The sequence below is a fragment of the Myiozetetes cayanensis genome, unplaced genomic scaffold (assembly GCF_022539395.1).
Source record: "Myiozetetes cayanensis isolate MyiCay16 unplaced genomic scaffold, myiCay2020 scf5-8, whole genome shotgun sequence".
Taxonomy (NCBI): Eukaryota; Metazoa; Chordata; class Aves; order Passeriformes; family Tyrannidae; genus Myiozetetes; species Myiozetetes cayanensis.
In genome coordinates this window covers 74,434,349-75,510,500 of record NW_026087742.1, presented here as the reverse complement: position 1 = coordinate 75,510,500, position 1,076,152 = coordinate 74,434,349, and the positions used below count along the sequence as shown (strand labels likewise).

At 37.2% G+C, this 1,076,152-nt stretch overlaps 5 protein-coding genes and 1 non-coding gene across 10 annotated transcripts in view; 3 read left to right on the top strand and 3 right to left on the bottom strand.

The window, feature by feature from the left end:
• Positions 1–18,827: 18,827 nt before the first annotated feature.
• Positions 18,828–41,679, bottom strand: GPR180 (G protein-coupled receptor 180). Its single transcript, XM_050332999.1, has 9 exons — positions 41,492–41,679; positions 38,816–38,974; positions 35,239–35,433; positions 31,607–31,787; positions 31,352–31,401; positions 27,642–27,799; positions 21,138–21,329; positions 20,713–20,790; positions 18,828–19,044 (listed from the first exon to the last, which is right to left on the bottom strand). The coding sequence occupies exons 1-9, from the start codon at positions 41,640–41,642 to the stop codon at positions 18,886–18,888; spliced, it is 1,323 nt and encodes a 440-aa protein (XP_050188956.1). The 5' UTR covers positions 41,643–41,679; the 3' UTR covers positions 18,828–18,885.
• A 455-nt stretch (positions 41,680–42,134) lies between these two features.
• TGDS (TDP-glucose 4,6-dehydratase) lies at positions 42,135–56,616 on the top strand. 3 transcript variants are annotated; one of them, XR_007631001.1, is made up of 13 exons: positions 42,152–42,250; positions 43,545–43,611; positions 44,040–44,108; positions 46,759–46,849; positions 47,854–47,996; positions 49,466–49,564; positions 50,428–50,487; positions 52,063–52,106; positions 52,379–52,544; positions 53,111–53,169; positions 53,910–53,982; positions 55,055–55,152; positions 55,528–55,542. XR_007631001.1 is itself a non-coding variant. In XM_050333283.1 (12 exons), exons 1-12 carry the CDS (start codon positions 42,174–42,176, stop codon positions 55,626–55,628), a joined length of 1,074 nt encoding a protein of 357 aa, XP_050189240.1. In that variant the 5' UTR covers positions 42,135–42,173; the 3' UTR covers positions 55,629–56,616. The 3 variants fall into 3 exon arrangements, 2 of the variants coding, with proteins under 2 accessions (XP_050189240.1, XP_050189239.1); XM_050333283.1 differs by lacking the exon at positions 53,910–53,982 and having other exon boundaries at positions 42,135–42,250; positions 55,528–56,616; XM_050333282.1 differs by lacking the exon at positions 55,528–55,542 and having other exon boundaries at positions 53,910–53,981.
• Positions 56,617–60,909: 4,293 nt separating this feature from the next.
• On the top strand, positions 60,910–60,982 carry TRNAF-GAA (transfer RNA phenylalanine (anticodon GAA)). The gene has a single exon. It is a non-coding gene; the product is annotated as a tRNA-Phe (tRNA).
• Positions 60,983–71,592: 10,610 nt separating this feature from the next.
• DCT (dopachrome tautomerase) lies at positions 71,593–90,273 on the top strand. The gene is made up of 8 exons (XM_050333728.1): positions 71,593–72,342; positions 79,974–80,273; positions 81,760–81,860; positions 82,931–83,097; positions 84,760–84,939; positions 85,045–85,180; positions 86,628–86,829; positions 89,027–90,273. The coding sequence occupies exons 1-8, from the start codon at positions 72,048–72,050 to the stop codon at positions 89,206–89,208; spliced, it is 1,563 nt and encodes a 520-aa protein (XP_050189685.1). The 5' UTR covers positions 71,593–72,047; the 3' UTR covers positions 89,209–90,273.
• Positions 90,274–112,085: 21,812 nt separating this feature from the next.
• On the bottom strand, positions 112,086–868,753 carry GPC6 (glypican 6). 2 transcript variants are annotated; one of them, XM_050334037.1, is made up of 11 exons: positions 868,375–868,466; positions 642,613–642,771; positions 457,120–457,511; positions 319,043–319,208; positions 183,424–183,554; positions 174,515–174,658; positions 170,590–170,703; positions 169,958–169,987; positions 125,660–125,796; positions 116,512–116,687; positions 112,086–116,067 (listed from the first exon to the last, which is right to left on the bottom strand). In XM_050334037.1, the coding sequence occupies exons 2-11, from the start codon at positions 642,719–642,721 to the stop codon at positions 115,865–115,867; spliced, it is 1,602 nt and encodes a 533-aa protein (XP_050189994.1). In that variant the 5' UTR covers positions 642,722–642,771; positions 868,375–868,466; the 3' UTR covers positions 112,086–115,864. The 2 variants fall into 2 exon arrangements, with proteins under 2 accessions (XP_050189994.1, XP_050189993.1); XM_050334036.1 differs by lacking the exons at positions 169,958–169,987; positions 170,590–170,703 and having other exon boundaries at positions 868,375–868,753.
• A 113,780-nt stretch (positions 868,754–982,533) lies between these two features.
• The window catches only part of GPC5 (glypican 5), a 629,773-nt gene continuing 536,154 nt past the window's right edge, over positions 982,534–1,076,152 (bottom strand). Inside the window, exon 8 of one of the 2 annotated variants that reach the window (XM_050334039.1) lies at positions 982,534–988,036. In XM_050334039.1, coding sequence (XP_050189996.1) covers positions 987,867–988,036 — 170 coding nt within the window. In that variant the 3' untranslated portion in view covers positions 982,534–987,866. Of the gene's footprint in view, positions 988,040–1,076,152 lie in introns of both variants that reach the window. The other variant, XM_050334038.1, reaches the window with a different exon arrangement.

Genomic DNA, 1,076,152 nt, shown 5'->3' with positions numbered 1-1,076,152 from the left:
TATTAATGCATCTTAATAACCGAAATTATCTCAATAGCATAGAGCTCGGGAGTAAGAACCATTAAATCTGTTCATGTTTTAAGAGGGATCAGCCTGAACAGAAATCAATTAGCACCGCAGACAAAACCAAGCCCTTCTTAAGACAAGTGACACTGCATTTTCAACATACTTCGGGAGTTAATCGTTAGCGCCGACCGTTTCTTCCTACATTCAAACATTTCATCACGAAGAGGCGCTGACAACTCTCAGAGGGATAACCTTGGGAAAAGCCCCCATCACTAGGAGGGAGTTATCCCTCCTTGGCCGTCCGTTTCATACCTGCTGAGGAAATCCCACACAATCCCACGACACAGCATGGGACGAGCAGTGGAGTTGGGCTGGTATAGAAACATACCCCTCCGCCTCCTCCCCGTGCCCCGCGTGGGTGTCCCGGGGAGAGACGGGCCCACTCGCGGCTGTCCGCCCCGCCGGGGCTGAGCACTGGCTGGGGACCGGACAGCTGCCCCGCTCCGCAGTTCGCAGCATCGTTTGCTCCGGGACAGGTGAAATAGCCCCGCGGCAGAGTAAGGCAGGTCTGGGCGCGTCCCCCTCGGGCAGCCCGGCGGTGAGGCTGTGGGCCGGACTCCCGCAGAGGGTGGGTTTGCAGCCGGACCCCCCTGCCCCAAGCTTTCAGCCTCCCGCGGCTCTGGCAGAGCAGCTGCCGGCGCTGCAGCAGCCTGAATGCCTGTGTGTCGTCCATGTCGCCCCCCGCGCTGCTGCTCGCCCTCACACGACCCCCCCACACACATCTCGGCCTCCCGCAGCGGCCGAGCATCCTCCGGGAGACGTCCCGATGTTGTGCCAGCGCCCCGGCGAGCCCCCCTGGCTCCCTCCGTGTCTCCCCGCTGCCTCCGTGCCAGTCCCGGCCCCGCGAAGACCACACCGGGGACAGACCGTGCGGATCCAGGAATTTCGGGGTGCGTCGGGGGAAGCCGAGGACAGAGATCTGTGGGTCTTTGCTGACCACCGTGAGGTCAGCTAAGGGTCTCCGAGGTGCGTTCAGGGTCACGGAGTCTCATCTTCCCTGCGCCGTGCCCCGATGCTGATCCCCCCACGCCTCGAGGGTGCTGCACTCCCCCCGAGTACAACCGAGGAACCCCCACTCCTTCGGGGGCTGCAACCCAAGTGGGAATGATTTATTATTCTCACAAACAAACAAACAAACAAAACCAAACCAAACCCCAGACTTGTAAGGGAGAACACACACACCTATGGGCATTCCCCCTCGGAACCTGTTGAAGAGTTTTAATAACTAAAATCTGGCAGCCTAAAACCGTGAGAGCGGTTCAGGAAAACCCCGCTGCGGTACACTGGCCGCGGCTTCTCGGACCTGTTGGAGCTTCTCGCAGACCTGATCTCCGCAGCGTCAACCTTTCGCCTGCCTACAAGCACCCGGGAACCCAAATCAGGCAAACCCCAGGTTTATTCCATACCCCGTATGCTCCTTGCCGTTGCTCCTGCTTGGCAGAGTAGCTTTCACTCAAGAGATGGGTCTCTAGCTTCTGGCCATGCCTGCCTCGGGAATATTTCCAGCTCCTGCTCCCGGTCCACCCTACCTGGCCATAGGGCAGTGGAGGTGAAGGCTTTCCTCTCGCTGGGACACTTGGTGGGCTGGAAGGTGAGACCTAGCGACAGAAGATGGAAAAGCTTAAAGATGAAGAAAAGTAAATTTAAAGCATTCCTGCTACAGGGGTTCCGTGGTTCTGCTCTGTGGCTGCTTTACTTCTGTATCTCTTATTTCCTAGTTATGGGTTAAAATACAGATGTGCAGAACGCCAGTGGAAATCTCAGATCTGGGTCAAACAGGTGGTTTCAGGCTCTGATACTCAGCTTCAAAGATCCCTGGCTACAACCTAGGGATGGCTAAAGGAGATGGACTTTAGAGGTATGTTTTTCTTGGGAGCCTCCTATGCAAATCCCAGTGTGGTCATCCAGAGTGACTTATGCAACTGCATGGTCAGCTCCATGGGACTCCATCTACAGCTTTGGACACTGCCTTTCGTGTACTGCTGAGCCACTTTCTTGAACCCGTGTTCTCGGGTATCACCGGGCAATGAGGTTTCATTAAAACCTGCTGTTAATTGCCCAAGTCCAGCTGGTGGTTGGGCTATGGCAATTTCTTGACCAGCCTTTTTTGACCTTGTTACTGTAATTAGTGAAGAATAAAGGTATGTTTGAAATTTGGTTTTATGGCCTGAATATTCTGCATGCATGATAAATAATACTTGCTCCTACATCTCATCATCAGCATAATTTAACAATTAGTAAGCCAGTATTGCTGGCCAACACTGACCAAAATATTTTGTATAAACAATGTTCATTCATACCTATATGCATAAATCAAAATAGACTGTCACATACAGAATATTTTATTAAAAATGTACAATGCTAATGTTGATATTTTACTGTATTTTGAACATAAGCTCAGCAATTTAAATAGAAAAAAACTCTCATATGTAAAAGTAACCAGAAAGCAACTGTGTCAGTTTTATATTGGGCAGAGATAAAAGATACTGGGTAAGATCCAGACTACACTAAGGAAAGTGACATCTCTACCACAGATTTCACTAGGACCAGGCTTCTACCTTTCTTTTTTTTTTTTTTTTTTTAATGCTTTGCAATAAATTAATTAGTTTCTGGGCTCCAAACTCTTCAGAGGGTCATAAATCCTGATGAAAACATGATTGTTCTTGAAGCTGCACCTGGATCACTTTTAGGAACTTTTTTTTTTTAATTGATGTAAAAGTTCCTCACTGCCTAATAAAGTAATGTTGAAGAGGGTACTGGATTAAATGAAAATTTAGTCTTTCATTTACATCTTATAAGTATTCTTGAGAATGGTCTTTTCCTGACATGAGTTAATAACAAACTTGGCTCCTGTCCTAACTAGGACAGGTTATTAAAAGATTACTAATCAAAAGAGTTGCTAAAGACATAATAACTTCCCCCCCCCATTTATTTGCTCTAAAATCCTCCATAACAATTTCTATTACATCAAGTAAGATGTACTGAAGGCAAGTTACCTCTAAATGAGCAGAATATTTCACCTCTAGCTTGTAAGGAAGAAAAAGGTCTCTCACTTTTGAGGGAATCAGGTATAAGTTTGTGAGGTTTTAAGGAAAGGATACCCTGTTTTTGTAGGTATTACATCCATGACTGATGAAATTTTTGTCAGTCTCCAGACTCAAAAGAAAGCACTAATACTCTCTTGTGCTACCTTTCCAGAAGGGAGTTAAGTCACCTACTAAAATATTTATTTATGATCAGCCATGGAGAAGTAATGATAACTTCAGAGCAAGTCTGCCTTACTCAGGTATTATTATACTTTTGACAAACATGCCTGTCATCTTGGGGTGCACCACAAAGCTCTGATAGAGCTGAACATCTAGTAGCAAACTAATACTAGTTACAGCTGCCAGATGAGCCAATATTCCACCTTGCTAAATACCTCCTGTTGACTGCAAAGATAATCCAACCAACCTCCTCCCTAGGACATGCCACCTGTGCTTGTTCTCTGAATGTTTTCCATCCAGCTCTTTCAAGTTCTGTCCCATGGTTTGTTCTCACCCTCTTCAGACTCTCAGCTGCATCTGATTCCTGCTGCTACAGTCTTCAGCCTTTATTTCTTTCTGGATTGTTGTTTTTTTTTCCTGAGGCCATCTTTTCCAGGTCTGTTTCTTCTAGCTCAGTAGTGCAACATCTCCCTCATGCTACTCACACTGTCTTTTAGCTAGGTCCCAGGGACTTGCATCTTTCACCCTCTGTCCCTTACTTATCCTTCCCGTGGTGACTCTAGAAAGGAAGATGGTTTCATCTATTATCTTCACTGTGACAGAAGAGAATATAACTTCACTGAGATTTTCTCTCTGCAGTTGTTTTCAAAATACATTATCTTTATGGGTTTTAACATACCAGCATTAATACAGCATGGCTGAGAGTGAGCTCCTGGTTTCTCAGCCTTTGAGTATTTTCTTCCACTCTCATCCCTTGATTAATATTCCTATCAACATCTCTGATCCTTGACTTTCCCTTACCATCCTTCAAAGCAAACTCCGGTGAAGTCTTACATAATTTGGATTAATATGAATTCCTCTGGCAAATATCGTTTGTCCATCTTCCTTCTACCCTTGTATAACAGTGCCTGGGTCTTCTTGACCCACCTACTCCTGTGCTTTTCTTCTCTGCACCCCTTTTCTCCACACAGCTGTCAACTGTTTCAACACAATTGTTGTGCTAGCATTTGACAACTGTTTGTCTTACCCAATCTTATTCCTTAACTACAGTGTTGCTTTAAATGCTTCTGCATTTCTGGTAAGAAGCATCCTATGATGTTAGCTGTACTCTTCCTAACGTCTCCTTAAAGTTGACTTCTCCAATTGCACCAGCAAAACACTTAACAAAATCAAGGCAGCTGATGGGCTGTACGGCTGTTTATTCTGATATGAGTGATTATTTCCTCATCCTGTTTGGATGTGGTCTTGTGTCACACACCAGGTTTGTTCACTCTCCAGTGCCAGGAATGTATCTCAGATTGCATGCACAGCAGAGCCAGCTGAAGAGCACAGTTTTCATTGTCAAGACTTAAAAACAGACTCAAGCAAGAACACAGGTTTTTGTTTTGTTTTGGGGGGGGTGTGTGTTTGTTTTTTTGTTTGTTTTGTTTTCTAACATACCTTTCATTTCAATAAAAAAAAATGTTTTTCCACAGCCTGGGCATTTTCAGAGAAATAAATTTCTTTTAGAACACCAAAATATAATGTTTCTGAATAAAATACATACCTTGCATCTTGCAGTTGATGAGGTAACTGCTGTTCTTTCATGGATCTTCTTCAAGGCACTGTCACCAGGCATCTGTGAAAGTTCCCGGAACATGTGACTGTAAGACATTTCTGGCACCCAAATGGACGCAAGACATGACCCTAGAGGTTGGGCTCTGAATCTTGGGCCCTGCAGCAGGCAGTGGGAGTGATCATGAAGATCATTTGTAGGGAGCCTGGGTTCAGGTCAATATTTTCAGGGCTGAATTCCAGGGAAGGTCCACCAGAGATACCTTCCAGGATTTCACACTGGGGAAAAGCCTTCTCCGGGACAGCACAGAAGTTCTGTGGGGCATTCATCTTCTGTATTAAGATACACTATGAAACATGCCTGTAGCATGTTTGTTTAAATGGACCACAAATATGGTTCTGAGATGCAATGTTGGCCACAGACCATGAAAGGTTGATTCCCATTTCCAAGGGTAACAGCTCCTTCTCAACTTAAATCAAGATTTATTTCGAGTGGTTTCACAGAATTCTGACAATGGAAGTAAGTGAGAGCTCAAGTCCAAAGTTATTTTGTATCCAGCTGGGATCAAACAGGGCTTTAAGCAAACTCAAGAAAGCAGTGAGACAGAAAGCTGAGGATGCATGAGATTCTTCTGATGGACCAATAAACAAGAGAAATTAATCCTTCTGTGATCTGAATAGGAGGCCATGTAGTCACACAGCTGTGACCCTATGACATAGTTTGGATGTATAGCATACAGCACCAATGGATGCAGGAGGGAAGGGGAGATAAAGCTCCCTTTAGCCCTTTAAGGAATCCATATTCACATAAGCAAATATTCCATCAGTTTGGCATTGTCACTTTACCTGCTCTCCCTGGTTTATCTGCAGGATACATCCATTTTCGACCTGCAGCTTTTTTACAAACCCAAATGAAGACTTTCTCATCATCATGCTGTCATTCAAAGAAGTAACATTCCCATGGAAGGCAAAGACCTATGAGGAATCACACTCACCATACATGAAAGTTGGACATATTACATCATTACATATGTAAATGATTTTCATTTATATATTGGTGTAAATAGCAATATCCAACCCAGATATTAATCTTGTGTGTTTCTAGGGTATGTTTGAATATAACAGCAATATAAAAAAAAAACAAAATTGTTGACATTACCAAAATCTCATATCTGAAGGTTGAGCAAATTGTGTTATTTTTAGTTTGTATTCTTTACTCCTACCCATTTATTTGTCATTACCTCTATTCCATCTTATTTTTAATTATTACACTCATCATTGATATCAACAGGAAAGGGAAAGGCATAAGCAGCTGTAATTCACAGCTCTCCTCTCAGAACCACATATAGGTGACAATGTCCATGTCACTCCCCAGGCAGTTCCAGGCTGGGCAAGCCTACATTTGCATGGAGTTGAGGACTGTGGCTGGAAATAGGCCTAATTTTTGGAATTATGTTCAAGATTGGTTTGAAAATTTTCCTTGGGTTGGAAGGCTCATCTCTATGTCTGATTTGCAGGATTTCTGGAATCACCAGACTGGGTTTTCCTCTGATACCCAACTGTGCATTTCCATAATAAAAGGCTTCCCTCAGCCAGACTTTCCTGAATTTAGCCAAAGAGATAAGCCATTTTCAGGAGGGGACCGCTAGAGAGCCCTACCAAAGCACTGCCTGCTTCTACAACCTTCTCTCCATTATGAAACTAGCCTGAAAATCACAGTGTGTGTTCATGAGATGAAAAATCTGCCAGGGATGGAAAAAGAAACACTTTATCAGCAGTGATCTGTTTGAATGTAATTTTTTAACTGATTGTTTTAAAGCTGGACCATTTTAGCAGAACTAGGCTGGGAATGAGATTTTCACCAAAAATAGGCTGGGAATGAGGTTTTCCCGAGTTACGTGAAGAAATGTGTGGGGCTGTTGCCCCCGTGGGATGATGGGCAGCAACTGGGCAGCACAAGGGCCAGGCCTCACAGCCCACACTATCAGAGTGTGTCTGGTCACACCTCAACCCAAAGTGCCCATATGGTCTCACGTTGACTCCCTGGGAAGCTGGCTGTGCAGGGCAGAGACAGCTGCTGGGTCGAGGACCCAGCCCCACGGGTAGAGTACTCAGTCCCACTGTTCAGAGCTCAGTCCCACGGCTCAGGGATTCAGCCTTCCTCGGCAGAAGTGGGGAAATGCCGGGGGTGTGGGATGGAGGTTTTGGGCACTAGCTGCTCCCAGGCCCGGCCAATGACTGCTGTCCGTGTGCTGTGTGTCTGAGGCAGACAGGGAGAGGACGGCAGGGGCTCTCGGACGCCGGGTAAGGGTCAGCCTGGGTCTGGGCTTCTGCTTAAATGTCACGCCGGTTTGGCAGCCGAAATATGCGTTTCAGTGCAGCGGGGGACATGGTTTGAAAAGGTGACCGGCTTATGCGGACACGAGTGTCTGGGACGAGATTGTTGTGGTGTTCCCCTTCCGCCCCCTCCCCCCACCCCGGTTCCCCGAAAAACCGGGGCAGATCGGCCAAAGGGCTCGCTGGTACAGCCCCCTCACCCCCCGCCTCCGCAGGTGATGGGCTGATAAGGCCGCGCACGCTGCGCGCCCCAGCGCCTTCCTGCGCGGCTGCTGAGCCGGGCCGGGGCTGCTGCACCAACCCTGCCAGGGAGGGCTTCCATGAGCAGAGAGGTTCGCAGCCTAATGAACAGCCTTATCGTCGCTGGTATCTTTACAACTGCTTAGATGACTTTTTAATTGTGGCTTAATGCATTTAATTATGACGACTCTTCCCCATTTTCAAGTATGATGTATTAATATTACAGATCATTAACATTGCTAAATTACTGTAATGACACAGAGTCCTTAGTGTCCCAGTTAGACGGAAAAAAGACCCGCTCTTCTCATTTGGCTCTTTTGTTATTTGCCTTATAGGAAATTCATGCACGATTCTTGAGTCTTTAAAGCATGTAGGAGAGGCTGCTGCTGCTGCACCCTCCTTATTAAATTGTTGATAGAGAAAATCCCCCATGTAAAACTTCCCGAGCCCGAGACGGTACAGGAGCTAATATTGTCTTTCTAATATCCACTTCATCAATGTAAAAGTTAGAAAGCCTCGGCTCTTGAGCGGGTCCCCCCTCCCCTCCTTCATAATTAGAGCAGACCGTATTTAACATCTGCAAAATAGTCATGCTTATAAGGAATGAGAAATGCGAGATGTTCCATTCTGTTTGCAATGGTTAGACCGTTTTAATCTCTTAACTTCAATATATGTCCTCTAGCAGGCTATACTTCTTGGATTTCATTTTTAGATCCTTAAGGCTGCATATATCTGTCAAACAGACATAATGAATTTAAAGTGCTAATGCCTAGAAGACCAGAGAAAACATTGAAATATATCCTCGGTTGATTAAATTACCACCTCTAGCTACTTTACCTCCTTATGTCCAAACAGATTTCCCTTTTTACTTACCAAGTACCGGATCTGGGAGATGTGAAAGATGTAATTTCATGGTAAAAAAAAAAAAAAAAAAAAAGGAAAGAGAAAAAAACCCCAACCCAAACCCAAATCAACCCATGCACGGATCTCTAGACAATGACTTTTTTTTTTTTTTCTTTAAACATCGTTTCAGATATGTGCCTGTAAGATAGGACTTGCCACTGACTGGAGGTATTTTTCAATTACACCCGAGCTCCAGGGAAAGCCTGGGGTGGGAGCTCGTGACTTTGCAGCGCTCACCTAATGACTGGGGAAAGCAGGGGGGACGAGAGGCAGGCGCGTCCGACGGCGGCTGCGGCGGGAGCAGAGGGTCTCCCTGCCCTGCCCGGCAGCCCCTGCCCCCTCCCCGGGGGCTCCGCCTGCTCCCCCCGCTGCCGAGCGGGACGACCCCGACGGGGTGGCCCGGAGAGGGTTTGGAGGGGGCGATGTGGGGGCGATCCCGGCCCCGAGGGTCCTGCGCATCTGCGAGGGACCGGCGAGCCTGGGGAGAGCGGGGACGGAGGGAAGGCGAGCAGATTTGTCGCGCTTTGAAATGAAACGTTATAATCCCTCCAACAATCCTGTTGACTGTGAGCTGTAGCGCCGGGAGTACAACACGGCGGAAAAAAAAAAAAAAAAAAAAAAAAGATACATTGTTGGATAAACAGCTCCTTATAGGTAAAAACTGAATGGGCCAAATAGATGAATAAGGCGACACAATGGAAGGGGGTGGTGGTGAAAGGAAACGAGTCGGTGGCAGTGGAAGAAAAAGGTAAAAGTGAACAGAGGAGACAAAAGGAGAGAAAAGAAAAAAATGTAGATGAGTGAGACAAAAAAGCAAAGAGAAAAAGAAAAGAGAACAAGAGGGGGAAAGAAGTAATATTTTCCTTGATAAAAATGCACAAAAGGGAAGATGAACTTTGTTCTTTTTCTCTTTCTACTCTCCTCTCTCTTTCTGCTTTTCGCCTCGCAGCACGCCAGCCTAAGCTGAGAGCTGTAATGTCATTAAATTGCAAATGCTTTTTCATTTCCGACACACACTGTTTACTTATCTGGCAAAAACATATGTTGGAAGGAATCCGTTAAATTCTGCCCATTGCCTTGGGTAAAAGTGCAATGGAAACGGACCCACTGAGCTTCTTCTTTCTTCTTCTTTTAGCACTTCCCTTATCTACAAGACTGCTTCGCAGAAAACTGGCTAGTTCAATGAAAAATGAAGATACAGCAGGAGATTAGAGAAGAACACTGAGCAAAAAATTCCTGGAGAGAGGGTCACTCCATTGCAAATGATTTCACTCCTCTAGATCTGCATAAATTACTATTTTTAAGGCATCTCCAAAGTCTGTATATTTTTCTCACTCTGTCAAACATTTAATTTCACGCCCCGTGTTCTGAATATGCTAAAATGCATATCTCTGATGCACCTTTAAGCCAGAAAAACGAATGCAAAATTGAAGATAAAATGATGTGATTTGCACTACAAGCCTATTACTTGAGGTATTTACATATAGTTTACCTCTGCAGTTCTGAGAATGATTTATTAAAAAAAAAAAAAAAATCTGGATTAAGCTCGTATAAATATGTATAAATCTTTGTTTAGAAAATAGATTTTGCAGCTGTTGTGTCAAAAGTTCTTTAAGATTCTGTGAAGAATTTTCCTTTCAGCCTGCTTTAAAAAAGAGGGGAAGAGGACAGTATTTGACATCCTGCTTTGGCAGGAAGGAAACACACACCCACACCCACGTTCAGACGTTCAGGATTTTTCTAAAGGGTTCTGTTTGTTTGTTTGTTTATTGTTTGTTTTGTTTCCCCCCCTCCCCCCCATTTTACACTTTTCTTCCTAAACTTCTTCGCTCCCTTGCTTTCCCTGTCACTCTCTGGGACTCGGTGTCAGCCACACTCTGGGTTTTCCCAAGCGTGTGAAATAGCGGGTCAGGTGTATTAAAACAGTCGTAGGCTGGGGAAAAAAAAAAAAAAAACAACAACAAACAAAAACACACACACAAAAAAACAAAATAAAAAAAAAAAGAGAGAGAAACCATCCCCAAACGCCGAAGCGAAAGAGCAGGACCCCGAGGGAGCAGCTCGCCCGGCCCGGCCGTGCCCGTGTCCCGCCGGGGCCGGGGCCGCTCGCAGCCGCTCGCCCGGGGCTGGCGGAGCCGAGCGGAGCGGCCCAAGGGCCCCCCCTGGCGGCGCCGGCCCGGCCCGGCCCGGCCCGGCGCGGTTCGGCTCGGCCGCCCCTCAGCGCCCGAGGAGGAACCGCCGAGCCCCGGGGGAGTCTCAGGGACCGCGCCCTGACCCGCCTGCCCCACCGGAGAGACTTCCACCCGCGGGGACTTCCTCCTTTCTCACGGAGAAACCTGCAGCCACCGACCCGAGCGCTGAGGAGAGGTGTGGATCCTCCACGGGCCCTGCGTGGCCACGGTCGTGCTGCTCGTGGAATCAGCCTGGATAAACTTCTAAGCCAGCTTTTCAGCCACGGCGCTGCTTGCACTTCCTTCCCCCTGGCACACCAACAGCCGTAACTGGGGGTGAGGTGTGTGAGGAGCGAGGGCGCTTGCTTGGGAAGGCTGCATACTCGTCAGGGAAGAAGAGACTTTTCAGATAACTTCAAGGTTAATTCAAGCCTTGGCCATGAAATCTAGACTTTGAATAATACATGAACTGCAGCGATTCCACCAGGATATGGTGACCAGGAAATGATTTCTCACTGCCCCGGTTTTATCGTCCCATTTTCATCTCCAGAACAGAAGCCCTGGCTTTGCTGATTCCCCCAACACAAGAACACAGCGTAACAAAGTCAGGTACAACAGTGACACCTGCGCGCACACGCACACCCCACCGCACATTTTGATCTCCAGTAACAGACCTCAGAGATAAGAAGTTGAAACTCACTGTCTACATATTTCAAACTCATTGGTAAAAACCTGATTTTTTTTTTTTTTTTTTTTTTTTTTTTTTTTTTTGAAAGTGGTCAGCTCTTCTGAGACATGCTTCGTCATTCTCCCCTTGCAGAAATGCTTTGGGCTGATGGCTTCTTTGGGCAGATGGCAGCTGTCAGCTCCTCTCCTGTCCATCGTTAGTCCTGGGATGACCTGTGCCAGTACAGGTTGCTGCCTTGGACAGATGGAGACCAGGGTCTGAGCTCATCCTTTGTCCCCACAAAGGTAGGAAGGAGGGAAAAATCAAACACACTCAATTATTCTTGAGGAGAAGCAGCAATGATCCTCACGCACTGATGCCATCACTGACAATGGCATGGCAATGGAGGTTCCTGAAGGCCATTGCTTCACATTTAAACAGGAGAAAAGTGAAGACATGAAGGAAATTCAGAGTCTTGAGAAGCACTTTATTTTGAACAGCAAAGATCTGTCTCTGACTTCTCAGAAACAGATCTTTCCAATATCAGGTATTTTGTAGCCAAACCCAGTTACTTGTAAGAGGCAGCAGGATGAAACAAAGATGTAGAGAGGACAACCAAGTAGAAACAAAGAGGTAGAGAGGACAACCAAATAGAAACAAAGAGGTAGAGAGGACAACCAAGTCTCGTGTGCCATACAAGTCTTAAAATGCTTTGAAGCAGATAGAAGCAGGGTGTCCCTGCTGCAACAGCAGGACATTCATCTCTCCATAACAGATGTTTGTGTGAGGGACACCTAGGCAGTGACCCCTCTTCAGACAGGGCTGGTTTGCTGAAGATTCACAGGCTCAATAGTCAAGTGAAATCCTGTAGCCCATCACCTCCATTCCACATCACTCTTCCAAAAGGAATTTATTATTTTCTAGAAACTGCCCACCATATTCTGCTCTTCACGTGTCAGGACTTTAGGTCTGCATGGCATTACTACACCAAGATCAGCGTTCTGAAGGTCTTAATCCCCACTAAAGCCAACTGGAAGAGCTACACTTTGCCAGGGCAGAGATGGCACTAAGTAAGGTGTCTGTAATTTGAACTTGCTGTTATTTTGGTCAAATCCCTCCCCATGCAAACCAGCTCTGTGCTGGAGGAACAGACACAAATTGTGATACCTTGCACTGAAGGGACAGATGCACACATGCATATGGAGGAGCTTTCAAGAAACAAACTGAGCCTATAGAGCAGGACAGGCAAGTGACCAGATCATGGTACAAAACATGTGTATGCAAAATTGTTGTATTTATTAGAGACCCAAAAGTCACAAATAGTCTAAGGGGCCCCAAGGGGCCACATCAGTGATGGAGGGACAGATGATCCATCTCCTCCTATCACTTTGCTAATGAACACAGGGTGATGGGAATAACAAATAACCCTGACAACACCCAGCTTAAGGCTACCACCCCATCCCGCACCATGTGGAGGATCAATGCTTTGTTACTTTAGGGAGTTTGTCACCACCTGCTTGGTCTTCCAGGAGTCAGCAGAGGCTTCCTGCCCTCGGTATGAAGGCTAGGGATGAGCAGATATCAGAGAAGTGCTGGAGACATGACCACATGGGAATCAAGGGTAACTAGGAAGGCACAGAGAAGTTCAAATATCTGTAGCTCTAGATGATGAAATGTTTTAAAAGTATATGTTGATGCTGCTCATGCTTTTTATCTTGCAAAATACAGATCCAATATAAATTGTACACTTTCCCCAAATTCTACCTAACTTTCTGGCCTGGCGCTAGCTCCAAGAAATTTTAGTTCCTTCCTATGAAAAGGAGCAATGCAGCCCTGTCACTGTGAACTTCCTGTGTTTTACACACCAAACTCATTACCCTGCCTTGCTTTGATACAGTACTATCTAAATGGAGACAATAATATCCCTGATCCAACTGGATCCTGTGTAGTCTATCGCAGGAATACATATCTGAGCCCTGGGTAGCACTGCCATATGCAGAGTAGGGAACCTTCCATATGGTTTCTGAAAAGTGGTTACAGCACACGTGCGCCAGGCTCTTTTCAAAGTAAAACAGATCTGTTCATTTTTATTTTCAAAATACCAAAGCAGTAAAATCATGTAATTGAGTAATCACTTGCCAAATTTCCTTTTTTAATCTAATCTATTTTGAGTTACATCAGAGCCAAAATGCAAATTAAACTGGTAAGGTTCCAAGGTGGTTTTTTTTTTCCCTTTTAGAAAACACAATTTAAGGTACTCATAAGTAAAGAAATTTTAAAAAACCGTTTGTTTTGTATGCTGTAAACTTTCGAAAACATGTTTCAGCCTGAAGTAGATTTTCATAGGTAATAGGTTAAATAGAAGTCTCATGTAAATTTTGATCTCTTCTTAACAACTCCAGTGTTCATTTTATAAAATTTGATTTGAAAATAATGCCATTGTTTTAGAAGAGGCTGGAAGGGTGAGAAACTAAGTAAAAAAAAGTATCCACTCTAATAAGGTGCACATAAAGTTTTTAAGCTGTAACTACTGTATTAAAGGAGAGATTCCTGAGATTGCTCGTTTTTGGTTTCCAATTTTTCAATTTTTTTGGGGGGGTTGTTGAAGCAGCAGCAAAAGCCAAACTCACCAGCCTGGGCAAACTCCCCAGCCCTTGACCACAAGGCGAGACAGATCCTTGCCATCCTACCACAGCCTCCCAAAGTCATAGATCTCAGCAGATTAACAAGCCGATAGATAAAAGCAGCCTTCCAGAGTACCCGCTGCTGGAAACCTTTGCTCTTTGGGTTGCAGGTGTTTGGATTAAGTCTCTCCCTACCCACAGGCAGACCTTGTGAAAAGCTGTGTGACCTCCTTGGTTGCCTTCTCCCACAGTGTTCTCAATCTGTTGAAAAAACTGACACCCACTCAAGTCGTGGCTGTTTTCATGGTTTTTCTCCCCTCAAAAATACTTCCTCAAACTGGAGGCTGCTTGTGATACCCCCTGGCTCCTTTTTAAGGTTGCAAAGGCATAAATGACCATGCTCAATTTAGAATACTTTAAATCAGCCAATTTTCCTTTTGCTGGAACTCCCCTGCCCCTAATGACACACTCCTGTTGTTAAGACAGCTGTTGAGGGCAGTCCAATCCTTAGCATGGAAAATGCAGCAGAAAACATACGGAATAGAGAGACAGAGGAATTACAAGGCCTTCAGTGTGCCTTTTCTACCCCATCCGCAGCAATGTCAGCATTCACCAAAGCCCAATGGCCTGGTTTGGTGAGCTAAAACCACTGAGAACTAAATTGTTTTTTCTTTGACTGCTGCTAAAGGTTGAATTTTGTACCAGTTTAACTCCTCAACTCCTCACTCAAACTGCTGGGTGACAGCCAGTGCCAGTTCCAGGGAAGTGAGAGCAATGTGCAGCCAGGGGAACAGGGACACTGTTCTTTTTGACAGCTAACAGTTAGCCCAAATTAGCTGCAATGTCAAACCACACCCTCAGGTCTCTGATGGCTAGGGAGACTAAAGAGATGGTAGAGAAGGCAAAGGAGAGACAGGAAAAGCGCGAAATCAAAACAGGCCAAGGATAAAGAGAATACACATACTAGATGCAAAGTAGGGGCTGGACTGTGAGTGTTGATCGTGGGAACAGATGGAGAGATAGAGAGAGAAATGACACCCATTACACTCAAAATCATATGTATGAGAGAGGGGGAGAGGGGAGGGCAGAGGCAGAGTGCAGTGGGAGAGATAGAATTTGCAAGGCAGGAAATAGATTTGCAGAAAATAATGGTTTAAGAAAAACTGGAATCGGATTCACTGAAAAATCACAGCCTAGTTGGATCTAACTGCAGTTAGAAAAGAAGGACCCTTTGAAGAACAGTTTAATACTTTCTCTTCTAATGCTGACATTCACAAGGATCACCTGCTCTTTCCACATTGCATAGTCACACAAAAAGTTAAAAGGTACAGCGTAACATCCGTCTTGGCCAGTCCAATAAACATTTATTCTATCAATTAGAGGCAAACACTGCACAGAATAAACTAGAGCCAAAGGAAGTAAAATATTCTTCCAGTTCTATAGAGGATCGAGATGCAAACAAAAAGATTTTGATACTTCCATGGCTTTCCATTGACATAGAAACCAGAGAGAAACATTCATTACAAGAAATATTCTGGCTATAAATGTTTGTCGTGTGTGGGAGGTCTTAGTATTGTAATATGTATTAGAAACTTGATATTTTTCCAATCAAGCCTTTCCACTTCCATTTACATATATTTAATTGTAAATATTCATTTTCCTACCTGAAGCACTTTAAATAAATATACAATAAACACTGTCTATGCAGAACAGGAGCAAATAGCTTAGGTGACTTGCGATGAGCCCCAGAACTGCTCCAGCCTCCACATCACTGGGACGGGAGCAATGCAGGATGATCTCTCCCTTCAGCTTGTGGGGGGTCTTGTAGACCAAGTTGGTGATCTCATCCTCATGTCTCCTGAACTGTGATCCTCCCTCCCAACCAATAAATCATAACTGACACAAACTGGCATCTGTGCCAGCAGAAAAATTGATGGATGGCCAGGAGGTGCCCTCTCGCACATAGAAGTGGATTTCTTCAGAGCACAACCAACTTCAGTTTGCAGTCGTGTCAATCCACATTCATCTCTTCTGAGCACCAAAATGTGTGGGCAATAGAATCAGAAGGCACTGTAACCATAACTGTATTTAAAACAGAACAGCACAATGCATAGAAACTCTCAAGATGTCGTCCTTCGACCTCAACTCGACAGCGCTGCTTGCCATGGCCAGCAACGAAGTGTTGCCTTCAGAGGGACCCTGCTCCAGCCTCTTGAAGTGGTGAGGCGGCAGGGAGCCTGGAGCTATTGAAGCTCTCCCTGAGAATTCCCCAGGTGTGCAGCAGCTTTCAGTGGGCCCAAACCTGCACCACGTACACAGTGGGGCTACAGATGTACTGGAGGAGTGCTTCTGTCCACTGCTGTCACCTAACATAGAGCTGACGCAGGTGTATCAAAAAGCCCCAGTTTGTGACAGAAAATTAATTTTTTTGTGACAGACAGCACATTTTAGAAGAAAAGCTTTCAAGTCAGGATGCAGAGACTGAAGACAACTGAAAGATGGCTGGAAGCTATTTTTTCAAGGTGAGGTTATGAAACCAAATTGATAGGATGGGTAACAGCGTGGATAAGCATGAAAAAAACATGGTCTTATCAGCTGGTCTCACAGGAGATGCAAGTTAGAAAGAAGAGAGAGGCTTTCACATACTTGAACCACTCTTCTGGGATGATCCAGAGGCAGTAAGCTACCACCTACAGTAGTTGGTAAGTAGCTTTAAAATCATACTTGAAGACTCCCCCCACTGAATTAACTGATGACTCGGATATCACTGCAGTCATGATGATGCACTGCTACAGTACTCAATAGTTATTTAACAACAAAAGGTTGGTGAGTGTTGGTTTTTAAAGATTGCTAATAGACCTGGGCAGAAATACATGTCCTTTGTACCACTTACCTGAGAAAGTGATCCTTAATTGCTAGTTACATTAATAGGAAAATTAAAATTTATTTTCAAATAACTGGATTCAATGCCAAACAAAGAAACCAAGGTTACCTGTTGACTTATGGGGCAATCTGAGCAAGATTTAAGAGACAACACCTTATGTTTCTTACTTACACTAATTAATTATGAATTGTTGTAGGGTATATTTATAAGGAGAAATTAAGGTAAATGGTTTCGTAATACTGACTAACTGAAGTCAGAAGAACTACAGGAAGTAAGACAGTACTTCTGGAGAATAAAACAAATGGAGTGCCTGTTCTGAAAGTCACATAGAGGTATTTCTGCATAGATTAAAACTTTTATCATGATGGATCATAAACTGTAAAGTAGTACTGGTGTCTATCAGAAAATTCTATTTTATGTGTGAATTTCAAGTCTTATACATGAAGACAGATAGAACCCTTCTACTTGCATTACTGGAGACTTATCAAAAACAGGATGCTTTTTTCTTGAGAAGATGAAAAGTACAGAGATAAGCAGGGAAATAAAGAATGAAGTTTTAACCAATAATATTTTTGTGTGGTTATCAGAGGAATGTAATAATTAATCTTTTAATCATTCTGAAGATTGTGTGAAATCATAATATCTCATCTTTTCCAGCCTCAACCTGCCATTCTTGATCTGAATTACAAACAATAAGAAAGGAGATGATTTAATGAGCAACTTTGTCATGTTGCCATTTTGCCTTAGTCAAAGGCAAATGTCTAGTTTTGCCTCTAAACTAAAATGCAACAGACTTATGTTTCAACTGTGCTCACAACTAAGGCAAATGAATGGAAAAGTTAGGGCTGTTTTAAAGCTAAAACCTGTGTCTTCACATTTTCACAGAGACATAATTAAATACACACCGTTAAGAAGAAGCAAATACTCATTTACTAGAAAATAAAATCCATTTTGTGAAGAAACACACGGATATGGAGTCTAAAATTTGACAAATATTAACTAAATAAAAAAAGTCACTCACAATGGCAATAGGTATGTTCTTATTATGAAGGAAAAAATGTCAGCATGATTTAATCATACTCAATAAATAGGCACTTCAATAAAGTATATATTTACACTGGCTTTCTGAATGCTAGGGCATCACAAAGTAGTATGGCTTTATTACAGTGGATGGAAGATGGCAACTACTTAGAACCCAGTGCCAACATGGATTATAACAAATCCAGTGAGTATTTTGTTTTTCAATTATTCATAGAAAATTTAATCCTGATTAAGTATCCTTGGGCAGGAATTCATGGGTAGTTGATGACTGAAACCAACATTTATTTGAAATGCTTCTGTTAATTTAATCTGTGTATATGGCTTAATTATGATTGAATCCTCAATGTAACAGAAATGAATTATATCAGGATTAAAATTCTAGTACCACATCACCCATTCCATTTTCTTTGCCTTTTTTTTTCTTTAAAAGATCCAAGCCTGCTGTTTTAATTACCTTTATGTTGCTATGTCTTCTAAGCCTCAAAAACTGTTTAAACCTTCATTACTGGATGAAATTTTTAGTTACATTTAAAAAAAAAAAGAGGCAGATATAAACCCTGTTTATATTCCCATTAGAATTTTAACCAGTATGAACATTAGTTGCAAAAAAAGGCTTTTCTTTTACACCAATAATAAAGGAAAGTTTCTTGGAGTCAGTTGTGAACATTTTACATGTGTTTTCTAGAGGATTCTCCCTCTTTTGTTTCCCCATCTTTTATACTGATACGTAAAATCCATTATCTCTAAAGCATGAAAATAAAAAAACCCTTGTACTCATCGTTATGCATCACACCAATTTCACAACTGGCCTATTTCAAACTTGTTTGAGCATGTAGGTGTTTTAAGAACTGCATTTTGTAAGACCTTCAAACCTACTATTGATACAAAGTAAGGGCATTCTTGGTGTCTGTGAATGGAAAAGATTCATTGTACTCTTCTGTGATACAGCTCAGCACCAGATGTTACACCTAAACAATATTTATAAAACTATTAAAATCACAGATTTTGATACTCCCCAACACTTTTAATAGATTAATCTAGGAACCTTGTCAGACCAAAGGTTTGTGAAGTGCTCTGATATTATCACTCAGTTTTCCAGTGAAACCAATGCATCACACACACGTGACAAAAATACCTGTATATTTAAGTCATTATTGCACATTTATTACATAATGTATTCTTCCTAAACATCTCAGAAGTGATGTCGATTTTTATGTCCGGAGGATACTGTTAGTGGCAATGTCACTGATGACAGTGAAGATACCTCCCAGTATAGACTATGAGATAGAAAAAGTCTGTAGAGGATAACCATGGAGATGCACTGACTGAGGATAACACCTATGGTAATAATCTGAAGACAAAAAAAGAGAGAAAAAGAAAAGGTGAAAAAAACCCTCTCACTAAACAACGCACAATAAATTTCTATCAGCATACTGTGTGAGTGTTTAACTTTAAACCTTTTAATACTGTTGCAGTTACAAAAGATTTGAACATGCACCTCAAGTCCAGGATTCAGACTCTCACACCTGGGTGTTTTTAAATCAGCAGATAGCCCTGGGCAAGTCACATAACCCTTCTGGCAGTCTCCGTTCTGGGGAATTTCAGACTTGCAATTCACCACCCATGCAGTTTCACAAGCAGAGGTGATGTTTAGATATTCTATTCTTACAACAAACACAGTGGGAAAGAAAAAAAAAACACAAGAAAGCCTGAAACCACTTTGTACTAGTACAATCATGGAGCTGTGAGGATAGTGATTTATCAGTCTCACTAAGCCAGACCTCTATTCAGTTCAAGTCTCTTCATCAGTAAAAGCAGTGCACAGCAGTATTTATTAAATGCATTAACGTTTCTGAGGGGAAAAAAAAAGTCTTCAGTTTATGTACAGAGAGTCTTTTAAAATACATGTTTTTATTAAGTAATTAGGGTATTTATTGATTGTGCATTTCTTTATTGTATTGAAGTGCATTTAAAGAAGGAAACACAGCTAAATTATCACAGTGTATGAACTGCAGCTGCACACAATTGTTAAACTTGCTCAAATGCAAGAGCAGAGCAATTGTACTCTCCCTTCAGTAAGCTAAAAATACTGCAAAAACATTCCTTTACTGATCATTCCTCTAGAGATTGTCCTCCTGCCCTCAGGACGTTTTCATCAAGCAACAACAAAAAGTCTCTTCATTAGTAACTCTGGAGGAGTAATTTTTTTCTGCAGGGTTTTTTTTTTTTTTTTTTTGTAAATCAAACGTAGTATTTAATTTACTATATATTTTTAGTGGAACCTTTTTCTTTCCCTTACATATCCCCTACACAAATAAAAGCTCAATTTCTGAATGTATTTGCATACAAACGCACAGATGGTTATAAGCATAAAGAAAAGAAGCAAACTCTACCCTGGAATGAGGTAGTCAATCACCTGAGAATAGTAGTGCACTTCAACTGAACATGGCAAACTCCACACATGTAGTTCTCTAGTTCCCAATATGTTTAAGCAACCAAGAAACCCAGTGAGTCTACCTTTGTTTTAGAGCTTATAAATCAAACAACACATTTGGACAGACTTCTTCATCTAAAGAATGCAGTTCAGCTACAGGTTCTCTGACCTATTTAGCCACATAAAGCTTTTACAGGAGGAAGACTAAAAAGCAAAAACAACAAAAAAAAAATCTGATTTATCTTTCTACTACCTTTGTAAAAAGAATCCTCAAGGTGTTTTTAATTAAAAGCAAACAAGCAAACAATAAAACAAAACAGCCCCTCCACATTTTCCTTTGACTTAACAATCTCCCCCTCTCCCTCCCTTCACCTAGAAATGATTACCCTTAGATGATTCGAACCCTGTATGCCTTTGTAAAATATGACTCATATTAGCATCAATGAGAGCTGTGTGACTAAGACTTTTCAAGTTGCTTTGGGGTCATAAGATTAACAGCCTAAGAGCATGAGTTTGCTAACAAACACTAAACATGAAGAACAACTAGTATTTAAATTCCATCTCTTTTATCTTGCCTGTACATACCTTTTCTCTTTGATATTCTCTGAATATTACAGCAATGGTTGCAAGACATGGGTGGCACAAAAACCAGAGAATGCAGGCCTGAAAAAGAAGATGAGTATAAGTTGTAAAATGACTACATGCCAGTTAAGAAGAAAGAGATGACAGTTACAGGAACTACATTTACATTTCTATTTTATGAACCCATTGTTTAATTTTCAATCAACAGAATGAAAACCACACAATGAAAGGTGGGATTTCTGTTTCAAAAAGCTCTATACTCCTTGTCAAGTTAAAATGACTACTCAGAGTATGATGACAAGGTGCAATGTAATCAAATCAGACACTTTAACTGTCTTATGGAGGAAAAGAGCTTAGTGCTTCAATCAACTGCATGCCACAATTATATTTACAGAAGAAGGGATCGGTTTCCCTGACGTAACCCGTACTTTGGCAAAAGTGATGTAGAACTCCCTTTTCAGCGTGCTTCTCTCCACTGTGATAATCTGGTAAAGACCAGCAGCCAGTGACAAAGCCAGACAAACTCTGAGGCCAATAAGCAGTCCACTTGCTAAACCATGGTGCGAGTGGTAGCTGTGGTGATTTGTATCTTCAAACTGCTCCCAAATTAACAAAAAGCTCTGGAAAAGAATGACAGCAAAGCACACTTAGAGTAAACAAGGTTACACTAAATTTTAAATAACCTTCCCATCACAGATTGAGTTATCTGGTCATGCTCCTCTCTGCTTGTTAGAGACTGCCATGCTATACACCAAAAAACTCCCCAGTCTGAGCTGGTTTTTGGCATAACCTATTACTCCAACTGTAACTGGCAGGAACAGAGCCTCACTTCTTGAATTCCGTAACTTTTAGAAAGTTTGACAAGTTAAAGTTTCCTGTAATTTGGATAGAAGCAATGTGGCACCTTGGAAGAAGAAGATCTGGAATAATCACCTCGTTAAACACTCGGCCTACTCTGCAGGAAGACCACTGAAATGATTTCACAGAGCTACAGGGAGGTGTCTCCTTCCACTTGTGATCCACAACCTGTAAAGCTTGTTTCAAAGGCAGGCGACTACGCCTTTTCTTTCAAAATCCTAACAGGATTCACTTTTCTTTTTAAAGATGGGGAAGTAAGAGGGTGGTGCTGCTGCCCCTTTTATACAATAGCCTAAAGGCTCATGCATTCACCCAGGTTGAACTTGGATCTCCCACAATTCCCTTCTTTGCCTAAAGGATATCCAATTCACATCTCCCACCTCCTTGGAGAGTGCCGCAACTGCCAGCTATAGGCTGTTCTTGGGTGGGCCACTCTCCACCCCTTCTATTGAAGCTGTGCCATTGTGGAGAAAAGAATTCGACATCAGCTAGGTCAGAAACTGTGAGCGAGCCTGGCTCTGCAAGCAACTGGCTCAGAAACCTGCTAGGGTCTAGGAAAGGGAGTGTCACAGGTTTCAAACGCTGTTCCACCATCTGGACAACACTCTAGCCAAGAGATAACTACACAAAACATAGTAATCCTCCTTAACCCCTAGTGTTGTATCCATTTACTGCAGAATCCAATTTTGCAGGAGCACTCTGAGAAAGAATATTGATATTCTCCAAGGAAAAACAGACTAATAAGTGACTAGTTTCTGAATCTTAGTTGGGAAGAAGGCAGGCGCCTACTTGCATAAAAGAAAGTGTCTTGCTGAAGAACACCTTTTAAGACTTTAGGAATGCTAACATTATAAATTAGAATACACATGAAGTTTAGACTCTCACAGCATCATGTAGCAGCTTATGGCATTTTAAAACTCGAATATACACTGGAATCCAGTCCACCTACTGCATGCATCTAACTTGCACTGAGGCTTCAGGTGCCTAATAAAGCAGGCTTTCTGAAGAAAGGTAGGCAAATTTGATTTTTGAGTGAAGTAGCTCTCAAGGCCTTTAGAAGCAGACATTGTATAGTTCAATTTAGAAATATAAATTAGTCAGATTCCTTTCTCAACACATTCAAAGGCTTTCTCACTACATTAACTACATAAAGACAAAAAGGTTACTGATATTACATTTTTAAAAAGCGTGTAATCCACCTGTGCCTTTCAAAAGTGGATGTCCTTGAGCCTCATCAGTCAAGTATTAGAATAATTATCGCTTAGAATATCCTCAGAGGTACTCTCATGCTTCCCCCCTCCCTTACCTAGGCCATGACACAGCAAGCACAGCTGCTGTTGTTTCAGTCACTCCTCAACTACCTGGATGGAAAATGGCAGGATGGAAGAGGGACAGATGTAAAGTGTGCACATCTTCAACACAGCTGATTACTAGTAAACAATCTGACCAACAGGCTTCAAATCTTCCCACCGTAACACTTGAAATAGAGTAGCTTCAAGCAAACATTGTCAAGTGATCAAGTTACTGGACCGAGAAATTCTGTCACGGACTAAGACTGAAGTAAGACTACACTGCTCCCCAGTCCCTGAGATACAGCACAGTGTTTGGTAACATTGTGTCTATAGCACTAGTTTTGGCATGAAATTGATGAATTCCTATCACAGAAGTTATTTCAGTCTGGTTAGGACATGCTCAGACAACAAACAAGGGTTCTACCAGTTACAGAATCACTGCAGTCTTGTAAGCATTTTCCCTTTTGATATTTACACTTGAGAACTGCCAAGTATTTAATTTCCCTGGACTGTACATATTCTGCTTAAGAAAATAAAAAAACCCTCAACCTATGTATAGAATCTTCCTGACTCAAGCAAGCATCTGGGGGGAAACCACACAGGCTGATGGAGAAGGAACTGTGATACTGCTCTAAGAAGAAACTTTAAGCTATCCCTGGCATCTACCTAACCTTAAAAACCAGAGCTCACAAAGGTCTAAATTTTTCTTAATCTACACCAATAGTAACAGCAATGAAGGAAGCCACTTTCATGAGAAGATGACAAAGAGCTGGAGTAAAGGAATTATGAGAACAAAGCTCAAATCCTCATATGAAAATAGTGTCTGACAGCAGGGTATGCTCCGGACTAGTCCTTTAAAGAGTGTAAACAACACAACATCAGTTGATCAAAGGCGGTGTATGGTGACAGCAATGTAAGATCACAGAAGTCCAGCTTCCTTAGATTATTCCAAAATAGGCAGAAGGCAGAGGCATTAGAGGCAGAGATGGAACTGTCAGTGCAACACAGTGTAAACTTGGACAAAGTGAATCTGTCATTGCTATTACTGTGAGCCAGGGCTATTCTCACTTGCCAGGATCCTATAAAAGAGAAATCTGTCCTATGGAGTGCTTCTAGGTAAAAATGGTAGGCAGTCTGTTCTCAACAAAGGAAGGGCTTTCATACGCTAGCGTGATCCTGAAGTAAAAATCTCTTTAGTTGGGGAAATTAAAAAAAAAAAAAAAAGAAATTTAGTTGAGAAATTAAGGTCAATAAGCTCTGAAGTCCCTTACCTTGACCACAGCAAGGCAAGCATCAACTCACTTAGCTGCAATATCAGGAACAAGCCGAAAAACACCCAGACACCAACCTGCTGAAGTAGATATCAGAGACATATTTTTTGTTGGCAGTGAGCAGAACTATGTTTGAGCTCTGAGAAGAAATCAGGGGGAACAATTCTAATTGTTATCCAGAAGAACAACTGTGCTTAGGCTGTAGACAAAAGAACTGGATGAGACAGGTAGCTAAAGAGCTGACTCACACCAGCTACGTCCGACATTAAAGTCACAACTTCTTCTTCATAAGGTAAAAGAGAACGGCCATCTCCTTTTTTATATAATACACTATTCAAAATGCCTGACTTCAACCTGCACATACTCCTGACCTATCTTGGTTCACAGTGGACACCAACCACTGTCTAGTACTGACCTTCCTCTTCAAATACTAGAAGAATGATGGCCACGGACATCATCCTGATTTTCCAGATATACAAGCTGAACCTCCACATCCATATGATGAAGAACCAGATACTCTTCCTTTTTGTCATGAGGAAACAATTCTGGTAGAACACCTCCTTCCTTTCGCTACGCCAACACTGACTTTATGACAAGCCAAGATAACATATCAATCTCCAGCAAAGGCAGGTTCTCATGGGACAGATCATCTCTCAGAGGTAAGGGGGCAGCAAAAGAGAGATTAAAAGTAGCAGCACAGCAAAGTGGATTAACTAGCTGTTTCTAACCATACCTAGTACTCAGCTATCTGATGACAGGCAATGCCAGTACAATAAAAAATAGTTTATAGAGCTAAGGTCAGAGGTAGAGCTCATTCTGAGCACACCTTTAGGGTGTACCTAAGAACCCCTGTGAAGTGTGATGTCTAATGCAGTAAGGTTCTATGTCATTCTGGTCAGGTTCAGAGCAGTCAGCTATCTTTCTAGAATCATTGCCTTCTCACTGATCAGCCCTCAATGCTGAAACTACTCAGGTCTATGTGACAGGAAGGGCCTGCCACCAGTGAAGCTCTGAACAAGGTTTGTGCCCCAGCAGCAGAGAGTGAAATCTTTAATGAATGCACAGTAGCCTGGGAATATTTTGTTCTGTGGCTGAAATAAAGAACAAGTTAAGGCAAAAGAAGATGCTGAACGGCAGACTTGTCCCTCCTTCCAGATGCTACTTCCTTGCAGCCGCAAAGACCACAACAGATTCGCTGACTAGGAGGCTGTGTCCACCCTACACTGATGGTAGCCTGTAAACACAGCCTGGGAAATTACTAGTGTTTCTGAAAGAACAAAACAAACACAAAAAACCCATAGCATCAGTACAAAGAGGAGAAAAAAATCCTGAGAATTTGCTGAGTAATTTGAACTAGCAGCAGGCAAATGGGATCAGAGAGTTTGCCAGTCAAAACTGAAGTTAAATTGAAGAGTAACATATTTTCCCAGGCTGTCCACTTGCTTGACTTCCCTGAAGATGAGATGAGGACAGGTACAGTAGAACATCAATAAAGCTAACACGATGCAATCTCTATCTGCTGCATTAAGGTAATGCACATGGTTTCCAGCAGCCTTCACAAGTCCTCAGAACATCTCCGATTATCCACATAAGCCTCTCCAACCTCTGGCATAGGAGGAAGCTGGCTCTCCCATAAGAATTTCTGGGAAAGATCAGAACAGGAAAGAGGTTATTCTAGGTTTTTAGTCACTAAAAGTGCCCACTGATTGATTACAGCAGGCCAAACTCCCATGTCAGTCTAGCCAAACCAGTGAACAACTGACTAATCCAGAGACTGAAGTCTTAAGATCATCACCTTTGATAGAGATGATAGTCTAAATGCTGCTCCCCTGAGCTCAACTACTGCACTTTGTATTAAGGAGACCGAATCTGGGAGAAGGTGTATTTTGTCTGTACTGAACCATGAGATGGAAAATATCCTATCCAGAAGGGACGGGGATACTCTTGGTGTCAGGGAACTTTTGCTGGAGAGAGTGGACACTGAGATGGGGGTGCAAAACCACCCATGCAGTGACATATTCTGATATCCATACTCTGTTCCTACAGAACTCCTGCCAAACCTGACATTCCCAATGTTACCAGGAGGAGATGCGGTAGAGCTATGCCTTATGGTGAAAAGTAAGATAGCCAACTTGGTGCCAATGCTCCAGTGCTGCTCCAAGAGCCAACACAAACGTGTAATGGGGCAGTCTTGGGGGAAACAGCACATATATATGATACCTGCCCCAACTTTCACCATAAGTAACAAACAAAAAAAGATTAAGCTGATTATACTAAATGTCCTTTCTATGTATAGTAAAAGGAAGCAACAACAAAAAACTTTCCAGTCTCAAGTGGTAGAGTACTAACACACCCATATGCAAGCACAAGTGCAGAGGCATTAATAAAATTAAATACTTTAGAAGTCTCCTTTACTACCAGTATGTAAAATTTCTGGCGCTAGATGGGTGTCAAAGTAAGGTGGAATGAACTTATCTTTAAATTTCAACAGTCCCATTGACCTTAATAGCCTTTGGTTTATATTCTTAATTAGCAAGAAATGTCAGCTCCCAGCTACTCTTAATGTTTTAGCAGTCCACTGATTTAGTTTGGAAGCCACACTAATTACAGATACTACCCAAATGGCACAAAATCTTCAGTATAATCTCTTCCTCATTACTGTCTCCAGTTTCTCCCTGCTCTTCTCTTTCTCAATGGCTTTCAAATTCTCTTGTCTTTATGATGTGATTTAAAAAAATTTGTTTACAAAAGGCACCACCAGGGTTGAATGATCTCCATTATAATTTACTTTTAAGTTACTGGTTTACTTGACTTTCTAATTTATACTAATGGAAAATATTTGAATGAAATTATGTGTCAGACCATTTGTATATTTGCAAGACCTATCCTGCACATGAACCTTTCAAGATTTCCCTTATATTGATTGAAAGGACCATTAGACATTCAATTTGAGGGATTCCAAAGGAGGGCACTGAGGATTTCTATTTTTTGGTAACAGAAAGGCTTTCTCACATCAGCTTTCCTTGTCCATCTGCTCATGCTGCTGGTTGTCACCCCCCATAATACAGTTTACAACACTTCACAGTTCACACATCAGTTGTACTGATTATAACTATTTATAGGACTACATTACACATCATATCAGTAAAGTGATTGTGCTGAAATATCTTTTTTCTTTTTCCCTAGTCTAGATCATTCCACTGATCTGGTTCACAGTATAATGCTACAAACAATTGGCACAAACAGCAGTTTGGAAACCTGTGGGAACTTCTTAAGTGGTTTTACTGTTGAACAAAAACATACTGTAGAGCTACACCTTAAATTGTTAAAGTAAAGAGAAGGTGGTGTTACCTATTAGACATACTGGGTGCACATTATGCTGTGGGTTTTTTTCCAGTTTTGATATTCCCTCCCTCATAAAATTAAAATATTGAAATTATTTGGTTCACAGTTCTGTCATACATAATAGCAGCTGTATATTTCAGTATAAGAATGAATACAAAATACAAACCTGTGTAACAACAACTACTACAGCAATGCCAGTAGATGTTGGACTGGAATCCCACTGAAGAGGTCTGCCATGAGATTTCTTCATTCTGCCTATTGTCCAACCCATACATAGACTCAATAACAAATACAGCATTTGTATCTGCGAGACTATGTCACACACTATTGAAAACAAAAGAAAAATGAATAGAGTCACAATAAAAATAAAGTTCTTTTCCTAAAGCAAAGAGAAACTTTCTGCATATCCACAAACGAAGGATGGATGCTTACGCCTCTGTATCACCTTGTCATAACTTTGATGATAGTTTGACTAACTGAGGCTGCTTTGCCACAAAATGTGGATTTTTGTGGAGTTTCCAGTGACCAAACGGATCACTATCAGCTTTCCTCCAGTTATGCCTCAGTTCTGCAAGAACATGGGCACAGTACCACAACCTTCCAAATCCCACTCTTGTGTCAAAGTAGTCTGGGCTCAGGAGTCCACCTACATAGACAAACTTATAAATGCTAAAGAACTAAAATCATATGTATGTTAATCATGCTGCAAATATGAAACATGATGAAATGAACTCCTTTCGTCGCTCTGAAGAACTTCTGTTAAAATATCAGATAGTTGCATTGTACTTTAATTCCACTTTGTCTTAAGGATGTAGTAGCTTGCAAAAGAAAGCACAAATATTTAGGACAAATTCCACTCTGAAATACTTAAAAGGGAAAATATAATGAACAACCCTAAAACAAACTTCATTTAGAGCAACAACTTGTCTGTATTTAATTTTATGAAATGCAAAGCACCTTTGCTTCATTTTGCTATGTCCGTTTTTACGTCTGTTTGGGAACAATTAACACATACTCCATAAAGTTACAGTCTTAATCAGCGTCTCAAACCTGTGTTTGAAGCTGTATGAAATTGTATCTGAATAAAGAAAACTTCAAGCTAGCATATATTAAAGTCTTCAGTTGTTAGCCTCACTGTAGTACTACTGACAGTAGAAAACCCTGAAGATTTCTTTCTGGGTGATTGTTAGCTTTAGTTTTTTGACTGAAACTTACCAAACCATTTAAAAGCTGGTGTTGGGATCTGACCCATTTTACTGGCACAGAACAGACATACAAAAAATATTGATTCTTACACTACGTAAATCGTAAATTCGGTTCAGAAACTAGAGATTGGGCTCTACACACAGTGATGCTTTCTTTTTTTGCTTAATTAATATTTCAGTTCAACTAAATTTGTTCCATATTTGTAATTTTCACTTAGACTTGCAGGTACAAGAGTAGTATTTCTGCCACAAAAAAGCATAGTTCTATTTTTATACAAGTGGACTGTATTAAAAAAGATAAATGTACTTCCACATTTAATAATAATACTGGCACAGAAAATACTGCCACTGTACAGAGATTAATATGGATACAAGGGAAGTGTGTCAAATGAAGATCAGTTGCAATATTTCCCTGACATTCAGCAATACTAGCAAGATACGGATATAAAACAGGCTTCAACATGTAATTCCTGGATATGTTTGGTATTCTCACAGTTTATATGCTTAAATGCTTCTTAATGTATTCTGACACCTTTGTTGTTTAAGATATATCAAGAGCTTTTAGTAAATACAAACTTGATAATTCTTTAATAAAATGAACCAGCAATGATTTGGGCAAAATCATCATGGAATTATTTTCCGATGCTACCTGTGGGGACACAATACTCACTAGAAAAAGAATTGTTACATGAACCCAAGGTATGCCAAACCAGCGTCACAAATCCAAACTCGAGAAATGACAGAACAAATCTGGATGTTCTAGGAAGCATTTTATTTTCTGTCACTCCTTAAGACAACCTGCCCTTTAAGTAATAGCCAGACGTCATCTTTCAATCACATCTTGGAGATAGATTTTGCTCTGCTTCAGTGTGGCAACAATTCAAGTGGATTCACAGACAAAATTGTGTAAGACAAAAATTCAGTATTAATCTTGGACATCTAATACACCTTGCTAGAAAGTAACACGGATGAGAAAAATTTTAAAAATTACAATAATCCCATGATATCCACTGTCAGTGTAAAGTCACATTTTACTAAGCTGATTCCATAACTGTCTGATTTTATCACAATTAATCTTTTTTGGCTATTCAACAGGCATAATAATAGTCTTTGACTTTTCACATTTCATTCTTACCAAATGTTAAAAGACCACTATTTGCAATGCTTCTGAATGCCAGCATTACTTGTGTCATTTATGTGATTTGCTTAGGCGATAAATTAGACTGAGGATCATACACGGTAAAGACTAAATCATATTAGGAACAGAATAGCGTTTGAACAGGCTTTGGAAAAGCCATTCTGGCTCCACTGCAGTTAACAGAAATTTTAACATTTATTTCTAACTCTGATTTCTGTTGTGATACAGGAAACATGGTAGCACCCTCAAACTATACTACTTGCCATCAGCTACTCTTCTGAATTGTTACGGCCACTGAAGCTTTCCCCCTTTCTATTACTTCTGCTCTTTTACTGTTTTGGAAAGCACAAACCTCAAAGAGAGAAGGAAAGGAAAACTTTCTTAACCGAATTTTAGAAATTCAGTTATTGATTCTGAATATTCATATTGAATATTCAAATATTGTTTTGTTCATTATAATGTTTGCTTTATCCAAATAAAGGTGGGCTCTTGACTACAACATATACACAGAAAATCTAACATGCAGCTATTCTCTCTGAAGTTCTGGCTGGATAGTTAACACTGGGGAGGAATTATCCCTACTTCTATATTCTCCATTTTAATTTCATTTCATGAGAGGCAAAGTTTATTAATACAGTTGCTGGAGAGGCTGCAAGGAGCTGCTAACTCAAATGGTTAAAACAAGAAAGAGGCAATTACTGTGGTACCAAGTGCCATCAAGAGGCTGCTAATTCCAACTGCAGGCTTCTAAATGAACTCTACAAAGGGAAATATTTTTCTGGTTGTTACTTGCCAACACTATCTCACAAACAAAGTAATACTTTCTTTGGGTTCTTCAAGTCAATCAAAAGCCAATGTATTTGTTTAGAAAGAACCTCCAATGATTCAAGTGTGAGCTACAGGAAAAAAAGCCAAATTACCCAAGAACAATGTTTAATACTGAAGAATCCAACAGGAATAAGTTTGTGCATTTTGGAAAGGGATATTATAGGAATTTAGTTCCGGTGAGAACTCAGACTATCTATACAGTAAAGAAAAATGCTTTTTTAGCACCAAAACACAAGTGTTTTTTGCATCATGCTAATCATATAATTCATGCTGTAAAACACTTTTTCATTACAATAATTGTTAATTTGTTAGTGAAATGACACACTTGATAAAATTTTACTAAGTTTCCTAAACAGTTTGCCTCTCTAAATCATGCAAACACATAAAACCCTTCCATGTACTGAAACATTTTACTCATATGATAGGTATGTGTTTCAGTGTTTGTATGAAGGAATCTTGAGATAAGAAGATCCTTTGAAAAATCCTAAACAATATCCCAATTGTACAATTTCAAATACAGTTATTGTAAACACCTGAAAACCATGTTTTTTTCTTTTGGAACAGCAAACCAATTTTTAGTATTTTGTATTAAAAATCCAGTGATATGGTCCAAGATCATAATACAGTCCAATAACAGCATTTGCTAATGTATTATACAGATTCACGTGTAGGAATACGTAAGAAACAGAAGACAAGCATACTCACATTCTGCCAGACTTCCCATAAAAGGAGCTCCTATCCCATCTTTAGAATAACTGATAAAAGAATAAAAAGGTTGTATTTTTAAGTGGATGTGTCTTAAATGCATGTTCTCTCATTAAAAGTACATTTAGGCAATGATGCAGTTCAAAGGTCAGTCCTGTGTTTTGTCACAGTCATTACAGGCAAGACCATGTACTGATCTTTACAACGCACTGTTCTTCAAGTCTAAAGACTGAAAGAAAAAATGGCCAAAGATACCTTGAAAAATGCAGGTAGTTGGCAAAAGCAGAACCAGCCTGCAACAGTAATGCAATTGTCAACACCTTTAACACAGCATGCATAGGTCCACGCTTCTTAATTGTCTGCCATAGGGATTGTGCATATATGCAAGCAGTTACGAAGTATGCTAGGACAAGCAGGAAAAAGAATTCATGTAATCCTGTGAAAAAGAAGAAATACAGCTTAGTTTTTCTAAAGAAACATTTATACTAGCAGAAAACTACTAAATCAAAATAGATTTTTTTTTTAATATATAAACATTGGAAAATACTTAGCAACTATCATCCAAAAGCAGCTGTACAGACAAAATGTCTAAATCCTAGTCAATTTTATCCCAGAAAGTCAGTGTCTTTTTTTCAGAGAGCTGATTATTGTTTGATCTGACAAAGTATTTTTTATTCGACAATACCTTTTCTGAGCATAGGAAATGTTTCCAGCAATTACGGAAATAGGATAAAGTGGAATACACTTTCTTGATACACAGAAGATAATTGTAGCCCATTTGATCAGTCAGAAGCACACTTCAACTAAAGGACTCAATTTTAGCTCTTTTGTTTGTTTCAGTTTGTAGAGGCACAATCTGAGATGAAGGAAACCCAGAACAGACTTCTATTTAATCTTTTTAACCACTGGGTGTCACTCTTTCTCTGCATAAAGTGGTTCAAAAAGTACGGCTGACCAAGCCCCAAAAGTTTTAGATAAAGAAAAAAACCAGCACAAATAATAGAAAACAATAATTAGTCCTTAGTGTGAATTCTTTTGCAGTAGTCTAAAAAAAATTTCCAAAGTTTTTTAGATTATTTACAAAATCGAAGTCCTCTAATTTTCAGTCTAGCAGTAGTCTGGTAAAATGCTTCCCTTAAGACCTGGAAATCATTTTTATTGTCCATAAGCTTTGCAACCCATCATGAGCTCCCAAAGGATCAAAGCCAGTGAGCTACAGGCAAAAACAGGTAAATAAATATTCCTCACAGAAAACTTATGTTTTCCTTCTCCAACCTTCCTTGAAAACTAGTGGTGTCCACAGATTCCAAAAAATGTTTTTCCTCCAGCAGCAAAATAACTCTGCTAAAAGCTTCCAACCAGTTTCACCCTGAGACTGTGAAGAGCAAGTATACATGTTTCAGTATCTAAGCTGAAAAACATTAGAACTGGATGAGTTCTAAATAGTTGCTTGCATTATAATTTCTACAGCTAAAATTAAAGACTTTGGATATACATACAGTGAAATGGGAAAAAAGAGCCTAACTTCATATAGATTCTTAAAAAATTCAGGGCCACCCTTTTTCTTTTACACCAATACAAAAGCATGATTTATGAAGGACAAAAATATGTGGTTTAGATAAAATCACTTTTTCTTTCTGTCACTATCTCTCTGCTTCAGAAGACACCCACTGAAGTTGGCAGGGATTCAGAAAGAAAAGTTGTTTCTTACCGTGATGAGTGAGTACACATGGAAAACTCTTTAGGAAAATCAACTAGCTTTTAATAAACACTAAACATTTATGATAGAAAGCTCCTTCCAACCATAAACAGAGTGTGAACTATTGGCTTGAGACCAGAAGGAGTTAGGAGAAAACTGCACTGAAAACCAACTATAAAAAATACAGAAACGTAATTTTCAATCTGTCTTCTCTAAGTTTCCTGACTTTCAATGAACATAGAATTGACAGAGAAAATAAAACATATATACCTTAATTTAAAATTCCCTAACTTCAAAGGTCTTCAAAATGCTGTCTACCTGTTCAGCTGCCTTTAGAAACCCTAGATTGCACCAATACCATATCTTAGGTAACAAAACCCCTACCGTATAAAATGATAAAAGATTACTTGCCAGGGATCAGAAGTCAGGCCTCTTCATCTCTCAAGGCAAACATCTTAACCACAAGGTGACAGTCTCAAGTTCTTTCCTATGCTTTCCTTACAGTCTATTTAATTTTTAGATCTCCTTTGCCAGGCCACAGATTAAAGTAACTAAAGTGAAGGATGACCTAACTAAAACTGTATGTAACTATGTAGTTTTCAGTTGCTTGCATGAAAGAAGCAAGAAATGAAGCTGGATCTTCCCTCTGATACCCTCATGTTTTAAGTTTCTATGGAAAAATGACAAAGATTATTTTCCAAAGATGCATAAAAAAACTAAATTAAAAATGAGAGAGATATTAAATTCTCCTCAGTTCTTTGAAAGCAGATGTGCATGTGACTTCAGGATTCATGGCAATGATGCAGGTTTTAATTCTGAATAAACAGAGGTGTCCTTTTGCAAATGTGGAAGACGTGGCATATACAGCTCACCTTGCTTCCTACTTGTTAGATCTAAACACATGCATCCAGCACATTTACACACCTCAGAGTGTAAGCTGTTCAGAGAGTTCTACTTCCAAGTGCTCAGTCTTCCTACAAAATTAGTACAGAGCTCAGATGCCTCTCTAGAAGGTCTGTACACCACTTTAAAGTTAAAGGGCCATATGATGTCTTGTAGCTGCTTTGCCCCTTGATTTAGCAAAAGAATGCTATTACTCAAAAAGAATGCTACTACTATTAAATTACTATCTTATTATCAAAAGAATGCTATTACTCAAAAAGCTTATGCTTTTTGAGAATAAGTAAATTAACTTAGAATTCACTTCTGAATACCAAATTCATCAAATAAAAACTACCAGCTAAGTTTATAGAATAAGAAGTTAAAGAGAGAGGTTAAATCCAGTTATAAGCCTTGAAAAACACATGATTAATGTGCTACTTTCTTACAGATTCTGCTAAATGTTCCAGCGAATATTTTCTTCCTTTCAAAAATGGAGCTGCCTTTGTTCCCTCTATATCCTCTTGGGACCACGAATGACAGCAGGGCATTTGATTCTGAACACAGCAATTAGGCTCATTCTGGGTATGTAGGTTCTACCTGTATAAGAAGGCACACTAAGCCTATAGGGCCCTTCTCTCACAACAAACCCAGGTCAGTGAGACATTGATGAGGCCTCCCAGAGCAGTGATGCTACACACTGCAACAAAGCATCAGGCTGGATTGTCCAAAGCACACAATTTTGTGAAAGCATTTCTTTATCTGCTGTCTCAAGTCACTTCAAGTAATTTTTCCTTGGACATGTGAAGATATAAAATTGCATTTCTTAAATGAAAGAAAATCAGGACTGGCAAATCTGATCTACAGCCTGTGACTAAGACAGGAAAATCTAAACATTGAACTGGAATTGTACTAGCAAAATGTTTTATCGTGCATGTACTCGTGTTGCACAGAATCAAGTTTCACACAGCTATTACACTAATTCATTAAAATCAGGGATTAAATTCACATTGAAGTGGGATATTAGAATTTCAAGATGGTAAAAATACCGATCAGCAAAGATGTTAACACTAACTTTCCTTGTGTATACATACTTCCATTTAGGCGAGTTTTGGAAAGTCAGTCTAAAGAAAGGAAAGGATTTTTCTGTACTGACAGTAAATGTAGTTTACTCTCCATGAGAATCCAGAATATGGAATATAAAAAGACTCAGCTATCCATTCCCCATACTCTTCCAAGCATAATAAGTACTGATTTGAGTGATCAGATCCTTAACTTACAAATCTAATTTTAAGAAAAAAAATCTTACCCGATTCCCCTGCGCTAAAGTGATCTAATGGATTCCCTTCTGCATCTGGGTTTAGTAAGACCATTTCAAACTGAATATCCTCGGATTCAGAATAATTCTCCTCGCAGGTAAACTTGTCTACATAAAACACATACCATGTTTCCGGATAAGGAATCTGGGACACTGTCAGATTTTGCTCTGTGTGGTTCACAGTCACTTTGGAAGAAAACAAAGAAACAAAAGTACATATTTGATTAGTTTGATTTTATAAAACTCATCTTTGAATGAAGATAAAACTTAAATCCACAACATAATGTACAAGTTATAAACTACACACAATAGAAAACAGTTTTGAAAGCTAGCCATAACACCAGAGGCCAGATCTCCAGCTTCCGCTTTTGTTTCAAACAGGCGCAGGCAAGGGTTGGTGAGGGTACACACCGCATTCCACCTCTAAGCTTTTAGCTTTGCTGGGAGGGCTCCCTTCTGCCAGAAGTCAGTAACTGCAAACTATGTCTCCTATGCTTAGCACACTTCCATCCTCCAGAGGAGTATTGACAGGATTAGCTATTCTGTACTGCCCAGTAGGTACTTCTGTAGCATGAAACACACCTTTGTGAAATTTACTCTACTCTGTTTTCAAAGGGATTTAGAGCACCAGACAGGAACAGCTGCATGTGAGCTCTGTAAACAACAGCATGCATGTTTCAAAGGTGCAAGGTAGCATATTTCACAGCACCTTCCCCAAACTGCAATACAGTAAATTTCAATTGACAGTTAAGGACTGAAACCATTGCTAAATAAAACTGTGGATTTCAATCAGATTACACTTAAAAACAACTATGTAAGAGACTGATATTTCATCTGTTCACTGGTCTTGCCTTTTTTTCCTAAAAGCAACAGTTAAGGAAGTACAATCTCTCCAAAACAGACTCTTGAGGCAGATGAAACCTGTGGCTCTTTATGTTTGGGTGAAACTGCAAGAACTGTAAGTATTGTTACATTACACTGATTACTGAACTGCAGTGGTAATCAGCTCAACCATAAATGAAAGCCACCTCTGTAGGAGAAATAACAATATCATGGCTGGACTGTAGATTAATTCACCTTAATAGTTCAAGACAACAATGGCTAGGAATGAAGAGAAAATTTTCACCAAAATCCCTACAAAACAAAAAGTTTTTTTATGAAAAGCTTTTCTAAATGAAAAAGCTGCAAACATACATACGAAACAACCCTCTAACAAACTCATTTCCCCTAAATATTTTGTAGACAGAATTTAGAACTAATTTCTAAATGAAAGCCTACCTGTGAAAAACATTTATGTAATTCAAATAAACTTGTTTCAACTACAAGAAGTTATTTTCTGTTCTCTGAAGGTATGAACTGATCAACATTAGAATCCAGGAAGAATCATTCTATAGGTTTCTTTGCAGCAATTATCATGAAGTACAAGTCTGGACAACACACAAACCAGGATTTCATATGGTGCTTAATCCAAATGAAAGGCAAACAGCGGCTGACAGGAGTGGCTTTACTTTCCATTTCAACTCTCAGCTGAGTTCTGATACCGTGTTACTTGTGTCGAGACTAAGGATCACACAGAGCGTGTTTAATCAGTTTTCCATCAAATCTGCAAGCTAACTCAGAGGAACTGAAGTAAGATAAAACAAATAAGTAATCAATTTTGCCCAGTTTCAGCAAACAGATCCAACTCACCCTGTGGTCATACAACTGCTAAATACAGCAGAAAACAGCAAGTACACTGCTGGGACAGTCAGGAATGATGGACCAACTGCTAGTTATTTTAGCAACATTTCTGTGCAGCTCTTGTCAAGTGTAAGGAAACTATACCCTTAGAAGTGACATCTGTATAAGATGTCATTATGACCATGTTACAGGAGATCAATCTGTTACTCAAGGGATTCCGGCTGCACAGAGGAAACGTATTTAAAAGAGAAGCTGTAGTCACTTAAGATATATTTGAATGAAGCTTCTAATATTAATTTCTTAGAGGAAAAATTATGCTTTAATTAAGTTTGGTACTATTACAATTAACAAATAATACAAAAATTATTATTTCATGCTGTTTGTCTTCTAGTAACATAATTCAATGCTTCACTGTTATACCATTCTTTCACATTTAGGTGGATACTCGTTAAGCTTTATCTTGATTAGCTCATCTTTGATACTGCATTAAAAATTTTCTAACATGTTTCGTAAATCAAAGCGTGATGGGTTTGTGCTATCATAGAAACATAATTTTTTTTTTTGTTTTCTCAGCTTTGAAAATGATGTTTCCATGGAACTGGAGAACAGAAGCCTCCTGACAAATGAGAAATGTTCCTTTGTAAACAAGAGACAAAAAGACAACCTATATACTGTATACTGGTATAAGTCTCAGATGAAATATTAAAAATATTTGAATGTGAGATTTAGTGATGAATATTAAATTACAAAATTAAGGGGTGAAAGAACATTGAGTTATAATAGAGATAAGTTATAAAGGAAGGCAACACAATGCAGATTTTTTTTTTCAGAAAAGAAAAACTTATTATGAGGTAGTTTAAGAGAAAGTTTGCAGGTACAAAATTACCCTTTTACTTGGTACCTGGGATACATACTCCCACCTTACAAGCATTCACTTCAGAAGTTTAGAGGTAACTGTAACAGATTCTAGCAGTTTGTCTCTACTACTACTACTATTTTTTTTCAGCCCACTGCAATAAAAGTTACAACTCAAACTGTATATTTGACTGTCCCAAACATTTAGATTCTCAAGTTCTTCAGTTTCATTGGAAAATGGTTTTCTCTGTAAATTCTTTCATATACTCACGACAACCCTTTTTCAGAGAAAATTAGAGATTAAAAAACCAAAAGGACAGACTTTTACTCCAAGCATAGTTTAAGAAAAATCTCTCTACTGAATGACTAAATGAAAACTTCAGCCAAATGTGTACCCTTTCTGAGTTGTGAACAAGTGAGAGCATGAGGCTAGAACTAGTCATAAAGTTTGGTTGTTCACATTACATTCATTATTTGTCAAGGATTTAACTTTCGAGGAGTATATACTAGGAGCCCCTGGTGGTCTAGTGGTAAAGGCGCCGCGCTATCACCGCCGAGACCCGGGTTCGATTCCCGGTCAGGGCCACTCCCGGGCAGGTGGGGCTCGTTAGCCCTTAAAGGCAACCCACCTACGTCCTGAGGACCTCGCTGCCACCGTCCAAGCTCGCTTGGCCCCGGCAGATGAACCTTAGGATTAAAGGGTGGGCTCAGTTCCGCGCACACTGTGTCTCACCTAAAAAAAAAAATCCAATGCGCAGGCTGGAAGGTGTAAAGACCTTCCCCAGATCTTCGCTCGCGAAGACTGGCCATTTATTATTAGTATATACTAAATCATAGCTTGAAAACAAAGTCTTCTGAAGTGATGCAAACAAAGCAACTTTATTTCCTTGTAGTATTTTCTAATTGCAGAAGGCCAAAGTCCTGGTTGATGCAAAAATTTACTGAAATAGATATTCTAAACACATAGACAACTTAGCAGGGTTCTAAATACACCAGTAACTTAATTTATAGGGGGAACAAAGTGGCAACTCACTTGTCAGCTGAGCTTTAGAGAACGTCCCTGTACAGCTGTGATCTTGGATATTGTTCTGCAGCTTCTGCCATTCCTGTGCTTGAAAGAGGTGGAGCCTGGCTGCTTTTGTCACAGCTACTGCCACATTCTTGATTCTCACACACAGAACAGCATGGTCACCTTGATATTGAAAAAATAAAATCAATTACTCTACCTGGATGTCAGTTACAAGCAATCTGTGTGGCACAGATTTTTTATAAGTAGCCACACTACAGCTTCACATCATTTCTTAAATTTTTACCACTATTTCCTAACAAAAGTATTTATGGACTTTCAGGAACAATTTCTATACATCTCATTAAATGAACACCGCATGCACGATTCCCTATGATGGCACTTAAATAAACCTTCAACTAACTGAAATGTCATTAGCCTTCTCTACTACAAAAGCCTTCCTTTGCCTCCCCTTCCCCCTCTTTTTTTTAAACAGACTTCCAGATACCTTTTTTCTTCTTTCCTTCCTCGCACCCCAAATTTTATTTTCTCAAGTTAAAGACAGTGCCTCAATAGTCTCAAACACTGGTTCAAAGTCTAGTATTTTATGACCTTAGTGGTATGATTACGATCATCGTGGGTAGCTCTTAAGAGAGCTTAAGAGAAATACCAGAAGACCTTATGTAAATGGACTTACAGGTTATGGATGGATTAGAGCTAAATACGTAATTGCAGAGATGATAGATGTCAAATTGATACAAAGAAAATCAAACTCCGAAAGTGTTCTCTAATGTGTCAATCTATGTACAGAATCACAGAATGGCAGAATGGCCTGGGTTGGAAGGGACTTCAAAGAAGATTTAGTTTCCATTTTCCCTGCCATGGAAAGGGATACTTTCCACTAGACCACATTGCTCAAAGCCTCATCCAGCCTGGTCTTAAAACACTTCCAGAGATGGGGCATCCACAATTTCTCTGGACAACCCGTTCCAGTGCCTCACCACCCTCACAGTAAAGATTTTTTTCCCTAATATCTAATATAAACCTACTCTCTTTCAGTTTGAAACCACTACCCCTTGTCCTGTCACTACAGGCTGTGCCCTGACACACAGAAATATTTCAGTCATTTTAGAACGAGCTAATTTGACACAATTTATCTTGTCTGAGTAATTCTACAATCCTCAAACTTATTTTGATAAATTCTTTCATATAATGCCATAGACTTCTTTAACATAAGAGTATCCTAAATTAAAAGGTAGAATTCAATGTAGAAGAAAAATCAGTTGGTACTGCAAGAGCACAAACTCCATTCAAGTTTATGCAAGCTTTGAATGTTTATCTGTCAGAGTAACCTTCTTTTCCCCTAACCTTGGCATTAGCTAAATGTGAGTCAACAGACTAGTACTAATTTCAAATAAGGACAGTTTGCCTGTTCACAGCCAGCTGCAAGACACTGATCCTGCAAGAAAACCTCATATAAGGTGATCTCCTGATATCTGTAAAACATTGTATGAACTCCAGTTTGCCTAAGATTTTGAACTATTTAAAAAAAGTTTCATTAAGACCCAAGGTAGTTGTTGGTATTCATGAAAAAGAGAGTATTTCTAAGTAAATACGCAACATCGATGTACAGAATTATACCTGAACACTAACACAACTCATCTTTAATCTTAACAGTCTTTCCTCAGATTTAAGCAGTGCACTTTTTTTTCCCTTTAGATCTATTTAGAGCACTTCTACAATTACCTTCTAGGACAGTGATAATTAACTGCTTTCAAGTCACTCCACAAGCTATCTCCACCCCATCTATCATCTCTCATTCAGTGCTGGGAGGTCACACTCCAACTCCGTTTGGTTTACGTCACGTTTTCCTTCATCCCATTTGATTTTCAAGCTTTCCGCAAAACTCTTTCTGCCATGAGGCTCAATGGGCAAGAAAACAGCCTAAGCTACTGAAATGCCGGGCATCCAGGAAAAGTCTGCTGACCATACATGGCACTCGTCATGCCTTTTTGTACACATCCTTCTGCAGAGTAAAACTTCTGCAGCAAGACAAGTGGTTTCCAACCTTCTGGAGTGGCCTTTCCAACAGGATCCCAGCTCGCTGCTAGGCCTCTTAGCCAGCAGTCAGGAATTATTACTAAGAAGGGGTCAGTAACACAGGAAAGAAAAGGCATTGGGAATAACCAGGTGGGACTTCACATCCTGACGCGTGGTGACACCAGGAGCACCCGGCGATGGGGCACAGCCACCTGCAGCGCTGGCATCGCTGCCTCTTGGCGGGGGCCCGGGAGGAAAGGAGGGATGCGTGTCACAGCTGAAACGCCTGTGCTCTCCCGGACACTGGGACGGGAGTGCCCACCCCAGGCTGCGGGACACGAGGGGACGCCCGACGCTCCTCCATCCCTCACGAACAGCGCGGGGCTGCTCCCAACTCTTGCTTCCAAGACAAGCCCCGTCACGCTCCGGACGGGTCCCACTGCTGGCCGAGCTGCCCGAAACAGCGGATAGGACCTGCTGAGCGTCCCGGCGGAGGGAGTGTGGGAAGGAGAGAGGGAAGGATGGGGAGCTGCGGGGCTGACCCGTTCCCCGCCCCGCGGCTCCTCCCGGGATGCCGCCGCTCCCCCCGCTCCTCACACCCCCCGCAGCCGCGTTCCCGGACGGCGCAGCCGCTCTCCCGCTCCCCGCCCTCGGGGCACCCACCGTGGAACTGGAAGCGCGCCACGGGCCGCCACGGCTCCAGGCGGGCGGCGGCGCTGCCGAAGCCGCCCCGGAGCGTCTTGCCCGCGGCGGGAACCCAGCAGCAGCAGCCGGCGGCGGCGGCGCAGAGCAGCCACAGCAGCCGTCGCCGCATCCCCGGGATCGGGACGGGGATGGGATGGGGATGGGGATAGGGACCCGCCGAACCCCGCGATCCTCCCGTCCCTCCTCCCGTCCCTCCTCCCCGCGGTGCCCCGCCGGGTCACGTGACACCCCCGGGCCGGCGCCAGTGGGAGGGCGCGAGCGCAGCGAAAACCAATGAGGGGGCGTGCCCGCCCCGGGGGGCGTGGCCGAGGGCTAGGCCCCGCCCCTGCCGCAACGTGTCCCGTTGCCCGGCCCGGACGTAAGTGGAGAGACTCGGTGTCGTAAAGGAGGTGACGTCCGTCGGTTCGCTGGAGGCGAAGTTTTGGCGTCCTGCACAGGCCGTGCCCGCGCCGCTGCCCTCGGGGGCGGCGGGAGCTCTGCTCTCTGGGCCGCGGAGGGAACGAGGAGGGCGATTTTTCAACGAGCCTCTCGCGGGTCTCGCTGCCACCCTGTCCCGTGAAGCCCCCGGGCCGGTGCCGCGCACGCGCGGCCGTGTGGGGGGAGAGGGGCGGGGAGGGAGTGGTGCCGTAAAGCGCGGGCGATGTCGGGGCTGGCGGGCTTGGCGGCGCCGGTGGCCTTCGAGAAGCGGCTCCTGGTGACGGGCGGCGCCGGCTTCATGTGAGGGAGGGAGTGGGAGTGGGAGTGGGAGTGCTGCTCCGCCCCGGCTCCTGCCGGCGGGCACCGCGGAGACGCGACGGGCCCGAGTCCCGCCGTGCCCGCTCCCTTGTGCTCGGCCTCCGCCGGGATTGTGGCTGTACAGGGAAGGGCAGCGGAGCTGGCGAAGGGTCTGGAGCGCAAGTCCTCTGAGAAACAGCGGAGGGAGCTGGGGGTGTCTAGTCTGGAGAAGAGGAGGCTCAGGGGAGACCTTATCGCTCTCTACAACTGCCTGAAAGGAGGTTGTAGCCGGGAGGGGATCGGCCTCTTCTCCCAGGCAGCTAGCGACAGGATGAGAGGGCTTCGCCTCAAGCTGCGCCGGGGAGGTTCAGGTTGGACATCAGCAGGAACTTCTTCACAGAAAAAGTCATTGGGTATTGGAATGGGCTGCTCAGGGAGGTGGTGGAGCCACTGTCCTTGGAGGTGTCCAAGAAATGAGTGGATGTGGCACTCAGTGCCACAGTGCAGTTGACAAGGTGGTGATTGGTCATAGGTTGGACTTGATGATCTCAGAGGTCTTTTCCAACCTGAAGGATTGCGTGTGATTCTGTGGGTTGGAGGTCACAGTGCTTTGAGGCAGCTGCGATTTCCCGTGTCAGCCCCACAGTGGTGTTGGCTCTGCTGGAGTCAGAAAGACGTCTCGTCTCTCTTAAGCTTGAGCCTGTCAGTGAGCTTGGAGTCAGAAGCTGTGAGAGGATTAGATTTCTGTGTGTGAGTAACCCCCGCTAAACCTGAGCCCTTGGGCTGAGCTTCTTGTACACAAGAGACTGTGCCGAGGAGGAAATGCCACCTGGTTGTCTGGCTTGTCACTTCTGGTTGAGCTGAGTGATGGGAGTCAGTATGATGGGTTAGGAGAGCTGACTTTGGTTCTCCCTGATGCCTAATGTACAAACTAGAGAGTGTAAAAGTATTTTAGAATGGCAGTTGAAGCATAGCATTTAACAGTTTGTGAGGTTTTTTTAATGTGGTGGTGAGGAATGCTGATTTCTTTCATTATAGCATGAATTTTATTCTGATTTTTAGTTTCTTAACAGTATGCAGTTATGTATACAATATAGTAGAATAATATACAGAGTATATGTTAGAGTAATGTTGATGTATCTTATATATTTGAATTCCTTCTTCACCTCTCTTGAGTATAGCCCCTTCTTCCCTTAAGGACTTTTGATATCGCTGAACTTATTTGTAATTTGTCATCTCTTTGTTACCTTAAAGCTGAGTGTATAATTGTAAAATATGTTTTTCTTCTATCCTGCAGTGCTTCACATGTAGTGGTCTCTCTCGTGAAAAACTATCCAAACTATCTGATTATAAATTTAGATAAGGTAATAACTTGTTTTCTTTCTTGATATGGAAAACTGTCTTAAATGATTTTTGATGCAGACTGTAACATGTTGAAATTTATATGGTCTATTGTTAGTTACTATTTTTTGTTTGATATTCCATTTGTTCCTGTGCAAACAAAAAAAATCAACTGCTCTTCCTGTTCCCACGACAAATAATTATTTGATTAAAAAAAAAGAAAGAGGGAAGCTTTTCAAGCTCTAAACTTACCCTAAGTGCAAAAATTCTTAAATGTATCTTTTGAAGTTGTGTTTTTAAAGCTTAATCACATCTGCTTGTGAAATAGGTTTTCTTTTGAAATAAGTTTTTACTTTGTTCTTATACTTTCTACTGATTAGGTTGGGTTTGAGTTAGCTTATTTGCTTGCATGAAGCCCACTTACTGATGTTGTGTGGTTATTTCTCTTTAGCTCGACTACTGTGCAAGCTTGAAGAATCTTGAAACTGTCTCTGGGAAGGAAAACTACAAGTTTATCCAGGTGATAAAGCCTTCTCATCTAGCAACTTGACTTTTTACTGACTTTTATCCCTTTGTGTCCCAGTTAATGTGGTCTGCAGAGGTCCCCAAAGTGGAAACCACTGCTTTCATTTATGATGAAGTTGAAATTACTTCAGCTCCTTCATTGTCAGAAATGAGTCAGTGTATGTAATATGCCAATATACGTGACAGTCAGACAGACATAAGAGCATTTACTTCATCTGTTGTCATGTTAATAGCCTTTGTATTTCATCCACAGAAGTCTCTGACCATATACAGTATATTCTGTCTTTTACATGAGATAGTCTTTGAAAAGTTGGTATATTTGATTGTATCATAAAGGTATAGAATTGATAAAAGTGCATTTTTGAGATGAGTGGTTTTAGGGATGGTTGTTTCACTTTTAATATGTGCTGTGGTCAAGACAGACTTAGATGCAGCTCTTCTGTGCTTCTCTGATGCTGTCATAGACTTTGAACCTTTAAAATCTGCTGCTTGTCGTATTCCATGGTGTGCAACACACTGTTGTTATGTTTGTACTGGACATCAGGCTACGTGCTTGCTCGTGCTGCTGTTGATGCTCATAGAGTTCACAGTCATTTTGGAATGGGGTTTCATGCTAAAATTCAAGGTATACTTTTTCTTTTTAAAATGTTGGCACATTAAGTTTGTTTTCAAATAGGAGATTGATTCTGGTTTATTGCTCAGATGAGCATTCTGACTGTTGGGCTTGTATGCTGAGGTTCTTCCTCTCTACCATAAAGTCAGTGCTGATGCTGGTCTCTCTGTCTTGAGGACTGTCCAAGGCTGCAGAACATCTGAGAAGTGCATGTAGTTTAGTTTTCTGAAATAGCAACGTTGTCAGAGGTAGTATATGTACCTTATCTTTTTTCTTAGATTCAGGTGAAGTTGGGAGTTGAATTTGCCCTCACCTGTTTGGTGACCCCCAAGGGTGTTTATGTTTCTGTGACCCTACCCCTTTGTTTCAGATAAGGAATTATCTCTGAGCTATTGGGATAAAAATTGTGTGAGGGGAAAGGGACTGTCTGTATGCAGATGTGCACATATATGCAGTTTCAGCCAGACTGGCTTTTTGATTATTTTTCCTAAGGTCTTTGGCTGTTCCCACTACTATATGATATGAAATGTATGAGTGCTGTATAAAAGCCTTGTTAGCTGGATAGATATTAGCATTTAAATGCTGAGGAGAGCATGGAATTCTAGAAGACAGCCACTAAACAGTCAGATCCCTGTGTGAAGCAGGGGAACAGTAACAAGGAATGATGTGGTTATACTGCTTTTGAACTAGGGTAGGAATGCCGTGTCACAAAACTTACACGAGTATAAATAATTTCAACCTTTCAGTGTGTTTAGCTTTTTTTTTTTTGTTTTGTGTTTTGGTGCATGTATGTTTTTGTTTTGTGGTTTTTTTGAGTGTGGGTTTTTGTTTGTTTGTTTTTAGGGACAGTTGGTCACAGCTTAACATACAATTGATATGCAACCAAGCCGTTTGCACAGACAGGAAAAAGTACCCTTAAAAAAATAATCTCAGATGTGCAACTCCTTTGATTAGAAATATAACACTGTTACTGACCTTAGGAGACAGCAAGAAGGATATACGCTCCAGTGGTATTTTAAAAGGAAGCCTGTTTTGGAAAGTAGAGAAGTAAAAGTTCAGTAAATTTGCATCAGGGGCTGTGTAAAAGATAAATTTTTATCACAATTTTTGTTGTTGCTCATCACAGATGTAGTAAGCTTTAATTTCAGTTTAAAAAAAAAATCAGTAATTGTAGCCATTTAGTTCAGAATAATGTATGAGCCTGAAGTGTATTTACTGGAGTGTATCACTTTTATTCAGGGATAAGAAGTAGGGAAATCAGTTCACCTTCCTCCCATTTTTGACATAGAATACTTCTTTGAGGCTGTTGTTCAGAACTGTTACTTGAGAACTTCTTGAAACATAGATACATTTGAACTATTTTTAGTTACTTGCCTTGTTTTTGAAAATACAAAAGTCTTCTTCCACGAGACACCTGTTCTCATGTACTGTCTTGTTTAAGTTGAGCCAACAGGTAAATATCAAAAGGTTTTCCTCAGCTTGCATTTACCTTTAACAGGTGCTGGTTCTGGTGTCAAATTAAAGAATAGTTTTTGTGTCGATGCCTGTCTCTTTTTTGGTAAATATATCAATTAAAAAATAAATTACTGTAACAGCCAACAAAAAGCAGAATCCTCGCAAGACATCCAGCCATCTCTTTTGACAGAAGCAGAAATCAGCTTCACCACTAGATGTCCCTGTCTGCTTGGCCAGACTCCAGTAACTCTTACTTGATCTGAGAACTTGGCATTTCAGCCTCAGTGTTGAAGTTCCTCAGTATATTGCTGTTTGTGTGTGTTTTGGGGAACGTTGCTGTTTCTCATGTTAATAGTAATAAGTTTCCTGAAATAAGTTTTGTTGAAGATGTTTCTCAAAATGGGTAAAATTTTATATCTGGTCTTATTTTAGACATGGAATTGATAAATTGCCCAAAACTCAGTTGGTTGTTGGTGTTTATATCCTGTACTCGCTTTGTAATGATTTCTTATATGACACCTGATATAAATGAGACTGTTTTCTGTCAAAAATGATTTTCTGATTTTTTTTTTTTTAGGGAGATATTTGTGATCCTGATTTTATAAAACAGCTCTTTGAAACTGAGAAAATAGATATAGTCCTTCATTTTGCAGCCCAAACACATGTAGGTGAGCATTGCTACATGTTTTCGTATTATTTTCCATGGCTATATCTGCTTGAAATATATACTGATATTTTTTGTCTTTTCACTTCATGTAAACTAATGATCCAGTTTGTATCTGCAAACTACATGGTTCACTGTCTGGTGGCTTTTTTAACTTAAAGGCGTTCATGGCCTTGAGTTCAAAAGTGCTTCATCTGACTGTTGTCTGTTTTCATTGCACATAAATAGTAATGCCCCCCTCCCCCCTTTTTACTTGCATTACATTTTTAAATTCCATTTAGACTCACATGTAACTGACAGTGTACTGATGGAGCCATAAAGGCAATGAAGAGAGAGTTTGTACATGGTCTTAAGTTTTTACTTGATTGGCTCCAACCTCACGTGAAAAAACACAGTGTGGAAGCTGAAGGATTAGGCTTAAGTCCCGTCGCAGTCCTACCTCAGTTCTAGAGAGAATGAATTATACTCAAAAGTGCCTGTTTCAGATTGCTGCTTTTCGGTATCACTGTTATGAAGAACAATCCCTGCTATACTCCTTTTCATCATGAGAAGAAATCTTCAAAGAATTCCCCAGGAAAGTGCTTCTTGAAATTGTCAGATTTGATATGCACAAAGTCATTAGGTCAGTGGGACAATTAGAATTAGAGCAGGTGCTGGTTAATTACAGTACTAGGTATGTATTACTCCATCTTACAACTGTCTTTGAATGACACTTTTCTTACTGAGTTTAACCTTTCCTGGTGAAAAAGGAAGTAGTTATGTTTAAATAAAGTTAGATAATGCTATTTTAGGTTAAAAAGTCCACAACCAACAAGCTTTTGCTCCTGCCTCCAACCTTTTGTTGAAAGCAAGGATTTTTGTCTTCAAGTAAGTGTAGAAAGTCCCTGTATTTAATAATGGCCTTGCTATCTGACAAGTCTATATTTCAGCCTCTAATATTATTCAGTAGGCACCAATAGCCCTGTGTTGCCAAAATTTAATCAGAATTGTTTGAATTTTTTTATGTAGATCTTTCATTTTGGCATGCCCTGGAGTTCACCTATGTGAACGTTTATGGCACTAATGTGCTGGTTGCTGCTGCACATGAAGCCAATGTAGAGAAGTTTGTCTATGTTAGTACAGATGAAGTATATGGAGGTAGCACTGATGAGGTAAGTTTGAAAGTGCATGAGGGTTTTCCTAGCTTTACTTGCTTTTAATAGTGAAAACAAACTGAGTCTAACTTTCCTTGGCCTCTGTAAATGTGCGACTTTCAAGCTGTTTCTGACAGTACTGGGACATGTAAATAAACATGGGTTACTTCTAGAAAGCTGAGTATCAAAATTGTCCTGATTTTTTTTTTTGTACTGTGTTTTATATTGAATGTGTATTACCTAAAGCAGTGAGGTTGGGGTCATTAATGACCTGAATACTCCTCAGAAATAGTATCAAAGAGTCTATTATACATTGGACTATTCATGAGACTTCAGTAATGTGCACAGTTTGACAGCTGGGGAACAGCTTTTATACTCTAGCTAAAATGCTAACAGAACTGTAGGTAGTGACAATTCAGACAGGAAAAAAATTCCTGTATTCCTATAATAAATATTCAGATGCTTATTGTTGTTCTATGAAAATCTTTGATTTCTGACAATTTATGCCTGACCTTAATTCAGGAAATATAATTTAGCTCAGTAAAAAGGCAAAATATGCGTGTTCGTATTTTTAAAGGCATAAATAACAGTCAAGGAGCCTTGTGCCATAGTCCATGAAAATATTAATGTAGTTGAAAAAATCCTATGCACTTTCTTATTGTCACAATGTCTTTTTCAGTTCCTTCAACACAACTTCCATCAGTAGACTTTAATGATACCCAAGGACAATGTTTTCTTGCAAGTAGACCAGTAGTTTGGCTGATACCTTCAAGTGAACTTTTTCTGCCTCTGGGCATTTGAAAAGAGCACTTTAATCTTTGTGAATCACACTAGAAATTGTTGTAGAGTTTTTTTTGAAGGGAGGAAGTCCAGTTAATTTCAGAGGCAAAAGGCAGACAAGAACAGTAAGTCTTTTAATCATGTTAAGGTGATTGTTACAAGTCACACTTCATGTAATATCCCTCCTTCTTTTGTTTTGGGTTGGTTTGCTTTTTTTCCTTCCAGGTAAGAAGTAGACTGAAGTGGCAAGATAACCTGGAAGCTACCTGTTTTGCAAGTGGTTGGAATTGTTGAAGCTTTGCTTTGGAGGCTTTTGGGTTGCAATTCTACATTTCTCACAGAAATAAAATTTATAGAGAAGTTTAAGAAAAGACTCTTTAATTTAGGTCAATTTGCTAGTGGTGGTGCAATGGCACTCTGAGGCAATATGAACGTGAAAAGGATTGAGCCTCCCTGTAGCAAGGAATTTATTGTTTAACAAGATAAAAATCTAAGGACCTGCTACTTTGAGGTACTCTGCTAGAAGTACAAAAATATTACTGCTGGTGATCTGGCTGCCTCCCATGTTTGATAAATAGACTGTCTTTAGCTGTGGACTTTGTCAGACTGATGTACTTGGATATTTAGGGATTTTTCTTTTGTAACTTTAAAGTTTATCTGGGCAAAAGAAACAGAGTAATGCAATTTTTTTTTTTTTTTCATTTTAGGAATTTGATGAATCTTCACCAAAACGTCCAACAAATCCCTATGCCTCCTCTAAAGCAGCTGCAGAGTGTTTTGTTCAGTCTTACTGGGAAAGGTACCAAGTAAGTTGATGGAAGCTTTAAAAATTCTGAAGCCTATAGTTAAGTGTCTGTATTAAGTGTAAAAGGGTATAAAAAACCCCCAGTGCTAGTCCTCACAGTGCCTTCTCTTTCCTTACTGTTAGTCCTCTAGTTTGGATGCATTGGAGAATGTCCACCAATAAATAAGTGGTAGAGATACACTGCTGTACAGAGGGGAAAGGTCAGATGTGTTTAACTTTTGTTTTTTAAAATCTGAACTGTATTATCTAAAAATATGCTTTGATAAAATGGTCAAAGAGAACATTAGGAATTTAAAAACCACCGCTAAGCTTGAAGAAAATAAGAAAGTATTATATAGAAGTAGAACATGCAAAATTCAAATTGTATTAAGACCAAGGTCATAGTCATAGCAAAAACAGAAAGGAGAAAAAGCCCTATTAGTCAGATTTGCTTAAGCAAAAATATTTAAAATTGTCAGTGCTTTAGGCTTTTGTTCTTAATATTTCATGATGGTTTTGATATAAAGTGGACATGAATAGGATGTTAATGACTGGGAAACATCATCTTGGAATAGGTAGGAGTAAGCCAGTCTTCAGTCAAGCAGGTACACCTATGTAATGTCCTCTGGTGGTTCCAGAGCAAGACAGAGACTTCAAACATTTGTCGCCTGTGGTGCTTCTAACTGGCTGAGAAGGCCTGGAGGCCCTTGCTTGTTTGGGGGAAATACAGGTAGTTTAATTCAATTATGTTTGTAAAGGCTTACAGATTTTTGAATAAGCACTGTGCTTGTGTCAGTTTATGGTTTATCGAATAGCAAGCAGCTTACAGATTTTTACTGGTATATATTTTCTTGTGTAATCACATGTGTGTTTAATGCTCTCAAGTTTCCAGCTGTTATCACACGGAGCAGTAATGTTTATGGACCACATCAGTATCCAGAAAAAGTAAGTTAAACTGTGCTTTACTCTGAGCTTCAGATTTACTGTACAGTAACTCAGGGTTGCAGTGATGTTACTTTTTTCTCATATGAATGGGGTCACTTTTGAAAAAAGCACTCTTGCAACTAACATGTGATTATATATTTTGAACTCACACTAACATTTCTTACCATGAACACATCTTTTTTGGTTATCAATAAAACTTCAGTTAGGGAATTGTAGTTATTTATGTGAATTTTATGACAGTGAGTTTGTTTTGTAATTTTTCTGTTTTTCAAAGGATATCTTGGCAGGGTTCCCCTACAAATTATATTAACTCATATGTCATGTTCTGTAAATAGGAGTGTTTAATAACTAAGGTAAACATTTCAAAAGGTAAACTGTGAGTTTATATACCAGTATGTCTGGTATAGAAAGTGATGTTCTAACCTGTACAGAAAATAGGTAAGATGAGGCTTATAGCATTCAGATATGAGGGGAGAAGTAGCGCAAAGTGACTTTTCTTCGCATGTGTTTATACAGACCTTGCAGGGTAAGTATTTGAAATGGTTATTTGTGAGAGGGAGCTGCCTTTTTAAGTCTATACCAAAATCTGCTATGCTAGTTCATGGAAATATACTGATGGAATGAAAGTGATACTCACATGTAGTGTGAAATGTAACTATATTTTGCAGTTCTACTGAGATACTTTTTAAAATTTGAATGGTTCTTTACGTTTTGTAGTGGTGGTTTCCCCCCTCCCCCCTAACTAAATTTATTTTCCCCTACCTAATTGTAGCTGGATAAGCAATGGTTTTTAAAATAAATTTTTCACTGATCTGTGACTTGGGAAATGCCTGGCAATGGGTTGCATGATTGATGGGAGTATAATCAGGGGATGTATCACTATTTGCTTGGTTTTGACTTCTATATATTCTTCCTCACATACCCCATTTCAGTTACTGCTAAGAAGACAGCACTAGGCTAGATGAATTTTTAGTTCTACCTAGTATGTCTGTTCCTATGTTTAAAGTAGTAAGTTAACAAAATTAAAATAATTTGAGTAGTTTGCTTATGGCTTTTGGGACATTATGAATGGATCTGAACTTGTAACTGAGCATAATGCTATAAATCTTTGTGCAGCAAGCTCGTGGCTGTCACTTGATCTATGTTTAGTTTCCTTGAAATTCTCTATTGGTTCCCTTCCAGTTTTAACTATTACAACAACTCTTACTTTTTGATTATAGATTTACTATAATTTGCTGGATATTTAAACCTTGTTCTGAACTGCTGGCAGTAATTATTTCTAGTTATTGCTGTGTGCAAAAAGTAAGGGAAACTTTTTTATTTTTGTAAAAATGTTACATTTTGTAACTGCCAGGAAGATGAGATTTACACTAAAATAGAGGCATCTACTCTTAAGGACCAAAAGCTTTGCAGTTTTTAAGCTTGATACATTCTTTCATTAGAGTTAATAAAACTTAAATATTTAAAGGATTTTATTAAAATAACTAATGATACTTGACTGGTGAACTCCCTTATTCTTTGCAGATTAACAACTTCTGAAATAGAAGAGTAATTTTTTTTTGTTTGATTCCTTAGGTTATTCCAAAGTTTATATCTTTGTTGCAACAGAACAGAAAATGGTAGGTAACTGGCATTTTTTGTTTGTGGTATTCGTGCTGTAACTGTGATTATAAATATGTGCTACATTTTGTAAAATGATAATTTCATAATTAAGTTATGAATTACTTATTTTAATAATAGGATTTCCTTAAAGTAAAGTATTGTCTACATATCAGCTACTGAAAGTACCTTAGGTAACATCTAACAGTAAAGCTGCTTGAAACACAGTCCAATAAATTGAACCTGTCTATTCAAGGTTTAACAAAAATTTTCTGTCTCTTCCATGTTTTAGCTGTATTCATGGTTCTGGACTTCAGAGAAGGAATTTCCTTTATGCAACTGATGTGGTAGAAGCATTCCTTACTGTCCTGAAGGAGGGGAAGCCAGGGGAAATTTATAACATTGGAACTAACTTTGAGATGTCCATTGCCCAGCTTGCTAAGGAGCTAATCCATTTAGTGAGTAAACAGTTCTGATGCTTTTCTTTACCATTTTTCTTTTCACATATTTACAATTCTTCTACAAACCTCTTGTAGCTCTGAAATAGCTCAGATTTGCAGAGTGTCTTGGAAGGTAATTGTAGCAGAATGATGTTCTACCCTTTCTGTAGTAGCTGTACTGTGTAAGTTTGCAGTACAGGCTATCCTGTGCTGGACTGCTGCATCAGTTTTCCTGACTGGGACATAGCTGGCATAATGATTAAATACCATTTAGTAGGGGTTTTTTTCATGCTGGCTGCTTTAGTTTTGATCTGAAAATGTAGCACTATTAAAGTCTAACTATTTGATTATGGATGTTTTGGCAGTGCTCAGATGAAGGAAAAGTATTGAAATTTGTTCTAGATAATTTTGGTAATTTTTGCCCAGAACAAACCCATAACAACAAAAGACCATTTCTGTTTGCAGTTTGGGTTTTCTTTTTTTTTTTCTTAACAAACCTATATCTTGTTAAGTGTATTTTTTTTAAGTGTATGTTTAGACAGTGCAAGATGTATGGGGTTGATAACTTTTTCTCTTCTTGACAGATAAAGAAGACCAGTTCAGAATCTGAAATGGAGCACTGGGTGGATTATGTCAAAGACAGGTAAGGAATATGAAGCATTTGCAGGATATCCTGGACATGCAAGATAACTTTTCCTGAAGGCTTCTGATACTCTTGCCAAATAGTTTTTTGTGGAAGTGCTTCTGCTCTGAAGGAGGGAATACTTCTGAGTGACTAAGAGCTGTTTTGCTTTCTTAATTTTCTTTTTTTTTTCTTACTAGTGGATTTGACATCTATGATCTGTACAGATCACTGTATAGAAAAACTGAATTTCTGTTTATTATTTGGATCTTTAGATCAGAGTGTATTTCTTGAAGGGGAATGTGTAATGCTAGTCTCTGTCTTCAAACTTTCTTCATACTTCTCACTACTGAAGCCTGCTCTGGGAAGAGGACAGGTTTTGCACAGCAGCTAAATCTTTTCATCGTGATAGTTTATATAGTTTATTCAGTACTTTGTATTCAACATCATTGAGTGAGATGAATTGTCTCTCGCTTAGCTTTGGTATTTTGACGTTAATGTGACTAATTCAGACTTAGAGGTACTTTATAGTAAGACCCACTCTCTACAGGTAGAAATATGTGCCTGTGGAGTGTAGTTACTTTTAGATTTCTGTCTTAAGCTGAAGCTGCTATCTCAAAAGTAGATGTAAATCTCAGAAGTGCCAAAGTTAGGGCAGTGGTAAAAATGGATAACTTTTATAGATGTGCTTTTGCTGTGTGTTTCTGTCCTTAATTTCAGGCTTGGTTTCGCTCTGTTCTTTTATCTCCATTTCTTTTCAGCAACAATGAGTCTGCTTACTTTAGATATCACTCTCTCCAGAGTGATTAGAAATGACGTGTCTGCTGATAGCAGTTAAGTATTATGGCCTTTAGAATTCTCACTTTCTGTTCACATGTGGATTGTTATCATGGCAACTGAAGTGTCTTTAATTGTACTAACTTTTTTGTTTTGAAAAGAAAGTTTTCTTCAGAATCCTGTCTGAGTATCACAGGCCTTTGAACAAATTGCCTTTGGCTCACATGATGTGACTGTTCAGTGGGTCTCAGTGTAATTCAGCCTGGCATGTTTCTTCATGTGTATTGAGCCCTGTCTACTAATGTTTAAACATAGATGGGCTTGGGAAAACTAACCACATAGGAATATATGCTTCAAAGAAGGTTGAGGTCTTATAAAAGATTCTTCAGTTAGCTAACTAATGATTATTTAATTCTGTAATGAGCGACTTGAAGGTCATAGAGGTTACTTGCTATGGAAAAATTAGTTCTGCTTCTGCTTGAGATTAGCGTATTATAGTAACAGTGAGAAGTACTTGGTTTGTGTTTGCACATGTACCTTGACTATTCAGTATGCCAGTGCCAATAATGCAGGAATGCTAGACTAGGCTACCCATCTGCCAGACTGTGGAAGTGGAAATTTGAGTAAGATACCTCTTTCTGTGTTGAATCTTGCAGCTTAGCATTCTACATATTCAGTATTACCAAGTTTGTGTAGCTACTGAGGCACTGTAATGACAACGCTTTGGAAGCCTGTGTATTTTAAATCTGAAGTATGTGTGAATTTGTGGGTTTTCAGGATGAAAAATGTAAATGCTAGTATTAGAAAACACTGGCTTTGCGTTGCAAATGCACTGACTTGCACAATTGCGTTGGCAGTGATTTGAGTTTTGCATTCATTTCTGTGCCAATAAAATATTAATTCATATTTATTCTAGTCAATTCCAAGTAGCTGACTGTACAAACTGAATTGTATTGTAGCTTCACTCAGCTGCCATGTATTTTTTGAAGGCAATGCAATCTGTTCATGTTGATGGGAATTTTTGAAATTGAAGCATACCTAATATTCCTTTGAAGACTGTGAAGTACTGCATCTCTAATTAATGAAGTCTAATCAAATTGTTTTCTGTATGCATTTTGTACTTCATCAGGCCTACAAATGACCTGAGATATCCAATGAATTCAGAAAAGATGCACAACTTAGGATGGAGACCTAAAGTGCCTTGGAAAGAAGGAATAAAGAAAACAAGTAGGACTGACGGCTTTTACACTGATATAGAAGTGATAGGAGGAGGGAGGGCGGAAGGGAGGGCGAAATGGGTATATAGGTTAGTTAATGAGAAGCTAAAGATACAGAATTTAACACTTAAATTTTACATAGACTTGTCTGCTTTTTATTTAAAATTTACATGATTTAAAAATAAAAGTTTAATCCCTTTTTAGTGCTAGAATAAGTCTTGCATGAAGAACTTATAAAATTTAAACTAGATTTTTATAGTATTATAGGTTAAAGTTTTGCATAATGAACTGTTAGCATGTTGTTAGTCTTATGATGTCTGTGGAATATTTGAACTTCCCTGTTATCTCTGGTCAGCTTGACTCATCAATGTTCTCTCCATACTAGTTGAATGGTACAAAGAAAACTTTCACAACTGGAAAAACTCGGAGAAAGCTTTGGAGCCTTTTCCTGTGACAGAGCCATTTGCACAGCTCAGTGGTCCATAGGGTGGTGCAGAATCTGAAGGAGTTTTTTCTACCTCATACGGTCTTTTCTTCAAAACCTGCAATCAAGTGGCTGCACTGGAGTCTGAATGTTTTCAAGATACATGGCATGAGTACAGAGCTACGGTGTGGCACAACTTTGGAATGGTTTTAGCTTTTGGTGCAATACTCTATTCTCACTAGGTATCGATTTTAAAGACCTGCACGGAGTGAAGCATATTTATAATGCTATAAAGTAGTGTAACTGAAGTAAAATCTGCCTTATTAACTAAAATAATTAATTGAAACTATAGCTTTGGGACTTTCTGTTAGATTCGTTTTAGTTGTGGAATCATTCATCTGTATTAGTTTGTTTTTATGGTGTAATATTTTTGTCACTTCAAAGAGGTTTTATTTTTAATCGAGGGGAGAAATGTTATATTTTTTTTTTTGCGAATTGAAATGAGTTGATAAAATCTAGACATGGCACCTGTATTTTTCCATCCATTTCTCTTTGGTGCAGTATTAACTTCTGTAGGTGGCTGATTAAACTGTTACCTACTGTATAACTTTAAATGCCCCTTTTTAAGGAGAGCAAAGGGGAAAGGTGTCAAAAAGTAGTAGGTGTTCTTGCTGAGATTTCCAGAAGCATTTTCTTAAATTTTGTCCTTTTTTTAGTCTCTTACTGTCTTTTACATGTTAATTTCCTTTTTGTAAATGTAATTGTAACAAACTTGAAATACTGGAACACAGTTAACATTCCAGTGATATTATGTCCTGTGATATGAAGGTTATTTATGGAGAAAATGTTTTTAAATATTTCTTTTTCTGTGAATTGTGGGTTGGCAGACTTTATTCAATGCAGTGTTTTCACAATTTTTTTTTCCTGTAACATTTTAAAGATAAAACAATATTTGAATTTTAATGTAAAATTTGGAAAAAAACATCAATTCTAGAAATATGTCAGTGAATCTTTTTCTAAGTTGATTTAGTAATAAAAGTCATGGCGTAACCGGTTTCTTTTAATTAAGAAAAACATGCTGTAAATATGGATGGTGGGTTTTTTAAAAGAATATTTCTTAGCTCTTCTTTTATCCTGAAAAAATTCTGTTTTGATATTAAAAAAATTACTTTTTTTTCTTTGAGGTGGTGTGGCAGATAACAAAAGAGACCACTCTTCTTGGTTTTATCACTTGAACTTCTGTACTTGGCACAGTCCCAGATCCTTCTGTGGCCCCTGGGTAGAGCTTCAAGAAGCGTAGGACTGGGGTGCTGTGGTGTTCTCAGAAGTTGCAGTGACTTGAAAATTGTCTCAGAAACTGGGAGTTAACTCTTAAAACACAAGTGCTTCCAACATCCTCACCCCTCTTGTGTGGTGCATGGTGCTATTGATAAAATGCCACTTCTACCTAAAAAAAGGCTGTTTCTGGGTTTACCATAGTGCCAAGTGTGTGTTCTAAAGTCTAGGAGTGTGGTTTTGAAGGTGAGTTTTCCATGATGAACTGGGATAATATTATGCTACACTTGAATTGCGTGGCAATTGTATTTTTTGGGTTTCTGATACTTGGGTTTGGAAGTCAAAGCCTCCATTTGGGAAGGACAGAAGTTACAGGAGTGTGTATTGCTCTGTTAGCATACTTGGCTTACCAGATACACTTCTATGGATGAATCACTTAAATTTCATTGTCAAATACACATTGCTGGTGACATTCAAATATTTTCCTAATTTTTATATTTTTCTTGAGGTACAGCTTCCATGCAATATGCATCCTTCCTTACAATATCCATGTTCATGTTACGTGTTCTACAAAAGCCAGCACCAGAAATAGCTGAAGTGCTGCAAGGATCTGTTTTAGCTGTATTTGTGGTTACCCTGGCAGCTGCTTTGGGTTAGATGCACACAAGTCTGTATATTTCACATCTGCTTGTACTGGAATACTGGTTGTGATGTGTTTTTAGGAGGAGAGATTACAGATTACTAAAATCTTACTATTTTAAACCTACATAAACCTTAATTTAAAATTATTTTAACCATTCAAAATTGGTTGGAACACTACAGATCAATTAACTTATAACGGTGTTACCAGAAATACACAAAAGAAAGCAGTAGGGTATGATTGGTTTATTGAATAGATCTGTTGAAAATTGTTTTGAAAATTTAGATGCTGAAGATGCAAGCTTTCATATTTATGTCACTATCCAAACAAGTGATACTACTGGGAGTGGATTTTTCAAAAGGATCAATTATTTTTAAGTGGAAGGTGTTCTGGTTTATTTAGGTTTTGAAGATTTAATCCTTCCAACTGATTGAGATTTTTGGCTCCGTATTTCTACTTTTATTTATATGTATATTAGTGTATGCATGCATATTTGAAATATGTATTTTTTTAAAACCTAGGAGGCTTTTTCTTTGAGCTACTTTCCTGTAGATCAGGTTTTCTTAGCGGGTGAGTGCTCTGGTAGGACCATTTCTTTCACAGGGAAAAGTCTTTTTCCTGTCAAAGAAAACAGCTTATTTTACCATTAACCTTCTGGCTTCTGTAGGAAGGAAGGAACAAAGGATCAACTCGTGAACCGTCACTGTGGAGAAGTGTAATGCTTTTAGGTTTTATTTTTCACTGTTTTTACTGGGAAGCATTTCTGCAGATGGCAAAGGGGGAGTGATGTGAAATACTGTGAACACTGTAGTCTTTCATTCCATTCTCTCAAGGTTTGTGTCACAGAACAAAGGCTACACCAATTAAGAAAATAAATGGAGTAAGCGTGTATGTCACTTAAATCACTAAAACTTTCTAATAGAGAAGACTGGCCTTTGGCAAGGGTTTTCTATCCAGATTCCGTCACGGTCTTGGGAAGTATTTGGGTGCAGGTGTGGATTTGCATCTCTTTTTGGGGTTACTGTTGTGAGCTGGATCAGATATTTGGGAAGCAGCTCCTGAAATCCCTTGTGCATTGGAAAAACCAACATTGCTACCCCATTATTTTGGTGTAGCACCCCGCTATTCAGTACTTCCTTGCCAGCAGCAAGTGAACAGATTTGGAAGACAGTGCAGTGGGCAGCTGAGGCAGGGCCATCTGCAGTCACAGAATCATAGGGTGGTTTGGGTTGGAAGGGACCTCAAAGACCATCTAGTTCCAGCCCCCTTACCACAGGCAGGGACACTTTCCACTGGATAAGTTTGCTCAAAGCCCCATCCAACCTGGCCTTGAACACTTCCAGGGATGTGGCATCCAGAGCTTATTCTGCAAATTGTGGCCTGTGGGGCCCTTGTTGTGTGTATTGGCTCCAGTCTGTGCAATGGAGACAACTCTTACTTTCTCCAAGGCTTTCTCTGGTCTGACCTTGGCACTTGCTTACATTTGTATGCTGATTGGCATTAAGGGTGTCACTGTGTTTGAGGCTGATCATCACTGTCATCATATGATGGACTGGAAAAAATCTTTAGTTTGTCCACCCTGTACTTTATTTGATGTTGGAGAAAGGTTGTGGGTGAAAAAAAATGTGGGCTTTTTTTTGGTGGTTTTTTTTTTTTTTTTTTGATTGAGAATGCTTCATTTTGCTAAAACTGTGTTCTTATGCTCTTTAAATAGCCATGAAATGCAAAGATCTTTCTACTTTTCAATAGGTGGAACTTTTAATACAAAACCCCTCCCATAATTCTTTCTGGGGACAAGATGACTCTTAAATATACTATATCTGGGACTGAATTGTCCTACTCTTTTGTTTCATTTTGTTTTGCATTACCTGTAGTTTTTATTTCCATTTCCATTTCACCTGGCAAAACAAAGGTTTCTAAAAATAATAAAAATCATAATAACCCATTGGTCCATAGTACCTCTGTTGTGGTAATGTATGAAAACTCTTAAATCAATAGTGTTTTGACTTCTAAGCATGCTGTGACACATTTGGAGCTTATCTGCAGCAAAGATCACAAGATTGTGTTAACTGCATCAGTGGGAGACACACTTGTTAAGGGATTACATTCATAATTTCTCAGCAAAACAATCATTGCCAGTGGCAATGGAAAATCATGAGAAGACGAGATTTTGTATCAGTATGTTGTTTGCACACCTCTTTAGTACAATGGTGTGGGTGGTATTTTTAACCTCTCCCTAACTGAAATTTTTTTCTTGACTGAGAGTTTTTGTTCTCAGTCATGAAACTGCTGGCCTAGTCCTCAGCCTTTTTACTTCCGTAAATAGGTCTTTGACTTTTGAAAATATATCAGCTCCTGAAGAACAGTATTTGCTCACAAAAGACTTCCCAACAGTGGAACAACTTGAGGAAAAATACACTCTGAAAATAAAAGGAAATAGAGGGGTCTATGTCAATGAATATTCGTATGGCTGGCTTGGGAAGAGGCTGGTTTTTCCCCACCTGAAAAAGGAGGAATTTGTTAAACTCCTTTATTATTGTGGAAGAGAGAGAGGTAAAGAAAAAGTTTTAGTGTTTTTGTTTTGTTGGGTTTTTTTGTGTGTTTTGTTTTGTTTTTAACCAACACGAGGGAGCAGCAGTGAACAGTCTTGCAAAGCAGCCTCTCCCTACACAGCGTGCAGGGAGCATGAATAGAGGATGCTGTCACGGGTAGCTCTTTCCGGAGCCACGGGATGTGCAAATAAACACAAACTTGGGAGGTGAGCATCCAGTACCAGGGCGGGCTGCACCGTTGAGGGCACTTGGGTATATCCCTTGCCTTTAGCTTGTAGCAAAAGGAGTGTTACAGCAGTTGCTTGTTGAAATAAATGCTTAATCAACGATGTGAGGATAAACTATTTTTTCTTATAACTGCGCTTAGGATTTGTGATTTATGCAGACACATGGAGTTTCTCCTGTGGAACATGCAGCTCCCAGCAAGACCATGGAAAAATGGGGGTGCAGGTACCCCTTGTATTCCCATATATTTGTGATACGTCATCTCTGCAAAGAATTTGTCAGGCTTCAAAATAAAGTCCCTGAAAACTGAAGCTAAAATAATGCTAATTTAACGCTCCTAAATCCACCAGAATGTTGTCGTTTCTTTTACCCTCCCAAATAACCCAGGGAGCCAAAGCCAAAATACCATTATCCTGATAGCAAACACGTGTAGGTTATGTGTGGTGCTTAGATGCATACAGGTACTTTTGTGTTAGTGCTGCATTTTAATTTGGCTTACGGCATAATTTTGTTTGCAAAGGCTCTTCATCCATTCGTTCGTGCCATCCAGCACCTCTCTGTTTTATTTAAACCACCAAGTACGGAGCTAAGCCGGGTGACGGGTGGGAAAGAACAAATTAGTGCTATCACGCGAGAAGCGGCAGCACGGCAGCCGAAATAGCTCAGTTGGGAGAGCGTTAGACTGAAGATCTAAAGGTCCCTGGTTCGATCCCGGGTTTCGGCAAAAGCGCCTCCCTTTTTCTTCCTTCTCCCCCCGATCGGGAGGTGGCGAGCGGGTGCTGCTGCTGTGGCCGCCCCGCCGGCTCTGCTCCCGGGGCCCCTGGAGAGCCTGGGAATCAACCCTTTGCTGAGCCGATACCGAGCGTGTTGCTCATGACGAACCGTTCCCTGCCTTCTAGTTTCCTGTTTTAGCTCTTTTAAGTTTATCTTTTTTATTAGGGATGGAAAAACAAAGCAGCAAGCTTCATTCACGGTCCCTCCTCTGCCCCTCGCCATCTCCCACTGTCGATGGATGACGGGAGGGAAGAGAGAAGAGAAAGTGAAACCTTGATGAGGAGCGGGATGACTGGGAGGGTAGAGACAGGGAGCGAGGGAGTCTCTCCAGAGTACTGGGAAAGTGACAAGAGGCAGAAGGATTAGAGATTGCTTTTTGCCAAAATCTGGAGCGCAGGTCAACACTCCCCGGACGTCGCTACTATGCTGTCAACAGATGACTGAAACTATTTTACTTCACATAAAGGGAAAGGAATACTTTCGAATCCAGGACCTGTGGTAATTAATGTCATATTAGTCATAGTCTTTACCGTTCATGTATTCCCTACTGAGACTCTATTTACTTTTAAGTTGAGAAAAATCACTTGGATTTTTCTGAAGTATATTTTTAAGGAGGGCACCCGGTTTTGATTTGAATCCATGAAGAGGCTGGAAGTTTATTAGTTGTCCTTGGTAATTTGTTGCAATTCTGCAATTCCTTTAATTTGGACCTCCCCTTTGTTAAACCTTTTCTGTCTTAGAACAGGTATCTTCATGCTATGTGGCATTTGGTCATCATGAAACTGTCAAGTCAGCACCCAGCTTTGTTTTGATAAGCTGAAGAAGTCAAACTCTTTAAGACTTTAAATTTAAGACATTTTCTCCTGCTTTCAGATAAGTTTCTTTCAGTCTTTTTAATATACTGATGCTAGAACAATATACAGAAAAAGGACTTTCAATATTCATGTCATCAGTGCAAAACACAGCAGTAAAGCAGCTCCTTACTTCTCTGTTCAGCGTTTTTCATCTATTCACAAAAAGGTGTCACTGGTCATTTTCTAATCACAGCCTCACATCAAGCATTGATGTTGAATTTCTTGTCTGATACAAGGAGCACTCACTACAGATGAATATCCTATTCATACAAACGGGTAGTGGTAGTGTTACTTAGATCCCTACTAATAAGACAGATAAGGGATAGTATAACTGCTTATATTACTGCTTTTCCTAAAGATTTTTTAAGCTTTCGAACGAACATCAAGACTGCATGCTTGAGTACTCAGGGATAGAAGGAAAAGTTAAAATGATTGCTTTTGAATTCTCATATGTACTTTTGCATGTTTGATATAAAAAATTTTCTTTTTGCGAAAAGCTTTTAATTATTCATAAAAGACATTAATGGTTCTCTGGGAATGAGTAAGGGAGGTATTAATTTTCTGCAGATGTGTTAACAGAGAGGAAAAAGAAAGAATGACTGTTTACTTTCTGACCTTTTTCATACTACTGAAAAAAAAAAGTTGTGGAGCAGACTTGAACATCAGACCTCTCTGACTCTCTGCTTGGCTTGTGCACCAGCACCCTGAGAGACAAGGTACATTTGCTACGGAGGGAGCAGCCCCACACAGTGCAGACACCATCCAGCTGGTGCTGCTCAGCCAGGGGGCCAGGCTGTGGCCCTGAGACTGCTTTTATGCAGTGGTCTGGCCTTACCCGCTCAGTGCTGTTCTGGAGGTTTGATGCCCTCTGCCACTGGATTTTTTGAGGGCCAGGAAAGTTGTGGTTCACTCTCAAACTGTCTCAGTTTTAGTAGGAGTACCCAGGCACATGGATGTATGACAAGTACGTGCTGTGGTAGTGTCTGAAATTTCTATTTTTAAGCTAAGGATAATATTACCTATGACAACAATTGCCTTCTCAGTGGTTTTGTGATGTTAAACAGAAATTTTGTGGAACACTGAAATACTAAGTGATAGCATCGATATTGAGAAGAAAATCTCAATTTTGTCTGCAACGGGATTTGGATTGGTGGTTGGCTCCCCAAGGAAGTGGTCACAGCACCAAGCCTGACAGAGTTCAAGAAATGTTTGGATGATACTCTGAGGCACATGGTGTGACTCTTGGGGATGGTCCTGTGCAAGGCTAAGGGTTGGACTTGATGATCCTTGTGGGTCCCTTCCAGCTCAGCATTTTCTGTGATTTTGTGTCCCAGCACTGCAGCTCACAAAGGCTTGGATGCTGCTTCAACACTGAGTAAGGTCTAGGGTCTTCTGTGGAAGAAGAGGATAAAACTAAGAGATAAACTTAATTCTGGTATTTTTTGACTTCTCTCTGTTTGATTTTGCAGGATTGATGCAGATTTCTAATGTGATTTGTAAGGTTCTGTGAAAATAACTGCAAGTGTTGCTGCTTTATGGCTTGATCAATATTCAGGCATTTTTCATTCAGGTGTATCTTGTTTACATAATCTTTTTTTTTTGCTGCTTTCTAGATTTATTCTTGCCAGCAAACATTTCCATGTATTCTTCTATCAGCTTCTTCCCTCAAGATGAAGCCCTTGCTAGGGCACAAATCCAGGCTACTTTCATGTCTTTCTAAGACTTTATGTTTTAGTCACAAAGTTCTTCCTCTGCGATTGGGAAACTTCTCTGCCCCTGCAGATATGGTTACATATACTTTTTAAAATGTCTATCAAATACTGAAGTTGATACCTCACAGGGATTCAGAGGAAAAATTACATTTTACAATGTTGCTTCAGCTTTATGAAAATATTTGAAATCTGGTGAATTTGGTTCATGTGCTTTTTCCATGACCATCTGGCTTCTGTTTTAAGTGAATGAAAACTGTGGCAGAAGGAGCAGCTCAGAGAGAGGTGTACCCGACATCCTAGCTCTGCTTCAGGCTGCAACAACTTGCAGTCACAGGATATGACAATTAATAAAGAAGTTTAGAGCTTTACTTTGAAACACCTACATTTGGTATTTCTGACAGTAGTGGGAGGAAGTTGCTGTGCTTGTTGGTTTTTCATAGGCTTCTGGAGGGTTTTAGCAACTTCAGGTGATCCTCATGTGATGTGATTGTCCTCTTACTCCATGTCCCTAAAAAGTTCCCTCCTTGTCCCTGAGTGCAATTTCTACACTTGATATTTGTTACTGTCTTGCCTGCCTCTCAGCAGTGAAAAAACAGTACTTACATGTAGTAAAATTTCCTACTCTTTGGGTTGAAAATTGGGTTTGTTTGATAGAAGATGTTTGTTTCTGTGTTGACTAAAAGATTTCTGACTTTGTCTCCCTCACTGTTTACAGCCATCTGGCAAATCTCATTTAGTTATGCAGTATGATAGATGCAAGGAGTTTAGTGGGTTTTATTTTTGTATATTTTTAATAACAAATCTTAGTTATTGTCTATCTGGTTTCTGGTCCTGTAAAAGAACTAGAATTGTGGGTTTCAACTTTCTGGAAATTAAATGCAGCTAAAAAGAAAAGAGAAATTTTCCGCTGATAAAACTTCATGTAATGAGGCTCTTTGTGATCCAGTTCCTTGTGAGTTTATTTTTTTTCCTTTTTCTTTTTCTTTCCCAGCAATATATTCCAGACTTCCTACTTTGTGCTTTTGTAGGAATATAGAACTCATATTTCATAGTAATGTGGATCTATAGAATATATGGTACAGTTAACAAGGCAAATCTGGGGCAGTTAAGCGAAACCTTAACCTCCAGTCCTGCTATGGTTATCAATGCTCTCTTTATTCCTCAGTGAACCTCAGAGGAAACATTATACTTTTTCTTTGAATGTACATACATCGTCTTGCTTTAAGCATGGGAGCATTCATTACTTTGCCCAACAATGTTCTTGGGATTTAGCCCACATGACATGAGGGATGAGTATCTTTTGTTCCATTTTATTAATTCTATTGGGATAAGTAATAGCATTAGGATTTTGAATAAAAATTGTGAGAGAAGAGTGTCTTCTGGAACAGGCTCTGTAAAGATTAATGTAAGATTCCCACCCAAACTATACTATGATTCTATAATTTCTGACATGATTTCAAATACTGTGTTTTTCTATCTTTCAGATTTTTTCTTTTAATGTGGTGCAGAACCAGATCTGGATTTCCTTCTTCATATTTTCTCCCCTGTGAATAGGACAACTTGTTGCATAGGTGAATTGTTGAGATGAGAGCCTCTGTCCTACCCTTCCACACTGCAGACAAAGTCTTGGGCTCACACCTAAGACTGATCATGTCCCAAGTCATGGGCCACAAAGACAGTCTGCAAGTTCACTGGGCTTCAGGTTCCTAACAGGTTTTGCACAACATCTGTAAAGCTCCACGTGCCAAAACCAGGGTATTAAATCAGCTTGTATTACATTTCACATTATGTAAACCAGCATAAATCTCTACGGAGGTCCTTCCTTACCACAGCCATTTAGTTACATTCATCTCACTTCACTTTAGGTATTTAGAAGAACAGTGTCTGTCTGATTTGAACCAGTCACCCTCACCTCCTTTTAAGTTCAGGACGGAGAAATTAGGATAGAGAAGTCATCTGAACTTGCCAAGTCTGAAGGGGGTGTATTGTTCCCTGGAGGTGAATATACGCTATGACTGCCTTTATAGTTAGCCCAGACTAGGAGCTGATGAAATAATTCTGAAGAAAAAACGTAGCTGATCACTGAAGCAATGGTTTAATCTGTCAGTCAGTATTGTATTTATCTAAACTATAAATAGGTTGAGCTTTTATCTATGTTCCTACACGATATGGACACTGGAAAATGTATGCTTGTTAAGTTAGAAAGTCTGAGTCTCGCTAACCAAATGATGATACTCCTTCATGATCACCAAAGAAGTTTCTTAGATGTGTTAAATGAGGGAGCAGGAAGGAAGAACGATCTTACAAAGGAAATGGAAGTGCTCGTTCATTACCTGTGACAGAAATGAATAAAACTACTGTAAGGCAACACCTGACTTAAAGGATAAAAATGTGTCCGCAAATAATGTCTATTTAAGGCTGTGGAAAGATCTACCTGAGTTGACACAGGCATCTGCCATACTAAAGCAGTGTATGATTTTAGGACCTTTCTATGCAAGTTGTGTATAGTACATACTTCAGTTAACGTGTGTTCTGGGAGAAGTGAGAAGCAAAGTGCCATCAGATTTGGAGCTTTTCAAGTGAATGTCTTTAATGAAGAATTCCCATTGCAGTCAGCTCCAGACGTGTGGGAGGCAAGTTCAGCCAGACTGCAAGGCCCAGTGAAGAATCAGTGAGGAATCCAGGTGGGATTCATCTATCTAAATTAAGTACATACCACTAAAAGTGGTAGGTGCTCAACTGTCCCCTTACAAGAAATAAATAAATTGAGGTTAAGTCTTGTGTGATGCAGTTCATCCCTTCCTAATGTAAGTACAGAAAACAGGCCAAGTGAATTGCACCCTAAACCCATCTATTTCTCTCCATTAAGAGAGTATCTTACAAAGGAAACCCTGAGTGATCTGATATGTAGATATCAATAATCAATAGATATCTAACATTAAGTGAGATAAATTTCATCCTCTGTCACAAGGAAGCCTACAGGTAAATCCACAAAAAGATGATGTGAAATTGGTGACACAGGGAAAGCTTGAGTTATCCAGCATCCAGATTGATAGGGTATAAGTACAGCAGCCTTATGGTTGTTGAGGAAAGAAAACTCACATATGACTGTGAAACTCTCTTTAACTCATGTTGAATTCCTGGCTGCACTCATCTTGTGTATTTTCCATGAGACCTGAGCAGACTGTTCTTCTCTGAGGTCCTCTTCTGTTCTAACAAAATATGTGAACGTATTGTAGCATAAAAATTGGTTTTTAGGAAAAGAATTCCACAAATCAGAAAGGGACTGGATAAAAAATATGAGAAGCCAGGAGATGAAGACCCTGTTTATATGAAGAAGGATTTTGTGCAAGGGCAGGATCATGAGATCTTCAGAGCTGCTCTGGCATGCCTAGACTTTGGCCTCATTCTCCCACATACAGAACAGTGAGACAAAGAGTAAGGTGGTGAAAGGGCGGTAGTTTGTGCTGAGAGTTCCCAAAGATTTAAATTTGCTAGGAGATTCAGGAAACCTAGAGCATGCACATGTGTCTGGAAGCTGCAGGTTTCCTTATAGAATTATCTTTCTTCTTGTTTTTTCTAGAGTTATCACCTGTCTTTATGAAATAACATGTAATTTATTTATTCTTTCTATTGATATATTGGTTTCCACACAAGTTTATATGTAGAATGTCTTATTTTGACCAAAATTCCTTCCAAAATGCCAAAGGCTAAATACTTTTCTGGCTTGATGTTAATCTGTGCTTGAGTACAGCAGAAGGAGCCTGAGAAACAATAGTGTCATTGAGAAAAAAAATGTGAACCCACTGCCTACTTACTACTCAGGAATTCTGTATTACTTGTGTGAATTGTGTTTAGTGATTTCTCTGCCTGTACCTTGAAGTACTCTTTTTCTTTATTTCCTCTTTTGCCACATCCTGTCTTTGATGACAGGATGAGAAGTCTGCTATTGAGGGTGACCCTGGTCATGAATCCAGACTACAAAGTAGCTGAAATCCTGTTTTCCTGTACTTTCAGTGTAAAGCCTAAATATTTGAACTAGTATATTTAACACAGTTTCAGATGTGGTAGCCTGACGTAGTAGCTCAGACATGTGGTGTGCTGGGTTCTCCTTGGCTGGATGCCAGTTGCCCACCAAAGCCCTTTTGTCATTCCCCGCCTCAGCTGGACAGGGGAGAAAAAATACAGCAAAAGGCTTGTGGGCTGAGATAAGGGCAGGGAGAGGTCATTCATTAGTTACTGTCATGGGCAAAGCGGACTCAAATGGGGAAATTAATTTATTACCAGGCAAATCAGAGTGGGGTAATGAGAAATAAAATCAAATCTTAAAAACACCTTTCCCTCATCACACCCTCCACCCTGGGCTTAATTTCACTCCCAAATTCTCTACCTTCTCCCCACCAGCAGTACAGGGAGACAGGGAATGGGGACTGTGGTCAGTTAATCACATGTTGTCTCTGCCACTCTTTCCTCCTCACACTCTACTCCTACTCCAACCTGGAGTTCTTCCCACAGGAGACAGTCCTCCATGAATTTCTCCAATGTGAATCCTTCCCACAGGTGCAGTCCTTCAGGAACAGACTGCTCCAGTGTGGGTCCTGGCAGGGACACAAATCCTGCTAGCAAATCTGCTACAGTGCAGGCTCCTGTCTCCACAGGTCCACAGGTCCTGCCAGGAGCCTGCTTCCCACAGGATCACAGCCTCTGTCGGGCATCCACCTCTGGTGTGGAGTTCTCCACAGACTGCAAGTGGAGAACTTGGACCCCTGTGGACCTTCATGGGCTGCAGGGGACAGTCTGCCTCACCATGGTCTTCTCTACAGACTGCAGGGGAATCTCTGCCCTAGTGCCTGAAGCACCTCTTCTTCCTCCTTCCCCTTCTTCACCAGCCTTGGTGTCTGTAGAGCTCTTTCTCTCACTTATTCTCCCTCTTCTCTCTGCAGTTGCCATTATGCAGTAACTTCTTTCCCCTTTTTAAATCTGTTATCCCAGATACATCACTGCCGATGTATCATTGCTGATGGGCTTGGTCTTGGCCAGCGGCCGGTCCATGTCACAACCAGGTGGAATTGTCTCTGTTGGACATGGGGAGAGTTTCCAGAAGCTTCTCACAGAAGCCACCTCTGTAGCTTCCCAGCTATGAAACCCTGGCAGGCAAGCCCAGTATGTGTGGACAAGGTGGTAAAGTCACAGTTTTGATCATTGGCTGTGGCTCACATGCTCAGATTTGCTACCTTAAAAGTCCTTAGGCAGTTCAGGCAGTAGTACCAGCACACAGCACTACTCATTTTTCAAGACAGAGTAAAACTCCATAGTAAATAAAAAGTCATTCAAGATGCTATTATGTAAACTGGTATGGTGCTGATGCTGTGCAGCCCCAACAACAGCTCCTTTATTTAAGTGTGTAATTGCTGAAGGAAAAAATGTGGGACCTAGTCAACAGCAACGCACCAAGGAATGGATAGTGCCTGCTGTTTTCCCAATGACTGATTGAAAGACAACTGTCTTTTTGTAATTTTGCTCAGTGTCTTCCTCACAGTGTATCATGCAACAGCAGGCAACCACCAATGCCAGCGACACAGTGGCGTCAGGATGTAGGATCTCTCTGTCCTTTTTCTGTCAGTCCTGATTCTCCCTGCCTGGCCAGGAAAGGCACTCCCAAAATGCTGATGCATTACAGAGCAGCAGAGGCTGGTGTTACATCTCTACTAGGACTACATGCTGTTGCATGCTCCCAGTTATGTAGTTGAGATGGAGTAAAGCTCTCGTAATAAAAACTACATGTGTGCTGCTCTTCTACTCACAGTTTTCCTTCATCTTCCTTCATCAATCAAGTAATTTCCATGTTGTCTTCTGCCTGCTATTCCTTTTCTCCACACTCTTTCTCCTTCCTCATGTACTATATTGAAAGCACATTTTCTTGCCTTTCCTTGACTTACGTGCCTCAAAACCTTGCCTTGCTCTGAGCTTACTCTTTCTGTCTCCTATAGGGTCACAAATGCCAGTCACCCTTCTTATGGGTGTCTGAACTGAGTCACTTTTGATTGTAATGGCTGCTTGGACACATTTTATGTATAGACACATCAGGGATATGATAGGTTAGCTGAATCCAATACATATGTTTTGATTTTATTTTGGTGATGCTGATGTGTTCACTGTAATTTCTTTCAGAGAGTATGTTGGTAACTTTGAATCTAGGTTAGTCAAAGACTGATCACACTAGAGAGGTGTATTCAAGTGCTGAGTAATATGGGAAAGAGTGTTGTGCAGAGTTTTTTTGAGTCAGTGCTTCCATTTATAACTCCTGAGTTTCTTCTACATATTTTTTTCAGCAGCTATTCACACTTTCTGTGTTTTTCATGTGTTGTGTCAAGAGCAGCAGGCAAAAGTCAGTTCCAGGTAAACTGAATCCAAAGTGAGATGTGTTGAAACCCATTTCAAACTACGTGGTATGGCTAATTTGTGCCTCCATAAATGAGGTAGAATCATATTTCAATTTGTCTGGCAAACAATAAGTTTTTGACATAAAGATGCGAGAACCTGAAAGTGCTGATGACAGTGTCTGCAGCGTGGATGAACTCTTTAGCTGCATGGTGACAATAACTGGCTGCATAGGTCATGGACTTCTTGTGCCAGAATGGTGTGGGTGAACATCTATTGAAATATTGAATAGCACAGACATAGCCATGGCAGATTTTATTATACATGCTTACAAAAATGGCTAAACAACAGAGTTGGAAGGTAGTGAAACCTTACAGAGAAGCAGGGCGAGTTGCCAGGTTTTATTTAGTATGATGAACCTGAATTGGTAGCTATTCATGGCTAGGCTTCGCAAACGAGGATTTGAGAAGGGCTTCTACCCACGCTTGCTACAAGCACGCTGATGGCTAAAAAGGCCAATGCGAGATAGACAAGTCCGGTTGCAGAAGGCACAGCAGAAAGACTCCCCAGGTGATATTGACGAGACGCGATTCTTTCTGCGTTGTCTTTTCTCCTCGAGAGTGATCCTGCGTGTGTTCTCAAAAGCAGCAGCAGCGTTATAGATGGTGTGTCTCCAGGCCTCCCGGTTGGAGGCCAGGGTAGACCAATGGTGATGATCAATATGGCCAAGGCTGAGGGATTGTTTCAGGCAGTCCTTGTATCTCCTCTTCGGGGCTCCTCTCTTGCGGCAGCCAGTGGCAAGTTCCCCATAGAGCACGATCTTAGGGAGGCGGTAGTCCTGCATCCTGGAGACGTGCCCTGCCCAGCGCAGCTGTGTTCTCAGCAGCATGGCCTCAATGCTCGTGACTGCTGCCTGTTCAAGGACAGATGTGTTGGTCACATAGTCAGTCAGTGATAGCTATTACTTCAGACTCAAGGAACCACGTATAACTACTTTATTTTGATTTATTAATTTTATTTCTTTATCACACAAGGGTTGCATGTGGGCAAGAATTGCTGCATACTAGGAGCTTTTAAAAGTGATTTTTGTCAATGTTCTGAACAGAACCACTTGCATGCATGTCTGCTGTGTGTATTGATCTCATAGACTGTCTCCTGCTAGGTGGGTAATAAATGCTCAGCTGTGACATTTTTGAAAGTCCAATAGCCAGACCAGCTCCAAAACAACCTCTGGTGTAATGATGGGGAAAGGATTAGAGAGCAAACAATGACCACTCACCCTTTAAAAACAATTAAATAATTTATTTTGCATGCGAAATAGTTATTAGGAAGGGAGTCCTTCTCCACTTGCCACTCAGATGTTTTCAGTAAAAGCACTGGAGTTCTGCAGCTGGCAGGTGGGGTCTCCATCTTATACTTATACTACCATGTTTATTAATTTTTGTTAATGATGCACCTATATCCTCTGCACTTCCAGTTAGTTTTCTACTGCTGCTGCTATAGTGGAAAGTATTATCCTGCAGTGAACAAACTAAAAGAAAAGACTTTTCCTCTTCTATTTATTTCTGTTTACAGGGTTTTGATTAAAAGAATAAACATGTTTATCCAGCCATCCCAACTAAAACAAGACTGTCAATTTCTCAAAGCTCGTAAAAGACTTGGCAAAATAAATCTGAGGCATTCATTCTCCTGACAAGCTGCCAGAGTCTGCAGAACTTACTTTCACACTGGCATCTTTTCTGCCCTTGATGTCATGTGCAAAACACGAGGATTTATGCTGTGCTAATCCCTCTAATGAGGGCTTCTCACAGCTTCTATATAAACCCTGCTCAAAGCTGTGGCTGCTCGGCAGGCACCACAGAGTCAAAGCACCTTTTGAACTGCATTCAAGGCAATTAAGAGACTGGGATTAAGCAAACACCCAACACCAGCATCCTCAGGAGTGAGAGGGATTACCCTGGTTGGCCAGGGCACGTTGCTGTAGCAAGGCCAGGTTGTCCCACGGCAGAGATATCCCTGCTCCGCTCACTCAGGTCCAGTGGAAAGGCAGAACCTGCATCCAGCTGTAATGGGCATCCTGAGGTGGCTGTTCTGGGCTGGGCTGGGCTACTTGAGCTGCTGCTGTCCCGCACAGGCACAGTTTCCTCGTGTCTGCATGACGGTGGAAGCCCTTCGCTTGAAGCGCTGCTGCCCAGCCTTGGGGACGGAGCCAAGAAACATCTGCGGGTCCCTGCAGGGCAGGGGACGGTGTGAAGGGGTGCAGGCAGACACTCAGCCCTGGAGTGGCCCCTACACCCTTCAAAATGTGGATGACCGGGAACGGTGGCCCCTGAAGTTCTTCAATCATAGCTGTCGGTGCACAGGTGAGATGGGTGCTGGAGGGAGGGCATGGGGATGGATACGTCTCCTAACCTTGCTCCAAAGGCAAGAAACATCTCTGATGGCATAAGGCACCAAGAAGACTTCAAATATTATTAATTTCCTAAAACATCTGCCATGTTTATAATACTATCAGCACTTTTTCAGAGGAACAGGGTCAAAGAAGTGTTTCCTCTTATGCAAACTATTGTGTTTTCCTCTTTGGCCCCGGAGGTGTCCCTGTAGCCACCCATTACCTTTCTCCACAGGATTTTGGACCTTCCAGTGCTGTATTCAAACCTCTGTCACTGCTAATCATGCAGTGAACCTGGATCAGTGTGCACTGATCAGAGATTTATTCCTTTCGGAGTAGTACTTTGCAGCACAATATAGCCCTGGGCAGTGAAAATGTCCGGATGTCTGGCCAAGATGTTTCCCAGGGTTGTTAACTAAGTCTACAACTTACACTGATCCAAAATGTGTCTATACAACCACCAAAGAGCCCATCCCATCCTTTTTCTCCCCATCTCCAGCTGCTCCTTCTCACTAGTGACTTCACATGGGCTCCTGTGTTTGCATGCTGGAGGTGAAACGGATTTGGGATAAGGTTTTAAGAAGACCACTTCACTAGCGCTGGCAGGAGGGAGGGGGTAAGAAGGTGAGGTCAGGGCAGATAAGGTGATAGGACTTTTCTCAGCAACAGACCTGGTTGAAGGAGAATTAAAATGAGAGGAACTGCAGACTGAGCGAGGAGATGACACTAGGAGGTGGGCAAAAGGCACATCCCAGGCATTGAAGTCACTTACTAAGCAGCTTTCAAATGAAGCCTGGGATTTCTTGTTGAAAACAAGTTTGTTTGAATTTTCTAACCTGGGAAGAATAGACTACTTTCCTTCAGCCTGATTCTTAGAAATAGCTGAACTGTTTAGTCTAAAATAGATCTTGTCTCTCACTATCAAAAAAGCCCAGATCAATCTGAGAAGGCAGCACTGCAGAAAATTTCAGCCCAAAAGGTTAAGTTTTCCAATGCTGTTATCAATTGGAAACAGAGAGGTAGCAGCAGATGACTTAAACAAATACATGGCATTACTGAAACTCCTAAAAATAATAACAAGAGACTTTAGAATATAAATCAGCTTTTATCTCTTCCTTTGACTGGATTTCAAATACTTGAAATAGAAGTGTGGAAGAACTTTTCCAGACACTTTAAAAAAAAAAAAAAATTGGATGGAGGTTTTTTCATTTTAAAGGTTCTTATATACCTCCAAAACTTAAGTCAGGTATCACATACAGGCACAAACCCTGAGTCAGAAGAATGCTAAAGCACATGGGCATACACCCATATTTACCTAGTTAAAGTAATTAGGACATGAAAACCTGGAAGTGAAGAGCAATGGAGACAGACATGGTCTGCATAGGCAGACATTAATTTTCTTATCCAAGCAGAGATCAAGATGGTATTTGATATTTGCAGGACTGAATCCCAAGTTACGTGAGCAGAATGTAGTGTTCTTTCATTCAGCCTTACTACTGCGGAACTGTCTGCTCTCCTTGTCTCTTTCAATTTGTGTTCTCCTGCTGTATTTTTATTTCACTTGGATTCCTCTTTCTCCTTTCAGTTTTTAAATCTAAATATACTAGTGATAAAACATTAAGGTGGAAGAAGTTTTCCTGGGCTGTACTCTGCTTGATACTGTATGCAAAGACATTTCTAAGAAGTCTGGAGCTGTGAGGGATTTGAATTAGATCTGATGCTTTTACAATGCTGGTAATTGTGGCTCTATGTCTATTCGGAGTTTTTTGTATTTTTTTCCCCACTTGGTTTTATACACTGGTTGGCTGTCTGCACACCAGAGTTTTAAGTGACATGACATGGGGTATTTATTAGGCTTCAGTGCCATGGTGCCTGTGTAACATAATGGTACCTATGTAAGATAAATTAAATATGTTCATTCAAAGGGACATGGAACAGTGCACTATTAAGGTATCTTATTTTCCAAATGAATATTATTTGCAAACTGCCTATTTGAAATGGTTCCTAGACTATGCAAACTCCAGCCTCTCCAAGGTCTCTTTCTAGCACTTTAACAGTATAAATGGTAGTGTTCCAGTGCCGTCTTGGCACTGTTTAATTTAGAGTTTAGACATGGTGTAAATTATAACCTCATGGGAACTCCAGCTACCATGTAGCTGATTATTTGGTTAGACAGTACCATTTAAACATGTCATATAACTGGTGCCTGTATGGCTAGAAACCTGAAGGAGCTACAAGGAACAGGGCCAGGAATTTCCAAAAGGGGGTTTCTGAAGTTTTCACAATAAATTCATCCATTTGAGCTTTCTGCTAAAAACTTCTCTAAGGAGAAAGGAACAATGAAAAATTGTCCATTTGTTGAAGCTGTTCACTGAGGTAAAAAGTCTTAAAATCATATCCATCCAGTTCTGAACGCTAAATATTTATTAAAAAAAAAAAAAAAAAAGGAAGGAATGGGAAGGCAAAGGAAGGAAAAGGGAAAAGATCCCAAATGCAAGTATTGATGAATGGTTATGGGATCATATTAATTTGTTTTCCATTTCTAGGCTTCAGCAGATAATATGCATTAGTCTTTCTTTAACTGGGGAAAAATGGAATAAGATTAGTACAACAGAAAGATCCAGCTTTGCTTCCCATTTTTTGTACCAAGGGGCGTGGTCAAAGAGACAACTGGAAATCTGTTGTCAGGATGCTGCTTGCTGCATGTTTCACGCAGTGTGCTGATTGCAGCAGAAATATAATCTCTATAAAAAATATGGGGTTGTGGCATGAATGTAGTTGGAAGGTAGCAAAGAGTTGTTAGTTCCTGTCTATTTTCAGTTTTGAATTAATTGAATATCTTCTTCAATTGGTTTGGGTGCACCTAATATTAATTCAATTTATATGAATTCTTAAACTGAAATGACCTGATGTCAGATCCTGACAGTGTGCAGTACTGTGTGAAAGGGAATCTGGTAATTTGTTTTTCAATAAGGTGTCTATGTTGAATTAGACAAAGTGTTGGATACACTAATCTAACCTTGAATATTGAGACTTGTAGCTAGCTAGACAACAAAGCAGTATTTCAGTGAGATAAATCTAATTTAGAAGAAAATTATTTTAGAGGACTTATGAACTAAATGCTATTTGAGTTCTGAATGATAACATTTTACAGATACATATCTGGTATAACACTTTAAAAACTCAATACACAAGACTATTGTGAAAAACCACTGCAGTCAGTCATGTGGTTGCTAGTACAGATTGTGCCAGTGATTAAACAATGACGTAGTTTGAGTTCACTGAGAAGTTAAACATAATTATAATTCTTTTTTTTTTCCTGCTGCCACTTTCTAAGGTTTATATGTGGGCATCTGCTGAATATTCTCAGTTAAGCCGTGTAACTCATCTGATGAGCATCCCCTGAGATAAAATTGAGCTTCTGAAGTAGTTATAAAATACACTTAAATTACTTATTGTAGGAGAATGTGCCTGTGGGATAATACTAAATAATAGCCGTACCTTGATGATCCCATTAAATCCTGGAGCAGGTACAGATCTTCCACATCCTACAGACTACCAGGATGTCTAAATGAAGAGTTAGAAGAGAGAGGAGAGTTAGCCGTTTGTCTCACATGGTAGGAATCCTGATCCTAACCTTTGGGATACTGCAATATGCTGGTGTTTCAAATCTAATGTAACTCCTGATTTAATGCAATGGCTAAAGAAGCATGAAAAGGAGTCCTTTCTCCTCATCCAATAAATGATGTGTATTAAGCTGGTCTCTGTGGAAGGAAGAGGTGTGGCAGCTGCTCGGGTTTCATCTTGGTACAATAAAACAAGGCAGAAGATGGGGAGTGTTGAGTAGGTTCATTTTTACTGAATAAAAGACACTGAGTTGATGGAGTAATTAATTTGTGTTATGTTTGGTGTCTGAAGGACAACCACATGTTACGACCTCTGAGAGGCAGAAAAATCCATGAGCTCAGGCAGTCTCTGGGCTTGAGAAGCAGCTACAGTGGTATGTGATGACAGGTGTTAGTATACACCAATGATGTGTATAAACACATATGAAGTGTCATGTCATAAGAAGTGTATTTGTCTCAGTGCCGTGTCCATGGACTGACCCAATGGGAGGAGTAGCATGGCCACAGTGTCTACAGAAACGGTGAGATTCACCCAACTTCACTGAGAGAGAGCACTATAAATGCTGGTGAGATTAGTCACAGAAGAAGACAGGCCCCAAGGCATGTTATCCCATATCCAGACAAGAAGGCTAGTGGAGAAGACATCCCAGATGACTTTTTTTTTGACCAGCAGCAGTACAGTGGTCATTCCTGGAAATAGGGCAACAAACCAGGAGCATCCAACAGTGACATTGTCTGCTGCCTGGGCACTGGAATGACCTCCAGCACTATATTCTCTGGGAACCACAAGAGATGATAATAATCTCTGTTGTCCCTGGCATAGCCTCGGGGAGGTAGTACACTGAGTTGCTGGGCGTTAGTCAGTGAAGATGAAAAAATGCTAAGGCCTAAATCCTTGCATGTTCCTGCGGTTTCTGTGTGCAAAATGATCTTGAATGGGTTTAGCTGCCTTACTGAAGATATCTACTGTGTGCTATGCCCTGCTCTCCTAGAGCTGTACACCATTACCAGCATTGCAGACACAGAAGTTAAGTTGTAAGAGGACATACATTTCACAGTATTGTCATGTGGGAAGTCCACAAGGCGGTAAATGAATTTTCTGAAAACAGCAATGCATCATTTCCAGACCAGTGGCCTGGTAGAGTGCTTTAGAAACAAATGCTGCAAAAGCAGTTTTGGTGGGACATAAAAAACCGTAGGTCTGATTACTGCAGTCATTCCTGTTTGCAGTATAGGAAATCTCACAGACCTCCATCAACTTCTTGCTGATTTCAGCTGCTGCAGCTGCAGACCTGTGATGTGAGGAGTCTGTTGAAAGAGAATGACAAAAAGCAACTTTTGATATCATGAAGTGTTGCTATTATGTGTGTTTCTGACAATAGAACATTGTAAAATAGACCCAAGGATGGCACAAACACGTTCAACACAATCAACAGAAATATTGCAGTGTGAAATACCACTTTCCCTGGAAATCGTCTCTTCCTGTTTGCCAGTCTCCACTGCAGTCCTCCTACTTACTCAGTAAAAGTTCAGGTCACATTGAAAAGTGTCTGGGGAAGTGATGGAAAGAATAGACTCCTTGGATTCCTTCATAGATCTGGTGGTTAAGGGAGAAAATCCTGCAGAGCATCGACTGGAAATAATTATCACCTGCCCAAGGAAAACAGGTAAGAAGTCATTGGTCCACCTGGCTCCAAATGCCACACAGAAAGAGGAAAGCTTTTTTTCCCATGTGGATTCTTCAGTGTTTCACGCTTTTGCAATTTTTTTTTCAGAGGCTGAGGAGGCACATAGAGTATACCTAAAATAGAGATATTGCCTGATAAAATGATTTCAGGCATCAAGACCAGCATGGATTCAAAGGGCCCTAACTGAAAGAGGAATAGACACCATCAGAGCCTCGACAAGTGACTGGGAAATGCCTGATTCTGGTACTAAGACCAGACAGGACAAACCTGGTCCTGCACTGACCTTGGTTCTGATAGTGCTATGTGATGCTTATCAAGCACTGTGAGTAGAGGGGTCCATTAAATGACTGGAAGTGTTACCACCAGTCTCAGAGGAGGTTGTTGACAGATCTTTTTATGGTTATTTCCTACTTTTTTGTCCTTCTCTCAAAAAGGATTGAAGTGTTCCTTCAATGTACTCATGATGCCTCGATGAGTATGAGGCATCAACAGATGCTTTCCAGAGGTTCATGGTCCATGACTGAAACTTGAGCAATATATGTGGCCTAATTAGGCAATGTTAGAAGATATTCCTGGTATTTGTCATCTGGTCACTTCAGTATGTGTAGTTATGGGATAGGCCCTAAAAGCTAGGCTGAGCTGTGAAGAATGAGCAAGTACACAGACAGTGGAGCACACCAAATAGATAACAGTAATAATGCTGTTCTGATGGGATCCTCAGCATACTGGGATCAAATCAACCTTCTGTGTTGTTTCCTCTGCCATGTCTACCATCATCATAATAACATATCCATACAATCTTCTTTCTTTCATAAAACTCTAACCTTCTTGCTTTTACTGGTGTATGTATTCATCCCTCTAAACCCATGCAGACCTGTGGCTTCACGTGCCTTCTACCCTAGCTGGAACATGGCAGGTGAACCCAGCTGCTCCTACTTGCATTGGAACAAAGTCAGCCCTTCCCCTAAGAGACAGCCATAAGCTACTGAGCCTTCTTGGTCACATCCCTTGTAACCTCGTGGGTCTTTGAATTTGGTAATAGGTTCTGTAGCCCCTGGCAATCTGAAATCTTACTTTGGTGTTACCTGTTCTTGTGCTCATAGACTCAAGCCTACAGCCTAGGGACATTTGCCTATCCCAGAACATTTCATAAGACACTTCCCTATCCCCGTGTTAGCCTGAACACTGTCCTAGATCCAGCAGCACTGATATGTGTGGTAAGCAGTGAGATTTTCTGGCATTTTGAAAATGATTGGCATCATTGTTGTGGAGTGAGTGTTTACAGGGAGCTTGAGGGAGAGATTGGGTTAAGGAGTCTCAGCATAGATTTTTGAGAATGGAATGGAGATCCCAGAGAACCCGTGGTTGCCACTCTGCTCCCCTATTCCCCTGGCAGCAATGCCCACTGTCCTACAGCACTGCTATGCCAGCAGCCTGCTGGCAGTGCAGGCAGGAGACAGGTGTCCACTGCAGGAATGTAGGTTGTTCCCTGTGTCCCCCACCAATGGGGGATTAAGCTGCAGCACGGCCTTTCTACTGCTGCCAGCTGCCTGCCACAGTGTGCAAGAGGCCACACTTAAAGCAAGCTCTGCTTTCCTGGACTCTTCCATCACATCGGAGAGTCTGACCTAATAGCCTAGAGCAGATCTAATTACTTGCCTTAGGAATAATGCCAGCAGGAAACCACAGTTCTGCAGTTTTGCTCAGGCTGTTATTGCAGCACCATTTAATAATGCTTAAAGCTGACCAGCAGCACCCCTGGTGCTTGTACTGGTTTGTGACACACTGTTAAGAGGTGCTAATTTCTCCTAAGTTTTGTCCTCAAGAGAACTGTTTTGCTTGGGGATTTTATTCTCTGCTTAATGATCCACGTGAACTGACCCTGTTTTGGGTTTGATCCTTGAAGAACAGGAGTACTTGAGAACCAATCCAGCAAAGCACTTCATCACGGTCTTAACCTCAATTGCTCAGCTCTCTATTCAGTGAGACTCCTCACGTGCCTGAAGGCTTTGGAGAGCTCTGAGCACCTCAGGGCGTCAAGCCCATTACACAGCGCTTCACATCCCATCTGGCTGAGTGTGATACTTGGCCCTACCGTGGCTCTGGGAATCGAGCCAGCCATCCTTCTGGTTAGGCAACTGGCAAAGCTGCCAATCTGCTCAGCTGCTGTCCCTTCCAGGAACTGGCATCTCTGGGGGAAAAGAGTGCTAAATCTTAATTCTTCTGCATTTCACTGTTAGTTTTCCCTGATTCCTAATGTCATGACTGCTTGTACCCTCTTGATCCAGGAAACTTTGCTGGCTACAACTGTGGTGACTGCAAGTTTGGCTGGACTGGCCCTGAATGCAACACGAGGAAGCCAGCAGTTGTCAGGAAGGATGTCCACTCCCTGACAGCAGAGGAGAGAGAGCAGTTCTTCGATGCTCTAGACCGTGCAAAGACAACCATTCACCCGGACTACGTCATTGCAACTCAGCACTGGAGAAGTCTGCTTGGTCCAACCGGAGAGGAACCGCAAATTGCCAACTGTAGTATTTATAACTACTTTGTTTGGCTTCATTACTACTCAGTCAGAGACACGCTAATGGGTTAGTGCTTTTCTTATAAAACCGTCTCTGAAGGTAAAGGAAAGGCTGATGAGTATCACTGATGAACAAAGGTAGATGCTTAACATAGCTGTGCTACCTCATTGAGCAGTGAGTCCCAGGGACAGAGCTGTGGAGGAAAACAGTTAGTGGTGAGAAGCTGGTGGTCATGAATAGTCAAGGAAGGTGTCCTTTGGACCTGCTGTGGTCTGGTCCCTTACCTCGTGGCAGCTGGAGCACAGCAGTGCATCTTCCATCTGGCAGGAGGGCAGTGCACAGTCTTCACCCTCGAATGAACTGAAGTGTGACCAGGCAGTGACTGACTTCAAAAAGATGTTCCTAGTTCACAGGACAAGGTAGTGTCTGCAGTGGCAGTGGTAAAGGGGCTCTGCAGTGATGAAGGCACAGACCATGCACAGATACTTGAGACCAGAGTGCTACTGCTTTCTGTAGTCTTCAGCAAGTCACTAAGGATGGGATTTGCCTGACTAACCACAGTCGGCTTTTAAACCCAACTAAGGTTAGAGGTTTGGGTATATAATCCCATGCTTTCTCCTAAGTCCAGATTCCTAGTCCTGATTGCTTTTCTAGACAGAAGTACTTATACCAACCCCATTTCACTGAGCCTACTTCTTGCAGGAGGAGGCACCAACCAGTATGGCTTTTCTACTTGGCAGTCCTCTGTGCAAGCTGAACAACCCGTATCTGTCTCCTTGCTGGAGGATGTCTGCTACTCTGCAGTGGGTTTCATTCAGTTTGCCCTTCTCACATGGTTCCATTTTGCAGGGCTGAAGGAAGCAGTCTCTGGCCTAGTGAGAGCAAAGGTCCTTCAGGGAACAGGACAGTCATACGGAAAGGGAAAGAGGCAATTTCTAGTGCTGCTGCAATGGTAAATAAGCACATATGTGGGTTGAAACTTGCTGCAGTGATAAAAAATCCATATGTTGTTTGAAGCCTCTCACCTTTGAGTATCTTAGTTCTTGCACAACAGCAAAATACAATACAAAAAATAACAAACATAATTAAAAGCACATAATAACAAGCACATAATTAAGAGAAAATTGGCAAAGAACGTTGAGTTACTGTTGGCATATTATGGAAAATGCTGAGGTTCTCTTGATAGATACATGGTGTAAGTCCTGCAGCTGAGCAAGAGAATGAGATAATGTGGTACATATTAGCAAGGATATAGGGTTTTAGAAAGTAAAACTGCTTTTTAAAATCAAAATCCACTAAAGTGAGAAGAAATCTTCACAATACCCAACCTTGTAGAGAATGTGAAATTTTGAGAAGCACTGAAGAAATATCACCAGAGGAGTTTGTTTTGCTTGTCCCAAGTAAGTGATGTAGGTTCTAGTGTGTGCATTCTTTCCAAATATATTGAGCTGAAAGTCCTTGTTTAACTCCACTCTAGGCAATAAAAGAAGGTGCTGTCTTTCTCTCAAGCCTCATTTGGCGCCTAAATGACTATTTGATCTCTCCTTTGTAGGTCCTGGCCGCCCCTTCAAAGGTATTGATTTCTCCCATCAAGGACCTGCCTTTGTCACCTGGCATAGGTACCATTTGCTGTTGCTGGAGAGAGACCTGCAGGTTAGCTGAACAGCTTTTCCCTTTCCTCTAGCAGCTTCTCCCTATGTGACTTTGTTGAGCCAGCCAAGGGTAAGCTATTTCCTAGGATAGTTTCCTACTCAAACTCCCATTTTCTCACTGATCCTTTTTTCTGTTTTGGGTGAAATTATGGCTTCCAGGATACAGAGGACTGAACAGTTTCTCACTGTGAACAATGACGTCAAGGTTATCATGGAGATTTTTTCCCTTCATCTCCACAACAGAGGACAGAAGATGTAAAATAACAGCATATATTATCAAAATCAAAGCAACACCTTAATGTAAAACTTGGTAACAGATATTGTCTGCTGATTTTGAAGATGCCATCCCAATGCAACTAGCTCTAAATAGTACTCCCTATAAATGTGCCATATTATACAATTAATACATATGTATATTTAGCAATACATCTTTTAAAGATATACATATTAACATGCCTGATGGTCAATTACAGAAGCATTAACTCATTTCCATTTGCATGACATCTGCATTGGCAATGTTACTGTATTTCAGCCTTGCAGATCTTCATAATGAAAAAGGTTGCTATTAAAGTAGCTGCAGGATGTTGTTTGTGTGAAATCATATCTAACAAGCAAGCACAAGCAAATACACTGTACTCCCCTATTAATACCAGTTCAGATTCCTCCCCAGGGTTAGCCTTTCTGGAATGAAAGCCAACCACATGCACAATTTTACCCATTACCCACTTACATCACTCAGAAAGCCTCTTAGTTGCTTAAGGCTCAATTCATCTCTGCTTCTGCTCTCCTGCTTGATCTCTGAGTGGGCAGAAAGCCTAACATGGCCAAAAGAAGTGCATTCCCACAGTAGGGAAACTAGTGACAGTGACTTTGCTTAGACTGACTTAACGCCCCAATCTTTTGAAAGGAGTTGAAGTAGCACTGTAAAATGTGTGTAGTTGAAAAGCAGAATGAAAAGCAGAATATCCAGTGAAGTATCCAGTGAATACCAAGTGAACAGCTTGAAGGAATCCCTTTCTTTCTCTTTCCTTGGAAGGTGACTCCCTGCTAATGCGTTTCTGTCCATTGCAGCGACTGACGGGCAACGACTCCTTTGCGCTGCCCTACTGGAACTTCGCCACGGGTAGAAATGAGTGTGACATCTGCACGGACCAGCTCTTTGGAGCATCGCGGCCTGATGACCCAGGGCTGATCAACCAGAGCTCCAGGTTCTCCCGCTGGCAAGTGATTTGTAACAGGTATGAAAATATTTAGGGCAAGCTTGCACGCTGACCAGTCCTTGCTTTCATTCAGCATTCACAGTGCGGGCTGCTCTCTCAGTGTGAGTGAGTAGCAGGAGAAGAGCCAAGATGTCTTATTTAAAACTGGAAATCCCTGTCAGTTTGTGCGTAGATCTGCTGTATAAACTTTCTCACCTGGTATTATAGAAATCTATTTTTAAAAGATGATACTTCTGGTAAAGAATTTTAGTCGATTCAGCCAATTTATGGCTACCAAAAGTCTGAGGAGTTTACACTTTTGCAAGTATCTTTCTAAAAAAGAAATGCCTGTGTGTTGTTTCTCTGTAACATACACTCAACCAATCTCAGCAGAAGAAACAGAAAACTGTTTTGGCATATACAAAACTGGAGATAGGCTAAAAAGTCTGTTCCCTTTTCTTGGGGGAGACCTTAACCCTGATATATTTAGTGCAGTTTGGGGATTGAGTCTGAAGTGTCTGAGATTTCACATGAAAACACAGAGCCAGCCAGGAGCTTGCTACCAGCTCTCTATAGGCATACACTAATTCGTGTGAGAGCAGGGTTTTGATGTTGAATTCAGATGCAGGATTGGGCTGCTATGACATAAGATGCTGTTGGTTACAATACCCATTTATCATTCTTCTCTCAGCTCAGGGGGAGCATGCAGTCAGTCAGACAGAAAAGTACCAAAAGCTCAGGCCTTTCAAAAGAGCATCTTTCTCTGGATGCCTAAAGAGCTACTTGAAATTCCAGCTTTAGGCACCACTTGGCTTTAAATCTTGCCTCTACTTTTCCTCTAAGATAAATAGGGCTTTGTTTTTTTCTTGAAAACTGAAGTGACTAAACTTTGGCCTTGGCAAGGTTAAAGAGAGAAGAACTTTTGTTTACTTCATGAGTTTCTGGAAATGCTGTTTCATTTCATATTGAATAAGACAGATTTTTTTTTTCCCCAGAAGTGTTACACTGTTTTTCTCCTCCTCTGTCCCTCTTTCTCTCCCTCATAATGAAGGACGTGATCTGCATTAGGTACTGGGCAACCCCTGTATCAGCAAGATGTTTTCCAGGCCTTGAAAACAGAGGATGTAATGAGTTGTAGTTGCTTTTCTTCTAAAGGGGATGAGGGATGGAAAGTGAAATCCTGTTTTCTGTCATTTCTTTCATTTTCTTAGCTCAGACCACAGTGGGACTTTCCTGTTTTCTTTGTTTGGTTGGTTGTTTTTTTTCCCTTTTTGTTAAGAGTTAAAAAAATAGTCCTTACTCAGGAGTGAAAGTTTGTCAGTTCAAAACTGAAAAGACTGTTTTAGATTGCCTGACGAAAACTGTTCTTCTAAAACCCTTGAGAGGATAGAAGGCATGATGGCAGTTTGTGCTTCCCTTTTTTAAATCATCATTTCTCTGTGGACAATGAACCTGGTAGTTCTTGGTCCAAATGACTGATGGTTCACAGACAATGCAGAACCTCGGAAAGCCATATCACGGTGACAGTCCTTCAATAAATTCATGTCCTGTGGGAGGTGAACTGACATGCCCCAGGAAGTGTCTGTCCCAAACCTCTGCTCTCTCACATGAGAGCTGAGGCCTCTCATGCAGCAGGAGGAAAAGCCAACAAACAAGTCATCACCTTCTTCTAACTTGTGCCTCTTTCTGTTACTTGCTCAGCTTGGACGACTACAACCGCCTGGTCACGCTGTGCAATGGGACTGATGAAGGGCCACTGCGGCGGAGGCTGCCCAGGGGCTCCAGTGAGCAGCTGCCCACCGCGGAGGATGTCAGGAAGTGCCTCTCCCTGCAGGAGTTCGACAGGCCCCCCTTCTTCCGCAATTCCAGTTTCAGCTTCAGGTTTGTCCTTCAGCTCCTCTAGAGCTGTATAGGTCACTGGTTTTCTGTATAAGCACATTTGTCAGCAAAATATGGTTCCTTGATGGTGCTTTTACCCATCCGCAGGAATGCGCTGGAGGGCTTCGATAAACCAGATGGAGCCCTGAACTCGTCAATGCTGAGCCTTCATAACTTGGCTCACTCCTTCCTGAATGGGACCAGTGCTCTTCCTCATGCAGCTGCCAATGATCCCATCTTTGTGGTATGTCTTTTACCCCCCAGACTGATAGGCAATGGCTGTGGCTTAAAGGCACTTTTCTCACCAAAGGTTTGCAGAACAAGTAAAGTGAATTCCCTAAAAATTCATCTTTTCATAGAAAAGGAGAAATCTTTTATCTTTTCTTGAATACTTCCACACCTGCATAATGATCAAATAAAAAAGGAAAGAAATCTCAGGGTGATTTGTAAAATATAAAATAAGATTCTAGCGAGAAGAGCTGCTATTCCTAGTCATGTTCCTCTGAATCCTTTCATTATGTGGTATCTAAATTTAATGGTTTATGCCAGATAATTTTACAGCGGCTAGATAAGCTGAAAGTGGGACTAATTATTTTAAAGCAGTAGATTGAGTAGTTTGTTTCTTTGTTTCAAAATTTACAGGCTAAAAGGAAGCACATCTAATGTGAGGGTCTCTTGGGAAATAGAAATAATGTGGTTTCACTGGTCCATTGGTATAGTGCTGCACTGCAATGAGCAGCACAAACAGCAATGTGCAAATAAAAAGCCAGCTGTTGACTCTGCTTATACATCTTTCTCTCCTAATAAATTCATGCCGATTTATTTTCCTTTTTGTTAGATTAAACCCCAGTCATTATATATAAGTTCTTTATATATTACATCTATATATTAGACATATATGTTTCTTTCTTACCTGTATTTTAAGTTCACGATCTTTTATTGGAGAAATTAGTCCAAATACTCGTGTAGTGGTTCTCTAGATTATTTCCTTAATAATTCTTAAATTCCTACATTAGTGTTTTTCACAGTGAAATTTATTTGACTATGCTGTAATTTTATACACGAGATTATTTTCTATATGATATTTTCTAAGTTTTTTCCAGGGTTGTAATTAAAAAAACATGAGTGCATGTTTTACATGAGGAAATCAGTTTGAATTGTTCCAGACATTTGTATTAGTTGTCTGAAGCAACTTTGCTGTATTAGTTAACTATAGACCTATAAACACACTGGGCAACACCTGATCAAATTCATGGGCACCTGGAGCTGTGGAGCCAGTGGCACACTCTAAAATGAGCACGATGGAATCAAATTTCCTGCAACTTCCCATACTTGTTCAGAGATGAGAATTATTAAAATAATGTTGAAAGGTACATTCATCTGACTGAGCTCAGTGGTCCCTCACCCGGGAAGGTGAACCTGTCCATTTGATACCAGCTGATATTATTATGAACAAGCTTATTATGAACAAGCAGCAACTAGGATGTATACAGCAGAATGTCCCAGGAATGAGATCAGTTTAGTCTTCTTCTGAGCTTTCCTGGTTTCCCTTTCTGTAAATCCCATCTAAATTAAATGATCCTCTTTTCTCTCTTTCAAGAGCTCCAGCCACCTTAGGTGAGAGCTTTTTAAAGGTTGTTGAGTTCTAAAAGAGCTTAATAAATGTGTTGTGCCCATGCCTGGATTTGCAGGTTCTTCACTCTTTTACTGATGCCATCTTTGATGAGTGGATGAAGCGTTTTAAGCCCCATGAAAATGCCTGGCCTGACGAGCTGGCCCCGATCGGTCACAACCGACTGTACAACATGGTCCCATTTTTCCCTCCTGTGACCAACGATGAGCTCTTCCAGACTGCGGAGCAGCTTGGCTACACCTATGCCATTGACCTGCCAGGTATGCCTCAGAGGTGTGGACGCTGTTCTAGGCCAAGCCATGAGACAGCTCACATTTTCAACGACACAACCGTATATAAGACAAGGAACCTTTCACAAAACACACGGGTCTATTCACCTGCTCACTTGCAAACACTGATGGTAGCAAAGACAGGTAGCCACAACTCACCGTGTAAGCCATAGTAACTATGAGTCTGCACAAACTTTGTTTCCTTTGCTGCAAAACACATCAGCTGGAACTGTTCCAGGGCTGTGAATGGTGCTCCTTTGGGACTCAGTAGTCTTTGATTTTGACTCCTGCTCCCAATGTTGTTTATGCTTTTTAGAAGATCCTTTAACCCATTCAAGGGCAGACACTCTTGCAGAGAGCTCCTCAGGCTAACGCCGGTCACTAACAAATACTTTTTCAGCCCAGGAGTCTGAATAACATTGCACCATGATTCTCATTAGAGATGGACTCTGTTAATATTTGGATACCCTGGAGAGATGAAACTGGATGTTTTGTGTTGTAAACCCCCAGTTTTACAGATATTCCCTGTCCACAGGTGGGATGTACCTTAGGATTTGTCTATTCATTTAAAATTGCCTTTGTCTCAGATAGAGACAAAATAACAAGAAAGCGAAGTATTAATGCACAAAATCCAAATTTTTCAATATGAGTTACAAATATTTGTAAAAGTCAGAAGTGTAAGAAATGAATGAAAATCATGCTTCAGCTGCTTTATCAGAGATTGAATCTGAGCAGTTTCTTTCTCCAGCTCAGTATTTCTTTGAGAGGCAGTAGGTGCTTATCTAACCTATGTGTGCAGGAATTTCTTCTAAATGTTTACCATATATCTGCAGTTTTAATCTGTGGAGACTGTTTAGAGGTCTATAGATTACAAAAGATTGAAGCCTTTGTCCTTGGGCTGCATTCATGGAGGAGACCCCTGATTTGTAAAGGCACGGGAGCTGCTTTTGCAGTGCTTTTCTCAGGGTCATCCCTAGAATTTTTCCTGAAAATTTAAACTTCCCCTCTTATGGATTTTAAGTTTTCTTCCCTTTGGACTACTGCACCCTTCTGCTTTGAAAATTCAGCTGCCCCTTGGGCATGAGGCACCCAGAGAGGAAAAAAGGCAGCTTGTGATTCTGCTGCTTCTGAACTTCCACCTACATAAATTGTTAGCTCTCTGTGAAGGGGTGTATGCATGGCCTCTGTTTAGACAATAAAGCTTTTGCATTCAAAACCTTCTCTTTTATCTAAGTATATAACTTCCTAATTGTACTTTTTGTAATCACATTAAAAATCAACATATGTGGGTAGATCTTGAAAGATGGTAAAGTGATAGACAATTCATTTTGGGACCTTGCTGAATTTCAGAATGATTGCCCTCAACTATTTTGTTGACAGAGATTGCAGACTGGGGCACAAGATTTTCAGCTGCTTTTATTGTCAGTGTGATGTCTCCCTGAGTCATCTGTCTCCTTAAGCCCATTTGTCAAGCTAAATTCTAAATACCTGAAGTCATCTTCAGAGTTTTTTGTGAATGTTTAGTCAAACATAATTATTACATCTCAGTATATGTAGCATTTTTTAGAACAGGAGAGCAGGCAATTTTACTTCTGAAATCATAAATAAAAACACAAAAATTCAGCCAAGTAGAGCAGTGTTATTATTGGAATGGGCAATATTATCTTAGAAGACAGTGGTTCCTCAGAAGTGGTTCAAAATCAGCAGATATGATCTGGAGCTGGTCAGCAGCTAATTAGTGTTTTCAGTTAAAAGTTTGACAACAAGCTGCTTTGTGGTCTACAGGAAAATTTGAGGGTTCTCTGTTGACCAAAATAGCTTGGAAGCAGCTTTCTTGGAAAGTTATTATAGAATAGATTGCTTAAATAATTCATAATTTTGGCCAAATTAGATGAAGGATTTTTTTTTTTTTTAATCTTGTCATTGTCAATCTTTCCCATTCCCAGCACTTTGATTTGTATAAAATGTTGAACTTTAAATTCAGCTCTAAACTCCTCCGGCAGGAAATGTCTCCAGCTCTAGTATGTATCTCGGTTACATGGTGCATTACCAGCATCCTCTGTGGCCTCTGGGTCACTAAGCACCACAAGGAATCATAGTTATCAGGTTGTGGAAAATAATATTTCTTCCATGTAATTTGGAAAATAATTAATGGGCTGTTCTCACTTCAGTCATTTCATATTTCCAGGTTCCCTTGAAGAAACCCAAGCCTGGGCTATCATGGTTGGATCTACAATTGGAGGAGCACTTCTAGCTCTGATGGTGCTTGTACTGCTGCTTGTGCTTTTCCAGCACCGAAGGCAGAGAAGAGGTTTTGAACCACTGATGAATGTGAGCTTCAGCCCCAAAAAGTACATGGGAGAGGCCTAGTACCCTCGCTCTGTGTCTTTGCTCTTTCTTTTAGCAAGTGACCTTGATTGACTTACTGAGATCTTAGCTGAGACTTTATCACACACCTCTTTGGCAGCTGACTAAATTGTTCTCATTCAGGTTATTCTCTTTATCTTGTGAATTGTAATGTGTGAAGTCTCTGGGTACATAAGAGCAAGGCCCAAGACAAGCTAGATTTTTCTCACTACTAAATGTTATTTGGAGTGTGTGACAATTGTAAGTCCTCCTCTATAGATTTAGATCAAGACAGCTAAGAATCGAAATAGCAGAAACCAACTTGAATAACCAAGATAATTTTTCACCTCAATGTGTTCTTGATTTCATTTAGGAGCATTAAGATGTGCTGAAAGTTATTAACTCTACATATATATTTGAATAACATTATTTTACAGTTATCAATAAATATCCTGAATAACATAGTCTTTTTTTAAGGTTTAAAATGTTTCATTATTTCATGCTGTTTGACAAAATAATATAGGAACCCCCTGATTACAGTTTATTTCAGAAACATGATCAATTCTATATGTTATTTCCAATCAAGCTGATGTTAACCATAGGTAAAGTCTGAAACTCAAACTCTCCTAAAATTTAAGAGCAGGAGTTCCCTGACACCTGGGAATGCACTTGTGTTTTATCTCTGTGAGGGACCTGGGACACAAGTTGAAAGTGCTCATCTTTCTTGTCTCTGATGCAGTGTTTCATGAATCTAGACTTAAATTTCCAAAGTCTGGGACCCAGGACTCAAGGTAATAAAACTAAGATAGCTTGAGTTACCCAGCTCTGCAGGTGAGGAATCAGGTTTGGATGTGGCACTCACTTAGACCCCATCTTAAACGTTCCATTATACATTCCCTATATTCCTTCATTTAGACACAGATTTGAAACACATTTGGGTGGTTTTCTTATGTTATCTTGAGACAGGTTTTTTTGTACAACAAACAAAGTCCTGGACAGACTGTGTCAGCTTTGGTGCTTCATATATTACGTTAATGGAGTGCTCAGACTTTTTGTATTGTGGAGTTCTGAGTCTTACAAAATGCTTTGCTTTTGTAGCCTTGAATAAAAAAAATTTGGTTAGTAACGGTTTCTAGTATTTCTTCTAGACCTGCTTGATACTGCCTATGTGAACTAGAAAGATGTCAGTAGGTTTTGAATATGTGAAATTCACAAAACTTATCTCTGAAATGCGGACTTTTTGGGTAAAAAAATTATTATTTACCCACCACACACTCAGACAGTCCTTACTGTGTCAGGTGGACAATGATGTGATGCCACTTCTGCTGTTTTGGGGGATTCCAGTGCACTTGTTTCTGGCTTATGTGCAAGATGTCAAAGGTTGAAGCACTTTTTTGTACAGTAGCTCAGCCCAGTACCCTAGGTATCAACCCAGGCTGCCTTTTGGGGGTTTTTACTGTTTAGGGACCAGTGTTATGTGGTGCTGAGGACATCAGATGAGGTCTCCAGAGACCTGGTGACATTGTGTCGCATCAGTTGGACCCTGAACAGTGTCAGATTGTAGCTGACAGGGTCTGACACCTCCATGTGCCTTTCTCAAGGAGATGTCAGCTGTTTTCCAGCACTACAAGACTATGGGTCTTCACATAGAATCACAAAAGAATTTGGGTTCAGGTCATCTAGTCCAACTCCACTGAAATCAACAGGGACATCTTCAACTATGACAGGTTGCTCAGAGCCACATTCAACCTGACCTTGAATGTTTGCAGAGGTAGGGCATCCACCACCTTGCAACCTGTTCCAGTGTTTCACCATCCTCACTGTAACAAGTTTATTCCTTATGTCTAGTCTAAATCTGCCTTCTTTTAGTTTGAAATCATTACCCCTTGCCCTGTTAAAAATGCTGTCCCCATCTTTCTTGTAAGCCCCCTTTAAGTATTGAAAGACTGCAATAAGATCTCCCTGGATCCTTCCCTTCTCCAGGGTGAACAGCCTGTTCACTAATTTAGAGAGATGCTGTTGGGTGGACATTTTTGTCCTTTGTGGGATGTGAATGCCAAAGTTTAGGAGGCACTCTAGGCTGCTATTTCCAAGGGTGAATGAGGCTTTTCCTTGGTGTCACAGGGTGATGGACTGGCTTCATCACCTTGCAGGTTTGCATAGTGCTGTCCCAAAGGTGTGCCTGGCAAACTGCCCCACAGTGGCAGTGGGGTAGAGGAAGGAAAGAAAGAGTGGAGAAATATAAAATGTAGCACAGTAGCTAACTTATTGTAACAGATTTTGCCTAAGAGCTGGTGGGTAAAGCAAAAGAGAGTTGTTCTGGTCTCTCTTGTAAATTGAGTGGAAAGGTATTTTCCTTTCCAGAAGAAAAGCAATGAGGGCATTAGACTGATACTATGCACTTAAAAAATACTAGAGTCAGAGACCCGTGAATTCCTTTTTCCACTGGCTGGCCTTTAGTTTGGTAATTCGGGCTTTAAAACTGTGACTGGTTTTAACAGCTGCTCATAAAGATCTGCAGCTGTATTGAGAGCTCAACCTGCCCTCTCGTGGCTTACTGGAAAATTACATGGTGACACCGGAAAGCTTTTTCTCCCTTTTAAAAAAGAACAGTATTGGTATGGCAACCAAGGAAAGTTGTTTCCTTGGTGAATAGGAGAAGCACAGGTAAACTTTATATGAAATGCTTAAAAAAAAAGGAAGTTGAGCAAAGACACTTTAAAGAGCAGATGGAGGAAATCCTGCAGCAGGTTTGATTGCAAAGATTGATTTTACGTGTTTTAATGTTCCATTGATCCCAAGCTACAGAAGAGGCACTGTTTGTTGCTGGTTTATGCAGGTATTAGTAAATACCTGCCATGTCTTGTTGCATGAATTGTCCTGAGGCTATTACTGCTGGGGTGGGATGAAGAGGGATGCTTAGAGGCTCCCACAGACTCCTAAACTGAGGGAAAGAATGCTGAAAACACATAATCCCCAATCTCCACAGAAACCAGTACACACTGGGATTTTTATCCTACAAATCAGTGCAAAGCATAACCTCATCTGGTGCCCACGGACCACCTCGGCTCTTCACTTTTTGCTGTCACATTCATAACTAAACAGTCACACAGCCCAGGGAGAAGGATGAGGGATCAGCACATTCATCTTTGTGGTTGTGTTTTATGCAAGACACTTTGCTGACAGACGGGAGGTGCACTGCTGAATGACTTCAAGGTGAGATGGGTGTAACCATCACCATCCCTGCTCCCCTTTAAAATAATTCCTACTGAATTTCTGCTTTCTTCTGAGAAAAGGCTCTGAATCACATAGGAGCATGTAACAACTGTGAATGAGATGTTTGAACTCTGGAACAGAAGTGCTCAAACACACCCCTTTCTCTTGCTTCTTGTTAGCTAGACCCATGCAACTTTCAGGTTTTCATGTGGGGCTTTTGTGTAAATTATCTTTCTGAGTAGTTTAATGCTCTCTAGTCACTAGCTGATTGCTTTCTCAATTGGCTGTATTGGATCCATGGGCAGCTAACCCTTTCTGAGTCAACCGGTAGGTTAGGTGTCTAATTTTTTGACAGTGTAGTGTTATAAATTACCAATAAAAACCGGGCTGCAGAGCTGCAATAATGAAATAGTTTATTATAAAAGCATTAAAACAAGCAGAAAAAAAAAAAAAGAACGACGGCTGCTTTTGCATCATGGCAAAAGTCAGCAACTACTGAACGTTTCTTCTCCCTTTTTGTACCATTCCTGGCTCCGTATTTCGCAATTCGAAGTCCGGAGTATGCATGTGCAAGTCCCAGGGGCTGTAGTCGAGCGCGCCGTAGTCAGACATGAGATGTTTACTGGAGTTTGAATTTTTACAAGGAACGTGTATTGTGTTATCTTTCTTTTCCTGGAAGAGGGATTTTTTTGTCTAGGATCCTTTTCTTGAGTTCCTGGAAGGGGTGATTACTCATTTACCTTAAGAAAAGGTTTGTGTATCTCTTTGTCTGTTCTTGGATAGGAATTTCCTGGCAAACAGTGTCTTATGTTTTACTGGAAAAGGGGTTTTGTTACAATACACAGAATTTTACCATTAATTTTTACTGCAGAGTAAAAAAAAATACAGAAGGTTATGATTACAGAGAAATTACAAGTTTTCCATTACTTTTATTACACTCTTACATTCTTAATTTATTACATGTAGTAAGCTGGTGGCAGCCACATCATCTCTGTCACTCATGGCCTGTGCCTATGTGAAAATGATTATCATGAAAATACTCTAAAGGAATTAGTGAGAAGCAGTTTTCTGAATTAAATTAAATCTCATTGCTGGCTGTTCAGCTAAATGCTTGAAATGGAATCTGTTCCAATTCTGCCTCTGTTTTAGGAAAGAGGTGGTGTAAAGCAACCACATCTCACGGCTACTACAGTAAAATTGGAAGTTGCAATACCATTACTGACTTTCTTTTGGGACAGACACCTGTGTGTGTGATGGGAGAAAAGAGAAAGAAGAGAAGAGCTTAATTTAGTAGTGAAGGTTGTCATAGTTCCGATTTTAGCAAGGAATTTTTCTTTCCCTTCCCCCTGCCGTGTGTGCCCTGTGTGTAGGCCATCAGGCAGCTATCAGGTGAACAAAAGAATAGGCAGGTCCACTAATGGCCGAGAGACCAGTCTCCTAGGAAACAGGCAAATGAAGGATCTAAAGTACACTTTTTTCTCTCCTCTCCAGGAAAACCGGGGAGGAGGAATTTTGGTGGGCTGGGGGTGTGGCTGGGATGCAGTTTGGGAGGAGAGGCTGGTGTACTGGTGGGCTCGGGACCTGCTGCGAGCTGCAGACATGGCCTGTTTTTTTTTTTTTTCCTGTCGGAGGGGAATTTGCTGCTGCTCTCTGCTCAGCTGTTGCTGGCTGCAGGCCCTGCTTAAAGCGAAGCTCTAACCAGCTGAAGATTGTGAGTTTTCTTCCATTGGGAGAACTTTCTGTTTGATTGTTGTTTTTTTTCCCTTCCTTTCCCTCCCACCCCCCACCTCCTGTCCCAGTGGGGAGGTGTGGGAAGGGAAGGGGAACTGAGGGGTGTTTTTGTCGTTGTTTTGTTGTTGATTTTTACTGGACACTACAAGTTCTACATCTCCAGTGATCCAACAGCGCCACCTGGTGAATGGTACAGGACATTACAAGTTTTGCATCTCTAGTGACCCAACAGCGCCTCCTATTGATTGTGGTTGGAATTGCACCAAGGGGCACGAAAATGGAACTGTTTACTCTTCCTTTTGCTGGTTTATCAGTTTGTTCTTGAAGGGTATTATTGATGGGCATAGGAGTATTGCTTGGTTGTTTTACTTGTTGCTTTTTTTCCCCTATGTTTCTGTTAATACACACATACCTTTTAATAAAGGGCTGTTATTTTCCCTTTTCCATAATTTGTTTTCCTTCAATCAGAGCCTCTTAATTTTGGATTTATAATTGCTTAGAAAGAGAAGTTTGGGTCTTTTCTCCTAACTCACCCTCAGCAAAAGACCCTTGCCTCATTTAAACTGGGACAAGGTATACACTTACAGAACCAGGCATATAGGCTGATGGCTTTGGGGAAGGCAGCTTGGTTTCCTGAAGTACTGGCTATGCAGCCAGTGAAGTGCCCTGCACACAGATGCCTGCACAAAGTCAGGTTATGAACAAAGCTGCATCTATGATCCTGCTCTGCTTCACTGAGACACAGCAGATATTCATTATCCAGAGCTTTTTGCTGAAACTGGGCTTTCCAAGAACTGGGTGGCCAGAAGAAATGGTACCAGTGCTGACCATCTTTTTATACACCAGCTTCTTCCTCTGCTAAAGGCTGAAAGACCTTGGCCATCAAAAGTTACCTCTATATTGGGCTTCAAATTAAGGCAAGGTATAAGCTATTGCACTATACGGATCCAAAACCATGCTCCAATACCAGCAGGGCACACCCAAAGATGAAAGCTCCAGCAGTTTCTTCTGGAAGAAGAAAGCTCCAGGTATTCACCTAACTGCAAGGATCTGTAGGCTTGGTTCATTGTGCCTCTCCTGATCTTCACGAATCTGTCTGCACTCGTGATGATGTCACCATCACCAGGTGTTTCCACTTCAAAGGTCTCATTTGTCTTTGTGCTAGCACATATGGGATTTACAGGGTAGCAACTAAGCTGGTAAATCTGACTATGAGAGTGAGAAACTTCAACACACCAAACTATTCAGTAGAGAGCAAATAAGCAGTCAGATCTCTTCCTCGTCATACGATCCATCCCTGTTTGTCTCTCCTCCTTTCACCACCTTGCTGTCTCTGGCCTGTTTACAAACCCATGAACCCTGGAGCAACTTCAACAGGCAGAAATGGAAAAAAAGTGTGGGTGGACTCCAATCTTTGCCCTTGGCATCATTTCCAAGTGCCTGAATACAGGAGGCAGTCACTAGGTCTCCAGCTTAAACGGAATGTCTTCAGCCCTTATCTCTGTCCTCAGGCTTTCTCACAAGCTAGATTAAAAAGCTCTTTTTCCAGCACTGTGATTCTGTCTCCTTCTTTGGTTCCTGGTTTTCTATGGTTGTGTAGCAGAGAGCTTAGCTGTCTGGTCTGGTTATAGTGAACTGTGTTATGTGGATTGATGACCGGGAGACAAGTGCTTAAATGTTCAGTGGTGAGGTCACAAAGTTCCCCCCTTACAGCTTCCTTCACTGAATGATTTCCTTACTATGTCCCAGACTGCTTCCAAGCCTATTTCCCTCCCATCCATCTCTAAGGATTTAGTCCATCCTATCTTTTATCAGATTTTTTTCACTTCTGACTTAGAAGAAGGTCTCCTGAGGTTTCATTGGCTTTTTTTTCCCCCCATGCCTTTTACTGGAAAACATTGTTCAGCAGCTTCATGTTTATGTGGAGAGATTATTGTTCAAATATCTGTAACAATTTCACAGTTGCCTCCCCTGCTCGAGATAACTGAAAAGCTGCTAAGCACGTTAAATGGTCAGAAGCTGTTCTTGCCAGCAATAAGGCTGGTGACTGGCTTTGTTTGGGCTGGTTGCCAACAATTTCACATAGAGCCTGAAGTGCTTATTAAACCTTCTTCATTGGGTTTTTCTTTCAGTTTTACCGGAGACTTCCAAACTCCAGACTGTCTTTTATCAGCAAATTCTTCTACTTTCTTTTGTGCTGCTGTGTCCTGCCATCCCATGGTCAGTGGCTGCTCAGGGTGGGGAGACCTTACCAAAGAGCTGATTCTTCCTGTGTTGCTCCAGTTGGCTGTGCCTGGTGAGAGCATCGTGAGGAGAATTGGAGTGCTCAGCCCTCGCAGATGCACATCATATTTACTTACAGTCCTTAGGACCTACATCAACAACTGTCTTCATGATTAGCAGGTGCACTCTTGCTTGGCATGCTGTGCTCTTGCTGGTCCCCTTGGCATGGCTGTCTGGCAGAGATGTGAACAAACAGCTTCATTTAGAGTAGCTCTAAGGCTGTTCAGATGCGTGTCACATCCCAAGGCAGCTGTAACTCCTTCCCAGGCCTGGAGACAGGAGCTTCGATGAGATGTAGAAAGCCTGTTTCTTCTGCAGATGTGTACACCCGCTCCGTGTGCCAAACCCTATGGAATTACAATTCAGCTCAGAGCTTCGAAAGATACCACTTGTGAAGGCAAAGCACAATCCTTCCCGAGGAAATAAAAAGCTGGATTTTTAACAGAAGGAAAAGCCATCCTTTCACTCAGGCCGCATATATATACTCTTTCCAACCTCCTTTTCTTTTTCCTCCCATACTTTCCTTATGTAATCTTAGGATAAGGTGATTTTGCAAAAAAACAATTAAAACATTTGTTTTTAATATAGATTTTTTTTTAAATGGAACCTCCCAACTAAAAATATTTGATCAGGGACATAACATATGGAGAGAGAGATGACAGACCTCAGTGTTCATTTATACTGTATCTATCTGCTGGTAAGAAAGAAGTATACCCTGGTGGCTGTGCTAGGACAGAAACATAAAGATAAAAGATATATTTCTACTTAAAGTTGAAAAAGGAGGAAAAAAAGTGGTACTTTTCATTTCAGTCTTGCCTGTATCTAAATTTTTTAGCTTGGTCTGGGGATTTCTACTTGTGTTTTTCTGATGTATTCTTAATTGTGTTATTCAGACAGATGAATTTGTGTCAGCTTATCCAACAGCCTGTCTCATGCTCAGTTTTGCTTCAGTCGCTGTCAGTCATTCAATATTGGTATGGTTTTTATCTGGAAAACACCTCTTTAGTAGTACTTCACAAAATTACTCCCTCTACTTTTCTCTAATATTCTGATTTATTTCATTTGGAAGCAAGGTAGGGATAGGTTTTACATAGCAAAGAGAATGTGAATGGGAATATATTGAGCAACAAAATGACTTCTTGGAATATTGCCTTTGCCTGGCAAATGTCAGTAAATTCAATTTACAACCAGGGAATGTCAGACTTTTTTTCTTCCACACTTCATGGAATGTGGACTGGTGTGGCTTTCTCTAGAATAGAAATCCCCTAGTTTTCAGTTGTGCCTGTGGCATGGTTAAGCATCTTTGAAAAGGTTTTAGGGATGAGTCCCTCAAATATTTCAGCATACAGTGAGAATTACTGAATTGGTGTAAGACCCCGGCCACGGAGCCACAATCACAACTGGAGTATTACTTTTAAAAAATATACAAGACTCCAAAAGTTCACCCATCAAACTTTTGCAGACCTTTTGGTTCTTTAATACTTTGAGATAGCCTAAATTAAAAACGCTGCACACGTTTTCTTAGGAGATACTTTTACTGATCATCTTAGGGAGAAAATAAGGATCTTGTCAAAAGTTTAAAAGGGGTAACATATAACCAAGACAAAACATTTCATAAAGCACCAACTTAGCACATTCCAACTCACACAACTAAACAAAATCCAACTCAACAGTTTTAAGTTACTCAGAATATTAAGTAAGAAAAGAGGTTAAAAGAGTAAAGAAATAAAAAAAAATTAAGAAAAAGGAGTAAAGGTAGAGAAGAAGAGTGAGTAAGAAGAGAGAAGAATAAGACAAAAACAGATTATTAAATAAGCTACTACCAAGGAGTCCTATGGAAGTCCAGCTTCAGATGGTAGGTGGAAGGTCCCTGGAGAGAGAGAACAACAGAGAGGTGTGGTAATGGATTTGCCAAACGTAGGATGGAAAAAGTCCTTTCAAAGATGGACTGGTGAAGGAAAAGAAGAAAACAGCCCAAATGTTATAGAAACAGAATTTTTAATGTTGTTTAAACATATCTTAAAATGGCTTTTCTGTATTTCTGCAAAGTCACTGCTTCTCCTTCCCGACACTCCCTACAAAGAACTCTTATCTCCAATGCAGGAATGTCCTGGGAAGATATCCTGAGGTCTTCCCATTGGGCTTTGTTAACCCCTTCCTATTGGCTATTAACTCTTTACCTGATTGTTTTTTTCTGTAAGACCCTGACCCTGTAATTGGTTCTTTTTTAATCCCCCTAAAAGCCTTTTAAACCCCCATCTCCACAATAAACTCCTCTTTCGTCTGTCCCTCTGCGTGGTCTGTGTGAGCTTCTTATGGGTTCACAGGCCCACGTGCTTGGGGGGCAGGGTGGGAGAGCATAAACCTTCAGAGAATGGCCTACCACCCAGGACCTGAAGGTCCCCTCTCCAACTCATCCGTCGTAGAGAGGGGCATGTGTTGTTGTTTTTATGTGTCCTGGCACCCTGTGGCAACTCGTCCCAGGTGGGACTCTGGCTCAGTGACCACACCAGGCCAGAGCGAGAGGTGGTGGAGCCAAACAGAGGTTGGACTGGGGGTTCCAGGGGCCATGGCATGGATGTGCTCCCAGGCTGCCCTTTTGATTGACAGCAGTCCCGTGAGGCTGCCCTATGGGCTCTGTGGTCACCCAGCAGGGCTGCCGTGTGGGCTCCGTGAGTGCTACCCCCACACAAGTACTTGAGTTGGTTCCAACCCAATAATAAAATAATCCAGTAGTGCCTCACAATTGGGAAACAGAATTTTCCAAGCTTCACAACAGTTGGGGAGAGAAAAAAAAAAAAAGAAATCCAGTCTGAATTTCTAGTGTGTTTGCATTTCAGTGCAGGATTGTCCCAGTTCTGTTTTCTGCTGGGAGGTGCCCAGAGATTTAATTTCTGTTGGTTCCTCTAGAGACTCCTCCTGTCTCCCTCCTCTCTTCTACAGTGTTTGCCTTGTTCTTTTGGCTCTTTCTGCTTTGCTTGACAAATATGTCTGTTTCACCTTCCTCTAATTTATTAATATCCATACTAGTGGGAGAAGGTAGAATGATGTTTAAACCTAGCTGTATTTTAAAAAAGCATCATAAATTGAGTAGCACAAATAGTTGTCCCATGTATTAACCTTTGTATTGTATGCAGTCTGCTGTTTTAAGTGAAGTCAGGGTTACAGTAAATATGGAAGTTTTTAATATCTAATTAAGAGTGTGAGAACATTTTCTGTATTTATAATTTTATTGATTGTTTTGAATTAATTAATATCTTTACAGAACTGAATAAAAACATAATTGAAGAAAATCATTAACAGGGAAAAAAAAAAAAAGCCAAGGAAGAGAAACTTTATCACAAAAATTAAAATCAAGAGCCAGACTTGGTATCTTTACCAATTTCACTTCAATGATATTTTTACTGACACTCAACTCAATTTTTTCCTCTTAATTTTATTATTCTGTAGCTCCTGGACTTCTTTCATTTTAGTCTACTGTCTCTCCCATACCCACTACCTCATAACAATTTACTTGAAACAATTGTAAGTATTAAAGCTGTCTTTGGATAGGAGGTTGGTCTCTTTTCCAAGCCTCTCATATCCTTCATGCTCTCTCAGTGCCCTGTCCCCAGAGCTCCCGGCTGCATGGGCTGCCCAGCCCTGCACTTCCTCCCTTGGGTCGGGCTTGGTCAGGTGAGCCTGATGGCAGAAATGAGCATCATCCATCACATGGAGCTGCACAAAAATGAGCTACTGTCCCTCTGTTTATAAGACAATACCATTTCTCATGCAGATCCAAATTCCAGGGGAAGTGTTTTTTTTTTTTTTTTTTTTTTTTTTTTGCATTTACATCATATTGCAAATACTTCACACCTGCGTATTCTTTATATTAACTCAGAATATTTTTTGAGAATGTATTTGATTGCTTTCTGGTATGTCTGAGATTAGCAATGCATCAGAAAACATTTTCTTAGCTCACAGTTTTTCCTGGATTATGTCAACAGTCGACTGGATTTATTAATGTTTGCCATCTATACTACCCAAACATTCAAGTGAATGGACATGCATTTCACAGATGCAAATGTGATATTAGGTTTTGTATTAAACCAAGAGTGTGCTAATAAATTCAGCAAAGACTCAGAATTTAGCGTATCAGTGTCATTTCAGTGCTAAGGCTGGTGTTCAAATATCATCTCTAAATTGTGAAAGAATTGACCAGAACCTTTACTTGCCATTCAAATAAAAGTGTCTGTTGTTTTCAAACAGTTAGGTACTTATATTTTCATTTTTTTCTTTTTAATACTTTCTCACATTTTATTCTTCTTGAATTGTATTTGCATTCTGATGAGACAAAGGATCATAATAGACTTGCAATGCTTCATACAGTCATGAAACAAATATCAGAAATCTGGCAGAGAAAATGGTCATCATAGTAGTTCTAGACTAAAGAATTCAGTGGTGGTTGAATAGGCAGGTAGATTTTGAAGACTTAAGGGAGTCAAATCTCTAGCAATTCACATTTTCATTCTGTTCCAGCAGGATTTAAAGCAAGGCACTATTAATTAACAGAAGCTTCTGGTAGGTGCCCAAGAAGAGAATAATAATTAAAAGAAGTTATTAATTGTCATATTTTCCATGATTCACAGAAGACTCTATGCACTGTTTCAGGTAATGTCTCTTTAGGCAAGTAGCAGAACTTTAAACTGATGCTTTCACTAAACTCTTCTATGAAAAATGATTGGTTTTACCTCCATGCACAGCAAAGTTTCCCTTCTGTTAATAAGATAAAGAACATTACAAAATTATTAGAAGCTGAAAATCATTCTTCAGAGGCTGAAAGCTGCAAAGTATTATATTTTTTTGTTTGAAAACTCAGTCTTTTGGTCTAGAATGAGGAACACAGCAGTCTGCTCTAAAGAAGGGGGTGCATTTCCCAACTCTGCTCAAACAATTAGCTCACAAAAACTGTTTTAAAATGAGCTGGTTTCTCTCAGTTCAGTGACAGACACGCCCAGAAAGTATTAGGCTTCATTTGTCTTAGACACCTACTGTGGATACCCAGAGTTAGGTAATGTAGTGCCACTGGAGATGCTCATTGGTGCCATGGATTTGCTCCAGCCTGTACCCTAGGAAGACATGGATTTCTTGCTGCTCTGCGTGTTTGCCAGCTACACACAGGTATCTTGAATGCAATACAAGCCGTGACTCAAAACTGTCCAGTGCCATTTGAGATATCCTAGAAAATCCAAGGCGTAATCAGTGGGCTGGAAGATGTAGACACAAGATATAAAACTGATCCAGAGTGGGCAGCTGAACCAAACCAAGCCATATTCAGAGTGGCAACAGCGCCTCTATTTAGACAACAAAACCCCTTCTCAGGGTGAGATGCAGTTTGCCCCAAATCTGGGCTTGTATTGGTTTAGAGTGGGATTCAGCTCACCTGAATTTAGGAAACTGATTCTCTTGACTAAACATAGGCACTTTAGTTTAAGGTTCCTGAGACCACCCACCCTGGACAACCAGTTGACAGTCTGGAAAGATGCAGGGCTTCTGCAGGTTCTGTGTCATGTCTGCTGGCTCTGGGCAGATGCCTTGGCTAGCTTAAGCTGTTTCAAGTGATGCCAGAAGCAATATGTAGGCAGCTGAACAAAACCCTTAAACTTGAAACCCAATCAACAGAAAAATTTTAAAGAGGCTCTATTGACTAGTCAAAAACCCTAGTATGAAATCTTGGACTCAACTGAAATAATTAGAATAAATCAAATTAAAAAGGAGAAACCAAACCCTCTCATTTGCCAGATCCCATATTTCTTAAAGAACAAGATTGATTTATAAGACTTCTGTATCATGAGCAGTCTTTTGTTAAAAAAAAAAAAAAAGTTCAACGATTGCAATAAAATGCTACCATTAAATTAACTCCCAATATGACTGGGATAACCACAGAAGGATCTCACTTTTTGCAAGAGAATAAATAAATGGCTTCTGCCTGAAATTCATTCTTAGATGTCATGATGTTGGACATTTTCACAATGTTCTTCACTTCTCTGACGGATTTTAGGGGAGTATGCCTGGCACAAAAATACTGCTGCAAAAAGAATGCTGTAGAATGAACTTCTCATAAGTTATTTTAAAGATTCATTTTACCTCATGATTCTCCTGTAGCTGCCAGTCATAGGATTAACATTACCGGTCTGCAGAGAGCACTTTTCTTTTTGCAGGCAAGAAACCACAAGACACAAGGCAGGTTCTTACTTCAGATATTTATCGTAGTCCATCAGAGAATATCAAATCCCTGTTTTCAAACCACCAATATACATTGCCTTCATGGTGTGAGTGAAGGGTGATGAGAATGGGAAGAACCGATGAACATGATTTAGATTTAACAAATCTTGGATAAAAATGAATTGGACAATTTTGATTCAGAGCAGTTATAGTTTTATTCTTTATCAGGTAAAGCAATCTAACAAAAACAATACCATAAAAATAACTAGAATGAATAAGGCATGTCAAAGTCTTCACTGAGGTGTCAAGTTGATATATACATACAGTACTGAATATTAAGCAACAGTGTAAAAGGTAGTCTCACACTTTATTTCTATTGTAATTATGAACTACTAAGTGTCACCAGTGTTGTTAAACACAGATTTAAATGGTTAGTATCAAACTTTTTAGATATTCTTCTCCTGGTACTAGAGCTGATGGCAAACTCTCACTAGCTTCATTGGGAGGAGGACCAGAGAGGCTGGGGAAGGTGTCTCTGATCCTCCATTGCATAGTCCTCACACAACATAAATTGTCCAGGTTCTGTAATACTTTTAAACTTTGAATTGAAAGGAGTTACACTGGGGAGTCCTAATCCATACACCTTGAACCTAGCTACCTCACCAAAAATGACTTCTTCTGATCACCTATCTTTAATACTTGCATTAATGGTCTGTGTGCAAACCACCTACTATGGCACTGTACATATCTATAAAGGTTTCTAAGCTGAGGGTGGTAATGAATCATTCACACAGCTTGTTATACCCTGATGCCACACCACGAATCCTCTGTGGTGGAAAGAATGTGTTTCCCTATTTCTGTCTGTTGCATAGACAGTCGAGATCTCATGGCACTGGGAGACAGATAGTTTGACTCCCTTATTTCTTTCTTGATGTTGAATTCCACAGTAGTTGCTGCAACTAGATATGTAGTAGATGGTCTGCAAATGAATGTGTGTGTTGCATCAGTAAGACTTTCCTGACAAGCAATCTGACATTTTTTTAGCTGAGCTATTGCTCTCTCTGCAGAGCAAGTTAGTTAATTGTGGATTCTATATTCTAAAGCTCTGCCAGTCCAATTATGGCAAAATTAAGATAAAGGTCAATATATCTTCTTGTTTAACTGAGAAAAGCCTATTTATTTCTTATTATGAAGACAATTGGAAAAACTGTGTTTCCTGAGATTTTAACACAGTGTTTTTGTGAATATTCACTGATTAAAAGTGTGCTGTTCTTTTGAAAAGAGTACCATTAAGGCCTAATAATCAGAATTAAACTTTCATGTAATGATCAGAATTTTATGTAAAGGTGCCTTAACAAAAGAAAATTCTGGCTAGTAATCAGTGACAATCAATTAGGCCTTCCAACAAGCCATTGCAAATTTAAAATATGCACATGAATAAACAGTAGAATAACACTATGAGAGAAATAACTTGCCTTACACTGTTGTCAATGGAAATACATATTCATTAATATATGTATACTATGAAGCAGGGAAACTAACAAGGTACAATCTGTCTGAAAAGCATTATGTGGATAATGTTTGCAGGCAAAAGGCAGGGCAAATAAAATTAATCTTCAAGAATGCTAGTTATTGTCTCGGTCTGTTACTGAATATTACAATACTATCCTAACTCTCAAATGTGTTGTAAGCACTAAAAAAGGATTTTTCAGTAGGCAGCAAAAGAAAGTATTGATTCAGAAAATAAAACACATGGTCTTTTTCAAATGCCTTTGTCTAGCAACATAATATTGCACCAGGCAAACTTGCATTGCTGAGCAGCAAGGTCTTCTAATGTCTATATTTCAGGAAGGTGCAATACAAAAAATGAGTTTCATAGGAGGACATTCATTATCTGGTATTAATTTTAAGGTATATGAAAGAAGCAGGTGCAGCTCTACGAATATATATGTATATATATATATGTAAATGTCTGTTAATACAACCCTTCCAAGAAAGTATACCTGCAGTCAAACTTTTCTTTCTAATGGACAGAAACACAATGGTTTATCATTTAATTGTTCTGTGATTTCCAAATATCATCTTTAACATCCTTGACATGACGAACACTGAAAGAAACAAGCTTAAGAAACACAGAATTCATTATAAGTCTTGAAGGAAGAAATGGTATTTACATTACTGATCACTGCTTTGTGAAAACCACATTAACTGTTGTGCACTGGACTTAGTAAAGACTCTGGGGGAAATGGAAAAGCAATGGGTCGAGCACTACTAAGATTGTCTTGAAAATGTCAAACACTTCCTTCTTTTTATCCACAGGGAAATCTGAATGCATTTCTACTAATCAAAAGTTTCTGGAGGAAAGTGTGTGGAGAAGAAAGAAATGAAAAAGACCCAGTGGCTGTGGGGGTAATCCATCGGGTGTTGTTGTGTCATGTCATTCTTAAGTGATGGACAGTAGCAGTATGATTATAAATCTGTAATTCATTTAAGAGGGGTTAGATGATACCATTAGAAATAAGAGCCACTTTCCATGCGTTTAAAAATTTCCATTTAAAAAACCCAAAACCACCAACTAGGATCATGGTTTTGACCATCAGTATTTTACTCAATTAATTTTTAAAGAACATACTTTCATAAACATAGAAAAGTCATAATTTAGCAATATTTATAGTCTGAAAGGAAGGAGGTAGGTGTTCTGAAAAATTGATGAGTTTCTACAGGTTTTTTACAGTTCAAATAAAAACCAAAAAATAATGAAATTCATATCAGTAAAGCCACAAAAAAATGTGAATGAGATACCATCTATGTTGCTGTTTTTATCTAGGTAGTTGTCTTTTTTTAATGTTTTCCTTACCAGTGCCAATAGATGTTGCCAAATTAAGTGCTGCAGATTCACTCTTTTCCCATTATTTCAAAAAATTTCAATAACATTTGTAAACACACAAGGTATAATCATCTCCAAAGCACAAGTCCCTACCTGGGACTCTTCTCATTACTTCTGTGTCAAATATTGTGGCAAATGGAGCCTTTCCAATACTTTTTTATAGCATATGCACTTGAAATTTACTGGTTTGTGACTGTATTTATAGAGATACACATATATGTGTAAATGTGTAAATAAATGTGCATATAGGGAGAGAGATGCACCCTGACATATACTATGTGCATGTGCCATTCTCGGAAAAGCAAAAAGGAAAACAAAGTGGAAGAGCAGGAGACCCAGAAAACTGGACACTGAATGGGTACTTTACAGCTAGGGCTTTTGGTTTCTGCCACATTTCAAGTACCAACCTCCCAAAAAGCATGTTGGGGAATGAAAAAGGATTTCCTCCTTATGGAGACCCAAGAGATGGAGTGGGATACAGAAGAAGCTGCACTTAATAATTTTTCAGCTTTTAACAAGTTATTTCTGTCATAACAATCAGCTGTTTTTCAAGAGGTTTGTTAGCAGTTTGTCAGCATTAACCTGTGTATATTAACCTTGCTCTCTCTACTGACCTCTTAGATGTGTATTTTCCTTTCATTGATGCAGTAAGGGCTGAGACTGACAGATGACTAAGTGCATTAATGATTAAGCCCAAAGGGTATCTTTATCGCAGTTCCTCACTCTTGAGGAGGAACTTGTATTAATTTGCTTTCTGTCCTTTGGCCACGTGCATCATAATCCTTGCTAACTCCCTGAGCTGGCTTCAGCCTTGTGCACTGCTTTCACCAGCCTTGGAGAGACATCTGGGATTTCAGAAAAGACTTGTCTCGGAGACAAGCTCCATCCCTTGTGCATATGCACATTGAAGGAATTCGCCTTCTTTGTTCAAAACTAGGGTATTTGACTGGTTCAAATGACTTATACACAAGAATGCAAAGATAACAACATTGGGCAGCATTCAGAACAATGAATGTGCATTGGTTCTATGCCTAGCTACATCAGGGTCAGTTTGCACAGAAACAAAGTCATTGTACTGTGACTTCGCCAGATGGGACCCTTCTCCGGGCTCCTCACTCCAGCCCTGGCATGAAGAGGCATCATTGGACCAACAAAGAGAAGGACAGGAGAGTGGCATCTACCTCCAGGCACTTAAGTGAGATTTTTACATGACAAACCTTGTCATCCCAGGCTGCCTGTGACAGGAAGAGAGTGCCCATATCTTGTGACTAACTGTAGAGATCTAGAAAGATGAGGTGCTCCCTGAAGTGCCTAGTGCTTGGTGGGATGACCGAGGCCCTAAGTCACAGTCTTTTCATAAAGACAGATGGCGTGAGAGGAAAATGAATTGTTGGGAAAGGATTTCAAGCCTGAGAGAATGCAGGTATTGCCCATCAGGAAGGTCTTGGTGCTCTTGGCACTGTCACTACTTCTTGCTTCCAGGCTCTCAGTCTACAAGTGGACCAAAAGTGCATTCACAGCTAATAAAGCAGAGCTTTCATAGTCTGTCTGTTGTTGCTAGTAGTTGTAAGGCTGTATATGATTGCAGTGGAAAGAAAAGTCTAGTGTTGCATCCGAAGTAATTACTATAAAAGGCTATATACAGAAATAAATTCAATTGCATTAGCCCTACAGAAAGTAATTTAAGGCATTTTGCACAAAAAATATCAGGTTCTTTGAAACCTATTTCACAAATGTATCAAAATGATTGTATATATTTTTCTATTTCTGTCCATGGTATATAACTTCTCTGAAGTTACAAAGTCATAAAGACTCTTTTCTGTAAAAGTTCAAACTCTGCCTTGCTACACTGCTATATATATATATATATATATACACACACTGACATATGTTGTTAAATACTGTATCATTGTAGGTAGTACTTAGAGATGGGATAACTTTGGATTTTTCACTAACTTTCATTTTGATTGGAATGCTTCCAAGATTGAAACTACCCTTTAGATCCAGGTATGATCTGTAAACAGGACCTGCAGGTTTCAGTTCTTTTTCATATCAGATTAGGCTGAAATATTAGAACTGGATCAGTAGAAAAGCAGGTTTAATGTTTAATGAAATTTTTTCAACCCAAACCTATTTCTGTCAAAAACTAATTATTCTAAACTTAACTTGCATTCAAATATCATCCCTATAAATTCACATTTCACTATGATAAATATTAATCTAGAAATATAGTATAAAAACTGGAGCTAATAATTTGCATGCTTTCAAGCAATGTTCCTATGTCTGGAGCCATAAAAGTTTTACAAGTAAGTATAAATGTCAATTGCTACCCAAATTAAGACATCTGACCTACTTAAGCAACACCCTTTCTTTGAATTTGATAAATATAACAAAATTGCTAGAGGACATTAAATTATATTGTTCCTCAGCAAAACAAAGTAAGCTGGGAGGAGCTGGTATATAAATGTCCATCAATTGATATAGTTTGACACCCCTGCACATCTGAATGCAAGTTGCTCATTTGTAATTTTGTATTCAGATTAGGTAGAAGTTGAAAAGAAGTTTCAGAAGATTTCTGAGATGCAAATGCTTCTTTCTCCCCCCTCAAGTATACGCACATATTCACAAATTATTTACAAAATATTCTTGGAGCCTCAAACTCAACTAATAGCACAAAACTGAAATCTGAAGTCCTCAGACTTCCATTTGGGCAGATTTTTAAGACTGATCATCACTCTGTAGCTCTTAAAAACAACCTAAGATTGACCAACTACTTAAAATTCTTCTGTGTTATCTAAAGACTGAAATTGTTAATCTGTAGTTATATTACATGTCTACAACATAATACACACATAGCCAATGTGTAAAGTAAATCAAATGAAGCCCAGAATGTTAAAATAAAATTAAAGGAAATAAAAAACACCCAACACCAGTCCTCAAAATAATCAATTACAGAAGTGATATGGATTGTTTCCTGAAGTTGTTGCCCATTAAGTTAATCTTGTTATAGAAAATCCACAAGTTCTTTGCTATTGGCCTTGCTGGCTTATCAGCATGGCAGACAACAAAATGGAAACTGTCTGCTACAGTTATGAGGAAGAAACAGTATTTTGCCACAACAGAATGACTACCCCAACACCTAGTCCATAAGTTCTAACTATACACTAGATTGAAAAAGGAGTCATTAGGATTTAAGTCAGATAATCAAGAACGTACACCCAGCAGAGCATGTTTAGAGTAGAGAATAAAAGCTAAAGGTGCGATCTGATAAAGCCTGAAAAAATCCCCTAAAGTAAGTGAACCAAACCTCTTTTTTGCTACATCTTCTGTCTGAAAATAGAAAGCTTTAAGTGCTAGCAAAGGCACAGAGATCTAGTGAAGGGAGACAGAAAATCCAGTGAGCTAAAAATGATTGAAAAGACAGTTCAGCCTGGAGTAGAAAATTGTCATAGCGACACTGGCGACTCAAAGACAGATAGGATGTGTGGCACACAGGAAGCTTTAGTTAGAAATATTTAACATCAGGAAACACAGATATGACAAAAAGGATTTCTTTATTTTTTAAGATAATAGCTTGGATGAAACATTCATTTAGAAAGATTTTGCAAGCCCAGGATGATACTTTGAGGTGAGGATTGAGGGGAGAAGGGAGGAGAAGGAGCACAGTCCACCTGTAACCTGGTGTTTGGGGTATTTAGCGGAACATGGAGACCTCTGAGAAACTTAGAGGACTAATGGAGTTTGGGCTTTCTCCAAAGCCTCTGAGAGTGTCATCTTCAGGGTTGAGAAGAAAACTCACTAGATGCATAGTTAAATTGAGAAATTTTTATGACAGATGTGAACAATTTTTGTGCTTAAATAACACTTTTTTAAAAGGAAAAAAGTACTATTGTCACACAAAAATATGTCTTAGGTAGTAAGCTCTTCCTCACACTCTAAAAGATAGAGAATGAGACATCTACCAGGAAACTGAGAAGAGAGAAACTTTGCAGCAGACTACCAGAACACCACTGACTTGTGAAGCAATATTTGTACCTTTGCTATGTACATCAGGAGAAGGTTATAATTAGATTACACTGAAAATTCATAGGTAGTAGGTTGAAAGGAAGAGCAGGACACATGTGAGGAGTACCAGCTGTTCCTCACTTGCTTTTACTGTTTATTCCCCACAGTCATATATATCTACTGGGCCTCACTGTGAAATCATTTTTCCCCTGACTCGCTCCTAAGTTGCCTTTCTAACCCTCTTGGAAAAACAAACTCCATCGTCCACAGGGACAACTTGCACACCCAACTTGCTCCTTTCTTCAGGTGATCTGCATGGAGAATGCAAATTTCTTTCCAACTTCCCTTATGCTTGGAACTGTAAGTCATATAATCAGTATTTTTCAGGGAAGAAAATCATATTGATTTATATTGTAGTGGGAGTCGGTTTGTCTTCCATGGAAATTTGGCTTTAAAATGTCTTCAGAAATACTGACGGATGGACCCTTACTATATCTGAAATAAATATTTGCCATTCTGTACCTCTTTTTTGCTAATGACAAATGGACACTCCCATTCCCTATTCCCCCTCAAGAAAAAGACAACTCCTCTTAGTAATGCAGCTGTTCTGAATTTAATAAACAAACTACACACCAGATGCTGCCTACTGCTATAAGTATGAAGCCTCATAGATTTGCTGGTGCCAGCATAAAGGAGGAAAAGGAAGAAGTTTTTTTTTAGCACAGCATGTTACAAAAGCCTTTCATGTCTGTTACACTGTGAAATATCAAAGCTGCATAATTAGAAATAAAGGTGAAATGGGAGATGATTGAAATACTGACCCATTTTCTTTAAATGGTTTGATTTATCTGTGTAGACTTTAAGCTACAGACAAACATACATGACTTTCTTCAACTTCTGGACAGTCCAAAGGCCTTGGCTGTGGGGAAGCCAGACAGAAAGATCGAGACTGTTTTGGAGTAAAGTTTGGAAACTTACAGGTGGTGATGCTAATGTCACTTTTTTTATGGAAAATGTTGGTTTTTTATTGAGAGTCAGAAAGAAACCAAATACAAACAGCTTCCAGAAAAAAAGAGACATTCTTTTTTCTCCCTGATTATAGTAAAAATCTTTGTTAATGACAAAGCTCTCATTTGTGTTGTGATGGTGACAGGATTTCACACACGTAAAATGCACTCTTTTGTTATATGATCACATATGATGCACAATCAGTTTAGTAGAAAACATAAGTAAGTATTGTAAGCAAACATTTCCTATTATATTGACAAATTACCTCAAGTGATTGATTGCTTATATTGTTCAGCAGATTTGAACACGACAGACTGTTGGAAAATGTTCTGACTAAACTAATCTGAGACCATACACTCCTGTCAGATGCTACAATTTTATTTTAAAAATCAGTTTCAAAGTTCTTTATTCTCCATTACATCTCCTATACTGTTTAACAGATGAGATAATGGTTACTATCATAACATTTATCTTTCATGTACCCTGTTACCAAGGTACTCTGGTCTTTACCATTATTTCATCAAAAAAATGATCATAATTACACATGTCAATATGATCCTCTCAGTCCGAGTAGCTGTAATGAAAACATTGCCATATTCAGTACATCATCTGTTCTAACTTTCTTGAAAGTAGGCATTGCTGAGTCTATTGTGTTCTGACAACATAATCTTAGTTCTGATGCTAAAATTTAGCCTTTGACTGCTGAATTTCCCATTAAAATTATGGCTTTTACAATTTTATGTAATATTCCACTGTTGTTAACTCTATTCATTCTCCTTTAGTAGGTTTGAGCATTTGTGGGTTAATACAGTAAATATCGTTTTGTGGTCTTTGAAATGAGGATTTCTTCTTAACATCCATAAAGAAATCTGTTGAAACATGCATAATCCTTCTAAAATTTTCTGTATTCAGCTTTAATGGGTTATTTTTGAAAGCAAATTAAAAACAAAAAACACAACTTGCAACAGTGCTGTAATTTATTTTTCACATTGAAGTAATAAAAGTCTCAGTGAATAAGTATAGTTACATTTGATAATGATTCAGAGTAAATAAATTGAAGGCAACTGCTGCCTACTGAGACACTGCACGTGCAGTCCAGCTCCCAAGAACAGCTCCAGCTCACAGAATCACAGAATCACATAATCACAGAATGGGTGAGGTTGGAAGTGACCACAGTGGATCACCCCGTCCAACCTCCCTCCTCAAGCAAGGTCATCCCAGAGCACATTGCACAGGATTGCGTCCAGATGGTTCTTGAATATTTCCAGTGAGGGGGACTCCACAACCTCTCTGGGCAATCTGTTCCAGTGTGCTGCTACTTGCACAGTAAAGACATTTTGCATGGAAGCAGCTCAAACTGGTTCACACATCTGTGGGAATCATCCTTCATAAAAATCCCACAGAACTGGGATGATTTTTGTGTCTGAGAGATTTTGGGACCTTTCCATGGACAGAGTTCTGTGATGCCTCTTAGAGTATTGGGATAGATCAACCAATACTACAACACCGAGGCACAGGTTCCTCCCCTTTTGCTCTTTTGCAGGAAATCTTTTCAATTTTTTCAAAAAATTTTTTTTTTTTCTGATTGTCTATTTTGGAATGCCTAAGTTTGGCCAGAGTTCAGGAAGTCTGCATTGCAGTTATAATACTATGTACTGAGTCATCAGTAGAAAAATCTGCAATACAATAAACATCAAAAATCTGGGGATTGTGCAAAAGCAATTCAGTTAATACTGAAAAGAAAAACCTCACAGGGCTCTGCAGCACTGGTTGTGTAATTAATTGCATCTAATTTTGTATTAGTTTCCACTTTAAAAGAACATGAAATGTCAAGAACTTCTGGATTGTGCAGCATAGAGGGTTTACACAATCAAAGGACTTTTCCTTAGGACTTAGCTCCTCTTTCTTGAACAGGTAATTGTCTTCTTTATAATTTCTTACTTTATCTGCTGCTAGCAGAAGAGAAATTTAAATTGTGGCACACTAAAAAATTACCTTAGAAAAGGAGTTATTGGATGCAAAGGATGTGCAAACAGAAACATTGGAAATTATGCAGAGTTTCATATTTATGACCAGGAATGCTCTTTCTTTTCTTTCTTTCATTCCCAAATTAATTTCCTCTGTAGATGTAATAGCTCTCTTAATCTCAGAAAAATGCAATGTATGAAGAGAATATTCAACCTTTAGGGACTATTAAAGAAATGTATGCACAATACCTCAGGAAAAGGCATCTCCATCTTCTGACAAGGTATCACCATGCATAGTAGGAAAATAAGAGGAGAAATAATAATATGGAAGACATAAATTTCTGGCAGAACTCCCTCAATACAATCACATTTTGAAAAAGATTAGGCTGGTTTGTTTTTTGAGCAGCAGTTTGTAAGATCCTGTCCAAGAAGAGGAGGGTCCCTCCTGTAAGCTCCCCAAGTGAGAACAGCCTTCAGCACACACCCTAGTTCTTAGGGATCCCTCTTACTCCTTGTCCAAAAGTCCATGGAGGTCTACCAACAGCTGAGAGCACCCTGGACACACATCTTGGTTGCACCAGCTGAAAATAGTCAGCAGATCACCTACATGTGGGCTGAGGCTAACACAAAGACGTGATGAGTCCATCAGCTCCTTCACCAGCAGCGTGGAGCAGGTACAACAGAAGACTTGCCTTAGAGGGCTTGGACTTTGTTGCCTGTTGATAAGCTTCCAGACCCAGAATAATAGTATCAGTTACCACTGAATAAACACACGAGTGGGAGAAATCAAAATCGCACTCAACTTCTCCTGAAACAAAGTTGCTGAAGACAAGAAGAGTAGAAAAGATGCGGAGATGGGTAAAAAGAGATGTATCAGGGGAGATTTTTAAAGAGTTCTCTCTGTAGAATGATGCACGTGCAAGCTCAGGAAAAAAATTAAAAACAAAGACCCTGTGCTTGGTTACCTGCTCTACCAGGGCAAAAGGAAAAGCCGGTAACAATTGGCTTAAACTTCCTGGAGACAGTAAATGCTGAAACACAATACCCGCTCCAGGGGGAACCCTTGGAGAAGTGGGATGCATTGCTATGGTTGGTGTAAGACTCGTGTGATCTGAGCACTTAGGCAGTGACTCATGCATACCAGTCTGGGCCCAGAGGAACAGACCAGTAGTCAGGGCCAGGTTGGATGGGACCCTAAACAACCTTATCTAGTGAATGGCTCCCATGGCAGGGGGATTGGAACTAGATGATCTTTAAAGTCCCTTCCAACCCAAATGATTTGATGGTTCTATGATTCTATGATGCTATCAATTATACTCTGAAGCAAAAAACAAGTGGAGAAAAGAAAAATCATGGAATACAAGTGGCTCAAAACCTACGCTTTTTGTTATTAGACATACTATATAAATAGTTTGTAAATAATTTCTGGTAAAAGTGCTTAAGTATACCTTTATCCTAACGTGCTGTGTGTTTTCTATTTTAATTTCATGCCTAAATCGATAGCTAATTATAATTTGACAAGAAAAAGTGATTGCAATGGATACGATCTACCTGCTCGGCTGTTAAATTGTAGTGTGGTTGGCTGGATTTACAGTGTTACCACAATTTGTCTATACCATTTCCAGAGCCAATGTAAGAATCAGGAAATAAATTTCTGTCAAATCATTTCAACACCACACAGAATTGCCACAGAAGTCCTTCGTCTGTGGTTGATAGAAGAAGGAAGATTTTGATGTCTAATTGTTGACACTCATTTGTCCAGGATTGAAACAGTTTCCATCTTGGGTCTTATGAACAGATGCAAAAAACTCTATCCAGGACCATGGTCATTTAGGCAATGATTATTAAAGCAATGTATCCTTGAAGAATCTGATAGTACAACTGTCATCACAATTAACATCCAAGTCCTTCTCTAGGCCTATCATACAAACGCACATGCCCCCCACATATACATACATATGAGAGAGGTTTTCTCCCTCATCCTGCAAACTTGTTAAGAAATGGACAACTGGATATGTAAAAAATTGTCTTCTTTGATTTTCATGCTTACCATTCATTAAAGGGTTACTTTCCAAAACAGCACAAAAAAAAGAAGAGCTGGTTGACCAAAAGTTTTTTTTCCTTACAAAGAAGTGTCAACCCTGAGCTTGTAATTAAGAAGTTAAAATCTGTGATTTATATATATTTATATATATAAAAATAGATGATCGTACTAAGACTAAAAAAGTGAAAGAAATCTCCATGTCAGTACTATATATTTGTTTGTTCTGAGATTTTGTAGATGAAATCCTTGTGACACTGAAATTAACTGATATGAAAGATGTAGTTAGGTGCGAAACACGCTATTGATCCAGTTGCTGTTAGTCCATTAGAGAATTGCCATCTTGGTAGGATAATGAACATAGTAGCAAAAAGTCCTAATCGATGTCAGAACAGTAACAAAAGGAAAAATATTCTATCACAAGAGATTATTTTCTGTCTGAACCCTTTAGGGGTCAGTAGTGTTGTTTAACATTACCATCATGGCTGATGAGCTCACAGTGGTGAGCTAAGTGGAAAACTGTGCCAATTGCATAACATGGATAAATCCCAAAAGAAACTGTGCTACTACTCCTATTTTTACTGGGCATTAAGATTTAAATCCTAAACAACTATAACATGATATTCTGAAGCTAGTGGAGCTACTATCATACTAAAAGGTAAACTTATTTTTCAGCTTCTCTACCTTCATACCAATCTGATGTGGTTGGTAGATGGAGTGCAAGACATTCACTGTTGAGACATATTTTTGTGTTGGAAAAAAAAAAATCCAGCCTTCCTCCCTATAACAATGATCATTATGATGACCTGAATCATCCTACAGAAGTTCCTAAGGAAACCTGGCTGTCAGTGAAGAACGGTTGCATTTTTGACTTTCTTATGTTTTTGTGGGTTTTTTGTTTGTTTGTTTGATTGATAGATTGATATTCTGTTGAAATGCAGCAGCCTTGAATCAGGCCTGATTCAGAAAGAAAATTGTTTTCTTGGTTTCTTCCCCCTTCTTTTCTCTCTGATTGGGGAAAAAACACTGTAAGATCCTTTTTCCCTTTTGCAGCATAAAAGGAAATGAAGCTCAGAAAGTCTCCTGTAATAAAGGTTTGAGAAAGAATTCTCTCAAGAGTTGATATCATCTTCAGAGTTATCTGAAAAAAGCAGGAAGCAGTTCAGTCTGGCACCTGGTACTCTTTGGGAAAACTAAAATGGGAAGCAGGTCGCAGTACTGCTCTCTTGTAGAAAACTGCAAGTGTTTGTGGCATGGTCCATTGTCCTAGAGTATAAGAAAAGAAGAAAGTTGGCTGTTTCTGTAGCTAAAACACAGTTTCTCCCACAAGATCCAGGATTATCTCCACTGTCTCTGCAGTACCAGGCTGATGAAGATGACAAGCAACGTCTGCAGTGACCAGCCAGGCTGTATGGCTGAAGCCTCCACCTCTCTCCTGTCTGAGTCGACAGGTGGTGCTTCAGTGGTGATGAAATCAAACTCGGTGGGGCAGATGTCATCTGTACAGCCGCTTCCACTGCCTGAGCCGCTGGTTTCATCACCTGGCACAAAGGAGTGAGGGAAACAGCATGAGTGTGGTTGGTTATAGCTTTCATCCCTTTTCTCCATTCCCCTTCCACCTGGCACCCCAGTGGAATGAACACATCGGGAATGGGAAAGTGGTGGTGATGCTAGATTTCACTCAGCAAAGCATCCAAATGAAAGCCACTGTTACTTAATTAGATAATTAAGTGCTCTTCTGAAAAAGAACTGGACTGTTGGCATTATGGAAAACTCTCAGTGTCTTGATACGCTAGACATGAAGATTAATAAAAGAAGCAAAAGAAAGAACTATATAACTGGAGTTTCATGTGGCAGAAAAAGAATTCTTATGTTGTCAGCAGCGCAGAGCACAAAGACTAAAGAAAGTCATTGCAACGAGACCAGTTTTTTAATAAATGTGTTCCAAAAGGACATTTATGTAATGACAGTTAATGGTTTCTTACTTGTATCCTGGAAGTTGACATCATTCCCATTATACGCATTCTTCAGTTTGTTAGTCATGACACGTAAGGCCATGATTTGTTGTCGAATGAAGGTGTCTGGCCTTGTGATGTCCACATCTACTTCTGGATTGTTGATTTGGTTGGTCAAGCCATCGTTCATAATCTCAGGCAAGTATCTACATAGCAGGATGAATCATTAGTTTGAGAGGCAGTAATTTCAGAAATAAAACACTGTACAGTAAACGATGTGCTAAGCAATTCAATATGCAATTCTTGAACAGATCCAGTAGAACTATTTTAAAAATATAGTTTTTAATTTTAGTGACTTTGAAGGGTCTTTTTAGTAGCTCGGCTGCACAGGGAGCAGAATAGATTTAGGTTTTTCAACCCTTAACTTTACATATACTCTCCAGCAAGTGCACTGACTGTGTGAGCTATGGAAAAGGTTCAGAAGCCAGCAGTAAGTCACTGCATGTTCATATCCTCTACCGACGTGAGTGGTTATACACTAAATTAAACATCTAACAGCGCATTCTTCTGTTTTTACTTCTTTCTGCTTAAAAAATATGAAGTCCTTTGCTTTATAGAGTGTATTTGTTGCTCTGAGGCAGTTTAGAAGCCTATCTTGAGGCATTATGGCTTTGTTTAAAAAAACACTTAATAAATTTCCTTCTTCAATTCTTTCTTGCATCCCTTTTTTAGGCCACCCTTAACAGCATCTCCAGCCTATATGACATCCAGGCCCATAAAAGGGGTTTTTATTTTACCAAACTCCAGTGTTTTCTTTGATTTGGTCCTTATTCCTTAAAACCAGGCTACGCTTGGATCTGTCGTGTACTTTGTGCATAATGTTTAAGGTATGGCATTTCCTATCCATCCATCCATCCATCCAACTGAATCTTTTATTCGAGCTCTTATGTTATAATTTCTTGATTACTGCAGTATTCCTTTCTCTGACCTTGACAAAGGCAGTCTTAGGCTGCTCACAGTCAGCAAGTGTGCTTTTGCAGGTAACTCTCCCCTAAAAATAAGCAGTCTCCAATCATCCTAGTGCAAAAATTTCCATCACCCTTTGTTACAAAGACGCACATTTTATTCCCTGCTGCTCTTTGTCCTCAGGAAGCTCTTCTTATAGGCATCAGTAAAGCTACCTTTTTTCTGCTTTGAATCTCTGTTAAAAATTATCTGTGCATTTTACAGTTTGCCAGGCTGATAAAAGGTTGACATTATTTCTCTGTGCTGGTATTGTACCCTGAGAAAACAGTGTACCACTGCTTCTCTGTTCTTTGTTGCCTGTCTTTACCTCCTATCTTAGTCTCATACTTAGACTATGAGGGATCTGGGGCAGTTCAACCTTTTGTATATGTTTTTTATAAGGATATGATCTATTTTGTAATTAGTGTGCATATCAGGCTATGCTGCTGATGTTTGTTGGACTCCTCATGTGGGTATGTGCTCAGACAGTAAATAATGATAGCACAGTCTAGCCTACTAATGACAAACCTTCACCATGCCTGGTACCAAATGTAGTTCAAGAATATTTCAAATTACTCTCACTTGAACACACACAATTCCGTATCACTATTCAAATCTGGCATTGCTGACAGCATTGTTCATGTTGGTCTGTAAAAATAAATATATCTTAAAAATAAATGTGAAAGTAATGGAGAAGAAAGGACTTTCTCTGCTGAAGTCATGGTTAAGGGAAAATAAGTTTTGTGTTGCTTCTGGAGGTTCGCAAAATGGCAGCTGCTTTGCTGCACCAAGGAAGGGTTTAGTCTCATCGTAACAAGTTCTAGCTTTGCAAGAAGAGACTTATTTGTTGCCAGTGGCCTTTGAAAGCTTACATGAGAATAATCCCAGGGGACCGTGAACATATCAGAACAAAACCGGATTGCCAAAAATATCCAGCCTCAAACTGCATGTCCTGTTGTTTCACTAGTACCATGATGTGAAATAATAATGCTGTGGGATCCCATCCAGACTCCTGTGGTAAGGCTTATTACAGTGAGAATACAGAGCCACCACCCCTATCACAGAGGACTGCAGACCACGATGTTATCAATCACTAAAGATAGAATAGGAAATAATTCTTCAGAGATGCCTGGAAGCAGCAGGATGGAGACCTTGGCAGGCAAGGCTGCCCTGGGCTGCAAAGGAACAGATCTCCATCTGTCACATGTCTCTACAGATGAAATGGCTGCTGTAGATAAATTACTCATTCTAGAATTAAATCAGCGATTTCAAGGTGAAAGTTGATTGAAAAAAGTAAGGATGCAAGAATTGACCTTCTGGCTTAGAGAGGATTTCTGTCTTGCCCAGTATCCTGTCCATGAAAACGGCTACAGCTGTTAGCAACTAGAAGTGATCTGACACTGCCGAATATTCATGTGGATTGGTCTCCTTGTTTATGAAAGGTTAGCTGCTCTTTATTGCACTCCATCCATGAGAAGCTGTGGCTAGCTTTCCATGGCAGCTCCCAGGCTTTCTCTGACTGATTTCTGTTTGATTTCAACTTGTCTTATCATCAATAATAGAAGAAGATTCTAATTGCTTCTGAGAGCAATTAGAGAGTGCTCTGATGTGTGCATTTCATTCAGGTTCATATTCTGCACTGTGTCTAGTGTGGATCTGATGTCCTTCTGAAGACCATTTAACTTTAAATGGGCCAGCCTGTTCAGCTGTAGGCAGTGATTTTGTCAAATTGTCACATATCCTGCTATATCTGCCCAGGATGTGGTGATCTCCAAAGCATTGCTGGCATGGAAGGGTTTAACCTCTCAGAAGAACAGTCCAGAGTACTTCACCTAGGCGTGTAAGGGAGTCATACTGGCTGTAGGTCACAAGAAATCCATGTTCTTATGATTGCCTAATGGTTAGGAGGATACCTAAATTCCCTTGGCATTTAGGGCATAGGAGCAAAATAATTAAAGAGGCTTGAAACTTATCTTTAGGTTTACACAGATAATAAAACCTGTATATTCAAATGAACGTGTCTGCATATCAGCAGAGTTTCACTCTTGCCAGATCTAGTCAACACAAGATCTAGTCACAGCTAGTCAGGAGTTTATTCATCAGTGGAGCGGGGACAGCTGTTAGAGTCCCATGTGCCTTTGGCCAAATGACTAGTTCATTATATTTCATCTGCTGGGATTTACTTGAATAAACATAGACATCTGGTGCCATTTGAATACTCTTGGTCATTTTTCCTCTTCTCGTCACTAGCCCTGAAAGATGAGGCTTTCTAGATCATATCTGCAGGCTTGAGGGGGAGGTCTTGGACATTTGGGGCATCTAAAATTATAGTGTGCAACTGGCTTTAGGGCAGCTGCATTGAGTCTTGAATGCCACTTTAGCCACCAGGACTTAGGCTTGGTGTTGTGTTGCCACTCCAGTAGGGTTTGAATATCCCATAGGTCCAGGGTCTAATTTGCCAGTTTCATGCAGGTGTCTTGACTATTTGGACCATCTAACATAGCAGTAGGTAAGTGTGTTCAGGCAGTGGAAAACTGCCTCTTTGAGTACACGGACAGGATATTGGGGCTCTCTTCAGGCACCTTAACATGGGTGGTTTTAAAAATGCTCAAGCAGTTTTAACCTAGCCTGTGGTCCAGATGGGAGGTAGTGTCCTGTATCATACTCATCTCAGATATGCTAGAGAGTCTCCAATGATACCACTATCACGTGGGCAACACACGCCTTATTGTCTCACCTTCATTTAAGAACATGAATTCACATGTCTGAATGTGTAGCTGGACTCTGGCCTCATTACTGAACAAGTCCACCTGCTTCCTCAGGGGTGGAAAAAACAGTCAGAAAAGCCTATACTGAATGTAAATATCTTTGAATTGTTTTCCTTTCTTTAAAGGACAGATGCAGACATGCGAACATGCAGCCCAAGGTGTTTCCTGAGTGACAGCCTCAGAGAGGCAGCCCAGCACATGTTCTGACAAAAGCATTTTGATGTGTGTGGGGTAGGGTTAAGTCACACCGAATAGGAAGCCATGTCTTGGGACCACTTTTTGACAGAAGATTTGTTGCTGGCTGGGCAAAGTTGTTGAACACAGCTGCTTTTGCTGCAGTTCTGTAAGTGGAGACACCCTTGTGAATTTTGAGCTTTACTGCTGCTTCTGCTCTAGTTAATGATCTCTTTGTAGGCTTGGCCATTACAAGAACTGTATGCCCATTATAAATGAAAAGAAGTGCCAACCTGAATCAGTGTCTGTTCTTTGCATCCTCTAAGCAAAAAAAAAAAAATAAAAAATCAAGCTTTCTTAGCCCTGTGAGTATAGAGAAGCTGAACAATACTGTTTGTTTTCTGCTGTTTGCTCCTTCCTCAGCTATGTCAGGATTTTAGTGTAATTTACATTGTTTTCTAAAATATTAATGCTTGCTGTTCCTCTTAACTTTTCCACAGTTCTTGAGTTCTCACTTGTCTCAGCAGAGAGAGTAAAGATGTCTTTTGGCGCATCATAACCAAGAACCACTAAGTCTATTTAAAACCACTTTTTTTTTCCCCCTCTAATAGCCAGTTAATACTTTAGGGTTTCTACTTCCTTTTCAAGTCTAGAAATGACTGATAAATCTTTAGGTTGTTTATAGAAAGGCTGTAGATATGATGACACTAGCCCTTCCCCCTTCACTGTCTTGCTCCTGCAAAAAAAAAAAAAAAAAAAAAAAAAGAGGAATCTTCTTATTTTTAAAACATATATGGCTTAAAGTGCAACATTCTCCATATTTTGCTGCCACAGCAGCTGCTTACAGTACAACTGGAGCATGTCACCTAGGCAGTACTGGAAATTTTCCAGGTACACAGAATTGTAGGCAATAGAGTACAAAATACAGCACAGGCTTACTCAGGCTGGGCTGGGGCTACACACTCACATCTGGTCCAGAAAGATAAGTGTAGTGGAAAATCAGCTTGTTTGGCTAACTAGATCACCTCATCTGATTCTGTTTGCTCAGGAGGTAATCCCCACAAGATATTTTCAGTTTGGGGTTTTTTTTGGTTTTTTTTTTGGTCCATCTTGGAGAAAAGCTTGAGGAGACATAAGGAGAGGGAGAAAATAGCTCATCTGCCAGTTTGCTGAAAGGAAGATACAAAAATAAACTGGAGCCATCAATTAAGAATAGGCAGTTTTCACACTTACTGAGAAGTGGTTTATTCACGCTTTCACTAGTGGTGCTAAACAATTATCTGTGCCTACCTCCAAGTAAAGGACATTCAACTCATTCTCACTGCAAGTCTTGCTGGTAAGCAGTGGGCAACTTTTGGAGGGAAAGCACTGATCTGGAGAGTCTTTCTTCCCACCTGAATTTCACCAGGAATTAAAGGGTCTCTGCCAGGGCAGTAGACATTCTCATATGTGTGGTAGCAGAAGAAGAGAATTTCAGGACAGTTAAGAATCTGTCCTGTGTTCATTTTTGTGACATATCTTGTAGTTTTGAGCTAGATGTTGAAAATTATAATGTTCACTTTTCCTTTTATTCCTTACCATTCTCTATTTTTTTCCTGTTCATTTTTTTTCTCCATATAATTCTATTCTTTATTGTACTTGGAGGAGTGAAAGGTTCCTTGTGGAAAGGAATGCAGGTCTCATCTCTTCCATGGATTACAGCCTCTCAGAGGTAAGACATATTAATTATAGTCCTGATGAGCATGAGCACCAGGATGACAGTGCATGAGCACAATCTCTTGGATGTTTTGGTTGAAACGACCTGGCTGAGTTGGTTGGAGTAATTCAAAGTTCTTCTTCTGAACACCAGAGTGGCTTCAGATTTGATTACTGTTCTGACTTCAGTAAAAGTCACCTGTTCAAGCGCTAATACCTTGGAGTTGGTTTAAGTCTCAAAGCCTGACTTCCTTAACTCTTGGAAAAAATTCCTAATTTCTGGAGAACATTTATTAGTGAAGAGGTTAACAGAGGTTGTTGAGAATTTAATTGTATGTAGGGAGGGAGGTAAATTTTTGAAATTTGATCTTAATGTTGCTTTTTAGATCCTATATAGCTTTCAAAGATCTGTCTCTGTACATCTGGCAGAATACATTAATTCTTCGAACATAAAATTATGTTAGAGTTCTTTTGTGATACCAGTATGATGGAGAAATCCTGCTGGACATCTCTCTAAGCAGCAATTTGTCTGAAGTAGCTATTACTATTTTTAATATGGATTTTTCAAAAAAAGAGATTCATCCATCTAATAAATATTTTCCCATTTCCACAGCACTTCATTTCTACCTGATGTGACCTGATTAAAAATGTTCTTTGTACAGGATCAGCAATGAGTCAAGTGCACCCTTCCAGAACGCCAAATGGATGACTCTGTTACTACATGGTTACTCACAAATTGGCAACCTCAATTTGGCGACCTGGTGTCACTGTAAATTAATCATGGCAGCAAAGTGCTGCCATGGAGTGTAATAACCACAAATGACCTTGGTGTAGTGCCTCTCTCAGGAGAAAGCCAAGCTTTCATTTGTTGTGATCTCAGATTTGTAACTCTTTTCCCCTGTAAAAGCAACATTAAAAAGTGATATGCAAAATGAAACATAAGGCATATTGTCTATCTGGCAATTCAAAGTTTCTAATTCTTTATTCCATAACAGAATCTGATAAAAACCCAGCAATAATTTCCTTAGAAACAGTAGCCAACACCATGTTTTCTACTTACTTACAGTATTAATGCCTAGAAAAACAGGAGGTGGCTAAATTTCCTTTTTTTCTATCATAGGTTGTTGTCATATTCTCAGGAATTCAACATGCAGCTCTTCAGATAGCACAGAGATGCTTATGACAACTGACACAGTGAACAAAGTTATATATATATCTGAATATTGGCCAGATTTTGCCATGCTCTTGTGAAATAATATTTGATATCAGATATCAGTCTGAACAAGAAAACATTTATGTTTTAGGTTTTTTTTAATGCTGCAGTAAATATCCTTGCTAACCACCCAAGATGTGATTTTGCACCTAAAGCTAGTTATTTTCAATACTATTTTCAATATTGCTTTCAATATTATTTCATATACAGGCCATGGCATTCTGTGGCATTTCTCTGATTCATTACTATTGCCTTCACCTGAAGCATTTATTGAATTCTGTTATTAAGCCTGTGACTATACATTCCCTTTGTGAATGGACCTTAAACAGAAACTGGGCAGAGGAGCAGTGGCTAGGCATGCTGAAGTCATATTTTCAAGTGATGTTTTGAAGCTGTGATTCTACATCCAATGAAATATCTGAGTTCAGTTATCAAGGCACATTATTAACAAAGGAGAGCCGTTCTCAATGGCTCCAGAACATTAATCTCAGCAGGAATCATGAAAATAACCAGGCTTCTCATAAGATAAATACTGCAAAAGAAGGGTGAAAACCTGCATGCATAAAATGTACCTCTGTAACTCCCAACAAACGTGGAAGCTGTTCCAGAGACTTCAGTGCAGAAGCAGAAGAGAGCTGAAAAGTATTGGCCAGATGTGGTACAAACACTAGTGCCAGTCATGGAAACCAGGAGGGGTAGAGAGATATTAGCAGGTTTGACTGCTCTTTTGTAGAAAGAGTGGCGTATATCTCTTATTGATAATGCATCCTGATGTGACTCACGGCATCCAGCTGGGATGCCTGGAAACTCTGCTTAGCTACTGCAGTGCACCAGCCTGGGCTCATGTCTTTCAAAGCTCACTAACAAGAAGAGATAACATAAAGAAAGATAAAATCCCCATTTTTATTTCTCTCTTCACACTGTTCCTTTGTGATGAGTCCTGTAATAGCCGCATGCTCCTCCTAGTTGTCTTTCTCCAAATCCCCAGGGGCTTTCCCTAGATCTGGGACTTAGGAACTAAGCAGTGACTCGTGCTTTTGGACAGATTTGTTCACATGCATCCCAAGGTGGATTCAAGGGGCTAGCAGCATCCCAAACATCCCTCTTCTCTTGTCTGTAAAATGAATTTCTTTAAAGGTTATGTAGTAAGACTAGGGAAAAATGGTATGCATTCAATGTGAAACATCCCCCTGTAAACTGTGGACCTTGTCAAAATGATTATATGGTGAGATGATGGGGTGGGTGCAATCAATCAAAGTATCTGTCCATCCACCCAGCCATACATCCATGTAAAATGACACTGAACAGGTTTGTAAGTTTTTTTCCTATGTTGTCTTATTTTCACTGAGTTTTTATATTTTATATGTTTGTCTCATTTTTTCCTGTTTTTTTTTCTTTTTGGTTTGGTTGTTTTTTCTTATTATCTCCTTTTTATACTCTTTCTTCACATGTATTGTCACTAAAAATGAAAATAAGATTCCAGTCCCTGAGTGCCAAAAAGTATCACTGCTCTCCAGATTCAGCTGTCACCAGACATTCAAACCTTTCCACTCCTTGTGTCTACCCAAAAGCACAGGCTACTGCTGCAGACCTGAAAGCAGACTGTCCCCAGGGTGGTCCCTGAGCCAATTCCTCCCTCTCTTATCAGATCTTCTCCCCTATTAGGTGATGAATCCACACTGGGACCTTTGGAGACACCTGCTCATATGCTGGCTCCAGCTCTGCCACGGCCAGGGCCAAGCAAACTTCAAAATTATAACTCACAGAAAACTCATCACAAACAAGGGCAGATGACCATAGTTATCTCTGATGAAGTAACATAAGGTCAAATCTTCAACACAAGATAAGTAGGAATGCTACATTTATTCTCTAGTTATTGTTTTTCAGGCTTTTTTTCCTCCAGTAAGTATCCCTAAGCTTTGCCAGCCAATAGAAAATGGAGTCGAAATTCCAATTTCTGTTTCATCCCAGTATGATATCCCCAGAGTGCAATTGCTTCACAAGCTGTCAGTCCCAACACAGGGATGCTAAATGGACCTAAAGAGCTCTCTGAAATCTCAGTATAAATTATCCTTCTGGAGCTGAACCAATGCACATTTTCTGTGTTCACATGCTGACAAATTGTGCACATTTACCCTGACTCACACTCGGGCTTTAATGTCACTTTGACAATCTTGGCTACAAGCTGTGTGTGGACAATTACTTGTTCTCCCAATTTCTGTTTCACTCTCATAAACAGTTTTCTGAAATACCCCCAGCTTCATGATTGCTTCAGGCCAGGTGGGGATTTGGACCAAGTGTGGTGGAGAGGGGTCCACCTCACCTTGCCTTGGTGTGGCCATTCCAGCAGTCTTCCTCGACTGACGGACCGGCTGTCACTCGCTCATCCTTGCAGATTGTGTAGGGTAACGTTGACCAGAACTTTTTAGAGAGCTTTAGCTTTTCTTTAATATCTGTTACCTGATTAAAAGACAATGAGAGGGAAAACAGATTAAAAACATCAGCCACCTTAACTATAGCGTTAAACAATACATTGTTTAGGTTTGCAATGGTGATGATGGTGAAGGTTAAAAGGGCTAAAGGTGCTAAAACTTCACTGCCTGTATTTAAAAGCAAGACACTCAGCATTTGAGTTCAGAACATACAAACAATCAAAGTCACCTTTTCCCACAGGCAAGACATTAATAAAAGCATGTCGCATCTTGCTCTACCTAGTCTCCATTTGCCTAAGGTTTTCTAAATAAACATCTTTTTAGGAATTCATATGCCTTGCAGTTTGCTGAATGCAAATTCAGTTAAACAGTGTACATCAGATAAAATGTCTTACCCACCAACCTGGTCACATCTTAAAAAAATACTATATGGAGAGCTACATGCATAGGTTCTAAAAAAATGGTGCAGTGCTGATCTGATGTTGAACTGATTTAAGATACGCAGGCTGAATACATTGCAGTACGTTTAGATCTCAGCAACAGTGAGAAGCCTGTGTATATACATTCATGCAGAGAGTATATCCTTCTTTACTGTTAGGTGTAGACAAATATCTGTAGCTGGATACAGAATCCGCATGCAAGGAATGTTAGGACAATATTCAAGCAGTTTCTTTACCTTATAAATTCCTTGAATGATAATTTAATTTGGCATTATTCAGGCAACAAGCAGGAAGAAACTGAATTTCCAGCATCAACTTAAAAAATAAATGCATCAACTTAAAAAATAAATGCTCTGACTGAAATTTTATCAGTTCTTGTTTTGTGTTTGGTACACTAGAGTGGAAAAATCTACAAGAATAGATAGTAAAAACAACAAAGGACAGACTACAAAGGATGAATGCTGCCACTGTTGTTCTTATGGAAACATGCATTTCACATTAAATTGTAATAGGATTTAGGGGAGCTTGTTGAATAGCTTTTAAAGGAAATCGCTAAGCTTTGTTCTTTAAAAAACCAAGAAATAAAAGCTCTCCATTCTTCCATTCAGGGTTGAGATTGTCTTTTAGGTTGTTGAGGTACAATATTGTACTCGGCTATTTATCTCTTTTATCTTTTGTTCTCAGGACATGATAGCTCTCCAAGCAAATGGCCCATGCTGCTTTGCCATGCTTAAACTCTGTGGAATGTCACTTTAGAAGCCAAGAGATAGAAACAGCTGAGGATGTCATTTCAGAAGCACAGTTTGAATTTTCATCTATAAAAAATAAGTAGGACAGTATTTGGCTGTATGGGTTGTTGACGGTGTTCCTTGCCATGACAGACACCTGATAAATCTCCTCCACACCCCTCGCCAAGCTCTAGTTGCTTTGTTTTCATATGAGATACTAGCAGCATTTGCAAGCCTTTGAAGTCTCAGTAGGGGAGCCCTGTCAAGCCAAAAATTAAGTTCCAGTTTACAGGCTGTGAGCAAGCCTTTGGCAGAAAGTGGAGATGGTCTCAGGATGCCTGCCACGTCTGCTGTCTTTGATCCATGGGACCAGGGTTCTTGGGCAGCCCCTCTTCTTCCTCTTCTGCCCATGCTGAGCGTAAAAACCCCCCAGCAGGGACTGGGACAACTAACCAGCACAAGCAACTCAACGAAACTGCCCATTGCTGAGTGTGTAAATTCCTGCTAAGACACAGTGTGGATAAAGAAATCCTATAGAAAACACATGGAGGAGAGTTTATAGGGAGTAGGGTCCATTCATGTAAACTTGGCGAATGTGAGAGTAAAAGGGTAGATTTTCTTTTTCATTGCTTGTGCCTAGATAACTATTTACACAAGAAATCTGATTGATATTGGTGGTGAGTAATTAGCTTTCAGAGCTTTTTGGAAACTACTTTAAGCTATTGAAAACTCAGATGTTTTAGAGTTACATTCAGATTTTGACCATAATAAAATTAAAACTGGTGCTCTAGGACTTGCAAACTTCTGTTTTGAACCACAAGTGCTTCAACACTTATTGAAAAGGGATTTCCACCCTCCCCCCACCCAGCCCTTCTAAAGCTTGTAATTTGGAGTACAAACCTTTGATTTTCCTAGAAGCCAGTAAAATAATGGAGAGAGCTTCTCACAGCTCACACACTGCACATGCTTTCCGTATATTCCCTCAAAATCAAAATGAGGGTCTCCCATTCCCCAGTCACTTTCCAAGATACTAAATGATGTTTGCATACTCTACATTAGATAACAAATAATTAAATTTCCTAACAGTTGGTTTTTTTATTTGTGTTACAGAAGTACACCTGATAAAGTAATATGGTCTTTACTCAGGATTGTTGGTAAATGACAACTAATTAAATCTCAGAGACATCCTCCTGAGGTGTCATTCTCAGTTTAGTGCCTGGGGGAAAAAGACATTTGCATGACTCACAAAAAGCATCAATAGTAAAAATGACTACAGCTTAGGGAAAGGTTCTCATTTGCAGCCTCTCTACATGCCTTCAATTCAGGTGCATTTTAACATTTTTTTATCACCTTCAGATATTTCCCTTCACAGCTATCCTCCACTGTCCACCTTCCCTATTGCATTATTTCACCATGGAGTTTTAAACGACCTATGTGGACTCAGCCTTCAAAGTCTTGCCCTTTCCTGCTATCTGAGAGCTCTGTCAACCCTCAGCTTTTGGCAGTGGACTTTACATATCTACCTAAGTGGTTTCCTGAACCTCATCCTGAAACTTTCTGGAAGTGCAGTGTGGTGACTGATGGCTTTGAAAAAGGAATTCTGAATGCTGATTGATTCATCTCCTCTTTCAGGGAGTAGCCTGATGGCCATGCTGACTTCTGTATGATGAATGTTCAGGCAGGCAATGACTTTGGAGTACTTTTAATTTAACTTTAAACGCAGAATAGAATTAGGTGATGTAATGCCTACCATGACATTTAAAACTTTTGCCTGTGAGTTTCAGTTCTGGGATCTTGTCAACCACGACCACAGAAATTCTCTTATTAGTCCCCATGGTTACGTATGTTCCTCTGTACATTGTTTTGATCACCACCAGCATTTAAAAAAATATGTAACAGATGTAGAGACTCTTGGAAATGAGATAAAAACCACTAAGGATTCCTTTAACATTGCTTGCTTGTGATTTACAAATTCAGACTACTGTATCCCCCTGGTGACCTGTGGCCTTGTAAATGATTCCTTGGTATTTCCTATTCTTTGAATTAAACATTAACTTTCAAGCTTGGTTAGACTTCTGTGGAAACATTAAACATGAGACATATGCAATTTTGATATTTTACATGCTTCCTGTCCACTTTCTCTAGCAGAGATTTATAGGGATTAAGACAGCTGGATCTCTTTGGCTGTAGTTACCCTAACTTCCCCTAGATATCTTTCTGATATAACCCTAATATTATATTGAAATTTTTTTTTTCCAGCTACTTTGAAGGTATGAAACTTGTTTTGGATCAAAATATGTTCTCATAAGAAAAAAGATATAGCAAGAGCCAAGCAAGGGGTTACACCTTTAATTTATTTAGAGATATATAGAAATGGATATTAAAATAGTCTTGCCTTGATCTATAATTGCTAACAGAAATAAGGCATTATGGTGGAAGTGAGAAAAGGTAAATGTTTGCATCATTTGTGAAGAGAAATTCATATCCAGAGTTACAGGAATGGTATAGTTACATGCCCTAAACTGAGAAACACAGTTGATTTCTTATTTCTGCCACTGACTTCTTACGCAACCAAATCTGTTACATAGGTCACGCAATTCCTCAGCAGAACTTGGAAGGGCACCCATGAGCTCAGTTCCTGTCCTACCAGCATGGACTCAGTTATGAGGTAAATAAAGCTGACCAATGTTCCTGTCTTTACTCACCTTGCACTCCAAAGTAATGAAGCAAGCTAAAGCAAGCCTGTCACTTTAGCAGGAATCAGACCTTAACATCGTTTGGTTTATTTCATGATATCTGGATAAACTGAAAGACTGACCAGAAGAATTCAAAAAAGCATTACAAATATCATGCAAAACTAAAAGTGAGATGACTAAATTTTATAAGGCTTGAAAGACACCAGGAAAACACTTGCTTGTGAACTGGGCAGACAATTGCCAATGGAATCACTTTGGCTTAATTTCTGATGGAAAGATGCTTCTTTGGCAGTGTGATAATGTGTGCTCAGAAGCAATGGGGGACAAACCCCAGATTTTAACAGTGGGGGCCCTAAAATAATTTTTAAAAACTAAATTCCTTTTATTCCTCCCTCCTCCTCATCTTCCAAGTCCTCCTCTGGCAAGTCCATGTCTTATTCCATCCAGATTTATCATCCCCACCAACAGAATCCCTACTCTCACAGATAGGGGAATATCACAGGATGCTAAAATAGTGTTCAAAGATGGTGGAATGCATCCAAACCTGACACAGGTTTGATGCCATAAATGAAATGAAACACTATGAAATCTTCTTTTTGTTAAGAAGAAATTGTGCTCATTAACATCCTTTTCTTCTCCTTGGTGCTTTTGCATAGAGTTTTTTTCTTGTTTATTCTGCAATTTGGAAAGATTTCCTTATTGAAATGCAAGCAGAATATTCATCTTGCCTTTCTGTCAATACCTGCTGCCTGTGATGCTCAGAAACAACTTGATTCAAAGCCCCATTAAGAGTTAAGCCTTTATGACCTGGAAAAATGTACAAATGTTTCTGGTTGTTCACTGGATGTTGTTTCTCTGGTGTGCCAGGGTGCCATTCTGGTTGCCTAACCCAGGTTGGTTATCTGGCAGCATAGACACTTGGTAGATGTTTCAAGTGGATGTTTGTGACAAGGTAATTTCAGGGACTTCAGGCTGTGTATGTAAAATGTATCCTACTAGTGTGTCACACTGACAGAACAGCTACGGACAGCGAGTAGAAAGTGGCCTGGCATTTTGTCTTGGAGAACAGACACGAAACCAGCCATCACAAACCATGTTCATGTCTGTGTAGTTTCTTTAGTCACATACTCCTTTGCCCTTTAATTCACAAGCAAAATTTAACTAATGACTCTTCTTTATTCTGCATTATCTCCAAGTGAAAAACTAGACATTTTTCTACTGCCTGCTCCTTGCTTTCCCCTGGAAGTGTCTAAGACACCCAACCATGCACCAAGCACCCTTGCAGTCCTTACTGAAAATGATGTAGCCCTTGGATAATGGTGGGCAGCTGGATAACGGATTTATGGATACGGTGCTTGACCACCTGAGCCACATGTGGGTTTGTAAAGAGCATGCCCTTCATTGTGGACATGGCCAGGTAGGAAGAACAAACAGATCATCACCGTCTGATTTATGTTCTGCCATAGCAGCAAAAAACTGCGCTGGACTTTGGTACATCGATTTATGTCCATTGGAGATTTAATCTGAAAGCATTCTAAGACTAATGGCCAACAATTTGTTTAAAAGGACTAGGTCAGCAAGCACATATATATACTGTTTCTAACCGTTATATTTATGTATTTGCTACACTTGTGCATCACAGTGAGGGCAAGAATCATATGTCAAAAGCAGCTGGGTATTTTAATTGACACACAGTATTACTTGTAAAATGAGCTTAATGCAAAGCAATTAACTTAGACCCTAAGTTTTAGGGGCTGTCCCTTGAAAATATGTGTCTCCTGTATGTCCTTTGTTATATCTGCCATCTTCATGTAGATGTCTCTGAGGTACTAGGCACTTATGCATAAGCAACTGAACTGGGCTTTCTCTATCTCACCCAGGTATTTAGCTGAAGAGGATCTCTCTCTGAGGTTTTTTTAAAGGCACCTTCATTTCTCCACTGATTAGATGTAGGGAGCTTAGGCACATATTTTTTTTAGAACGGCTCATTAGATGCCCAAAATTTCAATGCACATTAGGTACCTTGGAGAGGGTGACCTGCTTCGATTAGAAAACAAGAGAAGCAGAACTTTATTTGCTCTGTGTGGAGATTACTTTTTCATACATTATGCATTTCCATACTTTCTCACAAAATAAATTTAAATGCCAAGCAGTTGCTGAACCACCTCACACTTGATGGTGTATTATTTTCAGCCTTTTGAAAAAGTGAAGCGTGTGTCACATGGATTCAGCAGGATTTGAGCATCACATCACCCCAGCTGCCAGGGAGCACTCTGCATTTTGGGGGGCCCTCGAGATGGCAGTGTTGCTCAGTCTTTTTGCTGCTGCCAGTTCCCCCCCTCCTGCACACCCGCTGTGTTTCCCAGAGAATAAGAACGTAGATTGTTCCGCTGAATATAAAACTGACAACCCTGTTATTTTAAACTCGAAAGTGACAGGCTGTTATTTTAATGAGGTCTGCCAGTGCCAAGGTTAACCAAAGGTTTATTTTCCCTACAAAACATTAAGGCTGCGGTTCTAAAAAGGGGGTTGTGAAATTTTATGGTTATTGATACTTTCTCAGGGCAGAGAAGTTCTGAGAATTTCACTCAGGTCTTTTTGCACAACAAATGTTTTTCGGTTTTCTGCCTCTTTTTTTTTTTTTTTTTTTTTTAATTTGACTTTGTGACTTTAAATGGTCCAGAGCTTTACCAATAACTGCCTGCTCATGATTCATCTTTCTGCACAGAAAAACAGATGACAGCTCTTCTAATCAAGAACTAACTCTGAATCCCAGTTATAAAGAACAAATGGGCGCTTGGGTAATTTGTGAAATAAAACAAATGAGCTAGGCGACTTTCCAAAGCAAGACTTTTCTCACCAGAGTATTTTAAAGTGAAATGAGGGGATTTTTTCCTGTCACTGTCTCTAAGGGCTATCCACATCTTTGACAAGGAAAAAGTTAAGGCCTTTAACAACAGCAAAGAATGACCATCAACCCTACTGAATACTCAGACTAACTGATACCTAACTTCAGAGAGCTTCAGAGAGCTAGAGCTCCCATACTAATAGTCCTACACTTATGTATCTACAGCCACAGCATAGTTCAGAGCAACTTGGCACTTATTCACTTCTAGTGAGTTTCTAGTGCCACTCAAAACGTCTGCAGCAACCTGGGCAAATCTCCTATAGTTTGCGATTTATATGTGACGGCTCAGTGTGCTATCTTGGATAACCTAGCTGAATTTTGTTTCATTCAGCTTTGAGCTGAAACAGGTATTTTAAAACAGTCCAGGTTTCCTATTGGTTGTTTTGTAAGGAAAATAATTTACAGGTCTGCATGAACGCTGACATGTGCTTGTAGAAGTCTTCTTGCCATCTGTGGCCTGAAAATGCTTGTTCCACACCACCCTGGCTCCAGAGGCAGGTGCTCCTGTAAGGGGCTAGAAAGTCACTGTTCAGAGCTGACAGCCTTGGGGGTCAGGAATTATATAAGTAAAGCAAACATATGCCTTTGGCACTGCTGTCTTTCTGTGTCTTAACTCTCACCTGGAGATCCTACCTTCAGCAGCCTCCACAGCTTCGCAGAGAGCACAAAGTTGTCTCACATTATCAAAAGGAGTCTACTTTTTTAATAAAAACACTGACGTTATTGAATACAGGCAGGTAGAGCCTGACACCAAGCCATTCCCACATTCAACATTTATTTTGGCTGGGAAGAGAGGAAGGGCAGGAGCCTGTCAAATGGGAGAGCCACCTACTAGTCTACTCCTTTCCATAAATGTGTCCATTTATCCTTCAGATTTGGATCACCAGTAAATAAAAACATTGCTTTTGGAAAGTAGAAGCTACTGGAAATATCAGTGCCTTGAATTGGAAATCTGTAGGACCTGAAGCAGCTTTCCCCTTCCTTGAAATACCTAGGAGCAGTGCTAAAAAACTGGTCTATAAATCTGAATCAAGTATATCCAAAGCACTCAGAGGAATCAGCTTTTTTATTGCAGACAAGTATAAAAGTAGCAACAGAAATATGCTGGAATCTTAAAGATAAAATGCCAGAGGCTTTTCTGTGGCAAGGCTAAGCTCTTAAGCACTGATTTTTCTGAACAGTCCTTCATCTCTCCAAGCAAAATTGTTAATAGCTAATGTAAACAATTACTGATAGAACATTTCAAGCTTACGCAGACTTTCATTTGTCCTGGAAACGTTCCTCTGGTACTATTAGTGAAGTGGTTGTTTCTTCTCTTAAAACTCAAGGGTTTACAAGGAACTGCATGTGTTCAAGCAGACAAGGAGTTCAAGCCTCCCAGCAGCTGTGAGAGCAGCATGATTTCAAAGGACAGCAAGAGCTGGGATATGTCCTTTCATAAGGAGCAAGGATAATTGTACTTCATACTTCAAGTAGCCTTACATTTAACTTCATTTCTTCTAGTAGTTACTTCTTGACACAGCTCCATTGCCTTCCAAACTGAAGAATCTTTCAGTGGACTCTCAATGCCTCAAAATAACTTAAGATTCAGCAATAAGGTGATGGCTACCCTGGCAGCAATTGCTGGACTTCTGACCTTCCTCTCCCTCAACAATGGGTGGCATATCCAGCTGTTTATCCAGAGCAGACGGAGCCATGGAGAAAAGGCCGTGTTAAGGTGGCCAAAAGTACAGATAGGAAAGAAAAATGTAAAGTCACAGTATGCAAGTGAGAATTTTGATGAAGAATCCAGCTTAAGCTTGTGAAATTATGGTCATAAAATATTTGAGATGTCTTCCACACTGTGAAAAATCATGCCTAGAGTTCAGGAATCTTTTGCATTGGGCATTTTTTCACAGCCAAACAAACCTAATTTTTGAGAAAGTTTAAGTGTAAAAGCACCTGCTCTTCCATTATGGGCTTTCTTATGCTGCAGAGCTATTAATTACTTAGGTAATCACACTACAGCACCTCTCTTGACCCATAGGACATGAGGGAATGGCTTCAAACTGAAAAGTTGTAGGTACAGATCAAATGCTGGGAAGAAACTTTTCACTGTGAGGGCAGTGAGACCCTGGGTCAGGTTGTCTAGAGAAGCTATGGATGCCTCATCCCTGGAATGAGGGATTGGATGGGTCTCTGAGCAGCCTGGTCTAGTGGAAGGTGTCCTTGTCCATAGCAGGGGCTTTAGGAACTAGATGGTTTAAGGTCCCTTTCACCCCAAACCATTTATGAGTGTATGATTCTATGATTAAACACTAATTTTAAGGTCACTGGAAAGTTGCTCCCTCGTTTTCCGTCTGAGCTCCTACGAGAGGAACAAAGACAAACTTCCTTCCCTCCGAGCTCGTGGTTTGCCACCGGGGGTGCCACTCCCGCTCCCCCGCGCCCAGAGGATGTGCGGCTGGGGGACCGTCCTCCTTGGGGACCGCCGGGGGCGGGCAGGGAGCGGACTCCGCTCCACCCTGACCTGGGAAAGGATGCAGGGAGGCGCAGGGCAGCGGGAAGGGCTTCGCAGCGCGGCCCGGCGCTCAGCATCGACCGCCCACCACGGAATCCAGACCCTCTTTATCCCAGGGAGAGTGCCAGGACCCTCAGGCTGAGCCCGAGGCGGAGCGGCTGCGCAAAGTAAGGCATTAGAGCTGGCACAGTGCGCACCTCCACATCATAACCTGGAATAACGTTTTATGGGAACACTCCAAACTTTCAGCCGCACCATGCAAACTCCTGCTTCTTCTAACATCAGGATTTATTACATCCAGAATTAATGCCTGCTAGGTTCCCTCCCCTAGCACCTCTGGTTGCCAGTCGTTCTGCTTAACTGGGACTAGAGCTTGGTTTGAACGGCCTGCCTATTTGCCTTCCGGATTATTTTAACCAAAAATACAAATCTGCATTATTGCATGTGTGAAAGTGGGGAAAGAATTAAGTCAGTGTGGAGGCTTTGTGGCATTGCATGTGCTCATTGCAGTAACATGGAGTTCTGGTTTTGTTTTTTGTTTGTTTGTTTTTTTTTCGGACAGATTTTCTTTCCAGACTGTCCAAGAAGATGCACAATTTAACTTTCAGAGTTGCTTAGAAAATGAGAGACTATTCAATAAATTGCTGTTATATCACATGCAAATATAATTTGTTAAAACATCTAAGTCCAAAATGAAACTCACGAAAGATTTAGAATAAAAATAATAGTGTTTTCAGAGGCAGAAGGGTTTATAAAAAGACATTTCTGGCAAGGTAAATAGGCTCAGCAGAGAAAGTGCTTATCAGGAAAACAATGAGAGTCAGACAGAGCCTTGTATTGTCAATCTGCTATGTCAATATACTAATGTCTTTCATTGTCTTCCTACTGAACAGGGGGAGCTGATGTGAAGCTGCATTCTCTTATCCTTTCTGGACAGAGTTAAGTACCCCAATTACTGGATCCTCACAGAACAACTGCACACAACTTCCTAAAGGCTGCCAGAGACTCAGGCAGATGCAAGCAGGATGCATAGAGGTTGTGTATGGTGCTCAAGGATCACTCTGAGAGAGGGAGGAAATTTAAGTCTGGTTTGAAGTACAGCAAAGTAATGAAGTGTTCTCATAAGATTTTATCCTAAAGCAGTAAAAATCTAATGAGACTAATCAATTTCCTGTTTTCTGCCATGACTGGGTGAGAAGTCATGAATTTAAACATTCTTGAAATGTTTAAATCTAAAAGTGCTCAATCTAATCCTGAATCAGGAAATGGACACCTTCTGGCTTTTGGTTCACTTTGAAGCTAAAAGTGCTAGCAGATATACATATCTGGAATCTTGAGTCTGAGCCTCATGACTCAGTGAGCAGTATGAATTCAAGATGCCCAGCTCACCTCTGCCACAAATTCAATACACTCTGCAAAACCATTTGTGGAATCTAATCTGGACAATTTAAAGAGCAAACACTGATTGATAAGAATGAGCACAGTTGCCAGCACTTAAAGCATACTGTGTGAATCTGAATGAGATGGTGTCTGTCCCAAAGAGTTATTCCAAATAGAAAAAGGGAGAGCAGAAAGGAATACCCCACATAGAGGAATATGTATATACATAACCCAATATGCATGAATATGTAAAGAAAATTACTTGAAATCAGATTGTCACTGGATAAGCAAAGCATTTACCCCTATATCTCTAGCACCTTCTTCACAATGAAAAGCCTATTTTCCCTTCTTGGATACTGCTTTAGGTAATAACCCTTCCCACTTCTCCAGAGACATGTCTACCTAACAGTAGTGACAATGTAGCACAGTTCAAGCTGTATTTAAATCAAGCAGGTAAACACAGCATGCAACTAGACTTGGTGTTACTGCTCAAGTATTTATCATGGCTCTTGGGCAGGTTTTGTAGCTTGCCATCCATCTCCCTGCCACCACAAGCATGCTGCTGGCATCTGGGAACTCTACGTCACCATGCTGCTGAGGGGGACACATCACTTTTGGACGCTGCCAAGAGAAGAGAAGAGACCTAAGTTGAGGCAGCTGTGTACGTAAAGTTGATTTTTTTTTTTCTTTTTCAACAGGTACCAACCATCTTGCTCTCCTTGCCCCTTCCCCTTCCCTTTAGTGCTAATGCAAGAGGCCTCTGCATCACAGAGGCTGCAAAGGGAGCGCAGGCTGTATGGCTCTTCAGGGATGAGGATGCTGTCATGGGGTATTTGAGACCCAAATGGAATGCAGGAAGAAGGTGCTCTGCATCTTCTGCTGCAGATTGCGAGGCCAGGGTGGATGGTGAAAACAAAGCTACAGGACTCAAAGTAATCAATTTGCAATGGATAGCTAGCGAGCCGCTTCACAAAGAACAGTAAAATATTCCTGTCTCATTCTTTCCTCAATGCCCAGGCAGTCCCTGCCTGCTCTTGTCAACTCTCTCTGAGCACTAACAGGTATAACCGAGCATTACTTGCTGCAGAGCTGCCTGTAGCTGGCAGGCAGCATCCTGCCGGTTACCCCTCTTGATGGAAGCCAGTAGCTGGACAGAAGATCGATGCTTGCTCCTTGCACACAGGCAGCTTAAAAACAGCCCAACCCCTTTCCAGCACTCTCCTGACTGAGGCAGCTGTGCACCAGTTATTTATTTGGCTCTTTTTCAAAGTGCCTTCCCCACCTTAGCCTGCTGATTCCTTTCAGCAAAGATTCATCCAAGGCTGCACCAGGCACTTGGTGATCACAAGTTGTGTTTCCATGGTCAGGAGTCTATAATAAAATTAAAGACATTATAACAGTAACACATGCTGCAATTTACTTGCCTCCAAAATCTAGAAACTTTTGAATCATGTTTTGGAGGATTTAGTAGCAGTCACAAAAGCTGGAAAATTGGATTTGTTTTACCATAAGAGTGAAGACCGCAGATTTTAAGAAAAGCAGTTTCCCAGGATACGGAGAGAAAAATCTAGAAAATTTGCAATGTTGTCTATAAAAAGTAAATCCAGACTTCTTTACAATGTGGAAAAAAAAAAAAAAAAAAAGGAAAAAAAAATACAGCCTCACAAAGGGTAGTGTCACAAAGGAGTTACAGATAATAATAGAAACATTCATCTTTTCTGTCGATTTTAGCTATTTTCTAGTCAGGAGCTTTTCAGCAGACAGAGGAGATTACTCTCACTGAGTCAAAGCTACCACTGATACTGAATGCATAAAATATAGGCCACTGCCTGAAGAACAGTTTCAAGAGTATCCCATAAGGAGCCTGAGCTTCATGAACTCTTTCATTTCTTATCCTCTTAATTGGAGTATTTCAAGAATGTAATTTGAAAAGCCTGAGACTTGGTTACATGGAGTAGAAAAGGATCAGGAAGGTAGTGGCACAGGGTGGAAGGGTCCTAGCTGCTCTCTGTAGGAGCTGATACGAGTATGTGAGGAAAGACTAAAACCTGCCATCTGTGAATTACCTATGAGAGTAAAGACACACTGTTGACAGAAAAGAAATATGATTTTTGGCACGGGAGAGAGAAAATGCCCCTTCTAAAATATTTTCCTCTAAAGGGCTCAGAGCAGTTTGAGAAGTTAAACTATAAGGAAAAATTATAAGGACTCACTGAAAGTATAAACTCACTTAATTGCTTTAACCATCAAATTGTTCAGCAGTGGAGATTATGCTATAATTTATAACACATTTTTGAGTCACTACAAATTTACTTCAGTACTTCCCTGAAAATTCCTTGACAGTAATTTATTCAGGCCAAAGTCATATTCTGTCAAACATGTCTCAGGCTATCATACTTCATCTGTCCATCAAAGCCAATAACAGGAGACACATGGAATTAAAAAAGAAAAAAAAAAGTAGGAAAAAATAATAGAGGAACAGAAATATTTTATAATGAATAAGATAACACTGGGGATAAAAAAGAAAAAAACAGATGAGAATGATTTTAAGACAGACTGTTCTGCTGTTATCCACTGTTCTTACATCTCTGCATACAAGAACAGCAGTTCCTAGAGGCGACTGGGTGCTTGTGGAAGAAAGGGAGTAAACGTACAATTGCTCTCAAATGTACAAATGCTCAGAGAGCAGTGGCTTAAAAAAAAATAAAAGCCCTGTGGAAAGAAACAGCCCAGCACCATTTTTTCTTTATTTAATTGTTATGTACGATGGAATAAAGAACATGAAGCAAATAGTTTTCAAAGGGGAAAAAAGAAGGAGAATTATACTTATTAGCATGCCTTTTATTCTGCACTGTTAACATCTTGCTGTTGTGCAGAAAAGATTGCCATAAGGAAGAACAAGAAGCAGGAGAATTACAGAATCCTAATTGACTTTTCCATCCTAAGCAAAACACCGTGATGATTGCTCATTCATTTGGCATTCCTCCTCTCCCTGAGTCAGCACTCTGAATGGCAACATCCTCCTGTGACATTTCTAAGCAGTGGCCTGACCTACTGGTCATTTGCCAGCAGAGCAAACAGTTGTTGACTACCCTGCCCTAAATATCAAGCAAGTAATTACATTCTCTCTAGTTCACAACTTGAGACAGAAGTGGGCACATAGGAAGAGGAACACTCATGCAGCATTGGTCAGATGAATTCAGCAGCTGTGGGAAGTGGTGAGGCGTTTCAAATATTTTTGATCACAGTGGTAATAACTTGCCATGGAATACAATGAAAAATTAATTACTTCTCATTTCACTGGGTTATTTTATTTTGTCTATTTTATCTCTCTTCCCTTTTCTTCCTTTGTGGAGAACAGAATCTCTCTCTTCAGCTGTCTCAGAGTTGGCTCTGTCTGTCCTGCCTTGTTGGGGTATAATGAGTTTGTGGTCCAGCTTGCTAACCATCTCCCAGGGTTATGGTAGCTCCAGCTTCGGTCTGCAAACACTTGAGGGGTAACATGAGTAATCTCATACAGGCACGCAGAGATGGGAGGGGATTTAAGAGACTCTTCCTTGGCACCCCCAAGCTAGAGCCTGCCAGCATGAGGACAGCTATAAGGCAGGAGATATTTTGGGTCAAAGGATGTAGGCCTATGCAAAGTAGACATGGGGTTTTTTGGGCTATTCTTTCAAGCATATCCATCTCTCAGGACTGGCCAGTCATTCTATATGTGTATATAAATATACAATCCTACACTCTGCTGCTGCATGCCATGGTGTGTCCTGCAATCCCCACTCATCTAAATAAGGTACTACTGGAAACCTGTGATTCCTGTTCAGTCTTTACACCCATGTTTCCTTTACCAGAAACTAGGAATTACAAAGGTTTTGGTTGGTGTGTACTTGAGTCTTGACAGTCTGGATCTGGTACTCAAGCCAGAGATGTTACATCAGCCTGAGCATCCAGAGCAGCTGGATGCCACCTAGCCTTTGATGGTGAAGGCTGTGTGAGGCAACTCACTTTTAGATATGTCAACTCAGCATGCAAGAGGTTAAAGCCTATTGAAAAATAGTCTGAAGAAACTTTTCCTAGAAACTAAAATTGCCTGTAGTCATAGAGCAGATGTACTACTTTGGAGCAGATGTAAATCCTTTGAGTACCCTAATAAATACACTGCACATTCATTGGAACAACATGCCCCATGGATTTAAACTGCATCTTATCACTTTTTCCTGAAAATAATTATCACACCTATTAGAAGCTATATTTGGGATTTTTAGCCTTATACATACATCTGCTTTCCTCTCTCCAGACAGATATTCTGCCATGAAGGACATGTACATTGGCAGCCTGATTTTCTCCCCAAAGAACAGAAATAACCCTATGACTATACACTGGGGCACTGGTTACAGCTAAATCAAGGTGCCCTTGAATATGGCTTGAAGATACAGGCACTGAAAATCCTAGTTTTTAAGTTTTCTAGGCGCAACACAAACCATAGTGCACAAAATACATTTCTAAGTGTCTCTTTTCATATCAGTCCATTGGATGATCATGTTGTATTCATGAAAAAGTAGTGGAACAAGAATTTCAGAGCAGTTTAATCTTGGTGATATTTCAGTTAACTGCTTTTCCAAAACACTGTGTTTGTCACAGCTGCTACTTTGGAATAAGTTTCTGAAAAACACCTTCACTGCAAAACAAAGCCAAGTGAAAGGTCTATAGTTTAATATTTTTAAAGACTCAACAAGTTAGATTCAGTGATGCTGCCTAAGCTGGATTTAAATTTCAAGGATAGTTTGTAGATGATTTAATTTTTCCTTCAAAATCAGACAACCTGCAAGTATCAGTGCTAGGATCTTATTTTTCTCTGAAATTTGAAAGGAATTCAGTACGTAGAAAACAGACACAAAAAAATCCCAGTAAAAATAGATTGAAAAATTTCCCATAAGATTATAATAGATTTATGAAAAATCCACTGAGATTTCTTACCACAAAGAGAAACAAGATGTTATAATAATGGGGAGGGGACAAATAATGCACAGGGATAGGTCAAGTGAGACTGATAGGCAAAATGAAAATAAATTCGATTACAGAAACAAAGAATTTAGTCCTATACAATGAATAACAAAAGCATTTTGTGCAGACTAAATTCACGGCAAGCTGAAATGACTTCTCCTCACATTAATTTGACTCCAAATACCACAAGTCTTGCTTGAACACCACAAGAGGTAGCCTGCATTACAGCTCAGACCAACTTTATTTTTATCACAAAAAAAAATTTGCTATTACAATACTGGGAGCCGATAGCTCTGGCTGTCCTTCCTTAGGGACAACAAGCTAAGCTACTTTCTCTCAGCAGATGGATGATTTCTAGGTGTTTATCTCTGCAAAGAAAAAGTACTACCAAAAAAAATACTAGTAATCCATACTTGGGGACTAAAGCATCCAAGAAAATCCAGGAGATATTTCCTCATAATAAGTGCAAAATACTCACAATATATACTGATGTCCTGCAGACATTTGTGGATGAGCTGCTTCACATAAAAAAGTAATGATACTGTGAAAGCCACAAATACTGAGGTTTGCTGACGGAAGCTTGCACTACACTAGTCACAGAATGATCTGTGGACTCACTTGTAAAAAGAAAACTTGTTTATGAAGAGCAAAGCCTTTTGAAAGTATGCCTCCTCTTCCAGGAGCAATATTCATGAAGTACATTTTGAGCTGATTTGGGAATACATCATATATAAATCACCTATGATTTTCAATCTTTAAAATTTTAAACAGGACAGCAAATGTAAGGCATATTTCCCCCTCCTCCTGCCATGAGAAGTCAAAACAAAGGTGCTAATGTTTTTCTAATGAACTATTGTTTTGTTTATCTAGAATCCAAATAACAACCCACACAGGCTGAGAGTCAGCATAACCCACTTTGTTGTAAGAAACTTAAATCAGAACTGATATTAAATCAATATCCTGATGATCTGCTTCCCCAGAGCCCTCTCACTCCCACAACAGGAAGGCCATTGAAACTCAAAGTAGTAGTGCATCGTAGTACTGATTTGGATTAGTTTTACTGTAGCTGGGAACAGATTTTACCCAGTATTAGGTGCTTAATTCTCATTAACTCTTGTTTTTTGGGGGCATGCACATTAAGCACAGACCATCTACTCTCCATGGGATGTAGCTTACATCAATAAATATACTGATCTCACATGTCTTAGAAGGAATGCTATTGAATGTGGTGCTTTGTATGGTGTGAGCACCACATCATGGTGGGAGCTACAGCATGCTACGTTCCAGGGAGACTGAGCAGAATTGCTCATCCAAGTCCATTTATCCAACCTGGACACAGTCCAGCACAAAATAATACCAAATTTTTAAGTACACTCTAATTTATATTTCTTCTGTATTGAAAAGTTATCAATGTAAGTATATTTGTAAAGGCATACATTTCTAACCCTAGCATCAATAGGGTCTACTAACCAGTAGACACTGGAGATAGATCTACATTATTTAATAAAAGTGAGAAAAGGCACAAGCATGAACTTCAAGTGGTTCATGGTGCTGTATTGTTGACTTGTTCCCTGAACTATGTTTGGTCACTCAGACTACTTTCTCCATCACAGCGTCTTGGCACAGTGTGGTGTAGAGTTCATTCCAGAGATGGCCCCCAACAGGCAGTGCAGGCAAGACTGCATATTTGGGATACTCTATGCCCTGTGCAGCTCTCTAGTGCCATCCTGGCAGGCTTTGCCTTCTCCTGCACAACCACATGCCTTTTGTGCCATGTTCAAGGGTGCAATAACATATATACTCAATTCAGTGCTGCCACATGTATGGATTGCAGCACAGCTCTCATGTTCTTTCATTTGAGCTGGAAACACAGGTACACACACACAAACAGTATGTTCTAAAACTACAGCAACCCAGTGTAAGCCCACAGGAGATCCAGGACCAAGAGGTGTGGTCAGTCGAGGCAGGCAGTTTACTTCTGTGGAAGCTAGTCCTCATCAATGTGTACAAGGCACAGTTTACATTGCATAGCCTCAAAATGCCAGGGTCATATCCTAGCCTTTTTCCTACTTAGTGGCGTCAATGTACCCTTATAGGCCAGGCTGATATTTGCAATACAATACAGAAACTCCTTTGCCTAACTTGGTGGATATGGCCTGGTTGCCCAAATGTAGCTTGCCACTGATGCTGGGGATGCCCCATAGAATGCTACGTGGCTCTCAGCTGTTATTTCACAAGGGTGCATGCCTATCATCATGCTGAAGCACTACTGTGACACCTATCTTGTGTCACATGTTATGGCCCCACGCAGAGGTCTCACATACTCTACACAATTTCAAGCAGCAGTGGGTACCGTATCTAAGCAAATGCATTGAGTTCTAACAGCTAAGTTAGGTAAAACATAGCTTCTGTGTTCTAACAAGAATTATACCTCTGTATCTCATGCTTTGACATTGATGATCATCTCTGACATTGATGAACAGCATCTGCGAGGGGTTTCTTTCCCAGTAACTCAGAAGAGATGGTCTGCTGGCTGGGTACAAACTACAGATGGATGTACTTAGGAGGGCTGAATCTATGGAATTCACAGGGAGTTTGGAATTGTAAATGGTACAAAAATCGTGCTTACTTAAGGCAAAATGGGATGAAAATTTGATTACTGGTCAATTTACTAGCCCTAAACTGAAAGGGCTAGTATTAGGAAAAAATGTCTCTGTGAACTGAATGCATTTTCTGGTTTTGTTTGTTCTTTGGGGTGTTCACACTTAGACCAGAGCAAGTTTAAAACTGTAACTTCATGTTCTGAACACCTACTGAGTCTGCCTTATGACTCACCCAAAACCTAACAAAGCGCATGGAAATTTTTATACTGACGTCACTGAACTTAATATTAGGCTCTAGATTTTCTTTTCTCTTTGCAGTTTGATTTGTGAACACTGTGCCCAGGTTTCTTTTAAGAGGGTATCTGAGTTATTGTGCTATGTCCACACTTACACTCTTTGACAGAATGAGCAGAGGCTTCCTGCATAATCACTGCAACAGTCAGGGCTCAGACCTGCTGAAAAACAAGGCCACTTGCTGAAAAAGCTGAGTACGGGCTATAGTAAAGGAATGTGATGTCATTTATGAATATATATTCTGCACCTCCTGTTTATCTGGGACAAGAGTTTGTTAGTTTGTTCACTGTAATTCCAAACTCAGTTAACATCACTCCAGAAAAGACAGTCTAATATAGCTAAAAAGATTTCAAATATATAGAGAAATAAAAAGACACTTGCTATATCTTAACATGGGTGTAGTTTCATTGTCTTTGATGAAACTGCTGTTCCAAGCAACATGAGAACCACAGAAGTTACTGCATCATTAGAGGCAGCCATGAAAGAGACCACACATCTGGTGTCACTGCTATAAAACAGCAGGATGTCCTTATTACAGAACGCCATTTATAGTTCAGAGCTCCTCATGGAGGGTTAAGTGCTTTAAATACTTATGACTGATGCCATAATGGCAGAGTCAATAATATCTAAATGATCTCATCTTAGTGTTCCTCAAAACTGAAGGCATTCCAAAATTACAGGTACCATAAAACTACAATTTGTCAAAAATGGATGATATAATTTTTATGCTACACTTCTGCATCTTTTCTACCTATCATTAGTTCTAATAGAATAGACAACACTGATGATGCGTTCCCAATTTAGCAACATATTTCATCTGCCCTCCAAGCCCAAACAAATAAGAAACTTTATAGGCAAGTTTTAATATCCTTTAATTATGACACTGAAACATTTGGTGTTCCACTGATAAAAAGTAAAAGAAACTTAGTGTTCAGATTTGTCTCTTTTGCTGTACTTATTTGTCCATACTGCATCTAAAAGGGGTGATAGTAAAGTACATGTAATCTGCTCCTAAGGGTTGTCTAAGTGCTCAAGCAGTCAATGTACAGCTGTAAACTGAAATCAGGGGAAGTCATCTCAGAGACATGCTAACTACCTGGGAGTTCAGTGACATTTCTAATCAATGAACTTCACAGTTAGGCCCACTCACACTCCCATAGTTTATCCTAAGACATTTCGATGCATTTCCTGCATGCTACTGTGTTCGTCCAGGAGGATGTTCTTGTGCTAGGATGGTGATGGATAAGGCCCTTTCTATGAAGATGGGAGGTTGCAGTCTCATCAGCCAGGGAAAAGAATTAAACCTAGGCTTTCCATGTGCCTGTGAATGCTGTGATAGTGAACTCTGTCATGCATGATGTCCATTCTGGAAGATGACCTCTGTTCAGTGGTTCAGGGTGATGCTGTGGTGAACGTATACATATACATACATATATATATATATACATGTATATGATCCAGGATATATGTGGAAGTGCTTCCTGCTACTGATGGGCAAAAAAACCAAACAAGTCAAGAAAGCCAAGATCTAAAATGTTAGCCTGCCCAAGCAGTGACTAGCTATCTCTAGACAACCAGATCTTTTCAGCTGACAAATCACTGCTAAATTTTAAACTTTCCCATGGGTAACTTTTCTTTTTTAGAAACATATTACTAAAAACACTCTAAATAGAATTGTTTTATTTGTTTTCAAGACCAAGCCTGCAGACTCCTGGTTTAAGTTCTGGAACATGTGTCACGTCTCACAAAGAGACACAAAACTGTCCCCAGATATGTTAAAAATAGTGCTAATGCCTGACTCAAAGATTTGGATTCTACTCTGGGTGCACTCAGTGAGTCCATTCTTTTTAGGCATTGAGCCCTAAAAGATCTGATTCAAATTCACTGAAAGCAGTGGGAAGATTGCTACTGGCACTGGGCCATGTCCTAATGAAGAGATAGATACACATAGCCCCAAAACTGTCATTCAAGTTTGTATCACTGGTGTTTCCATTGAACAGTACTGATGAGCTAAATTACAAAAAGGATAAACATTTACGTTTTGCAAATGAAGACTTTAATACCTCATTGTTTGAGAAGAATAGAAAGAATATAAATTGAGAGAGAGAGGACATAACCTCAGTAAAAGAGGAGTTTCAGCCAAATAAGGGAAGTGATTTGTTTTTAAAATCTCTAAAAGGCATTGGAGCAAAGCTTAATCCTTGGACACTATGCATATATTAACCTCTATAAAGACTTTGATCAAACCCTTAAATGTCACCAGCTTCCTTTCTGTTTCTCCCAGGCCATATAACATCACACACAACATGAGAATTGACCTTTATTGTCTGCAGGCATGCCTGAGGATATTTACATCATCCACACACAGCCCAGAGATATCAGTCTCTGTCCCTTAAAAGATCAGGGCATGGAAATCGTAGTTGCATACCCATACAACAGTTTAGATTGGAAAGAACTTCTGAAGGTCACCCTGTTCACCCCCCACCTCCCTTTCACATCCTCATTTGGTTCAAAGCAGGAACAACTTAAAAACCAGATCTGTCTTCAGGTTAGACCAGGTTGCTCAGGGCCTTGCCTTCTTCGGGTTTTGATTATCTCCAAAGAGGGAGGTACCACAGCCTCTCACAATAGTCTGTTCTGACATTCAGCCTCCTTCATTATGCAACAAAAGGGTTCCTAAAATCTAATTGGATTTTCCTGTATTACTGTTTTTGTCCACTACCACTCATTCTTTGGCTGTGGAGCCTCAGTCTTCTTAGTAACCTCCCATGAGGTAGTTGAAGTCTTTGCTTTCACCTCTTCTGCTCTCCTCTCCTTTCCTTGCATGCCATGTGCTCCAGCCCCCTGACTGTCTTGCAGTTAGAAGCAAGTTAGAGGTTTGTATGGGAACTCCCCTCTTCTTTCCCATGGCAGTGAAAACAGCAGTCAATGAGTGGACTGCTACTGGGATAGATAACCCATTTGTTTGGACACGTGGGAGACACTCTTTGTATTTGCCTTCTTCTTAGTTATAAGGAAAGGTATTATTGTGAAGACTCTTGTGTGTGTGTGTGTGCATGTGAAGGAAGACTCAGAGAATGAGATACACTGAGGAATGGCTTAATTTCAAACAAAACCAGCCTCAAGTTTAGTTCTTTAACTTTTCATAAAACTAGGCTTCAAACTATATTGATTATCATTGGTTTAAGATACAGTACTTTTTTTTTGGTAACAGCAAAGGAAAAAAACCTATGCTGTTCATAATCTTGCTGACAACTGCATCATGTAATAAAACCCAAACATTGAAAAGATGCCATACACACTTTTAAATGCCTGGGTCTAAGTTTTTTTATTGCATCTGCAAAATCTTTGTGGGGCCCAAACATTAAAAATCAGTGTAATCATCCATACGTAGACACATCTTTTTCATATATAGACTATTCCTTGAAAGCCTCAAAAATAGTATTTTGCTGCTCAGACATGTACCCTTCCCATCTCCAAACACTAGAGACAGGTGAAGATGTGAGGGTAACAAAGATAGCTAACATTTTTTCTGAATATTTTGTATGTGGTTTGTGTCCTTTTGTGAAGAAGCAAGAGACTGAGAAAATAGCCCCTCTGCCACATTTCACGGCAGTATGAAAACTATCACTGAAGTGATAGCTAATGGTCAGAATCCTTTAAATAGGTCTGTCAGGTGTGCTTGAGCTATCTGACTGATTTTTATTTTGGTTTTTAGACTCATTTGTCCATAATGGTTTGCTTTTGCATCCAGGAGGAATGCGATACTCAATTAGGACTCAGTCATGCAGTGCACTAAGAGGAAGATTACTTACCTGTTTGGTAATTGGAGGTCTTTGACATGTGTTACCTCTGTATGCATTTTGCTCTGCAAGGTGGGGGGGATGTGCATGTGCTTGCTCACAGAAGACTATGCCCCAGCAGTGCCTGCTTGGTAGGGGAGAGTGACAGCAGTGTCACATGCAAACAGCAGTGAGTGAAGTGAGTTCCTTGTTCCTTTTTGTTTCAAAGGAAACAATTTGAATGGGAGTTGACTCCCTTGAATTTCCACTTGGAAGCAGAGAAGTTATATTTTGGGACCCCTTGCCGAGGGGTCAGACACTTTGTGGGAAGTATGGTTTTGAGTTACACAATAGAGGAACTAACCATTCTATCCCATTTAGTTTTCCTCAGAGCCCTTGGCAGTGTGGAAAACACTGTGGATGCAGTCATTAATTGACCTGGTTGTTCATGACAAAGGCATTCTGCCTCTGATGTCCCCTGGGCAAAATTTGGCACATCTTGCTTGTGCCATCTACTGAGGGGTTCAATATTAGACACCCCCACTTCTGAAAAAATAAATAGGATAATCAAACTTCAGAGCTCCCATTCATGATCTGTGGAAAAAATGCATGTGGATATTTCCAACTGCTATTCTCTGTGGGCAACATGGGCATCACTGACGGAGTGCTTCTTAGAGTGCATATACTGTTACCAAAGCATTGGCTTTGGTGTGAAATAAAAAGTTTTTTGCTTTTATTTTTGTCAGTGACTATGCTGTTTCCCTGCTTTCCAGTGTTAGTTGATGGACAAGTTGGGAAAGCTGCTTGTGCTAGATACCAAAATGCTGCTGTGTGACAATGACTCCTGGGGAATTCATGCTCTTTTCCATGTTCAACCAAATGGCTTCTCTATCCTGGTAGCAGTAGATTCATTGACCCGATGTAGGCAAGGCCCTGAGTAATCTGATCTAATCTGAAGATAGACCTATCTTTGAAGTTGTCCCTGCTTTGAACCAAATGAGGATGTAAAGGGAAGATGGGGGGGGGGGAACGATGTGACCTTCAGGAGTTCCTAAATTGTTGTATGCAGTTCTGCTTTCCAGGCCTTGTGAGTTATTTAGATCAGAGACTGGTATCTCTGAGCTGTATGTGGATGATGTAAATATCCTCAGGCATGCCTGCAAACAATAAAGGTCAATTTTTTGTGCTGTGTGTGATGTTATATGGCCTGGAAGAAACAGAAAGGAAGTTGGTGACATTTAAGGGTTTGATCAAAGTCTTTATAGAGGTTAATATATGCATAGTGTCCAAGGATTAAGCTTTGCTCCAATGCCTTTTAGAGATTTTACACACTTTTCATTTACCATGAGGGTAGTTTGAAAGAAATTGTTTATTGATTACTGATGGTCCTTACACTGACCCTTTTAAATACTAAACCAATTCCAAGTCTTAGGAATTATAGGTGGGTCACAAACACCAGCTGACACAAATGCAGATGTCTATGCAAATAATACCAAAAGCATTTTTATCTATCTGAAAATGTGTACCTTTGAGGACAAGAGCTCCAAAATAAACTTCCTGACCTAAGAGAAGAATTACTTAGTGACCAATCAGAATCTTAAACAGGGAATCAAAATACTTAGTGTCTGAAACGTAAAATAGCTTCCTCTCTTGTTTCTGTGGAGAAATGGGTAATGGGACCAGATGAGAAGGGTATAGTTCCATTATATTCCTTTAGAGAAAAGACCACACTCTCCACGTGAGAAATCTAAAAAGGACATAGGAAAATTAAAGGAATAGATATTACTTGATATAGTTTGCTAAAATTGGATGCAAGTATACTTACTATGGAGTGAAAATGCAAGAAATGAAAGGTGAATCTCAGAATTTTTTTTGTCAGTTGTTTCTGATCAAATTCTGAAGAGATTCTGAGAAAAAGGAGGTCCAGAACAAGAGCTTGCAGTGTGAAAAATCTTCATAACCATTAAAGACAATCTATTTCTTGTATTTCTTGATGTTTTCATGTTAATGCATGAAATCACATGATCACAGAAATCACATGATTTCTTTCACCAGCATGATCATACATTACCTAACTTAATTTTTCTCATAGACATAGAATCCTCCTAAAAGTGATATGTAGTTTTTAACATGTTGTAAGACCTGTCTGACTTCTTTCTGAAGTTGTCCAGAGTGTCACTTTGTTGTCACCTACACTTCTGATGATGCCTGAATACTGTAGCAAGGAAGATATTGCCACTGTTATGTTGTCTACATATGTGAAAAATTAATGTTGAAGACCTTCAAAGCTGTTTGGCATGAAGACCTCACCTACAATTTTCTATGTAATTGTGATGATTTTGTTCACTGATCTAAGACTCTAACTGAAGTCTGTCAATTTGTCATACTTAACGATTTTACATTTGCCCATAAGCAATGGCTTATTTGTATTGAAATAGGAGCTTGAAAATGCACTAACAAGTTATATTTGTTTCCAAAGCAGTCCAATTACTTGATTTCTTTCAAGAAGATTAACATGTTTGAGTGGTACTTATACTTCCTGTATCTCTACATAGCCACTGTAATGATAAAAGATATGGTACAGAAGGAGTGTGTACGGGCTTTATTTGCACTTGTGGAGTTAAACCATGCTTTAGTCTTCTTTGACACGGGAATAAGAGTACTATAATAACCATCATCTTGTCTTTTGCAATGCTAGAAATTAAATTTGAAAAAAAACCCCAACCAACTAACTATTTTTAGACTAGATCCATGAATGAAACAAATTTCATGTGTGTGGGTAATGCTATCTGGAGACGATGGTACCAGGTACCTACCCGGTACCTACCAACCAGGTGCTTTACAAACATGTAAAGTTGACAATTTTCTATCCTCTGGATAAGCTACTTTTTGGAGGCCTCAGAAAAGTGAAAAGGATGAGTGACAGCATTTCTTGAAGAGATGGGAGAGTTCCCTGAGAAGTGTTAGGGATTCTAACAAAGCAAGACAAGGTGTGTCACTTTCATCACAACGGAAGTATTTAGGGGAGGAAGCAGAGCCGCAGCCCATGTGTTTAGAAACATACTGGCAATCAAACCAAGCCAAATGCACCTTAATATCTGCCATATTCTGCATTAATTTGTAGGATGAGACTGTCATTGTTAGAAGAGTTCAGAGTTTATTGCTATTTTATTTTTGTTAAGAAGGGTAAAGGAAATTCCTCTTTTGTTGCAAGGCTTATAGGAAAATCCTGTTGCAGAATGACTCCATTCTAAGAGAACTGAAGCCCTGTGGGAGAGTTGCTGGACAGAGATAGCTCAGCAGGCGGTGGTTGTGGCCAGCAGATTGTACAGCAAACACAGCTGGTGACTACAGCTATAAAAAAATAAATCCAGCTCAAATCTGCAATATTTATTCTTCTGTGATATATCTGAGATTTTCTATATGTGTAAGAAGAGTGTTGGGACAAGGTAGGGAGTAAAGAACTGAAAAAAATATATCCCTGGTAAGAAAAGCCCATGTGCCCACACAGAAGCCTTTATGCCATGAGTCCTGAGGAGCAGCTTAGGCAGGACCCTCCAGAAACCCTCCACTCTCTGCATGGGGGTGGTTGGACCACAGCTGGATTGGAGTACTCCTGCCTCTCCTGAAATGGGCTGCCAGCTGGCCTGGGAATGAGTAGCTTTGCCCTAGTTACCTCTGCATGTTACAAATGTGATGGATCTTCATATGTTCCTTGGTGTTTTCACAACACAGTCACTAAGCATTGGGCTTGGATCTGAAGATAAATCCTCAAAAAGAAGAGCATAGAGTCTCTCTCAGGTTTACAAAGATAAAGACTTGCAATCCACTTTCTTTCTCTTGAAGCACTAATAGTGCACCTTTTTTTGGCAGATGGTGACAAATTAATTTTTAAAAATTTAAAATTTTAAAATACCTGTCAGCCAAAAGACTTGCTAAGAGCCATCACTGTGCTAAACTGTTCAAACACAGAACTTATTAAATGCTGTCCTACTACTTGCAGAAAAAAATCTTAACTACACTCCTTTAGCCCTCATTTTCTTTTCAGAGGTTAGAGTTATGATGACCTTCTCTTCTTGCAAGGCCACTATATAAACCTCAAGTCTTCATTCATATTTAGCTGAAAGGATTTTCATCTAGTACTGTGCAACAAATCAAAAACTTGCAGCAACCTGCGGATATTTTATAGTCAATCTAGCAAGACTCTGCAGTTTTCATAGTGAGTAGTAATATATGACCTAGACAAGACCCAGACAAGGGCTTGTGAGAAAGACTGTGCAGGTTTAAAATGATTGCTTTGGAGGTAGGAAAGAAATATGGATAATCACTGCCATCCCCTGACCTAGGGTAGTCTTCCGAGAGATAAGTATACAGCCAGAGACAAAAAACATCTGGGAGCTGGCAGGTTTTGCAGCTAGGTCATATCATTTGAAGCTGAGATTTAAGCTGATGTATATATAAATAAAACTTCTGAACATTGCCCTGAGTGGAGATGAGAGGATGACTTGTTCTCTCTCCTGGGACAATGGATTTAAAGCGTTACCAGAAGAAAAGTGTCTGGAGACAGTGTCTACTTTTTAGGCTCCAAATAACTAAAATGGTTTCAAAAGTAAAGCCCTTAAAAATCAGAGGAAGGCTTTGCATGGTTCCAAGCATGCTGTGCCTGTGAGAAATTTACCTCACTTCCTAGAGGTTCTCTGTTCTCTGTTTTAGACCTTACACAGAGGAAAGCTGACTCCATGGGGTATGTGTGACAGGAGCCTACTCATAGCCAAAACAAGCTGTGAAATACAGTACAACAGCCCTGTAGTGCTGTATGTCTTGCATTTAAATCCCTGCTGCTGCTGCTAATGGCTGAATGAAAAGTGGGTCCTGGGCCTAGAGCTGGAATGTGTGAGAGTAAAATTCAGCAAGATACAAATCTCTCTTCTCTTGTTTAGTACCGCTATGGAGAAATCATAGAATCAGAGAATTGCAGAAGGGCTTGGGTTGGAAATAGTCTTAAAGACCATTTAGTTCCAGCCCTGCTACCAAGGCAGGGACACCTTCCACTAGACCAGGTTGCTCAGAGACTCATCCAGCCTGGCCTGGGAACCATGCATGGGGTATCCACAGCTTCTCTGGGCAGCCTGTCCCAGGGTCTCACCACCCTCACAGTAATGAATTTCTTCCTAACAACTAACCTAAATTTCTCCACTTTTAATTTAAAACTGTTCCCTCTTGTCCTATCACAATCTGCTCATGTAAAAAGTTTCTCTCCTCTTTTTTAAAAATTATAAATAATTCAAGACCTGCTTAAAAAGAGTCATAGTCACCCCTGAAGGAGCTTCTACCAGCATCTGGATGAGAACCAGTGTGGTAGTTTCCAGTGTAGCACTACAAGCTGGCCTCAGAAGTTAAGTGAAAGTTGGACTGGTTGCAATACACAGCTCAGCAAAGTCAGGTGTGTCTCAAGGGCTACTCTAAAATCCACGCTGTGGAAGGTGGAGCTCACTAAACCTTACCAACTAGAAATGTGGGCACAGTGGGTGTGTACTGCACTCTGCAAGGCAGTACTTGAACCATTGTTAATATATTTAGTCTATTATAAAAAATTGTTAGAATATTATATACTGAGGTGTGTGGTTGCTATGCCAAGGTGGCACCTTTTTTTTTTGAGCAGAAACAGTGGACTCTAATGTATATTTCTGCCTTTAAAAGGCAATTTGGCTACTGTTGTGGTTTAATCCTAGCTGGCAATAAAGTACCATGCAGATACTCACACACTCTCCCTCTGCCCTCCACACAGTGGGATGGCAGAGAATCACAAATAGGTATAACCCATTGGTTGAGATAAGAACAGTTTAATATGTGAAATATAATAATAATTACAACAACAACAACAACATCAACAACAACATCAGCAACAACAACAATAATAATAATAAATAATAAAACAATGATGATGAGGAAAAGGAAAAGGAAAAAGAGAGTGATAAAACCCAAGCAAAACAAGTGATGCACAGTACAGTTGCCCACTGATCAATGACCAGCTCATCTCTGAGCAGCGATCAGCCCCTCCCAGCCAACTCCCCCCAGTTTATCTACTGAACATGATCTCTCTTACAGAACAAGCCTTTGGCCAGTTTGGGTCAGTTGTCTTGGCTATGGTCTCTCCCAGCTTCTTGTTCATCTCCTCACTGGTAGAATATGGGCCACTGGAAAGTCCTTGATTTAGAGTAAGCACTACTTAGTGTCAACTAAAACATCAGTGTGTTATCAGCATTATGCTCATACTAAATCCAAAAAAAATCACAGTACACCAAGCACAGTAACAGCTACTAAGAAGAAAATTAACTCTATCCCAACTCGAAACTAGGACAGCTATAAAAATAAAGTAGGCTTGGATATACTCCAGTTAAACACTGGACAGATAACATTTTCTGTTATCTGCCAATGTACTTGCACCACCTACCTACTCAGCACACCTATTTTAAATCATACTTCTAAGCTTCTTTGACTTCTTATGCTAATTTAACTCCAGTTTGTCTCTATTTTTTTTGACTCATCACTGCAATTCAGCTTCTTTAAAGTTATGTGTTTCTGTGACAAAGCTTAAAAGTACCTGAATCCTCTACTGGAATCCAGCCTGTGGGGATCACAGAGCAAATGACTTTTTCAAATGGCCTCTGATTTCCCTGCACTTTGTTGGTATTCCTATATGCTGACAACACTGCAGGCGCTTTGTATAAAATTAGGTCATAAATAAAACCTGAAAAACATCTCTTTAACAATGACATCATAAAGTTCTGTGGTTATTGCTTCTCAGTGGTTTCAAAATCAAATTTGCTTTCTTATAAATAAAATGGTGGGAAATTTTTAGCTAATTAGCAGCCTTCCCTTGAAACATGAAAGTCAAGCACTTTATTTCTAACTTGGGGATTATTTCCGGCTCTGAATGAATTGCATTACAGGCAAAGTAAGGAAACAACTGAGCTCCAAATGGAACTGGGGGAATCAGTGCCTGCACACGGTGTGTTGATGAAACTTTTCATATCTGTCCCATTGGTTTCAGCTGGTGCAATGATCTAACTAACTGAGTACCCCCACGAGCAAGATTGCCAGAAAATGTTTCGCTGTCTGCAGATGTGTTACAGATCACCTGAGACAACCTGGGTGAACTGGAAAGTTCAGGTGTGAATGCTATCAAATATTATATCAGCATCAAATCTGAATGAGTGTGTCTGTGCTCTGGGAGCTGGCAGGTGGCCATTTGGGTGTGATATAAGACCTTAAGAACCTCCTGCATGCCTAGCTTGCAATTATAGTCCCAAATAATATATCCATCAATGCCTGTAAAGGCAAACACAACCTCTTCACTCCAATAAAACCTTACCATGTACCTTTGTCAACTCAAGAATGGGTTATTGTAATGCACTCTAGATAGAGTTACTCTTCATGACCGCATGTGTGATGGCTAACCTTTTTGCAGCAGTAGCAGGAAATTTCTATCTCACCTTTTCCTTTTATCTTCTCAGTTTTCTTATGTATTTCTTTTGCAAGATAGTCTCACATTTTTTAGGTCTGGCAGGTAGTCATTGTTCCCAGGTGCATGACCTTGTGTCTGGCTCTATCACAACATGTTTTATCTAAATGGACTAAAATCCTAGCTGACCTAGATCACTCTCTTCGGGCTGTCCAGTTCTATAAAATAATTATTATGTGTCCATACCTGAAAAACTTAAACTAAATTTTACCAATATATAAACACTGAATGCTGCATGACCTATCACTGGTTTTCGTGGAGTCCCACAAGAAGACATGGTTAGATAGAGGGCTACAGTTGCATGGAAACATGGTGATTTTCTCTATTTGCTGAGATCAGTAAGCCAGCTAGCAAGGCCAGATACTTCTTTCTGAAATTAAAGGAAGGGTTTATTTACCTTTAAAAATCTGTCTCCATGCTTATTATTTTTAACATAGGTTTTCTCCATGATTGTAGGGGAAGATTTTAAAGTAGGATGCTGAGTATTGTCACTTTAAATAACAAGGATGTGTTACTAAGATAGATTACAAAATTGATTGATTATCTCTGTGAAAAACGTGAGCAGGCAGAGATGTTCTGAGTTGTTATCTGCAAACTATTGCCTTCACAGCATCATTCTCATTTTTTTCAAAGACCTGTCCAAGATTTTGCATTTTCTCTACAAGTCCTTGAACTCTAAATTCTATATTTGATAAGGATTTTGATAAGGAGAGGAGAAAAGAAAAGAGACATGAAAGAGATGGTAATTTGCCACTAGGTTGCTAATGGGCAGTAATAACAAGTGGACACACAGGGATAAAACAGCAGCCACAGGATGAAGTCTTGTTGTAGAAAGACTCTGCTTTTCCTCAGATGAAAGCCTCAGGGTTCTGCCCCTCTTCTAGGCCTATTTTCATTTCAATAAAGTTTCATGGAAGTGAACTAGAAATCAGCCAGTCTCATTTCTCAGCTCTCCCCATTTTACAGTACAGTGAGCTGTGTGAGCTCCTGAGGCAGACAACCCTTCTGCTTGTTGTGTTTTGTTTCCTGGCAGTTATGAGCCTCTTGATTAGCTGGTGGCCACAGGTGCACTGTGGTACCTGGAGGGCAGCTCCCCCAGCCAACGTTTGGGAACATGCACCCTGAAGGATGATGCCTGCTTGCCTTCAGAAACAAGGGTCATTCTCCTGTGCCAAGGCAAAAGGTCCTGATGCAATTTTTATGAATGACTATGAATTCTGGGACTTGAGCTCAGAACCTGTGAATGTGGGATGTTGTGGCTGAACACTGACAATGAGATGATGCACAGCTTTGGCCTTAAGTGAGATTTATAGCTAGGGCTGTTCATGATGCAAAGAATTTGTCACTATCAAGAGAGAAAACAGGCTCTGTCCATTTTAAACAGAGGTCTAAATTGTAGAGATTGTTTTCAGTTTAACAGCGGTAAAGGCATAGGATGTTAAAAAAATTCTTTCCTAGGTGCTCAAAACTCTTCTGTTTAGACTGTGAAGTTTTCAGTCTGCAAGTCTGAAAATCTCACCTATATGTATATGTGATGTGTTTATATGATACAAAACATATGTATACTTTTATCACATGAAAACATTCAGATAAAGACACCCCAGATACTCCCAGTGCTTTGGATTTAATGCAATATCTTGCTCAAAAATAATGCTCTTGCATAGCTGTGGTGCATTGCCAATGAACAGCTTGTATAAATTCCTCAGCAGTTATTTCAGAAAAGAATATTACTATAGGTAGATATCAACTTAGTTTTATAGGAGGGGATACATTAAACATGTTTTTTCTTTGGAAAAAGAAGTCCAAGGGATAACACACTTCCTGACTTGCAATAAATGCTATTTACTCATACTGCTTCACATTTTGAAAACATTCAAGTGTAATTTCCTGGGCAAGTTCCTCAATATTTGACAACAAGTTTGAACAAAAATGTTTTTGAGCCAGTTTGAATTTAACTATTTTACATGTGATGTATGTGATGTATTTTATATATGATTTAAATGTACATGTATGGTGAAATGAAATACTCACAGCCTTCCTATCTGTGGAGAAACAAGTACAGGTGGATTGAATCTTAGTGTTAGTCCTTTTCACCTCAACACATCACTTATACACATCTGCATAAGAACAACCAGGAAATCTAGATAAAGTTCTACCAACAAGGAAACACTAGCATTGCTTTTCTTACGTTTCATGACAGGTGGCACAGAAAGGAAACGCTTTTGTTTCAAATATGATTTGCACCACTTTCCTTTTCCACAAATCAGCTAAGGTCCATAAGCGGGAAACTACTTGGATTTTATTTTAACCAGATTCATAGTCCATGAAAAAAATTACTGCTGTGTAACAGTGTAAGAAGTCAACCTAATTCTGTGTCAGCCTGCTGCTCATACACAAAGAGAGCTCCCTGTGCAAACATACTCCAGTCAGTGAAGGTTATTCACAGTGTGAAATACAGAAGTGCCATGGGCTGGCAGCTGAGAAGCCTTGTGCTTCAGAAAAACAATAATAAGAAAATGCTGTTGAATTTCTCAAGGTGTGTGGTGCATAACAGCACACAGTGCGTCTTTTCTTGGGGGAATATGACTGGATTCAGAGTTGTCTTGCCCCAGAAGAGAGATAATTGCTATAATTCATTAGAGAGGTTTATTTCCATTTTTCATTACTGGAGCAAAACTTTATAAACTGTGTTGAATGAAATGGGAGCTTTTATTTCCTCAGGCTGCATATGCAATCATTTTAATTCAACCAACTAGCTGAACCAGCCTATACTGGTCATTACATCTCCTGTCTTCTTTCTGTCATTTTGTAGTTTAATTTCTTCATCAACTCATGCCTAGTTTTACATGTTCTTTCAATTTCTCTGTCTTGAGGCATACAGCAAGCAAACTCATTGGTGCTGGTTGGTTTGCATAGTTTCTGGAGTCTTCTTTTCAGAATAGCTTAGCCAACATCTAACATCAATCCTACATTATTTATGTTTCAACTGTGCAAAGAGAATACTTCCACAGTGGGAATGACTTTAAACTATGTCCTATTTTAAGATAAACCTATTTATTTTCCTCATGCCCTTGTCACATTTACTGATCAAAGGCACTTACATCTAAACAAGTTTTGTTTCTTACAGATGCTTTGCCTGTCTTATTTTATTCTACAGTAAAACTCCTTGAATTTATAACTCAGCTGAATTTATAACTCAGCTACTGTATGCATGGCTTCATCCTGTGATGGAAATGGCAAAGGGTCAGAGCTCCACTATAGGTTCCAGAGGAAGGCAAAGCTGTGTCAAAAGAGTTACAAAAAGGAAAAAAAAATGAGGGAGACCACAGATTAAATCATTAAAATCTAGAAGACCTTTACCATTGTCACTGTAACTTCTTTAAGAATTGGCTTACAATATGCAGACAATCTGAAAGCTTTTATTGAAACAGCAGAAATAGAGAAGAACCAGAGAGGCGCAAAGTAACTCAGCAATCAGTGGACTACTCTAAGAGCAACCCTGCAAGTTTGTCTCTAACTGGGAGTGACATTCTCCAGGACTCTTGCCTGGACTTTGCAGATCTACAGATATGTATCAGCTTCTGCGGTGCTATGCATCAAAGCAAGGAGACACACAGCTATGATTTTTAGTTTTTTAAAGCTGCACTTCAGAACCACCCTAAAGCCAGAGCACTTCATGTTTCTGAACCTTTGAAATCTGCAAAATACAGATGCAATTCTACTTCAACCTGAGATAACACACTAGGCCAGAATCTTACTTTACTTCACTTATATGTTTTTTTGTTGCACTTTATATGCTAGTCCTGACCAAAACCAGATAAAGAAGAAAAAGAAAAGAATTGTCTGCCTTATTTGTATCTCCTGTCTGTTTTTCAAAGGAAATATGGTTTGATAGCCGAGGGTTGGGGTAATCGGGATCTAAATTAATTTCCGACTCAAGTTCTTGGTGCAAAAGCTGTATGTTTGTACAGATCTTAGATAATGCTCTTAGATAACCCTTCTTTTCAGGAATTCTAAAAAGAATTGTGTAATAAAAAATAAATAAGAAAAATCTACCATGATATTTTTCAGTGCACAAAATGTTTTAATTTAATCAGGTGTGGGAGAAAAGGTAGAATAATTTATTTTACCCATCCTCCTTTTATGTTGTTATGCTTCCTGGGTTCAATTATTTTCAGAAGATATAACTTGCTTCACATTATCCCACAGATGGCTTCCAGCCCTTTAAGAAATGTACTATGCAAGCCAAATCTCTGTGATGTTTACACTTCCTTTCAAGGTGGTTTTAGCAATTTTATATGATTTTATTTTCCTACTTAGGAAAACCTGGCAAAATATCAAAAGAAAAATGTGCAGATGAGTGCTCTTCATGTAAACTAGATGGATGCTTAGTACCTTCCCAAGCCAGGCTAACCTTGGGGTTTCTGATTAGCTTGTTGAAATTCAGATTCATTTGATGCCTGTGGATCCTTTCAGGATCAGTACCTCTTCTGATGAAGAGTAAAGTTAGCTCAAGCTGTCTTGAATGATGCACCCCAAAGGCTACAACCTGGTGACTGTGTGAGTGAAAATTATCTCTTGGCTTTCCTTCTATCTTGATAAGCCTACCCAAGGCTCATGATTTTGGACTTCCCTCCTCTGAATTCGCAGTACAAGGTAGCAGCTTGTTACTTTGGTGGCAGCCAGCGCAACATGCTCCACGCTTAAAACTGTGGGATATATTTACCAGTGCTATGCAGTGCTGTGGTGCCATCCCTTATCATATTGATCAGTAGATGAGGGGCACTAGGCACCTGCTTGCATTGGCCATACTGTCATGGCCTTTCGCATCTGAAGCCTACAGGCAAATTAAAAACTCTAAATTCGAGGAAAAAGTAAAAACTTTACTGTCTGACCTCTTTGGCTGCTGGGGATAGAAGGAAACAAAACCACACTTTTTGTTCCCAAGCAAAGGCCTCAAGAGCTTTAATGTTCCCTGAATGTGCACCAAAGCCTAGAGCCAATTCCCAGAACTGAAATTCCTAGCCACCTTGAACCTTCCTGCCTGCATATTCATAACATAGGGAAACACGCTTGTCCTTAGTGTTCCCCTTCTCTCTGTGCTCCAGCACACCCATGGTGGAAAATCCAGCACCTTTCTCTGTTGTCATACTCCATGAAACAAGTTTTTGGTCCCCGCATTGGCCCATGAAAATCATATTGCTTTCTTCCTTCACAAATCACCACCTAGCCATAGATGGTTACTGTAAAAGGAAGTAAGTGTAGCTTCCTGGAGACATATGAAAGGCCACTAGGACAACTTGATTTTCTTAGGCTGGGCTGCCCCCTGTAAGACTGAGTAGAGAAGCAAAATTGCTATGACTAAGGAAATATGATACCAGTCATATAAGGAATAGAATGAACCATATGGAATATCAGAATCTTATTTAAACAAACATACTTTCTGAACCAGAAAAAAACATGTAAATATTGGGAATCAAAATTTAAAACACTCCTTGCTCTGACTCATCACCCCATTTTCCTCTGTAATTGCTTTATACCAATATATTATGCCTATGGTTTCTATCTAACAGACCCTCTCCCTATTTATGTCTAGCTGAACATCAATCTGACTTTTAACTGCTGCCTAAAGATCCATAGTTTGGATTCTTTGCTCCATCTGGTTTCTGCTAATAGGCAAAGCTTGATTAACTTACCCTGATAAGTTACTATGGCAACTTCCACCAGTGCTGTGAGAATAAAGCATTCACAGGTATGTTCTTATCAGTGCCCTTTTCCCATCACTATGTAATTTAATCCATTAAAATCAAATGGTGAATTGTGGAAATGAAGGCTGATCCATGGACTCCTTGCTGGAAATTTCTCATTAGCCTGGATTATAGTGTGAGTATTACTTTCTTTGCTAGAAAACACTTCAGCAAGTCAACAGCTAGCAGACTAAGGTCTCAAAACCAGATAATATTGCATTCAGAAACACAATAAATCCTAAAAAACCCCTTATTGTTGTTAGTCCAGCTATTTATCACTACTGATAGTGGAAAAGGACAAAACATTCCTGGCTGGTTTAGAGCATGGCTACCTGAAAAAGTACAAAGCAAACTTGGAAGTGTCTAAGCATTATACACTCCAGTGATTCAGATGGGGAAAAAAATATGTAGGTGTGGGTCTAAACTCAGCTGTGTGGTCAACATGTAACATCTGAGCCCTTCCTGAAAACACAGTTAGTTCACTTGCCTTTGCTGGAGAGCTTCCAGAGTGTTTGTGGCACTTGTGTGGGTGCAAAGTTCAGAAACTTACTTGTGTCCTTAGCATGCATTGAGTCCCTTCAGAGTATGGCTCATCTCCTGTAGTGAGAGAGCGGCCTTGGTTATTTGGTCCGGGAGGCCAGAATTAAATCTTTAGGTGGTTATAAGACATGGAAATACCTTGGTCACATCTTCCTTCTTACAAAGATGCCCTTCTAATTTCTGTTTCCTAAGAAAGTATGGCTAAGAGCAGAGAGAGTGTTATAGCATGGGGATGAATAGCCTTGAAGTGATTATGGTGTCTTGCTGTGGGGACACATTAATAAATAAATGAAATTGAAGAATATGTCCCTATACATCATTAAATAATTTTTACATTTCTGAAAATGTGTTTGCCAGCCGTGTTATTTCACATTTTAGCAGAGAAATAAATCAGCATTACAACCTGTGGGAAATAGGATTTTTTAAAAGTACGTCCACAACTAGCTTGAGAACTCCAGGGCTTTTGTCCCAGAACACTACCAAGTGAATTTGCAGCTGGTCACATTCCCAAGTGAGCTGCTTCACACTTTACAAGCAGTATTTTTTCTCCAATCCATCCATCCATCTCCTATCTGTCTATATCCATCTGATTTCATGATAGAAGAGATTTTTAAGGGACTTGGAATTGCCACACCAATTTTTATCAAGCAAGGTGTGATTTGAAAATTATGATGAATCTGGGCCTCTCTCTGCAGGTAGAAAGGAGCTGAGTTATCCATTTTCCATCCAACAATTGAAGATCTTTACCGAGGTGAACTCTAGCTGGCCTGGGAATAAGAATCTGGATGGGTATCAGAGAGGAGCAGTCCTCTTTCTTTTCCCAACAGTGTTATAATCTGGAAGAAATGTGTTGCAGATAAAAACAGCCATGGTTTTTCAGTCCCATCACTATATGTGAAAATACTTTGTACTTTGTGAAGAGGAGGATATTCCTAGTCTTTGTGAGTCCTGTACCCTGGACAGTATTGCATCTCTACTGCTCTGCACTTGGAAGTGTAATCTGAGCTGAATTGCCTGAGCATAAGTGGCAAGGGGAAGACTATGTCAGCTTTCTCCTCTTTCTCTTGTGAGGCAAAGAGTTTATAAGTCAGACTTTGTTAACTTTGGTATTACAAATATAATGCTTTACAGAAACAGCTGATTATTTTTTCTAGATTATTCCACTCCACAGTGCAAACGAATGGTTAGAAAATCATATAGAGACGTGGAGCAATGACTGGGAGTCCTGCATCTTCTACTATGGAAAAAAGGTCTGAATGAAAGATCTTATTAAAGTGTTTAAGACAGGAACATATTTTTAATGTGTGTTCAATGCCAAGCACAGGATGACCCCTTGTTGCCAAACCAAATGAAATAGAAATACCATCAAGATGTATGATAGTAATTTCACAGTCTATCCAGACCATGAGCTTCATAAAGCCGAATCTGTGACTGAAATTCATCTCACATGATGTCAGCATTCATGTCCAAGCTACAAACTCTTCTTCTGCAGCCAGTGTTGAGAAGCAGGAAATTAAGAGTGCAAGCACTACTTAATCCAACATAGATTTTTGAAGTAGCTCAGATCAACTCTGTCCTGAAAGTGCCTCTTTCCCTCAGGTGACAGCAAAGGAAACATTATATGGCTCTAGGGTTAGACATCTCAGTTTGGTCAACCAGATTTTGTCTGAATGAAAGCACAACAGTTAAAGGATGGTTTATGTACAAATTATTTCTAATATTATAAATATTCCCTCTTTTTTTTTTTTTTTGTGAGATCATGGAAAAGGAAGTTTCTTTCAGGTTCATTTATTATGCAGTGATTTTTTTTCTAAAAATGACTGATGCTTTTTTCAGCAGAAGAAATATGTTACTCAAATTCCTGTTATTTCTCCATATATATCCCACTTTAATACATGAGCACTATAGGCATGTCATATTAAAAAACTCAATGCACTCCAAGCAATTAGCTTTTTACTTCAGTTGTTGTAGCAGTTACTTAGGTAACACAGTTATTATTATTTGCTGGAAATTTTTATGGGCTTGAATGTTTCAGAATAAAAACCCCTTTCATTCCAGTCTGTTTTCATTTGGTTTCCTATATAGTATTTATGCTGTCCAAGTACATAAGAGGAAAGCAAAATTCCCAACACTTTAAAGCAAAAACAATTATCCTAGGGACTGTTAAGAGCTGCTTGTGTATCAGCAGCGTGGTTTGCTCCCATACAAAGGAATAGGAATATCAGGCTCTGGCAGTGCTTTAGTCTTGCCTGAATTTAAAAGCTCTCAGTGTGGGTGCTGACATGTCAGCTGGGTGATAAAAAACCCACCACAGACAGTGGAGACCTGGAGTTGGGTTCAGTTGTCTGCACACAGATATCCGTTGCCTTTGGAGGCTTTCCCTCTCTTCCACATGCCAGTACAGGTGTCCAATAGGTCCTGCCCCAGAGACCTTCATGTGAAGGCCCTAGGTGCTTCTCTCTGGACAGCAGATGACCTTTTAGTCAGTGGAGTCCAGGGAGTTATTCAAGCTGGCAGCTGCCTCATTTTGGTCTAATTTAAGGTCTTATGAGTAGCTCCTAGATCCCTCATTCAATACAGATATAAATTAATCTAATGCCATTTTGGAGTCCTCCAGAGCATCCAGAAGACTGAAGAACTTCTGTAAGGCCCTTATCACATCTGTTAGCTCTTTGCAGATATCTAGGTAGTTTAGGGCATCTCGCTTAGCACGAGCCACTTGTGTTTCAGCAAATGATTTCTACCTATCATTCATCACCTTGACTAGCTCTCCATTGTTACCATGGAAGATTAACAAATACAGCTCCACAGAGCACCTGTATTAGAGACATTGAATAAGACACAGTGAATTCCATTTCTTGTGTACCAGAAATGACATTTACATGACATTCAGTAAGTACAGAAGCAGCAAGACTCAAGAAGACCAACAAAGACATGTAAACGATGATAATTTATGTTTACTGCCACCAGATCACAAAGCCACTGGAACAGGGTGAAATTGTGAGCACCTACTCAGCCCCCAGTGAGTGAATGAGTCCTTTATTCTAATAGTCACATTCACTTTGGTAAGGCTGTTTGTGGAGAAGTCAGGTATTGAATGCTCAACAGGAGTTAATCTAACTCACCTCTAGCCCTCTGTAAGATAAGTCTCTTGTCAATCCTAAAGTTCTTCATAGTTAAATAGAGAAACATTAGCATTTCTAGGAAGCTATTCATGCAATCTCTGGCAGATGTCTACATTAGACTGGGAATTACACTCTGAAAATACCTGTTTTTGTAACCAGCTGTGGAAGGAAGGAGTTCATACTACTAAGTCCATAGTACTAATCCTGTAGGTGAAGTTCTTTATTACTATGTACCTCAGTACTTGCTGGTGTCCAGAATGGGATCTGTTGAAATGTCTTCCAGGTATTCTCCTATTTTCTACAGTGACTCAGCATCTAGAGTGGTAATAGGTGAGCCACACATTTTGCCTTAATGTGGAGCTGCAAGGTTGCTAGATCTCCATGCAGACCTGGGATCCAGAAAGTGCTTCTGGGATTGCTCACAGATGTGCAGTCTTAGGGTTGTCCTCTACTGATGATGGAAAAAATTTGATATGATGAATCCTTGCCTTCTGCCTTCCCCAGTATTATTAATTGTCTTGGATTTCCCATCAATGAGTATCTGTAACCAGCCACTCAAGATCTGCTGTTTAAATTCAGCTCTGCATTACAGAAGCATCCTGTACTGCTATTTCAACATTTGAAAGACTGATACATTGATATGATTGAAGGATGGGAGATAAAAGCAGGAAGAAAATATGGGGAATCTTTCCTAATGCAAAATGTTTGGTTTTGACTAAAGAAGGTTCACAGAAGGGTCACCATTTGTAATGAAGACAAACCTTTTTATTCCTGGTATTTTACCTCCTCTTTAACCACTAGTAATACACATAAAAGTCCATAAAGTGCCAATTTCTGTCTGATACAAGGAAAAATGAATGAGATGTTTGGCTTGGGAAATCAGTTTCAGTCTACTGTAACCTACTATTTGTTCTTAATGGAGGCCGTCACCGCACACTCCTGTTAGGAGTTCACAATATATCTGTGTGCTGCTGTCTAACAGGATAAAAGTGTCTCTAAAGGCTGGAGAAAGCTAATTGCCAGTAAAGCATAAAACTTACTTTTCTTTGGAGAGTGAGAATCACCATTGGCAATTGATTCAGAAATTTCCAAAGTTTTAATTTCTCTGTTGGCATCCACACTTGTGCATAACTAACTTCATTGCTGGAAAGACATGTTATGTTTTGTAATCTCTTGCATGAAAAGGACTCTCTAATTCTCTAGTGCCAAGTGAACTGGTGATATATTACAAATCCATTTTTTTAAGGAAACTTATAGTTTGTTAGTTGTACTCATCTTAACAATGCAAGAATTTATCACAGTGGAACACTTTCCAGGCATGCAGGCAGTCAATGTTGTTACAGTCATATTACTTGGAACCACCTAAATTAGTATGGTTTATGCACTGCACAAGCCCTGCTACAAATTTTTAAACCATTTTTTTCCCCTAATATTATACCAAAACACTAAAGTGCAGAAGATGTTTATAAAGTCACTACCTCTCTTTATCATTGACAAGAGCATTAGGAATTCACTTTTCCTTCTGCACAGATTCATGCAAAGACATGTGAAGTGAAATCTGATCTATCTTTCAGCTGAAGGAACAGTAAGAAGATATTTCCTGCTTAGGTTCATCTTCCAGAGGCTGGTAATATAAACTTTCTGTAAATTAGAAAAAAACCCCTAGTCTTTATTGAGCAGAAGCTAAAACATCAAGTGGAAGGAAGCAGATTTTAATCCAGATTAACAAGGCAGAATTACCATTATATAAAAGTTGTAAAGCCTTCAAATTAGTTATTTTTGTTCAAGCCATCCTTCTAGGTACCAGATGATCTTATGACAGTGAGTGTGATTAGCAGTATTATAGGAACTATCTATCTATATATTTCATAGACCCAAATCTCCTTTATGTACATCTGATTAACTCCAACACCCAGCATTACATTTAGACATCTACGAATTGGATGTCTGAGCTAATCATCCAAATTCTATTCATACTTAGTGGGGAAAAAGGTCTAATTCAGATTCTTGTCTTCTCTAAGTGAGTATCCTAAGAAAGGTCTGGAGTTGCTGATCTCCACTGATTAGTAAAGAAATGAGGCAATAGCTCAGACTTTGATGGCAACACTAGAAACACTAAAAGCTAGGGCAAATAAATGCACTTCATGTTCATCTGGTTTGACAAGGCACAGATGTGCAGATGTTAGCCTAGACATCCTGCTTCTCATTACCCCAGCAGCTAAGCTCAGGCATCACAAAATTACTCAAGGTACAACAACTGAAGCCCCATGACTATGCCATTTCTTCATCTTACTCTTTGCTGACAAATCTAGTAATCAGGAGTGGATTCTGTCTACATGTTTTGTATTCCTCATCTCTCTAACAGGGATACATATACCATGCACACCCATAAGACCTTCCTGGAAATGAGGTGATGACTCTCAGTGGGTCTTCACACCCATTAGGTAAAGGAAGTTCAACTAGTTCTAACAGGCATATTGTAGAAGATGTTCCAGCAGGCACTGTGTTCCTTGAGACAAGGAGCACATCACTCTTCAGGCAAGGCAGAAACTGCATGGCAGTCAAGATAGTGCTTTTTTTTTTTTTTTTTGCAACTAATTGAGGTAGAGGTCTGAAACAACCACTGTAATAAAGCTCTTTCTTACTAACCACCTCACGCACATTAGGAATGCAATGCATCAGATACAGCAGCATGCACAACCATTCAGCTGGGAGATGGAATAATATCACAATTTTTAAAAACAGGACTCTGTCAGGTCTCCCAGGAGGGTTCTGACAGCCACCATCATTCATCCGCCTTTGCCACCTGAAACTGGTATTAACCATGAGGGAAAAAGTGATTGCACAGACTTTAACTTACTCAGATATTGCTGTGACACAGAAACAGAGACTAAACAAAACTTGACACTAAGCAAACACTTATTTTTGGAGAACCAAACAAATCCTAACTCTGACACCAAATGACCACAATGAACGTTGCAAAACATATTTATTCATTGGGAGTATTCCATACAAAGAGCTAATAAGAAACAGGACTCTGGTGAAATATGCAAAACTCAAAGCTGGAGGAGTTGTACATTTTGTTGTACAGAAGTCATCTGCTGATTAATATCACACATTCAAAAGTACAGCATCTAAGGGTTGTGGGGCCATTGCCTGTGGGAAGCCAGTGGGTTCCTAAAACACCTGTGCGAGCCTGTCATCTTCACTCTTAAGAATGTGACCCAAACCTCCTGAGTTATGATGTATTTTAAAGGTTCATTGTTTGTATCTTTCCCTATGGACTCTGGACACAGAAGGTATTTGGAAAATTAATCTCAGGATTTTAAACTGTCCAAGATTTATACTCACTGGATTTTATTCTAGGGTCTCTTGAGAAAAAAAATGTCGAGGATAAGCATCCTATCTCAGGCAAATTGCATTATCACTGCATATATTTAACAGTTCCAGATTCTGGACTAAATGGATTCTAACAACTGAAACCAAAACTCTACTTTCAGGAATGCCCCAGAGGATTCCCTGGGCAATTCAGATCAGCGTCTGCATAATGTCCTGTTACTTTTAGTCTTCTATAACTAAAATGCAAAGCAGATTGTATTTTTTTTTAAATCATATTTTCTATTTCATGTCGTTTTGGAGCACTGGGAAGGAATTGTTCACAACAGATTTGTTAGGTTACTATCACTTTTGTTTTTATTATGACAGAAGTCATTACACAATGGAATAAAAAAAATCAAAAAGATGACTGAATGGACACTTAAAGGACATCTTACTTTATTCCTAGAAAAGGTGGTTCAGGGTATTTTCCTTATGGAAATGTCACTTTATTTACTGTCACTTTAAGGAAAGCAGGAGGGACTCTAAAATAACATTCTCCTACAAAATGTGACACAGTATATTCCCCTCCCCAGGGTAAAGAGCATGAAAAGTGTTCTTTTTCAGACTAGGTGCATGTTATCTATGCAGCCACTATACTGTACTTGAATGTTAATCACTTGCAAAATGCCGCAGCCAATTTCTGAGTCACCTTTCTCCGTAGTATGCACGTACATTATGTATTATATGGTTAATAGTGCAACAGCTCCCTTGTGGAAAATCAAGAAAGCTTCCATGATCTCCTGAAAAAAACCTTGGAATTATTTTATACATGTCCAGATATACTGGGCTGCAGTATGATCTCAGGAGAAATTCCAGCTGAATTAAGACAGCACTGTGCTGTACAGTGGTGCGGTGGATACAGAGGTACTTGAGGCAGTATGGCTGTATCAGCATGGTGCTCTCTGTTGGCTAATTAGCCCTCCTACGAAGCTGGACTATTAAGTCCAAACTAAATGCATATCTGTGTGGTGCTATGTTCCTGCCTTTCCCTTGGGCTGTGCTGAATGAACCCTGCTGAGGAAGGTTTTCTGTCTGAAACCAGGGACCTCTAACAGGCACAAAAACTTATGAAGCTGTAAATCATAAGGGGATTGGACAGCAAGACATGGACGATTCTATGGAGAGAGCCCAGGAAGGCCTGGGAGCTCATTTCCATTGCTCCAGGCACAGGACTCAGAGCTGAATGCCACTGCACAGTGTCTGCTTTGCTCCACATGCATTTGTGGGGTCCGAGACTGTGGAGATGCTTATGTCAGTTTTTAGGTCACTGAGGGAACGCATACACTCCTTTCTGGGGCGGGGCATCATCCTTGAGGTGAGAAAATAATACTGAAAGGCTCCAGAAGCTCTGGGCACTGGGTAGAATAAAATCAGCCAGATTACAAAATTACAGAAAGAACTGCTAGCATTTTAGCTTACAAGACACGCACACACACACACAAGTAAATATGGTGAAGATGAAACTTAAACAAGTGTTTTGTCCAGCATTGTACAAAGACAAATGGGTATGAAGTGAAGAATAAGAATACCAAAGCTTACACCATGTTGCATTGTCCTCCAGATAGTCCTCTGGGAAGCAAGAGGGAAACAGATTCAGGGAACAGAAAAACAAAACAAAACAAAACAAAATAAACCACAGGTTATACCAAACAGGCAACCACAGAGAAGATAATGAATCTTTATAAGCAGTTGATTTTAAATGAGAAACTTTAGATCATGCTCTACAGAAGCAGGTGAGCTCAGTGGTTAAAATTATTTAAATTTTGACAGTTTTTAAATTTACTTATATTCAGGTGTACTTGCTAGATGCCTAAACTAAGGTGGTCAATTTGTAGTAGAGGGATATGAAAAGACTTCTCTAAACTGTTCAAATATATTCTTTAGGATGAGATGAATTGTACTTTAGAAATATTTGATCTCAATTCAGTTGCCTAAACCCATGCTTAGAAAACTGAAAGAAGGCCTTTATTTCCCTGTGTTAACGGTAAAAAATACAACCATCCAGACTCAAATCTGGGCATTTGGTTATAGGTATCTGCACTATGGATCTCTATACTGAATCAGAAAAGTCCTCATTTTTGCTTGTTACAGTAGAGAAATAGGGTGGAATATAGTTATCTAAATATAGACAGAGCAAGTGGATTTAGTAGCTCTAAGATATTCCATCTTACTTCCAGCCAGGTCTCCTGTGACTTCACTTTCACCTTTGGACATCTTAAAGACCATGGTGTCTCAAAGATCATTGGGTGACTATATTCATGTAGCTGAATTTTACCCAGTGGAACCTGCAGAGAAGAGCTGGGCCTCAGTTCTGTTTTCCCACTTGGATGTCACATAGCGGACATCCTCTAGCGTGTTCTATCCAGAATTCAGCTGCCAGTCCAGAAGGGCATAAGCATCCCAAATTACTGTCCTATCTACCAGCTCAATTAGGTGTCTTACAAACTCCAAGGCATCTCAGTCTTGCATATCTACATGTCGGTATAGCAATCAAGCCTTTCTTTACCCAGTCTTTTCCCAGTCTGAGAGAAGTGTCTGTGCCATGTGGTGTGAATCACTCCCCAAAAAAGTATGTCTCTCTGCACTGACCTCAGAGAGAGCCTGACTTTTAGGCCCAGTACTGTGACGATGTGATTGAAATGCCTTAGCATAAGTAACTTGAATTGCTTGAGCTGCTGTAGTGTATTCTAGCCAGCTCCCCACTGCTGCCCCAGAAGTATACTTGTCTCTTCTAGTTCTGTGCCATATCTGCTGGTCCCATATTTCAGATACTCTGAGATGTCTCAGATGATGCTTTACATCCATTAAGTCTTTCAAGCTCTACATAACTTCCTGAATACATCTGATGCTTTTGAAGCCACATATACCATGGCTTTTGGGGTATATTTAATATTTTTGCATATTTCTCTTAATTTATTGTGAGCTACTTCTTATTTGTAAAGCCTTACTTGTTACAATTATGGCAATAACACAGGGAAACTATTTTCTCTCATTTTGGAACAGAAGAGCTGGATTAATCACATAGTTCAGGCAAGGATGAAGGAACACTTTCTCAGATGGGTTCAGTACTGGGCGATTTCAGTGCAGGCTTCTTATAAGGGCTGCTTTGTGCAACATACCTGATAAAATATGATTAACTGAATTGAGCTTAGAAATGGGGCTATGAGTAGGAGAAAAAAAAATTGGTTTAGATGGGCTACATTTTTGTATAAGATTGAAACGCAGAGGAAGTATTTTCTAAAATTGTTTTTTTCTCCCGTCAAAGACAGATAAAAGCAGAATTGTTTGTCACTTCTTTTGAGGTTTATGTAACTGCATGTTTGGACTTTGCAGTGACAGTTTAGATTTAAGTTGTCTGGCAGCATTTTATGAATACAAACTCCAAAACATTAACATAACACTAAACAGTCAGCTGACTTCAAGAAAAGACTTGTTTCTTATATCTATGGTAATCAAAAGGATCTTTAACTGTTTGACACTACCATCAAAATACCAATACTGCAGTACATTTATATTAAGTAAGCAATAGAAAATGACCAGTGTGTAGACAGGAAAACTGCTGTGAGTGGGGTTCTCCTTATGTCCTGTTAGCAATGCAAGGGTTAGGAGGACCTAAATGAAGCTGGTCCTCTGAGCTCTGGCTATAGTTAATGAAGATAGCTATGTCATTCAGGGAATGATTCAGCACATGAAATGCTAAGGTTCTGATGTAGACCAGTTAAATGGTGTTTCTTTGAGGCAGGAGTGTAGCATTTATACGCTTCTGGATAAAATTACCCAAGAAAGTGTGAGATGCAGGCAGTGACCTTTCCCAAGTGCTGCTAAGGGGTTACAGCTCTGAAAAAAGGTCTTCTGCTTTAATCCACACAAAAAACCTTCCCCAGCCCCAGATGAGGTCAGTGGCCATCTCTGAATTGAGGGATTGTTGGTCTCAGCCCAGAAGGAGACAACACATTCATCACTGCCATTTGAAGATGTATTTGATACCAACACTCACCACTAACAGACCATAAATAGTTATTATTTTAAATACTATCAGCGAAAACAGCAAAGAGGAAATTTGTTTGAACATATTAAAAAACAACAGCAGCAACACTAAACTCTTTGGTTTTTTTTCTGAAATAATGCATGAACAAAACAAATTAAATCATATGGAGATAAGCTCCCTTTTCAAAGCCTAGAAATTATCAGGAGTTATAAAGTTTATTTGCATTGACAATTACTTTTCACTGAATTATCTTTCATTAGCTACAGCCTTTAAAGGCTGGCTGCTTTATTCAGAATGCTACTCAGTATTTTGGAAACTTGTAGTTTAAAAAGAATATTAATGTGTTTAGAAGTATTCTTGTGTCATTGTCTAGTGTCGCTTAAGCCTGCCTCTTTCATTGTAAAAATGCTAGAACTGTTCTTACATCATCATTATAATACAAACTGAACTGTGCCGTCAGCCTTCTTTTATATACTCTTTGTCCCATTTCAGCTGTTTGCAACCTCTAGCTTTGACAAAGCATGACTGAAAACCTAAAGGCTTTGGTGACCTTTCACTTCACCTTGGCCAATTCTAGATTAAGACCCAGGATTCTGCTATGAGCAATACAGAAGGACTCTGAGGGTTCTCTGAATATAAAGTGAAAGTATGAAATTGAGAGTCCATCAAATATGTATTGAGAATTGCCAGTCAGATTTTTAGCCCGAGATTTTATACTGGGCTATGAACGTGCTGTGGTAGAAAGATTTAAGTTTGCAATGGAGGTAAGCATCTTTTCTGCTTCACCATTTAGGATAACCTATTCTAGCTTCACAATTTATAACCCAGCTTCACCATTTAGGATATACTCTTTCCAGAAGAGCAGAGAACTAACAAATGCTGCTTTTTGCTGCCTGGTAATCGCATGCCTTGACTAGAAATGCCATGTTACTTTCCTGTTGAATTGCCATAAAGATTGACAGAATAGAGCAGACAGAATACAGCATAGATAGAAGTGGTGGGAAAGACTTGGCACTGTGAAAGACTACTGTGATCATCAAATGAATTTGATGAATGGTGGTGTCCAGAAGATACCCAGATCCTCATCTGAATTAGTATGTTTGGGTTCCTGCTCAATGATTTAGGTTGCATATTGGAGAAACCTTTAGACATTTTAGGCTCACGATCAGACCCACAGGAAGAAATTTTGGTGCCCTAGTGCAGTCAGCAGCTGCCTGGCAGCCACCAGGAGTACAGCTGACCATATACCCATACCTGTTTCCACATGAGTGCTCCTTTCCCCTTATTCTAGCTACAGCCCTGAGTGCTCCTCTCTTCAGCTGAAGGGACCAGTGCTTTGCATGTGTGCAGCATAAGCTGAGGACATGCAGTATAGTGTGTTTTAATTCAGAAGCTTTAAAACTCTTTGATTTTGCTCACTGGTTTCACCTAGAGAAGAGTCCTGTCATGGTATTAACAGTTATAGTAATTAGCCTTCTATCAATCTATAGATGTGTAAATAGCAGGAACATTGAAGTCTTAAATGTGCACCCAATGACTGGTAGTAAAGAAAATAATCTTATATTAAAGTATATTTTTTTCAAAATGATTGAATAAGTAAAGCAAGATCACTGCAGTTTTAGCTGATCAAAGTCAATTTAGTTGAGATGGATGGAAATAAAAGCAGTGTTAATTTTATAATTAAATAAAAAAGTGAAACTAATGTGCCTTTGCAAGTGTATTAGTTCAAGAACAAAGTGATAAAAATGGCCTCATTACATAAGAACTTGTTTTTAATCTAAAATAAAAAATTTAAAATATTGCTGTAGATCATTTTTAAAAGAGAATTTATACTGCAAAGTACCTGCCATGGCTTATCTGTTTTTTGGCCTCCAGAAAAGAGCTTTTCTTCTTCTGACATTTCTAATACATAAAACCAGAGTCATATTATTCTCCTACAATGCAATTCTATACCATTTCCAATGGAGAAAAAAAGATTTACTGAATGCTGGAACAGCTGGTAAAGAAAGAACAGTGATTATGAAATTATTAAACTAGGAGATTGCAACTTTCTAGTATATTATTAAGCCTTTTCTACTAATATGAAAATGGAATATATTTTGTCTTACCAGCCTGTCCAAACTTGTGCCAGCAGCAGTTGTAGGTCTCTCCTCTGGGTTATATGGTCTAAAGCGGGTGTTGAAGTTTTCAGGGACAGAACGGGAAGATCTCAGACCAGGTGCTGGTTTAGGTTGGCCACATCCTTGGAAAATCTGAAGGAGACATTGCTGGTTATATGAAAATTGTAAAAAAAAGAAAGCTGATATTTTGTAGCCTCTTTATTCTTTCTTGTGTATATTTTAAACCAGATTTGATTGACAGTTTTATAATAGTGTGCTTAGCCTGCTTTAAAACTCCGTTTAAATAATTAAGCATTATTAATTACTTGGTGAAGGTATTAAAAACACATAGGGACCTTAAAATCCCCTTAATTTAGGACAATATCTTAATTGCTGTCTTTCCAGGAAAAGAAATGAGCAAAAGGATGTTCTTTGTGGCAGGACTTAGTTGATAACTGTTTTCACTTTTGTTAAAATGTGGTATTTACCCAGAATCAGAGGTCAGTCATAATCCCTATAGCTCTTCCTACCTTGTAATCTTATTTGTAGTCTTAGAGAAAAGGTCAGTGATGGAATAGTCTTAAAACTGGATAGCTCCCTTATTCCCTACCAATCTCTCCCCGGAAGAGGGCTGAGGCGCACTGAGTGGACAATAGTGGTAATTATTTTCTGCTAGTGTGTTTGTTTTCTAGATATGAAGAATAATCAGTTCAGGGTTATGAAATTTTTTATATACTTTCATTTGGAAAAAAGTTTCTGTATTTTGTATCTGATGGGTACTAAAGGATACAGAGGACACTTTTGACTACTGGATATCAAATATATTTCCCAAAGGCATTGGGACTCAAGCTACACATCAGAAAAGAGGTAGAATACCCACAGAGCTAAAATTTTCAAGTGCTCTTAGGAAGTAGAATTCTAGTGTATGCCTTCATACTGACCTTTTCAGTTCTAGAATCATCTTTATTTTTTGTGACCATTGTATTTTGCCTGTTGCAGCATTTTGCCTTCATTCAGAAGAGAAAAAATTAAATGTCAGAATTTCTTGTAAGATATATTTTACAAAACCCTAATGCCAGACACAGACTGTCTGAATGAGCTTTGTGGAGGTGAAAACTATGCAGATGCTGTGTTTTGGTTGTAGGACCAAATGACTCCGTTTTTGTGCAGCTGAGTTCGTTTTGAGTAGCCACGTTCTGGTAGTGGGGGAGGTACGGTGTGTCTTCTCTGAGAAGCTGCCAGAAGCTTCCCCCATATCTGGCAGGGACAATGCCATGCAGCTCCAGGATGAGCCTGCCACTGTCCAAGGCTGAGCCAATCATGAGTGATAGAATCACCTCTGTGATAACATATTTAAGAAGGAAAAAAAAAAGTTATTGGGTGGATGTAATTGCTGCCAGAGAAGAGCGGAGTGAGAATATGTGAGAGTAACAAGTATGCAGACACCTAGGTCAGTGCAGAAGGAGGGGCAGGAGGTGCTCCAGGTACCAGAGCTGAGGCCCTGCAGCCCGTGGTGCAGACCATGGTGAGGCAGCTGTGCCCCTGCAGCCCAGGGAGGAAAATGGGGGTGCAGAGATCCACCTGCAACCCATCGTAGAGTCAGTCCCATGCAGGAGTAGGTGGATGCCCAAGAAAGGGCTGTGACCCAGGAGCAAGCCTGTGCTGGAGCAGGGTCCTGGCAGGGACCTGTGGACCTGTAGAGAGAGGAGCCCTCACTGGAGCAGGTTTCCTTGAAGGCCTTGTGGCACTGTAGGGGACTCACTCTGGAGCAGCCTGTGCCTGAAGGACTGCACCCCATGGAAGAGTGACCCACGCTGGAGCAGTTTGTGGAGAACTGCTGACTGTGGGATGAACTCACACCGGAGAAGTTCAGGGAGGACTGTCTCCCGTAGGAGGGATCCCATGCTAGAGCAGTGGAAGGACTCTTCTCCTGCAGCAGTGGCAGGAACAACGCACGATGAACTGATTGTAATCCCCATTCCCCATTGCCCTGAGCCACTGGGGGTGGAGCAGGTAGAGTTGGGAAGAAGGGAGGAGTGGGGGAAGGTGTTTTTAAGATTTGTTTTACTTCTCATTATCCTGCTCTGATTTTGTTAGTAACAAATTCAATTAATATCCCTAAGCTGAGTCTGTTCTGCCCATGACAGTAATTGGTGAGTGATCTCTCCCTGTCCTTATCTCAACCCATGAACCTTTCGTTATATTTTCTCTCCCCTTTCCAGATGCAGAGGGGAGTAATAGAGAGGCTTTGATGGCTGCCTGGCATCCAGCCATGGTCAACCCTCTTTAGTGGCAAATAAGACAACAAGCTCACAAGTGATGTTGTGAGCATGATTAAAAAGACTCATGTTTCACTTTTCGACTTTTAGGTTTTCTGCCTTGAGTGGTTCTGGCCTGAAGTAGCCATGGATGGTGTGACTTTTGTTTCTTTTGGGAGAAATTACAATTGGCTTTCAGTTAGGTTTCCTGACGTTAATTTAAAGGCCCCAAATGATCCAAAATTTGCTGAAAAAAGCTGATTCATACTAAATATATGCCAAATCATCAGGTCTGCTTTTGCTTGAAGTCCAGCAAGTCAGCTGTTGTGTGGCCATTGGGATTTTTAATTTATGAGTGGAATACTGTTTGGTCTGGTTTGCAAATATCTGTTTTAAAATTTTCTAGCTTCCCTAGTCATGAAGACTATTGGACAATACATTAATTTAATCAACAAAGAAAGGAAAGAACTTTATTTTTCCTCTGTGAAGAAAATTCAATGAAGATTATAGGATTACAGGATTCAGAATTTAGACATGATTGTGTGGGATACTGTACAATTTAAAGGGCTAGAGATAGATGTTGAGGGCATGAATTACACTTACAAAAGTTTACTTACATTTCTTCTGACTCAAGATAAGTGATATGCTGAAAACATAATTGTTTATTTAGATATCTATGAAATCCCATTTATTCAACTAAGCAATTAGGAATTTCCTTACAAAGACAAGGGACTATTATCCAAAACATGCAACTAGATTCTCGGGGGAAAGTGAGGGCACTTCTTAAGTGTCTCAGTGTGTGACTGTTCAGCTACTTGTATGACCATGTGGTGCAACTGTAAGTCTGCATACTTTATATTTCACCTTTCTTATTACATACCGAAAAAATCCCAAAATAGACTTTGTGGCATTTAGCTTCGCACAAATAGTTGTAGCAAGTGGATTCATATGAACAATGTTACATACAGTCAGACAATAACAGCAATGCAAACTAGATAGTAATTTTTACATCACAGAAGAAGAAATAACTTACTTTTTAAATGAACTGGCAGAAATGCAGTAAGAATACAATATTCGGTAACTAAATTTTGAGTGCAAGAGACATTTTTAATTTGCATCCTGGTATTAACTGACAGAACAGAAACTGTAAAGCTGATGATGGACATTAACAAATGTTTCCTAAGAAGAAGCACATGAAACACTTCCTTCACAATGCTATTCAGAGATACTTAGCAATTTCAGGAAAAATATTTATGTGTTTGATTACATATGCTGTGAATTGGTAGCATAATTCCACTCTCTTTAAAAAATTGCGGTTTATATATAATTGGTGAGGTCTATTTCATCTGAGTATAGGGAATGGATTCCATTTGAAATTAAGAACCCTAAATTTATGTGTGGACATATATGTGTTATTAAGTTATACATCTAAGCTTCAATTTTAGACAGTGGAGATCAAAACTTCCTTGAGATTCTTTCTTATTAGCATCTATAGTAGTTTGTCTTAACACAAAACCATTCCCCACTGAACTGCAGTTAAAGCTCAAATGGACCAGATCTCTAGGTCAGGGGTATGAACCAAGCAGTGAGAGCAAGTCAACAGAGTCAGTGAAGAATAACATCTACTGAGCTGACTAAATGGAAGTATCTATTTCAGGACTAGGATGTAGATGCTGTAAAAAAAAAAAAGAGTCCCTTTTCCAGGAGAACTTGAATTTTTTAACTTTTGTGGAGGATATGGTTTGTTCTCTATGAAGCCTTGAGACATACTGTTACTTAGCCATGTGCTAATGTTCAGTGTTTCCAGTATAAGACTCTGCTCTGACTCATCTTCTGATAGAATAGCATTGATTTTTTTACTTGAAATGCCATTATATTTTTCCTACACAGAGCTCTGGAAAGAACACAGATAAATGAAGAGGTTTTCTTAATACGAAACTTGTGGACTATTTTAAGAAGAACCTTGGATGTAGTTCTGTGAAGATTTCCTCCCTATAAATAATGCATAGGTAGTCTGCTATGTCATGGAACTCATTCATCCATTTAGCTGAAGTAATTGCTGAAAAGGAACATATATCTATAGGTTAAAATGGCACATCCATCAGCTCAGATAAAAGCAGATTTAAGACTTACTAAGGGAAACTCAGTTGTGAGATAGACTTTATGAAAGTGGAAAAATATTGTCATGGCAGTGAAATGACTCTTATTGCAGTCAAACATACCTGTATAGAACCAAACTGTTTTAAATGCAGAAAATAGTACAGTATGTTGTGTTTTGAGTAGCCATGAAGACACGATTATGCTGACGCAAAGAGAGCAGGAATTTTCTCCATTTTGAAAGAAAAAAAAAAAGGATGTTATCACATCTTTTCTGCTGTTTTTTGAGTTTTCCTCCACTGCTTGTGAATGACCAATATCTGCAGATGGCAACTAGTAAACATTCATGTTGTTAAAATGGAGCAGTTGTAGCATTTACTTTTTGACTTGAAGCAGGAATGAAAGACAATGATACTGACAGCCTAACAGGAAAAATGTGAAGGTCATCAAAACATACATGTTTTGGCCAAGATTGAAATGAGCATTTATGAGTCTCTGAATACGACTAGCTGAATTTCCTCAGGGAGAATGAGGATAAGAATGTGGTAAATGTGTGCTATGACCAAGTCTTGGATATGAGCTGAGCTGTGGGAAACAATATATAAAATGTAAAAATTTTGCCTGAGAAATAATCATCATGTTGCTAAGTGCTGAGTTTGTTCCTATATTGTTCAAATACCAAAAGGGTGTCACTAGCAAATAACAAAAAGATTTCAATAAAGAAGATAACCTGTCTCAGATATTATAAGAAGATATCCAAGGTAAATCTATTCCACCCTGACTTCTGCCACAGGCAACCTTCAGGGAACACCACTGTAGTCTGGGTAGACCCAGATCACACAGCCTACTAAAATGTACCGATGTCTTGGGAGGCATCTCAGGCAGCCCAGGCTAATTGTTTTGCACTCTGTGTGGTTTGGTTTGCAGAAGGTGCTCTCTAGGAATGGCTGCAGGTGTTAGATGATGAATCTATGGAAACTGCTTTTGATTATCTTCAGTCCTTGTCTTTTTACGGAGAAGGGAAACTTCAGTCTGATTTAGAGCACATAGATTTCTCTTGCAGAAAGGCCATGGGCCTTAAGGTCTGACTTTCTAGACCATTGATCCTTTTTTGACAAGTATCTCCAGTTATCACAGCTGTCAGGAATGGGACTTTCCCTGAGGCAAAATAAGGACCTTGTGTGGTTGTCATTCAGGGACATGACAGATGTGCAAGGTGAGCAGCCATGAAGCTTAGAGACTTGGGGTCAGACTTTCTAGACTGCCAGTGCTGAATATAAACTGCAGACAAATATTAAGAAAACAGAAAGATTGCAGCTTCAGAGTGAATTGGATCTTAACATAATACTAGTACCTGGTTAATGTGAACTGTGCTAGAAGAAGCAACCATGATCATCACAGAAATAAGAAAAGTTAACGGCCTAGGAACAGAGATGCTCCATTTTATGCAGTGACAGATACTGGGATGTGGATAAGTCTGTATGTCCTTGGTTGGTACATGTGGCATCTCTATAATTCTGTCTCTATAATTCTCTTTCTGTGCACCCATCAAGAGTGGAAGACAGAGGGGTTTTGTCTTCTAAGGAAATGAGAGACAAGGAGTGAACTCAAGCCATAAGCCTTGACTGTCTGCACTGATTAATTGTTAACTTGTTGGCTATTTCTTGGACTGCTCCAACTTGCTCTTGGCAGAATGAAACAGTTCCAGAGAAGGTAGCTCTCAGCAGTACATAAATGAATCAGGCTGTGACACTTTGGCCCCAAGATCAAGCATGGTCCTTTTACCCCTTTTATTTATTAATATAACTGTAACCATGAAGACTATTTCTCAGAAAAATAGTGCTGAATAGAAGGTGCATATTTATAAGGAAAAGATACTGGATAAGGCCTTCTGTACTATATCAAGTACAGAAGAATGAAGGGCCAAACCATAAAAATGGAGACTTAGAAAGTTCATGCTGTATTTTTCTGCTGATGTTTAAAATTGAAGACTTCATTCACATGAGAGCATGCATTGTTACTTATTTGTATACACTTATTATGCTAGAAAGTGTACATTGTTGCTCACTTAATTGTGCCTCCATACGGACAGTAATGGACAGTCACTGTATTATATCAAAAATCTATTTTTCTCAAATAAACTTCAGTATATAATTGCAGTTGGTATAATACAAAATATAATTTTGTGATACAAAGAAAAATTGATAGTGCAAGTTAATGTTAATGACTTTTGGAACAGGGTAATTTCATATAAATATTTGAAACAGGAGCATGTGGATTTGATTAAATGAATTCTGGGTCTTTAGCCCACAAAGAGGATGAAATGGTGAGAACTCCTTGAGAAGAAACTTTTTGTTTTCATTTTTTCTACTCTTTTTAAAAGAGAAACAACATTATACAACACGATGTAAAATTATACCGTATACAGCATAGAGCCTTCTCTCAGACATCAACCAGATTTTCAGGCAGAAAAGGCTGCATGTCAGTGGTGAAAAATAATCTATGTGTGTGGGGTGTTGCAGTCATAACATTATTAGTGCATTGCCATTTTCCCACTGCAAAAAGGCACTGACTGACTTGTGGAAAAATAGCTGTGATTCCTAGTCACCACATTTTTCAGTAGGTACACTCAAATACAAGATACAAAATTGTTTGAAGAAAGTGAAAATAACATGATTTCAACACTCTGCCTGAAGCTTTCTGAGCAGCATCTCAGAATAATTGACAAGCATGGCTTTTCTCCCACATTAGGTCTGCAATTGCATTCCATGCACCCCATTACATCTGGCAAGGTATCTGTCATTTTCACTGAAGCTCTAAGTGGTCAGTATGTATAGGGGGAAAAAATTAGACAACAGAGGACTGATTCGAAGTCTGCTCGTTTATCATCTCTACAGATCTGACATGGCAAAGAAGAGCATAGCACTAAGACCAAAGCCTTTGCCTTCTTATACATTTTTTAAAGAAAAAAGCATTTTCATGTGACCTGAATAAAGATTGATATAACCAAGGAGATCAAGGAAATCATATTTCAGGAGAATAATGGTCTACACAGAAATACACAAAGGTCCCTCAAGGGTAGACAGCTCTGTTATCTATGAAAATATAATAAAATAAATTTTACTGATATAATTTCTGTTCTGCAATATTTAAAAAAATATTGGCTAAGGTTTCTCTTAGAGGAAAAGCTTTTGCATTACAAATGGCATTGCAATCAATCTCTACAGCAAATATCTGTGAGGGGCAGGAGAAACAATCTTCTCTGCTATAAATGAGTAGTGAGATGAGCTCATGCCAAAATGTCATTGGACTCTGGCAGGAGATGCAGCTTCCCAACTAATGGAAAAACTGTGAAAACCAAACAGGTTAAAAGGAAAATTATATACACTTGGGCCTTGGGTGAGTTTTCAGTGAAAATATTTTTTTGTTAGGTAAGGGCTGAGTTTGCTGAAGCTAGCCTTTAATTCCCAAAATATTTGGGATCACTTGATCACTGCTGCCAGAACAAAGTCTCATCATGCAGGATGTAGTCTGCTTTTAAAATCCAAGAAACATCATGTAGGTTGAAAGTAAAAAGCATCTTGAAAGAAACCCTTAGAAACCTGTAGCACTGGGGCCATAAAAAGCATGTAATTTGGGTTGGCAGGAAGAATATTAACCTCAGCCTCCTGTCTTTCGTCCCCACATTTTTCCCAGCTACAGCAGCTTCCTTCCATGCAATGGAAATTCACTGACTCAGATGGCAGTCTGGCCAGCACCCAACTGACTACTGGGAGTTAAACGCAAGATAGAAACTCCTAATGCAGAGAACGTGGCAAACTCTTGATTTTAAAATTTCAGCAACAGTGCACTGATGAATATTAAGGAAGAGCCATTAATTTTTGACTATTGGTTCAACAGTACCTGCTACTGAATTGGAAAGATCTTATTAACAGGGGGTTCAGAGTTGGTCGTGATCTGTGTATACACACACACATTAAAAATGGAAGGGAGGAAGCTGGTATCATTAGCTCTGTTTATCTTTGTGTCAGAATCCAGACAAAACTCTATCAAACTGAGATCTGGTAATCAGAGACTGTCCAACGTAATATTTCCCCCGAGTGGCTATTAAAGGAGGTTAAACAGAACATTTTGTGTATTCACCTCAAACATATTGCGCTTCAGTCTGACCTAGATAGATCAAAATGTGTTTGGAAGTTAATATGGAGAATCACAGATGAGACACTAGTGGAAGTTACCAGGTGTACTCTGCAGGCTATTGCTTACAGAATTACTACTTACAGAATTCAGCACTATCTATTTTCCTTAAATCTCTTACAGCTATTAATTTGAAGTTTAATAAATGGTACCTTTCTCCCTTCCACTTCTTTTTGAAAAGTTCGCAGCTTGTTTAACTAGATGAAGAATTCAAAGGCAGTCTGGTAAACTGTTGAACAAGGAAAAACAATTTCTGATGATCTGGACAATCTTTCTTAATAGTCTAGAAGAAAAACTGGTGGAGGTGTTTCCCCCCTCCCCCGTTTGTGGCATTCAACAACAGAGAAGGCACAACTCACACAGTACCTTTGCTGACACCTGCATGCTGTTCTCTTGCATGTTCATGATGGCTTCAGAAATCTTGACATCAATAGGATCCATGACTGATTCAATGTTGAATGGTCCCTCTAATCTCTCCGCTACCAGAAGCATAGCATCTGTTAAAACACAAAGCAGCCATTCCCTTAAAGAAGGGATACCTTTGGGTGCCTCAGGCAGACCAGTGTTGCCAGCTGTAGGTGTGGATACCGAGCACTCCTGAGCAGGAGCCTGTGGGGACATGTGGCAGTAAGACCGTGAAGCCTGCAGGGCAGCTTCCCAGCTGTCAAAAATATCTTCTTCTACTGCTGCCACCACAAAAAGAGGGAATAAAGACTGTAAAAGTTAGATTAATTTTAGCTGCCATAGCATTATCAAGCTTGGGGTAAAATTCTTTTACGCAGCCTCACACAACTTGAAGCAACCAGTGCTCTGGAGAGTGTACTTATGTAATCTCCTTCCCAAGAAAAAACAGGATGATAGAAATGAATCCCTGGAGTATGTTCTTAGAGTTTGTGTGAGATGATGAAAACTTTGATATGATATATCAGGGTGTTATAATTAAAGCAGCTGTTCTTTCTGACCTTAATGATCTCATTTTCTTGCAATATGAACAGTAAATGAATATTGGATTTCTGCCATAGCTTATAGGTATAAACCATGTTTGCCCTGCCACATTTTCAAAACGTGATTGTAAGCTGCATGGAGAAACGTATTCTTTGTATGTTTTGAATTAAGAAAAAAGTTTGTTTAATTTATATTAGAGCCCCTCTCCAAAATAATTTAAAAGTTTTCAGCATCCAATTAGCTTTAAGCAGACGCCACTTGGAACTTTATGATAACAAAAATCTTTCTTTGTGGAGAAAGCATGGAACACCCTGTAGACCCAATAGCAGTGTTTATTAGCTCCACACTTGGCTGAAAGTCACAGAACTTCGTTCCAGCATGCATGGGCATCTTTCCCCTCCCCACAGAAGCACATGTGCATGGAGGTATGGGAAGAGGTGGCTGGTGTCTCAGCCAAGCAGTTGAGACATGCACTCCTGTGCATAGCCTGATCTGAGGGCAACAATATGTTGTTCTGTGCTGTCAGTGCATGCCTAAAAATCCCACTGAAATTTGAGTTCCTTGGCATGTAGTACCTAAGCACTTCTGCAACTTTACATGTAATATTTCACAGTACTTCCAGGCTGAAAAGAGTATAATGCCAGTAATTTGGTGGGGGACATATAGCACTTGTTCCTAACTGTGAGAAGTGGTGAGATGATAGGAAATTGGTTTCAAACAGAGATATTATTTTGCCTGCACACTGTTTTAAAATTTTTCCCAGTGGGAAATGGTGAAAACAGGAACTATCTCTGATAGAGGAAACAGTTTTCATACACACAGAGACACATGCATATATGCATGCACACACATATACTTACAAATTCCTGCAATAAGCCATTTTTCCACATGCAAAGATAATATCTAAGTGTGGACTGCTATAAAGCATTTTCTTCCTCACACACTGAGTGACTTGTATAAAACATTTATGCTTTAGCACTTAGTGAGCAATGTGACCCTAGATGCCACAATCAGTACTAGCCATTGTTAGGGCATGGGTCTTGATGGCTGGATTTTGATCATTAAATTCAGGATTATAGTAAAGATTAGGGTAAATGCATAAAACAGTGAAAAGGTGGGGTTTGGGGCTTTTTCTTTTGGTTTGGTTTGTAGGAGTAATCTACAGCTTAAGGACAGGTGCCTCTTTGTACAAGTCTAGTGTGGGAACTAGTAGGCTGGACAAGTCCAGTGTTAAGCTCTAGTACATGTTTTGGATCAGGGACTGTGTTGAAACAGCGTTCATTAAATAGGTAGTTGGTGGAGACATCTCATGAGAGTGGGTAGTGGCTTGAGTCCACTTGTTGTTTCTTATGATGGCATGGGACACTAGTTCTGAATTAAATCTTGAAGTGCAATCTCAGATATGTGGCATAAAAGTGCATCATCTTTAATTGCACAAGAACCACAGCTTTGATTGTAGGAACAGTCTTTCCTCAAGCAAAGTGCCTTCAGCTTCAAAATTAACAGCTCTAGGAGATGCAAACTAAAAATCTCTTCCTGGCTTAGACAGTTTGTATATTTAGAAAGACATCCTTTAGTTCACCAGCTTGTATTTTCTGAACCTTAAACCTAGTCTTTATATATATATGTGTATATATATGTATATGTCTTTGTACTGGAACTGGGCAGAGGCTGAGGAATGTGGGCAATCCCTGGCTGCTAAAGGTGAGGTTTTTCTTATGTTGGGCTTCTTTCTTTGATATAGTATGGTATAGGTCTGATGGTGAGTTCAAGGACTTGAGTTTGAGTTAAGGTTAGAGTCCAGTATTATATTTTAATCATATGAGCTATAGCTTGATGCTATTGCTGTGTAGAAAGGAAAAGAAAGGAAATGAAGAAAAGAAGAGAAAATGAAGAAAAGAAGAGAAAAGAAGAGAAAAGAAGAGAGCAAGTAAATCCATATTCATTAACTGCTGTCTCCTTCTCTGATTTGGAATGAATCAGAACCACTCCAGGCAACTATTCTCAACCCAAATCTGTGGATAAGCTAGCCTGAAGCAGTGAGGCTGTGAACCAACAGTAGCACTTGCCATTAGAGCCTTGTGATCTTTTACTTAGTTTTATCTATAAGGATATGGCTAAGGGACCACTGGTTAAGGGACTATATCATTTGAAATATTGACAGCTTTACTGATGACAGGTACATCTTTATATCAGCAGTTTGTACTTTTATTTTGGGGTTAGTGGGACAGGACTAATGCTAAACTAGAGGCCTATAGAGGGGCATATGTGAAGAGGAAGAGTGTGAGAAATGGATTAAATGCTATGACGAGAGATGCTTGAAGCGCTGAAGTAAAACTGGTTCTTCCTGAAACATTATTTCTGAGGCTGACACAAGTTGTGCTTCCAGTTAAGGCTCATTTTAGGTATCAGCTCAGACTAGAAGTCTTAGGCAATTGCACAGTTCAGATGAATTCTTACACAAATAGAAAACTAATGTTGTTTGAGGACTCATTTTGTCATCAGTTTCAGCAGCTGTGTGGGGCCATGGCTGATTTAGCTGATTTAGCCCATGACTGGGCTGCTGGGTTACTCCTGTTTCCTTCTGGTAGGAGTACTACAAGCTCAGTTGAGCAAAACAAGATGACTAAGTGGCACTTCTACGAATGCCAAAATGATTTTCTTAGTTTCTGTCTGACTGAGCTCTTCCTTCTATCTTTTCTCTAACTATCACGTTGTTCATAACCTTAAGTCAAACATATCCAGATGATACCTGACAGTCCTAGACCAAGAGAAGTCTGGAAGAACTTAATATAGTCTTATTATTGCAACTGTGCAGGCCACTTGGGAACATAATCGCTACTGTATTTAATTAGCTTCAGTCTACTAATTTTTTGAGTTAGCCCTCAGATTTAAATTAAGACTGAATTTTTCATCCTTAATATTGATTTTTAGAAAGAAACACCCCACAGTGTTTAAGGTGAATTGCTCCCTTGGAAAATATTTCCTCAGTTCATTAGGTTGAATCCTCTTGTTTGCCAAATCTAACCCTCACTTCAGTGCTAAACCTTATTATTCACCTGTACTGTTCTATATGAACACATACAATATATATACACCAGCTTTTCTGTGCAATTGAGTGAAATGGAAGTTGTTAGGCTGAATACAGTGAAAATCATAAGAAATGTAATGATCTCAGTTTATGACAAAACAGTCAAAATGTTGTAATGGTCCTTACCAGAAAGTAGCTCTTCAAATCTATCATCATGTACCAACAAACACAATACTGTTGTCTCAAGTCCTTTTTTTTTTCTCCTTAAAATGTTGTGAATATTATTACATGAGAAGTTGAAAAGATTTCAAATGAAGTTAAGAAAATCTATATGCCTCAGCCTTGAAATCTTAATTTACAAGAACAGACTCTTGAACTGGAAGAAAGCTGAGCTTAGTTCCTTGTGACTCTGTGTGTATTTAAGAATTTCTCAATCAGCTCAAACAGAAGATATTAGGAGCTTAGATACTGTTTGTGACATAAAAATTTGAAAACTGGTTAATTGACTACCTGGCATTTTTTATCTTGTTAATATACTTCGACTGTATTGTTTTATTACACGTTTTTTATTTTACCTCTTTTGAATTTTTTAAAATCTATTTTACCGTGACATCTCTTCCCCCTTCATATATACCATAGCACTTGGCAAAAAGCTGGCATCTAGTTGCCAGCTAGGGTGAGTGGATCAGGAACTCAGTTTAGGTAAGTAATTCTTTCATTTTGGGTTTTTTAGGGACTTGGAAAGAATAAACATGACTAATTGCTCACTTGAGGACACAGACTTCCAAAACAGTCCTGAGAAAGTACAGAGCATAGGGCACACCAGATTCACCGTGAGTGCCACTGCTCTTGACCTCTCCTAGATGCATGTTGCTCAAAACAGGAGAGGGGACCTTCCTGATGCAGTAAAACACCCCTGTCTACTGGAGTCCTAGGTTGTAGTCTCAGAGACCCCAGAATGTCTCTGCTGGCTGAGCACAGCAGCTCTCTTAAACTGTTCTGCATTCCCTTGTCCACATCAAGAAATACCATAGGTATTTGGCTTTTAGAAGGACATTATTTGATTTTAAGCAGTATATAAGAAAGAGGTCCTGCAGAAGGGACACTGGTTTATGAGGAATCTGACAAGTGAAAAAAACCCCAAAACTAGACTTAAATACAAAGTTCTTGTAAGCATAATCATGGCCTCCTCTTTCTTGTTACCTTTCTGTCATCAAGAAAATGCAAGGAGGACCTGATAGAGAAGACTTAGGAGTCTGATAAGGAAAGATATTTTTTGGGTCTCTTTTAGTTTGGATGTGACATCAGGTTTCGCTTTCATGCACACTGTTGCTCTTCTACTTCAAAATTATCAGTGAGGTTCTAGCAGTGGCTTGGCTTTCCTCAGGGATGTCCAGAAAAAGATCTGTGGATGAAGTCTCTACAAATGTTGTTTTGTCAGAGAGACAAGGAATGGTAAAACACTAAATTGCATTTCCTTCACAAAATTTTAAGGTATATTTTGTTTGGGGGAAAAAAAAGGAGGAAGATCTTATCTTACATTTCTGATTAGGAGTTTTCTAATTTTTTTCTAGTCTCTCTATATGTGGTCTTACATTTTCTTAAGAAGAATTGTGAAGCGCTTGTTCACATACTTGCTGGTGAAAGAATGTTAGGATAAATTTTTATTTGGAAAGCTTAGAAGGATTTAATCCATGGATTGCAGATTAATCAGTTGTAAACTGCCTGAACAACTTGTTGCAATTGACTATGACCTTGAGAGTGGCAATGACTGTTTTGGAAAAGGTTATAACTATTGATATGACGGGCTGCAAGGCAAGGATCATTTGGTAGCTTCCCAACCTTCTGACCAAGGGCAAGGGAAGGCACGAGTTTGGATTGTGTTTACTGGGTCACATAGGCAAAACTCAGTTTTCCGTCATGGCACTAAATATAGAATATATAGTGGTCATAAAATCTTTGAAGCATTAGATGGTAAACTAATGAAACAAATTAAAAACTAAAAATTGAAAAGTGAAATATGGGTACATATTGACTTTTTACAAATACAGTAACAGTGGAAATACATCCCTGTAATACTCTGCCAAAACTTTTACTGCTATGTTCTGATTTACTAAGAAAATTCAAGAAGAGGGAAGTAAAACTCTACCTCACATTTAAAGGAAGTGAGAGTAGGGAAATCAGAGTAAGGCACGGCAGTGATGCCAAAATTGCTGTTTTTCTTAGGGTCCATTCTTCCTTTTTCAAATTATTATTCATATGAGAACAGTGTATGGTTCTTTTCTGATGAGGTTAAATTGACAGATTTCCTCAGTCACTATTATTAAACTCTACATATGCTTTGGCATAATAACATAAAATAACATAATTTTCTACATTCTATTTATTTTATTTTATTTTTTTTTTTAATGTGGGAGAAGGTACTTTTCTTAAAACTCATGTTTGCACTTGTGCAAATGAGAACTCAATATTCCTTTTGTGGATATTCAGTTATCAATATCCAGTTAAGCTTCTCCGTGAAGGTATGCAGGGAAATGACTAGTGCTTGCTTGAGAAAAGCACGAGAAACTTCTGTATGTGGGGTGAAACTTTTCTGGTGGTAAAAGGTATCAGCATAGGCAGCTGAACAAAACAGGAAGCAATGGGGAAAAGGTACCTGGGATTGTTTACATGGAAGAAAACAAGGGCAAAGAAAGAGATGGATTCAGGTGAGGTGAGATAAAAACTTGGGAAAACTAGGGGAAGAGAGCATATGTTCTGCTAGCAAACTTAAAGCTGATGGATGATCTGGTAAGTAGGAGACCAGCTGCAGGGAAGACCTGACACTTGGGTTAGGTCGGGGTACAGCGTCTGGATGGTCATGAGGTCCAGGCTATAGTTCAAGGGAGTTGGTTTAAGAGGTGAATGCATAAATAAATGGGTCTGCATGCATTTCCCTAATGAACTGCCACAGCTGCAGTCCGACAGGGATCCAATCACCCTCTCATCCCTTCTGAGCTTACTATTTCTGTAGTTCTTCATGGAGCATGGAGTTCTTCAAAGGAGTAGTGGAGAAGGTTGCACTCCTGAAGGTGCCTTCCTTTACACAATACAACCAAGATTTGGAAGACTCCATTTCAATTTTCTTTTACTTTGATTTCTACTTACCTGTTGGAAAAATGCGCTAACTACCTCTGCTATTCTGAAGTGCCCAATAGTTCTCCTTTCAGAGTTGTTTCTAATGAATATTTAGCCACACATCTGGACAGAAACACTGGTCTCTATCTTAGCATTTAAGACACATAGTTAAGAAGGTGGGAATCCAATTTTCTGGTTTATGTTTGTAGGGCTGATATCTGAAGGATGATGTAATGAGTACATCAAAAGTTCTTTCAGGAGGAACTGGAATCCAGAATTGTCCCTGCCAGGTTAATTACCAACTAATTAAAAAGTCAAACTTTAAAAATGCATGTAGATAATCAGATCTAGTATTTTATTATCTATTTCAGTTTTATGAATTTGCAGATTTAAGAATTAAAATGTAGGGTTTGATATTTCTGATCAGCTATGTAGCCATGTTCCTTCATGACAGTATCAGTTACTCTTCCCTCAAAAAAAAAAAAAGGAAAAAAATAATTGTCAACAGTATTAATAAACTAAAGTTTTCCATAAGCAGTTCTGTAATAATGGAGAATTTTTCATCACTCCTGCTAGGTTTATATCTAACTGTCTCTTATGTAGAGTAACTCAAGAAATTAGTTTAATATCATGTACAGTATATGTATGAAAAAGTTATTGACATACGGTTGTCATCTTTTTGCATCTAATAGAAACAAAATGAATTTTGTTGGGTGAACGGCAATTTTGTTAGAGTTTTTTGAGCATTTCACATGATATAAATTTTTCTTCCATGTATTGAAAAAATCACTATATAAAATTTACTTTTCTTCTTTGTGTTTCTATAACTTTGATCAATTCTACGTAATTTAGTACACTGTTATTAGATTATATCTTAATTTTATTCATGTGCACACACACACACACACACACAAATAGCAAGGACTAGGCACGGTGGTAATCCTTGTCTACTATTCTTATTTTTCCAGTCTCTGATAGTATCTGAATACAAGATGTTCTTCTGAACTGGACTTTTAGCAAATGTTGTAGCTAAATGTTGACGATTCTGTCTGAATGTTTGACCCAGTTTAAATGAGACAAGGGTCTTTTGCTGAGGATGGGTTAGGAGGAAAAGACCCAAACTTCTCTTTCTAAGCAACTATAAATCCAAAATTAAGAGGCTCCAATTGAAGGAAAACAAATTATGGAAAAGGGAAAATAACAGCCCTTTATTAAAAGGTATGTGTGTATTAACAGATACACGGAAAAAACAAGTAAAACAACCAAGCAATACTCCTATACTCACAAATAACCCCTTCAAAAACAAACCGATAAACTGGCAAAAGGAAGAGTAAACAGTTCAGGTTTTTGCACCCTTTGTTGCAATTCCAATCACAGTCAGCAGGGGGCGCCGTCGGATCACTGAAAATGCAAAACTTGTAATGTCCTGTATCAGCCACCGGGTGGCGCTGTTTGATCAACGAAGATGCAGAACTTGTAATGTCTGAAGCCCAGCACGTGGGTACGCTGGAGGAAAAAAAACCCCAGTCTAACTAAAAAGGAACCTTCTTTCCCTCCCCGCACACTGGGAAAGGGGAGAGGGGAAAAGGGACCAGACAATTTCACTTACTCTGGCTGGTCGAGAAAACTGCTTTGCCTAATCCCTTCCCTTTCTCTCTCTTGTAGGGGCTCTGTCCTCCAGGAAAAAACGATGCAAGGGAAAAAGAAACCAAAGGAAAAAAAGAAAGACCTCCAGGGAAGGAAACAAAAAAGTGCAAGTCCTTATCTGCCTTGTCTCCTAGGAGACTAATGTCTGGCCATCAGCCATGGGGCTAGGTCTTTTGTAATCTGAAGTGCTTATCTTGATAGCCGAGGTGGGGGTGGGGGGGAAGGGAGAAAATTCTTCACTTGGCTTATGAGAGCTAGCTAAAACCATGACAATGTTTGACATGCATCCATTAATAAAATGTAATACACTTGTAAAATCTTTGTCTTGTTGCTGTTTCCATATGCCAGGAGATGTCACACAAAATGTTAGTAAATAAAAGAACCCCCATTGATGCATGCCTGTGTGCTACCTGCTATAAATTAAATTTTTATCAACATAGACTAGAGTTCTTTTAAGATAGGTGGAGTTTGGAACACTAAAAAAAGTCTATCTTTCTGACTCTTGCTTGATGAGATAGGGTCAAATGGTTGAAGTCAACAAATCACAGCCTGAAATTTCCTGTTTAACGCGTCCTTTCCTCAGTAAAAATTTCCTGGGTGTAGAGCTTGCATTATCTTGGTATAGTCCAGACCTTAGAACCTTAAAGATATTTTCAGTCATTCTACTGCCCATGAAGAGTTACTACCCATGGTATAAATTCCCTAGAGATCTGTGCAGACAAGTTTTAAAATAGATTTATTACATTCTTCTCATGTTTTTTAAGAAAACTACTTCATTGTCTGCTGTACATCAATATCAGAATATTTGTCCAGTTCCATAGCGTATTTTTCTACTTCTTAATTTGACTCAACTGTCTTTCATAAGCTACTTCATATAATCTTAAACATTTATATTGTTTTCTTGGTTTTTACATCCCTCAGATATATGTAGACATTTATCATGTCTTTTAGTTTGTGTTCAGTCATACTTTCCATGCTATTTTTCTTAGCCTGTGTCTTCCTCAGGTCTTTTCCTGGTTTCTTTATTTCATTTAAAGGAGTTCTCTGGTATTGTGGTGTCTAGAACTAAAAGTTTTAGAGCTGGATCTCATTAGTGTTGTTTTGCAGAGGTACTTTTTGGCCCATATGTCTGACTCAGAAAACTACCTTGATTCCCTTGATGCATCTGATTTCCTTATCCTCTTCATCACAAGTGATTTATAATTCATATTTCCCACGTCAGTCTTGACATATTCTTCAAGTGTCTCCTCATATATAGAATTTACAGTGAATATATTTTCTAAACTGGTTTTTTCCTTCCCTACTTATGTTTTTAAATTTTGTGCAGTAGAACTTTTTCCAACCTTGACAGAATTCATGGTACATTTTTGAAAACATAATTAATGAGCTGTCCATTATGTCTTCTTGAAAAGTGACATGCATTTTACTTTTATAAGAAGTTTGTTACAAAAAACTTTTTGTTATTTCAAGAATAACTTCACCCTTTGGCAGCATCTAATCTATGTATAGCATAGAATCATATAATAGAATCTTATCATAGAATGTCTTGGGTTGGAAGGGACCTTAAAGATAATTTAGATCCAACTCCCCTGCCATGGGCAGTGACATCTTTCACTTGAATGCTCAAGCCCCATCCAATTTGGCCTTGAACCCTTCCAGTGATAGGGCATTCACCACTTCTTTGGGCATCTTGTTCCGGTGCTTCACCATTCTCACACTAAAGAATTTCTTCCTAATGTCTAATCTAAACCTATTCTTTACATTCTGAAGCCATGTCCCCTGGTCATGTCACTACATACCCTTGTAAAAAGTTTCTTTCACAGTCTTTCTATGAGTAAGTGTGGTGGTGTCTATGAATTTAATTTCTTCTGTAAAAACCCAGTTTAAACCCAACAGACTTACATTCTTATTTGCAGTTTACCACCTTACGGAAGGACATTTGTCCTCATTCTATTTTTTCTTTTCATTGAATAATTTTTTCTCTTTCAGTCTCTCTGTACTGACGGATGTAATGCATCTTCAGTGCTGCAATAAGATTATCACTGAATTTTTAACCATTCTTTGGTTTAAAAGGATCCAGTGGGTGCCCATCTAGATGACAATGTTGGAAAACTTGACAAATAAAGGCTGAATGAACTGGGTTTGTCCAGCCTACAACAGTTAGGGGAGATCTCATCAGTCTTCAGTGCCTAAAGGGCACCCTATTATCAAAAATTCAGCTACGTGAACCCATGACAGATACAGAGAAGATGGCTAAACTACCCATGGAGTGGCAGAAGAAGAAGAAGACAAAATGGGAACAGGTTTCTTTTTGTGTATAAGAAAAAAAAAATCACCACTTCAAAATTAAACCCTGGAATAGATCAGGCAAAGATTTGATGGAATCTCTCTTACTGAAAATATTCAGACTTGGCTCCATAGGGTCCTGAAAAACCCAATCTAGGGCTTCAGTTGCAGGAAGGCCTCTGCACGTCCCTTCCTAAGGCAGACTTTTCCTGTGATTCAGTGGTTGGGCTTCTACTAATTTCATCTATCTAAAGTCAAGCTTGCAGTCTGAGTTTGTTGTAGAAAGCTTAGACTGGGATAAGTTTTGTTCTAAAGATATTTTTAACAAACTCCACAGGACCCTCTACCTTAGACCTTACTGTTGCTACCTGTTCATAAACAATGTGGGACTGGGGGTAAAGAGTAACATGAAAAAGCACACTGGTTTTACTGTTGAGGACAGTAAAGATGAAGACTATCCCAGAAAATCTGAGAAGGACTTCATGCTACTCAAAGACTGAGCAATAAAATGGAATCAAGTCATGGGTATAGGAAAAAATAAAATAAGTCCTAACATCCTTTAGGCAATGAAGTGTTCTGAGACGACCATTGTCACTCAAACCAAGCATTTCAGTTCATATTACCACAGTATTGGTTTAATAATCATTAGAAAACCTCACACTGAATGTTTGGAATAACTAGAGAAGGAAAAGATCGCCAAAGAAAATATGTTTATATTAATGAATAAATCTACAGTGAAATAACATCTTGGATACTGCATTGCAGGAGAATTGGTAAATTTAAGCTTTAAAATATGATACAAGTCAAAATTTAACATTCTAAAATCTTGAATTAGAAGCCAAACTGTGGGTAACATGGGGTCATGTTAAGGTTCATTGCTTATTCCACTACAGGAAAGGAGGTGTAGAATATGAAACTAGAGGATCACATTTTATTAATTTGTTAATGTTACAACTAAGATACCTTGCTAATTCCAAGACCATATGGCAAATTTCTTAGTGTTGCCATCTTTTCAGAGAATATCTGGATGATCACCAGTTCCTTTGGTAAACTCAGCCTTTATTTCCTCTGAATCAAAGAAAATCTTTGCCCCTCTTTTATGAGGGAAGCCACAATTGCTATTAAGGTCTGAAATTCCCCTGGTATAAGTGCCAGGTTTTTGAATAGACATCCTATGAGTAACATCTTTCCTGATACTTTGTCAGTAAGATGGCTTTGTGTCTTTCCTTGCCATGAATAAACAATCAACCTATGACTATCTTTGCTGGCATGAATCCATCCCAATGGAACAGCTCTTAAGGAGGTGTCACACACAGTTGCACAGAAAAAATTGATTTTTGCCTTTCATTTTATTGATTAATATAGAAATGTACTGCAGATATCTCATTGCATTTAAAAGCCTGCCACTGTGCAGAGAATTTTGAGATGCCTAACAGCATTTTCTCCCAGTGAATCTCAATACAGGAAATAAAAATGGTGTATTTTTTCCCCCACAGATAAATGTTTGAATCCCAAGTGATTGCATACATCAAGGTTGTCACAAATCAATACAGTTGGTATGACTAATCTATTTATTGTTTTGACATTCCTCTTGAAAGGAAAGAGCAGTTTCTCTATGTTTGCCTAGCTGCACTAACTATATTATGGGGATAAAACAGAACTAATCAATAGGATAGGGCAACATTGTAAAAATCCTACACTTGAGCACCTTAATTCTTCTAAATTATCTGTGTCCTGATCTTTTAAATGATTGGGAGATCAAGAGTAAAAATGTTTGTCCAGTCTAGAGAAGATCAAAGTAGTATAAAAAGTTAACGTTCATCACACAAGGCCACTTGCCTGATATGCTGTAATCATCATAAATAATAATAACACAGAGACACTTTTTTGCAGAAAATTAAAGGTCTGTTCTCACTAAAACTTTCACAGTAGGAAAAATGTCTTTAATTGAGGGTGAAAAATTTAAAAAAATAGAACATTGTCCACAGCAAGATTACTGTCTGGCTGGGCTGCATATTCGTGAAGCTACCAGGCCAGTAGCCAGGGAGCCATTGTATTAATTCTCCCTCAAAATTTTTGATTATCTAAAATGAAAATTTTCCAATTAAAAAAAAAAATCATCTAACAGGTCCAGCTTCATCCAAGGGGGATTTATGAACATGAATTAACTTTATTTCCCCATAAGACTGCTGAATGTCATAAAATCAGCCTGGGAAATCTAGGGAGGCATTGGGATGATCTGGGATCTTAAACTCTGTAACTTTGAGTTTTAATCTGTTCTTAAAATTCTAAGCATTTAGTTGAACAGTCCTCTCTGGTTCCCTGAACATTAAATGTGGAGATGTAGTCAACTCTTGAGACCTCTGGGGGCAGATCCCATCCACCCAGTTTGTCTAGGGGTTAAGTTTGCTGTGAATTTATTCACACTGGATCCCCTCTTTAGCAGCTGCCCTGCTAAAGCAGCAGGTTTGTGCCTCTGCATTCAAGATGCTCCACAGCTCTGTCTCACCCTCCACACCCACCTGAGCTCCTCCTCTGTCACAAACCTGTGTTTGACACCAGTTTTCATGCAATTCCTCATCTTTCTGAACATCCACTTAATCCACGTCCTCTGTTTACTAGAATAACAAATGTTGATGAAATTCTGCTAATTCTGTTGATGTAATTCAGCTCTACCTCTGGCATACTAACACTGATTTCATTGCGTCTCCTTTCACCTAAAGTAGATTGATATCACCTGTATACCCCATCTTCAGGTGGTTTCACTCTTGTGAACCCCAGCCTGGAGTAATGCATCCAGGTCTGGGGCTCCCAACATAAGAGAGACATGGACCTGTTGGAGTGGGTCCAGAGAAGGGTAATGAAGTTGGAGTTGTTCAGCCTGGAGAAGAGAAGGCTCCAGGGAGACCTTAGAGCAGCATTCCGGTAACTAAAGAGGGACTGTAAGAATGCTGGAGAGGAAATTTTCATAAGGGTATGTGATGATAGGACAAACAGTTGTGGCTTTAAACTGAAAGAGGGTAGGTTTAGATTAGATGTTAGGAAGATATTTTTCCTATGAGGAAACACACCCTAATTTCCTATGAGGGTGGTGAGACACTGGAACAGGTTGCCCAGAGAAGCTGGGAATGTCCCAGCCATGGAAGTGTTCAAGGCCAGGTTGGATGGGGTCCTGAGAAACCTGGTTTAGTGAAAGGTGTCTCTGTCCATGGCAGAGACATTGGAACTAGATGATCATTAAGGTTGCTTCCAGTGCAATCCATTGTATGATTCTATGATAGTTTCTTTTAGAGAAGCAAGTTAGACAACCTGCTCTTTCAAAGGTGAGTTGCACAAATGGAACTAGAACAAGTCTGTTCTTTTGGTGATGTTTACTCAAACTATGGTACAGGAATATTTATTTTGATTGTTGCAAACATTTTCTCTCTATGTGGAAATATAACAGCCAATAAATTCAATTTACCTCTTGCACTAACTTCATTGCTTAACTTTTTTATTTGTTTAGTTTCTTCTGCAAATATTGGTGTGTTTGGTGTAAGTTTACATAATATTTGTAGAGGAGTTTCCATGCACAAACAAATTATTGTGTCTGTGTTTCAGATGAATTTGTTTAGCCCAAAATTTCTTGACAGAAATACAACACATAAAAATTTTAATAAAACATCAGTCAGTTAGATGTAAAAAAGGTATGATATGAAAGACATGATATGAAAAGGCAGTTCTTACTTTTCTCTTTTGTTTGATAAGGAGGAATCTCACTGATTTAAAATGAAAGAGAGTCTTGCAAGGAAAGAATATAAAATATTTCCATACCTCTACTATGCCTTTTACTACAAAGCTTTTCCTTCCTTCTTTCCTAAGGAGAGTCTAAAATATCTGATCAAGGACTGAAAATATATTTGCTGTGAACTAAGTGGCCAGTTACCAAAAAAAAAAAAAAAAAAAAAAAGGCATGCCAGATTGTCTATAACTCATACTTGTGATTTCCTTTAGTGTAAATGGTTCAGTAGAACTGAAAATCCACTTCTGCTTATAAAAGCTGTTCTTTGAAATGTAGTGAATAATGATTGCAGTCATGACATGATTGCATGCTTCTGGATGGATGCCTGAAGCAACAGCAAGGGACACAACAGTGTTCATGTGCCTCCTCAGGCACTTTCTCCTGTCCTTCTGCTATCCTGGATGGAATATGCAGTCTGGATATCTACATGGAGTAGTGAAAAAGAGGACTTGGATGTTATGCATGGAGGAGATAACTTCTGAGAAATTCTAAATGAGAAAGCAGTGTCAGAAGACTGGCCAACTGTGCTTGCCCGATCAGGATGCAGTCACAAAACCTGTTAAAGTCAACTGAAAAAGGGACTTATTCTCCCTCATACGACTCAGGACAGAAGTTTGTCCTGCTCCACACCAGCTGGTGCTCAGGGAACATAGAGACAGATGCAGGGAAGGATGGAGGTGGTTGGAAACAGAATTCTGTTTTCAAGCAGATTAATTCTCAGAAGGGTGTAATCTACTGAAGAGCAGACAAAAAGATGTTGGGAATGGGAAGGAGCTTGCCTTACAAAGGCAGTTTATGTTAGTGTTGCTTTTACAGGTGCTCAGACCAGTGTTGCCATCTGCTTCAGGGGTTTGCAGGAAGAGGTGACTGCAGGCCTAGACAATGGAGGATCCCAGAGGCACACTGGGTGGGTTGGAAGGCTCTAACCAGGAAGAATGAGTACCAGACTTCCTCTGTAGCATCAAGAGCATCTCTGGAAAGGGATGTGCATGCTGCATGGAAAAGTATTTCAGAAGGATGTAGTGGGAACAGCATATTGGAGAGAGGCTGCTTTGCTGAGGTTGAAGTAGAGGACTACCATGGTGCTGGAAACTGCAGCCAAAGCAGAGCTATTACAGCACTGGGAGTCAGCAGCAAAAGATGGGCCACATCAAAGGATTCATAGAATGGCACCAGAGCGCTATGACAACAGCTCCAAGAACAAAGTTCTACCCTGTATCTGCTTCTCAATTATGTGCTTCTCAGCTGGGTTCCTTCCGTGCATCTGCTATACTTCTGACCTCTGTTATTCTACAGTAACAAATGAGTGCTTTGAAAGTGCTTAGGAAGTTCAAAATGCCTCCACAAAACAAACTAAAAAGAAAACATCAACATTAGAATGACATCTTGATATGTCAAGGCATGTCATATATGCCTTTCAGTGAATGCTGGATATAAAAATAAATTGTTTCTAGGACAAAAAGGTGCCCATAAATCATTCTTGTTTTAAACAGTAAATGGTTTCTAGTCCTTTTTATTTTGTGGAAAAGTGGGAAAGTATAACAATAAGTGTTGATTGGGAAAAGCATAAAGAGTTATGTACCAGCTTGTGTTCGTTCCAGCTCCCTACCTTTGCATGCTTGAGAAAATGGTGAGCAGGTTGTGATAGCAGCTTGATGTGTTCTTCTGGATGATTAGGAAAGAAAAATCTACAATGCAGGGGAAGAATGGGGCAATCTCAATCCTTTTCACACCAAAGAACAAAACAATTATTCATGGGGACAGAGGCCATTAAAGACATATTTATTCTGAACTTTTTTTTTGGTTCAGTTAAAGGTAGACTTTTATCTTTATTGTCATTTATGATACATCTAAGGGTTTCTGATATGTGATTGCTTTGTAGAGCTTCATGTTGTTTGAAAGAATCTAATTTCTTAGATAAATACTGCCATTATGCAGTTATTTATCCCTTTACCATTAGGGCATACTCTTTGATTAGTAGTGTTACAATTTGGTTGCCATAGAGATTGCACTGTGTTGTGCATATTCTTGACAATCAGACAAAATACCCTTGTTCACATTCAGCTTCATTGTTTCACACTTAGCTAGCCAGTTTATATCAATCACTTGCTCACACTCACCCTGAACTCTTAGATAAGTCATTAATAAAAAAAACCATGGACCTTCAAGTGCTTTGCATTTCTTTCCTTTCTCTTGAAAGTGAACTGTGCTGTACAGGTATCTCCAACTCCATCTTACCCAAGCCACTGCTTGATGGTATGGGAATTGAGCTAGTGGCAGCCCAGACTGAAGTATACATCATCTTATCTGTTCCTACTGGTTTCCTGCAGTAAGCATACTTTAGAGGAAAGAAAAAAAGCCTCTGATGGCAATTGCATTTTTATCTCTTGGGTCACAGATTGAAAAAATTCCCAGATACTGCTGGAAGTTTTACATTGCATTTAATTTTGTTTCATAATTAAGAGTAATTTCCTTCACATCTCATTTTCCCCCAAATATCATGTACAAATTGGATACAGTCACCAGAAAGACATTTTATTTAACAAGAGTTTAATGGAGTTTGAAGCAAGAGAATAAATAGACACTTCTTTTATTCCAGATAGTGAAGTATAAGAGACCACATATCCAAGGCTACTGAGTTACTGGGTAAAAGTATTTGTTTCCATAACAAATTATCAGAAGGCAGGTGTCTTCCATCCCTTAAGCTTTCTATAAAAGCCTTCTCTGCAGTGCACTACAAGGCATGTGGACGGCAAATATTTGTTTATTTCAGTTAAACCAGGAAAAAAGTACCTCTAACAGAGGGAGGGACACTGAAAGTGCCTTACATCAGGTTTGTCTCCCAGAAGAGAGTTGTTAGTAATGTCAACAGATGAGCCAGGGTTCTAGTGGAAAATGCAGCAGACAGCATACATCAGACTAGGAATGAGAACATGGAGTAGGGCTGTGTTATGGGAATAAATGTCTTGCAGCTGTTAAGTAAGGCATTTCTCTACCAAGAGCTGATGAATCCTGCAGCACAGAAACAGAAGAGGGCTTTCCCCAAGTAATGATCCATCTGTCTTCTTGTAACAGTTTTAAAAAACTTAACACCTTTGTTCTTATTTCATGTTTCATGCTGTCCCTAATGCACTATTAAGGGCACGTCATGAGATCGTTCCTTCAGCTGTCATAATTTATTTTAAAGAAAAAGATCAAAGAATTATAATTGCAGAATCTGCTCTGATTCAACTGTTACTTAAAATGCACAGTGAAGGCTGATGAAATAATTCCTTCTTTATAATGACTTTGGTGAGACCAGTTTTCATCATTTTGTAGGGCTGTGATTTATGTGTGCACAACCGTTCACACATGAACACACATGTACATTTGCCATCACGCATACAAATTTCATAATTGAAAGTGCACGTAAATAAACCCTTTAGACACACAGACCTGGCTGCAAACACCACTGTGTGTTTGCTAGTTGCTAGTACCAAGCTATGGCAAATAAAAACTACAGTACATTTACGAATTTTTGCAGAAACTTCCAGCTCTGTAAAAATACAGGCCTAAAAAGCCACTTGGTGTCCTTTTGTTGCTATTCACAGTTTGGCTCAGATCTGTTTAAGGAAGAAAATCAAATGAAATTTATTATTCCAGTCTTTTGCTAAATTTATAATAGATGAAGGACAGGACAAGACAGATTTATACATCTGAAATGTTATTGGCATATTCTGTGCATTTGCAGGACCTGATTATTTATGCTGCTTAAAACTGACCGGCACACGAGTCCATCAAGGAACTGATCAGAGAGCTGGGTTTTCATCCCTGGATAATTCAAGAATTTCGCAAATGCACTTTTGGCTTGTACATTATTATGATTTACAACTACTACACACAGAAAGGGGAAACACTACAGAAAATAACGAGATAAATTATTTATTGTTTTCAGCTTCATAATTTGCAAAATGGAGCAATTATCTGCTCTAGTTCCACACATTACAGGGTGGGGCAGTGGGAAAGCTCTCCAGTCAGGTGGCAGAACATTCCCTGCCTCACAATGGAGTAGCCATAATAGCTTGTCAAACACCTGCTTAGGGCTGGGAGAACATCAGGTATCTGGTCCTGAGTCAGAGTAGGAGTTGCATTACTGTGGGGATCTCCATGTGGGTAGCCTTGCATGCCAGGGCTGAGCCAAATAATCCATGTGACATTTATTTGCACACTGGCAAAGGTGCATGTGTGTATGAACCCAGTCCTGCACCCTTAAAGCAGAGCCCCACAGAATGAAATACATCTACATTCAAACTGGTAAAACGTTAAAATGGAGATGACATCATAGAATCATAGGATACCATGTTGGAAGGTTCCACACAGGTGATCTGGTCTAACCTTTCTCGACATTAGCACAGTCTAGACCAGATGGCTCAGCATCCTGTCCAGGCAAATCTTAAAAGTGTCCAATACTGGGAAATCCACCGCTTCCCTGGGGATTTTATGGCTGATTGTTCTCATTGCAGAAAATTGTCCTCTTGTGTTCAATTAGAATCTCCTCAGGAATAATTGTACTCATTATTCCTTGTCCTTTCCATGCAACTACTTGTAAAAAGGGAGTCCATCTTTGCATCCTCCCTGTAAATACTGGAACATGGTGACAAGGTCTCCCCTAAGCCTTCTTTTCTTGAGGATGAATAAACCCAGTTCTCTCAGCCTTTCCTTATCTGGCAGGCCTCCTATATTTGGAACATCTGGTTAAATTTTTTTTGGGGGGACAAACTAATTTTTGCCATGAAGCTGCTTTTGTCAGCACTTTCGTTACTCAGGCCATCTGGGAGCTGAACAATGATCCAGCTGGGAGCTGAACAATGGTCTGCTGCCCAATGCATAGCTTTCAAAAGACCATGTCCAAATGTGTATAAAAATTAAGCCATTATGTCCTTATGGATGTTAATTAGTAGCCACACTGGTAGGGAAGGGAGAAGAAGTCCTCATCTAACTTCTCCTGCTCACTGAGGTTTACAAAATATAGAGTTCTGCATTTTTTATCCCTTCAGTGGGTTTTCAATGAAAAAAAATACTGTAATGTAAGTAGTGAGTTGAGCAATGAGCTCTGGTGCATATCACTGCATGCAGAACCTTTGCAGACTGGTGTGCATTTGTCTCCAACCAAGACTGCAGAGGGAATGCTGTGGTTGTTCTATGTGATAGCAAAATATCCAAACCCTAATTATATAATACAACCTTGATTCGGAACTAGTTACAGGTCTGGTATATTGGAATAATTCCAGAAATGACTCCATTATTTTTTAGAAAAGTTCCAGACAAAATGTAATGCATCAATTCTGCCTATGATAAGCAATTTAGGGCCGTGAAAAGGTTCAGAGAGAACAGCTTCAAGCACTGATAGATTGCTTGTGTATTATCCCTACTGATTACTGAACACTGCATCTGGATAAGTACTTTCACTTTGAAGATACGAGGTTCAGACTTTGATCAAAATGAATTAAATGCTTACTCTGCAACACTTTTCCAACTGCAGGCGAAGACAATGCAAGCAGGAGCTGTAGCTGTGATCCATGTGCAATGGGAAGGAAGAGTTGAACTTGAGAATCTTAAGGATATTTTCCAACCTAAGCAATTCTATGATTCTATGAAGTCAAAAGGAGAATTGTGTCACCAACACAAATGTCAAACATCAGTTAGATGTGACTTTTTCTATTTGCACTTTAAAGTCACTCGTATTATAAAAATACCAATTTTCTTGCAATGCTATGATAGTGTAGGCACAGAGCAAGTATGTTTCTTTAGTAATGAAATAAGAATTAATATCTTGGGCCAGTACAAGCTGCTGCTGGATGTTTCTCTTTGATGCAACACACTAGGAGCCCAGCTGCAGAGGGGTATCCAAAAGGCAGGAGCCCTGGGCATTAGCTACCTCTGGCTATTGCTGCCCAGTGACCTGAAAAGCAAGTGGCTTCTGGTTGGCAGTGGGAAATGCTGTGCATAACGTTGGCTATTTCTTCATGCCCTCCTCTCCCTCAGTGGCCTTCCCACAAGCATCAGGGCTGTGAGCAGTACCGTGACTCTCCTGAGGGCTATGTGCAGTGAGACCCCAGCTCTTCCTCAGCAGGAATCTGTGAGTGTTCCTCATGCTCTGCTCATGACCAAGCCCCAGCAGCTCAAGCCCACCTTCCCACATCACCAGAGCAACCCTTCCATGTGTGAGGCTGTAACTCAGAGCTCAGCATTGCTACGGCTTTGCAGTGGCCCTGGCGCAATCACCCAACACCCAGCACGGAGAAGTCAGGGGAGCCTCCTCAAGTCACCACTTGAGACTGATAGCTGACACATGGTGCCTCCCTGCACACCCCTGCTGAATCCAAACCTCTTATACCTGTTCCTCCTCCCTGTCTCATCTCCGGTTTTCTGCTCTGGTTTGATTTATTCTGCTTAAACTAAGGCACTGAATTGAAATACCTGAGTTTGAAACTGGACTAAATCAATGTGTGTATTAAAAAATAACTGACCCCAATGAGTGCATGGAGCTATTTTCCTTTTATTTTAGTGGTCATTATTTAGCAGTCATGCTTGACTGTACAAATAAAGCAATGCTATCACTGAGCTAAGTTAGCCAGACAGAAGTGCAGTGGGAGAACTGTGAGAATGGGCTGCTCAGCAAGGCAGTGGCAGGCAGTAAGTCAGCTGCCTTTTTGATTTTTCCTGTTAAATGACATCTTTATTCATAGGCTAATTTGTTATGCAAATTGTTAAGTGAAAACCAAGTTTGAAAATAACATGTGCCCTCCTTCTTTCATCAGGTTAGTTCCCTCTTCAAAAGATGTTTTCCTGTTTTCCTTTTTTTTTTTTTTTTTTTTTTTTTCCCAGAAGAAACAGCTGCTTCTGTGAAAGAGCTGTAGCCTCTGGGTTTCAAATAATGTCAGGTTTAACTCTCTTTCCTTCCTTTTTCTCTTCTTCTATTATCTGTTAGTTAAACATAGGCTAGGTAGAGAATAAAGAAATAAAAAAACATTGCAAACTAATTTGCCATGTACCAACTCATTTTTCTGCTATAGATTCAGCTGCTTCCTGAAATCTTCTGGCTTTTTTTGGTGTTGTCCCCAACAAGAGGACAAACATCACACATGATTACCTTTAAAAGAGTAAAATCGGCCCTTCTCAGAAGTGTTATTAGTATGATTGTTTTCGAAGGAGGATATTAGAAGCAGAGGCTTTGACTAGAAAAATGGAGGGGTTCTAAGGGAATATAGTACAGGGATGTTTCCTTTCAAAATGGGTGTACTGCAAATTGCAGAGATAATTTCTATAAAAAATACATAAAACCACTCAGTAGCCTTTTGAAGACTCTAAAATTTGCTCCACACTGAAATATAGAGGAGAGAGATAGTCAGGGCTGTAAGGGCTTTATCCAAGGCACCCAAGAACAAAGCTCTGGAATGTGCATCTGTACAACAGCAAGATTTTTTAATTTACTTTAGTTGCTGTAAAAGGGCCATGGAAATTGTTCCATTGCTGACTGAAGGTAATTTGCTTGATCATACCTACTACATGCAATTTTGATACTGCTTTCCTTAGACAATGAAATAAAGGTATATAAAAAATATATAAAGGTATATAAAGCTACAGAATGACACAAGATTATATTCTGGGAAAAATTATAAATATAGAGAAACCCAATCTCTTTAGCTCTTTTTAGTATTTGAATATTAAACCTCAACACTTTTAGCTTTGAACACATAAATAAAAAGCCATCCTAAGTTAAGTATCCAGTTTGCACAGAAAGTTTAGCTGTCCAGTGAAAAAGTTTAGCTTCAGTGGGTGCATTTATTCTACCATTTTGGTGCAGATCGAGATTACTCTTCCTAAGCACATTCCTTTCCTGTCCTTACTTAATGTGCTTTGGTTCACTTTGCAGTGTGGACTCAGGACACACAAACTGGATCCTTTTGAATGGAAGCTGCATGGTAAGATGTATGTCAGGATGGCATCCATTATACTGCCAGTGTCACTGGACATTGGTGCCTAGGAAGAGGGTAGAGCCCTAAAATGTGTATGATGCAGATATCAGGTCCTCTGTACCAACCAGTTTGCTTTGCAAATCTCCCTCTATTGGTCTACAATTCTGGCTGGTGCAGAACATATCTTCTGTACACAGAATTTGTTTTTCAGTCAGTGGGGAGACGTGTCAGCAGAGTCCTATGGAAGGACATGCCTGCCTGCAGAGCCCAGACACTATAACCAGTCTGGCAAGATTTCTTCTGAGAGGTTTTTGGAACCACATTCTTCACTGTCCAGATAAGAAATATAATTGTTTATGCCAGGAGCTAAATCAATACTTAAAGTTTGGGTGAAAGTTGTGATGAAATGTAGTTCAGCTTCCTTAGTCAGTAAGTGCTGGCAGCTCTGCTGTTCAACTCTCTTTAACCAACTAATTATTTTGAGCATACATGTAGATTGATATTTTTCAAAAAATAGTAATATGTTGATTTGCCTCCTAACTCTTCTTTTATGTGTACAACAGATCAATATTACTAGGGAGATTCTTCTCCTTTCCAAAGAAAGAAAACTCATGAACTAAAACTTCCTTTAGCACATATTGATGATCAGAAAATAAACCCCTTTTCATAGGGTTTCAGTTATTACTTTTGATTTATACTTATATTTCATCCAAAAAGTTTTACATATGTTGCATTTTTAAAGCTGCCCTCAGATACTCTCCTGTTTCTGTAGTGCCCTACTTCTCTCTCTCTCTCTCTCTCTCAGTCTCTCTCTTTTTATATATACATATAAATATTTTATGGAAAACAGATGGTCTGGTAAAGTTGCTATCCACTAAAAAGGCAGAAGATGAAACAGAATGGATCATATTATTCCCTAACTTATGCTCATAAAATAATTCTATTAACATCAAAGTGGGCACTTAAAGCTGCAGGATTTACCTCCATCTATTGAAGTGAGTTACCTACACACAGCCTAAATCATAATAATTGTTCTAAGATGATAACTGTAGTTAACCAGGGAAACCTTGAAAGAAGAAAACAGTGTGTAGCCAAATGGTGTTTATATATGATTAAAGAGCATAAATATGGGTTGAAAGGGACACTACCTTTCTCTTCCCCAGTCTGTTCATCAAGAGATGGTGACCTTTCATTCTGCGTATTGAAAGGTCTTTCAAGTTGGGGAATCTTAGGAGTGCAGATCTGTGTTGATCCTTCTTGTGTCAGAGAATGATGGAGGCTTGCAAGCCAACTTTTAAGCTCCTGGTATTTCAGTAAAAAGTGCTCTAAGGTAATAAATGATCAAAGACCTGTTTCTTTTCTTTATAAACAGTAAGTGTATCTCTTTGTTGGTTCTAATCTGAGGAGCTACCCTGAGGGTAATGTAGTCTCTCTTTTCTCTGTGCAATGCCAACTGGACGTTCCACTAAAAACCTGGAGAAGTTTGAAAATTTGCTGTGAGACAACGGCCTCTGAAATTAGGACACATAACAAGAAATAATCACTGTAATAAATGAAGTCACTACTTGTTTCATGGTCTACTCAAATGTTACTTAAATTTGAATTTTCTATCAACTGACCCTGCAGAAGTACATCAGCAATATGAGCTGATTCAGGGAAAGAATGTTCTTTTATGGAAATAGCTTCTACCATACCCTTATTTCATCACAGAGACAAATGGAAATAGCCTTTCCAAATGAACTATGTTAAATACAGCATTAAGAGCTGAATAAACTCCCTTTTATCCTTTTAAACTTTTGGGTGAAAAAAGTTTTTTAACTCTTGTGGGCTTTCCATACTTAAGTTGATTTTCTCTTTTTGTGGGGAGAAATGTATGGGGTGCCACTATTGTAACTCTTCTTAAAATGAGGGAACTAATTTTATTTTTTTTTTTTTTTCCTGAGGTATCTGTTGAGCTGGCAAAGCGTTCATTGCCAGTACTCTCTGTTTGTTTGTTCAATACGTATCAACTCAGTTCAGATTTTGAAAATACATATGGTGTCTATTTCATATTTTGATTCAGATGCACCGTTAATTTACAACAGTACTGACTATATACCTATCAAACAGCTGATACCGGACTTTAATTTGTCTGCAAGTTAACTTTTGCAGTCTTAGGTAGCAGCATTTTTTTCTAATTTAAAATTCTAACCTTTAAAATGGGTGGCTATATGTTATTATGTTCACATGTTATTTCATAATTAAAACAAAGCCTTTGTGATGAAAAAGTAACCTGCAAGCACTTTAAATTTGCTTTTTAAGAGAAAAAGTAGTGTTTAGTGTTTTGAATCTGATTCGTTTCATGCTGATTATTTGAATGCATTGCACTAGTGTTCCTCAGACTTTTACAAGCTAGAAGTGTATAAAACTTCTAAAGTTAGTGTAATTTTTCTGCAAAATATGGATTTTTGTGTCATTAAAAAAATGCTTTACAAGCTCTCTTAGGTACCACTGCTGGAAAAAGTCCTGTTGTTAATCTTAGTGCCAATGACAACATATTTAGAGACTCCCAGCATTGACTTCCAGAAGGGAGACTGTAAATGCAGATATATATTGGACGATGTGATGGGAATTGGTAACATGTTTGTGAGCATGTACACCCAGGTTGGAAACTTATTTTATTTTAGTTGGAATGCAAAGAAATAAACAGGGAGAAATTCTGCTGGTTCCTGTTTTAATTTAAATTGAGGTCTAAACTAAACATTGACTTATGAAAGAGGTTTTTGAAGGATGAATGGAGTAGTCAGTTCTCTGTAAAAAAGAGGCTAATTTGAAAAAAAGCTAGTCTATCCAACCAAAGGAATCTGCCTGCTCTAGAGATATTTTTCTGTCTTTAAAATGATGCTGTTTGAAGCTCTTCAGCGCAGACTTATTTGAACTTGGCTCTACTTCCTCTCTGTGTATTCACTCATAAGCAAAAATAGTAATTTTTATGAGCATGCAATCATGTTTTTCTACTGAAATATTTGCATGTGAATGGTTTTGAATCTTTCCCTTTGAAAAACACTTTTAAATGTTCTTTTTAATGAAAAGAAGCTAGCAAGTAATCTTTGTTAGAACCAGCACTTTATGAAAAGGATAGGCCAACTTTACTTGCAAAAGCAATGGTGAATTTACAGTAATAAATCGTATGACTTTTTTTGGCATAAAGGATTTCTTATAAAGTGTCAAAAAGACAAGTAGCATAATAGGAGAACACTGAGAACATAGGAGAAGTGACAAGTTTTGAACTAATGTCAGAAACAGGCAGAAAGGAGGTGAAGCAAAGGGCTGTTCTGAATGGCTGGAGAGGAAAAGGAGAAACAGTCCTGGGCAGACTGTATGAAAAGAGGTTATTAATATTGAGTATGAATCTAGTGAGCAGTTTAGATACCTTGAATAGGATTTGCTAGGGTCTGAAAATAAGGAAAACTATTCTAATAAGAGATTTGGTGGAAGTCACTTCTGACTGTGATGAGTAGTAAAGCAATAAGAGAAAAACAATTTTCAGGGGTGAGCGGTCCAACCTGCATACATTTACCTCACAAACAAAGCATCTGCAACTGCAGATATACTCTCAGAATTAAATCTGTCTCTACTGAAACAAATAGATAAATTCCTGTAGTTTTCAAGAAAGCCAGTTTTTCATTTCTAGATAATATACGTGTGTAATAAAAGCAAAAAGATTGTTATCCATAGATCACAACCACACAGGCCTATTTTTATTTATTTTGTGATCCTGGGTTGTATGCCAGACAGTTTAAGATAACTTGTAAAATATATTGCAAAAAAAAAAAAAAAGTTAACCAGAATGTTCTTTATCCTGTAGCCCCTGCATGTTTTATGACAATAAAAACTACTAGCTAAAATAATGAAATAATATATTTTGTTTATCTTGCACTTTAATTATCACTAGCCACTTAAAAATCCTTTCACTACAAATGTTAAATAACATAACAGTATGCATTTTATAAGAGCAAGATAAGCAAAACCAAAGATAAATGATGCCAATGAGTACAGCTTTTTAATTACTAAATGTCTTTTAAGCTGTCCTTTGTTTCTTTTAATGGAAAGTTTGTAATAAAAACAAATCAAAAAGTAAGATTAAAAAATGCATTGCATCTAATACATATAAAATGTATTGCTGTTATAATTTCCTTCCACAGTATTTTTTTCTATGATTTAAAAAACCCCAGCAAACATTTTAGGTGAAAGGACAAACTCTATAGACTCATATATATTAAAAAAATAATACTTTCATATATTTCTTTCCAGATGTGGGCTTAAAACCATTTTGAAATATTCTTTCTTAATGGCAGAACTGAAGCAGAGAATTTCTATTTTACTACTTTAAAAAATTGTGGGTTTTTTTTGAAAATCTTGTTTCCTTGTCTCTTAAATTGCCAAGTAAAACACACACATTTTGAAAGTCTTAGTCTACCCACTCAGTTCATACTGAAGTTACTTATCTCAGTGATTAACTACATCATATTTGACCAAATATAACTGTTACATTCAGAGGACACTAATGCTAATTATAGAAGAACAAAAAACAACAAGTTTGATTTTAATAGCATCTGGATAATTGAAAGTTAAATGTCCAATAAATGCCATAGACTGGATAAACTAAACCTATATGTAAAGTAAAGGTATTTGCTTTTCTACAGGAACACTTGAGATAACTTGGACCAACAAATTCCTCATCAAGTTTTCCTTTTATGTAATTGCTTTAACTTGTAAAGGTAGTCTTTTTGACCTTCTCAAGGCTTTAAAGATAATACATTGAATTCAGTTGAGGAATGAAAAAAAACCCTAATCTTTCTTGCACTGGCTGTAGAAAACCAAACTCTTTAGATAGAGAATAAAAATTATGAACTAAAATAACAAAGAACAAGATCTACAAAATGAACATATGAATCTCATAATGTGAGATTTATAACCCTTTGTTTAGTGTCTTACTTCTCAGCCTACATCCTGTCTAATGTGTTTCAATTTATACTGACAGTCATGGTGTGGTCTTTACATATGTATAAAGACATTGTCATATAAGCAAAAAAAAAAAGTAAAAAAAATTCCTGTGTAACTTATATAATAGTAGGGAAAAAAAAAAAAAGTCTTTTGTTCCTGGTGTCCATGAAAATGAAGGTCATGTAGTTCTGCTTAGAGGGAGATCTGGACAAAATGAGGACAGGGTATGCCTCATAGTGCCATATTAACACAGGCATGCAGTTCCCAGACTGGCAAGCGCTCCAATTGGCCTTCACCTGTTGGGGTAGGCATGTCTATGGATGGCCTTTTGTTGCATAGGTTCTGCTCAGCCAAAGCATTTCACAGTTTGTTGAGTAGTGCTCCCTCAGTGAGGTGCATACTTGCACTTCCCGACTCCTTTCCAGAGACATACATACCACTTAAAAAACACACAAACCTCTAATTCTGGTGATTGAAATGTAAACGTGGCCTAAGATCAAAATCTTTCTCGGGTTCTGTATCTTGCTTATGTAATTTTGGGATTGCATCCCACGTCTCTACACCAGGATAAACCTCAGAGTTGCATTTGGCCCCTCTCTGGTTTACACGTAAAAGAAATCAAAGGTGTGGTCAAACAAGACTCATGGTGCATTGTCACAGGTCCCCAGTCTGGATGACCAAAGATCTGAGACATCTGTTTGCAGTAGTAGGGTATGGATTTGTTGAAGGGCTGATCCACAGCGTGAAGCTCCTGTGCAGCTGCCAGGTGTGTCTGTATGCCACTGAAACTACTAAGAATGTCCTTAGAGAGAACAAAGGAGAACATCTATTTTGCAAAAGGTATTTCAGCCAAATACTTAGAACATAAAACTTGGGGGTCTAATTTATGGTTGCAAATAAAATTACTACATTGTAATCTTAACATGGCTGTCCATTTCATGGCACAAAGTCCAGAAAGATATAAGAAACAGAAGCACATGAAGCTCTGTATTGCTTACTTGCTTTGGAAATTCTCTGGTGTAACAGCAGGGGATGCTGGCGAAATTGGTTGGCTGTGCTTTGTTTCATTTTTGTCACTTTGAGAAGCTCTCAGTTTTCAGACTCATTTGAGAGCCACTCATAAAACAGATAATTTAAAAGCTCTCCTCAGTGCACTGCACTCTTGACCTGCAGCAGACTTCACTCTTCACTTCTACACTTGTTACATAGTAGTTTATGATCCACACTAACGTTCACAAGAGTACAGGTTGACACTGCTAAGTCATGTCTGCATGGGACAATTGAATTTTGACCCCAGGTTTCTAGAGATGAAGAGTTAAAGCACATTCCTCAGCTCCATTTGTGACTTCCTACCCTCTCCTTCTGACATAATTTTGAAAAACTAGGTAACACTAAGTGAAACCATTAATGCTGAATTCCAGCCAGACTAAATCAATCCGTAATTAATATTTCATAGGTTTACTTCACAAGTTGGTAATGCCATATGGTTCTTCAAAGTAATAGGCTGTAGGGGCTTATTCAGTACCTGAACATAAGGATTTACATTGTTGTTTCCTACTATTATTAATGGAAGAAGTCACATCTACTCAAATAATATTGAAATAGAAAATGAGATGGGATATAATGGAAGAGAGTTACTAAGTTTCATGCAAGTGAAAGCTGATACAAAAACGTTGTTTATCGCTGTATACAACACATACATAATTGCTACACTGATTTATGTTGTATTAAATAAATAAGTAGGTGGTTTAAGTTTTGTGGATGCTTGAGGAGTTTTAGGAGCAGTAAATTGCTGTATCAGGTCAGACAAAGGTTTACATAATTTACTAATCTCTGACAGTGGTTAATAGCAGATGCCTAGAAAGCACGGAAGAGCAGGTCAGGCACATACTGACGTGCCCTTGAAGAGGCATACTGCCAGAGGAGCATCTTTGTATTTGAAAGCCCTTATCTGATTTTACTTTAAGGTGTCTGCCTAATCCCTTCTCTAAATTCATGTAAACTTCTCTGGGAGCTGCACCACCTGGTACTAAGGTCTGAGGCTTAACCATGCCACATGTAGAGGAGCACTTCCTTCTGCTGATTTGCAATCTGGTATCTGTTGATTTAATCAGATATTTCTCACCTCCTGTACTATGAGGGACAGGAAATAAATCCTCTGTGCACATTCCCCTCGCTTCTTGGGGTTTTATAGGTCACTGCAGTATCTCCCTGGAGATGTCTCTATTCCAAGATGAAATGTACCGGTCCACAGAGTAATTTGTAGTGTGGGAGAATTCCTTTTTCTTTGTTCACCCTCTTTGCTCTGTCCTGTATCACTTTAAGTTTTACTCAAGGTTTTTCAAGATGGGAAAGTCAAAGCTTTACAGAGTATTTAACATCAGCTAATATCAGAGTTTAGATACTTTAGAATAGAGTGTGTAGTGACATGGTGTAATTATTTTTTTTTTTGCCTTTTGGTAGCATTATGGACCTTAAGGCCTATTTATGTGAGTAGGTGCAGTTTGCATCTAAAGCTTTTTGCTGCCTGTGTGGTGAATTATATGTTTCATAAAACACATCACACCTTAAGTGTGGTTCCATATTTTATACTATTGATGTTTTATTTAACTACATGTTATCCAAAAGATTTTCTTCTGTGTGGAAGAACACTTAGTTATGACTGTTTATACCCTGAAAAGATGTGTTATCCAGGTTCATAAGATAACAGACTTGTTCAGGAAATGTATGGCTATTACTCAGATATTTGTTTTCAGAAGATCTCTCATGTGACATTGGAAAAAAAAAATCATATTTTTGCGGTCATCCTTTAACATGAAAAGGTGATAAAAACACAACTATATTTGATTCCGTCTGGTGTTTAAATCTAGGAACATTTAGAGCCTGAATGCTCTAAAGGATCCCAGTGATTATACTACTACAGAGACAGCAAGAATACAATCAATTTGTATAAATAGCTTCTTGTGGCATATGACAGTCCTATTTTGTTCAATGGGATGCTGAGAGATTGTTTTCCAAGTGATATAGTACTTTATATTTCACCTTTTTTTTTTTTGTCCGGAGCTTGTCTCACCTGCAACATAAACTTGAGACTGCACTAGAGAAGAGCAAAACACAAAATTATCTGTGTCTAATGAAAACAGAGCATGTAGCTTCACCTCTTCCATGTAAATTTAAGTGATATTCCATTCTATGGGAGCGATATTCACCAGGTGTGAATTATACCACTTTCTCTACAGTTACAGGAGCTTTCTGTTCAGACTGATTTTGATGTATACATATTTCAGTGCCATGTACACTCATCAACACCTTGCTTTCCCTCCATCTCCTTGGGCATATATTACATAGACCATTTAGACCGAAAAACTCTTGATTTAAGCACCAGGGAGTGATATCAGTGCTCAGCACAGATTCTTTCAGCTGATCTGAGAGCATTGGAGATTGCAGAAGTGATAAAAGCACAGAAAATGTTCAGCCTGCTTGCATGGGGAGAAGGAACTGGGGGGATGAATGACACAGCCAAGGTGGCTGATGTCCCAGGCTTTGAACTGACCGATGGAAGAAATAGGTAGCAACTATTTTTATTAACAGTTCTACAGATGATGTTAGATTAACAATAGCAACAATGAACAAGTTTTATACTCATACCTGCTAAAACATTAATAAAAATGTGGAGGTCTGGATTAGAGATTCTACATCAAAATTGTCATTTAATAAAAAAAGTGGTACTGAATTTTCAAAGTAAAATTGTTTCAGTATGCATATGCACCTTACATCCCTATTTATTATTCATATAAAACGAACCTTGAAATGCCATTAAATTATGCTCAGTGGTATCAGACACAATTATGATTAAGTGAGAATGGTTTACTGCCCAAGTTCCTCAGATTCAAATGCTTCACATTGCCATATTTATTTACTTACATTGAGCATTTATCTACTTGTTTTTAACACACAGCTACAGAAAACTCAGAATATAAACTTATGTTTCCTTTGTTTATCTTCTAGTATAATTTAATTCTCTAATATAATTTAATTCTCATAATAGCTGTTTCTTATTCTCATTTTCAGAACTAGTCACTATAGATGACGTTCCACCATCCAAGCAGAGGCCATCATGAAGTGTAATATTCAGATGCTGGTCTCATTTGGACTGTGTTCATGAGTACTTAAATCATAGGGCTTGATTCAAGCTTATCTCCAAATTATCAGGGTGCTCTCCTGAAACTGAGATTCCTACCTCCATGACAAGTTAACTTGTCATTCTGCTGATATTTACTTGGATAATTTTACCAATACATTTCTTTTCATGGATGCCTTATTTTTAAGTAATATCTGAATTTCTCCTGCTTGGTGAGTTATGCTCTTTCTACAAGGACAGGATAATTATGCTTCTACATTTCACCATAGAAAAAATGCTAAGCTTCATTACCAGTCTCCAGTAAGTAAGTGATATTATTTTTGCATAAATTTCTAAGAGGCAGTGAGATGTATCTGTATTAAGAAAAGAGAAAGAACAATAAAACTTTTCAGACTTGGCTCTTTCATGTAATATAGCCCTCTTTTACCATTCCAGTGACGACGCAGCTTGAATGAGTGGCTTTAAACAGCTCTCCTGGAGTACAATAGTAGAAGATAATGTTATTATCCCTGTTCCTCCTAAGACCCTGTATGAAAAGTCCTCCTCAAGTCAGTGAGAGAGTTTTTCTCTGCCCTGTGCCTGAATAAATCACACAGAACTTGTGAGATATTTAGGGGTCTTAAATAGTTCTGAATTGCACTAGGGCTAGAAGTGCAACAGAGAAGGTCCAAGGGTGGTCCAGCTTATGCTCTGGCTCCTTGCAATAGAAGGAATGGTAAATCTAGGTAACTGAATGTTGCATTTTGCAAATTTTCAGGATTTTTCATAGATGAAAGTAATACTTAAGACCAAAATGCTGTCAAAGCTATTTCAACAGACACTACCGGCATGTCTGAAATCTTTCTTCTGAATTCAGCATTCATCATTTCCTCATTATGAACAGACAGTCTACCTAATGAGACTGAAGGATACCTTATAACCTTACTGTCAGTGAAGCTCTGCGAACTGACTTCAGACTGGCACACTCACACCTGGTAATATGCATGGACTCATGCTGGGATGCAATTAGCACATACATGCTCATTTGTTATTGTCTCTTTAATCCCCATTCCTTATTTTTTTTTTTTAAATCAAGTATTAGGAGACTTTCTCAAAGACGAAAATTTTCTCTATGTTTTTTTCCCTACAGACAAAAATAAGAGCTCAACAGTAATCTGTGTTTAAGTTCAGGAGAAATATGGCATTTCTAAAACACAAACAAGCTCTCTGTGGTATTTTGTGTCATGGAAACAGTGACAGTACATAAGCAAAGAAGAGAACACATTCATATTATTCAAGAAACATTTACCTTCTTCTCCAGCTGAGCCTGGACAGATTTGAAGAGACAAAAAAAGCATCTCATGTTCAGCAGTGTTCAGGTATTGTTTGTTTATCCCTATTGCCATTTGAAGAGTTTCCCACGCTCAATATAAAATTTTACTCTAGAGCACCCTAGTAAAACCCTTACTTACTCTGATTTTTCTTGTTATATATGCATACATGTATGTATGTAAAAAAATCCGCAGTTTTTAATATATATATATTTACATATATATATATTTAATATTTTTATATGTTTTGGAATGAGACACAAACACATGCACACAAGGTGGTGGAGATTAAGGTTTTCATGATTCTCACTGAAGCACAATATTTTGGGACTTCATCTCCCTCTGAAAAATCTAACCTAAATGCTTCTACAACAAAAATGATCAACATATCCCAATTCTTATTCTTCCATTCTCTGAAAGAAGACATCTGGGACACTGATGTCACTGCAGAATTCACTGCCTGTGTTGGAACTCTGCTCAAAAATCTCATAATTAATGGGGTTTTTTGATAGTGGGATGATGATGATGATGATGATGATGATGATGATGATGATGATTATTTTATGAGACTTCAGGAGACATTTTCATTTTAAAGACAATATTGAAATATTAATTGAATTAATATTCAGGGTTATAGGTTCATAGCAAACTTTCCTAATTATCTTGCCAGACATTTCTAATATATTTGGGTCATTGCAGAAAAATTCTGAAATATTTCAGAACCTATAAGGTCCATGCAAGCAATTATCCAAAATTCCTCTTTCCTTTCTTTGCCTACAGAGATCCACCTACATATGTATTTTTATCCTGACTTTCTTCTGTGAAAAGCCATTTTCAAACAGTGGGAGTCAGAACTCAGGCTATGGGGATTTAAACTCTCCTGAATTTCTTAGGCATGCAGTCCACAAAGGAAATTTTTACCCACCCAGGCAGCCTTCACTGATTTCACTTGTCATGCTAAGCTCTTAGAATACTGTGAAAACAGGGCTATTAAAGACAACTATGGACAATAATTTATTGCATTGTATAATTTAGCTTAGTATATCAGACTTGAGCAGAATCAGCACAAAGCGAGGTTAGCACAGCCTAGCTTTACCAAAAAGAACCACCAAGAAAAGTATAAAAATAAAACTTCTATGAGAATTCTTGTAGTCATTTCTGCAACCACACACATTTTAACACTAAATGAAAGATGGCCTGGTAGCAGGAAAGAGAATGTCTCTTTAATTGAAGTCTATAGAATAATTTAGGTTGGAAAAGATCTCTAAGTTCATCAAGTCCAACTGTTAGCTCAGCAATACCAAGTCCATCACTAAAACATGTCTCTGAGAGTCCCATCTACATATATTTTAAATACAGGGTTTTCTCCAGGGTTGGTGACTTCACCATTTCCCTGGGCCACTGGTCCAATGCTTGATGACCCTTTCAGTGAAGAAATTTTTCCTAATATCCAATCTAAACCTCCCCTGGTGCAACCTGAGGCCATTCCCTCTCATCCTACTGCCTGTTACCTGCGAGAAGAAACTGACCTCCACCTTGCTACAACCTCCATTCAGGTAGTTGTAGAGAGCTACAAGGTCACCCCTGAGCCTCCTTTTCTCCAGGCTGAACAGACCCAGCTCCCCCAGCTGCTTCTCATAACACTTGTGTTCCAGACCCTTTGCCCTTCTCTGGATATGATCCAGGCACCTCAATGTCCTTGTAGTGAGGGACCTAAAACTGGTAGAGGTTTCAAGGTGTGGCCTCACCAGTGCTGAGTACAGAGAGACAATCACTGCCCTGTCCTCCTGGCCACACTATTATTGATACAGGCCAGGATACCACTGCCCTTCTTGGTCACCTGGGCATACTGCTGGCTCATGTTTAGCTGGCTGTCACTCAACACCTCCCAGGGCCTTTTCTGCTGGGGAGATTTCCAGCCATTCTGCCCCCAATCTGTAGCACTGTGTGGGCTTGTTGTGACCCATGGGCAGGACCTGTCACTTTGCCTTGTTGCACCTCACACAACTGGCTTTGGCCCATTGATCCAGCCTGTCCAAATCCCTCTGCAGAGCCTTCCTGGCCTCAGGCAGCTCAACACTCCCACCCCAACTGGGTGTCATGGGAAAACTGACTGAGGGTGCCCTTGATACCCTCATCCAGATAATCAACGAAGATATTAAACAGAACTAGTCCAAATACTGAACACCCCTGGTGACTGGCAGCCAGCTGGATGTAACTCCATTCGCCATCACTCTCTGGGCCTGGTCATCCAGTCAGTTTTTCACCAGTGAACACCTGTTCAAGCCATGAGCAGCCAGTTTTTCCAGGAGAATGCTCTAGGAAACAGCACGAAAGGCATTACTAAAGTCACACAAATAATCACACACAATCGCACACAGAATCAACCAGGCTGGAAAAGACCGCGGAGATCATTGAGTCCAACCCATGACCCAACACTACTCTGTCAAATAGACCATCCAGACATCCAGGGAAACAACATCCACAGCTTTCCCCTCATCCATTAGGTGGGTCACCTTGCCATAGAAGGAGATCAGGTGGGTCAAACAAAACCTGCCCTTCACAAACCCATGCTGGCTGGGCCTGACCCCTGGTTGTTCTGCATGTGCCATCTGATGGCACTCAAGACGATCTGCTCCATGATTGTCCCTGGCACTGGTAAATTTATGGCTATACCTTGTTACTGTTAACAAGCTAAAGAATAGATGTTAAGCAGGCAGAAAATTTTCTTTCATATTGTAAAGTAATAATCCCAATGCAATACAGAAAGTCACATTTTTTTCCAACACACAGTTTAGCAAATTTCCTTGCTTTGTTCACACACTACATATAGCTAAGTCAAAACTGACACAGAATCAAAACATTTCTGACTTTTGTTTATCATCTTCATAGAACACAAGGAAATCACCTTTTCGGAGCAGCACTTGACACGCAGCCTGAGTGGAACCCACATACCTTTGTTAAATGTAAAGCAGTATAAGAATGAATACAACAATCATACTATTACTCTTTCCATTTTCCAAAAGTGGTGCCTTATTGTATAAATGATATCATTGCCCAAGTGTTTCAAGAAGTTTAATTAAATGTATCACTTCCAATAAATTCCTTGGGCAAAAGGACTACCATAGGGGCACTTAAAGAATGTGAACATTAATTGCATTTGAGATTAGCCTTGTTGAATTGAATTCTTGCACACTGATACCCTTTTTACTTATGCCATAAATATCAGGCATTTATACATCCAGCTATTGGCAGGTTTACTGTAAAGTAATATTCCCACTAGACTGCAAGCCTACACAGGAAAAATTTCCCAGTAACAAAACTACCTGCTTACAAATGACCAGAGAGGCAGACAGAACCTCTCTTTTGATACCCTTTAGAAATTAGGCATTTCTGTTCAATATCATTTCATTAACAACCTCTGCATTAGAGAATTGTAGATGAAAAAAAATCCCTATAGTTATATAAATCATCAAAATTTCTGGGGAAAAAACCCACTACCACCAACAAAAAAACCACAACAAAAAAGAACACCAAAGCAAAGCCATCTAATGAAAAAATCCAATTTGCTGATAAATTAATTAAATTCCCTATTGTACCAACCCTGACTGAACATGCCCCATGTGGGAGAGACTGAAAGGCAAACTTGCTAATTAATGTTAATGCAGAGATTGGAACAATTAGAAAAATAGTAGAACATCTCTTTTGCTTAGTGAGTTGCAAGCATGGTAACTAGATCTTTACATTTGCAAGAGCTATTGTGAATTAATTCCATTACACAAGTAATAATATTGCAGTCCCCTTGTGGAGGGAAATGTAAAACAAGTAAGGAATAGCTGTTCTTTCTGGGTTTATTATGTAATTGTGTCCCAATATCTTGAGTACCATGGGAAAACCTTAAGGATTAGTACTACTGTGGCACTTCAAATAGTCTAAAAGATTATCATGCTTGAGCAACTTTTCTAGGCATATTCTAATAGAGACTTAACTATTTGTAATTCATTAATTATCAGTGTTTTTTTAAGTGACTATAGTTGTAAAATAGAAAATTGGATAAACTCACCTGTATGGCATTACAGACTAATGAGAGATGTGAAGGCTCCAGATGAATCAAATTAAAAGTGGCTGAATTCCCTTTATCAGTGCTTACTTTCACCAGTGCTAATTTTTACAATGAAGACTGCATACATGGTGGTGACTTGCCTGACTCCTTCCTAGTTTTAATAGATCTGTTTTAAAAATTAATTCTGGATGAGGTAAGCTTCTTAGCCTACACAAGGGAATCTCATAATATCAGTTATAATTTTATAGAGTTTATTGGTTTCTACGTGAAAGAAAAAATAGTGCAAAAGATATTTGCCAGTTCCTGATGTTTCTACCATTTTTACAAATAACTTCTTTAAGATTATTTATCATGTATTTTTATTTTGCCACCATGCTATCTCTTAATTACTGATCAATATGACTCTAAATATAAAGCTACTCAAATGGTAGACTATAAGGAGCCATAATGGTCTACTGGATAACTAATGTCTGTTTTAACAAGTCCATAACCATGTATTTGCTATAGGAGATACTTTGCTATGGCTCCAAAGGAGCTATTACAAGCTATTGACTTTGAGCACATTCCTACCCATCCAATTATGTATTAATGTTACTGCTGTTACTGTCACAACAGAGAGAAAATTGAAACGAGACAAAGAGTTAAGAAGCGAAGTAAATGCAAATTTACCTAGCATTGAAAATTCTAAATGAAACGTTTCTCTTCTGTTGTTTACATGTTTCTTGGTAAAAAACATAAAATTAGTGAGCAGCTGAAAGGAAGAGGGATGCCTAGTAGAGCTTTCTAACACTCAGTGGATTCAGTTTCCAGTAAGTTAGACAGTTGTTTTGTTTCGTTCTGCATTTCTGAACAGAGGCATCCCACAAATTTCTCTTTATAATATTGAGCTGAGTGAAAGAAACAAGTTTGGTTTCTTTCTGCATCTGTACTGTTGCACTTCTTTTCAACCTAAATCATTACTGAGAAGGGAGATCCATTCCTTTTTATTTATCTGGGTTTGATTTTCAGTTACAGAAGAAAAATTTCATTTATTCAATTTTACAGTGAAGAATTTGCACAGCTTCAGTCCTGGCATCATATAAAAAGTAAAGAAATAGAAGAAAGAGTAATTAAATCTTCTAAAAGGGAAACAAAGCTAAAATGAAGGAAGCAGATGAACTAAGTACCTTTCCACCTCCCCAAAAGACAGCAAGTCCTTGAGCTACACTCTCAGCTTTTCTGCATTCAGGGGTTTGACTGTATTCACATTTACAGAAATGACAACCACTGTCTAAGGCTGATAGTGGAAAAGACAGTGGATGTATCTGATAGTGTGACCAAAGACAAGCCAGGGACAGTATAATTTTGGAAGACAGCCACTTTCTAAGCCCTTCTCTACCACATTAAGATTCTCACATGGAATCTCATAATATCAGTTATAATTTTATAGAGTTTATTGGTTTCTATTGAAAGAAAAATAGTGCAAAAGATATTTGCCAGTTCCTGATGTTTCTACCATTTTTACAAATAACTTCTTTAAGATTATTTTATCATGTATTTTTATTTTGCCACCATGCTATCTCTTAATTACTGATCAATATGACTCTAAATATAAAGCTACTCAAATGGTAGACTATAAGGAGCCATAATGGTCTACTGGATAACTAATGTCTGTTTTAACAAGTCCATAACCATGTATTTGCTATAGGAGATACTTTGCTATGGCTCCAAAGGAGCTATTACAAGCTATTGACTTTGAGCACATTCCTACCCATCCAATTATGTATTAATGTTACTGCTGTTACTGTCACAACAGAGAGAAAATTGAAACGAGACAAAGAGTTAAGAAGCGAAGTAAATGCAAATTTACCTAGCATTGAAAAAATTCTAAATGAAACGTTTCTCTTCTGTTGTTTACATGTTTCTTGGTAAAAAACATAAAATTAGTGAGCAGCTGAAAGGAACAGGGATGCCTAGTAGAGCTTTCTAACACTCAGTGGATTCAGTTTCCAGTAAGTTAGACAGTTGTTTTGTTTCGTTCTGCATTTCTGAACAGAGGCATCCCACAAATTTCTCTTTATAATATTGAGCTGAGTGAAAGAAACAAGTTTGGTTTCTTTCTGCATCTGTACTGTTGCACTTCTTTTCAACCTAAATCATTACTGAGAAGGGAGATCCATTCCTTTTTATTTATCTGGGTTTGATTTTCAGTTACAGAAGAAAAATTTCATTTATTCAATTTTACAGTGAAGAATTTGCACAGCTTCAGTCCTGGCATCATATAAAAAGTAAAGAAATAGAAGAAGGAGTAATTAAATCTTCTAAAAGGGAAACAAAGCTAAAATGAAGGAAGCAGATGAACTAAGTACCTTTCCACCTCCCCAAAAGACAGCAAGTCCTTGAGCTACACTCTCAGCTTTTCTGCATTCAGGGGTTTGACTGTATTCACATTTACAGAAATGACAACCACTGTCTAAGGCTGATAGTGGAAAAGACAGTGGATGTATCTGATAGTGTGACCAAAGACAAGCCAGGGACAGTATAATTTTGGAAGACAGCCACTTTCTAAGCCCTTCTCTACCACATTAAGATTCTCACATGGAATCTTGTAACTAAGTGTATGACATGAGGCAATCCATACGTGGACATCTTACTTTTCTAACAGATAGCAGATATAACCAATAAAGTGTGTCAAAAGCAGAGTATTTTCTTAAATTCCTGTTGAAAACTTAATAAGAAGCCTGAAACACAAAGTTCAAAATACTTTTTCCTTTAAATAAAATAAACCCCAAATATCTAATTCTTTCTTCAGTAGTATGTGCAGTTTTCAGCATCTCTAAATCAAGAACTTTTCCTAAAACATGCAACAGTCCTCATGCTTCAGGGGAGGGAATGGAAAATAAAATTTTTCAGCAAAATTGCTCCTGGACATGATTTGCTATGGCCTCTGAGCAAAGACTTCCTAAACTGAAATGGATCACCCTGACAGTTACACAAAACTAAGCAATAGGACTTAGAAATGTCCACAGAATACACATTTTCCCAAGCCACAGAACTCTAAACATTAACCAGAAATCCATTTAACCTAACTTCAGGCACCATGTTATGTTTAACAGTAATAATAACAGTAATGTTTAGAGCTGAGCTAAACAATTAATCTAGGCAGTGTCTGCTCTCATTTGACAGAAGCAGAATTTTGAAAACACACTTCATTTGACTTACTTTAGCTATCTTTACCAGAATGATTTACATTATAATATAAATATTAAAAATAAGCATAATGTGCCCAGCTTAGATATGTTGTAATCCACATTTAGTTTGATCAATTCCTCTCCTTAAAACAAAGTTTAAAGAGTACAAAAGACCACAACTTACGTATCTGAAAGAACTACACAAAGGAACATGTAAGATGGAGAGCTTTTCAGGTCTCCTTTAACAGCATCTCACCCTTAATTACACTAAAAGGTGCAGCCCACAGGCCATATTTAAAAAAAAAACAAAACCAAAAAAACAACATAAAACTGAAACATATGCAAGCAAACATCCTGAACAGTCTGATTTTCCCTCAAATTTGAGAGATTTACTGAACCAATGCTCCAGAAGAAATTTCTTACTTCACAAGTTACCAGGACTTGTTAGTCCTAATGATATTTAGATTTGAAGGGATGTCTGGAGGTCATTAGGGCTAACTTTGAGGATAGATTCAATTTCAAAAGTAGCTCAGGTTCTTAAGGGCCAAGTCCAACATAGGGGTTAATATCTCCAAGAATTCACAGCCTCTCTGGGACACCTGTTGAAGTAGAAAGTCCACTGCATCTGCAAATATTACAAAATGTGGTGGAAAAGCAATAAGATTGCTGTTAGCAATAATACTCTGCAGTACTTCATTTAATAGGTAGCATTCTACATGAGAAAGAAGTAGAGGAAGCATGTAACTACCCTACCTAGAGAGAAACCCAACAATCTGTTAATATTTCTTTGGCATAGTTTAGTAAGCTGCTCAGTTTGATTCAATGAGATAATAAAATTAGCTTTTCCAGTTTTACTCTTTAAAGGAAAGAGAGACCGAAAAAAAGAAAAGACTTTTTAAAAGAAACACTAAGGACAAGAGATGCTAGAGTCTTTTTTGGTAACTTTGCTAAAATAACCTACTAAACAATGGGTGTTACGGACGCTCAATTATGCCCAACTGACAACCAGTAGCTAGCAATAGCTAATGCTCAGGTAGATATAAGCTCTGTTCTTGATGTCCTCAGATCAGTTTTAAACCACCCTGACTACTATAGCTATATTTGATCTTTATTTCATAGAAGAAGAATGCATTGCAAATGAAAGAACAGGAATGAATGAGAAATTATGGTATAGCTGCATATCTGGAATAGCCTCAAAGAAATTACAGACATTGCAGGTATAAAATCACTGACTGAATTAATTACCTAGGGAAACGTAATTTGTCAATTCCCTCCTTCTGCATTGTAATACTGCATGCCCTTGAACTGCTGCTACCTGTACTCACTCACAAGTCTTTATTGTTGGAAAAAAAAAGGAATGAGACCCACAAACATGTACTTTCTATTATATATGCTATGGGCATTTCCAGATTATACCAAATAGTCAGAATAGGGTTGCAAAAATGCTGCAAAAGCAACATTGAGATATATATATATAATTCAGGAGCAGGAAATGTTTTTGCAGTATCATCAAAGCTATAGCCAAGTTAGTGGGCTTAGATATAGTCATATCTTTATTCTCTATGGTAGAATGGTTCATTGCTTTTTGCTGTATATTCTGAAGGGGAAATTAGGGCACTTAGGCATGGATGTTCTAGGGTGGATAATATCACTAGCAAACAAATCAAACCAAAAGGATTTGGCCCTCATTAAGACGGATGAACCTTGTAACTGCTCCTTTCAGAAGAGTTAAATAAAGGCACTAAATAGTGGTAGATGCCCATATGCATCATTTCTCCTCTCCTTTCAGCTCATAAGAAGCAGTTTGAACAGTTACAGCTTTATGGTGATTAGATGCTTTAGGCAGAGGCGAACAGTCCTATCTATGCTAAAGCCAGTGACCTCCATTACATAGGAATGTGCGTGCTGTGAATATTGCTAAAGCTGTCCAGGTTACCCAGGACCACCAGCAAATGGATAGTAAATGGCAAAACGAATATCCAGTCAGAACTTCAAACTTTCTGTTTGAAGCAGTAGGAACTCAAAAACCCAAAGGAATTTGGAAAAAAGCAGCAGCAACTGAACTCAATAAGGGTTCAGGAAAACTATTCCAGGAGTAAGTAAAAGTCCTTACAAATCAAATATTAAGACTTCAATGACAGATTTATTTTTCAAATCCTTTCTCTTAATGCAAATCAAAGAATTCTATAAGACACTTGCTTTCATATGCCTCTTTTCAAGCTCTGACATATTTTCTGAGCAAGTAAAACTCCACACTGGCAAGGATGGTGTTATTAGGTGTCATAAGTTAGTAAAGCAATTTATCAGAACTGAATTTATAGTAAATCAGGGTTGCACGCTGTTCTGTTGTTCCAGATCACCAGGATATCAGTAACAGTATTGCCACTGAATGAGAAAGTGCTAAGAGCTATATATAAATGATACATTTCCCAGAGCTCATATGAAAGTCATGACACCTCTGCTAGAGGAACTGCTAGGTTAAAAAATGGTCTGTTCACGGTTGTGGTATTTTTCATGAAAAATAATTGTCTGATGAGTCAAAGTGCCTTTTTCTGATTACCCTTCATCTAATTTTCTATGTTTTCAAAGAAATACTCCCAGTCACTACCAGTATTGTCTAAACACAAAGCTGCATCATGCTGCTGTCTGGTACACAAAATCCAAAGGATTTGCTTTTAGTGTCAGCATGCATGAGGAAGAGGATTTTCATAGTTGCTTTGAGCTGTATTTCTTAAGAGATGTGGCTTTGCTTGTTTATTATTACTTTAAAATAACTACATTTTTTGTACACCAATGTGAATATGGAAGTTTACCTTAGACTAGGGTTTCACTGTATTTTTTCCCTCCTGCACTGGCTTCATTTGCCAAAACCCATATGCTTCTTCCTGTTCCTCTTGTAGCCAAACGTTTGATGGGGATGGGGTTTTGCATCTGTTATACCAGTTATGGGAATTGCAGGAACTCATTAGCACTCAAGCCCTATGTCAGTAGACTTCCTATGGGAAATAGAGGGAAATGAGTGCCCCACAAATAATCCACAGCAGGAGGTTTCATCCCTTCAAAAATATAAAGACAGGTATCTATAGTTCTGTAGCTATTTCTGTAAGCATTTCTGAAATACCTACTTTTTCGCCATAAATATGCTTATATTATCTGCTGCCAGTGAACAAGTCTGATCTTTGACTTCACTGGGAACAGAAATATGAGAATATAAATCAGTAATTTATTATTAGCTGACCTTTTAATGACTGGATTTACTTTGACGTAAGTAATCCATGTACTGCAGACATATAAAAAAATAAACTTTGGAGGCTGCTCTTCAAAGTTACACCATATGTACTGGCAAAGCTCTACTTAGATTTTTTTTTTCATTCTTCACAGGGCAACACCTTGTTGGCATAAGAATACACCCAACTCCACTCCACCTTGATAAGGGTAGCTGGGTTGTTACAACGGATATCGTCCAGGAATTAACTGAAATTGAATGTTTGTTGCAACTTTATCACTTCTTTTCAGGACAGACATTTTTAACTAGCATGTAAAAATGAGAAAAGGAATATATTTGTTTTCTTTAGTTTTCTCCAGAATTTATTTAGGACACAAAGGTGCTGCCATTTGGATGCTTTAAAGTACAAATAACACATTTGATTCCTTTTATACTGAATAAACAGACCAAGCTCCTATGAAATGTCAGATATATTCATAGCAACTGGGATATTTCTCATAAAGGATCATCAAACCTAAGCATTTTTTTCTGATTTATAATTAGCAGCTTTGCCTTTCCAGGCAATCCTATTCTACATGTTAACATCCTAGAAGTTTCCTTCTGTTCCCTTTGAGGTCTGTTGCTTGACATATATGAGATAGGTTTTCTTTTTTTTTCTTCATTTGATTGCCATATCCCCAGGGAAACAGGAATTAGACTGTCATTTATTGAGTGTTTTTGAGAACAGTTGCCCAACCACCACCTCTTAAAAACCAATTGGCCAGTTATGCCACACCAACTAGGGATTGCCAGTGGGTACTATGAAAAGTATGTTCCCCATCCGAAGATGAAAGACATTGCAAAGCACTTAAATACACTGTTGAGAATAAATAGAACCACTGAGGAGCAAATGGTTATTTTCAGATACAAGCAGAAATTGCATAAGTGAGTGATTGCGTAAAGCAGCTCTGTTGAGCAGAGAAGGTCGTTCAATAATAAATTAAAGAATTATTTTCAGAACTTCTGTTGTTAAATGAGTGGCAGCATTTGTCCAGATTGTTTTTGGTTTGACAGTTGTGATAAGGAATCCACTTTGTTCCAGTCCTTGTAGTAAGTTTCGTCACTTATCCCAACCCAAGAAGCCGCATAGAAAATGACCGGATATAATTTATACCACAGCCTATGAGAACAGAGGCTTATTTAATTTCCAAAACCATTCTGCTTCATGTATTATTCCTGCAATTTAATGTAATGACTTTTTTAATGTTTCACTTGGATTCACTTCAGTAAAATGTCCTTTACCCTCCCTCCCTCCAGTTTCCTGCTTAGAAATTGCAGATTAATGAGAATTTACATGGTTGAAATTAATTCTACTCCATCAGCTCTCAACTATTTGTGAGTGGTTTACAAGTTGTGGGTTAGTTGAACTGCAGATGCAGGGACACCAAGCTGGCTCCTTGCAGAGTTGAGCCTGGTCTGGCAAGAATTGTATGTTACTATACAGAGCTGTGGGAAGGTGGCTTTACTGTTTCCAGGGTCAGGTTGGCCCAGAAACAGTTCAGACACCCTGTTGGCTCCACCAGACAGTGTAGTCATCGACTGTCTTTTGTCACACACCTGCTCAATTCTTTTGTATATCTCAGGTATCCTTATCCTCCTTACCAGCTGACACCTGATAATAAATTCCTTTCTGAAACAAGACCAGGTTTTGGGAATGCTTATCAACTAATGTTTGGGGAAGAAATATTTTTTCTGAGTAAAAACCTAATTTCTGGTTAAAACATATCTATTTGCTCAATGGAAGTATTCTTCTGGTATAAGAATAACAAGGGCATTTAGTTATTTTTAAAGCTGCTTTTAATCATGTTACAAATTTCCATCCCATCTGATGTTGAATGGAGTGAAATTGAATGGAATAGAATTAAACAGAATAGAAAAGAATAGAATATTTCAATTGGAAGGCACCTGCCATGAATGTTTAGTCATTCTGGCTGACCAAAAGTTAAATATTAAGGGCACTGTCCAAATGTCTCTCAAACACCAACAAGTATGTTGCAAAGGAATGTTTTAGCTTTCCTTCTGATTTCAAGGCTGTGGAAACTTCCTAATGAAGCAACATTTAGAAAAAGAAATTGTTATGGAGAGAGAGGGCAATTTGATTTTCCTCCTAAAGGTGTTCGAGTGGGTGTTTGCTTACAGGTACTGCTCAGTCATAGGCCTGTCCCTTCGGAGGTGGGAACTGCAGCAGTCATTTTCCCAGGAGATGCTCGCTTCTAGGACTAAGGAGGCTGGTACATCCAGCTAACATTCCTGACTGTGTAGCAGATACCTTCCTAGAAGCACTTAGGGGTCTGATTTTCCTCAAGCTCTTGGACTTCTGACATAATACGTGGGAGACTGGAGGTACTGAGAATGACAGATCCTTGGTAAGGGTCCAGCTAGTTAGGACATTGAAACAACAGTAAGTAGGACCAGCCAGCACAGTAAAGGCTGCATCAAAGCTTTCCTTCTTATTTTCCTGCAAACTGGGAAAAGTTTGTGGAGTCTATGTGCCAAATTGTGCCAGGGAATTTAATGGGATAACGCTTGTTAACACAGATCAAAGGGATCCAGAGTTACAGACAGGGATATTTCTTGCCTGAGAATATTTGCATGGCATATAGGTAACTTGAGGAAGGTTATATAAAATATCTGGCTTCTGGGGGAGCTAGTCATTATTGGTCTGGAGTCTCTACAGAGTGATCCTCCTGATGCCCAGCTCTATAACAGACGGTCTGCATTCCTCCATCCCAAATATGCTCTACAGCAAGGTTGTTCAAGAGCCATCAAAACATCTCTAAATTATACTGTTAGTTATTGACAATGAGTTTAAAATCTTTTTGAAAAGGAGCATATTACAAGAGATCCTTACTTTATAATGTTTCTGGAGATAAAAGGGTTGAGCAAGAGCAGATAAAGGGTTGAGCAAGAACAGATTTAGAGAATGTAGAATATAACCTGCTGCTCACTGACTGCCAGTGAGCATTACTGTCCATTTAGGACCACAGGAAAAAAAGACAAACTAAATTATTAACTGCATGTACTTGAAAAGAATCTTAAAGATTACATCGGATTGCATGAAACCCTTTTATCAAACTCCACATCAACAACAGTGAGTATATTAACTCTGAATTTGATACAGCACTTAATTGGGCCAGGGATCTGGCTTAGCTCCCAATTGAGCCTCTTGAACTTTTGTGCTGACAAACTTCTTCTCATGCCTTGTTTTTCTAAGGTTGTCTGTTTTCTGATAGAGTCTTCTGGGTACTGAAATATTGAGAGTGCATTAAAAAACACCAGTTTATTCAAAACTAGGTTTGTAAAAATTAGTAAATGATGAGTCCTGCATGAGTGTTGAGAAAGCCAAATGACAGAGGTGAAGGGGAAAGTTTACATGAAAAAAAGCCTAACCTGAATTTAATTTTCTTTTACTGTAACAGAAGCTGCATAACCAGGGGAACAAGAAGCTTTAGGAGTCTTATCCTATAATGATGAACTTTAGGTATTTCTGAATACAACATTGATCTCCCTATGTATTTCTTGAGACATGTGAAACCTCAAATGTGCTGCATGACATTATTTCTCTTCATACACCTATATGTGACCTTAGAAAATATCTCTTTAAGATGGAATCTTATCTTCCAATTTTTTTTTTCTTTTGAGAAAAGTTTCTAATGCATTAATTCATGATATGTATAGCAGGCTTCTTCCTTTGTTGTGGGTATATCTTAACTTTTCTTTGAAGTAAAACTTACACTCCTTGAAACTGATGCATGCTAATGCAAAGAAAAGACTTGCAGTAGCATTATCCACTCCTGATGATTTCAGATTTCTGGAATTATCTGTTTTAGAGTAAAGGAGATTCAGGGAAACCCCAAAATTAAGAAATGCCTTTGTGACTGATTTTTCAGCCTTGTTCTTCCAGCTGTCAGCAGACTCTCTAGAAGACCGCCAGGGTGTAAATTCTGGAATCTCTTATTCCTTTCAGCACAGATTTTCTGCAGCTGTGAAGATATGGAACACTTCAGAGCAGTGAAGTATTAATATGGGAAAATCTGCTAGGAGAAACTAATTCAGAGAGAATTTATGGAACTTCATTTTTTTACAAAATATTTTTTGGGAGTGCTTATCAGGTAGAAGAGAATCCCAGGGCAAAGACTGTTGTATTCATTTTCAATCAGAATGACAATCTTATTATTCTGTTCTTCTATATGGTAGGAATATATTTTCTCTTGGTATTGCAATGCCCTTTTCTAAGGAAGCAGCAGTAAACTTTATCTGAGGCATGTTAATGAAGTCTTTCGACAGACGACAGACTTTGTAGGAAATTCCCACCTCACTTTAATTCTGCTCTCAAAAACAAGGGCATGAAGAGCTACACAGCCTTTTTTAACTTTGCAAAATTTTTTTGCTAAATTTTACTTTCTAACAATATAAAGCTACAAAAAATATGGAAAAAAAACCCCTTCCTATTTGTGGAGTTAGTTCAGTTTGGCTGTCAGGTTTCACTCACAACGCAGCACTAATGATTCCTCTTCCTCCAAATGTCCTGTTAAAAACAGTGTGATACCCCATTAGAACAACTTATAAATTATATGCTTCACCACCTTCCTTTGAAAAAATGGGGACAAGTGAGGAGATTGTCAGAGAGTTTAAGCAGCAGTTTAGAAGTGTTCCTCTCTGCAGCGAAGAGTAAGTATTTCCATTTTCCACAGAAGAGCTTTAGCCTATTCCAACTACTGTAAATAGATTGAGTGCACAAAGTGAAGTTGTCTAGAACCACTGGAGACAAATTGCACACTTCAGAAGATAAAAGAATCTAGTTTCCATCCCCACTTTGACCTGAGAATCAATGAAGAGATCTGCTATCTCAAGGAGCATTTTGCTGCATGGTATTTATCCCTCAGCTGCCTGGAAGGGGCTTCAGTCACACACTGGCTGAAAAGGAAGCTCCTTTGCTCCTTTGCCTTTAGGTGTTATCTGACCTAAAGTCATTGTAGATACACCTAAAAATATTTTAATTTTTGGGCAGTTTGCAGCAGCAGGGAGCCCCCAGTTCATGCTAACTGACAGAATATTTTACTTTTCTTGATGGGTGGCTTTTCGCAGGCTATCCTGATCTGTGCTACCTAAGTTAACAGCTACCAGTGTCTCAGATAATAGATACTAAGGAGCTTAGTTAATTCCAAATTACCTGCAGACACTGTGCTTCAGATTTGCTGTATTTCATCATTCTTGAAGAAAAAAGGGAGTAAAAGCAGTTTTTTGATGTTAACATATTTCTTAAAAAACTTCTCCAAATAATAAACAACAAACAACTGGAAGAGATGTGGGTCACTGAGAATTGTTATTTCAAGTCTGTTGCAATATAAAGCTTTTCATAAAATTATGAGGCTTCACTTTAAAGCAATTAATTTTATCCTCCCTGTTGGAGCGAGAGGAATTCCAGAATCTCACTACTCTAATTTTGCAACATCTTTATTTAACTCCCAGAAAAAAAATATTGTGTCATCATCCTCCAACTTCAATTTCTATTTTCTTTCTTTATGCTTGTTTCTCAGATAATGTACTGATTGGGTCTGTCTTAGATGGAGTCAATTTTCTTCAAAGTAGCCCATATGGTGATGTGTTTTGGATTTGAGACTAAAAGAGTGCTGATAACATGCCAGTATTTTGGCTATTGCTCAACAGTGCCTGCATAGCATCTACCTCTCTCTGTTTCTCAAGCTGCCTCCCCAGCAAGGAGGCTGGAGGCAAGCAAGAGGCTGGGAAGGGACACAGCTGGGACATCTGACCCCAACTGGCCAGAGGGACACTCCAGGCTATATAATGTAAGGCTCAGCAATAAAAGCTCAAGGAAATGAGGAGAAAGAGAGTGACCTTCATGACTATGATTTTTGTCTTCACAAGTAAGCATTACCTGTGTTGAGCGTCAGCTTTCCTGGAAATGGCAAATCATTTGCCTTCCGGTCGAAAGTAGTGAGTGAACACCTTATTTTGCACTGCTCTGCATGCAGCTTTGCTTCACCTATCAAAACGTTTTTTATATTCGCCCACAGTTTTTCAGCTTTCCTTCCAATTCTCTGCCCCGCCATGCTGGGAGTGAGTGACTGGGTGGATGCTTAGTTACTGGCCAGGATCAACCCACTACCAAGACAGAGAACAATCACATTTTCTTAGTCTCTTCCAGGCCTTATTTTTCTAGCTCTTCTTAGAGCTGGAACATATTCAGCCATTCCCTGTAAGTTCCGTTTTGAATCCTTTTTCCTAACTACAAACTGTCTTCTATTTATTTATTTATTTAGTTAGTTAGTTAGTTAGTTTTAATTTTTCCTCTAGTGAGAATATTTCTACTGATACACCCCAGGGCGTGGTTTTCTTTTCAATTGCACTATTGTGCATCCCACTTAGGCACACTAAGTTTCTGATTGCTACTTCTTGTAGTGAATAATACTAAGTATTTCTTCTTTGAGGAACACAGCTCAAAAAAATTGGAAAATGTTGATTGTTCACGTCATCAGAGGTGTGTTCACACTCCTAAAAAGTCAAATAATAGTTACTATTATGTATTATACTACTATTATGTATTATGCTAATATACACTGAAGGAAAACATTCGCACTTTCTCACACAGTCTGCAAGACCTGTACAAGGAGGGCAGGCTTCAAATATCTGAAACATCAGTGGTACTTTGGAGAGAGTAAAGTATGAACTCTTAAACTGTGTGCTTCAGATTTTGAACTATGTCAAATTTTGTGAAAAATATTAAGCTTAGAGTGAATTACACAAGTCTTAGAAGGGTAAAGTATCATGTGGCTTTTATGAACCATTATGCGCTACAAGATGAACTAAGACACTGCTAAGGCAGAGTTCATCTCATCTAATGTAAATATATTAAACAGTAAGTTAAACCTATTTTTAAAGCTGCCTTTTTTTTTTTTTTTTTTATAGGGATACAGGGTGTCGTGGTTTTGCCCTGGCTCAATTTACTTTTATACCCCCACATACAATTACTACTAGTTGAGAGAAGGTTTATGCAGACAAAAAGAGACTGAATTAAAAAAAAAGGTATGAGTATTTATTATTAACAAGCTAACACTAAAGAATTATATTTACAACAATTCTACTTAAGTAAAAGGTATTATGTATTTACAGAAGATGTTTCTCCCCCCACCTCCCTTTATATCAGTCCAAGGAGGAGAAGCAGTCCTTTTCCATTCTCGGAATTCCAGCTCTCTCTTTCTCCAGTAACTCTGCAGCACTTTCGTCGCAGTTGGAACTTCTTTATTTCTCTCTCATTCTGTGTTGGCCTCCAGGGCTGGGCCTACCCCCCTCCTGGGCTAAAACCGAAGGCTGAGGGTTACCCAGGTCCTGAAGGGTCTCCTTCCATAGACTTGCAAGGGGACACTTGCTTACTATGGATCTTCTTCCACAGGGTTACAGGGGATAATGGTTTAAGAGTTCACCCCTGTTTCCCTATGGAGGTCCCTCCCCATGGGAGAACAGTCCTTGATTGACTTCTCGGCATGGGTCTAGTCTGGATCCCTTACTCGGATCCCAATATCCCACCTGAGCCATTTTCTGCTCCAGCGTAGGTTCTCTCTAGCACCAGCAGCATGGATCCCACACATGGATCCCAACATCCCTACCTGAACCGTTTTCTGTTCCAGCGTAGGTTCTAATACCCGTCAGGGTCATAAATCTTCAACAGCAGCAGCATGGATCTCTCACTGAGATCCCAAGCTTATCTGAGCCGTCTCGCTCCAGCATAAGCATCGCCCCCTTCGAGAGTCACAAAGTCTTTAACAGGACTCTGCCTCATCTGAGCCGCTTTTACTCCAGCATAAGGCTTTCTCTCTGTTAAAGTCACAAATCTCTGGTGCATCCACAAGCTCCTCTGTGAGCCGCATGGGGGTCTCTTCACCCCAACAAACTTCTACAGGTGGCAGGGTTTTATTTTTCAGTCTTTACCCTGCTGAAGGGAGGGAGAGCGGAAGGGAGAAAAACAGCAGCTCTCCCCCCTTCAAACTTTCTTCTCTCTCCTGCGACTGCAGCTTTGACCTTGAAAATCCTGTTATCTCATGGCTGGAATTCTTCTGCAGCGGTTTCTCATCTAAGCAGTTCATCTTTTAAACCTTTTTTCTTCACTCTCTCACAAGAAAGAAGAGAGGCTTCAGTGCTGCACCTGCCCCCCCCGGCCCAAGCCGGGGAGGAGGGGGCCTTGGCCCTCCTCGGGCCCGCTACCCTTCTACATGGCTGCTGCTCCTAATTTCAACTGCGCAACCAACCTTCTCTTCCGTTTTTCTTAAAGATGTAATTAGCAAAGGCGTCACTGAACTTTTTGATTGGTTTTTTTGTCCGGAAATCACCTGGACAAAACCATCCTCAGCCCCAGGGATGGGCTGGTGGGCAAAACCACGACACAGGGTTACCTTGTTTCCAAGATACAACTGCGATTCAGCTCAAAATTTAGACATGTATGTCTGTAGACATTTACACCACAGTCATTTAAACCAAGTTGGCTGAAACTGAAGTTGAATACTGCTCTTAATGTTGGGTGATATGAATACTTCTTTTGGGTTATTTTGCCATTTGGGAAGGGTTTTCTAAACACCCTCCATTTCCACCTTGGTTTTTTTTTGAGGTTTCATTAGTTAGTTTAATAACCTTAATTCAATTTCTTTTCAGATCTGAATCTGATTTTTTTGACACATTAACATGAAATGGCAAAGAAGGGACTAAGAGAATCAGGTTCAAATGAAAGCATAAACTTCATTCCCTCTCCTTCCTCCAGCTAAGGAGATTTCTGAGTGCTTGCTTCCTGGATCATAAATTTTTCTTGCCCTGTATTTTAGCTTTTTAATTACTTTTTATCAGGAATGAACAGAATTTCTGTCAAGCCAAGATATTTTTTCACTTGGTTTAAAAAAAAAGAAAGAAAGAGGGCTATATACTTGGGAAAATTACAGAAAGACAGTTCATGGGCTGTAGCAAGTGAGAACTACTGGTGTAAAATGATCATCAATTACTCATTTTCGTCCAGCTATCTCACTGGATCCATTCTACCTACTATATTGTAGTGCATTTATCAACTTAATTCAGGCAGTTAGTAATTCGATTTTCTCATTTCATTATTCTGTGTAGAGACCAATTGTTTTTGTAATTATGGTAATAAACTATATTTAGATCTGATTTAACCTCCCACTATTTTAGGCATCTCACTTAAGTGTAAGCTGTGATCCTTTTTTGTCTCACCAGTACAGAATGTTCCCTTTACATTTGAGCAAAGAAGAAATGGGATTATCCAGAAATCTAGACATAAAGAGGCCTCAGTGAAGAAATTTAATCAGGCAGGTTGGGTTTTGTCCATGGGTAGTACCACAGAGAGAGAGATACATAATTCACTGTTTTAAATTCCAGTAAGGTTCTGGCAAATCTGGCATTGTTTTCCTTTAACACTCTTCTTGAAATTTAGCTTAAATTTTCCTAAAGCTTTTGTGCATCTGCTAGCTTGAAACATTGGAAGATTCTGAGCTTTCATAACTTCTCCTGATGTTAGTCAAAGTTACATACAAAGTAGGTATACAGTGTGACTCTGAGGATTTGGGTTATTTCAGTGTAATTTTCTGTTGTTATTTTTCTGAGCAGCAGTTGGGTCCAAACTAGGATAGAAATCAATGATAGCATGAAGTCAATCTCCTAATTATTTACACACTACCTACAAAAGCACCCATAAATTGGCTGTTTAAATGGCTGAATTTACAAGAGACATTTAAAACTGATTTTAAGATTTTCATACAGCCCCTTGCAGTATGCTAATGAAGTATTGTAAAAAGCAAATATCAGAGTTGCAGTCCTCTAGCAGGACAGTTTCTGCTCTGAATCCAAAACAGCTTTGACAGTTTTTGTTCTTTCTTTCATAATCTTACATTTAATATCTCTCTCCCTGTAATTATTTTGGTCTTTGTCTTCTTCTGATTACTTCCAAGAGATATTTTCTTTTCTGCCTTGAGTTATGTATTTTTTTTTAATGAAAAATGTATTCTTAAAATTTGTTAAATATGTTGTGAGCTTCATCCCTGACCTTTTGTTTTCAGCTGTATTCATTTTATACAGTCCCTTAGTAATTGCTATAATGTATATTTTCAGATTTAGGCTTCTTTGTTCATCAACATTAGCCTTTATTTCTGGTATATTTTTAGCTAGATTACATGCATAACCCTTGGGCATACATTAATTTATCTTTGAATGTTTTCCATTTCCCTCTGTGTCCTTTATCTCTATTGATTTATCCTACTTGATTTCATCCTGTGCTTTTACATTCTTCTGAAACTCACTCTTTGAAATTTAACATCCTTTTTTTTTTCCTTTTGTGGTTTTACCTGTGTCCTAATTACTACCCTAATTAGGTTATGAACACAATTGCAAAGAGTCTACTCACTTCTGCAATCCTGTTATATTTACCACACACAGACCAGCCAAAGATTGATTTTTTTTCTCTAAATTATTCCTTTTTCCCTACTGGATATATAGTATAATGCTGTGCTTTAACCACAGAATTAATAAATCTCTTGATTTATTTATCTTATGTAATGAGCGTAAATTTACTAATTCATAACTTTTACAATTTGCTGTAGATAATTTTGTGTTTACAACTCTTATATATAGCTCTATTTTTTTTTTCAAATGAAGACTATAAATTTGTTTTGTTTTGCTCCTTTTTCCTCTAGTCTAATTTCAAAATACAGTAAATAACCTCTACTGTCACATTTTCAAATACAAAGTATGTTTACTCTTTTCTTAAGGAACAGATTACAACCCTGTACATTGTGATGTACAGAGCAAAATTAAAAATGATTGGGAATGTACTAGGATACTGTACAGCTTTAGGGTAATGAATATTCAAGTTGCAGTCACTTTTGCCACCATACCATTAGGTAAATACAAATTCTTGATGCTTCTATGCAGATTTATCATAGAATCATAGAATGGTTTGGGCTGGAAGGAACCTTAAAAATCATCTAGTTAGGCATAGCTAGACCAAAAATATCCGCAGTGATTTGTCTTCATATTTGTTTCTGCCTCCCCATGTAAGCAACTTTCCCTTGCTTACAGTAGATGGTTTCCACAAGCGTAGTCGTCGTCTTCTTGTTCAGCTCCTTCCTACTGTTATTTCTGGCTGATGCATTGAACCTGTTCAGTTTTCAGTTCTTTCACCTATTATATCTTTGAGGACCAGAAAACCTTTAAAGAGACTGAAGGTTTTCTATTTTCACATCTCCATCATAATCATGACAATATGACACCGTACATCCAGAAAATTATCCTGTTTCTTAGAAAATTGTCCTATTGCTTTCTAGCCTTCTAGACTTTCTAGACTGCTTTCTAGACTGCTTTCTAGTTACCAAGACCTATAAATTCTGAGATAAATGGTCATATTGCCTTCCCCTCATGGACACCAGCTTTAACCTTACAGGCAATGACACAGGAACTTCAAAACAGTTCACCAGAAACTTCATTGCCAAATTTACTTCTCAATAACATTGTATTTAAGTTCAGAAAATGCTGAGAATGATCTGAAATTTTGCAGTCTCTTAATTTCAAAACCCAATCCAGCCCTCTAGTATAAAATATTAATATTTGTTTTTTTCAGTGACAACCTTGTTGTCTTTATTTCCCATTAGTAACCATTGCAATTGAACTGGGGCCTGTGTGTGTGTGACTACGACTACTTGTGCCGTGATCTCCTACAGTAAGGTGGGATAACACTGGGAGGTGGACAGGGAAGAAAGCAGTATGATTCATGTGTGACTTCTTCCTTGAAATCCTGCTCACAAAATTTGGATATATCATCCATCCACACAACAGCATGAGGCATCTTCCCTCACTTATGCTTCCAGAGACTCAGTGCAGCTGTTTCTGCATCATCTTCTAAAACATTTAAATCTCTTACGACTGCATGTGAATTAGACTGAAAACCACCCACCCTGCATGCATTTTTTGCATGAGTTTGTGATCCACAGTGTTTTTCTGCTGTACATTTGTGCTTATTTCTAGCAGGTTTTATCTTTACTTCTTCAGGTTTCTCTCCCTGCAGAGCTCCTCTTTCACCATCACGTTGAAAGGTGGTTGAGAGTTTCTGTGTGTGGCTTGGCATCTAAGATCTTCTTTCCTCAGTGTCTTCCCCCTTTTGCTCTTGCTCTGTCCTCTCTCACTAGCTCTAAACCCAGGTATTCTTGATCTTATTCTTACTGTGCTCATCTTTTCCAGATACCCTTGCTATGAAATTCTAGGCACCAGGCAATTTTATAACTCATTTCATAAGACCTAAAAAAGAGATTCAGGTCAGATATTTCAGTTAATGTAGATACCATACGTATCCACATTTCTCTTTAACTGTCTTCCTTTTGAAATTGGCATATCCTGCCCTAGTTGCAAACTTTATGTTTTACTAAGTCTAACGATATACAGTTTGTCACATTTTACAACCCACCAGGTTGAAGTAAAAGAGGATGAACACAACATGAAGCAATCAAGGGCCTGTGAAGAGGGCCCTCGTCACACCCAGTCAGACCCCTGGTGTAATCCAATTAAATTGAACAGTTCGCAGGAAAACCCAGAGGATTAAACACACTTACCCAAGCAAACCCATTTCCTACCACTTGAGGGGTATAGCTCTGAAAACATGCATCTGATTAAGTTCCTAAAATGGCAATTAAGGCTAAAAGGTTAGAGAAAGATAATAAAGCGTTATAGGGATTCGGCAAACTCCCTAGCCCTACACCTCCCTCTTCCCCCCAGCCGGTGCCAGCTGTTTTCTAATTAACCCAATGGTAGCAAGGTGTCCACAAGAGGATATCTGCTGATTAGCCAAAGAACTCCCTCTTGCTCAATGCTATTAGGTCTGTGCCTCTCAACTCCCTGTTTTACAAAAGTCTGAAGCCATCACCAAAGTTATGTCTATGCAATATGCAACTACAGCAGCTGTACAGAAGCAAAGCTGAAAAAATTCCACTGAAGCAATCAGTTCATGCTGAGCACTAATATTTATGCATCTGAGACCAAGGTAATGCAGTGAAATCATCAATATTCTCATTTCCACCTTTTTCTCAGCTTGCATCCTCTCTTCTCATCTTCCACCAGTCTTCCTCCAACACCGGAGTGTCAATCTGACTCTGCCCTTAGGGAACAGTCCCAAGGTGTCTGGGCACAACTAGAAGCAACTCAGCAGTCTGTCGTCACCTACTGCTCATCCTGACCAGAATGAGTTGCCAGGAAATCACTTGTAGATGAAACTTTTGCAGATGCAAGCATTCACCTGCCTTTCCATCAATTTTAGAATAATAAAATCATGGAATAGTTTGGGTTGGAAGGGACCTTACAGATAACGTAGTTCCAACACCCACCACCATGGGCAGTACCTTCCAGTAGACCAGGTTCCTCAAAGCCCCATCCAACCCGACCTTGAACACTTTCAGTGAGGGAGCATTTTTGCAGGCTGGGGTTTAGACCTGGATTCATTTAGGGGAGCAGTCAAAGGAGGGAATATTGCACAGAAACAGGTACTCTGGAAAATCATTTATCAAAGGCAAGGTCTGGATTGCCCACTGGAAGCACATGCAGTATGCCTTGAATCATTAGACTCTTCACTACAGTTAGCAAGGCAACCCAGTTTCAGAATATAGGCATTAAAGCCGGAGTATCAAGGTACCTTTGAAGACTTAGGTAGAGAAAATTGCAATAATCTTTTATGTGAAAGGGAGAGAAATGGATTTGCCTAGCCTTGGTATGGTAAGAGGCATACTGGTAAGTCTAGCAATAAGATTAATTTTGCCTCTCTTAATAATCTTTATTTCTGCATTTCGGCTTAAAAGGTAATTTGCTTATGGTTTAGTAGAAGAGAACACAATCTTCAAAAACTTCTTCTTATTATTAGTAGAATATCTAAGCATACATTAAGACTTCTGTTGAGCTGACATTGACAAATGATCTTTTATCAACACTTTAAATAGTGAATTTGAAAGAGCATTTCTTTACTCTGTTCACCTTCTAAGATACCTTCTGACAACCCACCCCACTTCCACATACCATTCAGCTACAGAATCACAGACAATCATTTCACAAATAATAATAGAGCTACTTTTCTATGTTTATTTGATTTTATTTTGTGCATTTCATAATAACATTCTGTGGAATTTCCTATACCACTTCTCAAATAATATATTTTTCTTCCTCAGAACTGCTATGACAAATCCTGACCCGCTGTTTTTTCAAAACGTGTAATGCCAAAGTTGCTATATGTAAAGTCATCTGGGAATGACAATGATAGAGAATTCATTTTATGAAATGCTAAAAACTTAGTCCCACAATGAAGCTTGCATTCACCTGGCAGTGTTTAGATGGTTGGATAGTAAAGTATCTTGTATTACTTCAGCATAACCACAGACAGCTCTAAAGTTGAAAGGTTTATGTTGCTGTAAACTAGATGTTTTAAGTCTAGATTTTGTAACACTAAAAGTAAGCACCAAAACAGTAGAGCAATCAATATACTGGTTTAAATGAAAAATTAATCAGGATATAAGAAAGTTTTGGGGTTTTTGCCTTCTCAATGATATTCATTATCTACTAATAATTTATCCTTTTCTATTTACATACAGAACTAAACTCACACATTTTCTCCTATTTTCAGTGTGAAAATCAAGCTCCTATTACTGCTAATGATAGATATAAATTAAACACTGATTAAAGTACATATCGTTGATTTTTTAAAAATAATTCTTAGTGCAGTATATTAATCTCCGGACAAAAAGTTCATTTATGATCTCTGTCCAAGAAGGGAAAAAGAACACATCATAGATTACAAAATTGAAGATAATTTATTTGAAGAGTTGTAAAATTCAAAATATAAAGGAATTGATAAACATAGCAAATGAAGTTCATATGTGTCTTTCAAGATTGTGCTTTCTCGGTAATGAATAGATTTTGTTGCACTATTGACAGTTCATATAATTAAACTTACTCCTGTGCAAAAATTTGATCCAGTTCATACATAATTTCATGTCTCTACTATAAAGACTTGTTTTAAGATTTTTCAGAGCAGTTACATCTCTAAAAAGAGTAACTGCTTGTGTACATTTATTTAAATATAACAAATTTGAAAAGTTGTAAAATTTTGGTTTTCCAAATTCTAACTAGAAAATATTTGCAGTTTTCACAATTGCCATTTAATAATCATAATGCTATAATGTTTTGCCTAATTTTATATATACTTAAAATGAAAATTTTATTAAGAAATTAAAAACATTTAAAATAGAAATGTAAAATAAATAAGGCTATAAAGAGAATAATGAAGTGGGAAAGAAGTGGACAAGCAATTCAGCAGTTGACAATTCTATTTAAATTTAAGCAGTTAAGTAAGATGAGACATACAAAGAAAGCTGGTTTGAGAAATACTTTAAGCAAAATAATTGTGTGGGTGTTACAGACCTACTAAGTAAAAAGCTAAAAGATGGAACTATAGATGTTCAGCCAGTGCATTTATGGAGCTCAAATTTAAATATTTCCTTTATGAGTCATATGAGCAAGGAAGATGGTAAACTTGTTGAATTAAACTTACAGAAGCATTTGACTTGATGTTACATGACAGTTTAATTAACAAATTAAAATTATTTCAAAGCTCTGCAAGGGGTATTTTAAAATTATTACAGATTGTAAATGATAGGTCTCAAAATGTGAATGTAAATTGAAATCGTTCTTGTTCATCATCAAATCCTTTCAGTGAACTCACTAAGGGGCTGGTTCTTGGACTCAGATATATCATGTATTTATCCAAGATCTTTAAGAAGCAGTAAAAGTATTACTGGTATTGTGTGAGGAAGAGCCAGGGACAGGGTGAGTGCTAAAATGAGAAGAGGCTAACTTCCAGATGAAGCAAATTGGGACTTGTCACATAAGCAAGTAAGAGTCGCAGGGAGGAGGTGTTGTGGCATAGCCCACAGTCTTGGCCTCCCAAGGCCAAGGCACCTGCTCTGTCACCTGGAGAGCCTTTTTGTTCACTGAAAGCCAAGCAGCAGAAAGGGAAAATGACTTTTTCTCCTTACCTGCACAGTTAGGGTGTAAAGCAGCTAGAAACATGGAAAAGGTCCTAAAAGACATGGTTTAAATTATTTTGTGTTTCCTCCGTATCTCTTTGGAGGCTGGAATACTTTTTTTTCCTTTCACAACTTCTGTCCCCTAAAGAAGAGTAATTAGAATGAAAAGCAGTGCTGGCCTAAAATAGAAGGGAAAGGATGTATAGCTTTTCTCTGTGGGAGCAGCTTAGTTTCAAATGTGTATATTTTCTAAATAGTGAATGGACTCATGTAAGGACTTATGGCAGAACATTACTGCTGTGTTTTTTGATTTTCTGATATTTGCAGTTGTGTGATTAACATAGAAATAAACCATAAGACTATGAGTCTAAATCAGCAAGGCTCAATTTATGTAAATATCAACACTTAAGACTAATGTTCAGCATGTGGTAGTTTTGTTTTCTCAGTGGTATTCAAAACTTCTCAAAAATCCCTACAACATCTTTAATGAGAAAGCATTGTGGGATGCCATTTTTTCCAGATTTTTATATTTGTCAATTTTCCCTTAATCTCAACACAATATATAATGTTCTATATCTCCTAATACTTTTGTTATTATTATTTTAAACTAAGTCCATAAAACAGGAAGTTCAAGAACAAAAGGAAGCCTGATGAAAGTTGCAGTTGGAAGTGTCTTTGAGTGTTCAAAACCAATGAGATATCAATTAATGTGTATGTCATTCTATTATTTCTAAATTGCTCTGTAGTAATTTCCTTTCCTGTGTTTAGGAAGTTTTTAGGGAACATACTCACCAATAAAAGCAATTTGTCAGGAATGCTGTAAGAAAGACGGTTTGGTACTGAAAACACAGCAGACACCACTATTAGAAACACGACTTCTATAGTAAAAACTTTAGTTCAACTTTACCATAGAATGAAAGATGTATTAAACTTTCCTTTATTGTCTATGGGAATAAAGAAAGATTCTGATCTCTGGAAACTCAAACTGCCTAGTCAAGCCATTCTGTCTGCCTCTGGATGCTCTGCAGGGACCAGATGACCAGGAGGCAGCACTGCTCACTCTCACACCTCTGTGAATTTGGACACTGTCACTGCTGCTGGAATACCTCCCCACTCAGAGCCGGGTTTGGGAACACACACTGCCAAATACTATGGGATGTACCTCTGCCTTATGGGAAAGGTGTGCCTTCGGTGTCAGTTGAAACCAGACCAAAAAACCCATGCTAATGGCAAACTGATATAATCTGCACATGTGCCACTTCAGAAGCATGTGTGAAATGAGGAGGCTCAGAGGTGACCTCATCACTTTCCACAACTATGTGAAAGGAGGTTGCAGCCAGGTGGGTGTTGGTCTCTTCTACCAGGCAACCAGTGACAGGACAAGAGGACATAGTCTTAACCTGTGCCAGGGGAGGTTTAAGCTGGACATTAGGATGAAGTTCTTCACAGAACGGGTGATTGGTTATTGGAATGGATTGCCCAGGGAGGTGGTGGAGTCACTGTCCCTGGAGGAGTTTGAATGTGGCACTTAGTGCCATGGTCTACTTGGCCTAGCACTTGGTCATTGGTTGGACTCAATGGTCTTAGAGGTCTTTTCTAACATAATTGATCCTGTGATTCTGTGAAATCAGTGTAATTGAGAGAAAGGTATTAACTAATTAACATATGGGCCACATCCCTTTCTTCTCTTATTACCAGACCCTCAGTAAATACTTCAGGTCAACTATGAAACCAGTTGATTTCCTTTTCTTTTATCACTTAGAGACTGCTCTTTTTCTTTTTCAACAGAAAACAGCTCTCAGGTGATATGTCAAATGTTCTCAGGACTTGCACAGCGCTGCTGCAGAGAAAGCTTTACAATTGCCAACACTGAGAGCATGTTTGGGTTAAAGCTGGATTAGTATAAATGAAAATTATACCTGCAGCAAAGCTGTATTATTTGTGAGAAGTTCATAATTTTATTCTAAGAATTAAAAAGAAAAACAACCCAAACAAAACAAAACCAAAGAAAGAACCAAAAAAAAAAAAACCCTAAACCCAACTAATATTTTTCTCTTAAGGAAAGACATACATATGCTTTGCTAGAGTGACAGATGTAAGTGTGAAATTAATCAAACAAAATTCAGCAGTCACATATATATAAAACATTAGTTCTGGCTTAAGCTCAATATTTACTTAGAAGCCTAGTTAATAGTTTTATCTTTGGTAGTTTACTTTTAATTTAAAACCATGTTTGAGCAGCCTTCCAAACATTACTTACATTATATTGATACATTTGTGTCAGATATAGCTAGATTCTAAAAAGCTTTCAAAAATATTTAAAATCTGCCCTTTGGATGCCAGACCCTATTTGTTCAAGAAATTTAATGTTTCAGATATTTGATGAGCTTAGAATATGTGCTGCATTAACATGAACTTTGACTGAGGTCACCATCTACCTAATTATTCCTTACTATGATCACATAATATATTGCTATAAAGGCTCTGCAAAGCTTAATGGCTCCCTTTAAATTTGTTTTCTTAGATGGAAAATGAGTGTGTAAAAATCTGGCTTAGAAAACAGTATCAGAATTGACTTCTTTCAAAAGACAAAATGAAAACCTATACTGAAGTAAGGTATTTTGCAATTTAGACACTTCGATCTTAAAGTTCTTGCTCAAGTGAAAGTGATTGTTTCTGATGTATATGAGTACAATTGCTGAGTATTTCAGACAGTTTTAAGTTGAATAGAATTACTCATATGTTCAAATATCCTCAAGATTGAGTCCATCTCTTGTGAAATGGAGACCAAGCAGAGATTGCTATATGAAGATATATTTCAGTTACAAATTTAATTTTTTTTTAAATTGCTGGCTTTTTTTATAGAAAGAAGGTCCCAATGCTCTAAGAAATACCATTAAGGATCAGTGTTCTAAAGTCTATTTAGATGGCAAATCAACACTGGTTCTTTTTAGCTCTGACATCAGAGAATATTTGAGAGTTATTACCCAAAGGATTATTTTCTGTCTTTAGCAGTTGGATATATTTTAAAGTTAGATTCATCTATTATGAAGTGTAAATTCACATAGTTCAGAATCAGGATGCAGAAGATGATAACAAAGTGCTGCTTTAAGAGATGATCCATAGGAATCCTAGTATCAACAGGCAGGTGCCACATTTGTATGCATTTCTCATACCCTGCTTGGATCTCAAATGGATAGCTGCCAAGTAGAATAAATTTGCTTTCTTTCTCCTCTAAGACCTTATTCTTGTTGGTAAATAATATATTTTCATCAGGAAAGCATGAATATGTAAAACCCCTGAAAAAGATAAAATATGTATTTATATAATCACTCATAGCCAGGCCATGTTACTGCAATAAATTATACTGTTTGGTGTAATAGTGAGAATAAAATGATGATCATAATGAACAGAGAGGATATCATTATTACTGTTCTCGCTGTTCTGGCACCATGACCATATTATTCTCATTTCAGTCATATTTTTGTCAATGCAGATGTTGTAAAAATCATAAACCTGCTGATGCATCTTGCATTTCAGAATGAACTGCAGACAAAAACAAGACCTGTGCAAGGGGCACTGAAACCAGCAGATGACCACTCTGCTTTCCCCTTTGAATGCTGGGCTGTTGCTAACAACCTGGTTTGCAGGTTCCAACTGCCTTAGTGTTAATGGTGTCATTGTAGTGACTGGAGTGATACCTCCCAATGTCATGGAAGGACCGAGGATACTCTGTATTTTCAGATGTCTGCATCAACAATGAAACCTTACATTCTTCTTTTGGATCTTTGATTAGAGTATTTCAACATTTTTCCAGGATCTGTTAAAGACAACTTTATTTTTACTCTTACTTTTCTTACTTATTTACTCCTCTTACTATTTATAACAAAACCACATTCAACTACTAACCAAAAAGGGAGGTAGCGTGATGGTTAGTAACTAACAGATAAGAGAAGTATAGAAAAGGTTTATCCCACACTGACATCATTCACCTGAAACTGGTCATTGAGTGAAAGACAGAGACTTCCGAGAGCAGAGTCATGACTCCTAGGCTTCCCAAAAGACTCATTCATACAGCTATTCTCACTAGGTTGGCTTTATTGAGAACTAAAGACAATCATAGTCTTGACTCTAGAACCTTGATTTAGGTGAAAGACATCTGCCCTTCAGTGTATTTGTCAAAAATACATGCTGAGTCTCTCACTGAACATCTAATTTGATGAAAATATCTTACAGGATAATTTTAGAGACCGATGAAATCACCATAATTTTAAAGACACTATGTTTATGAAAACTTCGAAATTTTAGTCTTAGTGATTATAATTCAAATGTGGATTAGCATAAATTTAGCAAAAGAGAATCTTATGAGAATGCTTCAGTTTGCAGATTACTCAATTCACTAATCATGGGGAGAGGCAAGTATCTCCAGAGATACCAGTCCAAGGTCTGCTCCAACCAAGCATATGGTGAAGAACAGGAATACAGCCAATTGTGAGACAGAAATGTTAAAGCTAGAAGTGTGGATCAACCTCTGAAAATTTTCAGTGAACAGTAGATATTTGACTATCTGCATAAATTGTTCCTGATATTATAGTTGTATATACTGGTTCAATGCGAGACAAGAATGCCACTTGGCTAAGTGACTTATGAGCACATTGCCATAAAAAGCCTTTGTCATGAGAACCTAAAAATCTACATACAATCTATCTGCAGTGGTTGCAATGCAAGCATCCAAACTTCATATACCAAGAACACCCACACATCTTCCTGAACTACTGTTAGAGGGGAGTAGCTGTGAGTATGTATCTATGAGAAATTACTTCAGAAATTTGTTATGCAGAAAACAGTGTGTCCAAAAAGTAATTTCAAGGTATTTCCCAAGCATGTAAGGCTTCATACCTTTCTGCTTGCTACATGATTGAAATGTAGATCTTATATTTCTTGAGGCAGGGATTGTGTCTTTATCCTCCTGATCTGCATATGAAATTGCATCAGTAGATGTTACAAGGTCTTACTGCGAATATGGTTGCTTTAATACCTCACAAGCAGGAAGAGCAAAAAAAGGGAGAAGATCTAGCAATCACTGAGCATATAACACGTATCCTATCTTATCTTGTGAACTGATAGCATCATGAGACAACTTCTGACTGTTATCCTCAGGCATAATTCCATCACTAATTATTTTTCTTATTATCAATACTTGCAATTAAAGTCTTTGTAATTAGAACACCATGTTTTTATAAAATAATTTGCATTTAATTAATTTCTCATTACTTTATTTATTATCTTTCTTTTCGCTCCCTCCCACAAATCACAGTGAGATGATCTCAGAATGTGTTTTCAGAAAAGTTTAACTGGTACTTCACTTGAAACCAGTTAAGAACCACTGGCTGCAAAATGGTTCCACCATCCAGAACTTCTTGTGCATGTCTCTATGTGAATATAAGATTAGTGGAAACATTCCAAACTCACTCTTCAGCAGTGTGACCCCACCCCATTCCTTTTCTTTTATCAGGATATGAAAAAACGTAGCATTTACAAATGAGAAAGGAACTATTGCAGTAAGAGTGAAGGACAACTGTAGATAAACAGGAACAAATTAAGATCTTGCCAAGAAGTGAATAGGAATTGCATTTAAAAAAACCCACTAAGCTAGGGATACTGACATACCATTTGCAGTCAGCTGCAAAAAGACAAGGGAACAGCTTGTGAGGATCATCTTAAGCTGTAAATTTGTATTTGGATTCAAATGTCTGAAAGAACAGAGATATTTGTCCTTATAGGCTTAGGTTAAATAAAGAGAAAGGTATACAGAACTAATTTCTGAAAGTTATTCAGCTGGTGCTGAATTGCTGACATGTGCTGACTCTTAATATGGTGGCAGGACCTACAGCAGCTATCTTTGGAAACCTTCCTGTTGTGCTCGCGGGTCCACAAGGACATCAGTGATTTTCTTGAATCCTGTTGATGCCATCTGTTGAGTGCAGAGGTCCACTTCATTGTAGCTGCCCATGCCATCTGCTTTGCACTTCTAACCTGCTCCATGTGACATGTTGGGTGGTCAGATAGCAGGCTAGCACTCTGAACTGCACTGTCTGAGTATTTCTTAGCTTCCTTATGCAATATGCTTTCCCATCTCAGTTTTATGAATTGCCTCAGAAGGTTGCACTCAACTGGCGAATCCCAGTAGTGACCACTGAGCAATTTAGAGTAATTGTTTTAGGACAAGTCATCACTCCTGGGATTTACTATGAATTGAATAGGTGTTATTTATTGAGACAGGTTTATTTGAGAGAGGAGGTCAGGTACTGACTTGGGCACTGTGCATTTCATGCAGTGTTAAGCAGTGGCCGTACTTCGGTTTTGATTTGACTTGCAAGATCTTAACAGGAAGTAATTTTTTGCAAAATGACAGCATACATGTAGAGTTTATCTTCTGTGCCTAGCTGGCATCTAAACTCCACTCAGATTTTAATAAAATTTTTTATTCCTCTTGGCTCATGTTGTAAATTTATTTCACTTGGATTCATAAATACCCATCAAGGCTCAGTGTACCTGTTTGTCATGCCACTCTTTGCAGTTCTTCACAGACCATATACACTTTCAGTACACAGCTGAATCTTTTTTTTCTCCCAGTACCCTACTACTGCAAAGTGGTGGCTCTTCACAGGTTTTTTTAACTCTAACAGTCTTCTCATTTGATGATAGAAATTTATCTCCCACATATACTGTCAGTTTTATTACATTTAGCAATAATGTACCATCTGATGAGTTTCAGTAACAAATTACCAGATTTCTGACTGTGCAACGCACTGGGTTTCTGGTCATCCAGACGAATAGTCGCTTCTGCACTCAAAGTATCTCCAGGTTCTGTGTATAGAAAATCAAATACAGCCTGGACACTTTGAATTCAGTGTAGACACATCACACCAACCTACATGAAGACTAGTCTCATTTGGGACTTTCAGGGAAGAGCTGATCTGTGCACATGCAGTATAGACCAGACTGGCAGCACATGCACAGATGGTTTTATGGACACTTTGGATTCCTATCTTTTTCTTCATTACAATATTGGCACGTATAAACTCTTCTTATTATGAGAAAATACAGAATATAGTTGTCACATAAACCTCCCCTGCCTCCAGCTGCAAAGGATATTGAAGAATGCACCCATTCATCTCCATTTACTATGAAGGTATCCCAGGTGATCACCTTAGACTAAACATCCAGGTTTTAGATGACTGACAGTGTTTAAGGAGATGAATCCTTCTCTAGGTGGTGCTAGCCTTTGTTCAGGTCTGAGGACTAGAATGAAGAAACTAGAATCTGCCATTCAAACAGTGGGTTAGATAAAGGCCAGAGCTCCTTCTCTTGGGATATTTATTGTCCCAAGAGCGCCTGGTCTGGAGCAAAAGTCAGACCATTGGATGGCTCTGCAGGTGATGTCAAAAGATGCTACGTACCATCTCAAAGCTCAGGTTTTCTTTCATAAGCACTGTGTAGCTGCAGTGCCTGTGTTCTTTTTCACAAAATTAGTCTGACTCTTCTCTTACAAGGTGTGTGGGAAACATATAATGACTGACCTGTAAAGGTAATCAACTTTGCCAGTGATACCTGAAAACTACCAACTTGTATTAAATTTTTTCTTGAGAGGGAACTACATTAAATATTTTCCTCACTTGTTTCGTTAAAAAAATCCTGCTATGAAGCGTAAACTATTACTTGCTGACCATCATGAAATACCTTTCACTTAATTCTTTACTGTAATAGCAACTATACCTTTTATCAGATGGAAGTTAAGTAGACCATTTTGTGCATTTATTTCTGAAGTGTCTAGCAAAGGCCTATGCCATACTTTCTTGAAGAAAAACCACATGGGAAAGTTTAAACACTTTGTGGAGTAAACAAAGAGAAAGGATATGGGAAAGTTTTATTTTCCTCCCTCTGAGACACTTTAATGATAGTAGAAATACCTTCATTTTGAGCAAGCTTTTACTTGTCAGTCAAGGGCTTTTTGATTGAACAGGTCAAAAACCTGTTGAAAAAAAAATTTAATTTCAGACTTTTTATAGAAACATCCAACTTCAAATGAAAAGGCTTTCCTTAGTACATAAAAAAACGCCAAAACAACCAATCCTCTAAGTTATTGGAAAAAATAAGCAATTTCCACAGCTAAGCCAAGAAGATGGACAGCTTACAATCTTTCAGAGGCCAAATGCCAGATTATAGAAGAGATTTATTAGGTGGAGGCTAAGAGATGCTACTTTTCAGGGGATCCATTCTTTTTGCATTAACTTATTGCTCTGTTTTTGCTGAATTGGGAAATTTGAAGAGATGCACTGCTTTTTTCTCCCAGGTCTTGCTGAGGAGGCTGTAGCTCCACACTTCACCATGCAGAACCTTTCTGTGCCACCTCCTTGGTCTTAGGTATGAATCAGTGATTTCTGCAGTAGGCAACGGCAGTATGAAATGGGAGGAAATTTCAATCTTTCCATTTAGAGTTGCTCTTTTTGAAGCCAATTCACTGGGATGCATTGCTTACTCAGATGTGAAGAATGAGTACATTTAAAGCCAGATGCCAGACACCTGTGCCTGTGCAATCCTCCTGTCTCTGCTGCAGATGCAAAGATAATCGGAAAAACTAGCAAAACCAGGAGCTTTTGCATTGAAAATACAACCCTGATGAAAAGTACTAATTAAGTTGACTTTGGCTCTAGGAGGTCTCCTGGTACACAAAAAATTGCAGATAGTTCAGTCATGAGAAAGTAAATTTGTAAGAGATTTCAAGGAAAAGAAGCACTCACTGTTATCTGTGTCCTTGCAGGAGAGAGTCTGTAAGTTCTGTGGTAGGTGAGGAGGTAAAAGGTATAGAGAGCAAAGATCCAGTTCTGGTCTCGCACTATTATAAGGTGGAAAAGGGCATCACTGTCATATTTGCAAATCTGTTTTGCAAATAATGACTGATAGGGAGGCAACTGAGTGAGTCTGGTATCTTCCGTATCATGCTACATCAGCTTTCAAAGACCTTGTGGTTTCTACACTTCCTCAGGAGGAAGAGAGTTATGCATGGATCAGTGCAGCTGATAAAGCATGAGGGACACAGGTTGAAAAGATGCTAGTTCCTGACAGAAACCAGAGTACCCTTATTTCACATACTCATCTTCACAAAGCTTTTTGTCCTTTTTTTTTTTGTTTGTTTCCCTGGTCAACCAGGGCAACTCAGAAAGGTGGTTTGGACCAAACGAATAATGAGAGCCAGGCAGGGAGAGAAGTGAAGGCAGAAGCACCTTCTGTGGCAATCCCCTCAGGAAAAAAAAACAACACTGAAGGGGTGGTAAACAGCTTATAGTAGTGAAGTTATCCTGTGACAGGATAAAAATTGAATGATTTTTGACAGCAGGGAGCTGGTGAGGCGGGACTTCACTGTGGGGCAAACACCCTGCCATTACCCTGCAGGAACAGCGTAGGGATATGCTGTGCCTCTCCCCTTCAGCTAAACAACATCAGTTATGGTCAGACCTGAGTGAGAAAATGTTCCCATATCAGGAAGCAAGGAGGTGAATGAAGCAAGACATAAGTTAGTTTCCAGGTGCTATTCCTCTCAATAAATAGGGAGGGAGAAGAAGAAAAAGAAATGCTGAGTGGATATCTCCCGAAGGAGATGGCAGCAGCTGTCTCTGTCATCGAGGGACAGGAGTCAGGCAAAGAATAGAAATAGGAAAGCTGGTGCAGGCTGGAAATTTGTACCAATATGTGAGACACAGAGTGAGAGAAAACCAATCAAAATGTTTATGCTGCCAGACCCATGGCTGTTGGGAAAGTGCATCTCTTGGCCACTGCTTGTAATGAAATAGTAAATGAAACCAGCAGTGTCAGTGTCTATGTGCACTACTGTTAGTGGGTGATACTCAAAAACTTAGTCCACTTGCAATTACTACTCCCAGAGTAGTCACTAATCTGTACTATTTTCACTCCACTCAGCCCCAAGACACAGGAACTCATTGGTTTTCTATTTCTCAAGTACCTAAAAAAACACAGGCAAGCCAAAGCAATAATTTGGTTTATTATATAGCAAAGGTACACTAGTCACTTGGGTCCTCTCCAATCACCAGCCTTGGCAGCATTTATCTCATTTTTGAGATATTTTTGAGATATAAAAGATTGGATTCAAGCTAGCAAAAATGTAGCACCATAGATCTTTGGGGAAAACAGATGCAGGAAGCCTTAATTTTCTTAAGTGCCCAGCTAAACGACCTCAGATAACAGAGAAGGTGCGGTGGGTAAACATTTTCCTTGGTCAGGGATGACAGTCTTGTGCTTCACACTGAACTGTTCCTCTCTTTTTGCATCCTGTCATTTGCCACGGTCCATTAAATGTGTACCCACCTGCCCTGCACAGACTCTTTTCCTTCAGGCAGCATTCTCAGCCATACTTCATCCTCAGTGGAGAAACCTGATGTACAAGGCCAGGCTCCAGGATAGGGGCAATAGATTACTAAACAAACTCAAACCCACAAACTGCTGCTGTGTTGGTTTAGCATATATGTATATATCTAATCCATCTGTTACATGTATGCTAATTGCATAATAATGCACACCGACTTATTTTTCTTCATTGAACTATAACATACATATTTCATTTAAAAATGTGAATTCACAGCCCAAGTTTATTTGAGAGACAGAAATATGTTTGATATATTACACACATATGAGAGCCCTATAATGCCCTAATCAATCTCATGTAATCTCACAGCTGGCCATGTCTCAAGCAGAAGTCTGGACTAGACCTCCTGAAGTCCTTCCCAGTCTGGGTGATGCTGTGAAGCCAGACAGAAGACAGTAGCATTCTTAAGTTGTTCTTATCTTTCTATACTTCATTAATTTAGCAAGGATATATTATAATTTCTGCTTTTCAAATTTGTTATGTTTGTCAATGCCTGTCTTTGAATCAATCAAACAGCATCTCAAATGAAAATGAACAAAACCACACTCAGACAATCAAGTGTGTCAGCATTCTCATACCAGAGACATAAAATTAACTTGGGTGAATAGTTTTTTTAAGTAATTTCAGTTTTCACCCAGGTGAGTAATTTCACTTAAGGACCTTTTTGTTGTATTTACAAGTATCTCAGACTGTTCAACTCTCTGGGAACAGAGTTCTCAGGTGGAGGTGTTTGAAGCTTTTAGAGCTTGGGCCTGGATCCACCTCACACAAAGTTAGGTACCTAATTAAGGGCAAAATTGAGTTTGGCTGCCTAGATATCAAAGGAAAGTAGCTCAGCTTGAGGTAGTAATATGGAGATGCTTCTTTCCTGACAGAGAGTGCTGTCAGAATCACCATCATATCTGCTTACCTGGAAGTGGGTATTTTTTAATGTAACACAACTTAAGAGTAAGTAAATTTTCTCCTGAGCCAGTGAAGTAAATTTAGAAAGAAATTGTGAGTACATCACAAAATAACATTGAATTAGTATGTTCATTTCACGGGCAGTTAACTTTTATGTCTCTCTAATAATTGATTGCTTTAATACTTTGTTAATATTATTAGTTTCATTAGTTTATGATCTTTTTTTCTTACCTTTGGTCTTTTATTACATTAGGTCTATAAATTTTCATAGAATTGATTAGTTACAAGAATGAAGTTGTTACACTTTAATACCGTTCTGTCTTTCATGGAAGGAAAAAATTCTAATGTATCTCTCTTCACAAGGATTACTGAAATACAGTGATTAGTAATTAAATTAGTATAGCTATGCTAGCTCTGCCAAAATATCATGACTTATAGTTCTGGTCAAAAACAAGAGTAAAAATAAGCTCTTATAGTTATGTTATTCATTAATAAGGCTGTATTTTCATCTTTCCAGTAATGGGTCATGACCTCAAGTATCTCAAATTATGTTACTTAATCATGTAGGAAGATAGAAGAGTTGATGCTACATAAAATATAGCGTTTTAGGCAAGAAAAGAGCAGGTCAAGCAATTCTTATGATATGGTTGTGTCAGAACTTAAAAGTGAGTGAAACCCTGAAATGTATCTGTAGGAATCATTAGCTAGTTCATTCAGTTTCCTGACTCAAATGGGAATTTATAAGCATTTTGAGATGTGAATGAAGTAAAATTTTCACATAAAAAGAAAGGTACACCGAGATCAGCAACCATATCTATTCAATGCCTTCTTTTCTTGTTTGTTGCTGAATATTTTCCTATCATCCAAGGAGTCTGAGTGGCTTAATTAAATTTTGTTAACTGCCTTGATAATTTAACTTTGCTACTGTTGAACAGTGCTCTCAAAGTGCAAATGGGCTTGATCCAACACCTACTAAATTGAATGGAAATGTTCCCAGTGGCTCTGGCTAACACTGGAGCAATTCCATGGTTTGTATCATTTATTAAGGCATTTTGTTGGTCCTGATTTCAGAATTCCTTTGGTAAGACTCACACCTTTCTATCTGCATTAGGTGTGTATTCCAAAATTCTGTCATTACTATATAGCTCTACTACAAACCTGTAGAAACCTTGAAGACTAATAATACAGGAGTCTTTAAAATATGTTTCTATGGCAGATCTAAATCTAGAAAAATCTGGCAACAATCAAATTTCAGAGCACATTCTTTCTTACTGACCTTTTCAGCTTCAGTGGACAATTTTCTAATCATCTTACGTGAGTAGTCACTCAACTTGCTGCAACACCTGTGTTCAGACTGGAATTGTGACTTGTCTGCACATTACTAGTCTGTTAGAATCATAGAATGTTCTGAGTTAGAAGGGACTCACAAGGATTATTGAAGTCCATCTCATAGTCCTGCACAGGACAGCCCCAAGTCACAACACACCACATACGTAATATTGCTTTATTGATCATCAGAGAACAATCATCACAGTGATATTAACTAGATTTCATTTATTTTTTATATAGTATCATTTTGATGTTGTTTTTTCTATTCCAATAACCCAATAAAAAAGCTGTTTCTTGTAATGGACTTTCCTGGCAAAAAAAATCTATCATGTAAATGCACCCAGTCCAAGGTAATTTGTGCTAATAGCCAGTAAACATATTTGAAATATGACTGGTTGAATTGCCAAAATTAAGCCCATTTCTTCCATATGTCAGTTAAGGTAGCTGTTCCAAGAAAGTCAGAATCTGAATGTAAAACAATTTAGATAAAAGTTAATTTAGAGAAATATCTATACCATTAGAGGGGAAAAAGCCTTAAATGTAAATATTAAGATGTTTGGACAGTGGCCAATATAGTGCACAGTAGCTGCCCATAAATGCTGTGATTAGGGAAGACTCAAATTCATGCTCATAGAACAACATGTTTCAGACAGGGAGCTTAAGCAGCAAGTCAACTCAGATGAGCTAAACTGTTTTATATGAAGCTTTACTTTTTCATTCAGATTAAAGGAGACATTTAAACATTTCCAGACGTTATTCGTGAGAAGCTTCCTGTTCTTAAATTTGAAGTTTATCTCATGGAGATTACTGATGCAATTTGTCATGGACTGATTGTAAAGAGAATGTGGAGTACTGGTGGGCAAAAGTAAATTTATTTCATCTGCACTAGCTTTCCTTTTGTGACACTTCACTGTCTTCAGTACTTCAGCACTTCTTACCCATAAATATGGGATCAAAGTGAGACCCAGAGATACAGTCTGTATTTCATTTGCTAATTTTCAAGAAATAGGCTTACAGATTATTGAACTTATTTACATAGTAGGAAAACTATTAAATATTCAGTCTTAGAGGCATAGACTTGCTTTTTTTCTCATCTCTATACACATATAGAATAGGGTTGTGTTTTTTTAAATAAATGTCATATATGTTTCAGTTTATCCTATACCTTCTAGGATGAACGCCTATACTTAGATCACAGTGTTTTCTGAAGAATAAGTAAGAAAAAAAAAAGGAATTATTTTCTGAAGAAACAGTATAAAGATTTTGCTATTAGTTTAGAAAACTCTGTGTTTATTTTCATCTAGTTCACTCTTAAGAGCAACCAGGGGTTGTTAAACCTAAACAGTGAGTTTGGAACAAGGCAACTGTTGTCATCGGGAGCTGATTGTAAAGGACAGAGAAAATGAGAAGATGCTGGAGGAAGCTGGACTCTTCTGCATTAGAAATATGTCTATTATGGCTGGATGTGGGGAAAGAGTGACTGCTGGGCATATGAAAAATTCCCTTTCAAAATCACATACTGTTTTGTTTGAAGATACAGCTTTCAGGCACTGTTTTAATCAGTCGTTGATCCCTGGGAGAAAGGGCTTATATGTTGAGGAATATGTGTAGTGCAGGTAGCTCGGTTTGCAAGATGCCAGTTGAGATGCAGGTGAGCTCTGGGTGGGAGCTGGAGACAAGAGGCTGTGAATTGCCAACCCTTCAGTTAAGAGAAGGTATGAAGATGGGTGATGCCAGCCTGGTGAATGGACAATGAGACATGCAGCAGGAGCTGAAGATTCGGGAAGATGAGCAAGAGTTTCGTGCACTTGGACTGTGAGGTGATAAAAGCCCACGGCGCCGTTTGTTTGGGGTCCCTCCTTGGAGGCACCAGCTTGGGCTGTTTCTGTGTTACTGCACTGTGAATAAATGGCTTTATGGAACCACAGAATCACAGAATAGGCCAGTTTGGAAAGGACCCACAAGGAATACTGAGTCATCTGCGAGTCTGTTATGGGAAACCTGGTCTGGCTGTGCAAGGGGGTTGTATAGGGAGTCCAGTGGGGCACCTGTGACCCCCCTGGGAAGGGGCTTTGGTCCTAGCAGAGAAATTCTCTGGTCTTGGGAGTGTGACTGCCAGAGAGTCTTGTGAATGGTCAGACTGGGAAGTTCATGTTGTTAGCTTTTTCTTAAAAAACCCATGAAAAATCTCAAACAAAAAACTCCCCTAAAACTGGGAAAAACCCCTTGAGTAAAAAATTGATTAAACTCATGACTATTTCTAAACTTTGGCTATCATTGCTTACAACTTAAATTACCTCAGCATTTTAAATAGTACTGACTACATTCCCTCTCATAAGTATACTTCCATACAGTCTTTAACATCATCCTTAGAATGTGTTCTGTTCCAAGTACAGTAACAACTCATGTTGCTGATTACATTTTCTTGGACAATCATGTATACACATAGAAGATCATAATAAAGTCTCTCAATGAAATGGATGCAGTTCCCATTTTGAGCTGGTGTTTTTAAAAACATTTTCTGTTTCTCATAATGTTACAGATATCTCAGTAAAAGGTCAGTTAGTTTTAGTTGCTAAGGGCAAGTTAGCTCAGCTAAATCTTTCGTACCTTTTACAGACTAAAATGCTGTGTTCTGTGTGCTTGCTGCAGCACCTATTGCTTAATATTGTACAAAACACTGTCAGGCTGACCTTCCATCAGGTTGCAAAGCATTGCTGGAGCCCTAGGTGCTTGTAACTGGAGAAGAACCAAAACAGGGCTAGATTTACTCACCAGTTTGAGGTTCTACTCAATGATACTGCTGCTTTTGGTGTTTTAGATTGTCATGATATGGTGAAAAGTAAATGAAGTCAAGTGGGCCTAAGAAATACAGACAGTTATCCTTTTTGAAATGTGTGTGATGGATTTCCTAGTGCGCCTAAGTGCCATGAGGCTACTGAGTCTTGACATTTATAGTAGCATGTATAAATCTGAGAAAATGGGCTTTTTTGGCAAATACTGAGATACATGCATAAAATCAAAATAAATTATCCAGGTTGGCTTTGTATCAAAAGCCTTCTAAAGAAGACACTTAAAACAATTTAATGATGAAATCAGAAAGGTCAAAGGATATCTTGTAATAATATTTTAAGTCTTCATTGGTAATTTGTGACATATTGTACAAATCTTCTCTGCTGCACTGTGCATATATATACACATATGTTCTATAACATCTGGAATAAACCAGCTTTTGCTAGGAATGTATCAACCAGGGATTTCTGAGATATCATAGTTTTGTATCTGACTAAGTGAATCATTTCTGCTTTCCAAAGGCAAGCATTCACTTTAGTGTTCGCTAGTGTTCACTAATCATTAAGTCTAATGCTCCATTTTTGGAGCATAATTATCAAAGCCAGTAGAAAATAGTCCAGCTATTGGAACTACTATTTGTACCAATTTATGTATGGATTTTTTTTTATGATTCTGTGGTTTTGTGATTCAATCAGTAGAAGATAGGAAGCTCTGAACTGATACAAAGACATTTGGCTAAGTTAAGACATCTTTCTATATTGAGTGATAGGACCTTCCCTATGAAAATCTCTTTGTTTTATAAATTACACTTAAATGAGATTGTTAAAGCAGAAAATAAACCCTAACAATCCTCTCACTATTCTGTATACTGAAGTATTTATTATCCTAAGGGACATCACTGGCCATAGTAATGTTTTATTGGTCACAACAGGTTTTCCTGATAATAAGGAATAGATTTTTCCATTATATCACTCTATAACAAGTACTGAAGAGCAGCTAAACTGTGGTAACTTAAATTGAGATCCCTGTTGTACTGGCTGTGTTATTGCTCATGATAGGCAGTTATCTGATAGAGGTGTGTTCAGCTGGAAAGGCATTTCTCGAGCCACTGAATCCTTTCCTGTCATCCTGTGCCCCCCCAGCCCTGATTAAGATAACACTGTAATATAACATCAACTCCATGTACCTTGCAAACCACAATATCATAATCTTCCAAACACCCTATTATAAATCTATAAATCTATGCAGTAGGAGACAGCAGCAGCCACAAGCTATAATGAGCCATAGGGGAACTCAAGGTCATCACCCACGTCTGAGGGACCTTTAGTATGAGAGACTTTGTTAGCTGACAACAGAGGATTTGGGATAATGCATTCCCTAGAGAAGGTAAGAAAGGAGAGGAGTTCTCATTGTCTGACATAATCTTCTGTCCTCAGTCTGTTAACCTTAAAATTGGAAATAAGGTAAGGTGGCTTCAGAGCAGGATAGCTGATAGCTGTGAAAGGGTACAGGGCAGTGGGCTGTGAGCAGACAGCTGAGCTCCACCAGCTGGAAGCCAGTCAGAAAGGAACTTCACTGGAAAATTTATTGCTTGACAGACTGCAAATTAATTAATGTTGTGATCCAAATAAACCTTGTCCCTTGCATTCTGTCCAGATACCCATGTGCCAGGACAACAAATTTGAGAAAACCAGGAGAGCTGATTGTATAATGAGAAATAATAATAATAATAAAAAGTATAAACAGAAAAGGTGTCAGCACTACATTTCAGCTGAAAAAGGAGTAGAAAAGGAGTATAAAGCAAATCTACATAATGTCTTTTCAAAGGAGAAGTATTACGAATCATAAAAGCAAATTATAAACTCCCAGTTGACCCTGAACTTGTGCAGGATCTTCTGCTACTCCAGCTGGATCCCTACAATATATGAGGTCTGAAGGGATTCATCCAAGAATTTTCAAGGAACTGGCTGATGTTATCACAAAAACTCTCTCGATGAATCGTCTCAAGAATCCAGAGAGGTCCCAGCTGTCTGGAAGGTGGCAAACATTGCCCTAGTTTTCAAGAAGGGCATGAAGGAGGACCCCAGAAACTACAGGTCTGTCAGTCTCACTTCAGTGCCTGGTAAAGTTATGGAGAAGATTATTCTGGGAGGTATTGAAAAACACCTGCAAGACAACACAGTCATTGGTCAGAGCCAGCACAGCTTCATGAGAGGAAAGTCCTACTTATCCAACCTGATTTCCTTTTATGACAAGGTAAACCACCTAGTTGATCAAGGGAAGCCACTTGAGGTAATCTTTTTGGATTTCAGTAAAGCACACAGGATCATTCTAGAAAAAATGTCCAGCACAGAGTTGGATAGAATTTACATCATGTGGTGGTGAGCAATTGGCTCACGGGTTGAGCACAGCGGGTAATAGTGAATGGGCTGACATCAGACTGGCCCCTGTCACCAGTGGGGTTCCACAGGGTTCCATCTTAGACCCTGTGCTCTTCAGCATCTTCATTAATGACCTGACACAGGACTGGAAAGGATGCTAAATGAATTTTCAGATGATACAAGACTGGGAGGGGCTGTCAACTCCCTTGTAGACAGGGAGGCCCTGCAGAGAGACCTCTGCAAATGAGAGGACTGGGCAATCACCAACCATATGAAATTCAACAAGGGGAAGTGCAGGATCCTGCACCTGGGATGGGGCAACCCTGGATGTACGTACAGACTGGGAAATGAGATGCTGGAAAGCAGTGCCACGGAAAGGGACCTGGGGGTCCTGATCAACAGCAAGTTGAATATGAGTCAGCAGTGCCCTGGCGGCCAGCAGGGCCAGCTGTGTCCTGGGGGGCATCAGGCAAAGCATCACCAGCTGGTTGAGGGAGGGGATTGTCCCACTCTGCTCTGCACTGGTGCGGCCTCACCTTGAATATTGTGTGCAGTTTTGGGCACTGCAATATAGGAAAGATATTAAGCTCTTAGAGAGAGTCCAAAAAAGGGCAACGAAGATGGTGAAGGGCCTTGAGGGGAAGCTGTATGAGGAGCAGCTGAGGTCACTTGGTCTGTTCAGAAGAGGAGACTGAGAGGAGACCTCATTGCAGTCTAGAACTTCCTCATACATTTGAATGTATCCACCTACAGTTTGCAGCATTCCTTCTATAGACTTTTATGCTAATGCATTCACATTTTCCTTCAGGTTTTTTTTTTCTTCATTATTAGTGCTAGTGTAAAGTTTTAAGACTTTCTTTTGCTTGAAAAAAAAGATGCTTGTGTGTCATGGTTTAATCCATTGGGCTGCTAAAGACCACATTGGTGTTCACTCACCTCTGCCCCCAGGAAGGAGGGGGAGATAGTTGGGGGGGGGGGGAATTTAAGAAAAAAAAGGGCAAATTTTGTAGATTGAGATAAAGACAATTTAATAGGACAGAAATGGGAGAACACTAATACTAATACTACAAAAGAAGTGAGGTACAATGCAATTGCTCACCAACTGCTGACTGATGCCCAGCCAGTTTCGGAGCAGCTGTCACTGGCCAGCTTTCCCCTAGTTTATGTACTGACCAAGACACCACACGATATGGGATATCCCTGTGGCCAGTTTTGGTCAGCTGTTCTGGCTGTGTCCCCTGCCAGCTTCTTTTGCATGCCCAGGCTGCTCAGTGGTGGGGTGCTGTGTGAAGCTGAGAAGTCCTACACTCTGTGTAAGCACTGCTCAGCAACTAAAACATCCACGTGTTATCAACACTATTCCCATCCTAAATCCAAAACACAGCCCTATACCAGCTTCTAGGAAAAAAATTAACTATGCCTCAGCTGAAACCAAGACACTGTCTCAGCTTGGGCAAGGGTGGATGTGACTTTCAGGAATATCCATATTAAAGTAGCCATCAGTTGCTTTCTACCACGTTAACTTTACACTGTCTGCTCTGGAACAAAAAGATACACACCAAAAAAACCCCTTTTGGAGAACAAGTCCTTCTGACTCTGTAATGAAAAGCCACTAAAACAGCTTGCAATAAGCACTGGGGAAAAAAGGGATCATCAGTGCAGAAAACCAGAATCGTACTTCAATGATTTTCCCAAATATGAGTGCCTCAAAGCAAAGGCCAAGCCCCACTGAGGCTAACAGCACACCTTCTCTTAATTTCAGACAGGGAGGAATGTGAATATATATCTGAGCTTTCATATTCTCTGGGGAAGAAGAGGGCAGGGGAGTACAAAAGGTGACCAACAAATGAAACCTACTTTTTAGATCCTGCAAACAACACCAGCAACTCTACAGAGAGTGTTAAGGTAGGGCTCCTGGGAAATCCTTTCAATTTTAACAGTTATTTTATGAATAAATCACTTGGGACATGATTTTCAGAGTCATATTTAATTAGTCAGCCAGGTGAGGACCCTGGTTCATGGAGTAGTTACACGCACCAATAGAACTATGCAGGTGTGAATATCTGCCTTAACAGAGATCTTAATCCACTAAAGCAGTAGGAGTTTAATGTCACTTAAGATCAAGACCCTGTTTTCACAAAGTCAAACAGTTATATCTACTTTGATTCACAAAGGATTGAGAATGAAGCTTACTTTTTCCCAGCACTCTCTGATTTTGTTTATATTAAAAAGTGTTCATTAGAAAGTTAACATATCTCTCAGTACTTTAGGTTTATTGTAGGGGCTAGAAGGCACTAGCACTCTAATGAAAATCATTCCACTAGGGTCATCCAGACTTTTGGGTACCAGCAGAATGTCTTATGTGTGTGAATCTCTGAAGAATAAAGTAAGGGAGAAAGCAAAAAAAAAAAAAAAATTAGAATCGAAGTACAATTAAAGCATTTTGCAAATTTAGGTTCTGTATATAGCATGATTCCAACAATAATATAAAAAAAACATTGCTCACTGGAAGGAAATAGATAGTCGACGTGACAAAGGGATATATAATAGGTATAGTCAAAAATAGATTGAATGCTTTATCCCAAGGGTATAAGGATTTATAGTCTCCTAAATATCTCACTACACATTCTGATTTTGATGAGGCACTATTAAACACTACAGCAGGTGAAGACTTCTATCAATACATGTGTTAATCTGGCCCTTGATACGTCTGAAGAATTCCTGTGGAGAGAACTACAGAAACACTCACACTCACAGAGAACAATTATGAATGTTTAAACTGGATGTTAAAGATTTCTGAAGTTGTCTGTTGAAACAGAAGTTGAAACAGAGGATTTAAATAACAGTTTGGCAGAATACTGTCTTTCATAATCATGTACTCTGGGGAAAAGTTTCCAGCGGGATGCTGAACTGAATTTCAATGATGGCAAAAAGCACAGAAGACAAACTCTTCCATAGGTGGATGGTGGTGTTTTTTTATCTTATTAATTAGTAATGACAAAATAATTCACCTTTAGTTTATATAGTTATTTAACTTACAGAAGAAAGAACCCCTGACTGTCTTCACAAGAATTAAAGTCTTTTTCTCTGAACATTAAGGTGTGCCCAGAAATCCATATCTAATGTATCTGTGCTCAGTAACCATACTTATATGTAACATAAACATGTAAATAATATTACATGTAAATATGTTTATATTACATTTATATTACTTTTATTGTAACACGTTTATATTACATTATATTATATGTAATATGTATAAACATATTACATATGAACAAATACAACATGTAGTATAAAGATAATCTGTTCAATTATCATGACCCATGGGTACATAGTTCCTTGTGGGAAATTCAGGAACACATTGTAAACTAATCTCAAGCAAGTAAGTATAAGTTTCTTGCCACATCAGCTCATCACATATGGATGGGTACTTTACAGAAAAAACTCTGAGTATTTTAGAGAGACTTCATGTTTTATCAAAAATATCCTTCCTCTCTTTTAAATCAGAAGCTAGAGTGCAATTCTCAGTCTAGTAGCGTATGAATCAACAGTAGAAAAGAATACATTATTTAAAATTCCTGCTCTTATCAATACAAATGAGAGTGGCATTTCTTGTAAGTGAAAATATAGACAATCTAGAATATATTGCATATTCCTATTTTAAAATTATCAGAATCTTTCTTGAATGGTTTCAAAACAAATAGACTTGAAGAAGCAGAATGGAAACCAGGCTGGTAATCACAGTAGATCTCTCAAAATACTAAATTTCACTGAAACAACTCTAGCATTGATAACATATTTCCTTACATTGTTAGTCTGTACCATTGAGGTACACTCTTGGACGTCTTAGGTGGAATTTACTTACAAGTACATTTCCACAACATAGACATGTTAATATCAGTTAGTGACTGTAGCTAAACTCCTGCAGCCTTCAACAGAGATCTCAGGTAGGATTCAGCTCTTTCTTCTAGATCTGTAAGCACTGAGTATCAGGTGTGAGTTACACAGCTCAGATTTCTTTTATCATTGATGACAGAAAGAAAAATGCTTCCTAAAAGGGATTCACCTGACCTATCTCAGACCTTCATCTCAAGAAGAATTCAACAACACTCTGAAGCAACCTGTTTATCTCCACTGATGGGAAAGACAAATGACTACTTTGAACATAATGATCTGCCTTTGAGACGAATAGGTTATAAAGGATGATTCCTCTCTGACATAACAATCTGTAGGTACTAAAGACCTCTAGCAGTGCCTGCAGGGCTTCCTTCCATCCTTTGGGACTGGTTTCCAAAACATCCACAAACATAAACTGCTGTGAAAGAGACAATTAGGAATACAGGCATCTGACAACTTTCAGCGAACTACCTCTCAGTGATCCAATGTTTTGTACTGAATCCCAAGAGAAAGACCACTGCTCTGTCTGATGATTTATATATTTTTAAAATATCTTTAAATAATTTTATGCCTCATTTTGAAAACTAAATGATCTTTGTGCAGAACAGTTCCCTTTTGAGAATCGTGTTCTCGCACCGAGAGGCTGCTCCAGCTTCATGGCTCAGGCAGTGTGCTGCAGTGAACAGCCAGTGAGCGTGGCAAATGCTGATCAACCCTGGTCAAGGAGACCCTTTGGCAAGAAACTGCCTGTTTGCCCAACAGCTTCAAAAGATGGACAGCTTGCAGACTGAGCTGCGGAGCGTTGATGTAAATTGTCCATAGAGCCATAGCCTTGCTAAATCTACATAGATAGATGACTTTTCACTCTGGCAGTAGCTGTCTTTCTGCAATAGGTGTCTTTCTGTGGAGTAGAAGCACTTGCTAGTAATGTTATTCATGTGGACATGTTTCTTGACCTCTTACTTTTGTGCAGTTACCAGAGAAAAGAGAAGGAGAATCATACCAGGCAAAGAAAAGGCCCAAACACACTGTTAGAAACTGCAGATTACCATACCCTTATATTTCTCTGTTGATTTCAGATAAGAAAATAAAGTTCCATACTGTACATGAATAAACATGTTATCATAAATTCCCTTTAAAAAAAAATAGCATCAATGATAATCCTAAAACAGGATTTACTAGTTGGAATTTAGCATTGCATTGAAGCACAAATACAGTTTACTAAACTTGCCAGCAATAGCTATTTTTGGCTTCTCTGTAGCAAAAATTTTAATGTAAAGTAAACTTACTACACACAGCCATAGAAAGAAGCTCTTTATTATTTGAATTTTTAGAGCCTTACTATAAATTGTTAGAGGTGAATTTTACACTAAAACTATAAAAATAAAATGGAAAACCTCTAAAGTGCAACAATCCAGAAAATATATGCACTGTTATCACAGATCTCAAATGCAACTACAGATAATTTTAAACATATGGTAAGCTTCTCTTAAGTATTTATATTTTAGGGAGCTCTAAATCTTATTGTAGCTACAGGGTAATTTTGTTTTGAACACTTGTGTCGGTAAACCCAGTGCTGCTCATTATGATATTTATTGAAGCTGGATTGTTTTACAATTTGTAACTCATTAATTCTGTATATAATTTGAAATAAACAAGGAGTTTCTTGTGTAGCTATTTAACTCAACAGCAATACATATTACTGTAAAATACCAGCTATCAACAGTTGTTTCATGAGTAGCAGAACTAATGAGGTCCAGTGTGCCTATCAGTTACTTTCTTGCATTTCTCTGTATACCAGTGTACTTTGCTGCAGTGTTGCACACCCTCAGTTTCTGTCTCCTTTTCCCACCACTACCTGTCTGCTGAATTTAATTGAAATTGGTCAATGGATCCAGGTACCTCTGAGGACTGACTCTTATCTGATAATATCACAGTAAAGACCCTGAAGGGAATAAGACGTCACTAGAATAAAGCCAGTGTTTGTAGGGTTTATTTTTAAAGTTTTAATTATGTAAGGAAAAAAAACAAAGTAGAAAGTCAGAATCAGATCACAGAATGACAGAAACACAGAACAGCCCTGTCTGAAAGGGTCCTTGAAAGTCCAACCTTTCAGGGGAAAGGGGGCCTAGATGAGATTGTCTAATATCATCTCCAACTATATCATCTCCAAAACCTCTCTAGTGAGCTTGTTCCAGTGATTGATTGTTCTCATCATAAAAAATTTCTTCCTTATATCAAGATAAAACCTCTTTCTCTGCAACTTGTTCCTACTGCTCCTTGTCTTCCTCATGTGGCTACTTATGAAGAGAAAGCATCCATTCTCTTTCAGGTGAAGGTTTTGGTTTAAGGTTATTTTTAAATGTTTGAAGTTATTACTCATTATCATTAATTTATTGCATAGTTTTTAATTTGTTTGCAAGTTGAAGGAAAAACTTCTCTTGGTTTAAATTTCTGACAGACATTTATCCAATTGAGTGAGCAAGTTAGAGATACTATATCCTGATTTTCACTTGATTTTTGAGATCTGAGTAAAATGTGCACTGTCACTGAAATATAAGGGCCCTCTAATTCCTTATATAATAAAAATCTACTTTTTCCATGCCTGTTACATATTCTCTTACATAGAAGTTGATATATTGGCTGACATATTAGTTCCACATATTAACACTTGTTTTATTTTGAAGATTCGATTTTTCTCAGGCCACCTCATTATTTTCAATATCTCACCGAATATTCCTTAATTAATAGTTTTGGTTTTTGTTTTTTAAGTCAACAGGCTTCTTCTATTTGTGTTCAGTGGCTCAGGACTATGAGGCAGTCCTGCCAGCTTTGAACCTGTTTAAGTATTAAGCTTTTGACCATTCAATCTTTACACAAATATAATTTGATTTGCAAACTGCATAAGAGAAGCCAAACCCACAAATGAATGGAAACAGAAGTAAAATTTTGGGGAGTATAAATAACACAAAGGAGCGAAAAATAATTACATTATAAGGATGTAATTAAAATATTTAAAACAGAACATTTTTTATTTTTAATAATAATATTATTTATCCCAGCAGTAATTTGAATGCTGGTGGACATCAACACTACACTGTACAAGACAAAAAAACCAACAAAAAATGGCAATCCAGGCTTCTTGGCTACTATTCTCTACAGAGATTTGATAAAGAAACTGTTCGTGAAGGTAAAAAGGGATAAATCATGCAGTCCAACAAACAAACGCAGTATTTTGAAAGGAATATTGATTTTATTAATTTCTTTAAAAAACATTATGGAGTAAGGAGAGTATATACAAGTAGACTTCAGTCACAGAGAGGGTAAAAAGGGATTAAAAAAAGAAATAAGAGTCCAATAAAAAGAGTCTGAGGGAGAGCTGAAGAGACATTGAGATAAACATATAATGCAGGAGGCTGAGTAAAAAACACTCTCAGCAGAAAACATCCAAGGACACAGTTATATATATGTGCCACTTTTCTATGCCTAGTACATGAAATAGGTACCATTTTTGGTCACTGGTGGTGGGTGCATGACACAGCTCCAAGATCAGGCTTCTCTGGTGTGAATTTGTAATGTAGCCAGGGCAGATGTACAAAATGCAAGCAAGAAAGTATTCCCAGATGCCTTAATATGCTTCCCTGAGTTCAGTGTTCAATCCATTGATTGTCTCATCTTTGCCCCATGAAATCTTCACTGGTGAGGCAACCAGTTGCTTACCAATATGGTTGAGTTAATTAGAGATGTCAAGACAGGCGGCAGCCTGGGTTTGAGGGATCCCAGTCTTGAGGGATATTGGTCTCTACAACTATCTGAAAGGAGGTTGTAGTGAGGTGGGGGCTGGTCTCTTCTACCGCGTCTGCAGTGAGAGGACCAGAGGAAATGGCCTTAAGCTGAGACAGGGGAGATTCAGATTAGATACTTTAAAAAATTTTTCCACTGTTAGGGTGGTCAGGTACTGGAATAGGTTGCCACAGAGGTGTTAGTAACCATCCCTGGAACTGTTTGAGAGGCATGTGAATCTGGTGCTGAGTGATGTGGCTCAGTGTTCTAGGGATTACAGTGGTAGTGCTGGGTTGATTGTTGGACTTCATGATTTTAAAGGTCTCTTCTGACCTTAATGATTTTATCATTCTATGATCCTACGTTTAAGGAATCAGCTGGATGGCCATGATCAAGGAGTTACAGTCAATGGCTCAGTGTCCAAGTGAAAACCAGTAATGAGTAGTATCTCTCAAGGGTCTGTGATGGGATCAACACTGATGGCACAGGCAGTAGGACTGAGTGCACCCTCAGCAAGTTTGCAGACGATACCAAGCTGAGTGGTGCAGCTGATACACTGAAGAGAAGAAACACAATCCAGATGGACCTCGACAGGCTTAAGAGGTTCAACAAGGTGAAATGCAAGATCCTGCACCTGGGCTGAGGCAATTCCAAATATGGATAAAGACTGGAGTATAAATGGATTGAGAGTAGCCTTCAGGAGAAGGACTTGGGAATACCTGGGGATGAAAAATGTAATATGAGCCAGCAATGTGCACATGCAGCCCAGAAAAAACAATCATATGTTTTGGCTGCATAAAAAGTGTAGCTAGCAGGTTAAGGAAGGGTGATTCTCCTCTTCTGCTTTTCTCTTACAAGACCCCCATGTGGAGTACCAAGGGGTTTTTTTCCACAATCAGAAAATGTACTTCCACCAAAAAAAAAATTCCTGAAGAAGAATTAGTTTGAGCGAATTCATGAAAGTGATTTCTTAGATCAAGGGCAACTTTTATTTTTTTGGCTTCTAATCCCAGAGAAAAAGACAGAGGACTGTAATGACCAGGACATTAGCTGACTGTCTCTGGTAGACCTGGGTTAAGCTCCCTCACCTACCTCATTGTTTTGAGTTCTGCTTCTTCGTTCTCCTGTCTCTGTCTCAGCTTCTTATATTCCTTATTACATCATCTGTGATGTACATCATCTGTGATGTACAAAACCCTAAAATTAGAAGCATTTTAGAAAAATTGAAGTATTTTTAGAATACATTAGACAATTTAGTTGCATGGGAGAAATATTGTGCACCTAATTCTAATGCTGAAAATAGATGAATGAATCATAAAGAGTATGAATAATCATGATTTTGTGCATTACCAAATACTAATATCTTTACTGGCACTGACATATCTTTCATTAAACAAAGATATAAATACAGATTCAATGAGTTACCAATCTTGGTTAGACAGGTAACTATGAACTATAATGCCAAACTGCATGCTTAATGAGATGGCATGAAGTAATGAATAGTCAATATAGCTTTTGAATATATTGTTTTCCAAGCAACAAAATAGAAGTGCTGCTGTTTTGTGTCTTTCTTTTATTTCAAATCTCTTTTCATAAACTACATATGATGGATATCAGAGCAAAGGCTAATGGTAGAAACCAAACCAAAATACTTTATGTGAAGAAAGCACAATAGCTCACCAGTCAAGAAAGAAAACTGTAGGGCATGGAACATAAAGCCATTAAATTGCACAATTAATATGAGGAATAAGTTGTAGATCCTCATTAGCAAAGACTTTGGAATGTTCTTGACTGAAGGTCATTATTTACTGTCAAAGATTCAATCCAATTTCAGCAAAATCACACAGAGCTAACAAAACCTGAGGTCACAGCTGCCTGACAAGAGAATCATTATTATCTTGGTACTTTAATTAAAGGAAAGAATGATAAGGTTGCTAAATATTAAGTTAGTAATCTGAATTTTCTTTTGGAATCTGACACAACTGCAAGCATGTAAATCTGGTTTGAAAAAGGGTAATATGCAAATTAGAAAATGTAAAGCATGCATCACATTTGAGTACCTGGGCATATATAAATTAGTTATTTCATAAGCATTTTATATAACAATGCAATTATAGAATCACAGAATTATCAAGGTTGGAAGAGACCTTTAGAATCATCAAGTCCAACTGTCAGCACAGCACTGCCACTACAACACCTAAACCACTAAACCTCATCACCCAGTACCAGATCCAGACACCTCTTAAACAGCTCCAGGGATGGTGATGCTACCACCTCCCTGGGCAACCTATTCCAATAACTGACCACACTAACAGTGGAAAAAATTTTTCAAATATCTAATCTGAATCTCCCCTGTCTCATCTTAAGGCCATTTCCTCACTATAGGCACAGTAGAAGAGACGAGCGCCTGCCTCACTACAACCTCCTTTCAGGTAGTTGTAGAGATCAATGAGATCCCCCCCGAGCCTCCTCTTCTCAAGACTAAACAAACCCAGCTCCCTCAGCTGTTCCTCATGAGACATGATTTCTAGACCTTCCACAAGCCTTGTTGCCCTTTGCTGGGAAGGCTCCAGTGTCGGTATGTCCTTTTTAAAGTGAGGGGCCCAGAGCTGAACACGGTAATTGAGGTGCAGCCTCACCAGTGCTGAGAACAGGGGGATGACCACTTTCCTGGTCCTGCTGGCTACGCTATTCTTGATACATGCCAAGATACCACTGGCTTTCTTGGCCACCTGGGCAGGCTGCTACCTCGGCTGGGATGGGCAGGTATAAACAAGGGTCAGTATAATCTGAATTTAAAAAAATGCAGGATAAAACTTACAGTATATATTGAAGTTTGGAGAAGACAGGTATTAAGTTAAAGAGAAACATCATGTTTTCCTCTTTCATGAATCACTTTTTGAATGAATTTTTACATCACAATGAAGTTTTTTCCCTAAATATGTTGCTTCAGTTTACATAATTTCCAAGTAAAAACTACAATGCAGAACAGAAGTGCCAGCAAAGTGTGGTAAGTTTGGATGCTTGAGTGTCATTTAAGAAAGCTACCTCAAATTACAATAAAGATATCTCTACAGATAGGAGGAGAAGGAATGGAGTATGAATCACAACAGGGGGCAGTCTCCAGGTTTTTTGAATTTTAAAGTGACTTTCTGAAACTCAGAGACTATCTGTGACTAACAAATATAATTCAAGAGGGTCCCAAGTTCATTGTAACTAAATTTATGAGGTGAATTGTAGCCAGTCTGTAGGAACCTACTGAATTTAGGAATATGTGCCTATACGTTTCCTAAAAGCCGGAAACACGTCTCTCTAGGGATGACTCATTTAAAAAAGACTCCTATCTCTCTGTTCAGAAGCCTCAACAGGTGCTGAATTCTGCATAAATGAATTGGCATCTTTGAGATTATGTCCGATGTCTGCTGGATAGCTTTGAAAATACAGATTTGCTAGGTACAACAGGGGTTTGCATTTGTTAATCAAAACTGCAAAAGTGCAAGGCAAGGTAAAATGTTTGAAGATTGATTATCCTCAATTTTTGCTTCCTAAGGAAGTCTCTGATTAATTGCTGTATTTGTTATTTAGCATAACTGGTCCAAATTCAAATGCCAGATCACTGCAATGATCTACTTATGATGAGTAAAAGTGAAACATCATTTCTGTTTAAAGAGATGGTTAAGCTTCTCCAACTGGATACACTAGCTGGAAAAAAAAAGGCTTCAAAACCAAAAGGGAGTTGAGCACAATATACTGGGATCAGGAAAAGCATCACTTTAAAACAAGATTAAGAACAGTGATTAATTTTGCATGTAACTTCACTATTATTTATACTAAAGTTGGTACTATCTTAAAAGTATAGTTCCCCTGCTCCTGGAGAGTACAGGAGATTGTTAAATTTGGGTTATTTCTGAGCAGAACTATTTTGTTTTGAATAGTCAACATTAATCATGAAACCCCAAGATTTCTGTATTCAGTACTGATAGTCAGAATCCACAGATCAAAGTGAAATATGATTAATTATAAGAAACTGAAAATGATTTGACATACTGTACGAAAGAATGTGTCTCATTACTTTCCTTTAGCAAAGATGCATTCTTTTATGCAAAAGCATTCTACGTAAACGGGGTGCTGTTTTTGTTTTATGGCACCTTGAAACTTATTTCCTAATAGCATTATGTATATAGACCTGCATAATCAAATGCATAAAGAAATTACAGCACTGGAAGCTGGGCTATTTTAACACTACCCTTTCCATTCCAAGAAAGTGATCTAAAAACACTGTGGTGAAATTACAAGTCTAATATTCCATCAACATTTTCTATTATGTCACTGCCACCTATTTCTTATTCTTCTTTGGCAAAATAGTCAATCCCTCACTTTTTAATGAATTTAAATATTTGTGGCTCCCTGCAAATAACAAATCTAACCAATGTATATGGGACTAGCTGAGCTACAGTCTTGTCTCTCTAGAAGTCACTGGGAAAAGTTCCTTTGATTTCTTAGTGTCAGGATTTTACTCATGATTTTCTAAGCAAAATGATGTTCCAATTATTTCATGACACTGTCCCGTATCTATTAATGTTGCTCTTAAATGTGCTGTTATATGTGCTTCTGCCCTGGGGTACAAAGAACAGGGGGAAGTGTTTCCTTTGCAGCAAGAAGCAAGGGATAAGTCATGAAGAAAGCAGATGCAGGAGAGGAAAATGAAGAAGACTTATTTTGGTGGAAAATGAATGAGAGGATCCAAGAGCAAAGGTCAAATGTTGGCCTGGAAAGTCAGGATGAGGCTGCAAAGTGCGTGAATTAGATGCCTCTCCTTTCTCAGTTTGCTCATTATATAAACAATTTGACACAATCCACTTATTTTGCAAAGAATAATCAGTTCTAAGAATTAACACTGGATCTTTGATCTTAGTAGAAATGCAAACAGTGGTATGAACTGGAATGGGGGGGTCATAGTCCTACTCTCATACATTCCTGGAACAGCACTGAGCTATCCATTGCTACAGCAATTCTCCTGTGTGTATTGGATTTGAACACCAGGTTTTGATAATGAGGGTCTGCAGGGATGGCTTCTGTGAGAAACTGCCAGAAGCTTTCCCTCTGTCTAACAGTGCCAATGCCAGCCAGTTCCAAGGAAGATCTGTGACCTGCCAAGACTGAGCCCATCACTGATGGTGGTAGTGCCTCTGGGATAACATAGTTAAGAAGTAGAAAAAGTTACTATGCAAGAGTGATGGCAGCCAAAGAGAAGAGTGAGAATATGGTAGAGAAACAGCCCTGTAGGTACCAGGTTCTAGGAAGAAAGGGAGGGAGGAGGTGTTCCAGATGCAGAGATTCCCCATGATCCTATAGTGCAGACTATGATGAGGCAGCTGTTCCTCTGCAGGACCATGGGAGTCCATTGTGGAGCAGAGTCCACCTGCAGCCCATAGAGGACTTTCACACTGGAGCGGGTGGATGCCCAAATGCCTGTGACTGTGTGGGAAGCCCATGCTGGAATGGGCTCCTGGCAGGACCTGTGTCTCCATGGAGAGAGCCCACACTGGAGCAAGTTTGCTGTCAGGACTCATGATCCTGTGGGGGACCCCACAGGAGCAGCCTGTTCCCGAGGAACTGCACCCCATGGAAGGGTCCCACACTAGAGTAGTTGTGAAGAATTGCAGCCCATGGGAAGGACTCATGTTTGAGCAGTTTACAGAGGACTGTCCTCCGTGAGAGGGACCGCAAGCTGAAGCAGAGAAAGAGTATAAGGAGTCCTCCCCCTGAGGAGGAAAGAGCAGCACAGACAACATGTGATGAACTGACTGCATCCCCCATTACCCGTACCCATCAAGAAATTTTCTGTACATCATTTTGAAAGGATCCATTTTCATAGGTCTCAGGAGGCCCTGTTCTGCAAACCCTTACCTCAGCACAATGCCTTTGACACACATAGCTCTGTTGGTAGTGACATGACAGCTTGTTTGAGCAAGGGTTTCTGCATCCCATCACTGAGATTTCTATCAGGGAACAGGTAAATCTATAAGAAATATTTGAAAAATCTCTCAGGAACTTCCAGCACCTATTACTGAGACACAGGAAAGATTTATTTAACACGCTTGAAAATCTGAGAGCTTTTTTTTCTTTCAAAAAAGTTGTGATAGCAATTTTAAAATTAAATAACTCTCATGCCCCAGAATGTTTATTATTGAATTATCCTTTTAGGATTTTGCTGGATCCTGCTGTGCCATTTATCTCTCTAAGAAGCAATTTCTTAAAGATTTCACCATTACCTTCCTGCTGTAACAAAAATGTGTTTACTTTTTACAACTTGAAAAATGTATGTATGTGCAGAACACCTACACATGTAATGTTTTTCTTCTGGGGCAGAGATTTGGAGTAGAGAGGGGGAACTCACTACTTTCTTCCTAGCATGAAATATTTACAGATTGGTTCTGTAAAGAGCAACAACTTTTCTCTAGAAAACAGAAAGTTGCTGCTTTCTCGAACCCTGTCTGCAGGTCTTACTCTTTAGTTCAAACTGTTCCACTTGCAGCACCTGTGATATGTGCTTGTGCACTCACCACCTTTCTTCCCTTGCTGCTACATGCTTATTCTTCCCTCTGGTCGAAGCCTGCCCATAACACCACAGAGGGGGAGGCTGCTCACCCTCCTGCAGAAGACCTGTGTTTGAAATGAAGTGTGGTTCCCAGTGGAGGATTGCTCAGGTAGGCAGGCACCTCTGTAGGTCCCCTTGTCCAAGACCTGGCTCAGAGAAGGGTCAGATGCAGCAGGATGACCAGGACCTTGCCCTGTTGGGTTTTGAATATATCTCCATGGATAGAGACTGCCTCTCTGGACAAACTGTACCAGTGTTTTACCATCCTCACAGTATATTATTTTATTCTTATTCTTAAATGACTATTTGCGCTTGTCCTTATTTCATCTCACTGTCTCACTGGGCACCAGTGCGAAGAGCCTGGCTCTAGTTTCTTTACTCCCTCCCCATTAGGGATTTATATACATTGATGAGTTCTGCCCTGAACTTTCTCTTCTCCAGGCTGAACCGCCCCAGTTTTCTCAGCCTCTCCTCCTATGACATGTCCCAGTCACTTAACCATCTTAGTGTCCCTTTGCTGGGCTTACCTCCAGCATATCCATGTCTCCTGTACTCTGTATTGCAGCCCCAGTATAAGGTAGCACTGAGTGGGGCTGACCCACACACAGAACAGCACAGACCCACCATGAGCTGCCTCACTGACAGCCCACTGGGGAGAGGTGTTAGACCAATCCTTCTTCTGGCTTATTTCCCTGGAGCAGCAGCCAGGGCAAGGATCCCACACACTATGTCTCTGATGAGTGTAAGCAATCAATCTGACTGTCTTGCAGTGCCTGCAGTTTTCTCTGAGATTTTTTTAAAGCACAAATGGCAGCATTTCTGTATTGTTCCAAATAGCAAAGGATCTGAACTTTCAAAACTGCCAATTTCTAAGCAGAATCCAAACTACTTATCTTCAGACACTGCACACTAAATCCTTTTTTTCATTTGTTTGTCTCGGGTCACTGGTACATAATCTTAATTTCAAGTCAAAGGCAGTAAACTTTCACACAGCACACTGAATGCTCACTTTGACCTAAGTAACTCAAATTCCAAAGATTAATGTATTACACAAATGTAGTTTGAGTTTTATTAGGCATTTCTCAACACTATACATCTTCAGTTACTCTGAGATATATTCACCCTCTCTGAAGATATGGTAATTTGCCCTTCTGCACAGGCATCCTTGCTGCAGATGTTGTGAGACTGACAAGTGCTTTTCTGTATATTCCCTCAAGACCCTGTAAGTTTAAACTGAATCTCAAAGATAATGTTCAGTTTTCTATTTCATATATGCTGAGTTCTCTTAACTACACCATTTTATGCTCAGCACCCAAAATACATTTTATGCTATTTTACAGATGCAACATCCAGAAAAGGCACAGGAAATACTGGAAACAGCCAGTGACCCAAAATACCTGCAGAACTGCATCCTTTTATCTTAGATAAGTACTTTCAGATTTCTTTGCTTTGATGATTTGAGAGTCTGCCAATGTGCAAGTTATGAGATCTAGTCAATTGTATAATATTATTGTAAAAAGTCTGTGGTTTTTTTATTTCAATCTATGGATGCGGAATTTTGTCATTTTCTGAAAAGTTCTGTACTACTTAGCAGATTAGGCACAATGATGAGTCATTAACCTTTGTGATCACCCTGTCTACAGAGAAGGCATGTTCAGGAGGCCAGCTGAAGATAGAAAAGCAGTTTTTTACCTCTCCTCTTCTGTAGAAGAGAACAAAAGGTAAAAACCAAACTTTCTTTTCAGGGCAGCAAGATAAAGTAACAAAGCAGGGAACAAAAAATTATTCACAGAAGGGAGAAAAAAAGTGCTATAAGGAGGCTTCTGGCAAAAGTGGAGAATCTGTGGTTCACTGTCTACCAGCCACTGCCATGGAAAGCTTCTGGTCTGGGAGGCTCTGGGAGAGATGCTCTGAAGCAGCACAGGAACCTGAGCCCATCCAGCAATACACAAGCAAGGTTTCTTACTTCATCCAGGCTTTCTTATCACTCATCCTGTCATGCAAAAACCAGGTCTGAATGTCCACTGATCTATGCGTGGACAGCTACATAAAGCAAGCATGAAAGGCATATAAAGTCATGTACATTGGATTTTGACCTGTTTTGCCCATGTGTCAAGAAAGAGGGCAGAAAAATCAGGCTGTACCAGCTCCTAATGTGCAGTCATGAGTGGCTCCCATTCCTTTTCATTTCAGCCTCCGATTCAAATAAGTCACCTCCATCCTTGGGTGAAAAACAGAATATCACACCCAACTAAGTGCTGCCCCAGATAACATGGCCCAGAAGCAAGGCCAGAAACAAAAAGCATCACCAAAAGTGCAAGCACATTTGTACAAGTTCTTAGTGCTGTTCACTGCTTCACACAGTTCCCTGCTGTTTCCATAAAGGTTTTATTAAAATTGACTTAATTCCATATGGTAGGCACAAGAATAATTTCCAATTATTACATTTCATTACTATTTCATCCTTTTTATTTTAAAAAGGCACATTATGCATTTATACATGATACCATTTTAATTAATAATTTTTCTATTCAATCTCCAGCTCTGGTGAAATTATTTATATTAAAACAATTATGAATTAAAAGTATGCGAGAAACCGAATAGAATTTAAAGTTTTACGCTAAACTTGTCTCTTTGAATCCTAGAACTGGTATTTTTTTTGAGAGAAAACATGGACCAGGAAAAGAGAAAAGTAGAATAAGCTAAGAGAGTGTGATTTAATGTTATATGACAGTAAATCAAAACAAAATGCCCTGCCAGAACAAATGGAGGCTTCAAACCCAAATGTTAGTTCCATATTACCATCAAAGGCAAATCACAGAGGCAAATGGTTTTCATACTGCCATCACTTTACATCTAGCAAAACATGTAGTACAAAACAACACTCTTCCACTTAGGCCTAAATCCAAAAATAACACTGAGATGCTCATATTCAATTGAAATTAATGGTCCATACAAATAAAAGGGAGAAGGAATCTCAAACGATGCAATGTTGAAACAGTATCCATAAAGAGAGGACTCTCAAGCAGTTCAGCAATCTAGCACATTGGTTGATGAGGAGTACATTTCCATGTGTCTTTTCCTATATTCTCTGTATAGGTAGTGGCCAGACTCCCAAAAATCAGATATAATGATACTCCCCCTGCATTTAAGTTATTTGTGCATCTTAAATTCTGTATGCTTGAGTGATAAACACTGAGAATCCTACCATGGGTGCTTTGGTGAGACTCACTGTTAGGTTTGCAAAATATGGGGAATATGATCCTTTATTACACTTCTTCCATATATGGGAAGAATTATTATTGAACAATTGAACAACTTTTATGATGAAAATTAATAATAAATTAATTAGAAAGGAAATTATCTCAAATGTGCTACTTTCCTGACTGAACAGCAAGTCTGTATCAATCCTTCTAGGCACAGACATAAGGAGATGCAGAAAAAAAAAATAGATGAAGCATGCAGAGTGTTAAAATTAGAGCACTGCTACCATACCCACAAGATTGTTTTTTCTTTAAAGTATTTCAATTATCCTGACAATAAAAGAAAGAACAACTACATTAAAATCATATTATATTCACAACAGTTATCTTCAGTCACTTCTGATCAGACAAATTTCTACATATATTGCAACTAATAAGCTTGTTCTATTTTTTTTGCAACCCTCTTGATGAAGTGTAAATCACACTACAATTGTTTAACTGGAGGCTTGGTATGCGTATTATCCTGCAGAGCCTGTTGCTAAGACAGAGCGTGTGGTGAGGCTCCACTGTGGCAACAACTACCAGCACGTGATGCATTAAAATCCTCAGCTCCTCAGTGCTAAAGATCACTGTGTCCTAAATAGGAATTCTATAATCTGAATAAACAGAAATCCCTTGCTCTTCCTGGTAGTGGTGCAATATCAGCAATTAGCTGCTGAGTCCCAGACCGTATCCCAGAAGATAAGAAGAACAGCTGCTTTGGCTTATTAATGGCCACTGGCATTATATCATTCTGTTTTAATTTGGGCAGCGCATTGTTCTTAATTCCCCTCCAAGAGACAGAGGAATCTACAAAAATCATCAAGAAAGTTCAGTCACCATCATGAGTGCTCCTGAAGCTTTTAACCTTACCAAACCCTACCAGGTGTTTTCTGCAAGGAGTGTTCCCAAAAATTGCTGGTTATGCTCATAGAAAGCTGGTTTTATTAAGATTTCATCATCAGCATTGTACATGTCACACTGTAAGGAGTCCTATGTATATCTCCCAAAACAGCAGATTCCCAAAAGAATGACAACCAGTGTCTGTATGGAGGCATTGTGTCAAAATTATTAATTTTGAGGTAATAAAATTATTAAAATGAGGTATTAATTTACCTCATTATTAATGAGGTAAAGCTTGATGTTGTGTAAGAAATCAATACACACTGTTAAGGAGATCTATGGGGTCTTACAGTGGTTATAAATTCACTTTTTTCAGCAAATGTAAATACAAGAGATATAAATATGCTAAACAGTTCAAAATTCTTTGATGAAAGCTAAAACTAATTTCCGTGCTATAATATGCACTCTAGTTGAATGCAATCTTATGAACTGAAGCAATCTTGACCGGAGTTTAAAGGTATCCAGTCACTGAAATGTTCATTAAGCATTATCTCAAGAGGCAGTTCTGTTTGCTAGAATGATCTTTTTTAATTAGTGAATTAAGAACCACATAAAAACCTTCAGCTGTCGTTGCCTTCTGCTTACACAACATCTTTCTGCTGCCTAAGAACAAAATTGCTCTGTAATTGTATCCTCCACTGCAAATAAGCAAATATATACTCCAGGAAAGCCCTAGTGCTTCCTAATAGGGTCAAAACAAAGACGAAGAGGCAAACACCTTGCAGATTAGTATAACCAAGTTTCCTTTTCAGTCTTTCAGAATCTCTTAATGGTACTTATTTGTTAAGAAAAGTGACAATTGTTGATATCATATGAGTCATGTGAAATCGAAGTGGCCTTCTCCATATAAAATATCCCATCCTCCTAGGTAAGGTTAAAAATAATGAAAAAAACCCCAATCCATGGAAGATGGAGAAATAGTTATTCTGGTCAGGAACTGGGCAATTCTGCCTGATCAAGGACTGAACATAGACCTGTCCTAATACTCTCAGAACAAGAGTAATAGATTCCAGCTAGATTTTTTGTGATGTCTTGTTCTTTTGACTTGATTAATCATTGCTCAGTGTCAGAATGACTGACTCTTGTCATTTCCCTCATCTTGTCAGATGAGGAAGACAAGCTAGGGATATTACTGATAATTATTAATTCATCCAACTACTTCTGCCCATTCAATAAATGGTTCAAAACTGACAAAAACAGTTGCTTCCAGAATATTATTTTCATCTGTTGATGTTGATCTAAACTGTGCATAATTTGTGTATAACCTGTGTAAATCCTGCAAATCCTGGCTGTAGCAAGAGATTGTAAATAGGCATGATATATAACAATTGTGAAAGGGTGCATGAGGTTTATAGGATGAGGTTAGCAGTACCGGATAAGTAGGTATAAATAGTCATTCTGTCAGTCAGTGAGTGTGCAGTAAAAAGGAGAGCACAAAACTTCCACTACAGGTTTGTATAGTTAGCCTGCAGATAAGTAATAGGTACTTAGCTTGATAGGTTACCTGAATGCAAGAACCCAGCCTGTAATTTTGCCTGCACTAACGATTGCACAAGGTTTGAACAGAGCTGTAAAAACATCAATACACAGGTGCCTGTTGCATTAGAAAAACAAATACATGAACAAACAAACCAACCTACACTGCAACTCAGACAACAGCCATTTTTTCCATCATTATCAATATACACATGTCTTAGCTGAGAAGAGAGTGAAGGAAAATTTTTCACACCAATTTTCTGCATTACTTCAGGATAAATGCACAGTGACTTAATGAAGACAAAAAGCATCACACCACACTAAAAACCAGCAAAGTTGGTGAAATCAAATGAGAAGCTGATAGAAAAGTACATGATCCATAAAACATTCTGAGCAAAATGAGAGAAGAGGGAAACAGAGCTCTAGCAGTATAAAGGAGGAAGCTGAAGAAGCTGGGGACCACACACAGCTTTATCATCTCAGTTTTAACTTCCCAGGACTAAGTGACAAATTACAGTGAGAAGTAAGCCCAAGTGCGCCCCATAAGCACAGCAGTGCAGAGGAAATATCACCTGGGGCAAATGGCACTTTTCTTTGCAACTTTGAACATTCCTCTGCCAAAGACATTTTTAAAAGGAATTATATTGTTTTTCATGCCCTTAGAAATTCAGTGACTCCTAGCAGAACTGTATGCACTGGGATTAGGAGGAAAGGGTCTCAGTTCACCTCATCTGGTCAATATCTATATCAGAAACATGCACACAGGCAGCTCTTTCTTCTTCTGATCATGATCTTGGCTTTCATATTTTAATGAGTAATGACTACATGAAATTGTGAGGATGAAATATAAACGATATTCTAATAAAAACCATGTCACAGGTCAATAGCTTCATGGACATGGGAAAAAAAAATCATGAATTGCTTGACTACTAATATTTAGTTTAAACTAAATGAGGGCATTTTTAAGGTCAGCTAAAATGCTGCTGCATCATCACCTCACGTATTTTTGAATTAGTAGCTACATAGCCTTAGCACAAGCTTTTTTTTTTTTTTTTTTTTTTTTTTGGCAATCTCAGATACTATACTGTTATGCAGGGTTATGTAAAGAAAATGTTTTCTGGTCTTCTCATCTATCACCAGCTGCTGAAAATCATTTAGAGCAAAACACATTGCAAGATCTCATCTACTAATGCCCTTTCCCCTCATTTTCAGGCCTTTGAAAATAATAAAGAGGAGTAACGGGAAAAGTAGTATTTTTTCTGAATTAAAGGTTAGATGCAAAGATATTTTGGATAAATGCAGCCTTAACAAAGTTTACTGTGTGTTTACTGTTACAACAGAATTTGTAATATTTTCCTCATTTGCCCCAGGTACATCCAAGGTATTGCAAAGGATTTCTTCTAAAGCTCATTGAATGCTGGGAAAACCATAATAACTTTAATGAATGATAAATCAGAGGAAAGGATCACACTAATAAACTGGATTTCAAAAAACATTATCTTCCTCTTCTTTGCAGATACTTTTCTACAGATACATATAGTATCTTTTTAGCACAGATTTAGTTGCCCTTTCCTCAAATAACCTAAATTGCACTAGATACATTATAAGTGATTTGAAAAAAAATATACTCCTGGGATAAAACCAGAATTTTCTTGAGTGCAACAGACAGTCCTTCTAATAGAATCAGAAAGTTTTAAACAGCATGCACAAAAGATAGCCTTGTTCCCTATCAATTTAGAAGAATATCCTATCCAATAAATTCTATTTAAACTCAACTCAGAATTAATAAAAAAGCTAAAGAGTAGATTAGGTCAAATATTTTAATGGAGCACTATAATGATTAAACTTTAAAGCATTGATTATTTTTGTTTTTGTAGTAACAGGAATTGTTTTTCTTATTTTTTTACAGAAAGTCAAAAAATTAGCAAAGACAGTGCTTCCAACAGCTAATGCCCTATGTCTGGCAAGAATCAGTATCCCATTAAGGCAATTACCATTCTCATTTGGGATTCTGATAAGCTCTTAAATAGTCTGTCATTAAGATATATACAGCACATCTGTTAAATAAGACCTCTTGATTTGATGAAACCCTTATTAATATCATTGAAGGTCCCAGAAGAAGACCTACATTTTTTGTGAGTGTTCTGTTCAACATTACTTTGGTGTCATTGAACATTGCTCTTTAACTTACTCTCTAAAATCAGGCTTGCATGCAGCTGTTTTCAGTTTTCAAGACAGTTTAGCAATGATGGTACAGCTCCAGTGATGCAGCTCCCTTTACAGAAGCAGCTTCTAACATGAAAGGAATTTTTTTTTTTTACTTTATTTTTCTAGAACAAATTAATACAGATTCTGATTCATCTATGATTATCTAATGAGAACAAATTTTATACAGTGTTTTAATAGTAAAAGCATGCCACACTTAAAAATGTCTATTCTGAAATAACTTATTTTCAACAGGCATATTCTTTTGTTCCTCCTGTTCTTCTGCTACATGATGATCACACTGCACTGATACTTTGTAATGAGAAGAATAAAATACATTAATACTCGTTCATCAGGCTGCAGTTTGGGTTAGGAACAGGTGGATACCTCCTTTGCTGCCTGGTGTGAGAAAAAGAATCCATAAATTGATTAAGCATTATACCCCAGATCAATCCTATAAGCCCAAGTTAAAAATTAGAGGGAAGGAAAAAGGAAAAGCTTGAATGGATAAACATATGCCACTTACAGATGCAAAACAGAGAATGGCCCCTCTGACCACAGACATTCAGAAGAGAAGGACCTCTCTGACCCACGGCCACAGCTGTGATGAACAGAAGTGGCAAGCTGTCTGAAAGCTGCCAGATGAACGTGACAGAGGACATGAATGTTGTTTTTTCCTGAAAATCAGGCTGTTGATGCAAGTACTGAATGCACACCTTGGTAGCCAAGCAAGCACCAAAATTTGCCCAGCCCTTCCATCCACTTGAACTCATCACTTTTAGAATGCTATCATTTCAATTCAGATGTCCAGTACTCAGTAAATCATGAAAGAACATTAAAAATTGCATGCAAAATATTGTTGAAAACCTGGCCACTTGTTTACATACTTTAACAAAGCCAGAATTGTTCTAAATACCTCTTTACCTATTTATATTCACCTTGTGATTCAAAGGGTCATGTTATATAAAGCTTAAAATGCCATTGAAAACAGGGAGTACATATGAGAATACCTCCATGCTGCTTGGTGAAGAAATCTCTCTCAGAAAATAGTAGAGAAAAAGTGTTCATTTTAGAATAATTGCCATGGTTCAAGAAGTTTTTATAGTAACAGTGATTTAAAAATGAATTAAAAGTTACAATCTATTCAATGCAATTTTAGACACCATTAGTCCAGACAATATTTGTGGAGTTCTGCATGATAAGGGGTTATTTTCTTTTTGCCTATCATTCAGAGGTACTTTTGCACGCACTGAAACTTTTCCATATCCTTTCTTTCTATTTTTTTTCAGTTACAAAAAAGTGTTTTACAAGAAAAATGTAGACATATGTCCAATATTTTATCAAACTCCTTCAGATGAGACACTTTTCAGGGTATTTGCTCTGTTCATTCTGCATAATGTCCAAAATGTTAAAACTCATGCAAAAATGAGTAGATAATTCAGAACGCAGAGAGAAAAGACAACCTCACCTCTGTAAAACCTGAGAGCCAAGCAAACCTACTTTTTGGACTGACTGGCAATATCTCCATTCCTATAGAGAGATCTTCTAAGAGCCTGAGGGGAGACCTTACAGCTATCTACAACTTCCTCATGAGGAGAACTGGAAGGGCAGGCACTGATCTGCTCTGGTAATGAGTGACAAGACCTGAGGGAATGGCCTGAATTTGTGTCATTGGGAGGTTTAGGTTAGATATTAGGGAAAGATTTTTCACCCAGAGGGTGTTTGGGCACCGGAGAAGGCTCCCCAGGGAAGTGGTCACAGCACAAAGCCTGTTCAAAAAGCATGTGAATGATGCTTTCAGGCATGATATGTAGTTCCTGGTGTGATTCATTGGCCTGTCCTGTGCAGAGTCAGGAGCTGGACTTTGATGATCCTAGCGGGTCTCTTCAAACTCAGCACATTCTATAAGTCTACGACTCTATGATTCCATGATTCACTGCAAATGGATGTGATGGAGGTTTGCTTTAATTGCAAAACAGGACAAGTGGCAATTGCCACAGCACTGTTGAAACCATTATGAAGGATGGATTTAGATGAGTTTGTTAACCCTGAAGCAAGCAAATTATGCTAGATATACTGATTTCTAAAAGAGTTCTCAGAGAATGAGTGCCTTAACTTGTTTTCTCAATTCCCTATGGTCCTCTCAAATGAAGGAAAATAGGTTCAAATGCTTCATCTGGCAAATGATTTAGGTAGCTTACTGTATATGAACTGGTTCCACTTTTCTACAATTCAGTGCTACTTGTGCTCTTGAATTCTTTACTGTTGCTAAGAATATTGCTGTAATTTAGAAGGAAAAATGAAAAAGAGGCAAATGATCACAACTAGTAACAGAAACAATCTTTGTGATGGAACTTTGTCTTCCGTAATTCATCCACAAAATCTTGTGCTAAATCAGGATGGGATTACTCAGTTACTTAAAAAAAAACCCCTCAAGTGCTTTCATGTTGCTGGACTTTGAGCATTTGCTCTTTTGCTATTGTGCTTCTGAGTTCTCCTTTTACTTCTATCAGTCATACCAGAATGACATCAAAGATGAAAAATTTGCATTTTTACATGAGAGCTCCAGTATACCTTTTTTTCCTTAATTAATGTATCCCATTTGAAAGACTAAAGAGTGCACATGCTAGGAAAAAAAGTCACCTCCAAATGTTTTGCTGTCTTATTTCTTTAAAATACTGTATGATTTTCCAAATTTACTAAATAGATGTGTTTTAAATCTGTGATACTTGCACGGAAATGAAATTATATACAATTAATGCATCTATCTATCTATCTATCTATCCATTTATCTCTCTATATGGTTTATATTGCTGTGTACAGATTTCCTCTCCATTGCTGAGACTGTTGATCGGACTGCAGGTACACTTGATTGCTTAAGCAAATTAGTAAAATAGTCTGGTACCAATTAGTCTTAGAACCAGAGAGCTTTTAAAACCAAAAAAAAAAAAAGAAAAGCAATGCAGGAATGAAAGTGCCCAAGTACCATCAGGAAACAGTAATAAATATATTTACTTATTATTTATTTAAATATCTAAGTGTACTGGGTCTGGCTGGGATGGAGCTACCTTTCTTGGTAGCAGCCTGTATGATGCTGCATTTCAGATTTGGGACTAAAATAGCGCTGGTAACACACCACTGTTTTTGCTGTTGCTGAACAGTTCCTGCACAGTGAGAGGCTTTCTCCACTGCTCAGTCTGCCCCTTAGTGAGGACACTGGAGATGGATAAGAAGTCAGGAGGCAACACAGCCAGGGCAGCTGATCTGAACTGACCAACGTGATATTCCATTCCATATGACACTGTGCTCAGCAATAAAACTGAGTGTATGTTTGTCTTCCGTGGTGGCCATTACTTGGACACGGGCTGGCATCAGTCTGCTGGTGGGAGGTGGTGACTGATTGCCAAAGCAACAACTGTGGATTGCCTCCCTCTTTACCTCACCATCTTTAACTTGACACCAAAATTTTCTCCATTTTGCTCCTCTGATTCTCTCTCCCATCCTGCTGTGAATGAGCTGCTATGTGGGTGCTTAGCTGCTGGCTGGGGTCAAATCACAACATGCATTAATATTAAACTAGGGCTTCAATAAATGAAAATCACATTTTTAAATGGAGTCGCAAAATTTCTTAAATAATAGCTCTTTTTTCAAACACATTTGATCCATAAATTTTAGGACCCTAAAAGTAAAATAAATACAGTTGAAACTCCTTCATCTTGAGAACAGTAAATGAAATTAAAAGTTCATGTTCAGTTTGACAATCCATTTACAACTTTCAATACTGGATCTGTGAACCCACTTTTTAAAAATTAAAATGAGCATTTCAACATTAAATAAAAGCTCTACTGGGAAGAATTCACTGAGTGGTGGCAGTATAACTTTGAAAAGGATTAATTTACAAGCAAAAACGATAAATATGTATTAGAACTAAGGAAAGGGAATGAGGGATGGAAAGAGAAGTGTTGCCAAAGCTACACTGTGTTGCATTTATAGTAACCTAACAGCTCTGTTCCCTTTAGTCCAACCCTAGGTGCTAGAGTCAGTTTAGTCCTACTGGAAAAATCAGTATTACAGTTATGAGGTGGTATTGTGTTACTAAGAACTCTATAAACATTACAGCACATTTTTAACTTTGGCCTGTATTTTAAACAAGGTTCTCCATGTTGGTGGGAGGCCCTGAGCAAGTACTAGTTGACAGTCATGAAGCACCAGATGTTACCAGAGCTTTGATTTTAATTTCAACAGTTTGTCAATATGCAGTTTCACTGTTGCCAGTACTCCTGCTTTTTCCAGCAATACAAAAACATTTATGACTACTGGCACTTCAAAATTTGCATGGTCACAGCTACAGTTTAGTTTGAGGAAAGTACTGCTTGGCATACTATCCCGTTTTCTATGTTAAGAAACATGGTTTGCTTTTAGAAAACCTTGAAGCATTGGGGCTCCCTCCCGTAAGAGTAAAACTATGTTTCCAGTTTGAAGTGGATTAATGGATGTTAACAAACACACATTTTAATCTGCAATGTCCTTATACTGGTGTTTGCAGCTGAAGAAGGTATTCTTTGGACCCACCCTGATTAAGATGCAGAGTCAATCCCAACGGTTGCCTCGGAGCAACTAAGTATTAGAAACCTGTTCCAAGTGGGTCACTTGGAAACCCATTAGTGTTTCACAGATAGAGGAAAGATAGGAGGTGTTTTACACCAAAAGCCTTTTCTTTCTTTGGTTTTTCCACACTGAGGCAGTCCAAGAACTTAGCTTGGACAATGCTCTTAATTTCTGTGACTGTGACAAGAAATGTTTGCCAGAGATTGTAGGAGAGTGGTTCCGTAACTCAGTGGTCCCTTCCAGAAATGCATTCAAAATTATTTTTACATGTTTTACAGATATGAAAGGGGCAAATGGAGACTGTTGTAGAACCTCTGCAAGTAAAGTGAAGAGAGAAAAAAGAAAAAAGAATACAAAGCAACTATCTGGAAAAGATAGCAAATAGAGCACTAGTAGTGATACAAAGGAGGTATAAGAAACAGGGGCAGTACTGGAAAGCAAGAGTTTACTGCTTTCCAAAGGAATGAAGATAAATGAGTTGGAGAGGCTCTGTTTAAAAAAAAGAGCAGGCTGATGTGAAAAATCATTTGCTTAGTTTTAAACATAAAGGCCAGCTTTGTGACCTCACTAGAAGCATAGTTATGTTTATTGCTCAGGTCTATACTGCCAGAGAAAAGAGCCTTGTGTGAGTTTTGCTTATACCATCATTTAATTTTACATTTCCTTCCTTATTCAAAAGGCAGTATCAAGCATCTGCAGGATATAAGATACATTCATAGCTTTCAGACAAAAGGCTGAAAAGGATAAATGAAAGTATACCATTGACCCAAGCGTGATGTACTGACCTACACTACCATGCGTGAAAAAAGTGGTTCTCCTCCCTGCTTTAGTGTGTGCTGATTCTAAAATTTCTCTGAAGGTCCCCAAAGGCATGGTTCTATGTGTTCATTTTCTGCTTTTGTAGGACTATGTTATAAAGTATTAAAGCTGCAAAGGCAAAAACTTGAAAATCAGGAAATTTCATAGTTAAAGTTACACATAAACTTTGAATCTACTGCTGTCCCTGTGCACATGTGGTATGACCACTTTTCACGTCATAACCACACATAATTTTTCCCAAAGTAGGTCTGTTTCTTCTAAGGTACACAATGGATAATGCTCAAAATACTCCTGCAGAAAGTGGTTTACTATTTTTGTGAAATTATAATTCAGTCTTTACAAGCTTTTCAGCCCATCAATCAGGAACCTGGAAGTCTGTGGCCAATCATTTCATCTCCAATATGACACTACGTATTTCACAGCTGGAGAAACAGAGGCAAAGCCTTTTGAGGGTAACATATGGGCTCAGCAGTAAATGAAGGGTTCTAATTGAGAACCACCTGACTACCAGGCATGTGTTCTGACATGATCCATTTCTTTCAAATGTGATGAACATAAGAATGTTCAAACCAGGTCAGACTGTAATCTGGCATCCTTTCTCTGACCTTGGGGAGCCAACAGGAAAGTCTGTGAGAACAGAAAAAACCTGTAGTGATATAAATCAATTGTATTTGTAAATATTGTAATATTTTCTGGAGAATATTTCACTCCCAAGCAATGTCTGACTCTTCCTGATACAAAAGTGGTGGGGTTTTTTACTTAATAGATATCAGTTTTCTTCTGTGAACTGATATTCATGCTTTTTGATAACATTTGATATCTTAAGTTCTAGTAAAGTGATCTGAATTTGTGTATAATCTGTATTTCTGTTGTAAAACCTGAAGGTATCAAAATAAGTACCTGGGATCTGAGGTCACAATGTGGAAATCTGTAAAAAATGCTTGTTAACATAATTTCTGAGCAGGATGATGGGGAAATTGTTGCCTGCAGATAAATAAAAATTTTCAGTGAGTTTCAAGGTCTGAATGGAAAGAAAGACCTATGTGAAAGTGAGATCCAAATGTGTATTAATAAAAAAATCATGGGTGCTGAATCTCTTTTAAATTATAAACTTGATTCATTGTTTTGGCACCTTACATAGGGAACAGCCAGATAAAATTACCGGGATAGAAACAAACACCTAAAAGGATGCCAACCCAGAACCTACCCTTAATTTTTTATTTGCTGTTACTGCTTTCTGCCATTTGTTGCCTCTTTATCTGGGACCTTGAGGTCAGTTTGGGTATGTATGTTAGACATTAATATTCATTCAGCATCAAGTTATGCTTTTTTGTTGGGGATTATTAGGTTGCACACAACTGTACTGAATGCAAATTACTGCTATTACATAAATACATAGTTATTGTGTTTGAACTTGGCTGGTTAAATCTATCAGAACAGCTCTGATGCATCAAAATCTGTGTAAAAGTGCAGTTACTGCAACACTAACACATTTAGCAATCCTACTCAAAACCTTTCTTTTAAATTACTTACTAAGCTTTGTATTGAATGAAGTAGGGCTGCTACAGGCTGTCACTGGTCATATTGGCTCCCACATTCTGAACAGCACGAGACTCTCCTTTCAAAAAATTTGTGATGAAAAAAGGTGGTAGGAATAGCTTACATTCTGACAACTAGCTTGATACTTCTTTGCAAGTTGTAAAATGTCTTTTATGTTTTTTTTTTTTATATTTAGTAGCTTCTTTTACAAACAAGAAGAACAAAGGTGAATACATATTCTGCCATGTTCAACCACAAAAGCTTTCCTTAGTGTACTTGTTAAAAAGTGCTTGGACAGTAAACCATGGACCTGTCACTATTATATTTTCAGTATTGCAACAACGACCTTCTCATCTTGATAAATGGTTTCCTTTTGTGGGAAACTGAAACGTGCAACAAAGTGCTTTTATTTTTGTGCAACACTTACTTTGTCCCACTGAAAAAAAGCAATGGAATAAGGGATGATGTATCAAGCACTTATAATGCTTTCTGCCGTGGGTTTTCAAACAAATGTGTTAATCCATGCTAATCTGATTCAGTGCTTTGAAAACTATAATATGTTTTTTACAGCCCACTTGCCATACCTGCTAGTATTACAAATGCCCTCCATTGCATACATGCTTTTATTTTACTGCACCTTTAGGCAAATTTAAAGCAAATAAAAATATGTAATTTTGTTTGATTAAGGTAGCTTGGTGGTATATTTGTGTAAATTAGTTCAGTGTCTATAATTATTTTTTCCCCAGTTTCATTGAATATGTACAAGGGATAAATAGATCTCAAAAGGGGCTGTGTGCTCTACTCTGGAGATGTACTTTGTTCAATTTAAAATAAATGATTGCAGTATTATAGGAAAACAGGAGAGACATGCACACCTCTGGTTGGTGATTCCCCAAGACTTGAATTACCCCTCAGAGATGCCCATCTGTCGCCATTGATTATACAGAACATTTAGGAGAGAGAAAGAGTCTGAATGGGTGTCTGGCTGCTGGCCAAGGTTAACCCACCACAGTACCTAAGCTGAAAAGGAATGATACCAAGTTGTAAATGGGAAAGAGAAGGCATGCCAGCATCCAGTTTATGAAAAGTATTTGTATTATTTTTCTGAAAAGAAAAAATGTGTGCCTTAGATTAAGGCACGTACTGCATCACTTTTACAATTATTTCTGATTCATCTACATTAGGAAACACAGCGATTCTTCACTTCTGATAAGACATTATTTTCCATTAAACCCCTTTATGTGATATCCCACTGAACGCAAGACATGACACAGACCAAATGCAGTACAGGCTTGCACAAAATTATAAAGCTAGAAGACTGACTTTGTCCGTTCCTTGGTGTTTTAATTTTCTTGGAAAAACATGATTCTGACTACTAGTACATAAGCGTATTAGCAGGAGAAGCAAAAAATGAGTTTGCAGCATGGTTGGGCAAATTCTACTTAGCATACATGCTGGCCTTGAAATTTTGCAGTCTAAATAACTAAGACTGAGCCAGTAGGACAGAAAATATCCGTAATGCAACCACATCCTTAAATCAAAAGGCTGGAAACCCAAAACAAGACCCTAGCTGTATTCTAGATGACTATTGCTCCTCAGGTTTCCAAATCAGCTGTCTCAGTCTTCCCTTTACTAATGATATATGCTCTTCTACCAATATTTGCACAAGATAAAAGGCAAAGTGTCTTTGAAACTGCAGTGTGTTAAGAGATGCACAATTAAGCTAGTCAGGTTTCCTTTCCTTAAGGTTTTTTGATAATCTTGACGGAACATACTGCTGCTGCTACATTCCTCTCCCGGTGTGTCTCATTAAGTATTACTGAGTAACAAGTGACAGCACTACCCAAGATACCTTTTATGGTATTAAACAAATATCGAAACAAGTTATTTTAAGTGCTCCAGCAACAGTTATTTTCTTCAAAGGATATTTATCATCACAATCATCATGCTATGTGCAAGGAGATCCCTCTTTTTGAGAACTCTACCCTTGCAAATCGGTTTCTCTTGGGAAAATTTGAGGAGAGATTACTAGAAATACATAGAAAATTAATTCCTCATCATGCATAAATTTTAAGATTTTTTAAAACTTCATCACTCCATATTAGGTTTGTCCTGAAACTTCATGTCACTTTTCACCAAGAAAGAAAAGAACAAAACTACCATATTTTGTACCATAATACAAGAAAATACCAAAACCTATTATATTTGTTCTCTATAAATGATGGACTTCAGTTCAGTCCCTTTTATCTGATGTAAGTGCCCCTAACAAAACACATATTGGTACAATTTAAATGAAGCTTGCATCTTCCCAGAAAATATTTCAGTTGTAATGAACTAATATACCTTGATTATATACATGTAAAAAAAAATTTCCATCCAATTCTCAAAAGTGTCTGGTGGTAGATGAAGTTGCAGAGTGCTATGATGGACAAGACAGGGCTGTATGTGTTTTGCCTCACCATGGATTCACTTTCTAGGGAAGGTGAGTTTTCTTCCTGCAGTCCTTTTTGTTGCAAGGATGGAGAATCAAAGATCCTCGCTCCTCAGTAGTTCCACAAGCTACGCTTTAGGTCTACACTTCTAATGCCTCATCTTCCTGGGATCAGTTTTGCTGTGAGAAGGGGAACAGAACTGCTAACACATGAAATATTTTATTCTCTCTGCAATGGCACAAAACACTGTAAGAGAAGCAAGTGCTTCTTAAATGTTTCTTAAGGTAGTCTACCTAAACCTTCCACTCCGTGCAAGAGCCAGAATGATAGAATGTATTTGTACTCAGCTATTCTTCCCGCTGACTTCATGCTGTTAAACTAAAGTTTATAGATCTTATGTTGGTAAATTTTGTCACTATTGTTAAGTTACATCGACATTTGTCTTATTAAGTGCTATGTAAGGCCTGTGCTTAACAGTGTACATGTATCATGTCGTATATGTGTCATGTGGTTGATACATATCAACATATGGTTGCAATCAGTAATCATGCAATCAGTAATCATGTTATAAATGACCTTTATAACATCATAGTGTTATAAAGGTTTCATTGCCAGTACGCCACTTGTGAGTTATGTAAGTCACCCCAAACAAGTGGCAAAACAATGTTTACAGCAACATGTGCTCTTATATTTCAGTCATGCCACAGAGGGTATAGCACAGCAACATTAAAGAAAAAAAATTAGCAAGCTTTTAAAATAAAATGTTGCTTTGAAACTGCTTTTATGGGACCCTCCATGTGCAAAGTGAGTTGACTTGCTTGCCCATAAATCACAAAGATTTAGGGAACTCTTTGCCTTGGTTACACTATGCACATATTTAGTAAACCTATAATGCTGTCTACTTCTTTTTATGTTCACTACCTTATTTTTGTTGCACAGTTTAGATTTTAAGATGTGTAATCATTTATCCATGTTCTTAATGAGATAAAATCCTACTTTAATTCCTCACAAATCAAAATTATTTTTTCTGCCACACTCTTGTTTGTAGTTAGGCTTTAAATTTCACTTGCTTCCTTGAGCTAAAATATATGTGAAAGGAGGTGCAAGGTCATCTACACAGGAAATTAACATTTTAACAGGAACAAATTCTCCCCATATCACACTATGCTTCCAGTCCTATGGTATTAATAAACCCTGCTTACACAGTGTAGTTATATCAAAACCTATTAAAATGCCAGGGATCACTTATTCAAACAGGGTTTTTATGGTTAATCAGGAAATTCAGCATTGATTATACTGCATCTGCTTTTAAATAAAGTAAATGAAATTTGCCTGCTTAAGAGTCATGAACAATCCATTTGGGGCACTGAGGGGAATTAGCATATTTAATTACCCTGAAATGGATTCTTTTTCCACTCAATATTTAAGACATATTGTATTACTGCAAAAGGTGACTAACTACTTTATGAACTGCACAAGAGACCTGGCATTGCTGTGAGGAAGGGGACTGCTTTTATTTTGCACTGCTACAGGATGATGAATATTTTCTTCTACCTATTCAAAACTATTTGATACCTAGATTATGATCTTGGAGTGGGAACATGCCTGAAAAGACATTGTTGCCAGTAGTCAGTGAGGTGCAGGGTTGATTAAGGAATGGGCAAACTCTTAAGAACCCAGTCCAGGCTTCCAATTTTATCCCCCTTTTCCAAATCCCACCTCCATTTATATTTTTGATAAAGCTGGAACTGTTGCAGTAATGCCTCTCTGTGTGCACCAATGGAAGCATACAGAAGCAAAGCCAAGACCAGGACCAAGGCCAAATTCATCTTTCTACATTATGTGCTCTGAGAGTGTCTTCAGGGCTGTCTTAGAGATAACTGGGATAGTTGTGAAAGAGTTCTCATATCCCCTAAAACTCACACTCAGTAGGTATGTGGGTGATCCCAGAGCACTGAGCAACATTCCTCTATTTGCTTTTGCAGTGATCTGGGTCTCTCTGAACACCCTGCTCCTCCAGAGAGCTTTCTATGTTGAGTTCTTGGTCACAGCTTCTGGTCTTATTGCTAATTTTTTCTCCCCCAGGCTGATAAAAAATGAGGGAAACTGTCTTTTCTCTTTTATGAACTTTTCTGTTATGTGCATGCTTCATCTATCCTCTGTAAAGAATTTCTTAAAAAAGGAAAAGAAATTGGAGGTTTTGTTGGTGATTATTTCTGGATTATTAATTACCTTTAATGACCATGTAATACCAAGATTAAAATGCATTCTAAAACTTGACACTTCAACCTTATTAGCTTACAACAAGAGTACGGTAGTTTCCAACAATTCTATTTATCAAAGGTAAACTGCTTATTAAGACCTTCTAATTATTAAGGTAGTGTAATCAATCTTCAGTAAAATTCCATTAGAGAGAATAAGCCCTTGAGAAAACTGCTTGTGACTCTCATGAACTTGACCAATTCTGAAATATATAAGAAATATCTTTTCTCACATCATGAGATATCTATATTCAAATTTTCTACTTTGACTTTGTAGAAAGAAAGGCTTTTAGTTGATTGTTGATATGCCCCCGGAGCATTTTAATCATCTTGTAAATGCTGATGCTCCTATTATCATTTTTTTGGTAAAAATTTTATTCCACAAGCAGATAATTTGATGACAGAGAAGATAATTCATAAATCCATTAGAAAGCATAATCTTTTCCCCAATGTGTTTACTGTCTAAATAGTTTAGAAATACTATTCTCCCTCTAATTTGCCTCTTTACTGCATCACCTGGATATCATACCCCTCATGTTGTTTATTCTGCTCATGTTTTCAGCATGCATATGGACTTTGTGTTCCTTAAGTCATCCACACATTTTGTGAAAACCTTAATCACGTGCACATTTTGAATTTTTCACGTCTTACCCTGTACGTTCATTTTGGCTATGTCTGTATTGCCGGACTGGAAATCCTTCCTTTCCATCAGCAGGTGTGTGACTTAGTTGCTAATACTGGGATGGGAGGCAACCTGGGCTTACAGCATTGTCCTTCCTCACCTTCAGAGCCATGTGCTCTGACCTGCCTCCCAGGCTGTTGGGAGGGGGTCATTTGGTAGTGTTTCCTTACCCCTGCCTGATACATTCACCACAGCATTCTGCATTCCTTTATCTTATCAACTTCATACCTTTCTAAACCTCATCAGATTTTTTTCGCTGTCATATAAGCCTCCTAACAACCCAACTCTATTTATTCCTTATAATTTATCTCACAAATTAATGTCTCTTTACTCACCCCCAAAACTAACCCTGCAACAGCTTCCTGCAATTTTTGATACATACTTTTCAGCATTGTTAAGAAAATAAATGTTTTGGAAAGAGCTGAATATAAAATGATACAAAGGTATATTACCCTTTACAGTTTTTACAACAAATTAAACATGAAAATTATCTTTATTTTAATGATTCTTTTAATAAGATTTTACAGAATGAATTTCCTGCTTAGGGAAGAAACAGAAATTTGAAATATTTTCTAATCCTCGACTGCCAAGAACTTTTGTCTTATTTTTCAGCTGACTTTAAATACATCTGGATTTCATGCAAGGACATTATTTACCAAAGCAACACAGAGCAATCCTTTTCATTTGCTTCCGTCACAGTAGTCTCTCAAAAAGCTTGTTCAACAAGAGGCTACCACTAATTAAATTGTTTTTCAGGTTCTTCAAATGAAATTCAAGCTCTATTTTACTATGGATACATTTGGCCTGTTGAACCCCAGACAGCTGGAAAAAGTTCAGTGTTTTTCATAGTTCTTGGGGAGGGTATTCTGAAAAGAATCATAAAATTTTGGGATACTAAGGGAGATTTGTTTACACTTATGTGCTTTTCTGAAAGCATGAGATTATTAATTTTATAGAGTTGGGCTTATCTTTCTAGTGTATATATTTATTTGAGTTACATTTTCTTTAATTTGAAGACTATTTTTGTAGTAGTTTTTTATTTGAATTAAGTTACTTCAAAATAAATACTTTAAATAAGACAAATATACATTAAAGACAATACAAGAATTTCTATTTTGGAATAATCATAAATACTTTCAGTCATCCTATACATTTTAAAGCCTCACTTTTACCTTCTATGGTATAGAATTTAATTCCAGTTAAATCTAGATACTTAGATCCAGAAACACTATATTGCAGATTTCCCAAAGTAGGATCTTACAGTATTGTATACAAGTATCTGCTAGATTCCTGCAGAGCCTTGCCTGGTACTCCCACACTTACTGCTACAGAAAGAAGCAATTAAGGAATCAGATCACGGAATCACAGGTTATGCTGAGTTGGAAGGGACCCACAAGGATCATCAAGTCTGACTCTTAGTCCTGCACAGGAACATCCTCAGGAGTCACACCATGTGCCTGAGAGTATTGTCCAAATGCTTCTTGAACTCTGTCAGGCTTGGTGCTGCGCATTTAATGAGAATTCTTCGTAAGGTATAAATAGGTATCTCTTTTACCTTTTTTCCTTTTTGCACAGCTTCATTGAGAGTGAAAAAACGTGCTATAAGCAGGAGTGAAAAATTCTGGATGTGTTACAAAATAAAAGACCAAGGGTTATGGTGTTTTATCCCTTTGCATCCTCTTTCTTCATTTTATGAGCCCCCACTGGTACCTGCACTCTTTCCCACTGACAAAGTGATATATTCTTTCCCTAGCATACAGACCTCTTCAGCTTTGTCATTCATATAAGTAAGGTTTTCTTATAAGCCATTTTCTGCCAAGTTAATACACTAATGCTTTAAAGGTGGAATACAAGAGGTTTTTAAAATGTTTTAGGGTACCTCCTTTCATACTGTCAAGAGTAACTGCAATCCATTTAAGTCAAATGCTTCAAATAAAAGAAACATTTACAGCAGCAGGGTTGTTATAGAAGCAGTTTATTTTCTACAATGGTTTTGGCCCAGCCCTTTAGTTTTCAAGTATTTAACTCATAGACAGAAATCTTAACTTTCTCCCTGCAAAGCATAAGTGACAGGTTTTTTTATGTAACAGTCCTCAAAGCTTGAATGGAAATAAATGCTTATTCAATCCTTGCTATTTGTTTCTGACTTGCTTGCAATGACTTAGTATTGTGATAATGCAATTAAATGCTGTGACTTCCTACAAAGTAATGGAATACACAATTCCCATGTGGTTTAGTTTGACTGTGGAATATGGCAAATGCACGTAATGGATGCTATTCACTGAGAGAAATGTCAATGTAACATTGCAAAGTGCAGGTAATCTGGTCTGATAGTGATGGTCTAATAATCAAACCATCCATTCTCAGGAATCAGATCAAAGAAACATTATTATCATTATCCAGTCAATTACATTAGGGTTTGAGTTGCTTTGGCTTCGCTGCTAAGCGAGATCTAAATACTGCCATTCTGATCATAAGTATATTGTTTGAAAACGAGATACTGGACAGTCCCTCAGGCACTGGGGGCGCATCCAGTCTATGTACCATCTCCATCTGGGATGGAGTTGAGGTATAAAGCCCTTCTCCCTATTTTCTGACTTTCATAGGAGGGATGCAGGCACTCTGGTAGGAGGGTAGGGTGCTGAGATCTGCTGCAGAGCACAGCTACCCACAGCATGGCTCTAGCTTTTGATACTCTAAAAATGGGCCTGGTTCAATAAAAATCTCAACTAGAATATTGTTTCATCCTTCCATTTATATGCTCTTTAAAATTTGTGTATTCCTTGTGGTCTTTACCGCTAGACCACCAGGGGCTCCAGGGCCGCGCTATCACCGCGGAGACCCGGGTTCGATTCCCGGTCAGGGCCACTCCCGGGCAGGTGGGGCTCGTTAGCCCTTAAAGGCAACCCATCTATGTCCTGAGGACCTCGCTGCCACCGTCCAAGCTCGCTTGGCCCCGGCAGATGAACCTTAGGATTAAAGGGTGGGCTCAGTTCCGCGCACACTGTGTCTCACCTAAAAAATCCAATGCGCAGGCTGGAAGGTGTAAAGACCTTCCCCGGATCTTTGCTCGCGAAGACTGGCCATTATTATTATTATCATTATTCCTTGTGGTGAAGGTGCAAACATCTTTAGAAATTTCATATGGAATACATGGTCTTGCTTTCCTCAATCCCATTTTGTGGAGTCTTCAGAAAGAGCTGACAAAGTCCTGTTGTTCTCTTGACCAAACATTCATAAATTAAGGTTGAATATTCTTAGGCTAGAACATAGATGTTCCATGATGATTTGTCTTCTGAGACATCTACATGTAATGTAAGGCTGCATCTACATTTTGGAAGACATGTTTGGATCAAATTTCTCTCTAGATAACCCCATGCTTTATTGCATCCTTTGGCATTAACCTATCAATTTCCTTTAACAAAAAGGATCATTTTACCTGTTTCAAAATGTAAAGCTCAGGTTTTGGTTTTTTTTCTCCCCAAATGCATGTAAATTCAGTTGTGTTTATCTGTTTCTTCAGTAAGCTCTAGGTATATACCAGATGGGAAATGACAGATCTGCATCTCTATGTATAATTCTGACATTTTAAAGTCTTTTTTTAAAAAAACCACAAAGTTATATTTATAAGGACTTTCAAAATGAAAATATATCACTTTAGGAAAAATGTTTACAGTTTGCTTATCCATATAACAACCATTTCAGAGATCCCAAAATATTTATTTTCAATATCGAACTTCTTTTTATGGTTGATCCACTCTCTTTCAAAGCTGTTCAGTTTACACAACTAGTAAATTACTTTTCCATAATTGCTGTAATTACAGTCCTCCTCATGTGCTTACTCTTATCTCAGAAGTGTGCTACTGCTGAACATTCTGGTAACAGAAAACCTCATGTTTATTTAGGAGGTAACATAGAACACTCTGTAAACTAAAATATCTACTTGGGAAGCTCTCTGTAGTTAATGTAATGTGATATTACTGAGATTTAAAAGGCTGTAGCAACATACCAGCCTTACAAAAAGCTTTTAAAGACAACTACAGCTTAATGAGACCTTGAAATGTTAAAGATTTTCCTATTAAAAAGCAGTCTGGAATCATGGCTTTACTATATAATGGGAAAATATGCTAATAGTAAGATAAAAAAAAAAAAACAAACTACTATAGTCTAGGTCATTCTTACAGAACATGGGAAATCTCCATTTCCGCTTAACTGTCTCTGAGGAGAGACTGCTGATGTAACAACTCAGGAGTGCACATTGTTGCTTCAGCAAGAAATTGTGCTTTACCCTTCTTGGGTAAGTTTCATCAAAAGTGGTACTTGCTCATGTGCATAAACTCTTGTCGCCGTGCTCTAGTTCTCACTAATACCTACACAAGGAGTAATCCATTTATTTAAAGCATAGGTATGAGGAAATAACATTTCATTACCTGAAATAGTAATAATATGGAAGATGGAGAGGACTTCTTCTTTCTAAATTCTAACCCTTTTTTTTTGTGTGTGAATTTAATTACAGTTTTCATCTTCAGCTCCTTTAGCAATGCCTTCCCTCAGTTTTGCTGTCAGTGCTGATTATCCAAAGCTACTATTAGCGTTCTGAATTCCTTACCAAAACACTTCAAAAACACAAGGAAAGAAGAATGTAAACAGAGTTCTGAGATGGGCTGAAGTTGTATTTCTCAGAGATTTCTGCACTGTTGGCTGTAATCACAAGTGTGTAATAATCTGACACATTTACTGCAAGGAACCACCCAGACTTTCTTTGTGCTTCATATTTCATCATTCCTTCTGTCTAATACTATCTTATTTTCTATTTTTTTTTTTTTATTTAGTTGCTGTTATTCATGCAGGAACCTTCTTATAGAATCTTTGCAATGACTGCCAAATTTCTCACATATCCCTGCTTAGCAGCCCAGTGTTCTAAATCCCATAAGAAAACTCTTTTTTAATCCTTTTCCTTTATTTTAATTGCTCTTTTTCTCACCTATCTCTTAATTATTTCCAGTTCACAAACCAAGTTAAGCCTCTAAAACATTTTAAGTCCTTAAAATATTTTGTTCCACAGCATATAGGAGAATGCAGTACAGATCACATTTGCATCCTTCGGTATGATGTCTGAGGTGTCTATTGTAAGATCACTGGAAAATTAAAATAAAGCAAAATCAAAATTTCTTCATACTAGACTATAAAACAATATGAATAGCAGAAACACAAGAATAGAAATTTATACATAACTAATTTTCTCCTTTTTCAAAGAGAACTTATGAACCAGTTATCTAACAATTATTAAAACTAGAATAATGAAGTGACATATATAGCAGGCATTTAAAGTATTTGATGGTTTATTTTGTATAAAAAGATACCTGTTTTTTCACCATTGTGCTGCACATAACTCTAATGAAGGACCAAAAGCTGACCCTTAAGATGGAGCACTAGGTAAAAGCTTTTACTACCTGGTATCATTAAAAGGATAGAGTTTATTTTGCAATGGCTCTAGCATGCATTGGATGGTGATCCAATGGGGCAATAAGCCAAGAAAACTCAATAATCACACATAAAACTAAACTGGTTTAAAAAAAAATAAACTGAGCGGTATGATTATTTCATGCTTGGGTAATGGTCCTGTTCAGAAAAACATGCCATCAGCATCAAAGTGAGTGCAAAGGAATCAGTGCAAATAGAAACCATATGGGGTCAAAGAGATGGAGAAGAAATAAGTGTCAAGACACCTTTTCAGTAATGGTGACCTCAGCCGTCTCATGGAAAGTCAGCATTTCTACTTGAGATATCCATTCTTTGAGTTGATGCTGCTCACTAATCTGGCTGAGAATTTCAAGCAATTTTTCCTCTCATTGTTCATTTTTGACCAGATTAGTAGTCTGAAGAAAGCCAGGAAGCAGGTTAGGAGAAGGGAAGCAGAGGGAGCACATGACTGGGAAAGAGATCTCTGCTTTCAGTAGCTTCCAGCTCTTAGACTGGCTCAGCCTTCTTGGAACACTTCACCTTAGGAACATTCCTTCTAAATGCACCTAAAAATCTACTGATGAAGATGAAATTAGCATTCCACTTCTTGTCCTGTATTATTTATTTCTGCCATAAGTTGATATGAGTTAGTTAGGCATATGAGTCAGTACAGATAGCTGAGGTCTATCCCACTTCTGCTGGAAAAGGCACAGCAGAAACACATGACAAGGACAGAAATGTGACTGACCTGTTCATGGCAGCTGCCCATAGTTTCATCTCTCTGTAGCATCAAACTAATCTCTTAAATCACAGCCTGGCTGATATCACTGGCCCAGGGAGCTCTTTTTCTCTCTCTGACACCCTCTCTTCCTACTGGCACATTTTCACCACGCTGCCTGTCCCTGCTCTGTGTTGGCAGTGCAGTTAGTCTGTGTGGAGGATCTCAAGATCAGGGCACTGCTGATGGTACAGTGGTACTGCCACACAGCTGGCTGCCCTGTTGGGACTGCCTTAACTGGCTTAAGAAGGATGGGTGTTAAATGTGAAAGCATGACCAGACAGCAATTCCCAAATGTAGCTTGCTCAAATGCTGCCTTCACAGGACTAGAACTGTTTTCTGTCACAGCTTCCCACTCCATATGCTTAGGACAAAACGTGGCTCCAGCCTCGATTGCCCCACCCATATGAGACTGCAGTAACAGCAGTGGCAGAGCCTTGTTTCTTCACACAGCAGGACCCACAGGAGGAGGTTTTCAGGCTCTCCTTGTCTCCTCTGAGTGAGATCACTTGTTAGTTTCTAGATATTGTGTTGACTCCTGAATGCCAAAAGGTGACTGGGCTATGACTACACCTCACTTCAGTGAAATCCTTTAGAAGGGTCTTGATAGACCTACTGCTCATTGTGAGTAAAAAGGATTAAAAAGTTTTAAATAAAAATCTAGGGGAGTTTTGGTTATAAATGAGGATAACTAACAAAGAGAATTCAGAGCACAGAGCATCTTAGGATGTTCTTCCATTTTTTATTGAGATGTCTCCCAGCTCACCACACATCCCCTCCTTTGCCATGGTGCCAGAACTCACTGGGTGACAGAGTGAGACAAATCAGAGAACAAACTCAGCTAAGCACACTCATTGAAAAAAAAGAAAGAAGTGGTTTTCAAGAAGATCAGCTCTCTGGCCCCCCATGCTGGGACTGAAACACAGGAAAGATCAAGGAAGTGTGTCTGGCATCACTCTTTTCTGAAGCAGCATTAGCTCAGATGAACTTAGGTGATTTAATAATGAATCCACATCTTCAGGCAGTGTTCAGAATTCTGCATAAAAAGCATGTAAAAATGCACATCTACTCCAGCATGCCTGGGTGCCACTTCATTGGTCAGCAGCTGCTCAGAGCCCGTGAGATCTGTATTATTTGCTTCCTGTGCTCTTTTGGATCACTGCTACAGATATCACATACACAGTGAGTTTCTACAGAGAAACAAATAATTTGAGCTGTCTTAGGTAAGAACTTCCTAGAGGCAAAATTATCCATATTTATGTGAAATTTCAGATAGTCATGATAACTTCTCCAAGTGTACATTAAAATCTAAAAATTATGGCCTTAAAAACAGGGAATTGAATTAGCCTTTTCAGATGGGAAGTCAGTGATGTAGACACAGAGTCTGAATCACTCCGGGGTTTTTGAGGTGTCTTAGTAGCAGTTTATTAGTACATAAGCCCTAAACTGTGATAATTAATCTCTTTTCAGGTTTATACCTGCAGGAATTGTACATATGGGAAATCAAACAGATTAAGACTCTTATTCAACATCTCTTCTTCCCTCTACATTTCTTTCCTTAAAAAAAGGCAATTAACCCATTCCTTCAGTCTCTGTAGGAAGAGAGAAGATGATATTCTACTTGGAAATATCCACTCTAGCTTCACAAGTAATAGATGTGACAGGGCCATCAGTGAGGTCAGTACAGGTTACAAGACTCACTTGGGAGCTCAGGGAAAACAGACAGCAAATCTAGACTCAACTCTGTGCCATTATATACTGCAATTAGTATGTAAACCAGATTTTAGTACCTAAACTAAATAAAGCTTCAGTTGAACCTTAACTGCAGTAAAAACATTTGGCAAATCATCTTATTGATAACTGTGTTTACTGCTCATTTAGTAATAAAGTGGTTTTGATGTGACCTGAATTTTCAATCCCTTACTCCAGCAAACTGTTGTGGGAATTGACGTGTTGATAAAAAAAGATGTCACTCTCACTAGGCAAAGAATCTTCCATTTAATGTTCAAATAGTGGGAAGAAATGTGTAGGTCATTACAGCGCTCCCAAATGTCAGCAATTCACCCCATAAGTTGCTCCAATAATTAGAAAATACTTTGTGTTAATCCAGGTGCTCCATCTGATCATCCACATGACTCCATGAGCACTGCGAAAATTTCTGAGTTTACATATTAGGAAACCAGGATGAAACCTGTTGTTCTGCTGGCCAATGGTAAAGAAAAAACTGTTTTCCAAAGGCCTATTTTTTTAATCTCTCTGTGTTTCTTTGACTCACTAAAAGGTGAGACATACTACTTGCAGTGTTGAATCATTATTCCTTTCAGATAGTAGTATTGTAAAAAGATATTTTGGCTGGGATGCTGCCCATTCATATTCCTGACCCTTCTCTAAAATCTATGAAGGCATTTCTGCCATTTCCCCCAAATAAACACATACAGCTTCTATTCTTCAAGCACCAGCTTGCTGCCCCTGCTTAAATACAGCTTTTTAATGTAAGAACATTTTTACATTCTTAAATTCTGTTAATTAAAATGTTTCATAACACACTCCTGGGAACTCACTCAGCTCCCATACCCTTTCATTCACTAAATAAGAAATATAAATAAAATACATCCATGTATATATGGTGGAATAGCAAACTCTACACCTTTTCTCTTACCTTTCACATACCTTACCTAAATTCTCCTACTTTTTCTTGAATGAGGTCCCATTCAATTGTTTGAATATGGTGAGCTTGTTTTATATGCTTCAGAGAAATACTTAGTCATCCAATAGAAATCAAACAAAAGGAATTTTCAATATTATCTGTGTCTGTATAAATTAAAGGAATCTGACAGATAACCAAAGCTTTGAATAGCTATGGAATTCAGACTCAAATGAAGGAAATTGAATAGCTGCTCACTTTCCATTGAAAATAAGGTATTTCATACCTAACCCATTTGCCCTGAATTCTAACTCTTCTGCAAGGAGTTCTATGGCAATATAGCAGATATTTATTCTATTAATTTCAATAGAATTTCAGTATAAAATAATGAAAAGCAGAGACTGCACATCCAGTAACTACTAATTCAGTACCATTTTTACTTTTTATTTTAAAGAGTGTATTTTTACAAGGATTGAAAAGCAATTTGGTCTACAGGAAAAACTAATTAGTTTTTTCATGTTCGCATTAGGGATCTTCAATAGTTGGAATAATACATTTATGCCTGAAGATCTTTCAGTTTACCCTGAGCTGGAGGGAAAATTCTCAGAAAATCTACCCTCCTTCCCTCAAAAAATCCTCTCCTGAAACACAGTAAGTCAGAGATCTGAGTGTTTCTCATCTCTTGTATAACAGATATGTGTAGGATATATTGAGAGTCAGTTTCCAAGAAAAAGATGTTAAATAAAAAGTCTGCAAATAAACTGAGATGGAATACTCAAACAACACAAGAGATAAATGAAGACTGATTTTAGGCAGAACTATTTACTTTGTATGGTATTCCCAGGTCTCTCAAACTTGGTGTAGATTTATGGAGAAACGCTTAAATATTTGAACAAAAAGACTTCTGATAACACAGAGATTTTGTGACCAACCTAAAAATTGTAAGATGTATTATCCTTCCTCATAAATGTTGATTATTTTCAGCTGTAGCAAATGCAGTGCTTTGCAGTTTAAACATTTGTTTCAGAAGTCCACAGAGGTGAAAGTGACAACAAAAGAGAATGTTTTTGGAACAATAAGTGATGAATTGTGGCAAGTAGGAACACATTTCCTACAAAGCTGATTAAGCTATAATACAAGACTCCGGTGTGCAACATGCTTTGCATACTAAAAAACTAAGAGGTGAGCACAACTGGGAAAAAACCTCAAACACCACCAGCGAAACGGCATATAGTGGAATCAGCTGGAAAGGACTGAGTTCTTGTCACTTACAGAATACTATAAAGTCACAAGACTTTACACAAGTTGGACCTATAACACTATTTGGGCCAAATGAAATAAGTGCGAAATGAAGAGAAAATGAAAATTAGAATTCAGAGTCATGTGCTTTGGAAAAAGCTATTTGTAACCTTTTGTTTCCCTCTGAGACCACTTACTGTCCAAAGAGTGCAATTTATGTTGATTTGATGGTTTCTTTCCCTGTAAAGAATAGCCATCTAGAGGTTGTGCCTTGTAGCCTGTTCTGCTGGGACAACAGCAACAGGGAAGATTGGAAGAGAAGTATTTTTATGTCAGCTCTGTCTGGCTTACGCTTGGGTTAAATATTGCCAGATTTCAAAAAAATGTGAATCCAACTTGAAACATTATGCAAGACTACCCTTGACCCATGTATTGGACTTTCTGCTTTAGACTTCATGGCCTATATACCAAGATATTCTAATTATCAATTTTTTTTCTTTTTTTTTGGAAAGGGAAGACAAATCTTCCCATATGTTAGAATTGATAGACTTTCATTTTTCTGAACTGAATGGGGATTGGGGAGCTTGGAAGTGCTTCTACACAAAGAAAAATAAATACTTCCTTTCCTCATCTTTCAGCAACAAATGGCTTGACAGAGTGAAATAATTTAAAAATTACTTTTTTAGAGATATATTCAATAACAGTGGAATTAGATCATCATGTATTGCTCACTTCCATATTTCCATTAGTAAACTATTTGCATCAGGTAAAGTTCTGCCACACAGTTCTTCCTGTTTCAACCTGAATAATTTATTATACTTGTATTAAGATTTTATGGAAAAGTTTGATCACATTTTGAAATTTCAGAGGCTTCTTAAAAAAGCACTAACATATTACCATAATTTTTATTATTTTTAATTTTTAAAATATTAATTTGTATATGCACTCTTCAAAACACACATCAGTCAGATCATTAGATTCTATAGGTATTTTTCTAGCAGTTGCACTTAAAAACTCCAAATAAAATATGCATTTATATCAATAAAAGATTTAAAGATACTGTAAGAATATAATAATTTATATGGGCAAGAACATCAAACTAAATATTATGAGAAGACTCAAAGCTGTCTAATAATTTAGAAGTAATTTATCTGAGTGCATTTAACATGCTAAAATGAGAATGTCAGTCATTAATATCTGGAATAAAAGATTTACATATTACCAAAATATGGTTCTAGCCATCAGCATAACTTGGAGCAGCCATTTTTCATGACTTTCATAGAAGGGTTTTCCTGACAGAAAATCTCACAGAATAAAGTAGGAAGGAAACACAATAATTTCATTTTTGAATTGTTATGAAAAGCTACCAAATAGTAAATGCAGTACAAAGAGGAGAACCTGATTTAAAGTATGTCTTCAGCACTGCAAATATCCACAAAATTTCAACTGAAAAAATATTAATGGATTAATTTTTAGTTTCTCATAACAAATACAGAAGTGCCTTCTTTTGAGGGTCCAAATAAAACACAAATCACAAATTGTAGCTGTGTGGGGCCAGAACTGTCTCTCACGTTCCTATATCTATACAGTAGTTCCAGCCTATCGCCTGTTATCAGCTTCCTTTTACTCATGCATTAAAATACGGATGCTGAAGCATAACTAAAGTCCAGTGGATATGATCCTACAGGTTTTAGTAGAACGGTTAAATCTACTGGAAGACCCTCTGTACCATTTCAACTATGAAATTCCAAGTTAGAAGCTTGTGAGCCCTCTAAGTTTTATTGTCCCATGCTCAGGGTAACTTCTTGCCTTTTTGGCACTGTCAATTCTCCACAGTGAATTGTTTGTTCTAGTGATGATTTTCATCTCATTCTACAGTTGAACTAAGTGCAAGACGCTGTTGTAGCCTGCACACTGAAATTGAAGACTGACCTTCATCTCATTTCACATCACAGTGAGATGCAGTGCTTAGCTGAAAAATTGGACTCTCTTTTGAGGTCAGCAACAAATATCCAGTGGAAGTAAAAATGCATTCTTTATTTTTCAAGCTGCTATTTCTCCTACATAGTTATCTGTACTTTAAGAGTTAACAAGAAAAGACAGATAAAAAGACTCTTAACTGCTGTGAATTGAAGTGTGATATCATGAAGGTGAGCTCCTACTGACATGGAAAGTTCTGGTGACTAAATGAAAAATACATGTCATGGGAGTTTAAACTCCCATAGGTGAACTTGCAATATAAATGGCATTTAGGGATGTTGAATGTTATATTACGGGACAGGTGACACTGAATAACACAGAGAAACCAGAAATATAAGAGCTCAGTTTTTCATATTACCTTCTAAACACATTGGAATTTCCCCAGTGCATCAGAACACTTCTAGATTTCACTCTTGCAAAAATGCTCAATGAATTTTGACCATACCAGCTTTGTCATAGCATTCTGCACCAAACTAGTTCTCTTGACTACAGAAATAGTAAGATTTTTTGTTAGTAAGGCAGAAAGAATAGAGGAAAAAAAATAAAATCTATGCTTTTTTCTAATAATTCCTTTGTCTGAAAAAAATGTCTTTACAAGAAGAGATGGAGGGTTGACATATTTCAAGAAGGAAGTCCGTAGGACCCTTATCAGAAAGAAATAATTATTTCCTGAATCTTCTGTTTTACTAAAATTCTAATCTCTCTAGCGGTTTTAAATCTTTGCTCTACTAAATCTGGCACTAATATGGGGTTCTGAGTAGGGATCTTTATCACAGTCTCTTTGCCAAGTCATAAGAAATTTATAGCCCAGCTGACCACTATTTACTCTTTTCTATCAGCTTATTTTTAAAAAGTCTTTTAGAAAAAAAAAATGTTGACAGAGTGTATTCTATGTCCTTGTATATATATGTGGCTTCATTAGAAAAAAAAGAGCATTTTGTTTACATTAAGGAACATATGTAATATATATATGATATATATATAAATTATAATATATAATATCCATACAAAGTTATACATTTCAGTAGGTTTTTCTATACTGCTAAAAATGTTTGGAGCTTTTGGCAATAAAGGATAATATATGTACGGCTCAAAAAAGAATCTGCAAAAGCAGTCGAAAAGTAAAGAAAACTTAGTGATTTAAGTTGAGATTGTCTACACATCTGAATTCTCTTAATGAATCTTGGTTTGAGTTTTTAGTCTTCAGGAAATGTAAAATTGAAACTTTCTCTGAAATCCAAGGACTAAAAAGGAATAAGGAAATGATACTAAGAAACCCCCAAGTTTCTCATTAATTGAATTTGGCAGATTATTTACAATCCAAAATCGCTGTGTGTGTGTGTGTGTGTGTGTGTGTGTGTGTGTGTATGTGTGTATTGTTCATGTGCAGCACTAGGATTTACTTGTAAGGAGAAATTAAGGTGGGTTTCCAATACTACTTTGTTTCTGTATTTCACAAAGAACTATGTGACTCTAAATAGATAATATACTACTCAAGATATTCTCATAAACAGATTAGCCTTCATCAAGCAGTGGCTCAAAATTATAATACAAAGCAAATCAGTGTCAATTTTACTTTGTCATCACTGTGGTAAGGGATCATTTTTTATTGATATTGTATAATAAACACAGCAAAGTATCTTCAGATGTAACCAAGTGTTTGACAGTAGTAAGATAAGGAGGTTACTTGTTGTGGAACAAATTTGCTCTGAGTTACATGCATCTCTCCATTAAATTTATCTGAATAATGGAGAACGTAATTTGGCATTTGTTTGTACTGTGAAGTGTAGAGACTCTGAAATAGTTGGTAAATCATTCTACCAGATCATTCAATATATGATATAGTGTATATTATATATAGTTTCAAGTTTATTTTTTATGTATGAAAACTGTTTCCTATTTATGCAGTTTTGTAAAATAGATGCAGATTCCAAGACAAATATTTTAAAAGTACAGAAGTGTGTCATGGTGCAAAAAAATACTTTCCTCAGATATATAGTCTTAAATACAGCTGAATACAAGCAGAAATAAAATGCAGAAAAATGGACAGAGAGAAAAAGAAGTTGAAATAAAACTGTCAGTACTCATCTGGGCAACATTCTAATTACTGGATAATTATTTTTTCCCTTAAAAATAGAAGTATTTGTAAAACATAGAATTCAGATTATGTCAAGCTTATCAGTATTGACCAGGTCAAATGATGACGTAACTGAAGATATGTTTTTAGAAATAACATCATTTTCTCCCTTCCTAGTGTAATGCAGCATTGCCTTAATTAAGCAAAACCAAAGTAGAAAGTTCAAACCAATTAAAATTATATTTAAACCCTTCTGCTTGGGTAAAATTAAAGAAGTCACATGTTCTTCATTTGGATTTGTACTCCTTAAAAACCCCCACAACTGCATCAAAGTAGGTCTTTGAGGTAACTGAACTGTAAGAGCATGGCCAAGTTCTTCAGTCTCCGTGTGGGCTCCACTCATAGCCATATGCCAGAGAGATTTGCTGTCTCAAATGCCCCAAATCAGGAGGGAAAACAGATCAGGTGAGAGGCACAGTATTTTCCATCTGGTCCCTGGCTTGTGAAACAGGGAGATCAGCATAGTGAAGTTCCTGAGGGATATCACTACAGGTAAACAGGGATTCAGCTCTACATAAATGCAATTAATTGAGAGATCAAATCCTCCACTGAAGAGAAAACTCTTTTCAGGTGCTAATATACATGGTAACCTAGGACAGAAAGAGCAGCACTGTTTTATGTCCTCCTAGAAGCAAGAAGTTCCTTGAGAGGGCATAGCTATGGACTTGGAAAAGTTCAAAATAATAATAATAATAATAACAACAGAACCACACAGTACTGGAGAAATAAACAATTAACATATTTTCCTGTTTCTAGAGGTATCCTATGTGAGCTCCTTGTGTTAATTTATAGCATTTTAAGAGCAGTGGCAAAACGGCTTCCACAGCACTTCCCCTGAATGTGCAGAAAAATATGCTATTTTATGCAACTTCCAAACTGTGCTCATGTGTACTAGACAGACATTTCCCTTTGATGTAAAATGATGTGAGGAGTAGGAGATAAGGAATGAAAATGGAACTAAAAACTCATCATTTGGGTCCAATGGTTTCATTATAAAGTCTTTTAAACTTTTTTGACAATGCTGATCTACCTTATTTTCAAAAGAAGCTGGAGCATCTAAGTGCTGCAGTCAACACAGGGCTCTGTTGTGCCCAATGAAAGTGCTGAGTGAGTGGCTCTCATACCACTTTAAATTTTGAGAAGCTTTTTCCTACCAGTGGAGAAATCATTCAGTTCAAGACAGTTGTGTAAGGATGCCAAAGGCAGAATTCTAGAATGGCTGAATGTGATCCTGTATTTGTAACTGTCACATGAAACGATGATGGGCAATGCATTACACATATACTATTATCTTTCTAGCCTTAAAGAAAATGGCATAGTTAATCACCATACTTCACTGCCATAAGTCACATCAAAGTTCAGGGGCTCAAGAAGTCTGCTACTATCATTCCACTAAATATCTGCATATTCAGATATCCACAGCCCTTCTCCAGGAGCTGCAGTTTTCAAGAGTCACTCTGAGTGAAGCCATTAGCATCCTTCCAGGATGAATCCCCCTAGTAACAAGCTGTCAATGGTGTCACTGTCAAGATCAAGCCAGATGAGTCTCAGCCCTCTTGAGCCACTAACTGGAGCACAATATACCCATAGTCCTTCCAACAGAAGGGAATCTCCTTCTTCATTGACACATCCTGAAGCAAATATATAGGGTAATGGATGCTGCGAGCTGCTTATAAGAATCTGTATTGCCCCAAGGGAAGGCACAGAGATTTAAGCAGTAGGCAAGTACTGGTGCTATTTGCATCCTGCTGGCAGTGCCACAACTTCAGAGAGATTCTCTCAGACTGAATACATTACCATCTGAGGAATTACATGCCCAGGTTGCATATCCTTTATACTTCTGAGGTAAGAGAAACAGTAGGGAAATAACACAGTTCCCCTCTTCATCAAATTGTTTACCTCATTGAATGGTGATTGTGGGAACAAGTTAAACCAGCAGCATCTGCATTCATTTAATTAGGATCAAAAAGGATTGTTTTGGCCTTGACCATGTTTTGATAGAGTGCTGTGTTCTCAAAGAGGAAAAACCACTTAATGGTCTGCATGATAGTGTATATGGCTTATACCATGATTGAAAACAATCACTGAATGATAGTGTGTGAATGTGTGAAATCAAAACATCAGGTCACCAAAGTCTTGGGAATTCTAGTTAACTGAATGGCAGCACCAGGTGCTGTTTACCCAAAGGGGTTGATAAAAGAGGAATGCAGAGAGAGACCTGTGGATAATCCTGAAAATTGAAGAATGTGTGTGCAGTCCCATTCCTTCATTGTTGATAGGTGATGTTGCATTTTTTTTTCAGGCCTGCTCCTAAATACTATGAGCCATTAGATCTTGGTATTGTATTTAAATTGTAGGTGGTGATTCTACTATTTCTGGAAAACATGGGGAAAAAATGGGATCATGAAGGCTACTGCATATTAGAGAATTCCAAAAGTATAGTACTGTAATCTTTTAATTAGGCATTGTCAAGTTAACTTTTCACTTGTAAAATTACATATTTTTAACCTGAACTGACATAATTGTTTTATGAGGTTAAGTCTGTGTTTTTAATAGCACTTCAAATTCCTTCATGTAGGCTACCTATGCATTGTGGAGACTGATGGGCCTGAAGCATGCTAAAGGGTTTTTTTCATAAACAACATTAGATTTACATCTGCAAACCTGTTTGTTCTCAACTTCTGAGCAACTAAATTTGCAGTTCAATCACACAACAGAGTGCTCTACTTATTTTCCCTTGCTTTTGCAAAACATAAGCTAAAGTGGGGAAAAATAATTCTAAACTAGGGATTCCATTTATTTGTGTATAATCACAATGGGGACCAAAACCCTTAGAACCATTCACCAAACCCTGAAATTTCAACTAAGGGAACAGACATTGGTATATAATACTACTACATTGGTATACTACAGTCTGTACAGACAAGAGACTTAAAGATAATCTTACTTCTGCAGCTCTGGAGGCAAAAATGTTTCCCTAAGAAATGGCTAGACAAGATGAAAAGCATTAGGTTAAGATAATTTTTCCTATTTTCATTCCAACGTTTGGCAAAGATAGTTTCACTGGAGGTGTCATGATAACTTTCATTCAGGTAGAATGCAAGAAAGACTGCCTTTAGCCTATGAAATTGTATTGAGATGAGATGGTGTTCATTTATCCATGGTAGCCCTCACAGTGCTGTGCTTTGCATTGGCAGCTAGAAGGGTGTTGATAACACCAAGTGTTTTGGCTACTGCTGAGCATCAGCACTGTAACATTCCTTCCTCAACTGAGGGCAAGATCCTTGGAGGGGACACAACTAGGCCAGCTGACCCAAACTGACCAAAGGGATATTCCAGACCTCTGCTGAGATATAAAAGCTAAGGTAAGGAGCAGGAAGGGGGGCATTCATTGTCTCCAGTGGCTGCCTGCTGGGGAACCAGTACATGTGCTGCAGCCCTGCTTCTCGGAAGTGCCTGATCATCACTGCTCGTGGGAAGTAGAGAATAAACTGTGCTATCTTTCACTTTGCTTTTGTATGTGCAAGCTTTCACTTTGGTTTTGCTTTAAATAAATTGCCTTATCCCAACCCATGGGTTGTTTCCATCTTACTCTCTCCTTTGTCTAGCTGGGGAGGGGAGTGATAGAGAGGCTGGTTGGGCACCTGGCATCCAGCCAAGATCACAAAAATTGAATGCTTTCTAAGCTGACACTAACTTAAAATAAGGCTTTATATGCAGGGTTTGAATTTTAGGCTGCCTTGACTATGAATGCTATCTCTTTTCATATCAGCACAAAATGCACATTATGAACTTATAGTGTTTGCATTCAAGTGCCCATTCTATGCTCATCAAACCAAAATTGATGAATTTCTACTAGAAACTGATTTTGGACTAATGTTACCCCAGGACTGCAGGAACTTTCTGCAGTGCCTCTCCGTGAAGGAAATAATATCACTTATTTTTTCTCCCAAGGACTTTATGAGAGGCTAACATATAAAAAATAATCACAGCTTAGTTTCATGTAATGATTAAGCAGGTGGGTAGTAGAGAGAAGATATTCAAGTCCCAGGTAACTAAGGTTGCTATAATCCCAAATTTTACCTCTTACTTACCATAATTAAGCAGGATCAAGACTTTTGCCTACTGAGAGTTACAACAGGTTGCCAGACTTTGGCCTGTAGGATAAATACAAAGGACAGATGGAGCAGATTGTCCTGGAAACTAAGCTAAGGCACATGGAAAACAAAGAGGTGATTGGTAACAGCCATCATTGCTTTACAAAGTGGAAATCATGCCTGACAAATGTGGTGACCTTCTATGATGGGGCTACAGCACTAGTGGAGAGGGACAGAGCAACAGAGAAGGTTGTGTGGAGACCTCATTGCAACCTTTCAGTTTCTGAAGGGGCCCACAGGAAAGCCAGAGAGGGACTCTTTGTCAGAAACTGTAGCAATAGGACAGGGAGTAATGGGTACAAATTGAAAGAGGGGAAATTTAGGTTAGATATTAGGGATACTTTACTGTGAGTGTGGTGAGACACTGGAACAGGGTGCCAAGGGAGGCTGTGGATGCCCCAATCCTGGTAGTGTTCAAAGTCAGGTTGGATAAGCCTATGAACAACCTAGTCTAGTGTGAGGTATTCCTGTCCATGGTAGACAGGGTTGGGACCAGAAGATCTTTAAAGTCCTTTCAAACCCTTAACATTCTATGATTCTACAATTCTCTGCTGTACACTTTAGAGAAAGAATCTGTTTTGAATATATCTCAATACATATCAGATGTTCCCTATTTTCATGAACCTAAAATGTAGTTGCCTGCACATATATGGCTGTATTTATTAACAGTAGCTGTGTACACAAGCACATGAATATAGTACAAGATTGCTATTACAATTGTAGACTGATTTTCCTATGAACCAAAGTGAGTCTTGAAGACCACAGTTATTCCTGTCATAAACCATTATAAAAAGTCAAATCTAAGGGGTCTCATGAAGGAAATGTTTATCCTTGTGCTTGCGCACAAAAGAGAGAAAACACAGAAACCTGAGGACTTTTGTAAGCAGTAAACAAAACTGATTGCATATTTTCAGCACTAAAGCTTTCACTAGGAGTAAGTAGCTAAGGTTTTGTGGGGAGTTTTACTTAAAATGGTCTAGTTGCTCTAAGTGAGGCTGCATGGTATACTCTGCCTCAGGAGATCTCCTAAGATCAGTGTCTGGGTCATACTGGTGAGAAGAAAAAAGGGATTCTTAAAGCACAAGAAGAAGAAAGTTTATTAGTAATGCAGAGCTGCTGTAATGACAGTAAGTGAAACAACTTCAATACCGGAAGGAGGAGCTTTTGCTGAAGCCTTTCAGGTACGATTTCCTTCTCTGGCTGAAGCCTAGTGGGATGGTGGTAGTAAAAGATGTCTCTGGTTCTATGAGCATGGATGCCAGCCATGCAAGCCTTGCATACTGCAGTGTGAACACACCACATGCTGATCTGCCTTACTATACTACAGAACTTGTCAAATGTCGAATACGCTGATGGTAAAGTGACTTTCTTTCCAGTCTAAGCAGAAGGACGACTGTGGACACGAACTAATGCAGGAGCCCCTTGACTCCTTTCCACAGACAGAGATGCAATCCTGAGCTGTCAGAATCACTGTTATTTGCACATCTCTGTTACTGCACAACTTCTGAAGTGTTTTCCACAATCTCCCATCTATTGAAACATGGGGGTAAGATTAAGATGAGTTTGATTTATTATTGAATAAGTCCTAGGGGAAAAAAAAAAGGACTTACACTTTCTGCTGTTATAAATAGCCATGCAGTGTCAAACCTCCATGAATTGCACTGCTACACTACTACACATTCATTACATCTTGTCAGTAACTACAGAAACAAAGCATTTATGGATTACTTTACATGTCTACAAAAATAAAGCTCCAATAGAGTAATTGATATGATTAAAACAATTTACCTAGATTTTTAGTCTTCTGTTGTGCTCAGTTGCTTAGGTAAGGATTATCATATTTGGTTCACAATCTTGCTAGACTTTCATACTTAGTATCATCTATGTTTTTTTCCTCAGGACAGAAGAAAGTTAACTCCAATGCTAACTGTAAAGCAAATCCCCCCCAGAAACAAATGCCTTATGGCCCCTTTGCTATCCTGAACCTGTGATTAAGGCAGCTGTCAGAATGAGATGCACTTGATTCCAGGGAAATAATCCTTTTATGGGTATTGATTCTGAAGCTGAATGAGGGCACCAAGAGAAAGTGTGGTGTCCACTTAGGTGAGCTCATTCTGCAATTGACATTCCTGCTTGAGAAAAGAGAAGTTAAAGGGAAATAAATGATCAACTGTAGGAAAACCTTAAGATATGAACATGGACTGAAACACAGGTTAGCAAGAGAAAGAGGAGTAACAGTATTGCTAAATTTTATTGTCATTCCCTAAAATATACGGATTTGAATTTTTGTAAGTGGGAATAGTTTTACCCATCTCTCCTGTGTTTCTGTGACAGACTGAACAGTGGGATCGCTCATCCTCATTGCTGTTAATTGGTATAGCTCCATGGAGAAAAGCATAATTTGACTATATCTGTTGGGCAGTGAGACAGAGAAAATCCCCTTTTCCCCATTCCACAGAATCAGACAGCTCCTCCCTCAGGCAATCTCCTTCATCAGCAGTACAGCTCTTTCATTCATTCTTTTTTCTTGCATTTGCTGAATTTGCTTGAGACTGGTACAAAGGAGATTAAGATAGGTAAACTAACAGGCAAAACTTCAAAAGCAAGCTTTGCCAAAATACACATTTTCAAAATCAGTGTGGCAGCTTTACTTTTAAATACCTCTTTAATACTTTATATAGATACCTGGAAGGACTACCTATTCATTACAGTTTCATAATTATGATATTATGTATTTGTCTTCCTTTCTCAGGCAAAATTCTGAGTTGCAGAGGATCTGCTACAATAAGATGTGCTACATTTGGCTTTTATTGTGCAATAATGAAGGCAACTAAATACAAAAAGCCTATAATGAAACATTACACAAAAAGGACACAGACTTTAAGGTGACACAAACAGGAAATATATAATAAACCATGTGTCATGCTGCTGCAGCTGTTTCACCTCTTACCAATTTTCACAGTCTATAAAATCTTGGAAAGCACCAGATGTTTAGGGGAAGCTGTCCCACTATTCCTAGCTTTGAAAGTAGAGGCAAGATTTATTAGTGCTATATATACGTGATTTCAGTCCTGACTTCTATATTTATAAACTAGGTGAAACATGCAACACATCCTGTTGTGAGACAGCCTATTTACTTTCCTCTGCTACTCCTTACTTGCAGATCTTAGCTGTTGCTGGACCATTACAGTAACTACACAACAAGACCAGGACATGCAGTCCAAACTACAGGATTTAGTTACTGACAAACATATCTGAGAGTTTTCTCCTAGTATCAACTTTTACCAAAACGATTTTACAATGCACAGATTATGAACTAAGCAAAACTGTTTTGCAATGCACAGATTATGAGCTAAACAAAACTATCTTGTGTATGAATATGCACTACCATTTGGGATTTCTGCCTATGCAGAGACTGTTAGTGCACAGAATTATCTTTTTTTTTTTCTTTCCTAGTGCATGGTTCCTAGTATCGGAACCAGGATAAAAACTGCTCATGCATAATTTCCAATCTTTCATAGCTCAGTGGTGCTGTAAAGTGCTGCTGTTCGTTTTAATTCAGCGAGTAGAAGTTTTGTTGGGTTTACCACTAAGGGAATTGGATTTGTTATTAGAAAGCCTCTGACAGCTGTCAGAGACAGAGACAACTTGCCTCATTTCAATCTTTCATAAAGGAAGGACCCTCTTCTTCAACAAAGCTGTCACAGGCCTGAAACATGGGATAAAACAGCCTACCTTTTCCAAACACATGAAAATCTCTGTTCCTCCTCTATTCTCTTCCCCATAAAGTTATAGAGGGGAAGCTGTATAGTTAGAAGAAAGGAAATATGATTTGATGTATTTGTACAGTATACTGCCTTGTTATCACTGACCTGCAGGGATAATTGTACAGCAGCCTGCTTGACATGGTATTTAATAAATTAGGACAATGTTTTAAAATAACATACAAGGTTTCATGCAGTTTTATTTTCTTAGAGCAAGAAAAATCAAAACCTGAAAGACATTGATGAAGACAAGGGATTTGCATCAAAAACTCTGAAAGTCTGAGTCTGTAAGCATTTCCACACTTTCCAACACATACCTCACCCTGCCCAGCACTCTTACCAAATTTAAAGCACCAGAAAATGAAATGTTCTCTTAAGACCTGAAACCTTACCTTCCAACTTTTCATTTTAACATGTATATGACTTAATAAAAACTCTGTCATTTATTTTAGTTCAAATGTTTGGTTTGTTTTTTTCTAAAAGCCTAGATTATTTTCTTCGATTGGAATTAGTAACATTTCAGCTCTTGCTTATTCTTTAATGACAAAGGGAAAGTAGCTTATGCAATGTCTCTAATAGGTCAGCATTGTTTTCCCATCAACTCCCACTTAGCTTTCTGATGATGATCGGACTCTCCTTTTCATACCAGTAATCCCGTGGGTATTCCTCCATACAGCATGGTTTGTGATGTCAACTCCTTTAACTAGTACAAGGTACTGGGAAGGCATATGTACATGCATCATTTGTTTTATATTGTTGTTTGCATGCTATTTTTATAGCATACTCAATGCTCATTTTCACATTTCATACTCTGACTCATTTTTCATCCTGTTTTCTTCTCCCTATCCATCTCGCCCTGCTGAGTAAAGCAAAAATCCATGAATGAGTCAGAGTCAAACTTTCAAAGTCACATTGGTCAGTGGGGTTTGAAATTCAGCAGAATGAGATTGCTGTGTTTTATCTTTCCAAAGTAGAAAATAACATTTCCTTTCTTCAGTCACAATAAAGTTTTGTCTCATTTTTTTCCAGCTGTGTTAATTTTCCTGAAATCCAGTCTAAACTATGATGCTCATTAGTGACTGATGTAACTAGCTCTTTCTGTTCTTTCTATATTATCACTATCCTAGTCTAATTCCTCATGCTATCTTGTCATCCTACCACCAAAAGCAACTTAAAACTCTTATAATCTATGCGCCATTCTAACATTTGATTGTGTTTGGTACTTTCTATGCAGTACACTGAAAGGGAGACATTGACATATTTTAAGTAAGAATGAGGAATTAATAATTTCTCACGTATGTAACTTTTAAAGTTTTTTGCCTATATACACCAGAATTAAGAACAGCATCCGTTGTGATTTATGTTGACTGGATGTTACACAATGTTATTATCTTCTCAGCTTGCAAGAGCCTAGTTTTCAGTTGGAATACGCACTATTTCTGCCATGTTAAGCTTGTTATCAAATCCTCAAGCAAATCTTTCTCGACATTTCACATAGCACGTAATAATTCAGCTCAGAAGCTGTAGCACCACACCATTCCTTTTGAAATATGAAATACTAAACATGACTGGCTCAGGGTAGGGCAAACAGTTATTTCCTAATGCAAGCCAGGATGGTCAGTTAGAAAATGAGGTGCATCTGCAGTTGCTTCATTCCAAATACTGACCAACAGTGTCTTCTAACCTCACAGAACTCAGCAGATATTTGCTATTACCAGCATTTCCTTCCACTAATATTTAAACTCTTCTTACCTATGAACAGATTCCACTCAGTATCCAAATCAGCCTGATTTGCTAGGCAGCCCTTCATTACATTGAGGCAATAGTTGTTGCAAGGTTTCACAGTGGGAAGTCCTCTGCAGTAAGGGCAGTACAACATCTTCATTAACGCCCGGATGCACCCTGGGGTGGGACTGACCTGCAGAGTTTAAGGTGGGGAAAGAAAAAGAAAAAGGAGGAAATCAATCTCCTGTTCTGTGAATTTCGGGATCGCTGAGATTATGTCTCTCAAGCAATAAGTGCAGAAGGGGCAATTTGTGAAAAGAGTTCAACCCTTAATAACACTCTCTTATGAGTCTAATCGATTCCTGCCAATTATCTTCATTTAGCACAGCAGTGACTTTCAGGAATGCAAAAATCGACACTCCCCTACTGATGGCAGTGCTTGTCTCCCCAGCCCTCCCACACAAAATCTACTGAAAAGTAAAGGAAAAACATCCAGGGAATCAGCTGGATAGTAACTGACTGATCCTAATGTGGAGGATCCTGAGGAGACTTCTCACTCTTCCTATGTAGGCTGGAACTGTCAGTCACATCATCACTGGATTAAAATCTCTTTATCAAAGCACGATAAATCCAGGATAATCTTAACATTTTTTATAAAATTATTCCGAACTGCACCATGACAGAGGGATATCATTCTGTTTTCAGATGAAAATACCCTTCAGTTTTCTCAGAAAATTTCATAAAGAGATCAGACAGGGTTTGGTGTTTTCTTGTTTTGGTTTGGTTTGGTTTGTGGTTTGTATGCTTCCAACATCTCAAGTGACAAAAAGCATTATAGACAACAGTCTAATGCATTTCCATTTACATATCAGCATGACAGGTGTCTGCACATGATGAGCTTAAAAGAGACAACAGAGACAATGGAAAGACACCCAATGAATTTAGGATTTTTAGTCTAATTTGTTAACACTGGGCATAGTTGACAGAAGGAAGTAGTGTGTAGATATAAATTTTTAGCAATAGGTGTTACACTTTGCTCTAGAATGGTATGGACTTCCTGGAGAAGGAACATGGAGGCTGGGGAAAGGTTTTTGAGTAAGACTTCATTATTTGTAATGATCCTTTATCTCATCTTTTTTAGTCATCAACATGCCAGGCATCTATTCAACAATGTGCCTTTCATGTTCAATGGAGAGAAATAGGTCCTTTTTGGGTGGTTTTTTTTTATCCCATCTCTTGAAGGGTAGGATTAATCATCTTCTGGAAGACATCCACTGAATCATCAATATCTAAATTTAAATAAAAAAATTGGTCACATTTGACTACATGCAAAGTTCCTCAGGTAAATATTATTTTGTTGCTCTCTTTCATATTTAAATGTTACATCTCAGACTTTTAAAGTTATGTGTACTAGTACAATGTACATTTTCAGGCCAGAGTTTCTAACTTGGATTAAAAGTGTACACTAGGTACTACTCACAATAGCATCTCGTCATGGTGCAGAGGAGCACAAGTTTCTCATGACGGAGTGACAATCTAGAGCAATGAAAAAGGGCTACAGATTCCTCAGTGATTTCAAAATTCCTGGACAGGAGATTCCAAAGCAATGGCACTTCTTTCATTCATTCCGTTGGTTTATGAATAAATGCAACACTTCTAATATGAACTTGAAGGGATTAAGCTGTTTTTCTATAATCATGCTAGCTTGTGCTGAAAGCATGAATCAGACTTTGCACCATAGGGGTACAGGCTAAAGTTACTGATGTGGTTTGTATTATCAGGATTATACTAAAATTACACTTCTTTTCCTCTGGAATTTGTTTCTTCATTTTTGATGTTAAATCGTTGATTTTCAGAGAACTATGCAGAACATAGTCTTTACATAGGACATTTTTACATGAAAATGGTTCTGTTATGAGATACAGAAGAGGCCTCTGAGTATGCTCAGAAAGGATTTTTGCCTTAGTTTCCTCAGAAAATGTGCTTTACTAGCATAACACTGATGGTGTGTGTGAAGGTATATTAATCCATCCTTTTCCAATAGCTTTTGAACTGTCATCCAGTTTCAGTCAAATTTGACAGTGCACTTCAGGTGTCAGTACATTAAGATTAACATGTTTTTTTTGAAATAGACAGCTGAGTGAAGAAGAGGAGAGAGGCTCTATTATTGCCTTTATTGGGGAAAAGGGTGAAAGATGAGGTCAGTTCCTCACAGATATCAGAGAATCTGTGGGGAAGAATGATGCTATGAATGACTCACAAGTTAGAAGAAGCACCATTAAACTGAAAAAAATCTAAATTCAAGAAGAGCTGAACTTTATTATTTCCACTGATCAGAACTACTTTTTAGAGTCATTTATCTGTTTTGTATCTCCAAACCTAGAACACGTCAATTTTTACAAAAAGACAAGTATGCAGAATGCATATATTTATGGTCAACAAGCAAATATTAAAAGTAAAAGTGAAATTGCTTCTTAAAGCCAGAGACATTTCTATCTGTGGGCCCTGAGAGTTTCAACAGCAAAGTTCCTGTCATGCTTAAAATTATGTGTCTTCCCAGTTCCAGAAGTCTTGTCAACACCAAGTTGTCTGCACCTAGTTGACCCCTAAGTTCAGCTGGAATTCACACATTTAATTCTTGAAAAACATATCTAGAAGAGCGAAGACAGTCTCTGTCTTTATATTATATTTGTGTAAAACAATATCATCAATATTTATGTGAACCTTATTTTATAACAAGTGCAGTCTGAGAGGAAACTATCATATCTTAGTCTGTCAGAGGTCCAGATCATATCCCCAGTCTGCTAGGACAGGACCCTAAAAGGTCAGTTAGAATACCTATTTACACAAACCCTGTGAATCTTCAATTCTTGTCATGTTATAGAATTGCTTTAGCCAGAGTACTTCCAGACACAGTCCACTATGAAGTAGTCAGGACAAATTCTAACTATGCAAAAAAGATTGAGCAGGACCAGGATGTCATTTATCTTGCCTAAATGTTTTAATATTCCCCATACAAAATGGTGAAATCATAACCAGCATTTTACAAGAAAGAAAGGTGCCCTGCTTACGTTAGGAGAGAATTAATCAGTTTTTAAGAGAAGAGGTCAAGCTATAGGTCCAAGCAGAAAGCAGATGGAGAAAGTTTCTACAGAAGTCTCTAACATATCTATATCAGCATCTGACATAACTACATCATCCTCGGACAAAGACAAACTCAAATAGATCCTTGCTGATCAAGCTGGATGCTGCAGATCTTGATTTTGCAATATGCCATGCTGGTGACATAAAATACAAGTACACATGCTGCCTCTCCTGGCTTACATTCACTTTGCTTGCTGCTACCACCTTCTGCTACAAGCTGGCCACATCCCATACTACTACATAGTATCTAGCACTACATTCCTCTGGGTCCCACTTAGTGCCTGAGTGACTAAAATACACAATATTTTGTGTGGTTATTTTTCAACTCAAAGTGTTTGGAATAACAGGAGTCAGTAGTGTAAGTAATGGGAGTAAAAGGAATCTAAATATAATGTTGCGTGTTGAAGTGAGACAGGAGGTTTGATAGTGCTTAGGGTCTGTGTTGGAAAGAAGGGAGGAGTCCAAAACAAGACAGGTATCTTCATGCAGGTCTCTGGAGGAACTCTCTGTCTTGCCAACAGTGCACTGAATGGAGAGAGTCAGATGGAGAGGTCCAAAACACATCTGAGAGGATGGCTAACAATTAAGCTGTGACCTGAGCATAGGATGAGTCCTGTTCTCAATCTTGCTCCATAGTCACCTGTCACTTAGCAATACCGATGTACCTTTAGGTGCCCAAATTGTACCAATAGTACAGCTACTTTGGAAGTCTTAAGGCTAATTTAAGTGCTGTGTTACAGCAGTTAAGTGCCTTTCTGAACCCAGCCTTCACTGAGCAGTTAAGTTTCAGTTTTCATCTTCAGCTGTTTTTTCTGTACCTTTATTTTCAAAGAATACTGTCAGGTCTTTTTCCTCCCTCAACAACAGCTGAATTATCCTTCATGCAAAAAATAATCAAATTTTTCTCTAAGATTCTGAAATCAGAAAGTAGATATGAATTTCATTCAGAAGTATTCAAAACGTGCATTTGCTAAGGAGAGCTGTTCCTCAGCTCAGAAGTTTCAGTGTTTTTTTCTGTAACTAACATTTGTGAACAAATATGGCTTGACTTTTTTTCTTTTTTGTCTTTTAAAATACATTGCAATTTGCTCCATTATGGTCACAGAAGAGAAATTTGCATAGACTTTAAAGTTTAGAAATAACTAGTCCTTGTGTAAACCATAAATCAATCAGATCACACTGAATGACATAAGTGGGGAAACTGCTATAGAGGAGTAATGCTGTCTCCCTGACTGACTGGGACAGTTTCATTTTAGTGTAAGCGTAAGTGGAATATAGCACATCAGAAAAGTGCCTTTCTGAGTTTTGATTGAGCCTAGTAGCTGCAGTACATGTTACATTACTGCATTTTCTAATATTTTCTGACAGCTCCAGCTTTACCTAAATGCATGCTTTTGCATACATGCAAAAACCCCTAAAAGCAATATTTTTAATGGCTTCATTACTAAACACTTGTTTTCCCCCTTCAGAAACTCTAGGAGGAATATCATTTCATCTAAAAGACAGATTTTGCAATGGTGAACTTGCAAATATAAATAATTGAGGAGAGAACTTCTTTGGGTAAAAGCCAGGAAATTTTACTCTCTTGTAACATGGCATTTACAGGTTGCTTTGTTATGTATTTGACCTGGTTTCATAATCAAAATCCTTGGCTTTGCCAGTATATGAACATAAATCCTTTTATAAAAGATCGGAAAAACTGACTAAACAAATGGTCACCTTTAGAGGGATCAAACACATGACATACGGTTTCTCTGCTTTTATTTAGAGGAGATTTCTTACCATTGGTATACATTGCCTTGTAATAAAGTAGGGTTGTTCTTCCAAAGTTATATTAAATGTATCTAGACTCGCAGAATAAATCCATACTTAGGTCCAAATACTGTAATTTCTTGGCATAAAATAAAATTTGTCAAATATGAGCAAAATGAATCAAAAGTGAGACCACATCAAGGGACACAGATGTTTCCTATGCACCCAAAGGAACTCTTCCCATTTGCAAACATGAGTGACTCCTTAGCATGAAGGTCTTGTGGGGGAAACTGCTAGGAGGAAGCAATCGATTTCTATCCAATTGGCCAAGGAAGTAGATGCTCTTTAAAAACACCTCTAGAACAACCCATCGTTGTGAAGGAGAAGAAGATTATATTTTATTTTTCATAAGCTTTATGAATGCATTAACAGGCTGTTGGATAAAAAATGGAAGCTTCTACTTCCTTCCCATTTGGTGCTAAAGATGAGGGTGAGGTATATTCCTGCAATCCCATGTTAATGCACCATGATTGGAGAGAATTTTGAAAGGAATCCCTGTCTTCAACACTTGAGTGTTGGCTAAATCATCCAGCTTCCCACTCAGTAAGCTGACGTGTGTCCTGCACAGGCATGGTGCATTGTCTGAGAAACTAAGGTACTGGCATCCTTAAATTATTTTTTGGATCTCTGTGCAGTCCATCTACAACTTACTGATAGAAAAATGAGTAAGTTTCCCATGCATAATTTTACTCATAGCCTAGTTATCTCAAGAGTTTACAGAGGACTAGAATTGTAGAATCTCAGAATATACTGATTTGGAAAGCATCAGGATCACTGAGTCCATCTCCTGGTCCTGTGCAGGACACCCCAAGAATCACACCATGTGACTGAGAACGTTGTCCAAATGGTTCTTGAACTCAGACCAGCTTGGTGCTTTGACCACTTCCCTTGGGAGCTGTTCCAGAGCCCAACCACTTTCTGGGTGAAAAACTTTCCTGATAGCCAACCTAAATCTTCCCTAACTAAATTTCATGCCGTTTCCTCAGGTCCTGTCACTGATCACAACAGTGAAGAGATCAGCATGTGCCCCTCCTCTTCCCCTCATGAAGAAGTTGTAACTGCAAGGAGGTCTTCCCTCAGTCTCCTCTTTTCCAGGCTGAACAAACCAAGAGACCTCAGCCGCTCCTCATACAGCTTCCCCTTAAGTCCCTTCACTATCCTTATGTAATAAAATGCTTATGTATGTGGCCAGGTCAGAGTCTTAACTTGCATATATTGGAATGTCTTGACTAACTCCAAAAAGTCTCCCCACATTTTTCTACCAAAAAGCTAATGTATCAGAGGACAACTTCATGGTACAATTCTAGGGCTTACCATCCAAACACTCTCCTCCTAGTCTAATTCTAGCAGTTCTATAAAATATTCTAATTAAAATCAAATGGGACTAAAAGATTAGAGGTTCATGCTTGTGATTTCAGAAGAGAAGGAAGAAGAAAGGATTCTAGTTGAGAATTGCTGATTATTGCATTCAACTTGTTAGAACTGAGGAAAGAAAAACATGATTTCTGATCACCCATCATAACAGTCAGGTAACCAAGATCCAACCGAGATATATCTTGAAATACACTTTATGGACTTCACAAGATTACTACAAACCTTTGGATCATACAGCTATCCTAAAAGCTACAGGTCCTTTTTTCTTTCATTTCCTCTTTAATTAACTTCAGTATAAAGACTAAACTCCGGCGCAATCACTCACTAATTTTTGCCATATAGATTTGACATTATCTTCTCAAGATGTTACAATTACTCCCTATTGATTTTTGTTCTTGTTTGTTTTTAATACTGAGAAAAGCAGGTAAAGCTTAGCTAGTAATGGTGGGTTTGCTCCTTTTGCTCATTCTAGATTTGCTAACTGTTGGATCGGAAGGATTAATTTTTCTCCTTGAGCATATTTTACCTGTTTTCATGTGTTACTGATGGTTTCACTTAATAGTCAAGGCACCAAGGAAGTTCTTTTCAGCAGATTTCAGCTGAAATTATGTCTGTTTGTATCCAATTAGAACTACATTAATAAGATTTTTGATGCTCTATTGAAGTACTTCTCATTATATGTTAAGTCCTTAGTTCACTGCTTTTATAGCACAATCTGATATAAAAATGGAAGTACAGCATCAGCCATACTCGGTAATTTATGTTGTAGAGGGTCAATTTGAGAATATTTGCTTATTTCAACCAAAAGCCTAGTCAATTACTAACCTTCTAAAGATAAAAATAGCTATCTCTTTAACAGTTCATAGCATCCCCGATGACTGAAAGCTAGAAGACCTGGTTTGAGTAGTACAGCCTTGTACTAGTGCCTTTGACTTTGTGCTTGAATGATATCAAAATAAAAAAACTACAGCCACTTAAATAGCTGCAAGATTCCCACAATTCTGGAATAGTATATCTCAAGAATTTAATGATATAAAACATGGTAATTTTAATATTTTTATATCCAAGAAAATATTTTTATAGAAAACATAATGTATAGTTCAACATGTTCATTAAAATACTAGAAAAAACTTAAGGCAATACAGTTGAACCCTAGAGAAGTTTTACAATGTAACAAAAGAAATTGCATATTTACTATCTGATACAAAGTATGCAACCTTAAGAGAAGAGGAACTTTTAGCCATTATTCTTGTTCGTTGTCCTTTTCCAGTATTCATGACTTTGAAACCATGAGAAATATGTCAACTGCCTTTCTTTCTAACACCTGTTAAAATCTGAGGCATTTTGCATACTTATTTCCTCATGTCTGCTGTGTTCCAGTAGGTGTATAGTTCTCAAAGGTGGACTAATATTGCTCCTCCATTTTACAGATGCAAAACCAAAAACCTTACAAGCAATTTTTAAAGGAATTTAAATAGATAAAACCCTAAAAGTTTAGCATCAGAATTTTTCAACACTTCCTAGAAGTATCACTCTCATCTATAATTTGCCTAAGTTATCATGTCAAGCAATTTTGAAAATGGTTATATGAAAATAATGACTGGATGTCTCTAAGCACAGGCCTGTACATCAAACAATAAATAACTGTTGCAGAGATGAATTGTGGAATTTCATAATTTCCCTACAGAAGTCAAGAGCAAAAAAACACAAGGATAAAACACTCAGATGTTTATTTGAGTGAGACTAATGCTATATTTACAGAGGAAAAGAGTAGCTTCTCCTATTTTTGGGAAACTGGGAAAATTACTTATCAGATGATCTCAATAAAGAAAATCTAAATTTAGAAAACCACTTGAAAAGCAGCAGTGACAAGATATTTTGTGTAAGGCTATTTTTAAAATCTCTTGATTAATTTCTGAATGATCCTCTAAAGTAATCTTATTTTTTTTTACAAAATAAAATATTTGAGCACTTAGATGTAAATATTAAAATTTTCTTAAATCCCACTTTACCTGTCTGAGATGTAGTTAAATTCAAACAAACTGGGTGGAAACGAAAGTTTCTTTGGCTTAAAATACTGCAAACTGAGAAAATACTCTAGGATATGGGGATTTAAATACCATGAGATAATATTGAAAATATTGTGGAAAAATATTTATCATTCTCATCTGTTTTTAGAGTAATCCCACATTAAACAGAATTTGAGGTACAGATTCCATCTGTTACTTTCCTATCATTTAAAGGGCAGCACTAAGGTGAAAAATCTCTGAAACAATTTCTTCCATTCACTCCCAGAAGATGAGAAGTTTTCTATTACACAGAAACAAGGAAGGAATCTCAGAGCTGTTAGGCTTTCAAATCTCTTCTGGAACATAAACTTTAAGACACTCTCTTAATAAAAAGTAGTTACTCTGCTTTCTTCCCAGAGAAAAAAACAAAACTGCATCTCACTAACAAAGGAGTGTGTTCATTTCTTCCAGTCTCATGTAGAAATGTCTATGGCCTCCACAAGATAAGAGGGGCTTGGTTTAAGAGGAAAGCATGTGCCATTTAGCATAAATTACAGGGCTGAACGTAGAATAGTAAGTGACTGTAAACAACAGGGACCAAAAATCCCCTGAAACTGGCTACTTCAAATACTTTGGGTAGCAAAAAGAAAATCCATAAAGACCAGCATTTTAGAAGAAGTCCTTAGTGTGATTTGTTCAAGTAGAGAGAGATAGAAAAAACTGACCCAGACTCCCTTACAAAATAGATTTCACTTCAATACAAACACAAACATCGAAAATAGCTGCTTATTACTCTCTCTTGTGTTGCTATAATCACTAATCCATATGCAAATATCTTCATGTGCATCTTTAAAGTTAGGCAAGAGAAAATCCCCCGGTTTGTGCAACAGAAGACTAGGAGGATCCTACTGAGCCATGATATGCAATTGCCTTGTAGAACAGTCAAGTTAAAACAGGCATTAGGAAAGAAAGCTGAGGAGGAAAAAATGCCAAACTGTGCTCTGCACAGTCAAAAAAATGTGGCTTTGTGCTCCCTGTGAGGGGAAAAAAATGTTGTAGAGAAGTAGGTTAAGTATTGCCCAGGTACAAATCAGAAATAGAAAGGGAGGTCCTTGATAATCCAGAAATCAAACCCCCTGATAAGCAGAAGGAAAAGCTCTGAGGAAAAGAGAACTGTCACAACAGGAGATAATGATCAAATTGAGCATTTAGACATTTTGTGCAGCAGTACATGGACAAGAAAATGACGTGAAGAATGGTCAAAGTCAGTCCTACTTGTAACACCCAAGAAGTTTGAAATGCAGACTATATACCTGAGAGCAGTCTTGCTGATTGCCTATCTATGATTCACAGTGCCAACCAAAGAAAGAACCTCAGAAAAAAAATGGTTGTCTCAGAGGGAGAGAGAGAGACAGAAGCGGTAAAAGTGTTCTGATCACTCACAAGTACTCACAAGTACCTCTTGTTCCCTGTCTACTGATGTATGAATTGTTTCATTGACTTAAAAAGGGCATGAAGCGGAATGGTGCAGGGGACTGTGGAATGTCTTATTTGAGCAGTGTCAGCAAGAACACACTGATGAGACAGAAATAAATGCATACATAATATTGGCAGTCTTGGCTGATGATAAGTTATGCAATAATTTGAGGTGACAAGTGACAACAGATTGACTCAACTTCTCTCATCTCCTTTCTGCTCTAAGAAACATGGATGAAGTAATGATGCAAAAGACACTTTTAAGGTGGTCACTGTTTAGTAAGGTGATCCGTATCTGAATTAGTTGGCAATGGCAATCTCCTAGACACAGCAAGTAAGGATATGTAGATTTCTTACAGCTGTCTTCCTACATAACTCATACATTGTCTGGGCTGCCTATCGGCAGTGACAAAGGATAGGAACTTGGTATACTAGTACTAAAAGGAGGATGTTCTACTTGTAGGAATAATGAAGCTGGTAACTTCAAGTTTGATGGCTTTGCCTACTTGGTAAACCTCATCATGTTCCTATATTGAACATTTTCCAAGTAAAATCAAATGGTAAAATTCCATTATTAGTCCTGAGGTATTTGGAAAAAAGGCTAAAAGATATCCATAGAAACAAAATATGATTTCTCAAGTTGCTCATACTTTTGGTCCTTCTCCATGAAAACCAAAAGGCCAAATAAAGAGCGCTGGGTTTTGAAATAAAACAAAATTATTATTGCTGATTATTAGCAATAGGCTGGTCACACCATGTCTGAGACCATGTAGGTACAAAAATACAGTCATGACTTCATCAAGGAATGTAAAGCCTGCTTTAAAGTCTGACTATTTTCTGAAGATCCTCCAGTCCAGCACAAAGCAAGATGTTAATCATCTGGGACACAATACAATATAATATTTTGCTTATGGTCATGTTTAATTTCATGATGTGAATTAAGCACAAGATGGAGCACAATAGATAGGACAGTAAAACAAATTCTGTATGGATCATTTGCAAGTACAGAGATCTAAAGGGAACATATTTAAAATTTTCTTGAGTTCTAACATGAAGAAGGATGTCAGATCTTTGAGATATACCAGCAAGAATCTAGTCAGATACACTGCTGGGTTCTAATAACCAACCACAATGTCTTGGTAATATATTCAGTGTAGCATAGAAGCAGAGTGATGCTTTATAAATAGTTCGCTATCTATTTATAGAATCCACAAATGCCCAATGCATTATGTGGGCCCAAGTCATGTGAGATCCTTATAGCTCCATGTTAACATTTCCTCTTTTATGGTCTTTCAAATGCTCTTGTTAGGTTTTCACAAAGCTAGTTGTAAATATAAGTACCATGTATAAAATATTTAACAGATGCTCAAGTATACCTTGGGATGATGACTATGATCTGGAGTGACCTGTTTATGGGATGTGTGCCCACATTTCTGCTGACTATTGCATTTGCAGGTTTTAAAACTGCACAGTTGAAAGTAAATCTTCATCTCATCATTTAAGCATTATTTTATTTTCTTTTTAATCCCCTCCTGATAACTTCTTCCCTACAGGCACAAAACATAAACAACAGAGGGGTCTTCACTAGGGTGTCCTACTTCCATGACACTCTAAGACAAATATAGTGAGATGATTAAAACAAGAATAGTTAGAAGAATTAATGTCTCTACAGTAAGAACAAGGTTTCTTTTCAGCATTTTGTCTCTAGCTATCAACTAAAGAAGAATGCGGTCCAAAGAACTAGCACTGGATGACTACATAATATGCAGCCAAGTATACGTTTTCCTAGGGAATGTTTTACTGGATCATATAAAACCAAACTAGTCCTGTGTAAAAGATTGCACTTTCTTCCTCCTTCACACTCAGATCCACAGAAACATAAGAAAACAAGAAATCATGGCCATAGAATTTAAAATTAGACACTGTCTTATTCCCTCATAGCAGAAGGGTGAACTACTGCAGCAAATTGCTTCTATGATACCTAGTATTATAAAATTATACTATAGGTACTGTAATTTTAGGAAAATAGTTCTAGTGGAAAGCAAGGACATTGTAGCATTTGTTTGAAATACACAAGTACTCAAAGACATAAAATTTTTTCAGTTGATACTGGTCATTTGTTCACACTTGCGGCAAGCAGATCAAACCTACTCTATTAAAATATCTGACAATCAGATTTTCTTTCTTCTTTTACTTTGAGATAGACTATACATGAAATTTACTATTAACTCTTCATTTAATCTACCATGTATTTTAGGTTAATGTAAAAGATGGAAGTAGGGTTTGTAACCATATGAAAACATTCCTCTTAGTATTTTGTAACTCATAAATTCTCACCTGGTAAGCTGTTATTCAAATTACTTTTTCTTTACTCCAAACTGAGCAAGAAAATGCATTTTGTGTTCGATTGACTAAAAAACAACAGATCCATAAATGTGAAAATTAATAGAAGATATTAAGCAGGTAAAGAATATAGCCCAAGATTATTTTCTTTTTCTTAGACATTTTGTCTTAGTAATTAAAAAGCCAGTTATCAGTACAAACTACTGTAATTGTATTGATTTACAGTTCTCACTTTCTCAAGTGAGGAAATCATTCTTTTATGTGCCATCTTTTAGATCTGTCAACAGCTTTGAAAGTGCTTATTCTATATCATCCTCAGCGGGCTGGAAGTGCTCTGCAGTGTGCACTGAAGCCCCTGCCCCAGATGCACACTTCCCAGCTGTTGGCTAAGATCAAGTGCATCATCTTGTCTTATCACTTTATTATCTGACACATCCTCAGCTTAAACCTTTTATATTAAATGGATTTGGAAAGCATGGGAAGGAGTAATCACTTCCTCCATCCACTCCATACATCAACCCGAAAGTGCAGTGCTTCCAGCTACTGTGGTCACATTGTGACTGCATGTCAGGATGTGATATCTGTGCATTAAACCACACTGTGTGCTCCACTCTTCTTTGAGATAGAATCTGGATCTGTCCTGCTTCCACAGATCTTTTGGTGATGCAATCAATGACTACAACACCACCCACCCTGCTGAGCCAAGGTTCTCCATGGGGCTGATGCAGCCACTGCAGCTATGCTCTTCATGGAGGACTCCTGAAATCTGGGGTCTGAGACAGAGTGTATTTGGGGAAAGCTTGAAATTGCCACTGCCCTTGTCCCTGCTGGTATCACGCTTCCTAATAGACTGTCCCAGTCCTTCCAAAATAAATAGAACAGTCTTGATTGTGCTGGTTGTGTCTTGGTTGTGGACTGAACTAGTCCTGAATACATCTGCAGCCAGACCAGGGAAAGGATTTTTATATTTCTCCCTCAGCACACCCAGTTCTCCTTTCAGACCTGGAAAGAAGTTCTATAGCTTGTAAAATAAGATGTCAGTCCTTGCTGGATGGCAAAACCCCCATTCATGTTGAGCCTGAAAGGACCACACAGATTGGACTGAATGTCAATTTGACCCATGTCTCTAAGTGGAAAATGACTGAATTTACTGCTAACTAAGTCAGAAAATCCAGTAAAAGTAAAATACAGTGCTATATAATGGCTACCTGGCAGTAAATTTGTATTTAAGTTATTCCATTGCCATTTGTCTTTATCTGATTAAGCCACCTGATTTATAAAACATGCTGGAATACAATTTATATGCAGCAATATAATACACCTAGTGGTCTGGTTTCCAGAACCACAAGGATAAACATGATCAAACCATAAAGGCACTAAGTGCCACATATCCATTTATAATGCCTGCAGAAAGATGTCTCATCATTACCATCTCCGGTATGGATGAACTGTCAGCTACACTACCACAACCTCTTTCCAAACCTTTTATAAGTAAGGAAAGTCTCAGTCATGTTCAAAACACAAAAGGATTTCACAAATTAGAGGGTAAAAGATGCCTAGTTTCTATTATAAACAGCAGTGGAGTGAATGAAATAGATACTGGACCAGCTACTAAGGTTCAAGTTTTTACATGGGCAAGTGCAGTGAGGTTCAAAGCTGTCCAAGGTCCCCAGATTTAAAAGATTGTTTTCATAGCAAGAGAAAGAGTAAATTTGCTCATGATTACTTGATATTCAGAATCCATGCACAACATAATTTAAACACAACAGCCAATTAAAGCCACCAGTAACTGAATTCTGCAGCACAAGTATCTCTGACCCAAGAAGCAAACTGGCATTACCTGCTGATTATCCATATCAGTAAAATGCCATTTGATAGATGACCTAAAAATTAATTTTTGAGGTCTATTTCAACCGGGTACATCCAGTTTGCTCCTCTCATAACAAAAGACAGTTTTCTAATTAACAGAGAAAAATCATGGTATAAAAGTAGTCCCTTTTTGTGGTCAATGCTTATTTTCCATCTAATTTTGCCACCATCACTCTGCACCTTAATCCACAGTCCCACAAACCTACAGCATGAACAGCCCACAGAAAAGTAATCAAGTAAAGTAAGCTTTTTTCGAAAGTTTCATTTGATGGACACTGTTCTACTCTTAAGTAAGTGAAATTAAAAATAAAACAGGTTAAAGTAAAAGTTCAACAGTTTTTACAGTTTATAAAACAATACTTCTAATGAGAAGTTCTTGATGTTAGCAAGCCATCCAAAATAACATCAGTTGAAAGGCTAGATTTTATTTCTGAATTAGTCTAACAAGGGTAAAATTGATTTCTAGTTGCAACTAGTCATAGAATCACAGAATTATTTAGGTTGGCAAAGACTGCTGAGATCACTGAGTCCAACCATTGGCTCAGCACTGCAAAGGCCACCACTAAACCATGTCCCTAGAGTGACACATCTACATGTCTTTCAAATACCTTCAAGGATGGTGATTCCACCACTTCCCTGGGTAGCCTGTTCCAGTACTTGGCAACTCTTTCAGTGAAGAGGTTGTTGGCAAGATCCAATCTAAACCTCCCCATCCACAACCTGAAATCATTTCCTCTTGCCCAGTTACTTGTGAGAAAAGATTGGAGGTGCTTTAAGAAACCTGGTGTAGCAGAAAACATCCCTGCCTATGGCAAGGGGGTTAGAACTAGATGATCTTTAAGGTTTCTTCCATCCCAAACCATTCTATGTTTTCCCAATCCATTCTACAATTCCATGATTCTGTGACACCCACCTCACTACAATCTCCTTTCAGGTAGTTGTACAGAGTGATAAAGTCTCCTTTTAGTCCATAGCAAAACTTTCCCTCATTGCATTAATTTGATTTTTTCAGCAACCTTCCTTGTCTCGCTGAGTGTCTCCCATCTTTCTGTTAGATTTGGTGATTTTCTCCTTGTGTAGGTGAACGTCTAGGCTTTCAAGGACAATAGAAAAGGAAGCTGTGAGGTCAGTTTAAAAAAAAAGAAAAAAGATTAGAATATATTAGGGGGCCCAGACCTGCCCTTTGCTGTGTGCCAAAAGACCAGAGTTGATCTTGTTATTCTGTCCATTGGCTACAACTATATATATAAAACCCGAAGATAGCTTTGGTAAATAACACTGTAGCATACAAAAGTACAAAATAATGCTTCAGAAATATTCCCTTGTACAAGAGACTCCTGAAAGTGGGTTCCTGCTATAATCAGCCCTTTACAACCCATATTCCCATTTCTTGTTCTACCTGCCACAGTCATAACTGGCTGCATGAACACACTTAAAAATGGTGAGATCAGTGACATTTCTGCTGCTAGAAATGGAACAAAAATAACTGTTGGGCACTTATTAACTTATTATGATTAGAAGAAGCTAAAGAAATGAAAAAAAAAAAAAGAAAAAGAGAGAGACAAACACACTGAGCGAAGACTGAAATCCTGAAGAATAGAAATTGGCCTCTTTCTCCTTGTCTCCCCACCCCTCTCTCTCACCCTACAGTTGTCAAGGGCACTGAAAGACAAGCTGAACCAGAAAGAGTTTCACTAAAGTGGGATCTCTTCATTGAGAGGAAAAGCATTAACAAAATCCTTTACATATTATAGCTCCAATTTAGATGTATATATTCCCTCTGTAGTAATTGAAAATAGATGTGAAAATGTTAATGCTATTAGTTATGGAGATGGGTGCACAGAAAAGAAATGAAATTTCTTTAATATTGTGGTTTTTAACATAATGGTTTTACTATATTATCATTTAATATCTAATCATATGCTACTGAATAAGCAAGCAAGCAAGACATTATGCACTGCATTTTATTTGTTTATTTTTTTAATGTCTGATTAGTAAGTGACAACTAGAGATGGTTATCACAGAAAGCTGTTACATTACTTACTCATCTAATATTAGCTGACTCTCTCTCTCCCTCTCAGTGAAAGTTTTAAAATGAGAATAACATTTCAAGAAAAAAGGCAACACACCGTGGGCTATCTTGGCTATCTCATGAAGAGTACAGTACACTGCCCTGCAGACGTTACGATTGTTTCATTACATGCATTATTTTTTTAAGTTCTGTAAATAATATGGGTTTATTTTCATTTATTTTAAAATAATATAAAAATACAGTATACAAGAGAAAAAAAGAGACAGAGGACGTTCATAGAATCATTATATTGGAAAGGAACTCTAAGATCATAAGTCCAACCATTAACCTAGCACCACTGCAATTATTTTTCTTAATTGTTGGGTCTTCAAATCTGTGTAACTTGACAAAAATATGGGGCTTGGTCCACAAGACAAACCTGAATAAATGACAACCTTTTCTCAGTCACAAATTTGCCAAACAGATCTGATTCAGAATCAAGAGAAACAAGTCTATAGTAGGGAAAAAATGCAATTTGGATTGTTCAATGAATGTTGGTGTCATTTTATAGATCTTGAGCTTGCCCATATAGATTTCTATGTGGCAAACCCCTTGCTGTTGTATCTCAGGTCCAACAAAGTACTTATTATCTTCTTCTAGCTTTCAATCAAATTACTTGTTTTAGCATGAACAGTAACTTTACAGTCTACTTCTAGAGACAGTGAAAGAAAGCATTTTAAACAACTCAAGAAGATCAGAAAAACCATTCAAACTTTTTTTTCCTTTTTTTTTAATGAAACCTAGAGAAATTTTGGTCTCAAAGTCTTCAGAGGTTTCTGAACTCAGAATTATTTGATATCACCAAGTATTCTGAATAGAAGAATTAAAACATGGGAAAATTAAAGCATGTGAAGTATAATAAATGAAAATTTTGTGGAGTGCTTATACCCATTACCTACTCATTTATAAGCACGAAAGAAAAGTGAAGATGGAGTTGCAGATATCAAAATCGAGTGCAGTCTATTCTGGGAACCATTTATAGTGTAAGTAAAAGTGTAATTAAATAATGACTTCATTTCAGCAGGATCCCATGATAAGAATCAATAGTCAGGCCACTGATCTTGCATTAATTTGCCCTTACATTGTCACTAAATCTTGTCACAGCCACACTTTCATGACACCCTGAATTAACCTTGACTATAACCTTGCCTTTAAAAGAGAAGTGGTTTTTCTTTTTTTTCCTGCTCTCCGAAGGCTTCAATAGCTGCTTTCTGGGATTAATCATATTCAGCAGAAGTCACATATACAAGACATGATCTTCCATTTTGAAAGGTGTAACAGGTATAACAATATTTGTCCAAAAATATCTTCCACATAGAACCATTACATGAAACTGTTACATGTATAACTTATCTTTCCCTTGCTGAAAAACAATTTCCTTTTACTTTAAGCCTTGGAAGTAAATAATTAATTTTGATTTGAGTCATAAATCCAAAAAGTGTCCAAAAAACCCAACATATAAAGATGCAAAGAAAACCAAACTGAACACGACTGAAATGTTGCAATATTATTTTTAAGTTTGTGGCCCTGATGGTGATGTGCTGGTTTTTTTTTTTTTTTTTTTTTTTTTTTTTTCATGTGCAAAGAACCTTCTGATCTTCTGCAAGTCAGTGAGCAGCACTACATTCTCATTTTGCCTGGACTGTATTTCCTGGCTGAGACTTTCTGCTCCTGCAAGTACAAAAGACTTCCTGCTCCTTACAACTCTTTACAAGATTCACTAAAAAAATAAAATGCTTCAGAAAATTTTGTGGGTGCTATTTTACAGCTTTAAAACCATGTGAATGCAAACAAAAAGCAGCTTCCTGTCCAGATGATACAGTAGGATTCATGAAGAAACATCATTTTCCCTTCAGGGCGTTTTAGGAAATGTGAAGCCACAATGAATCTTTACCATTCTGGGAACACGAAATGTGCTCTTTCAATCTTGTCTAAAGAGTTCATATTACATAATTTCTTCTCTGGTGATACTTCATTAAGTTGCACAGAAAACTCATTATCCTCCCTCTCTGAAAAAGTCAATACAATAACTGGATCTTTTAATAAAAATAATCAGTTTCAGATTCTTTCCTTTCCTGGAGACTTAAAAGCACACTGGTCTTTGGAGCTCACTGCGCCCACACTGCCTTCTCAATCTGATATCCATGGGGGGGTTCATCCTACATATTACAGCCTACCTTTATGCCGGACCTGGCCAGGTTGCTCTCAGCAAAATACTGGATTGTTTTCTGTCTTTGACTAAGCAATGTGATACTCAGCTTTTTAGTGAAAAGTTGCCATATTTTTCAGACTCAACACTGGCCCCTGAAGCTCAGCAGTCAGACTGTGAAGATGGTACCAGCAGAGTAGAGAGAAACAGAGACCAAAGAGCTTGGTATTGTTTGGGATCTTATGTTCTTGTATATATGTGTTCTGAAACATGGAAGTGCAAAACCTGTTGATGTAACCTATAGCAAGGAACTCAGTTATGTGGAGTGATAGGAAGTTTAGCATGTTATATATTTGCTTTCATGATTTTTTTTCAATGGTTTGAATTGGAGGGAACCTCAAAGATCATCTAGTTCCAACCCCACTGCCATGAACAGGGACACCTTCCACTACACCAGGTCACTCAAAGCCCCATCTAGCCTGGCCTTGAATACTTACAGGGATGGGGTATCCACAACTTCTCTGGGCAAGCTGTTCCAGTGCATCACCACCCTCACAGCAAAGTCCTTTCTCAAGCATGATCTAAACACACCCTCTTTCAGAGTAAAGTCAATCCCCTTGTGCTATCACAGGCCCTTGGAAAAGTTGCTCTCAAGCTTTTCTGTAGGCCCCCTTCACATAGTGGAAGGCTGCCCCAAGTTCACCTGGAACCTTTTCTTCTCCAGAATGAATAACCCAAACTCTCTTAGCCTGTTCTCATATGGCAGGTGTTTCAGAGCTCTGATCATCTTCACGGCCCTCCTCTGGACTCACTTGAGCAGGTCCACGTCCTTCCTGTATTGGGTGTCCCAGAGCTGGATGCAGTATTCCAGGTACTCCAGGAGTCTCACCGGAGCAGAGAAGAGGGCGAGAATCTCCTCACTTAGTCTCTTGGTCACGCTTCTTTTGATGCAGCCCAGGATGATTTTGGTTTTCTGGGCTGTGGGTGTACACTGCTGACTCATGTTGATCTTCTCATCCACCAACACCCCAAGTCCTTCTCAGCAGGGCTTCTCTTGATCTGTTCTCCGCCTAGACTGTATTTGTGCTTGGGATTACCACAGCCCAGCTGCAGAACCTTTAACTTGGCCTTACTGAACTCAAGAGGTTCACACAGACCCACTTCTCAAGTCTGTCAAGGTCCATTTGGATGGCATTCCTTCCCTCCAGCATGTTGACTGCACCACACGGCTTGGTGTTTTAATACAACCCTCTGATTAGTACTACTATATTCCTTGCTAATTGTTTGTTTTGCTGTCCTGTATTCAAAGGTCACTCAGATATGAGAGGAAGCAACAGCTCAACAAGAAATCAATATAAAATACACAATACTCTCTCTTTTTTAGAAAAGTCACTGCCATACAAATGTGTACTTATTTCTGTCTTAATCTTTATTCATATGGATTATTGCCCGGCTTTGTATGACCAAAGAAAAGGTTTATCCTCGTTACTTAACTGGGCAATGGTTCTATAAAATTCAGTTTTAGAGGTTCAATAAAAGCATGATAGTGAGTAATAAAGCTTAATCTACTCTAAAGTATTATCTAATATTCATATAAAAACATGAGAAAGCTTTTGGGAGAGTTTGAGTTGACAAGTCAGCATTACACATGCTTTGTCCATTTTCTCATTGTCAAACATCCAAAGAGAAAAGGATGATTTTCCAGCACTCTCAGTATTTAGCTGACATTATCTTCTTGTAATAGACCAGACAGAGCAATTAAACAAAGCAAAACCAGGTAACATTGACATAATGTTGATAAACTAGTTCCTGCCTTTTCATCTTCACAGCAGTCAGGGTATCCGGTAGTTCAAGAAAAATCGAGCAAGAAAAAAACAGATTTATTTCCACAAGAGAGACTACAAGAGTGTTCCAAAAGGTGCACTGCATCTCATTTTCTTTTTGTTTTTGACATTATTATTTGGTAGAGAGGATACAGACAGAGAGGTCTACTTGCACACAGTACGAGCTAAGAGTTAAAGAAAAAAATATTCCATGTTCCATACTGGCAAACTAACTACTTTTTTTTTTTCCTATAAGCTAATGAGACAAAGCTAATATCTGCTTGTCCTTCATCCCATAACACATTTATTACAAAATGACTATTCAAATTACAGTCACATCTTATTAGATAACAGATGGTCTTATCTAAATTGGTTGGTTAATTCAGGTTCATGATTTTGTATTAATAAAGTCACAACAATGATTCAAGACTTCCTAGAACTCTTTGTGAAGTCAGCCATGTCTTGCAGCTAATGACGGCTGTTCAGCAAGAAGCAACAAACTTACATAAAGGCCACTTACACAAAATGTGTTACATCAGTTCCTTAGGAATCTTCATTATTGTGCCCTGTAAGTGCATTTCTTCCACCATTGATAGGTGCCAGAGTGTATTTTCCCATTTTGATGTACACATTAACTCCACAGAAAATAAATGAAGATAATTACAATAGAAAAATCTGCAAAACTGACTTGACCTTCCACTTTTATTTTTTAGAAAAGATTTATGCTCACTAACAAGATTTCATGTCAAATAAGCTTTTCCAAACATATAATAATTCTGCTATAAACTTTCAGTTAGCAAAATATTTTAAAAAAGATGAACAACAGAAACCTGGCTACAAGTACTTTCTGATTGTCATATGTGGAAATTTAAATACTATCTTTGCCACGTGCTTCTATTTTTTAACTAAGCATTTCTGTGAAATTGAGCACAACAACTTATGCTTCACAAACTCTAATTTAAAATTCACATTCTTATCTCTCTTATCTTAATTCTGCAGATACAAAGCTGATCTACTCACTGAAGACAGTATAGTGTAAATGTTCCCTTATTCAGGAAACATTAAGGGAAGGCTTAATTTCCTAAAAAGCTCTCCTTCCTGCAATGTGTTTTTTCATGTGGCTTGAAGATCAGGTTCTGAAATAGTTATGCTGCCCTCTTCACAGAGCTTATGTATCTCTACATTCCCTTAAGAGAGCTAGAGGTCTCCTGAAAGCTAACATGGAGTTCCAATGCCTGGAAGCTCTCTAATAAGAAGTTTTCCCCTGAAGCAAATGCAGTAGCTGTATAAGCAGGCTAACCCATCACAACAGCAAATTGAAAAAAGCTGCAAGTCCATGACAGAAAATCTAAGGCAAGGCCTGCCAGACATTGAACTACCTCAGATGCGCAGCTGGCTCACTTTGTATACAGCAGCCAGTTCTGATTTACTCTAGGTTTATGTCATGGATTTGATGGCAATGCTCAAACAAGATGAGCAATAAGATGGACTTTTCACATCTGAAGCAAAAAATTAGGCTGGTTCTTAATACAAGTCAATACTTTATTTGTGCTTAGGGAGGTCCCAGAGATGGAACCTCTTGAGCTGTGCTGAAGCAATCTGACCTGTTTGAGGTCTCAGTGTGGAATTGTCATCTGTCTGCTCTGGTGGCAATAGAGTACCGTTTTGAGGGAGGTCTTTCTCTAGGATTGGCACAAACTATTGCTGAAAGCTTGAACACATAGAAGCTAATGGCAAGAGTGGCAATGCAACAGCCTTCATTGGGTCTGGAAGATAAAAGGGATGTGATTGAAATCACACCTTCAGCATCCAGTAATACTTCTTGATTCAGAGATAATTAACCTGGAAGCAGTTGCAAAAGTAACTGAGAAATCCTAAGAGAAGAATCAGAAAAACACCTGATAGTTGTTCCACCTAGGCCTTCTGGGGATTAGAAGTATGAGATTCCCAAGTGACAATACCTTCTGAGCCTTTAAACTAACAGCTACACTATACAAACACCAACGTCACATCTCATAAGCATCCTGTGCAGAACAGAAACAGTTGTAATGAAAGAGGACACAGGTTTTGAAAGATAACTACAACCCTGCTGGTAGTATTTGCATCCTACAGTTGTAACATGAAGTCCGTGTACTCTTAGAAACTGAAAACCACCAGAAGCAACACTGCCAGGTCCACTTGGAAATTCACCTAAGCTCTTAAAACAGAGCTCTGAAAGTAAATAATTACATCAGAAGTCCCTCTTGAGTCAAGGGGGAATAGATCCAGAGTATTTAACAAAGCAGTGCTGTTTCTTAAACTCAGGAAGATGCCTTTTCTCATGCATATTCTAACCACCCCACCCTTCTCCCTTTTTTTTTTTGTGGAGTTGAATGCTGTTTTCAATTGACGTAATGATTTATTTGCACTAGATTTTGGAAGAAAAGATGTCATGTGCATGAAAGGAAAAGGAATTTTGAACCCACATAGTACAATTTTTCATTTACATTAGACAATGCATATGACACCACATAAAGAAGATAAAAAGGCACATCTCTTTGTTGAAGTGAAATATACTTACATTTCAAAGCAGAGAAAAAGCATTTGCAATTTTTGTGCTTTGTCTGGAGAGTGCTACTGTATATATTTAGTTCATCTCATTTAAAAAGCCCAATCTTTTTGAGTTCTCTGGCATGATAACAGTTTCCCTCTACTGTTATTTAATTTATATTTGATTTCCATTATACTTTATGCCAAGTTTTGTGGGTTTTTTATTATCATTTGTAAATGATGAGCACAAGGTGGGCGTTAAGAAAAACAGATGATAAATTACAACCTATCCATAAAATTGCAACTCCTAATTTATGTGAAAAATTGAGGTAGGTATGTGGGCCAAGGTTTAAAAAACAACCAACAAAACAACTAAGAACCTGTAACAAAGTTGACTCGTTGAGTAATTGCAAAACAACCAGGCATCTCACAAATCCTATTAACTTGCATGGAATAGACTGTCTGCTCAGTCCTTCTGAAATCTAGGTAGTAAAACTTAAGAATCCAAATATGATGTTAAGACCATCAATCTCCTTTAATAAAACAAAAAAAACACACAAAAAAACTCCCCAAACAACAAAACAAAACAAGAGAAAGAACCCAATCATTTTCCAGTAAGTATCCATTGAAAAAGAAATTGAATGTTTTATAGAATTTGAAATAGGACTATCATTTAAAGGTGCAAGAAAATCAAAACAAAGAATGACACATAGAATCTCCTCTAGACAACTGAGAGAACATTCAATAAAAGTATCACATAAAGTCAGAGAAAGACTTCTTCAGTCTAAATACTTATCTGCTGCTTTATCCTATAAATGTACAATATGCAAAGCAATAGGCAAATGCAACTTTAACAGAGTCAACTGCCTTGAAAGCTTTTATGTTTTTAGAGTGCAATGAACTGTAGTATAAAAAATGCTACTATAATGCACAGAGGTAAAGTGTTTCTGAGCATGATATAACCATTTACGATGTCACAAATTTTATAAAAATTCCCAGAAAAATGAGAGAAATAAATCAGTAGAAGAAGTGATTGTATATATGGGGGTAAGTGATCAATGACACAAGTATCGCAATGCAACAAGAAGAAATAAATAGTTTTCAGAGAAGTGAAGCTGTTATATAGTTGTAGGGGTAAGTACTATGGCTGCAGTGTGTGCAGGTTTACAGTTAGCTGTTTTTGTCTAGAATCTCTTTTGTAAAAGACATAGAGAAGGTATAGAGAACATAGAGAACTTGCCTTGAAGTGCAAACATTTTTAGAATTACTTTCAAACAGCTAAAACAAGTGCATAAAAACGTTTTCTCAAGCACAAAGAAATTAAACCCAAATGATAAAATTATTGCAAATAACAGTCTTCATATTTTGAAGTTCCATGATTTTTTTATACTTCCTCTAAAAGTGAAGATTTTAGAACAAAAGATGAAGTAATTAATTAAACTAGAGTTACCTTAATAAATAAAAATAAGCTTACAATGTGAAAATAATGTAGAAATAATGTGAAAATAATGTAGAATGAACTCTACCTTTTTTAAGAGTTACAAAAGACTACTATGTCTTAGTCAATAACAAAATAGGAGTATCATCTTAACCAAAATCCCCAAACATTGACAATTTAAAAGGCATATTTTTCCTCATTCTTGGTTGATTTACAAGAATCAAATTTTTCCCAGAAGCAGCCCTGACATCTTGGGCTTGGATAGGAAGACAAAGACTATTTCATTTTCAGTCTCCAATCGGAAGGCAGACTAATAATGGCCATATTACTGCTCCAGTCCTGCAAAGCATTTTCTCCATGCAGGATCCTGACTTCTGTTCATACCATCTGATGGCTGTTTGGTGGCCAGTGTGAGAAAAGGAGACAAGTTACTGAGCTCCATTCATCACACCACCTCCATCATGTTTTGCATTAAATGGTGTTCTGGTTGGCAAATTAATCTGAAAAGCCCCATTGTCAATGCTGAATCTGTCTGTTACCCATACCAATCTCCAGAAAAAAAAAAAAAGAGTATTTACTTCACTGTGATATTCATATGGCACTATTTGTACCTATGTAGTTCTCTAAATGCTTATAAAAGCTTTGTTAAAATTGCATTGGTTGATCTTGGCTAAAAATGGAAAAAAGCACAAGGTATATTCTATTCCCAGAGAAGAGTTATGTTGCACTGCAAAGAAAATATAACTGACACTAAGTAATTCTGAAGGGTTTTGCCTTTCTGTCCAGGAGACAGACTGATGAGCTCTCTTTCACAGTGGGAATGTGAGTCTGAATTGCACTGCATGAAATTACACTTGCCTAAGCTTATCGGAGAAACCACCTGAAAATGACTTACAACTCAATTTGTTGGGAAAAAATAGCAAAGAATTCTGGGATGGTGAAATGAATCTTTCCTGCTTTGAAGTTTCTGGATAGTTTTTTACAATAACCATAAAATAGAATAAAAGAAACTACAGATCAACCTTCTCTGTAAAGTAGAGATTTTCAGATAGATTTTTTCAATTATTTCCAAATTATAACTTAATATATATTTAGGATGTTTTATCAAAAATATATTTTTGTGAGAAAATTACTAATCCTAAAGACAAAACCTTTGACCATCTACCCAATATTCTTGACATATTCATGATTCTCCTGCAAGAAGAAGTTAATTCTTCAGCACGTTTGGAAGGCTAGTTCAAAGCTATATAGGAAGTTTTAGTTAATGTGTGAAGTAAAGTTTCTTTTTCTGACTTGCTTTTCTACTTAGTTTTTCTACCTTTTGGCAATGACTAAATAACTCCCCTTTCAACTTGAAATTTAGCTCTTCACATTAGACATTTTTATCTAACACAGCAGTTAAACTCCTGTTCATTTAGCTTGTTCTTTTTTCTTTAATAAATATTACTTGATATAATTTTGATGTTCATGAAATAACTCTAATTTCAACATTTTTGTCTGGGAATTTTATTTGTTTTCTTTGGTTATGTGATTGCTGATTTTCCTTATAAACCCTTAGAAAAGGACTTTTTGCCTATGTTTTCAATCTCTTTCTATTCCCTCTAATTATTTCTTTGCCTTTCTCCCAGGCTATGACACCTACACTTTTCACTAACACTGTTAACTCTGTCTCTAAGATAATTTAGAAAAATATTTTTGTAATAGAACTATTATTATTATTATTATCATAATAGTGCTTTCACTTCCATTCCTTCTTCCCGTTCAACCTATAAACTGTTCACAAATAAGATATCTAGGAGCTAATAAAAAAATCTTTCCATTTTAATAATGAAACATGGTCTTGTATGTTTTTAGTGTAATTCAGTGACCTTAGTCCCCATTTAAAACAGAGTCAGACCTCTGTGCTTCTCTCTACCTACTTATAACATAAGATACTGATCTGAAGCATGAATAGTGATGAATTATATCTGGATTTGCTTCTCCTTTATCCCATGTTCATTCAGGAGAATACAACATTACATTGGTGTTTTTCAGATCCCTTGAACATTTAACTAACAATTATTTATAGTTCCTACTAACAAAATTTATTGGAAGCCTCATTTTAGGAGCTCAGAAAGGAGAAAGTTTCCAAAATGATCCCTATAGGCAAATTCTTCCTTTCCTACTGCAGTGAAAGATGTGAAGCAACTTTCACTGTTCTGTCAAGTAGATTTTGGCATTTTGGGAAAGTGTTTCTTTGATGTCATGGTAAGATTGTTTCTGTGCATTTTGCTTGTTTGTTTTGTAGACAAAAGCACGTCAGTGAGTTTTACGCACTTGTTATGAAGGAAAAAGATCCAAAGTGAATCCCCAAAGACTTCGGATATTTTCAAGACATGGTCTGTTGGACTATGGGCCAGTGGATCATATCAATTTATGATTAATGTCCTTAGTTTAGGGGAAAAGAGCAGAATAAATCCAAATTGCTAGTTTCAGGAAGACAATTCCTTTGTCAGCTTACACCAAGTTTAGTGAAAATGATGAAAATATGAAATGTCACATCCCCCATGATGTCCATGCCAAGGCTGTGGTGCCAACTCTGGATTGTGGGAAAAGGTCCGCCTGATGTTCACGAATGCCCAGCTAAGCCACAGACACCAGCACCATACAGGGGGAAATAGCTCTGTGTGTTTTGATGGCATGTCATGTAAAATAACTAAATAATAATAATAATCACCACCTTTTCCACATAAAAGAAATCAGTGTCTTCATCGCAATCTTTGCTTCCTTCTTATTCAACCATATTGTATTGGAATAGGACACTAGCTATATAATTAAGATAACTTCTTTTATCCATCAAAGTCTTTATCCTGTCTACTTAAACTGAAAAATCCCTAAAAGTTTAAATAAGAAAAAATAATCAGCTGGTGCCTTCTGCACAATCAAATATATACATTTGGATTAAAAAATATTTTGTCTCTACAGTGCAAAGATACAAATGGAAAAGTCGAATTGCAGAAAGAAAAGGCTTTTTTACAAAAAAAAAAACCACAATAAAAAAAAAAATCCAAAAAACGCAAAACCCCAAAACCTAAACCCTAACTAAAACAAGCTAAATAACTGTATTGGGTCTGGTTGAGATGGAGTTCATTTCCCCATAGTAGCCCTCACACTGCCGTGCTTGGCATTGGTAGCTAGAAGGGTGTTCACTACACACTGGTGTTTTGGCTGCTGCTGAGCATCTGCACTGTAACATTCCTTCCTCAACTGAGGGTAAGATCCTGGGAGGGGACCCAAACTGACCAAAGGGATATTCCAGACCATATGACATCAGCTGAGATATAAAAGCTAAGGTAAGGAGCAGGAAGGGGGGCATTCATTGTCTCCAATGGCTGCCTGCTGGGGAACCATTATGTGTGCTGAAGCCCTGCTTCTCGGGAGTGACCAACCATCACTGCTCATGGGAAGTAGAGAATAAAACATGCTATCTTTCACTTTGCTTCTGTGCATGCAAGCTTTTGCTTTGCTTCTGCATTAATAAACTGCCTTATCCGTACCCACAATTTGTTTTCCATCTTACTCTCTCCCCTGTCTGGCTGAGGAGTGATAGAGTGGTTAGGTAGGCACCTGGCATCCAGCCAAGGTCAAACCACCACAATAACAAATAAAGGAAGCTTTATTTTTATCAAATATTAGCATGTGTTGCACCTGCTTGGGCTTTCTTTTTTTGACACCAAAACCAAGACCTTTTGTCTGTGCACGCAATGCTTTTGCAGGCTGGTACATCATCACTGCCCCATATGAATGCTTCCCTGATACAAACATGACCTTGTGCTCCAAAGCTGCCATCTCCTGAAAGCAAAGCATTCACTGTTTCCTTAAGGAACATCATGAGCTGTTCAAATCAAATCAGTTGTAAAAAATGTGTATATATTTCATTGCACTAAAGTGGTATGTGTTCTGCCACCTGAAATGTGAGTTGCTGTGCTTGTATCACAAAACAAGGGAAGCTACATGTTGTTGTTTGGCAAAGCAAACGAGACAGGCGGAAATAATAGCAAAGCAGCTATGCATGACAATATCACTTGCTTTTTGTCCTAATCTTAGTAGAACTGCCAATTAAAACAATGCAAAATAATGTTTAGGTGTTAATACTAATTAGTGGCAGAAAAACTGAAAAGTAACCTCTTGTTATAAAGGTCAGTATTATCAATGTTTCGTTCTTTTCTTGCAAGGGTCAGAAGCTTCTTGACAGTAGTGCAGCATGGAGAATATTACATGCTGTTTTTAAGAAAACAATTTCTCGTCCTACTTTTGTTATTTTAACCAGAGAAGTTGGTTTTTGGAAGGTTGAACAGCATTTACTTAGTAACAGGAACTTTGATGCTGTAGGAACTCAACTTTGGTCATGCTTTATGACCTTGAGAATGACTTTTAAAAAATTTAGTTCCTTATCCTAATCAGGGTTGCCCTTCCAAAACACAAGGATATTATAAGAAATTTGAAGCAATATTAAACTCTGTACACTTAAGAGCAAAATTCTATACATAGGAACACCTTAAAAGATAGAAAATCTAATTGTTTCTAATTTATTTACTTCTGCATAGAACAGCCATTCCTATGCTTATTTTGTCGTTGAAAAATCCAACTCGTGTTTCAGACTATTCCAAGCCAGAATGCAATCAGACCAAATTCTATCCATGAAATCAAATGAATTATCATCTTACACAAATCTTACTGCAAGGTTGCCATGGAAAGGAGTAAAAAGAATGAATTTCCATATTTAATGAAGTTTAAATGACAATGAAGAAAAAGCTGAATAGGCTTCAGTCAGGAGCAGTAATCCTAAGAGGGCCACCTGATGGTTACGTTTAATATGCTAATGTTATTACAGTACATGAAATTTTCTATTCTTCCCATAAAGGTCTTGTTAACAGTAATTAAATGTTAAGACATTCAGTCCTGTAAAGAAAAGAGATATGGTGAAGTTATTATCACTAGAATCAGTGGAAGAAATTTTTTAAATTGGTACTTGAATAGCAAAAGATTGAATTGTCACTATCCAGGGACAACAAGGCTGATCAGGCCTCTGTTAAATTACATGCAATCATACCTTCCTCATTAGAATTGAAAACATTAATGCAAACCACTGGTTTTACTACTCAACAGATGACAGGAGTTGATGCTGCTCAACAAACGGTAGGAGCTGTTACTAATCCTCACCCCTTCCTACCCTCGGCATGTTTTACACACAAAAGCAGTGGGTGACCCTAATGCTACTAATTTTGGAGATCTGTGCTTCAGTCCCTACTGCTGGCCACCAGTGAAACTCCTGAGTGGCAGATCACCTGGGATTAGATGAGCGATAGGTCTTAAACGCTGAAAAAGCACTTCTTGAGTAAGCCAGAAAGATGACCCACTGGAGAGTGTGTGCTGCCACAGTAGGTTGGTCCGCACAGAATACGAGGCATGACTGTCCTCGATGTTAAAAGCCTGCCTCTTCTTCTTAAACTGTGACAGTTTATGGTTTTCATTCCCAAAGGTCCCTGACATTTTGTCAAAATGACAGGCATCACATTCAAGCAAACAGTTCACCAGTTGTATAAAGAATATGTGGATAACCTCTTTTTTTTTTTTTTTTTTTTTTTGTAACAGTTGAAGTAGATTCTTTACAAAGAGTAAGCACTGGAATTATACATCATGGTTTCCAACAAAGAATAATTGGATTAAGTCCATAAAAATAATTAAGACTGCCACAGCCTCACTGGGATCCTAGTGCTGGTTTTAATACTTGCTCATAGCATTTCACAAAACATTAATTTGCAAAGACATTTATTTGCATAGAGAAATGTATATCAGCTACACAGAATGTATATCAGTAACACAGATATACAGAACAGAAAGAAAAATGAGGTCCACTTATTACTTAAACTAGGTAGAAACTTAAAAGCAAATTCATTCAGTTTAATATTTAATGAAGCCCTAAATCAAAACTGATGGGATGAGAATATAACTAGGAATAATTGCACATAGAACATGTCAGAAATTGTTGTTCCTTAACGTCTTGGTCATACTTCCATGGTATCTACCACTGTACAGAGATACTTGCCCAATATTTGAAGTAAAACTCCAAAAAGTTAAAAAATGCTAAATAAGTACTGTAAATCTTCAGGTTTGCTGTGTATCAGCTTAAGAGCTCAAAATTTCAAATTCTGGTGATAGCAGACAATTTCATAAAACATGATATGGATGCAGAGTTTCAAATGTAAAATGGAGAAGGATACACCACAGAAAAACTAGTGAGTATTAACTATATCTTATTTCTTTATGTATATATTTTACAGTTCTAACACTTGGGTATATTATCATTGTGATTCTTTCTATTCTGTGCAGATGGACAACAGGAAGCCTTGGTCCACTGCTAAAAATGGGTCTGTTACTTGCTTCCTCAAGCATTTCCAACTTCCAAAATGGTAATAAAGTGGTTATACTTGGGAACAGAGAAAAACGAATGTAAACTGGTAAAGATTTTGTGAATCAGTAGATAAACTTCATGTAACTCAGATCTTCTAAGCAAACATGGAACCAGTGTTGGTGACTGCCATCAAAATACAATTACTTCACCTGACTTTCAATCAGTAATGATAATTAAGATCTCATGAAACAAAATGCTGCTGAATGCCATTGACCTACTTCTTCTAAAATTATCTTAGATATTCTGTAACTTCATTTACAAAGAGAGATGAAATAGCATTTGTGCAACGATAAGAAAGAAATCCTTCCTCCTCTTCCTTTACACCCCATCTTATCTTCTCACATTTAAACCCGGACCAAAAACTATTGCTGCTATAACTTCTGCATAGCTTGCAACCAGAAAAAAATGAGACAAAATGATTGCCAAGTTTTTACAATGTATGTTGCTTCCACTCCTTTAATAATTTCTATAATCAGTTTGCTCATCTGTTTGCCAAACTCTTATGTCCTCCACCTGCTGTTACGCCAGCTATCAGTGCCACCTCATGTAGATAAGCAGGAACTTAGCTATATCTTGAATGAAAGAAAGTCCATTATGTCATATGTTAATGTTTTCAAAGAGAGCAGCTAAAGAGCAACTGAACATACTGTCTCCTATAATGTATTTCAATAAATAATTTTTTATTTCAGGTTGGTAGAGATTTGATGGGAAAGAGTTAAGAAACACTAAACCAGCACTTTCAGGTTACCCAACTAGGAATTACGGAGCGAGTTGTGAAAGTTGTCTGCTTTCAGAGTTGGAGTTAAAATATGACCACTTATAACAACATGTAATAATGGTTAATAATAAAAAGCCCACAGAGGTTGATATGTTTCTTAACATTAGATGCCTTCTTGTTCATCTTAACCAAATATTTTGTAGTACTAGTCCCACCTATGGAAAACTGAAAGGATTGTAATCATTCTTGGTGTTAGCATTTCTACCACTGTTGAACTTGCTTCTTCAAAATAATCACAAAAATGGGATTTTGCACAAATTCTAGACAGAGCTTTACAAGAGTTACTTTAAGAATCTCTATAAGAATCTACAGAAACAAAAGATTAAATCATCTAGACTGAGAAAGAAAATCTTCCCACATGCTCTACATTCTCCCATTTTTCTTGGGCAATGAGGACTGCTCACTCTTAATGGCAAACGTAAGCAAAACAATAATTTTCTAGTAGCAAGGAGCCTGCAAAAGGAAGGAGTACAAATTACAGTACCAATTTCTGAAAATACTAAGGTCTCCATATACAGCATAATAAACTTTGCAGTTAGCAGATGGTAAATCCTCTGATATTTGACATAACTATTCTCTCCCTGATGGTTGTCCTAATGCTATTGTCAAGGTGGATGATGGAAAACCAGCAAGTTATTGTTTATGTCTCAGCTTTCAAGTCTAAGAGGAAATGTACTCATGTACATTTTATACAAAACACGATCATTTAGTGACTGCTAAACTTGTTTTAAAAGAAAAATTTCTTTTGGCTCAATTCAAATATTTGCCAACACAGAGATCTAGCATTCCTGTTTGCTTCTGAATACAGAATTTTGACTATGTTCCAGTTCCAATATTATCACAACTTTCTTTTAAGTGAAGATGAATGGAACTAGAAGAGAAGGAGAACTGCAATTTCCCTTTTTAAGTGAATCCAGGCTGCCATATGTCTTCAAACAATAATGACTTCATTCTGTCTTGTGCCTCTGACCTTAGACCAAACTGATCCATGCCACAGGAAATACCTGCTATATAGCTGTTACACTTAGTGACAGCAAAAAAAGAAAGCCTTTTTTTTTCCATAATTTGTCTTACAAACGCCAAGCAAAGGAATGAGACAGTAGTAATTCCTCTCCCCTTCTGATTTTTAATACTGTTTAAATAACAAACTTCTGACCAACATCTTATCCACAAAAAAATTGACCTGTGATTATAACCCATCAACTATCCAGAAATGCTATTTCAGTCTCCACATATAACAGTACTTATGGTACACCTATGTAATATAAAAATTCAAGTCATGTTTTGTTTTCTTTTTCTTTTTTTTTTTCTCTCTCAAACCCAGGGGAATAGGAAGTGGAAAGGAAAACTTCAGTCAGAATGATCAACATTTTGATGTCCTTAGAAAACCCAACTGATGCTTGAAAAGGAATTAAAAAAGACCCTGAAGCGACTGTAGTCAATAACTTATAATTTGTACAGGTGTTCTTCAAATATCTGACAGATTCCTGAACAGGTTTTGTTAAAAATAAATGAGTAGTTTAAAATAAAGACTAAGATGTGGGAAAAATCCTTGGACTTGGAAATTAGATTAATGTAAACAGTGTGTGTTCAGAGAAATATCTACCTTTCGCACAGACTATCTACGTAGCACAATGTTCCTGAAAATTTTCATTATGCGAAGAGCCAATGCAAGTTCTGTTAATGTAAATCACTCACTCAGACCAAGCTTTATCTGGGGTAAATTGTAATTAAAGGCCTTACCTACAACTGAGATATTTAATCTCAGAAATAAGGAATTTGGTTGAGCAATTCCCGTTGCTGACAACAAAATATATGGTTGAAGTTTTTATACTTTAAAATTTCAGTTCATATGGGTAAGAAATTGTCAATGTTCCATATAAGTCATCCAGCTAAGTTTGTGTGGCATTTTCAATGGTGGAGAGTTTCTGCCTTACCCTCACATCTGGTTTTACTTTTAAATTAAAACTTTAAGATTTGTATCACCTTTTTCATTTGGATTTCATGTACATGGGTTCATTTAGTTAATGACACAAAGAAGTGCTCTCAATTCATTGTACTCTACATTGGTTTGAAAAAATATCTAGAAGAACTTTTTCTTTGATGCATTCTTTGACTATTAATATAAAAACCATCTGCTGTTATTTGATACCTCTATCACTGATTCCAGGAGCATTTCCAGTTTCTAAAGAAACTCAGGCATGAGGGTAGGAAAGGAGTCTGGATGCCTTGGAGGTGAGGTCTCCTGAGCACATAACCCAGGCCCTTCCTAAGGAGTGTTTTGGCAGAGTGTCACAGCCTGTACCACAACTTACCTTTATACACAGTTACTGAGTGCTGAGTGATAACCAGGGCTTGGATTGCACCAGACAGAATGTATCCACAAAGGGCACCTTGGAAAAGGCCAGCCTGTTTTGGGCTGCCAAAGGGTTATGCCTTATGGTATGAGCTATGCCATGCACCACCCTCTATGGGGTAGAGAATAGTCCCTGAACCTGTTTCCTGGTATATACAGTAGTCTATCCTACATCTGTTGACCATCTCAGATAACCTGCCAATAATTAATAGGAAAAGCAAGTGATTTAACCACTGAGTGAAAAAACCACACAATCAAATTGTCATATATGGTCTGATAGGGAAATGACATTGATCTTACTGACTGGTCTTTGTAATATACAGTCAAATGACCCCTGTTGAGGTTACCCAACCCTTGGCATTGTAAACATATTTCTGGCTTTTAAAAATCCTCAAAGCAGTCTTTAGCCTACTCCTATTGTTTGTGGATAGTATCTGAAGTTTTGAAGAGATTAGGAAAGTATTGGTGGCTATCCTTGGGAAAATCTGTTCAGATTTGACTGAGCTGCAAAAAGGGTATTGATATCATTGTACTACTCAGCAGCAGAGCTTTCAAAATACTAGTGATAGACACTGTGAGCATTCTGTCTGAATGAAATGAAATGAAATGAAATTCAGCCCTATTGAGACTTCTGTTGCCATATGCAGCTGATGTATTTGAAAATTACCTGAAAATTCAGTGACAAATCACATCCTATTACTTTGGGAAAAATAGATGAATATATGGTAATCCTTACAGATGTCAGAGACTATATATGCTTTCAAGGAAAAGGGAAACTTAATTCTTGCATGTAGATAATAAAACAACCTTATATTAACATTGGATAAGTAATTTGCTGACTTTCTGATGTGTATTGATGCTCGACTTTGAAAAGCCTCTGATTTTTTTTTTTTTTTTTTTTTTTGAGACAAAATTACCATCAATCAATTTTGACAGTATCAGTTCTGAGCCAGATTCTGTTACCCTGGATTCAGGTGGAATGGTGCCTTTTTTAAAAAAAAAAAAGTGGTGCAATTGATTTTAATGGTGTTATTTGCCAAATAAGAAACTCTTCAGACTAAACAGGATACCAGAAGTCACCTTCCATAACTGAAAACAACAAAAAAAAATGATGACTACTAGACATTTCATATATGCTGAAATACAAAATGAAGGTTTTCTTTTTTTAAACATAAATGCTTTTGTGTAAAGCAAATGTTTTTGTTTTTGTTTTTGTTTTTTTTTAAGCAGTCTTTTTGTAATTTTATTGCTTTTTTCTTTTAGGTATTTCAATGAATATGAATGAAATGACTTTTCAAAAAGTTACAAGAGAAAAACAAAAGAAAAAATGAACCTTACAAGTTAAATAAGGGTAAACTTAAAACATACTTCATACGTAAAAGCATTTTAAAAAAATTTGAACTTTGTTTTTGGCTAGGAAAGTCCCTAGTTTTTTTTTGTTTAGTCCTTAAAGAGGTGTTTCTTGCAGAGGAATTGCTATCAATGGTGTTATTACTAAAAATAACTTCTCTGTAACCTGGCATCAGAGTGTGAACCAATTAGCACTATGAGATTCTGTGGAAGTTGAAAACCAAATGTGGCAATAACCATCTGGGTAGACAGAATATGCTTTTTACCTGCAGGTCCTTGAACATGGTAATAAACATATGCCAGAGAGTGCTGGGCTTGTTCAGTGCATTTCTAATAAAAACCTAGGTGACAGAAATATGCCATGATAGGTGTCATAGAAACTAGTGTAATGACCTTTCACATCTGGATGCCTCATTTCTAATTAGGAATGAATAAGACATAACAAGGTCAGGTGACACTGCATAACAGAGCGTATTACTTGCATATGGATGAGGCATTTTGATGAAAAACTTCCAAAGGATTTTTTTTCAATTATCTTACCTAACTTATTATGACCAGACTGTGTTCCCTTAAAAGAGCTTCCAAATGTCAAAGGTCAGAACTTTTATCCTGGAGTGTGCAGTTTATTCTTTTTCCAGTTCTCTGTCATCTCTATATTAATGTAAAATGAAGACCAAATTTGTTCCCTCCACTTCACAACCCTTTTGAAATGTCATTTTCAAAACCTGCCACTTGTAAAAGCTGCGTACACCCCTCCAACAGCATGGGCACGTTTCCTCAGTCACAACACCAGATGGCCAGATCCTGGCTCCCTTACTCTGAGTCTGCTTGTGCAGTCAGACTCACTGAAACAATATTTTATCACAATCAAGTATGATTTATCATAATCAACTACTTCCTTAGTTTATAACCTCCTCAAAATGCTAAAAGGAAAAAAAGGGCATTTCTAGACCTTTGCAAACCGCCTGAATAGTCTGACCCCCAATAAAAGAAGCAAATCCTGCAGCACCACACACTTAAATAGAGGAGCTTAGCTGTACCTCCTGGACCATACTCAAGTTTGGTAAGGGAAACAACTCCTTACTTCCAAAACTTGACACCCAGGAGTCCAGCCCTGGCTGTAGGGAGCAGATTTGGTTGCCTGACACAGTTCCTGGTAGCCAGTGATTATCCCTCACGGTGACATTTGTGCAGTGAGAGGGGAAGGAGGGGTGTTTGTGACAGCTCCTGACTTCAGGTGCCAGCAGAGGATTGCTGGTGGTGTCTGGTTTTACACATGGTGTACTGTTTCTGGGGGTTTGGGGATGTATCACATTTTGCTTGTGTTTTGTTTGGTGTTTGTTCTTGAGTGGGAACATAGGTGCTCCTGGGCAAGTGCTGCATGAGCTGTTTCTTCAGATTTGGTGTCACCTGAAGCTGTCCGGATTTTAACGATCTGTTGCACTGGGAGCTTCACAAGCAGCTTTCAGTCACTTTTTGCTATGAGATGTCAATTGAAAAACAGAGATGCAAAGAGATGCAAACGGTGTCTTGAATGACCCATCAGTTTGTCTTACAGGTCACTCAAACAAGGTCATTATTGACTGAAAATAATCATTCTTCCTCTTTCCAACCACATGCAGATTTAAACAAATCAGAACACTGGCATGCTCAACTCTACCTTATTTCCTGTTTGACTAATTTCTCACATGTTTTTATTACATTTTAAGATCAAACACAAACCGTCTTAACACAGACCTGAGAATTAAACAGATGTTTTGGCAGTGAAAGAAATAATAGGAAATGAGAGAGGCAATGTGATGTTGAAATTCACAACATGTTCAGGATAACATGCTATAGTAAAGGTTCATGCCTTTAGTGAAATCAACCTAGGGAGACATATCAGGAATTGTTCACTTGATATTTACTCAAATTAAAACTCATAATTGTTGCTAAACAAGCTAATCTTTCTCTCAAAGAGCAGAATACAGTGTATAATATAATTTAATTTTAGTACTTCCTAGATAAATCATTTTAAATAGTGTACTTCAAAGGGCTGTGTTCTCCTATGTCTTGGAAATTAACTAAACTTGCGATTTTAATTATGCAAACATATGCTGATTGCTTAGATATATGCTTGTAGTAATTAGTAAAGCATAACATAAGATACCATAGAATATGCTGAGTTGGAAGGGACGCATGAGGATCATCGAGTCCAACTTCTGGCCCTGTGCAGGACACCCCAGGAGTCACACCACGTGCCTCAGAGTATTGTCCAAATGCTTCTTGAGCTCAGAAAGGCTTGATGCTGTGACCACTTGCCCTGGGGAGCCTATTGTAGTACCCAACCACTCTCTGGGTGAAAAGGTTCTTTCTAATATCCAACATAAACCTCTCCTGACACTACTTCATGTCATTCCCTTGAGTTCTGTCACTGGACCAGAGAGAAGAGATCAGTGCCTGACCCTCTTCTTCCTCTCATGAGGAAGTTGTAACTGCAATGAGGTCTCCCCTCACTCTCCTCCAGGTTGAACAGACAAGTGACCTCAGCCATTCCTCACATGGCTTCCCCTCAAGGCCCTTCCCCATCTTAGTTGCCCTCCTTTAGACACTCTCTAATAGCCTAATGTCTTTTTTATATTGCAGTGCCCAAAACTGCACACACCATATTCAAGGTGAGGCTGCACCAGTGCAGAGCAGACCAGGACAAACCTCTCCCTCAGCTGGCTGGTGATGTTTTGCCTGGTGCTCCCAAGACACAGTTGTCCCTCCTGGTTGCCAGGGCACTGCTGACTCATATTCAACTTGCCATCAACCATGGAGAACTCTTCAGCTAGAAAAGAAACTTTGGAACTTAAAGCAGTGTAATACTATCATCTAAAGCTAAATGGCCTTACATTATAAGTTTACCAGACAGCTTCAAGTGACACTAAATCAAAGGATGCAGCACTTCTCTGGTAACACCTATAGTTCTAATTAAGGACAAACACTAAGGAAAAAGTTATATGTTAAGGAATTCTCTGCACCACATTTACACACCCTTACAATACAAGCAGTGTAGAACTCGGATGCCTCTCTATTTAGATGTTCAGTTTCATGAGAGAACTTATGCACACAAATATTGAGTCACTAAAGGTAGCTATTCCTAAACAAGTCCTGCTTTTTTTAGGCTTTCCAATATGAAGTTAAGGCTTTGGAAAAAATACAGACTAATGCATCCTTATTCCCTTTACATTCCTCACTGTCCTGCTGCATCCTGCTTATCTTTACTTCATTCCTTCCATCTTTTCCCTGAGTAATAGATGACATTTTTTAGGACCAGGGATTATGATTTATCGTGAGGACGGTAAAGTGCCTAGCATATCACATATACTGTAAAAATAGAAATAACTAGCATTCTGTGTTGAAATACTGTTTTATTTCAGTGCACAACTGCATTTTGTATATTTGCTTTAACATATCTCAATCTGTATTTCTTCTAAATTTTCTGATTTGAGATGCAATAGTGCTGCTGGCGTAGTTTTTCTGCAAATGAGTTTGTGAGTCTCAAAAGATTTGTCTGCACTGACTACATAAATACAGATTAGTAAAGAACTAGAAAAAGGCAGATAAGTTCACTGCCCCTGGCTTTGGCAAATATGTCCCCTTGGTATGTCTATTAAGGGAAATATTATCTTTACAAAGCAAACTTTATAGGCATACAGCAAAAGATGGAAATACTCTAGGTCAGTCTTGAGCTCCGGTTTGTGGTGGGGTCCAAAGGTCAATCAGGAGTCAGTTAAAGTTCTCCCCTTAATGTCACCAATGTTTTGACCTATTTCACTTTGTTCTGAGCAATCATAGTCACTTCAAGGATTAGCCAACAAGGGAAGACTTCTAATTTCACACAGTCAGCACCTAGAGGAGGAGAGGTCATGATGCAGTCACTTTCCTCCTCTGTTCTCCCAGCTCCACTATGCAAGGAAAGAGTATCCTCAGCTGGTCTCAAAACATCACTTCTATTATGAAGATTTTCCTTCTAACATAAATGAAATTCAAGAGACTAGGCACGATATTTGCCTTAACTCTTTATTTTTCTATTAACATTATTTTCTCCTACATTGCAACATCTTGCAATTAAATGATAAAGATCATGATTAAGATACAAGATGGTGTTAAAAAAAGTTTTTCAAAAGCTGTAAAAATAAATATAGTCAGCAACTGGTTTTTTTTTGATGAAGAGAAAAATGAAAAGGAAAACTGATAAATGAAGCATGATGGTTTTCTGAGATCTTAAAAGAATAACGTTAGAATAAAATATTTATTTTCTTCTAGATGAAAAACAACGTGGACTTTCCTCTGTGCTTCATGAGACCAGAACACCAGGTCCTGTGAGTCAAAAAGATTCACATAAATCTTTCTCTGTATTTAATAATGATTAAAGTTTTCAAAGTTTTATAAGATTTCTTTCATAGAAAGTACCATGAAACAACATAGTGCAAATCCATATTACACTATCTAACTGGGAGATGCTCTACAAATTATTGGATTTTTGAAATTATTTGTGAAAAGGTCATTTGAAAACAGACAAGGAAAATAAATCCTTGTACTGTATTGCACAAATATACTTAGTTCATCAAATGCCTCATAACATAAGAAATTCTCACTATATCCAATTACCTGTTATCAGACAATTTGCATTTACAGAGAATCCTTTCCTCTTCTGCAATGAAAGAAGGCTTTAGGGACCTAAAGAGTGATAGTCTGCACCAGGAGAGGAAGGGAAGAAGGAATCCAGGTCTAACTCAAACCAAATTCAGAAGTAAAAAAAAAGGGACTCATCCTGATGGGAGGAATTGTCTTTCATTATATTTATTTTCCTCTAAAGGATATAAAACCTATTGCTCCCAAAAGAAGACAGATGTCTTGTCTGTTTCTTTTCTTTTTTTCAGAAGATTAATTTTTCCTAATTTAATCCTATCTTTTCCCCCTGAATTTTGTTAGTATGCTACCCCTGGCTGTCATCACACAACCTAGTTACTATCACATTAACTTCAGTTGATCAGAAGATATTGTACAGAAAAGGGTACACTGCTATGACATCTAGAGTCACCAGACCAATCTCAAGGATATTTTTAATGTTAACCGGTGTGCTGTTTAAAGGCAAGTATCAGGTCTGTTTTAATTCTTCACTTGTATTTTGTATATAAAACCATTATTTTACAAAGTAATAAATTGCCAGCTGTGAGGACTAGCTTTTTATTTGTTTACAGAAATTACAACACATATTAAACAAGTTCACAATCCTTTTTACTCCTAATGTGGATGGTCAATTTCTCTACCTACCTATGTTTTTTCACATTCCTTTCTTACATCATTTAATTGGAGAACATTGAAATTAAAACCCACTACATTCTCCATGGCATACTTTCTGCTCATTCAGATTTGTCAACATAACTTTCTGTTTTCTCTAAAAATTTGCATTCAGTTTTCACTGCTGCAAAATGATGTACCAGTCAAAATAACCTGAAAAGCAGGTTACTGCTGTTGTTGTCGAATAGGAATGGCTAGGCAGCCCTTAACCTTTCTATAGAGTGTGACAACAAATGTACTTATTAGTGTAATTTCTCATCTTGATGTTTATGCACCAAGACCTGGACTGACACCAGAATATCTATAGTCTACCAGAATGAATTCATATAAACATTTACTGACTTTACTAAATGGAAAAATATGATTGTAAATGCAGTGGTCTTTTTTCAAAAGTAAATTGCATTGTGAAAAGAATCTAGGCAACACATCAGGCTTCAGGTTGGTGTTTGGATTATTTCACCCACAAATAACAAATGAGGAAAATCTCTGTTCTGTCCAATCTAAAGATCACACTTCATACTTTGAAATGCCTTATTGATTAATTAATAGTACTTTATGTGGGGAGTTTTGGTTGATTTATACCCTTTTAATCATAAACATGCTATCTGTTGTGAACTTGCATATTCACACAGTGCATTTATGACTCTTTGTTGTGGTTTTGCTCTGGGTCAATTTGCTTTCACACCCCCCACACAATTATTAATCAGTTGAAAGAAGGGTTATGCAGACCAAAGAGATTGGATTTGGGGAAAATAGTATGAGCATTTATTACTAACAAGCTAAAACTAAAGAATTATATTTACAACAATTCTACTTAAGTAAAAGTACTAAGTATTTACAGAAATACTTCTCCCTCCCCCTTTATATCAGTCCAAGGAGGAGAAACAGTTTCCGTCTCCATTCTCGGAGTTCCAGCTCTCTCTCCAGTAATTCTGCAGTACCCTCGTTGCAGCTGGAACTCTTTCTCCTTCTCTGTGTTGGCCTCCAGGACTGGGCCTACCCCCCTCCTGGGTAGGGGAGGTAGAGGCTGAGGTAGAGGGTAGAGGCTGGGGGATTACCCAGGTCCTGAAGGTTTTTCTTCCATAGGCTTGCAAGGGGACACTTGCTTACTATGGATCTTCTTCCACAGGGTTACAGGGGATAATGGTTTAAGAGTCTACCCCTGTTTCCTATGGAAGTCCCTCTCCACGGGAAAACAGTCTTTGATAGACTTCTCTGGCATGAGTCTAATATGGATCCCACGCATGGATCCCAACATTCTTACCCGAGTCGTTTCTGCTCCAGCGTAAAGCTTTCTCTCTCTCTCAAAGTCACAAATCTCCAGTAGTATCATGGATCTTTCACACAGATCCCAACATCCCACCTGGGCCGTCTCGCTCCAGCGTGAGGTTTGGTCACAAATTTTCAGCAGCAATATGGATACCACATACAGATTCCAGTACCTCACTCGAGTCGTTTTGCTTCAGCGTGAGTCTCATCCCCTTCAGGGTCATATTTAGAGTCACAAATCTTCGACAGGTCTCTGCCTTATTTTTAGTCCTTTTCATGAAGTTTCGGCTTCCTGGTACATCATCTTCAAGCTCCTCTGTGAGCTGCATGGGGGGGTCTCCTCACCCCAACAAATTTTCATAGGTAGCAGGGATTTTATTTTTCAGTCTTTACCCTGTTGAAAGGAGGGAGAGTGAAAGGGGGAAGAAGCAGCTCCCCCTTTCGAGTTTTTCTTCTCTCTCCTCTGGCTGCCAGCTTTGACCTTGGAAGTCCCTTATCTCTTCACTGGAATTTCGCTGCAGAGGTTTCTGTTCAAGCAGTTCGTCTTTTAAACTTTTTTTTTCTTCATTCTCTTACAGAAGAGAAGGGGGGCTTCAGTGCTACACCTGCCCCACCCGGCCCAAGCTGGGGGAGGAGGGGGCCTGGCCCTTCTTGGGCCCGCTGCTCTTCTACATGGTTGCTGCCCCTAATTTTTTAACTGCGCAACAACCCTTCTCTTCCTTTTTCTTAAATATGTAATTAGCAAAGGCGTCACTGAAAGTTTTGATTGTTTTTTTTGTCCGGAAATCACCTGAACAAAACCATCCTCAGCCCCAGGGATGGGCTGGTGGGCAAAACCACGACACTCTTGAATTCATTCTGATGAAGATCTAGAGAATTCAGCAGTTTGCAGCACAACACAGAGTAGCTGAGGCTGTAAAAAATTAAGAGCTCCCCAAGAGGCAGAGCCTGGAAGGCTAAGGTTCAAACCCTTCATGACCAGTTTTACGAAGTAAGGGTCGTTTTAGTTCCACCTAATGACCGTTTTATCCCCTATGTAAAACAGTACAGCTATAAAGCCGAGGTTTAGTAAATGTATTGTAAATCTCTTATTTGGGCAGTGGACAGCAACATTTTGGTGATTTTAAGTTCAGATTCAGACACAGTTACGGTTGTTCTTCAAAGAATCCATCCATCCATTTGGCTTCTCTCTCTTACGTCATTTCACCAAAATCTTTGTCAAAGTCAGAACTGCTCAGGGAAGAGAGGAAAAAGATTAACTAAAAAACCTCTCATCATGGAGCCACAAGAATATCTTTACATAGGAATATTCTGTGGAGTGAGCAAAACAGCTTCTCTCACAAAGCATATTTATCATATTTTATTAGATGCCATAGCCAGACTGCATTCCCCAAGATCTCCATTTGGCATTTTTTAAACGTGGGACTCCACTGTTGCAGGTGTTGGGTATATTTGCTCTTGCTGTTTCCAGTTTTACTTTGGCAAATAGCACAAAATAGGAAAATTGTCTATGAGAGATTTTAAGTTCCTATGCTTATGATTTCCTTTTTTTATTTCTTTTTTTTGCCAGTTGGGGATTAGGGAACATTATTTTGCTCTTGGTAATAATTATTTGTAAAAAATATCAGAGACAATAGGATGCAGCAAAAAAAATAAAAGGCATGGAGAAGGATGAAAAATTGATAATGTGCCATCTAAAATGATCAAGTTGTCAAGGATGACACAGATATAAATTCCCTTGTTATTGCACATGAACCAGTATAACACCAGGGGACTGAATATGATCCAGATTTGATTTGTCAACTTGTTGCTATTATTTTGACAACATTTCAGCAAAATTGTCACATCTGTCGAAATTCTGTTAGAAAATTAAATGTAGCAAAGAACACCAAACAGCCTTATTTTCTTCTACTGAGTGTGCTGGGATTTTCCTTCGGTGAGTCATCAGCCGGCAGCAACAATGAAGTGTCACAACAATCACAAAGATACCATCTGGTTAAGGGAGATGATCCAAGAGCAAATATGTATCTTCCTAATCATAAAATTCATCAGCATAAAAAATATAAATACACACAAGTTTGTGGATATATATATACACACACACACATACATATATATATATACACAAAATTTCTGTAATTCTTGACATTCTATTCAAACACCAAGATAGTAGAAATTACAAAATTTCTAGTATGGATTTCTATCCTCACCGAAAACTACAGATGATATTACTTGAACTTCGTGTCATAGGAGCTCATGACATTTGGAAATATGGAATATGTTTTTCATCACATGGTGCCTCTCACACCTGGTGCTTGCAGAAATTAGGCTTTAATAATTAGAGTGCTTCAATTTCTTTCAAAGTATTATTCAAAAATACAGGCACAATGAAGTGCTGGAAAGCAGTGCCTCAGAAAGGGACCTGGGGGTCCTGGTTGGTGGTAAGTTAATTATGAGTCAGCAGTGCCCTGGCAGCCAGGAGGGCCAGCTGTGTCCTGGGGAGCATCAGGCAAAGCATCGCCAGCTGGTCAAGGGAGGGGATTGTCCTGCTCTGCTCTGCACTGGTGCAGTCCTCACCTTGAACATTGTGTGCAGTTTTGGGCACTGCAACAGAGAGTGTCTAAAGGAGGGCAACTAAGATGGGGAAGGGCCTTGAGGGGAAGCTGTATGAGGAACGGCTGAGGCCACTCGGTCTGTTCAGCCTGGAGAAGAAGAGAGTGAGGGGAGACCTCATTGCAGTTACAACTTCCTTGTGAGGGGAAGAGGAGGGACAGGCACTGATCTCTTCTCTCTGGTACCAGTGACAGAACCCAAGGGAATGGTGTGAAATTGTGTCAGGAGAGGTTTATGTTGGATATTGGGAAGAAATTCTAGAGAGACCTCCTAGAAAGTAGTCCAGTGCAGTGCCCACCAGAGGGTGGTTGGGCACTGGAACAGGCTCCACAGGGCAAGTGGTCACAGCACCAAGTCTGACAGAGTTCACAAAGTTTTTGGACAATGCTCTCAGGCACATGGTATGACTATTGGGGATGGTGCTGTGCGGGGCTAAGTGTTAGACTTGATGATTCTTATGGGTCCTTTCTAACTTGGCATATTCTGTGATTCTGTGACTACTGCAGTAGTACTTATCTGGATGTCATTTTTATTTTTTCCACTTTTCTATTACTATGTATGTGGAAGTCCTTGCTCCATTTGAAAGTGAACCTGTTACGAAAATCTAGTTCTCCTTGCCGAGCCTGGCAGCAATAGTAAATGTCCATAAATATAAAGTTTTGATTATTATAGTTCTAGTGTGATAGAAAAACATTTCTGATGCATTTTCTAAATTAAAAATGATGAGGAATAAATTGAAAAAAAAGTCAATGATATTTTTCAAACATGCAAAGCTCAACGAAACATTAGAATTGCAATTCATGAAATTATTGACAAGGAGAAGATTATTATTAAAGAGGCAAAAATATAGATTGCTAGTATAGTTCCCTCACTCTTGTTTAAAGCAAATTTATGTAGTTAATGAATAGCAATGCAATCTATCTTTCAGATAGAAGCTAAACATTATTTTTCTTTCATTTATACAATCCAGAACTTTTAAAAAATAGCATAATGAAAAATAATAGCTACTAGGTGACATAAGTACTGCTTAGTTTCTTGCACATATTCAATCTACTACCCATTATAAAGTAGCACAATGGACCTCATGAAGTAATTCCAGAAGCTCTGCAGGAAACTATCTTCTCTGTTTGACTAAAGTATAGTTTGTACATCCATTCTTTTGCCTTCCTTTAGAGGGTAAAATATAGTTTAAGTGACTTAGGTAATGCACCCATAGAGCCAAAAGGAGTTCATCCAACAGCAAAAATCTTGAGGAGTGGCTTTGTGACAGTACAAAAATAGTAAATATTTTATTTAACCTCTGTCCTTATATTTAAACAAAAGGCTTAAATACGAGCAAGACCAGGGCTAACAAAGTTTTTCCTAAATATTTACTGTGTTTCCCTGGTGACTCTCTCATACAGCAGGAAATAAATGCTAGTGTTTTCTGCTTAAATTGCCTAAAACATATGCCAGTTTTTCTATCTGTCTTTCATTTAGAATTCAACTGATCTGTGCCATAGGAGTGGAAAAATTATACTTGCCTTCACTTGAATATAAAGTGACATATAAACATACACGCCCAAATTAGCATACAGCATACAGCTTAACTTTACTGAAAAAAACCCGCACCAACCCTAAAAAAGCCCCCTCAGCTTACAAAGGCACTTTCCTACTGTCTGTCATTCTCCACCTTTATATTGTAAGTTGGTCAGCTTCTATTTCAGTCACTTGTGATGAAACATTTAAATTTTTTCCTGGGTGTACACTCTACCTGATATAATAACATTATGCTATGATACAAACTACTAATCAAATGTAATGCCACAAACCAGTCCTTTTGTATCTAGCATAATGATTTTCACTAATACAGAGATTGCCTACTAATGACATACTAATGCAATTGAACTTTTGAGAATGTACCTGGTGATTTTGTTAAGAGTGATTTAATCTTGTACACATTAATACAAAAAGAAAAACCAATCATTTTGAATCTGATTCTGAATACATACAGTATGAATATATAGCAAAATTTAAATCTGTTTCTGAATGGTATCTAAGCCTCACTTGTTCTTTGATGAATTCTCTGCAAAGGTTACTATGAACAATATTGATGATTGTGATAATGTTAGTGTCATAAAAGAAAAAGATCTTCACTGATGAGAAATTCAGTTATAATAGTTATCATCCATTGGGTACAGTGCATAGTAGATCAGTTTCTGTCTCTTGCTCTCTGCCACATGCACACAAACATGCAGTTACACAAACATATTCTGTTTTGAAAATTTAGCCTTAAAGACCCTAGGTGTAAAGAAGAAATAATCATAGATATGAGGAAATATGTAACAATTCCTTCACATATATACGACTTCAACAATAGGTAACAACTTTGGCAATTCACCTGACATAAATAGACTGACATCAAAGCAAAAACCCATCAATGGATAGTCTTTAAGTAACCACACTAGAAATGAAACACATTTAGAAAAAACATATTTTAAAATGGAACTCAAATAATATTTTCAAATGTGTTACATTATTCGAGTTAGATGGGGCATAACTGATGACAGAACATAGTTTTCTGCATTCAGTCAGCAGAACTGTGGCATTATGTCTGTCTCTTTATTGGCAGTGAACATGAGTGTGGAATGAAAACAAAGCATCAGATCAAAATGAAGGAGAAGTGATATCACATAGATAAACTTGTCTTGGACATGTCAGTACTCGCTATTTCATTTCTCTGATATGAAGGATGGATGAAGTAAAACCAATTTTGGTTGTCAAGGACTCCCACAAAATGGAGAGAAACAACATGAACAACAAAAAGATGTCAAGAATAGGTCTATCAATAACAACTAACTTATTTTACACATAAGCAGTAAAACCCTATCCAGCTTCCAGCTTCACATAAATAAAATACCATTTCTTTTCTAGTAGTTACTATAGTTGCTGAAGAAATGTACTGCTTAATCCTTCTTTTCAAACTACAAAAGTCACTTATTTGAACATCTTAATGTTATTTGAACATCTTAATGTTCAAATACTACATCTGTACAGTCTTGAACTTTTAAATAACTTGTAGTAAAACACTTCCTCAACTAGGATTCCACTGACAGGTTTTTTTTAAGGTCCTGCACAAAGCACTGTTGAAGGCAGCAGAAACTTTGGTTGCTCAGCATCTTTGAGAGTCTGTTAATATATTTTTATCTCTCATTTAAATATAAGTCCTGCAAAAAGTAAGATGACTGTCCAGAGAAAAATGTGAATAATCTGAACAAACTTGTACAGAGTTTTGGAATTTATAGGAAACACATTTAAATTTAACATACAATATGAAATATAGCCATAAATATAGAACCCACCCTTGAACTGAGCTATAAGCATGAGTGAAGTTGTGATGGAAGAAAAATTAAAGTGCCTGTAACAGAAAAAATGGGAGGGTTGGAAAACAAAGAAAACCCTTACTATGTGGAAAATCTGCTGAAACACTCTTTCCATAGAAATTCTAGTGTAATAAAATACTGCCCTTTATCTTCACAACAATTCTTATTTTGGAAGAAGATATAAACAAATTTGTATTGTGTAAGCCAAGATTCTCTTAAATCTTGTTTCATCAGTAATTGACTAAGTAATACTCAATTGATTAATGTATTAAATCTGCATGGAATAGGTCCTTAATATCAGTAAAACACACTACAAGTTACAACACAGAAAACTGAAATAACAAGGAGTGTGGAATTAAGTGTGTGATTTAGATTGTATCCCAATAAAAGCAATTGAAATGATAGAGACAACCACATTTAATCTGACCTTTTATCTCCCTATACTATCTGTTCAGACTGATTTTCTCAGCAAAAATAGTATCAACAGCTCCCTTCAGTACCTGCCAACTGATTCTGCTAAATATCAAATGCTTGCCCATAATGGTGTGATCCAATTGAGTTGCTAGGAGTGGTAGCTGGTCTGGCATTTTCCTTCTATGACATGTTGCAGAAAACTAAGCAAGTCTTTCAAAGGCTTTGCTTTCCCTACTTTGATAAGATGTTTTCTTCAGAAAATAAAAATAAGTTTATTAAATCAACTGCTCTCAAGATACAGCTTATGACTGTATATCCAAAGCAAATACATGTGTAATAAAGGAGTTCAACCTAAAAATATCATGATTTCTTAAAAAAAAAAAAAAATTATACAGAAAATAGCTGTCCTTTCAACAAAGTAATAAAATACCAGAGATGTATTTAAAGGGACATGGTGCTTCATACTGTTCTGAAGGATTAGGAAGTGAAGCTGGTTTAAAATACAACTACTAAAAGAGGGATAACTTACATGATTAAGAAGAAGCATATGTCTAATCAAATGTGCTGTTTGCTCATTTGGACTAAGTTACAATGCATGTATCCATCACATGCTACCTAAAGAAATTAAAATATGAAGGTTACCTTTCCACTTGACTGAGTGAACAGAGTATTTTCCCTTTATTTTCTACAAGGAGAAAGATGGCCAGACTAGAGATCAAATTAAGCAGTGCTGTTGAAAAAAATGTCCATTACTCCAATAAATACAATGGTATTTATAATGGTCTGGTAGCTGCCTCATCTTTCAATACATCATGCAAGGAAATTCAAAAGGCAGCAAGTGCAATCCCTTAAAATTTGAAGGCATAAGAACTCACCATGATAGGGTATTTGGAAGATGTTTAGAACCTTAAGGTAACATAAAAGGCTACTAAGACCATTTTGTTGAACTTTTTTTCCAGTTTTCTTGAAATAAGGTTTTACAATAGCTGTCACACTTCACCTAAATTGCAGGATCAAATATTAATCTTTAACATGTGAACAGGCACAGTGGTCCTGGATTTTTTTCTGCTTTATCATAAGCTATAATCTTATTTTCATTTCCTGCCACCGTCTTGTTCAGACAAATGGAGAAAACACAATGACAAATGAAAAATAATGCCATTTGTCAAGAAACACAATTTGGAATGGAATTAGTAAATAGGATAACATTTGCTTTAATACAAATCTTGATTAATCTTCTCTGTCCTTGCATGTCTCCCTTTTCACAGATCCTATCTCTTTCATTCCTTTAATCTATTCATTTTCAACTAAAATATTCTCAATATCAAATGTTTTAGGCACATTACATCAGTGTTTCTTTTTGTCAACAAAGTTTCATAGAATAATCAAAGACAACTTAAAAGCAATTTCTATCGAAAACTTGGTTCAAGGGAATACAATGACTCTTCTACTCAAAAAACATCTTGGAGGAGATGTTGAAATACATAATGGATACTTCAGGGTAGACAAAGATGGAAATAAGGTTACTTCATGGAAGAACAAAGCGGAAACAATTAGAATGTCACTTTACAAAACTAATGTGTTAATTCAGGTACCTGAAACACTCTAAATGTGGAATGTAAGAGATGGATGGTTTGATGTCCAGGTTTGTCATATCAGTGGGATACTGAGAAATCTAAACCAACTGAAAGAAAATCTCAAAGAAGAATATTCTCCAGGATAAACACTATTTCAGATTAGCAATTTATTTGGCTCTCCGTTTTAGGACTAAAAAGTGTTTGAAAATGTATCTTTATTTTTATTGTTGGATTAGTATATTTCATTAGCCCAATGAGAAAAATCTACCCTGGGAAATAAGTCACCATGACTCACAGTTCTCCCATATCAGATTCATCACACTATTTTTGAAAATAGTTTAAAAAGGAATACCACTTAAAAATATCTTTAGATACTGAAATGCTTACCTTCTACTGAATTTCAGTTGGACTGAGACCTTACCAAGTTGTTTGGAAATGTTTGGAGATGTTATTCAAAATCCAGTGGAAGACAAAGCAAACAGGGCAATTGCACTAGACTCAAGAAAATAAAAATAAAAATAAGAAGACACAAATCTACAGGGAAGGATATCAGAGATAAGTTTCTCTTGTAGGAAGAGTAGGATATGAAGGAACCATAGAAAGGTCCTCTGTGACTCAAATATCTGAACAATTAAAAGAAGCTCTGACTTTCAAATGCACAGAGGGAACATGCAGGACACAAGGCTCTTGTGAAAGGTAAATGAAACATGGGAAATGTCCCATGTGAAGGGAAGGGAAGAAAAGGGCAGATCCTCAGTGAAACTATTTGTGAGAAAGAAAAAAGACCAGCTTTTAAAGTAAGGAGGATGTGGGTCTTGATCTGTTTTGGTATTGATGATGCATTACTTACATAATATAATTCCTTTCACATTGGTTTTATAAGAGTCTAACTCCACTGGTTTTCAAACCTTTAAACAGAGCCCAAAAACGAGCTACAAATTCGAGCTTTCCTGAACATGAATGTTACTGTAGCCCCTCCAATTTTAATTGCAGTTTAGGTATTGTGGCACATTATCTCTCCTTACATGGCTCCAAAACACTTATTTAAAAATGCTGTTTCCAACTTAATTTCTGTGTCTAGTGTTTATTTCTTATTTATAATATATTCCCTTTATAACCTCCCAGAGGTCTTTGAGCATGAGGGATTGTGGGTTTGCTTTTTTGTTTTCTTTTAAAAGTATTACCTTCTGAAAAATATCTACTAAAAGAACATGTTGATCTACTAAATTCACAGAACACTGTGTTATACAGTGAAGAATAAAGAAAAAAACCAGAAGGATAGGAAATAATCAAAATAGTCTGGCAAGCTGAGCAACCTACTCATTTAAATGTATTTCTTCTAAATATTTGTTATACAATTTTATATTTTTTATATTTATTCCTTAGTTTTTATGTCAGTTTATTGAGAATACAACACTATGAGAAATACCCAGAAACCCACAATTTAGTAGCATATTCTACAGATTTTGAAAACCTAAACTGTAGGGGATAAGGATCTTCAGTCTACGAAAACTCAACTAAGCAATTTTTTCATTTAAAAGTAAATAAATTCACACATTTTATGTGGTTTCTTTGGAAGAAAATCTAGGTTTGTTCTCATATACATGGAAATTTGAACAGATATATTAGTATATGGCTGTTTGAAAACGTGGGATTTTTTCCGGTAAACTAACTTTTCCACTGGGAAATGCATAACCATCAAAATTTTGATCTCTTTAGCTCATTACATGGATGTGGCTGGGATGGAGTTAACATTCTTCACAGTGGCCCATATGGTGCTGTGTTTTGGATTTGAGACTGAAACAATGCTGATAACACACCTGTTTCAGCTCTTGCTGAACAGTGCCTGCATTGAGACTTTCTTTGTTTCTCATGTTGCCTCACCGTCAGGTAGTCTGAGTGTGGGCAAGAGGCTAGATCAGACACAGCCAGGACAGATGACCTCTGAGATATTCAGAGACCAACTGGGCATCAGTCTGCTTGTGCCATGGGGAGTGATTGCCTTTTCAGTCTTTGTGTTTTGGTTTTTTGTTTTTTGGTGTTTTTGTTTGTTTGTGTTGTTGTTGTGTTTGTTTGTTTGTTTGTTTTTTCCTCTTTACATCACTTATTAAATTGTCTTTATCTTGCATTTGCTCTCCAAACAGTCGTCCCCATTCTGCTGGAGGACTAGTGGATGAGTGACTGGGTGGGTGGTCAACCCACCACACTGATAAACTGACTGTAGAAGAACATTTTGAAGTCAAAGCTTAGGTTTTATACCAAAATTAGAACAAGACAAGGGAGCAAGGGATTCCTGCTTTTCCAATCTGTTCTGACAATCTCTCTTTCGCTGATTTTTTTTCCTAGTTAATATATACAGTTAAACATTTGATAGTGCAGAGAAAACAGAAGAGATAATTTCTAACTCTCAGAAGCTAGAGAGTTATCTTGGGTTACTAGTGGAAGTAAAGACTCAAATGCCTTTACAAGGGAAGGGTTCATTACTTACCCAAGGTGGAATAGTTCCAACAGAAGAAGTTGCAATTTCCTTTACTTTCCTCCCTGGTTATGAATTTCATATGAAACGAAGAAGACATAGGCTAAAGTACGTGTCATAGGAATCAGAGCTTTTCTCATTCATGTAAGTTCACTGGTCACTAATCTAATGAGAGGAAAAGCTTGGAGAAAATTTTTTAAAACCTGAAACTTTGACTTGGCAGAAAGCTATTTGTTCTCCAGCTATACTCTAGTATCCTTCAGCCAAATATCTCCCAGTTCCTTTTAGGGATATTAAAGGTTCATGGGATTCTTTAGAATGAAAGGTATTATAAAACAAAATAATTACATAATTATCTGAACATAAAATATTCTTACTCAATTCTTATTCATTTGAACTTTGAAAAGTGCAAAAGACAGAAACGTCCTTGGACCTGGCTGGTCCTTGCATTGAAAATTTAATTTTCTTTGAAGGTGTCTCTTTTCCCTCAATATCCCTCTATTCAAAGTTAATTTAAGACATACCCAGCTGAAATGCAATGGAACAAGTACTATCTCTAATGGTGTCTTTGGAAGTTATGAAATGCTGCATAGCCCTCAGCAGTCTTCAGTAAATGTATTTTACTGTGTTCCTTCTAAGATTTATCATGCTTCAGCTTTGTCTAAATAGGTATAAGAAGAGCTGAAACACACATACACAAAAGAGCTCGAAGGGTTTTCTCCGCCTGAAATCAAAATTTCAGATGCTAATAATCCAGGCAAGTACATGGAGCTTGCTTGACAGACACAAGTAAACAATTCAGATTAAAAATAAAACAATAAAAGCAAGAAAATTTTTATTGGATCTCACTGAATCAAAACTTTTATGATGGCAGTTAAAAATTTGCTAAGGAGACAAACTTACACAGATGGGTACAAAATATTTTTCTTCATTGTCAAAGTTAGGTTAGGCTTCTTAAGAACGATTAATATTTGTGTTTATTAAGTCTATTTAATGCAATTTGTATAAATTAGATGTAAAATGAATGTGTATATTTGGAGACTCACAGATACACTACCTTCACTGTACACTTAGACTATGTTCATGTTTTGGTGATACAAATGTCCAATCCTGAATTATCACTAATTTTAACAGTAGACAAGATCTGAGCTGATATTTAATGAAAATGCAACCTTGGGCAACAGGTTAGAAGTGAGCTAAATAATATTTTGATTTACATAACCAGGCAGCTGACAATCAGCCTTTGGACAGAGACTAAATAGTCAGGGTTTTCTAGGTTTAATGTTTATATAAAGCATGCTGAGAGTATCTAGGTTCTCTCTTGGTTTTTCATTCTATCTTAACCATTGCTGCCAAAAAAATATCCACATTCAAAATTTTATCTGATTATTCGAACCCCAGATTGGTCCACTATACTTTTCTCAGGCATTTTGTCCTGCCCAAAGAGAAAAGAAATGCCACAAATCATATCAGATATAATTTTTAAGTTATTAGTAATATGTAGAAATATTTTATTTTTATAGGCTATGTATTGTACAGTACAAGTGAAATACTTTTGGGAAGGATATTGAATTACATTTAAAGGGCTTGAGAACAATGCTCAGTGGGGAATTCTCATTGCCAAACAGTCTAATGTAATGCTATAATTCCTTCATTAGAACATAATATTTGCATAGAAATATCACTAGCTTGAAATAAAACTACAGAAATGCCTCAAGAAATAACTTTGATATGGTTTGGATTTTATTGTGTAAGAAAATGTGTGATACTTTCCTTAATATTATTTTTCTCATCACCTTTGTTGGCCCTTTGCACAGCTATATAGGCAGGAAAGATAAACTCTGCTTTCCTGTTCTGACTGCACGTTATCCCATCCCTTTAGCACAAACAGTATCATACTGTAGAGTTTCTAAATTGAACCCTTGGCTTAAAAAGGATATCCAAAGGCGTGGTGTGAAGATAACTGCTGGGAGCAACAGCTTTTGGGGCTCCTGATGAGCAAATAGCATGTGTAATAGCACCAACCAAAAGATGCAAGGTATGTTTTATTCATACATCTGGACAAAAATGCACAACAGCATCCGCTGTCTTGTTTCTGTCCTTTCTTTCTTCCTTCTGGGTCTGAGGAAACTCATAGCTATTGCTGAGAAGCTATAGCTCTGTGGCTGACTGGACAAAGTCTGCTGGACCTTGATTCAGCTTCTGGAAGGGAGAAAATGAATGAAAAAGGCTTCTTTTTTTTCTGCATCACTCAGTCTGTGGATAAGGGAAAAGCAGAGCTAGGTCACATTTAGTGCTCTCATTTTGTGATGCAGGATGGAAGAGATTCTTACTCACCTGAATCTCTTTTTAAAGGGCTCTGTTGAATACATCTGTGAGTTCATGGATGTATACAATGAGGCACCATCAGAAGGCTTTTGCCTCCATCAGTGCTGATATGTACATAGTAAAACTGCATGCACAGATAATACCCTTGAAGCAATGTTAATACAAACGTGGAATGTTTCTAAAGGCTAATAAAAATATATAATGAAATAAATCAGCAGACTTCTGGTGACATCTCTGTCCTGTGCTATGTACCACACGAAATAAATCACTGAGAAGGAAAACATATGCAGTGGCAAAACATGGGACTTGTCACATCAGTTCAGCATCAATCCATATCTGTCTAGTTAATTCAAACTTATATTCACCTTTCTCCACTGCAAACTCTCTTTCTGACCAAGAATTTTTATGTACTTTTCAGATCCCACAAAATAGCTTTATGTTTTGAATAACAAAATTTGTAGACATCTTGTTTATCTAGTAACATGAGAATATCTTATGCTTTCCTAAATATGTAAAATATGTGAACGCTTTAGGCTATAAACTTACCTAGAAAATTATACATATGGATTTTTAAGTATACTCTGTTGTCTGGAGCATGAAGATACTGCCGAGGCAGTGCTGGAGGATTATTCAAGTGAAAATTTGTTTCAGACTTCTATTGACTGTGAACACTCTTAGGCAGTGTTTTCTCCCCTATGGCTTTTTCATGATTTCCCCGCTGAATTTTGCTCTTAATACATTGGGATAAATAAATAAGCCATTTCATTTTTATTTTCCCTTCCGTGAAATGCTTCCCAAGTAACTTGATTAATGTTCAAAACCAATATTTGAGCAGCCACATAATGTAATTAAAATTTCATAAAATAGCTATAATCATCCAAGCTCGGTAATAAGCAACCTTATTTATCACACAAATGATTTCTTTGAATTTTCAACAAGTACTTTATTTAGCTAACTAAATAATCTTTTTTCTGCAGGAGGCTTGAGTTTTAAAACAGACAATTGAAGTCACAGCCAGAATGCCTTGCCATACACAACTGATATTTAATCACGGGAGGTTTCAGCTATGTGAACGTTGAAGTTAGCCTGATTTATCCAGGGAAGTGTGCTTGACTGAGTTCCATTTTAAACCTGTCTGCCCAAAGTGCTTTTTTTATCTTGAAGTGATACTAAGTGCACAATGATCCAGCATAAAGGTAGAATGTTATGTGAATAGGATTTTTTTTTTTTTGAGTAACGTGCAGCACTGTGGTATCTTTAACATCATATGGGCCTTTGCTGTCAGTTACAATGGCTGTGAAATCTACTAGTTACTGGAGAACTTTAGAGCTGAAGAGAAAGGCTTTTTAATTTTTTTCTACTGCTCTTTAAATAATCTCTGTATCCATACTTAAAATGCAGCCCTACTTTAAAAGTGCTTTTGCAAAAAATGGTAGTAGAATAAATATGACCTATTTGTTATATCCCAAAGATTTCCAGATCAAATTTTCCTAGCTTGATGACTAAAATGTCATTTTTTTCTATGCATCCATTCTGCAAACCTTCTAGTAGTCTGGAAAGTAAACTATGCTGTTTCTTCCATGCACAATACAATCCAAAAACCTTTCTGCTGGGCAAATGCCTCCTTTGGGTACAACTGTGAAAGACAAAGCATTGCTTTCAAATCCTGCCCTCATTTACCTCCCTCCATGTAGCCTAAGGCCCACAGTGGGCCTGGAAAGGTACATCTTAGTACTCATTTGAAGCTATAACAGAGGGCTCTGCATATTTAACTGCTCATAGTTATGCTGATGATATAAACAGTAGAAAACTGCCCCACTTTCTATTGCTGAACACATTCAGCTCTGTAGGGATACAGGATTTGAAAGATGAAAAAAAGGTCAATTTTCCAGAAGCAGAAAAAGCTATTTGTAGAATGAAATGGTCACTGTACACTACCAACTTTTAGGGAAGAAGCAGAGTTAAATATTATTCCAAGGTTCAGTATTACCACCAGGAAACTTTTCCTCTGTGAAAATAACGGTCACAGCAGCTGATGATTTGTGACCTTGCGTTGTAATCCAGGAGGAACTTGGAATATGACCAAAGGGCGTTACTAATATTCTGCATGACTAATTATTGAACCTTCCTCTGGGTTCAAACATCCCAGTGTTTGCACAGATGATGCTTTTGTTCATCCATCATTTAAAATGTCTTGTAGCTGGAAAGCTAACAACACTCATAAAAGACCATTCATAAAGCCCGCTGGTGGCAGGGGAGGTGGGGTGACAGTTTGCATTTTTCTGGTCTTTTAACTTCTTTGCTGCTGACTGTGATTACAAATACCATGCAGTCATGGCCACTGGGAAAGTGATTTCTCATATTTTTAGACAGAGAAACTGAAATACATTACATTAAAGCAACAGTCAAGAGACATACCTAGTTCTGCTAAACAAACCTTCTAGTTCTGTGCTCCTGACAAGCTGACACTTGTTAGATCACACTGCTGCTTTCACCAGGTCTTACAAATGGAAACTGGAAAGCTAGGAAATGGAGGAAGGAGTGAAATATGTCTGAAATTTAATTTGATGTGGAGCCAGGATGCAGACTAGGTGTGCAGAGTTGGAAGCTGTTAGGTTCTCTACTGTATATTTATTTTCATTGACTGACATAGCATCAAGGCAAAAATTAGGTTTGGAGGGACCTCTGGAAATAAACTGAAAAAAATGCCCTGCTCAAAGTAGATAGGTGAGGTTGAACAGGACTCTGTCCATCACAAGATGTAAGTTGTGCAGAAGATCAATTCCAAGACCAACCCCCATTGATCTTAGTGGTCCCCTCTCACCTTGACCTCTGTGAATTGCCTACATCTTTTTCAAGGAGTAAACAAGAATTCCCAACATTTTCCAGGTCTTATGCAAAGCTCCTGGAGAAAGGAGATTAGATTTAAGAATTGGTCTTAAATCTTATAAAAACATTCATAACTTCAACAGTTATAATAACCCCTGCGGTTTGAAGTATGTCACTACTGAAAAGTTGAGATAGCAAGAAATATATCCAAACTTTCAGAATTTATTTTCAGACACTTTGCTTTGAAGAGAATCTTGGATGTCAAGCTCAAAGCTCCAAAAAGCATATTCCCCTTCAGAAAAAGAGGAGGCACTAAATATCCTATCTTCTTTCACAGAGTGTTTCTTCTACACTCAATTTCCTTTCCTTTTTCAGGAGCATCCTGATTAGAATTTCTCTGCAGAAAATCAATAATTATTTCATAAGAATGCAGTTGACTTTGAATTTTAAATGGAAATTGAACCTTGCAAAGCTTTGATTACTCAAATATGAATCTGTTAAATGGACCCCAAAAAAGCCTGCTTCTTCCCCCGTTTTAAAGAATGATGTGCACTAAAACATAAAAGAAAATTACTGGAGAGCTCACACACTTGTAGAGTAGATGACAATTATCCATGAGCAAGTTCTGGGAAAGCCTAATGCTGTGTTCAACAATAGGTAATTACCAAATGAGATCCCTGCTGATGTTCTTTTCTCTTTCATATTTGAATGACAAAAATTTGTATGCAGTGTGCACAGTGAATGTGCATATATATGCATGCATACATAAGTGCACAGGTGCCTGCATCCTGTCATATGAGGAGTCTTTATGACTTTAGTGTTGAAATTCTATTTCTGAGAAGAGAAAACAATAGCCTGCTAAAAATAAAATACCGCTCAATGAAAGAAAGATATTAGACACACAATTTGTTGATATCTGTATAGCTACCTGAAAATGTCTGATAATTTTGGAACTGCAGGTGCTGACTGTAAGAACTGAATGCATGATTTTCACTGGCAGCGGAAAAATGGATTTTAGGATTTAATTCTATCATCTGAAATCAAACACACTCAGTGGTGCACAGTCCTTGCTCCTGCATACAACCTCACTGATGGAAGGTTACTTACAAGTCAAGGTAAAAAGCCCCTAGCCCTTGTTTATTACATTTTTATTAACAGGATATTGTGAAGCAGAAATTACAGGGGAGTAAAGTGCTTCATCAAAAGAACAGAAGCAAAATAGCCACTCTTTGTATTGACTAAATGATTACAAAGTGTTGCATTAAGCTGCTTCTTTCATAACTTTTTTCCTTGGGAATGGGAATGCAAGTATGGTCTGATCTCTTGATGTATGATCTGATCTCCTGACATATGATCACAGAATTACAGAATAATTTTGGTTAGAAAAAGTTTTCAAGATTATCAAGTCCAACCTTGGACCAAACACTACCTTGTCAACTAGACCAATGCTAGAGTGCCACGTCCAGTCATTTCTTGAACACTTCCAGGGGTAGTGACTTCACCACTTCCCTGGGCACTCTGTTCCAATGCTCAACAATCCTTACCATGAAGAAATTCTCACTGATGTCTAACTTGAATGCCCCTGGTGCAGCTTGAGGCTGCATCCTCTCATTCTGTCACTAGTTACCTGGCTGACCACCCCACCCTACTCCTTTCAAGTAGTTGTAGAGAGTGATAAGGTCTTCCCTGAGCCTCCTTTTCTCCAGTCTAAACAGCCCCAGCTCACCCAGCTGCTCCTCAGAGGACTTACTCTCCAGAGCTTCAACAACTTTACTGCTCTTCTCTGGACACACTCCAGCAACTCAATGTCTTTCTTGGTCAAGAGAGAAGTAAATATTGGCAACTACCCTTTCCTTCTAAATTTTGAGTGTTAACCAGTTTACTCCACATCATCCTCATAACTGTTTTTTAATATCTGACTGAAATATTAGGCATTTCTATTATTTTTATCATTTGCTAAACAGTGTAAATTAAACTATAATATTCAATGAATTATCTCCTTCACCTTCCTTACATCTGTATAAATGTTCATTAGTTCCTCAAACACCAGTTTCAGACTATCGTTTTGGTTCAGATAAAACTACTTTTTTCTGTGCTAAAAATAGCGGTGACAGTATGTAAGAAGTAAATAAAAAACCTGGCAGAGGACCATGGAGTCATCTTTTGCAAATGAAAAAATCGTGAACCTTGCTACATCACTAGTGATACAATCATCAGTCTTTTGATAATTCAAATACAGAAATCTGTGTGTTCACTTGTGCCCAAGTTAGAAACACGTACCTTGGTCTAAACAATTTGACAGTTTCTGACCTGCAGATGTTAAAACGTGTGTATGAACCATTAAATCTGACTATTAAAAAAAAAAGCTGAAGTAAAGCTGGGATTTTATTATTTCATTGAATTAGATCATTAAAGTTGAATTTTAGCCATAACAAGCTAAAAGGATGAAATTATGAAATGCTGGTTCTTCGCCAAAAAAAAATTAAAGCACTATGGGTTTATTTTTATCTCAGAAAGTCAATGCTCATTCACTTAGCAGCTTTCCCAGATGCAATGAAAATTTAAACGAAAAGCTCTAGGCAGTATTATTAAATGATTTCCTCACTCTTTGATAGAGAAACATGCAGAACACAGATATCTTAATACAGAATATGTATAGATAATGCACCCACATAACCTCAGTGGAACAGAAATGGGCTGAAGTGAGGAGAAACAGATAGCTGGCTATTGCAAGAAACAGTTTCTTTTTGTCACTCCAGCTTTTGAAAGAAAACAGAGGAAACTGTGTACCTAACTCTCACTTATAGTTAGCTTCTGTTTCTTGGAAACAGACTAAAATCTGTCACTTGTACTTCATGTTTTCAGGGGAACTTCTCCAGTGAGACTTCAATCTCTAAACCCTTCCAAGTAACATAGTATCTTCAAATATATGTGAGAAAATACACATGATCAGACATAGAAAGGAGTATCTTTGCCTCTTGATGAATCCTACAGTGACCTGTTAGACAGAGTTTTAGTGCACTGGTGCATAGGACACATGGACCAGGATCTCACCAGGGAGATCAGATAGGAAATTACAGAAAATTGACCTTGCAGTAGCTGGTTTTAGTATCCTCCAAGCCTTACTTTGTGAGAAAAGAAATGTCTTGCACATGGACTTGTGACTGCAGTGTTATCTAGCAGAATACGGTTTAGAAGTAGTACTTCCAGGAATATTCTTCTTTAGCCATGGCCAGTGTCTGGTTGAATGGGGTGGATATTGTCCTCGTTTCAGCTAAGGTAGAGTTACTTTCTTCTCAGTAGCAGTCAGAGTGCTGTGGTTTGGATTTGAAATAAGAATGGTGTTGGTAACACACTGATTTTTTGGGTTTTTTTGCTGTCGTGTTTATCCTAAATCAAGGACTTTTGCCTCATGCTCTGCCAGTGAGGAGGTACACAAAAGGAACTGGGAGAGAGCATAGCCCATAGCTGATACAGGTGACCTAAACTGACCAAAGGGATGTTCCACAGTATAGAACATTATGCCCAGTATATAAGCTGGGGAGAGTTACCTGGAAGGACGGGTTGATCTGGGTTCAGGAATGGGGAGGTCTGTCATCGATCAGCAGGTGGTGAGCAATTGCATTGTGCATCACTTGTTTTCCTCTTTTTATTATCATTATTATTATCCTTTGCCATTATTACTGTATTTTGCTTTATTTCCAATTATTAAACTGTTCTTATCTCAACCTGTCAGTTTTACTTTGACCCTTCACCCCATTCCACTGGGCTGAAGGGGAGAGAGGAGGGGTTAAGCCAGTGGCTGCGTGGTGCTTAATTTCCAGCTGGGCTTAAACCATGACAGCCAGTAACAGTGAATTTGGGGCAAAAAGTCCTCTTCAATCTAAAAGGAACTGGTAAATGAGTCAACCTGGTATAAAGATCATATCACACAGATCATATTCAATCTGTGCTGAAAATCAGGAAGGAAGCTGTACCCCGAGCTCAATCATTAAGTCCTAAGGTCCAGGTCTGTGCACTCAAGCTGGAAAGCTTAGGGGATTTCTGTATTAACAAGAGAACATAAATAATGAGCTGTGAACTACTTGTGCAGTTCATGGGAATGGGTTACAGCAGTAATATCTGTTTCTCTTAGCATTTTTTACAAAAAATAATTTACAGTGTCCTATAAGTTAGTGAAACAGAAAATTTGGCAGAAGGGAAGGAGAAGGGAGGGGAGGGGAAAAAGGAGGAGAGGGCATTATCTTTCTCCATCTACACAAGCATTTTTAGTTTGCAGTTCATGTGTGAATTGTAGTTTAGTACTGTGCATGTCCAGGTAAACATTGGCCCAAGGTATGTTTTTTAAAATACTTACTTGTATGTCAAAGGTTCAAAGCAACCGCACAGAGCACGTGTACCTTACTCCTTAATGCATCAGGCAATGCAATTTAGAGGTAAAGCACTACTACTTGGAGGACTGCAAAGTATTTTAGCAAATCTCATACGCTTGTATTATGCAGAAAGTCTGTTCTCTTTTCAAAATGGAAGGCTTCATTTCCACATATAAGCTTTTTCTTTGGTCTTTTAAATTCTAAAAAAAATATATAAAATCCTTTACTAGAGAAACAAAAATAAATCTGTCAAAACAAGGGCAGAAAAAGTACAGATTTTTTTTCTTCTTTAATTGACAAGTCTCTAACACAGTCATTTTCTGCTTCATTTATCTGTGGCTGAAATACAACAAAATATCTTAGAGGATTTTCGCTGACCTGTAAGAATAGGATTGTGAAGTTTAATAGTCACAGCATTTCAGGATCATGTAATACTCTGTCACCCAGCAGGGTAATGTCAGAAAAGGATAGTTGTCTTTATTCTTATGGAAGGTATAGCAACTGTGATAATTCCTCCTTAAAATGGTTTCACTTCCCATGATTGCTTGATCTCTGGGAAAGATAGCTGGTAGAAACATTATATTAGCCTCTTATACCCTTGTACTAAATTCAAAAAGGTACTCATTCATCAGGAGGTAAGTCTGTGTACAATTTTTAATAGATTCATAATTTCTATGCATTCAATGTAGTAAATAATACCAATAGTCCAAGTACAATATGGAAATATTTTAGAAAATTCTACATTTTGGGGTTTTGTTCTGCATCTTAGCACAGGGTTGTTTGTGGGTTGCTTTTTTGCTTGTTTGTTTCTTTGTTTAGAAACTAATTTTAAATTTATTGAATAAAAAATTTTCGATTAAAATGTTTTTGTTATAAAGAAGAAAAATTGTAAATTCAGAAGAAGAATCAGTCTGAATTAAGACTGTGTGTTTTTTCTTTTGGTTTGGTTACTTAATTTTTTTCTCTATATCATTTAGTCTATAAATATGAACAATCTAAGCTTAAAACTACCCAAAATAGTCCTCAAAGCAGAGAAATGTCCTTGGATTTTCAGTATTGCTAGCAGTAGTTAGTTATTACAGTACAAATTGCAGAACTCAAGTATGGGCCATTCAATTTGAAATGTGTCTCTCTTTGGGAAAGAAAAGGACAGAGCACATGCACTCCGTTAGAATTACTTTTTCTCACCACTTTTGCTGGTTTGTGGTTTAACATTTCCATGCATCTTTAAAAACCACAGGCATAAGCCTCAGGCAGACTAAACACACAAAACATACCAAAGTCGATGTTTTGTGATTTCCTGCCTGCTTTCAGGGTATTGGAATTAATTAAATCTGAAGCTTCTCTAAAGCAAACATCCGACCCCAAAGTTAAGTACTCTATTTTTATATTTGCTTGCAATATTTGTCCCAAAACATCTGCTGGTTACTATTTGCAATGAGATAACCTGTCAATCAGGGTCATATTCCTGATGTTGTGCAGGCCCACAGCAATAGAAAAATATACGTGAGGCCTCTTAAATTGTTTATGCACCAACAAAACTGCTGTCCCTGCAGTTCTCCACACTTCATTTGCTATCCCCATTTACACCTTATGCCACAACGCTTTGCCTGAAAATGTTACCCTGTCTCTGCAAAGTTGATCAGCTGTGCTACAAGAGCAGAAGGGCAGTCACCTGAGATCTCTGGTCTGTGAAATAACAGAGGGCTGGTGATCGATTTTTCACAAGGCTGGTGGCTCCAGCTATCTTCCTAACTCACTGACAAGGACTTCTCTCAGAAGGAGCATCTTTTGCAGACCAGCCTGCAGCTGCGGAGACTGGGGGCATGGAGGTGGTGGATTCAGGAAGGAAACAGACATGCTGGAGCATGGTCTCTGCAGGAACATAGCCTTTATCACACATGCTCTTTCCTTCTATTTCGGTTCCAGGCTCATTATGAACATTCAGATGGTTGAATAATTGCAATTCTTATAAAGCACTTTTAATAATATGTTAGAAAATGAGTAATGTAGAATCATACATTGGGCATACACTACCAATGAGGACCTTTAATTTTTAGCACAGGAATTTTAAATTCATAGTTTTCTCCCTAGAGAATGCAGCTGCACCTGTAGGGGTTTTTATTTTGTTAGTTTTTTTTTCGGTTGGTTGTTTTTTGGGGGGTTGTCTTTGGTTTTGTGTTTCTGTTGCTGTTGTTGTTGTTTCGTTTGGTGGGTTTGGGTTTTTGGTATTGTTGTTGTTTTTTAAGGAATCCTCAGATTTCAGAGAGGGCTAAGTCCAAAGAAATCTTTAAATGGGTAAGCAAAATGATTATAGCAGAGAATTTATCTCTAGTTACCAAACACTGCAGTAAAGAGATGACGAGTTATTTCAATGACATCTCTTCTTCTAATATACTAAATTAGACATTGCAATATTCTGACTGTGAGACAGAGTTTATGTAAACAAGCTTATAGCATAAATATAGTATATAAAAAAATACTTAAATAGTTTGTAAAATTTAATTTAGAGCACGACTAAATCAGTTACTTTTTTTCTAGATTTGGAGAATTGCCTGCCTTCAGTTTGCATCTGCTAGAATTATTGTTCATAGTCAGTTTATAAAATAAATGAATTAGCCTATTTTGCCTTCTCTCAAGGCCCTTTGAATTCTGTTGTTTGACAACTTAACTTGAATACAAAGTGGCTTTTTATGGGTATTAAAAATGCCTGGGGAAGAAAAAATGAGGTTGGAAAAGGAATTCTAATCAAAAACTAATATAGCAAGGAGATGTCATCTGTAGGAATCTACTTGTTTCAAATTAGAGAAAAAAAAAAAAAGAAAATTGGAGGTTGAAGTAGGCTTTTAAATCAGATGCAGAGAAAAAGTTGGTCCATTTCAAGAAATGATCAGACTATGATCTCACAAGCTTATGTGCGAAAACTCAAATATAGTTTGACATCTTCCTGTCCAAATTATCGGTGTGAAAAAAACTCTCTAATTTGATGGAGTAGGCCATTGCTCTAAAGGAGCTTCAATTATGCAATCTTTCCCTGCACTTCACCGAGTATAAAATTTTGGGATTTATATCTTCACCTTATACAAATAATTTGAAATTAACCAGTATTGCTATCCTGAAGAAATAAAATATGCAATTGCTAAGACTCCATTGTTATGAAAATCCCTTTTTAAGCACAATATAAGAGTGATTGTATAACTTGCACTGATTTTCACATCTGAGCAACTCAAATATTGAGAAACATATTTCTCATCTATATGGACTATTGGTTTTATGCTTTCTTTTCGAAAGTTTTGATTTAATAAGCATGGTTGCTGAATTCTGTTACTGAAGAATGATAATTCAGAAATAACTCTTTTCTTGGCTGAAGGAGTTCTTGCTGCACTGTATAGTAATGTACACAGATATCTCCTACAAGATTAAGTTAAAACAATATAACACAACACAGCTGAGCTATACAGAATAAAACCACAAAACCACTGTCAACCAGCCTGAGTGGATACTGCCACTTCAGGAGCTATGAGGGTCGTAACAAATCTGTGATGTTCAAAGGAACATATGATCAATTCTAACCTTTCATGTTAATTTTCAAGGTTATGAATCTGTATACACACATTTTTGTATTATTCTGTTTTCCTGGCAGTAAAATGTTTCAACATATTTTTTTCATTCAGAGAGGTGAAACAAAAATATTGCAGTATAATTCAAATATTCTTTGGCCATCAGAAGTTAATAACTGTAAGTTGTTATGTAAAATTAATAAAGAATTGTCCCACCCTGTTAAGTGTATCAATTTATATTACATCAACCTGAAATTGTTCCTTATTTTTTCTTTCTTTTATTTACTATTGCTACCATGAACTCTAGCCAAAAATCAAGACGCTGTTGTAAAAAAGGACTGAGAAAAAAACAGGACAAAAGAAATCATATAGACTGAATATAATAGGAGAAAGGAGAGAAACTGTTGTTCAAATGAAGAAATTGATAAGCATAATAGGCAATAGAAATATATAGCACATGAATAGCACAGATAAAAATTTTGCTGTTATTTTGTGGACATAATTTCAGCAAATTTGAAAGAGGTTTACTTCAGGCTATTCCTTATAAGAATCAGGGGCAGACCAATGATGGAGGTTTGTTGTGAGCGAGTTGCCTTTTTGAAATGACCTGATGAGAGGAAGGATAAGCTACAAAGGTAACAGAAAGCTTATGTTTAATTTAATAAAATGGGGGACTCAATGGAGGACTGCAAAGGGAAATATAAAAACCCCAAAGCAACAGGTTGGAAGAACAATCTTTACTGCATTCTGAAAACATTAGAAAGACTGCTGAAAATAAGCAAGACTGCACTGGTCAAGGCCAGAAAAGGATGATTCATGATGCTGGGTGCCTGGATAAAAGTATGTCAATTCAGGAAAAATATATATATTTGATGTAATGTACAATTATTCTACAATATTTGTGTGTAATCTGGAAGAAATTGCAAACAGAGACTATTATCTTCAGCTCCTACAAGACTTTCTAAAAGGAAAGATGTTGCTGCTGTTCGAAGTGTTGCAGAGTAATGCAGGTAAACTTAAGAACAGAAAATGTTCTTACCTGAGGTATCAGAGAAACAAGGTTTTAGCTTGAGTGGAAGGAAACAGGATTGGTATTGATAGTAAATTACATACCCTCCCAGTAGAAAAAAACCCAGTAAATTAGATAGCTGTTAGATGAGATTACCCTGAGGTATGGCATAGTGGAAGGAGGGAATGGACCAGTACAGACCCTAGAGGACCTTCAACTAAAAATAGTATATTGGAAGGGAAATAAAGAAGCAAAGAATCAGGAAAGGACAGAGGCCTGAGAGCAGAGATTGAAAAGATTTTACAAAGATAGAACTGCTAAAGGGAGGTAAAAGATAGAAGGTAAAAAATAAAGTCCTTATGCCATAACTCGGTTTGGAAAAATCATTCTTATGAGGGCTGTTTCATTAGAGTGGGATAGAGGTTACAGAAAAGAATTGGCAAATAGCTCAGCATGGCAATTGCAATGCATGTACTCTGTGATCTTACTTTACTGTCAGCATCAGCCAAAGTTCAGCTGCTCAAAAATTAGAGATCTAAGTGTGAGCAACTTACCTTAGGCTCTCTTTCCAGATCTATTTTAAGAGACAATGAATCACACTCTGAAAGGAGCTTCAATTGACTTGAAAAGGACATAGACAAAGAGCAATTATATGCACAAATTAAGCAGAAATCCAACCCGAAACATTTATGTAAATCTGGTTTCAAATTATTATTCTCTCCTTTTGTATGGTCTTTCACAACTTGGCTTTGACTGTACTGTCTTTGGGAAGAGGACCAAGGAATTTGAATTTCTTTTCAGTATTAGAAATATTTTTTTTTTCACCAAATTAAGCAGGTGTTTTAATAGCTACATTATTTGTTTCTACACCCTTGGTCTACCTCTTCAAAAACCTCTCCTAATATTTTTTACCTGCCTCTCCTTTTTATATAAGGAGACACTTCAGGACAAAGAAATAAAATGTCTGTTATGCACAAAAAAAGTTTAAATCCTGAAAAATAGTGATAATAACAAAAAAAAACACAACATAATATTTATGTAAAGCTAGTATTATTCTTATCTTTTATTTTAAAAAAACCTGTCCAATCACCTGCTTCTACAAAATTCACCCAAGTCTGCTTTGGGTGCACTCAACTGATCCATTTTTTATACCAAAGCACGCTTGCTGTGCAGAGGACACTAAACAGTAGCAGTTGCAGTGCCTTTTGCAAATTCTGTGTGCACTGAAGGGTCTGTTTCCTGCACTATTTTTTCATTATATATCATTTTTGTACAGGACTGCAATGATTTTACTAGCACAGCACAAGTCTGACACTTGAGTACCACTGCACAAAGCATCAACTTCTATTATTAACTGACACTGTCATATCTGTTTGCTTTTATCTCTGCCTGATCTGCACCTCTACAAAAAAAAAAAACAAAAACGGATCTTCATGTTGCCCCTATTGCAAACGGAGGGCTAAGCTTCAGTGTTCCTATTCACAGTTCTGCTGAAGGGTTGCTCCACGGGAGAATAAGAAGACATTCAAAGATTCATAGCTTTTTTAAAACTAGAGTTTTTCTAAGTAGTATTTGTCTATTCTAACGATTTTTGTTATGGTCTAATACAGTCCTATTATTTTGTTCATAGCACCAGATTTTCATTCAACTAAATGCTGACTGAATCAAGAATTTTCGAAACTAAACAAAAAAATGTACTTCAGATTATGATAGTTTCCATACATGCTTGCAACTATTTGACTCCAACGAGCAAGAAATCATTGCCTTTGTATTTTTCTAGAAACTGTCAAGTTTAGTCAGAAAGTGAACCATGCGAATCTATAAAAATTTAGCAGCGGTAAGTTTCACTGATGCAACTACTCATTGGTACCTTTTACCAAGAGTTTGAAAAAGCCTTGCTTCTAAAAAAAGTTTTCAGAATCATAGAATCATAGAATCATAGAATAGATTGGGTTGGAAAAGACCTCCAAGATCATCAAGTCCAACCCCTGATCCAACTCCAATTACTGTATCATGGCACTAAGGGCCATGTCCAATCTCTTTTTAAAAACTTCCAGGGATGGTGAATCCACCACCTCTCTGGGCAGGCCATTCCAATGCCTGATCACCCTCTCTGTAAAGAATTTCTTCCTAACATCTAACCTAAACTTCCCCTGGCAGAGCACCAGTATTTTTAAGTGTGAAGGCTAGAAAAACACTGTTGAGATACTTCTGCAAACCTTCGACTTTACAGCCTTTGCAATTAACAGTGTCTTTCTCCTTATGACTGCATCTTTTGGCAAAGATGTAGAGAACCTCAATTTTTGTAATTTTAACCTCCATAGTATTTTCTTTTGCTTAGTGTTCTCCTAAGGTAATTTCTTTCTTTCAGCAATATAATCCAATTTTCAGATTTTGTCTTCTTTGTCTTCAAATATACTTTCCATGACAGAATAACAATGTATTTCACATGGTGTTATGTTGTTTATGTTTATGTAAGAGGTTAATTTTGAATGAAGAAGTATCATATTTTCTGCAGCTGATATATAAAGGAGAGTTATATTATTCTCTAAAACATTGTAATGGCCTAGGTTTTACTGACAGGGAAAGGAAACTGAGCACATGAACCAAACAACAGTGGAAAGGAAATACTTGCCTTCTGATTTCTGCAACCTCTTGCCAAACTAATCTCTGGCTAATCCAGCCTCACTGTACTGTATGTACAATGTGTATGCACACACAAATCCCTCTGAAGGCCACTCAAGAACAGCTTCATGTACCAAGCTTCTGTTTGAGAGGCTGAGAGCACTTTATATGTAAAGATCAAACTTGTAACTGAGTTAACCGCAGTTACTCTCAGTCCTTCCAGAAAATTCAGGAAACTTAGCAGGTGAGCAATAGAAAAAGGTATTGATTATACTCAGAGAATATCTATATACATAAGCATCTAAAGTGACTGCTGGACTGCAAGATTAATTAGGAAGAACACATCATGTTATTTTGAACTTGTCTTAGGATGGTAAGTTTTTGTCCATATATGAGTAGGCATTCCTAAACGTGAAACAGTAAGAGGCACTGGCTGGCAGTTTTCTCATCTTTGCTTTCTAAAACCCTGTAAGCTTTAACCAAATGCTGAACTGAAGACAAGTTTCTTTCACAGCAATCTCAGTGGTGTCAGAGTCTCACATCTCTGGAGAACAGACCATTATGACAGCACATAGAGGTGACTTAGCTGTGTTTTTCTACCAAAACATGAAACACTGGGGAATACAGGTGGTTATGCACCCAGTCAGCAGAGTGGAAGAAAGACAATGTTGACTCAAATGTTGAGTAAGCTTCTCTCATGCATTTCTACAATCCACCCACACATTTGGAAAGACAAAAATCCTCAGGGAAAGATTCCTTGGGATATCTTATTTTGTGATGATAAGAAATATGCGGCTCGAACCCTGAAGTCCTAGTGACTCACATACATGAACACAGCACCACAGCAAATTGACAGCCTAAGTGTTTACCACAACTATCCCAAAGGACAATCAACTCTATGACAAAAATATTACCTAAGTATAAGGACCTTTATTTAGGCCATCTGTTTTTGTGAATTTACGAATTAAAAAGTGAAAACAAAAATGAAGCTATTCAATTTTACAGATGAGATTTGAAAAGATCAGAAATATTTTTAACTTTCCTTTTGCTGTTTGTTGTTTTCTACTGTAGCTGAATGGCACATTGACCATGAACACATTCTTTTGTCTCTATTTTCATTCTCTACCCTCTGATTTTCTTTCTTCTCTCACATCTTCTGAAGAATAGGCCACTTCTTTCCCAGTTTTACACATTAAAGACTGTACAGCAATTTTGTTTGCTGACTTAATTTTATCTGTGCAGCATTTTTCCATTAAACTGTTGCCCTCAACTACATAAAAGATACACATAATTCACCTGTCAGGTGTCAAACTCCCAGCAGATGCCATCTTGCTCCATCACTAATGATGATTATACCAGAGGTCACTGTCAGAGACATACTGTCATTTCACTGACATGATAGAAAATGTGCATAAAAGCTCTTCATCTATGCATTACAAATTTCCTCCTAATCTCTGCACATTTGTAAAAGGAAAGCATCAATAAATTTGTTGACTACTAAGTTAATTTCTCATCATCAGTGGGAATTTCAGGCTCTGTATGTTCTAGTGACAGTGAATTTTTGCAGAATGTGGTATTTCACCCCTGCGATTCAGCAGGCAGCCTCATTTTGGCTCCAATCGCACAGTATCACTATCTGTTCAATTTTTATCCTGAATCATATCTGTTCAGGCTCTTGTCCTTACCTGACCTTGATAAACTGATTGCATTTGTGAAGCTTACAATATGCTCTTTACACTCCTTTTCAGATGAGTTATTGGTTGAGCAGTTGGATATAGTTGGTTAATCTTCCTGTGCCTTTGGGCAAGAAATCATCTCTGCTGAAAGCTGCTATGATAAAACTTAGAAAATGCTCTGCTTTACTGGGGGAGGGAGAAAAGGCAGGGTGGGGGATCATTCAATGTCCTACTATTAATTTTTATTTTGTGCAATTGTTATATCTTCCAAAGAATTTAAAGTATATTGTTCCCTTCTGAATAATAGCTTATAGGAATACGTATCATAGGTTCTTTACTAAATTTTTGTGGCCCCAGAGGAAAGAGACTGCAAGTGGCTGCTCATAATATTTATTCAAGTTATTGCTGAAGAAAGTTCTCTGAGTTGTAATGCTAGATAATAGAAAAGATATTTGACTATGGTAAAAGCTGGCTCCCACACTTGGTGTGGTAAATTGCTATTTCTTATCTCTGATAAATTTAGATTTCTCTTTTTAAATCTATAGAAATTGTTGGGACTAGATTTTCATTGAACATCATTATAAGGAGTGTTTATAAGTTTGAGAAGAACAGGAAGAGGGATGGAGAGGCCAAACCTTGTAGCAGGTTCCCATCAAAATGGTAATAGATGCCAATGATAAAAGGAGACAGGAAAAAAATCCAGACATCCCAGGAAACTGTGACCAGACTGTACCTTCACTGAGACACTAGAGTGGTTTGATCTCTTCTACATGTTGGCAACACTGGTTTAGCTTGCCAATAAAAAGTATTGTCAGATGGTAAGTGAATCAAACTCTTTTATGTGTTTCGTCTCTCAGGAGCGAAGACTTATGGATGAGGTGCTGAATGTCTCCGTAAAAATCCTCAACCAGGGTAAGAATTATGGACAACTTTGAACATCACCCTGGACACAGACAGTTCTCACTATGGTACTACAAAGGTAGGTCTGTAAATTCCTGGTTGACTACACAAAGTGAGTTTGTTACTATGGAATCACTGGGCATCTGAGAAAAAGAACACAGATAATTTGTATTCACTTCTTAGAGCACTGCGGGAAAAAAGCCTGCATAACCACCAACTAAAACAACAATGAAAAAGAACTACTTGTTAAAAGACAGTTCTTTCAGCAGTCTCCCTCTTCAGAACTAATGTGGAAAAAGGATTCGTAACAGCAGAGCTTAAGAGGTCCTCTTCTTCAGTAGAAGGAAGTATCTTCACAAATGTTTTCTGTTGCTGGTTTGCAAAAAAAAACCACAAGTAGCTTGGATATGAAGAAGAAAAACTGAAAGAAGTAGACAATTAGCAGAAGGCAGTGTCATACCTCTGCCATGCTGCAAGGCTTGATCTGCTACACTGGGTAAATAAATATATTAGCAAGGTGGTAATTGAGATAAATGAGTGATTCCTGCCATTCATGATGAAAGATGCCTCAGGAAAGAGACCCCATCTCTGCCAGTATCACCAGTGTCTTTTTATAGCTAACTATTTTGTGTAAAACTTACATCATCATAATTGTAATTATATATACATGTGCTCTGCATCTCAACAACTTCACAGCCAAGTACAGGAAAGGAACCTGAAGGGAAAGCATGGATATCTCAGTTAGGTATGAAATCAAGATGAAAAATAAAGCATTAGAGCAGCCAAAATAGATAACAAGAAGGTCTGTTGAATGTCTGGCTTTCTCCTTGCCAAAAGAAGTTGGAAGCTTTAATTATGATTCATGGAGTCATTAATTCTTTCTGTGCCTGAAAGTTAATGGAATAATGATTTTTAATTTCTGTGGGATGATTCCTGATGTGTCTAAACAAAAATAGTACTGATGATATATAATGCATAAGGAAGATTTCAAGAAAAGGAATCACACTGAAATGAAAGGACACTTAAGGACTAAGTGTTCATTCACAGGATGCTTTTACAGTTTCAGTTCAGGGCATTGGCACTCAAGAGCCCAGGCTCTCAGGACCACAACCAAAGTGCAGCTGAAAGTGAAAGGCCACTTCTGCTTGCTTTACAAGAACATAACAATTTGTACCAATTCTTTTGATGCTCTTTCTCTTTCTTCTCGAGAACTGCCTGAAATGTTGTAACTGTTGCGGAGCTGTCTGTGCTGGTGATGAAAACCATGTCACTAGGGTCAACCTTGGCTAGCTGCAGACTGCCTTTTTAACTGAAGCACACTGGTGGCAATTTACTGGTGAAATTCAACTGGACTGATTCATTTCAGCAGTTATCTTGTGTTCTTTCTGTTCTCAACCAATTATTGTCATTGTAGTTAATTAAAAAAACATGTTAGTTTTATTTGGATGTAAGACAAAACATTTTTCAAAATGAGATCTGATTAAAATATATGAGAGAGCTATGGAGATTTGTACACAAAAGATCTACAGCCCACTTATATTTCCTTGAACCATAAAATATGAATCTGAGTCCTCTCCTAACTTATTTTTTTTCTTGTCTATGTATGTGGCCTACAGAGCTTGTGATATATATTAGTTTTTACTGTTTGTTCCTGTAGTTTTAATTCCATTTTCCCCATCTCTGTCCTCTCGTTGCAACCCCTTTTTGGTTTGCTTTATGGAATGAAACAGGCTGCTTCACACAGTAATATTTGTCTGCTGTTTCTAGAGTTGATTAAATTATCTATTTATTTCCCTTGAGTGCCAGACCATTGTTCCTCGTTTTTGATGTCTCCAGTGTAGGTGCCTCTATTTGGTCTAGTCAATGGAAAGTCCAAGGCATCCCTGCAACATCTCATTGAACCACCTACATCAGGATGATACAGATGGCATGGCAAAGAGGAGGGAGGATTTGCAAGCCTTCATTACAGCCCACCCCTCACCCTGCACTTAGTGCTGATGCAGAATCAGTGCAAGTTTCAGAGGACAAGCATAACACGCTGGGATCAGCTCACACCAAGACTTGGCCAGCGCAAGCACACTGGGAGATTGTCATCAACAAAGTGTTTGAGATCAGTACTACTGACATTACAGAGAAAAACCCAAAACCCAACCCTCCTTGGTTACTTCAAGCACAGTTTTAAAATAGGCAGTAGTCAAAGACAGAAAAAGAAATAATCCAAATCCTTAAACTCATTTCAGTGCCATCAGCACTCTCTGTGTCTTTTTTATGAAGTTATGAGATTCCTTAACATTGTCATTATTTCTCTAGAGAAATCCCACTATCTGCCTTGCATTGAAGTAGGTCTTCTGTTACTGACATGCAAAGGTGCTCAGCATGCTCTGTGACTCCTGATTTTGCTGACAAGTTATAGACTCTCACTTTTTCTGTAAATTAAATACTTACAGTTTAAAGGAGATAGTGTATGAGAAGTGTGATTTAATCCCATTGTACAGTTTGTTTATTCACAGTCACCTGAAGATAATCACCAAGCAGCAATTAATGAACTAGTTAATTTCCACAGCACCTCTACATAAACCCTAAGTTAGCTCAGTTCCACATCCCCTCCTCTAATAAAATTTTGTAACCCAGCTGCTCTAAATATTTTGTAGAACAACCTATGACTAAAATATTGCCAGCAGAACTGAAGACACAGCTGTTATGTCACTAAGTGTATTATTACACAATTGAGATAACTTTTTAAATTTTTATTTTATTTTTGAACATTTTCAAGGATGGAGATTCCACAGCCTCCCAAGAAAACCTGTGTTGGTGTTGACTTTTAGGGAAAAAATTATAATGTATAAGTAAGGTTTCTAATGTTGCATCTGGGTTTTGTTGCCTCTTGCTCTACTGTGCACCTTTTACAAAGACTTTGGCTCCCTCCCACAGCCACACATTGAATATTTGCAGACAGCAACAGGATCCCTCCAAAGCCATCTCTTCTCAAGACAGAACAAACACCATTCTCTACATCATATCAACAAACATAACTGGGTGAAGTAGACAAATAAAAGAGTTAATAAAATATTTATTTATTGTTGCATTCATGGATCAAAAAGCGGAAACTACTGTTCCTTATATACCAGAGAATACATGACCATGAGCATTTTCAGAACCAAGTTTGTCTTCTAAGTAAAGTACATTTCAGTTTTTAATGGTGAAGAAGAAAAACTTCAAAAACAAGTGGAAATTCTTTGTTTTCTACTGATTTGTAGACCAAATAATGCTTGTAGATCCAGTCACTTTACTCACTCTCATAGGTTTTGCTTTATTTGAGGATAAATTGTAATAGTAAATTAATTTTTTTTAATTGGCACTCTAAAACATTTGTGAGTAGTTTAAAGGCACTGTAACTACTTTAATTTTAATCTCCTTGGTCTAGTAGTCATTGATCATACCTGTGCTGGTCTTAAAGGGAGGAAATGAAAGATTTTTTGTTTTGGTTTTGTTTTTTTTTCACCTTTCAGGTGGTAAAAGACCTTTACTGGACACATGTAAGCCATCACTGACATGATCAATAGCTGAGGCCCAATAGAAGGATAAATGACTGTTAGTATGAGCACCATATACAGCCTAGGACTAATACCAGAGAGAATTCTAGTATCCCCCCATGAGCTTCCTGAAGAAGGAAATAAGCAATTTGCACTTCTCTTGGATTTGTAGTATAACTGGTTAGGGGGTCAAATGATTCCCTAGCAAAAATAGCATCCCCTCAATAGACATATGTCAACAAGAGAATAGAAATAACTGATCATCCAAACTAAACTGCAGTGCAAAGACTTCCTTTTGGGATGGACAATGAGAAAGAAAAATAACACATAGAGATTACAGAAAACAATATTAAGACAGAAGTATAAATATCTGATTGAGGAGCATGTAGATAGTGGTGAACACAAGAAAAACATGAATGCAGAAAAAAAATATGTTCAGGAAATTTAAATGAAAAATTCTAAACTAAAAATTGAAAATCCTATCAGGTATTGCCTACTCTATTTTGTTATCCATGAGTTAAGGTTTGTAAATGAAAACTTGAAAGTAGCAGCAGCCTTTAGGGAAGGTTCCTCAATCTTCATTCATACAGAATTATTATTATTATTAATTATTGTTATTATTGTTGTTGTTATATCTTTGTCTTATTTTGTATTTATGCAAACACACATTCACTATCACACAAACTTGCGCAAACATTCATAAGAATAATTTTTTTTCATAAACAGACTCTTAAAAGTTATAGTTCACTGTCGGGAGTTCTAGAAGGCCTCCTGCTCAGTTTCTTTGAAATCTGCTTCTCGCTTCCATGGTCTGGATTTGTCAACCCTCCACTTCTAGTAAAAGTTGAATCAGTTGTTAACTTGTGATTGGAGAGTGAAGGGACGTTTTAGCATGGAGACTCCTACTGTTTTTAAATTATAAGATTTATTTTCTTTTTCTGTATAAGAGGGTGTTAAGGATAATTCTTAAATTTTATTATTTTTTTAAAATTTTTTTTCCAAAGAAGACTTGTATCCTCTATGTTTTTTCACTGTACTGCAGTGTAATTGGACCTTCCAGATCATCAAGAGAATGCTTGTCTGTCCATAGGCATCTGTGAAGGAAATAATCCCTTTCTTTAAGACCATCCTCATTCTCTCCCTGCTCTTAGTGCTGTTCATTGAATGTCTGAAATGCAATGACAGCAAGGAAAAGATCAATCCTATTAACACCAAGAGAGGCAAATAGAACAGAAAAGCTTTTCCAAACCTTTTATCAGAGCTATGATATAGAGAATACAATAGGGAATCAACTCGAGCCCTTGTGGAACTGGATATATAAGCACTAGCAAGTAGTGTCTGCCTAAGTTAAATAACCATGCCCTTTCAATATTTTATATATATAAAATTATATATTACAGATGAGACAGCAAAACAAGCAAAACCAGTAGTGTTTCTCTAATTGATGTGATGCCTTTCTCTCAAACATCCTCTCCTTTCCATAAGTTAATTGTCTCAGAGTGCAGCGCAGCCACATCCAGGCTGCTCCTGGCTCTAGAGGCAACTTGAATGAGCTCAGCTTGCAGGCCTCTGCTCCACTTTCATCATGCAGTGCAGACTTAACGCCGTTTTTATGGCTTCCTGCCTTACACAAAAAGCCAATCCAGACAATTTACAGGGTAGTCACAATCCTAGAGTGCACTTACAATACACAAGGAAAGATATTTCAACTTTGACATAAGGGAAAAATGATCTCAACTCCCTTAATCTTGGAAATGTGATGGACTATCCAAGCAGATACAACAGAATTGCTAAACTATTTAAGGCATATATTAGGTGACACTACCATGTCCAAGATGATAATACAAGACAGCAACTGCAGTGATTCTGGTTTCCCTGTTCTCTCATATTTCCAACACTTGGTTTAATAAAAAGAGCACAGCCCCAGAATTTGGCAGCTCTGTGCACCACAGAGACTCTGCTGACTGATTTCTTTTTTCAAGGCAATAGACCAGAAAAAAACAGCCAATGATGATATTTGATTCTCATTTATGTTTGATATGCCTCAGTATCTCTCACCTTCTGACCCAATGATCTATGTCTTTTAAGAAAATCCTACAGTCAGTAATGAGGACAGCCAATTCCTTTTTCTGAAAGGTCAAACTCGGAAACAAATCCAACTCCTAGGTTTCTAAAATGTTGGAATAAAACATTCCTTTCACTCTACTCTGATCCCAGGGCACATCTGATCTGGAAAGAATAACTGCAAGTTAGGGCTGGTGCAAGAGACTTCCAGCATTCATGAATTAAGGGATCTACAAATAGCCCCAAATACGAATCCTCTTGTTTTAGCATTTAAAATTATTGAGAGAATCAATGATTTAGTGATAACAGCAGGTATTAATTTCAAGGCTGCAGTTTCAAGCCGAACTCCCATCTACCTATTTTCTCTTTTGAGGGGTTGTCTTCCTTTATGGGTAGTACAGTGCACTGGATATACGTTTTGCTGTCAATGGATATATATTTTCATGCCCTACAGTACAGAGACCCAGGAAGGAAACATTTGAATTAGCCTGCCCTGAGGTCTATGGTACATCCTTTTGGACTAGGGGTAGAGAAAAAGAATCTTTGCAATAAGCAATGTCAGTGCAGGGGCCAATACCTGCAGACATTCTATCCTCCCTTCTCCCCTGGTATAGTTAGTGCCTATCATCTCATCCAGGGCAGGTTTTAACCTCAAGTTAGGCTACATGTATTCTGCAATATAACACGCATTTACAGCATTTTTGAAGATTTTGGGTCAGCTTTGCCTGTTTGCAGTCATGGTCTGGCTTTCTTTTTGTGACTAAGCCAGTAGCAAAAGGTAAAATATACTGAGGAACAAATACTTCAGAAAATCTGCAGATAAAGAGGTGTCAGAAGGAGAAATATCATTTCCTTCAAGCATCTCATTTCAGCTGAGATAGATAACGATAGAATCACAACACAAAACACACTATTTGAGGATGTCCATTTGAATAATTTAAGATTCATTTCCCTCTAAGAAATTAATATAACCTTTGAACTTTTAGAGTCTGCAAACAGACACTTGCATATGGCACTGTGTGAAACTTCACATCTTGGCAAATGAGCATGCTATTTTTGGCAAGGCAGCAATATGTCAGGTTAAAACTAAAACTAGACATCCAAGAAAACAGCCTTTGGTCTGCGTCTGGAGGTATAATCTTCTAGCGCTGGACCAAGTCAAAATTACTCAATCTTATTGGTTTTTCAGTGCTATACTGATCTTTTAAATAAGGATACAGGAAAGTAGAACAAACCCATTATTTATACTGGTAATTCTTAATGTAAGAGCAAAACTGATGTTGATTGAGACTAGAGACCAGTTGGAAAGCCTGTTTAAAATCATCCTTGTGGGACTCAGATCAGCCTTTCCCTGGCCTTACAGCTTCATACACATACTGTCTACATACTAGCCAACGATCATGTTTCCACATGAGCTTCTGAATGTCATTTATTCAGAGAGAAATAAAACACAATCACAAAAATTTCAGCAGTTGATTGGCTGTATGCTTTCTGGATTCTTTTAGGAGGAAAAGGTTGTGCAGTTGCACACATTTCTCTGAATGGATTGCAATACTGAGTACTAAAAAATACTGGGTTTATACCAACAGTTCTGTATTTCCATGATCCTTTCCTCAATGAGAAATCAGAATTCCTTTAGACTGAAATATAAAGTAAATGGAGGAAACTTGAATAATTAATGACTTGAAACAGAAGTAGTCAGTGTTTTTACAAACCTCCTGGCACCAGTTTTAAATAAAAGGATTACTAATACTTGGGGAAAAGAAAAGTTTCTAAGGTCCTCTTAAGTGTTTCAAGTCAATGATTTGAACATCTGGCTAGGAAGGCTCATATCTGAGCATGGGAGTATTAGGTTAAACAAAACAGTCTCTGGGGCATGGAGGACTTGAACAGTCAGCAATACTGCACTCTTGAGTACAAGTCCTAGGAATGAAATTTCTGAAGAAGTTCATGTGATGACACATGTAAAGCTGAAAATAAAATATAAAATATAAAATTTACATTAAAGAGGAATGTATATCTATTATTATCAGTACATAGCTGCCTGAGTGTTACTGAGTGCAACAACAGATGACTTGCTCCTGCCACTCAGCCTTCAGAAGCCTTCTCCAGATAGAAATGAGTGGTCCACAGGCAGCCAGGAAAACTGGGGACACTGAGAGGAAGCAGTGAATCATGTTCAGCCTACTGAAAAAAACTGAGAGCAAACCCCATGTGACAGCAAAACTATCAGAAAAACTATAAAGCAGTAAGGAAAAAAACCAACCCCCAAAGGAAACCTCACACTGATGAACACTTAGAGCTCATCTACCTCTACAGTTTTCACTTCCATTCCTTTCCATCTATTTCTCAACCTCCAATTTTTTTTTATTTTTTTTTATTTTTTTATTTTTTTAATTTCCAGTAAAGGAAAGGGAGTTGTCTACAAAATATATTCTTAAAGTTCGCCTCCCTACATCTCTCTCCTCTTTCCCAAATGACTGGAAATCCATGTCTACAACTAAGCAGTGTGCTCACGAAAAATTTATGCCTGTTGGATATTCTGATTATAGATTTTGAGGGGAATATTCTCTTCTATATGCAGCGGAAAATACTGTTTCTCTTCACTGCTGTGAGCTTTCCCTTACTGTCTTCTTTGTTCCACACAAAATTGAGCTAACAGATATTAAACAACAATAAAAAAAATACAAACAGAAGAGAAATTGCTCTGAAATACTTTCATTAAAAATATGAAAGCCAAAAGCCAAATCAACAGCAACACGAAAACCTCTTTTCCTTCAAAAATCCATTTACAATTATGTGCTGTAATGGTACCATGAGAATCCAAACAGAAAAAGATATGGCCCATCCAAGTTTTACATTGAATTATTCTGTAGGGCAGAAAAAATCATAACTACTGCCTGATGCAGTGAAATGAATTCAAATCAATCCTGTGGAATAAGGCCTTAAGGTTACAAATGTAAATTGTTTGCAATAAACCTAATACGTCTCTCCCAGCTTTTTACTGTAGATATTGCTGATTGATTTGCTGTATTAAAGCGCAGCAGATATTGTTGTGATATGAATTAATATTAACTGTTGAATAACACACATAAATGTGTCATAACCTGCTTAAATCAATGGTAATCCTTCCCTGTTATTTAGAAAAGGAGATCTACAAACATATTATTTGAAATGAGAAAGCAACAAGCAATGTACAGAATAATTACACTAATTTATTTAATGTTATTTAATGGTTTCAATTTACTCTTTTTTCCTAAACAAATTTCAGGTTCAGTTGAAGATGATAAGATGCAGATATTGTTGTAAGTCCATCTTTGTGCTCACATTTACTAACAAAATGTTAATCAGGCTTATTTCTTGCCCAGAGCTATGAGCTATTGCTTCAAGGCAGAGTTCTGAAGATTTAAAGACAGTTTTTGGACAGTCAACACTTCCCTGTGGCATTAGAAATTACACTCACTTTTTCTTCTTCCTTTTCTCAGATTGGTTATTCCACCAGGAGTAATTTACTCTAATTAGAGGCTGTGTGTTCTGAAACGGTAACTGTTTCTCCTGAACAAGTTAAATGATATTGTGTTGCTGGTTGCTGTGCCCCCCATCAACTTCATAAGCAAACTTTAAAGGTGAATAAATTAAATCTAGAGACACAGCATTTGTCAGACTGGATCAGACAACTGGTTTATCACAGTGCCCTGCCTGCCACTGGCAATGATCAAGCACTTCATGCTCTTGAGCAAGACAAAGTTTGCCTAGTGTACCCAAGGCAATATTCTTCGTAGGAGAGAGAAAATTCCTTCCTAGCCTCTGTAGGTGATGGATTATTTCCCTGAAGGTTAAGATTTTATTATGTGTTTGCTTTTGCTTCTTTAACTAGAGAAGTAATGGATATCAAGTCAGAATTACTTATACGTAAAAGAAGACACGTGCTTTTAATTCAACCTGATTCTTCTTTCCCGCTGTGGAAACAAGTGTTGAGAAGTGGCTCATGCATAAATTCACAGAAATCAAAACCACTTATATCAATGAGTACAGGATCTGAGGACAGTCTGTGGCAAACTGTCTTGTGCCTTTTACTGTAGCCTTCAGCATGCCCTTGTCAAGTTTACCAAAGGGTTTCTTGCTTTTTCTGTAGTGTAACAGCCCTAGTTCCCATTCAAGAATATTAAGGATTGAATTTTTTCCCCTGTCATTTTCCATAGCTCTGACTGGTTTTTTCTTTATTTTTGGTCCTCTCTTTTTTTTTTTTTTTTTTTTTTTTTTTTTTAATTTTTTTAAGGCATATAATAGCTCCTCATCAGACTAAAGCTTTCCTGGGTGATGCTACCTCTTTTATATAAATCTTTGTGGAGACAATTATTTCAGTCACAGCAACATTTGCCTTAAAATAATAGTATCAAAGTTATAGCACATAATGAAGCGAGACAGTAACATTATTACATTCACAGTGTCATCATCATTACTTTATTGCTTTCTGTCTCTTTTTAAAAAACTTTCTTATTTGAGAAGATCCTCTGTGGGTTATTTTTCTAACTGAACTGTTACAAACAGCACAAATAAGGTAAAGCAGAAAACTCCCACAAGGAAACTTTTTCTTTAGAGAAACCATTCTTTCTATCCTCCTCTCATGGCTTCTCATCTTCCAGATTAAACAAACAAACAAACAAACAAACCAAACAAATCCATAAAAGATCTGTTATTTTAGTTATTTTCACCCAGGAGCATTATACTCAACTTGGTTGAATTTCATAGGCACTATGCTGTTCAAGACAGGGTGTCTACATCTGTGTACCTTTGGATTTTAATTGCCAAAATTGCCAAATCATGCTAATTAAGTAAAGAATCTTAAAGCCCTGTTATTAATAAACATCCAACTCATTAACTACTTTCTCATCCAGATCACTAGCCTATATTATGTGGTACTGACCTAAGCTACATCATTGATTTTTCTCCAGCACCAAGATTCAAAATTGCCTTGTTCTCCTTTCTTTCTCTTTAAACAGTCTTCTATCTAAAGAAACAATTTATTACCTTTTTTTATTTTTAAATTTTCCACCTGTGCCAACAGTGCTTTACAACAGGCTTTATAGTCTTATTTGAAAAAAAAAATCAAAAGCAATTACATTTTTGATCCCACCTTTATTTTTTCTTTAAAGTGGAAGACTGAGAAAACTATGATCCCTTTAACTAAAAGGGATTAAGCAATTAAAAGTAATGTTTTGCTTATAAACTTAGCATAGTATTGCACTATATCTCTAAAATTTCAGTTAGTGTCCAATGATAAAAGCAGAAGAAACATGTTTTATTCTTCAGTTTTGACTTATACCCTCAACTGCTTAAATGTTGAGTTTCATTTCAGGGTTTATGTTTCTGGTCTCTTTTTTTCTGGTGAATTTGCTTAAGTTTGAACTGTGGAAAAGAACACTTTTAAAAGAAAACTTCTTTTAAAATAAGAATTGTCACTCCTTTATTTTTCTTTAAATAATGCATATAATACTAGGAGGTTTAAACATTTGGTTAGGAAAAAGAGAAACAGCTTTTAAAAACATAAATGTCTCAATAATAGTTGCAATCATTCCACATAAGAGAGATGTAATTATAGCTGGTTCAAAAAAAGAAGGTGACAGTGGAAAGGCCATCTATAGGGTATTTATAAAGAAGAAAATAATATTTCAGAATGAAATAGCACTACACTGAAATAGTTGCAATGCTCCATAAAATCACTGGAATTGATTGAGCAACATATTAAGAATGCCATGTGTCTCCTTCTCTTGTGACAAGAAAATACATCTAACATTGCAGGACAATGGTATCTTTTATGGTACATCCTTAGTGCACACTGCTCTGTCACCTTTAAGACTGCACAGATTCAGTTTTATCAATGTCCAGGGCCTTGACAAACAGGTAACACATTTAATGTGTTGTTATAATTCTGAGAGGGGCAAAAGAATAATTTGTAGCATTACTGGATGAGGCTTGATCAGAACCATCTGATCTTACACGGGTGTTATAGTATGCATTAAAAAGCTTACAACAGGTTTTAGGTGGGTTCTCAGTATACACAGAATGCAAAGCACTACACACACTTAGGCTTTATCTTACATGAATAACTTTGCTAATGCACACTGGAATAGGTTACTTGAATATGTACTTACTGTGTTCACAGGAAATTTGTATGTTAAAAATTTATGGAAAGAATCCCTGCACTGATATGCCATTCAGCACTTAAGTTTTTACTAAACTCCAGTTTTGGAGATCTAGATTTCATGAAAGTAATACCAAAACAGACACACAATGTAAAATGTAAAGAAAGATGAAATGGATAAAGAAAAAGAAGCATAGTCACAATAATGATTGTTGTCCATATGACATATCTGAAGTGCAAGCTAGAGCTTTCCAACCTAAAAAAGCACAACATGCACAGATTTTAACCAAACCAAAGCCCCATCCATTTTTACCAGCTACTGGTAGTTCATATTTGCTTTCCAGATGTCAGCTTAGAGGATACCTTCTGGGAGGAAAAAAAAAAAAAAGAAAGAAAAAGCCAGATTTTCATTACTTAGATAGTAATAATGAAATCTGTATTCCTTAAAAGAATACAAGGTCCTTCTAAGGAACCTGTGTAGTAGTCTACAAAAAGTAATAATCAACATATTTTGCAGTGAGTACAGACAGGTTGTAATTAAAGCATAAAAAAAGAAATCCAACAACATCTGAAACAAAGGAAACAAAGCATTATTGGTATAATCCTATCCCTACTTAATATATCTTAATTGTCAAAAAATGAAGTTTTTCCCTTTGTTTTCCAAACAAATCCTATTTTTACTGTTTCCCATTGACAGTAGAACATTTTACATTAAAAGTTAACTGTAAGCAATGTGCTTAAATCCTCTACAAGACACATAGTTCCAGAGAGCAACTTTTCCCACCACTGTTTATTAGATGCCTACACTAGAAGAAACCAAATTGCTTTTTGGAGATGGCATCTCCCTCTGTCTACCAAGGCAGCAAGCAAAGATAACTAGCATGCCCTACTAAATGCCTGACATAGATTATTACAGGTAAGTTAGATTAAGCCTACCCTTTATGACAGAAGTTGGGTATTTCAAATAAAAAGAAACATAGCATGGGTGATGGATATATTTCTGAGCATGTCAAGTTTGCAAGCACAGAGCTGAGGCAGTAAATTTTCCCTAATGCTGAATATTTTCTTATGTTTGCATGTGAAAAAAAATGCCATGCAAAACCACTCAACCTATAGTATATTTTGTCAGTTCTCTTTGCAAGTCACAAGGACCTTTAGGCGAGATGCAGGGGGCCACATCTTAAAAGCACTGTCTGTCCTTGTGAACCCAGGACTGCATTACGAAGCCCTTCCCTTGCTTAGAAGGAATAGTGATTCCACACACTCTGCAATATAACACACTCTTTAATATGGAATGAACTTAATAGTGGTGTGAATAAAAAAGCACAGAACAAAGACAAAATTCACAAATCCAATTCTGAAAGTTTCAGAACACCCAAAAGTTTTGAAAAGGCCTAGTTTTAAAATACTGAGTAAGTGAAACATTCAGAATGTTTGAATGTAATTTAGGTCACTTGGTATCTTGGGTTATCAGCTTGAAGGAAAGCTGATGTGTGTTAGCATCTAAACAGTTTGGTAGTCTACGCTGTAGCACTGAACCACAGAGGACATTAATTCATATGGTGTCTTTTGGAGCCAGACTACAAAACTAATAAATATTATATATTCCATTATTTGCTTTTTATAAAGGGGATTACCGTATGAAAACCCAAATATTGGCTGGATGTAGGAAAAAGGAATCAGATTGTGCAAAAGAATCAAGTTCATAAATCTGGGAGACTAAAGTAGGAAGAACACACAAAGGTGACATTTCATGATTTGCTGAATACAATGCTGACTTGGTGGCCTATTCCCATCATATCCTTCATACTGGCATGAGCTGACGTGACTGTATGACCACAGAGCTACTCCATCTGAAAAGCAACCCTGCAGAACAGCTCAGAAAAGCTGATTTTCCAAGCAGGACTACTCCTTGCTTTGGCCTGCAGCAAAGCCTCTCCAGTGCTAACATGTGTACCACGGAGTTGGAGCAGGCACTGCTGAGGTCAAGCAGCCAGCCCCGAGGGGCATGGTGAGCACTGGGTCTCACTAAGGAAGCATGCCAGTGTTTGCTGGGGCAGGGTGCACTTATGCAGATGAAGGAAGGCAATGCATACATACAGAAGTTCTTTCTGTAGCTTCATTATTGATTTAGGCACTACTTGCCTCTAACAACTTTTCTATCTGCCTGGATGTTTAATGCTTGCACTTGCAAACAAAACAACCATCCCTCTTTCTTTCCTTTCACTCAAAATTCACACTCTCCAGTAGATATATTGTCATTAAACTAGTAAGATTATGTAAAAGCTGAATAAATCAATCTGCAGGTTACCTTCCTGTTTGAGTGGAGCACCTCTCTAAATGCTATCCAATCATCTAGCTATTAATTCAGGGGTGAACTCAGCCTCATGCCTTCAGTCTCAAAATAACATACTTCAGAATAAATACAGGCAAGGTATATAAGTGAATGTTTGTGCGTGCCAGTGCATGTATGTCTGTTTCTGTATATTTACATTTAAAAAATAGCTAATGTTCCATTGTTTGCTGATTACTCTCAAATCTAAAAGACAAACAGTAGAACATGAGTTACTTTAAAATAGAACAGATCAGTCTTATCACTCATTTGGCCGAAATTCCACCAGGGACTTCTAGAACCAGTGATTTCAAGGAATTTTGTTTTGGTATGCTTATTTAAGCATATTTCTTTTCCTTACCATTTTAAGCATCACTGGGGTATTTGGTTGTCCTTTCCTGAGCTGTATAGAGAGCGTCATTATCCTCTCTTATGGTAATTCCCTGCTTAGCTGACTGTATCACCTTCAAAACTTTATTTGAGAACTTACCTAATTAGCCTTTGAACCACTAATTGGCTATTATCTGCAGATCTCTTTGCTCTTTCTTGCACAGAAGATTTTGTTCCTTTCATTATTGGAACGTAGAAATTGTCATCCTGGGACAAAACAATGGGTCACCTAGTCTCATATCCTCTCTCTTACCGGAGCAAAGACAAGACCTCTGAAACAGGTGTTCAGGACTCTGAGCCTGCTCCTGTCATTATCTCTTCTGTAAGGCTTCCACTGAAATAAAAGGCACATAACATTTCCCCTTTGGCTGCAGGTGTGCACTGAACAGATGTCTTCATTGAGCTGTCCACAGTGACATTTTAATTTTTATTTTTTTTCCCTGAGAGATTACAGCTAATCCAGAACCTAATCACATGCAGAAATAGTGTAGATGTCATTTTCAAACAGCTTATATGTACTGATTTGGGTTATGTGCCCCTTAATGCTGCTAATTACCAGTTGGTTATGCAGGGATACATCTTCTCAGGACAGAAGAAAATCTAGGTTCTAAAACTTTTCCCAGCCAAGTTGTCTTCTTCTGTTTCAGTACAAAACTTACTTGCAGTTTTTAGGCTTAAAAGAAAGGAAGTGTAATTATTTTATCCTAACAGCCTGATTAATTTTTCTTTAATTAAAAAAGAACATCTATCTTATTTTTTCAAAGATAGACAATAAGAAATGATAAATCATCCTCTTTGAAACATTTCAGAAGCTTGATTTCCAGTATTGCCAACCATTTAAAATTTGTGAACTAGGCTCCAGAGACTCACAACTCACATGAAAAGAAAACCAAACACGACTCTTAACAAGACTTCAAAAGACTGTTGAAATAGTGAGTGGATGGCCTTGTTATCCACCTTCAGATATCCTAAAAGTCCAAGTTTTCACTCTTCGTAAAGATAAAACTAAAGAATGAGTGTTAAGAAGAGCCCTTAATTTCAGTAATAAAATGAAGGGAAAGAAGAAAGAGGAAGTGCCCCTGGAACACTGTTCTCAGTTCTGGTCCCCAAAATTTATGATGTATACAGACTGGAGATGGTCCAAAGGAGGCCCATGAAGATGGTCAGAGTGCTGTAAACCTTCCCTGTGGAGAAAGAGTTTTCTCCATTGAGAAAAGAAATATCAGACAAGATCTCTTCACAGTATTCCAGCACTTAAAGGGCAGATACAGAGAGATACAAAGAGGGCAGAGGGTTTCTCTTCACAAGGAGCCACCTGGAGAAGACAGAAGCTGCACCAGAATAAGTTTTATCTTGAAGAAAGAAATTTTTATAGTGAGAACAGTCACTAGAACAACCTCTGCAAGGATGTGGTGGAGGCTCCATTGCTGAAGGTTTTCAAGATTTGATTGGACCAGGTGCTAATTAATCCCATCTAGGCTCCCTTTCTCACAGATTTCTGGACTAGATGATGTGTTGGGGTCCCTTTCAGCCTGGGCTTTTCTGTGATTAATTCCATGGTACTAGGAAAGAGTAAGAGGAAAGAGGGAAAATATAAAGAGGAAAAAAAAGAAAAAAAGTAAAGAAAGGGGGGAACCAGAGCAATACTGTTTTCCAACAGCACAGTGTGGAGCACTGCAACAGGCTCTACTCAGATAAACAAAGTTCTACACAGTGCAATCTCCATGTGAAGGGTGAAATGACTGCTACCAGTGCTTGTGCTTAATTTGAACTCTAAATAAAATAAAATCTGAACACTTTCTGGTTGCCAGGGCTGAATAATTCCCCAGACCTTGACGTAGTTTCTGTAGGTCATTATACTAATTTAAATTCACCATGTTTTCATCTCTGCTTTGAATGTAAAGTACCTCACACTCATCTGTGCTGCATTTCCTTTCATGTTCCCTCTCAAGTACCTCACGAATTATTTTTTCTTGACTATCATTTTGTTCTCAAAAGAAGCTGAGCTACCCCAGTTTAATATTACAAATATATAATAAATCATTATAAATAAAGAAGCTATGGAACTAAATTTAGAGACCAAAATAACTAAATGGGTATCTTTTGGCTTAAACTGAAATTGCTTCCACTTATAGCATGGGTAATGTTGAACTTAATGCAAAATAAATTACTTTTAACATAAGGAAAATTATATTGCTGTTCCAGTTGAGTCACTATCACTCCATGCACAAATGTGTGTATACTCTTGATCGCTAGCACACAAAAAGCCTTATGACTTTGTTTGACTAAAGGTCAATTCAAGCTCAGTTGATCAACCAAGTGGGTAAAAAGTATCTTAACTGTTGAAACTTTGGCCAAAATATAAAGCCTTTTGTATGTGGACTTCTTCACTTCTAACAAAGATGTCCTCTCATGCTCTTATTATGCAATGTGCTTCTGCATGAAGTCATTCACACCTGTAGGAGGACACAAGACAGAGAGGGTTCTGACGATGATATTTTGGGTCAGTCATCCTGGCAAACAACCCCTGCCCAACCCTCAGCACCTGTTGCAGTGTTGTGATATGACATGAGAATCACTGTTCTCTCTGGCTTGAAAATTCTTGGGAAATTTTATCTTCCCTGCCCCATGTGGGCTGTGTCCATGGTCTGCAACCAGAAGACAGGCTTCAACTTTTTAAGTATGTGTCTTCCAGATAAGGAAGGTTGGCACTCTTACCTAGGTCTTCAACATTACTAAGACTGGAAGGACTGGAAAGATGTTAAACTTGCCTGAACACAAAATGCAGTGCTCAGTAATAGAAACATCACAATCCCCCAAAAAAATCCCAGAGTGAAAGTATATTGAAAATAGAGTAGAAAACTGGGCACAGGAACAATTGGTTTGGTCATGAGAGCTCTTAAGAAACCACCCTTTCATTAGCAGAATCCTGAAAAACAAGGGAAGAAATACCCTCAGGAGCTCTATTTTTTCTTCAGAGAAGAGATGACAAATGTGAAGTAAACAGAATAAGAAAAATGGACAGAAGTATCTCTATTTGAACAGCCAAGAAAGAGAAATTGCACAGAGAAATTCCATTGAAAAAAGAATCAAAACCAAATGAAGACTAGAAATTACCACTGCAGAAGTTAAAACTTGAAATAGCTTTCAACAAAACTTTATCTTTTATTTCCCTTTTACTTTGCTTTCTTTTGCTTTCACTCTTGCATCTTTTTTTATAAATTTCTTCTCTTTTCTCTTTTATTTTTTGTCCAAATTTCCTTCTCACACCATTACATTTCATAATAACATGTGTTAATTTTACACATGTATTCCTTTGCTACACAACTCACTGGTTCCCTCACTCTATTCCCAGTGAACAGTGAAATATTTCTCTATCAAGCCTAAGGAGAAAACAGAAATGTAAAATGACATATTATGCTACTTGCAACCTCTTATCCCACTGAATAAAGACAGGCTAAGCATACAAATTATTTTCTTAGAGGACCCTTTAAAAATGCTTTCTACTTCTTTCCTCTTTGAACAGCATATTTTTTTCCATTTAGAGAAATTTCTCAGAGTACATATAGCATTCATAAATATCCAGCCAATAAATGAACTTTGAAAATCGTCCCAGATACACTTTCCCATAAGCATTTTTTGGACTGGCAAACCTCTCCCTACGAATTTTTTTGAATACTCCGCTGCTGTGGACTAACAATATCTTCCATCAGTTTTAACTAGACAAATAAAAGATGCTTACTTTTGCCATCACCAAAAACTTAACTCTTTCATCAAGATCTCCTCACTTAGTGACCCACAGGACAGCAGTTTGGGAAGAACTGTTGCCCATGAGATGGACTCACACCAGAGAGGTCCATCATGGACTGTCTCCCATGGGAAGGACCCTCCGGGAGCAGGGGAAGGACTCCTCTCCCTGAGCAGCAGTAGAAACAACAACGGACCATAACCCCAATTCCCTGTCTCCCTGCACCACTGGGGGGAGGAGGGAGGACATGAAAAGAAGGAGGGGTGGGGAGAAGGTGTTTTTAAGACTGTTGTATTTCTCACTCTTTGGCTTTTATCCTGTTAGTAATAAATTTAAGTACTATCCCCACTTTGAGTCTGTTTTGCCCGTGAAGGTAATTAGTAACTGACCTCTCCCAGCTGTTATTTCAACTCATGAATCCTTAGCTGGTCTTTTTCCTCTCTCCTCTGTCCAGCTGCAGAGGGATAGTGAGAGAGCAGCTTTAGTGGGTACCTGGCATCTGGCCAGAGTCAACCCACTACAGTGTGCAAAGTTTTGAGAGAGTGTTTCAAAACCTATCATAATTTTTGAAGTAATACAAAAGGTTTTAAGATCTCTGACAGCTGTTTCGTATGAAATGCCTAACCATTTGGATGTTTCATTTTTAAAAACAACAAAATAACACTACAACACTATATGTATATGTGTATGTTCCTAGCAACTAAAATTTCTCATGGTTTCTGAATACAGGAAAAGAATTTTGCTTAGGAAAATCTGAATAGATTCAATTACAGTAAGCACTTTTGTAAACTTAGAAGACTACATACTTTCCTACAGTTTTATTGTAGTCTTGCAAGTAAACATTCCCACAACTGAAAGAATAATTTCTTGATTTACTTCTATAAACTGAAAAAATTTTGACTTTTACTCTACTTAAAGGAAGAAAGAAAGTGTGCCCATATCCTGCAACTGCCTTACCCCAAGGTGGAAGGTTGAATTGCTGGAAACATGATAAAACACAATGACCCATCTTGTGGGTCAGCCATGAGCCTAAAAAAATTTCATTTTAACAGAGGTAACTCAGATTTATGACATCCTTTGAAAGGAATATTGGAGAAACTAATAACGAAACCTTGTATTTCTAAAACTTGATTCCTAACTGGAGCAACTGAAAAACCCCACCAAAACAAAATATGTCTTCATGTTTTGCAGACTCCAAAATGTGTTCTAATTGTGTTCCATTCACGTGAATATTGAGCTTTTTTAAGGCCATATTTCAACTGACTGAAAGCTTGAGACTAAGTCAAATGAATGAACACATAGCAGTGCTATGATGTTTAACATGCATCCATTACTCCTCCATATGGGAAAACACTTCCCTCGGAGTTTTGAGGGGCTGTCCCCTCCTATCTACTACTTGGGGCCTTCTGGTCTGCCTTGGCTACTGTCCCAGTGCCAGGTTTGCTCATAGTTGGTATTCAGTGAACATGAAAGGAAATTTTTTTGTCTGAAGAAACCCAGGAGATGATTGCATATGTTAGTTAGTGAAAACAGAAGCTCTTTCCCTTACTCATCCCCATCTGTCCCCATTGTTTCAAAGTTTTGTACAAATAAGGGGAAAAGCACTTCACCGAAGCATTAAATGTTGGAGCTTATTTGTATGCAGAAAACATGGTACTGAATAAGGTGCAGAAAATATTACTCAGTACAAAAATATGCTATGGGAATTATGGTGTCATCTTCAGAATCTGACAAATTGCCTCATATATGAAATGTTTAGACAGTGGTGGCTTACTTGGGATGCACGAGTGACAATAAAATCACAGGGTCCCCAAGACAAAGTTTGAATTTTGATTTGATTGCAGAAAAAATTCTGGCAGTACTCTTTTCAAGCTGCAATTGATTTCTTTAGTTAGAATTTGGCATGTAAACAAAGAGAAGATTTTGCCATTTATTTCATTCCATATTTTTGGATTTCTGTGCCATCTCCCTGGTGATGACTTCTCTTTTTTCTTCGATCACAAACTGCTCATTTCTGCAGTGGCACCTGGGATAGATGGCAAACCAACAGAAATGTGAGTATTAGAAGGAAAACAAACCCGTAAAGTGTTGTCTCCCACAGTAAAGCGTTTTGCAGTGTAAGGGCGCACAGCGCTCCTTTTATCTTGACATCTTTAAAGAAAACTCACATCCTCAACTGTCATTTTTACTCCAAGATAATTAATTTTTCTTCTTTGGAGTAAAGACTGTGAAACAAGCCAATCAGTTGCTGTGGTTGTATGTGGTGAACTTATTTTCTATTATATCTGTAAAGTACAGAGAATTTGAAGCTGATTAGTGTGAAGGGTGTTGAGATTTCATCCATGCCCCTAACATGAATAATCAAACACCTAGGATGCCTACTTTTTCTACTGTGTCCCTTAGCCATCTTGGAGCCATCTTTAGAAGAACATTTATGGGATAAAAGGTAACTCTAAAACTTTCTTTTCTACATACCATTCAAGAGTTCCTTAAACATTCTCCATTTTGACTCAAAGTAATAAACTACTTACCACTGTATTAAATCTGTGAACTTAAGGACCTTGTTTAATTCTGCTAATGGGAATAACAGTATGCACAAAGTACTCTCTAGACTGAGACTGGAGTTGGACTTCACTGCAAAAACAAAACACTCTGTCCCTAATGGTGCTAAAAGATGACTTTCACTCTTTTTTAAAAAATTAAATGTTAAGAGGAACCTAATCTTGGTTTTATGAGTGTAAACTGAGAGATATTCTGCCTAAGTATCCATATTCTTTCTCTTTGTGTTTATGGTAGTTGAATGGAACCAAGAATCTGCTACTCAGGCAATCTACCACCCTCATTTTTTTTTTTTTTAATTTAAATAAGTTTTCCTCACGTTTCATGGTTTCACTTACCAACTCCACAGTGGAGATAGTAGGATTTCATAGGGCAGAGGAGGGATTAGCTTTAGTTTAGTGTTAAAGAACAAAAATAATCCTTTTGCATCTTTGAATAAAAACTGCAAATTTAATTTGGGATATGGTAGTTTTGATGTTTTTTCTTTCTTAGAAAATATATTTGGCAAAACAAAATGCTTGCATAGGCATTTAAAAATGTTCTTCACTCTATATTAAATAGAGTAATCCACTATAGTCTCAATGCAGAAAACACTTAATTGTTGCATTATCTTACTGAAATCACTAAGAAAATCTTGGCTCTTACTATTAGACTCCTAGTAACATTTTATTGGATCAGGGCCATTGAGACTTTCTTTAATATGTTTGCTTATGCCATCCAATCACAAAAACCTGGCAGTATCAATACAAGCACTGCAACATCCACTGAGCAGTAACTGCCTTTTGTTCATTTAAACTGAAGCACATTCACAAAATACTCACTAAAAATAGAAATGCCAATGCCCCAACTGTTACCAAACAAAAAATGAAATAGGAAAATTACAAATGACAGCACTTTTGCACAGTCAACCAAAAAGCAAGTTCTGCCAGCCTGAGATATGTAAGGAAGTTGTCTTTACAGTTGGACACTGAAGTGTCAAAATGATGGTCAGAAATGTTCTACTAGATTCCAAGGACAGAAGTATCTTTAAGCATGAGAAAAAAGTCTGAATATCACAGAGACCTATGAGTTTCTCATGAACAGATGAAACATAGGTTTTTATCTCATAGTTTTATCACATTTTCCTGTGCCTTTGGGATTATGAAACATTTGTGCAGTTTTATAGAAGACCCAGTGGGATGTCTGGTTCTTTCCATTTCACTGTAGGACCATAGTGCTGAAAAGAGAGAATGCGATTAGTGGAATTTCCTGTTGAGTGACTTGGGTTTTTTGCCTTAATGGGATTTTGAATTAATACCTTTTGGGGAGTGCAGACAGGAAAGACAATCTCTTTCTTAGTTAAAAGAATAGATATTAAAGAAGAAGAAAAGACTGAATCATGTTGTAGGTTGGGAATATGCTAACATTTATGCTGTCATTTGCAGTTTGTTTTAGGTAGCTTACAAACAGGACAACAAGAAAAACATGATCTGGTGAAGGAGAGCAATAAATAATGTTGTGACTTATCCTTCACAATGTTAGTTCTCTCATGATATTTGAGAGCAAGACTTGTTTGTGGACATACGTTAAATGAGTTGATGGTCTCAGTTCAATGCTCAGCTCTGTTTCACACAAAAAAACCCAGGGGCAGATTGCTGCAGATTTGAAGTTGAACGACCAGGAGGTTATGGGTCATGAGGCTGCACTTTACACATTGTGTTTTCTTAGTGTAAAAAATCAAAATCAAACTACGACTAGAGATATGTGTTAGCTAATGTGGTGACACTGATTCTACAGAACCTGTTTGGTGGATATGGCGATGGCTTAATCTTCTGTTGCTGTCAGTCAAACACTTTCAAAAGTGGTACATTTCAGTCAGGGAATGTTAGCAGACTCAATCTGTAACCTTAAATGAGGCCATTCAGTTTTAGTGAGGGAGGAAAAAAATGTTCTTGAATAACAACATAACTGATTTTGAAAAACAAACACAATCCAGATTTCAACCCTATCTAGCATGAGTGCTGCCCTCCAAACCTGATGCCAGTGGGGACTAAGCAGAATTTTTCAAGCATCAGTCCAGTGCACTATCCATCAGCAGAACAAAACACAAGTCCTTCAGAGCAGCTGACAGAAAGTGAAAAAAGTGTGCTTTTCAATCCACATTCTTCTAGACTCCCTAAATTATAGCAATGTCAGATACATTTCAGTCATTTTCAGGAACATAGGAGTCCCACCTGGTTTGTGCGAGTTCTTTCACAGACCACTAAGCACATGTTTCTCTGGCACCTATTACAGGAGACATTGTCAAACAGGGGCCCTGTTATTTCAAATACAGCATGCAACTCCCTCACCAGGTACATGCTAACACATGCATGGAACTTTGCTTCCCAAAGAGCTTAATTCACAGATATAGAGCTTCTTCCCAAGAGATTATATTTCAGCCAGAGTCTCATTTCCTAAATGTTATTTAAAACTATAATGCTCCACAGTTGACAAACATACAGATATTAACCTTAATAAGGATTGATCACATGGTTTATTATCAGTTGCAACTGTGCTATGTCATGTATTACAATAACAGCAATGCCAGCCATTTTATTTTGTGATTCTCTTCACAAACTACTAATGCCATAAGTTAATGATTTGATAAAGTTCAGATGGCTGATATAATCAGATCACAGCTGTTCCAGTAATGAATGCTATAGAGATGTATACAAGTAGGTTATCTAATTAAGTATTAACATATCCATTGCAATATCCATCATTATGCTCTAATGCTGTCCTTCCCACATACCCATTCTGGGAATCCTTATTAATATAATTTGCTCTGGAGCTCACCTGCAAAATGAAATTCATTGACACTTACCTAGTAGGAATCCCGGTGGAGCATTTGTAGGTTCTGTTTCCACCATCACATGGGGAAAATCTGGCAGGAGGCTAACTGCACAGCAGGGGCTCCACTGCAGGTGCTCCCACTGACGCCTTGCCAGCCAGGAGCCTTCAGCAATTGTGAGTCAGTTCCTCCAAAATCATGCTCATTTTTATTCAACAGCTTTTTACATTTCATGTTTGGGTATGAAACTGATGGTTTTGGGGTCTTCCTCTTTGAATTTCAGAATCTCTGGGGCTTAGAGGGGTCACAATTTGCAGTTGGGGTTACTGCCTCCTCCCCTGCCCCCATTAACTATAAAAGTAAAAAAATATTTTCAGGTGAAAGGTAATATTCTGACACATAGGTCAAAAACCACAGGATTTTTAGAAAACACACCAAGGTCAGAAAAGGGCACACAGAGGAGTGAAATATAATTCAGAGCACTACAGGAAAAAAATATGAATAAAGAGTTTTTCAAATACATTGATGGATAAAGGCAGTGTAGAAATCACTTTGGCCCATTACAGGGTGAGGTGCCCTTACAAACAAGGGACTAGACAAGGCAGACTAGACAAAAATGCATTTTTTGCCTCCATGTTCGACACTGATGACAGACCAAGGAGGTCTCAGTGCCCTGAGCTGGAGGACCATGACTGTGAGAATGATCCACTCCCAGTCAATCACGAACTTGTGCAGGATCTGCTGTTCCAGATCGCTCCCTACAAATCTATGGGACCTGATGGGATTAATCAAAAAATCCTCAAAGACATGCTGATGTCATTGTGAAGCCTCTCTTGATGATTTCTGAGCAGTCTTGGGAACCTGAAGATGTTCCAGCTGACTGGAAGCTGGTGAATGTTGTCCTGATTTTTAAGAAGGGCAAGAAGGAAGACCCTTGAAACTACAGGCTTGTCAGTCTCACTTCGCTGCCTGCTAAAATCATGTAAAAGATTATTCTGGGAGGTACTGAGAAACCCAGAGAAAAACACAGTCATCAGTCATAGCCAGCACAGCTTCATGAGGGAAAAGTCCTGATTTCCTTCTATGACAGGAAAACCCACCCAGATGATACAGGGAAGCCAGTAGATATAATCTTTTTGGACTTCAGAAAACCTTTCAATACTGTCTCTCAGAGTATCCTGCTGGACAAAATGTCCAGCATACAGGTGGGTAACCATGTTACGTGACAGATGAGCAACTGTCTCAGAGGTTGGGCACAAAGAGTTACAGTGAATGGTGTAACATCAGGCTGGTGTCCAGTCATGAGTGGGGTTCCACAGGGCTCCACCTTAGTCCCAGTTCTTTTCAACATCTTCAATAATGACCTGGATGCAAGACTTGAAGGAATACTAATTAAGTTTGCCAATGACACTAAACTGGGAGGAGCTGTTGTCTCCCTTGAGGGCAGAGGGGCCCTGCAGAAAGACCTTGACAAATTAGAGAGATGGGCAATCATCAACTGCATGAAGGTAACAAAGGGAAGTTTCTGCACCTGGGATGAGACAATCCTGGTTAAGTGTATAGACTAGGGAACAACAGGCTGAAGAGAAGTGCCTCAGAAAGGGACCTGGGGGTCCTGTTTGATAGCAAGTTGAATATGAGTCAGCAGTGCCCTGGCAGCCAGCAGGGCCAGCTGTGTCCTGGGGGGCATCAGGCAAAGCATCACCAGCCGGTCGAGGGAGGGGATTGTCCTGCTCTGCTCTGCACTGGTGCGGCCTCACCTTGAATATTGTGTGCAGTTTTGGGCAACTCAATGTAAGAAAGATATTAAACTCTGAGAGAGTGTCCACAGGAGGGCAACGAAGATGGTAAAGAGCCTTCAGTGGAAGCCGTATGAGGAGTGGCTGAGGTCATTTGGTCTGTTCAGCCTGAAGGAGACTGAGGGGAGACCTAATTATGGTCTATAACTTCCTCATGAGGGTAAGAGAAGGGGCAAGCACTGATCTCTTCTCTGTGGTGAACAGTGACAGGACTTAAAGAAATGTCATGAAGCTGAGTCAGGGCAGGTTTAGGGTCGATATCAAGAAAAGGCTTTTCACCAAGGAAATGACTGATCTCTGGAAGAGGCTCCCCAGGAAAGTGGTCACAGCACCAAGCCTGCTGAGTTCAAGAAGCATTTGGACAATACTCTCAGGCACATGGTGTGATTTTTGGGATGTCCTGTGCAAGGCCAGGAGTTGGACTGGATCATGTTGATGGGTTCCTTCTAACTCAGTATATTCTATGATTCTATGAAATAATGGTGGGTAAGAATGTGGATACAGGAATGGAATGGCACCCTGCCCTGGGGTTCCTTGAATACAAAGGAACTCAGCCTCAAACTGAGCATCTCGCACGAAAAGAATTTTCAAGAAGAAAGAATTTTAGTTTTTATAGTGATTTCATAAAGAAATATTTTGGAGGTTTAGTTCTTGACTAAATAAGAAATAATCAATGGCATAGGGTCTGGATTAAACCCCAAATTTCTATAAAATGGGTAACTGGACAGTGTCATGACTGGAGACATTTAGGCACTATGTGATGTATGGTCCTGCCATACACAAGTGATACAAAACACAGAACACTTTAAATTTCCCCTTTCCAACAGTAAACTTATCTGGTTTAGAGAAAGCGCTACTATTTTTTTTCTCTAAATTCTTCTTCTGTTTTTATGGTTTTCCTGCCTTCATCAGCTTTGCCAAGTTGGTTGCCACAAATGATTTAAATAACAGTATACAAAGGCTAAAAATAATTAAGCAGAAAAAAGCAGAAATCTGTCAACAACTGTCATTGATACATATGAGCAATATATATGCAGAGACTAAGAGATCTAGGAAGGTGTTTAGTATCTTGGAAATATAGAGTAAGGAAGGCCAGAAAACAATGACAGGACACTCTCTGAGCCTTAAGATGGAAGAGAGCCATGGCTATCTTCCAAATAAGGAAGATGATAACCAGGTCAGAATACAAGAAGGTGTGGTTTTTTCCTTCTTCTTCTTTTTTTTTTTTTTTTTTAATAGAGATTTTTTCTTTGCAGTGCTTCTTAAAATTTGTTGGAAGAACCTAGTTAAGATTTGATATGAAAAGACATTCCTTGGTTAATTCATATTCTCTGCCTTCTGATTTACCACCCAAATGGCCTGGTTTATCTGCATTTTTGTTGTTTGTTAAATAATGAATATAGTAAGTGTTTAGCAATACAAAATAGCATTGAAACCCTGGAGATTGGTGAATAATGCATAAAGAAATGTAATTTCATTAGTAGTATGTTTCCTTTTTATTATATAACATGTTCAATAGCTGTATGAAGAATAGAAAAATGCATTACTTACTTCCTTACTAATAAAGTCAGCAGAATTAAGAGAAAAGCTGCAGCAAAAAATTACTGTTTCTGCATTTACAATGACTGTTCTTCTTACATCAGAAGAATCATGCTTAGCCATAGATATATGCAAGCAACCCAAAGCCATACATTAAGCAAAACAGGGTCTCTATAGATCACCTGCAAGAAATCATTGAGACAACTACACTGGGAGAATTTAAAAAGGAGTCTGTATTTATGGGAACAGCAGATTCTGTATTTATGGGAACAGCATATTATGTGTCATCAAACACTCACAGAAATGTATTTTTTCATCATCCCATGTATTATTAACTTCATCTATCTCAAGGTTTCATTTAGAATCTGCCACTGTAGTATCTTAGAGCTATTCTGGCCCAATGTGCCCAGTGTGCAACCATCTCAGCCTGCTGACAGAACATGTTGCAGCTGAAAAAAATAATTAATTAATGACACATCTTAGAAGAACAAAAATCTGTATCTAAGTGATTTATTGCACTGATTTTCTTTTAGTATTTTATCAGGAGGGAACACTTTTAAAGGGTTCTCCTTTGCAGAATTTTCACTCAAAGTGATTTTACTAAGAGTCATAGATAACATTTTGAGGTCCTGTACATTTCACACATTGCATATGATCTGTTTTTACTGATGCTTTGGGGGTTTTTTTCTATTCTCTGAGGAAATCTTGTCTGGAGAAGACATTAGGTAAAAAAATGTGTAGGCACAAATATGTGTGATTAGCAGAAAAAAACCCTACCTTTTCCCACCATTGTCAGGTGGCACCTAAGTTCTCTTAAAATTTAAGATAGAGTGACTGATGTACTGATAATATTGTCATATTAGAAACTGAATTTGTGTGTAAAGAAACTACAAAAGTAGGATTTTGCTTTGGGTTTTGGACATTCAGCTTAAGATGTCCTACCACTTAAGTGTCTGTAAGGGAGGTCTATGTCCAAGCTCCCATAACAGACAGAGGAGGACCCAGTCAATACAGCTGATAGAGGCCACAGAAATATTCAGCTCTCACTGAAACAGATACTGACACCTGCCCAGCTGAATGGTTTCCCTCTTCCTTTGACTGCACTGAGTAGGATGGGACAGCTTGCTTACATTCTCTGTACCTCCAGTATAGACACCTCATGTTAGGAAGAGCTAAACTTCTTTGACTTAAACTTTTATTTATGGGGATGTGGCAAACTGGCTGCATTTGATGTGCTGTTTGTCATCTCAGCCATCCCTGGCATTACAACACCTTTTCCTGAGTTTTTCAGTGAGAGAGAGGTATGTTCAAGAAAGTTTAAACGTTGTATTTTCCACTTATGCCCATTATTATGTCCATTGTAGCCTGTACTGGACATTCACATGAATTACATCTGTACCTGTGTATTTGTATCAGGACCAGACTGTCTCTGTGTACTAATGCTGTAATATAAACTATCCTATCTTCATCAGACATCAACTTTTTTTTTTTCAAGAGTTAAAGAGGCAAGGGATGAAAACTACTATGCAAATAATGTTTACCAAGAGGAAAACCAGGGCCAAATACTCTACCAATAACTGTCACAGGATACAATATACAGATGTTTCTCTCTACTTTGTTCTTTCTAGCTAAATTTGTATTATTTAGGATATTACAAGTCCAGCATGGATATGATTTCTAATAACAAGACACAGGTGTTCCCTTTAATTCCCTCTTTCACTGTTTGCTTGAGAACACATTTTACTTCAGCTGTTGGTTGTTATTGCTGTGGGCAGCCTAATGTTATAAAGCAAACATAATGTATAAATTATATTTTTGACCTGTTGAAGTAAACAGCCTTTTATGATGTACCATTTAAATAAAAATATAATAATAATAATAAAGTATTTCCTGGTTTATCTCTTTTTTTTACTATCTAAGTTGAACCCGGAACACGAAATTCATATTTTGTCTGACTGACAGTACTTTGATTGCTATGTAACTAATGAAACACTATCATTTTATCTTATTATTATTTTGAAGGAAGCTGAAACCAAGCAGCAATTCAAGACACTTCCTAACTACCCTGATCTTTGGACTCTTGTCAATTATTTAAATATAGAGATAAAATAAAGACATTAACTAAAGCCAAAAGGGCAAATGATCTCTGAGATCTGAAATACCTCTCCTAGAAAAAAGGAAATGAACCACATAGGAAGTGACGGACTGTTTTTTTATTTCTTGGTGGTTTTTTTTTCCCCCCTGAACAGATTAACAGAAGCCTTTCTGTCCACAACAAAGTAATTCATAGCCTATTCCCATTATAGGCACTGCACTCTTCCACACAGCTCATTCACTCCCCTGTCATTCCTCCCACAATCTTGCTGAACAAATGGCTTTCAACAAATTGATTGACAAACTGCAATTACTCCATTTATGAATAATGGTGTAATATTCCAGAATTTGGGGAAGCCTTTGCCTAAATGGAACCAAAAATCCAATACAAGAGATATAATTAGGGGGAAAATAAAAATAAATTATTTTTTCTAATTCCTTGACCTCACAATTTTAAATATAGCTAGAAAGTGTTGGTATTCTTCTTTTAAAGGCTCATTAAAAATCAGAAGGAAGAGGAAAAGTAATAAGAGATGTTGCTGAAAATCTGTGTGGGAAGTTAAGAGTAAAACTGCCATTCCTGAGAGTATAATAAAGGTTCCCTTGTGGAGGTACAGAGCAGAGCCAAATCTCACACTGTTTCAAGAAAAATAAACTTCAGTCCATTTCCTTCTCAGAATCACTTGCCTCCTTTCCTCTACATTTTTAAATCATTACTACACTGAAACCAGATCTCAAACACAGCTGTATGGAGACAACACTGCTTCTAAAAGGCAATCTGCCTTTGGAGCACCAAAGCCTCAGTTTCTTTCTAGTGTAAATCAAAGATCACCTCTAGCAAATACAAGCATTTCCTGAGGCTTACTTTTAGTTCATCATGATGGATAAAATTTAAATATGCCCTTTTGTCACATAAAAAAAAATCAGAAGATATAATCATAGAACAGGGCTCATTTTCAGCCATAATAATGGAAGAAATGTAAGCTGCATTGTTAAATTTGTAATGATAGTGCTATTTCCTTTTGTGATACCTCCACATATTTGAAAAATAATGCAACATTTTTTCAAATTTCAAAGATTTTATTCAAGGGACTACTGTATTTAAGAAGTTAAATTCTCAGGTATCATAGTATCTGACATGAGGTCTGAAATATCCATTAAATACCTTACATGAAACCGCTTCCTGGTAAAGAAGAGAATACTCCTATTAACTAGCACTGACTGTACAGTAAGCACCATTAAAGGGAGATCATCAAACTAAAACTGAATCAGTTTCAAGAGATGAGTTAAAAGTAGTTCCAAGGACTACATCTGCCCACTAATTACACTTGCAATGGGTCTGATCTTTACAAGAACTTTAAAGAAATGTTATTTTTCAAAGCATTCAAATAAAATAATTTTCTTCAGGTTTTTTACGCTTACATTTAGAGCCATGCTTTAAAATACTTCTGGAATCAAGGACAGCAGTAAAGAGAGAAAGGCACAAACATTTTCCCCTTGAGAATGATTTTTCTCTTTGTTTTCAACAAGATCTCTACAATGATAGGTGACACTGAGCAGCTGAGGAACCCCACTGCTTATGAAATGCTGTCAAACACACTAAATAAAGAGAACAACAGGTGAAATTTTTCAGCCTCTATTACCTGATAGTTATAACTTAATGCATACCTTGAAACAGTAAAAATACTTCCAGATGCAAGTGAGATTTGAAGTTGATAATATCCTATTATAAAAACAATTTCAAATCTATTAATACATCAAGAAGTCATGTCAGTAACACGGTACTTCCACATATTTAATTACAATGTTAAACTTTTGATAACCATACAAACAATCTTAATAGACACTTGTGTGCATCTCTGTATATTATGCACATGTACATGCACACACATACACATATATGTAAGAAAACATCTGCAATAAAGTCCATTAGGATCAGCTTTATGTCTGCCAACAGCTACCATTCCTGAGTTCCTTATCAAATCTTCAGGGGTGTCCTGGCTTTTGCAGGTGACCAGAATACCACGAGCCTGCACACCAGTGCAGCTGCAGTTACACACCACGTCTCATCCCCCCCTCCAGGAAACTGTGGTTGGAGCCACCCCCATTACTCAGAAAAACCTCCCATGAGACCATGTTTCCCCAAACCTGTGTTTTTAGTTGGAGCTCCTTACTTAATTTCTGTCAGTCACCAACTCCTTTGTGTAATCTGTGGTACCCTACTGTGGGTTCTCTTTATTTATGTTATTCCATGAAGTGTGAAGAATTCATTGTTTTCCAGGAGATAATGTTCCTACCCAGCTGTGTTTTTATTTTCATTAAAACTGAGGGAGAGTCTCCAGCTGCAGGGGACGATGAAAAATAAATCAAGAAATAATATTCCAGCAGAAATGTATCTTGGAGGTCCCATTCCACCTATGCAATGGTCACAGCAGTGTAACTTCAGACACCACGGCAGCTTTTACTAGCTACGTCCCAGCACTCTCAGCTACAAATAATTTTCAGGCTTATTTCATGGGTCCAGTGCTGGTTTTGCTTTATCCCAGTTCTTTTGCTTGTAAAGTTTCATGGACTTGAAATTAGTACCGTTGTGCAGAAGCTTCTCAAGAGAAGATTTCAAACACATTTACGCATTTGCCACATCACGTTTCCTGGCTTTATGTGATTCAGTGTAAACCAGAGCTAAACACAGCAGGACAAAATCTCAGCTGGTGTCAATCATGTCAGGCCCTTTAAAATCAGAGGATCCAGGCTCATTTGTCTCTGCACCTAATTTTTACTGATACAGAAAAATGGTGGTTTTATAAATATGCAAAATATGTAAATGAGTAATCTTGCTTTGCTTAATTTTGATGCCACATGAGCACTGACTCCAAAGACAGCTGGGGCTAGGGTTCCAGATGCCATAACACAGCATCCAATTCACACGTTATTTCAGATAACATTTGCACAAAATTATTTTGAAGTTGGTGAGTGAGATCCCCCTCCAGATTGCAGAAGTTTGGCACTGAGTGAGTAAAAATTTGAGTGACAATACTCACATATTAAAAGAAACTATCACTAGAGGTGTTTAATGTACATTGTGGAAACTAACCTTGTGACCTCAGGAATTTTTTTTCCCTAAGTCTTCACCGGCACATGCCCTCATCATGCCACCTGATTCACAGAATCAAAAGGCTGGGAATATGCAAATTAATTACTGCCCATCATAGGAGATCAGGTTCTAGACCATCTAAAGAGCCTGAATGTGCACAGATCAATGGGACCTGATGAGACGCATACAAGGATCCTGAGAGAACTGGTAATGAAGCTGCTAAGCCACTGGCCATCATATTTGAGAAATTGTGGCATGCTGGTGAACTTCCTACTGACATTTTTAAAAAGTAAAAAAAGGAAAGCACAGTGAAATACAGGCCAATCAGTCTCATCTCTGGGCCCGGCAAGTGCATGGAGCAGAACCCGCTGAAAATTATGTTAAGGCATATGGAAAACAGCTGTGACAGGTAGGTGACAGCCAACGTGGCTTCATTAAGGGCAAATGGAGTTTGACAAATTTAATGGCAAATTTCTGTGAAAGTGTTGCAGTATTGGTGGATAATGGAAGAGTGATTGACATCATGTACCTGGACTTGTGTAAAGCATTTGACACTGCTCTGCACAACATCCTTGTCTCTAAAATGGAGAGGCATGGATTTGATGGATGGACCACTCGGTGGATAAGGAATTGTCTGGATGGTCATAGTCAGAATTGTAGTCAATGGCTTGATGTGCAGGTGGAGACTAGTGATGAGTGGTGTGCCTCAGGGGTTGGTATTTGGAACAGCACTGTTTAACATATTTGTCAGTGACACGGACAACAGGATTGAGGGCACCCTCAGCAAATTTGCAGGTGACACCAAGCTGTGTGGTATGGTTCATACTCCGGGGGAAGGAACACCATCCAGAGGGACCCTGGTAGCCTAGACAGGTGAACTTCACTCATGAAGTTCAACAAGGCCAAATGTAGGGTCCTGGGTCAGATTATTCCAAACATGGACACAGGTTGGGTGATGAGTGGATTGAGAACAGCCCAGCAGAGAAGGACTTGGGAGTGTTGGCAGAAGAAAAACTGAATATGTGCACTTGCAACCCAGAAAGCATCAACAGAACGAAGCTGCGTCAATGTAAGAGCAGAAGGTGATTCTCTCCTTCTACCCTGCTTTTGTGAAACTCTACCTGGAGTACTGTCTCCAGCCCTGGGGATGCCAGTGTAAGAAAGACCTGTTGTAGTGGGTCCAGAGAAGGGACATGAAGATGTTCAGAGGGCTGGAGCAGCTCTCCTATGAAGACAGGCTGAGAGAGTTAGGGCTGTTCAGCCTGGAGAAGAGAGGACTCCAGGGAGACCTTACAACAGCCTTCCATTACTTAAAGGGGGCCTACAGTAAAGATGGAGAGCGATTCATTGTGAGGGAGTGTAGCAACAGGACAAGAATTGATGGTTTTAGACTGAAAGTGGGCGGGTTTGGATTATATTTTAGGAAGAACTTCTTTACTTTGAGGGTGGTGGGGCATTGGAATAGGTTGCCCAGAAAAGCTGTGGATGCCCCATCTCTGGAAGTGTTCAAGACCAGGTTGGATAGATTTTGAGCAACCTGGTCTAGTGGAAGGTGTCATCTCATCCAGCTCCCTGGTAATAAGCAGGGATATCTTCCACTAGACCGGGATGCTCAGAGCCTCATCCAACCTGACCTTGAATATTTCTAGGGATGGGGCATCTACCACCTCTCCAAGCAACCTGTTTCAGCATTTCACCACCCTCACCATAAAAACTTTATTCCTTCTGTCTACTCTGAAACTACCCTCCTTTAGTTTAAAACCATCACCCCTTGTCCTATCTCTACAGCTCCCACTAAAAAGTTTGCCCATATCTTTCTTAGAAGTCCCCTTTAAATATCAAAAGTCCTCAATAAGGTCACCACAGAACCTTCTCTTCTCCAGGATGAAAAAACGTAACTCTCAGCCTTTCCCTATAGGACAGATGCTCCAGCCCTCTGATTATTTGTCTGAATAAGTTCCTTTCATAATTTCCTTGTGTATCTTTTGTTACGTACTAGAAGGATTGTTTTAACGGAGTCATGATGACTATGATGTATTTCCCATTCTGCAGATAACATTTTACATTCTGCCATCCCGATTCAGGCAATCTGCTCTGCAAGTATTCCTAATAATGTAATAGTCATAGAATTTTACTATAACAGTTTACTGTTCTTCATTAAAAAAAAAAAAAAAAAAAAACCAAGCAAAACTCAATTTATTCCTGATTTTCTTCCCTCCTCAGAAGTTGCATTTTTAACTGCATGAGAGTAGTGGACGAAGCTATTATTTAACAATCAGGTAGTCCCCTTGACCTTCAAGTGGAAGAAAAGAAAGCATGTTATAACTTCAAGTGCAACCCACTCGCTTAATAGAGAGAGAGGCTATATACACAGCAGCTCCCCAGGACACATCACTTCCTCCCACAACTTTAATCGAGATAAAGTGGGACAAACAATGTTAACTGCCACCTACAGTAGAAATAGATATTTTGTAGGAGGAAGGGATAACAGGATAGCAATACTACATTACTTGCCCTTTCTTCCTAGTGAAGAAAGGCAAAAAATGATAAAGTGAGACCAGAAGTGTTTCACACCGGTACTGTAAAAATATTTTTATCTTGAAGCTAGGAAAGATTATCTTCACTGTTCTTCTGACTGAAATGAAGTAACTTCAATTTTGTCAACCTTAAAAAAGGCACTAGACAGGAAGTTGTAAATAGCACAGTGGTTTTCTACACAGGACAACTGCGAACAATAGCCCCTCTCAAAACACTTGTACAAAATGATCAGTGAGGACAGTAGGATTAGTTTTTCTGGAGTGAGAATCTATTGCCAGTTGACCAGATGAAATTCAGAGAAACAAAGTCCACAGTATATCTATGGATAAAAGCAATTCCTTTTAATTTCTTTACCAACACCTTGGCAACCTATACAGCATAAGGAGAGTGCATCTGGAGCCCATAAGAGAGATACTGATTTGAACTCTGAAATAATTTCTGGTGTTTGAAACTAAGAGCAGAATACAGCACTTGAGAGTGAGAAAATTCTTGAATAGTACAGAAGAAAAGAATTAAAATAGTCAAAATTCTCAAAGTGAAAGTATATGTAGACAATAGGAAAATCATAATATTTATAGCTTGAAAAGTCAATGGGGAAATATTGACTGAAAGATGATGCCAACAATATAGAAAGTGGAAGAGGAGAAATCAGAGAATCTGTTACTGACTTTAGAATGCCCCGCTTGTCACAAAGGCCACACTGATATTTATTTGGATAAATGTATTAATAACCAATTACCAGATGGAAAGAAACAAACATGATAGAGGGCATAAAGTCTTAATTAAAGAGGGATTGTGTAATAGCAGAAAGGAACAAGAGGGAAAGGAAAGAAAGCACTCCAGGAACATAAATTAATTCCAGTGCCAAGGGACATTATGTTGTAAAAATAATTCTTGTAATACAGTTTATTTACAGTGTGAAAGCTAGTTTCCAAAGAACTCTTCAGTTGCAAACAGAGGATTCGCAGTCAAGGGCAAGAGAGAATACAGTGGCAAAGAAAATAATAGAGGAATAAAACTGTTAAGAAATAGAGCTGGAGATAAGGCTGGGGGTATAGGTAAAGAAATGGACAAGGAAAAATAAATTCTTAGAGGATTCAACATTCAGGAAAACCCACATAAAGGATTGAAAATGTAACAAAAAAGGAGGGGATGAGTGGTTCAAAAAAAAAAAAAAAAGTTAGAAAGAAGAAAAGCCCTGGTTGAGAACCAAAGGCTATCTGACTGTTGAAGTATTATAATTTAGCTAACTATTCATATATATACATACATTTATAATATTTTCCACAGTATAATATATTTACAGTGGGCCACAGCTTGGGCTAAAATCCTAATTTGTTAAGACTGCACACCATTTGATTGCTGAGCACTTAAGCACCTATTTTGAAATATCCGGAGTCATTAAGGCAAACCTGCCATCCATGCCATGCTCTTATGCACATGGTGGATCCAAAGTCTCAGCTCTCATCTGTCCTCAGCTCCTATCTGTCCTGTGCTAGCAGAGAAGAGGACATGCCTAGAGGAACGCTTTCCATCCTTTCCTTCCATTCACGGAAGACAACTTCTAACTGCCTCTTCTCTAATGTGAGACCATTGCTGAAAGAGAAAGGACCCATGGGTACAGAGTAGAGGAAGAGGATGAGTGTCATCAGGTTCCTGTCCTGGATGGCAACTAATTTTACAGTGCCCAGGCTGACACCCAAGCCAAATTGTCCAATAACTTGGTTTCCATACTGCTCCTGAGAACTAACCAACAACCTTGGCAATCAGAAATAAGGGCTAAACCCAAATGCTTTAACAGAGCCATCTGGAAACAGAAAACTATGCAGGTCTGAGCTGAAAAGTGACAATTACTAATGGGTGCCACAACCCGGAGAATCTGCTCCCATCTGCCTCCTGGATGACTTTGGATGCATTTCCTCCTGGTAGGGCCACAGCCCACAGCTGAACCTTTGCTGAAAAGCAGGACGTAAACAGAACCACATGTTAGCATAATGAAACAAAATTAGTGCTCCTGTCCAGAGAAAGCTTGAGAGTGAAGGGTCCCAAGGTTATATAACAAAGTTGAGCCTGAACCTCATTAAGGACCAGTGCAATCACATCTTGCAGTATTAAAGGTTACCTGGTACTTTTTCTGTGTTCTGCAGTGGAGAAGAAAACAGCACATTGTAATTTTTCTTTTTAGGGTGCTAGTGTTGAATAGTGAATAGCACTAGGCCAAAATTTTAAGCTTTATTTATATGCTTGGACGGGTTTACAACAAATCAGACAGTATCTCTTCCCTTACCAATGTAGCCAATTAGCATTTATTTCAGTAGTACTACTTTTCCAACTAACAAATGCAGAAGAAAATAAACACATATATAATGATCATAAATGTTGCTAGAATTACATTATCTGGTTACTTAAAGATAGCTACCTATTTGCCCTTTTTTCTACCTTGTTTCTCTGTGGATTATTTAACAAACAGTCTGTAAGGAACAACTGGTTTTTTACTTTGCTAATATTTAATGAAATTTTAAACATTTGTCTTTTAAATGCATTGAAGAATAACTGTTTTGAAGGCAAATGCATATTTTTCAAGAATTTCAACCTTTTGTTCCCTTTTAAAATAAGCAAAGGACTGAAAATTATGTTTGGTGTTGCACCTAGAGCATTCATAAAAGCTTTAGAGAAGTCTGCACACAAGTGATTATTGAGTATTTCCAAATTTATGATAATTCAGTGTCTACAGTCTCCCACGGAGCCTTGTGTCTGTCTAGCTCTTGCTTTCAACATAAAAAAAAATAAAAAATCCTGATGCTTCTCAGCAAACAATACAAACTTAATAATTGTTTTTATGATGTACCTTTTGTGCTTAAAAGGATAAGCAAAGAGACTGAAACTTTTACCTGCTTCTCACTCAGAGGCAAATGCAACAGGATGATCAACATGATACAATATCCCACAGTACGATATGCATTACATTTACTTTTAATAAACTTGATGATCTTTAATGTCCCTTCCAACCCAAACCATTCTATATCCTATGCAAGCTTTTTAATAACAAACGCCTCATTTAAATCTCTTAAATCATTACTGGTGCAGAAATAAGTGACTTGATTTTTTGAAGTACCAAGGATGATGTCATTTATTTAAATGCTCATAAGGACTTTGAGGCATACATTTAGATTGATGTTTGTTTAGACATTAGTATCATAAATGATATTCAAATTATTTATGTAATCTGGCATTCATAAATAACAAATTGTTCCTCTTATTCAAATATCCATGTTTGACCAGTCACCAATGCTAAATGCATATCCAAAATATCTTTTAAACTAAGCTGCATTGCATGGAAATATCTTTCTAGCCTAGTTGACTCCCTAATCATTCTCCCTTTTTAACTCCAGCATGCAGTTTGTGTACTTAACATTGCTAGAACTAACTCACTGAACAAGAAATATGTGTACCTCTGATAACACAGGGGTTTTTAAAGTAGCAAGAGATTTTTTCCAAAAAAAAAAGGAGGGTGGAAGGAATTTGAATAAAGACATTTTCCATTCGACTAAACTGTTGTAAAGGTTTAACTAAACTGAAAGAGGAGTTGTTGTTCTATGTTTTCATTCAAGCAAAGGTCATATCAGAATCCAAAAATGTTTATTGTTCTAATGCTTTCTCTGCAAATACAGTACACTTTTCAAACTTGAGTACACTTTGAAAATCCCAACAGTGCATTCTGCCGCATTAATTCAGTTTATACTCTGAGGTACAGGTACTCAGCTCCTGTTTTGTGAACAGGAAGGCCCTACCTCTTATCCCCAGATTTACCCTGGAGATGAGGTCTTGGAGATAATGTCCTCCATGATCTAAGGAACTATTTTCCATTATGAAAATTAAAAGCAGTAGGAAGGGATTTTTTTCTTTCATGGGCCGTCGACACAGCTGATAAAATCCACTTACTCTGGATGTGAAACAATAATATCCCTACATTAGAAACAACATGAGGCATAGGCTTTGCTTTGCAGAAACATGGTTTGTCCTGGTATAGTCATGCAGACAAAGCAAGATGAATATTCGTACCTTCACACACAGAGTTTGTGAAAGGAAAATCTGCATTTGTATAGCACCCAGCACATGAGGTCTGTAGTGTAGGACTGAGATTTTATATATATTATAAAATTATAGATTATCAGCATTAATAGGCTGAGAGAGTGGGGATTGTTCAGCCTGGAGAAATGAAGCCTCTGGGGAGACCTTATAGCAGCCTTCCACTACCTAAAAGGGGCCTGCAGAAGAGCTGGAGAGGGACTTTTCATACAGGCATGTAGCGATAGAGCAAAGGGGAATGGCTTTAAACTGAAAGAGGGTAGGGTTATATTAGATATTAGCAAGAAATTATTCACTGTGAGGGTGGTGCTGTCATGGTTGCCCAGAGCAGCTGTGGATGCCCCATTCCTTGAAGCGTTCAAGGCCAGGTTGAATGGGGCTTTGAGAAACCTGGTCCAGTGCAAGGTGTCCCTGCCCATGGCAGGGGTGTTGTAACCAGTTCATCTTTAAGTTCCCTTCCAAACCAAACCATTCTGTGATTCTTTGATTAATAATAATATCAGACAGCCCACATAGTTCACATACTTTTAACTACATGAAATTAAAAGACTGCAAAATTATTCTGTGAGAATCTTTTAGTTCCCTTGAGCATAGGATCAAAATACTACAAAAATTGCTTCAAGACAAATCTTCCTCACTGAATTTATTCTGTGCCATCTTGTCTGGGTGCTGTAAGTGGGCCATAATATTTAGTAAATCAGTACGATCAGGCTAAGTTTTCACATAAGTTTATTAAAGTAGTTCTCTTCAGTACTTTCCCTTTATATTGATAGAATTTTAAATCCAGAAGGGGCCATTGCAGCCATCTGTTTTCAAAACTAGCAAAACATAGCCAAAAAGTCTTCTTGGAATGGATTCCTACTTCAAGTAAATAACTAGGTTAAAAACACAGCAGAGCTTTTTGAAAAAGCTATTTCAAAAAATATCTAATGTAATATTCAAAATTTCAAGTGCTAGGGAGGCCATCATAGCCTTTGAATAGCTATTTCTATGGATAATTACCCTTGCAATTAAAAATGTGTGTAGTGAATAAAGCCTGAATTTGCGTAGTTTCAGCTTCCAGCCAGAGGATCTTTATGTATCTTAGTCAATTAAAAGCAAGCCTCTTCGATCATCAAACTGCTGTTCCACACTTGTGTGAGTAAAATCCATGATTAAATCACCTTTTACACTGCCTTTTTTTTTTTTTAATTTTTTTTTTATTTCTTAAAGAAATAGACTGCACTCCTTCAGTATCTTCCTGTGGGACATATTTTAATTAATTCTAAATATTATTATGACATTCCTCTGAGTCTTCATCACTTTTTCAATATCTTTCTTGTATTGTGGATACATGGATACTGTGAACACTTTTTCAATTCAAACTAGGATGTGGTGAAATATTTTTCAGACTGAACTAAATACAACCCAGTTACATCCACTGGTATATAAGCAATTTTATTCTTTCATTTTACCATCAATTCACGTTTGTCAGTAATCAATCCTTTTCATCCAGTGCAACCTCTCCGAGTTGAGAAGTTGCTGACTGCTATTCTTCAGAAATAAAAAACTTATTTCTGCACTTTCCATATAGGCAGACAGGTCCCTTATGCTCCTTCTCTATTTTTTTCTGTATTTTACAGACAATCATTTGAAAAGCTGTGTTTCTGTCACTATACTTATGCTGTCACAAGCTTTCTCTGTACAAAGATCCATCTCTGCTTTTCTAAGGCCGCCAGCCCAATTTTACAGACAGAACAATTCATAACTAGTCAATAAGAATTCTATGGTTTTATCTTGGATTGACATAGGAGAAACAAAGAAGAACAACCCAGAAAGGACATATCAATCAAAACAAGCTTTATTCTAAGATCCTCCCCCTCTAATCACCAAGCTGCTGGTTCTTAATACATCCCAACCTGACGACTGTGTTACCAAACTGTTCTGAAAAAAAAAAAAAAGCCCTGAGATTGTTATGTGTAAACATGTAAATACTTTCAAGACAAAGAGAACTTCCCAAAACTTGCAAGCCCTAGTGAAACAAATATAGATAAGAAGTCTAGGCATGTCTGTATTCTAGATAGTCTGGAGTTTCCTAGAGCAAGATTTACATATTTTAGAGAAAAAAACACCTCTGTCTCAAGCTAGTAATTTAGTGCAACTAGAAAATCCAGATGGCCAGACAACAAACATTTCAGAGTCCTAATTTTTAGAAACTACCAAGTAGTTTCAATATGCAGGGAGTCCTCTTTTGCCTCAGACAGAACCACACAAATCTCTACCTGCTTTAAAAACTCTTAGGCTTAATGGCATCTGTGTAATATCCCAAAGTGAATCTTAATTTAGTGATTGAAATGTGTCCTGGCTCTAGCCAGGAGTTTTGTAGTAGCCAGGAGGGGGCATGGTTAGGACCCAGAGATTATTCTATACAACCTTGGGTCATTGCTGGGGGCAGGAGGAAGGGAGTCTCTTCCAGTGAGAAAGACTCCCCTCTGGTGGGGTTAGCGTGTCTGGGGCTTCTCACTGAGCATGCTGCATGTGAATCACTCTCTCTTTTGTACACTTTTGTTATTAAAATTGTTGCTGTTACTGTTTGTTTTCTTATCTCACTGCCGTTTCTGGTAAATTCTTCTTATGTCAACCCATGATCTTTACCTTTTGTACCTCTGATTCCCCTCTCCAGCCACCACAAGAAGCAGAAGGGGTAGGGAGAGGGGGAGCAAGTGGCAGTGTGATTTCAGTGGGAGCACTGAATTGGGGAGTACCATTCCTAAACCACAACACAATTAAGTGAAACCTCACACTAGGGAGATTCAGGCCTCTCTCAAACACTGGAAAAATCTAATTTTTAACAAAACATCAGTTTACATAATTCAGTCATGTTTTTTTTCAACAATTTTATTGTAAATATCATAGTAGTCTCAATTCTTGAGCACACTAGCCTCAAAAAAGAATGGTTTTTATTTAAAATATGAAAGATTTAGAATTAGCAATCTGTTTACTTTTATTAATATAATAAAAAATTAAATACATTTTGTCTCTAATCCTTACTAGTCTGTCATAACAACGAGCATGACACTCTCTGGGAATTACTTCTAATAACAGTGCCATCTTACACTGGCATTCTAGAGGCCATGAATCACTGGTTGTAGAAAAAAATGCATACTCTTTCTATGTGTCTTCTGCTGAATAGTAGCTAAACACTCCAAAACCAATGTGTGAAAGTTACAAAACTTACTCACTTTAAAAAAGAAAAATCTATTTCTGCAAATTCAATATACATATTACATTCTATTTGTGGAGACTATGGCTCTGATTTAAAAAGTATTTGTGATGTCCTTAGTTTTGAATTAGTACCTTAGATTTAAAGATGAATACATTTTTAGGTCTTTGGCCAGGTCAGAGCTAATGTACAAAGTCAACATATTGACACATGTTACAAACAGAAACAGAAAAGCAAGTACAAAACCCCAGAATGCTCATCAAATCGAGAAAAAAAATATGCTTTGAATATCATATTCAAAGAAAAGGTTTATTAAGAGATTATTCTGTTGCTTTTAAGCTATAAGAGTCTCAGATTCATAGTACTGTTTTGCATTGATTGTCATGTCTCTCTGGGTGTAATATATTTATTTCTCATATGATAACATCATCAGGACCTCTTGCATACAAATGCAATTTGCCAGGAAAATAAAAAAAAATATACCAAAAAAACAACTCTATACAAAGAAATTTACATAGCCACTGAATACAAATAGGATTAGTGTACAGTTAACAAGAAGTGCATTCAAGAGGAGTCAACAGCATTTATGAGATGTTTAATAGCCAGCATATGAAGTAATGTTGAGATGCAGCTGCATCTGGATCATTTTATAGTTTCTTTGTTCTTACCAGGATGCTCTCATGCTACCATTTTATATGCAGTTAATCAGCCTTAGAGGTCTTGTAAACTCATGGTAACAGTATTTCCATCTATGCAGTGGATCAAGAAATGTACAGAATGCCTCATCTCTCTCTTTAAAAGATAAGATAATTGACAACTATAATCCTTTCTGTGTGAGGATAGTGTGGAAAATGCCATAAAGACAAACTATAATTTGCTTTAAAATGTTGCCAGAATTATCCATAGGCATGATGTCTCTGAGGAGAGGCTCAGTGGTCCAGACAGAAAAGGATTTATGTGATGCGATGTAAGCAGAGAGCATTTAACCTTCCCATTAGAATGTGTAATAGGTACCCCCACACAATAGCCCTCCTACATCTTCTCAGGTGCATAGGCCCCCTCCCTGCAATTAGCACACTATCTCCACTCCCTGAAATAAAGACCTGGAAAACTTGGCAAACAGTGAACGCTAATTCTCACAATGAGTTCATCTTGTGCATTTAGTAATGTGGGCTGACTTTATAAAACAAGGGGGCATAAACTTGAACACCTCCACCTACTGACTTTCCAGTTATTTTTTCAAAAAGTGACAGTCCTATGGCTTTTAATCCTGATTCCTGCTAACCTTATAATGTGCTGTGAGCAAAGTGCTGACAGCATATTCTTTCTCTTTTGTAAATTTGTTCCTTGCTGGAATGCCCAAAGATTTCATACTGTTTGCACTGTGTTTGTGAGAAACCTGCAGCTGGAGAGACTGCGCTCCAGAGATCCTCAGAGAGGCTGGATGAGAGCTGTGTTTCGGATGTGTCCTTCCACATGGGGTTCTTGTCTACTCGCCCACCCTGCTGTGAGTTTTCTCAGCCCAGTTGGCAGCCAGCTTATTACTACTCTGCTGGCAATTGCAACACAAAGCCCAGCCGAAACTCAACATGATGATCATGATAACACATTTTGCTGTGAAAAGACATAGAGGTGCTGAAAACCGGCACATAACATTCCTTTTTTTTTTTTTTTTTTCAGAATTCAAGCTTACTCATCTGTGTTAGAAAAAAGAAATTTAGTTTGTGCATAAATGTGTAAGGCTCTACATAGTAACAGGAGCATGCAAATGTGAGTTAATCTGTGCCACTTTGGAGACAGTGTTCAGTCCCCCATCTCTTTTTATTTATCTGTATACCTGCGTCTGGCTGGCTAAAAGTAACACTGGAAAAGTAACACTGAAAAAAAGAAAAGGCAACTGAAATATTCCAACAATATTGAAAAACTGGGGGATGGGGATGTGGACAGTTCATTAGCTTTTTTTGTGATAAAATTATGTGAAGCCAGTAATTTAAAACCAACCTTGATTTTCATATTTTCTAACTAATACCATGTCACAGGGATAGGAGACTGTCAGTTGCCCAGCAAAAACTGGAGGCAGTATTTAGAAAAGGTCAAATAAATTTGACCTAAAAATTGTGTGATAAATCAAAATTCATTTCCAGTCTTAGAATACAGTATGCAAAAATGTCAGCATGGTATTAACATTCCAGCCAGCTATATATCCAGTGACATATTTGTTTGGTTAGCAAAATCAAAGACTGGTATTTTTCACTCTTCGTAGCCCTAAAACTGCACAGAAATATGGGAGAATGAATTAAATCTTGTTCTTGCTTTAAGGTCTCCATAACTTTTCAGCGCAGCATCCTAATCTTTACTGTAAATGTTCCATTCATCGGGAGACAAGACTGAACTATGTAGGGATCCAGGCTCAGTGAATCTTCATTAAGAGCCAAAGCAAGCTTATTTTAACTTTCAGGTGTGCTAATTCAGAGTTCCTTCTATTTTATTTTAAGAAATCCGCTAAAATGGATTAAATGTGATAAATAAATCTGCGAAGATAAAGTAACTCAAAATGCCTTCTGGCACATTTTTCAGAACAAAATCACATTTTTTAATGGTACATATGTTTGCCTGGCATATGGTTTTAATTGCATTATTTAATTGCATTATCTGACTTCCTGATTAAGAAAGGTATGGTCTGCACCCATGACTATGGGCAAGACTCAGATCATTGATTTCTGTCCTACCTTTTGTTCTGAAAAGACAGTGGTAGGTATGAAACATTCATTTATTAACCTTCATAACAGTCTAATTCACTACTGACCACAGACTGCTTCTCCAAAGCATGGCTAAGATAAAGACATCAAAGACAAAAATGTTCAACATATTTTTCTGATTTTTTAATTCAAAATATTCCTGAAAACTGTATATCTCTACCTATTCATGAACGAGAACAGATTTTTTCCTGTAAATATTGTATGGAGAATTACTCTTCAATTTAGACTTATTTATGTGAAAGACAGCAGGCTGTGTCCAAAAGAGACTTCTGCCTTTAGCAATAAAGGGAATAAAGACTTCATGCTTCTAGCCAATCCCAATGACTTGGAATCAGTCCTCGAACATTAACAGCTGATATTCATTTGTGATCATTTTGCTGCTGAGGTGCCGGATTTTCTGTGGATGGCAATATGCCCCTTGCAAGGTAATCTGCCAGTTTTCCAGGACACAGCTGCCAGTCAGCTGTGAGTTTAGGTGGTGAGAGTATATTGCACTGCCAAGGCCATCCCATCTATATGAAGAGCAGTGTTTTTTCAGAGTGGCATGGAAGTGCCAAATGCCCAAGCCAAAATGAGATAAAAGAACAATAGAAGAGAGGAAGATGTGGTGGTTTCAGGCACTTCACTCTGCCAGAGAATGGTTGAAATCACAGAATCACAGAATATGCCAAGTTGGAAGGGACCCACAAGGATCATCAAGTCCAGCTCCTGGCCCTGCACAGGTCCATCCCCAGGAGTCACACCATGTGCCCAGGAGTATCATCCAAATGCTTCTTGAACTCTGTCGGTTTGGTGGTTTGACCACTTCTCTGGGGAGCCTCTTCCAGTGCCCAAATGCCCTCTAGGTGAAGAACCTTTGTCTAATATCCAGTCTAAACCTCGACACAACTTCAGACCCTTCCCTCAGGTTCTGTCACTGGTCACCACAGAGAAGAGATCAGTGCCTGCGCCTCCTCTTCCCCTCACAAGGAAGTTGTAGCCTGCAATGAGGTCTCCCCTCAGTCTCCTCCAGTGCCCTCAGCCGCTCCTCATATGGCTTCCCTTCAAGGCCCTTCATCATCTTTGTTGCCTCTTTTGGACACTCTCTAAGAGCTTAATATCTTTCTTACATTGAGTTGCCCAGAACTGCACACAATATTCAAGGTGAAGCTGCACCAGTGCAGAGCAGAGCAGAACAACCCCCTCTCTTGACCAGCTGGTGATGCTTTGCGTGATGCTCCCCAGGACACGGCTGGCCCTCCTGGCTGCCAGGGCACTGCTGACTCATATTCAACTTGTCATTTACCAGGACCCCCAAGTCCCTTTCTATGGCATTGTTTTCTGGCATCTCATTCCTCAGTCTGTACAAATATCCAGGGTTGTCTCAGGCCAGGTGTAGAATCCTGCACTTTCCCTTCATATGGTTGATGATTGCCCAGTCCTCTCATTTGTCGAGGTCTCTTTTCAGGGCCTCCTCGTCTTCAAGAGAGTCAACTGCTCCTCTCAGTTTTTTATCATCTGAAAACTTGCTCAGTATCCCTTCTAGTGATGCATCCAAGTCTTTTATGAAGATATTAAAGAACACAGGGCCTAAGATGGAACCCTGTGGAACCCCACTAGTGACAGGTCACCAGTCTGATGTTACCCCATTCACTATTACCCTCTGTGTTCGACCTGTGAGCCAATTGCTCATCCATCATATGATGTGTTTATCCAGCTGTGTGCTAGATATTTTGTCTAGAATGATCCTGTGAGAAACAGTATCAAAAGCTTTACTGAACTACAAAAAGTTTACATCAGCTGTCTTCCCTTGATCAGCTAGGTGGGTTACCTTGTCATAAAAGGAAATCAGGTTGGATAAGTAGGACTTTCCTCTCATGAAGCTGTGCTGACTGTGACCAATGAGTGTGTTGTCTTTCAGGTGTTTTTCAATACCTCCCAGAACAATCTTCTCCATAACTTTACCAGGCACTGAAGTGAGACTGACAGGCCTGTAGTTTCTGGGGTCCTCCTTCTTACCCTTCTTGAAAACTGGGACAATGTTTACCATCTTCCAGTCATCTGGGACCTCAAGGTCACTCAAAAATCATCAAGAGAGGAAATGTTGTAGGTAACCTGTGCAGAGCCTGTGAAGATCACAAGTGCCCAGCATATGAAGCAAAAGTCACAGTATTCTCATTTGGTTGAGAAAAATTTTAGTCCAAGTAATGCTGTGACTGATTATGGGATACTAGGTATAAAAAAAAGACTTCAATAGTTATGATATTCACACCTTAGTCATGTTTACATTTCCTGTTGATCATGACTTTTTCTGCCAACCAAAGTTATGTGTCCTTTTATGTACTTACATAACTTTTTATATAACTCTTTTAAAGTTGTGTTTTAAAAACCTTCCCAGCAATATAAATTCTTAAGTGTACAGACACGAACTATATTCCCAGGACACTTAACACTCATGGTAATGTTATGCTTTTAACGTAAGTGCTACAAAGACCTCTGTGCTAATTGCAGAATGTTAACCACGAAAACACCAAAAGTCAGCAGTAAAAAGATTAATAAAATCTAAGCACTTCCAATGTGGTCATCAAGTGAGGTACTGCAGTAGTACTGCATAAACTCATGTCTTGAGCTTGATCCATTTTGTGACTTACCTGAATATAGCAGCACTACTACATGTGATTTATACCCACAGTGCTGATTTTAAGTAACTGAGCTCCCAGTCAATAAGCCATCTAAATTTGGTTGAATTATCGAGTTCTTTCTTTAAAAAAAAAAAACAAACAAACTGTTGGAGTTATCTGGGATTTTGGGAAGCAATGGGGAGAATGCAAGATACAGACCATGATAAAGACAGAAAATACATTTTACTAAACAAGTTTCATGGCTAGAACCATGTTGGTACTCTGTGTCATAAGCCTAACCAGGATTTCTGATGAAATATCATTGCAAGTTGTACAGGTTATAAGATTCAGGATATTTTTCTAATGCTGATAAATTTTTACTTGTGTTGACGTTCTCCTATTTTCAATTGCATTTGCAACTCAAATTTAAGAAATTTTGTTTATGGTTGACTTACTACTAGACTCTGTATTTTAACTGGATAATGGTATGTCTGATTAGGTAGCTTTGTATCTAGATCTTTTATTTTAAAGAAAATTTCTTCATCTGCTGACCAACTAACAGCAGGTTCTTCACATAAATACTGTGATTAACTCATTTACAATTTACAAAACTGAGGATTAAAAATCATTTTCAGAAATACTCATTTCAATAAAGGAAAATCCATCTACTTTTACTCAAACGTATTCAACAATCTATTTTTTATTATTCTGTCAACTCTGCTAATACACCAGAATACTAAACTGCTTTAAAATGTTACACTTGTTGCCTTTAAACCAGCTGATTTCTACAGGAAATCATTATCTTGGTCTGGTTTTCTTTCAGAAATAATTTCCACAATAACCAGATAATAAATGTGGAATAAAATATCGTTAACAATTGCATTTGTCATTTAATTAAAAAGGAGTAGTTAAATATAAGTATCTATGATAAAATCCCAACAATATCTATCTTAATAGCTAGAAAATATTATATTGCATATTAATATCGACAGACTGGATTTTTTCCCATCTAATGTTGTACATGGAAGTAAAGAATTTAAAGAAGAGCTGTTTTCTTCTCTATGGTTGGTAAAGAAAAAAAGCAACATCCTGAGGTCAATTGATGAGACTGGAGATGAGAACTGCTTTCTGGAGATGCTTGTCTCTTTTCATTGCTTATTGAAGAAGCCTATGACAAATATACTCCAAACATAGGTACCTTGGTTAACCTAAAGTTAGGATCATCTGAAATTCTGTTAGATTACACAAAGTAGCACACTTTTTCTTAATGAACAAGACTAGATGGGATAACCCAAAGGGCCTCCATGTTTGGAGAAATGTGATTCTGAATAAACTTCTATGAAAATAAATAAGCCAGTAAAGGTAAGCTTTCATCTAAAATTCTTAATTTCTTAGTTTAGTAGGACTGCTGAGATATTTTTTTCTTTCATGCAAAATATACACTAAAACTGTCATAAAAACAAGTAAGAGAAACAGGAATACATTTTTTTTTCCTCCCATTTCAGAAACAAATAGGTAAGAAATCTTTCAATTTGTGTAACTAATGTCTAGCTCAGAAATTAAACTTTGGTGTAATGTAAAGCTTTAGTCTCTCGAGTAAATGGTTGAAACTCTATTACTGAACTATTACTGAACATATATAATATTATCAGACTGATGAAAAATTTTGTAACTACCCTTTAGTCCCACTACCTCGTGAAGTAGGATGGCTGATAAAATGAAGAGATTAGATTATGTGATGAATCAGATCCTTCCCTCTGGCAATATGGCCATTCTAGTGTAGGCTCTTACCTCCAACTACAGCTCCCTTTTGAAGCTCATGAACTGGGGGCTGAAATTATACAGTCTACCATCTCCACACCTTCCTGAGGCGAAAGAGATTTATCTCACAGTAGATTAATTTACACCTTTCTCACTACACCAGAATAAAATTTAGGAAAAATGCGAAGTCAATTCCCTCATTAGCTGAACCACATGCTTTGAGATGAGACCCATTAAAATATTCAAGAAAATCCCAAAAATGCCTGTTCTTATTTACTTAGGCAATGACTTCTTTGCCAGCTTCATTTCATATTCTGTAACAAACAGGAAAACCCAGCAATCTATCAACTCTTAACCCAACCCCCCCAAAAAAACCCCAAACAACCCAAACCCTGAAAAATTCATACAACTCAAAACAAAACAAAACAAAACAAAACAAAACAAAACAAAACAAAACAAAACAAAACCACCTAAAGAAAATTATGGTCCCAGGGTGAAAGACAACCACTCTCCTCAAAGTGAAAAATATTCATAGACAAATGCACCTGGCTAAATGAAGCCTAAGCATCTGGGAAACTAAAAATACCAAGGCTATATTGATAGTCAAGTAACACATTCATCTGAACAATTTTTAGTTTTTTTTACTGGAGACATATGTTTTAAGTAATCTGATATTTAGAAAAAAACGCCTGTACTAATAGTTCAAATTACATCTGTTTTCAGATACTACCAGCAGCAAACACTACCATTTTATTGACAAGAGCAGTTCTTGGATGCTTTATGGCTGATGCATGCCAAAGTCTTTCTGATCCACTTCTTTCACAATAGAGGAATAGGGAATAGAAATTTTCACTTTTTTTCCACCATTATTGCCTTTTGACCACCCTTTATATCTCATGCCAAAAAATTAGGAAATACCTTTGGCAGCAATCAGAACAAAATTAGTTCTGTACTGGGGTATAGGTTCCTATCTTGAGAAAAGAGTAAGTCCATAGTACTAATGCTGAAAAAAAATTCTATAATCAGACATTTCTCGTCTCAGAAGGTACTAACCAACAGCTATTTCTTACATATTACATTTGTAGTTATGTTGTAATGTTGCTAGTTTAGAAGTTCTTTTCCCTAATGATTGCTAAGAAAATCAAACTGCAGTTCTGTTACATGTATTCATAGCAGCTGAACTCTATAAACCAGAGACTTCCTCTTCTCTTCTGTCATGTCACATGTTCATTAATTTACAAGGTCTCCTTATTCCAATAATGAATAACCTGAAGCAACAGATTAAAGAGGACATTTTCCATTTCAATTCAGCAGCAGTCCCACTTTTCAAGTCTAACTTCAGGAAAATTAATTATGAAGCAGCACATTTTACATATAAGGAAACTAAGGTTGATTCTATCTTTTTTAAATCTTTATCCATCATCTGCAAAATTAACAAAATCATTGAGATATTGAATAATTGGATGAATAGGGATAATAAAGAATGAACTAAAATTCTGAATTTAATAATTTTTTTTGTTGTTATTGTAAGAAATAACTACAATAGATCTGTATGTGAGGCAAAACTAGCCTTCTGGGCTCCTAAGAAGTATGTGAACATTATTCTTGACTTCTCTAATTAAATGCTAAGCATGATAAATAAAGAGTCGTTTAAAATCATGAACTAAAAGTTCATTAAAAGAAAAAAAGTTCACATATAAAATGCATAGGTGTGTTTTCTGCAGTTGAGCAAAAAGGAAAGGAAAAATCAGAACATAAGACTTCCATGATAAATGGAAGAACAACTTAGACAAGAACACCTTAGGTAATTCTCATCTTTGGGTGTAGTGGAAGTTTCATTAAATTCATGGGATTTCCACATTACCAGGCTAGTTTTATCTTGGACTACTTATGGGCTGGTCCATGGGTTGAATGGCTACTAGTGGTTCTCTCTGTTCCCTCTCCTTTGCTGGAGAGAGACTGGCAGCTCTACAACATGATTTAACCTGCATAAGATGTGATCTGCCCCTGGAGATGCCTAGTTTTCTGCAGAGACTGCAGAAACAGCATCAGGTCACTCTATTTTGAATTTATTTCAGAAAGTGCCTATCCTAGGTGACATAAATTTCTTGCTATTAAATATCACTCTTGATCTTAGCTTCCAAGAACATCTTTCCTTTATTTTTCCACATCAAGCTTCATGCTTCTGAGCAACTTTTCAACTCACATAATATTCTTTGCATTATAAACCCATAATTTTTCTTGCTTATAAACACATTTATAAGCATTTTTATCTGCCAAAACTTCCATTCTTCTTAACCCCTGTCCATTTTCCACTTTCACATTAGACATAGCATTATATTTGAGTATCTTAGAGCATTTAGGAAACATTTTACTTCTGAGGCTTTTTGGATGATGCTGCAAATACATTAGGTAAAGAGATAATAGTGAAAAATGGTTCTATTAGAATGCATTTGTTTATTCTCGCTGTTTTTAAAGGATGTCAACTTGACAGCATAAAATACTTTAGTCCTTAGTCACTGACAAAAATGAGCAAGAAAGTGTGACTCTTAGCAGTGCTTCAGCTTTGACCCCAAAAGGCAAAAATAAAGCTACAAAAGCTAAATCTACACAGCATGGAAAATCTAAAGTAATTTTCTGTGCTTGTTGACTGAATGTTTTCCTCTATATTAAGACTGCCTCCAAAGATACTGGACCAAATAGTGCTTTCTGTGATCTATGTATAAATATATCAACATTTCATGATATACACATAAACATCTAACAGATGTAACAACACATGGCCATTAGAAGCTCAAATAGTATCATTTGTATGCTATTGCCTGCAGCTAGATTGGGTGTCCACAGACTTATATACGCTCTAGTCCTCTCTTTCTACTAGTATTCTGAAATATATTTGAATAACTTGAGGTCAGTGAACTTCAACAACTATAAAACTGTGCAAAGGAAGATCGTCCAATTCATATCTCCTATAACACAGTAAGTATAACTGCTTTAGTTGCCAATATGGCACTATGTGAATCTGTATATGTGTGTGTGTGTGTGTGTATGTGAGCATGTGTATGTGAATGTGAAGACAGGACAAGAGAAAAATGTGCTGAAATGGATTATCACTTGATTAAGCAGTAAGCTCATTCAGTATATAGAAATCTAATCTTTCCTTGACAGGTACTTACTCGTCCTCCCAGGGACCAATACACAGTCTCCAGGAAAATAACTTTGATTGTAAAAAAGAAAAAATAATTCAATACATTCAGTTAACACATTTCTTCCACTAAGTGACAGTCTCTTCTATGCCATATCTTAGATAGTAGCAAGAATGACTTAGTGCTTTCCACACCCCACTGCATAGGTTCTACCTCACAATATCAGCACTATAAATACAATATATTTGTCAAGGCTTATTAAAATTGAGGAGGTTGTTTTTTGTTTGGTTGGTTTTTTGTGTGGGTGGGGTTTTTTAGTTTATTTTTTAATATGTATAGAATGATAGAATCATAGAATTGTTTGGGTTGGAAAAGACCTTTAAGATCACTGAGTCCAACCATTAACCTAACACTGCCAAGTCCACCAGTAAACCATGTCCCTGAGTGCCAAATCTACACATTTTGTCTCAACCACTTCCACAGGCAGACTGTCCCAATGCTTGACAATCCTTTCTATCAAGAAATTTTTCCTAATATCCAATCTAAATTTTCCCTGATGCAACTTGAGGTTATTTCCTCTAATCCTCTTGCTTGTTACTTGGAAGAAGAGACTGACCCCCACCTCACTACAATCTTCTGTCAGGTAATTATAGAAAGTGATACAGCCTCCCCCTCCTTCTCTCCAGGCTAAACAATCACAGCTCTCTCAGCTGCTCCTCTTAAGACCTGTGTTCCAGATACTTCACCAGATTCATTGCCCTTCTCTGGACTCACTCAGCAGCTCAATGTCTTTCTTGCAGCGAGGGACCCAAAACACAGGGTTGGAGGTATGGCCTGAGTACTGTTAAGTACAGGGAAAAATCACTGCCCTGGTCCTGTTGGCCACATTAGTTCTGACACAAGTCAGGATGTCACTGGCTTTCTTGGCTACCTGGGCATGCTACCAACCCATATTCAGTTTGCTGTCGACCAGTCTTGGCTCATAAACCTCCTAGTGTATTGATATTTCCTAAGGGAATGCCTTTGTAACACTGAATCTCTCCAGATGGGATGATAAAAGAGAAAGGTCCAAAACTAAGACAAGATCAGTTTCTAGCTGTGCTTTCTCTTCCAATACTTCTTTTACATAGTGTATAACTATTGTTCAAAAAATGGCTTGCAGAACATTTTAACTCATAGAGAATAAAGTTTTTTAGAAATAAATCACTGTAGATGAATCCCAATCCATTTGCATAGATATATCCTTTCCAGTGCTCTATATATGTGTTATGCCTGTACTAATTCCTAGGTGGCAACCAAATCCTGGCAGCCAGTTGACTCACTAGAGTGAGCAAGAATGCATTAAGTCACTTGGAGAAGTGAATTTTGTTCATGTTCCTCATGCATGTAATCTCTTCTGCTTTTCTATTTGTAATAAATTGCCAAGGCCACAGGAATTGCCCTTAGGGACTGTGAGCACTGTGCTCCCCCGTTTGGAGTATATCTCTGGTGGTAGGTAAGGCTGTAAGCTTCAGAAGTGTATTAAAAACTTTTCAGAAATGTATTAAACATTTACAGTGTGTTAAAGAAAATCACATGTGAAATTTGACTGATGATGATTTTGTCAATTATACTACATCAACTGATAGTCTGTAAACATTATAGCTATGTTTACTCATAGTACTGTTTTTATGCCTTTAAATAGTAATTTCTTGACTGAAAATAAGATTCCATCAGTAAGTTCTTCAGTCTTTCTGTAAAGACCTCTGCCTTAAAAGTTTTGTTTTCTACCTGATTTTATATAAATCTGAACAGTCAGACCCTAATCAAGTTCAGATTGAAGTCAATGACTAAGGTACTGATTCAGTGAATCTATTTTACTGATTCAGTGAAAAGGAGTGAAAGCAGGAGAAGGAGAGAGAGGCACAGACTGAATCTTAAATAGAGAATAGACATTTACATATAAAAACATGCACTGTAGTGATATATGTACATTCACAGTGCTTCAGTACTAGTCTAAGTCTAGAAGACATTTCTCTCAGAAGCAGTTTTGGGGAATCAGACTGAAAATAAGGTATGGCCATAGGATGCTTTCTTAGGAGTCAGGTGGCTAGGAGGCTGGTGGGTGCATGGGAAAGAGTGAAGTCACAGCTGGGAAAGGTGACTCCAGCTGACCAAAGGGATATTCACAGAATCACAGAATATACTCAGCTGGAAGGGACCCACAAGGATCATCTAGTCCAAATCTTAACCCTTCACAGGACCACCCCCAAGAGTCACACCATGTGCCTGAGTATCACCCAAATGCTTCTTGAACTCTGTCAGTTTGGTACTGCGACCACTGCCCTGGGGAGCCTGTTCCAGTGCCCAACCACCCTCTGGATGAAGAACTTCTTTCTAATATCCAACCTAAAACTCCCCTGACGCATCTTTAGGCCATTTCCTCAGGTTCTAGTGACTGGTCACCACGGAGATCAGTGCCTGCTCTCCTCTTCCCCTCACAACGATGTTGTCACTGCAATGAGGTCTCCCCTCAGTCTCCTCCAGGCTGAACAGACCAAGTGACCTCAGCCACTCCTCATACAGCTTCCATTCAAGGCCCTTTACCATCTTCGTTGCCCTCTTTTGGACACTCTCTAAGGGCTTAATATCTTTCTTGCATTGAGTTGCCCAAAACTGCACACAATATTCAAGGTGAGGCCACCCCAGTGCAGAGCAGAGCAGGACAATCCCCTCCCTCGACCGGCTGGTGATGCTTTGCCTGATGCCCCCCAGGACACAGTTGTCCGTCCTGGTTGCCAGGGCACTGCTGACTCATATTCAACTTGCCATTAACCTGGACTCTCAGGTCCTTTTCTGCACCATATGACATCTTGGTCAGTATACAAAGTAGGGAGAAGAAGTAGGGAGGGGGAGGACATTTTGAGTGATGGCATTTGTCCTCCAAAATAACCTTAAGGTGTGATGGGGCCCTGGTCTCCCGGAGATGGCTGAACACTTGCCTACCCATGCGAAACAGTGAATTAATTCCTTGTTTTGCTTTGCTTGTGTTCAGAGGTTTTGCTCTCCCTATTAAACTGTGTTTGGGCTTTTACCCTTCCAATTCTCTCCCTGATCCTGCTGGTGCAGAGTGAGTGAGACACTGCTGGGGCTTGGTTGATATCTGGGTTTTAACGATGACACAGGGTAAAAATCAGACAGCTGAACCATATTGGTTTTAACATGTTACTCTGTTTCCCTGACTCTCTCCCCCCTTCTTTTTAATTGTAATAGAATTTATTCTATAAATAAATATTTCACATTATTGACACTTTCATATATATATATTCTTGTAACTATATGAAAGAAAAAGTAAATGCATAGTGGAAAAGATTGGCAGCAAATTCCTCTGTCACGTTTGAAAACTCCAGAACACAAAAAAATTTGGAAATATTTTTCACCCAAAATTTAACTCTGGTTTAAGTGGAAACCTGAATTATATTAATCTCCATTTGGTATATTCTATCATAGTTTTGAATGCTGAATGCTATATATAATTGTGTAACAATAAAAATGTTGTATTGAATTGAGAGATTTCTTTAATCTTGTACTTCTGGCCAGGAAATATTCTCAGGGCTCCCAAGAGAACTTCAGTTTTGAGGATCCCCGTGGAAGTTTCTGACAGTAGTTTTTCCTGTGGTTTGGTTTTTATATGTTGTCATTGAAAAGCAGATGTGCACTGTTTCTTACAAGCAGACTTGTGACGATGAAAGATACACAGGTGCTTATTTTTCCTACAAAACTACATCCTACTCATGTGGGATACATTGCCAGGAGTTTTCTGAACATCTTTATGTTCTGTCTTCCTATGCTCTATGTGGTAGCAGGTTTCTCTCTTGAAGTTTACCTTAGGACTAAAGGCAGCAGTGTGCCCTAAGCTGTTTGTCTGTGGGATTTCATACTAGCTGTTAAAATAGCCACATCTTATTCGAAGAAAATGTCAGTGTAAATTCAAAACTAACACTTAGACTGAAAGAGAACTGATTTTTTTTTATTTATTTTTTTAAATTCATGCTATTGTTTGCACAACAGTGCACAAAATTAAGTAGTTGTTTCAAATAAACAATGGATTGACTGGCACTCTAATATTAATATAATCAGCTAAAGCAACAACAAAATAATAGATATAGCCTGAAGAAATGAGACAAATAAATACCTCTAGTGGTTCCCTCATCAACTAGGAAATAGGCAAGTATAAAAGGCATTGTGGCCAGATCTGAAAAGAACATAGTTCTCTGACAGGAAAAAACTGCAAACATGGCAAGAGCTTACCAGTTTTGGGTGTGGGATACACAAGGAGGAGTTTGCTTAAGGCAAAGTGAAAGGGAAGAGTTATGCACCACATATCTACAGGTGAGAATTAAGTCAGACTTGCTCCAAACTAATTCCCATAGAAGAAGACTACAGACCTAAAAGAAGACGTTAGTTGAGCTGAGAAGCTTGTACTCATATGTTTCTATGGCTCCCAGGCTTGAGCTGGTTTGAGTTAATGCAGCTTAGATGCCTCAGACCAAAGAAGGTCAATTATTGCATTCTCCAGGAAGAGAAGATCTGAGATCCATATGCATTCACTTGTTTTGGGACATGTCTGAAAAACAGGAGTCATAACAGCTGACCCAGTGTTCCGTAATATCAACATAGAGTAGTGACACTGCTGAGTCAGCAAATTTCTAAGAACACAATTTGTAACTTTTCTCTTTCTTGTACCTAATCACTGAAGGCTACTTTTGTGAAATTCAGATGGTATCTTGGGTGGCTCAGGCTTCCTTTACCAACTAGATGAAAAAGCCTCCATTTGAAATAGAACAACTAGATCAGTGGAGAACAACTTTGTGGAGAAAACTGCTGACGTGTTTGTGTAACAACTCAGTATACAGAGCACTTACTCAGAAAATGAGAATTATACTGTACTAGCCCTGCTTAACTTTGTCACCTTGACAGATATTGCCTTATACGCATTTCCTTTTGGATCCACAGATGATCATAGGGTCATAGAATCATAGAATCAGATGGGTTGGAAAGGACCTCTGAGATCATCAAGTCCAACCCTTGATCCACTACCACCAGAGTTACTAGACTATGGCACTAATGGTGTAACCATATGAACATCAGTGAAAGAATTATGAGATTAAAACCACAATAGGCCAGTGTAGATGCAATTCTGTTGCTTGGTGATAGTGAAGATCATGTAAGCAGGGGTTAAGTGGAGAGTCCGTACTTGCTTCCTGAAGAAATCCAGTAATTTTTCCACTAGTATTTTCATACAAAATTGCTAAATCTTCAGAAATCAAAGACCAGAAATCACATTTGCACAGTATTGCGACAGACCTGAACATCAAAACATCTCTGGCAGTTTTAAAAGAAAAACGATTTTCGTGATTGGGGAAGTTGTTTGCAGGCTAAAACTGCATTGAGGGGTTGAGGAAAGGCAAAATCTTGTACACCAGTGGCTGAAAGATGGTAAACAATTATGAAGGACAAGCAGGCATGTCTTGCATTAAAATCCTCTCTCTGTATTCTTAGTTTCTGCTCTTGGCCACATAAAGGTGACAGGTGTATAGCTGAGGTTAGTTAAATCCTCCTGTCTTATTCAAAGCTCTACTCTTTCCAGTTTTGTCTGGTACATTTAATTTTTACCGAAGAATTGAATTGTTCCTAAGGGCTTAAAAGATAATAGGAGAAGGAGGGAAAGAGAAGAAGCAAAAGCAATGATAGTCTTAAACATGTGGACTGAACAAAAGTGACATGTCATCATCAAAAAAGATTACAGAAAAAACTCAGAAAGCTTGTGTCATAAAAAAAACCTTCCATAAGAAACAGATGCTGGACAATGTGGGTAAGTTTAAAATTTTACAGATGACCAGAACTATTTTCCTGACAATGCAATGCTTCATTTTGTATTCTTTTTTTTTTTTTTGAGATACATTTTGAGTTGCAAGACCTAAGCAGACCATGAAGCCAATTGTCACTGACCCCCCAAATAACTGAGAATTGAACTTAGATCCACATTGTTGATTTCAGAATTCATTATTTGAAAATCTCAAAGAAATTTAACTTTTTCAATGCATTGCTGATGACTTCATTGACTGTAACCCTTAAGCAGATCTGCATTAAATTCCAGTTAGTATTCCTGATATGTTTTAGGTAAATCAGATACTTCCTTGACTAATGTTTTCTGTAGAAACCTGAAGGCTGAATAACCTATTAGTTTTTTTTTTTTTTTGCTTCTGGCTCACCTGAGAAATAAAATGAATTGCTTTTCTCAAATCATGATTGGAAAACACTGCTTCCATAGGCTGCCTTCAAAACAGGATTAAGACAATCTGTAAAAAGAGTAATTCTGAAAGGTTGGCAAGTTGCAAGATGATATAGATCTCCTTGCATTGCTTAACCTTCAGACTTTTTAATCTCCCTCCTATTTCCATTTGATTCTCCTGAATCTTCTTTCACTCTCCTGTGCTAAAAGACCAAAAATGTAAAACCTACTGTAAGATTAATTAAAGAATTTCTAAATATATCATGGTCAGCAAGCTCCTAGATGAGCTTTGGTTCTTTACTATTATTTTTATCATGAATTGACTGTGTATCATGCACTGGGAAACATCCTTTTTTCCTAGGAATACCTCTTAAAAAGTTCTAAATTTTCTCTAGCATAGCTTCTGCAGGTGCCGTACCAACATCTTTTGTAGGCAGTAAATACAACTGGTGGGTAAACTTTAAAGGTTTTTGTGTAAAATAAGCATTTCAGAAATCCTAAAGAAAACCTCAATTCAATTAATTAATTTTCTAATGTGTCATGACAGTGTTTAGTGGTATTGTTAAACTCAAATACTTACATTATGGTTCTTAATATATAGGTAGAAGTTTCATGTAAAGCTGGACTAAAGGTTATTTTCAGTGCAATAGGCATTTAAAAAAACCTCCACAAACGGAGTAAAAGCATTGTAATAAGAAGGTCTTTGCTTATTAATGATAGAAAAAAATCCAAAACCACAGGACTACTTTGGAGTTTACGATGTGAAGTGGCACATAGTAGGAATAAACCAGGCTGGTAGACCTACCTACAGGGATACAGAGCAAGACTGACTGTCTTATTGAGCAGCATGACTCAGTTAAATTTGTTTTATTAAGCTCCATACAAAGGTAGCTGAATGAAATTTAAGGACCTATGAAACAGAGAGGCCAGGCTGGATTATATGTAACAATTCTAATAGGTAGAATGTGGACCACAGCTTTTGCAGACTTCCTACCTCCTTTTTCCTTTTGTTGAAGCTGCTGTTTCATTTTAAGCCTTTTCTTCTGAGCTGCTCTTCTGGAACATCTGATGTTTCCAGTGCACACAAACCAGAAAATAGATCGGTGCACCTGCAGTAAGTCTGCGATATCTGGAAGGCATCTGTTTTACTTTTCCATGAAATGTCTGCAATTAACTAGATCAGTTTATATGCCTTTTTTTTCCAAGAAAGGAGGAAAGATAACCTGCACAGTTGAAGAACCTCAACTCAAAGAATACTTCCCAGAAAGCATTCCAGTGTGGATACAATTCACTCCTGCATTTGCGCTATAGACACCTCAGAGCTCTGAAACTCCCTGGTTGGATAATCCCTGGACTTCCCATCTGAGAAACATCAAGGGACAAGAAAAGGAAAAAAGAATGTGTCCCCATTCATGTTATGGTATGATCCAGTTCTTGGAAAGATATATCAACTCAGTGAAAAGTCAAACAATGAATGACTGAAAAAACCTTAAAACAATAGACACAAATGCAACGATAAAAGCTATGCTTGCTCAGCTGAGCTGTTTGTAAACCAACAATTTGAACTAAGGATTAAATTCTATTGAAAAATATAATCCTTTTTAGATCTCCTTTCCCTCTCTGGCTTTAACATGCCAAATCTCTTCAGCCAATGAAGTTAAAATATACAAGACACATAGCTCTTTATTTGTCACACCCTGCAAATCACATTTTCCAGCTTCAAAGTACAATTCGTTTTGGCTTTAATTACCTGACTTATCACCATGTCATATTCCCTCCCCCCCTGCAATAATTACAGTCTGAATCAATGTGTCATTCAATATTGGCCTTTATTTATGTCTCTCACTAACTGTTGAATGTTTATTTATAAACCATGAAAAGCAGAGTTTGTAAGAATATTGATTCAGCATATTAGAAAAGCAGTGGCCTGGCATTCTGTGAGTAGAAGTAATCACAGGCAATTACTAAAGACTGCTTTTCACTACTTATCTTGAGTTTAACCTTATAATTGTGTTACTGAATTTATTTCACTTTGCCCATATATCACCAGGTTCCTAATAAGAAGTCAGATATTAACATAATTTAATAATATTCAGGGGATGAATGGTTTTAATTGGTTTAAAAAGAAGGAGATATATAGCCTATGCCACACAATGAAAAAAAGTATTGTAACAGCCTCTTTTTATTTTTTAATAAATGATAATTAATATTCAAAAGTATTAATGAAATAAGTTCTTAGTGCCTAGGTCACAAATCTTTGATGTTTATGCCACTAACAAAATCACTAACTGCTCTTAATGATGCCCCTCAGCTAAGCTTCACTTTACTCATGGTATAAAAATTACTTTCGTTGCCACTAGCCTGAATTTGCAAGTGTGAAAGTCAAAGCCAAACTCTTAACAATTCTTTTTGTCCTTATCCCAGTATACAACGGGAAGAAGGTGCTAAAATCAGCCAAAAAACCCCAAACCACAAAACCATCAAACTTAGAGAAAAGCAGAACTAGCAAACAATAACTAAAACCCTCAATCACTCTAGACAAAATACTCTGCACCCAGTTGCTGTTCTTAGTGAGCCAGATTTAGTGCAGGAGAAAATGAAGATGTAACTGTCTGCCTAGGATTGAATCAGAGATCTGAGCAGCAGTGGGGTAATGGACAGCTGGTTAATGGCTGTGCTTTTGAACAGGACTGACCAGTTGTTCTTCATTATTTGTGTTTTCCTATTAAACTTACATGTTCTCGTGAATTTACCCAGGTTAACACATGAAACTGGCAAAAGTCAGACTTGAGAAGTTATGCTCATGGAATATAAAAAATGTGCTTTTCTCTGTTTTCTATATATTTTAATTAAAAGAAATGTAGAGAACATTTTTCCAGGAAATATTTCCTTTGGTTGGAATGCCAACCAAAAGGGATAACACCCATGTTAGAGAACCAGCACTGCCCTTACCAATTAGGACAATATTTTTGGCAATTTTTCACGCTGGTTAGATGTTTAGATTATCTTTTGAAATACCCTTAGCTTCAGTCTTAATCTTTTCTTGGGAACTAATTCTATTTTACATATGCCACGTTTGGTCCAGAACACTTCCTTATTTAATGAAAAAAAAAAAATCCCAATAGAATTAACTTTAAAATTTGTGTAACTCAGCTATTAATATATTTGGGGAAAGTATTTCAGGAATCGTATATTCTGGAAAATCACATAGACCCTTCAATTTAAAAATTTTAATTCTTTTATTCTCCCCACATGTTTTTTTGCTTACATTCTCCCCTTGGAACTCAGTGACAGTTCAAAGAGAGTATTATGATTACTGAGAATGCTTTGTTTGGAGTCAGAAAGAATAACTTAGCATTATTTTCTTACAAAGTATCCAGAGTTCAGACATAGTAAAAGATGAACATGAAAAGTATGCGTACATCTTTTCTATCACATTATTGCTAATCACAGATAGCAGTAACTTAAGAAATATTTTCAGCAGTTTCTCTAGTTTAAAATTAAATACTGAATTACAGCTGGCTTGCTTTTTTTTTTTGTTTGTGTTTTTTGTTTTTGTTTTTGCTTTGTTTTGTTTTGTTTGGGGTTTTTTTGTTTGGTTTGGTTTTGTTTTTGGTTGTTTGGTTATTTATTTTACTTATTTCTTTTATCCAGAAAAAAAAAATTAAGAAAAATTTAATAAATTAAAAACAAGTAACATTTTAATATGTTCTATTTTTACAGAGTAAAAGAAAAGGATAGCACACTTTCTTTTTTTCCCCTACCAAATGGTAACAAAGAAGAAAAGTCAGGTTTTTAGAATCTGACAAACTACTGGAAAAATAGGCGGTAGAAAATTTTTCCAATTTCTGAGCCAGTAGTTCAAAGAGTCCATAAACATCTCCTTCCTACAGCTTAAGAAAATACGCTAGTTGAGAACTCTGCTCCTCTGCTGACCTTTAAACTACTAGGCATTAAGGCAAAATCAACTGATGTACCTTTGATGTACCCAAAAAGGCAATTCCAATGTTGTATATTGAATACTATATATTGAAGCTGCATCAGGGCAAGTTCGGATTGGACATTACAGAAAGTTTCTTCACCGAGAGGGTGCCTGGTCACTGAAACAGTCTCCCCATGGAATGAAGCCTGTTGGAGTTCAAGTAATGTCTGGGTGATGCTTTCAGTCATATGGTTTAGTTTAGGCAGACCTGTGAGAGGCAGGGAGTTGGACTCGATGATTTTTATGCTTCCCTTCCTACTTGAGACATTCTAGGCTTCTTCTATATTGATGAATAAATAGGCTTATCTTAAGAATTAAATGTATCACTTTAGGAAATACTATAATTACTTTTTAGGTTATTTGCATATGCAGCTTTCTAAACCATATATAGAATTTACTGACCCGGTCTATTCAAGCCAGTGGAAATATACTGCATTGAGTGGAGATTTAAGCGGCATAGCAATGTAACACTAACAAATTTTTAATGCATTAGAATGAGAAATAAAAAAAAATTAAAAGCTCTGAAAATTAAGAACTGTAATTGGACTTTGAGATTATAAAAATACTGTCCAACTAAAATGGCGTAATAAAACTTCAAGTAGACAGAAGCAACTATGACTGCTTACAATTGAAATACAATGGAAAAAAATACGAAAATAAGATGTCCTAAGCACAATCCTTCCTCATTTATCCAAATGGGACTTGTTAAATTACAATGTCACTGAGAAGAAAATTACAAAATTGCAAAACAATACTATAAGAGGAAAACGTTTGCTATACATGTTGCCTACTTTTAGTGTGCTTGAGTGCATATTTAATTTGAAAAAGAGGGGAGTGTAGCTCCTTCACAAAGAATGCACTGACTGCAGTGTTTTCAGACATTATATCCTCTCTGAAGAGAAATCTTTAAAAAGGATGTGTCCCTGACATTAGAGAGGGAAAAATATCCTTCTGTACGTGTGACCCACCAATTCCTCCACAGAAATGGTCCAGAAGACAATGAGAAAGTAAATTAAAGGCCCAAAGGATATGTTGCTATCAACTTTCTCGTTAGTGAATCTCTTCCTCATGGTGTTTAAGGTGTAGGCTCAACATTTTTCTATGTCAGTGGCAGTTCAGTGAGATAATGGCTCCACAAATAGAAAGGAAAAATCTTTTAAGCTTGTGATGTTGCAGCTAAAAGATCCCCCTCTGTTCCCAACCAGTGCTGACAATGGACAAATGATTCTGTAAAAGAACTCCAACAGTTCCACTTTTAATTTTCTCTTTTATTTGTTTCTCTTGACTTACCCAGATGTGGCATCCTTATCACAGAATCTCTCAATATTAGAGTACAATGAGAATGAAATCCATGCTAATCTGGATGACTTCCAAAACAGCAACAAAAGATGTTTACCTGTCTCATTTTTGGTTGCAAAGTTATATTCTAACTCCAAGAAACGGTTGTAGTCTTTTAAAATTAAAGAAAAGGATTTGTCATTTTCTATAGTAGATAAACCAGCATGAAGATCACAGTTATAATAGGAACATAAAAGCTTTGTTCTCAGAATAATCACAGCCTCTTCACAGGAAAATTATTAATCTTGAACATTTGGTGCCACTTATGATTCTTCATATCTGTATCACTAGGCTGCATGTAACACAAAGTCCCAAAACCAGCGATTGTTTATCATTTGCTCTGTGAATGAATACAGACACTGAGATTTTAATACAAAAATTAGTCTTGCAATCAAAGTATATTCTATGTTTAATAAAAAATATTCATTTTATTAATCTTCTGATAAGATCACAGGGTAATGATCCTAAAGAAACATGACTAGCAGGTCAAGGGAGGTGATTCTGCCCCTGTATTCTGCTCTCATGAGACCCCATCTGGACTACTTCATCCATCTCTAGAATCCCAAGCATAGGAAAGATGTAGACCTGTTGTACTGAGTCCAGAGGAGGGCCACAAAGATGGTCAGAGGGCTGGAGTACCTCTGCTATGAAGACAGGCTCAGAGATTTGGGGTCCTTCAGCCAGGAAAAGAGAAACTAGGTAGACTTTATTAGCAGCCTTCCAGTACTTAAAGGAGACTTATAAGAAAGATGGGGATGGGATTTTTACTAGGGCTTGCTATGATAGGACAAGGAGAAATGCTTCAATTCATGCCCATCCTACCACACCATGCCCCACTGTGAAGAACTTTGCGGCATTTCTTTAATGACCTCCTTACCAGTCCAGGAGCTACTGCTAAGTGCCCTCAAAGCACTGTCGTCTGCAGGATGAATAAGCCCCAGTCCTGCAGCCTCTCCTCACAGGACAAATAATCCAGTCGAGATCATGCTGGTCACCTTCACTGAACTCACTTCAGTTTGTCAATGTCTTTCTTTTATAGGAAGGGCCAAAAACTGAACACAGTATTCTAGATGCAGTCTAATAGAGTGTCACTATTGTGCATCCTGCACCAAACCACTGAGCCCTTTTAAAGATTATTTCAAGTCTTGCTTTCATGTTAAAAGAAAAAAACCAGAAGTGTTATTGAGCTATTGTTATCATCTTCAAGTGACACTACAAAAAGCCCACTTTATGACTGCAGAGCTAGTAGTTCTCATTATAGGATCATAGGATCACTTAGTGATCTTGTGATAAATCCTGTTCTTGAAAGAGCTTATGTAGCCAAAACCCAGAGGCTGAGATGAAAACATTTCCTGGATATGTGAGAGAGTAGGCATCTGCACATTCTGTACAGTCATGTACATACACAGGGAAAGTGACATCTCAGCAGACAGTTCAGACCTTAATCTGTGAGGGATTCTCAAATTATACATGTATTACATGAATTACTCACTACAGTCTGATGCAGTTAATGCAGCAAGACTCAGTACCCGTTGACAACAGTGACATCAGAGTTCAGCACTTTCACTTAAATGTGACCCATGGGGATATCGTCGCTCTTCAGAGGAAATCTGGGCTGCAGATTCTGAACCCTTGGAGGTTAAAAAGCTGTATCTGTCCCCAGTCAGACTAGGCAGTCTGGGATTTCATGCTGATGTTCTGCCACTATTCAGAAAGGACGGCAAGAACTGGTAGTGCCAGAAAACAAAGGAAGAAAACACTGTAGCCCAGGAATGCAACTGGGAGGAAGAGACTTGGTTCTAGTTGATTAACCAGGATCACATATTTCACTCATCAAATTTTAAGTGCAAAATGACTTTTTTTCTTCAATGCAGTCTCCGAGGCATAAAATCAGGTTCTCCCTTCATGACATGGAGCCCTTCTCTGCCTCCGTACCTTCTCAATTTGTAATTGCAAAATATCACATAATACAGGTTAAGAAAAGTATAGAAAGCCTCATCTTTTTGAGTGCTTGAATTGAAGTCTACTGTACAATATATATTGTCTCTACCTTACCTTCCAGCTATGACTTAAATGAAGCAAATGAGACAGTCTGCTTGAGGTAAAGTATTGGATGGGCCAACCACCAAAATCATTCATGCACTTATTGTTCAAAAGTGAGTATTTGAGCATGTCACAGTGGATCTCACTAGATCATTTCAGAATTCAAGGTCCAAACACACTATCAGGAGTGTGAAATGGCAAGATCACAGAACAAGTATGCAGTTGGAATTGCATTTAAGAAAAATATACTTGAGTTTGAAATACTGTACAAGAAAAAGTAATTTAGGCGTATTTGTGGTACCCAGATGAGTTATTTTTGTGTGTGTTTTCTTCTTACATAGCTTTAATTATGTGAAGCCCTCCAGGATTATAATCGTCACAAATATTTGCATAGATAAATAATCAAGACTAAAATAAATGTGAGTCAAACCATCCTTTGGGAAAGCTCAAGCTCCAGAGGTGTCACTAGTTGTCTATTTTCTCATCAGAAACATGACTAGACATTTCTAACAAAATCCATCACCCAGCTGCATGATGAATGAATGCTGTGAGGGCTGTACTGTCCTAATGAACAGCAGTATAAATTTGCTTGAAACATTTAAATTCTGATCATAATCCTCATCTTTTACATATGTAGCCAGTTTTGAATTACAAATGACAATCACTACCATGCTAAAACATTGATCTATATTTGTATTTCATTGTGTCCTAAGCACAAAGAAATGCTTTTGAGTCAGTCAGTACTGCATTAATATCCCCAGAAGGAATTAAAAACAACTGTTGCCTCTATTTATAAACTTGGGATGGGTGTATCGTGGACATAAAAAACAACCAGACATACTGCCTCACATTGGGAAAAAAAAAAAAAAAAGCACACAACCAGATTTCAATTGTCTGGAAAGTTTAGAACAAATTCAAGCTTAAAAAAACCCTGATTTTAGATTACCTTGGATACTCTGTTCGCAACCTCTCTGCCTACTGTCAGCCCCTGAACAAAGGTCCGTGCGGCAATGAAGGCTCTAGTCACTTGAACCTTCAGCTTCCTGGGTACATCTCCAAATGGCTTCAGCTGGTCTGTGTACTTGCTGACACACTCCAGGTAGTCTTCACTGAAGTGGTACTGGGGGTTTATGAGCTGGAACATCCGCTCCAGCAGCCGAGCCCAGAAATCATTCAGCATTTCCTCCAAGTTCACATTGCCTCCTGTGTAATACCGCTTCAGCTCCGTGAAGAGGTCCTGGAACACCTCAGAGTTCTGCATGTACAGCATGCCGTATGTCCGGACAAACATGTCATTTAAGGATCTTTCTGCATTCTCCAGAAGTTCTCGGAAAAACTCTGCAGGGAAAAAAAAAGCAGGTGTTAACAGTTGTAACAGTAAGGTACGAAAGGTTTTCTGACTGCATCCTCCATAGCCAGTATACAAATATTCTAAGCTAAAAGTAAAGTCATTAATATATTGATTTAACTGCAAATTTAATGATTTTAGAAATTCTGTTTTGATTAAATTTTTTACAATGTAGAAGAAAACCACAGAAATAAATCTAAATATTTATTTGCAAATGTTCTTGAAGAGAACTTGAAAGACACCTGAGAGGAAATGAGAAGAATTCTTCTTAAAAGTGTTACATGTCTAGGTAATGCTAAGAAAATCTCAGTATTTTCAATAATTTTTTACTCTACTGAAAAACAGTGCTTAAACCCTCCACCCAATCATATCACAACCAGCCTACTAATTTCAGTTTGTGCTAGTTGTTTATTTTGGAAGAGCAGACCTTAAAGTTTTTTTGAAAGGATTTCAGACTACTGCTTCTGTGCCTTTTATCTACCCAGGCCCAAATCAAAACCTACTTTTAAATTTTGCCTTGTGGAAATTATTCTTATTGGAAACCAAGCCCATGGAATACAGTGGAAATATGTAATCATCTCTTCTGTTCAGATTCTTGGCAGTTAGGTTTTCCTCAAAAAAATCACTGAGTGTATACAACAGTTCTTTAAACACAGTTGACCAAAGTGGGCACAGTGTCTTCTGCTTTTCAGAAGATTCCATCTTCCTATAGGGTTTGTTCTCAACCTCAAGCCACCTTTGGAAAAGAGCTCTATAACTTCTGTGGCCTGTAAATAGGGCATTGCAGACAGAAAGGTAGAGAGGGCAAAACCTTTGGCAAAATACTTATATTTACTGCAATTAAATGGTTTGCAGTGATGCAGGACTCTTCACACACCAACTCTGGGATAGCAGATGCTAAATTTGTGGCCATTGCCCATAGACACAACTGTGTGTGCTAACTGTAGTGATGTGATGACTCCTTACAAGGAGTCTTGGCTAATGATACAATGTGAATAGTCTTTTAACATAGTGCCCTACTACAGAACCATTGCATGATAAAGACAGGATGGAATTTAAGACTACATAAGAAAAAAAACCACATTAAATTTGAGAATTTGCAACCGTGATCTGCTAAAAGCAGAATCCACCAAACACTGTTTGCCAGTCTACCAGGACTCAGTAAGAAAAGAAACTGTTATTTTTGGCAGAAGTTGTGCAGAGTTGCAGTCTTTGGTCTCTCAGATAACTGGAAAGGGGTTATTATGAAAATATATACAGAGAACATTAAGAGCATACCAACTACATCAAAGCATTTATTAAAGGGAAAATACAGTCTAATAAATATATGAATGTCTAAACTGTCATTAAAACCATGGCTTTTCATAAGGAATAAATTCCATCCGGAAAAGGAGAGGCTTTTGCTAAATAGTTTATGTAGGAAAAGAATAAAACCAAAACAAAAACGAAATTAAAGAAAGACAGCCCCCCATCAAAATTTTGTTGCTGAATAGAATAATCTGACATCTACAACCTTCAGTCTTCTGTTTAAGGGAAAGCGAAACAAAGCTGTTTTTCACTGCTAAGCCCGATGTGGTGGTATCTTTGACATCTGGATCACTCTGATTACTACTTCATGCATCCAGCATTTCGTCTTCTAAAAATAATGCACACTGCACTGCTGAATACATGTAGCTCTCTAGCCACACAGTCTGGAAGGCAAAAAAGATGGCAGAGAACCTGGGGCTTAAATTAAATTTTGGTTTAAGTTTGGAGCCGGGATTTCACAGAAGTGCAATTGAACGACAAGTGGGAAAGACAGTCACGAAAACAGTGAATCAGGGCCCCTTGTCTTCTCTCCCAAAAATGGCTGTATATGCTGGGAGGATGCTATAAGCAATTCACATGATGGCTCCTCACAATTCCTAGCCATACTGTGAATCCCACTATTTATCTTAGAAGATCATGCCATTGCATAAGTCAGTCACAGCAAAGCTTAATTGAGTTTGCTGACATTCCGTGTCTGAGATTGTCAGCCCACTCTTTCTTTGTTTAGAGCTATTATTTATTAATTTCCCAGTTAGTTTGTTGGAAGCCAACTAAGAAGGGTAGACAATTATGCTCTGCTTGTGCAGCATCTAGAACCATGTGGTCCATGCTGGTCACAATCTTTATTTATACTGTGGTACAAACATTATCAGTAACTCTACAAGCTTAAATTTCATGCTATTCCAAATGTGACACCATACATATTAATTTTGTAGGAGAGTTAATGTCTTCTAAATAGCAGTACATTTATTTAATTTTTAGTCTTCTTACAGGTCTCCAGTCTTTGAGAGCTGCTGCTTAAGGTAAATTATGCCATTAAAAAGTTAGACCTTCCGTACACCCTGATACAAAAGACAGTTAGTTTAAGAGAGCTATCTGCATCAGTAACCCTATGCAGGATCAGAATAATAAATCAACAACTACAGAATTGGACACCTTTTTACTTCCAGACAGAGATCTCCCATGTTGTACTAATTAGTGAATTCTCAATCAACTCCCATTCAGAAAAATTAGTTGTACTGTGAATGATTGCATACTTTTTTAGTCCCCAAAACTTCCATATATCAAGAAAGGAGTCTGCTTTGCAATGCTTATGTATAAAAACTGTCCTGACACAGCTGGCTACTTGTTCAGTTATGTCAGGAGAAACTGTATGTGTTTCTGCAGAGATTGAATTTTTCCATGGTCTTCCAAGTGATGTAAAAATTTTATGTTCATTGCAAAGATGATATTTCATCAGCTTGCAGGTAGTTTTTGAAAAATAATGTAACATTTCAGCTCAAGGTAAAAGAATGAAGATGAGACATACATTAGTCATATTACTTAATGTGCTCCTGGAAGGCACTCAAGTACTGGGTGGGAGAGGAGGATCTATATAAAACAGAATTGTACAGTGTTTTAAAGTATATATCTTGTGAAATTTTTTTGCTGCCAAAATAGGCTGTCATGAGCAGTGTTAATGCTGGAAATAATTTTTCCTCATTTTAGGTGATGATTCATTTTTATGACAGTATATGTCCTGGATATGTCTTATGTTACAAGCATGTTTTTTTCAGATTTCCTTTATTAGCCAGAGAGTCTAAGGAAGCCTATGCACTTCTGTGAGGTAGTTGGAAGTAAATAAGGTCTAAGGCACATTGAGATACTGAAAAGATGAAGAGTGCTATTTCAAACCATTACATGCTCTATACAGGCTTAAATGGAAAGTATCCAGTCCATGGATCACACTCTTTTCATTTTTAAACAATATTTGTAAATTTAGGATGCAAGATAGACAGTAGCAGTCTCTGCAAACAAAGTGTGAATTGTTTTTAAATGTTTTATCTATGATAAGACAACACAGTTACAAAGTGAAAGGACAGAATTGCTAGAGTCTCTTACTGAATGGTCGGTGCAGCTCAGATTAAAAAAGAGGTCTTCTTAGCTGTCATACTATCTTGTCAACTGCAAGGTGACATTTTCACTCTATTTTTACATAGGTAAACTAGTGTTATAGTGCAATTCAACATGGGAGCTAGCCTAATTCCAAAGTGATGACTAGTTGTCACCATAAGTCAAGTTGGACATACTGGATTGGATCAAGACTGTGGATAATATTGCAGCATGACATGATGCAATAATTGCCTTCAACAAAATATATGCACAAACACCTAGAGGCAATTTTTAGAGACACAATGCTGTATTATGTTTGAGTGGATATTCTATGAACATTCCCAGTCTGATAAGTTCCCCTGTATTTTCTTTTCCATCTGTAATTTAAGCAAAAGCAACATCTGACTGTAGGACAACACAAAAAGGTAGAAACAGTTTGTTGTCTGATTCCCAAACCCAAAACTATGCATGAGCTTTAAGACCAAAGAACAGACAATTTCATTTAATTACCATATATTCTGCACATCTTTCCTTTTTTAGCAGAACTTGAGACCTGAATGCCATACTATGGTGCATCCGATATGCTGGACATGCTCCTAACTGAGAGAAAAGTCTTGCTCCTAACTGAGAGAAAACCAGCAGAGCTGCACAGAGCTCTTCAGCATTAAGAAGCATTTACTGAGAAGGTATACATGTATCTACATCCTGTGTGGATTTTGGTTACCTAACTTCATTGCACATTCTTTAAATTCCCAGTCCTGATAAGGGTGATCGTAAGAAGAAAATAGGAATTCACATAAAGTGACTATGGTTTCTGGCACAGAGGTCCTTTGGGGGTTCTTTAGGTACAGATACTCTCTTTCCTCCTTTCCATCCCTTCCTTCTCCCTTCCTTTCCCCTTTCCTTCCTCCCTCCTTCCTCCTTCCCCTTCCCTTCCCTCCCTTCCCCTTCCCTTCCCCCTTCCCCTTTCCCTTTCCTCTTTCCTCTTTCCCTTCCCTTCCTTCCTTCCTTCCTTCCCTTCCTTCCTTCCCTTCCCTTCCCTTCCCTTCCCTTCCTTCCTTCCCTTCCCTTCCCTTCCCTTCTCTTCTTTCTTTTTTTTTCTTTTTTTCTTTTCTTTTCTTAAAGATATTCCACAATGACATCAATTAGTGAACGGTGTGATTTATCTCAAGAAAATTCAAGTGAAATCAACCTCTTGTGGTTTCCATGCTTTTTCATTTTCCAACTGCTTTAGGTTTCCAGAGACTTTCTTCTAACAATAACTAACCTTACAGAACAAAAAGAACTCAATTTAACTTCATGATTGAGAAAAAAATTGCTGTAAGGAGAATACTTACAGTAGATGATTTTTTCCCCTGGTTTTGACATTACATTTGTTTTATATTCAAGAGCAAACAAATTGTATGCATAAGGCTACTGGTGCATTGGTATTACTTTTTAGTAAGCCTGAATAACTAATTTTAAAAATCTCTTGTAGCTTTGACCTTTAAAAACACTCAACAGCCTCATCTGGGAAACAAATTTCAGCTCCCATTAGACAAAACAAAAGCTGCAGTGTGATGAGGTCTGCTGAAAACTGCTCTTCTTTTTAAACTAATTTTGAATATATATACATAGCATTTAAATATGAGAAATACAAGTCTGATAATTAAATGTGCCCTATAATCACAAATTTCACAATAGGTGATTTACATCCTTGGTTATGTCTTGGGTAAAATCACCTACATGTGAAATTATGTAGCTGTTAATGGATATTGACACCTTTCTAGAAGGTCCCATACCTGTAAATATCAAGATATTAAGAAATGTTTTGGATAATACTAAATTAAAAAGCCAGTGCAATCTCAAAGGTTGACAGTAAAGATGAGAGTCTCTCTTCTCTCCGTAATCCCTCAATTTCTCAGACTACAGCAAGACTTGATAATAGAAGATAATTCACTGCAATCTTCTCCCTGACTCCTGTCCAGAGTCCATGACTTTTTCTGCCTTATGGGTCAGGCTGTTGCAAGGAGGGAAGGAAAAAGACCCAGGGGAAGAGAAAACCACAGAGGCTTCACCCTTTACCACTGCCCACTGTGGAACATGGAGACAATGCAAACAGGACTGTTCTGTGCTGAAATGAGGGACATGAGGATGGGGACATGAGGATGGGGATGAAACACAAGCACATCTATCATGGGCTGGGTGGGACTGTTTGCCAGTGCAGGAAAACAGAAAAAAAGCTATGCTGCTTTTTATACATTAAAAGCCATTATCCCAATGGGAATCTAACCTGAGGAAGGATTTAAGGCATTATTTGATGCCCATACACAAAGAAACTATTGTACAAATGAACATTAATATAGAGTTAAAGGATCTGTCATCTACTCAAAGCTGATTACATGCATTGATAAAGGCCTATAAGACTTTATTCTGCAACACTGAAATCAATGAGAACATTATCAACAATTTCAGGGCATGCAGATGCAACCTTTAAATGCTGAATTTACTGTTTCTTCATTGCAAAAGGTCATTTACCAACACTTGAGTATGTATAAAAAGGATACTTGATCCTGCCATTGATTCTGTACAGATACTACCTGAAACACATCACTTTCACATGAGAAATATCAGACATTAACATACACTTTTTGAAATCTTTACTGCACTCTAGAATCTCAGTTCATATTCTGTTGCACGTGGTGCTTTATACTTATGATGTATCCTTTACTATAAATGTGAAACCTGAAATTCCCAAGATGCCCTCAAAGAATTCATTGATTTTAGAGTGATAACAAAGATAGAAAATGCTAGAAATAAAACCAAAGCAATGAGATAGTTTTACACATAATTTATATATACACCAATAACTGTCCCTGAAGATTCTGCTTTCATTATCAAGTGGAAAATGCCCAAGTGAAGTACTCAGAAAATGTAAGCAAAATTTTACATGGCATCAGAAGGTTACATTCTAGAATATTTATGAACGGACATTTAAACACTTACAGCAGTAGTATTGTCATGAATATCCATGACCAAAGAGAGACATGTAGCACTTCATGGATATCTGTGAATTTCAGAGTGATGAATTTTACATCATATGTTCATAAAAATGCATAACACCTCGTGAAAGATTCATGAGTCACCACAGTTTCTTCTGAAAAACATTTAAAGCTTTCATGAAAATTATATTAACAATATATAAACTATGGGACTCAGTGCAACAATTGTTTTAAAATATAGAGACTGTACTGTTTTTCACTACGCACCACTAGAGGCTATTAAATATCCAGTTCAACAGTTAAGGAGATTTACCAACTAACACTTCGTATGAAAATTCTTTGCCATGCCTATATTCTACAGCAATCTTCTAAACATATTAAAAGTTTGTTGACTTCTAATACAGGGAAATGTAAGGGGGACCAGACGACAAAGGGGGAAAGTAAGAAAAAACTGCCTTGCTACAATCCAGATAAAATTGATTTAAACCAGGATAATTTATACATTCTGTCAAAAAAATAAATTAAAAAAAAAAAAAACAGACAATTTTTGGACAGGTGGTGTGCTGGGAAGGATGTGGCCCCAAAGTCACTGTTTGCCCTCATATCTGTTCTCATAGTAGACAGTTTGAATTGACTAAGGGCAGGAGCCATTTGCCAGGAAGGAGGCTTTTGCTGGTCAGAGGAAAACACTGAAATCTTCATAGACTTTTATTTCCATGGGGTGATCAGCCACAACTTGATACCAGTGACACTAGGAAACTGTGCTTCAGAGGCAGAAATCTCAGCCTGGGTTTAGGCACGTGTGGCATTGAGGAGGGTTTCTTCACCTACTCTAGAATACTTTTTTTTTTGTTTCTCCCATTTTAAGTAAAATAGACTACAGTGAAGAACTGTGATTGAGGTGTTTGAAAACCATTTCTTGGGCTTTATTAATCTTCATTACAGAGTTGTTTTCTGAAGCATCTGCTGGATTAAATCCATTTGGTGAAGTACCTTGTAGGAAGTGCAGGTCCTGGATCTCAGTGTGGAAAGACAGGTTTTAAACAGATCAGAGTGGGTGCACCACGGTATGTTTAAAAGTAGAACTGCAGCTACTTTCATGTCACAGTTCCAAGTGTAGAGAGCTAAAACACAGTTGTATTAATATAATGTAAGCGCTGTTAATCCATTGCAGTTTTCCTTTCCATCTCATCTCACCTTTCTCTCTCTTTGAAGAAGGCTCATTTTAGTACTTTTAAAGAAATCAGTATATTACATTAAAAAAACACACCTCTTCAGATGTTAAGTCTTAGAAAGATACTACTGAAATATCTGCAAAGACTTCTCTTTGAACTAACCAGCAGAAGCCTGCTGTAAGAGTAGTTTGAAGTTTGAATTCATAATGAAATTATTATGTACATAAAATCAATTTTGTATATAAGTCTGTAGTTTAAGAGGTAATGAAGTCATGTTGACTGTTTTTCCAGACACCTCTGAATGAATTTAATAGCTTCTGTTATGGTTTAGCACCACAAACAAAAAATATAAAGCTACCTCCAAGAAAATTTACTTATTTTTGAGCTTATCCAATTTCTCCACATCTACACTCAAGAGAACCTCATGCACCATTAAGGCTAGGCAGTATTAAATTCACATTGGTTTCCCAGTTGTTTCTTGGCTAATTGGACACTGAGGACAGTACTATTTGTTACTGCAATAATACAGAGGTGTGATTGAATTTCTTGCTTGTAAATTGAGCTACGTGGTCAAACTTCACTGAAGCAGCAAACTTTCTTTTAGTTTTATGGCATCAAATTAAGTTAACTTAATGTCATGAAGTCAACTTAAATGTTCTCTGCTAGAGGCATGATTTTTTTTCTTTTCCTAAAGTGATAGTGGGAAAGTTAAGGAGTAATGTCCTATAGATCAGATTTGGGTAGTGACTTAAAACAAGGCAATGCATAAAACCCTAGATTAAATATAAGGTTAAGGATTAAGGTTGAGGCTAATAAAGTTGGCCTCAAAGAAGCTACAAATGTAGGAAAAGATCTATTGCTTTGAAGAAAACAGTCTGTCAGATCCTGGATCCACATTTATATGCTGTTAGAAAGACCCTGGGTCCCCAGTGGAGCTTTGTGAAATCAATAAACTTTCCTATCTCCATGTTTCGAAGATCAGGGATTAAAAAATGAAGTCTGTATTTGAATAGCTTTAAAGCCAACACAAATCTTCATCTACAGACATCAGTTCACTGGATCAAGATGCTGCATGATTGATTTTTATCTGACCTACCTTCTCAACAGAAATGTTTCTTTCTCTTGCAAGTGTGTCTAGTGGGAAAGCTTTCCAGTAAGAAAGAAACTTAGATATAAGATATGGTATGATGAACTGAAAAAACAGCTTTACGAGATTGGTATATATTTAGGATTACATTAGATTTTTTAACAGTATAAACTAATTTTCCTTTGATTAAACTACAGTGGCCTTCCATCTCCTAGGTTAAGTTTATTTGGGGAATTGTTTCCATTTATTAGCTGTTGTATTGCATATGATGCTTCCATCTAAATGGATATGTCCATGTAGTGACAGCAAAGTTTTGTGCTTCCATTTCTGGTCTGCTCATTCATTGCTAAATCTACTGAACATATTGACAATAGTATTCTAATAACACCCCACGCTGTTGACTCGCTAAGCAAACAAGATCTCTGACTTCTTCCTATGGTTCTGTGACAAAGGAAGAGGTGTGGCTCAGTAGGAGCTATGAGATTGAGAACCTATTTCTGGATTTTTGTATGGCTTTTCTATTTGTCTTTGGGGGGATGGGGGGATTTGCACAGAAGTCACTGGGCTTCCAGGCCTTCTGCTATTTACTATTTTTTCCATCTTCCCTGCTGTCTTGAGACCTAATTGTCTTCTCTCCCTACCATACAGTCTTCATTCCCCTCCCTCAGACAGATGTAATTCTTCACACTACATTGCCCAATGCTTCATCCTGAGCCAGAACTGAAGCGAATATTCTGGGTCACTTTCAGTGGTAAGGTCCTCAAAACTACTACTGGATGCTATTTCCTTGTGTAATATTTGGGTATTTCTCCAGCTTGTTTAGCCATAACATTAATGCTGTGGCACATTTGGGAAGAAACCCCAACTGGTTTTTTTTCATACAAATAATGTAAATCTGAGAATTACAGCCCTCTGAGATGAGATTTGAAGAAAAAGCTGAAAAGCTGATCAGTCCTACTGGGCAGCAGGCAGTAAAGGGGCCAGGGTGACCCACACTGACTAAAGACCTTGTACTTCTTTTCCTGCACTATGCTACTGCAGAAACATTAAAATATGGGAGAACAGACAAGCAGAAATGAGGCAGTACAGGTGAATTAGGGAAGCAAAATTACAGAGGGCAAAAATAGTTGGAGAAAAGATAGAAAAGCAGGGAACTGGCAACTGAAAGAAAGAGAGAAAGTGATAAGAAGAGAGCTAAACTTAACCCAGATGTTTCTCAGATACAGTCTATCGATATCATCAAAACCATCTCCCTGAACACACGGACAGAACAAGGATCCCAAAAACTGAATGATCAGGCTACACACTGCTTCACCCCAAATACCCAACCAAAGAACCTTGGCATGAAGCCCTGGTCCAGCTCTGCCTTTATGTTCTTCATAGGGACAGAAAGAAGGTTTTAGATCAGAAGTCTCGCTTGGGCTCTAAAATGCAGGCTGCCCTTTACATCCTGCAGGAGCCTGAGCTTTATATCATCCCCACAGGATCAGGGTTAGTATTTTCATTTAATACACATATGAGTACATGTGTTATTGCTTGATAAAGTGATTTTAGGGCTTCCACTACTGCATTATCTGAAAGACTAAAGTTTTTAGTGGTCTGGTGAGATACAGAAGCAAAACAAATGATTGTAAACTTTATCTAATAAGTTATTTCTTTACTAGTTTCCCTAATGTATATATATTTCATTATTTGGGAGAAATATCAGACATAGGACAGGAATAGGGGCCAAACAACTCAGTACAGATTGAAAAAATAGGGATTCCTTTGAAAAGGCAATGAGAGAACACACTTTCTGTTTTTTAATTGAGACAACATTCAACATTCTCTTATAAGGACCTAAATAACTGTGAAAGGACTTTCAAACTCACAATAAAACACTGATAACTTCTGAAAAATGAAAACATTAGGTGTATTACATATTAGGTGACACTAATCACAGTGCTCCTTTTTCATAATAATAAACTTCATAAGTACATTATAATTTTATGTAGCCTACATGGCCTTATACTTCAAGTGCTCCCACATTTACAAATCATATAATTAGAAATGTGTTTCCAATAGGTGACTTTTACATCAGGGTTCAGCATTAAATTGTTTTGCTCACTCAACCCATTATCTAGAAAGTATTTCCCATTTTCAATGAAGAAGCATCATTTTATTATTCACATATTCCTCTCTTCTAAACACCATATATTCACTCAGACTTGCCCATAATATGTGTATGTATAATACATTATAATTGAATTTTTAATGTTTGATGTCACAATAATTGCAACAGGTGCCATACCCCCTACCTCATATGTATTTATTAATTAAGCACACGAAATATCGCATATTAGGAATAGTTTATACTGTTAGTGCCTTAATACAGTAAAAATCAGTTAGGTAGCTGAAAATGTAATTGGAGGAGGTACTGAAAAATCTTTTCTATTAATTACATAGAAACAGCCGCTTTTGTCTTTGGAATCAAGAGTCACACAGGAGTATTTTATAACACCCTGGATTTTTTTGGTTTTGCTTCTACTACCTGGTTTTACTTTAAAATTGGCCTCTTCTAAACATCTTTGCTTATTCTTAGGAGTTTGTACATTCTGTCACAGGCTTTACATTACACTAACGTAGCTGAAAGTCATGGTTTCTTATACTCTGAGTATCAATATAATCTATTACAAATGTAAGTTTATTTTGGCATCATTTTACTTTGCCTTGTTGAGTTTTGTGGTTTGATTTTTTTGTTTGGTAGTTTGGGGGTTTTTTGTGGGTTTTTTTGCTATTGAGAGGAGTTTGTTTGTTTGTTTGTTTAATTTTGTGACTGCACTGTGGTATTACCTAAGAACTAAACAGGCTTCTACCTTGCATAGCACTATTTCTACTGCTTTAATATATGTCTGTCTCTGGAAAATCTCAGACCTACCCTCTATTTCTTTTTCCTTTGTGATGTTATGAAGTTTGACAGCAAATAAAAAATTCAGTCTCATGTTATTTTGCTGCTGGCTGATACATTGGCATCAAGTCCAAAGGGCCTCTTGTTATCCTTCAAAGCCAAATGTGAGAACATAAATACATGGTCTGCTCTGCACGGATAGAAAAGCCAGAGGCACAGATCCAGACCCACCAAGAGGAACTAAAGGATTAGAAAAATATACACTTTTTAATCCTTTGAATTACTTCTATATTTTTGAAGCTATTCAAAGGTCTGGAGTTGACACAAAACAATGAAGAACTTAATCATATTTCTTTTTTTAATACAAGAAATAAGGTCACCACTGTTATTAACTTAATCACATATATAATCACATATATAATTCAGAGCATAATATAAAATTTAGAAAGTTCAGGCAAACAAAGACATGGAAAAATGATGCTTGTTCCCTAAAGCTTCTTTTAAAATGTCAAGTAAGCTCTAAAAAGACATAAAAGTTGAGAAATAATTTTTTACCAGACATAAGAGAGGGAGAAGGTCTGAATGAATACAACCAGAGCTTTTAATTCTTTAACATTACACAATTTGCATTCTTCACTTCTGTCTATGCATATGAGGGCCATGAGCCATGGATATTTTTCATTTATTATTTTCTCATTTAGTCTTAGCTTTTTCTTTATAGATACACCAAAAAAGTGACTAGCATTTCACTACTAGCCCAGTTACTAACTTAGTAAACAGTAGCCATTTGGGCCTGATAATCTGAGACCTGAAGTAAAAGGATGGGAATAAGGTAACTTTGCTCCATTTAAATTATTGTTAAAATCTTTGCTGATATTCTGCTCCTTTGATTTCTGCTATCCTGACCGGGAATATTTGTGGTCTATACTGTGAACATGCTTCCCTGAGCATCTGTTTACACAATCTTTCTATGAGCTGCTCACAGTAACGAATCTCCTTCCTCCAGCCCCAAATACTGCATTCAGTTATCATCAAGCACAGGCATCAGCTAGAGCTCTAATCTTGCTCTGATGGATGGAATACTAACCTTTCACAAGATTAGAGACACAAGGTGCTCTAGAGATAATAAAATTCAAATAGGTTTATTTCAAAGGGCAACTCAATCTCGATTTTGTTCATGGGTCACTTGACAGATCATTTGCCAATGTAGTTTTTGTGTCCTCCTGCGTCTGGTTTCTGTGCAGTGCTCCAACTATTTCATATTAAGTGAGCCCCAACAGGCAGAGTTCGGCAAGGGTCTACCTTCAGTAAAAACAGCAAGGTACTCATTCAGCACAGAGCTGGCAATTTCTCTAAAAGTGCATCTTAGGTAGGCTTGCTTGGATGGTGGAAAAGTTTTTCTTAGTATTTTCTGGAAGGCATAGGAAATTGCAATCATGATAAGCATCTTGAACACTTTGAATTTTAAACTCCTGTCTGATCAAAGAACAAAAATCTTGCTAGCATCATGACAGCCAGCTGTGCAATATATGAAGTTGCTGTAAGGCAGGAGATTTGCTGCTCATGAGCGACCATTTTTAATGTGTTTGTCAAGCACTAGTATGCCAAAGTGTTTACAAATCCAATATTTACGTCAGGTCTCTACAGGCATGAAGATAAGGCTCTTAGAGGTGCTGAAAGAAGATTCTTCCAGGTGACAGTTTTGGTGTTACATACATCAATTAGGATCCCATGAAGATAATATAGGTGAAATTTCCTGCAACTTCTAAGGTTGTAGCCTGCACCTATTAAAAATAATACTAATTGACCTAGCTGTGTGGTTTAATAGAGCAAAATTAAATGATTAGAACTAGACTGCTCAGAGAACAAACATTACTGAAGCCAGAAGTATAGTATCTGGCTGTCATCTAGGAGAAGGATAAAAATAATTAAAAGGCCCATACAAACCAGACAGCTAAAACTGCAGGTGTATCAACTGCATACAAAGTACAGCATGTCAGTGAGTTAACCAGTAGTTTGGAGGCTGGTTTGTGTGTGCAGATGCTAGCAGTTGGACTTCTCTCCAGGAGAAAGAGGGAGACAGGGTACAAAAAGCATCAGAAGCACATATAAAGAGAACCAGGAAAGCTTGTAGAAAGTCAAAGGGATGTTATATGCTCAGACTCCAGACAGCACTGAAAAAGAGCATGCTTTAGAAATTAAAAAAACCCCCAAACTAACAAAATAAAAAAACTATAAAGCAATGAAAAGAAAACAATTGCTCAAAATATTAAACTCTGGTTTTCTTCTATAGAACTTGCTTCTTGCATATTTATAGGAGTGAGAGCTTAGAATAACAAACTCTTTGGAGGTAAGATTGCGTGCTTTTAGCTTCCCAAAACAAGGATGACTACAATGTATTTAAAATTCAGTGGTTGATGAGTTTGCATGATAACTAAGTAGGACAGATTTCATGGCATATGCATTTAAAATGTGTACTGGACTAACTCTGAAATCTGGAAACTGGAAAATGAAATTCAAGTTTACTGTTTTTAAAGTCTTAGAACAACATGAAAATGCATTCTCATTTTGGATGTTTTAGCTGTGACAGTTCATAAACTAATCTATTCCAAGAATTACAATTGTATCTCCGGAGTCCATTTACAATGTTTAAATTTCATAATTGAGTGAGTTCTTAATATTTCAAAAACTGTTTCTGTTTTCATAAAGTTTTCATAGAGACAGTTCACGTGTTGTTGTTGTCCTTTAAAGTGAGAAGCTCTAGAAACTAATTTTACAGTACATGTTTTTAAAAATGCCAGAAATAACTCACTACATATGAATCCTGTGATCGATTCAGGGACTTATACACTTACATATTTCTTTTTCTTGCTTCAGTACTAAACATTAGGCATTAATTTTCTGGAAATATATGTGAAAGTAATCCTTAGGCATACAAGGTGGGAAGAGGCCCATATTTGGGGAGTGAAGTCTTTCAGTTAGAGGACGTGAATTTTTCAGGTAATCATCTGTCTTTGCCACTTCACTGCCAACTCTATCAACCGATGTGTAATTTTCTACCCATAATAGATGCAAAGCCGACTATGAAATTGCCACAGGATCACACAGGCTAGAGAATAGAGAATTAAGGTCTGTGTTACCTAAATTGTTCACATAAAAGAGGACTACATCAAATCAAGACCTCAAGTATCAAAGCTCCCAATCAGCTGCTGTGGAGATGAGTATGACAACTAACAATGCAGGCTGCAGATGGGTGCTGTAACTCTCCAACAGTCAAGGGCTGGGATGGGGGAAGGAGAGATGGGGAAGCAGTCACTGTGATCAGCCTGTCAGACTAATCATTGACTTGCCTCAAACTTTTAACAATGGAATTTTTACTGCTACATTTCATTCTGAGAGCACGTCTGCAAAGACTTTACTGTGGGCTTTGAAATTCTTCAGTCAGTATATGTGGGTGAGATTAAAAAGCTGAAGACACAGAAAGCAGGACAGGGAAATGTGACTGTGGAAATAACTCAAAATTATTTCCCGAACAGAGTGTGCATTAAAACTTGGAAGATTTTAGCTTCTAGAAAAGTACTCATTCAAATAAACAAGGTGTTTCTACTTCCAAATCATACACATAAAAAAACCAGCATTTGCCTGCAAGTCAAAATATGTCACATAGAAGTACCAATACTAGTCTGGTAGGCTTTCAGGAAATATAGTATACCTAAAACCAAAAAAAATTACCAAGGAGTGCATCCTCTAGATCAAAGACAGGACTAGGTGTCTAGAAGCATGAACTCTAACATCAGACCTAGTTCCAAAGGTAACTGCTGAGCTGACTGCTCAATGACCTTTTCAATAAAGCCTGATCTGCAAAGAAAAGTCAAAGGACTTAATTTGATTTAAATGCAGTTGTCGTAATCACACAGAGAAACAACCATGATAGTCACAAATAGTCAGGCTAAGCTCTTTTCTGAAGAGCAGCACTTGGCCTAAAACAGGTAACATTACCCTCTTCACCATTAACTTTGAATTTTCTTGCTTTCGTGGAATTAAGTCAAACCCCTAACATTATGTTAATGTAGCTTTTTGTGGTTTAATTACAAGGTTTCCTCTAGAGTGTAACATAATAACAATTAATCAGCTAGTTCTTAACTTCCACAAAAGGAACCCTCATCTGTTATTATCTGTGCTGCTAACCCAGTACAATGTCAGCAGAACTAAACACAATTATAGCACAAAAGCTACATGAAAATACTGTCTGCAGCTAAAACAAATGAAAGCCAAAATCTCAGACTCAGCTCCAAAATTCTCCTTTGTTCATTCAATTTTACATAAACAGCACATCACTAAAATTATTAAAATTAATACCAGGCGATAGGGATGCCCTGGCAACACACAGATTGACTGATGTAAGTTGTGGATGGAAAGTCATCTAAAGAGGCAGCATTCAAAGATGATGCTATTTCAGGATTTATTGCCTTCTTCCATGATATCTAGATGTAAATTATCTGTTTTATTTTTAGGTCATGCTTATTTGCAGAGCCATGCTGATTATATTTGGCAGAAAATAATCATTAATGAATGCAGATAGCAACTTATGTGATAGACTAAAATAATGGTTTTTAAATTTATGAATGTGAAATTCAAAAAATGCTTTAATAAAAAAAATAAAGATAGGATTTTGGAAATTAAAAGCAAAGGAAGAAACAAAAAGTCACTGAGCGCATTTAGCATTTAAAAATATGAGAGACTCAATCCTATCATCAGTGAAATATTCCCAGGTTACAATTCTCTCCTCAATGTGGACTGCATACAGAGATAGAAAATATTTTCATGTATCTCGATGGCAGTGGGAAATGAGAAGTGAAATTCTGCTGCTGTTATTACTTTTCTTCTCCTAGAGAATAGTTTTCTCTAGGGTGCTGTTTGACTCTTAGAAGTCACCACAAAAAATGGCAGTTTGAGTCAACAGATTTGTTCAATGACAAAATATGTTCTTAGCACTCTATAGTCCTGTTAGCCCTGAAGCAATAAGATGACAGAGGGGGGCAGAGAATGTCCTAGTAACTTTTGGTAGGCATGAACAGTCTCTCTCACCCTAAAAAAAAAAAAAAAGTTGATTGTATGACATACTTGGAGAACTATGGGGATTCCCAGGAACTGCTTCCCAATCCTGGGTATAGCTGCTGTATCAATGGCTGTTACAATACCCATGCAAGCAGTTTTATAGAATGTTTAATTCTTTTAGAGCACATATGGTCTTTATTATTGATTACATTTCTTTTTCTTAGTTAGGTATATCTAAGCATTAGGTGTGTTTTTAAAAAAACTGTTCACAAAATTAGCAGATTCCTGTAACAGATGGACCATAACACCTGTTGCATTCTATTTTTTATTTGTAGCTATAGTCAGGTTCAAAACTGCAATCTAGTTAACAAATTCAGTTAACATTTCCCTAGCACTAATTCTGGTTACAGATACAAAGTCTACCTACAGCCTTTCTGTGATTGTGGACAGTTCACACCAGCTTTTCAAAGGTATTCCATCCCCTCTCTTCTGCACAAATCATAAAGAAAGAAAACCTCACATTCCAACATCAGCTATCACTTCATTCATTAGTAACAAACACCTGTGGCAGCCGGAGCCGCATACACTTTAACTGGGGGTTTTTGCACCTTTAAATTGCTTGTCATCATAAAGAAATGACAGCAGTTCAATGAGAGAAGAGTAATGCAGCAAGAAGACTGAGGCCCATTTTCAATGTTTAATTGCCTTAAAAAAAAGCTAACAAGTGATTAAAAAAATAAATCAAAAGTTTCCAGAAAGACTAAAGCACCCAGTCAGTTTTACGGTTTCATTTGAGCTACAAAGATGTTATTATACATCCATTTACAAAACAATGAGCTCTTACTGTTTATGAAAGTTTAATCTCTTGGTTTATTGCTTTAATATATCTAGCATTGGTAAGGTTTACTTTAAAATGAAATGTCTGACTATATGATGTCGATGTTATTTTTTACATTCAGTCTGCAGATGGAATGAATAACATAATAATTGTACTCATCTATGAAACAATTAAAGTAGGGGTAATTGCTGCTTCTCTCATATCTGCATATAAAGTAAAAGAATTAATATTTTATCATCTGGCAATGCTTCTTGTTAGTACAATATTCTCAGATCAATTTTTTGTTGTCCACAGGCATTTGAGCAAATGCTGGAAAAAGTTATGCAGAACCAAAACGTACATTGATGGTAAACTTGTGCTTAAGGAACACATTACCTTAGGCTCATATGTCTGGTAAAACTTGAACTGGTCAAATAATATCAACAATAGCAAACCCAAAACAAAACCAAAACACAACCAATCATCCAAACAAAAAATGCCAGCAGCTCCCCTACTTCCCCATATTTCTTAAACTAATAACGTCATATTTTAAGAAAATAAACAAACAAATGAACAAATGTGGATTTGATGATAAACTGCTGCCACTCAAATGACACATCTATCCAAGACTGAACTACAAAATGTCAACAACTCCACTGCCATCCAGCTACATGATAACAAATAACTGTACCAGTTACTATTAAAGATTAAAACACAGGTTTAAAAAGCTCAGACAAACTGCGTAAGTGCTGCAAATTATTTCATTTCTGAAGAAAGCCAAAAACCATCCTAAAGCTATTTCTTTTTCTTTCCTATCTTGTCCAAAAATATATTGATCTTGGCATTAGAATTGATTTTTATTTTATTTTTTTATCCACTATTTCAGGAAACTGCTAATGACATGCTTTTAAATTCCTGAGTCTTAATTATGTGATGTGGGAGACTGTCTCTCATGCACCTTGAGGATTAGCTTGGGGGGGTGGTGGGAGGGAAGAGAGACTCTGAAGATCAGAGAAAGGAAAAAGGGAGGTGCTGGTCCTCTGAAGTGCCAGAACTGTTTCCTACCTTTCAAAGCTGTCAGGTCTTTTACTCATTTGCTGTTCCGTTTTGTTATCATTTGCACATCAAGTCCTGCAACCTGAGTTTCATTATCTTTAATAGACATGCTACAAGGTTAGCAATACAATCCAAAACTTATGCGGTCTCCTCAATTCACCATGTGGACACAAAGCAACAATTACAGACCTCTGCCAAGATTTATTCTCCATGTAACTACCAAGACAGAGTTTCACTTCACCATGCCTCTTCACCAGAAATGATGGAATTATTATATGGGAGTTTTCAGACTAAGGGTTACTACATCAGCATAGCAACTCACATACACATATATAATCACATATACCATCATAGAATGGTTTGGGTTGGCAGAAACCTTAGAGATCATCTAGTTCCAACCCCTCCACACTCCACCATGGGAGGGACACCTTCCACTAGATCAGGTTGCTCACAGCCCCATACAGCCTAGCACATAGCACAAGCATGGCTAACCAGATATGTGTTAGGAATGTAGCTGCTGATATCAAAGGCTGGCCCTCTTATCTAATTAGACTCTGCACTGAAGACATAGGTCAAGACAAGTGTGGGGAGAAGGAACATTCAAAAATGGTGAACTTATTGTGCCCATGGTTATAAAAAGTCATCACATACCAAAAAACATTTTAAAAAGCACAAAAAAGACAACACTTGGATACATTAACCCACAACTTCAAATTTTCTTAACAGCTTTACTAGGTTTTTCTACTAGCCCATTAATAAAACACACATAATAATACACATTTTGGGTAATGTTTTTAAAAGGTTGGATTGTGTTAGCAACTCGTGTCTAGCCAAAGAACAAATATGATTCCTTTCTCTGTTCCTTTTTATTAAAACCTTGCTCCAGCAAGCTCTAAGGGTAGTGTCTCTGAGTGTCTGAATGAGAACAAACACCTATTTCAGTAGAAAACTCTTGTCAAATGGTTTTAACTGGTTGTGCTACTAGCATGATCACTTTCAAATGTGATACAAAAAATCAGATACTATTTATTTTCAGTCAAGTATACTGGGTTTTTTTTCCACAAAATTTTGCTAAAAATGTTCACAATGCAAGCTGTTCATAAACAAAAGAAAAGAAAAAGCATTTAGAAATAAAATGCAATGTTTGTATCAAATAGCAAGAATATCACTCACATACTTCTTTTGGGGTTGAAGGTCTGGAACTTTGAATGGAAGGTTACACCCATCACTATCCAAAACAATGAAGAACACCACCAAGTTAAGAAGAATCATGCTTAGTTTTTTTCAATAAGCATATGTCTGACCCTTTAAAAAAAAAAAAAACAACCAAAAAACCTATGCCACAAACAAACAAAACCCAAGAACCGAGAAAGAGGCCCAAATCAACCTGAACTGTGCAGACTCATAGAAATCAAAGCAGTTGGTTTTTTCTCATTTCCCACTCAGCATGACTCCTAACATGTAACTTACTCCAGTAAAGTCAGTGGTATAAGATTGTTACTGAAGACAGTGGTATAACATTATGTGCCTCTAAGACTTTGGGGAAAACAGATAACATGGCAGTCATCACTCTAACATTATTATACATCTTCCATGCATGCTCTTATGTGTGGATGTTTATACATGTGCTAGAGACTTTATTTTCAAAATCAGTATTATACATTTTTATACACATTAATGTACTTGGCCACAGCAATCTTTAGTAAGTGAGCATAAAAATACAGAAATGTGCATCAGTTAGAATATTTCTAGATATTTTTCATAAACCTTCAGAAAGTAATAAATCTATGACATAAAATAGACATGATTACTGATTCATTGACATCTTTTAAGACCACTGTTAGCTGGATCCACACTTATAAACTTATAAGTGCAAACCTATTCATGACAAAATAAACGTAAGGGTAAAAATCTTGACTTAAACTCTGGAATAACATGCATTGTAAACCTCTTCTAAGTGCATAGACTATAAAATTTAAAAATTTATTCCTTTCTATAAAAGCGTCTACTTGGAAAGAAAATGTTTATTTCTACAAATACATCATCAGAATTTCTGATTGAGCCATTATTTCTAGATAGCCATTTTTCTTCAATCATCATCGTTGACAGTACTTTAAATTTTTGTAGTCAGGAACTAAATGTTAAATTTTTATTGAGTTCTTAATATCTTATGACTCTTATTTCCTTTTTCTTTTTTTTTTTTCCCCTGAATGTTTATTTTGCTAATACAGCACTTCTAAACTATCTCTGGAGGAACACCTAATGAGTGTGATAGAGAATAGCATTTCGTTATACAGATCTCTATTATAGTTACAAAGAATCCAGGTTACAATGATCAGCTTGTAACAAACAAACAAACAAACCTGCTAAAATTAATAGGTTTAAAATCTAGTAAAATTTTCTTTGTTTTACTGTTGAAACTAGTAAAAATCCCTCACAAACTCTCATTTCCCTTCCCCTTTCACAGTAGCATTTATATATAAAGAGGATAAATTTAGGTAAGATATTAGCAAGAAATTCTTCACTGTGAGTGTGGTGAGGCACTGGAACTGGTTGCCCAGAGAAGTTGTGGGTGTCCCATAACTGGAAATGTTCAAGCACAGATTGGAGAGGGCTTTGAGCAACTTGGTCTCAGGGGAGGTGTCGTTGCCCAAGGCAAGGGGGTTAGAATTAGATTTTCTTTAAGGTCCCTTTCAACCCTGCCTGTTCTATGATTCTGTGTTCAACCAGTGTAAACTGTGCCAGGAGCAAAATATGCATGGATGTGTCATGTGTGCCCACTTTCACTGACGAGGATTAAAGGTGGGTTAAGCTTGTGCTAATTCTCTAGAGTTCATTAGCGACATGGTAGCTCTCCAGTATGGAAACTCTATTTTCATTACTTTTTCACAATTCATGACACAGAAGCACAGATAATATAGTATTTACTTAAACAAGTCTGTGTTTATACTGTAAAGTAAAGAGTGAGTTTGGGAAAAGCTTTGATTTGTCACTTAATTATTTAAAAGATTAGATTCATGTCACCTAACTTGGGATACTGTTGGTGCTGCTACCTATATCCAAACTGGTCACAGTAGAGTCCCTTTTTAGTTAGTGAGTAGGTTTAGTACTTATAATACAGATGTGGAGTGCCCATTAGAGACATATAAACTGCAGCTTGAAGAGCTTTTTTGTCTTAATTGACTATAAAAATACCAAGAGTGACCAGTACAGATGTTTACAATGTACATAGTCATGTGAATTGCACTCAGTTTTCACTCTTCCTAATTAAAAACTGGGTTGTGATTATCTGTCAGAGTCTTCAGACCTTTTATTTAGTTGAGTTGTCCTTCAAGAAAAACAAGGACGGGTTTAATGAAAACAATCATGAGATCCAGGAATTGTTGAGTAAGAAAAGAACTTCTCACCAAGCCCACCTTGCTCAGCTATCTTGTCATATAAGAAAAGCAGCCTTTCAACTCGCATGCACCAAACTACAACAGAAACTTCATGACATCCAGAACAAGTGGTGGACCAATCTAGCGGAAAAAATCCAATTATGTGCAGATACAGGTGACTACAGGGAATTCTATGAGGCTCTGAAAACAACCTACGGTCCTATACACCAGGTTCAAAGCCCATTACTCAGTGTAGATGGCCAAATGCTTCTCACAGATAAAGTTTCCATCTTGAATCGATGGTCTGAACACTTTCAGACCCTCTTCAGTACTAGCCGTGTAGTTCAAGACTCAGCATTGCAGTTCATTTCACAACAACCCGTGAAAACTGAATTGGATACTGACCCCACCATGGGAGAAACTCTTAAAGCAATACAGCAGGTGAAAATTGGCAAGGCAGCTGGGGTTGACGGAATGCCATCTGAAATCTGGAAGTACGGTGGCCAAGCACTCCATGCTAGGTTTCATGAATTTGTGGTGCGCTGCTGTGAACGAGGTGAACTACCTTCAGACCTTCGTGACGCTGTCATTGTCACCTTGTACAAGAGGAAAGGAGATAAATCACACTGCTTAAATTACCGAGGTATTACTCTGCTCTCCATTGCTGGTAAAATCCTTGCAAGAATTCTGTTGAACAGATTAATACCCACCATAGCAGAAGATCTTCTACCTGAAAGCCAATGTGGTTTCTGAGCCAACAGAGGTACCACAGACATGGTATTTGTTCTCAGACAACTGCAAGAGAAGTGCAGGGAACAGAACAAAGGACTCTATGTTACCTTTGTTCATCTCACCAAGGCTTTCGACACTGCGAGTAGAAAAGGTCTGTGGCAGATTTTGGAACGTTTAGGATGTCCCCCCAAGTTCCTCAAAATGATCATCTCGCTTCATGAGGACCAGCGCGGTCAAGTCAGATACAGTGACGCACTTTCTGAGGCGTTTCCAATAGCCAATGGTGTGAAGCAAGGCTGCGTTCTCGCACCAACTTTATTCACAGTCTTCTTCAGCATGATGCTCCAAAGGGCCATGGCAGAACTCGATGAAGAAAACGGTGTCTACATTCGATATCGTACAGATGGGAGCCTATTCAACCTAAGGCGACTGAAGGCCCACACTAAGACCTTAAATTATCTTGTCCGTGAGCTGCTTTACACTGATGATGCCACCCTTGTCGCCCACACAGAAGTAGCTCTGCAGCGTTTAACATCCTGCTTTGCAGAGGCTGCTGAACTCTTTGGACTGGAAGTCAGCTTGAATAAGACAGAAGTCTTATATCAGTCTGCACCTCAAGAAGTCTCCCATCATCCCCATATCACCACTGGTGAAACAGAGCTCAAATCAGTCCAGCAGTTTAATTACCTGGGAAGCATCATCTCCTCAGATGGTAAGATTGATGCAGAAATAGACAACAGGTTAGCAAAGGCATACAGAGCTTTCGGTAAACTCCATAAAAGAGTGTGGCAAAACAAACACCTGAAGAAAAGTACAAAGATCGGCATTTACAGAGCTGTTGTACTGTCTACTCTTTTATATGGATCCGAATCATGGGTCATTTACCGGCACCACTTGCGTCTCTTAGAATGCTTCCATCAGCGCTGCCTCCGTACAGTCCTAAACATCCACTGGACTGACTATGTGACCAACACGTCTGTCCTTGAACAGGCAGCAGTCACGAGCACTGAGGCCATGCTGCTGAGAACACAGCTGCGCTGGGCAGGGCACATCTCCAGGATGCAGGACTACCTCTCCCTAAGATTGTGCTCTATGGGGAACTTGCCACTGGCTGCCACAAGAGAGGAGCCCCGAAGAGGAGGTACAAGGACTGCCTGAAACAACCCCTCAGCCTTGGCCATATTGATCATCACTGATCTACTATTGATCATCATTGGTCTACTCTGGCCTCCAACCAGGAGGCCTGGAGACACACCATCTATAACGCTGCTGCTGCTTTTGAGAACACACGCAGGATCACTCTCGAGGAGAAAAGACAACGCAGAAAGAATCGCGTCTCGTCTGATATCACCTGGGGAGTCTTTCTGCTGTGCCTTCTGCAACCGGACTTGTCTATCTCGCATTGGCCTTTTTAGCCATCAGCGTGCTTGTAGCAAGCGTGGGTAGAGCCCTTCTCAAATCTTCGTTTGAGAAGCCTAGCCATGATGATGATGATGTCCAGAATGCTCAGATCAACTATTGTCTGATGTTAAGAGTCCAAGTGTTTCCAAGTTTTCCCCTCCAAGAGGGCTCTGAAGCTTCATGCCAGTTATATGAATGAGAGCAGAAAACAATTAGGCTACTAAAACTGTATTTTTGTCCATACATTGTAATTTCTTACTATCTATATAAGTTGCAAAGTATTTTTTAAGATATTTAGTCTACATATTGTACTGAAATCCTTCTTCTACCTCGTAAATAAACATAATATTATCATGCATGATTCCAACCCAAATAAAACTAAAATTTTGCATTTATTTAGTGCTCTTCATTCAAAGATCTTAAAGCACATTAGAAGGTGTTTTCAACTATGGGAGCTTCTGAAGCATTTCAAAAGAAAAGAAACCAAAAAACAACAACAAAAAACCAAAACCAACCAAACAAAAAAACCCCAGATCAAAATCTTAGCTCTGGCAGTTGTATTTGTTGCTTTCTTTTATGGCATTACAATTGGAAGTTTTATTCTGGCAGACACATTTCTGGTTAACAGTTTTAAAAATTACAGTCACAGTCTTGGCAAATACGCCTAAAGATGACAGGACACATTGCGAATCGTGGGAGATAAGAAAGGCAAGTAGGCATGTGTTAATTGGTTTGATTGACCAGCAAATCTACTTCTATGACACGAGCCATTCTCTTCAGGGAACAGATACATTGCTTCTAACTTCAGGCTATTAGTTTGGGGATTTCCCATGGAATAGACCTTGTTGACTTGTAGCTGAAAAATATAGTGGGTGATAGCAATTTGGGAAAGAAACTGTCAAGGAATTGTGCTGGAGTTGGAAAAAAATAAGGTTAAACTTGTTGTACTGGAGTTACATTTGTGTGAACAGCTCTAGTAGTTGCTGGTTTGATGGCTGATAAAGAGAAAAAGAGTCCCAGTGGGCAGCAACAAACTGGTGAATCACAGCTGCCTTCACTTATTCTTTTGATTAACTACAGCTTATGAATGCCATAATTGTGCAAGGGTTATTTGCTATTTAGGGAATCTAGTTTTCTATTAAAATAAGGACAGGCAGAAAAGTCCATTGAAAGGAATGTGCAGTGGATTGATTTAATTTATTTTTGGTTGTCTTCTCAGCACTTTGAAAAGAAATATAACGAATTAAACGTATCAAGAAGGGATTCATTGGTTATTTTAACGTGACCATTAGGATAATCAAAAGAACAGAGAACCTATCATAGCACAGAACACTAACAGAGTATGTCATGCTTAATCCAACATTATGACGGTTGGGTAGGGGCCCGATATGATTACTCTCTAGTACATATGAGTGTTAAACATCAGGGAGAAAAGACAGATTTTTAAGATGATGGTTAAAACAGGTATAAGAACAAAAGGGTATTAATACAGCTCATCTAAGAATTAGATGATTTTTATTAAACAGAGAGTTTCTGCATGGAATTTCCAACAAAACTAATGGGACAATAAAGCTGAGGAAGGCTTTTAAGAAGAGAAGTTCGTTTTGTAGACATGGAAGACCTATTATATTTTGATTTACACTGAATACTGATGAATATTATTTAAACAAAATATTACATTACAAATGGTTAAAAAAATATTATCCTCACCCATTAATATAATGATGACTGGAAAACACTGGCAACATCATATTACACACACAAAACAAAGATTATTTTGCTGTGTAGGTACTCTTCCTTGAGCTATTAGAAGACAGTGATCCCTTAGCAGACAAAAACAGACAATAGATTTTTTTACTCATTAAATTGAATTTGAAAAAGTATTTTTCCATTTCTATAAATATTTATAAATATTTTCAAAATAAATTATTTGTCTATGATAAGACATATGTACAGAATAAAACTGAGCCAGTTTTCTAACTTATTACTTATGATGTTAACACAGACTTTGTTTACACTGATAATTGTCCTTATTTTATAAAACATATTTTACATACTTGATTCACAGATAAAAGCAGTTACAAGAAAAAGCTCCATATTTTTGTAGGTATAACTGAGGCAAAATATATTTTAGAAAATTTACCATCTCATAAAATATTCTGTATAAGTACTGATTAGGTTTTCAATAAGGTTGCATTGCCACCTTTTTCTATTGTCTTTTGCAGGCAAGATTCCTCCTTTCCTGCCCTAGAGTATTTACTTAAGCCACTTTCTGACATAACAGGTACCATATTGATAGCATGCTCCAGTGATCTCATCCATATGGGGTAGGTGACCCAGGGATCTCACTTACTTTTCCATCCATCCGAAAACATCACTACTTGTAAGAGTTAATACTTGTGATAAACTGGCAGATGACAGAAGAAGGAAGTTTGTGTCTGTCTGGGGACACCAGTCTTTACATTTCGGGGGAATCTACATGAGATGTTTTAGTTTGGATCAGCACCCACTTTCAATGTTCTTTCTTTCACATGGCAGGATGGTCTTAGACTGCCACTGGAGTCCTTTGAAATGAAACCAAACCCGATGATGTTCTCTGTGAGCATAGCTAACTTGCTCCAACAGCTAATGAGATCTCAGCCATGAAAACAGCCTTTTACATTTTTTTTAGCTATGCAACTGAATTTGTGTATTTCAAGTATATTTTTGCTGGAAGATGTAAACCTAACCACAGTATGCAAGAAAGAAAGATACAGAGAAGTTGCAGTAGGAAAAATCATCATTTAGCTTCAGGAACTGTGAAAAACACGTGTAATTAGGATTTCCAACAGTGTGATACCCTACGAGAAATCAACACCAATTGTGATGCAACATCTGGTTCTTCCAAAGACATGCATCCCAAAACAAAAGCTACTAAGAACCAAAATGTAGACAGAATAGCAATGAATAAGGAGGAAAAGAGTTATGGATTAGTTCCTGAATTCTACTTTATTTTTTTGTTTGAGGTTTTTTATTTTTTCTTCTATAGCACAAAATCAAAGCACAGCAAAAGAATGCAAATTTTCTCTTTTTTTAATAACAAGTTTTAAGCTTAGCGATGCATGATACCCATTTATCATTACTAAGTGTCTCTGACATACTATCATGAGAAGCCAAAAAGCCCAGTTCTCTGACTGTGTGGGTAAAACAAGAAGCACTTAGGCAGCCTATGTAAGCGATGATCATTTAAAATTTAAGGAATAGAGATTTTGTCTGAGAAATCAGCTGTAACTATGGGAAGGCCTTTTATTATGAGATTCTTTATGCTATTTCAATTATCACTAGTTCACTATCTTTGGAGAAAATAGTGATTTGCTACCATACAGAATAAGAGTGAGGGAAATCACAGTAATCACATAGGAAAAGGCTGTTTCTGTACACTTCCAGAGCATGTATTGACCATAAAAGATCATGACTCATCCCTTTAATGCATGTATGTATGGGAATCCCACTACATACAGTATTTCATATTGCTGCCCTTCAATACTAAACAATTATTGCTACTGCTGCATGTACAGTAGCAAGTAAGTACCTCTGCCTTATTTTAAGTAATCCTAGAGAAAAACAATATCAGGTGTTCATGTAGCCTCAAAGTAGGTGTTCAAGGCTGAAAACCTAGTTCTTACTCTGATTTTCTCTGCAGCTGTGCACACAAGCTCCTAAAGCAGAGACAAATGATGTCCATCTGCATTCTGATTCAGCAGACGCTGAAGTGAAGTACACTGACTTTTCCTAAAGATCCTACTGAGGAGGCTATTTGTTGGTCTAGCGGTGTGAAATGGCTGCTTGCAAAAGATCTATGCATAAATTTATGCTGTAGTTCCTCATCAGAAAAATAGGTCTACCCAGACTTTGCATGCCTCAGAGAGAATTTGAAAGCTTTAACAACATACCCAACCAGTCTGTGAAGTACTTAGGTATTATAGTGACAGAAGTCATAAAGTATACTTCAGGGAGGTAAAAGTTAAGCACTATAAAAACATTTACTGTAGTCAAGCTTTAATATTTTTGATATAGCTCGGGGAAGGAACAGCAAACAAATTTGGGCCTTGGAATAAAATGCAGCACACTGCTTATGTGTTTCTTCTGTTGTAAAATCTAACAGAATTGGATTAAACATTATCACTTGCTGTTTAATCTTGGTTTTACAAGGTGTTGGTTGCTTGACCTGATTTTAAAGGATTTAAAACTCAAACCTCTTATCCTTAATAGTGATGCTGAACTTCATAGCTTTGAAGAAGGAAGAGGAAATAAGATCTGCTGCATAGTTGTTGAGATTAGCAGTCTCAGCAAGTATTCATTCCTGTCATGTTCAGAAAGACCTATATGGCTACACGCTGGGAAGCATTACATGCTGTTTGTGCAATTGAAAACTGAGAATTGAACAGGTAATTAGGAACTTAGATTGTCCTGCTTGAATTTAGATGAATACAACAATAACAACAGACAGATCTTAAGATTCAAGTTAGATAAGTGAGAGAGGATAAAATAGAATACACTAGCCCAATATTTTCTGAAATGCTGGTTAAAATTACTGTGGTGAAATAACAACCCTGTCTTGACAGGAATCTTCTTTATTTTTCATTTTACTCCTCCTTAGAAATCAGAAGCTGAAAGAAATTATTTAGGACTTCTGTTCTTAATAAGAGAGGTTAACTGTACTCCAAGGTGGGGGTAATTGTTAGCATTAGCAACAAAGGAATGAAATGACTAGGGCTTCTTTCAAGAGTCTTGTTTATTCATCAAAAATGCAGGAGCTTTTTCAAGAACCACAGGGCTCAAAAAGCAGAGAAAATCACTTTGCTTTGAGAGTTAGGTGTCTTTATCCACTCACCATACCCACCTGAAAACCTCTTTCTCAGTTTTTAATCTGGACTGTGATACACATGTTTCTCTGTAACTATTAGTGCCCTCTTCTAAAATAGGTAATTTTTCCAAGTTAATATCACTGTCCTGTGAGGATTTCCCAATCCCTCTGAAAAGCACCATATTGCAACCAGCTCTGGTAAGTATAAAATGGGCATTTCTATTTCCAGTACAAGGTTTGAACTGGTAACTAATCCCAGGCACGTTCCCTGTTATGTACATGTCCTACACTAACTCTTAGCTCTTAAATATGCAGACCATTAATCCTCCCTTCTGATTTAGGAGTATACATACTGGATAAGGACTTGTTCTAGGTTTTCACTAATAAATTCTTGAAATGTCACTGTGTGGAGTTGAAATAATTTGTGAAGTTTTGAGGGGTGAGCTAGAAAGTATGACTGAAGAGCTATCACAAATACTGCCTGAATGGGGTAATTATTATCAATCCTTAGCAAGAATTGCATCACTTCTAGTGAAGGATCAATTAGTCACAGGAATATAAGTGCTTCTCTGGGACCTGTTGGCCAGAAATTGATGTAAAGAACTGAAAACCGGGCTAGCAGTGGCAAAGAAGAGTGTGTCCCCTCTCTCTGGACATAATGGCGGTAGCAAATGGCAGTAGGAGCTGGCTTCTCCTGTGGATGTTACCTGGGAAAACTAGTCACATTCCCATTTCAGCATCTGACTTTGGCTTCTCATTGTAGTTCTCCTGCTACTCTGTAGAGGCATCAAGCTTTTCCATGAAGGTTTTGTATGAAGGATAAGAAAGGAGGGAGAGAGGTAGACAGTGCAAGAGAAGGCAGCAGAGAATTGTAAGGGCAATATGCCACGTAGGAAGAAGTTGACAAAAAAAGCGCAAGAATCACAGGAAATTTAGAATCTGTAAACAAAAACCTGTAGGATATTGAAGAATCTTCTTTTGAAATCTGCATTAACGCCCTGACTGGCACGGGACACCTTGAGGCTGTCTCATTCCTTTCACATGAGGAGGAAATGCCCTGGCCAAAGCAGCTTTGCTGGTGCATTTCACTCAAGACCCCTGCAATGGCCATCTTCTCCCCCTGCAGCAGTGAGGCTGAGAGGCTGCTCCTTACTTGCTGGAGCTGAGTTCTGCTTTCCTCCTGTGTGGAAGAGAAAATCCTTGAGGGAAGCCATCATTTCCTCTCAGTGATCACCAAGCAGCAAAACTTGCTCATTGCCTATTTGAAGGTGCTTAAAAGTTCATTGAGAACTCAACTTCTGGACAGGCCAAAAAGTGTGCAGCATTTGCTAAATCCTTAATCACTGTCTCTTTGAAGAAAGAAGATTGCTCTAAGGAGAGACAAAGGAGGGGAAAAAAGGCTTTTCCTAGTTGTTGTGTCTGAAAATGTTCTGTTGTTTGCTTCGTTTTTTTTAATTTGGTTGATTTTTGTTTGGTTGGTTTTTTTCTGTTTTTTTTTTTTTTTTTGTATTACGCAAAATTTCTTACCTCTTTTTAATCACAGCAAACCTCTAGTGTGGCACAGGAAGAGGTAATGTGATTTGGTACACATTCTTAAATTAAACCTAGGAAAAGAGTATGTCTTGCAGTAAGAAAATAAAAGGGTTGCTAGTCTTGGGTATTGCTACTTTATTTCTCAAGGTACGGAGGACTGGTGCTGAGATATCAATTTTTCTATACCATAACCTCTGAACAATCTTCCATACACTACAAAACATTATTTTACAGAAACATAATCAACATTCTTAAATATAGGAATGTGAAGGAAAATGCCAAAAAACCGCAACCCAATCGAGTTTGAGTTTTGTTACTGAGTTGGGTCCATATTCAGAATACACTATCATTTATTATTAAAACTTCTACTTTTGTCAAAGTTCTAAAAATGGAGGCCCATTGTTTTAACAACTAATTTCCGTGTCTTTTATGGAAAGCTGTTTTTACAAATGCCCTTGGTTTTTTATAATTTAATTTTTTAAAATTTAATTTTTGCACCTGTTCAGCAGTCAACAAAATAAAATTTACATTATGTCTCTTCCCTGAAACTCCTGAAAGCTAACCTTTTCTTCAAAAAAATCAATTTATATGTAAATTATCACATATTTTTTTATTGCCCTAAATATTTCCTCGTGCAAACCTTTTCAGCACAGGTCCTTAGTGTACCTGAACTCACTCAGGGTGCATTGTTTTCCATAATTCCAGTTTTCCTCATTTCACCAACTGCAAGAATTCCTGAGTGAGGGAAACTAGTAAAGTTACCAAGGGAAACAAAAACAAACAAACAAACAAATAACTCAACTTTTTTTCTTTAATGTAAATACTGGTGAAATGCATCTACAGAAAGAAGTGAAACAGACACTAAGCCCCCAGTATAGCTATTGATACCAGAATTCTATGAAGTAGGCAGCACAAAACATCATAACCCATGTCAACTGCTGAATGACAGTCAAACTTGATAGCAAACCATCTAACCAAATTACCCTGAAATGAGCTCCTGTGGCAGTGGATTCAGAGATGCTCTCTTTACTATGAAGAAAAGTGTCAATTTCTTTGATTGCAGCTGTTCAGACTCCTCTTTCTAAGGATTTGAAAACTTGCAGGAATAGAATTTTGTGCTGTGGTAAATCATTAGAAGCCCACTTCAAGATATATTCAGGCTAGAATTATATGTTTTCTTAAAAAATATAGCCTGAAATATTAGTACAACATTTGCAAAGGTACAAAATACAAAGTACATTACAAGGAATGTAATAGAATCCTAGAATGGTCTGGATTGGGAGGGACCATTGTGATCATCCAGTTCCAATGCCCCTGCTGTGGTACGAACACCTTTCACAAGACAAAGTTGCTTAGAGATCCATCCAGCATGGCCTTGAATACCTCCAGCGATGGGGCATCCACAGTTTCTCTGGTCAAGCTGTTCCAGTGCCTCACCATCCTCACAGTAAAGAACTTTTTCCTAATATCTAATCTAAACCTATTCTCTTTCAATTTGAACCCATTACCTTCTGTCCTGTTACTACATGCCCTTGTAAATAGCCTTACTCCACCTTTCCTTTAAGTTCCCTTCAGGTACTGGAAGGCCACAATTAGGTCACCTCAAAGCCTTCTCTTTTCCAGGCTGAACAATCCCAATTCTCTTAACCTTTTGTCATAGGAGAGGTGCTCCATTCCTCTAATCATCTTGGTGTCCCTTCTCTGGACTTGTTCCAACAGGTTGTTGTCCTTCCTGTGCTTGGGATCCCAGAGCTGGATGCAGCACTCCAGATGGGGTCTCACGAGAGCAGAGTAGAGGGGAGAGTCACCTCCCTCGACCTTCTGGCCACGCCACTTTTGATGCAGCCCAGGACACTTTCGGCTTTCTGGGCTGCAAGGGTACACTGTTGGCTCATGTCCAGACTCTCATTCACCAGCACCCCAAAGTCCTTCTCATCACAGCGCTCTCAGTCCAATACTGGGAGTTGCCCCACTGCAGGTGCAACACTTTGCTCTTGGTCTGATTAAAACACACAGGATTCTCACAGGACCATTTTTCAGCTTGTCCAGGTCCCTCTGGATGCCATTCCATCCTTCAAGTGTGTCAACTGCATCACTCAGCTTGGTGTCATCTGCAAATTTGCTGAGGGTCCTCTCAATCCCTTTGTCTACGTCATTAATGACAAATAGACAAATGTCATTAATACGAAATAACACTGGTCCCAGAATGGACCCCTGTAGATTTTCTTTATTTTTTCTGTGTTTCAAGTAGCTCTTGAAATTTATTTTCATTCCACATGTTTTGTTACCTTTTTTGTACGTGCTGAAGCATAAATACGCTGCTCCTATTGCTCTGTTGTAGACACAGCCACCCATAGACAATCTCTTCTATCAGGAATCACTTCCTTTTTTTCTGTTTTTATTTATCTGTCCCTATTTTAAGAATGCATGATTGTATTACATAGTATCTCAGATTGTCTACTCACTACTGTAGTTCTGGTCATGAATTACAGGCGACAGCAACTGTGCTATACAGAGCTCTAGCTATTCTGTCACATTTGCCAACCTTGTAGGTACCCTAAGGCATCTCAAATAAATGGCATAAATGGCCAAAAAGGGCAACTGAATCCAGTCCCAGGTCTCTTCTGATTAAAATCAGGCCATAGATGCAATATCACATATTGATACCAACTTTTAAATACCTAAATGCATACACATAAAGTCTGGAACTGAAGACTCACAAGAAGATACTGAAACTGTCTAATATTGCTCTAGCCTAAGGAATGTCCTTTCTGTCTCATGTAAAGGCTGTACTACAGCTCAAGCAGCAGAGGATGGTCAGAGGTGTGATGTCCATTAAGACTCTGAGGTGGGCTTGAGTATTTTTGTATTATTAGTGTAATCAATTAACCCAAATGAATAATTTCCATCAGTTATACCTTAGTTACTTGAAACATCTCTGTAAACTCATGCTGCACATCAAACAAAATACAAAGCTTTCATTATAACATTTTAAAAATAATAATTCTAGTATGATGAACTGTGTTCCTGTCCTTTCTTTTCCCAAAGACAGGCCTGATCTGTGTTTCCCTCAGTCATGATGATTACATAGCAAAAGCCATGGACAACAGTAACACTACTGCTAAAGGGATTTTTTAGGGAATAAGGTATTATTTCTCAAGTGCTCTGTAGTCCTCCTTTACTAAAGACACTGCAGTAGTTATTAAAACAAATAATCTATATTCTATGGATTTCTTACTTGAAGATTTCCTACTTGGAAACTGACCTTATTTGAATTTTTAAAAATATTATCTCTGTTCTGATATAGGCCTCCAAAAAGCATAAACTCTATATCTCCTATCTTCTTTTAGGCACATTTACAGAAGGTCTGGTCCAGCAGTGATACTACTGCACAAATTATGATAGAGAAAAACAAGTCATCTGAAATTTGTATAAGCTGGGTGGACAGGACTTGAGAAAAACCCTCCTTACACAGATCCAACCATACATTCCTTGCCTTAGGAGTGCTCCAAGTGAATGAGCCTCAGAACAGGAGAATTTTCTTGGTTTCTGGGGGAGAGAAAGAAGGTTAATGAAAAAAATCAAAGTAGGATGTGGTTATTTTGTATACTCCTTTTATAGAGTTAGAAAAACATGGTGATGAAACATACGTTGTTGATCTTGTTTTGTGAAATGAAGATAATATGAAGGAGGAAAATTTGCAATTACCAGCACATGGTCTTCGACAGCTGGAGGTGAGTGGTCCACCTACTCTAAGGCAGCAGTTAACAACACTGGCATGAAAAGTTTAGAGAACAAAGGAGTGAGAGAGACATTGCTAAAGATGTTCCTGTAACCTGAGAGACTGTCCGATACTTCACACTACATACACTCTTAAAAGAGCTGTCATAATAAAAAGTGGTAGCCCAGCTGCCAGGGTTTGCTGGTGCAGGTAGAGGAGCAAGAGATGCAGAGCAAGGCACAGCCAGCACACCAAGGAAAGGAGAACATGGTAGCATAAGGCTCCAAAAGTGTCTGCTTGCAGAGGGATAAGCAGTGCAAACCATGGCAAATGGGAGCCATTAATGAAGAGATGGGAAGGACTAGAAAACTGTTTAAACTGTGCTTTGTGTACCATCAAAACTGAAAAATCTTAAACTTGAAGTGAAGGATGCAACAAGAAAGGCAATGCAATCAGGTAGCTCAGGGAAAGGGACTGAACTGTCACAGTTCTGCTTATAAGACCTAGTTGCTGTTATCCTTTCTATCAATCTCATTAGAATGTCCTTCTTTAAGGAGAATGTTGTCTGTTAAGCCATTTCATTGATATTCCTGAGCGGGCAAAAGAGTTTCACTTGTCACTAAGAAAAGTTTATGGGTGCAAGCTGATATTTTAAGGAGATACTTTTCAATTTGAATATTTCCCTCCCTGCTGTCACTCAAGCAGAGAGAGGCTGCAGATGCCAGATGCTTGATACAGACAAGAATTGCTGTGAGCTGCAAGAGCAACATCTATTTCTATTATATTGTTATGTGATATAGCATTTTATGTACATTAATGTAATGCATTCAGTCTTGAATGTCAATGTGTTTGCTTGCCCTAGAGTATTCAACTTATTGATATATGCTTGGCAACATTAGGAAACATCTACAGTGTCAAAAGGTAAAGGTATAGAGCAGTACTTCTTTTCAAGGTTTGAAACAACTGTTCTAAAGGAATATGATAACAAAAAGTGCTTGGCAGTGGCCTTCTTCAGTCTGCATCTTCATTTCATATGCATCTCCTTAAAAATACATTTAAGGGGATGGGAATAGCAATTAAATGAACTTTGAAGAGGTAACCTACTTAAAAACAAAATGGAGTTGTTTTACCTGGAAGCATTTCCTTGTACTGTCTTCCCTACAAGTGGTTCTTCACTGTCAATATACAAAAAAGTTTTTAGCACTAAAGCTATCTTGATCTGCCTTCAAAAGTAACACTGAGTGACCTCTACCTTGAAAAATCTAAGCAATCAGCAGTCTCCAAGGCAACAGAGATTTTCATATTCTCATCAGCAAAGTGGACAAGAGAGGAAAAAATTAATTTTAGTAACAGGTTTTCATGTCTTAATAAACATATGATGTAAACCCACAACTGACTGAGAAATTCAGGAATAGTATTCACATTAAAGATTACCTCTTGTATGTTTATAATTGCAAAGCATTTCTGAAAGATAAGTACTACTTCTGGTTACGGTGTGGTCAGGTTCCCCTCAATACAAATTAAGTTTATTTCTAACATTTTATTTGAAAAGAATGTCAGCTATTCAGGATAAAGTGTAATTAGCTTTAAAATGTACTTATCAAGTATGAGCAACTACTCTTTCTCAAAAACAACCCAAAAACCCAAACCCTCAATGAAAATCCCAAATGTAGGTAAGCTTATTGTAGTGGGTGCTTATGTTCTTTAGCTCTATGGAATATAGAATGCACTGAATAGAGGCTTTCCAGACTCAAGGGCTGGGTCTTGGAAAGGTTACCAGCTACCCACAATGGGAGTAGTGACACCTCTTGTAAATGATATGCAAAATACATATCTGAATTACTTTAGCATCAGGTTAACCAATGGGAAGCCCAGTGGGCAGTATTTATTTCTCATTTGAGACACCTGAGCCAGTCCAGAAGAGAGAGTACAAGAATTCTGGAGATGAAATGCGGTATCTGACAGTACTAAATATTATACCTATACACCTATAGGACCCTATAGTTAGGCAAATGTTTCCCACAGTAGAAAATGTTCAGGAATGAAACAAGGCTGAAATTTCACTCCTTTCCTTGGCTTAGTCTCTAAATACATAGGTTCTCTCTCTGTTTTCTCTGTACAATCACACACCTTCAAGAGAAGAAACATCAGTCCCCCAGTATTGAAACATCAATATCCTCAGGACCCGAGCAATACAGAACTGCGTCTGTATACATGAAAGCAGATACAGAAGCCAGGTTTTTCTGGGAAAGTGCTGCAGCTACAAACAGCTACAGTAAGAGCACTGTGATGGCAATTACCACTGCTTCTGCCTTACATGCAGCAAAAGGAAGGAGAAATCCCCATTGCATTTTGTGAGAAACCACATCCCAAGTTTTATTACCAGTGCTCCACAAATAACCTTTACCTGTAATTTCTGGTGATTTGGAGGAGTATCTATGTTTTGTGATTCTGATTTGATCTATGCTGTTCTGAGAGGTGTGGACGTTAAAATGTTTAAGGTCAGAAAGTAAGGTGTATGTGATGGGAGCTCTATTTCTCCAAGTACAGGGCAGGAAAATCATGCAAAACTTCAGAACTACAGTTTTGAATGCATATGTTTGAACCTGTCCAAATTCTTTTATTGGATCTTGTTTTTGAAAAAAAGCACCTTGCAAGACTTTGCATCTGGGGGCTGTGACTATTCACATCTTCCATAAGCAGGCATAGGATGGTCTAATACACTTTCACCAGTGGGTAGGTGTCCTCAAGGGAAAATTTTTCTCCTTACTTTATATGACACCATTAGTTTACAAAAGGACTAATGTAAAATAGTATTATGAAAGAGTTCAAAGGCATAAGCTGTTCTTCATAAATTTAATAACTTTTATCAAACTTACGGAGCTTCTTATGCCTCTGAGACCCTCTGGACCTGTAGTACAGTCAGTGGAAATGTCAGCACAGAGATTAAGTACAGTTTTGTATTTCAAAAGTCTGCTGCCAAACTCCAGCATCTTCTCTTTGTTCTCTTTTGTAATGTCTCTAACAGACATTATTTGTCTGCTCATCTGTATTCCTGAAATATCACTTTTAACATGGAAGTTGAGAAAATTTTTAATAAAAAAATTAAAATCTAGTGAAATTTATATTTAACAATATAATCCATAGGATTTCATTCCTGTATTAACAGGTCTGTCCAAACATTTGAACTCTCCCACATCACCATATGCATCCAAAGATTGAAATGAATACTTTGGTTTATATAAAGTCTTCTATAACAGATGAGTCATTTTCATATGATCTGTTGTTATTTACAAAAATGAAAGCAGCTTTCAGTACTTCCTAACAATGTACATCAGCAGGAAGCTGATTTGCCAGATTGAAAATATTTTACCTGGACTTAGTCTGAATGGCTCAGAGGCATATCAGAGCCTAAAAAAATACACATTTCAGACGTTAACGAGGACAAACGCAACACTATGTTTCTGCACAATAGGTGGTTTTGAATTGTCACTCACGAACAACAAATTCTGTTGTAAATGTAAAATTCTCATCTGCATAAACTGTTTCACCAGCCTACAGTTAATTGCTAGCTGTAAAATAATTCCTGGCTGTGATTCATACCCCAAAAGTGCAAATACTGTGCAATTCTTAAACCCCCTACCCTGAAATGCTAGTAGTTGTTTGCTAGAGACTGTTTCAGGTCCCAAGTTTCAAGCTTTTGTCTGTCTTAGGGTGTGGCCATGAGAAAACAAGATATTTTTTTTTAGTAAATAGAATAGACTAGACTATTTCAGTTGGATCAAACAATCATCTAGTCCAACTGCAATTTTTGTATAGCTGCAAGAAGCTTTTAAATTTTAATTCAATGGAAAATTTTACTTCCAGAATGGAAATTTTAAAGTATTAACCAAAACTTATATAGGCTCAGACTGACTAAAGAAAACAAACAGAAAAACAACACTAAAATAAATTCTACTGTGGCCTAGTCCTGTCTTCTAGAGAAAACAAGTGTCTTTTTTTTCCCTTACCATGAGACTACTCATGTACTTCACTGACTGAATTCCTAACAGGATTCAATTCCTATTCTTTTTAATTATTAGTAATTTAAAGTACTCTCTTTTTTTAAATTCTGAACAAAATATCACTGGCTTGTTTTTACCTTAATATTATATTTTGCAGCTGATATATGATTGTTACTCCATGAAGACAATCCAGCTTTTGACAATGAAGCCATAAGTTATATTTACCATCTCTTCCAGGAAAACTAATCACCAGACTAGCTCTAAATGTCCTCTTGAACCAGAGTGTACATTCATGAAAATGTGCTGTAAGTCTCAATAATCACTGTTTTTTACAGAACAGGAAAGAGTTTTCTCACAGAGGTAAGGCATTCAATGCTCAATTTTAGCCTTATTTTTTTCTTCTCTCTCCTTCCTCAGAAACTCCTGAAGTCTAGCTTCCTACAATGAAAAGCGAAGACTGAAAAATATGAAAACGTAATTTTGTCAAAACTCACATCTTAAGTCAACGATGCAAATGACAGGCTGTTTTCCCAAAACTTTAACAGACATAGGAAAAGAGCTAGATCTGAACAGTTGCATTAAAATTGGTTATTTGTAGTATGAAGACCAAACACAAAGCTTCCTATCTTCCTATAAGCTTTAATGGAATGTAATCCCTTTAAAATCACACTATTCATAAACTACAAAAAGACTACTGCTATCTTGGAAGGCCTCTCTTGAAAAATTAGGCATTTATACAAAATTTTGCTTTCTACTTTGACATCTATTTTTAACTCTGTTTTACTCTTCTCTACATACCAATCAAAACCTCTACATAGAGAATCCCTGTCAATCATACACAGACTATGCAAGTCTGAAGGGACCCTGACTTTTCAGTGAGAAGGTTGCATTTTTAATTTCTTCTTCCAATCATCGTCCAAGGAATTTTAAAACCTTTTTAAAATTTTTAAAAACAAGTAATTACTAATTTTTCCAGACAATTTTTATTTTAATACTATATTTTCACCATCTCAGCTACCAGACCAACAGTAGAAGATCCCTGAAAATTATGTAATTTTCTGATATTTGAAGCACTGCTTTAACTGTCCCTTTTAAGTCAAAGGTCACCTCCAAAAGATGACTCTCGAAAGAGATTCTGAAAGCTTTTTCGCAGTTATTTCAAAGTGAAATCTGAGAAGTGGAAAACAAAAGACCTTGTGGGTAGCCTCAATGTGAAAAATTTACTGTGTATGCAGGTCAGAAAATCAATGTAGCCCACAATTTAATGCTCTGAACTTTCACTCATTTAACTGTTTTGTGTTGAAAGTGAACATTCATTAAGGATGTTTCACTGAACATAAAGATTCCTGAAAAATAATGGAAAACAAATATATTCCTTCAGCAACTTCTATTCTTACTAATTGTCTATGTAGAAACCTATTCATTTACAAGTGAAATATAGTCAGACACTAAGAATGTTCTAACGGCACATTTAATTTCTCCTTAAAGTTTCATCTTAGTCTCATCCTGAAGGGCAGAGAAATACTTACTGCTTTTTCAGCACCAGGTTTCAAAATTGTACCTTACTCCCTCAATCATCATGATCTCATAACCAAAAAATTGCAAACTTTTATCATTTGAATCCTACCAAGCCTCTACTGTTTTGACACCTCACATGTTCTTAAAAAAGGAGTAATTCAGACACTATCATCTTCTGATTTTCACTGAAAGTCTCTACTGACCTCACCATTTCTGTTTTCCTAGGGTGAGAACAACTGACCTATCACACCAAGCCATGTGCTTTTGTGACTATATACAGTTGCTCTCCTTTCTCTCACCCCTCTCAAAAGACTACTGAAGAAGCTTTTAATGCTGTGTATTGCCCAGAGAGAAAGCACCGTGGTTTTGACTCATTCAGTGTTCTTATATGATGCTCTGCTGATACCCTCTGTACCTCCTCTGTTAGAGGGCTCTCTGCTAGCACTATTCCTACACATAACTTTACATCAACCAGTGTGCCAGCCTGGTTCTCTCACCAAGCCCAGTCCTGTGCTATCACAGCTTTTGTCTGCTAAGTCAAGTGAGGAAAAAAACTTAGATCCATGACAATTTACTGTGTTGGGGATATTCAGTCACAAGTATCCAAGGCTTTAAGTTCTTTCTGTTTATATTTTTATTTTTCTGGGTCTGTGTTTCCATTAGAAATTTTGCAGATCAGCAAAGTTTCTAGTATGCCTATCTGTGAAGGTGGTCAGTGAGATTCCTGCAGAGATCACAGCTCATTAAAACAAATTACACAGTCTCAGATATGTATTTCCTCCACTTGCTTCATAACAATGTAGCTAGAAAACAAGGGGAGATAAGAACAAAAATACCCATGCACAGCTACAGAGGTTGTCTTTTTTCCCAGCTGCATCATGTTTCTGTGAAGGCTGCAGTTTAGGTTAGAAACTTACTTCAATTTGTAATGTGTGAAAGAGAAGGATTTTAATCCTCCTTTCCGTGAAAACAGAACCTCAGCTCCAGAGTTGTGGCCTAACTTCTGTAATCCTTTGGGTTTATATACTTTTACTTTTCTAAAAGGAAAAAAAATATTTCCCTTCAGCAGAAAAAAATTCTGAAAATAGTTCTTTAAGTTGGATAATAAGAAAGTGTGAATAAGATAGAATTTGAAGCAAATATTGAGGTTTTAGAAAAAGAAAAATTCCAAACTTTTATAGCATCTTTTGTTAATATTAAAAGAAAAAATGCTAAAGAAGAGACAAAACACAGTATATAAATAAAATGAAGCAAACCTTCAGTGAGTGAGTCTTCATTGCAGCTAGTGTCTGATCATGTTTTTGTGTTGCTGAAGTACTTTTGTTGCTACCATTTATTTAGAAAGTAATTAAGAACATGCTTGCATGATTAGGTGACTTGGCTGTCTATCCTGAATTCCTTCATAATATGCAGGTTAATATGCCAAACTGGCATGGATGCACACCCACACTGTTACCACCAAATACTGCTTTCTCAAGGGGAGATGCTTTCTGAAGCATTTCGTGTTTACAGCTGGTGTGTGACATATCCCAGTCCCCTTCAGTGCAAAGGCAAACAGCTTATTTTAAATGCTTTTCAGCTGAAATATTCTACCTATTGGAAATGGCTAGGATCAGCTTCCTAAATATCCAGTTATCACTCCAAATAACCAGTCTGACTTAGCACCAAATGGGATCAAAGCACTCTTAAGTCACTTACCGGAGATGGGATTTATCTCATCCGCCTGTAGATCTCTGTAGACATCTACAACAAATTTAGTTTTCTAGACCTCCTTTCCTTGTGGTAGTGAGAAACAGGAACCTTTAGAGAGCTATTAAAGTGGTTTGCACCAGATCTCTACCTAAGAAATGAGGGGAACCACACTCTACAAGCGCCTCTTCTTTTTCTATAAAGGAAGCTTGAATGACTGCTTCAGATACTGCCAATACATTAGAGATGTCTAAATAGATGAGATTTTTCTTGAAAGAGCAAAGAGAGCTTTTTGAAATTTCCTCCCACTCTTTCCTGAGTGAATGAGTATTTACAGTACCCTTCACAGCAGAGTCAAGCAGGTTAATTTGAACAACTGGTTTCAGAAGCTGCTCTCATTTCACTAGCAGTTTGCTATCAGCACTCCCCAGATGACATTGGGGACTGGAAATTTCAAAGTTACTGAGACTTTAGAATTGATTTCCAACCTGCTACCTTTGCTCTTCATGCACTTGTCTTCAGCCTTAGTATGCACCTGCCTGTTATACCAGAGTACACAAAAAAATCTTTGTGCAACTCGGATTGATCCATGTATACGGATACACACCCCCTAAGCCTTTTTTATTTGAAAGAAAATGTGTAAAACCAAATAAAGATGCTAGTGTTTATTCTTTTGTATTATGACACTCTATTCTATTACTACAGCATCACTTCTACCTTTTAAATTAGACCTGAATAAAGGGTAAAACTAAATGTAAAATAAATATGAAATGGAAAAATATGATTATTCTCATAACTTTTTTTTGGAATAATTTCTGTTTGAATTTCTTATTCTGGCTCTGCATTTATGACTAGACTTGTACTAAATATGAATAGACAGAATATATTTTAAAATCATGTTCAAGCAACCAGTTCCTTCCACCAATATAATACTACACTGGCAACCTGGGAATCAAAGGGAGTCTAGGGTAATGATCATTTAGCGTTGTTTTTCTTTTAGAAATGCATCTCTTAATTCAACAAGGGAAAACAGAGACTATGTGATGAATCTCTATGTTGGTTTTATTTGGCTTATTTATTTTTTTATGCAGCCTTCAAGTTGATTTATAACATTACATTAAAATAACTTGGTGGTGGCAGTCCTCATTGTAAAACAAATGGATCAAATTAACCATCCTGTGTACTACAATCTTGGACAACAAAGTGCCAAACAGTACATGGGTGGGTTCAGCACTTTTAAAATGTTCTGTATATACCTTAATGCTTACTTCAGCCATTGATTGATTAGACTATAGTTATCACATAAGAGGATCAGCTCCATTACAAGGAAAAAAGCCAGCTATCAACTACGTGGACCGCTATTATTATCAGCTGAGAAACACTCAATATAAATGAGAGCCTGAAATGAGGGACAAAGGTGAATTTTTTCAATGCTAGTAATTAATTCTTGCTTTGCATAGGGTAATTGAGGGCAATCACAGAATATTGCATGTCATTTCATTACTGGGCCATCAGATGGACTTCTACTTGCATACTCTGGTAAATGTGTTAAATCCTTGAGTACCTTGGCTGCTGGACCCATGTTGAAGATAAAACCCTCCTTAACCTTCCTGTCAGTCCCACCTACCTTTTATATTTTGTCATTTCCCTTTCCTTTGCTTTAATACAAAAAAGATTAGGAATAAGTACAATGAAAACATTCTGGAACAGCTAAGTATGAACTAACATTGTAATGAAATTCCCTGCCTGGGATTTCATGCTGTTGTGGTCGCTGCTGTCATAACCCTTACCTTCCTTTTCCTACACCTGTGCAAATCCCTTACCCAGCTGCCCAGCACTGAAAAGCAGGCTGTGATAAAAAACAAAGGCAACTGCTAGAGTAACAGATACTAACTAGAAAAATATCTGTTCTGCCTTGAAAATCAAAAACCGGGATGCTCAATTCTTCATGAATTCCATGAACTCCCCTACAACATAAAGTACAATTTCAGTGACAGTTTAAGTCACTTGTTCTGCAAAGTTTGACATACACTTTCTTCTTCAGGATAATTTGTGGGGCATAGAGATATGCTTTTTTAGAATTTTGACACCAAACTTATGTTTAGTATGATTAAGAGTACCTTTGGTTAAATCCTACAAATTATTTCAGTTATTATAATATTTCAGTTATCATATATGCAGACTTCTTGTACAATACAGATTTTTCTGCAACCTGTTGAAATATAAGATCTGAATCACTGAATGTACATCTCTTTCTCCTCATTGAATTTGTGAGATTCTAGGGGAAAGGTTTTCTGACTTCTATAATTTGGTCACATGCCTAAATTACATGGAATAAACCTATGCCTCATTGCATCAAGGAAGAGAATAAGAATTCTTATGAGTAAAGTCCTTCCAAAATAAATATAGCCTAAGTCTAATGCTTCGAAAAGTTTCCATACTGTTTACAATATCTTGTAGTGCTGTTCTATTTATAATCATGTTAGGTAGCAAATGGTGCTGGGATCCAACACTTATAGTTGATATCACAGACAATGAACAGCAAAATGTGGATAAAGTATACCCTTATTGACCATTTACCAACAAGAACTTTTGTCACAACATTTTCAAATAAAGCGGTTAGTATTGAAGCACATGCTTCCTTTGTGCCCACACAGGCGCGGCCTTGGTCACCTGAGACTATTCTGAGTTGGAAGGGACCCACGAGGATCATTGAAGTCTAACTCCTGACCCTGCACAGGACAACCCCAAGAATCACACCATGTGTCTGACAGCATTGTCCAAATGCCTGAACTCTGTCAGGCTTGGTGTCAGGACCACTTCCCAGGGGAGCCTGTTCCTGTGCTCAACTAACCTCTGTGTGAAGAACCTTTTCCAAATATCTAACCTAAACCTTCCCTGACACAGCTTCATGATATTCCCTTGGGTCCTCTACCACTGGTCACCAGAGAGAAGAGATCAGTACCTGAGAGAAGAGATCAGTACCTGCCCCTCCTCTTCCCCTTGTGGGGAAGTTGCAGATTGCAGTGAGGTCTCCCCTCAGTCTTCTCCAGGCTGAACAAACCAAATAACTTCTGCTGCTCATACAGACTCCCCTCAAGGCCCTTCACCATCTTCATTGCCCTCCTTTGGACACTCCCTAAGAGCTTAACATCATTCTTATATTGTGGCACCCAAAACTGCCCACAGTACTCAAGGTGAGGGCATGGAGTAGAGCAGGATGTGCAGAGATGTGCACGTTTGTGAAAGCAGTAGGTAAATTCTCACCCAGGAAAGAACTAAAACTGTTGTACTGGTGAGAAAGCCATAATCATAAAACTCTATTACCATCCTCCTGCCATTAGCTCCTGAGCTGGGACCTTCCCATACCTGCAGCAACATACTTCGTACACAGCCTTTGTACTGGACAGCAGTCCTCTCACCAAGGCTGAGTGGTTGATGCCTTCAGTTTGGTCAAGAATAGGCAAAAGACATTTTAATCAAAAACAGTCACAAGAGACTCCCATTGTGAGGCCGTTATTTTTGCATATATTGCATCTTTGCTGAAAATGTCAGCTCTACAGATCACATCAAATGTATCTCTACTCTCCATGGGTTTGGATGGCTGCTTTGCAGATGACATTCTAATTTAATTTTCTGTATACAACTGCATATTTCCCTGCTGTTTCTGTGATATTGTGTATTGTACTATATAGAATACAGTTTGACATATATTAGCAAAATAGTAAGATATAGGTACTAATACAATCAGCTTGATATTTGATAACAAAAAATTCCAAGCAATCAATCAAACCATTCCAGACTAGTTTATTCCTGTATTCTTTTCACGTGCCACAGGGCAGTTTAAGAATCAAAAAAGCGTCACATCTAAGAACAGAAAATGAGCTCAGTGTTTTTAATATTATCAGCAGCACATTTGTTTGATTTCAGTCAAAACAATGTCCATAGTTTTCATGTAAAAAACAAGGTCTTTTTGTTTTGTTATTATTTAGCTTCATGTAAATAATTTCATTATGCAAATTAAAATGAATAATTAACTAAAAATATTTTAGCAAATTTTCCAAAAGGAAATTATGTTTGCCAAATGATTAACATATCTTACAGTTTGATGATTCCAGTAGTAAGAAAGGGAAATGAATTAGTTTCATTTTCACCACTAATCTTTTCTATTTGCTTAAAAAATTTTCACAGCTTTGAAGATGTCAGGGAAGATTAACCCACTATTAAAGCAGTCATTTATCACAATTAGCAGAGAGGAACGTTTCCTTGTTATAACTGAGCCATTATTTTTTTCTGTGTTCCAAAGGCTGTTTTCCTTAGGCCTCACTAAACGTTCCAAACTATTTGTCTGGTGCTTCCAAATATAAGGTATTATCTAACGCGATATCCTGTATTCTCTGCTACAATTTTTATTATCCTTCATAGCCATCAGATGAATTTTCCTGAGCCACAATGATACAGTCTATTATACTATCAATTTACCTTTTTTTCAGCCATAATAATGCTTTTGATTTCAATAGAAACTGCATTTTTAAAAACAGAAAACTGAATTTAACACTGTATATTTTTCCAGGAAAAGAAAAAGTTGCTGTTTCTAAAACATGACCATCATGTGCATTTATTTGTTGAATGGCATCATGTACTTCCTTAGTTATGCTGACCAAAACCAGCTTTTGTTTGAATGTATAACAAAGCAAAACTTGCCTTTATCTCTCAGACTTTTAGATTGTGAGGCCTTATAAAACCAAAATACCACTAGGACATTCAGTTGCTGGGACAGACTGTAGTTCATACACTGGTGAAAGATTTTTTAATTTATTTTTAAAATTAATTTAAATCTATTAACAACGAAAGACAGCAGAGCAAGGGTAAGACTATTTGATTCAAATTAACTTTATATCATGGGGATTTTTCTGATGCAGTGCTGGTGTATATCTACAAGAACACAAAAAACTTTCCAAGCACCATTGTCTCTGGTATGCCTCTCTTTTGTAAATTATACAAGAAATCGATACTGAAAGTAAGGCTGTCAAAACTGCCTAGTACTAGCATACAAGTGACTCTAAATTAATCACAGATTATTGATCATCTTATGGCTGGAATAGCATCGGTGGGGAATAACCAACTAGTTTGGTTTGTCATCAGTTCTGAGAAATGAAAAACTGGAAAACACAGCTATCAAATGGACCTTGAATATAAATCCTTTCTGAGGACATGCACATTATTCTCAGCCTGACAAGACCACCTCAGCGGAAGGATTTATAGTGTCTGCTTGCAGCAGATGCAATGGACCATAATTACCTGGATTGAGTGTTGCTCTAAAATAGCACAATGGGAGGATAACATTTATGAATCACAATTAGTATGAACCTTGCCACATAGGTGGATCATGGAGCTGCTGTTCAGCAGTGCCATAAAAGAAAGGAACAAAATGATCCACAGAATATCGCAGGCCCTCTCCCCAGTCTGAGAGAAACAAGAAAAAATTAACAGAATTCTAGCTGAAACACAAACTCTAAACTACATCATTAATTGAATGCCAGCATTAAACATATGCTACTCTTGATAGTTACTTTTTTGACTGTCCAGGAGAAAAGGGACAGTATCTATCACAAAACATTTATTTTCCTGATATAAACGTAGCTTCTCAGATATACGTATGGATATTTATATGTGCATGCATATATATCTGCACACAAATATGTATTTATAAGCACCATTTAGTAATTAAGAAATTGCAACTCAGTCATTATAAATGGAATTAGAAATCCCTCCCACGGTTGTCTTGCAGTCTTCTTTGAGATCACATGGGAGAAACTTATCAGATATCTTTTTCTAGTTACCTTGCATAGGAAGCAGTGATAAAAATAGCCTGGGAAGAAATAAATATGTGCCCTTCAGCAATGGCCAGAGGAAAGATGGTTCTGGCAGCAACTCAATCTGTCATTTGCCAGAGGTGTGGTGTCTGTCTCAGACAATAAATAATAAGTAATGATATTACTGCAAAGATTGCATATACTCCTTCATCTGTGAGAGTCAAAAGAGCTATCATCTGTCCCTACCTCCACACAAATTATCTAAGGAAAAGCTTCACCTCCCCCTTTTATTCTCCAAAACTAATAATTCCATATGTCAAGAGGCAATGGATGTCATAAGAAAGAGATGATTTTCAGGGAACTTCAGGAATATAGAAAATTAGAAACTGTATGATGGGACATAACTGAACTTTAATAAGCACTTAAATAAGTAGATATGCAAATAGTCTAATGAATTGATTACACAACTTCTGTCAGGTTACTTATCTTAAAATATCAGTGTTTGAAAAGGCAAGAAAAAGAAACCAGTTTTTGCTCATAAGTCTTGTGTTCACAACACTAAAGGTTATCAGAAAGAGCTAGTTAAAAAGGTTCAAAACAGATCAGAAGACTGCCCTAAAAAATAAATGGTGGGGATGAACAGAGGTTGAATGCTCAGGCTGATTTCCTGGGTCTCTTTTATTAATCAACATAGGTATCTTTGATCATGAGGGTTATGTCTAACAGCATTCATCAACAGCATGCAGTACTGTGAAACAGAAGAAATAAATAATTTTTTCCATTTATGTAAAGTTGGATGTTTCCCAAACAAAACAAAAACCAAACTGTATTTTAGTCCACATTTGATCATAAAGTTAGCATTAACCACAGGCAAAAAGTATGTAAAATAAACTTAAATTATTTTTAAAGAAATGAGCTTGATTATTTTTATTGAACAGCCTTACTTTTCACTTGTATGGAGAGAAATAATAATAAAACCAAAGTAATATCAATTAAGAAATTTTAATTTTACTTAAAAATATTTTCTGCTTCACTTCATTCTTTGGAAGTTGAAAGAGAGGACTCATTCTTTTAACCAAAAGAGAAACATTATACTATTTGAACCACTGTTGACTTCTAGCACTATTAAACTCCACAGAAGTCTTCCTTGTCCTGTTTTAAAGGACCAAACCTCTCAAAAATAATAATCATATCTTCCTATGCTACCTGGAACACTCTAGGACTTCTTCCAGCCATTGCCTTTATGTAGCAGTGTACCTGCAAGAACCATGAAGTACTCCCTTCGAGGGTAGCAGTAGTAGATTTAGCTCTCAGGATTAACAGCCATTCCTCATTACTCCCATATTGAGCTGCACTAACGAGTCACCATTTGGGTTAGCCTGAGCCATCTTCCACAGTGACTTAAATTAATACAGCTGTTTTGCCCTGAAACAGAGTGGGAGGACTCCCACAAGCTGTTATTGGGCCTCAGCTGCGGGGGCTGTAATGATTACCCAGAGAAGCAGCAATAAACAGCTGTGAAAAGTAAATTCAAACTGTTCTAGCTAGATCTTGTTTGTCTCTGCACTAACTTAATCAGCATCATCCTAAGCACAGACAAGTTGTTAGGATTTCATTCATCCAAAGACTGGGGAGGCTGGCCTGACCTTTCTTAGCTTGTAAAGCATAATGAGATCACAGTCTATTGCTTCAGGGGAAAATAGCAAAAGATTAGTTCTATGATGGAGATTTAATAGTTTTGACATGGCCATAGGGTATACCAGGTTTCTAACTTTCATCTCCTGGCCCATTTTTTTTCTTTAGCTTAAGAGTGGGCAACTATAAAAGTAATTTTTTGGTTTTTAAAGTAAACGGAAGATGTGAAGCTGCAATGGCAACAAGTTCCTGAAAGTTTGTAGAGAAGATTTTGGAAAGTAACATGAATTTCTTAATTCATACCCTAGAGAAATTCCCAAACCCCAGTGCTTTGAAACCAATTTTGTTAACTGCACAGAGAAACAATAAACCTCAAAAGGGAGCAAGTAGCAAGTTGTGAAACTTTAACAAGATCTCCAAGGAAGCTTAGACAAAAAGGTAAAGAATTGATGTTGCTAAGACTTTACAAAAATATCAGAGATGAAGTTTCATTTTCATGAGCTTCATCTGACCCCTGGATAACCTGGCCAAACTCTTGAGTTCTCAATAAAATATCTTTCCTTAGTTGGACAGTTTTAAAACGACTAAAATTTTTTAGAAGCTCTATTAGTCAGAAAAGTAGAAGATGCTATAAACATAGATAACTGAATTCTGTATAGCACTGTATTTTCTTTTACCATTACCACTTCAGTTGATTTTTTTTACAGTTATCTCTTGTTACTGCTACCTTATGATTATCTATTACTTTATGAAGACTGTAAGGCTTTCAGATATAAAATACATGAATCCATGAGGCAACTACCCCTAGATGTTATGCATACTTGCCGAGTTGAAAGAATTAATCCAGAAGGTTTAACCATTTAATCATTCCACTAAAACCAATCTTTTAATTGTTTAAAATAAAAATATATATTAGAAAAAATGTGTGTTTAAAGTCTGAAAATCAATTTTTTTCTCTTTCCCCCCACCCCAAACCAAACCTATTAGTGTCTGGTAATTTGTTTGCATTAGTACAGCTAGCAAGACCATGATGTTCAAATGAGGGGAAAAAAAGACAAGAATATCTATTCCTCATAATATTATTTTACATGCACTTCAGATGTTGGAGCTGCTGGCCTGGAAATACAAAGAATAATACACTGAGATCCAAATTTATGAAAAAGTAAAAATCATGTTGTACTATTTCTTTAGGATGTAGTAAATATTTTGTGACTGGATCTTTACAAAAAATGCCTTTGTGCTTTGCTGGCAAATCAGAGGAAAAAAAGGAAGATAATTTTTACTTAATAATTTAATAATTTTTAATCAAGTAAAAATATATTAATTTTGAAAGTAAGATCTGATTACAAAAAAAACCCTAAATTTTTAGTTAATAAAAATAAAAAAAAATAATCTAGAAATGAAAACAGAAAATAGATCAAAATGTAAATTCTCAGTTTAGGATCAGCCCCAAATTCTGAGCCATCTTAAGAGTATATTATCTACAAAGAAGATAACTAATTCCATTAAATTATTAATGGAACTAAATCCATTCTGCCATGTATGTTTAAGCTGAATGACTTTTTAAAATTTTGTTTTATTTTATTTTATTCTTTTATTATTTTATGTAATTTGTTAAGGTGCTTTTCCTGAAACTCTCTGTGCAGAAAATCCTATTTACAGACAGGGAGGTTGGCTTAGAAAACTTTTGACTAAATTTCCATCCAAATTCCCATAGGTACAAGGATGGACTTCTGGATGTGTTCAAATTCTAGAATAGTAGAAGGTAGTTAGCTCCTCCTTGACTCGACCTCTTCCATTTTTCTTCTTGCTTTTATATCTGCATGCAAGTCCCATTGGTTTATGAAAAGTTAAACAGAATTTTAACAATGTGTCTTGATCCACTCAGGTTGAAGGAGGGGGGCTCTGATTTGCAAAATCTCCCTAAGAGTTTCAGACAGTGGAATAGATCTGCCACTCACTGTGAGTGTGGGCAGCCTCATCTTTGGGCTACAGCAACAGCTAAAGGTTAAAAACACACGTTTTCTTTTCTTAGTCATTGCTGCCTGCGTATAGCAACTGAGGAGATGTAACAGGGCCCCAAAATAGTAATGCCCACACTCACAAATGGCTTTCTGCATGTAAGACTGAAACACAGGGAGCACAAGAAATAAACCTTGAGAGGCTTTTCCTCTTGCATTTGCTTTTTGAGAAGAACTAGCTGAATCAATATTGCTTACTGCACTGTTAAAATGTGTATCCTCATGCACATTAGGCATTCTCAGAATACAGGATTTCTTGATTTACGTCATTTAAAAGACTTGAAATGACAGACTTCAAATGCAGAGAGAAGCAACAGCAAAAGAAAAAAAAAAGTTACTGGAACTGTAACACATTTTTTACACATTTCTTTAAAAATTATCTTATAGGGAACCTATTTTTAGGCAATTATCTTATCATTTTTTAAGCCAGGAAAATCATGTTTTGCCTTTCAGTTAGACATCTGCCTTCTAAACAGAGCAAATAATATTTTTTCTCCATATACTACATCTTAATCAGCCAAACATTTTAGATTGTTATTTAGAAAACACTTTGTTCAGCTACTCTGTAAGGAAAGCAAAGGAATGTACTGTTTGCTCTCCCTGCTTGGTCTTGTAGAAGACCTCTATCCTTTCTAATCTTGCCTGTCCCTGTGTTAATTTTTTTGTGACTCAGCAATTCTATCTGATATCTCTAAACTCCAACTACCGAGTGGAGTAGTGGTTGAAAGATTAATTTATTCCCACTGAGATCAACTATGTCAGAATAGCAAAGGCCAATTACAGACAAAAGCTATCATGGAATGGTCACTTCCAATCTCCTGACAGGACCAATCCCGAATGCAAAGAAAACCAGCTTCCAGCTGAACTGAAAAGGCTCTAGTTTTAGTACACCCCATGCAGCCAACATAGTGGTATCACTTTTATGCATTTTTCCACAGCTGAAGGATATGCAGTTTGCTGCACTGCCTGCCTCATCTTGCAAGCAGCAGCAAGCATGTACGGTGCCCAAAGCAGTGGTGATGCGAGGTGGGAGGGCAACAGATGGCACATCAAACATGGGTTTGGTACATGAAGGGAACAGAGGTTGTTGAGTAATTGTGACTTCAGAAAAACTCTTTTACACACTGCTTGTTGACAGCTGTTATTATGATATCTAATCTATAGTCATTATTCGTGGAAGTAGCTCAGCCAGGATCCTGCAGTCATTCTGCTAAACCCACTTAGTGGATTACCTTGAGCTTTAGTTCCCAAAAATTCAACATCTCTCCTATTTTGTTACATGAGAGCAGAGTAAAAATCTTTATCAATGACTGTCAGTAAAAATGCCCCAAAATACTGAGAAAGGAAGGAAAAGAAAGAAAGTTGGGGGCAGAGTTTGTGCCAGCAATCCTTATTAGAGGAGTCATTGCTGAAGGCTGGCAAGGCCATGTGTAGGGATCCTTATTAAATGGGTAATTTTGTGTCAAACTGAGTTGGGTTTAATTTTTGCTATCTCAGGTTTCATAGAGTGTTATCTCAAATACCGTATTCTCTGCTTCAGCACTACTGCCATCACTGCTCTGATGACTGGAAGATGTGCCATTTTCAGCCTTCAAGATGCTCTGAATAATAGTAGCATTTCCTGTTTGCTCTTGCTGGCTCAAGTCCCTTTTTGTTATTCCCATTCATAGATGTTTCATTTGATGAAGTTACTGGAGTTGGATCTTATTATTATGTCTGTTCCTTTTTGAAGAACTTCTACTTTGAATAAAATTATTAAGGATAAATTCAGTTGGCAGGGGAGTTACTTGGGACATTGATGACACTGATTCATCAAACAATATACGATTAGGCACACAAACTGGAGCAGCTCCACTAGGAAAATCTGAAAAAGACTAATCCAGAAAACTGAATAACCTATTCAACGTGGCACCCTCTTCTCATGCTGGAGACCACAACCCTACACATTAAATCCAGTTTCTCACTCACTACTGGTGTTGACCAGGAACTTCACTGGGGAGCTGAGGCAGCTTTGCCAGCAAAAGACTTCTTATAATGACTCTAACCAGTGATGAGCTTCTGTTTCAATTAATTGGATTTTACAGCTAAAATAAACAAACAAAACTTTGCCATGAAGCTCTTGGCCACTTCTAATATGCACAAAACAATTCCTGGACCAATTCCATCTCTAACATTAAGGCCAGTTACAAGTTAATGTATCAGAGTTTACTGAATCGATTTGAGAATTAATTCACAAACTTCAGTAGTAGTTTTGAAAGGTATAATGTTCAGTCATGCTGTAACATTACCCAAATAACTGTGTCACTGCAAGTATGTATCTTAACAGTAATTGTCACAGTCCTTGATGAGATTGTGAATAACCTATCTTTCTGTTCTGGGTTCTGAGAAGAAGGAGAAAGTCATCTAAAATTCCTTTTCAAAACTGACCAGTTCTTTTTTACAACATCAAGACTTGGAATGAAAAAACTACTTGATTAAGGATTCTTCAGCAGTCCAAGCCAGGCCATTCCCTGAATAATAACTAGCTGAAGAAAACTCAGTTTCTGTACAGATTAACCTTAAGATACCATTGCTAGAATGAAGTTCCAAGATGCAAATGCAGTATGATAATGGCTGGTCCCCTCAAAAAAAACCCCAAAAACCAAAAACCAAAACCAAAACCAAAACAAACAAACAAAAAAACCCAACCACAAGATTTTCCACAGCTATAGGCTGTCTCTTTTGCAGCTAATAGGGGGTTTGTTCAACACGAAATCTGTGACCTTACAACCTTGACTTTCTCAAAGAGCACCCAATTGAGATTTTTAATACATGTCTAATAGAATGTAAGATGACTGCAGTGTAAATGAACAACAGTCAATTCTTTATGCTTATCATAATGTGTGATAATTTACCCAAGACTCACATAAAAAGATTTGTATTCAAGCTCTGTAGGAGAGTTAGTAAACAAGAAATCTATTGATTCACAAATATTTACAAAAATCAGGGTGATGGGACTAGGTGAACAAATAAAAAATAAACAGAATTCTGTCTTTCATCAACTGGAATGCTATATTGTAAGAAGCAGGTATATGTGGTTTAGGGAATGACCATTTGATTAGAACTAATTACCAGAAACAGTGCCTCTATTTTACAACATTACTGTGGAGAATTTCTATCAGCTGTATAATGGAAAACCAAGCCTCATGTCAATTCAGAGAATAATTAGACAAGCTCTCTATTGATAGGCGCCTCAGTGACTCAAACACAACTTAGAAAACAGAATTACTGTTATTCCCCCACTAGAACAAACACCAAGCCTGATGCTATGGGTACTCTCATGTATGCCATCTTAACTATGAACATCGCAATTTTATTCACTCCATGCGGTTCTAGAAAGTCAGAAAATTCAATTTCGAGAAGTGTAAATATTTTAAACTTATGAAAATGACACTTTATTTTATGTGAAAAGGACAAAATAGCAAGAGGCCTGTAAATAAAGTCAGGCAACACAATGACAAATATTTGGATATTTAATTCAAGCCAAACAATGGTTTGATCCAGAAAGCACTTCTGCCAGTACAGAATTTGTATGTGTGGGTTGCTGAGCTGAATTCAATTAAATGTTTTTGGGCATTAGAGATTACACACATAGAAATCCGAAGGACAGATGTCACCATTTGCAATACAATACTGCTATTTCAGGGTAGCTTTTCACAATTTGAAATGCTTAATACTTTCATTCAGTTAATGAAACAATATGGGTAGACTCTACTGGGAGTCAGTTTCTATTAATACACATATATTTGCCTTGGTTTATTTTAATGACAAAATGTGTGTAATTTTTAATGCCCCAAAACATTTAACTGAATTTTAAAGATGATAATGCTGGTCTAGATCCTAAAATGATGCAGAATAACACAATTCTGATGTTTTTAACTTCAAGCTGAAATAATTTCATATTCACAAATACATGAGTGTTCATAAATTACTGACACATAATACATGAATTATAAAATACTACTAAATTTTTTTTTTTTAAATGTGTTGAACAGAGACAATAGTCTTATATTGGAGATTTTTACATTACTTCTGTCTGGGACAATGTTTTTGTATACATGATATGAAGTCAACACCAAAATACTATCTTTCAACAAAACCAAACAACAAGAACAAAGCAAAGAATCATAATTTTAACTATGAGTAGCTACACATTTATAAAACTAGCATGCATTTATACTGAAATGGGTGAAAAGATACCTCTCTACACCAGTCATGGACAATACAATTGTTTCAAAGAAATAACAGAAGTATTAAAAATGTTGAGGTTTATTCTCCATCTATTTATAACGCTGAACAAGTATCCAGTAAAATTTTTGACACCTTCGCAAAGTGTTTAAAATTGATAATGAAAAGTAAATTATGCATCATGGTTGTTATGATTCTGTCAAAACTGTGAGACATAAGTGTAAAAATATAGCCTTTACTACTAAAGAAGACATAAGCTGGGGCTAGCATGCTAAGCTAAAGCTATGAAAAACATATGCTAAGGTGTTTTTTTTGCTTTGTTATAGTTCTGAGTGATAGTCATTCACAGCAGCAGGTGGTTTAGAGGTCTGATGGTTTGTTCTGATCAGAACTGTCACAGAAAGAGATGATCTCTTCCAAGCAAAACCAGCAAATTATACATTGCATTCACTAGTGGATGCAGAATAGACAGTTTTTCCATTGGGTCTTCCAGAAATAGAAATAAGCTATTACTGATTCTTACTTCCCCCCTCACCCCGCCCCCCCCCAAATTCTGGTTTTGTCTGTTTACTGGCATAATAAAATTTGTAGTGAACCAGACATTCAATTTTTTCATTAATTTATCAGAAACCATAAAATTTGTAATCACTATTTACCTTAAAAATAAACCTTTTTCTCTACGGTCTGTCTTCTGTCTCTTTAATTTTCAACTCGGGGCCCTCTCAACACTTTTATTTTTATTTTTTTTTTAAATAGAGATAATTTTCTCTCTCAAAATCAATAATTTCTAAAAAACCCAGTTAGAAATCCTTATTTATCCTTGGACTTTACCATGAAAAAATCTTACCTTATAGATTTCACCTCATTCATAAATCTTACATGTCTCCATAAAACAGAAGGAGTCAGATTGATACCTTAATGACAAGGTGCTTCAAGTTTTTGAGATTTAAGGCAGTGATACACAGGAAAATAGAAAGACAGAGTGCTTCTATGGAGTGAAACTTGGATGATGCAACTTTGCATGCTTCCTTTATCATTATTGATTTTACAAAGGGAATTTAATACTGCTGGCAGTCAGAGACATGATATCAAGGAGAGCAGAAAGACCAAGTGGATTCCTAAGCAAGTCTCAGGCTTGCCTAGAGAGGAATTTGATCAGCTGGGGTTTCAAACAGCCCTAGGGTCTGTTTGGGAAAGAGCTAAAAGCTACATTTAATCCCAGCAGACTCTTAGTCTTAAGAGGTTCTTAAAAAGGTCATGAAACATCTTGTCCAGAAATAATCTACTTTTTTTAATTTTCTTTTTATAATATTAATGTACTAATGCAATGACTAGGTGTATAATATATATCCAAGACCCACTTCATAATATGTTTACAGGTAATAGAAACAATAATTCAAAATGCCACAATAATTTTAAAAAATAAACTAAGGATGTTGATGGTCAATTTCAGAGTCTCTCATTGCCTATTAGTTGGAGGGGAATAACAATTAAACCACTTCTTCTACACTGTAATTACAATTCTTCCTCTGATAGTTTCTTTATAACTCTTCCATGCTTCTATTAGCTTTTTCCTTCTCTGGAAAAAAATCTCTTATACCCTTTCTCTGCATTTTAGCAAGTCCTGTGTTTGGACTTGGTTGCAAATAACCTCTCCAGGATCCAGTGAGGTATATCATATAAAGTAATTAAAGACTCTTTCATCAGTCTATCTCTGTCTGCAGTTGCCAATGGGATTTTCTCTCACATTATTTGAGAATTCCTACTATTTTCAGCAGGGGAATTATAACTGTAACAATTTTTTTTGGACTTTTTGCCTGTCAAGGCAACAGACCTCCTGCAGGACTTGGTGACTGGGTGCCTTAAAGTACAACCATAACATTCTTCTAGGTGTCTTCATCCCTCTCTCTCAGCTTTACCAAGAATTTCTCTGTTGGCATACTTCTCCATCTTCAATTCAATACCTAGGGGCTGCCACTATGCTGAGTTTGTGTCAGTTTTACATTGACCTAATTATAATACTAAACTTGAGCTTATTTATTGTTCAATAGTTTTATCTCAGATTTGGCTGGATTCTTTCCCAGTCTTTCAGAGAGACTACGGTGTCTAATCTAAATTTATTTCAATGAAGCTGTAGACAAATTCACAGCAGAGAACTAAAGGAGACTGTATTTTTTAAAAATTATTATTTTAGTTGTCCAAGGTGACAAAAAATCCCAACTCATCTACTTGCATGAAGTAATTTGTAAAGTCAGTCAGCAATTACAGTATGAAACCAAGGCTAAATTTTCTACATCTATCATCTAATGGCTATGGAACATATGTACTGTGGAACCGAAATTACCGACTTTAAATTGATATCAAAATATGGGATCTAATAAGTGAACAAAATAAAAAGTGAAGAGAGTGTACCAGTCATCAGGATTTATAGCTGGCAGTGATAGAATGAGAATTATCCACAGACCCTGCCACCTCCTGGAGTTTCTTCTCTGCTCTTTAATCCCACTGAACCTAACATTGCTCTTCTTCACCCTCACAGTTAGAAATGACCTGACCAGATCAAAACGGAAAAAGCATATAGAGGATATCTTCGCTTTCCCTGCCTCAGTCAGATCTCCAGCTTCATCTGAAATGCAACACTTATGTTCCTAACATCACTTGCTTTCCCGTATCTTTTTCATATTTACTTCATATTTCTTATCTTCAGTCCTTTCCAGTTGCAGAGCCACACCAGCAACCCTGAATATATTTTCTATCAACACGAAAAACAACGCATTGGAAAACAAAGTGCAAGTAAAACAGGAAGGAAGAAAGAGATGATCAGAGCTGTATTTGTACAACTACGTCCACCAACTCAGTTACTTACTGATGTGATGAACAAAATCCCAGAGTAGGGGTTATCTTCATAGACTTGGAGGCCAGAAGCACTCAGCATATTGGGTTGTGGTTCTTGCTAAAGGCTGAAATACCTTTTTTTCAGCTACCACAGCCACATGCTGAGTGGTCACACTTTGTTAACAGGCAATGTCAAAACAGATGCGTTTAGCAGATTATGAGTTCTAATCCATTTCATTGCAAGTCTGCTAGCCTTAGCTGCTCAAAATGTTCTATTTTTTTCGATTGCAATAAGCTTACCACTAGAAAGGCAGCTAATGATAATATCTCAGACAGTTTGACACTGCCACAAGTTAGTCGAGTGTCAGACTAGCTGACTAGATTGTCTGAAACAGTTGTCTGTCTTACAAAAGCTATGATGCACCGTTCAAGCCTCATCACTGATGCTGTATTTTGTGCTCTGGCTATCTGTTTTTCTCACTTCTAAATCTGTTTGATTTATTTAGTCTTCAAGGAAACTAGACAGGACTGGAGTAGCGAAAGCTGCTGTCCTTCTCAGCTAACTTTCTACAGTAATGGCAATCCGAATTACTACCTAAAAACCAAGGAGCAGAAAGGATTTTTATCTTAGAAACTCTTTAGGACATTAGAATTGCAAGACTTATTGAATACTGTGCATTTTCAGCCACTTGAGATTTTTTCTTTCCTTTTTTTCATGTTTAATTAAAGGGGAAAGGTGGTTTCTATGGTGGCAGGTTATAACACAGTCTTTGTATTTGAATCTGAAGGGAGTGTAGTTGTTAAGTTTTGTGGGAATAGCTGTGTAAAAAACGGTTTGACGCTGAGCCCATTCCCACTATCAGAAATTATACGGCATCCTCTCTTACACTGGGGACTTCTGCTCTGTGTCTATCAAGTGTGCTGCCTATAAAGCTGTTAAGTGTTCTGCAATATATTAGCATGATGAGGGTTGTAAATGCCTTAGGAAAATCCCCATCAGCTACACTGGGCTTAGTCTTTTTATGTTAAGACCCTTCAGCCTTACACAGACTAGTTTGTGCCTGGAGTCTGAAATCAAGTCTGTATTTGTGGTGGCTCAGGTAGTGCACTCAAAGGGAAAACAAACCTTATCTGGCAAATGCAGATTCACAAGAAGTGTTTTGAAAGATTAGCACAGTATTACCTAGATATTTCATTATATAGATCAGCCAATGTGCTCAACTTCCTTGGTCAAGTATGGAAGTGGAGAGAGAAAGTCTTAGCTTAATTTAGAAAAAATATTTCATAAGACTGGTTTCAAAGCCAAACCTGAACAAACAAACCAATAAAACTCGGACACAGAGACATTTGGAAAATACTTGAAGGCTGGAATGCTTTCTGTACAATGTACCAGGAGAGACAAGTTTTTCACAGCAATTAGGAAATCAAACATTTCAGCCTGACATATGCTACTGTGTCCCGCTGAGAACTCCAAGTGTAGAAATGTAGGAGTTAGGATCCATCCCCTACTTGTGATCTAAGAAAAGCTATGAAAATATTTATACTTAGGTAAAATCCTATCATACTTACTAGAATCAAAGACAATCTGTGCTTAGCTTTTGCAGCTCACGTTTCTACACGTGGTTTTGAATTCCTCCACTTAATTCCAAAACAAAAAATATGAAAGGTATTTTGCTTAGTGAATTTGGTGATTCTATAACCTTTCAGGTGGAAAATTAAGGTGAGGGAAGTGCTAGCTGCAGGTGAGAATGGACTGTGTGATCACTTCTGTTGGGCAGTGGGTTGAAAACAGTGTCTGAAGGTCTACGCATGCATAAATGTTAACAGGGTATTAGCTGATGCAGAGCAAGTACTCTCCAAACCTGTGATAAAAGTCAGGTAATTCAGTGTCCTGTGATATCACTGAGAGTAAAGTGCATTCAACCTTGAAGATCCAACTCATGTATTAGCAGGGAGACATTGGCCCTGATTGCTTCTTAGCAATTTTATAAGGTTTTATATGAAATATTCCAAATAATTATAATGCTGATTTCTCTCTCTTTGTTTGATGATGGTTATCCAGACTGTGGCTGTGTGAGCTGACAGCTAAAAATTGCCAGATAAGCAGCAAGGTCTAAAGAATGGAATTTTTCTGTCTCATTTTTCTTCAAGGTTTGCTACTGGGGCACGTACAGTGCCCGTTTTAATAGCTTCTTCCTGCAAATACTTATGCACATGATTAACCTTTTATGTGAGAATAATCTGCAGTGTATTACAGGCAATAAGTATCAAGTCCTATGGATATGATGATCTAAAAAGATCTTTAAGGTCCCTTCCAACCCAAACCATTCTATGATTCTGTGATATGCAGTATCCGAGTAGACACAAATTTCCTCTTATGGAGGAAATGACAGAGAAAATGTGAAGAACTGTTATTACTTTCTTTTTTTTTTTTTTTTTATTTTGCCCTGCTTTTCTTCAAACCATAAAAATATTCTGTAGTTGTATTGGATTAGCACAAATATCAGCTGAAAATTCAAAGGCCCACCAAGGTATAACTAGTGGGTTTTTTTCTCCTAATATATCTCATAAATGGTATTGCAATTAATTGTTTAAATAAAATGTTTGGAAATTTTCACTATTTAAGATATGGTTTAATCTGCCATTCACTAAAATGGTGCTGTTGGTCTGTGAATATTTGCAGGTTTTCACATATACAGAAGACTGCATTTAATCTTAATACATACATTTCTCAGATCAATATGGCCTTAGGGTCAGATTTCCTTTTACCTTTTGACATGGAGAACATGAGAATGTCATGTTCTTCCTACTTTCATATTTCTGCCTTACCCATTTCTTGCTGACATTCAACAGTTTCTAAATGCAGCATATCTATCTGCATGCTTAAATGTACTGCTCTTCGTTTTCTGCTGAGACTCAAGAAATATGATCAGATGACTCTTATCTTGAAGGATCTGCACTGTATTCTGTCTCTGATGCACTACATCGCACTGGAGTATTGGATTGTTTATCTACTTGCACTCAGGCTTATCTTTTGCATCTTGTAATGTAGTACATTAAAACAAGGCTGTTGCCCCATTTGTTTGCTTTCTGTTTTACCACTGGCAGTGCCCTTGTCATGTGTTGTGCAATTGTTGCACTGTGCTTCCTTAAGCACAGAATCAGCCAGGTAGAAAAGAACCTCTGAGGTGATCATACACCTTCTCTAATTATCATGATTAACTATGTAAATTCTCGTGGTGCTTAAATAGCTACAGCGTAGAGGCCCTGACTGTTATAAACAGTGCACAAATAGTGATGACTGAAATATTAGCAGAATGATAGAATTGTTTCATTTGGAAAAGACCTTTAAGATCATTTCGTCCATCTCTTAACCTAGGACTGACAAGTCCACCACTTAACCATGTCCATAAGTGACATATCTACACATCTTTTAAACACCTCCAGCCTGTTCCAGCGCTTGACAGCTCTTCACTTGAAGAAACTTTTCCTAATATCCAGTCTAAATCTTCCCTGGTGCAACTTGAGGACAATAACTGAGAGAGAAAATAATTTAAGGGGTAGGTCATTGTCATAACTAGACTTCTTTCAGAAGAAATCCTGTATTTTAACTGTATTTTATTCTGTATTTTTAACTGAATACAATTAAATTTTATTCATTTATATACTCTAAAAATATAATTTTAGATATGTATTACAGATCTTTGAAGACTATGAAAATTGCTGTAACTTTGAAATGCAAATATATATAGTAATACATATATCCTTGAGTGCAGTGTATTGTTCTGACCCTTACTTGTCACCCAGAACGATTTTTAACTTTTCAAGGCAGACTCATTATCGCATGCCTATGCAGCCCTTCACATGTTTTGAAGGCATTATGCTAATGTCTTTTTGGTAGTTGCCTAAAGTATGTCCCCTTAAAAAAACATGCAACATGTATTTCTATTGTCAAATAGCAGTCCAGAAAACACTGTTCTCTAAAGCCCTATTTTGTGTACACTTTCTCCTTCAAAATTTTCATCTAGATATGACTGACTTCTTACAGCCCTTACTGAACAAAGAATAACATAAGCATGAGCTCTAACTCCTTCCTGATTGAAAAATTTTATGGAAAAAGAAAACATTCAAAAACACTTCCTCAACTTTTTCATCATCAGTAACACCATACAAGCTTCAGGAAGATAATTTAGACAGCTTTTTATAGAAGGTCATATTTTCCTACAATCACCAAACTCTTTATGACAATAACAGGACCAGTGTACCTGGCTTTTCATTAAGGTGGCTGTGTTGCATTAGAGCACTTCTGAACAGTGAATTAGTGACACATTCTCCATGTTTGCAAGTCATATTTACATCCCAAAGTGCAACTAGGAAAAGACAAAGGTGCTAGGTAGTGCAGTGGGCGAGTTATCTAGGAGTTTGATGAGATGTGTGAAACTCTGCCGAATACAGGTGCTGCTGCACCCAAAAGCTGAAAGCTGTAGTGAAATTTTCATGGTTACAAGTTAATGTGATCTGATATAACTTCTTTCTATTCAAGTCCAGGCATTTTGATCTATGGGACTCAACATAAAATAAGTGAAATAAGCCGACTAGCAAACATGGTTTATGTACAAACATAGTTTAACTTTGAATGACAAATTTAGAATTTTCTTTGGTGGTGGTATTTTTATTCTGTATTACAGCCATTCATACTACATGCTAACTGAGAGGTTTAGGTGCGTGCAGCTAACACAGCAAAAGCTGGGCATTGCATCAGTTGGAGGTTAGGACTGGGAACACAAGTCACAGGGCAAATGAGCAGTGACAGCATTAATGCATGAGGACTGCTGTCTTCTGAGCATACAAATAAAGGATGAAGGCCACCAAAGAAACAGCATTTTACTGCATAGGAGTTGCATAACCATTTAAAAATATAGCAGAATAGGTGTGCTCTAGAGTTACTGAGGGCCCACTTGGCAGGGAACTTGTGGCATGGCCAAGGGATTCCCTTCCCCAAAAAATGGATGTTTCCTCTCAGCAGCACAGATGTACGCTCTCAATAAATTGAGAAACTTTCCTGGAGCAAAATTCAGCAGTTGTTATGGCATAAGACTAAAAATATCAGAACTGTTAGATTCAAGGTGTAGCTCAATCCCTTCCCAAAACTGGGGGGGAAAAATATATATATATTATAACTCTGCATAAGAGCCAAAAGAGAAATCTTTACAAGCGTCTCTTTACATGAGCTACAGATATTTTTCCCTTCTTAGCCACAGTATTCTATGTTTCCAATATCAGAAAGCACATACTTAATTATTTGCAGTTCTCTGTTACACATTTGCTATCTACAGGAAATGTATTAATATCAAGGCGTAAAAATGTTTTGCTGCCATCCAACTGTGAATTGCGGGGTTTTATAACTCCTACTAAATGATTGTTATCTCATCCATGTTGTGCTTGTTTTCATCCTTCCAGAACCAAGACCTTCACGGAAATCCAAACCTGACGTGCGACTGTGTTTGCAGTTGCAGAAATCTTCTCCTGTCCTTACTACTGCTCCTTCTCCTTTTGAAGGCAGCAGCAAAGCACACAGGAAAATTTTTCAGTGAGGGGGTGAACCACTACTTGGGCATGGCTTCTGCCTTAGTAGCCTCTTTTTCCAATAGCACTACTCTTTCCAAGAGGAGCTGGAGGTATTTGTGTGTAAGCAGGAATCATATGGTTCTTGTTCATTCTGTACTTCAGAGGTTATGACTAGTTTATGCTTTAACATTACTAGCAAAAAAAATATCAGACAGCATATGACAGATTGCTGGCTTGCTAATATTCCCATTGTGTATAATCCTGCCTGGCAACGTCTCCTTTACACTTGTTTTAACAAGCTGTATAAAAATCTCCTCTATGCAAATTGCCCTAGCAGTAGACAGCAGTAAATTGTGACTGGAGTGACCCACATGAAATCCAACTCCTCGAAAGCCATTCTACATACAAGAGCACTCATCTGCTCTGTTAAAGGCTATCACTTCCATCTTTCTATCAGTGGATTGCAGCACTCATGAGAGGTGAAGCAAAGTAGAGGTCAGGGATTTGACTCCTTATGCAAGTTAATTGTCTTAATCCATTCATGGCAGTGTCATTTTCTAAGGCACATTTATCCCATCCAGGGATAAATTGTAGTAATGTCACGGAAGTGAATTAATTCTATCAAATTTGCTAGAACTTTTGGCAGTTACCAGCTAAGCAAACAAGAGAGTTCTTTCAAAAGCTCATCTTTAGTATTATTTCTGTTGTTTTGCACAAAACAAAGTGTAAACAAAAATAATTTGGTGTTAAACATTTAATTTCAAACTTCAATCTTTTTGAAGGTTTCTAATTTAAGAAATCCACTTAGAACTTTTGAATTGACCTTTCAGAATTTTACATTTAAAGATTTTGGAAATAGGGACATTAGTATACCTTCTTGAATTAAAGACTGAACCTCTGATCTCTACATGGAAGAAGAACACCTTTTGGCTACTTCTGTTCTCATTCAGATATTTGTTCTTTGAATAATCCAATTCTTTCACTAAGAACGAGTCTTGATTTCAAAGCATCAACATTTTTGGGAAAGAAACAAAGAAACCATGATGATATGCTCTTTTTTGGGGTGGCAGAATATCAGCAGTACTGAGGGCTGTATTTATCCCCTTCCTGAAAAATGTCGAGCAAAACATGCAGCAGAAGGGCTGCATGGGATATGAACAACCCTCACAAAGAAGAAGAAAATCCCCTTTCAAGTTCCTAACTCTCTTATTTATAGGAATAAAGTTACTGCTAATTTCAGCATCAGATTGTTGCATGAGCAGGGTGCACTTTAAAGACTTCCCAAAGTTAAAGGCTCTATCCTCTCTCAAGGCATATCCTTATACAACAGGCATTTTAAGTTGTAGTAAACCTATTGAAAAGGGTAAAAGTGAGTTTAATAAGAAAAGTCAAGCAAAGACAATGACTTCATGTATGAAGCAGCCTTGACAACTTCCAGGTAAATACTAGAGCTCTTTAATACAGGGAAATTTCCTGAAAACAAGAAAAAAGCAAACAGTATAGGGAAGAACGAAGCAAACAGTATAGGGAAGAAAAAAGCCACAGAACAATTCCCCTCTAACAAATATTTGTTTTTCTCTAAAGATATAAACTTTTTAATTTGAGACATGGTAAAATTAAGGAGATGTAGATAGTTCTGTTTGGTTTTGCTGTTTTTCTGTGGCCTCGTGACAAACTGCTACATATTTGCATAAAATATAATGAAGCTCATTCACCAGACAAATAACATTAAGAAGTGGTGCTTCATAAAAAGATACACAAAATGTATTTATTAGAAAGCTCTTTTCACATTCTTTTAGACTACCTTCTAGCATCTGTACATTGAGGCATGCCTTGTTATCCATCTACTAAAATTATAACGGGTTTGATTGCCACAACATTGGGGAGATAATGACTAAATTAGACTGTTGGCAGTAACAGAACCATCTTTTTAAATCATGCCAATTAGCATTAGAGTTTCTTCCCTCAGGTGTCCCTGGGGTCCCTTTTGGCTGCCTTTATTTCTTGAGATAAACAAAATCATTGTTTTTACCTATATCTCTGATAATTACTTCTTTTTTTTATTATTTTTATTATTATTGCTGTCATAATGAGCTGGAGTTGTTTATTGCAGTGTGTGCTGGTTTTGGCTGGGACAGAATTGATTTTCTTCACAGTTGCTTGTATGGGGCTGTGTTTTGGATTTGTGCTGGAAACAGAGAACTGGGCGATGCTTTAGTTATTACTGAGCAGAGCCTGCACAGAGTCAAGGCTCTTCCTCTTTTCATCCACCCTGCAAGCAGGCTTGGGGTGTGGGAGGAGCTGAAGGGGACACAGCTGGGACAGCTGACCCCAAGTGACCTAAGAGATATCTGCACACAACATGACATCTTGTTCAGCATGTAAGGATGGGGGAAGAAGAAGGAAGGGGGGACATTTGGAGTGATGGTGTTTGTCTGCCCAAGTCACCATTAGCTGTGATGGAACTCTGATTTCCTGGAGAAGACTGACCACCTGCCTGCTGATGGGAAATGGTGAAAGAATTCATTGTTTTTCTCTGCTTGTGCACAGCTTTTGCTGTACCTATTAAACTGTCTTTATCTCACCCCATGAGTTTTCTCACTTTTACCCTTTCGATTGTCTCCGGCATCTCACTGGCTTGGGGAGTGAGCAAGTGGCTCTGAGGGGCTTAGTTGCTGGCTAGGGTTAAACCACAATACACTGTCAGCTGCAAACAGTCTTGGAAAAGAGACTCTTATCCCAGCGGTACACCAGAATATCGAGTTCCTAAGCCTGTAAAGTACTGCTACCCTTCCTGCTGACCTCAATTTACAACAGCATACTGCTATGCTATTTAATAAAGTGTTCTGGAGTGTGTTAAAACACTGTGCTGTACTTTCTTCTTTGATATTAAAAGTTGACAGTAAAAATTATTAATAGTAAAATTTCTGAGACATAAATTTGATGTATAGTCTGGCTTGATCACTGCCCATCTATCCACACATTGCAAGCAGTTCTTTATGTGAGTGACTTTTTGAGATAGGAGGCAGAAATTGTTTTCTGGTGCTTCACCCAGTATGGAAAATCAAAGTATCTCAGAAACAGCATATTAGCGTGTACTAGATATGACACATCAGTGTGCATGTTTTTTAAAAAGATAAGGGAACATTAGAAGACAGATGGGTGATTCAGTTAATTGTGAGTTATTAAAAATGGAAAGCAATGTTACTGAAACCAATGTTTTAGAAACTGTGCAACAACAACAGTAAATATGAATAGATACAGCCACTGAAAACATTTGATGTATGGATTTCAGGTGAGAATAGGAAAGACACCACATCACCCTTATTCCCACACCCATCTGAAAACAGAATGGATGTGTGACTTTCTGATGTTAATTATGCCAGCTAATATGGAAGTTTCACCAACATAATGTACTCCTCCCATGTTGGCAAATTATTCCCTATTTTTTGTGTATTCAACCCAGTAAGAAGAAAGGATCATTTTAAATTTACAGGATCATAAGGAGAATTTGGAAGAGATGGGATCTGATCCACTGTTCTATATGCCAAAATTGACTTAGACATATGGTAAACTTCCATGAACTTTGAAATACATTCAAGAGGAAAAAATAGAAACAGAAACATTAAGTAGCACGGTATTGTTACTATACGTTATGTAAGCTTCTGTATTTCTAACTCAAGGGAGACATCCAGTAATCAGAAAGATCTCACTGAAGATAAATTCTTGGAAGGAAAATATTTAAATTTTATAAAAAAGAAAAAAAAAAACCCAAAACACAACTCCCCACCCCACTGGCTTTCTTTCTCCTTTCTTCTTGTGCTCGAACCTATTTCCTTTGAAAGTTTCTCGATGGTCAGATGTGTAAGGTTTCAGAAAACTTATGAAGAGCAGGATGCCCAGCTACAAAGTTGGTGCTTTGAGAAACATATCAAAATTAGTACACATATTTTCAAAAGATAAATTGTAAAGTCTTATAGTGTCCATGAAGTCAGAGGTATGACCAGGATATAGGGAAGCTCCCAGTAGACAAGAAATAACAGATTTGAGTTTATGTCACCCACCATTTCAGTAAATGCTGGACTTTGGTAATTTCTCATATTCTCTTTCTCTAATAATCTCTTCTTGCAGAAACACCATGTTACTGCTAAACCTTTAATATCAGCTTTATTTGATATAGCAAGAAGTCCCACAGTATCATGTATGAAACATCACCTTAGCCCATGTGAGTCTGATCTCAAGTTGAAACCCAACAGAGAACAGAAATGCACCCACCAAGCCCAACTCATTGCAAAGAATAGTTTGCTTGTTGCACTCTGGTTTTCCACAGGAATTCAGTGGTGACTTGTTAAATCAAAATCACAGTAGTTGAAAAGACTGAGAGAACCCAAATGAAGAATTTTTTGATCTAACTGCATTATATTAATAATCTCTACCTCACTTTCACTAAGGTTTTTTAAGATAAAAATGACAAAGGGAAGTGCTAAAAGCTGCTCTACAGATTTTTAGCCTGATTATTTTAAGCCTCTGTAGCTAATTGAAATGTATTGAACTGTATTGAAAGTACTGGCTGCTACAGAAAGAAAGCAAGAAAGATTCACACACCACCACAGAATCCCTCTCCGTGGTTTGCAAAGCCTTCACATCAGAATCATGAAGGAATTTTTTCATGGCTTTCCTGACAAAACCCTCTAATCCCCAAGTCTGAGGCGATGACCAACTACCTTGCAAGAAAGGAGCATGAGGACCAGAACTTTGTTACCTGTTGTTCCTTCTTGATCTGCTCTCTGAAGAACTATCAAACAACCAGGGCTTCCCATTATTATTGAGAGGAAAGAAAAATCTGCTCTATGTTTGTTTCAAGGGTGCCACTTCTGGAGGAATGAGGAATAAGGGACAGCTAGGCTTACCCAACTCACTATGCCTCTTTCATAAAATCACAGAATATGCCATGTTGGAAGGGACTCACAAGGATCATCGAGTCCAACTCCTGGCCCTGCACAGGATCATCCCCTCTGGGTCCGTTCACAAGAGTCACAGGAGAAGGGAAAAGAGGTAAACTGGGGAGGACAGAAGGACACAGTGGCCAGACCTGTACATGGAAAATGGGGAAGAGTAGTGGTGGCAGGAGAAAAGCTTTTCTGGACTGATGCAGCTGTGTCAGAAGAAAAATTAAAGAGAACCTCTTCTACAGATTAATTTTGTCATTAATTGTATTCACCTCCTGTTATCTTGCTCTTCACAGAGAAAAAAAAAATTAAAAAAATCGTTAAGTCTTGCTGTGTAGCAAACCTCTTCAAGGTCAATGGCCCAGCACAGGTTTCTTGCTAGCTGCTGCCAGGGTTTTAAGTTAATTGGACCTGACCCTGAAAGTCTGTTAAGTGTTAAACATGCACGTGTTCTTTTGCAGGACTAATATCCATATTGTCCAGATGTACTCACTGAATATCTAATGAATAAGACAGGATACCCAAGCTGGCCAGTCAACACATTGCCTGAGCACGGCACAGGCCTTCTGTCACAGAGCACTCTCTGATCACAGGAGCTATGGCACCCAAATATCTCTCTTTAGGAAAAAGAAGCTTCCAGCTGGCCACAGCTGTATGACCATGATCTGGACTGTGCTTATCCACTGTCTTTACAATCTTGTCAGTATTATCAAAGTCAAATATACATACAAAATGCAAAAATATTAGAGCATTTCAAACATTTTTCTATACGCAGAGTTTCCCACAACAGTTCCACTTAAGCAGCCAGACAACAGACATGAGGTCAGATTTCAGATTGTTAATCTGGTCCGTTCACAAGATGACAAATACTAAGATCTATGCTTTTCACATCAGTACTAAGTTGTATGCTTTCAACATGAGTGGAAATCACAAAGTGAATGCAAGTTATAAATATTTCATATAAGTAAAATCAAAGGAGGCAATTGCTTTGCGTGCTGTTACTCTTTTACCTCTTCCAAATATATTGTCTTTGGTAAAATCCAAATAGATAACTGGTTGTACATGGACAGCTGAGGATGGATGATAATAATAATAATGGCCAGTCTTTGCGAGCGAAGATCCGGGGAAGGTCTTTCCACCTTCCAGCCTGCGCATTGGATTTTTTAGGTGAGACACAGTGTGCGCGGAACTGAGCCCACCCTTTAATCCTAAGGTTCATCTGCCGGGGCCAAGCGAGCTTGGACGGTGGCAGCGAGGTCCTTAGGACGTAGGTGGGTTGCCTTTAAGGGCTAACGAGCCCCACCTGCCCGGGAGTGGCCCTGACCGGGAATCGAACCCGGGTCTCCGCGGTGATAGCGCTGCGCCTTTACCACTAGACCACCAGGGGCTCCAGATGGATGATAGAGCTCAGATATATCAGTCACCCCATTTTTTACCTAATATCTTCTTAGGTGCTGTGCTTTAAAGTCATTCACTGAAGAACAAACAGATCCTGACACTACCTATAGGCAGTCATCACTAAATGGGTTTGACCTCTGGATCAAGTTTTACAAGTAATGTGCTACAGCAACTGGCAACACATGCTTGTCCTGGTACAGCATTACTTTTCCTTTCATTTTACTTTCTGGAGTAAGCTACTATTCTGGCACTCTCTTTGTACTGATTCCTGTAGCAACCTTTAATGGTTGAATTTTCTCACTAGATTGACAGGCTGCAGTTTTTGCACTGTGAACTGCACATTCAAATGGGGGCATTAGGTCTTTTTCTTTTCTTTCTGTCTCTGAAAAGACCTTGCAAAAGAGCCTGGATCTAGTTATTCACCCTCAGACAGCCAACTTTTAAGATAGCTTGCTACACAGGCAGGAGGTGAAATAATTTTTTAAATACAGAGCTGCATCCTCATCTGCCAAAACTTCACAGAGCGTCATAATAGTTTCTTCTCGGTTCCCTATTGACACAGTGCAAGTAAGGCTGACAGACAGAGAGCACAACCCTGACTCCAGGGGTTCCCTCGATTTCCCTTATTATGGATTAGCTCTGCCTTAAGCTTAAAGAGGTCAGAAAATAATCAAGAATTAACATAAAAATGTTCCATGAATGAAAGGAAGAAAAAGTATAAGGCATGCCTTGTAGTATTTTAATGTGTGCATTCACCCACAGAGACCATCATGAACTTCATTAAATAAACAAGCTTATGTACACTGTGTGCCAGTTAATGCATTAATCTGCAGAAAAGATATGGTATTTAGGCTCCAGTCTCTAGGCTTCTAAGGTTTGGATGATGCAAGCTAATGATAAATTGACACAAAGTGTAAACTCATCTACACGCATTGTATTAATGTTATGCATAACCTCTTGAAACTTCACAGACAAAACATATTTTACAATTATTATGGAAGAAATACATGAATCATAATTTCCATTTTCTAATACATTTTAAACCAATTTGAAAATATGCACTACAGGTGCCCAGAATAGTTTCTGAGCCATTTACATTCTCTCTAGCTCCAGCTTTCATAACCATTATCTGTTTTCATTAGGAAATATTTTAGTTATAATTAAGTCATATACTTACTTAATGCAGGAGAGGTTCTAAAATATGCTATAATTTCTTTAATGCAAACAAGTTTTTGTGTTATGGTATTATATTACAATAAATACAACGCATTCTCCATTTTAAATCCCATTTTAAATCCCATTTTAAATATTCAATTCCTACACACAACATGCATGCATGTAATTATCATAGGTATGCAGCATAGTAGTAAACAGCATAAGAACATCAGTACTGAAGTCTCTAGTCTAATCTCCTCCTCAAAGTAGGGTCAGCCTTGGGGTCAGTTAAGTTTCTGGGCTCTGAGCTTTATCCAGTCTGGTTTTGAAAATCTCCACAGAGGGAGATGCCACCAAGATTTATTTAATTTTGTTTAAGCTAGACCCAAGAAGAATGATGGAAATAAGTTTAATTTGACAATTCAAAACATCTTGATATACATTTGAATTTACTGGCAATGACTGGAAAAGCAGAAGTCAAACATTCTCAAATTGAAAATGTGGCACTGCAGTATCTTTTTATGATAGGAGTGAACAGTGCTATACAGAAACTTCTGTTCAAATCTGACCCTATAAATTTTTACGTCTCAAAATACTATGCCCTTTGGAGAAAATCCTCAGTCCTCTGTGCACCTGAATTACTTCCATTTATAATGCAGAATAAAGTTATCTAATTATCATGCAGGGGTGTTGGGACTCCTAATTCATTAGCATCTTCAAGGTATTTTGTCACCTTCAGGAGGAAAGCACTGATAGCGGCAACAGCAGCAGCACCATCTCAATATACAAATGAGGTCACAGTATAAGGGAGGATTAATGGTACAGTTTTACTTTTGCAAATGGTAGTAAATATACCCTAATGAGGGTTGGCAGACAGTTCCTTCACTGCAGGTAAGAGTAGCCCCAAAAGAACACAAAATATTAAAGAGCAGAAATAATTTTAAAAGTCAGAATAAGAGTTGAAAATTGAAACACTGATTCCACTTCCAACCTAGTGCAAGCAGGACATGGAGTGGCACCTGCACAGCCTCTAAGCCAGTGAGGAATTTCTGTCACTCCTAACACAATTACACGGTTCAAAATTACACGGTTCTGAAAAAATCACATTTTTCTACATTTAACAGATGCTTAGATTTCTGACTCCTAAGGTCTCAGATGATTTAATCTATATTGGCATAGTATAATGCAGACTTCCTTCCAGCTGAAGTTCAGGGTTGCTGTGGGTAGGTCTGAGTGACTCTCCTCTGTGTAATGCTCTCCAACATGATGTAGCAAGATAGTTAATGAAGATATTATTTCTGGATGGGTAGAAAACCTATTCACCAGGACTCAGAAGAAAAATAAAAATCCCTGATACCCTGCTACAGTGTTTATACTAGTATTTTTGTTTTATCATAATATCCAAATCTTGTGGGTCCTGTGGGATTTGGACTATACAAACGTTGTGTCTCCACTGATAACCAATTATCTCAATTCTTCTCTCTCCTTTTCCAAAATCACAGTCATAGAATAGAAAGATAATGACCCTGCTTTCAGTGTCCTGGAATATCCTGAGTTGGAAGGGATCCTCAAGGATCACGGAAGTCCAACTCCTTACTTTGCCTCCTCTCTAAAAGCTACTCATGAGAGATCATTTTTCCATGGGAAAGTGAGCCTTTATGTCAGCTGTGGTTTTCTATCCTTTTTTCAACACCAAATACAGTACAAGAAGGAAATACAAAATAAAAGGCAGAAAATGAAACTATAAAACTATGCTCAAGCCTTTTCATTGCCCCCTTCTATGCACCAAATATAACAAACAGTGTGAGCAACCACAAGAACTGAGAAGAGGATGTAAGAGAAGGGACATGAGGAAAGCCAGAAGTATCTTTACAGATGAGGGTGTAACTTGCTACAGAAAACACTTCCTACAAAATGCTACCTCCACGTTTCTCTCCTTCAGCCAAAAAGCTTCAGGCACACAATTTTTTTCACAGACTCGAAACCATGTGCCAAAATCAATGCATTCTACAACAGAAGTGAGTAAGAAACACATAGGAACATTTCAAAGATGGGGGAAAAAAATCAGGAATTTCAAGTGTGTCTACCTACAGGAATTAGAAAAATACCAGAAGTCAAATAGAAATGTTCAGTTTTAAAAATTTTGTTAAAACATTGTTTTATTTTTAACCCATTTACCCTTCTTGAAAATTTCTAGCCCAATGCACTTAGAATTTCAAAATGAAAACCTCCAAGGCCTTCTTGTGAAAACTGGCACCAGTGTGAAGTAAACATGCAAATATTCTGAAGCTATATCTGAAATAAGCTGATTGTTACTAAACTGCTGATGAGTTAACATTATGTGTAACTAAATGCAATTGCTCCATCATACAGCTGATTGCTATTTCCTCCGTTGTAAACAGGAAATGACTTCATGGAATCAATCGGTGACTCCTGGCATCTTAATGGAGACGACTGTAATGTAATTCTGTCTCTACACAGCACAACTGTTCCCTGAAGTATATTTTCTATTGATATTTTATAAAAATGCCTTCCATCCACTATATTTCAGGATCTGCAAAGCGTGCTTTTTCCACTGACAGCTTCATGATGAAGTTGTATGGTGTCTGACATAGTATTTCTTAATGTTTAGGAGGAGACAAACATAAACAGATAAATGAAACCTAATCTTTTATTAAATGTCTTTTGCTAGCATGTCACTATCTCCAGTAGTAGTACTTGATGTTTTCATTTCTTGTAGTTTCATTTATTACAGATTCTTCATCATCTCAGTACTTCATATGTCATATACTTAGAAATGAATATGTATTTGACCAAAGGATATACATATGAAGACAACCAATAAAAAGTCTAAGTCTGAAGAAAATTACATTACCTGTGCAAAAATACTAAGTAACAACATTAGGTGAAAAGCGAGTCCTATTTATTTTTTTTATATCACAGAATCACAGAATATGTTCAGTTGGAAGGGACCTACAAGTGTCCAGCTCCTGGCCCTGCACAGGACCATCCACAAGAGTCACACCAAGTGCCTGAGAGTATCATCCAAATGCTTCTTGAACTCTGTCAGACTTGGTACTGCCCCTCCTCTTCCCCTCATGAGGAAGTAATAGACTGAAAAAGCCAAGTGACCTCAGCCGCTTCTAATACGGCTTCCCCTCAAGGCCCTTCACCATCTTTATTGCCCTCTTTTCAACACTCTCTAGGAGCTTAATATCTCTCTCATATTGTGGTGCCCAAAACTGCACACAATATTCAAGGTGAGGCTGCACCAGTGCAGAGCAGAGCAGGACGATCCCCTCCCTCGACCAGCTGGCGATGCTTTGCCTGATGCCCCCCAGGACACGGTTGGCCCTCCTGGCTGTCAGGGTACTGCTGACTCATATTCAACTTGCCGCTGACCACGACCCCTAGGTCTCTTTCCATGGCACTGCTTTCCAGCATTTCATTACCTAGTTTGTATAAACATCCACGTTTGCCCCATTCCAGGTGCAGAATTCGGTACCTCCTGTTGTTGAACTTCATATGGTTGGTGATTGCCCAGTCCCCTAATTTGTCAAGATCTCTCTGCAGGGCCTCCCTGCCTTCAAGGGAGTCAACAGCTCCTCCCAGTTTTGTATCATCGGCAAACTTGCTTAGTATCCCTTCCAGTCCTGCGTATTGGGAACCAAATATTATAAAAGCATTGTGGTCAATCAAAGTATGTTTTTTTGCTTTAAAGACGATAAAGAGTGGAAAAATCATTAATTACAATTATAGAATGTGTGGGCTGCAGAGCCAGGTAGGAACAGAGAAAATTGCTTCAATGCTGTAAATTAGTACCTTCATTAACTATCAATAGTACAGGAAAAAGGTCAGGGAGCAAGTTTCCAAGAGATTAAGGATAAATTTAAAATCATCACAAAAGACTTGCAAGACTTACTGCTTTGCTAGAAATAATAATAATAAAAAGATTCTCATTTTACTCTAAGAGGAAAGCAAATGTACTATGAAAAAGGACTTCAGTGTAGTATTACATAAAAGGACATTTGCCTTTTCAATCTTCATTTTATAGGCTGTTTAATATTTTGTTAAATGAAAGCTGACCCAAAAAACCAAAAAAACAACAACAACAAAAAACCAAGGAACAACATGTCCTAAACTAAATTAAGACAGATGTAACACAGCATACAACCCTGTTGTTGTTCCCTCAAGTTACCATGGAAATAATATATAAAGTACATATTACTCCCAGGGGCAATTGCTAAAGAACATCTTTAGAACACTTCTTAAAGCATTTTAAGACACTGAAAATATAAACTTCTTTTCTAAAATGAGCTATAACTGAAACAAAGAGTGATGAGATGATAACTACTTAATTGATTGAGTGTGTTATCTATCTGTCAAGGATTCCTGCAAACCATCACGATTGCTGTGTAGAACCGAATGGTACAGTATCAAATTTAGAAGATGAAGGTAATCACTCCTTTACCCTCTGAACTTCCCTGTAACAGTTCTGATTCCACAAAACACTTAAGGCATTTTAACATTAAGATCCAAACTCTTTCAAAGGAAAGCTTCTAATTTGAAATACATTTTGCCTTTATCCTATGTGTAATCCTACAGTCATTCTTAATTTTATCCCTGACTTAAGTGTCTTGTAGAACTGTGGCTATGGTAGATTAAAAAAAAAAAAAAAAAAGCAGAAAAAAAAAAAGCTGATCTGGATATTAGAATCACGTTTCATGCCAGGCAGATGACAGCATTTCAGTATTTATGTATTTATACATATGTATTTATATTTTACTTAAGAAACAATATATATCCAGGTGGTGATGAAAGACAACATGTGAACCATTATCAGACAGCACTTGGCCATCTGTGCAAAGCTACACTTTTCTTTAGTTAATTTTATGCTCGTTACATGTAGTGATAGATGACATGGATTAAGTTTCCTGAAATACTTTTACGTATGGATAAAATTAAAGAACAATAAAAGATAAATGGGTTAGCTGTGGCCTAAATGACAGCCATATGGATAATAAGATTTAGCATATGATAAGGAAGATTTTCAGTGGGGTGAAATGTAGTCTGATGTCTACTAACAAGGTATATTTTTTTCACTCCCTAATTTCCTAAGCAAGATAAGGAAGCTTAAATGAGATTCACTCACAATGTGGGCTCATCTCCAACTGCTGAGCTCTGTGGGGCATATATGGGGCTAAAGTATCTTCTAATTACTTTTGTTCTATTCTACCTTTTTTTTTTCTGCTATAACTTCCTACCCATGGCTTGTAAGTAACTTAATGAAGTTTTGTAAATGAAAAACATATTTCTTGGCTTGAGGGCATGATGTGTATTTTTGATTTGCTTCTGACCTGATTTCAGAACTGTTTGCCTGAAATGGGACCAGATATTCAAGGAACCATGAAGTTTTGCCACATTAACTGCTACTGATTTAATTATAAATTAGTTATAACTGTTTTCTTACAGAGGAATTTCTATTAGCTGGGAAGTAATGAGTTTTCATAATTTTTTTAAAAATATGCACCATTTTAGAAAAAATATTTGCATTAGGACTCATGTCTCATTCAAATAAATATATATATATATACACATATATATATACACACACACATATACAAATACATATACAAATACATATATGTAGACAGAGAGCTCAAACCTTAACCAACTGGGTTAGACTATGACACTGGTAAAAGAAATGGAGGTAAGCAGGTAAAGGGAAAGCATGCTCTCGTGCCTAATTGGTTAATTCTATGGCTAACAGGTATCATCTTCATCTAATTCTAGATATTAATGACTAGAACTTTATTTCATTTTGAAGTATGGCGGGCAACTCTAAATGAAAAGACACAATTTATTTATTAATTTTATCATTATTACATAGTACTACTATTATTTGCTGCTTATTACATTTGAAAATGCCTTGAGTGGTACGAAAAAAGCTTAGTATGAAAAGGTTGACTAAGAAATATGAGTAAAGGTATATTAAAGGAAGTTCCATAGTCAAAGGGTGATGATGCATATGCATTTTTTCCTTTTAAAGACCACTGCTTAAAGAAGCCAGAGTTGTTTGACTTATTTAAGAGGTATGGCCTAGTAATGTTAAATTCTGATTGAATTATAGAATAAATATGAACTAGAAGAAATTTTTTAAAAAGTCATGAGCAAGGTAGCAGAGTTTTATATCCTGAACAATTTCAGTGAGAAATTGCAGTTTCAGAAAACTCTGCAGTGCTAATTCCCTCAGAGCTGTCAGAAATGTGAAAGCAAAATGGGAAGACCTTCAGTGAATGCAGTGAGGCACAGAGAGATTCATGTTATTTTGTTTTCATCTTTACAATTGTATTTCAAACTCAGAAGTTAAATACTTAGATATTTGTTGTGTAGTTAAGTTTGTTTTCACTCACTTTAGTAGACTTACTCAAGGAACATGTAAGGCCATCTGAAGATATAAGGCAATCTGTTTCCAAATAAAGCCATGTTGTAGTCACACTTCTGGGGTTTATGAAACTCAAAATGAGCTTAGAAATCCTTGGAATTACGTCTTGTTTTCCACTAAACTCCAAGAATGGGTTTGAGTCTTGACTTAGCAAATTCCTTGATGATGGATGCCTTTTAGTAAGGGCCAGTCAGAGGGTGACACAGGGAAACCTTTTATCAGAGCCCCACTTGTGTATTGTTTAAGTTAAGGAAAAATATTTAATGCCCATTCCTTTTTTTGGGGGGGTTTGAAAGGTTTGTTGTAGCTACAAAAAACTTTCCCATTGCTGTTAGGGAACGTTAGGAGAGAGCAATATGGAGATCTACCATCAATACATTCCAGTGAAAACTAGAATTTAATTTACTATTGCTTGGAAGAAACTCTCTTTTCCAGCTGTGAAGGTACAACATTTGTTCTCTTTCTAGTCAGACTGTGTTTGCCATATGGTGTAAATAGGATTAAGGAAACTGGAAAGATCACCTTGCTATTCTGTTGTTATGATTAACGTTATTGGACCCATGGGGAAAAACACTTATATGAATAATATTAAGTAGTTTAAAGCTGATTATCTGTCTGATTACAAAAGGGACTAAAACAGTGCCGAGTAATTTAATTGCAAAGATAACTCTAAATAAAAATTGTATGAACAATATTTTTGTTATCAGGAAAGTAAACAGGTGTGTTTTCTTGAATCTGAGCTTAGTAAACACATGTGCTGATTTTTATCCTGATACTTCCAGTTACATAAAGACCATCTGTTCATTCTTTTAAATCCCAATTAGTGCTATTGACTGATCTTATACAAATGTTGCTTCTAAGATTTGCCTGAATGAGTGTTCTCCTTTCATAGAATAAATGTGGAGGAAATATGGCTGCCTCCTTGGAGAAGCTATTCCCTGCTCTTCCCATTCAGGTGTCCTTTTCAGCATCCCAAGGCATACAATATTAAGATATTGTTCTGAAACCTGTGTACTCCTTCTGCAAATATATTATAGCTGTTCTTAAGCATTCTTAAAAGGTGCATTAATAAAATGGATGGCTTGTTCAGTGCACAGCTAAGCACATAAATAAATAATTTATGAGATTAAGGAGTCATATACTTCTTCACAGAAGAAGAAACTGTACTTTTAGTTTAAAGCCTTCTTCCACAAGCCCATGCCCCCTTTCTTATGGGACTGAAACAAATAAATAATAATGGTAATAAATAAAAAACAAAAACAAAAACAAAAACATGCTCAGGAAAAGATGACGTTAAAATGAAAAGAATGGAATATAATCTGTGAGGAATGTGCTAGGGAAAAATTAACTGCAGAATCATTACTTTTCCCTTTAAAGCCCATGTCCATAACCTGTTACTTTTATCAACAGCTTAGGAAAACTCAGGCTGCTCATTGGTAAAAAGATTTCATAAATGACTGAAAATGTCATCTTCATTGATGAGAAGAATCTATTCAGGTAGATGATGACCTGACATCATCTCATTGTTCTAAAATTATCTCTCCACGGTAATACAGCAACACAAAATTTGCAGAGATGAAGACTCTGTCACCACAGGTCATGTCTACAAAGTTTGTGTTGCTGTATTATCGTGAAGAGATAATATACACTACTGATATATAACCCTGGTGTACAAGAGTTAAAGAAAAAAAAAAACTTGTGCAACTGCTCCGCATCCCTCTGGTAACAAGTGCACGGCAGGAGAAGACAGTTTACTCACTTTTACCTTGATGACCAGAGACTGAAGTTATTCTGCAACTTTGCAATTACAAAGACACCTCTTTTTAAGGCAAAAGACCAATTTGTTTAAAGAAAACAATAAGATGACTGCATAACCCCCTCATGCATTTTTTTGCAAACTACTTTTCAATCTATATTCAGCCTTTACACAATTTGGTTTCTCTTCAGTGATTTATACTTTCATTTTTCCAGGCTAGAAGACTGTCTTGCTTCATTAGACATTAGACATTAGAAATTTGCCATATAATTCCCTTTAGCCAAGAATATTTCAAAGAAAGATTTACCACTCAAGAGAATGCTATTTAATAATTGAGGCTATCAATATTTGTTAGAGTGTAGTTATGTTTTCTATAATAAGGCACATGATAACATTATGTTAAAAGTTTTAACATACTTACCTTTTATCTCCTGCAACAGTTTTGCTCTGAGTTTATACACCACCACTGATAGAGCACAAATATTAGAAAATCTTTTACTTTTTGCACCAGATTCAGTATGGTAATCTTTTCAATTTTAAATGATGCATTATTTAAGCTACATTAACTGTTAATTCAATTCATATCTTGAACTTACACCAACATTTAACTGTATTAAAATTTCAATTCTAGAGGAAAATTTACTTTTTTTTTCCCCTTTGGTTGTAATTGTAGTCCTTGCAAAGAATCACTCCTAATAAAACTCTACTTCTTTCAGTATTTATTTGGATTAAGGAAAGAACATGTGATATTTTAAATCAAATACTTATAAGTAAAATTACACATAATATATAAAAATAAAGTATAATACGAAAACATAGTTAAAAATATATATGTAAAGATAAACTAAATAAAATTGGCAATTTTTAAAATTTTTGCCTAAAGGATACTTGCTACATAAACCTTTTGTTAAAATAATTTTTCAAAAGATACTTTTCAGTATCCAACTGTTAATCATCCCTGTATGAGCCATTCTAACCCAATGTCCCTTCAGATTGCAAAGCCGTTCAAACTATGTCTATTAAAAATACGGTGGACATTAGCATATCTCTCAGGAGCACTGTTTAACCTTAATAACTAAGCTGTTTATTAAACCTGAGACCACACCATTGGGGTTTAGCTGTACATTTGTTCCAATAAGATAAGATTCAACACCCGTGACAACGCAATTTGAAATTTGTTTTTTGAATTTCCCTTTCTCAAGCAAGGGCAAACTCTCTTCTGCTGCACAAACACAGAAATACAGCAGTTACCAACAGTGTCTCAGTATATAATGTACTTTCTGAAGGAATGCTTCTGAACCAGCACAGTTCTTCCAACAGCAGAAATCCAGCTAGCTACTGGAAAAGGACTATGTAAAAGCCCCTAGAAATCCTACCTCCCAATAAAACAAAAAACACAGAAAAACGTATAGCAAGAGAACTGGAGCACCTGGAGTGGGACTGATCTCACCTAAACCCAACTAATAGCCTCCCCTACAGCAGAACTCAGCTAATCCAAATTAGACTTTTACAGTGCAACAACACTAATTCCACTGAGTGCAGAGACAAGACTTGCATTGCTGAATAAAACAAGGTCATGCAGAGTCCTGTGCCCTTCAGGACAAATTGTGTAGGTTGACATACTACATAACCCCAGCTACCGGTTTCCTTTGAAGTCTCTTGTTATCTTGCTGCTGGTGCTTATACATTACTGCTCTTTGTACATGTGGGGTTTTTTTCATTTCAAACTGTTGATGTAGCACCGAGGTGCCACCAGCTGTACTGACATTTTTATAACAAGGAACGAAACTGACGACTGTCTAGTGGAAGGTGTCCCTGCCCACGTCAGGTTGGAACAAGATGATCTTTAAGGTGCCTTCCAACCAAAACCATTCTAAAATTCCATGATTTGTTTTGCAAGTGCCAGAAGGCAGCATGAGGACAGATGGGACATTACTGGTGTTGCCATTGGACTCACGAACTGTGTAGGTTATGGAAAGCCAGGACTGCTGCAGTCCTTCTCATACCATGCATTGGGAACTGCCCTTCAAGTGTTCTCCACAAACAGCTCTGAAGCACTGTCTTGCAATGAAAGGATTAGGTGGTATAGGCCAAAACCACTCCAGGAATGGTTCTCTAACCATTTGATAACTCGAGTATCACTCTAGTTCTCAAACCCATCCCAAGGCCATGCTTTATATAGTACAGACATATTCAGTTACTAGGTCCAAAGTAGATGGCTCAGAATCTGATGGCTCAATGAAAAAGCAGGAAGAAGTTAGAACTTCTCTAAGAAAGAAGTAGGTATGGGATTCATTAAGAAAAAGAGTGAAATAAAAAGAGATACTTAGGAAAACATATGAAAAGCCAATAAATCAACTCACAACATTAATCGGACTCTCCAAATCAATTTATCTCTTCTAGGAGAGTCTCACACGGCCAATACATAATAATGATGGCTGCAACTAAGCCATTTACTTGAATATGACACAAGGTCCACATGTGCACCATCATTAACATTTGTAATATTTTGAAATGTAACAATGTTTGGATCAGGCCTTCTTATTTTACATACTGTGTCTGTCCTATCCTCAGTTGATTGAAAACACTGGTTAATTAAATGTCTGATATCAGTATTTTCCTGTTCTACACTCTGTAAAATTTGGAAACTGATATGAAAATTATAGACTATTGCCCCTTTTTGATTAAATGGAAATCCGAATAGACAGAACACTTTTTCTGTTTGCTTGTTTGACTTTTTCCTGGTTCAAGGAGTAATGAGAATCTTGTAGGTGGAACACAACTTGCAATTTTCAAACATGAAGAAACAAAAAAATTTCCAAAATATATGAATAAATAAAAAATTGTGGATTATTTTTACTTTCAATTTTAAGCTCTGATGACTTGCTTCCTTAATAGTACTCTTCTCTGTTACCACCCTAGACCTGCACACAGCAGTCTTACAGTCCTCTCTTATTTTAAATCCCAATAAAATTATAAAGTGCAAATTATCAAGACAAGAGCAGGTTAAAAACTTGGTGGTGTGCTTGGTTTATTATAACAGGGAATACTTATGCTTTTGTAGTCTCCATGCAGTTAATTTCTGGAAAAGCTCCTGCCAGATGGGAAAGATAAGAGAGATGTGCACAAACTCCTACAGTTAAATACACCAATGGACACCTAGCAGAATTCATGAGCTCATATGTTTATGCATGTGTATACACATCTGTCTGCCTCTCTGTCATCTCTCCATCCCCAGACACACTAAATAATCTGCTCAACTCAATTCAATCACACCTTAAATTTTGTTTTTATTTATTAGTTTTATAGTGCTGATATCATACTGGGTAGATCAATTGTTAGAAGAGTTTGTAGTGGCACTTTAGAAACCTTTAATACTCTCTATTAAATGTTAACAATCCCTTTTTACTATGTCCTAATACTTGAAGTCTTGATTGCTATTTTCAAAACAATGTATAGTTAAATTCACTTCAAGTTTGAAACGACAAAGTAGAAATGGATCTAGAAGTCTCTCAAATGCCACTCTGTATTGATGCAGCAGCAAAGGGGTAAGCCATCTAATGAACACAATCAAAGGCAGTATATGTGGTATCAGCTACATAAAATGTCACAGTCTGAGCATGCTGTCTCAATAAATACACCTTTCACCTTTCAAAAATTTGTTTATTTAGTAACCTTCAAAGCTGGTCTAAGAAAAAATTCTTTTCTAACTGAGGGATTACTTGTTCCATCCTCTATATAAAAAAAGTTTGTGGCTGTCAGGAAAACTACTCATTGGGAAGTCTATTTGGGAGTAATACTTGCAGGTATAAAAATTTATGAAAGTCAAATAACCCTCCAGAATTCCTAAGACAGTAACACCTTTTTTTCAGTATTACCTAATTGAACATGAAGCATTTGGTGAGCGTCAGGAAGGGAAAGGGAAATGGAACAAGTTTTGTGAAGGAAAAGAGAAAATCTTAAATCACGAAATGGCCTCTGATGGTACAATGTGGTTTGGAAATGAGTTTAGTGCAACCCTGTTGAAAGTTACATCTGAGAACTTTGCACCTTTTGGAAAGTTGGTTCGTTTTCATGCATGGTTTCAGTACTTAAATAAAGCAAAAAAATAAATTTAGTTAATTTATGTTTATAATGACACAAAAAATGGTACGGTAAGGACAGCAGTCCCTGGTTTAGACATGTGATGGCTCATATACCCTATTATGGGAAAGAACTTAATTGTATACTTGAGTGTAAAGCAGATGTGTACAAGTTTTCCTAAAACAGAGAAGAATTTACTGGCATACTCCCAATTAAGTTACTCCTAACTGAACTTCAGAGCCAGCTTTCAGAGTCAGCTTTAATTTAAGCACCTTTGCATATGTTTTCTTCAGTGGAAATAGCTTTCTAAATCAGGATATTTATAAATACTGTGTTTCAAGCTCATATGTTAAATGGTCATCTGCTAATTTAAACTTATAACTCCTTAAAATGTGTCCTTTCCACAAAGTCATTCCAGGCAGTTAACAAACATATTCTGTGAGTTAATCTGTGTGTAAAAGAAGAGTTTATGACTTTCCCATCTATTCCATTAATCCCCAATTATTCAAAGTTTTCCCAGTCTCAGTGAGAGAAACATTTATGTCTCTGGGAAATAATTATTTCTGTCCTTTCAAGTACACTCACCATATTCAGGAGGTTACAAAACTGTATTAAAGAACCTATGTTTAAGAATGAATAATTTCCCTGGATTACATTTTCATTACTCAGTGTTCAGACATTCTTATACTTTAAGCCTAGCAGCAAACTGCTGCATGCTTTTGAATACATTTTCACAGACAAAAATACCTCAGCCTCAGCTATTAGAACATTAACAGCATAAGATTAACATTTTTAATATAACTTTTAATAAGAAGATACTTTTTTCTTAAAGTTACCCTTTTTTAGTAATATACTTCCCAAACCCACCAATATCTACAGTATAAAGAAAAATAGTTATGCAATTAATAATAAACGAATTTTAATTGTATTATGGTGTGAATACAGATGATACAGAGCTGTAAACTTAACCTCCACCTTAAGTTCAAACCTAAAAAGGGGCGGCATTCCTAGAAGGAGACTTCAAGTTAACAGTCTTCAAACAGCTACAGTGAGGGACAGCTTCCAGGCAAATCTTCAATCCAGGCTCGAAGTTCATTCCACAGATCCCCCTCTCGAAGCGCTTTGGCAACTTCTTAAAAATAGCATTCTGCAGTCCTCTGAAGAATCCTTAGGGTTCTCCTTCAAGAAAAACAAGGACTGGTTTGATGAAAGCAATCATGAGATCCAGGAATTGTTGAGTAAGAAGAGAACTTCTCACCAAGCCCACCTTGCTCAGCCGTCTTGTCATATAAGAAAAGCAGCCTTTTGACTCGCATGCAGCAAGCTACAACAGAAACTTTGTGACATCCAGAACAAGTGGTGGACCAATCTAGCGGAAAAAATCCAATTATGCGCAGATACAGGTGACTACAGGGGATTCTATGAGGCTCTGAAAACAGCCTATGGTCCTACACAGCAGGTTCAAAGCCCTTTACTCAGTGCAGATGGCCAAATGCTTCTCACAGATAAAGTTTCCATCTTGAATCAATGGTCTGAACACTTTCAGACTCTCTTCAGTACTAACCGTGTAGTTCAAGACTCAGCAATGCAGTTCATTTCACAACAACCCGTGAAAACTGAACTGGATACTGCTCCCACCATGGGAGAAACTCTTAAAGCAATACAGCCGGTGAAAATTGGCAAGGCAGCTGGGGTTGACGGAATCCCACCTGAAACCTGGAAGCACGGTGGCCAAGCACTCCATGCTAAGTTTCATGAATTTGTGGTGCGCTGTTGGGAACGAGGTGAACTGCCTTCAGACTTTTGTGATGCTGTCATCGTCACCTTGTACAAGAGGAAAGGAGATAAATCACACTGGTCAAATTACCGAGGTATTACTCTGCTCTCCATTGCTGGTAAAATCCTTGCAAGAATTCTTTTGAACAGATTAATACCCACCATAGCAGAAGATCTTCTACCTAAAAGCCAGTGTGGTTTCCGAGCCAACAGAGGTACCACAGACATGGTATTTGTTCTCAGACAACTGCAAGAGAAGTGCAGGGAACAGAACAAAGGACTCTATGTTACCTTTGTTGATCTCACCAAGGCTTTCGACACTGCAAGCAGAAAAGGTCTGTGGCAGATTTTGGAACGTTTAGGATGTCCCCTCAAGTTCCTCAAAATGATCCTCTCACTTCATGAGGACCAGCGCGGCCAAGTCAGATATGGTGACGCACTTTCTGAGGCGTTTCCAATAGCCAATGGTGTGAAGCAAGGCTGCGTTCTCGCACCAACTTTATTCACAATCTTCTTCAGCATGATGCTCCAAAGGGCCACGGCAGACCTCGATGATGAAAACGGTGTCTACATTCGATATCGTACAGATGGGAGCCTATTCAACCTAAGGCGACTGAAGGCCCACACTAAGACCTTAAATCATCTTGTCCGTGAGCTGCTTTACACTGATGATGCCACCCTTGTCGCCCACACAGAAGTAACTCTGCAGCGTTTAACATCCTGCTTTGCAGAGGCTGCTGAGCTCTTTGGACTGGAAGTCATCTTGAAGAAAACAGAAGTTTTATATCAGCCTGCACCTCAGGAAGTCTCCCATCATCCCCATATCACCATTGGTGAAACAGAGCTCAAATCAGTCCAGCAGTTCAATTACCTGGGAAGCATCATCTCCTCAGACGGTAAGATTGATGCAGAAATAGACAACAGGTTAGCAAAGGCATACAGAGCTCTCGGTAAACTCCATAAAAGAGTGTGGCAAAACAAACACCTGAAGTACAAAGATCAGCGTTTACAGAGCTGTTGTACTGTCTACTCTTTATATGGGTCCAAATCATGGGTCATTTACCGGCACCACTTGCGTCTCTTAGAACGCTTCCATCAGCACTGCCTCCGTACAATCCTAAACATCCACTGGACTGACTATGTGACCAACACGTCTGTCCTTGAACAGGCAGCAGTCACGAGCATTGAGGCCATGCTGTTGAGAACACAGCTGCGCTGGGCAGGGCACGTCTCCAGGATGCAGGACTACCGCCTCCCTAAGATCGTGCTCTATGGGGGACTTGCCACTGGCTGCCACAAGAGAGGAGCCCCGAAGAGGAGATAAAAGGATTCCCTGAAACAATCCCTCAGCCTTGGCCATATTGATCATCACCATTGGTCTACCCTGGCCTCCAATCGGGAGGCCTGGAGACACACCATCTATAACGCTGCTGCTGCTTTTGAGAACACACGCAGGATCACTCTCGAGGAGAAAAGACAACGCAGAAAGAATCGCGTCTCGTCGATATCACCTGGGGAGTCTTTCTGCTGTGCCTTCTGCAACCGGACTTGTCTATCTCGCATTGGCCTTTTTAGCCATCACTGCGCTTGTAGCAAGCGTGGGTAGAGCCCTTCTCAAATCTTCGTTCGCGAAGCCTAGCCATGATGATGACAGATGACAGACCCATTAAATTAAAAAGAAAAAAAAATTGTTTGATGCTGAAGAACTGTGAATAATTTACGAAAATGCTAAAAATAAACATGTTTTCCGAGGCATAGATGAGTTGTCCTTAAAAAAAACAAAACATACTCCCATTTTGAAGACAAACACAATAGACAACAATAATGAAAGCTCCTTGGCTCACATTTGGTGACTCACACTGATTATACTTTTCTTTTCTGATGTGTAAAGAGGAGGTAAACACTGAAGAATTATTTACTGGGGCTATCCGAGAAATTATTCTGCTAATTAACATTTACTTGTAAATGTTTCACATTTAAGGATAAAAATCCCTGTTATTTTGAGTTAGACCTCTCACAAGTTTAGTTCAGACAAGCTCATGGTAACAAAAACAATTTTCTGACAGTGTAACTATCAATTCTAAAAAATATTTTTCCCCAGACAGAAATGGTAATTATTTATTTTAGAAAAAAAATTCTCTCTCCATAAACACTTTGTTGCTTTTGTGTACCTGACCTTTGATACCTCTAACCCTCTGATGTTTCTAGAGATCTTTCAGTCACTTTCTTATGACTTTATCTCCACTTTGTGCCTTACAGTGAAGTGCAAATCAAAGGTCCAGAGACTGTGAGTTAGATAAATTTGCTTAATATAAAGCAATGAGACATGAAGCTTTCTGTTATTTCTCCAAAAATAATTTAGAGACCAATACTTGTAAATATTCAGATATCACATCAATTTTCATTCTTCCTGTCTACAAAAGCTTATATAAAACAAATCTAACCCTCTTAAAATTGCACATCTGCCATTAAAATTAATAGAAAGCAAATGTCTCACAGACTTTTCTGAAAAAAAAGAAAACAAAAACCAAAAGTCAAACCCCCCCAAAGATCACCTTAGTCCCTATCGAATTTTAGTCCCTAAACCACAATGAAACAATGTAAAATTAACATCTGAATAAAACTTCAGGAGAGCTGGAGAGACATTACAAAGCCAGATCACAGTAATCTTTTAAAAATAAGACTATTTCTGCATGCAAAATGTATTTTTTTTATATCCCTTCGTATTAGTAGAGTATTAAGAAAAAATACCAAGCATGGTGATTGGCACCATGCATATGTAAGTAGAGAGTACGTCTGTATACATTATATATACTGTATTTCATAGTTTCACTGGCAAATTATTATCACACTTTAAACTGCAATTCATAGGTGGAGTCTGCTCCCAGAGCTGCATTTTTAGGGATAATGAGGAACGCACACAAGTGGGTGCCTTTCCCACCTGTGTGGGAAACATTTCCCTTGTATCTGCAGTTGGTCTATAGCCTTGCAGTCTGTGCTTGCACACAAAACTGATTGCAAGTGTTTTCCCTGCTGGTGAAAATCCAGGTTGAGGCCCTATGAGACCCAGCTTCAAGGTGGATGCAGGGTGCCTTGGCAGCTGGCTCTGTGCTTGTGTGAGGTATGAGTCAAGGAAGAGCAAAGGGTGCAAATACCACCTTTTAAAGCAAAGATGAGGGTGTATGGTCCTGAGGCTACAAGGGCAAACTGAATCCCAGGCTTTCCCTTCAGGCTCCAAGGTTTTAATATAAAAGTAAATCTGTGCTTCCAAATAAATAATAAATGATGAAGAGGATATTTCTTCATGAGTACGTTCTCATAGTCCATTCTGATACACAAGGGAGACAACAGAAAGAATGAGTGCATCATAGCAACAGTTTTCATGTTTCTGTGTAAGAGAAAAGGGAACAAATAATTTTCAACACAATGCGATGAAGATATTTAGAGCTATAAACATTCTTGTGTTCATAGACAGAACAAACCTATTTTAAACTAACTTCTTATTCAAACTTTTAAAAATAAGGTCTTTTGTCCTTTACCAATCACACAGAGACCGGCAAAATCTTCCTAAAGCAGAAATAAGAAAGTAATTCAACTCAGCCATGACTGAAGTAGACAGTAAAAAGCAAAGCTGGGGACTCAGCTATTTATCTTTCTTTATTATTCTGATTATTGTTAAAGTCCATGTTGAAACACTAAAAGAAATCAATGAGTATAAACTGATATACAAATTTATGCAAATGCCTTTTATATCTTTTATGTATTTATAATTGACTTGTGCTCTTGCACATACTTTGATATTTTTTTAAAAGTATAAAAAATTCCAAGGACTGTACCAAGAACCAGCAACTATAATTTGGGTTTGGGTGTTCTATTTTTTGGGGGAGAGGGTTGTTTGTTTGGTTTTGAGAGTTATTAAAATAAGGATGGAAATACTGCAACATTCTACATCTACTGATTGTGGGTCCAAGACTTTTTCCTCTGTGGACATAGGAAGAAAGAAACAGATGAAGGGGAAAATAATATGGTAAAGGCACAGACCTAAAAACTGCAATTATGAAGCATGAAGTTTTATCTATTTCCCACTAACATAAAAATATTTTCAGTTCATTTGCATTTCAGTGAATGAATACTAGAAACGTGATTTACTCTTAAAGCATTCTCACTTAAAATGAACTATTTATTTAATAAATGCAACTTCTCTTTCCCTTTGCATTTATCTGCAAATAAAGTTCATCTTTTTAAGCTGACATAAGTATATGTATCATGTTCTTAGACATTTATGGAGAAAAAATATCTCTGCCTGTTAGGTTCCGATCTTTACTCTGTGGCATTCAGCTAAAGTCTGCTGTTCCTTATGCTTGTGTGACAATGAACTTCAAAAGAGTTTCCTACAGTTCCCAGGCTAGTAAGTAAATGAGACAGAGAGAAGAAATTAGATAAATCACTCCTGGTATGAAGATTTTTCCAAGCATATGCACACATTTTTTGCAGCTCTAAATTACACTTCTCTGGCAGAACTTAAAAGAAAATGTACCTATACAGCTTATAGTTTGATAGAATCTTTATTTTTTTCTTCTACCAAATGTTACTATATTCTTTGCTTGCAAAATTCTAAAATATAGGAAAGATCATTGTATCTTGTCCACAGTGTCTGATCAACTTTCTGTATTCTACCTGTCCTTATCCCCTCTCCCCCTTCCTGTGCAGAGTTTTAATCCTTTCATTTGTATGTTTCAAGCGAGAAGCCTTTTTCTTTAGTAGCTTTATCTCCTGTAGCCCATTCTCTCTGATTTCTTCAACAGAAGTTACTAAGTCTTTTTTGTCTCCTCTTTCTCCTGAAGCTAAGCAATTAAGTTTGAGCTGGTTAATCACCTCACATATTCTTTAAATAGATTTCCTAGCATTTTTCAACAGTGAGCTTATCTAAAACCATGATCCCATTTTCTTAATCTCTCTAGTTTTCTTTGAGGTTCTACAATTTCTTTTTTTTTTTTTCTTGAATAGCCTGAATAATTCTGCATCACCTTCAAACATGGAAATATTTCTTCTGAATTACTAGTCAGAGATCATTGAGCTTATTTCTGAATCTTGTGCTTGACACCCTACTGCTAACAGCCACTTATGAAGGACCTCATTGGAGTCTCTTTCAAAGTGAAAATGGATTATGCCATTAAGTTTCTCTTCATTCACCAACTTTAATCTATTAAATGTTTATACATAAGCAATTAGAGAATGTTTGGTTTTGTTTGTCTCCAGACACTGCTGATAGCACTCTGTAGTATAATGTTTATATATTTATATTTTATATATTTAATATATACTAATATATATATTATTTCACTCTCCATTAACATTTTAACTATTTGAATGGTGCTTAGTTAAGACACACTAATCTTTTCCCAGAAAAAAAATACCAACACCACAAGTTCCATATATAATATTTTATAAGAGAAATCGTTTTGCTGTAGAAAATATCTACATATATGTAAAACAGAAAAAAAAAAAAGGATATACCGTTTTATGGTTAGTCAGCTCAGGAAGATGTTTATTTTGTGAGCTCATGCTTTGTCCAGTGAAATTTAAAGATAATTATGTAAGTCAGGGCACTAAGTTATTCATAAATACATATGCAGTAACATAAAGTTATGAAGCAAAAGAGTGACACCTGAAAATAGTATCACCTCAGCAACTGGAGCAAGGCAGCTACTGTCCTAGACATGTTTTAAGGAAAAACTATACAGTCTCCCTGTCATTGTTTGCCTACTAATTTGTTTGTTTGGTTTGTTTTTCTCTATACAATGGTTTTTAATTGCTAATATATAATTTTGAAGTAGTTTTATGTTAATCAGTAGTGACATATAATGTTGTTATTTAGCACTGTGTTCTAAAGGGCAATATTAAGAGACTGCTAGGATTCACTGGAACTCTAATGTTAGCCTTATGAAGTTAAAAAGAATTATATATTTTTACATGAATTTTGAAGTTTTTGCCAAAACCCTGCCATTCTTGATCCAACTATGAGTCCAATGTTCTTATTTCCAGAGAGACTATTTTCTCTCTAGATGTCTGGGGATTGATTCCACTCCAGCTTACACAGAAAAAATGAGAGTGCCATCATAAATTAATTAATCTGGTGAAACTTTCATTGTTACCTTTGCTAAGAGAGTGAACATTACTAACAGCAAAATCACGGGTAAAAGGAAAAATATCTAAAAGTTCTATAAAAAGTTATATTTACATTATGGTGGCTTTTACAGATGTCTGTAAAACTGACACTTCAGTCTTACTGAAAGAAAAAGAACCATTCATCTCTTCATGTCTGCAACTGGGACACATCTTCAGATTTTTAAAACCCAGCGTTGTCTATCAATAAGCATATACATATATATAGATGTATGTACACATTTGGGTCATGTGGCTTTTGTGATACGCTCCAGGGAGTGATTCCTCCCTTAGCTAAATCAGTCCTGAATGATTCAAGCCCATCCTGCTCTTTATGAATGAGCCTGCATGCATCTTCAGGCTATATAAAATTTGGATGTAATAGGTATTTCACAAGCCTTTTCAACATACTCAGCACACCATGAATAGCATTTCTCTCATCGTGTGACACTGGATCTCATGAAGGACTTAACTGAGGTCAATTTAATTTTAGGGTATGACACACTGTAGAAGTATTTTTACAGGTGTTTAAAAATTAATATTTCTATATGGAATGGATATGCTAAATGGCTTCCTTGGTACCTGTCAAGTTTTTGATTCAATAGCAGGAAGCTGAATATCTGTGCTGTGTACTGAAAAGCAATCCTCCTGGCCTGCTAGACTGATCCTTGGACCAGTCTTCAAAGAGACCCTCCCGATGCTTATCTGCAAACAGACACAGTTGGTCCACTCCAAAATGGATTCCAGGAGTAATTCTGCATGCATGGTGTGAAAAAACAGGAAGAATAGGTTTCTGGATTGAAAACACTGAATCATTCAAAATGACAGTGTAGATGCAGGTTTTGTGAGAGCAGCATAAATCCATAGCACTGGCATGATTGACTCCTCTTATCATACATCCCTCCTGCCTGATCTTGAAGGAAGGTTATAATGTGATATATAATTCCAATCAGAATTAAAATGCTATAAAGTCTTCCTCAAGACTTCATTAGAATATGCATTAAAAATATATATTTATCTATAATTGTCTTGCTGTTTGTAACAATTACAAGTTCTCCTCCTACGAAATCTATAGTAATAGACATGGTATATGAAAATCTGCTACTTTGCTTTTAAAAATATGGTGTTATAAATATATTTATATTTATATTGGTGTTATAACAATATTTGACATTTATTAGTCTTATACACAAAGGTTATTATTTATCTTATAACAAAGTTTTATTCTTTCATTTATGGTTATTCAAAGTACTTCAATGTCCACAGCTGCCACCATCTTACACCTTTTTAAATGCTTCCCTGTCAGAAGTAGGATAATGGCAAACTGGAATTGTGGGGTGACCATTAAAAGGAAAGAGGAATTCAGTCATCTGCTGTAGAAATACATATCAACCACTCTGAGCAGCTGAGCAGTTCGTATTAAGTAGAAGACAGGCAACTAAAATGAAATATTTTCAACATTTTTAAAATTTTGAAGTTTTCACTGCTTGTATGTAATCTATTGATACTGCACAGTGAAATGTGACTAAGAAACAAAGTATAAGCTTAATTGTCCTGACAGCTTCTTTAGCTTAAAGGCAGTTACAGATTAGTAAAAGATATTTACATCTCCCATTTTCTCTTGGTCTCAAACCCAAAGACTAAAAATAACCTTTATAAACATCTTGGAGCATGTACAAATCTTTGCGCGTCAAAGAAAAGGTAAAAAAAAAAAATAAAAAAAGTAAAGCATTTAAAAATCACCAGGGAAAACCCCCACAACTTATTCAAGCAAATAACTGAAAATGTGCTCTTCCAAAATTATTGACTCAAAAAATCAATGCAATTAACTGGATTTAAGTGAATAAAAAGGTATCAAAGGCAATCAAAAGAAAATAGAGCACATAAAAGTAGTCTGCAAGTCACTGAAACATACAGAGACTATCGGTGTATGGGAAAGTTAAGTGCTCTAAAATCTGAAAAGTATAGTTTCATGAAACTCTGGGATTAGAATGTAGTTACTTAAGAAATTTTTTGAAAACAAACAATACAGTAATAAAGAAATATTGTATTGCATTGACCCAACTGAGATACAGCTGGCTTTGCTTCTACAGTCATCTCATGGATCAGAAATGACAGACTTTTGAATACATAATAGGAAATGCTAAATGAACAAAGAAAAACTAAATCCTGCCAAAGAAGGTGTATTGAAATACTTATTTTCCATTCAGTTAAAACCTGAAGAATATCCCTTCTAAAACTACATATGGAATGAAATATCCAAAGCCTATAATTCAGAACAATTAAAAAAACCCAAACCAAACAAACCAAAAACTAAAGGAATTTTAAAATGTCTTCCTGTAATTAAAGTTTAAATTAACTTTCCAACGAGTTGGTAACAGAAAATTGGCCTTTTTCATGTTAATTAGGAAAATATAAATCATCTAACTAGGGAATGTCACTATTTATTACAGCGACTGGATCTTTGTGGAAAAGTTGAAATGGTTCCATTTTGTTTCAAAAAAGCACAAACATGGATCCTTACCCAGGAGTCTGGAACACAGTCTAAATCTTTACATTAGTATCCTCAGTGGCTCTACTGATTTTACTTTAGGGGATAACATATGCTGTAACATATATGCAATATTAATTTACAAGACCAACAACAATCAAATCGGTTGCTGAGGGGGTTACGTAAAAGCTAGTGGATTCTGGAAGATGCTTAACTGTTTTGGAGAAATCAAGAAGGATATGTTTCTGGTGTCATCAGGAACTTGAAATCAGATCATTTGTCCTGCTCTGTGCAGCAGAACTGCTAAATACAGATATAGAAGGCAGTGTTGTCATATTGACAGAGCACCTGGATGGCCTGGGAGCACTGTCATCTTCACACAGGTACCATATCTTGAAGAGTACATCTTCTGTATCTTTACTGTTCCTTACCTGACTGAAAGTCTGTGTCATAGGGAGTATTCTCTCCCAGGTGGTACAATTACTTAGCTCTTGCACCTGCTATGGATTGTAGGGCCGCTTTGAGCAGGTACAATACATTCATAATCACCTCCCTCAAAAGATAGGCAAGCAGTAGGGGACTCTACTGGAGTCCCTCCGCCTGTGTGTAGGAAGCACATTATTTTTGAGTTAAAGACCAGATTCTGCAAAACTAAATGTCTGTAGTGATTTCAGCCACAGAACTGTAAAGAATGAAACAGAGACAAGAAATATTGCTTCTACCCTAATATGTTGTCCACTTTACATCATGGAAACCCTTTTCTATTTCTCTTTGAATATTAGCTGTGATCACACTTCCATATATTCATATTTTTTTAATCAGTTCCAAATATCACAGCAGCTATGAGGACACGAGTTATTTTGTAAATGTAATGTCTTCCAGTGGATGTGAAGAAAACAAGGAGTAGTTTTCAGCAAGTGCTGTACGTTCCATTATGTAGGAGCTTGCTCCTGCTCAAACAAGGGTGCAAAGCCACCTAGAAATTTATGGTAATACCTATTTATTATCTTTATTTTGTGACCAGTCTTGTAACTCAGCAATTCATCTTTTATAGTCTTCAGGTTCTCTGAAACAAAGACAGAGAATCTCCCAGTCCTAAGCTATGCCAAACCCAGAAGGTAGAGAAAATCTAAATGGTTACTGGCAAAGGTCACTGTATTATTGGAGATGGACACACCAATCGTGGTCATATCAATAAATTTGTTTCTCTTTCTATAGGCCTATATTGAAAGCCAGTCTGACATTGCCCCTTTCTTTTTTTTTTTCTACTTTTCCCCCCGATTTCCCATATCTTCTTCTGCTGCATGTCTTCACAATAGCCTGAGATCCCAGTTCCTGGCATGTCAGAGCTTCTTGGCTCCTAAACAAAACGAGCTTAAGCTGAGCATGGTCTTACTTGAGCTATACCAATTTGTGAATGTCACAGACATGAAAAATTCAGAGTGGTAAAATAATTATTTTTAGAAATATGTTCCAGTTAGTATTCTGATATGTAGTCACTAAAAAATGCAATTTGAGAATTGATAGTCAACTTATCAGTTCCTAACTTGTCACAGAGCAAACCAGTTAGTTGTGCTTGTCCCTCTCTTACATTTTACAAGTACACATATGACCCTGTAGTTTAGCATGTTAAAAATTTAACATGACTACTTCAAGAGAGAAATACTGTCTTGTCTTGTGTTGATTTGTCTGACACATGACACATTTAGTTTTCAGACTTTCTCCATTTTCATTTTGCTATATGATATTAAAATAATGTATGGATGATACAAGAATCTGAAATTCTTGCTCCCTGTACCTAATGTGCTTCAGGAAAAATTGTGGTGTCTTCCTAAATCTGCTTCAGCAGCTGTCTACACAGCAGGATGAACAATCTTCCACATCCCAGTAACTGCTAATTACCACTGATGCACAACCTTACCCTATTGCACTGCCACCTCATATCAAAGCAACGCGGGAATACCAAATGGGTATTATCTCTGCCTTTTGTGTGAGCATTTTCTGTCCACTGAGTCTCAGCTGGGGACATATCTCTTGCTGAAACTCCGGAGCTTTACCTAGGATGGATAACAAGGTCTGCCTTTAGATTTCTACTTGATGTTTTATGGATGTGTCATCTGATCTCCACATGACTTTATAGTTCTTTTTAACACAAATGTATTTTTTCACTCCTTTAAACATTATATCAGGGTTTCATGTTTAATACTTTATGTTTAATATGTTTACTAGCAACCACATTCTTTGGTAGAAAGCCTTTTTTTGCAATCCAGAGTGATACACCATCAGTATGTAAAAGTTCATCCTGCACTTTTTCTTTTAACAGATCCAACACAGAGCACTCAAAAGTTATTTAGCAATTGACATTGACATAACTTTGCCACAAGCAACTGAAGCAATTACAAGACCTGGGATGGGTGCAGCTGAAACACCTTGATAAGAAAGCAATGAAAAATGACACATCACACAAACTGAATGGTTTCATCAGTGCAACACTAAATCAACATGCATGTTTCTGGCACACCTCATTCTTTTGATAATAGAATAATCAAACAGAGAGGAGGACTGATATTCCCAATTTTTCCTGACAGATTGGAAATGAACTAAAATAAAGCATGCCTGTGCCCTGTTATTTGATTGTATTTTAGCAAAGACAGTTTCAATTTAGTGCTCCATAAAACACTTCATATTTTAGTCTGTCTTGCCTATGGCTGGTATAAGAAGATAATCTCTTTGTTGGATTTTTCCTGCATTCCCTAAAAAAGTCAGTATTTACTATGATCAGTGAAATCAGGCAAAATATTACAACAGCAACAGAAGAACAAATAAAATTTGGGAAACAGGTTACCTGATGTTCTGTGCCTTGTGCACACAGTATGCCTGAACAGTGGCAAGAGTAAATGAGAGAAACAAAACACTCTGGCCACTTGGGCAGAAAAGGCATCTCTGTACCACAGAATTAGCTGTTTCTTCCTTCCTATTGAAAGAATGAGACCTATCCACAAGAAAGCATTTATTTCTGGGACACTTCAGTTTACATGATATTTTGGTATTTTTTATTTTCTCTTTCCAAGGCTAACCATGAGTATCATTGGAGTAAGCTGATTTCTCAGGAGAAATTTAGCATTTCTAATACTTCGCTGTAATTTTTCCTTCCTTTTCACTTAAAATATCAGTGAAGTTCCCTTGATAACATATCCAGATAAAATGTCTCCTGTCCCCTAAAATGCTACCACATATGACAATTACAGGAGTTTTTTGTCAAACAGTAAGGTGTTTTATTCTGACACAAAAGGCAAGCCTTACTTTTAATATTTCTACCTACTGCCAGACAAAGAAACCTTCCTATTTATGTGTTTCTATTACTGCAACATTATGCAGTCATATATCAGCTACAACAAATAATGAAAACTCTTTATTAGAGAAGGTTTCCAAAGTTGTGAGTGGCAGAAGTAATGTACAATGGCACTTGCAAAGTCATCTTTTTCAGCTGCAAGGATAGAGCCTGATAAACAGAGGAAAATCTAAATAAGTTTATAGAATCTATTTATGGAAAATAAGTATTTAAAGAAAGAGAGTGTAAGAGAGGGGCAAAGTGTAATAAGTAGTTTTAGTAAGAAAAGTGAAAATTTGATTCAATGTGTAAATAATGCTACTACACAAATCTTCATTAAATAATCCAGAGAAATATTCTGACACTAAAAATTTCATCGTAACAGTATTTTCACTTTTTTCTCTCTTGAAATCAAGTGTGCAAGTTTTCTAGCTAATTTAGTAGGACAGTGCAAGGCAAACACTGCACATATTTTGATAGTTATCTCTAACGAGGTATTCTCCCACTTATTGAATTATACTGCTATATAAAACAAGAAAACCTCTAGCCCTCTTATAAGGAGAGTAATACTTCAAACTCAAGAATGTAAGGTATGGAAAGGGCCATAAATAAAGTTGAATAAAACTTTTAAGAGACTAATATCTACCTTTAGCAGAAACCAAATGCTGGTTGATGTCTCACAGCTAGTGACTGAAACCATTGATTGTAATAGGAAACTTTAGCACCATTGTCAGTCAGCTCTATCTATAATAAATGCATCCAACAACCATATAATTTCTAGTAGTCTAGTATTCTAGTTTATTTACATGTAATTTTTTTATATTTACCTCTGTATACAAAGCAGCTATTGATTTCTGCTGCAGATTCACTGCACTGACATGCCCATTGCTTGGCCACTAAGCAATATAAATATTATATCTTAAGATTGGACCAGAGACAATCTCTTTCATTGTTTATTATATTATCAGTTACAACTGAAGACTTTTTCTCTTTTTAAAAATTCTTTTGCTTCCCTACACCAAGCTGGTGTATAGGATTTATGAAAAAAAATGTTAAAAGGAGGGGGTTGAGAGACTACTTAACATCAGAGATTAAAATCATTTCAGCTATCATTTATTCATGGGGCTTCTTTTATCATCATTATTTTCATCTTTTTCTTTTATGCAATCATTATGATAACAAATCGTAGTTTTGATTCAACCCCCTGAGATTTACATTCATCAGAAAGACAGCTTGTTTGTATTTTCAGTGTTAATTTCACCAGTATGACAAGCCATGTTTAAAACTGCCACTTATGCTTTTTTCTACAAAAAAAAAAAAAAAAGAAAAAAGATAGACAGCCATATATCAAGATATTTAAATTCAAGAGGACAAAATCACTACCAGACTGTATATTGAATAGCAATATACAATAGCAATTTTCCTTTATGCAAAAAGGACTCCAGGAAATTATGTTAACTACACTTACCCAACAAAAGAAAAGTAGCTCACAATAAAATGTAGGTAGATAAGCTTGAAGAGGGCACAGAACAGGAAAAAGAAAGGATAAAGCCTCCATCCTATGATGGAGGAGCAGAAGAAACTCTCTAATAACAATTGCTTCAAGGGATAGCCCTTGCCCCATTCTGGCTAATTTATAACCCTAACTTCTGCAAGTCTGATCACTTTGCTCCTGGAATAATTTTCACAGCTGCCCAATTCAGTTTTGGAGAGGAAAGTGATAACACCTCTGAAAATGAGTCTGGAACTGACTCCTACTAATCTGACTGACCATTAGGCACTTGAATTATGCTTTGGGCATGCTATCTCCAATATGGAGCACATAAGCTACCCACTTAAAATTGAAATAGTAACTTAAACTCTCCTCATAGTCTCTGAAGATTGATCTAAAAGAAGATGAATTTATTCTAAAATAAAGGTCCAAAAAGAGACAGAGATACCTGCCTTAAAACTTCCAGTCATTAGCTGAAGTTCAGACTCCAAACTTGTCGGTACCTGTTAGGGCTGGGGTCTGCTAAAATTAACTCTAAGCAATTCCTTTAAATGCTTCCCATACAGCAGCTGCCCAGCCTTCTGCCACCCTCATACAGCACATTTCTTATAGGAGAGTTTATGTTTATATTTATATATGCTTATATATTTATATATACTGTCCCATAATATTTAAGATCAGAAAAGGTGTTTAGCATTGAGAATGTAGATTTCAGGTTTTGTTCTAAAGCCTCATTTTCCCATAAAATTGCAATAATATGTCCAAGTCAGGTAATGCTGTATACTGGAAAAGAATTATTACTACAGTCATAAGCACTATTAAGTCATTCGGGAAAAGTCTTCCTTGGTCTCTTCTGATAAAAGCATGCTGTTATTCCTAAAGATGATCCCATCCCTTGAATCAAGTATTTCAACAACTAGGAAGATATGTGAGAGGCAAAAAATGGAAAAAAATAATAGGAAATGGCCTAGTTCTAGGTTTCCTTAGCATAGCCAGAAGTCTCTCTTTGCCATCCTTTAGTCCAGTTAGCAGGTAAATAGAAAAATCAGAGTCCATTACCACATCTTTGTATAACAACTCCTCTAATTCTCTACCTTTCATTGCTTTTTAATATAATTAATAATATTATTATCATTGTAAGATCTCAGATTCACTTGAGCTGACCCACTTGAATTGTTCTAAAGCAATACTATGTTGACACAATGTGGTACAGATATTTTGCTTTTAAACTTCTTAATACAATTTGAAGAAAACCTAACATACATTTTAAGAAAATGTTAAAAGCATTTATCATTTTCATAAGCACTTTGGCAAACACACAGCAGGTATGTTATCACTAGAGTTAATTAGCTTTTTTAATGCCTACACTGCTTATTCATTATCATGGCATTTCCAGGGAACCTCAGATCCTTATAGTATGTGCTGAGAGAAACTATTTTGGTGATTTAGGATGGGATTTCTGACCTAAGTAATCTGCAGTGTAATTTATATCTGTGCTAGTCACTGTAGGATCCTCATATAGTTGATGGGGAGAAATAGGACTGTAATCCTACAGTCAGATTTAGAAGTCTATTTTAGGATGCAGTGAATCACACTCTAGAAGTTCTGTTGTTTTCACTGATTATAAGTGGAAGTAAGTATGATTAACTTAGATGAAGACATCTATACTTTAGATATCTGTGTTCACGTACATGAATTCACCCACAAATTGTGCGCACACACATTTACACATCTGAATGTTATTCTAGAGCTGCATAAATCAGCCAAAAACATTTCACGTCTTAACTAATGTTACTTTACTTAAAGCAATATTCCATCATGCATTGATATTCTAATCTCTGACAAACATATTTGAGAGCACCCAGTTCGTACCATTTTCTTTGGCATATCTGTATTTTTAAATGGAGCATGGTATAGAAGAAAAACTGAACATCTGAAGTCCCCAAAGCACTCTAAATTCATTAGCATGGTCCTAATTAACTTTACTGCCTAGAAGGAGTTTTGATGAGTTCAGATTCAGTTCTATACCAACACAACTGTATGGCTCTAGTTGTGGAACGAGTCAAGGCAGTTCTATATTGCTTCCCAGTTCCCTATTTAATTATATGTTTGAAGAAAGCTTAGTGACAAGCATAGCAAAACACCCCACTGCACCAAAACCTAGCAACAGAGAAATATTTCAGATGATAGAGTCTGTGTTCATCAAACCTTTCTTTGCTCTTAAACTAAAAACTTTCACATTGTAGACCTATACTTTTATTTCTCCTATATTTATTTTATTTTGGAAAAAAATGAGAGAACACATTTTCAGCTGGAAGTTCTTCAGCTGGGAAATTCATATTGCTGTGAGTCAAGATCTGCCTGAAGAAAGTTAACCAAAAGGGGGAAAATTATCCTTCTGTTATTATGAAGCCATCAATTGGTATAACCTCAGTATAGCTCTAGAAAGCTTAGCTGTGGATAGATGGAGGATAGAGGGTCAGACAGGAGGATACCACAGAAGGGGGAAAGGGCATGGTTTGACTAAGGGGAAAGGAACTCTGATTTGCTCTTCATTTCATTGTTATGAAGGTAGGTATGCACTCTACATTTATATGGATACAACATGCACAAACCAGACATCACTATGCTAAGTCTGACCTACCTCTTATTCATGCAGGTAATCAAATTTTCTCACTAGGACACATACTCGTGCTCATTTCTATCACAATCCAAAAGCATGGGAGGAAAGAAACTATGAAATTCCTCTCAGTAACTGAAAAAACCTAAATTTTGTAAACAGTAATAAAATGAAAGTTGTTGTTTTAATAAGACCTTTTAAATGGAAGAGATTCAGTTCAGATTTCTGATACAGACTTTTATAGCATATTTTTCCATCCTAGAGAATATTGTATTGATTTTCAGTAGATCTATATCTAACTTGCATCTGTTCTATTGTATTCTGACAAAACCACAGAAGTTTTTTCTATATTACACAATTAAAAATTTGATTTGAATGGAGAAATCCATATAACCAGATTTAGAGAGGTCTGTGCTCTTAACTTACCATGAAGTCTATACACCAGAGCAATTAGGAAGACCATTTTCTCAGAATAAATAGCATAAAATAATTTTGACAAGTAGAAATGAATTGAAATTCATAAACTCATGCTTTCACATTGTATTAAATACATTTTTCTTTCAAATGTTATTACATTCAAAAAACCCCCAAAAATCAAAACCTCTCCTACTGTAGTATTTAGCCTGAAAATGCTCACAGAGGATTGTATAATTAAACCCTGCATGAACTTTATTATAAGACTGTTTAAAGGCTTCAATTACTTCTAGTATATTTTGTGAGCTTTGAAAACTTTATTAAATATATTCAGAAATTTCAATATTTAGTCTATTTTCCTACACTTAACTTCTGGGATACACAGGCATTTGACAGTCCCTTTGCCCACAGTGACTTTGTAAATCATCTCAAGACAAAAAGAAGCCCAGAAGTCTTTCAGGAGACCCTATTTTGGAAAAATGGGTTGAGTGTTAAAATGGCATGTTTGATCAAAAAAAAATTACTATCTTTATCTGCAGAGAGGCCAGAGAAAACCTCCCCTCTTTTCTTATCTCTGAGAACTCTCATCTTAGAAAAGTGATTTGTCTCGTTCTCTCTCTTTGTGATTACTGTGTTTGTATTCTCAGGAGCTAAATGTCTTAATAATGTGGTCCAGCTTTAAATTGCCTTTGACTTTTTTTTTCTTATTGAAATTTCACAACAGTGAACCATGACTGAAATATTTATTTATCTTCATTTGGGTTACAAATGAAAGCCACACAGAGGAAAGCAGATACAAAGTAAAAGTGATTTGCATAAGCATCTCTTTTTTTTTTTTAATCAAAGGAATTTGATGGTGAATAAAAAAATTCATTGTACAAAAAACTCAATTGCTGTGAACTCTATTCTTTCAAGGATCATAACGTTTTCTATAACTTGGGTTGGAAAACAAATTATTAGGTCAGTGGTGTGTTGTCTACTGTTAAAAAATGTTAAAGGCAGAGAAGACAAGCAAATTTTATCTGTCTGGAATGTAGCTACCTGTGTGAGTTTGTCATATATGTTACCCATCTCTTGCAATTGACTTCAGAAGTATTTCTAGGGATCCTTTCTTCAATAATCAAACAGATGAGTCACTCTCTTGATTATAAAGGCAGGTTTCCACTGCCATTTGAGAACTCTCCCATACCCAGAATCATCACATGGGACTAGTAGCTATGGTTCAAGATCTATAAAAACATCATGGAGAGATATCTGGTGTGAGAGTAGGTATCAAAGAACAGATCATGTGGCACTGGATCTTGTGGTTAGGTGACTGAATCGTTCCTAGATTTTAGTTATCTATGATGTAATGTAGACTTGACTGAATTCAAATGCTTGCATTTACCTTTAGACACCTCAATCCAGTGCAAGGTAAGACTGCAGAAGCTGTTACCTAGGTTTTCAGAAGCAGGTTGCATTGTTATAGAGGTGCACACATAGCTGACTTCCACTAGAGCTCTCTCAATATGTTTAGTCCCTAAAAAGCAGGGTTTTTGCTTGCATTTTGTCTGTATCGTGATACAACTCACAGAACATATAACAAGACTGACTGCAGTTTTCTCGTTTTATCAAGACAGATTTTGAATGATCTTGGAAAAAATAAAAAAATCCCCAAATCTTGTCATGTATAACATGCTCTTATATGTGTTTTTATGTAAGGTGAAATCTTATATCTGGGATTCTTTTTATGCTGTGTTTCAATAAAAATGAAGACTTTAATTTGTAGGCATGGAATTTAATTTCCAAGGAATGGAATTTCTGCTGGGTTTATGAGCAACCTGATATTTTGATATTAAACTTCTAATACCTGGTTTCACTCTTAACTGACATGCAGCACTTATGTTAAAGAATATATTTTTCATATACATTTAAATTTAGTCTCCTTAAAGCAGGGCAGGCTGTAATTTCATGTGCACAAAAAATGACAGTATTCAAGAATATCAATTAAGTGGATATTCACAAAACAGGATTTGATTTGTATTAGCAAAGCACATAATGACAATATTTACAGCTCCTATAATTTTCCTATCTGCAATGTAAGTGGATATAACAGGAAAGGTCAAATATGTAGTCATTTACTGTTCGTAACAAGAGTGATATAGTAGCTGCAAGGTCCCATCAGCCTAAATGCCTATGACATTTCCATTTGAGTCCTGGCAGTATAAAGACAAACACTGATTAAATTAAAAGCCTACTGTTATTTAGAGCACATGCTTTTAATCTGAATAAAGAGGTCATACAACTGCCCCAAAACATACTTAGTGATATATTAATCACATATACATCATCATCTCCTTATCATAGTCAACATCTGTCTCTTGTACTTCCCTCTTTGTAATTTGAAAATCACCACACCTGTTTCTCCCTCTGAGAAAAGACACCTCCTCTGACAAACCACTTTCACAAAGAGCTGCAGCACGCTTCTTGTATATTAAGTGTAATATTTCAAAGAGGTTCAGAAAGCACACAGTTCTGTAGAAACGGTATTATGTAATCAGATTAGGGGACCTTAAACTGTACCTTTTAATGGCAGCAAATCCTGCAGTGCCTATTTTAAGTACTTATTTCCTGTTTTAGAGAACTTACCATTAAGTCACAGATTACTGAAAATATATTATCACAAAAGAGAATCCGATTTTTAAAAGAAACTCAAAACTCAGTCTAATCCTGATTTTCATAAGGAAGCTACTTTTCCTGTAGTTGTAAAATATTTTATGCTTAACTTATCTCTGTGATCTAGTTACAACCTATTCTGTATTTTCACATTTCTATGTGTTCATGAGTTGTAGCAGAACCCCATAGACCCTCACTTATGGAGGGATGGAAAAGTTTTTCATAAGGATAGAGCTTGTAATTCCTTAACATTCTGTCTTAATTTTCACAGTCAGAGAAAAAGTTTTGAGCTGCTGAATGATACTGTCTCACATTTCAGCTGGCCTAATTAGCAAAAATATCCCAAAAGAAGGAAATTTTATCCAATAAAGACTATCTGATTTCAGTAAAAAATATTCAAGCAGCTGAAATACCCAAAACAGAATTGTTTTTTAAATACTATTAAAAGTTCTTTCCATTTTAGAATTTTTTCACAAACAAATCTTTATATTTAGACTGTGAGTTCACTTCCTACATTGGCTGAAAGCAAAACAGCAATAAATATTTTAAGACTTCAATAATTTCAGACCCCTAGAAGTATAAATTAGCATATTAATGCAATGGTTCACTGGTGTTATTCAAGAAGTTAAACTTCTAAATGATTAAATAAAAAGCTTTTATGACATGTCTATTGGAAGACTGGTATTACTTACAAAGGAACAGGGAGAGGAATGGAAAAATACAAACCCCAGCTTTGATTAATTGTTCAGTCAAATGATTTCAAAGGTCTCTTGTCTTTCTGTAATTAGTCTAGCAATTAAAAATTTATCTATACACTGAAAATTATATTTGACTTCATAATTATATTTTAATCTCCTAGTATCCTATTCAGAAAGATCATTTAATTAATTTCTACATATACTCATTAATACGTGTGTCTAAAAACATTCAGTATGTTTTCACAGAGTTCTCTCAAGGATAAAAGCAAGCAACTGTACTTGTTCAGATTTGGTAAGTGAGACATTTCACTGGTACATGAGTTTAGTGCTGCAAAATAATATGGGTAGAAATAAGAGAGAACTGCTGGAAGTTTCTTGATTTACTAGCCAACACAAATTGGCTACACTACCCACAAAAGAAATAGCATTCCATAAACCTGTTAGTTGCAGAAATCCTCATGAAACTGATGATGCTTTAGATGAAGACTCTGAGACTTGGTTGTCTTGGGTTATACGAAGTCCTCTACATGTCACCATTACCCCATAGGCAGGAAGAGTGATGGCCAGTTTTCTGAGTGCACAGCTGTGATTTCCCATAAAAGGTCTATGTTGGTCAGATCTAGAAGCTTTTGGGATACAAAGCTGTGCATAAGAGAGGCTCTGAACCCTGCAGATTAATCAGCTGCCCCATAACTTTTGTGTCCTGAGCTACAGAGGAGTGATCAGGAACAGCAATGCTACCTGCAAGAAAATTTTCTACAGTATATGCTGTTCCAAGCACAGTACATGCACTGCTATGATGAGGACATGTTAGCAACACAAAAGAGTAAAGGCAATGTCAATATTTAAAGCTTAAGAGTTCATTTCTTGTAGCAAAGGAATAGATGTAGTAGAGAAAGGAATTTTTCTTTATATGACTATGGCTGCAGGAAATAAAATGAGGTTAGTGCTGCTATTGAAGATGTAGAAGGTCCTTTTGCAGACAGAGCTACATAAAAGATTTCTTCCAGATGGAAACACCTGATTCTGCCCTGACCTTTTATTATACTGTTTCTGTCATTGATGATTGAGAAACTTTCATGAGATGAATAAGGGTGCTCACAGAGGTCTCCATTTTCCACAGAGGAGAACACAGTCTTGTAGCTGCAGAAAACAGCGAAGCCACTCTGCTTCACTAGGTCTTTTTTTTTTTCATTGAGTCATTTCCTTATTTTCAAGTTGTTATGTTTTATCTAAGCACATGTTTGGAAAATGATAAGCTAATATTCCCAAATTGTTCAGCAACAACAGAATGGATAGTCTCTGCTCTACAGATCATTTTAACCCATATGTGTACTGAAAACAAACACTATCTACCAGGACCTATAACTACAAAGTTAGAGGTGGAAAAGGCTTAAAAGACTACCAAATCCAGTAGCAGTTCTTCTAATCTGATGAGTCTACCTAGCTTCTATAAAGACAGTTCTTCAGACATCATAGCCACAAAATGTGCACATGAGATGGAAATGCACAACAGCACACGTAAGCCCACATGGTGGAACAAGGTAAAATATGTGTACATAATATAGAGCCTCACAAACTGAAGTTGCAGTTGGTACGTAGCCATGCTGTTGTGTTAGGAAGAAACAAACTTCTCCTGTTGAAATGTGTCTGAGTAGTTTAGGTAGGGATGTGCACTGTAAAGTGACTGGCAAAGAGACTGCCTGGGAGGAAGAAGAGGTTCTGGGTAGGTGTGAAAAGATGAGCATCCGTGGCTGCTGATGTAAACACTAACGTCCCTCTGAGGCTAGGCTTAAGGGCATAAATAAAGGGTCAAGCAAGTCAAGCCATCAGATACCAGATTGTCTCCTTGTTAGTCTACTTTCTGATTCCATTTTGAACTGTTCCAAACAGTTCTTGCAAGAAATGAATGGCATGGGAGGTAGTGAAGTCATAGGCAGTATAGAATCATAGAATCAGCCTGGTTGGAAAGGACCTCTGAGATCGCTAAGTCCAACCCTTGATCCACTACCACCGTGGTTACTAGACCATGGCACTCAGTGCTGCATTCAGTCTCATCTTAAAAACCTCCAGTGACAGAGAATTCAACACTTCCCTGGGTAGGCCATTCCAATGCCTGATTACCCTCTCTGTAAAGTACTTCTTCCTAATATCCAACCTAAACATCCCCTGGCAGAGCTTAAGACTATGTCCTCTTATAGCCGTAAGGCAGTCCATGTCACTTGTTCTCAGGGACAAGAAGTGTTCCTCTTTGACTCAGCAGTATTGGCCTGTCCATAAGGTCCAGCCTAGCTTTTCCACAGGCTAGGGTGGACAAAGGATGGCCCATCCCTATAATTTCTCACTAGTGTACCAGTGCACTACTCATCATGCTCTGGCTCTGAGGCATGTTTTTATGTCGATAAACCTGATGAAGAAGGGTCTCAGTGGGACTTTGTTTGAAAGTTGATCAACTGCTCATTGGATTTTCATTTTAAATTTTTAAGAAGACATCAGTGCAGGATTACTTAAGTTTCTGAACAGCTTGTGAGGGAATGTGTGATTCACTGTTGGAAATCAATGAATAAAGATGCTGAAATTGCTCTTCCTCCTCCTACTCTCCATTACTAGCTGCAATAAAGTTCAGAGTTTTTCATACATTCACTCCCTGCAACAAGAAATGTATCGGCTCTGTCTTCACACCTTTCCTAAGGATGAATATAATTTTTGACTAAATGACCACTCTTCTTTTAAGTCAAAAAAGGCCAGCATAATCTGTTTCAAAGGTTTCTTTAGTTAAGTGTGGAGAATTTTTATGCTAGGCATAAAGTTCCATTACACAGATTAAAAAAAAAGAAAAAAAAGAAAGAAAAAGGAAAAAAGAAAAAAAAGAAAAGAAAAAAAAAAGTACACTGCCTTTCTGACAGCTTAGTTTACCATAAAAGTTCAGCTCCTTGGAAGTCTCTGACCATAATAAAAATAACAGCTGGCAGACAAATTAACTAGAAAAATAGTTATGTAAAGAGTAACACTTGTGTGAAGACTGGGTACATATCATCAGAAAAAGAACCTAGGCACTAAATAACATGAAAAGTTCACAAAACTACTAAAGAGCAGCAATTTCCAATATCTCTATGAAGTTATCAAATCTTTTCATTAGTGGGAATCTTTAAATCATTTCTGTAGGAGAATTCAGATAAGACACAAATTAAATCTTACTTTCCCCCCTTCTTTTGTTTAATTTCCAAGCACTTTTTTCCCCCTCAAAACAATGAACATAAACTCAAGTTTCTTTTTTCAGATGCTACTTATAGAAATTGAGTCCTGGAAGAGATAACCAGTTTTGTGTTAGTACCTGATTATAACCTCTAATGGGCGTTGGACCAGATCCTTAAGAAATAGAGACAATACAATATGGTCACTGGAATTAACCATTTTAAAGTACCAGCTTAAAAATAATGCAGGCTTACATGTTTAAAAGTAACATATGCCAAATGTATAGACCATATCTGATTAGCACCAACTTATTCTCTATTTCAAATAGCCTTTCAATGTTAATCTACATAAAATTTAAAATGTATTATTCTAGTCCCTATCTGTTTTTCCAAATGTTATAAATAAGCAGAGTATGGAGGATGCTTTAAAAAACCCAAGCATATCTGTATCAAGTTAATCTACTTCAGAAACTGCCCATGAAAACACGGTATAATAGTCAAATATGTTGAAATGTGAGATGATTTCTTCATGTATGATAATGACTTGTCATATTCCTTTTTTGCAACCGGCTTGTCTATCTCGCATTGGCCTTTTTAGCCATCAGCGTGCTTGTAGCAAGCGTGGGTAGAGCCCCTCTCAAATCTTCATTCGTGAAGCCTAGCCATCATGATGATGATATTCCTTTTATCAGTATACAATTTTCTTGATGTATAATTTCAACAAGCATTGTTGGTTTCAAAGGACTTTGGCATTTGGTGTTTGAAAGTAGCTATAAGATAGAAGCATCTGTACCACTCTATTTCAAGAGGGACATTAATTTTGTCTTCCTTGCATCCTGCAGGAATACCCTGCTAGAGCTCAATTTCCTGGCTAGACAAATACAACTCAGTTGACCAAAGATCTGACCTGTCTACTAGGCTTGGTTGCCTAGTATTTCAGGAATAAAAAAAAATAGCAAAGACAGAAGAGAGACATCTGTAAATGGTACTGGCTGTCACAAATCTTGGCAGCATCCACTGACCTATAGCATTAATATGTCAGCTTTTCACTTCTTAAGACCTGAAGTGTAAAGAGCATTTTCCACATTTCCTTTTGCAAAATGATAGGCTCTAATCAGTTCACATTGGGGAAAAATGAAAGTTACACAAATTGAAGTCAGTGCTTAACTATAGTTTTGCATGCACACAATTCAGCTACTGAATATAACATATTTCTGTTTTCTTATTATTATAGTCAGTACACATAAATAAAAAAAAAAAAAACTGGTGTAGAGGTTTGATTCTGTTATCTTCTGTCAACTATGCTTTTGACTGACTGAGGCACTGCACTGATGTAATACCCAACTGCACTTGTCAAAACTAGCATTCTTCATTTGATTCAGCTGCATCTAATCCTGTTCATCCACCTGTGAGCTCTTCCAACATGAATCTTCAGATTTTCTTCTGCCCTCCAAACATCTGACAACCAACGAGGACAAGGCCAACTGGGAAATCACTTGCTATTAACAATATTAGCAGCAGATAGACTTCATCCAGCTCAACCAATCTGAACCTTCAAAACACAAGTGGATTTCAGAGGTACTTCTGGGACAGCATGTGTAGCCACAAGATACTTGCCTGCTTTCTATTTCTCTGCCACCAGAAAGATTCCAGCTACTGACTACTATATATAAGGCATGTGGTATTAGTAGGATTAACACAGAAAATATATAAAGTATTTCCCAACTTGTTTCACAAGGACTGTTATCACCCAGCCAACATGCACCAGCATATGTCATGATGTCAGTCAGCTGATGCTGTTCTTGATCAGCATGAAAAAAATATAAGCTCACAGTTGTATCTAATTAAAGAGAACGTGAAAGTAAATGGAAAATAACATTTTGGATACTGGGATGTGCATGTTGCACTAAGGGTAAAGGGGCAGGAATTAGAAAAAGGAAGAGACTGATTTGATTTTTTAAAAGACACTGCCCTTGATTTTTAAATTCATGAGGCCAAACAGCATACAGATGTGCAAAAATCCTGTGGTTCCTCCTGGTGTGAATAAGTCCCACTCGTCACCACATTTTCAGTCCACCAACCTACTGACTTTTATTTCAGAGTTTCTGAGGGGAAAAAAGTTGCAGAAGTTTGTAATTTCTCATAAAGAACAGTTTAATATGTCAAAGACCTCTGGCCAAAGCTATCCTTCATTTCATGTTGTCTGGGCATATGTATGTCCCCATTTTCCACTAGGTGATATATTTTCAAGGAAAACTGCATGATACTATGCAAATTTACTACATCTGCTTTGATCTGTGTTCAAGGTCATGTTGTTTCTTTCTGACTCAAGGGACTATTGGTACAAAAGGGCTGAGTACAGAAAGAAAGAAAGAGATGCATTCAAAAGGGAAAGTTAAAATAGAAGAAAAAAAAGTGATTTTAAAATTATGAGGCCACATCTGCAATTAAAAAACAGAACCAAAAAAATCTTTCTCCATGTCAGAACATGTAATTTTAGGATCTTTTATAACACAAATCAACATGAACATCGGGTTTTTCACTACTCTCTTCAGCATAAATTTGATTGAATAAGGTCTTTTAGTTCTTTTATTTCTGTCTGAATGTACACTGCATATAGGTATACATATATGCATATATTCATATGCGTATATACAAACAGCACAAAAGTGTGGGCATGCTTTTAGGTGAAACAGCACATAAACTGAGAACATAAACCTTATTTTTTTATGTAATAAAAAGGGAATTTATTTGAAGTCAATATTTACTATTACTAAATGTCTTCAGAACTGAGCACAAAGTGAGGAGGCTGAAAACTAAGTCAAACATTTCCCAATTATAATATTTTGAAGTGTCTGGATGATGAAGCAAAGCCCTATGCCATTTGGAGAGGAAACAAGAAAAAGGGTATTCACATTGCCAAAATATAAAAAATTCCTGTAAAGAAAGAATAGGGTGTCCTATTACATTTTCAAAGAAGAAAATAATACCAACAGAAGGCAAGTTGGGCAAAAAGAGGTGTCAGTAATTTTGAATATGCTCTTATTGACTGAGCAGAATCTACTAAAAGTTAGTGGGAAGATGTGGTTTTCAGCATCACTAAAAGATGCTGCTACCTCTTGCTATTTTGCCACAGAAAGTAAGATTTCAGTGTATTTCTTTAACTTAACATCTAAATCTGATGATACTGATAGCAGCATGATCACACTTGGCCTTATGCATTACAGAGCATGAGACTGCCAGAGTGTGAGAGACTGCATGTCATTAATGGGCGGAAGGGCTTCAGAAACACAATACTTAGCCCAGACCTCCAGTCAGTCATTTCTTCCTTCCTTCTTCTCTTTCTTATTTTTTCATTCTTTTCTAAAAGTCAAAAATCTTACAGAACAGTGTATGGGAACTAAAAAGCCACATGCCTTTTGAAATAACTTCACAGCAACTTACTTTTGCCCTGTTTCAGCCTGTTAAAATTCAGTCCTTGTTTTCTTACCATCTTAACTTATATATTTTTTTGGTTGGGGTTTTGTTTGTATTGTTGGGTGAGTTTCTTTTTTTTTTCTTATTTCGAGTGAGGATGATAAGGAATGAAGATCCTTTTAAAAGACTGTGTTATCACCATGTAATCTGCAATATTGATTTCACTGTAAACTTCTCATGTTTCCTCCACAGCCATGGAGGAAATCAAAGGATACTGTCAACTTTCTGCTGATAATTTAAAAACTCCTGCTAATGGATAATGCAATGAAATTACATTTTTTCTCCCTCTTTGTCTAAGAACTATTAACAGGTGCTGCATTTCTTCAGTAGGGAGAAAAAGGGTCACTATAATGAATGCATTAATTTTTTATCACCTGATTTGTTTTCTTTTTGTAACGCTATGGTTTTGGCAATGATAAAAAAACATTCCTAGTAGTAGAGTATAGTTAGGGAGCATTGCTATTCATTGGTAAATACAAAGCTGAGTATCACAAAAATTTAGATGTGTTTGCTATATGCAAATACAGACCTACATCACATATTTTCCTTATGTTTAAATAAACTAGTGATGCTTTTTAGAGATATTATGTGGAATCAAGTTTTATGAACATGAAATACATTATTCTGGCATAAGACTTCTCAGAGAACACAGTATTCTATCTCCTTCTGTTCCGAAGATAAACACCCATGTCACTGACAGAATTACACTGACCTGAAATCAGTACAAGACAGGACCATTATATTTAAGGTCCTAAGGATCTATAATCTTTTGAACTCTTAAGCTCTTTTAAACTCTGACTACTGGAAAAATGCAAACTAAACCTTCATTTCTTTTAGTCTGTAGTTCGTTTATGCTACTGCACAAATACAGCCTTTTCTTATCAAAAGGGAACTCACAAATCAAATAAAAAATCGGATAGTTAATTGCTACTTTTCACAGCTGATAAAAATGTACATTAGGTAATGTTACGGAAATTTTTTGTATAAGTAACTCTCTGCAATTTTCACCATATCCCCATTGATTCCAGCATAAAGCCTGTATTTCAAAAAGTCATGAGAGGCAGCTAGCAGACTGCTTAAAAATTTTTCAAATGTCAAATTTCCAATTTTCTATAATGCAGATACTAGTTTTTAGGAGTTGATAGATGAGTGAATTTGTACATGTTCATACAATAACAAACAATACTTTCTGCCTTTATTCATGACATATGGTACTATATGGTTTGCTCAAAACAGTACACAGCTGCATTCATTGTTCCCTCCTGATTGACGAGAAAGCATTTCAGGTGGCCTGTAAAAGCTATTAGTCCACAGATATTTGGTAGGAAACCTTGCATATTCTGAAATCAGCTAGCAAATGTTTCCAAGGGGGCTGACTGAACCCCTGGGAAAAGAATTGGGGCTACACCACCACGGACCTCATTCATCACTTCCTGACAGTGGCCTAGATAAAGTTTGCAGTTTTTCCTGTAAGTGGTGCTTTGGGAAGTATAAATGCACCAGGTGCAGTGACTCAGTTTCAGACTAACCCTATTCTTTCAAACCAACAAGTAAAGTATATAGCTTTCACCAGCTAGATACAGTCCATGTGAACATACAGAAAATAAGATAAAGGTACATATGTGATGGAAATTAGTTTGTTTTGGATCCACAGCATATGATTACATGCTGTCATTTTATCTATATCTAATGTTCTGCATTTATGTCCTAACAGCTTCTTCAAACTGCTTAACCAGAATGCTCTTGGATGCTCTGATTTTGATACTAACACTATTTAATTAGTTGACAATCACCAACAACTGCAATATAAAGACTAAGTAATTACATATTTATAAAGTACAATAGGAACAAAATGTGCGTCTTTGCCCAGTTCCCGAGAACAACTACAATGCTGACTGACAGAAAAGGAGTTTTCTCTTTTCTCTTATCTCCTTGTCACCCCAGAAATTGTTAATAAGTTTTTTCACAGTTCCTTACATAAGTGAAATGGAGTCCTGCCCACACTGATGCATTTTAAAAGCAATTATATTTGTATTCTTACACTAATGTCCATCATAATGGTATCTAAGTATTCTCTAAAGATTCAAAGTGATGTATGAGAAGAAGTATAGCTTCCACTATTCTGACTCAATATCTTCTTTGCTGATGAAGTATTTTTAACTTGCTTTCTATTCTCCTTGTGCCTTTTTACTTCTATTTTTTGCATATTTATATTGAGCATGTTTTAAAGGAATAAAAATAGAAGAGAGCACTATCCATTTTACATGGATATTTTTGTACATAAATGTTCTCCATGCACAACTAGAAACACTTAAGGCATAGAAAAAATGTGACTGCAAAGGATGGGAAGGCAGCTTGCCAAACAGAATGTATTCAGTCAGAGGTGAGCTCATGCATGTGTTAAAATGTTAGCATGTTTAACCACTAATTGGTGCTAAAGGTAGATAAGCAGATAAAAACTTTATTCTTCAGATGAAGAAATGTGAAGACAGAGTTTTGTGTACAAAATGAGTTGAGGCTTCCTCTGCACCCTTTCATGTCTCCTTACAGACTACCTTGAAATACAGAATCATGCCAGCACAAATGATATACTTCTCCTCCCATGCTATCTCCTACACTCCAGACAGTAGTCCCAGAATAAAAAAAAAAGTAAAATGCTAGCCATATCTTAGTCAGAATTTTACCACAGAAGAAAATGAAGATGGAAATTGTAGCTTGACTGTACAGTTTCTCCACTCTGGGAAACAGAAAAAGTTTGATCCCCAAACACTGAATTCCTATGCAGACTTAACCACATCCCTTCCACCACATAATGCAAACATTTCTGACAGATGAATTGCCAGTGCGACAGGGCTACTGAACCTTAAATTCCCTATCCTGTAAATCAGCATAAACCAACCCTATATGAGCCATATTCTGCAAATGGAAAAAGAATGGCTTTTCCTGATAATTCCCAGTATATATTTAATTGTGTTATAGTCTGAACTGCGCATTCTCCTGAAGCTTCAGTATGATATAATTAGGTTTATTCACCTTTGCTGCATTACAGGACTACAAAATGGTGTTGTGATTTTGTTTGAAAACTCCTTGATTCTGGAATATGTTATTTTTATGGGGTTTGGGGTTTAGTTTTGGGGTTTTTTTTGGTTTTGTTTTGTTTGTTCTCTGTTTTGGGTTTGGTTTTGGTTTTTTTCTTTTTCCTTGTTTTTCTTGTTATTTGTGGTGCTTTTCAATTGTTTTCAAGCTAATTTATATTCAGTTTCATTTGAATACATGGTAATAACACGAAACAAAAGCCATAAGGATATTTGCCTTTTAAACTTCATTTTGCAGCATAGTTTTTCAGTAAACACATCTAGAAATTCCTACCTACTCATCACTCATGTGACATTTTTCATATGAAACTACTATTTTTTATTATATATATATAATTTATATTTTTTATTATTTATTATATATATTTATATATTTTTTTATTTTGGTTATTCTTAGCCTTGTTCATCAGCCTGATTTCACAGCTGTTTGTCATCTTATAATTCTGAACTGATACCTATCTCTTTGTGGATCTGTCTTATGTATAGCAGGTTGGACCTAACATTTTTGCATTCTTCAAACACTCAGGAACTCACATAGCTATTAAACTCATCATGGAATAGCAAAATATTTTTCTTGCTCTCCTCTTTTTCTTTTGCAAGATGTAAAACCTTGGAATGCTTAAATTATAGTAGAACCCTACTTCTTCAATATACAGCATGATAATGAACCTTTATGTTAATTTAAGTGTGTAGCGCTATGAAAGGAAAAAAATCCTGAGAAAAAAATACCCCAAAAGAATTTCACTGAAAGTCAAATATGAACATTATCATACGTTAGGAGATAAATCTCTATCATTAAATTACCCTTAAAAACAGAGCTCTAAAATATTCTAATAATATCTTAAGTAAGGGTGTCATATATGGATATGTCTCATTATGGACATGAATCACTCCTTTCAAAACTTCATTTCTATGTGAGACTAAAGTTCTGGAAGAATGTATTGGTGCACGTTGATTAACACCACAGATTTGGATTAAGTTTTGATAGTTATGCTTTTCCTATAACTGGTGGTAGTCCCCCAAAACTGATCATGTAGGCTCCCTGTTCAGTCAATAGAGACCTATAGAATAATTTTATGCTATTGGCAGCATTAGAAAATCTGCTTTGGAGCAACAGAAAGGTTTTAATAGCATTTAGTGTTTATTTTTAAGGCAGTGGATTGAAAGAATTCCCTGACATCTCAGATCAGAATCTTTTCTTCATCTTTTCCCACTGACTTGATAAAATCCCTATGGCAATCTGATGCTAAAATGTTCCTCAGATGAAACAACACAAAATTGATGGTAAGTATCCCCGTATCCCTCTAGTCACTCTTCTACACAAGAAAAGTTTACAAAAGGTAACAACTCCTGAAAGCATGTATTGCATCAGACTCCACTTATACACAGCCACACTAAGCACAATATGCTGTTGGGTTAAACATTGCTTCTTACAGCTTTGTCTCACTCCTCTTAGCAGGTACCGCAATGAAGAGAAAATAATTTCAACCGCTGCATGTTCCATGTTTCGTTGCTTCTGTATTAAAACTATTTTGTAGTTAAATAGAAGACTTCATCCTTTTAAGACTATCACTTAAGGTCTCAGGAGCATCATGTTCATCAAAATGTGTAAATGGGGGAAAAATAGAGAGTAGTAAAATTAACCATGAATCTTAATTCTAATGTGGCTACACCTGCATCCTGAACTTCAGTTTTTTGTTTCAATAATCACTGCAAATTTCAGTTGGCAAACAGATAGGAAGTAAAGGATTCAGAAAAAAAAAAAGAAAAAAAAAGATTCTTTATATCTATTAGAGTTTAAAATGTGATCTGCACATATTTAATGTAATAGTGGAGGAAATACAGTTGTTAAAAACTGCCTTTTATTCCGAAAAACAGGATACAGAATACACAACTTGAAGCTCTTTGTTCACGTCTCAGTTGCTTTTTACCAGCTCAGGTTTGTCAGTGACACAAAAGATGTGTCAGCTAGCAACTTTGTGTTTTAAAGGTAAAATATGCAAAGAGAACCCTCTTGCTTTTTAGACAGACTCCTTCTCACTACAACAGCTATGATTTCCAATTTTTCAATAATTTCCAATCTCTGCTAATAAGTAGATCCTTCAAAAGCGCTGATGGTAGCCATGGAAATGTATGTCCAGTACCAAATTTATATTACACTGCTAGGTTATTTGAAATTTCAGCTTGAAAGTATTGTGCAACAACTTCAATGACAATAAAAGTATGGATTAAAAAGTAACAAACCCTTTCAGAGCCCAAAATCTTCTCAATAAAGACAGAGAGAGAGATATATGAAAAAAATTCTATGCTTCTAGCTAGCAATGCTCATAAAAATATCATAAACTACTGGAGTTCATCTTCAAATGCTAGAAACAGTAACATTAGAACCTGATGACACCCTCTATGCTTCTCTTAGTGTATATAATATTATGATATAATTAATCCTTATCATTTCAGTGACATGAATCTTGCTCTTCTCATTTGAATGTTATGAAAGGGAAAATAATAATGAATTGCATTTGAACAAGTTGTAGCTACTAACAGTGGTATTACAAAAGAGTTGTTTTAGAATTGGAGTATAATGCTATTTTAGCAACAAGTTTCCTCTGAGTTACTTATACACTTGATTTTCATAGCCAGTAATTTTTATAATTTTCAAGCTGTCAATAACATTTTTTTCTTGTTTTGCTGCATATGAATCCAGTTTATTTGCACTTTCTGGCTCAAAGAAGAAATGTGACTAGGACAAAGTGAATGCAGAGAAAGAATGCAGTATCTTTTTTTTTTTTTGGCTACTAAGAAAAATTCCACCACTGCTTCTTATTCTGCATTAACTTCCTTTTCAAAACCAAGGTCATAAGATAATTATCAGAACAGTAAGTAGGGTAGTTTTAAATCCCATCTTCAAAGCTGTCTTCTCTATCATGATGGTCAAAGAAGTTTTTGTGATGTTTGAAATCAGTGTAGTTGCACTAACACATAAATCCCTCTTTACATTTGGAGAATGTCCTGGGTTTTAAAAACAATATAATGTATAAGGTTCTGCTTACTAGTATTCCATTAACTCAAAGAGAGATTGTCTCTTTAAAATAAGAAAGAAAATTCAGAATAAATTCAGTCTAATCAAGTTATATTTGCACCTTCAAAAGTCAATATCACACCTTCAGCTCACTGGGAAGAAATATTTCACTTTACTATCACCTCATCTCTCATCATCAACTGACAATTCATGAAAGGCAAGCAATTCTTGGGGGTTGTTTCACTGTTTTTAATCTCTGGATATTGTGGTAGCTTTATCTGGTAATTTTCCTACATTGCCTAGCTCCTAAAAACCTTTAACATGATTTCATCATAGATTTTGATTGATATTTTAATTTCCTTTATTAAAATATAATATATAAATATAATATATAAAAGGAAAGCTCCCAGTTGACAAAGAAATAGTACTTACATCGTCATAGGGAGCTAACTTCCTATTAATACAATTGTATTTGACATTTCCATTAAAAAATCTTCCACTAGTGTTATATTATTATGTCTGTGACAGTTCACTGTGGGTTCTATGGTTACCTACTGATTTTAGATTATTGCTTTACTGCATTTATTTCCAATTTACATAAGAGATCCACCTTAGAAAAACATTAGTTTGTTTTTGCTCTAAAAGGGTAGTGAAAAGATATTTATGGAGTTCATTTAAACTTTTGCATAATAAGTGTGATGCTCTTAATTTAATGAAATCTAAGAAAATTTAAAGAACCTCATGCTTAAGGGAAAATTGAATTAAGCTCTAAAGTTGTATAAAACACTTTGCTAATTTTATTAGCCAGATAAATGCAGGCTTTTGGACAACGTAAAGGAACACCTCTCAAGAGACACTGTGAAACACAGGAAGGCAGACATAAATGAAAAAGCAATATGCAAAGAAAGGTAACAGACCAACCAGATAAAATCCCAGAAGCATCTAAGATTTGCTTAAATTCTCAAGAATATTATTTCTGTCATGTTCCCATCATAGAACACTTTTAAGTACACACAGTAACACTGAAAACAAAGCCTTAGGCTTTTACAGTCATGTGACCTTTAAACACGTGTACAACAATTTAACTTTTGACTCTAGTAGCAACACATGATTTCAACTGGGACCTTAAAATGCAACTCAGAAAACAATTTATAGAGTGCTGAGAGTAACATCACAAGGTCAGGTAGGTATCTCAATAGCAAAAATTAGTTTTCATAGAGTATCGTTTACACAAATTATTTATTCAACTACATGATATATTCTGTCTGGGATCTTGACCTCTGCATTGCCATCTGCTGATTGCAAATTTTGTGAAAAACACTGCACCAATCTCAGTTTTTTGCTTGTTCAGAAGATTATCCTTTCTACATTATTTAACTACCTGTCATTTGACCTTGTTCTTGAAAATCATTGCATGCTTCTCATGTCACTGCATTCACTGTTGACAGCTGGTGTTTATCATTAGAAGCTGTGGGGGGAAAATTACTCAGTGTAAAGCCTAGTCCACTTACAAAAGCAGATCGAATGAAAAACACATAGAAATGAGGAGTCCCTAAATACCAGCAGCTAACATATCACCAAATAGGGGAAATGTACAATAGCTAGATCAGATTTCAGTGTACAGCTGCTGTCAGCATTCCTACTGCTCAAGAAAACAGCTGAAGTGGTACCTGGGGTTCTTAAGGTGCTAGCTTTAAAATATGTCAAAATGCAGCATGTTAGTCTGCAGTACTGCTATTTTCTGTGGTGGGCTACAACCTAAACAAGGTAGTGACTGATCACTGTCCCACACTTGTAATCATCCATTACTGGCAACTGTCAGAGACAAAGTCTGGTCTAGACAGACCTCTGCGCTCAGCTGGTAAGGCTGCTCCTCTGCTGTGCTGAAAGACCTGTCAGATGCAGAAAGAAGCATCAGGACAGTGATGTGGTGAACATCGTATTTCAGGTGTGAAATACAATGCCAGACTTGGCCATGCTTGGTTAGTAAAACTGCACTTCATGTTTTCATTTAAAGGCATCAACTCTTGTGTCATAGATAAATACAGGAATTTACCCTTTGGTAACTGTAAATACACTTGGTCGCAGCTCAATGATGTAATCCATCTGTGTTCCTGCCAATCTTTTTTGCATTGATGACATGAGTTGATGGAATAGCCACATTTCAGTAAAGGTACAATACACAATTATATTTAATTTTCATTTTTATACGTTTAGTTTATTTTGAAAACTCACTAACATTGCATAGAAAACCAAGGGAAAATTTTAAAATATTTTTCTTAAATTCTGCTTCCTACACTTTGAAGGAGGTCCCTCTCTTTCATTTGCACTAATCAATGTTCATTATCCTCTTTACAACTCATATTCCTAATTTTACCTTTCTATCATTGGAAAGCTATGAATGACATATGCAAAGGGCCAAAAAGAACCCTATGAATGGAAATGAAAATCCATCAAGTGACTTAATGCAAAGACAATTCCCCCAGCTTACATAGTACCTGATTGTGGATCATAGGATTGTTGGAAAACAATGTGAAGCATTGTAAAACCTTGATCTAAAAGAGTATAAAACCACTCATATTCCTCCATGAACACTCAATTGATGACTGCTTTGTAGCTCTTTCTTCTGACACGCTAAAGCTTTTGACACATTAAAGAGAATGGGAAATTATATTCTCTCCAATAAGCTTTAGTTCCACTTTCTTGACTCTTCTTATTTGTTTACATTACACCTTTATGATTTAGAATTGCAAACTGTTTCTGACAGTGAAACCTGCCTTGTTTCTAAAGGGATATGTACACTGCATCTACAGAACAACAAAAGACTATACTCTATATCCAGCCATAAAATTAATTAGGCTTTATGAAAATTTCTTGGATTATCACACAAATAATTAAGCTGGGATAGGCAAACATTACTGTGAACATGCAAAGCTGCAAAAGTACAAAAGGGTTTGCATGGCACAGCTTTCATATGGCAGTACTAACTCTAAGGGGCTCAGCCACTGAAACAGGTAATCCTGTATATAATAATACTCATGCAGCACTTGCTCCTAATTGGTGAGTAAAATTAGAATAAAGAAGGGATAGAGAAATGACTGGTGAGTATTCTTGCACATTAAACGTTAGTGGGTTCACTCACATGAGACTTTTAATAGATTTTTAATCTTGTGGATTGTGGGTTTGTGGAAAGAGAGCAAGTGGCACAGTACATAATTCCCTTGTAGGAAATAAATAGAAGATTTAATTCTTTTTTGAAAATATACTCATCCAAACAGGACGATCTTTAGGATGGTCCCATGTATTTGGTTCTATCCTTAAATATGATAAAAGTATTCCACAAAAGAGAAAATAGGTATTAATTAACAAGATTTTTAGAATGTCATTGGCAAAAGCGTCCCACTGGTTTTTTTACTTGCTTACAGCAAAGAAATTTTGAAAACCTGCGTCACTAGAAAAAAATTTGCACTTCATACAATTCTTCAAACATACTTTTAAAAGAGAAAATAATACTTGTATGTTTCCTTGAAATGAATTTGTCTTCTCAAATAACATTTTGATTAATTACATGTAAATGAATTCTAACTCTATAAAGGGATTTCTTCAGTTGTCAAGGTGATTTTTAATTAACATAAAATGGGAGTCTCTTTTCTAGTTTCCATCGGTACTTAAGATACTACTGAAGGAGCGACAGCTCATCTTCATAAGGCTCACTTAATGTTTTAAGTATTTATGTATCCTAGTCATATATATAAATTAGGGGAAAAAGTACTACAGAATTTGTGCTATCAATTCATCTTAATTAATCTTGGATGGATCATGAGCAACATAGTAAAACTTAGTTATTGTTCCTATAAAAACTGTGGCTAGACACAGCAGCAAAACCATATGAAAAGTACAAGTTTGACCAGACAGTTACAGGTTTCTGACAAAACCTTCAAATATCCCAACTCATCTTTCTGTGACATTTTCAACATGAAATTATGTAATTTAAATAAAAAAAAAATAATCTGACATCTGATAATCTTTGTTATGGTATTTTCTTACAAATATGAATCCAATATTTTTTGTAACGAACAGAAGTAATAAAGGCAGATTTAGAAGCTGGTTTAATTAGATAACAATATTACATACTGCTACGCTCTGATGATCAGCAAAGATCAGTTGTTCTCTGTCTGTACTTCAACTAAAATTAAAAAGCTTAGGCATGTGGGATGAAATTGGCAAACAGAATGGTATGTTTGTCTTCTTCAGCATCCCAATATTACACTCACTTTTGTTCATGGGGTTTAGATTCCAGTATCAGTTCCAAAATCTGTGAGCTTTTTGTACAGTGGCCTCTTCACAGAAGTTTAGGTTTAAAGGCCAGAAGTAACTCTTACAATCATCTGGTCTTTTCATAACACAGACTACAAAAAAGTCATTCAGTAATTCAGGAATTCAAGCCTTCATTTCATTTAGGGTTATTATATGTGTCTGAGAAAAATGTGATGGCTTGAATTTAAAGTCACAGAGTAACTACCGTATCACCAAACACATTTTCTCAGAGACTTCATGTGAAAGTAAAGTGTCTTCATCTAGACTAATCTTTTATCTAGTTTCAGTTTCCATGTACAGGTAATTTTTACTTCTATGTTATAGAGCTGTTTATTGCAGAAATCATTTGGATCAAATTCATTAGAAGCATTAGAATGAGCCACCCTTCACTTTCTACTGGTTAAACTAGAGAATTATTTTAAATTCGTAACATAAGAGAAAAATCTGAATTTTACCATTACTTTAATCCTTTAGTAATTCATCTCCATCAACAGCTTTTACAACATCATCACCAGAGCTGAATGTAATATTTCAGCAACAATATCATTGATACTGCATACTAAGTAATACTCGTTTCCTAGTGCCATTTATTGCCCTGGTTACTGGCAATTACACTCAGTAGCTACAGCCTATTTCTCATCTGTAGTCCTACATTTTTTTAACTCATCTTCATCCCTGATGTCAAGATCTTTTTTAGTTTTATTACACAATACCTGTATTGTACCTGCATCTTGCAGGTACGACATTCAGTGTTAATTTCAATATTTTTTAATATTACATTTAATTGTACTATAGCAAATACTCCTCAAATGAAACTGAAGTTCTAAGATCAAAGTAAACTGATCATTCCATGGTTATTTCTTCTCTTTGTTTTGTATGTTAGTAAAAGGTACTGAATAATGTAGAATCACATCTCATCTTGCAATACACCACACTTGTAAACTCTATCCAATAATTTATTAGTATGTAAAAATGTGGTGGTGTGGGGTTTTTTTTGTTTGTTCGTTTGTTTGTTTTTTTGTTTTTTTTTTAATAAATTGCCTTTTTAGGAGGAATGCTGAAGCCCTTATACTTTTCCACTTCTTGGCAGCTCAGAAACCTGTCTGACCAAGACAAGTTTAGAAGCTCAGTCCTTGCCCCCAGATTCAGGGAAAGAAGATATTTTTCCTACATGGTGGACTGAGAGGTACTTGAGAGACCAAATACAGAGGACAGTCAGAATCAAAATGAATGTAAATTATTAAGTATACTAGTCTGAAATTAATCTAGTTGAAATATCACTAATTTCTTCTTACAGGAACTAAACGTGTGCCCATGGACAGTATGACTGACTTCAGTTTTTTAAAGAAATGGGTAATATTTCAGGCTTTATATAACATATATTCATTTAATCTTTTTGTTCAATATTTCTACTGGTCATTTTCAATGGCATTAAGATCTACTTTGTTACATTTGATCACTTTGTCTAAGTTAGGAGAACCTTTATTTCTTTAAAAAATATGTTGACACCTTTTACAGTTGTACCATGTTTGTACAGCAGAGTCTGTAGAGAGGGATCTATGTAGCCATGAAAATCTGACTGCAGAATTATGGTCCAATTCCACTGTTGGTTTATTATTTTTTATATTTTCTTGATTTTTTTTTTAATCCTCTGACCTCCCCATTTTTTGAGATCCTTCCACGAAGAGAAATTAAAGAAGTAATGCTTCTGTCTGTAGACATAACTTTTTAGACATCTGGCCTGCTCTAGGAAATATTAGGTATAAAATAATAATAAGATGACAGTCTAACAGAAGATTTTTCTACCTATATATTAGCTGCCATTATGTCTTATTTACACAGAAGAATTTTAGGACCTGTTACTAGAATATTAAGAGTCAAGCAGATCCAAGCCAACTGGCATGCTGAAGCTCAGTCTGAGCCAGCCTGTGGGAAACACTGTGCAGTGGGCATCTCTATAATCCTTTCTCATCCTTTCCTGTATGGGACTCAGGTATCATGCTCTGGGCTTTGGGAAAAGCTCTTTGTTTATTTGCTACCACCAGTCTACAATTATAGCCTTGGCAAATCTTTCAGAGAACTTTTCTTTTAAATTGGTCAGAAAATGTTATTAATTTTTTTATTTCCTCTAGTGAGTTTTTTAATGTAATATACAAAAGTTAATCCTTGCATCAGGAACCACTAAAGATCCTTTATTATAGCTGCATTCCTTACTTGCTGTGTTACGGATTCATGTTTCTTTCATACTCTTTCCTTAGGTAAAGGCATTTGAAGACATTTTTTTAAACAATGGGAGTACTTCAATAGAAGAAGTGGAAATTTTCCACACCCAGCCAACATCCCAGTCAGCTTTTGTTCCCTCCTCTGCTCACCCTCTGAAAGTCTCATTCCCGCTAAGCTTCACTACGTTATATAAAAGGTGTTGCCACACATTATGCATCACTATCTGTGTTTGAAATATATTCTGAGAATTTCTAACAGTAGAAGGAGTATAGAGTGTCTGGAAAACATTTTGCTTCTCCATCAGACATAGAAGTGCATTTATGAAGCAGATCTAGGTAGATACAGAGGAGATATGTGCCTACAAAGTAAGAAATTGAAGGAGATTGAAGAGTTTCAGACTAGGGAGGCAGTTGAAAGAATGCTTTCTGGTCTCTGATGCTGAGTTTCCTTCAACTTGCTGTATTTGGTTGGTAGCTCTCCCATGTGTCTACAATATACTAACAACATCAGGGAGTTGGATCTCAGAAAAATACTTGACAAGTCTTACAGCAACTCATCTTCCTTTGAAATTATAAGAAGCTCAACTTTCTATATTTTTGGGGTGACTGGGGAAAAACAGATTTCAGTGATGCATTTATGTATTGAGGAGTAGAGAAAACTAAATATAAATAAAAAATATTTTATTGAACTTTGTTTCAAATAGAATATCTGTACGTTCCAATCAATAAGAGGAGTAGTTCATTTCAGAAGCTAATTTCAAACACAATATTTCATGATGCGATTGAGCAAAGGATTCTATACATTAAAGGAGAGAAAATGTTCTATACATTAAAGGAGTCCATTCAATAAATGGACTGCTAATGTTTATTCTTCTAAATAGGAAAAAACATTTACACAGGAAGGATGCATATACTGGCCAACATACATTCCTCAAAATTATATTCAGAATACTTATCTTTGAGTTAATATGTCATTTAATTGCAAAATACAATACACAGAGGTACATCTATTAGTTTTTTATGAAAGTAATAGTAAGAACTTCCAAATATTTTATAGTCTTTGGGAAAAGAAATGAAATGCCAAGCACAGAAAACAGTGGGATATTTTGCTTTGAAAATGTCTTCCCCTTCACCTTGCCCTTCCCCTTCCTCTCTCTTGTTGTCCCTGGAAGAAAATAGATACTTCACTGCCCTCACAAGCAAAAAAACCTCCCCAAACACATAGGGCTAAAAAATCTTTTAAAAATCAAACTACATAAGATGCCTGGGAAAATACAACAGTTTAACAGACAATTATGTCTGCTGGGGTTTGGAAGTCAAAATTATGACTTTAAAAAAAATTAAAAGTCCACAAGACAGTATATATAGAATAAAATAGATAATTTAAAGGAAAAACAGAAAAACAAACAAACAAACAAAACCCAAACCAACAAACAAAAAACCCCCATAATCCTGTTTAGTCAAACTGCTGGAAATTAAAATGTCCTTGTGCTACTCTGGATCTCCCAATTAAGTTGTGAAAGCTGTATGTTCAGTGTTATCAAACTAGATAAAGAAAAATGTATTATATATCACCCCAACTTTTATTCTTAGTTGCCATGAACAGAATCTCTTATTGAGTGCAGAACAGAATCTCTTATTGAGTGTAGTCGTGCATTATCTTTAATCCATTTTTAAACATAAGGTCATTGTTAATTAGAAAAAGGTCCAAATTCTTCCTAGCTTGAGGCTTTGGACGCATCACTGTGGTTAAGCAAATTTACCTGTTTGTATTAATATGAGCATTTAAGAATTAGACTAGCTTCTCCCACTGGGTTTCCATCATTTAACTAACTCTTTTCTTCTGGATAAGAAACAAGATAATTTCTTTAATCCAAATAATATCAGTATTGCTAATATAATATAGTACTGCATGAATCTAAGAGGGGAAGTCTGTTAATTTCTTCACAGAATTACATCACTAGTGAAGAAATTAAAAGAAATGTCAGAGAAGGAACATCAACAGTAGCATTATAAGGGTGGAATCAAGATGAAAGAAAATGTCAAGGGAATGTTGTACCTAATATATTCCCTTTTAAATTGCTTCACTACTAGAAATTAGGCAATTCAACAATAACTCTAAATTATTCAAAAGAAACCTGATTGTGGGACATTTTGCTCTTCATAAGCTACACACTAGGTATGCAGCACAATTTAAAGAGTACTGTTCTGATCTGGCTTACTGAATAATATCTATGTCTGCTTACAGACAAGCAAGTGTCACCTAGCCCTTGCCTTTCCACCTTGTACATTCACAAAATACTGTGGAGTCTGTCCTCCCTTCATTGAACTCCATTTGGTTTGTGATAACACATTTTATATTTCCATATTCCTCAGCATCATGATTGTCTTTGTAAATTGCAACTCCATTTAGATTGGGCAGTGCTACCTAGCCATAGAGATTTATCCTGATTTTGCTCTCAGTACTAGTGAAAATAGACATGTATCTTAGTAAATATTTTCCTGTGCACCCTTATTTTCAATTCTCAGTGGCAACATTTACTTTATAATATAAATCAAAATTCAAATGTAAAACAAAACTACTGGTTCAGTCCTACTTTCAAAGCCTTTTGTTTCAAATATTCACAAAGCCTATCTTATACCTCTGAATGAATTTCCCATTAATTCTTGTCATTGCTACTTGCTGGAAAACAGAAACAATCAACTAAAAGAAGACGGCTTATGCAATTGAAGAAATGTAGCAAGACTAACCATACATCTCTAGCTGTTGTGCCCAAAATGGAAGATTCAGTGACCCTCACAGCCTTACTTCTTAGAGTCCTGAGCCAATATCCATTTAATAGCAAGAGAAATACAAGGAAAATATGAGGAAATGTCAGCTGGAGGTCTGTGGTGCAAAATCCTAATAGAGAAGGAAAATCAATCAAATATTCTTATCCCAGGTATTTCTCATGGATGATAGACCTATATATTCTTGTCCTCTGAATGATTGCACACTTTTGCTTTGACATTTTTACACTTATGAAAATACAGTTCTGTAGTCTCTCTTGGTTTAATGAGGCATATATGGAAACTGGATTTTATCTGACTACACTAAAACTTGTATTAATTTACAGAGACAAATGTCAGGTAGATTTTCCTCTCCAAGCTATTCCACAAATCAAGCAATTTGGATCAACTTCAATAGAGGATTGATGAGTGCATTTCCTTCCACATTATTACGCATAAATTAAAAGCAAATCTTCTGTGTTGAAGAAATAAACAAATACAGTGTTGATTTTTTTTTCTTTCTGAAACTTCAGAAAGATTATTTGAATATTCATTGACGTGGATACTAAACTATGCAATTGAGTATCTTTCTTCAACAGAAAGAATATGTTTCTTCTTCTCTGTGGTCTACTCTTTTCCACAGTGGTCAGACTGCTAACCAAGTTTGCTGCTACAGCAACTTGAATTACTGAGAAGGAAGTGAATCAGGTAGCTATGAGAATGCTTACATTAATGTTACATAAGTACTGGCCAAGTGTAGGATTCTGTAGAGAAGAGTAAATTCTAAAATATCCCTTACAGCTCCACAGTGTTTTAAGATGCACTACTGGTTTCTTCACATTCCAGCAAAAGCCAAGAAAAGAGCTAAAATGATTATGCTTCAGTAACTAGACTTCTATAGTATTTTCAAGTATATGTTCAGCTTCTCAGTATATGTTTAGCTTCTCAGTAGCATTATTTTTCATACAGCATTAAAATGCTACCGTTCTCTTAACAACATGTACAATAAAATAAAATGGACAGTTTGCATTTAAATAAAAACTACCTTGCAAAGGGATATGCTAAGAATGAAATGCCTTTAAAATAAAGTGCTCTCTTAAGACACTTTTTATGAACACCTAGAGACTAAGAAGTCATAAACAACAGTTCCCACAGTCAATCTGAATTTGTTTTTATGTTCAGTATTGTTCAGTAAAAGTAGAAATCTGCAAGAACAGTCAAGTCCATTATGTTTATCCCCACTCTGCTATATAACTTGCTTTCATAAATTATTATTTTACCAAAATATCAATTTTCATCATTATTTGATAAGGACTCTTTCTGAATCAGATATATTAGCTTTTCAGCAATCAAAAATTTTATTTTGATTTATCTGACTTATTAAGACACATTTTTAGTTGTGAAGTACTGAAAATTAATTTTTTTTCCTGATTTATTTGTACAACTTTATGTGAACAACAGTTCATTCAGTTCAGTTAGCAGAAGTGCATGGACACAAGCCTATTTTGTGTTAAAGGCTGTTTAAGCAAAACAAGAGTTTTAGCTTTATTTGGAACAAGGACAAACACTAAAATCCTAAGACATTTCTATCTTAAACCCCGGGAAATTACAAACACTGCTCTAAACTGGCTCAGATGTCCAATGTATAGCTTCAGCTGCACTGACTCATTGTAAGTCTCATATCCAAAGACTAAGGCTTTGAGTTCTCATGTTCTATGGAAATAAGTAGTAAAAAATTAAAAATAATAATAATAAAAATAAAAATAAAAACACCTCCTCCTTCCAACAACAAAAAAAACCTCTATTGCCTTACCTCTAGGATTTCAAAGTAATGTCACCAGCAGCACCACTGGGACAACAGTAGGTTCTACGTTATGAATGTGTTGTGGAATGTGCACTGAATCAACACTAGCCTTGCCAAAATTAATATAGGAGCATATGGCTGCCCAGCCCACTGGCATTGCCAGAATACACATAGGAGGAGGAACTGAACAAATCCCAGACATTGCCAAAAGTCCAGATGAGCCAACATACACTAGCACATTTACACCTGGATTCAGAGACCATAGCAATAAATGTCAGGGTTTTGGAAATCTTCCTGAAACCTCATCAGACTTACCCAACTTTACAGTTCTAAAATGAAATGAAAACATGAAAGGTTCATAAAGGTGGGGAAGAGCTGTGTTAAAGCACATTTTTAACCTTTTTTGTTTAATTCTCCACCACATACAAGTTTCCTAAAGAGTTACTTTCAAATTTAGAGCAGTAATCTCTTAATTTTTAAAATTCCCTCTCTTATTGACTAAGTATGGTCCCCAACAAGACTAATTTAATTCATTAGAACATCATGGTACACTAAAATGAATGCAGCATGGGAGGTAAGGAAAGGACATGCAGATTTAATCTATGTCTACAAAATAAATTCCTTTTTTTTAAATTTATATTCCCAATATCTTGCTACCACCTACTACTCAGAGGGAATCATGAGGCTGCCTCAGGTACTTTGGGGAAATATTGGATAGCTGTTACCAGTGATTGCTAGAAGAAGAGTTTTTCAATACAGTATTCCTGGCTTATCACAATTGGGATGCTTGACACTTCATATAAATGCTCCCAAAAATCAAGATCATACTGATTGCTAATCTGGGGTCTAGAAGGAATTTCTCCCCTCTCTAGGAAAAGAATTTGGATTTTTTTCCCAGTACTTTTCTTCCAAAAGGTAAGATTTGCTGCACTCAAATTTTGCGTATCTCACATAAATAATCTTCCTTTGATGCACTTCTGATTGCACGCTGTTTTCTTCTTTTGGCATGCTGCCTAGTCTCCTAAGTGTTTCTATCTAACTAGTGTCTTGCATAGGTATTATAGTGTCACATATAGCTTTACAGATGAATATCTGCCTTGCTTCTTAGGTCCTGAGGTCTACTGAAGACTCAGATAGTGCCAAGAGAAAGACCTGAAGATCAGACTGGATATTTAATTGAATTTTCGGGGCTTAAGCTCTGTGATACTTTAGTAGATAGACTGTGCCATAACTAGTAATAGTTGCCACCTCTCTTTTTACTCAAATTTACCTGTCTGCTGTTAGCAACACGTCTCTATTTCATGAGCTCTTTCCTCATGATTGCACTGACTTCAAGGATTTGTGGCACTATTGCAGGAGTCAGTTAAGCAGCCTTTAAATAATGTCTATATGTTGACTTCCTAATGAAAGAAGTAACAGTTCTTTTAAAAGTGGAGTTGTATCATAAAATCATTACTCTGTTCATTGATTGATTAATTGATTGATTGACTAAATTTCAATATGATATTTCCTCTTACATATTGCTGTTGGCTACTTCCCCTCCTTATAATATTCTTTGAATGAAGACTGTATCACCGCAGAAGATGCCACTCAAATATAACAAAGATTTGAAAATTACTTTAGGTATCTTGATATATTTAATAATTCTCTGAATTAAATTCCATCTCTGTTTGACTGCATTGTGACTTACATTTCAACATCTAGGGCACATAGCACACAAAATAATAAATACATTATCAAATTTCCTGCTTACATATAATAATAAAAAAATACAAATTTGATTTAAAAGGGAGTGGGAAGAGACTTAATGGAGTGTAACTTCCTCCTTCCATAAAATAACCTAAATAAAATGCTGATGAATCTATATTTATCACCACCATTAAGGGGGGAGAGAGAGAGAGAGAGATGGATTCTATGATTAGAAAGGGAAAAAGATTTCTTAGAATGATTGGCTAGTACCAATAATGGCCAGTCTTCGCGAGCGAAGATCCGGGGAAGGTCTTTCCACCTTCCAGCCTGCGCATTGGATTTTTTAGGTGAGACACAGTGTGCGCGGAACTGAGCCCACCCTTTAATCCTAAGGTTCATCTGCCGGGGCCAAGCGAGCTTGGACGGTGGCAGCGAGGTCCTAAGGACGTAGGTGGGTTGCCTTTAAGGGCTAACGAGCCCCACCTGCCCGAGAGTGGCCCTGACTGGGAATCGAACCCGGGTCTCGGCGGTGATAGCGCGGCGCCCTTACCACTAGACCACCAGGGGCTCCAAACATAATGTAAATAAAGTGTGCAGTTTCCCAAGACTTATAAATGATAATAGAAACATTGTAACACAATCTCTAACCAGGAGTCAAAGATCACAGCTTTAGAGAGAGAATTTAGTCTAAGTGTTTGGGCAGGATTAACACAATCTGACTTTGGTTGACAAGAGATGTGAAATACATGGGACAATAAAACCTGTAGCATCACCAGTAGTTTTAAAATTGCTTTAGAATTTATAATACTGATTGGAGTACTTACAAACTCTTTCTTTAAAAGGGGTAATATGAAAGAATGAAGAATAATGGATCATTCCTGAACAATACATCACCTTTTAAATGTTTCTTTAAAGAGCGTCACATCAAGGTAAAAGCACGATGTTTTTTTTTTTATTTGGTTGTTTGGTTTGGTTTTGTTGTGTTTTGTTTTGTTTTGTTTTGGTGTTGGGGTTTTTTCCCCTATATGGTATTATGAATGATATAGGCAGGTTTTATGCCCATATGTTTCTGCATATGAGAACTGATGACATCTGGAATAATGATAAAACTATGATAAAAGGTGCAGGTCTTGAAAGATCTAAATTGAATTTAATTCAATGCATCTTCATTGGCTATCCAAGATGATGTACCTTAATCGTGATGGTGATAAATTAATATTGTCATTTATGATGACTGCACAGTTGCATGCCATTAAAGTCTTGCTTTAATGACTTGCTTAAAGTCTTAGGGATACTTTTATGCCCTGCCCCAGATACAGACTACTGCTACCAAAACAGGATGACCTTGCCATGATGACATGGAATTCAGGACATAGCTTTTAGCCTCTCTTAATTTTCTCTCCCCACACTTTCTTAAACACTTTAATCAGTCACTACATTGCTAAGTCTAATGTAACTGAATAGTAATGAAAATGTTGACACTGTTATTATTTATCTCAGCATTTGTGATTTCACAAAGAAACTAAATTCCCTTTTTTTTTTTTTTTTGCCTTCTGCACCACTCCTATTTTCTGAGTCTACTAGGATGGAGTCTGGAAAACTTATACCTCTACTTTTCATAATGAGGTGAGCTTTGTGCAAAGGAGTGCACTGAACACCTAGAGCTTGGTCTTGGGACTGGCTCAGAGCTTTTAGGTAAAGATCAGAGAACAGACCGAGACACCTGACACCATGATATGCTTCTGCTACAGACCACCTGTCTGCACAGAAGAAACAGGTTAAGCTTTCTTTAAAAAGCTGAAGGAAGCCTCATGATAACAAATCTGGTTACTTATGGCACATAACAACTCTCATATCTGCTGGAAAGGAGACTAGAGTAGACTAGACTAGAATAGTGGTACACATTAAGTAAAACATTGAGACTCCTCAAGTGTGCTGATTACAATTTCCTGACACAGGGGATGAACAGCCTGACTAGGGAAGATGGTCTATTGGAATTGCTACTCAAATCAAAGAAGAAATGTTTGGAGATAGGCAGGCAAAGGTAGAGTCTATTACAGTAACTTTGAGATTGTGGAGCTTAAAACGCTCAAATGACCAAGAAAAATAATTATAATACTGAACTTCAAAAGAATTTTAAAATGTGTGATCTGTGTAAGGGCTCAGGACAGCTGGTTCATCTTCATACAAACTCAGAATTATTTAGTTGGAAGAGACCTCTAAGATCATTGAGTCTGACCACTGCCTAACATTTCCAAGTCCACCTCTGAACTGTGTTTCTTTGAGGACAACCTTCTCAGAGAACACAAATGAATGGATGGGAAACACCTGAACAAGTTCAAAATTAAAAAAAAAAAAAGAAAAAAGGAAAAAAAAAGGTACAGAGAAGTAGAAGTGTTAACCAGGAAGAATACAAGAGCACTGCCTGACCAGAGTGGATGCTGTTAAGAAAGGCAGAGCTCAGCTGCATTTGAAACAAACTAGGGAGGTGAAGGTCAACAAGAAGAGTGTATATGTGTGTGTGTGTACATATATATATACACACACACACATATATATATATATATATACACACACACACATATACACTCTTCTTGTAGGGGAAGTGGAAGTCTACAGCCCAGTGAAGCAGAAAAATTACTGATGTGGAAAAGGTCAAGGTATTCAATGACTTATTCTTCTCAGTTTCCATTGGCCAGGTTTGCTCTCAGGTGTCCCATTCTTTGGGAGTGAAGCAGTAGCCTACAGGACAGAAAGTGCAACTCCTAGCTTCCAAAAGAGCAGTAAGGATCAGGAAAACTATAGACTGATACACATCATTTAGTATTTGGGAAGGTTATAGATCAGATCCTTCTGAAGACATTTTCAAGTACAAGAAGGAAAAGAAGACATCTGGGAACAGCCCGCTTGGGATCACCAAGGCTGAACTGCATTTGACTAACCTCACTGTTCCATGATGAAAGGACTGGGTATGGCTGGGAGCTCAGCTACTAATCTAAAATTATTTATTATTACTCCATGACATGAAAGTAAAATGAGAGTAGATGTAATTGCCTGAATATGCTGCAGAAGTATGAGAAACAGGAGTTTCGATAACAAAAAAAAAGATATGCAGGTACACAGAAATAGAGGACCAGGTTAGCCAATGTTATATGGGTAGAAGTGCCTCTAATAAGCAAAGTAAATTTCCTTAAAGAAATTGTAACTGAACTTCAAAGGCCCTTAATATTTTTATACTTTGGATTCCTTATGCTGCATTATTCATACAGCTGGTACATAGATGATAGATACTGCTACTTGTTGCTCCACTGCCTGAAGCTGAAGCTGAAGCAGCAATTGTGGCACTGATTGGAAAAATGCTGATGATCCTAATTCATTACCAACACAGTTATAGCTGATCAGATGGCAGATTGTTTTCCAAGAAGTTAGATATATGCAGAATTCTATTAATCTGAAATACACACGGCCCTTTGTGAGAAGAATGTCATAGTTATGTATTAATGCAACCAGAAGTTTTTCAGAAAAATTGCCTCTGCATATGCAACTTTATTGCCTCTTTGACACATCTGTCATAATATTTTAGTTACATGACTCATTATATTTCTTCCTCAAAGTTTCTAGTTGCATTTATCGTTATACATTTCGGTTCTTCTCTTTATTCAGTATTTGACCCCATGACTTTAGCACACGTTATTCAATCCTTGAATTGAAAGTATAACTATTTTCTTCATCTCTGTTTCCATGGTGGTTTTGCTCTAGTGAATGAATGGTGAAGGAATGCTTCCTAACTACAAATTCCTAAGGTTCAATTTATTACAGCCATTTTTCAGTTTGAAAATTTATCACAGTTTTGGGTACCCACCAGTTCTGGGTATGCAATTTTGATCACCTGGGACCTGACTTCTTCACACACTAATTTATAACACTGCCCTCACTCACAGTAGTCTGAATTGATTTTATTTACAATTGGAAACACAATAGTTCTGCAAATCTGACCCCACACTTTCCAGAAAGGTGGAAACATAGTTACAAGTGTTACATCCCTAGATGTAAGACATAAATTTGAAATTCAGGTGTAGGTTCCAGGAAATCCCTTTTCCTTCCCTCCGGACTCTGCCATACTTTACATCTTTTTTTCTCTCTTTCCCCTAGGAGAGAATTAGTTTATCACCTCTTACTTTCTCCTCTGCTGGCTCTCTGCTCCATAGGCCTCCTCTTCCTACCAGAGATGATCTAACTGAGAGATACATGAGCAATTGTTCTCAACAGGGGTATTCAACTTAAAAAACTGCTGCCTCAATTTAAGAATGGGAAAAGGGCATAGGTTCCTGAAATCTCGCCTAATTTCTCTACTTATAAGAATACTGCTTTTAACATGGCTACATTAGGGCATCATCCTGTTTCACAGCCATCAGTTCCATCTCTAGTGCTACACATCTTCAAAAAAATAAATGAATCAGGCATCCTACAGACAGCATTTTCTTTCAATGCAGCCTGAGAGAACAAGGCATTGGTTAAAGACTCCTGTTAAAAATGTATGTGATCATAAAAGCAAAGACTATATTATCATTCATGTGTGCAGACTTTAATTTTAGCATTCCCTAATGCTGGGTATTCTAAAATCTAATTCTAGGTAAAAATTCAGTAATTCCCACTACTAAAGTTTTTTTAGTGTTTGCATACTTACATGTAAAACATATATATCAAAAACTATAAACACACCTATACTCTCCTTTATAAATTTATACTGGCAAGCTATGAACATAAGCAAATCTCACTGAAACATCTGGAAATATATTTTAATAGATATTTCAGCACTGTTATTGTTATTGGTTAGCAGGAAACACATGGTCTTTTGAATGAATACATAAATAGCAAATGAATGAAGCTAGAAACTCAGAATACACTGACTGGAAGAAACAGGCAACTGCTGTGTCAAAGAAAATAACCTAACCTCCTGCTTGTACCAGGTACTTGTATTCCTGCTAAATAAGAACTAACCAGACCAGCTAACAGCCAACCTCCTGTTCACTCTCTCCGGAATTTATACGTTATTTGTTATTCACCACCTGTTGTTGCCCACCACAACCTTCCCTCACATACTTGTGATTCTGCTCTATATGTAGCTGTCTGGACTTCTTAGACTTATGAAGGTACACAGACCTGCTAGTTCAGACTTCTGTATTTCTCATTTAGTCATAGATGAGATTTTGTAGCTCCTTGTTTCTTTTCCACAACTACACATCTGCTTTTCCCACCAGTGTCCCAGCCACTGCCAGTGGGAAGGACAAGCTGCTGCCTAAGTTGAGAGCTTTCTACTCCCAGGAGCCATAGGAAACCCTCCCTCCCACCATGGCACAAATTGTTAACATGACTGCTGATTGACAGACGTAATTCTTATTTCATGTCAGAATAAACAGATTAGAGTTTGAATAAAAGGGAAAGAGGAAAAAACTGTAACTAACACTAAAATATGGTAAAGGTTGAAGAGGAGGGGATTTTTTCACTAAATGTTTTCCTCTTGTGTCCTGCAATACTCACATAAATACCATTTGCAATGCTCAAGTTTGGCAGATATCTCAGCCCCGATGAACCCCATGACCCCAAGTGTGTACAGTTGCTGATATTTATCAAGTGGGATAGCATCCAGGGGTGAAAGGGCTGTAAACGCTACAGCACTACTTTGTATACATGTGGCAGTGATGGTTGATGAGGCTGGGAAAGATCATGCTGCTCAGTGAAAGGCGAGCAAGCCAGAGGAGGCTAAACGACAGGAAGTAAATCCCAGTTAAGCAAAGCTATAGTGCATTGTTTGAGATTTGCATAGAAGTCTGCAGGCAACTCGTGCCCATTCTGGTGGTGAAACTCTGTTTGGAGGAATCAGAGGTTGACTGAGTTTGTTTTATAGGAAAAAAAGCCTGTTGCCATACTTGCAGTCCAGTATGAAAACATGACACACAATTTAAAAAAAATAATATTCAGGTATAGGAAGCCTGTCAACTGTCAAGCTGGGAAATACTTTCAGATCATTGTGACTGTTGCATATTTTAAATTATCCTGTATTTTTGAGATGATACTAGATGATCAATCAATCTTTTCAATTTCCCTCATCTCAGAAAACAGGCAAAGTCAGTGATTTACTGGAACTGTATATATTTTAAGAATCAACCCAAAATATGGCATGTGATTTCCTCTGATGAATGCTAACCATTACATCATAAATTAAAACCTAGATGTTCTCAATACTAAAATCACAGACTTGAAGGGCTTTCTTTGCAGTACACAATGTATATATACTTGACAGTCTAAAAGATCATCAAAAATCTCCAGCATACCTATATTCCTTAAACGTGGACTTGAAAGACAGGGACAGGATGGTGTCAACTTGCTAAATTTGTATCGATCACAGGGTAACTCTACAGACTTATAGCTGCTAAAGACTAAATCTAGCTGATAATGAGGACATTTCAAAGAACAGTCTGATGCATACATGCCTGTGTGGAAACTAGTGATATGTGACAAATGGTGCTCAGAGAGCCATAGCATACCTGGATCACTGTTGTGGAAGCATTTGTAAGGTGGAAAAAAAAAAAAAAAAAAAGGAGCCACTTTTAAGTTCATAAGAAATTTTACAGAAAGCTAATAAGGAGATTTTTTGAACAGGTGTAATATAATGAGACAGACAAATCAGACAGGATTTAAGCTGCTGCATTTGGTATTAACTGACTCTCAATATGGCAATATTTCGAAGGTGAGAAAATGAAACTCAAGATACACCAAGCATCAGATTCTCAAAAATAGATTAAACTCCATAGCTTTCAGAGGGACTTTTCCACACCTAATACATGGAAATGGTAATTTTAGAGGAAATTGAAAGTTACTGGCTGGGAGAGAAAAAAGTTACTGCATATGCAATGAACAAAAAGCTGTTTGAAGTAGAGCAATGATCATTTAGAATCAGAAAATTTGGCTCACTTGCATAGGAGACAGATGATGTCATAGCTTAGGATCTGAGACAGGAAAATAGAAGCCTGAGAGTTTACCCATGCACTTCCTGTACAGTCAGGCATTCTAATACAGGTTTTGGAATTCAGATTGGTACATGATGACAAGATAGATGAGCTAAAGCTGACCTTAATATTGGCTCAGCTTTATGTCAGCTTTAGCTGAAGTTGCTGGATTCAGTTACTGAGTGAAATGTGATATGCAGAAATTCAGACTAAACGGTCTAACAGTGCCTTCTGTTTTAAATGATGCGACAGATTGGCTAGTCCTAGTTTAGACATCTGAAGATTGGGCATTTAAACCTCAACAAGTCATTCTAGGCTCCCTCTGCAGTCAACAAAGGAAAATTAATCTCATGCTAAGAAAGGCATCTAAGAAGACTAAGATGAATTACTCTCTGGAATGTTTATCTCTACTGACTTTAAAAGAAGCCATGGGAACTGGCTGAGATTTACACATCTATGCTTTGGATGTTGTCAAGGCTGGGCAGATTAATTTCTCTTTTCAAGTTTGTTTTTCTCCCCCCCCCCCCCTCCGACTTTGTGTTTAAAAACATATGGAAGTATTTCCACTCTTACTACTAAATTCTATACAAGCTTAGAGAAGTTAAAAATAAGTGAAATGCCCGTTCATTTTTTCCTGTTGTTTCTAAATTCACTGTTTTGCTGTGCCTTTCTTTTCATCGTTACCTGAGAGAAGAGAGTGTTATTTTCACATATAAGTATGTCAAAAGGATAAACCAGATCGATGAAAAGTTAAGACCTCCGTATAAGAAATGCACAAAAGAAGAGAGTTTGAGACAGAAACTAGACAAATAACCAAAACCCAGATTCAAATACAAGATGTCAGCAGTCTTGCTATGGAGTGCTATGGATAAGGACTATAAAGAAGGGATCTGTTCAGATGAAGAATGGGTACATATCACGCTTTAAGACTAGACAGACTGTAAACAATTTTTCCATGGTAACGAACTAATGTAACAGTAATAGTTCTAACAGATGGAGGCTTATTAGCTCAGCAAAAACAGGGATCCTAGATTAAAGTCAGTCTCATAATCAAAACTGATAAAAAGAAATTTCTTTTAAAATACCTAAATCAAGTTGGCAAACCATAAAGTATGACAGCAGATACAGATGATGATACTTTGGATAAAGTGCCCCTCTAGTCACCATTCTGTCTCATCTTCTGAGGTCTCCCTGAAAGCCAATTATGTAAGTAACATAGATACTGTTTGTCTGGACTACTGCTCTATTTTTTGATAATCTATAATTATTATTTTAAATCTTAAACAGTTCTTGATACAGTGTTAAGTTATGAAAATAGAATCTATCTTGGAGACCGAAAATCTGCATCTGTTGCTTAAACAAAATTTTATCTTGAACCTACCTTATTTTTTTTGCATCTGCAGTCCTAATCAGGTAGGGCTGCATTCCCCTTATTTACTTATTCTTAAAAAGAGGCAAACTAACCTACTCCAATGAGTTTCTTTTAAAAAAAAATCATTGCAGTTTCAGTCTGTAACCAGATAAAATTGTGTAACTCCTTATTCATGCACCCAGGTCATTTATTATTAAAGGACTTTGTGGACATTATTATGGAAAAGCAACTTTATAAATGGAACAAAATTACTCAAGTGTAGGAAAAATCTTTGATATTTGTATACAGCTTGAGATCACTTGTTTCTTTGTCTACCCAAAAAATTATCAGAACATGCAAGAAAATCAGATTATTACTGGAGATGTTCTGAAATGTTCCATAATAAGGAACATGTTAGATGCATTTTTATCACAAAATGGGAAAAAATAACATCAAAAATTCCAACAACACACATCACAAGCATCTCAGTTGTCAAAGTCTTTTAATCTTTTGTATTAATAATGTAAGCCAAGTAATATTTAACAACATTTCAATTTAAATATTGTAAAGACTCAGACTTGTTTTCAGTATTGCCATATTTCATGTACTAAGTTAAGTTCTTTACTGTACAAATAAAATACTGCATTTGTGTGATTACTACACAGCACTGACAGCACTTTAAAGTTTGTGGTTTTATTTCTCAGGGACTTAATATATTAGTATGTGTGGGTGACTGTCAGACTTTATGGTATTTTATTACATCCAAGCAAGAGGAGAGAATGAGAGATTCTGAAATGTAAATTTGACAACTCATTGAAAATTACCACTACTGCTTTGATTTTTCAAAGTATGCGTCGTGTTGCAAATGTAAAACCTTCAAGAAAATTTGAAAAACACTAAAGAGAATGCTGTATGCTTTTGACATTTGAATTCTCCCCAGTCTAGTATAAAGGTACCACCCTATGCCTTATTGTTGTCTGTTTAAATCTTTCATAAAAGATTAACTTGCAGTGTCAAGGCCACTGGCTAACATCTGTTTTGACACTGATGAAATTACCTGGAGTGACGCAGTCTCCTGAGGCACACTCTGTCACAATTAATGAAATATGAAGGGACCAAAGAAAATTTTCTGGCTCTGCATAACACAGCAGAGGAAGAAAAAGGTAAAACAAGAAAAGAGAAGGAAAAAAAAAAAAAGAAATAGGAAAACACTTTGAAAAGTATAAGGGAAGACAAATTTGCCTCCAAAGTAATCTTCAAATTCCATAGAGGCAGGACAGATTTGCCAACAGTCATGGTCTGGAACAGTATGCAAACAAAATTTTGGCATTTCAGCCATGGTATAATATTCTAGAAAGGCAGAGCAATAGATGACAAATGACCTTTGCTGAGTTAAAGAAGGAAAAGAATAAGGTTTAAGGCCACTTTTCCTTGCCAATACCTAAGTCCATCTGGCTTCATCAAATCTCTCTACCAAAGCAGTCTTCCCTTATAATGAAGCTGAGAATGACAAGAATCATTACACTTGAAAAAACGATAAATAACTGATTTTTCTAATTTTTGTACACAAGGGCTCATAACAGCATATGAGTCAGATGGAAATTACACTGAAGGCAACAGGTTTCCAGTAACTCCAGAGGACTTTAGATCAAACTGTGTGAAGGAGCATACTTGTGAGTTCTGAAGCCAGGAGACCTTCGGTTTTTAAGGAACTTAAGGGACTTTGCCAGATAGAAGAGATGTGTTCATACAAAACAAGATACAGCTATAAACTACTACAATGATACTGGCATAATCTCAATGCTATGGACAACTGCATTCCGGTAAAGGAATTTTTTTTTTTTTTTTTTTTTTTTAAAGCAGTTCATGAGGAAAGATTGCACTGTTAAGCTTGCTCTTGTACTAGAATAAATAAGGGCAAAGGGAAGGTGTGATTCCTGTCCAGTTAGCTAAGCTTTGGTGGGACAAGAATGAATAAATCAGTTCTGTTAACCTTCAGTTCACCTGCTAAAAATTTTACCCAGCCATCACACATACACATAAGAATGCAGTGTACAATCTCAAAAATACAAGGTACATTTTTTATGCAGTCTTCCCTTCTCCCTAGCCATTTATCGATTGCATTTAAAGGATTATTTATCATTATAATTTCAAAGGCGTGTATCAGGCCTTTATCACCACTTATTGTTTACAGAGGTCCAGTGTTCCAAGGATCGTGGTTCTAGTTACTGAACATGCAGCTCTCTGCAACCTCCTTGAGCTTGCCTTGCACCTCCTCATTCACTCAATTACTTCTGAATGCTGCACTGCTTCCTAATTCCCAGAGCCTTCACCACAGTAGATTTGTCATATTGAAATATTCATTATGGTAATTTTTGGGTTCAAATGCATGGTTCAGTTTTTTATTATTATTTTTAACAATTAAAGTAGTTCTCATGCTTTTGTTAATTCCCTCAAAGCCGTTAAAACAATTGTGGCTAATGGGAAAGATGACAGCAACTGCAAAGCAGAGCAAGTCTTCATCTGCTGGGTACAGTGTAATTCAGACACATACTTAGTACTGTGTGAAATTACTGAAAAATCAGTTTCATTCTTTTTACTTATAATCCTTACAGTAAATAGATTTTATGCCATCACTTCAGGAAAGAGAACTAATAAAAAAATTCAGAAGGACTAATGTAACAGGCTTAAAAGCAAACTTTTTCCTATTATTCTAGTTGGAAATATTATTTCCAGCATAAAGACTATGAATCGGGATTGAAAAATAAACTTAAATTAAATAAGACAAAATCCATGTATTTATGCCAAACATTTAGAGACTTTGCATCATTGTTAATTAAAATAAATAAATAATTAGGCTTCTGATAAACTCCTTTCCATCCTAATATTTCTTCATCTATACCACTTACACAAAATCTAGGTAGAAAATTTGAGATAATTCCTGGGGTCTTTTTGTCTATTATGCTATATGAATATAGGCATTACAATACTGGTGTTTTGAAGAGCTCTGCTTAATCCAGTGGTTAATCAAAATCCTCAGAGATTCATAGTACTATCCACAAAGTATGATTTTACCCAGAACTGCCAGCACCATTATCAGAGACATATCAGTGCAAGAGAATATACTTTTTCTACTTATTTAAAAACTTTCAGCATTTCACACAAAGAATGTTTAATTTTTTTAATGTAAGTGATGTTGATTTCTTCCAAATGATAAAATACAAACAAATTTAGAACATGAAATAAGAATTTCACATTATATTTTTGTCCACTAATTTCTAAAGAAACTTTGGTAAAGTAATCACGACCAAGCTGTTAACGCTTCAAAGAGGATTGATCATCTTAGATGCCTTCATTTTAAGGTGCTCCTAGTTAAATATGTGCCATGAGATCTTTCTGCAGCACTAGTAGGATGATCAAAAATTTCTTAAATTCAATGCCTAGCTGAATGCCTATAAGCTCTTCTCAGAGTATTATGTAAGCATAGCACCAGCAGTCACACAGACAAAACCGAGAAAAAGCGACACACAATTAGGTTCTCAAACATAAGAGTATTTGATTTTATGAGAGCACTACCTTATTAGAACACAGGAGGACCCTGCGAACTATCAACCTGTCAGCCTCCCCTGTGTGCATGGGAATACCACAGAACAGATCCTCCTAGAAACTATGCTAAGGAACATGGAGAACATGGAGGTGATTCCAGACATCCAGCACAGTTTCACCAAGGGCAAGTGCTGCCTAAACAACCTAGTGGCCTTCTACAATGGAGTGATCACATCAGTGGACTAAGGAAGGGTTACAAATGTCATGTATCTGGATTTCTGGAAAGCCTTTGGTACAGATCCCCACAACATCTTTCTTTCTAAACTGGAGAGAGGTGGATTTGATGGGTGGATGGTTAGGTGGATAAGGCATTGGTTGAATGGTCACACCCAGTGGGTAGCAATCAATGGCTCAGAGTCCTGATGAACACTGGTGACAAGTGGTGTCATTCAGGAGTCTGTATTGGGACCAGTGTTTTTTAATATCTTCATTAACGACACAGAGGGATCAAGTGCAGCCTCAGCAAGGCTGGAGATGACACCAAGATGAGTGGTGCAGTTGACATACCTGTAGGACAGGATGCCATCCAGAGGAACTTTGAAAAGCTTGACAAGTGGGCCCACAGGAATCTCATGAGGTTTAACAAGACCAAGCAGAAGATGCTGCCCCTGCGTTAGTGCAACCACTGTTACCAATACAGGCTGGGGGATGAAAAGATCAAGAGCAGCCCTGCTGAGAAAGACTGGGGCATGCTGGTGGATGAGAGGCTGGACATGAGCTAACAATGTGCACTTGAAGCCCAGAAAGCCAGTTGTATCCTGGCCTGCATCAGTGTGAGGGGCCCCCTCACCAAGGGAGATGATTCTGTCCCTCTACTCCACTCTTGTGAGATCCTACCTGGAGTAGTGCATCCATCTCTGGGGTCCCCAGAACAGGAAGGACATTGACCTATTGGAGCAGGTCCAGAGAAAGGACACTAAGATGATTAGAAGGATGAAGCACCTCTCATATGGAGAAAGGGTAAGAGAATTTAGGTTATTCAGCCTGGAGAAGAGAAGGCTTTGGGGTGACCTAATTGTAGCCTTCCAGTACCCAAAGGGTGAAAAAGATGGAGAGGGACAGTTTACAAGTGCATGTAGTGACAGTGCAAGGGGGAATGGCTTTAACTGAGAGTAGGTCTTGATTAGATTTTAGAAATAAATTCTTCCCTATGAGGGTGATGAGGCACAGGAACAGGTTGTCCAGAGAAGTTGTGGATGCCACATTCATGGGAGTGTTCAAGGCCAGGCTGGATGGGGCTTTGAGCAACCTGGTCTGATGGAAAGTGTTCCTGGCCACGGCAGGGGGGTTGGAACAAGACGATCTTTAAGGTCACTTCCAACCCAAGTGATTCAATGATTCCATCATTCTAATAACTGAAAGGCGACTTTCACTCAGTACTCCCCTGGCATAACAGGATTGTATCTTGGAACAGACCTGAATTATACATGAAATCTAAGTAGTCTTATACTACTGACTTCTGCCATGAAATAGATCTTCCAACCTTGTTTAACTGAGCATTTTTAGTATTACCTATCATTCAACTCTGAAATGTAGTAATCGATCCATAAAAGATCATGTATCAGAAGAAAATTTCTTGTCACTCTTCTTTTTCCTAGACTAGAAAGCTTCTTCTATCTTCACCCAACAGTATTAGAGGGATAATTCCCCCAAATCCACAAATATCAGTGGCACGAAAACATTCATAGAGTAAAACTTTTCAATTTATGTCCTAAGCTAACATTTAAACAGTTGGACAACTCAGTCATCAAAACCTACATGATCTACAGTTGTTCATCTCAGGCTGTAATACATTTCAGCTACTGCAATGAATGCCCTTGCAGAAGTCATATGGTTGAAATCAAATGAATGCGACATCTCAAAGAGAAAAGCCAATTGGGCAGAGGACAGAAACATCCAGTCGTTGGAGGAAACCATTTTCACAGAACAGTCTATCACTGTTCTCTCTGTCCCTCAAGTGAGACCTATAAAACACCTTCAACATATGAGCCTGGAAACTAAACCTCATTATTATACTGGACAGTGAAAGTTATGGATTGAATAAAGATATTGCACATTCCATTTTTCCCAGTGACACCCAGCCTGAATGTTTCATAGGTATTCACCACTTGCTTCTGTCAGCTCCATGCAGAATAATGATCTTCCCACCTCTGCTCTATTAACCTCCCCTTCTTTCACAAACTGCCATACACCCTTTTCTCTCAAATTGCTTTACTGATTAGCAGAATGACAACCAAACACAACTGTTTCTAACTGGTAGCTAATTTTTCACATTTCTCTTTCTGGTCCACATCCCCACAACATGTTTTAGTACCTCATTTCAGCTCAGTCAATCACGGTAACAAAAGACGCTAATTTTTGGTTTTTTTTCTTCTGATTATATTGTGATAATATATGGGTACACAGCCCCACGAAATCTTCCTGGATTGATTTAATAAAAGGTTACCGGTTAGCTCTGCAGTTAGCTCTATTCAGGTTAAAAAGTTAATGGGAGCTGAAGACACAATATGAAGGACCATGAAGGACGCAGAGAACTATTTAATTTTCAGTATTTTAATGTACCAAACCCCAACATATTTGCAAAATATATAGGCAGTATGCCCAACTATGTTTATATTGATTAGCCTGGACTCAGGTGCAAATACAGAAAAATATTTGAAACAAAATGCTTGCACTTTGCTTTTTTGATTGAGGTATTTGATTTGAAAAAAAACACCACATATTGAAGTCACTGGCGGTGTGGAAGTGTTCAAGACCAAGCTGGATAAAGTACTGATCAACCTGCTCTAGTGGAAGGTGTCCCTGCCCATGGCAGGGGTGGTGGAACTAGACGATCTTTAAGGTTCCTTCCAACCTAAACCATGTTATGATTCTGTGACTCTAACAATACTTGGCAACTCTGAGAATCAAATCCTTCTTTATTTATTACAGTTAGTAACATCTTCAGAACCATTTAATTATGTTTTCAAAGTGACATATCAGATGAGAATAAATAAAATGCCTGAATTCCCATTACCAAAAAAAGAAAAAAAGGGAAAAAAAAGTAGCACCAGCTGTCTCCAGACAAAGTCAGATACAAAGTAATAACTTTCTCTTTGCAGCACCTGTATTCAATTTCTAAGGTACATCTGCCATTTCATTTTAACAAACTCTTAACAAGATCAGTTCACAGCCATCTGTGTCTCTCTACCTTGCAAGCAATTCAGGTTGTATCACTTTAAAAAATGCCATTCAAAGCAAAACACCATAAAGCAAACCAAAACAAATGCACAAGATTAGAGATGATATTTTCAAGTTTGCTACAGCTTACAATAGATACCTCCATGCCCTTATAAATGTAAGACCAGCGTGATCAAGTGTAGGTGAGTCATGAGGCAACGCAGAGCTTGAAGAGGACACTCCACTCCTCCTTCAGCAGCAACTCTATTGTGTTAGCCCGGAGTTAAATTTACTGGAAGGAGTTACATGCTTTTGACATCTCGTGGTGCTCACATACTCTTTTATTTAGTCATTCCCTACTATGAAAGAGATTGAGATGCTTCTACTGCCTGAGAATCCACGTAATGGAATGCAAGCCAACAGAGGACTCTTTCTATAGCAATGTAGCAGAAGTCTCCAAACAATGAGACTAAAGCCACAGGCAACTGGACTAAAGATCATTCCTAAGCAGAACAGACAAACAAAACCAGAAAATGTACATGCTGCTAAGTTGCTTAGGCATGCTTTTCTAAATTCCCCCTTCAGAATCAGGAGTCTCAAAGAATGTGTATCAAAGCATAATTATTTAACTAAAAATAAATTAATAAGGATAAGCCTCTAAATCTTACTGGATATAGACTCTCCACCTTGTATAAATAAAAGTCTACTTTGATCCAAGTCCTTCACACATGGTATCAAATCACATCATCACATCTGCCAGAATAGCAGGAGTTTGGAAACAGAACAATGTGTGGCGTTAGAATCAGAATTTCTGAAGCAGAAATTAGAACCAAGGGAGAGATAACCCATTAATTCAGTATTAAATGGAGCCAATTTAGGGGAATGAAAACAAAACTAAATGAAAACCAGAAAATTAACATATCAGAGCCAAACACAGTGGATTTATTTTAGTCCCTCTGTAGTCAAACAGAGCATTTATTTTTCCTCATTTGCAGACCAAAACTTTGCTATTAGTGATGAATACGAGTTGTAGTCTAATTATAAAAATGATACTTTTGTTTAAAGAGAGATGTACAGTTTGTAAACCAGGCAGCTTTCTGTTCCAGTTTATTATAAAGAGTCTAAAGTCACCTACAGATAAGCAGCTAAGTATAACTGAATCCCATCTGTATAATGTTGGGAGCTGCTGCTAGGAACCAACCTGTCTGTAAGATCATGACAGACTCAAAGGAACAAAACCAACAGGGACCTGGGAGTATGGAAATCACTTAGCAAATCAATCAAAGCCAATAAATATGACAAAGGCAAGAGACTGTCAAGAACCTAAGACACTTTGTGCCAGGTTAAGTGCAGTGAAATAGGCAGCAATTTGAAATGATGAGTAATGCATGGGTTATAAAAGCATTCCAGTAGCTCTGTATCAGAATACCATGAAACCATAGACTCTTCCAAGTAGCAGTAAGGACTAGAGATAGGACAGGTTTGTCTGGTATACTGAGGGTAATAGACTGTGCTCAAGAACTTAATTAATTAAAAAAGGAAAAGAACATCTGAGGTTAGAATTCATGCTGTCAGAGGCCTGGAATCTTGACATTTCCTCATGGCAGAAAGTATTTATGAAGTAAAAGACATAGACCTCTGAACCATAAAAAAGCAATGTCCTTATACTCAGATCTACTTTTATGCATATCAACATCTGATTTTTTTTTTTCTCCTTTCACAAATGCTCCATCTGAACTTCAGCTTTTAAAGTCAGAAGTACCTCCTTGCTGGTTTGCTTACTCTCTCTGACTAGCAAAAAAGAGTTATTCTCAGTTAATTGACACCATAACACTGACAATGCTACCATAAAGGCCACGTTCTATCACAGGAAACACATGAAAAAACTGCACGTGCACTAAAAAGTATGCATAGGTGTCAACATCTAGTACAAACACAAATTCTATTCTTCTCTCTGTAAAAATTACTGGTTTCAGTGCTCTTTATTTCCAATACCTACTACAAAAGTCACAGTTCATTTCTCACATGTTCCCAGAGGAGATTCCAGTCTTAGCTTAAGTACTTGGACAGAGAATGCTACAGCAAATACAGACAAGAATGAAGCTGGCAGCATTCAACATCGCATTTGGTGGGAAAACAATTATCTGTCCTTTCACTCCTCAGCTTGAGCTCTTTGAGTATTTCAGATTATCACTTAACTTTTAAATAGTAACATTCCTGTGATGAATAGCAGATTCTTTCCTTTTGGGTCCTTAATGTTTTGATTTGATCATTTCCCAGATAACATAAAATCTTGGGTTGTTCACCTAGTAAACAACTATGTGTATTTCATATATATTGTGCATGATGGTTTGCTTATTTTTTGTTGTGAAAATCTTAGTGAATCTTACTAATTTATTGAAAGGATAACACTTTTTAAAATTGTAATTATTATTTTCAAGACTGATTTTATATTTTCCCCCTTCTCTTTCCAAATACTGAGGTCTTAAACTCTTCCAACTCTGAGGTCTTAACAAACTTACAAACTGCTTGCCCTTATACTTCAATTCAGGGTCACTTTCAGATTCTAAAGCTCTTGTAGTGTTATCTTTTCATTGACATATATAATAAAGATTTCCCACAGTTGCTAAACTAAAGTGTCTAGGGCCCTTCAACATGCCCTCATGCCCTTTTATCTGAGATATGGGCATGATTTTGGTTGAAGTGATACAAGATCTGTGAGATTCACATCATTGTGGTCTTACCACAGGTAACTCACAGACAACTACATCAGTGCAAAAAAAAAAAAAAAAAAGAAAAAGACCGAAACAAACAAACAAACAAACAAACAAAAACAACACCAAAAAAACAGACATGAAAGATGAGATTCAACTCTCAGGTGAAGACACCCACATTTATTTACATGTCCTGGCCCACACCACCATCAGCAGGGCTGAAAATTTTAATTAATTTGCCTGAACGCAAGTATTGAGCACTACTTGAAATTTGGAAGGGTACCCAGCCTTCCCTTCAGCTGCTACTTCAAAAGTGCCATAAGTGCATAAAATGTTCCAGACAGCCCACACTGGTCAGGCAGCACTTAGCACCTATGTGCAGGAACCAGAGGGTGACCTCAGCAATTCAGGCAGGGCCTTGAGAGCAAATCCCTGATGTTATTCAAATTACCAAAGCACTGTCTACTACCTTCTGAGATGTCAAGTATGGACATCAAATTGAGATGAATAAATAGGTTGTTGGATTGCACTGCTATGTGCTAGACCTCCTTTGACTGTGATAGGAATTTAGACAGTCGGCTCACTTGTAATCATCTGTGTGGTACACCACTAAATTTAAGCATTTTGGTTTGAAACTGAGTCCTATCTAAGAAACACTGTTCCTAAACAAAAGCTTCTTCTATGGACAGTACCATGGGCATTGAACGACATTAAGCACCAATGTTTAAGCAACTCTATCCTTCTCCAGGAGTGTAATATAACGTTGGTGTCAATTCAGGTGACTAAGTAGAGATGTCCAGTGTTATTTGGAATGTTTTAAGATGCTCAAGACATAAGACATTATGCCTAAGGGCTGTAACAAGGCCTTTGCTTTTCTGAAGTAACAGCTGGAGGTCAAAAAAAGTATCCCATGGCATTTTAAGTGGCACTAGATGACTATATATGGGTACTTTAATTAAGCCATCTACACTTCATTTTTCAGCATGTTCATAGAAGTTTTAGTTTAGAACCACCCCCGAAAATCATGCACAGCTAGATGCTGAGAAGCAAAACTGTTCCAAAACATAGACAGAAAGCCCATAGAGAAAACTAGCAAATAAATTTATATTTTCTCTATCCTGTACTTCCAAACAATTTAAAAATCAGCTAAATTTACTAAAATACAAGAAACAGAGCCCCAAATTTTCCCCTATGTTATGAATTTATTGATCTACAATCATAGGTTATCCATTCTGAATGACATGTTAGGACCTCAATGTAAACACGCATTGAGACTAAATCTACAGTTGGATGAGCTCTCCAACTAAAACCCTCCTCATTTACTGCCCTGCATCACTTCACACAGGGAGATTTAGTTCAGACACTCTGAAATTGCTTCTTTCAGAAAACACAGGTTAATTAATTTTCTTGCATGCTCTAGCTGAGCTGCAGCGATATGCCTAGTAGACAAGGAACCCATTCAAAGCTCTGTGAAACAATTTATAAGTACTACTCTTGAACTGCCTTAAGAGATATAAAGCAAGTTAGCACTAATAATAGTGAAAAATTTCACTAGTAATAAAAGATACTGTATTAAAAAACCTCAAACGAACAATGAAACACCCACCAGCTAAAATAAACTGCAGTAAAGTTTTTGACACACACACTTCATATCACCGTAACCTTTTCCCTTGGTCATACATTTTGCTGGCTTCCAAAATTATAACCTTCTGAGAAATTAAAGGGTCTGTGTAACGGGCACTTCTTGATTTCTTACCCTACTTCACCCCATTTTGAAGAGAAATCACCCAACCAAGGGTGTCAAATGTGGCAGAAGCACTAGCTCCCTCCATTCCCAGAGGCTTCAAGAACTTTCTCAATTTCATGCTTCCTTGCACAACTTTATTTACACTAAAACCATTCTGCTATGTGCTTCACAGCAAATACTTGCTCTTGATCTCCCAGCAAATCTTGGCTATATTATCTGAATACTCTGTGAAGCCTTGACTCTTTACTATAGACTGTGGCTGACATATCAGGTGAAACACAAGTGAACTGCATAATGGAAGTTAATGTCCCGTCAAAATGGGGTCAACAGGATACAATCAAACATGTGTATATCATCTACTCACAGTGTGCAATCTTTTCTTCAAAACAGTTTTCAGATTTGAAGTGGATGCTGTAACACACATAAGTCACACACATTGGAGGGGTGCTGCTAATTATCTTTTTTTAAAATTCAAGTTAGTGTTTCAGAGAGATTAATAAAAATTAATGTCAAAAACTTTTTTTTTTTGTTTTAGATTTTAAAATCCAAATTAAAAATCTTGTAGTTTCTCAGCAATATTTCTATGAATAAACACAGCTACAAAATATAAACCCGGATACTACTGAGATTGCATTTGACATGCTTAATTACACAGGCTTTTTAAAAATTACTTCTATACTGTTTGACTGTCTCTGTAAATTATCAACTCAAATTCAATCATTCAGCATAGTGTCTCCATAAAAAATCTTCATGCATGTTAGTGAAGAAATAGATTTTCTTCTTGAAAGATAGTTTCTTTAACACTCCAAGCTTTAAAAAATTCAGTAAACACCAATGAATACCTATCTTCTATGCAGAATATAGAGCATCTCTTCAAAGCTCTTATTTAAATATGTTAACTACTTAGACACTTTTCTAATGCAAATTGGCACGAATTGAAAGACATACTGAAAAGCATTTTTGCTGCATGCCATTCAAAGTTAAATGTACCTGCTTTGTACTTCTATAGAAGTACATCTATTTCTTACTTCCCTGGAACTTTTCTCACAAGAATTTAAATTACAAGATGAAAGAGAATACTTGTATTTCACAGTGTGGTGGAAGGGACCTGGTTCAGTTTCTGACTTTGCTTGTTCTGACCCAGGAACAGCTGTTTCATTCAAATTAAAGAGACAAAAATCTCAGCCATATAGAAAACAACAATACAAAATGACAACTGTATTACAAAATAGTGCTGAGAAATTTTCATTCCTATCCATACGACTGCATTTTCCAAAGCTGTTTGTCTAAATTGAAAATGCTGATGAAACTCATACTGTGTTCTAAGTACTGAAAGATCACCAGATGATTACGCACTTCCATCTATGTAAAATTATACTTGAAGTTTTCATCTCTTACAGCAACTGTATTTCTTACCTTCACTATCACAGAACACTTTAATAAGCAAGTGGCAAAAAAAAAAAAAATTCATTGTGGAGATAATAGTACTTTACGTTTACAGTTGTTGTAAAATACGTATTCTTCCAGTTTCTTGTTGTGATGTCATAATTTCATTGTAAATCAGGTGTCTGTAGTTGTCAAAGACTTCTTACAAAGCCTTTTTGAAAACCCCTCAGAAATTTTACTGCTTTTTTCTCAAATGACATAAGAGACAGTTGCACAAATAACTGACATTAAAGCACCGTGATCACAACATCAGAGAATGGCTGAGGTTTGAAGGAATCTCTGGAGGTCAACTGGTCTGACCCCTGCTGATGTGGGGCCATCTAGAGCAGGTTGCTCAAGTACTCAGTTACTTAACAGTGCCAGTACTCAGTTACTCTCACAGTCAATAAGTGTTTTATGATGTTCAGAAGGAACCTTCTCTGTTTCAGCTTGTGCCCATTGCCTCTAGTTCTGTCACTGAGAGGAGCCTGGCTTCATCCTCTTTGCACTCTTCCTTCAGATATCTGTACACAGTGATAAGCTCCCCCTCCTGTCCCCAGCCTTCTCTGCTCCAGACCAGTCTCAATTCTCTCAGCTTCTTCGCTTATGTTCAGTGCTCCAGACTTTTAATCATCTTAGTGTTTTTCACTGGTCTTGCTCCATTATTGATCACGTCTTGCACCTCCACAGGCTTTTCTGCAAAGCTGCTTTCCATCTGGTCGTCTCCCAGCCCGTACTCATCCATTGTGTTGTTTCCCTCCCCCAGGCACAGGGCTTTACACTTCCATTTGTTGAACTGCATGAGATTCCTGTTTTCTTTATCCTTCTTAAAACAAATTACATTGGGATAACACTCTGGAGAAATACAACCAAAAGGTCAAAGCTATCAGAAAGCTTAAACTTCTTGGTATGGTACTATGGCCCTTTGAAAGAGCTTAAGGGATTTCACTTGGTAAACTTTCTATGTTTGTGAAATTTCTTTCTTCAATATCAAATCCATGCCTTCTTCCTACTCTTATCCAAAGGTAAGACTGTTTAAATATGAAACTAAATAATGAAAAACTGGAGTTAAGCAATGGAAAAAGAATCAAAATCCCATACCTGAAATAGCATAAAGCTTTGCCTTTGTCATTGTCTTAAACCAATTTTTTGAAGAAAAAACTTTTGCCTACAAACACATGTGATATTTTTAAAATCACTCCACAACTCAAAATTTTCAATTTTCTTTTTTGATTTCTGTATGAAGCCATGTGATCATCATGCTTTTATGTAATACGTTATCATATGACAAAACCCCCAAAAAATCATGTAACAGACTTGCACCTAATTATATGAAGAAGAAAGAAGCCACACTACAAATCTTCAGTATTTATGTAAGATAAGTTGTCAGAGTCTTTCAAATCTTCCTTAAAACAATCTAACTCCATACTCTGACTTCACTGCCTTGAGCTACAGACCTCTCTGTATCTGAAGGAATTTTTCCAACATCTGCTGTTGTTGCCTCAAGTTGTCTCTTGAGCATCTGCTAATTTAACATTTGTTAGTGCAATTTCTTCTCATTTTTTCTCTCTGTCTGTATGGACACTAAAAATACAAAAGTAAAACAAATTCCTCTTCAGGGGAGTAAAAAATGGACAATGGTATTTTATCTTGTTTATCTGGAAACCAGGAATTAGCCTACAATTACAATTTGTGTTTCTTCATTTAGCAAAGTGATTGTGATATGTATTCTATTTGATGTGGCACTACCATTCCAGCCCTGTTTTGGTTTATTTCTAACACCAGTGGTCTAATGACCAGGTTGGTATAAAATGAGCTTGTTCTAGTTTTACATCTGCGCAATTTTGTGGTGACACAGAAATAGCGTGATTTTGACTGATACACACACACACACACGCACACACACTTACATGTAACTAAAGGAGAGTAACACCAATACAGTAGTTCTGTATTGAATGAACATTATCCATTTAAAATATAAAAGGCTCAGAACAAGGTATCTCTAGCTCTAGAATGAAAAGGTTATTTAGAGCAGTGCAAGCATAGGATGGTAGCATAGACTGTGGAGGTGCTGACATAGAGGAGGATAAGAGAGGTCTCAGAGCTACAAATAAACCACCATTGGTCTATTCCTGGTCACTACAGGGATGCAATCTCAGGAGTCAAGTAAAGCTGAGCTTAGTTCAAGGGCAACAATGAATAAAGTTCAAGAACACATACATAGAATCTTACATAACAGCTTTGGCTTGCGAGCTAATGAAGGAAGAACAAGCAAGCAGACTCAAGAGAAGATTTAGCAAAATTTGCAGGTAAATCCTCCCAAGAAAAGCCAGGAGCACCGAGGGAGAATCCCCCAGCACCAGTAGTGGCCTTCTGCTACAAAGCTGGAATGCTGACATCATTATTGATGAAGATGAGTGCTGATGGCCATTGGAACCAGAGGAGCAGAGGAAAGCTAAACACAACCCCAGGGAAAAGAGGTGCATTTACACATGTACCCATACTGGGACTGTGAGTGTAACATTTTAATTTGTATTACTATTGGATATTTTTCTATTATTGTGTTCTTTTTCTTTAATTAGACCCGGATAAAAATAATTATTTGGTTAAACTGGTAACATCTGTACCATACTCACCATATATTATTGGCTCAGTATCAGTGGTGTGATCTTTGACTGTAACAAAATTTTGCATGCAACACTGCATGTTTTTAAGGATAATAACAGCCCTGAGCTGCCTTTCTCTGAAAGGTTGTAAGTTCATTTTCAAAGAATAATGTTGGCAATAGAAGTTTGAGGTAGACAGGGTATCTTTCCACAGTCTGTTTTTTTTAACTCCTTCACATATTTTCATGCTGTAAACATCTTCCTACTGTGATTTTCTACTCCTGGTGTTCATCTGCCTTCTATTTCAACATTTGGAAATATTTTACCTTCAATGACAACAGTAATTTTTTTTTAAATTTTCTTTCCCAAAGAAGAATTTCAGCCACATCTTATTGACCAAATATCTGGAAAATTGACTTTGGGCTGGAATACCTGACATATGGGAAACACTGGTCCATCAAATCAGAAAACTAGTTCATCATGTTAAAGGTGGCAAAATGTAAGCACTGGATTCAGCTTTCTTTTGTGAAAAATATAGAGTTCACCTAAAGAAAAATATTTTGTGAATTTCAGTCAAAGTAAATGAGTTGACTCAGAAAGAAAAAAAAATGAAAACAAATGAAGTGGAAATTTTTTTTAAATTGGGGTTATTTTGGGCTTTATCATTTCTCAAAAGTTCTGTTTTAAATATTATTAAAACCTCAAATTATCAAAAAATATTTAATTCAAAATTTTCATTTTAAAGCTATTAATTCTCAGATTCATTAAAAATTTACAGAAAAAAAATTTGCTTTGTTCAACTGATACATCTCCCTCTCACCTATTCTGTGTAAGCAGCTTTCAAATAAAAGGAAAACTATAAACGTGATTAGGATAGGACAGGACAGGATAGGACCAGAACTTTACCTTTCATCTTCAAGGAATGCATGCAAGCAATACTTTAACTTTAATCACCTTTCTATATCCCACTGATTCCTGTGAGATAAAAGTGCATGCTTAAGCAACAGAGACGCATTTTGTCCTAGATCTTTTTGTCCCTGTGCAAATCAAAACATCTTTAAGCATCCTCCTTTCCTCAACTCTGAAAGCTATGTGGATGTCTATATAATAGTCTGTATCTATGGACTAAAAAAAAAAAGAAATAGAAGAGAGAAAACACATAATATTATCATCATCACTAAGACAATATTAAAAATAACCATGGCAAAATATGGAATTTCTATTAATTTCCATTCCACTCCTCAGAGAGTGGAAGAACGTCCTCTCCCAGTCATGAAATTAGAAAACTGGCCATTAAAATACTGAGGAAGTAGTCCAGAAAGAATATTTTAATAAATTCTTCCATCAGATTCTGAAAGTCTTCTAATCTTCTGTGAGGAAGATATCTAATACACTTATTTATCACAATTTCCTAGCCAGTGGGTTAATTATGGGAAAAATTTAATTTGGCAATATTTTAATCTGCACATATAAGGATAGTATACACAGATAATTTTATAAAAATAAACAGATAATATATTAATTCTTGCTATTCCTAGTGAGAATGTAATCATATACAGTGGCATTTTGTGCCATCTTCCCAGTTTCTTTCATTCAACAGACAAAGTAGAGACTATCCATCTAGAAAAAATGCCTGTAGAGATATTTCATGGATATTTAGAGAAATATAGTCTACATCATACACCACTTACATGCTGAAAATAGTGTTTTCGATGTCTATGCATTTGTGTGACACAGATACACTTTCACTTTCTTATTTGTCACTGTTTCTCACCATGACATGTCTTGGTCTTAAAACATATAAAGTTTTCTTCAGGAAAAAAAAAAGAAAAATCCCTTCTTTATTCATTCCTGCAACTATTTTCAATAAGTATAATTGCACAATTATTTTATTTTAGTCAGGGTTTCAGTTTTAGTCTGGACAAAGTTCTATTGCCTTTACCAGGATTGAACTTATCAAGGAACTAGCATATGGAAGAATGTTCACCCGTGGAGGACTCAGTTGCTGAAACTTAGCATTATTTTAGGCAGTGTGTTATTCTTCCTGGCCTCCAGCTATCTCCCCAGGAAAATGCAAGCCTTCTGAAGATCTTGTACTCACTTCTGTAAGTGTTAGCCCAGGCACTCTGCTCTCTGTGAGGCAAGACTAGTTTTGTTCAGCCTGGTGGAGAAAAGTCCATTAGCTACAGTATGCAACATAATGAAAGCAAAACCAGAGATAGCTGAGCAGTTGTTTAACAGATCAAGGACTTGAAAAGTAGAAAAGTGATAAAGGAAGGTATAAAACACAAAAGCAAAAAGCAGAAATGGAAACCCAGCAATGCTGAGCATCAACCTGACTGTTGAGTGATTCCAGTTTGGGATATCTCATTGCAGGATCATGTTAATGTTAGGCTAGTAGCTCATTAGTCCCAGTTATCTGTTGTATTAGCCAGTACATAGCTGCTTTGCACACATAGGTTTTGTGTATCATCCTTTGCTGAGTTTCTCTGTGCACAATCAAATTTCACAGAATCATGGAAAGACTTAGGTTGGAAGGGGAAATTTGTCTGGACTAAGAAGGAATAATGCCTTAGACACAGTGTCTAGAGTTTCTAGTGTCTTGAGATCCCTCAAAATATTATGCCTGGCTTCCAGCTGCCATGACAGAAAATTGTGAATTTCCAGTGTATCTGGGGCTTACCTGTCACCAAATGCACCTCTTGGTGCCCACACCAAGCATTAAATTCAGACAGGAAGAATAGTCTGGGAATGGGGAAGACTTCTGTTATAATGACTGAAGGTCTGGGAAGCCAACTGGTCTCAATTTAATTGCTGAAAACCAATTACTAATACCATCGAGATACCCAAGAATGTATCTTGGAACATCGAGGTCAAATCACATAGAGATAGAATTTCACACAAGAAGGTAGATGATTGTCTAATATTTGTATGTGTGTTTAGGTAAGTATGTTCAGGCAAATGGTGCATCTGGAGAGCGACTCTGTTTATCCAACTGTAAAGCTGAAGAAATGACAACATCCACCGATGATTTTGGCTAGATTGCAGATGGTCAGTACGATTTCTTTCACAGGCAACTATCATTTGAAATGCATTACTGTAATCTTCCTGGCCTCAAACTGTCACACCAGAAGAATGTGGGTCTACAGAATGCCCTGTGTCTTATCTTTCCATTGCAATTAATGGACCAATTCCTGTCAATTGCAACAAGCCTGGATCAGAGTTCTTAGGAAATAGACCAATCCAAAACAAATTAGACTTATCAATGTCTCTAACAAGTCTCGTGTTATACTTGATACTCTGATAGATACATTTTGGGTATTCTGATTTTTTTCCCAATAAAACTGGGCACTGATGTTTATACAACAGATTTGTGCCTCCTTTGACTTTATTGGAAGTTCACATAGCTAAAGCACTACCATTGAATAAGCTTTTTTACAGCTAATGTGGTTTCCTCAAATAACATGACAAAAGGTGTTTCTGGGGAGATGTGGAGGAGATGGGACAAAACCAAAAAGCTCCACCATAACCCAATCTACCCTGTATCTTTGCTGGTCCAATTAAATAGCAAACTATGACTGCAGGTTCCTAGATATACTCTCTTTTGTATGCTTTCCAGAAAAATGTTGCACCACTTCTCTGCAAATTTGTCTTTAAAAAACATCTAGCTTATACATTGACTCATGTTCTGAGAGTAGGGAAGAGTTTAGTCCTTTCCATCTTTGAGGTTACAATCACATCAACAAGAAAAAAGAGATTCCCTCACGCTCCAAAGAGAATTGAAATTTGTAAGGCTTGATTATGAAAATGAAAAATTTTATTTTGAACAATTTGTTCTCCTCTCTCTCCCCCCTACTTCCCACAGTCTTGTACACATTACTACAGTATTTCAGCAGTAGAACCTACCTACATAAAATTAATCTCGATGACATCATGTGGTGCTAGTTAGTCAGAACACTTAAGGAGGATAAAGCACTTTAGCCTTAAGGACTCTTAAAATGAGAATCATTTATTCTCTGTTGTCTTCCGCGAAATGGATTCTTGCTGTTACTAATGTAAAAACCTGCTGCTAAATGTTTTGACTGTACATATTAGCCAGCTGGTGGTTCAGTTCTCACTATTGAGTTGCCCAGAACTGAAATAATTAATTTACCTAAGAGAAGTATATTGTGCTGTACCTTTTGGATTTGTGATTGTAATCTGTAATCACCAGGGAGTTTATTTGGATTTGCAATAATACTGGAGTTAGTAATTTATAACAGAACAGGAGCTCACTGAATAGAGTTTATGAAACTTCAAGTTTTTCAATAAGTTGCAGAACTTTGTGTAATATGGATGTTGTCAGCAGCTTACAATTGGTTAAAATATTAATCTGTGTTATACTAATAAGATGAAAGCAAAATTCATGTATTTGAAAGGTCTCTTTCTAAGTTAAAATTGTCTCTTTATACCTGTATAGTAAGAAATAATTCAAAGCTCACTGTATTCAGTGTAAAGGCTCCTGTTGACTGTAAAAAGATTGGACTCAAGTTCTTAAAAAAAGACTATTTAATGCGAAGAGATCAATTAATGCCAATTTATATGATTTTTCACAGCATAGTTTTTATTTCTGTTTACTTCTGCTCACTCCTTCTGTTACAATAGGCTTCTTAGAAATGTAATGGGTCAAGACTACCTGACACTTGAAAATTTTAGTCAGGCAAATAGTGCTATTGAAATATTTTAATTCAAGATTTGATCAAAACATGACTTAGATTTTTAGGAGGAATAAAGAAAAAGTAAAGGAAAAAGGCACATACAAACAGGCGAAAACCATGTAATACTGCAGTTCTCAAAAAAATTGCTAGCACAAAGATGAATATTTGTGACACAGTACTCATTATTACAGACACTGTTTGTCTAGCTTTTTTTCTTAATTTATTTTTTGTTTTGTTTTATTAAACTTCCCTCATGGTCCAATGAGAAATTTATTTATCTTTCTTGCATACGGTTTCTCTAGAGACTGTAGATACCCTCTCAGATATCTGATTGAGCCAGATACTGATCGTCCTACCCTTGAGGAATACAGAAGAAATGGAGTATACTCTTACAACGGTTCTCAAAGCTGTCTATTGAAGGCTTTGTTTTCTAAATAAAATGTGTCTCTACTTGCAGGAATGGGTGGATGACCTGGTGATTTTTTTGATTTTACATTAAAAGAATGTGCATTTGTCAGGTTTGATATATGACAGACTCCAGTACTGCTACTAGATGATGAGTTAAAGAGAGTAGACCACCATATGCCACTGGAAAATAGAGAAAATGAGAAAGCTGTAATGACACCAACACTAATCCCTCTGAAAGGCAGAAGGTTTTTGTTATTGTTATTTTACAACAGTGAAGAATTTTATAGTTGTGCATTGCTACAGTTTGTGTTTTAATGACACTGTTCTATTTTTTTAAATCAATGCTAATCTGTTCATGTACAATTATTCACAGATGCTTAATTACTATTTACAGATGCAAAGCATACATTCTTTTTAGTACCAAAAAGTGCTTTTTGAATTGCTAAAGACAAGAAAAAGTTATTGGCAGTACTTCAAAGTCTCTTTCAACCCAGGTGTGTCATGAGTTTAATAAAGTTACTAAATACTACCCCAATTTAAAAATGAACAATAGAAAATGCCAAGTATGACTGAACGCCATGCTGAATGTGTCTCATAGCTAAGAATAGAATCATAGAATCATTCAGGCTGGAAAAGACCCTAAAGAAGTCAACTATTAATTCAGCACTGCCAAGTCCACCACTGAACCATGTCCCTAAGTGCCACATCTACACATCTTTTAAATACCTTTAGGGATGACAACTTCAGCATTTCCCTGGGCAGCCTGTTCCAGGGCTTGACAGCCCCTCCTGTGAAGAAATGTTTTCTAATACCCAATCTAAACCTACCCTTGCACAACTTGAGGCCATTTCCTTTTCTCCTGTCACTTGTTACCTGGGAGAAGAGACAAACACCCACCTCATTATAACCTCTTCTCAGGTGTTGTACAAAGCAATAAGGTCTGCCCTCAGCCTCTTCTCCAGACTAAAAAACCCCAGCTCCCTTAGCTGCTCCTCATAAGACTTGTGCTTCAGAGACTTCACCAGCTTTGCTGCTCTTCTTTGGATGCAAGAAAATAATACTGAAAAAGGTACCTTACTATAATTTTAATATACCAGAAACTATTATCAATTTTTTTTTTTTTTTAAATAGCAAAAGGAAATTAGAAAGAGAATGGAGCACTACCATTTATTGCTCTTGGGTGAGTCCACTTTTGGATTCAACAAGCCAGAGGACTTCTTTAAATAAAAACCTGAGGAAAAAACCCTGCAAAACAAACTGACCAACGAAGGTTTGTCTAGTTCAAAGTATTGACTCCAACAGCAAGTATACAATATCAGATGTCTACAACAAGGGAAGTATGTAGTAATTATTAAGTGGAGAGAAACTGGGATTAAGACAAGCAATGTCCTTGCACCACGCCGGCAGACACACCAATAGCAATTTCCTTCATAAATATCAGAAATGACAAGGACACTGAATGTTCTAGCTTTTATTTTTCTCAAACAGAATCCACAATGAAACTAAAGAGTTACAGAGTTATGTCCTCCCTGTCACAAATCACTTTTCATAAATAAAGATGTCTTGAGTGGTACTGCTTTTAGACTAGTTCCAAAATTTTATATTAAAAGCTATATATATATATATATATATATATATATAAAGATGAATTATAGCTTAAGTGTTTATTCATTTTACCCAATAACAGCATTTTGATACTGAATGAACTTAGAGATACCCTTGCATTCATTTTTCAAAATTTACATTTAAATAAAATATTCTGGTTTACACTGCATTCAGTATTAAGAAGCATTTATAGCAGTATCATTTTTGGATGAGAAAATGAAATTTTTCTGTAATGATGTTAAGGACTATGCAGACTCTGGCTTTTACATCAGAAAATGCATTCTTTCAAATAACAGCAGGAAAATAAATACTGCTTAAAAATAAAAATCTCCCCCAAAAACTCAGGAAGAAAAAAACATCAGCTCTAATCAAACATGAATTAGCTTCCCTTCCTACTGATGAGCACCCCACCTTCTCAAGAGGATTTCTTTTATTTCTTTTTTTTTTACTGATAGGCTAAAAAAATCTCAAAACATCCAAACTGTCTTCTTCTCATTTACATTCCCTCTACTTTATCACTATCGCTTATTCCACTAAACCATTAATTCTCCTGACCTCCAAGGCTTGGGACTGTGAGATCATACTTTACTCTCTCTGTGTTTAAAAGGGGTATCTAATTTCTTCATCTTCCACAACACAGTAGAAAGAAAAATGTGCTATGATGCTCCAGCTCATGAGAGTAGCCTAGACAACTCTACCTTTCACTGCAGCACCCTCATCGTGGGACTCCTTGATATTCATGTATTGGTATTCAGCAGACATCAGCTGAAACTTTCACACCTTTCACACTCACCAATTAAAAATGTAAATGTCAATCCACATCTACTGCACCTGCCACATGCTGATAAAACCACCTGAAACACCTGACTACTTCACAAACACCTAATGAACTCTTTCTACTGTGCTTTGAGCTGTGGTGTCCTTTCTTTCATTTGATCAGAGACATAGCCTTTTCCATGTCCTGAAGAAAAAAGTCATTCCTATGTTTCCACACTTGAAAAAGCATACATCTTATTTCAGTTATCCAGGTAGAGGAGACTGGTGTCGTTTGAGGTGTTTTAGGTTAAGCAAGATGTCCCCACAGAGTTAACAAGGTTGACATGGGACCTCCAGCTCAACAATATCCTCTTGAAGAGGCATCTGATGGCCAGGAGGAATATCTGGTGCCATTTCATAGGGCATGAGGTGTATCTATCAGAAAATGTTGCTCATGAGCAGACATTCAGCATATGAATCAGTTGCTGAAATATAAAGGTATGGTATTATTTTGAACACTGGGGAGATCGGTCTTTCTGACTCTATTGTATTTGTGCAACCTCTGCATTTGTCTTGGGAGCCCTGAAACATCTCGAACGGTAAACGTCTAATTTTAGGTGAGTGAATTTCCCCCCTTGTAATTCAGTTTGTTCAGTACATTTTTTCCTCAACAAAATAGTTCAAACATATCTGATTAATTTTGGTAACCATTTAGCATAACAGAAAAGAGCAGATAACTGGACAATGTAATTACAGTGTATTGTTCCTAAATCCACATTTTCATGAAAAAAAACCATGAACTTTGGTTTAAGGCAAAAAACCTTACATTTCAACATACTCATATAAGTTTTTAGAAACAAAAGAAGGATTTTGAGGCTTAAATGAGTTGAAATAGCACAATCTTGTTTTAATTTTATTATGACAAAAACCTGTTACATTAATTTTGGAGAAGAGAGCTACTCAATAAACTCCTATAACCCTCTAATCATAGAAGAATAAATGGTAAATATAATCATAGGTAAAGTTATTATCTCTGCCCTTAAGCAAATTTTGCTTCCTTATAAATATAACTCATTCTTCATCAGTATATCATTCTTTTTGAAGGAGAACAATCACATGTGATAACCTAATGAGCCACATAAAACAGTCTAAGACTGCCCATAGCAATATGTTACTGGGATGTGTTCACAACAAAGTCTAATCTATCTAACAGCAAATGTTTGGCATACAAGAATGTGTATCTTAAAAGACCAAACTCCTCTTTACCCGGGGTAAATATGCTTGAAAGACATTTTGGCTGAAGGCTGAAACAATGGAGTGATTTATTTTAAATTACTTTTTATATATTCAAAAGAAGAAAAGTAAGGGCTAAGAGACTTGGATCAAGAAAGTTTTCACTATGTTTTTCCAGATATAAGAGACAAAGTACCATTTTCAAAAATATGCTAAACCCCCTATTTGTGTCTGCTGCAAAGGAACACCTTACTGTGGTTAAGCCATAACTTCCAGTAAAACTACCTACAACAATATGTAACAGTCAGAAAGGGAAAGGAAAATGGACTTAAAACTGTGGTGGTAGTTATAGAAAGCACCCCAGTTATTTAAAAAGTGGTAAGGAAATGGTATCTTAGTAAACTCAAGTCATAACATTTTTGTTATAAACACTGACCTACCACCTTGCCTCTTACGAAAAACTCAGTTATCTGTCCAGTACGGCACATCCAGCATTATTCTAGAATAGCCCTACAGCATTACATTCTTTCTACTGTCACACTCAAATTTTTGACCAAGAATTTGAAACGAAAAATAGAGAGTCTTGTAGCAGGATGAGTAACATCAGACCTTTCAGTCCTAATATCTCAATGAGTTAAATGAATGGAACACAGAGAATAGTGTTGAGTCAGAGGTAAAGTTATTACTATTTATTAAGAAACGGTGAGAAATTTTCCTTTATGAGAGATTGTCCTGTATTTTCTGTGACTTTCAATTGTCTCTGACTGTGTTACTTACATGAAATTCATAAAAAGGTAGAATAAAACTGCTTTTATCAGGCTCTTTTGTAAAACACAGTGTGAAGAAAGCTAAAAGTTGCTCCTTCACATTTAACTTTGTTTACACTGCCGGTGAAAATTATTTATCTTTTCAATGACCTAAACCATACAATAACTTGCAGGCCAAGAATTGTTCCAAGTTTACTTTTTCAATTCCATACTTTTCAATACAAGCAAAAGACAAATGTGTTCATATTTGTGCAATGTTACTTGACAATATACCTAAGTTTATGTTCACATATGCATGCAAATCACTTGGGCTGTATTTTATGTAGTAAGGACAAATTGCATTCCTGCAATAAGGGAGGAGAAAAGAAAGTCAGTCACCAAATTAATAAACAAATTTTAGGTCAACCTTTTCTCTTTTAAATCATAGTTTTAATGAAATCTGGAAGAATAGAAAACCTGCCACCTGATGATCTTACATCTCTAAAGCAGATGGATTCATTATCACTTGTGATTGAAAAAGCTCATCTTGTAAGAATCATCAGGGATTTCATTAATACCTGGGAAAAAAAAATGAAAGTGTGCTGCTATGTCTACAAAATTAGCCTAATATCGATTTTTGGTGCATTAAAATCTGAAGCGAGATGAGTTTAAATCTGAGAAGTCTGAAAACAGTGCTACAGCATTGGCTATTTTATTGTAGATCAAAAAAAATCTCATTATATGTCCCACATACTCAGGTTCCTTCATTGTCCTCAGTCAGTATATAAGGAGGGTGAAAGTGTCTGAAGTCTTGATGCATTTATTACTGGAGTCCAACTGTGTTTAAGAGCCATTAAAATCTCATTGGCTGCATAATGTTATACTTAACACACAGCAGAAGCATTTTGTACCAGTCAGATATATTATAATATTTCTCAGACTGGGGAGCATTGATAGCATTCAACTAACAAAGCCCAATGCGTTAACTGGAATGTAAAAGACTGAAAGAAAACCACCAGAAAAGTAGAACATAATCCATTCTGTTTCTGTCAAATGAAATCTGCATCTGCAAATCCAACAGTGAGACACCCAGTACTGTGATCCTTCAACTATTTTCGTGAGTGTGGAAAGCAATTTGAGTGCCTGAAATCTCCTGATACACATACAAATAGGAAGGGAGTAATGACTCCATACACTGTATAACAAGAGCCAGTACTGAGATTTAGGTAGAGAACTCTGAACATGGAAGGAATGACAAGTCCTTAAAATATGAAGAAGAAATAGCTTCTAGTATCATGGGATAGAGGCAACATCATTCTTTCTTGCTGTGATCCCTCTGATGTATTGTGATATACCCATACTTAACTTTAGATACCTGTGACATACATCTGAGAGGCTTAATCTTCAGTTTTCTGTGCAGACAATAAAAAAAAGGATCCACTTGTAAGATGTATTCATCTAACCTATTCAAAAGTAGGAAATATGCTGTACCCTCAGAGTTCCTATTTCTCTCCACTTATTATCAAGAGAGTTGAGACTCTTTGCTCAGATGAAGTCATCCACACAGTGGCTGACATCCCCATTCAAAAAAAAAAAAAAAAAAGAAAAAAAGAGGGAAAGAGAAAGGAAGAGAGAAAGAGACAGAGAAAGGGAGGGAAAGGGAGAGGTACCAAAGATGCAGAGCACAAACAACTAAGCTAAACGGAAAAGGTGTAGCATCAGAAGGGTGACTAACCTTAAATATTAAAGTGCTATGTAAAGAAGAAAGAGAATCATCAGGAACTGAAAACAGCAGCAACCAACATAATATAAAGTGATAGGCCAGTGTTTGAAATGCTTGTGGAAAAGTACACACAGGTTTACACTGGAACACAATTCAGAAAAGAACAAAGTGATGAATAGATCTAACTGCCAAAGGCAGAGTGGAAAACACTTTTAATAACTTATTACCAAGCCTGTGAAAAGCAAGAAAGGAGAGGTATAAATGTGCACAGAACACTGAAGCTAAAACACAACTGGAAGGGAAACTTCCTCAGCTTTCTACACAAGCCTAATTCTTCTGGATCCATACAGCTGTGCTACATATTCAGCTAAGAATATCCCCTTTCCTTTCTGATATATACACCATTTGTTTCCTGTTGCTATTCAAGATTTTAAAATCTTTAAAAGATCTCAAGTTTTTGTTGCGCCAGCTATTCCAGATACTGCCACAAGACAAACCACAGAATTTCAGAAATGCTGGTTGGAACAGACCTATAGAGGTGATTTAACCCAACCTCCCACTAACCACATGGCCAACTGCAGCCTTGTGGTGTGGTCAAAACACAAGAAGGAAGGGATGCTATCCCGAGGGACCTTGAGAGGTTTGACAGGGGGACCTGTGCAGATCTTATGATGTTTAACATGGCCAAGGGGAGAATGCATTCAAAACATCCCTGAAGATGAGGACTTAGTGGTGGTGGTTTATGAGAAGCTCAACATGAGCCAGCAATGTGTGCTTGCAGCCCAGAAAACCAACAAAGTCCTGGGTGGCATCAAAAGAAACATGACCAACAGGTTGAGGGTGGTGATTCTGCCCCTCTACTCTGCTCCTGTGAGACCCCACCTGGAGTATGGCATCCACCTCTGGGGTCTTCAACATAAGAAGGATGTGGGGAGGCCAGGGGAGGGCCACAAAGATGATCAGAGGTCTATAGCACCTCTCCAATAAAGGCTGAGAGAATTGGGGTTGTTCAGACTGGAGAAGAGAAGGTTTCAGGGCAGCTTTCCAACAACTAAAAGGGGCCTACAAGAGAGCCAGGGACTTTTTACAAAGGCATGGAGCAATAGGACAAGGAGTATTGGTTTCAAAGTGCAGGAGAATAGGTTTAGATTAGATATTAGGAAGAAATTTTTCCATATGAGGATGCTGAGGCACTGGAAGAGGTTGCTCAGAGCGGTTGCAGATGCCCCATTCCTGGGAGTGTTGCCAACCTGGCATTCACATTTAACCCTAGGATCCTTCAGTAGGGCTATTTCTCAGGTAATTGCTTTCCATACTGCAAGTGGCTTTTCATTCCTAGGTGCTCATGGAACTTCATGAGGTTCCTGTTGATTAAGTCCTCAAGTTAGTCCAGGTTTGCTGTGATAAGCCTCTGGACCAAAGTTCAAATTCCTAATTACAGCCATTTCCCTTAACTTTGTGCTACGTAAAAAGTTTGTTCTGTGTCACCACTTGAGGTCACAGATGAATACTATGGGCCCCAGCACTCGCCCCCTAGTGTGTTGGGGACCCTCTCTTCAGCAGCTGCCTACTGGGCATCTAGCCACTGATCACTGCCCTTTGAGCCTGACAGCCCAGACAATTTTCTACCCACACAGCAGTCAGATTAGGCAGCCGGGGTCTCCTCAGCTATCAAATGAGAAAACTGTGGGAGGTGGTGTCAAAAACCTTACCAAAGTCAAGGTATATTACCTCCACGGCTCTTTTCTCATCTGCAGAGCCAGTCATTTTATCGGAGAGGCAATCAGGTTGTTCAAGCATGATTTGCCCTTGAATGCCTGCCGTGAACACTTGCAGTGCCTGAATGCAGCTGGCCTCACAGTCTTTTAATTTTAACACCTGCAAACTGACAATCTCAGTCCTGCAAGGCTGTTGAACCCCAAACTGATGTTGAAATGATACAGTTAACACCTGCTGCACTTCAGGATATCCTAGATTTGGTGGTTTGTTTTTTTTTTTTTTTCCAGAGCATTGTTTCTAGGGATGGCAATAGACTCTGTAAGATCATACTTGCAATTAACAAGCAGCAATAGAAATACTAAATTCCTAAATACCTCCACATCTCATTTTTTGTATGTCTTTTTATTTCCAAAATCAAGTCTTAAAGCTAAATAAAACTAGCTTGAACTACTGAGCAACAGAGAGTATTTTCAGAGTCATTCAGATATGCTAAATATTAATTTTGAGACATCTGATTAAAAGCATTTCTTACTGCAATCTTCTGTGAATAAATGATTACATCTATTCGTGTTTACAAGAGCATACAGCAATACACAATACACATATGTCTGAGACAGGTTTCCAGGTCATATAAAGATATATTCACAGTAATTATTCTTGGTATTTTTGTCAATACCATCATCTCTATTAAGATATTCCTCATAAAGCATTTTCAAATACCAGGTTTTATTGTTTCCATTTAAAATAGCATGTTTTGAAATCGGGGCAGGGCTACTTTATTAGACAGGCATTTCTGTCTTTCAGAGGCAAAGACAAACAGATCAGTTACTGAACAGTAAAGGTCGAAGCATAAATCAATCACTTCACTAATAACCCATCTTCAAGCAATAGCTGTATAAGGAATAGAAGAACATTTAGCTTGGTATTCTCTGCACAGATATTTCAAGAGAAAAGACTCAAGATGACACCCTGATTCCCATCAGGAAGATGGGAATCTTCCTGAGAACAGAGCTTTAAGATGCTGGATAGCTCAAAGCTAAGTGCTGTAACAGGCAGGGGCTGGGCCAGCCAGCAAACTAACTACATGTATTTTATGCTGTCAGTTAAAGGAATGGACATTTAAGCATATTTGCATTATCTATAAACAAATTTCCTACTGCCTTCATCAGTTGAAGATACAGAATACACATCTTTTTCCAGGTTTCTTTTTGTTTATGTTTATTCTCCCTAAATATTTCTGACCATGGGACTATGCTAGGTACACCTGTGCTTTCATCTATGGACTCACTTGTGGTCCTGAGGAGATGCAATGGTTAGTTTTTCTTTTTCTACTGTTTATTTATGTAAATATTTTTGTGGGTTTGTCTGTTTGTTTTACAGAAGTATACTGACATCCTGGGTATGCAGTAGCAACTATTTATATTACATCAAGGAAACAGCGAATGTAATAATTAATTCTCTCAGACTGTCATCATTTAAAACCTATTATTTAGCAACTTTAGCCATCAGCGCGCTTGTAGCAAGCGTGGGTAGAGCCCTTTCAAATCTTCGTTCGCGAAGCCTAGCCATGATGATGATTTAGCAACAGTTGACACTTTTCAGTACCTATAATATCAGAACACAGTCCTAGAGGACAAATAACATAGCATAGCTGGAGAGGATGGAGAAAGAATAAAAGCCAGAATCTGCTCTTTACTAAGTACATGTGTAGTTAAGCAACTTCTACTTCTGAAAGTTAAGAGCAAAGTTGGATCTTGGAAATCATGAACATGCCAGAAGGTACCAGCATAAAATCTCTCTCCAGACTAAAAGGCAGTTCTGTCTTGCCTTTCTGAAGAACAGATAGTCTTAAGAAGATTAAGAATTAGGTACCACTGTTGCTCACTGTTAGACATTGATTTTCCAGTTCTGTATAGAAATATAGTAAATTTAAAACATTTGGCAACTAAAACAACATTTCTAAAAGAGAAACTGTATTTGAAGTCCTTACCTACAGAACCTATAGTCAGGAGGTTCTGTTTAACAGCTAAGAAGTGCTGCAAAATATGCTGAACTTCTATATTCATAATTTATAGCTGGTTCACTACAGAATGGTTTCTTGGTGACTTTGGACAGAATTTGCTGGCTAAAATCAAAACCCAGCCAGTCCTGGTGAAATAATATATTTATTTGTTCAGTTTGGAGAAAGTTTGCGGAAATCAAGGATCAGTAGTCTTTCACTGTTTTAGAGATATACTAGGCACCTTAATAACCAGTGAAATGCAGAAAATAGAGTGGTCAGTGCAGTAATGGTACTCATGGAAACAACTCTGGTGCCAGACAACCTCAAATGCTTTCATGAAGGCTGAATCTAAGAAGGCCAGAAGACTATTGCAATTTGGTAACAGATCTGAAGAACAAGGCTTGCTTTGTTTGATAAATAACTGGGGTTCCCACTTCAGCTGTGGGAAGCTGTTATGAAGTTGCAAAATTTGACATGAGAGCACCGTTGTTTTAAAAGATCCATGATGAGAGGAGCTCACGGCACAATTTCAGCAGTCTAATTAGTGATGTTAGTAGTATATCCAAAAGAGCTTGTGTTAGGTAAAGAATAGGTGCTTTTTTCCAAATGAATCGTCTATTAATCACCTGGAAGAAGGAGTAAACAGCATGTTAATGAAATTTGTAGATTATTTCAAAATGGGAGGTGCTACAACAACTTACATAGAGGTAAGACAAAGAGCCTGAAATGAATGAAAATAAAAACTGGCAGTCACTAGTGAAGTATCCAGAAAAATGCAAGTGAATGCATTTAAGACTAATAAGAAAAAATTCAACACAAATACCTGGGGGAAAATGACCTGAGGGTAGTAAATATAATGTGAATGTGTAACACAGTGTTTCAGCATGGAAAAAATAATAATTTAATTTCATAGAGTAAAGGATATTGTACGTGAGAAACCCCTTCTATGGCAACATGGTGCAAAAATCTGAACTGACAGGAATTTACTAAAAAGTAATAAGAAGTGTATATGAGAAAAAAATCAAACTTATGAGAGAAAATAAAAAGAATATTTGCCTACAATAAAAGCTTGGATCAATGAAAATCAAGAAAAATCAAGAAAATCAAAAAAGGGTGAAGTTTTATATATATATAAGTCTGAGAAAATGCAGATGAGAAACAGCCCTTGTTCCATTTGCAATTTTTTCACTACCAAACAATGTGACCTCAGGCAAGTCAAATGGCCTTTAGTTTCCTCAATTTCTTCATTACTTCTATAATTAAATGAATATTATAGGATTTTTGTTTTATTTCACAGAGAAGTTGCAAGAATTTAATTAATTAATCTTAATTTAAAAATACAAATAGTAGAATGAAAATACATGGGGTGAAAAACAAAATATATCTGAGATTCTTTTATTTACGAAAGAACTGTCAAAATCTGGATAAGTTAAACTGCCTGAAAGTTAGCATCCTTGTGGTTCAAAGATTTAGGGATATGTGATTTACATTCTCATTTAACACCTATGATTTCCATCTCTGTCATTCTAGGACAATGATCTTTCGCATATTCATCCCCTGTGAATAATCTGTATGAAGTCTTTCTATGTGACTAGAGAGAATTATGTATTTGGTTAAAACATGACAGTGCAGTACAACTCTGCAAGACCTGACTAAAAATTTTCTTTTCAGAAAAGCATCTTGAGTATAATTTCAGAACGGTGTGAAGCAGACTTAGAGTTGAGAGCATTGTTCAGAGAATGAATACGCAGTTCATAAATGTCTTTTTTTTTAGAGTGGATGGCATAGGGTATAACAATTTTCAGACCATGTTAATTTAGCTACTAAATTCTAATTGCTTAATCTGTTTTCAACCTTTCTTCATATCTTACCTAAGAAAGATGAGATGAGAGCATTTACAGGAAATCCTGACAATCCATAGCCATATTCTCTGTTCAACAGTTAAAATATTATGTTACACCAGCATCAAAAATAGTTCTGTTTCTTCATTATCTGAGATTATGACTAATCTCAGAAGCATGCCTTCACAAGGAATGTAGCCTTGTAAGTGCTCTACTCTTTAGAAACTTCTAAACCAATCCCCAAATTCCTTTCCAAATGGCACCGAACTCTTTAGAAACAAAACCAGACTACTTTCTTTTCCCTAGTCACACAAACTGGGATCATTATGGTAAACTTTGAGCTGACCTGGTTTACTTGATACTTAAGTTGGCAAACACAGAGAAATGAGACTAATTTGGAAGATAACTTCCCTCCAAGAAGGAACAGCATAGTAACATATAGTGTAACAGATATAAGAAGTATAACAAATAACACTATTGTCTTATTAGAAAATGTGGGCTGTTTCCATTGTAAAGCACTATACATCTAGACAAAAGCTAGATCTATTTCCTGAAGACACTCCAGGTCAATGCCCCAGCACTATGTAAATGTGATACTCCATTAACTCACACATGTTTTGCAAACAGAAGCTGAGAAGAAACCTTTTAGCTGTTGCAGAACTTGCTGCACTTGTTCATAGATGGTCTATTAGCGAATTTGATAGTGTGCTGTTTCACTGGGTAGTCTAATAAAGTCTTTTAAACAGACTAAGTGGTAAGGCATTGGTGGGAGCAGAGTCTGGCCCTTTCCTAGGATCTTGAAATCTGCATTAGTACTTTGAGGTTTTTATGTCACAGCTGAACATAAGCAGACAGCCAAGCACCTACTTATTGACTTCCTCCTTCTCAAAATTTCCACCTCCTAATTTTATTACTCCCTTGACAGTATTTTGTTCTTATCTCCAAGAGTTACTTGCCATACTACATGGACAGACCACTAAACTTTCACCTCCCTATTTTCACCCTTTCCTCCCTTTTCTTTTAGCTGAAGAAAGCACAGCACATTTTTTCTGATTTAACAAGCTAAACCAGTTTATTTGGTTTAAAGTTGACTGATGATATGCATGACCATCACAGTAAGGTGGCCTTGTGGTTGATCCTACAATTCTTGAACAATAGTTTGACTATAATCAGTCTAAACACATTTGTCATAATAATTAAGGAAATTTCTAATGAGAAGGATATGTCAGGCTGAGTAGCAAAAGGAGATTTTTAAAAAGACAGAAGGAAAGAATCCATACCTAGAAACATTGAGATCCTGTACACAAGTTTTACACAAGGAAAACTAGGGTAACTCATTCAAACAAGAGTAACATCAGGCAGTATCTTACAAATTTTTGCAAGCAGAAATAGTTTTAATTTTTTGCTTTTTCATTGACAATTCATTGTTTTAAATTTTTTTTAATATTTTGATCTAAAAATGTACTTGTTACAAAGATGTCTTTTCTTGCCCTTTTATCTGTGCAGCCTTTATCCATCAGAATATATGCTTAATAATGATACACTTCAAATGACAGATCTGTATTCATCTCCTTATGTAAAATGAACAGCACTGCACAAACTCATAAGCAATATTATCACATGAGTCTTAGTTTGAGACCTGCCAATAGAATATCCCAGGATACTTTGTTTTGCACAACTGCAACAGTGCATTAGGGATGCAGAAACCATCCCTGTAAATGATCACTGGGTCTGTACTTTTTCCCCCTAATGCTGTATTTGTCTTTATTCCAGAGATTATATAAAAAGCTTTTCACATCATTGCTATTGGAAAGTTAAATATGGATTATAGCTTTCCTGCGTATGCTTTAAGTAGTAAAAATAAATAAATACAATACAGATTATCAATAAGGGCACTGCCAGTCTGCATAGTAACACATTTTCTATTTAGGGAATTTGTAAAAAGCAGCATTAGAGATGTAAATGAAGATGATTAAGACATTTAGACATTTTAGTCAAACCAGGAAACTGCTATTGTCTTTATGCTGTGCTAAGATTGTTTCCTTTCAAGTTGTGCATTTGAAGGCCTAATTACAGATACTCCGTGCATCCTGAAGTCCCTTCTGAGTTGAAGAAGAAAAGCAGGTGCCAAGGGGAGGGTAGATTTATGTCCTAGATAATATTCCATAAGAACAAAAACTTTCTGCTGGTAAACAATCCTTAGGTAGCCACCTTCTCCTGCTCATACCTTTATATGATTTACCAGATTCTGTAACGTTTGACAAATAATACCATGGGCTGCAATAGCAATAAAGCCCTATGGATTGCCCAGTGAGAGACCTTTGCTGATGTGGCCTTCCTCGGGCCATCAGGTTTCAATGTTTACCCATCCTTTCAAGGGACTAAGACCACCATAAAATCCTAGTCAGTCCTCATCTGTCCATTTCTCACCTCTAAGCTTCCCTTCATTTGCTGCATTCCCCTTCCTCCATGCACCTCTTTAGTAACAGTAAATTTAGTAATTTCCTCCTAGACACACCACAACAAGAAGTAATAGTTTTAGCAAGCAACTTACTGATGCGTCAGTAGAAAACCAGATCATGCTGGAGAAACACATCTCTCAGCAATGTAGCTACATAAATCATGAGCATAGGTGAAGGTGAGGATAAGGAGTTTTATTTAAAAGGGATTTTTTTAATAAATGGTGGGTACAACATTGCTTTGGCTTGGTGCTTTTTATTTTAGGCATTAGCTGAAAATGCAATTGATCCCCATGCAAAGTCCTGGCATTAAGCCTGCACATATTTAGATCCAGCACAGACTTATCCTTGGGCTAAGAATGGAACAAGGATTTTCTAGTTTTATGTAGTCATGGATTGCCATGCATATGAAAGAAAGCAGTTCAAAAAGCCAGTCACATTAAGGAAGAGAATGTAAGAATGTAAGATGCCAGAAAATCCAAATAAATGGCTATGCTGTGAACAGTTAAGCACAACATTATCCTGAAATGTATAGTATTGTCTCTCTGGCTCTGTTGTTATAACTGGCTGATTATTACTTTGAACAAACACTAATAATTTTTTCCTTTTCAAGAGCTATGTAAAATTAAAAAAAAAAAAAGAGGAATTCAGGTATACTCAGATTGCTGAGACCAGCAGTACCTTCCTTAAGGAGCATTGCTGAAGGGCCATTTGGAAACTTCTTCCTACTTCTCTTTCACTTTCCAAAACATCTCTTATTTTCATCATATTTTGTTTTAGGATAAAATGAAAGTTCTTGTATAAGGGTATGTGGACCTAATAAGGCATGGTCTAATCCAATTATTCCATCTATACAGAGATTGCATGACACTGAAACTGCAAAAAATATTAAAGATGTGGTCATATTTATCCAAGGAGTGAAATGCTATAAAATTTTGGGGGTAGAAAAGTCTGTTGTAGGGTAATTTCCAATCTAAGCTGTACAAATTCTTAATTTAAATTTCCTTAATGATCACTTGATATTTAAATTCCAAATTTTATTTAACAGAGAACCTGTCACGTAGGAATCCCTATGCTGCAAGACGTTTTATTTTATCCCTATCCTTAATTATGTCACCATAAAATTCTCTTGAGGAGCTTGTCTCTGACAGTGGACTGCGAATTCCTTTGTCTGAAATGTTGCTGGTCCCACTCATTACATTGGTAGAACAAGAATCTAAAGAAAACTCCAAGAATCATTGGATTTTGGGTTAATGTGGCAAAACTGGACCAAGGAGGATGTGGCAATGTAATAAACCTCACTGAACATGAAAGTTTCACTGGTTCAAGTTTCCAGCTAATACAACCAAACATACAAATCTCTTTCCTTATTGATATACAATTAGATTGGAATGGTTGAGCCTCCCTTTCTTTAGTGAGACTTAAAATGAAATGTGCAAATAAACAAAACATAACTTTTAGAAGCTGAATACCAATATGCTTACAAGTTCACAGTAGCCTTTTAAAATATCATATCATGCATGTTTTGGTATGAAAATAGGACGCTGAATCTTAAATGTAGGCTACATGTAGGAAAAGGATGGCTCTGGGAACTGAACTAAAAAGCAGACTAATATCACAGCTGTAGCTCTCCACTAGCTGTAGCTCACTAGGCAGCAGATTCCAGCAAGCTGGGTTTGGGTAGAGCCAAAAAATGATCCTGAGATGTCTGAGACTCTGGAATCCATTCCTCATAACCTAGAATCATCTTCATGTCCAGGACTAAAACTTCATTAAGCAGTTGAGAAGATTCTCCCTGCAAGTTATTTAATGAGAGATTAAATTATTATGTTACTTACTTGTAGGAGTGCCAGGAAAGTTATGGAGATATATACAACAATACATACTGAAAAACCCCACTACTTTCCTGGGAGGGTTTCATATTTGCTTGTAAAGCTGATCAAAGTGTTAACATCAGCAACCTGCAAAAAAAAAAATGCTATGCTGATGTTTTTCACAAATTCATAGCAGCTTCACTGTGCCATACAAGATACTATTGGAAAAGATTTTATAATAATTTTTACCTCATTTTTAAATGCAACATGTTAGTGTTTTCAGCTGAAAATAACCTGTAGCATTCATGTGAAATCTTAAAAATATTTGAATTTTCTGAAATTCAAAACTAAACCTGTATCTTGTTGGCATGAAATACATATTTCAAATTCAAATCTTGCTTTTTGCTTTGTGTGATGGTTTAAACAAGGTGTTTTCTTCAAAAAATTGTTTTCAGCTTTTGAAAATTAAACAACCAAAATTGTCAATATTTGCTTAGACTTAATAGTTAATTGCTCTAAATAAACAGTAATTTTCCCAGTTGGTATTCCTTCACATGTATTTATTTCTTATTATGTTTAAAAAGCTTGTTGCATTTTTTCCCCTCTAGAGATTTTACATGCTCCAAAAACTAGCTCACATCAAGCAGAAATCATCTCATCTTCTACCTACCAAACTTTGATTCAACTTTTATACAGCAAGTTTGTATAAACTGATGCCTTCCTTAAGCTGCACATGCCTGTGAAAATGCTTCAATGTCAGAAGAAGGGAAAAGGAGATAACAACAGAATTCATTTCCTCAGCACAGTTTCAGCACCTGTGTAGACCAGTTGCTCTTGTCAGAGTAAAAATTATTTCTCATATGTTGTACCCACTCACTGGTGTTAGTATTCAACAACTACCTGCTGTTGCCTTTTCCCAGTCATGATCTTGCTGAGATGTCATTGACTGAAAACGTCCTACGTTTCTGAAATGAGCTGTTTTCACCTCCTTCCTGCTTTACATATGTCTAATGTTCTCATTATGAGTGTAGCTCTTCAAGAGCAAGGAGAGCCTTTTAGCTGTGAGTTGATGAATTTCCTAAATGAGAAATAGCGAATGGATTCTAGATGCTCCCATGATAATGCAAAAAATTACCAATTTACAGCAAATAATTTCACCTAAGAATATCAAATTAAGAAACTGCCATATATTAAAAAGATATATTTGAGGCCTTAAGCTTTAGTTTTCTTTTTATTAAAATTCTAGGTATAGATTCATCCTGTAAGATATATACTGTTCTTTACACGACTATAGTTTACAGATCGCTCACAACAGTATTTTTGGTCCTCTCTTTCCCTCTCCTGCTCCCCACTCCCCCTTTTCCATCTGATCTCCTGCTCTACACGATGCCCCTGTGATATCGCTGCTGTTAATGATAGGCAACTGACCTGGGCATTGCTGAAACACTCAGCAGACATTTCAGTCCTGTATCATTCTGAAAGCATAAAGCATTCAAAGCATAAAGGTTACAACTAGAAGAAAATAAAAGACTTTATTTCTTATAAGGTTTGCAAACTAACATATATATATATATATATATATCCCAGTGTAAACTGAGCATGTAATGCACATACAATAGACACATAAAGCAAAACCATTTCGGTATGATTTTGAAAATATGAGAAAGTTGAAAATAAAGATTTCTATTTATGTAAACATCCCAAGAAGGGAATGAGAGGGAACTGTATCAGTAATATTCAGAAAAAGAATCCACAAAAAATGTGGAGAATCAGTGAAATTTGTTGTTCCAACGTATTTGGGAAAACTGGAACTTTTCAATAATATAGGCACCATGCATTTTTTAAAATTCAAAGATTTCAGAAACAACACTTGAATGTCCAAGAACAAGAACTACTGCAGTATGGATAACCAAGACATAACCCCCACCAGATTATCTGTATTTATTTTGCTTGTAGCAGTCTGACCAGTAGCAACCGTGGTTCTTACAGTGGTGTCACATCTAACACCAGCTTGGTGGTGAGTATGGTGTTACACTAACCAGCCTGTCCCCACAGCATTTGTCAGCCCTCACCAGCACTGAGTTGGGCTGCCCACACAGAGACCAACTGCTCCAGCTTTCTCCCAGCACCCACACAGACAACTAGACAGATTGCACTCTGGGAGTCTAGGCAGCATATGCTTATTTTTACCTCCCAGCTGTTGGTATAGAATGAGAGATAACGTAAAGCAAGTGAGAAAGACTTGAGGAACAATATGTCTGTGAGGCATCTTTCATATCTTCTTCCTGAATATCTGGTAGCTCTGATTTATGTATGCAATTTTCATAGTTGCCGCCAAGCATAGCAAAAGTGGACCTTCATATGCCTGTTTTTAAGCTATCTCTAAAAGCATTCTTATGGCATTCAGGTATATAGGCATATAGTTCCCTTCTGCCCCTAAAGGATCTATCTTACTGCTGAGAGTGACAGTCCTATGACATTCCTCTCAGAAACAGAGCCATTTCCATCTTCTTCTGGTAAACTACAGAGTAGAGGTAAAAGGGAAAAAAAGAAACTTTAATTTAAAATAAATTCTATAAGTCATTTAGATTAGCAGAGGAACAGGGACAGTCATTAAATCATTTTTCAGTATTACAGGAACCTTTTCATGATATACTAAGTTTCCTCTTAATTTCCCAGTTGCTTGGACACACAGGTAAAAGAATTAGGAAAAGAAGGTCAGCAAAAAGATAACAATGCCTGTGTATTATAGTCAAGAGATTAATCTAAAAACCAGTATTGCTACATTTAACGAGGGTTGAGGACAATGAACGAGAAATTATAAGGCTACAGTTCCTATTATCGCAAGTGCTGACAATATGTATGAACACCCTTGTTTTACAGCTTGGGTTTTATAAATAGTCCCTGTTTTTGATTCTCACAGCATGGTTTTGTCCTTGCTGTGTGATGGGTAAGCACCTACCATCAGAGTAAGAATCATGTATGGGTAAGAGAGCCTCTGACAAATGATTGCAAGAAGACAACAGTATTATCGACTTAAGGGTGAGTCCATTGTTAATTTTATTCTTAGGCATATGCAGCATCTTTAATCACAGGGGTTTTAGTATTTGTAAATCAGTAATTTTACTTTTGGGTTGATATTTTTAAGGCTTAGATGCTAATTTCAGAAAACTATTTCCATCATAAAATATTAAAAACATCCACTGTTCAGAGCTTCACTGAAGATTAAATGCCATTTGAAGTCAACAGGATAGCATTTTTTTCAACCAGCATAAGATAGTAACTGACCTCTATAGTGCTTACCTGCCTCAATATTTCAAATGTCTCTTCCCCCACAAAATACTAAAGAAAAGAAAAAGAGAGGATGACATCTGCAAAAGAGCCAAACAAAGCACAGAGGAGAGTCTCAAAAATGTTTTAGATGTCACACAACCTTATTCTTATTCTGTTCCTTGGAGTGGAATTTATCTGAATAAATGTCTAAGTAAGTCTTAAGTCATAGGCATCTATGTCTGAACTAAATATCCTGTCCAATCAATAGAGAGAAATAAATACTCCAGGGAAAGATTCTTCCTGACCTATTTCAGGTATAAACTTTACACTAGCATGACTTGCACCTCTCATTCCCTGCTGACTACTGAGGGAACGTACAGGAATACTCTGTATCGTGGACATCTTGTCTTCAGCAAGGCAAATTCTGCTTTCTGTTGAACAGAAAAAACACTGGATCCTTGCCCTCTCAAAGCCTGTCTGAATTTGGTTATATTATATGGATAACATGCTTTCTAACAAGATCCATTTGAGAGTGGGTGATGTCTGCCTATTCCAGCACAGGGTAGCAGCTTGTTCTTTGCTTTGCAGCTTCATAAACTCGATGCAGCTGGTTAGAAAATTACATGCTCTGCTGACCAGCTGCACTTAAAAAATGAAACTGAGGAAGAGCAGAGAGCACAACCCATCCAAACGCATGAAGCACATTTCTAACTGCAGGGAGTGTCCAGAAGACAATGGTTCCCAGAGCACTGCCTTTCACTACTGGACCTGACCAGGTTAGAGGAAACTGCACCCCTGGCTGGAAACTTCTTATTACTAGGCCAATCCTTCCTTTCCAAGTTTTGTAGGCTTGCCACCTTTCCTCTTTTGGTTAATAAAAAAAAAAAAAAAAAAACCACAAAACAAAAGCTCTACTGTAGTTTACACATTTTGACATACTATGTGCAACTGATAAACAGTAATCTCAATTCAAATCTTAAAGACTTAGACCCTAAAATTTTTTGCAGGCAATAGAGGTTTCTCTCAGGCTATTATCCGCTTTGATAGGATTTTGATGAGGTGTAGAATATTTTATTTTCGAATTAGTGTTTCCTGTCAAATATAAGGCATGGCATCTCTTACTAAGAACCTGTATTGCTTAGAAACTTGTGCCAGATGTCCAACGAAGGCTTGCAAGTGGTTACATGCTTCAAGTCCGTAGATGTTGCATTTTTTTAAGGCAAGTTATGTAGTATGTTAAACCAGTAGATGAATTATATGGAAACTGTGGGCCTGTTAGCACTGTTACAGCCCAGCAGTTGTAGAGTTTTAAAATCCACCTGTCCTGCAATGAATTTTGCATTTGATGTAAAACACGTTTCAAAGCAACACTGAACTCCTGTAAAAAAACCAAAAACAAACCAAAGTAAAAACAAACAGAAAACAAAACAAAACAAAACAAACAAACAAAAACAAAAAAACCCCAAACACAAAACCCCAAAACCAAATAAACCAAAACAAAGCAAAAACCCCCAAACCACCACCATCTTGCCCAGAACTAAACCCCAAAATATCTGCTATCCCAACTTTGGTATGGTGTAGCCCACGCACCATCACAGGCATGGCAGCACTAGAACAATATGAGTATATATCTATTTGACTTTCTCACCCTCCAGAGAAGCATTCTGTCTCTCAAACTGGCTTGTGGCAGACTTTTCTGACCTCCACCTTCCAAAAACCAACCAAACAAGCCAAAAATCTTCATGTGGAAACCATACCCTTTCACATTCCATGCACGAAAAGCAAAAGTATGAAAAAAAACCTCTGCTTGAAGTCCATCCTTTACCCACTGACCATGACAGCACCAGTGTGCATGTGATCTCCTGTGCTGCTGTATTTCCCCTCTTCTGCAGAAATCCATGGACGTCATTGCAACTCTGGGTATGAGCTAGGGCTCAAGGTGGGATGTCAGGCTGGGCAGCAAGAGTGGGAGGAAGGGGGAGCAGAGGGCAGGAGACTTGTACTGGCCATGCAACTGAACCTCAGTGTATTCCAACTTCCAGCATCTCCCTTATTTCACTTTCCACACCTTTTTTTTTGCCAAGTTTAATGTGACAACTATACCTGGCTATAATAGTTCATCTCATTGAAGAGTTCTTACTTTGTTGGAAAGCAACTTCACAAAATATATTTTTGTCAGCTCCGGTAATCAAGGAAAGATTCAAACCCACTATTTTTCTCCAAATTCTTTCATAACTTGTTCAAGAAAAGGGAATACAGGGTGTCTGGGATGATAGCTGTTCTTGCAAGCATGGTTTTGGGGATTATCTTTGAAAACTTTTCTGCTGCCGTGTAATTTACACTGCTACTGCTGGTAATGACTGTAAGAAATAGGAGCAGCACTAATGAGTATGGATCAGTGTTCTCCCAGACTGTCAAAAAAAAAAAAAAAAAGGAGCACAGGGAGTGATGACCCTGTATGACAGATCAATGAGGCTGCAGATTGGTTCTTGGGCTATCCAGGTTATTTTCCTTAGAAGGCGTCATGCCTCACACATTCTGCTGAAGGCTATCCTTATCCATTCAAGTTCATGACAGCTATTCTTAGACATTAGTTCATTTTTAATACCATCGCCAAGACTGGAACTGTAATTTTTAATGAGAATGAGGAGCCGATGTCTCTTTTATCAGGTTCAGATCTATTTAGCTTAAATTAAAATTCTTTGCTATATTTTTCCTATAGTTATTCAAAGGATTAGTGAGAAAATGTCATTGAACAGCTACTTGTCTCCTCATTAACATTCATGACAAAACCTTCCGGCCGGGGCTGGTTTTGGCTGCTGATGGAGCAATACTTAAAAGAAATTGGCTTGTGTGTGAAACAGCTGCTCAGCAATGTCAGTATGCAAGGGAATTGGTGATAATAAGATGATACTATTACAGCTACACTGGGAGCATAATATATTTTAAGCTGCTTTGAGGTATACAGTGGAGGTCCAAGAATTGGAGCGTGATTACTTGTCTAGTGCTAGGAACAGGAAACAGCTGATTGTTACATATCTGCTTATACAGGTTAGATGTACACAAAGCCTTGAGGTTAAAGAATAATCTGTATCTGCTGGAATTCTTCATTTCCTGTGGGTTTCCTGTCTTCCGGAAAAGTTTTTTGTTCCTTTTCCTAGTGTTTGGAAAGGTTTGTGTCTCCCTATGCTGAAACAGGTATTGCATTCTTTGCTAGGAACACTGAGCACTTACTGTTTCAAAGGAACTTTTCTCAGTTCAAGGCTTTATTTATTTGGCAAGATTCTTAGGAGAAGATTCTCTGGATCCTCATGCACCCATTAAGTGAAATTCCAGATACTGATTTGGTTTGAAAAGACCATCCAGTATGTCAGTGCAATGACAAATATGCAGATGTGGGCAATACAGTTGTAAACATCTGCACATAAGGCTCAGCCGAGAAACAACTGGCAGCTGGCATTATGTTGTATGCTAATGCATACCTCTTGTCTAGAACATGGAAACTGAGTGAAAAATAACATTGTCAGACCTTTGGCTCCAAGAAATCTTTGAACCTTACATACTATGAGGAATAAAACAGGAAAAAATGAATGTGGAATAATAAAAGTCTCAACACACTGACAGCCCCTTAGAAATGTGGAAGACAAATGAATAAGAAATGAAAAGGCTTTAAAAAGCAAGAACTGATTGCCAATTAAAAGAAAGGCTTAATTTCTTCTGATCATAGTTAGTTCCAAAAAGCTTAGGAATTTTTAAAGTTCTCTGTTACAAATTTCATATTTAGCTTCTATTGCTTTTAGTTAATATAGAAATTTAGTTCTTGTAAAGACTTGGAAGTACTGTAATTGAGGTAAAATTAAATATTTTATGCAACTGACATAGAAATTATGTAAGACCACTGACAGCAGACTGAGGGAGGTGAATCTTCCTCTCAGCTCAGTATGATAAGGCCATACGTGGAAAGACGGGTCCAGGTCTGCACTCCCCAGTACAAGAGAGATATGGACACACTGGCACAAGCCCAGCAAAGGGCAGTAAGGTGATGACAGGATTGGACCATCATAGAAGCAGAGAGAACTGGGACTGCTGACCAAAACACCTCCATCACATCTCAGCCATGCTCTGTGATTCTGCGTAACGACCTTTGTCTTACCAGAGGGCTAAAGAGACAATGCTCAAGTTAAAGCAGATTGAGTTTCCTTTTAGACTAGATCATGAATCTGGGACAAAATTTTGAAAAAGAAAACAGATCTCAAATTGTTTCTCAAAATGAAAATCATAACATCATTCCATCTATGCCTAAGTGAATGGTCATCATAAGTGAATGGTTGTGGGGAAGAGTAAAATAAGAAAGGTAAGGCTTATGAAGGTCAGATCAAAATTCAACAAGGAGTTCATATACTCCTAAAAAGTCTTATCTTGCAAAACTTAGCACTACCCTGTCCAGTACAGCAGAAAAAAAAATGCAAAATTCTACAAGATATCCCTTCGACGTCCCTTTCAGGAGTTTTAAAATTATATAAATGTCTGAATGAACAAAGAACTTGGCAGCAACTTCAGTTTAAATTAACTCCTTACAGGAGCAAAGCGAATATGTATCTCAACATTCCTTAAATGTTCATATATTCATTTACTGCTTACATACACTGCTTTTGATAAACAGAGGTACTTTACAAAAATCCATAAAATCATCACAGTTGGCTGTATTTGTTCTGTTATTTGTGGTATACTACCATTAAATGGTAGAATTATGGATTAGATTCCCTTGTGCAATCAAAGTACCAAATTAAAAAACAACAACAAAAAAGGATGATTCTTGAACAGTTAAAGCATTGACCTTATCTAACAATCTTAACATTGCTTCCTACTGAAAAAAAGCATCCTATTTTACACTGCAACAAATTTAGCCGGTTTTAACCGAACGTCAGCCTATTAGGTGAATATATTTTTACATTATTGTATTTACCCCTCTAGAAAGACTAAGCAATTTTTCCATATAACTGATCAAATTTTGAACAATTTTAGAACAGCATAAAAATACTGAAAGGATACACAAAGTTCAAATGCTCTCTGATAAGATATCACATTGCAAATTCCTTTTAAAACATCAGCCATAAGACAGAAGAAACCACTCAGTCTTTTATTCCAAGCCTCTGTGGGGCAGACCCGTAAGAATTCCAGAGTGGAGTACATATAAGCAATCAGTAAGTTTCAGCTATACTTTACTGTCAGTATTAAGATACAGAATTTCAGTTACTGAAAATGCCATAATGCCCTTAAGTTCATTGCAACAAGGCCTGAAGTTACCAAAGAAATAGTAAGGTGACATATGAGCTCTGTGGCCAATAAGCCCAACATTTTGAGTATACTGCATGGCTTACTGAACACCAGCAATCATCCTGGTTTCCTTCTGTTAAAAATAAGAGCCCTTTACACGACACAGATACTTTGAAATATCTGTTCTGTTTGCACACTCATCTTGTAAGACTGCACACGACTTCTGGATTTATTTAATTTTTTTAGATCTTTTGAAGATAAGTAAAATTTTGAAAAATCCACAAAAAAAAGTTAAAAAAGAAGTCATCATAATGCAGAACAGTGTACAGTCATTCACACCTTCCAAGGACACTCACTAAATTATATTAGCATCTGATCTGCTGCTGTGGACTTTTCTCCAACTCATCCCCATATTTCCATTCCCTTCTATTTTAATTCATTTTCCCTTCTGTGTCGTACTGAGAGAATCAATATTAGAAAAAAAAATCTTTAATTGGATATGATACAGAATTACCCTAAGGATTTAGAGACATCTTCACTTTTTTCTGAATGCAACCTTAGAGTTCCAAAGTAAGCTCACAGCTTCAGAGATAACCTTTCCACCATTCTCGTAAATGTGTGCATATGACCCATTACCTGGGGTTAGCAGGCTTTACTCCACCTATTTGCAGGCTTTCCTCTTACACAAAGCTCTGCAATCCTCTTTGCAATGCTGATTTATGCCTCTTAATGCCAGACCCTTTTCAACTTACACATATGCAGAAATGCTTAGGGTGACACTTTTAACACAAATGCAGATTTCATATTTAGATAAAACCATGACTTAAAAATATGGACACAACCATAAAAACTGCTTAATATTCATTATCAAGCATTTAGAAAATTGTGACACCATAACCTTGATCTTACAAAGGTCTTATAAAGGCTGATTGCAAACAAATAAAACCCCCAAACTGTTGTTGTCAGTTCTTTCCAGGTAGAAAAGATGTGTTTGATGCTGCTTAAGTGGTTTGTATGATAATTCCTCTCAAACGCAACTGAGGCCTTTGTGTTTGGAAGCCAGAAGCCCTCTTAGAGACTCTCTACTTCACAAGAAAATCATGCAGAAAAAAACACAGCCTTAAGGCTACAAAAAGGTAGACTACACAAATAGTTCTCTGCAACAACAAAAATCACGGGAGAGCCACAGTTCATTTTGAACAGTGAACATGATTACAAACCTAAATTTTGCATTTGAAACTAGGAGACAAAAATTATAAACGTCTCTAAGCGTATCTAATCTCTTTTTTCAACATTAGCCAAGCCTGCAGGCGCTTAATAGTCTGATTCTTGATGTCATTGTAATTAAAGGCAATACTCACAAGGCTGATAAGCATACCAGCTGTACATTAACCCTTATCTTAGCCAAACTGACAACTGCAAATGTGATATCTAATGGTAAAGAAAAGAACACTGGAATTTATTATGGATACCTGACTCTTAAATCCCATAAGAGTAAAATAAGTAAATTATATCCAGCCTACCGTCAAACTTCTTGTGCCGGGATACAAAAGTGGTGCGTACAAAGTGACTTGTCTCCTCCACTAAGTTTTCAAACTCCAGTTTGCTCTGTTGGCTTAACTTGTCCTCCATTTCTGAGGTGCAGCATGTATATTCCTGAGGGCAGATTCTCAAATGTTCCCCTGGAATCACAAGAAAAAAGGAATTGGAAATATTTGAATACAGACAGAAATGTGCCAGAACCAAATACAAATGATGGCTCTCCAGTTTGGGTGGGTTACCCAAATTGCTCTTTAAGGTTGGACTCCTTGACAGAGAACACTTTGAATCTGTGTCAACAACTTTTCTATAGTTGGGTATTCCACACTTTGCAGAGTTGTTTTGATACTTTAAGAGGTAGAACTGTCTCAGATCAAAAGCGTTTTCTCCTGCTGAAGAAGCCTTCCTCATTTACAGATATATACTTAAGACTTGAAAAACCGTTGCTTGCTGTCTGTTTGTATTCAAAACACCTGGAGAAATACCTAGTGAGATGACCTGTTACAAATCATTGCAACTGTCAAAACCTGAAAAACAGAAATTATGCATTTCTGTAGACAGGTCCCGCTTGCCCAAGTGCACCAAAACATTCTCCCCTCCTCACCTTCCTTCCCTTCTGCTTAAGCGTATTTTAAAGACTGTTTTTGGATGCCACATGTTTTCTTGGGCAGTATTTCTTGTCAGATTGAGCAAGTGCTCTGCTGAATAGGAGAAAGCAATGAAGAGTTTAATTAATGCTTATGTTATACAGAAATGTAATGTAAAAGGTAATGAAAGCCTCTTATTTAATTCAATAGATTTATCTCTTGAAGCACTGTGCCAGTTCTTCTGACAATATTGCTTTCTTCAGTACAATTTGCAAGTGGAAACCAATTCTTCAGCTCATGAAATTAAAATGGTCTGTTATTACATGAAATGTGAATTTCCAATTGACACTGTACTAAGGGTGTCAGAAACATTTAGCTCAGTTTGTACAAAGGCAGGAAATTCTACCATTCCCTCTTGAGAAATAAAAAGAATGATCTGCCTCTATGATTAAAGTAACTTGTAAGGCAATGAAAACATTTAGCTTTCTGTACACTGAATCCTGATTAAAAATCCCTCTGCAAATCTCTTAAAGGTGCAAATAAAATGATATACAAAGCCCGAGGGTTAAATAAATACTGAGGACCTGATTCTCATTTACATGGAGACTCCTTTCTACCACTGCTGAGCCATAAAGAAGACTTAAATGCAATTTATACCTACTTTAAGGCTGCTTTTCACCATTCTTATTATGTAGTGGGGAGAATCAGGCTCTAAGTTTAATGCTTCCCAGGGGTATAATACATTTAGCTGCCGCATCATTTTGAAGACAGCATCACAAAGAGGTTTGCACATGCTTAGAATAAACATTGTCTTGAGTTTGCCCTCACCTTATTCCAGTTTATGTTTCAGCTCTTGAATGAAGAGTTTTAATTTGAAATTTAGTCATTTCTCAACCCTGATGCACCCCATTTTAATTTGTGGGGATTTTGTCTGCAAGAGTTCATAATATACGAACTATAATGTCATGAGATTTCTTTTAGCAATCTCAAGATTTTTTAAAAGCTCACAGCTACACATCTTCAGAAAGGATCATTAATTATTATCAGTTACTGTTCAGCAGCACTACCTACAAGTCTTAGTTATGTCCAAAAGCACCATGATAAAAAACGCTGTATAAACCTGGGAAAAAAAGATACCCCATGACCATCAAAATATTGTAAGGATTGTTTCCCATGTCTACTACACCTTCCCAACACAATCAAATAATTCTTTTCCGTCCTCAAAATCATACATCTAAGCAATAAACAATACATACAGGGACTGGTGAGCCAGCTGCTGTCAAACATAAAAGATAGTGGCAAACTAATGTTTGCCTTACCCTCTACATCTCTGTCACATTAAACTGAAACTATTCAACAGGTAAGGGAGGTACCATAATAAGAAACAATAAAGGTTATTTTAGTAACAGTAATGTTGTGAGGTTTTTATTAGATGTCTGAAAGACAAGTAAAGCTGAAATACTGTGTCATTAGAAGAAGTGCTGTGCGCTTGAATAAAAAAAAACAAAACCAACATATCCATAATGTCTGTAACCCCCTTCCTTGATATATCCAGGGGGTTTTGTTTATTGTAAACACCTACTATCCCAGTTCCAGCCAGAGCTGTAGTTTATGTTTTCATTATGCTAATTATGATTGTGTCCTCTAGTGCCATTGCAACCAAGAATTTTTATAAAATTCAGTTTTCTTTCCTCTGCTCATCTCAAGTTCTTATTCTTTTTTCTCACTGTTTGTTTTTCGTGACTGCCAGACTGTAAACTGAACTAATGATAATCATCAAGGCAGTGTGCTTAGTAAGTAAGTCATGAGTCTTAATTTTTTAAGACACTATCTTGTGCTGAATACTATGACAAATTACAGCCTATTGAACAGTTATTTTTGCAGTAATATTAATTTTTCTTTCACTTATTTATTTAGAGTCTTACTTTTGCTTTGCTACAAAAATTACTTCCCACTTTGGCTGCTACGAACTCATTCAGATTCCTTCTGTACTTCTTTCTTATATGTGTATTTTCATTAAGTTTCTTCTTTTTAATTAATGGTTATTCATTCATTCATGAAGTTCTTGAATGCATAAATCTGAAGCTCATATTTATCAGAAATGCTCACAACTTCTACATTGCCTCATTGCCTTTTTCTCCGAACAATGTGTCTTCCTAAATCATCTAAACTAGGCACCCACCATCATCACAAAAACTTTGCTGAACTTTAATAATTTTTTTTAAACCACATTTCTAGTTCTTCTCTCCTCCCCAACCATATACTCACTCCCAGTATTTCTGTAGAACAAAATAATAATGGAAATATTGTGCTAATCTTCACATTCTGCTTCAAGATTTTTGCCTTCTTCTCCTTCCTGAACTAGAAGTTCTGGTCAGATTATAGATAAAGTAAAAGAAAAAGCAAAATTATCTTCCACTGCTTCATGCCAATGGAGTCTTTGTAGGCCTAAGAAGTTCAATATGCTTAGCAAAGATGAAGATTTTAAAAATTTTGGCTCAATTTTGTCATGTTCATACCAAGCAAGACTGGTTGCAGTCTCCTTAGGCTCACAACTTAGACAAAAGCTCATGGGGTTTTTTTGTTGGTTTCTTTGTTAGGCTTTTTTTTTTTTTAATTAATGAGTGAATGCTTTATTTTGGTTTTTTTTTCTTCTTTTATGCAAATCTGTGTCCTAACAGACTGTTTGGATTGGAAATAGCTCTGCAGGCTATATTTGATTGTGCTTCCTCTGATTTCTTGAACTGGATCGTTTACCGTTTGCGTTTTATAATACTTTGTTCTATTACCATAGAAGGAGTTTAATCACTAATTTGTGTATTTACACACCTCAAGTATTTTGCAGGCTGAAAATGTGCTCATAACTAATGTACCAATTCTTGCCCTGGGAAACTCCATATGGTCTAGGTTCTTATGCTAATTTTAGCAACAGTTTTAATGGGACAAGTGGCATTGGATTTAACTGACTAGTTTTTCCTTGTTGCAAATGGTGTGTCCCCAAAGACATTTGACGTTTGTGGTTACACTGCACCAGCATTTTGCCAGACTGAACAAGTATTAACCCAACATTCCTAGCGACCTACCACAACTCTTCTAACCACTGTTTTCAGCTGAAGATGCTGACCTACATATATCTCCTCATGTGGCTTATGTTATATAAATCAAATGAATTGTCTACTACAAATTCAGCTACAAGTATTCAATTTCAGTTTTATTACAGCTGTAATCTCACACCTGCCTTCACATGATCCAAATTGGCAAGTTTTGCAGTTGAATTTGGCAATCCTGCTAGCATGCAGCTTTGAAGTGTGATAAAGCAATTTATAAAGCACTTGTTTTATATTCAGATGTATTGCAGTTTGGTGTCCTTAAAATATGCTACAAACCTCAAAAGTCTTTAAAACATTGCAACTTACAGCTATCAAGCTGAATAAATGCTTTTGCTGTGTATCAAAATGCTGAAACTGATTTTAGCAATGTATCTACTTACAGAGGATACAATCTGAAGGATCAGTAAACCCTAAGGAATATAACATTACCCTTAACAATGTCACCAACAGATTTCCTGAACACCTGATGCAAGCATTATTTACACTATTAGAACTGGAAATATTATCCATAAAACATTTAACATCAGGCTAGAGTTTTTTATGGGTCATGTTGTAAGTTTAACAATGTCGGAAACAATTCTTTCTCAGGTACTCAAAATTTTATAGTTTCTATCCTAATCGTAAATTTAAAAACCTGACATTAGTCTCTTCACAGAATGGTAGGACTAATTATATGACTGGGAAGAAGAGAAATATACAGTCAACCACACTGCTTCATAAACACATAAATGAATAAATGTTAATAAAATGGGTAAATTCAAGGTGTGTTTTCAAAATTCGTCACCTTATATTCATCAACAGAGTCTAAAGGAAGAGATCTCTGCATTCTTCATCATGCAGAGTAGATGAATGTGATTTGGCTTTGTCATTAGCTGTCTTCTTTGAAATTAGAAATACCTGCCTCAGACCTGCTTATGCTCAGCCAGTTGTGGAGAAAGCAGTGTAACTTATTAACAGTAAGAAATTTAACAGACAAGTTCCAAGTTCTGCACCTGGGACGGAGTAGCCAAAGAGCCAGTACAGGCTACAATCTGTGTGTCTGGGAAGATGCTTTGATGAAAAGAATATGGGCTCCTGGTGGACAACAAGCCAACATGAGTCAGCAGTGCGCTGCAGCAGCATCAAACGCAAATCCCATACTGGGTTGCATCCCCAGCAGCATTACTGGCAGAAATAGATACGTGATCATCCCACCATACTCAGTGCTTGTCAGGCTGCACCTGAAGCACTGTGTCCCATCCTGGTCCCCACAATTCAAGGAAGATGCAGACAGACTGGAAAGGGCCCAAAGGAGGGTCATGAAGATGATCAAAGAACTGGAAAACCTGCTGTCTGAGGAAAGACAGAAAGAGTTAGGTCTTTCTCCCTGGAGAAAGAGAAGGCTCAGGAGGTATCTAATCACAGTATTCCAGTACTTAAAGGGCAGGTACAAAGAGGATAGATACTCTCTCTTCAAAAGGAGCCACACAAAGAAAAGGGGCAAAAAGTACAAGTTGCACCAAGAGAAGTTTCATCTTTGCATAAGAAAGAAATTTTTTAAACTGAGAACAATCAGCCACTGGAACAACCTCCCCAAGGACATGGTGAAGGCCTCCCTGCTGCAGGTTTTCAAGATGCAATTGGACAGTGATAGTTAATCCCATCTAGGCTCCCTTTCCCGTAGGGGCTGAGACCAGACAATCTGTCAGGGTTCCTTCCAACATGGGCTATTCTATGGCTCTGTGATTAGGTACTTAAGAGCTTCCTACCTCTAAATTATAAAGGACTGGAACTGCTGGAGTTCTGTTTCTGAATTAACATTTTCCACGTAATTTTCTGTATTTTTTTTAAATTATTAATTTAAATTATTTTAAAACAACGATGAGTAGAGTTAAAAGAAAAACATCATTCAGCTTTAACCCTTGCCCATAGTTTTGGGATTTGGATCTTTTTCAATATTGGTGACAAATACCTGCTTTTTCAAGTTTTCGATTTTTCTCTACTGGTGAAATCAGGAACACTGGAGAACTCTTAATCATTACACTGTTAATTTTCTATTATAGAAAGCCATTCTTCTCCAATACACTTACACCTTTCTGTCCTGTCACTCATGTGCAAAGAGAAAACAGTGCTGTAGAAGAATCTGACTAACAATCATCTTTAACTTGAAAGAAAACCAAACACAAGAAGCACTATCATGTTGTCTGCACTAGCTTATTTAGCAGTTTAATATAAACTACATGCATGAGTTTTAGCATTTCAGCCAACACTCGAATAGTGAAAATTAAAATATCATTTTGTTGGACAAAAACCTGTTTCCTAATCAAAAAGTCCTAAGGCTCCTTCTGACTTTGTAATTATCTTCTCTGTGGGGTACAACAGCCCTGCAAGCAGCATCTGTAAAACTGCACCTGATATTCAAGTCACAGATTGAACTTTCCCACTCAAACTAAAGGGAAACAGATTACATTTTAAATTAATTCCATTGTAATATTGGCCTGACAAGTGATGACAGGAGCAATATTTGCACAGAAAATGACAGCTGAAAGAAGGGAGGGAAAGCTGTCTGTAACATACAGATCGTGCCATTGGACACAACTCTGCTAATTTTAATCAAAAGAGATGATTTTTGAGTGGTCTTGGAATCCAGAGAAGTCCCAGCTGACTGGAAGCTGGTGAACATTATCCCGATTTTGAAGAAGGGCAAGAAGGAGGACCCCAGGAACTACAGCCTGTCAGTCCCACTTCAGTGCCTGGTGAAATTATAGAGAAGATTATCCTGGAAAGTATTGAAACACACCTGCAAGACAGCACAGTCATTGGTCACAGCCAGCACAGCTTCATGAGAGGAAAGTCTTGCTTATCCAACCTGATTTCCTTCTATGACAAGGTAACCCACCTAGTTGATCAAGGGAAGCCACTTCAGGTAATCTTTTTGGATTTCAGTAAAGCTTTTGACACCATCTCTCACAGGATCATTCTAGACAAAATGTCCAACACACGGCTGGATAAACACATCGTGGTGGGTGAACAAGTGGCTCATGGGTCAAGCACAGAGGGTAATAGTGAATGGGGGAACATCAGACTGATGACCTGTCACTAGTGGGGTTCCACAGTGCTCCATCTGGGGCCCTGTGCTCTTCAACAACTTCAAAAATGACTTGGATGCAGGACTGGAAGGGATACTAAGCAAGATTGTAAATGACACAAAACTGGGAGGACCTGCTGACTCCCTTGAAGGCAGGGAGGCCCTGCAGAGACATCTCGACAAATGAGAGGACTGGGCAATCACCAACCATACGAAGTTCAACAAGGGAAAGTGACAGATTCTGCACCTGGGATGGGGCAACCCTGGATGTACGTACAGACTGGGGAATGAGGTGCTGGAAAGCAATGCCTCGGAACGGGAGCTTGGGGTCGTGGTCAATGGCAAGTTGAATATGAGTCAGCAGTGCCCTGGCAGCCAGGAGGGCCAACTATGTCCTAAGGGCAGCAGGCAAAGCATCGCCAGCATCGCCACGGAAGGGATTGTCCTGCTCTGCCCTGCACTGGTGCACCCTCACCTTGAATATTGTGTTCAGTTTTGGACCATGCAACATAAGAAAGACATTAAGACAATGTCCAAAGAAGGGCAACGAAGATGGTGAAGGGCACTGAGAAGAAGCCATATGAGGAGCAGCTGAGGATACCTGGTCTGTTCAGCCTGGAGAAGAGGAGATCGAGGGGAGACCTCATTGTAGTCATTGTGGTGACAACTTCGTCTTGAGGGAAAGAGGAGGGGCAGACACTGATCTCTTCTCTGTGGTGACCAGTGACAGAACCAGACGGAATGACCTAAAGTCGCACCAGGGGAGGTTTAGGTTGGATATTAGAAAAAGGTTCTTCACATAGAAGATGGTTGGGAACTGGAGCAGGCTCCCCAGGGATGTGGTCACAGCACCAAGCCTGACAGAATTCAAGAAGTTTTTGGATGATGCTTTCAGGCACATGGTGTGACTCTTGGGGGTGGTCCTGTGCACGGCTAAGAGTTGGACTCGATGATCCTTGTGGATCTCTTCCAACTCAGCACATCACTCTGTGATTCTGTGTATAATGTGTATACTTGAAAACTTTTATGTCCAGTGTATTTCAATAAACCTGTGTAACTACCCCATGAAGTTGACTCACTTGTTTGCCTCAGACCCAAATCACCTCTGCTCAGATTCCTTTTTTTGCTTGAATTCTTTGAGGTCAATTAAAAATTTAATGCCTTCTAAACGGACTGATAATTAGTTAACAGTCTCTTCATTACAGGTCCCACAGGGAACATTTATTTGCAAGAAGCTCTGACCCTGTTGTCCTTGGGAAGATCTCAGCAATAAGTTACCAAAGCCGAAACCAAGGCAAACCTGTTCAGACTAAGACTATATAGATGCTAAAGAAAGAACTGAAGTCCCTAGAGTATTCCTAACTAAACTACTAGAAGCGCTACCACTACTTGAACACTCAGGATCATTTTATTTTCCAAGCATACACAGTCAGACAAATTGTTTTTTGATAGCACAGTTTGTGAGAAGAATCTTTAGTTACCTCTTGGGGAGTGTATTACTGGCTTTGTGCTCAGTGCCTTGTGGAAAGCAAATGGTAAAGCTATGATTCAGCACTGTACAGTTTCATCATCTCACCGACTACACCGCTGCAATTTTCTGATTTCAAGGCATGTTAGCACCTGGGAATGGCAGCCAACTTCCCCTCCCCCTCAACTGATTTTTGCTGTTTATTATGTCCTCTACTACAATAGCAGAAAAATCTTACATAGTATTATAGTGAGAAGCAGAATACAAACAGAACATCACTTTACCATGACCGTAAAATAAAATGCAAGGTGGGTTTTATATTTTATCCACTCTCAGAACAATTTTATTATTGCGATAACAAGATGAGATTGTACACACTCATGCATTTATAGAGATTTTAATCAACATTCCTCACATGAAACTGAAATCCAAACATGTGACTGTAGTACGTGACACAGAGACAGATTTACACCACTTAGTTCAGACACCCACAAAAATACTGCTGCAGTAGGAAAGAGTGCTGGACTTAGTTGCCCTGGATTCTGCCAAAACAAGTCCTTAAAACAGTTGCACCATTACTAATTTGCATACAGCAAAAGTTAAAGCAGCATGAGCTACAGTCGTGCCATCTGATTGCACTTTCAAGTGTATTTTAAAGCTGTGCAGATCCCTTGCTAATCACTATATTATTATGCATAAAATCCATGTTTCTAACAACAACTGTTTGAGTCATTAATCACAATGCTCTTCTCTTATTCATACAGCTTCACTTAGCCTAAAGAGACCTTTTCATGCTACCAGATTAATCTACATTCCTGTCTTCTGATTGATAATGACATGGTTTCCTGCAATGCCAGTCACAGAAACAGTTCACAAAGATAAATGATAAATCTCAAGTTGGTCTTAAGTCATAGGTTGTAATAAGTACGTCAGTGGTAAGATTTTGGTGTTTCTGCCATAAGGGCTTTATTGAGATATTTTTCAGCCTAATCTCTTTTTTAAGTTGCTTAAGGAAAAAAACAGTACAAAAAGACAGGCTACGGTTTATAAAGATCTGAGAGTCCTGTCACTGTACTGAGTCAAGGTCTATCCATGAAATTTCAGGGCCAGAAATGCTGGCATTTGTCCTTTCATTTCTATTTGGAACCAACTACTGTGAAAAGCCAAATGCCTCTACCAGCTCCTAAGTATTAACCTTCCTGTGACACAAGTCACAAGGCAAAGCACTTTCTCCAAGTTTATGTATCTTTGACTTTATAAGAGGAGGGGAAAGCCTTTTTTGTTTTTGCTTTTTTCTCCCCAGAAGCATGCTAAAAATATGTCAGCAAGTGTAATGTACAGAGAAGTCACTTAATATAAGAGAGGCCAAAAATATGCAGGAGAAAAAAAAAAATCCTCTTACCCCTATGTAGGAGTTCCAGGGTCTGTGAGCCAAATTTGGTGCAAGTTTATGTGTCCTTGGCTTGGTTCTACAGATCTAATCACTGTTACAGTGTGAGAAAAATCCATGCTAAAGCCAAATAAAGTACTGGAACCAAAGCACAGACAGAATTGTGGGAGTTAAAGGATTCAAGAAGAAAATTACTGACATTGGGAAGGTGTGAAACCCCACAGGAAAAAAAGTGACAAACTGGAGAGTGGCAGTGAAGCAACAAGGACGATTAGCTCATTCCCAGCCTAAATGATGATTGCACCTGAGGATTATCGGGTGTCTTATCACTGATGGTAGTCGATCTATTGCTTAGCCTCATAGCTCATTAGTCCTAATTATCTACCATGTGCAGCATGCAAAAAAAGATCACTTTGTACTCTTGTGAATGTTCTGGATTTGGGCATGCCCTACTGTGACTCAGGGAGAACTGATTCCCAGGGGTTAGGGAAAAACTTCCCCAGCTGGTGCTCCTGATTGGCCAAGTGGAAGATACTACAGTAGGTGGGTGCTTTTTTCTGCAAGTGGCATCTCCTTAAGACAACAAGGTCTCAGAACTACAGAAGTAAGTATTTAGGTTTTTCCTAAAGGTGCACAGGAGACTGTTCTATGAATTCCCACAGGAAATCTTATGCAATTAAGGAACTCAGATCTTTTTCTGCCCACTCTTATCAAAATTAACACTGCTAAAATGACTCTTCTTCAGTGACAGGGGATATCAGCTGACACAAGAGGAAGAAGTACAGGCACAAATATCTACTAAAAATGTGCCCGTGGAAAGGTCTCTCATGTAAGATTTTTTTTCTATAGACTGACTATTTTTAGACTGTTTTGATTCACTTATGTGACAAATATAACTTCATGGAACTGAAAATACCCATGTTTTAAAGTATGAATAAAAACATTCTGAATTAAGAGGCTTCTAATTATCAACATGAAACTAAAGCTTCTCTGTGGACATTGTCAACTATATCATGAGAATAGATACTTTATATTATTAAAACCATGGATCGGCAAACTTTTGATGGATATGCAGAAAATTCTGAAACATTTTCAATAACTTATATTTCCTTAAGAGTCTCAGAGTTCAGCAATGAGGGCTGACATTCTTGAAATCCTTTGTTCATTGCTGCTTTCAATAACCAGCTGTCAGATCTCCTAGTGCCTGGGCTGGGGTGTCCAGGTCCTCCCATCTTTCAGGCAAGCTGGACACAAGAGTATCCTCTGAGGAGGGAGGCAGCTGATGTGTGTGCCTAAAGTTTGGACTGAAGGTGGTTTCAGTCCTAACACTCTTCAGCAGAAGCTGGAAAGTTCCTGAGCATGGACTACACGGTTTCTTTTCTGTTACAGACCCAGTGCTTTCCCAGAGCTTGCCAGTTTTGAAAATCTCTGAGGTTTCCACATTTTCTATTACAGGATGCAGAAATGCTCCTAGCTTCTTGTTCAGGTTCAGTTCTCAGGTTTCTATACCCTTCCAAGTGCATCGAAAGCCTATAGCTATATCCCCAGACGAAAAGGAACCAGCAACTGACACGTGGTCAGAGGAGCTTGCACCCATGTTTCACAGGGAAAATCCCCTTTTATGCAATGAATCTGTGAGCAAAGCAGTTGAATGGGTCAAAAAGAGATGAGGTGGGACGTACTAATTTTGGGTCCCAGCTTGAGGTAATTTCTTATTCCCTTTTCATAAAAGATTCTCACAGGAATTTTGACTGTATGATCCCTCCGCTCTAGAGTGGTATCTGGACAGAACAGATTGATGGGCCAAGGCCAGTGGTATGAGGTTCAACAAGGCAAAGTGTTGGGTCCTGCACTTGGGTCACAACAACCTCACTCAGTGCTACAGGCTGGGGACAGAGTGGCTGGAAAGATGCCCAGTGGAAAAGGACCTGGGGGTGCTGGTCAACAGTCACTGAATATGAGCCAGCAGTGTGTCCAGGTGACCAATGGCATCCTGGCTTGTATTAAAAACAGTGTGGCCAGCAGGACCAGGGCAGTGACAGTCCCCCTGATTTTGGCCCTGGTGAGGCCACACCTTGAATCCTGTGTCCAATTCTGGGTACCTCACTCCAAGAAAGACATAGAGGTGCTAGAGCATGTCCAGAGAAGGGCAATGAAGCCAGTGAAGGGTCTGAAGAGTCCTGTGAGGAATGGCTGAGGGAGCTGGGGTGGTCCAGGATGGAGGAGGGAAGACTTTCTTACTCTTTACAACTACATGAAAGGAGGTTCTAATGAGGTGGGGGTCAGCGTCTTCTCTCAGGTAACACGTGATAGGACAAGAGGAAATGGCCTTAAGTTGTGCCAAGGTAGGTTTGCATTGGAAAAATTTATTTACAGAAAGCATTGTCAAGCTCTGGAAAAGGCTGCCCAGGGAAATGCTGGAGTTGCCATCCCTGTAGATATTTAAAAGATGTGCAGATGTGGCACTTAGGGACATGGTTTATTGGTGGACTTGGCAGTGTTTGGTTAACAGTTGGTCTCTCTCATGAGTCTTGTCCAACATAAATGATTCTATGATTCTAACAATAAATTAGAGAAGGGTACTTCAGAGGTCCTGGCAGAGCAGGCATGACCTTGTCCTTGACTTTAAGTGGTCTCCTGGCTTGAAGGAGGATACAGGGCAGGCATGTCCTCCACTGCTGATGCCACAAGCTCAGGAATGTAGGCAGTCCTGCAGTGTAACAGAATAACCTGCTTACAATATAATGATGTTTTTTTGATCAATATTTTCCAACAGAACACTGTTTGCTCTGAAAAAACTTGTAGCTCACTCTAATGAACAGAAACTATTTCCATAATATCATCCAACCACAGTAATCACCGCCAAAAGGAAAAAAAAAAGCTTTTTAGAAGATAGTAGCTTAGCCACTATTCCAAATAGAGTTTGAGATCTAATCTACTGTTAGCCCTACAGAATGGTCTTTTTTTTTGTTGTTCACGTGGGTTTTCTGGTTTTTGTTTGTTTGTTTATTTTTTTAACTGCATTTAGACACAAAACAAGACTGAACATTTTTATGTGGTTTTTTTAGCTCTTTTTATTATTGTACTTTTGTCAATGGCCTTTATGGGCTGTGATACTTGGTAAGGGTCAGGGTCTCAAAATTCAATAATGGAATGTCTCTTGCCCTTTAAATATTTTAATGTCAAAGGTTTGACCTTTATGATTAAAGATTAGCTTGAAAGGAAATCCCTATCTACGTCTGAAGTCTTCTCTTATGTAACCATATTTTTGAAAGTGCATTTTTGACTGCATAAATTAAAAGGCTCCTGTGCACTTTTATAGACTTAATCTAAGCATTTAAATATAGAAGAATACAGTAATAAGCTAACTGGTTCTATCATTCCTTTACAGAATTACTGTTACTGCCTTAATATACCTTTTTTGGCACTTCTTTCCAGTAAATCATAGCTTTTGACTGGCAGCTTACAGCAGCGGCCTCTGGTTATCTTACCAGACAGATTAAAAAAAAAAAAACAACCAAACAACCTGAAACACCAACCAAGGGGTTTTTTTTATTTATTTACTGAAAGAATATCATCTAGTGGGTCTGATAGGTACTGTATTTTCCTTGAAGAAGCTTGATAATTCTTCTTCATTATGACTGAACATGCTTTTTCCTTTAAAGAATACAAGGCACCCTTTAGTATTATTTACTCTGTGCACTTTGGCTCACATAACATGGACAGATACTATCCAAAGAGAATACTTTCTCATGGAGAAAACTCTTTGCAGAACTACAGCAGATGGAGCTAAGAAGAAAGTTGGCAAAGGTTATTTCAAAGATGTTTGTGCTTACTGCCTTTAGTATAAGGAAGACTCTAATGCATCTGTCTAAATTCAGATCACCTTCAACACATTTCTGTCTTGGTTTTCTCTCAGAACCTACTCAGAATAAGGTATTTCCTGGCCTTTGCTACATGGATGGAGCCACAGTAAGGTATCACAGTAATGACAGGTGAAAACATAAAGAAATCTCTGGGCATGTCTGTACAAACTTCAAAGGGCTTTGCCCACCTTATCCCAAAAACTGCAAAAAAACCAACTGTAAAATTCATAGCAATGCGCATGCTGGCATTGCGAATGTATCTATAATGCTTCCAGGTTTTATTATTATCTCCAAAGGACTAAATCTAAGGACTTCTCATTCTCTGTGGAAGTGCCTATTGCCTTCCCTGTATGCCTTGGGTTAAAAAGGTGGAATTTTCCTTGTTTACTGCTCTTCCTCCCTTCTCCTCCTGCAAGACTGCTCTTGAAGAAAGCCCTGTGGCCCTCACTGCCGAGGGGATCTGTGTAATGTGCTGCTCGCACTGTCCCAAAGTAGAAGTGCTGTCTGAGCAGAAGTGATAATCATTTACAGAATCACAGAATCACAGGATATGCTAAGTTGGAAGGGACCCACAAGGATCATCAAGTCCAACTCCTGACCCTGCACAGGACCACCCCCAAGAGTCACACCATGTGCCTGAGAGTATCACCCATAATAAAGACTATATGACTATGATTATCTATAGAAACCTCTGCAAACAGCAAGAATGAATCTGTAAAATAAGAGCTAGATCAACATACACTGTAATTCCAATATGAATCATGCATATTTAGTAAAGAGTAATATTTTGGGATTTTTTTTTTATTTCTATAAACTATGAACTATATAGTTCAATGCTGACAGCTAAACAGCAGTAAATATACTACAGCACTTTATGGTGCTCTGTTGGACTAATGTATGCCTAAAATCTTGTGCCTGGAATATTTTGCTTTTTTTCACCTTGTTAAAAAATATTGGAAAGAAGAAAAAATATTTCTAGGTAATATCCATGAAGTTTTTCTTTAAAAATTAGTTACTAGTAATTTCTAAATTCTAGTAATGTTAACATTTTCAGTAACAGTAATGACTGTTACTGTCACTAAAATTATTTTAAATAGAAAATGTCCTAATAAAACTCACATCCTTTTCCTTATAACTGTCTTTATTGATTATCAAAAGGAAGTAGTATATACTTTATTTTCCTTGTATATCATAAATACAGTTATAAAAGGAGACTGATAAATTTGAGATAAGGAATATGTCTAGTAAACTCTATGTGGAATAATATTAAATTCTCTTTTCCTGTCTTCCCAGACCAACTGCAAGTAAAGGTAATGTCTGTAGTTACAAAGAAGAAAAATAAAGTGATGTGGTAAAGTGTTCAAAGTATCTAAAAGAAGATCTCCACTCAGTGTAATTTCTACATATCTTTTAAGTTACTGCACAACTGTGTCGCATTTCTTGAATGCCAGCCTGTGAAGTCTCTCTTTCCTTGTTTGATTTATGGGTAATAAGGAGATACCTGGAGACTGAGCTTTGCTCTGAGGTGGTGATTTAAACAATCACACTGGAAAGACTATGTGCAAATGATGAACATTTGCACAAAACTACATATGAAATTAAAAGTGCGGCATGAAAATAGAATAATTTTCTTCTTGTGAAATTGCTGAAAGTCATTCTCAGAAAAACTGGACTGGTTTGGCTGCTTTTGTGACAAAAAGGATCAAGACTGGTCTGCTTATGGTAGGTTTATGAGATAAAGCACCAAATCATGTTCTGCAAAAGCTAAGACTTAGTCATCAGCAAGTAAGTCAGGATGGTTTATGAAAAACACGTATACAAAATATACACACCTTCCAGTAAATAACCTCTTCACTGAGTTGACACCTTTCTAAATTACAAATTAGGGATTCATGATCCTAATAACTACAATATACTACTGGTTAACAGCTCTGATGGTATTTTATGTTTTTGAAAGACATTTATACATTTATAATGAGGAACAATATAATGCAGGTGCTATTAACTTCACTAAAAGCTATGTGTAAAAACGAAAAGTGAATCCTGTACATCTTGATTAAACAGAAAATACCAAAGCATTTTGTTAAAGTTTTTTCTGATGTGCTGTTTTCTAAAAAAAGTCCCTATTTCAAGGCGACTTCTAAGCAGAGTAATTAATGTGGTGGAGTTACAAATTGCCTAATGAGTAGTGTGTTTAATGAATATTCTTTGAAACTTTATGGCTATTTTCTACATCAATTCAGCAATAACAGTTGCTCAACTGCAACAACAGTTCCAACCACTTGTTGCAGATATTTCCAACCATTTTGTGCCAAATGCAAATTCACTTCCTGAGTGATTGAATTATCAATGCCAATTTTAGCTGATACTACTGTTAAAAGATTAATGTCCTAAAGGGAGAATCAGATTACTACTTGTGTTCTTTTAACATCACTTTAGGAACACCCTGAATCCCCTTCCACTGGAACAGCATGCTTTTTGAAAGCAATATAGCACGGCTAAATAGGTTTAACCTTCTGACAATCGTTACAAACAAAGTACCTAAAGCTCTGGTGGGTTGACCCTGGCTGGATGCCCACCAAAGCCGCTCTATCACTCCCCTCTGCAACTGAACAGTGGAGAGAAAATATAACAAAGGGTTTGCGGGTGGACATAAGGACAGGGAGATGTCACCCACTGACTATGATCATGGGCAAGACTCAACTTGGGGATAATAACTGAATGCATTACTAACAGAGCAGGATAATGACAAGTAAAATAAACCTTAAAAACACCTTTCCCCCTCCTTCCCAGCTCTACCTCCTCCTTCCCCAGCAGCTCAGTGAGATGGGGAATGGGGTTTACAGTCAGTTCATCACAGGTTGTTCCCACTGCTGCTCAGAGAAAGGTATCCTTCCCCTGCTTCAGTGTGGGTTGCCTCCTACAGAAGACAGTCCCTCATGAACTTCTCCAGTGTGAGTCTATCCCATTGGCAACAGTTCTCCATGAACTATTCCAGTGTCAGTCACTCTTTCATGGGGTGTAGTCCTTCAGGCACAGGCTGCTCCAGAGTAAGTCCCCCACAAGGTCACAAGTACTACCAGGAAACCTTCTCCAGTGTGGGCTCATCTTTCCACAGCCTCCTCCAGCATTGTCCTCCCATGGTGTCACAGCCCTCTTCTGAGCATCCATCTGCTCTGGTATGGGTGTCCTCCATGGGCTGCAGGTGGGTCTCTGTACCCCCATTTTCCTTCATGGGCTTCAGGGGCACAGCTGCCTCACCATGGTCTGCACCACGGGCTGCAGGGGAACCTCAGCTCCAGTGCCTGGAGCCCCTCTTCCCCCTCCTTCTGCACTGACCTTGGTGTCTGCATAATTGTTACTCTCAGATATTCTCACACTGCTCTTCTCCGGCCACAATTAAATCTGACCAATAACTTTTTTTTTTTTTCCTTCTTAATTATGTTATCGCAGAGGCGTAAGTATCATTCCTGATTGGATTGGCCTTGGCCAGCAGTGGGTCCACCCTGGACCTGGCTGTTGTTGGCTCTGCCAGACATGTGGGAAGCTTCTGGCAGCTTCTCAGAAAAGCCACCTCTGTAGCCCCCCCTGGCTACCAAAACCTGGCCACACAAACCCAACACAAAAGCTACAGTTCTATCTTAAGGAATTATCTTCCAAAATAATACTGCATGGTCTCATGACAAAGTTCTAAAACTTTTTTACACAAAAACCATTAAAAACAAGACACAAAATAGCCACCTAGGCTACTCCTTGTTGTTATTTAATAATTCACTATTGTCTGAAAACTTGTAAAGTAACTACCTCAGGATAACATTACTTCCTAAAAAATGAAAAGCTACTCACAATGTTCAAAATAAACTCTAAAATTATGATGATGATGACAATGATAAATTCTGCAAAAATTTCTGCACCTAAAATTTACCATAAGCTCTATGGGGTGACTTGCACACCTGAAGTTCCTCATTTATAAATACTGCCAGAAATAAAATTCAGCAGGACAAGCTGATGGTGTACGTAACTTTTGTTTATGTGTGGGGTTTACGTTTATAATTGAATTATTACTGATCCTGTACTGATTATTGAATTATTTATTTTTCTTTCTCATAGCTCCTAAAATATAGCAAGATTTGGGGATGATCATGAGTGGTTGGTTTGGATAAACAGGATCTAAAATGAATCAAACTTACTGGTTTATAGTTGAAGTTTTATTTGAGATACAATGAAGCAACATGATTCATGTATCACATTACGGTAGTCCTTGCTTCAACCTTTCCTTGTTATAACCTGTAAGTGTGTGACTACTTGCACATAATCTGGTGATAAACTCAGTCGAGGCAACCTTAATGTATCAATATCTAAGATATCTAAGAAAACAGCAAATTGAGCACCTTCACTGTCCTCTTGATACAAGTGATACTTGAAATAAGCTTCCGGAGCAAGAAACTGGAGGTCTTGTGCAATAGAGCTGAAGTTCCTATGATAATCTGAAACTATTATTATTAATACTATCACTACTAACATAAAATTCTGTTAAAAATATTAAGACATTGGTAATCATAGAATAATAAAGACTTAGACACCTGTGCTAGTGACAAAATCTTGTAAGGTCCCACAATAATAATTCTAAGTTGATTTTCAGTGTACTAGAGCTATGAAGATTAAATAAATAATACAAAAAGAGGTTCAAAGCTTTAACCAACCTGTCTTCTTCAGGAACAAATTCTAGAGAGAAGATATGAACTGAGCTCCCTGCATTTTTAAAGGCAGATGCTGCATAATCCATGTCAAGCTGCAGATCTGTGAGTACAGACTTTGAAAAGAGAAGCTGCAAGCAGTGATTTAATGCTAATTTGATGCATCATTCAGAGTTGAGAGAGCATCTAAGACTTGTTTGACAAGATACATTCCAAATACAAAATGATCAAACTGAAATTGTGTCAGCTATTTTACAAGCAAATCAGGTCTCTGAACGTTGCAAAATTTCTTTTACAAGGGGCTGTATCATCAGAACAGATTCATTAGATGAAAACTGGAAGTACTACAGGGAGTGACGTCCACACTGGTGAAAGTGGGATTGATCAAAGAAATACAATGGAATCACATTGTCCTTGAGTGACTACATCTTACTTCATTAAATGTTTCCATAGCATGGTATGATCATTTTTGCACTTTGCTTCTGCTGCTCAGAACAGAACAAAGTTCACCTATTTAATTTTTTAGAGTCAAGCTAACATAATCGTCAGTTCTGATCTGCCTAAATTGCCCTTTTCCAAGTTTGAATGATCCCACAATCCTCAAAAAGCAAATCTAGTCAAATTTGTCATAATTTCGTTACTTACCCACATACTCAGTGCATAAGTTTGCATAACTATGAGGCTCAACTGCGACCCAGGATTGGAACGTAACCCTTAGATAGTCTCAGTTTGATTTTAGACAGTGTAATTAAATTGTCAAACAAAGGTCTAGTGCTTTTGAAATATGATAAGGAAAGGGGAACTGAAAGAAAGGCAAATGAAAAGAGAGAGACAGTCAAAGTGTATTAATAATGAGGGTATAAATAATGTAACATTTGTCCAGAAAGAACCATGTCATTGCTATTTTAATTTTCATAAGCTCTCAACTAAAATAGAATATAAAAACAAATCACACTAATTCTTTAGACAGGACAAAACCTCATATTATTTCAGATACTTTGAACTGAAATAATGTCACCAATACTATCATCTGAATAAATGCACCAATAATGCCACAGCATTACCCTATAATGGGACCAGAGGAGAATCAAGGTTGAGGAATATGAAGTGCATGATGAAGCGGGCTTCCAGAGAGGTAGAGTGAGCATGAGCTTGACTATGCAACACTCTCTGGGGCTACGAATCAGCACCTTTTATTAGCAGTTTTCTGGTTAAGCCAGATGTGCAAGCAGAAAACATCCCCCATTCTTCTATATCTTCCTAACTCAGACATGGTTCTTAAAAAAGTGTGATACAACGTCAGACTGAATGATTTGGATCTTAAAGAAGGTTTTTACAGATTGCAGATCTCCAGGAAGGGAAACCTGTCCTTCCTGCAGGTTCACTCTGCAACACAAACACACACACAAACACATTGTAACTGGTAGTTCTGCTTTCAAGATTCTGCCCAATGTTGTATAGCTTTGCTGTGAATGCAATATATTGGTATTTTTTCACAGAACCCTTGCTTCCCCAGCAACTTCGAAGAGGTTATGTTGATTAGCATATTTTTTTCATGCCAAAACCCACCCAAAAGAGGATAACTGCAAGGAGCTTGTATAGTTGCATTCGGGTGACAAACCAAGCATATGGAGTGTGAAAAATAAAAGCAGAATCATTGCAGAAGAGCTAGCAGATAACTCTTCATACAAAGTTTAGCCTTTTTTTTGAAACACTGAAAAGTAAAAAATGTGGTGATATTTTTCTAGATGTAGTATGTAGTATTCCAGACTCCTGGAATTTATTTAAACAATCTCATTAAGATATTTTTACTTTACTGACTGATGCTTGTGCCTTAAGTTGCACTTATAACTGTATTGCTAATTGTTAGCTTACCACAATAACAAAAACAAATACATATAACTTTAAATGTATGATACAAAGTCTTCATATACAGTCTTCCTTATTCATGCAGTCCTACATATATATGCCTTCAATCTGAAGTCTCACTGAATATCAAGATGCAAAGATTTACATGCTGTTGTCCCGGTTTCAGTACTATGTTGTTGCACAGACCTTCAGGGGACAAATTCACCTAGGATGCTTCAATCATAAAATAAATTAAAGTGCTTTTAAGTTTCATCAAGGATTGATCAGAGAAAATGAAAAGATATTTTTCTTCTCAGTACACTGCCTTTTTTTACTAAGTAATATTTAATGCAAATAGAAAGAAGAGTTTTCTGGTCTGTATCTTCAGTTCAATTCTGTAGAACAGACTTCAGATACCATGATTGGCAGGACTCACCAGACTGAAAGCCTTTTTCTCTTACCAATCTTCAGGATCTGTAACTTTATGAGACCTCTTCTGCATCAATACTTTCCATATGCATTTTGATTCTTATACCACTTTGGAAAAGCTGCGTTTCTGACTCATAGTGCTGTTTCCCTTTTTCTTTCAAAAACAGCCAACAGTTTGTATATTCACTTGGGATTGGTCTTCAATTCATTCTAAGCAATACAGTTAAATAATAGGGAGATCTGACCATTTTCAATTCCTTTTCAACTTTTTCTTCTATCTGACTAAAATGAGCTGTCTATTAAAGTGGCAGTCTACTGGGCTCACCTCTATCCATGTTATGTGTCTTATAAATATTCAGAAACTTGTTTTGATGTTGAAAATTATTTTATTGTTTTTGTGCTATCTCACTGTCCTTGAAACAAAAGAGTTCATTGTACTTGGAAAGAAGTTTTCACACAGTGTCTACCTAAAGTATTGTATTTACTACACATTAGAAGACTCGGATTATTTCAATTTAATTGACAGGTAATTCTCAGAAGTGTGCAGACAAAAGATTATTCAGGTTCTTTTGGAAACAGAGTCTTAAACTATAAACTTACATCTATGAGGACTTACATCTTCACAAAGCAAAGTGCAAAGATTCATATCAAAGCATTTTTGTCAAGAGCAGAAATGCAAGAAAGTACAAGCCACTCCATACTTAGTTTAAAAAAATAAATAGAAAGTCTAAGATATTTTCAGTTCCCTGTGTATTAAAATTGGGTATTTAAATTATTTCTTTTTTATTGTAAAATAAAAGTAAAAACATAATTTTTCAATACAATTTCCTTCAGGCACTTAAATGCATTACAATATAGTCTACTTACTTTGTATTTACTGCAAATTCCTTCACTAGCAGGAGAAATTTGACAAACGTGCAGGAATAAAGGAATGGTAGGGGAAAAAAGAGCTCCTAAATATACAAAAATTTCAATTTAAAAATCATAAAACATGTAATCAAAAAAGAAGCTAATGAGGAACTGTCCCCTCTACTTCTTTTAAAACATATCTAAAAAGATGTATTCCTGAGCTTGAATATACAGCTCAGGAATGATCTTATTTCTCAGTGGTTTGGGAGCCTATACAATCTGGGATGTGCTTAATTAATTTTTTTCTCTGTGAAGACCCTCAATATACACTTAAACAGTTGCAAAACACAGACTAAAAAATATCAACAATCCCTGACACACCTTGATATAAAGCTTAGCAGAAAAGTGGACACTTACAGTTAGAATTACGCAGAAATAAGTAAATTTATTTTCTGAGATCTTGTCTTCTCAGGAATTAGGTGATTATTCATGTGATTTTTTACATTGGTGGTGTAAGAATAGAGAATGACAAATGTTGAAATTTAATATGAGTAAATTTGCACAACAAATGCAAAGTAATGGCAACTGGAAGAAACTCACATATGCTCTTCTTTCAGTTCTTAAGTGTTTACATGCAAACCTGGATAATCTCAGAAGAACAGAAAGTTCTATCAGTGGTAAACTGTTGACACTTCCTAGGCTCAGTGGTACATAGCTGGCTCGTCATCTAACAGTATAGAAGGAAACAGTGAATGCCAAAAATCTATTTAATCAGCAGATGATAAAAAAGAAAAGAGACAACATCATAAGGCAAATATATTTGGGGCAATAAATAGCACTGTATTGACACGTTTAAGTTTTGGTCTCGAAGCAGGTACTCACTGTTTGTACCAAATAGGATAAATTGTATAAATGAAAATGTTGAAAGGAAAGCAAGATACATAGGAAAAATTCTAAAAAAATCATTCCTCACAAATAAACAAATATAAGGTAAATATTAGTTACCGTGCCCTAATCCAATGAAAGAGTCGTCTTGAGACCCATGTGAAACTATAATTAGATAGTCATAAAAAACTGAGAAGAATATTTTGCCTTGGTCCATCTGCTATAAGGTTCACTACAAATAATTTTAATTTTTTAAATTATTTATTTTGTTAAGTTAGGTAAGCTAATTAAATAAGTTTGTTAAGATGGTTTCACAGGTTGCCTCTCCAATTTTACATAATCCCCCAAATTTCTATATTTGCCTTGATTTTTTTTAAATAGGAAAAGTTCTTCTGCTTGGTGCAACATTATTACCAAGTTAGACCTCTTATGGATATTGTTTAAATTTATTCTATTTCACTCGCATTTCCTTAACAGATATGAAGCCAGGTTGGCTTCTGTTAAAGTCAATGGTACTCTAACACTAACTCCCAATATCAAAAATAAGAGCTACAGTGTAACTTAAAGCAACTGTTCAGAACAATTTGAAATTATTTATATTTTATAATTTATTGGTACATGGTCATTTTCCCCCCATTAAATATCTTCTTTCTTTTTTAAAAGCTTAATAACTTCACCTTATTTCATGCAAAACATGGTAATTTACAGATGTTTACTGACAGAATTATGCAGAAAAAAAGAAAGCCCTATGTAAAATTTACTTTTTAAAGCCCTGGTTTAAAATAGTATGCATGATGAAATGTTAAAATCCTACCCCATAGCTTGTAAGTACATCTCACTGTCAATACCACTTAAATAAAGAAATAAAACTGTATTTCCTTATATAAGACTTTCTCATGGCAGATCACTGCAGAGCAGTCTGCTCTTAGTGCTTGATTTAAATATAAATTCTCTAATCCACAAATTTGTACTATCCCAATATTATGCAACAGATCTCTGGTGTTATAGACTTTGATTTGAGTGTTGATGATGGAGCTTCATAGCCACGCTCTGCAAAATGCTGGAGGAACTATTTTTTTTTATAGGATGTTCTGAAAGTTCATGGTTTATTATATAATTAACTTCTGAATATTTAGGACTTGTCATCAAAATGTTTCCAAAATAATAAGATTACTGCAACAATATTTTAAAATTAAAAACCATACACACATTCTAAAACTACTTTTATATAGCTATCACTAACCTTCTAAAATCGCCTTCTCCTCTGCCTACCAAGAAATAAAATACCATCCATGTTAGCCAAAGGTATTGTATAAGTGTTGTTCCTGATTACTGATTGTTAGTTACAAAAAAATCATGACATATAATATATGATAAAGGAGTCTAATAAAAAATTCTCCAGTGGATGAGGAAAAAAAGTACTTTGGACAACGTAACAACATGTGATTTTACAGATTTTATTACATATGTTGTCAAGTGGCAATGGTTATTAACTTAGGGAATAAAATATTTCACTTCTTGCAGAAACAGTCTTTGGGAACCTGCATATTTAATACTTTCTTTGCAATATGATATTTCCTCTTTATGAAGCAAGCTTCTACACTGTCTTTAAAAAGTTAACTAAAAGAAAAAGTGTCTTTTTATGCAGCTTAATATAGAAAGCACATTTTACAACCCTCAGATTTGTACTTTGATTCTTCCGGTGAAAGAGAATGTTCCACAGGCTTAGGAGTTGAACCTTCTGTCTGACATTGGCCCAATTTTGTATTGCATATAGAACTTGCCAGTAAACAGTGCCATTAGTTTCATATGGGGGTTTTAGAATAAAAACAAAACCAAACAAACACAACACCAAAAAAATTGCAAAATACTCTTTTCTTTTCCTGACCCATTTCTAAGTGTATGTCAAGAAAGGACAAATTAAAAACTCCCTTCTTAAAACTACACCTGAACGACCCTTTTCCTCCATGGTCTATGATAAGGGTTCAGAATATACGTGTATGATTATCATATTAAGATTCATCTACACTTTTAATGGATTCTTCAGATTATTTGCTATTTCATCGTGATTCAATGAATATATTTTCCTGAGAGTAATGATATATATATATATATATACTCTTCCTCAGAGCATGAAAGTTGCCATATCAGTTGAGATTAGTGCATTGAAATTCTAAGTTTTTATCAAGAGATAGAATAAAAACCTCTCGTAATTTCATTTAACCCCAGCCAGCAAACAAGTACACACAACTACTCACTCACTCCCCCACCAATGGGACTGGGGAGAGAACAGGAAGGGTAAAAACTAGAAAACTAGTGGATCTGAGATAAAGGAAAAACGTGGTTTTGAGATAAAGACAGGAAAGCAAAAGCAATAAGGAAAGCAAAAGTCACACACACAAGCAAAGCAAAACAAGAAATTAATTCACTGCTTCCCATGGGCAGGCAGGTGTTCAGCCATCTCCAGGAGAGCAGGGCCCAATCATGTGTAAAAGGTACATGGGAAGACACATGACATCAGTCCATATGTTTCCCTTCTTCCTTTCCCCCCGTGCTTTATATACTGAGTATGATGTCATATGGTCTGGAATATCCCTGTGGTCACTTTGGGTCACCTGCCCCAGCTGTGTCTCCTCCCCACTTCCCATGCACCCCCAGTCTCCTCATCAATGTGACAGTGTGAAAAGCAGAAAAGGCCCCGGCTCTGTGTAAGCACTGCTCAGCAATAACAAAAACATCTATATATTATCAATGCTGTGTTCAGCACAAAATATAAAACATAGTCCCATACTAGCCACAATGAAGAAAATTAACTCCAGCCCAGCCGAAACCAGCACATTTCCCTAAACCCAAGCGGAACATAAACTACAAGTAGCAGGTATGTGCAACTTTCCTTTTCTTGTTTCCAATGTGTGGAGGGATATGTTATCAACTCAGAGAATTTTTTTTTCTTTTTTTTAAATCAGACAGGACAGAGAAATAGTTACAAACGAAGAAATAAACATAGCTTTTTAAGAATGGCAGGGAAGCAGTGGCATTGTCCAAAACATCACTATCTGTGTTCATGTCCTTAATATGGTATTGTACAATCAGCTTCCATCCTCGAAAGACACTTTTCCCTATTTCTTAGTTAAACCTGTAGACAGCTAATACGTCTCCAATAAGCATTATTCGTGCATTGAATGAATGACATTTGTCCATGAATGGGACAAATGAACTTGAGTTGCCAGCCTTTAGCTCCGATCTCCACTCTTCAGAATGCCATGAAGTTGCAGATTTGCTGTTGTTACTGTTGTTTTTCAAACACACACTCGTGGGTTGAAGAGGTCAAGGAGGAGCCAAAAAAATGTGTAGGCAGGCTCAAATGCATTTTTACATGGATTGTTCACTACTTCTGATGTGCATGTTCTCCACTGACACAATTGCAGTGGACTTCAACTTGATTTATTATTCTGATCTACAGTTAGGAAATTCTCATTTAGTTTTCATCCTGAGCTCCAGACATAACATTGGCTGGTCTACAAAGAGGTCTTGCACAGTGTTTTAAGCTTTTAAAAATTTTACTTAATAAAAATACTTTTCTGTCAACTTATTCCCCATTGCAAAAGACAAGTCTTTATTTATGGAATATCATATCTGCCACACTGATACTCACAAGCACAGGAAGAACTTTAAGTTTTGAGGGAGTTCGGAAGAGATTGAGCTAATGGTGTTCAAACTTTACAGTATCTTTAAACTATAGAGTAAATCTCAGTTCTGATGTCTCACACAGATTTCAGGGAGTTAAGGGATTGTAAGATAAATGTTTATTTATAAATTTTCCATGAGAGTTTTTCTACACGTATCTTGCTACTTTGGGGATGCTGGACTAAACCAAATGGATTTGCACAGTCATTTAACTCTTTCCATCAATAAACACTCGTCAGAACAATGGGAATTTTACCACTATCCAAACCAGTCTGTATATTACAAGCACTATTTCATTTGCATCCAGTCTTTTATTATAATCTTCTACTTCAGCTGATGGCGATATCATAAGTGTAATACAAATTCTTTTTTGATCACAGAAACATGTGTGTGTTGAGCGGTCCATCAATGTATACATATATATGTGTGTCAGCCCCTGTGTGTCTGTGTGTGTTACCATACACACGTATATATTCTCTAATTTAACTAGGACTTCACATGTAAGTTTCTGGGAATTCTATCATTATGGTTTCTAAAGCAGTCTGAAATTTGTAAAATTTCTAGTAGAAGGAGGCAGAAAACTGAAGCAAAACTGGTCCATCTAACACTGCTTCCAAAGTATAATCAATTCACCATATCATCAGCTTCTCATTTCCACTATTAAAAGTTTGTAGGTCTAATTAGGGTTGTTATAAGCACATTGAAAAATACTTGCTTATTTTATGTTTTTCACATGTTACTAGAAGAACAAAATGTAATTTCATGAAAGACTCAAGCTCATTGCCAATTATTTTTCTCTACTGATACTGTCAAAAGTAATTTTGAGTTACAGAATTTCGACTATCAAAAAGAATAAATAATAGTATTAGAGACTCAAAAGGACTCGAGAGACAATTATATGAAATATATTTATATTTAAAAAGACTTGACTGCTCATTACCAAAAACATTTCTCTCTGCCCAAAGGAAAATTATACTGGTAGCATTTCAGTACTCAGATTAAATCGCAAAATTTAAATTATATCAGCACTTCAGCTTACCAGCTGTAATTGCCAGCAGGCTTTGTTAAACTAAGTAAAGCCCAAGCATCATGCTACTGACATAGGACTTGCCCTTCAAAAGAATGATTAAAGCTTTTGGGTTGTGGTTTTTTTTGTTTTGTTTGTTTGTTTTTAAGATTTAATTACCTTAAATTTAAAAAGGAGCTCATCTGAAACAAAATTAATTAAAAAAATAGTCCTCCATTTTCAAGGTTTTTTACAGAAGAAAAAATTTCCCAAGGTACCAGATGTATCTTTCATTATTGTGATTTTGTGTGGGTTTTTTCTTTTTCTTTTTTTTTTTTTTACCCCAATAACATATTTTTCAAGCAGTGGAAAACAATCAGTGCAGATGATTGGTTTGTTTTATAGTTCTTGACTGGCAGCCAGCAGATTAGTCAGAACACTTTTGTTAAGGCTTTTTTTTTTTTTTTCACTTAAAGGATTTGATTTCACTTTTTCTCTCCTTCCGAGTTCTTTGAACTTCCCTCGTGAGACCACTAAAAAAACAGCTTTTTCCACAAGAGTAAAACATGTCTCGCAAAATGTTAAAGGCCAAACTATCCACTCTCCCCTTCCCATTAGCAGTATGCTAACCAGAAACCTGCACGGTAGATTCCCAACTAGTCTATTCCATTTAAATGGAAACAAAAATTTTTTTGAAGAGTTTAACATTAGTATTTTATCTGAAAAGTGTCTAGAGAGTGTCAAGATATATCAAAGATCATGTTATAATGTGGGAACACTGGGGTTTTTTTACTTGGTAGCCGAGCAAGAGAAATAATAATGTTCCTTCATTCATTCATTATATTGCTTTGATTTTTTTTCACAGCATAAGTGATTACCAGGTTAGATCAAGTCTGTCATGTAGTTTTCACTGACCTATATACCTACTTTTACTGAAGTAAATGTTTTACAACAACTATCAAAATCTTAATCATAATTCATGCATTGGACAAATTGTCACTCTTTCAGTGAACCTTTAGCATTTGTGAACTTTTGATTTCTCATTCTTTGCCACAGAAAACTGGAAATACAGTTGTCCAGTCACAGTAATATTGTGATCATTTTTAGGTATCTCATTCACATAAGGACACATTAAAAAGCCAAAAATTTCTTAATTTCCAGTGATCAACAATTCAGCACTAACTCTCCTCTTATCTGTAAATTATAACGTTCCTAACATGGGTCCTATATAAAAGGTTTGTATTAGCACATAGAGACAGTAGAAATATGGTAATTGGGTTTATTTTCCCTAGTGAGGGGGTTTATCTCTTTGCATAGTATATCAAGCAAGGTAACTTTCTCTGAAAGAGTCAAAGAATAAGACTACTCAGTGAAGTTTGTACTGAAATGTTCTGTTAAAATGATACCTGAAGTGTACTATTCTGAATATTGCTAACAATAAAAACTGAGATTTTCATCACAGACAAATTACTGCAACAAAAATATTACTAATTGCAGCTATGGGTCATTTTGGCCATTTGCATTACACTTTGAAGCCCTTTTAGTTATTACTTAGATCTTAGATTTTTTGAGACAGCAATTATCATCAAACTTTCAACTTCCCACTGCTCCCACATTTAGAATAAAGCTATAGCCCTGTGTGTTTCAAATCTCATATGTATTATGAAATGGGGATTTCAAACTAATCATTTCCTTTTCAATCCTTAATTAAAAAGTTTGCTTGAATCACCACAATGGAGATGTAATAAGTCTGTGCAACAAAGTATTAGGAATAAGAAACATTCATCAACACTAATCACTTGCTGTAAATTTTTTGTCAACTGTGAGCATGGCATGAAATACAGTAGTCGGTAGGAACAAAACAAGCTGTGACTGCAGGGCTTTGAGGCTCATCTGCCCATCATGTCAGCAAGCCCATCTGCTAGCAGGCTGGTTTGGAACTGCTCGCTGGAGCTGCTGTGAAGTATCACCGGTTATAACTACTCTGAGAATTGCACTGCACTGCTGCACTTCCAAAACAGGGCTGAAAGACCAGATACGTGTCACTGTGTTAAGTCCTGCAGCTTGGTGCCTCTGGTTTTCTAAATAAAATGCTATGATAGCAGTAAAACATTTTGTGATTTTGAGTGCTGGCAATGCTCAAGTTTTGCTGAAGACTTGATGCTCCTGGAACACGTTTTAAAAATAATTATATGAACCCAAAAGTTTAAAAAGACAAAAAATCTGACTCTGTGTCAAGGGTGTTTTTGCTTGGTACGAAATCAAACCAAAACTCATCTATTCCATTTCATGTCTAGATTTTGTAAGCATTTTGTATTTCTGAGGCAATGAAAAATATAATTTAGACTAATGATTCTTGACATTTCGCAATTATGAAAATACTGAACTTCAAAAGAAATTTAACTTATGCATACGCCATGTAGTCGTTTTAATGAGGATAAATATGTAATTGTACAACACAATAACTTCATAATTATTTTGTAATTAAAAGGTCTACTCCTCTGATTACTTGCACTTAGGCTTAACAAAAAATTGATGTAATATAACTGATTGTATAAAATAATAGAAACTAAAAAAAATAATGTTGAAATGTGGATAACAACATTAAAATACGTATTTAAAATGGCACTGCTTTTTGAAAAAGAATACTTTCAGTGGTTATTCTAAGATTTGCACAGGTTGTATGCTGAAGCTTGTATTTAAAGTGTTTTTGTACAGTGACATAATTCCTTCATAATTTCATAAACTTTCTTTATTGTTATATCAGATGAAGTTAGGTTATGCCCTCATTGACTCCCTATTCATTTGCCATACTCTAACCCTCAAAATACTTGAGCTGTCCATCTAATATGATAGCCTGACTATTACAAGTAGATTTTCCCCATTTCCAGAGTAGGGAAAAAAGGCAGCTGTTGCACACAGTGATTTCAAAAGGAAAGACCTAGTCTCCAAATCACTCTGTTGTGGGTGACACTTTTGCACTGTGGTAGCAAATACTGCTCCCCTACATGCCACCTTTGGACAGTGAACACGTGTCCATTAAGGAAGGATCCTGTCCCTAATGATGTGCTGTTCTATATCCTGAAGTGGTGACAGTTTTGATGTCTCTAGGGCAGCAGTATGGCTGGTGGATCTTCTCTAAGACCTCTGTCTGCTCCTACTGTTTCCTCAAATCTGCATTTTCTCACTTCATTTCTCCTGTGTTTTCTTTTCAGATATTCCATAGACACTTTTCTGAAAACAAATCAGGTCTGCCTCCTGAGATCTGGGGTACCACCTTCCAGAATAGCAATGTATTTGGGCCTAACTTAACATCCTGCTTTTCTGTTTGGGGGATATTTTCCAATCTCAGATAATAACACTTCTTCACTTAAATTAGGAGAGAGCTATTGAATCTTTTTCACATAAATACAGATGATTATGTCCACAGTATTATAGTACATGACTTGTTTTATTGTTATTGGTCTTTTGTTATTAAATTTCAGAGTATCAGAAAAAGCAATGCACACCAAAATATGGTGTGGCTGGGATGGTATACATCATCTATACCAGGGTGTGTTGGCAAACTTTTACATATACAGCTGTTGTGAAGATGAAGAGGTTGATTTAGGATTACACGTAGTACAGAATCACTCTAGGAAATAATAAAGTGCTATTCGAGGGGCAGTGTAGTCCCTGGTGACAGGAAGACTCTCCAGACTTGGAATATGAAAACTTTGGATCAAGAATGGAGAAGCTTGGAAAACATCATGAGGAAGTAATGGGGATATTTTGTTCCTTTTCGATTCACTTTTTGCACAAACAAGGAAGCAGAGATCTAGTAGGAGAATTGCTTCAAGCGACAAGAAGACAAGAGAGGTTTTCCTGTTGTGTTTGCATAGGCAGATGGCTGTACTTGATGTGTTTCACTGGGAACATAATCAGTGCATTGCAAAGGCATGCAAAGAGACAACAAAAGTGACAGAAGAGCAGCTGGGCTTTAGGAACTGACAGCACTGATGAAACTGGGGTGGCATGGCTTGAGATTTATGTGAAAGTCAAACTGGAAGGAGAGTGTGAAAAACAGAGGTATATAATTAAAAAAGCATGTCCTTTAACAAAGTACATTAAAATGGTAATTTCATGTTATAGGAGATTTTTCATAAGATTGTTTAAATTTAATAAAGAAATAGATCAAAATAAAAAGAAAATATAGAAAACAGTTTTACAGGAATATTTGTGTAATGCTTGACATACCAAGTATTCCTTTTTAGAGTTAACTTCTTTTATTATCTTGTTACAATACAATCTGACACTTGGATTATGTATTGTAAAACCAACGGATAAACCATATATTTTTCCATTAATTTGATTTCCTTTCAACATGGGTTGCTGAACTTGTTCATACAGTGGATTAAAATAGGAAGAAATACCCAAAATTGATTAAAATGGGAAAAAACATCAAAAATAGGGGGTTTTTTAACGGTTATAGCCGAACATTCAGAATGACAGGGCAATTAAGATTGTCACATCTTCCAAAGAAACCTGATAATTTAGCACAACTGTGCTTACCAAAATGTTACTTTTTATCTACATTTTTATGAGAAGAATTCAGTCTATATGTAATGAAAAAATCTATGTGCTTATACCATCTGCAAACCCTCCTTTAGAAGAGGAGAGCAGTTTGAGCAGAAGTAACTATTGTGCAAACCAGAAACAAATAAAAAAAGGAGTCAATTCACTATGACAAATTAAAATGAGGTCTCAGACATTTTATCTCCTCTGCACACAAAAATGTATTTAGATGTCTTTTACTTGACTTACAAAGGTATTCAGAATAATTTGATTCATAATTCTTTTCTGAAAATACATAAACACATAAAGCCTACACAAAAGAGGATTTATTTAAACATCTTTTTTAGAAGTATCTCTCTGAAAAAGCACATTAGGTTTCCGTTTCCTGTTTTTAAATTCTCACTAAGAGCCCTTTCATAACCTGCCTTTCAATGTATTACATTACCCAATCAAAAAAATTAGACCCAAATAAGTACTTAGATAAATTTGGGGGTGTACATTTTCCATTTGCATCTCCTACAGCAAAGTCAGTCACTGGACCATTAGTGCAAATTGCAAATTACAGACAACAGGAGAATTGCAAGCCAATGCACTTGAATCACTTAGCCATATTTAATCTCACTGCTAGGCAACATTAAGAATTCTACAGTATGTCTGTAAACACAGATTGAAAACCTGACACGATGATACTGTCAGTTCAGCTAATACTGGTGCTGGAAAAAATATCAGGACATAACAGAGAATCTGAGAACATCAGATCCTTGCCCATTTCTTTCTTCTCCCCCCCTCACCTCAGCTAGAACACAAATTACGACAAATTCATGTGAAAGGAGGATCACCTTTTTAAGCATGGACACAATGGACAAATTTTGGGAGTCACTCTAAAGGGTATTTTTTTACTGAAACAGAAATGACAGGCTCAGGATGGGAAGCTCCATTGGAGTGTGTGTCCGGTATGGCAGAAGAACAGCAAACCTGTGAACGGGTAGCCATGCACTTGCAGCATTGCTGCATCACTCCATCGGGAGGGCAGGCATGATCTCAGCAGCACAGCAGTACAGCTTGATTTTTATTTAGGACTACTCTCACTCCTGCAATAGCTTGGCTGTAATTCAAAAATGCTCTGATCGCTAATTTGTATTGCTTACCACTGACCAAGATGGTCAAATTCACAGACCTATCTGCATACGTCTATGCCACAATATATGCACACATCCCTTACACCAGAGTTGCTCTGGAAATGCCAGAGAACTAATGGCAATAAGGACTTTGTTAAAGAGAAAGGAAAACCATCCATATTACACACTACATTTTTGCTTAAAACTGTGTAGAATCTGAGCATTAAGAGCAGTAACACAATGTATATCATATTGCTCTAATTGCTTTGACTTGCAGCTGTGACTGCTGGGCACTTCTGCAGCTGTAATGCTGACATTTCCTTACATTTGAGCATGTGGCTTTCCAGCCTTTCCACAGCCTGTTTGCAGGAGTCTATTGCTCTTTCAAAAGTCACTTTTTTTTTTTTGTTGTATATAAACAAAGAAAAGTAAATGTCACAAATGCTTTGTGAAACCATAATGAGCTCTGTGTTAAATACTAGACGCACTGGATGTTCAAGTTAATTATCAGCTGGTTTTGCAGGCTATGTATACGGTAACAAGTAAATTGGTGCAACAGAAGAGGATCAACAGATCAAAACAGATGGCATTGTGACCCCTTGAATGATACATCTAGTACATGAGTTTTACCTCAGATGAGATGTAAACTACTTCCTTGGACCGAGTGCTCCCACCAGTTATGTTGGAACCGATTGATAAAAAGGAGCAGTCATTGGTAAGGATTCTTAACTCTCCAAGAAAGGGCGGAGTCTATTTGGCTTGCACCTGAGTCAACCTTTTATGAAGGAGGTTTATTTTGAAGACCTTATTGCTTTACTCTGAAAGTGCAAACAGCTCTGTAATTCGGCTCTCTGATGTGCAGCACATGGGGATGACCTGGGGGCTTTGCCCAGAATTTCAGCTCTGCCTCAAAGCAAACAATGAATATAGGCATAACCTAACAGAAGCAATTGAGCAAGCAGGATGATCTTTTGTCAGTCTTGACAGATATTTGCAGAGGAATACTGGGTTTTTCTTTCACATTCTGAGGGAAATATATGACTTTAGACCTCCCTGCTCTCTCTTTTCCATTTCCCTTATCTTTAATGTACTCGAATTTCCCCTTGTCAGTTTTGTTATTCCTTTAGTCCTGTGAATCGCCAGTTTTCTGACTGCCTCCTTCCACTTCTCCTACACTATGTCCCTCTATTTGAATAAGGCTTCTACTCCCCATTGATCAGGTGCCAAGCTAACCAGCAAGAACATGATGAACCTTCAGTTCCAGGGACTGACCCCAGGGTCCCACAAACAGGGCAGAGCAGTTCCCTTGTTCAACTCTGCTGCAGCACAGTCAGAGAGGTCTCTTAGTGGTGAAGGATTTGAATTTTGCAGTTCAGTTCCCAAGGAGGTAATACACTTAAGAACACAACACAAATGATGAAAAGGATGGAATATTTTCATACAAGAAGGAAATATATAAAGTAGGGCTCTTCAGCTAGGAAAAGAGATTACTGAGGAAATGTGAAGCAGATCTGTAAGATGATGAATAGGAGACAGAAGAGTAGGGAACTCTTACTAGCAATCTGAATCCACATCAGTGTTTTGTTTTTATCTGGAGAGCACTTGAAGCAAATATCCACTTTGGTTCACACTATAGAGCAGCTTCAATGCACACGAAATAGATTCCTATAAAAGGAAAATAAACTGATAGATGCACTCCATATACTCACCTAAAATGAGTCAGTCACTAACAGGTGTTCATGGAACTAGACTACTGCGAGATTGATGTAAATCCCTTCAAAAGCGTTTTGTAGGATATCAGGTCATCAGCACAAATCATTTCATTCTATGTCTTGACTTCCACTGCACCGTATTACTTGCTAAGTATAGGATATGCCTATACATAGGCTATGCCTGTGTTGCAAAAATCAGAAGGCATCCAATCAAGCAGCGACTTTAAAAAGCAGATATTTGGTGTTTTACTCATTACCATATGTTTTGTTTGGGTGGTAAAATTCTAAATGGGTTAGTGAGTTATTGGATAAACAAGATGATTGCAGAATATACTGACACAGACCCAAGTTCCTGCTCAGAAAGCACCCAGATCACAGATTATCAGAAAATCAAACTGGTGGACAGGTCTTTCCATGCTTTTCACATTATTGTACCTTTTTGGTCAAGCACATCACAAAGTCACTTTCTCTTTCAAGCTGAGTACCCTCAATTCAGTTTCAATAGATCTGGGAGATTCAGAGTTCCATAGATGCTTGGTTTGCTTAATAATCAGAACTTGGAGGATGGCTTTCTGGTGGTGCCTAGCAAACATTCACTAGCATTGTCATGGCAGAGCAAACCATCATCCACCAATCACTGAGTTAAGCAAGGTTTTCAGTACTGTTGCATGACTCTACACAGTGCCAAACAGCACCTCGAACACAGGCTGGGCATTTTAGAGTTGCTGTGGTTTGATCAAGAATCCTGGAACAATTTGTCTTCTGAAAAAAAAAAAAAAATGCCCCCTGGTATTTGTGCCTTGTTGAGGACCTATATGTATTTAATCCTTGAGTGTGCTACTTTATCATTTTGGTTTGGACTAGGAATGAGATTTTTGAAGTGAATATTAGAGTGGGTGCACCTGTGATGCTTTGGTTCATGTCATGTCTCAGACAGCAGGCACAACTTGCATTTCTTTCCAATTAAACTGCAGCAATTGAAAAGATGAAATCCAGACTTTACCTTAAGTATTCTGGAATCTAAGACAAACACAACCCACAGAACCATTACAGCCAGAACCAAATAAACTCCCTGAAATGCATATAATATAGACATAGGGTCCTCAGTAGCAGCTATTTCACTCTAAAGATCCATTCTTATTGGACTGTACTGCTTGCTAACATAGCCATTACCCTAGCCAATGATGACCTGTTTTGTTTCAGTTTGGCTTTGATAAAATTAAATGAAAGAAAGCAGAGAAACTAACAGAAGGCTCAAAAAGAAAGCAGTGAAAGGAAAATTAATGATAAATGTTCTCTTGGCAATGCAAGAAGTCACAAATTGAAAAGGCAGCACTGACTACCAGAGCTAGCACTTACAAATTACCAAACATTTCTTAAACTTGAGATAAAATTTGGTGTACAACTTTAAAAAGAGAAGATTTTATAGGTAGAAATTCAATTTAATATGTTTTATGATTTGGCCTAGGAATTAAGAAATCAAGATCCAAGTACAGATTTAGGATTTTACACTTTTCAGATGAAAAGGAGTTCAGATTATTACTTCTCTGTAAGTGCTCCACAGCCAGAACATGCTCCTAAAAATGTTGTGGCATTATTAGTTGACTGACAATACAGTCAATAGGTTGAAATTTGTTCCACCTTTTAGCTTCTTTAGTCAATTGCACACAGATTTAATGAAATAAATCTGTTGAAAGTTGAGTTTTACCATGCCACTATTTGAGACATTTTTAGGGGGCTGCTACACAGTTTGAGGAAGATTCAGAGATTGGTCACTCTTGCTCCATGCCTGTATGCATTGGTAGGAATGCTGAGGTTCATTCCTCTAAAATAAATCTTCCAAGCTTGTGATTTTTACAGAAGCTTGGAGAGATATTTTAAGCCAATTCAGTCTTAAATATGCAGATTTATAATGCTTAGGTACTGCTATACAAACTCTAAGACTAGAAATAGTGCTTGTGGTGTGGCCAGTAACAGGGGAAGTAGCCTAGCACAACTTAAACTGCTATGACTTTGGGAAGTTTGTCTTTAATGCCTGGTCCAGATATAAATTTGCACAAAGGAAATACAGATGGTTCATAACAACTCTCTTTCTCTCAAATTTTTTAGATTTTGTCTCTTTTCCTTGCCTTCGTGTTTTGCCTTGTCTCTGTATTCTTGGATCCCTGGGACTCATTCTTGGAGCATGTCTGCAAAAATTCTCCTACAGCTGGAGCTGGAGCTGTACTGACAGAAGCAGGAGACAGTAACAGAGGTACAGAGGAGCAACTGAAAGGAACAAAGAAAGGAACAAGTTAACCTGACTGCAATGTAAATTACTCCATGTTGGGAACACATTCCTTTGCTGTTCGGTGGAGTGCTGAATATAGTTTTTTCTCAAACAGCAAATGTAATATTCCCTTACAGTTAGAGGGTGCAGTGTATTTAAAGCTCTACTCCAGCTATGACACGAGACACATTAATTACGGGTGATCAGCTAGTTCAGTTAAGTGTTATTGTTACTGCAAGCTTTAATTCTCTAGCATTTGTTTGCTAAGCTGACCTGATCAAGCAAAATCTCAGACTTCATCTCCTCCTGACTTACCCTTTTAGCAATTTTTAGTGCACAAAACATCAACATGATTTACTTTTTAAGTACAAATAAATCATATGCACTTAGAGTCTGGGTCTCAGGCTTCACAATGACAGTGTTCACCTACTACAGAGAAACTATTAGCGATGCTTTCAAGTATCTGATAGTTACTTTTAATTCAGTAGCTTTGCTTCCCTTACTGTTTCAGATCAATTGCTGCTTTTCCATGCATCAGAATCATTAGTGGTCACACAGAGATACTTGTCTCTGGGTTAAAATGTCTGCAAACTGTCAAAGTGTTTTAGTGTAAACCTCTGTGACTGAATGTTTCATGGTGCTCCCAGCATACAAGAGATAGGTCTGCCAATATTATTTACATATGATGATAAATGAGCAACATTACTCACTTTACCCTAAAGTAAGATTTGCTTTTGGGAAGCTAATTAAGAAATCTTTTTCTCTATTGCAGTTTTCTATTGAAATGATCTAGTTTTACTTTGTTTCATTTTTTCCCCCCTCAGATTAATTTTAGTCTTATCATACGTGAAGAAAACCATATGCTTTTTCTCAAAAAAAAAAAAAAAAAAAGTTACTAACCTGAAAAAAGGGATTAAGAGAAAAATACTTCTGGATATTTTAATCTACAGCAAGAGGAGCAGAAATAATTCATGCCAGCAGCAATGGGGGACTTTTTTTCTACCACTTCAGAATATATATTAGAAGTACTTTTTTTTCACATATTATATATATTCTCTGTTTTGCTTCTTTTATCTTATTGAAGACATTTACATGGAATTATGGGGGGAAAAAAATAACTTTGATGTTGGTTGGAAAAACAGTCACAAAATCCTGTTTAGAAGCAATTGTGATTTAATACTGTATTCCTTACCAGGGATATTATTGATAAAGTAGAATCTTTATTTCTAACAAATTTTTTTTTTTGTTTCCCCCGGCTGCTTCCCTACTCGAACTATTAATCAAGTTTGCAACAGTGTAATTATTTCCACAGCAACCAGTTTTGGTGTCACAAATCAAGGATTATGAATTCAGTATACAAAAGAGAAGCAAGAAGATTAAGTCTCAGAAACAGCCTGGGGGAGGGGTGTTCTTACTTAATTTCCTTAGTACTAAAGAATAAAGGAAAATAATCAAATATATACAAGAGTGGAAGTTTCTGAAGAAAAGGCATGCAAGCACTTTTCATAAAAAGCAGGATTATTTCCAACCAGTAATGATTCTATTATTATGAAATCTGAGGTACTATTTAAGTTGTAAATCAGACACCTAATTCATAGCCTACAGGTGTGTGCACGTGGGGAAATTGGCTGCCTACACACAGAGATGCCAAGCTGCATCTAAGACATTCTGGCATACCTGGGATATCTGCATGAGCGATCAAATAAGACAGAAGACACGTGAGACACGTGATCTTCTGAATTTGCAGCTGAAGTCAAGTAGGATGTTGTAGGACATTTTAGATGGTACCATATACCTGAATTGAACCGACACACGAAGACCAAAGTGCTGTGTTAAAAGAGTGTTCTCGATTTTGTAGCATGTATCAGAAAAACCTGAGCATTTATGTTAGGCAGGTGTATCGAGTCCCTACAATGAGGTGTTTAAATCACAGTCCAGATCCTACTTTTAATGACAATTTAGAGACATGTTTCATTTCTGTGACTGAATGTCAGTTTAAAAAAAAAAAGAGAGAGAGAGAGCAAACCAAAAAATCCGCAAAACCAAACTAACAATATGTCATATCAAGGGCCTTAAAGAAGTTTCCACCTGCTTTTAGAAAATTTTGTAACTGATGTCTGGAGAGAGATTAGACTTGTCTGAGCATGAAAGGCATCCGTAAGCAGGGGTTCAAATTTGGATTAAGAAAATACAAGAACATTGAGCATCAGTCTGTATTGATTTCCTAAGCTCAAGCCTATCTCATCAGTACTGAAGAAACCAGAGGGGGTTATTGCATTTACCAGGTAGGTATCAGGCAGATAACATTTTTAACAGAGAGACAAGTAATCAGGTGAGAATAGAAAAAGAACTGAGGAGGGAATATCTGGCTTAATTAGATGTTGTCAAATCAACTGAATCTCTGGGCATTTCCCACATGAGTACATGAAACACTGACTACAGCCATGTCAGAAGCATTCGCAGTTATCTTTCAGAATTCAAGAGGACGATGACATTTCCGATTTTAAAAGGTCAAGCACAAGCTTTATCTCTAGAAAGTGGTAGAAAGAAGAGAAAAGGAATTATAAACTAACTATTCAACTTATGTTGAACAACACTGGAAGAAATTAAGAATTTTAGAAACTTGAAAGGTAACATGAAGATGAATAGCAGGCAACATATATCTGCCGAGAGCAAATCCAATTCAATTTTCCTTCTAAGAATAAGGCCTTATGAAAAACAGAGTAGCAGAAGATATACTAACCTTAAAAATGCTTTTGACATTGCCTCATGAGACATTTTTATACGTGAACAATGTTACAGACAAAGCTATTCTAAGACGTGCAATATCAGTTTAAGAACTGTACTCAGGGAGTAGTTATCAATAGTTTATTGTAAGACTGGAAGGTATATGACGATGAACAGGCACAGTACTACATCAGTAGTCTTCACTCTTCATTGACAGCCTAGATGACAGAACAGAGAACATACCTATTGAATTCACAGGCACCAAAATAAAAAAAAATGGGTTAGAAAACAAGACCAAAAAATTGACAAAGTGGTCTGAATGAAACACGATGGGATTCATTATGGAAAGAAACACAACATGCAATGTTCTTCAGTGAGGCAGAATAAACAGTTGCAAAAATACTAGATGGGAAACAACTGGCAGGGAGGCAGCTATAAAAGGAAAAATCTAAGGCTTATAATGAATTCTGATAGTAAGCTGTCAATGCCAGCTGACTGGTAAGAGGCTATCATACTGAGATGTATAAAGAGAAATATTTTTGCAAGCCACGTGTAATAATTCTTTGGGGTTGGCAAAGCCTGCTCTATCTACTGAATCTAGTTTTGGGCCTTGCCTTTCAAAGAAAAATTGACCAATTAGAGAGATCCTACAGGGGAACAACCAGATGTCTAATAATCATAATCTACAGAAACAACTAGATTTATTGTTCATAGAAGAAAAATGACTGAAGCTGGAATATAAGAATGGCTTTCAAAATTAAGAAGCAGTTCTAAAGAGAGGGAAAATAATGTACTTTCCATGCCCCCTTATATAAAAGAAAAAAACCAGTATTACACTTTAAATAAGAAAATTTTAGTTAAGAAATATAAACATGTTTTAAGAGTAAAGCTAATAGAATACAAGAATAGGTTGTCTGTGGAAATTGTGAAATCATAGAAGGTTAGATGTGCAGTGTTGTGAGTATAGGATTTTGTCTTAGATCAAAATGAAGAACATGAACCTTTGAAGTTCCTTCTAGGAGGCTGGTTTTCTTTGGGGTGGACTCTTTTGATCTTTATTTCTTCAGTCCAACAGCTGTAAAGCAAGGACCTGCACTTTCATCATCTTAGTACCTTATTCTGAATTTGGAAAGGATTTTTTTCCTACTCCAAATTTTATCTAGTAGGTTAGTTTAATATTATTTTATTGCTTGCTTATATAATTATTTTGGTACATTCATAAGTCCTTATAAGAATGTTTAGTGCATCACCCATTACTTGCATTGGGATAAAAGACCTCTTAGAAAAAAAGCAGTTGATAATTTCTGAAGTATCTTATGAGGCAGAGAAGAGTTCAGCAGAATTTGACAGAACTGTACTCATTCACTGAAAATGGGAAGGAGACATAAGAATAAAAGCACTGCAGTCCCACTGACAGTTTGAAAAATTTACATGACAAAACCATGTTTATATGTCTGGAATCCTATAATTTTTTCACCTCACAAACTTATATTCTAAAACTTTACCGCATACCTAAAATCCACCCCAGCACTGGTTTGAAATCCAACCCCCAAAATTTACCAGCATTTTATTTAAATTCCAGTTATAATTCTTCTTTCCAGGTAGTTCCTCCTTCTGGAACATACAGGTGGCTAAATATCTTTATATTGCATATCTCAGATCTCTTTTGAAGGCTTGTTTTAAAATATTTTTTACTTCTCTTCATTAGATCACAGTTTTACAGATTGAGTTTCTATTAGTTATGGTACTACTACAGTTATTGGACATAGGGTTACCTTTCTTGTTACTTTGGTACCAGTTTAGCGTTTTCACATTTCCCAGTTCAATGTTATAATACATATATTTTATTGAATATTTATTTGTGGCTTTCCACATACTCTCTCCTCTAGAAGAAAAGGTGGAAAAAACACTAGATGTCTTTTATTTAAATGTCTACATTTGCAAAGCTTTGAGTAAAGTGGCTCAGCCTATAAATATCCAGAAAGTTCGAAAATCATTGGCCATTTAATACATCAGCTATTTATGAAATTGTAAAGGAAATTTTCCTTGGAGCAAGAAAACTCCTCCCAATGCTTCTGCAAATGATCTAGGAAGGGAAACATAACAGTTACAGGCAAAATACTGCCAAAGAAGTTCTCTGCTCCATTTCAGTGTCATCAGCTGTTTAATGATCTGAGAGAGAAGATAATGGCATCAAATATTGACATCTGAACTGCTCCACTGGATATTAGTTTTCTGTATGCTATTTTGTTCTTTATTACTCACCCTCCCATACATACTTTTTTATTATTATTGCTTACTAGCGTCTAGGATTAAAGAAAATGTAGCAAAGGAAAAGAGTCCTTGGCTTGGCAACAGAGACCAAAAGAAATCATCAGAGATCAGAATTTGCTGGGGAATTGCTATCTTTCTGAATACTCAATATGAAATTATTTGAGAGGAGAAGAAAAGGTATGGATCATTAATGAGGCTCTTATGACATTCTGTAAATTACAAGACAGAGAAACTATGCTAAGTGATTGTTCCCAGCCTCCCTTCAGCAAAACCACTACTAGAACTAAAGAAAAAGAGATGCAATCAGAAGTGTTAAGCTGATGTGTTACAATTTTCAAGCGACTAATTCAAATGCAATATCCAAAATTAACTTATTAGGCTTTCTGTGCTATGCAGAGACTCATATATCCCAGAGAATAAAGGTACCGCACAAAGTACACACAAGTATATGTTATATAAAAATTAAAAAAAACCAAAACACCTTTAAAAAAATGCAGCTCTTTTTTCTAAGGACTAAAGAACAGTTTTGTATCGCCATCCTTTGGGAATGCAAAAAGGTATGGCAGGAATCCCTCCAAAAATAAATCAGAAATAATATGCAAAAAAAAAAAAAAAAAGAAAAAAAGAAAAGAGAGACTTTTTATTCCCAGTGTACTTAAGAAAGAGCTAAAACAGACTTACTTCATTAACACCAAAATCCCAAATCCCATTAGCTTTTGGGTGCCACTTTCTCATTTACATTGAAAATTAAGTTCCTCAAAACCTACTGTTGCCTAACACCAGCTTTTACATGACTTTCTCAGGGACGTGAACTACCACAGTTGTGTTTCCAGCACCAGACTCCCATTCTGAGCCCACTCAGACTGCACCTGTACTGGGCGAAATAAACAGGCAGGTTTCTGGCACACACACTGGGCTCACAAACTGAGTACTCTTCTCCCTACTTTACTTAAATGTCTGAAGTGAATTTGAGCTTCAAGAGATGCTCCTCTGCCAGTATTTCACTGGATAGAGATTTTACTCCAGATGAAAAAAGTTCAGTTCTCTACTGCTCTCTACTACAGCCTGATGAAAGCTGATTTAAATTCTGCTGGTACTCATATTATCAATTCTGGATACACCTTATCTATATCTAACTTTTAAAATGTTAATTGTCAATGTCAATACTTATAACAGCAATCTATTCTTGACAACCATTTTAAGATAGAGTCCTTTAACTTAGGTTATTTCTATTTTTTCCCATCACCTAACTTTTCCTATTAACTAAATCACTGCTGAAATCTTTAACAGCTATTTATTGCCTAAAGTTTCACGAGATGAATTCCAGGCAGGATATTTAATGCCAAAGGTTGGTTCTATCTCAATCTTTCCTCCTGAAACAATTTCCTGTGGAAAAGCTTAGCACATGTAAGACATGTAAGATATATTAAATATCTTATGGAAGGCAGATACAGACAGCATGCAAGCATTTGTGCTGTACCGTCATTTATAATACATATACAACTCTGTGGAGGAAAGGCTACTGATCTGAAAATATTTAGATGATTTTAGAAAATTATAACTTTTGATTAACTATTTACGGGCTACACTTACAATTTTTTTCTCATGCTGGAAGTATTGTTTTATTTCTTCTACAGGTGCATACAAAAGACTGCTAAGCACTGTTCTTTTTCACTATTGTTCTAGCAGCAAAATATACACAGCTCATCTAAAGTGGTGGTAAAAAAGTTCAAAATTTAACTCTTTATACAGTCTCTCATAATCAATTACTTCATTAATGGTTTACTTAAGAAGAGAATTAAAGATGAACCTGCAGAAGAGCTGATCTCAGTAGAAAGGTTATAGCATACTTTTGATATAAATCAGGAGAGATAAGTACATTTATCCCTTAAGACCTTTACTAAGATCTGGATTAGCAGCTTTTGATACTTTTCCCAAAATGAAGCACAGCTCAAGTCTTGCTAGTCTTTATAAGCCATGAGACAAATGAAAGGGAACACAAAGATAACATGCTTAAAATTTATTTCAATCCTCCCGAATATTTCTCTAGAAAATACACAGCATTCTTTTAGTGAGGGCAGACAGACAAAGATCCTGGGATAATTCTTTACTTTCACATTAGAGTCAGTACCTGACTTGAAAATTTCCAGGTACTCGCTCAGTCTTTTTGTTTGTTTAATTGTAGAAAAAACAAAGAGTTCAATGCCTCCACCATGCCTGAGAGAAAACCATAATAAATTTAAGTTTTCCCATTATATACTACATGTATCTCATACAGATGTGTGTTAGCTTCTGCCTGTGCTTGTTCAGATTTACACAAAAGAGTGAGATCAAGTGTTTAGACTTCAGCAAGATGGATATTAAGTTGCAAAAAGATGAAAACACATGATATCATTTACTATGGAAATTACTATCATAAAATAACAAAATGAACCCACAAGAGCTTACTTAAAAAGAAAGAAAGTCTGCTTGCATATATTTTTGTTATCTGTGGATGGGAATTTAAGTAAAGAGAGGGTAAGTTCTAAAATCAAAACTCAATGATAATAACATTTAAAAACATCACTAGTAATTTACAGTATTATGAATCTTTCAACTCTGAAGACCAACTGATGACTGATATGCCTATATATTTCTATTTTTTGTGACATCTATGGTTAAATGATCACTTTCAATGACAAGGAAAACTGCACCTTCACGCAGAAGAAAAACTACAGATGCTGTGAAATTTTCAATACTAGCTGCTGCTTTTTCTTTTACTCTCTTCCACATGAGAAATTCCACTGTAGTCTGGTAATTTAATAGGACATAAGATACCATGAAGTTTGGGGTCTTAAGGAGGTAACAGGGTACTGTAGAGGATATGTAGCATTCAAGATTTTTCTGAGTCTCTCTCTGAAAACAGAACTATTGTTAGTGGATTGAAGGAATGGTATAACTCTGCTTGACATGTTTTTAAGATAAATTAATGCAAACTGAATGTCTAAGAAGTCATATCTTAAAAATGCTTAGTTTTTCAATGGTGGAGTAAGTCTTTTGTATCAAAACAGCAAAATAATGTATTTCTATAATCATGTTAAACTATGTTTTTAAAGAGAAATGAGAAACAGATTTGGAGGACTTCTTAGTTGACAGAAAGGTATTAAAGTTAACATATTTGGCATCCAAGGGTAGATTTAGACAGGAAATGCTTAGATTTCCTCTTGTGTATGATGCTAATAGACAAATGAATAAAGACACATAAGACATATTCTATTTAAAAAGGCTGACACGTGAGAATCAAAATTAGTCTCGATGACAAAGTTAATTAACATCTAACACTATCTGGGAGTCAAAAGCAACATAAAATATTTCTTAAAAGGAAATAAATATTTAATATTATCTGTACATCAATTATCACTCTTTCTAATATCAGCAGTTTTCAGGTGTTACATTTGCTATTTACATATAAGAGCACTTACTGCTTCTGTAGTAAGATTTTCATCAGCGTGAACACAGATTTCTGTTCCAACAGCTCTTCATATGTGTTTGAACTTGGGAATGTAGCTACTTTTGAGAAAAAAAAAATCCCTAAAGTATGCCTAAAGAGTTGTTTGCTCCTTATTATGAAAGCACTTATAATCTTAGGTTACAGTTGAAAACAACTTGAGGAAGAAAACGACAAAGGGGCAGTAATCTGCATTTATGCTTAGACTACTTGAATCGATTGCTCTTTATAACACATTACAAATAAAAAAACTACACGATAAAATGAAGCAGCAACAAACTGAAAAATTAGATTTTGTGAACTCTGCGTGGACTGTTCATGGATGGACACATCCTTAAGGTAATATAGCTTCCAGTTACATATCGCAAAACCTATGCAGATCTAACTGAATGTCAAATTCAGCATTTCATAAAAAACATTTCTTATTTAACCTGTTAGGTTACTTACATAAATTCATTTTTGTATTGGAGAGTAAGTGAATCTAAAATTCAAGCTTCTGTTTCACTAGTAATCTGATAAATACAACACTGATTTCTAGTTTCAGCCACAAGGACTTGAAAGTCCCATTCATGCTCAATTTAAAGTCCTGGATTTAGCTGCTTTAGGGTGGCTTGCTGTGATTACCTATCCTACTGACTACTGGCCTGTCTTTTTCTGAAATGCATTTTCCTTTTGGCTCTTTGCCCAAATACTGTTAAGAAGCATTAGTTCCCAAGGCAGACCTCATCCTTTTCCAGTTAAATAGAGTAAGAAGTGCTGATTCTACTATTTTACTGAAATCCTCACTATATTACTCTTTATTTTATGGCTTGTCTCTGAATGCTCCCTGACCTAAGAACTTGCTGTTCATAAAGTGATGTGATTGCTCCTTTCACACAATTATAAAAGAACCCAATAACCCTTTTACTTTTACTTCCACTTCACTGATGTGAACACTGTTTGCATATAAATGTTATAAGCTAGTATTTTCTCTGAAAGCTTAGTAAGATAATACTGTTTTAGCCACAAAGAAATGTTTTGATATTTTTTCAGACTATATTAATATGTGAAAATGACATTTGATAGGTGTAGTCAAGGCAATTTTCTTGCATATTTTTTATTTATTAGCATTTTTATATTATTCTTGTTTAATAATTCCAGAAAATAAGAATGTTAGTATTTGAATGCCTGGTGAGTTTTTTAAAATCATGCTGTGTTTTAGCTGCAGAATTAAATCATGAAACTCACAATGAATTAAAGACAAAATGCTATTGCTGGTATGCCTGAACCACTGTTTTTCTGCAACTAGAGCTATTTTATATACGAGATGCCAAGCAATGTAGATAGTTTAGCTAAGCGTGGATCAAGACCCTGTTGAGTTGCAGGTGTTGTTTCTCAGTGAGATATCCCAGGCACCCCTACAGACCAGAGATTTGCAGTACAGCACCTCTCTTCACCCCTGAGATCCCACTTGCTCTGTGGGGGCAGCTATATCGAGTAATCTCTCGGTGCTGGGTACAGCCACAGTTTGTACCCAGCATCTGCATACTTACAGCCACAACACACTACTGTGCTACATTTTCAGGCATCAACAGGAAAAACTAGACACCCTCACATACTCTCTGCTTCCCCTAAGTCTGTTCTGGGGTCTGACAAATAGGTGCATCCATGCAGGTGCAAAGAAGTTAGTGCAGTTCTCAGTCTTTCAGGAACACAAGCCAAGTGTCCTCAACAGATCTGACATGTCTGCTGATTTGGAGCCAACTTGTCTCCTTGATGCTAAATAGGACAAGCTGCCCCACTGATTTCTGCTATCCCATTCATTTTTTGGTAGGAAGAAACTTTGTAATTCTCTGTCTTGTTTTTTGTGATGCTCTCACTTGTTTAGTAAGAAACATCAGCATCTCGCACAGTGTTTAATATGACTAGACATTAGTAAATGTAAAACCTACATGAAAGAGAAAAAAATATGTGTTTCCTTAAGGAGGAATATTAAAAAATTTCTTTTTTAGAGTAATTTTTTTGAAAGGAATAATATTTTAAAGAATGCCGATAAGGAAAAAACTAAGCATAGGTGCCAGACAGGTTTTATATCTAGAAAATAAATAATTTAGAAAATATAAGCATATTTTAGAAAATATGGATATATTTTTCCAGAATTCCCCAAGCATTAGCTATGATAAGACTTGAAAAATTGTTAGTTTGTATAAAAATGCTTAACATTTATTACTATGATAACAGAGGTGCAGACAAAACTAGTTCAAGGGTGGAAAGCAACATATTTTGCTGGAAGGAAGTTACTCATAGAGTTCCTTAAGAATATTTTAACTAGGGATTTTGGCATAAAGAGCAGGAGTACACTAATGAACAATATTCAAGTAAAAAGACGGGAAGATAAGAATACCATATAGTGAGACATGAATCTTCAGGAATAACAGAATTAGGAAAAAAGGTAACACAGTTAGGAAATAATGTTACTGTGATGGAATAGCAAAAGATATGACAGAAATAGGTTTACTTGTGGAAGAGAGGATAGCTGAAAGACGCCAGCGTAATGAAGGCTACAACATGCATTGGTTATGTGACACAGTATATACTTGCAGAATTAAAGGTAAGTATTACTGCAACCTTGTAAGGAAGAATATTAAACCTTATCTAGCATACTCAATGCATAATTCATCATTCAAAAAAAAAAAGATGAATGCAAACCAGAATAACTCTATTGGGATGAAAGAGGAATTTTTAGAAGAGAATTTTTACTTTGGTTTATATTTCATCTGAAAATATGAAAGCCTTGTGAAGCTTGTGGAGCAAGTCCCCACAGATCCATTTCTAAGCACTTTAACAGCAAGTGACTGTGAACAGCCATCACAGATTTACCAAGAGCAAACTGCACTTGACCAGCCTGATTGCTTCCTATGAGGAGTTAACAGCCTCTGTGGACCATGGAGGTAGTGTGGAGGAAGCACTGGAAGATATGTATTTTTATTTTAGTAGAGCTTTTGTAAAGTCTCCTTGTAGCCAAACAGAGCCAGATGGACAGGTGGGGGAACATCTGATTGCTTGAGGTCAGAGCTACTATTCAGAAAGAGAGATGGAGAAATGGGCCATCATAAACCATGAAATTCAGCAAAGACAAATAGCAACTCCTGCATCTGAGGCTGAACAGCAACATGCAGCTGCAGCAGCTCTGAAGATGGGTTCAGGGTCCTGGTAGATGACATGTCAACATATGACAGTGTCTCTTCTATACTGGGTATCCTAAAAGTGGACAAAATGTTTCAGCATGGTCTCCTGGTTGATGAGTAGAGGGAGTAATCCTCCCTGTCCTGCTGCCATGCAACCCATATTCTCCACAGCACACCTGAAGAGCCTGTTCCGGAAAGCTGCAACAGTCTTCGTGTTATTTCAGTCACACTGAGTGAAAAACCACATCCACACACAGAAATACAAAATAAGAATTGTGTGCTAGGGTCATAGCAGCACCACACAGGGTTGAGAAGATACTCAGCATTATGCAGCCAGATTTAGTCAATCTGCTCTGCAAGAACTAATGCAAAAATGGACAGGAGCCAGCCCATGAGCTACCTGACCTCCAGAGCCTTAGACCATTAGAGTAAACAGCAGATATCTAGAGAAGTGTAAGAAGAGAGAAAAAGTACAGTGATACTTTCCTTCAAAACTTTTCCAACTGCCAGCAATCTGTGGTGTAAGGACAACTCGATCCCCTGTACAAAACTCTGTACCAACTTTGCTGCAGTTTTAACAGACTTTGTGCTGATAAGATATGAAATTGCACTTTGAATGGTTTTATACATCTGGCCATAGCAACTCACTGTTACCTCCACACTTGTTTCATAGTCATGGGTCATGTGAGAAACATACTTGTGTTTCTTTCCAGCTTTAAGCCCTACAATTTAATTGAATGTCAATAATTTTTCCTTGTACATGATGACTTACAATGACCTGGCTGTTTTCTCCATATAGTATGGAGATCTCCAGAATCTCCTTTGACCTCAGTCAATCATCTCCTTTCAGTGTTGAATATCCTTAGGCTACTTAATAATCCTGATTGTATCGAAGCCTGTATTTCTTTTTCCAATTGCCTTTGCACATTTTCAAGCTCTTTTTTTTTTTTTTTTTTTACTTAGAGGTGAGCAGAATTGAATGGAATGTTCAAGATGAGGGCAAAGCATTTGTTTGGGTATTACTATAACCATACTTATTTTTAGGTGACCATTCATAAAAATCCCCTATGTTTTATCTGTCTTTTTCACAAATATTGAGAAGTGAGATTTAATAACTATCCTCTAAAAACTCTTTCTTGAAAAGTAATATCTAATCTACAGATCATCATTATTCACTCACATTCTTACTTTTACATACACCTATAACTAAATTATAGATCAATGAGGTTTATTTTAATTTCATTGCCCTTAATTTTACAAGATCAACAACCCAAACATAACTTAATTATTTCAGTTGTATCTGCCTTCTGATACCATTTTTTTTTCTTTTAAGTCATTCATAAAGAGGTTAAAGAGCACAAGTTTCATCTCACTCTTCAGCAGAACCTTTCTCCTTTGGACAAACTGACCATTTATTCCCAACTTTAGTCTTCTATTCTTTAAACAGTTGTTACTCCCCTAGAAAACATGAGAAGGACTGAGTAAAGATTTTATTGAAAATCAAATATATCTGACATCATTATAAATCCATCTTGTGTGATAATCTGTAAACAAAATATGAGTAATTATCTTCTCTACAATAATTATACATAACTTTGTAACTTCTCTTCCACTAGAGAAGTCAAACTAACAGGTCTATAATCACCTCAATCTTTTAAGGTCACCTTTTAAACAGTCATTTCCCAGTTGTCATCTCCCATTACTCTGAAACTGGGGAAATTTAAGCAAGAGAATATACAATTACAGGTAGTTTTTTACAGTACTTTTTACCAACACGTAAATTTAAGGCAGTTCCTCCCAAAAATCATACAAGAAAAAAAAAAACCAGGAAAATTAAATAAAATAGAGAGTCGTTTAGCCACGAACTGGTGTTCTGCTATCCCTCAACTGCAATGCAAATTCTCTCACTTTTGGTTGTGTGGTTCTCTGGTGTGTTTTTCAAAACTGTCTAGAGGAATACTCCAAAGCAGAACCTAACCAGAAAGTAGTAAATCCATAATTTTTCTAATTATAAACAAAAGTTTAATTATCTTTTATTTCTTGTTTCCTTCATGGATTCACAGAGCAGTTTGGTTTGGAAGGGACCTTAAAGATTAGTTCCAACCCCGCTGTCTTGGGCAGGAATAGCTTCCCCTAGACCAGGTTGATCAAAACTCTATGCAGACTGGACTTAAACACTTCCAGGGATGGAGTGCCCACAAAAGTAATTTTTTGCTCTTCTTCATTTATTGGACCTCTTTCTAAAGCTGGTATTACCTGCTTATCAGTCAGTAGGGCTTATTGAGCTTATTGTCCATCAAAGAGTTTGACCATACCCACAGATGAGACAGGAGCGTTGAGTTCTTGCAGTATTAGCAAAAATTTAGCAATATTAACAAAATTTTCTTAGTTGTAGCCTGGAAGACTGATTTATTTGCAAAGGGAATTTCTTGAGTCAGCTGCATCTCATCTTACTGATGACAGCCATGTCATCTCTCCTTGATCCCAGCAGAGTACTCTGTTCCACTACATCAACTCCCAGGGACACGGGAGGATAAAGCTGAGTATCTCTTTTCCTACCGTAGTCCTTATTCTTTCTAAACAACTACTTATAGTCATAGCTCAGGTTTCCTAACACCCGACTGTCCCCTGAATACAGCTTTCCTATCTCAAGGTGATATTGCTGCATTAACTATACTGCAATTCTTGTGATACTGAGATATCATCAATGTCTTAAGCTCTTCTTGTGTAAATATTGTCTCTGAAATACTCTCACTTATTAAACAAGATTCAAACAACACCAAAAAAAATACTCTAGTTACAGAGAAAGAAAAACATTTCAAAGCACAGATATACTTTCTGATAACATATTTTTAGTGCTGAAAACCTGAACACTGTTAGCAAACATAGCTTTTAAATCAAATCTCTACTTCAACACAGAGTGACATTTGAATGGACCCCCTTTAACAAAATAAGACTTACAAACATATGAGATAAGTTAATTAGTTCTCTATAGAAACTTGTGTAGAAATTATCATTTTCAAATGGATAAAACCAGAAATTATTAACTTTGGCATATTAAATTATGCAATATTAATAACACTCGCCCTCACACACATAAATATTCAATTCTTTCCTCATCCTTTCACTCCTTGGAAAGGGAATTATTGCAGTTGCTACCTTATCCAAGTACCTTATTTTCTGAATTAAAAGTATACATGAATTTATTGCCACAAAACTGTACTAGTCTAAAGGGATGGAATTCCTTGTGAAGCATCTTTTGTATATTGAGATTGGTTGGCTTGACTTTAACAAGTTTATTTGATTTTTGCTTCCAATTATAAGTCCTGAACCATAATTATATCTCTAAAACTGAACTTTGCCTACAGCTCTTCAGTTTCAATACATTTCATATGGGATATAGTTACAGTATATCTACATAATTTGCCTTTAGGATGTGTCTCTGGATACAAGATTTTCAGATCAAGATTGTGACAGAAATATATATTCAAATTCACACAGAAGTTCATAATTCTTTTTCATTTCACCTAGCTGCAGTGTTTTAGTAAATAGTGAGTAAATTAATTTCCTACACTATTCAAAATTAAAAGAGTTGCAAAAAAACCAGGAATTAACCTCAGGTCTGTTACTGACCAGCAGACAGTGAAGCAAAAAAGCGTTTTAAGGTTGCTTAAAGAATCTCAGATCATAGTGAGGCCTCGAGGAGGAGGGGATGCACCAGGACAGAGAGAATCACAGAATATTCTGAGTGGGAAGGAACCCACAAGGATCACTGAGTCCAGCTCTTTAATGAATGGTCCATACACAGATCAAACTCAACCTTGGTATTATTAGCACCCTGTTCTAACTAACTGAACTAATTAAGCTAAAATTTATTCAGGTTTTGGCTCTTTTTATCCACAACGTAACAAGTATTTCTCTACAATATAATCACAGCAATCTTTTGAAAGTCAAAGTCACAGTAAACTGTCTCTTGCCATTTAAAGGGATGGAAAAATCAGCTGCTGACCATCACAGAGATTGTGTATCAAATGCCCTCCACCAGGCAGTCATGGAACTCATTACCAAATTTCTGACTCTCTCTACCACAACATAATCAATAGCCTTTCTTGTAAATATGTAATTTAATTTCAGAGGCAAAGAAGGCGGGATTTATTTACTCCACTATTTATCTCTCTACATTGTAGGTTTCTACATTCAGGCTATCCACATTTACACCTAAGCTACGGCACTTCCAAAGTCAGAGGAGATAATACGTGACATTGCATGGGCCGAGTGGGGCAGAAGACAGGAGATTTATCTGACATAGACAAGTCTACGCTGGGTAAAATGAGTATGATCATGACATTACCAAAAGAAATGTTCCCAGTCTTCCAAGTCACATGTGATCACACCTGTAGTGGATTGCCCATGGCTGGATGCCAGATACCCACCAAAGCCATTCTATCACTCTGTTCCAAAAGTGACAAGGAAGAGAAAATATAATGAAAGGTTCAAGGGTTGAGATAAGGACACTGAGAGATCACTCATCAATTATAATAACGAGCAAAACAGATTCAACTTGGGGATATTAATTGAATTTATTAGTAACAAAATAAGAGCAAGATAATAAGAAGTAAAGTAAATTTTAAAAACACCTTTCCCCTACCCCTCCCACCTTCCCAGCTCTACCTTCTCCCCCTTAGCAGTGCAGGGAGATGGAGAATGGGGCTTACAGTTAGTTTATCATACACTGTTCCTGGCTCTGCTCAGGCAGAGGAGTCCTCCTCCTGCTCCAGCATGGGTTCCCTCCCATGGTATTCAAAAGACTATTTTTAAGTATAAGGTAGCAGGATCAAGGTAGTAAATTGTCTTTCCATTAAACTACTAACAACAACTTACTAACAACTCGGTTAGTCCAGAATATAAAATTCAAATATTAATGCTCTTGTGAATTTAGTTTGGCCTGAAGACTAAAAAGAGACCATTATTCGCCTTGATATCACTATAGATGGGCAATAATTTTTGATGAATAATTCACTTGTTGAATTTTGTCCTTTTCTCTGGTCATGAAAACTACATACTCTTCTCAAAGATAACAATCAAATCTGAGTAAGAGAAAATAAATAGTACGTTTTTTTTGTGCTCTGAAAAAATTGTGACTGATTCAGTATTTTATTATTTCTTATTTGAAGAAATTTTGACTAGAAATTTAGATTGTATTTAATGAACAAAGGAAATCGTTTGTGAAAAAATTATTTTCACCAAGTGCATTACACTTCTTTGCAGTTCAGTTGCAGCAATAGTCCAATATGAGAAATACCTAGTTAGGGAAAATATTTCTTTTTTTTTTTTCTTTTTTTTTTTTAACCTGTATAAATAATGCAAATACCATTATGTTACAAATTATTAAAAATATTAAATAAAGGTAATAATGGCAAGCAATCAGCTTGTTCCTATAATATAACATAAAATGACCTCTTTCCTTTCATTCTTCCGAAGAGTATGTAGTCTTTTTTACCAGGCTTATCAGAAAAAACAGTACAAAGTCACAGAAATTCATAATTAGACTCCTGAAAATTATTTCATCATGGAAGTATAACAATAAATTGTACTTAAAATTGAACACTACTCAACGGCAATATGAAACAACTCTTATTCTACCCTATGGCATTGTTGTACAGAGAACTTCACAGAAGACTAAAGTTCATGTAGAATATTTACATGTTTCTTTGGTTTCTAATTTTTATAGTCTTTGAGGACTTGACTGCATAGCAAAAAATGCCAGAGCAATCAGTATCAATATTCACCACATGCCGATTCTCAGTAGGAACTCACTGGCACATTTCTGGACACTTAAATAAAACCACAGAGTGTTAATAAAAAAAGGAGGGTCAATGAGAAGATGCTATGATTGGAATGCGCAGGACTTTCTAGCGACTGTATGGGTCTAAAAAAAAAAAAAAAAAGAAAACAAACAAAAGACACAACAAATGTGCATGATGGCTTTTAAACAACATCATAAAACAGTAAATTTATTTTATACAACATCATAAAACAGTAAATATTTTGACAGCGTTCTAATAGATTGCTTTATTTTGTAAATAAATATATTCAGATTTTCTTTTCACAAACCAAAAATCTTTGCAAACAGAAAATATTTAATACATCTGTTTGAAATGGAACAGAAAAAAATATTCTCTAATTTCTTTGCCTTCAATTATAGCTATTGAATGAGTATTCCTCTCATCTCTCCGTACTATTTACTGGTGATATTAGATTATAATCAATGGGATATATACTGCCATCACTCTAATACACAACACTACAAGTACAAACTCACATTCATATAGGATCACAAACTCTCTATTTTGTGTGTTCTGTGATACAGTACCTAAATGTATAAGTTGCTGACTAGTTGTTGAGTTGCTGTTTCCACTTTACAAACTGAATTACACCTATTTAAATTTAAAATTAATTCCATGAGTAAATCCCTTCATGACACCTGTTTTTCAAGAGCAGGGAGGTCACATTTCAAGGACATGGAATGGTTACTTCCAGCTACACCAGCAATCTGTCAGGCAGTCAAAATCTCAGTTCTTTTACCTACACTAATTTTTAGGATATCTTTTCTTCAGGCTTCTGAAATCTGATACATACAGAACTGGATCACATTTATTTTCAGTGCGTTTTTATGGTCAATAAAATTTACTAATATAAATATATACACACACTAATACACATAAATATACACTAACATATTTTGCATCATTTTTTTCCCCTAAAGATTTTAGTTGCTCTCAAATTAAGGCATGTTTGTCTGGGAAAGCGAAAGCCTTCCTGAAGCTGAATCTGACAATGGGCAGGAAAGGCAAGGACTTCTAGAGGTCTCTTGACAGCAAATGGGAAAGTGTGGGCCTGGTGTTGAATAGGAGTGTGTAACTGGTGACACAGGACATGGCAAAGGCTGAGGTCTTCAATACTTTCTTCATCTTGATAAGGTGACCTTGGCAAGACCAGACTTCAGCAAGCCCTGCCCTGACACCTACTGGAACAAGAAAGATTCAAGGTCGGGGGGGAGGATCCAGCTAGGGAACATTTAAACTGAGCAGACATAGGCAACCTGTATCTGGATGGGATGCAGCCATGGGTGCAGACAGAGCTGACTGCCATCATTCAAAACCTCTCTCAAATATCTTATTAAGGTCATGGCAAGGCAGGGAGGTTTCTGAGGCCTGGAAAAAAAACAAATGTAACTTCTACCTTCAAGAAGTGCAAGAAGGAGGAACAGTCAACCTCACCTCAGTCCCTCTGGGCAGGTCATAAGGCAAATAAGCTTGAAAGCCATTTCTAAACATATGAAGGAAAATAAGGTGACTGAGTGTAGTCAGCATGGATTTATGGAGGGGAAAGCATGCTTGACCAAAACAATAATTTTAAACAGTGAAATGACTAGATTTGTGGATGAAGCAAGAACAGTGGATGTATTTTTATCTTGACTTCAGTAAGGACATGACCTGGATGGTGGGACAGAATGTGCCCTCAGCAAATTTGCAGATTATACAAAGCAAAGAGGATGGCTATCCTGACACCCAGAAGGACTTCAACATGATGAAGAAATGGACTAACAGGAATGTCATGAAGTTCAGCAAAGAGAAATGTGAAGTCCTGTATCTGTGGAGGAATAACCCCATGCACCAATACAGACTGGGGATGACTGGCCAGAAGCTTTGCAGACAAGGACTCGATGGACAAGGAGTTGAATATGAACCAGCAGTGTGCCATGGCAGCAAAAAACCCCAACAGCTTCCCCAGGCTGCATTACGATGAGCGTTGCCAGCAGGCTGAGTGAAAGTGATCCTTTCCTCTGCTCAGCCCTGATGAATCCACATCTGGAGTGCTGTGTCCGGTTCTGACCAGCCAGTATGGAAACATGGAAACATCAGAGAGAGTCCAGCAAATGCCCACCAAGATGATTAAGGGATTGGAGCATTTGAGGAGAGGCTGAAAGAGCTGGGACTGTTTGATGGGAGAAGGAAGTTCCAGAATGATCTTCTCAGTGTGTACTTGATGGGAGCACAGAAGACTGAGCCAGATACTTTACAGTGGTGTGCAGTGACAGGCTGAGGGAAAGGACACAAACTGCTACATTCTATTTAAACAACAAAACACTTTTACTGTAAGGGTGATTACACACTGGTAGAAGAAGACCAGAAATGTTGTGGAGACTCCAACCTTGACATTATTCAAAGCCCAGCTGGACTCTGTCCTTGTCAACTTGCTATTATTGGCTCTGCTTTGAAGCAGAGGGGTTGCACTAGATGGTCTTTAGAGGCTCTGTCCAGCTTCAGCCATTCTGTAATATATCGAAGCAATCAGTAATTTAATGCAGGGAATTGCTGCTGCCACCAGCAGCATAGTTTCCCTGTTTTGACTTCTTTGCCAGAAAGAAAAAAATCTTACATCTTGAAAAACAGTCTCTAGCACATGCATGCATGAGTGTGTATTTTTCCTGTGTGTCAACATGAATAACCATCTGAATTAAACCTAACAATAATTCTTGAACAAAAATTTTTAAAAGTTAGCAGTTTTCATGGCCTAGGACTATGAGGACTTTGAGACATTAAATAAATAAAGATAAATAAAAAGTTAAATAAATCAAGGTAATTCATAACAGAAATCATTCACAATTACATTTTGAAAGGACTTTTAACTATTTTCTGTATCTCTGAATTGTTGCAATATTCTCAAAGCTCACACAATAATAATTTCTTATTTTATTATAACTCAAGGCCATTTTCCCCTCTTGTTAACCAAATATCCCCTGATCTAAAGCAGCAATCCTAATTGTATTATTTTAATGGTCTTGGATATATAAACGCTTCAGTAATTTCATGTAATTCGCTCAGCTTGGTTAGGAAAAAAGAAAAGAAAACAAAGTTTACTCTTCAATTTCATTATGCTGCCTCAAGAAGAAACAATAAAGAATGATCAAATTTATGTACAGTCTTGTTACAACTGAATATGTTAATTACTTTTTATCAAAACAACTTGATGTTACTAGGAAACAGAGTGACAAAGGCCACAGGTGGTAATGAAAGGATGCCTTATCAGAATTGACTAATACTGCTTGAGTTGCCAAAGTAACCAGATTGTCTCCTAAAAATGTATACTTTGACATTCACTTATCAATGCTACTGAAATGCAACTCTTATCATGACCGTGTAGCAAATTTCATTTCCGTATAAGTGATGAATATGCAGATTCTTCCATTATTTGAACACCTCATTTATTTCTTTTTTCATGCATACAAGAAAAGAAATGCTTCTCATGGGTAGATTTCACACCCTGAAAGGAATAGGCAGTTGCTTCACTGCTTTATCTTTCTTACAGTTTTGCTTTCAGGTCTTCGGTGATTATACAGTAGTTTTGCTTTGGATTAAGGGGTAACAGTTTCCTTTACCAATCTCTTTTGGCTATATTTTCATACATCTTATTGCCTCTTTTAGGCACATACTGCTGCCTACATGTTACAAAATATATCAAATGTGCTGTTTCATAGAGAATCAAAGCCTTTTGTTTCAAATTTGTTTTATATCTGTATTGCCATAAAACCTCACAAAATTGTTTGGATCTGAGTCAAAAGAGTCTTTGTTATACCTTGACTTGTCATTTTCATCACTGCAGTAAAGACAAATGTCCATGTTTCTTAGCTTTCTCCTACACTATTGTAGAAAAATATGTATGTTCTATATGTTATCATGACACATACATGACTGCACACGGGGCTGTAAAAAGGGAAAATGTCTTCTTGGTGGTCCTTTGAAACAAAACTAGGCTACAAGAAATGCCCTGACAGCAGTATGGCACTGTTGATATTTTATTTATTTATTGACTCATTTTTTATATGCAGCTGGTCAGTAGGAAGTGCAACATTTGTGCAGGGACTCACAGAGTAGGAGAGAAACCATAGCACTGTATGGCAAATATACAGGTGTAGTGGTAAAGAAACATGAAAAAAGAATCAAAACAGGAGAAGGGCAGGAGTCTCACATTCAGCATATGAGATATGACAGATCTGAGATGCATAAAGCCAACTCTTTTGACTTGCTAAAGTTCTGTTCTTGGCACACATGTAAATGATTACCAATTGAAAGACAGTACAAAATCCAATCCTACTTCCGTTGTTTATACAAAACAAAAGTATGACTTTCTCATCTTCAGAAATTGGCCATGAAAATGTCTATATAATTTTCACCAACGCAGGCATACAATATCAGCTTGGGAATAAGTGACTTCCGATACTTCAGAGCAGGAAACTGAAATGTTTCTCAGCTGTTTAATACTGCAGGTTGTTCTCAGTCCAATGTACGAACTCATCAGAATTCAACCAATGAGTTACGAAGTTCATCAAGAAGAACATTTGAAATTCCAGGTAAGGCTTTTCTGTTAAATAAATATTTTTATTTGTGCAGTACTGATTGTTTCAATGGATAAGTTTTATCTCTAATTTCAGACACCTAAAAGTTAAATGTCTACATTTTGTCTAAAATTCGAGTGTTTGGATTCATAGTGAAGAAAACTAGCCTACACCATAAGAAAATTTGTTACCATAAGGAAATAGGTATCTATGACAGGAAATAGGTATCTATGACCCCATAGATACCTATTTCAGGATGAAAAGAATTACTCTCTGGAAATACCTCTTCCTTTACTCTAAAGGGAAGCTGGGAGTTCAAGCTTGGACACTGAAGTTACAGTTACTTAAATTATGGTGCAAAGTTATCCATGGTGACTGCAAGATACAAGACTGTTCAAACAACCAACACAACACTGATGTGAATGCAAAATCACCAAGTTAAAACAGTCCATGGTGCATTGCTATCACAGAAAATAAACATTAATTTTAAGAGAAATTGTATTATACATTATAAAAGTTTGAGAACAATTTAAGTTATAAACGGCTAAAACATTTTTGCATCTTCTGTACAAAGCCCCTGTATTAGTATCATCAAAATCTTAAAAGCATTATCAAAATGTTAAAAACACATATATTTTCCCCTAAGAAATCTGCCAGTTTTTGAAGTCTTTAGTCTGTGTATGATCTGCAAGCCTCATTGCTTCATTACCACTTTGATCCTGTCCTACTGAATGCAATGTCAATGGACCTATTTAGAGAATAGCTTTCTTGGGTCATTGGGGTTTTTTGTTGAATTCAAAAAAGTTAGTCTAAGGCTGAAATTGAACTTGCAGGCCAGCCTCTCTCTGTCTATCTTCATGAGAAATCGTGAGCAGACTGAAAGTTGCAACAGAAAACTGGACTAGATAGAATTTTAGATCCCCAGGTGCAGACATAACAAGCAGTACTGAATATTCCATCAAGTGTTAGTAAACATCTCAGGCTTTCCATTCATCACCATCCCATGTATCAGCATTTTTGGAATGAAACAAAGGAAAACAGACTGAATAATTACAATACTTTCTTCTGGAGTTCTTAATCCACCTCCAAATGCTACATGGTATAAAAGCCAAGATATTTATTTACTTCTTTTATTATAGCTCAAATCCAATTAGAACTTTTTTCACAAAAGGTTAATACAGTCTTAAAAGCTTTAATATTCTTCTTGAATAGTTCATGCTAATGTTTTCCAGTTAAGCTACTGGTCAAGAATGCACTAGAATCCAGAATACTTTTTGATTCCCATGAAGTCCCAAGTGTTGTTGAATATGAAAATCCTGACTGTGACTCACAATAGGCTCCAAAGAGGGCCACTTAAATCAATAAAACTGACTGGGTTGGAGGCATTAGTCTATTGAAAAGCTATTCTACCTGACACTGAGGGAACTTTGTTATACAAAAATTACCTTAAGGAACTTAATCCCTTTCATGGGCAGCTGAAATTTTCACTTACAGTGCTTGCAAATAATGGATCCCTGGAAAGTTTAAATTTGCTATGAATTATAGGCTTTAAAATCAACAGGTTATGAAATTATCATATCACCATTTCTGACTCAGAACAAAAATGCATGCAAAAACTTGTATGCATAAAATGGTGGGGGATGCCTACCTTCTTCAAGCTATCACACAATGTCCAATGTTAATACTTCAAGCATTAAGTTTTCATCTTAATTAAAGCACTTATTGAAAAAGAGTTTTATATGGAAGAGACAAAAGACAACAGGATTGGGATTACACAAGAAATAGACTCAAACTACTAGTGTGACTACTATGAAAGTCTCCTTTTATTGTTGTTGGCGTGCATAACACTTGTAAGTGAAGAATATTAATATTTTAAAGGGAATAAGCAACAAAGCAGATTCTGGCTGAATAGTACTAATCTTTCACTGCAAGACTTCATGTTTAACCAGACTACATGTGGGCTGTGCACCTTACAACCTTTCCCTTTCTGCCTTATATTGTTGTAGTTATTAAATAATAATTGTTCCCTAAAGAACCCAGTAGAACAAGGATAGTCATGTTGTTAAACATGCAATGAGATGTGCTCATTGCACTCCCTTCCAAAGAATTAGCCTGCATAAGGCAAGTCGAAGAGATTTGTCAAAATCAGTGGCAAGTTAAAGATAAAAAAATGAATGCAGATCCTTTCAGTCTGATGTCCCTTCTTCTCGAGTCATTTAGCTCCATGTTATCATATGGCCTTTTTGAAGACCCTCAGTTTTCCATATTAGTAATCCTTTATTACTTCTTATGGAGTGAATATGTTATTGTACTTATTCTTAAGCTGTATCAATGCATGCTGTCACCAAGACAAACAAACCACACCAAAAAAAAAAACTTTCACAAAGACTCTCTTAGCAACAAATGCATTATTCCCATCTACTTCACATCCCTTCTTATTTTGTCTGAAAATTTTCCAGTGCCTTGAGAATTTGCTTACAAGAACCACTTGCATAGATAAAAAGTGTGTTACTCTGTTCATTTGAATACAAATTCAAAGCGACACCCTAAAAGCCCACGCAGCTACATGACTTAGTTCTTCCTAACACACAGTTCTACCATGAAACAATCACAGTATAGTTTATATATCACTAATTAATAAGGTCAAAGGTTTGGGCACTCTGATAACGCCAAATCCATCCTGAAGTGAGACTATGGTTTACAGTCTTCTGCAGGATAAGGAATGGTGTCCAGAGTGCTCTTTGTGCCAAAGAATTCTCTTTCAACACTGAATACACAGCTCTCACCCATCTCCCATTTCTCAACGTATCAATGTATCTCAATGTATCTCAATATCTCAATGTATCTGCCATCACTGAGAGATTTTTGTCTAGTCGGCTCATGAATTATTCCAAAGTCTAGTGTTAAAAATGTTTATGATGTTGAATGCCTATCTACTTTTCCTTTCATAAATTTGGAGAACTTGCTTGAATTTATTTTATGAAATACTTTTTTTTATATTCCAAGACACTCATAACTGAGAAACTTCACTTTCTTCCACTGTTTCTCAGAGGTTGTATTGTCTTGTTTTTCTTATTACACTGGCTGGACTATCTGGAATTGCTTTTTTCTCAGGTGTGTCCAAATCTGGACAAAATGTCCCTGCATCACAGCACAAGGTATACTTGTATATTTTTCCAAAAATGCTCCTGTCCATGCATCCCACTATATACTTGGGGGTTTTTGGCAATATCATCCTAGTTTTGACTTCTGGTCAGTTTGTAATGCCTTGTGACTGTAAAAAAATCTTTTTCTTTAAAATGTTACATAATCAACCTTTCCCTATCCTGTACTTACACTGCTGTTTCTCCCAGATTAACTTTTCTTTTGTTTAAATTCCCTCCATTTTCTTCCCCATGGTTTCCCCAACATTTCAGAATCTTTTCCTTTGATGTTGGAGTTTCAAACGTGTACAGGTTACCATCATTGGAAAATTGAATAAGCATTGTTCCTATTGTCTCATCCAAATCAATACCGTGAATATTAAATAACACCAGACATAGTACAGACGCTGCAGAACCTTTCCAACACATTCATCTAAACCAACACTGAAGCACTGATAACGACTCTTTGAGAATGACTTTCCAGTCAAGGTTATGTATAGCCTGCTAACAGAGTTGATAACCAGTAAATAAACAAAAATAGGATAAAAGCCCTGAATGGACCTCATGTGACTCAGAGTGCATTGCAAATTTAAAACTGCAAGCAGCTTGACAGCCCTCTTATATATGTGCTAAGAGAACATGAACAGAGAAAGAATCTTTCTTATTCAGAACACTAGTCACTCTTACAGCATGAAAAATTATTTTCCAAGACCCTCTTATTAGCAACATCATGCATTATACAACAGCACCGCTTGTTCAAACTGTTTTTCTGATAAGAAACACTGCATTTTAAAAAGCAACCTCTATTTTAATATTTAATACCTCAGCATATCTAGATCTCCAAAAGTAGCAAGCTATTTAGGCAAGTAGTGCACTTCATGTAATGTTAAAAGCATTTCTGGCATTTTATGTTATCTGCTTTTTAATGACTATATTTTCCTAACATTAAAAATGAATTAATATCTTTCCTTAAGTAGTCTGCTGAATGCTGAAAGAGTAAATCTGACAGGGTTACTCATACCTTGCTTATACTGTAGAGTATAAGAGTATAAGCAAAAACAAACTTCAGTTTGTTTTTCATACTTTTGAAAGGAAATGGGTTTGCTTAAAACACAGTATCTCAAAAGCTAATCACAGTTATGCCCGGGCACCAAGGAGAAAAATATACTTATTACCTTCCGATTTCTTTAAACTAAACTGTCAAATGCTAGGTCAGAACTGCTCTTACTAGCATTTAAATCCAGTGATAAGTGAGCTGTATTAATTCTTCCAAATTGCATATGATCCAAAATTTGTAGCAAAGAAACCCTCACAGGTGTGCAGTGAAGTCCTAGGAAGACTATCAATAATGCTAAAACAAAGATAAAATTTCTATTTTATCCTCATCTCTATCCTCATCTCCATCCTCATCATTGTGTTTTCCACCACAGTAGAAAATATGTACATAAGTATGCATACTTAGGCAAGTAAATTTTTTTTCCTGAGGTTTTTCTCTGTCCCTGCCCCTTATAAGGGCTGCAAAGGTTTTATTGATTATAAAACAGAAGCAAAAATGACCACTTGTAGCATTCCTAAGGTAACACATGAATTCTGTGATTATAATCATATACTGTGCACTGTATTTCTGTGATTTCCCCATTTTGGTGCATTTCTTTCTCCTCATACTCACTTCAGGTTATCTACTGCAATCTGAAAAGCAGCCCTTCATTTCAACCTGCTAATGGCCTTTCATTTTATCAGCCTTTTACTCTTTACACCCTCCAATAAGAGGTAAAAAGAGACTGAAGCCCATACATCTCAAAGGCCAAATTTTGCAATATTTCATTAGACAAAAACAAGTTGAAATTTAAACAACAATCTATAAAAATTAGAAGGATTTAGTCAAAAAAACTTTTCTAAGAACTATTCTAAGAAATAGTTCTGAATGACAAAAGATGTAACAAAAAAAACCCCAAAACAAAACAACCCGCCCCAAAAAACAGAGAGAAAAACATGAATGATTTTATCAGAATCAAAACAATAATAAAAAACAAAATCTGTGGGGTTTTTTGTTGGTTTTTTTACATTTTGAGAAGATCATGCTGTTTTATCATGGTTTTTGACTGACTTCCTAAATTTCTTAGAGACCTGCAATCAATTGTAGCTGATGTTAGAAAACCACATACTAGTATTTTTTTCATCAACTTTACACTCTGTACTGCAAATTTTGGCAGTGTTTAATGCTTCACTGAGAGCACTATATTAAGCTGTTCCCTAAACTAAAACTAAGACAGACTTGATGCAGTGTCAACAAAAGCTATGCAAAATAATTTCAGAACTCAGCCTCAGACCCTTGAATCAATACCTAAGAATTCAAACATATCTGCTTGTGTCTTCTTCTTCTGAGAATACATATGTCTTTACAACAGAAAAAAAAGTCAGAGAAAATCTTCCCTGACCTTGGTATGCAAGATGCTAATAGTTGTGTAGCAGTTAAGGCCTAAGTCAAAAGCCTGATTGTTGTAAGATTCCTCAAGGCATATAATTCAGCTTTCTTCAACATGCTTGTTACCATAGACCAAAGATTCTAACTCTGTTATTCTGCTCCCTTCTTAAAATGTATGCAGAACAATAAAATTAACTACTTCTTTTATACACCTTTAAAAAAAGTTCCACTTTCCTTTGTATTTACAGACTTTCAGCTCATTGTATAAACCCAAAATGTAAGGGACAAAAGGGTTTTATGGTGCATGAATGGCAAGATCAGTTATAGCGCCTATTCTTGCACTGAATGTCTTTGTAGGCTTATTGCAGGCTCTTTGAAAATGTTGTCCCCTGTTATACTGAAAAGAGGCTTTGTTTTAGTGGTTATATATTGATTTCCTTTTAGAAGCAATGCCTGCTTCACCCATGATATGTTATTCTCATGCATACTGACATTTCTAATGTAGTATATTAAATAAAGTACAATAGCCTATTCACCCTACTCACTGGAAGTACTCTCTGGAAGCAATGACAAGTATTTCCCAGTATTTCACAAACTTCATCAAAATCATCTACATCAGCTTCTAATAAAAGTAACTATTACTCGCAGTTTTCCAGACTGACAAACAGTGCTTCATTATTGTGACCTAGTAGTCTACAGAAACTTTCCCATAAGGGAAAGCAACTATTTTTCATACTAAAAGCATCACTATAATTAGCCCCCTACTGAGCTGTCCTTAGCCCAGGGCTCAGTCAAGAAATTATATCTGGAAAACAGCATTTGATTAGGATAAACTTATAAATTCATTATGCAGGTCTCCTAGCTATCATTTAATGTGGATAATTCAAACTCCTTTTCATAAGTTATTTAATGAGACAATAAGTATCCATGGGACAGGGTATTAGAAGTTCCTAGTAATATGTTGTGCCAGTATATGTCATCTAAATGCCTTGCCTCTCTGTTCAAAAACAGGTGTTTGAAGATACACTTAGAATTAAAAGCCATCAGAGAGCACGAATTTCTATATAACTGTAGCAACAAGGTTAATTTAATTCATGGAGTGGTACCTCAGTGATTCATGAAAAATCAAATGAAAATTACTAAGATTTGCTTCCAAATATAATCTTCCCTTTGTTAAAAATAAAAAGGGAGACTTTCTGCCTGTGACAGACTTGCCACCGACTTCCTCAAGAAGATTTAAATTAGCATTAATAAGGAGAAAATCTCAGGTAATTCAGAAAACTGTTAGGACTTAAGTTCTGCATCTCAGAAACAGTGAGGTACCTCCTGTTGGAGGAATTTCTGAAGCACCACACATGGGCCTGCGTTGATTCATCTTTCACAAAACAAGATTGCTTCACTATTACCTTGGATAGCTTATCCTAGTTTATCAAGATTCAGGTGTGGAGAGGAAGGGATTTATTTTCCTCGTTATTGAAGTTATCAAGGTGTTATTCCATTCTGCAAATATCTCTGTTACTATATACTCCTTACTAATTTCCATCCCATAGTTCTGACTTGGAGACAGGCACTAGGAAGACAGCAGTGGTGGCCACCCTGCCAATCAGGTATTTGGCACATCCGTGCCTTTCTGACAGCAGGGCATTTCCTGCCAGCACAACCACAACACTCTTTGAGAACCTATACTGCTTGGCTTCTCCTTGACTGCGATGTTCCCACTGCATTTTTTCTCCTCTAGGGACACATTTGTCAGTCTGAACCCTTGGATGAACTGTAAAGGGGGTGTTTTTCACAGTGAGTGCTGTTCATGCCTGGAAGTTTGGTTTCAAGTTGCTGCACTGCAGCAGCCCCCATGTGAGAGAGGAGAGCATCTCAGGCAGGTCTGGTAGCTCTGTTTCGAACATTTGTGTTACTCCTACCACTCAGTGATAATAGTGCAAAGCAGATGGGAGGCCCTATATTGGTGGGTTGACGCAAATTTATGCAAATAAAGGCTGAAAAATACAGCCTGAGGGTTAGGAAGGTCTTGCTGCCAAAAAACCATAGCTTCCTGCCACGAAGAATGAGGATCTGTAGAAAACTTGGAGCACTTGAAGAAAGAATAAAACAGGTAAAAACACTAGAGAACCCCAAAGCACAACACTTATAGACCATTTTCCTTCCTCCAGTGGCATGTATGGAAAAAATGGAGCTAGGAGCAGCATACGGCAACCACTGTGCCCATGGGCATGTTGCACGAAGCAACACCTGGAGGTAGAGAACTGAATAGACAGGTCTGCTGGCCCCCTGCCAGAGGACAGCTCTGGACAGGCCTAATTTATCCCCAGTTGTGTAGTCAGAACCTTCTAGAAAATTAGATGAAGTAGTTTCTGTTAAAACATAACTTTGTCTTGGATGGTTAAGTGGATGTTGCAATGAGTGGTTTCATTTTTAAGTAATCCTGACTCAGACTTCATCTGACCTGGAAACAAAGTAAAGAGCACAACAAGAAGTTATCTGGATACTGTTCCCCTCCCAAAAGGACCAGAAAACTTCAGTGATAACAAGAAAAACAAGGGAGTGATAAAAATCCCTGGCCACGAGTCACACCAAGTCTGTCTTACCCTTACTGCTCTTCACTTTTCCATGTGCTCCAAGAAACCCTGGTGAAAATAACATTGGTTCAGTTTCTCTGCCTGTCACTACCATTGGATCACCTTCCTCTTGGTCTTCACATGGTCATCATGAAAGTGTGAAATGCTTGCACGGTGCCTTTTGCCTGTCCCCACCACGAACACCAATGTGGTGGCATGTTAGAGACAGCGAGAAGTTTTACATATATAGATGATTCACTTCCTGCTTATGTGATATATTATTGTTATTCACAAAACAACCAAGGACACTGAATCTGAAAGTAACCATAATTCTACCATGCAAGGACCATAACTTTATACTGTGAAGTTACCTTTAAAAATATGATTAGAGCATTATGTTTCTGTGTTATTGTCTTACTGGAACACAATAAATTCTAGTAAGCCTGCTAAAGTTGGAGGATTTTATTCAGCTAAAGCTTAAATCACTCTGACTTATGCAAAAATTGAGAGGGATGAGAAAGGTGCCCTTTGCCATATCTCTCTGGTACCTTGTATACCTTGAGATCAATATTCATTGTGTTGGGCTGTATTCTAAATTCCCACTGGTGCAGCAGACAGTGGGAGCAAGAGCAGGCACAATACTGTTCCATGTACCTTCAGCTTGAAGAATTAAGTTAGAGAAGATTTGTTCATTATCATTTCAAGACATTTTTGGGGGCTATTTTTGGTTCCAAGTACTTCTGTGCTCAGGCAATTGTCTTTCCACTGCTATTAGCCTTTACTTTGCTTGATCAGGAAGCCTGTCATTTGGTACCTGCCTGTCACTTTCTTGGCCTCAAAAGTTTTGATGGGCTTTTCGGGTGGAAAGGTTTCATCATGCCTTCAAAAATGTGAAATCCACATCTATTAACTATCTGTAACTGGGAGGGAGGTCCAGACAAAATAGATAGTTGTAATTGCATGGAGAATCTTTATGTCTTCAAATCATAACTGGATGATCACAAAAATGTGTAGTGTGCACAGTTTGCACTGGAAATTTTAATTAACTGGGTAAGGAACAACCCATCCTTTGCATATGGTGAAATGGTGTCAAAATAAAAAATGGATTGCAAGTAAAAAATATAGTTCGTTTTTACTGTGAATATGTCTTTTATTTAATCTGAAAAACTTGCTTACTGCCTTTCTTAAAGAAAGAAAAAAAAAAAAACATTAAAAACTCCAAGGTTCGGTCTGCTTTCTGAATGCTTTACAATTTCTCAAGGATTTTTCCAAAGATGATGAGGGACAAGATCCTTGTTAAAGAACACTTTGAATCTCATCCAGCAAAAATGACAATAAATCTTCATCCATTTCTGACCATATGTCACAACTCCTGAAGGCAAATGAAGGCTTTTACAGCTTTTAAATAATCTTTGGCAATGACAGCTGCTAAGACACTTACCCTCCTCCCCACTCTTTCCTTTCTCACAAATGGGAGGGAAAAGTTGTGCTTTCATTCACCCACTTCCAGTATCACACATAATAACCTGGGTTTCTGTAAGCTAAACATTAAAAACAACATGAAAAGTCTACTTAATGTGTGCAAATTGAGAAACCTGTTATCTACAGAGCTCATGCAGTTTTCAAAATAAAGATACTGCCTTATTCCTAAACTATAGCACTGTTCAAGGGAAAACTGTATTTACTTTGGTGTTTCTAGTGCTAAATCAGCTCCAGACAGAGAAATAAACAGTCCTGTTAACCTCCATACAGAAAACTTGCAAAGGCTAAATTCTATAAATCACTATATTTACCATACTTAATAGTATGATTTTTTCATCTGTTTTCTGCTGTTGAAAGGTTCAAATTAGTACATCAGAGTGTAAAACAGGACCTCATCTTTAAGAAAACAGTAATCTTTGTGACTTCAATAGAATATTTGTCTCCTTACAGAGAATCTTGTGAGTTATGCAGACTAGCAAGCCTGGGACAAGGACTCTTCTGAAAGAATGCATTTATCCATAGCCACATTTTCGTATATCACAGGTTTCTAGATAGAAGCAAAAAGTATGCACTGTATTTTAAAATAGTTGTTGTGGAAAACAATATATACAAGTGTCCCCAACTGGACTGGTTTGTCTTCAGTTACTGGAAATGGGTGATCTCTAGAAGCTGAAGATTTCACCAGTATGAAATGCTACATTTACTGGATTTTACTTATCTTAAAACTACACAGGGAATCCAAATACAAGCACATCCTGTGTTTAACCCTATAACTTAGTTTTCTGTATTTCTTGCAGAATTCTTAGTCTATAAATCAGTTAATTAACTTCATAAACACACATACTTCTCCTCAATATAGGTAATAACATATGTGACAGCCATAATTAAGTAATTTAAATATAATGTTCAAAATATTCTTTATCACATTTATCTGTCTCCAAAATAATTTTTTAAAAAACAAAGAAACCCCAAGCATTTGCTGTATTTTTAAAATCCTGGCACTATACTTATTTTTATTCTATTATAACAAGTATCTACAATTTACTGTGATTAATGGATGCACAAGTTAATATCTTCAAGGTCTCCCGTGTCTTTAGGAGAAAAAGTTCCACAGGTATCAAACAGTGGCAGTTTGTATCCTCAGCTGTACAAAGCCTGATATTTAAAACATTCTTTGACACATAGATCCTTTCAAAAGTCTAGCTCCTGATTTTGAAAGTTTTACTGATGCCCAGTTGGTTTGGAGCATGGGCTGTGTGAGCTCATAGGCATTCCCATTACTGAGAAAAAGAGAGTGTCTAAGAATATGGTGTCTGTTGATGGTTGATTATGCCAAGTTAACAAAAAAACAAAAGCAGAAGAGGGATGGGATCTGGAATCTATGTGGGGATTTATGAAGTGATGAGATGAACAACTTGGAATTTCTGCAATGACATGGAAATGATTTTACACATTTAATTTCAGGCACGCAGTTGATTTCTTGTTTTTTTTTTCAAGAAAGAGAAGCAAAGAAGCACCTAAAGAGTGCAGCGGTGCTTCTCATCTTAGAGTCTACACCTTAAATGGAAGACCTGTATTCAACACTCTTTTCAACCAGGAGAATATACCTAATCCTTTTACTTCCCAAGAACATGCCCTCATCCTTTCCATGTTTTATAGTGAAGGTTTCTGTTCCTGTTGCAAAACATTGCCTATGGTGACTAAATGAATAGGAATATGTCACTTTCTAAGGTCTATCTCAGCAAGACTAAATTAAAGTAATGCTTTAGGCATAAAAACCATTATAAATATACCCACTGGCAAATTTATAAATGTATTTTATACATCTGTAAAGATATGTTCCCGCAAATTGCACTTACAACTAATATGTCTGGCAAAAACAGGTGTCCTAACTTCCAGGACATAGTTAAACACATGACAAATATCAAGTATTTGCTGACCAAATAAGCAGAAACTGGTACGTATATGCCTATGTACTTCCTATGGTGAGCAAAAAACATGACATGTAAGCATGCTTTCAAATCCAGCCAAGTTTCTCTGAGCTGTATTTTATACCCCCATTAATTATATAAGAGAAATGGGAAGATCTGGAACTGAAGCAGTTTTTAAGGACAGACGCAAATAAATAATTGAATACTGCATTGCTTCAGATAGCTTCCACATTCTTTTGCCCTAAGATATCTCTTTCAAGCTTCAGGGAATTAATAAATTAGACTACTGATCCATCTATTACACCTGCTTTGGGGGAACACAAAAAAAAGGGAAAAAAAGCCCCACGGGGTGGAAACATCTTGTAATTTATTCCCTTTTACTACTGCTTGACATCTTCCCAACTGAAGAAACAGTAAAAAGTCTTTTAAAAAACCTGGATTTTAAAGTGGGTTTATTTATTTCTTCTAGTGGATTACATGAAAATACTACAATTTAATTCCAAAAATTCTCAGAAAACACTTCATATCCCTAGGCAAATTGTTTTAAATACATACATATGTTTTATTAATACTATTTTTTTAATGTAAGATATGCTACTTTTGATGAGTTATAATAAATCATAAAAGTTACAGGAAGCAACAATTAAAAAAAATTATGAGGCTATATTCTTGAATTTATGAGAAACAACAGGTCAGTCTAAATTTAGTGAAAATTCATGAGCTGTGATTTTCTGGATTAAGCTCCCACTCAGGCTGTGACATGATAACATGCACATGCCTCTATCTAGTCCTTCAGAGGCTGAAGCCCCCTCTCACATGCTAGGAGATTAAAGTTACATTTCCTTCTCTTCTAAGGTGAGGCTGGTTAAAAAGTAGCAGATGAGACTCTCTTGTAATGTTGGTATTGATTTATTTCTCATGAACACCCTAATATAGTAAAAGAGAGTTCCTAGATGAGAAAATAGAATCCCTCCCCTTCTTTTTACAATCTTCACAGCCAACAAGCTGTCTTCTTGAGACTTTCTTCAAACTCACATGCTGAAAATTCATGCCCATGGCTTCAAACAAACTTTCTAATGCATATTCCTGTAAAAATGTTTAGGCTGCCTTTGCGCTGCCCCATTTTTTTTCTCCCTAGTCAAGAAAACAGAGTATACCCAAGAAGGACCTGTTATAATCTTTTCGCTCCCTCATTATAAAACCCACCAAGAAATCCTCTTAAATGCCACTGTGCAATATGGAGGAAAATTTAAACATTATTATTCAGCTTTCAAACTGTCTAGCTCCAGATTTAGCTGGTTTCTTTCTGCTGTTGTCATTTAATTATAAATGCTGAAGCTTTTAGCAGCACATACTCAGTTATGTTTGGTTATGAATGATTAAGTGTGCATGAAGTTTTTACCAGCACATTAATCATCAGGTATAGAAAGAAGCATGACACTGGTTAAAAATTCACCACTTTACTGCCCATGGGAAGAGTAAAGTCTTCACAGACAGTCAGAGATTGCTTACCTTTATGACAGACCAAGTGCTGAGTAAGATGCGTTGAATTTGCATCCCCTAAACAGTACTTTTGCTTGGTTAATGAGACTAATTGTCCTTTGACAGTATGAATGGCAGCAGCAGGAACAACACTAGTGTCAAAATCAGATTAGGAGCTTTAATTATGCTATATTTGATGCCTGCTCCTGGAACCTAAACCAGACATTGAAGAACAAATTAGTTCAGGGGAATACAGGTATCTCCATACATCCTCCATACACCTGCCTAGCTCTGCCCGAATTGCCCAATTTTACTCTCATGTGGTCCAGTCAAAATGGTTTTATACAGCAAAACAGCAGCACAGAGAGACTCCGGGCAAAGTGTGGCCCCTCTGTGGTAAGTTTTGAAAATACACTTAGTAAAGGAATGCCTTTCTATTTTCAAGTATGAACAACTGTAAGCACCTCTGGGACTTGGGAGGTTCACAGACATGTGAACTATTACTTTCACACTAAAAGAACCACCACAAATGTCACCTACGTCTCAGTGGGAAAGTCCCTTTTCTCATTTTCAGACTGGGACAAGTTATGCCTATGTATCAAGTCTAAAAATATCTTACTGCAAAGGTAGGTAATTGTAAAAGTGTCTCCAGCACTCCACATTTTGTACTCAAGCCTTCTTTCTCCCCTGAATGGGTGAGAAAAATCCTGATGTATCTCAACATTTTCTTTAATTCAGCATAGAATAAAAAGCCCTTTAAAGCAAATATAAATAGAAAATAATTGCAAATATTTATAGTAATCTATACTTTAGCTAGACGTTTGAACATTCAATCTAACAGATTTCTCTAAATATCCAGCTGTCAAAAAACAGTCTTAGGAATCCTGCTGTCTTCCATTCCCATTGCATGCCCTTAATGAGCATCTGTTCCTACTGAAATATACTGGGGTAATAGATTATTTTTCTGTGTGCGTTCTTGGAATACACATTCACTTCTTCCCAATTCCAAAATTTATTTACTTCTTTTACTTACTGGAGAGATGATGTAGACAGCTCTCCGATACAGAAGAAGTTTGTAGATGTAAACACTGGTGTGGCAGAACAGGGTTGCATCCTGCACTTGCCTGACCCACTACAATCCCTTTGATTTATGAATAATTCCTTTTCCAGCCTGCATAAAAATATCAGAGTGGAAATTTCACTGACTCCATTTACATTTATAAAATCAGATGCCTTTTTTATGATAACTTGGATTTATCAAATATACTTGATACTAATATGAAAATGAGACAAATGTATTTATCTTACTACATGACCTCATAGAAACATTAAACTCTTGCATTAACTCTGCTGAGATGGCAGCTGTTTTGGAGTGCTCTCCCCTAAATCTATCTTTGATAAGCAACATAATAACTTGAAAACTAGACAATCTGGTAGTACCACCAACTAGTTAGCCAAGATGCACTGGAATAACCCCAATGTAGCAGTAAGAATTTGAAAACTGCAGAAATCCAGATGAGCCTTTTTGCAAGGTGCAAGCCTCCAATGCAGTGGGAAGCACTCTGAAAATTCTGAAAAAGAACAATGTGTATATAAGAAGTCATGTAGATTTTAAGTCTGTTTCTTTGCTCCTCTTGTTTGTAGCTTGGACATAGAAAACATATCTCAAAGATATTTCATTTTCATGTGGGAAGTCCAAATGGGGGAGTACAAAAATGACCATGGCTATGACCATGGCTATGACCTGCCCCAACTCTTTTTTTGACAGGCTTACTATTAGATCATCATGTTTGAGTTTATTTGTAAAACAGCAGATGAAGTCTGCACAATAGAGCTCCAGAAAAATATTAACAGAAAACAAGAAAACTCAAGTAAGCAACAATAAACTTAGGTGTCTTTACACAAAGTGACTGAAGACTCATAAGAAATCATTCATATACTGTATTAAAAGATCCTTAACACTACTCTTGATGATTAATCTTCAATGGACATGTGACTGTATTTAAGGAATTGTTATTACTTTATTTGAATAAAAACGTTTATTTTTGCAAGAAAATATGCTAAAAAATGACTATTAAGCAATTTCTTTACAAACGACTTTTATGTTCTACCAAAGTAATCATCTAAAGTAATATAATCTAAGAAAGTTTACAATAGCACAAAATAAATATTGTATGTGTAATGAGGATGCTAATTAAGGCTATCCAGCAGGAACCAGTTACTTTAGCATAAAAATAAAACCCTACTTCATTTTCTTTCAGCCTCTTCCTGCAGTACCAGCTATACCTCCTTTAAAGTGAACTTTCAGGATAATAAAGCAATGGCTTGATGAATATTCTAAAAGGTCAATACTAATTAAGTGCATTAATGTATTTTTCATAGAAACAGCTGTCTGAGGATACATTGGGGTTTTTTTCACGTGTACCAGAAGAAGTTCCTTCAGCAAGATTTATGTGAGAAACAACTTGAAGAAAGGCAGAGTACAGGGCTTTATGAACACTACACCATGTTTGGTGTGCACGTGTCTATTGTATGTGTGTGCATATGTATATACACATACACATAAATATGTTAATAAAAGTTTGCTCAGATCATTAGTTTAACAGTGTCAACATTTGCAAAGAAAACAAATCATATCCCCAGACATATTACATCAGTACTGAAGGAAAACAAATGGTTGCCCAAATTCTGTGAAGTCAGCTTTTGCGCTGACTGAAGTCTAACTTGCAAACTTCATCGGACCACTTTTGTATGGGTTCAGCTGCAAAGAAGCTGCTACTAAAAATGATCCATCACCTTGGCAATTTTTCTCTAAAAAATAGATAGGGCTTTCCACCTCCAAATGGTCTAGCTGCCTGTGAATGACAAAGAAATTTAGTTCCTGGGCATGTATAAGTGCACTGTGGGTTATCTTTTACATTAGCAATCACTGCACTGCCACAGGGGGTTCTGTAGGACAAAGCACTTTCTGTTGAGTTTTTGCAAGTTTTTACTACAGACTTATTTTAGTTCATTCTTGTGGTGCATGTGGGATTTGCAGAAAAACATCTGGATAAGTTTCATCCAAAAATGAAACATTTAAAGGTGGAATGGTCAGAAAACCTCCTTCAAAATAATTTTTATCCTAGATAAAATGCTAATATAGATGCACCTGTTGTCAAGACATTACATGCAGTCTTCAGTGCGACCTGTCTCAAGGCCCTTTAAAAGATGCAAAAAGCTATGAATGTTTCTCTTGACATGAGTTTTACGCATCTCTATACATGCGCCCTTTGCAATTCATTCCAAAAATCAGTACTACTCCAAAAGGAATTATGAAATAGTTTTAAAAAGCTTTAAAGGTCCTAAGTCTGGGCCCCACCTTTTTAATGAATTAATTATTTTTCTTTGCTTCCTCCCAGCCACAAAAGATTATCAGACAGATTTCATCATGTCATTCTTTTGGCTTTCTAAGTGACAAGAGGCTGGTAAACAGCACTCAAAGTCTACTCATATATTAAAACTTAATGAACATATAGTTTGATTCTTGAAAAAGCAACTGTTTGTAATTTGCCTTATTCCTCTTATGATAGAATTTATAGAGTGGCTTTGACTATTATTTGTACACACAACCTTGAAGAAAACCAGTAGTTTGAAATCTGTGAGGCAAAAAAAAAAAAAGGATGAATAGTTTTGAGCACTTCTCATGTAAGAAAAGTCTGAGAGACATGGGACTGGTCAGTCTGAAGAAGAGAAGGCTCAGGGGGATCTCATCAATGTGTGTAAATACCTGAAGGAAGGGTGCAAAGAGGACAGAGCCATAATGCTCAATGTTGGGACCACAGGCAATGGGCACAACCGGAAACACAAGAGGTTCTCTCTGAATGTCAGGAATGACTTTGTCTCTGTGAGCCTTACCAAGCCCTGGCACATGTTACTTAGTGAGTTCGTGGAATCTCCATTCTCAGAGATCCTCAAAATTCAACATGAGCCATGTGCTGAACCTGACCCTGATCTGAGAAGTGGGCTTGGACTTGATGATCTCCAGAGGCACCTTTGAACCGCAAATATTCTGTTTTCCTAAAGAACCTCCTATGATTCATGTGAACTTTCGTCTTTTCTCTTTTCCTCCATTCCTGTTCTCATGCAAATGGGTGTGAATTTTCTTTCTTCAGCAGAATGAGGCACGTTCTGGCTCAGGAAACGATTTTGATTGATAATCCCTATTTGTAACAATGCAACTCAGGCCTCACAATCTCGGCTGTAGGGTAGCCACTGCTGTGGGTTTATCAGGCATTTTATAGTACTTAATATTTTCCTTAGACCCACTGGCACCTGCAGTCAGACAATTACACAATCACAGTAGCTTTCTTTGAAGAAAAGAATAATCAACTCAGTTTTATGCAAATCCTGATACTTTGCATTTTAAACACTTAAAAAGGAAATATCTCTCTTAATGGTCCAACTTTTAAAAAACTGTACTAGTTGACTAGTACTCTGATTCTGAAGACAGAAGTCAAATGCCCAGTTTAACCAACACTGGAACACTGCAGATGTTAACTCTTCTACTGAGACCTTAGAAAACTTCAAAACATGTTCTTCTCCACTTAAGAAGCACCTAACTTCCATCTGCAAATAAATTTATTTACACTAGTAGCCTTTAGTCTTTTAGCATGAGTTCTCTCTCCTTAGCTGGAAAATCTTTTCCTTTTTTTGCTGTCCTAAGGACAACTACAGTTGATACTAATCTAGAAATACAGTAGTTCAGTGGTTAGAATTAGCTCAGTGTGTTGTGTGTCTGGAGGCCCCTTAGCATTTGCAAGTAACTAGCAGGTTTAAGGGGTGTTTTTGGAGAGAAAAAACAGCATGAAAACAGACAATACTAATTCTTCCTATACCATGAGGATCTATTCTAAGGAAGAAGCGGTTTTCCCTCTGCAATCAAACGTTTGTTTTAGAGAAGGAAGGGTCATCTAAAGCACAAAAGGGAAGGAATGAACTATTATTTCAATCAAAGTAATAAGTAATTTTCCTAAAATGTTGTTTTTTCTCCCCAGATGTGGATTTTTTTTTTTTTAACTTCTTCATTTTGCTTCTGGTAATGAATGCAAACAAAACCAAAAAGTTACATTACTATAGACTATAGATTCTTCAGAGACTAAACGAGCTTTCTCTTTAGATGATCACAATGGGGAGTTTCATATTTTTCAGACATCTAGTTGGCAAAATAACAATCAACTTATTTAGCTCATATATAATATTTAGCACTGTGTTTTAGACTGACTAGTCAATAAAGCCTCCATTCCATAAAAACTGAAGGAACCATTAAAATGATATAAAGCGGAGAGACATGACATAAAAAGGCCTAAAAATATTTTTTTTTTCCTCTTTGAAGGGAGTATATGCCTCTGCATTCTTTAAACAGACAGAACATGAATCACTTTTGAGAAAGCTTCTCTTTATTGGATAAAAGTATAAATAATGCCAGTGCCAAATCTTAAGGCAAAAGGAAAGACTCACGTTCTTCTTCAGAAATAGTACCTTTTTCCTAATGAAAGCTATTGAATGTAGCAGCTAAATGTCAAATAAGAGAGAAAGAAGAAGAAAAAGATTTTTCATTAAAATCTACAGACAAAAAGGAAATTTTCATCATTCATTTAAGCAAAGGTTTTTTACTGCTTTCTTAAACTATGGATTTTCTAGAAGAGAGTATTTTTATTTGTATATCACCGTAGTGGTCAATATAGTAGAAAAAAGGAGAATATAGTAGAAAAAGGAGCAAAAAACACAATATTGCTGAGTGACTCAGTTCAAGAGATGGGTTGGAAGCTTCTGAATAAAAAACTTACCACTTGACTTTAAAGTATATCAAATAGCCATGTCTAGTTCATTTTTGTGTGCTGATGGTGTCTTGAACAATTTTCCTCTTATATATACTGACCAGCCTCTCTCTTTTGACATCTCTTCAGCTGTACACAATTGAATGGGATTTACAGTGATTTCTAAACCTGCCAACCCCTCAACCAAAATGATCACTCTAAGAACCTTTTGATATCTGCAACTGACATGTAAGATCATGTAGATCTTCTTAGATTTTCTTTCTCTTTAGCTCTCTCCTTGAGTTCAAGATACCAGTTTGGTCATTTACTTCTGTGTCTGAGTGAAAAACTGTATAAAGCCTTAACCTCCATAGGAGGATCCTATTAGGAAATTGATATTAGGAAATCGAGTCTCCATCACTAAATGGTCTCCTGACATTATAACTGAGACCTGCAGAGTGAGAACAACACTTCTGTTTCTGGATGTGAAGTTTAAGCCCTAAGGGAAAAGGAAAAAGTGCTTTTGATGGTGCTCTAGTTGCCTAAAGTTTCAGAGACCACAAACTAACATTACCATAACCAACCTTTGCCGAAAGCAGCTCAGAATAATAGCAGTGGGAACACTGCTAAAGCTGATGAGGAGATCTGTAAAGATCACTTTAAGACCATGCCATTTATTAATCTATTAAATTCAGAAGTGTTAAGTTCAACTACAACTCTAAAAATAAAACTAGGAAATAAAAAATTTTGCGGTGTTCAGCCTCACACACTTCCCTCATGTTATGAAGGTAAAATTACAAAACTCTGAACAACGGTGTAATTCTGCTGTTCATCCTCTCAGGTATATTTAGACAGGAAACCAAATTGAGGGTTTTTTTAAATGAAACACGAAAGTGCAAAATCAATTCTAAAAAAACTTTTTTTTATATAGAACTAAATTAGTGATGTATAAGGCTGAGTTGCTTCTCAGTCATATTTTTTCAAAAGATATTTTCTCTACAACTGTTAAAAAATCTTTCCTGCTGGTTTTCACAATGTATCTGTTCAAGTCAGCATTTCTGATACATCATATTTTCTAGGAATATTATTAGAAAATTATGGATTTGCTCTGGTTCTCATTCTATGTGGAGAGCATTAAAATTTCCCCAATACAAGAAAGATGTGGGTCTGTTGGAAAAAGCCCAGAGGAGGGCCACAAAGATGACCAGAGGGCTAGAGCATCTCTACGACGCTTCATCCCATGAAGACAGGCTGAGAGAGTTGGGGCTATTCAGCCTGGAGAAGATAAAGACTCCATGGAGATCTTTTAGTTGCCTTCCAGTACCTAAAGGGGGCCTACAGAAAAGCTAGAGAGGGACTTTTTACAAGGGCATGGAGTGATAGGACAAGAAGAAATGGCTTTAAACTGAAACAGGGTAGGTTTAGATTAGATATTAGGCAGAAATTCTTTACTGTGAGGGTGGTGAGGCACTAAAACAGGTTACCCAGAGAAGCTGTGGATGCCTCATACCTGGAAGTGTTTGGATGGGGTTTTGGGCAATGCTGTCCCATGTAGAAGGTGTCCCTTCTCACAGCAGGAGGTTGAAACTAGAGGATCTCCAAGGTCCCTTCCAAACCATTCTGTGATTCTATGAAAAACACTTGGGTTTAGGTACTGAATGCAACTGCCACACTATGATCTTTGGCATGAATGCAAACCCAGAAATCTTGAAAATGTGCTGAATATATTCAGATAAAAGGCTAAAAATAAACAAACAAACAAACAAAAATCCTCTAAGATAAAAAGAACTCCATACTTCAAGTCACCTAGAGCAATAAAGCTGAGGAAATGTAAAGTTTAGGTGATTTTTCTCTTTGGTGCATTCTACAGGGTTTGAGTTTTGCTACTAACAATAAATAACCTTTTTTAATATCTAGTAGTGCTCTGTGAATCGCTTCAGAATCTATGCTTTTGTCCTGAAAGGAAGACTCAGCAACTTTATATAAATCCTAGGTACACTGTAGTCACAGACAATTTTGTGTTGGCCAGGACTTTCTCCTGAATCTTTAGCAATTGCATTTATTTTGGAAAACTAAAGATACAAGGTCTCTTAAGTGACAATTTTGAGAAATGAAATAAAAAAGAAAACAATCTAATGTATTATTATATATATTTATATGTATAAACTATCAGAATTTATAGGCCATATAAACTATTATTTTGGCTGAAGACACAGAAAATCTATAAATTTAGAAGTCTATGTTAGGATGCCCAGCAAATGTAAAAACAGAAAACACCGTCCCATCCTTAAGCATGCTACAGGCATTTTACCACTTGTTATCTCACCTTGAATTTTTATAAAGAAAAACTGTATTTCTGAGGTACAGTGAATGAGCTTTGCTGCTTATTATTACTAGGTCATATTTATGTGCCCTCCAGACACAGCATGTTTACCTATTTCCTATATTTGCAAGTCATCACAATTGAAATCAAGAATGAGGCTGCATTTGTACAGTTGCTACATACTCCTCTGGCAAAATGAGGATGTCTTGACAGACAGTAATAATTTATGACACTGTTTACACCTTTTATTTCTAGGAGCTATCTAATCATGCCTTCCAAGTAGAGAGAGTCTCATGAGTGACAGGTTTGAGAACTTCCTCAGGTGAGTAGACAAATAGCCTCAGTAAGATGCTAGCAAAAAAAACATTAAAAATGCCTCTCCTAGTAAAGGCATGAAACCCAAATGTCTTCTCAGTTCCTCTGGAGCCTTCAAGATAGTGTAAAAGGTCTGACATGTATCATGAAAGATATTGTTACTGCCGAGATCCAGGAGACTGCCAAGCCTGTGTATCCAACAGCTCCCTTTTGTCCTTACACTTTCCTTTAGCAAAAAAGCATCATTACGACTACACGTGATCTACTCTTCCAGGATGGCTAAATGATGGTTGTTTATAGGAATCCACAGTGTCTTCTGAAGCTTCAAGAAATAAAGTAAAAAAATTGCATGTGGTAAACCTTTCAGATCTTGTGAGTTACATTTGACAACAGGCATCTTAGAACCGTTCTTCAATGAAAGATATCAGGGGAAAAATAAAAACAAATTTATGGACACACTTTTTTTATATATACCATGCTACACGCAATTTTCATATCTTTCAGCCTTGTCCTGTCATTTTGAATATTTTTTATTTCACTATTATTATTATACAGAACCACTCTGCGGCCTTTTTTCCATACATTACATTCATCTAATGGTAGTATCTTACTCTAAGTGTATTTAGTATAAAATCGGTCTCATATAATAAAAAATTCTGATACTTCATTGTTATGTAAAGACATGAATTAATAGGATTAAAGTTAGAAAGACTGCTAGAGCTGTTATTTATATTTTACTAATTGAAATAAGAATAAAATCTTTTTTGTCAATAAAACTCTTTTTTTTTCTTTAACCATGTCCATGAATAAACAAAATGAATGAATACAACAATATGTATAATGATGGGTATCACATTTTGGTGTATGCTGTGTATTTTTGGAATGCTTAAAGAACTGTGCTGTTTAATCTATTTTTCTTGATTGATAGCTTCTCTGTACTTAAGGTGTATTCTAAAATTACCTCAAATGGACCATCAATTTCGCGCTTTCTGTAATATCTGTAAACGGTTACATTAATTATTATCCAGTCCTGTACTTTATACCCTCTGCATTTGATATGAAGTTTTCTTTATATAGGTTCACAAGTGGTTTAAATTTGAAGACCTTGAACACAGGCTTTTTCTGATTACTTTCTTTTTCCGATTCTCCTTCATAAACTGTCATTAAGGGAAGAAGTGCGCAGGGCATTTGCAGAATATTAAAGATGTGAGTATTTTGGTTTGAGACAGAACCCTAAAATGTTGCTATTCCTATATGCAGCTCCTTCTAGATGCTGAAATTTCCTCCACGAATTAGTGAAGGAAACTGGTGTACATAAGGATAACTGAGGAACAGCTCCCAGTACACAAAACTTTTCTCGTAACAGAGTCAGTTTTCTGTCAAATTTTAACTCATAATGAGTATGAATTTGCACACAGTTCCAGATGGTTAAAAACATAATGGAAAGGAAGAGTTAAAAAAATATAACTATATGGCTTGCAGTCCAAGATGAAGCTCACAATTGTATTCACATCAAGCCACAATGACACAAGATTATGCACAGTGCGTTATGAAGAGGTTACCTGCTTCTCAGTCAAGTTTTACAAACTGTGCTAAGTTTTTCATTGCTAAGGACAAGATTAAGATGACCCAACAGTTTTGCAATAGTTAATGACGTATTGTCCTCTTTAACGTTAATCTAAAATCCTACTTCTAATAGAAAATTTAACACTAGAAGTACACAGTAAAATACATTTTTTATCTAAAGGGAAAATAATTTTTTAATTTAAAGATGAGGCATATAGAATTACCATTTAGCAAGTCAGATCTTTTCTAAATAAACTTTTTTTTTTTTTTAATTACAGTCTAGACTGACACAAAGTAAGCTAAAAAAACCCAAGACACACCATCTTGGAGATTTGAGACTGAGAATCTCTGTTTATGTAACTTTTAAGAAAAGATAATGAAATAAATACCCACTGGTTGATTTGAAAGAGAAAAAACCCTCAGTTTTTCTAATACTATACAGAGTACATAGCCACTGTGGACCCATATGCTTTATTACACTTCTGTAGCAACTTTGACATGTCACTAGCCTGGAGTAGCTAGACTACATCAGTGTGTAGTAGACATCTCCTTACACGAATGAGATAAGAATAAAAACCTAAAGCAGCAATAAACATTAGTGCATTTGATTAACGCTTTGTCCTGAAGGCATTAGAGACAAACATGCACACGATAAAGTTCTAAAGCAACTCTGTACACTTAAGATCCCTTATAATATTTATGGCATTTCTGATAAGGATGGAAAAATATTCTTAGTAGATTTAATAATTCAAATTCATACAATAATTCCCATAATTTAAACATTACTTCTACGTCTCTTCCTTACCAACACATGTTTGAACTTTTTCTGTATGACCTTAGCTGGCCCACTTTTTGGTACTCAGGAGAAATGAATCACTATATAAAGGTGCCTGATTTCCCTGAATAGACAGAAAAAAAGAGGTAGCAACTGGATATTCTGAATCAGTTTTCAGTGTCATTTGGGGTTCTTTGATATTTCTGTTAATGACTGGAGGAATCCGAATTTCTCCCAAATCATGATGCCTCTCATGTGCTGCAGTTAACATAAAAATAGAAACAATATTATTGTTCATGTGTAAAACTAAAACTAATCAGGATGGTATAATCTAAAACAGTTACAATCACTTCAGGCCTAAAGCAGGCAACCTGAACAAACATGACAGTGTCCAGTGCCAAGAGACCCCAGTCCTTTTCAATGTAGTTGTGTCTGTTCAGTAGTTCTGTAATTTACCTGCCTTTCCATTTTCTTAGATTTCCCAAGCCTGATGTAACTTCCTTATCTGCTTAAGTCCTTACACCATGCATACCGTGCAAAAAACCATATTATGTGAAACCAATACCAACAATACAAAAAAACCCCAAAACTAACCAACGGTATCTCTGACCGAGACAGAAAGCCTGACCACAGATCTGCTCCTGGTTAAGACTAATGCAATGTGTGTCAAAATAATGCCATCTCAGGTGCAATTCAGCTTAAAAACTCTAGTGTTGGATTCATCTAACTTAATAGAGATGTGTAGTCCCATTTGAGGGACCCTGGAGTACCTGAGCCAGCAACAGATATGACACAGACGCAGTATGAGCACTAAGACCTTCTGGACTGGCAGCTGGAGGCTAGCTGTGACGATCTGGAAATCCAAATGGCATTAGACTACTGTCTGCATAGTTGAGTGGCTGACCAACACGCTCACAGGAGACTGGAGACCTATCTGGCTTACCCCAAAGTAGGTAACTCTACACAGGTAGCTACGATCTCTCTCTGAACCATATTTTTAATACAGGAAAATAACATGCTTGAAGAGAAAACAAGAATTCTTTGTGGATAGGATATTATATTTTTTCTGCTTTGTTGTGAACACCCAATACTGCTCAGTGGTTCTTGTTTTATCTATACAGCAGGCAGAAATAATATTTTGGTATCGCTTATGTAGGTAATCCTACATAGGTGCTAAAGTTTAGAGATGTACATGACATGTATCATGGATATACCAATACCGAGGTCAATTATAACAGTGGTGGATCTATGATGGTAGCTTGAAGTAGATAATGGTTTCAACTAACAATTATAGTATGACTTCAAAAGACAACGATGGTAAGACTGACACAGGCCTCTGAATTAATGTTCTTAGCTCTGAGACTCACATCTCCACTTATGTACTTGGAAAACATGTTTTTCATACTGATCTCTATTTCTGATACCTATTATTACTAAAATATTTGAAAATTAAAAAGGGATTTTTCAGAACTAAATTTAAATATTTTAGCAAATCTAAAAAAGACACAGCATTTTCAAAAGAGATACATAACAAAACTGTTTTGTGTTTCCTGTCTTGTCATGGAAAAAGTAACTAGTACAAGATTACTGCTTACTTTCAGTTTAGAACTCGACATATTTATCCACTAGAACTCTTGGATAATATTTTGATTCTAACAAAGACAAAGGCAAAAAATGCCTGTGAGTTTCCGATGTGCTCAAGAACACTGTGTCATTTTACTTATAAGATTTTTGAGAAACAAACCCTAGACATTTACTAACTCCAGCATGTTGTGAGATACTTATCACAGCATTCAAGCTATCTTACACACACACATTTTACATGTTTATTTTATACACATGTATACATATGTGAACACACTAAAATATGTACACATTTTATACATATACCTAAGTATTTTAACCTGCCTTTCCATTAGTTATTTTACATAAGTTTAAATAAACTTGAATTATTGGTTTGAATGGAAAAAAGAAAGCAAAAAAAATTAGCAGTTGAAAAGAAATACCATTCAATATTGTCATAAAAAGTTCAATGAACAAAATGTTCGCTGGTCTGTTACAGCATGTAAGGTAATTTAATTTGGCATATGAATCACTAAGGCATACAAAATATCGAAGGATGATATTTTCAAAGAACTTACTGCACTGGCAGTTCTGTAACAATATTACAAGGCAAGAGGTCTTCATAAAGTAATATGCTGATGTGTAATTTTTGTGTCAAGGCATTTTAATACAATTATGTTTGTGTAACTGTTGTGACGTCTTTACAACCAGATTTATAGGTTAGAACACTGCTCAATGCCTCTTGATTTCATACCTATATTTTTCCTGATCAATCAATGGTAATTAAAAAAGCATGTCACCTTCCACTTTCTCTGTATATATGCAGTGTGCAAAAAATGTGTCTATAATATACATTATCAATGTATTTCTACGTATATAATGTGTAAAAAATGTGTGTATTTTAATACTTTAAAAGTGTCGAAAAATATGTATACAGGTTGAATTCCAATAGCATATTGCTTGTTTTTCTTTTTGATGAACCACTTGTACTTTCAGAAGGTGATCCACCAATCTGCTGAGACATGAAAAGAAACCAGGTCTTTCAAGACATTTTCATTCTTTTCAAGAAAAAGAATTTTTTCAAGAAAAAATTTACTTCTTACCCAAGTCACTGTACCTGGGCAAAAGTGATCAAACATGTTATTACTTTTCAAAGACCTATGCTGCAGGGAAAAATTCTCCAGCTTTTCTGAAACCACTAAAAGATGTATGGAAACTACAAAACAAATTTAATAAATACTTAAGCCATGATTATATGAAGCTACAAATCATCTCAGGTCTTTTGAGCTCTCTTGGTTATACATAACAGTAATTATTTTGTGATCTAATTGGATATTCACAGACATGGTTTTCATTTAATAAGTAAACAATACTGAGTTTACCGAACAGAAACACTTTTAACTGTTATTATTAACACATTTAGCCTTTCTCATTGAAAATCAGTTACTTATAGAGTTACTTTTGTCACTAAGTCACTCCTTCCATTAGGGAAATTTTTGCCCTTCTATTGTACATTTTATGATTGGAAGAAGTTGAAAATGCATCTTTGAGACATTTTTTCAAATATCTTTGTCTTAGAATTACCGAAACTTCTTACATATAACACACTGTAAGCACAACAGAAAATTACACAATTATTGTGATTTATTGTCTGTCTTTCTAGAGACATTTTTCAGGATCATGTTTGCCCTTTTCAGTTTACAAGCATCAGCGGAGACTGTTTGAATAGCTTTTATCATAGCCCCTTTTCCACTCCATTATGTGTGCTAGTGTGTTTTTTCAAAAACCAAGTACTATTATTCAAGTAGATGACCCCTAATTTCATTATCTTGCAATTTATGTATTAAACAGACTATGTAATTTTCTATAATTATAGCAAATTTGGTTTTAGTTGATGAGGTGTGTTCATGTGGTTTTGTTATAATTTCATTTTCAGATTAATGGGTTTGTGTTATACAAACCTCTGATGCTTTCCTAATTAAAACCTTTTCAGGTAAAATATGCTTCATTACACTTACAGCAAACACATTAATCCATCAGGATTACCTGATAGTGCAATGTTCCTGGACGACCGACAATTTGTTTAGAGTATTTTTAAAGTACTAATATGAAATATTACAACTATGGCTAAGAAATAATGCTTAAAAGTACAATATGGAGTAATATAATAGGTAAAATATGAACTAAAACAATTTTTAGGGGTTACTCCAATAGCTATTTTGACCAAAGAAAAGATTATTTGCATCTGGGCAGTTGATATACACTGATCACTGATAAAAAGTATTCTGGATGAGCTGGCCAAATTAACAACAAGCAGGTTTATTTTAACCACAGCTACTACTAATTCTCTGGGAAAAAAAAAGGGAAAGGAGTACATACTATTGCTCTGGTAAAACATGGCACTATTTTGCCGTTATTTATGACACTGGTCAATGTTTCTGTCTTTGAGCAGTGTGCAGTCTAGGGAGACAGAAAAGAGTTGGGTGGCTTTGAGCCCAGGGAGCTCAAAGCATTTCTAAACCACATGACTACCATGCTTCCATTTTTTTTTTTTTTTTTTTTCCAGGGGATTACTGAGGAACCAAATACTTACCCAGTTTATAACAGGAATCAGCAAGTAAAATAAAGGAGATTTGGGTCCTGGACTCATGTCTTGGAGACTCCTCTGTAACACCCAGGTCCCTCCCAGGTCCCTGCGGGACCAGAGGGCCTTGCCAGAGTCCTGGGGGTCCCACCAGGACAGCAGAGTCATCAGGACATAGACATAGTCTGTGTGCTGTGTGATTGTAAACCTACCCAGCAAACATGACTTAAAGATGGGAATAACAGAGAAGCAGTCTGTAACTTTCCTTCTGAAGCAGAGAAAAAGCTGGCAATCAAGTGACAAAAAGCTCTTCGCTGAGTGAAGCTTTTGAGCGAAGCATCACTGAATGCAAGAACATCATCCAACACACCCCATATTCAGGTATGCAGATTTTACAGTATCTCTGCTTTTTTTTCCTTTAAAATTTATCTAACATTTACAGTAATTTAAGAATTCACAGTTTAATTTAATACCAACAATAGTTTGAGCTGATAGTCTGCTTTAGTTACTACTGACCTCTCCACTGGCATCACCTAGTACTGTCTACCATAAAAACACATCTCAGCATCTAGCAACTTTTCGGAATAAGCAGGGATGTCCACAAAAAAGTTGCAACCTCATTTATTCCAGAAAAAAAAGCAGAAAGAAGCAACAATATGCAAGCAGTAGGTTATTTTTCCTCCCATTAAAACATATATTGCTTTCACAGTCTGAATACTAATTTATCAATTTCTTTGTACTTTTGGATTTGTTAAAAGTATGTTTAGAAAAGAATAATGGAGATAAATATCTTTAATTTTCTACTTCATTCTGCCTTCAGAATATTCAGGCAACCTGCACCTTTCTTCTTTTTGCTACTAATTCTCAACACGTGGTAAACTGAATATAAAACTTGAGCAAAAGAACCTTTAAAATAATTTGAAAGACCACAGGAACTTAAAAAGCAAAAATATAAAAACGGGGCAGATGCAAAGTCTTTGAACAGTGAAACTGCATCCAGATTCACTGGGCTAACCCTCAGATTCACCAATACCCTATCAACTGCACTTTCAGATTAGAAACAAACTTTCATTTGAAATGACTGTCAAACTCAAGACTGCACTGAAACCTCTGCCTGCAATATATACTTCCACTGGCTAATTCGTTCCTTGTGTTACACAGCTAAAATTTATCCATCTGGTAGTTATCTTCTGCATATTTTGGGGACCTTTTTTTCCATCTGTGTTTTTACTGCACCAGTTAAAATTGGATAACGATGCTCAGTTCATGTTATTAAACACTATGAAAATACAGATAAAAATTTACCACATTAGCCTTAGAGAACAAGGTCAAGTTTCCAAATAGGTTTTCAAGAAGGAAAAAAAGGCTTCTTGGACTCCTGTGGGTAACGATTTCCAGAAAACAACGTTTTTGAACAAACATTTGAACAAACACTTACTAAACAAGGAAAGAAACATCACTAACTACCTCAAAACACTGAATGCATTTTCACCTAAAATATTCAAACTGCCTGGATTTAAGAGAGATGACAACTCCAAAGCAAATGTACAATGGAAAAGGTAAAGCTTACACTCTGAGGTATCAGTACTGTGAGATCACTTCCATCCCAACTGAGACCTTCCTCCTTCAGAGCCTTCATAAAGCATAATTTGAGTGTCATGGTTTGGGGAGACACCAAACAGATATGAGAACAAATGGACATTTCACATACACTAACTTCCTTGCATTTTTCAGGCAGGCACTTTACAAACTCATCGGCATTGCAGCGCTGGAAGGAAGATGCAGAAACAGGGTCTGAATATGAGGGGTTTTATTGTACCTTACAAAAGACGGTAATTAATGATACAAGCCTCTGGGATACAAAATGTTTACCTAGCCTTTCCTCCTCTGAGGTCAAGAGAAAAACTGCCTGGATGGATTTTAAATTGTATTACTCAAAATAAAGTAAAACTGAAACATGAAAACAACCTTAGATAAATTGTTTCAATGACCAGTTAAACTTGACAGCATAGCAAATAGTCTACAGACAGTTTTGGTTCTCTGCCCCACTGTCTGACAGCATCTTTCTTGCTCACTCTATCTTCTAATTTTCAAATGTAAATTTTTTTATATTTACAAGAAAAAATATTAAAAATTTAAAAACACAGCTTTTCTTACATTGGCAGAGTTGCTTGCCAAGAGCCTTCCTGACCTATACTCACAATTGTATTCTCAGAAACCAGTTTTTATCTTTTTTTTTATTTTCTTGTAAATAAATATATGTAATTATATTAAAATTACATTATAATCTCTTGTTCTTTACACATCTATGTTTTCTTTTTAAATACAGAAATAAACGGTTACTTCAAAAGCATGGTAATTTATTATTTTGCCAAGTCTTCAGTATAATTATATTGACTTATCTGAACACCTACCTTAACTAAAGTAAGCTATAGCTACATCCTCTTAATATTAAAAGCAAAGTAGCAGCTCATTTTGTGAGGGAGTAAATTAAAGCTAGTTCCAGTCCTTCACAGTTCACGTTTTTTAGAGCAGGTACTTTCCCTGACAGCCCACTCTGTGTTTACTGTTGTGTTCCAGAAACTACACATATACCTTCGCCTTACTGTCTTCTAGATCCATGGTTAATTGTATCTATTCATCTTGCTTTCTGTTACAATCATTTTCTACGTTCTGGTTTCTAATGAAGGAACTTTCTCAGAAATCTTCATTGCATAAAATATGGTTTTAGAATCCTAATCTGAAAGTTTCTTTTTCTCTTTTTCCTCCATTTTTTTTCACAGCTATCATAACTATGACATTTGACCAGGCTTTCCAAAAGCAAGACCATATATATTCATTATGAACACATGAAATACCAATTATTACCACAATTTGTTGAAAATGTCTTTACTATGACCATACAGACTACTTTGCACTTATATTGTGACTTCTTTAACTCTCAAAAGTGCTTTAGAGTACTTACGTGGGAAGACTGCTATGATTATTTTATTGGTGCTGCAGTGGCAACTATAAAAACATATCTAGGTGCCTAACTGCTAAATAAAATTTTGAACAAAATTATTTTACCAATCTCCGTGTAGTGAGCTGCATGTGTCATCCACTGAAAAAAAACCCAAAATAACTATGTACCCAATAAGACACTTGATTTTCATGAGTGCTGTACACTCATAATAATGCCATAGTGTTATGAAAATTAAGAAATATTCAGGATATTTGAGAATTCATTAATATGAAGTCCTTTGCCTTATCCTTTTTTCATCTTAACTTTCTTTTAGGATGGCTTAAAAAACCCTTACAAAGGTCTATAATTGCAAGTTAGCCTTTGTTGTAAACTTATTTTACTTTTACATTTTAATCAATACTGATCATTATGTAAAACTACAAGTATTACTTAAATCTACAACTTCTACCACAATGAATGTATATCAAATATAAGTTTGTTAGCAAATATTTTAAGTTAAAGAATGTCCTGTGTTTTTCACATTGTGGCTAAAATACTTGATTTAAACCAAAAGACATTTAGAGATATCTTTTTCTGAAATTCAATAGCAAGAATAAGAGTTGTTTCATGTTCTGTAAAATTCCTGTCCCTTTAACTTTCCTCTCCTAAAAAACTGTCCCTAAAAACTCTCCTCTATCTCCCACAAAAGCAGATTTTCACTTTTGTTGCCCAAAGGGTTACTAGAGTTGTTACTGACCAGTTGTTGCCTTCCCAGTTTCTGTTCCTCATTTAAATCCCCACAGAGACATCCTTTGACTAAACACCTCACTGTTCCCAGTAAAAACTGAGAAATAGAATTTCAGAATTTTGTAGCCCTTTTAGTGCAGCCCTCAGGTTTGCCCTTCCTAAAGAATAACTGTACTATCCTCCTATTGATGATGTAGATAAGTAGTTCCCTCCTAAACCCAGCAAAAAACAAACACAGGTAAAACAGGGCACTTCCACCTGGAGAATCAAAAGACACAGAAGGAAACCTTGGCTCTGTTGAGCACAGCAACATAAAACAGTCTATTTAGCCCTATAAGCTGTTTCCAGTAATGGCCAAAATCAAAGTATATGACTAAGGTAACCACACAGAGAGGCACTTTTAACAGTCAGTCCTTGTGTTTTCGCAGCATACAGGTTTCCCGGTCAGGGATGACAGAAACCTCTGCATTTAGGAACTTTTGATGGCATTAACTTTTAAGGCTGCCCTTTGCACAGCCCTGGTATCCATAATGGCATCATGGCAAACAGTTTCACAGTTTACAAAGTAATCCATAAAGAACCACCTCTTTCTTGGTTTATCTTGATGATTTATTTGATTATTATTTTATTTTTAATCTTTAACTTCCACTGAGACTCCTTTTGTCAGTGAAGTCAATGGGATCTGCTTTTCCCTAGTCCTGGAGGAGGGATGATTGGGATGGAAGTATAGCTCCCTAGCTCTATACACTGCACTTTGACATTGTATCATCAGACCTTGAGCCACTGCCCTTCTCTGGCCCCATCCCAAGATAGGCAAGGCAACACTGACCATCCTGCTAAGAAAATACCACTTGCTGAGCTGAAATTAGACCTTCACTTTATTTCAGGGGCTTTGAAAAACACCTACACGACAGTCATTGCAATTAAGGACACAGGTCCCAGTGCACACATCCTACAGTAACAACACAGTACTCCTGGTCACACTCAGTGGGCACACAAAGGCTTCCTCCATCCCTTGGCTAGAGAACAGAGATCTCTTCCTGATGTAGACAGCTATAGAAATGGAGAAAGAGCTTTAGGGAAAGTCAGAGAAAATAAAACCAGGCTTATAAGGGGTTTCCCTTTTACCTATCATGTTGAACTTCTGTGCCTCTCTTACCATTTTACAGCTCTTTTTTGGACAAGGTACCCCATTGATTTCCAGCTTTGACATACAATCACTGAAAAAATGCATTGCTCGTTTTACTTTTGATATTTTCATTCACATTACTCCTTCTGAAATAGCACCATGCAAATGCAATTTTTTGCATTAAAAGATTAAATTCCTTTGTCTTACTTATTTTTCAAAATAATGACCTCCTTGTAATTTTAAACACCTTGTAAGTTTAAACACAATCTGTAAATACACACAAAGACGGTCTTGTGAGATTCAACAGCTGGGTAGCAGACCCTAATACTTTTTGAAAAGGTCGTGCTGCTCCCTCTGGCAAATGTAAAGCTGATTATTAGTTTATTGCACCAGGCCCATAACTTACATGATATAAACTATCTTGAAGTGTATTTACTGGTTTCCTAAAATCATACTGAGATCCATTTCTCTCCACCTATCTGAAAAGAAAATAGAACCTATTTCCAACTCTGGTAAAAGTTATCATGTAAAACACAACCTTTTTTATTTTTGTTTTATTCTTCCTATTTGTGCCAGGATCATCAGTGTAAAGCATGAAAGACTTTTGCTTTAGTATATGAAAATCTTTTCTTCAGTGATCATTTGTACTTTATGGGCAAACCAGTCCTTAATCTGTATTCCATTTTATCTTCAATGCATATTCACATTCCCCTCTTACTCATCATTTTCTTGGCTTTCACAGTTGATAAACCACTGAGATCACCTTACTCCAAAGGAGACACTGTTTCTTCTCCATGCAGGGTGTACCAACTATGCTTTGGATTGTGAAGACATTGCATATAGCACCTCTAGATTTGTCTCTGCTTCCTGATGCCTGTGCTTTGACCCGCAAATCTTCTATTTCGTTTAGAAGTAATCTTCAAGTAAAAGTAGGAAAAAATACCATTTCAATATTATTTCAGTTTATTAATTACTATGCAAGACTTTGAGAAATCTTGCTTTTAATACTTGTCTTAAAAGATATCAGCACTGAGCGAAACTTAAAAAGAATACAAAATATGAAACAGCAATGTAACAACAGAATTGTTCCTGCTACTTTTTCAGTATACAAATATGCAGGTTCTTCCCCAACTGAGATTATACAACCTGATAATGCAACATGACTGACTGACAGTTTGGTTGATTTTTCAGAGCCAACAACATCACAGTGCATCATTGCTAATTTTTTAATCAGTCTGAAATATTTTTTTTTTCCCCCTTTGGAGTCTTGTATCTTTCTACTATGGACCAGTTTCATCTGTGCTACTTAAAAAAAAACCAAAAAAACAAAACAAAACAAAACAATTTCAGGAAATACTATATATTTCCTGAATAGTATACAAATACTATTTGTTCATTGTCTGGTGTCCACTTAAATAACATGACAAATATCTTCTCATTATAAATTGTGATACAAACATGCAGACTTCAAACTTCATTTAAAAAGACAGAGAGATGTTTTTATAATCTTCATAAAGCATATGTAAATTATATGACTGAGTTCAAGCCATCTTCTGGTTTTGAAATATCTGCCACCATGAAAGCACTGATTATCCTTTTCAGGTCAATCAGTTGAGAGGGTGGGAATATAAAAAAGCAGTTCTAATTCCAAAGAATAAAAGGTTAAATTTTCAGTATTGAGATTTCGTGATCCAATTAAATCTAAGTTTATGAGCAACAAAAGAGACTCAGAAATTCTATTAAAACCGTAATACCAGAAGAAAAAAAAAAATCTAAGAATGTTTTAACAGTAATGTAATAGCAGGACCAATGAAAACTGTTCTATTAGCCTGACTGTGAAAATCAGTCATTGGCATCATGTACGAACTACACTGAATGAACTTCATTTAGTATTCACTTTAATGACAGTTCTACACCAAGTCTTCAGGCTATGAGCTCCCTAATATATAACTACCTCTTTCACCAATAATGCTTGCTTTATGAATAGCACAATAGGTAGTTCTCAAGTAATTGACAGAGGCACAGGCACTTTTTCATGGTTTTCTTACTTCTCTGGCACATTAAATAACATGAATTAGCTATCAGAACAATTATGGATATATTTGCACATAAAGGTTGTTTCATCCCCAACCATGCCACAGTTTTTATTGCATATAAACTATCAACGTGGGGGGAAAAAAGAAAAAAGACAAAAAAGAAAGACAACATTTATTTTCTTGCTCATTTCTTCATTTGCCTTTCTCTTTTTTTACTTGGAGGAAATGTATTTCTGGCCTTACTATTGATTTCAACTGGCGCTCACATGTGGATGACTTACAGACTGTAATCTATACATTATTTTTGAAGAGGCTTTCAGTTGACTACCCAGAGAAACTGTTAAAATTGTCAGATGGCAACAAAAAAAGTATTTGAGCATAGTGTTCTGGGCTCCCACAAACAATTACGTGGTCAGGAACCTATTGATTTTCCTGAACTGCCAACACCTGAATTAGTACACCTGCCACTTCACTCTTCAATGGGACTGCTCTATGCCCATCACTCCAATGTTAGCACTCCAATGGATAGACTCCATATAAATCCTAGAGCCACGTGCACCTCTGTGATACACATGGAAAAAGAGCACAGAAGAGTAACAGTAGGAACTAAAGAATATTTACCCTTTCCTCCCTCAGCACAGTAAGCTTTAGCTCCTTCTCTGTGTCCAATGGCCAGGAAAACCAGCATAGCATAATTGTACAGCCAGACACTGCCAAGTTGAATTCTCTTGAATATTGCATCAAGATAATAAATTTTGGTTTCTCTCTCATTGTTTGCCATTGAATTTCCCCCCAAGTTCGTGAATTTGTCGGCGAGATTTCTACTGTGAAGTAAGAAGCTTGTCTGAAAATTAGCAAGTGGGCTTCAAACAGACACAAGTGGGAGAACTGTGTGACTGCACAAACCTCCCTTCAGAGTTCTCTGAAGTCAGGTTATCTTAAAACTACCATGATTTTATTACAAAGAAGCAACAAATGCATCACCAACTTGTATTTTTTGAAGGTCATTATCTGAGGCTTCTAACATACACAAAAAAATACTGTTGGTACTAATATCCCAAGAATATTGTGAAAGACTCTGTAGATATATTGATTTGAAGTTATTTGCTATTTTCAGTGAAAATTAGCTAACCCTGAAAAGGTAAATAGTACAGTGTGGGTATTACTTAAAGATGTGGTTGAGAAAAAACTTCGAGAACAAATGTAAATTGGCCCTTGAGAGGACTAAAAGAAAAAGAAATATTAGCCATAAACTGTATTATTTCCAGTACTTTTATCTGTATTAGTCTTCACCCACTACCAAAGTCCAGAATATGACAGGAGAGGACATGATTTAATTGTTTTGTCCCTTATATGGCTACTGGATGAAAGATCTCTAGAAATACCATTTACAAGCCAAAATAAGATTTGCTTAACTGAGCTATTCTTACAGTAGAACACAATTTACAAGTTTCTTTAGCTCTGCAGCAATATTTTATATGTGTTGCACTCTTGAAATCCTTTTGTTCTACTGCCTTTGCCAACATGGTGTGCTGACAGATCGCACAGTCACACATAATGCCTATATTAGTGGTAAGATAAACAATAGCTTTTATTTGCAATTATCAAGCTTAATTGGTAAAAAAAGATGAATAATAAGTATGGAAAATAAACAGTGCAATATCTCCAGCAGAGAAGAAGAGAGAATGCTTAGCAGTGCAACGCAGGCAGTCAGTTACCTTTACATATGTAACTTACAATCAATGCCTTAAAGACTAAATGTCTGGTCATAGATCTTTTGATGTGCACATCTTTGCCTGAAGACACTTATAAAGTAGGTTTTAAAAAGGCAAAACACTTTTTCTTTTTTTTTTTTTTCCCCTGCTTCTCAGAGTTCTGAAAAAACCTCTGTACAAAACTTGGCCCAGGCAAAAATTTCCCCAAGGAAGTAGAACTCATGTCTCATTAGACATTTCCTTGATTTCTTTTGTGTTTTTAGATTTTTAACATTGGGTTATTTTAAGAGGTCTTTGGTGGTATTAATATAATTGCAATTAAATCCTCTCTAGATGCATTGAGATCTGCTAATTGAACATTCTGGGAAAGAGTTCAATGTATTAAGTATTGTGATTATAAAAGTAGGAAAAAACAAGCATTGCCTAATTTCCACTGTAGCATGGGGATAGATTTTTCTTCAGTTTCAGGGCTAAAATCCTTTTCCACATATTTCATTTCCAATAAACATCTGCTGTAATTGATTTCCCTAAAAAGCTTTGTGTAAAGACTTTTTAATGAAATAAACTAGTTAGTGAGTGGCTCAAAATATTTTAATACGTCTTTAGAAAATTAGAGGGTTTTTTATTTTATAATTTTATATATGTCTTGGGGAAAACTGTTCATCATATTTGACTCATATTCGTGAATTCTTTCACTGAGGTCAGAATTCCATACTTCAAAAAAAAAAAAATTTAAGGATCTCAAAAAGTTTGCCTTAATTACTTTTTCTAAAAGAGTTTTCTATTTCCATATATTTTTATGGTATAATAAAAGTCAGAAGCACACCAGAAGGGATTTATATTACTTATTAATTATTTCAAATTAATAAAAGACATATCTTTAGCACTAATGTTACAACTTGTTAGAATAAAACAAAAAATAAGCTCAAAACAAGTGTCTGATAAATAAGGTGTCAGTAAGAATTGTCAGCATATGCTGGAATAGGTATTTTGCTTTCTGTACTTTTGTAACAGTTTTCAAATAGGAATGTCTTTCATAAATATATCTGCCTTACACCATTGCATGAATTTGCCTAGAGCAGAAAATAAAATTATACAAGAATCATACTGTACTCATATCTTAAACTTTTACCAAACAGTACTAAAGCCATACGATTCTGGTAGTTCTGAAACCATTAAGAAAATACAAATTCTTATAACATTTCCTTTAAAAATTGTCAATAAAAAGGAACGTTCATTTGTACAATATTTGAAAACTGAGACTACTTAAATAAATAACTATTTAAGCTTTTCTTTTAAGTTATGAGAATGCTTTCAGCAAGGTCTCTAATCTCAAATATAGCAACCAGTAGTTTAGATCTTATTTTTTTTCTTGACATTCTCCTATACAATTAATCAACATCTAATTACAGATTTCCATGACACCGTTTTAAAATTTGGTTTTAATGGTGATGGTAACTATTTATTTCGTAACTCATCACTCTCTAGTGATGAAAAGGAATCTCTAAGACAGTAGCCATGGCATTAAAATGACCCTAGCTTATCTTCTCGACCTCCCAAGATCTTTGCATGGCAATATCTACACAGCCCTTCTGTGCACATCTTGGCAGAATTGCTGACATCAGAAATGACCATGAGTGTGAAATATCTCTACTCCGCAAATACTTAAGTATGCACTATTTGTTTCTGCTGACATTTTACAGCCTTCTTGCACAATGTACTATTCTGTGTTTCAATTTTTTACAGTTACAGCATTCTTGCTGCTTTTATTGGTTCACTTATTTGCAGTGATATGAGGTAAATTTTTTTTAACAGAAATAAGTTTACACTTCAGCTGCAAGTCAATTTCAGATATATATAAAATTCAGGTGTATGTTTCTGAAAATATCAATCCACTCTCAACCAAGCTATTGCTCAGCTAAAAAGAAATAAACAGAAGGATGTCATTCATCAAGTAGTGATTAATTATCCAAGCATACCTGACTCCTTCTACTGGCTGTTTTTTCATGATAGGAGCACAGTTCAATTCAGGTTATTGTTGTTTCCTTCCAAGTTTTTCAACTGTATACTGCAATCCTCTTCCAGATACTTAAAAGAAATAGAATTAGCAAGCTGCTTATCTGAGATAACTTTCTGCAGCAGTGACAGGAAACCACTACAGCTGACCAGCAGCATATCTTGCTCATGTTTTCTGTGCTGCCTGGGGGGAATTGCCAAGAGACAGGAAGGACTGTAACATCAAATTCTGATCTCAGTGGAGAAGCAAAAACCCTTCATTTCAGTATCCCAGTAGAAGGGACAAGAGCGATGTAGAACCCATGCATAATCTCAGAGGTACTAATTTCACTTATGCATAAACATGAATACCTAAAATAAGACATGCAGACTGAAGGACAGTCTCTTCAAGGATTCCAAACTCAACATTAATGTCCAAATCTCAGGAACATCTCCACCCTAGACATTCTGCAATCGGAAACCAGTGAAACAGCAAAATTTAAACTACAAGGAGGACTGCTCCTGGCGACTGCTCCTGGCTCAGCCCTGCTCAGCCCAGCTGCCCTTCGAGGCCTAACCAGCTGACCAGGGGGTGGAGCTGAGGTCCTTGCCAGGAGATTTCAACTGATAAAGGGAGCACGATGTATGATGCAAACAGATGAATGATTTGCTGTCCTCAGTGGCAGAGCTCAAGGAAGAAGTGGAGAGGCTAAGAAGCATTAAGGAGAGTGAAAGGGAAATAGAATGCTGGAGTCATACCCTTTCGACCCCAAAAGAAGTCCAGCAGGAGTCGGAGGAGTCCATCAGGCAGATGGAGCAAACTAAGTAGATGAGGGGGAATGGAAACAGGTCCCTGATAAAAGAGGTAAAAGAATCCCCTCCCAACCCCCATCACCTCTCCTGATGTCCTTAAAGAACAGGTAGGAGGCCATGCACCCAGAGAGTGAGGCAGAGGGCAGTGAAGAAGAGGATCTGTCTGGAGGGTCTCCCAGTTGCACCCTGTCTACTAGACGGATTACAATCACAGCTATAAAAAAAATAAAAGGGTACTTGTAGTAGGTGACTCCCTTCTGAGGGTAACTGAAGGCCCTATATGCTTACCGGACCCATCCCACAGGGAGGTCTGCCGCCAACTCCCTCATCACCCTAGGTCCATTTTCATTGCATTCAGTAGGAATGTATCAAAGTGGTAATGAAGCAATGAGGCTTGCAGATCATACACAGCCTAAAGACTTTAAAAACTGGCATATTTCTTAGGGGGAAATATCTATCTTTTTAACATCTGTTGGAAGGCAAGAGGGCTCTTCAGAGGGACCTAGACAAGCTGAAGAGATGGCCTGATTCCAACAAGATGAGGTTCAACAAGGCCAAGTGCCAAGTCCTGCACTTTGGCCACACAACCCCTGCAGTGCTACAGGCTGGGCACAGAGTGTCTGGAGAGCAGCCAGGTAGAAAGGGATCTGGGAGTTTGGATCGACAGGAAGCTGAACATGAGCCAGCAGTGTGCCCAGGTGGCCAAGAAGGCCAATGGCATCCTGGCCTGGATCAGGAACGGTGTGGCCAGCAGAAGCAGGGAAGTGATCCTTCCCCTGTACTCAGTGCTGGTGAGGCCACACCTGGAGTGCTGTGTTCAGTTCTGGGCCCCTCAGTTCAGGAAGGATATTGAGGTGCTGGAGCAGGTCCAGAGAAGAGCAACGAGGTTGGTGAAGGGACTCGAGCACAAGTCCTATGAGGAGAGGCTGAGGGAGCTGCGGTTATTTAGCCTGGAGGAGGCTCAGGGGAGACCTCATCACTCTCTACAACTCCCTGAAAGGAGGTTGTAGCCAGGTGGGAGTCGGTCTCTTCTCCCAGGCAACCAGAAGTAGGACAAGAGGGCACGATCTTAAGCTTTGCCAGGGGAGGTTTAGGTTGGATATCAGGAAGAAATTTTTTACAGAGAGAGTTATCAGACATCGGAATGGCTGCCTAGGGAGGTGATGGATTCACCATCCCTGGAGGTTCTTGATAGAATCATAGAATCAACTGGGTTGGAAAGGACCCTCTGAGATCATCTAGTCCAACCGTTGATCCACTACTGCCATGGTTTTAAGATGAGACTGGATGTGGTGGCACTGAGTGCCACGGTCTAGTAAACACAGAGGTGTTGGATCAAGGGTTGGACTTGATGATTTCAGAGGTCTTTTCCAACCCGGTTGATTCTATGATTCTATTAATTATTTTCATCACTTATTCCATCTCTTTCTCCTTCCTTCTTCCTTATGTATATAATTTTGGCTATTATATCTATTACTAATTACATACAATGCATGGTTGCTTCAACTCTGCAAATTTGCCTTTATCTGCTTGCAGGATATAATCACCACATTTATTTACAGACTCACAGAATTATAGAATCATTTTAGGTTGGAAAAGACCACGAAGATCATCAAGTCCAACCATTAACTCAGCACTGCCAGGAATATATGTGCAGTGTTTGCAGTTAAGTATTATCTGCCCCTTTTAATATAGTGATGTTAGCATTATTTGCCACACTGGAAGCAGATTCACAACCGCAGTACAGAGAGCAACAGAAGAAAAATCTGTACATGTGTTATCAATCTAACTTGTCATTCAACAAAGCCATGTGCAATCCTCCTCTCTATGTGCCTCGACACCATGAACAGAGGTGGGGTTTTTTCTGAATAGGGATATTTTTGTAATTCTCAGACATCTCTCCAGCGTGTACATCAGTCTGCATGTGTATTTGGAAAGGACTGTGAAGAATCAAGGAGAGAATGGAGGAATTTTATGAAAAACTGGATGCCTCAAACAAATAAACATGCCATCAGGAAAAGCAGAAGGAGGCTGTGATAGCAGCTGAATAGTCCCTTTGTCTCAACATGATCTCCACAGGTTTTGTCCCCAACTCACATTTTGTCTGTAGCACAAACAAATTCTGCGGCAGAAAGATCAATCCTCTTGACACAGGGGTTACAATGCTTTTTCTTAGCACAGAAGTGATGGTGGAAAACACTGGCTACACTGGCATTATCTCTAGGTACAACCTGGGAAGATTAGTAGTAAAACAGCTGGTTCTAGATCTTCATGTAAATAATTTTTTTTTTTTAATAACCAGTCACTGAAATTAAAGTCAGGTTTTTTACACAAAAGTATAAAAAAAAACAAACAAAGCTGTGAGAAATAATAAAATTTTCAAAAAATCTCTTAAAAATTCTGAGAAATATGGTTGAAAAATGTTTATGATTCTTGGTTAGAAAAATAACTGCTACAGGAAAGATAAATATATTCCTATATTTCATAATTATAACTTAATTTCATATTTTACATTTTAAAAGTAGAAGACAAGATTTTAATTTACCAAAGCACAGAAGAAAAACCAATTCATTTTTAAATTCCTCTAAGTTTTTGCTTATAAGTAAGTTCAGAATTTCATAATAAACCCAATTTAAAAAAAAATGAAAATTTTGATTTGTCTAACAATCTCTGGTTAACTTTAGGCCATAATTAGTAGCACTATGTAGAAAAGGAATGCAATCAATTATATTTTTATCGAAGAATATTTGATTTAAATAATTTGTAATGTTACTATTTCCCATTTTTTCCATCTTTTTTTAACAGTGTTATTCAATTGGCAGAAGTCACTTATACTCTCTTTATAGTCAATGAGTCAAACAATAATGTGTGTTGTATTGCATTTTTCCTAAACCAATAACAATTAGGAAAATTCATCAGCATTTGTGCATGTCTAGGAGGTAGAAGTATTTAATATCTCACAGAACAATAATGTTAACATTTTCAATTTAATTTAATTTAAAGTAAATTATAGTTCAGCTCTCTAATGTCATTGTTTTACTTAATGGCCTTAATTCAGGTCTGATGTTCAGATTAGTAGCTTTGATTATTCTGTTTATATCAGCAACTGCTTCAGTTTACATACAAAGGACTCTAGAGCTTGGGGAAATAAAATTCATGATTCAGTAGACTTATCACATTAGATTATTATAAATAGGGAAATGATGTCATTAGGATCAAAGCAAATGAACACATATTTAAACAGATAGCAGATGTAAAAGATAAAGACAACAGTCCAAAAATAATTTTCTTTGGAATAACTTCTTAAAGAAGAAATGACCTTAGAAAGTTTCTTGCTTTGTGTTCCATCAAGCTTCATGAACCTGTGTATTCAGAAATAAGACATATTTTTTTTTTTAATTCTTCTGTCTGACTATAACATCAACAAAACAAGAAAACTACATTCATATTCAAGAGTATATATACAAATGAACTGGCACCACCAACTTGAAAAGTCAATTGGGACAAATCATTTAAGGACTAATATGTTCTTTTGAAAACTAAATTTGGCTTATACAGAATATTGAAAGGTTATGTTAGTGAATTGCAATGGGATTATAAATCATTTAGCCAATGGTATTACCACAGATTCACAGAATCAATTAAGCTGGAAAATACCTCTGAGAGCATCAAGTCCAACCTATGACCGAGGACGACCATGTCAACTACATGATGGCACTAAGTGCCATGTCCAGTCTTTCCTTAAACACCTCCAGGAACAATGACTCCACCACCACCCTGGGCAGTTCATACCAATGTCTAATCACCATTTCTGTGATGAAATTCTTCCTAATGTCCAACCTAAACCTTCCCTGGTGCAGATTAAGACTATGTCCTCTAGGCTAGTTGCCTGGGAGAAGCGGTCAACCCCCACCCGGTTACAACCTGCTTCCAGGTAGTTGTAGAGAGCAATGAAGTCACCCCTGGGCCTTCTTTTTTCCAGGCTAAACAGACCCAGCTCCTTCAGATGCTCTTCACAGGACATGTGTTCTAGACCCTTCACCAGCTTTGCTGACCTTCTCTGGACCTGTCCCAGCACCTCAATGTCCTTCCTGAATTGAGATTTCCAGAACCAGACACAGTTCTGAACACCTATCTAGACACGTGCAGCAGAAGACTAAACAAATCAAGAGATCATTTTATTGACTGCTAAGTATAGCCTAGAAAAACAAAAGTGTACCTGTCTTTTGAAATGTCCATCAAAAGTGTCTGGATAGTTTATAACAGCATTCAAAGTCATATGTTTTTGTGTTAATAAGGGGTTAGCTTTATACTGAATCTGATACATAGGAGCTGTCTGAAAGGATTAATGCAGTGCCTCTTACAGGAAACAAAGGCTGAGGCTACAAAGCTGAAATGCATGTAATCTGAATACAGAGAAACAAAACAAAACAAAAAGGAAGTTATTTATCATTAATATGATTGTCTGTTTTCTTTTGCCTTGTATGCTTTTATGGGTTCCTGTATGTAAAAACATGTTCCACAAACCACTTATTTGAGCACAGAGTTCCTTCTAATTGTAAAAAAAGTCTAGATGCAAATGTCTGTAAGTCACATTTAAACCAGAAAAGCTTTCAAACCTCTCCGAAGTACAAAAGAAGATATAAAGGTACACTTCTCCCTTTTAAGGTGAGTCAAAAGTGATCAGAGTAGTGGCTTCTCCCAGTGTTTTCTTTCAAGGGCAAAGAAATAGAACATAAATAGGAAAAGGTTACTGGCAAAATAAAAAAAAGAAGTGTTAAAAGCAAATGAGATGTTTTTATTCCTAAAATTCAGGTAGAACTCACTGAAGTATGCACAAAACAAGAACAGGTTTAATATGTCTGCTACTTGTTAGACCAATAAAGCTGAATTTGAAAAAATTGTGTACACACATATTTTGCAAAAGATATTGCACTATTGATGTAGTAGGAGCAGAAGGACAGTAACTTTCATTAAAACTAGGTTATGTGGTCATCTGCACAGCTCTTGGCTGCAATGCAATGTGTATTTTCTGCAAAAAAGATTCCTGAGAGAGCACGACCTTTCTGAAGAATAGAGTGGTATCCTGCAGAGCCAGGATCTGTGGTCAAGAATCAATACAGCCTTCTGGAGGTGTCTTGTTTGGTTTAATGGAGAGTGAGCAAAACAGCACGATGTGCGGTATAAATCCATAACACTATTCAAATGTCATTTAAGGCGCCTTCAAGGTTAACAATCATTGCTATCAAATAAGCTGTCAGAATGGCAGGAAGCTTTCATTTGCTGAGAGGTCTAAGGTCTAATGCGGTAATTAAACCCAGAATACAAAATAAAGTGTTCTCATGCAGTGTACCAGTGTGCCGGAGAATCCTAATGAACACTCAGCACTGCTGCTGCTCGTGGTAACGAAACCTCCACTTGTGCTCCGGCAGCTTCGTCTTCTTGTGCATAACGGTGCATTAAGTGCTTTCTCATGTTTCTAGGACCACTCAGTTGCAGTTTTCAAAGAAAAATTCATTAAAAGCAAAATAAAATATAATTTTTTTGGCTTGTCACAACCTGTACCTGGATGAAGCACATTCATTTTTCAGCCAGCTCAGAGTGCTTTAGAGGTTGTAACACAGATGTGAAGAGAAAAAGATGTTACAGAACAGATCCCCTCAAATGTGTTACAGTATCTCATGGGTCTGAGTTTGGAAGTCTTGTGATGCTGTGACTCTACAGGCCTATACAACCCTGAAAACACATTAAGTGCCTTCTCTTCCCCGGAAATCGGGGTCGCTTATGGAAAGGCTATGGAATAGCCTAAAAGCTACTACTGCTCTTTCACTACTAAAATTTTCTTGTGAAAAATGAGAAAAAAAAACAACAAACAAGCCAAAACAGAAACAAAAAGTATCTGCTATATCAATGGTTGTACAGAGGAACATTATGAGTAGGACTGCTTGGAGCATTCTCAAATTTAACGCTGCTGGTAATAAAGAAAGATATCTTCTGTAAAGGCAAGTCCAAACACTGCTGGCTGCCCAATGGGTGTCAATGAAAGCAAGGACTGGTAGGGGTCTCTTCTGCCCAAACTCCAATCATCACGTTCACTGAAGGTCCAGTAACAGAAGGATATGGGATATTGTGAAATGACTAATATTTTAAGGTAAAGTACCAGTGAGTACCACTGAGCCTATGCTGAGTCTTGTTTCACTGCCTATCATCTTTAAATGAATAAATCTGGGTGAATTTCCAGAGCGTCAAAAGCCTTGCTGCAACCTCCAGGAGAACCAAGAAGTATTAGAAATTACTTTGCAGACCTCAGGCAGTGCTATTCAACAAGAGAAGGAGACTCTGAAGGGATTTCTGAACCTGAGATTTGGCCTTATAGACCTAAAAATCCAGATCATATTCAGACACAATTAACATAAAAGCTTCTGTGATTGAATATATCCATATTGCAAACTAGAAGAGGGCAAGGAGAAAGCTCAATCATGGGATCTCTCATCACCCATTTAATTGTGTAATTGTTAGTTCATTCCTGGCTCTGGTCACATACAGAGGACTTGACACAGCAATTGGTTTTAGTCACAAGACTGGTGGATATCAGACCACAGTCTAACATATACTCTGAAATATAGCGAGTCAAGAAAAAAAGAACTTTCACATTTCTGATCTTTGGCTTAATAAACTGTATTTGCCTTAGGTTCTAAATCACAGCATTATTAATTATTTAGTTCCGCAAGAATTTATTAAAAAACAAGAGGGAAAAAAAATTACATTATGCTGGACTACACATATTTCCTTGAAGGAAGCAAAATCTCAAAGTTGGAGAATGTTAAGCTTTTAGAGTAAATGATTTAATAGTCTCTTAACTGTGGAATATACAGAGCAATAATTCTGACAAAAGGTGACTTATCTTTCTGGGGCAGCTATCAAATTGATTGTGCAGATTAAATACGTGCTCCAAACTGTATGCATATAGTACTAAAAGTCACAAAGTACTGCTGAAAATGTCCAAAATCATCCCTTGTGTAACTCTATTGAAGGTAAGGGAATGACGCCTGGGAGACATTTCTCACGTTTATAGGCAGGTTTCAATCTCAGTGACAGCAGAACAAAGGCTGCTGTCAGCAGGAGCTCTGCCAAAAGTTTTCATAGAGATTGAGCAAGTGCAGGGCGTAGGCACAGGAGCCCCATTACTGACTAATTCAAGCCCAAAAAGACTCTGAAACAGAGTTGGTAGAAAAGGTTAAGCTTAGTGCCCCTTCCCCACATATAAGAGATCCCTGTGGGATCCCAGGTGGGTTTTAAGGCTCCCTCCCAGTGGGCCTTAGAACTATTAGTGCAACCTACAGTATTTCCATCAATTCAATACATGTAAATGCCATGATTCAGATCGGATCAGCCATGTACTGGCATGAGGGAAAGAAAGAAATAACTGGTCAAGACACTAAACTATCCAATATTTTTCATACAGTTCCCCTCCTTCATCCATCTCAGCTAAGACATATCAAAAAGAAAATGTAAATAAAAAAAGGAGCTGTGAGTAAAATAAAGCACATTATGAATTTGTTTCACAACATTTGAGCAATTGGCTTGCAATTTGCATCTAAAGTTTTCTGATGCCTGGTTTTAAGTGATCAGTAGGAAGTTAAGAATAACAAAATGAATACACAGTCAGCATTGTATGAGAAGGTATTGTTTCAATGAGAGGAAATTATTTCTGGAATGAACTACTAACTTAAAAAAAACAGATGGAAGTATTATTACAGTAACTACTATAGTTGCTTTTGCTTTCTTCTGTTCTTGCCTTAATAAGTAAATTGCTGCTGAGCACTGAGACAACTGGCCTCTCTTCCTCTCTCCTTCACCTGAAAATTACTGCACAGACTGAAATTCTTAATGAGCCCTATAGTGGAAAGGAGAAAGTAAAAGTGTACAGGCATATGGATTCATCACAAGCAATGGAGATACTAAGAAAATGGACATTACACATTACTGTATTTAGTAAGACAACCAATAAGAGGAAACTATCAGCAAAAAAACTTTGGTTGTTTTGGTTTGTTTTTTTAAGTACACCTGGGAAAATGCAGTATTTCAATGGATAAATACTTATTTAAAAGAGCTGGTAAACTATCACAGTGGCTAATTTTCTTTTTCTCTTGTCAGTCGTCAATAGTGAAAGGAGGAGCTGCATGCTCTCCTGAAGACATTTTTCAGGAACTGATCCTTAGAAACTGAAATCTCTAGGGCGAATCCTAAGTGCAGCAAATCACTGAGTGCAGATCAGATATTTGGAAAACTATGTAAAAAGGTTACTCACTATAGATTTGATTATGCCATGAAGCCACAAATATTCAGCACCAGGGAAAAAACTCTTTTTCCACTGCAGCGAATATATAGAGTACAGTAGACTACAGAGTCAATAGAAGAGCATCTGATTCTTTTTAGAAAAGGATGCAAACAGAATATGGTCTACCATGCAAAAATTACAAATCTTGTGAGAGAGTCACTTATAAAATTAATAAATAAAAAAAATCCTGTGCTGTATTACCTCAAGACATTCTATAAAAAAGACTGTTCTTCTGAAAGAGACAGTAAACATCTATATGCTAAGTAGATCTATTCGTTAGTGTACTGCAAGAGAAAGCTGACTAAATAGTTGAAGCCTGTAGGTGATCATTTCAGTTAATGAAGTATGGAAGATTGTAAACATCACATAGATTTGCACTAGTTAGGAGACTGAATGAGAAACACCAATTTCTGGTAAAGTAAATGATCATTTGTATCAGGAACAAAATGCCCAATACTTCTAGTTTGAAATAGGACATTTATCTAGAAAGTACATTAACCTTGTCAGTAAACAACATATGTAAGCTTAAAATAGAAGTATATTTTGTGGAATTAAGTAATAATAATAATGGCCAGTCTTCGCGAGCGAAGATCCAGGGAAGGTCTTTACACCTTCCAGCCTGCGCATTGGATTTTTTAGGTGAGACACAGTGTGCGCGGAACTGAGCCCACCCTTTAATCCTAAGGTTCATCTGCTGGGGCCAAGCGAGCTTGGACGGTGGCAGCGAGGTCCTCAGGACGTAGATGGATTGCCTACAGGGCTAACGAGCTCCATCTGCCCGGGAAGTTAAGTAATGGTATGACTGTTTGTTTTACAAAAATGCAGGGAATTTCAGATTTCAGTAATTTTTCAAAAATGCAATAGAGAAGAATCCGAAATACCCAAATTTCATACTGATTTTTGTTCCAATTTTTGACTTGTTAACAAGACTTTCACTGATATTGTTTGCAATAGAATTTTTTTGCAATGAAATTTGCATGCTCGCTGAGGTCCTTTTCCCTGTAGCTTGTTTTGGTTCTTATACATACAAAGATGTAAGTGTAAGATATGACAAATGGGTTTGAAATCAAACACCTTATATCTTCTCCATTTTATTAGGAAAGTGATCAGGAGAAAAAATTACATAAAGGAAAACTACTCATTAAGAATGTGAGAGGCTGGAAATAAACACCAATATTGCAAATATAAGATCCAAACATCCAATGTATGCAATGCTACTGAAGCCCCTACTGTTCCCATGTGGTTTAAAAAAAAACAGATATGAAGATCACATATAGTTTTATGAGAGATTAGGTATTTCATTAGAACGTTCATGTTTTATTATCTCAGTGAATGTAAACCCCCCACCACCCCACTGTTGAAGCAGCTATTCATATACTGTGAGTTATTTTAGTAATATTTGGAGGGATCTAGCCAGGTCAGGAGACTCATATTTCTGTATCTTTGAGAATTCAAAGACACAGATGATCCACCAGAGTGAGTCTTAGCATTAGAGTCTCTGGGGCACATGTTCTAATAGATTCTCATTCTGAAAACAATTTTATTTTCTCTCTGTAGCGATAAAAAAAATACAAAATCTAACGTTTACATTTAGGCATGAAGTTCTGTTTGTTATAAGTGCCTCTCTCTGTCAGCTATTACTAAGGAAGCCTAGGGCAGATATCCTCCTCATTTAAGAATATCAAGAATATTCCTAAAGCTAGGTGTGATGAAAACTGCTATTAAGACAACAAATAGAGGAGAAAGGTAAGTAAACCAAGCCATATATTTTCAAGGCTTATCTCCAGGTACTCTTAACTCCAATATCACTGATGATCTAGGCAGTCCTCCGCATCATGTTATCTTGGTGGGTGATCATGCATTTATGACAGGTGATCCAAGGACTTAGAACCTGTTGCCTAGAAGTCTAAACATGGCATGTTTTACAAATACATAGCAGTACATAGCAGTACATGTAAGTGTAAACTGTATGAGAAAGTAGGATCTAGAAATTAGCAGAAACAATTGAATATTCAACAACAGGGGAAAGAAATTTGGGAGGTATTCTTCCCCCAAACCTATGTTTAGACAAAATTATTCAAAGACTGAACTCTTACATTGACTGCTACATCAAACTGCTACTTCAGATTGAACAGGCTCTCTTCCGATTTTTAGTGTCAAGTAATTAAAGCTCTGCTCTATCTAAATGGGTGCATATGGGTTGCATGCCAGGACAGACCAAATTGTGCAGAACAGTCCCAAACAGATTGCTCACATCATGCATTGCTATCAATATCACCTGCCCTTCCATCTTTATCTTCACAGAGCCTGCTAATCCTACTCAAGGCATGACTAAAACCTGTTGTTCTCATGTCCATCCATTGAATGCAGTTACAGCATGATCATAACCTTCCAGTGGGCTTTTATGGGAATCACAGAAAGTAATCCCTTAGGTGAAGGTTACACATGGGTGGGTGGTGCTGAGTAGAAGCACCCTTACTGCATAAAGCTCTCTTATGCCACAGACCACTCAACTGGGACTCTTAGAGCTCAGGTAAGGTCAATAGGGATAGCAGGTCTAGAAGACCAACATTTCTTCACTCTCCAGCTAAGCAAGTTTTATCTGAAAAAAAAATAAGAAAAAATATGGAGATCTACAGTGCTATTCTTGCAAAGTCACTGCCAAGGTCAAAATCATAATTTCAATAATCTTGACTGTGCTCTGTCCTTTATGTCACTACTATGCAGGTTCTTTTTACCCTAGTAAATTACCACACTTTCTCTCTATAGTCTGGAATGCTTCAAGGAGAGCTGTAACCTCACTATCTCCCTAATGTATCACTGTATGGATAAAACATTAAGAAAGAAAACAGAGTGATTCTGGGGCGGGGGAGGCTATTCCACTGATCTGATAGACTCAAAAGGTTAATCTTCAGATACATCTTGTTCATTAGTCTAAATATACATTTAAAACATCAATGTGCTTAAAAGTACTTTGTCAGTACCCATTAAGAATGTGCATTGCATATTTCAGACATCTTGATAGTAATAGGTGCTGAAAAGCACGCACTGTTCATCTTTTTAATGAGTGGTTTTCCCTCTGAGTGCACTATGAAGCTATGATGCACCATAAAGTGACACTGGTATGCCCTGTGGATATGCAAGAGCAACCCATTCCATGAAAATCAGGCAATTAAAAGGCATAATGTGTGAGCATGACTTCAAAGTAGCTATTCTTTCAGGTCTTGATTGCAAGCCCTACTTCTTCACACTGATATACGGTAGATGAAAAGGTCTAAGAAGACCTTTCTAATACTGGCCATCTAGATTGGAATATGGACAGCTAAAAAAAAAGGAGCTACTGTAAGGCTATTATTCCACCTCTGATACACGCTACACTTTTTCACATCATTCTGCTAACGCAGCTACGCTGTGAAAGTAAATATCCTTCAGCAGATAGATTAACTCCATCTGTCCTTTAAGGACAAAGCTACAACTATTCTGCTAAACAGTCCTGGGCCCCAGGCAATGCAGTGAATAAACTTCTTGGTCAGGCTGGAAGTACAGTGGCCTGCAGTCCACCACCACTTGCTCATGCCATGTCTTTGTGCCTGTTAGAAATAACTGTCTGGGCTTTAAGTTGTTTCAGTTTGAATACCTGAAATAACAGGAAGGCTGTTGTGCAATCTGTCAGCACAGAGCAGTGTGTACACAGCATGCTGCTAAGGGAATGAAGGATACGGCATCAGAACATACCGTGTGTTTCAAAGTACATGGCCCATTGGGATAGTGTAGAGAGGACTGTGTAGGGCAGAAGAAACCAAGCCTGGCATGGTCCTGGCTGAGGAATGATTTGTCCTAAGAGCAAACCACCTGGGTTCACGCTGCAGGGAGGGAAGACTTTGGTTTGCTTCACTAGAGAGCCTAGGAATTAAGTAACATAACTACCTATTAACAAAGAAGTACCAGTTATGTGAGTAATGCATCTGGTGTGCCAGTAGTTCTATGAGATGTCATGGCATCTCATGTGAAGATTGTGGTTGTTGGTAATGGTGGAAATGAGCTTCACCCGACAGTTGTAACACTGCTCACGCTTACTGTGGAAGTGCCATCTCCTGTTGTTCTTATTCACATCATAGGGGAGTGAGCGGATGTAAAGTTCTGCTCCCCTTCAGGTAGCAGCCTAACTGGGAAATATGAGCATGAATACCAGTAGTAATGGTCCACTACTGTTTATTTTAAAACATAAGTACCATGAAAGCAACTCAGTGTCTCTTACCAGAGATATTCACAAAGCACAGTAACACAAGAGCAACTGCATTCTGCTTTCAGCATGGGGAACAAGAAGATGCCAGGCCTTGAGCAGGATTTACCTTCCATATGATGTTATAAAAATACTGTAATGCAAAATAATACTTTAAACTGAAAATAGCTTTTGCCTTTGATGTGCATGCATGCTTGTACACTCATGAGTAAGGATAATATTAGCGGGATCACAAGAGCACTATGTGGGGCCCTGGCGGCAGCCCTCACAGCCAAGAGCTGTCTCATGTGACACTATTGCTCCCCTTCAGTGGATGCTAACCATGACTGGCATGGGCCAGACCACTCTGCATCCCTCCATTGAGGAGCTGGGAATGCTTTGGGAACATATGCATTTAGCCTTGTAGATATAGCCTACAAATGACAACAGCTGAATGAATAAACACACACAAGGTAAGCCCAGACTCATGGTAACTTGGGAGTGTCGGATAATGCTTTTCATATGTTTAGAATTTCCTCTTTTCTTCTCCCATTACTGATTTGATCAGTTAGCACTAGGTGAGTGCATTGCTCACTGAGGAATTGCTGTTCACTAAAAGCAAACGCAGTGGTTAACAACAACATAGCTACATTTTTGCAGCTGTTTGCTACAGAGTGTTTGGGATAGAATTAAAAAAAAAAAAACACAACAAAAACAAACAAAAAAACCACCAAAATAACCATTCCAACAATAACTGATGGCTAGCAAATGACTGTTTCTTGTCCTTTGGAAGGTCATGTAATTTAAATTTTAAAATAGTTATCATCTTTAACTTTGTTCCAAGCTTTTTTCTGCCTTTGACTGTACCTCCTATTGCTGTTCCATAAACTACCCTCTAGGCTATTAGTAACATCACAAGAAACCTCTGCTACTGCCTCTAGAAATTGTTTAAAACCCTGCAGATGAAAGAAGGAAGGAAAACCAGAAGAAAAGCAGAATGGAAATGTATGCCTTAAAAGCCAGTGGTTGAAAGAAATGTTTTAAATAATGCCTAGGTACAAAAGGAATCAGTCCATGCCTTGTGGAAATACCCAATTGAAAAGTGCATATTAATTCTTTTCTATTAATAAATCAGTTAAGAGGAAAAAAAATTAGTGCCTCAATCTTTGTAATTGATTGGATGCAGTTGATTATTCAATAAAATACTTGGGACTGTGTACTTCTGTCTGGAGCAGAAGATTTGGTATATCAACATTATTAAGAGTTCATGCTATAAGAGCTCATTGCTGGGAAGGAAATACAACCTATGAACAATAATTATTTTGTATATGTGGAAACTTTTTTTCTTTTTTTCTCAGATGAATGACAGTAGAAACTTAGATTAGCTACAGCTTTTAGAGAATTTAGATTAATTCAACCGTATTTCAATAACACTGCACTTTTCAGGTATCCTGGTTTCAACTAGAATAAAGTTACTTTCTTCTCAGTAGCTGTTACAGTGCTGTGTTTTGAATTTGGAACGAGAGTTGTGTTGATAACACACTGATGTTTTGGTTTTTTGCTGCCATAATTATGAAGGACCTTTCCTCCCCACCCCCCCTTCTTTCATGCTCCACCAGTGAGGAGGTACACAAAAGAAACTGGGAGGGGGCATAGCCCATAGCTGATACCTGAACTGACCAAAGGGATGCTCCACAGCACAGAACATCATGCCCAGTATATAAACTGGCGGAAGCTACCCAGAAGAATGGGCCAATCTGGGTTCAGGAAGGGATGTCTGGCATTGATCAGCAGGTGAGCAATTCCACTGTGCATTTGTTTTTCTTTTTTTACTATCATTATTATTATCATTTACCATTACTTACTGTATTTTACTTTGCTTTCAATTATTAAACTGTTCTTATCTGAAGATAAAAGTTTTGCTTTGACCCTCCTCCCCATTCCACTGGGGTGGAGAGGAGGAGAGAGGAGGGGTTGAACCAGCGGCTGCATGGTGCTTAATTTCAGCTGGGCTTAAACCATAACATCAGGAAACAAAGCAGTGTTTAAATTCTGAGAGTAAGCCTGATAGTGAATCTATTTAAAATCCCCATTTTGACAAAGTATTAAGAAGAATGGGTAAGTTCCATAAAGCAAAACATTCAGTCTATGCGAATTACATGGCTTATTGGTGACATGAGCTTTAGAAATTGTATCTTTACTTACAGGTATCTTTCACATCCAATATACAATGTCTGGTAAGAAAGGATCTCCCTCACTCCCACTCTTACTTTCAAAACACAGAGCAAAATGGTTGTTTCCACTTTTTGAGCAGCACTAGTTCTTTCAGGATAAATGTCCCCTGCATTTGCAACTGGATGAATTTATCACTGTCAGTCTCTTCTCTAAATTAACATATCTTCTTACGTCTTTTAAGTTCATATAATGCATTATTCAAAGCAAGGACCAGATTTTTCTCTTGTGTTCAAGATGTCTATTACACTTCAGGAAACACAGGAGCAACAACTGCTTTCATACCAAATCAGATGCTTACACTGTCAAACTAGGATGTAACAACTTAGCTGACAAATTTGCTTTAACAAACTTTGATGAGATTTACTCTGGAGTTAAAACACTGTAAGAAGGAGTCTATTTACCAAAACTACATGTATTTTACAGCAGTGAAGAAAAATTTGTCACCAGACCTTTAGCTTCTGAAGAGGTGTGGATTTTACTGTTTTCTGCAAGTGAGACACTGTGGGCTGATAGCATAGTCTCTACACAAAATAAGATTGGTTCTCCTGGGCCACACTTCTATAAATTTTATTCCTGACAAGAGCAGCAAAGGCAACAAAGAACAGTCTAGGGAGACATACTAGGAAACAATAAACATAGTATTAAAAAGCTTGCAAAAGAAGAATTACCCACTTTGAAGCACAGTTTCTGCCATTCTGCATCCACCTTCTATTCAAAGCCAAATAAATTCTCCATGACAGCTCCTAGTGGCCTTCACAGTTGTTCACTGAACTTGCCCTCAAATTAAGGGTAATAAAGGCATAACAACCCTCGACTGACTAAATGAGGAGCTAGGTCCTCTCAGTAAAAGACTATCTTTCATTACTTGCCCTTTTCTTTTGTTCATCCAGTGAAGTAATATTTCACAACTACAACTTACAACTAAATCACTTACAATTAATGGACTAATATATCTGTATTCTGTTTAAATCATTCTGTGAAGCATTACTGTGGCAATGCTCCAGACGTTGGTTATAGCACATTTAAAAGTTAGCAATGCAGTAATAACAACAACCCTTACTTCAATTAAGCATACCAAGGTACTTGATATTACTATCCCTACATCGGGCTCTCGGGTTTCTCTTTCCAGATTATTAAAATTTCTGCACAACATATAATTGCATTTCTGTTGAAAGCCATTTTTCCTATTCATTTGTTATTAACTTGTTAAATTTTGGTCTCCCTCACAGGAGGCCACCTACATATATCCCGAAAATTTGAGAATTACATCTGTGAATACATCTGTTTCAACCTGCTTTCAGCTTGACATCCCTGCAAAGAGGAATATAATGTATAGTTTATACAGACAAGAATTTGCCTGGATAACTACATAGCTACATATGAATTTCTGCCAAAAATAACTATTAAATTCAGATGAAAACCTATTTTAATCTGTTCTATTTTCACATGTGCAAGCTTCTTTAAAGGACTTTGACCATAATGAAGCTGGGGACCTGATCCTCCTAAACTCTGAAGTCAAAGATGATGTAACCAGTTTTAAAGGGTACTGATGTCCGCTGCACTTCAACATCACTTCTAAAAGGCTGTCACTGCACTGAGCACCAGAAGAAACTCAAGAGATCTTCAAGGCAACCATATAGCCTCTAATCTCACTGGAAACAACAATATTCTCACCTCAGCTGCCTTAAACCAATTTTACAAAAGTGGTGAAACTCTTTTAAAAATGTTTAAATTTGTATTACCGAAGTTTATGTGGTTATTGCCTTACAGTGTATAGGAGCTGAGTTACTGTAAACCAAAGACAATCCAAACTTAAGCTAAAATCAGTAGTAATGGAAGTAGAATAGATAGAGGGTTAAAATCATTACACATACCTCATATGAAGAAAGGAACCTCCTTATGCACACTCCTTGACACAGGAAAATAATGGAGATGCCCATCTCCTTCCCTCCAGACATCCACTGACTGGGCTCTTTCTATTTTTTTTACTATTAACAACTTGAAAGGAAATTTAGAAAAGGAAAACCTAAGTTGCATGATTCCTAAAATGAAAAACAACCTGAGAAATCATCTATTTCACTAAGCTGTGCTGATGTTGATTTTGTTTTCACGGTGATGAAGTCAACATGTTGATGTTGATTTCATTTACCCATGCAGATCATTGATTTTATCACATCCTGTGCATATAAACAGGAATGAGAGAAATTAAAAAGTAAGTACATGTTCTATCTAATAACTTTTGTGTTTTCCTCCAATTAGTATGTGAATAAAGATATTTTCTAGACTTTCTATAATTAGTATTCTATTACCAGTTCTCCCTTTTGAGGCTAAAAACTAGAGCTGTTGATAGTTTGAGATGGGCAGATTTTCACACATATATGCTTCCTTCCACCTAGACACCCCAACTCAAGAAATTTACAAAGTTATTTCCTTCTATTTTGGAAACTACTTGATGTATGGCAAAAAACAATTCTATGAGAGTGAGCTCATTCAATTTCCTTTTTCACTTCCTTTGTTTTTTTTCTGGTTTTGTTTTTTGGATTTTTTTTAATGTTATTGTCCTTCTCCTTGAAAATACTAGTGAGTCTTTTTTTGCACAAAAGTAACAGGGCTTGTTACATCAACATTGTGAGGAAATTTCACAGAGGCAGTTTCTTTCACTGGTAGATGCTGATCGGCTTTGTCACTGGAATGTGGATATAGCTTTTCTCATTGCATTGTAAAACAGAGTCTGACACAGTTTATAGCCAGGATAGTATGGTGGGACATTGCTTTGCAATTTACAGTTCTTTCCTGCTGACTTTGTAACTGCTTATCATACATCAATATTTTTAAAACTTCTTGCAATTAAAATACAATTTCCATCCTATTTTCTATCTCATGAAATTGCATGAACAAAGAGAAGAAAATTGCCTCAAATTTTCGACACACTTCTCTTGTAAGTAAGTATACTCCTTAACGGTGATAATGGTGTTAAGGAGTATAGACTGGATTATATGTACTGGTTGACCTTGTTATACTGACTGTAAGACAGTGTGTTGTAAAGTGTACATATGCTGGTTATTAAGATATTTTGACAAGTTCTAGATACATTGCAAAATTCATAAAAAAAACCCAAGCCAACAAAACCAACAGAAAATATGAGTCATTAGAGGGCATTTTTGAGTCAGTACTGAGCAAATGCCCAGACTGGTGCTCTCTGTTGCTAGAGGCAGAGTCTTTCATGTCAAATATGGAACTGTGGTCTTCATTGCTTATAATTGTAGGGTCCTACGACATTTTTTAAGGAATTCAGGGCAATAAAGGTCGAGCATCCTGGCAATAAACCAGTGCTAGTAATTACATTACATCTCTATTTTTTTTATCTTAAATTGAAGCTGGGGAAAAGAGTCCATCTCATTTTTAACACCTATAAGAAGAAAACCCCAAACCCCACTGTTCTTATGCTGCTGATATGAAAGGATGTAGTGCTTCTATTTCAAAAATAGACTGTGTGAAGGACCTGCAATTGCGCTTTGGGACAGTACAGGAAAATGTGAGGTGTTTCTTTCAATTAAGAAGAGAAAATCTGTTTGTTGGGTTTTTTTCCTATAACATAGAGATATTACTAATTATCTTTCAAAAATAGAATGTATTTATCATAGCAATCCAAAGCAGCAGAAGTAAATCAGGTTTTGCAAATGCTTTATAAAAATAATGTACCCAATGCTAGGTCTGGTGAGTCTCAGAAGAGATTCTATTTTACTGTATTGGTTAAAGTATTTACCAGCTCTTAGGAAAAGTATATTCCTGCGGTTCAGGTCTTCACTGATGTTAATGTAATGAAAATGCTGTGGATACGAAACTTAAGAGAGCTGGTAAAACTAAATTTGAGTAGCAGATGGAAATCTTCCTTTGTTCAGATCCTTTTAGGGCTACTGTATCTAGTGCCTATTTTTCTTTACTGCTTGTGTCATTTCAACACTTCTGCTGAGCACTCTGTGCTTTCCACAAACCTGGATTTCTGCTACAATTCCCTAGAAACTAGTGAGAGCAAAGAAGTGTTTGAAATTAAAACATACCACTTCAAGCAGCTGACATATTCCTCAGTAAAAATTTGGGCATTTTCCTTGAGGATTATAAAACAAAAGGACAAAGGAATTGGAAGGCAGAGCTATACTACAGCTTTGGATTCAGAGTCAAGGGACATGCCCTTGCCTGAAAGGCACCCTAATGCTGCTGAAGAAATCATCCACACTCTTCACATGAATGAAGGATCGCAGTCAGTTTTCATCCTGAAAAAAATCTGATACCTTCCAGCATTCCAGATGGTATTACCCCAAATTCTAGAGAGATGATGTGTCCCTCCTTTATATATATGTCAGCAATGAAACACCTCTCTTTGCATCCTGCAGAGGTGGAAGCGTTGGGCTATCAGGGAGAGCCCTACCTTGCTACAAAAGATACTGCTACTAGAATCAGCAGAAAATCACTGAAAAGTACAAAAGGCTACAGAAAGAGTCTTACTTTTGTCACCTCTAGTTAGCTATTTCTGTCCTGAATTATTTTTAATGGGTACAACTCCCACCCTTTTGCTTTTTGTGTGTATCTCTGTATTATTTGAGAGCCATAAGGATATAAAAGTCGTCTGGATAGTTTCCAGCACTTGAGAAGATAAAAAATGCATTTTTAAAGCAGAACAATCTGAAGCTTGTTATTCTAGAGGTAAACTGTTAACCTTTTCACTGTGTAATGGTTCATGGACCTGAAAGAAAAGAATAGGATGTGGATCACAGTTCCTTTTATTTTTCTTCTTTTATTCTTTGGAGATTCAATTCACCTCAGATTAAATGGCAGTTCTTTCTTCACCATTAAGTTTTAAAAAAATAGAGACTAGGGTTTAAATATCATTTACATCACAGTAAAAAGAATAATCACTTAAGAATTTATGAATAATTAATCACAACTGCTATTACATTCACAAAATACTATTTTTAATTTATGGGGACCACAGTGGCATCTTTACCTGCTTGATAAGGGGCAAGCAGCAATTAAATAAGCATACTGACTAACTGATGAGTCATTGTAGAGGCATACAGAGATGGACTGACTGATTGACTGACTGATGAATCTTTTCACTGTGATCATGCCACAACATACCTGAATGACAAGGAAACTTGAGTTACAGACAGTGTTCTCAACCACAAAAAGATGATAAAAGTCTCAAAAATATAGAGAAGTACTGTTAATGCTATTTTCACTGAAAGGGAATTATTTTGCTCCCAACAAAAGGGATGAAATCTAAACCCTGTCGCAGCTGCCATAATCTACTGAGCGCTTACAATTCAACGGGGAGAAAAGAGCTGTGCTGAAGTGCTCCGGTAATGATCCTTCTGCCTGAAGAGTAAGTGAAACTTTCAAAACACTCAAAATGTGCCCATTTTTACATTCCAGATAGTGAAAGAAAACACAGTGTTTTTCTTCTGAAAATGTCAGATAAGATACGCACTCTGGTTTTGTACCTTTTTTCCTTGTTTCCATACCCAGATGTCTATTAATTCATACAGTTCCATGGAAACAGAACAACTGACTGAAACCAGTTAAAGACTGGGGAGAAGTTACAAAAGGGAATTTGAAGAAGCAGCTTTTGATTTTTGTCTTTCTTTTAGGTAGTAATGTGAAACTGATGTTTAAAAGCAACTAAAGATATGGATCTCCATTTTTCTATGATAAATTAGGCTGGTATTTCAAAGAAAGATATTGTAGATGAAGGCAGTTGGAATTTTCAGTCAAAATTCAGTTCTCATTTGGCTTACAGAAAAAAGCTTTCCAGAGACATGTGGTGTTGCTTTTAGCAAAGATAAAATCACTTGTGAAAGGGAGCACACATACACCTACATCCAGTAAGCAGGTGGTCACAGAGCTCGTATGTGATATTTGAGACAGGCTGATACTGCTGTTCTCCCTGATTCAGACACGTAACTTCATACTCTTGTTTCCATTCCAAAGATACTGGTTTTACTTCAGTATAGTACTGGGAAAATCTTTGAAATACCAGAGATGACACAGGACTGCAAAAATTGTTTCCCTTCTTGTTTTGCTTTCAAGACCTAAATACTGCACAGGGATATAGAGAAATTTACATAACTTACAATCTGCTTTCTATTCCCGAATTATCAATATATGGTATTATGAAAAAGAAATTCTTGCTATGAATGGTCTTCTAAACTCTATATAGGTTTATACTATAAATTGTATATTAAAGATTGAACACATCTTTATTCTACAGTTTTTTTAGTATTTGCATTTTATTTTGTTCCAGTACTCAAACTGATTAAGACAATTTCTTAACACCAAAAGATTTGCAGAATACCGGGAAAAGAAAACAAATGCTCTAGCAGAGAAGACAAAAGTTCAGGTATGAAGGAGAGGATGCGGATGTATTTACTTAGTCATCCAATCAAATGAGATGGAATAATATGGACTGATTCTAGGTCCATCATTTCAGAGTGTAATTGGAATCCTTCGAACATGTCTCTTAAAACCGGATGTCCCTTCAAATTCATGCAGACCATTTTACTCTAATACCTACATCTATACCTTGAGATCAAGGAGAGACATACAATCTAAATGAAGTGCTATCAGAGAGGTAGCTGGGATATTTCCACTATTGTCAACAAGGAGGAAGGCAGTGTTTTGCAAACAGCCATTAGATCTTCAGTAGGTCACTGTCTGGAAATGTGTACCTGGTTCCATTTTTTATGAGGATAGCTGAAAGCCACAATATTTCCCGTCTGGCAAACTTCTGTATAGTGTTTGATCACAATCCAAGAGTCAGTCACAGATCAGTTGAGGTTGGAAGGGACCTTTGCAGACCACTTTATCCGATCTCAACAGTGCTTCACGCAAAGGTTTTCAGGTAGGCAATGCTTTGGTTAAATGACTAGGGAATGGAGAGCTGTTGTCAAAGCTCTATTTCCCAGACAGCTGGCACATCCCCTGAGCAGTTACAGAGAAGGAGACTGCTGAAGCAGAAGATTCAGGGCAGAACAAACCCCGGCCACTTCCCTGCACAAAGGCAGGTGCCAGGCAGATATGGGCATGGTGGTTCGACAGCTCTGCTGGATGGCACAAAGGACTTCATATTGCTCAGGTAGGGTGATTAAAGAAATGCAGAGTGAAGCAGAGGCAGCAGGCAACAAAGCAGCCAGGTGGAAGAATGGAATCTGTGAATAAAAGCACATCTCCTTACCATACAGTGCTTCAGGAACAGTACTTTGACACAACCCTATTTATTTCACAAAGGAAGTACAAAGAGAGATTCAACCTCATTGTCAGTTTCTCCTCTTACACAAAGGATCTTCAGGACTCTAATTACTAGCTAGCTTCTCACATCAAGAAAGAGAAATGCTGGTAGGAGACATGGAATTTATTTTTAAGAAGATAAAACTGTGAGCAGGTTTTTCTGATGAACCACAAAAGAGCAGATGCAAGCATGTTCAAAAAACTCCAAAACAGACACAGTAATTTAAAATAAGGCTAAAAGACAAGAGGTGCAAAAGGGGATCAAAGCAGCATCTGGCAGTTTATGAAAAAGAGAGAAGCAGACTTTAAAAACAACATTAAACCTTTGTTGGATTAGCTGTTATCAAAGGTTTCGGTAGAAAAGCATCAGAGGAACTGATAAAGTGACCAGCAGCCTGACTGTCATAACTTAAACTTTTCTGTGAAATAACCAATGCTAGTCAAAGTCAGTCATCTGGATACAAAATTGAGCTTGCCATAATTCTTTAACAGATTTTATATTTATAAAAGACATCTATTTGTAATATAATGACACTCAAAGGAAGAGACATGAAGCTGTTCCAACTGAAACATTCTTTTTTTTTTTTTTTTTTTTTTTTTTTTTTTTTAATTGAATTAGAGCCAGAATGAATGGATGAAGGGAACAGGAATGGGGTTCCTAACAGTCACTCCTAATCAGCTAAACATGTTAGACCTCTGGGGCACAAGGCTGTCTCCAAAAACTTGCCAATACTATGCAGATCTGGCACAATCCTTGTAATAGATGCTTCAGTTTAAGTAGATAATTTGAGTTGGCCAAAGCCCAAGCAAGAGAATGAAACTGCTGTCAGGCAACACAAATTAATGCAAAGGCTGTACTGACAAATTCAGCATGGTATACCCACTACCAGCCTATGTGCATTCAAAGAATTAAATGAAGAATTACTGGATGACTTGTTACTTTTAGCCTGGTTAGTATGCCTAGACAAAGCTAATGTACAGTGGCTATACTACAAGCAACATATTCGAAAATTATGTGAGGCTCTTTACCCATCTTCAAACTGAATGGAAATAGACATAATATGTTTCAAAGTAGTGATTCACACTGACTTTGCCCCCACAAAATGACCACCAAGGTGGCACAAAAAGACTAAATTCCACAGATCGTTCTAGAAATGTGGAGCTTTATATGATTATAGTGTTACTAATGCAGATTTGGCTTGCCATTCTTACATCAATTTCTACACAGACTACATATGATCAGCAGACAAAATTAATTCCTGAAGAGAACTCTTGTAGGTGCTTCTCGTTTGGCACTCCTGTTTTTGAGACCTTCCTAAAGTAGAACAAATGTTCTTAGGAACACAGTACAAGAGTGAAAAAAACCCACACAAGAATGCAATGGGTCCTTACAATAAAAGACTGGTTTTGAGGGTGGGTTGTGGTTTTTTTCTTTTTTTAAAAAACCTGTTTTGTTTGGTTTGGTTTGGTTTTTTTGAGAAGAAAACCCAACACAAGTTGATGGTAATGCTTAAGTTATTATACTGCTTTCAGTGTTTTCTATGTTGGAAGAAGCTTGGGGCTTCCCTTTCAAGAACTTCCTTGGATCAGGAATTTTAGAAGGAATTTAATAGATTGTGTTAAATTTTACTATGTAATGTAACAAGTTCAAGTGGGATAATGGCAAAGCTGTAATGCTTCAGTAGTTTCCCCACTGGAAAACCATAAATACTGCCCTAAGAATAAAAGCAAATAATTCATCGTTGAAGGGAACGCTTCTGCTGCAGAAGACATGGCTACTTGTCTCAACAATCACAGAGAAGAATTCTCTTCCAAAACAAATGCAAGTGTACTGCAAAGTAGGTATGCAAGAAACAAATACACCAAACCCACCAAACAAACAAACAAACACTCCCAAAACTCTAATAGATTTGTTAGTAAATATCTAAATAAACTTCACTTTGAAAACACAGTCACTCTAAAATCTACCAGGAGTAACTAGATCAAACATTTCCAACAGGGACAGGAAAGTGTATAGGAATCTTTATGTGAACTGCTTAATTCACACTCAGACTCCCTGAAGTGTCTTAAAATTTGGCTTGACTTGCTCTAAAAGGTCTCTGTCAAAATGTGATATGGAGAGCAGCTTTTTTGGTTTTCCAGAAATATTGAGCCAATGCCTAAGGTCACTCCTGGTGTTCCATGTTAAAATCCCACTTTCTTGAGGGCCCTTTCATTTTAAGTGCTATGGATATATTTTCTTTGTCCTGCTTTTACAATATCATCACGGCTCATCAGCAAGTTCTTCTAGGGAAGAAGTGGATTGTTACCAACATAAATTGCCTGTCTTCTCTAAGGGCTTAATATGAGATAAACTGGAAGATTTGGATGCAAAATCGTAATCCTTCATCACATAAGATGAGACAGCTTAAAGTATAACTAAACCTACAGAAGTGTTATATAGGAGTAGGTGCGAGAAACCTCTGCTTAGGTCTATGGGTACTGCCGTATGCCATGAAAAAGGTGTGTGAACAAGGAAAGTTATGAACTTGCAATATGATTTAAAAATTACTTCTTAGTCCTTCCAAAAGTCATACTCAAACTTCAGAATAAACATATTTTTCTGTTGTGTAAAACGCTAACAGAAAGTAGATTACGAAGACACAGACTATTATCATTAGTAGATTTTGCTGCATTCAAGGTTAAGGTTATTAAACACGAATTTACACAACAAGCTTTCAGACACTTTCATATAGTCTGTCATCCCTATGCTACCTTATAATCAATAGAGATAAATCAGCTTCTCTAGAGGGTTATTAATTTTATTCTGTCTAAGAAATGTGAGATGACTTAACTCCTCAAGACAGAACTGACGCAAGAAGAGCAATCTAGATCTTTTCACAACACGGTTCACAATAAAATAAACATTAACAGAATTGCTGAATTTGCACAGTGTCTGAGAAAAGAAGGCATTCCACAGAGGCTATCAAAGGCCTCTGTGCTTTCAAAACTAGGTCACGTCCTAGGGTTTCAGGTCCCCATTGAGAGTTTCATTCTTGGGAGTGCAGTGCCACTGGGCATTCAGATTCAAATTCAGGTTCCAATTTTGCAAGATAAATGAGTTAAGACTTCATGTCTAAGAACAAAACGACAGATCAACAGCCTGTTGATGGTCTTTGGCAGAGATCAGGTCTTTCATATGCCCATATCAGATTAAGGTGTTTAGTCAAACCCGTCTATTTTTCAATTAAAACAATCTACCCGACTAGCTCCTAACAGATAAGCCAGACACCTACTGGTGTAGCTAAGGTCATAAAGAATGTCAAGGAAATCTTCCTGATTGAAAAAAATATTAAAATTAACAGGAGGATGTATTTCTCTTTTCTATATAAAGGACGTTAAAGAAGCGTTTACTTCTGACTTAGATCCTTACTGGTGTTTAACCACAGTGTTGTTCTCTACTGTGAAACTATTACATCTCAATGAGAAGCTTTGGAAGAAATTGATATTTCACTGAAGTTGTACATCAGTGTATGTGGTTCATTACAAAGTGAAATGTGCTCTTTTGCATTTAAATGGGCAAGGAGATGAAAACATTAAATTGCGATTCATTACAAACAAACATAAGACTGTCCATTCATTATACTTTCTTCCCCTGACTCAGCTGGTGAGCAACCAAATCACTACTACAAGCTGGGCATACTTGCAAATTTGGTATCTTGATACCATTCAATAGATTTGTGCCTTTTCTATACTTACAGAAAGATGTTGATTTGCATCCTGCAGAGTAACTAATATTCTGTAGCTAATTGTGTGCACTGCCATGACAGAACATCTAAAGAAGGACATTACCACATATGTCTCAGAGGGAATAGAAAGATACTTCATTTATAGCCACCCATCTGTCTAGTCACAGCAGAATTACATACAAACACAATGCACAAATTACTATGTCCTTCAGGAACCACTCTCCCATCACATCCTGGCTCTCTGCACAACTCAATTCACATACCAGTTCACTGTGTTAAAAGATTCTGTACATTGTATGCTTGATGACAGGAACAGAAATTAGAATTAGAAAGTTAGAGGGGAGAAGACAAATGCAAAGCTTAATATCAACTTAAGGAGGAACAATTAAGTTTTAATTTTTTTCCCAGTACAGTATTTACGTTACTGATGTCTCCCACTACGACACTACTGTGAATGTGAAAAATACTGTGGTTTTCAAGAGGTCTTGCCCAGATGCAGCTGAAGCAAAGATGAAAGTTCTACTGCAGCATAGAAAATAAGTTTCTTTTCAGATCTAGATGACTCAAAGATTTTTTAACAGCAATTAACTGTTGAGAATATTGATAACTTATAATTCATCATAAACATGAAAGCAAAGGCAAGTCATTATCGCACAGACTTCTCAGTGGCACACTCGATAAACACATCTTCTTATAAAGAATTCGAGAAAGCACTGTAATGTATAAACAAGGGACTCCACAGGGCATCCTTCCACCATGCTGCAGATCACTGAGGTCCTGAAGCTAACGCTGACCAAGCTCCTGTGTCTGCACAAGGCAGCTCAGCATGATGCACATGTCCTAACAAAAATGTAACATTACACCTAAGAAAGAACATTTCTCAGCAGGAAGAGAGTTTGGATATGGCATCATGCAAATGCAGTTGCATTGTTTTTAAATTACTTAATTGTATGTTATATCCCATGGTTCCAGTGCTGGTGTGAGATGTTGCCAGCTTCAGCATTTCTGCAGTGGCTTACCATTACGCAGTACAGATATAAAGTGCTGTCAATGCAAGCTTGGATTAGGCTTGGAAAAATGTTTTTAATGTACCTTGAAATATTCTGCATTCTGAGCAACTGCTCTACCATCAATTTAAAAAAAAAAAAAAAAAAAGTTTGTTCTGTGCTATATGCTGACATATTTGCTTTGGTGTATTGGGAAGTGTAGATGTTTGTGGGAGGCATTTTCATGTTTATGTTTCTGGCAATAAGTGTCTGATCAATTCCTATCAACCTATCTGGATTTCTGTTTCATACAGTTTTAATCTACTCCACCTCTTCTTCTGGCTTGTTCAATTCAGACCAGATTTCCTCCATTTCTTTATGAAAAAGTACTGCAATTTCATTCAAATATTATTACTCACATGATGTTACTCAGTGAAAACAGCTTAACCGATGTGTGCATAGTGAGAAAATAACACCCTCATTTTTGCTCATATTTCTGATATTTCCATGACTTTCAGTAAGTTACCGTGCATACTCTTGAGTTATATTTCAAATTTTATGCCTATCATATGAGTCTTTTCAATAATGTTTGCTTAGAGAAAAAAGTTCTGTTCAGTAAGGAAAACTGTGTCTTAGTTAAAACTAGAAGGCACTAAAACAGACTTTTGTTTCCTCTTCCCAGTGGACAAACGGGGTGACAGAAAAGAAGCTGTCCAAAGAAAACCCTTTAGCTGAATGAGCATTAAAAGACTTTCCTGCATGCATCACTAAGAAGGTGGGGAATAAGAGGTTTCCATATGCCTTGGGTGAGGGAGACTTAGGAATCTGTGTTAGGGAAAGCTGCCATATAAAGGCACCATTGAGTTTCAGGACATCGCAATAGGGGAGCAAAAAAAGACCTCTGACAAGAGGTGGGAAGGGTGAAAATAGAAGGGAAGGGGTCTAAATGGCACTGGGGGGAAGGATGCATACATGGAGCTGCTCGCTTTGGTGAAGGAACACCAAGGTGGACAGAGGTTGCAGTGGAGGAGGGAAGGGTGTAAAATGAGGAGATGCTGCATTTCAGCAGGATAAAACCTGTTGGTGAGTTAGAGGGATAACACATGGGGGCCCCAACCATACGGATTAGGGGAGAAAGAGTGGAAAAAATCAATGCAAAGATTTCTGCCTGTGGGCAGTGAGCTTGAACCTGCTCATGAGAAGTTATTATCCAAGTTATGAAATGTGAGCCACCCCAGAAACATTTTGTATAAAATATTGCATAACTGGGCCACCAAGATTTACCACAAGTCATTAGAAGTACATGTACCAAAAAAGTTAATCACGGAAAAAGCCACACAGACCAGTGAATATATTCTGCACTAATTCAAAAGATTTTGGCAATTAAAGGAAAGGTTTGCACAGGTTTAAAAAAAGTAAGGGAGTATGTCCCTAGTAATAGTGAAGCATATGTGAGAGGTCCTTGTTTCAAGTACAGAATCTTTTACTTTTAGATCATGCTACTTCAGTAACAAAGCCAATTTGTGACACAGCAGCAAGACTGGGATCATCTAGTAAGAAAAAAAAATTACAAGGAGACTGGTCAGACAAAACAACAAAAAGAAAAAAAAAAACCAACTAAATTTATAAGGGCCTTTGGACCAGAAATAGAGACACAGTTAATTGCCTAAACATATCACAAACATACCATTAATTTAGGTAAACACGTGTGGTAGTTCCTATCAATTTATACTCATATTCACTGGCAATCTTTCTATTCTTTCTCTGGCATACAAGCTACAGCATTTCCCAGGCATATCAGCCAATTAGGAAGGGGTCAACTTTCCAGGTTATGTTAAACTTAAGTTTTGCTCAGATTAAAAACAAAAAAAAAAACCCCTACTGTGTTAACTAAAATGGATGACAGCAAGGCATGCACTTAACCAGTATTCATGTCTGAGGATAATTCAGCTGTGGTATGTTACTAGCCTGTTCCAGAAGCTCAGTGTAGTAAATAGGAGCTCGTGTTCCCAGAGGAGTAGAAGATTTGCAAAACACTTTTTGAGATAAAAAATATTCCATATGAGGAATTTGTCATCAATCAACAGTTAAAGAAGTGTAATTTTAAGCAGCAACCTTGAGCAAATGGGAATTCATATGTTTTCACAAAACCCCAGATAAAATGGGGTTCAAATTTCAGTAGGGAGAAAATTGTCAAAAATAATGTCATGGTTTATCCACAGATGGCAACTAAGCACCACAAAGCCATCAAATCAGGATAGGAGGGAGAATTGGAAGGGTAAAATTGAGAAAACTCACTTTGAGACAAGACAGTTTAATAGGTAAAGCAAAAGCCACACATTGAAAGAAGGCAAAAACAATGAATGCATTCATCACTTCCCATGGGCAGGCAGGTGTTTGGCCATCTCCAGGAAAGCAGGGCTCCATGACCCATAACAGTTTATTGGGATGAAAAAAGGTCATCACTTCAAGGCCCATCCTCCTTCTTCCCCCAGCTTTATACAGTGAGTATGATGCCATATGGTTTGGAATATCCCTTCTGTCAGCTGGGGTCAGCTGTCCCAGCTGTGTCCCCTTCCAGCTCCTTGCACACCACCAGCCTGTTCACTGGTGGGGTGAGAGATAGAAAAGGCCTTTGCTCTGTGCAAGTCCTGTTTAGCAACAGATAAAACATCCTTGTATTTTTGACACTGTTTTGGTCACAAATCCAAAACACAGACTCACCATACCAGAAGTTGCTGTGAAGAAAATTAACTCTACCCCAGCCAAAACCAGCATAAAGAATGTATTTCCAAGTGCACCATTTCCACAAGAACTTTAAAGGAGCCACATCAATGTCCTGTGCATTACTGAAAGACTGACAGGTAAATACAAAATAATGTGTAACACTTCAGTAAAATTCACTCTTTTCTTTATTTTTTATTTGCAGAAATGGTAGAAGTAGGAAAGAAACATCTAGTGGTATTGCTCTAGTAATGATGATGTGTCAACCTATCTGGGCTAGTAAAAATAAAAGAAAAAAAAGAAAAAAAAGGAGCACTCTGAAACACTCCTGACACTATACTTTAATTTTAAAATCATGACATCAGAAAACTGAATGAAACATCTTTTAAATATTTATTCTGAGAGGAGAACATTTCATTTTAGGTGTCAAGCTGTCAGTCCAGGCAGATGATTCAAAACGAAGCTTTCATTTGAGGCTTGTAACACAGGAGGGCATGGTCTAACTGTTGCATGGCTCTTCGGGTGTTTTCTAAATTTATGAAAGCAACCCAGACAGACTGGTGACAGACCTGAGAATTGTTTCACTGTCAGCTGTCACTGGTAGGAGAGATATAGTATGGATATACTATGAGGTGTTTTAAGTGATGTTGTGTGGATATTTTATTCCAAAGTTTATTTTAAAGACAAACAAGAAGGCAGGATCTCAATTACATGATAGCAGTAAAGGACTTCACTGCTATTTCTCATACTCGCTGTTTCCTGTACCCGCTAGGCCCAATCCTACTACTGATAACTGGCAGAACTCACATAACTTGGTAGAAAGAACTGCAGGCTGTTATCTAACTAATCATCTAGACCTGAAGGAAGACTTCCAATAATGCAAATATTAGGAAATGTGTCCCTGCCTACAGTAGGGAGATTGGGAGTGGATGATCCTTCCAACACAGGCCATTCTATAATTAACAGGAATCCAGAATTTTTCCTTATGCCACAGGGTCCTGAAGAAAGAATTTGGTGAGATATTGAGACTTTTTAGAGCCACTAAGAATAGAAACACTGTCACATTAGTAAGTAAAAGAAGCCAAAGTATTTTACATTTGCAGGTGGACTGACCATTTGGTTGCAGATATTAAGTAACAGTTCACAGGAGATTTTGAGGAGCGAGGAAAGCCCATGGCTGTTTTATTTCCATGTCCCTTCCATGTACGCCACCATTTCTGTTATTCTTCTGGGGCACAAGCTATGGAAGTTAAGCTCTAAGTATGAAGCTCAAGTTTGTCCACAGTTGCAGCTGGATATCACAACTGTGCCTGCATTCTTACCTGGCAATGTATTCCCTGAGAGGCCCAGGACATCCCAGGCCAGTCTTCTACACGGATGAGCTAATGGACTGGCTGGAGACAAGGGACTGACTTGAAGCTAAGCGACCGACTGAACTTCGAGCCACCTTCTGTCACAATTAATTATTTGACTGAGGAGCTACAGATACGGGAACTCTCCAGGTGGGAATTTCAGAGAGTTGTAGAGATTCCCCCAGGCAGCTCCTTCAGTGCCTCATTCAATTTGTGAGCTTAAATGTCTTGATTAACATCCTGAGTACATTGTCCCAGTCAGATCCTACTGAGGGATTAATCAAATAATATGTAGGCAAGCCATTTGAAAATAGCCTATAGAAACTTGCTGCAGAAGCAGAAATGTTCATACAGGACAGTCTTTTGTATGTTCCTTTGAAATAGTTAGAAGATATTTTCTATGTCATTTAAGAAAGCTCCTGCAAATGCTCAATGTATGCACTAGGGTTGTTGAATAGTATCACAAGCCAGTAGAAGTGGTTTGGGGAGCCTTATCCAAGCTACCAATACCATTGCAAAGACCCTTGCAAAGAAGACTCCCATTTCCATCCAAACAGCAATCAACTGGATGATTTCATTCCCAATGCAAGTATTACCGTAGGCCAAGGTTCAAATTTTGTTGTTTTGTGGGTTTTTTTCCAAAGAAAAGTATTCTATCCATAATTATCTATGTCACAACACTTAGTATCAAAGCAGAGTCATTCAGAGAAGGTGTAGATCTGGTTAAGCTGTCCAATGTGGTGGGGGAGGGTGTTAACATTATTTCTCCCACTGCACACCCAAGAAGGATGTGTTGAGGTAAGGAATCACAGCAAGACGGGAACTGTGGAATGACTAACTCTGTTTCTCACGTTCCCATAGTTTGTGTTTCTACAGAATCCATAAAACTGTAAGATTATATATAGAAAGAGTAGGCAATAATGTATTTAAAATCCAGCTCAAAATTGCAAGGTGCGAGCTTAGTAGTATTTGTTTAACAAGATTCAGCACAAAGCTAGGAGTTTGGGAAATAGCAAATCCCTCATGACATCTGCCAACAAATGTAATCTCCCTAGTTTTGCTTTACGCTGAATCGTTAAAAAAACTTTAAAATCCAGTAAAGTTCTTTCTTTTTAGTCCTTCTACTCTCATTATTAAATTCTGTCTACATTTTCACACGAACCACCAGACAAATGTTTCCAAAAAATAAAGACTGAACAATTGAATTAAGTAATAAAGGCCCTGTCAGTAACATCAAGTTTGGAATTGTCACTGTTAGCAGCCTTCCATGTCAGTTAATAAACTTCAGCGTATGTAAGGTGATCTTGCTCTACTTAGGTATGTGCATGTCAAAGAGAAAAGTTAAGGGACTCTGATGCTTTTTGAATTACCACAAAGACCACATTTAAACCATTTAGATCTGCTCTTTCTTATTATCAAACCTATATTTCTAGGAAGAACTATAAAGGACAGACTCAAAGATGTATACACTTCATAAATGAGCAATGAAGTATTAAATAAACTTCCAATTACCAATACCAGCTAATGCTTCGGAGAACTCTAGAAGCCAATAGAAATCTCTTTTGATTCAGCTGCATCAACTACTTAGTCTTGCCTTTTGGGATTATTAAACTCACCTAATATATTTGCCTTCTTTATAGGTTTTCTCTACATGGAACTACAAAACAGTCAAAGATGCTTCAGCCTGGACGAGAGACAAATAGAAGAGAGAGATATAACAGAGGTCTATTAAATTCTCAGTAGTTTGAAGAAGGTGCATACAGGCTGTTCATTGTCTTTTCTGATACAAGAAGAAAGAGAAAACTTACTACCAAAATGAACAACAGCCACCACAAAACCCAAGAAAAAGGAAGGAAAACAAACATAATTTGCCTCACATAACAAATTAGGGTATGGAACACCTTGCAACTTTTTACAAAGGTTCCAAAATTGATAGAGAAAAATTAAAGAAAAAAAGCCTCTTTTGGCATCATTAAATATGAACTTTTTCTATTCCAGAACTCACATGTCAAAATCTCAAAGAGATAATGGGTACATCCTATAGCTAAAAAAATACCTGTATTGAAAAAAAAAATCAGTCTCAAGCATTAGATGTCATCTTTTTAAATATCTATCTTCTGCAGCTGCTGTAGCACCATCAGCTTCTCTCATCTGAGGTCACCGAACAAGAAACCTTTGCTGAAAAGGACTTTACTGAAAATTATAGAAATATATTAGCATGAAACAACAGGTTTTATTTTTTAGTTCTTCCTCGCAGCTTAAGTAAGCACTGTTAAAATCCTACAAGCTACACAAGGAACAGCAAAAAAGACATACATCAATCAGTAAAATTGAAGATCTTAATTTGATGTCAGAAAAACTTGCCACTTTCTTCTTCCTACATATGATATACTCACCTTCTAACAAGGAAGCACTGATATGTTCTATCAAGTCTTTTTCTCCCCCCCCCCCTTACCCTGTATTTCCATTTGGATTATTTTTTCATTTCAAATTCTTGATTACTCCTCTCCCATATTAAAACCAGCTTTTTAATGAACTATCAGCTTACCCTGGCAATCCTGCAGTATTGCTCTGAGTGCAGCACTTGCACTTGTACTTCACAAACATCCTGACATTTTTATAGAGTTCTTAGAAGAATAAACTTTGAAGAATGCTGCATCCAAAGTAGTGGCATCTAAGAAGGAGAGAAGACTTACATATACTCCTTAGAGCGCTTCTTCCACATGTCTTTAAAAAAACAACCAAACAACCCCCCAAAAAACAACAGGAATGTTTTCAAGTTAATAGTTAACACCTAATCCATGCAATAGATGAACAATAATAATTTTAAACCAGTAGCAATTATTTATTTATGGAAGTAGCACGGCTAGGGAACAGTGACCTGCAGAGAGACACATTAAACACTGCAGATTTGCAAAAATCTGCACAGGAAGAGTGTTTGTGGGGAACCAGACTGTGAAAGAATGTTTCAGTAAGAAATTATGCTATTCATTCACCCCCGTTTGTTAACATGCACCAGCCACAGCAGTGCAATCGCACTTCACTGTTGCCTTTATATTTACTAGTGTGCTGAAGGCAAAGTATTTATGTAGTGTTTCCATACACACTGCTTAAAAAAAAAGAAGTGGGAAAAACTTCACCACGTCAAATGAGAGATTGGTACAGCCTGGAGCCTATGCACAATTTCTCATCTATGAACTTCGGTCTATGTAATCAAAAGCTACACAATTCATTTCTGCACCTGTAACCATCCCTGTGGCCCCTCCAAGAAGTCAATTCCATGTACTGGTCTCAACATGATTATTTTATTGACATTGCTCTGCTGAAAGATTTTTGTAAATGCCATCCAATTTTCCAGCTCTTCCTAAGAGATCAAAAGATGCAACTTGCATAGTAGACAGGAATTTACACTGATGAGTGCCTATTGTCTTGAATACAAATGCTGCTCACGGTGTTTGCCCAAAGCTAAATGTGTATGACTATAATAACTGACTGCAGTTAGACCCCGAAAGCAGACTTGTATTGGAGATAAAAATATGTTTGTGCTGGAGAATACCTTTTGCTTGAATAACCCTCAGGCCTCCTAATTAGGGAGGATGGCACTGAGCTTGCAACCTGTTATTCTAAATAAAACAGCTGGAAAGGGCCTGTTTCTTCTGCTTGGAAATGATAACAACTATTGTAGGTTATTTCTGCAGGTAATAGATCCTGCAGGTTGTGATCCATTTCTGACAAGGACCTGCAGGTAGCAAACCACTCTGGTCCACGGGTTCATGCATACAGTGGGAGGTAAGCTAATGGACTTCAGAACACAACTTGGCCAGGACACTAACATACATTTTTTAAAATTTTCTTTCAAGAATAGAAATAAGTTCATATTGAGCCAAACACCCAGATAGTGCCCCTTTCTCAAATCATCCTTTACTGTTTTAGCTGTCCACATGAAACAGATTGCTACTCTTTCAGCTAAAATTAACAGATCAAGGTTAGCAATAAAGCTCACTTTATCATACTACTCACTTGAACAATATGTTTGGAAGAGGTGAAATTAATTTATAGAATTATTTTTTTAAACACTGCTAAGGAATAAGTTATTTTCAAGTATCTCTCACAATCTCTCATTCATCAAAAGGATGGTATTATTTTAAAGCTACTCAAAAAGAAAAGTTGTAAGAATTCAATATCATATGCTCACTAAATCATGAATTATATAAAGAGAAAAAAAACCACTACAAAAGTCACATTGAAAACATAAAAAAAATCATATCATAATCTCTGAGCTGTATAACATATGGTTGAGGGGATTAGTTTTATCCTACTGGACACTTGATACCAACAATAAAAGGGTAAAAAAAAAATTCCAAGAGGATATGACTAGCAAACAAGATAATTATTTCAAGTGGCATTGCAAAGCATATCCTTCATGAATAACTTACTGAAAATACCATCTCCTTCACATGGTATGCACAATAGTATTAAACATATTCATGTATCTTTGTAGCGTTTTTAAGATTGTGTTGTATATGTCAGGTCAGAAAGCAGTAATACTAGAAACAAAATTTAAGCACATGTCTAACATCCCTAAAGTGATTCTAACAGCTCCACAAACATGAAAATAAATTGTAGGTACCGTAATGTTGAGAAAATATTAGATGTTTGCTTATCCTCATCTCTGATGTAAATATTTCTACACCAATACTTTTCATTTTTAAACACCTCTTTGTACTGAACAATAGTCCAATTTAAATATATATATATACATATAAAATATTCAGGTAATCTGAATATATGCAGATACTGCAAAACTGGACTTTTTTTCCAGCCAGAGCAGAATAAAAAAACTTCTTTTTCTATTCTTGTTATTAAACCATAAAATCCAATGTAGAACTATTTTCCTTTTATTTCTTGGTTCTGATTAATTTTACCTAATTTTGAAATTTTACTTATAATTCTACTTATATTATATTCTATTTCAAAGCAATCTTAAAATCTTTAAAAAATCACCCAAGAGGGTACGCATGAAATGCTTTTAAAATGAGTATTCTTCCATGGAGCTAGGAGAAAATTGTAATGTATTTACCAACTTCAGAATATGTAGAAATGTAATAATAATAACTCATTTTTAATGGAAATTAGAATGCAAATAACTTACCTCAGAAGACAATTTCACTGTCTCATCTCCTGCCACATATCTATATATTTTCATTTTTTGATTCAGATCATTGGTTTTAATAGCCCTCGATAGTTTTTACGACTGCAAGACAAATTAATTCAGCTTGTCTAGAAATATTTTCAGTGTTTTAAATGCTTCACCCTTGTTATGGCCACGTATTTAAGCCACATCTTATAATTTCAAACAGAAACAGTAAGATGGCAGATAATTTTCTCAAAGTTTATCTTCTAGTTCAAGATGCAGATATACAAATACAAGTAATTTCTAACACTTCCACAGCTGGGTGACTCTTCATTAATATACAATGCGATAGACAACAAGACTTCACCCTTACAGGCTTTCCAGCTTTTAAAGCCAGCTCTCAGTGCACAGTAAATTACTCTCAGGTATGCAGTAGGTGATAGGGTGGATTTCTTCTACTCTACTAGTATGCTCATGGAATATAAAAAGAAACGCTGAAGTGAAGAAATTATTGTTAATAACTATTAGCTTGAGACTCAGGTTCTAAGATCATCAAATAGTTGATCATTTGACTGCCTGTACCATGAAATGGGTAGGACAGCAGCTGTCACAGCTCTCACCTGTGCCGACTGTCATTCATCCAACCACTGCCCCAGGTGCATACATGACAGTGGAGCTGGGCTTAGATGCCCTGGACATGTTCTTCCCCTCCCGATGGCCTCAGTGCCACAGAATGACCCCCAAGATGCATCTAGTAGAGTAGAGAGAGAGCTTGAGAATTCAGCCCCCTTCAAAACCACAGCAGTCTTTCAGGTTTGCATGGTGAATGTTTGCAGATGGGATGTGTTGAAATGGCTGAAGCAGTGACAGTCCCAGCTGGATGCTCCTCTCACGGCTGAAGTTACACAAGGAAGAGCAGAAAGGGAAACTTTCCTACTCCACTAGAGTTCACAGTCCTGTACATTTTCTAAGTTAAAAATAACAGCACTTTACAGTAGTAAAGCTGAGTGTTAGGTGTGGCAGTAAAGGAGAAAATAAAGAACTTCTTTAGTCATCCTGAAAATATCTGTGAACATGAGCCAGGGGGCTTAATATCCTCCTACACTGCACCATTTTGGCTTTCACAGGTTATAAAATAATGCAAAAGGGGCATAAGCAAATAAACAAACAAACAAAAAAATCAGAATCACTGTTTCAGATCATTTCAAAAAAATGGAAAGCTGCTTGCCTTGAGGAAACAATTTCCAGGTGTGGTAAGAATCTTCAGTGGCTTTGGCAGGTTCTCTGCTGCCTGTAAGGAGTTTTCTAATGATTTCAGAATTTTGTCAAATTGTAGGTTAGTAGTTTTACAAATTTGGTACTGAGCAAAATAAATAAGTGCTTTATACAACACCAAAAAAAAAAAACAACCAAAGAGGCTATAACTGCCATGGTGTTAATAAAAAAGCTAGTTATAAATCAAACATATTATTTAAATAAAATGCAAACAAATATTATCAACTTGAATAAACTACATTTAAATGTTGTCTGGCAGCTAACACAAAAACACCCTAAAATAGGCTGAACACAGTGAAACTACTAAATTATTCAGTATCACCAAAGAATGACCATAAGATAAATGGGTGCAAATACCATTTTTCTTCTATGTACTAACATTTACTAGAGGCACTTCAAATAACTTACACACGTGGCAGAAATTATCCTTTCTTTGTTTGTGACAGCTTCAAGAATTATTTTTCAATGCCTGTTACACTGCAGTACTGATTTTTACTTCTGCTATTGGTAATGCATTTTTCCAGCTACATAGTCTGTTTTGCATTCTAGTGAGTGCAAAATTTGGGAGTTGCATTTTTCATGATCACTTAAAAAAGGTCATGTTAGTCATACAGTAATCTTTAGTCCTTAAGGAATGTGCATGCCCCACTATGCTTGCTTTATTCTTACTTCTACTGTTAGGAACTATTTGTATCAAAAATAAAGATTCCTACACTGAAGTTACCAAAAGAGGTGTTGGGTTTTTTTAAGAAAGAATGAGTCCCAGAGAATTTTAAAGTTTTTCTGTCATGGTAATATTTGTGTCTCTCACATTCCCAGTAACATATTAAAGTTGGTAGTCTGGCCCTTGGCGAGTTGAGAGGTACATTTTTTTCAAACAGATTTATTGTTCAACGTGGTGTTTCCCTGTATCAGCTCACGTGGGTCAAATATTGTATATGTGGATATAACTCAGCTGAAGTCAGCCATCTTATTCCATGACCAAATTAGTATTTATGGCAGTTCAAATAAAACCAAAACAAAACAAAACAAAGCAATCTTCTTCTGGCTGCATTAGCCATATTGCTTCTTTGAAGTAGCAGGAACAAAGTCAGAATTGAAAGTGTATGGCTTCAAAAATATTTCATAACTGATGTGACCAGGTTTATCAATGCCAAAATGAATGACTAACTTCAATCAACTACAGGCCTATCTGCTATCAATGACATGAATTAGTGCTGTTTCAGTCACATCTTTTTTAAAAGAGATTGAACGGTTTTATGGACTTACCTTTTTTTAATTTAGGTCACTATAACCTTCACTGACAAAATGCAGAAGATCCTAAGCAATCCTTAAGATACTGCTTCAGACTGTCAGTAAATCCTGACTCTGGGAGCATTGGACACATATTTGTTATGATTAAGCAAAGATGACATGGCAAACTTCCAAAAGCACGCATTAGTATTCAACTCTCTGAGTCGTTACCATATGATACTTTCAAACAACTAAACTGAATTTCCAAAAACACTAAAAAATTAAAATAATTAAAATAAATAATAAAACCCTAGATTGACTACACAAAAATAAGATAGAAAGAAGAATTTGTTGTTACATGTTATTAAAGTACCATGTGTTCTAAAGGCACATTAGATGCTTCACATAGTAGAATTTTATACAGTAGAACAAACTCAAAAGCCAGTTGGTTCATAGAAAAATTAATGGGCTTGCTTTTGAAAAAAAAAAATATCACCAGAAAGTCACTTGTGAGAAATGCCTCAGCTTAAGTTTTAACAGATTTTTCAAAAATAAAACTGATTTTAAAAACTTACAATGACACACTCTAAATCCCTTAAAAAAAAAAAATAAAAAAAGACACTGATACCATTTCCACACAAGAGTAATATGATGTGTCCTATGTCATTCAGCTGTTTAGCGGTTTTATTCTAAGACCTGAGATTTCAGGAATAGGTTTGAAAGTCCAACACTAAAATATTGATTCTCAGACCAAATCCTTGAAATCTGACAGGCATTTAGCTGTGTAACCACAATTATTAAAGCTCAAAGCTATGAAGATATAAAAAAAAAAGAACATGTGGTGACACAGTCTTTTCAAAAGAACTATACCTTACTGCCTCATCTTTAAAAAAACAAAGGCACAATATCCTAATCTTTTGTTACCATTTGAAAGTAAGTAAAAAAGAACAGCACTTTATACAAGAAAATAATGCAAAGAGAAATAGACTGAGTCAATATCTATCAAAAGGAGGTTCTCTGCTGCAAAGAGAGGTTAGGTAGAACTATGAGTGAAGTACATATAAGATTCTACCTATAGCTATCATTTCCATAGAAAAATGACCAGTGATGTCAGGCTATGCCCATCAACAAATTTACTCCCATCTGAAACACAATCCTGCCTAAATCATGGAAGACAATTCAAGAACTATGAAACAAAAAAACCCAAAACAAAAACACAAAAAAATCAATCCTATAAATTGCTGGGGTCTGGGCAAGTAATGAGGGACATCATTCTATGCTCCCTTGATCTTCTGTTCTTGCTTCAGTATCTGATACTGGTGGCTCTTGGATATACAGTATTATAGTGCATGTCTCTTCAGATTTATATGTTCTTAATGCAGATAAAGTTGTTGGTTTTGATATAATTATTATTCCTGTTGCTATTATAATTGTTGTTAATAATAATAATAATAATAATAATAATAATAATGATACTTAGTGTATTTAATAGTACTCTGGATCCTTGATCTGCAATATCAATATGATGAAAACTAAGACTTGCATAGGCTATTTTTGAGTCCTTCTAATAGGGTTCTAAGTGAGACAAAAGACAAATATGGCAACTTCTTTAGGCAGAGAATACCTCTCCAAACCCTCATTCCTTTTGGTTCGATAAAAACCACAACATAAACAAGTCATAATCAACCACCTACAATCTCTGATGCCAGCATCTTAAGTGTTTTCTTACAGTTATCTCCAAGTTCATATTTTTCTCTAACTATACTTTGTGTCTGTAGTTCCTCTACTTCAGCATGACTTCTGTCCTTGTATTCCATGGACATATCTTTTCCAGAAATATTCTCTGTGCTTTTTCTAGGCCAAAAGCAGTATCAGTGCCTAATTTTCATCCTCCTAATCTTTAAATGCTTCTGGAACAAGTTTTTCCTTGAAATACAGCCATCTTGCAGCTTCTGGGATCACTCCTTTCTGCTTTTATTCCTACTTCTCTAATTTTACTTTAATATAAGACTGACATATTTCAAGAAGTTTCTAATTATTGGCTTAAGATGATCAAGCTTAAAGAGAACTCTTAATTTTGCTGTTCAGCCTGAGAGACCTTTACTCTTTCTTTTCTATATGTCTGCAAATAATTCCAGCCTCCTCAGATAAAAAAACCTATGACTTATCTCAAGTGACATGTCTAAATCTTTATATTTAGGACATATCTCCACCTTGCAGACTCTTTCAGAAAAACTTTCAAGAGACACAGCCTTTCCTATTCAAACCCTCGACCTGTGCACCCCCCAGATTCTGACCCTGTGCCTTCATTTGTGCAACATCTTTTTCCTCATCTCTTATAAGTGCTGTTTCACCTGCTTGTTCCCTTCTCTACAATAGAACTCCCTTCTCTGTATTAAGCAAAGATTTATTAAAATAACTATATGCACTTTACACTTGGGAAGGAAAAGTCTGAACAGTCCATTTTCACATACCTCAAAAGTTCCTTTTACAAAAGTCCATTTATCAGTTTGAAAAAAGGGCAAGATGCAGCAAAAATGGTCGTGAAACAGACCTTTTTTTTTTTTTAGCTTTAGTAATCAAGATCATAAAATCTTAAAATACTGTGGAGGGGAAAGGTCCCTGAGAAAATTCTCTGAAAAGATGTACAACATAAAATCTATCAGTCCCGTTACAGGCAATCAGAATGTTTATAGTCTTCCTTTAAGTACAAAATCATTCTTCTATTTAGAACATAAAGGGAAAAGCACAGATAGAAAGCACTGCTGGAATATGACTGTCTGGTTTCTTAAAGTATGCAATTTAAAAAGTTGGGCACCTGATGGCATTCATGAGACTTCAAAGTAACTTTAAGAATTTAATGAACATTTCCCCCTCAGAACACCAGAAGGGTTATTCTTTCCTTGCTCTTTTTGTGTATAAATTTGAAGCAATCACGTTTCCAACTAGTTCTAGGTTAGCTCAATCATTTCCAGCTTGCCAGGTTATACTGGCATAGCAAAGAACACAGAGTATCTTCCCATACTTGTAGTCAGACATGATATCTGACTGCAGCCCCCACACGTAATAACCAAATTGTCCTCAGTAAACCCAAATTAAAATATCATCAGCTACTTCTGAAAAGGTACATGACAGCATTCTTCAAAAAAATGTAGTTACATTTATAACCTAGCTTTTCAAATAGGATAAATATCCTTTCAAAAAATCTATACATATGTCGAGCTCCTGTTTTTCCGTAAGTCTTTTCCATTCTCCAGATGACTGACGGACACTTAGCTTTCTTCAGTCACCCTGTTGATGTACCATCTCTCTCTCAATGTCTTTGGAGCTTTATTCTTAAGTATTCTGCGGTCACTTTAGTCCTTATATCCATACAACTATACGACTACAGCATCTGGCAAATGGTGTTGCACAGTTCATTGGGAGAGTATTTTTACATAACTAGGTTATCATACCTACTTAACCAACAGAGACGTTAAATTGAAGAATTAGACTGATTCCAAAAATCAGTCTTGCTAATTACTGTCACTCAACTCTTTAACTTTTCTGTGATCGGATTTTTATGATAAAGCACTTTTGTATATGTTATCCAACATATTTAAAGCCATCTATCATCCTTACATAATGAACATTTTTAACTTGTGTTTTGTAAATGGAACAATAATAAAAGGAAATTAAATCTACCTTAACATGACTATTACAAGTTTGGAGAAAATAATAATAGTAGCAACAACAACAAAAATATACACATACAAACCCCCCCATTTTGGAAACAATACTAGATCTAACACTTTTTATACCAGTTATAGAAGAATCAGTTCCAGTAACATAGTTAAGATATAACCTTCAATATATTTTGATTGCAAGATTCCAAGGCACAGATCCTTCACATAGAGAAACAATCAAAATCAGTTCTAAGCAGACTTTGGTTCCAAAAACTAAATAGTATAATATGAGATTATTGACCAGACATAAGCATCAATTACCATCTGCTCATTACAAAGATTCAGAAGCATATATAAGACCATTAATTACAGCCTCTTGCCCAACAAAAATTTTTGAAGAATAGGAAGATGGAAAATTTGAGAACATTTTACCCCTAATAAATTTAATGGTCATCCTAACAAAAACTCTTCTTTAAAGTAGTCTTCATTTCCAGAGTCTGAGAGCATACAAAATCTCATTTTGCCTTGGTAAAGCTTTTATCCTACTGAAAGTAATATTAATCTGAGAGTAATTCCATCAACAACACCACCAGATTAGAATTTTATGCCTTGCTGGACAGAATACAGTGTTTCCCATATAACAGATCATGAAATAATAAGTACAGATGGCAGAATTTACCCTGCAAGAGGACTGACTCAAGGTGCAGGGAGCATTGGGTGGGCCCCAGGGCTTCACAGTGTACTACATGGATCCTCCCATTGTACCCAAATGGATGAGAAAAAGGGAAAAAGGAAAGAATGGACAGTAGAAACAAATGATGTTGTAATCTCTCTGACTTTCCAGATGAATCTTACTGAACTGTCATTCAGCATTACTCTACCTCATTTGTCTTGTTGAGACCTTTTCTTCATGCTCTTAGTGGTTAAGTTAAACTATGGTTTTATTTCACGTCTAAACATTTGCAACACCTTAAGCATGAATTACAGTCATTCACATCCAGAGCATGGAAAATGCAATACGTTGCGCTGACCCACATTTTTCAGTGTTATAAACCTTATAGCTATCTCCAAGGTTTTAGATTCATTACTGGCTTATGGGATTCAGAATGGTATGTTTAGAAAAAAATAGGGTGGAGATGACCAAGGGTAAAAATTTCTTGTCCTCTCAAAGGGGTTATTTACTGCTGTGCCTAGGAATCATCATGACTCAGTAATGACTACACACATTATTTCCTATACGTTTGCATCAACTGTATTCTTAGTACATTGACTCACAGAAGACCTAAGTCTGTTGGATGGACACACTTCTCAGAAGGTCACCATACAGGAAGGCAGTGTGAGAGTCCACTTTATTTATTCAGAGGTAACCATGTCAAATGCAGAAATTGGTACCTGACTCACCAGAGTTATGTTTGCTCCCTTAAGGGAATGTCTGTTTCAGCTGGAGGAACAGTAAAAAGAAATCCTAACAAAAGTAGGAGTTAATAAGGCAGAAAGAACTGAAGGAGAAGAAGTAAATCTACCCAGATGCCTAGTGACATTCAAGAAAGGAGATTAGCTATAAAGCTAACACTTCTGCCAAAAGGTAGTTTTCTCCCCAAAAAAACCTGAATGGCATGTAGAAAATATAATCCTCCATGTATTGCATACAGATATAGAGACATCTTTTAATTTTAATGTTGATGTCAGAAAACAAAACATTTTTTCCTTTCATATATTGGTCAGTTTTCAGAAACACGGCATGCAAAATAGACAGCATGGTAACCAACTTTTTTTTTTTTCCATTTTTAATTTACTCAGATTTGAGCTAAGTGTGTTTGCCAGGATTTTTCATACAGGACTGCTTGGTAGATTTATAAATGAGTATTGTGACATGCTAAGAAGTGTTTTATCTCCTCTGCACAATTTCAGAATATCCAAAGCACAACAAACCATTCTTTCCTTAGGAAATATCTAGATGATCTTCAGAGCTTGCAACAACAAGACTGAGGGATGAAGCTGTGTCTTTCAGTGACTGTAAAACACAGTTTTACACTGGGGAGTCCAAAGCATTCCAAGAAGCTGGTTTTAGATCTCTTTCTTGACAGACGGATAAAGATTTGCTCACTGCATTTCTATGATCATGGAAGAGAATCATAGAATGGTTTGGGTTGAAAGGGACCTTAAAAATTGTCTAGTTCCACCCTCCTGTGACATGTCACCTCCCACTACACCAGGTTGTTCAAAGCCCCATCCAACTTGGCCTTGAACACTTCCAGGGATGGGGGCATCCACAGTTTCTCTGGGCCACTTGTTCCAGTGCCTCACCATCCTCAGCATAATGAACTTCTTCCTGATCTCTAATCTAGACCTATCCTCTCTCAGTTTAAAGCCATTCCCCCCTTGTTCTTCTATCACTACATGTCCTTGTAAAAACTTCCTCTCCAGCTTTCTTGCAGGCCCCTTTAGGTACTGTAAGGCTGCTAGAACGTCTCCCCAGAGCCTTCACTTCTCCAGGCTGAACAACCCCAACTGCCTCAGTCGATCTTCACAGGACAGGTGCTCCAGCCCTCTGATCATTCTCAAGTCCATCCTCTGGACTTGCTCCAACAGGTCCATGTCCTTCTTACATTGAGGACCCCAGGGATGAAGCTTTTTCTGTTCTGACTGCTTAACTCTCCTGCTACTGTCTGCATTTGCAAAACTACACAAAAGAAACATTGCGAACCATGCAAGGTACTCAACACAGAAACTTGTAGTACAGATCTAGCACATCCATCATAACAGATATATTCTACCTAGAAAACACCAGAAAAGAGACAATTATGGGAGACTGCATGAGTAAAAAGAAGTCTGGATCAGAGTCAGAAAAGACATAGTGAATATTCTGCTATACTCTGTAGTATATGAATCTCTTCACAATCATGGAAGAATCAGTGTATTTATGGTAGGTAGAGAGTGCCTGGAAAGCAGAAGGTTTGGGGAGGAAAGATGAAAAGGCATGACGCAAAAGTCTGGGTTTTTAAGAGTCAGTGAAATGACTCCAATCAAATTTAATAGGCTTTTAAGCAGTTTTCTAAGACAATGGACAGGTAATTTTGTTCTTAAAATACTATTGTATATTTATTGGTATCCTTAGAAAAAAGGATTAATCTTGCAACACACAAAAAATTGCTTTCCCATATTTTATAAATGAGACCCGATTAAATCATTAGTTAACATATTTGTAAGCAGCTCCCTATGTGATCACTGAATTTTTATGCAAAACTGTCTACCTGTGCTATAAGAAGTCTACAGAAATCTAACTTCTCTAGCAGTAGCAGCAAAAACAAGCCAATAATTTACCAATTACTGTCAATAACACTTAATCAACATTCATATACTGCTAATGCAATATTTCATCAACACAAAACACTGTAACTGCTTCAGATGTCTGACCTTGAAGTTATTAGATCTGAATTTCTGATATGAGACAGCAAATTCAGAGGTCTTGCAGACACACAGTTCCACCAAGGATTTCCAGCATGATCATTGCTCAAAATTGTATTCATATTAATACATTAATACATATACCACTAGAGCTAAACAGCAGACAGAAGGGCAAAAATCTGCTTGAGATCCAAAGGCTACAGATTTTGAGTCAGCCATGAAAGACAATCCTTAAATGAAAATGAACGGAAAAGCAGCAGATATTTTGGGACTTATTAGTGAAACCCCATTTCTGAATGCAATGCAGTAAGATAGCATGCTTTTTAACAGCACTAAATTGAATGCTGTCAGTGCAAGGCTGGACCTTAAACTTCTCCCGGCAACCTGTTTTGAAAGCCTGGACCTTTATGTATGAGTAACATGGGGTTATGTTTCCACTCAGTATTTCCAGATAAGGATAAAGATTCCAGAGAGAATCAGAATTTTATTTTGTCCAGGCAAGGTTTGCATCAGGCAGCAAGAATTCACAGGGCAATTAAAAAGAGAAACTGCATTTATAAAGTTTCAAAAACTGTCAAGTACAAGCCCTTATTATAACAAGCTACCACATCTTTTTGGTGTGTCATCAGAGACTACAGAGTTTATAGGCCCTAATTCAGCTCCCTGAAGTAAAAGCTTCCCTCAAAATTGGATTCAAAACCTAAAAATTAACGTCAGCACTTTTGAGAGATTCAGCTCTCACACAGGCAGATCCTGTGAAACTGGAAGTCAAAACAGGAAACTGAAATCCAGACATAATTCTGAGATACCAATTAATATACATTTTTAAAAAACAGGTTCCCAAATAAATCCTCTTCCTTCTCAGTAGATCTCAGCATTACCTTGGTTACACACATTAAACTGTTCATATATTTTCTTGTAATCACACTGGTAAACTATTTCTCCAAAAGATACTAAATGACTGAAACAGGAAAGTAAATGTGTATTGTTTCAGCTATCTGCTTCCAAACCACAGGACTGTTTGCATATCCCTCTCTTCAGCCAACTACACTGCTTACAGTTTAATGCATAAAGCAGCAAAAGCCACAGACTGACCACAAGGTACTTGAAGCTACAATGGGCGCTTTTTTTGGTATTTTTTTTTAATAACGAAATTTCACCTGCATGCAGCCAAAAGCAAACTAAGAAAGATTTCTTAAGCAATCAGCATGGCAGACTTTAATAAAGGGATTCAGTCCAGTTCTCAGAAGTCAGACCTCCTACGTTTGCCCGTGTTCCCCACACTTTTGAGATTGTTATTTGATCTGGATTCGAACTCCCTTGTATTACTCTTTTGCTAGGGCCACAGTCTGATTCCCAGTAAATCCTTTGCTTTTGCAGGCAGCAAGCTGATTTTGTTTCTGTAGCTATTCAGAAAGATCATATGAGATCTACTTGAACAAAAGGAGTATGATGATAATTTTAGGAACACAATGTAAATGCTAATAAAGCATCCCTTCTGTTCTGGAAAGGTTTTAATGTATTGGTGCAGGAAGATAAGAGGAAAAATGTTCCAGAGACTTCATGCAAACTTAAAAAAAAAAAAAAAAAAAAAGCCTCCAAATTGCAAATATCTTCACTGATATTAACACCCATTTGCTGTTCCTTTGCAGCAGATGTAAACTTCAATGAAAATGCTTCTGTTTAGTACTGAGAATCTTCTCCAAAAATTAAAATCTGCTCAAAGTAAGTGTAAATGTTTAGAAGTCCAGAACTTATAACAAACTAGATTCCAAAACTTCTGAGTATGGATAAACAGATTTTGGAACAGAAGTACAATTACGTGATTATAAAAAAAAAAGATTTCTGCTTCCGAAGTGTTTTATGGTACATTATACAGAAATGCTTTCTGCATTTTTTTAAATAGTCATGAGGACCAGATGACAAAACATTGGTCTCATCCCCAGTGGTATGCAAACTTATCACAGTATACTAATCTTCTGTGTTTTATTTGCCTGATGTATGCATAGGCACTATTTCTGATCATCTCTCATCTACACATTCGAAGTAAGATATCTCAGGTAAAAAGTTATAAATAAATGGACAAAAACGTATTTCATTTCCAAAAAAACATATCAGTTCAACATTTTGGAAAGTGTCTTTCAAACCCTGCTTAAAGAGAACTAGAAATTAAATTATGTGTGCCAAAATTTTTCTCACAAGCTGCGAAAAGTGTAGCTAGTTAAAACTTCAGATATCTCTATAATACCAGAAGCATAACCACTGGCTTTTGCATAAAATTCTGAGCACTTACACAACCGTGCTAAATCCCACAGCTCAGGGAAACAGGAAACCTTTGGCCCACAATATAACGAACGTTTTATGAAGACGAACATTGTTATTATGCAGCGTCAGCACTCAATTTAACTTGGTCTCCTGATCTAGAAGGGCTGCCCTCACTGGCATTTCGCAGATATGGAAAGATTCTTGAAAAACCCGTACCTTATTTTGCTCTATGTAATTAGAATGCATGAAATTTCTGAGTTATCTCAAACATTATTTCAGGAACCTAGCAATTAGGAAGTGCTTTAAATGAAGTGGGAGTTTCCTGTATGTTTCCTTTTGATTGCTCCCTCCTTTCAACTCCCTCCATGTCTCAACTAATACAGTGCTTGTATTGAGACTTGCTGTAGCATGAGCTTGATTTTGATGCAAAATCCTAATTCTCCAGGATATAGAGGAGGACTGTTTTTCAGGGAACTGTACAGCACTACTCTGTCCTCCTTTTGATTCCATTGAGGTTTTTCAAGTAAAAAAGAAGACAATCCCCCCCTTTGTGAGAATCTGTATCTCTTTATATTTTAGCTTTTTTTTTTCTTGCTCTGAAACCTTATTTCTAGGTCTGCATATCTTGAGAAAAGTAGCAAGAAATATGGATTCAAACTCACAGCTGGCATAAGAAAGTTATTAATTAATTCTTTTTCTTCTTTTATTTAGTTACTATAGTATTCCAGCCATTCCTGAGAGCATAAAGAAAAAAACACTTTCTTTAAAGAGTCACTTTTCCCCACATATTAACTACATTTCTCAGAAAGGCTACAACTTAAGTTTATATTAGACAGGGGAATGAAAAAGTAACTCTCAGAGAAAGATCCTTACTTAATTTGAAAGCAGGTTTTTTGGTTCCTTCCGAACTTCATGAAAATAGAAGATTTTATCTAAAGAGCCTAATAGCTGTTCCAGCTCAAAACAAAAGACATAAAGACATAACTTTGTTAAAACTTTATAACTAGAAAATCTGATGAAGCTACAGGTTCCTAGAAATGCTCAGAGAATAAAATATTGTACATTTCCCCTACAAAATAAAAACTACGACTTCCTTTTGCCAGGCTTACTGAAAAGTAAAATCCTAACCATAAGACTAAGAAACAAAATCACTACTAGTTCTATGACACTCAAAAAATAACACATCATTCACCAGGGTCTACCTGAAGAGCACTCAGCAAAACAGGCAGCAGGATAAGTACAGCACAGTTCTGTGTCACGAGGGTTAAAGGAGTTACCTTGTGATAAATTATGGAATCGAGACTGCAATAAAATAAAGTAGGAAGGAAAGTGCCTTCAGCAGCACACACCAGACCATCTTCTTCAGTGTTTCTTCTTGCCTCTCCCTGTCTTTTAACAGCCTGTGAAAGCTTTCCAAAAATGGAAGGCAGATGGTCAAAGCCTATTTGACCATTTCTGTGATTCAGAAGATGTTGCAGCAGAAAGAATGCATCCTTATTATAACTCCAACTGTTGAAATCATAAAATTGATGTATGTACCCAAAAAGCCTACTTGTTTTATTTTTCTCCTGTTAACAAAATTTTTTAGGATTGATCTTTTCCCTTTCAGAATAGAGAGTAATGGAACAATTCTTTCCTTAAACTTCTTCATGTGACCATTCACCTTACAAAAAAACTCTATAAATACTGTGTACCTTCATTTGTTCTACTTATGTATGGTATTATCAGTATGCATTATATGCAAGTGCAAGTACATATAGGACTATAAATGCCTGTATAATGTCATCATGTCTGGCCTTTATGAGACACTTGTCATTCCATCGCTTTGATATATGTGGGTTGTCACTACAATAGCAATGTCTTGTATATTGCACAGGAAGAACCTACAGAGCACCAGGCAGGGCTACACAAAACATCCCTTCAGATTTGTATCTGCTCCATATTTTAATGCACCTGAAATGACGATGAAATTAAGCGCAAAAATAGGGACTCCCGCTTACCACTGGTATGCTGATATCTGGCTATTGTTATTGAGAGACTTTCTGTATCCTGAACTAACAGAATTTGATTGGTTTGTCAAACAAACTAATCAACATATGTTTTGATAGAAACCAAACTAATGTTAACACACTACGCACACCAAAAAAATTAATCCTTGCAAGGAAAGAGCGCTGACAGCATTTGTCAGTTTAAACACTTCCTGGCAATAGCTCAGCTTGTTAACAGGCAATGAAAGACTGCTCTATTAAGCTCAGGGTGATGCTAAAATGGTTTCATATAAGACAATAACAATTTTCCTTACCACCAAGTGAGGCTGCCTATTGAGAAAGGCCACGGCACACTGCAGGTCTTTGCTATTCATAGGTATTGATTGTAATGAGGAAGACATTTTATTGCTATCCAACATTATAGTGAATTACACGAACAGCTATGTTTTTATTAAGAGCTAGGAGTCATATAAAAATGACTTAGACTGCTGCTTGGTTTAATAGCATTTCCTTTTAATTTTAACTGAAGTGATGTTCCATACAAATAATAAAATAGACTGCACAATCCTTTGGTTTTTATTTAAAACAATTCTTTGAAAAGAGAGGGTTTAATAAATGCTACCTTTTAGAATTTACCAAACTGTCACTTCCATGAATAAAAAGTTTTTCCTGATCAGTACTAGATAATTTTTGGTGCTAAGTGAAATTCTGAGTTCCTGACAGCCAAGTGTGTGGAAACCTTGCCTCAGCATATATTGCAAGGAAAACTTATTGAGGCATAGAAGAATAAAAAAGAACAACAGAAAGGAGTGTCCAGTAACAGAGAGGGAAATGTAAACTTGACAAGCGTACAGAGGAGAAGAGAGAATTGGCTTTTTGAACTCATTCTGCATTCTGCAGACTCCAGACATCATGCTGCAGAGTGGTATTTTTTATTTGGGTATCAGTGTTGCCAGTCTATCATAAATCTCTGTTGGAGGGATGTTTTAAACTCCTCAGTTTAAATATCCTGCTAGCCAAAATCTGGTAAACTCGGGACATGGAATGAGTTTTATTCTATTTCACAGGAGTAGTTGCATTTTAGTGCCTAGATAATCCCCTCTGCTAGAGGTGGGAGATCTCTGATAAAAGCAAACTTCTCAAAGAAGTTCCTGGTAAAATTCCTTTATTGTCAGCCTGATGGAAGACCTTAAATACTAGCTGTCCTAGCTGACGGTATGACTGCAGCTTTGCCCTCTCCCATACCTAGAAGATCTGAAAGAGATCTCTGCTTTATCATTTCACTGACCCCATAATTTCCTACTTTCAGATATTACAAAGGAGGCATTACACTGAACTCTGCTCTAGATTATTTGTTCTTGGCATACACATTTCTTGAGAACTTGTCAGGAGTTGTTACACCCTGGTCCAGAAGCTCCACGCTTTTAGCAGTTGTACACCTTAATTTGAGACTTCAAGAGATTTTGCCCACGCCAACCCTTGCAAAGGCTTTGATTCTTTGATGCCTTGAGTTCACGTCCAGAGAAAAACTACATATTTTTCTCCATGCAATTTAATTTGGTGAGAAAATAGGTGTTTTGGCAAAAAGAGTTCTACAGAAATAACATCCAACTTCCCAAAAGTGTTACAACAGATTACTGAGACTAGCAAGCATTGCTATAGTAAGGGAAACTTTGTGACACCCAGCAAACACAAACTTCATACAGCTTAAGTGAAAAAAACCCGTAAGTGAAATACAGAAAATTGGTGTTTAAATTGCCCACAGAAGTAAAGGTTCATTGCCCCTCACTCTCCCCCTAGCCAAAGTCAAGGGTGCCACAGCCACTCAAAGGCTCCAGGGAGTGTGGTGTGGGCTGGTCACCAGGTGGACCCCACTGACAGTCCTGCTACACCGCTTTCCCTGCCATGTGCTCTGCATGGACACGGCTATGCTGGCTCCAGGCCTAGGCCTAACCCTTTCTCCTCCCCCCCCCCACCCCGACAGACAACACGGTTAATTCGACCCATCAATCAAACCATCTGGTGAGATACAAATTCGGTCTCTGACAGGAGTGCTTTAATCCATTACATCTAACGTCCTCCTTCTATCACAGTGCAAATGTCTGGCTCATAGAAAAGACTCCATCAATTCCACAATGAAAGGAACACCTTTCACCAGAAAGCTACAGTATCTACTGCTACAGAGAATAAAGCTAAAAGATAAGCCATTCTTGGTCACCAAATAATGATGCGTGATAATTTTCATGTTTAATACAGAGTGATCTGTAAGTACCTTTGTACGATTTTGAAGTACTGTGTTGGATTACACCCATGCTGATGCAGTTGCACTTAAGTGATTCCATTTGATTTAAGAGTGTAAGGTTGTTGTAAGGAGAATGCGAAAGAAGGACCAGCAATCTACACAAATTAACAAGTTTCAGAGTCAATCTCAGTCTTTATATGGTTGGATGTACATGCTGGTTTCTCCATTCATATGTGAGCAAAGTGATACTTTGCACTCAAGACTACTTGCACACTTTTCATTAAGTCATCATAGTGTATAAAGATGTATAGTCTTGAGACTGGTAAATTAGATTTCACCTATATATTCTTGTTTTCTCTCTTCCTTATTCCTGTCATCATAGAAGAAAACTTTAAGAAAGGAGGTGGAGAATGTAGACAATACTAAATTTCAATGTGGAGCACAGAGTCTGGTGCCCCAAATCTGGCAACAATGACCAACAGTTTATGAAATCTGAGCTATGTAAGTCTGAATTTTAATAAGTTCCTTCTAGAGCCAATGAAGATGGATATACACAGTCTTCCTCAGAGCATCTTAAGCCTTAACTTTCTCCTCTAATAGTAGAGGTTTCATAGCCAACTACCCTTCTAGCTGCAGTGACTCAAGCAGGTGCCTAAAGTAAAGGATGAAAATGGTCTGTGTTCCCAACAGTTAGGAGTTCATGTTTCTTTATACATGTAGGTTTGGTACAAAAAGGATATTTTAGATATTAATTCATATAGAAAAAGGAGAAACAGTATTTTCCCATGGTTATAGAACAAGACTAGAAGCCTTAGTTATGAAAAACCTTGATTTACTATTTACTACTCAATTTCCTAATTTATAAATTACTAAATAGTAGTTTAGTATTACTTTTTACTATTAAATAGCAAATTGATATTTACTATACCATATTTTCTTGATTAACTGTTCATTATGGACCTTCTTTCTATCTCACTGCAAAAAATTACTTAGTTCCATCCTTTATCAGTGAGGATCTATGTACATTTAACTATGCAGTCTGTTAGACAGGATCATGGGTTTCAAATCCCAAACCCAGGCATTTATTACTCCAGGAGAGCAGCATCTGTCCCCATCCTCCTCCTGCTCCATTGCTACCTTGAGCAGAGCTGAGATAAAGGGCAATTACTTTAAAAGTCCCTTTTTCCTTAGTGCACAGGCTTTTCAAATATCTCTAGTGATATAAAAGCAGTTCCTCTAAGGCAGAGTATACGATAGCCCATAGAACTGGGCCCCTCATCGGTATTTACACCTTCAGAAATATTAGCACTAGACAATTGCTCATACACAGCACTTCTTCTTCCTGCTGTGTTATTTCTATTGTACAGCACATGCTTGCACAATTGCTTTTTTTGAATCTATGGAAATACATGCTGCATAGCAGAAGGCAGATCAACTTCTTTTTTTTAATAAATTATCACACTGACAATTAAAATTCCTTGTGACAGGCAAATTACTGTTAAAATCTATGACTGATTTCTAGCAGAAAAATCTGGAACAGCGGGGAGAAGAGCAGCTAGCAGAAAACCTTATTAAAAATCTAGGTAATAAACCTTTTGCAAATATCAATTTTAATTATTTTTTAAATTACCTTTTCCTCTTCCATCTCTTTCATATGGCCCAATCATGTGAAAAGTTAATAATATTTTATAATAAAAAACATTTAATGTTCTTTTTTTTCATCATCTTCAGTGAAGTTTTTCAACAATATGAGCCATTACACTAAAATGGTAATTTCTTCAGCCATCAGTGCACACAGCTGTTTTATAGTTGAACTGTTTCCACCAGTAGAATTTTTTTGACACAAGTATTGCAGCTTCTGGAGCATGATTTCACTACAAGATTTTTATTTATATTAAACAGTTTTTAATGTCTAATAATATCAGTACAATGACTGGCCAATTCTGTTGCTATTAATAAGCTTCTTTACTGAGAATTTTTGAAATATCTGAAAACAATAAAAGAAAAGTTTCTAAAACATGCATAAAGAAGTTTTGGAAACAAAGTGCCTAGCAGTAAGGTACGTGAAAAGGAAAATTCTCCTTAGAAGACCAATGGCATTTATTTTCCATCTCATACTCTTCCTCTCCCACAGGCTAAAAGGGATGTGGTCAAGAAAAAGCCTTCAGGGTTCTTTTTTTTTTTTGTGAGCTGAGATACAGAGCACCTTCATTTTCAGAGGTGAAAGATGTAGCAAATTTTCAAAAGTGATTTGCTTAATGGAAGAAAAAGTGTCATGCTAAAAAGTGACACACAGCAGGGAAACATAAAAACCTCTGGGTGCTTACGATTTTAAGTTTCATTCATCTCTCTTTCTTTCCAGAAGTGCTTTTTTTCTTACACTGTAATGATCTTTAAATGGGTGGTAATGAAGAATAATGTACTCTGTGATGAGTAGAATTGGTCATCTCTAACTTGTGACTCACCATGAACACAGTGTATATTAAACAGTAAATCACAGTCAGGTGTTTAATTCTATTTCCTCTTATTTATTTATTTTCCTAGAGTATGTCTTGCTCTTCTTCAGGTTTTCATATCATCAATATGACCACTGTAGTTTAATTCCAGAAGAGACTGACCTGCTCAGAGGTAGATAAAAAAGTAAGTCCAAACAATAACTTTATGACTGCTCTGACCTTTGCAGGGGCTTAGTGAAATTACTGAGCAGTTTGATCTCTATACCATTTATTATCCACAGCAAATAATTTTTTTCTAGATGGTACATGAAGCCAATTGACCAAGGATGTACCGTTAATACATATTAAATACATCTATGAGTGCAACCAGACAGATGTAGACCAGTTTCTTATGAAGAAAGACCATTTAATTAACCAAAAGATATTAAGTTCTTAATCTTGGTTCAGATGCTTTGACTTTCAGAGCCAGGTATCTCCTTATCAGCAGCCGAGGATGGTGGGTCATAGCCCCTGTCCTGACACATGATGAAGGCTGTAGGAGACATCCAGTACTGGAGCTGCTAGCACTGATGCCCGTACTGAGTGTATATATATGAATGCTACCCACAGCATATACAGGCTGTGAGAGGCCCATATGTAAGAGGGCGTTCATTGGGATGCCACATCCAGCACAATTTAACCAGACCAGAGCATCCTCTCTGGTTCGATGGACTCAATGAAATGTCTTCACAGACGTCAGAAACTAATGAATCTGGGCTCACAACCCTGTGCAATAGACTCAAAAAGTTCAGAGAAAAACAACTTGAGATTGCATGAGGAAGAAAACTTGCTATTTACAGAACGAGTTGCTCAGAATTGATGTTTTTTCTAGTAAAAGCTGTTGTACATATGAGCTCAATTTGATGCTGCATTGTTTAGTGGCAGACAATGATAATACAAAACATAATGCAATTTACCGCTTCATTTCTTCATAAAGTCTACCCTGAAACATTTACCGCTCCATGTTACAGTGGAGAAGGAGTTTAGCAAAATGAGTAAAGTAGGTAATCTGTAAAACTATAAATAATGCTCTCTGCTTTCCTAAATAATATTTCACACTCTAGTGAAATAACATCTTTTCATTTTAATACCAGATCTGACCTGAATTATTTGTCTAAAATTTCTGAACCTGAGTTAGTCACCCTGGACAAGATTTGTATTTAATGTTTTATCAACTGATGAAATAGACAGCTCAGTCTGCTCTGCCTGTGGATGCTGACAACTGAGAAAAAGTTTAGAAATTAATTTTCAGCTTTTGATTTTGTTTTTAATTAAACAAGTACAAGTGCTGAATTTTGCTCAAGTTCCTTCTCGGCTCTCAACCACAAAGAATATGATTAAAACCATGAGATTTTAAAACAAAGCAACACTAATGCTTTATGATTTTAGTCTGCTTTCACTTACAAAAGCAAGATTCCATTACTTCAACCGAGAACATAGAATACCATGCATATTCTTGCCCACACACAAATGGTATAATTCCTGTCAGATACTGGAGACAGAAAACACATCATCTTTCTGACTTCTGGGCAGCATCACTGATAACCTTTTCTGTTTGCTTCTCTAGCACTCGCCAGCAATCTCCTGAATCACTTACCAGGCATGAATTTTGCGGTTGACTATTTTTATATTCCCCACCCCTCCCTTTTTCAATATCAGTTGTGGAAAACACATTTCTCTTTCAGTACGTCTGTTAGAAATGGCAGAAATTTAACTGTTTCAGTTAATATGCATTTTGGGACATCAGCTAGTGTCTCTGTAGAGTAGTGCACTGTGACACATAGTAGATGCAAGTCAGACTAAGGTTAGTAACCTTTGTTCTGTATTCTCTTGCACAGAGCAGATCTACCTTTAGCTAGTCTATAAAAATGGATTGAATTCAGCCAAAAGCATTTCCCAATTCATTACAAATTGTAAAAGACAGAAGATGAATGATAACCTTAGAGTCAAAGGTGTCACTTCACAGGAAGACCTCAAACGTCACTGAAGATTTTCCAAAATAGAAATTAAAACATATATTCACAAAGACCTAAATTTGCACAGTCCAAAAGATGATAGTTTCAGTAGGATATGAGAATGAGATAATAAAAATAAGGAGGTAGACAGAAAACCAGTCTGGAACCATAAAGGTAACCCTTTGCAGCTACTACAACCACTGCTCCTTTTGATTTCACATGATTTGAATCTACTGACCATTGAATCTACTGCCCATTACTGTGTCCAGTTCTGGGCTCCTGAGTTCAGAAACGATGTTGAGGTGCTGGAGCAGGTCGAGAGAAGAGCAACCAGACCAGTAAGGGACTTGCATACAAGTCCTGTGAGGAGAAGCTGAAGGAGCTGGGGTTGTTTAGTCTGGAAAAGAGGAGGCTCAGGGGAGACTTCATCACTCTCTACAACTCCTTGAAAGGAGGTTGTAGCCAGGTAGGGGTTGGTCTCTTCTTCCAGTCAACTATCAGTAAGACAAGAGGGTATGGTCTTAAGCTGTGCCAGGAAGGTTTAGGCTAGATATTAGGAAGAAATTCTTTACACAGAGGGTAATCAGGCATTGTAATGGGCTGCTCAGGGAAGTGGTGGATTCTCTGTCCCTAGAGGGCTTTAAGATGAGACTGGATGTCTCATGGCATCTCTCATTTTAAGATGAGACTTAGTGCCATGGCCTAGTAACCACGGCAGTGTTGGATCAAGTGTTGGACTTGATGATCTCAGAGGTCTTTTCCAACACAGCTGATTCTATGATTCTATGATTCTATGACAGGTGCTCAGAATAAAAGCAGCTGGTCCTGAATTAAAAGCACAATTTCAACAGTTCAAATATCTATATTGACCCTGTGCAGTTTAGTTTCAAGACAAAGTTAATAAAAGCAAAGCAACATTCAAAAGCAAGTGGTTGGTAACTTACACAAAATGTAGGCAATTTACCTGTAAATGCTTCATTCATGCTGGTTAAACTTACCCTCTTTTTATGCATAGGTACTCACTGACTTAAATAGATCTAAATTAATTGATTCAGCAACTTCAATTAAGTTCAAAAGCAAACCACAAAGGACACTACATGCAGATTTCAGTTTGTGCAATAAGGGTGTAGAACAATTCGCAGACCTAAATAATATACTCATACAGAAGACACTTCTGTAGCTCTGGAGCTACCTTACAACCAAGTTGTCTTCGGTGTGTGACGCTCCCGAGCTCAAAATTCACGTAGCAACATTGCAATATAATGGTCAGTTAACACTGAAATCCTTTAAGTACTTCATCCACATTAATCCCAAATGAATACCTCATGATTAATTTTATTAAAACAAATTACAAAGGAATTGGTAATGGTTAAGTTGTTATCATAGAACATTACCATTATTTTTATTTATTTGTGTGGACTTTGTCTGCTTTCTAGGCTGTGTCTTTCAAAGTTTTTTTTCAGTGACAGTGGCCCAGCATAACTTAAATGAGGTGTGATACCTACATATCTAAAATTAGCTGATGTAAATCCAGTCCCCAGAGTCTAACCTGAATGTCACTAATCTGACAAAATTCTTCTTGACTTTAGCACTGAGTTCCTTGTTTCCCCTCCCAATTGTCTGTAAATCCCACTCAAAGATTTTTAAAAATGTTAAACTGCCTGTATGTACATAAATTCTGGAACAGAAGATAAAGAGGCAAGTGTCTTAACTCTCCTTTCTCCCCCCCCCCCAGCTTTGAATATGGAGCATTTAAAGCTGAATGCTTTGTCACCTCTTAAAGAACACAATGGTATTTAACTAACAAATACAAACCAGAGATAATGCCTCCTTTCTAAATTTATCATTAGGTCCTTTCTATTTTGAAGAAAGACTACAGTATTCTTACTTGGAAAATCTTCTTAGTTTACTCATTTTACAGTAAGGTCACCTAAGCCTCAATAAAATTTAAGAGCACCAACAAATTGTAGATTTTTATTTGATGACCTAATTTTTTAGTCTAGGTGCACTTAATATGCAATTTTTACTTTCTTTTTTTGTATTTTGTATGAGACATCACTTTAACCGCATTAATACTGAGTCCAACAGTAAAAGACTGTAATTATACACAAGTAAAAATCCATGCCCTAAAATTTGGATTTGCATCCACTGGAGAGAATTTCTAAAGCATGTATGAAGATATGATACAAATGCTAGGCCCTTAACATTTCTCAGGAATATATTTTAGAAAACTCTTGGCTGAAAACATTATAAAAGCTGAATGGGTTTTTTTGTTAGTTACCAAAATATTTTAACGCTATAGTCTAAATTCATGGACTATAAAACAAGTACAATTGTTCTGAAGGAACATGGGAAAAATTATGATTATTATCTAGAAATCAAGAAGTTATGAACATAAAATGAAAATGCACTGGTTTCTAAGTTTTGGAAAGAGACAAAGTACATTTTCATAAAATACAAAAGTGTAAGCTCTACCTTTCTTATTAGCAACAACTTTGTAATAAAATCAAAGATAAGGACATTGGAAGATTTATATGTAATTTTTCCATAATTATCTTCATAATTAATTTTATACTGTGAAGTATCTTATTTAAATTATTTGAAACTTTTCTTTAAAAAAATGAGACCAAGAATTATCACAACAATTCTGGAGATAACATCAATGACCATAAAGATTCAATTCTAAACATTTTTTTCTTTGTATCAGTTTGTTTGGGTTTTTTTCACCAAAAATAAGAGCTTGCCTTTGTCATCACAGAATTGTGGTGTTTGGTGGTTTGAGTTGGTTTTTTGTTGGTTTTTTTTTAAACTCATCAATTTTTTAATTCTCATCCAGCTTGTTGATTCCGCTCATCCTCTCCAACCCATTTTGATGGAAATTTCGTTAGACTAGTCTTTATTTCGCTGTCTGTGCCATTACTAAGACTGTGCAAACATACCAGATTGAGGACATATTCCTACAGAACACACATCAGCTTGACAGGGGACAATAAACTCTGCATAGTTTCCCCACTAATTACATGATCACATAATAGTAGTGTAATTTCCTTTTTTTTATGTCTTCTTATGAAAATGTCATGTGAAATAACATTGGAAGATTTATTTATCAAGACAGATGACATCTGGTTCATCACCTTCTCAAGAACTGTTATTCTGTCACAAAAGGATATTGGACTGGTATCACACAAGTTCTCCTTGATAAATTCATCTTGGCTATTACTCATTTCCCTGCTATTCTGCAGGTGCTTACAGTTCATTTGATTTATTTGTTCCAGTTGTTGGGGTGTTTTTTATGACATTTAAATTATGCTGATGGGTCTGTAATTCCCCAGCTCTCCCTTTCTCTCCTTTATAAAAGCAGGCACTGAGTCAGCTCTTTTGGAATTTTCTGAAACTTTCTCAGTTCTTCACAACAGACAACTGCTAATGGTTCTTGAGAAGAATTCATCTAGTTACTTAAATACTATACAATAAACTTCATTAAACACATATTATTTTCAAACACATAACTGGTTCTATGTAGTCTTTCAGAAGCTCTTTAATCATTCCAGTCTGACCTCTTAGCCCATTCTTAGGCTAAGTAACTCCTCTATTAACACAGAGGAGCTCCAGCTAAGGAAAACTGAAAAAGATGTTAAACATTTTTGCAGGTTTAATACCATTTTTTAATTTATTTCCTTCCCTGTTTGATAGCATATCAACCTTTTTATTTACCTTGCTCTGATTATTAGTGTGTTTATAAAATTACTTTTAATTTCTCTTTATGTCCTATTTTATGTCATGTATAATTCTGTGTCTTGGCCTTTCCAGTTTTGTCCCCTTTCCTATTACTGTTATTTCATTTACACTAATTTGGTAATTTGACCTAGTTTCCACTTTCCAAGGGATGCTTTTTTTTTTTCCTGAGTCTCAAGCACTGAAGTGAAGGCTTACTTAAGGGAGCTACTTCCTAGGCTTCACAAGTATTGAGACAGTTTGTGCTTCTCCCTTAAACACAATTTCTAGGGGGAACTGCCATTGCTTGTAAATGTTTTTCCCTTAGATTTATTTGCAATGAGATCTGACTCATCAGCCCAACGAGTCTGTTCTCTTGTAATTTATTGGTTTTATTATGATCTGCACTTTCTGTTCCTTGATGCAATAAATCATGTTATGTCCTCACTAAGCAGGTTAAAGAAAGTGAGAGTAAACCCCTTTCATATTCTCAACTACACTTGTTTTTTCTAGGGTTTCCTGCTAGCTGCCTTCAAAGAACCACAGAGAGACTGAGCCTGGGAGGGACCTCTGGAGGAGATTAGTCCAGGCTTTTGCTCAAGATAGCATTTAATGGAAAAACTGGATCAGATTGCTCATTGCTTCAACTCAGCGGACTTTTGAAGTTCTCCAGGGAAATAACTGAAGTTGATTCCAACACCTCTCTGTAGCATTTTTTTCTTACTATAAACCACTTCTGCTCTAAATTACTGTTATTCCTTATATTCAGTTGAAATCATTAGCACTGGTGTTTGTGAGAGCTGCTTGCTGTCCTTCCATTACGCACTTCCGAAAGAGTCTGTTTTCTCTGTCATGTCCTACAAGTGGTGGCAAACTACTCCCTTATATTTAATCTAACCGTACCTGCTTTCAGGCTGATGAGCAGGTTGTTACAGGTCTGGACCAAGGTTCTCCTCCTGCAGAACTGCAACATGGCAGTCACTCACTCCTGTGGGTATTACCACATGGGGTTATGCCAACCAAGATCTAGGATGCTGTGTTTTAAAGGTGTGAGGCCCTGTGGGCTTGTTCCCATGGCCTGCTGCAAATCCAAAGGATGGCCCTGCTCTCCAGCCTGTCAGTTGCCTTCCCTCCACTTCAGTAACCTACTTGCTTTACAAATAAACTACAATATATTCTTGCACAGAAACACTGAACATTGTACATTTCTGAGTCAAGCTTAAAAGGGAAATTGGGATACTGAAACCCATCTACTCATAACACTGCACTTTAAAACACTTTGACAATTTCATCCAGGTAACTGCAATGCATGACTGCAGCTAACATGTTAAAGATCCATCACAAAAATCTTCTTATGACGGTAAAGAGAAACTTTGCAAACTTTGACCTGAAACCTAAACCAACAGTAAATCACCAGAAAGAAAACTCTGCTATTGAAATATCTTTGTGTATATACGTTAAAACATAATCTCTATGGCATAATCTCACATGAGGATATGTAACTGAGGCACCCAGTAATTATGCATACCTAAAATGCATAATTACCTTTGCAATAAAAAGATGTTTTATTTTCTTTGTATTAAAAGATGAGGTTCTTTCTTTGTAAAACTGTATATTCACTTCAGCACTAGAATCAAAATAAAGGATGTATAAGGCCATGATACAATTGGGATTTTTTTAGGAAGCAAAAAATGTGAAGTATGTGAAGTTATTTTTTCTTCACCCATGTACAACTTTAGATATTTTGCAAAGATTTTGCCAATCATTGGAAATACATAACAGAAGTCAAAATAAATTACATGGGGTGAGAGTTGAAGACAGCCTGGGAGGTTACTTAATTCTCTATCTTGGTATGGTGCATCCCAGAGGCTCTCTACCCTGCCACCACCACCAACTGTCGGACTGTGCAATCCACTATCTCCACAGACAAAATAATTGCCAGAAACCTCTGGATACAACAACATTAATTCACTTCATCAGTCATAAATCACACTTTTCCGCTGCAGCTCACAGAGTTCAAATCAGGACTGGAGCCCGCCAACAGCTAGAAATTGTCCTTTGAACAACCTCTGCTCTCTCTCTCTTTTTTTTTTTTAGGAAGGGTTCCCCAGCACATTGTAGAGAGCTCCTCAGAATTCGCTAAATGACAACAATCTAGATGTTTGGGTTTTTGACTGTTGTACAGGGACTTTAAAACGTCTGTAAATATTCATATCTCAGAAGAAACAATAAAGACACTGCAAATAAAACTCAGCCATGCCTTAAAATATCAAGAAGTATGGTATGCATTTACATTCAGATGTTCCTCTGGTGGTTTTTTTTCTTAGTTGACAGGGAGGTTTAACTCTTGAATGCAAAAGAAAGTGATTTGGGAAGGTAAAAATTGCTTTATGCAGATGGTAACTCCTGATGTTTGACACAGCTTTCTCAGGTTCAATAACAGAAGTTCATTCAAACGTTTAAAAGAATCCATATCCAACTTCCAAGTCTCAGCAGTATCTATCCAATCTATAGCTAGATTTCATTTAATTATTTAATCCCGAACATACTTTAGAAACACTATTAAGCGAGAAAGAAGCAATTTCATCAGAAGTTAACTAGAGATTTCTACTGGAAAAAAAAAAAAAAAAAAAAGGAAGAAAATGAAGGTGTAGTAGGCAAAGTCCTTTTTTCTTTTTGATTTTTGTTTTTTCAAGCTTTATTCAGCTGTATAAGGCCAGTGCAATAATAAAGGTTAAATTCCTGTGGCAATCATCTTCAAAGGGAATTAAAATTAATGCATGTATTCTGGAGCCATACTTATAAAAAAGGTTCAAACAATCCCCATTATTTCAAATAATGTTGAAAAATTATACCCAAGAATGGTTTCCAACTTATTTCTAGCAATTCATTTTGGATTAACATAAAATAAGCTACTTCAAGTATTACTATCCTTGTGCAATGTATTTATATCAATATGATTACTATCTTCAGTGAAAGGTTTAATATCAACATATATATAATTACTGGAAATGTTTCAATTTATATTAAAAAATGAAAATGTAAGATCAGCAACAACTGCCTCAACTAAATAAAATGTATAAATGTTCTCATTTACTGTAGTTATGTCTCTTCCATAGCAAAAACTGAGCCACTCAGCTTCATTTCTAAAATTATACTTATCAACTCTGCTGACTGTCTTTACACAGGGCTTATATGTAGTTTGAAAGGATTTATTCTGTAGTTTGAAAGGATTTATTCTGAAAGCACTTAACCCTTTGTAAAGATAAAGAATAATTAAAATCAGAGAAACAGAAATTTATATTATTTCAATCTTTTACTTATGTGTGACATCTCTGTACATATTGACATTGCAGTCTAACAATATTTCAGTTAAGTTACTGATGTGTTTTGTACACAATGATTTCCCTATACAGCTGAGGACAAAAAATACAAAGTGTATATCTATTTTCTAGACCAAATAATCTTTATTTTGAATTAATGTGACTCTAAGAAATTAATGGAAAATTTTTATCAATGGATCTTAATAAAACTTGTAAGAAAAGAAGCCTGGAGTAAAGGATTCTTTCTCTGTCCACTTTTGGGGGAAAGAGGAAAACATGCCAAAGCTCTAGAATTACACACATTTATATTTTGACACTGTGAGAAATCAAAAGCCTGTTCATAGCAAATACTACCTCTTTTTAAATAGGGGGGGAGACACATTTAAGTCTCCAGACACAAGGCTCCTAAATATGACACAGACCTATCGGGAGTAACCTACCCTGCTTGGGCACAAGACCTAGCATCTGGAAACCAGCAGAAAACACAGGACATCTCAAACAGATCTAATGTCTACATGGGACAAGTGAGCGTAGTTCCAGATGGTGCAAAACACATTGAAAAACAACATATGAAATGTGTTGTTTTTAGAAACTTCTGGGGAAGTTTCTAAAAAACTATGCAGACAACCAGAATGCCAGGTGAATCTGGTGAGCCAAATAAATCTACTGACACAGTCCTAAGTGTGATAGGAAGAGAAAAAAAAAAAAGAAAAGGAAGAAAAAATAAAGAAGGGTGGAGTGGTGTTGGGAGGGCTGTCAAATACAATACCAAATGATCAAATGACAACAGACTGGAAACTCAGCAGCATGATAGAAAGGGTCTGGGGATTTATAACGACTCCCTAAATGTAAGAGTCATCACTATCTGTACATGCCACTGCTGCAGAACAAAAGCAGTATCAGTTTGGATTTATTAACTAACAAATATTTCATATGAGACACTGAAAGTATTTATTTTCTCCTGCTTAGCACTAGTGGACCTTTTCCAGTGTTTTAGGGCAACTTAGTCTAGACAAACTGAAGAGCCCAAGAGAAAACAAGAAGACACTAAAAGACCAAAACATGTAATTTTAATGAAGGAAAGCCAAAAGAAGCCCATGGGGTGCAGTTCAGAGAAAGTGGCAGCAGGAAGGAGCAAGGGGAGACGTGTTTGACTGGAGTAGGCAGAAGCTGGAGTAGAACACACAATGATCCTTGAGTTTCTTGTGGCCATGGTAGATAAGAAGATATTATCTTAATTTGCTGCAAAGAAAATTTATGTTTGAACTCAGGAAAAGCTTTCTCACAGAATATACACCAGCATCTGTCACATACGGATGTACATGATCCTGCTTTCAGTATAGGTGATGAATTAGATGATTTCTTCGAGACAGTTTGAGCTCTACATTTCCATGATTTAATGATCTCAGCTGTCTGAGAAACTTATGAGTTGTGACATGAATATTTGCTTGTAAACAATAGCTTCTACTGCAAATTAGCAAAACTAAACTGTACAATACCAATTAACAGGTACCAATAATGACATATTCCTGAATTATGAATGCAAAGCTTACTGTTCTTTATCTCATTTCTAATCCTGTGAACCATTCAGCCTTATGCCTGTCTGGATATACCAAAGTAGGATTTCTGCTGACAAACACTGTCAGTACTGTCATCACAAATGCTCAATGCATGATCTTAAAAATAACATCACTATAAAAAAAAAAAAAAAAAAAAGAAGAAAAGAATGGAAGACTAATAAACTATGGTTACCCCATCATTGGAGCTGTAAATAATTTCCAGTGTGTTTTCTTTCATCTGTTTATTACTGCAATAAGTTGTTTTTTCAATGCAGGATTTCTGCAGAAGTATCTTAGACATTAGAACAGTATCAAATAAATCCCATACATTTCGCTAAGAGAGAAAAGATGGGGGATTTAGAGCAATGCAGTTTCTTGAATTCAGTGGGAGCAGCAGCTGAGCTTAATGCCTTGAGAACTCCTGATGGAGTTATATAGGACTTATTGGCATAAAGTACACGTTTTTGACTGGAGTGGTTTTTGACAAAACAGAGTGGCATCGCTTCAGAAAAAACAAAACAAAACAAAACAAAACATAAAAAGCTTTTGAAGGCCAACACTTATACAGTATAGGCTAACACAACATTAAAGTAAGTGAATGTTTTTTCTTAAGTGCCACTGAACTAGAGACCGTATTATAGCCGAGGCTGGATGCGTACATGCCAGCAGCTCCCTCTGTAGATTGGTGTCAACTAAGCAGACTCTCTTCTCCTTTTTCTTTGGGTTCAAGTATGTTTTAAATCTTCTTCTCATGTGTGGTCTCACAAAAGAAATAATAATAATGAAAAAAAAGAAACATGCTAAAATCTCTCTCTATCTCTCTGGGAAGAAACACTGTTTCTGTGTTGTCTGGCCTCTCTTTTCCTCCTGACAATGTTTCTGTGCTTCCCAGGTGTTGCCATATCAGCACCTGCTGAGCACCAGTGCCAGCACTACCACTGCCCCTGCTCTCCTGAGAAGCAGTCAGTCATTGGTATAGATGACACTCTTCTGCCAGTGGATCAGCCCATTTCCTCTGCTATAAGCTATATTTAATTCTGAAAGTCATACCCATATGGAGAGTATGTAATAGACATTTTACTGCCCACTGCCAGCAGCTAATTGCACATATAAGTATATATGCAAAGCATACACATGCACAAGTAAAATCTGTTAAAAGATGCATGGTTTATTGGTATTTCCCAAAACATTTGGAGAATTAGAGTAATAAGCATAAAACAAATTATATATTTTCATCTTATCAGGCAAAATTAAGGTCTGCCTTCTAACATATTCGTCATCCTCTTTCAGGAGTAAAGCCTATTCATTTCAGTAAAATGGCATGAGAACTAAGGTAGCATTCATCTGAAGCAGCAGAAGTATTCAGCTGTTAATAAAACCAACAAGCTTTTATAATGAGATCAGATGTCCCTTTCAATACTTAAACCAATTTATTGTCAGGCCGTGTATGAACAAGATCCACGCTTGAACCTTCACACAAACCAAGTGAGAAAAGGCACAGTTACATGCAAATGATTATTAGGAACCCCATCTGACTCTATACAAATTTTTTAGTCTTTCACTGGTGTTGGGGGAGGGTGTAAGAATGCTTCAGGTACAGCAGGTACATTTTTCATTCACTAGCTGAGGCTGCATGAAGAAAATATAATTTGTATCCTGTTCATTAATGACAGAGAGAAATAAAATGACAAGTAAACATATATTTAATATCCTATAAATTTCTTCACCATCAGAGAGCACCAGCCTTTTAACCTCAGTGTTCCACAATGATTTCTAGATAAACAATACTGATAAAATGTGGTACATTTTAAAATCTAAGATAATTGTTCAATTTGCAACTTAATTCAATAAATCCACCTTTATTATTCATAGATTACTCACCACAAAAAAATATTTTTTTATCTTTTGGTTTTTATTCTGTAATCAATTTACCAGAAATATTTGGATTATATAACAATACTCTATATTCCGAAATGTGACCAAATTTATTCTCATTCAAGGAATAAAAGCACATAAAAATAAATAAAATATGTAAGAAAGACGATTTGAATAACCTCTAAAAGCTATTTTCATACAATATTGTTTTGCGTTTTACATATTCTATGCAAATATTCCCCAAAACAATGTACAGAGTTACTACAACCACCAGAATGTCACATTAATCATATGAATGAAACCACACTATTAGATACCATTGTTTACCCTTTAGATTTTGTCTTGCTGTATCATAATCCTGCACTTTTATTGTAAACATAAGCTTAACAATACGTTTTCTCTTGTACAGCTTTCTGATTGTGACTAGTATGTTATTTTCTCTTTCAGAGTTCGTTAGTTGTAAAGGAATAGTTAGCTACAATCTGGTTTTATATCTAATTTCATATATATATCCCAAGGGACTTCAAATTTGTTAGTTTTTCTCTGGTCTTTTACTTGAACTGCAAACTTATCTGGGAGGCATTATAAATGTTTCCTAAGTTAGCTGCATTCTAGTTATAGGTCTGTCAAAGACCAGCAGTGTAATAATTTATATATATAAATTTCTGTATATAATTTATATATGCTGTAATTTGTGTAAAATTGGCAGTTTGTAGTGCATAATTGTTAATGAAAATAATAGTGGCTCAGAAGATGATAAATCCACCAGCAGTAAAAGCAACATGCAAAAGATGAGACTGGATGTGTCACTTAGTGCCACAGTCTAGTAACCGTGGTGGTATTGGATCAAGGGTTGGACTCCATGACCTCAGAAGTCCTTTCCAACCCGGCTGATTCTATGATTCTGTGATACACAGACAGACAGACAGACAGATGCTTGAGCACACCACCAATAAGCAGATCTCTCACAAGCTGTAGACAGACATGAGCTAAAGGTACCATTATCAAGGAAAATGCAATGGCCAGAGTAAGGCAGCTGTCACAGTAGTCACACAAGGCCCAGTGCCAGAAGTAGAATGGTTTTTTACCACAGTGCTGCAACTGCAACAATATGCCTGGTGAGCCCAGCAATGAAGAACTAAGGCTTATCAGCTGGGGCACAGAACTGTGGGGCTCAATGAAGGCTTCGGGTTCATGGTGGTGGTATGGCCACACGCTGCTATACAATTTTGTTTGATGCTACCTACTCACATTGGGTGAGCATGGGTACAGCTTGGTGTGGCAAATCACCACTCTATGATTCTGTGACTGTGAAAAGGTCCTCAATGCTGCCCCCAAAAAGCAGTCTCAGTCTTTTCAACGAGTGGTAGTTAAAAATCAGTCAGTAGCAGTGTTTTTGATGAGGATCAGTGTTACAGGTCTATAGAGATCAAGTGGAGCAATCTGGGATCCTACTAAAAATGTTGGACCAGACAGTCTTTTGAGGTCCCTTCCAACTTGTGCGGTTGTATAATTCTGTGATTTTAAAGAGAGAAAAATCAAACATGAAACATTAATGTCAGGTTTGAATTAGATACCTAAGCTCCTTCCCAAACCAGAAGCTTGTCATATGCCAACGAGAAAGGTAAGCAATGTCCAAAGGAAGTAGAAAAGTAAGGAAGTAGAAGAGTAAGACTCCACATTAATCTATTACCCTCTTTTTTCCAAAAAGCTGACACATCACAGTCTGACAAGAAAACCAATGCCTCTGTCAGCACTACAACCATTTTTCTTGGCTTGAAAATAGCTCTTGAAAGATGAATAGTTCAGTATGATTTGGATAGCAAAGCAGGCCATGCAGAAGTAATGCTGCTACTTCATTGCACAGAAAGGCCTCTTGCCACTGACTAAACTTTAATTAAAACATGTAGGTAGTTCTGATGAGTCAAGGGGCAGCAAGACAAATCCAAGGTGCTGAGGTATAGGGGAACCCTTCTGATAATCTCCATGGCTTTTGGTTTATACCCTGTTTATCCTGGACAGCCAGGAAGGTCTGGGAGAAACTGTGCCTTTTTTTTTTTTTCCCTGCAGAAGGGGTTCTGACTATTTTTGATAGATTAGAAAAGTTCTGTAAATAACACTTGATCATTGATATATATGAGGCTTTAACATAATTCCATACTTAGCCAGAAGACGCTTTGAAAATGTCATTATCAACTTAGAACACAAAATTAAACTCATAAATTTGTTGAAGAAATTTCAAATTATTTTTCATGTCTACTAAACTAAACTAATTTAAAAACCATGATCTCTTTTGTATCTACATAAATGACTTTTTGCCAATAAGTAATAGGTTTCCTAAAACATGTTTCAGTTCACAGTCCCTGTTTGAAGAGTATGATTACTACCATCAGTAATATCAGATAGTATCACAGAATTTAATTTATTGCATTTGATTCTATTTTAACTAATTCCAAATTAAAACTATTTCTTTCTTCCAAAAAAGTTTGGGAAAAGAAAATTGATGTTAATTTTCTTTTTAAATTTTGAAATTCAAAGTTAAATGCAATTTTCTCTGCATATTCTTGGCTACAGGGCCATAAGTTTTAAGAAGATGCAACTCATATAAACCCTGCTAAGTTGTTTACATTCATACTGCATTTAACTTGATGCATAAATCCTTGAAAATCAGGAGCTTGCAATGTTTTACATAATCTGGAAAACAGCTTGGATCTTGGTCTAGTTCCCTAACCACACTTTGTCACTAACTAACTCGTGCATTTGTGTCACTAAAATATTTCCATTTCATTTAATAATAACTTTCGTTTGCATTCCAATCATATTTTAAGTATTTTACCAAGTAGGCTTAGATTGGAATTAAAATATTACAACTTTACGTTAGTCTGTCATTAAATGCGAAATCTGCTCAACTCAATCAATCCTCCCATAAACAAGCTGAAAACTGACTTTCAGAAGCACTTACCTTTAAATAGAATTTTTATTAAGAAGAAAAATATCTCCTTAAATTATACAAAAGTGTAGGTTACGCATATATATTTGCCTCTATTTATGCAAAATATAATAAAGCACTAATGAAGTGTTGTGGTTTCATCAGTGTAACATGACAGAAGTTCTAAATGGGAATTTATCTGTCCCAGTGTTTATACCATAGACATCTACCTCTAAGAATTTCATGCTATACACTTTTTCTAATCATAAAGTAGGCACCTCATCCTACTGCTGACCAGATTAACAGTGTTTGAGAGGTGTTTATTTGTTTCCATTAAATGTCATTTACAGTTACTGCACTGTTCATCTCTGATGTCGGGTGGGAAGATTTCTTATGGGTCCCTTCTCCTTTGGCATCATTACTCCTTAGACTATAGAAGCTGAGCTTCTGGCAAAGGCATGGTTCTTCTAAAGAGCACTGTATAAATTAATACACTGGGAATATTTTGTGAAGATACCATTTAAAATTTATCCCACTTATCAAGCTATAAGAAGAAAAATCAAGGCTTTGACTTAGGTTAATCCCCAGTGGATTTTTATCCCTGATAAAAATGTTTATATTGTCTGAGAATTTTAGACCTTTTATTGCAAGCTTTACAATGTAGAACAAAAAAAAGGTAACAGAGCTATTCACCAAACAACAGTTAATGGACCCTGCATTTTCAGTGGCAAAAGGAAAATAGATAAAGCAAGAAGTGCATCACCAATTCACAAAAATAAAATTCAACAAAATACTTTGTGGACAAGGAGATATAGGCATTACCCTCATGGGACACAATGTAGATGGACCAGTAAATAGATGATAAGCAACAGTTTCACCAATCCTCTTCTTTCTACAGAGTCTGTAAACGGGGAAAAGTACAAGCTGCATTCTTAGGACCTCACAGTGTAGCACTCTTGGGAAGGCCAAGGATTCTCTGCAGTACTGTTTTTTTAAAAAGTAAAAAGACTAAGTCATAACAATAATTAATTTCAAAATATTGTCTTTGAAGAGCTTTCTGTGAAACATAATACAGTACACTAGAGGAAGTGCAGTGAATAAATGGGATTAAATGGTACTTAACAAGTACACTTCCTTTTCATCTGTGCTTATAAAACATAATTAAACCCATCTTATCTTACAAAACATCATCATTGATAATGCTTCCAATTTCACTTCTGGCAGAAGTTGTCGGACTATAGGCTTTTAGTATACGACAATGACCACATCACTAGATTTTATTACCCTACTTAAAACTCCTGTAACAAAAGAAGAAGACAGTCTTTACAACAAGGTTCAGCATTAGCATTAAGAGCAAAATTATGTTCAAGAAGTGAGGAAGGATTATAAACAGATAACCTTGTAAAGCTACTGATGGGAAAATCCTGCTTGTGTGAAAAGCAAACGACCAAAGTTCCCTGTATTATATCTTGAGAGTATGGACAAAATGCCAGCTATCACCCGAGACCATAGGCTATATCCTGCTATGAAACACTAACTTACTGATGCTGAAATACCCAAGTGCAAGATGTAATTGAAAATATGTATTTTAAGGCACAACAGCAAATATGCTATGGTTATATTCACATGGTTGGTGTTTTTTTACCCTCTAGATTCAAATTGAAGGGTTTTATCGCTTCTTCCACACAAGCATAAACAAACTGTTGTTATCAGCAAGCCAACTTCGTGCAGTAAAGATTATTAAACATGCAAAATCTTCTAGTTCTCAGTATTGCATATATATTCAAGTATCTGAAATGTCAAATTTTAAACAGATGATTTAAAAAATCTAGATTTGTCTTATGATTTTTATTTTTTTCCTCAAAAGGTATTTTGCACATTATTACAAAATCCTTCCACAGACAAACTGCATAAATATAGGAATACTTTTAAAGAAACACACCTAAATGACATGCCATAAGTAGACAAAACATATTTATTTGGGGAAAAAATATTTCTATGTCACCATAATTTATTTTGGATTTCGTCAGATTGGATGTTTTTCTAGCTATTTATGACAATGCATTATCAGACATCACAGTAGTTTCTGGATAAGAACAAATGTGTACTGGTTGCAAAAATCAGTACAGAAAACATTTGTACATAATCCAAAGTTGCTGGAGACATAAAGCAATGAAGAAACGGGTCAACTATAAAGAAAACTTAGATTCCTCAGTAATATGGTATATCTAGAGCCATGTGAATGTCAGAGATTTAAATTCAAGGTTGCAACTCAAATCAGAAATTGCAGATTATACTCACACAAAACAAGAATTTCGGTGGAATTTGGAGAAATTGAGAAGGACTTAAATTTAAGCTTAAATGACCATTTAAATGTACTTCAAGAATGATGCTGCATCTAAGACAGCAAAATACAACTTTTGGATGTATTAAGGCATTTACAATACCACTGAAATGTTACATTAATCCTGGTATTCACCTTTTTGAAAGTAACTCAAATTTGGGTTTTTGATGGGGTGTTGTTTGTGGGATTTTTTAGATCAAAATGTTGCAGTTCAAGGTTTTAAGTTCAAAAGTTTACAGCACTATCAAAAGAGATCATTAATAATAATAATTTTCCATTCCCAGATGGGTACTAATACTGATAAAGCAGCATCATACTCTTTTATCAATGTGAACCTGACCTATGACTCCCCCGAAAGCTGTGAGGCAGGGCTCATGAATACTAGCATGAGGGCTACACCTTGTTATGTTTTTGAGAATCCAACTTTGTTATTGCCTTAATTAAGGAGTAGGTTTTCAGATATATCTAAGGCCCTTCAATGAACAGAGGTCTAAACTGGTCTTTGCTTTCTGGTAATTCTGGCAGAGAAGAACTACAAATATTAAGAAACAGGAAAGAGACTTTGTTAATGGATAAAATAAATATTTACAATACTTATTGTCTGTATTTTTTGTTTGGGTTTTTTTTCTTAATTTCAGCATCATGTGAAATCAGTATTCATGTGAGAATTCTTTGCTTCTCTGTGATTAAAGAACACCAAATTTCCTTTTGTCTTCCTAATTGCTAATGAGCATACTTCTAGGGATGTGGGGATGGGCAGCACAACACACGTGAGAACAAAGAGGAGAGTAAATCTGTACACACGTGGGATGTACATGTCACTATTCCCTTCCATTCTTGCACACATCCATCTCACTCAGTTACTTCCCTCTCTCTTTTCTTTGGCTCATCAAACCCTACTTACTCACACCACTTCCTCGCCTCAAAAGAAGAAGGCCAAAAATTAAGTAGAGATAAAAAAAAGAATAAGACAAAGTAGGAAAAGGGTTAATTCTGCACAGCAGAACAATTTTCAAACAACTACAGGCAATAGAGGGAAGAATGGACATTTCCTCCCTTGGCACAAAAAGGAAAGTACTGTTTCTGACTGTATTGGGTATAGGTCCCAAGGACTGGATGGATGTGAGAGGTTGCAGGGCTGGCCTCTGTGGCAAGAAGATACGGTTGGCATCTGGCTGCTTGCTCAGGTTAACCCACCAGCTCATGCATAGTCAGGGTCACCTGCTAATGTCACAACCTGAACTAAAATATCCCGAAGCCTCTAAAAAAATCAAAGAAAGAAGATTTAACAATGTTAACCTCAATTCTACCCTCTTTAATAATGGGGTCAGAACGTTTCCACTACAGATAGTGCAGAACGGTATAGAAAAATCATGGGAAAAGAAACCATTATGTGAAATCATAATAATGGCCAGTCTTCACAAGCGAAGATCCGGGGAAGGTCTTTACACCTTCCAGCCTGCGCATTGGATTTTTTAGGTGAGACACAGTGTGCGCGGAACTGAGCCCACCCTTTAATCCTAAAGTTCATCTGCCGGGGCCAAGCAAGCTTGGACGGTGGCAGTGAGGTCCTTAGGACGTAGGTGGGTTGCCTTTAAGGGCTAACGAGCTCCATCTGCCCGGGAGTGGCCCTGACCTGGAATCGAGCCCGGGCCTCGGAGGTGAGAGCGCCATGCCCTTAACCACTAGACCCTGATGTGAAATCAAGAGAAGTATATTAGACACAAGCCAAAAGAACACCACTTAAAAATGGTTTTCACTCTTTCTTTGAATCTAATACTCACCAAATAGCCCTCGCAAACTTCCTCATTTTTCCTTTGTACAAGAATATTTTTCCTAAAGTGCTTTTTTCAGATGTAGGTATTACACTGATCTCGATAATTCATAATAACATTTTGTTTTCCATCACAATTTAAAAATGACACCTTATTGTTATCAGTGGTATTGAATCTTAGTACCGAAAGTGAGATGTGCTCAGTTCTTCATTGATATACAAAGAGGTGTCTAAAGATGAACAAGTTCCCACTATTATAAACAGAGGTATGTACAGAATTGGTTACTTCAACACAGGCATCTAAAGTAATATTTAGGTGACAATAACTTGAAGCCTCAGGATCCTGCCATAGCCTTAATAAAACATTAACAACACTGACAAGCTCCTTCAACCAATTCCTCACTCTTCAGTACATTTGCACTTAATACTGTGAATGAAGATGGAGAACCAACAAGGCACATGCTGCAAATTCAAAAACTTGACATACAACACAAGTAATCCCACTGCTACTTAGGTATACTATTGTACAACTACTACTGTTCCCAGTAACAACTGGTTTATTCAGGAGTGCAGCCTTAGATTATTTTGAGGCATACCTGTAACTGTTTTTCATAAGTTGAAGTCAGCATTGCTTCAATTCATCATTTTCTGGTGTTATAAAATACACTACTATATTGTATGAGAATTTAAAGTTATTGAACACAAAAGCTGAAGGCGCCCCTGGCAACCTTAACTCTGGAGTAGACTTCTGGACTACTAATGTACACTTGCTAAGAATCGCAAATCAACATCACCACTATAAAAGTGCAATTTTGCCAAAAGGTAGAGGCATGCAGAGACCAGGACAAACTCTTGCTGCTTCTATACTTTCATTTTCCCACCGCCGCCTGCAGAGTCCTAAATATCATCTCAGATGAAAACCATACAGCCCACCAGCTGAAAACCCAGAAGCAGAAACAGGACCTCAAAAACTATTCATTACTATGAAGTCTTAAGACACAAAACACTTTTCAATTCAGCCAGCCATCTGGAATCACCCACACTTGTGTATTAATTCTGGCCCTTTTCTTGTTGGTTATCTGTTAATTTAGCTTTTAATCAACAGGTTTTTGGACAACAGTTAGAGTTGTGTGTAGCAAAACAATTTAAACCTTGATATGCAGACAGCAAAATGATACACAGATGCAAAACTATCCAAACAAGCAGAAAAATGAAGTTTCAAGGAAAGACTGTGGCACACGGAAGTGCAGACAGAAGGGATGAAGTGCAGTGAGTATGGGAGAAAGACAAGACATGGCAGGAAAGGAGTGGAGATAAAACTGAGGGAATTCTGGGATGGTGAAGTTTTCATCCTGAAAAAAAGTTTGGCAGAAATGTGTATTTCATCAGAATAGATGCAGCTATTCTACTCATAGCATCTGGCTAGCTGAAAAACTGGCAGTGGCTAGAATGGCAGCTGAGAAATGGCTGAGAACCCAGTAAACCAAACACATCTGAGATTCTTGAAGACGGGTAACAAGAGCATGCAAAAATGTTATTGGAAATACTGGGTGTATGAATAACAAATCAATACAAGAAACGTTGACAGAAACTTTGTGAATGCAAAACAATTTTTTGATCATATCGTTGTCTATGAATTACATTTGCAACTTTACTTGTTATAGAAACATTCTGAGAGATGTAAACTTTGGTGCTGTAGTACCAAAGGGAGCAGGGATGAGAGATGGAAAGATTAATCCTTTCTACAGGAAAATGTAGGTTCTTTTTACTACAGGTACATGTATTTATTATTTCTCTCCTTGATACATTTCAAGGTGCACCACACTGCTATGAATTTATTGATTTTAGCTGGCACGGGCACTTTGTAGTGAAAGTAATGACACCAATACACACTTGGAGAATCACTCATAGAATCGTAGAAACATTTATGTTTGAAAAGACCTTTAAGATCACTGAATCCAACTGTTAACCCATAACTGAGAAGTTTGCCACTAAACTATATCCCTAAGTGCCACATCTACATGTCTTTTATAACGCCAGGGAGTTATTTAAAAGTCACACTTTCTAAGCCAGCTACTTCATGTTACAAAAATCAAAGGTATATTCTTCAGGGGTCAGTATATTTACATTCAGTGTAACTGTCGATATTTAATTAATTAAATAAGAATTATATCAAGCTGACTAATATCCTAAGTTATATTACTTTTAAAACCTTTCACAGGTTATTGGAAAGATAAAGATATTTTATGTAGTTGTGCTGTAACTGTACACAGATTTAATTTAGGTTCTGAAATAAAAAATTCAGGTTGATAATGTTAATTTTCCATTATTTTCATTCTCTTAATGTATCTCCACGAGAAAAAAATGAACTTTTAGAATATTTCTATGGGTGATGTATGTATATTTTTCTGAAAATGAAGGGAACAGAAGGGAAATACTGTCCCACTGTGAAACAAGAGAGGTGAATTAGTCACCCAACAGTGTTGAAAAGCAGAGGTTCTCAACACTTTCTTCAGCTCCGTCTTTACCAGCTCTGTTGGGTTGCAGGCCTTGGGAACAAAATCCAAGTTGATGCAAACACATACCCACCATCAGTGAAGGAAGAGTTGGTTTGTGAACTGTTATAGGAGCCTAAGCCTGCAAACTGATGGTCTGTGACAAGAGAGTTCAACAGCTTTACAATTAGAACAATCAGACATTGGAAGATTCCAAAGGGAAGTGATGGATTCCCCAACATTGAACACATCCAAGATTCAGCTGAACAGGGTGCTGGGCCATCTGGTCTAGATTGTGCTTTAGCCAAGAAAGGCTGGACCGGATGACCCTTGTGGTCCCTCCTAATCTGTACTCTATTATTCTACAATTCTGTGAAAAATTAAAACTTTAACAACAACAACAAAAAAGCTATAAAAAAAATTATTCCACATAAAAAAAACTTGTTTTAATGTATTTCTTAATAAAAATTTTCTTTAGGTAAAGATGTACTAAAACCTTAATACTTTTTCTTCTTTTTATTTTACTAAACACAGTGTAAGGCATGAAGACTACCACATCAAAAAAAGATACTTCACTGCAACCATTATGGAAAACAAAGGGAACTCAGGATGTCAGGAGTCAAGATTCAATCTGCAAAGCACTTCAACATCTGCCTAAATTTAACATCTTGCTTCAGCTCCACCTACTCCAAATAAAGACATGTTCATATGCATTGTTGCAAAGAACTGATCCAAAGCACACAGCTAAAGATTAATATGTTAATCATAAATTATAAAGCCATAAAGATCTCAGTGATCCTCTAATCTGACCTGCTGCATAATAAAGGACAGAGGATTACCCTGACTTTATTCTTGTTCTTCATTCATGTGCTTCCAAATGCTTTTTTCAGGGCTTAGAAATTTTTTTCTTCCTCAAGCGGCAATTGTTCAGAAGATATTTAAGAGAGGCTTTGTTTCCTTCTGAGTACATAGCAGCCACTTGTAAAAAAAAGGATTAAAAATGAAAATAGTATTATTAGTATCAATTGGAACAAACTAATGATGGCTCATTGTGTCTCACTTTGATATTTCAAGTGCCTTTCCATATGAGATGCTAAATATAGCAAGGTTTAGATGTTTATCAACATTTATAGCTTTTCTAAACACTCATATTAAAATTTGCAGATAGAAGGAGAAGATTATTGATGACCTTGTGTTATTCTGGCAACACTGGTTTTTAAACAGTGTTATTCAAACATTCAAATAACAGGGCTTTCCTGGTTACAAAAGATGCTCTTTGTCAAGAGAGTCATACTGTGCTGATACACAAGGTAAAAGTCAGTCCTGAGGAGCCCACTGCACTGGTATGGCACATAGCCATCATGAATGAAATATGAAATCTTCTCCAAAGAGCTGCTAATCTTCATCCTGGTCCTGCAGGAAAGACAGTCCAGCAGAGGTGGGATAAGGAGATCCAGTCTTCTTACTGCAGCAGCAGTAATTTTTGCTTTGATAACACAAAAAGACTGAATTATACCAAACGTACTTATCAGTTAAGCATGTGTATCATTTATTCTCTGTGGAAAGCCGTAGGGGGGTAGAAACAAATTATGAGAAATTGCTTTAGCTTTAGTATGCATACTGAGGCAGATATTCTACCAGTCATAATGCCTAGAAATTTGTAACCCACCCTAGGCTGAGAGTCACTCAGCTGGTGATTACTTTAGCTTTCTCCTCGGGAGATTTGTTCCATCTGAGGTTTTATAGCAACCCAAACCACTCCAATGGGGCTGATGCAGGTAGAACACCTGTAACCTTCTGAATTAACATCTGTAAACCATCAGGGCATGTCAAACAGGACCATTGAAGCCAATTGAATCATATTCACTGGGTTAACTTTACTGTGGGCCAATTAGTGCTTCTGCTGACTGGTTTGCCTAAAATTATGTTTTCTATATGAGAAGCGTGGACCCCTGGCTCACACTCAGATGTTTAGATGTTGGTTCTGAAGCTGAATAAAATCTTTATTGAATTTCCAATCATGTACTAGGAAGCAGAGGAAAAATCTAAACTGCTCCTGGCAAGGGAAAATGCCATATGCACAAGGAGGTGCAGAATCTGGCTCTCAGGAAGCACCATTAGTATAAGTGTACTACACAGGCTTGGTACATACACTAAAGTACTGGGAATCCATAGCTGATAGTAACCTCTGAAACAATTTGAGACATCTCTACTTGTACTCAGTATGTTTATGTTCCAGGTGCTAGAAGGTGCTTTTCAGGCTCACTGTCAGGTCCCGCAGGAAAGCTGCACACTTTTATATGAAAGCTGGGTATCTTCAAACACTTTGTGAGCCCTCTAGTGGGCTTCAGTATCTTCCATACACCAAAGCCATACCAACCTTATGGAACACCCATCAAGAATCATCTTGGCCCTGCATTTTAATGCACCGTTTTGCTAAGCATCATGGCTTGAAATCCTGTGCACAAGTCAAATGTCCATTTCAACAAGTATGTTACATTGTAGTTGGGAAATTAGGAACACCTGCAACAACTCTAAGCAATTCAAGAAAATCGGTGGTTAATTTATTTTTTATATAACTAATCCAAATAAGGGGGACTTGAAAGGTTAAATTCCTCCTGTTCAGTTCACAGTGACCAAGGTTATGAAAGGGAAGTTTTTAAGTTCCCTCCGTTGACTAGAAGGTACAGAGATGCTCGCAGATCAGTGTTTTGCTGCCTAAGAGCATTAACTGTAACCAACAACTCCTCTTATTATACTACACAATGAAAGCAACTGAACTTGCAGTTTTAGTAATTTTTAATTTTCTTGTTAGGGGGCTTTTTAGTCCTTTTTTTTTTCCCCAAAAGTGTAACACAAATCATGAAGCAGTCAAAGCTAATGGAAGACACTCCCACTCCAGGTAACACAAGCCTCCCCCTCCCCCGGTATCATTTCCTCTTAATCATTTTATTAAATCTGTTTTGTGTTGTTCAGGTAAAATTGAGTCTGAGATAAAAATAAGTAGAAGGGTCAGCAAGGGATGGACCAGTGCAATGCGTTGATACTTTCAGAGTAATTGGTTCTGAAAGAATGCAATCTAAATTCCTGGAAAATCAGTACAATCTCCAAGAAAAGTTTGTTTTTTATATAATTGAATAGAAAATACCACAAAAATATAAATATAAGGCATCTATCCTGAAACTAGATTTCCTGCATATTACTTGTTCACCTTTCAGGGATAATATAATTTAAAGGAATAACACCTATATAATATCAGGCTTGAAATTTCTGGAATTTTTTTTTTTCAGGGTTGCAATTTCTTCTTTGAGAAATAATACTTGTATACATTTCCAAAGAAGATTAGGAATCATTCATATTTTTTTGCTTAAATTGCACTCATTAAAAGATACTGTTTAATTACATGTTTAAAGTACCTAGTCAGTTTAAGTAAATAAAGTAAATCAAATGTAAATGAAAACAGTTTAATTTTACAGACATCTAGGAATGCAATTTCTGAAATAGTGTTATTTATGAAAAAAATCCCAGTAAAATCTAGACCAGCATATAATTAAAGTACATTTCTAGCAAATATGCTACACTTACATAAAAATGTTCACAGTAATTTGTTGAAAATAAATTGATGATGGTATGCCACAAAATAACCAATTAAAAATTTTAAATTTTACCATGGCTTTTTGCCCTTATAATATCAAAAGTGAATTCATTTATTTATTACTGTAAAATTAGAAATACGAAACAAAAGAGCATTTAAGAAATCACTGGCCTTGGGTATCAACAGATCTTTAACCCTTTCCTCAACTGATAAAAATATGTTCTTTCTTCCACTATGTCTTGTATATATGAAAAGTTGTTCCTCCTCAAAGGACAAAAATGAAAAGCACAAGCAGCATTTTAAGTCAGTCAGGAAATCTGCTTTGGAGCCAACACTCTGACAGAGGAAATCCAGTCTTTCCCTTTATTTATTGATCAGGTGACTGAATATCTTTATATTATCTGAATTCTTATGAATATCTAAACTTAAAAGATCTTGATTAAAAGACAAGCCATGTCTCCAAACTCTAAACTTCTAATCATATTCATTAATTTTATTGTTATGATATCTTACTCTGTTATTCAGAACATTTGTAGAGTGTAAACGTAGAATATACTTAAAACAGATCATTAAATATCATCAGTGGTTTAAGGTTATGCAGTGTCATTAAAATTCTTACATTATTTAGTATTTTCCTTAGGTATCCATTTAAACATAATTATTCAGTACTCAACCTTCAGCTGAAAAAAAGCAGCATTCTTACTATAAGGAAAAAACACTCAAAATTTTAAGAAGCATGTGTAAAAAAACCCAACTAGAAACATAAATTTTAATTTTAGTACAATCTCATGATTAGGACATTCTGATTCATAACTTTTCTTTATATTATTTGATTGCAAAACTTACAATCTAAGAAAATACAAAATATGTAAAAGGAATAGATCAAAAACAAGAAACCATGAAAGGATTAATGTTGCAATGAAGGATTTTATGAATTTAGTAATGAAATAAAGACAATAATTTGAAGTGCAAAGGATGCTGTAAACGAAGATATTTTATTTTTCCTGACAGATAGTGTTCTGAAGGCACAAAGACATGAGAAAAGAACACTACCTTTGCATAAAGGTTAGTACAGCTAACTGCACAGATAAGCACTGAAAACACAAGACCAATCCTTCAGGTTGGCCAAGAATAATCCCAGATCAAGTATGATGTAAAACCTAATACCAGAATCATAGAATCATTAAGACTGGAAAATCTCTCCAAGATCATCAAGCCCAACCTTTGACAATAATATAGGGCATAACATTGAGAAACACATAAAAATGTCTGGCATCAGAAGCCGGCAGCTGCAAAGTGATAGGAAGTCAGAAAAAAATCAGGTATCAAACTTAAAAGCTAAAATTGACACCACCTTCTCCAAAGGGGTTTAAGCAAACACTGGGTTAATAAAAAAAATTACCATATTTTATGGCCATCAGAAAATCTCCAGCACTCCAGCCTTCTCCTGTCTTACTTTCTACTAATGTTATTCACTCAATGGGTGCTTCTTGACAGAATTCACTAGGTCCCTGTAATAAGCATTTTCCACCCAATTAGAAAGGTTGAGCATTGTTTAATTGTCCCTCGTTTAAGCTTGTGTATTTTACTTCACAAGTGTAGATGACTATTGTTACAGAGACATCATCACTTCCCATGGATCGTTTGACAGGCCGTAGTTATGAAGCTTTGGTGTCTTGATCTCCTGCCATCACCTGAGCATAAAAGATTCAAGAAACATAGCTACGGGTTTTTACACTGTGTGCTTGCCTTCAAATATTTGCAAACTTGTAGAAAATTAGAATAGTATAGATAAGAGACCATTTTAAAATGGGAATGACAGCATTTTCCAGACTAAAGAGAAACACCAGCACATCATTATCTCTTGTTACTACAAGATAAATAGGACTTATTTTTGGTTGCTATGTAAGAAATAATATGACCCTTGTAAGTGCTAAAACTGATAACAAATAAAATGACAGGAAAACGAATTAACAATTAGAATTCTACTGATTTCTAAAGTTACCTTATCACAAGCTTCTCTAAGGATAACTGATATTTAAAATATACTTGTTTGTACATGTACAACTTTTAGATAACATATATAAAATTGTTCAAAAGAATAATTCTATATTCAAATCTTACAGTACTTCTAGTTTTATCTGTAATACTACATCCCACAACACAAAAGTAGGCTCTGACTTCAACTTTGTCCTCTGTAATTCCTGTTGGTCGTGCCTCATAAAGTCTGTGAAGTCTTCACACTTTAAATATTATGAAGAATGTTTAGGGTTGGAGATTATTCTACAGGAAATTCTTCCTATATCTAATGAATGCTTCAAATATTACGACAAAAACTCTTACTTCCCCCCAAGTTCTACAGTTTCCAGCTTTTAATAGTAATACTTTATATGGCCATCATCAGGTACCAAGAAGTCAGGTTTTTGTGTAAGAACTGCGAGGTCATTTCACATTATAACTGGTTATCAATGTAGCATTTAACTATCAAATGCTGATTTTAATTGGGAAGCTAGTTCATCATCTGGCAATGTTTAATCAAGCTACCAGGCTCATAAAGACAAGAATGAGCCAGTAACTTATTTAATAGTTACCAGTGTTAAAAATTTATTTTACACAGTCTAACAATTATTTAAGTTTACAAGAATACATTTTAGGTTGGTAATAATATATAAAGCATTAAGGAAAATTAACGTTTTACTTTAGTAATGTTTCTGCAACATGAGGTATCAGTAAGACTGAAAATTTTTGAACCTATGAAAACCACTGGAGAGTTCTAGATGGAGATTCTTCATATTAAATTCAGTTATTCAGAATGTACCTACCAAGAGGAGTTCTAACTACGCTTTCAACTTTACTAATGCAACTTCTTTCTGATATTTCTTCACAGCTCTCATAGGAAGAAGTCTCCATCTCAGTTTTGCTGAGGTACCAGTATTCTATCTTCCCATGTAGCTCTTTGCAGGCTGTCATTTTAGGTTAAATCCACCACTTTATCCCCAGACTAATTTTTGAGAGAAACTCTATATAGAGAAGAATTCATTCTATTATTGCAGTAGTGAGCTATTTCAAAATCTGACATGTTTTCCGTGGACTGACACTTAATTCCAGCATCACTGGTGTTGCACGGCCTTGTGTTTTGATCTAAGTATTAAAATTATTAGAAATGCCTCTGCTCGAGTCAAGGTACAAATAAGACCAGATGCCAAAGTCAATAGCATGGGTTTTATTTAATGGTAAACGTGAGACAGAGAAAGAGAGATAAAAATAGGAAAAAGGAGATGAGGGGAAGAAAGAGAGAAAAAGTATCACCATTCCGTGTAACCCAGCGGCATCCCATTGATCCAGTTATTTTGGTCTTACTGGTGGTGAGGGTCCCACAGAACACAAGAGTCCAGTGGATTAATACACATTCAGGAGATGCCAGGCACCTCCCCTGGGAGTTGGGGGGGGAAGCTTTGCAGTCTCTTGTGACAGGCTCTGGATTTGTTACTTGACTTGGATCACATGCAGTCCTCTGGTTGTAGAAGGCCTCAGGAATGAGTTGGGGGGGCGCTTTGAGGATCTCTGATGGTTTATGACCCCTTCTCAGCTGCCTCTCATGTGAATGTCCCGTGTGTACGTGGTCTTCCCAGAGTACGTGTGAGGATGTTTTCTCCTTTGGTTTGGTGTGGAGAGATTTCACCATCACACACCCAAACCCCTTCTCCTCCACCACACCCTGAGCCCAGTTAGGGCTGATTCTTAACACAGATACATTCTTCTTTCCTGAGCCTTATTTACTTCTCCTCAGACCTGAGATGATTAGACAATAGTCTTAAGTCCTCCTTCACAGTCCAAGTTCCAGTCAGGCTTTGGTGGTCTCAGACAGGCAGTTGCTTTCTTGCAGTTTGACAAAAAGTCTTCCTATGCTTTTGGCAACGCTTAAGACATTACTGACATTTCAGTCCATCACACCTTGTGAAGAGGGAAGAGAGATGTATGAATAAAAGCAATGATACTCTGGACATCGCATAATTTTTTTCTTTGGCAGAATACTTTACACAAGTGTATTTATTGCTTTCTTGCTCTCTTTGTGACCAGGAGAATCAAGAAAAAGTCTTTGTGTACTAGTGATCACGGACCATCACATTCAACTGACCCAGCTCAGACATCTAAAATATGTCTAGCCTAAGCTAGTCATCAAAGATTTCTCTGCAGTTAGCGCAGAGTATCTTTAGCTCATGATTCATATTGAAGTAAAAGTGAAATCTTACGTGTGATGAATCACACACAGTAGATGTCTTTTTCTCTCCACTTCAACAACTAATTTACAGTGGATGCTCACCTTTTAGGTTACTTGTTACAAAATCCAGCCCAGAAGATTAGGAGATGACCACATGATGATGAAGCCACAAAAAACCCAACAAAACAACCACAAAAAACCAAACCAAACCAAGCCAAACCAATCAACCAAACAAACACAAAAAAACCATCAAAAACAAACAAACCACCTCTACTATCCTAGGAGTACATGGAAAAGAGACAGTGCTCTCTCGTAATGCGCCCTGTCTGGAATACTTTTGCCTGATACCCATATTTTCACCATGAAGTGAAAATGGAACAATGCATGGGTGAATGGAGTGAGCAAGAAAGATAAAAAACACAAGTGGGAAAATGTGGTCATTATTTGTAAAATATGACTGACTATATATTTACAAAAGGGACTGCAAACTGTTCCTACTGTAGCAGATACTGGACATAATTATTCAGGAAGTAAGATCTTCTAATACAATGATTAATAGCATCTCTTTGCTCCTCATATGCATTCCCTATATTCCTCTAAAAAAAAACCAACAAAAAAAAACCAACAAAAGCGCTTTGAAGGAGAGAAATTTCTATTTAAAAGTGGGCTTGCATGAGAAAATTGTGTCTTCTCACTAAAGAATTACCACTTTATTATACTTTCTCATATGAAGTATCATTTTGGTGGAGATAGGTGAAAATTAATTGTACTATATAGTACTAGTTTTCAATGCGGCTGTTAAACTATCTGCTGGGTTTCTGAACTGCCCGTGGAAAACACAGGAATCTGAAGACAAAGTGGTAGAGACTGATGGTTGGAAGACTAAGGTTTGCATGACTCATGCTAAAAAGTACTGATTTCTAAAGGATACAGGGAATTATTAATAACTAAAATAAAATTCTGCAAGAAAACATCTGAGGAAAGGACATAAAAAATATTTCCATATTTATTAAGAAGAATACACCCTGTATTATGCTGAATACATTAAAAAATTATATCCCAGATCCATGCTGGAGGACATGTGACAATCAAATACAAATTGTGCAATATTTGAGCCACCTATTCGTCTGTCTCTCTCACTCCCTCTCTCCCTAGCAATTCTTAGAAACTAAGAAAGACTTTACTAATACCAATTTATGTATGCATATCCACCTGTTAAAAGCAAGTTAAAGGAGCTGGAAAGTGGACTATTCATTAACAGTAGCCTTGTAATAGTCTTGGTACGCCTGGTACATACTGTTATCAAGAGTGATTTGCCATGCAATAATTTTACAAATGTGTAAAATACAGAAGATTTTTTACTGGTCTACTACTCTGACATTATTATAAGTGTATAAACAGAAAATGAAATAGTAGTCTGCATAAACAAGGAACATTTTTTGTTTCACTTCCCCTGTTAAATCTTGGAAAAGCTATAAAAAAATACATCACAAAAAGCAACTAACTACCATGGTAAACCTTTCTAAAATTCAAAAATTCTAAACCTATAATAATCCTAATCTGAACAGCTAATCACGGTGTGAAGCTATTCTAATGTGTATCCAATTATAATCAGCACTATGATAATGGCACTGTCATTATTCTTCTGTGCTATTTCTCATTATTTCTAGAGACACTGCTAAAAGCAAATCTTTGGAGCTATTTACAGGAGATGGGAAGTTTCAGTCCTTGTATTGCTCAGAATTTTCTATGGCATTCCTTATTTTCAGGAATTTCAAATTTTGCCAATCAATTTTCAACAAAAAAATTTTAACTTGTTATCTGGTTGAGGTTTGTTTTTTTAAGTATGCAAAAATTGTTCAGATATTCCATTCCAGACTGAAATTATAGAGGGAAAGGCAGGGAAAGATTTGCTATGCAATAGCTTTATGAATTCCTTTTCCAGTCTTGTCAGATAACTTGTCACTTCACACTCTGGAGCAGCAAACGGAAACATGTCAACAAAGCTGCTTTTTGTGGTCCCTAGGAAAAAAGTACTGCCTCTGAACAAAACACAAACTCTTCTGGAAGACTTCTCTTTTGACACACACTGTGGAAATGAATTTGACAACTAGATGCTCCAGGAAGTCCCTCAGTGCTTGAATGTGCCCTGGTTCAAAGGGCCACACTGTGGTTAATCAGGACATCAGTTGTGCCTATAACAATAGGACAAGGAGTAATGATTTTAAATTAAATGAGAGTTGATTCAGACTAAATAGAAGGGAAAAAAATTACAGTGAGGGGGTGAAACCTGGGTTGCCCAGAAAAGTGGTGGATGCCCCATACCTAGGTACATTCAAGCCATGTGCATCCATAGCCGGCACATCCACCTTCATCCATATCCACCCTGGGCCTCTTCTCAGGCCTGAAGGGAGGATGGCTCAAAATGGTCTTATTCTCCCTCTCCTTTTCCAGGTATGGAGAGCCAAGGGTAGAGATGAGAATGCACTTAAAATATTAACAAGTTTTCAACAAGAAAAAATGGCAATGGGGCAGGAGAGTCGCCATCAAAACTGCAAGGCTTTTTCTGGTCTTATAGGTTTCTGTTGCAATGGTACTGGCTGCTTCCTTTTCCTCTGCCCTGCATCCAGCCTCTCCTGAGGAGACGGGATGACTGCTACTTGGCCTCCAGGTCAGGCTGGTAACTTTGACACAGAAAACACAGGAAGAGGCTGAAATAAACAGAATGATCCTGTAATAATGGCTGGTATGCTTCTAAAGGACAGAAATATTTCAGTGTCTTATTACTTGTGATCCCACAAAAATCAGTGAGACATGTATAAAACAAGCAGCAGCGACAGCCTGGCTCTACACTGCAAGACAGACTTTCAGAAGACATCTTTGAGAAATTAAATACAGTCAACTTGGCACTGACTCAGTGTGAATTTTTTTTTCAATGAAAAAACCAGGTTTCAGGATTGAAACATAATGTAATTGTTTTGAATGCCAGTGCTGAAACAGTTAACATATTCTGCATTACAATATATCATCCAAAGAAAATAGGTGAGGGAAACAGTTGTTCATCTTGACTTATCAACACAAATTTAAATTGTTTTTAGTTTGTTCTCCACACTACAACTGGCATTCGAGAGGAAAACAAAACAACATGTATCAAAACTATCTACCTGAAAGACGTTTTAAGAAAAAAAGTATCAAGATGAGTTACTGAGAAAGAAAAATGTCAGGTCTACCTGATGGAAAAAACTTCAGATAAGGAGATTGAGATCTCGATATAACACAGAGAGAAACAGTCAGAGAAAGATAATAAAATATTATGTTTAAAATCATATGAAATAATTTTTTAGACAAGATACAATACTGTCAATTAAATGAAATTAATTTCTGGTCTTGTTCTTCATTGCATTTAGAACATGTGAATGAAATCATCAGCATGTTGGGACTAGTATCCCAGACTTCATGGGTAGCCGTTGTGTTACATGAATAAATGCAGGTTTTGGACTACAAAATAAAGCTGAATTGCAATTCTTTTAGCTGTGATTAATTTCACAGACTGTTTTACACCCCATAAATTCAGTGGTCTGAAGCAAGATACCAAACCAATAGAAGGGTTGTTTTAAGATAAGCTCTTAAGACAGTAAGACACATCTGCAGTTCTACTGCAGTCTTCTAATCTTAAGTGTATGTATTTCAGTTTCAGGTGGATAGCTGGTATGCCAGCCCATTAGAAACTGCAAACCATGGGAATGCAATCCTGTAAGAGATGAGTGATATACCTGAAAAGTTACATATGTATTGATTTGGTGGGTGAACACATCTGTCTCTTAATGGATACAAATAAGTAAGGTCCTGTAGTTTTACAGTAAAATCTGAATAGTAATTCATGTCATAAGAACACAGATAAAGAAATTAATATAAACATGTATGTGAGACTTTTGCACAGAGCTGGTTTCCTTGACTTTGTTCCCCCAGTACTGGAAGCCTCCTGCCCTCAGTTGTCCTCCTAGGAGCATCTCCTACTTCTTCAAACACATCTTAAATTAGACTGCAACGCTAAAGAGCATTGCTCTCCCAGTCAGCATTTCCCAGGTCTCCACACAGTGGACTCTTGACCGTACCTGTGGGCAGCAACAGACTCTATAAACATGTGTTTCAGTGCACATACCTTCCTCCAGTGACAATGGCAAATAATTTCTGGCTGCAAGCCAACATGGCCTTGTAGTCTCATGTCACTACATCTCAAGTCCTTGATCAACCACAGATTTTTATTTATTTCATTAGAATGATAAAAAAATTCAAAACATATTACTATTATCTTGCTATTTCTGTTGCCTTTAGAAATTGTTTCTTGTTTCAGATGTTTTGCTTATCTGTATTTTTCCTATTGCACAGTATGTGTCTATATTGTAATACATGGAAAAAGCTTTCATATCACACAGTTCATTAGAGGTTTAAATGAACCAGTTTTAGATGTATGATTTTGACCTCATTACTGTTCTCAATCAATGAAATAAAAATGGTGGCTGTCATAACATCATCTCTTGGATACATGACTCTGGGAATCTGCAATCAGAGTCTGCTCCTCAGATGGCAAAACTGCTATCAAATATATTTGCTAGTACTAAGCCTGATTAAACAATAGTAGAGAAAAAGGCTTTTTAGAACTCAATAAGCCAGTCACACTACCTCCAAGCAAACTGGAGAGAAGGATATATCCTACCTGCATCTTGCATTAACCTTGGTCCATCTGCAAAATGCTGTAGAAAGAGAAATCCTCACCTGGCACAGTTCCTATGCGTCACTGCCTAAACACATCTTAACAGGCTGGTATGTCACATGCTGTAAATGTTGCAACAAAACTCTGCACATGCCTGAAGTCCTGCTCTACAGGTAAAAGACATCTGTTAAGATTAGTGACAAATTTTTAAAATACTACTTTTCTGCAGAATGAGAATATCTCTTTTCTTCATTTTTCCCCACTTTTATGCCAGTCGCACACTTAGCACAGGATGAACTGCACTCTCGAGATATCCCTTTCTCCCCACTGCCTACAGAAGGAGTTGAGGTAACTAACTTGAGGCTTAATGCTTAACCCTTAAGCAAACTTACTGCATTCTGCCCATCTAACACAAATGAGATGGATTATCTATGGCTTCATTTAATTTAAGAGAGTTTTCACCTAGATGTACTAGGTGATTCCAGAACTGTACATTTCCAAATGTATTACCATATAAACAATCATTATTTGAATGTCTAAAAGTATAAGTAATATTCTGTTGACTAAGCCTCTAGTTTCCACATATTTGTGAAGGTAGTAAGCTTGTCTATGTATCCCTTGCCTGTTACATGTACCAGACATACAACGTCTGTTACTTTGGTGAGACTTGAGTGACCAATACTTAGCCCAAAGGCTAAACAATACTAGACCAGAGTTGACATTTTTCACAGAAAAAATACAGAACAAATTAGCACTTAGTCAAGTTTCTGACAAGCCTGCCAAGTCAAAATTCTTCAAATTTTGCACTGTTCAAGTTAAGCTATTCTAATTTATTGATTTAGTTGTGCTTTGCAAATAGGCCATGACAGCTTTTTAATCCACTTTCATTTTAATCACTGAAATAATGGTGATTTTTTCCTGACAATATTTTGAGATATATGAATTTACATTATCAAACAATTCAATGCTGTTTTTTATATTTTCAGGTGAAACTATTCTTAAAAGTTCCTGTTTACTGAATCAGGTATGTCTATGGGATGCTGGGTGTTGATAGTTCTTTTATGATTTAGCCAAATATTCCTTCTTTCACTTTGCTGTAAATCAGTTGAATTCTACAAGCAAGGCTTCTTCTTACTGCAATATCAAACTAAAAGTTTGCACCTCAAATTTCTTTCAAAAGGTTCTTCCAATTAGTTTCATAACATTCCCTACACACCCATAGAGAAATGGAGCCTTGAAAAAGGAGGCAGAGCGCAGGCAGAAGGAAAGATTTATCTGGATCTTCAACAGGATGTAGAGAAGAAACAATGTTTTACCTTTCTGTATTTCTCCCTCCCTTCATCTGAATGGAGACAGCATGGAAAGGTTTAGGCAGGGAAGGCTCTCCATAGCTACATGACTTTTATCTACTCCTCCTCAGATGAAATGCTTCTTTCTAACAGAAGACGAGTATTTGGCATTGCCACATGTGTGCTTTGGCATGCAATCTTCCTTAAAAGTAATTGCTTCAGAGCATCCTCATTATCTTAGGATCTAGAGCATACAAATTGGGAGGGGATTTCTTTTTTTTTTTTTTGGCAGAGGATAAAGCTGACTTTCATTCTGGTTTTAGCCTGGTTTCCTATGGAAACAAGGCTGCGCAACAGTATAATATAGTCTGTGTGTCCTCTCCTTGTAATTTTTGAACTAAGTAGCCCAATTTCAACTAAATGTGACTGAGAAGATAAAAATCGCAAAGATAGTTATGCTCTTACAAATTTCGAAAGCAGCAGCTGCTGGAGAGAAGGGACCAGGATTCTAGCATTAACATGCAGGGTGCTAACAATCTTATCAGCCCACTTCTGCTGTCAAGAGTGGCAGCCGGCATACCATTCCCAGAATATATGCATATTCAGAGATAAAAGAGCTCTATAATTTAATTATTAACCAAGATACAGAAATCCATAAGAAACCGGTCCTCTTCAATTCTGGTTCTTTTTGCCACTCTTTCTTTTAACTAGACAGCCAAGATACTAGGCTGATGAGGGGAAAAAACAAAACAAAAAGGATGAACAGTTTAAATGAAAACCAAAATCATACAAAATCCATACTGTATCAAAAGAGTAAATAGTTGGAATAATGAGTTTATCAGCTACTATATTATAAGGAGGGATGGCTTTTAAGGTTATGTCCTAAGGTACACTTAAATCTATTTACAGTTTTACCAGGTTCAGAAGTCCTATACACGCACATACAAACACAGATACAAATGATTGTGAGCATCATATTTTAGCTGCAAGCAACTAAATATATTGAATGATTCAACTTTTTCATGCAGATACATGACATAAACCTGAAAATAATTTTCATTTTCTATATTCCACAGCCAAGTAGCCACATAATGTTTAAAGAACAGAGATTCCCCCACCAAAACCATTTTTACAGCTCTTGGGTGATTCTTTTGAGATGGTCTACCATATGTATCTATGCCATAATTTCTCCTTGCCTGCGTCAAAAGTAATTCAAAAAACACCACCAAATACTCAGTAATTCATTGTCAAAATGCATGCATTGACTAGAGAAAGTGGTATGAAAAGTGTTTTGTTACACAGAGTAGTATAATTCTTCATTATATATCCAATGTTCTGTCAGTATTTACTATAAATAAGACTGTTCTGTTCCAAGATTTCACAAGACAGATACAAATTCTGAAATCTCTGCCAAAAATTTTCAAAATCTAGAAAGTATTTCTCAGCTAGCAGTTCCTGAAATATAATTGATGTTTGATCACTACCTGTTAATTATCATGGGGGAAAAAAATAAAGAAAGTAAAAAGATGAGCTTCACTTTCACTCATTTTTGCAGCAACATCTTTTTTTTTTTTTTTTGTCAGATATCTTTTCCCTTGCATCCCCTCTGCTCATGCTGGGAATCAGGTGCGTGCTGCCAGCAGGACTTGTTAATTCAAGGAGCTGCTGCTGTCCAATTAAGCTTGGTGCCAGATCACAGACAGCCAGACGCTAAGGTAACTAATTCTCCTTCCTAGTTCAGCAGTAAATGCAACACCATTAGCAGCATATCCTAGGTATTAATTCACTCATTTGTAGGTACACTGTAAGGTTAATTCATGTCTGTCCAAATGGAAAAAAACTAAAAGAAGTGAAGAAGGATATCAGGCACTTGAAGTAGCTGAGTTAAAAAACAGTGTTGCCTTTATTCAAGAAAGTAATCCTGAAGTCCTGAACTCAGATGGAAGTTTACTCAAGGAATCTATCTTTACTACCTGAAAATCTTCCAGGTGCCTAAATTTTTCCTTTAATACATACACAGATTTTTTCCTGGTTTGGGAATACTGAGAAGTCAGAATTTAGCTAAAATCAAACGTAAAAATCAAGTTGATAATCTCCTGTCTACCTTCCAGGAAAACCTGAATTCATTAGATGTTCTTATGACACACTGGATCATGATCAAGCACATCTGAAGTACAGTGTTAACCAACACTTTCAAAATGTAACACAAAGTACTAGTTTTACCTCTTTTTCAGTAACTGAATGTAGCTGAGCCTATTTTCAATTTGTAGTCTGCAGGCATTATACAAGAACAGACTGTCTCTATGTAATCCATAAAGAATAACTAAGAGCATACCTATCATCGGTAAAACTTAAGTTTGCTATGGGTGGATACACGTCTCAGCCAGGACAGCATTAGAAAAAGAAAATTTTAAACTCTTAAGTCAGAGGATATATTCGGACTCAAGGATATATTCAGGATGTTTTCAGAGATAACAGTTCAGCTCCTTTCTTTGGCTCCTGCAATTCAAGCCCCTGTCTCCCACTACCTTGCAGGTTATGCAAAGCATCAGGCTATGTGACTTGAGTAAGAAATCAGGAATGGGAGGCACAGCTTCTTACACTGTACGGTATTATGACAGGAGTAGATACTCAAGCCAGGCTGATGGAGGATCCAATTAACCTCAGAGAATAGTGCTGAAACTAGCCTCCAAGCAGCCACCAATTAGCAAAGCAGACCCATATATATCTTAAGTGCTATCCCTCTCAGTATCTCTGCAGAGATATGAAAGGTAAACAACTTTCCTAAGAAGAAGAAACCCCTTCTATTAAAAATGTGCTTGGGATAACTCTTTTCCTTCAGGCAGCACTGGTAAAAATCCATCTGATGTTTCTAGGTCCCATATATACCCTCATCTAATGGATTCAATGCTTTTTTGAGGTGGGATAGCTGAAGCTTTATCTATAACAGCTAATTTCTCTGGAAAGTGTCTTCACAAATGGGTTGTACATTACTTTGGCTGGGAAAGAGCCCACTCCAGCCTTTCCTTAGTCATGAGGAGAAAGAAAAAGCAAAGAGCACGATTCTGCAGCTTCGAGGGCAGAGCAGCTAGGTGAGAGAGAAGTATGCTCCAGTTCCTTTGGTGATAACTGTTTATGAAATTCAGCAATCGTTTGACATAAAGAACTAGACCACTGCCAGAGGCAGGTTCAAAGCCCTCAACTCCCTGTTTGCCCCCCAGCAGCTATGCTGTCTTGCACTCAGTTGTCACCCTTGCAGCCTATACTATTCTCAAGCACAAGGTAAAGAGCTGCTCACATAACTTCCAATCTTGGAATGCTCAGCATTCAGTAGCTAAATCTTATTTTTATTAGTGGGTTTTTTGGTTTTTGGTGTCTTTTAATTCTTCTCATGACTGCAAAGGCAACTTTATTTCCAGCCTCCTTCAAAACGCCATCCAAAGAAATAGATAAGATAACAAGATTATAAAAGAGACAAAATTAGCAGTCATGAAAAGTACAGAAGGCTTGGAATGAATATATATATTTGCTGGATATAAAAGCGGTGACATTGACAGTGGCACTTGAAAGAGGAATCTGCAGACAGGGTTTTTACAGACACTGAGGTCTTTAGGATACTGTACTTACTGCACACTTGATTTGACCTTGCTTAGAAAGGAAGAATAGGTGAGAGATGGGTGCTGATTGGCAGCCTACAGCTAGTACAATTTCCTCATGATAAAGCAGCAGGTTTACTAAGCACCACGGAACCTCTTCTGCCTTTTGTGGATCCCATTTGAGCACTGGAACCCTTGTGCCCAATCCTAAGAGTTAGACTGTTCTCCTATCTAGAAGGAGCAAACATATGTCAACTAGCAGAAAGAACAGGAACACTATTAACTACAAAGCTCGTACGTTTATAAAATATTTAAATACTTAGTAATATAGTATTTTAAATCCAATATATAATGCAGGAGATGAAATACTTCAGGTAGCGTGAGGAGGAATTAAATGATAAGCAGAAAGGATAGCGTAGCAATGAAAGGAATGAGCTAATCCTCACAGCAAGTAATGCCACCACTACGAAATTTATGCAACAGGTACCGATTGATCCTTTCATTTTGTGATGCATTTATTATCTGGAACTTAATGAAATCTAATCTGATCAGGGCAGGAGGCTTCATCAGGCTGGGAAAAACAGTAACACATTCATGTAGCCCTATGATGCATATAGAAAATGAGACACAACACTTGGATCCAGTAGTCAGGAAAACAGAATTTAAGCACTGACTCAAGAATTACTGCACTCCCATAAGTATGTCTCTCTTGATTGTATTTTAATCAATTGCTCTTGAACTTGGGCAACACATCTGCTGTATTTCCCAAGCTATTATACATAAAGCTTTTCAAGCTGTTATAATTTATAAATGGACCTCACATTGTCCTCCCAGATATTATTAAATCCAACCACAAGTGACCACTCCACTATTTACTCCACTGACTCTATAGCAGTGACCACACTTCCAAGTTTGAAAAAGGATACTGAGAAGTTTAAATATGAAAAAAAAAAAAAAAACAAACAACAAAATTGCAAACATACAAACAAAACCAACCAAATCAGAAAAAAAAAATCATCAAATAATACAGCCCAAGGCTGCCTAAGAGGTGAGGCTGATGAAGCAGGAATGACAGTTTACAACATTTTGAGTAGGCACAGTGAGCTTTGTGTGGTGATGCTAATAATAAATCCCAATTTAGAAAATACCACAATTTTAACTTTTGCCCAGGGCTCTTTAGAACGTCTGAGTGCCCCTGAATATCTAATTTGGCAGTGTTTTTATCCTATATCACTACCTATCTAGTACTATTTAATTAAAGCAATTACAGTAGAAATTCATTCTCATAAAGGAATAACACATTTTGCTTGTTAGACAGAAGCAGACAACTGAACTAAATAGAGGAAAATTGAGTTGATTCCACATGAGTTCAATTGCTAGTTTATAATTTTATGACAGTCCTTGGATGCTGTGGCAACTCCCATTTCTGCACTGTTTGCAAAATACAGAAATGCCCCCATGACAGAGTAAGGGCATATCAGTAGTGGTCACACGGGCTTTTCTTGGGCAGAAGACAGCCTAATTCACATTCTCTTGTAGCACCTGGAAAGCTCACATGGTTAGGGCAGATTTTCAAAACAGAATTGCCTTTGTTCCCATGAGTTTTATGGAGGTCCTCAATAAGAGCTTTTGAAAACTCCATTCTGAAAGCACAGCTTTTAGGTCACCATTAATGGTTCGTCAGCCATTTCTTTCTAAGCCTCTCAGCACCTGAAAACGTTTTCAAGAAACCACTTTATATAGAATCATTGTTTTCTTTGGGAACTGCACATGTATATGAAGGGACAGAGTTTGTTCCCATTTAAAAGGAGTGCGGTCTTCTCACAGCAAGCAATCACAGAAAATACTGCTGAAATTACATATATTCTCCAGCAGTTTTGAAAGGGATGTAAACGTAGATCTAGGGTATGTTTTATCCCGTGTTGTTGCAAAAACTACCATTAGATCATCACTTCAATTTTTTGAGAAATTTGTGTTCTTAAATGTCTTTTGTTGGTGGAGAAGGAAATTTGCTTAGTTTTGTCCCTTTTTAATACTGTTTGTCCAGTGACATTACCATTTAGAGACCCACTGGCTGAAATCAAAATCTTTTCAGCAGTCATGCAATTCTTCTCCATCTACTCTGACCAGCTGAATGATACCAGCATCTGCCTAACCTAAATAAATATGGAGAGGATGCAGGGTGGGTTTCCTTAGTGGCTTATTATGTCTTGCATTAAATTGGTAGAATCAATGATCAGGGACTTTCACATGTATTCTTGTGATTGTGGACCTTGTTATTTTTGAAGAGTTGCCAGACTAAAATGGATGATTTTTTATGACCTCATTTACTGAACCTGTCCCAAGTAATATACAGGAACAAAGCAGTGCTGAAGGTGAGGGTTTCCATTGCTAAAATGATTTATCAATATTCAGAAATATGATATAGAAAACAGCATTTACAACACTTGCCTCACTGATTGCAAAAAATTATTAAAAAAATTTTCTGCATTTATGTACATTGCATAAGTCTTTATACCTTCAGACTTTCTTGGTTTTGCTGTTATGTAATTCTGTTTTATTTTTCCAGTCTGAGATTTTGCACTTGCTTTAACATTTTGTTGTCTAAGGGGCAATAAAACCTAAAGATATATATTCTAAATGACCTAAAAACAACAACAAAAAAATCACATATAATGCCCAACACTTGAAACCTCTGTTGAGTCATTTTATTTCTAATACAAAAGTAAAGGCACAAAATTCACTTTTCTGTGAATGAGAGGCATATTATCAAGTCCACTGATCCCAGACAAATCCTTATAAGTTGTCTTAGGAATGGCTCTCATACGAATTAAGCACACATATCTCTGTCAGGAACTGCTCTGTTCCCAACTCTGAAGTAAGCAGCCACTGAAGCATTACTTCAAGAACCTTGGGGAGAAAGTAAAGTAATCCCTTCACCTCTTCCTCAGTGCCTGAGTTAGTCATCACCAGGGGTCTCAGCAAAGAGAAGAAAAAGAAAGAGCATTTTTCATATGATGAGTAAACAGACAGGAAAATTCTAGCTCAGGGACGGCAGAGGAGGAAAGCGCTAGGTTTTACTTGGAGACAATTTCTTTAGTGTAAGTAAACTATAAAAGATCTGCAGATAAGCTCCACTTAATAGAGGGAGAGTCTACCTTGACAGAAAAGCAAAAGCAATGAAACCTTCAGAGAGGCTGTAGCAGCCATGGAAGATTGCTCTTATTAAGCATAGTCTTAATTCTGCATATAATTAATGTATCATTCTGTATTTAGGTCTCATTACTGCAAATTTATATTTTAAAGACATTCTATTTAGTTCTTTAAGAGGAAACACTGTCTGGATGACCTGACAAACAAGAAGACATTCCTAATGAAAGTACATGGTACACAGGTACTGAAACACATAAAAGTGCCCAGTAGCACAACAGACTATTTCTAGGGCATCCAGGGAATAACAAATATATTTCTTCAGAACAGGATATTTTAAGAATAACCATAACAAAAGACACAAAGAAAGAAGAAACATTTTCCAATGTTTTCCTGTCAATCGTAAGGAAAATCTCTCTGGCACATTGCACAGAAATAGAGAGCATTCTTGAAAACTAGGTTATTGTATGACAGAGGGATGACAAACTAATAAGATTACAAGATGTGTACAACTTCCCCCCCTCCCAAGAATTTTAAACCCTTTCCAGCCTTTTAGCAAGCAACTAGTCTAACTAGACTTAATTTTTCTGACCTCAGTCCCGTTACCTGACCTCTGACATTTCACTTTATTTTAAACCTCACACTCCTCTGCAGTCACTAGCTGTAGCAACCATTCTGATCCACTGTATGAAATACTGTTACACTGAGAGCACAGCACATCCAGCTATACTTGCTCTGCCTGCACAGTCCCTATCACAGGTATGCATTATGCTGCTCACAAGTTCACTCCAGCTTAAAACCATTTTTTCTCCAAGAATTTATGTACTTGAAAATTGGTAATTTCATTACTAAAGAAGATCCAGCCTCCACAGTTAACTTGTTTTCAGTAATGGTCAGTCATGCACTGCACATGTGTCCCTTGGAGAAGTTTGGGAAAGAGCCAGCTTTGATCCTACAGCAAACCCTTTGCTAGTTTCAGAAATCAGCAAGGAACTGTGACTGCCTACTAAAAGAGCTGCAAGAGACCTGCATCAGAGAAAGAGGCAGATAGATAGATTCCTATATAAAAAAGTTTTGTAAGGGGAAAGAGAGTCCAGGACAGAATGGGGAGTTTCTTGGATATCTTTCCTACCTTAAAAAAAAGCCATACATTTTCTCAGCCTGATGAAGGAGGTCCTTCCTAACATGTTTGATCTGTGGTCAGAAGCATCCCAAGGGCAAATGCTATCCTTTGATGAAGCATATATCGTAGAAATGTAGAACAGTTTGGGTTGGAAGTAACCTTAAAGACCACCTAGTTCAAAACTCCCCTGCCATTGGCTGAGACACTTTCCACTGGACCAGTCTGCTCAAAGACCCATCCAAACTGGTCTTGAACATGTGGATGGAACATCCACAATTTCTCTAGGCAACTGTTTCCAGTGTCTCACTACCCTCAGAGTAATTAATTTCTTCCCGATATCTGATCTAAATCTACCCACCTTCAGCTTAAGGCCATTCCCCCATGCCCTATCATTCCATGTCTTTGTAAGAAGTCCCCCTCCAGCTTTCCTGAAGGCCTCCCTCAGGTACTGGAAGGCTGCTCTTGGGTCTCCCTGGAGCCTTCTCTTCTTCAGGTTGAACAACCTCAACTCTCTCAGCCTGTCTTCATAAAAGAGGTAAAATTCTATTATTCTCAACACACATATATAGGAATATGTGTATATATATATATATTCACATGCAAACATATAGATATCTATTCCTTAGTTCAGGGACTGGCTGGGAATATCTTAATCATAGAGTTATGTGGTCCTGCTGACAAGGACTCAGGCTAGGATATTTTGGTTCAGGACAAGTGTTTATACAAGGGCTGTCTAGTGGTTCTAAGACCCTACAGTGTGGGGGTGAGTGTGAAGATTCCACCCACTAGGGATATCTAGTTGTACTCCACAACCCCTTTTACCCTCATTCATATGGGTAACTCTTCCACAGTGCCTAAAGAGTGATTTTAGACTGATTTTAGACTATGAACAAGGTACAATGAGCTGTTGTCAGGAGCTGATGTTAAAGAAGTTGCTGAGGACTAAGCCGAGAAGTCTCTTTGAAAATGAACAGTCTGGATGCTAATCAATGTTATATTTACTGAAGGGCAAAAAAAGAAGCCCAAGAAAGAAAGGGCTGCAAGGGAAGAATTAATACTCATAGGAAAAAAAAAAAAAAAAAAAAAAACACAAGAACACACATTTCCTTCCCAGGAGAGAGGGACTGTTCAGCTCACTGTCACAAGGAGAGAGGGGGGCACTATCACAGTGCTGAGCAAGGAGGATAAATTTCAGTGCTGGTGCTAGGTGAAAGGATTTAGAGCCACTAAATCACCTAATTTTCTCTAAATATTTGAGATTTAGCATTTATTTTGAAGTAAAATAAAATAAAATAATATATAAAATACTGTGTAATGAAGTCAAGCGCCAGTGCTTCAATAGCATCTTCCTCCAACACTATTTTAAACTGCCTTAACTAGACTCCTTCAAGACAAACCTTTCTGGGTTAGCCTAAGACACGTCCCTGACTGTTGTACTGGGATATTTGCAAGGCACAGCTATCACTTTTCAATAATCTCTGGTAAGCATGGTAGCCTTTGAAATGGTTTGTGCTCAAATACTCCTGAGGAAGGCTCATCTAGAGTCAGATCACTGTTACTTGTTCAAGTACTACAGCACTAAGTCCCCCTTTTATTATTTTTTATGACATATGTAAGTATTTAAAAACCCTTGGTAGGCAATGACCAGGTAAAAAGAATTCATCTGTCAAATCTGTCAGAATTGCTTTGGGAAACACTCTTTAAAAATACTAGGGTTTATGGCACATAATGACGGTGTCCTTGATTCAGATAATATTGTGGTTAAAAGACTATGAGGTAGAGGATTGAATTTTGCATCTTTTACATTCTCATCTTGTGGAACCCATAACTTTTTATTGGCACTTCAGATGTGGCCACATAAAAACACACTGGAAGTAGACTACCATTAATGTTGGCTAACAAAATCCACAGCTTAACATACTGCATTATTGGATAAGGATGGAAGGTGGAAGCTTAGCAAAAAAAATACCATAAATGCAAACCATATAATAAAAACTTCAACAAAGCAAACACATCATAGTTGGATATTGTAATGCTTCTGGGAACAGAGAAAGCAGATATAAAAGTTTCATATATTTGAAAGTTGCATATATCTTCTAGTGCCAACATTTCAGACACTTAAAAAGAATTAGAATGTTCTAGGGCTATATGGGCCTCATATATCTGCAGATTTTTTTAATAAACAGGTTAAAGAATGGAAACCTCAAGTCACAGCAAACTGATGAAATTTCTCTTTCTTAAAGAATCACAAGACACAGATTTTTCCCTGCCAGAGGAGGACAAAATCACGTCAGTGATACCCTTTCTCATTCCCTGAAGTTTCACTGGGTATCAGCACTTTCACAACTAATCTAATTCAATGTTATTAAGTAACAGACCATTTCAAAAAAACTGAACTGAGGAAAAAAGGGGGAAAAAAGATTTCTAATACTTGGGACAAAAATCTCCATATTTCTACACAGCACTTCTAAAACATTCTGATCTGAGAACTTCTGTTGCTGAAGAAAGGAAACCTCCAAGTAAGTGTGGTTACACTTCTCTACCATCCATCACACTAAGGTCCATAAATCAATTGTGGTGCAATTTTTCATAGTTATGAGCATGGAAAGACATATCTTGTTTGGAAAGCAAAATCCTACTCTACTACAGAAATTCAAAACAAACCTTATATATTATATAAAATTTCTATTTTCCTCTACTTGGTATGACCAATAGCAGAAACAGTAAATTGCTGTACTGATAGCCACACATTCACTCCCACTGATCTCCAAATAGAAGTCATGACTTCTCTGCTTCAGATTTACGACGCCATTACAAAAACCCTGACGCTTACCTGAAAGGGAGAATGCTATTTGGATTTACTTTGAAAATGAATGTGATGTTAGTTAAAACAAGTATTCATCTGAATTAATAATGTGACCCCATATCTTTCTTGGTAAGTGCTTCTAGCTTCAAAAAAGATGTTTGTTTGAAGGTTGTGGTTATACTTCTCTGGACAAACAGACCTCCTCACAATGGTATCCCTGGAAAGATCATTCTTTCCGATGTTCGTGGGTCTGTAAGAATAATGTTTCAAGTTCTTAACTTTTCTGTTCTGAAATAAAAGAAGTAATCCTAAGACTGAACTTAACCTTGGTATTTCTAAGAAAAAACTTTTCTTTGAATATGTTTCGAATGCAGGATAGCAACTTCACTTACTGCTTTTGTGCTAACTCATGTAGCTACACGAAGTCCTTCTCACTGATTATATGTTTATTTTTCGTGGTGATTAGTGCACAGTTCTGGCTTTTCTATAAAGAGCTGCACTGCTTATGCCTTTTTTCTAGAAATCACCATTAGGACAAGTTCAGCTTCCTCGTTGATCTAAGATGGCTCTGAATGAAGAATGAGACCTCTGACAATGCTCAATTAGTCCATAAAACAGTGGTTTCCTAATTCTTCAGAAATCTTTGATTCTCTCCTTCCTGTTACTTGCACTGCACTCCAAACTAGTCTAGAACACACAAAAGCACATAACACAACCAGTTCCGTCAGTTAAATCAAGCTCTGTGTCAGAGGACAGCTGTAGAACTAACAGAAGGGTTTTTTATCTCCCTCAGGATTTAACAAACACCAAAAGAGCAATTCCAAACTCTGTATCAGATGTATCAACAGAAGTTTGCCTAAGGAACAAAAATAATAGCAAATTGTTGCATGCACGATGATGAGATAAGCCCTGTCTCACAAATTATTAGTTCTCTGAAAGAGTAAATAAAGTGTGTATGAGATGCAACTGTTTTACAAAAAGCAGTTGGATTTCCAAAAGCCCTTCAGATAACATACTTCAAAGGGCCTTAGACCTGTCTATCATGGGAGGAGAGGCAAAAGGGTCTTCTGTCTTAATAACTAGCTAGCAGACAGAAAGTACGTTAGAAATAAAATGGTCAGTATTTACAACAGTGAATGAAGTGTTCCCAGGTTCTTGTAATCTGAACTTCCTTTTTTAGCATATGAGAAATGAGGATGCAAGTGAAGAGGAAGTCTGATGGTAAAGAATTAAACAGAGCAGGAGTAATTAAAGCTGTCTTTGAAGAGCTGTATAAGGATCTCATAATACTCAATCACATGGCAAAGAAATGACAGATGAAATTCAAAGTAGCTACTTGCAAAGTACTGCATATGAAAAGCCAGAAGTAACCACAGATAAAACAGTCATGGACTGCTATATCTTTCACTAGCATTAATAGTCAATTTAAACCCTTTGATTACTGCTCTTTATGCCAAGTAGCAGTTCAAAATAAAAAGCAATTTTAGGAATTATTAAGTAAGAGGAAACAAAATTGAAAGAGAAAATAATTTACTATAATTTACTAATTTACTACAATTTACTAAGCCTTACAATGCCCAACATGTGCATAACAATTTCAACAGGATGGTATACTTAGCAAAGGTATAGAGAAGAGCACAGTGAGTGAACTTAACCTCTGAAAAAAATAAATAGAATAAGAAACTTTATTTTTTAAAAAACAGATAGATTTATATTTTATTTTAGGAATATTGTCTGTTCTACGCATGTCTTGGAGTAGACCATAAAGTTCTGATTCAGTCCTGCCTTTTCAGGATGTCTCTGACTATATTCAATTGTATGTGACAATAGGGATTAAGGATGGAACTTGAAGGAAAAAGCATATTAGGGTGTTTTTTTTATTTTGTTTTGCTCTGTTTGTTTGTTTGGGTTTTTGCCTGTAGTGTGCTGCTTGAAATCTGCTGGGGTAGCATCTACTACAATTATGCCAGAAGACAGGGGAAGGAGAAGAGAGAAGATGAAATTTTTTCAGCACACAGGGAAGCCACAAATGAAATTAGACGTGGGCAGCGCACACATTTTAGAATTAGAATTTGAAATTAAGCCTTCAACACGAAAGCTCTGCTTCTGGGAAATCCATCTGAGCTGTCAGTTTCTGTGGAGACAGGTAAAATTATGATGAAGGAGGAGCATTTTTGCCAATGAGTGACACCTCTTAGTGACACCACATTGCTGGCTGGTATGAGGTCATGGTGCTATGGATAGAAGCTGCATTACACACTGCAAACTTCAGTATAATGAAAAATGTTCCCGAGACCCATGAAAACAAAAACTTTACAAGGTTGAAACAGTAATGGGGAAAAAGCTTCTTAAGCAGATATGTGAAATGAGAAAAGTGGTAATCAGTAACACAGGAGAGTTTTGTACCCAGTGAAAGGCATTAGATGAGCGGTACCACAACACAGTACATCTCCTAAACCTTGCCACTTGCTCATCTCATGTAATTCCATCATAGCTGTAACCTCACTAGGCAGCAAAGAGCAACTCTCAGAAGGAAACAGAAACAACAATAAACTACGCAATAGCAAATGAAGAGTCTAGTCTACTAAATCATTCCAAGAGAAACATCTGAAATAAATAAATGCTTTAGCTTTCAACTTTGAAGAATTGTTCTCATTTTCATGGAGTGTTTAAAATAAGTCTGCGTCCCATATGAACCTGGCACTTCAATACACTTACAGCAGTACTTCAGCAGCTGCCACTTCATCTGAACAAACTGTGGTTTTCCTCTCTCTGAAAGAGCTCAGACATAAACCAAACATTTGTTACTTAACTGTGCCTTCCCTAGTCTTTCTGCTGACAAGTCCACTGTACTTGCAAACTCTGTTTTCACATTAATTGTCTCTTGGCCCCCAATGACAAACAGTCCTGGAGCAGAAATGGCTTCACAAAGAAGAGGACCAGTGAAACAAATCCCAAATCACTCTCTTCATGCATGCATGGACCTGAACCATCTCAAATGCTCGAAAGAATCAAACTGAACACCAGTGTTTCTTTTTTCCCCTGTAAATGTCCTTCTAAGGTTCCTCCTAACCTGCACCAGGGCAAGAGTGCCCTAGTGTATCCAGTGGTGCTGGTTTGGGTATCATTTGAAGCATACCTTCCAATCTTATCAACCAGTCACAGTCACAGAACACTTCAGTGTGCAGCTGATCTCACATTTTTTAATGAATGTCATCATATTTTCTGTTCATTTTAATATAATTCTCACTAATCTACTACTATATGAATACCAGGAAAATTCATCACACTACAAAAGGTCCATAAAGAACTTTTTTTTTTTAAATGAACCAAGACATGATTTGGGCAGAAAAAAGACCACAGGGAAACAGATGTGGAGTGAATTTTATACAGAAAGATGGCATGGCAATAAGAAAATCCAAATTCTGGCAACTTCACTGTAACTTTTATATGCATCAAAGAAGTCCTCTTTAAAGATCATGAAGAAAGTTAAGAAATTAAATATTCATACAATATTGTATGTATGCATATACATACTGTCCTGCATGTATATACATCACAATGGTGAATGGTATAGGACTAAAGTAGGTTTAGAATGAGCAAGATTGGGTAGTATTCAGCCTGTAGGACAAAATCCTTTGTTTCTTTTGCCAAACTTGGAAAGCATTTAGTGAACAGAGATGGGAGTTGCAGCTAGAGAAAGGATAATCTCACGAGTATGATGGCAGGAGTACTTCCACGGAGAACTGCTTTTCACCATTCTTCCTCCTATAGTTTCCTGTATCTCAGCCAAACTTTCACAAATGATTCTCCATTTACATTAATCTCTTTCTGGTATCCAAAACCAGACACAATGAAGTCTGATATGCAGAAGATCTGCTTGGTGACTGCAGCTGAAACCAGTGCTAGGGATGCTCTGAAAATATAAAGTGCTAAGTACTCTTACAACACAAGCTGAGCATCTGATTCTTTAAAAATGTGTTTCTTTCTCACCTTTAAAAGGAAAGTAATATCTCAGAAAGTATTATGAAAATAAAAGGATTTAATTAAGTTTCCAGATATAATAGTTATAAGAGAAGAGGCTCTGAGAATATTTATAGCTTATCTTCAGAACAAAATCTGAATATGAGTAAATAAGACAGAGAAAATAATTAATTGTATAAGTACCATTGATCATGTATGAGGATTTATGCATGATTATATTGCTCGAACTATCTTTACTCATAGATACAAGGGAGCTAAACAAAATTGCAACAATCTTAATTATTTAAATTTTTAATGCTTGATGTTACAATTCTAAATTTTTAATAATATGCTACTATATTGTCTCTTTTTTTCCCTTGATCTTACCTACAAGCTAGTAGTTTTAGTGTTTTAAGTAGAAATATATGCTACACATACTATGAGAATAAGTAAGTTTTGGGAAAGCACATCACTAAAGCCACTCCATACTTGATTTATTATGGCCTTGACATGAGAAATGTGTACTGGTAAACTATTCTTTGAATGAACTGAGAGGTCTGTGTTTTCTGGGAGGGAGTACCAATACCTAAATTGACAGTGAAACAAGATCTACGAAAAAGCTTTTGAGAGAAAAAGCTAGAAAACAGGAGTTAATGCTAATAACAACTTAGATGGTTTACTTAATAGTCCAAGATCAAAGTATTTGTTTCTCACTAGCTTAGAGATTAAAAACAGCTGAATTCAAGTGTGAAGAAGGGTATGTTCCAAAAAAAAAAGAGTGAGGTTTGCCTATTTTCTTTCGGTCCACATTTTTCTATAATATTATCATGTCTCTCTAAAACAAGAGTCAAGAGGTGGATTAGCACAGACAGGGTGCGATCCCCATCACATTCCACCCAAGGGAGAATAACTCACCAAAAGGGACTGAAGTTAGAAGTGACATACAGCTGCTGCCTGCACTGCCTTGCTCTATTTTATGATATAAACACTATGAACCATATTTATAGCACCTACTTTTAGACAGCTAACGTGAACATTTCAGTGCCTCAAATTTAGGCACCTTCCCGCAGCGGCAGAGCGATTCCAACTGCCTATGCTGAGAACCCAGACTCACCCCGTGGCTAAAACAGAGAAAGCTTTGAAGAAATTTGTGCTTGCACCTACAGCAGCAAGCAGTGCAGTTCAATAGAAGCAACTCACTCCTTAGGGTAAAGCATGGGTGATGAGAACCACACTATACATATTAAAGGCTTTGGATTTATTCTGATCTGGGCCTGGGGATTTGATTATCTGGTAATGGTTGGAGCACATCTTCTGTTTAGCCAAGAAAACATCCATCTTGTGTTCTCTAAGACCACTCTGTGATGTGAAACCAAGCACAGCAAGTAGAGACAATGGGGAGTTTTACTTCAAAAGCACATTCCTAATTCATACTGAAATGCTAATGCCGGTACGTTCTCTGAATGCTTCCAGGCAATGATGGGGAACATCTTAATTAAAAGTCTTCCCTTCTCCACTGACTACAAATAACTACAATGGAAAAAAAGACATATATTTTGTATTTTCTTTTCATGTACTATAACAAGAAAAAAAGAAAACATAAAGACTATAGAAACCTATATACTTCCAAGGGAACTGCAGAGTACCTATACACCAGAATGTCAGGCAAAGGAGTGCTCATAAACCTGATTAAGCAGATGCCTAAATTCAGTTGGATTCAAAGTGCCAAACACACACAGGAGAATAGCCCTCCTCTGTCTCTCTAGCCTCATGGATAGAAAGTTGAAGTTTCTGTGCCAAAACAGCCAATGCAACTGTTTGGGGTGTGTGGGGCTGGTTTTCATATTTCTTACAGAGGTTTTGGGTTTGGGGTTCTTAACAACACATTACCTCAACTCTTCTCTAAGATTTTAGTACCTAAATTATTCATAAAGTCCTTCTAGGTTCCAGTTTTGGAGGTCTGCATATTCACAGGTCCTGTATAAGCGGACTATTGGATTTGGATTCAGAGAAACACTTAAAATACAGCCTCTACTCCAGTCCTCACTTCCAGGTGGAACAATTTCATTTTGCTTGCTTTTCTGTTTGCTAGCATTACACATGTGTGGAGATTCTCTGATGTCGCATGCACAGAAAAAAAATATTGTTTCACAAATGCCAGCAAATGAATAGCTTTGCTTTAATCACCTATACATATATATATATGCACCTCACAAACACGATATAGTTTTCTACCTTTAATAAACCAATTCCTAGTTTTTCAAGTATTCGGAAACTGGCATCTTAATACATTAAGAGAGTATAAAAAAATATCCCCTAACCTACCATTAAATGGAAAATATCCTGGAGTGTGGCTCTTTGTTCTTTTTCACATGGTCATATTCCTTTCATAGCTGGAATATTTATTAACAACCAAAACCTTTAAAATTGCTTTTTCATTATGGGATCATGAACAATTTATATTTCACAATTTCAGTCTTTGAGAAATGTCCTTGATTGAGAGTAAGTAATTATGAAAATCAAAGCAACTGCATAGAATATTTGTTGAAGGAACTAATCACAGCTCTAAAGTTCAAACACTAGGAATACTGTCAGGAATACTCCAACAAGCACTTGTGCCTGATGAGATTTTGAAAGTAAATATAATTCTATAGAATTCATGTGCAAAAAATGCAAACACAGACGAAAGACTCAGATCCAAAGGGAAGCTGGCACATGACATTTCCTTCACCCCCACTTCCCTCCACAGTCTGCTGTGGAGCGCCTCTTCTCCCTCACCTTCTTCTTTATTTCCCATCCTATCGTCAGTGGGCTTCCAAGTGCATTTCTTTTTGGATCCATCTCTTTTGCTTGCTCTTAGCATCATACAGAAATACAAAGTCATCTCTGGCTCTATTGAACCAACAACTCAGTCCAATTCACAGACCTCTCTCTCTCTCTCTCTCCTATTTTTTTTTTCCCAGCTCTGCTTCTGTTCAAACTTAAGCTTTCTTTACCAATATCCACTCATAAATTGCCGTGCAAGAAATAAGTTTTAAACAACAGTCATCACAATACCTGGTTCATTATATGGATTTGTATTGTTTGTGTCCAGAATCCGCATCAGTAGTAACTGCCAACTTTCTCTAAGGAAAATCTTTTAAAATAAACTGTTTCCTTACTCTACAGACATATAGCACGATGACAAAAAGCAAAACTCCAGGCTCTTCTGCCTACCTGAGTTACTGAAATAGCCCTATCTTGACCATGTGGGTTTTTTAATTATGATTATAAAGGCAAATTAGATACAGGTAAAAAAAGGTGGCAACTATTCAGTGTTAACCCCAGAATAAAACCTAAGAATAATTTTGCTGATGCAATACTTTTCACATCAGGTTATAATCGCAATATGCTACATTTTATTTACACTATTAGAAAACCCTGATTTGGTGTTTCCTAAGATTTGCATTTATTTGCTGCTACTAAAAGCACAGTTAACATAAAAAATGTCAACAAACAAAGTTTGTGCCTGTTGGGCATGTGTAGGCCAGTAAAGGAGATTAAAGTAGCAGTAAACAGATCAGTTAGCCCTGTGGTGCCACACACTATGTGCTTGCACAGTCCTGATTTAGACTGAAGTTGCATTTGCCTCTGGTATTCCCCACTTTTAGGTAGCAACAGCTTATTTCATACATTATTCTGAAGCTGCCTTCTGTAGGTCAAAACCTCCACTTTTTCCTTTTGGTAATAAGAAAAAGGAATGTGTACTTCTTTTTTTTTTTTTTTTTTTTTTTTTTTTTTAAAAAGCTTTATTTTCCAACCCCGTGCATCTGTTTAAACAAAACAAAAGCTTTAGCAATTTTATAATTAATTTTATTATGCTGATCACTTTTCAGTACTATTCAACAGGATGAAAAGCGACTGGCAATACTAGGCATTTCTACTCCAAACTTCGTGGAGTAATTATGAAATAATGGCATTTAAAACTATCATGCTAATGCAAAAATTTAATTTTTCACTCCGCAAATACAGTATCATATTTTTTATCTTAAGAGTCAATGTCATGGCAAATGGTAGATGAGCAGTATTTTGCTTGGAGCTAGCTTATTTTCACTGCAATTTTGTCAGGCTTCAGTCTAGCAGACTGTCATTTTTCATTCCTGTATTCTGAAGTAGATTTTGACTTTTCCGAATATAACAGAATGGTAAAGGCAGTGCTTTTCAGCACATCCTGCCACTTCTGTCTTACTGCTGCTTTTTTCTTGTTTTGTCTATTCTTCCCGAAGTACTGATGACTGAGAAGCAAAAATATATCTGTACTGCTGTTTGCTATTAATACTTCTCCCTCCTTCAAATGTGAGGGGGAAAAAAAGTAATAAACCTCTCATTTCTAACATCTTTATTTGAAGTCATGTCCTACCCGAATTCAGAGCGATCCTAACACACTGTTCTACACAGCGTTATTCTCCACACAGTATCAAAGTACTCTGTAAGGCAAGAGGTGGTGTTACCCAGTTTAAGTCAGGTCAGGTGGGGCATCCATACCTACCTGGGCCACATCACATCATTTACAAGTGGGCTGTAGGGCACTCGTTCCTGGAGTACAGACACACCGGGACTTGAGGTGCCAGAGAAGCTCATTACAGTTGCGACTTATAAGAAGGACGTGGATGTGCTGGGGCAAGTCCAGAGAAGGACCACGAAGGTGATCAAAGGGCTGGAGCACCTCTCCTATGAATACAGACTGAGAGGGCTGGAGTTGTTCAGCCTGGATAAGAGGGGGCTTCAGGGAAACCTTACAGAAGCATTCCCATACCTAAAAGGGGCCTACAAAAAAGCCGTAAGGACTACATGTCCTTTTAAAAGGACATGTAGTAATAGGACAAGAGACAATGGTTTTAAACTGAAAGAGGGTGGGATGACAATAGATATTAGGATGAAATTCTTTACTGTGAGGGTAGTGAGGCACTGGAACAGGTTGCCCTGAGAAGATGTGGATGTTCAAGGCCAGGTTGGATGCAACTTGAGCAACCTAACCTAGTGGAAGGTGTCCCACCACATGACAGGGAGCCCAGAAGTAAGTAATCCCTTCCAATACAAACTATTCTATGATTCTACGATAACTCACCTCACAATGCAGCAAGGGGGCCACTGTGGAGCCATTGTCACCTCCTACCTGTAGCCCTCACAGAGATCCCTTTCTCCTGGCTCGCGAAGGCTGCCTCTGCAGTTCTTGTGGGTATATGAGAATTTCAGTAGAAAACTCCTAGGACCTCTGCTGTGACAGACACATGAAGGGACAGCTAATGGCTGTCATACACCTTTTTTAAAAGGACGGGAACTCCACTGCGTTTGCGTCATAGTCTAAGAATAAAATACATGGACTAATTACAGATGGGTCGCAAAATCAGAGTTTGTAAACAAGATTGTAAACTGTCCAAGTTTAAGAAAAATTACTGTAGTAACACGCACACTAAAATTACAAAATATTACTTTAGTTATTGCTTCTTTTTTTCCAGCCTGTGTTCCTCTCTTTTTACACAGCTCTGCAGAAGCAAACTTGTGTGCCTCATGCTTTTGCTCCCCAATGGTTTGTTCCTTCTGAACTGACTGGACTCCTCTCCATATCCCCAAGGCCAGAAAGTTTCTTACATATGGTTTAACTTCTGAGAAAATAATCTTCCAAATCCAATAGTTCAGGAAATTAAATTCTGGGCAAAGAAAGAAATCCTGTCTCTTCTAAAATCCAACAGTCTTGACAGACTTTGGTGAAAAATCAGTACTGTATCCACCAGTCCAGAGGAGCTGCAATGATAGACCTCATATGATTTTCTGAGATATAGATAAAATGGAGATTGTGCCTGACAAGGTAAGAAAGTGCTCTGAAAAGAGGCTGACAGAAAGTGCACTGAAGGGAGGCTAAATCATGAACATAAGAAGACCACACTAAATGATATCTTCTTTCGAGTAACTGGCAGATAAAACTACAGTCTGGAGTTGCAAAAGTAAAATATTAAGGCAGTTTTAAAATAGAAGGGGAGGAGTGGTGGAGAGGCAGAGGCAGGGGTAGGACATACACCAAAAAGAAAAAAAAAAACAGAAACAAAAAACAAACAAACAAACAAAACCCAAACAAAAATACAAACAAACAAAAAAAACCACAAAAAACCCCAACAAAACAAAACAAAAACCACACACACACATAAAAAAAAAATTAGTAAAAGATCAAACAACTAGAAAAGTAAGTGACATGGAGTGAAGCTGCTAGTTATTTATTGTCAGGTTATCTTTATAATAAAGGTGACACAAATGAAATACTAACTCCTAGCAAGGACTACAGAAATAAGCAAGGTGGAGGAATTCTAGTAACGTAGTGAAAACTAGAGGACACTGAGTCAGCTACTCCTGACTGCCCAAGGAGAATCATTTCTTGATGAGATTGTTGTGTTTGATATGAAACAAAAAATAAGTCAAAGAAAGAAACTCTCTCCACAGCATGCTGTCCACATGAAAAAGGGTAATTGTGTACAGAGGTAAAGGACTGCTGATGGGATGGGTGCAGAGGGAAAAGCATTTTGAGACTGCACCAAATTTTTTGAGATGTGCTAAAGGGACTGTGGAGATGTTGGAAACTTAAAGGATGTTTAAGGAAGGACCAAAGGAAGAAAAAGGGAAGACACTAAGAGCAGGGAGGGGGTGGCTTTCAGAAAGGCATCACACTGGACTGACACAGTTGCAAATCACTCCGGAACACACAGTAAGATATGCGCTAGAAATGTCATGCTCACTTTCGACTTCAGTATTAAGTCCCTATCAGATTACTACAAAATTCTTTGTAAGGGTGTTTTGATCCTGGTTTTATTTTCGGGATTCACGGCAACATGGAGAGAATTCATAATGCAAGTGAAAGCAAAAAACAACTTCAGAAAGCCTTTTAAGTCCACTCATCAGCATTCCACCAAATATTTACCACCTCTGTCATGGTTGTATCTATGTAACTGCATGAGAAATGCTCCTTTAGTTTCTACATTTGCCTACATCACAGTTCTGCAGCAAGCTGAATATAGATGTGCCCCAATCTTCCCAGTCCACTCTGCATCCCACTTTCTCTCAATATAAAATGTATTATTAGTTCTATGACTTTTATTGCTTTTATTTTGTTGTTATACAGCTCCTCAGAAAATTGTTGTATAAGTCCTGAATGAATATAAAATTCTGAATTAATATAATGTCATAAATGGATGAGAACATAATGGTGTTAATCACAAAGGAAAGCTGTTCTCATTTCTTTTAAGTGTTCCTGAAATAATCTTGCCAAAATGGTTTTGGTCTTGTTAAAGTCTCATTTTAAGCACTTACTTCAGTTCATGTTTATATACTGCTTAAATTGATGTTTATGTTGTTTTTCACCTGAGAAGACATTTGAAGAGGTAGGAGAACTTGTGAGGGTCAGCAGTGCACAATCGATAGATTCATCACGTTAGACATATGGAATTCATCAGAACTTCATCTCCTTAAACTTTATGATATTGGGAACACCTCTTGCATTTTGATGTGCAACCCTTGGATTTCTTGAAAAGAAGCCCAATTAAAAAATAATGAACCTGTTTTTTTCTAAAACCGACTCATTATCCTGGTGGTTTCCAACAGCAACCTAGAGCTCAGTTTTATATCAAATTATTTTGTGCCTGTTGGCCAGTAATACCTTTGCAACCTTCTAAGGTGCTTCTAAAGTCAAACAATTAGCCCAGGAGAAAATTTTAAAGCTGCTGATATTCCCAGTGCTGAGTTTGTGTCTAGGCTCAGAAAGCAAATAAAACTTTTAGTGGAAACAGACAGAACCCATGGGATGTTCAAGACCTCTCTCTTCTACCTTAACCTTAGTGGAACACCTTAGGAGAATAGCTTCATCTTCAGCAGAGAACACTAAGATTTCTGCTGCTGACTCTCTGTGGAATATTTTTGTTTGCTTTTACAGTATTATTCTTAAAATAGTATTATTCTTTTATAAAAATATTTATAGAATGAAAAACATTAAACCCTTTAGCAGGGGTCTATGAAGAACTGTTCTGCTCCACAACCTGTTCCCACTAAAAGGAAAATAAGAACATCCTCTAAGAATGCTTTCTGTTTCATGCATGTTTGAGGACCCATTTTTGGAACTACAGCCTACTCAAAAATCACCTTTAACACTAATCACGTGCACTTCTAATACGTAATACCTTTTTTCCACTCACTCCTGCAGAAAACAGAAAATAATTCTGCATAGGCTCTCATGCTGAATTGGCAACACTTCTTAAGGATCCTGCCCCACACCCAAACCCAAATCCAATATATCAAAAAGGACTGGGCTGCCTGAGAATCCATAAGCCAGAGCGTCAGCAGCCACCTACACCAGGAACTGAGTTAACCCAAACCATCCCCTACAGAACCTCACACTTCAAGGTGTAGATGCTCATTTTCACTGTGGTTTGCTCCCTTAGAGAACTTAAAGAACAATGTCCTGCTATCAGTACTGACAAATCATAAGAAGGTCACAGAAACTCATAATTCATTGTACTTCATCTAACCTATGATATAATGGCCCAAGCAATGAGTTTCTCATCAAATCCCATGTAAGATTATGCCATAAATCAAAGCATTTTTCAAACACCTTTTAGATCATTGCTGACTGCTTGTAATCTACTCTTTTATTACTAATAATTTAAAAAAAATTATAAGCACATGAAGAAAATGGGAATTGTTTGAATATTCCTCAAGAGGGAAAAAATAAGGCAAAAAAACACTCCTTCTAGGCTGACCAATTTTCAAGTTGATTTAGTTTTTTATTAAGAGAAGCTACAAGATCAAGTAGCAATGCCAGCCTACTTCAAAGCCACTCTATGTTTAAATAGATTTACTATAGATAGGGTTCTCCTTGGCAAAGAAAAGCAATTTTGACAACCTGCTCTCAACCTTTTCTTCTAGAACACTTTTGCTTTGAGTGCAATAACTATTTCTTGGACAGAAACTGAGTGAAGAAACCATCTAGCTGAGTGGAGCCTGTCCTCACCTCACAGAGGGGCTGCAGATTCAGGATGCTGCTTTCCATCTGTTTTCCAGTAGCTATCTTTCATAAAAATATTTATGCGTTTGTTGGACTGGCGCGAATGTTTCAACTCTCTCAAAACAGGCTCCTCTGATGTGCTAAAAACAGGCACAAAACCAAACACCCTCTTTGGCTTAGTGATCACAGAATCACAGGAGCACAGGAATTATTTGGGTTGGAAGGGACCTTGAAGATCATCTAGTTCCAAGCCCTCTGCCATGGGCAAGGACACCTTCCAGGTTGTTAAAAGTCGTATCCAGCCTGATCATGAACACTTCCAGGGATGGAACATACACGACTTTTCTAGGCAACCTTTTTCAGTGCCTCAGCACCCTCACAGTAAAGAATGTTTTCCTAATACCTAGTCTAAACCTACCCTCTTTCAGCTTAAAGCCTTTCCCCCTTGTCCTATTATTACACGCCCTTGTAAAAAGTCCCTTTCCACTGTCCTGTTATTTCTTGTTATTACAGGATACTCTCTATGCACACTGGAATCACTTCAAAATGAAAGATGACATGCATCCCTCCTAAAAGGGCCTTGAAGGTGTTCTCTCAAAAGGTGAGGAGTGCAGACTCAACTTTCTCATTCATCAGCATCACACGCAAAATTTCCCTCCTAGATAATACTCACTGGCTGATTACTCAGTTGTTCTGATTAACTTCCCTCATGCATTGTATCCTGTAGCCTTAAGCACCTATATGAAAACTTCATCCTGCAAGGCAGGAAGCTGCCTAAAAATAAGGGACTGTATCAGTAAATAGAGTGATGACCTAATTCTTTGTGGAAGCAGTAAGTATTTCAGCAATGACAAGTAACATTAAAAAATTAACTATCTATTATTTTTTTTCTACTTTTGAAATGGGGACGTACGTATGTGTCTGTGTAGCATAAACATGAAATACTCTGGACAAAATGGAAAAGAATGATTTAGAAAAGAGGAGTCCCAAAGTAAGGAACCGAGAAAATGTTCAGAATATATTCTTTAGCTTGCCTTTGCAAATTAACTCCTCACTGTTGAAAGGCATGCCTGCAGCTCACTCTTAAAACTAATTTGACCAAAACACTTTTCCCACAAACATTTGTTTGAATACTGTGTTCCTGCTATATCTAAAACAACTTAGTAAGTCCCTTTGTTCCAAAGGCATCCACATGATTAGCAGGGTGAAATAAAAATGAGACAAATATTTGTTGAATAAATATCAGTTATGTTTACAAATTTGCCATTCATATTAGAGTGTCAAAATTACAAATATGTATTAACCAAAAAATGTGGCTCCTAGCTGTTACTTTCACCTTCCCAAAATGCTCATTGTTGAAAATTTTAAATAGCTCATCTCACATTCACCCATTTAAACTAATTAAGATTGTACCTCTGTATCTTTATATTGGATTAACACTAAGGTATAGAAAATTAAACTCTATTTTGAGAAGTTTTATTCTGCTATGCCCATCCTTTCCACATGACTTATCTCAACAGTCATTGCATACAACAGGTTGATCGCCTTTGAACATCAGGCAAGACACAGAATGGAACAAAAAGAGGAGCACCGAGGTATCAGCGATTAAAATGATGATGACCCTAATATGCCAATGCCATTAATCTTTCTAGAAAGGTCTATTGTCTATGCTGTACAATAAGTGCAATAATGATGGTGAAAGGACTATAATAAATAACCCAAAAGTATATAAATCAAGAGCAAAGTAACACACATGATTTTTTAACCCAAGTGACGCTTATGGACCGAGATCAGATTTGTTCAGCATTACAGACTAAAATCTGGTGAATCTGTTCTTAACTATAAAATTTGCTTCATCTTGTTTGATTTTTGCTGTTCTTTCAGCTAAAAAGGACAGGGAACTTCCACAGCATTTACCCTTAGGTCAAAAGCAGATTTAGCTTGAGGTTCATTAGGTATGAAGGCAATGGCAGGGATCATCCTGTCACCAGAAAACGGAAATTACCCTAAAATACCAAAGAAGAAAATACTAAGAATGGCAGGAAAACAATGCAACTATTAAAAAGACAATTGGACCTCACTTGTAATCCAAAAGTTATCTACAGTGTTATAATGATCTTGTTAAAAAGTGTCTGGCGTATGATACAATCTTAGCAGATTTTCTGAATGTAAGGGGTTGTTTGGGTACATGAGTTTATGAATGTACATATATATGTCCACATACTTTGGACATAATACTTTTGTGCATTCTTCTCAGTTCAAGAGATAGCATTAGACTGTTGGGCAAATCACAAGAAAAGGGCAATTTAAATCTGTTCATCAGATTTAGAAAAGCTTTACTTCAGCAGTGATCTGTATTTAAGTGTTTAAGTATTCTCCAGCAACCAGATTTTGGTATATGAAGTGGAAAGAGTTTGTGGTTTGGCCAGTTTCTGTACTGAGCAGAGATTGTGCTCTAGACAATGATTTACAGTGTCCAGCTGGAGCTGCTTTAAAAAGCAAACTCAAAATTTCAATTATTAATTAACAAAGATGTATCCACAAACAGTCCATCAATTACTGTTGAATCTCACCAGGATATGAAACTGGTGTTTTTTATAAGGACAGTTAAAAAATCAGGCAGCATATTTATTTGTATTATATTTAATGTTTATGTAAGAGGAAAAGGTTTAAACAGTATGTACAAAACTATGGCATTACAATTGTGTAAGTCTCATGAAGAAATACTGGCTGTCGCAGTAGTTACAGAAGAAAGAGCCTTTGGAGTTCTCTTCAAAAAACAGTACAGGACTTCTGAAGATCAGCTTTAAGAACAAGCTAATCACTGTTTCAGCATTTAATTTCAGGAAGTCCTTTCTAGGAGTCTTTTCACTTCATCAGCCATGCTACATGGCAAAGACAGGTGTTTGTACTTAATCAATGTATTTTAGTTATGTTCCAGGTATTCAATTAACAGCATTCATTGCCAGCACATAGCACAACAGACCATCTCTTGGAACAGCAATGGTCAAAGAATATTGCTCCTGGCTAGCCAACAATTCAATAAATAAATGTCCCCTGTGCCATTCTTTTAAATACCTTCATTTTTAAATTAGATTTTGATTTTCTGGTAAGAAACAACTAAAGCTCTGTAGAGCCAAAATAACTTATTTTGCCATTTTGATTTGCATTATCTGTCTTCCTTGCTTTATTTTTGCAACAGGACTGCTAGCCAAGGATAGACTACTTCACAAAATAAAACAATTGTATTAAGGAAGGTTTCACTGTGGGTCAGCTTTGGCTTCTTCTTTTACATTTTTGAAACACCTTCAAATACCTGCATGCTGTGCAAAGTTTGGACCAGATAAGAATACTGCAACTTGTAATGACTCTAACTGGTTAAAGAGAATATGGCCTGAGTGAAAAACTGCTCAAGAGCTATTTTCCATAGTTCTTTACAACAGAGATAATGCTGACAGATGAAATGATACATAGCTATTCTCAGCCAAGGAACCTAAATTGCTCGTATGCAGTATTAACTTAGATGTTAAAGTTGTAAAGCCAAAAGCTAAAATCAGAAAAATATTTTTATTATGTGTTTATGCTGTGAATAAATTCTGTGTAGCTAAAGAAGATGCAGTCACTGTTTGTATTTACAGCTCTTTTCTCTGTGAAACATTACATCGGTTTAAGAGAAAAGATGGAAAACAGATCAGGTTTAGCCACTGGACACTGGGTGTTCATCAGCCCCTTGCCTTTGATTTGCCACTGCATTGTTTAAACTTCTTAAGGACAAGAACTCATTTAAAGAGGAGGATACTTAGAAGATATTTAGAAATTGTGCAACAGCTTCTGAAGTCTGCTGGCTGTCAATTGGATACTTAGGACATGCAATGAAGCATTCTGCTGCTGCTTTTAACACTTTATATTTCAGCACTACTGTGAACACAATTGTAATGTCAAAGGTGCATATAGCTGGGAATGGGCACCCTCAGGTGTACAAAAGGTCTGAAACATGAAAACAGCAATAAATAGCAATATATAAGCCTGAGGTCTAATAATCCCGCCCATTTGCCTCCTAAACCCCAAATTTCAACGTGCCATAAAAGCAGAGGACACCCAGTAAACTGACCATACTATCACACACTGACATGGTAGTGGAGTTGCCCTAAGGTTGTGAAGTGCCTCTAGTACCCTCATCCCAGGCAAGTGGGATGAGGGTGCCTCCTTCAGCTTCAGAAAACAGGTGACTTTGTTAGTATGGTTGTAAAATTCTGGTGATGCAGCCAGAAAGCCAAGCACAGAAATGGGGATAATAGCCAAGAAGGTTCAGCTGCTGACAGTTTCTTCTCAGCTCTACCTTTAAGAGCATTGTAGTTCTGCCACACTGTGTTTCACTGCCACATGACAAAAGATGGATAGTCTTCCTCTGGTAGTTTCAGGATAATCATATGACATGTACCTGAAAAACACCATCGGATTGTGAAGCCCGTATTCTCTTCACAACTTCAGGCACATATTCCCACAAACCCTCCTAAGTAATTTCAAGATCTTTTTTGGTGGGTTAGCTATCAGATGAGTTTGCTTGTCCAGGTCAACGTGTCAGACACAGTAGCTAGACCTGACACAAGGGAAGCAGTCAGAGGAGGGAACCAGGAACAACTTTGCTGACAGACAACTCTCACAAAGTGGGGTGGGATATAAACAAAAACATACTTCAGTAGTCTGGACCCAAACCTGTTAAAACTTTTTTTAGGGTTAAAGAAACTGATAATCTACTCTCTCAGCTTATGGAGCACAGTTACGTAAAATTATGATGAGAGACAAAATCATACAAAAGCTGTATTGTTGTCTCTGCAGTGAGAAAATTACATATTAGATACTAAACTTTAATTATCGAGAACTGCCCACCTAGCAGAGCAACAAGTTCTGAAGGAACAGTTCAACAACAGAAACACAAATACATCTTGATTAGAGCTTTTTCCCCATTTTGGAGCTTGGTCAGTCAGGTTGTCATCTGTTTGAGGTGAGATGTCTAACTACTTAGATGGTGTGAAAAAGGATAAATCTACAGACTTTACAGACCAAGACTGAGTAGGGGATTAAAAAAACCAGAAACAACAACAAAAACACACACAAAATAGCAGCACCTCTGCTCCATTCCTTTTTCTTTGCATCCTGTTCATCAAAATCTTTGCATGAAAGCACTTTTCCAGTCCCTTACCCTTCTCTCAGGGCTTTAACTGCATGAAAGGTCTTAGTACCTAACACAATGAATGTCAAGTGATGAATGCAATGAGAGAAAGAAATACAACCACTCATGTTTCATTCAGCTTTCAGTAACAGTCCCCTCTCCAACAATTCATCTTACCCTATATTGTCTTCTTGGTTCTCTGAGTCAGGTTTTTCTAGACTCACTACCTCTATCCAGAGCTGCGTATCTGGACTCCAAAGCCACACACTGTTACCTTCACAAAAGACTATCCAAAACCAAAACACAGATCACTGTGGAATCTACTTACTGGGTAAGAGAAATGGTTGTTCCAGATCCAAATGACGCAATCACAAACACCAACACTTTATCCAAAATGTAACCCCTGCTATTTCACAAAATCACAAAATCACAGAATCACAGAATATGCTAAGTTGGAAGGGACCCACAAGGATCATCGAGTCCAACTCTTAGCCATGCAGAGGATCATCTCCAGGAGTCACACCAGGTACCTTAGAGTATCATCCAAACTCTTCTTGAACTCTGTCAGGCTTGGTGCTGTGACTACTTCCCTGGGGAGCCTGTTTCAGTGCCCAACTACCCTTGGATGAAGTACCTTTTTCTAAAATCCAACCTAAACCTCCCCTGACATAAGATCAGGCCATTCCCTTGGTCCTTTCATTGGTCACCACAGAGAAGAGATCAGTGCCTGCTCCTCCTCTTCCCCTCTCAAGGAAGTTGTAAACTGCAATGAAGTCTCCCCTCAATCTCCTCTTCTCCAGGCTGAACAGACCAAGTGATCTCAGCCACTCCTCATATGGTTTCCCCTCAAGGCACTTTACCATTTTTATTGCCCTCCTTTGGACACTTTCTAATGACTGATGTCACAAAAAAAAAAAAAAAACAAAACCAGCAAACAAACAAACAAAATAAAAAAAGAGACAAAACCCCAAACAAACAACAAACAAAATTTAGGCAAGAGCAGCTCAAAGACATTTCCTGAAGACTGGAAACTGAATCTGCACTGGAAAGAACTTGGGATCTAACAGGAACCTCCCTGGCCACATGACCATCAGTCACCACTGTTGTACTTTTGGTAGGATAACTGTGCATAAATATCTGTTCCCTAATGTAATGTTTCACTTCTTAAAACACTAATCCTGGTTAAGGATGCCATTTTAGTTTCCTGTATTAATTACTGCTCTCAAAGACAAACTCCAAGGTTATAAGGGATATTATAACTCAAAAGCCACCCACAGACATATTACACAAGAACCTTATTGAGGCATTCACAGACTATTTTGCCAGATCTGGAGTACTTCCACATACCTCCGTAGTTCTCCAACCACAGCAGTATCCACATACATCCTCACACTGTACCTACATATATACTACAGTCTGATACCCAGATGTGTGGAAGCCTCATCCCATGCACTGATTTCCCTCCAAGTCAAACTCATACAAATGCCAGAACCGTGTTCCCGCAGTCTCTAGTATGTTAAAAACTGAACACACAAGCAGAGGGGTGTGGCTAAAAATATCAGAGAAGTGCATTGCTACCATTATAGACATGGCAAGAGCTGCAGAGACTGCCAAACTGTTTCTGGTAACAGAGAGGTCTAGCTTTTAACTTACAGGGCAGGTTACATGACCTACTGCTTAGTCAAGCATCAAGTTTGAACTTACTAGATTTCCCAAACACTAGGATTAGCATGGCTGACCTAGCCTTTGATCTTTCTGATATACATGAACTGAGCCCTGTGTAGTTTTTTATTGTGCATATGTTTGAATGCATATGTTTGCACACATGTTGTTCAGACCAAGCCCATAAAGCAAAGTTTCAACCTGGTTTACAAACACCTCTTTTGGTAATGTGCAACTTCTCTAGCTTTTTTAGTTCTTAAATGTGACTTTGAAGCCACTGCAGGTGGAAGCTATGACTTTACTTCCTCAAGCACACATATACACACAGAGATATGGTGTGTCATTCTGTAAGCATCCCTAATTTAATGCCACAGCCCTACACAGCATCTGTTAAAAGTAGTCGAGACTTGCACTTGCTTTGGGAGATTTGCCCTGCTATTTTAAACCCAACAGGTCAGCGAGCAGGTCCAAGGCTCCATTGTTAGTCAAGCATCTGTAGAAATGCTTCTTTCAGGAGAGAAAAAAAACAGCTCAGGATGCTCGGTACCCTTTACATCTGCTGCTCAGCTGGAGACACAGTTAAAAGGCCATTAGAAGCACAAGGTGACAGACCTCACAGGCGAGACGAGGTGGAGAGCAATTTGCTGTTTGCATTAGGAGTATCAGCCCTGGCTGATTCTTTTTGATGGACAAAAAGCGGCTCCTGTCCCCATCCCTGAAAATCAGGGCCAGGACAGCTGGCCAGCAGGTCTCCATCCCAGGGCTGGGGCTGTGCTGCAGAGACTCTGCATGGGTACTCGGATTTCACAGTGGCTGGGGCAGGCAGGAGCCCTCTCAGCATTATTCATAATCCCCGACTTTGGAGTCTGGCTCTGCTGGGCAGGCATCACAGTAGGACCCAAATTGCTGTCACCTGCGCAGTCAGAGGGAACCTCTTCCAGTGCCTCTTTGGCAGCACCTGCCTCCAAATGCTGTGTCTTCTATACTCCACTATCACTCAACAGAATAAAGTGCCACTATTTCGCTTTGCTGGAAGGAAAAGGTCATGTTAGCCAAAAGAAGCTTGTCAGAGAGAGCTGGTGGTCTTTGCGACAGCCTCCTATAACAAGAGCTAAAAATGTTCTTATTAGGGAAGCTTATTTTTTGGATGTATGCAGGAGCTCTGGAGCCATAAGTAGTGAAGAAAGCAAACCTTAATTTCAGTAGGTTTTAGGCATTTTTTACATACAGAGGAATAAAGTGCTAAGAATTTTACCAGGCATATGTTTTCTTGCCATCTGCAACACATTTTAAATTCCTTTTGCATCTTGTAATGTATTCTCTCTGTTTAGCGTAATAACTATTCTGCCTTTAAACACCAACCTTTATATGCTGTTCTTAGGAATTCTTGGAGAAGTGTTAATTCTTTTACACATATTTAAGCTGCTAAAATAATTATGCCTGGTAGCATGAACAGTCAAAACCACAGAATGAGGGTTCTCTTCCCAGGGAGATAGCACCCATTAACCAGGTACAAAAGGGGGCATACAGTCATAGTTCACTGGAAAAGTAATTTCATTTTGTTAGTAATGGGAGTGCTGATACTTTGATACCATAATGGAGTTTTAAGCACCAAGCCTGTTATTTCAACTAGAAATTTTAATGTAATTATGCATTTTTACTTTACTAAGCAGAATGGAAGATTAGTATGCATAGTTTTCTTACATATATAGTGGGGAATAAGACAGAGATCTCCCAGTGATACTGCAAGATGCTCAAATCATTCAAAAGAAATGGCAGGTGGTAGTTTTAAAGACAAATTACCCAGAAAAGCTTTTATTGTTGATCGCTTGTTATAAGATTTGTCATTTGCAAGTAATTGTACATTCAGCTGAAACTGACCTTTTATGAGAGCCAAGTGGTAATATAAATGAAATGAATATATTCTTTATTGCAGTAATATAAAAAGAATGGCCTGAGCTTTTAACATAGTGCTTGACCTCTCTGGTGTCTGAACACCACCTAATCTCAGGAGTATTTCACAACAGCATACGATGAAATAAGTACTAGTACAGTATTAGAACAATTTAATACATTAGCACTTAGAAGTGTAGAAAATACTATAGCTTTAGGTATGCTTTTTGATTACAAATCAGACTGACAACAGAAAGAAAAAAGATGATTAGAGACAATACACTGAAATTAATCATTACACTAATTATTAAAGCATTGCCTTTTCTACTTTAAGGTCCCTCTTTCCAAGATATTCAAGCATAAAGTCACATTGGGAAACTCCAGATGCCAAGATTTAAAATTCTCATTCAAAAATGAATAATTTATAAGCATTAAAAACGTGCTATTTCTTTTTAAAGGCCCTGATCTAACAAACAGTACCTTTAGGTTTAGATGTGCATATGTAAGTTGTATTCCTTTTAATGGCATCAGTCGCATACAAACCAGTAAATATGTACAGAAGTGACAGTAAATCCAGGTCTTAGGAAAGCTTCACATCCTCCTAGCTAAATGCACACACCAATTTATTAGCATGCACCAGGCACCCACAACACGAAAATAAGGGAGGCCGTAAGGGGAGGTGTCACTGCAGTTACTGAAATTGCAAACAGAGGTGAGAGGTAGTCACACACAATTTGAAGGATACAACTACAACAGCGCTAAAATAAAAAAGTACAAAGACTACATGAAATTCCATGTCCATCTTCATTGCCATCATGGAGATCAGGAGCAAATTAATCTCTAACGGACCAACACAGATTTCACAAGCTGCACTGAATACAGTATTGATTTTAGTAAGTCTATTTTTTTTTTTTTTTAACACTGCTGAGGCAACCATTCAAGGTGCCTATGAATCCCTATCTTCCTCCTGGAGTACAGGTATTTTCTTCACACGGTTCTCCATGACAGCAGTAGAGAAACAGTAAAAGAAGGTATTAATGAATAAGTGCTTGGATACGGAATTGGTCAGGAGCGTTTTTCAGTATTTCTGTCAATCTATCATTGCATTTTAGAGCTGCTTAAAGGAAAGCAAAACATGCAGAAGGATTATCTTGGGAACATCTGACATGGACTAACAGCTTAATTGCATGAGTGACTATCAAGGTATTACTATTGTTATTATTATTACCATAATTATTACCAGTTTAGAATTGCAAGCAACTGTGATATGTTCGCTAGCTCACTTCAGTCAACACCTCTGTATTATGCCAGTATGAAGCCCATTCATCAAAGCACAATTTTAAGTGACTCCTGACCTTCAAAACGAAGGGTTTGCTTCTGCTTTCATTTCAGTTACTTTGACTACAGTGTCTCTGTGTTGCCAGAATCTCACCTCGTTCCTCATCTGCACAGAAGAACAAAGCCCACATACTTCTTACACAGCATTTAGAATTCAACATCTTTACAATTGGACACCTTTACAAGAACACTTCTAGTTTTTCTCTAAATAAAGTATTATTCAGTATGTGGTAAAAATCCACAAACAAAACCAACAAACAACAAACCCCAAACAAAACCACAACACACAAAACCCCCACACCCTTCACCTTTCAGAATCTCTAGAACAACTGAAAGTAGAAAGGCACAAAACAGACACATACATTACTTTAAACAGTCAGACATTCACTTTCATTCAGAAAACTTTTAGGCAAGGGCACACTCCAACTTTAACTTCGATGTTTCATTTTCATGGCTTCCTCTAAGATGATGTGAGCTACTGAAATCATAGTTGGAGTTAAATAACTATTGCTAACAGATATGTGCTATGATTCTTCTCTGTAGTGTTGACTTTCAAATCACAGATTTTCCTAGAGCAAAACATTTCCTGCAAAGTCCTCAGGAGCTCCGCTAATGCTCATGAATGCTGGGTCACGGCAGCCTGAGTCTCACAGCAGAACTCTTCTTCACATGTAGGATACTCCACAGCAGCACTCAGAGAGGGTAGATTTTGCAAGGACAGCCAAGCTTACACTGCAAGCTCCTGCTACCAACCCTGCATGCGACTGATGCACAGAATCAAGCCCAAAGTGGCATATTATATATACTTCAAATTTTCTTCCTCCCCACGTTCCCAGGCAAAGCTCCTTTATTAAGGACTTACTTTGACAACCTATGCTGGAAAACAACTTTATATGCTGTACTCTAATGCAAGTCACAGCACCAGAATTAGGTGATCAGATAAGATGTCAGACAGAGCAGGTTGATTACAAAGAACTTCTATACAATTACATTGAAAAATTTAGCATTGTTGTAAAAGTACAGTGAACTAGTCCCATTACTACCAACTTCAACATATTTCATGTGCAACAAAATACTGAAAGAAAACCTTGCCTTAAAACGCAAAAACTGACAGCTTTTTTAATCTGTAACTTCTACCTTCTCTGTTCAAAAGTGACAGTATAAATAATGTCACAGAAGTTATCTAAGTCTTCTCTTGCAGTTCCATTCACAGAGAGATAACTCTGTGTCCGTAGCCTCTCAAACAGATTCTTCAGCTTTTTGCATCAGCACATACACACTTTGCATCAGTACATACATACTACGCCTTCAGTTTATTCATTTCGATAGTCCTAGCTAGAAAGTAGCTTTTAAATAAATGACAATTGAAAGCATTTGACTAATGTTAAATCAAACACACAAACCACGCTGTGCATAACTATTTGTCATTGTATTATCAAGGCATTAAGGCAAAATCTTTTGAAAACATAATGTTTTTTCAGAAATATGAGTCTAATTAAAGTTCCCTGAACTCCTTGAAACATGAGGCCTTTGACATACTACACTTCTTTTGTAACAGTAACAAATTGCTTCCTTAACCAAATCAGTAAGGTAGAAAAAAGACAGAATGGGAAAAAAAAAAAAAAAAAGGAAAAAGAATCTGAAACTTGTACATTGATTGCTTTAAGTAAACTTCCAACATTGCAGCAGGTCGCAAACACATAGCTTTCACTTTAACAAGAGCCCAAGCTGCATGAACAGTTATTACACAACCTCTCAGAAACATACAAGAAGAGCATACTCCGAAACACACCTTAAAGTAATCCTAGTCTTCCAACAACTGAGTAACTTGAACAGCTACAAACAGAACTGCTCAAAAGTTGACACACCAACTAGTAACAAGGCAGATAAACCACAAAGAAAACAATCAACTTCAATAGAAAGCTCAGAAAAAATAACTCATATCTGCATAAATCATGTACTTCTTAATCATAAAAGTAGATATTACTTATGAAACTTAGCAGGAAACCATTGAGTAATTTTGGATTGAACTACTACTAAATATTTAATTACTCTGAGTCTTTGTATATTGATACATGTCAACAGAAATGTGCAAATGCTGGGCTTACTTAAAACTTATGTGTCAAGTTTGCACGGTATATTCAGAAAATATATGAGACAATAAAATTCTGTGAGCTGAAAGCAACAAGTGTTTAACCAAAGTTAACAGAAGTCTGAAATTTACTGGATTTCCTTTTTTAATAGGAGAGAACAGATCCTTCCACCCTGTTTCAAAGCAACTGGTATAATAGCAAAGGGAAAGCTTGACTGCACATTCAAAGGATCTGTGGCTCACAGGAGAGATTTCATGATTTCAAATAACTGATGAGCCACCTGAAAATAAATTAAAAGAAAATGCACAGAAAGATCAGAGAAGCCTGAGGAACGAAGGTGCCTGTGGAACAGTTACTTTACTGTTACTTTACAGGCCCTTTACTCTCCTGCCATGTCCTAAAGCACATCAGTGGGTCCAAACGTGGCTGTGGAGAGATCTGGTCTGTTCTGCATTGGCAACACGGAACAACCTTCCCAGTATCTTTGTGAACTACAGCCCCGCTGTCCTGAGATTTTCCACATTTATCATTCCTCATGTAAAGTGCTAAATACTGCACAGTGAATAACTGTGGTGTTATTTCACCTCAAGGAATATAAATCTACTGCTTCCAACTTTGAAAAGGAAGCGAGCAAACCAAGTAGCATCTAACTCACTCTACAAATAGCAGGACCTAACAGCAAAGTGCCAGTGGCAAAGCATAAACCTTTCCTGAGGGCTCAAGCAGTCCGATTTAAGAAGCCCCAGTTCATGTCTTCCCATATAATTTCTCTCTTTTTTTTGTGGTGCTCTCCGATTGCTAACGGATTATTCGGCCCCGGACGTATTTTTCATTCATTCGGTCATGCAATAGTGATAAGGTTGTAGGGAAAAGCAGGGAAATAAAATTACAACAAAAAACATTCCCAACACCTTCGTAGGTGGATTGAGATATAACCTGTTGTAGGCATGTTTCAGCAGACAGAAGAGCCACGTAACAGGCTGCCCGGGCTCCGGGGCGGAGGAGCGGGCGTGTGTTTATGTGAGTGGGTGCCTCTCTCCGGCAGCCGGTGCCTCTGCTCGATCCGGGCTGCGGCGGAGGCGCCCGGCGGCGCCTCCAAGGGGCGACCCGCCCGGTCCGGGGCTGCGGCGGGGTGCGGGAGGGGAGCAGGACTGCCTTCCTCACTCTCCTCCTCAGCCTCCCGCACTCCCTCTGCCCGCGGGCAGAGGGCAAAGTTATTCGCCCGCACAGGGCGGCAGCGGAGGCAGCCGCCACTGCGGACCCGCCCGCTGCCTCTCGCCGCCCGGCAGCAACTCTCAAGAAGTTTCTGCCGGCGAACAGAACCGCGGCTGAGCTAGCCAGCGTTCCCCTAGCTCTCCCTATTTTTTTTAATTTTTTTTTTTTTTTTTACCCCCACCCCCTTAGTTTCTGTGTCTATTTAATCATTATTTACGCACGCACACGCTCCGCCGGTAAGCCCCCGGGTGCCGCCCGGGTCGGCACAGCCGCTCCGCACCGCGCACACGCCCCCGCCACCCCCGGCCGCGCTCCCGCGGGGGTGCGCGCAGCTCGGCGGCGGCGGCGGCAGCGCCGTCCCCGCTCCGCGGCCCCCGCCCGCGCCCCGCTGCCGCGGCCCCTTCCTTACCTGCGATCTCCTGGTAGGGCACGCTGGCCAGGCTGAAGCCCTTGGCGCTGTACGCCTGCCGCACCTCGCCGCAGCTCCGCGCCTTGCCCTCGGCCCCCGCGGCCGGCAGCACCAGCAGCACCAGAAGCATCAGCAGCGGCGGCGGCGGCCCCGGCAGCGGCAGCCCCGGCAGGGCGCAGCGCCGCGCAGCCCCCCGCGCTGCCGGCATGGCGCGGCGCGCAACTCCCGCGCGGCGCGCAAGTCCCGCGCCGCCGCCTCCAGCGCCCCGCCGCGCCTCCGCCGCGCCCCCCGGCTGCGGGGGCGGCGGCCCGGGAGCCCCCCGGCCGCCCAGGCAAACTTTTGCGAGGTGGGGAGGAGATGGGCGCGCACACACACACATGCGCGCACGGCGGGGGCAGGGGAGCGGTAGCCTTGTTCCCCCCCCGGCTCCTTCTCCAGAAGCCAAAAGCAAAGCGCTCGCCCCACGCCAAAAAAAAAACCAAAACAACCAACAACCAAAAAAACCAAAACCCAAACAAAAAAAAAAAAGCCACAACCAGAAAGCCCCAAACCAAAAAAAAAAAAAAGGAAAAGGAAAAAAGGGGGCAAAAAATCTGGCTGTAGGTTGTGAAGATTGAAACCGCGGGCGCGTTGCTGCGAGCGGAGTCCCGGGGCAGCAGCAGCGAGATCCGCCACGGAGCTGTGCCTGCCGCCTCTGCCAGGCTGGATGGAGGTGGTGGGAAAGGCAGCCGGCGTGGGGATGGACTGGACAGCGGCTCGGAGCGTGCCTGTGTGCCTCTGTGTGTGTGTGTGTGTGCTGTGCGTGCGTGTGGTGCTCTGGATGCGTGTGCCTGTATTTACGGGAGCCGGGGAAACCTCTGCTCCGCGCAGCGCTGGAGCAGCCTCCGGAGCCAGGCAGGGAGAAATCCTGGAGACAAGACACAGCGAGGGAGAGCCGCACACGCACACACACACAACACACACACACAACACACACACACACGCTCTCACACACACACACACACACACACATACACAGAGAGAAACGTGCTGCACATTGCATCGCCGAAATACAGGAGTAGAAAGCAAATCCTGGCGTGGATCGCTGTTTGCTGGCAGAAGGAAGGAAAAGCACCCTCAAGCCCCGAAAACTTCCTCTTCAGCAGGAATCCAGCTGCTCCTAGCCGCAAAATTACAAATTGCCTGCTAGCGTGAAGTCAAAAAAATACTCCTTGGCGGTATTGCTCTTTGTAGTGCTAGGTTGGAGTGAGCACTTTAAATACTTTTTTCCCGTTAATTATTATTTGTTGCACACGTAAATACCTGAGCTGAAGAGCTAGAATGAGATTAGTCCATCGTCTAAAGTAGAGAGAAGGGAAGATGTTTGTGTGAATCGCACAAAGAATGAGGAAACAAGAAAGACAGCCCTTAACCCGGATAATACCTGACAACCTAGGAGAGGAGAACATGGGAACAAAACCATAAATTTCCTTTCCGCAAATATGCATCTTCGAAGAATTGAATAGGGGAAGTGAAGAAAAAACTCCTGCAAGGTAAATTCAGTCTCTGCTTAGGGACAGAGAAAAATATTCTGTTAAGTATTTGATAGCAAAATCCAAACTTACAGTTTTAAAAGATTGATTGCAGTGCTTTTTATGAGTACTGTAGGAAAGTACAATATCTTGTCCAAAGTATAAGAGAGAGATGTCAGACCCAGGATGAAGTGAAGAAGGTCAACAGAAGAGATAAGACACCATGAACTTGAAGACTCACCTATCAGTGAGGAGCAACAGAGCAATATCATGATACTATCATAATTCAAGATGCATTCAAATTAGGCTGAAATTATTAAGTGCCAATACTGCTGCAGTCTCACATTAAATGCAGTGTTAGTTTTGGGTCTGGGCCAGTGTATGCAGCATGGTTCCACCTGATTCTGTGTTTTCCTCTTCCTGTTTTATCTCTCCCTCATTGTTATTCCTTCTTCTTCCCTCCCTTTTTTCCCCACCTGAGTGATGATGTTCTGACACTGCTTGTTTTTACAGCGAGTGAACAGTGTTTGTGTGTGCAGCCCTTGTCCTCCCTTTTCCTATCAGAGCTTTCATGTGTAGAGGGTTGGCTGGGTGAGGAGTGGGTCTTACTGGAGTACTGCAATCTGGTCAGAAAGATGGGATTAGCACCTGTCCCTCCAACCTTCCCCTAAGGTGAGATGTCTCTAGGGGACAGATGCCAGACCCCCCAGTGAGATCAGTTTGGGAGGGAGGTTGTAGTGTCCAGCAGGTTTTAATGACTGGCAAAATGAGAATATTTATATAAAACGAATAATTTATTCTATACAAATGATCAGACAAAAGATCTTAATCAGAAATATTTACTATACAATATGAACACTAAAAATCTACTAGTAGAGTATAATAGAGCATAAAGTAGTATAGAGCACGGTAACAAAATATTATTGAAGCAGTTGCACTAAAGGTGGCAAAAAGGAGTATTTATTAAGTAGAGGTCTGGCGTAGCTCACCCATACCAACGCTTGTGGGAGTAACCTTGGAGGGCATCCCCAGCCCAGGGAGGAATCTCCACACATGCACCCCAAGAAGGGTTATGTTAGATGAACCTGACTGTATGCCAGAGGACTGGACCTTTATACTGTATAAAGTGATTGACTGCTAGTCACAGATCTACAAGCCAGCAGACTAGCTTATCTGTCAAATCCTGTTTCAATAGCAGTCTGGTGAACCAGCATGGTCTTAGCGTACTTTAACACCAAGACAGCACGCTGGCACCAGCAGTGCATTGTGTTGGATTTTAGGTCTTATGAAGGGCAGGCTCTCCTGCCACAGTTAGTTGACACAGATTCAAAAATGCAAATATGAAAATCATCAAACCGGTTTGAAGTGCAAAAATCATTGTAAAATAGCAAATAAGATTCTGTGATTAACTCAGGAGTGCCTCTAGGTAATTGTTTTTTAAGAAAAACGTAAATTTACCAGAAAAAAAATGGGACTTATTCACCCCTTCTTTTTTAGCAAATACCTGTTGAATTCATACCATTGTTAGTATGATTAGCACTTTTACATAAGACAATGACAGCATGATGTAACCTTTATATAACATGGGAAACTTGCTGTGGGAAAATCAGGGTCATTTCCACCCTTGAATCCTGCCTCAGGTGTAAGTGGCCTAAACAGCCAGTTGTGCATGTGGAAGGAATGCCTGACTCCCCCAAGAGCTCACTTTTAAACACAGGTATTTCTAGGCTTCAACAAATTTCCTACTCATCACATGGGAAAATCATTGTGTGTTCTCACTACGTATGCAATTAATTTTCTACAAAGTGGAAGAACTCCAAAGAAAGCCCAGGTCGAAAAGCACTCTAAGCCACTGGCTTTCACAATCCCTTAGAAACATAACACCTTCTGCCAGGCACATCATAGGCATGAGATAAAAGCTCTCCTATTTCAGGACTCACACTAGGAGGCTATTTGAGGTGGTCACACCATACACATCCTCTTCCAGCTGTACCTGAATTAAAAAAACAAACAAACAAACAAACAAAAAAACATTAAACAGATCTGCTTCCCAATCCATGAAAAGTCCTCTAATTTTTTTTTTTTTTTTAAAGTCCTCCTTCCTCCTCCTTGACATGGTGATTAGTGTCTCCCAGGCTAAACTGTTCTCTGGCAGAGATGGTCTTGATTCTGAAATGCTGCACATCAGTAAGGGCTCAAAATTCTAAGCTCTTGAGTAAAAGGCTGATAGCAGGTTGGGTAAAAGGCTGTTTTTTCCTTAATCAGTTTTGGAAAAGAACACTTTTCAACAACTCAATTTCTTTGCATAAGCACCAACCAGATTTTTTTTTTATTTGAGCTATATGGAATATTGTAATCACCAGGGAAAGTTTTGTGTCTTTTGTATTTCTGAGGAAAGATATAATAGCACTTAAAAATAAATTTTTAATGTTTTTCTTACTTGGCAGTCAGACTGAAAATCAATCATTTACCTGCTTGGAGAGCCCCCTTCATCAAACACATTCAATGTAGTAATATAGATGATTACTTAGAAAGAAGACTTTGCAATGCAGACTTGCTGGCCAACTTTACCACATGCAGGCTTTTTTTCCCAAATTATTCCAAATAGGTATTCATTTATGTCAATGATTGACTTCTTTTTGCAAAGTTTTTCCTACATACCTCTCAAAACTGTGGAATTCAAATGATTTTTAGCCTTTGTTTCCAAATACTTGTATAAAAAATTAATTATAAGTAATGATTCACCCAATCACCAATCATAAAAAAAAAAAATCATCAATGGAAAGTGGAGCAGCATGCAGTGTTACTTCCTCCAACCATTGGAACACTTTGCCCATGGCTGATAGAGTTTTATGGTGTCTGTCAGTAAGGGACCTATAGAATCTCTAAACAATAAGGACAAAAATAAATATCGAATTGATACATCATTTGCCAAACAGCCATCATCTTGAGCTCTGAATGATTCAAAGACATAGTGGAAAAACACATGATTACAGATCTTAAACATTATAGTGTGTCATACCTAAGCATGAAATTGAGATTGTGCAAGGAAGTTTGGCTCATTTTTTTCATGTTTTTGAGTTATTTCACTTTGGAAACAGGATAAATGATGTTACTTTGAAAGATACACTGATTTATTTTCAGGTGTTATCAAAAAACTCTCCTTGTTGTCATGGGTATTAAGGGGACTGCATAGACAAAAGCATCTTTCACCTGACTTGACAATAAAGCTTTAGCAAATGTCAGAACGCTCTATAACTCAACTTCACAAGAACAAGAAGCTGATTTCTCAATCCTCTGTTAAACCTATGCACTCTGTAGATTTGTAGATAATGGATTTCACAGGTTGAGGAAATAATCAGTAAGATTCTCAGATGTCCAATAGAATTATTCTTGGTGAAGTGGCTCTGATGTGTCCAGCTCTTCCTGCAGGCAGAGGACTGCTTCGGTGCAATTAGCCCTTGTACACACCACTGGGCCCTGCAACACTTCAGAAGCTGTAGGCTCTGGAGGTGGGAGGGGTTGGTAGGATCCTGCCTTCATCTTAGGGGGATTTCCATCGTCACATAGATTGCCAAAGTATTTACTTAGAGTACAGAACACATCCTTGATATTGAGGACCAAGTCACCCACGCTCCAGACTGTGCACACCAAAAGGGAAATATGAACATGCTCCTTTTACTGTAAAACTGTGTGGGCAGATATGAAGACACTACATGAAGAAATTGTTCATTTCCTAGGTCTACAGTGTCTACTCCATGTGGACATTGTATCTGTAAAAGCCCAGAAATGGTTAATTGCATGGTGATGAGGTAACGCTCTGAATGAAACTGAACTATGAATTTGTCCCAATAAAACTTTTCAGAGGCCAGTTCAATGAAGGCATATATTGCAGCATCAAAAGTTGCCTTTTAACTCATTTTTCATGTTGTGTCCAGAGCCTTCTTAGAAAAACTTTTTCCACACAACACAGACTGCTCTACCTTATCACTGTATGCTAGAAGGGGAAACTGTGGGGTTTTTTCTTTGTACTGAATAGTATTTGCTGCAAAATTAATGCAAAGCCAAGGTCTTTTCAAAAAGCGAGCTCTAGAGGCACAGGTGTGAAGAACTCATCTTACTCTTGAAGTTGCATTCAAAAATAGAATTGTCAACACAGCTGCTAGGTAAGTCCTCTTAGAAAAAGTTTTCAGACTCATGGCCAAGAAAACAGACCTGCTAAATATACAGAATAATGAAATACAACTAGCTTTCTTTCCTCTGAAAATTTTCAGAGACAGAAGGTAAAAAAATGATCTAAGATTCCATATGCTCAGTTAGGCATAATATATAGGAGGCTTAGGCTCCCATAAAAAAGGTTTATAAGTGGTAATCAGTGATGTCATATTAATTATAAGCAGTAGTGGTACTCTTGAAATCTGCAGGCTATGCTATTTTGAGCAAATAGCAGCTTTTTATCTTAGCTGTTCATTTTACAAAACCTTTTGTGAACAAATGCTAGAAGTTTATGCATAGCAACTGAGTGGGTAAGTTGAAATGCCTGGGCTTTGCAGCAGCAGTTCATGAAAGCTGGACAGAGCTATTGCTCCTTTTATGTGAGGATTACAGCAAAGAGTACAGGGGTCTTGTTCATAAAAATAATTTTTAAAAATATATTTTTCTATCCATTTATTTAAGGTAGTGTCATTTAATCTACCCATTTTAAATAAAAACAATGGACCATAGTGGCATTATCTCTTAAATGAAATATCTACAGTTTGTATTTCCTTAGAAAATACCAGTTCAATAAAACAGGGTGAAAATGAAATTATTTTTAAAATCATAACTATTCATTACAATAAACAGTGAAACCATAGAAGTGCACATACATAGACAAATTCTGTACTTATGCTCAGTTTCACTGAAGTCCAAAACATTTTTAAAACTTGAATAAATTTGGGAAAGTTCCAAAATACAACTATTTATACATTTGTGTAGATCTCACAGTGACCAAAGAATAGCATTTTAAATATTATGTATTACTTTTTTTGCCATTATGATGCTATCCTTCTAAGTGACTGGTCTCCAGCTCAGACAGCATTTTGACATTGTACTATATCTTTCAAAAGCAAATGCCATTTTTCATAAGAACAAATATGTACAAGATCAGTTTCATTTTCAAACATGTACTTTTATGTATCTTCTCCTCTCTAGTTAATCCATAAATAAGATGCCACGTCTGTTCTGATTATAAACGATACAAGAATATTACCTTAAAGATTCCTAAAAATGGCTAAGCATCTTTTTATCCTTGCTTTCCTGCACCACCTACTATCACTAGAGAATAACAATTGAAGTAAAAAAACACTTGATATGCAAAGTAAAAATTTTAATTTCCAAACAGCATTTACATGATAATTTAATATTTTTGAGAAATGTTACTTACTTTTAAACATGGATATATAAGATACTGAAGTATGGGGTATACTGAAGCAATATTAGAGCTGATAATATTCAATATGCCATACACTATCACTGTAAAAAACATCACTTTTATTTACATCATAGTCCTGAGTAATGAAAAAACCCATAGATGTCCAATGGTGGCAATTTTCACTCATATCTTATCGAATTGCATTATCATATTTTTTCTGTTCAGCTGGAAGTTGAGGCAATGTTATGCAATAGACAGAACATGGACATTATTTCTGGTAGAAAATACAGCATAATGTATGCATTAAAGCTGTGAATGTAAGGTTTATAGTTTTTAAATTACCATTTCCGAGCAATGTGTTTAAAAGTATATGATATGTTCTCTGACAAAGATCAAAGGGCTTAATATATTTTGTAAATTACAGCTATAATGATTGCATTTGCAAAAGCTGTAATTTACTGGTCTATTTCCATAATGAATGGAGTCTTAACGAGTCACACAAGCTTATACATTCAGCAAAAATACAGGACATCTTAGACTTGACATAGAATATGCATTATGATAATAGTTGCGACTTTATTGGAGAATAAATTTTCTTTTTATTTCTTGGCATGCTTACCTTGTCAGCTTTCTTGGATTTTTTTAGTTTTCTAAAACAAAATATCTTTTAGGAATATCAGTTAAAGAAATGTGGGAGGAGGTTACAGTAGAGTTCCTGAACGCACACATACATGTACTGTGAGATAAGAAAAGGCACAATCTTAGGTAAAGACCGGAAAGAAAACGCTTATGAGGATTAAAGAAAAATACATCTCAGACACAGTTATATAATTTCATTTTTCTTGATACTCTTAATAGAATGATGTAATCACCTTCTTGTCAGGGGGTGGGAATGACATGCCTAATAATTAAAATAGAATATTGTGTAGCATGTAAAAGAACTGATAATATGGTCTCTTTCCTGTGGATATTTAATACAGATTTACATGTGTTCATGGACAGACTAGACAAAATAATGGAAAAGAAATTATCTGAGGATGCTAAATACACCGTTGCCTTCTGGTTCAGCAATACCTGGAGCAACCAAATGCTCAAGATAACAGATTATCTCTAGAAATTTGGTTCTTTTCTATACTTTCAATTAGCATGTGGTTTGGGCCACTTTGTTGGAGAAGGAACAGCCTGCAAAGTCTACCCTTTGGGCAAAGCCAATATGACCATTCATATGTTATATTCTTAATTTGGTTTTGATCTTATGTACCTAGAAATGAAGGTAACCTAAATATAAAGTAAATGTTTATCTCTTTGGGTATGGAAAAAGGTACCACTTTCCAAAGTGCCTTTGATGAATTCAGACCTCCAGCAGAAAGCAGTACAGCCTCCTCCCTAAGTATGCATGGTTTATAAATCCACCATAAACCTCCAGTCTACCAACCACACTCTGTAAGTGTTACAGAGATTGTCAAAACCTGTCCTTTTTCCACTTTCCACAGTCAGGGCAGTTCACAGGAATTACCATATTTTACAAAATCCCTGGCTGGACAAATACAGTCACTTCCTTCTAAAAGAATGTTTTGCTTCACGGAAAAGTACAGTTCCTCCATTCCATACCTCCTTTTTAGTAAGCCCTCCTGACTTGTTACTAAGTGGTATTCCATGGCAGGGAAACTTTCCTAAGTCCCAGCAGTATTTTCTAGTTTAATTCAACACAACTTATGTCTATTTGAACTTTAAATGGCAAAACTCAGAAGGTTTTGTTAATAGTGTAAAAGTCTTAGTTTTGTTTTTTTTTCTATCCTTAAGACAGTAAGTTCCACATAAGTAAATTCCACATCTGTAATCACAGAATCTCTCCTCTATATTTATCTGCACATTATTCAGACAAACAACCTTATGTTCCTGTTCAGCAAGATACAAATCCAAGCTTAGGGAGAAAAAATTTTTTTTTTCATGAGAAGTTTACCCCATTTTCTTCAGAAAACTTTTTGCAGAATTTACAAAGAAAAGGGCTATATTATTTTAGCAACACTCATGTTCAGGGAGTTCTCTTGATTTACAATTTTGATACAGAAAAATCAGTTATGGGTATTGATCTGTCCTTATTCAATTCTTTGTTGGTTAATTTAGTGGCAGCTAGCTTTTCCTTTACTGCTTCAGTGCTGCTTTGTAGATCCCAGCATTACCTTTACCTCTTCTGTGAAAGTTAGATATTGTATTCAGCCCCCCTCCAATCTTCAGACAGTAGTTGGATTTAATTATAAAATGTGTATTTGTTAAACAACTCAGATGCTTTATTTTTATTTCTAGGCACACAAGTTTTAGGAGGACACCTTTTTCACTTGCTATTATTTTCATTACCCCCACATGAAACCTTCATCAAAATGCTACGGTCATCTTTCTTTGATACTTTTCACCTCTGTCAGTAAAATTATCATTAGTATAACCATATCACCACCTCCCTTTTTTTTTTCCAAAGCTCAGAGTCTTAACGTTAAGATTTCAAAAAAGTGCTGAGAGTGGGAAGGACAGGAGTTTATTTGCAGAAAGCAAGAAGAAAGAAACCGAGGAACATTTTGTTTTCCCACTGCAGTTTCCTCTGCAGCAACTACAAAATTGTGTCCCTTAAAAATAAATCAGTTCCAAAGCAGATAAAACACGGAGACTGTGGGAGCTCAGCAAATAAAGGAACGCATATTTGTATAGGATTCATCAGTCTACCTGCTCCTTATATGGCTTGTTCCCTGAGCAGCTTAAAGCCCCGTGGGCATGTAAGGCAGCATGGCAGATGGCCAGTTGCCTCCAGGCAGCCTTTAAAAGACCATTTGCCTAATCTGACAAGGCACAGATAATGGACTAACAAACTTCAGTTATCTGATAAAGTCTTAGGGTGGTGTCTTTGTGAAGACAACAGTCTTGTTCCCTGCCTTCCCTAGAAAAGAGAAGGTGCTGAAGAGAGAATCTGGAAGTCAGTGGCTGAGGAGTCACTTTCAGCCTCAAATCTTTGAAGATAAGTTTCTCTGCAGAGTCAGAAAGTCAGGTATCAATTCATCTAGAATAAACAGAAAAAAATAAGACATTTTTCTGTGTTATCTGCAATTCCAGTGGGAGTTTTTTATGTGAAGATTGCTGAATATGCAGAAGATCAGTAAGCCTATTTGTACTGTTTTCCATGATGGCTAGAAAAAAACTCTTGGAATTTTTGCACTTTAGTATTTCTTTTTTCAGTAGTGGTAGGACCAGATAACTTTTTGAGGTCCCTTCTAACATAAATTATTCTATAACTCTGATTCCTCAATGTGATACTACTGATTCTTGGATGAGAAATAAAGTTAAAAAAATTCTGAAAAGAGCTTGGTACCAAGCTCCAGCTTACTTTCTGGTTTCATAGGGTTAGGTTCAGCTATAGAAGCAAGACAGCACTGACTCCTGTGTTGTGGCTTGTCAAACTGGAATGATGAAACCAACTTGGATGATTGAAACTTGGACATACTTTTTTGAGCCTGAGCAGAAGAGCAGCACTGCAATGTCTACACCTAGAATGCAGTCTTTTTTACTTTCTGAGTGTTCATACCCTTAGCTCATACCCTTTCTATGTTTCTTTAATAAACACATTTTTCTGTCTGCCTGAAATGGCTTCCTGCTGCTTGTTTTCAAGCTAAAATGCTTATAAATCATATAGAAATAAATATTTGCTAAATACACAGGTGACAAAACTCACAATTCTCAGAGTGCCTTTGGAGACCTTCTTAGAAACCACAGGTATCCTAACGTCAATTTAAGTGAGCCTTAGTATCTTGGCACATACACTATGTAGATTCTTTTGTAAATCTGGTTTGCCTTGTTTTCAAGGGAAGAGCTACAGAATAGTCTCATGATGCTTTTCCTACATCATATGCTTATTTTGAAATGCAAAGCTCAAAAAACAAGCAAAGGTCTTCCAAAAACAATGAGTTAAAAAAAAAAAAGGTATTAAACTGCTCTGATCGCAGTAGAACTATTGCAATTGATTTCCTCCAAAATACTGTCTCTGCTTGTAATTTACTAGATGTATGCAAATTGCATGTGTTTAAATGGATGTTCTAAATGTTGCATAGTCAGTCTAGTCATGTGCAGTAGGTTGTGTTTAGATGCACTGTCGTGGGTTTACTCTGGCCAATTTTCTCTCACCTCCCACACAATTGCTATAAGTTGAGAGAAGGTTTATGCAGACAAAAGAGATCTGATTGGGGAGAATAATATTAGGATTTATTACTAGTAAGATAAAAACTAAAGAACTATATATATACAACAATTCTAATTAGGCAAAAGTGCTATGTATTTACAAAAATACCCCTCCCCCTTTGTATCAGTTCAGGAGGAGAAGCAGTCTCTTTTCCATTTCTGGAGCTACAGGCCTTTTAAATAATTTTGCAGCACTCAAAAGTTCTTCTATTATCTCTAGGACAACAACTCTGATTTGTCACAGCTGGAACCGTTTCTCTTTCTCTCTCTCTTCTATGTCGACCTCAGGGCTGGGCCTACCTCCTCCTGGGCTAAGACCCAAGGCTGGGGGCTTACCCAGGCCCTGTAAGGTCTTCCATGGATTGCAAGGGGACACTTGCCTACCATGGATCTTCACCACAGGATCACAAGGGATAGTGGCTTTTGAGTCCACCCCTGTTCCCTGTGGGGTCCCTGCTCACGAGATACAGTCTTTGATGGACCTCTCTAGCGTGAGTCTACACCTCTGGGCAAGAGTTCTTCCATTCTCTGCTGTCCCTCAGGATCACAAATTCAGCTGCACTAGCGTGGATCCCTCACTGAGATCACAACATCCTACCCGAGCCGACTTGCTCCAGCATAGATTTCTCCCTCCATGGGCCACAGGTCTCCAGCAGGACTCTGTTTTATTTTAGGCCTCCCACAGAGTTACATCTTACCCTGCTTCAGCATGGGCTCCTTCATGAGCTGCAGAGGGTCTCCGCTCTCCAACAATCTTCCACAGACAGCAGGGATTTTTAGTTTTCAGTCTTTTCCCTGCTAAAGGAGAACAGAGACAGGCGAGAGAAAGAGGGGGAGAGAAAGAGTTCCCCCCCCTTCGAGGCTTCTTCCTTCTCTCCTGCAGCTGCCAGCTTTGACCTTGGTGGTCCGTTTTCTCTGCCTGGAATTTCTTCTGTAGTATGTCTCGTCCAGGCAGTCTTTCTTTAAAGTTTTTTTTTCCTCTAGTCTGTTACAGGAGAGAAGGGCAGCTTCAGTGCCACACCTATGCCCGGCCCAGAGCCAGGAGAGGAGGGGGGCCTGAGTCCACTTGGGACCTGCCTCTCTCCCTACATGGCTCCTAATTTAATCTGCGCAACAACCTTCTCTTCCGTTTTCTTATATATGTAATTGGCAGAGGTGTTACTAAAACTTTTGATTGGCTTTTCCTCTGGAAATCGACCTGGAAAAAATATTTTCAGCCCCAGGGAAAAAAAAAGTAACAACAGGCAAAAAACATTGTCAAACAACAGATAGTAACAAATAGAATAATTGACATGTGTAAAATGGACTAGTGCACCCTAGATATCTAACCAGACCATAGAATAAAATATGAAGAAAAATAAGCGAAGAAAAATTCAAAAAGATTTGTTGCTATTGCATTTGAAGAATTTGCACATTTGAGGAATAGAGGAATTTGCACATTCCTCTTACTAATAAGTCTGTGCACTTTTTCAGATTATTTGAGACTAGTATTGCAAACCAGTCCAACAGCCAGCCTTGTTTTAGGAAGAGAGGAAGTCATGCCCCTAATCCCCCATGATACAACCTGAGAGCTTCAAGGAGCCCCTCAAGGTGTATTTGTCTTTGTCCTAGTGATTCCTCCGTGTGCATCTACCCAAGGACTAAATCTGCATGCAAGTGAAAAACTTCATACCATCTTGTCAGAGAAGCTTGGGGAAGAGCTTTCCTGCATCGTATCTGTAATCTACTAATCTGAACATCACTTGAATACTAAACCATGCAACTCTTGCAAAAATGCGAGGATTAAGCAGGAGGCTCAGTTTAAGTCATGCCAATATTTAGCTAAAGAGCACATTTCCATACCCTTTATGCAATCTGTCACATGATATTCTTATTTTTATCAGTTTTTAATAAAGTTACACTGGCATTTTGAAATACAGTGTGATTGCTGGAGTGAAAGAGAGCATGATGAATACTGTGCAGTGTACATTTTCTGCTGTGGTGGGTAAGAAAGATTTCACTCACTAACTCCATTGTCATCCTGAATTCATCCCTGAAATACCTTTGCAAATCTCCTAGAAATATGCTTATGTGCTCTCATAAAGTAGCAGAGCATCTGAATTTGAAAACCACAACTAATTTCATATTTTTCATAGTATCTGTAGAAGTAAGCACAGAAAACATGAGAAAGAATTCAGATTTACAGAGATAGTTTTTTGAACATTAAAATATATAGGATTGTTTAAAAAAATAATTAACTACAAGACATTGAATACTGAAAATATACCTGTGTCTTTACAGAAGATATGTTTATCCCCAAGAAGTTTATACTCAAGTTGCTAGCTTAGATTTATCAACGAGAAATTGCTTTTGAAACAGAATGACACTTTATAATGAATTTATGAGGTTGTAGATGTATTTATCATATTTTTATCTTTTTGATAAAAAAAAAATCAAGAAAATATTGGATGTGTTCCAGATCATCAAGAGCGCTGGTACCATTTCTTGGTTTCAAAGGCAATTTTAATTACTTAAATATAACTTACTTCTTTACAATGGTGCTTTAGGTTTAGAGTTTTCAAACATGTATTCTACATATGATGCACATTTTGTGACCTGAGTTAAGGCATTTTGCTTACATGGAGAGATTTATTCCTAAATTTTTGGCTGATAAAGAAGTCAAACTTAAGGTGAATATGCTTTATGCTTTTTTCTTTCCCTGAAAATCCTTGACAGTTGCATGCAACTTCTATTGAAAAAAAAAACAAAACAACAAACTAAAAATCTCATTTATCACATGTAATACTTGGGAGTTTTGTTTGATTTTTTTGTTGTTTGGGGTTTTCTTTTCTCCAAAACTTAAAAAAAAATTGAGGGAGGAAAAAGAAAATTTAGGTGTAAGAAAACATGGGAGAATTGGATTGTGGTTTTTAAAAAATTATGTACTGTAACAGCTAAAATAATAATATTTTTTCTATTAATTGGAAAGCAAAACAAATACGTGGTCTTTTTGTTAAGTGAAAGTATTTGATCACTTTCTAGAAAGGCTTTAAGTATTGTGGTTACCTGAAATGTTAAGTTAAAATAAAATTATGATAAGGAATAACGCAAACTTCAAATTAGTGTGCATAACTCATTAGTCTACCAAATGATCCCATAGTAAGGAGCAGAAGAAATATTCATACATACAGAAAAAAGATACATTGAGTAAATAAAAGTAAGTTTTAAGAAATGGAGCTTAGATGAACTACTCTTTTTTCCTTCGCAATGTTTATTAATAGTTGTCCACTCAGTTCTACCAGGTAGTGCTACAGGTAAAGAAGATAACAGCCTAAAGTCTTGATGAGAAATAATCACCAGATTTTATCAATAGACTTTTAGTCCTTACCTATATTTCTTCATAGTATCTGCAATTTCATTGATTACATTTCTCTATTTATTGCAGAGTCTGTGATTAAAGATCCAGCTGGCAAAGGTGACCAGTGTTAATCAGACCCTATCTCTCCTGACAGTGATCACTGCAAAAATATTCTCAGTGTAAAATAACCATCAGCGCTGTACCAGGGAAATATTTATGAAGGTATTACTTTACCAGTAGGTGAGATGTTCTGCAGCTAGCAAATCTTGGCTAAAGAATTAGCACCTGAGAATTTTACAGATAACTACTTTCCAAAGGAACTGGAATATTTAAGCTCAACAAGGGAACACGATGTTTACAAAGCCTCTAAATAGGAAGACAGTGACCTTAGCTTAAATGATTGTTAAAAAAACATTAGCGACCTATTCTGTGACCCCATACTGTGACCTCATATATTTCCACTTTACCTTATATATTAAGCCACAAATCACATCTTAATTTTCAAAAGGGCAAATCCAGAGTATTAGTGATTGCAACTGATGAGTGAAACCAGACATTTTCAGCTAAAACATTCCACAATATATAAAACTGATAACTCTTTCAGCATATGAAGCTCACAGTTCTGTTATCTCGTCTTGTACTTTGTGAAGGAAAAGTCTGCATGTAATGTATTTGGAACTAATATTTCTCCTGGGGGCCACCTCTCATCATATCAGGGTTATCTATTTTCTGGTTTTCCCATATATGGTATTCTGTGAATGCCACAAACCATAAGGTACAGAGCACTGCTCTTTCTAGGAAGAAAAAACCCTTGTAAAACTCACTAGCTTAAATTAACTCAAGACACTATTTCTGGCTAAGGAATATGCTGATGAAATTAAATGTTGACAGAATAATAACAATATTCACTTCAATATTACAATTTAAAATATATAAAATGAATATTCAGAGCAAGAGATCAAAACCTTGGATAATAGGAGGAAAATGGAAGAAAATATTTATTTCTCAAAAACAATACTATGCAGGATGAATATATACTTTTGTTTACTATACCACAGAAAGCAAAGAAGGAGATATCGTCTTTGGAAAGAAAAAGTGCTTAAGGTATGTTCTTTTGATTCAACTTTTAGCATCCTTGCACTAGAAGTGTTCCTCTAACACGCTTATTGCTAGAATATGTTTTTGTCATCTCAATCTCTGTGATCTTAGAGCAAAAACGTTCTGTGGGTGGTAGAATAATGCCATTTGAGTCACAGCATAATTTTGCAGATGGTGGAAAGGGACAGAGTTTAACTGACAAATATTTATGTATTTACAGAAACCAACAATAGTATATAATATTTAATCATCTCAATTTTATTACTTTTCTGAGATGGCTTAGTATACCGAATCCCAGCTTACAAATCATTCAGAGTTCCAACACAGGAACAAGTCTCAATGTCTACATCCCATCTCTGTGATACAGGAGGTATAGAATGTAAATTTTACAGTGGCATCACTCTTCCTGCTTTCACTTTTTTAAGCATTCATTTGCATATAACTGAGCTGAGGTAGAAACTGCCAGTGAACCAAATAGTCCTATTTGCAGACAGAAAACAGAATTTTTCATATACATGGGATCTATTAAGGTGAATGTAAGCCCATTCTCTTTCTCTGATGCATCTGCCACCTGGCAGTGAAGTCTTCTGACATGCTTACAGTGAGCAGGTGGGAGCATCAGTGACTGAAAACATGACCTCAGCAGCAGAAGGCTATTGGCATTGTTTTTGTACCTGTGCGATCCAGCATGATACCAAGTGATTGTTATTAAAAAAAACTGAACTTGGTCAATGTCCTTTCTCATATGTTTACCTGGCAGACACAGCATAGTTTATTCTGGGAGATGTCCCACTTTTTAGAGTCTTTTACAAGAGGTGATTTTTATTTTCTTCGTATAGTGTACACTTTAGAGAACTTGGAAAATTCTACTAGACCTGGCTTTTTAGATATTTTAATCTTTCTTAAGTGTCTGTTTTTCAACTTTCCTGAGGATGTAATCATATATCTTGCACTGCCTCAAGGTAAAAATTAATAGAGGGAGTTTTCATTACTTTCATCCCACTTGCTTTCATACTCTTTCCACTCTGTGGGTCATCACCATAGCTCACCCTCTCAACTGATGTCCTTCTCCATAATGTTACGAACCAAAAGTAAAATGACAAAACTTTGATCATGCTTTGGAAAAATAAATGGTGGCAACCCAACAATGTAGGAACTAAGAAAAGGGCTACTAACATAGCAAATGGTGGGTCTGCATCACATTTTTCTACCCAGGAAACCTTGGATGAAAATATGGGTTCATGCATACACCCCATTATAGTGGATGCATCCTAATTTTTGTAAGCTGGATTTCCACATGTAGCAAGCTCTTTTGTCACCAAATGCCAAGCAAAAGATAACCATGATAGACCATAGCCATTTTAGTGGGAGAGGCAACAAGTCCTCTTCCCACCCAAAGCTCTGTTACTATGTCTTCTCCCTGGGTGGTCTGGCAAAGGGTATCTCTTGAAACAGATACCCTACCTCCCTGAACCTGTTCACCCACAAGCCACAGTTTCTGTCCCTGCTGTAACCTCAGTAGCTGCAGCTTGCACTATCAGGTTGTATTAATGTGTCACATATTAATGTACTTACCTTTTTAGAGTGAAAGACAATAGATAAAAATAATAGGTTGAAAGAACAAGTACTTATGCTTTACAAAACAGATTTTATCAGAATAATCAGTTTATGGAATATAGTTTTACAAAGCAATCCAGTAGTTGAACAGAAGTGTGATAACCAATGCATTAAAAATGTATAGTAAAGATTTTTTAGAGTGATCAGTAATCTGAAATCAGAAAACTTCATATACATCTTGTCACATCTACTCTTCATTATCCTAAACAGCACCACTTCACTTTTGTTTGCCCAGAAGAGACAGATTTGAACCACTTGGTCGGCCTCAGGTTCTCTAGTTTTTGAGACAGTACTTTTTTCAGATAATATTCAATATTCTTTGAGACTGGGATTTCTTTATTTTGGGTTCAAATATGTGGCCAGTACACCAAAACTATCAAAGACACTACTCACTCACCTGATGAAGTCTGACATGATAAAATTTTAACTCAGTCTTTGCTATGTTTCAATCAGTAATAAAAAGATAGCAGAAAACAACTCACTGGGCAGTATGTAATGTAAAAATACATTAGTAGCTTAAGACAACACAGAAGCAGCAAACCCTTAAGACAAAAACCAGTAACTCATTCTTACCATAGCAGAACAATATTTCAAATCAATTTACTTCATATCCATGCAACTTTTTATCCTTGACTGTATTGTGAGGTTGTAAAGACTGCCACTTACCGACATAAAATACGTTGTGGATTCAGTTAAATAGACTAAGGGGATTTAAAACATATAACCAGGATACTTTGAAATACTTCCTTTTACTAACAGTTCAGAGCTGATTTAGTAAACAGGGAGATAGAATATTAATCAAGCAACACTGAAAAATATGAGCTGACCTTAATAAAAATCAGTAGGTGAAGTTATGAAGTAGTTTAATTAACAAAAAATTAATAATAAATGATTCAGATAATTTACCAGGTTGGCCATTCAAGCTTACTTCACTATTGGAGAGGGAGAATAAAAAAAAATATGCAGTATAGCAAATAGTTTAGTACAGTTTCATGATTTTCTCCAAATCCCTTTAGGAAATTGCATATCTTTAAATGAATTTCCATTTTGTGTTCACACAACTGCATTCAAACAGCACAGAAACTTTGAGGTTATCGGTGACCTACTTGCATAATGCAAATTCTGTAAAAATACACAGGAACTGTAATGAGTAAACCCAAGGATTTGATTTTTCTTTGGGACAGGTAGGAAACCTAGGAACACAGAGCTATGTTTTTTGTGCTTATAATTGCAAACATACATTATTAAATCATCTCATTACAGCAAGTAAAGCCTCTCAAATTTGTAAATCAAAAACACCAATGATTTTTCTAAAGCTCAGGGTTCACTCTGGCTGCCACACTTGCAGCCACCTCAACATATACCAAGTTGTAAGAATTAAGTGGTCAATGAGTTCATAACATAGTTTCTGCCTAATTTCCAAGCAAATGCATGTGTACAAGTCACACATTGCATGCATGCATGAAGTTATCACTGAAATCAGTAAATAAGGCACTAATGGGTGCCTCATGCTTTCAAGACTAGACTATTCATAAAATGAATTTTGTATTTCTTTTGTCTTTTTCTCTTAAAAGAGTACTTAATAGATGTGTTTGAAAAGCTTACATGCACCTTATTTCTCAAGGTCTAAGCAGCCTTCAAGTTTTATATAATACATTTAAATCAGAAATTCCCAGACCTTTTCTCACTTGTTCTTTTTTTCTTCTTTTAAAGAAAATGAAATGAAAATTAAGGCAGTATAAAATGTAAAATTAACACTGTTGTTCTTGCTTTTTTAGCTTTGACCATGCTTCTCATTCAAGGACTAAAGCATTTTTTCTGGCTTTCTGACTACATAGTTCCTGTTTCATCCCTGGGAATTTCAGTATCTCAGAGCCGCCTAGTAACTCTCCTTGCAGCTGCTGCTCAGGGACGGTCGTGACTGCGCTGCCCACATCCAAAAGCAGAGCTCTATTTGCTGGAATAACAGATTTGCATTCTTGAGAGCATATGCAGCCCAACTGACATGGATAATGACAAGTTCCCCGGAATGTCTGACAACATCAGGATTGTCAGGGAGAGTTTTAGAGAACAGACTGAAGGTCTAGTCTGCCTTCGTTACTGTGCTGCTCTGTACTGTCCTGCAGCAGCCTCAAGGCTCAAAACAAGACAAAATTCTGAAAGCATTATAATTTAACATTAATAAAAACACCCCAAACTACATGACTAAGACATCTGCAGTTCCTCCAAGAAGTCACAGGGCTGTGATTTTGTTGGATTTTTTTCATTGGTTTTTGTTGTTGTTGGTGTTTGTCTGTTATTTTTTTTCAAATAATACTATTTAAAAATCATGAGAAATGTAGGATTCTTCCTTTTGGCACTTTCATTTCAGCATATAATGTAGAAAAGGACCAGAAATTTAAACTTCTAATCAATTAAAGCGTGACTAAAACTATGGTTAAAAATAACAGGGGAAAATTAATCTTATTGAAGCTGAGTCTTACTCTGCCCTGTTGATATTAGACAGTATATTATTCATCTTCTTATTTTGGCTTCAAATGCTTTGTTTTTCTCACGTAGTCCAGGCTGAAACTCCACAGAGGTTTTTAAAACATGAAACAAAAGTGGCAGACCAATAAGCAAGCTGAGACAACATTTCAGAGATAAGTCTTTATACAACACATGAATGTTAAAATGTATCTGCTACATGAAAAAGCATTGCTTATAGATAAAGCTGATCTGAGAACATCTCAAAATCCTTCCTGCCATTTTATAATAATAAAACAATCTCTATTTATTCTAAAAGAAAGTAATTTTAGATGTTTCCATTCAACATTAAACTAAATGAAAAATCATTAGTAATTTTTACCAATAAGTGAATAGTTTCTTGATAAACATGGAGCTATTCCACAATGTTACAGGAAAAATTAACTAGAAAGCTAACTTATTTGCAACATACTTACCAAAACCTGATCATTCTTCTGTCACCTCCTACCTCTTTGAGTATTAGTCCATCAGAAATAATGCAGCATATTTATTTATTCAGGGACCTGTTCCTGCTGAAAACTAGTTTCCTCACATTCCTTTTGAAATAACACCAGAAAAAAAGGAAGGGGTCTGGGAAGATTTGGGACAGGGGTAGAGGGAAACAGGTAGAAGACTGAAGGACCTCTGAAGTACCATGTCATGGTACTGCCCATGGTATTGGAGCAAGTCCACAGAAAGTTCAGAAAACAACAGAAATTATATACTGAAGGTTGAAGAAAGTCGTACAAGAAAACACTTTTGATGTATTCTTGACGTATTTTGCCCAGAATGCCATATGAAGTAGTTTGTGCAAAAAAAGAAAAAACCTTGTCTAAAGAATAAGTTTATCTTTAAGGAAAGATAAGATGGCCATGCTTCCTTGCCTTCTTTTCACCTCCTTAGAAAACCTGGTGTCTGTTGGTATTAAGGAAGTTGTCTCATCAGTCTGCTCCAGCGTCCTTGCAGAATCCCAGGTGCCAGATCCAGACCATTAGAATAATCATGAGGATGTACAGTACAAGAGATGGTACACAAGGTCTGACCCAAAAGTAAGAGAACTGTGAGACCTTGCCCTGACAGGCAAAAACAGAAAGCTTGACACTAAGGGACATGTAGTTGGTGCCACCACAAGCAGTGCTGGATGCAGCTAGCCCTGCGCAACTAACCATCTCATCTCTACATGATGATAAAACTTGGTAATTACTCCACATCTACGAGATGCAGCAACAGCCAAAAATAAGGAAAACTTACTTATTCAGACAAAGTGATTCTGTTATACCAGGAAAGCAGTGAGAGGCCCCATAAGCAAATAAGACAATGTGACAATGGAAAAACGTTGTACCACATGTAACAGAAGAATTGAGTTATATTAATTTATGCCCATATTTATAGCTCAAGTAACTACTGATAGGCAATCTATAGAAATTCTCTCCTTGCCACTTTCCCTTCAATTTGGATGCCAATATGGGAATACAGCAAATACACTGTTATTCCCTTTTTGCTATTTTATTGACACATCATATCCTCTGAAAAAAACCCCTGAACTTTTCTCATTTAATGTTTAATAACTGTAAATAATTTATGTACTCGTTTTTGGTTTTTTTCCATGTGTGTTGCCTAAGGATAAAACTCAGGGTTATTATTGACAGTACTGGGAGAAGCAATCCTTTGAGTATGATCTTTGTTTTCACTCTCTGAAACCCTTTAGCTCACTGACTACAGTAATGCTGAATGCAAAGAATGTACCTGTCAATCATCTAGGGATTTAAATCTATTGAACCCTACTTTTTCGCTCACAAAAGTTTTAATATAGCTTTGCATTTCCTTTTTTGGGAAAGCAAACATGAATATAGAGATATCCAGGGGCAGAAAAGCAAAAAAAAAAAAGAAGGAGGAATTCAGTGTTCAAAGGCAAACACAGCAGTGAGGTTAACCCGTTCAACAAATTTTTCATTTATGAGCATGCATGTGAGAATATAAGACTAAAAAGGGGGCTATTTATAGTGCTGAAAGTTCTCAGGACTCCAAGATTTTATTTTCAGCTGAATAGGTGCATGGTATCAGTTAATATCCAGGGAATATAATCACAGAATAATCCATTTTGAGGGAATTGAGCTCTACCTTTGAAAACTTCAAACAACAATATTTATTAGAAAACAGTTCTGTAAGGGTACATAGTGGTTTTTTTTAAAAAAAAAAGGCTCAGGTAACTATCTTTATCCTCATGTAAATTAGATTAATTAGTTATTTTGTAATCTTTTGGGAAAAGCTGATAATAGGAGCTGCATTGTTTATGCAAATAGTGTTCAAATATGCAAAATGGACATCACCAGATTATAAATTAAACTTCAGCAAACTGATTAGCCTGAGTCTATCTTTAGAAAACAAAAACCTCATTAAAAACATTGACTCTATATAAAAAAACCCAAAACTTTTTATTTTTCTTTTGTAGTGTGCAGAGATAGTATATACAAGAAATTAATCTTAACATCACCTTAAATCTTCATTTTCCACCCATTTGGAATTGATTTTTAATCACTGCAAATGCTTTGACAAAACTCATCTTCCAGAGGCATGAGCAGAGTTTACTCTTTAAATGAAATAAACCAAATCTTTACAGCAGCTAGAGCTCTTCAGAATTCTGAGTTCAGTATCTAGTAATATCCTTGTTCCTGAAGAAAAATATGAAGTAATTCCATGGCTTAACAGAACAAACTCATCAGGCAATATTCACAGAACTTTGTCAGCTTGTTTACTCGTATTTACTTTAGTTGGAAGTGCAGAAAAACTAGGAGACAACATTTAACTCAGCTATGAATTTTTATGCCTGTATGTTAAATTGTGTAAAGAGTAATGATTTTGGTTGCTGAACCTCGAACTATAAACAGATTATACCCTTCAGAAAGTACAAAATCAGTAGAAAATCTTCATTCACTTGAAGATTTGGATCAAAACCTCAAAATCAAGACATGTTATTGAAACTTGAAATGACCATATGACTGACCTTCAAAATCAACCTTGCTGTCTTGCACCTTTATGTCTATTATTTTAGCTTTATAAATTCCCTATTCATCATAATTCATTTAAAAAATATTAAATATACAGAAGTACGTCACATATATATTAAATATACATCACATCATGATTTGAAAGAGCTGGGAAAAAATCAACAGGAACAAGTATGTGTAACACAGCGAACAACTGATGTGCTCCCCGAACTTGTATCAGCAGTGTGCTGCAACTCCTTGCAGAATTCAGTTTGGGTCCAAGTATCAGTTTTTGGAAAAATTGTTGATCTGAGAACTGCCAAAACCCTTAAACAAGAAAAGCACAAGGCACAGTTTGATGCCCTTCATCTCAGATACATAGTCTTATAGATGTAGCTGGGGAATTTTATTTTCATTTTTTGTATGAGCAAATAGACTGAATTTTTTACAAAACTATACATAGAAAGAACGTTAAATCAGTATACCAACAATGAAGTTGTTCCTTCCTATATCTGACATGTTTATGCTTCCAAACAGAGCCCAAGTGGTATCAGTGGATAGCACTTGTCCAAAAAGTTGTTTCAAAACGTTTTAATTAAAAAAAAAAATAGTTTACTGTAATAATCCTGTGAGCTTCTAAGATCAGCAGGTTTAAAATAGACTGGAGGAGTTATGTATCTCAGTAAAGGAAAAATAATTTTAAAAATTAAAACCAGATTTGTCCCTGTGATTTCAGTTTTCCATTTTTCTCAACTCTGGAAAACAAACTAGTTCTGAGTTTCTGGGTTTTTGCTACTCACTGTTCAGCATTGATTTTACCCTTAACTAATACATAAACAATTTTAGCTTGAGAGTGACTTATTTTCAATTTTTCAAGCTAGCAAGAATTGAAATCATGTTTTTCCTTCATTTTTCTGCTGTCTGCATATGCACCTTCTTTTTTTAGAATGAAAGTGTTTTATTTAGACGTCCATGAAATGTTAATATTTCAGACACTATTTTTTTTCATCTTGAACTGGGAAACAATCCCAGAATATGTTCCCCAAATCAAGATGGGGGTGGTAGAGATCTTTTTCTATCTAAAAATGTTTCTTAGAATGATTATGAGACTTAATCATTTAGAACAGAGAATCAATATGACTGCCATTATATTTACATATGTCTTTGGAAAATGTGTCTGCTTTGAAAGACATGTTAGGCAAAAAGACAATAAGGAAGAGAATTAGATCTAAATATGAGTGATTATGGGATGTAAGCTTTAGGAACTTCTGTTCAATGCTGCTAACCATTTCATTACTGTCTACCAATAAAACAATGAAATAGGAGTTAAAAAGACAATGTGGCAAGTAATAATACTACAACAAATAAAGTTCTCAGATGTAAGAATATGTAAATGCTTCTCGATATAAATAAAAGTTGTATTTTCAGATTTACAACTGCATGACTTGGGATGAGACTATTTGATGCTTTGAAGTAACTCAAATACTCTGCAGTTGTACTGTCCAATGAACATACGTGTGAAAGTACAAACAGCGAAAGGATACTAAACAGCAATGAGCAGCTTCCACTCTGGAAAGACAGCTAAGCCAAATAAACTCTAGTTTATAATAAGGTTGTGTTTATCCATAATATGCAAACTCAGCAGGGTTCAATAGCTCCATTATGTTTGGACTTAGAGGCACAGAAATAAACAGCAGACCTAGAGTCCACTGGCAGCTTTCTGAAGTTTATTATCAAAGTCTACAAGCACTAGACCAGCTGTATTTAACATTGAATCCTAGAATCAGATGGGTTGGAAAGGACCTCTGAGATCATCAAGTCCAACCCTTGATCCACTACTACCACACTTACTAGACTATGGCACTAAGTGCCACATCCAGTGTCTTCTTAAATACCAACAGGGACAGAGAATCCACCACCTCCCTGGGCAGCCCATTCCAATGCCTGATTAATCATCACTAACTTCAGTTATGTTCCAGGAAAACAAAAAATGTGTAAATGTTTATTAAAGACTCCCTCATGGCACAGCTTCTGGTTTCTTCAGGCAACATTTCTGATCTGTCTCTCTCCCTTACTGTCCAGTATAGTATCCTCTATGGTTTTTAATAGTGGGCTTTTTAGATAGTCTTAAGGCTACCTGTCCTGTCTGCCAGCCTGATTTGGTAATAAGGCTCAGTTGCCCTCTATAAATGTGTACCAGCTGCAGAAAGATTGATAAAATCTGTGATTGCATGTGAGGTGTTAAAAAGCTTCTCTCAGGACCCTGACATTAGTCACAAATCTTCATAACTGATAATATCTGAGGACTTTGTCCAGACTGAAGAAGAAGGGCTTACCTTCACTTTGGAGATGTCCAGACTGACTTGGCAAACCTGCAAGATCTTTCACATCAGTCACTCGAAGGATAGAACCAGCCCTTTGTTCTTCAAGAAAACATTGGCACATACAAATACAGGATATCTAAACATTGTGGGCAGCTTTTAGCTTTTAGTTTGGAGGCTCCTCCAAACAGGTAGCAATTCATAAAAGAATGACATGCAGGATCTCTCAGCCCATCTGAAGAATAGGTGGTAGCTTGTACTCAAAGTTAGGGGTTTTGTGTTTACATATAGCATTGCATACACACTCAGGGTATAGGCACTTGCATTTTTTGGTTGTTGTTTGGAGATTTTTTGCGTTTTTTTTTCTTAATCAGTGGTTTGTAAATGTCCAAACTAGGCTCCTTGTTAGCAGACTTTGTGACTGTGTCAGGAGGGTGAGACAGATGCCCTCCCTAAGCACATCATGGTTTTGATCCTTTTATTCAAGTTGGGGAACTCACCTGAATGCAGTGCAACTCCTTGTTCCCATAAAAAAAAAATAAACTGTGGAGAAAGGAGATGGCATGCATCAGTTGAGATGAGCTCGGGGTGTACCTAGGATAGACTAGGAAGAGGTACCAAATGTCACAGACTGAAATAGATGTTGGACAGATGGAGAAATCTGCTGATTTTAATATGTCCATTGGTTTCAGAGACAGGCTTTCATTCAGAAAGACTATTAGTCACACCTTCAGTCACTGTATTGCCTAGAATACTCCTTGAATTCATCTTTTCGAGAGATACAGGCCAAATGCCACTATAGCCTGTTTTCTCCTCTGCTGGGCAGGAACTCAGAAAGGGAATCCTATACAGCCATCCCATTAAAAAAAAAAAAAATTCAACGTTTAATGCAGTAGTAGGTCTAAAGGTAACCAATGGCTACTGCTACACCTGAAATCTCAATTCTTTTAGAGTTATCTGTTTCCTAGGATACCAAGATTAAGAGAAAAAAACCACAAACGCCACTTAGGATCCAGATCCTGGAAACCACATATATGACTATGCACTAAAAGACTCCAGTGAGCTGGTGAAGGATCAGGAGAACATGGCAATGACACACTTTCCACTGTTTAGGATCTGTTTACAAAATTAGAAAGCAGTCAACCACAAAATAAAAAGCCTAGATTCTATTCCCTGCTCAGGTAAAAAGCAATTGTAGCATCATCTCACAGTAGACATGTTGATTAACTTGTTTTCTGGCCCCTGGAACTTTATATTCTTCAACATATGCCACCAGAGCCTCATTGCATAGAGAGGAAACAAATTTCTATCTTGATGCTTTAATAGTAGCCTTAAGATGTGGATTTATGGCTCCTTAGTCTGAGGCGGGACAGGAATTTAGATCACCTACATCTTGATAAGATAATGGATATATTTGTTCTTAGTATTTTAAAAAGAAAATAATTTGCATTTAGTAAGCTCTGTGTACTAGATGTGTTTAAAGTACATTGACTTTATCGGGCTTGCAGGGATCTAAACTGCTGCTGCTGCAAAGCTAACTTGGTGGTGGAACAGTCTGATGTAGACAAAGTGCCCAGCTGTAAATGCTTGTAGAGGTTGCCAGCTCCTAATTTTGTGTCTAATTTGGCTTATAGTGAATTAAGAAGAATTTGCCTTATACTGAGTTAAGAAGCCTTTCTTGATGCTGGTTCAGATTTGTCTTTTTATTCAACTGTTTCTAGTCTAGCACTTCAGTTCTTTATCAAAGACAAACACAGATTGAACAAACAGGCCAATGCTTTGTTTGACCATCACAAGATTATTTTACACCACTTCAGTATTGCCAATGGAGCAGTAAAAAATGAAGATTTTCTAGGCTATGTAAATTCCGATATAAAAGCTTACTGGAATTGTATATAAGATCCAAGGAGAATTGTTTCAAATAGGCAGAAATAAACAGATCACATGCTTTAGAAAATTTTACTGTTTCTTTGGGAATAATTTGCATAGAAAAAAAATTAAAAGTGTTCATCAGAAATTAAGTCAGAGTAGAGACGGTGGTGTTAAGAGCTGAGTAGTCACTGGTACTCATTTACTGATAGTCACTTATTTTTCTCAGTTTCGTGATAACTAAGGCATCTAATGAAATGAGAAAAGATGCCTAGTCTTTGAGGTTTCAGATTATGATGGAAGGATGTAACTGTAGAAGCATCTGTGAATTGTATAAGAAATCACACTTGAAGTTGAAGAAAAATTGAAGACTCATGAGGGTAATTTCTAGTAAGTATTACAAATTTTATTACAGTTCTTTAATGAAAGTTGAGATCAAGTGTGAATTAGGAACTTGTATCTGAAATAATTAGTAAACTGGCATCAGGGACAGTGTCTGGTGATCTAGTACCTATTCTGACACTGACAAGGTGTCTTCTAAGCCCTTAAGCACCAGGAAATGTGAACTTCCATGTGGAAGCTGCATGAGTGCATGGAATTCATAACTACTGTAAGGTTCTTGAATAAAAAAACCCTCTGTAAATGCAAAAATAATTTCATCCTTCTTTTTCATCATAGTCCCCTTTCTACCTTTCATTTTCCCAAAAGAGAGAACTTTCCCATAGACCTAATTTTACCAGGCTTCCTCAAGGCTGTGCATTTCTTTCTAGTCGAAGATCATAGCGGTCTCACTGATATGTCCAGAGGCTCTAGTAAGTAAAAGAGAACCAAGTGATTGTTACACTGTTATAATAAATTATTATAATACTTAAAGAGGAACTCAAAACCAAGTGATGCAGACTGTCTTGTCACCAGACTGCTTGATTCTGTCTGTCTCTACAGTGGCTCTGCCTTGGAAACATCTAGCTGGAGCAGATCAGAATAGACAGGAAGGAATGAGTTAACAAAAGACTACAACACTGTTCTGTAAGGTGCACACAATCTCTGGACAGAAAGATCTGGTTTTTGCATCGAACTTTCTTGAAAGCTAATTTTGAGGTAACAGATCTTGGAAAATGAAAGGATCAGTTTTGATATCTGAAGGTAAATTGTTAAAATACCAGTATATGGAAGACTATGCAGCTAATTAACTTTTACAGCCAATATATAGCCAATTAACTTTTTCACATTTACCATATGTTTATCTTCCTGCAGGGAGTATTTCCAGGAGGAAATCATAATGGGAAATAGTTCTGCTTTTTATATGGGAATAAGATCTGTTGATGATAGCTACAAATTCTTACATACCTCATGGTAGCTTGAAGAGAAGGTGCTGTTGAAACCTGATAAGTGAAATGTAGAATTCAGCAATTAATTTCATGATTTCACAATGTTCATTTCTGTAAGTGGTTACCTATAAATGGTCCTTTGTCTTTTCCTTAGAACAGCTCAAAGCAGTCAGTATCAGCAGTACTCAGAAAAGAACAGTACATCATTTCAGACAAGATTCCAAATGAATTAATTGTCACACAGTAGTACAGAGTGTTTCTGAGCTCCCTAACTGCTCGCCTCAGGAATAACTATGTATTACTCTCTATAATACAGTAAATGTACAGTCCCAGCTCAAATCTAAGACTTTGTTGTTGCTTGAGACCTGTACTCAAGCTTTTATGTTAGAACTTGTCACCTAAAATACTAGTAAATATCTCCTCTTATCACAAGAAATTGTGGTAAACTTTCAGTTCTAGATAATAGCCATACTATCGGATGGTGCTCTTGGTGCTCCTTTATTCACTGTAACCAGAGGGGAACACTACAGTCATCTTGCAAACAACTGAAATTATTAAATGCAGACAAACTCAGCTGGAATTTCATAAAGCTGTCTGAAATTATAAAAGTAAAGCATATAAATGAATGCAGTGACCAACTCAAAGTCTGTGACTGCTTTTGAGCTGTTTGGTAGTGTAGCTCTGCAGCTCATTTTGCAGTCTCAGTCTCTCTCCAAAAGAACTGTTAGAACACACTGAAGTCTCTTCTTTGCGCCTATGATTGCAAAAGTTGTTTGTTCAATGGCAATCATGAGGACCATGAGTCTTTGAAGGTGGCTAACTCCTTCTGAATCATCCAGTTGGAAGTTTCTGGACTCATGGGTCTCGCACTAGGATTGTCGCCTACCTGGCTGGCAGTGCGTATGTGAAGGAAAAGCAATGTTACCTTTTACCAGGCAAGAGAGCCCTTGCTGCTCTAGTGGTGAAAGTGGAAGGAGAGATAATTGCGCCGGTGTTCAGGCAAATTCTCAGATCAGAGGAAATGGAATGAAGGGAACTGATGAGGAGGAATTAGCTACTGCTGTGGTGAATTGGTTGTTGTTTATTGCTGTCCAGAGCTGAACAATCAGTCTGTGATTAAATTAGACTTGCCAGAAAAAGTTCAGCACTGTTTGCACACTGGGCTGATTTTATTGTATTTTTTCAATTTATTCCAATACAATTGCTTATATATTTATCTGATTAACAATTACTTTTATCCTGGAGTAACAGTAGCAAAATATTGATTGGGAGAATTGAGAGGAAAATGAAGGACTGTCTTATTTATGCCTGCCTTAATCTTTGATCCTAGAATTGAACTGTATTATTAAAAATATTATTTAAGGTGTCTAACATGGTTTCTAACCAAGTAAATACATAACTCTTGAAATACTAATTTTGTAATTATAAGTAGTTAAAAATATTAATGGAAATATTATGATTTCAATACTAAGATATGACAATAAAAGAATATCTAACATAAATAAGATAGGTTTTTTTTTTTCAGTACTAAATATTTCCCCCAATGGTAATACATTTCTCATGAGTCAAACTACTGCACCTCCTCCCTTTTCTTTTTGAAACATGAAAACTCTGCTAATCTCTCTAACATCATACAATTTCTTTTCATAACATGAAAACATTAGTTTCAAGTTATCAAGTACTTTCTGGTTTTCATGGAGATAAATAGCTAAAAGAAACAATGTTAAAAAGTTTAATTCATATAACATGTATATATTTATTTGTATAACATATAAATTGTTTTTAATGTTAAAGACAGAACAACTTATTCTCAAATTATATCTTTTAATATTTTTATTTAAACTTGTCTAAATTAGCAATTATTTTCATTACTTCAAAGTGCTCCTTCTTGCTGAATTAAGCTTTTTACTAAAAAATGCTATAAATCACATTAATCCATTGTTTCAGCAAAGTTCTTTTCTATCTCCTTTGTTTAGAATCTTCTCTGAATATTACATTTTTTAAAAAATGAATTCTCAATCCTAGGTTTTTAAATTCGAAGAGAGTATATCTTTGTGACCTAGGAGTTTCTTGAAGAATACTATTGGGTAAGATTAAAATCCATAATTTTCTTAATAAACTGCTGTTATGACCCACCCCAGAAAGGAGGTAACCCAGGTTCTTATTAATAAATCCCCTGGGGTGGATTAAAGTGAAAGAACACTGAATACTTGGTGTTTGAAAACACATATATGTAGGGTTTGTTTTGGAACAATTTTGTTTCAAAAGTAAACAGGTATGTTGCCATTTTGGGTATCATCTGTATCAATCATCTATAGCAACATGCTATAAAGATAACCTTTAGGGAAAATGTATAAGGGAGAGAAAGGAAAAGACAGGATGAGGGTAAGGGACAGTAAAGGAAAGGAAAGATGAGAGTGGAAAAAAGGTATATAGTTCTCTGTTATAGTATATAGTTCTCTGTTGGGGCAATTTGTTTGGCTCAAATATTCTTGATGTCTGTTGTCTCAAATAGCAATTCAAGACCTTGCACGAATTAAGCAAAATTATAAAAAATATTATAATTTTCTACTTGTGTTCTAGGCAAAAAATTATTTTACAAAAGATAGGAATATAGCTGTAGATATTCAGTAATTCTATTTTGACTGACATAATCTTCAGTCTTTCAGCCAGAAGTCATCTGCTCCGTAGAATGTGCAACAAGAGAAGATTCGTTTTAATTACATATGTAGCAAGTATCCACATACATACTGTCAAAGTGTCATTAATGCACACTTAGTTTCCTGAAATAATTCTTCCAATCCACTTTGTGTCCAACCCTGGGCATTTAGTTGCATCAAAAACTTATTTCTTTGCTTATTAACTTCAACCCAACTATTACTGATGGAGTACTTTAATTTCTGGCAGTCTTTCTCACTATATTGCTTTAGCAAAAATTGCAGACAACTGATCACTGAATAAATGTTTAAATTTAAATAAATCAAACACACCTGGAAAGTGCACCTTTGTTTTCTGTTATGAGGAAAAAACATACAACATAGGTACAACTTTGTTTAGGAAAGCAAATGGCTAACTTAACTTTGGAATACAATTAAATAGAATCCATAAAACTTGTAACACATGCTAATCTGCCAGGGAATCCTGCTGCTAGATTTCTTTCTTGATAGATGAAGCTGAAGTACCCATCTATTATGGTTTGTGTTTTTGTCATTAGCACTTGACTTGATAAAATTAAGAGATTTTAAGTGTTATTGTACATCTTCCACCCATGACATTATAAGATTTGAAGATCGAGTACCGCCACTCTTCTTTACACTCCTTTCTGAAATTCTTCTATCAACATGTCATACTCTTCGTATGACCTGCTGAAAACATTACTCAAACCCTAATACCTTGATTTTATATTACCTTCTATTTCCTCATTCACAGAATCACAGAGTCACAGAATAGTCAGGGCTGGAAGGAACCTTTGCAGACCATCTAGTCCACTCCACCTGCTAGGGCAGGGTTGCCTAGAGCAGCTTACACAGGAACATATGCAGGTGAGTTTTCCATGTCTCCAGAGGGGGAGACTCCATGACCTCTCTGGGCAGACTGTTCCAGTGCTCTACCACCCTCAGTGTAAAGTTCTTTCTCACGAAGGGTTGGAACTTCTTGTTTTTAGTTCATGGATGTTACTCCTTGTCTTGTCACTGGACACCACGGAAAAGAATCTGGTACCTTTATCTTGATACCAGCCTTTGAGGTATTTGTATGAATTTATGAGATCTCCTTTCAGTCTAGACTAAATAGGCCCATGGTCTTTGTAGCCCTCCACTAGACCTGCTCTGGAATCTCCTTATCTTTTTGAAACATTCATTACAACAGGGTTGCAGATTAGGCAAAACAATAGAGAGGAGACTTTGAAAAAGGCTGGAGGTACATACTTTTTACATGCAGATGTTATCAACTATTTTTTGTATTACTGGAGGGAATTACTTTTTTGAATCTGTGCATATTGTATTTATAAATTAAGAACTAACAACCCTAGGTGTAGTATAATTTATACTCTTTTTTCAACTTGTGTTTCTCTCTTTTACATACTTCATTCTTATTTATTAGCTTGATCACTATTTCTATTCTGACTTTATAGCAGTTAACTTGCTAGAGACTTAGAATATTTTTTCATATTTAACTTATTTTGGTGTAATTTCAATGTGGTTATTTATAGGTATATCACTATTAAAATTTTGGTGCAATTAGTTCAAATAACTTTATAGCAGAGGCTTTTTTTCATGTAAAAAGGGTGCGTCAATGTTGTTTATTTTTACAATAGATAATGCACAACAGAAGCTAAAATCTTTGGATTTGATTCTTCCTCAATTCTATTGTCCTCTAAACACTTCTTACCCCAGTTTTACTTTATTTCTATTACTCATTTTTGAATTAGTTGTATTTCATCTGAATTATTATTCACAGTTGTATGCAGTTTGAAACAAACATTCTTAACAATGTTAAGAAACAAACGTGATTCTTTTGAAAAGTTTACCTTGAAAAGTTTGCCAAATGTTTTGATGGATAGGTATTCACGATAGCACAAAATGCATTTCAATGTACATATATAATCCTTTTAAAGACAAATAGCTTATAGGTGAGCTAAGAATGGACAGTCAGATAAGGGACTCAGAGAAGCAGGCAATATGATTTGTAAGAACATTTAGGAATGGATATTTTTGGCCAACATTGCCAGTTTTCAAGACAAAAAAAGATAGATAATTAAAGTAAGAGATGGAAAAAAATTAAATCAAAGTTGTTTATTTGTTTTCTTTTGCAGATGGATAGGAAAGGTATCAACTTAGAAATGTTATGCATAAGAAATCTGTAAGTAATAAAGGCAGTCATCATAACAGACATTATATCCACTTCTCTTGCAAAAGTTGCGGCAGTTATTTCCTCTAGTACAATTGTATTACTTTCTTGCCTTGTCTTTTTGTACATTTAGGCTTCATTATTCACTTTTGATCTTTTTATTGACCAAGTGACCTTCAAGGCTCATGGAAGTGGCAGAGGCAGTTGGTCTAAAGTGGGAACTGAAGATGAAATGCAGGCAGGGGCGGACCTTGGAGGCACGACTGGAGCCTTAATGGGCCGGTGCCAGGGTGCACTGTGCTGGCTGCATGACAATTGCCGAGGAGCCGTGCAGAATGCATAGTCTCAAAATTTTCCTTGAGGTGAACCAGGAAAGTCATTTGAAAGCAGCCTGGGAAGAGATATGGATTAGAGCAGAAAGGAAGCCTAAATCTGGTTCAGGGCGTGGATTAATGTGAGGTGGAATGCATTGCTTCAAGGCTGACTGGACTGTCCCAGGGATCAAATGCCAGTCAGGGCTGTAGTTAGGCGGCTGAAGCTACATCTACAATGCTCAAGAGAGAGATTAAAGATAAGTAAAATCTGATTTATGGTTTCAGTTAGGGACATGGTTATTTATAATACAACATTCTTGTTTGATGTTCCTGTCTACATTTAATTTTATTTCTGATAGTGATATCTCCTGTTGCTGTTATTCTTCCAAGTCCTGCTCATTTTTCCTTTCCTAGTCATATATAATATATATTTGTGAGGTCCTACTTACACATAAATATTATCATTTGGTCAGTGTCCATTTTACTTAAAGGAACAGCTAGAGAAACGTTCTACAAAGGTAACACTAAAGTGTTGTTATCTTAAAAAAATATTTTTTGATATAATAACAGGAACTAGTAAAAATAACACATATTTAAACAATAGTTAACTTAGTTCTAATTCAAATCTTTTAATAGTTTAGCTATGATGGGAAAATTCAAAACTTCTCTGGGTGGTTGATAGATGCTAGTTTAATATTATTGCAGAGAATTCCCTTTTAAAAGAAGATATACATACAGTTTGTATTTTAATTGCGGAATGCTAAGAGGAGGGTACTATATATTGAAAACTATTTCAGATGATTTGAACTGATAGAAAGAAAAGATTGCATTTATGGGGCAAGAAAGGGAAACTGTAGAAATCATTAAAGAAGGTAATTGACTAACTTGTTTAAATAAATTATAAAAACAATGGGTTAGTTAAAGTACTGGGAGTATATACATTATAGAATGCTTATGAAAGGGAGCAGTTCTTACTTTGTTGCATATTATCCTCAGCAGCATGAAATTAATCAGTTTGGTAAGACTGAATAATTCTGAAAGCAGCATTTGCACCTTTCACATTTGGATGTCTGAAAATTAGGTGTTTAAGTTGGAGGTAGTCATTCTAAATTCTTTTTGGTGATGATGGAAAGAAACAGACACCTTCAGATTAATCTGGCTTGTCTTATGTATCTGTGTTAAGGTGAGCTACATTGTTCTTTGGAGCTCTCTTCCATCAATAAAAAGCGATGAGGATGAGATTTAAATAACATTTTGGAGGTCTATAGCCAGGTAAGAATAATGCCCCTCCCTTCACATCTCTCGCTCATATTCATGAAATAATGACCTGTATGCACATCCATCTCATTCTTCAAAGTGTAATATTTTCCCTCACCAAGTACATTTTTGCTTTCAACCCTTTCAAAGGTGGTTGCACCACAAAGCACAGAGGAGCACTGTGAATAAAGAGCTTTAACAGGACTCAGAAGAGACAGTTTCTAATTCTTCAATGAACGAGAGAAATGAGTTGAACTTGAAAGAATAGGTAACTCATCTGTGAAAATGGGATAAGCTGAGCAGGAAATAACTGTTATGTTGAGGGAATACAGAAAAACCCCAGGAATATTAATAAAATATTTAATAAAAATAAAACTAGAGATATTGCATTCATTTGGAAACAGTGGGTTTTTTCCCTCTCCTATGGTTAAGAATGGGTCTTCTATGTCTTTATTTTGTTAACTTTTTTAAAATTATTATTGTCTTCAATAATTTTTGGTAAAAGTCTGTGGAGGGAATGGAAAGAAAGGGTTCTAAATAGTTCATAGAATCATAGAATGGTTAGGGTTGGAAGGGACCTTAAAGATTATCTAGTTCCAACCCCCTGCCATCAGCAGGGATGCCATTTACTAGATTACTCAAAGCGCCATCCAACCTGGCCTTGAGCACTTCCAGAAATGGGGCATCCACAACTTCTTTGGGCAACCTGTGCCAGTGCCTTACCACCCTCACAGTAAAGAATTTTTTCCTAGCATCTAATCTAAACCTGCCCTCTTTCAGTTTAAAACCATTGTCCCCTGTACAGTGTACTTTCTACCTGTATAAAAAGTCCCTCTCCTTCCTTTTTATAGGCCCCTTTAAGGTACCAGAAGGCTTAAATGAGGCCTCTCCCTCCTCTTCTTCAGGCTGAATAATCCCAATTCTGTCAGTTTATCTTCCTAGGAGAGGTGCCCCAGCCCTCTTATCATCTTCTTGGCCCTCTTCTGGACCAGTTCTAACAGGTCCTTGTGTTTCTTATGTTGATGACCCCAGAGTTGGACACAGCACTCCAGATGGGGGTCTCATGAGGGCAGAGCAGTAGGAAAATCACCTTACTCAAGCTGCTGGCCACTCTTCTTTTGATGCACCTCAAGATGTGCTTGGCCTTCTGAGCTGGGAGTTCACACTGTTGGTTCACGTTCAGCTTTTCACCCATGAGAACCCCCAAGACCTTCTCCACAGGGCTTCTCTCAATGATTTCTTCTCCCAGTCTGTACTCATATCTGAGATTTTTGTGGGCTCACTTCTCAAGTTTTTCCAGGTCCCTCTAGATGTCATGCCATTCTTCTGTTGTTAACTTAAAGACTGCTTTGCAAGGTAAGGGACTTTTACAGCATTAGAGAATGCTACTCTTACCAATATATCCCTTGGTTTGGTAAAATATGTGTAGCATATGCATCTGGATTTTTTTTTACTTTCTTTTGGATGTTTCACTTTGTCATAAGGTTTGATTGTGTTCTCCAGAGAAAAAGAAAATCATATGATCCCACCAAATCTTTTTTCCATCAGTGTAGGTTAAAATACTGTTCACAGTTTCAAACCTGGATAGGCTTTTGTACCAGACAGGCTGGGATGTTTCAGTGCTATGCATTAATCTGAAATTAAGGTATCCACCAGAAAGTTTAAATACATGAAAAAAGTTCCCACTGGGTAAGAAGTTAATGAAACAAGGCTAAGCTAGCTTGAGTTACTTTACCACAAGCTAAGAGCCTGTATACAGGCAGCTACCACAAATCAGCTGAGGTGTGTGAAGCTGTTGCACCACAACTTGTTCATTCATATAAGCCCTTTACTGTGCTTTGTAATCTTCTGTATTTTGATACAGTAAGCATCACAGGTTGTAAATGCATAATTAATGGTCTCTTTCTCTGCTTATGTTTTACTGTTCAGTTTTCTCTGCCTGAATTGGATTAAACTACTGCATTAAAAAAAAACCCAACTCATACACACAATTGAGTTATGTTGATTTCACTTAAAGTTCTTAACTGACTTATTTTGTTTAGTGTTAGATTACTAATATGTATGTACAATGATACCTAGTAGTGATATAACATTGAGTATTAACAATGAGTCAGCTCAGAAGCAGTTAATTTAATATTAGATTGTATGCAAACCACATTTTCAATTTAAATTTTCTTTAGCACACAGCCCAGTAAAGTTTCATGTGCAAGTTTTATGTAGCAGATCACTAGTGGTAGAGTGAAGTATTCCTTAACTCCAAGCTTGCTGCCTGAACAAAGTTTCAGGCCTGAAGGCCTGAACCTTTAGGACCTGGCTTTTTCACACTGCTCTGATCCTTTTTACTCTGTGTCACTTGTGCATTTTGTGCTGCCTGGCTGTGTTAGACTTCATGTGAACTTGCTTTGTGTTTGCCAGTTTTGCCCTGCCAGAGACTAAAAAGGAATTTAGGCTCCTTCACTTCCACCACTGAACTGCAACATGGCTCAAGCAACACCATTTTCCTTAAGTACAGAGTGATTAATTTGTTTTAAATATTCTGAACATGGGTAGTGTTATGAAAGGGAAGACTGGACTGCCCTGTAAGAGATGGTACTACAGTTCTTTACGTACAATCTACGCACACAGTCTGCACTGCCCCCACTTCTGTTTCCATCAGGAGTGTCTGAAATAATGTAGGTTCATGATACAGATCACCAGAGTGTTGTCTTAGTGTGAAACTAAAGGTGTTAGTTCCATGCCTTAAGGATAGGAAAACTGTCTTCAGGTATATTTGATGCTGCAAGATGTCCTTGGATTGAGTTGGAGGATGTGGGAGTAGAAGAAAGCAGTCCTGGTGTAGTCTTGTCCTTATTCTTTCGGGACTTGACTAAATCCCTCATTCAGCTCAGGTTTAATCTTGGAAAAAGCTATCTGGGACAGTTGAATAGTGAGCTAGTGGGGGAGTGGTGGGACAATCAGGGCCAGTGCTTGAGTTTATTCCCTAACTCCTTCTTCTTTCCAATGTAGACAGCATGAAGTTCTTTTTTAGGATTCAGGAAAGAATAGTTGGCCTGAATCATGCTATTAAACTACTACCTATTTGTAAAAAGGTCTGCAACCCTTTTAGGCAAACACAGTGATTCCTTGGTAGCTTTGACATAAACTTTCACACTACCACAGGGATTAAAACCTTCCATCCTTCCAAGGGCCTAAGTGGGACATGATGCACAGGGAACGCTCAGCAAATTCAGTGCAACAAATTACTACCAAAAAATAACGAATCCCAAGCAACAGTTACCACAGTTTACCATTTGGAAAAACCCTCCAATATTTAGGTAAATATCTTTCAAGAAGCTCAGGATCCTATTCTCCTGCCAGAGTTGGTCATTAAATCATAAAGTCTTTCTCTTCCTTCTCCTCTTTCTTATCATTCTCTTTGCCTTTGTAAGGTTTCTGGACGACATTATTAACAATTCAGTTACTTTGTCAAACCCTGAGAGGTTTCCTCAAACTGCCACACCTGTAAAGAACCTGGAGGAAGCTGTTCTGTCTACCTTCAACCAGAATAGCTTATCATTAAAATTACACTGGCATTGTCCTTGTCTAGAGAATACAGAACTGACAGCCTGTGTTGTATTACAGTGTGTGCTTCTGCCTTCTCCTGTAAAACAGATGGTTTTTAAACACCAAATGAACACATAGCCTTTCAAAGGCAGATTCTGTTCACAACGCAGTGTATGTTGCCCTCATTACCATCTCTGATATCTATGTATCAGATTTCACTGTATGTATCTATTTCACTGAGATACATATATATATAATACACTTAAATTGCAGGAAAATATTATTTTAAAATTTTAGTTATGAGCCACAGATGATACCAGTAAATTCAGCAGACTCTGGGAACTCTCAGGAGAGGCTGAGGTCAGCTGTAGTGCACAGCATTAGGAAGAATGAATCACTCCCATTCTCCCATTTATCAAGGCTGATATCCATAACAGGCTGAAGGAGAACCAACAGTTATGGAAGAATATTTAGCCTCTGATTTAAAAGAGAGTTTTAAATGTTTGTTATCAAAGCCTAAGCTTCACAAAACTGCCTTTCCCTCAGTCTGTCTTTTGTCAAAGCCGATGAAACACCAGTGTAGGTCTGTAGCAACTGTCCAAGTTTCTTTCCATGTAGTATCAGCATTAAAAACTTGGCCTATGTTTAGATATTTGAGAATTTTTCAGTTAATCTCAAAATTACTTATTAATTATGTTTGTAAATCTTGGACTTCATAAATGAGCAAGACTGAAGCTTAAATAGCATAATGAAAGACATTTTGGTTGGTCCTATCCAGTGCAAATAAAGACCAAGCGATCAAATTGGCAAATGCAGTTACACTTGATCTTGACAGGTGATAGTATTATGGATACTGCTGCTCATTGAGTGCATCCTGGAGTATCTGTAAGCATTCAACTGCTGGGCAAGGAAATACCTTGTATCCTTAAAACTGTGGAGTCATGCTAGGTATGAACCTTTAAAAAAATCCACAGAGAAGGAAAAAATATTTCAGATTTGAATTCCTAAATCTTGCTGAAAGACAGACTATTTTCGATATTGTACAGTTGCAGGTGAATCAGGCAAGAGAGAAACCATTAGCAAATTCTTTGTTTCTTTTGACTTCAGCTTCCCTGATGCAGATTAGGGAAGTTTCTTCTAGGGATGCAGGTCAAGAGTTATAAAATGAAAAAAATACTATAGGCAAACATGGCATAATTATTATGTTACCAGTCGCAAAGTAACCCTCCCTCAAAGGAGAATATATTGCAATATTCATTTACAAGATCTTTTAACAGTCTTGTATGATAAATGTCATTTGGATTTGGTCTGGTATCCTGTTTTGTCTTGAGATAATAATTCTTTGCAGTTTAATTTTATTAAAGTAGCAAGTTAGAGAATGGTGTTCTGGATCCACATAGTGAATTATTCATTGCATTTCAAATATTAAGTTGCCATCAAATGCTTTCTGATCTGCATTACATAAAGTCATGCTGAATCTCTGATGTCTGGACTGCCTATGTAATGAAGAACCTCTCAGACAGTGTTCAATCAAAATACACTTGAGAGAAAGCAGACACGGTATTTTGATAAGCATCATGAGTGCTCTATAGTTTTGTTTTGTTTGAGGTTTTTTGTTTCCTAAGCAGGAAGAATACAGAGATCACCACATTCCTTCTTAGAAATACCTGCACAAAAGCATGAAAGTTTTGATTTTAAAGCTATTATAATTACATAATTTAGTGAGTTTCTAGGGTTGCAGTTACTGGTGAAGCAGTTAAAATAATATTTTAAAAATATCTTTTTTATCTTACAAAGGCTATACTCTTACTATTCTAAGAAATGTGATACTGTGTGCAAAAACCAAAATATCTCTGTAACATGGCCTTAGATTGCAGTCAGAAAGAGGATTTCTTCCCCACTTTTTGTGTTCTCTGAGAATGAAAAATAAAAAAACCCCAGAACTAACATGAATAAAAACATGACTTTTAAAAAGTTTAAAATACATGGAGATAAATAAGAAAGTTAAGTAAAATGTTTAAGAAGTCTAAATCAGAAGAAGGGAATGTTTGTTATTTTTATACATTAACCGAATTTATTCCTTGATCTTTTAGCAGAGATGCTGTCTTGCACTTTATTTTTTTTTTTATTATTTGAATGTCTGAATGACCTGATATCTCTTTTAGTATTTAACTTTCACAGGTGCAAATACTGGAAGACAAAAATTTGCATGATTCAGATACATCTGATTTTTCTGTTTTGCTTCTTTGTCCTTGGAGTACTGTGAGAGAAATTGCTCTCAAAGTAAAGATGTGCTTCATGCTCTGCATTTAGCTGTTTCTATGGCCAGTTTTAGGTCCTTAAGCATTCGGGAACAAGACTTTTCTCATGGTACCTGTAATTCCTAGTCTTGATAGCTTTAAAGCTGTGATTCAGTGTTAAGACACTAGGTGGCATGTGGCAATGAGAGAGAAAGAAGTTAATATTGGGAAGTTCTGGTGAGTGCAGCTGACACTGGACATCTTGGAATAAACACATTAGAGATAATGTATTGCCATATGCTTGTATTTTATTCACTTGTTGGACAACCGACCATAGTTGTCTATTGCTCAACATGCTTTTACTCATAAATGATACCAAAATCTGTTCTAATATTTCCTTTTGATAACTTTATGAAAAATCATTCTATGTGCCTGTTTGTTGTAGAAATAGAGTCTTTTCCTCCTGTCCTATCCTCTTCCTAATAAAAGCAAACACAGTCTGCTTCTTCATAACAACATAACTAAAGTATACAAAAATAAAAGGATAAATTAAGGAGGTATTAGGGGTGAGGGAGAGGGAGAAGAAGGAGATGTCAGTACTTTAGTGCATATATAACCATATTATCCTGTGAAACTGGTATGGTTCAAGTGACATATAACATTCCAAGAATTAAGCTTACGAAAGAAATATTTCTGTCCCAGCTGTACATGAGATTGAAGGAAAATGGATCTGCCAGTTAATACAGCTCTCTATCATGGAAATCTTTGTAAAAGTGGTAGTTCTGCTACCAGGTGGGATGCATCTCCCTGTAGAAATAAGCAATAGGAGCAACAGAGAGGTACAAAAAAATTGTATCTCTTTCACCTCTCACCCTTTAAAAATTTCTACCCATGTTCTAGGGTAACATCGATTATACAAAAGTCAGGGACAAAAGGTGGCTTTTTTGTAACCTTGCCTTAGTTCATTTAAAAGGGTCAGAGGCTGTGCCAATCTATGCCAAAATACTTGGGGAAGCTGTAGACTAAAATTTTTGTTCATGTATGCCATCCCTTGTCTTTAGAAAAACATCCTTCTTGTTTCTAAATTTTATGCAGTATCTGTCTGCAGGTAGCCTACAGAAGTAAGTTGTTTAGCAGTTATGTCATCCTGTCCTGTGAGATGTGTTCCCTTATCCCACTACCCTCAAACACCCTTTGGAAAGCCTTACAGGTATGAGAATCTTGGGTGGTGTCTGGGTAGAACAACAGAGATACCTGATTTTTGTTTCTTTATTTACTGCCACATCTAATTGTGGATGCAGAAATTACAACGCTTTGAGGTATTCAGGAGATCAGAATTTGGTGAAGTGACATTTTGAAGTACTGAATGCAGAGTCGTGATGAATTAAAAAAAAAAACCCTGGAGAAAAGGAGCCTCAGGAGAGACTTTATTACTCTTTACAGCAACCTAAAAGGAGATTATAGTGATGTGGGAGTAGATCTGTTCTCCCAAGTAACAAGTGATAGGATGAGAGGAAACAGCCTCAAGTTGCATCAAGGAACATTTAAATTGGATATTAGGAAAAATTTCTTCGCTGAAAGGTTTTTTAAGCATTGTAACAGGCTGCCCAGGGAAGTAGTGGAGTCACCATCCCTGGAGGTATTTAAAAGACATGTAGGTATGGCACTTAGTGGTGTAGTTTCAGGATAGACTTGGCAGTGTAATGTTAACAGTTGGACTCAATGATATTGGAAGTCTTTTTAATGTAAATGATTCTATGATTCTATGAATCTATGATTCTATGATCTTGTATCTTCTCTCTGCAGAAGTTTTCATCCCCTGAAGAGGGCTCAGATGGACTGAGAGAAAAAGACCTGCCAGTGTGACTCCTAGCTGATCAGCTGGGAGCTGACTTTCTGGTGCCCCCTCTGTGATCCAATTCTTCCCTTTTGACCATTAGAATCAAGGAGGATACCATCTGGGCAGCTATACCTCTCACATTAGCCCCTAGAGCCAGCCTTTATCAGATCAAGGTGTCCCTTGGTAGTATTACAAATGCACCAGAGGATTATGAGCAAGGAAAATTTCAGAGCTTGTCCAGTTTTGTGGTGCACCAATTCTTACCCATTATTTGGTGTTTGCTTTTTAAACACAGTATAAGGATCATTAGAAAGTTTTCTCTGGGAGCCACTTGTATGTCAGAGGGGACAATATGTTGTTCCATGATTTTGGTGTCATTAAAGAAAGAGATCAGATGATATATGACAACATAAAAAGAAAAGAAAGAAAAAGGGAACTTCCATTAGTCAGAGAGAAAGAAAATACATGGAATTTAAGCAGAAAACTGAAGTAACTGATTATTTCTCAGTACAAGTCTTATCATTAGCATAGCAAAAAATAATTCCCTCTTATAACGAAGTAAATGTTCTTTCAGGATAATTTAAGCACAGAGTCAAGAGGTCGCTTCAGGTTACGCATGAGATTCTTAAAACATAGTCCTTCTCTGCCTCTGTTGAGACATAAATCACCCCTATGTCTGTGTTTTTTGCTTTTAGTTGGACTGTTTGTGTATAATTATTTCTACTCATTTTGATCTGATACCTTTCACTCTGAATGGGACCTTGACTGCCCTGGGCTTTTATTCTATATTATGTCCTAGTTTTTGGAGATGGCTAAAATTAAATTTCTCTTTAATAAGGTAATCTGTCTTAGCAGACACTGATTATCTACTTAAACTATTATTTAATCACTCTTAATAGGACTGCAAAGTATCTTCATAATACAGTGAGGAATAAGAATTTTGAGGGGAGAGAAAAGGAAAAGAGTCATGTCTGGTTGTCACTGCAAACATTGTATCTACAATTAAGAATGTATTTTAGGATTCACGTAAGCGAATTAGGATGTCTACATTTGATTATTTGTCCAGACTGCCTTCATAGACAATGTGTCTGATCCAAGATGCCTATTTATCTTTATTAACTCTAAAGTAAGCATTGCAAACTACTTCAATTGTAGTTGTCTAAATTTAAGTGAGACATATCCTACCCACGAGGACAAAATGCTTCACTGCTGAAGAAAGCTTCCTTGGTAGATACTGAGCACCAGTAAGAGCCTGAACAGAAATTGTTTCAAACTCACAGAGGATGAGAAATATCTTTCTTAATTTTGGGTGTCTAAGTTGAACACTTTTAGAATGAATTCACCTGATTTTGACATTTGTATTAGGATGAGTAGAATCATGGCTTGGAGAAGAGAACAGAGAGATTTGTGCCATTATTGTCTTCCCTTATAAGAGCCCTGTTATTTGGTCTGCATGGCAATGGTTGCTTGCAAATGGTTTATATTCAGGTCAGGAATAGGGTTTTGACTGGTTTAATTATTTTGACTCCAATTGTATGGGAAATGATACCCAACAGTAATACCAAAGGGAATATTTCTAATATCAAGCCCCTCAAGATTTGAGGACCTTATTGAGTCCCTCAAGATTTGAATCAAACTTTGCAATTTTTTTTCTAGTTGTTAATCAGTGGTTACAAGTGGATACTTATGATTAAGCAATTTCATTGTGAATTTTGTTTGCTTGGCTAATCTTTTGTTTTAAGAAAAAATGAAGATAATCCCAAGATGAACAGGCTGTCTGATCGAGAGTCCCCAGGGCTGTGTGGTGCAGTGTGGAGCTGATCAGTAACTGGAGGAAAAGTAATTCTGGAAGTGGAAGTTCATAACCACGGCTCGTTGACCCTCAACTCAAAATGGGCCTCAGACTCAAATGGAAGGAAGAATTGCACACACCGGCTAATTAGCATGAGAAATGAGAGATATAACTAGCAAATAGGGCTTTGAGTACTAATTAAAAAAAAGGTTATGTACTCTGTAACCAGTAAATGACAATGTCTTTGTTAAAATGTATAAATAGTTTAAGTTTTTGATAATAGGTGAGTTAGCCATTCGTGGGTTACCCCCTAGCTCCTTACTTGGCACAAACTAGAACAAAAAGTGGGAATACCTCTCCTTGGTGTGTGAATGGGTGCTGCACACTGGGTAACAAGCCCATGTTTGGGACAACATTTCCACCGTTGTCAAGGGTAGTTCGATAGAGACTGAAATGTAACTGAAGTACTCCTTGTTCATATTTCTAAGTGTTTCCTTAATGCAACCATTTGAATTTGTACTTAGTTCAGTGTAATGTTTGTTGTATTAATTTAACTTTTGCTCATCTCCACTGAGACACGATCAGGTTTTATTATGTTTATTTTCTTTTGTGCTGATAATTTCTTAAAAAGTGCCTTGTGCTGCTGTGAAAAGAGAAGATAGTCCAGAAGGAGCTTTGATATATAGTCGTTTTAAACTTTGTTAAAATTTAATATTTAGAAACGAAGTGATTGTCTCAAATATAAATGTTAACATATGAATTTACAAATGGGGCAGACTGCTACTTTTAATATATTCATTGTCACAGATCTTGTCTTGACTTAGGGAGGTAGCTGAAAAAAAGACAATAAAATTTCAGATTATATTCCCCTTTCCATATATATTATCTCTAAGTTTATTGTCTTATTTTTCCCCAGTTACACTCATACAAACATATCCAAACTTCAATGAGTATCTTCTTTATGAAGGAAATGAGAATTTTGACCACTGTTTTCCTTTTCATAGTCTAAAAATTACTTCCTTTATTCAAATGCTCTTTAATTACTTAGAAACTGACTGGTCATTAGATGTTTGAAGTAACTGAACAAATCAATGCTCACTAATAAACTGAGAAAATGTCATTGTGCTACATTTCAATTAATTGATCTTAGTTAATCAGTTAATCATGAGTGTTATCTCTTTAGAGGAAAACTATTTTTGGTGTGCAAGGCTTTCCAGTATTATCCATCGTTACACACTCAGATGAACACCAATCAAATTGAGACATTCATAAAGTTCACAATACTGTTATAAGTATTACTAATAACTGAAATTTTCAATTCTGAGTTTTTGAAAGAGTACGTTTACTGTTGGACTAAATAACATACACACACATCCCACATCCCTCATTTAAAGAACAGTTTTAGAATAGAATGATGTCTGGGTTTGTATTCCAGTGGCAACTTTAATTTTAAAATCATGCTTTTCTAGCTTGTTGAAATGTTTTTCCTACTGGTGAAGATGTAAAGATCCTACTATAAGCAACTTAGGGATGTATTGAAGAACATAAAGAGATGCATAATAAATTATATAATTGTAATTAACTTTTAGCATTTACACATTTAAAGACTGAAGTGTGATTTACTTAGTCTTTTATTAGATGATATCAAAACAATATAAATATATATATCTTCTGTGCAATTAAGAGGTAGGTATTTAAATGGGTATAAATGTGTTCTAAATCGAAATTACAATATAAATTTACAATATATATTGTAAGAATTTATTATGTTGGCACAAAATGACCTTGCTAATAGAGGTGAGCAAAAATGTGCAAATAAGAGTACTTCAGGATGTGAGAATGCAATCCTGTTGTCAGTCAGAGAAAGAAGCTCACTTCTGGGCAGCAGGGAGTCCTAGCTGATGCAGAACCATGAGTCTAAAACAGGATCCTCGAGTGCTGCAGGCTTGACATTTTGCTTCTGTTTCCCACAGCAGCCATAGCCTGATATGCTGGGACACATGACTATAACCTGTCTGGTTAGGGTATTTGTTTGGCAAGCAAAGCTTTCCACATTTTACCAGTAATGATACAGTTCCAAAGGACAGACATTTTGGCTGGTGAATCATGGATACAGTGACCTGGTGAATTTGCTGTATGTTAAAGCTCACCATAGAGCCAGCTGTCACACAGGGCTGCCTGCATTAGGGAACAACTGAAGAACCATCCTGCCATGTGACATCATATAGAGGCATGATTCAATTAAGCGAAAGGTCTTCTTAAGGATTAATTTGTACTTAGAGACACTGATCTTCATTTCTTATTTAATAGTCAATGAAGAGAGACAAAGGCTTCTCAACTGCTAATTTAGTCTATATAGTTAGGTTCTTCCAGAGGAGGATTGAAAGCAGGATCCTGCCTTTTTCTCAATCAATTATAGCAAGGACTGGACTTTGTTAGCACTATTGAGATGTTCCCTGAAGACTTGTCTTTTAACAAAAGTTAACACAGTAAAATATGTAAGAGTCTTGCCAAAAACCTTTCCCTGATTCCAATCTTTATGTACACTTCAAGCTTTTCACCTCTTATTCTGTGAGCTATTACCTCCCTGTTAGACAGTAACAGTTGCTTGTATCATCACTGGACATATTCATTCCTCTGGTGCAAGAAAGTGTCTACTCTTCGTTAGAGATTATCATTTAAAGTCAGGAAAATGAAGAGAAAACACTGAAGGAAAAAAAGAATCAGTGTATACTAAAAAATTTCAGTCAACTATCTTAGCACACACAATCTCTTCTCTCTTGTACTGGCAAAAGGATTTTCATATAGTAGGATCAGCTAATCATGTAAGCAAGCTTGTAGTACTAAACCATCTTGGGTTCGTCTCATTGTCCTTCTTCTTTATCTGCTTTCTCCTTTTCTTTTGGTCAAATCTAATTGAGAGAAGATGTTTATTTTTTTTTGTTATGTTTATTTTTTTATTGGTTCTATACTTCACAGTAACCCAAATATACAATTTATATTGTCAAAGCAGGTACACAGAACTTAGATATCAGGTAAAGTGAAAATATAAATGCTAAACAACAGTGTCAATACAAAGCGTTTAGGTACAGTTTCTCATTAAAAATTACTGCAGAGTCAAAACCAATAGTTTTAGTCTAAACCAGACGTCAATTTGTTAGCCCTTAAATACCTTGCCAAATTTTTTATTTCTGGTCTTCCCAATAATCAGAGGAATACAATTTTATTACAAAGGTCAGAAATTCATAATCTGCTGCCTCTACAGTTGATGAAAACATATAAGTCTTCTTAATCTAAAAATTAATGTTGCTTTTAAAAGGTCAAATTATATTAGATTATTTGTATTTTCCAGCCTGGCAGTAGCATCTGAATCACTTGGACTAATAGCAGACATAGTATACATACACACCTAAAAATTAAGGGCTAAAAGTTTTAATTTCCAGGAAACACATTAGTCACTTCATAAGAAAGCATAGATTTTTAGAAGTGATTAACATTTACTTTGAATGTCCATAATGCTTTTCAGAAAACATTCATCACGTTTCAAGGTCAATGCAAACAGAAAATGGGGATCCTTTCATAGTTGTTGATCTGTGCAACTCTCTTGTAACTACCAGTGTTATGAATAGCGTGAAAAAAATGACACTTTTTCATTATTCTATTGACATTTATTATTCTTTTTTATTAGTTCCTGCCTCTATCTTGATAGGGACATGGAGAGATCACTCACCTGTTACCATCAGAGGCAAAGAAGACTTGACTTGGGGAAATTATTTTAATTTACTGCCAAAAAAATCAGAGTAGGATAATGTGATGGGTCTCTGCTCCACCACAGACCTCCATGGTCTCCAGAGGGACAGCCTGCCTCATCATGGTCTGTATCACAGGGTGCACCTTTTTCACTCCCCAACCTTTTTCACTGACCTTGGTGTCTGCAAGGCTGTTGCTGTCACATATTCTCACTCCCTCTGTCTGTGAAATACCCAGGGTTTTTTCCCCTTCTTAAATATGTCATCCAGCATCACTGATGGGCTTGGCCTTGGCCAGCAGTGGGTCTGTCTTGGAGCTGGTTGGCATTGGCTCTATCAGACACAGGGCAAGCTTCAAGCAGTTGCTCACAGAAGCCACCCTTGTAGCCACCTTGCTACTAAAACCTTGCCACACAAACCAAATATTTTCCACCCCTTGCCTCTGCCATATCTCAAATTCCTCAGGTCCCTGTTTGGGAGCCAAAAACTACTGTGGTAGGTTGACCTTGGCTGGACCAGTAAGAAGCTTTATCACTACCTTCCTTAGCAGGACAGGGCAGAGGAGAAAATAACATGGGAAAAACTTCATAGTTCAAGACAAAGGTAGATTAATAAAGCAAAAGCAAAGTGTGTAGAAGTAAAACAGCACAGAAGATTTATTCTCTACTTTCCATTAGCAGGTGGTGTCCAGCCCCCGGAATCAGTTGTTCTGGAAGACAATTGTCATAATAGCAAATGCCCCCTCCCCTTCCCCCTGCCCTCTTCCCTTCTCTTAGCTTTCATTGCTGAGCAGGCACCACACAGAATATCCCTTTGGCCAGCTGGGGTCAGCTGTCCTGTCCATGTCCCCTCCAGGATCTTTTGCACGGCCAACCTCCTGGTGAGGGGTTAATGCCTTGATCTGCATTGACAAGTGGCCAAAACACTGATGTGTTACCAACATGTTTCCAGCTACCAATCCAAACCACAGCAGGATGAGGGATGCTGTAGGGAAAATTAACTCCATCTAAGCCAGACCCAATACAACAGGTAAAAGACAAATTGAAGAAATAATATTTACATTCTACTAAAGGGTTATTCTTGGTGGCTTTGTTGCCTAACAGAAGGGGTTTTAGATAGTTCAAAAAAGTGAATAGTTTCATCTGTGATTTATTTTTAGAGTCTAAACATCCACTGTATTTACAGATATTCTATTTCCTAAAATATATTTTCAGCCTTAAAAAGTGTCAGGTGTTTTGTTGACAATGTTGGTTCAAATCTTTCTTAGGTTAGTGCAATAAATTTACACTAATTTCTGTTTTCCAGCCAGATGTCTCCACCAGACTATGGAATCCTTAAATATTTTCTCTTATAGCTGACTTCAAAGCTTCAGGTAATTGCTTTATCACAGCAGGTTAGGAAATCTATGTCTGACACAGAGGTTGAGTCCTGAAAATAGTACAGTCTTATGTTTTATGCATCTTTTGAAGACAAATTAGCTTGTTTCAGGAATTTTGATCTCAAAAGATTTAGCTCTGGAAAATATGGATGTTCCTTTATCATTCATTCCAACTGATGTTTCTGTTAAATATTTCTTTTCCTTTTATCACAAACTCTCTTGTAGGAAACCTGCTTGCCTAAGAAGCATCAACGCACAGAAGATGTGGATAGTCAACAATTTCTGAGGAAAAAATAGAAAAAAATAGTGAAGGAGATTATACTGTTTTGTTTTGGGAGTCTGCTCTTGTCCATTGAGCCACACGCATCACATTTTGATATTCCTTTTGTCTGTTGTAACAACAGTAAAAGGCCTCCACAACTTAGACATTTGGGAAGTCCCACTCACAAACGAGCCTTTGCAGCCGGGTGCAGAGATACCAGGACTCGAGAACTCTCTCATATAAACCTGTGAGCACACAAAGAAATTAATTAGGAATAGACTCTTGAGCAGTGTATCGGTCCTCTATGGAGAATGTTTAATGCTTACCCAGGCACCATTCTTTATTTACCCAGTTGATGTTGCCAGATAGCCAAAATATTAGTCTGCCTGACAGGGATTAAAAAAAAAAAAAAAAAAACCACTATTTGTAGTAAAACATTACAAAAGAAACTTTAAGGTAAGAAAATACAAATGCAGATAATCCTTAAGGTTCTTCCTGAAGTGCCTCAGTGTCTCTTAGTTAGTTTAGGAATCTGTCTCTCATTTCCTTTCTCACATATTTAAACTGAAGTCTCCAACTTGTTGTTACAAGACTTCGATTCCTAGTTGTCTGTGATTTGGCTTTTGGATAATCCTACTCAGTTTCTTTGGTTTTTAGGCTGTGTCTTTTAGCTATTTTCAACAACATTTCCCTATTTATATTTTCTACTGTTCCGTCTGATTTGTTTACAATCTTCTCAAAGGTTTTAGGCTGCTTTCTCACTCTTATCTTTCTAAAGACATGTTTGTAAAACAGTATAGCTGATGTCTCAAGAAACAGTAATTTTTTAATCACCATGGAAGACTTCAATATTAATTTTGCTGTAAGTGTTGCATAAAGACCTATCATCATTCAACAGATGGCGAATTGGGAACAGTATTATTACAGAAGTATTTAACTTCTAAATACAGCGTTGGAGAAAAAAATGTAACTAATAATGGTATTAGTATTGAACAGCCTCGGCTATTCAGATTTGTGACAGCTGGTAGATTTTGTTGCGAAGTCATTATGAATCATCAAGAAGTGGTATTAAGTTTATACTGATCTGGATATTGTTTTAAGGATTTAATAGAAAAAACCCTTAAATCAGTCAATTTAAATTAATTATATGTATAAAAAAAAGAGTTCTGTAACAAATGTTTTTGGTTGGAAGTGGTTAGGTTTTGATGAATTTAGGGAATTAGTGATGCTGCATAGAAGAGTTAAGTGTATTGATTCCCAGAAATTCTGAAGCTCCTTCACATGACAAGCCCCCTGGAAAAATCTTTTGGAAAGTCATTGTGGTCTCTTCTGACTGAAAAAATCACCTGTAAGGTTGTCCAGAGTAAACTTGGAAGGAGGAGCAGAGAAAATACTAGCCAGGAAAGAAAAGTAGTGAACATGGGTATAAATTTCCTGCTGTAAGTTTGACTTCTGCAAGTGCAATAAGAACAAAACCCCAGAGCCATTTTAGCTTTATAAATATGGGTAAATAATAGTAATAATAATAATAGAAAAACATGTTGAGAGAGCTCCCTTGTACATCAGAAGGAGTCCAGCTGCATTAGCACTGCACTCTGCCAAAGCTCATATACTGTCCTCCTCCATTTGCTCTCAGAAAGAAAGGGTGGAATAGCATATGGAAATGTGAGCATGTCCATACACAAAGAGAAAGTCAAACCCAAAGATGCCATGTCTGAAGACAGAAACACTTGGTCATTTCTGTCACAGGACCCTGAAAATCTTAAAGAAACCAGCTATCTGTTAAATAAACATGTAAGATATCTGGAAACAGATACTCTTGCATAAATCTACAGAGTTAGGAGAGAAATTAATGAGAAAAAATAAAAAAAAAAAAAAGAAAAAACTAACTCCAAACAAATTGCAAACAAACAAACAAACAAAACCCAAAACCAAACCAAACCAAACCAACAAAAAAACCCCAAAACAACAAAAAAAACAAACAAAAAACCACAAAACAAACAAACAAAAAAGCCCCATTCAAGTGCAAGCCTATTCAGTGGATTTATATAGCAGAAAAAATAGAGGTCTGAATATAATCATCCAGATGATGATTATTTGCAACAATGAGCATTATTGCACTGGCTGTACACGTTTTGATCTGTGTTGCTACTAATGTTAACTGTTTACCCATCCATTTTACGTGAAAGCTGGATAATTAGGGCAAAGTGTAAAGATATCAAAAATATATAAAACTCAAATCTGAATTTAGACATGATTGGAAATGGGACAGCTGCTTCTTATTTTATTGTATCCAAACCTCAGTCAGGGTAAATTTTAAAGATTTTTTTCCTGACCAGTATATTTAAGTAAGATACTTCCTGGATACAGTTCAAACTCAGCATGCATTATACAGAGATTAATGATTTTAATTTGTGTCTACTGCCATTGACTGGTTTGTAAGGAAGTAAATTGTTAAAGATATCTAGGTAAAAGAAGAGATTAAATTATTCCTAAACTTTTTATTGTAACAAAACAACTTCTCTGGCAATAAAAGTAAATTAAAGAGAGAAAAGAAAAGGAGGAATATTGGTTGTACATATTATACTTCTAAAAGTCACTGTGTCAGAAACTTTCTGGTTCATATTTAAATTAGATGTACACTCATTAGGAGCCTTACCATTGGTTGTACTTGTATTAAGGAAAAAAAGAGTTACAGTATTAGTCAAATGAAATAAATATTCCCATTCTTTCATTGTACTTCCACATTAGTATCATATTGCTTTTAGGTAGTTTCTACAGAAAAAAACAAATACAGTTTAAAATAATAAGTAGAAAAAAAAAAGTTTTGTAAACAAAACCAAAAGATACTATTTCATAAATGACACTGATATTTTGGATTATGTAACACAAAACCACCCCATAGGTAACAGGGGCAGTGCACCAGTGAATCATAATGGGAAGCTCCCCTGTTCACAACCCTGTCCCTACTCAGTGTGGACTTTGTGTGGACCTCTCAGTCCCCAGTGTGCCTTGGACATTTGAATCCAGATCTCTCAAAGCATCCTGGGATGTCAGCTTAATGTTACTGCTAAAAATAAAATATGAGTGAAGAAGAATGTTTCTAGATGTTGTGGGAGACATTCTGTTGTCCCTATTAATCTTCCTAGTTCTTTGTGATCAAGTAAATGTTTAACCATTTATTTGCTCATAAAAACACAACTAGAAAAACATGATACTGTATTCTGTATATATGTCTTTATCGTAAAAAATCTCAACAAAACAAAAGACAGGCTGAATGCTTTGTTCAGGATAACATGTTCATAACAGATAATAATGTTCGCAAAGATGAGTAATTATATCTAGAGTGTTTGTCCAAGTTTTAAAACCATTTTATGTTTTATTTTTATACTGTTCCAGAGAGATAAAACTGATACATTGCATGCTTAAAGAAATGTAATGGAACCTATTTAATTTCTAATTATCTAATTTCTGTGTGCAGAAGTTCTTGCTTATAGAAGGACATTTTTAAGGTGACTTTGGTTGTACAAACTGCCGGTTTTACACCCTTTTCCAAGGCACTTGAATTGACTGGCAGAGCTGCTTCTAACTTATGTGTGAGGTGAAGTTGAAAGCAAAAACAAATTCTCTTCTACCAACATCATCAGCAGGTCTACATGAATGTCATCTACTCAGCTGATTTGGCTTCAGACTGAATTCAAAGAAATAAGGAATTATCTGCAGTTCCAACTGTTGTATGAGCTGAATGGCAGTACAGAGGAGAGCAAAGTACCTGAAAGAAAATTTGGAACATTTTCAGGATTTTGTTCATGGTGTTAACAGTACGACATAGAGGAGATGGGGAAGCATTGTAAACCCATGGGTAAAGGATTTTTCCAAACTTGATATACAAACAACCTTGGTTCAGATCAAATTCCATGAAACCATTACTCAGACTCACTAGCACTCACAATATCAATTATTTTCATTTCATATGTTCTCACTTCCGTATCATCTAAGAATGTGACCTTTTAATTAAAAAGAGGCAAGGAAACATGAAATTAAAAAATTACTAGATAGAAAAGCTTTAATATATAGATCAAGAAGACTGAAGGTAAAGGGAGAACTAACAGAGCTGCTTTTACCTTGTGATTCAGAATGGTTTTTGAGTGCCAGAGGATGACAACACCATATCAAGAACAGTAACATATTCTTTCATCTTGAGCTGAGAAAACAAGCCCAAATCTTCAATAAAGGTTAAAAAAAAAAGTGCTAACTCTGGTAAATTGTTATGGAGAGAGAAGGTGGTCTGTGGTTTCGGGCAGTGAATAAGCTACTATTGGGAACTTCTCATTTCTTTGTTCTGGAACTGCATTTAAGCCCTTGCTCTTATTCTTCACCTATGCAAAGAGAAATTGCCCATCCAGAAGAGAATTTCTCATCTAGCCTATGCTACTTGAGGAAGCTCAGCAGCAATGGTGGCTCCTCTGAATGTCACTGTACCCGCTCCCAACTTTAGTGCTGAAGACCAAAATGAGGGGAACAGATCAGTGGTCTTCTGCTGGGAAGGGCACTGAGCAGCAGTATGCAAACTAAAAGGGCAGAGCAGGACCACTGATTGTCACTGAAGAGTTACTGTTGTGAAGAGTGTTACTAACTCTCCTGAACGTTTTTGTAAGGCAGAAAATAGAGATCATTTGACTACAGAAAGTTGTTATAAATATAAAAAATGTTCATTTCAGAAGGGTTAAGTGATCCATAAGTTTAATTCAGTGCAGTATTGGGACATCAAGAACAAATAGTGAATTTATTATGGCAAATAATTTTTGTTGTTGTTGCTGTTCTGATGGTTTTTTTTTTTTTAATTGCTGGAAGAATTTATTTATAATTATTAAATCCATAATGAATCTCAGCACCTTCTGACTAATATTCACAAGAAAGACTTTATTTACACTTTTCCCTCTACAAGTACAGTTACACAAACCTAAATGGTTACAATCTGATACATTACTTTTATCTCTAATTTTCATGGGGACCTCAGTTCTCTGTCCTTCCAGGCGTGTAAATTTCTTTTTCTGCAGAAATAGTATGTGCATATTTTTCCATGAAATGGCTAACACATATACTTACACAAGACCCTGCTACACATTGCCCTGCATACTTAAAAGAAAACTAGGGGAAAAAAAAAGTGTTACATTCATTAAAAATGCCAATAACATTTCTTTTATGGTAATGTTTTTCAATGTGTGAGATTGTAAAAGATTTAAACTCTTAAATCATGTCTTGAAACTGCAGTTATTCACATATTTGAAGTGCATGGCAAAACATCAATTAGGGACTGTTTCAGGTGCTTAAACACGTATGTATCTGGAGCCATTTTTATAATCAGGGAGCATGCTGCCCAGCCTGTTGTTGCCACTCCAGAGGCACAGGTTTGCTATACATCCTCTACCTTCCCATCCTTCTGCCAGCTCTGTACAACTGTTTCACCTAGTCTGAATTGGTAGTAGGTGGTGATGTTTAGACCTACTGAAAGAGATTTGCCTTCCTGAAAAACATTAACTTAAAAATGGTACTGCATGACATTTTAAGAAGCATTTGGGAAATTTTTATAAAGGTTTCAGTAGCTGCTAAGCTATTTATTTTTTGAAATTATGCATGCAAAAATCTATTACATGATCATGGGTATCACACTTCTAGATTATGTGTAGAAATTCCAGCTGTTGGAGTTAAAAGATATGAACTCTATTTCAGGGTGAAAATAAATCAAAAAATCACAGATAACTCTAGGAATGGAATATGTAATATATTTAAGTAACTGTTATAAGAAATAATGCCTGAGAGAAAGAATATTGAAAGTGAACTTTGAAAGTTTGTTATAGCAATTTAAGACAATACTGATTAACTGTGTCTTATACAGAGATTAACAAGGACACCATCCAGAAAACTGTGATTAGAAGATACAAATCAAAACACTCCTGCAATGCTGACATTGTAACTGACTGCAACAGATAGATAACAGAGTCTAATAAGGCTATTAATTTTTTATTTAAAACATGCTGATAGAATGGCCATCTCACAGTTACGTGTATATGAAAAAGAGTAGACAATCTACATATTCCTGATAAATTACTCAAATAAAATTAAAAATCTCCTTGATCTTATTCATAAACAAACTATTAGTTTTGCTTTTCAAATTCTTGTTGCACAGTCCGGAAAGCACACTTGCGCTGGCAATCCTTGATTTTGAAGATTCTTCTTAATGTGGCACATCAGGGAACCAGAGCAATGTTCATCCACAGAATTGACATTTGTACTTTCTAGGAAGAAATTGTACTCAGCAGTACCATGACACTATAGCATAACATTGTCATTGTAGCCAATAGAGGTGTCAGCTATCTCAGATGAATTGATTTCAGTCCAAGCTTTTATGGCTATAAGGACAAAGCTTACAAGAAGTAATACCACAGTCTGTTAGAAACACCTCAGCTGGCAATAAATGATGCAATGTGACTGCATAGTGCAGTATCATACTAAAAATGCAGATTCATGCTACATTAGACCTCAGAAGCAGCATAAGTACACTAAGGTAGCAACATATAAGTACTGAAGGTACAGGCACAGGACAAGGGTGCCTCCAGTTTCAGAACTAGCTAGGACACTGCCTCTGCCTGGCATTGTATTCTGTGCTATGCAAATAGAAACTACAAATTCTCATATGTGAGGACACTTTTGTTCACCTCTGTTTCAGAGGATGAGTGACGTACAGTATATACCCTTTGTGCTCATGTGCTTTAAAGCTGTAGCAGAAGTTTTCACAGTCTTCCAGTACCAAGAATGGCTGACCTAAGGACAGCCCTTCCCTTATCTTTCTGTCCTCAGGCTCTAAAAAGACTAACTCAACTCTTGTTTTCTTTTTCTGTAACCTCAAATCTGGATCTTAAATGCAGGTCACAGAAACTTAGTGTAAGTCTTGGTGCACTTGAGATTTTATTGGTATTAAAATAATTAATAAACCTAATAAAAAGAAAACACCTATACATCCCTGAAGAAAGATTTGATGTGCAAGTGCTGACCATTTGCTAATATAAAGAGTTTTGATTTGCATTTCATTATTTTGTATTAACAATAAAAACAGTATTATCTAAACTACTACACTAATTACGTATAGATGAGAACTAAAAAAATTAACATCTTTTAATCTAGAAATGCAACATGAAAAAATGTAAGAGAAGTTACAGACTGAATACTTGCTGCAGTAAAATAAAAATTTGATTTGACTTCAATGTATTGTATCCAAGACCATACATTTTTCCTGAAAGGCAATAATTTCTTGACGACAATATATTAATTTAACTGGATGAATACTACAGTTAAGTCTCATTATATGACAGTTTATAGTATATTATATATGTGTAATCAGCCAAAGGTGATAGTCATTTATCTAACCAGACACATGCATGAGGAATTTGTCACTAGGTGATGACTTATACATCAGAGGTTCCCTATAGGCCAGGAAGAGATGGGTGGGGTAGCATCCTCTAGAGAATGCTGCAACTCTTCCAGCTGAGGAACAAGTGTAGCACAGGTTTGTCCCAGATTAAGTATGAGAGTGGTGAAGCACCGGAACAGGTTGCCCCAAGAAGCTGTGGATGCCCCTTCCTTGGAAGTGTTTAAGGCCAGGTAGAATGAGAAGTGGAAGGTGTCCATGCCCATGGCAGGGCGCTTGGAACTAGATGCTTAGTGAACAGGAATAAGAAGCCAGATCTGCATGTGAGTGAACCTTTGCCTTCAGTGTCAAAAGACTCTCAAGAGAATAGTAACGAAGAAAACAACTACTCAGGCAATAAATATGCAGTCCAAAAGAAAATATTCAAGGAAAAAACCCCACTCAAGCCAGGAAATCTGTTACTTACTGTCCACATGATACATTCATGTTCATAAGTTCAGTCACCTAATTGTAGTAATGAAGTGTATATGAATTGCAGATAAAACAGCCATGCCAAGTTAAATAAATACAAATAGTTACTACAAAGCACCTGAAGTCAAATGCAAACAAGGTAGAAAATTGAAATTTGGAATGAATAAATTTGGAATGAATGAAATTTGGCTCTGAATAAAGCAATGCCTTTTAATAGTACCATTGACTATGAACTATATTCATAAACGATGAGGGTAAAATGCTTGAACTTTGCTAGAATCATTCCAGGGATACTTTACAGGTTTAAAACTAAATGTAACAGTTTGATAAGAAGAGTCTGTTCATGAAGAAATTGTACTCTATTGAATATATTTGTACAAGACTCTATATCTGAGTATAATATTAATGATAAACAAATATTTCACTAATCGACACACACAGATTTTGTGGATCAGACTTTAGAGTCTCTCTAATGGCATCAGGATCTGTCACTGAGGGGAGTGGAATACCAGAGCTTTTCCAGCAAAGTTACATTTTACACCTCACTGAATAGGTCTAAGAGTTCGTCTAAAACTTAGCATCTCGAGGCATGGGTTAGACCCAATATGAATAGATATGTATATCTTTACATAAACTGTATATAATACATAGGTACATACTGTGTCTAGATCTCTATGTAACTGTATGCAGGGTATATGATGCACATTATTGGCCTATATTGGTATATATATACATGCTATATGGAGTAGCACATTTTTGTTAACTGTGAAGGGAAAGATACAAAATAATATAATTTCTGATGTCATTAATTATTTTTAATTAATTAATATCATTATTAATACATTCAGTTAACATTACAGAGCACTGTTACTGACAGTGGACTAAGAGCCATGGCAACAGGCCCAGCAGTGTCCTATGGAAAGCAATGGAAAAGAGCTTCCATTATATGGCCAATTTCCTAGAAACAACTTTCCAGTATACAACTGTACAGAAAGTGGCGTCTTAATAATCACGTCACAGTTTAACATCTCTTCAATCCCCAAACACTACTTAACTCTCCCCAAACTCCTTGTCATCATCTTTGAATGAGGGTGACACGAACACTTAATTTTACAGCCCTATGTCCAATCCATCCTGATGTTATCCTTCTGTGGCTCACAAATCCTGCTCCTGCCATTTCAGCTTTTTCTCCATGCAGAGGGAAAGGACAGAGGGTTGTTAGGCATTTTAAGGTTGATTTCTTAGTCTTGCAGTCTGAGTCTAAATTACACTTAAATTTTAATCAGTAGAGCTTTCATAGATGAAGGTGTGAAAACAATCTCACCCCTTACTGACATTGTTATGTCAGAAAAATATCTTATGCAGAAACATTTATGCTGACAGAGGAGAGTCTCTGTCATACTGAGTTTTTGTCATTCAGAGGATTAGTGAGACTATGATGGTAGAAAAGCACTTTCTGCTGCCATGCTCTGCATATACACTGGGGGCTCTGCTGACAAAGCACTTGATGTAACCAAAGCAGTGGGGAAGGCATCAGCTCAGGTTTCTTGATATATGTCTTCTGCTCACATTCGATGTACTGTCACATCCCCTCGAGTTTTAACCCTCTGAGGAGTCTCACACATGCAGAGAAACTCACAGGATGTCAAGATTAAGATATAGTCTGAGACTAGCTTGCTATCTTAAATCCTATTATTTTTGGAGGATCTCTTCATTTTCTTACTCTAGTATTTTTCCAGGTCTTGACAATTTTTGCATGATTGTCTCTATATAAAAAGTCAGGAAGATGAGAAGGACATAAGATACTTCTAGGTCGCTAAAAACATACTCACGGTGCACATTATTGAAGGCAAAACTTGTCTTTTTTATATTATTTGGTCTGATAGCTTTTCTCCAGGCAGTGAATTGGCAAAGGCATTATAATACATCCTTAGCAGCATCTGAAACACATTCTACTTCGATTACTGCCAGGATTTTGGGGCAGTACCTTCAGGACCTTAATTTATTTGTAATGATAACATTCTCCCAAAATTCTTACAGACATGTAATTTACTCTCTGAACTTCTGGATTGTATCTCCATTTCACAATTGAAATGCCTAGGTAAACAGACATTTCCTTTCTCTCCATGCTTTCATGTGTGTTCTTCCCTGGTAATTTGTCCCCAGACAATTCTCAATTTTTTTTTTTTTTTTTTTGAAACTGAATTTCATAGGGATTATTTAACTAAGTGGAATGAGTTCCTTTCAAACAAAGTATTAATTGCACATTTGAACATTTCAAGTACCTACATCATCTCAAAACAAAGTTAGAAGATGAACTTTGAATAAAAGCACACAAAAGAACTCATAATAAGAACACATTTTGATTTTGAAGCTGTCAGCATGTCTTCTTACTCCTCTCAAGTTGCAACTGACTTCTCACTGACTACAGCTGCGAGTAGGGACCAACTAAAATTCAAAAGAAAATGACCCAGGAGAATGAGCATAGACCAGTCCAAAAGTTAGGTAGGATTCATTTTAGGTACAGCAGCAGTTTAGAGCTTGTCCTAGCAAACAATACCTTACTTGAATGTTCAGAATAAAGTCAGATAAGAACCTCGTAGGAAGGTGCCAATAATTCCAGGTAGTTCATGTAGTTTGTGGTCATTAGGTGAGTGAAGTTCAGCACCCAAAAAAAGTCTTCTCCTTGGGTATAGAGTAGTTTCAATGACAATATCAGCTCTACTTTTCCCTTTGCAGTATTTCACCTCTCAACAGGATGAACATTTTCCAGATCAATCTATTTCAGAGAGCTGTTTACATTACTGTGTGTGCAATAGACACGCATCCGCAGATGCACAAAAATGACAAATACATTGTAAATGGGAATTCACAATGTTCACTAGTTCACTGAATACTTGCTTTGAAACTACACATTCACCTCATTTCTGTCAGTGGCAATTTAAAATCACTAGAAAACAGATAAAGCTGGTGGTGATGGAAGGGAATGTCTAGCAGAGACATTTTTTGGTTTTATGCTTTCTTTCTTCTACTCTTAACTATCCAACTCACCTATACACCATAGAAATTCTGTGAGGAAAGTTAAGAATTGTACTTCTTAGGTGCAGATATTTAAGGGAAATAGTGTTTCACAGACAGTTATTAGCAAATTTATTTTTGAGACTCTGGGCTGTGTTGCTTAGAAGAGATCAGAGGAGGATTTAGATTGCAAGCTAGTCCTAAAAACTGTCTGTTATTGCTAGACAGCAAAGGTAAACATCTGTGAGCCAGTTCAACGCACAGACACAAATCAGACTACACATGAATTTCTCTGTTATGATGAGTCTCAAAGGGGATCCATTAGAGGTCAATTAAGAAGAAGTTTGATGTAAATTTTCTTCTTCAATTTACTTGCTTATGTTTTTCATACATGCTGCACAAGGGAGAAAAAGAGGTATATGAATTTTAGAAACAATGCCAGTCTCTGTTTGACCATTTCATTTTTATAGAACTTTGTATTTATTTTTCTTACAAGGGTGTATTTTGCCTACTAGGTCTTTTTGGGAGTTTGTTAAAAAGAAAAAAGGAAACCCACCAACTCATTTCTAAACTCAGATCCTGTGAGTATTACACAGTAAGCAAAAGTAAATGCTTTGGAGACTTCCTGGAATGCATAGTAACAAAATAATAGAAAGGCATTTTTTGGGCCTAAACAATGTAAACAATAAAGGTGAAAGTGAGCACTACTGAGGATAAAGAAAAGAATTATCAAAGTGAAGTTTTATTTGGATCTTTTAGAAATATCTTCTTTTCACTCATTTGTCCTTAATGACCTCTTAAGAAAGCAGCAGCTCAGGGTCTTTAAGGTAGGGTGGTGAAAACTGGCAGTAATTACAGGTGACAAGTGTTATTTGCTTTACCTTGTCCTGAAGTATTTGAACTGTAGCTTGCAATTAAAGGTACTGAATAGTAATTAACTTCTATCTTGACTGTTGGCGTTAAACCTTAAGTCAATATACTAGAACAAAAGAGTTTAATAAGGCAACAAAAACCTTTTTTTCTTATTACCAAAGCCAAATTAACGCAGGGAAAAAAAAAGGTCAGAAAAACCTCTAAAATATAGTAAAGTGTCAGTATTGGATATAGTTGTTTCTTTTAAACTTCATAAATCGAGATTTTTTTCAGAGTTAATTTATATGCACATCAGGAGGGATATTATTCAGTGTAAACCCAAGAACATCAAATTTTGAAAGAGTTTATGCATCTGAGGTTAAGGGAAATGATGGAGAAACACTTTTGTATTGGATGCAGAACCAACACAACCTTTTTATTTTTTTAGCAACAAAGGTTTTAGCCTGACACTGCTGATTTGTCATAGTTACAGAGTAGGCAAGTATTCTAGATGGAAATTCTAAGTTTTATACATAAATGTATAATGCCAACACAAGAATGGGCCCTGAAGTTTGCAGAAAATTAGTCTCATCAAACAATACATAACAAACTTAATCCAAATCTACCACAAATACACACTTTAAATAGATCTACTTCAGGGGGAGTGCTGGAGACCAACAGAGAAGAGGCAGATCAGCAACAGCCATATCTCCTGGGAATTCAATTAATCTTGCCTGGCTCATCATTTTCCAGTTCTTATTTAAGCTGCCATAAAAAGCTGAACTTTCCATTAGTGTTGTGGAAGACAGTAGTAATAGAAAGAGATTTATATCCTCAATTTAATATGCTGCATTACTTTCTGTAGTCTGTTCATTATTAGAGTGTAGGTAGGTCATCCAATCAGTTATCATTCAGGCACCCATAACAATTTCAGAGAAGCATGTTCAACTGTTCCTACAGAATGAAACGATTTGGTGTACTCTTAACTAGACAGTGATGGGGAGATACAATGCAAGCAGATCAGTGTGGTTTAGTGTTGTGTAAGACAGTGAACATTAGAACAGTATAACTACAATAGGTACTTTAAAGGGAAAAATATTTCTATTACATTCATCATGTTTTGAAATTCCAAGGGCAGATTAAAACTTAAATTTAGGCCTTACTTTCTGGGTCTGAAGGATTTTTGAACCATCTCCTTTCAATTGAGGAAGACAAAAGATAGAATGAAGAGAAGAAAAAAATAACATCCTCAGTTTCTAACTCACACAACATTAAAGAAAACACTAAAAGACTGTGCCAAGGACAACCAGTGCAGGGTACTTACATATTTGGAAGTATTGGTCTTGAGTTCAAGTGGATTTGTCAGTGAAGTAACAAGCCTGACAGCTCTCAGTAGTCGTGTTACAAGACTTTGCACTCAAGTCTGCCCTTCTTTCAACTGTGCATAAGCTCTGAATTAAGTAGGGAACCGATATTGACATAATTTTCCAGTTGAACAAATTAGTCTTATAGCTCACTTTCCTTGTAATCATTCTCCCTGATTTTCCTGTGAGGACCATTGCATGATCTAATTTGTCTTGTTTTGCTCTGATCCTTATTTTCTTTCCAGGATGGACTCTTGTGATCTATGTTCAATTAAGCCATAAACTCCATGATAGATAAAGAAACATGCTTTAGAATCACAGATTCATAGGATTATTTACTTAGAAAGGACATCTGGAGGTCATCTTCTCAAAAATCCAACTCAAATAATAGTAAGACAAGTGTCTTTTAAAGTAAGTAGTTCTTAACCAAATTATGTTTTGTCAGCTGTTATAATGGAGTCCTGATCTTGAGTTCTCTGTATGTTAGGTTGCTTCATCTGCTGGGTGAGAAGGGGGAGGAATAAATGAATTCTTCAAAGAACATCAAAATTACTATAAAAGATGTTGTTGAAACTAGAGAGATAGAATTAAGTTACCTGGGGTTCCAGCTATAAAGGTATTATTATATGTAATAGTCTGCATGGAAGAGACAGTATTAAAGCAAGCACTTCACCTGGTGCTTTATTTAGTATGGTTTATAGATCTTACAATTCCCTCTCTTTTATGGTTTTCTTCTACTTCTAATTCTGTGTTTATCAGACCCTCTGCTTCTGTATGCTACAAACTAGAATAAAACATCTGGAGAATTTGGAGTTGCTTCCTTCATTGTCCTTTCTCATTATGTTTACACTAGCTTTGACTGCATTAGAATAAGTTGTAAAGTATAAAGGAGAAAGAAACATTCTGTTCACAAGGGTGGCAACAGCAAGTCTAAGGCTGCCTAATGTATTTGCCAATCAACCTGCCTTACAAATTCAAAGTATCAGACCTGAGCAATTTTTTTCCAAGAAGAGCCAACTAAACCTTTTGCAAAGAACAATAAAGGAACTTCAGCAAAAAGATATGCCTCTATAGTTTTAACATAAAAAGGCAAGGTCATTATGAAGCTAGAAACTGATAGTCTAATGGGAAGGTTATTCATTGTCCAGTTAAAGATTTTTAGTGACTTACATATGTGTGTGTACATATATATAGAATCATAGAATTAACTGGGTTGGAAGAGACCTCCTAGATCATCAAATCCAACCCTTGATCCAACCCCACTGTGATTACTAGATCACGGCACTCAATGCCACATCCAACCTCATCTTAAAAACCTCCAGGGACGGTGAATCCACCATCTCTCTGGGCAGGCCATTCCAATGCCTGATCACTCTCTCTGTAAAGAACTTCTTTCTAATATCCTACCTAAACCTCCCTTGACAGAGCTTAAGCCCGTGCCCTCTTGTCCTATTGCTGATTGCCTTTTATAGGCAGTCGTGTCTCAGATTTCATTGTGGGGAAAAAAAAAAGTAAGTATGAGGACAATATAGTTCTGATATGCTTTAATTTTCTTATCTACATTTGACTACAGAATATATTTTAAGAAGGCTGTGGAGCAACATCTCATAATCTCTGGGTCCCATCTTCCCTCCAAGTGGTATATAGTTGAGGTTGCATAAGGTTACTTGGACTAATTTTCTGGTGTTTCAGAGCAAGGAGGTAATTTTTAGGCTATACTATAAGTATGATTGGAAAAATCTGATTATTATCTTTCTGATTCACAGCTCTTCTCCAAAAAAGATTGAAAGGTATGTAAGTGAAATGAAGTCTTAAGACTATCAGCATAAGTTTATTTCAGAGAAGAGAGTGTCTACAGGAAGCACAGACAATGCTAATTCAAAAACTATCTAGCAGGAGTTTTGAAAAATACCAATGCCAAAAAATTTTAACTAGGCTGAGAAAATAATATGATGAAGCTATATGGCACTTATAAGGCAAAAAGGAGAGAAAAGACAAATGATATCTTCTAAAATGGTCTTTTTTGTTTGGTTGGTTGGTTGGTGTTTTTTTGTTTTTTTAATTGCACCATTGAATCGAGCACAATGCACTTGATAGCAGTAAAAAACCATCAGATGCTGACTACAGCCATCTGATACAAAACAGATACTTACTATACTTTAGTTTTTGTGGTGCATATAAAGTGGTGACTACCTAGTATCATGAATAAAAGAATTTGGATTCCTATCTACTTCACATTGCACAAGGAATTTCAAATGTGAATTGATTAATTTCATATTTTGATTATTTAAAGTAAAAGAGGAAAGTATCGTTTTTGCTTTTAATCCAACAAGATGCTGTTAAGCACAAATGCCGTGAGCTACAAATAGAGAGTCTGAAGCAAAGTAATTGAGAAATTTAAGGTAAAGTAATTAAGAAGGTCTCTATATTTAATGCATCTTGTAATCTTAGATCTGTAATCAACAGTATCTCAATTTAGATTGCATTAAAAGGAACTTTTCTTCTGCAAAAGAAATAGTTTTCATAACAGTTTTGATTACCTTTTATTCTTCATCTTATTGTAATTTTTGTCTGTTAGATAGTTTTGTTTAGTGTCAGCTGACATTGTTTTCAATTCATAGGGTCTTGTTAGCCGAAGACTGCACTAAAGTAACAAACACCATGCATTGTAGGGATGTTAAATGTAACGTCTTCAGTTTTAAAACAGTGTCATAGTTCTGATTTTAGCAAAGAATTTTTTCTTCCCCTTCCCCCTGCCGTGTGTGTGTGTGCTCTGTATATTGCCCATTAGGTGAACAAAAGAATCGGCCTGGCCCAGTAATAGCCGAGAGATTAGTCTCCTTGACAACGAAGGGGGAAGAGTTGAGGGGGAGCTGGTGTGTGGGGCTGGAAGGAGGTGGGGAAGGGAGGTGTGGCTGGTGTGTATGTGCCAGTGAGGCTAGGACCTGCGGTAAGCTGCAGAGCTGCCGAGTTTGCTTCTTTTCTTCCTGTCGGAGTGGAGTTTGTTGCTGTTCTCTTCTCAGCTGTTGCTGGCTGCAGGCCCTGCTTAACACTAATCCTAATCAGCTGAAGTTCGTGAGTTTTCTTCCATTGGGAGAACTTTCTGTTTTATTGCTGTTTTTTTTTCTTTTCCTTCCCCCCCCCAGTCCCTCTCTCTCTCTCCTTCCCCAGTGTGGGAAGGGAAGGGGAACCAAGTTTTTTTTTGGTTTTTGGTTTGTACCTGGAGAGTACTGTTTTGGGTTTTTTTTCCCCCATCCCACGGGGCAGTGGGATTCCATAGCGCCGCCTGGTGATAGGCACTGGACATTACAAGTTCTGCTTCCTCCAGTGATCCAACAGCGCCACCTGGTGACTACAATAGGACACTACAAGTTTTTGCACCTTCAGTGACCCAACAGCGCCACCTGGTGAATGATACAGGACATTACAAATTTTGCATCTCCAGTGACCTGACGGTGCCCCCTGCTGACTGTGGTTGGAACTGCACCAAAGGGTGCAAAAAAAAAAAAAAAAATTGAACTGTTTGATTTTCTTCTTGCCAGTTTATCGGTTTTGTTCTTAAAGGGGATTATTGGTGGGTATAGGAGTATTGCTTAGTTATTTTACTTGGGGTTTTTTTCCGTGTTCCTGTTAATACACACATACCTTTAATAAAGGGCTGTTATTTTCCCTTTTCCATAATTTGTTTTTCCTTCAATCGAAGCCTCTTAATTTTGGATTTATAATTGCTTGGAAAGAGAAGTTTGGGTCTTTTCCTCCTAATCCATCCTCAGCAAAAGACCCTTGTCTCATTTAAACTGGGACAAACAGCTGTTCTGCGCTCTCCTTTATACTGATGTGGACAAGCTGCAAAGCCAATTTAGACACCTACATTTAGATGTCTTCCTACAAGGTAGTGTCCAAGATACCCCTATATTTGTAGAAGATTTTAGCCTTGACTCAGGTGCCTACTCAAAGGCTCTTGAGATATCATACACCAACAGATCTTACACAAGGCCTACAGACGTTCCATGTCCTTATGCAGGAGGAAGGGATGAACAGAATAATGTATTCTGTTTCAAATAATGTCAGTCACAAATGTCTTATCAACTGCTTTGCAGCCAGTAGGATCTACGGAATGATCCAACTGATGACATGATACCAGCTCTCTCTGCAATGGGAAGATGAGCGTCTTCAAAATAAGTTCAGCTACTCTGCCTAGGTACTCACATCTTTCTGAAGAAACAGAGTGAATGACACAAATCTGATTTCCCTCTGAATCCTTATAGTTAACTAAAGAGAAATAATAATAATAAAAAAAACACTAAAGTTCATTGACTTGTGTCGAACACATGTTTTAACCAGAGAATCACAGAAAAACTGAGGTTGGAAGGAGCCTCTGAAGGTGAGCTGGTTTAACCCCAGAGCTCAAGCAGGGTCACCTAGAGCTAGCTGCCCAAGTCTTCAAAACCAAAGTTACAAACAGAAAAAAAGTCTTATAAATAATTTGTCCTTCTTGACTGTGATCTAGTTTTGTGTTTCGAAAATTCTGTAGGACCTTTATTTTATTTTTCCTATTTTTTTTCTCATATTTTGACATTGTGATTGCAACAAGGATCATATTTTGCAGAACTAGCAAATACAAGTTTTGCTGAAGAGTAACATGCAAATCCATTTCCCCCCCAAAATATCATTTCAACTGTTTCTGTTCCATGACACTTCCCTTAGCCTTTCTACTGCTCCATGAATTTTCTCTGGAATCACAAATAAAGTTTCAGTGATGACCAAGTAACAAAAATGTCAAAATACAGTGAAACAAGAGCATATTGAAAGAAAGCCCTAAGACATAAGGCCAAACCCCATGTGATAGTCACTTTTGTTTTCAGTCTAGTTTTTCATTCCTTTCTCAGTATTGTAATCAATTCATCTTTATAATGAGCTCCATGGGGATTTTAACAGTGAATATTTCCCTCATCTCGTGCTATTTCTTTCACAACGGTTTCAACAGTACAAAAGTCCATCTCATAATATATTGAGTATAGAATGAAATAATTATTAGTTTCCAGTCACCTACAAATTCACATGAATGTCAATCTCTCTGTTAACCCTGCTTGCTTTGATATGAAGATATTCTCTAGTTTTCAATGAAGACTGTAAGAAAAATCACAGATTTCGCGGTTTCAGAAATACACTTCTAGACATAGGTGTGATATGATATGAACACATCTTACATTTTTTAAGCCGTTAGCACTTTCAAGGAGACCATTAATGTCTTAGGATCAAGCCACAGGAGAGCAACTTTTTAACTAATCAACTTCCATCAAACCTAAGAGAAAATATTATGAAATATGTACATGTGTGCAGGCGGATTTGTGTATCTGTGTGAAGATGGACAGTATACAATAACAATATAGTAGAATACTGATCTTGGTCTCTTGCTTTATCAGATAGCTTCTAGCGAAAACCAGAATAACCCATATAGATTTATAGCAGCTAGTGTTACTCATGACACTTCATCTGAGTAGGACTGATCAAAGAAGCTATAGGAGTAGCCCAGTGTAAGGCTGTTTCTCAGTCCATGATCTCTGTATTATAAGTGATCTGTAGGATCTGAGCAAGTGGTTTATTAAATGTTACTTGTTCACATACAGGCAAGAAAACAATCAAAACGGAAAAATGCAAAAATAATAACTGGACATCCCATGTTGAGTTTAGTTTTTTTATAGGATGTAATGAAAACCATTTTTCCAACATTGTACAAGATAACTTTTGTGTTTTTAGAACAGTAGATAGCTTTCTGATTTAAAAAAACCCTGTGTTTGTGGCACTGGTCTAACAATTGTAGTGCAGTGTTTCTGTAGTGCCATTTTATAATCTCTTATTACCTTTCCATTACCTGAATTGAATAATGAAATTTTCATATTGTGAATTTCTTGATGTATAGCTTTTATAGGACAGATCTCACATTTCTGCACCGTTTTTACATATTTAGTTTACTAGAGGTTCAGTTTTTTTCATAACCTCTACTCAGGTGATAGCAACTTGTCAACAGTTGCATGTCTCTCTCCAGACTCCCTTACCTATTCTGATTTGTTTATGGGAGTGTAAGGACCCTAATAAATTATTCAAGAAAGTACAATCTAACATATGAGCAAACTGAATAAATGCCAAGTGTGCATACCTTCATTCATTACTTGAAAAACAACAGATAAAAATATGTTGTACACTGTACTTTCCTTCCATTTTACCTGACACAAAGAGAGAAAAAACAGGTAGCAGAATACATATCTTGACTGAGTAGGAAAGGAAGTGAGCTAAACAGTACCACTGAAAATATACCTGGAATTTTTATGTGATACATTACATCCTCTTCCCCATCCCTGTATGTTCTTGTGAATCAAGGTCCTGCAGAATATTGACTGAAATTACTTTACAAAAGTTAAAATCATGAGTGTTGAGCTAAGGGGAAAATGAAATTAATTGCATTATGATAGCAAAGATTCTGACTATCATAAACTGTTATGTCTGTAGGACTGAACTATGTAGGATCCAAGTTTAAAACTTGAGGAATCTATATTGTTATTTAAAAACAGTCCCAGAATACTTCATTGTCTCTCTTCATAACTAAAGACCCGAAGCATTAACTATCCTAGTGGCTAGGAAACCCAGATGGGAAACAGTCCTTTATAGCACTTCGGGTGTTTTAAAATCAATTACTTTCAAATGTAAAACACAAAACAGGGAACATAATCCAGGACTCCACAGCCTGATGAGGTGTTTTAAGCACTAGACTGTGAACTCAAGATCCCTTTTATCTTGTAAATCTCTTCTACTTAGAAATTGAGTGCTGACTTTCAACAGGAATTGTTCTGTATTTTATCTTTCCATTCCCATACAGTCTTCCAAGTGAAGAGTGTGGTAGAGGAAAGAGGGCATTATTTGGGGCGGATTTAGATTTGACCCTATCACAAGAACACAAGAAATCCTACCCTCTCCTTCACACCACCCTCCCTGCACCCCCCCCTCCCCCACCAAGTCAAACCAATGGTTCTTTTTACTCTGTGTTTTTCTCCAAGAGCTGTAGGAATAGCCATTTGGAAAGGCCTTTCAAATCAGACCATATTGTGCAACTAGTGGAGTCCCTTGTACTATTCTGGGATCGCTCTGTTGCATTAAAGGTGCTGGAGGACACATTCCTGCCTAAATGCTCCAAAGAGTAGCTATTGTTGATAAATGCCACTTTGTTCAGGAATCCTAGTAATACACTCTGACATTACTGAAGTCAATATGAATATTTTCCTAGATATGATCTAGCACATAACTCTGTGACAGATCCTTCTTCCAACAATTAAAAACTCTGTAACAGCCATGTACAATATTCAGGCAGAATAATGTTAGTGTGACTAGAGCTGTTTTATGGGCCCTTAATTCCTATATTTTGCATTATTTTCTCCTTTGCTTTCTGTTGTTATTCATCATGTATATTGTGAATAGTGGGTTACAACGCATTTTAGACTCAGGTTATTCAAGCCAGCGCAGACAAGCTAATGAAGGCAAACACTGGAAGAAACCTTTGAGAAAAAAGTCACAATAAGAGGTTAAAAAGAAAAAGTAATGTAAAAGAGATGGAAAGGAGAATAGTAAATTCAGACCTGTTTGTATAAATTAAACAACAAAAGTAAAATGTTTCTTCTTTAGCCATTTAAAGGGATTTGCAAAGTACATAAAACCCAATTATAATGAAACCAGTTGAAATAGTGAGAGCTGTACCTTTATTTTGTAACATGTTCTGAAGTGGGCAGATGTATTGTGTCATTGTCATGCAATCATCTCGGGTTTTGTTTCATTTTCAGCATTAATTTTATTAACTGATACCTTTCAGCATAGTTGTCCACGCATAATGAGACATGAGGACAGGGTAGCAGTTCTAACAAAATGTGACACTTCAGCAGGCTGCTCAGCAGAACTTGCTTTGTGAAGACACTTAACCAGTCTCCACTTCTAATAGAGTGTGTCACATTCCTGACAAATCAAGGATGCATTGTACTGAAAAGAAAGTGTCTGAGTGCAGGAAGTAAATACTTCGTGTGACAGGGCAACTCTGCAGGCAATCTGACTGCTTCCATTTACCAAGTCCCTTGTCTCTAACCGACCTTCAGGTTTTTCAACAAGTTAGTTCAGTTCTGGTACATTTTTAAGGAGCATTTGTTTGTCATTACAGACATAACGGTGTGTATTGTCAAGCATTTATCACAGTTATTGATCACAGTTAAGGCTTTTTGTTATTTTCATTATTATGTCAAACCTGTCGTAAATAATAGCAGTTTAAAACTATGCTCTCCTGACTAGAAAAGGCACTATATTTACACGAAGGTTTATTTGTTTGGAAAATATGTCTCTTTTTGTTGTTAGTTCAAAAGTAGTGAAGATCCCTGGATATATCTGTAATGTATGGTTTGCAAAAGAAGTTAGCCATACAAAATTGTACTGTGTCCTCATTTGTCCAAAACTGGTAAGAGCTGAGATATAGAACTGTGGGTTGGATCATTATAGAGATGAGAAACTATACTATTCAGTTGAAAATCTATGTAAAGTGAAAATAAATATATATTAAGATTTGGGATTTTGGTTCAGAGCAATCATTAATTTGAATGTAACAAATCTGGTGGATGTACTTCATTTTTTAGTGCATAATTCACTGAATCCTCTCAAACTGTTCAGAAAAAAAAAAAAAAAAGGCGTTTAAAAATTAGTATATTTTTCCCAAGGAACGAGAAGAAAAAAATTGACAAATTCTTCACATTTTGCTCACGGTTTTCATATTTTCTCTAGCTCCAAGGAACTATAATGCTGATTTCTGCAACTAACTTATTCTCCTGAGTGATCCAGTTATTTTGGGGATACTGCTCTCTTTCTGATTGCACTGGGAGTAAATGTTTTGCTGACGCAGTATTTGTGTGTCCATGTCTGTACTTGAGACACATATATATACAAGAAGAAAGAATCTGTTTAAAATTAGGCTTAGATTAATCCTTAAAAAGATAAGCTACTAGTGTAAATATTTTTATTGCTTTTTCTTCCTATAAACACCAAAGAAAGGTCCAATAACTGATTTCCTTGTGTATTCAAATTTTGTGTTTAATAATTTCAAATTATGGATGGATATTACATGTAAAACCAAAGCAACACTCTTTAGAAGAGTTTAGCTTCTTTTTTTCTCCTTTAATTTCTGTTTACTTTTCCTTTCACTTTATAAAGAACTATGCAATGTTAAAGTTTTGATTTGCACTTTCTACCCATCAAAAACCTGTGATCAACATAATGAAGTTATTAAAAACCATCAAACAGCTGAAAGATTCTTGTAACTTGATCAGAGCAGAAGCAAGTCATCTTTATGCAAATTCCCATGTTTATTTAGCTTTAGACTTAAGGAGAGTGGATCAGTTTTCATTTAGAAGAAAACAGAAGTCAAAAGAAATGACGTAGTTGATTGTGAAGATGTGTTTACATATGTTCATCAAATAGTTTTGTCTTGCAGTGTCTCAAAATGCAGGATTCTGTTGCCTAAATGTAGACATGCAGAGCCCTTTCAAGTATCCTGCTGCTTCTCTTCCATGATTCTCGGTCAGACACTCTAGCTCTATGCAACTATCTGGAAAAACATTAGAGTGTCTCTAATGACATTAATGGCCACCTTTTAAAGAACTCAATTGCTTCTTTCTGAGTTGGAAAGAAACACTGAATATATGAGAAATATATCTTAATGAAAATGCAAGAAAGAAAAACATCTGTAAAGATTAATCAGAACATTCTGCTTTAGTAATTACTAAAACATTTATTCTTAGTTTTGGCTTTTATTTCTCACTTTATAAATTTATTTATATTTTAATATTGAGAATATTTTTCTTCTGAAGACCAGAAAATAGATTTTAAAAGCTATAAAACTTTAACAGTCATAAACTTATTTTTACTCAGAAAATTCAGTGACACTCTTACTGAGAGATTGTTTCAATAAATCATGACTTTTTAAATTGAAAAATTCCACATGAAAGTTTGTGACTATTTCCATTTATATTTCTTTCAGATGTTACAATATGCAGTATTTCTATGAGATGTAAAGAAGGAAATTCTGTCATTGAGTTGGCATTTGCTATATTAACCTAGACATCAGCTGTTTCTCATAAATCTCAGTGTGGTATGTGTGAAACACACACTGGTAACAAAATATTTTTCTAATGGCGTAGTTATTTTTACTTAATATAATTATTTAGTTATCCAAAGAAAATGAGGTTTGTCCTAAAGACAGGGGCTTGCTTCCTGGCTACTGCAGTGCTTTTGTATCTGCTGTGGGCAGTTACACTACTGATGATACACCACTGATACACTACTTTGCAAGGCAATTTGTTATATTTGCCTTCTATAGTTCTCTGTAACAAGTTGTTTGATCCATCCTGACAGGAAATAATTTCTCTCAGTGTGCCAGAAAGTGAGTCATTTAAACAAATCTATGTATTCTCAGTACACATCACAATTGTCATAATTCCACCAAAATCTTGGTGTCTCGAGGTTGTGGTTTAGAGAAAGATTATCTTGCTTTCTATCCTTTGTCTTGCACTATATGGGGGGGAAAAAAAAAAATGGAGCCCAGCCTTACTTCGGGTGTCACTTTCACCCAAAATATCTCAAAGCTGAGCCATATGATTACTCACAACATGTACAAGACTGTTCTAAGCTCCTGAAGGGCACATCGTAAGTTCTCAGTGTGGAGGGTCCTTTCCAGTTTCAAATCCTTTGACACTTTCAGTAGTCATATATATGTAAATATGTATATATATATATACACACATATATACCAGAAGTGCACTGTCCTATGCTGTTCCTCAGATGGAAACGAAACATGCAGACAGACAAGGAGACACGGGACTTCTAATGACTTATTGTACAAGTCTTAAATGGTTTTGACAACCGTATAAGGAAACAGTGTTCACAATTAGAAATGCTTTCTTCTTGTGTTACAATAGCAGCATGATTTCCAAGTATCTGTCAGATATTATGCATTTTTGAAACCTTCATAGGGCAATATTACTGTTTCCATTTTTCAAACAGAGGTCTGGGTCAAGGGAAGGCAAATGACTCCTTTCAGAGAGCTGTACCAGCTGTGACAACCTCTGTCACCTTCATCATGTTCCCCAGGAGCCATCCTCATTCACTGAGCCCTTTGGTTCAGAGCACCTTGCTTCAATTCTTTTCCCTTTGTGCCCTTCCTAAAATGAGCTAGCCATTTTTTCACAGGGATGGCTCCTAACTCGCAGCTGAAGTGCTGGCCCTTTCTTGCCTTCCTGCTCCCAAGATGTTGCTCCCACAATGAGTACCCTGTGCCTCCAATCTGACCAAATTATCTTTCAGTTTTTAGAACTTGAATTCTCTTCATGGATGTTGGGTTGTTATATCACCACAGACACTAAGGCCTGATGAGGAGTAGAGAGACAAGGACCCCAGTAACTCCATCTGTACCAGAAGACTCTGCTCACCCCAGGCTGCCCAAGAAGAACTGTGGGCCCAGAGTCAGGATGTTCATCCCTCAAGATAAGGCAAGGAAAGAAGCTTCCTCCTCAAACGCCTTGAGGAGTGAATAGGGATATTGCTGAAGAGGGCTATAGGATGAATTATAGGATGCAGAGGAAAGAGCATTTTTACACTGTCTAAAACATAGTGGAATACATTCAGAAGACTCTGAGAATTTGCAAGATTTACAGTAGAATCTTTATTTGAAGGACTAAAGGCAGGGAAAGGGAAGAAATAAACCTGGGAAAACAGAAAGAAATTGAGATAAAAGGTAAAGGTGTAAACAGGTCACCCGTGCCCTGTACTTTAACACTGATGTCTAGCCCATATTCTCATTGAATTGTACTTTTAACTGCGTTCTGTGTGGATATGCTCTCTATTCTTACTGCATATATGTGAACACTAGCCATCTTCAAAATGCATTAACCAACAAGTGTATAAGAAGTGAGACAAAAACTGTGGGGGCTCAGAGGCTCAAGCGCCAGCAACTAAGATGACTAGGGAATCCAAGGGCAATCCACTGCACAGACTGAGTGTCTAAGGCCATGATTCCTTTTGTACATGTGTGTATATATAAATAAGTATGTATGTGTATATGTGTGTAACCCACTTAAGGACTTCAATCCCAATCAGCTGGTGAAATGGCATAGGATCAGGCTTTCCATGCTATTCATATTCTTTTGAGTTTAGGTAGGTGCTGCTGTTGAAGGTGATGTTTTCCATTCAAGTTAGCATGGGGTACGTGGCCATGTGTGCGTGAATTTTGTTTGTGAGGGTGTGTGCCCATCTGTGCAAGCCTGTTGAGAACCAATACTTGGCCTCACTAGTGGTTGGACCTGGGGACAAACATCTGCATTAGCCAAGTCTATCAGCTGCCAAATTCAGCAAGCCTGAACAGTCATGTTTGACCTGCTTACAGTATAGCAGATACCCTTTTGCATTCCTACAGCTAGCTGAGGAATCTCCTTACTTGTAGTAACTTCACTTTCAGGTTCTTCAGTGAATAATATTCCTTTACACAATGACTTAGATAGTGACAACTTTATTTCACATCGGTCTCTGATTCAGTCTGTATAGTCTGATATGGAACATGTGTGCTATCTGCAGAAGTGCCCCATACGGGAATGTATGAACATATAAGACCTTCTGGAATCAACCAGATATTTGTGTTTAGATGGATGAATCAGACTTCAATGTCAAACCCTCTAGCTGTTCTCAACATTCTTCTCTGACCCAGCTGTGCCTGTTACCATGGCTCTTGTGGCTGGCTTTGAAAGATGGAATGTCAAAATCTCAAATTGTTGATAAACTTCTGAAATCCGTTGCATTATTCTTTTATGTCATCAAGATTTTTTAATTTGCTTTAGTTTTTTATTTCTTTGTGCTCAAAACTAAATTAAGTTTTGAAAAAAAAAAATTTTTATCAGAAAATTAAGTGTGCTAGAAAATTTCAAAAGTACACGTGAGATGATTTCAGAACTTTGATGCTTATAAAAGGGAGAGATCCTTAAAAGCTAATCCTTTAAAAATGTTTTTAGTTTGAATCAATGAAAAAGTTTTGTCCAAACGTATTAGAAAAATCTGAAAGAGACATGATTTTCTTTTCCTGTAAAGGGCAAAAATGTGAAGAATAACAAGTGAAAATGGACATGAAAACACATAATATTTATAATAAGATTAAACACTTCTCATTTTCGTCTCTAATATTTTTTTACTTGAGAGTTTGGCACATAAGCCATGTTGTTTGATAAAGCAAAGTGTCGGAATTCAAATTGACAGATTTTGACTTAAGAAGATAAATAATTTAGAAACATATTAACTTCCCTATCACGGCACAGTTATGCATTTCAATATTTATTGGGGTTTCTCCACAATACTTGTCAAATGCAACAAATGTTTCAGGCTTTCAAATACATTAGCTTTTAGTAAGCAACAGTCAAATTTTAGGGGGTTTTTCAGCTTAGACCTTGAACTGAAGAATTATTCTTCAATACTTCACATATATGGTATGCTGTAGAAAGCATATAAAGAAATTTAGAATCTGGTGAGATTACTTTCCACTGGCCTCCATATTTACGTTTATTTTAGGTTTCATTTATTTTTAGTGCAATAAAAAAGGCAGAATTGATTTATGGTGTATTATATTCTATGCTCTACATTTTTCAAAATTTAAACTCCTTGAAGATAAGGCAATCAGAAATGTTACAGAAGGTTTTTAGTGTGTTCCTTGCAGTATATGTTGTGCCAGGCACTAAAAACAGTAGTATTTTTTATTAATCACAGCCCATTTACGGTCTAGTAGAGGATTGACGCTGTTTCCCATTGCATTTTCCATTCACCTGCTACCATATTACCTATAAATTGAATATTGCAATTAGCAGTTGCTTCATAATGTCGTTTCCAAAATGTGGATGCAGATGAGATCAGTAAAGTGAAATTGCAGCTGAATTTTAGAATTGAAATTTCTGGACTCAATCTTATAAATGTTTGATACTGAGAATAAGGTATACTGTAGAAAGTCTACTTAATGCTAATGAAACTGCTGACATTAGTAGTCAATAAGATCAACAATAAATACATTTGGGGATTTTTCAGTTCCCTCTTGCCTCATGATTATGTTCATTTTTTCTGTTCTCTCAGTTTTTACCTGTAGTCAGTGTCTTATAAGAAAATACTCAAAAGTCAACTCTTCATTTTCTTCTGCGCTTCCCTTTTCTGCTGCTTTTCTTCTCATAATTATTATTATCCACATTTCCTTCCTCTTCAACCATAGTTCATAAATGAAATTACATAAGGCAAAGAAAAAAGAAACTTAGCAATATCAGTCTGGTCTGTAGCAAAAAACAAACAAACAAAAACAAACAATCAAAAAACCCACAATCTAGATGATCTTAGGCAGCTAAAACTTTTATTTTACTCTTTTTTGCAAATGGGCATCTATAAATTTAGCTTACTTCTGCTCAGTAAAAGTGTTGCAAATTTATTGAAAAATTGTGGCTAAGATAACACTTTTTAATTTTGTTTTGAAAAAATGCATTTTCAGAAAAAAACCTGGAATTATCTTTTTTTAAAAAAAAAAGCTCAGGAATTGGAATTAATTGATATTTTAGTTATGCATGTGATTCAAAATTTTGCAGAATCAAGTCTTTAGGACTAATGACTGGATGTAATAGATGGGTAAGTACATCTGTGTTTATCTCTGGAGCTGATGAGAATGCCATCAGTTCCCATAAGAGTGTGCTGACGTGCAGCTACCTTCGCAAGTGTCAGAGGAGGACGTGTCAGGTGTTAAGAGTACTGTGTACTGAGCAGAGTCTACAGGCAGGAAACATCCCATAGAAAGCTATGAGGTGCATGAAATTTTTAGATGTTAGTTTCCCTTCAAAGTCTAATTTGAGATGTTCTCTCTGTATGAAGTAAATCAACTTTATTTTCCAACCTAACAAATGTGCAGAAGGGAAAACTTGTGCAAGTGGAGCTTCTATGAGACATAATATTTTTGATATCTGAAATACGCTGAGGTGTATAAGTCAAACTAAATATTCTGGGCACTTAGATGAATAACAACTTTAAAAATGAAGTATATAGCTAAAAGGCAAAGTATATATGGAATGCCACTTTCTTAAAAATTAGGTCTTTAAGAGACTGCATTGCTGAGTTATATATGATTTAAAAGATTTAAAAACATTCAATTTCCTTTATGTCATTATGCAGATTTTATATAAAATTCAATAAATTATTACATAAATAAATACATTTTAATGCAGCTCCTTAAAAAGTAAAAATGTAAAACATAGATTTCTCATAGACTGTATCATTTTGGAGGTGAGTAGTTCCTTGAAATGAGCTGAGGTACTGCCAAATCTGAAGATGTCCAAATTGTTACTTATGCTTTTATTTCAAAGTCCATTAGAAAAATACCTTCTAGGACAAGACTATTTGCCTTACCAATTTTTTTTTTTTTTTTTTTTTTTAGGTACCCACAGCATACAATGAACAGAATTCAATTGTCTTATGTTCTGTTCATCTGTTCCTAAGTTACCAAACAAGGCCTTTTGAAACACTGGTTTTGCTTTTGCAGTAGCTCTGAATAGCTGATCAGATAAAATGTGCCAGGAATTCCTGCTGTATTAAAACCTATAAACCACAGGGTCTAAAGATGAAATCAAGAATGTAATGATGTCCGTTGCTAAAGAATTATCTCCATTTTTAATTGTAGTTCTAACCCATGCTTAATCTTGAAAGATGAGGAAAAGGATTTTCTTTTACACTTTTGCACAAAATGTTTCTGCATAAAAGGTTATCATCCAGACTAGCATGCTGGAGGAGACTTTGTAACATCATGCAGACAAAAGATAGGTTTTTCTTTCAGTTTTACTGTCTACTGCAGGAAAAAAAGAGAAAGAATTCAAGTTTTTTATTTTATTATTCTTTAGCTTGAAAAAGGTTTTGATAGGACTTTGTTCCTGTAGAATTTGAAATAGCTTCTGAACTTTTAGCAGGTTTAAATAAAGGAGAACTTCACAGTATCAGAGCAGTGATCAATATAAGGCATTGGGGTCTTCCAATACACATTCCCAGGTAGCTTAAGTATGACCTCTGTGGTTACTGAGTCTTGTAAAACAGAAATATAGACTTGCAAATCAAGGTTCTATTTTTTTTCCAGACAGGAAAAGCAGACATCATTGTTTGATGCTTGTGCTTTTGAATGCCTTAGATTTTTAAAGCTTTGCTTTTAAAAGATACATCTGTATCTTAGGTTCATCTTGCATAAGACTGTAACTCTTTTTCTATAGATACAATAATAATATCTTGTGAGAAAAGTAATCAGAGTTATGATTACAGGTTCAGATCACTCATTTAAATGAACAATGTTTGCAGTAATCGAAGAACTGCCAATACTTGAAGAGACAGAAACATTCAGAAAGAAAGGTAACTATAAAAATAATGTTTTCAAATATTTGATTAAATTATTAGTTTCCTTGGATGCTTACAGTATAGAAGATGAGAAAATGTGTGAGGAACATATAATGCATATATTATTTTTAATAATTTTAATCAAATTTTTTCTTCTGTATTGACCTCTTGCCTCCTTATCAGTTATCTCTCATTCATCTTCATATGTTTTCTGAAAACAGCTGTGGGTAGGGAGTAAACTTTTGAATTAAACTTGAAACTGAATTTATGCTGCATACATTTACAAAAGAATTATTACTGCATATATTTATTTGCACCTAAGTCACATGCTGTAACTAGAATGAGTTGTAATCAATAGGACCAGTCTCAGCACGTACAGTTCACGTACATAATCATAAAACTGAGATTAGAATGGGTATTAAAATACATGAAAGGAAGCAGTATTATATGAATTACTTGCACTATTTTGAGGAGAAAAAATTCTATCAGTGATTTTTTCCTTTCACAACTTAGTCATCAAGGCTTAAATTCTTAAAAAGGTCTATTCAAATGGAAAGTATAGACTAATACTTCCACGAATTAGCTTAAAAATGATTTGAATTAATTTAATTTGAAATCATGAACTCATACTACGTTAAGTTACTGAGAAATTAATATTACAAGTTTTCAATATTCATGTAAAAGACACTTATTTGTTTAGGGAACCTCGCAAAAAATCCTGAAAAGGGAAAGAGAGTATGTTTTTATGATACTTCTGGAAATTGCCTACTTGTTCCTCCCACAAAACTGATTTTAACTGGTGTTATTAACAGTCTACAATAAGTGCCATAATAGTCAGTTTATATACAGAATTTCAGCTTGCTTCACTCTAAGACTGAGCAAAGACAGTGCAAAAAGAAAAACACAGATATTTATAGAAACTGAATAAAGAACCCAAGCAACTACTTCATTTTTCTAATTACTTTTTCAAATTTCCTTCTTAGTGCTAATCTCTCTTTACTTATGTTTTCCCTGAAAATAATAAGAAGGCAATATTTGCAGAATAAAAAAGATGACCTAACATTTTATTAAATAAAATTGACATAATTATATTAAAATCAATTAAACATTCCATGATACCTGTATTTTAAAATTATTTTCTTTATTTTTTACTCTTATATCTCAAAATACATCTCTCAATAAAAGAAAAAACATTGACATTCCATCAAATTTCTGAAATAGAGGTACAGAGAAAATGGCACAAAGAGTTTACTCATAAATAAAGCATTTTGATTTCTTGAGTGGGTTTATGCTATCCTTTACCAGTGGATAACTGGATATATAAATGATCATTTAAGTATGAATAGGAACTATTTAAGCTAACCTCATAGCAACAATTGTCATAGTTTTAGTAGGTATAATATATAGTGCACAGTATTTATTTAATTAAATATATATTTTCACTCATGACTGAGTAATCTAAGATTTAGCTGTATCAAGCATTCACCTTCCTCATGGACTTCAATTAACTAAGATCTTCAAAGATTAAATACCAAGCTTTAGTACTGTGCAACTGGCTCTAAGTACTTCTCTGGTGGGTGTAGATGCAATATAATCTCTATGGAATAGTTGCAGTACAATGTCTTCCTTCTGTACTTAATGACCTGTCCTTTCAAAATCTGAGATGAGGAAACAGGTGATAAAAGAAATGAAGTTTTCTTCTCTCAAAGGGATTTCTGACTAGTGTCTGAGAATTACTGCTTTGAAACTGCTGTGCAACCAAATGCTTCCATTATTTGTTATGTCTTTCATTTCTTGGTCTTGTGAAACACCAGTTTGTCTTTGAGTTAGAGCTTTTTCATTTTGACCTCAAGAACAAGTAGAACATTTGAAGATCCATGATTTTCCTATATGAACAATTTTTTGAAGAGAAGTTGAGTAGTCCTTTGATATCCAAGTTTATCAAACTCTTGTGCTAGGCCCCTAAACTTCTATTATGTTTAATTTTTCTTTTCATATTACTTTCTAAATTAATTGACTAGAAACTGAACTCCCTTGAGTTCTCTTAGCCAAGCTCTGCATACAGATCATACTGTTGTGGGTTTAGTATTCTAGGCTCCACATTTCTGCCCAGACTGATGAAGAAGAGCCAAAGGTAGCTAACATTTTCTCTTAGCATTTAATCTGTGCTCCCTTCATGTATAGTCATGGAAAGACCTGGCATCAACTCAAGAGGAAGCACCTTGATTATCTGCCTAAAATTAGATGGGATGTTTCTCAGCCTAACCATCTGGAATGACTGGACAGATATTTCATTTGCACAAAATGATCAAGTCATCACTTGGCAGTGCTTCAGGTCCAGTGAAGAATACAACATAGAAAAAAAAGATTTTGCCATTATATATTTTTCAAAGTTTGACTAAGTATATGACTTTTTTATTTTTTTGGTAGTAAAAAATGTAGTAACCAATGTTGTCAGCGTTCTTAACTTTTTTAATATTTCATTTTTCTGATGAACCATTTGTGTTCCCTATTACTGAAGAGTAAGTAAACCTTATACCTGTACTCAACTAATATTAAGATCTAAATCAACCTTTTGGATTTTCTACAGTAGTTTTAACTCTTTGGAGATCTGGTATGATAGATCATACATTTAGTATTATCAATACAATATATATTTCAGAGTCAATACTCAGAGGTTTGCCTTATAGCCCCTGATAAAATTGGACTATCAGCTGGAATATAGAACTGCTAATAGATTTTAGCAAAATGATGCTGCTTTTTTTTCTTTTTTTTTTCCTCTTCTTTTTTTTTCCCCTGCCATAGAGGCAACAATTACAGAAGTAGAGTCAGTTAAAAAAAAAAAAAAAAAAAAAGACAAAAGAAACTGTACAGTAAAGTATTTGTTTTATAAAAACCTCAGTTTCCTGGTGTGTTTTATTCTAATAATGGACAACTGTGATATTGTTGGTAGGAAAGTTATACAAATTCTTCAGGAAGACTATGTGACTAGACTGATTTTTTTTAAGGGTATGTGGGTAAGTATATGGCTCACTCATCACAAGCACAGGAGATCACAGGATGGCCTGGGCTGGAAAGGATCTAAAAAGCCACCTAGTTCCAACCCCTCTGTGATGGACAGGGACACCTTCTATTACTAGACCATGTTCAAAGGTGTTGCTCAAAGGTGTCCCTGTTCATGGAAGGGTGGTTGAACAAGGGAATTTTTAAGGTCTCTTCCAATTCAAATCACTCTGTAATGGTATGATTCCATTCTAAAATGGAATTCATGAGGTCTCATAACTCATTAAATGCACCAACTGTTCACAATATAGAAGTCTTACAAAATGGGAGTAGTCTTGATTTAAAGAAATGTGGACATTAAAATAAACGCCAACTGCTAAAAATAAGCCTTTTTTAGTTGTTCCCTGTTTTGTACATTGCGTAGACTGGTACAAATAATTTATTTTATAAAAGTTATGTATAAAAAAACCCCCATTTCTTCAGTGTTTAATACTAGGGTTAAATTTAGAACTAATGAACAAACTGGTCTAAGCTAAGCACTTCATTAAACTTTGGCTCCAAGGAGTCTGAACTCTTACAGCTTACTTGCACTGGAATTAAAGGAAAAGTCAAATTAAATTTGTTCATATATGTATGTATGTAGGGAATAATTTATTCTGCTCTAGATACCTAGCAACCAGAGGAATAAAAGTATACAGTATTACAAGTAGTTACGAATTCAGTGCAAGTTGTTCAAAATACTTTGTAAGACAGTTTCTCCAAGAGCTTTCTGTGACATTTGTTACTTGTACAATAATCAACTGCGTGCAACTTCTGATTGAGGGAGTGGAGAGCAGAATGCCTTTCTGGTAAACAATCCAGGACTTAAACGAAAAGACTGGTTTTTTTTTTTAACTTGAATTAATGAAAAAGAACTGCAGATGCATAAACATAAGAGGTTCTGTTCATAGAAATGGCATAAGGAAAGGCATTTTGCAGTGAGATCAGCAGGGAGTTACCAAGATTATTTGAGGGTCTTTATCCACGTGCCATGTGAGGATATGCTAAAATAATGGGGATTGCTTAGCCTGGAGATGAGAACCAAAGGGGCATCTTATCACTACCTACAAGCAGCTAAGGCAAGAAACTAGAGAAGACAGAGCCAAACTTCTCAGCTGTGCAGAGCGGAAAGCAAGAGATAACAGACACAAGCTTGAACACAGGATAAGAAAATGAAATAAAATCCTTCTATATAATAAAAAATTGCTATAAAGGTGGTCAAGCACTGTGACAGGCTTCCCAGAGGGTCTGTGGAACCTGCATCTTCTGAGATATTTAAAAAACAATTGGACATGCCCTTGAGCAGCCTGCTGGATGTGCTCTTGAGTAAGAGGTTGGACTAGATGACCTCTGGAGATGTTTTCTGACTTCTATGAGTATGAGTTGATCTTCCATGTAAGGACAAACCTTGAGAATCATGGGAGATTTCCTTTCTTGTTGCAGTGGATAAGTAAGGAAAACAATAATTGTAGAAGTATCAGGCCAAAATGAGACACTAACTACTCTTTTGCTCATGCTTCCAGTCTCTCAAAAGATAAATAATACAAGTCAGATTTGCTGTAAATTGCTGCCAATCTTAAACAAGTTTCAGAACAGCTCCAGATTAGCAGAATTCTGAATTGTCAACTGATTCAGCAACAAATGGATTGATTCCAGTAGGATAGATCCAGGCAAAATAATTCTGACTGCACTGAGGTCAAATGTAGAAGGTTCAGCCTTAGGTAACAACACAGACTGTGTACTCTTCAGACACAGCATGGTCTGCTTGTTGCTGCAGACATTTTAAGGAGTGTTCAAGTAAACTGCAGCATAGGTTTTCTCAGGTGGTGACATGACTAGCAGCGTGTAAAGCAACAGAATTAACACGGTATCCCTTAGATACCACGCACTGAAACAGCGTACCTGTATATTCCAAAACATAAAACTTACATTACCAGGAAGAGACCAAGATACAGTCCTTGATGAAGGAATTATATGTCCCTCACTGATGCTTTAACTGCTAAGTAATATGAAACAATCTCTTTTTCAACCATAAGTGAGCAAACCAATGTTTTTCCAAAATACATTATCTCAGTTTGAGATCTTTATAACTTTTAGGACTCCTGAATTTTAGTTTCTTAGAGGTATTTGCCCAGATTATTCCATTTGAGCAATCTAATGCAAGTGCTTAACTCCCAAAACACTCAAACATCAAAGCTATTTTTTCCTCTATATTGACTCTATGAGGAACCCAGGCAGCAAAATTAGATTATCAGAATCGGCCGTGGCTCACACTAAAATCTGCTTTTCAAATATGATAGTCCCTAATTTAGGAAGACTAGGCTGCATAAAGTTTTTATCACCTTGTCCCATTCTTATAAGCAGGAAGAAAGAACTATTAAATGAGGAGAATTTTTACCAATGACCTGCACTGAAATCTACTGCAGCCAGAGTGCTAAATGTACAACTGAATCTAATTAATAAGAAATACTGATGAGGAGAATATCCCTTAAACCCTTCTCTTCTTAGGGCTACGAATGGTCTCTGAACTGTTATCTGAGTAGATCACTAATATGGGGTGAAGGACAAGACAAGCTGGACAGAAGGGGGGAAAATGCAATTCAGTTGCAAATCATGGTTTTAAGACTTGATTTTGAGCTAGAACCTAAATTTAGCTTAGTTAATCTTGTGTAAAATATGAATGAGATAATTTTACATACTTTTCCTAGTTCTTAGACCATTTTAAGCACTTTCATAAGATAGTTCTCCCTATTAGTCTTAGGGTTTGGTTTTACAGCTAGCTTATACTGAACTAGAACAATGCTCCTACTGTGCTTCAACGTTCTTTTCTGTGCATAGACAAATTTCCTTCTGTCTTCTAGCACTAGTTATTGTAATGTTTTGCAAGACATTGGAACAGCATGCCCATTGAATACAACTGCTGTTAGAAGAAAAGGTTTCTGGAGTGATTTTGAGTAAGCTCAGCTGCTTTTGGATCCACTGCCTAAAATGTGTCTCTTAGAATATAACAACTTCATTCCCACTAAAGCTTTTCAACAGACAAACACAAATGAAAGTGGTAGCATGATTAACTCTGTGGCCTCAAGTATACTTTGATGTTTATTTCTATGTTTCTGAAGCTAATGTTCAATCTTAAATTACTCAGAAGTTTGTATCCAGGCCAAACTGCTGCAGCAGGGTTTCAGAGGAATGGTGGTTTTGGCTGTTTTGTTCATAAATTATTTTCCTGTTGCTAACAAACATTTTCTTTTTCTTTTTATTCTGCATTCCTGAGCAACATCTGAAAGAAACAAGAGTCTGGGTGACTTGAAATTTTTTTCCTATATGCTTGCCCTGCTTTCTTCTTCACAGCACAAGTAAATGTAAAAAAAAAGGAAACAAAAATGTCTTTATTAGGTCAGATTCTCAGCTGCTGTAAATCAACAAAATTGCTAAAAGACATCTTATTTCTTTTGCATTTGTCATACTGCCCATTTAGAGGGAATAGTTTCTCATTACCTATCGTTTCAATACTGTGAATGGTATTTATTTCTGGGAGACAAAATTTAATATAAAGGCAACATTCCTGAAGAAGAGCAAAGTACACATACGAAGAAAAAGTGTGGGTTTTTTCAGGAACATTGATTGACTTACACTAATTAATAGATTAGACTACTGTAATTGCATCTTGAAGTTCTTTCCAGAAGAAAACTTTGAAACCCCTCTTTCAGCATCTTGAAACTGTACATATGAATGTTTTATAAAAACAAGTTTAGAAAAGATAAAGCGAGAAGAAGAGTTTTGATGTAAAATAGCACCTGGGATGTCACTTATATTTTTTACCATTAACATATTCAATTTACTTGCTATCCTGCTTATTTCATTCTGCAGTGCATTTCTAATATACACACACTTTGTCATGTTTTCCTTCTTACTGTAACTTCCATTATTTATCTTTATTGATGGAACTATCTTCTACATGGAAGTATCTTCTACACGACAACCTATATTTTTGCTAATAAATGCATTTAATTACTTTGTAATTAATAAAAATATATGTATTTATACATAATAATTATTCACCACCTCTACCCTGCTTATCAGAACATTCAGTGATTCATAACAAAGATTCACAATCCTGTATTCATGTACACCTCCTGCAGTGTACAGATAACTACTCAGAAATTAATGTGTAAATAAAGTCTTCAGGTTCAGTTTCTTCCTGTCCCTTTCAAATTGTAACTGCCATACTTAGATTTCCATTTGACTACAATACCTGCAGTTGTAATTATATTGCTAAAATGACATTCGATCAATGTTGTACTATATAGCATCTGCTACAGTTTTCTTCAAACTTGTAATTCACCATACAGATTTTTAATTCCTGGTTTTTCCTCTCTAATGAGGTCAGTGTCTTTTATAGTCTCAAGTACTACATGAAATAACAGATGTACCTTGTTATGGGTATAGTTCAACTGGATTAGAAAGCAGAATTAGAAACCTCCCCTCCCCACCCCGTTCTCCTTCTCCCCTCTTCCCCTCCCTCTCCCTGTTCCTGTCCCTGTCCCTGTCCCTCTCCCTGCCTTGCCCCACCTCACCTCTTGCTTTAGTCATATTCCCCTGGCACACTTTCTTATTACCTATCAGTCATTTCAATATTCTGAATGACATTTACTTACTGGAGATGAAGTTTAACATAAAAACAACATTCCCAAAGGACACAGAAACATACACAGCTTTTTGCCCTGATACCTTTTTCTCCTGTCTGCCTCTGGCTCTAGCCCTATAACTTTTTACTGTTTTCATATGCATGAGCCTTCTTAAAGGTAAGGCAAGTTGTTCTACAAATTGTTGGTTCCATCAATTTTAGCCTCAGGATCAAAATGTCCGCACAGAAAGTGATAGGAAGATGAGATCAGAAATTGATTTGAATTTAATTTAAACTCTGTGACAAGGACTGAATGATGTTTTGAAACAAATTCATCCAACTGTTTTGTTCTTCTCTATTCTATTAAATTTCTCCAAAGAAAAACTTCAGATTTTATCTTTATTGGAGGTCACTGGGGTTTGGATTTTTTGTATGTGCATATTACATTAAATATATTGCTTCAAAATATGTAGGTACAGAGTGCCTGTGACTTTTGTTCCTTCACAGTTCTGGAGGAATTTATTTGCTGTAATTAAGCATGGATTTTATCATTCAATTGCTAACAAAAATAATAAAAACTGTGTGGTGAATTTTAGCTTTTACCAGTAGTGATCTGCACAGGGCAAATTGTACTTGAGAAGATTAAATTATCATTTTCTTCTACCTGGTATAATAATGAACCTTACTCTTGAAATGATCCATTCAGTTGCAAGAAATAGCTTAGAGGTTAAACAGAAGTTTTTAAGAGAACCATTGGTAATCCGTGTGCACTGTAGCCTAAAGTAAAGTATATTATTTAAGGTGATTCACTGATAAATGCTCCATAAATCATAATGTAACCTGAAACAAAGCACTGTGTTCTGGACATCATACAAACCCCAATATCAGGAAGGCAAAAACCCAACAAGAAAACCTGACTTGCAGGATATTTCCCATGGCGAGTAACCTGCTACAGATGTGAAAGAATGGCTGCACATTTAATATCTTACCATTTCCTCAGTTGTTACGAATCTATGATTTGGAAGTTCTAGGATTTCTGGGTACTACTGTGTTTATCAGGTCTTTTTACAGCCATTTCATGACTCCCTCTTGGAGTTGTCATGTTTATTTGCTGACACTCATCATCTTGCACTACATGTTTTTGAAGCCAGAGAACATAAACATCACTGGAAAGCAATTTCCAATATTATTTTAGACACTCAAGTCTGCCACTTCCAGACTTCATCCTTTATAAACTGTTTGCCTAATCTACCTCTCCTGCAAAGACAAATTTTCTGTCTGTTTCTTTTCAAATAACCTTAGGATTCCAGGAGAAGGAAACCAGAAAACTACTGAAGCAGAAAGACTGTTAGACTGGAAAGATTTTGCAAGTAATGAGACATTGCTTAATTGTAGCTTCGCTATGGCAGATTTTAAACAGTAGACAGCACCGCTCTGTCTTGTGGTTCTGTCTGCAAATCTTTAATATTTGCGTAGGAGAAATCTTGGCTACATAAAAGGTTGTTTGAACTGTGTTGCCTGTTAATAAATCAACTGTAAGTAGAAAGGGGACTTTCAAAGAATACAAACTGGCACTATTAGTAAGGAAAGAGGAAAGTCTCTTGCATAATTTTTATAAAATACAAAATCTCAGCTTCAAACTTCTTGGTTGTATGGTTTTCTTAGTTGACTATGAGATGAGTTATCTATCAATTTTTGATGTGCTGATCATAAAATGACATTCCCAGTTTTGGATCGCTTCCCAGAATTGCATTATACTGAGAGTGTAGCTCAGTTTGCATATACTTACGACTCTCAAAATATGGTTTGATGTGCTGGAAAGCAAAAACTTATGAATTGAGGTATTCAGATTTCTGGGTGTAATTTTTATTGTTGTTTCAAAAGAAGCAACAATGAAAAAGTCAGTTTCATTATTTTCTTCTGCTGCCAAATTTATATCAAGGCTATCTAAATACTTCTACATATGTTAATAACATGAAAAAACCTTAGATTTTTAGTTGTATAGCAGCAAAAAGGATGTATATTTATAATAGAAAATGACTATATGTTTCGTTGGGGATAACCTCCTTAGAAAAAGCCAGGCATAACAGTTACTTGAAAAATAAATTTCTGTTATGATGTTTCTTGTGTCATTTCAGTAAGATTGTTTCAAAAAACTTGTCTAGAGTTATTGGTATAAGCTTTTAAAATAGTTTAAATGATTTTAAAATAAAATAGTCACTTGCCCCTTTTAAATTTTTTCTGTTACACATTTTTTTTCCAAACAAGATTTAAACTTTTTGTATGCTTACAACCTTTTACATGTAATTTTCAAAGATCAGGTTCAACTAGAAGAAGATTTATAACTACTTACTTTTCTTCTTCTTCCTCTTTCACCTGTCCTAGCAGCACAATGCAGGTCCAAAACAGGCAATAGTTCTTTCAGAACAGCTGCCTGGACAGCAGCAGAGCAATGTTCTTGTAAATATTGTCTTGTAAATATTTTCCCTAAGTAGGTTTGAGGATGAACAAAGAATCCTGAAATACTTAGCTAATGGTAAACTATAACAACAGTCTCTATGCACAGTGTAGACTGCAAAAATTGTATTCTGTTAATGCAGCACTGTATTGGTCCCTACCACACAGTGGTGTGCTGGTGTTGGGCAGTACAGTTTGGCTAGAGCTAATTTTCTTCATAGTAGTTTGTATGGGGCTATGTTTTGGATTTGTGTTGAAAAAAGTGTTAACACACTTCAGTTCTAGGTATTGCTGAGCAGTGCTTACACGAAGTCAAAGTCTTTTCTGCTTCCCATGCAGCTGTGCCAGAAAGGAGGCTGGAGTTTCACAAGAAGATGGGAGGAAAAACAGCTGGGACAGCTGACCCCAACTGATCCAAGCATGACACCATCTGATGTCATTCTCAGCAATAAAATCTGGGGAACGAAAAAGGAAGGGAGATTGTTCATAGTTACAGTGCTTGTGTTTCCAAATAATCGTTAGTCATGACAGAGCCCTGCTCTCCTGCAAATGGCCGAAAACCTTCCTGCCAGTTGGAAGTAGGGACTTAATTCCTTGTTTTCCTTTGCTTGTGTGGACAGTTTTTGCTTTCCCCAGTAAATTACTTTTATCTTAACCCACCACTTTTCTCACTTTCACCCTTCCAATTATCTCTCCCATCTTGCAGTAGATGAGTGTCTCCGTGGAGCTTGGCTACCTATCAGGTTGAAACCACAACAAGTAGTATTTGGAATACCATGATTATTTATAAGGATGAAAGAGAGTCTCAAAATAACCTAAAATAATTTAAGCACAAGTAGGAACTCCCTTCCGCAATTTCTGCAGTGATGAGAAATTATAATTTTTTAAAAAGGATTTTAACACTATAAAATCAAAGGAATATTAGAACAAAAGAATAAGCAGTGTTTTGGCATCTGATGTTAAACAGCTGATAAATATTAGGTCAAAAATTGTGACTACTTCATTGAATGGGATAAATTTGGGCTAGGACAAAATTATTTTTAAACTAATCACTTTACAGCAAAATTAGGGATATAGCTATGACATTCATACAGCGTGTCCTCTTTGAAATTTTTTTTACTTAATAAAAAGCATCTGAATATTTTCCATTTTCATGCATCTGGAAGGCCTTCAATAGACAAGTCTGCACTGCAGAAATATCAGAGAAATTTTTGACACAGTCAAAATCATTAGTTTATTAACCAGACAACCTTTGGACTGCAGTTCCTGACTGCATTATAACATAGATTAACTTCTGCTCTTTGTCACCCTATAGCCTTTCCTTGTTTGTTTTCAGACTGACAGTAATTAAATCTGGAGTTCTGAAGTGCTCTTGCTCTTGTCTATCTTGCTGTACATATCCAGCAACAAAATCCCAGATGAACAATGTAGTCAGAAGTTGTCCCCCATGTTATAGTTCTGGGGTGTGTGGGGGGTCTTTGTTTATTTGTTTTTTGTTTGTTTTGCAGTAGATAATTTAGTTTTAGAAATAATAGAATATTGGTCATGAGAAGTGGTTGGAAAAAAAACATACTGGGTGAAGTTGCACCAGCTTTTCTAGAAAACAAATAAAATATGTGATTTTTGTCCTTCAAAGTAGAAAAACTGTCTTTTCACCTTTCTGTCCCGAAATGCAGTTTCACAGGTCATTCTTATCTCTATCATCTTACATACAATCAGTTTTCAAGGTGATTTACAGAGATCACAAGTATTTATCAAATCCTCTTTGCTGTACAATATGAATTATTGACATGCCCACAGCCCACCATGCTGGCTATTTCATTCAGAGTAAATAGGTGATGATGTGTGTAGTGTGCAGACTGACAGAAATGAGAACAAAAGGATAAGGACAGTGAGAATGTGGTTATAAATATCAAAACAGAAAATGAAATGACAGAAGAAAGACTGTCAGACACAATAAGAAAAAAAGGTATGCTGCAAGCAAAATATTAAATGGATTTTAAAAAAAGTTCCCATTTATGAAAAATAAAAAGAAAAATATTTTGAAATTTTCATCTTTAGATAGTTTCAGTGCAAGAGGCTCCCTGTCAGGGTTGGATCTATAAGGGTTGTGGGGGTACCAGGCAAAACTGAGCTTGTAAGTATGAATCCTTATAAGACTTTTTCTTTGGTTTCTGCAGGGGTTCTTCTATAATGACCAAGTTAGGTGCCCTTCACTTTGGTTAGTGCACCACCATTTTCAGCCATTCCCTCTGGTACTAAGTAAGCTGGGCTGTTATAATTACTTCTCTTAATAAAATAAATCTTCTATATTGATCCTTCCTCCCTGTTCCTGTCAGTAATGCACAGTAAAACTGAGGAATTTTAGTAATATGGCAACAGAAAACATAACAAAGCACTATAACAACCTTTTTTCATAAGAAAAAAGTTTGAGTGTTCTGATTTTACATCTTATATATGTTTTAAAGATTATTTCCCTTCAAGTGATTGCCTAGCATGGCAGATGTTTAAAATGCACATTGGTATTTTCATTTCCAATTGAAAATTGAAAATGAAAGAGCTACTGTGTCTTTAGTGAAGTAACACACAAAAAAATTACAAAGCTCTATTTTGCAAATACTGTGTCATCATAATTCAGTTCTTGAGACATTTCTCGGTGCTGCTCATTAAGTTTATTATCACAAATGAAGTTTGTACAATCCCTGTTTTGAATGCTGTGTTGACTCACATATAATGGAGTAAGAAATGTCTAATAGTGATGTAATCCCATGGGAAGCATCCTTTTACTTTTGAAGTAATGCAAATAATATTCTGTGTTGCATTAAATTAGCATGAGGCTGATAAAGGGTAAAACTTATCAGCTGTATAGTTCTCAATTTCGCTGTTCACTGGTAGTACTAGCAGTTGCTGCAGCAAGTCCAGAATGATAAACCTGATGAAAAAGTCCTTTAATAGGAGCTCTATATCTAACAATTGTCATACCATGCCAGAAAACCAAGAAAATTTAAATAATCCAAAAAGTCATTTATGTATTCACCTTGATTAAATGAAATGTTAAATATGGAAAGACTGTCAATCATAAAACAATATTTGGTATAAGCCATGTCTATCACTGATTGACTTTTGCAGAACTACTTATTTTTGTGTATTTTTGTATATTTTTGTGTAGGTTATGCAAACTTACTTTTCTATTGGTTTTGTTTTCTCTGTTTGTTTGACTGGTTTTTTTCTTTCCTTTTTTTTTTTTTTTTTTTTTTATTTTTTTTTTAATTTTTATTTTATTTTAAGATAAATTGTGTCGGATCAGGGATGAGATATACTGAAGGACATCCATGGATGAAACAAACTAATTATGTGAAAGGATCACAGCCAGCTGTCCATGTTGGGAGAAGGTAACATCTATATCACAATGCCATGAGTTTATGTGGCAGGCAGCTAAACACCACACAGCCATTTTCTTACTCCCTGGCCTAAAACTGGGATGGGGGAGAGAATCAGAAAAAAAAAAAGTAAGATCTGTGTGTTGAGATTAAAGACAGTGTAAAAGGACAGAAAAGAAAGGAGAATTAATAAAAATAATAATAAAACCAACAATAAGAATAGCAATGCTACTACTTCTACTGACAACAACAAAAGAATTAGAATACACAAAAGAAGTGATGAACAGTACAATTGCTCACCACCTGCTGACCAATGCCCATCCTGATCCTGAGTAACAGCCCCTGGCCAACTTTCCTCCTAGTTTATATGCTGTCATATTCTACAGAATATCCCTTTTGCTCATTTGGGTCAGCTGTCCTGGCTATGTCTCCTCCCAACTTCTTGTACCCTGCAGCCTCCTAACTGGCAGGGAAATATAATAAGCTGAAGAGTCCTTGACTTACAGTAAGTGTTACTTAGCAGCATCTAAAACATCAGTGTGTTATTGCTCTCATCCTAATAAACACAGCACTGTACAAGTTAATAGGAAGAAAATTAACTTTATCCCTACCAAAACTAGGACACACAACTAAATAAAATCAATTATCCAGTTATCTAGAGTAATCATAAACTAGTTGTTCAAGTAGGCCTTTTATTTATAAATCTTACCTTTACTGTCTGGCTGATATAAAGTATTGAGCATGGTTCTTCCCAGTTTTGCCATGTTTTGAGTAAGAATAAATGAGTTTTTTCTCTTCTGGACTATTTTAAACATTGTACCAGCTACAACTTCTAATATTATAAGGTTGGTTCAATATAAGATCAAATTCACATCATCTTCCTCTCAGTGGAAACAGGAAAACTATTTCCTGAATATTCCAGACCAAACAGGGAAGCATTAATAAGCCCTCCTTTCCTTAAAGATCCATAAGGAAGTCCATTCTTATTCCTATATTCATCCATAAATGCAAGTTATGTTACTAATTTCATCTATAGCTACAGCCATCATCGGAAATCTGCCCAGGTATTTTCACTGTAAGCTCCCTTATAAGGTTTAAATCCTTTCCTTCTTTTCGACATCTTCAGTGTTCACTCTCCCCCTTTGCTTCATTGAGTTCACTTCCCTTAATCTTTGTTTAGGAGGTTTCTTTTTGAACCACCATGTTAGTAAATTGCCTGAGATAGCAGGGGACTGGAACATCTCTCTCTTATATTCCTGTCTAATGAGAGAATTGATAGTATGCTGGACAGATAAAAGAGACCCATCCTTTATTTATAAAATGGGATTATCAAATAAATCCCTCTTGGATTTAGTTCATGAAATGATTTTGATTTTTGCTTTTTTCTTTTTTAGTTCTAGTAATTTTATTTATCACTCAAACTCAATAATTTAAATATTTTACATATTTGTGTTAAAAGAATGCTGAGGTTACAAACCCAAGAACTCAAGAAGATACAAATGGTTAGAATTTAAGCTGTCTATGGATCATCATTTGGTCACCTTCACTGAGGTCTGTACTCAGCTGTTGGATCATACAGGAAGTCTTTTCAATCACAAAGATACCTAAGGTGAAATACAGGAATTTAGAAGAGGAATTTGATTCTGGATTCCAATCCAGAATTTCACTAAAAATCCCCAAATCCTCATGTCCAGGTAGTAAATGCTGAAATGAATTGGCAAATTGTGCTTATGGGGTTGAACACACATGGCAGGCAGAGGTTTGATCTTTGCTTCTGAGGTATAACTGTACTTCATTCAGTGACAGTCTATTCTAAAATATGTAGCAATCTATGGGCCAAGACCAGGATACTCAGAATCAGCTGTTTTCTGGATCTGGGTTTTATTCTGCACTCATAAATCTTGCACTCCTACTTCCACTATGGTTTGACTTCTGTAGTAGATGTGTCAGATGGTGTGGAATAAAGCTGAAGTTTGGGAGAGAGTTATCTCAAACTTCCTGAATGACTTTTCCAATCATACCAAGTGCATTTCTATCCCTTAATCCTTCTTTATTGGCTATATTTTCAGATAAAATTAATGAGATAGGCTAGGGAACTCACGGATTAACACCTACAGTGATTTCACCATGCTTGGCACTTCCTCTCAGCTGTTACAGTAATAATAATATTGTACAACTGCAACAGAAACAAACCTTCCCCAGAATTTCAATGACCATTTGATATTTTTTTCTTGCTATCACTCTTCTTCTGCCCTAAACCTCATTTACTACTTATTTAAACCTTGTTCCAAAAAAAAAAAAAAATAATTACTTTCTGGTATAATTTATTTCTGTTGTTCTTTCATTATTAGTCTGTCAGTTAGATGTTATACTCTTTGTCTCATAACTAAAAAGCACTGAAGATCAACATTGTCTATTTATTTGGAATACTCATGATGAAACCTGAAGAAGTGCAAGAAGAAGTGATGTGTTTCTGCTCCCTTTTGCTGTTATCAGTTACTGATGCAGGAACTCAGAATCTACATAATCTACATAATCTGCTAAAATGGTTCAAATACTGTTCTTGTCATAGGTGGATGAAATTTGTGACCAAATTTTCCATTGATCTACAGAGGTGTTCTCTTTCTTCAGAAACTGACTCTGGTCATGGTCTGGTTTGGTCTATTGACTGCAAACTTAGCATGAATCATGCTCTCTTTCACACAGAGTTAAGGACAGAATCAATATATAACCAGTGACAAGGCTTTATTTACTTTTTACCCTTTTAGTTTAAAACCAGAGTTTTAAATAGAATTCCAAAATGCATTTGCAGGTGCAGTTTTTCACCACACAAGTGAAGTTTTCTCACTGGCATCACCACATTTTAACTTGTTTTAAATACTCTATGTGAAAACTTTAGTTTGTTGTGAACCATGAAACAGAGCATTCTAGAGCTCAGAACACATATATTTTTCTCAACCATGAATATAAAGAATATATGAAAGAAGATTTTGTAAATACACATTTGTAAGTTCAATTGTCTCTCATTGGAGCACTTCAGGAGCTCAGGAATTTCCTCTTGCCATCTAAAACCAAATCACATGACATGTTAAGTCTCTTTGACAGCTATCTAATAAAATCATGGAATGAATTAGAATTGTTTACAAATAGTTCAACAGGACTATTTGTCACCTATTCATCCTGGTAATATCAAAATATTCCATCTGATTCCAAAGCTTAGTGAACAGTTTGGCAGAAGGTAAATCTGATTTACCTGATACTAACAATATTTCAAATAAAATCTTACGAAATGCCTCCTTCCATCCATGTAACTTGCAAGGTTTAGGAGTTGCCATTTTTTTCCTATTATTTAATTTTTTGCTGCTCTCACAGCCTGAAAGTCATTGAGTTATTTATCATCCACTTACTCTTTCTCAGTTGCTGGAACTAGCCTACCCTTTTTTTTTTATGGTAACAAAATGGGAAAGTGTTTAGATTGGTTTAGATTAGATAGATGGCATATACCTGACTGTGCACAGAATAATTTGGTTGTGGCTTTATTTGATCTAAATGAAGTGAATATATTTACCTTGATCAGTCAGACTGAATAATAATGATACACTTCACAGTGACTTAAATCAGTTTTCCCAGGACAGCACCATGTGATTTCATCCTCCAAACCAGACTAGCAAAAATGGTCCACTACTGCATTGCTCTTATACCTGACAACTTTATTTTCACATGTTCAATTTTGCAAAGCTCAGAAGGAGTTCTGGAAGTTGTCTATCTCATTAAACATTAACTAGATCTCTCTCCAGGAAAATTTTTCCACTAAAAGGTTCAAAAAGAGCGGAAAATAAAATGGACAAAGAAAACACAGTGATTTGGATAAACAATCATATTCACCAGAGATTGCTTATAAGCACACAAAGCACAATAAATTTTACTTTATGCTCAATTTAAATAAGTGATAGTTGTTGTGAAGGAGGAAGAAACTGTCATACAATACTGACCTAATGCTTAAGCCTGATCTTAAATTGCTCTGAAGTTAAATAGAGTTCACTGTGGGGCTTACTTTAAATAGTACTGTGAGAAAACATCAAATAAAATCACTTATTTTAGTAAGAAAAAGAAGGAAGGTTTACCAAATGCCAGCTCAAGCCTTGTTAAAATGTACATATGAAAACAAGTAAACTCATAATATAAAATATACCTTTCCCCAAAATGCACTTAAAAGAATATTAAAAATTGATGGCATACTTTAGGAATAGATACCTGGCACAACTCCTCCACATTTTGTAGACAATTCTACATAATATAAGCAGACATTGCAACAGCTAAAATCATGATGATGGTGACATCACTCATTTAAGTAATTATTTAGTTATTATTTATTAACATTTTCACTAAACATTCTTGCCCCTTCCAGTTTTTCTTTTCTCCTTTCAGTCTTTTCTTGATGAACACCTTTCTTTTTCAGGTGTAACATAACAAACAAGAGCACTTAGAGTAATACCATCAGTACCAACACTTGAAACAACAGCATTACTTCAATGAACAGCTGAAAAAACCCAGTGGTACTACACTTGTCTATCAAGAAGATGCTTACATTTTACAGAACTTTCTTCTTCTTAAGTGGCTGCTGTTAACTTATCTGATATTAAAGTTTTTCAGTGAACATGTTTACTAGCCATGCAGCACTTTTTCATATTCTAAGACCTTTAAAAACCTCCCGTAAGTACAGCCATTTCATTCAAAATCTGGAAAGAATCTTTCCCTTCTCTTCTATTGAGATGACCTACTCTCCCACATTGGTGACATGCCCAGTGTCTAATAGCATACTGAATGCAAATGTCATACCCAAAAGACAAAGTTGCTGTTCATGGAAAGTCAATGTAGGGTCCTAATTCAAAGCTCATTGAAGCACTGAAATTCCTGGACAGAAATAAAAAACCAAACAACCCAAAACTGATTTCAGTGTCCATGGAGAAAGCCAAGAAATGCAAAAAATGTGTTCATTATAGTATGGCTGTATGCAACATTAAGGTATATTCATTGCAGTGAGTGCAAGTAATGGACAATGGAAAGTTATAACAATACACTTATAAGGGAGAACAGTTCCCACAGTGTAAATGGGGTTGAGGAAGCAATTTGACAAAGGAGAAGATCACAAAGCAGATGATTATCAGCTTGCTCTTGAAACAGAGACAGTTATTTAATAAAAAATGCATGGTGGGTTGTGTCAGGAGGAAAATTCTCTGCTGTTAATAGAAAGAAATGAAAAGGAGAGATAGCAGAGAAGGTGGAGCTTTAGAGTGCTTTAAAAAAGGGTGAATGTGAAATTAAATTAGGGTAGTCCGTGACCATATTGCAGAAAGATAGAAAACATATTCTGAATGACAAAACAGAAGATAATTTTACTAGCAGCATGTCAGATCTCCAAAGGTAGATGCGGATGGAAAGATCACAATTCGTAAGATATAAAATAGCTACATTATTACAACTTTAACTGTGATGCATTTTCCTCCCTCTAGTTTTGAAGGAACTCTAAAAGAAAATTGTATCACATTCTAGTAAGGGATTGATATGATGGATAATAAATTAAACAAGTCATAGATAACACCAAGTTCTTGATTCTTGGAGCAAAATATTCAAATAAGGATGTAAAAGTTTTCTTTAAGGCCTGACATTTAAGACTGCCGTTTTTGTTGGGTAGCTAATTTCCCCATGAAGACCTCAAATCCCACACACTGTTCAAGTAACTGCCTGGTAGGAATGATGAAGGTAGAGATACATCAGAAATCCCAGTGTCCTATAGGGCTGTAGGTGTGCATGTTTGTGTGTGTATGTTTTTATCTCTTCATGAACCACTGATGACAGGGGCACTGTGGGCACCACTTGACTAAACAGGCTGCAGTGATGGCAGACATGTTCACTCTTACCTGGCAAAAGTGGTTAGAATGATCAGTGAAGGATGCCTACATCTACAAGCCGTGAAGTTCAACTTCACATCTCTTAAGATCTATGACAGTGCCCCCATTAACCCAACTTTTCAAGCTACAATCGCTTCTAAGATGGGGTACTGCACACTTCTGGATCTGAAGTGGTGTTCCAGCAAGCAGTTGCTGCCAGAGAAAGTGGCACTGAGACCAAAACCAAATGCTAATTTTCTGTTGGATAAATTTTCAGGGGAAACAACAGATTGATCTGCATCACTGCTTGGTTAGCTAAAATGCAGGAGGCAGTGGGAATGTGGTGTTAGGGACGTGGAGGAGGTTGGCACTCTCAGCATAACAGTGTCCCACATGGGCTTGAAGCACTCAGGGAGCCTCACTGCCAGTGGAGGCAGCAAGATCACACACTATCATGTTGAACAAGTAAAGAAAGGAAAAGAGAAAAGAGCAAATGAAGTAAATAGTACAACAGAAATAAAACAGCAAAGCAAATACCAAAATGTGGTGTATTTGAACAACACAGTTAACAAAAAAAAATTGTGTTATGCCTTACTGAAGAGTGCTGAGTAAGCACATGTGGGATGGGTGGATAGTTACCAGGAACAACCAGTATAGCTGCAGATAGAGACAAGCACAAGAGATAGTGTCACACAGATTGAAATCTTTCAGTAAGGAAGCCTTACAGAGGAAAAGGAACAAAGGAAAAAGATCTAGGGGGTTTTATGTTTGTGTATCAGAAATTAGGCATATTTGCAGAAAAACATACCTTGCTATATTCTGATAGGGGAATAAAAGAAAAGCCAGAGAGTGAGATTTTCTTTTACAGTGTAACAGAGGCACCCAGAGCCAGTGTAGGGGAATCTACGAATATGAAGATACACAAGTATTTGTACCAGATTCATGAACTCTTACTAACGGAGACCCTTGTGTTTCATTATTACTTGATAATCAGTTTTATTTGATTGACTGTGCTTGATTTGTGCCTTCCATTAAAGAATAAAATCACATGTTAATTTTGCATATTGTATTGATAGCATTTATTTTCTTAAATCTCAAAGAAATGAAGGTTTACTTATAGTGACAAAGGTGTTGAGCTATAGTTTTTCCATATGAGACATGACATGACAGTTTAGATGCCATTTAATTTTTAATGAGACAAGAGCATGCACATCATTTGAATGAATGATATATTGAAAGTCATATATAAAAAAAATTCAGATATTATAAGAAAGGGCAGCTATCCTGGAAGTCCTAAATGTTTAGTTTTGATGGAAAGCAGTATATATCCTGTCTAGTAATCCTTTTCTTTTTATATTCCCACTTGCTTTTAACTTCTGACTGCAATCAGAATGTAAATTTTCCTTCTGAATGACACTTGGAAGAGAAAATATTTAAAACACAAAAAGGAAGAAAAGCCCACAGATACTGTATACCTTCATTGTTTGCCAATACCACATTTTGTTTTACATTTCATATTTTCAGGATCTCATAAAGACAGATATGTATCAGCAGAAAAATAGAATTCCTATCACTTATAGTAAATGATGCGGATAACAGTGATTCAGAATCTCTCTGCAAAATGTACACTGTCCTCATTGTCAGATTCAGATGTTTTCAAAAAAACAGGAAACTGCATTATAAAGCAAACAAACAAACAAAAAAACCAAACAAACAGATTGAGGGAAAGGTAGTCCTTAGCTAGATTTATTAGGAAGATCTTTAATATGCCACATGGTGCATTGGCACTCCCAAGAAGTACAGTTCTGCAGACGAATGTACTGAAGTGTACTGACCAGCACTAGTAGAAAAATTGATGCCACCCTGGAGAAGGAAGTGCTTTCAGCAGTATTTTTCACCAGTTTCTCTTGTGATGCATTTCCAGGTAGTCCATTTTGACCCAGCATGTTTTCAATCAAATCAGTGATCTCCGTTTAGCCTGCTTTTTAGAGGAATCTCTAGTCATCTCTAGGATTACATGAAATGGAGGGTATTTATAAGATTCATCGTGTTATCTAACATAGCTTGCTCATATCAGTATATTCCATGCAGGAAATCTAAACAAAAGGATTTACAAAGGTTTTAAAAGTCTTTTCTTCAAGTAAACAGAAAATAGGCAGAACACACATTGCTTAAAGTGTTTGGCAACTCAACAGAAACTTTCATTTTACCTGAAAATAAGTGACTATAGTGTGTTTTCACCTATCATGCAGGGATAAATGCTTTTATTGCAATGTTATCTATCAGAGTTTTGTGCTTCCCTTTCATTAGGAACCTATAGAATCTTGTGGTTGCTTTTTACAGGAGCTTGGAATATGAACTATAATACACATGTTAAATTCATCCTTGAAATATTAAATATAGTCTTGCCTCTCTGCTAGAGCTTATTTTGTATTATCTAAATGTCTTTTTTACTGTAATGTTTTCTGTCTGTACCATTTTATCTGACACCTTGCAACATCAGCCATCCACTCCAGATACTAAAGGGAAATACTCAAAAGCTGCCAGCACATGCTTATTAAGAGGCTTATCCTGCCTGTGAAGGCAGCAGAAAAACGAAAACAGAGGTTTAACTCCCTTGTCTGGCAATACGTAAGGAAAATAAAAGTTACTGTTGCCTATAAAATGTAATTAAATTTTTAAACCAAGGAAGTAATTATTTTAATCAGGTGAGGACTGGTCTCCTTTGCCATGTTGCAAGTGAATGGATGACAGGAAATGGCCTTAAGTTGCACCAGGGGAAGTTCAGATTAGATATTAGGGGAAAAAAATCACTGAACAAGTGTTAGGCATTGGAAAAAAAGTTGCCTGGGCAGGTGGTGGAGTCACTGTCTCTGGAAGTGTTCATGAGATGCCTGGATGTCTCAGTTGGGCATATGGTATAGGGGTGATTATGGTGGTGCTAGGTTGATGGTTGATTGATGATCTTCTTGATCATCCAACATTGATGATTCAGTCATTCCGTGAAATGCATTATCAACCAATGGAATATATTGTCTACAATTATATGAATAACATTCAGAGTTTTGAAATAGATGGTCAAGAGAAATATCCTTCCTCCCTTCCTCCCTCCTTCCCTCCCTCCTTCCCTCCTTCTTCCTTCCTTCCTTCCCTCCCTCCTCCTTCCTTCCTTCTTCCCGTTTTCCTTCTAATATTCCCCTTTTCTTTTCTTCTGCTACCTTTTTCCTCTCTTTCTCCTTTGTCCACTTTCCTTTCCTTGCATTTTCTTGCCTTGCCAAACCCTGAGATTAGCTCAGTTGTTTAGAGCCTAGTGCTAATAAGGTTGTGGGCTTGCTCCCTGTATGGGTCATTTTAAGCATTGCACTTGATGATCCTTGTGAGTCCCTAGCAACTCAGAATATTCTGTGATTCTGTGAAACAGATTTCCTTGACTCGATTTTTTAGAAAAGCTTAACTTTCATATCTTCAGTGATAAATGTGAATTGTAAATATTAATAATCCTGTCACAAAAACACTTAGAGTTCTGACATTTTTACACGCCTTTTTCATAGCAATTGATATTTCCCTAGAAGCAACACTGTTGGAATTTATCAGCTAATGAAGGCAGAAAAATAGCCAGCAAATTAGTGGTAATATGGACTTACTGTTAGTTTTGCCACTGGCAAATATTGTTTTCAGTACTGGCAACAGGCTCATTAGCCTTTGTATAAGGCATCTGTGATACTGAGTCATATCCTCAGGCAGCATCACTTTGTAGTCTTGCCTTCTAGAAGAACTTTACCATCAAAATGTTTTCTTATTGCTGTTTTGCTGGTGGTGGTTGTGGTGGATTCAGTGCTTTTTATATTGAATTTTGAAAAACAAAATCAGAGATGCTCAGATCTTCAGATTGCCAGGCCTACTTGTCAGTTTTAAATAGCATCTGAAATAAGCATGGAACTCATCAATCCTTTGGAAATGGACTGCTAATGTAATATTTAATCTGTTAAACATTATGGCTTTGTTCATTAATTTCATTAGCACAGACATAAAATGCACCGACCTTTCCATTTAGATCCAGACTATCTCCATTAATAATCTCTTGGAAAGGACATTATTGTTTTTAAAGTTTACAGTTAGTAGTAGAAAGCTGAATTTATGTGTGTTTCTGTCAAATTGAGTTTGTAGCAAAGCTAATAGTTAGCTAAAAAGCCAGGTTATGATGTTTTCTGCTCTCCAAGAAATGTTTTCTTTTCCTGGTGCAATCATGGTCTCATAACCAATTAAAAGTCCTGTTACCAGTTCATTACTGCCATGGGTCTGATACAGGTGCAGAGTTGGCTGCCTGAAATCACAGAATCATAGAAATGACCTGGTTGGAAAATACCTTTGGGATCATCAAGTCCAACCCTTGATCCAACACCACTGTGGTTACCAGACCATGGCACTCAGTGCCATCTAGTCTCATCTTAAAAACCTCCAGGGACAGTGAATCCACCACCTCCCTGGACAGCCCATTCCAACCTCTGATTACTCTCTCTGTAAAAAATTTCTTCCTGACATCCAACCTAAAACCTCCCTGGCACAGCTTAAGACCGTGACCTGTTGTCCTTCTGCTGGTTGCCTGGGAGAAGAGACCAACCTCCACCTGGCTACAACCTCCTATCCCAGTTTAAATGAGACAAGGGTCTTTTGCTGAGGATGGGTTAGGAGAAAAGACCTAAACTTCTCTTTCTAAGCAATTATAAATCCAAAATTAAGAGACTCCGATTGAAGGAAAACAAATTATGGAAAAGGGAAAATAACAACCCTTTATTAAAAGGTATGTGTGTGTTAACAGAAACACGGAAACAAACAAGTAAAACAACCAAGGAATACTCCTATACCCACCAATAATCCCCTTCAAGAACAAAACCGATAAACCGGCAGAAAGGAAAATTAAACAGTTCAATTTTTTGCACCCTTTGGTGCAGTTCCAACCACAGTCAGCAGGGGGCGCCGTCGGGTCACTAGAGATGCAAAACTTGTAATGTCCTGTACCATTCACCAGGTGGCGCTGTTGGATCACTGGAGGAGCAGAACTTGTAATGTCCGGTGCCCGTCTCAGGTGGCGCTGTGAGATCCTTGGTTGCCGCCACGTGGGTTGGGGGAAGGGGAAAAAAGCAACACCCCCCAGGGGTATATCAGAGAAAAAAACAAAACAAAAAACCACACTTGATTCCCCTTCCCTTCCCACACTGGGAAAGCGGGGGGGGAGGGAAGAGAAAGGAAATAAAATAAAAAAACCAGTAATAAAACAGAAAATTCTCCCAATGGAAGAAAACTCACAATCTTCAACTAGTTAGAATCCACCTCAGGCAAAAACTGCAGCTGGAAATGGCTCAGGGCAAAAAGAGACAGCAGCGAGCTTCTCTGACAACGTATCCTGCCATCCCCAGCCCCAGCCACACACCGTAGCCCCCCGCAACTCCTCCCACTTCATTACCCAGGAGACAAGAGAAAAAAGTAAAGTGCAAGTCCTTATCTGTCTTGTCTCCTAGGAGACTAATGTCCAGCCATCAACCATGGGGGCTAGGTCTTTTGTACTCTGAAGCGCTTATCTTGATAACCAGGGGGAAAGGGAGAAAATTCTTCACTTGGTTTATGAGAGCTAGCTAAAACCAGGACACCTCCTTTCAGGTAGTTGTAGAGAGTGAGGAGGTCTTCCCTGAGGCTTCTCTTCTCCAGGCTAAACAACCCCAGCTCCCTCAATCTCTTCTCACACTTGTGCTCCAGTCCCTTCGTCTCCAAATCAACACATTGGAAAAAACCTGTATTTGTAGGTGCAATTAAGTTGATGCTTTTTATTTAACCTCTAGACCTTGGAAAGGCATCAAAATTGTTAAACTGTGTATTTATAATAAATTTAATGTCATTACATAATAATAATCAGCATTTTAATAAATATTTTAATAATCATATTTATAGTCAGAATTCCTTGAGCTGATTAAGCAGTGTTGCTTCTCTCACTCCTCCTGGACACCTGAGTTGGGGATGAGTGGTTATTTGCTATCTAAAAACATCAGTGATCTAAGCTCTTTTTACAGAGAGTTGAAGACATCTCTAGGGGACAGTTAATTTTCTTGTCATATAAGCTGATATTAAAATGACATGTACTGTGAATATCTCACAGATAACTGAGAGAGTGTTGGAACAGGCTTGGACCAAATTTTTTTTTTTTTTTTTTTTTCAGAAGACTGAGCTTAGTGAGAAGATCTTCTATCTTTTCTCCTATGAGATCAATTTGTTTTACGTTATCAGCAAGGTCTTTGACTGGATATTCATTCAAAGATTTCAAAATAAAAGTTTTATTTTGGTAATTTTCTGTGAACAGTATGCTTCCTTTGAGCAAGGAAAAAAGAAAATTCCAAACCACATTTCTGATATTTTTGGATTTCCTTTTAGAATTGATTTCTCAAAGTTTTTGTTAATAGCTCAATTTTTTTATGCATTGAATAGCACTTTTTTCCCAAGGTACTTATTTGTTGAAAATCTCATATAATTTAGTCAGGTTTGTTTTCTTCCTGGTGTTTTTTGACAGAACAGGTAACAAAAGCTTGAACCTCTACACTACAAGTTTCCTGCAATGGAAGCAGGGTCTGCTGTCACTTCTAGAATCAATGACAACATATGTAATTTGATTTTAAATGGTGCAACCTTTCCTGTATAGTTTTGGGGTAGAAATGTTATTCAGAATAAATAATTATTTTCTTTATGTGTGAACTTACAGCTTTCAGCACTTGCAGAAGTGCAAAAAGTGGGATCTTAATGTTATAATAGAATATTGGTATCTGTCTTATGTTTATTAGATAATTTCTTCTGTATTATGATTGCAACTTTTAAATTAAGGTTTAGCAACTGGAATACATTAGAAGAATACATTAGAAGAATACATTAGAAGAATATCTAGACATTAGAAGAATATCTAGACATTAGAAGAATAGAACATTAGAAGAATATCTAGACCATGCTCACCTCTTTTGGTATAGTTGTAAGGATTTACTTGGGAATTTACTTGACAGTGAGTTGGGCTGCACCTCGTGCATTGGAGGAAGTCCAGTTTAATAATATTTAGAAAGATTTAGCGTAATAAAATCTAGGTCTGGAAGACAGAAACTCTTTAAATTGATCATATTATTAAGTTATTTTTAAAGTTATTTTCAAAGGAAGTAGTGGAATTAGTTTTTAAAACTTACTTTTATTTCTCAAAAAATGTTTAGTTGTAGTTCAGGGTAGGTGAAAACTCTGATATTCTAAAATGGTCACTTATTCACAGTACCCTAACACAAAAGTAAATTAACATTCAAAGGTAGAGAGAAACCTTAGCATACTTTCAAAGTTTTAATTAAAACATGAAATATAAAACAGAGCAAGAGGTTTGGTACAAACCCTCAGTACTGATTAAACATGCACAGTGTTAAGGATTAAATGTAGTTAAGGATTAAATGTAATCTCCACCACACATGCAGTTAATAACCTTCCAATCTTTTCATGGGAGAAACCACCAAGTATTACATTCTTGTGTCTAAAGACTTCACACAGAGTTACACAGAATATTCTGAGTAGGAAGGGACCCACAAAGATCATCAAGTCCAACTACTGGCCCTGCACAGGATCACCCCCAAGAGCCACACCATGTACCTGAGAGTATCATGCAAACCCTTCTTGAACTCTGGCAGAATTGGTGCTGTGACCATGGCTCTGGAGAGCCTGTTCCAGCACCCAGCCACCCTCTGTGTGAAGAATCTTTTTCTAATAACCAACCTAAACCACCCCTTACACAACTTCAGGCCATTCCCCTGGGTCCTGTCACTGGTTACCACAGAGAAAAGATCACTTAATCAGTTCAGTAAAATCCCAGACTCTGCATATAACATTTTAGTTACTTCAGACTTCCTGAAATTAGTAGGTCTTTATTAAAGGCATTGCAAGTAATGGGTACAACCATTTTGAATCTTGGAAAAAAAATCTACCATAACATTCTTTGTGGCCTCCCGGATACTTGAATAGAGTAATGTAATAAATAATTCCTTTTGTCATGTAAACCTGGGCCATGTACCTGCATGGCATCAAGGAGCAAACGTTTGATACCTTCATTCCTTAGAGGTGATAAGATGGAGTCTTAAAGGAGTTTTTATCTACAACAGTTCTCTGCCCAGGAGACTGGCAATTTGTTACACTGCGCTATGGATTGTCTGTTTTGAGTTGATTCTTGTTTTGAAAAAGAGTATATAAGATCTCACAATGTACTTCTTTTGTGGCAACATTAAATGGGATATTTGAATTTGGCAAATTCAGTTTCATTCAGAGGCTCACTGTTTTGAAGCTTTTTGAATAAATGAGATACAGCCTGAAGGGGAGAAAAATAAAGGGCAGAGCTTAGATCTGCAAGCAAGAGTTTTGTTTTTAACCTCACAATCTGAGAGATTCTTCATGCACATACATCATGTAGCAAAGATTTAATTTGGTGAAAAGCCAGTGTCAAGCTCTGATGTAAAGCCATTTCAATACAATGAGTTTTAGCTTACAAATCCTCAAGAGCATTTTATTTAAACCATCTAGCAATGTTTGAGAAATGATAATTATTGACCTTCATGAAATGTAAATTTAATTTTGCCTTAGCATTTGACAACTTTATGGGCCTTTTCTACAAACCATTTTTGTGTTTCTGAAATGTGTTGGAGTGATGGTGCAAGAATCTAATATTTTTTATCTAGCCACTGAATAAACAACATCCACAGCAGCACTGCAGGCTTCCTGACATTACCCTGTCAAAGACTTGTCTTCAGCTCCATTTTGGAAGAATCACTGATAGAGGTTGGTGCAACTCAGCTTGTTTGTTCAAACCTCAGCCTCTTTGCTGAAATTGCCAATCAGATAATGTACTAGTCATAGAATGCCTAAAACTGCAGTGTTCTTCAATGTAGTCCAGTAAAAATCTATTGAATAAAGCAAATAGTAGAGCTGCTTATTTGCCTAAAATTGCACAACCAATCTAAAACTGACACGTCTTGTAATCAGAACTTTATCAGTTCCTTGGCTTATCCAGCTCCCGTGACTACATTCCCTGGAAATGATTGGCATATTACAGAAGTAAATTTGTTCTTCTGTTTTAGGGTCTCTGATGGGAGAGAGGCTAGGGTCTCTGATAAGGTATATGTTATCACCCTAAAAAATGAAAGTGGAATGGAAGTGGAAAAGGTGACTGTGATAAAGAAGATAGTGTATAGAAACAGAAATGTCAACCATTATTGCTTACAAAAATATGTATGATGGATATAAAGAGTGTGTAACCTACCTAACCGCTTAACAATGAATGAACAAATGTTATTTTCCTTCTGAGACTGAAAAGTGTCTGAACTCATTGGAATTCCTCACCTTTACTTGATTTTTCCTCAAGGGTTCGATACCTATTTAATTATGGGGTTTCTAAGCACTTGTGAGCAATAAAATATACTGTGACAGTCACTGTAGGAGAATCAGAAATTGCAAGATGGATGCTGGATCATGAAGTGAAAAGCAGTTGTGAGCAGTTGTGAATGGGAGGGACATCTTGACTCATGAAATGTGTTCCCCGCTAGCTCAAGCAATACAAACATAATTAATTCCCTAAACATATCCAGGCCTATCTGAAAAAAAAAAACCAAGTTTGGGTCTGGGATTTTGTTGTTTTTCCCATTTGCCTCATCAGGAAATCTGCAAAATAAATTCACAGTTCTATGAATTTAGATGATTCTTCTCATTTCTGGTCTGAAGTCCGCTAAAATTACCAACTGATACTAAATAAATTGTCTTTCTGGAAGCAAAGGCTGAATTTTGCATACCAGTGTTAATATCCTGTACCTGATGTAGTGATTGGCTTTCCTCATAGTAATAAATTTTTAAGCATAAATTTTTGAAGTAGGCTCTACAAATCTGAATAACATTTGGATTCCCTATAAGAACATGACCAAACCTACAAAGAAGACCTACTCTGCAATTCCACAGCTGAATTGTAAAACAAATGCTAAAACTTACAATTATTTAGAATAATAAATAAAATTAGCATGCAAAAGGAACAATGGCGTTATAATCTGAGAGAGAGAACAAAAAACCTATGCAGTTGTGGGGATGAACTACATGCATACTAGTTTGTGGCTATATATCTGTGCTTTCATCTGCATTGCCAGAGAACTAGGCAGAGTTCATATTGTGCAGGGATTTAGAAAACATTGAGGGTAATATTGTTTTGCATGGTAATTACTACTTTGGCCCATTGTTCTTTAAGTTTAACTAAAAAAACCACAAGAACAATGGATACTGACAACACTGGATCTTTTTCAGAGTCAAATTATGGTCTATGAATCCAGATGTTTCCATACACAGATAACCAATGTTTCTTGTTAAAGACTGGTACACGGACTTCTGATTGAGATACCTATGAAGCTGCCTTAGAAATGAAAATGCAAAAGTAAATGTTTATGTCATCTTTCTTTCCTGAGTGTTCAATCAGTTCTATGTTGCCTTTTGTTTTAAAACAGAAAGATGGTCTTCCAAAACCCTCTTATGTCTTAAAGGAAAACATGTTTGTTAAAACAAAAACAAAACAACAACAACAAAAAGAAAAGGAATGATTGAGCTCGTGATCCTTAGTTGATATATTAGCACATTCCTGTTTATGCACAGAGGTAAGTTTACATATATTAATGTAAGCTGGAAAACAATTTTCCTCTTCTAATTTCTGCTGAAAGTAGTACTTGGCTAGAGTTTCAACACTCAGAACTGATTCCCATTAAAGTAGAGTTTCCACTAGGTCCAGGAAAGCTATTACTGGCCTTGGTTCTTCTCTCCTGGAGATTTCTGTCTTTTCAGCAGTGATATGAGTGTTTGTCCTTGCCACAGCAGTTTAGACCCTAATGTGTTTCTGCAAATTTCTAGGCTTTATGTTGTGGCAACTCAGGCCCAGACATGATACCTTCTAAGGGGACAACAATAGCTTTTAAAGGCAATAACACAAAAGCTGCTCCACCATCAGAGCCCAGAGACAGTGAATTTGCTCACAGAGGGTCTGAAATCTTACCATCTTCTCTCTGGACTGTGTTAGGCTTTTATCTGAGAAAAATTACATTTAAAATGCATAAGCCACTTAGGGAACAGGAATGAAATTTTTCAGGGCTTCCATCACAGATTTCTAACTATTGGACTAATGTCATGTTCTTCCTCTTTTCATTTTTTATTTTATTTTATTTTATTTTATTTTATTTTATTTTATTTTATTTTATTTTATTTTATTTTATTTTTTTATTTTTGTTTAGCTGGGTTTTCTGGCTTTGATTTTATTGAGTGATAATCAGTACATTTGGCTTCAAGCTTTTGTATTACATTAAGAAAAAATTAAGATAAAATCTTAGTAGACATAAGCACAATCATTTGCATTTTCTTGGTAAACCACAGAATGTGACATGGTCTATTTTCTTTGTTATTACATTATCTACATTTGAAACAGGACTGATCATTGGTCAGATTAGGAAGTATGTTTATGGGTTTATAAACTCTCATATAATATGATTTGAAATTCCAGTAATTTTCCAGAAACATATGGATAGTGCCTCTCCCTGGATTTCTCCGCAAAATCAAAAAGTTATTTTTATGCAGTTTCAAGGATACAGGTTACATAGTTTAGGCCTATAGAAGACTATGCAGTAGATCCAGATCATGCCCAAGTATGAGATGATGTAGAGGACCAGTCCTGCTAGGGTACGTATCCAAATGCCCTGTGCAGCTAATGACGGGAGGTAACACTTTACAAATTGTTCTCCTTATAGGAAGAGAAACTGGAACAACTTACTGGATTGAATCCCATGCTAAAAGTAAATTTTATCTCTTGTAACTCCACATATTAAATATCAGATATCCCTGAACTAATCTCTTCTTTGCCAGAAGAGACCTGCGTGACCCCAGATACCTTTCTGAGGATGAGAGGAATCACGCTTTCAAGGTGACCCATTGATCCTGATGGCTCAGTTCACTCTCAGGCTATTTGTACTTTTTTAGATGGCCTCAGGTGCCTGCCAGGAGCTGGCAGAAACAGTGAATGACAGAACTGAGAAGGGCACTGCCTCTGCAACACACCAGACGGGCAGGTGTCACAGACCATCTTGGTGTAACTGTGTAGCCTTGTGACATGGCGTTGCTGTGGATAGTAACTGGCCGTTATTGGTTTGTACTCAGTTTTCAAGCTCTCTGGACCAGCACTGGTCAAACTTGCTGTCTGAATGTTTCTTTACTTGCCTGAAGCTTTGTTTTGCTCAGTTTAGCTGTGACGAGAGTTTTTTTTCTGATTGATCAGATGACTATGGTAAATTTGGTTTACTTTCATTTATCTTTGCATGAGACAACCTTAGTTTTATATAGATAGCAATAACAAGCAGTTATTTCATGTATAATGGGATATTTATGACTCTAAGACGATCTTATGAAGAGAAATACAGACTTAGAGCAAGAGCAGAGAACTACAGACACAGGGTGTGGTGTAGAGGAGCACAGGCATGGGATTCTAAAAGACAAGGCATGGAGTTGGTACTTGGGGACCCCATGGCTCTAAACAACATACCCATGGCTGTTAAAGAAATGCAGATCTGGATCAAGACAAAACTGGTTTTAAGGGTCACAAAGAGAACCAAGAGACAGTATCTAACACATGTAAATACCACCATATATAGTAAATTCAGATATGATCTGTAGCAACAGATGAATGAAGGAAAAGCAAAGGTATGGAAACATATTAGCAAGCACATAAAATTACATAAAGTGAATCCTAAGGTTGTCGGGAGTGGACCAGCAGAGGCCTACAGAGAATGGAGACAGATGCAGAAAGGCTGCGAAGAAACCTCGGAGGAAGAAATCTATCTAGAGGTGCTCTGACAGCTGCAACTGCAGGAAGCGCCTGAGATCCAGCGATAAGACGCCGCTTCCACAGACCCCTGCAGAATTCCCCTATCTGTGCCCCCCTCACCATTCCTACCCCTCCTTCCCTAACTCCCAAATTTCCCTATATGGCTGGGCATATCCCTGCGGCCAATCCCTCCATTTTCCCTTATCTCTGATCCTCAGGATTCGTGCCTCTGGCAAGAATCCCACCCTTGTTCGAGACCCTTCTATGTACCCTCTATATAAACTGAAACCTTGTTTTAATAAAGAGCCATTTTGTGAGTCACCTATCTGGGGACTCGTTTCCTATACAAAATGTGCGCTAGGGTCGATCGCGGGGCCGAACCCCACCCGTGATATAAGGTGAGGAAGAATAAAGCAGCAATGTCATATTCCTCCCTTTGAACGACCCCAGATGCTGACAACCCTGTATAATGCCTCTTCTACAGTCTGAAATTGCCAGTTTTAGAACCCATACAAACAGTGGAAGGTTGAGTATAAAACTACATGAAAGAAACCATGTAGTTTATGTATTACAATTTATTTGCATTACTCTTATTGCAACTTTTTCTGTGTAGAAATATTTTAATAAAGTCACTGTGCTTTCCTTTTTTTGGAAATAGTTCTAGACTAATAATTATTCTTAAATTCTACTAGCAGTAAATTCTTGACTTTCTATGTATGGTGCATTTTCTCTTTATTCATAAACAAGCAATTAATTGTAAAACTAGGCCTATGTTTCAGCAACTGGATTATTCCAGAGTGCAGAAAAGGCTCAGTCAGTGAGAGTTTAAGTTCTAGAGGCACGAGCTTAGATTAATTTTCCCCTTTGCTTAAAGAAACAGATAGCTCTAAAACACTTTTACTTTATGTTTTTTATTAATCAGTGAGTTTGCAGTGTTTTCTAGGATTTGAAATTGCCTGCATACTTATGGTCTTCTATAAACCTGATATTTTGTATTTTTTATTCATAGATCACTGAAAATAATGTGACACAGTGTAGAAACCTTTTTGCCTACCTAGAGTATACCTCAACATTTCTCACAGAAATTCCACTGTCCTCAGTGGTTCTAAAATGATACAGAGAAACAGGATTTTCAGGGCAAAAGATTGAACTGAGAATTAAGACACTATTTCAAAATACTTATTTTAACCACATATTAATGTGCAAGTCTAATTACATATTTGAGCAGAAGTAGTTTCCTCTTGTCCTTGCTGTTTAGATTACTAAAATGCTGAACTTTTTATCACCAAGTTATCTATTTCTTATTTTTTCCTTAGAGTCATAGAGGTAAGAGTTCTCAATAAAAATCTTCATTTTCTAAATTTTTTTTTTATTTGTTATGATGTACATAAAACCAGTCTAGAGCAGAGAAATGCAAATTGCTATTGCCTGTAATTTTGTGATACTTTTCTGAAAACAATCTTATTGTATTAAGTGTATCAATTCAATTTTGCATGTAAATAATACCATGTCAAGTTATGCTTTAAGTTATATCCAAGGAATTCACTAGTATCACAAATGTCTAAAAGAAGGACCTGGCCCATGCACTAATTTCCATTCCACCATTTCTTGGACACCAAAAATACCGTATGTTTAATATCTTAATAAAGATATACATGACAAGCAACTTTTATGCTTCAGGATCAAGTTGCTTTTTACCTTTTTGAAGGTTGCTTCATTTGACAAACCTCTGCGGTTTTTTTATGTGTGGGGTTTTTTTGTGCTTGTTTGTTTGTTTGTTTGTGGATTTTTGTTATTGTTGTTGTTGTTGTTTATATAAAGGTGAAAGACACAGGTTTCATGAACAGTTCTGTCTGCCAAAAACCAGGAATGTGAACAGATATGAAAATTATTTTTAAAAGCTAGCACAAATATGTTAGTTATAGATCTAAATAAAGTGAACTAAAAGTAAACAGGAAAGCACATTTTATACAATACCAGTCCCCTAAAGACAGATACAAAGGACAAAGGAAGGGAAACAACTCAGGATAAGGTATACTGAGGTATGTATTGGGCAGTATGTTTTTGCCCATCAGCAAAAGAGATCCATTATACACATTCATGTGTGGCATATGTATGAATAAATTCAGACTCTATTATGATTTTATGCTATTCAGATGTTTTGTTGTCCCTCACATTGTGTTCACCTGCTATAAATGTGTGACTAAACTTCCATGAGCACTGTGGCCATACCATCCATTGTACCAGTGGCATTGTCTTTGAAGATGCAAAGTGAACTTGACTGAGGAGATCCTTTGGGTCCGAAACACCCCGACCAGTTTCACTGCAGGATCCTGTAAACTCTTGAACCAGCAGAAATGGGAAACAGAGTGACATTGAGAGAAGCAGGAAAAGCAGAAACTGCCACTGAGAAAGACCCCTATGTGACTTACATTCAAGAGACTAACAATGGATTTAGACCGCTTGACAAACCTGGAGAGACTTTGCTGTGACACCTAAATTAGGCATGCACAGCAGGTGATCTTAGCACAGCCCTCTGCACTGTGAGGGGTGATGAGATACATCGACCGAGCCCTCCCAACCACAGAAGCTCAGCGTGAGCTTCCTCTTCAATGTGAACTGGAAAAGAGCTTCATGGGGTAGCAGGTATATTGTCTTTAGCATTTCACATTAAAAAGTACCAAAATAAAGCAAAAAAAAGTTTCTAAAGCAAGATACACGTATTTTGTCTGGCAACATTTGTTCATGTATCACCAGGAAAAAAGAAAGAAGAGTTAGAACTTCATTAATACTTTGCTAAGATTTTCAAGAAGAAAATCAGGGTTTTACTAGAGTCACACAAGGTTTTCTTATTGTAATATAGTTAGAAACAACTTTTATTTTAATTCCTATTATAGTCAGTTATGACTCAGAGCACATAAAAAAACCACATACTTTTCTGAATAAGATTAATATTTACACAATTACTTCAGAGTAGAACTGAATTTTTAAAAAATAAATAGAGATAGCTTCAAACACATATTTTAATTCATTATCCTGAGAGGATGCTATGGAAATATTTAGGTTAATTTGAAATCTTCAATAAGTTAATCTAAATCTTGTTATAATATGAACAAGAATATTATTTTACTAAACATATAAATATACAGGTACAGAGACATAAATGAGGTATATGTGCATCTATCTATAGAAAGAGAGAAACACAAAGATAACCTTTTACTTGGCTGTTGTAATCATACTTTATTAATCATGAAAAGAAAAACAATGTTTGCTTCCCAAGGAAATAAATGGGTTTTATACTCTTTCACCAGTTACAAAGGAAAGCTGTCACCTTGAAATGTTTATTTAAAGTGCTAGGATATTAGTTATGAGAATAAGTACTTCAGTACCTTTTCCCCAGGAGATACAAGCACATTTGAAAACACAGTTACACCTAAAGAAAATAGAAATGGACAGTCAAGAATCATAGAATCATTTAGACTGGAAAAGAAGCTTAAGATCCTTGAGTCCAGCTGTTTACCCAGAACTGCCAAGTCCACCACTAAACCATATCCCTAAGTGCCACATCTGCATACCTTTTCAAATATCTCCAGGGCTAGTGACTCCATCACCTACCTGGGCAATCCATTCCAATGTTTAACAATGATTCACATGATGAAATTCCTTCTAATGTCCAACCTAAATCTCCCTTGGCACAGCTTGAGTCTATATCCTCTCATCATGTCTCTAGTTGCTGTTGAGGAAAGGCTGATCCCCACCTGCTACAACCTCCTTTCAGGTAGTTGTAGAGAGTGATAAGGTTACTCCTAAGCTTCCTTTCCTCCAGGCTAAACAGTCTCAACTCCCTTAACCACTCTTCATAGGACTTACTCCCTAGATCCTTCAGTAGCTCCACTGCCCTTCTCTGGACCTGCTCCAGCACCTTAATGTGGTGAAGAGCCCAAAACTGAACACAGGATTTAGGATGAAGCCTCACCAGGGCTGAATGTGTGTGGGGATGATCACTTCCCTGGTCCTGCTGGCCAGACTATTTCTGATATAATCCAGGATGCCATTGGCCTTCTTGGCCACCTGGACACACCACTGGCTCAAGTTCAGCAGCTTTTGACCAGCACCCCTAGTGTTTTATCCACTGGGCAGCTTTCCAGTCCCTCTTTCCACAGGTTGTAGTGCTGCATGGGATTACTGTGACCCAAGCACAGGACTCAGCACTTGGCCTTTTTGAACCTCATACCATTGGCCTGGGCCCATTGATTCAGCCTGTCCCGATCCCTCTGCAGAGTCTTCCTACCCTCCAGCAGATCATTATTCCTGCCCAACTTAGAATCATCTGACAGTTTCTGTATTCCAGTTTCCTGTAAGTTTCTGGGGAATTTCTTGATAATAAAATGACCTATGTGAATGTTGACATAATCTTAACTTTAGACATTCATATCTTAAGACAAAGGTATCACTGAAGAAAAACTTTTAAATAGCCATTAAGCTTTTATAAGACTAAGCAGCAGAAGCTTTCTTAGTTAAGTTGCCTTCCTTAATAAACTCACTTTAGTAAGCTCTTCTTCCACACTGGCTCACCTTTCAGCATGTGGGGATGACTGCTCCTATGCCTTTAAGTTTTCCTTCCTGAAGTATGCACAGCTTTTGTGGACTCCTTTGCCCCTCAGGACTGCCTCCCAAGGGACTCTCTCAACCAACCTCCTAAAAAGGCAAAAGCCTGCCCTGCAGAAGTCCAAGACAGCAGTTCTACTGACTGCCCTCCTTACTTCTCCAAGAGGAGAAAACTCATTTTGTGATTACTTTGCCCAAGATTGTCTCCAACCACTACATCACACACCAGTCCTTCTCTGTTCACAAACAACAAGTCCAGCAGAGTGCCTTCCCTGTTTAGCTCACTCACCAGCTGTGACAGATAGGTCACTTCCACACGTTTCAGGAACCTCCTGCTGTGTTTTATTTCCAGCAGACATATGGTAAGTTGAAGTCCCCCACAAGAAAAAGTGGTAGTGATTGTGAGACTTCTCCCTGCTGCTGTTAGAATATTTTATTTGCCTCTTCATCTTGGTTGGGTGGTCTGTAATAGACTCCCACCAGGATATCTGCCCTATTGACTTTCCCCCTAATTCTTACCCACAAATACTCAACCCTGTTGACACAGTTTTCAAGCTCTAGAGCATCAAAACACTTCTTACTATACAGGACTACCCCAATGCCTCTCCTTCCTTGCCTATCCCTTCTGAAGAGTTTATAGCCATCCATCAGAGCACTGCAGTTCTGTGAGACCTCCCACCATGTTTCTGTGATGGCAGCTATTCCATAGTTTTCCTGATGCACAATGGCTTCCAGCTACTCCTCTTTGTTGCCCATGCTGTGTGCATTGTGTGATGCACTTCAGTTAGGCTATTGATCCTGCTGCTTCTTGGGAGGACAAACCCTAATTTCTGCGTGGTCATTCTCACGCACTTACATGGTTTCTAACACACCAATAACACTTGTGTCTTTGCTGCTGCACAGATTTCCATCCCCTATCTCTGCTGAGATGGTAGACTGAAGGATCTCGCTAGCACATCATCCCTCAAACACTGTGTGTGCCACCTCCAGGCTTATCCCTAGTGAGCTTGATTTTATATGCTGGCTTCCTGGTTCTTCCCTCATCATTGCCTGCAATGTGAAGGACAGAGGACTGATACTGATCATTGTTCAAAAAAAAGTTGCTGAACTAGATTGATTACCAATGTGGTCGACATAAAAAGGAAAAGAAAGAAGTCACATTTTATTTCCCTGAACTACCAATGTCATAATTTCATGTATGCTGAGCGAAAAAGGCTAGTGATTTTGAAAGACTGATTTACAAAACACGCAAAAGAAAAAAAAGAGGTCAAGCAAAGTGTACACACTGCGCACACCTATTAATGGTGTTTATCTGGGCATGGAATTGCTCATGGGAATGTTCACTTATTTTCTAAATTTTTTCTCTAAATTTTATCTGGTTATCTGTATGTTATACTGTATGTTATACTGTGCACATTAATGACTAACACATATGTTTGGCAATAAAAATATTTATATATGTTTCTTTATATTAGTCTCATATAAAAGTAACTTTTTCAGTCTAGGAAGAGTTCTAGGTACAGTATGAATGCATACAATCCTGTACAGTTTATTTTTTTTCCTCTTGGAAAGGACTGTAAAGGAAAAATAAGTACAAAATATTCTTAAACATATTCTGGTTGAAATTATGCGGGAATTGCTCATGGCAGAATAATCAAATCTTATAACAGTAATATATAATGTGTCATTAATACTGTGGAACACATGAGCTTGGCTCATCTTATAAAGCATAAGAACTTGAGTTGGAATTCCTGTGGTTCAGATTTGCATTCATGTGTCACCACTGCAGCTAGGTATCTAAGCTACCAATAACACTGATGGTCTATGATTCATGGACCACATGTGAATGTCTACATCTATTTGAGTTAATGAAAGATGTTCCACTTAGCTACAAGTTGCCACTCCCCATGACTCCCGTTTAAGGAAGCCTCTGGAACTCCCAATAAATCCTGCACTGTGTATGTCAGTCCCATGAGGATGTTTTGGATACTCCAAGAAATCTTATTATAATAAGAAATATAATATAAGAATATGTAATATAAGAAATCTTATACTCCAAGAAATCCAAGTCATTTATTTTGGGTAACTGAGTTGCCTTTTTAGGTGTCCGTGTTCACGGGAGCTGAATAATGTACTGAGCTTCACTGACTGTGTTGACAAAGGGCTCTGGTCACTTACCCAAAGACCTGAAACCAATCAGACCAGTAGTGGACACCAGGTAGGTTTTTTAACAGCTTCGCAATTGGTACTTGTTGGCATTTTAGCAATTGAATCCAATGACTATAGCTATGGTTTAGAGATACAGAGCACATATGTAAATATCTATATGTAGACGTATAAAGATACTTTAATCCAACACTGAATCTTAACCTTGCTGTTATCCCTAGATAAAATGGGCTTATATACGTGTGTTCATATACATACATAGTATCTGTGTTTTTTCTAAACTATGAAAAAGAATTACTAATTCAGAGGGATTCTGCAGACTGAAGAAATGGCTTGATAGAAACCTCAGAAAGTTCGGGAAAGGGAAATGCCAAGTCCTCCACCTGGGGAGGAATAATCCCATGCAACAGTACAGGCTGATGCATGCTGGGTAGAAAGCATTTTGCAGAGAAGGACCTTGAGGTCCTAATGGACACCAAGTTGAACAAGAGCCCACAGTGTGCTCTGGCATCAAAGACAACCAGCTACCTCCTGGGCTGAATTAGGAAAAATATTGTTGGCAGATCAAAGGAGGTGATCCTCCCCTTCTGTTCAGCACTTGCGAGACCACATGTCCAGTGCTGTGTCCAGGTCTTGGCTCCCAAGGACAAGGGCAAGAGAGACATGGACATAATGGATGGAGTCCTGCAAAGGGCCATGAAGATTTTTAAGGTATGGGAACAAATCTTATACAAGGAGAGGCAGAGACAGCTTGGTCTATTTGGCATGGAGAAGAGAAGATGAAGGGAGGGATTTTATTAAAGTGTATAAATACTGTAAATAAATAAGTGGAGTAAACACAATGGAGACAAACTCTTTTCAGTGTTGCCCAGTGACAGGACACAATGGGCACAATGGGCAATGGGCACAAACTGAAATACAATAGACAACATTTAAATGTAAGAAAAAAAATTCTGCTAGGAATGCTCAAAACCCAGAAGAGTTAGTCCAGGGATTCTCTAGAGTCTCCACCCTTGGAGACATTCAAATACCAACTGCACTTGGCCCTGGGCAACTTGCTCCAAGTGAGTCTACTCAGAGCATAGGGTTCATCGCGGTGATCTCCTGGGACCCTTTCCATGACTCAGTGATACTGTGATCTTTTTTTTACAAATTGCTTTAAAAAAAACCCGAACATAGACAACTTATTTCTAACATAAAATATTATAAAAGAAAACATGACTTTGTGTGACTGTACAGGCATTTAAAAACCCCACAGGTTAAATTTATTACACAAAATCTTTGTTAATATTTATGCCTAAGATCAGAGGCTGATATTATACATGATATCATAAATATTGCTATATTCACCAGATCCCTTATTCCAGGCTTGTGAGTGAGGATAAACAGATGACAATGAGTTTATCAAGCCAGAGCTAAGCAAAGACTGAGAAATAGTGTTACCAAACTAATCAGCATAAACGCTATATAATCGGCCATTGTTGTACATCCTGCTCCAGTTGCGTCTAAAGTGCTGCCATCGTTGATTTGATGGATTTGCTTTACGTCACTGAGGTTCGTCTTGTCTGGCATCCCTGCTGAGACAAACAAGAAAATACAGAATGATGCATGCCTTGTCACTACTGGCAACATATTATAGCTAGAACAAATTTAAATATCCTCAGCACACAGACTGTCACAGTGTGGTTTCTAATTCTCATGCAGCTGCCAAATTTAAATCCTTTATAATTGCATCTAGAAACATGCACTACACTATATGGCTATTCATCATTGAAAGCAGTTCAGAGGTCTGGCAGTTCTGAACAAAATTGTTCTTGTAGAAATATATCTCAGCAAACATTTGCAAACCGAAGTGAACAGTTTTGCAAGTCCCAGGAGTATCTAAAAGTTTACTGCTCACATCTTTCTAGGATTTGAAGAAAAAGAGAAATAATGTAATGGAAATTGTTTGTGTCTGGGTCCCAAAAATATTCCAAAATAATGTATAGTTGATGAAAGGTATGCAGAAAAATACAGTTGTTGCTATATAAAACTTCCATTTTGGTACAATTTAAACAGAATTTACAACATTGTAAGGCAAAATTGTAAGGCTAACTTTAAACAGGAACTCTTTCACTGAGTTCCCAGCCGAATGTTTGTACTTTTTTTTTGGACCAGGGTAAACATTTCTCCACCTCAAAACAGTACTTTGTATGGAACAAGGATACAGTCACCCATTATATTTCCTCTGCCTGGTTAAACATTGAAAACAGAAGATCTTGGAGACACACTGAAATTTGCTAGCATTGTCAGCTGCTTGTATCTGCTATGCATGCTTCTACACTAACTGTCTTATCCCATATAATAACTTGTGGCATGCCACTATCAATCAAAATTAACAAGTGTAAATTCAGTGTTATTACATACAACAAATATTGACATTGTAATTACACTGAGACTGAAAAAGGCTTCATATAAAGCAAAGTCAATATTTATGTAATTAGGTCAATACATATATAATTCAGAAGGTAAACTCTACTGCTGGAACAGCAGCATTAGAAAGAAGCTCAGCTCTACTGAGCTGACATATTGATTTTACAGTCTGAGTTTCTGCATTAGTATTCATTGTTTAGGTACTTCTTTCCTCTCTGTATCATTAGGAGAGATGAATAAAGTAGTGAACCTTTCTTTTTTTTTTTTATTATTCAAAGGGACTATGATGAATTATAAATATTTTAGTTATGGTGTTATCTTCTTTGTTAAGATGGTTTAACAGAAGCTGCAGAGGATAGTCATTTTTAAAAAGAACAACTTTTTTTTGTGCTTGTGTTAAAAGTTCTCTTTTCTCTAAAAGCAACTTGAAAGATGTTTTTTGTGAACTTATGTTCTATGTACTCAAATATCCTTCTTGCAGCTTTGAAAAAAAGCATTAAGGGAAGAGTCAGCTTAAGTCAAACATGTCTGAAAAAACCTGCTAGATGTTGTCTGAAAAAAACCATAGTCTTCTGTGCTGCTGTACTAAGTGGAATATACTGCTATTTTGTGTGGATTTATCAATCCAATTATCCTCCTGGAATTGTGAAAATTAGCTCCGTAAGTACAATGCAAGTGGACAAACAAGAAGGAAGAGTGACAGCAGATGTTGGGAAGGAGGGAATACAACCTTTCTTCATCATGCAGACTCAGTAACCTGTCTAGAGAAAGAGCAGTCACTCAACACTTCACTGAATCGTATGTAGGGTAGATCATCAATATCAAGGTATATCAAGGTGGTTTCTTTTCAGGGAATTTTTACAAGTAGAACAACAGCAAAACAAAGCAAAAAAGTGGTTTGTATCATTTCTCCAGAGTTTTAGTCAGGTTTTCTTATATTTAAAAGACTCATTTCAACAGACAGTGAAAAATTCAACTCTTACTTATAAAACAAAGCAGTTCACTGAATGCTATAGGTCTAACAAAGTAGATTTTTCCCAGTGTATTTACAGATACATTATCTCACCAGTGAAAGATAGGTCCTTATCCAGGATATCACTTATAAAAGCAAATGATCATAAAAATGGAATATAACTCCTAGGTCTTGTAGTTGAAGAAATAACCAGCTTCAGTTAGAGTATGTGTTCTGAATCTAAAGGCACTGTCACTAGATATTAATTACTGACTGGAGAGTTGGGTTTAACTTCTAGTGAAAATTTAATTTACAATATTATGGAAAATAGAGATTTTTTTTGATGGATTTTTTTTCTATTCTTTCCTGCCTCAAATGAAAACTACAGACTTCGGAAGTTCCCATGAAAACAGAAAACAGCGTTTTAAAAATGTGTTGAAACCCATCAATATATTTTCCTTAGATCAACTAAAATGTCATAAATAATTTAACATACTCTCTGACATTCAATGTTAGGATTGTAGTGTAAACATATAGCAAACCTTTATCCTATTCAGCCCCATAGGCCTATTCCAAAACTTATCTCCAATAAATATAACTATGAATTTAATTCCTAAACCTAGGTTACACTTTCTATTTAAATAAGTAGGTTCTGTTGTCCAGTATGCATCAGGATTTAAACATATATGCCACCTTTCATAAATCATTATCAATAACAGAAGTGCTCCTTTTCTCTAAATGAATTTAATTTCCACAGTTCATGGCATACTTGCAATGAGAGCTATTCAAACATTTGTAGCAGAACAGACCAAAAATAAAGCAAACTTATTTGGTTTTAGTCTCCCCACATGCCTGAAGCTGGAATTATGTTATAGAAAAGGCATTTAAGTTTCCCAGGTATTTCAAATTATCTCTGATAAATGTCTAATTTAGTATCAAAATAATACTAGAAATAATATTTTGACTGGAAAATGGTAAAACTCAGAAGTCTCAGTGGAGATTCAAATTATATTTCTTTTCTGAAGAAAAGTTATCATTTGCATAAGCCTATATAAAGCAAAGCTGACAAATATCACATACCTGTCCCCAGCATCAGCTCTGAAACTCAGTAAGTGGCTGCAATTTAAAGTATTGTCCTGCTCTGGTTTAGAAAAAAAATAATCGGTAAAAGAATTTAATTGAAAATTGTGATAATTATTACAGCATACCATTATATTATAACAGCTGCAGAGTATTTCTAATGCTTTTTAACATGTTCCAAAGATATTTAAGGCCTGTGGCAGATAATGGTACTGGCAGCGTTGAGAGCTGACCTGTTGTGTTCTCCAGAATAACTTCAGCAAAAATACAATTTCCTTTCAATATTCAGCAAGAATCTTTGATTTGACAAGTTAATCATAAAGTCATGGAAGATTTTCATTTGACATGGAGTTTGTCTACTAATACTGTCAAAATATGACAAAAATGGGTTATGACCTTGGAGTAGTAGATGCTTGCCTACCAAGGGCCATGCTGGGACTTTAAATATTTTAAAAGTTTTAAATGGAACATCCTCTGACAATGGCCTACTTTGAAACCAAACCAGAAAGTGTTTGTGTGAGAGTAGTCTAACCTCAACCACCTAGCTGTATTATCTTCTGTCTGCTGAGTAGCATATAACAGAGCTAACATGGGGTTTCAAGGGAAACAGAAAGGGCGAAATAAGCTGCTGCGAATATCCCATTGGACACAAACCCAGAAAAAGAGTTAGAGAGGAGAAAGAACTGGATTTCTCTCTGTGAAACACTCTTATGATGTTCTGGAAGGTTCAAAATACAGCCTTTTTGGAACCAGAATTACCTATGAACCTCAAGTACGAGGAAACATTTAAGTAAGGATGGGATAGTGTTTCATATAGGAAAGAATGTGGAGTGCTGCTTTTAGAAGCACTGTGAAGTTGCGGACAGAATTCTTCTTAGAAGAAAAAATAATTATTTAAATCATATGTAATTGAAATTTCAAGATATTTTAACACATGAGTGGTGAAGAAAAACCCTGATAACTACTTGAAGTTCTGTCCAAAATCTTTATGAGAGTTTAAAAAAATACATAAAGCCTAGATGAATAGACCAAAACTCTGATTTGACAGAGATGAAAATTTTTAAATATGAAGCTGAAAATGTAGTTAATAATAGTGAGATACGTGGAAAAAGATGACGTGGGAATGCTGGTCATGAATTTATAGATGGCAGTAAAGAGCAATAGTATTTTGGGGAAGTAGAAGAAAAATTTGGATGAAGCTGATAAAGTAATCTGAAAAAGTTTTAGGGAAAGGCAACAAGAATAGCATAATCATTAAGTAGAATGAAGGGACAGTGATATCAGAACAATGGGCTCAGGAATTTGCAGCAAGCAAGAGTTAGGACAATCTCCTTACTGTGTCAAGTAAACAGCAACACTGACTAATGTAGATGTATCTTTTTAGTATGAAGGAAGACATAATATTAATTTGATTCCTGCAATTCACAGTCATAAGTTTTCAATAGTGACTTTATGTAGTTAAACTTAAAAAAATGCATTAATTTAACTACAACAATAACATCAATAAAGTATTTACTTTGCATTTTCATTCCCTAAATTAAAATGACATTCTAGTTCCAAAAACTTCTTGTTTTATTAGCCAATCTTTCATCAACTGGAGCTTTCAAAGCTTCTAAAGGATGTCTTCTCCCTTCATTTCACTGGACATTTTTCTATACAATGTCATCAAAGAGACTCTTTCACATGAAATTTATGTGATGTTGATAACACAGTCTTAATGAGGGGAGGAAAAGATGTGTGAAACTCTATTACCAAGGGTACCTGGCAAAGGACTAATTTCTGGAGGCTGCTGTTTCTATGATTTCATCTATACTTGGAAAACCTAAGGGGTGTCCCTGAAAGGATAACATATGCTATATTATGCTTGAACATATGCCCTTCGTATAGTACACACATAGCAGTGTATTCACACTCTTCAGGAAATCTGTGTTTTTATTATGCAATGCAACTTTTCCCCTCTCCATTGCACAGTTTAAGAGAAATGGAAAAGAGCAGCATCACTGGAATGGATGCCTGCAGAGCTTCTTTCTAACCCCAACAATTCTGTGATTTGGTGACTTGGTAAGTATTAAATGTTTCACAAGTCAGCACTAGTTACAAACAAATAAGCAGAAAGAAACCTCCCACTGGATTTCATTAAAAAGTAGTACACAGGGAAGGAACTTTACCATTCTTTGACTAGGTTGCTTTTGAAGACATGAATAGTGAGAGATACATGAGATACTTCTGCTGAGAATTAAGTCAGGAATCAACCTACTGAAAAATATATATTTGCTTTATTTTGTATAGTTCTCATTTAATGAAGGAGAAATTAACAGTTGATCCACAGAGGCTAAAGAAATGTCACAGTTTTCAAGCATTTTTCCAATGAAACTTTGGGGATCTTTAAGTTTTAATTTTAAAGAAAACTGAATTATGTAACATTGCACATATATTTGCCATATCTGAATTATAAATCAGTTTAGTTAGCTGAATTTCTTAATAGTTCAAACTCGTCTTTCAGTGAAGCTCTGTTTGCTCCAAAGTTCATGATAAAAGAACAGAGGATCCAGCTTTATTAATTTAGAGTGAATGAAGACTTTTTCATTATGTAACCTGTTATTACATAGACATACATATAACTGCTGCCCTATCAATGCCCTGTCAGTGAAATCAATGAATTAGCCCAGAAAACAGCATTCACTGAGAGTAAAATTGCATGATGTAAAATAGTTTTTACTCCTATCACCTTGTGTCATTATTTTGGGTCTAAAATCTTAATTTGAGTTCAGTCTAATTGTATCAATTTCAATAGCTTGCCAGTAAGGGTAAGGTGCAACAGAAAAGAAGCTTCAAACCCAAAATTAATAGATTTTGCTAAAACAGTAATGTCTCTATTTCATTGTTTGAGTCTGCTTGTGACTGTTGCCTGGTGCTTTGGAGGTGGGAGAAACAATAAATAAAGTGACAAATTAAAATAATCAGTCCATTGGGACCCCTAAATTCTAGCATCCAGTGATTAATGTGTGCCTTGGAGCACAGGGATATTGATTATCTTTATAAATTAGAGTCAGTGATTCTCATAATTCTCATAAATTCTTCCACAGTCACTCTACCTTATGCAAGAAGAAACCAAAGTAATGAAAAGGCAAAATTAAAGAATTCCAACAAGCTAAAAACTAACTTACGCCTTCTCAGTTGTATGAGATCATTTTTAAATATGAGGCCAGAGTCCTTAAAATACATCCATTAAAAACAATTCAATACAATTTTTTTTTTAAATCACAAATGAGCTCATATTTTGGCAGAGCAAAATTTTATTTACTTTGTAATGGTGGTTATATGGTTCAGTTTGTGTCAGAAATGTTAAGCCTAAGTGTGAGAATAACCCGAAATGCAGCACAAAGTAGCATTATGTTGATGCTGAAGTGGTGAGCTTCAGACGATAAAAAGAGATGATATGCAAGGTGCAATTAATTCCATTTAGTTTTTCATATCTGTAGATTCTGCATTTAAGCCTTGGGTTCATTTGGTTAAACAAAGATGTCTACAGACATTTTAGGCATAGGGAAGAGAGGTATCACACTTGACATAAGCTGCTTATCCAAAAGAGGCCTGATTCTTGCAAAACTATTTAAGGACATCTTGGATATCTTAAAGCATCTCCAGTGGCTTTTGGCCCTTCTATTTAGACAACTGAATCCTTGCATCAGTAAGTTACAGCAGCTCCCATTACAATGAATGTAGAGAAATAAGTAAATGCAGAAGGGGATGGAATACTCTGAATTTGGACAGATAAGTTCTACAGTTACTCACCTAAGAAGTTCAACAATGAGTGACCAGTGAATATTTTCCAACATATTCCCTACCATCAAGTTTTATATCTTTGATGGAAAACTAGAACTAAATGCCAAATCATGTAGATCTCAAAAATGGGTTACATTTTAGAAATTTTAGGTAAGAAAACCAAAAATAAAATATAATAATAAAATAAAAAAGTGGAGTATTGATGGAGTTCATATTTGCTTCACCTGTAGTAGTATTTTTTCAGTTTTATGCCTAAACCCCTGCCTTTAATCAATTTTGGTTTCAGCATCTGGTGTTGAAGGGCAGGATGAAGGGTTGCATACTGCCATGAAAACAGTCAATATCCGATATGTGCAAACATTTCTGAGAAGCCAGTGCCTCATGAAAGTGTTTCCTGCTCAAGTACAGAAAATTTCATTGGAGCTATATTTACACAAATAAATATACATCCCAGAAGGAGATCCTTCAGGCAAGGTGGTGTTGAGTGGCTTATACCTACTGTGCTCAGGGACAGCAATACCTAGAAGAAACTGCTGAACAGATCTCTGCCACATGGTACAGTGCCCTGCATCTCTTTTAAGCCTCACACAGTGATCTCTCTGTCTCAGAGACCCAGTCATCATTTTGTTTGTTTGTTTGTTTTTAGTTCAAAGTTCCTGAAAAAAACATGAGGGTTGTGCTGCAACCCACCAGGTGGTGTTTTTATATCATGAAACTGAAGGAATGCATTACAGGCTCTGGGTTATGATATTCAGGCATGAGGCAATGTTTTGAAAATAAAAAGCCTGCATTTTATTGCGGGATTCTCTAGGGCAGAGAAACCCAAGCCTTCAGCTGTCTGGTTTGTGTTGCCTTTTGCAAGCAGTCCTTTGAATGAATTATCCACAGAACTTGAAGTTTATTTTGGAGTGATAGAGATGGTTTTCCTTAGTGCTCAGCCGTGGAGTGAATAAATGTTCCTGCAATGTGGGTAACAGTAGCTGAAACCAGGAGACAAGTCGCTAGCTAAATTACTTGCCAACGTAGACCACAGCCAATGAAATCACTTACATTTGGAGGATTGTTTAGTATCGTAGGAAGATTCTGTACTGTGATATAAATTCTAGCAGCAAATTCTTAATGTCCTCACAAGTCTCACCTCTGCAATTGGCCAGTCATTTCTCTTAGTGAAATGCAGTCATGTGGGTTTTCATGGCTATTCCTGAGAAAAGTAGCCCATGCAATCTGTATCAGATCCCAAGGAGAACGCTGAGTTGGAGTACCAGAGGACTGAACAGGAGCTATATGCCATGAGGTGATGTGGAACAGAGAGATGATACTCACTCTGTGCCAAAACAACTTCAAATTTATGTTCCGCTTGCCTCCACAAAGGGAGATCATCAGTGTCTGGGATTCTTGTGTCTGTATATGAAATGTGGTGATAATCAAGCCACCATTAGATTTCTTTATCTCTCAGAGTAGCTTTCTTGTCCTTTATCCACTCAATTCTGTTCTTAAGAGACAGAATTTTCACCAGTTTTACCATGAAAACTATGTCACTATATATGTTCACAGCATACTGTGTTATAGGTACACATATCACTGTAGCAGGATGCAGGTAAGAACCCTTTGAAGCACAGGCATTGAACTGTTGTCAGGTTTTGCTCTCTATCTATGCACTAGATATATGTTATGAAGAAAGTTTCTGTAATGTGTAATAGGTACTTATTTGGAGGAAATAATTTGCTCTAAAATCCTCCCTTTTTACTTCATGTATTTTAACAATTGTAATAATACACAAGTCAACACAAATAGCAATTATAACCCCACAGAGAATATCAAGATGCAGGTAATCTCACCTACAAACAAAGGAATAGTGTTACTGTTATCGTTAGAAAGCAATTAAGAAACCCGCCTAATAGCATTAGCTAAGAGAATTCTGAATAGTTAAGCATATATTAGGAAATTAATCCAATATATCATGTTTAAGTGCACATATTTTATGAAATCTGTATACGCAAGAAATAGAGTGTAACCAATGATCTTAACATAAGTCTGGCAAGTCATTTTAACTACAAGAGCAGCAGACATTAAGTCTCTAGTCCAGTATTCAAAAGTTTTCTTTCAAAGTTGACAGTGGCATTTGTTTCACATTATACATTAATGAACTCAGTATTTCCATTGAGAAAACAAAGCTTTTATGAGTTAATGTAATACAAACAAATGGTGTCACAAAGCAAAACATTCCCTTTTGTTTCACATTCTCAAGAATCAGCAAGAGATAACATTATTTGTTGAAACAGCTAATATGTACTTTTCTACTTGAGGGTCAGTTTTAGCATATATAGCACATGTGCTAAAACTGTTTTGTTATAATAGCACGTATTAGGTGTCTAAAAGCCTTAGTTTTATTTTCCATACAGACATGAAGCATAACTATGTCTGAGGTAAAGAGAACCACAGTAACCTTCATTAGATCTATTCCTATTGCTTTCTTGGGCAATAGCTTCCAAATCCATGTTCATTATAAGACATGTTCATTATAACTGCAAGGCTCTGGGGTGCTGGAATCAGCTTTGCCAATAATGCCTCCTTTAAGTGAAGAAATCCATCTTTCCAATCCTTTCTACTATTGAAGGAGTTTTAACCTTTATCATTAACCTATGCAAAGGCTTTGTAATCAATACAAAATTAAAATAAACCTAGAGTCCCATAAATCAGACTATGTAAAAGCAAGCAAATTCTTCATTCTCTGAATTTTCATCTGGTCTGTATTAGTTTCCTTCCTATGAATCACATGTCCAGCTGTCCAATATAAATGTCCTTTGAAACAATTTACTCATGATTCTTTGATATTCTTATTTTTCATTTTGCTGTAGGAGAGATAATCAACAAAACTACCATCTAGAAGAGAGAGATGAATTTGAACTGAAATTCCTGAAAGTAATGTATGAACTTGGGTTGAGGAAGAATATTATCAATTAGGCCCATTAAAAAGATGAAATGTTTTTCAATTTTTTTTAATCATTCATATTCCCCAGATTTATGGCCCAATTTCACTGTAGCAGTTCATCATTCTGCTATTTGTCTGGTTACTGTTTTTAAAATGAAAGTATTAAAAAAAAAAAAAGTCACTCTTTTCTAGAAAATAAATCTGAACTAATCCAATTCCCATTGTTAAGATGATGAAGTAACTTCGGTAATTTTTTTCAGGTCAGTCCATCCAGAATTCCAGTAATTCCACTCTCTGTTAAAGAAAACATAACCTGTAGATTATCTTAATCCCAAAAAGTACTTATACATTAAGTAGCTCTTCTTAATTTTTGCTGTAAAGCAAATTTAATGACATATTTCTACAATTTAAGATGATTTAAGGCAGAACTGCTTACAGTCATTTCCTTATTCTGCCTACCAGGTGGGGGCTATTAAACCCACCTGTTACCATTCAGTGGCATGTGTAAGATCCCCCTTGTGAAACTGTTCCCAGAGATAAATGATCAGATCTGTGATTTTTCTTGATGAGTTAGTTTTACTGCAGCTTGAGCTTACTTTTAGAACCACCCTACAATGGTATCTGATAAGTGTTGGCAAGAGGAAGAAGGATCATGCTGTTATAGTCTGGAAAAGAACTTAAACTGTCAGCTAACCATAACATCATAAAGCACCCAGAAACAGACTGAGAAAACGTATAATCCACTGTTGATATTTGACCCAACCCCACATCAAAGACTGGATTACTGACAAAAAAGGAAGTGTGAAACTGTAAAGGAGGTACATGTCCTTGTATCAATTCCTTCACTATAAACAAAAGAACAGCTTTTCTCCTTATAAATAAAAATAGAACACAGAGATTCTCTTCTGTCACTGCTTTCTCATCCTTTCTAGGTTTACTTTTGGTTCTTCAACTTTTAGATCAGCTATTATTTCAAATCTGTACCAAAAGCATATGACTGAAAAGAATCAGATTTTGGATGTCTTCTTAGAAATGCATGCTCTAATCAGATTATGAGGTTTTAAACCCCACAATTTTTCACAGAAATTTTTCCTCTCTGATTTTCATTTCAGAGACAGTTCTTTCTGGCAAAGCATTTCAATTTCTTTCAGGCTAGACGAATGTCAGTGATAAATTCTGTGATGTTTACTGATGAATATTGATCTGCATCTTTCTGTGTGTTTACTGCTATGAAATGCCATAGGAAGTCTTGTGTCTCAGTGCATCCCACAAGTACAAGATCTTTGATCTGAAGTTGCTAAAAATAAACAGTTACACATCAAAATAAATGCCGTCTTTAAATTCAGAGGTAACTGTCGGGCAATTTGAAGACCAAATCTGATATCTGTAGCAGTTTTACCTCTCCTTAGGAAAGCTGGCCTTGAGGAATTCATAGGAGTATGCAGGTTTCATGCAAATATACAGTTCCAATTCAGCAACACACAAATAGTGTTGCTTCTTTTAGGCTCCCAAGCATCTGTCCTTGAAGAGAAAAAACCTGCTTACCCATCTATGCTCCGACAGCCTAACAAGGCTAACCATTGTCTTGGTTGGTTCGAGGTGACAGACTGGAGGAAAGTAGTTTCTAACAAAAGCAAGATGTCAGTCTTCAGGCTTGCAACAATAGTGAGTAACGTAATAACAGGCCTAAAGATAATATGTGGAAAAGAGGAAAAGAAATATTGACAGGAAAAGATTATTTCTTTGTTTTCCATATAGGTAGCAAGAACACTTGGGATGCCAATATGAAAAGAAAACCTATATGGCTTCAAGAGTTTCTTAAAAATACATAAACTGTGCCTGCTCCATACTTCTAACTGAAGGTGAAGGCCTATCTATGATACCTTACTTAATTAGCTAAAATATAAACAAAGAAACTGAACTGCTATTAATGGTTAATTTGATTTCAACACAGATTTTTAGTCACAACACAGATCTTCAGGAAAACAGGAATACAGATGAATGAGAAACAGCTGAACTTTTACAGTTTAAGTTTTTAGCCTGAAGATATTGATCCAAGAGAGAAAGAAGTGAGTAAATAATGGATGAGGGTTAAAAAGCAAAGAGAAGAGAATGGAGAAAGGTGACCTCTATTTAAAGTAATTCTGTGTGGACCTGTAAGTTAAAGACACCGTAAGTTTGCACTTTACGTTTGTTTGTTTGTTTTTGCTGGGAGGCACTCATTTTGGCTTTAAATCTACTTTCAGTGGAGCATGGTAAGTTGAGCTGTACCATAGTCAGTAAAGAGGCATGTTAAAATGTTAAAAATGCTAATTTTCAATGCATCTTCCAGAAAATGGTAGCTGAATAATAGGATGACTACTTTGCAGACTACCACAGGTTTGCTTTTCAGTCTGACATCAAGGAACTTTGATTTTAGAGAGAGATTAGAAGCCATGAAATAGGTTTGAGTAGTTGTTCAGAATGGTGAAGGAAAAGTCTTGTTCAAATTATACCTATTTCTAGCAGTACAGACAGTCCTGAAGCAAATTATTTTCTCAAGGCAATTGGACATTTCTCTGTTGAGGGACTCCAAATGGAAGTCCAAATGAAGGAAATCAGCATATGTGTAAGGTGAAGAATTAGACTGCCTGGCTCCTAAAGAAAAAAAAAGTTCACTCTAAAATGAAAAAAACCTACATCTTAGGAAAAAGTGAGTTAATTACTTAGATCTTCTCTTACACACTCAATGTTAAAACAATTTCTTGTATACCTTGAAACATTTGATTTTGGAAAGTTAGGTTTAGCCAGGTTAGGTTTATTTTTATTTTATCACTGATATGTATATATACATTTTTTTTTTAAGTCTTATGGCAAAATTGGCCACAGCAGCAATGAAGACATTAAGAAAAGTAGACCACTGAATTAGTACCATCAAAATCTACAACCAGTGTAAGAAGACTAAGATTGAACTTACACAGACTAGATATCTGGCACAAAAAGATAGAAATAATTACATAAGTAGAACCACAGAATTGGAGTAGAATGAATGAATTCATTCAAAAGCTATTATAAGTAAAACAACAAAGGAAATTTTCCAAGAATAGTTCAGCAGAATAAGCAGATGAATTAAACTGCTGAAAACGCAGACTCTAGGTTTTTATTAAGTCAATAAAACTATAAGTCTGGGAATGGCATTTAAGCTTAAGTGGTAATCATGACATCTCTTCCTTTGCTGTGTGCCCTCCTTCTATGTACCTCCTTCTGTGTACCTCTTTTCCTTCAGGCTCATGAGTGAGTTGTGCCATGTCATGCATCTCCTCCACACAGGAGGAGTTGCAGGACACGTTCAGTACACTTCAGTCATGCTCCAACAGTTTCTAACACTCAGCAGGAAATTAGGGAGCAAGAGAGGTTCTCAGTGTGTGTAGCAGGGAGAAGAGTATCAAATTCCAACACCTTCCCAGGCATCAGATCAAAATAGTGTCCTCTCACTTGGCCAAGAAAGCTGTCAGTAAACACTGATTTTGGGAGCAGAGCTACAGATGAGTGAGAGGGCGATGAATTCTTCCAGGGGTTGCTGCTATGTCTATCTGGGCACCAAGGGTGACCTTATCACAGGCCATGATTTTGCTGGTGTGTAGCCCTCAGCACTTGAGAAGTCCGGGTTGGTGACAGAACCAGTTTCTGTCAACTGCTCAGTGAAACCCAGGCAAGTTGAGGTATTGAATCAGACCCAGGTCCATCTGGGAAGACCAGTCAGGAACAACAGCAGGAAAAAGGGTCAGAGACAAAACTGAAGAAGTTTCCTTCAACATTGGCCTGGGGTCATTCAGGGCACAGAACTGCAGAGTCACTCAGAGAAGGTCTAGCTGCACAGAACTGAGCTGGCATGGGGCTTTTGGGTCCACTGCCAAGAGGGCATGGTGGGAAACCACTAGGCTGGTCAGGACCACTAAGGCTTAGAAGAAGGAACAATGGTCATAACTCTGTAGCAACTGTCTGAAATCAGTTCTTAATTTGTGTCATTTCCTCAGCACCCTCAGCTTCCAAGGAACACCTCAAGTCCTCATTCACTTTCCAGAGGGGTGCCTAATGCTGCTAAAGGTTCTTGTTCCACTTGTACCTCTGAGTAGGGCACAGGCACACAGTTTAAATGAACAGTTGGTACAGTGCCCCTCACCCAGGACAGGTTTTCCTTCAACCCTGCTGCTGCACGAAGCCATCTCAGCCCTCTCCTGCTGCATTACCAACTATGGGATTTAGGAGTAGTAGGTAGTTATAAAGCCAGACCTAGGCAATTCCTGCTGACATCAGGGGTACATGACAGTAGCTGCTAGGGCCCTCTCTGAGGATTATCTCTAGCTTTTCTAGAATGCAATCTGCTTGCGAGATTTGCAAGAGAAGAGATCCTGTATCCAGCTGTCCCTGGCCTGTATCTAGGCAGTCAGCATTCAACAGAGGAGTCTGAGTAACACAGTCCACTCAAAGAAGTGGAGGTCTTTGAGATACTTTTCTGCTACTAATATAGTGGCCAGTGCAGTAAGTCAATATATATTTCCAGGAAAGTCTTGGGGTAGGAGAGACTAAGAACTATTTCCAGGCATTCTTCTGAAAACTGTTTCTTGTGAATTCTTCCTAAGAACTTTTTGGTGGGTCTTTCTCCCCCTTCAATGTCCCCAAATATCTCCTGTCCATATTCTCCTGATGGAAGTGAAGCCCAAGCCTTCTCTCTTACCATTCTAGGTGTCAGTGTTACAGCAGGATGTCTGCACTGGAATGACATAGCTTTGATAAAGGAAAAGGGAATATAGAAGACCTTTCTTTTGAGTGGATGGTCAGGTTTTTATTTTCAGTTCTAAATTATCCATTGCATGTATGAAACAAGTTAGGAATTTCAGGGATGCATGATTCTTCCTCTATGGGAAGAGAGCAGAGAGAATTCTGTGTGGTCTGTTCCCTGCTATATAGACTGTTAGTGAGGCAAAAAGGATAACAGTGTTAACTACTAGAGAGGACCATATCTGGAAATGACCTCAGTGTAGGAATGTAGCAAGGGAATGCAGCAAGCTTCCCTGACAGGGATCTGGGCATGAGCTTTCCAGTCTTACATTGACTTGCTGATTCCACTAAATGGGCAAGAGAACACAATCCTATAAGAAGATGCCCACCCATTTGAGCAAAACCACTGAATTTCCTCACATTTATGCATAACAAAAGATGATTTCAATAGCCTGTGTGTTTAGCCAAATATACGCTGATACTGTGCACCTGCCACTTGATCCAATCATCCCCAGCTGTAGTCTTCTATTCCTCAAGCTTCTTTTTTAAAATACTCAGTCTAGATCTGATTTATAGTATATATTACATTGAAATTAAAGGCAGATGCATATATTGCAAATAATATAATGCTTTTTCTTGATAAATCTCATGGGAACCTATTCCTTTGTTCAATCTAAAACTTGAATTTCTTACTAAAATATAAGGAACTGAGATCAGGCAAGACTGTATAGGCTTCTACAAGCCTTGCTTACGAGTATCAAGCATGAAGTTTTTCCAAACAAAATAGAACAAAAAAATCTCACTTAAAAAAAAAAAAAACAAAACAAAACAAACATGAGAATTACATCCCTGTTACATTTTTTGGTTTATTAAAAAAAAAATTAAAAATATGATAGAAAACAACTAGGTACTAAATTACTTTAAAAAGAATTTTCTCTGGGAAAGTATTATCTGAAAGTTTAACTATTTTAAGCAAATTTGGTTTTCTACATTCTCAGTGATTTTTTTTTTTTTGCTTCCCTTACATTATATATCACAAATGTAGTAGAAATGTAGTCACTTTTCAACAGCAAAAAAGGAAAGGTGTGGCAGTCACAATGCTTGAAAATATTGAATGATGTACACACAATGAACAAAATTGGTAGGCGTTAGTGAAAGCAGAGAGATATCTTGCTGTTTAAACCTTTTATTGTCACAGTGATCAGCTCACCAGATGCAAACTATTTTTAGTGGCTTTCTCTGCATATGGACTGTGAAATCATAAATAAAAGAAATTTTCTCCACACAGGTGCTCTGATTTATAAATAGGCAATGAATACCTAATATATTTTGCAACTTATATCAATCAAAATCCTAAGGAGGTGTGATTAGGCATAGTTGCAAAATTGTGAGTTGAAGGGCTAATTTACTTCTAAATATTAAAAAACCCATTCTTTTATTTCCATATTAGTGAATTGCAATCTTGGTTTTCTTTCAAAATCCATCAATAAACCAGATTGTTTTTCTTTTAATTGAGTACATGGAAAATTCAAGAATAAAGTATTATAGACGCATTCTATTTTGACTCTATGGTATTTAAAACTGCATTTTGTTTCACACTTGAACTGCTACGCCCAAAATAGCATGTTAGGGACAGTTAGTCAATCTCATTCAGATTTTTGTCTGACATGAGAAGAAGTTGTAAAAAGGAAAATGAAGACACACAGACATAAATAATTATACATTCCCAAGCATATTTTTAGATGACACATCTGGACTGTATATGGGTATCTTGATACAGTGAAATTCAGTGGCCTGCATTATGCACAAAATCAGACTAAATGATAAAAATGGAATCTTTTTGTCTGTAACCAAAAAGGCACATAATCTATGCGCAGATTGAAATCCCCTTGAACTGGAATTAGCTAGATTTCCGCATTATCTCTCCAACCAGAAAATCTCTAATTATATGGAATCACATATAAGTTCTCACAAACAGGAAAGGCTGACCTGATGAACTTGTCTTGAACAGATTCATGAAGCTGAGTATTTTATAATAATTTTATAATGTTTTTTATAAAAATTTATAATAATTTTTTATATTTTTATAATAATTTATAACAATTTTCTCTTTAAAAATACAAAGCAATTCAGATATTTTTAATATTTATATTTCAGATATTTTTAATATTTAATATTTGCCATAAATTTTTTACATTTACTCAGTTTGCCATATTTTATTGAACTTTTATAATTTGCTAGTGACAATCACCTTTCAAAGCTATGCAAAATTAAAACTAATTTCTTATCATGAGACACGATTTATGTTAGGAGAACTTCTGTGCCAAAATGAATTCATTAGTTCTAAAGAGGTAAATTTCTGAAATTAGGTTTTACTAGCTGAATGCTGACAAACACTTCCCTGAAGCACTACACTCAGCACTGTCTGTCATAGCCACGTCCCCAAGCAAACCTAGGTACTAGAAATTCTGTACCTCTTCCCCATGCTTTGTATTCAGGTGACATTTTTCAAAGTGTTCCTCTGTGCACATACTTTCCCTGGAAAGATATTGTACCTCTGGGAATGTAGGTGATTTCTGGAGATTCTTTATTGGTGATAAGAACCTGAGAAACAGATGATTAAATATGAGAAGCCTTCCTCCGTGCCTATTGTGTAACTGTTCTATACCTTATTTTTAAAGGAGTATGTTAAAATAGTTCACGATCTAAATGTTCAATAACAGTATTAAAACTACAGTGAGGCTGTGCTCAGCATTTTTGCCCTGTGGAGTGATTATGAAGGAAGAAAATACTGCTATCCCAATCTGCATCTCCTAAACCACATTTTCAGCCTGCATAACAGAAGGTATGTGATTTATTATCATTTTTTAAATATCTTTTCCAGTGTACTGTGGTCCCAGCATAACTGTGATTTATAATCTAGCCCAGTTTTCTAAAATATTTGGCTCAAATTGAAATGCAACTAGAGGTGATCATTTGGCTTAAGAATATTCATTATACTAAATACATAATTAATTATTTCAGAGTTCTGAGGCTTGTTTCCAGATTTTTTGAAGGAGAAAGAAATAAACATCTTTCTTATATATATAAAAAAGGCTATAAAATCAAGGTTAATATTAAAGATGCTATGTGTTGAAAAGGTGCAAGATTAACATAAGCAAGTTTGCTCATCTTCACATAACTTGGTTGACTTATAGCTTGGTTGACTCTTTACAACATTGTCCCCATAGTACAGTACAGATATTTAAGGAAATACTGCCTCTAACATTTTTGCACGACACTCAAGAGGCTGAAAACCCAGAAGTCCTAGTCCAGTGGTGACTCTGCATCCACAGAAAGTCAAGAAAAGCAAAGCATGTGCCACCAAATCTACCATAAAATTGATTACATCCACTTTTGAGTCTACCAGTGATGACAAGACTGGATTTACAAGGTCAATGATATACTGACTGCCTTCAAGCACTAAGTGTGAAAAAGCTGAAGTTTTAGCCAACCTTGCTCTTAAGAGAAATATCTAATTTTTCTGTGGTGAGTTTCACTGATGTTCCATCCCTGAGAATAATTAAATTTTTCATGGGGCAGAAATACAGTGAATTTATAAATTTTTTAATGCACACATTTAGTTAATGATATATCAGTGGCAGATATATTTTTTATGCCAAGATATTTACTTTCAATATCTATCCTTCTGTAACTACTGAAACACTAATATTGACATTTAAAAGTCTTGATTATAGTGCCCTTTCTGTGCACAGTACAGGTTTCTATGCATCTGTATTTATTGAAATAACTTTCTTATAAGTTCTGTAAACCAAGAAAAAAAAAGAAGTACATAATCTTTTAACCATAAAACAAGCTAGAAAGTCAACATCTAAGTGTTGTTATAAATTATTTAACTATTAAATATTTTACTATTTTGACTTGATCCATAGAAGTAGTCATTCTCCATTTTAAAATTTTTCTACTGCAAAACATTATAAGATTTATTCTGATTTATGTTCTTCATTTCAGTGTTACAGAAGTGATGTTCTGTGACAGCTCTTTAACAGACACCAAAAGAAGCTAAAAATAGTTCAGTTAAAAAATAGATGTAAGTTACCATAAAATATAATGAGATGGACCTTTTTCTTGAAATATTTTTTGTTTAGAAATAATTTTTGGTGAACCAGAGTAATGTTAAATTTAACTGCTTTCACTGGATTCACTGTAATTAAGAAATACCATAACCACACTATAACAGAATCATTTAGGTTGGAAAAGACTTCCGAGATAATTGAGTCCAATCTTTGTCCTACACAACCATGTCAACTAGATCATGGCACTAAGCATCATGTCCAGTCTTTCCTTAAGCACCTCCAGGAACACTGACTCCACCATTTCCCTGGGCAGCCCATTCCAACATCTAATCACCCTTTCTGGGAAGAAATTCTTCCTACGCTCAACTTAAACCTCTGCTGGTGCAGATTAAGACTGTGTCCTGTCACTACTTGTCTGGGAGAAGAGATCAACCCCCACCTTGCTACAACCTCCTTTCAGGTACTTGTAGAGAGCAATAAGGTCACCCTTGAGCCTCCTTTTCTCCAGGCTAAACACCCCAAGCTCCCTCAGCTGCTCCTCATAGGACATGCATTCCAGACCCCCTTTGTTGTTCTTCTCTGGACCTGCTCCAGCACCTTAATGTTCTTCCTTAATTGTAGGGCCCAGACCTGAAGACTAAGGGGAGACCTCATCTCATTCTACAACTTCTTCTCTGGTAACCAGTGACAGGACCTGGGGGAAAGGCCTGAAGTTGTCTCGGAGGGTTTAGGTTGGATATTAAAAAAAGATTCGTAGCCCATAGACTGGTTAGGCACTGGAACAGGGTCCTCAAGGAAGTAGTCACAGCACCAGTTCTGCCAGAGTTCAAGAAACATTGGATGATACTCTCAGGCACCTGGTGTGACTTTTAGGAATGGTCCTGTGCAGGGCCAGGAGTTGGACTCGATGATCCTTGTGGGTGCTTTCCAACTCAGCATATTCTGTGATTCTCTCTCACCTCACCAGTGCCACTTACAGGGGAACTGGTCTTACTGTTCCAGAAACAATGTAACATAACTCTTCATTGTATTAAATCTGATTTAAATTTAAATTTATTAGGGATAAAGAATTTCTCATGTTACCATGTGAAACTCAAACTAAATTCTCCTTTCCATAACAAATTTGAAGGTGAATATTACTGATGAAAACTTTACAGCAGAAGTATTGCAGCATTATTTGTAAAAACTTTTTAAACATTTAATCTACAAAATGAGTTATAAGATGTAAACCTAGAGCAAACATGAAGAATTCTCTCCAGCTTTCTAGACAAGCAGACTTGCTGCAAAGCTACCAAAATACAGCTTAATGAAACAGAAAACTTATTATTTCAATAAAGATTTTTTTAAACCTTTCTGTATGAAATCTAGTTCCCTGCCAAAATTTATTGTTGTTTTTCACAGCAATGACTAGCTGATGTGCAAGAATTATTAACAGCTGCTATTTACTTATTCAGTTATTTATTTAGAGACTGAGTGATTGCTTTTTGTTTTGTACTGAAATCTAAACATAAGAATTTCCTTATTATAGTATTTCTGTTAGACGTAAAGGAAAACTAAAAAGTTACTTTAAGAAAACTTTTATTTACATGCAACACTTATGTAATTGTTTGTGGATGGACTATATTGAAAAATAGTGTATTAAAAAGAGCTGTTGCCCTGAATATGTTCTGCTCTTGAAATATATTTAATTTCCGTATAAACATGACTACTCTCCAAGACTGCAATTCTTGTGTGATCTTTAAAAAATGTTAAGTGTAGTAAAAACAGTAATGGTTGGAGGTTTTCAGAATCCACTTAAATATTCAGAGAACAATTGTTCCAAAAATGTTTAGATTTTATCAAGTCTGCACTAATAATACCTAGCTCGAGACAGTACTTTGTCTCTCTCTTACTAATGCTATCCAAACCACTAAAGAATCCCAAAGGGAGAAGAACTGGAAGAGTACAAAACTGTCATGAAGCAATTATTATTGGGCAGACTGCTTCATATCCATGTGTTCAGTACATCTATTTCAATTTGTTTCTGGCAAGAAGTAATATGAAATTAAGTATTCAAACAGAGCAAGAAACAGGAATAATATTCAATGATTTCAAAGTACGCAATAAACCAATTTATCCAACAGTACAACTAGATATTTTCAACTGAATGTAATTATGTCAGAGTATCTGGAGGAAAATTCTGGGGGCAAGAGAGATTTCTAATATTTAATCCAGGTAATTGTGTAAATCTATGTATAACTTGCCTTCTGGGAGTACACAAATACATTAGGCAAATTATATACCTGTTGGAAAAACTAATATATCTGTGTAAAGTTTTCTTGCATTTGTTTCAATACTAAATGAAAGTGGATATAATCCCCTCTTCCACTGGAATAAAAGTTTAATATTTTTTCAACTTAAAAACTGCTACAATTTGTTTGATTTGGGGTTGGGTTTTTGGTTGGTTGGTTGGTTCATTTGTGGGTTTTGGTTTTCTTCTTGAGGAAGATAGGCTTTCAAACAGCTTCAGATGTAAACTCCTAAGCTCCCTGTGAGCTTGCTGCCAGGAACTTCTGTAGAGATGAAATCAAACTGGGATGCTGGGAGCTGAACATGAACAGCCCCAGTGCTACCTCCTGTCTGTGCCAGGTTTATAATGGGGACAGGAGTCCATCCACGCTACAGAAATTGTACAAATTAAGGAGACAGTTGAACAGCTGAGAGGTTCACCTTCTAAAGTATCCCAACGATGGCATCAACTTCACCTGGAGCTCCCAGGCATTGAGGGCATCTTTAAAACTGATAATAAAGCTAGTCTGAATGCTAGAGTTACCTTGAGCCTTGGCTACTGCCCACTGTTTTTAAAGCAATTTCTGAATAAAATGCAGGCATTACAGGCTAAAGTGGACACATTTCCAAAAGAAGGTCCTATAAGAGAGCAAAAATTATAAATTGAAACTTTATGATATTCAACTGGAAGATGTGTTCATCTGCAAGAAGCCCAGTGTAAATTCTAATCTCCCATGTCCATGGGTCTCTTCCATGACACGTGTAGTTCCTGCATTTCCAGCACAGCACACCCAACCTAGTATCTGTGAATTTATTGGAAAATTTTGGTACAAACTAAACATGTTTTAGGTACTAATCTTCAAATTCCACTGCCCAGCAATGTTCCTGATTACTGTTGATTTCACTGATTACCAAGAATCCAGATGGGAAAACAGATTCTGGAAGCATTTCTTCTTAGTGCATGAGAGATTCTTTTATTATCTCTAAGACTTGTAGAGACATTATGGAACGATCACAATTGCCAATCAATGTAATAAGGAGAAATGGAGTGTCAGCATATGAAGAAGTAAAGCAAAGCACCTACATAAAAAGGAAATCCTTGTTCAAGCAAATACAGGCTTGTGAGAATATCTGAGGCTGAATAAAGTGAAGTATTAGCTCAGAAAAAGGGAAATAATTGACAAATGGAGCCAGCCTGGGCTAAACATATTTTAGATGAATAGAAACTTCAGAAAATATTTTGAGCTTTTGCTACCAGTGTGGCTGTTCTCATACCCCAATGCCAAAGAGTAGGATGCACTTTTCTGTCAGACCTCTTTAGCAGTGGGAGCTTTCAGCTGTTGAAGTTCCTGAACAAAAAAACTAAACTCAGTGCTTTTAAGCAATCCTCTTGATAATTCATCCATTCAACTTGAACATGACACATGTTTTAGATTTTTACATGCTTTCATATATACTCAAGGTATACTAAATTTCCCTGCAATTTATTGCTCCAGGTATACTAAGTTTCCCTGCAATTCATTGCTACATGTTTTTTGGTTGCTTTGAGGTTTTTTATTTCTTTTTTTTTTTTTTTCCCTAGTACATCTGATTGTACACTCGCTCTGCATTTCATGAATAAGTATTCTAATTTCATAAGGCATACCTTAATTGTTCCAAGCAGCCTGTTGTGTTTAGAAGGAATGGTGATGGAGCTGATGGGACATGGATTCTGAATGGAGCTCAGAACATAACCAAAGAGAATATGGATTTCCACATTCCTCATGTGCTTTTGCAATAGAGGCCTTGATGCATAGACCAGCAAGCTGCAGTAAGCCCTTTGCATACTATGATAGAAGATTCCTGGCATGTAGAACCATACAGCATGGGAGAAACTAGGGTAAGGGGTGAATTCTATTGGGGAATGAAGAAGTCTGCAAGGCCTTTCTGATGTTCTGTGCATCCCAACTGTGTGAAAGCACTTGTCTGGCAAAATAGAACAGCACTTACCTCCTGAATGTAAACACATATGTGAGTCAGTTGCCTACATACAGGTAATAAGGACTATTTCAGGCAATGTCAGGTATCCTGCTTAGCTACTAATTGTCAGTCTAGAAGAATGGTGACTTTCTGTGAGACCTGTGTTGTATCTATCAGCCTCCTATCTTGGATACTCTTGTATACCTTGGAAGATGTTATGTACCTATCAATATAGAAGAATCTCATTATTTCACTCTGGTGTCAATCAAAATTGGTTTGGATTGGCATCTTGACACTGCATGGTCCATGTCTACTTACCAGTGTTTAAGGATATCAAAGGTATTCCTGCTTTTTGACAACAATCAGTTTATAATTGGGTTTGCTCTGCCTGTGGACAAATCAATTTCATCAAATCACAACTTGAAGCTGAAATAAAGAGATGTCTCGTTCAGATGAATATCCAACTGAAAATCTATCAGAAGTAAAGTGTTTCTAAATTTCTTCCAAGTCTATCAGATCCAGTATTTATCAGGGAGAATGTGCAGATCTGTTGATTGTCTGACTGCTGCTGTCCTTGGCTTTCATAAATGGGATGGTGATGGATGTTGATGAAGCACTCACAAAGTCATGAGAGAAAATAATATACTGGTTGTCTGAAAGTGTTAAGGTAGCTTCCTATTTTTCTTAATTTTCAGATTGTGTCAAAATTTGAAAATATTAACTTGTATTCATATGGAAATGTGTACAAAAAGACTGAATATCTAATGTTTTATACATAACAAAGCAATTCTCTTTCATATCTTTTTAGCTCATATTTTTCTCATTCTTTGATTGCAATGTATGCATATATTATTTTTGTGTGTCTGTAGTTTATAATCAGTGGCTATAAATGACACATCACATGGTAACAGTTTTGACAAAGCACTGATATTAGTTAGAAACTTGTATTTTGTTGCATCTTCCTAAGTGGTGTGTGATGGTAATGAAATGAAAAATGACATTCTGATGTACATATGTTACTGACACCTGGATTTTATCCCAATACCTATAACCTGTTAAGTAATTTTTTTCTAGACAGCTATATTGTATCTAGTTAGCACAGAAGTGCATGAGGACATCTGTTTAGGCACAATAATCTGGGACTGGTGATTCCATCTGTAACTGAAATTAATCCTTCCCAGAAAGTCTGGAAAAGAACAAGATATTTGAAATAAATTCTTTCCTTTTATTGTTAATCAAAATAATCTGATATTACACAGAATTGTCACTTTTTCTATCAAAACCAATTCCAAGAACTGTTGAGACCATATCTTGGTCATAATGACCTTCAGTCAAAGTGACTTTCAGTTGCAGAGAACTGAATAATGGATGCTAATGCATCAGTCCAACTCTACAACTCCTACAGCACATTAATGCTGCATTCATCCCCTTTTGCAGGTTGTACCTTTCAGAACATAAAAAGAACATTTCTTTTGCAAGTCCTTTCAATCTCCTTGTTTTCATGAGTATGTGTCTACTGTTATACAATCCTATCTCATGAAAGTTCAGAACATATGCTGTAACGACATGACTGTGCTCTTTAATCTACACTTCATTACACATTCTTTGATAGTTTTATTATCCTTTTGAATTTTATACCTGCACAAGAAACATCTGTTTCTTCTTCTTTCTCTTTTTTTTAAGTACATTGCAATACATATAATACAGTAACTGATTTACTTCCTTCTTCCTCCCTCCATACTGCGTGTAAAAATATTGTGTGCATCCCGAACAGTGGATAGTAGGACTATTGGAAGCAAAATGAGCATCTGAAGGTCTTGTTTTATTTATGCTCCAATTACTTCTACATACAGGTTAAACCTGTGTTTATACTATTTTCTTCAATATTTCCTCTAAATTTAATCTCTGCAGGGAGTAAAAGTTATTTCATTTTCCACTGTCTTGCACACTATTATTCTAGAATCATGCTGATTTTAAGTGTATAAGACATCTGAAGTTTATCAGAGTGCCTTTATTGAGATATCAGATTTCAAATATTTATTAAAACTGAGTAAAAGTATCTTTCTTGAATACATATAAAATTAGAGTGTGTATCCTGAATAATTCCTACATAGAAATAAATGTCTTGGAAGGAGCTTAATACTTTATGCTGTCAGATATTCACTGGTGTTGGTAATATCTTCTGTAAGTAAGGCTTTCTGGACCTTTCATTAATGATGAAAAGCTTCATTCTTGCCAAAATTGTGTTATTTATACTCAAAAATCTCTGAGTATTTACTGTAGAATGAAATCTAATGCAATTATTTATTTGTAAATGTTCAGACATAAGGATTTGAATACATATGAAACACATTGTTTCCCAAACATTTGCATTTTTTGCATTTACATCTCCTCTTGTGGGATCCTCGGTCCAATTTGTTATTAAGCGGTTCCACTGGCTGAAAAAATTCACTTTTAGTGACTTGCAACGTCTTTTTTTCCCCACTGCAAATATGTAACTATGCCCAGTTGCCTTGTTCTGAGTACACTTATGTATTAGAAAGTTGATTTTGTTGCTTAACATTTCTGAAGAATTCATTCTTTTTTGGTTCTCCTTGTTACGACTAAACTCTGCCTGCACCATTAGTCAGGTAACTGACCATACTTCCTGCTTAACACGGGTGCAAGTTCAAAACTGACCTCTAGACTTTTTTCCCAAGCATCTATTCTTAAAGCACCATTAGTGAAAGCAAGGGTGGTCTTCCTTCTATAACGGTGGTGGCATCAGACAGCATAAATTCGAGGCAAATCATGCAAATGCAGTGGAAACAAATATCTTGTTGAGTTGGGAATTCACTGGTTAAATTCACTGATCCAAGACTGTGAAACTAGAGAAGGCCAAGGAAGAACTCAGAACACGAAGAAAATACAAGGAGGAGACTTCCTGGAAAAGGGCATTCAGTTCAAAAGAAGAAAATGACAAGGAAGATGGTGGAACTGACAGGAAAATCAGATTTGTGAACGAAGTAAGTAGCTGAGAAAACAATGGTGGAGTGAAATCTTATGAAAAGGACTAGCTGATGGGCCAAATTGACCTTGACATAAAGCTAGAGAGGAAAAGGTGAAAGAGGGGGAACAATGCAGAAACTGAAAGAGAAGTACTTTAAAAGTGATAACTTTTGAGCTCTCAATCAAAATCAATTACCATTGAGTTAAATAAGTATGAAAAACAGAACTAGAAAGGAGAGCTATCTTCTGGAATTGAAGAGACAGTGGCATTGTATAACTGCTGCTGTAGAGAACTTGTTTACCTCATTCTCATTTTATCTTTTAGTTGAAACAACAGAGTTTTTGCAGTGGATCTGAAACTTCAAGACCCACTGTCAGTCACTGTAAGTACCTGTATGAAAAATGAGGGAAAAAGCCACAGGATTTCTTTTTATTCTTGGGTTTTCTTCCACTAATTTTTCTAGGAAAAAAATATTCCAAGAAGCATAAACTCATAAATGTTAGACCATTTTTATCTGACTGAAAAGTCAACCAGTTAAAAAAATAAAATGTAAGAATCAAAGTCCCTTCTAATTAAGCACTGTGAGGGAGTATTTTAAGCTGCTGAAAAGAGATCATTTGCAATTCTCTATTGTCAGAACTGCCCATGACCAATGGTCTTTTCAAAGCCATGTCCATTCACAGGCTGAGTATCATGAAGCAGAGACATGTAAGTAAATAATTTTGGATCTGGGCACCCTGTCTTAACAGGCAAGAGGGCTTAAATCTTTCTGTCCCTTTGGCTTTAGTGCTATTTAAGAATCCTGTGCATATTTAGTTAATGGATATAGACAAATCCTTATTATCTAACGCAAGAGTTTGTTAAATTCCAATTCACATCCTGCTCTTTTTCTCTGCCCAAATTCAGTTAAAGGGGTCTGTTATTGCAAGGATTAGTAATATTATCTATCCTGAATATGTATGTACAGATTACCACAACTTGTATGTACAACTTACCACAAAAATATTTCCAGAGTTTTCATTGCTAATAAACTAATTCAAGTTTATTTTTAATAATAAAACATGCTCAGAAATAAAAAAAAAATATATTTACATTAGTTCTGATAAGACTAGTTTGTCTTATGTGCGTGTCAAGTATGAAGAATCCTAAAGACTTAGATGTCAGATCAGATTTGAAATTTGGAATTTCTTTTGTAGCCCTAAAAATAAAACTCCTCTGTCACGTGCCTTTTGTAGCAGTCCCCTGTTTACCATTGCAAGGCGACAATCAATGACAGTAATCTCTCTGAACAAACTGCTCCCAGTTTGAATGCCTGCCACCAGTGAGGGTGTTGGCCGATAACCAACAGAACACGAGCCAGCAGTGTGCCCAGGCGGCCAAGAAGGCAAATGACTTCCTGGCCTGTATCAGAAACAGTGTGAGCAGCAGGACTAGGGAAGTGATCGTGCCTCTGTAATCAGCACTGGAGAGGCTGCAACTCATGTCGTGTGTTCAGTTCTGGGTCACTCAGTACAAGAAAAACATTGAGGGAAGGACAATGAAGCTGGCGAAGAGTCTAGAGGGTAATTCCTATGAGGACTCGCCAGTGGGGCTGGGGTTGTTTAGCCTGGAGGAAAGAAAGCTCAGGGAGGACCTTATCACTCTCTACAACCACCTGAAAGGAAGTTGTAGTGAGGTGGGGGTCAGCCTCTACTCCCAGGCAATTAGTGACAGAACAAGAGTACATAGTCTTAGGCTGCACCAGGGGAGTTTCAGGTTGGACATCAGGAGGATTTTCTTCATGGAAAGTGTTAAGCATTGGAATGGATGGGCCAGGGAGGTGATGGAATCACATCCCTGGAGGTGTTCAGGAAACAACTGGACATGGCACTTTATACTAGGGTCTAGATGAGAAGGTGGTGATTGGTCAAAGGTTGGACTCGATGATCTTAGAGATCTTTTCCACATTAGGTGATTCTGTGATTCTGTGATTATCGCTCTTAACAGCTACCTGAAAGGAGTTGGAGGAAGGTGGGAGCAGGTCTCATCTCCCAGGTAACAAGTGCCAGGACAAGGGAAAATGGCCTCCAGTTGCACTAAGGGGTTTAGATTGGATACTAGGAAAAATTTCTTCACTGAAAGGCTTGTCAAGCATTGGAACAGACTGCCCAGGGAAGTGGTTGAGTCATCACCTCAAAGTATTTAATAGACGCAAAGATGTGGCGCTTAGGGACAGGATTTAGTGGTGGACTTGGCAGTGCTGTGTTAACCCGACTCAATGAACTTAAAGGGTCTTTTCTAACCTAAGTTATTCTATGATTATGTGCTTCTGTGCTTTGAGGGTTGAGGGAGTTTTTTACCATAAAAAGTAACAAAGGCATAAACGCCAGGATAAATATAAATAGGTAGGTTATTTGAAAAGAGGTAAAACCAAGTTCAATTATCTGCCCCAAATACAACAGGGACTTGAAGTTTAGCATCCAACAGCCCATACAGAGCTCTAATCTCTAAATTATTGTTCTTCGAATTTCTGTCTTTCTTCAAAACCATTATGAAAACTCCAGTTTCATTCTTAACAATAGAATTAACATAGACAATATCTTTATCACAATCAAAGGCAACACAGTAGATCTTAAAACACTTTCCCCAGAAAGAAATAGGGATGATAGATGTAAAATTATCAGAGATGTCACATTTTTATAAGTAAATTAGCTTGTTTCTGTTATTGATTACAACTTGAGGAATGCTTAGTTTCTTAAATAAATATAAATATTTGAATGTATATATTTCAGAAAATTAAGGAATATTTTTCATAACCATTTTAATTTTTTATTGTTTTTACATTGTTCTTCAAAAGTACTGTTGTGAAACCTGTCTTAATATAGAAAAAAGTGACTTCTCATATGTGAACTATCATTTCCCCTGTCACTTTGAGTGATATTTTTCCAGAAAGAGAAGTAATAATTTTTCATCTTCCTAGCTGGTCAACCTGTCCTGTAAACAATTCCTAGGCTGAACTATCAGATTGCATTTCCCTCAGGAACAGAGTGGTAAAACAGTCAACATGGGCAATACTGTTGTAGGTAAACCCCAAAGAGCAACAGATTACCATGACCACGACACTTTAAAATTAATGAAAGAATGTAATAATATAAAATAACATATATCTAATAATATATAAATAACAAATTAATGAAATAACAGGACTAATTCTCAGTGTCTTACTATTTCTAAGCAGAGTCATAATCTGAAGAAATTCCAGTAAAAGTTGATTACATTTTAAACCAATCAGATATTAAATATAAGTAATGAAATCTAAAACATATTTTAATGCAGAGCTTTAAAACAAAACCCTAAAACTACAAGCTACAGCACAGCAGTAAATAGATGTAATGACATTCCCAAGACTAGAGCCTCAGCCTAAAACCGAGAAACACAAATGTATCTTCTTTTATGATCAGTCGCTGAGGTGAGTTAATCAATGCAGTTTTCTTTTCCATTGCTTTTAGAATGATGGAACTGTACTCTGTCACATCTCCAATCATACAGAAATGAAAAAAAGACAAAGATTGTCCCAGATGGAGAATTGGAAAAAAAATAACACTGCACAAAATTTCTTTCTCCATACTCTAGTCCAGCTTCATGGAACAGTAATAAGAAGTGTTCAAAAATTTAATGTGGTTTGATGCATTACTCTCAATAACATAACTTCATCTTTTATGAGAATGAAAAGTGCACAGCACTTTCTTGAAAGGAAACTTGTGTACTTATAATGAAGGCTTCCTTAAGTTTGTGTGAGTTTTCTTCTTGTTATTGTTTTTTTATTCAGGACATTAAATAGAAAGCTAGAGGAGAAACAGCAGTCTGGAAGAACTCCTAATTTTAGCTTTTTGTGCACTTTGTGGCTAGAATATTCGGTTAGTGTTTTGGAAAAATTACTGAGTTAAATTATTTTTTTTAATCAATTGTTTCTGTTCCAAAAGTCTAAAATACTTCTTATTCTGCCCCAATCATATCCTTGAATGGAGGAATCTCTACTAATTATCAAATATTTCAAGCTGTTACTGTCAACTTTCTCTGCTCATTTACCGAGGGCACTCTTCAAAAGTATGGCTTATCAGAGTTCTATGTCATCTAAGACAAAAATATTCAAAATGAATTTGAAAACAGGTTTTTATTTACAAATAATGGATATTTTGCAGCTGCACAGAGCTTTTATGATTTATTGGGTTTTTAATATTTTCTTAGACCTATGAAAACTACATTTCCAGTCAATTTTACTCATTCAGAAGGATTAGATTTGCATGTGGGAATTTAAAGCAAAATAATTCCAGTTAAGTACATTTCTCCAGGTAAATTTAAACATTTCTGTGAGAGAAAAGTGTTTCTATTGATTTCAGTGCTACAATAAACAGAATTTTAGGTGACAAATATATTATTCAGCATTGGTCAACAGAATATCTCATTACACTTTGCTGTATGTTTTTTTCTGAAGTGTTTTGATACAAAACAACAACCAAGATCCATTTCTACAGACTTAGGTATAGGTGTGCTTTCTGTCTCTTCATGGTAAAGAGCACTTCTTGTGAAGGGAACTTAGTTTATCCATATTTTTATGCTACAGAGGAAGGTGGATGAAAAAACACCCAGACTTAATAAACAAAGTCTCTTTGCCTCTCTTGGTAATGAGATTTTTTTGTACCTACCTACTTATCTATCTAGATGTACATAAATAGGTATGTATAGATGCGTATATATGTACATATGTATACATATATATATAGGTATGTACACATATCTATGTGTATTTGTATATACATATGTGCATATTTATACACATACCACTTACTCTGTATGTTTCATTTGTGTTTTTTTTTTTCTCGTTAGGCAACACAAAGTTTCCTACAAATTTGTAAGGTATTTTTCATTTGGAAAATATTTTATTATTACTATGTATTTCTTTATTTTTTTTTAAAAGTCTGTGTATGAGAACATGAATCCAACAGCTCTGTGTTCATTGCAGATCTTTAGTCAGGCTGACATCAAATAGAAAACTTGTTCTCTGGCAGCCAAGACAGCAAACCACATCCTGGCGTGCATCAAATTCAGCATCACCAGAGGGTTAAAAGAACTGATTATCCCTCTGTATTTACCATTGTTGCAGCTTCACCTGGAGTGCTGTGTTCAATGCTGGACCCCAACACTAAAGAACGTGGAAGTTCTTGATAGTGTCCAGAGGAGGGAAACAAAACTGGTGAAAGGGCTAGAAAGAATGTCCTACGAGGAGTAGCTGAGGTGTATGGGCTTGTCTAGTTTGGACAGAAGGAGGTTGAGGGGTGACCTCATTGCTCTCTGGAGCGTTCTGAGGAGGGAAAGCGGATAAAGAGGTGCCCATGATCAATGCAGGTTCTTTCCAGCTGAAACAGTCTATTCTAAAAATGGTTTTTGTGGCATTTGAGGTATAGACGTCCAAAGGACAGCATGAATTCTTACTAAATCTGTACAAAACTTAGCAGGTGTGATTTTCTGAATTTTAACCTTTTTTTTAACTCCTCATCACATGTTCTGTGGTTTTAAAGTTCAACTTTTGCTGTAAGTTTTCTAACTACCTGAAAACAAGGCTTCATGAACCTGACTAATGATTTGCCTGGGTTAATTTTGATAAGTTTTACTGTCCAGAATATTTTTTTTCCAGAAGAGTCAATCTCTTGTTTTCAAAATATGTGCTTCTTTAAAGAGGCAGAAAAAACCGTTTTACTTAGTTTGGATTTCCATAAAAGATGCAGGTACTCCAACATTTTTGTTTAATTTATGCCCAATAACTAGACTATATTTTAGTCAAAACTAAGTTTTTATTGATTTTTTAGTTTAATTTAAAATGTCTTTCTATCTTGAGTATTAGTGAAAGTAGTGATGTTTTTACTGAAAATATAAAACAATAGAACAGAATTAGAAAAAGAAAACATGTTGGTTGAGAACACTAGCAGTTTGGGCATCATTTCAGAAAAGCACTTAAATGTGTGCTTAAAAGGAAAGTAACTTCATTCAAGACAGACAATAGACAGTGCATGAGACAATGTAGAAGACTGTCTCAAAAAGTAAAAGATCCCAAGACAGTTAGAATTTGGCAAGACAATAAAGACTCAAAAATCAAGCAGAGGGAAATTGACCAAGACTGAATGAGCAGAGTTTTTAAGCAACTAAGTTGTTTGGAAAGCTGTAATTGAAATTGGCAAGATGTGCTTCAAACTTTAGAAAAAAAATACATCTGTTACGTTCTAGATGTGGTTATCCTTGTGTAGTCCTACCATTAGGCAATAAGGCAGTCTAAAAAATCATGATTGATTGAATAGAAAGCGATAGTTCAATTTTCCTACTGAAAAAGAGGCAGAGAGAATGAAGGGAGCAATTTTTAGATGAAAAACATATTAAGAAAAACAGAAAAAGAAAACATGTCAAACATGTCCTCACACAAAGTATACATGAGGTACATGGAACACCTTGCCCCAGGATGCCGTAGACTTGATGAATTACTGAAGTTTGAGAAGTCCAGGAAAGTCCAGCTGTAACTACTAAATACAAAAGCCTCAGCTTATCTACCTTTACTTTGACATTCAATATTGTTTCAAACACGCTAGAAACTTGCAGATGGATGTCAAACCTGAAAGAATCCTTTCTTTTCTTCACTGGAGCTGGTGAGATAAACTTGGGTACTTCAAATGACACCAGGCGTTCATGCTTATGCATCAGATGTTTACTTTAGCATGAGCTGAATCTCTCTTGAGGTTCTATTGACTGTCTTGACTAGACAGTTCATTAACTATATTTCAGTCCATTACCTATAATTAAAGCTTAGACATCTAGCTCACAGCTAAGCAGTTGCGTGGAGACATCTGAATGAAAGTGTATTAATGTTTTGCTAAATACCAAAAGCAACTACTTCTGGCTCAAGAAACCCCTGAGTTACAGACAGACAAGAATGGGGAAAATATTACAGGAAAAGTTCAATGATCATTTTAGTCTTGTTGGTTTTGTAAATCTTTACTTAAGTAGCTACTATTAGTCAATGGAAACAGGTGATGGGTAAAGTAGATATGACTGAGGGACCCTGAAGTGCCTTAGTACAGCAACATAGATACACTTATGCTGTTCTCTGGGAACACAGTGTGTTGTGTATTGCTAGGAGTTAAGAACAAGTCACCACAGCAGAAAAAATGAAATCCAGATGAGATCAGTAGAGAAGAAAAAGTTTTTTAATATCTGCTGTGTGAAAAAAACTCTTCCTTCTGAAAGGATTGGAGGCTTGTTAAAATAAAGAACTCGCTTCAAGTAGCACCTTGCATTTTGTGATCTACTTTATATGAAGGCACAAACACATGAAAAATATCAAGGATCTGCTAAGTCTAGGTATCTGAAACAGATTAGTTTTCCCATTCTGTGTCATTAGTTATCTCTATACTGAAAACTTTCTTGACATGAAAACTTTCCTTACATGATCTCTCAATCTTCCTTACTTTCCCACACTTTCTTTATATGATCCCTCAAGCTCCATTTATAGCACACTTCCTAGCATGATTTTGATCCACTCTTCCAGACAGAACCCAGGAGTCAGTTGAAGAAAGAGAATACAATGCAGGCTGTTCTCAACTGGAGGGATGATTAATACCTTTTTCTTCTAGGGGTGGAAAGGAAAAGGAGTTTGCTCATCTGATGTTACAATTCCTTGATATTTATCTTCTAATCAGGACCTATCAGTTTTATTTATTAATACAGATGTAACTGAGTGGTGTGGGAGTTTTTATTGTTTGGTTTTTTGGTTTGGTTTTTTTTTTTTATCCCAGCAGCTCCAAGCTACCAGGGTACCAGAACATATCACGGGTTTATTCTCTTATCTTTGTGCTTTCCTTGCACTTATTTTCACACTTCTTGTTATCTGTCATCTGTGTCTGACCATATCAAGAGCTTCAGGTTGTTAGGTCAATCTTAGTGTTCATCCAAAACTACACCATGTTTTTATGAAGCAGCTAGTTCAGGCATAGATCCTAAAGATTCTGCTACTCTAATCCTCTCGCCCCACAAATGCGGACAGTTTCTTATAACAGCTGCATCATGATTGAGTACAAGGACAAAATATTTCCTGTAAATAATGCATAGGTTCTCAGAAAAGTGTGCACCAAGAAGAGTTATAGCTTCACCTGTAGAAGTATAAAAAACCAAACCCTTTGGGGAAACAACATATTTTTATTCTTTTCTCATAACTTGCCTAACCCACTGATGTCCAATGGAATGGAGATGAAATAAATCCATGTTACTGTGGTACAACACCAAAATATACACTGGGTTTTATGCACTAATATGTGTGCTACAGCAATAAATCTGATAGTTAATCTGTTAAATACACTACCATTGTCTGTGAATACTTATATTTTTGCTATGACCATTGGCATATTTGATAGTAGCAAAGTAACCTTTACATTTCAAACGAGATTAAAGTGCAAACAATTAATTAAAGTCTTAAAAACCTGACATAATGGAAGTAATTTCTCAGCTCACTACTACTAATGCTCTAATAAGTCACAGACTGTCCACTCAAATAACTCGGAAATTTGTGACTGGGAGTTGTAAGACAACTGTTTTTAAATTCACACTAAGCAAGGCATTGTGTGTTCATTTCTATTTTTAATAAATTGTTTTCCAAAAATTGCCAACTACATGCAATGATTTCTATGGCTTTCTGTACCCTAAAGGAGAAATGTTATCAGGGTCAATCCTTTTTCCCCTCTACTTTTGTCAATAGTTATTTAAACTGCATGCAGTTTTTAATTCCAGCCAGGTCTACAAGTCCATGCAAAGTAAAAATTGCAAGCAAATAAAACCGTGAAATTCGGAGATAGAAAATTTAAGTGAATTGCAAGTGGACTTTCATTTACAAAAATGGAATAATGATCTTTGAGAAATTATGTGGTTGAACTAATGAAGTGCACTTTTAGATCCACAGGGAACATGTGTCACTCTAACAGACTCAAACATTTTCAGCAAGGGTGAACATTTCTTAATTTGTGAAAGTCACATTATGGAAAAGATTTCAAAACAAGGAGAAACCTAGCTAACTCATATTTCCTCTACAAATATCAAGTCGAAAATAAAATAACAGGACATTAGGGAGCATTACTCTGAACATTCAGTTTTATTATTGGTGTAGCTGGCAGGTAGGCAGTACACAGTCTTTTGGCATTTAAAATAAGTAAGTTGCCCTTAATAATGATATCTAGTGATTTCATTCCTTTATGTGCTTGTTCCTGGAAACAGATCACCTATTAAGTCAACAGAAGAACAGACCTAAAGTGAGCTGGAAATGAATTTCAAAGCTGTAACTTACAAAAAGGTTTAGCAAAGTGTATGCAAAACTGCTTTTTTTTTTTTTAACTTTAAAACATAAATAGGCATAATATATCATGTTACAGATGAAATTAAATAAATTAATCTGTCATATGTTAGTTTACATAGTGATCTGGATGTTAATCAAAGAAAAGATTTTGGAGATGAAAGTAATTAATGAAAACTGATGGTATTTATGTACATGCCATATTAATACAGAGTGTGATAAATTATTGTTCTTTGATATGCAACAGAAATATTTAAATAATACAAATATTCCCCAATTTTAAAACAGATTTATTTAATTTATTAAAGGAGGAAAGACCTTATTTGTGAATGTCCTGAATAGTGTTTTTTTCTGTGTGCTGTATTGATTCCCTGTTTACTATGTGGAGTTAGGACTTTTAGAAGCACTAACAGTCTGAAGCTTCAGACAGAACTGTCTGAAAATATATGTGCACAATGGATAAAATATTTAGAACAGATTAAAATTTAATTCCTCCCCAAATGTTGCAAGAAATTACTACACCTAAAAAAATTTGCACTCAAACAAACATTGTGTAATTATCCTCTCCTATCAGATACGAAGAAGGAACTTCTTTCCTTCCATTCCCAGATATATGCCAATACTATCTGCAGAATCTGCAGAGGTACAAACATGCCACTAGAAGGAATTTTTAGCTGTACTATTTTCTTCTGTGAAAACTTTTTGGGGGACATATAAAATTATTTATACTTTTTCTGCCATATCAGTCAAAAGCAATAGGTGTTTGTTGGGTTTTTTTATCATAGTATTAAAGACTTTCCTTCTAACAGAAGAACAATTAATCAACCCACTTAATTTTTATCAAAAGAGGGCAAAATAAGCAAATATTTATTTCAATGCATTGTATTTGCAGAAAAACAGCTTGCTAGGAACTTTGAAGATGTGCTCATACAATTAAGTAAAAGGCCTAGTTCCTGACTATTCATGTTATTTAGTTCCTAAAATGGTTCCTGTTAAGGATTTTGGTCTTTGCCAGCTACTACAGTTCTAGATGATGCCTGGGCATAGCTCCTGAGATAACTTATGACAGGAATATTTCCCATAAATTTGGTCACAGTCACCATCTCTTTTGGGTGTAAGAGAATTTAGCTGTGTGGATGTGAGCCAATCTGTACCTGTGTTTCTATGCCTTGCTCATTTCAATTTACAGTGCAAACATAGCTAGAGGGATGGTCTCATCCATCTTTGCACCCTGAAGAAAAAACAGCTAAATGTAAAGTATCTCTTGAATATATTTGTGTAAAGTGGTGTACTGGATCTGGCTGAGATGAAGATAAGTTACTTCGTAGCAACCTCTGTGTTGCTGTGATGTGGATTCATGACCAAAACAGCATTGATCACACATCAGCGTTTTAGATATTGCTGGGCAGTGTCTGCATAGGTCAATGCTTTCTCTGTTTCTCACTCTGTCCCCACAAATGAATGGGCTAACAGTGGGCGAGAGGCTGGTAGGGGACAAAGCTGGGTCAGCTGACCAAAGGGATATCCCATACTGTATGGCATTGTGGTAATCAATAAAACTGGGTGGGTATAGGGTAGGGACCCTTTCTGAAGTAACTATTGCTCAGAGACCAACTGGGCATCAGTCTGCTGGTGGGAAGAGGTGAGTAATTGCCCTCGCATCACTCACTGTTTTGTAATGTGTCTTTTATTTTTTTCACCCCATTCCTTTTCATTTCCTTATTAAAGTGTTGACTTATGAGTTATTCTCAATTTTACTGCTCCGGGTCTTTCCTTTATCCCACTGTGGGGAGAATGAGTGGGCAACTGGATGAGGGCTCAGCTCCCAGCCAGGATCAACTGCTAACAACTAATTTTCAAACCCTGAAGTGATGGAGCTGTACAACCTCACTAGAAATCTAGATTAGGGATGCTTTTTTAGAAAGTTTTTTTTTTTTCCTGATGTATAGTTTAACTCTTCCTACTCCAACTTAAAGCCCCCCAATTCTTGCCCCATCCACAGTGAGTATAAATGTAACTTTATTATTACTTGTAAATATTTTCTGCAGAGAAATCTGGAGGTTGTTATGAATGAAGTATGACTGGAAATATGTGTTTGAAAACACCAAAAGAAACTGCACATCATGGGATTTTAAGAGTGGCCCATATTTATAACAGATGTCTCATCAGTGAAGAACTCACATACAAGCTCCAGGAGGATGCCTGGAGAGCAGTGTTACAGCATATCATATATATCAGTCTTTTTAGCCCATCAGGAAAACTTGGTGTACCAATAAAGGGAAAACATACAAGGGGAAACAAAATGACCTAAGATTTAAGAGAAACTGAATTTAGCAAGATTCTGGGAGAAATGACCTCCCAGCTGCTGACTCCTATGATGTATGAAAGATCTGTCAAAAATTGGTTTGTTGCCACCAATCAGACAAAAAAAAAGAGATAGGACAAGGACTCATACCTTCTTCTCCATTGTATACAAACAGAGACCTGAACTTGGAGCATGGATGTTGAGTGAATGAAATTTACAAAAGTAAAAGTGTGAAAAATAAACCTCTTTGCATACTTTGTGTGTGTTGGTGTGAAAATTCCTTCCTTTTCTAGAAGGCCTGTGAATTTGATTATACTGATTTCACTACAAGTCCTCTGTGAGCTACCATAACACATTTGAAGGTTGTTATCACAGCAAATTCCAGGCCTTCCTTGTCTGATTCTGCAACCCAAATATTTTAATTTTTTTCCATAGGTCATGTTTTCTAGAGCTTGCTAGTTCCCAATATTCCCATGTCATGTCTGGCTCATGTCCATTCCTGAAACTGTACCTGTATAGAAATGACATGTGGATGTCTGGGCTAATGGGTCACACCCTACCTTGCAGGTTGGTAAGAAGTGGAGTGCTTCAGAGACTCTATTTTGAGCAGGATGTTCAACTACAGTTTCCTTCCAATCTGAGTTATCCTATGTGTCTTTGGATCAGTGCTCAAAGTAAATAATTGGAAGGGGATTAAAGAAAGCAGAAACTCTTTAAAAAAAGTTTATATGCCGTTGTGGTTTGTATGTCCCAACAGAGAAGCTGTTTCTCCACAATACTGCAAGAAATGTTGACAAATGTTCATTTTGCAGTCCATAATAACCCTTGAGGTCTTTTCTGCCAAACAGATTATTTCCTGTTTTACATTTGTATCACTGGATTTCCCTACCACCATACAGTCCCTTCTTCCTACTGACTTATATTTTACTTAAGCATATTACTAAAACAGATTTTTTTTTTAAATTTATCCCATCTTCCAAAGTATCTGTATACCTAGGGCTTTATAACATCTGAAAATTTAAAAAAGATGTTTTTTTCCTCTACTGTCATGAGTGAAAAATATTGTAGAGCCTTGGATAGACTTTTGTGATATCACACAATAAACGTTTCTTTATTCTGACAAGGAGTCACAGTTAATTCTTTCCTAAAATGGTTTTTCACTAATTTCCTATCAGTATTACAGTTTTTTAATCTGAACAGTATTTCCCTTGATTGTTTATAATACTGTCATAGGATAATGTCCAAAGTCCTTCTAAAATAAAGAGGAACAGCAACACTATTCTCCCTACACTCACAGGATGCATTAAGATGTAAGAGATGTTCAACTGGAGAGTTCTAGTTTCTGTTCATATCTATAATATTACCAATTACAGACCGCTAGAGTTCAGTATTTCTGAAAATTCATGTTTTCTGGAGGTATTAATGGTAAAGATTAATAGAAAGTATTGCTTGTCTCTTTGAATTAAAAGCAATTTAGCAGTACAGAGTGCTGACATCACTTTAATTCACTTTAACCATTTAATTCACTTCAAATATTCAACAAAAGCAAGTGGATGGTCCTGTACATGGGGAAGAATAACCTCATGCACCAGTACAGGCTGGGGGCTGACCTGCTGGAAAGCAGCTCTTTGGAAAAGGCCCTGGGGGTCCTCATGGAAAACAAGTTGTTCATGAACCCCTAATGTGCCCTTGTGGTCAAGAATACCAACAGTATCCAGGGGTGCATTAGGAATAGTGTTGCCAACAGGTTGAGGGAGATGATCTTGACCCTCTACTCAGCCCTTGTGAGGCCACATCTGGACTACTGTGTCCAGTTCTGGTCTCCTCAGTACAAGAGAGACATGGAGCTCATGGAGTGAGTCCAGCAGAGGGTGACAAATATAAATGAGTCTGGAGTATCTGTCTTACAAAGAAAAGCTGAAGGAGGTGGGTCTATTAATTCTCAAGAAGAGATGACTGAGGGGGGACCTTATCAGTGTATATGGATCAAGAAGATGTAGTCGGGGTCTTCTCAGTGGTGCCAAGCAATAGGACAAGAGGCAAAAGGCAGGAACTGATGCATGGGAAGTTCCACCTGAATATGAGGAAAAATTTCTTTACTGTGCATGTGACTGTGCACAGGAACAGATTGACCAGAAAGGCTGTGGAGTCTCCATCACTGGAGATATTCAAGAAGTGTGTGGACACACTCCTGTGCAATGTGGATAACCCTGCTTGAACAGGGAGGTTGGACCAGATGACCCACTATAGTCCTTTCCAACTTCACCCATTCTATGATTCTGTGGTTCATATTGGGTTTTCAATTGCAACTAACTGGACTATTCTCTGCAAAACCCTTTCAAGTTAACATAACGTGAATCTGTACTCAGTTATTTTCAAAGTAGAGTGATATTTTTGCTATGATGTGTGCTTTCTTAACAGTGAAAAAGTTTTGGTGTGCAGAGTAGAGGAACTAAAGAGTACCAAACATTTCTATTGACCTTACATTGATATCAGCATCCAGCGATAAACTACCATTTATACTAGATAGACACTAAGATAAGTAAAATAAGGAAGACAGACTTCTCTTAAAATCATTTAACTGCAGAATCTTTGACTAAAGGCCTGAAACAACTTCCTTCTATTCTACACTAAATTCTGAATTATTTTTTCATAGAATGCAATGTCATATTTTGTCAATTATGAGGTCCAGTGTGTCATTTTCTCCAGCTACAATTAAAATTTCTGAAGAGTCAAAAACATATGTCATATCACTTGGTACCCATGCACACCATTAGCTGAATTGCTTGTTAGTGCTCAGAAGCAGCTGGAAGAAAGAGCAGGAGTGTGCCTTCAGTCTTTTACTTAACTATTTATCCACTGCCAAGGGAAAAATCAGTGGTAACAGAGAAGGGGAGCTACTTTGCAACTCATTTTGCTAAAAACCAAAAAAGGCATAATCTTTAAAGAACACAGAAAAGATACTTTAAAGTTAGGTTGTTGCTCTAAGCAGAACCACAGGTTGTGGGTAAACTGCATCATTACCGATGGAGCTGTACTTCAGAGAGACTGTTGAGGCTTTTTTTTCCCTGTTCAAACTTTGGCATAAGGAAAGGCACAAGGAAGCTGTTTGCTAATGGATTAAAACAAAGGGCAAAAGGAGCAGAGCCTAATAATTCCCTGGTGATTATTCCCTTGATTGTCTTGACTGTTCCATGTCTCTTTGGCAGAGATCAAAGGACATATACCTATAGCCCATCACTGCAATCCCGGATGCAGATGCTGCAAAGCGCTGATCCTCAGCAGTGCTACTGGTACACTTTCTCAGAGCTCCAGCTCTGCTTGAGTCACCTGCTGTGTCCTACCTGATTTTGATAGAGTTTCTAATACTGCACAGATTGGGAAAGGACTCTGGCAGGTAAGGTAAAGCTCCTTACCTTTCTGCCTAGGCATATCCAAATGAGAATTTAATGCTTACAAGAAGACTTTCTGTGGAAAACTGCCACCGTTAAAGAGGATGAAAATGTTGCAGTTTGCAAGTGGTGATAACCTATCTTGTCTGATAACAGAGGATTTCCCAGGCTTTTAATGGGGTCTAGGCTTGCCTCTGCAGTCATGAAAAATGCGAGAAACCTCACCTTGAACACAAGCACTATTTTTTCAAAGAATGCTGGGAGTTCTGCTGGTAAAAATACCAAAACAAATGCCTTCTTTTGAAACATTTGTTTAAAAAAAAACATGTGAGGAGACCAGTTTAATTTTTCCTCTTGTTTTCAGTCTGTTTCTGTTTAAGGGTTGGCAAGCACAGAAGTGCAGTACAGTTATTTTTTTGGTTAAAAAACATAGCTACTTCTGTTTTTATTTCCTCCTAAGTAAAACTGATTGCACGAGAATGGAAAAAAGGAACTCCTTTCACTTGATTTTCAATGAATGTCTTGCTGATGCTTTGCAAGGAAGAGGTCAATGCCAGCCCCAGGGAGCCCAGTCTCACAGTGCAAGAAACATGAATCTGAACAAGGTGGGTAACAAGGGCAAAGGTACCTGAAAGAATGCATCTTTTTTCTGCTTGTAGGATGCATTTTGCAGCTCAGCATTCACACATCACAGGGTGCTGACAACTATAGCAATTCAGCCAATCATGTGGTGTTTTTTTAAATCTTCTCAGTGGCAGAGAAAAAGATATATTCAATAAACAACAAAACCCTGTTCTCAATGTAAAGTTAAAAAAAAAAAAAAAAGGGAAGAAAAATGACCTAGAGATAGAGATCTGCTTTGTTCTGTTCAGTTTCCCTATTAATCAAAATCAGAGAATTCTGTCATCTCATCTTTCTTAGGACTTTTCTGGTCAACTGCAACAGCTGTAAACATTTAATAATATAAATTGGAAATAATCAGTCAAATTATTTACATTTTTCTGAAAACCTTTTTGAGAAGATGAGGACATAAGAAAGGACAATACTGAATTTTTCCCAGTGGATTCCTCGCCTCTCCAAGTACTTCATTTCTGACACTTCAGAAAATGGAAAATCTCTGAAATCTGTGTCAGATTCTGAAACCAGATCCATCCACCCAGTGGTCAGGTGCTTCTGTGCATTGCTTCCATAGGATCCTCATTCATTCTCAAGTTCATAGGCAAGATACAGCACTGTGAGCTGTCTACTGTCTTCCTTCGCTGTAGGTAAGGGAAAGCAAGTTCCATAGCAGAAGAACACTGATGCTGTGACACTATATAGCACCACACAGTTTTTCTGGCAACAGTTTGTAAAATCAGTCTTGAATTTTCAAAGCCAAATGGGGCAATAGAGTTGTGTCCTGACAATATTTCAAGACAGAGCATTAAAAAGGCAGTCATATACCTCAATATTCTTCCCAAAATAGCTAATTGAGTCACAGCAGATACAGGAAGTGCAACTGATTCAGAAATAATGTTTATTTTGAACTTAAATACTTACTAAATCCAGTCCTGGGGTCCTCATTACAAGAAAGACATGGACCTGTTTGAATGGGTTCAGAGGGCCACAAAAAGTGATCAGAGGGTTGGAATACACCTTATATGAAGACAGGTTGAGGGCTCTTCAGCTTGGAGAAGAGAAGGCTCCAGAGGAACCTTAGAGGTGCCTTCTGGTACCTAAAAGGGACCAACTAGAAAGCCGGAAAGGGACCTTTTATAAGGTTATACAGTGATACGACAAGAGGATTTTAAGTAAAGATTAGTTTAGTTAGAGATTTTAAACTTAAAGAGGGCAGATTTAAATTGCACATAATGGTGACAATTTTAAGGATGAGGGTAGTGAGATGCTGGAACAGGTTGCCCAGAGAAGTTGTGGGTGCCCCATCCCTGGAAGCATTCAAGGCCAGGGTAGATAAGGCTTTGAGCAACCTTATCCACTGAAAAGTGTCTCTCTCCATGGTAAGTGAGGCTTGAATTAGGTCATCTTTAAACACTCCTTTCAAATCAAATCACTTGATTCTATGATTCTATAAACAGTAGGTTATAGACCTGCTCCAAGAATGCAATAAGAAACAAGCATTATGCCTCCAGAAATTCCTAACCTCTGGAGTTATACTATATTCACACATATCATCTTACAGGAAAGAAACTGTTTTGAAACAACATCTGATAAGGATCTAAGAAAGAAGAATAAAATAAGAGTTTGCTGATGATGGTTAATGAGGAAAGACTGAAGAAGCTAATAGGTGTCACAATTGAACAGGAAAAAAGTTTACCTAATGATATTTATAGAAAAAACTTAGCTTTCTCTATATACCTCAACACTAAAGAAGGTTACTTATCGAAGTAAATCCTAAAAGTGCAAGGATACTGGATTATCAGCAATGAGTTATCTGGATATACTGACTTAATACCATGGAGACGCTTCCTCACTCATAGAAAAGTGGAAGTAGCAGAACGATGGATACAGTGTTGCATTTAAAAAGCAGAATAATCTCTGTGTAGGTAAGTGCAGCAGAAAGATGCCAGGTGAGTAGTTTCAAATGTTGTTAACACTCAGGTTGCTGCACAATTGAGCCTTGATTCCTGCTCCCAATTACACAAGCATAAGCATTGAAAACTCCAGAAAAGTTCACAGTTGCTTTTAACTTAATTTAGCTGAATCAGGTTCTATTTTTTGAGACCTGATCCACCATTATATTATTGCTAGTTCTCCTACTCTACTAGAATTTACAGCTTTTTCTTTATGTGTGTCTCAAAATCATGGAACAATTTTGAGATAATAGAGAACTCTGTGGGTTAGCACTGTTTAAGGAATTGATACTTCCTTCCACAAAATAAGGAATAAAACCTTCTAAAGACAGATTTTAGACTGACTCCTAAGAGGAAGTCTTTACACCTTTGAAATTATTTGTCATTTATCTATTGATTTTGTTAGATTTATGTCCCAGGATAGTTTTTCCTCACTAATAGAACCTTTCAAAGAACTGTTTGGTCATATTGTATAAAATTATTATTTTGATCTAGTATCATTAATTTAGAACACTGTAAAAATGAGACCATATGTATATTTTGAAAGCTGAGATTTTCCTTCAGTGACATAATATTTTTTCTCCACGAAGTCATTCAGAATGTGAAGAGCTTTAACCCAATGTTCCAGGGAAGACTGCTTACATACTTTTAAATAACAAATGATCCCTTGGAAAATTTGAAACCAGTATTTATCTTTTAACAGTCAAATGGCATCTGGAATAACTAAGAAAGGGCTTTAACCTGTCTAGCCAAGATGTTTATAAATTATAGATGTTTTGTTCAATCAAGATGAACTATCTTTTTTTTTAAACCTTTCTTCCTTCACTCTTGTGTCTAGTCTGGTGAAAACTGTTTATTTTAAACTAAACCTTGAAGTGGTTACTCAAGATTCAAATCAATTACTTTTAGTTTTAAAGTCAGTAGAAAGCTTCTTTCAGCACCACAAGAAAAAAAAAATGAGTTTTGCTTTCCCCAACATGAAGGCTAAATAAGTTTTTTTCTCCTCTTCTTGGAAACAGAATACAAATCTGTGGCAGCAGATGTAGAGGTGTAGAGTTCAAGTGAGTAGGCAATGGTGAATGGCTAAAGGGAATCATCACACATTTTGAGCAGTGTTTGGCCAGGCTGGGAAGCTGCTGTGCAGAGTGAGGATGTTCATGACAGGCAAAGTAGGCACTGGGGCCCTGAGGACACCAAGTGTCCCCTGAGACCTCTGTCCATAGCCAAGGGATTCCCAGGGTCTCAGCCTTGATTCTGCAAGGGCACCAAGACGTCCATGAAGACCCTCGTGTACTACCCTTGGCAGCAGCAGCAAAAGCAAAGGACCATGCCACTGGGAAAAGGAGACCAGCATATTAGGCAGTGCACAGTGGTAAAGCATCTGATGTCTGAAGCTTCTGGCAAAGGTGAAAACGACAACTTTGGTGCAAGATTCCTGCTTTTGTCAGTGCATATATCTTGGATTCAGCTCAGTGTATGTAACTAGGGGGAAATAAACACTTCCAAAAGATTGTTGTTTCCTGTGTTCATTTTTGAAATAGTCATTGACAGCAGGAAAGAGTGGACTAAGAACTTTAACAGTTTTAGTGGTGATTCATTTATTTCATGGTAGAACACTTTTATGTATTCTACTTTTTTTCCTGAGGATAATCCTCTGAAGGCAGAAGATTTAGACCTATGTTTCATATAAAGAACTGTTAAAAAAACCATTAAAAATATAAAAACTGTTTTCCTTACCAGTCTTTTGCTGGTGGAGGAGTATGGGCAATACAGGGAAGGGAAAAATATTGTCTGCTTTAATGCAAATAGTAAAACTTCTGAAAGCACAAACAGATACCAATCCAATCAATACCAGGAAAATGAACCAAGAAATCATGCCCAAAATCAACAGAGGGAGTTAAATCTTCATAATAATCATAATATCCACTTTTAGTGTTCTTAATTACACATTGTATCCTGGAGCTGCTAATTCATAACAAATATGTAATGCTGAAGTAGTTATGTTATATTGTAAGTTATACTTTTTGACCAATTGACTTCTATAATATAGTATTCAAATTCTACTGATAAAACCAACATTTCTATAGATATACCACTTGTGTAGGAAGCTCAATCCTAGGTATTAACATGGGACTTGTAGAGCTATGTTTGCTATTTATGTTTCCTGACCACTGAGGACAGAGTTGAAAGGTTAGAGCAGGCAATCCCTTGCCAGTCACTAATGGCATCTCCTCTCAAGGTTCCCTTCATTTCCTTCCTGACTGCAGCTATGAAGGAGACCTTTGTTAAAGACTGTGCTTCTGTATTGCTCGTGGTCTTCTTGCAATGTGAGCTGCGTGTTGCCTCAAAATTTTTTAACTTCTGGACACTTCAAAATGAAGTGACATAATTGTACTAAAGATTTCCTTGGGTTTTCAGCCATGTTGTGAAGCATTTTGATATTTGCTTTTCTTCTTCACTTTTTAGCGTCAATTCCACCATTTTAATTCTTGCTCTGGCACAGAAATGTTCACTGGATGAACTGACTCTTGCCATGCTTTCATCTTACTTCTCTGGCCTCTGTCTTATTCCCCAGCACTTGCTTAAACCTTGCATGACCCTGTGGACTGAACTGCTTACCTGTCTACTTTTGATGTTCCCAAGAGTGATGTATAAGTTCTTTATATATGTCATATTCTCAGAAATCTCAAACTGCACTACCTGTTCCGTGTACTTGACTGTTTTGATCTGATTAATTTCACCTATCTGTGGCACGTAACACAGATCCTTAAGGTAGCAATGTAGTCACCCATGGCTTCATTTATAGTTAATGGGAGGTAGCAAAGACCTCACCAGAGCAAAGTAGGATGCTGTAAAACAGTGTTTTAGGCAACAGTGAATTTTCTTTCTTCACTGCCTATCTAAGAACCTATGTGACTGCAAGCCTAAGTGAAATCCCTATAGTGAAATGGTATGAATGCACTAGTTACTGCTTGATTTGGATTTTCTTCTGATTTGTCTTCATTGTGATGAGGAAAGACCTTTATGTCCCCAGACTTAAGCTATATATTCATGAGGGATGACTGTGCTTGTTTGACTGTTAGGAGTTTTCTTTCTAGGTGTCACTACATTGCTTGTTCCTACTTTACTTGCATTAGTATTAGTATTTGTATCCCTATTTGCTTTAGCATTAAAAATTTAGAAACTACAAATAAAATCATGGGATTTTTGTATTGCTACATAATGTGTGAAAAATAAGAATATATTATGGATTTATGTTTAGTTTTTGTATCACAAGTGTCTTTTAGCACAAGCTGATTCAACCTAAAGTATAACATTTTCAGGTACATTAATGCCAGATATGAAAGTCACAATAGTTTATAAAATATTCCTGGCAGAGATTTTGATGAAAATGTATCTGGAAGAATTTACCTGAGTATATATTTCCTGAAGTAATATCACCATATTACAATATTTTGATCATGTGTGAATATACTCAGACACTTGTGTCTGAAATATATTTAATAATGTGTAATTCCATTGTTTTTCAAAATAACAAGGCTGGACAAATAGAAGAGGAAAATGAGCTCCTTGGTTCATATCCACAGGAAGAGTTATTTCATGTAATCTACAGAAACCTAGGAATAAATGCATATGTACACACCGGGATGTGCTTTGTTTCATTTCCTCTTTTTCAGTTCCATTCAAAAATTTATATTTTATTTTACTGAAAACAAGATTGCTACCACAAACTGCCAGGCTAAATGCAAAGTGTCATTCAACATCTGCTTTGTTTCATTGTCTGACTGACAGTGTCTACTGGAGCCCATCCTCTCTTATCCAAAGCACTGATTTGTATTCAGGAAGTATATGAATCATCTTAGGCTGTTAGACTGAGGAACTTAGCTCTTCTTTTCTTTTCTTAAATAGATATGTTTGGCAAGTTGCAAGCAACCTGGAAATATCTTGTTAGTAGAAAATAGTTGTCAAATGTTAAGTTCAAATCCTGAGCCAGAATATCATAAATGCTGCTCATCAAGAGTGGCAGAGACTCTCGAAAAAATGATCAGTCCAGCAAAATGTGCAGCAACTTCAGTTTCTTTTGAATGAGGCAGAAGTTACTCAGTAGATCACTAGAAATATTCAATATGTAACAGAAGAAGCCCAAACGAAAGAACTACCAGAGATCTGGTAACTCATTTTACTTGTGCTGAGATTGTTTATGGATACTTCTCAAATGATGTTCCAAAATAGAAGAGAACAATCCCAGAACAATTAGTAAGTCAGCACCACAAAGGATTTAGTCTTTTAGAAAATGTATAAAATAAGTACTTCTGATTCTTTTACCAATCTATTAATTTTCCAATTAAAAAAAGAAAAAAGCAAGGGTGATATTTCATTAGAGCTTAAAAGCAGTGAAGAAAAAAATTGCAAAACAAACAAAAAACCAAAAAGCCCCTTGCCTTGAAAAATCAAAGACAAAACATTAAATTAGTTTTGTAAAATAACATTAATGTTCATGAAATATGTTTAAAGTGGAAATTACATGGGGAAGTTGGGAAATGTTTAACATAGTGCTGGATGTCACATACAAGATGCAAAGCACAACACAGTTAGAAAAGACTAACTGGGTCAATAGCAGAGTTAAAAGAATGTGGAAAAATCCTCTGAAAGGTCTAAAATGATAATTTACTATCTAAAATGATATTTTACTTAATAACTGCAAATCTTTTTCCATTTTCAAGGTTGTTTTTGGTTGCCAGGCTCTTTGACTTTTTTAAAAATAAAAAACAAAAGAAGCATTTGAAACTCGGATTACTCATATTTAACTTATTTGAAGACAGGTACTTTCTGCTTTGTTTACTTTGGGAAGGAGGATGTTTCAGTAGGATTTTCAGATCAAAGAATATAAATTAAAAGCCTCTTTTTTTTCTTTTTTTTTTTTTTTTTTTTTTTTTTCCTGGCAAGGAAATGTTTTGGGCATTTTCCCATTTGCATTATAACTTAAAATAAATATAATGGACAGTTGACGTTGTTTGCATGTCCAGATTCACTAGGATTCTGTGAAATAACTAAATCCACTGACTGAGATCAGTTTCTGTGTTCTGGTTAATTTTTTTTCAAGTGCAACATCTGGCATAGTAATAGATATTCCCCCTAAAGCCTTTGTTGCAATTATGCTTATATTATGTCAGCTAAAACAACACTATTATTAGAAAATATTATTGTGCTCAGGAAGTTATTTAGATCCTTCCTATTATGTACTATTTCAGCAGCAGAAAGCAATAGGCACTGGTGTAATTTCACCTGGAGGGTGCATGAGATGACCTGCCAGTCCTGTCAGAGCTTGAGGTAACTCCTGCTTGTGTCAGAGGATCCAACCTCCTGTAGACTCACCTTCTCAGTGGGGGTAAATGCACACATTATTTACTGGTAAATCTTTTATTATTGGTAAAATATAAATAATTGATAGATCTGTTAAGTCTTGGTAGATGCCCTGGCATACTTTTGGCCCATGAGACTGGGTATCCCTCAGGAATGGCTGGGAGCAGCAACTTGGGTGCCTGATAAAGAGCTATATGGGATGCGAGGCAGAATGACACTTAGCTCAGATATGATCCTGCTGTAGTCTAGGTGCAACTAAAGAAAGGATGAGTCTAGCTAGGACTATGGCTGGATGAAAAGGCTCCAGGTTTCCATAACAATCATAAGAACCCCATGCTTCACACCAGAAAATCCATGCTGAATTAACACATGCTGTTTTTAGAATAACAATCTCTCTCTCGTGTGCAGTACACATCGCGCTGTGTGACAAACTTCTGAAATGTATTTGTAGATGAATATACTGTGCCACCTGGAGTTTTAATAAACCAAACCAAATTATTTTCTCTCCATCTCATATAATTTTATTTATGAATAAAGTATTCAGATTTTGAGCAAGAGTTTACTACCATGAATCATGAATAAGGAATTCATGAATAGATTTGCAAGTGCTCTGAGAAAGGCTCATCAGCTATCCAGAAAGTACTATTAACTCTGTAATCTGTTAGTATATTTTTGATACTGGAAAAAGGAGGGAAAAAATGAGGTAGAGGTGGGTGTAAGAGCATTATACAAGTGGATCTTTCAGAATATTTTTGAATGCCAATATTGTGAGTAACATTCATGAGAGCTACCATTGCAAAGAAATCCACAACAATTTTCATTCAGGGTTTTTCCATTCCCTTTCCTCCCTCTCACTTATGCTTGCCTTAAGAGCTATTTTGGCTATTGCACAGCTTTACTATACCTTCAGAATTCTGTCTGGCTCAAGTACATTTAAATAGATATGTCTGAGGTTGAGGTCTTGCTATGTTGTTCCTGGTGCAATTGCCTCTCTTTAAGGAACATTTACTCTTTTTCGCCCTGACTTTTTATCTGGAAAAACTACTAATGTCAGTTAGGTTTCTTTTGTGAAAATGTATCTATAGATTTTTATTTTATACAGAAAGAACAAATGGTTAGAGCTACATTGAAAATACTTGTATTTTAACAACATAGAAATGTAGTAAGTACAAAAATGTGAATATAAATCACATTTCTTTCCTTAATAACAGACAAAATATGTCCATTTTGGTCACCTGATGAAAGATTCCTACTTTAGCAATATGAACAGGTCTTGAAATTGATAAAGGCTTTCCAAGATAAGAAAGATTCCAGCTGAACCTGGAAGAAATCCCTCTATTCAGAAAATAGCAAGGCTTTCAGCTTTACCTATCTAGTAAACAAAGAAAAAAAAAAAGGAACTACACAACCTGTGAGGATCTACAAGCACCAAGCAATATATTCTTGCCAATGCTGTGAGAATGAAAGAAATCTCTCTTGAACTGTCAGTCTAAGTATTCTATTCTTTTCTCTTCATTGTGAGAGCCAAATTACTACTAGTGTCAGTAAATTCAGACGAAACTTTAATAAAACCCCCTACCTTGATTTTCAGTTTTTCCTACTACAGTAGTAGGTTAATTTATGTGAAATTTTAATTACGCACACAAACAACAAAAGTAACAAAACTTACACACTGTATTGTTGCATGTGGAAAAAAAAAAAGTTTTCAACACAAGCCCCTTCTTCCAACATGACTCACTTGGTCTCATTAAATGAGACCAGTAAGCCAACTGTGTGGGTTACCATATGGAATCTCGTGTTTACTGACATGGATATGCCATTTCCACTATTCAATGCTTTGATATGAGTTGTTCTTTTGTTTCAATACTGTATTAGTCCTTGGCCATGAGTCTAATTCATCTTTCTTGGCCTGGGGTCCTGAATGAGTTGGTAAGGCAAGGGTACCCCATGGGGCAACTGTTTACGTTCTATCCCAAGTACTGAAGCCCAGGGTTTGGGATCTGAGCACCAGTTTCTTCTTACAAGACAACCATAGTCTACTTTCTTAAAAGAATTCCTTGCTAGAATGTATGGATAGGTGATTGAGCAAAGTTTTTAAAATAAAATAATTTTCAGTAAATACGAAGTTTTATTTTTTCTCTGGAATTTCTTTTCATTTTATTTGAATCACAACTTAGATGGAAATCATTAAAAGGAGAGGAGGTTGCAAGAGAGAAGAGTTAGGCATAGGTCAGGAGAAATATCTCATGGCTCCTATCACTGTTTTTATAGGTGATGGGAAATGTAAGAATAACCATTACTTCACCTATTAAAAATTATCAAAGGGTACCTGGAAGCCTAGAAAGGGTATGAAACTTCACAGGTTATCAAAAGCTGTGCAGAAATTCAAGATCACTCCATAGAACAATGAAGAAGAGGTGTTGCTTTATTACCAGCTATATTGGAGACTTAATCACTGATTATATTTCAAGACAAATGCTCATTAATATCACATAGCAGAGAAATTCTGGCTTATGTGAACATGAAAGGAAAAGTAAAGTCTATAGGATTTGAAGAGAATCTGGTGAGTAACAAGAATGCCAAGCTATCCTTCCCAGTATGCACACATATAAAGCAAACCCTGACCCAGCTAGCACGTGGTCCTGCAATGCAGAAAACACAAACAAAAAGATGCATCTGGAAAAGCTAAGGAAATCAGAACAAAAGTACCAGTCCTGAAATCTTACATCCTTCCAATACAGCCCCAGATGTCCTGAAGGGGCTTAGAAAGAAGTGTACAATTAGTCCTGAATCAAAAAGTCAGTAGTCCTTAGCAATTGATTCATCAATCTCCAGTCTCCTGTGCAAGCAGGGGACATTTTCACCAACTGAGGTGGTTGTGTTCCGGGCTCACTGAAAGGGGTTATCTCCACCAACCCTTCAGTAGGCACTGAATCACAGGGCAGGCTGAGCAAAAGCCCTTGGAAAACATCAGGATGAAGCCACTGCTCAGGTCACGTGAGTCGATCCAGCTCTGGGACTGAAGACCTGTGGTTTGAGAGACAGAAGCCAGGGAAGTTAGCACTGGTGGAAACACACTGTGAGTGTCATTTTTCTTCCACTACGTTAAATTGCTATCTCTGAAGAACGAGGGAGAAGTTTGAAAACATACTACAGTAAATTACTACCTTTGATTCACAGCAAAGCATCTAGAAAGTAGGAATTCAGGCTGGTCAAATGGCTGAGATCAAGTGCCAGAAGCAATGAAGGGTGATGGATGTGTACAGGATTGGACTTTGCCAAAAAATTACTGAGGATAAATCTCATTGGATTTGAGAAAAGACAGCTGCAGACCAGGTGGAAGGCAGGCTGTTGCTAATGGTTAGCTGTGAGTGAGGTGTTTTGGCATCTGCCAAGATAACTAGCACATGAGTTTATTAATTTATCTCTGAAAGGGGCAAGGTGAGGAAGAAGGAAGGAGACCACACCGTGACCAACTACTGCGAGCATCTTCCAGTAGTTCAGAGCACATTGCATTTTGGAGGTCCACAGTCTGGGCTCCCCCTTCCCTTGGTTTCTCCTCTTATTCCTTACTCCCATATTCCTGAATCCTGTTGAGCCACACAGAGACAGTGGGAAATGAGGACTCTCAGTTGTGCTCACCTGGGACCACCTATGCAGCTCAAGGCTGCTGTCCCTGCTGAGATACAACCCCCAGTGAGTCTAGGTGAACTTCTGCTGCTGCTTTCTAACAGCACTCTGCAAAACAGTTAATGTGTTTTCAAGAAATTATGTGCAATTTTAAATCTTCACCTGTAGAAAAAATACATGGAGTAATCAATTAAATGGTTAGGCATCATGGGTGGAAAAACACTTTTCATCACTGTTGTGTCAACTTCTATTTCCTCCTGTCAGAAAGCAGCCACAAAAATGTTTTCTTGCAAAGGACTTAACTTTTTTAGTTGAAAAGAAAGTATTATTTTTATCAGGTACATTTAACAGAAAAGAATGGTTTTGACAATTGGTCAAGCAAGACATTGTCTTCTTTATTTCAAACACCATTTATTACCTATAGAATTTAGTGGTTTCAAACATAAAATCAAAAATACCATTTAAGTTCCTTGCCTCCTGATATTCGCTTTATGTTATTTTTCTCTGGTATAAGACTGACAAACCATTTAGCAATCAGTGAAAGGGCTTGTTTTCCCTTTAGAAGTAAAAGCAAGTTCATGAATGTGAAAATATGGGAAGTCTCACCCACATTTTATTAAAGAAGGTGTTAATATGCCTTCTTCAGGGAATTTCTCAGTCTGAAAATATGTAAATTCCATTACTTATAAAAGCACAAAATTAACTTGATGTACACTGATGAAAAAATAAAACCTTTCAGAAAATAACAGGCAACTCACTGGGGCATCACTGACCTATTCCTTTCTCACTTATTAAATGAATCTGAGGGCCGTTTCGGGATTGTATTGATCGTGTTTTTAAAATGACAGGTGACCTCCAAATCACTTCACAGACCAGTGTCTTTTAATGGAGCACAGAGCTGCTTGTCAGTGGTGCCCTCAGAATTGAAATAGACATTGATGGACAAGACCTTCAACTGGCTGTTTAAAACATGCAGATTTCCCCGATTAGACTGCTCTTTTCTGGTGGGTTTTTGTTTTCATTGGTGTTGCTTGGGTGTATTTAATGAGATTTTATTGATTAGGTGTTTAGTGTTACAGTACATTAAAAGAATGTTTGCAAAGCCATAGTTAAGAATTTGTGTTCACTGACACTGTAATGCAAAGGTTTTGCTGCCGGTTTATAAAGAGGGTTGTGTTACAAATGTAATCTTCTCTAGGATAGTACTAAGTGTATAAGCTTGACTCATTTCTTTTTTTGAAAACACTTATACGAAATTTCTGTAAGTTAAGCAGGGTATTCGATTCAGGTATGAATATTTTGCTACTTATGTTACAACTCAGTGAGATTAGTTTCACAAGTATCATCAATATTCTTATATTCAAAATTTGCCGCAGCTTTTTAGTATTAGAAAGAAAACAAATTATGGTCTATCTTTTAGTCAATATCTGTGATACTGTTACCTGTGCCTGCATGTTTTATTTAAATGCAGCAAACCTGTAAAACAAGTGGTTTCTTTAGAGATGGTGGGTATTCCATGCATTTTCTCAGAGCCTGCTTTTTTGCTCTTGCAGTATCCATTGTCTACATAATACTTCATTATTAGGTATTATTAAAAAAATGAAGCCTTGATCACAATTAAAGTAAATGTTTATTAAATATGAGCGAAGGAAGAAGAAAAATCAAATTATGTATAATTGTTCTTTACTTCCTAACTTAGTCTGTAATGAAGTTTTCCTGGATTTGATTTTACTTTAAGAGAAAAGTGAATGTTATAAAATTGTAATTGAATCTAGGTTCAACCAGATTAGGAATTTCTCCATCTTACCACGATGATACTTTTCAAAAGTTCTGTCATTAAAAGCATTTACTTCAAAAGTATTTGCAATTTCCTCTCTGATTTTTAACTCTTTGAATTAGATCACTCTCCTCTGTGTTTCTCCCCAAAAATATGCTAATTAAAACTGTCCTGGACTGAAAGTGGACTCCTCTGTGAGGTTCACATCTCCTTCTGTCTTGACAATTTTTATAGAACAGTAATTCTCTACGTGATTATGCCTTACGTTAGTTGCAGATACTTAATTTTTCACATTGCACAAAATTTTGACCTCTTTCAGTACTTTTTTTTGCCATTTTGAGGTTCAAGTCTCATGATTTCTGAGTGAAATTATTCACACCATTTGACACGAATCCCATTTATCCTTTCCCAATCCTGTATTTTTAAAAGTTTAAGTGAAGCCATGGATATTGTATGTTAACTCCCACAAAGGGAAGAATGTAATCCCAGAGCTCCAGAGCTCCAGAGCTGCATTAAGAATATTATATTCTGCCCAAGCGTAGTACAGTCAGACTTCAGACACGTTTGTCTCAGTTAGGATAGACACAAGCATCTCTCTCTGCAGTTTGAGCTGAAAAAGCACTGCCCAAATCAGAAACCATACAGTTGCATTTATCCTGCTCCTAGGATAATTCTTCTTGTCTCTCAGTAAAGAGTATACACTCTCTTGCTGTTAATGTGTATGGTGAGTGAACCAGACTCGGTTTAAGTTCAACCAGCTTGTAAAAATTTACTTTGTCTAAATAAATTCAGAGATGCAGAAAGCAACTCAAACTCCTTATTTTTCAAATGTCAGCATTAAAAATCAGTTGTTAGAAGTATCCCCAGACAAATCAGTCCATGTGAGCTCTCTAGAAACAGAGAATTGTGTTCTGCCCCACCTTCTTTCAGCCTGGGAGAATTTTTATTCATGGTCACTGAAAGTGCATTAAACTGCACACACAGAGTGCCCAAATGCTTGCCTTTTCTTATTCCAGACAGGCATCATTTCAGTCCAGGAGGGGTGGCTCCATAAATCAGGAGCCTGGTTCTGTCACCTGATGATTAAGACACGTTATTTACAGAAGGACAGCATCAGGTCCTGGCCCTTGTGCCAGGTACTGTTGTTAATTTTCCTTTGCCATTAGAATATAAAAGAGATTTTGAACAGAAATGGGAAACATGATATTAATTCTCCTTATTCCACTAGAAAATACAACTACTCCTGGGTGATCTGAGCAGATTATTTTCTGATTAAGTGAAAGAAAATCACAAGAGTATCAGAAAGTAAATGTTACCGTAAAGTCAATTATTCAATACCTCAGTACTATTTGTGATGCATAATTGCATTATTAGCAATCTGTAAATTTCTTGCTAATCTCCTAATGAAAGTCCAGAAACAAATTTTGGAAGTTACAGCTCTGAAATCCAAATTGCTCACAGAGGCAGTAATATTAAGAAAGGAAAATGTATAAGAAATAAACCATTTTGCAATCCTTCAAGCAGTACTGCTTGGAAAGTAATTCTGTAGCATTAGAGTCCCAAAATACTGGCCCAGTAGAATTCCTTTGACATAATTTTTTGAAAGTGTACATTTTTTAAAATCTTTTTATTTATGAGGAGTCAGTGCTTTAGAATTTTAAGGTAGGTGAATCAATTAATTGTTGTGTTTCTTTTCATTGTTTTCAGTGCATTGAATAGTTTGAGAATTAATTTGGAAAATGTAGTTTTCGATTAGAAAAAATCAAAACCAAAACGTCTTTTCTTGACTATGTTTGTTTTCATCATCTTTCCGTATACAGTTTTTGAATTTATTTTTACATTTTTTTTCTTGAGCAAAGAGCTTCGTCCAAGTTTTTGACAGTGGCTGAGAAATTAATACTATGTTCTATTCCATTGTAAGGTGATTCCCAAAGAGTAAAGGTACTTAATTTTAACATAAAAAGGGAAAATCCCAATGGAATTTAGTACATAAATTAATTTTAATGGTTACTCTATCGCTTATTGCAAGTTATTCCCGCACCAGTTTTACATCTCCCTATGCTATTATGTACCTTGGAGTTTTGACTGTTTGGGGGGAAGGGGGTTATGTCAAATTAAATCCATATAGTTATTCTCATGAGTGTAAAGTGTTAATCAAAGCTGATGTTTCTAGTGGCATAAGAACTTAATTCTAACTAATCTTTGTAAGTGAAGGGATGTTGCTAAATTCTTAGTAAAACTATGTATTCAGAAAAGTTCCTATCAAAGTACAGATGCTATACAAATATGTCTCAGATGTATTTATGAGATCACAATGAAAGCAGGGAAAGAGACATAGAGATTTCCTAGTTGCCTTTGTTGTGTGCCTGTTGTATAAAATTTTAAAAGGCTTACTGGCCAGGTGTGTCATAAATACAGAAGAACTTGGGGCAAAAGGCAAGGGTAAGTTTTCTGGTAGGTGACTGTAGTTTCACAAGCTGACGGGACAAAAACAATATATAATCTAAGGTGAAAATAATAATTATTCAACTTTCAGTTTTAGAAGGAGGTCCATTTAAATGGGCCTTTTTCCTTAGGCTACAGGAGATCATCTATGGAAAAAACCAATACAAACTAAAGAAGCTGATCAAAATTTCCAAAGTAGCATGCTGATACTCTTCCTATCATAAAGTAACAGCATTGTTGTACCTGGTAGGGTCATCCTGATTGCAGCCCTCATATTTACTAATCTGATGTACACTTGTAATGAAAATGTATTTCATAAATAAATCAGTTAATTTCCCACAACAAAACCTTTGGGATGAATTCCTACTCCTATATATCCAACAACAAAATTTCCATTACTCATAAAGCAGATACTATTTTACCCTTTACCCTTTAAAAGTCTCATATTTTGAAAGCATAATGAGAAGCTGATTTACCTATACCATTAGCAATGCAATCCTCTATCAGAGTTTTATGCTAATACCGAGCTTTTTGTTGGCTTCACTCTTGAGGTTTCCTCTCATTTCAGTGAAATAAAATAGTCCACCTATAATAATATAACATATCCTAATTAGGATGGTGGAAAATAAAACATGCTTCTGTTATTTCAGGGACACAAGCACCTTTTAATTATTCTATTAATACAGTGGGTACATTATTTAAATGGAGTCTGACTGTATTAAATGGTGAACTAAGCCTTTACATACCAATTTCTGTCTTCAAAGTCTTGAGCTAACACAGACTAAGTACACTAAATATGCTGATAAATTTGCATTAAATGAAGGAATAGCTTATCTCCCAAGGACTAGCAAAGAAAATTGTCACTTGAGTGTGAGCTACTTCTAAGGGTCAAAAATGAAGGCTCAAAAAAAAAGAGATGGAGAGGTTTACTGTAGAAGATGAAAGAAAAAACCAGACAAGATAGATTTTGTGGCTAAAAATTAATGGATAAACAAGTGTGAGCTAGCAGAAAAAAAAAAGTAGTATTTCAAAAACTCTGTTTATGACAAACCCTGCTAAACATCTGAGTGCATTGGCTTCAATTCCCCTGCTTTGTTCACATTTCTAGCTCCTGATGTTTGTTTGTTTCCTTTGCTTATTTTTATTTGGCACAGCAAATGTTATAGGTCTCATCAGGAAAATATGTCATTACAGATTTATTGCAACTTCATATTAACAACCTCAAGCATTCAAAAATAGGGAATGTGGCACAAAAATCATAGCATTGTCTTTAAATAATCAAGAAGTGACATAAATAAATGTGAGGTGTCTGTGTAGGCTGCCATCTCATTTCTAATCTGTTATATTGCACTTTTTTTATACATTAGACCTTTTTTCATAATCACAAGAACTCTAAGTGTATTTGAAAAATAAAGAGATAAAATATTCTGAAATTACTATGTCTGCAGCTGGGGTTTGAAGAAAAGTATTGTGTTTTATTGACACATTAAAATTGAGTGTGGATAATATAGATTACTCAAAGAATTACATTTACTCCTGGGTATTTCTTTATGATATGGAAAATTTTTAAAGATCAAGAAAATGTGAAGACTTCAGCTAACAGCTGGACAACCATATTGGTTCAAAAGGACCAAGGTCAACATGTATTGCTAAAAGTATGTTGTCCAGAAGTTACTGTAAATCTGTAAATAATTACATTCAGGTTATTACTGAATATTAATATTCTTTTTTTTGAAAATTATATGCTGAGATTGACTATTTAGAAAGAAAAGTTACAAAAATATCTGTTCTGTTGCACTTTCTAATTACCTCGTCCAGGATACAAAAGAATTGGAACAAGCTGTGCTAAGTGGTTGAGTGATTTCCCCCAATGTCCTAGTGTGTGTTTTATTTATATGTAGGCATTGCAACAATCAAAGCTTTTATTTCATTTTTCTTTTTTTCCCCCCATACAAAACCACAACAAATATTCAGCTTTTCGAGAAGATCAAAAGGTACCCTGCAGTGCAGGTTATAAAATTTCTTCATCCATTTACATTTTATAGAGTTCAATAAAATTGGTTGCAGGTTGTAAAATGTAAGTCCTGAATCCTTCTCTTGAGGTGAAAACTGAATAATTATGCAATGCATAACATTGATCCATGCTAAGCATCTGTCTAGTTATTTATTTGTTTTAAATAGCATTACATGTGGATTTAGGCAACTAAGATACAACATACAGTAGTTAAGAAGTACTTCATGGAAGTCTCTCTGGAGCCTCAGGGTGCAGCATGCTGCAGCAGCCTGGTAGAATCCTAAATTCCATGAACAACACTCACTAGATATTGTGGTTTTTGGTTTTTGGGTTTTTTTTTTTTTGTTGTTGTTTTTTTTTTTTTTTTTTTCTGTAAATCCCTAGGGGGCTGGCACTTGCCATGTCGCAGCTTGTTCCTTTGTGCTGGTGAAAATGCCAGAGATCAGCCAAGCTTGCTTGTAGTTGCTAGAAAAGCATGTTCTATGCAAAGGATTGATTCATTTGGCATGTTTTCTTACTGTGGTCTAAAATTCTTTTTCAATCAAAACCAAAAATAGCTTTTGAGCTTCAGTGACTGTGCAAGCAACCGAATGTGGGGATTTCTGATTATGAGGGAAACACAAATACCAGTTATAAACTATGCTCAAATTCTTGGTAGAAGGACCAACAAAAGAAGGGCTGTCGTCTCTTTTTCAATGCACTCATGTCTTTTTACGTTTTTCCATGTCAAATGTACCAGATGTTCCTTGTACCACTGTGGCAGCACAGCATGAAATTTAGCTTAAGTTGGAACCTAAATAGATGGATGTAGTTTATAAGCATCTTTAACGTACTTTTGAATTTAAGTCTTAACTTACACAATTTATGTCTTATGCATGATGATAAGCAAATTGATAATTCTGAACAATATCACATTTATTTTCCTGGAGTAAAACCTTCATTTTGACATTAAATGCACTGAAACATCCGTCTATAATATCCTTCTATTTTCAACCATTCTTTGAAGTACTATATGGTTACTCAGTTTAACTGCACAGAAGACAACTACTGTAAACACCACAATCCATTTATGAAAAGTAAAAATAATTCATGGAGTTTCTAATCCAAGAAAGCAAGCAACAAGTGACCAAATGTAACTGCAGACTAAGACTTATCTACTATAGGTCATACTGTGTTAAAGACTTACTGTAAAAAACAAGGAAAATAAATTTTAAAAAAAGGTGGTTTAATTATTAGTTACTGGTCTCCTCAAACAATCTGCCTGCCAGGAAATTTGTTGGGGGAAGTTGAACACTTTCCTATTAAAGCTATATGGGCACAGTTCTTATCTTTTGAAATAAATCATCTATAGAAGTGTCTTTGCAGAAAAAATCTTTACAGTGATTAAAATGTAATTGCTCACTGGGAACTTGTTGCATAATTCAGTATCTGTCTCTATAATGGGAACAAACTGTATGGTTTGAGCATGCTTTTAGATGCAGATTGAGGTCTTTTCTATATCCAGGATGAAAAGAAGCCTTGGACTTGTCTGATAACTGCATTTGATTTTAGAATGAAAGAAGACAGACAAATTGGGAAAGTAAAAATTCAAGATCAAAGCTCCATCACAGAATCTTTTACCAACCTGAGAAACAGAATACAATGGTTAGGTTGCTTTTAATCAAAGGTATATCAAAAGTGGATGCTTGATTTTAGAGACAGTTTTTCTTTATTCTTGGGCTAGCACAGAGTGGATGCAACCTAGAAGTCAAAAAAGCTAGATTAGAAGAGAAAAATAGCTGTGTTCATTTGCCCATTCCTGAGGTCACTGAAGTAAACTTCAAAGGACGGTATTCATATGCCTCATACTTTAATATATTAGTGTTGTCTTTGTAATCTATGTACCAAGGGTCATCAGGAGGAAAACTCTGGTAATGCTTGAAGTAGTTCCATTAAAAAATGCAACAAAACAAAACCCTAAACATTTTATTAGGCTTGATCTCAGTCTAACATGTCTATTTCCTATTTCAAGGCTTTAAAAAAGTAAAAAAGCAAAGGGGAAAGGTAAGGTATTTCCAATAACCCCTTTTCACCTAGCTGATCCATATTATGATTAAATCAAATTATGATTAGATAACCTTAAGCACTCACTTTTACTGCTATTGTTCCCTTGCTAGATAGTTTTAGTGAACATAGAAAATTTCTTTTGTTTATATAAAAATGAAATTGAGAAATAAAATTTCAGAGAAAGAAGTGGTCAAGATCCTCAGTGTATACATGTACAACATATTTATGCAGACCACAGCCGGTTGGACCTAATGCTATTTTAAAATTCTCAGCTTCTCAGAAATACTTTCCGACCACTAATATATAGACTAAACCCCATAACGTTGCATCCACAAAGACGTTGTTGTCAGTTTAGCTTTCTCCACGATCAGTCACAGTGGATTCTCAAAAAAACTAGTTCATCAGGTGCAGTGACTCTCCCTGAGCTCTGGGAGTTCCTGATTAAATAACTCACTGCCACCATATTTCAGTATTCTGAGAAATAAAAGTACATGAGAGAATTGGTTCTGTTTGTAGTTGCCGATTCATTTGGCAAGAGGCTGTGTCATAAATTGTGAAGCAGGTGGCGTTTCCAACTGGTTGATGGTTTGATGCCCAGGTATGTTGCATTGTCTTAGTCCAGATGGCAAAACACATATATCTGAGAGCAGGACATAGCCTACTAGGCTTTGAGCAACTGGATGTAGTTCGTTCTTATAACTGTTGATGTTCCTCAGAGGGCAATCCAGTAGCCATCCCAACTTAATTAATTGTGGCCATGAAGCATCCAGCTGTAGGTGCAAGCATATCCAAGTATTTTCTGCACTTGACGTGCCCTCTGCCCTTTTTACCTTCAGTATAAATGCTTGATTTTTTCATCTTGGAGCTGGTAAGGACTGTTTTATTTTAATGGTGTTAGGTACGTTGTGTGAAAAACAGACAACAGAGTTTTGGTGTGTGTAGTATGAGAAAGATGCTTGCACTGGAATCCATAGTACTTCACAATAAATAAGAAGTTATATGGATCCAGACATTCTCAGTGCACAATCGTGCTATCTCTGCTGCCATGTTATGTATGTTCATGTTTGTGATTATAAATGTATGCAGGTACAGGAAGTCTTTAAGATGATGAAGAATATACATAGCACTTAATGCTTCCTCCACAGAAAATGTTTGAATTTCAGTTTCCAAAGGGAAATCACTGAGCCTGTGAAATAGGCCAGGAAGAAAGAAAGAAGGAAAATCAGTTCCCTTAACTACCTTGAACTTAGACGGAGAAGTTAAGCAATAGAATATACAGCCTCAGCACAGGAAATATGAATCAAGACAGCCAGAGGGAAAGGAAAAAATAAGAGAAATACAAAACAATAGTGATGGGCTTCTTCCAAGAGGATGTATTTGCTCTGCTATATCTTTGCAAGGCAATTGATGACTAGTTGCTCAGGCTACATATGGTTAACTTTTTACAGCTCTGAAAAAAATTTGGATGTAATTATTCTGTGACTTTGCAAACGTCAGTGTTGTAAAGGAAATGATGGGGCTAGGAGCACTTTAGAGAGCAAATCAGAGCTAGTTTTGGCTTAATAAAATGAAAAATTTATTTAATCAGACAGAAAATGTGTTTTAAACAATATGGAGTGTGTGGCAAACAATATAAGAAATCAGAGTGGGTTTTTTTGTCCAAAGAAAAACTTTCATTACTTTTTGACTAAATCTCAGTTTGAAGTGTACTGTTTACCCAAACGTCTCCTCTTTTCTCAGTTTTACTCCTTTCCATGTAACAATGATTCGAGTCACAGCTGTTTCACTAGAAAAACCTCCTCCCTTTCAACACAAAGAAGTAAATCTGTTTAAAACAGCTCCAGTGTTAGATTAAACTAATCTATTTCACTTTGCACAAAAATGGACTGGAAATTAACATGATCAGTTACAGTATCACAGCTGCGAGGCTGGAAACAGGCAGCTGTGAGAGATAATTCCATAAACTATTTCATCCAGAGGCATAAGAGCATTACTGTTTGTGCCCTGACATATTGAGAAGTCCTGTAAACTCTTAATTCATGGGCTAGTTACAAGGAATATGCGTTTGTTTATGTCTGCTTATAATAAGCAAGCAAATCACTACAGATCAATTGTGAAAGTGGATTGCACTTTGTAAATCACTATGGATATTTGGATACTTAAGAGTTTCTATGCTAAAATGCATCTGGATGCAAATAAAGAACAAGTAAAATGCAAAAGCGCTTTCAACAAGGCTAAAACTGTTAGCATAAAATAGAGTGATAGTGTGAAGGAAGAAAAACAAAATTCAGCGAGTGATCTATCAGCTGTTGAAAGTGTTATTTGACTGCCCTCAGATGCCCTTAGACATCCTCCCTGGCTTTTCAGATGTTCCTTCCAAAGGTGCTGACTTCCCATGGCTCTTGTAATTTTTGCCAGCCTTGTGAGAATATCTTAGAAACACTACAGCATCTCAAGTGGTACTTGGCATATCCATCTAGGTAAATGAATTTAGGTATCTGAACAGAATTCCACTCTCTGCAGGGGAGAAATATTAGATGAAACCAGTAGGGAAAGATGCAAAGTAATGACTTCCGGACTTCTCAATCAGGCAAGGCCTTGTCTTTGTAAATGTTTTACCTGAGTGACAACTTAGCCCTCACCACAATTACTTGAACCAGATTTTGTATTGTCTTTTCTGTGGAAATAGTTCAGGAGTCTACAGTCTATTATTATGAGCAAATACTGCAAAACATGTAAAACTAAAATGAGTCTATGAATTTCCAGCTGTGTGACAAAATGCTTGTTTGGTTTGTTAACACATAAACAGAACAAGAGTCTCTAAAAGCTCCGTGTATGCAGTTTGAAATAAATGCTAAAAAAATAAAACTCAAACAAGTAAGAGGATCTGACATAATTACAGCTATCTTACAGATAAAAGAAGCAGCAGTGACATGCACATGGTCCCTCTTAACAAGTGACTAAATTGTTTATCTTAAGGTTATAATTCTACTTTTAACATAAAAAAATAGAGCTTACTGAGGATGACTAAAAATTATATTAGAATCAGAAAAAAATTGGTAGGAAATGCAAGGGATCATATAGTCAAACCTTTCTCCACATGTTGCCTCAGATATCCTTAAATCATTCCTGACAGACTTGCCTGATAATGAAGGTTATACAACCTTCCCAGAGACCTATTCGGTAGTTCACTCTTCTTACAATTCATAAACATGTTTGGTTGTTTTTCCTAATATCTCTTTCTTCTTTTCTGTTTTATTTGCTATTTATATGGGAACGGAATATTCCCTCCCTCTTAACTTGTTCCCCCCTAACTGAGATAATGAATTACCCTTCACTTAAAAGAGAAGTACACTGACTGTATCTACCTGAATGCAGTCTTCACTGTGAACGTTGAATACATTCCACAACTTCAGGCTATAAGACAATTAGTACTAATACTCTCCTAGATGAATGACCAACTATACCTACTAAATGATGTTCAGGAATTATTTTATCAGAAAGCAAATTGTAGCTTCAAACAACCTTGTATTCAGTAGTTGTACAGTGAATATCTACCTTAAATGATCTTTACCATCCTTCAAATTTGAGGAGAAAATTTTGAAAAAAATACCTATACTTACAGGATTGCTGTATTATTTTAGAAGACAGTAGTCTTGAAACTGGATGATTCAGTATATACATTTTAAACCAGCTGAGACACACTGGATCACAACCTTGACTGTCACATAATTATTAACTATTATTGTCCAACATTTTGTCTTTAGAACTGAAGGTTCAGATGCATTGAAATATTGCTGTAACAGCAGGACATTACTTGGGCAAAAGAACATTATTCCAGAATACATGGTATTATAAAAATCACAATGAAAACTATGTTTGAAGGGAATAAATCAACAAAGCTTTTCCAGAAAGAAATCTTGCATAAAACATCATATAAGCAAATACTAGCACCATACGTTTTAAATTTTCAAGAGAAATTTCAGGGTATCCTAGAAAGACTATTAAAAAACCAAATGAAAAAAAACCCATGAAACTAAACTAAAAAGAAAAAAACCCACTAAATATATAAGTCACATCAGATAAAAAATTTGGGAACAAACCATGAAATAAGCAGTCCTTTTCCCAATAGAAGGCATTTAAATTAGGTTCCTCTTTCTCCTAGTATGTGTTGTTCAACATAATCATTAATTATCTGAAAGAGAAGATAAGTAGTGAGAATAAAATTTGCTGATAACCTTAAATTATTCAGGATAGTAAACGTAAAAAACTAGTGTAAAGGGGTGCAGAAGGATGTCAAGCTATTGACTGACTAGGCAATAAAGTGGCAAATGAAATTTAGTGTTGATTAGTGCAAATTAGCACATGTAGGAACACAAGCCAAACTATATACAGTGACTGATTCTAAACAGGTACTGCCACAGAGAGCTGAAAGCTATGTTTTAATAGAGATGGTTATATGAACATTTTGATTTAATATTCAGTTTTAAAAAAGGAGATTTTAAGATCTATTAAACAATAAACAGAAAAAAAATCTGAAATAATCTTTATATAATAATGTGACGAGTCCTGAATGTATGGACTTCTGATTCCTCTTTGTGAAAAGACTAGAGTAGAGCTGATAGAGATATAGAGAAAGTAAACAAGTTTTACTGAAGATTTGTACACAATGACTTCTGTTTAAGGAGAAATTAAATATACTAGAACTCAATGAAAGAGACAGTTGGAGAAGAATTGGAAATGGAATCAACAATATGAGAAATTAAATTGGAAATCCTTATTCAGCAGAGGAAGTGGAGTCAGCATGTTTTTGACATGAAAATGGACTTTTAAAAAATATATGTATTTAATAAACCATTGCACCCATCATTCCAAGATGTTAAGAAATTATTAAGCTCATGAAGAAAAAGCACATTATCAGCTATGAAATATAAAGAAACAGACACTGGACTGCTTCAGATCATCAGAAGGGGGACTATTTCACACAGGCAAGCATCCCTGTACATTCTGCGCCTTTACATTTACCTAAACTTTGCATAGATGAGTTTTAGGATGATCTCTTTTACGAGATTAGTAAATGGATTAGAAGGGCAAGGCTATGATCTAAGTGGAACTGCTGTAGAAACTCTTTTATTCTCATATCTGCATTCAGAAAATAATTCAGTGATGACTGTGGTAAGATTAAACCAAAGATCCATCCACCAGAATGTCCTCTCTTTCAGGAAGAAGTTTCAGGCGAGGGAAATGATGATTATGATAAAGAGTCCACTTTTAGTTCATCTGTTTTGTCACAACTCTGAGCAGATCCAGCATTGTGGCAGCCTTGGAGGAGTGGAAGGCAGCTGTTTGGTGTCAACCTCAGCCTCGCTATTTTACTCTTTTCCTTGCTTGATCCCTATCCCTTTTTCATTTTAGGTCCCAATTGATTTTAAACTGCCTTCACATCCCAGTACCCCAGTCTGAAAGCATATCTGCCACATCTGAAGGCAGCTGTAGAGCATTAGGACATCCTCCAACATCCATGCCAGTGCTGAGGCTCAGTGTTATACAGCCTCATGCTGCTGGCCATGTACTGTGGGAGCAGAGCCCTCAATAAAATGCTTTACTAGCTCTCTTTATGAACACAAAGAAAAATAACACAGTGCTTTTGCTACAAAAAAATTCTCCTTTTAGGAAAGATATGAGAATGCATGTTAGAGATTGGATGTAATTACCTCTACTTCCTTCTTTGGAGGATGACAGGCTTTGCAGAAAGCAGAACATCATAGCATGCCCACTGGAAGCCTCCCAAATTATCAGAGCAACGATTTTGTAGCAAACACAACAGAAAGCAGACTTCAACCACAGAGAGAAGCTACTTCTATTTGCAGTGCTGGTTATTTTAACACAAAGCCAGTTTCTCTTCAGAAAGAATGAGTCTTCTCACATTATTAACCAGCAGGTGGTACATACAGCAACACTGCAGCCCAGAAATGGGGAGACAAATGTCATCTTTCTTGCTTTGTAAGAAAAACTGATGGATCTTCCTTTATGACTGAATTTAAACTGGAAAAATATCTTAATTCAAAATTGCTTTCACTGTACTTATTGCCAGCAGAAACCAGAACAGGAAGCTTTACTTTTGTTTCTGTTTTAAATCTACCAATTAATTCCTCTATTTCACTGACTCAATTTCATTATGTTTATTATACAAACACTGTTTTACTTCAACATTAATGATGTTCCATTTCCCTACTTTTCCATTTTAGGATTTTTTTTCTATATATGCTTGATTGTTTAAATAAATTCATGGATATATTAAGTGAAACATAAGCAAATGAAACTCTAGATAGTGAATATATGCTTGCATTATTTAAATGTTCAGTTTGGAATGCTTCTGCAACACATCTGTAGTAGAGGGTTGGTCTTGCCTTGGACAAACTGAGTTTACAGACTAAATTCTATTACTTGTCTATTTCACAGACGACAATTGCTAGGAAAGTACATTAAAAACCTCCTTTCTTTGGACTCTGAGTACTTTGGTAGCATCTGCCATAACTTAGGATTTATGCTCTTTTGGGATGAACAGTTCCCTAAAGACAAGATCCTCTGAATTTGCAGTAATTTCGCACTGCAGCCTGGTGCAAAGGTTTTGCGAGTTATTTCAGTTTGGACCTATCTGTTTATAGTCTTACTGACAAAAAGTAGAGAAATACACCCCGGACTGGAAATACAGGCTCAAACTGTTGCTCTGTGAGCCAGTTTTAATTCTAATATAAGCTGTACATGCAACATACTCATTAACGTGGTAGCAGCCTGGTGCAATGCCCAGGTAATAATGGATTCAGTGTGTTCACCAGGGTGCAGCAATAGGTTGGTACAGACAACACATATTTAAGTGTGCACTGCTAAGTCTACCTGGTGTAACACTGAGCCTAACAAATTCAATCAGGTCTGTGTTAACTCAGTTGCTCTGGTATGCAGCATAAGCATGGATGATGTTTCTTCCCAACAAACGAGAATTACTTGTTTTTAAAATCTAAAGTAATGTACTTCCACAGTCTTGGGGTTTTGCACCATCTTGTATTCACATTTACGTTCCAACTTTATGTACCATCTTAAACCCTGTAATGTTATGAACCTTTTTAATATACCAAGTTCCTATTTTATGCATCATTGATGATGCTTCTGCAACAGGAAAATATTTTATTTTTTTAAGCTTTTTTAAATGTTACAATATGAAACTGAGTCAGATATTCTATGCTTAATATACTCTTAGTACAGCTATGTATGCAGTATTTCTATAATTGAACTCCTTTACTGAATAGGGCAGCAGCAAACCACAAACACTATATAGAGTATAACACAAGAATACTGTGTCAAAAAGATAGTGCAGAGAAATGATCTTATCATATCACAGGAAGAAAAAGATGACTTATTACTGAAATGTTTTAAGAAAATCAGTGAATCTTCAGTACTAAAAACCTTTTATTAGAGGAAGACAACACTTTACGTAGGTAATCCTTTATCTCTGCTCTTCTATAATGTTACAACAGTATGGGAATATTACAGATTCATGACAAAAAACAACTGAGCCCAGGGAGGTGTATAAAGTCTTATCCTTTATACTTCATATTTCACAAGTACTTTCACTCTGAAATGAGCACGTCTGTATACCTAAAAGTAGGATGAAGGATATGGTCATATTCAAACCCTCTTCCAGGAATAGCAGCACTATGTCCGAATATCAAGAGGCTGTTATTTACTCTCTACTTAATGCTCCAGCTTCTATAATCATGAAAATCTCACCTTGCATTAAAATGAATACCTAACTTTCGTGTGACACAAAATCTCTAAAATCAGAAGGATGCTTTAATGGGCATTGTTTTCATGTTAAAGTTTGTGATAATCTAATCCATGATTATTGTATACTATATCGTCAGGTGAACAGTTCCTGTATGTTCCCATTGTTGTCAATTTAGCTTTTTGGTTTGTCATTAGAAACTAAAGTTACTGCTGCATTTTAATTTTAATACAACCCCCTGTGCTTATACAGTCTTTAGAATCTAAAATTTGTCTACAAGAGAAATTTTACAGTTGAGTTGCTTGCAAAGCTCTCAGATAGGTATTTCTGATGAAGTAGCACACTACATTCATTAAAAAAATTTGGAACAACTGAAAAAGAAAGTATAATCTTGTCACACTGATAGTTTAAAATAACAGTGGAAAACTTCTAATCCACTAACTACTGTTACCACACAAGACCAAGATATTCCAGTTATTCAGAAAGCTTCTGAATAATCAGATAATTATTAATTCAAATTTAGCAAAAAGATAAAGGGTAGCACACTCTTGATGTACATTCTCCGTTGAAAAGGCACTAAAACTGGGATGATAAACTTGATGTTGTTTTAACAAGACTTTGAATCAAATGTGGAGTAGAGAGAATATACCTATGACTTGTAAAATTCTCTAGCAAAGCTTTTCAAAAGATCCAAGAAAGAAAGCTATCTTTTTTTTTTATCAAAATATTGATAGCTGGAAAGTAGAATTTTTAGAAAATAATGCATTATAAGAAAAGTAGATTTTTTTGAGTAAGATGTAAATATATACAGCTGTTCCCTCTTTAAACACTTGCTAGCATGCAGTGGTGCACTATACTTGAATAATAAAAGCAGGCATAGTGTGAATAAAAATACCAATACACTTTGCAGCTAATCCTTTCTCAAAGCAGACTGTACCTCCTTTTAAATCACGACTAGTGAATTCCACATACTCATCTACTCTGGTATTTTAAATGCTATTGATTTACAGGGAACATTAATTTCTTGAGAAACAGCATGATGCTTTTCTCTGTGACTGTCTTACCCCAGCTGACTGTGAACTATTAAAACATGCTTATCAGAGTTTTATGGGGAATAGCACTAGAGGTTAACCTGACGTGATGCTTTGATAAGTCCTGAAATGGCAGAATTTTGTCTTGTCTTTCAAACAAGAATTAAGTAAGCTGTCATTAAAAAAGAGAATTTAAATAGATCTATGCCCAAGTCTCATTCATCATTGGCCTTACATATATATGAGCAACAGAGGATGAGTAAACATTAGTATACACTCCCACTGTTTGGTTGTGCAGCAGACATTTCAAATGGCAGTGCCTTAACATAAGGTATGATTACATGTTTGATGAAAGAAAAGAATATTCTATAAAAGGAGGTAAAAGGAAAAGGGAGTTGGCTCATGATTCAGTATTTTTCCTTAGTCCACAGGAGAGACGCAAAAGGGTGTCAGACTTCCCTGCAGGGTGAATTCTCCTTTCCAGTGCTCAAGGCATTCCAGCAGTGATCATGTCACACAGACCTCGAGGAACTTGCGCTTATAAACTCTGTTCCTTCAATCATAGTGAGATGGCTGACTGTTTTATGTCCAATAAACTGTGACACAATCTCCTGCCTTTATTTCCCAATGTGATAAAAGGTTTTCATAATGCACCACATAGTGTTAGTGCAGTGTCTACCACTGTGTTGTGTACTTTGCATCGCATAATGGACTCCAGCAAATGTAAACAAACAAACAAACCCTCCTTTTATCCTCTGGCCTTCTGCCTTTAATAGAACATAAATGCCACCTCTTATTCAAGCAAAACAAAACAATGCTGTCACTAAAAGATGTTGTCTGTTGTAAAGCTCATGGTGTTTTGAGCTGAGCAAAAAGACAATTAAACCCAGTAAAGTAGTAAAGAAAACCATGGGGAAATTTAACATGAAAGTAAGAAGTGATTCAGAATTCTGCATATCAGATTTGTGATGGACTTGAGTCTCTCTTCAGGGGAATGCAGTTAGTTGTACAAAACATTTACACAATACTCTGAAGTTTCTCTCTGTAAGTGCATGAATTGTGCTATGTATAGAAATATCTGAGGCTATCAAACCTCTCTAAAACTGTGCTTTTCTTTGGCAGTATATTAATTTCTGCGTTCTCATCTATTAACAGATATAAAAATAGTCTGTAAAAATTTGACGTAGAGAATAAAATAGCAACATACAGTATTCTTGTAGAAACAACCTGTGGACATGATAATAGAAGTATACAAGTGAGGTGAAGTTGTAGGTAAGAATACTAGTAAATTAATGAAGCTTTAAAAACTCCAGAAAAACATTTAAATTTGCAAGATATGGCTCAGGTAGAAACTACTCAATAGCAGAGCAAAGCTCCAAGTTCATCAAGATAAATGAGCAAAAGGAGGTGCTGTACCAACAGACATTGCATTGTCTAATCAAAGATGCCTAGTGTTGTTTGGACTACCCTAGGCTATTGTTCCTGACCCTGATTTACAAGTCCAGTAGGACAAAGGCCACTGGTATAATATCTGGCACCCCTTTGCAGGGTTCTGGATGCCTTAAACAGTGTCAAATAGCACCAGATTCCTCTGTGTGGTCAATTCCATTGGCCCTTCTGTTGTTCAGGGTACATTTTAATATGTGCAGTTTCAGTTTGTGTTTCCTGGTCTTGTTATTATACCATATACCATAGAAAACTTGAATTTATTGTTTCTGGACTGGTTCTAAATTCTTTACCTCAGCCCCCCACTTCCTTCCCACTGGTACTACATAAAGAATTAAATAATAAAGGAATAATAAAGAAGCCTGAAAATAGAACAAATCACTCAACAAAAAATATGAATTAAATAGGTCAGACCAAAGTTCATGTAGTGTGGAACCATTCATCTAATAATGGTTTGTAGAAGATGTTTATGAAAAAATATGGAAAGTTTCAGGCTCTTTTCTTTTTTCCAAAGAAACAATCTGCAATACAGGGACTTCTTCAAATGTGGTATCTTTGTGCTGATAGATTTTTCTTCCACAACTATCAGAGGTCAACCAATCATTTATTCCAAGCAAGTGACTTGACTGTTTGCAAGGGTTTTATTGACAAGAAATTAAACGTTGCTGTTATGGTTAATAATGAAGTAATTAGGCAGTGCATGTGATCGAACCAGTTTCTGGATAGTTCCTTCAGAGGAAAAATAAAAATGTAAATTTTCCTGTTTCTGAACATAATATGGTTATATTATGTGACTTGGAATGTGTAATTTCAAATGTCAAGATGCAATAGTGACAAAATATGCTCTATATTGGTTTCACTATCAAAACTGAGTTGCATTTTATCAAAAAGAACAACAATGTCAACAAAATGACTGAAAATATCTGTTCAAGTATGGCCCAGCAGAGAAAATATTTCAAAAAAGAATGTGAAGGTGTTATATAATGTAGTTGAAAACCAAATTTGTAATGACAGACTCCTTTTTTACATTGTGTCAGAATAAAGTTACCTGTTTATTAAGGAAAGACATGCCAAAAGAGGATCTAAATCCAGGATCAGCTCTGCCCCACAGATTACATTAACATCTTGAAACTGATATGGAGTGATAATATGTGATAAACTCTTTGTTTACATATAATCTACAGAATCATCTAATACAATCATACCTTTTTTTTTTTTAATGTGGTTTGCTAACAACTATTCACATTTTTTTACATTGATAATCTTAAATCCTTAAGATCTCATGTTATAAAAACACTAAGACATCACAATTAATGTTTGACTGCCATGTAAGTCAGAAGAAAAATTCATTAGTTCATTTTAATTGAATCCTTTTGTTCATGCATAAAATCTCACTTTTCCACTCCTTTCCCCAAGGAGAAGCCTAAAATGTAGGTCTTAATAATCTAGCTTCCTCCTCCTTATTAAAGCTGAAAGAGGAAGAAAGTATACTGTGGTTTTCTATAATCTCGAGCTAGCGTATTGTTTCTTCCATATGGCTTACAGCCATATCTCAGGAACATATACTTTAGTTTGACCGCTGAATGACCTAAGATTAAACTGCTAGAGGCAAAAATAAGTAACAAGGGACAGCTTAAAGCTAACTCTACTCCAGGCAGGGAGATAGAGGGCCTGGTAGCACATGCAGTGGAAATAAGCTGGCTGAATAAACCTTTCACGGAGCAAACTGATGGCACTTTTCCCTCCCTTTACAAGTAACTGCATAAACTTTCATCATTCCTGCAGATGCTGTGCTCATAAGCAAATGAGCTCTCAAAATGTTTCAGAGTTTTTACTGATAGAAACTTCTCAGGATATTTATCCAGAGAATATACATCCCACTTTAAATACTCTCCTGGAAAATAGCACAAAACCAGCATGGGATTTGCTACCAGACCTTGCTTCCACTGATGAGTGAATAAGAAGACACGACAGCTTCTTGAAAGTCTCATCAGAGAACAGTGATTACATTTTAGGATCTCTATGTTTGAAACATATGCCAAAGAAAGAAAACCAAGATGAGAATATTTTTACTGTTGGATTTTAGTGTATTGTGTACCAGCATGTTTTGGCACAGAGTGGTGTCTGAGTGTCTAGTCAGAGTTATAGTTTCAGACAAGAGAGAGAATTTGCTTGTGGTTCTAGGGTTTTTTCCTTTTAAAAAGTTACTAGTTTCAAAGTTTGAATTATTTCCTTACTTATCAATTTATTTTTAATATTTTCATATTTTTTTCCTTTTTGTCTTTTTCCTCCTATATTCCTACTCTTCTTCTTCTCTATGTCTTCTTTTTCTTTACTTTTTGATGCTGAAAAGAATCAGGAAGTGAAACTGGTAAAGAAAAACAGAAAAAGTATTCTCTGTTTTAAAGAAAATAATTATATTAATGGGGGGTTTTTGGTAATTTTTATTAGTGTATTGCAATGCATTTAATTTTTGTTGCAAGCTGTACTCACTGTTCCACTTTTTCCACCTCATCTGGTGTGGAATTTTTGTTGTCTTAGAATGTCTTTGGAAACAGAAAAAGGTCTTTAGCTCCTATATTTCAAAACCTGAATGTATACAAGGATAATCTGAATTAATGACCACTGAATTCATGATCATCTTCCCCTCCTGTTAAAAGAATAGCAGTCTCTAGAAGATGGGACACAGAGTAAAGGGAAAAGTTGAGCCAATACTCTCTGTCTGAAATACAGTGTTGAATCTGTAAATGAAATACTGAAATCATGGAAAAGAATGGGAAAACCATTTAATTTCAGCAGAGTGTGAATTTTATCACTGATGTAATGAGACCACTAAAGAGAATTACATTAAACATATTTTTTGTTTTTCAAAAGTGCAGTTTCAGTCACTTTGACATATCAGTTTTTAACCCATATTTGTTTTATCGTCTCAGAATGTGTTTGACTGATGGTAGCATTAAAAAGAAGACTAAAATATTGTGTGGATCACAGAAGCAAATGCCGAAGAGAAAAGTAATATTTAAATTAAAAGAAAAAATAAAATTTTTAGCAAACTGCTATTCCCACTTTTTTTTCTTATATCTCTGATTGGGATAGCAAACTTTATTTTACTGTTACAGCTCCCTAAATGGTAGTAAATAAGAATAAATGACAGTGAGTTTAAAGAATACTATGCCATAGCACTTGATTTTCATATGACAGCAGCAAAGGGACACTAGCAACTCACACATATAATTTTCCTTTTACTCATTGTTTTTAACAAACTTGCACAGACAATGTTCTCATGCTATTGTCATAAATCTCTATAGCTAATATTTTACATAAGTATCTAGCTCTTCAAAGGGATGATTACGTAAATGATTTCAGATTTCATTGAAAAGCATGTCTAGTGTCTAGTCTTTACAGCTCTGAAGACCTAAGAAGGCCCTGCCTCACAAAGAAGAATAAGAGCCTTTTGCTAGCTTTCAAATCTCATTATTTTTAGACATTTGTGATCAGAAGTTATGAATGTTTGGGCAGTCTTCCCTTATATCATAAGATCTATTTAAGTAGGACTCTGACTTAATTCTTCTTTCCTGGATGCCTTGTTTCCTCTGCCTATAATTAATATTTTTTTCTCACTATACCATTTTCCTTCAGTAACACTTCACAAGCTTGACTAGGTGCCAGTATCCCCTTCCACATAATAATTCATCTTACATTCACACTGATGTTACTAAGATATGGATCATATCATGTGAGATGACAGTTTGGAGAGAATGGGAACATCTAAATGACTCCTCATCTCTCTCTGTCTTTTTATCAGCTTATTGATACTCCAACTCCACTGGTCAAATTTGCAGGATGTCTTGTACTTCAAATGTGGTTAAAGCCATTCTAACAAAAAGCTAATAACATGCTTTCTGGTCTTTTAAATTCATGATCACAGACTTTATTCCCTATAGAAACTTGCTCAAAACTTACATGGCAAATTTTAAAGATGAATGAGTAACTCTTTAGAACTTAAGGTTAAAAAAAAAGTAATAATAATAATAACAATGTCATCTAACAAACTAAGGAAAAAATCTGTCGTACTCTTTTCTCAGATATATCTGTGTATAAATCAACAAAAAGAAAAAAACTGATTCAGTAGGAGGGAATTTGTAATACACAGTATTACACCAGAATCATCTTACTGTAGATTTTATTGGCAATAAAAAGGGAATAAAACTCAATAAAAAGGAAAATGTGTTAAAAAAATAAAGCCTTATGAGTTTTTTCCTGTGTGTTATCTTATGCAGTAGCGTTAGAATTTTCATTTCTAGACAACTAGAATGACTAAGGAAAACATTTTCTCACGGGTCAACACTTATTTGTCATTATGTTTTTCTGGTGTTATATGACACCTTCTAGCCATTTTACTAGATGGAATATCTAGACTAATATGTAGAAAGGGTTTTGGTTTTGTCAAATAATTTATGCAAGCAAACAAAGGAGTAATCTCTCATTTTATATATATACGTGTGTGCATATAAACACAGATGATCTTTTTTCAATAGCATTTCAAGGCATTGTTCTGGGAAGATTGTTTTCTTTACCCTTGACTTATGTTAAGTATTCCACTCAGGTTATGGAAGATGGTTGTCTGATTGCCTGCCCTATTTTTCTTTGCCAGAACAGATAGACTATGCTTATCTATTAAAAGCACTCTGGAGCTACATTAAGCTTGGATACCTGTGGAGCTTGTCAGCACAGGTTCTCACACAGGTCACTGGCTGCTGGGGCAGCCTCAAGAACAGAATAACAAGCACTATTTGATATGGGAAACACACATCTCTTGTGTCTTTTTCTTATCAGCATACTGATGAGAAATCCTTTGGATAATGAAATAGAAAAGCTCTCTAGGTAATTTTGGTGTGTGTTTTTTTTCAGTTTTCTAACTTTGGTTGTCTTTGATACAATTTTTTTTTTTTTCTTGAATCACAGAAAGGTTTAACACATTTGTAATGGTTGGGATACTTATGTATCACCTCCAGTTCTTGGAAAGGTGTCTCTGTTCAGAAAAGAAAGTCATAAACCCAGATAAGTAGTTGACCACTTGAAAAAACAGGAGTAGAAATAAGATCCATCAGAGCTGATTTGTAATCAGATTGTACTATTACTGTAGGCTTTTAGCGATTGTGTTCAGCTCTTCAGGCATAGATCCCTACTGACAGGAGATCTGAGGGGGTTGCTTAGATATCTGCTAGGATCTGAGTAGAGATCTATAGGAGACCCACGGCTCCCTGGAGACAAAAGCTGGGTGGGAGAACTCTCAATACCTAAAACTGTACAAGACGCTTATATTCAGGAAAATAAATTATACCCCATTAAGTTTTGTTTTTCATTATTGTATTATTGAATGGCTTAACCTTGGGCTCAATTCAGGTGCCCATGTCAAGGTGGTGGTTAAAGGTGAGATTCCCAGCGATAGCCTGCCTAGCCTTAGATGGTCCTCTGGTGGTGATAGGTTCTCATACACATCCTGTGTTAGAGCTGATAAACCCATGTAGCCGTGTCAACCCATGCAGCTGTGTCATCTTCTCCAGAGCATCTCAGATATCACCAGATGCTTATGTATGGACAGCTGCTTCAAACTCCTGTGTACACCTATCTATAAACTGTCCATCAAGAAAGTAAACATTGTGAAGACGCTGGTAATTATTTTTTCAATATTGCATAAGAAGATACTCTCTACCATTCTGAACCATTCCTGCACAATAATATGTACCAGGGATTGCATTCAATTCTCATGATCTGGAACTTCCAGATTCCTTCTTAACAGAAGGCTTTTACTATCTTTTTGTACAGAAAATCTACCAGTATAACCAGAATTGCTGTATTATCTTGTAAAGACCAGTGTATAAAATGTTTCTATTTTGAGGATATACTTGAAATACCATACTGTTTTTATTTCACATATGCCTGCTCTTTTTAACCCTTGACATTTTAAAGCAAAAAATAGCCATAAATTTACCCATTAATGTATTTTCTGGCACTTTCCCTTTAACATAGAACTCTTATTTCTACACTGTGGTTGTTTCAGAGGTACTAGAATTTAGTTGTAGATAAATATTTCTCTATAGTTATAAACCACAGCAGATGTGCTATCAGTCTATGCTCCATAACCCTGGTCTTAGACAATTGCCTAAAACAGATTCAGTAACTTGCCTGTATATATGTAGTGCCTGGTTATTATCCAAATGACATTCCTTCATTTTATGTGTCTGTTTCTTAGGAATTGTTTCCTAAACTAGAATTCCATTAAGAAGACAATGAAAAATTATGATAAAAAAGAAACAAGTGAATTTTATTTATTTATTTATTTATTTTTTTTTTTAAATTCTAAAGAACTAGCCAGTTTGACTCCTTTCTTCTCTCTCTTACAAACTGATTTTCTTTCAGGCACTAACACTATTTCTAAATTTTGAGTATAAATACATACACTGTATGGCTGTGCCGTACCACTTTAGGCACTAAATTTTTTTCTGTCTTGTTTTAGACACCAAATTAGAGATAGACCCCTTTGGACCACAGATTTATCTTCAGGCAATATTACTCAGTAAGTCAATATATTGGGTTTTGTCAGTGTTTCTAAGAGGAATAGGTGACTAAGATCATCTAGCTTTCAAACTGCTGGTTTCAAGATGGCACTGGGTTTATAAATATAGATAGATTGTCTGTCCCACTAAATAAAAAAGGGGTCAAACATCAGTACCGGGGTCAGAGTCAAGTGTAACAGGCTTGACCTATCCATACTACTATCTTCTAACTACACTGCTTGCACCAATTCTCTTCTACAGCAAGTTTTTCTTCCAAGAGCTAAGTCAGAGTGGTCCAAACTAAAGACAGAGAGGCAGCTAAGAGTTAAGCAGCAAATTCAGTCGAGCATCCAGTACTCAATTCCACTCTCTATACTCCCTAACAGCATAGGTGAATGAATCCATAATGAAACTGAAGCTACCACAGATTTGTGTCAATGCTTTAACTGATGAAAAAAAAAAAGAGAAAAAAATATTTCTTTGCAAATACCTCCTCTATTCAGAAATAGATGATTGTTCATCTTTTTGTGGAAAGTGATGATTTTGAGAACCTCTTGATTTCCTTTCTACTCCTAACTTGTGTGAAGATATTATTTGAAACTTCAGGTTCACAACAGTGTTTCACTACTTAGTATTAGGCAATGATCATGTATTTGTCACAGCATCTGGAAATGCAAAGGAAGAACTCTATCATGCTTATATTTACAATCAATTTTGTAATAAACCAATTGAGAATTAAAATATTACTAACTAGTAGAAAAATATTTGAAAAATTCAGAACATGAATAATATATAGTATGACAGAGATAGAAAAGTGTTAGCTGGACAGTCTTACTTTCTCCTGGACTAAAGATTCTTGCCATGCTTCATAGGGTTTTGTGGCATCTTTCCATTTCTGAAACAGCCTTTCCTCCCAGCTGGCAGACTCAAAGGCCAGCTGGAGGATTCTCACTTTCTAAACAGTGTGTAAGGCAGATTCTGCAAAACAGTGTTTACTATGGTGAATTAGAGACATCTAATGTTTTTCCTATACAATAATAGTACACATTAACTTGCTAAACATTAACAAACAATAATTTCTATTATAAGATAAAATAAAAAAAATAAAAATATTAAAATATGTCTAAGAAAGTAAATTGCATAATCTTAGTTTGAATAGGAAAGTTCAAGTCCTCAGATCATCAAGTCACTATAGGCTTTTTTGGTCATCGGGATTTTAAAATTCCATTTCTCACTTAATAATTGGATTTTGACAACAGTCTCCTACCTTCTATCTCTCTCCTTTTTTTTTTTTTTTTTATAGTTGTAGTTGTTTTTTAACTCTTCCTTCCATGTCCACACTTACTGTTACATGATCAGTCTGGGAATTAAGATCTGTGAGAGCTGAATCTGAGTCAGGTAAGGAGATTCTAAAGTGTGCAGTCCGAAGTGTGGAAGCTTGCACAGTAGTCATGTGACAAGAATGCTTTATCCAAACAGTACCCTTATTAACTGAGACTAAACATTTAACTTTGGTAAATATAGCTACTGTAAGAATACACAGGTACAAAAAGTAGCAGCCTATTTCACCATTCTCCCTCAGCAAAGTACAGGAAAAACCTTACCAAACCAGAACAGTAGCAACAATTGCTTTAGGAATATTCCCAGAAGGAGAGGTTTCTAATGGACACATGCCAAACAGTCTGTGTCTCTTAACTGAAGATATGACTGAAGAAATTATTGTGAGAGTGGGGAGATATATTGATTTTTAACATTATTTTTGGAGTCTTAATCCCCTGCAAGTGGATTTGATCTAAAATATGTTATCCAAATACTTATATGAGCCTATTAACAAAGCCTATCTTTAGTTGTAACTTTGTTTCTTCTCCTGAAGTGTATCTTCTTGATTCTTTATTTTATAAAGGTCAGATAATAGTTTCTGGCATTCTATTATCAGAGAAGTGTTGACCTTCTACAATTCAGAAGTGCTTAAGACTCAGCTAGAATAGTGTTCATTTTGAATTGGAGATGATGAATAACTCATACAGTCTGATTTAACTATTTTTTCCTTGACATTAGATGATAATTTAGCATAGGGTGCAATTAAAGATTTCTGAGATACTGGCATTCAAGGTTGTGCTTGGTAACATCTTGAAAATGCACAAAACCCCATGCTTTCACTGGTAATTCAATGTAGTAGCTACTCTTTGTCACTCTTACAGTATATGAAATTGTACTGCATGTGCTTATGGCTTCCCTAGATATTTAAAGGCCACTCATGTGGCATGAAAATATGAGATGGAAGTTTTCTCAATATCCTATCATCAGGTTTTGACAACCATGGTGAGTTGAGGTTGGCTGGACCAGGTAGCGCCCACCAGCTACTCTATCACTCCCCTTCCCAGCTGGACAGGGGAGAGAGTAAGATGGAAAACAACCCGTGGGTTGGGATAAGGCAATTTATTTAAAACAAAACCAAAGCAAAAGCTTGCACGCGCAAAAGCGAAGCAAAAGATAACAGTTTTTTCTCTACTCCCATGAGCAGCGATGGTCGGCCACTCCCAAGAAGCAGGGCTGCAGCACATGTACAGGTTCCCCACCAGGCAGAAACTGGAGACAATGAATACCTGCCTTCCTGCTCCTGGCCTTACCTTTTATATCTCAGTTGATGCCATATGGTCTGGAATATCCCTTTGGTCAGTTTGGGTCATGTGGCACACTTGGGTCCCCTCCCAGGATCTTGCCCTCAGTTGAGGAGGGAATGTTACAGTGCTGATGCTCAGCAGTAGCCAAAACACCGGTGTGTTATCAATACCCTTCTAGCTGCCAATGCAAAGCACAGCACTGTGAGGGCTACCATGGTGAAATGAACTCCAGCTCAGCCAGACCCAATACAACAACCTTGGTATTTCCACACTGGCTTTGGGAAGACTTCCAGACCAGTAATATAATTTTATGCCTGAGTTCACTGCCTTTTCCTTTTTGCATAATGATTTTAGATATTGTGTCATATCCAGTCTAAAACCAAGGCTCAAGACTGAACTGAGATCTATTATGAAATCCTAATAATGATCTTATTAAAGATGATTGATCCTTACCACTGTTTTAAATGTGTCAAGATTTCAATCCTTTGTTCTGTCCCAGATTCTGCCATAGATTTTGAGTATAACCTTGGGAAAACAACTGGAGATCAATCTTGCTGTATTAGATATGTAGGTATGTGCCTACTGTGCCTATTTCTCTTGAGTATAACATTTATAATTCCTTGTGCTCCAAAAGATGTGAGACCTTGGGTGTTTAAAATTTTTTGACATCAGACTGAACTGGGCCTTCAGAGGGTATACACTATATGATGGTTTGTCTTCTTTCCAGGAAAAAGAAAATCCTATAACAAGGAAAAACCTGATGCAAGTTTGCATAGGCTACTCTGAGATTACCTTTTCATCTGCAGTTTGGTTTTCCATGCCACAAGGGCACGCTTAGTGTGTGTCTATACACGACTTATGTGGTAACTGCTTCAGATGGCCCAATGTTTTTATGATGCTAAATGTATGCCAAGCAGGCTTTGTTACCACTTTTACTGAATAAAAAAATTGTACTCTGTTTACTTTCTTTTTTTCTTTTTTTTTTTTTTTTCCTTTCCAGAATACTTAACAACAGGCTTTGCAGTAGACACCTGGAAACATCAGATTAAAGTTCTTGCAAAGTACCTATCATCAGCAAGTTCTGACAACCTTGAGATTCAATAACAGCTTTACTTCCACAGTTTTAAACCCATTTCAATTATCTGATTTTCATGTTGCTGCTAATGAATCCCATTGGCAGAGTTAAGAACTGCAGCCTAAAATACTCTTCATTATTATTCTCTGAAGCTTCTTACTCTGGGAGGTGACAGTGGACAGCAAATTTTCTTGAAGAACAATGCCTGTTATGCTGCATAGGTCAGAAAACTGTATTGGTTTAGGTAGTGTCATCAATGCTTCTTTTTTTCTTTCTGGAAACTAATTTATCTTCTAGAAGTCAACATCTTTCTGAGCTAGAATCAACCCATTAGTGATTGTCATCTGAATGCTGCTGAGCTAGCTCTGGTCTGCTATTTCTTGTTTTACGAATTATGATGAATGAAATGTGCTTCCTGGCAGTATGTCTGATGATTTAGGGCTGTAACTTCTTTGAAGGTTTCCCAAATAATTTATTTGCAAGTTGACTTAAACTACCATAAATTATGGAATCTCAGAATTTATTTAGTGACAAATCCTGCAGTCTTTATTCTACTCTCAAGCAAAATACTGAAATACGACACTTCTTACTTCTCTCATTTCATGGAAAATAGGGTTAATTACAATATAATAATTTATATTAGAATAGATTCTAAGAAGAAAGCATCTTAAAAATATTGTTGCAGTTTAGACAGTTAATGAAAAGCAATGACATTATTTTGTGAACTGTAATTTCTAGCACTAAGCTTAATATAGCAACACTTTCAAAGGAAAATGAAAACCCTGAAGAAAAAAAAACAAAACATAAAAAACCTCCAGAATAGAAATAGCGTTGCTTAGATTTTATATTATTCATTAGTGATCCTTTTTTCTCCATTTTGAGAAAATCCTACCTTACTGTTTAGAATAAGAACAAATTTAAAATCTCACATGAATTATTCCTTTTTTCTTTTTAAATTATAAAACATAAGACAAGGGGAGACAAGGCACAGGGAACAGCAAAATTAGCTTTGAAAGATATGCAATGCATTTTTGGACCTTTTTTTCCATCTAAGATGCAATTCATATCCTGCTTTTTGTCCATTTGCAACCTCACTAAAACCTGTGTTTTGAGAAGCTTGCCTGGTTAGGCCTGTGAGAGTAATTTTTCAATAACCAAAGTATAAGTACTCATCTCCTAAATTTCCTAACTTTATAAATCTCATGATGTACCTAATTTATCACTTTATTTGCTATAACATCTCTATAGTGTCACAGTAAAGGACCAGGTATCTCTGACTGATTAAGAACTTAATTGGATTATTTCTCTCCATTAGCTGCAGAAGGAGATGTTATTACTTCAAGTGAAAAGCACAGTGCTGTATGTAGTGTTTATATGCACGTTGCAGCTATGCTAATGCACTGAGAACTACATGTGCTACAGAAAAGAGAAAGACAATTTGGGTGATTCAGAAGATTGGATGTTTGGATGAGGACTGAAATAGTTTATCTAGACTAACAAAAAACACCCATGAGGTGTATTTGTTGTCTGTAAATCTTTTGGAATTAAAAAGAAGAATTTCGGATAGGATTTACTATGGTTGAAGAACACAAGGAAAATTGGACTATGAATAAGATATAGTTAAGGAGGAAACCAGAAAAACTTTTTAACAACTAGAGTCCTGTGATTGTGTTACAGCTTTCCAGTAAACCTTATGTTGTCTTTCAGAGGAGAAATACATGCAGGTATTCCTGTAACTGTGTTTGAAACGTTGTTGTGGCATAGTTTCTGTGCTAGCTGCCCTATAATCCAAATACCTATAGCTTTGTGTTGGGCTGGGTATTTAAAAAACTGACCAATATTTTTCACTGGCAAGCTGAATTGTGATTAAAAATGTCATCATTAGGCTAAATAAGTGTGTCTTTTATTAACTGTAGTTTATAACACATGTATGATACCTAATTATTTAAAATTTTGTAATATAAAAATGTGCTTTTAATATAGTGTATGTACAATTTTTTCTGAAATTTTAGAAAGCATATTCTTGAGATTCTTTTGAGAGCATCACATACACACTTATTTTTTACACAAGCCCTCAATCTTCTGGATTTTACTTTTCATAACTATAAATCATTCCACCAACACAGCAAAAATTTTCATAGTTTCTTTCCCTACTATTCCACCTCTTATACTGCCTAACAAACTATACCAGAACAGCTGGGAAAACAGGAGAGAAAATTTATTATTGGAGAGCAAAAGATACTTAAGAGGGAAGACCCAATTTAACCAGAGATGAATTTTGAAGAAATTCTTTTTTATTTTTTTTTAAATTCACAGGAATTCATTATCTTCTCTGAGGAACCAAAGGGAAGTAGATGTTTATAATGCAGATAACCAATACAGCAGTTAAAATGAAGGCATAAAATGAGTTATGTCAAAAGCAACAAAAAATTACTAAAAAACTCAACAAACCAGAGAACACAGTAGTTAAAGTTTTTGAGCATTGGCTGTTATTATGTGTCTCCAATGACTTGCTAGATCTTCACAGAGATTTATAAACTTCAGTTTTGAGTCAGCCCAACTTTGTTCCCACTTAACCGTCAAGGAGTTACTGTGTCAGAGTGCAGAGTGGAAATTATAGGGGTGAATTAATATTAATAAATTTGACCAGAGTTGGTGTAGGGATTCATTATGCTAAATTACACCAAGTAGAACTAAGTTGACTTCCACAAGTGGACAGAAAGGATAATTGTTGCTTGTTTAAATGAGTTACTCATAAAGCATATAGTCATGTCCCCCCTAAACTGCAGGTCAGAAATAGAGTCAAACTTTTAAATCTGTGAGGTTTGGATCATATCATTCTCATTTACTTTAATAGGATTTGGACTGTCAACCTTACAGACATCCCACGGACAGTGTTCAGAGATGGGCTGCACAGAAAATTTCTAAAATCTTTTGTAACTTGTCTTCTTCTCCTCATATTTTAGCTGAAAGTTGAGTAGTATAAATAAAACAGCTCAATGGATACCATGAAGAACATTTCACATGCTCGTGAGCGTCATATATTCCAGAGTCTAATGGGAGGTATAAGAGAGGATAAAATGTATTATAGATAAGGAAGTCTGATCAAAAAAGAAGTTATGGGCTCATTTTTGTGAGACGTTCTCTGCGCCTACTGCAGAAAATATTTTGAGTCATTCCATACATTTAAAATTACAAAATGCTTTATACTGCTTTTTTTCCACTCAGCAGAGGTCTCAAAAAAATGGTCTGTGTACTCACCCAGGAGGCTATTCTTGCTGTCCTGAAAACTTCCCAGTATAGGTGTTTGGGTTTTTTTCCCACTGGAGGGGAAAACATGATGTAGGCACAAATACAGGAAAAGGCAGGCATGTCTCATAACGATATAGATTGACAGTGAGAATGGCAAATGACAGAAAGGAATTCCCCAGTTGATTAGAAGTGTTCCTAAGCAACTTGCTCTATCTGAATACATTTAGTGAAAGAAGTCTGCCTAAAATTAATTCTGATGTAACAACAGGATAAGTGAATTGCAGAAATCTATGGCTTTGCTCTTAGGAGAATGTGTCACCAGCCCCATGACATTTAAACTAAATATAGAGGCTGTCAGTTTAAATGTCTCAGCTGATCTCAACTACTGACATAAAGCAAAGAGACAGAACAGGTCTCCAAGATACTTAGGAGTCACACAGTGAAAGGTTTCATGGGCAAAATACCGTACCTTGAACTGTACTTAGAAAAAAACTGGAAGACACAGAAAATGTTACAGGACTTGTGCAATAGTTCTTTGCACATAAAACACTGCTAGTGGCAGAGCAAGTGTATTCTTTCATAAATATATCTGAGTGGTTTCCAGATGCAGATTTCACTTCAGTTGTACACATCAGTAAGTGCTCCACTGGTGACTCTGGTAGTATTTTGTGAACAAAAAACCTGCAACACATACTTTCATGAAGACCACATGCATTCTGATAAAAGCTGATTCAGACATTTAAGTTACTTTAAGTAATAAGGCAATCTGAGAAGAAATACTTCAACATGCTTCTGAAACATGTGTTCTTTTGTAATTAGATATATTACTTCTCTTTGTTTCTGGGACAAGACCAAGCTATATTTATTATATCCACATAAATCTCATTTCTCTTGCATTTGAATTACTTCAGACATGGTCTTATGTTGCAATGAGTGACCAGATGCATAAAAAACTCTGATGTGTAAATATTTAGATAACAGTAGTTTCATTCACCTCTCTAAAAATCCATGTTAAATATCATACATAAAAACCTAAAACATTTCAAACTCCATAAAACTATTTATTAAGTAATCAAACAAAGAGGAGAAGAATATATACCTCATCCTTCAAGACTCTTTACAGACTAAATATTATTATAACTTACTGTTGATTAGCTGTAAAAAAATCTCATTTTTAATTAGGTACTTAAAATATCCACCTTAGTGCTTAGTGTATATTCATCCGTTACAAAAAAATTGGTTTCCTGTAGACACATTTTGACACAATGTCTAAATTTTAGGAAAAAAAATAATAAAACTAGCTCTTATTTTGGTTGTCAAATGCTGTTATCAATTAGTGAACTATAAAGAAGTGTCTTGGAGTTTCTGAAAATCCTTCAAGTACGTTCTTTAAAAATTCAATTATTTCCTCTAGAATTCTTTAACTTGCTAAATATTGCTCTTTTTTCTATATGTCTAGCATTTTTCATTAGCATGTGCTTAACAAACTGCTTATGAAAGAACATTCTAATTTTTAAGATGAGAGTCTTAAAGCACAGAAAAATCCCTCATCAAGTGTCTCATCTTATTAGCAGAAAAAGTAAAGCAGATATCTTGAGTTCTATTCTCCTAGCCCAACTAAAAAACAGTTTCCTTCTCCTTCACAAGTATCCTGGTGAACAGTAAATGATAATGGAAATGAAATGACAGATATATTCAAATTTCCATGCACTGAAGTATCCACTTGAAAAGAAATTCAGGTTTAAAAATTGTTTTAAAGTGTTTTTAAATTTCCTGATATATTAATTAGTGAGTTCTGGTTGTTGATTATCTCTGCTCATTTTACTAAGGTGACAAGAGGTCAGTAAAATGTTTCTTTCCTCAAAAGTATAATGTTGTATCCATAGAGTAATTCATGTTAATTCATGGTCATGTGGCCTCTCAATCCATTAATTAAATTAATGAGGCTTCATTGCTTTCACCCATGCACTCTTAATTAAAAAAGCTGAGAATGAGGGAAAAAAATATAACATATGGCATTATCAGTGTTGTGCCCAAGAGAACTATTTAATAAGAACTCTAGCTAATTTATTGTTAATAAAACCTAGTCACTTTCTCAAAATGCATATGATAATGTGGACAATCTGTGAATACTCTGACTTATAAAATTTATTCACTATTGTCTGCATCAACCTTGATGACTAATGCTTCATACCTCCAGTAACAGTAAGGTGGAATATTCAAAAGCGAAAACTGCAAATCTGAATTTGATTATATCAGAACGTATTTGATCAGAAGTCATGGTAAGTAGCTGCTCTTCTGCTGATGAGTTTTGGGTAGGTAAGACTCTGTGTCAAATGAGTTTAGCGTGTTTTCTTGACAGACCTGCCTGAAGTCTATTGAAGAAAATATTTACTCAACATATGATTTAGTTTTTTACTGGATCATTTTCTGATGTTGTTGATGTAGCCTAGATTAAATACTAAATCTTGGAGACCAAAGGAAAAGTGCAAAACCCCAAAATTATGTGCTTTCCATTGCCATGCAAGCAATAAGAAAGTGAAGGTATTTTGAATAAACCAAACAGTGCCTGTAGATTCCAGGACAGTGAAATTATTGAATTCTCCCAAATTAATGGCTTATTCCGTTCAAATTTCCTTAGTCTTAAGAGAAATTAGAGCTCTGTACAAACTCTACTTTAGTCTGTAGTGTGCACATGCCACCATCCCGAATAATTCCTGGCTGGTGCTGAACCCCTGAGGTTCCCTTCAAGATGCCTTGAGCACAACATCAGGATCCAGTCAGAAGTAGTGCAGCCCTGAAGGTACTTAGATAACCAAAGGAATAGGGATAGGAAAAGAATAGCTAGAAATAACAAGTCTTTTATTTACAAACATCTAAATTATCTGAGTTTTCCAGAGGTCCCTGCACACAACTGCAGCTAAAGAAATATTCAAATTTTATTCACATGAAAAACTCTTAATTCTTGCCACCTTGAGGATGTATAATAGAGCTGTAAGTCCTTCCTTTCAAGGACAGCACAATCAGTCATTTCTCAGTTGTCCTCATTTACACAGAATCATCTGACTCCCTCTTGGTAGGAGTTCCCAGGTTTCCCCTTTAGGAACTAAATTAATGCTCTGCAGATGGATTTTAGTGGCTGAATTCCAAGCTCTTTGTGTTCATTGGCAATCCATTATATTAGTATATATCCAGAATAACTTCATTCAACTCCATGACTACTTTTCACTGAATGCTTTAAATGCTCAATTCTGCATTACATTTCTACTAACAAGAAAAAGGTGCAAGCTGTTCACACAAAATTAAATATATTAATGCATAGAATTGGGGATACTTAATTAAATGAAAATATGAAAGTAAATAATAACACTTATAAAATTAATAATCAATGAAACTGTCTTAATAGTGGATATATTGCAGAATGCTTATTAATTTTTCCCCCAATTGTTTTATTTAAAAAATTTTCTTTATTACTAATATAAAAATTATAGTTAATGGCAGTTTTAGAACTGAATGCTAGAACACTTCTTCCTACTTTCAATTGTTCCACCAATTTTCTAGTGGTGGGAAATACCTAAATCTTGCTTTCTATTTTTCATCTTTTCAAATAATAAAAGTTAATTAAAATTATGACAAAGCATGATTATTTCTTTTCCCAACCATGTGGGATTTTTCTCCATATCATGTTTACATTCACTTGGAATGTATCCTGGATGAGGAAACTTTTCAAAGATAATTTATGTAGTTAATAATATGTATGTAGTTAATCCTAGGTGTTTTAATAAAACTAAACCATC

What these genes read in the sequence shown, in the direction of transcription:
- GPR180 (XM_050332999.1), bottom strand. Translation starts at nt 41,642, where the DNA reads ATGCGGCGACGGCTGCTGTGGCTGCTCTGCGCCGCCGCCGCCGGCTGC. An exon ending in TCTACATCACTTTTGCCAAA is followed by an intron (nt 20,791 to 21,137) that starts GTACGGGTTACG and finishes CTTCTTTTTCAG; the next exon opens with GCCTGCATTCTCTGGTTTTT. An exon ending in GAGAATATCAAAGAGAAAAG is followed by an intron (nt 19,045 to 20,712) that starts GTATGTACAGGC and finishes TTTTGTCTTCAG; the next exon opens with ATTATTACCATAGGTGTTAT.
- TGDS (XM_050333283.1), top strand. Translation starts at nt 42,174, where the DNA reads ATGTCGGGGCTGGCGGGCTTGGCGGCGCCGGTGGCCTTCGAGAAGCGG. An exon ending in CTAAGGAGCTAATCCATTTA is followed by an intron (nt 52,545 to 53,110) that starts GTGAGTAAACAG and finishes TCTTCTTGACAG; the next exon opens with ATAAAGAAGACCAGTTCAGA. An exon ending in GTGGATTATGTCAAAGACAG is followed by an intron (nt 53,170 to 55,054) that starts GTAAGGAATATG and finishes GTACTTCATCAG; the next exon opens with GCCTACAAATGACCTGAGAT.
- DCT (XM_050333728.1), top strand. Translation starts at nt 72,048, where the DNA reads ATGGGCATCCTGAGGTGGCTGTTCTGGGCTGGGCTGGGCTACTTGAGC. An exon ending in TCATAGCTGTCGGTGCACAG is followed by an intron (nt 72,343 to 79,973) that starts GTGAGATGGGTG and finishes CTCTTGATCCAG; the next exon opens with GAAACTTTGCTGGCTACAAC. An exon ending in AGTCAGAGACACGCTAATGG is followed by an intron (nt 80,274 to 81,759) that starts GTTAGTGCTTTT and finishes TCTCCTTTGTAG; the next exon opens with GTCCTGGCCGCCCCTTCAAA.
- GPC6 (XM_050334036.1), bottom strand. Translation starts at nt 868,753, where the DNA reads ATGTGTGTGTGTGCGCGCCCATCTCCTCCCCACCTCGCAAAAGTTTGC. An exon ending in AATGGCCACACCAAGGCAAG is followed by an intron (nt 116,688 to 125,659) that starts GTGAGGTGGACC and finishes CCTGCTATGTAG; the next exon opens with ATACTTGCCTGAGATTATGA. An exon ending in TGTCAACTTCCAGGATACAA is followed by an intron (nt 116,068 to 116,511) that starts GTAAGAAACCAT and finishes CCTTTGTGCCAG; the next exon opens with GTGATGAAACCAGCGGCTCA.